Source organism: Amblyraja radiata, chromosome 11 (assembly GCF_010909765.2).
Source record: "Amblyraja radiata isolate CabotCenter1 chromosome 11, sAmbRad1.1.pri, whole genome shotgun sequence".
Taxonomy (NCBI): domain Eukaryota; kingdom Metazoa; phylum Chordata; class Chondrichthyes; order Rajiformes; family Rajidae; genus Amblyraja; species Amblyraja radiata.
Window position 1 is genome coordinate 59,185,869 of NC_045966.1, and position 902,271 is coordinate 60,088,139.

General features: G+C 44.8%; 4 protein-coding genes and 1 long non-coding RNA gene across 13 annotated transcripts in view; 1 reads left to right on the top strand and 4 right to left on the bottom strand.

The window, feature by feature from the left end:
* Positions 1-74,723, top strand: part of tcerg1 (transcription elongation regulator 1) — a 74,865-nt gene extending 142 nt beyond the window's left edge. Inside the window, exons 1-22 of one of the 5 annotated variants that reach the window (XM_033029985.1) lie at positions 1-39; positions 6,257-6,485; positions 10,379-10,531; positions 13,950-14,187; positions 19,109-19,453; positions 25,788-25,817; positions 26,384-26,446; positions 28,987-29,181; positions 31,411-31,523; positions 32,506-32,594; positions 36,225-36,385; positions 36,968-37,034; positions 37,607-37,742; positions 43,609-43,698; positions 45,224-45,342; positions 54,815-54,965; positions 58,221-58,385; positions 63,905-64,087; positions 66,997-67,176; positions 72,528-72,611; positions 72,699-72,799; positions 74,050-74,723. The exon at positions 1-39 is cut by the window's left edge and continues 142 nt beyond it. In XM_033029985.1, the coding sequence (XP_032885876.1) occupies positions 1-39; positions 6,257-6,485; positions 10,379-10,531; positions 13,950-14,187; positions 19,109-19,453; positions 25,788-25,817; positions 26,384-26,446; positions 28,987-29,181; positions 31,411-31,523; positions 32,506-32,594; positions 36,225-36,385; positions 36,968-37,034; positions 37,607-37,742; positions 43,609-43,698; positions 45,224-45,342; positions 54,815-54,965; positions 58,221-58,385; positions 63,905-64,087; positions 66,997-67,176; positions 72,528-72,611; positions 72,699-72,799; positions 74,050-74,251 (3,133 nt within the window). In that variant the 3' untranslated portion in view covers positions 74,252-74,723. The remainder of the gene's footprint in view (positions 40-6,256; positions 6,486-10,378; positions 10,532-13,949; positions 14,188-19,108; positions 19,454-25,787; positions 25,818-26,383; positions 26,447-28,986; positions 29,182-31,410; positions 31,524-32,505; positions 32,595-36,224; positions 36,386-36,967; positions 37,035-37,606; positions 37,743-43,608; positions 43,699-45,223; positions 45,343-54,814; positions 54,966-58,220; positions 58,386-63,904; positions 64,088-66,996; positions 67,177-72,527; positions 72,612-72,698; positions 72,800-74,049) is intronic. The other 4 variants (XM_033029986.1, XM_033029988.1, XM_033029987.1 and 1 more) reach the window with 4 other exon arrangements.
* LOC116978678 lies at positions 30,655-42,504 on the bottom strand. The gene is made up of 3 exons (XR_004413501.1): positions 42,391-42,504; positions 33,294-33,296; positions 30,655-30,665 (listed from the first exon to the last, which is right to left on the bottom strand). It is a non-coding gene; the product is annotated as an uncharacterized LOC116978678 (long non-coding RNA).
* Positions 74,724-77,594: 2,871 nt separating the features above from the next.
* gpr151 (G protein-coupled receptor 151) lies at positions 77,595-78,946 on the bottom strand. Its single transcript, XM_033029540.1, has one exon. The coding sequence runs from the start codon at positions 78,867-78,869 to the stop codon at positions 77,595-77,597; it is 1,275 nt and encodes a 424-aa protein (XP_032885431.1). The 5' UTR covers positions 78,870-78,946.
* Positions 78,947-210,232: 131,286 nt separating this feature from the next.
* On the bottom strand, positions 210,233-793,213 carry ppp2r2b (protein phosphatase 2 regulatory subunit Bbeta). Of its 4 annotated transcripts, none has more exons than XM_033029990.1 (10): positions 793,115-793,213; positions 792,595-792,672; positions 327,356-327,453; positions 315,336-315,501; positions 314,058-314,170; positions 263,266-263,443; positions 256,531-256,695; positions 235,737-235,906; positions 226,478-226,569; positions 210,233-214,464 (listed from the first exon to the last, which is right to left on the bottom strand). In XM_033029990.1, exons 1-10 carry the CDS (start codon positions 793,119-793,121, stop codon positions 214,185-214,187), a joined length of 1,347 nt encoding a protein of 448 aa, XP_032885881.1. In that variant the 5' UTR covers positions 793,122-793,213; the 3' UTR covers positions 210,233-214,184. The 4 variants fall into 4 exon arrangements, with proteins under 4 accessions (XP_032885881.1, XP_032885884.1, XP_032885882.1 ...); XM_033029993.1 differs by lacking the exon at positions 793,115-793,213 and adding an exon at positions 499,433-499,590; XM_033029991.1 differs by lacking the exons at positions 792,595-792,672; positions 793,115-793,213 and adding an exon at positions 732,220-732,816.
* Positions 793,214-889,765: 96,552 nt separating this feature from the next.
* Positions 889,766-897,001, bottom strand: LOC116978681 (cytokine-like protein 1). 2 transcript variants are annotated; one of them, XM_033029995.1, is made up of 6 exons: positions 896,845-897,001; positions 896,703-896,747; positions 893,423-893,488; positions 892,365-892,436; positions 890,373-890,450; positions 889,766-889,833 (listed from the first exon to the last, which is right to left on the bottom strand). In XM_033029995.1, the coding sequence occupies exons 1-5, from the start codon at positions 896,986-896,988 to the stop codon at positions 890,391-890,393; spliced, it is 387 nt and encodes a 128-aa protein (XP_032885886.1). In that variant the 5' UTR covers positions 896,989-897,001; the 3' UTR covers positions 889,766-889,833; positions 890,373-890,390. The 2 variants fall into 2 exon arrangements, with proteins under 2 accessions (XP_032885886.1, XP_032885885.1); XM_033029994.1 differs by having other exon boundaries at positions 889,772-890,450.
* Positions 897,002-902,271: the final 5,270 nt, after the last annotated feature.

Consider the following 902,271-nt stretch of genomic DNA (forward strand, 5'->3'; position numbering starts at 1 on the left):
GGCCCGGTACGTGGATATGAATAGGCTTGGGATCTTGAGGTATAAATAACGCCATCGGTTACAAACCTATCCCTCCCCCCTTCTTTCCCCTAGATAGCGATCCGGCCGGGCCGGGCCTTGGGCCGACACCTGCACACTAACCGCACATCAGGCGCACCCCAACCCCGGCAGGAGGCACGGCTCACCTCTTCCCTCTGATCTGAATACACGTTCAAATCCTCCTGAAAGGAAACAAACAAACCATGGGGGAACTCTACTAACTTTGCAACGAGGGCATGACGAGTAACTTCACACGAGTAGAGTCCGAGGCATGTTACTGCCACGGTTAATTAATCACATCGCACATATCCAACTCTTATTCAAAAAAAAGTTTCGGGTCACTTAATATACACAGATTCCATCTTGTGTCGTTCTTTGTTGCTTTACGCTGCTTTTCTTCTCATTTTCTTTCTAAAAACATGGATCCTGATACATAACCTTACTGAAACCTGCCCATCAACCTGGCTATTTGATTCGAATACTACATATCCGTTCTTATTCCTGTCTTTCTGTATATTTTGATCTCACAGGTGCGAGATTAATCACATAGCAATAGTTGTAGTTTTAATGTGGGTATGTGGCTATCAGGATAAAAACCCTTTAGAGACGTTACTGAAGAGATGGCCATTATTATAATTAGTTACATTTTATTTGATGTTACAGAATGGCGAATGTCCTTTGGTGGCAATTGGATAATGATAGAGTGGAGATCCTTGTTTTTTTTTGTTCAAGCTAAGTTGTTCTGGATGAGTAAAAGAAATACACATTGTAAGCAAGATGGTGTGAATTTTGTATATCTCTAGATGTTGTTTCAAGTTACCAAAAAGCAAGGTTAAACAATAACATTAGAGTTTTGGTAAAACATTGTGTTCACAAAATAATTAATTAGAACAATGAACAGATTTTCAGTGTCATTTTGGTTGGAAAAATATTTGAGCACTTTGGGCGAGGGATGATTTTAAAAATAAAAAATCCTGTTTGGCAATTCCGCGTTCGCCTGCTGCCTTCCATCATATTTAGTAAAACATCTTGGTAAGGTGTTGAAGTGCTGTAACTTCAAAGATGAAAAGGTGAAGAAACAGTTTGAGCTGCAAATGAGTAAATCTATATGTGATATAGCAGGAAAATCTTTCTTGGTAAAAGAAGTTTGGAAATATTTTGCATCATATGACTGGGTTATCTCCATTAGTTTGTGTATCCATTTAATGAGTGAGCAACATGCGATTGCCTCGGTTAATTAATCACATAGCACATCTTCAGCTCTCATTTAAGGAAGCGTTTAGGGCCAATTCTTTCACACAGATTCCATCTCTTGTCTTTCTTTGTTGCTTTAAGCTGCTTTTCTTATCATTTTCTTTCTAAAAGCATGGATTCTGATTTATATCCTTCTTGGAGCCTGCCTATCGACCAATGATGCTATACTGAATTCCAAAAAAACATATGAAAAATTACTTGGTTGTTTGTTTTAATTATAATTTTATGGTAAAGTCCAGTTAATTCCCCTGTTTTATTTCATAGGGTGTCATGCAGTCTCTTATATTATCTGTGATAATAACGTATCGGTTGAAGAACATCTGCCTTACAATGAGCAATGCATCGAGTTACGAAGCAACGTTTAGAGGGAAGAAGCATCCATTGAACAAGACTGAGCTTGACCAGTGCGGATGGATATTTCAAATGATTTGAGATACGAGGAAATAGTGAAGCAAACAGTGTCAATGAATAATGTACTCCAGCTAGGATATTTTTAAATAATTGACATTTCATTGTGGATATCTCGAAGTCTGCCTTCAATATGTCCAATGAAAATAGTCATAGAGATTAGCAATTATTTTCCTTTGTGTTCCAGTGAGATTCTTTTCAGATCTGTTCGTAAGGCTCTTAAGACTTGAGATGTGACTTGATCATAGCACTGGAGAAAGAAACGATAATGACACTAAATATGCCTCCAGACAACAGGGCTTGGGCTGCGCTGTTTCTAGAACAGCATTAAAATTATGAGGCCACGTGAATTGTCGTTTTTTTTAACTGAGGCGTTACTGACTATGTTTAGCACCGACTGTTCAGCCAGGACAAATAAGAACTGTTGCTGTTATCTTGGTTTGCATGTCAGCTAGTCTAGATACAGAGGGTCAAATTCCATCCCTTAAGGACTTGAGTGAACTCAATGTGATTTACCTATAATCTTGCAGTTCAAAGTTGGATTTCAGCTAATTGCATTTAGTTAATTGAATTTAAACTCAAAGTTGCTGCGGTGGGCTTTCAACACACATCACTGGATTAATATTCAAGCCTTCTGTGAGCATGTCCTATAGTAAACCTCTATGCCACCATCAACTCACCTTGATGTCAGTAGTAGACACAAAATGCTGGATGGGTCAGGCAGCATCTCTGGAGAGAAGGAATGGGTGATGTTTCAGGTCGAGACACTTGCTCAGACTTGATGTCAGTGGGACTGATTTATATTTGAAGTAGCGGCTGTGGTTTCTGATATGTTAATATACAGAATGGTATATTTTCGCACGGGGTAATCAAAGTTGTCATGAGTATTTTTATAGATCTTTTAATTTTATAATGTGTTCTGTCCCCTTCAGAACTTGATATGATCAATAGCTGAAGCATTTATGCAGCACTAAGTGAGTGCCGCATTGGTGGAGGTGTTGGCTTTCATGGAAGTCATCGATTCTGTTGGTGTTTCTGGGATCTTTTAGTTGGAAAATTGGCTGTCATGTTTCCTAGTGACACTGCTTGTAAAGGCACTATTTGGTTGTAAAATGTTCTTGGACATTTTATCTAATAAATGCAGGTTCTTTATCCAGCAACCAGATTAACACTCCTTTGCAGTACTGAGAAAGTCATATCATAATAGCAGTTTTCCAGAGGAAAGTTTTAAACAATGCATCTAAAATAAGTTTGAAAGATCTATTTTGAATAAGAGTGTTTATCCCGAAAATCCAGTTCGATAATTATAACCCCATCAACATTACTAAAATCGATAAACAAATCATTATCACATTGTTATTTGTGGAACCTTGCCATAATTTATTTTGGATCTATGTTGCCAGAATTGTGAGATTGGTTCCAGTAATTTTTACTTTACCCTTCAGTGGCAGTGCGTAATATAATTGTGCAGAGCACTCTGTCCTTCCAGCTCATATGAAGTGAGTATTAAAGCAAAACTGTTAAATTGGAAATTACAATGGAATACTTGTGACTGCATGGATTACAGTTGTCTTTGTCGTGGGACAGTTAGAAGAGAAGGCTGTAAAATATCCGACGCTGAAACCAATATTTCCGTTGACTCACATTATGTGTGGAAGTTGTTACACACTTTTTTGTTCAGTTAGTTAATTTTGATTTTTGAAATGATTGGTTGGGCCTTTGTGCTCTTTGCCCACAAAGAGATGCGCATCATGGGAAATAGAATTCCCGTAATAATCACCAGAAGGCATTAGATCCATGACTGTCAATCCCAGATAATTGACACAGGCTAGTGGTTTTGAAGTCTGGGAATTTCCAATGGGGAAAATGTTGCCATCTGAAGCACCTACACTAAACTAACCTAAACTAAAAACTAACCTGCCATCTCCATTAACATGCTGAGCAGTAAGAGCGGTGATGCTGCGGATGCAGGCCTGAAATATGTCTCATGGTTGTTGTTCAATTTAAGCCAATTAAACATCGCTTTTGTTTCTGTCCTTTGCTGACCACTGTGGCCACAGTGGGTTTCATCCGAGCCAGGCGCAGTCAGATGGAATTGTTGAGAAGTAATGGCTTGATTCTCTTTCGGATGGCAATAACTCTTCAGTGGCAAGTCATTTGATCTTGGCTATGGCAGCAACACCTTTGACCCAGGGTGATTTTTGTAGGGGGATCAGACTTTTTGCTGTTCTTGATCACCATCCAGTGACCTCTGGAGATATTGTCCAAGGTCAGAATCGTGATCGTGTGCTGAATAACAAAACACAGTGGCTTATAGAACCCTTTTGTCATCAAAATAATCATTCATCTGAAGTTCAAAGGTTACACCCTCATTACAAGTTTCAATTTGCTGGGTCTTTTCTCAAAAGACACCTGGTGTGTTCTTGGCTTGAAACACAGCAGAATCAATAGTTTGTGGTTAGGGTGCAGGATGAGCAAGCAAAGGCCTTGAGTTCAAATGGCAGGCCTCAAAGTTGAATTCGATGACATGGGACTTTTGAAAGGATGATTGGTACTTGACTGTCACTCAGCTGGTTCAGTACTATCTTTAAGACAAATTACACAATAGGTTTTACCTTGTCTGGCCTTCACACACTGTAATTTCAAACTAACCAAAAACAAAGGAAATAAAAACTGAATTTTTTTGTAATATTCAAGGTCAGAATGCATCTATGCAGAGAGAAACAGAATAGTTGAACCTTGATGTCATTGAATTGAATGACATTTGATCGGTGGTGCTGCTGTATACCCATCAAAGACATCCGGAAATAAATTAAAAGTAAAATCCACTTAAAGTAAATTGGTCTGATTCTGAGAAGATTTGGTACCTGAATTTAGGACATTTTTGGTCCGCCAACGACTTACTGGTACCCTTGATTGCAGAGCTTTGCAATAATATCCGTTTTGCCGGATCAACCAAGGTCATTGCCTTGCGGGGGGGGGGGGGGGGGGGGGGTGAGATTTAGGCCCACAAGGTCGGGCTCAGAAGTTTGCCATGGGAACACAGTGGCCGGGCCAGAGTCCTTGCTACATGGGGCAGATTCAACTCTTACATTAGCCGTGGAAGTCCCAATGAGGTCAGGATCGGCCGCCTCACCCGGCCTAAGCGCCACATTCTGGGAGTGGGGGGGAGGATTTCAAGTGCATTTTTGTATTCTGAGCGGATTAAAACAAGTGCCTGACCACCAGTTGCTGGAAAATCGGTGATGGACTTGTATTGTCTTTTATTGTTTCAGCAAGACCAAATCCACTTTGGTGAAAATTATTTTTAATAGTGCTATACTAACTTGAAAATGTTTCTCTGCATGTGTATTGAAACTTTGTGTCAATTAGTTGCAGATCCAAGCAGAGTTTTGATCTGATCATGATCTCTCCTGGTCAAATATTTTGCCAACAGTTAGTATAGAAGCTCCCAGTGATTGGCTGTAATACCAGAGAGTTGCTGCTGCCTTTATAAAATTTAGCAAGCCTGTATATTAAGTCCTTGAATGCCTAGAGCTGATAGTGCCTTCAAAAATATTCAAATGTCTGTTATATCTGAAATTTGGCTGGGGTGAGTGTATAGTTTTGCATAAATTTGCACAGACATGCTCAGATCCTGCTTCAATTAACTTGTTTCATGCATTGTGATGCAGTGGTAGCTTGTGCTTTGGAACTCTTTTTCTCGCTTGTTCTCCTGCATTATGTGGCCTGGAGCACAGATATGGCACAAAGTGCTGGAGTAACTCAGCGGGTCAGGCAGCATCTCTGGAGAGAAAGGATAGGTGACGTTTTGCGTCTGGACACTTCTTCAGACTGAAAGTAGGGGGTGAGGGGGAAGAGCTCGAGGCAAAAAAAGACCAGGACAAATCGGGGCTAGCAACAAATAACCAAGCCACAATTGCTGGCCCTTATTTGTTTCCATCTTTTGTCACCTCCCACCCACTACTTTCAGTCTGCAGAAGGGTCCCAACCCCAAAAGTCACCTATTCCTTTTCTGCAGAGATGCTGCCTGACCTGCTGTGTTGCTCTAACATTATGTGTATATCTTTGGTATAAACCCGCATCTGCAGTTCCTTGTTTCTATGTGATTTGGAGCAGTAATGCTTGCAAGACAGAGCCTAATTATGAATGTCATCTTGAGTGGATGTATGTGCTGAAAGGGTTTTATACACTCAAGAATTGATGATGTTCGCTACATAGTTCCAAGATTCCAGTTATGATCAATTCTACTCGGTTAGTTATGCGAGATGTTACTGCTGGCTTTCATGTAAAATATCAAAGATGTTATTATCCATGATCTGTCCACTGGATGATGTGATCATTGAATAAAAAATAGATCAGAGGACAATTATCACAACTGAGACATAGAAATGACTAAACCATTTAATACATCCAGCTAATGGAGGTTGGCCGATGAGTATGGAAGAGATGCGGAGAAAAGAACAAATAATAAGAAAATGTCAGTAATAAATAGTTAATTTAAAGACTAACACTGGTTGTCGTACATCTATTCATACTTTATTTCTTCTGATAGAATGGCACATCAGCAAGCGTTACGATTTCGTGGTCCTGCTCCTCCAACGAATGCAATGTTGCGGGGACCACCACCTCTTCACGTGCGTCCACCACCTCCGCCATTTGCCATGATGAGAGGACCACCACCACGTCCTCCGTTTGGACGGCCTCCATTTGATCCCAATATGCCACCGATTCCACCTCCGCCAGGAGGAATGCCACCACCCATGGCTCCACCACATTTACAGGTAGGTACGAAAGGTAGGAGTAATCAGAAGCCAGAAGCATTTTCTTTTCTTTGTGTTCGGTGGCTCACTTATCTTTTCATTTTGTCATATTTTACTTGGACATTTGATCTTTCAAGTCATGCTTAATCGTTCCCCCAAAACCTTTTTGTTATTTATGAGCCTTCACCACCCTCTTTTAGCATGCACCCCTAAACTCTATTAAAACTTTACTGGTCTCCACTTTTTCAGAAACAATCCATTTGGTTTCTTCTGGCCTTGCCCCCTCATTCCTCCATTCAGTGCAATTGAATCTTATTTTTATCTTTATCTTTTTTTGTTGTTGTCATGAAAGGTAGTTGACCTGAGATGTGTTTTTTCAAAATGCTGCTCATCTGCCAAGTATATCCTGATTTTTTTATTTTTTTATATTGTTTTAGTTTCAGTCTTTCAGCTTATGTATTTTTTAAGTTTTTTAAAAAAATATATCTTCATGATGCCACAAGCCATTGAGTGACTTAGAATTATTCAAACAAATATGCCACTAAAGGTTTCCAGAAAATTAAATGGAGTTAAATCATCCGCTTGCTCGGTTGTAGTTTAATGAGAATGATCAGAGAGCTGTTCCTGTGCTGAGTTACCCGAGAGCAAAACTGATGATTTGTACACTCATTTCTGCAAATAAGGAATATCATTTTCTTTTCAAGATGAAACATTAATCTCCAGGCAATGTGAGCACGAATGACAATTGTGCAAGTTACTTACTGTGCACAGAACTCAGAGATTGACTTTATTTAGCACAGACCATATATCTGGCTTTGTTCCATATTTCTTTATACCAGACAGGTAACATAAATCGACCAATGGAAAATATGACATGAATACTTGACATTTCAAAGATATGTGCTCAACCACCAACCAGCCCTTAAATTCTCTTGGAAATCTCGTGACGCCCCTGACGTCACGAGACGTCACGTTAGTTCTTCTCCTCCTTCCCTTCCTTATCCCCGCTCACACGTTCTTTTCCACTCCCCCTGCCCCTGTTTCCAGGTTCCTTTCCCCTCCTGAACTCATCTACTCATCAGCCATCCTTCCCTACCCCAGATCCCCCATTATCCTTCCCCCCCCCCCCCCCCCACCCCTTTCTGTTTCCTTCTCCCCACCATTTCTCCCTCTAGTTCTATATATCACTCCCCACCTTGGTTTCATATTAGATTCCACCATTTCCACTCGTGTCATCTCCACTTATCATCTTTGGCATCAGTTACTAATTCCACCCTTCTCATCTCCACCTGACTCGCCTTCTCATCAATCTCTCCTTACCCAAGTACACTTATCACCAACTCCTGACGCACCCCTTGTCCTCCCCACTTTCAATCAGTTTATTTCCCATCCATCTGTCTGAAGAAGGGTCTCGACCGAAATGTCGCCTTTTCCTTTTCTCCAGAGATGCTGTCTGACCCGCTGAGCTACTCCAGCTTTTTGTGTCCATCTTTGGTTTAAACCAGCATCTGCAGTTCCTTCCAACACATTGGTTTCTGTGAATATGTTTACTCACATTTTGACTCCTAACTTAACATATTTCATGCAACCATATGACCAAGATATTGTAAACAAAGTAGTTTTCACAGTAAAAGTAAAGGAAGCTAATTAATCACAATGTCACTATTTGATAGTTCAATTATAACTATTTATAATGATACAGTTGCATGTGATTCAATAACAAATCAAAGTTTTTGTAGAGCTTGGAGAAAGCAATGGCCCATTGTGACAGTTGCTGAAATATCTTTTGAATAAGATTTGCAACACTTAAATGTTGGACACCAAATGTCAACGACAGCTGAAATTATCTTGGGTAAACAATGTTTCCTCACACAATCTGAGTAAACCAAGCAAGCTGTTAGCTAAAACCTTGGTTATGGGGCTGTTATAACTTGAAGTGCAGCAAGTTCCTGAGTAAATCCAATAAGGCACAAAAGATATCGAAGTTAAATGTCCTCGTCTGCATTGGTGATTTGATAATGGATCTTTCCCAGCTTGCAACCGCTCAACTTGTGTACATCCCATGCATATGAGTAAGTGTTTGGTAAGCTGGTGGAATGGAATTATTGACTGTTATGGGGCTGCAGGCACCTTCCGCCATGTGAGAGCTCAGTTTGCAACTACATTTCTGCCATGTACTTTAGCGATATAGTGTGGAAGCGGGCCATCAGCCCACCGAGTCTGCGCTGACTAGTGATCACCCTGTACACTAGCATTATCCTGCACACTAGGGACAATTGACCATTTCCAGAGGCTAATTAACCTACAAACCTGTGGGAGGAAACTAGAGCATCTGGAGAAAACCACTGCGGTTACAGGGAGAACATACAAACACCGGACAGACAGCACACGTAGTTAGAATCAAACCCAGCTTTCTGGCACTATAAGGCAGCAACTGTGCCACCTGTGGGATTCATGAACAGTTCTCGGGAACACAACCCAGTCATAGCCTGCAGAAGGCCAGTAACTGGTATTTTGCTTCACAGGCGCATTTACACTACTTAATTATATTTTTCTACTTGGTTTATGGTATGGTATAGTAAATGCCAACCAAAAGAGTGAGTAAATGACATTCAACTAAATAAATGGCCCGGCCCAAATGGTTTGCAGTGATGTCTTCCAGAGTTCATGTGTATTGATACAGTGATTGTGTAAAGGGACATAGTTTGTCCAGTGTTTGCAAGGAGTTGACTTGTTTCCAACCCATTCATCTCGTATGCAAACTTTTTTGATTTCTTTAAGGTGTTTTTTGATTGATAGATGTAGTGATTTGGCGATATATTTTAATATTTCCTTTTTCCAGTAGAACTTCAATGGATTTTTAAAATATACCACAGTATATTATAAGATAGTTTGTTTTTCAGTTCTCTTCCCAAGTGGGTTAACAGTTCACTTCTGTGCCAAACTACGGTTGGGATCTTGTTTCACCTCTTTTACATAGATACATAGACAATAGGTGAAGGAGTAAGCTATTCAGTCCTTCTATTCAATGTGATCATGGCTGATCATCCCCAATCAGTACCCCTTTCCTGCCTTCTCCCCATACCCCTTGATTCCACTATTCCTAAGAGCTCTATCTAACTCTTTTAAATTCATCCAGTGAATCGGCCTCCTCTGTCTTCTGAGGCAGAGAATTCCACAAATTCGCAACTGTGTGAAAAAGTTTTTCCTCATCTCAGTTCCAAATGGCCCCTGGTTCTGGACTCCCCTGACATCGGGAACATGTTTCCTGCATCTAGCGTGTCCAATCCCTTAATAATTTTATATGTTTCTATGAGGTCCCCTCTCATCATTCTAAACTCCAGTGAATACAAGCCCAGTCGTACCATTCAGTCGTATCATCCTGGGAATTAACCTTGTGAACCTATGCTGCACTCTCTCAATAGCATGAATGTCCTTCCTCAAATTAGGTTTATTCCTGATGTTGGGAAGGAAATGTAAAGTCTGCGTATATTGCTACTCTCTTTATATTTGTTCGGCTTCTCTGTTTGGTACTAATATTCTCTGCAGCCCAAGCATCTACCCATTACATTCCATGTTCATAAGGGCACTTTATGTTGGCATGTCACCAGGGATATAAATTATTTCATAGACACTTTGGTTTGCTGAGACTGACGGCATCGTTAGTGATACACTTAAGGGCCTGTCCCACTTGGCGATTTTTTTCGGCAACTGGCAGCGTCATATCAGTGTCGCCAAAAGATTTTGAACTAACAAATAAATGTTGTGACAGTTGAAAAAAGTCGCGACGCAAATTTTTCAGTGCCCTGATATGTCAGACAATGATGCCGGCATTCACCGTGGGACAGGCCCTTAAGCAGATAATTGCAGAACTTACCCCGCCTCTGCTCTAATGTCATTTTTTCTAATTCCAGAGACCACCTTTCATACCTCCTCCCATGGCCAGCATGCCCCCACCACCAGGAATGATGTTTCCACCAGGGATGCCCCCAGTGTCCGCTCCTACAACTCCTGGGTTGCCAAACAATGAAGAAATCTGGGTGGAAAACAAAACTCTAGAAGGAAAGGTAAGCTCAGGGATAATTCTGGCCATTAGATATAATTACTTCCATAAAGGATGAATTTAATATGCATAGTAAAGAACTGCAGATGCTGGTTTAAATCAAAGTTCAACCAAAATGCTGGAGTAACTCAGTGGGATAGGCAACATCTCTGGAGAGAAGGAATGGGTGACGTTTCGGGTCGATATCGTGAGTGGGCGGGACAGAGATAGAATGTAGTCGGAGACAAGTAAGACTGGTAGGAGAACTTGGAATGGAGAGAGGGAAAGCAAGGGCTATTTGAAGTTAAAGAAGTCCATGTTCGTACCGCTGGGGTGTAAGCTACCCAAGCGAAATATGAGGTGCTGTTCCTCCAATTTGCGCTAGGCCTCACTCTGACAAAGGAGGAGGCCCAGCACAGAAAGTTCAGTTTGGGAATGGGAGGGGGAGTTAAAGTGCTGAGCAACTGGGAGATCGGGTAGGTTAAGGCAGACTCAGCGGAGGTGTTCAGCAAAACGATTACCTAACCAGCGGATACAGTAGATGAGGTTGGAGGAGATGCAAGTGAACGTCTGCCTCACCTGAAAAGACTGTTGGGGTCTTTGGATGGAGTCGAAGATGGAGGTAAAGGGACAGGTGTTGCATTTTCTGTGGTTGCAGGGGAAAGTACTTGGGGAGGGGGTGGTTTGGGTGGGAAGGGACAAGTTGACCATGGAGTTGCAAAGGGAATGTCCTCTGCGGAAAGCAGAAAGTTCAAGTTCAAGTTAGTTTATTGTCATGTGTCCCTGTATAGGACAATGAAATTCTTGCTTTGCTTAAGCACACAGAAAATAGTAGGCATTTACTACAAAACAGATAAATGTGTCCATATACCATGATATAAATATATACACACATGAATAAATAAACTGATAGTGCAAATAACAGAAAGTGGTTGGTAATAATCAGAGTTTTGTCCGAGCCAGGTTTAATAGCCTGATGGCTGAGGGGAAGTAACTATTCCTGAACCTGGTTGTTGCAGTCTTCAGGCTCCTGTACCTTCTACCTGAAGGTAGCAGGGAGATGAGTGTGTGGCCAGGATGGTGTGGGTCTTTCATGATACTGCCAGCTTTTTTGAGGCAGCGACTGCGATAGATCCCCTCGATGGAAGGAAGGTCAGAGCCGATGATGGACTGGGCAGTGTTTACTACTTTTTGTAGTCTTTTCCTTTCCAGGGCGCTCAAATTGCCGAACCAAGCCACGATGCAACCGGTCAGCATGCTCTCGACTGTGCACCTGTAGAAGTTAGAGAGTCTTCCTTGACAATCCGACTCTCCGTAATCTTCTCAGGAAGTAGAGGCGCTGATGTGCTTTTTTGATGATTGCATTAGTGTTCTCGGACCAGGAAAGATCTTCAGAGATGTGCACGCCCAGGAATTTGAAGCTCTTGACCCTTTCAACCATCGACCCGTTGATATAAATGGGGCTGTGGGTCCCCCTCCTACTCCTTCCAAAGTCCACAATCAGTTCCTTGGTTTTGCTGGTGTTGAGGGCCAGGTTATTGCGCTGGCACCATATGGACAGTTGCTCGATCTCTCTTCTGTACTCTGACTCATCCCCATCAGTGATACGCCCCACAATAGTGGTGTCGTCAGCGAACTTGATGATGGAGTTCGCACTGTGGTTCGCTACGCAGTCATGGGTATAGAGTGAGTACAGCAGGGGGCTGAGCACGCAGCCTTGAGGTGCTCCCGTGCTGATTGTTATTGAGGCTGACACATTTCCACCAATACGAACAGACTGTGGTCTGTGGACGAGGAAGTCGAGGATCCAGTTGCAGAGGGATGCGCAGAGACCCAGTTCTGCGAGTTTGGTAACCAGTTTGGAGGGGATGATTGTGTTAAATGCCGAGCTGTAATCAATGAATAACAGCCTGACATATGAGTTTTTGTTGTCCAAGTGCTCCAGTGCGGAGTGGAGGGCCAGCGAGATCGCATCCACCGTTGATCTGTTGTGGCGGTACGCGAACTGCAGTGGGTCCAGGTTTTTGTCGATGTAGGAGTTGATTTGCTCCATGATCAACCTCTCAAAGCACTTCATCACCACCGGCGTTAGTGCCACTGGTCGATAGTCATTGAGGCATGTCACCTTACTCTTCTTGGGCACCGGTATAATTGATGCCCTTTTAAAGCAGGTGGGGACCTCAGACCTCAGAAGTGAGAGGTTGAAAATGTCCGTTAAAACTCCCGCCAGTTGGTCCGCACAGGTTTTTAGAACACGGCCGGGTATACCATCTGGACCAGGTGCTTTTCGGGGGTTCACCCCTCTGAAGGATTTCCTGACATCGGCCTCTGTGACTGAGACTGAAATGCCATCGCAGCGAATGGGGGATCGGGAAGGCACATCAGTATTCTCCCTGTCAAAGCGTGCGTAAAACGCATTGAGCTCGTCAGGGAGTGATGTTACACCGGCATTCGAGCTGCCTCCTGGTTTTGCCTTGTAGGAGGTGATTGCATTCAGACCCTGCCACAGCTGCCGAACATCTGTCTCGTCCTCCAGTTTGGAGCAGGTCCCTTTTGGCCTTTTTGATGGCCTTACCAAGGTCGTATCTGGTCTTCATGTAGGCCACTGTATCATCGGAGGTGAATGCCCTGTGTCTGGACTTCAGGAGAGTGCGGATCTCAAAGTTCATCCAAGGTTTCTGATTGGGAAACACTCGGAAGGTTTTTGTAGGGATGCAGTCCTCCACACATTTCTTTATGAAGTCTGTAACGACTGTGGCATATTCGTTCAAGTCCGTTGCCGAGTCCTTGAACATTGCCCAGTCTACAGACTCCAAACAGTCCTGGAGTTGTTCTTCTGCCCCCCCCGACCAGCTCAGTGCTGTCCTCACTTCTGGGGGTGCGCTCTTTAATTGCTGCTTGTAGGCAGGAAGAAGCAGCACCGCGGTATGGTCGGATTTACCGAAGTGAGGGCGAGGGATAGAACGATAGGCATTCTTGATGGTGGTGTAGCAGTGGTCGAGGGTGTTAGGTCCTCTGGTGCAGCAGGAGACATGTTGGTGGAAGTTGGGGAGTGATTTCTTGAGGTTCGCCTTATTGAAGTCCCCAGCAATGGTGGTAAATGCCTCGGGGTAAGACGTCTGGTGTTTGTTGACCACGGCCTGCAGCTCCTCCAGTGCCAGATGGACGTCTGCCTGGGGTGGGATGTAGACCGCGGTCAGGATAACGGAGGTGAATTCTCTCGGGAGGTAGAAGGGACGGCACTTCACCGCCAGATGTTCGAGGTGTGGAGAGCAGGAGTTGGACAGGACTGCCACGTCGGAACACCAATCGAGCCTGCTTGATAATAATTAATCCCAAATTCATTTGTGGGAAAAATGTCCTTTTATGATTGCTGTATATATATTATACATTGGTTTATCCTGTTTGCATTTAGCATTGAAGAGGTTTTCTTTCTTGCTTAGGTATACTATTACAATGCTCGGACACGAGAATCTGCCTGGTCAAAGCCAGAGGGGGTAAAGATAATTCAACAATCAGAACTGACACCAGTCATGGCCTCACAAGTGATTACTACAACATCAACACCTATTGGTAGTACGGCAGCCCCATCTGTCTCAATGCCCACATCATCTGTTCAGTCTACGGTACCAGCCTCTTCCAGTGTTCTCACATCAGTTGCAACGGTGTCGGCAGCAGGTCAGGGTAAGTAATGCAGAAGTCATGAACGCTTGTTTTGGTTCACCAAATGAATTGCATATATTAAATTTATTGGTTCTTGGGATTTGACCGTCTGCATAAGGGGCATGGTCAACTTTTGCAGTTTCATTGGTGCTTATTCCAGGAAGAATAATCACTTTATATTCATTAGCAGTTTGGAATATTATTTGGGGGAAATTAATATTTGATTACAAAGGGAAATCTTAAATGTGAAAGGAAAAAATGAGGAATGCTTAATGTTTTCTGCATTGTGTTGATCTCATGAATCACAACTCTAATGTTATACAACACAAACTAGCTATTACGTACATAAGAACCCCCTTTTTCTATGCCCACTTACCTGCACGTAGTCTATTGCCGCCTTTCGTTTGGTGTGTAAATAGTTTTTTAAATGTGGTGTAAGTACCTGTCTTCACCACCCATTCAGACAGTATGACCTGCATTACAAGCACACTCTAGATAAAATATATTCCTTTCCCTGATCCTCTTTAAACCTCATGTCTTACCCTAAAGTTATGTCCTCTAGTTTTGGACACCCCAGCCACTGGGAAAAGTTTCTTAATATCTGTCCAATCTGCACTTTTCATAATTTTGTCTACTACCAGATACCCCCTCGGTCTCTTCAAGAAAGAAAAAATCGGTCTAACTAGTCTTTCCTCAGCTTTCCAACTGCAATGTCTTTCTGCTTGGTGAATACAGATGAAAAATGTAAATATGTAGTAATGAAAAATTCCTGACAGACTCCACAGACTTATCCATGATACCCATATCATTTTGGATTGTCTAATCAATATCTAGCAAAATCTCTCTCGACTATTGCAGTTCCTTTCAGACGTGTCCTAGATATTTCCCCATGTTTGTTCTGCCCCAATGACAGGTTCCATTGTGTGGAATTCCTTGAATTTCCCTTAATCTTAATCTGCCAATAATATTTTGTAGCTCCTTGTTACTCCCAATTTCTCTTGTAAGACATCCCCTACATTCACTATTTTGCTGAAGGGTTTCCTCCCATTTCTGTTCTCAGTACCTATTGTGTGAATCCTTTAATTTTCATCAAACCCTCCAATTTAGGAAAGTAAAGCTTTCTGTCCTGTGCTTCAGGAGGTCACGCTAACTGGAAGAACAGCATCATAATCCGCTTGGCTAGCTTACAACACAACAAAGCTTACCCCACCTAAATGTGCACCCGTTTCTCCCTTTTGCTTCCACCCCCCCCCGTCCCGTCCCGTCCCCTTCCACCTATATTCCTACTTCTGGATTACAATTCAAGCCTCTTCTATCCTTAGTAAATCTTCTGTCTTTTTATCTCTGGACTTTGTCCAACCATCTGCCAATCAAAATTCCCCTTGCCTGCATTCACCCCCCCCCCCCACTCACTGCAGTCGGCCTGAAGGAGAATCACGACCCAAAACATTGCCTCCTGAGATGCTGCCTGACCCGCTGAATTACTCTTGCACTTGGTGTCCTTTTTTAAGGAAAACGGAGTACCCGCTTAAGGTGTGCACCCCAGACAATCAGCACCTAATGTTAGAATTTGACCCTGCCACTGAGGCGACCACCACATTGGCACTGATCCTGGGGCAATTCGGGAAGGACAAGAAATCCTGATCTTGACAATGATACTGAATTTCATGAAAAGAAAAACTGCCACATATTATAGTTAACCATGTTGCTAGCATTTCACAGCTGTTGGATCATTGAGGGGTTGTGCGAGATGTTTTATAAATGCAAACAATTTTTTTCATCTAACTTATTCTCCGTAAAGCACGAAGAATAAATGAAATGAGTGGAACTTTCATTGTTGACTCCATTGATCTTAGCAGTTGATGTGTGCTGGTGTAGGACAACTATTGATTGATCAATGGTGTTGCACATTGAAAAGCCAAGATTCAGTGTCATTTTTAAAGCAAGATGGCTATGCTTTTGTAAGTTTTGTAAATCTGAAATAATGTGTTCACGTCCTCCCTCTAGTGTTAATATTGCAGAACTGTAGACAGCATTTTTCATGCTGAATGTGAACCTAGAAATTCATATTGACACTAGTTAACCAGAAGAGCAGATAGACATATTTCTTTACATTAAACCGATCTTCAAAGGAAGCATACATTTTAAATGTTGAAATAAGTTATGAGACAAAGGCTGTGAGGTTATTGCATGTGTAGGAATAGTACAGTTATAGGATATTTTTATATATCAGTAGTATACCAAAGGTTCCACCAAGAACAATTTCCAGGTGTAATGACCAATTGTACGTAAAACAACCATCGAATAATGCACCATTTGATAGTTGGAAGGAAAGAATGTCAGCATCATTATAAACTGGGTGCAGTTTAAACTGACATTTTTTCTGTATTGCTAGTAATGTGAATTGTCATGATATATGTGCAGTAGTGAAGGACTAGTTTATTTTGATCAGTCCTCCTATTGTGGATCTATTTCTTGGTTTTTAGATTGCATCATCCATCATTATTTCAGCAAGTAATACGTTTAAATTTTAATTATTGTTAATGTGGACATAAATAAAAAAATATCTTTCTTTCATCACACATTGCTAGCCAAATAACATTAGGACCAATTTTACAAACCCACCAACATCACTGGGAGGCATGGACTAATTTATCTCGATTAAATATGAAACCTTCCTATTAGACTTCATGCAAGTCACCTGGTTTCCAGAAACTGTAATTGATTGTGCTAATGTAAAAATATTTTAAAAAAATTATGAACATGATCCCCGCCGATTTACTTTGTATGATAATTGTGCCATACATTTTTTTTTAGAAGATGAATTTTTTTCCAGATTTTCAGAATTATATGTTTGAAATTTGTGTATCGTGTAATTATAAAGTGGAAATTAATGTGTGAGATGTATAGCTTAATTCTATAAACCACGTAAGAATATCAGAGTATAGGCCACACACTTCATCGAATCTGTAGCACAGCTATAGGAGCTGCTGCATCAGAGACCCGGGTTGATGACCTTGCCCTTGGATAATGTCTGTGTGGAGTTTGCACGTTCTCCTTGTGATTGTATTTGTTTCCTCCTGGTGCTCTGGTTTCCTCACCCACCCCAAAGACTCGTGGGTTTGTAGATTAATTGGCCTTTATAAAATTGACTCGAATGTGTTGGAAGTGGATGTTGAAGTGACTTAACATAGAACATATGTGAAGGGGTGATCAATGCTCGGCGTGGAGCGACGGGCCTATGTCCATGTTTAACTAAACAAAACCATTCATTGAAATTGTAGCTGGCCTGATCTGGCTCTGTATTGTTTTTTTTCACTTTTAAGATCAGATGGATCAGCATGCAAAATATTGGTGTAACCAGCCGGCTAAACATTGGCTAGATGACACATGTAGTATTATGTGTGGATTTGGTTGGCACACTGTAGGAAGGATGTTGTGCTAAAGAGAGAGTAGAGGACATTGACAGGATATTGCCTGGATTGGAAGACTTCAGTTGTGGAGAGCAATTGGGTGGGCTGGGCTTGTTTTCCCTGGAACGAACGAGTCTGAAGGGTGAAGGGCTATCAAAAATAAGAAAATGTAGGTTTAAGATGAGAGCAAACAATTTCAAAGAGAATTTGAGGTGAAGCTTTTGTGCCCAGAGAGGTGAATCAAATAAAGTTATTATATTTAAACAGGCACTTAAATAGGCAAATCATTGAAGGATTATCTAAATGCTGGCAAATGCGATTGCTGTACTTGGGCATAGGAATAGCATGGATATTGCGTGTTGTGCGACTCCATGACTCTGTGTCGGCACTGAGAAATCTTTAGTACCTGTCCCCAATTGCCTTTCAGGACGTGACAGTCAGCAGCTCTGTTCTTTGACCTCTTATGATACTGTTGGATGAAGAGTTTTAGCATTTAAAACCAGTGACAGTCAAGGAGCGGCAATGTATTCCCAAGAAATAATGGTGTGTGAATATAGAGAACCTGCAGGCACCATTGCTAAAGACCTGCTGGCCATGGCCTTGGTTGTAGGTGTTGCAGGTACAGAAAATGCAATCATTGTTATCTGGGCATGTAACCCGACTAGTATTTTTGCAGGTGGTATGCACTGCAGCCACAATATGCCAGTGGTGTGTTGAGCGATGGTTTAGGGTGGTAGCTGCTATTGTTATTGCCCAATATTATGGTAGCTGCTATTGTTATTACAACAATATTGTTGATGCAAAGGGGGCACAGTGGTGCAGCTGATAAATCTGCTGCTTCACAGCACCAGAGACCCGGATTCAATCCTGACTTTGGGTGCTGTCTGTGTGAAGTTTTCACATTAGCCCTTGACTGTGGGTTTCCTCCAGGTGCTCTGGTTTTCTCTTGCATCTCAAAGATGGGTTTGTAGGTTAATTGGTCTATGCAAAATTTCCCCTAGTGTAGATGATAAAGAGAGATAATGTGGACCGAGTGTGAGCAGGTGATCGATGGTCAGCATAGACTTGGTGGGCCAAAGGGCCTGTTCTCGTGCTTTCTCTCTAAACTAAACTTCTCTCAATTTTGTTGGCTTGCAGAAATCTTTTAACTCTCAGATCTGAACGTTAAATTCTTAATAGTTTAATAGCTTCAGAGCCACTCACTAGCTTTGAGCTTTCCATTGAATGATCAGGTATTAGTAATTTACTGAAAGAAGTAAACATTTCAGCTAAAACCAGCCACCTTGATTGATACTGCATTCAGATACATTCCAGAAACAGAGTATTCGTGCCGTGGTCACTGTAGCACAATCTTAGTGGTTTTATGAAATGAAATCTGAAAGCCCATATCTATGGAAATCGTATGTTCTAAGATGATTGCAGTTCTTAGAAAATACTTTGCTTGTATAATAGAAGTTTAGGCATTCATAATCCATTTAGTGTGACATGTTATTCAAATAGCTTCTTTTGTTTCATTTGCAATGGTACAGATCACATGCGATTAAGCACACCAACATATTCAGCATTAAAAGGGTTTGGAAAAAGTATGAGGAGTATGTCGAGTGACGGCGCCAGCTTTACTTTTCCACTGGTATCTGCAGCTCCTGATCAGCCTCCACCTGCTTCCTCAGTGGCTACCCCAACGTCGCAAGTCTCTGTAGCCGTGACTACCAGTGCGACACAGCAGTCTGTACCTCAATCCATGCAACAGGCTATGCTCCCGCCTGTACCGCATTCCGTGCCTCAACCAACTGCAGCAATCCAAGCCTTTCCTCCAGTGATGGTGCCGCCATTTCGTGTGCCATTACCCGGCATGCCAATTCCACTGCCAGGTAAGATACCATTTCTCTAACACTAATGTTATTCATGTCCATTTGATCATTTCCCTAGGTGGGTACTTTAAAAAAATATATATATTTGCTCCTTAAATACTTGTGTGCTCTATTTTGGTTGTAATCCTTGTGTCTGTCCTGGCTTTCTGCAGTAACAGGTCAGTAAAGCTAACCTGTTGGCATTTAAAATCATTAATCTCGCAGTTACGTTTACAATAGTGCATACATATAAACAAAGGAGCTTTTCTAAGACCTATCCAGAAAGAGGCTAGCGGCTTAGAAAACATACAAAACAATTTGTTGTCAATCTGATGGACAATTGCAATATGCTGCTGTGCTGAAAAGGGAGAGTCGTGCCTGGTTGTTAAGGTTTGGATTAAAGGCTAGTAAGTGGCTTCACCTTGAATAAGCCAACACCTTCCCATGATAGTCCTAACAGAATTCACGGAAAGAAAGATTGCAGCTGAAATTCTTTATTTTATACTACCCACCCAGGCTGCACATTGGAATTTCATGATGCAAAGTAGGCAATAAATCTATACATTTTTATTATATATTTTGTTGAATTCAAAAGAATAGATGGTTAATAAATCCTGTGTCAAATTTGCTCCCTGCAATATAGTTAAATTGAGCCATGAGAAAATGGCAGGCAGTGGTTTCAGGGACATCATGTTTGCATTCTCTAATTTTGAAATAGAAAATCGTATTGATGTTCATAGTCAATTGATTAGTTAGGCTTCATATTTTTCACTCTTTAAAGCTGCATTTATTTTTTTTTAAACAATCATGTTGGGTTTAGCAATTAAGTTTTCAACTTGGTTGGGAATTGACTGCAAACATTTTTTATGTTTAATGCAGCTTTAATATTTGGAATTTGAAATGTTGTGTTATTATGATGAATTGTGTGTGTTAAACTGCATGAAGAATATGAGTTGTATGTGAAAATTGTATGGAAAGATTTGTCCCAACCGGAGACACGTGAACTTGAGATGTTGGTCCAGATATTAGCTTGGCTATTGAAGAATTTAAGGATACAACGGGCTCTTTTCCTGCAATCTTTTACTGACATAGAAAGTGAAGTTTGGGAAAAGTAGAGAACGATTATTAGGGTTGGGGGGGGGGGTTACGTTTGAGGTGAAAATGGCAATGAAGCATTCTGGTGAGGACTAGTGCTAAGCTTTCTGGCCTTCATGGGGTCAACGCATTGTCAAATTTTGTACAGATGGTGCTGTTTGTCATCCTTGATCTCCATGTATCTTTGGTTATTTAGAGAATGGAAGTATATTTCCTTAGTTCTTATAGATAACATATAATGACATATAAGGTGATATCTAACTGCCTTATTCAGAAAGGGAAACAGAAATCACTTTGAGTTTACATCCGTCATTGAGAAAGTGCTTGCTTTTAATAAATATTTTTCAGAAAGTCATGGTACCCTGGATGGTTTTTTGGGATTTTATTGGAATTAACCTTGTGAACCTTCAATAGCAAGAATGTCCTTCCTCAAATTTGGAGACCAAAACTGCACACAATACTCCAGGTGTGGTCTCACTAGGGCCCTGTACAACTGCAGAAGGACCTCTTTGCTCCTATACTCAACTCCTTGTTATGAAGGCCAACATGCAATTCGCTTTCTTCACTGCCTGCTGTACCTGTATGCTTACTTTCATAGACTGATGAACAAGGACCCCCAGATCCTGTTGTACATTCCCTTTTCCAAATTTGACACAATTTAGATAGTAATCTTCCTTCCTGTTTTTGCTACCAAAGTGGATAACCTCACATTTATCCACATTAAACTGCATCTGCCCACTCACCCAACCTGTCCAAGTCACCCTGCATTCTCATAGCATCCTCCTCACAGTCACACTGCCACCCAGCTTTGTGTCATCTGCTAGTCCCCTTCAGTTTTTGGGGGCATGTCCCCTTCAGTTTTCTCTGCAGCATATAAAAGGCATGCTCAATTGGGTTCAGATTGGGTGATTGACTTGGCCACTCAAGAATTGACCATTTTTTAGCTTTGGATAAATCCTTTGTTGCTTTAGCAGTATGTTTGGGATTGTTGTCTTGCTGTAGAATGAACTGTCGGCCAATTCGTTTTGAGGCATTTGTTTGAACTTGAGCAGATAGGATGTGTCCATGCACTTCAGAATTCATTATACTACTACCATCAGCAGTTGTATCATCAATGATGATAAGTGAGCCAGTACCTTCAACAGCCATGCATGCCCAGGCCATAACACCCCCACCACCGTGTTTCACAGATGAGGTGGTGATAATAATAATAATAATGGATGGGATTTATATAGCGCCTTTCTAATACTCAAGGCGCTTTACATCGCATTATTCATTCACTCCTCAGTCACACTCGGTGGTGGTAAGCTACTTCTGTAGCCACAGCTGCCCTGGGGCAGACTGACGGAAGCGTGGCTGCCAATCTGTGCCTACGGCCCCTCCGACCACCACCAATCACTCACACACATTTACACACATTCACACACAGGCAAAGGTGGGTGAAGTGTCTTGCCCAAGGACACAACGACAGTATGCACTCCAAGCGGGATTCGAACCGGCTACCTTCCGGTTGCCAGCCGATCACTTAGCCCATTGTGCCATCTGTCGTCATCTGTGGTATGCTTTGGATCTTGGGCAGTTCCTTCATACTTTGCTCTTGCCTGATATAAGTTAATCTTTGTCTCATCTGTCCACAAGACCTTTTTTCCAGAACTGTGGTTGCTCTTCTAAGTACTTCTTGGCAAATTGTAACCTGGCTATCCTATTTTTGCGGCTAACCAATGGTTTGCATCTTGCAGTGTAGCCTCTGTATTTCTGTTCATTACATTTTCTGAAGACAGTGGTCATTGACAAATCCACACGTGACTCCTGAAGAGTGTTTCTGATCTGCCGGACAGGTGTTTGAGCATTTTTCTTTATTTTAGAGAGAATTCTTCTGTCATCAGCTGTGGAGGTCTTCCTTGGCCTGCCAGTCCCTTTGCGATTAGTAAGCTCACCAGTACTCCATTTCTTCTTAATGATGTTCCAAACAGTTGCTTTTGGTAAGCCTAAGGTTGGCTGGTCTTTAACAGTTTTATTCCTATTTCTCAGTCTCATATGGCTTCTTTGACTTTCATTGGCACAACTTTGGTCCTCATGTTGATAAACAGCAATTAAAGTTTCCAAATGTGATTGAAAGACCGGAGGAAAGATTAAGTGCTGTGAGCACTCTTGTACCTGCATTAAGGGGGCATTTAAACACACCTGAGCAATTACAAACACCTGTGAAGCCATGTGTCCCAAACATTATGGTGCCCTGAAATGGGGGGGACTATGTATAAACGCAGCTGTAATTTCTGCATGGTGAAACCAAAATGTATAAAAATGGCCTTTAATAAAATCTGACAATGTGCACATTAATCTGATGTGATTTCTTTTCTATTAAACATCTCAAATTGTGGAGTACAGAAGCAAATAAATAAATGATGGGTCTTTGTCCCAATCATTATGGAGGGCACTGTGAGTATATGTGAATGCTGGAATTTTCTTTGCCACTTAATAGTGTGCACTGATTGCATTGCTGTTATCAGAGAATCACTGTTTTTGGTGCACACGTGGGTAGTAGTGCAGAAATTCTGGAGAAATATGGAGTGTTTGAGTTGCTGTGCTGTAGATCCCTCCCCCAAAGGTTATCTAGGGTACTACAGAAGATTTGTTTTGAAATGTACACACAACAGCAATAAATGCTATGAATTTGGATCGCTGGCTTATTTGAAGAAATTACTAAATAAGTATAGCATATTGCAATAAGATCCCATATGGGAGGTTGGTCAACAAGGTGAGAACACACAGTATGGAGATCATACACTGACATGAATTGAGATGTGTAGGAATACTTTGAGGAGATTTCGCAGTGGAGCAGACGAAAGGTGTAGGAAATTAATTCCTTCTATCCAGAGATGTTGCTTATCCCACTGAGTTAGTCCAGCATTTTGTGTCTATCTTTGATATGGATGGAGAGATACAAGTGGGAATAAATCTTTCTCAGCTTGGCAGACTACGGCTAGCAGGGTATGACAGAGATTGGTTCTTGAACACCACCTGTTAACAAGCTATATCAACCCTTTGGCTGAAGGGACAAATGTCATATTTTCAGCTTTGCTGGTATAACTTTAATAATGTTGATTGTGAGTATGGAGGAGGATGCAAAGATGTTTCTGATGGGCATGAACAAACTAAGTGAATTGTGTGGAGATGTGAAGTCTTCCATTTAATGGTTGAAATGGAATGAAGTATTTTTTAAATGATGAGAGATTGGGTAATGTTGGTGTTCATCAAAGGGATCTGAATATGCTTTTAGAAATCTTGCTAAAAGTCAGGCAAATTAAGCAAGCGATGAAGAGGGCAAATGGTATGTTATTCCTTTTTGAAAGATGATTTGATTACAAATGTAAATGACCCAGCAGGTGGCAAATGAGTAATATATGTCTTAAATATGTTTGTTCGAAATGCTGCTGTGATGGAGAGATCCAGTGCCTGCTTTAGCCCTACCTTTGCTTTGATTCTAACAGAATTAGGAGAAAGCAAATGAGCTGAATAGATCTCATGCACTTCAGCATAGGAAGGTTTTAACATCTATTTCATTTCAGAGCAAAGGAGTTAAATGATCAATTTTTCCATCTAGTTTACTTAGTTTATGATGAGAGATTGGGTAATGTTGGTGTTCATCAAAGGGATCTGAATATGCTTTTAGAAATCTTGCTAAAAGTCAGGCAAATTAAGCAAGCGATGAAGAGGGCAAATGGTATGTTATTCCTTTTTGAAAGATGATTTGATTACAAATGTAAATGACCCAGCAGGTGGCAAATGAGTAATATATGTCTTAAATATGTTTGTTCGAAATGCTGCTGTGATGGAGAGATCCAGTGCCTGCTTTAGCCCTACCTTTGCTTTGATTCTAACAGAATTAGGAGAAAGCAAATGAGCTGAATAGATCTCATGCACTTCAGCATAGGAAGGTTTTAACATCTATTTCATTTCAGAGCAAAGGAGTTAAATGATCAATTTTTGCATCTAGTTTACTTAGTTTATATTTTGAACTGCGACTACTAATGCCCGTTGTGAGGACTCAGGTCCATAATTTGAAGGAGCCAGATATATTTCTTTTTACAGGCTTTTGAAAGAAATTGAGGAATAGTCGCAGAAAGCCCAGGATTAGCAGAATGTAGTCACTGGGATTGTACAAGAATATTTGTTTATAAATGGCATATGGTGGATAAAAAGCTATTTCCTCACAGCATAATTTGCTTTGTAATAGAGTAAACGGAAGCTTTAAATTGCAACTGTAATAAAAGAGCTTATGGCATGGTAAACCCAAATGAATGGTCACTTACTTCGAACCCAAAAGGATTTAGTGTAATACTCTGAATTTTTACAAAAGGGCACTAGAAATCTGAGAGATGTGGGGGTTCCTGAGCTGACTGACAAAAAACCACTTCCTCCAATTGTTAAAATCCAAGGAGTGCTTCCATTTAGAAATGGCAAGTTGTGCAGTATAATCACATTTAAACGTTTGTAGTTGACTCTCTGTTGGCTTTGCTAATTCAGCCATGTATTCAAGGAAGAGCCCATCCTGTGTCAGCTAATGCCATCCTTTAGGTTGATGGCACTATAATTGGTATTGGATTCCATAATTGAGGAGGGGAAAATGTTTTCTTCCTTAATCTGATTTATGCTTGAACTTGGATTTAATATGCGATTGTGCTAAATTTTAACACCAATTGGTTGAATGGAGCGAAACGCACGCTGTTTTAGAAACTGGGAAGACATATCCAAAACGACTGGCACCCAATTAAATTTAAGTCCAGCACAACTGAGTGTTTTAACAGAGGTAGACAAAGTGAAAAATTGAGTAAAAAATGGACAAAGTGAAAAATTATACAGCATGAGTAATTTAAAAATAAAAGATCTCAGCAGCATCTGATAGTAGGATTAATTTGACTGAGTTCTGCATTTCTGGAGAGAAAAACAAAACATCATTTAAATGAGCATACTTGGTTAAAGACCAATTTTGGAGTAATTAACATATCTGTTTGGCAAGATTTCAATCTGAGGGATTGGTTTCAGTGGGGATAAATTCATTCCAGCTTAGTTTAAAGCTGCATTATACTTTAATTTACATTTATTTTCATTGTTTCCTTTTGTGCATAAATGTGCATATTCTTCCTGAATTTGGTTTGCTATGTGCACTACTTGATGTTCAGTAATCTGTACTTTCTGTACATTATCTGAATGATTCAGTTATTAGATCCTGAGGATGTACCTATGTCAATTCTTGCAGGTTTACAAGTACAGTCTACTCCACTTACCTGTAAGTGCACACCTCAGTTAAGTGTCTCTTTTTTGTTTTGTTTTTAAACAAGCCAAAATTTCCCTTGTTTCATCAGGAGACTGTGGTATTAATGTTTGAATAGTCACAACAATTTTCATATAAATACATCTTCCCTTTGAGTTGCATTAAATTTATCCTATTTTTCACTGATCTGTTACTCTGTGTAGTTCAGGAAATGCAAATGTCTTGATGCTTTCCAAATGTAACTGTCTGACATGGTATTTTTTAAAAAATAAAGCATCATGATGTACGCAAGTTTTTTTCCTTTTAAATGTTTACCCAGGATAAGCATATACGTATCATGGGGAAACACAATACCATTAAATCCATTAGAATGCCAACTTACATTTACACTTCAAACAATGACATTAAAAGAATAATTTGATGTACACATGTTTTCTCTGCAATGTTGTACTGTATTTTTCCCAAGTAGTAACCTTAGTGAGGAATTGGAACATGTTTTTACTATAATGCAGCTTTAAAGTCAATACAGCACAGCTGACGCCTATCTTTTCTCCAACATGCTTGCTTATCCATTCCTACAGGTGTAGCAATGATGCAAATAGTCAGCTGCCCGTATGTAAAGACAGTCACTACCGGCAAGAATGGTAATACTTTAACTTAGTCCTTTCTGTCTTATTAGTGGCATGATATTTGAATGTTATGACTTTATTTTAACTGTCCAACTAAATACTCATCCCAAACCTCTGGCTTTATTTTAAGTGACATAGCATTATACAAATGTTCCATCAATAAAATAATTACTTTGGGGCTCTTTATTAGCATCAGCTTGGAAAATGCGATGCTCTGCGTAGTATTGCTTTGGGTTGTGCAATGTGGGGATGGGGTGATGCAAAATTAATAGTACACCAATATTTTTGCTTACATTGATTTGTTCATTTGTTAGTGCTTCAGTAAAGCCTCCCTTCATCCACTTTGTTGTACTACTCCCTCTGTTAACGAGTGCTTGTGTGTACAAATCCATTTCTTCATGCAAGGTAACTAGTTTGCATGCATGCTTTAAATTGTTGCCACAAAACCTGTCTTTGTAACTTTGTTCTTCAATTTCTTATAAATCTTTATTTTTCCTTAATTAGTTTTGTTAATATAGTTTAAACATTACAAAATAATTCTACTTGGAAAGAAAGGAGAACTCTGCCATTATAATAATTGTGGTTGCAAGGAATAAGGGACTTATTTCCAGCATTGTCCAATTATGAGTCTCCTTTTGATGCTAGAAGTTAAAAGTATCTCTTGTTCCACCATCACATTAAATAGTCCCTTGCATTTATTATGAGCAATCATTCTGTTGTACTAATCTTTTGTGGTTGGTAAAAATCCTCTCCTGCAAGTAAATTTCTCTTGACAAATGATTGAGTTCTCAGACCTGGTGTCTTTGGGGCTCATCTATTGGATGTTACCAAGCACACTTCTGTGGAGAAATAGTGCTGCACTCCACAAGTGTTTTCATAATGTAGTATTGAGGAATAGGAATGTTGTTTCACCTGCCCACAAGCCCATCATTTTGTGCTGGACATCTTTGTACTTACTGGCTTTGAAAGAACTTCAAAGCAGCAGATCTTGTTCCTTCATTATCCAGAATGTGGTTTGATAGGATATCGTTCATGGGCATAAAAGTCCAGAGTGTTTTCAGTGAGAGTTATAGATGGTGTGCAGCAAGACTGAGATGAGAGAATGTTTGATTTATCACTGAATAGAAAGGTGACACCTTGTGCCTAGGCTGTTGAGGTAATTTATGTTGATTGTCACCTTTCTTCAGTTCCATGGTTTCAAAAAACTTGGGGATTATTAAAAAAAAATGGGAGAGTGAGCACTCATTATCTTTCAGTAGGATTTGAAATTGGCATTTGATTTCCCTAAAGGGATGGACTTGAATTTATTTGCTAAGTTATGTCCTATCCAGCATCTCGATTATTTTGCAATCAATGTATCTGTGCAATGTTCTCTTAATTTCTGCACTTATGTGCTATTTGCATTCAGGGATCAAATGTACAGCTAACTTTCAAAATTTTCAATTTGAAAATCCACATGTGCCAAGGTCACCTGAGCAAAACTGAAAATTATAAATATTAGATAATGAAACACAATTATCTTTCCTTCTTTCAACAGTTAGCTTAAATGCTATAAATAAAATAAATACAAGTGAAATTATTACTTGAAGCATCATGCAACACCCTTTGAATTCAGAAATTCATCTGTTTTTCTCTAACAAATTAAACTAAACCCTAAACTAAACCACAAATTAAAATGAAGGCAGAGGTCTCATTTTAATAGACATTTCTGTGCATTCTGCTTAAACCATTAATTTAGAATTCTCTCCATACAAAATACATTTTGTTGAATTTGTCATGTTTATTGTTGGTGGTAGGTGGGTATTCCTTTGAACCAAATTGAATCTTTGTAAGTTGTGCTCCATGAATATTTAATTAAGTATAGGCCAGGCCACAAGCCCGTTTAAAATTTACAGGGAACTGCTGTGTTGAAATCATTTCTATTTGTATGATTGCTTGCTCCCAAGTTGTATACAAAAAAATAATGTATTATGTCACTGCATGTTTCATCTTGTAAAATGCAGAATGAGTTTAAAGGTGATGTCATTTTTGCATATTACTGCAACTTGGGATGTAAAAATGAATGGACTTTTAAAAAAAAAGTGAAGGTAGCAATGGAAATTGTATAAAGATTATCAAATATATAATTTCATTAGAACAGAAGTTTTAACTCACATTTCCTTTGGCCAAAATGGATTTTATATTGAACTAATCATTTTTATAGCAATATTGGCAGTAGGAGCAGCAACTTAGAAATGACTGAATCCACTCAAACCATTGAAGATAATGATTGTATTGATGTGTTCTTATTAAATAAAGGGTTCAAAATTCTATGACAGACAAAAATATTAGTAAGAGGTCAAACTGTGGAAACAGAAAATAAATGTTTAAAGCTCGAAACATTGTTTCTTTGACTGAGAGAATGCATTTTTTCAGATAGGATAGTCAAAACAGGTTCTGATGCAGTCTATGTTTTTGTTCATGTTAGTAAGAATGAATATTGTTATCTTGCATTTTGTTCAGTATAAGAATGTCGCCATACTGGTGTAACTTCACCATGCTCTTATCCTTTTCAGGTATGTTGCCAGGAATAGCTCCACCTATGGTGCCGATGTTGCCTCCACAGGTTACAATGGCTTCATCTGGCCATCTCGGAGGTATTCCAGGATCTGAATGGACAGAATATAAAACTGGTGATGGAAAAACATATTATTATAACAACAGAACCTTAGAATCTACATGGGAGAAACCGCATGAACTGAAAGATAAAGGTAACTATTCACTAATTTGCAAGAAGAAAGTTAATGGCCCAATTAAATGAAGGTTAATTCAGTTCCAACTGAAGTAGAGTTCTGTGATTACCGGTTTCCAATGGCATCTATACAGGATGGTTAATATGTCAAAGAAGTTAATGAGCTTTGACAAGCTACTTGCTCACTATGGATATTGTAGCTATGTCTGTATCTGATCTACATCCACACTAATTCCAACCAAGTAATAATAATGTACACAAGTGATGTGAATGAGCAAATTTGAAATGAAACAAATAAATACAGTTTGACTTTGACACTTAATCTAGCTGATTAAGGTTGAAAAGGGTCCTGCTTAATGGGACAGCAGTAATAAATCTTTGTAATTTTGTAGAAACTGCTTCAGTTCCTCATTCAGTTTCTAGTGCTGAACTTGAAATGAAACTTGTTGTAGGGCAAGCAAGAGTGCTGATGGAGTCAGGATAGATTGATTTGTACGGATACAAAATATACATCTGTAGAAATTGCAAAATGAACTTGTATAGGTACAGTATGTTCTGCATTCTTTTGTTTTATTAATTTTATTCTTCAGTGTAAATGACTGGATCTACTAACATTATAAACAAGCATTGGCTTGAAGTTCATTGCTGCACCCAAATTTATTATGACCAAATACCCAGGTGAAGCATCAATCTGCAGTAGATCATTGTCACTGTTGCTTCCATGACCATTGTTTCTTGCCTAGTATTATTGGATAATTTCTAATGCCACCACAATGCAGATATAAATTTGGTGTTAGTTCTGCATTTAGACTCTTTTATTTAGAGCACAGAAAGTTACATTAGATCAGGCCGTTCAGCCCGCGATGTCTGTACTGATCGCTTTTGCCGGCAAATGATCCACATCCCTGCAATCTCTGCATATTCATGTGTTTCTCTAAAATCCTTTTAAACTCCACTATCACATCTGCCCCTCCATCATCCCTAGCAGATGTTCCAGGCACCTACCACTGTAACAAAAAAATTGCCCTTTAAACTTTATTTCTCTGATATTAATTCATGCCCTCCAGTATTTCACCCCCCCCCCCCCCCCACGATAAGGATTCTGACTGTTTGCCTTTTCTTAACGTCACATTAGGCCTCTGACGTTCTAGAGAAAACAATCCAAGTTTATCCAAACTCTATAACTAAATAGCTTCTATAATTTCTAATGCCACCACAATTCAAATATATATTTGGTGTTAGTTCTGGCACAAAAGTGTCAGACACAAACAGAAACCGCCTTGGTTGTGTTTGAGTATTCCTGCTGGAATATTTGTTGTCCTTTAAGAGTTTGGTGAAATGTATGAAATATCAACTAACTTCATATGGATGCGATCTTCTGGACGTGTTCTGCACTTCCTGAAAGAAGCCTTGCTGATATCAGTGTTAATTTCACTAGGACTTTTTAATGTGTATTAGCATGTCTGTTGAAACATTATTTGAATTGGAAGTTAGTAATTAGTACTGTAATTGCTGCTGAAGAAATTACCGCTCACGGAGGTTCTTTCTGTAAATAGAGGTGTGCCTTTCACTTTGAGTCAGGAAAACAAATAGAACGTGAGCCAGTGGAAATGAAAAAGGAAGAGTTACCAGAATACTCCCTCCTTTCCTGAAGGCAACATTTTCCTGCTAAGATCCATGAGTTCCAGCCCGAGTCCATGACATGGGCTTATTCTGTAAGAACTGGAATATTCAAACACAACCAAGGCTATTTCTGTTTGTGTCTGGCACTTTTGTATGTACACTCTTGAATAACAGCTTAGTTAGTAGAATTTAAGTGATTTTTTCCCCTCACTATTAAGGGCAACTGAACTCTTGGATTATTGCTAAAACTTAACTGGCCCAGTAAAAATTTACTGTTTCAATGAAAGCCTTTAATTTGAGTGGTGCATCACAAAGTTTGGATTCTGATATTTTGACTTTTTTTGTTTTTTCCTAAAGTGGGCGCTGTCTTCAGTTGCTCAGCTTTGGCGTCATTATTGGATCATGCTAATCCACTGTCCATGCTAATCCAACAGTCTCCACTGTTGCGCTCTCCATCACACTGAGTGTAGTCTTCAGTGTTTTATCTAAAGTCGGGTGTACTTTCATTCTCAGCTTTGTACTTCAAGGGAAGAAAACAAAATTAGTTTCATGTTTTAATGGTTAACAGTGGCATGATCAAGGGACATCTGCAAAATGCTGAGTGCCTACATTATTTTCTGTATAGTGGAGAAAGAAGTGGAGAGACCAAAAGAGCTGAACAAAGAGCCAGCAGAACCTGAGCCAATGGAAATGGAGGTGGAAGAGGCTAAAGAAGAACCTCCGAAAGAGAAGAAAGAGGTTTGTGGAAAGTGTGCAGATAGCCTGCATGGCTCCATTCAAGAGAAAACAAGATATCTGTCTCTTAATTAAGTACAGAGCTTATTTCTTATTTAATTTTTCTTGTTCGCATTCTCTTTCTCCAACTGTTGGCACAGTTGCAGCATCATTTCTTGGGTTGGGATATGCTTGCTCATATCAGTTGAATTCTGGGCAGCTCTATTCTTGATTAAAATCAAGCAAACACTGGGTTCTTTTTTTATTAAATGTGCCATATGTATAAAATAGTATTACTCCTAGAATTGTGGACTTGTAATCCAGCGTTCCAATCTCATAGACAAATGATAATCTGGGAATTTGAAGTTTTATTTAGGCAAGATTGGAATTTGACTTTTAACATTAACCAAACTTCTCTCTTTTGAGAATGGATTGTAAATACTGAATTGCTGGAGATGCCCAAATCCAAGGAATTCCTTGAAGGACAAATTATTTCTGAATTTCTAGAAGGCATAAATTGCAAGTCATTGTCCTATTTCTGTTTTTTTCATGTTTTGAATGTTTTGTTGATCAGTTACATTATGTGATGTCACAAAATGTGTTTTCCCCCTATAGATTGTTTGTTACGAGGGAGATCTGTATTGTTTAGTGTATTTTACTATGGGCATGGTGCAAGAATGGCATTCATCAATGTCCATTTAACATGCAATTAAAATTTTAGCGCACAGCTTTGTCATTGCTGAATTATGTCCTGCTAGAGATTTGGAGGAATTGCATTCAGTGCTTCAACCACGTTGAGAAAATTTGAGGTTTGGAGTATGCTGGTGATATTTTCAGCTTGCAAGGTATCTGTTAGTAAGTATACTCATTTTATTGTTGCAACCTGCAAACAAAACTCCATGATACATACTTGACCTGCACAGTAAGATAAAGAGCTTAGACGAGTCCTGCAGTATTGATCAATAAATCTTTATAACTCAGCGGTCTGTTGTTCTAATTTCTTTAGGAGCCAAAGGAGGAGATATTGACTGAAGAAGAAAAGGCTGCACAAAAAGCTAAACCTGTGGCTACTACCCCTGTTCCCGGCACACCATGGTATGTGGTGCAGATATGTTTATTAAACCATTCATCTATCAACAAATTAGGTTAAAACTATCCACTATGGTAAATGAATTTCTGAATTGATTGATGTTCCAGAGACATGATTCAAAGTCAAATGCTGTCCTTGCCAGCGACAGAGATCACAATTAAAAAATAAATAAATAAATAAAAAATCCACCTGTTCGTTATTTCATGGACAGGGGCTGATTTGACCCTATTAATCAATTTTGAAATGTGTTTATTAATTTATTATTGCATAGTATTGAGACTTGGCAACTGAGTTGTTGATTGGTAATTTGCACATGAAAGTTAACTATTAAGAGCAGCTATTTTTTTACTGTAATTTTGATTGGTGGTTGCATCTGGCTGATGCTGGTTAATTTATGAAATGGAATGGTATGTAATCAAGTGTACTAAATGTGCCAAGAAAAATGATCTCAAAATCCTAAAGAAAAGGACAGGAGTGCTTTAGGAAAGTGTTATCCTGAAACACATCAATATTATGAAAGAGCAGTTATTGGTGATCGTGAGACACACAGAGTGGCTATATCCTTGGGACCTGACTGAGGCCATTGTGGGAAGCAAGAATATTCTATCTTACTTGGCAATGGATGAGGTACCAGGAGATTGGAGGGTGACCAATGTTCTGCCATTATTTAAAAAAAATGCTGCAATGACAGGCTACAAGGCTACAAACTTATGAGTCTAACATCAGTGGTGAGAATGTTACTGGGGGGTATTCTGAGGGTCAGGATCGACTTGCATTTGGAAGGACAGAGACTGATTAGGGATAGGTAGCATGATCTTGTGCATGGGAAATCCTGTATCTTAAATGTAATTGAGTCTTTTGGAGAGATGAGTAAGAGAATAGTTGAGAGCAGTGCATTGTCCATAGTCTCTATGATATTTAGCAAGGGATTTGACAAGATACTGCTTGGTAGAATGGTCCGTACAGTTAGATCAGTTAGGATCCAGGGTGAACGAGCCAATTTGGAAGTGCACATGAATGGACAGGGCCCTGGGAATTGTACAGAGTTATCCCAGGGTACAGGTACATAAGTACCTTCTCGTCCAATTTGTTATAATATGACAAACAGTAAAGAACCCACAGCTAATCCCTAAGGCACGCTAAATAATGAAAAAAACAGAATGGCGTGCTTACCTTCATCAGATGGGGCACAAGTACAAAAGTTGGGATGTCATGTTACATCTGTGTAGGATGTTGGTGAGACCACACATGGGATATTCTGTGCAAGAAGGAACTGCAGATGCTGGAAAATTGAAGGTAGACAAAAATGCATGAGAAACTCAGCGGGTGCGGCAGCATCTATGGAGCGAAGGAAATAGGCAACGCTTCGGGCCGAAACCCTTCTTCAGACTGTGCTGTTCTACTCAATGACATAGGAAAGATGTGATTAACCTAGAGAGTTGTGAGAACCTCTACTTCAAGGATGTTTGGAAACCAGTGGTAGGTTGGCAAGGCTTCTTTATTCACAGCTTACAGGTTCAGACAAGAGGAGAATAATCTATCAAGATGAATCGGTCTTTGCTAATGTACAATTTTACTTTATCCACATACTTCATTTGACTATCTCTGATTCCCTTTCTTCCCTATTAAATTGGGTCATGTTTAATCCTTATTGGTCCTGCTCCAAGGGGGCTGGTTGGCATTACCTCATTACCGAAGATTGACATGAAAAGCTGGAGTAACTCTCGACCCGAAACGTCAGCAGTTTCTAACACACCCACTTCAGCAATTCTCTGCAAACCTCCACAACAGGGTACAGATAAGATTTACGTGCATTTTGATGGGATTATAATGAGAAACTGGATAAGCCTGATTTGTTTTTCCTGGAGTGAAGGCTGAGGAGTGACCTTACAGAAGTTTACAAAATCATGAAGGGTATAGATAAAGTGGATCTAGACGTCCAGTGTGGGGATGTCTAAAACAAGAGGTCAAAGGTTTAAAGCAGGAGTTTGCAACCTTTTTCATCCCGTTTACCCCAGCAACTTTAATAGCACATAACAATGTTATTTCACTTATTTATGAACAACTAATGATGAACAGGTAACAGAACGGAACACAGTCAATCAATGAGAAAAACTATGTACAAATCCAGAATCAACAAATTTCTCTCCCGGGTAGGCGAAATTTACCCTTGGGGGGGGGGTAAATTTACCCCAAGTTGGGAACCCTTGGTTTAAAGTGACTGGGGAAAGATTTAAAGGGAACCCGACATGCTGAATGTTTCACATGTGCGATGGTGGGTGTGTGGAACAAGCTGCCAGACAAAATGGTAGATTTGTTACTATACAACCTTTCAAAGGTCATTGTTTTAGAAGAATGTGGGTTAAAATGAACTAACTCAGGAAGGCATCTCGGTCGGCAAGAACAAGTTAGGATGAAGAGCCTATTACCATGCTGTGTAACTAACTGAAGAAGGGTCTTGATCCGAAACGTCACCCATTCCTTCTCTCCAGAGATGCTGCCTGTCCCGCTGAGTTACTCCAGCATTTTGTGTCTACCTTCTACCTCAATGGCATTTGGTTTCCTTGCAATGAATGTCATTTATACTTCTCCATCAAATTAGAGTGAGGTTTCTTAAATTTGAAAATATCACACAAGAAATAACAAGATGTGATGGTCAGTAAAGTGACGTTTCGTTCTGGTGAAGTCAAATGTGTACTTGCTTGTTTGAAAGGCATTAGTTGTTTATTATTCAAATACTAATTTCATGGTTTGGTTTTCAAAATTTAAAACAGATGAAACAGTCGAATACTTGATTCTTTGCTCCATGAATTGGCCTTGCTGTCTCCTCCCCTTCCTACCTCTCCCTCAGCCCTCGGGCTCCTCCTCCTCCATTTTCCTTTCTTCTCCCCGCCCCACCCCCCCCATCAGTCTGAAGAAGGGTTTCGACCCGAAACTTTGTCTATTTCCTTCGCTCCATAGATGCTGCTGCACCCGCTGAGTTTCTCCAGCATTTTTGTCTGCCTATCTCAGTATCTAGCTATGTTAAATTTAGTGCTCAAAGAATGTGAAAACATATAGCCCTGCCTCTAGGAGTGATGCTAGAGATTTTATTTACAGCAATGACCTGCTGCTGGCTTAAATTATTCAATTCCTATTAAAGATTTTAGTTTCAACCTGCCCAAAATGCACTTTAAGGAGCAACTTTGAACTTGGCCTTGCTGATGTGATGTCCTTTTCTCACCTTCAGGTTTTGGTTTCTCCCTACTGTCTTGTAATTTGTCTTGCTTCAGTTTATTCATGTCACACCCAATCCTCAACCTTAGATTCACCAATTGACCAAGAACATTCTTTGTTGCTTCACTATATTGCTGTAGGTTTTCCTATGTCTTAGATTCCAACTTTGTTTTCAAGAACTTCGAAACTTTGGAACTATTTACCCAAGTCATTTGTCCGCCTTATAATTGTCATGATTATAAACCACAATATTTGTGTCTGCTCGTGGTTCCTTGAAGTACCTCACTTTCTTACCTCTTGATTTCTTAGCATTTTGGCCTCCATCTTTGTCTTATTTTGTCAGTTTTAAAAAAAAAGAGTTGATCCACCCAAAGACAGACAAAAGTAATACTCAATGAAACATTTGATTTTAATTTTAGGTGTGTTGTGTGGACTGGCGATGAGCGCGTATTTTATTACAACCCAACAACCCGCCTGTCAATGTGGGATAGGCCAGATGAACTGGTTGGAAGAGCAGACGTTGACAAAATTATCCAGGAACCTCCTCACAAAAAGTCATTTGACAGTGAGAAGAAACTTGGTGAGAGATCCTAGTTATTGTTGCAAGCGTAGCTGCAGCATTATTTCTGATGATATAACAGTTGTTATTTCCAATCTTTGATGCTTGGACAAACATTGAACGAGTGTTCCCCAAAGTTGCAGTGTGCTTGAAAATGTGTTGGAGTGAATGTGCTCGCTCAAGTATGTGGTTTTTGCAGGTGTGAATTTGGTGAACTTGCATGTGTGAATTTTGCTGAATGGTCGCTGGGTATCATTCTGGAAAGAAAACAGCCTAGCATGATTGGTCCAAGTGTTGATTTGAATTGATTATTTTTAAAGTTTAAATATTTAAATAAAGCAGCATTTTTCACAACAGTTGGTAAGTTGATTTTTTTCTAGCACTCCCATTCATTGGTGGTTGTTTTTTTTGCTTTTAACATGTACATTTATGCATCTGTCTGAAGACATGTAAATTTAATGCCGTTGAATTTACTTCAAGTTTAAAATGAATCAATTTACCCAAGAAAATATTTGAAATTAAATGTTGAACAAATAAAATTGAGTTGTAAAAATGGAAAAAAAAGAATTTTGTTCGATCTGAAACATTACCTTGTTTATATAGTGAGAGAGGAATTGGAACCTCTGGAGGATGAATATGATGATGAACCAATTAAAGCAAAGAAGCGAAAGTAAGTGAAGCTTGAAAAACATGTTGTACTCGTTGTGAAGTTCTATAAGGTGAAGTTGTGAAGTCAGCTGTTACTCAATTTATTTTTAGAATACAGTTTATTTTGGTTATTGTTTCAATTTAACTGCATATCATTTTAAACATCTGTTCATATGAATATTAATTGGAGCAGGGTTAGACCATTTGGCTCATCAAGCCCTTGATTCCTCATATCCTGGCATCTATCTTTGTTTTGAGTAAAAATTAATAATTAAACCTTCACAGCCCTTTGAAATAGAATGCCAAAGATTCACCACTGCCAAGTAATCGGATCTCAGGTCACTTCAGTCCCAAGTGGCTTATCTGCCTTTTGAGACTGTAACCCCCACCCCTTAATCTGGATTCTTCAGCCAGGGAAATTTTGCAAAACCAGCCCGTTACTTCTTCATATCACTAATTCAAGCTTGAGTGCAGATATATTAACATCAATCTCTTCTCCAGCATATCAAAATGAGCACTATTTTATCACGTACAAAAAATATTCTGTTTTAGTGAGTGGTAAAGTGTGTATATTTTATATATTTTTAAATACAGGAAGGATGATCTCAAAGATCCAGAGTCTGAGAAGGAGGCAGCTATGGAAGCTGAGATCAAGGCAGCCCGGGAGAGGGCAATAGTTCCACTGGAGTCTCGCATGAAACAGTTCAGGGATATGCTGCTTGAGAGAGGGGTAAGCACCAATGTGGATTCTCCACTTGTATGCAAGGCCTGACAACTAAATAATTTTTAACTTTAGATTAACGTGCCTTTGTGTTGCCGTGATTGCTAATTAGATTTGTCTTTTAATTAGTGGTGAAATTAGTTTTTCTTCCGTGTTTGATGGCGATTGTTTATCAGATGCCAAGTGACATTTGGGCTGATTGTTTCATGAGCCTATTTTTGCGATACAATAATGTCTTGCGTATTTTGGGATAATTTTGACCAGAGTTTGGACAAAAACACTTAATTCCCATGTTGTAAAGTTAGACATTTCCCTCCCAATGACCCATTCTGCCAGATGTGAAATCCCACATAGTCCAAAATAAGTCTTGGTGAAAATTTTTGTTTTGATGCATTCATTTATGGAATGTGGATATTGGAAGGAATGGTGATGTTTTGTACCTGAGTGTCGAGCTCAGCTCGGCTTTCTCTGAGGCTTTTTCTACGATTCAACCTTTGATTTGCAGTTATATTTAGTTCAGATCATGTAAAGATGCGGGATTTCCTTCCCTCGATGTTTTATTTTGGCAAATGAAGTAGTTTTGTGAAGACAAAGGCACATGAGATTCTGTTTCTGGAATCTTAAGCAAAAAACAAATTGCTGGAGGAACTCAGTGGGCTCGGCAGCATGTGTGGAAGGAAATGGGCAACGTTTCAGGAGGGGAATCTTCTTCAGGCTGCTGTTTTTTTTTTTTTTGCATAATACTAGTACCAGCTGTTTATTCCAAATGTATTTATTAAATGTATTTAAACACTGGTTGTTTGAATCTTTTCTGCTCTTTATTTTTAGTTAAGAATCTGTATACCATTTTATACAAATTGTTCATGATATGTGATTATTTGGACCGTCAAACCATTTAATATCTATCCACGTTAATTGCTTTCTATGATTTTATGATTGAGTTTACTCCTGCACAAAAAAAATGCCTTTGGTGCTGATGAGCTGACAGCTCTGATTGCAAATTAACTGTTTGATTTGGTTTTCTTACAAGGCATACCTTAGGAATCACCCAGAATTTTTATCCAAGGTCGCTTTCCAGTTCCAAACAGGTCAGGATGTAATCCTGCAGTATATGCACTGCCATGCAAATTAGAGCTAGAACATTGCAAGCATCCAAATGGTGGAAACAGAGTCTGAAGGTATTGTGTGGCTATTGAAACAATTCCGACAGTCATTTAGTTCTTGTGGTGGAATGACATAAGGTGGATGGGTATCAAAGCCTAGCTAAACCTAAATCCTGCAGGCAAGGTGCTCGACAATTACACTGTAAAAATTGTGTAATGCCTTTTCAAAGCCACTGCTTGTGTATCTCAATGTGGTCCAGTTTAGTTGAACATGCAGCTGCTATTGGAAGCAGTCTTCTCACATTTGCTGACCATTATTTGAATATCATTGATGCTGGTGCTTTTTTTGGCACATTGGCTTGAGAATTTTTTAAATGATCCATTCGTAGTTGCACCATATCACTTGATACTAGATTTGATTTTCTTGATCTGATAAATATAAAAGATTAAACTGCAGTAAGCAGATTCTGGAAATCTGGAATAAAATTAGAAAATACCCAGCAGATCAGGCAGCAACCTGTAGACATAAAAAATGTTATTACTTTAGCTCATTGACCTTTCATCAGTACAGGTCCACGCTAGGTTACAACGCCTGGTTTATGTAAAGCCAGTACATATGATAATTTGGGGGACTGGTGGCATGTATTTGCGAGATGCTGTGGGGCTGCCGGCATCTTATGCTGTATGGCAGCTCCATTTGAGGTAATATCCAATTAGTTGAGTTGCATAGCCTGATTTAAGTGTACATTGCTCTTAATTGACGCCTTGTTTTTATTTAATTACATTGCCAGAAGCCACGTTTCCGTCTTGTGAACTGTTGGGTTATGACTGGTTCTCCGTGATGGAACCCTGTTGTAATCTGAGCAAAGAAACTGTAGTAGGCAAACGTGGTTTAACTTCCAGAGAAAGATGAGGATTAAAGAGAATATTGAAGTTGGAGTGGTGACCAAGGGAAACTAAATGTTCGTGCTAGTTAGAGGCATTTTAATCTCCCTGAGGAAAACAAAAGTTGGAGATATATGAAAAAAGGAGGAGGAGAAAAATAAAACCGTGCTGGAACTGAGATATGGATTGGAGAAGTGAAACTTAGTTGATGGCAGAAATCTGAAGTAACAGCAGAGAATGTTGGAAGCTTCTCTCAAGAGGCAAAGTTAACCTTTCAAGTCCATGAGTTGTCATCAGAAGTATTCAGTTCTCTCAGTAGCTGGAATGGCTGGTTGTCTATATTTCTTGAATTCACCCGAGGTCTGTAATGTGTTAAGTTGGAAGATGAAATGCAGCGGAAGTTCAAAACAGAATACTGGGAATTATCAGCAGCTCAGGTTGCATCTGTGGGAAGAGAAAAAGAATGGTGCCAAGTGAAGAGTTAAAAGGGCTGGTATTGCTTGTCTTGGAAAGTGTCATCAGAAAGGGGAATGGTTTGAAGGCAAACACTTTTATAAACTTCATAAGAAATGTTTGGTGCCAAAAACGGTGGTCAGAGTGGGATAGAGAATTCAAAGCGACATTGGAAAGTTCAGGATACCCTTGCTGATGGAATATGGATGTTCCACCCGATTTGCATTTGGTGAGAGGAGATCAGATCATAAGCACCTACTGCACTTGTCTAAATTGCAGGAGCTGCAAATTAATTTCTATTTCAAAAGAATGCTTGAGTTGGCGGATGGTGAGAAGTGAAGAGTTTAAAGGGCTGGTATTACAAATCCTACAGTTACATTGGAAAGGATCAAGAGAGGGGGAATGGATGCAGTAAAGATGGGTAAGTGAACCAGTGTTATGGAGATAGCAGTTCCTTTAGAATACTGCAAAGGTTCAGACTCCATGGCGGGGGGGGGGGGGGGGGGGGGTTGGTGATAATGTCTGTCGTGGAATCACATTAAATGCAGCAGAAAATTATGGACCATGGACAATTGAATGTGGGGGCTGGCAGGGTTGTAAAGTGGAAAACATTCCCTTGGTTTGGGAGTACAGTTGAGAACCTTTGTTAACCATGATTGGTTGCTAACATAATCTGTGAACTGGGTAGAAAAGGTGAGAAAGGGAGGAATTGCCCCATGTGAAAGTGAGAGCACAGTGGAAGTTGGCATCAAAGCTGATGAAACTTGCACGTTCAAAGTGAGATCAGGAGGTAGTGTAGATATGCCCATTGAAGTAATTGGGGGGGGAAACAGGTGAGAAAGAGGGCCAGAGTAAAACAAAACAATGACTGTTTCATGTTCCATAAAGGGTTAAATCTTTTGGCTCGCATGAAATCTCCCTCCACAGAGACATTTTAATGCTCTCCCTTTTTTTCTCGCCTTAGACCTTGAGATTTCACTTATATTAAAGACTCTTTTTCGTTGTGTCTATTTATAGTCTTGGTGAATAGAGGATTTGGCACTATGTGGACCTTGTTTTGCTAATGAGCATTGGATTGAAGAACAGTGTGTCTCCCATCCATTCTCACAGATCAAGGGAGTCCATAGGTTTGAAGGAGTTAGTGGTAGATAATCAGCTTCAAATCAAAATAAGGATGAAATGCCACTGGTCTTTGCACTTGTAGAAGTGAGACTAAACAGGTCTGTAATGTCATGGTGCGTAAGAAGGGACTGCAGATGCTGGTTTAAACCGAAGATAGACACAAAAAGCTGGAGTAACTCAGCGGGACAGGCAGCATCTCTGGAGAGAAGGAATGGGTTTCGTTTCAGGTCGAGACCCTTCTTCAGATGTCATGGTGATGTTTACATGTCCATACTCAGCATGTGATTTTCCTAATGAGATGAGCTCATTTCCTGCTCTGTAGAGGGTGAATGCCATTTGAATAAATATGTTGATCCTGGGAGGTAGGTAATTTAAATTAATTACACTCCCTGCTGCTTTCTTTCCTCCTCCCCCACCCACATGAATACGATCATCAATGAGAATACCTTTTTGAAAAGTTGATTAATATGAGCGACTGGAGACTTCTTTGTTTATAGCTCTGCAACTTAATCCTCCTCTGGCCTAGCATGATTGCTTAACTGTAGGAACATTGCATAACAATGGGGCAGCTAAGTGCTCTTCATGTAACCATTATTTAGCCTTTGGTTGAAGCCAATTTAACATTTCAAGTATTATCTTCATCTGAGATTGCAACAACCATGTGACTGAATCGAGGATCAGTACAATGGTATTCCATGTGATCAGACATAAATCTGAATACTGGAAGGTTGACCGACCAAGGTATACAGGCTGAGTCATAATCATGCTTAATAATTTCTGCTTTACCTTCTGTAAATCCGATTACCTTGCTAGTATTTTAACAAAATCTGTTTGGCATCTGGAAAGATAATGCATGCTATTATTAAAACAATAATTATAAACAGTGAAACAAAGCAATATTTGACAGCAACGTTAACTGTGGTTAAGTCTCAAAGTTGCATCCTAGCCTGACCATGGCTTGCCCCCCTCCTATGGGATTGAAAATTCAACCTACTTAATTAAAATTTCATTCAATAATCTACTTCGTAAGAGGCAAATAATCTGACTCTTGCATTTGGCTTAATGACATTTTGTGCCTTTTAGTGTGTGTGGACAAGCTTCCTTATCTGAGGGTAACTAACAGGACTGTAGTCTGTATTTCAAGTCTCTCAGCATTTTAAAGCTTAGCCTCGTCTTCTCTCCCAGTTATCCTGCTCAGCTGTCATGCATACATGCATACTCTTACCATAATTTTTAATCAAGAAGATTTTTAATTTTTAATGTTACAACATAATTCTAAAAATCCCTTTTTCAGAAGTTACACATGCGACATTGCTACTTTTGCACCATGCCACATTTTTACGTTAATATATTAATTCCTCCTGTCCAATATCATTTTTTCTAACATCTTCCATTTAATGTGTTCCACAGTAAAACTTGAACTTCAGATACTTCTGCATCTGAAAAAAACCCTTAATTTTATTAAGCCATGGAATCTAAATTAATAGTGGTTGCAATCAAAAGAAAAAAAGTTCAAGGCTTTGGTTTGGTAGGAACTCCTGCTGCAGTCATCTTAAATGTCACCCGGTGGTGGATCTTTTAATGAGAAACTAGATGTCTGATATTTTAATTGTTTAGTGGTATTGAAGGCTAATTAGTGGAAGAATTGGCAGCGTCCTGCTGTTTTTTTGTCATTTTGAATAGAGATGTCTTATGCAGTAATTTCCCGTGGATGGAAGGGATGGATCTTTATATAGATTTGCTTGTTTGATCACCAGAAGGAAAAGGAAACAAAGCCAATATTCACCCCTTGTTCGTTTTTCCTGACTTTTGTGGAATATTATTGCACAGGCACATGCAATACTCTGGTGTTTCATTTATCTAAGCCTTGAAGGTGAGCGTTAGTAGGTTATTTGACCATAGAGATGATCGTTGACAATCTTGACACTGGACGTGGGTTGACTTGACCATAATTTTCAGCAGTGGTACAGAGAAAGAGCATAAGCCATCGCTGTTTCCTTTTTGAAAATTCACCCTGACAATACCATGAGTAATAAAAGACTCCCAGTTGCTGTACTGAGTAAAATCAATTAATGTAAAACAAAATTAAAGTTGGAGAATGGTGTTTGGTACGTGCTTTGTTACTTGCACCACTTGGACTTTCAGTGAAGCATGATAATGTCATGGTTAGTAAAGGATTTGTATGGCAGTAGAAATGTCAAATTTGTATTAGCATTGAGGTCTTGTTCACAAATGGCGACTTTGCCAATCTCCAGCACTTCAGTGGATTTGGATGGATTTAGCTTAGTTGTTATTTGGTTTCTCTCTTTTAGGTCTCAGCATTTTCTACGTGGGAGAAGGAACTTCACAAGATTGTATTTGATCCGAGATATCTCCTCCTCAATCCAAAGGAGAGAAAACAGGTAAACAAAATTACGTTGTTGGGTTAGAGGAAATTATCTGCACATTGCTCCTATTAAAATGCTGAAGCAGAAAAATATCAGTGAATTGTAGGAATTCTTTGTAAATTCATTCTCCCCCTGCATTCTGCCCCATTTCCTTAAAAGACATGGCTTGATTTTACTGTGATTCATTTTGACAAGTATTGGTAATTCTCTAAAACCTTGATGGACACATTTGATGTGCAGCAGGTGTGGTAAACGGCATCTAAATGTCAGACACCATTTCCTAGGACTTCCATCCCTATCCCCCTGATAATCTCTGACAGTTCAAAAGGTTTGTCATTTAAAAAGGCTTTAAATAAAAACTCAAAAATAAATGTAATAAAAGCATTTGCAAATAATATTAAAAAAACGTTAAAGTAAAGCACTTGCCTGTTCCCATCATGTCAGTAACCCAATTCAAAAGACTGAATCGGTCGCTCATACCAAGTTCTGTGGCATTCGTTGGACCTCCAAACGCCCAACAAATACCTCACTTGCAGAGTTGGATCCTGCTCTACCAAGAATTTTTGATTGTCTTCGAACGAGACCTGAGATTGAAAGAAACTGCAGGAAGGATTACGATGGAACGTGGTCGTACTTTTAATGAAATTTCCCATTAGTTCACTTTATAACTTTATATATAATGATTAAAGAAATTTAAGAGGTGAATTGATAGCTGTTCAATGTCATGAAGTGCTTTGTGCAGAAGAGAAGTTAAAGATATTGCAGGAGAGTCAAGAATCAGAAAAAACAGATTTACAATATTTGGCAAAAAAATGCATAAAAGGAAAGGTAGAAACAAAGATCTGATGATGATACCTTATTATCGCATGTACTTAGAGCAGTGAAATTCTTTCTTTTGCATACAATTCTCAAAGTATGCAAAGAGTCGCCACGTATAATGCGTCGACAAAGTTACGAAAGTGCTCAATGTAGTCCCGATGGTTCCTCTTCATTCTCCCCCCCCTCCTCCTCCCCACGCGGGTGAAATGAAGGAATCTCTCTTTTAGGACCTTGCTTTCAAATTCTCAACAGATGAACATCTATGGTCTTTGCTGAAAGATTTATTTGATAAGAACATGACTGCTCCTACCTACATCAGTTCTTGCTGATGGTCTGCTTACATCAAATTATTATCATCAGTTACATCGATAACCCTTTCAGCTCTCAAATTATTATCCTGCTGTAATTATATCATTAGATTGCAAGCTGTATTTGCAGCGACTAAAATTAAAAATGCTCAATTTCAAATTGCAGATATTACTTGAGTTTAACAATTATCTGTCGAGGGGTGGTCTCGTTTTATAGTCCAGGTTTAGTTGTATTTTATTCTTAAAATCTGCTCATCATTGGCCAACAAATTTGATGAAATGTGAAAGTACTGAATCTCTAAGTACCAATAGTACGAGTAAGGGAATAGAGGTGTCTCTCCTGATTGGCACCAGTATTTAATGGGTATTTCTTCAAGTTCTGTTTTAAAATGCATTCTTCTGTGATGCAACAGGTTTTTGATCAGTATGTGAAAACTAGAGCTGAAGAAGAGCGAAAAGAAAAGAAAAACAAGCTGCACCTATCAAAGGAGGATTTCAAGAAATTATTGGAAGAGGCAAAGTTAACTCCCAGGTAAGTGTCTGGTTCATTCCCATGATGTGTGTGTTGCTGGCAGTGCAGCCAATAAAGGTTCATTTGTAATTGCTTTTGACTGATCTGTGAATTGGTCACATTGGTGTAAGTCTCAAATTTTATATAGATACAATACAATACAATACAATTCAATTTATTGTCATTTGGACCCCTTGAGGTCCAAACGAAATGCCGTTTCTGAAGCCATACATTACAAACAAATAGACCCAAGACACAACATAATTTACATAAACATCCATCACATTGCTGTGATGGAAGGCCAAAAAAAACTTCTCTCTCCACTGCACTCTCCCCCCCGATGTCAGAGTCAAAGTCAAAGTCAAAGCCCCCGGCGGGCGATGGCGATTGTCCCGTGGCCATTAAAGCCACGCCGGGTGATGCAAGGTCGCACACCGGGTCTTGGTGTTAGAGCCCCCGGCGTGCGCTCGCAGAGACCCGCCGCCATTCCAAGCCGCGCGGGGCGGTGCTGTAAGGCCCCGCTCCAGGAGCTCTTCAACCCCGCAACTCGGGCGGGAGAAGTCGCCGTTGCGGAAGCCCCGAAAAGCGGTCTCCCTCCAGGGACACGCGGGCTCCCGGTGCCGCCCGCCAAACCCGCAGTTGCAGCCACCGAAACTCCGGGGGTCGGGTCGCAGCAGCGTCCACCACAGCTCCACCCGCTCTGGACTCGGCCAGCTCCGCGACGGTGAGGTGAGTAGTCGGCACCACAGCCCCCGGTCTTCCTGTTGGAGGCCGCTCCTCGTTGCAGCCCCAACGACAACGGAGACCCGACAAAGAAAAGGTCGGGTCTCCCGTGCAGGGAGAGATTTAAAAGTTACCCCCAACCCCCCCACACCACCCCCACCCCCCCCACACACATACCCCAACAAAAATAACAAAAACTACATAAAAACATAGACATAAAATAATAAAAACGCAGACGGACTGCAGAGGCCGCTGCTGACGAGAGTCGCGCCGCCTACCGATAGATCAGGTAAGGACAGCAGGTTTTCTTTTCTAAAAGAATTATAAAATTCTCAGCATTTCAACAGGTACATTGTTAAATTAACAACTTGATAATTAAAATTCTTTGGTTAAGGAGAACTTTAACTTTTAATCCAGCCATTTAAAATTTGCAATTACTTTTCAGCTACTGGCTCTAATTTTTTACTTGTCCCCTAATTACCTACCCATTTCATTTCAGCTACTGGCTCTAATTTTTTACTTGTCCCGTAATTACCTACCCATTTCATCATCCTTAGCTGCTTTTCATAATCTACAAATGCAACTGTCTGCTTTCAAACAAGGTTCTTGGCACTTTCAGTTTTCTTCATGAGGTAGACTTGCATGGGCCAATTAATTCACTGGCTACAGACATGGCATTTCACCTCTCCAAAAACTGTTTGGTAATGTTCACAATGGTTTAATGTTTTGATTCATAATTTTAAAATGTTGCTGGTAAATGTTATTATATTTGAGGCTTGGCCAGAGGTGCATCAAAATACAGGTCCCAAATTTAGGAGCACATTCCTGCTGCCAGTCATAGTCATACCGCATGGAAACTGGTCTTTTGCCCAACTCGTCATGCCAACCAAGGTGCCCCATCAAAGCTGGTTCCACCTGCTTGCATTTGCCCTCAAGCACCAACCACCATCAACCACCCATTTCACCACCAACCACCCATTTTTACACTAATCCTACTTTAATCCCATTTTATACTCAATTTCATCAACTCTCCCTAGAATCTACCACTCGCCTACACACGAGATGCAATTTATAATGGTCCTTTAACTGACTAAACCACACATCTTTAGAATGTCAGAGGAAACCGGAGCACCTGGAGGAAATTCACACAGTCAGAGGGAGGACTTGCAAACTCCATACAGACAGCATCTGAGATAAGGATTGCCCCCGGGTCATTAAAGCTGTGAGGCAGAGACTCATTCAGAGACAGCTGCATTCCTGTGCCGTCCTATTCGATTGATCAGTTGCACACATACATTCCATATGGAGTCCAATAGTACAGTGCAAATTTCTGAGATCGTTCTCGTGGAGAAATTTGCTCACAGATTTTATGGCGGGTGAGACATTGTGCTTTTACGAAGGAGCTGGTTGTGGAAGCGCGGTTAATTACTTGCCCCAATAAGCGTCAATAGTTACGAAGTGGAAATAGTTGAGAGCTTTAAGTTCCTTCGCGCAAATATTACCAACGATCTGTCAAGGATCGACCACTGAAGGGATAACCTTGGCACATCAGCACCTATATTTCTTCAGGAGACTCCAATGACTCTTTCAAACTTCTACATATGCGCCATCGAAAACATACTGTTGAGTTGTATCACAGTTTGATTTGGGAACAGTTCTTCCCAAGACCAGAATATTGGGATGTCCATCACACAGACCAGACACCCCACCATTGACTCCATCTACACTTCATGCAACCTATGGAAAGCAGCCATGAGACCCTTCCCCACCCCAGTCATTCCTTTACCCCGCTCCAGTTGGGTGGAAGATACAAAAGCTTGAAAGTGTGTCCCACCAAATTTGGGAGCAGCTTCTTTCCCTCTGTTATCAGGCTTCTGAACAATCCTTCCATAAGATTGGATACAGTCCAATTCTCCTTACCTTATTACAGACTTTGTCTCTGGAGCTGTTGCACTACAATATTCTGCACTGACTCTTTCCCTTTGTTTTACCTATTGTACGAGTTTGGCTTGATTGTATAATATCTGATATGATTGGATACCATGCAAAACCATTGTACCGTATGAGTACAAGTTTGACAGATTAAAGGGGTTGTCCCACTTGGGCGCCTAATCCGCAAGTTCTGGCGAGTTTTCCCTCTACTCATACTCGCAGAATGGTCGACACGAGGTCCAAGGAGGTTTTTGTAACTCTCATTCATGCTCGAGAGTAGTCCCCATGTACTCGAGGCCTCAGCTAGGTCGCGGCATATTTTTCAACGTTGAAAAATGCCCGCGAGTAAAAAAAGGTCGCCATGGAAAAAAATCAATGCTTTTTTTACTCGTCGGTTTAGTCTTAGTAGGTCGGCATGTTAGTCGTGGGTAATCGAGGGTAGTCAAAAGTAGTCGTAGATAGTCTTCATCATAGTCGAAGGGAGGTCGAAGGAGGTCGTCTTCACTCTCCACTATTCGGTGTCCAATTTTCCCGAAGTTAGTCGTAGCTAGTCGAAGCTAGTCTTCAACATAGTCGAAGGAGGTCTTCAACATGACATCAAACTCTCCTAATCTCGTCTAAACTTGACAATTAGGTTGCCCAAGTTGGACTACCCCATAAGGCATGATTTAGTCATCTGCCAGTGGAGGTTGACCTCTGACCTGATTTTGATCATAATTTGGATTGGTCAATAGTTTGGATCCACTTCTATGACCTGATTACAATGTGTGTGACATAGCACTGTGTAAGGTCTAAGTGAGTATGTTTGGTCCTCTAGATCCGACGAGATCTGGGTAGTAAATGCATGCTGCTGCAAACTCCTAATTCTCAATTGGCAGCCCTATTTTGGAGCGGGTCAATAGCTCGCTGATGGTTTTATCCTCTAGGCTGGATACTGCTGCCCTCCTCCTTAAGGAGCCAGCCGGATTTACATCCAGTCTGGTTTTATGATGGTCAATAAAGTCCATGTGCGGACTGCAGACACTTCTGTGGATGGGGCAAAGATTGGCCGGTGCTAGGTAGATTTGCACTGCTGATGCATAGTCTCGTCATTCTTCATATCGTCCAAAATGTTCTTTTTCCACTTTGACGTCATGGGCAATGATTGCTTGCAGTAATGGGAAATGTTGCATTTCTGATTGGTTGATTCATGGCCTGGTTCAGTAACCCGAATGCTCAAGAATGAAGCTCACTGCAGAAAGTGGTGGACATTACCTGGTCCGTCATGGACATTGACCTCCCCACCATCATATGGATCTACAGGAAGCGACACCTCAAAGGGAGTTGATATCATCAAAGACCCACAGCACCCTGGCCACACTCTCATCTCACTCCTACCATTGGGAAGAAGGTACAGGAGCTTGGGAACCGCTATCTCCAGGTTCACGAACAGCTATTTGATCTTTCAGAGCTTGACCTTTAACCACACTGCGACCTTACCTCAGCAGCAAACTACTATGGACATCAGATAGGTTGCACATAGTTCTTCAGCTTGTACTATTATGGTCTGGCTGTCGAGTGTTACTGATAATTTATTACATTTATTTGTTGTGTTGCGTTATTGTGTCTGTGAAGCTGCAGAAACTAAAAATGTCATTACATTTCTGGAGCATATGACAATTAAACACACTTTACTCTTCATGGAGCTTTTGAGTACATCCTTCAATCTTATCTACTGTCTGGTAATCTCATCCTATGACAGCTCAAAATAGCTGCCTATTCACAGGGGAGACGCTTTTTCTAAGGTCAGGGGGCTTTGTATCAGCCCCCGTGTGGAGTTTTGCCTGCTACTGAATAATTTGGTTTTCATAAAATGCCAACAATCTGTCACTGAAGTCAGCAGTGCAGCTCTGGGTGCAAATTGTACAAATGCTTATTATCAGAATACTACTCGACACCCTACATAATATTTTCAGAGGAGAAAGTGTACATTGAGCAAAAAATTCTTCTAAACTTGCCATTTCCCCCTTGCCTTGTGTTCGGTTGTTGATTCACTGAAATGTGCTTTCATTTGCAAGTATCTGACTTTGTGTTGGATCACCAAACCATTTGGTAAATAACAACAATTTTTCCTGGAGACTATTGGGCGTACATCATATTGCAGGAGCATGTTGTGAAATTCAAAGAAGATTTTGAATTATTAACTCTTTGTGAATAACCTGTCAAACATTAGGATGGAAAGTAATTAGAATTTTGTAACTTGCTTGATTTAAAAAAAGATCAAGGCATCAGAACGATGTTGGCTTGTGACCTATATTTAAGTTGTATGATATGTGTACATGGTAAGATGCTGTGGGTTTTTATATAAGATGTGATTTACCAAACATATGACTACCGGTGGTGCATTGTGAAACGGTTAGCCTTGGGCATGGAGACTTAGTCACACAGCATGGAAACAGTCCCTTCGGCCCAAAATGTCCATACCAAACAAGTTGCCTTCCTCAGCTAGTCCCATTTGCCTGCATTCAGCCAATAAACCTTTCCTATCCATGAATCTGTCTGAATGTCTTTTAAATGTTGTAATTGTACTCGCCTCTATCATTTCTTCTAGCAGCTTGTTCCATATACCTACCATCCTTCGTGGAAAAACGAGCTCCTTAACCTCTCCTCTAAATTCTTCCCCTCTTGTCCTAATCCTGTGCTTTCTAATTTTAGACTGCCTGACCCTGGAGGAAAATGACTGAACAGCTGTTTCAACCAAAGGAAACCCCTTCCCACCTAATTCAGAAAAAAATTGAGTAAATGAAGGCCTGCAGCATTTTTAATTAAATGCTGTGCAGGTGTCCTGCACTTAACCTTTCACGTACATGTTAGTGACCACCAATCCAATTGTTGTTGGGAGGGATACTGGTGGCACAATAGGTTCAATTACTGTATTTCCCGGCAATGAAGACGCGCACCCCCAATTTAAGTTGCTACATTTTGAGAAGAGTCAAGAGTTTTATTGTCATGTGTCCCAGATAGGACAAGGAAATTCATGCTTGCTGCAGCTCAACAGAATATGTAAACATAATACAGAACAGGAGATAAAAGTTCAGTGTGTCTATATACCATAGACTATATATGTACACAAAAAATAAACAGATAACGTGCAATAGACTTTTATTGTTCAGAGCTTATTTGATGTTGTATTTAGTAGCCTGATGGCTATTGGGAAGAAGCTGTTCTTGAACCTGGATGTTCCAGATTTCAAGCTCCTGCACCTTCTTCCCGATGGCAACGGAGAGATGAGTGAGTGGCCAGGATGGTGTGGGTCTTTGATGATGCTGGTTGCCTTTTTGAGGCAGCGACTGCAATAGATCCCTTCGATGGTGGGGAGGTCAGAGCCGATGATGGACTGGGCAGTGGTCACAACTTTCTGCATTCTTTTCCGCTCTTTGACATTCAAGTTGCCGAACCAAGCCACGATGCAGCCAGTCAGAATGCTCTCTACTGTGGACCCGTAGAGGTCCGAGAGAGTCCTCCTTGACATACCCTCTCCGTAACCTTCAAAGGGCGGTGCGCCAGGATCAAGGGTTTGTAGTCCAGGGGTCGGCAACATCGCCTGCGTGTCCCGGGACTGGCTGCAGTTCCCAGATCCCTCACGTCCCCAGGACTGGCTTCAGTTCCCAAGTCGCCTGCCCCGGGACTGGCTGTAGCGCCCGGGTCGCCTGCGATCCCGGGACTGGCTGTAGCGCCCAGGTAACCTGCCCCGGGACTAGCAGAGAGAGAGAGAGAGAGCCCGGGACGGAACAGCCAGCCTTCCACACAGTAGCTGCCCGCCAACCACCACCTCCACCGGTTGCGCCTGTGCCGAAGGTGGCGGCCGGTTCTGCTGTCCGGTCCCGGCGGCCGCTCGCAGCCACCCGAGCTACTTCCATCCCCGGCCACAATGCGGTGGCTCCATGCCCGTAGTGTGAGTGAGTGAGTTGATGGCATGATCTCCGACCCCCTCCTTCTCAACGCTCGTGCCCTCCCCGCAACTTTACCTCCGACCAGACTCCCCACACGCTGTGAAAGGAACTTCCCTCTCCTTCCCCCCCCCCCCCCCCCCAGTGACGCTGTCCTTTTACAGCTGCTCCCCATCAGCTGCCAGCAATGAGGGATAGACTTGGCTATCCCTCAGTACAGCAACATCGTTCTTGAGGGATAGCCAAGTCTACCTTTCTAGGCTAACAACCTATCCTTCAGCCTCCAAGACGCAGGTACATTTGCGTGCCTTATTTCTGGGTAAAAAATGGCGTCTTCATTGCTGGGAAACACGGTAGTTTTTAAAACTACTTCAAAGGCCGAATATCAGAACTTTGCGATAACGAATAGAAACATAGAAAAATAGATGCAGGTGTAGGCCAATCGGCACTTCGAGCCAGCACCGCCATTCAATATTACCATGGCTAATCATTTAAAATCAGTACCCAAGGGATATGGGATATTTTCCCCATATCCCTTGATTCCTTTACCCCTGAGAGCTAAATCTATACCTCTCTTGAAAACATCCAGTGAATTGGCCTCCACTGCCTTCTGTGGCAGAGAATTTCACAGATTCACAACTCTCTGGGTGAAGAATATTTTCCTCATCTCACCCCTTATTCTTAAACTGTGACCCCTGGTTTTGGACTCCGCCAACATCGGAAACACTTTTCCTGCATCTAGCCTGTCCAATCCTTTAGGAATTATATATGTTTCTATAAGATCCCCTCTCATCTTTCTAAATTCCAGTGAATACAAGCTCAGTCGACCAATTCTTTCCTCATATGTCAGTCCCACCATCCCGGGAATGAACCTGGTGAACCTACGCTGCACTCCTTCAATAGCAATAATGTCCTTCCTCAAATTTGAAGTTTGGTCAAAGGGGTGAAAACAGCTCCTACCCATGAAATTATTAACAGACTGAACGCATAAACACAATTAGTGTGCTGAGTTATGTAGACCGCGATTTTAGTTCCATTTCCTAGTTTATCACAATGTGAACATTCCCACCAGGGAAGCAATTTTGTTTCAGCATTTAGTCTTCGTACTCTGGCCAAAGTTCTTGCCCCTTGATGTTTGATTGTAAAATGTCTAGTTGCCTTTTACATGTAAATCAAACTCTGAATATTGTGCAGGTGTAATAAATAAACTTTATTGTGGGATTATCACAATTTCCTTCACCCACCTCTGATAGTTTTATCAAATAGACACATACAGGAGCTCTATAAAATATGAACTGAAATTTTGAATATGCTTAAACAGTTTAAAAGGAAAATGACATGCCTGAACACTGACCCAGAATGTTTGACTTGCAAAAGTGTGTGTTATGGAAATGGATATTCAACGCAATTTAAGTATACTGAGCAAGAATTTCAAATATGTTGAGGAAGGAACTACAAAACGTCTTCAGCGCGTGTGTGTGAACGGAAAGAGCTCAGATTGGCGTCCAGTGTTGAGTGGTACACCTCAGGGCACAGTACTTGGCCCACATCTGTTTTTGCTTTACATAAATGACATCCATGAAAACGTCACAAGCACGACCAGGCTATTCGCTGATGATTGTTTGCTGTACCGTCCAATTAAGTCAGCTGATGAAGAAGATGCTCTCCAAAAGGATCTCGATACTATGGTTGAGTTGTCACAACAATAGGGCATGCAGTTCAACCCTTCCAAATGTGAAACCATGCGTGTCACCAGAAAGAGGAATCTTGGCGAAACATCTGACAATATACTTGGTGCCACCCTTGAAGAATCCAAACAAACCAAGTATCTTGGCATCAAATTGCAGAATGATCTGCGTTGGAATGGTCAGACTCATCATGCAACGGTGAAAGCAACAGCTGTCCTTAACTTTCTGAGACGCAACTTTCATCATTGTTCAACTTCTGTCAAGGAGAAGCTATACTTCACCCTCGTTAGACCTCATTTGGACTACGCAGTTGCAGCATGGGACCCATACACAAATAAAAACATTTCTTCCATCGAATGTGTCCAAAGACAGGTAGCTCGATTTGTTACTATTACCTATGAGAGAGAAGCGAGTGTTATCAAACTTCTGAATTCACTGGGGTGGAACCCTCTCCAAGACAGATGTGAAGCTCACCGTTTGACCTGTTTTTACAAAATGTTAAATGGCCATCTCGACATAGATTACAAAACCTACACCAAACCCAAATCAATTAGGAGCAGACGAGGGCATTCGATCCAATTTGAGATACCAGCTACCAAGACAGGTGTACAGCAATTCATTCTTCCACCGCACAATTAAAGCATGGAATAGTCTTCACCCTACCATAGTTACCCAACCAGATGCAACTAAATTTAAGGTAGCTCTTTCTTCCCAAGAACCCTTTCTGGCTTAAGTCCTCCCTCCACCAACTCCAGTTTAAATTCCATTTGGAATATTTTGGAGGACCGGGAAACCTAGAAAACCTATCAAGATGATGGTTTAATCCAGAGATAGACACAAAAAGCTGGAGTAACTCAGCGGTCAGACAGTATCTCTGGAGAAAAGAAATAGGTCATGTTTCAGGTCAAGACCCTTTAGCAGTCTGAATGCTTCCCTGGTGGGAATGCTCACATTGTGATAAACTAGGAAATGGAACGCAGATTCAGCGGTCTGAAGAAAGGTCTCGACCCGAAACGTCACCTACTCCTTTTCTCCAGAGATGCTGTCTGTAACTCCAGACATGCTGAGTTACTCCAGCTTTATGTGTCTATCAAAAGTTTCAAATAGTTTAAATAAGGTTGCAATTATTTTCTCATTGGTAAATATAACCTTTCACTTGATACTGTAATATGCTTATGCTAAGCCCATGGTGTCTGAATGCTTGCAAATTTTTGTTCCTAGATCCACATTCAGTGACTTTGCTTCCAAATTTGGCAAAGATTTCCGATTCAAGGCCATTGAAAAGATGAAGGATCGGGAAAGCATGCTTATCGAGTTTATTGCCAGCATGAGGAAGCGCGAGAAAGAAGACTCAAAGAGTCGTACAGAGAAGGTAAGGTGGTTGTAGTTCCAGTGGCGTGAGTGGTGAGAGTGTGATTGTCAGGGATGCCAGACCCTTCCCAGCAGAAACCAAGCAAACTGAAACCTTCACTTTTAATGAATGCTTGCATATTTCAGAGTGTTTGAGAAAAAAATATCTGGTGTGTAAATGAGCATGCATCAAAAATAAAGGTCATGTATTAAAAAATAATGAGATTTGAATGTCATGTGGCTGTGGTGTCGAGAGCCCTGGGGATGTGGCTTCCACTGCGAGGCAGCTTGGCAGGGAGGTGGCATCAATAACATCACGATAGCAACACATTGTACCTTCCCGGAAGTCCCTGTGTGTTGTGCGAATGAGATTTTTTTTTCAGCCTCTGAAGCCTAATCATTTATGACATTTGCAAATAGGTGCATGTTAAGTAACTGCTGTTCATGTAAATTTTCTCCATAAATTACATAAACTAAAAAAAGAACGTTAACATTTCATTACATTTGATTTAAAGCCTTGAAGTTGCTTATAATGGTTATGCTGTTCAAAGGGTAATTTGTTAACTGGCTTTGAACATAGTAAATAAACTTGGCTAATTTAAATTTGATTACTGAATTGTAATTTTTACATGTAAATATTTTTATTTGAAAATTGCATGTTTATTTTCAAAATTTGTCTTAAAAATTGTAACTTGTTGATTTTTTGCATTTTGATGTTTTCTAAAGCCCTTTGTAACCATTTTATGTATTCTGTTTTATAACGAGAATAGTCTTTACAGTTTTGACTGTGCGGCCTATCACTCAGTTCAGTCTGACAGCAGTCAATCACTGACAAAATATTATGGGAATCCCTAGTGAGGAAAGAATTGGTGTTTCTCTGTGTGGTGACTTTAGCCTCCCGCTGCTCTGGTACTTTACATTTTTTAAGTTATTTTCCTTGTGAAGTGAAAATTGTGCCCAAAAATGTATTAAGACAAAACAATCAAAAAAAGATCTGGATAGAACCAGATGGTATTCATTCTTTTACTTTTTTGTTTTATTGTTAACTCGTGTAAAGTAAATATATTTCAACTTGTGTTTTTATTTAAAGTAGTCCTAATAAAATGTAACAAGTTACAAAATTGATGGTATAGGAAGATGTGAAGCTTTCTGAGTCCTCTTTATGTCTTTTTGTATAGCAATAGAATAAGTGCCTGTCACTTGGATTACAAAAACAAGGCTTTGTTTCAAAAATATGCGACAGACCACTTTTCTCCAATTTTTTAAACATTCAAAAATAATTGAATAGTTGATCTGTTTTGGGTAAACTCAGTTCTGGTCCTCTGCTGCCCTCTTAGCAAAGAATTCCAAAGATTCTGTACCCTCCAGATTTCTTCCCCTCTTGGTCCTGAATGGCTGACTGGTTAACGTGTGACTCTGACAAAAGGCTGTAAACATTCCAACCATGGGCAAATTTGATCCTGTATCCATCCTTTCATCATTGGAAATCAGTATATTCCAATGATCTAACTATCTAATTCAGAGAATCTAGGCCCAAAGGAACATAAAGAAATAACTATGGATGTTTTCATTCACAAGTTATAGGTGTAGAATTAGGCTATTTGGCCCATAAAGTGTACTCCGCCATTCAATCATGGCTGTATCTGTCTCCTAATCCAATTTTCCTGCCTTCTCCCCATAACCCTTGACAGCCATTCTAATCAATAACTTGTCTATCTCTGCCTTAAATATATCCACTGACTTGACCTCCACAGCCCTCTGTGGTAATGAGTTCCACAGATTAACTACCCTCTGACTAAAGAAGTTCCTCCTCACCTCCTTTCTAAAAGAGGGCACTTTAATTCTAACCTAATCATTCCTGGAATCATTCTTGTAAGCCTCCTCTGGATCTTCTCCAGAGCCAGCACATCCTTCCTCAGATATGGGGCCGAGTTGAGTACATGGCCATTTGGATAAGACAAACAGTGACAAACGTAATGCATTCAAAATATCAGTTTGCCCCTTCATGGTAGAAGGCAGAAAATTAAAGTGGTAGTAGTATTATCTAAAGTATGCAGGAAGTGTCTTGTTGAACCTCACATATACTTTTATGTTTTGTTTTGTTTTTAGTGGAAGAAATACTGACTGAAAATGGGAAATTAATTTTAATTTGTAATTTTATTAGCTTTATATAGACTCAGCAAGCTTCACAAAACTATGCAAATTACACACTTAAATTAAGACACAAATATTGTCTTTGCTTGTTAGCTTTATATAACCAAAGCCATGCAATCTGTATTAAAGTCTGTGTATTGATTTAATTTTGCATTGAAAGCCTTTAAAATTATCTGCAGTGTTCAAACTATTTAAAGCATTGGTTGATTTCCGATAATGATTTTACATAGCTTTTGAGGGTAAAATCCATCTGTTGCGGATTTGTATAAAAGAGCAGTCTAGATATTTGCTTCTATTTTGTGATTACCATCAGCCATATTGTACATAAAGTTGACATTGCATAACTTTAAAATTGATTACATTTTTATGGAGGTAGATTGTATGTAAATGAGGTCCAGAGGGAAACTGGTTTTAAATTAAGTACAGAATTCATGATTTAATTTGCAATAGGTTAAATTTAATTTAAAAATTGGTCTGGGTCTTTTTGCTCCACTTCTTAAAGCCTGGTGCTCACTGGTGTGGTGGCTTCTTAATGCCCTAGTCCGCCTGGTATTATCCTTGTGTGAGCTGTTGTCATTAGCTACCACTTGAAGCACCACCTTGAGATGCAGAATAGTTGGCTCAGCATGGATCACAGCAACTCTACATTCTAGTGTTGTGTGCACCAGCATTGCTCAAACTGAAGTGAGCTGCACATGGTGTCAGTGACTCCATTTAATGTGAGATGTTTATCTATAAAACAAAGATATCCAAGATATAAAAAAAGTCTGAAGTTAATGCGCTAGTATAAATGCAATTCCATAGAAAATTATAAAACCTAAATTTAAATTGCTAAGACCATTATCTGAATCAACCTTAGTAATTTTGTCAAATTCCATGCAGTCTTCCTCCCCAAATAAAGAAAAATAAATAGATGCCATTCCGTAAAATATATCTTAGTATTTATGCTCAGGGGCTTCTTTTGTTAGTTTCAGTATAGAATGTACATTCACTTCAGTGTGAGGTAAGTCAATTATGTAGTTAGTGGTAACTAAAATGTCAAGATCACAAAACTGCTTCCTGACTACATATATTCTTCATTTCTGCCCATCCACTTTATAACCTACCAATCAAAACTGAGCAGATAAAAGGCAACTTTTTCGACATGTTGTCTGAGCATCACCTGGACAGCCAATTACGCTGGAGTAAAGTAAAGGAGAAATTTGAGAGTGACTCGCGGTACAAAGCTGTGGATAGTTCTGGACTACGGGAGGATTTCTTTAAACAATACATGGAGAAACTGGCCAAGGTAAGCCTGTGTGTATTGAAGTTGCTTCTGAGAGACTTGGTGAGCAGTTCATTTAGATAGAGCAACTATTTTGGGACTAGCAGTCTAAGCTGCAGTCGGATGAAGGTGCTGAAGTTGGCTACTATTAATGACAGCAAGGTATCCTGGCTTTGCAGCGATTCTTGTCCAAAGTATAGGCGTGTGACTATGAACATGATTGGGCTTTGCCGTTAAAACCATAAAACTCTGAAGAATGATCACCTGGTGGAGGTCGGAATATCACCAGACAATAGGTGAAGAGTAGGCCATTCGGCCATTCGAGCCAGCACAGCTGATCATCCCCAATCAGTACCCCGTTCCTGCCTTCTGCCCATATCCCCTGACTCCACTATCTGTAAGAGCCCTATCTAGCTCTCTCTTGAAGGTATCTAGAGACATAAAAATGCAATTAAAAGTGGCAAGATGTCTAAAAATTGTTTCTAAAAGCAAAGTATAGAGTCAAGGTGGCCAGTTTCAGGCCCTTTGCCTCAACTTGCCCATGCCATCCATCATGCCCTATCTGTACTCGTTGACCCTGCCTGCATTTGCCCATATCCCTCTAACCCTATCCTACCCATGTACCTGTCCAAATGTTTCTTAAACGTTGTGATAGTGTCTGCTTCAACTACCTCCTCCCGCAGTTAATTCCATGTACCTACCACCCTTTGTCTGTTTAAAAAAAAAAGTTGGCCCTCAGGTTCCTATTAAATCTTTCCACCGTCACCTGAAAGCTTTGTCCTCCGCTTCTTGATTCCCCTTCTCTGGGTAAAAGACTCTGTGCATTTACCCTATCTATTTCTCTCTGACATAACAGCTCATCCTCATCTCATTATACACCTCTGACATCACATCTCATCCTCCTGCACTCCAAGGAATAAAGTCCCAGCCTGCTCAACCTCTCTGTAGCTCAGTCCCACGAGTCCTGGCAACATCCTCGTAAATCTTTCCTGCTTAAAAATATTTTTCCTAAAACAGGGTGACCAAAACTGAACACAATATTCTAAAAATGGCCCCACCAATGTCTTGTACAACTGTAGCATGACCTCCTTACTTCTATACTCAATACTCTGATGAAGACCAATGTGTTGAAAGCCTTCTTGACCATCTGATCTACCGGTGACACTGCTTTCAAGGAACTATGTACCTCTGCTCCACAACACTACGCAGAGTCCTATCATTCACTGTGTACATCCTGCTCTACTTTGACTTCCCCAAATGCACAACCTTGCACTTGTCTGTATTAAACTCCATTAACCATTCCTCAGCCCATCTGCCTAACCGATCAAGATCCTGCTGCAATTTTTGACAACCATCTTCGCTATCTACAATATCACACTTTCGTGTCATCTGCAAACTTACCAATCATGCCTTGTACGTTCTCATCCAATTCATTGATATTGATGACAAACAACAGTAGACCCAGCACCAAACTCTGTGGCATGCCACCAGTCACAGGCCCCTTGTCCAATAAACAACCTTCTACCTGAAGAAGGGTTTCGGCCCGAAACGTCGCCTATTTCCTTCGCTCCATAGATGCTGCTGCACCCGCTGAGTTTCCCCAGCAATTTTGTGTACCTTCTACCATCACCCTGTTTTCTTCCATGAAGTAAATTTTCTATCCATTCAGCTATCTCTCCTTGGATTCCAAGTGATCTAACCTTCGAGAGCAGCTTGCCATGCGGAACCTTATCAAATGCCTTGATGAAATCCATATTTACAACTTCTACAGAGGAGAAATATTCATTGAGGACCTTGCCCATCTGCTGTGGCTCCACACAGAGTTGACCGCTTTGATTCTTGAAGGGCCCCTTTCTCAGTCTAGTTACCCTTTCTCCCTTAAAGTACATATAAAATCTCTGGGGATTATCCTTAATATTATCTGTGAGAACTATCAAGGCCCCCTTTTTGCTTTTCCTTTTTTAGTATGCTCCTCAGTTTCCAAAACTCATCCAGGGATACACTTGATCTGTACCTGCGCCATGTTTCCTTATTCTTGACTAGAGCCAGTTTCTCTCATCCCAAGCTTCCTTACACCCACCTGCTTTGCCCTTCACTCTAACAGGATCATGCAGGTCCTGGACTCTTATCATTCCACTTTCTGGATTTTCCTTTTCCTTCAGACAACCTGCTCGAATCAATTTGTGCGAGTTCCTGTCTAATACTTTCAAATACTTTTAAATTGTCCCAATTTAGAATTTTAACTCATTGGCCTGCTCTGTCCCTATCCCGAAACCAAAACCTAATAAAACTGCCCGCTGGTCCCAAAAGGCTCATCCACATACACTTCATCCACTTGCACCTACTCCATTTCCCAAGACCAGATCAAGCGTAGCCCTCTCCTGTGTTGGGAAATCTGCATAGTGCTTGAGGCAACTTTTCTGAACACATTTGACAACTTCTGCCCATCTAAACCTTTTGCACTGTGACATTCTCAGTCAATATTGGGAAAGTTAAAATCCCCTACTATGACAACCTTAATAATCTTTTCGCTGCCTGGAACCTCCTGGTATAATTTGCGTTGATTATTTGGGGACAGGCAGAACACTCTGTAGGGGATTTAAACTTTCCCAATATCGACTGAGAATGTCATAGTGCAAAAGGTTTAGACGGGCAGAAGTTGTCAAATGTGTGGAGCTGAGAAATGAGAAAGAGAAGATCAGCTCCACCCTTAGAGCCTCGCTGGACATCAATAATGCCATCTCTGCTCCCTGCTGTGAAATCCCCCTTAAACAACAAACAACGCCCCCCCACCTCTGTTTTTTACCCCCACCTCTATCTTCTGCAGCATCTGTATCCTGGACCGTTCGGTTGACAGACTTGTCCCTCTCTTAACCAGGTCACACATATCTATCCACGCCTTGAGCCCTATTCCTTGCCCATTAGGCCTCTCGTATTAACATAAGTGGAATTTAAACCCACAGTCCTTCCTCACTCCCTGCTTTTCTTCTTCCCATTCTCTCCACTAAACTTTCTTTCATCACCACCCATACAGCCTTTCACCTGCTTTTATCCTGCATAGGACCCCCCCCTCCCCATGCTAACCTAGTTTAAACCCACCCATGTAGCACAAGGGAACCTGTCTACCAGGATGTTGGTTCCGCTTCAGTTAAGGTGAACCCATCCCTCTTTTACAGGTCACCTTGGCCCCAGAAGAGATCCCAATGATTCCCAAAATTGCCCCCCTGCACCATCTCCTCAGCCACACATTCATCGCCCCTATCTTCCTGTTCCTACCCTCACTTGGCACTGGAAGCAATCCAGAGATTACTATCCTGGAGGTCCTGCTTTTTATCCTTTTACCTAACTCCCTAGTTCATTACAGTACCTCATACCTTTTCCTACCTATCTCATTTGTGACAACGTGCACAACGACTTCCGGCTGCTCCTCCCCCCCACCGAGCATGTTATGCAGGCGCTCCAAGACATCCTGAACCCTGGTACCAGGGAGGCAACACACCATCCTGGAGTCTTCATTGCTGCCACAGCATCTCCAGTCTGCGCCCCTAACTGAAGAGTCGCCTACCACAATAGCTCTGCTTGACGTTACCCTGTGCTGAGCCTCATAGCCATGCTCAGTGCAACAGCCTGATACTGCTGCTCAACTTTGATATGTCATCCCCCTCGACAGCACCCAAAAGGGTGTGCCTGTTTTGATGGGCGAAGGCCACAGGGGTCACTTGCATTCCATCTCCATTTCCCTTCCTTATGGTCACGGACGTTGGGTGTGACTATCTCGCTGTACGTCTTATCCAAGAAACTCTCATTCTCCCAGACGTTCCCGAGGTCATTCAGCTGCAGCTCCAGTTCCCTAACACTGTCTTTAAGGAGCTACACCTGGACACAATTAATACAGATGTAGTCGTCAGGGACATCAGCAGTTTCCCTGACTTCCCACATCCTGCAGGAGGAGCATTATATCAACTTACCTGCAATTACCAATGAAACTGAACCAAGACAGAGAGGGAAATTAAAAAAAACAAAAAACCGAGACTCTCACACAATACAAACCTGTACCTTATCCTCCTATCTGACTCTGAAAGCCTACTTGCCACAGCCATCTCACCAAAGATCTTGAGCTGAAGACTGGCACTTATCCTCAACACAGCTCTTCTCCTCCACACAACCTCTGACCCAACACGGCTGCTCCACTACACCTCGCCTTGTTTTTATTAGCCAATTTGGATGTTCCTACCAATCAACGGGATTGCTGCTCAAAGCTGCAGCTCCTGCTTCGAGCTGAAATCAACTTGCCCAAACCGGTTCACTAATTTGCTTTTTAAAGTGGTCCTGTACCTGCACTGACCTGAAATTCACTTGCTGCAACTAACCAAGTAGACAAAACATTTAAAAATTATCATTGCATTTATTCTTTGCTTGTTTAGTGTAGAGATACAGCGCGGAAACAAGCCCTGCGACCCACCGGGTCCGCACCGACCAGCGATCCCCGCTCATTAACACCATCCTACACACACTTGGAACAATTTTACATTTGTACCAAGCCAATGAACCTACAAACCTGTTCGTCTTTGGAGTATTGGAGGATACCGAAGTTCTCGGAGAAAACCCACGCAGGTCATGGGGAGAACGTACAAACTCCGTACAGACAGCACCCGTAGTCAAGATCGAACCCAAGTTTCTGGCGCTGTAAGGCAGCAACTCTACCGCTGCGTCACTGTGCCTCCCTGTATTATAAATATATATAACATCACCCATTCCTTCTCTCCAGAGATGCTCCCTGTCCCGCTGAGTTACTCCAGCATTTTGTGCCCATCTTTGGTGTAAACCAGCATCTGCAGTTCCTTCCTACACACGAGCTTTCAGAGTTACAGGTGTACTATACAAGCGCCTTCTCTTAGCTGCCAATGCCATACTTGTGTCACATGGCATGAGCTTCACAGCATGCCTCTACGTTTGCACATCCTGTACCTGTCAAAACAGCAGGGAGTCAAAAGAAAAGGTGATAAAGAAGGAGTGTGTTTTTGGACTACTAATATAGAGAAAGAGAATTTAAAGGCCAACAAAGAAATTTGAGAGTCTAATTTCCTTTTTTAAGTTTGATAAGTTGAAATGTGGGGAAGTGACTGAAGCAATTGTATTGCCATAAAACTAGCTCATTAATAGCGCTATCCTCCATGGCCTTTTGACTCTGATGGCAATACAACAACAACATAAATGTCATTGTGCTGGAGAGAGCTAACAGGCCTGTCACTGCTGGTGATAGCTGAGCAAATGAGCAATGCTGCAAATATCAGTCAGAAAGATTTGAGCATGTAATCCCCTTTGGTTAACATATTTTAACCTGTGCTGATTTGCCTCCAATTTTAACTGCTGTGACAGCATTGTCATGTCGTAGCTACTCTTTTCCAGTTTAAATGTGTCCTGTGCAATAAATCTTGCCATTCAATAACATTTCTTTATTAAATGTGACTGTCAGTGCCTTTTACAAAACTGGAAATACTATAAAACCCCTCTGGAACTCTACCGTTTTGTCTGTTTCACAGCACATAGATTCCGATAAGGAAAAGGAGCTGGAGCGTCAGGCAAGAATAGAAACAAGTTTGCGAGAGCGGGAGAGAGAAGTTCTTAAAGCTCGCTCGGAACAGACCAAGGAAATTGACAGAGAACGCGAACAACATAAGCGAGAGGAAGCCATTCAGAATTTCAAAGCTCTGTTGTCTGATATGGTAAAACCCTGTGTGTTCAGAACATAGAGCACAAACTTAGCTGTGCTCATTTTTTATGCTCAACATTTTCTAAGTACTCCTAAATTAATTTATTGGATGATGATTATTACATGATATAGAGTATTTAGTACTTTTCCTTGGCCGTTAAATTGAATCGATGTTAAGCAGTCTCACATGGTGCTAATGTAGTATCTTAAATTTCTATCGGTGAATAATCTATAGTTAAAATGTAATGAACTCTGTGTTGAGGCTTGTATTGTTTTGAATTTAATTATCTTCTCTCTCACCTTGTGGTAGATTGAATTTTCTTTTTAAAATGTTCATATTTGGTAATAATGCACTAAATGCTACAAAATCTATTTGAAAGTTTGTGGGAGCCAGATACCAGACAAGCTTCAATTCCATCACTCTGGAAACCATTTGTCCATTAGCTGATTTATATAGTGTGTAGGAAGGAACTGCAGATGTTGGTTTAAATTAAAGATAGACACAAAATGCTGGAGTAAAGCCCTTGTCCCGCTTTGGCGACCTCCACCGCGACCTCTGGCGAGTTTGTCCGCAACCCATAGTCGCAGCAAGGTCTCCACGAGGTCGTAGGAGGTCTTCGTCACTCTCCTTCATGGTCGAGAGTGGTCTCCGCGTAGTCGAAGCTTCAGCTAGGTTGTGGCGTATTTTTCAAGATGCTAAAAATAGGTCGCCGTGGGGAAAAATCGATATTTTTGTAGTCGTAGATCTAGTCGAGGTCAGTCTTGGTAGGTCATGATGCTAGTCATAGGGGGTCGAAGGTAGTCAAAGGGAATAGCTCCGGGGTGCGAAAAAGATCAGTAGGAAAAAAAGGTTCTTTAAACAGCAGAACGTCACCTCTGTCACTCCAAGGCATGTTCATTCATAGCTGAAGAGTTTTTTTGCAGGAGACTTGTATTTTAGAGATGGCACCAAAAAGGCAGCAGCGCAGGGATAGGGCACAACCCTCAAAAAAACCTGCCATACAGGTGTTGCCCACTCAAGAGGAGGAGTGGCAGGAGGTGATGCCACATGAGGTGATAGTGCAGGAGGAGGTAGCCCTGCACGAGAGACCCCTGGAGACCAGGGTTGTAGTATATGTCCCCACCACCACCCCATCCTTCACTGCCTCATTTGAAGGCAGCAAAGCAGCCCTTTCTCCTGTGTCTGACACAGCATCAGAGGCAGATGCCCCATTGGTGGTGAGGGAGGGCTGGAGGAAGGTTATGCCCTACACCTTCACCAGGCAGCAGGAGGGGGACCTTGAGGAATGGTTCCAGCAGAATGCCATCCGGTACGAAAAGGAAAATGAGGGGGACGGACAAGAATGGCATGCTTGCCTCCCACTGCCCCACATGTGTGCTTCAAGTTCCATCTTTTGTCAAAGCCCAGCGCCACTCTCTTCCAGTCATCTGGTGTACTGGGACAGTCCATCACATCATCTCCATTCACCCATTGAGACCTCTTGTGCTTCCTCTTCACCCTTGTTCTTCCCCTTCTGCCTTTCTTAAAAGGCTGCTGAATCAAAAGGGCTACTGCAAAAAGCAGTAGTTGTATTTTTACCAACATCCTCCAAACTAGTTCCTTCCTTGCTTGCATGGTTCAGAATGATTTAAAAAAAAAAAAAACCAGTGAGGCATTTTTTAGTGAGAAAAAAATGCAGACATGACATCATTTTATCAGGTGATCATTTGAGCTGTAGACACTCATCACTGGTCGTTGTTGGTTTTCGGTCTGGTCCTCTGAGGTGGAAGGGGGTCGTGCTCATTCACGGACCAATTTGCCAGAGACCATCCTCGAGTAAAACGTTCATGGTCGAAGCCAGTCTTCATCATAGTCGAAGGAGGTCGAAGGAGGCCTTTAGTCGAGGGAGGTCTTCAACATAGTCGTAGGAGGTCGTAGGTCACCGCAACCTTGATTTTTTTTTTTTAATTTGTCTCTTAAGGTCCCCGTGGGTGGAGTTCTCCCAAGTGGGACAGGCCCTTCAACTCTGCATCTCTGGAGAAAAAGAATAGGTGGTGTTTCGGGTCGAGTCCTTTATTCATACTGAAGAAGGCTCGACCCGAAACATCACCCATTCCATCTCTCCAGAGATTCTGACCCAAGCAGTCGTTTCAGGTGCGACAGACATTCACTTGCACCTCCTCCAACCTCATCTATTGCATCCACTGCTCTAGATGCCAGCTGATCTACATCGGTGAGACCAAGCGTAGGTTTGGCGATCGTTTCGCCGAACACCTCCGCTCGGTCCGCAATAACCTACCTGATCTCCCGGTGGCTCCGCACTTCAACTCCCCCTCCCATTCCGAATCCGACCTCTGTCCAGGGCCTCCTCCATGGTCAAAGTGAGCACCACCGTAAATTGGAGGAGCAGCACCTCATATTCCGCTTGGGCAGTCTGCACCCCAGTGGCATGAACATTGACTTCTCCAATTTTCGTTAGCCCTTATTGTCTCCCCCGCTTCTCAGCCCTCCCTCAGCCCTCTGGCTCCTCCTCTTCCTTTCCTCTTCCCGCCCCCTTCCCCCCCACCCTACATCAGTCTGAAGAATGGTTTTGTCCCGAAACGTTGCCTATTTCCTTCGCTCCATAGATGGTGCCGCACCCGCTGAGTTTCTCCAGCACTTTTGTCTACCTTCGATTTTCCAGCATCTGCAGTTCCTTCTTAAACCCCTATTTGCTTTCCTTTCTGCTGAATCTTTGATCTTTATTTGATGAAGAATACTTCTAAAAATAGATTCCATTAGCATTCCATGTATTTACTGTCACCACTTTGTGTAATCTTGAATTTGTTTTCCTCATGCCCCAAGTTTTATCTCAATTGAAAAAAAAAAAAGACAACTCAGTTATTTATCTTGCAACAACTTTCCTGTTTTTTAAAATATTCTTATCTCTTCATGTTCTGCAGGTCCGTTCTTCAGATGTTACATGGTCGGATACCAGAAGGTCCCTAAGGAAGGACCACCGCTGGGAATCTGCTTCATTACTGGAAAGAGAAGAAAAGGAGAAAATATTCAGTGAACATATAGAGGCTCTTACAAAAAAGAAGAGAGAGCATTTTAGGCAGCTTCTGGATGAGACTTCAGCGGTGAGTACAACTGATGCGCCGTTACTTATCGACAAGAAGTTGAGGAGAACCTGGCAGGAGTACAAAATTGAGAGGCATATGTAGGATAGGTCGCAAGAAATTCTCCCCGTGGTAGATTATATCTAAAACCAGAGGGCACAGGTATAAAGTGAGGAATAAGAGTTTAGAGTGAATTTTAGGACTTTTTGACATAGAGGTTGGTTGATATCCCCATTCACTGGTCGGGACAGATACTCCCAACATTTAAATAGCATCTGGCCAAGTACTTGAATCACCAAGGTATAGTAGGATACAGAGCTGGTGCCAGTACATGGGATTATAGATGGATAAGTGATAGCGACTGTAGATATGGTGGACCAAAGGGCCTGTTTCTTTGCTGTCTATTTCCATGAGCTTAGCGAGAACAAGCGCCACAATGTATGGAGTAGCTCAGCCAGTCAGACAGCATCTCTGGAGAACATGAATAGGTGATATTTTGGATTACGCCCCTTCTTCAGGCTAGATTGGTCTGAAGAAGGGTGCCAACCCTAAAAGTTACCTATCCATGTTCTCCAGAGATGCTGCCTGACTCGTAGAGTTACTCTCGCATTTTGTGTCTGTTTGGTAAAACAGCATCTGCAGTTCCTCGTTTCTAAAAGAAGAAACACGCCCAGACTTTGTAGTACAAGAAAGTTGTTTGTGGGGAATAAACGAGGGCATACTTTCATAAACTTTTTTTTAATATATTTTTTTATTAAAGGTAATCAATTACAATGCTTCAAACAACTTTATATCAAATTAATTCAATTTGCCTTAAGTAAAACACTAGTAATACTTATCTACTATTTTTTTAGAAATAATGATAGAGAAAGAATAGAACAGTTATAAATCATTAAGAGAGTGATTAAATAATAATTTGATTATATATAAGAAAGAAAAGAGAAACGAAAAAAAAAAAAAAAAAAAATTTAGAAACCACAATATGTATTATTAATAACACTACTACAAGTGATATTATCGATAAAGATATATGTTAATTCCAATATAAAAATGAATTATTCTCACCAAATCCCGCAGGGTGCACGCCGAGCTGTGTTGCCAAGAACAGCTACTTCTCTAAATACTATATATATGGAGACCATATCTGTTCAAAAGAATTATACTTGTCCAATAGGACAAATCTAATTCTTTCCAGATGTAACGTCTCCATCATCTCTGTTGCCCACATTTTGGTTGTGGGGGATAATGTTCCCTTCCAAAATTTCAATATGATTTTTTTCCCAATTATCAAACAGTAATCAAAGAAATTTCTTTGATTTACTGTAAGTGATAGATGTAAATCCGGAATTCCAAATATTATTAGCTTTGGGTTAGGGTCCAATTTAACTTTGATGACTTCAGAAATAACTTTAAAAATTTCTGTCCAGTAATAATTCAATTTAGGACATGTAACGAAACTATGTATTAAATTTGCCTCTGCTTTCTTGCACTTATCACAAATAGCGGAAAGATTCGGAAAAATACTATTTAATTTAGTTTTCGAATAATGTAACCTATATAATACTTTAAATTGTATCAGTATATGTCTGGCGTTTAATGAACACCGGTGTATTCGTTGTAGACTTTCTTCCCAGTTTTCTTTTGTTATAGCCAATCCCATTTCATTTTCCCATGCTTGACGAATACTTTCATAAACTTATAAGCTTTTTGCATTTTAAGAGATACTTTTACACATCTAATATAAATTTATTTGGAGCTTTATCATCAAACCTAGTTACTATACACACAACCTTTCTTCACAGTTGCAATGACTGTTGTGATATGAAGAAATGCTAATTGTCACGATACATATTTTGGGACAATTTCACAAACCATGTTATTGAGGAGAAAAGGAGCAGACTGCAAAGTAAACTTGCCTGCCTACTCTTATCTCCTACTTTAAGCATCATTTTAGCTTGTTTTTTTCATGTTAGCATTCCAGGCAAGGCTCACATTTATTGAAAACTCCTAATTGCAATTGAAAAGGCAGTTGCGAGTTATTGTCTTGAACCATTCCAGGTATTGGCCAAGGTGACGATGCTTTCAAAGAAACCTTAACTGGCTGCTGCTGTCCATTCCTTTCCTGGTGGTCGTCATAGACGACGATAGCATGTGACATGTCCCCTACCAGAGGAGCTACCCTCCCTGAGCACTCCCACACACCCCTGCTGTACATATCACCTGCATTTTGAGGTCACATTGTGTCCACATAGGTTTAAGATGGCAGAGAGGATGTGGGCAATAGGACAGTTGGGAATGCTTACAGAGCTGGTGTGAACGGAGTTAGCCAAATGACTTAAATTTGGGCGAGGTGCCAGAAGACTGGAGTGTGGCAAATGTTGTGCCTCCATTCATGAAAGGCTGCAAGGAAAAGCCTTGGATCTACAAGCCAGTGGGCAGAGAGTTACAAGAGAGCATTCTAATGGCTGACACAATACTGGGTGGTATTCTAGAAAGCGGAGATGGTTGTCAAAAATTGCAGCAGGAGATTGATCAGTTATGCATATGCGATGAGGAATGATTAATGGAGTTTAATACAAAGAAGTGTGAGGTATTGCATTTTGGTACGTAACCAGGGCAGGACCTACACAGTGAATGGCAGAGCTCTGGGGAGTGTTGTAGAGCAGAGGGATCTACATGCAGGGGTATATGACATTCAGGAAGGATATACCGAAAGGAAGAGGAGGTGGGGTGGCATTGCTGGTTAAAGTGAAGATTAATGCAATAACAAGGAGGGACATTTGCTTAGATGCTGTAGAATTGGTATGGGTAGAACTGTAAAATAGCCAAGGGCCGAAAATGTTCCTTGAAAGTGGCATCACAGGTAGATAGGGTCGTCAAGAAGGCTTTTGGCGCATCGACTTTCTTCAGTCAGAGTCAGTAGAGGTTCGGAGGTCATGTCACAGTTGTGCAAGATATTAGATATTTGTGTTCAGTTTTGATCACCCTGTTATTAGAAAGATGTTGTTAAGCTGGAAAGGGTGCAGAAAAAATTACAAAGATGTTGCCAAGACTCGAGGGCCTGAGCTATTTGGAATAGTTGGGCAGGCTAGGACTATTCCACGGAGTGCAGGATGATGAGTGGTGATCTTTCAGAGATGTACAAGGTTATGAGAGGAATACATACGGTAAATGCACAGTCTTTCACCCAGAGTAGGGGAATAGAGAACCAGAGGCTATAGGGGCCACAGTCTTAGAATAGCCATTTAGGACTGAGATGAGAAAAAACTTTTTCACCCAGAGAGTTGTGAATTTGTGGAATTCCCTGCCACAGAGGACAGTGGAGGCCAAATCACTGGATGGATTTAAGAGAGAGTTGGATAGAGCTCTAGGGGCTGGTGGGATCAAGGGATATGGGGAGAAGGCAGGTACGGGTTATTGATTGGGGACGATCAGCCATGATCACAATGAATGGCGGTGCTGGCTCGAAGGGCTGAATGGCCTCCTCCTGCACCTATTTTCTATGTTTCTATGTTTAATGTGAGGGGGGAAAGATTTAATAGAAACCTGAGGGTCAACCTTTTTACGCAAAGGTATATGGAACGAGCTGCTGTGCAAGGTAGTTGAGGCAGGTACTGTCACAACGTTTAAGAAACATTTAGACGGGTATGTGGATAGGACAGAATTAGAGGGATATGGGCCAAACACAGGCAGGTGGGACGTGTAGATGGGGCATGTTGATTGGCATGGGCAAATTGGGCCGAAGGGGCTGATTACACTTACAATTATGATTCTATGACTAGGTCGTGAAAGGAGCTAATGTTGACCAATCATCATGAATGTCCCCACCTCCGACAGCTGAAGATTACTAATGAACAGCCAAAGACAGACCTATAACACATCGCTCTAGAACTGTTGCAGTGATGTCCTGGGCTTGAGATTAAACCATGCTTATATACATTTTATTTTTCGCCACATTTTATGCCATAGCTATTCATTTCATTCCATCTGAACTAGCTCTCTGAAGGAACTATTCATTTAACCACATTACTCTAGTCTTCAATAAACAGCAATTGTGGCAACATGGGCCCCAGATATAACCCCACGTGTCTTGAGGATATCTTTCCATTTCTGAGGTCTTGGTTTATTGGAACTGAGACTCGTGACTTCAACAACTGTGATCATAGTAATAGCCCTGGTGTCATGCCAAAGCTACCTGCTGCTAATTCTGACAGAATAAATTGCAGAACGGATACAGGCTTGTTATTAACCTCAATGCAGGGACAAAATGTCAACAATGTGCAACAAACATGGAAAAACTATTTTGGTTTCATGACTTTTAAGGGTAGCCTTTACTCTAGTACATCGTTTAGTGTATTCCCAGCAAGGAGAGCACTAGAGAAAGTAACATAAAAAGGAGTAATTATAGAGATTACTGTCAGTGCTACTGCGCTGGGAACCAGGTAGAGGGCTCGAATCTCTACTGATAGTAATTGAAACAGTTTAAATGATCTCATTGCCTCATGGCTCGATGTGGATTTAGCCACATGTGCAGGAGCTGTCTGTGAAGGCTGATCTTCGACAGGTTTGGGGCAAGTGGTGTGGCAGGGTGAGTGGTGTGGCAGCTCAGTGCTGAGATGTGGGGTTCTATGGTGAGTCTGGGCCCACCGCTGGGCTCTCTGTGTTGGCTTGCAACACTACCCTAGTCTCTCTCATCACTTCCTGTTGGAAGTGATGGAGAGTGTTGAACTCCATGCCAACCCCATGCAACAGCCTGCACTCAATGTGTTGGACAGGGAGCGGCCCTGATTACTCTATCTCAGCACTGAGCAGCTTCACTGCCTGCTCCAGCCCTCTGCATGTTGTTTCTGTGGTTCATTCGCATTGGTTCATGTGGTGATAAGATCACTATATCATCACTGTGTGAGCACCAGCAGCGGGGTACGATTCAAAACACCTTCCTGGTAGAGCAGCATGCAACCCAATTGGAGAATTTTATAAGTAGAGGGCACAAACTTCAATATTCAAAATGCAGAACCAAGAGGATTACAGCAAAGAAGAAGTCTGTGGGTTAGCACAAAGTGTGTTACGGATGGATTTAGCAGATGTGGGACTTAAGGAAGCTTAATTTGAAGGAAAACATTGCACTTCCAAGTGTTCTGCCAAAAGTTTCTCAATCCAAACGACATAATGCTGATATGGTGCAAATCTGAAATACAAATCACATATGCTGAGACAGATAGACACAAAGTGCTAGTGTAACTCGGCGGGTCAGGTAGCATCTCGAGTAAAAAGGATGGTGTTTGTGATGGCAAAGTTAAGATTTCAGGATCAATTACCATTCTGTGAACGTTCTTGTAAATTTATTAACACTTGATAATTGTGCATTGTAGATTACTCTCACCTCTACATGGAAAGAAGTAAAAAAGGTCATCAAAGAGGATCCACGCTGCATCAAGTTCTCCTCTAGTGATCGGGTAATTAATATGTCGATCAACCTTTCAAAATGTTCACTCTTTCATCCAAATACACACGTGTTATTACTTGCTTATGCTCTCTTTCAGAAAAAGCAGAGGGAATTTGAAGAATATATTCGGGATAAATACATCACAGCCAAAGCAGACTTTAGAACACTGTTGAAAGAGACCAAATTTGTTACTTACAGGTGAGTAACAACGTCTGACCCCTGGTCAAAAAGGAAACTTACACATTGGAGGGTTTGTGGGAGGAAAATCCAGAACGTTGTTGAATTATTGAACTAATGATGAATGAAGAGGATGGGAGATAAATTTGAGATGGAGGATTGCAGAGCTGAAAAAAAATAGTGTGAGGGGATGCTGGAGAGAGACTGGAATTGGTATAAACATTTTAAGTTAATTAAACCAATGTACAGCAAGTCAAAGGATGAATACGGTCTGGTACAGTTAAGAAGCATCCAGGCAAGTACTTGTCAAAGCCCAGACCTAATGAGGTTGAATGGGGCTGGTGTAGGTATGTGCAATGGGTGGCATTTGCATTATGTGCTGTTTGACTCTTGACTCTGATTGGGGCAGCAGGCTTATGAGTTTCTATTCATGTAAGATTGAGGGGCTGACTGTGGGCATGTTAAAATAGGTTTGTTTGATAGCAATAGCATGGTGAGCATTTCTGCATAGCAGGGGTGAGACAAAGTGAGATAGGGTTACTGTTAAAGGTGAAAGTGGCTAGTCAATGCAATGTGGACGGCATGGAATTTGAAGCTCTATTCCAAGTTAAATTAAATGCTGATGTTGCAAAGTTTATCAGCGTTGGCCAAGGGATAGAGATGAATTGTTTACCTTAACAGCATCAGGGAAGTTGACTTAGTTTTGAGTTGAATTAAAGTGATTCACAGCCTTTCCGGGACCAGATAAGAAGAAGAACAGTCTATTTGCATTGGGTTGAGAGAGGTTATTGTGAAGCAGGTTGTGGATACAGTGTATGTGAAACCTGATTTCTTATGGTGCCTGATAGGATGGCATTGATGAGACTATCAGTAATAATGATGTTGGGAAATGAAATTGGCAAAGGGATACATGATTGGACCTTCTCTCACTGCACTGGATAGATCAGAGTGTGTCTGAGAATATTTGCATTGAGATTGAGGCTTCTGGGCAAGGGTGGTCTGATCAGCCATCAAGCAAAACAGGAAGTAGTGTTCAGGATACACAGGTTGTAAATAAACAACAACAAAGGGGCATCTAGCTTGAGGAGGTCTTCATTGTATGTTAAAAATAACCACAGCACAGTGGGATGAGTTAGTGTCAATTTGGTAACCACTGTCTTTTCATTGTTTAAAAAAATGTGGAATTGGTTGACATAAACTACTGAATAGCTGTCTCCTTGCACTGTCTGGCAGGAATAAAAATTGTTAAGGGCTTTATTTTTCTCCCCAAGATCGAAGAAATTATTGCACGAGTCAGATCAGCATTTGAAAGATATCGAACGGATCCTTCAAAACGATAAGAGGTACTTAGTATTAGAGTGTGTGCCGGAGGAGAGACGCAAGCTCATTATGGCTTACATTGATGACCTTGATCGACGAGGACCTCCACCACCACCCACTGCATCAGAACCAACCAGACGGTCAGCCAAGTAACACCAAAAACAATTCTCCTGAGCATGAGTAGGCTCCCCATCAACTGAGACTTGTGCATGAGCCATCTGCCAGACTTATCAACGTGTGTGCAGTATTAATGTGTCTGCTTTGTCCAGTTTTGTATATAGTATGGACACATTTGTACCAGCTTGTCATCATGTTGAAGTGGAAGCTTTGACTCATCATTCGGTTGTGTAAAATAAAGAACTTTTTTAAAAGAAAATGCAGCTGATGTAGTACTTGCAGCATGGTCATTAGTCCAACCAAATGGCTGTGCAAACCAACTCTGCAAAAACTAGCATTTAGTTACTAGTAATTTTCAAAGTCAGTCACTGATCTCAAAGGGGGTTTAGTTTGTGACATTTAAGCTTTTACTTGTGTTTAAATGTAAGTTTCCAAAGTGACTTAACTAAGGTGTTGGAAATGTTGCCTAGTTGAAATGTTTACTGCAATAAACCATCTTTTTTTCTACGTTTTGGAATGCATTTTGCTTTGTGTTAATTTAAGTTATTTTTTAAAAAAAGGTTAGAGGTATTGAAAATCATAAATTGGAATGATTTTAGTTTTGTAGTTAATTAACAAAGGCAACGTGTTGCACAGCTAGTAGTACCACTGCTGTGGCTCCAGTACCTCGGATTCAATCCTGATCTCCACTGTCCACATTCTTCCTATGGCCACACGGGATTTCTCTGGTTGTCCAGTTTCTTTCCACATTCCAGAGGTCTGCAGATTGATGGCTGCTGCAGATTGCTCTCGGTGTAGGTGGACAGTGAAATTAATGGGAATGTGGAGAGAAGAAGTTAAAGGGAAAAGTGTGAAAATGGGATTGCTGTTGAACCAGCATAGTGGGCGGCTATTTGGTCTATGGTGAATATGGTAAGAAAGTGTATTCAGTTTATCAAGCTTCCATCTCGGGTTGATCATGTAATCAGAATTACAGGGCATGCTCAACCTAAAGAATTAAGTAACCATTGACTCTGAACCTGAGTGCCCATTTGTCATTGTATGCTGACAATTGCAGCACCTGAAGTCCCCAGGACCCAAGTCTTGCTCATATAACCAGCAATGTTATAGGCAGTGTGGGATAAAACTGTTAATGGGACTTCCGAAGCTACAGCATAGATTCTTCAGCCAAGGAATTTTAGTTTGCTCACTGGCTAATGAAAAATCCTAACTTGGGAATTGGATAAGAACTACTTGTGGAAAATGTGGTTGAAGAGCCTGATTCTGTGTGTGTATGGCTGCTCTTATAGTATCTTGGCCCTGTGGACAATGACATATTGAAATAAATCAACACTGTAGATGCCATGGGGGTCCTTGTATGCCTCCCAAAGCTGACCTCAGTATATTTTATATTTAGCTGCATCTGTGTTTTATCTGGAGACCAGCTTAATTTCCAGCTGCTTGATTTTTCTTTGGGAGCGGATGACATGGATGGGTGTTCAGTGTGATCCTTGATTGTGCGGAGTGAAAGCCGTGGATGCTTGCGCTGTGAACATTACCCAAACCCTCTGAGACAAATCAGGAGAAATACTTTTAAAGGAATAAAGTTGCTGATAACGGCTACAAAGTGATAAGACTGAACCGTTTGCACTCACGTTGTGCTCAGCTAATTAGAACTGGGTTATTAATTCTTAGAAACATTATGATCTTTTTGCAAGATTTAATGTGATTTTTTTTTTAAATAGTCAATATTGCCACCTGCCCGTTCCACAAGTGAAATTATCAACAATTTGTATTGTTTTTGCTATACCCACATGATTAGTATCAGACATACTCTGCAATTTTTTTTATGTCTTAATTGGCAGCAGTTGGTTTCTTGATTGAAACGAAGAATCATTTCATGAAATTTATAGACACGTTTGCTGTTTTTTTTATTATTAATCTGTTTGGGGGAGGGGTGGGTCCCCAACACTCCCTCTTAACATTTCTCACAATCAGCGGCTCCTACAGATTTACACCGTGTTTACATCCTACTGGTGCATTTCCATGTTGTAAAATACTGCCACGAACGCGACTGCTTTGCAAGTGATCTTTTCAGCTTTGAATGGCCTCTCCAAATGGATTGGGATGCTGGTCAAACGTGAAATGTGAGCTCATTTCACCGAGTCTAATACATATTAGCTGAATTGTCGTGGATCACTGTTTAGAAATGTGAATTATTCGGAAGGGCCAGAATCAGGTCCGCAGTTCACATCTCCTATTCAATCGCGTTTCTGTAAGCATTTTTGTGATCGACCGCCTGTGCACAATTATGGGGCCTTGGGGCAATAGATCTTAAAACGTTTGCCTAAGACGTTTGAGCAGTGTGAAAGTATGGATTTTTCAGCAGGCAATTTACTCGTACACAAAACTGTATGGAACTATTTATTCTGTGCCCAAGTAGCAACAAGTAATGTCTGACACTACATCACTTTATACATAGAGCGAGGCAAAACAGCTACAATTTAAACATTGAATGCTTCATATTCAACAATATTGCGTTTTAACAAACCGTCATCCGTTACAATATTCGTGGGGGGGGGGGATTACGCGGTCAAACGGAATTTAAGTTGAACTATGTAATTGGCGTTGAGTCAACAGACGCACAAGGTCTATGAAGATGCAGACGTTGCAGCAAAGTTCCAAGATCAATACGTTCCAGGCACTGCTAACATACAAACTGATGTTATATTTATCATTGACAGCTCCAATAGAAAAAAAGGCAGGTCTCTAAAAACAGAATACATCGAGTAGTACCCACCACGTTAGCCTTTTGCTCACATGAACCGTAGCTAGACATTTAACAGTCACACGCAGTATCTCGTGTAGCGGGTAACTTCGTAACATTAAAGCGTCCAAATCCAGTTGAAAAGCAGCCGCAAGAAGACAGGCGTTTATAATCAATTTGAAGACTAAGATGGGTAAAATAATTATGCAAGTGTACAGCATAGACAATACAGGTGGTCACGAGCAACACAAGACCCTTACGTAAATCCTATTTTCTTATGTCAGCTATACAGGGATGGGTACTCGCTCTGGAGGCCGTTTTGCCATTCAATATTACACGGCTGATCCGCTTTAAATGCTTCACTCGGAGTTGTGGTTATATGCTGTAGTTGGATTAATCCCTGCATCAGAGAACAGCTTCACCCGCGGACCAAGTGTTTGTGTTTTTTTTCTTGAAATAAATTATAAATCACAGCAGCAATCTGACCGCCAAACCCATTCCCCCCCAATTCATTTCAATACTAGTTGTTTTAGATTGTCATTGGAGGGTATTTCTGCAAGAAGACTTGGACTCCTGGTAGGAAAGGCATGACTTTAATTCTACCGCAGTTGCCCAAACTGCTGCTGCAAACCTTCACATCTTGTTGCCGGTGTCGGGGCACGGTGCATCTGATCCACTCTGATGTTCCCAGGGAATCGGGTCTTCTTCGACACTAGCGACCGCCTTGTGTCTCTCCTCCCAAAATTGTTCCATATCGGACAGGACGATGTTGTCCGTTTTATTTGTGGGGCTCTCCGCGTTTTCTTGGGCGATATCGCTGTCTGGGACTTGGACCGCTTTCTCTTGCTGATACTGGTTGGTCGGGAGACTCTCTGATCTGGGCGGCTCGGGCTGTGCACCCGAGAGACTGGGAGATGTACGCGGCTTACTGGAGATCAGCCTTTTCCAAACGCCCATGAACCCTTCTTTAAACTCTTCAGACCTCACCACGAAGATGAGCGGATTAACCGAAGAGATGCTGAACACTAGGACTTGAGAGAACAGGACGAAAGCTGCAGGTGGCGAAGGGTCGTCCTTGTGGATGTGGCGAATCCACAGCCACACCACCCATTCTGGAGCGCACATGGTGGCGAAGGCCAGGCTGACTCCGAAAAGCATGTCGTTCAGTCGCTTCCCTCTAATCTGATTCCGCAGGTTCTGGTTTTTAGCTCCTCTGCGCTTGCATCTCCAGAAAGCCTTCCAGTGATAAGCGAAAGTACAGATCACAGGAAGGCAGTAAACCAACGCGGGGTACAACTTTGCAAATACCGCCAGAAATTTGGATGCGCGTTGCGGCCAGTCAAGAACACACATCGGCTTCTTCGATTCACTGCTGACACTCGCGGTGATCCAGTGAGGCGCGGAGAGGATGAACGCCAGCGCCCAGATACACACAATGAGCACGGCGACTTTCTGATGCCTGATTTGGACTTGCTTGGACGGGTGTGAAACGTACATGAAACAAGCTTTGGCCAGCGTGGCTAAGGTGAAACTTTTGGCGGCCATGCAGCTCTGCAAGAACCAATCCACCGTGTTGCATGTAAACCAGCCGAGAGTCCAGACCGGCCTGGAGTAAGCCACGGCCCTGAAGGGGACACAAAACGCCATAATCAGGAGGTCAGCCGCGCTCAAGTTGAGTATCAACGAATTTATCATCGAAGTTCGACCCTTCCTTGTTTTGTTGATCAAAACTGCAATAACCAGGACATTTCCAGCAAAACCGACCACACAGATGAAGGCTAAAACCAACGGGGTCGCAATGTTCAGCTGTTTGGGCTCGGTATTTTGATATCCTCCGTCCAATAGGGCGACATCATTGCTACCATTGGGAGTGTTGAGATTGATCATTTGAACTGGAAATTTCTCCATTGGGATTACACTGGACCGCACGGCTGTTTTTTCCCCTCTCTTTTGACGTATGACTTCTCTCCGGAGTTCCTCGGTAATGCCGCGTGAAAACAGAGCTCAGCAAACCAGACTGGCAAACGGTTGCATGAAAGATATTGGGGAAAGCTGCGTAGGAGCTGCTTTCAGCACCTTGGCCAGCGCCGATTTGCAAGTCTAATAAATACACAGCAGCCGAGGGGGAGGGGAGGGGGAGGGGGAGGGGGGGGGGGGGGGGGCGATAACAGCGTATTTACTGACCCACCTACTTCATAAATCATGCATATCGTTTCACATAAGGGCATGAAAACATTGCTAACGCTCAAATCATTTTTTACGGAATGCTGCAAATTAATAGTTAAATTTTACGTTTGTTTTATTTTCTGCATGTCAGCCGCAGATCTTTCTGATCGGGATTAATTTCCAAGTCTCTAAATGGACCCGATATCAAGCGATTTCCTTCGTATTCACAGTCTATACTCCAGTAGTGTTTAGGATATTGAAAAGCGTTTGTCATGTGTGCCGGGTTTGGAGTTACTTTATTAACATATAGCTTTGTGGCAAATTGCAACATTTAAGTCGCTTTGCTGCCTTCAACTTTTGCAAATTGGACATGTAGGTAGGCGAATACAACGGCATGATGCAGATGGCATGTCTGTTTAGAAGATATAAATAATGCCCCTGTCCCACTTAGGAAACCTGAACGGAAACCTCTGGAGACTTTGCGCCCCATCCGAGGTTTTTGTCAGTCTCCCTACCTGCTTCCACTACCTGCAACCTCCGGGAACCGCACGGAAACCTTGGGTGGGGCGCAAAGTCTCCAGAGGTTTCCGTTCAGGTTTCCTAAGTGGGACTGGGGTAGTGTACATCAAGTATATTAACATACCATGGCTTTGCAACAACAGGAACGTGTTTTAAATTGTGTACTTAAAGGGTCAAATGCTCCAAGCACTTCGATAACAATATCGACGATGGGCCAAAGCTTGATCGAAGGAATATGGTTTGGGGGGCTCCATAAAGAGGGTGAGAAGAGCGATTTAGAAAGATAATTATTCATCAGCATGATGGCCGATGGTGGAGATATCAACATTCAGAACGTGACGACGGTACAAGAGACTGTACCGTAAAACATGCCATATATAAATGAGGGATATAGTACAAATAAACGTCACTTCTCCCTTTATGTCCTAGTTCATTGGAAGATCCATCAATATCAATTTCTCCCTCAATATCTAGTAATACTTTCGTTTTCAAGTTTTGTATCCAATCTTTTCGGGAAATTATTATTGAATTTGCTTCTATATTCAGTTCATACGATGCAGATAAATGTATTTTAGTATTGTCTTTTCGTCGTCGTCCTTTCCCCCACTAGAAATAGTTTACTAATTTTTAACTTCATCAGAATAAACTCGATTTTAAACCCTGACTCACGGGAAAGGGAAGTGGATGATTCTATTAAACGTCTGCTTGCCCTCGCCGGGGGGTGATCTAAGACCCACGTAGAATGAGGGCAAGTAGGTTTTTCATAGTACCAGAGGATCGCAGTAAAATTCCCTGTGCCAACTTGTGCCAAGAGAAGCCCCCAATTTATGACCAAGCTGACCATGTTTATTGGAGTTATTCATTTTTAAATTTAGTTTAGTTTAGATACACAGCGCAGAAACAGGGCCCACCGAGTCCGAGCCAAACAGCGTCCCCGCACACTGACACTTTACACACACTAGGGCCAACTTACATTCATACCAAGCCAATACACCTGTGTAGTGTGGGAGGAAACCGAAGATCTCGGGGAAAACCCATGCTGGTCACGGGGAGAACGTATAAACCCCCGTACAGACAGCACCCGTAGTCAGGGTTCGAACCCGCGTCTCTGGCGCTGCAAGACAGCAACTCACCTCTTGTGTTTCTGCGTTGTGTGTATATTGACTTCCATTTTATTAATATTGAACTCCGGGCCGGCCTTAGGAGTTGCGGGGCCCAACTGGGAACAATTTTGGTGAGCCCCAGGTTCCCAGCCAAGGTCTATAGATTCATAGAAATATAAATACAGTTTATTATATACTTTATATCTCTATGGTAGAATGAAAAGTTATCAAAATGTGCGCTTAAAAAGTGCCTGCGACTTAATGGATCAAACAGAACTAAACTACATTTTTACATAAAATTGCATACATGTAAGCCTACAAGTAACAAACAAAATGTGTAGATCACCTCTGAAAAGTACATCGTTGAAATGAAAAAAAAGGTAATTTAATTAAATAGATCCTGAAAAACCATTAACCATTGGTGAAAAACCAGTCCAGGCATTAAATTTTGGGCTTCAGCTCCATCATACCCTTTGGGCTTCTACCCCATCCTAACTTAGTTATGTGTGTGTGTTAGTTGTCTGTGCGTGATGTGTGTGTGGGAGGGAAGGAGAGAAGGGAGGGAGGAAGGGAGGGAGAGAGGGAGAGAGGGAGAGAAGGGAGGGAGGGAAGAAGGGAGGGAGAGGGCCGGGGCGGGAGCGGATGCCGGGGTCCGGGCGGACGGGTGTGAGCTGAGGCCGATGTTTGTAAACGTTGCTCCAACCCCCGGCCCGGCCCTCTGTGTATTGTTCACCGCGTCTCCCCGGGGAGAGAGAGGGGTGGAGCCGGGGCTGCGTCCGTGAAGCACGGCGACTGGAGGGGCGGGAGCGCTGCCGTGAGCGAACGACCCACCTCCACCTCCCCCTCTCCCACTTCTCCATTCCCCCTCACACCCCCCTCCCCGTCTACCCCATTCTTCTCCCTCTACTCTCTCTCCCCCCTCCACCCGGGGTAGACCTACCCGAGCCGAGAGTAGATTGCTCTGGCGCGGGGCCCCCTTACTCGCGCGGCCCAATTGGGAGCAATCGGTCCAATCGACTTAAGGCCGGTCCCGATTGAACCTACTGCCACCGCCAGCATTGGAGATGGTGGGATTGGCATGTGATTATTTACTCGTTTAAAAAAAAAGATTTATTTGTCAGCTCCCCACCCTCAAACAAACTTTTGTGTCAAGTATGTTTTTACTATTGTCACTGACACTAAGATCGATGGAAATATTTTCTCACTATCTACTTTGTCAAAACCTTCATTATCTTTACAAATTAAAACACCAAACACTCAGCAAGTGAAGCAACACTTGTGGAGAGAGAAATTAAGTTAAGGTCTAAGATCAATATTTGGTGTGACGAAACAAAACAAACCTCTAAACAGAACTCTCCAGTTTCTTCGGTCTGTACATCAAAATAAATATTTGTTCATGTTGTCAGTAAAATGAATCTCAGAACCTGAATATTTAGAAGAAAAGCAATCATTTCCACCTCCAGTTCAAAATGACTCCATGCAGTTCTGAGCCACCTGTAACATTTGTAATACCTGAATCAGGGTCGCCTCTTCCAATAGAAGAATGACAGTGGAGCCTTTCCTGCGTTTGGCTTCTTGCAACTTGGATTCTAAGAGATTGCTGTAATTTAAGAGCATGTTAGTTCGGAGCAAAGGCATTGAATGGTCAATATTTAATACATAGAAAGGTCATACAGTTTATTATGTTAGTCCAAATCTGAATTACTTAGGCAATCCCCACTTACCAGCCCGCAGTCCACTTCATTGTAGCCATAGCTCTTCAAGTGGGCAGCACGGTGGCGCAGCGGTAGAGTTGCCAGAGACCCGGGTTCGATCCTGACTAAGGGTGCTGTTTGTATGAAGTTTGTAAATTCTCCCTGTGACCTGCGTGGGTTTTCTCCGGTTTCTTCCCACACTCCAAAGAACTGTAGGTTAATTGGCTTCGTATAAATATAAAATGGTCCCTATTGTGTGTAGGGTAGTGTATAGGGAGGTTTCACGGCAGCCGGGTCACGACCCATGACCCGTACTGTTGCTAGGCTACTCCAAATGGATTACACGCGATGAACTGCAGGTAGGCACTTACCATTGTTTCCAGCGCAGCGGGCCCGTTAAAATCCGCTGAAATTGTCAATTGTTGCGCTGTAAATAATTATGGAAATCGGGATAAGCGTGTGAGACATTTAGCATACTTCAGAATTCCAAAAGCGAGGAGAAATGACGGTAGATAGAAACGAGAGCTGAAGGGACAACAACAGACAGAGTGCTTGGCGAACATTGGCCGTTTGCTCACTGCATTTCATCAACTAAGGCATTATTTGTGTTTTTACTTGATTCCTTTGGCATCTAAAAAGTTTCAGAAGTGATAAATCTTGCTGTAATTTTTTTAAATCGCCCATGGTTCTCGTGGGTTTTTACATACAAAATGAAAACGCATCTGAAGAAAAATTTACAGCCAGATTTATCACTTCTGAGAATTTTTAGATACCAAAGGAATCAAGAAAAACACAAATAATGCCTTGATGAAATGCAGTGAGCAAACGCGATAATTCCCAATATTTTCAATGTTTACCAAGCACTTTAGCTGCTGTAGTCCCTTTAGTTCTCGCTTCTCTATACCTACATTTCGCTTCACGTTTGGAATTCTAAAGTTGGGTACATGTCTCTCACACTTACCCCGACTCCCACGATTTTTTTCAGCGCAAAAATTCAACATTTTGGCGGTTTTTAACAGGTAGGAAAGTACGCGTTTCTAGCATTAATAACATATACCGGAAGTGACAGATGTCTTCCAGTTGGATTTAGCGGCTCCGTGCGTCGAGCCCTATGACCCAGTGACCTTTCGTGAAACCTCCCTATATATCCGGACTCGGTGGGCCGAAAGGTCTGATTCGCGCAGTATCTCTAAAATAAACTTTTTATGGCGATATGTCGGTATGATTCTATGACTCCAAGTGTCCACCCTCATACCTGTTAATTGACTACCCAATCTATTTCCCTATATCAATGCTATTAACCCCCAATTAGCATCAATACAACTAAAATTACACCAGGGAATACCATACAAATGTGTAATCCAGGGACCATTCTATATTCAAATGAAGGGTCCCGACCGACCCAAACGTTACGTATCCATGTTCTTCCAAGATGCTGCTTGACCTGCTGAGCTACCCCAGCACGTTGTGAATTTTTTTCATTCCTAAGCTATACTGTGAAGAATTGCTCACAACACTTCAATGGTGCTCTAATCGGAGTTTTGCATTCCGATAGCATCTGTCCCCTAATATAAAGACCGGCATACCATTCCTGTCCTTGAGATTTTGAAGCTAAGCGAAGACATCTCCGTTTGTTCTGTCCCTGGTTCTAACGTTTAATTTCACCATTTAATTCAAAATTTGATGTCTGCAATGAACTTTAATTGCCGTCGTTTCGTCTATTTACCTTTCATATCCCATTGTAACTTTATGCTTGCATCTTACTTTTCCAAATGTTGAATCCCGAATGTTGGACATCACGGTTCAGGCCAATTGTTGAATAAACAGTGGCATTACAAGCAAGGATGCCGAACCGTCATGAGTTTCAACATTGCACAGGGCGGCACGGTGGCGCAGCGGTAGAGTTGCCGCCTCACAGCGGCAGAGACCCGGGTTAAATCCTGACCACGGGCGCTGTCTGTACGGAGTTTGTACGTTTAGTTTAGAGATACAGCGCAAGACGTACAGGGTTGTAGGTTAATTGGCTTGGTATAAATGTAAATTATTCCTAGTGTGTGTGTGTGTGTGTGTGTGTGTGTGTGGCGGATAGTGGAAGTGTCAGGGGATCGCTGGTCGGTGCGGACTTGGTGGGTCGAAGGGCCTATTTCCGCGCTGTATCTCTAAACTAAACTAAATTGCAGCCTCTGTCCCTTCCTTCATTGGCAGAAAATTCAATTCAATTCAATTCAATTCAACTTTAATGTCATTGCACAAATACTGAGTATGGGTACAACGAAATGCAGTTTTGCGTCAGTCCGTAGTAGTAGTGCATATAGAAATTTTTAAAAAAGAAGATACAGAATAATCAAAAATACAGAATAATTAAACAATGGGGACGGAGGGACTGCAGAAATCTATCGGCGGGACTCCGAGTTCAGCAATGTGATGGTATAATTGTAGAAGCTGTTCCTCATCCTGCTGGTACGAGACCTGAGGCTCCTGTACCGCCTCCCTGATGGGAGGAGGGCAAACAGTCCATGGTTGGGGTGGGAGGGGTCTTTAATGATCTTCCCAGCCCGTCTCAGACACCGTTTTCGGTGGAGGGCATCCATGGCAGGGAGCGGGGCACCGATGATGTGCTACGCGGTTTTCACCACCCGTTGTAGTGCCTTCCTGTCCGCAACAGTGCAGCTGCTGTACCATACCGTGAAGCAGGTGGTCAGGATGCTCTCGATGGTACATCGGTAGAAGTTGGTCAGTATCTGGGGGGACAGATACTGACCAAATAAAATAACCCTATATCTGTTAAAGTTGAACAATTACTAAACAACGCAGATAAAGTAACTATTCCATAATAGATGAAAGAAACGACATTTTTCCCGAAAATATCTGGCGAATTCTACTGCACCGAATTGGCAGTTTGAATCAATGATTTGTTAAAGGGAGTTATCCCTTTGTGCACGGGTTCGCAAAATGCGTTGAATTAGCACGGTGGTTGGGAATGCGTCTGGAAGTGTAGAAGTGTGCCGGTTTCTGAAACAAAGTCTAACAGAATTGCTTTCTGGACTTTGGGGCCAGAGACATTCGGGGAAAAAGCAGACATTTTAAAAATAAAAGTTTTCTAAGTAAACTGCGTACCAGAGAATTGGGTAAGATTTTGGGTGAACATTGGTTGAGTCTATATTCTGAGTTGATAAGTAGCTGCTACTCTGTGCGGGTCTCTCCCTAGTGTATACACATTAGTGTGAGATTGTTGAGATCTGATTGCTTCTTTCGTGAGTACTCTGTGAATTGAGGACTGTGTAATCGCGGAAGCCTATGTGTCTCCTACATAGTTTGTGTTATTACATATTCAGCTACTGGTTGACAAGATTGCTTCTAATTGAACTTATTCTATGCTGACACTCTTTCAAACATCTAATTACTTGTTCCATTAAGGCGTAATTACAGAGAGACATCAGGGACAACGTTTTGTTTAAAATAGTTAGTTTTGCTTTATCAGGGAGCATAGATTCCTAATTGGGCTTTCAAAACTTAGACATGAACTTGCTCAAAAACCTAAAAGCCAAGAGGTGTGATAAGCTGTATTAAGCCTTTTGACCACTGCCTCCTCGCCAAACTCACCTTCTTGCTTTAAACTCCAATTAACACAAAATTCTGAACGTACCACGTCCTCACGTCCTCACTCCTACCATAGTCAAGGGGCGCAAATTCAGTTTAGTAAACGGGAGTGAGGACAATGGTACTAATGTCATCATTTAAAAACAAAAATTCTTCCTAATTTTGAAACTTGGTTTCAGGCTGGAGTTTTGTGTCCAGTTTTTGACACCAAACAAAATGCAGCTCCAGAGACCCGGGTTCGATCCCGACTACGGGTGCTGTCTGTACGGAGTTTGTACGTTCTCCCCGTGATATGCGTGGGTTTTTCCGAGATCTTCGGTTTCCTCCCACACTCCAAAGACGTACAGGTTTGTAGGTTAATTGGCTTGATAAAAATGTTAAATTGTCCAAGTTGGCGATATGCAGGGTACTACCCTGCCGACTACAAAATTCAGAAGGTTCAGAAGGATGCTTGACAGCATGAAATTCGTGCCAGTTGGTGAGATTCAAAAAATCGGGTACAAAGCTTAGTAAACTATTTTGTTGTCAGCACCATTCCTTCCCTCACCAAATCTTACTAGATATTGTTTGGAAGAATTTGGATTTATTTCAGGGGTAGAAACAACAGCCAACAATGGCCTATTTCCTTTATCATCATTACCTTTTTGCATATCTTTCATCCATTTGTTCTACAGTATATCTCTCTACATCACCATCTATATCCCTCATTTTCCTTTTCTCTAACTCTCAGTCCGAAGAAGGTTCTCTACCCAAAATGTCGTCTATTCCTTTTCTCCGAAGATGCTGTCTGACCCGTTGAGTTACTCCAGCTTTTTGTGTCTGTCAAAGAACTTTACCTACTGGAGGTCTCTGACTTCAGACATTAACTCTGTTTCTCGGTCTACAGATGCTGCACGATCTGTTAAGTACTCCAGCACTTTCTGTTTTTATATTTTCATGTATTAGCTTGATTAGGTGCTGGTTCTCAAACCATCTCATCAATTAGCTTGATTAGGTGCTGGTTCTCAAACCATCTCATCAACTGTTTAATTGATCTCTTCAAATTACTGGCAGACAAAAATGCTAGAGAAACTCAGCGGGTGAGGCAGCATCTATGGAGCGAAGGGATAGGTGACGTTTCGGGTCGAGACCCTTCTTCAAATTACTGAGTGGGTAAATAGCACTCATTGTCCCTATTGTAAAAACTGATTGCCACCATCAGCCAAACTCAGATTAATGTTTAAATGCAAATTTAGAAGTTGGGAGGATGGGAGGGGGTGTCCCCCTCCCATTGGTACAGAGCTTTTGCATTTTTCAGCTTGAAATTGTGCAATCTGGTGCATACTGTAGCGAGTCTTTTAACTTACACTTGAATGCAATATTTATGCTTTAAGTTGGATTAGCTAAGAATGTTAGGCTAAATTACATTCCTAATTATATTCCATAGTAGAGCCAAGCTCTGATCAACAGGTGCAGCACATGAATGATCTGAGCATATTCATGTATGGAAATCAGATTATAATCAAGCACTTGGCCCATGTTGACCAACCTGATCCATGTTCACTGCACACCCTGGTACTACTCCTGACCCTGACTCCAGTTGCATACCTTCTCTCATTCCTGACCCTGAGTCCAGCCTTGCATCTGCCCCCCTATTCTACCCTGATCATAACTGCTTACCTGCTTAGGTTCCTCATGCTGAACACTCCCATTGTCCCAGCTTTGACTGCACACCCAGTACTATTCCAGACCTTGACTCTGGATGCACACTTGGCCTTGCTCCTAACCCCTCTCCACGGACAATATATCTGGCCACACATAAAGCCCCGTATCTGATCCCCTGGACTTAACCTATTACGTTCAAGACCACAGGTTCTTATCTAATGCGGTAATCTTTTATGGGGCACTTCACGGACCAAATTTTGTATAACAAAATTTGCTACATCCATTGACTTCCTTGTTATCTAACATGCTAGTTACTTTGTTAAAGAAATCATCAATTGGTTGAACACAATTTCTCATCCATAAAATTATACTCACTCAACTGTATGTATTCTGTTACAATTTCCTTCATTTTCCTAACAAACTGTCAACTAATTTCCCCGATTGAGTATGAATATCGATTTCGTTAACATCCCCTCTCTCTCCCTCCCTCCGCCACCCGAGTGGTACTAGCTTCAAAGTTGCCTTGGTGGGTCTCATTGTGTGAGAAGGAACTGCAGATGCTGGTTTAAACCGAAGAGAGACACAAAACGCTGGAGCAACTCAGCAGGACAGGCAGCATCTCTTGAGAGAAGGAATGGGTGACGTTTCGGGTCGAGACCCTTCTAAAGGTTTCGGGTCGAGACCCTTAGAAGGGTCACGACCAGAAACGCCACCCATTCCTTCTCTCCAGAGACAGTTGCCTGATTAATGCTGGTCATCAGGGCGAATTCGCACAGAGACTCTAACGGCAGCGGCGCAATGTTTCCGACGGCCCGGGACTCTTGCACTGAGGCTGCTCCATGGCCGGAGCTGCAGTGAGCGACTCGCCAGCCCGGCAAACACTCATCAGCCCCAGCTCCCCGTCCGCATCTGCCCCCGCCGCTGCTTCTGCTTCCATCCCTACCTCAGCCCCGGCTCTCCAACACCCGCGGCCCATGCATTTTGAAATTCTCGTTGATCACAGAATTTCTCACGACAGAGCGTGAGAAATTTGTGATCAGCATGAGAGCGTGAGAATTTGTCGAAATGCATGATTCTCGCGCTCAATGCGTGAGAGTTGGCAGCCCTGCCTACAGTCTACTGCTCGATGGTTATCACTTTATGTCCCAAAAAATCTAAACGCTCCTCTATTTTGGCCTCCAATCACATGCTCACAATCACATGAATTAATTAGCAACCCTTTCCTCCATCATACCTATCATAGATAAGCAAACTTATTATCTATACTCCTGTTAAAAAGCTGTAAAAATTGTAAACAGCTTGGTTTGGAAACAACTCTGCCCAAGACTACAGGAAATCGTAGAAAGTTGTCGTCGTAGCTCAGTCCATCACACATACGTTCCCTCCCCCCCCCCCACCCCCCACTCCCCCACTCTCCCCATTGACACATGCTCTGACAAAATAAAATGTTTTTCAACTGAAACATTAAATAGTAACAAATGTAAGTTTTGTGTAGAAATTCTAAAACGATAGGAGAGTCAGAATATCAGACTCTAAAAACTTGCTCTGACATTTTTCAAAAGCAACATCTCATATGAACATTAAATGAAATGAACTCACCGACATTTCCGGTGTTGTCAAAACTGGTGAGAACATCTTCAACATTCAATGGACTAACACTGTGCATTAAAGTAACATAATGGAAATTCTATGACCACAATGGTTGAAGAGAAACCTATGGAGGAAGTTGCAAATTGAATGATTGGAGATCACACAAAATAAGATTGAATTTCATGTTGTCTCGGGAAGCAGCCAATATAATTAATGAACATTTACATCATGGTCATTCCTTCTTCTCCCTCTCCCATCAAACAGAAGATACAAAAGGTTGAAAGCACAAACCATCAGATTCAGGAGCAGCTCCTTCCACTATGTCCTCAGATGACTGAATGGATTTCCTATAAGCTAGGGGTATAGTGAGGTGGCAACTCTACCGTTGGCCCGAAGGGCTGAATGGCCTACTCCTGCACATATTGTCTATGTATCTATGTATTAGGGGGTATTAGTTACATGGACACCACTAAATGCAGCAATCTAGGCCGACACAGACTGCAAGAAGCAGACTATGGGCAATAAACGTTAGTGACGTTGGTGCTATATAATTATCAGGCAATGACCAACACTAGCAAGAGAGAGGCGAAGCGCAACCACAATAAACTCAACTACATCTTTAGCAGAAATACAATGGCTACAAAAGCAGTCAGAACCTGTGTGTTTCATGGTGAGGGACTTGCCATCTGATTCCCCAAAGACTGCCTCAATCCGGAATATAAGCCGGGAATGTTCATGTTCATAGGTTCTAGGAGCAGAATCAGGCCATTCGGCCCATCAAGTCTACTCCACCATTCAATCATGGCTGATCTATCTTTCCCTCTCACCACCTATCTGCCTTCACCACAATACCCCTGACACACATACTAATCAAGAATCTGTCAATCTCCACCTTAGAAATATCAATTGACTTTGCCTCCACTGCCTCTGTGGCAATAAATCCACAGATTCACCACCCTCTGACAAAATGAATTTCTTCTCATCTCCTTTCTAAAGGTACATCCTTTTATTCTGAGGCTATGGCCGCTCATCCTAGACTCTTGCACTTGTGGAAACATCCTCCCCACATTCAGGTGGCGCCACGAACAGCAGCCTCGCCAGCAGCGTGTTTGTCCTTTTTTTGTTTTTAGTATGTCTATATGTATGTTTTAGTGTGGGGGGGAATAGGGGGAAACCGTTTGCAGTCACTTACCTCGACGGAGATGCGACTTTTCTCTTTGTCGTATCTTCGCCCCCCCTCGCGGCCTAACAACCTGGATTGGTGTCTTTTTCCAAGACCGGCCCAGAGCTTCAGCAGCAGACTTACCATCGCGGAGCGGGGCGATCCCTTGCCGGGGATCGCCAGAAGTGATCGCTTGCCGGGGACCTATAACATCGTGAAGTAAGAAAGTGGCCGTTTTGGGAACTCTAAGCCGCGGAATGTGTTGCGTCCGTCCCGACGTCGGAGTTTTGATCATCCCAACGAGAGGGCCTGTACATTGGGGCGTCTGTATCAGTGACTGCGGAGGGTTCATGGCCCCAACCATGGGTGAACAAAAGGAGGAGGACTGGCTGAACCTTTATTGCCTTCCACCACAGTGAAGAATGTTGATTCCACTGTGGTGGATGTTTATGTTAAATTCTATTGTGTATTGTGGTCTTTTTGATTGTATGACTGCATGGTAACTCAAATTTCACTGAACCTTAATTGATGCATGTGAGAATAAGTATGAACAAACTTGAACTCTATCTAGGCAAGGGTTCCCAACCTTTTTCATCCCGTTTCCCCCTGGCAACTTTAATAGCACATAACAACTTTAGTTCACTCATTTACGAACAACTAATATTGAACAGAAACCGATATACCACAACCAAACACAGTCAGTCAATGAGAGAAAAAATATGTACAAATCCAGAATCAACAAATTTACCCCCTGGGTAGGCGAAATTTACCCCAGGTTGGGAACCCTTGATCTAGGCCTTTCACTATTCAATAAGTTTCAATGAGGTCCCCACGCCGATCCTTCTAAACTCCAGCGAGTACAGGCCTCGTGCCTTCAAACACTCATCATTTGTTAACCCAATGATTCAAGGGATCATTCTCGTAAACCTCCTTTGCCACCTCACGACATCCTTCCTCAGATTTGGGGCCCAAAACCGCTCACACCTTATAGATCCTCAGCATTATATCTCTGTTTTAGTATTCTAGCCCCCTCTAAATAAATGCTAGCATTGCATTTGCCTTTCTTACCACCAATTCAACTTGCAAATTAACTTTTTGGGAAACCTGCACCAGCACTCCCAAGTCCCTTTGCACCTCCGTGTGATCGGAGACTTTGTACTCACCTGGGTGGATTAAGCTCAATAACACTCAGGAGACTCAATAACGTCCATGATAAAGCAGCCTATTTTTTTTCACCCTATCCACTAACCTCCTTCTGTATGTTGAAAGCTCCGTTTATTTCCCCATCCAGCAGAAATACTCTCTCTTCATCTGTTCTGCCCTCAACATTGGGAAAACGTCAACCAAATCATTTCTTAATCTTCAAATTTACTCGGATACAACTCTAGTTTGTGTAATCACTCTTCAAAACATCTGGAGCCTAGGTGTCAATACCAATCAATGACTCAACGTTGTCATCCTAACCATACATTGACTGTAATTGCACTTGAGTAAGTGAAAAAAAGGTCATCAGTGTGGTCTTGGCAGTGCAGTGTCAGCCAGGTAGGACACATCTCCATCACTTATTGCCGAAGCAGGATCCTAGTTCGCTGGCAGAGTAATCCCAGCAAACTAGGATGAGCCTCTGAGCCAAAGGGATGAGACCACTGAGAAACCCCCGACACACTGTTCCTGATTGTTGGCAACACTTTCAAAGGAATATGCCATTGAATCAGCAAATGACAGGCAGGAGAGAACAGCAAGTGAATGCAATATTTCAATGATACTTCCACGAAGAAGCTGCAATTCGTGGCTTGGCCAACACATATGGTAGACCAGTCCTCAGTAACTGCCTGCCCAACTCTTGCAGGTATAAAGTAGACTACTGTTGAGCTCTGTTGATTTTCTCTGAGAGCTTTTGCAGAAGGGAAACTGGTTTGAATATAAATGTAATGTTGTGAGTACTGATCAAAATTCCAAGGAGAGTTGAGAGAGTGCTTCCCATTTTATTATGTTTAAGAAAGAACTGCAGATGCTATTTTTGACTACCTTTCCTTTTTATTATGCTCTGATTTTAGATATTGTAATCCAATCAATTCTGCTGTGTTGTTATTTCATTATTTCATGTAATAAACCTAATTCCCAGGTTGTGGTCTGAGACACAGGGGGTCTGATAGTGATTCTTCTTTCATTATCTAAGGGCGTGAACAGACTTGTCATTTCTCAGTAAATAAATGACAGTGAGTTGGAAGGGATGGTGCACAGAAGGCAAGGTGCAGGTTCACAATAAGGAACTGGTGCTGATGGAGTAACCATCTTTCAAGATGATAAAGTAGGCACATGGCATTCAAAACAGAGCTCGTCGCCCAGTCACTTGAACATTCTGTGGGTCCTCAGGCAGTCATTCTCAATCCCCCAAGGGTCATTCAGCAAAGTGCTGGGTTGGCCCAGTCCATACATTCATGGGTCACCACTGCATTCCTACACCATAATATTTTCCCATTGTCAGTAAATGAGTTGGTCAGCTTAGACTCTTCTGTAACATTTCAGTTCCTTTTTTCTCTCAGTAGAGGCTTGCTGAGCGCAATTACAATTTCCCCACCCTTGTATTCCCACATTGACTCCTCACTCTCTTCAATTATCCCTCCATATCTTCACTACCCTGCACCTTCATATCTCACCCAATTAGTTCCCAGTATCTTCTTCAGTACTTATGAAGATGTTGCCAGGACTTGAGGGCTATAGGGAGAGATTGGGCAGGCTAGGACTTTACTCCTTGAAGAGCATGAGGATAGTAGTAGTAGTAGTAGTATATATTTTATTTCGAACATGTGAAACAAAAATAAGTTAAAAACAAAGCAAAATAACAATAAAATGAAATTAACAATAAACCTGTACACAACTCATTGAAATAACCTCTTATAAGCATCACAAATTACATCTTACATGTTCGAAAAGGAGTAGGAGGAAATATACAAAGTATACACTTATTTATTCCTATTCCTTCTCCGCTACTCATCAATTAATTCACAAACTTTATCCCATCTACATATATATATATACAAACACATACATACATACATACATACATATATATATATATATACAAACACATACATACATATATATATCCATGCATAAGCCACATACATACATACATACATATATCCATACATACACATATACACACATATGCAGGCACGCAAACATACATATATACAGTTTATAAACAATTATCCAAATTCTACGGACAACGCGAATATCACACTGTGTCAATAAACGAAAACTTAACCACCATCACAGCCCTTCCTCATTCTATACCTCTGGAAAATATTTTGTTTGCCCTTCTTCTTAAACTGAGTAATGTTTGTGCTTTGCTTGAGTTCCACATCCAAATCATTCCACAATTCCACCCCACAGATTGAAATACACAGTATGGACACAAAGTTTCTTAAAATTAAACTTTCCTCTCAAATTATAACCACCCTCCCTGTAAAAGAACATTTTTTTGTATATCACCTGGTAGTAAATCATTTCTTGCTTTATACATTATTTGTGCTGTATTAAATTCTACCAGATCCATAAACTTCAAGGCATTTGACTTTAAAAACAGAGAGTTGGTGTTCACGAAATCCTACATTATTGACTTTCCTTATGGCCCTTTTTTGCAGTGTGCATGATGGATGTAGGGTGCTTTTGTAAGTGTTATCCCGTACCTCCACACAGTAATTTCGATATGGCAGTACAAGTGAACAATAAACGATGTGATTCAGAATGTGCCTTGTCCTTGCCAGCTTTGCTCACACATGTTTTATATGAGGTTTTCAGCAGATTTTGTGGATTAATATCACACCTAGAAATGTATTTTCATATACTCTTTCTATATCAACACCATGTATCCTCACTTGTACCTGAGTGTTTATTTTACAATTTCCAAACAACAGAATCTTTGTTTTGTTTCATTTTAATGATAATTTGTTTGTCAAACCACCTTTTTAATTTTCTCATTTCTGACGTGATCTCCTCCAAAAGCTGCTGTAAATTCTTCCCAGAACAAAAGATATTAGTATCGTCCACAAATAAAACAAATTTCAATGTTTTTGATACTCTACACGTATATCATTTATATACAAAATGAACAATTTTCGTCCTAATACTGGCCCCTGAGGTACTCCACAAGTGATATCTGAGCACAAACTGTTGCCTGGTTACTTAAATAGCTTCTCAACCAATTCAACACCACCCCCTGATACCGTACCTTTCCAATTTATCAAGTAATATATTGTGATCAATGGTATCAAAAGCTTTCTTTAGATCTGTAAATACTCCCACTACATACTTTTTTTTTGTCACTTCAATTAGTAATTTCTTCTTTTAATTCGATACATATTGTTCTGTTTGATCTGAATCCATACTGACTGTCAATCAGCAATTAGTGCTTCTCAATGAATTTGTCCAGTCTTTCAGTAAAGATTTTATCCAGTATCTTGAAGAATTGGGACAGTATGGAAACAGGCCTATAATTTGTGGTGATGTCGATCCCCAGTTTTATATAAAGAGTGTATAACTTTTGCAATTTTCATTTTGCTTGGGCATTTACCAGTTAACGGCCTGTCCCACTTGGGCGACCTAATCGGCGAGTTCTGGCGAGTTTGCCCTCGACTCATACTCGCAGCATGGTCGACATAATGTCGTAGGAGGTCTTCGTAACTCTCCTTCATGCTCGAGAGTGGTCTCCGCGTACTTGAGGCCACAGCTCGGTCGCGGCGTTTCTTTCAATATGTTAAAAAATGCCCGCGAGTAAAAAAAGGTCGCCATGGAAAAAAATCTATACTTTTTTTACTCGTAGGTTTAGTCGTGGTAGGTCGTAGTAGGTTGGCATGTTAGTCGTAGGTAATCGAGGGTAGTCGAAGGTAGTCAGGGGTAGTCATAGATAGTCTTCATCATAGTCGAAGGAAGGTCGAAGGGAGGTCGAAGGGAGGTCGAAGGAGGTCGTCTTCACTGTCCACTATTTGGTGTCCAATTTTCCCGAAGTTAGTCGTAGCTTGTCGAAGCTACTCTTCAACATAGCCGAAGGAGGTCTTCAACATGTCATTTTTTCAAACTCTTCTAAACTTGCCAATTAGGTCGCCCAAGTGGGACAGCCCCTTAAGAAACAACGTTACAGATGTGCGTTGATGATGGTGAGGGATGAGCAGTACAGGATGAGGGATGATCTGATGAAAGTTATAAAATCATGAGGGGAATAGATAGGGTGAATGCAGAGACTTAAACCCAGAGTAGAACCAGAGGACATTGGTTCAAATTGAGATAGGAAAGATTTAATAGGAGCCTGAGGCGCAACCTATTTACGCAGAGGGTGATGGGTATATGGAGCGAGCTACCAGAAAAGTTAGTTGAGGTAGGTACTATAACAACATTTAAAATACATTTGGATAGGTACATGGATAGGAAAGGTTTATTGAGATACTAGACCAAGTGCAGACCCGTTGGGTCTGTTTCCCCAACGGCGTTTTGCAGGGGGGGGGGGGGAGGGGGGGCTGCGGCATCAAACTCATATTAACCAACCCCCAAACACACAGGTGGGTGGAGGGAGGGGGGATGTGAAGAGGGGAGGGAGGGGAGAGGAGGTGGAGGAAATGGGACAGATTTGGGAGGGAAAGGAGAGCGGGGTAGGGGGTGAGAGAGGGGGATGGGGAGATAGATGTGGTGGAGGGGGAGGATGGGGAGGTAGGGAAGGAGGGAGGGAGGGGGAGAGGGGTGGGGGAGAGAGGGGAAAGAGTGGAGAGGGAGGTGGAGAGGGGTAGGGGGAGTGATGGAAGAGGGACAGAGGGGTAGGAGGAAGGGGGTGGCGTAGAGAGGGAAGGGGGGTGGGGGAGAGAGGGATGGGTGGGAGAGGGGTTTCGGAGAGGGAAACATAGAACCATTGAAATTAAGTGCAGGAGTAGGCCATTCGGCCCTTCGAGCCTGCACCACCATTCAATATGATCGTGGCTGATCATCCAACTCAGTATCCTGTACCTGCCTTCTCTCCATACCCCCTGATCCCTTTAGCCACAAGGACCACATCTAACTCCCTCTTAAATACAGCCAATGAACAGGCCTCAACTACCTTCTGTGCCAGTGAATTCCAGAGATTCACCACTCTCTGTGTTAAAAATGTTTTTCTCATCTCGGTCCTAAAAGATTTACCCCTTATCCTTAAACTGTGACCCCTTGTTCTGGACTTCCCCAACATCTGGAACAATCTTCCTGCATCTAGCCTGTCCAACCCCTTAAGAATTTTGTAAGTTTCTATAAGATACCCCCTCAATCTTTTAAATTCTAGCATGTACAAGCCGAGTCTATCCAGTCTTTCGTCATATGAAAGTCCTGACATCCCAGGAATCAGTCTGGTGAACCTTCTCTGTACTCCCTCTATGGCAACGATGTATTTGAACATTGGGCATTGTGACATCACACGATGGAACGTTCACCAGGGGCTGGGGCTGGTGCTGCTTCTATGGGTGAGAAGCCAGTTTAGTTGTGAAATATTGGGGGGGGGGGGGGTGGGTTAGGATTTGATTAAAAACGTGCACTTAAACACGACGACCAATGGCAAACCCGTTGGGTCTGATCCCCCAACGCAGCCGTTCCCTAGCCGTAGCCCCCACTGGGGGGGGGGGGGTGGGGGGCGGGCGCCTCACACACACTAACCACCCCCACACACAGAGTTGGAAAAGTGCATAAAGACCGTTCCCTACCTGTAGCCCCCAGGGGAGATTTGGTCGTCGAAGTCGGGTCCCTGCCGTCTTAAAATATCGTATCTTGAAGTCGTCGAAGTCGGGTCCGTCTCGGCAACGCGTGGGGGGGGGTGGTGGGGGGGTTAGCGGTGCGGCATCACACACACGAAGCTTCGACACACACAGAGCCTTAAAAGTGTAAATGCCCGACCTCTTTTCCGTTTTTCTCTAATTTAATTAAGATGTGCAGGTGGTGTTCTTATCGAGGTTCAGGGGTGAATGACGTAAATATTTTCACACAATATGGGAACATCTCATGTTGTCTTGAAGGCTCCTCGGCCCACATCTGACTCTCTGTACTGTCACTATGGCAACGATGTCTATGAGCACTGGGCATTGTGACATCACACGATGGAACGTTCACCATTGGCTTGGGCTCCTGCATAGGCATATGTAAATGAATCCATTCCGATTGGACATATGTGAAGATTGGGCATTGTGACATCACACGATGGAACGCTCAGCAGGGGCTGGTGCTGGTGAAGGTTCTGTGGGTGTGAAGCCAGTTTAGTTTTGAAATATTGGGGGGGGGGGGGGGGTTAGGATTTGATTAAAAACGTACACTTAAACACGTCGAAATGTAATGAGGAACGGATACTTAGAAAGAAAAGAGAAATCTCTACCAAAATGGAAAAGATGTCGGCGATTCAGCGTTCCCCCTTATCCTTAAACTTTGACCCCTTGTTCTGGTCTTCCCCAACATCCGGAACAATCTTCCTGCATCTAGCCTGTCCAACCCCTTAAGAATTTTAAACGTCTCTATAAGATACCCCCTCAATCTTCTAAAATCTAGCGATTACAAGGCGAGTCTATCCAGTCTTTCTTCATATGAAAGTTCTGACATAACAGGAATCAGCCTGGTGAACCTTCTCTGTACTCCCTCTCTATGGCAACGATGTCTTTGAGCATTGGGCATTGTGACATCACACGATGGAACGTTCACCATTGGCTTGGGCTCCTGCATAGGCATATGTAAATGGATCCATTCCGATTGGACATATGTGAAGATTGGGCATTGTGACATCACACGATGGAACGTTCAGCAGGGGCTGGGGCTGGTGAAGGTTCTGTGGGTGTGAAGCCAGTTTAGTTTTGAAATATTGGGGGGGGGGGGGGGGAGGATTTGATTAAAAACGTGTACTTAAACACGACGTAATGTAATGAGGAGCGGATACTTAGAAAGAAAAGTGAAATCTCTACCGAAATGGAAAAGATGTCGGCGATTCTGCGTCCAGTTTCGGAGTTGCAGGGAATCAATGGAAGAAATGTGACAGCCGGACGGAGTTCCGTTTCGGAATTTTGGGCGAGAGTTTTATATATTAATAGATGGGCAAACTTGGGCAGGTGGGATTTGTGTGGATGTGGCATGGACAGGTCGGGCCAAAGGCTATATTACCCTATGACACAATCTCAGTGTAATTTATATTTTTCTCTTGTTCCTGAGATCTTTAATATCCCTTCAATCCAAACCCACAACCTCATTATCCATGTAAGTCTTCATAAATCTTTATTTGTTGACACAGTTTAAATTTCAGTTTCCTCTCCTTCCTAGATCCTTTAACTTCCCAGCAGTTTAATCACAGTCCCATCTCAACCTTCAATATCTCAGCGAACATAATCCAGTTTTCTTTCACACTGCTTGAACCTTACGATTCTATCCAGATTCACACCGGTCGGTGTCCCCAAGCTTTCTATGACAACGCACAGTTTGAATCTCAGTCCCCTCTACAGTACTTCCTCCATTTCTTAACACCCCACTATGTCTATGAAAGTAAGCATGCAGGTACAGCAGGCAGTGAAGAAAGCGAATGGCATATTGGCCTTTATAACAATAGGAATCGAATATAGGAGCAAAGAGGTCCTTCTGCAGTTCTACAGAGCCCTAGTGAGACCACACCTGGAGTATTGGGTGCAGTTTTGGTCCCCTAATTTGAGGAAGGACATTCTTGCTATTGAAGGAGTGCAGCGTAGGTTTACAAGGTTAATTCCCGGGATGGTGGGACAGTCATGTGCTGAGAGAATGGAGCAGCTGGGCTTGTACACTCTGGAGTTTAGAAGGATGAGAGGGTATCTCATTGAAATATATAAGATTGTTAAGGGTTTGGATACGCTAGAGGCAGGAAACATGTTCCCGATGTTGGGGAAGTCCACAACCAAGGGGCCACAGTTTAAGAATAAGGAGTAAGCCATTTAGAACGGAGACGAGGAAACACTTTTTCTCACAAAGAGTGGTGAGTCTGGGGAATTCTCTGCCTCAGAGGGCGGTGAAGGCAGGTTCTCTGGATGCTTTCAAGAGAGAGCTAGATAGAGCTCTTAAAAATAGCGGAGTCAGGGGATATGGGGAGAAGACAGGAATGGGGTACTGATTGGGGATGATCAGCCATGATCACATTGAATGGCGGTGCTGGCTTGAAGGGCCGAATGGCCAACTCCTGCACCTATTGTCTATTGTCTATTGTCACCCATGATAATCCCATCACTTCCTCAAACTTAAAATTGCAGACTCCTTTTCTTCCAGTGCCCTTTAATATTCCAGCTGTTCAGCCTTACCTCCCCCTCACTCCCTCCAGTGTGAAACTGTAAGAGATGGTCCCTTGTTGCTGGTCAGGAGTCACGTCTTACTTTAGCAGAACTGTAGTTTAAATTCTTGCACCTGACCGGAAAGGGGCCAAGGCAACAAGAAGAACAAAGCAATCAGGTTTCTGGGTCGCAGTTGCTGCCTCAAAAAGGCTGGCAGTATCATCAAAGACCCACACCATCCTGGCCACACACTCATCTCCCTGCTACCTTCAGGTAGAAGGTACAGGAGCCTGAAGACTGCAACAACCAGGTTCAGGAATAGCTACTTCCCCTCAGCCATCAGGCTATTAAACCTGGCTCGGACAAAACTCTGATTATTAGCACCACTTTCTGTTATTTGCACTTTACCAGTTTATTTATTCATGTGTGTATATATTTATATCATGGTATATGGACACATTTATCTGTTTTGTAGTAAATGCCTACTATTTTCTGTGTGCTTAAGCAAAGCAAGAATTTCATTGTCCTATACAGGGACACATGACAACAAACTCACATGAACTTGAACTTGATCCTGTCAAATGATTTAATTTTGCGAAGATAGACACAAAATGCTGGAGTAACTCAGCGGGACAGGCAGCATCTCTGGAGAGAAGGAATGGGTGACGTTTTGGGTGGAGACCCTTCTTCAGACTGAGGGTCAGGGGAGAGGGAGACACAGAGACATGGAAGGGTAAGGTGTGAAAACGACAGATCAAAGGGGACGATGATAAGGGAATGTAGAATGGTTCATTGTCAGCTGAGGGGAAGCTGAATAGAATAGAATAGAATAGTAAGATTAAACGAGAACTTACCAGTTTGAAGTTTGATCTGTATTTTATGAGGAGTTACGATGAGGGATTATGTGAAGAACCCGTCCAGCACGCATGCACGACATACTTCAAAGCAGCGGTGTGGAATCACAGAAAGACACAATAATTGAAATAAACATAGTAAAGAAAAGGAGAACTTAAATACCAGATGATCTCTATTATTGAGGGTGGGAGCGGAGGGCACGTAATCCCTCATCGTAACTCCTCATAAAATACAGATCAAACTTCAAACTGGTAAGTTCTCGTTTAATCTTACCATTTTACTTCGGAGTCACGTGAGTGACTACGTGAAGATTTTAAAGCTCTGTGATTTCAAACCGTGTAACAGTTCATACTTCACTCACTGCCGAAGTCGTTCGAGGGAGGAAGTATGTTATCATAATCAACCATGAATCTGTTTGTAAAAACAATAATGGTGTTTATTAAACAATAACAAAAAACAAATTGCTCCCCCGGGCTTAAATTATATATTTGCAGATTCTAATATTTTTTCTGCAAATGATGCAGGTTCTGCCAACGGCTTATTATAAAAAGTTTGAAACGCTCTTTCCCCAGACCACCCCGCTGTAGCCAGGATGTGGTCCATTGGCACGTCCATTCTCCTAGCCGCCGACGTGGATGCTGCCCTGGTGGAGTGAGATTTATACACATTAGTATTTACACCAGCGGCTTTCAGCACCTGCTTAAGCCATCTTGAAATGGTTTGGCTCATCACCCGACCATGAGGTTTCTTGTGGCTGACCCATAAGGCTTTTTCTCTCCCTCGAGGGATTCTAGTTGTGTCAATATAGTTCAGTAAGTGGGTCATGGCACATAACCGTGGTTCTGGGGGGTAAGCCCGGAATTCCATGACTGGGTTTGATGTTCCTGGCCTGCTCTGTTTGACCAGCCCCTGGACAGTAAATGAGACATGGTCTGGTGTTACAACCATGTTGTCCAATCGTAATAGGTGAAGTGACTGGACTCTTTGTGCTGACACAAGTGCCATCAGCATGACCGTCTTCAGAGTTAATTGTTCCAGGGTGAGGGACCTAGCTAGTGACCAGCCCCTAAGATATGTCAGGACCACACTGACATCCCATATTTGGCTGTACCTAGGTCTGGGGGGATTGGAGTTAAATATCCCTCACATGAGCTTGATCACCAGTGGGTGGGATCCCATGGCCTGTTGTACTGGTGCCTGAATTAAATAGGCTGACAGAGCACTTCTGGCTGTATTAATGGCACTGTAGCTGAGTCCTTCATTGTGGTGAAGACCTGCCAGGAACTCCAGTACATTGGTTACAGTTGTAATTGAGTATGTGGTTCCTGTGTCCGAACAGTATTTTTCCCACTTCTTGATACTTGACAAGTATTGTCTCCTTGTGGATACGCGGGGGGATGCTGTCATAGTGTTGATGGTGTTTTCTGACAATCCCAGGCCCAGCAGAGGCCTTTTCAAAATCTCCAACCCAGTAGTTTAATTTTATCGTGGCATGGGTGGCTTATGCCTGATACAGGTGCACAACCTTTTATCCGAAAGCCTTGGGACCAGACACTTTTCGTAATTCAGAATTTTTCGGCCTTCGGAATGGAAGATTTTTAGCGTAGATTTTAACGGCTGGCTCAGTGGTAGAGCGCTCGGCTCATATCCGCAAGGTCGCGAGTTTGCGCCTCGATCCCGGCAGTTACTCGGTCGCGAGTTTGAGTCTTCAATGTAGTTTTTTCTTGCAGAATAAATGTTTGTATGAAATGCAGTGTAGGAGAGGTGTACTGACTGTGTGGGCAGAACTTTGGAAGTGATTGCCCACCAGTCTCAAAAGCCGCTGTGTCTCCCTGTCCCTGGGATAGCAGGGGGCGATCAAACAGCACAATACCCCCCTCCCCCTCCAACTCCAGAGGAATCCGCTCCCCGATGGGCAGCTACGGCGACAAGTGGCAGTTCGCCAACAGCCCGAGCTGCGCCCCCTCATCCGCCATCCCAAGAACAAGACGTACCTTGCACACCATCAGCTTCTGCCCCTATGGGGAGCGTGTTCCTCTGGAGTTGGAGCGGGGCTGGATGGAGTTGCTGATCTGGGATCTCCGTGCTTGCAGTGGGCCTGGGGGTCGGTGTCCCGATGAGGGGGCGCAGCTCGGGCTGTGGGCGAACTGCCACTTGTCACCATAGCGGCCCATCGGGGAGCGGCTTCTGGTGGTCCTGACGCCTCCGGCCAGTTTGCAGTTTTCCTCTGGAGTTGGAACTGGGCTGGGCTGCTGCTGGTTGTGGGTCTCTGGGATCTCCATGCTTGCAGTGGGCCTGGGGGTCGGTGTCCCGTTGGTCCTGACGTCTCCGGTGACTGGCACTGACCTGCTGGCATCGCCGACGTGAAGACAGTGCAAAGCCCCCGCGCCGGTGCAATGGGCGGGGAGCTGGAGAGGGGAGGGAAGGGGTCACACACATGGCCGGGAAGCAGAGGGGTGTAGGTGGGGTGAAACTGAAGGGAGCGACAATCTGCTGCTGCCTGCCCGCTGAGTTAAAAAGTTCCCACGCAAGACTCACGATACACTGTGTATCGTGAGTCTACCGTGGGAATTTTTTAACTCAGCGGGCAGGCAGCAGCAGATTGTCAATTATTAACCCTCCCGCGCAATATATCCTCACCTTCTCTTTTATGAATGGGGATTTAATTCCCCTTTCTTCGAGGACCGACCGGATGTTCCGCTGTCACCTCTGCGGGCCGCCCTCGGTGAACGTCTTCAAGGACCTTTCTTCAAGGACCGAAAAAATGTCCGCTATTCGGAGCTTTTCGTTATTTGGAACTTCGGATAAAAGGTTGTGCACCTGTACTGGGTGAGTTAGCAATTCTGGGCTACTGGGGAAAGTCATTGGGGTCCCGGCGACCATGTTGAGGAGCACTGGGAACCATGGCTGTGTAGGCCATTCGGGTACTATCAAAATACCTGAAGCAGAGTCCATTTGTATTTTGCGTAGTACCCGACTGATGAGGCAGAAGGGAGAAAATGCATAAAAGAAGAATTTTCCCCAGTCCAGCGCGAACGCATCTACCACTGCTGCCTTAGGGTCTGGTTCCCAAGCGACATACATAGGAACCTGGTGATTTAGTCTGGATGCAAATAGATCAATATCTGGCGTGCCATATTGCTCGGTAATTTTAGCAAATACTTTGGGATTTAACATCCATTTGTTGTTATCATTGAATTTGCGTGACCTGGTGTCTGCCACTGTATTTAGCTTACCTGGTAGGTAAGTTGCTGATAGCCAAATATGTCTGTCGACACACCATTGCCAGATTGTGTTGACCAATTTGTCACATGATATCGATTTTATGCCGCCCATATGGTTAATATAGGCCACCACCGTGGTATTATCTATTTGTAAACAAACATGTAAGTGATGCATATTTGTTGAATATGCTTTTAATCCATAAAATGCACCCAACATTTCCAGATAATTTATGCCCAGTGTAAGTAGTAACGATGACTCTAGGTTAATCCATCTACCACCTGTGCTGGATATGGAATTAGTTGCTCCCCAGCCTTGAGCACTGGCATCTGTTTGAATAATTAACGTAGGGTTAATGATGATGATAGGGCTGGATCTATGCCAAATGTTCCCTATCCACCACTGTAACTCTGATATTGCTTCAGTGGGTAATTTCATGACTCGGTCAAAGTGACCTGCATGTCGTTTTAACGCCTGCACTTTTGCTCTTTGTAAGTTTTGATAGTGCAGAGGTCCAAATTGTGTAGCTGGAAATGCTGCTACCATCTTTCCAATTACTCTCGCCACTTGTCGAATGGTTGGTCGATCGTTGACCATTAAATTGTTACATGTTTGTGCCAATTCTGCTACTTTGTCTTTTGGCAACGTTACAGACATGTGGACTGAGTTAATTGGGAATCCCAGATAGTCCATGGTTGTGGATGGCGTCAACTTAGATTTATCTGGATGTAAGACAAATCCCAAGGTTTCAAACAATTGTTTCAGATTCAGATTCAGATTCAGATTCAACTTTAATTGTCATTGTCCGTGTACAGTACAGAGACAACGAAATGCATTTAGCATCTCCCTGGAAGAGCGACATAGCATATGATTTGAATAAATATTTACATTAGCATATATACAGACATAGTGTTTTTCCTGTGGGAGGAGTGTCCGGGGGGGGGGGGGGGTGATTGGCAGTCACCGAGGTACGTTGTTGAGTAGAGTGACAGCCGCCGGGAAGAAGCTGTTCCTGGACCTGCTGGTCCGGCAACGGAGAGACCTGTAGCGCCTCCCGGATGGTAGGAGGGTAAACAGTCCATGGTTGGGGTGAGAGCAGTTCTTGGCGATGCTGAGCGCCCTCCGCAGACAACGCTTGCTTTGGACAGACTCAATGGAGGGGAGCGAGGAACCAGTGATGCGTTGGGCAATTTTCACCACCCTCTGCAATGCCTTCCGGTCGGAGACAGAGCAGTTGCCATACCATACTGTGATACAGTTGGTAAGGATGCTCTCGATGGTGCAGCGGTAGAAGTTCACCAGGATCTGAGGAGACAGATGGACCTTCTTCAGTCTCCTCAGGAAGAAGAGACGCTGGTGAGCCTTCTTGATCAGAGTTGAGGTATTGTGGGTCCAAGAGAGGTCATCGGAGATGTTAACACCCAGGAACCTGAAGCTAGAAACACGTTCCACCTCCGTCCCGTTAATGTGGATGGGGGTGTGCATGCCGCCCCTGGACTTCCTGAAGTCTACAATGAGCTCCTTGGTCTTCTTGGAGTTAAGGGCCAGGTTGTTGTCAGCGCACCATGCTGCTAAGTGCTGGACCTCCTCCCTATAGGCCGACTCATCGTTGTTGCTGATGAGGCCAATCACCGTTGTATCATCTGCATACTTGATGATGGTGTTAGTACCATGTACAGGTGTGCAGTCATAGGTGAAGAGGGAGTAGAGGAGGGGGCTCAGCACACAGCCCTGTGGAACGCCGGTGTTCAGGGTGAGGGTTCAAGAGGTGTGCTTGTCTAACCTAACAGACTGTGGTCTGTTGGTTAGAAAGTCCAGTATCCAGTTGCAGAGGGAGGGATCGATGCCCAGGTTACCGAGTTTGGTGATCAGTTTAGATGGTATAATGGTGTTGAATGCTGAGCTGTAATCGATGAACAGCATTCTTACGTAAGTGGCTCTGTTGTCGAGGTGGGAGAGGGCGGAGTGAAGTGCCGTTGAGATGGCATCCTCTGTACTCCTGTTCTTGCGGTAGACAAACTGATAGGGATCCAGTGTAGGGGGTAGGCAGCTTTTGAGATGTGCCAGGACCAGCCTCTCGAAGCACTTGGTGATGATGGGGGTAAGTGCAACTGGGCGGAAGTCGTTGAGGCTTGCCGTAGTGGAGCGTTTTGGCACTGGCACGATGGAGGTGGTTTTAAGGCACGTGGGGGCAACTGCTTGGGCAAGTGACAGGTTGAAGATGTCAGTCCAGACGTCTGTCAGCTGCGCAGCACAGGCCCTGAGCACGCGCCCGGGGATGCCGTCAGGACCAGCAGCCTTACGTGCATTAGTCCTACTCAGTGCCACGTATACGTCGTAGTGGCTGAGTGTGAGGGGTTGGTGATCGGCAGGGAGCACAGCCCTGTAGCTGACACAGCTGATATAGCCAATTCCATGGTTTTGCCTACTATTAAGATATCATCAAGATATGCCATGACAATATGTTTCTGTTTTCTTAATATTGCCAAGGCTGGTTTTAGTATCTTGGTGAATAATCTTGGGGCTGATGTTAAACCATTAGGCAATGCTTTAAACTGTCGTTGTTGCCCCATCCGTAAATTTCAGGTATCTGCGATGATCCTTTTGAATGGGTACTGAATAGTAAGCATCTTTAAGGTCGATGCTTGCCATGAAGTATCCTTTGGAAATCAGTTGTTTGGCAGTTACAAACGTTTCAATTTTGAAATGTATATACTTAACAAACATATTTCATGAAGTTAAGTCAATGATGATGCGACGTCCACCATCTTTTTTAGTTTTAGTGAATATATTTGAGACAAATTCCAAGGGTTCATGTTTGTTTTTTTCAATGATACCCTTTTTAATTAGCCTCACCAGTTCAGCTTGTCCCTCTCGTTTTTCTTTAACTGAGAGGAAAAAGACCCTTTGGGGCGTATGCTGAACTGGTGGCATGTTTTCTTGAGTAAATTCTATTTTGTATCCACGAATGCTGTTGAGTATATATTTGTCATTCGTGATAGACCTCCATGCTTGCACAAACAGGTGTAATCTCCCCCCTGTTAGTATAGAACCCCCACTTTTTATATGCTGGTAGGAACCAGACCCACCTACCTCCATGGTTACGGGTGTTTCTTCTGTTTCTTTGTCGGACGATGTGTTGTCTGATGTGTTGCTGGTTGGGGGTGGCGCATTTTTCATGGGGCCCGCTCTGGGCCCTGGCCTAAAAAAGGCTTCCGGTGGTAATGTGCGGACCCCAAGCTTTCACCAGTCCCATAGGGTTGACGTCGACTGGTGGACTCGGTGGGGTACTGCCGCTTGGGTTTTGTGCCTTTGCTCGTCCCGGGGCCTGCCCTCATGAGGCCAAATGTTTTGGACTCCTCCTCCATGTCCTTTACTTTTTTGGAGAGGTCCTTGCCGAAGAGCAGGATTTGTGGCTCTGTGGCCGGCGTTTTGCACAAACCCGCGAATTTCGAGTTGAGGGCAGGTCTTATTATCTCCTTACGGAGGTTGTTGATTTCGAATTGGGTATTGCACAGCAGTGCCAGTGTATCCTGCTGATTCGTGGTCATTTCCACCCCATCCACGGAACGAGCATAGGAAGTGATGGCTGACGTCAGGAGCCTGAGGATCCGCTGTAGTTTTAGTTCTTGGTTGCGGATGTTTGGCCCAATGTGCCCCCAGATTTGGCTATTGACGGCCGGCACGTTGAACGAGGCGCAATTCTCTGGGGCCGAATACAGCTCTAGGGCCTCATTAACTACCTGCTCTTGTAGGGGCTTGAAGGACAGGTAATTAATGCTGGCCGCCAGTTTTGGCTCTAATGGCCGTCCTGCTCATGGAGCTGCCACGTAGCGGTTGACCACACCCAGCAGCTCTTCCTGGTCCTGTACCCCAAGCGTACTCCCGACATCTTCGGCCAGTGACCCCTCTTCTTGACCAGCCCAGCCCTGGTCGCCAACGCTGCCCTCGGTTGAGGGGGAAGCGATGGCCAGTGCGTTGTGAGGCTCTGTGGCGGGAGTGTCTGAACTCCCTTGTCGAGACTGCTCCTCCTCCCAAAGCAAGTCTTGCTGGAGCATTTGCTCCATGAGCCGCTCCATGCGACTCAGGCGGCTGTCTCTGCCCCGCTCGGGCGGTGAGACGTCCCCGTCGGAGGAGTCGGATACCACCGGCCGGTTGGTCTTCCATGCTGATTTACATCCAGCCCGCTGCTCAGGCTGCGCTAGCGGGACTGGGCTCGGCTCGGTGTCGGGGATGGCGGACCGCAGCGTTTGCGGTCCTACCGCCTCTTGCCCCCCACTGATGGAACGCTCCTCTGTTGGAGCACGGGGAGCGGACTTCTTGGCTTGCCTTGATTTACTGATATTCCTGGTGAGACAAAACAAAGCAACTTCTTTTTGGAAAAGACGACCTCTGAATAAACTTACCTGACGGTCCGTCTTTTTTAAGCTGTAGCGGGAGCGCCTGTACTCCCGTTCGTCACTGTTGCACTGCGTGGACGCTCATGCGTGCTGGACGGGTTCTTCACGTAGTCACTCACGTGACTCCGAAGTAAAATAGAATAGAATGCCTTATATTGTCATTCAAACATCTTGGTTTGAACAAAATTGCATTTTCTACAGTCTTAACATTACAAAAAACCCAAGACAATTTACACAAACATCCATCACAGTGAATCTCCAACACCTCCTCACTGTGATGGAAGGCAAACAAGGCATACAATCAGTAAAATGTAATCAGGAGGAGTGTGAAACTGGTGGGAGAACTAGGATGAGGGAGGGATGGAGAGAGAGTGAAAGCCAGGGTTAATCAACATTCATACCGTTGCATTGTAAAGTGGAGATAAAGTTAGGGGATGCGGCCAGTGTACGCCTGGAATAGGGATTGTTTGACATACTATTGTGGACTGATGGTGCTTGGAAAAGTCTGTTTGCAATGCCTTGTCTCAGCCACAAGGTGCCAGTATAATGCTGGCTTGAAAATATTTCCTTTTGGAATATGGCAAATTCTTTCAAACCTCCGAGTAAAAGTTCCCTCAGTAGATCTAAAGGGTATATCATAACTTTAATTAAAAAATAACCTTGTACTCTGAATTTGGGTGTCTTGAAGTGTGAAAGCGATTTTTTTATTAGTGATATAATTGATATAGTGATGATATAATTTTCACGTTCACAAGTTATAGGAGCAGAATTAGGCCATTCGGCCCATCGAGTCCACTCCACCATTCAATCATGGCTGATCTTTGCCTCCTAATCCCATTTTCCTGCCTTCTCCCTTGATACCCGTTCTAATTAATAATTTGCCTTAAATATGTCCACTGACTTGGCCTCCACAGCCCTCTGTGTCAATGAGTTCCACAGATTAACTACCCTGGGACTAAAAGAGTTCCTCCTCACCTCCTTTTCAAAGAGCGCCCTTTAATTCTGAGGCTATGACCTCTGGTCCTAGACTCCCGCCAGTGGAAACATCCTTTCCACATCCACTCTATCTAAGCCTTTCATTATTCTGTCAGCGAGTAGAGGCCCAATGCTGTCAGACGCTCATCATATGCTAACCCACTCATTCCTAGAATCATTCTTGTAAACCTCCTCTGGACCTTCTCCAGAGCCAGCGCATCCTTCCTCAGAGATGGAGCCCAAACTTGCTCACAGTACTCCAAATGCGGACTGACCAGCGCTTTACGTCTCTGTTTTTGTATTCCAGTCCTCTTGATATAAATGCTAGCATTGAATTTTCCTTCCTAATTGTACATTGCACTCCACTGTACAAAGTTCAAAAAACCTTCTAGACGTTCAAGAAATGTGAGGCACCCCTTCATTCGCTGGTTCTCGGTAGCTTTTTTCCATTGTTCACTCTCAGCTGCAACAGTGATTTACTGCAACTGTTCTGTTTGTTTGCTGCGGGAATCCAGAACATCGAAGGAAACATTCTTAAAACTGGACCCAGATCACTTGGGAAGGACATTATGACCTCTGCAAAAGACAGCAGCAATCTAGAACTCCATAAAGTTCAGGATTCAAGCACCAATCAAACTTAATGGTCAGACTTTATCACATTTTGATAGGTAAAGATATGAATAAATGTGGAACAAAGGTTGCAAGGTTTCCTAAACACAGGGGCGAATCCACCCTTCCCCTAACCACCAATTTTCACAGCAAGCCCCAGCAACTGCAGAAAATGTAACCCATGTACCTACAACTCCCTTATTCATTTCCAACAAGTGGCCTAAGCAGCCATCTCGGGTGAGACAGAAGTTGACAGGCACCTATTCAAACCTTATCTCCTGTGATGTGGCCTTTCACATGGGCAAGAGCAAGTGTGGACGAGGCAACCATTCTGTCCACCTAGACCTGCTGGTTCCCTCAGTTGCGAACCATTTTAACTCCTCATCCCATTCACATTGTGACCTTTCTGTCCTTGGCCTCCTCCACTGCCAGAGAGACGACATACTAAAACTGAAAGGACAGCATCTCATTTTCCACTTGGGTAACTTACAACCCAATGTATACATTGATTTTTTTTTCCAATTTTAAGTAAATCTCTCCCGAAGCCCTCTCTGTTTCATGTCACCCACCCACCCTGGTGCGCACCTATTTCTCCCGCTCCAGTTATCCTGCTCCTTTGTAAACTCTTCTCCCATTCCTGAGCCCCTCATTTCCCTTTCATTCACCTCTCTTTCCCTTCCCCTGCATCTGCCCCCAAGATGAGGTGTTCCATACCAGGACTTCTGAATGTCCTCATTCTTTAGGGAATGGGGTGATTGACTTCATCAGCAAGTGCGTAGATGACCGTGTGCCGACAAAGTCAATTTGAGTGTTCCCCAACCGGAAACCATGGATGAACCGCGAGGTACATTCACAGGTGAAGGCCAGGTCTGCTGCATACTGTTTACAAATACACAGGACAAGATGTTAAAAGTCCAAAGTGCCAAGTATCAACTTACTCCCAATGGTGATGGGAGCCTTCTGCACTCACCTATGCTCCTCCAATGTTGAGAAAGGCTATGCAGACACATCATTGGGGTTATCAAGTGGGCACCTACTTTAATCGACGTTTCACTGATTGAACCCACGACGTCTCCAGTAGGCTCCGCGGTGCATTCTGGCATCCCAGAACCACCCCCCTCTGCATCTGTCTAGTCGGTTATTTGGGAGGCCAAATGGGGTCTCTCCTCTTCAGCCAGAGCCACTGGCTACTCCGCTCTACCACCCCGTGATGTTTCTTTGATGGCCTGGCGTAGGGTCTTGTCCGCTGATCCCCAGGTCCTTCATCAGTTTTAAGGTAGATGTTGCCACGAATCCTCGACATCCAACTTCTACCGGGCAGATCTTAGCTCTCCAGCCCTGCTGTTCTGCCTCCGCTGCAAGCTCTGTATATCGCAGTTTCTTTCTTTCGAAGGCTTCCTGCACAGCATCCTCCCAAGGGACTGTGAGCTCCATAAAATACACCATGCGCTGAGAGTTCGACCAGAGCACAAGATCAGGCCTCAAGTTGGCGATGGCTATCTCTGATGGAATTGTAAGCCGTTGGTCCACATCCACCAGCATCTGCCAATCCCGGGCTGCCTCCAGCTGTCCAAACCTGATCCTTGGTGGAATTTTCCATTGCCTTTGTTCCCCCTGCTGAACAAAGGCAATTGGCTGAACTGGGTTGTTCGACCCCGAACAGGACAAGAATGCCCGATATGATCTCCGCAAAGCTATCAAGGATGCCGAGACACAATACTGGGACAAAGTTGAGTCCCACTATAATCCCTCGGACACAAGGAGAATGTGGCATGGTCTGAATAAGATACCTGGCTGCAAAGCATGATCAGGCAACATCATTGGTGATAGTGCTACCCTACCCGATGAACTCAATTCCTTTTCTGCTTGCTTTGAGCAGAAGGTGACACCTGGCCCTTCAGACCCCAGTGTGCCTCTCCCCAGGGTGACTGTAGCAGAGGTTAGATCGGCCTTCCTGAGGGTAAACTCATGAAAAGCAACTGGATCAGACGGAGATCCTGGCCAAGTCCTTAGTAGCTTGTCGGACCAGCTAGCGGGAGTATTCACGGACATCATTTATCTCGCCATACTCTGTTCTGAAATACCCACCTGCTTCAAGAAGAACACCGTCATCCCAGTGCCGAAGAAAAGCAAGACTTCATGCCTAAACAACTACCATCCAGTGAACTTGGCATCCACCATCATGAAACGTTTTGAAAGGCTATTTATGGAATGCATTAAATCCAGTCTACCCAGCGGCCTTGACCCACTGCAGTTCACCTACCGCCACAACCCATCCACGGACGATCCCATCGCTCTAGCCCTGCACTCATCCTGGAAAACCTGGAGAAGAGAGACACCTATATCAGACTCTTATTCATACACTATAGCTCTGCCTTTAACACCATTATCCCATCCAAGCTCATCACCAAACCCATGGGACTTGGAGTCAGTACTCGTCTCTGCAACTGGATCCTCGACTTCCTGACCACCAGACCCCAATCAGTGAGGATATGGGACAAATCATCCTCCACGCTAATCCTCAACGCTCCGCAAGAATGCGTTCTCAGCCCCCCTTCTTTACCTTCTTGTGTACCCACGACTGCGCAGCCCGGTACAAATCTAATTCAATTTTCAAATTGTCAGACATCACCATCATTGTGGACTGGGTATCAAATAATGATGAGTCGGAAGGAGATTGAGAACCTCGTGTCCTGGTGTCAAGACAACAACCTTTCTCTCAACGTCAGCAAGACAAAGGAGCTGGTGATCGACTTTGGAAGCGGAGTTGTACACATACCCCAGTTTGCATTGACGGTGCCGAAGTAAAGATGGTTGACTCGTAGTCAATTTCACCAACAACTTCTCCTGGACCACCCATATTGAAGCTACGACCAAGAAAGCACACCAACGCCTTTACTTCCTTAGAAGGCTTAGGAAGTTTGGCATGTCCCCTACAACTCTCACCACCTTCTACAGATGCGCCATAGAAAGCATTTTAACAGAATGCATCACAGCCTGGTTTGGGAACAGCTTCATCCAGGATGGAAAAAAAATTGCAGCAATTGTGGACGCAGCCCAGACCATCACACAAACCAACCTCCCTTCTATCGATTCCATTTATACCTCACGCTGCCTCAGCAAGGCCAGCAGCATAATCAAGGATGGGTCGCACCCTGGCCACTCCCTCTTCTCCCCTCTTCCTTCAGGCAAAAGGTATAGAAGTGTGAAAACGCACACCCCCAGATTCAGGGACAGTTTCTTCCCAGCTGTTATCAGGCAACTGAATCATCCTTCCACAACCAGGGAACAGTCCTGAACTACTATCAATCTCATTGATGACCCTTGGACTATCCTTGGCTGGACTTTGCTGGCTTCACCTTGCACTAAATGTTATTCCCTTCTCATGTATCTATACACTGTAAATTAATTGATTGTAATCATGTATTGTCTTTCTGCTGACTGGTTAGCACGCAACTAAAGCTTTTCACTGTAGCTCGGTACACGTGACAATAAACTAAACTGAAACTGAACTGTTTCTCTCTTTCAGTCTCCCTTGCTTTATCTTTCCTTTCTCCCTGCTCACACATTCTGTCACTCAGTTCGTATCTTCTCTGCTCACTCCTGCTGTCCTCTCTTCATTCTTTTCTTTTGATATTTACTCTCCCTCTGTCCTCTCCTTGTTTTTTCTTTTCCCCTCTCTGTTCACTCTAGTTCTCCCCCTACTGCACTCTCCCTTTCTCTTCTTCACTTGCTCCCCTTCTGCCTTGTCCCCAGTTCACACTATTTCCTCCCCTCTGTGCTTGCTCTTTTTCTGCCCTCCACCTTGCTTGCTCTTGCTCTCCTTAGCTCATTTTTTTCCTCCTCCCCTCTTGATCCACCCTCTTTTCCCTCTCCTCTCTACTCATCCTCCTCTCTGCTTGCTCGCTTTCTCCTCTGCTCTCTGCTAGCTATCTCTCACTCCATTTGCCTTCCTTTGCTGTTACAACCCAAAGCGGTTCTCTCTGTGCCAAGACTAGTGGCACTTGGCTAGCAACAGCACCATGCCCACCAGCATTGTGGACCACAGTGCCTGACTTCATGTTCACGCCTCAGATGAAGCATTTGCCCATCTCCCATGCTGTGGGTTGCCAGAACTGAGCCCGACAGCTTGTACCGTGTGTATCCAACAACACATTGTGTCCAGCTCCTGGTTCTCAGTCTTCGTGATTGGTTCCACGCTGCCGGCGTTTGCAAGAGCCACTGCTTCGTGTGAAGTGGTTAGTGCTGCACACCAGCAAGTCTCCAAAACCAACTGAACAATTGCAAAAGCCGATCTGATAATTGAAAAGCAGAACCGGAGCAGGCTGAGGGGGTTTTCAGGGACTCCAGCGGTTCCCTATCACCTCCTGCCAGCTTCCTTTTCACTGCCTGGGACCCCCCTCCCTCTCTGTGGATGGACTGAATCTGTTGACAGCTTTCACTGACAACACTTTTATAAGCGGCCAAGTTTTGGAGCCTGCGGTAGTGGAGATGGGGTGAGGGGAAAGAAGATTATTCAAGTGTAGACTGAGTCGAAACACCCGCTGCGCCTGCAGCCCCTTCCATCTGCTCCCCTCCTTATCTCATCTCATGGGAGGTCTTCTTTGCACGATGACTTGGCTGGGACTGGCATTTTTCCTTCTGGGATGTGGGAGCACAAACGGGAAGGGCAGCTGATCGATAGCGACACCTATTACTTCCAGAATTAGTATTCAGTTCTGGGCATCATGTTATAGGAAATACGTTATCAAGCTGGAAAGGGCGCAGAGAAGATTTACGAGGATGTAGCCAGGACAAGAGGGTGTGAGCTAAAGGGGGAGGTTGAGTAGGCTGGGACTCTACTCATTAGAGCGCTGAAGGAAGAGGGGTGATCTTATAGAGGTGTATAAAATCATGAGATGAATGGATCGATAGATGCACGGAGTCTCTTGCTCAAAGAATGTGAATTGACGACCAAAGGACATAGGTTTAAGAGTGTTTTATTGTCATGTGTCCCAGATAGATCAATGAAATTCTTACTTACTGCAATGCAGCACAACAGAATATGTAAACATAGTATACTGTAAACAATATGATAAATGAGAGAAAAAAAAGTTCAGTGTGTGTATATATACACTTACTCACACACACACATATACAGTATACATAGCTACACACAAACACATATACTCACAAAACAAACAATAGTTGTAAGGTGGTACACAAAAAGGCTGGAGAAACTCAGTGGGTGCAGCAGCATCTATGGAGCAAAGGAAAAAGGCAACGTTTCGGGCCGAAACCCTTCTTCAGACTGAATAGTTGTAAGGTGAACAGGAAAAGATTTAAAGGGAATCTGAGGGTTAACTTTTTCACACAGAGGGTGGTGGGAGTATGGAACAAGCTGCCAGAGGAGGCAGTTGAGGCTGGGACTTTCCCAATGTTTAAGAAATGGACAGGTACATGGATAGGACAGGTTTGGAGCGATATGAGCCAAATGCAGGCAGGTGGGACTAGTGTAGCTGGGATATGTTGGCCTGTATGGGCAGGTTGGGCTGAGGGGCCTGTTTCCACGCTGTATCACTCTATGATTAGATTAGATTAGATATAATTTATTGCCACACAGCCAGGCTGGTGGAAATTTGGGTTGTCTACAGCGATACAATAATAAAGAACAAACAACCACAATAAAACTGTAACACAAACATCCACCACAGCATTCATCACTGTGGTGGAAGGCACAAAATTTGGCCAGTCCTCCTCCATTTCCCCCCCATGGTCAGGACCAGAGTCCAGAGTCAGTCCAGGATCGGCTCTTCCTCACCGGAGACCGCGGCTTTAAGTTGTTGTAGGCCGCAGGCCGGCGGTCAAGATTTAAAGCCCCCGCCGCAGCCAGAAGCACCGTAGACTGCAGGGCCGGCGGTCGAAGCTCCCCTCCAGGGGTGATGGTAAGTCCATGCCGGACCCGCGGTAGAAGTCGGCCATGGGCCGGCAGTGATGGCTTCTTCTTCCCCCGGGTCCCCAACGTGAGATCCCGGGCTGTAGACGCCGCACCAGCTGGAGCTCTGCAGACCGCGGCTTCAGGCTGCGACTTCAGGCTGCCGGCTGCCCCGGGTCAGCGAAACGGAGCGCACCCCTCTAGCGAGCCCCAGCGAGGGCTCACCCGCTCCACGCCGAGAGTCCACGCTGCGCCCGCCGCTGAAGCCCCGGGCACGTCTCCGGGAAAGGCCGCGCCGATCCTTGATGGTAGGCCACGGGGGAGGCGACCTGGAAAAACTCGCCTCTCCGTGGAGGAGGCGACCGAAGCGGTTTCCCCCTTACCCCCCCACACCACCCCCCACACAAAACACACAAAGAAACATTAAATACAGACTTTAAAACATACTAAAAAAATAAAAAAAGGTTGAAAAACTGACGAGCTGCATGACATGGCTGCTGCCAGAGTGGAAGTGGAGTCTATGTACTTGGGTCGGCAGCCAATTCTGGCATTATGAAAGAAGATTTTGATTTCTCTTACAGATCACACATAAGTGTAAGTCCCGGTTAAATGTGCGAGAAAATGTGGGCAAATCTCAGCATCTTCAAAATCCCACGCATGGAGATGTCATCCCGTTGCTGATCACTTTAAAGCACAAGTGTAGGAAGTAGATTTACACTGAAGATAGACACAATATGTTGGAGTAGCTCAGCGGGACAGGCAGCATGTCTGGATAGAAGGAATGGGTGATGTTTTGGATCAAGACCCTTCACCCTTCAGATGCTGCCCGGTCTGCTGAGTTATTCCAGCAACACAAAATGCTGGAGGACTTTAACGCATCACAGGCAGCATCTGTGGGGGGAATGGACTAGTGACGTTTTGGACCGGGACCCTTTCTCAGACTGATCTTACTGCCATTTAGCCACAAATCACATTTTTCGATTCCATTTTCCGAGAATGTAACTGCGCAAAACTAGTCACCATTTTGTCCAAGTTATAGGCAAAGTCATAGTGAATGTACATTGTGGAATTATTGCAACTTTTGATTATGATTAGACCTCCATCTGCAATGTAAGTCCAGAGATGCTGCCTGTCCTGCTGAGTTACTCCAGCTTTTTGTGTCTATCTATGATAATGATTGCTCAGATGGAGTTTTCCCAACCAGTTTGCCAGAAGATAACTGCAGTGTTCAACAAAACTTTACTTGCTTGTGCTTAGATGCACCAATTGCACAAAAGGAGGGCCATCGCCCTCTGAGCAATGGGTAATGTGTCTTCTTGATATTATTGCTCTTCTTCTCTTCTTGCGTATGGCGTGCACAGCCTAAAGTTGTCGGACAACTTGTTCTATTTGATCTTACTTGACTGTGCACGGCAGGTTGATTGCATTAGTCGAACCACGTGAAGGTTGCAATCATCCATCCCAAATTTATGGCATCATTCCATTATCCCTCTGCTTGTGTTATCTATCAACTCACTCATTGGCAATTGTCTACCTTTGACACACCAGTCTGCAGGAATTACTGGGATGGTTCGGTGGACAGTTTGGAATGGTGATCTCACTGACTGCACTCCACAGTCTCATCAGACTCAGCATCTGCTGCCCATCTCATCCAGATCTTGTCCATGCTGGGCCAGTAGGCAAAGTCACAAAATACTTCCTACGTGTTCACAATGTCCAGAGGCTCTGTGTGAAGTTCAGATTAAACTTCTTTGGGTGAACCACTCTGAGATCCTTTTTGATGCAGCCCCAATCTGTGGGCAGCTCATAACATCTGTAGTGGGAAGACTTCATATTCTTGTACAAATCAATCCAGCAAACAGGGGAGACTTGAAGTGTGCAGGAAGGAACTGCAGATGCTGGTTTTAACCGCAGATAGACACAAACAGCTGGAGTAACTGAGTGAGTGAGACAGCATCTTTGGAGGAAAGGAATAGGTGACGTTTCTGGTCAAGACCCTTCTTCGATCTGAAGAAGGGTCTTGAGCCGAAACATCACCTAAGGTAGACTTGAAGATCTGACTTAATACTGGATCCTTCCCTCTGTGTTAATTTCACTCTCTATACTGCTGTTACAGAAAATCATCCTCTACTCATCCCTGTGCGATTGGATCCTCAACTTCGTCATCGGCAGATGCCAAACAGAATGGACATATCTGTAACTGCCAGTGTGGGCAAGTTGGGCCGAAGGGCCTGTTTCCACGCTGTATAATCCTATCTATCTACTGCTGAATTAATTAACACTTCTCTGTCCATAACCTCATCCTGTTTGTGTTATGTGCAAACTTACTAACTTATGATGGGCAGCTCTTTTAAATGAGAACGTCGGCAGCATTGCTATGGATTGAATACTTTATTGTTCAAGAAGGAACCGCAGATGCTGAAAAATTGATGGAGAAACTCAGCGGGTGCGGCAGCATCTATGGAGCGAAGGAAATAGGTAAAGTTTCGGGCCGAAACCCTTCTTCAGACTGATGCACGGTGGGAGGGGAGGGAAGAAGAAAGGAAGAGGAGGAGCCAGAGGGCTGAGGGAGAGCTGAGAAGGGGAGGAGACAGCAAGGACTAACGGAAATTGGAGAAGTCAATGTTCAAGCCGCTGGGGTGCAGACTGCCCAAGCGGAATATGAGGTGCTGCTCCTCCAATTTCCGGTGGTGCTCACTCTGGCCATGGAGGAGGCCCAGGACAGAAAGGTCGGATTCGGAATGGGAGGGGGAGTTGAAGTGCTGAGCCATAGGGAGATCAGGTTGGTTAATGAGGACCAAGCAATACTTTATTGTCATGTGACAAGTCACAGTGAAGTTCTTTGCTTGAACACCAAGGTATGCAAATAGTCACCACATACGGCGCTGACAAAGTACCCCCGCCTGCTCCTCCTTTGTCCCCCCCCCCCCACCCCCACCATCCCTCCCCTCCCCCTCCCCCTCCCGGTGTTCCCCCCACGCTAGGTCCTCCATTGTCCATTATTCTTCCCCTCCCACCCCTCACTGTGGTTACCCCGCGCCCTCATCGACCGCCACCGAGGCGCCACGAGGCCCCACCACCGCCACCGAGGCTCCACCGGAGGGTATAGAGCTGTGTAGTGATGGGTGTATTGCCATTTAGACTATGTAGGAAGGAACTGGATAGAGTGGATGTGGAGAGGATGTTTCTACTAGTGGCAGGCTCGAACAAAACTTTGGCAGGATTTGCGCAGTTTGTGGAACCAGGGATGGCATATAGACTAAGGCCTACAAATGCCCTTGTATTAGTAGAGATAGTGGTAAATGGCAATATACATTCAAGAGCACCTGTTCTGTAGTTTTTTGCACAATCGGCAGGCATGGCCACTTTCATTTCACTTCACATCTTGTATGTGTATGTGACAAATAAACTTGATTTAACTTTACAGCATCATGCCACTCACATTTTGCAGCTCCATTTTGCTGTCATTGCTCATGGAAGTCCTAGTGTAATGATGAAGGTGACGGACACTCGTGGCAGGCCTGCATATGTTGCCATTTAGCCATAAATCATGTTTTTCCAGTTCCATTTTCAAGGTGTGGTAGTGTGTACCGAGGAACGCACTAAAGCTCACTGCAGCCACTCCAAAAGCTCCGATAGACACAAAAGGCCGGATGGAGTAACCCAGCGGGTCAGACAGCACCTCTGGAGAACTGGGATGGAGAGCAATCCAGGGTACCGTCGCTACTCCACACAGAGGGGCCGGGCTCTGTGTCTTGCAAATGTCACACCTATCCATCGTTGGAGGAAACATAATCGCTGCTGATGCGTTAGAAGGGAATGTATTAAATTGATGGTGCAATGAATGTGGGGAAATACATTTACTATATACAATAATATAGTCACCAGAGACCTGGGTTTGACCTGTGGGCTCTGTCTGTGGGGAGTTTGTGCGTTCTCCATGTGGCCGCATGGGTTTTTATTCCCAGGTGCTCCGGGTTACTCCTGCATTCCGGAGACGTGCAGGTTTGTAGGTCGATTGGCTAGTGAAAATTGTATATTGTCCCCAGTGTAGTGTGTGCTAATGTAACGGCGATCGCTGGTTGGCGCAGACTCCGTGGGCCGAAAGGCCCGTTTCTGCGCTGTATCTCGAAACTAATATGAATAATGTACATATTGGAAATTAATAAAGAGATTCTGAAATATGGCCTGAGGGTGGCCTGATGCATTTGCATCTGTAGGGGGAGTATTGCTCCTTCCACAGCCTTCCTTTGCTCCTCACTGTAAATTAATTCATCGTCTTATTGCTGTTCTTGCTGCCTCTTCCACAATATTACAGAAAACACTTTCACAGCGGCTGGGTGGATGATTTGCTTTGGGTGAAGTGGGGATGTGGGCATGTTGCAGGGTTGTTGGCCTCACCACCAATTCCAGTGTTGTTCAGTTTAGTTTAGTTTATTGTCACGTGTACCGAGGTACAGTGAAAAGCTTTTGTTGCGTGCTATCCAGTCAGCAGAAAGACATGGTTATAATTGAGCCATTCACAGTGTATAGATACATTATAACGGAATAATGTTTAGTGCAAGGTAAAGCCAGTAAAGTCTGATCAAAGATAGTCCCAGGTGTTGGTGGGGGGAGGGGAGGGCAGGGGAAATGGGGGTGGGGGGAGGAGGAAGCAATGTGGGACACACACACACACACGCACACGCACACGCCAAACAGAATGAATTGGCTATATCTATAACTGACAGTGTGGGCAAGTTGGGCCGAAGGGCCTGTTTCCACGCTGTATCATTATTTCTATCTACTGCTGAATTAATTAACACTTCTCTGTCCATAACTTCATCTTGTTTTTTTTTGTTTTAGTTTTTTATCAAAAAATTTATTCAATTATTAAAAAATAATATTTACACTACAATAAAACAAGCCAGAACCCAGCACCATAATACAATACAAACATATATCCACTATATATCAACTACTATACAACTATGATACAATCCTTATTGAGGATACATTCTACACCCTGCGGAGCCCAGCGGTCCCGGAACTCCCTCAGGGTGCCCGTGGACAGGGCGTATTCCCTTTCTAACCCCACCCGGGCATGGACATATCCCCGGAAAAGGGGCAGGCAGCCAGCTCGGGTAAAGCCCTCCACTGCCTGGCGCCTTGACTCGCGGATGGCCAGCTTGGCCAGGCCCAGGAGCAACCCAACCAGGACATCTTCAGCCCTACCCTCTCCCCTATGCACAGGGTGTCCAAAGATGAGGATGGTGGGTGAAAAATGCAGCCAGAAGGCAAGGAGCAGCCCCTTTAGGTAGGTATGTTACAATACTTACCTTCAGCGGCGCTGCAATTCTGCCACTGGCCGTGTGCGCGATTTTGGCGCCTTTGTGGGGGGGGGGGGGGTTAATACGCATTATTTTCCTACTTTGTCCTGGAATATATTTGGTTGAAGTGCAAGCTTTTGCTGAAGAATCGTTCCGACGGGCGTTCTGTGTATTTTTTTTTAAATCGCCCAACAAGTTCAGCGCTGGAGTGATTTTAAAATCAGCTTCTAAAGCCGTCAACGCCGACAACGGGGACGGATTTCAGGTACGGGACAGGTAAACGAAAGCCGTTTATTTTATGTATAAAAGTGGTCCTTAAGATGCCTTTAATTCACATTTTAAGTTGCGAACCGGCAGTATTTTTCCTGCCGATATGGGGTTTAAATTCACTGCAGCCGCAACGTTCCAGAAAAACCCACTCGCAAGATGATTTAAATGGCCATTAATTTACAGGTATTAAACATTAAATTCCTTCCATTTGGCCTATAAATCCATGACAATGAGATTTAAAAATTATGTTATATTGTGAATTCTTGTGTGAATGTTATTTGGACTCTTAGGCTATTTAAAAATGTTAATCTATTCTTAAGAAATTGATAGATGTTTAGATTTAGTAATTGAATTTTGTAATTAGCTACAATTAGATAACTAACTAATTATATGCTTTCATTTCAAGTCATCCAAGTAAGATTGTTTCATATTTGTTTCAGAATGCTTCAATCTATAATAACTGAAAATTTCTTTCAGTTCTCTTAATTTTTAAGAAAGTTATGAGCTTTTGACTGTACCCGATCACAGCTTTTGTGTTAAGTCAATGGAAAAGCAATAGGGAACAAGATGCTAATTTCTGTGATTGTCTGTGATGATTGATTGACTAATGATTGTCTGTGATGGCCTGAAATATTCTGAGGAATGTTCACACCAAGGCAGTTTAGTGCAGGCAGAAAACCCTTGCTGGATTGAGTCATGTTGCCCAGATTATTTTAAATAGTGTCAATTTTTTTAATTGATACCTACATGTACATGGAGTCTTCATGTACCCCATGTACCTACATACCTACATGTATATGGGGTGGTTAATGTTGTAGATTCCGGTTCTAAACTTACCCTCTCGGTTTGGTTCAGTCAAACACTGAATACGGGCACTGGAATTCCAACTCTCTTTTATTGTATACAATACCGTGGGACTGATCCTCGTTACTACTTATTCGAGCCCACACAGCCTCTCACAAATAGAACAGACCCAAGACGATCGGCACACCCCAATGTGCTCCCCACCCCTTTATACCTTTCCAAACTAAAGGCGCGAAAGTACATGGGGGAGGCAACCCCAACAAGCCAATTACCGATACAGGCTGTAAAGTACATGGAATGACAGTTCCCTTACCCAATCATACAATAGCACATAGCATAGTTTCAACACAATGCACTTAGGGCTAAACACTTCCATTGAGTAAAGAAACATTATCACTAGATAAAGAAACATCTTTGGGGAGACCACTCTCATGGACCAATCACATTTAGTGGCGGGAAAGCTCTGCAACATAATTGAGACCTTAAGGGGCTGTCCCACTTGGGCGACCTAATCTGCGAGTTTAGAAGAGTGTCTTCGACCTTCAAACTCGCAGCATGGTTGACACGAGGTCCTAGGAGGTCCTATGAGGTCGCTGGAACTCTCCTTCATGCTCGAGGGAAGTTCCCGAATACTCGTGGCCTCAGCTGGGTCGCGGAGAAATTTTCAGCATGTTGAAACATTTTCTACGAGTAAAAATTGATTGGAATGGTTCTTTTTAACTCATAGTACAGTGGAGTGGGGTCGCTATCTAGATACAGGCAGGCGAGGGCAGCCGTAGGCAATCTCCTTCATTGACTGGGCATTTTGATTGATTCATTGGAGTTTTCAGGACCAAGGAAAACCGACCAGTAAAATGCCCGCTAAACTTTATTATACTTCTTATAAGTGTCTCCACTCCTTCTCACCCCCCATCTCCCCCCCCCCCCTTCTCCCCCCCCTTCTCTCCCCTTCTCTCCCCCCCCTTCTCTCCCCATCTCTCCCCCTCTCTCCCCTTCTCGCCCCTTCTCTCCTGCCTCTCCGCGCTCTCTAAAGGACTTACCGTACACTGTGCAGCCATTTTACCTTCCTCTTCATCGCGGGTGTGAATTTCAGACAGTGCTCCCCCGCTTTCCCTGGCCCCCGACTTTGCGATGTGTGTGTGTGTGTGTGTGTGTGTGTGTGTGTGTGTGTGTGTGTGTGTGTGTGTGTGTGTGCGTGTGCGTGTGTGTGTGTGTGTGTGTGGTCGGTTGATCCAGCTCGCGGTTTCAACGAGGATTTCCAGGCAAGTGCCCTCGAGCTTGAAGATTGAAGTCCCTTAACATTTCTCCAACCAATCCCAAGCATGCTTTTGCAGCAGTGCACAGCTCCATCTGCAGAATCCAATACATATTAACAACTTGCAGGCCATCTGGACAGAAACCTCTGTGCAACCCCTTCCCAGGCTTCAGACTTTCTGCAGCCATCCATGTCACATGGCTCTACAGCTTTCTGCAAATGATGTCAAGCAGGTTTCACAGATCTTAACACAGACATTATTCCATTTTCCCAAGTAGACAAATTTCTGATATTAACAATGTAACCCCGCTTTTCAAGAAAGGAGGGAGAGAGGAAACCAGGGATTATAGACCAGTTAGCATGACATCAGAAGTGGGGAAGATGCTTGAGTCGATTGTTAAAGATGTTATAGCAGTGCATTTGGAAAGCAGTGACAGGATCGGTCAAAGTCAGCATGGATTTATGAAGGGGAAATCATGCTTGGCTGATGTTCTGGAAATTTTTGAGGATGTAACAAGTAGAATGGATAAAGGAGAGCCAGTGAATGTGGTGTATCTGGACTTTCAAAAAGCCTTTGACAAGGTTCCATACAAGAGATTAGTGTGCAAAATTAAAGCACATGGTATTTGGGGTAGGGTATTGACATGGATGGAGAACTGGTTGGCAGACAGGAAGCAAAAAGTAGGAATTAATGGGTCCTTTTCAGAGTGGCAGACCCCAGTTATTTACAATATATATTAACAATTTAGATGAAGGAATTAAATGTAACATCTCCAAGTTTGCGGATGACACAAAGCTGGGTGGCAGGGGGAGCTGCGAGGAGGATGCTATGAGGCTGCAAGGTGACTTGGCTAGGTTTGGTGAGTGGGCAGAAGCATGGCAGATGCAGTATAATGTGGGTAAATGTGAGGTTATCCACTTTGGTGGGAAGAACAAGAAGAATAAGGTATCCGAATGGTGTCAGATTAGGAAGAGGGGAGGTGCAACAAGTCTCGGGTATATCCTTGTTCATCAGTCACTGAAAGTAAGCGTGCAGGTACAGCAGGCAGTGAAGAAAGCAAATGGCATGTTGGCCTTCATAGCGAGAGGATTTGAGTATAGGGGCAAGGAGGTCCTACTGCAGTCGTGCACGCCCATGGTGTGACCACACCTGGAGTATTCTGTGCAGTTTTGGTCTAAATTAAGGAAGGACATTCTTGCTATTCCCGGGATGGCGGGACTGACATTATTCACTGGAAAAAAATCTCCCCTGCTGTTGGAGACAATCTGATGTTGGTTTATACTGAAGATAGACACAAAAAGCTGGAGTAACTCAACCGGTCAGAAAGCATCTCTGGAGAAAATAAATAGGTGACATTTAGGGTCAAGACCCTTCTTCAGACTGAGAGTCAAGAGAAATGAAAATGAGATATGGATGGTGATATATAGAGACATAGAACAAATAGATGAAAGATATGCAAAAGAGAAACGATGATATAGGAGACAGGCCATTGTTAGCTTTGGGCTAGGGGAAAATGTGTTACAGACAATGAGACTCAACAAGATGACTTTGAATCTAGTACAACGACTTGGGTGGGGGAGGGACGGAGAGAGAGGGTTGCAAGAGTTACTTGAACTTGAAGTTAGAGAAATCAAGAATCCTACCGCTGGGTTGGAAGTTGTCCAAGCGAAATACGAGGTGCCGTTTCTCCAATTTGTGTTAGTCCTCACTTTAACAATGGAGGAGGCCCAAGACAGAAAGGTCAGTTTAGGAAAAGGAAGGGGAATTAAAGTGTTTGGCAACCGGGAGATCAGGTAGGCTGAGGCAGACTGAGCGGAGGTGCTCAGCTAAGTAAAATGAAACAATGTTTATCTCCATTGATATGGGGAGTTTGCAAGTATGTTTCAACATTAAATGATTTAGATTGATTTGTCTGAGTTTAATTTATTGTCAAATGTACCGAGGTACAGTGAAAAGTTTTTGTTGCGTGATATCCAGTCAGCAGAAAGACAATACATGATTACAATCGAGCCATTTACTGTGTACCGATAAATGGAATAACGTGAATAGCGTTCAGTGCAAGATAAAGTCAGTAAAATCCAATCAAAGATAGTCCAAGTGTCTCCAATTTGGTAAACCTCACATGAACTTGTTGCACTAAGTTCCCAAAATTACTCCTGCACACCTTCCTCAACAACTGTGCAATCCTTAATGGTCTTGCCCGGCCTTTGGGTTCTGCTCCCTAATTTGTACGTCTCCAACACTGTTGGGTTGAAGTGATTCTATAACATAGAACAGCAGAACAGTATAGCAGAAAAACAGGCCCACTGGTCAACAATATCTCTGCCCAACATTATGCCAAAACAAACTCTTATCTGTCTGCATATAATCTATATCGCTCCATTCCCTGCATATAAATATGAATATCCAAAGGTCTCTACATCACCTACAACCTCTCCATCACTTCAGTGAATGAAGCATAATACATCCTATGTGGCTCCAGGAGATTTGGTACTTAGTCTTTTGCTGTTGGTACAGTTTTGTTTTCCTGCTCTCTTGCATGGCTTCACTTTGAGCAGGCAAATTCGCAGCCTTGCCTTCATTTTCACTCATTGTCTTTCCCTTGAGGAATGACTCCATTCATTCTATGTAGAAATTGAAGGGTTCCAAGACTTTATCATAATCCACGGCTCCAGATGCAGCCACATCTCCAGATGTAGCCAAGCTTGCACTGTCCCTCCTCAATAGGTCTTCTTCTTTTTATGTCCATCTTGTTACAAATGTTGACCTCGCTGCCATCGTCCATCCTGAAAAGGACGCGAGCTTCCAGTGGAAGCCCTCACTTGTCACAATAGATGATGATGGTAGCTCAGGATAATTCCAGTTTCCAACCCCGCGATGTGGATCCTTCTGTTATGGGGCCTCTTCAATAGGTAAAAGCATGATATTCGACAATTAACTGCACCACTCTTTCTCCAGGTCTGGTCAAGGTCCATTAATTCAAGTTTGTGTGATAAAGCAACAGCTTCAAATTTTATCGGTACACAGTTCAAATTTTAAGAACTACCCGACCACTTAATACGTCTTGTCCCATCACCAGTATAGTTAGTGTGTAGTCTCCAAGGGATATAGTGAAGCAAAAGGGAGAGCATACAGAGCAATACAGAGCATTGACTTCCGGTAGGCGGCGCGACTCTAGTCTGCAGCGGCCTCTGCAGTCCGTCTGCGTTTTTATTATTTTATGTCTATGTTTTAATGTAGTTTTTGTTATTTTTGTTGGGGTATGTGTGTGGGGGGGGTGGGGTGGTGTGGGGGGGGAGGGGGTAACTTTTAAATCTCTCCCTGCACGGGAGACCCGACCTTTTCTTTGTCGGGTCTCCGTTGTCGTTGGGGCTGCAACGAGGAGCGGCCTCCAACAGGAAGACCGGGGACTTTGGTGCCGACTACTCACCTCACCGTCGCGGAGCTGGCCGAGTCCAGAGCGGGTGGAGCTGTGGTGGACGCTGCTGCGGCCCGACCCCCGGAGATTCGGTGGCTGCAACTGCGGGTTTGGCGGACAGTGACACCGGGAGCCCGCGGGTCCCTGGAGGGAGACCGCTTTTCAGGGCTTCCGCAACGGCGACTTCTCCCGTCCGAGTTGCGGGGTTGAAGAGCTCCTGGAGCGGGGCCTTACAGCACCGCCCCGCACGGCTTGGAATGACTGCGGGCTGCGAGCGCACGCCGGGGGCTCTAACACCAAGACCCGGTGCGCGACCTTGCATCACCCGGCGAGGCTTTAATGGCCACGGGACAATTCGCCATCGCCCGCCGGGGGCTTTGACTTTGACTCTGACATCGGGGGGGGGGGGGGGGGGGGGGGGGAGTGCAGTGGAGAGAGAAGTTTTTTTGGCCTTCCATCACAGCAATGTGATGGATGTTTATGTAAATTATGTTGTGTCTTGGGTCTATTTGTTTGTAATGTATGGCTGCAGAAACGGCATTTCGTTTGGACCTCAAGGGGTCCAAATGACAATAAATTGAATTGTATTGTATATTGTAATACGTGGGAAACAGAGGTAGAAGGTGTAAAAATATATAGAAGGCCTGGTTTGTTGAAGGTTGTGCTCAGATTGTGTGCATGCATATGCAGTGATAACACACAGTCAGATGCTCTACACCTTGTTTCTCTTGCTTCACATTTGCTGCCATCCTATAGTATTTGCCTCAATCATTTCACATGGCAGTGTGTGCTATATTCTTATCCCTTCTGCATTAAATAGTTGGCAAAGAAGTAGGAGCAAAGACAAATGCAAAGAGTGGTGAACACTGCCCAGTCCCTCACAGGTACTGACCTTCCCACCATCGAAGGGATTTGCAGGAGTTGCTGCCTCAAAAAGGAAGCCAGCTTCATCAGAAACCCACACCACCCTGGCCACGCTCTCAGTTCACTTCTGCCATCAGGAAGAAGATATAGGAGCCTGAAAATTGTAACGTCCAGGTTCAGGAACAGCTTCTTCCCTTCAACACTACAACTTCCAAATAAGCGCTGAACTACATAGACTTGGAGGCATTGCACTATTATTGTTTATTTGTTATATATACACTGAACATTTTCCATGTTTATTATATTGTTTACAGAGCACTGTTTACACGTTCTGTTGTGCGGCTGCAAATAAGAATGAGATTGAAGAAGGGTCTCGACCCAAAACGTCGCCCATTCCTTCTCTCCTGTCCCGCTGAGTTACTGCAGCTTTTTGTGTCTATCTAGGAATGTCATAGTTCTGTTTGGGACTTTCCCCTGATTTCCTAATCATATTTGATTGTGACTGCCTGTGAAGATGATGGGAATGACCTTACAGAAAAGAAGTTAATACAACTGGGCAGTGCTTCACCGCCAGCTGAAATCTCCTGGAGCAACACCAGGTGGGCAGGAGGGGCAGGACGTCACTGATGTTTAGGATTGAGCGATTTCTTTGAGGAATGGACGCGGGGCATGGACTGTCTTTCTTCAGTCAGAAGGTCTCGCACGGTGCCTCGGTTGTGCTTATGTACGGGGATAGTCTTGCGAAACTGCATGCAAAAAATGTATTTCACAGTACCTGGTACAAGTGACAATAAAGAAATCATTAAGTTGTTGCAGCTCCAGGCTTCCAGTTGCATAGACTTGGATTCAATCATGATCTAGGGGCTATGTGAGTGGAGTTCTCACATTCGGCCTGTGACCATGCAGGTTTCTCTGGGGTACCCTGCTTTCCTCCTATATCCCAAAGACGTCTGTGTTGGCTGGTTAAATGGCTCCTGTAAATTGCTTCAAGTGTGTCAGTGTGTGGTAGAATCTTGGGGGAGTTGATAGAAATATGGAGAAACTCACAATTGGTATTAATGAAGAATGAGTGTAAATGGTGCTCGATGGTCTATGCCAAATGATCTATTTTCCCTGCTGTGTGACTCTATGAAGTTTGGTTTTGATGTTTCTTCCAAATTTCCTAACCTTTGCGCTGCCTCTTTGGTGTCTCGTTCGAGTGCTGCTTCATGTTCAGATGGGAAATGGAGGGTTTGCTCAAGATGCAGTCAGGGAAATGGTAGGTCTACTCAAGGAGGGAATTTGTGCTTGTAGTCTGGGAATGTAGGTGAGGTACCAAACCAGTAGTTTGTATCTCTTTCCACTGAGGAGAAGGACATGGTGGACAGTGAGATCAGTGTGAAGAATACTAAAATTCAAGGGCAGTTTGGGATTAAGAAGGAGGTCTTGTTGTGGCTCTTGAAGAGCATTAAGGTGGTTAAATCTCCAGGACTGGATGGAATTTATCCCAGGCTATTGAGAAAGGCAAGAGAGCAGATTGCAGGAGCCTTGATAAAGATCCTTGTGTCTTTTCTAGCCACAGGCGATGTTATGGAGGACTGGAAAGTAGCTAATAGAGAAATATTGGTTATGTGAAGGTAGATAAATTATGGCATCATGTTTGGCCCAGATATTCTGGGCCGAAGGGCCTGTTCTTGTGCTGTACTGTTCTATGTTTTATTTTTTATGTTCAGTCAGTCCAGGTCACAGAGGGAGCAGCGAGGGAACCCTATACAGATGTCACCCGAGGTTGGGATTGAACCTGGGTTCCAGATTCAGGGACAGTTTCTTCCCAGCTATTATCTGGCAACTGAATCATCCTACCACACCCAGAGAGCAGTTTGGAACTACTATCTACCCCCTTGGCTATCCTTGATCAGATATTGCTGGCTTTACCTTGCACTAAATGTTATCCCCTCATCATGTATCTATGCACTGTAAATGTCTCGATTGTAATAATGTATTGTCTATCTGCTGACTGGGTAGCAAGCCACAAAAGCTTTTCACTGTACCTCGGTACACTGACAATAAACTACACTGTAACTGTTTTGAAAACCTTCATGATGGTAGCGAAGTGAAGGGTGAGAGTAAAAAGGCATCTTGTGGGTTTGTGATTCTGGAATGTGTGGGTTGGATCAAAAGACAATGCAGAGAAATGTCAGAGAAGTCACAGGATGGAATTCCGTTAGCTTGCTTCAAATATTCCTGGTGGGAACGATTTACTAATTTGCTCAGGAATCCAGATCCAGATTATAGTTGATGGTTGAATACATTCCAAATGCTGTAATTAATCAGTGGCAATGTGACTAAAATGACAACAGTTATTCCTTGGCACTACTTTCTCCCTCCTTCTTGTAGGGGTTTTGTTTTTCCCTTTACTCCACAAAAGGATTCCCCTAGGTTCTAGACCTCGGAATTATGGTGGGATATGATAAAAGGTTGAATTGACCAGAGTGTGCCGATGAGAGAAAACAGAAACCAAGATGGACTCAAAGCAAGTCTAAAATTTACAGGCTTTATTAAACAATGAGAAATCGAATCTCACCAACACTACACAATGCGTGGCTAAACTTATGCTTTAAACTAAAACTATGGACGAAAACTATCGGGCACGTCGTAAAACTTACTTTAACACAAGTTACTTGCAAGCATACTCCCCCTTGACCTTTCTCCCCTCAACCTCCTATTTCGGGAAATTCACCAGGTCACCAGGATACTCACAGCGAAGTCGATGCAGGCCCACGAGCTGTCCAGCAGAGCAGGAAGAGCAGGAAGAGAGAGAGAGTTCTGGCTTGACTTCGGCTTTTATACCTGAGCTTCCTTTGAAACCCCCAGGTGGTCCTCTGGATAGAAGGGGTTCTTTTGATGTTTCCCAGTTTCGATCTGGCATGAACAATAGGCTTCCGATGATAAGGGGTTTGCTGATGTCATGATCCCTCAGCCTGATCGTTATCATCCCCGATGGTGATTGTGCTTGTGCTGGCCTGTTTACCACCGTCTGCTGAGGCTTGGTTCCTCCCTTTGTGTATCCAAGAGAATCTCGTTATCTCCGTCTCAGCCTTTCCTGTTCACACCGTTGTGTGATGTCCAAGTCCACAGGCCAGACGGGTTTGATTCTTGATGTGTATTGGGGGGGTTTTTCCGTTGCAGCCAGCAAATTTGTCTTTTTAAGATATCCATGTGCTTATTCAATTTCTTCCATAATTTTGGAGGATTTGCCCAAATAACTTACATGCCCCTACGACACGTCCAGGCTCGCACGGACCGTGTCGATTGACAAAGTTAGTGGGCAATCCTCCAGCCTCAAGAGCTGTAAACACTCCTGGTGAGAAGGTGAAATTATGTACCCCGAAAGCCCCCTTAATCGCTAAACTAGGCCCTCGAAGCACATTAACTTACACTATACACCTTTTACTTTACATCAATCCCACAAACCATACAGTACCCTCACGACCATTCCCTGAAAATGCAGGGATTACAACTTATGTACAAAAACTATTGCACTAGAGTACAGACATTTTACAGTGATGGGGTGTCGTTATGGTGACGTCGGGCGGCTCGATTTACCAGCTGTTGTAATTTGGCCATCCTCCTCCGCCTTTTAAATTTGCAATTAATGCATAGCAAATACACCACAATTATCATCTGGCAGATGATCAGAACATGGGACACGATGCGGACCCATGCTGGTACTATGATCCAGGACTCCAGGTCCCACCAACTTGGAGACTTGATCTCTTCGATCTCCCTGGCGATATCCAGAGTCTTTTGTTCCAGGGAGAAGAAGTGTTTGTGCGACAACTCGACCGCCACCAGCAACTCTTTTAATTTTTCATTCACTGGGGGAATATCATACCCAAAATGGGCAACATAGTCAAATAAGTCAGTTACATTTTCTCGTACCGAGAGGTGAACCGAAGAAGGTTCCGGGATGGGTAATATTCGCTGCTGTGCCACATGGACTTCTGCCCTGGGTTTAAAGCAGAAGCTGCTGTGCGGTATCGGGCACCACAGCTGTGATCCGTGCTGATACCGCTGGGCACTTGTGGTGACACAGTACGTCCCACTGCCTATATACGCCACCTGTGGAGGGACATGGTCTGCCGCCATCGCCTCCATGGTGCAGTTTATAGGCTGTGCCCCAACAGTCCTGAACCCACACTGAGGCCTAGCCTCAGCGCCCATGTGCTGGGGACACAGGATTACCTGTGCTCCCCGGCTCCGACAACCCAAAAGGTCAATGCCTGTCACAGCTTGCTCCCTCACTATGACATAGGGCGGGACCTTCCCGTAGCGAATATGCACCCCCCCACGAACAACTCCCACGTTCTCCACTCGGTACAGAGGAGCTGGTCGTGCCGAGGTTCCCATTACCGGGATTCGTACGACCACTCCCATTATGGTGTGATTGGATTTTCCGCAATCCACCGGTACCGGGTAGGCCTCGGAGGCCACACGAAGCTGACAAGGACTCAAAGTGCTGTTATAAGGGTGTAGCGCTGCTAGGTGCTGGTTGCTTATCCAGGAGGGGACCCGACCTTGCCTCAGGTCTTCCAGGTTGCTCCTCCCCTCCCCCAACAACCACGCACCATACAGCCCACACACCTCATTCTGTGCAGCCTGATCGGACGCATTCCGGTCCTCTTTAATCAAAGCGTTTATCGTTTTTGCATGTGTCTCCAATTGTGCTATGATTTCTTTTAGATGTAGAGTCATTGCCACCTCTTCGTGCAGTCCCGATCCTACCACCGCATTTTCCTCCCCCAGAACCTTTCTTAACTGGCCCTTCAACTGATTGATCTGCAAGGCCAGTTCTACGTTGTCCATGCTATTAATAATAGATGTCCCCGTGTTAAATGCTGTAAACCCGTCATTAACCACCCCTCGTCTTTGCCTACCGGACCCCAAAGTGAAATCCCCTCCCCCGCGGTACATCTCTTCCATGTCTATGTCCCCAAAATCCAGGTTGTGGAATTTCTGGAACATGTCTTTTAATTCCGTCTCGCGGGGGCACCATGCGGGTAACCGCACTTCAGTCAAATCCGATGGACTCCTCCGTGACCCCGCGACGCGCCGCGCACATCCGGAGGCACATCGTTGCCATCATCCATACGGCGGGGCTACTTATCTGGAAAACAAAGCAAAACGCCTCCTTGCCTCCACAAAGCTATCCGCCTAAAATGGCATTTGGGGTTTTGATTTGTCTGTTGTGGTCTACTTTTCCACAGCACATCCCTTTGATCCCGTACTGTCTGTCCCTGTACTCCCCTGTACAATTTACAAAACCTTATATCTAATTACGCTAACTACATCTACTTACACACAAACCAATGCTATATACAACGCCACCCGTCTCCGGGTGGCCAACTCATAACTGGTCCCCGTCACGCTGGGGCCACCCCTCTGGTGGGCCCTCCCGTGCAGGCCAGAACTCCTCCTGTCGAGGGGCCTGACTGCCCCTCACCTCCCTTTGCACTACGGGGTTTTGAGTTACCCCTACGTTCCCTGTGGAGACTGGGCTCCCTCCAGCCGCACTCCGTAGTGCCCTGTTTCGGCCACTCTCCTTTCCGGCCCTCCTGTGGCCGGCCCCAGCCCTAGGTTTAATTAGGGATGGGGACCACCTTACTGGGGGTTTAGGGACCCTGTCACTCCTACGTCTGACCGGGGGTTCCCACACCAGAGGTGATACCTCCATCTCCTCTGCTTCTGCTAGTTCTGCCTCTCTTAGGCAGTCTACGGTACCTGCCTGCGGAGGGCTGGAGTCAGCCTCCTTCTCCGCTGCTTCCAGTCCTCGCCCTGGAACACAGCCGGCTACTTCAGACTGACTACCTGTGGACTCGCCTGGCTTCCCTATGGTTTCCACATCAACCCGGGTCTGTTCCTGATCCTTACCCCCATACGGTCCCTCTATCATCTCCTGCCTGCAAATGGCTGCTGAGGCAGCCTTTAAAATGGGGTCTTGTGCCTGGACCATGGTCAGGTCCGGAGCCAAAACCACTCCCGCACTCTCCTTTTCTCGAGGCTGCTCCCTGGCTGCAGCTACCTGTCCTTCCTCATAGGGGTCCCATGCTTTCCCACTCCTGGCTCCTTCCCTGGCCAAGCCATCCGCCCTCTGATTTCCCTCGCCTCGTGGACTATAGGGTGCCCTACTAGATAGAGGGGGTGTACGGGGGTTGTCCGTGTGGACAATGCTACTGGAAGCACCAATGTCCCGCAGATAACTCCCGACCACATCCTGGACCTCCATCTTGACCCAGGGTCTCCCACATGGGCCACACTCTAACGGGCATAGGGATGTGGGCTGTTTCGCCGGCAGTCATAAAGGTGCCGGTGGTGCGGATACGGGCGCACCCTGGCCTGTTGCCATGGCTACCTGTCCGGACCCTCCCGCCTTTGACTGCAAATAGGTAATTAGATCTTTTATTTTTATTGTTACCGGGGTCCTATCCCCCACTGCTCTACTTAAGTTTCTGCACTCCCTCTTGTAGTGCCCGGGCTTCCCACACCCGTAGCACACCAGCCTCATCTCGGAAGAGGTCTGGCTGCCTTCCTGTTTCCACTGCCTCCTTTTGGGGGGTGCCGGTACTATTTCGTGCACCTTGCCCTTAAAGGGCTTCTCCTCACTTCTCACCCCATTGCGATACGCAAGGGTGAGCTTCCTGATCACCTCCGCCTCGTTAAGGTTTGGGTCAGCTGGGTCGAACCAGTGCTCGGCCTTTGCCCTAACTCGCGGGAGGCAATTCGCCACCAGAGTCTTCAGCCAGTGAGCTGTTCTCCCATCTAAATTCTGCCTATCTAAAGGCATCCCACACGCTCCCTCATACACTGCCCACAGCCTGTCTGCGAACATGTCCGGGGACTCAGCTACCTGCTGCTTCGTCTCCCCCACCCTGGTGAAAGGACTACCCTGATTCAACCCCATGGCCTCCAGAACCGCTGTCTGTGCCGCTACCCATGTTTCAGGTCTTCCCCCTTCCCTGGAGGTCACTGCCTTGCATAGGTATGAATCTAGGGTCATCAGTAGCAGCTTTACCCGTTCTACCTCATCGCAATCGTTTATGTCGGCTGCCTGCTGCACCTCCATAAAATGCAATGACGGGTCTCCTGCCCTGGTTAACTTGGGAACCTGAGCCACCATCCCCCTCAGCACATGTGCCCCATGGGGAATGATGATATCACTCTCTATGGGCCCCCTATCTGCCTGCCCTACCGGGGGACCATATTTCCTTTGCCGTACCGGGCACATCTGCCCTACTCGGGGCTGTTGCCCCTTTACCCCTGGCTCTCCCACCATGATCGGTAACCCCACCACCTCGTGGTGTGCTACACATGGCGCGGAAGCCGCTAACTGAGGGTGCTCTCCCGCCCCTCCTTGGGCCTGTCCCTCCCCGGACAACCCGAACCCCACCTGCCGACCCGGACCTATCCCCGGCGCCTCAGGAGGCGGTCTATTCCCCTTTGCCACTGGGGAATCATCTGCTGAGGGAAGCCCTCTGCCCCCGGGGGACCCCCCTGGTCCTACCAGGTGAACCCGTCCCCTAGTCTTGGACAGAGTCTCCTCCAGCTGCGCTATCCTCGCCTGGCAAGGCCCGTGATCACTATTGCCTAGCTCGCTACGGGCCACCCTGTATGCTGCTTGTATATCCTGGAACTTTCCCTCCAGCTCCCTGCACTTCTGTGTACTCTGAGCCAGGAGTTCCTGGGCGTTCCTTTCCCTCTCCTTTGCCTCTACCACCTGGCATTGGAGGAATTCCTGGGCATTTCTGTGGGACTCCCTCGCCTGCAAGATACACTGCCTGGCTTTACTGCATTCCTCAGATAGCCCTTCCCCTTCTCTAGCGCTTTCTTCAGCGCTGGCCCTAGCTTCTCTCTGTTGCTCTTCCAGTCTATCTATCTGTCTCTGCATATTGGCTACCTGCTGTGATAGGCACGCTAGCCAAACTGCCTTTTCCTGCCCTTTATTATACAGTTTGCTTTCCGTCCATTGAGCTGCAGCTTCTGCGGGCTGCTCAGCTCTCAACAGTGCTATCACCCATTGTTTGGTGAGATTGATCTTTTTAAACAGATAAGAGGAGATTCTCTCCTCCATCTTGCTACGTTCTCTCACCCCCTCTGACAAATCACATATCCCAAACCACCGAGGTCCTGCCATGGTCGCCATTCTGTAGGGGTTTTGTTTTTCCCTTTACTCCACAAAAGGATTCCCCTAGGTTCTAGACCTCGGAATTATGGTGGGATATGATAAAAGGTTGAATTGACCAGAGTGTGCCGATGAGAGAAAACAGAAACCAAGATGGACTCAAAGCAAGTCTAAAATTTACAGGCTTTATTAAACAATGAGAAATCGAATCTCACCAACACTACACAATGCGTGGCTAAACTTATGCTTTAAACTAAAACTATGGACGAAAACTATCGGGCACGTCGTAAAACTTACTTTAACACAAGTTACTTGCAAGCATACTCCCCCTTGACCTTTCTCCCCTCAACCTCCTATTTCGGGAAATTCACCAGGTCACCAGGATACTCACAGCGAAGTCGATGCAGGCCCACGAGCTGTCCAGCAGAGCAGGAAGAGCAGGAAGAGAGAGAGAGTTCTGGCTTGACTTCGGCTTTTATACCTGAGCTTCCTTTGAAACCCCCAGGTGGTCCTCTGGATAGAAGGGGTTCTTTTGATGTTTCCCAGTTTCGATCTGGCATGAACAATAGGCTTCCGATGATAAGGGGTTTGCTGATGTCATGATCCCTCAGCCTGATCGTTATCATCCCCGATGGTGATTGTGCTTGTGCTGGCCTGTTTACCACCGTCTGCTGAGGCTTGGTTCCTCCCTTTGTGTATCCAAGAGAATCTCGTTATCTCCGTCTCAGCCTTTCCTGTTCACACCGTTGTGTGATGTCCAAGTCCACAGGCCAGACGGGTTTGATTCTTGATGTGTATTGGGGGGGTTTTTCCGTTGCAGCCAGCAAATTTGTCTTTTTAAGATATCCATGTGCTTATTCAATTTCTTCCATAATTTTGGAGGATTTGCCCAAATAACTTACATTCTCCAATCCTATTCTCTGTTTTTAAATCATCACCAAATATTTCCTGTCCCACAATATTATATGAGAAATGACTTTGGCATGCTTCAGAATTCCTGAGCAAGATTCTGGGATTAATCATCATGTTACATCAAGTGTTTGACGGCACTGGGCCTATATTCGCTGGAGTTTAGAAGAATGAGGGGGGGGGGGGGGGGGGGGGGGGGGTCTCATTGAAGCATACATAATAGTGAAAGGCTTGCATAGAGTGGATGTGGAGAGAAGACACAAAATGCTGGAGTAACTCAGTGGGGCAGGCAGCATCTCTGGAGAGAAGGAATGGGTGGATGTGGAGAGAATGTTCCCACTAGTGGGAGAGTCTTGGACTAGAGGTCATAGCCTCAGAATTAAAGGACGTTCTTTTAGGAAGATTAGCAGGAATTTCTTAAATCAGAGGGTGGTGAATCTGTGGAATTATTTGCCACAGAAGGCTGTGGAGGCAAAGTCAGTGGATATATTTAAGGCCGAGATAGATAGATTCTTGATTAGTACGGGTGTCAGAGGTTATGGGGAGAAAGCAGGAGAATGGGGTTAGGAGGGAGAGATGGATCAGCCATGATTGAATGGTGGAGTAGACTTGATGGGCCGAATGGCATAATTCTACTCCTATCACCTATGATCCTACATCTTTTACCTGACAAATTATTTAATTACTGACTGCAAGCTCCCATGTGGATACTGGGTGCAAGACAAAAGTCATTGGACGCCCAAGTGCTTCACGCAATGTGACGCTGCTGCACGTGTATTAAATTGAAAATCACTTTGATACAAATGGAAAAATGTGATATATTTCATGAAAGGACGTCATGTTGCAATTATATAAGAGGCCGCATTTGGAGTATTGTGTTCAGTTCTGGGTAGCATGTTATAGGAAAAATGTTATCAAGCTGGAAAGGGTACAGAGAAGATTTACAAGGATGTTGCCAGGACTAGAGGGTCTGAGCTATAGGGTGATTTTGAGTAGGCTGTGATCTTATAGAGGTGTATAAGATCATGAGAGGAATAGATCGGGTGGATGCACAGACTCTTGCCCAGAGTAGGTGAATTGAGGACCAGAGGACATAGGTTTAAGGTGAAGGAGAAAAGATTTAATAGAAATCTGAGGGGTAACTTTTCACACAAAGTGTGGTGGGCGTTTGGAACGAGTTGCCAGAGGAGGTAGTTGAGGCAGAGACTATCGCATAGAAATAATTAGACAGGTACATGGATAGGACTGGTTTAGGGGGATATGGGCCAACACAGGCAGGTGGGAATAGTATAGTTTGTCGGTGTGGCCAAGTTAGGCCAAAGGGCTTGCTTCTACACTGTATTATTCGCTGACTCTATGCCTTTGTGAAATACTCCCGAAGAATCGCAGCATTACTGGAACAAGTGCAAAAGTACCTTGAATTGCAACTGCACCTACAGTACCTTTATAGACTGCTGTTCCTCTTGATAGTAAAACAAGTGGTGAAGCAGTGGGAGAGAAGCAATCTTCCTCTGGGCTCTCTCGCTGCACAGTACAGTGTGAGCCACAGATGTTGCCCGACAGGCTGAATTGATGTTCAGCTGTTTAAATCAGCACAATTTGTAAATTCTCGTGGCTTTTATGAGGTGTTTCAGCTATTACCCACCACACCCCGAGGGGAATGTGGCAGCTGGGTATAAGAGCAGTTCAACCATTAGTGCAATCACTCTGTTTCCTGTCAAATTTGATTCAAAAGAGTTTATTTTACATTTAGTAATAAACAGACAGTACTCTAGGGGTCCCTATGAGGGACTGCCCCCTTCTCTTTCTCTCTTTTTAATTCTCTACACCTTATACCAGCGAAATTACTCTGGAATAATCTGACCTTGATGGACATTTTACATTGTGTTATGTCAGGTTGGACCTGACAAATATTGCTCCCAGTAGCAATAGCAACTACTTTTTTTATGCCATCATTTTAATAGCACAGGTCAGTTTTATTGCTGTTTGGAGATCTATTATTCTTTGAAGATTCCTAATAGCATTTTCCTTTCAGCTCCAACATAAACCAACACCTGAAAATCCTTACAAAGCTGCTGCAGTGTTGATCTCTCTCTCTCTCTGTCTTTCTCATTTTTTATATACACTTTCCAAAACTCCTAGGTTCTGCATCCGTTTTATCTCAATTTGATATTCCTTTTCATGATTATTCCTTCCGTTCTTTTGGGATAATCGAGGATTTTTAATTCGCTCTTGATGTCACCCACTCACTGATACAACATTTCTTGCCCATCTGGAATTATCTTTGGGAATGTGGTGTTACAAACTGCAGTCCTGTGGAAGGTGCTCCCACAGTACTGCTGGGGAGCAACTTTCAGGGTATAGATGCAATGGTGATGAAGGATATGCAATATGTTTGCAAACCAAGATGTGGTGAATCTAAAAGGGAACCTTCAGTGGGTGATGTTCCCATGAGTCTGCTTGGTGGCTGAGATGGAGGTGCTGTCAAAGTACTGGGATGTGTTACTGCAGTGCATTTTGTATATGGTGCATACTGCTCCACTGTGCACCAGAGGTGGAGGTAGTGAATGTTTAGGGTGGGGTACTAATACAGTGACGTTCTTTATCCTGGTTGGTGTTGGGCTACAGGTGTTGAGGCAGAATGCATCCAAGCAAGTGGAGATTATTCCATCATGCTCCTAACTTAAACTGTGCGGATTGTGGAAGGACGGTGGTGCAGCGGTAGAGTTGCAGCCATACAGCGGCAGAGACCCGGGTTCGATCCTGACTGCAGGAGTTTGTAGGTTCTCCCTGTGACCACAAGGGTTTTCTCTGGGTGCACCGGGTTCCTCCCACATTCCAAAGACGTGCAGGTTTGGAGGTTAATTGGCTACTGTAATTGGCTACTAAATCCTAGTATGTAGGATAGAACTAGTGTATGTATGTTTGTTGGTTGGAGCAGACTCGGTGGGCCGAAGGGGCTGTTTCCACGTTATACCTCTAAACTAAACTAAACTAAACTTAGTCAGGAGGTGCACAAAAATGCTGGAGAAACTCAGCAGGTGCAGCAGCATCTATGGAGCGAAGGAAATAGGTGACGTTTCGGGCCGAAACCCTTCTTCAGAGTCAGGAGGTGAGTCACTTGCCCCAGGATACCTAGATCTGACCAGCTCTGGTAACCATGGTAGCACCATTGAATATCAAGGATAGATGGTTAAACCCTCGATTGCTATGGGTGGTCACTACTTAGCATTTTTGTAGCACTAGTGTTATTTGCCATTTACAAACACATGCTAGAATGTTGTCTAGTTTTTGTTTCACGCGGGCGGAGACTGCTTCATTTACTGAGAAGATGTAAATGGAATGCGACATTGCACAATTATCAATCACCATCCTGGCTTTTGACCTGATGATGGAAGCAGGATCAATTATGAAGTTAGTGAAGATAAAGACACAATAAAATGTACCTGCTGGAATTGAGCAAAATACAAATTGCTGGATGAACTCAGTGGGTCAGGCAGCATTTCGGGAGGGAATAGACAGATGATATTTTGGGTTGCGACCCTTCTTCAGACTGATTGGAGTAGGGGTGAGGAAGCTGGAATAGAGAGATAGGAGCTGGATAACTGGGGCTGTAGTAGTCTGGCTACTGGCCTTGGTCTCCTAAACGCATTGCAATGCTCATCCAGCATGGGCCAAGCAAGCTAGGTAGGTAGCTCACTCACTTGCTCACTCACCCACACTCACTCACCCACCCACACTCACTCACCCACCCACCCACACTCACTCACCCACTCACACCCACCCACACACACTCACCCACACTCACTCACCCACTCACACTCACCCACCCACACTCACTCACCCACACTCACCCACCCACACTCACTCACCCACTCCCCTGTAGATTGGCAACTCTGAACAATCCCATTCCGTGTGCTCAAGCAGTTGGAGGCAAGCTGCAGCAATTTTCTTTCCTGGAGTTTGATTAATGATTCTGAGGAGATGGGATGGAATCTCCCTGATTTCTCTAAAGCCACTGTGGGGTTTCTTTACGTTGCATTTTACGTTGCTCCCCTTCTCCACACCCAACCCCCACCCGAGTACTGAATGTCACGGTGGCACAGCGGCAGAGTTGCTGCCTTACGGCGCCAGAGACCCAGGCTCGATCTTGACTGTACGGAGTTTGTGCGTTCTCCCCATGACCGCGTGGGTTTCTCCAAGATCTTCGGTATCTTCCCACACTCCAAAGACATACAGGTTTGTAGGTTAATTGGCTTGGGTTTGTATACTTGGTATAAGTGTAAATTATTCCTAGTGTGTGTCGGATAGTGTTAGTGTGCGGGAATCGCTGGTCGGTGCGGACTCAGTGGGCTGAAGGGCCTGTTTCCGTGCTGTATCTCTAAACTAAATTAAAAACGGACGGGGAGAAGTTGTAGTTCATCAACTTGAAATATAACTTTGTTTCTTTTCCCACAGATTCAGCCTGGCCTGCTGTCGATTCTCAGCACTGTCTGTTTTCACTACTTAGGAGGAAAGCATAATTTCAGTTTAGTTTCGAGATACAGCGTGGAAACAGGCTCTTCGGTCCACCGAGTCCGCGCCGGCCAGCGATCCCCACAGATTAACACTACCCTACACACACTGGGGACTATTTTTACATTTATACCGAAGCCAATTAACCTACAAACCTGTACGTCTTTGCAGTGTGGGAGGAAACCGGAGATCTCGGAGAAAAGCCACGCAGGTCATGGGGAGAACGTACAAACTCTGTACAGACAAGCATCCGTAGTCAGGATCGAACCCGGGTGACTGGTGCGGTAAGGCAGCAACTCTACCGCTGCGCCACCGTGCCGCCCTGAGTGACTGAAACTTCTCAGTCCAACGAAAAAGGGTCAGGCTTCATGCCAGGCCTGATGTTCTTTCCTTGCTGGTCACCTCAAGTTTGCCAAAGATCTGGTATCTAATCCACTGACCACAGCAACCTAGAGGAGCCAGATTTCTGGGAGAATGTGAACACTCTTCATTGGAGAAATGACAAAAGATCTTCATGTCCATTAGAAGAGGAGAATTGGGTCCTGGGTTTATCATTTTACTCAAAAATATGGTACTTAGAATCATAGAGTCACAGAATGATACAGTGTGGAAACAGGCCCTTCGACCCAACTTGCCCACACCAGCCAGCATGTCCCAGCTACACTAGTCCCACCTGCCCACGTTTGATCCATACCCCTCCAAATCTGTCCTACCCATATACCTGTTGACTGTTTCTTAAATGTTGGAATAGTCCCAGCCTCAACTATCTCCTCTGGAAGCTTGTTCCATACACCCACCACCCATTGTGTGAAAAAGTTACCCCTCAGATTCTTATTATAACTTTTCCCCTTCACCTTAAACCTATGTCCTCTAGTCCTCTACTCTGGCCAAGGGACTCTGTGCATCTACCCGATCTATTCCTCTCATGATTTCCTCTACACTTCTGACTTCAATACTTCTGACTGTGTGGTGCTCCCGTAGTACCTTACAACTGCATCTGACACCCTACACTGCTCATCGAACCACACCTGACAAGGTGAGCCTTACATAATACAGCGTTACATACAGTACTTTGCCAAAGTGCGTGGGACTTTGCTGAACAACACTTAAGATTTTATACAACGTTAACTGCATTGATATTTGCTCTACTTGTCATTAGATAATTAACAACAGGTCTGCCCAGTTAAGGTTTTGTAATTGAGTGTAGGCTACAGCACTAATCCCCAGCAGATGGGATCCGATGTCAGGGAGTTGTCCTGAATATCGTCTGCCCAATTTAACCAGGCTGCCGTTAGTGATGACAATCCATCTAGTTCTTTGTTGGATTTGTCCTGAAATAGCTCTGATATTCTCTGAGATTTCTATACACCCACAGCACAATTATGCAAATGGAGAACTAATCTTCTAACTCAACGTATATATGCTCAGCCTGAATGATATTGGCAAGGAGCCAGCTGGCTAATGGCTCACTCTGAAGCCTTGCTTTCGATGCTCTCTAAAACACCTCTCAGTGGATTGTTGTGAATAGCAGTTCAACATAATTCCAAGTCATACAATCTCAATGCCTGATGAATTGACATGACATATTATTATAACCGAGAAGAAGGCCATTCATCTCATTAAGTTCAAGCCTGCTCCCAGCAGAATAATTCCATTAACTCATAGTCCATTCTTTCCCACATGCCCACCTAATTCCCCAATTGATTATTTTGCCAATTAGCTACACTAAGGGGCAATATAATTGCTAATTAACCGAGCAGAACATCTTGGGTAGTTGATGAAAACTGGACCACCCATGTGAGCAGCGAGGGAGCTCTATACAGATGTCAGCCGAGGTTGGGATTGAACCTGGGTTCCAGATTCAGGGACAGTTTCTTCCCATCGGGCAACTGAATAATGTCACCACAACCAGAGAGCAGTGCTGCGCTACTATCGACCTAATTTGTGACCCTCGGACTATCCTTGATCGGACTTTGCTGGCTTTACCTTGCACTAAACGATATTCCGTTATCATGGATCTATACACTGTAAATGGCTCGATTGTAATCATGTATCATCTTTCTGCTGACTGGATAGCACGCAACAAAAGCTTTTCACTGTACCTTGGTACACGTGACAATAAACTAAACTAAATTGAAAAAGACATGTCATCAAGAACCCTGTCTTAATGCGTGCAGCTCCAACAACATTGAGGAGGTTTGGCATAATTCAGGACAAAGCAACTCAGTTGATTCACAACCATCAACCGTCTTAAATGCCCATAAAACGGCACAGCACAGGAACAGGCCCTTCGGCCCACAATGTCTGTATCAATGTCTATCTCTTCCATCACCAAGATACGGTGGCTGCAGTTTGCACCATCTACAAAATGCATCGTGCATTACTCATCCTTGCTATTTCAACAGCACCTCTCAAAACCACAACCCCATCGCCAAGAGCTATGGGCACATGGGAACACCACCACCTGCAGGCTTCCCCCCCCCCCAAGTCGCACACCACCCTGACTTGGAAATACAGCAGGATTGTCACGGTCCAAATCCTGGAACTCCTTCATAAACAGCATTGTGTGGGGGAATCTTCACCAGAAACAGTGCAATGTTTCAGGAAGACAGCACACTGCCATGTTCCTAAGACAACCAAGGATGTGCAATAAATGCCAATCTTGCCAATGATGCTCAGATGCCAATGAATGAGTAAATATATAAAACACAAAATAGATGGGTAAGAGCATTTTTAAAAATGTAATACGCAAGAAAATGGAGATGAATAGAAAGATTTAATGATTCAATTAAAAAAGTCCTAAAACTGATGGATGGACAAAAAATATATAATTTTAAAGGCTCATGATTATTCATGTTTATTTTGCAGACTAAAATATATAATGGTGATTATTACTTAGTTTACTTTAGAGATATAGCGCGGAAGCAGGCCCTTCGGCTCACCGAGTTCGCGCTGACCATCGATCCCAGCACACTAGCCCTATCCGCCCGCTGGAGACAATTTACAATTTTTTTTACTGAAGCCAATTAACCTACATACCTGTACGTCTTTGGAGTGAGGGAAGAAACTGGAGATCCCGAAGAAAACCTACAAGGTGACAGGGAGAAGATACAAACTCTGTACAGACAGCACCTATACTCAGGATCGAACCTGGGCCTCCGGTGATGAAAGGCAGCGACCCTATTACTCTGCCACCATGCCATGTTGGGAGAGAGTTTGAATTTCTCAATTGTAACAAAAAGCTCTTTGATTACGAATGGGTTGACGTTTAGAAATATGGAGACTTTGTTACAATTGTACAAGACCACACATGGAATACTATGCAATTTGATTCTCTTATGAAAGAAATAGCATAGTAATATTGAAAACAGTCTAATAGACATTCAGCAGACCAACACATAGAATGAAAGGATTACTCTATCAAGGGAGGATGAACAGATTGGTCTGTCTCTCCTGGAGTTTACAGGACAATGGTGAAAGCAATAAAATCCTCAGAGGACCTGACAGAGTAGATGTCAAGATGTTTGATCACCATTTGGAGAGTCTTGAACGAGGGACGTACTTTCAAGATAAGGGTTATTCATTTAAAACGGGTACCTTGAAAATCTTTCTCACAAAGGCCAGTGAATCTTTGAATTTTTCATGCAGAGAGTTGTGGAGGATAGACACTTGAAGTATTTTAAAGGAAGATCGATCAATGTTTGAACAATTGGAGAAGTGAGGGACATGGCACAAGGGAGGAATAGAGGCAGGGGCAGATTAGCCGGACTGTATTGACCAGCAGGCTGGCTTAAGGGGACGAGTGTCCTGTCCCTGCACCTATTTACTTGTGTTCTTATAATCTAATCATAGTTTCAGGGTTTTTTAAATATATCAACAGAATACTGAATTGGTCACAGAGCTGATAAATTCAATGAGGCACATTGTTCTAAGAATGTAGACTTTAATAACTGTGATTAATGTGCATAGAACTCTGACCAACCCAAATATGTCTGTTGGACATATAATATAATACTGGTAGGTCCTCCCTAGGTGTGATTGTTGCATTTCTAAGAAACCTCATGTTATAGAAAAATGCGCTCTTAAAATAAATATGCCAATGGGGAAAAGGAGGTTTGGGCGAGAGGTTTGCAGATTCACTATAACAATGTAATTTCTCCCACAGGATTTTTAAATATTGAAAGTTTATTTTTGTTACTGCAAGCTAAAAATACTGAAGAGTGCATGTCACATTGTTAAATAGACCATCATTGCACAAATGCCCATTGAAGCGATTGTTGTCAATTTCAATGGCCACGTGTGGTGAAACTGTGACGAGGGGGTGGTCAGGTGGAAACACTTTGATTTCCCCAGATTTTTTTTACAAGAGCTTACTTTTCAGCTTGTCAATTTCTAAAGTTACTTTTAAGTGTTCCTTTAGTACCAGTTGAGGATGTGTTAGAAGCGGTTCAGCCTGTGCAATACAAAATGTCTTCCATAATTCATCAATCCTGTTATATCTAATTTTGTGTTATGACATACGCGTTGTAGCAGAACCAGAAACAAAGAACTGCAGATGCAGTTTGATGCACACAAGAACACAAAGTACTGGAGTATCTCAGCAGGTCCGGCAGCCTCTCTGGAGAACATGGATAGTTGGCTTTTTGGCTTGACACCCTTATTCAGACTCAGCATTTCAGGTCATGACCCTTTTTCAGACCTGAAGTCTGAAGAATGGTCTCGATCTGAAACGTTAGCTATCCATGTCCTCCCGAGATGCTGCCTGAGTTACTCCAACTCTCTGTGTTATTTTACTGTATGTAGCATAACTACCTGTATGCTGAATTGTGATATGACTAGAACAAACCCCCATGAAGATCATCTCACGTTGGTAAAAACATAGCAGCAATGGATGTCCTTCAACACCCAGGTATTACTGTCATTATCAGTTTAGTTGTGGACTACTATAAAAGTCATACATCGATTCATATCCTAAAGGTTTTTCTTCATGATCTGATTTAACCAAATGTCAAATATATAAAAAAAATCTGAACTAAACTAAAATGAAAAATGGAAAAAAAAATCCTTCCTTAGCCATCCAGCCATTATAATATTATTGTTAGATGCCTTTTGTAGTACTGATCTGCAATCCCAACTGATCCGCAATTCCGTATCCCTCACCATCTTCCAGTCCCGCCTCCAGACCCATCTCTTCACCTCTGCCTATCCTTAGCCCCATGTCCCCGTCCCTTTTCATCTGTGCATTAATTGCCTCATACTGTGTTTTGTATTGAATTCTGTATTTACTTTGTGTACTAGTCATGTCTCTACTATTTATTTCATTCCCCTTACATGTTTTTCCTCTACATGCTCAATTTTTGTAAGGTGTCCATGAGACTCTTGAAAGGCGCCCATAAATAAAATTTATTATTATTATTACTGTGTTCAGCTGTGGGTGCTACACCTTAGCATTGTAGGGCTAATTCACCGAGAATGATATCAGGAATAACTTAACAATGACAAGTTATCTTCAAGAATATTCTTTTAAATGTGGAGTAGAAAAGTAATTTAACTGAGGTATTTTTAGGATTAGTTTAGAGATTCAACATAGAAACAAGTCCACAGAATCCACACCGACCATCAATCACCCATTCACACTTGTTCTATTTTCCCACTTTTATATCCACATCCTACACACTAGGGGCAGTTTACCATGGCCAGTTCACCCACAAACCCACATGCCTTTGGGATGTGGGAGAAAACTAGAGGACCAGAAGGAAACATTGTGGTCAAAGGGAGAACTTGCAAACTCCACACGGACAGCAGCCCCGGTCAGGATCGAACACGTGTCTCTGGCGCTGTGCCCCACAGCAGCTCTACCAGCGGTGCCGCTATGCCCGTCCTTACTATTAAACGTGGTGGTAAAACACAAAGAGCACAACCATTTCCAGTCTGCAAACTTAAAATTATCCGCTCGGTGAAAAGGATATTTTCCTGGTGGTGACAAAAAACACATCTTCATTCAAAGGGTAATGAGAATCTTGAACTTTCAACCCCAGATGCTGGTTAAGCATTGTGTCACTTGACAATGTTAACACAGAGATTGAACAATTGTTGTCAGTTAAGAATATGAACATTTGTGGAAGCAAGGTGTGTGCATGAAATTAGGTTGAAGATTAGCCCCGGTGTCATTGAACGGCAGGCTATGCCTGTGGTGCTGAATGGTCTTCTGTGGTTCCGAGTCCATATTTAGATCCAATGATGCGACATATTGATGTAATTAGTAAAATGAATAAAACACAGACAGAACTTTATGGCGGACACATAAAAAGGTGATTATATTTAATGGACAAGTCGCAGAAACCTTTTATATTGAGTCCATTAGCAGATGTTAGGTTGATGCCCCCTACAGAGGAAACACCAGAAACAGAGAAATTATTGCTGATTCTTGTCGGCACAGAATGTATCAATTGCACAAATCCAAGTGTATGCAAAAATTGTTGGATAACAGTAATTTATTATTCATGTTTTCAGAATATTGAGCAATAATCTGGTGACAAAATAACATTTCTTTATCTTTGCTGTTTTGTGATCTGGAATGAATTTAAGAGCTTGGAGAATTAAGCAGCCCAGCCGAAGCAAACGTCGCTAATCCGAGCCATCTGGAGCCCATACGTCTGAGTGAACAAAACGCACCACATTCTGGAAATGTGTTGATTTATTCAGCTATGGAGAACCTGCTACCTTCAAGCCATCGTTCAGTGAAACACCAATAGAAATCTCTGATTGCTCACATCTGATCAATATTCCATAAGGTGTGGAGAGATTCCAACTTGCAGTAGGAAAGAACTGCAGATGCTGGTTTAAATCACAGGTTCACACAAAAGAAGGGTCTCGACCTAAAACGTCACACATTCCTTCTCTCCAGAGATGATGCCTGTCCCCCTGAGTTACTCCAGCATTTTGTGTCTACCTTCGATATCAACTTGCAGTGTTAAATAAGGAAACACCAAATTTACATTCTCACCAGCAGAGGTCACTGGATAGCGATGATTCATTTTCTTGAATCTTTTTCTTCAAGAGCTTATAAGCATCAATTTAACTGTGGCATAGAGGTCTGAGTCCAACTTGCCCTTAATTGGAGACCCTCACAAAACCACCAGCTCTCTGATCAGATTCCTTAATGCTCGTGATCAAAGATAGGAGTCGGATTTGGCCTGCAGTTAGAGGCCAAAGCACCGCACCCCCTCCCTGTTGCTGGAAACCCCACTGAGCACTGAGGAGAGAGGGTCATATACCTCACATCCACCCCTCAGCTCTGCTGCATCCTGGCTGGAGTAAGGATCTTCACCCACCTGGGTGAATGGGGCCATCCGCAGCAGATGAGAAGGTCAGGAAAGGTAAGTGATTTGCTCACATTAGCACAGGCAGGTACACTGAAAGGTACGTGGACAGGAAAGGTTTGGAGGGATATGGGCCAAATGCGAGCAAATGAGACTAACGCAGATGGAGCATATTGGATGAGGTGGAAGCCCAGTTTCCATGTTGTATGACTCAATGTTGACTATATTATTTTTATTTTCCATTATTTTAAGATGGTTTTAATTATTCTAACTTTTTAAAAGAAGATTATGTGCTTTTTTTTAATAAGAAAGTAGAATCCACTTGAGTAGTTTTTAATTGGTTCTGACATCAGAAACTGTTAGAACATTTCCAAAGACTTTCGCCCATGATGATCCAACGATTGACTGGGTGTTTAGTTTTGTTTAGTTTAGAGATACAGTGCAGAAACAGGCCCTTCAGCCCACCAAGTCTGCTGATACCAGAGGACATTAGAATGGGGGGGGGGGGGGGGGGGGGGGGGGGGGGGGGGGGCAGATTGTGGTAGAACAAGGCAGAGAAAAGAGAGGGGAAGTGAGAGTGCTGCTTAAAATTGGAGAATCCAATGTTCATGTTATTGATCTTTAAAGCCCTGTCCCACTGTACGAGTTCATTCAAGAGTTCTCCCAAGTTTGCCCTGATTCGAACTCGGAGATTCACGATAATGGCCGCTTGTAAGTACTCGGGGCTCTCGTGGACATTTTTCAACATGTTGAAAAATCTTCACGAGTCTTCCCGAGCTTATCGCTTTCCTGAGTACCTGCCGTTAGCGTTACGAGCCGCGAAGAGACGTCCCGTGCTCCGATGTACCCGCTACGTTCATTCTACGTGCTTACCACGAGTTTGATTTTTTTTTAAACTCGGGAGAGCACTTGAATGAACTCGTACAGTGGGACAGGGCTTTTATCATGAGAGGATCTGAGTACAGGATTTAATGTAAGTGTCCTATTGCAGTCCTATAGAACTTTGGTGAGGCTGCTCCTGAAATATTGTCTATAGTTTTGTTACCGGAGGTCTGATCCAGGTATGGGACCCACTCTGTTTCCTGGGACACCTCACATGCACTGAGATTCAGCTTGGCCAGATCTCATTATCTGGAGAAGTTAGTGCAGGAGGATGGGACTATGGGTTGGCGAGATCAGGCAGTGACCAGATCCAGATATTACAGCTCTTTGTTTTCTCTGCATGTGATTTGAATATGCTGGGCTTGGCAGATCTTGGACAATCAGGGGTTGGAAGTGAGCCAATAAATTATCATAGAGTCAAACAGCATGGAAACAGTCCCATCAGCCCAACTCTTTCACGCTGACCAAGATGCCCATCTGCCCAACCCCATTTGACCATGTTTGGCCCACATCCTTCTAAATATTTCCTCTCATGCACCCATCCAAATGTTTTTAAAATGTTGTTATTGTATCTGCCTTAACCATTTTCTCTGGCAATTAGTTCCATATATGCCCACCCTGTGTGAAAATAGCTTTAAAAATTTCTCTTTTTTTTACAAATCCAGCATAACTTGCGAATAGGTGATAGATTGCAAGAGATCAGGATATAATAATAATAATAATAATAATAATAATAATAATAATAATAATAATAATAATAATAATAATAATAATAATAATAATAATAATAATAATAATAATAATAATAATAATATCTTTTATTGTCATTGCACATCAGTGCAACGAGATTTAGTATGCAGCTTCCAACCGATGTAAAAGAAGAGTAAAATAAATAAATAAGCTGTGTGACATGACCATCCGAGGGAGACAGTCCAGGGGGGATGGGGGGCACTCAGCAGGGCCGGTTCAGAGCCGCTATAGCTCTGGAAATAAAGCTGTTTCTGAGTCTGGAGGTTCGGGCGTAGAAGGCCTTGTAACGTCTGCCGGAGGGAAGTAGTTCGAACAGACCGTTACAGGGGTGTGATGAGTCTTTATGGATGCTGATGGCCTTCCTGAGGCACCGTGTGTGGTAGATGCCCTCCAAGGCTGGTAGCTGTGTCCCAATGATCCTCTGCGCTCTGTGGATGACGCGCTGAAGAGCTCTCCTCTCCGCCTCCGTGCAGCTGAGATACCACACAGAGATGCCATACGTTAATATGCTCTCTGTGGTGCAGCGGTAGAACGTTGTCAGCAGCTGTTGGGGCAGACCAGTCTTTTTTAATGTCCTCAGGAAGAACAGTCGTTGCTGTGCCTTCTTGACCAGCGCAGCGGTGTTGGTGGACCATGTGAGGTCTTCTGAAATGTGTTGTTGTTCATAGAGATGTTGGTGTCCTTATGCACCTTATACTGGCAGTCAATATGCAAATATAGAAAGCAATTAGGGAGGCAAAGGATGTAGACTCAAGGAAGTGCAGGTGCTTGAATCTTGAACAAAACATTAAGTGCTGGAGTAATTCAGCAGGTCAGGCAGAGTCTGTGGAAGGAATGGATAGGCAACATTTCGGGTTGGGACCCTTCTTCAGACTGATTGTAGTAGGGGGGAGAATGCTGGACAAAGGCTGGCAACAGCTAGGTTGAGATACTGTAGATGAGGGGGTAGAGTAAGTGACAAAGGCTCAGGATGAAATGGAGACAAAACTGTGAGATGAGGTGTGAGGAGGGGTGACGTAAAGAAATAGGGGGGGGGGGGGATATATGTTGAATGGAATGGGGGTGTGTGAAGAGGGGCCGATTGTAGTAGAACCAGGGTGGTGGAGGCAGAATAAAGAGAGGGAAAGCTATAATGCTGCTTAAAAATTGAGAATTTAATGTTCACATTAGACAATAGGTGCAGGAGCAGGCCATTCGGCCCTTCGGCCATTCAATGTGATCATAGCTGATCATCCCCAATCAGTACCCCGTTCCTGCCTTCTCCCCATATCCCCTGACTCCGCTATTTTTATTTAATTTAAAAAAAATTTTTTTTATTAGAAGTAGTGTACAATAATATAAGACATGAATAACATATTACATTTCGTGTACAACTTCTTATTTTTAAATTAACAGTAAAAAAAAGAGTAAGAAAAGCAAGAAATAGAGAGAAAGAGAATATTATATAAAATAGTGATATTATTAGTTCGAGAAGAAATAGAAAAGAAAGATCCCATGGGGCTGTATAGTCCGAAGGAGAAAACAAAGAAGTGAGGTGAAATAAGAAAAAAAAGAGAATAAAGAAGAAAAAAAAAAAAAAAAGAGGAATTGAAAGGGATCTACCTACTTCGTATCTTTACCCACCCCTCACCTGTTTCTGAAACAGTTAATTTCTAAGTTTGCGTTGCACCATTGACTCCGCTATTTTCAAGAGCTCTATCTAGCTCTCTCTTGAAACCATCCAGAGAACCTGCCTCCACCTGCCTCTGAGGCAGAGAATTCCACAGACTCACCACTCTCTGTGAGGAAAAGTGTTTCCTCATCTTCGTTCTAAATGGCTTACTCCTTATTCTTAAACTGTGGCTCCTGGTTCTGGACTCCCCCAACATCGGGAACATGTTTCCTGTCTCTAGCGTGTCCAAGCCCTTGACGATCTTGTATTGTTGGCCTTATATTGTTGGCCTTTATCATGCAAGGATCTGAGTATAAGATTTAAGGTAAGGGTCCTATTATAGAAACATAGAAAATAGGTGCAGGAGTAAGCCATTTCTCCAGCGTTTTGTGTCGAACTTCTTTTTGACTAATTTTCGCCTCACTTCATCTACCGGCTGCTCCGCTTCACAGTCTATCACAATCAAACACACTATACTTTCAACACAACATCAGCGAGTCAAGCATCATCTGTGGGTGGAAAGCAATGATACAGATTCAAATTGGGAACAATTCCTCTCCCCACTTATACTGCTCGACCCGCTGTGCTCCTCTAACTGTTTAGAAATATAGAAACATAGAAAATAGGTGCAGGAGTAGGTATTTCGGCTGTTGGAGCTCAATAGGAACATGGCTGATCATCCAAAAATCAGTACCCCGTTCCTGCTTTCTCCCCATATCCTTTGATTCCATTAGCCCTAAGCTGTATCTAACTCTCTCTTGAAAACATCCAGTGAATTGGCCTCCACTGCCTTATGTGGCAGAGAATTCCACAGATTCACAATTCTCTGGGTCAAAACGTGGCTTCTTTGTTTTACAGTCAAAAAATCAGATCCTTGGTCTTGCTGACATTGAGAGCAAAGTTGTTGTCGTTCAATCTCCGCCTATACTCTGACTCATCATTATCCGTAATTTGTCCAACAACGGTGGTGTCGTTGGCAAATTTAAAGATAGCATTGGAACTGGATCTGTCCACATAGTCATGGGTATAGTGATTAGTGCAGGGGCTTGAGCACACAGACCTGAGGTGCCCCTGTGCTAAGGTTGTGTGGAGGAGGAAGTGTTACCAATGCGTACTGATTGTGGTCTGTTGATGAGACCTGGACAGAGTGGATGTGGAGAGGATGTTTCCACCAGTAGCAGAGTCTGGGACCAGAGGTCATAGTCTCCGAATAAAACAACGTACCTTTAGAAAGGAGATGAGAAGGAATTTCTTTAATCAGAGCGTGGTGAATCTGTGAAATCCATTGCCACAGACGACAGTAGAGGTCAAGTTAATAGATAATTTTAAGGCTAAGATTACAGGATTCTTGATTAATAAGGTTGTCAGAGGTTATGGGGAGTAGGCAGGAGAATGGGGTTGAGAGGGAAAGATAGATCAGTCATGATTGAATGGTGGAATGGACTTGATCGGCTGAATGGACTAATTCTGCTCCTAGAACTTATGAAAACAGTTTGGAAGAGCAAGAATGTGTGTGAAATAATAATAATAAATATTTTATTGATCCACTCAGGGAAATTCAGATGTCCAGAAGCCAACAACCAACTCACCCACACATTCAGAACGAAAGCAGACAAAAAATACATAAAATACAATATGGACAATACCTGAAAGCAATAAATACTTAAAATGGCCCAATGATTAACTATTAAAAATGCAAAAGCATCCCCATACAGCCTGGCGGTCAGTATTATAGTATCAGTTGGTAAACTCATGTAAAGTTCTCTGACAATTCATATGTGTGTACGAGGAAGAGAATGGGTTAGGGGCCAGTGGAGACCAAAGGGGTGGTGTGGGTACAGATCCAAAAAATGTCAGATGGTTCAGAATGAATATTTTGTCTCTTTGCTGAAGAGCAGCACAGCTGTCACAGCTCCAGAGGTCCAGGTTCAAACCTGTGTGTGTCTGTGTGGAGTTTGCATGTTCTTCCTGTAACTACATGGATTTCATTCAGGTGCTCTGGTTTCTTCCCACGTCCCAAAGAGCGCGAGTTGGGATTTTAATCAGCTACTGTAAATTGACTCTAGTGTGTCGGTGAGTGTAGTGCTGGAATCTGGGGGAGTTTTGAAATGCCATACTGTAGGATTAAAATAATCGTTTGGTAGTTAGTGAGGACTCAGTGCGCTGAAAGATAATGTCTATGTGGTATGATTCTGTGTCACAGTATAATTCTATCATGCAGTTTGATTCTAAGATGCAACATGACTCCAACCTCCAAGAGGGGAATGATGGAAATTAACATTAAGGAGAAAAAATGAAAAGAATTGCATATTATATATTAAGTATCTGGCATCATTAAGAACATATAAATCAATATGGCCCACTTAAAACACATCCAAGACAGCATTTCACTGTATACTGTACATTTAGGCGGGAGGGTGGCACAGAGGTAGTATTACTGCCTTAAGGGCCTGTCCCACTTGCCGTTTTTTTCGGCGACTGGCGGCACCATTGACTGACGTATCAGGTCACCGAAACATTTGCGGCGAGATGACGTATTGGTGAGCGGTGATTTTTCAAGCGTCGCAACATATTTTTGTCGCAGCTAGATTTTGAAATGTTCAAAATCTTTTGGCGACACTGATATGACGCCAGCAGTCGCCGAAAAAATCGCCGAGTTGGACAGGCCCCATTACAGCGCTGGAGACATGGGTTCAATCCTGACTAAGGATGCTGTCTGTATGGAGTTTACACGCTCTACCTGTGACAATGTGGGTTTCCCCCGGGTGCTCCGGCTTCCCCCCACACTGCAAAGGCACTAGCGACAATTTACAAATATTTAAAACCAAGGCTAAATTAGCCTACAAATTAGCCTACAATCCATATATATCCCCAATGGCAGCAGAATAGGCCAGTAATGTGATTACGTTTGTGCCGTTATTGAGGAAGACAGAATGCATTAGCAGTGAGGGCTTAGGCCAGGACAGTAGTTATTATTATTATTTATTTATGGTGTGGATGCAGGTCCTGTCAGGGGAAAAGGAGTAGGGTTTCGGGTTGGAACCCTCCCTCAGATTGAAAGAGTCCTAACCTGAATGGATTAGAGAATATTAGCTATAAGGAGAGCTGGATAAACTTAGATTGCTTTCTCTGGAATGTTTTGTTTTTGCAGTCTTTTTCTTTTTTGCTCTCTTGTATAATTTATGATTTTGTGTATTGTCTGTGTATGTGGCTGTGATACTCATGCAAGATTTTCCTTGCACTTCTACCTCACCTTCCTTCTGCATATGATAATAAACTCTACCTGACAAGTAATTTTGTATAGGAAGGAACTGCAGATGCTGGTTTAAACCAAAGATAGATACAAAGAGCTGGAATAACGCAGCGGGACAAGTAGCATCTCTGGAGAGAAGGAATATGTGATGTTTTGGGTTGAGAACTCGGAAGAAGGGTCTCGAACCGAAACGTCACCCATTCCTTCTCTCCAGAGATGCTGTCTGTCCCGCTGAGTTTCTCCAGCGTTTTGTGTCTATCTTCTTTTTGATTAATTCTTGTCTCACTTCATCTACTGACTGCTCCGCTTCACAGTCTCACACAATCAAACACACAACACTTTCAACACAACATCAGCGAGTCAAGCATCATCTGTGGGTGGAAAGCAATGATACAGATTCAAATTGGGAACAATTCCTCTCCCCACTCATACTGCTCGACCCGCTGTGCTCCTCCAACTGTTTAGAAATATAGAAACATAGAAAATAGGTACAGGAGTAGGCATTTCGGATGTTGGAGCTCAATAGGATCATGGCTGATCATCCAAAATAAGTACTCTGTTCCTGCTTTCTCCCCATATCCTTGGATTCCATTAGCCCTAAGAGCTATATCTAACTCTCTCTTGAAAACTCCTCCACTGACTTCTGTGGCAGAGAATTCCACAGATTCACAACTCTCTGGGTGAAAAGTTTTTCCTCATCTCAGTCCTAAATAGCCTACCTCCTTATTCTTAAACTGTAACCCCTGATTCTGGATTCCCCCAACATTGGGAACATTTTTTCCTGCATCTAGCCTGTCCAATCCCTTAAGAATTTTATATGTATCAGTCAGGTACCTACAATATCACCATCTGCAGGTTCCCCTCCAAGCAATGCATCATCCTCATTTGGAAATATATCACCCATCCTTCATCATTACTGGCTCTAAGCCTTGGAACTTCCTCCCCATGGGCAGTGTGGGAGCACCTTCACCCGTACAAGTGCAGCAAGTCACAAAGGCAGTTCTTAAATGCCTTGATATGACACTCAGTCAGATTGCTTTGATGCATTGATGTCAATGCTATCCCTCTCACCGCATTTAGCTCTTTGATCCATGTTAACATGCCAGCTCATGCACTGAGTTCAGCGCAGAGATCTGATCACCATCCCACAGCAAGGATATCCTTGGACCAAAGATGGTGCCGAGGGAATTTAGAAAGATTCAGGGCTGCAGGATTATCTTTCTGAGGATTAGACTGAGGTTGTTGTCTCTGGACAATAGGTACTGAGATTTAATCTAACTGATTTGAAGTATAAAATGCCAAGATAGGATCAACAGGAAGAACCCATTTCCCTTATCAGATAACTTAATTAGCATTAGGTTTGCGGGGAATGTAAACGTCCTGAATAGAGTGGATGTGGAGAGGATATTTACACTAATGGAGGAGTCCAGTACCAGAGGTCATAGTCTCAGAATTAAAGGACATTACTTTAGGAAGGAGATGATTAGGAATTTTTTTAGTCAGTGGGTGGTGTAGCTGTGGAACTCTTTGCTACAGAAAGCTGTGGAGGACGCCAATGGATATTCTTAAGGCAGATATAGATAGATTCTCGATAAGTATATACATAGATACATAGATACATAGACAATGATCCTTGGTTCTGGACTCCCCCAACATTGGGTACATTTTCCCTGCATATAGCGTGTCCCTTAATAATTTTATATGTTTCTAAAAGATGTTCTCTCATCCTTTTAAATTCCAGTGAATGCAAGCCTAGACGCTGCATTCTTTCATCATATGACAGTCCCGCCATCCCGGGAATTAACCTCGTGAACCTACGCTGCACTCCCTCAATAGCAAGAATGTCCTTCCTCAAATTAGGAGACCTCCAGGTGTGGTTTCACCACGGGCTGTTCAACTGCAGAAGGATCTTTTTGCTCCTATACTCAACTACTCTCTTTATGAAGGCCAACATGCAATGGCAGCTTTCTTCACTGCCTGCTGTACCTGCATGCTTACTTACAGTGACTGATGTACTAGGACACCCTGGTCTCGTTGTACTTTCCCTTTTCCTAACCTGACACCATTCAGCTAATAATCTGCCTTCCAGTTCTTGCCTCCAAAGTGGAGAACCTCACATTTATCCACATTATACTGCATCTGCCATGCATCTGCCCACTCATCCAACCTGTCCAAGTCACTCTGCATCCTCATAGCATCCTCTTCAAAGTTCACACAGCCACCCAGCTTTGTGTCATCTGCAAATTTGCTAATGTTACTTTTCCTTCATCTAACTCATTAATGTATATTGTAAATAGCTGCTATCCCAGCACCAAGCCTTTCTGAAAGTCCAGGTACACTACATCCACTGGCTCTCCCTTGTCCATTTTAATTTTTACATCCTCAAAAAATCCCAGAAGATTAGTCAAGCATGATTTCCCCTTCGTAAATCCATGCTGACTTGGACCGATCCTGTTACCGCTATCTAAATGCGCCACTATCACATCTTTGATAATCGACTCCGGCATCTTCCCCACCACCGATGTAAGGCTAACTGGTCTATAAATCCCTGTTTTCTCTCTCCCTCCTTTCTTGAAAAGTGGGATAACATTAGCTATCCAATCCACAGGAACTGATCCAGAACCTATAGAACATTGGAAAATTCTCACCAATGCATCCACAATTTCTGGAGCCACCTCCTTGTGCACCCCAGTATGCAGACCATCAGGCCCTAGGGATTTATCAGCCTTCAGTCCCATCAGTCTACCCAACACCATTTCCTGACGAATGTGAATTTGTTTCAGTTCCTCCGTCACCCTAGGCCCTCTGTCCCCTAGTACATCTGGGAGATTGTTTGTGTCTTCCTTAGTGAAGACAGAACCAAAGTACCTGTTCAACTCATCTGCCATTTCCTTGTTTCCCATAATAAATTCACCTGTTTCTGTCTTCAAGGGTCCCACACTTGTCTTAACTAATTTTGTTCTCTTTACATACCTAAAGAAGCTTTTACTATGGCCACTAGGGGCGCCGCATGAAGGCTGCCTTTGCCCACAGTCTGTCCGTTTCTTCCATCTTTTTTTTTATTGTTTAGTTTGTTTAAAAGTATCTTGAGGAGGTTTCTTTAGCTTTTCTATGTGGGGGAGGGGGGTAGGGTAAGGGGGAAACCGTCTCCCAGTCGCCTCCTGGCGAGGATGCGACTATTCTCCGAGTCGCGTCCTCGCCCCCCTCCTCGCAGCCTACTCCCTGGATTGGCGTGGCCTTTCCTGCCGGGGACCGGACCAGAGCTCCAGCAGCGGCGGTGGCGCAGCACTGGGTTCACCGCAGGGCGGGCAATGCCTCACCTGGGATCGCCGTTTGAAGCTCCGGAGAGTGCTGGACTGTGCTGCAACAACATCGCGGTACTGTGGTTTGAAGAGCTTCCAGCATTGGGCGGCGCTGACTTCAACATCGCGGTGCCCTGGGGCCCTTTGCCGAGGGCCGCCAGTGTGGGTCTCCGCTCGGCGCAGCCTGTGGATTTCGGGAGCCGCGGACTCCGGTAGGAAGTGGCCGATTCGGAGGTCCAAGCTGCTGAGGTTGTTCTCCCGTTCCGACGTCGGAGTTCCATCATCCCAGCGAGAGGGCCTGAGCATCGGGCCGCCCTTAGCGGCGACTGCGGAGGGCTGCGGAAGGCTCGGGAGGCCCCGACCACAGGTGTACATCAAAGAACATCAAAGAGGAGGATGACTGAACTTTGGGCATTCCCTCACAGTGGGAAACTTTGATTCCACTGTGCAGGAGATGTATATGTTAAAATACTATTGTGTTTTGTTCTTTTTTTATTCGTATGGCCGTATGGTGACCCCAAATGTCACTGTACCAATTGGTGCATGTGACAATAAATGTCTCTTGAATCTATCCTCCTTTATATTCTTGGCTAGCTTACCTTCGCACTTCATCTTTTCTCCCCTTTTTGCACAAAAGTCCGCGAGCATTGCCACTCTCATTTCACTGCACATCTCGTATGTGTATGTGACGAATAAACTTGACTTGACTTGACTATTGCCTTTTTAGGTACCTTCTGTTGATCTTTAAAAGTTTCCCAATCCTCTGGCTTCCCGCTCATCTTTGCTATGATCTTCTCTTTTATTTTTATACAGTCCCTGACTTCCCTTGTCAGCCACGGTCGCCTCTTACTCCCCTTAGATTTTTTCTTCCTCTTTGGAATGAAATGACTCTGCATCTTCTGGGTTATTCCCAGAAATACCTGCTGTTGCTGTTCCACCATCATTCCTGCTGGGGTCCCTTTCCAGTCAAATTTGGCCAGCTCCTCCCTCATGCCACCATCGTCCCCTTTGTTCAACTGAGATACTTGCTGTTCACAGACGCAAGTTCACAGACCGGCAAGTTCGGCAAGTTCACAGACCGATTTTACCTTCTCCCTCTCAAATTGCAGATTAAAACTTATCATGTTATGGTCACTACCTCCTATGGGTGTCAGGGGTTATGGGGAGAAGGCAGTAGAATGGGGTCAAGAGGGAAAGATAGATCAGCCATGATTGAATGGCGGAGTAGACTTGATGGGCCGAATGGCCTAATTCTGCTCCTATCACTTTTATACTTATGAACTTTGTGAGGGTGGATTTTATTAAAACATAAAACATTCAGATGAACGTAATGCTTTTTTTAAAAAAAATTTATTCCTTAATATGCATTGCACAGAAACAAGATTAACCAATAAATCTTCTTCTGGAGAAGTGGCATGATGGGCCGAACTATGTAACTTTATGCTGTACATTGCGATCGTTCTAGTTGTCTGTACTGAGCATGTCCAGCTGTTTCTGGGATGCATTTTTCTTCAGTTTATGGGTTCTCGGATTTTTGTAGTTTCCATGTGTTACAAACACGCCTGTAAATAATCCTTCCACATTTTAGCCACCTCTAACGAGATCCCACCAATAGCCACATCCTCCCACCTCCACCCCTTTCCGCTTTCCGCAGAGACCGTTCCCTCCGCAACTCCCTGGTTAACTCGTCCCTTCCCACCCAAACCACCCCCTCCCCAGGTACTTTCCCCTGGAACAGCAGGAGATGCAACACCTGTCCCCATACCTCCCCCCCTCGACTCTGTCCAAAGACCCAAGCAGTCTTTTCAGGTGAGGCAGAGGTTCACTTGCACCTCTGCCAATCTCATCTACTGTATCCGCTGTTCGAGGTGTGGACTCATATATATCGGCGAGACCAAGCGCAGGCTCGACGATCATTTTGCTGAACACCTCCGCTCAGTCCGCCTAAACCTACCTGATCTCCCGGTTGCTAAACACATTAACTCCCCCTCCCATTCCCATACTGACCTCTCTGTACTGGGCCTCCTCCATTGTCAGAGTGAGGCCCAGCACAAATTGGAGGAACAACACCTCATATTTTGCTTGGGTAGCTTACACCCCAGCGGTATGAATATTGACTTCTCTAACTTCAAGTAACCCCTGCTTTCCCTCTCTCCCCATCCCTCCCCAGTTCATTGGCTATATTTAAGAGGGAGTTAGATGTGGCCCTTGTGGCTAAAGGGATCAGGGGGTATGGAGAGAGGCAGGTACGGGATACTGAGTTGGATGATCAGCCATGATCGTATTGAATGGCGGTGCAGGCTCAAAGGGCCGAATGGCCTACTCCTGCACCTATTTTCTATGATTCTATGTTTCTATTCCAGTTCTCTGACCAGTCTTACTGTCCGTGTTTACATTTTATCTCTGTTTGCATTGCGACCTTCTCCTAGCTAACAATGATCCGTTCTACATGTTCCTTGATCTCCATCCCCCTTTTCTAATTTTCACACCTTACGCTTCCTTATCTCTGTATCTCCCTCTTCCCGACTCAGTCTGAAGAAGGGTCTCGAAGTGAAACTCACCCATTCCTTCTATCCAGAGATGCTACCTGTCCCGCTGAGTTACTCCAGCATTTTGTCTCTATCATCGTTTTAAATCAGCATCTGCCGTTCCTTCCTGCACATTTCTGTTCATCCTTGTCAGGCTGTCTTTGTCTGAGCATGCCTTGCCTCCACTGCAGTGGAAAGTGAAGATGCATGTGTGAGAATTATTTTAATGCGGTGCTGATTTGTGCGATGATGATTTCACAGCTGGCTATCTCACGGGGCTCGACGAGCAAGGCTTTAATTCAGTACAAAGTGGGATTGAATCTAAGTATGCCTGGCTCCCTTTACCTCCCTCCATCCCTCCCTTAGTGCCCTCTTCTCCTACCCTCTCTCCCTCAGAGCTTCTCTCCCCATCCTGATGGCTCCCTTCCCCCTTGTACCGAGAGCAGTACTACAGGAATTTATTATTTCCTTCTCATTACATCTTTGCATGTTTTCCCATTTACTGCACATGTTTACCACCCCTCTGTTAGTTAAGTATAGGGTGATACAAATTATGTTGAAGCACTTTACTGTATTCTTAATGAAACCCTGTTGTAAATTATACCCTGCTCATGTTTTCATGGTGGCTGCCTGGCACAACAAGAACACATTATTATTAATTGTTACTCCACCTCTGCCTGTGTACTTCTTTTATCCAAGACAAATATACAGGGAGCTGCTCAATAATTTGCCTGTTATTTCAATTCTCTGAACATGTGAAGCCACAAAACAGCCTGACAACTGTGTCTCTCCTCCAGCAGTGGACACTGAACAAATGACAGGTTATTTATTGCAACCTGCTCTGTTTAGTGTAGTTTAGAAATACAGCGCAGAAACAGGCCCTTCGGTCCCCCGAGTCCGCACCGACCAGCGATCCCCACACATTAACACTATCCTACACACATTAGGGACAATTTTATATTTATACTAAGTCAATTAACCTGCAAACCTGTACGTCTTTGGAATGTGGGAGGAAACCGAAGATCTCGGAGAAAACCAATGTGGTCATGGGGAGAATGTACAAACTCCGTACAGACAGCACCCTTAGTCAGGATCGAACCCGTGTCTCTGGCGTTGCAATCGCTGTAAGGCAGCAACTCTACCGCTGCGCCACCGTGCTGCTCCTGGCTCTGTCAAGTGTCATTTTTGTGATAATATTTCCATGATTCTCCCACTAACCTGCACATTTCCTTGTGTTAAGGAAGATTCATCCCCATGGGAAATAAATAGATAGAAGCCCGGCAGTGCTTCTGTACTCCTAAATTGATAAGACATCTATTCATAATTTTCTTAAAGTAGGAAATTTCCAATTGACCTAACTTTTCCCTTTTCAAATTCTAAAGTAACTGAGAGCCAAATTCAATACAACAAACCAAAGCCAAATCACAGCACATAGTCCATGCAGCTGCTGAGATAGTTACAATCTGCAAACGAACTAATTATTTGAGTAGTCAGCGGCCCCTTCCACCTTCAGTCCAAGGTTTCAGCACGGCACGGAAACAGGCCATCTCAATCAGTTGGATGATCAGCCATGATCATATTGAATGGCGGTGCAGGCTCGAAGGGCCGAATGGCCTACTCCTGCACCTATTTTCTATGTTTCTATCCACTTATCTTTTCATGGATAACTGGCACAACGCCACTTCAGCACCAATCCACTATGGACTTTGTACAGGTTGCACTGCATACTGTGATCTGCATGATTATGACAAGCATTACTAGTGCTTAATTGTCATATATCACAGCAACAGAACAATGAAATACCTACTTGCTGCAGAGGTAAAGGCCTATTCGCCATCATCGACGGTCACTCGAAACGAGTATGACCGTTCTCTTTTTGGGAAGACGCCTGTGCGTGACTTTGTTTAACGTGGGGAGACTGGTGCACAGACAGCCACCACACGGTTCATGACAGATCTGGGTCAGGATCCAGTGTCATGGTGTCCAAGACGACCGGGGACCCTTTTCTGCTGCAGCCTTCATCCGCCTTTCCAGCCGTTGCGACGCTCCACTAAAGTCAGCCATCGTCCTCCACCTGTTCCACCGTTGAAGCAATGGCCAAGAAAGCACACAAACACCTCTACTTCCTTAGAAGGCTAATGCCCCTGTCCCACTTAGGAAACCTGAACGGAAACCTCTGGAGACTTTGCGCCCCACCCAAGGTTTCCGTGCAGTTCCCGGAGGTTTTTGTCAGTCTTCCTACCTGCTTCCACTACCTGCAACCTCCGGCAACCATCTGAAACCTCCGGGAACCGCACGGAAACCTTGGGTGGGGCGCAAAGTCACCAGAGGTTTCAGTCCAGGTTTCCTAAGTGGGACGGGCATTAAGAGGTTTGGCACATCCCCAGCAACTCTCACCAACATTTACAGATGTGTCGTAGAAAGCATTGTATTAAGATATATGACAGCATGGTTTTGGAACAGCGCCATCCAACACCGCAGGAAATTGCAGAGATTTGTGGACGCAGCCCAGACCATCACACAAACCAACCTCCATTCCATTGACTCCATGTATACCTCATGCTGCCTTGGCAAGGCCAGCAGCATTATCAAGGACAAGTCGCACCCTGGCCACTCCCTCTTCTCCCCTCTCCCATCAGGCAAAAAGGTATAGAAGTGTGAAAATGCACACCTCCAGGTTCAGGGACAGTTTTTTTCCCAGCTGTTTTCAGGCAACTGAACCACCCTACCACAACCAGAGAGCATTCCTGAACTACTATCTACCTAATTGGAGACCCTCGTGCTATCTTCGATCGGACTTTATTGGCTTTATCTTGCACTAAACGTTATCCACGTTATTCCTTTAGTAAATGGCTCGATAGTAATCATGTATTGTCTTTCTGCTGACTGGTTAGCACACAGCAAAAGCTTTTCACTGTACTTCGGGATACGTGACAATAAACTAAACTCAACTCAATTAATCAATGTTGCCATTTCCTACTGATTGTGGTCTGCCAGTGAGCAAGATAAGGACCCGATTACATGGGGATGAACAAAGACATGGTGCTCTGAGTTGGAAAATATGTTTTGAGAAGATAACAGGGCATGAGCAGATATGTGTCATAACCAACCTCTCAGGGCACTTCATCATCGTGGATGTTAGTGGCCCTGGACAGTTGTCATTGAAACAGGTCACCTTGCTCTTCTTGGGCATCGGTATTATGGATTCCACTTTAAAGCTGGTGGGACCTCGGACCTTAATAATGAGGTTGAAGATGTCTGCAAAGACTCCAACCAGCTGGTCTGCACAAGTTTTAAGAATGCAACCAGGTACATCATTGGGCCCAGATACTTTCCAAGGGTTGGCTCTCATGTTGGTTGTTCTGACATTGGCCTCAGTGTCATCAGGGGCTGTGGGGACTCGAGAGGTTCTCTCTTCTAAAATAAGAGTAGAAAGCATTGTGCTCATCTGCGAGCAATGGGTCATTGTCACTTGAGCTATAACTTTGTTTTGCCTTTAGAGAGTTATGACATGCAAGCCTTGCCACAGCTGCCTGAACATCCACCGATTCCCCAGTTTGGGCGGCACAGTGTTGTAGTGGTAGAGTTGCTGCCTTAAGGCGCCGTAGACAATAGACAATAGACAATAGGTGCAGAAGTAGGCCATTCAGCCCTTCCAGCCAGCAGCGCCATTCAATGTGATCATGGCTGATCATCCCCAGACCCGGGTTTGATCCTGACTACCTGTGCTGTCTGTATGGAGTTTGCACGTTCTCCCCGTGACTTGTGTGGGTTTTCGCCCACATTCCAAAGATGTACAGGTTTGTAGGTTAATTTGCTTGGTATAATTGTAAATTGTCCCGAGTGTGTAGGATAGTGTCAGTGTGCAGGGATTGCTAGTCAGCATAGACTCGGTGGGCCGAAGGGCCTGCTTCCATGCTGTCTAAATAGATCAGAAGTGTCACTTTCCTATCTCGATGGTCTTGTCAAGGTTGTATCTGAACTTCTTATAGGACCTTGCATCGCAAGACTTGAATAGCTCAGATCATGTTCTCAGAAGATTTTTGGCCTCCTGATTCATCCAATGCTTTTGGTTAGGGAAGACACAGAAGGTCTTGGTGAGAACACACACACCTCCACACATTTCCTTATGAAATCGGTAACATCGGTATTCATTCAGGTCCAAAAATGTCGGCAACTAGTTGAACTCACTAAAGTGAAAGAAATAGACAAAAATGATGCTGATGTAGTGTACAATATTGGAAGACATGAAGCATTATTGCTACAGGGACTCTTCAGCTCAGCCTCCTGTTCTTTGCTGTACAGTTCACATTCATGTACACCAGAATGGTAAATATAGCTCCAGGGATTCCCATTCTTCCAATCTACCTCTTTCTGGCTCTTGCACTCTTTTACCTGTGCTTCCTCTGCAGCTGTAACATACGCACTCTGTTTATTTTCTCTTTTGCGCTATCTGAGGTACTCATGTATGGTATCACTTGATTGGATTGTAATACAAAGTTGCACTGCCTCTCGGTACATGTGACAAGAATAAACCAAGATCCATTTCAACCCCTTGTCATTCCACATTCTGTGAGAACTGCTTCTTAAATCCAGGTGTGAGTGCACTTTGAGACAGCCCTGCCGGGTATCTTGGCTGAGTTGCCATTTTCCATGGATATGTCAAATGGTGACAACGTTGAAACCTTCGGGTCTATACATTTTGAGCAACTTTTTCCCAACTTAGTCTCAAAACCTAAGTGCATCGGTAAATGACTCAATCACATTTTTTGACACGTTGACATGAACAATTTTCTATTAGCATTTAACCTATCTTTCAATTCACATGATTCCAAAACCTCAGATTTTCCCCCCACTTACACACACTCACACTCACACTCACACATGCACACACTCGGAATTAATCACAGATATAAAATTAAATTCCATTATCTAGATTATATTGTCTAGCTAAGTCATTTTAAATTACAAATGTGAGGACTTGATGAGTCATTTCAGAAATCATGTAAATTGTGCTTTTTCATCCTCCCCATTGTATTTTAAGTAATGTATTTAAAAGTGTAATAAGTTACACTGCTTTGGTAGTTAGGGATTCTTCGGTTCTTCTTCAATCTATCTCTTCACTTTCTACTTCTTTTCTTTCTTGTTTTTTTCTTTCGTTTCTTTTTCATTTTCATAATTTAGGTTATAAGGTTAATAATGAAGCTGTACAATAATTGTATAATTTTAGATGCCGAATGTTTTATCTCTGTACAATTGCTCTAATAAAATAAAATATTTTTTTAAATTTTTTTTAAAGTGCAATAAGTTGCACAGCAGTATATAAGTTTATTATGGTGATATGTGAGAGGAATATATCAGTGGGTATAAAGTTAATATCCAAGTTATTGAATGCAAGTGATGTTGTGGAGATTGGTCAAAGTGGTGTAGTGAAGCATCTTGGGTTTATTTTTGAGTTTGGTTGGTAAGTAATGGTGATAATAGCTGTACGTTCCTGTTCCCTCTCACAGTAATGCTCTGAAAATGCAACAATGGCCAAATGATGCACATTGATCCTCATGTTGTGGGAGATCTGTGCAGAATGTCCGCCATCTCGCTGATCCATTACATAGAAGTGAACACAGTCTCAGAGTGCAACTCTTCTCTGACACATGATAGGTGCAACATGTTGGAGTAACTCAGCAAGCCAGGCAGCATCTCTGGATAGAAGGAATGGGTGACGTTTCGGGTCAAGACCCTTTTTCAGATTCTTCTCTCTTCTTTGACACAGATCTACCATCCTCTGAATGGTGTAAAAGGCTTGAGGGACAATAGTGCTTTCCTTTTAATTGACTTTGGTTCAATTGGAAGCAATTTATTTTTGCTGATTAAACATTTCTACCGTTTTTTAAAGGGGCCTTTTATCTCCAAAGGAATCAATGCCTCCAGGGAATTTGTCAGCCACGCAGGCTATTACTGTTGTACTTGCGCCCCACATTACAATCTCGCTCTCAATCTCACAGCTCAGCTGCCTTTCCTCGAGCAATTACTGCAACACATTTTACAAGTTTATTATTTTTCAAGTCTCCTTTTCACAGCTAGTTTTGAAGGCATCCAAATGTTATTGCTGCAGATAATGAATGATACTGAAACCCACTAATCTATCATATGCACGACCCATTCTAAATTGCACTGTATATTTTTGTCACAAGAGGTTTATTGCTACAGATCATCAGCTCTCTGTAATTTACTGAATTTGACAAAGCATGTTACCAAGGATCAGGGATGGAATTATCTCATTCTCCTTGGGACCTGTTTTCAGGATGTAACAAATCTTTTTAGGTAAACCAATCATGTTGTATGATGCACAGATTTAAATTTTGTTGTTAATTTTTCTCCCCTCCGCTCCTTCAAGTGGCTCCTCTCTGTCAGGTGATGGCGAAGGTGTTAAGTAGAGTTAAGCTCAAAGAAATTGCCATCTGATTGTTCAGAAAGCTTGATGGATATCAGCGGATTCACTCATTATTCAGGAATATGATCCAAGTGGGTGCAGAGCTGAGGATGGGTCTGCGGCAACAGTGATCGGGAAAATGGGAAGATTTGTGGCAGGACCTGGTATCTGGAATGCTTGTATATTTCCTGTTTCCTTCAAACTCACTGAGTTCACTTCAAATGTAAAATAGTAATGAAATAAAAATGTGTTGGGCATCCAATAGACCCGAAACATCACTGGTCTGGTGCTACCAAAATCTCAAGGGTGCCGTTATCAAAGTTGTACTGTATCTCTTTCATGTCTTGCTTAATTACTGAATTGGATGTTCTTTGTCTTTACATTTACACTCCGCTCTCTCCCTCTTCCCCCCTTTCATAGCAAAAGGATTCGAGTATAGGAGCAGGGAGGTTCTACTGCAGTTGTACAGGGTCTTGTTGAGACCACACCTGGAGTATTGCGTACAGTTTTGGTCTCCTAATCTGAGGAAAGACATTCTTGCCATAGAGGGAGTACAGAGAAGGTTCACCAGACTGATTCCTGGGATGTCAAGACTTTCAAATGAAGAAAGACTGGACAGACTCGGCTTGTACTCACTAGAATTTAGAAGAATTCTTAAGGGGTTGGACAGGCTAGATGCAGGAAGATTGTTCCCGATGTTGGGGAAGTCCAGAACAAGGGGCCACAGTTTAAGGATAAGGGGGAAATCTTTTAGGACCGAGATGAGAAAAACATTTTTCACACAGAGAGTGGTGAATCTGTGGAACTCTCTGCCACAGAGGGTAGTCGAGGCCAGTTCATTGGCTATATTTAAGAGGGAGTTAGATGTGGCCCTTGTGGCTAAAGGGATCAGGGGGTATGGAGAGAAGGCAGGTTCAGGATACTGAGTTGGATGATCAGCCATGATCATATTGAATGGCGGTGCCGGCTCGAAGGGCCAAATGGCCGTCTCCTGCACCTATTTTCTGGGTTTCTATGTTTTTATGTTTCCTAACGGGCAGAAGATACATACGTTTGAAAGCACACACCTCATATTCAGGAACAACTTTTTCTCCACTATCATAATCTATCGTAATCCTCGTCTCCCAAGCTGCCTCTTTGTGACTTTTGCACTCTTTTGCTCTGCATGAGTTACTCTGTAACTGATATCTGTAACGTTATAACACTACATTCTGCCCTCTGGCATTTTCTCATTGTATTACCTATTGTACTTGTGTGTATATGGATATATATACACACGGAACCTTTTTTTACAATATGATACGATAGAACTTTATTCATCCCAGGAGAGAAATTAATCTGCCAACAGTCATAAAAACGCAAATTACATGAAACATGAAATTAAAGTGACGAGTGGAAGATTGTGGATGTGCAAAGATTGGGTGGGGGGGGGGGGGGGGGAGTCATTCTACCTCACGACAGAAGGGGGAGGAGTTGTACAGTTTGATAGCCACAGGGAAGAAGGATTTCCTGTGGCATTCTGTCCTGCATCTTGGTGGAACTAGTCTGTTGCTGAAGGTGCTCCTCAGGTTGACCAGTGTGTCATGGAGGGGATGAGCTGTATTGTCCGGGATGCTCCACAGTTTGAGGAGCTTCCTCCCTTCCTAGACCACCTCCCGTGAATCCAACTCCGCCCCCAGGATGGAGCCAGCCTTCCTGATGAGTTTGTTGACCCTATTTGCACCCGCACCCTTCGCCCTGCTGCCCCAGACCACGACAGCGAAGCAGATGGTACTGGCTACCACCGATTAGTAGAACATCTACAACATCTTACTGCAGACGTTGAAGGAGCGGAGCCTTCTCATAAAATACAGCCGGCTCTGTCCCTTCTTGTACAGGGCCTCAGCGTTCCTGGATCAGTCCAGTTTACTGTCCAGGTACACTCCAAGGTATTTGAACTCCCTGGTAAACTGCACATCCACGCCATTGATGGAGACAGGGGGCAGGGGTGTTCCTGTCCTCCTAACGTCTACCACTAACTCCTTAGTCTAGTCAGTGTTGAACTGCAGGTGATTCAGCCCACACCACTCAACAAAGTCACTGACTACATTTCTGTGTTCAGCTTCCCTCCCTTCACTGATGCAGCCCACAGTTCTTGTTTATTATATTGCTTACAGTGTACTATGTTTACATATTCTGTTGTGCTGCTGCAAGTAAGAATTTCATTGTTCTATCTGGGACATATGACAATAAAACACTCTTGACGTGTGTACGGCTTGATTGCACTCATGTATATATTGATTAAACTGGATAGCTGGCAAACAATGTTTTTCACTGTAAGTTGGAGCACATGACAATAATAAACCAACACGGATACCAATTACCTGTGAGCCTGGACCATGAATATCAGCGGGACAGGCAGCAGACCCTTGAGTCTCGACCCGAAACATCACCCGTTCCTTCTCTCCAGAGATGCTGCCTGTCCCGATGAATTACTCCAACTTTTTGTGTCTATCTTTGGTTTAAACCAGCATCTGCAGTTCCTTCATACACATGAATATCAGTGAGCTATTTGCAGTCTGGGGTTCCTTTCCTCTTGTTTAAGAAGGAACTGCAGATGCTGGAAAATCGAAGGTAGACAAAAGTGCTGGAGAAACTCAGCGGGTGCAGCAGCATCTATGGAGAGAAGGAAATAGGCAACTTTTCGGGCTGAAACCCTCCCTCAGTCTGAAAAAGGGTTTCGTCCCGAAATGTTGCCCATTTCCTTCGCTCCATAGATGCTGCTGCACTCACTGAGTTTCTCCAGCACTTTTGTCTACGTTCCTTTCCTCTTCATTCATCCAACTTCCTGTCAGGAATTGGCGACGAGAAATCCCAAAATACCTGATTTCCATTTCTCCCGCCCCTTCCTGTTGCATCCTATTTAATTCTCTGAAGATCGCAAAGAAAGCCTGGGATGCTCTGCTCTAATCAGTTAAAAACTGCAGTTATCGTTATCTGTTAACTGATCACAGCAATTGAAGGGTTTATGATAGTAAACCGGATGCATTTAGCCTTCACCATTAAGGTGGTCAAAATTGACACCATCAACAACATTGACTTTAGGAGAGCTCCCCCTCCCCTCACCCCACTCACCATCAACAACACCACAGTCACATCTGTGGAGTCTTTTAAGTTCCTGGGAACCATCATCTCCAAGGACCAAGGACCATCATCTCCAAGGACCTTAAATGACCTCTATCATTCCTCCACTATCGACTCCACAGTCAAAAAGGCACAACAGGGGATTACTTCCTGCGGCAGCTGAGGAAGCACAATCTGCCACAGGCAATGATGGTCCAATTCAATACGGCCATCTGGTTTAATGCTGGTTTAAACCGAAGATAGACACAAAAAGCTGGAGTAATTCATCGGGACAGGCAGCATCTCTGGAGAGAAGGAATGTTTGACATAGAAGGTCCTCACCTTCTCCACCATGGTCTGGTTTGGCTCAGCCACCAAGCACAACATCCAGAGGCTGCAGCAAATCATCCGATCAGCTGAGAAGGTTATTGGCTGCATTGATGAACTGTACACTGCAAGGGCCAGGAAACGAGCGGGTAAGATCATCTCTGACCCCTCTCACCCTGGCCACAAACTCTTTGAATCATTTCCCTCTTGAAGACGACTCCGGACTGTCAAAGCTGCCATAGCCAGACATAAAAACAGATTTTTTCCATGAGTAGTAGCTCTACTCTAACCAAAAATCTGTAGCCTCCTTTTGCTCTGGTATTTTATCTAATTCACATGTTTAATCAATAATGTTTTATTATTAGTGTTTAATGTTTTATGTGTCATTCCTAACTGTCACGGTATGTCATGTTGTCACTTGCGGGTGGAGCACCAAGGCAAATTCCTTATATGTGAATACATAATCATTCATTCATTCATTCATTCATTCATTCATTCATTCATTCATTCATTCATTCATTCATTCATTCATTCATTCATTCATCAGTAATATAGTAGAATTTGTACTGAAGAAAGCATCCTGTTCCCTTGCTAATTTCTATACGTTACTCAAAGTAAGCATTACCCTTACACTGAGATCCCTTTTGGTGATTTTGTACGGGATGTTGGAATAACATACAGAATGGTGGGTCTGCATTTGAAATTTCCAGAGATAAAATGTAAGATTGCTGAAAATGCAATTTCCATTGTGCCTCTGGTCTTTTTCTGAGGTCACTGGGCTGGATACACATCTCTGCAATTTCCTGTTCTAGTTTTCAACTTCTCACACTCAGCTGTTTTCTGTCATTCTGTCCCAGAAAAGTGGACAACTGTGGCTCCCCAGAAGTGATACCATGTATTTCCTAAATGAAATGGTAGCAAAATGAGGACATTAAACCTCTGTCACTATGCACCCCCATAGAACAGCCTCAGTGAACATTGGCAATGGTCTGGGATCAGTAGCTACCAGACCTACCAATGTGGGGAATGGTCCTGGCATAGAATGATCAGATGCAAAGACAAACTGTTTCAGTCAGTTAGGGATATTGTCTAATAATAATAATAATGATGGATGGGATTTATATAGCGCCTTTCTAATACTCAAGGCGCTGTACATCGCATTATTCATTCACTCCTCAGTCACACTCGGTGGTGGTAAGCTACTTCTGTAGCCACAGCTGCCCTGGGGCAGACTGACGGAAGCGTGGCTGCCAATCTGCGCCTACGGCCCCTCCGACCACCACCAATCACTCACACACATGCTTCCACTACCTACAACCTCCAGCAACCACCTGCAACCTCCGGGAACCACACGGAAACCTTGGGTGGGGCGCAAAGTCTCCAGAGGTTTCCGTTCAGGTTTCCTAAGTGGGACAGGGGCATAAGCAGTTAGGGATATCCCCTTGTTAGGCAAGACATCACTATTCATTGTAATATAATGAATAATTTACAGAATGTAGAAGTTAGATGACACAGTAGGAATGAACACATCTTTGGCTGGTTTAAGATCATTAGGTCCTTGTGCTTTACTTATGGATAGGCCCACATGTTGTTGTGCTACTTCAGTGCAGAAATCCTAGAAAGACCATGACCAACAATTAAAAACGAAACAATTTTCTTCTGCTAGCTTTGAATTGAATTGAATTATCACAAGCATTTCATTTTACTAACACGTACAACTTGTTCATCTCTGAGACTAAATCCTGGAAACGATTGACTCTATAATCAGAAAGAGAACATCACATAATTTGTTAAGATATTACAACATAAGGTTTCTTAGCCTCTCTAACTAACCCCAGCAGTAGCATCTCTATTGTTTTCTCCATTATTGTTTATTTTGTTCCCCCGTTCCTTGCAGAAGGGAAGTGACTTGCCCTCTGAAGGAAGAATCACTCTCTCCCTCTCATCTCATCTCCAGCCCTTTTCTGTTACGTATAAACTTCAACATCTTCCTTCTTTCTTTATCAATACAGATCAGGGGTGAGTTCAGGCTCAGGGGCCGAAGAAGCACCTGAAAACATGGATAACTTGAAGTTATCGTGCTCATGCAGGCAATTGCTCAATAATATTAAATACGCCGTTCAATATCTTTCAACGACCAGTGAATTTAACTTTTTGCACATTTTTCTGGTACATCAATGGGCTTCTTCATCTTGCTTCAAGACCTAAAAATGTAATTCTTGACCTCCCTTCCCTGTAGATTGAACTCATCTCTTCCCTCTCCAGCTCACTAAATCCAACTCATGGGCTCCCAGTTTTGCTTTCTTCCTGCAGTCTCCTACTGAGCTCAGTCTATTGCCCTTGATCCTGGTGATGGCCAGCGCCATGGGCCCTTGTTTTTCCTAATAGAAAAAGAGACATGCATTGAATATTCATCACACAACCTTAATGTTGCGAGACAGCACAAGTTCATTTTAATGCTTTGCATTTTTATGGACTGGCATAACTGCAAATTGTCAATGCACTGCATCAGTAATCTTTCACACATTAACTTCTGCTCATAAATTTTTTCATTTTATGTAAGCACTTTCAACCTGGAATGAAATAGCCTTGAGGAAAACTGGGAGATAATGGACTTTATAATCCATAATGTGCCACGGAGAGTTTGATAGCCTGGATTTACTTTTTATTCATCTTTGGGATTCAGGCATTGATACGAAATTAACATTTATTGCCCACTCCTAATTGCTTTTCATGAGGCGCTGATGAGGCATCTTCTTGAACTACTGCGATCCGTTAGTAAGTGTTCTTCCGCTGAGCTGCTGGGAAGAGAGTTCCAGTATTAAGTCTCAGTGGCAATGAGGCTTCACAACATATTACCAAGACAGCATAGGGTGTCTTTTGTAAACGGTCGTGTCCCTGCATCTATAGCCCTTGTGCTTCTTAATGGTGGAGGTCTTGATGGTTTAGAAGGTGCTGTTAGATTAGGCAGGCCATGTAAGGGCAGTGTATTTTGCTGATGGTGCATACTGCACCCACTGTGTGATATAAAGAGCGGCTGATGAGATGCCAGTCGAGTTGGCTGCCTTGACCTAGATAAGGCCAAGCTTCTTGAGAGTTGTTGATTTTGCATTCATTCAGTATTCATCCAGTAACGTGGTGAGTATTCCATTAACCCCCATTTATTTATGTTCTGTAGACAATGGAAATGCCTCGAGATGTCTGAAGATTAATCTTACTCTGGGATGTCCTACTTTCTGAGAATGCTATTTATATGGCTGTTGAGTTTTTGGTCAACAGTAATCCCCAAGGTATGAAGGGTTGGGAACTCGGTGATGGTAATCCTAGCAATGATTTGGGAGGAGTGGCAGGCATTAACAAACATGGTCAATCAATGTTCAGTCTAACTGGAACTGAAGGAAAGATTTTTCTTCTGCCCAGAAATTAAGTGAAGCAGGATAATGTAAGCAGGTAAAAGGAGTTCAAAAGATAGGAGTCAAAAGTTTGTGGAAAAATATGCAAGCTTCTATCAGCATATGACAATTTATTTGAGATTCTGTGCAGCGAAACCCTTTCTTCAAAACGTTTGATTCAATTGAAAGTGGAGGGAATGCATGCAGGGTGTGCTGAGTGTAATGGATTGGAAACTCTGGGTGACTATGACACTGTGGACCAGTTTCCAGTGGATGAAATGAGCTAACGATATCTGTCAGCATCATGAATACTAACTGCAGTTAGTGTGAGGAGCTGAAGCAATCATCATTTATTCTTCATTGGAATTTTCCATATTAAAGCTCACATTGTGAAGGCGAATTGGAAATGTGTTTAAATCTGTTTTGAATTATCAAAATATTTGTTGGCTCACCACCTGCTGATGCAGATTATAATTCAGACCAAACGGACTTGTGTAATGTCAGGGTGAGTATCCAACCCCATGCTGTGATATGACGAGAGGGATGCACTTCAAGCATGCACGAAAGACCAGGTTGAATTTGCTACATAAAAGAGTCTATCAAGAGACTATCACATCTTCCTTCAATCCACATCAACCATCATCTCATCATTATCATCATCATCATCAACAACTCCCCCTGGAGAAACAATGAGATTGCAAAAGGTTTAGTTTAGTTTAATTTAGTTTAGGGAAACAAGCCCTTCGGCCTACCAGCGATCCCCACATATTATCACTACTCTACACACACTAGGGACAATTCTTACATTTAGCAGGCCAATTTACCTGCATACCTGTACGTCTTTGGAGTGTGGGAGGAAACCGAAGATCTTGGCGAAAACCCACACGGTCACAGGGAGAACGTACAAACTCCGTACAGACAGCACCCGTAGTCAGGATTGAACCTGGGTCTCTGGCACTGTAAGCATACTATGTTTTAAAGTATGTTTTTAATGTTTCTTTGTGTGTTTTGTGCGGGGGTTGGTGTGGGGAGATAAGGGGGAAACCGTTTTGGTCGCTTCTTCCACGGAGAGGTGACTTTTTCCAGATCCCCCCCCCCCCCCCCGTAGCCTAACAGCGAGGATCGGGCGGCCTTTCCCGGAGATGTGCCCGGGGCTTCAGCGGCGGGCGCAGCGTGGACTCTCAGCGTAGAGCGGGTGAGCCCACGCTGGGGCTAGCCGGAGGGGAGCGCTCCGTTTCGCTGGCCCGCGGCAGCCGGCAGCCAGAAGCCGCGGTCTGCAGAGCTCCAGCTGGCGCGGCGTCTGCGGCCCGGGATCCCTCGTGGGGGACCCAGGGGGGAAGAAGAAGCTCCATCCGCCGGCCCACGGTCTACGAAATGTCACTCCTACAGTCTTATACATTACAAAAAAAAACAAGACCCACACTTAATACAATTTACACAAACATCCATCACAGTGAATCTCCAACACCTCCTCACTGTGATGGAAGGCAAAAGTCTTATCTCTTCCCTTTGTTCTTCTCCCGCGGTCCAGCAGTCCTAATGCAGCGTTGAGGCTACTGGGGCTCACGATGTTAAAGCCCCCGGCGGGCGATGGTAAGTCCCGCGACCGTTTAAGCCGCGCCGGCCGATGTTAGGCCCCGCTCCGAGTCCTTTAAACCCCGCGATTCCAGCGGGAGAAGTTGCCGTTGCGGGAGCTCCGAAAAGCGGTCTCCCACCAGGGACCTGCGAGCTCCCGATGTTCCTGTCCACCAGGCCTGCAGCCGGAGCCTCCGAAGCTCCGAAGTCGGGTCGCAGCTGCGCGCCACCACAGCTCTCCCCGCTCCGAAGACGGCCAGCTCCATGATGTCGAGTCCGCAGGCTCCGTGACTGGAGCCCTCAGGTTAGTTCCGGTTGGAGTCCGCCGGCTCCATGATGTTAGGGCCAACGACACCGGAGACCCGACAGAGAAAAGTCGGGTCCCCGTACAGGACCCGACTCAGAAATATTTTCTGGTGTGGCCATCCCAAGGATTGGTAGCTTGAGTCAGCCACATTTGTCCATCCCAGGCTGACCACCATAATTTGAGACATGCACAGCTGCCAACCGTACTCAATTTATGGGTGATCAAAAACTGTATTGTACCTCGACGGAGATGCGATCTTTCTCCGTGTCGCATCTCCGTCCCCTCCTGCGGCCTACAACATGGAGTGGTGCGGCCTTTCCTGGAGACCGGCCCGGAGCTTCAGGCTGCGAGCGCGGTGCGGACTTACCATCGCAGAGCCTGCGATCCTTTGCTGAGGAACGCCAGTGAAAGGGCTCCGATCGCGGGGCCTGTGGACTTTAACACCGTGAAGCCGTGGTCTCCGGTAAGAAGAGGCCGACTCGTGAGCTCCATGCTCGTGAGTGTTCCGATCCGTCCCGACGCCGGAGTTTCGATCATCCCGAAGCGAGGGTTTGGACATCGGACCGTTGGCAGTGGCGAACTCCGGAGGGTTCAAAGGCTCCGACCACGGGTGAATAAAGGAGGAAGATGAGTGAACTTTATTGCCTTCCATCACAGTGAGGAATGTGGATTCCACTGTGGTGGATGTTTATGTTAGATGTTATTTTATGTGGCTGTGTGTATTGTTATTTTTCACTTAGTATGGCTGTATGGTTACTCAAATTTCATTGTACCTCAATTGGTTAAGTGACAATAAACACAAACTTGAACTTGAGCAATATTCTGTTATTGAGAAATAATAATAACAGGTTGTGTAATTAAAAGCAAGGTTAATAATAAAATAGACGGCAATACTATCTTAGACAGAATAAGAACATTATAACAGAACAGGTTCAGGGTCCAATTGCAACCATCCTCCATAAAAGCTTAGAGAATTATCCTGTGAAGCGTTTATCTTTTATTTAAAATAACATTCTGAAGCCACGTTACTCACTCTGGTTGCTGATACAGTTTTAAACTTTAAATGAATTTTAAAGCAGAACCAGTTATGTGTGTAATTTATTTATGGTATTTTTACTGACTGCCTCTGGATCCTTTTATAGACAGAAAGTAGCCGGTCATATGATACACTTAAGGGCTCACTACCAAAAACAACAGCTCATGACCAACATGACATAGAGGAATCCCAGATTCTAGGACCTTTGACTTAGCAACCTTCATTAATGTTAGAAGTACACAGATTGGGAAAATGGTTCACATCTTTGTGGATAGTGTGAGAGAGGTCCATGGTGACACTAAACCACAACAATACAACATGCTGGGCTTCAACATGCAGGTAAAGGATTTCATTTCAACATGCATGGTATTACATGTGGAGAACAGAAATGAAGCCAGTGGTGCATGTGAAAGAGTTGTGTGCACATGGAGACACAGGGGACCGTAGGTGATGGAATCCCAAACAAACAAAACAAAGTCAGCATGCAGGTACAGCAGGCAGTGAGGAAAGCAAATGGCATGTTGGCCTTCATAGCAAGAGGATTTGAGTATAGGAGCAATGAGATCCTACTACAGTTGTACAGGGTCCGCACCTGGAGTATTGTGTGCAGTTTTGGTCTCCTACTTTGAGGAAGGCCATTCTTGCTATTGAGGGAGTGCAGCGTAGGTTCAACGGGTTAATTCCCGGGATGACGGGGCTGACATATGATGAAAGAATGGATTGACTGGGCTTATATTCACTGGAATTTAGAAGGAGGAGAGGGGATCTTATGGAAACATACAGAATTCTTAAGGGATTGGACAGGCTAGACGCATGAAAAATGTTCCCAATGTTGGGGGATTCCAGAACCAGGGGGTCATAGTTTAAGAATAAGGGGTAGGCCATTTAGGACTGAGATGAGGAAAAACGTTTTCATCAAGTGTTGTGAATCTGTGGAATTCTCTGCCACAGGAGGCAGTGGAAGCCAATTCACTGGCTGTTTTCAACAGAGAGTTAGATGTAGCTCTTGGGGCTAATGGAATCAAGGGATATGGGGAGAAAGCAGGAACAGGGTACTGATTTTGGATGATCAGCCATGATCCTATTGAATGGCGGTGCTGGCTCCAATGGCCGAAATGCCTACTCCTGCACCTATTTTCTATGTTTCTATATTTCTAAACGGTTGGAGGAGCACAGCACGTTGAGCAATATGAGTTGGGAGAGGAATTATTCCCAATTTGAATCTGTATCATTGCTTTCCACCCACAGATGATGCTTGACTCTCTGATGTTGTGTTGAAAGTGTTGTGCCTACTATGTTCTGTTGTGCTGAAGCAAAACAAGAATTTCATTGTCCTATCAGGGACACATAACAATAAACTCTCTTGAATCTTGAATCTTGAAAATGTTGTGTGTTTGATTGTGTGAGACTGTGAAGCGGAACAGCCAGTAGATGAAGTGAGACAAAAATTAGTCAAAAAGAAGATCGACCCTTCTTCAGAGTTCTCGACCCGAAACATCACCCATTCCTTCTCTCCAGAGATGCTACTTGAGTTACTCCAGCTCTTTGTATCTATCAGGTTTAAACCAGTATCTGCAGTTCCTTCCTAAACAAAATTACTCGTCAGGTTGAGTTTATTATCATATGCAGAAGTAAGGTGAGTTAGAAGTGCAATGAAAATCTTCCTAGCATGATTATCACAGCCACATACACAGACAATACACAAAATCATAAATTATACAAGAGAGCACAAATGAAAAAGACTCCAAAACAAAACACTCCAGAGAAAACAATCTAAGTTTATCCAGCTCTCCTTATAGCTAATATCCTCTAATCCATTCAGGTTAGGACTCTTTCAGTCTGAGGTGAGGTTCCGACTTTTCTCCAGAGATGCTGCCTGACCCACTGAGTTACTCCAGCATTTTGTGTATATCTTCAGTATACTGGTTAACCTCTTCTTCACCCATTCCAAAGCCTTCACATTCTTCCTGTGATGAGGTGACCAAAACTCCACACAATACTCTAAATGTGGCCAAACAAGAGTCCTATAAAGCTGCGACATGACTTTGTGATTCTTATACCCAATGTTCCGACCAATGAAGGCAAGCCTACCATACACCTTATTTATCAGTCCATCAACTTATGCTGCCACTTTCAGATTGCCATAGACGTGGACCCCAAGACCCCTCTGTACATCAATGCTGTTAAGGGCCTTGCCATTAACTGTAAATGTTCTCTTTGCATTCAACCTCAGAAAATGCACCACCTCATACTTGCTCAGCCTTCTGTGGCAATGCATTCCGCAGATTCACCACCCTCTGACTGAAGAAATTCCTCCTCATCTTTCTAAAAGAACGTCCTTTAATTCTGAGGCTATGCCCTCTGGTCCTAGACTCTCCCACTAGTGGAAACATCCTCTCCACATTCACTCTATCAAGGCCTTTCACTATTCGTCCTGAATAGAACTCAGTCCTGAGTTCTTGTACATTTGTTCAATTTGAACTACCATATTAAAGTCCACAGTGACCTCTTCGAACTAGTTAAATAGTCTTGGAATAGCTTTCTGTGTAAACACCAGTGTACTTCCCTATACAAACATCAAGCTCAATAGGACTAACATTAGATATTTTCCAGTCATCTGCTTCTCATCTTGTTACTTTAGGAGCTGAAAAGCAAATTTGTCACAACTCCCGAAACCCTTGCCTGCTTTCAGAGGCAAGTATTTTTAGATATATTCCATTGGATGTCCCTGTCTTTATGAATATTCATCCTCACTAACCATCCATTTATTAGCAAAAATCCCTCTGTAATCTCCCAAATTCAATCACTAATCTCTGCATTCCCAAATATAACGTGCTCACCGGTAAATAACATCATACTCATTGAAATAAAGTCAAGCATATGCAGCTCTGTCCAATCAATTGTGCACCTTTCCAAGGTCCCATGTCAGGAGCCCCTGATCCATACTCACTGATAGCGTGAGCAAACCCATGGAGTTATGTTGGAGCCCCTCTTCATCATAACCACAGAGCCTTGGAACAAGCACATGTTATTTTAGAGGAATCTTCAATGACAATGGGGTGGCACGGTGGTTACTGCCTTCCCATGCCAATGGCACCAGCGACCCGGCTTTGATCCTAGTTACGGGTGCTGTCTGTATGGAGTTTGTATGTTCTCCCTGTGACTGCGGGTTTTCTCCAAGAAGTTAGGTTTCTTCCCACACTCCAAAGACAAACAGATTTGTGGGTTAATTGGCATGGTATAGAAGTACAAATTGTCCCCAGTGTAGTGTTAGTGTGCAGGGATCACTGGTCGGTGTGGACTCGGTGGGCTGAAAGACCTGTGTATGCTCTGTATTCTCTAAACTAAACTAAACTAAACTAAACTAAACTACCATTCAAGTTAATTTTTATGGTAATCAATGAATGTGGGGATATTTCTCGATATTGGAGGAGCATCCCATTACTTCTGTTCGACAATGAACAGAAGGTTGGTAGAATGATGTCATCTGTCCCGATAGCCTTGGGTGCACCTTTAGCCATGGTCACTGTTGCAGATGTCAGATGGGCCTTCCTGAGAGCGAACCCGCAGAAGTCAACTAGCCCACATGGAGTCCCCAGCCACTTCCTCAGGATCCAAGTGGACAATCTTGTAGGAGTATACACAGCCATTTTTAACCTCCCTCTACTCCAATCTGAAAATCCCACTACTTTAAAAAGACCGGTGTCATCTTGGGTGCCAAGAGTGGTGAGACTTAATGACTTTCATCCAGTGGTTGTAATATCCACCATCACAATGTGCTGTTAGTTCAGTTCAGTTTAGTTTACTGTCACGTGTACCGAGGTACAATGAAAAGCTTTTTTGTTGCATGCTAACCAATCAGCGGAAAGATAATACATGATTACAATCACAGTGTGCAGTTATATGATAAGGGAATAATGGTTAGTGCAAGATAAAGAAGTATTGCTGTTGAGGTAGGGATTGGAAAGTGTGGAGCGATTGTAATGTATGATTGCAGATCCGCTTCTGTGACTGGGTCACAAATAGTCGCCAGGGTTGGGCACCATCTTGGAAGCTGTTCATGGCATGCATTAGCTGCAACCTCCTAGAAAGCCGTGTGATGTGCTGCAGTTTCTCTACCATCACTAAATGAGAGGTCCATAGACGTCATCTTCCTGGCCCTATATTTATTGCTGGATGCATTCGCAGCCCCATTATATACTCCATCTGCACTCATGACCATATGGCTACATTGTGTTCTAATTTCATTTACAAGTTTGCAGATAACACTATTGTATTGTGCTGGGTCTCAAACAATGGTGAGGCAGAGTACAGAATGGAAATAGAGAGTTTTAGTAATATGATGTCAAGACAACAAGCTTTTCCTTACTGTCAGCAAGGTGAAATAGAGCTAATTAAACGTCAGGCAGCAAGGTGGAGAACACACTCCAGAGATGCTGCCTGTCCCACTGAGTTAATCCAGCTTTTTGTATCTGTCTTCTTTAACTGCTGGATGTTCAGAGATAAGAGTGGGGAGAACTCCATTGGTCTTTATGGAAAGCAATCATGGGTTCTTCTAAGAGGGCAGATGGAACTGCAGCTTGATGACTCCCCAGTTCCTGAAAAACCACAAGTTCAAAAGGTGAAGCACTTCTGTAGCCCTGGCGCATCAGCCCAAATGATCCACTCAAGTCTCTAGAGTGTGGCTTGAATCTATCATTCACCATCCCTGAATGACTGAGTCATGACTGATCAATCAACTCGGCATCAAATTTAGAAAATGTTGCTACGCAGAATCAGTTTATTGATTCTCTGTAGGATCTTAGGAAGCAGGATGGCAAAAAATGTATCACTATTATAATGCTGCTCTTCCATTCCCTTTGCTTGTTATTGGAAATATTTGATGAGATTGTAGTCAGTCTTCACCAATGATAAATTGATCATCAGAATCCACTTGCCATTCAAGGTTTAATGCAGTTTAAAAATTATAAGGTCATAAGGTCATAAGTGATAGGAGCAGAATTTTCCATTCAGCCCATCAAGTCTGCTCCACCATTCAATCATGACTGATCCATCTCCCCTCTCCTAACCCCATTCTCCTGCCTTCCCCCCCCCCATTACTCCTGACACCCATACTAATCAAGAATCTATCTATCTCTGCCATAAAAATATCCATTGACTTGGCCTCCGCAGCCTTCTGTGGCAACGAATTCCACAGATTCACCGTCATCTGACTAAAGAAATTCCTCCTCATCTCCTTCCTAAAGGAACGTCCTTTAATTTTGAGGCTATGACCTCTGGTCCTAGATTCTCTCACATCATTTTAGCAACAATAAGGAAATTCTTGCTTGACGTAACATTTTCCACTACAACCACCAGTGACCATGAACAATGTACATTGAGTTGCTTCATTTATTTAAACTCCTTGCTGGTCTACTGGCCATACACACGTCCTGTCTCAGTGAAGATCATGACTGTACTCACTGCAAGATTTCATTTTCACTCTGTTTGGGCCTCAGACAGCGAGGAACAGGAGAGTTTTTTCATTTTTATTCCTTCAATTGCTAATTCCTTGCAGACCACATTAGAATTACTTGTACAAAAGGTGTCTATTTGTAAATTTGATGCAAATTCTCATTATTTTGCTTCTTTCTATTTCTTAATCACATGACTTTGATGAGAATAGCCAGGAACCTCCATTGCAGAATGTTATGAGTTTTTTCGCCATTATGGAATTGAAAATCAATTTTTCTAGCAGTGCTTTGCAAGGATTGTCCACATATAGTTTTGAATGGGGAGTTCCATTATAATAATAATAATAATGGATGGGATTTATATAGCGCCGTTCTAATACTCAAGGCGCTTTACATCGCATTATTCATTCACTCCTCAGTCACACTCGGTGGTGGTAAGCTACTTCTGTAGCCACAGCTGCCCTGGGGCAGACTGACGGAAGCGTGGCTGCCATTCTGCGCCTACGGCCCCTCTGACCACCACCAATCACTCACACACATTCACACACAGGCAAAGGTGGGTGAAGTGTCTTGCCCAAGGACACAACGACAGTATGCACTCCAAGCGGGATTCGAACCGGCCACCTTCCGGTCGCCAGCCGAACACTTAGCCCATTGTGCCATCTGCCGTCCCAATCACTGTGCCCATCACTGTAATCTCTATCATGCAGAGGTGCGTGGGATGGTATCATTCCCCACACTCAGCCCTTTTCATTCTGCATACAAAAGTAACGGAGAAATAAAACAATTTAGGTCAACTGTGCTAAAATTCACAATAGCCATACCTTAAAGAGTCAGCACATTTCCAACTAGCAAGAAAGATATTCCACTTCAGAACCTTCAAAATCTCAACAGGAAAAGTTCAAGTGGCAGGAATGGATACAGTGGATGTGGAGAGGATGTTTTCACTAGTAGGAGATTCTAGGACCAGAGGTCATCGCCTCAGAAATAAAGGACATTCCTTTGGGAAGGAGCTGAGGAGGAATTTCTTTAGTCAGAGGATGGTGAATCTGTGGAAGGCAGTGGAAGCCAAGTGAATGGATATTTTTAAGGCAGAGATGGATTGATTCCTGATTAGTATGGGTGTCAAGGGTTATTGGGAGAAGACAGGAGAATGGGGTTAGGAAGAAGAGATAGACCGGCTATGATTGAATGGCGGAGTAGACTTGATGGGCCGAATGGCCTGATTCTGCTCTTATAACATGACCTTATGAATAATAGATTAACCAGACAACAATTAAACAAAACATAGTGGTTTGAATGGAGAAAATAAATATATATTTTTAAGTTGAATGATAAAGAAATTATTCTGTCATATCTTGAATGGACCATTTACAGAAGTGCCAAAATCCATGAGAACTAAACCATTAAATAGCAGCAAATGCAGAACTGCTGCAATAGTGAGGTAGAACAAATCAGACTGAAATGCCCTGAAAGCCGGCTAGGGCGTCCAATTAGTCAGCTGGCTGTCAATAAAGAGCAAATTAAATTCTTAGAAGTGGAAGAGAATTAATCCAAACAATGCCACTAATTGGTATTCAGTCAAAAGCAATCCAAGACAGAATACATCCACTTTTGTCTTCTGAATATCAGGGTCCTGGTCATTGTCTCGTCATCTCCACCATGCAGTGGAAGTGAGACACCTGGCACTACCCACAGTTACGCTATTCTCTGAAAGTGGTGACACAGTTAGGCAGGGTGAAACCCTCCCTCAGTCTGAAAAAGGGTTTTGGCCCAAAATGTTGCCCATTTCCTTCGCTCCATAGATGCTGCTGCACTCACTGAGTTTCTCCAGCACTTTTGTCTACGTTCCTTTCCTCTTCATTCATCCAACTTCCTGTCAGGAATTGGCGACGAGAAATCCCAAAATACCTGATTTCCATTTCTCCCGCCCCTTCCTGTTGCATCCTATTTAATTCTATGAAGATTGCAAAGAAAGCCTGGGATGCTCTGCTCTAATCAGTTAAATACTGCAGTTTTCGTTATCTGTTAAGATGAATAAAAAGTAAATCCAGGCTATCAAACTCTCCGTGGCACATTATGGATTATAAAGTCCATTATCTCCCTGTCATTCTGTCCCAGAAAAGTGGACAACTGTGGCTCCCCAGAAGTGATACCATGTATTTCCTAAATGAAATGGTAGCAAAATGAGGACATTAGACCTCTGTCACTATGCACCCCCATAGAACAGCCTCATATTAATGTGGGTAAAATCTCAGGGCCTGATGTGGTGTATCCATAAAAATTGATAAAAGCCAGGGAAGAAATTGCTGGGGCCCTGACAGAAATATTATCAGCAACTTTAGCCAAGGGTAAGGTGCCAAGAGACTGGAGGGCAACCAAATAATGTGCCTTTATTTATGAAAGGCTGCAAGGACAACCCAGGGACTGACAACTAACATCAATGGTGGGGGTGTTACTGGAGGGAATTTGGGAAACCAAGGACTAATAGTCAACATGGCATGGCAAATCATGTCTCACAAATTTGACTGCTTTTTGAACTGGTCACAAAGAGGGTGGGGCAGTAGACATTGTCAACATGGACGTTAGAAAGGTCTTTGACATTTTCCCAAATGATAGGTTAGTCAGAAAGGTTAAGAGCACCATGGGATCTAGGCGAGCTAGACAATTGCATAAAACATTGGCACGGTGGAAAGGGGCAGAGGGTGTAGAGGAGGAGGGTACTCATTCAGATTGGAGGCCTGTGATCAGTGATGTGTCTTAGGGATTGGTGCTGGGTCCACAGTTACTTGTAGGTGGACACAAAATGCTGGGGTAACTCAACGGGACAGGCAGCATCTCTGGAGAGAATGGGTGACGTTTCGGGTCGAGACCCTTCTTCAGACTGATGACTGTTACTTGTCATCTGTATTAATAATCTGTATCTGTTCATAAGTTCTAGGAGAAGAATAAGGCCATTCGGCCCATCATGTCTGCCCCACCATTCAGTTATGGCCCTCTCAACCCCATTCTCCTGCCTTCGCCCCATAACCCATGTCACCTGTACTAATCTGTCAATCTCCACCTTAGAAATACCATTGACTTGGCCTCCACAGCCGCCTGTGGCATGGTTGCTAACATGGTTATTACATTTGCCTATAACAACACCATTTGTGGTGTAGTGGAAATTGAAGAGGGTTATCTCAGAGCACAACAGTATCCAGATGAACTGGGGAAGTGAGCTGAGGAATGGCAGATATAATGTAGCTTAAACAAGTGTGAGGTATTGTACTTTGGGAAGTTAAACCAGGGTAGAGACACGAGGTACATTGTATTCAGAAAGTGGTGACACAGATTGACAGGGTGGAGAAGAAGGCTTTTGGCCCACTTGCCTTCATTGGTTAGGTCTATACATGACATGGTTCATCTTCAGGGATTGTCTGGCCGGTACATGTGGATGGTACATTTTCCAGATTGCAGTCTGCAAACACCCTCCACTCCTGCTCTCTCTCCCACCTCACCAAGAAGGGTTTCGGCCCGAAACGTCGCCTATTTCCTTCGCTCCATAGATGCTGCTGCACCCGCTGAGTTTCCCCAGCAATTTTGTGTACCTTCACCAATAGGACTTCCATGCACAGTATCACAGTATGGGGAAAGCCATTCAAACCACCATATTAGTACCAGCTGTTTGAATTACACCTACTGACCTATTCGTCTATGACCCAGATAGATTTTTCCATTTCAAGTACTTATCCAATCCCTTTTTGAAAATTATTATTGATTCTGCCTCCACAGGGAAGTTCAAATGCAACAAATTGTGCAGGTTACCCTGTTTATGTAACAAACAACGCCTTGCTCTCTCCTCTCTGCTCCTTAAAGTTTATTCTTTCAGTAACCAACTTTCCATATTTGCTCCATTAATGGTTTTTATTATTTGGAAGCTCCAGTGCTTTCTAGCAGCTGTTAATGGTGGAGGAGTGGAAACGCTTACCGATTGGGGATGTGGGCATTGCTATCATAGCCAAGTAAGACCCATTCCTTGTGTTGGTAAATATCCATCCTATATCTCCATCTTCACCCTGGCCCCATAGCAGAAGCGTCCACGTCACGGGGCTGGGAACTGGAAGTGTCCTGAGCTAATTCTGCTACCACCATCATCTATTGCAACAAGTGATGGCTCCCACTGATTGTCGCCGGAAGCTTGCGTCGTTTTCAGGACGGACGATGACAGCGATGTCAACATTTGAAACATGGAGGATGGACATGAAAGAAGTAGGTCTTCACCCTTCTTGTCCCCCACCTGGTTACATGTACATGTCGTCCTTCACTTCTGCATGGCCCACCCCACCTCACCTGTCCTCCCATCTCTCCTCTTAGTCCTGATGCAAAACACTGATAATTCCTTTCTCCTCACAGATGTTGCGTGACTTACAGATGTTGCGAAGCAACTCAACATCCTGCTCCACTCCTATTTTATTATGAGGAGCTGTCAGCTCCTGTATTCTATGTTATTGTACTACCATAGCACCTGTGGTGTCTAGTCCTCCATTGTATAAAATCATGAGAGGAATAGATCGGGTAGATGCACAGATTCTGTTACCCAGAGTGGGTGAATCGAGGACCAGAGGACATAGGTTTAAGGTGAAGGGGAAAAGATTTAATAAAATCTCAGGAGTAACGTTTTCACACAAAGGGTGCTGGGTGTATGGAACAAGCTGCTAGAGGAGGCAGTTGAGGCAGGGACTATCCCAAAGTTTAAGTAACAATTAGACAGGTACATGGATAGGACAGGTTTGGAGGGATATGGGCCAAACGCGGGGAGGTGGGACTAGTGTAGCTGGGACATGTTGGCCCGGTGTGGGCAAGTTGGGCCGAAGGGCCTGTTTCCACACTGTATCACTCTACGACTCTGTGACCTTAGTTCTGCAATGGTGCAGGAACATGGGATTATTGTCTATTCTGGCATCTTAACTGCAGAAAGAGAAGTTAGCCAAACCAGGACAAAGTGGGAACCTTGCAGATATTTCTAGCTCAGGATTATTCTACGTCAACAAAGGATAATATATCTATTTTTACACTCCCAGGAATGCTTAATAACTGGGTGTCACAGAAACAATACAATAGGTGGAAATGATAGGTACTGTGGTGCCTCTCAGCTCCACCGACCCAGTTTCAAACCTACGTATGACGTTGCACATTCTCCCAGTGACTGAATGGGTTTCCTCCAGTTTCAAATGCCAAATTCGGACAAGTTGGCAGGTTCATTGATTTTGTTTAGTTTGGGCAGACAGTGTGGATGGAATTGGATTGAACTGTGCTGAATGGTCAGCAAACTCCTATTTATTGACGATAGATTTACCCTCAACACTATCATTCCAACCAAACTCATCTGTGCCTAGGACTTAGTGACACCATCTGTAACTGGATCCAGTCGACCACGTTCAGTAAGGATAGGCGACAAACTAATTCTCCAACAATCCCAAGGTTGCATTTTCAGCCTCTAACTATACTCCCTCTACACTCATGACTGTGCAGCCAAATCTTGCTCTAACTCTATTTACTAGTTTGCAGATGGCACCGTTGTGGTGTGGCGCCACCTGGTGGTTAGGCCACTTACTGAGCGAACCATCGGCATTAGGACTGGCAGGGTCACGTGACTGTGTTTGACGGGAAGGAGTTGTCACGTGGTTCAGGGGTGTTCCCTGCTATATATTCAGAACTGTGGGACAACCCTCCCCAGTCGTGTGTGTGCTGTTCTCTGTATTTTACCAATAAAGATGACTTTGATTCACAACGCGTGGCTCGCTATATTGCTCGCTATAGTGGGCTAGATCTCAAGCAATGATGAAACGGAATACAGGAAGGAAATAGAGAGCATAGTAGCATGGTATCAGGACAAAAACATCAGTGACAGCAAAACAAAGGGATGGAGTACATGCCTCACTCTGTATCAATGGTGCTGAAGTGGAGATGGTCGAGAGCTTCAAGTTCTAGATGTAAATATCACCAACAAATTGCCTTGGTCCAACCACATTGATGTTAAGATCAAGTAAGAACACCGACACCTTTACTTCCTCGGAAGGCTAACAAAATTCTGCATGTCACCAATGAGTGGTAGCAGTGTGGAATGAGCTTCCAGTGGAAGTGGTGGCGGCAGGTTCGTTGGTATCATTTAAAAATAAATTGGATAGGCATATGGATGAGAAGGGAATGGAGGGTTATGGTATGAGTGCAGGCAGGTGGGACTAAGGGAAAAAAGTTGTTCGGCACGGACTTGTAGGGCCGAGATGGCCTGTTTCCGTGCTGTAATTGTTATACGTGTTTCGGCATGTCACCAATATAAATGTCCATAGATGCTCCTTAGAAGGCTTTCTATCAGGAAGCATCACAGCTTCATGTGGCAACTGGTCTACTCCAGACTGTAACAAATTGCAGAGAGTTGTGATTACAGCCAGTCCATCATACAAACCAGCTTCCTCCTCTTCTACTCTCTCTTACACTTCACACTACCTAGGAAGAGCAGCACACATTATCAAAGACCAACCCCAGTCATTCTTTCTCCTCTCCTGCTGGGCAGAAGATACTGAGGTTTGAAAGCATATCCCACTGGATTTAGGAATGGCATAATCTCTGTTGTTATCAGCTCCTAACAGAGCCACATGTGCTAGGGATGAAGCCCAAATCTTCCAAACTACTTCATTGGGCCCTTATGCTTTTTTAAAATCTGCGCATTATCTGTAGCCTTAACACTATATTCTGAAATCTGTTTATTTTCTCCTTTGCACTACCTGATATACTCATTAATGGCTGGATAGCTTGCAAAGCAAAGTTCTTCATCATTTTTCAGTATAAGTGATAACAACAAACCAACGTCAAAGACCAATTCCTCACAGCAGACACATCAGAAATTGCAGCAGGGATACACTTGTTGAAAGGGTCCCTTTCCAGGGCCAGATCTGTAAGTTCACAGCTGAGCTGATATGTGTTGGCAGCTGCAAGATATTGCTTGGCATTCCTTTCTCCAGAGTATGCCAGCTGTCACATAAGGCAGATTTTGAAAAAAGCACCTGGGACATGACACAATGAAACTGATTGAAGGTGGTAATTCTTTGATTGCATTGCAAACTATTGTTAATGCAATATGCAATGCTATTTTAAGACTCTGATTTAGGAGAAAAACAATTTCTTGGCTCTAGCACCTTGCATGTGAATCTGAGGTGATGTTGATGATGCAAGAAGGATTCGCAAGAAAAGTGGTCGCGTTTATCAGGAAAACGTCTAGCTGACGTAGCTATGTCAGGGGGAAATTGTCGTCCGAGAGGCAAAAACCTCCGGAAACCGCACGGAAACCTTGGGTGGGGCTCAAAGTCTCCAGAGATTTCCGTTCAGGTTTCCTAAGTGGGACAGGGGCATTAGTCTTTTACGATATGATACGATAAAACTTTATTCATCCCAGGAGTGAAATTGGCCTGGCGAGGAGATGCGAAAATGACACAACTTTGTCAAGATCAAGATTATTATGCATTGCTGTCCCACAAGTGGTAGAAACAGAATCCACAGCAGCTTCCAGGGAAATGGGTGAATATTACAGGAAGGGCTAGGCTGATGGTTCTGTGGAGAGCCATTATATCAAACCAGATGTGTTGATGAAAACAATTACTGCATGGTCCTTCCATTCTGTCTCAGTCAGAGAAATGGGATAAGATCACAGTGTTCTGGAAGAAGCGAGAGACTGCCAGAAATATCTTTGTAGAACATCTAAGCCAGCAGAAGTATTTTCATGACCAGGCCAGAGACCAAATTGGCACAGGTCTCAGTTCAGAATGGTCCGAACATCTGTGAATATTTTCTTCAATGTAATCAACTGACCTGCAGTTTCCACCCATCCGGTGGGGAATTATATTTGTTGAGCAGATCGTGATGTCTCCATGTAAATAAACTACGATCCACTGTCAAAGATTATTAATCAGAAGTTTCCTGAAATGAAATGTGACCAAAATTGGAAGACTTGAAAAATTGGAAGATATCCCAATTGAAAATATGACACAGCTCTATAGGACTTTGGGTATGCTGCATTTGGAGTATTGTGTGCAGTTCTGGTCGCCCCATTAAAGGTAAATTGGGGAGGGTGCAGAGAAGGTTTAGAACATAGAATATAGAAAATAGGTGCAGGAGGAGGCCATTCGGCCCTTCGAGCCAGCGCCGCCATTCATTGAGATCATGGCTGATCGTCCCCAATCAATAACCCATGCCTGCCTTCTCCCCATATCCCTTGATTCCACTAGCCCCTGGAGCTCTATCTAACTCTCTCTTAAATCCATCCAGTGACTTGGCCTCCACTGCCCTCTGTGGCAGGGAATTCCACAATGCTGCCTGGATTAGAGGGGTTCAGCTACAGGTAGTGCTTGGATAGACTTGGATAGCTTTCCCTGGGCTCTGGAATGTTGGAGTTTGAGGGGAGACTTGATAGAAGTATATAAAATCATGAGAGGCATAGACAGGGTAGACAGTCAGAACCTTTATCCCAGGATGGAAATGTCCAACACTAGAGGGCATAATCATAAGGTGAGAGGGGGAATGTTTAATGGAGACACGTGGATAAGTTTTTTACACAGAGTGGTGGGGGCCTGGAACACACTCCTGGGGATGGGGGTGGGGGTAGATACAATACTGGCTACTGGCATTTAAGAGGCTTTTGGATAGGTACATGAAAGTGCAGGGAATAGAGGGATATGGATCATGTACAGGCAGTTGAGATCAGTTTAACCTGGCATTGTATACGGCACAAACATTGTGGGCCGAAGGGCCCGTTTGTGTACTGTACTGTTCTATGTTCTATGTATGCATATCCTTCCATAATTATAAAGTTACAGAGAGGGTCAGTAAGGGAACTGGCCCTTTGGATCACCGTGACCGTCAACCACCCATTCCATTCCCTGGTTCTTGATCACTCAAGCATTCTGTCAATGGCTGGGAACCAATCTATGTCTTGGTGCTTAGAATGAGGTTTAGGCAGCTTGCAATCAATGCCTTCAAGTGTGAACCTGGGCTAGTGTGAAAGAACTATACATTACAACCAAGAAAATGTCAAAAGAGTTGGTGCGGGAGATGTTTGTTTTAGTAAGAAAGAATCTGCTAGAAAATGTTAATCCAATGGTGTCTTCATCTTCTTGTGTATGGCATGCACAGCCTAAAGTTGTAGGACAACTTGTTCTATTTGATCTTATTTGATTGTGCACGCCAGGTTGATTGCATTCGTTGAAACAGGGCAGACCATGTAAAGGTTGCAATCTCCCACCCCATCCAGTGGTGTAGAGACTTGTTATTTTTGGTCTACTGATGGTGCCACCACTTTGAAGGAAGGGTTCCTTGTCATTGGAGAGTCTCCATTTACCACTACATTGACACTTTATAGTGGTACTGCATTGGCAGTATGTGAATAATGATTGCTGGCTTTTATGGTGCAAACAAATCCTCCCCCCTCCAAATAAAAAGGGAACGTTGTTCTGATATTGACTGGATCCGTGAAAGTAATTCACTGAATCTATAACTCCCAATATTCCCCCATCCAAATGCTCTCAACGCTTTCTACCTTTAAAGCAAAGAATCTGCTTGTTGTTTGGATTGTAATGCCCCTGTCCCACTTAGGAAACCTGAACGGAAACCTCTGGAGACTTTGCGCCCCACCCAAGGTTTCCGTGCGGTTCCCGGAGGTTGCAGGTGGTTGCCAGAGGTTGCAGGTAGTGGAAGCAGGTAGGGAGACTGACAAAAACCTCTGGGAATCGCACGGAAACCTTGGGTGGGGCGCAAAGTCTCTAGAGGTTTCCGTTCAGGTTTCCTAAGTGGGACAGGGGCATTAGTTGTGCATTGTTAGTTGTAGTTGAGATACCCCCCAGTGAAGGAGCTTGATCGCCCCGACGAGGAGGCCCACCACAGGCTACAGGAGTAAGATCGTCCCGTCAACGGAAGGTACAGGTCCCCAACTGCTGGAGGACAAAGAAGGGAACAGATTGAACATTTCTTCGCCTTCCATCACAGTGAGGAATGTGGAGGAGTCACTGTGGTGGATGTTTATGTTAAAATGTATTTTGTGTGTTCTGTTGCTCTTTATTGGTATGACTGTATGGCAAATCAAATTCCTCTTATGTTGCAAAACATACTTGGCTAATAAAATATGATTATGATTAGAATGATTGCACTTTACTTCCCTGATACGATGTTCCCCAGATTCTAAAACAATACGACAGAACCTAATTTATCCCAAAGGGGGAAATTGATCTGCCAACAGTCATAAAAACACAAAATGCATGAAACATGAAATTAAAGGGATGAGTGGCAAGGATGGGGGATGTGCAAAGATTGGGGAGGGTGGGGGGGGGGCAGACTCAGTCTCAGCCTACCCCACGACAGGGGAGAAGTCGTACAGTTAGATAGCCACAGGGTAGAAGGATCTCCTGTGGCATTCTGTCCTGCATCTTGAAGTATAGAACAGAGTCTGTAGAGGATTCTCGACCCGAAACGTCACCTGTTCCTTTGCTCCAGAGATGCTCGCTGACCCGCTGAGTTACTCCAGCTTTTTGGGTCTATCATCGGTTTAAACCAGCATCTGCAGTTTCTTCCTACTCATAGAATATAAATGCTTGATTAAACCTGAAAGTTGATCACCATATCTCCTTTCTCACAGGCAGTGTAATCCATGTGCCAAGACACATTGCAATCATTACTGTAAGGAATTTGTAGTTAGAAGTAAGGTTTTAAGGTGCTCCTGGCTGATCAGATGCACCTGATGGTTCTTAATCAGATTATGTTTCTGAAAACAACCCATGACCCAAAGAGCTCATTTTCTCTGCCTGATGAAACTTACTGAAAGACTTTTCAATTTATTGACTTCCCCCGTTAGTATTTTCAGGGGCACTTTGAAATTCATACTCCAGGTTTTCTGCTTTCAGGATTGGCATGGCAGTGAAGTGATGAAAACATTAGAAGTGAGCAAAAACCAGAACGCATGTGGTGTGCGTACAGGAAGAAAATATTAACAATTCCCTCTCCACATCAATCAATCAAGCAGTTTCTGAACACGAACAATCGAAGCATCTGAGAAAATGGATCCAGAGACACGAGCACACAGCTTTATTTTGTAATGTGCAGCTTATGGAAAAGAACTGATGCACTGATTACCAAAATCACAACTATTAAATCCCAAAACAGATCTGAACACTCAAAGCTGGAAAGCCAATCACCAGCTGTGCCTCAGCGTGTGAGGATGGACCTTTCACCGAGCAGTGACCTTGTGGGCGCTGTGAAATGAAATATTCATTACAGACCATATTAAGGATATGTTAATTCCCTGATGCATGAAATGTGCAGCTGCAGAGTTGAGCTAAAATTCTGGAATTCCTATAAAATTGAATGATTTAAGCCAATCCTTTTGACCCACTTTACGGTGTGTCTATCAAACGCACACAAGGATCAGTTTCGTGAAAAAAAAATTGACTTCACTGCTCTTAAACATTATGTTGGGAATGATTTTGATTTCACATAAATCAACTTCGGATTTATCAGAGCTTCTCTGCAAGATTGTTTAGTTTAGTTTAGTTTAGAGATACAGCGTGGAAACAGGCCCTCCAGCCCACTGAGTCCGCATTGACCAGCCTGTACCATTGACCAGGACCGCATATTAACGCGATCCTACACACACTAGGGACAATTTTACATTTATACCAAGCCAATGAACCTACAAACCTGTACATCTTTGGAGTGTGGGAGGAAACCGAAGATCTCGGAAAAAACCCACGTGGTCACGGGGGAAACATAAATACTCTGTACGCACAGCACCTGTAGTTAGGATCGAACCCGAGTCTCTGGCGCTGCAAGCACTCTGAGGCAACATTGTAGAAGGCACAATGAAGTAAAACTGACAAACCTATGAAATTCACTCATTACCAAATTACCACGAAAAATCATAGAACCTAGAAAAAGAACTGTACAGCACAGGACTAGGCCCTTCAGTCACGATATCGACTATTGAAAACACCTTTACTTTAAAAAATCTTACAAAAAAACATTGTTATTGTGCTTCTGAAACTCTTTAGCCCTTAATCATTTCCCCCCAGTGATAGAACTGTCTTTATAATGAGGTTTCTTAGGAGCAGCACGGTGGCGTTGCGGTAGAGCTACTACCTCACAGCATCAGGGACTCTGGTTCGATCCTGACTACGGGTGCTGAGAGGCAGGTCCTGGCCTGCTGCACAAAGCTATGCTAAATAATGTTATAAAGTACTAGCTTTTCCAAATGCAGGCAAATCCTGTCCCTTCTCCAATTATTCCTATTGCCCTTGTTAAACAAAGGATTCATATTTTCTTTGCTCCTGTCTTCTGGCACCTTATCGATGGACAAAGAAGATCTCTGTCCATGTCCCAGTAATCTCCTATCTTCCTTCTGTCATGATCCTGGGATAAATGCCACCAGGCACAATAATATTTTTCAAGACCCCCAAACCTCCTGCTTCTTAGTATCAAAGTATGCTTGGTATCTAACTATGCTTCTTAGATGTCCCTCCCTGATCTCACTATCATTCATATTCAACAGTCTGAAGAAAGGTCTCGACCTGAAACGTCACCCATTCCTTCTCTTCAGAGACGCTGCCTGTCCCGCTGAGTTCCTCCAGCTTTTTGTGTCGATCATTCATATTTGTCTCCTTGGGAATACCGATGCAAAGTACATTGAGGACTTTACCCACATCTTTGGGCCCAATGCAAAAAATCCCTCGCTGGTCCGTGAGTGAACCTATGCTCTTCTGAGCTACCCTCTTGTTATTATACATATAAAATTCTTGGTGTTCTTATCAATCTTACTAGGGGCAGCTCTTTTACCCCTATGTAGATCAGTGTCACTCATGTTATGAGTCATGCTTTTGTAGTTATGCCCACTTGCTTTTACAGTAATCCTCCCTGCCTGTTTCCCTTAGAATTAGAGAAATGTGCTAATATGAAGTTATCTATGCTATGTCGTTAATAAAGTCTTTGGACCTTTATCATGGTGTAAGGCTTCAGTTATTATCACAGCCGCAACACAACATGGTGTCAGAGTGAACGGAATCACTCCTTGATTAATTATATTGCTTTTTATTTTATTTTATTGTTTTTCAACTGTTTTGCAATGGCTTCTGCTCTCAGAAGACCAGAGATCTTGGTGTTTGATGAAGATCTGGCAGAACGATGGCGTGTATTTGAAGAGGATTTTTCAATCTACATTGAAGCGGCACACCCTAATGCTGATCCTGGTGTTCGAGCGTCAATCCTTATTAATTTGGCAGACACAGAAGCTGCTCGTCATGCCAGAAGATTTCACTATGAACCGGCTAGACTTGACGTGGCTGGTGTCCAGTTTGCTACAGAATCCATCCGTGACCCTGAATGCCTCCTGCGTAAATTCCGACAATTTTGTGAGTTACGGACTGATTTGAGTATTGAGCGGCATCTTGCTTAAGCGGTAGTGTATTGAGCGGCATATCTTGTTTAAGTCACGTCTAGTTCATTGAGATGACAGGCTTGGATTGTTTTCTCTGGAACGTTGGAGACTGAGGGGGAGACCTGATAAAACTACATACAATTATGGAAGGCATTGATAGGGTGGACAATCAGCAGTTTTTTCCCCAAGGTGGAGATGTCAAAGACCAGAGGGCATAGCTTTAAGATGAGAGAGGCAAAGTTTAAACAGCAGTGATGTTTAAAAGAGATGTGTGGGGCACATTTTTGACTCAGACCGGTGGGTGCCTGGAACACACCAGCCAAGTGTGGTGGTGGAGGCAGATTTGATAGTGGCATTTATGAGGCATTTGGATATGCACATGGATATGCAGAGAATAGAGGGATATGGATCATTTGCAAGCAGAGGAAATTAGTTAAACCTGGTATCATGTTCAGCATGGACATTGTGGGCCAAATGGCCTGTTCCTCTGTATTATTCTATGTTCTATGTCCAATGCAACCAGCCAATATTTTATTACAATAAAGCAGACATGCTCTCTGCAGCTACAGTTCACATTTGAAAGCAATAACTTTGGATAAATAAAAGAACACAAAGTGCTGGAGCAGCTCAGCAGGTCAGGCAGCATCCTTGTCGAACGTGGATAGGTGACATTTCGGGTCAAGATCCTTCTTCAGACTGACTGTAGGGGGGTGGGGGTGGGAGAAGAAAGCTGGAAAAGAGTAGAGACAGGACAAAGCGTTGCTGGTAATAGGTGGACAAGGCAAGGGGGGCGGGTGTCGATAGGAGGATGGTTGGAACCAAGGCTAGAGATAAGAAAGGAAGTGAGGTGTGAGCAGGTTTGAAGAGTTGCAGATTGTAGAGGGGTGGGTATTTGGGGGAAGTGGGGTGGTTGGGGTCAGGGCCGGATTTAGATGAAGATGTTCCACTTGTGAGGCCCCCTCAGCGTTGGTTTTCAGCGCTGGCGGCGAGGCAGCGACCGGAGAGCCATGGCGGCCAAATCTCCCACAATTCAAAGCGAGGGAGAAAGTGCTCAGCGCCAACCAGTTGCTGTTGCAGGGCGGCCGATGATGTGCTGGCCGTGGTTGTGCGCATGTGCAGGGGGGAGGACGTGCAGGCCGCAGCAATGCGCATGTGCAAGACGGCCTGCCGTGCCGGCGGATGAGGAGCGTGCGGAGCCCGGCGGCCCGGACACGGATAGCTGGGGAAGATGGAGAGAGAGAGATAGAGAGGGGGGCCCGCCCAGAGTTGAACGGTAGGTGTCCTGCCTTGGCCCGAGGCCCCCTAGATTTCGAGGCCCTAGGCTTCAGCCTATGAAGCCTAGTGGTAAATCTGGCTCTGCGAGGCCCACCTAGACCTCGGGGCCCTAAGCTTAAGCTTGTCTAGCTTATAGGTAAATCCGGCCCTGGGTGGGGTACTTATGAGTACTTAGAGTACTTAAGATTGGATATTTCAATGTTAATATCATTAGATTTTAAGCTATTCAAGCAGAATATGAGTTGCTGTTACCGCAATTTGCATGTGGCCTCACCTTGGCAATGGAGGAGGCCCAGTTCAGAAAGGTAAGTGTGGGAGTGGGAATAGTAAGGGGAGTTTAAATGGTTGGCAACCACGAGATCCAATAGGCCTTGGCGGACTGAGCGTGTGTTCAGTGAAAAGGTCGCCAAGTCTATGCCTGGTCTCGCCAATGTACAGGATATCACACCGGGAACATCGGATGCAGTAGATGAGGTTAGAGGAGGTAACTGTGAACCGCTGTCTCACCTGGAAAGATTGTTGGGAGGAGGTATAAGGACAGGTGTTACATCTCCTGTGGTGTAAGGTGTAAGGTGGTGTGGTGTAAGGTGACATGCCTCAATGATTATCGACCAGTGGCACTAACGCCGGTGGTGATGAAGTGCTTTGAGAGGTTGATCATGGAGCAAATCAACTCCTACATCGACAAAAACCTGGACCCACTGCAGTTCGCGTACCGCCACAACAGATCAACGGTGGATGCGATCTCGCTGGCCCTCCACTCCGCACTGGACCACTTGGACAACAAAAACTCATATGTCAGGCTGTTATTCATTGATTACAGCTCGGCATTTAACACAATCATCCCCTCCAAACTGGTTACCAAACTCGCAGAACTGGGTCTATGCGCATCCCTCTGCAACTGGATCCTTGACTTCCTCGTCCACAGACCACAGTCTGTTCGTATTGGTGGAAATGTGTCAGCCTCAATAACAATCAGCACGGGAGCACCTCAAGGCTGCGTGCTCAGCCCCCTGCTGTACTCACTCTATACCCATGACTGCGTAGCGAACCACAGTGCGAACTCCATCATCAAGTTCGCTGACGACACCACTATTGTGGGGCGTATCACTGATGGGGATGAGTCAGAGTACAGAAGAGAGATCGAGCAACTGTCCATATGGTGCCAGCGCAATAACCTGGCCCTCAACACCAGCAAAACCAAGGAACTGATTGTGGACTTTGGAAGGAGTAGGAGGGGGACCCATAGCCCCATTTATATCAACGGGTCGATGGTTGAAAGGGTCAAGAGCTCCAAATTCCTGGGCGTGCACATCTCTGAAGATCTTTCCTGGTCCGAGAACACTAATGCAATCATCAAAAAAGCACATCAGCGCCTCTACTTTCTAAGAAGATTACGGAGAGTCGGATTGTCAAGGAAGACTCTCTCTAACTTCTACAGGTGCACAGTCGAGAGCATGCTGACCGGTTGCATCGTGGCTTGGTTCGGCAATTTGAGCGCCCTGGAGAGGAAAAGACTACAAAAAGTAGTAAACACTGCCCAGTCCATCATCGGCTCTGACCTTCCTTCCATTGAGGGGATTTATCGCAGTCGCTGCCTCAAAAAGGCTGGCAGTATCATCAAAGACCCACACCATCCTGGCCACACACTCATCTCCCTGCTACCTTCAGGTAGAAGGTACAGGAGCCTGAAGACTGCAACAACCAGGTTCAGGAATAGTTACTTCCCCTCAGCCATCAGGCTATTAAACCTGGCTCGGACAAAACTCTGATTATTACCAACCACTTTCTGTTATTTGCACTATCAGTTTATTTATTCATGTGTGTATATATTTATATCATGGTATATGGACACATTTATCTGTTTTGTAGTAAATGCCTACTATTTTCTGTGTGCTTAAGCAAAGCAAGAATTTCATTGTCCTATACAGGGACACATGACAATAAACTCACTTGAACTTGAACTTGAACTTGCAAGGGTATGAACCTGGGAAGGGGGTGGTTTGGTTGGGAAAGGGATGAGTGAACCAAGGAGTTGTGGAGGGAATGGTCTCGGCGGAGGGCATAAAGGGGTGGAGATGGGAAGATGTGATGGGTGGTGGGATCACGTTGGAGGTGAGGGAAATGTCGGAGTAGGAAGCGTTGGATGTGGAAGCTGATGGTGCGATAGTTGAGGACCGGGGGAACTCTGTCCTTGTTCCATCTGTGGGGAGGCGGAGCAAGAGCAGAACTACGGGACACGGAAGAGACATGGGTGAAGGTTCCATCTATGACAGAAGGGTGGAAACTGTGTTTACTAAACAATGAGGACATCTCCGATGTACCTGAATGGAAAGTCTCATCTTGAGAGCAGATGCGGCAGAAACAGAAGAATTGAAGGTCGGGAATAATGTCTTTGCAAGAGGAAAGGTGGGTGGAAGTGTAGTCCAGATATACAATTTATGATATATAACAGTGGATAGTCTGTTACCTGTGATACATCACCAGGATCAAGAAACGAGAGATGGTGTCAGAGATAGTGCAGGTGAATTGGAAGGCATGGTGGAAGTTAGTGAAATTCATGTGTTCTGGCCGGTTTGAAGAAGTGGCTACACCCAAAATTTCACCTCAGCGATGCTGCCTGACCTGCTGAGTTACTTCAGCACTTTGAGTCCTTTTGTGTATTAACCAGCATCTGCAGTTCTTTGTTTCCACATTCTAACTTCTGATAAATGTTCCCCCTGCTTCTGATGTACACAATATATCTTAGTATAATGTAAAATGGAAGTGTCAGCTACTGTCAGTCGCTCCCTCCGCAACTCCCTCGTCACGTGACCCCACCACTCGCCACATCTTCCCATCTCCCCCCATGTCTGCCTTCCGCAAAGACCGCTCCCTCCGCAACTCCCTCGTCAATTCTTCCCTTCCCTCCCGCACCACACCCTCCCCGGGCACTTTCCGTTGCAACCGCAAGAAATGCAACACCTGTCCCTTCACCTCCCCCCTCGACTCCATTCAAGGTCCCAAGCAGTCGTTCCAGGTGCGACAAAGGTTCACCTGTATCTCCTCCAACCTCATCTACTGCATCCGCTGCTCTAGATGTCAGCTGATTTACATCGGTGAGACCAAGCGTAGGTTGGGCGATCGTTTCGCCGAACACCTCCGCTCAGTCCGCAATAACCTACCTGACCTCCCGGTGGCTCAGCACTTCAACTCCCCCTCCCATTCCCAATCCGACCTCTCTGTCCTGGGTCTCCTCCATTGCCAGAGTGAGCAACAGCGGAAATTGGAGGAACAGCACCTCATATTCCGTCTGGGGACCTTGCGTCCTTATGGCATTAACATTGAATTCTCCCAATTTGGCTAGCCCTTGCTGTCTCCTCCCCTTCCTTAACCCTCTAGCTGTCTCCTCCCACCCTCCCATCCGCCCGCCCTCGGGCTCCTCCTCCTCCTCCCCTTTTCCTTCTTTCTTCCCCCCCCCACCCCCCATCAGTCTGAAGAAGGGTTTCGGCCCGAAACGTCGCCTATTTCCTTCGCTCCATAGATGCTGCTGCACCCGCTGAGTTTCACCAGCAATTTTGTGTACCTTCGATATTCCAGCATCTGCAGTTCCCTTTTGAACACTGTTCAGGGGTAGCTCTCTTGCCTCTGAGTTATGGGTTGAAGTCCAATCCATTGACAGGAATATAATTTAGACAGACACTCCAATGCAGTCACTCCAAGTAGCATCAAGGGAGTGCCTTGATAGAGGTGCTGTCCCAGTGGATGTAAAAGCAAACAGTAACCATACAGTGTTCAAGAAGGAACTGCAGATGCTGGAAAATCAAAGGTACACAAAAATGCTGGAGAAACTCAGCGGGTGCAGCAGCATCTATGGAGCGAAGGAAATAGGTAACGTTTCGGGCGAAACCCTTCTCTCAGTCTGAAGAAGGGTTTCGGCCCGAAACGTTACCTATTTCCTTCGCTCCATAGATGCTGCTGCACCCGCTGGGTTTCTCCAGCATTTTTGAGTAACCATACAGTTATTGCTTAATCAAAAAAAAAAAAAAAGCATTATTTGTTCTTTGCTGTTTGTGGAATCTGCTGTGCACAACGCAACTGGAGTGTCTCCTTCATTACAGCAGTGATAATGTATCAGGAGTTTTATCTTTGCCTGGTAAGTTTTTGACACAAACTGAGGATGTGAATGGTGCAATATACAGTATGCGCAGCTTTTTGTATATCAGAAGCATTCAAACGACACCCTGGGATCTCTATACTGTTCTCCCTTGGCAGTTAATTTGGATTCATATTGGTTGCAGTGAAGATCCCTGAAATGTCAAAATGTTTGCATCAGTAAAGCTAGTGATTTCGAACAAGCTGGGTGGAAGATGAGTTGAGCTATTTTTGGAATCAGAATGATTTAATATGCAGCCAACTCAAGTCGGAATTATTGTCACTTGTACAAATGTGGTGAGGAGCAGTACAATGGAAATATTGCTTGCAGCAACATCACAGGCTTATCGACTCACCCACTCAGGAAAACACAAATTATACATTATTTTTTGTTTTATACATTAAGAGGAAAATAGGTTGCAAAAATCAAGATATTAGTGTAAAGCACAATGACACAAATTCACATGGGAGTAGAATTAGGCCATTTGGCCCATCGAATCTACTCCACCATTCAATCATGGCTGATATCTGCTCTTAATCCCATTTTCCTGCCTTGTCCCCATTAATCGGAAAACAAGTCCACTGTGGTGTTCCATTGCCAAGGTAGATTAGGGTTGTGCAGAATTGTTCAATACCCTGATGGTAGTAGGAAAGTACCTGGTGATGCTGGACTTCAAGCCCAATAATAGCAGTGATAATAGGACTTGGCCGAGATGGTGAATATCCTTGATATCAGATGCCGCCTTCTTGAGGCAGCACCTGGTGTAGATGTTTTTGATGGTGGGGAGGGCAATTATACTTTGACAAGCCAGCAATAGGATATTCAAAAGAATTTTGCATTAAAATGATATACACACGGCAGCCTTCAAATGCAATTAACATGACTCACAGCTGGTAAAAGAGAAGTAGATGTCATTATGCAAATGATGTGATACAAGGAGAAGGTTTGAAAATGACACTGCTTCCCAGCAATTCAGATTATAATGCTTTAAGGGAGCTGGATTTCTTCTGACATGCATGAAGGTCAACAAACCAGACACTACACATTATTCAGCCAATGAACAATTGAATGCCAGAGTATAGGGTATAAAGAGTGACATTAGATGTAAAAAGAAAGATTAATGCTAAATTATTTCACATTCACAAGTTACATTAGAATTGGGCCATTCGGCCCTTCAACTCTACTCTGCCATTCAATCATGCCTGATCTGCCTCCAAATCCCATTTTCCTGCCTTCTCCCCATAAGCCTTGCCATCCGTTCTAATCACTGACTTGGCCTCCACGGCCCTCTGTGGCAATCAGTTCCACAGATTAACTACCCTCTGACTAAAGAAGTTCCTCCTCACCTCCTTTTTAAAAGAGCGCCTTTAATTCTGTGGCGATGACCTCTGGTCCGAGACACTCCTTTCCACATCCACTCCATCTATGCCTTTCATTATTCTGTAATTTTCAATGAGGTCCCCCCTCAACCTTCTAAACCCCAGCGAGTAGAGGCCCAGTGCTGTCAAACACTCATCATATGCAAGCCCACTCATTTCTGGATTCCTATTTAGTTTCTAAATATGTGGTGAAGTTACCAGTGAGGGAAATGGGAGCAGGCAGTTCTGAAGCATTCATAATGCATTCCTGAGCAGTCAAAGGGGAAAGCTGAGATGAGCATCTACTGGCCTGATCTGTGAATGAAGAGTTAAAACTCGTCATCACAAAAAAAAATTAGGTATCGATCTTCACTGAAAGCAAATAACAAGGGGAATGATTGACTTTAAAGGAAAAAATGCAGAGAGCGCAAGATAAAATAGACTGTAAATGCTGGAATCTGGAACAACAGAACACTGGAAAAACTTAGGTGCTCAAGCAGCCTCTTTGGAGGCTGTAGTGAGCAATGTGATGTGGAGGAAACAAAATAGAGTGTGCAGATGTATCGGTCTTGAACCTTTCTGGTGCTATGTTCAACCTAGAGCATAGCAAGACCTGAGAAGAAATCATCCAGTCTGGGACTGAAATGGGCTTCAGTAGGTTTACATATCCTCATGTACACTGCAGGGTCCCTATAGTTCAATATAATTCTTCCAGGTAATCACAGAGGCTGAGGTGACTTGCCATTGATGGGGCCAGTGTGATATCTGCAGACTTTTCTGCAAATGGCGCAGAAGATACCTGATGGGCTGGATGGTGGGTAGGTTGAGGTGATGGTGCATTCCTCCTGCTACTAACACAACACTTTGGTGTGCTGCTGACACATAACCTGGAGGTTCTCAGTGTCATTCTGAAAACCTCTCAATTTTGAACAATCTTAGGCCAGAGAATCTTAGGCTAGGAGTCTTTGGCTAGGTTATCCACTTTGGTAGCAAAAACAGGAAGGCAGATTACTATCTAAATGGCGTCAAGTTGGGAAAAGGGGAAGTACAACGGGATCTGGGGTTCTTTGTACATCAGTCTATGAAAGTAAGCATGCAGGTACAGCAGGCAGTGAAGAAAGCGAATGGCATGTTGGCCTTTATAACAAGAGGAATCGAATATAGGTCCTTCTGCAGTTGTACAGAGCCCTAGCGAGACCACACCTGGAGTATTGTGTGCAGTTTTGGTCCCCTAATTTGAGGAAGGACATTCTTGCTATTGAGGGAGTGCAGGGTAAGTTTCCAAGGTTAATTCGCGGGATAGCGGGACTGTCGTATGCTGAGAGAATGGAGCGGCTAGGCTTGTACACTCTGGAGTTTAGAAGGATGAGAGGATATCTCATTGAAACATATAAGATTGTTAAGGGCTTGGACACGCTAGAGGCAGGAAATATGTTCCCGATGTTGGGGGAGTCCAGAACCAGAGGCCACAGTTTAAGAATAAGGAGTGAGCCATTTAGAACGGAGACGAGGAAACACTTTTTCTCACAGAGAGTGGTGAGTCTGTGGAATTCTCTGCCTCAGAGGGCAGTGGAGGCAGGTTTTCTGGATGCTTTCAAGAGAGAGCTAGATAGGGCTCTTAAAAATAGTGGATTCAGGCGATATGGGGAGAAGGCAGGAATGGGGTACTGATTGGGGATGATCAGCCATGATCACATTGAATGGCGGTGCTGGCTTGAAGGGTCGAATGGCCTACTCCTGCACCTATTGTCTATTGTCTATTGAGTCAGTGGAAATGATACAGTTTTAAACGAGGGCTTTGAAAACATCCTTCATTCTTTTCCTCTGTTTGTCCAAAACTTTCTTTCTTACAATACAGTGTCTGTTTCTGGAGCCCCTTGTTGGGTGTGCTATCAATGTGGCTGACCCGTTGGAGCCAACAGAATATAATTATGTCTTCAGTTCAGGGAATGTTGACCTGCCATTACTGTTGAATAATGTTGAACTGACATTAGTTCTCACAACTGACAAGAAGGGTCTCGACCCGAAACGTCACCCATCCTCCTTGGTCATCACAGGTGGACAAAGGATAAATCTCCAGAATATTCTCAAAACCCTGCTGACTTCCTCAGTAGAAATACACTACTTTTGGAATCAGAGACCTCAAACAATGTTCTGAGGGAAGAGGATTAGTATTGAAACAAGTTTCGCATTTACTGGTAATTGGATACACTTTACTGCCAGCTTTTGCCCTTAGTTGTTGGCTCAATAGTAACTGAACCTTCTAATCATCTGAACATTCTGTCAGGATCTTAAATAGGAATTCTACTTACTAAAGGTGTGGTAGTATTTTCCATAGGTGGTGGTTGAGTTTGACATCTCAATCTTGGAGAGAAACCAGGTCAGTTTATTCCTTGGGTGGTGAAGTAGAATTTTTTGACACACCTAGGGAAGTTTCACACTATCCTCGGTGAGCATTATTTGACGCTGTTGAACAACAGGAGCCTACAGGAATTGTATTGCATTGGTCTTGCTCCTGGAAGAAATATATATTAACTTATTTGATAAAGAGCTTTCGAAGAAAATTTGCACCGGCTCCGGTTTTCTGCCACATTTTTCCAAAAAGGGAAAAGCTTGAATTTTCAGCGTTTCTTACCTTTCCAACTCTTATAGGTAATTGGAAGAATGAGTGCGTCTTTAGTGAATGGTTGTCCAAGTAGGTCAACTCCCAGGCCAATTCTTCCCTTCCCTCCCGCACCACCCCCTCCCCGGGCACTTTCCCTTGCAACCGCAAGAAATGCTACATTTGTCGCTTTACCTCCCCCCTCGACTCCATTCAAGGATCCAAGCAGTCATTCCAGGTTCGACAGAGGTTCACCTGCATCTCCTCCAACCTCATCTATTGCATCCGCTGCTCTCGGTGTCAGCTGATCTACATCGGTGAGATGTAGTCTTGGCAATCATTTCGCCGAACACCTCCGCTCGGTCCGCTTTACCAACCTGATCTCCCGGTGGCTCAGCACTTTAACTCCCCCTCCCATTCCGAGTCCGACCTCTCTGTCTTGGGCCTCCTCCATGGCCAGAGTGAGCACCACCAGAAATTGGAGGAGCAGCACTTCATATTCCGCTTTGGCAGTCTGCACCCTAGCGGCATAAACATTGAATTCTCCAATTTCCGGTATCCCTTGCTGTCTCCTCCCCTTCTCAGCTCTCCCTCAGCCCTCTGGCACCTCCTCTTCCTTTTTCCTTTCTTCTCCCCGCCCCCCCCCCCCCCCCCACCCTACATCAGTCTGAAAAAGGGTTTCGGCCCAAAACGTTGCCTATTTCCTTCACTCCATAGATGCTGCTGCACCCGCTGAGTTTCCCCAGCACTTTTGTCCACCTGGGTCAATAGATTCTCAAGCTATCACATTATGATTATACAAAGAGGTGGCATGGTAGCACAGCGGAAGAGTTGCTACCTTACAACGCCAAAGACCCGGGTTCGATCCCGACTAGAGTGCTTGTCTGTATGGAATTTGTACATTTTCCCTGTGATTGCGTGGGTTTTTCTCCAGTGCTCCGGTTTTCTGCCACATTCCAAAGGTTCATAAATTAATTGGCTTCTATAATTTGTCCCTCGTGTGTAGGATAGAACTAGCATATGAATGATTGCTGGTCAGTGCAGACATAGTGGGCCAAAGGGTCTGGTTCCACGCTGTATCTCTAAACTAAACTAAAAAAAAATAAACAAACTAAACAAAACTAAGCAAAGCAAAATAAAACTAAAGTCTATTAAAGGTGAAAATATCTTATGTTGATGCATAATGATTCTTGACAACAGCAATATACCTTCAGTTACAGATATACACCCTTTCAAGCAATGTTAGGTAATACCACACCAAATGCCCCTGTGGTAACAAGGCTCTCTGCTGTACTAGTGGCAGAGACAAAGAGAGCAGGAATAAAACCTTCTTGCTCGTGTTTCTCATGGACCTGACACATAGCCAATCAACTAAGAAATTCACCATGAAAGCAGATCATTTGGTCAATAATTTGCTCATTGAGTCTGACGGTGCTGCCAACAACATCCAGCTGCATGTTGCGAGAGCTGTTGATTGATTTGTTGCTTGGGCTTTGTTGCTCCTGCAGAAACAAAACGTCTCAGGCTCCAGTGTCTGCAGCTTTGCTGAATCCCATCAATGGCCTTGTGGTTCTTATTGTTCCTCCAAGAACTAGGAAACCTATGAAAGTCTTTCCCTAGACTTGAGAAATTGCATGTACTTATGCGTCAAAAAACAAACTGCTGGAGGAACTTGGTGGATCAGACAGCATCTACGGAGACATTGTCTCTGGTCGAGACCTTGCATCAACTCAAGTCAAATTGAGTTTATTGTCATTTGCACAAATAAGGTGAGGTACAGGTACAGTGGAAATCTTGCTAACAGCAACATCACAGGCACATAGACTCACATGCACAAAAACAAATTATACATCAATTACCTGAAAAATATCAAAAAACTGCAAAACTCAAGACATTCATGGAAAAATGTAAATAGAAAATGTCCTTTGTGGTGCAAGAGGTGGATTGTTGAGGTAAGATTAGGGTTGTGCTGGTTGATTGTAGGAAAGTAACTGTTTTGAACATAGTGATGTGAGGACTTCAAGCTTCTGTACCAGCTGCCCAATGGTAGTAGTGAGAGGACGACATGGCCCGAATGGTGAGGGTCACTCTTGATGGATGCTGCCTTCTTGAGGTTGCGCCTCCTGTAGATGTTTTCCTTGGATGGGCAGGCTGAGCCTGGGATGGGTGGACCTGAGTCCACTGCTCTCTGCTGCTTCAGAATGCAACTAGTCAGAATATTTTCTACAGTCCATCTGTGAAGGTTCATCCACCTCCACTATTTGGAGATACACCCTTTAAACTTCTAAGAAAATAGAGATGTTGGCCTGTCATCTTGATGTCTGAATAAAGGTGTCAGCCTGAAATGTTACCTATTCCTTCTCTCCAGAGATGCTGCCTGTCCCGCTGAGTTACTCCAACATTTTGTGTTTATCTTCGGTTTAAACCAGCATCTGCAGTTAGTTTCCTACACATCTTGATGATTACATCTCTGTGCTTGCCCCGTGGTCATTGAAACAGTTCACCGTGCTCTTCTTGGATGCTCTTTGAAGCAGGTGGGATCCTCAGACCACATAAGTGGGAGATTGAAGATGTCTTTGAATATTCCAGTCAGTTGGTCCACACAGGTCTTTTAGTATTCGGCCAGGTAAGCTGTCAGGATGCGACATTTTTCGTGGATCAGGACTAAGAGTGTAAAGGGAAGAGAACCAGTGAGATGGAGGGACAAGGCAAGGGTTGACAGGTTGACATTTGGTAGAATGACGTGAGAAGGGAATTATGTGTGGATGCGACCAGATGGGCGAATAGTGGTTGGAGGTAGAGATAGAGAATGGAAAACGTGAAGTGAAGACATCAAAGAGTTACCGATACTAGAATCTGATAAGTATGGAAGATGACAAGTGGAACCGGATAAGGGAGAGATAACGGGCAGATGGAAACAGTGCGGGGGAGAGGAACAGAACTAGGGACTTAGGTCATGCCTTTTACAACCTCAGAATATCTCCAAATCACTTTACATCCAATAAAATAAGCTAAAGGGCCGGTCCCACTATACGAGTTTACCCAAGAGCTCTTCCAAGTTTAAAAAAAAAATCAAACTCGTGGTAAGTACATAGAATGTACGTAGCGGGTACGTCGAAGCTCGGGACGTCTCTTAGCGGCTCGTAACGCTAACGGCAGGCACTCGGGAAACGCGGTAAGCTCGTGAAGTTTTTTGAACAGTGTGGAGAGTGTCCACGAGAGCCCCGAGTACCCACGAGCGGCTATTACCGTAATTCTCCGAGTTCGAATCAGGGGAAACTCGGGAGAACTCTTGAATTATCTCGTACAGCGGGACAGGCCCTTAAGTAACTTTTACAAGATGGGAAACAGCTGGCATGATGTTATTGCGAATAATTTCTCAGGACACTGCCTTAAATAACAACGGGGGAAACTATTATTAAACATTGACTTAAGACATCTTTTTAGTTTAGTTTTTAAATTAGTTTAGAGATGCAGCGCGGAAACAAGCCCTTTGGCCCATCGAGTCTACGCTGACCAGTGATCCCCGCCCATTAACACTAATCCGACACACAATAGGGACAATTTACAATTTTGCCAAGGCAATTAGCTTACAAACCTGTACGTCTTTGGAGTGTGGGAGGAAACTGTGCTCCTGGAGAAATCCCACGCAGGTAATGGTGAGAACCACCCCTGGACATAATGAAACTGGTGTTGGGAAAATAAGTTTCATAAGTTCATAAATCATACGAGCAGAAGTAGGCCATGCGGCCCATTGAGTCTACTCTGCCATTCAATCATGGCTGATCTACCTTTCCCTCTCAACCCCATTCTTCTGCCTTCTCCCCATAATCCTTGACACCCATACTAATCAAGAATCTGTCAATCTCCACTTAAAAATACCCAATGACACCAAAACCTGAATGGATTATCTTTGGAACAATGGAAGGTAGCCCTGAACTAAATGTGTTTCAAAATAAACTATTTAATTATGGGCTAATAACGGGAAAAAAGCTTATACTTAAATTCTGGAAGAACGCACCTATACCAACATTAAATATGTGGATTTCAAATATGTTTGAAACATTACACCTGGAAGATATGAGACTCCTCCTTGCAGGCAAATCAGACCACTTCCAAAAGACGTGGTCTGCATTTATCGACTTACTACAAAAATAAGGTGCATCAGTACTTCAAAAAAGAAATGGTGTCAGGATCTGGTAAGGGGGGAGGAAAAATATGAAGTTGGTATATCCCTTTTGCGCGGTTTTTATAATAGAGCTTTGTTTTTTTTTCCTTTTTCCTCCTTTCCTTTCTAGGGTCTATTTCTTAATTCTTTTCTCTAACCAATGGGTCTCTGTTTTTTTTTCTCATTGATCACTCTTTTACACAAACACAACTTTCTTTCTCTCACTTTCTCTACTTTCTTTATCTATATCTTTCCTTAAAGCTGAAAAAATGAAGGGGTACAATAAATGTAATAAGATATATCTGGCTTGTACTATTGTAATTTACTGTATTTCTAATAAATAAAAATATAAAAAAACCCCAAAAAAACCCCAAAAAACCCCAATGACTTGGCCTCCACAGCCGCCTGTGATGATGAATTTCACTTGACCAAGAGTAAAATAGCATCTAATTGGGGAGTGAATTGGTCCACTGACTTTAGTGGATGTGCTAAGTTGCCACTGATGGGACTGGAAGTGCCTGAGTGGGGGGATGGGGCAGTTGGAAGCAGACAATCATGTGATGACATCTCCAAGAATGTAACCATACTTGGTTGGCAACCCAGTGCATGCAACCACACTGTTCCTTACGCTGATAAAGAGAAGCTGAAAGGGGACGGGCAAGACTGCTTCTTCCTCCATGGCCCAGGCCCAGCAGTAAAGTCCCGTCACTTGAACAAGACACTGAAACGCTTGCGCTTCATGAAGCAGCCTTAGCTGCAGTTTATTCTTTAAGAAAAAAGCAGACAGTAACAAGGACAAAGGTACATCAGCTGAATTGTTTGACCCATACAATAAAGAGCCAGTGCCACCTGCCCGTCCCTTCCCAATATATAAAGCACTTTTATCAGGCGGTCAAGCCCCTAACACAAAACAGCCACAGCATGTCCTAAAGCTCGGGGTGATACCTTAGTCACATCCATGACAACCCTCCCCACTTTTACCCTACTTCTTCTCCCCTCCCCCCCCCCACCAACTTCCCCATCAAAAAAGGGCATGGCAATTAGCATGCAATAAAAAACATTGTAATACAGAACAGAATCATTTACTGCAAATTCACTCGTCTTTTGTTTTTTTTTTAAAAAGGAAATACTGAAATTGTCCAGCTCCCCCACCAACCCCTCGTTCTTTTAAATGTACACATATAGAAACAAGTACATGGCATCAAACACCAGCTCTGGCGTCTCTTCCATTGATTAGTTAAAAGACGGACAGCTAGCTGCCTTGTGTCTTGGTTCTGCAATCTGTTGTGCTGTCTCTGGATATACGTGGGCACAGTATCCTTTGACAGTGGTCCCTGAAATCGAGGTCTGCTTTTTGGGGGGATTTGTGAATGTGACTCCAGAAGCTAATTTGAGCTTGTTCCAATCTTGTACTCAGTCCAATAAGTTCAGAAGGAACTTTTGGCAATAATTAGAGGACAAATTTCTTTGAGTCTTCATACCACATTTTCAGGATCTAAATGGTGTTGGTTTAAAGACACTACTTAAAAGACACAAGGGCACTAACTTTGGTGTCCTAACAAAGCCAGTGGTCAGCTTTAATATTCAATTTCTCATCTGTTTCTCTAAACAGTTTTCACCAGCATCGACTAGTGGACCAAAACTAATATCTTTTTAAAAATTAGGTGAATGGTAGAATGCCATTTCCAATTGGTCTGAAGCTAAACAGAATAAAAGGTGAAGTTCAGAGATTTCTTCTTAAGACCAGTTGGTAGAAAATGGAATATCTCCTCAAATTATGATTGAGAATGGGTAGCAAAGGAAGTGAATATATGATAATGAAACCACATAGATAATGGTCTCATATAGTAGGCGGAGTGAAAAGGACTCAAGAGGGATTAAGACAAGAGATGACTTGCAGAATGAACTCTTTATGCCATGCAAACCTGTGGTTTGAGTAATCCTGCCTCATATGAACACCACCATGGTCAAATCTGGCACCAAAGCCTCACTCAAAGGATCTTTGACATTCTAATTGCTATTATGGATGTGTTGTCTGGTCCTGGCATTGCCTGCTAATGATTCACTTGGTCATGCAACTCCTGTTGCTACCATTTGTAATCCCAAACCCCAAGACCTTGTGGATGCTTAATATTGAGATTTCGGCCCGATGGCCAGGTTAGTGATCAGGTAAGAGTCTGATCTTTGGAGAAGGGGATGGAAGGCAAGGGGTCAATTGGTGAGGGGCCATACAATGGGTTAGATGAGCTGTGGTCAAACTCAACCACAGATGATTGGGACTGGCGCCTTAGTCTTGGTTAGCATTTGGACAAGAGGAATTCCAGAAAGGGGAATCCCTTGGGATATTGGTTGTACAAAGCCTGGACTAATTGGGCAATGGAAGGAAGGTGGCAAAGGATAAATGATTGCGGATGGTATTTACCTTGGTGGACTCCCAACCTATACGTGTGCCGCAAAAACCGCATTGCCCATTGAAGGTTATCAGTATCCTGGGATAACATGATCCAATTTCCATTGCAATTCTCCAAAAATAATTCAGTGTGGGGAAGGCTGTAATTTGATGTGCATCTAACCCTGAAATGGTCACAGTTGGGCAAGCATGGCTATGCGGAATAGTGGCCAATCATGCTACTGGATTGCGGAAAATTGGCGGGAAAACTATTGCTATCATTTTCCATCCTGTGGGTAGTGCATTTTCTACTAGGATACCCTGAAATAAATAGCTTAATGAGATCTGTTTTCCGACACAGATCACCGAGTGAACAACACGTTCTATTTCTTCCTACTTCCATTACCTTTCTGATGGAAATCAGTATCTTCAAGTTCAATCCGATCTGTGCTAATCAGTGAGAACTGATCCTCATGCTTCAGTCGGCTTTGGTGCCCTTCCAGATGGCATTGTGGTGGGCGGGGAGGGGGAGGGTGAGAATGTCAAAATCAATATTTGATCCAGATTCCCACCCTGGCTAGTTATTGAATGACTGGATGTGGAAGGCTGACTGAGGTGAAGTGCAACATACCCATCATCACCCAAAGTGAAATGGGATAAAAAGTGAGGGTGAGGAGCTGACATCACTCAGTAGGTGGATGGTCCAGTCTTTGCAAAACATTATTAACCATGATTAACTTCAAATCCACTCGCGCCCTACCCCAGTTCCTTCATGAATTCTTTGTGATGGAACCTAAGCAAATGCTGGCAAGCTCTGCAGAGTCTGATCCTGCCCTCAGGCCCCACCCATGTGTCCCATGGCTTCAAGGCTAGTTTTGGCTTGTGTCCCTTTCTTTAGCTTCTATGAAGGGTTACCATTCACTGAACATTAATTAGCCTTTTAGGATTTATTTTAACCCCATCCCCTAATCCAGGGGCAGGAGATGGGGAAAGGGCAGCAACTGACTTGTGGTGGATGTAGATTAGATCAAGACAAACCAAGAGAAGACCCTTTCTTATTTGTCGGGCTGAATATCCCACTCTCTTTATCTATCGAGCTACATGGTAAAAGCAATAAACCTTCTTAAACTTCAAACACCACGGCAAAAGCATGAGGCAAGTAACATTTTGATGTTTGGTCATAAACCCTCCACATCCAGTCACATCTTGCAGCAATATATCAAGGGCAGGATAGAGCTTTATTCTGCTGTAGAGTCAGTCTAAATAAATATTGCTGGTTTTAAGTACAAGAAACAGAACTCCACATTCTATGTCTAGCTCTACAAGTATCAAAGCAAGGAAATTGTGCAAACTGCCAGGACATTATCATCACATGGCTTCACAAATAAATCAATTACCAGAACTTAACGTCCTGCCGTTGAGAAGTTGAGGTTGGGGTGGAAAGACAATTTTGAGATTTGACATGATCAGGATACAATTTAAAAGTAACATTTGTTCAGTCATTATTATTATGCAATTACTCCCATCATAAGAGCTGTAAAACTTGAAAAACTCTACCTACAAAAGCCTTGAGAGCCTCAGGGCTTTAAAAATCTACAATTAAATTTTCAAATTGGCATTAGTATAGTTAAATGCTTTCTAGTTTGCTTGTTCAACAACGCAAGTCATTCTTTTGTATACTGAGCTACAAAACTTCTCGGGTCCATTCACAAGTACGAGAGACTTCTCTTAAAGGAATTGTGTTTGAAAATTCCCTGATTTCTTTAACTCTATTCATTATAGTACGCTGGCCATCACACAAAATCACTCCCAATCCTAGTATGCGTAGAAACCGGAGGGTGCATTTTATGGGGAAAAAATAAAAATAAAAACTATAAACATATATTTTAAATGTGATGCTGTCTAGAAGCAGCCGTCAATAGGTGCAAATAAGTTATTTGGATATCGTATCCAAGGCATTGACAGCTGACAAGAAAACATACAGAACATAAAACCTTATCCCCATTTCCGTGAGGAAAATAAAAGAAAATATACAAATCAGTGTTGAATATTTACACCCTTAAAAGCCAGAAGAAGTTGATGGAAATTCAATGTCTAACAAACAGAAACCATTTGTTCTAGAACAGATGCATCTTAGGAGTTCTGTATCCACACACCAAAAGGCACCCCACAGTTGCATTAAGACAGATAACCTGACAGAGACTTGGGGTTAAATTCCAAAGGGCAGGTTTTCCTTTAAAAAATAATAATTTGATGTCTAATTGTATGCAGTGCTAAGGTGACCAGTCAGACCAATGTTCTAGTTCACTTTGTCCTGGAATATATAGAGGTTGTTTGTGGCGGCCACTGCTATTATGTTCTCTGAAGGGTGCCATGCTGTGTGCAGAATCTTCTTACTGAAGTCCAAACTGTCGACACTAATTTCGTCTTTCTTCCTCTTGCCACCCATGCACACTTTACGGGGTTTGAGGATAGCTCGAGGCTTGCTGTTTTCCCGCGAAGCTTCCAGCGTGACGTCCCGCTTCGTGTTGCGATCAAACATCCTGAAGAAGTTGTTGTACGAGCCAGTCATGATCACACTGTGGAGCAAACGGACACAGGAAAAACAAAGAGAGGTGTCAGACCATGTAACATTTCCACAACAGCATCTCTTTGAGGCTCAGATCCTTTATTGCCAATCATCAGCTAATCCTTTATTGACAGAACAGGCTCTGGCAGTCCTCAAAAAAACGAATAAAATCATGATACTCTTTTGAAATATTTTGGTATTGAAACCCTTTATTGGTTAATGTTTAGTACATTTAGTTTAGTGATACACCACGGAAACAGGCCCTTCGGCCCACCGAGTCCGCGCCGACCTGTGATCCCCGCACACTAACACTATCCTACACACACGAGGGACAATTTACAATTTTACCAAAGCCAATTAACGTACAAACCTGTACATCTTTGAAATATGGGAGGAAACAGGTGCATCCAGTGAAATCCCATGCAGGTCACGGGGAGAACGAACAAACTATGTACAGACAGTACCCGTAGTCAGGATCGAACCCGGGTCTCTGTCGCTGTGAGGCTGCAACTCTACCACTGTGCCACCATGCCACCCCTTGCTATAATTTTAGCAAATCTTTGCTACGACTTTTTTCCATAAGAAAGTATACAAGACTTTAAACTAGAACGGTTGGGGGGAGTGACTCAAATAGGGAAAGCTAGCAGTCAGCGTGTGAGGCAGGAGGCAGAGAAGGGTAGCACTCGGACCCAAAATGTAGGGGAGAAAGAAGAATAATAAACAGAGAAAGAAAAGATAATAAACAGAGAATAAGAGTGAGTGGGTTTCTTAAATGTGTATATTTTAATGCTAGGAGCATTGTAAGAAAGGTGGATGAACTTAGAGCCTGGATTGACACCTGGAAGTATGATGTTGTGGCGATCAGTGAAACATGGTTGCAGGAGGGCTGTGATTGGAAACTAAATATTCCAGGATTTCGTTGAGGTGGAGGTGTTGCATTGCTTGTCAGGGAAGATATTACAGCAGTGCTTTGGCAGGAAAGATTAGAGGGCTCGTCTAGGGAGGCTATTTGGGTGGAACTGAGAAATGGGAAAGGGGTAGCAACACTTATAGGGGTGTATTATAGACCGCCAAATGGGGAGCGAGAATTGGAAGAGCAAATATGTAAGGAGATCGCAGATATTAGTAGTAAGCACAAGGTAGTGATTGTGGGAGATTTCAATTTTCCACACATAGACTGGGAAACACATTCTGTAAATGGGCTGGATGGTTTGGAGTTTGTAAAATGTGTGCAGTGTGGCGGCTCCCAAGGGTGGTGCCATCATACTGTCGAACCCCTCGGCACGGGAGTGGTTCAGTCCGGAGGCGGTCCTTAGCCAGAGGGTTTAAAGGCAGGGGTTTGGGTGCCATCTTTCTCTTGTTTGGTCTTCCCTACAACCGGGAGGAACATAATTAAAGGTGCCTCTCAAAACACTGGACTTCGTGCTTCCTTTTGAGACCCACGCACTACAGCAGGATAGTTTTTTGCAGCAATACATAGAGGTACCTACTAGAGAAGGGGCGGTGCTGGACCTCCTGTAAGGAAATGAGACAGGTCAGGTGGCAGAGGTATGTGTTGGGGAACAGTTCGGGTCCAGTGACCACAATACCATTAGTTTCAATATAATTATGGAGAGGGTCAGAACTGGACCTAAGGTTGAGATTTTTGATTGGAGAAAGGCTAACTTTGAGGAGATGCGAAAGGATTTAAAAGGAGTGAATTGGGACATTTTGTTTCATGGGAAGGATGTAGAAGAGAAATGGAGGACATTTAAAGGGGAAATTTTAAGAGTACAAAATCTTTATGTCCCTGTTCGGTTGAAAGGAAATAGTAAAAATTGGAAAGAGCCATGGTTTTCAAGGGAAATTGGACACTGGTTTCGGAAAAAGAGAGAGATCTACAATAATTATAGGCAGCATGGAGTAAATGAGGTGCTTGAGGAGTATAATGAATGTAAAAAGAATCTTAAGAAAGAAATTAGAAAAGCTAAAAGAAGATATGAGGTTGCTTTGGCAAGTAAGGTGAAAGTAAATCCAAACGGTTTCTACAGCTATATTAATAGCAAAAGGATAACGAGGGATAACATTGGTCCTTTAGAGAGTCAGAGTGGACAGCTATCTGCAGAGCCAAAAGAGATGGGGGAGATATTGAACAATTTCTTTTCTTCGGTATTCACCAAGGAGAAGGATATTGAATTATGTGAGGTAAGGGAAACAAGTAGAGTAGCAATGGAAACTATGAGATTCAAAGAAGAGGAAGTACTGACACTTTTGAAAAATATAAAAGTGGATAAGTCTCCAGGTCCAGACAGGATATTCCCTAGGGCATTGAGGGAAGTTAATGTAGAAATAGCAGGGGCTATGACAGAAATATTTCAAATGTCATTAGAAATGGGAATAGTGCCGGAGGATTGGCGTACTGCGCATGTTGTTCCATTGTTTAAAAAGGCTTCTAAGAGTAAACCTAGCAATTATAGACCTGTTAGTTTGACATCAGCGGTGGGAAAATTAATGGAAAGGATGCTTAGAGATAATATATATAAGCATCTGGATAAACAGGGTCTGATTAGGAACAGTCAACATGGATTTGTGCCTGGAAGGTCATGTTTGACTAATTTTCTTGAATTTTTTTAAGAGGTTACTCGGGAAAATGATGAGGGTAAAGCAGTGGATGTTGTATATATGGACTTCAGTAAGGCCTTTGGCAAGGTTCCTCATGGAAGGTTGGTTAAGAAGGTTCAATTGTTGGGTATTAATGGTGGAGTAGCTAGATGGATTCAACAGTGGCTGAATGGGAGATGCCAGAGAGTAATGGTGGATGGCTGTTTGTCAGGTTGGAGGCCAGTGACTAGTGGGGTGCCACAGGGATCTGTGTTGGGTCCACTGTTGTTTGTCATGTACATCAATGATCTGGATGATGGTGTGGTAAATTGGATTAGTAAGTATGCAGATGATACTAAGATAGGTAGTGTTGTGGATTATGAAGTATATTTTCAAAGTCTACAGAGAGATTTAGGCCATTTGGAAGAGTGGGCTGAATGATGGCAGATGGAGTTTAATGCTGATAAGTGTGAGGTGCTACATCTTGGCAGGACAAATCAAAATAGGACATACATGGTAAATGGTAGTGAATTGAGGAATGCAGTTGCACAGAGGGATCTAGGAATAACTGTGCACAGTTCCCTGAAGGTGGAATCTCATGTAGACAGGGTGGTAAAGAAAGCTTTTGGTGTGCTGGCCTTTATAAATCAGAGCATTGAGTATAGAAGTTGGGATGTAATGTTAAAATTGTACAAGGCATTGGTGAGGCCATGTACAATTTTGGTCGCCTAATTATAGGAAGGATGTCAACAAATAGAGAGCGTACAGAGGAGATTTACTAGAATGTTGCCTAGGTTTCAGCAACTAAGTTACAGAGAAAGGTTGAACAAGTTAGGTCTTTATTCTTTGGAGCGCAGAAGGTTAAGGGGGTACTTGATAGAGGACTTTAAGATGATGAGAGGGATGGACAGAGTTGACGTGGATAAGCTTTTCCCACTGAGAGTAGGGAAGATTCAAACAACAGGACATGACTTGAGAATTAAGGGACAGAAGTTTAGGGGTAACATGAGGGGGAACCTCTTTACTCAGAGAGTGGTAGCTGTGTGGATTGAGCTTCCAGTGGAGGTGGTGGAGGCAGGTTCGATTTTATCATTTAAAAATAAATTGGATAGATTTTTTCATTTAAAAATAAATTGGATAGTTATATGGATGGGAAAGGAATGGAGGGTTATGGTCTGAGTGCAGGTAGATGGGACTAGGGGAGAATAAGTGTTCGGCACGGACTAGAAGGGCAGAGATGGCCTGTTTCCGTGCTGTAATTGTTATATGGTTATATGGTTATATAAGTCCATGTTAAATATTTGTGTTAATGTATTATCGTTAGCAACTGTGGTCTGCCAACTATCTTGAATAAAGTCAGAAATCACTTCCTTGCTCTCATATTATTGTGCTTGAAAAGAAAACACTTAAATGAGTTTTCTGCCTGTTCCCTCTCCTTCTCCTTGGCAACATATTCCAACAAACTCCAGTTATAGTTACTCTTGTTTAGTTTAGTTTAGTTTAGCGATACAGCGCGGAAACAGGCCCTTCGGCCCACCGAGTCCGCGCAGACCAGCGATCCCCACACGTTAACACTTTCCTACACATACACTAGGGACAATTTACACTTGGGGTCATGGGGAGAACGTACAAACTCTGTATAGACATCACCCGTAGTCAGGATCGAACCCGGGTCTGTGGCGTGGCTAGCGCTGTCAGGCAGCAACTCTACCGCTGAGCCATCATGCCGCCCATACTGATGGGCATGCCTGAAAAACTTTGCAGCATTCCTGTTCATTCATATTTGTACACGTTTTGGGCTGAATCCAAGAGGAATAAGATTAGATATTGGTGAAATATTTAAGAAAAAGAATAGCATGATGTCTGTGATAACTGATTCAGGAGACTGATGGACAGCATTGACACGACACTGAATGAGGAGATCAAATACCAGTTTATTGTATAAACTTTGTAGTGCATTTTGGTGACAAAAAATGTTTGTGCAACACCAAGGGGTTAGGCAAGCAGATCAAGGCTTGTGGAAACACAAACTTTTAATGAGTAGCAATAAACTGCATCTTAAACATAGCAAAATGTCCCATGATTTTCCATCAGGGATCATGGCTTACTCGTTAGGTATTCATGCACATAGAAGAGCTGCCTCCACTGGAATTCCCCAAAGCACACTGTTTCTCAACCTCTTTATCCTCCTTCAAGACACTTCTCAAGCTGTTGGTCACCTCACCTACTCTCTCTCCGTGTCTCAGATCCATAGGTACAGGTAGTCTGGCTTGATGCCAGCATTAAAGCCAGTAGATAATCACACATTCCTGCAGGGACCCCGATTTGAGCGCAGGCATTAGGTTAAATTGGCAGTGACAACTTCCACGTTACTGTATACCCCTGATCTGTGCCAGTGGACCTCTCAGAGTGTCAAACATAGCAGCCCCATCCTTTGGAGCTACCCCAGATGTGAGTTTATCTGCACAGAGAGAACATGGAGTGGACCAAGCCAGTGGTCTTTGTAGTGGGAGCATGCGTCCCAGTGGAAAGAACTGTGCAGGAGGATCAATCAGTACAGGGGCAGGCAGACAGTAGGATGGCGTTGGAGCATGGTAACTCTGTGTGCTAGTCCCAGAAGAGGATCTACTATCATCCACTACATTCGATCCACTCTTTTAAAGCTCTATCCTAATTATAAATCTATCAGGATATATAACAGTACAAACAATACTTTCTTTAATCATCTTTCGCATCTGGCTGTCGTATGACATTCAGGATCAAATGACCTCCTGGACAGAAAGCTGGACCCAAGTGGACCTCACCAATGATACCAACCATGGCTAACAAGACCTGTGGCCCATGTGCCTTCTGAAATTGACCTCTGATAGAGCTGTTGAACCCACAACCGGACCACCAGGCCTGACCAAGAAAAGGCCCTCACCTCCCAGACCTCTCACTGCGGTTATTGGTGAGACCTGACTACCAACACTAGAACCGCAGCCTACAGCTAAAGGAGAGACTATACTATCGGGGTGCATTACAGCTTGGTTTGGGAACAGTTCTGCCCAATATTGCAAGGAGTTAGAATTGTGATTGGAGCCTAGTCCATCACACAGACCTGCCTTGCCACCATCGACATCATCCACACATCACACTGCCTCGGGAATGCAGCTAACTGTTTACACCATGGTCATTTCCTCTTCTCCCCTCTTCTTTCGGGAAGGTGAAACAAAAGCTAGAAATGCATACCACCAGATTCAGAAACAGCTAACTTCCCCACTGCAATCAGATCAGTACGGTCCTCCCATAAGCTAGGGCAGGGGTGGGAACCCGTGGCCTTAAGGCCGCTAACGGCCTTCTAGGCCATTAAGTGCGGCCTTTTGAATGAATCCAAATTTTGTAGAACAAATCCTTTTATTTTTATTTAAGAAGGAACTGCAGATGCTGGAAAATCGAAGGTATTTTAAATACGTTCATTTTAAGATTAAAAAAAAAAAAAAAAAAGACGAATAAAAATATATTAATAAAAATAAAAGGTAGACAAAAATTCTGGAGAAACTCAACGGGTGAGGCAGCATCTACAGAGCGAGGGACGTAGGCGACGTTTCTGGTCTGAAGAAGGGTCTCAACCTGAAACGTCGCCTATTTCCTTCGCTCCATAGATGCTGCCTCACCTGCTGAGTTTCTCCAACATTTTTATCTACCTTTTAGTTTTATTAATATGTTTTTGTTCATCTTTTATTATTTTAATTTTAATCTTAAAATGAACGTATTTAAAATACCAAAGAGTAAAAGAAGATTCAATGAAATAATCCTCCCCAACTGACGGCCACAATTAGTAAGTCATGAGGGCTAATTTTACATTTTGAAGTATATCTAATTGAAGTTTCTTGGATGCGGCCTTATTAGATTACAGCTAACTTAATGCGGCATTCCAACATGAAAAGGCTCCCCACCCCTGAGCTAAGGGTGTAGTCCTGAACTTCCAACCTATTTCATTGCAAGAGGCACAGTGTAAAACACAGCACTTAAGATTCCTGAACCAAAGCCTGACATTTATCCTCCACACAGCACTTTACCTCACTCCCAACATGGCCTCTCCCGACACGGACCCTCCCAGCAGGCTCCACCTTGCCTTCATTTTATTAGCTGCTAAATTAGCCAATTCAGATGCTCCAACCAATCCATTGATTACCTTTAAATTGTGCTGCCTCTCAAGTTATCTGGCCCCAGCAATCCTCCGCTTACCTTTTAAAATTCTCCTGCACTTTTCCGATACTGAAATTGAATGCTGGGGTTTGGCCTCCAGCTTTAAGCATCCCCAGCCATCTCCCTTGAATGTAGCTCTGATCTCTACCACTGGCTGACTGAACAAGAGAGGCCAATCCCCAGCAATATGCTAACAACTGGGTCCAATTAGCTGATATTGGTTGGTCACTTGCAACGTGACAGCTTACTCCCGGTAAAGCCCAGGCGTTCTAGCCAGAGGGGAGACAAAGTGGGGTTCCTCCCTGCTAGCTGCCTTAACCTGTTGTAGGTTTGAGGAAGACTGAGCCACTGGGACAAACCCAAGACCATTAGTAATAATAATAATAATGGATGGGATTTATATAGCGCCTTTCTAATACTCAAGGCGCTTTACATCGCATTATTCATTCACTCCTCAGTCACACTCGGTGGTGGTAAGCTACTTCTGTAGCCACAGCTGCCCTGGGGCAGACTGACGGAAGCGTGGCTGCCAATCTGTGCCTACGGCCCCTCCGACCACCACCAATCACTCACACACATTCACACACATTCACACACAGGCAAAGGTGGGTGAAGTGTCTTGCCCAAGGACACAACGACAGTATGCACTCCAAGCGGGATTCGAACCGGCTACCTTCCGGTCGCCAGCCGAACACTTAGCCCATTGTGCCATCTGTCGTCCAAAACATTAGTGTCACTGTGTGGTCAAGACTGGGTTGCTGGGAAGAAACCCAATGCCTTCATTGAGGCTAAGACTGAATGGCCGGGGCAAGCCTAAGATGCCAAAGCCTCTTCCTGCCCACAGTCAATGATGGACTGCGCACGCACACAAAGACTGGCACCTGGATATTCCACAGACTGCCAGTTTCGCCTCTTCAAGCCAAAAGCTGAGCTACCAGGAAGAAATCCGAGACTGCCAGCGCCTCCTCTCAAGGGAAGAGTGAGCTGCAGGAAGAAGCCTGAGATCGCTACACCTCCTCCTTCAAAGACCAGGACTAAGTTGCTGGGACAAGCTTGAGATCGGCAGTGTCATCATACATGCGCTCTGACAGTTTGAGGGACAACACCCCTATGCATTCCTGGACTTTCTTACCACTGTAATAAAATATATTACATGTGTTCACCGTACTGCGAGTGCTGCTGTGGACACTGCTGAACCTGGCGTCATTCCCCAATGTCACAGACAGCACATTAAGGGGAAATGTGTAACCAGACAAAGAATTGGGCCCCTCGGGGATCAAAGTGGTCATCTCTGTGTGGATCCACAGGAGATGGGCAAGGTCCTTAATGAGTTTTTTCTCCTCTGTTTTTACCGTGGAGAAAGACATGAGGACTGGGGAACTTGGGGCAGTCAACAGAAAGGGCGGACGGTATTACGGTCAGAGGGGCTGAATGTCCTAACACATGATTGTAGACAAATCTTCCTAGCCTGATCATGTATATCCAAGGACACAGTGGGAAGCTAGAGAAGAAATTGGAAGTGCCCTGGCTGAGATTTATGAGTCATCATTAAATATTGGTGAGATGCTGGAGGACTGGAGAGTGGCAAATGTTATGCCTCTATTTAAAAAGGGCTGCAAGGAAAAGGGTGAGAACTATAGGCCAGTGAGTCTAACATCTGTGGTCAGAAAGTTACTAGAGAGTATTTCGTGGGATGATATATATGCATTTCGACAGACAAGGCTGATTAGGGATAGTCAGCACAGTTTTGTATGTGGGAGAGTGTCTCACGAATCTGAATGTGTTTGTTGAAGATGTAACCAAAAATGTTGAGGGCAGAGCTGTAGACTTACGTATGCATGGATTTCAGTAAAGCATTTAACAAGGTAGACTACTCAGGAAAGTTAGATCGCCTGGGGTCCAGGGAGAGCTAGCTGATTGGATAGAAATTGGCTTCATGGAAGGAAGCAGAGGGTGACGGTGGAAGGTTGTTTTTCGAACTGGAGGCCTGTGACTCATGGTGTACCTCAGGGTTCGGTGCTGGGTCCATTGCTGTTTGTCATCTACATCAATGATTTGGATGAGAACGTACATGGCATAATTAGTAAGTTTGCAGATGACACTAAAGTGGGTGGTATTGTAGATAGCGAAGATGGTTGTCAAAAATTGCAGCAGGATTTTGATCGGTTGGGCAGTTGGGCTGAGGAATGGTTCATGAGGATTAGTACATATAAGTGTGAGGTGTTGCATTATGAGTGTCCAATCAGGGCAGAACCTACACTGTGTTTAAGAAGGAACTGCAGATGCTGGAAAATCGAAGGTAGACAAAGGTGCTGGAGAAATTGACCAATTCTTCCCTTCCCTCCCGCACCACCCCCTCCTCGGGCACTTTCCTTTGTAACGGCAAGAGATGCTACACTTGTCCCTTTACCTCCCCCCTTGACTCCATTCAAGGACCCAAACAGTCGTTCCAGGCACGACAGAGGTTCACCTGCATCTCCTCCAACCTCATCTATTGCATCCGCTGCTCTAGATGTCAGCTGAGACCAAGCGTAGGCTTGGCGATCGTTCCGCCGAACCACTCCGCTCGGTCCGCATTAACCAACCTGATCTCCCGGTGGCTCAGCACTTTAACTCTCCCGCCCATTCCGAATCTGACCTTTCTGTCCTGGGCCTCCTCCATGGCCAGAGTGAGCACCACCGGAAATTGGAGGAGCAGCACCTCATATTCCGCTTGGGCAGTTTGCACCCTAGCGGCATAAACATTGACTTCTCCAATTTCCGGTAGCCCTTGCTGTCTCCTGTAAGAAGGCTTTCGGCACACATTCCTGTAAACTTGCTAATAGACTTCTCTACTGGACTGTTTGTAAGGAAAATAATTCACTGTGTTACCGATTAACATACGTGACAATAAAAACACTATTGACTATTGCATGACTAGTTACAGCATCAGAAGACATTCAGCCATTGAGTTTATCATGTGTCCTACTCAGTCAATCTCATTGCCAATCTCAGTCCCCAAGACCTGCAGATTATTTTCCTCCCATTGCTTAACCCAATTCTCTTTTGGAAGCTCTGATCAACTCTTTTTATTTCTCAGGCAAAACATGCAATCCTCCAATGGGACCATGTTCTTTCTAGCTCACCTGTCTAAACCAGTAATCATCCCATTTAAAACCACTAGAACAACTCCCTGCTTCTCTGGTCTAACTCCCTGGCCAATTCCTCCCTTCCCTCCCGCACCACCCCCTCCCCGGGCACTTTCCCTTGCAACCGCAAGAGATGCTACACTTGTCGCTTTACCTCCCCCCTCGACTCCATTCAAGGACCCAAACAGTCGTTCCAGGTGCGACAGAGGTTCACCTGCATCTCCTCCAACCTCATCTATTGCATCCGCTGCTCTAGATGTCAGCTGATCTACATCGGTGAGACCAAGCGTAGGCTTGGCGATCGTTTCGCCGAATACCGCCGCTCGGTCCGCATTAACCAACCTGATCTCCCGGTGGCTCAGCACTTCAACTCCCCCTCCCATTCCGAATCCGACCTTTCTGTCCTGGTCCTCCTCCATTGCCGGAGTGAGCAGCACCTCATATTCCGCTTGGGCAGTTTGCACCCTAGTGGAATAAACATTGACTTCTCCAATCTCCGGTAGCCCTTGCTGTCTCCTCCCCTCCTCCCCTTCTCAGCTCTCCCGCAGCCCTCGGCCTCCTCCTCTTCCTTTCTCCTTTCTCCTCCACACCCCCCCCCCCCCCCCCCCCCACCCTACATCAGTCTGAAGAAGGATTTCGGCCAGAAACATTGCCTATTTCCTTCGCTCCATAGATGCTGCTGCACCCGCTGAGTTTCTCCAGCACTTTTGTCTACCTTCGATTTTCCAGCATCTGCAGTTCCTTCTTAAACTCTCTGGTCTAACCTGTTGAATAGAGTTGTACAATACGAACACAGCCCATTTGGTCCAGCACTTTCATCTTGATAATGTTTCTGTGAAATGCCTTGGTTTATTTGCTATTTTAATGAAGATATATAAAATCAAAAGGCTGTTGTCAATTATTAATGATCAGTGTTTCCACAAGTCTTGATCTGCTTACTTAACCCCTTTGACAATACAAACATTTCTGTTCCCTAAAATGTACTACATAATTCATAACAACAATCTCTAACCATCCTCAGTTTTTCTACTGTCTATATTTTTCCTTTTATGGTCCATTATCACAAATGGTCTTGTTCCTCTTATTCTTATTTAAATCTGCAAATTTCAATATTATGCCTCAGGGCTTGGTACAAAATATCTACATAAATGAATGAGCAAGAATGCTCAAAGGTCTTGAGGCACATCTCTAATCTTATTCCATATTTACCTTTGTTTTCTTTTTGTCCCATCCGTTTCTAAGTTGCAATAGACCCCTTAATACATATAACCATATAACAATTACAGCACGGAAACAGACCATCTCGGCCCTTCTAGTCCGTGCCGAACACGTATTCTCCCCTAGTCCCATCCACCTGCACTCAGACCATAACCCTCCATTCCTTTCCCGTCCATATAACTATCCAATTTATTTTTAAATGATAAAATCGAACCTGCCTCCACCACCTTCACTGGAAGCTCATTTCACACAGCTACCACTCTCTGAGTAAAGAAGTTCCCCCTCATGTTACCCCTAAACTTCTGTCCCTTAATTCTCGTCATGTCCTCTTGTTTGAATCTTCCCTACTCTCAGTGGGAAAAGCTTATCCACGTCAACTCTGTCTATCCCTCTCATCATTTTAAAGACCTCTATCAAGTTCCCCCTTAACGTTCTGCGCTCCAAAGAATAAAGACCTAACTTGTTCAACCTTTCTCTGTAACTTAGTTGCTGAAACCCAGGCAACATTTTAGTAAATCTCCTAGCCACATTGTGGCTTATATTTTTGTAACAGGTCTCTCCAGTACCATTATTACAAATGCTTTCTGAAAATTAATTTCCACATTCGTATGCCCTGAGATGTCTTCAACAACAGACTTTCCTATTTTGAAGTAGGATTTTTGCCATGATATGGAGTCCCATGTTATGTGATTGTTGTGTATATGTGACCCCAGAGAGTGTTTCCTATTTCCAATTTCTTTCACACTGTATAGATGCAGCAGAAATAATTGCACTTTGCTCCAAAAAGGGATCAGTCCAAAGACGGATACAGCCCAGGGAGAAGAAGAGTAAAGAATACAACTACTTCACTGGCCTGTCCTTTATAGATAATGCCTAATGGCAAAGTCAGATCAACGCATCACTTACCTGTCAGAGCCATTCCATACACACTCAAACTTGTCAAAGATGCAGTCATTTTCATAGAGGGAACACAGCTTACTCCTCAGGTATTCATGCACCTAATAAAATATCAAAAGGAAAGAAAGATTAAGAATGTGTGGGAAGGAACTGTAGATGCTGGTTTACACCAAAGATAGACACAAAATACTGGAGTAAGCGTTTTGCTCGGGGAGCTTACAACCCAACGGTATGAATATTGATTTATCTAACTTCAAGTAACCCTTGCTTTCCTTCTCTCTCTGTCCCTCCCCCACCCTAGTTCTCTGACTAGTTTCACTGTCCTCCTGATTAATTTTACTGTTTGTATGCCTCGCCGTCACCTTCCCCTCAGCAAACAATGAACCATTCTACATCTCCTTGACCATTGTCTGCTTTGATCTGTTGTTTTCACACCTTATCCTTCCATATCTCTAGTCTTCCCGTCCCATGACACCTTGTCTGAAGAAGGGTCTCGACCCGACGCGTCACCCATTCCTTTTCTCCAGAAATGCCGCCTGCCCCGCAGAGTTAAACCCCTGTCCCACGGTACGAGTTCATTCCAAGAGCTCTCCCGAATTTGCCCTGATTCGAACTCGAAGATTTACGGTAATGGCCGCTAGTCGGTACTCGGGGCTCTCGTGGACATATTTCATCATGTTGAAAAATAGTCACGAGTCTTCCCGTGCTTACCTGCCGTTAGCGAGTCTTCCCGAGTACCTGCCGTTAGCGCTAAGAGACGTCCCCGAGCTCCGACGTACCCGCTTCGTTCATTCTCCGTGCTAACCACGAGTTGGATTTTTTTTTAAACTTGGGAGAGCTCTTGGAATGAACTCGTACCGTGGGACAGGGCTATTATCTTTTGAAATCTATGACTGGCAATAATGACTTTTGAATGATTAAGTGGTGCGGTACCTGTTGTGCGATCTGCTCTGTTCCCATTCTCTGCTTCTCCTGTCTTTTTGCAGAGCATGACACTGTTTACACTTGATAGTCTGATGGTTGACATCAACTGGGAAGTTGCCTGGATTCACCGGGAACTCTCCCCTCTCAAACTAAACTCCACACATTTACTGTGCTTCCCCACATCCAGCCGAGAATACTGAAACTTTAGCTTGCATGGTCATTCTAATCGTGCAGTACTAAAGCTAATTATTGTACCCGATTTATAGGATGATTAAGATTGTCTAGCTCAGCAGAAAGCCATAATTGAGACTGGAACTATTTGCCAACACAAATCACGGACACTTCTGTAGACAAACTCTGTTAATTTTACAAATCTTACACTGTACATATCTTCTATTTCCAATGACGGGTTGTTTTAAAGAATACTCGTGTGCTTCCAATGTGCAGTTCAAAGAAATCTCAGAATTAGGGCACGATAATTTCATTTAAAATCCAATTAGAAGTGAATAAGTTCAAGGAACAGAATAAGGATATTCAGCACATCAAGTCTACTCTGCCATTCAATCATGGCTGATCTATCTTTCCCTCTCAACTCCCTTCTCCTGCCTTTGCCCCATTTGACAATCCTATTTGACTGATCTCAAGGTAGACAAAAGTGCTGGAGAAACTCAGCGGGTGCAGCAGCATCTATGGAGCGAAGGAAATAGGCGACGTTTCGGGCCGAAACCCTTCTTCAGACTGGTGTAGGGTGGGGTGTGGGGGGGGAGAAGAAAGGAAGAAGAGGAGCCCAAGGGCTGAGGGAGATCTGAGAAGGGGAGGAGACAGCAAGGACTACCGGAAATTGGAGAATCCAATGTTTATGGTGCAGACTGCCCATATGAGGTGCTGCTCCTCCAATTTCCGGTGGTGCTCACTCTGGCCATGGAGGAGGCCCAGGACAGAAAGGTCGGATTCGGAATGGGAGGGGGAGTTGAAGTGCTGAGCCACCGGGAGATCAGGTTGGTTAATGCGGACCGAGCGGAGGTGTTCGGCGAAACGATCGCCAAGCCTACGATCTCAATTCTAGTTATCCATCATTTTGCTATATTCTTTAATTCAGCCTCTCTGGAAGTAAATCAAGTCCTTCACTTTCCTTAGTAAAACATGCCAAGAACCGGACACTGTCTTTGGATTAATACATCCCCTCTGACTTGCTTTTTAATCCAATCTCCCAATCCTGGCACTTGAATTCATAAATTCCAGGAGCTGTTACCCACATTAATTCCTTTCACACTATACTTTTCCTCTTTGGAAGCCTTTGGGAATGGGTGATGGCCTCTTCCAGCCTGGTGTTGTGGGCTTTGAGACGGATGATGTTCAATGTTTGACCCAGAAACACTCACAGGGTGGAGTGCTGTTGTCTTGTGCAGGTGCGTAGTTGGTGGGTGTGGCTCCATCGATCAGTTAGGCATGGTTTCTGTGAGCCCACAAAGAAAAGGCTTGGGCTTTTCAATATCATCCTAGATCCCCTTCCTTCACTGAGCGACCATAGGCCAGAAACGTAGTGAGGATGTTACATCTTTTCAAGGAGGAGGGTTTGAGAATATACTTGAATTTCTTCCCCCTCTCCTGAGAGATCTTAGAATGAGTGTCTCTTACAGAGGTCTAGAGTCAGGCATGTGAACAATGGTACACACAAAATGTGTGTTTAATTATAGACGATAAAACAAAATGCTGGAGTAACTCTGCGGGACAGGCAGCATTTCTGGATAGATGGAATGGGTGACGTTTCGGTTCGAGACCCTTCTTCATGCTGAGTCTGAAGAAGGATCTCGACCCGAAACGTCATCCATTCCTTCTATCCAGAGATGCTGCCTGTCCCGCTGAATTTCTCCAGTACTTTGAGTCTACGGTGTAAACCAGCACCTGCCGTTCCTTCCTACACATGTGAACACTGTGGCTTGTTTACTAGCAGCAAGCTCAGGCTCACGGTCATGTTCAAATACTCATAAATAAGTCAAATAATGAAGTTCACCAAAAATGGCCAAAACAAAATTGGAAACAAGCAGCTTTGCTTTTCATCTGTTTTTTTTTTTTAAACTCATGGCTAAACCCAAATTGTTGAAAGTAATATAATAACGGGTTCTCAAAAAATTAAATGAAAATATCTGAACACTATAGGTCTGTCTACTAATGAAGCTCAAAAGAACATTAAGATGGGGGTGAATGATGAAAAGCTCTTCAAATTAAAGGGCAAATTGAACATAAGAGGCCATTAATCCCATTATGTCTATGAAACAGAATTATCCAATTACTGTCTCTGCTCTGCTCTCCTGATCAAGTTCAGCGATTGTTTATTTTTCAAGTCGACATCCAACTCCCTCTTTAATAGTTACCAAATCTCATTTGTTTTCACTTCTCTCTCAGACCAAAACATTTCCTCATAAATGTTGATCTTCTCTTCCCTTCCCTTCATTTACATTAATCCGCTCAATTTTCAAATGGGTTTTCCCTGTGCTCAGGAACAACACTGCAGACCCAGTATCCAATCTGATCACCCACCCAATCTCTTAATGGATTTCAAAGAAGGACATCATCAAAACTGTGTTAGAAATGTAAGACTTTGCAGCGAGATTGATTTTCTTGTTGCCACAACCCATTTCACCACTTGCTAATAACTACTTTGTAATGGTTTATCATCACATGTACCTAGGTACAGTGAGATGTTTTGTTTTTGCATACAATCTGGTAAAATCATACCACAGGCTTCACCTCGGCAGAACACAAAGAGTCGCCAATTTTACAGCGTTGAAGTTTGTAAAGTTCTTGGTACACTCTTATTTTCTCACAGCAGTGAACCAAACCTGTTGCCGCAAATGGCCGCAGGCAGTCCTCCCGGTCTCTCCTTGTTCTTGGTGGCTCGGCCCCCAGGGACCCTCTTCATTCTCGCTGGCCCCCTGCCGCATCCCTCTCTGCTTTTCTTTCTCCCTCTTCATTCTCGCTGGTGCAGCTCACCAGGACCCTCTTTGTTCTCGCTGGCATTGTCCACCGGGTTCCTCTTCATTCTCGGCAGCCCCCCACCATGTCCCTCTTCACTTTCAGCAGCCAGCCTGCTGGGTCCCTCCCGGCCCCGTCGATCGTTCAGATCCGCAGCACGTCCTAGAAGCCTTCTGCCGCCGTACAGAGTAGCCCGTGAGCCTTCAATAAAAGCTTTGCACTAACCTTGTGCTTTTCCAATCTACTGGAGAAACTGCTTGAAGCAGAAATGCTCTCTGGGGCAACTCAGCTTGAGGTTAGAAGATTGAGAGGGATCTTGATGGATCCTAAGGGATCAATAGGGGAGAGGGGATTTTTGCCCTTGTAGGAGAATCTAAAGCTCTGATCCACTATTTAAACATATGGGGCTACCCATTTGGGAGAGGTGAGGTGAAATTCTTTGGAGTCTTTGGAACTCTATTTCTCAAAGGGCAGAGGAATCAGAATCTCTGAATATTTTTAAAGCAGTGGCTCAATAGATAATTGGTAATGATAGAGGTGATTGGATACAGAGGATAGATAAAGGTTCAAAGGGTTGAAAGGTCTATTTATTGTCATGTGTAACAGTTAAGGTACAGTGAAACTCGAATTACCATATAGCCATATGGAAAAAAAGCAACAAGACATATAACTACATAAAATTTAACATAAACATCCACCACAGTGAATTCCCCACATTCCTCACTGTGATAGTATGCAATAAAGTCTATTGTTCTTCCTCGTTATTTGCAGGATATAGGAATGCAGGTTGGCTACAGATGTTGCCTTGAAGCACCAACCAGCTAAGTGACTCCTGAAGATAGACACAAAATGCTGGAGTAACTCAGCGGGACAGGCAGCATCTCTGGAGAGAAGGAATGGGTGATGTTTAGGGTCAAGACCCTTCTTCAGACTATACCTTCACCCATACCTTCTCTCCAGAGATGCTGCCTGGTCCACTGAGTAACTCCAGCTTTTTGTGTCCAGCTAAGTGACTACTTTATGATACTAGGTTGTATGTTGGGGAAGTCCAGGACAAGGGGTCTCAGTTTAAGGATAAAGGGGAAATCCTTTAGGACCGAGATGAGAAAAACATTTTTTCACGCAGAGAGTGGTGAGTCTCTGGAACTCTCTGCCACAGAAGATAGTTGAGGCCAGTTCATTGGCTATATTTAAGAGGGAGTTAGATGTGGTCCTTGTGGCAAAAGGGATTAGGAGATATGGAGAGAAGGCAGGTACAGGATACTGAGTTGGATGATCAGCCATGATCATATTGAATGGCGGTACAGTCTCGAAGGGCCAAATGGCCTACTCCTGCACCTATTTTCTATGTTTCAATGTTTCTATGTGACACAGATGTCCCTGGACCTGTGAAATGGAGTGTGCATGCACAGCCCTTTCTCAATAATTCCTCCTCTGGATTCTTCCAGAATTGTGGCTTTACATTTGTTAATGACTGATCGACATGTGCACAGATTTGTTAATGTTATTGGCTTGGTAATCACAATTTTCTCTGCTCTCTTTGCATTTGGCAATGAGCGCTGATGCTGATGAGATCATCGAATGCATTACTTTAATCAAGTATGATGATGCCACTGAAGTTGCTTGGGGTCAACGTTTAGTGTCCAATGTGGGAGAGGTAGCTAACGGCAAGTTATTTGGTCAGATACAGGAAAAAATTAAAACATTGAAATTCCCAAATACACAGATGATGAAATAAGATCCTCCAGAGTGCGAAATAAGTGGGATTTTCACTTATTCATGCAATTGGAGCTAGGTTTCATGAATTCCCAAAAAATTCTAAAGGGCCTGTCCCACTTGGCTGTCTTTCGCGCGCCATTTACGCGACCTGCTAGCGTGTGGGTAACGCACCCACTCCTACTCCCAGAGCGGGGCCAAGACGATTGGAGATAGACACAAAATGCTGGAGTAACTCAGCGGGACTGGCAGCATCTCTGGAGAGAAGCAATGGGTGACGTTTCGGACAGAAGAAGAGTCTCGACACGAAACGTCACCCATTCCTTCTCTCCAGAGATGCTGCCTGTTCCATTGAGTTACTCCAGCATTTTGTGTCCATCTTCAAATGACGTCACGTGCTCCAGACGGCTGTGCGGGCGCATGATGACGCACACGACTCTCGCGGGACCGTCACTACCAGCCTGTCCCGTAAGTGACGGCCCAAGTGGGACAGGCCCTTTACTCAGTGGGTGAGGCAGCATCTCTGGAGAACATGAATTCCAACTTTACATATCCCAAAGCCTGAACAAAGTTTAGTGCTAGGGGTTATCCTTTCATCTCCTGTATTTTTGGGGGTGGCACGGTGGCGTGGCGTAGCCTTACAGCGCAAGATATTCTGACTACGGGTGCTTGTCTGTACGCAGTTTGTACATTCCCCCCGTGACCACGTGGGTTTTCTCTGAGATCTTCAGTTTCCTCCCACACTCCAAAGACGTGCAGGTTTGTAGGTTAATTGGCTTGGTATGAATGTAAAATTGTCTCCTAGTGTGTGTAGGATAGTGTTAATGTGCGGGGATCGCTGGTCGGTGCGGACTCGATGGGCTGAAGGGCCTGTTTCCACGCTGGATCTCTAAACTAAACTAAACTCAATGATTCTTTGAACTCAACAGTGTCACTTTAATCTTTTAGCAGTTCTCTCACAGATTGAACTGTGAAATAAAAATACTTTAGCAAACGCTTTTGAAGAAATGTGACCCTTGTTCAAACCACTTTATTTCAGACAAATATTATTAACTATAATGCATCTGGAAAACCAAGTGGATGTGAAAAGTGGAGAAAATTAGTTAGTTATGTTGGTGTGAACATGCCATGTGTCTTTTTGAAGCAAATGAAGTCAATGGCAGTTGAAGCACGCACATACTGTAGCTGTTGTTAAGTTACAGTATGTACTGTTCAACATTCTAAATAAGAACATGGAACAGTACAACACAAGTCAGTCCCCTCAGTCCTTAATGTCCATGCTGAACAGGATGCCAAGTTAAACAAATCTCCTCTGCCTGCATATGATCCATATCCCTCCATTCCCTGCATATCCATGTGCTAATCTAAAAACCTCTTAAATACCACTATTGTATTTGCCTCCACCACTACCCGTGGAAGCACGTTCCATGCACTCACCATTCTGTGTAGAAAACTTGTCTCGCAGACTTCTTTTAATTAGTTTTAGAGATAGCTCGTGGAAACAGGCCCTTTGGCCCACCAGGTTCAATTAGCCTACAAGCCTGCACGTCTTTGGAATGTGGGAGGAAACCAGAGCACCCAGACACACGGAGCCCGTAGTCAGGATCGAACTCAGGGCTCTGATGCTGTAAGATAGCAATTCTACTGCTGTGCCACTGTTTGTTCCTCTCACCTTAAAGCTATGTCCTCTTGTCCTTTACATATCAATGCTGTGAAAAATATCCAGGCTGTCTACCCTATTTAAGCCTCTCATAGTTTTATATTCTTCTTTCAGGTCTCTTCAACCTCCTATGTTCCAGTGAAAACATGTTTGGCCAACCTCTTGCAGCTAATAACCCCTAATGTAGACAGCATACTGATAAATCCCTCCTGCACCCTCTCCAAAGCCTCCACATCCTTTCCTGCAACAAGGTGACCAAAATCTGCATATAATGCACCAAATGCAGCCTAACCAAAGTCCTATAAAGCTAAATCATGGCTTCCGTAAGGGCCTGTCCCACGAGCATGCGACCTGCATGCGGCAAGCGCGACCAAACCGGAAGCGGGGGCCGTGCGGGGGTTGCGCGGAGGTCGAGTGAGTGACGTGAGGTTCGAGCGAAGTCCGTGGGAAGTTCGCGCGTGACGTACGGCGTCAAGACGCTGCGTACGGCGTCAAGACGCCGCGTACGGCACCGAGACGCTGCGCATGCCCGTCGAGGCAGTGCGTACGGCGTCGAGGCTGCTGCGGGCCGTCAGGCCGTTACCGCACGAAATTTTTTAACACGGTCAGTTTTTTGGAGCCCCGCATCGATGTTGGGACCAGCTCCGCACAACTCCATACGGCTCCAGCGATCGAAGTGGGACGGCCCCGCGAGGCCGTATGGCTCATGCGACCACATTAGGTCGCGCTTGCCGCATGGAGTCGCATGCTCGTGGGACAGGCCCTTTACTCTTATACTCAATCACCCAATTGTTGATGGCAAGCATACCATATGCTTTACCTCTCTCAACTTGTGTTGCCATTTTCGGGGAGCAACGGACTTGGAGCCCTGTCCCGTTTAGTTGCGGAAGAGGGACACATTTTCAGTGAATCAACTTCAAAGAGCCAGATGCTTTACAATCTCAGTATTGTTTCCCAGGCTTGAAGCCCAGAGGATATCAATATGATGAAATTGCGATGTAACCAAACTAATCAAAAAGCTAAATAAAATTCAGACACCAGAAATGTAAAATATAAAGAGCAATTAATGCCATAGTGATCAATTATAGTTGAGAGACTGCCCCTGTGAACTTCACAACTAACATGGAAGTCACTTCAGCTATACTAGGCTCCACCTTGGCTGTGTATGACCAGTTGAGTTTGTGAAGCAATGCAAAATAATCTGGAAATCACTCAATAAGGGAAAAATGTGTTTGATGATTTCATTTCTAAACCCACATTGTTTTCTTAATAGTAAGTAAAGCCCAATCCTGTTCTTGCACACCACACGTGTAAAGTAGCAGGATGCTCAAACTCCAATGTGCCCTCCTAGCCAGAAGAAATCGAACAATACTGCTAATACTAGCATCTGTTCCAAACTTAATTGACTTTTTTGTAACTTTCCCACTCACTCCTTCTCCCGCCTCCTGCCTCCCCCTCCCCCTCCCATCTCAGATCCTAATTTGTCAATTAAGCCTCACTGATGTGAATTATTGTCAGAGTGGATTCAGCTGACTAGCTCTGACTCCTCCCTTCCTTTTCCAGATCTCTCCATTGCTGTCTCGGGAGATGAGCCAGCAGCAAACATCCATTCAAAGCCCACAGCTGCCTGACTTTACTTCATCCCACCCAGCCAACTGAGCAGACTCCAGTCCATTCTCCCAGTTCCTCTGTTTCCATTGTACTTGCTACAATCATGAGATTATTCCACACTACTACCTTTACATTATCTTATTTCATTCTGAACTGTGGTTTCCCTCTAGCATACTGGACAGTGTACTTGACTGCATCTCAGCTATTTCTTGAATCACTGCTCTCATCCTGCACAGACCACAACCACAGTACATGGTTTTTGCTTTCCTCCTTCTCAACCTCTGCATTCAAAGGACCATCCTTCACAATTTGGGGCTCCAGCAAGATTCTACCACCAGACATAGATTTCCCGCTCTTTTCTAAATTTCATTCAGAAAGTACCTGATATGTTTCCAACGGTCTGTTCTCCATGTTCAAGTCCCAGACTTTGACGGTGAGGTAATCCCTTGTCATCATATATCTTCCACTATGGCTGAACTTCACGTCCGATATCGAGGAGATGATCTCGGAGAAGAACGACCGATTGCTGGGGTCTTCTGGCTCTTCAAAAACTGGAGGGCATCACAGCCAGAGGAATAAAAAGCAAAATATACATTAGGAGCCTTTCATCAAAAGGAACATGAGAACATTGAAAACCAGAGCAAATGGCCTCTCCGAAATATAAATTGCTGCATCACCTGCATCACCTGAGCCCAAATCCAAAGCAAACTAACGTTGGACTTTATCAACATTGTGTGGGGCTACAGAAGAAAATCCTAAAATTCAAGATGAAATTGTGAATCTTAAGGAAGCAATGACAATTTGCATAAAAAGCTGGGCATTAAAGGCTGGGCATTAAATATTTACACAATATTCACTGGTATTCTTCTAAAACTGAATTAAATAAAAACACATTTTCTCACCTTTGTATTAAGAAAGAGCCTTCTCGTTTGCTTCCTAAATGGTGTTTCTCTTTCTAAAGTCATAGTCATAAAACTGCACAACACAAAAACAGGCCTTACGTCACTACTCGTCTCTGCCAAGCAAGTTGCCTAACCAAGCTACCCCCACTTGCCTGACCTGGCCCAAAGCCCTCCAAGCTTTTCCTATCCTTATGCAAAAAAAAAATAGACGGAAGAACTGAATGGGTCAGACAGCATCTGTGGAGGGAAATGGACAGAAGTAGACAGAAGGAGGCTGTTTCTTGATTAAGAAAATTGCATTGATCTTTTTCCAAGCTATTACTCTGCTATCCATGACATATGTGTCAAGCTGCAATGGACCACCACTCATGCAACAATGTAAAATGCAGAAGTTGAAAACTAACAGAAAGAATGTCAACATGTGGGAAAAAGATAAGTGCATTGTTCAAAAAAAAATTGTCCAAACAAATAAGACTCACTAAACCACTGGTGCCTGTCTCACCACGGCCCCTCTTGCCTTTATACTGGGTATCTTCTCTCTCCACTCTTAGTCCACATACAGGATCACAAAGCAAAAATGTTGACACTTCCTTTGGCTTCACAGATGCTGTTTGACACACCGAGTTTGTTGCAGCACCTGCAGTCTCTCGTGTTTGACGAACATATTACCCTGCTTGACTTAATTCCTGGTTTAATCTCTAGTCTGTGCTACTTAAGATGATCTGAGTTTATTAATAGAGGGAGATAAAACAGGGGGTTTCCATTCTCGATTTCCTGCATTCACGAACATGTTGTATGATAACCATATAACAATTACAGCACGGAAACAGGTCATCTCGGCCCTACAAGTCCGTGCCGAACAACTTTTTTCCCTTAGTCCCACCTGCCTGCACTCATACCATAACCCTCCATTCCCTTCTCATCCATATGCCTATCCAATTTATTTTTAAATGATACCAACGAACCTGCCGCCACCACTTCCACTGGAAGCTCATTCCACACCGCTACCACTCTCTGAGTAAAGAAGTTCCCCCTCATGTTACCCCTAAACTTCTGTCCCTTAATTCTGAAGTCATGATGACAGAACAATTCTTCACTGTGATAACACCTCCTTGCTTCCTATTGTTTTAGTAGACCTCAGTCTGTCCAACCTGTTCAGGCCCTTTTTAATATTTTCAAATTTTACACACAACCAACTCTCCTTTTTAGAAATACTGTTATCTCTGCTTGGTCCACACTGTTAGGCAATATGATTCCAGACAATCACAACACACGGTAAAAACAATTCTCATCATACTTCTTCTTACAATTTTAACTCTGAGCCCACTGGGTAGCCAGAGGAATTGGCTTTAGCTTATTTACGCCATTAAATTGCTTTCTCTAAATTCTTCCTTGCTCAGAGGAGGGCAATCCAGCTTCTCCAAATGTGTAGGAAGGAACTGCAGCACTTCATATTTCACTTGGGCAGTTTACACCCCAGCGGATTGAATATTGACTTCTATAACTTCAAGTAACCATTGTCTTCCCTCTCTCTCCATGACTCTCACTTCCCAGTTCTCCGACCAGTCTGACTATCCCGCTGATAAAATGTATCTCGGTGTGCTTCGTTGTCACCTTCTCTTAACAATGATCTATTCTATATTTTCCTTGATCTCCATCTTCTTTGTCTCGTTTTAACACCTTACCATTCCTTATCTCTGTGTCTCCCCCTCCCCCCCTAACTCTCAGACTGAAGAAGTGTCTCGACCCGAAACGTCACCTATTCCTTCTAATCAGAGATGCTGCCTGTCGCTCTGAGTTAATCCAGTATTTTGCGTCTATCTTCGGCTTCTCCAAACTCTGGTCAGAAATGACTGCGGCATTGAAAGTCCCTGTCCCTGGTATCATTCTGGTAAATCTCCTGACAACCTACGTCAGGGCATTGTTGTCCAGATGCAAAGAGATTCGATCATTGCACGCTGTAGACACTTCTGCGCGATTGCTTTGGAAGCAGCACTCTCTGGCACTTTCACAGCATTATGATTTTTGACGCAACAACCTGTGTTGGAAAATTTAAATTGGTCATTGAGCAGGTGTCCTATTCAGACACATGTTAATGAGAATCCTCAATTTACACCATGGTTCCCTGGCAGATGGTGCTACAGACAATGCTACCCAGATAATATAGCAGTGTAAGGTAGTTAGCCTGAACAGTGTACACTCGCTAGATATATACCCTGCCTGCTGCTTTAGAGCACTTTGCAATCTTAGGAGGTTTTTTTAAAAATCAATCATTACACATGCTAAAAAATCCCAGTTCCCAAAATCCCAGTCTAATTTCTCCAGAGATGCTGTCTGACCCGCTGAGTTAAAATCTAGCCTTTTGTGTCTATCTTCAGTTTCAACCAGCATGTGTCTATCTTCAGTTTCAACCAGCATCTTCCTTCCTATATCTTTAAGTCTCTCCTGTGGTCACTTGAAAATCCATCAGCTCTGTGGAGCCCTGAACTCAGTTCAGATTAGTTTATTGTCACATGTACCAAGGGAAAAGATTATGATGCGTGCTATCCAGTCAGCAGAAAGACAATACATGGTTACAATCGAGCCATTTACCGTGTGGCCTTTAATATGTTCAGACTGTAGGCTGCATTGTTTGCAGTTCATGAGGCATTTCCCTTGCTGGCTAATTTGCTTTTCGACCATAGCCCATGGCTTTGGAGAGATTAACTTGCCTCTGAGCTACCTTTCAGATGAGGTGATAAACCAAGACCCCATGTGGTTGTTTTTAGAGGCAAGGAAGATTCCCATCTATCCCCTCATAACGAGCCTGTGGGAGTTTTCTCTTGCTGCCCACACCAACATTCATCTCTGTCAAAGCAGAATAAAACCCAGGTGATTTGCTCATCAATTCAAATAGACTTTCCCTTATGCCTCAATTTGCTTTTGACAGAACTTGACTGATTGTGATCATGCTTAATGACTTGAAAGTTATTATATGTAATGCAAATGTTTATGTTTACTCTCACTAATTGGGCATAAAGGACAATAGACAATAGACAATAGGTGCAGAAGTAGGCCATTCAGCCCTTCGAGCCAGCACCGCCATTCACTATGATCATGGCTGATCATCCACAATCAGTATCCCGTTCCTGCCTTCCTCCCATATCCCCTGACTCCGCTACATTTAAGAGCTCTATCTAACTCTCTTGAAAGCATCCAGAGAATTGACCTCCACTGCCCTCTGAGGCAGAGAATTCCGCAGATTCACAACTCTCAGTGCAAAAAGGTTTTTCCTCATCTCCGTTGTAAATGGCTTACCCCTTATTCTTAAACAGTAGCACCTGGTTCTGGACTCCCCCAACGCCAGGAACATGTTTCCTGCCTCTAGCGTGACCAAAACCTTGATAATCATATATGTTTCAATAAGATACCCTCTCATCCTTCTAAATTCCAGAGTATACAAGCCCAGCCACTCCATTCTATCGACATATGAGAGTCCCGCCATCCCAGGAATTAACCTTGTGAACCTACGCTGCACTCTCTCAATAGCAGGAATGTCCTTCCTCAAATATGGAGGCCAAAATTGCACACAATACTCCAGATGTGGTATCATTAGGGACCTGTACAACTGCAGAAGGACCTCTTTGCTCGGATACTCAACTCCTCTTGTTATGAAGGCCAACATGCCATTCACTTTCTTCACTGCCTGCTGTACCTGCATGCTTACTTTCAGTGACTGATGCACAAGAACCCCCAGATCTAGTTGACACACACGCCCTTTCCATTTTCAGGCCGTGGGCATTGCTGGCCAGCCTTTATTGGCCATCCCCTACTTGTTCATCACATAACTGCTGCATTTTAATTGACTGTGCAAACATAAAGCAATACTACATAATAAAGTAGCTACCTGCTTCTGTCAACCCTTCTGTCCGATGCAAACTTTGTCAACATAACACACTCTCAACATTACTGATCTGTAGTTAATCTGCTGCGTGGAATTGGGACTTTTCTATGCTTCCCTCATTGTACTTGAATGTCTAATGGAAAGGCTGGTATACGGGGGGGGGGTGGGGGGGGATGCTCAGCCAATGGGAAGCTGGTATGCTGAAGAGCATAGTTTCTAGGCCACATATAAAACTCCAATGCCTGTGGACTTATTATGTTCACATCATGTTGAGCGGCACAGAGGCAGTGTGGTGTACTTCGGCGTGACTGGGGGACAAAGAGCGCACAGGACCTCGGTCTATCTGTGTGTGTGGTAGGGTAGAGAGACTAAGCAGAATACATCGCTCTTATTGTGTGTGGGGGGGAGAAAGAGAGAGGTGGGGGGGGGGGCGGGGGAGAAAGAGAGAAATGGGGGGAGACATATATACACACACAAAGCAGCGTTTTTTCTGTGTATGTGGGAGACACAGATGGACTGAGCACAGTACCTCGGTCTTACTGTGTGTGAGAGAGGGGGAGAAAGAGACGTACACTCACAGAGGCAGTCTCTCAGCCTGTGTGAGAGGGAGGGAGGGAGAGAGAGAGAGAGAGAGACACACACACACACACAAGGTGGATGTAAAATCTCACCTGCCTGTTTCCGCCGCCAGTGAATGAAGACACCCCCATCTGTCTCCCCCTCTTCTCCCTCCACTCTCCCCCCCCCCCTCCCCACAAGAAAGGACAGATGCTGGTTGACAATAAGTGTACACACAGTGCTGTATTTACACAAAGACGCAGCAGAATTTTGGAAATGTCATCCCGTCACCCATTCCTTCTCTCCAGAGATGCTGCCTGCCGGCTGAGTTAAAGAGTTCCCACGGTAGACTCACAAGACACTAAGGTAAACGCACGGGCCACTACGTTCTTAAAACGAGTTTAAATGTATCAATTTTTAACTTCAGCAGTACATTTTACTCGTGGAAAACTTTAAACTTGTTTGAATTTTTCCAAGAGTTAACACGTTTCACGGGTACCTGCCGTTAGCGCCACGAGTCGCTAAGTTGCGTCCACGAGTTCCGACGTTACAGCTACGTCAATCGTACGTTATTACCACGAGTTTTAACTCTGGGTACCTCGTGGGTCAACTCGCACCGTGAGACAGGGGTTTGTGGTGGGAACTCAAAGACTAACATTTCCCAAGCAGCGTTCTTCAACCAACTCTGAAAACACACCACAGACCCTTAATAACTGGATGTTGTAGGTTCATATTGGATGAAGGTTTTATGGGGTTTAGGACTGCTTTAAAATGTCGCACGTGTGGCTGTTCTTAAATTTTATATATATAATATATATATATATATATATGGGGCATTAATTGGGTTATCAAACCATGACAATCCTTACCAGTGACACTTCTCCAATGAGTGGTCTTAGTGCAATGGCCAAGATTAGCTGGTGCAGATTTAGCAGAGTTTTCACCAGTTTAACTGAAAGGTCAATGTGCAGATGCTGGAGAATCAAAACTAAAACAAAACATGCCAGTGACACTCAGTGAGGACAGAGTCAATGTTTCAGCATCAAGCCACTTCATGACCCCAGGGAAATGGGACTTTCCTGGTTTTCAAAAACAATCTCCCATCTGAAACCTTGCCTCTTGTTTCTCTCTGTAAATCCTGCCTGAACTACATTGTTCCTAGCGTTTTCTTAGTGATCTTAATGTCCTAGCAAACAGTTAACAATGCCCTGTTTCTTTTATCATTGTTACTTTTTTGCACGTCTTTAATTTGTTCTATATCTATCGTCTATATCTCTCATTTCCCTTTCTCCTGACTTTCAGTCTGAACCTAAAACATCAGCCATTCCTTCTCTCCAGAGGTTCAAACCGAAGATAGACACGAAATACTGGGGTAACTCAGCGGGCTAGGCAGCATCTCTGGAGAGAAGGAATCGAGACCCTGCTTCAGCAATGTTGTGCTCAAAAGGGAAGTGGAAGAGTGTCTGGAAAGAGAACATTTGTAGGGATTTGCAGAGAAGGTGTGTGTGTGGGATTAGCTGGATTGTTTTGCGTTGAGCTGGTTTGGATTCAGTAGGGACTCCTTCCACCTTGCAGCATGCACTTGTATGTAGGATGTGTTACTATGTCAGAGGGACCAGTAGGGGGTGGAGTAGGGCAGGGGAATGATGCCGAACACCTCCGCTCAGTCCGCAATAACCTACCTGACCTCCCGGTGGCTCAGCACTTCAACTCCCCCTCCCATTCCCAATCCGACCTCTCTGTCCTGGGTCTCCTCCATTGCCAGAGTGAGCAACAGCGGAAATTGGAGGAACAGCACCTCATATTCCGTCTGGGGTCCCTGCGTCCCCTTGGCATCAACATTGAATTCTCCCAATTTGGCTAGCCCGTGCTGTCCCCCCCCCCCCCCCTCCCCTTCCTTCACCCTCTAGCTGTCTCCTCCCATCCGCCCGCCCTCGGGCTCCTCCTCCTCCTCCCTTTGTCCTTCTTTCTTTCCCCACCCCCTATCAGTCTGAAGAAGGGTTTCGGCCCGAAACGTCGCCTATTTCCTTCGCTCCATAGATGCTGCTGCACCCGCTGAGTTCCTCCAGCAATTTTGTGTACCAGGGGAATGATTGGCCAGTTTTAAACACCAAGCATTGGAAGTACTGCAATGCAGGGGCGGAAAACCCAGGGGGGCCAGAGGGGACACGCCCCCCCCCCCCATGTTTCGAGAGGTGGGGGACATCCCCCCCCAAGTTTTTGTCATCCAGATTTTAAAATCTCTGCTTTCCACAAGACAGTGGAGGTGGGACTGCTGATCGAGGGCGCCGATTGGACGAGAGAGACGTCGGTCAGCAGGCAATGGGGGCGGGACATAATGATTCAGCGCGATGATTGGAGGAGTGACGAGTGGGGGGGGGGGGGGTGGGTTGAGGATAGAGTGCGGTGATTGGAGGAGGGAGACGTGGCACAGACTTGCGCCTCATCCGCAACCAGGATCGATCCCGGCCGAGTCTCCGGCGCTGTCCCGTCCCCACCCGAGTGCCCCCCCCCCACGGGTGGCCAGAGAGGTCGGGAGTCAGATGCGAGCTGTACCCCCAAGCCCACAGCCAGCGCAGAGAAGCAGCGCTAAACCCAGCTCAACTCTGCCTGTCCCGCCTGGTTAACCTGCCTGGGCATGCGGGAAATATGGCCAGCGTGGAGAAGCAGCGCTGGTGTCCCATCAGTCCAGTCAGGGCTGTAGGTTAACCCGGCGAGACAGACAGAGTTGAGCTGCATTTAGCGCTGGATTGAGCATCCGAAGCCTCGCGCATGTGTGTGTGAGTCTACGCATGCGCACGCGGCCGCCAACAAATGGTGTCCCCCCTGTCCCCTCCATATTTTGATAGCGAGTTCCGTGCCTGCCAATGGCTTATAACCGGCAGGGAAAATAGGTCTTTGACCTTATTCTGAAACAGTACCCACTTGCTGGAAAATGTCCACAGGTAGGTTTTGAGCGGGTTCGGATTCCCTCATATTTGAACCTTTCAGCTCCTCAAGGCTGTTCTGCTGTAATTCATACCCATTGCTTATGCACTGAAAGCAGTCCATCAGGTCACAGTGCCCAAGAGCAGCTGAAGTCTGTGGGATGGAGTGGCTGCATGAATCAGCAACTTCAGCAGAGGAGGCAAGGGAACAGGAGGAAAACAGAGACTTGTTTTGAGCAGTGGCAGAAGTGCTGAGGCAGCAGCCATGTTACCTACACACACAAATCTGCCTGAGTCAGCTCATTATTCATCGTACACAAATGGGCCTCTCTGCAGTGATAACAATCAACCTACTTGTTACCTTATCATGTGGCAGGATTTTTATTTACTTCTTATTTTGTCGTAGATGATTAATTTTCTTTTTGTTGATGGAGAATTTCCTGAATAATCCAGCCATTATTCACCACAGTTTCAATATATTACACAATACATTCCCACTTCAAAACAGTGTGATAAATGGAGCTCTATTTATTTACAGGCTAACTTTTTAAAAATGCACAGTCTTGTGTTTTTATTCTGAAACACATTGCCTATTTCTGCAGTGTTATATTACCAGAACATTTAAATCAATTCAGTTGGTGAGATCTGCAAGAACGGATTGAATAAATGCTCTGGAGGACCTAAAGTGGGAGAATACTTCCACACATGAAAACTGAGTTAGGAGTCTATCACCTCTGACCAGAATAGGACCAGTGTTAGTGATAAATCCTTACAGCTTCCATTAAACAACACCGTTGCAATTAATCAATAATTAGCAGAGATTAAGAGGGAAAACACAAATGCAAATGACAGGAAATCAGAAATCTAACAAGAAAATTCTGCCTTTTGTCTCTACTGATTTTGCCTTGGGCCAGGATTTATACGCTGATCTCTCCCTCCTGTCCGAAGCTACCACAATCCTCTTTACTGATCCCTGTGGGCCAATTGCTCACTCCAAATTGTTTTATTGAACGTTGCCACTGACAATGTCAGCTTAGTTTCTCAACTCCCTTTACGCATTCTAATCTGTCCTCTGAATGTTGGTTCCAGCTCCAGCCTCAACAAAATAATTCCACGGAGATGCTTTTTGGCCGGTGGTGTTAGTCATGACTCAGTTAGTTATACTCAGAAGGGCAGCTAACGATGACTAATAAATTCTCGGACTGCTAGAAACAGTCACACCCTGCAAATAAATACAATTCCATGGACCTAACCACGGAATCTAGGCTGTAACATCAATGTGTAACAAGTAACGTAATCAATACAAGCAAGCTCATCTCATGCACATCTCATTACACTTCACACTGCATCGGCAAGGCCAGCAGCATAATCAAGGACGAGTCACACCCTGGCCACTCCCTCTTCTCCCCTCTCCCATTGGGCAAAAGGTACAAAAGTGTGAAAACCCACACCTCCAGATTCAGGGACAGTTTCTTCCCAGCTGTTATCAGGCAACTGAACCATCCTACCACAACCAGAGAGCAGTCCTGAACTATCTACCTCATTGGTGACGCTCGGACTGTCTTTGACTGAGCTTTGCTGGCTTAATCTTGCACTAAACGTTATTCCCTTATCATGTATCTGTCAAATGTGAACGGCCCGATTGTAATCATGTGTTGTCTTTCCGCTGACTGGTTAGCCTGCAACAAAAGCTTCCTACTGTACCTCGGTACACGTGACAATAAACTAGACTGAACTGAACTGAACTGAAGCTGTAATAAGCAATGTGATCAATACAAGCTAGCAAATGGAACTAACAGAGAGGGCATCTTAGTCAGCATGGACGAGTTGGACAAAGGGTCTGTTTTCCTGCAGACAGACTAGGACTCTAAGTAGCAAGGGAGGTGTTACACTGTCTGAGACATTGATGCCCAGATGTAAAGACACTCATCCACTTTAAAGCACCTCAGATGCCCTTGGGACATAAAACCTGCTCAATAAATGCAAGAACCTATTTGTAAAACTGCATCCATCAATAACAAAATGTAAAAGGTTAGATTGGGGACAGTGAACCCATTAATTCCTAGTACAAGCTAGATAAGCATAGTTAGTTCAGTTTAGTTTACTAACACGAATACCGAGGTACAGTGAAAATCTTTTGTTACGTGCTAACCAGTCAGGAGAAAGACAATACGTGACTGCAATCGAGCTATTTACAGTGTATAGATACATCATTAGGGAATAAAGCAGAAGAGGGGTAAGGCAGCAAACATGTTATGAATGTAAAGAAGCCTTTTGTGTTTTGTATATATTTTTTATGTATAAAGATTATTTTTGATTTTTTTAAAAGGAGGAAGGCCTACTTGGTCAGATCTGATCTGCGTAGTTGGGAATCTCACTCCGAATGCCATGCTGTGTTGTGGATGAAATGATCAAGCACCTCTTTGTCAACTGTGCCCTTGCTGAGGAGGTCTGGAGGTAGATGCATGTGATCTTGTTGAGGTTTGTCTTGAGTCGATGCATAACAGGGGACTCACTGATGTCCGAGCCCCTTCCAGGGATGCACACTAATATAGACATCCATAGCTGCTGGAAGATCAACTCAGTGAAAGATGCATTTTTGTCCAAATTAGAGTTCTGCATAATGGGATGCCCACAAGGAAAAGCTGCCATCTGGCACAGCTCAGGAGGTAGGGGTTTGTGCTAAAGGACACACTGAAGCTTGGTGTAGCCATTGCAATGACTGCGGTCTAAGGTATAACCGCCACTGGACTCTGAAGGATAGGGTGGTGTGTAACAGCCGTACAGACACTTGAAGGGCAAGCAAAAAACAAACTGACGGAGGAACTCAGTGGGTCAGCCAGCATTTGTGGAGGAATATGGAGAGATGGTGTTTCAGGAATGAAGACAGGTCCCAACCCGAAATGTCATCTCTCCATGTCCCTCCACGGTTCCTGCCTGGCCCACTATGTTCCTCCAGCAATTGTTTCTTTATCAAGATTGCAGCATCTGCAGTGCCCCGTGTCAACATTTTAAGCACCTTTTGTTTAGAGGCCACATGAATGGCGCGGGTGCCTTTTCAACAAAATGTATTGGATTGATGGCAGAATTAATACAGTGACTTGATGAGATCACAAATATAAATTAAGATATATATACTTATATATTGATAAGTATATATTTTTTATCAATGAAGCTTTATGAAATAAAGGAAGTGGAAGTGTGAGAAATGTGCAAAAGAAATCTTGCCAGCATTAGATGAAATGTTAGAAATATTGTGGAACGATAAATATCTGTATATTTCCCTGTTAGAAATTCTGTGTAATAATGAGTATTCATAAAAAGAGTTACACTACAAATTGGTGGTACATTATAAGATTTAATATTTTGTCCATGTTTTTGTACTTGATGTTGAGGTATGTATGGTGATAGGCACAACATGCTGGACAGGCAGCATCTCTGGAGAGAAGGAGAGAAGGAATGGGCGATGTTTCGGGTCGAGACCCTTCTTCAGACTAGTGAGGGATAACTAGTTAAGGAAACGAGAGATATAGACAATGATGTAGTGAGATAAAAGGTCAGTGTGGGAATGGGAAGGAGAATGAAAGTGTTTAGCAACCGGCAGATCAGGTTGGTTCAGGAGGACCGAAGGAAGGTGGTCTTGCTGGTCTATACAGGTGGCCTGCTTAATGCTATCCTGCAGAGAGCTGGCCTACTACAATACTCTTGGTCTTCCAGTCCAAACACTCAAGCTAGATATGCAGGAAGAAACTGCAGATGCTGTTTTAAACCATAGATAGACCCAAAGAGCTGGAGAAACTCAGCAGGTCAGACATCTATGGAGGAAAGGAATAGGTGACCTTTTGGGTTGAGACCCTTCTTCAGACAAAGGAGGGTCTCGAGCTGAAACATCACCTATTCCTTTTCTCCAGAGATGCTGTCTGATCCAAACTATATACCCTGCTGTACATTATAAAAGACCACCCTTCCTTTTGTGCACCTTCGTGCTGCAATCCTGGTATATGTTCCCATACTCTGTGTGTTCGCTCCCACCACATGCATGGCTTGCACTGGGGAGGCTGTCTTCCAGGGTTGGGATGTGTAGAGATATTGCTGAGCACTGAGGTGTGGAGTTCAGGACCGCTCCCTAATGAATGTGGGCCATGACTGGGGACTGGCAGTGACTGGTCCGTCTGTTGAGAACATGTCTCCCTTTACACTGCCACCCCTGTGTAATTACAGATCACTGTGTGCTCAGTTTCAACAGAGGTAGTTTATCAGCTAATACAATTTCTTTTTTTCATATACTTAAATGTTTTAATGCATTTATTATGGCATGTTAACGCTCTTAGAAATTATAGATCATAAACATGTTTATTGGGGGATAAATTGTGTACAAAGCAAAGAGCCTTAAACCCCTGTCCCACGGTACGAGTTCATTCCAAGAGTTCTCCCGAGTTTGCCCTGATTCGAACTCGGAGATTTACGGTAATGGCCACCCGTCGGTACTCGGGGCTCTCGTGGACATTTTTCAACATGTTGAAAAATCTTCACGAGTCTTCCCCCTGCTTACCTGGCATTAGTGAGTCTTCCCGAGTATCTGCCGTTAGCGTTACGAGCCGCTAAGAGACGTCCCCGAGCTCCGACGTACCCGCTACGTTCATTCTCCGTGCTTACCACGAGTTTGATTTATTTAAAACTCGGGAGAGCTCTTGAATGAACTCGCACCATGGGACAGGGCTATTAGTGATACAATAATGGATCCTATAAAATAGTATTGAGCACATCATACCAGTCAAGAAAGCGATTAACTGAATTTCACTGCTCTGCTGTCTCCCCAGACCGCTGCATATTTTCCTTTAGGCATTTATTACATTTCCTCTGCAAAATTTAAATGTTTCCACTGTTTCTTTCAGCCTCTGCATTCAACAAAGCAAAAGCTCATTGCAATAACCACAACTGTCACCATGCAATTTATCTTCAAATGAAAAAAAAAATTTTCATCTAATATAATACAAACATCTGGCTGGAGAATATATTCCAAGCCTTGCACCTGACGCTCATGGTACACTTTAAATATTACACTTCTTCCTGAAATGTATTATCAATATAATGTTGCACCATTCATATACTGGTATCTCTATCAAACAAGCGTGAAGAGGCACTAGAAATTATGATCGCTCACCATCACTGATGAAAGAGGAAAAGTACTAATGGGCAATTATTGATAATTAGGTCTAACCCTACTGTGATACGGGGGAGGACAGGATGTTGCAAATAAACCAGGCTGAATGACTGAGTACTTAAGGTGCATTGAGAGCTGGGGAAAGGTCTGTGGTGCTTCACTGCATGGAGCAGAGCAAAAATAAACTGCTGGAGGAACTCAACTGGCCAGGCAGCTTCTGTGGTGGGACATGGTCAGACAGGTTGTAAAGTAAAGGGTCCCGACCTTAAACGTTGTCTGCCCATTGCCTTCACAGATGCATTTTGCTTTATGCTCAAGATTCCAGCATCTGCAGTCACATGCTTGATCAATGGTGGCTTATCATTAATGTTTTATTATTATTAATGTTTAGTGTTTTCTGAGTCATTTGTAACTGTCACTGTATGTCATGTTGTTACTTGTGGGCGGAGCACCAAGGCAAATTCCTTGTATGTGAATACTTGGCCAATAAACTTACTTACTTACTTACTTGTGTTTCCATAGTGTGGGGCAGTAAGGTGCGACAAAGTTAACCTGCTCACTGTGAAGATTTTTTTCACTATTGGCCATGAGCCGAGTATACTCGGGGGTGGCACTGAACAGGTTGAAGCATTATATAATGACCATAATTAATCAATTTGTTCAGCTCAGGTCTAAACTTCAAATGAAAGAGACAGAGGGATGGATAGGCAAAGTCAAAATCTCAAGCATGTGTGGATTGCGGGAGGAAGACAGTTTTGTGGTGTTCCATCATCATCGGTGGTCACTCGAAACGAATATCGCTGTCTTCTTTAGGGAGGACGCCTGTGCGTGACTTTGTTTAACGTGGGGAGACTGGTGCACAGACAGCCACCCCACGGTTCATGACAGATCTGGGTCAGGATCCAGTGGCATGAAGTCCAAGACGACCGGAGACCCTTTTCTGCTGCAGCCTTCATCCGCCTTCCCAGCCGTTGCGACGCTCCACTAAAGTCAGCCATCGTCCTCCGCCTGTTCCACCGTTGAGGTCTTGGTTGGATTGCTCTTTGTCAGAGGCCTCCCCCTCGACCTTAACGCATAGCTCCAGACTGCATTGCTCTCAGGATCTCAGGACCACACAAGCTTCTCCACCACTAACAACCTAGGTAGGATTGGGAAGGAGGTTCTGCTGAGATATTATGAGGAGCTTGAGCTAAAAATGGATATGACTGGCGGCACAGTGGTAGAGTTTTGCAGTGTGGGTTTCTCAAAGATCATTGGTTTCCTCCCACACTCAATGTCATAAGAATAGGAGCAGAATAAGGCCATTCAGCCCATCAAGTCTACTCCGCCGTTCAAACATGGCTGACCTATCTCTCCCTCCGAACCCCAGTCTCCTGCCTTCTCCCCAAACCTGACACTCCAAAGATGTACAGGTTTTAGGTTAATTGACTTGGTGTACATGTAAATTGACTCTTGTGTATGTAGGGTAGTATTAAGGTGCGGGGATCGATGGTCAGTGTGGACTCGGTGGGCCAATGAGCCTGTTTCTGCGCTGTATCTCTAAACTAAACTCTAAACTAGACTGCATTGAAGGCATTCCAAAGGAGATTCACCAGGCTAACTCGTGCTTGTCATTGCCACTTTTCATTTCACTGCACATCTCGTATGTGTATGTAATGAATAAACTTGACTTGACTTGACTTGACTTGCTTGTCCCATCAACAGAGGATAGACGGTTTGGATCTGTATTCCAGCGAATTTAGAAGAATGAGGAGTGACTTCTATTCACACAAACAATGTCCTAGGGGGTTGTCAGGGTAGATGTTGAGATGTTTCAACTGGTGGGCGTGTCACAAAGGGACATAGCTATACGAAATGGGGCCAGTCATTTAAAATTGAAGTACAAAATATGTTTTCTCTCAGAGGATCTTATAGAAACATAACATTCTTAGTGGATTGGACAGGGTAGATGCAGGAAAAATGTTTCTGATGTTGGGGGAGTCCAAAACCAGGGGTCACAGTTTAAAAATAAGGGGTAGGCCATTTAGGATTGAGATCAGGAAAAACGTTTTCACCCAGAGAGTTATTCTTCCAGAAGGCCAATTCACTGGAGTTTTCAAAGGAAAGTTAGATTTAGCTCTTGGGGCTAAGGGAATCAAGGAATATGGGGGGAAAGCCAGAACAGGATAATGATTTTGGATGATCATATTGAATGGTGGTGCTGGCTCGATGGGCCAAATGGCCTACTCCTGCACCTGTATTCTATGTTTCTATGGTGTGACTTGGATGGGGGAGGGATAGAGAGAGAGGGAATGCCGGGGTTACTTGAAGTGAGAGAAATCAATATTCATACCACTGCCTGAGCAAAATATGAGATGCTGTTCCACCAATTTGTGGTTAGCATCACTCTGACAATGAAGGAGACCCAGGACAGAAAGGTCTGTGTGGGAATGGGAAGGCAAATTAAAGTGTTTAGCAACCAGGAGATCAGGTTGGTTCAGGAGGACTGAATGAAGGTGTTCTGCTGGTTTATACTGGTGGCCTGCTTAATGCTATCCTCAGAGGATGGTAAATCTGTGGAATGCTATACCCTATAACGTGGGAGGCCACATGATTAGATGTAGTTCAGGTGGAGATGCATAAATATTTGAAGAATTGAAGAATTGAGAGTTATGAGGAACTGACATAGACGAGGAGTTAAGGCCACCATAGATCTGCTGTGATGATATTGAATGGCAAGGCAGGCCTGAAAGGCTAGGTAGCCTATTCCTATTTCTATTTACTTCTGTTCTATAGAATCATACTGGTTACCAGTGCCCTCAGCACAGTGCAGAGCAGAGTCAAGTTGGGTGAAAATTTAATAATAGAGTAAATATCATGGTCTACATGTTTCCCCAGGAAAGTTGTATTAAACAGACCCTAGCTCACCCAATGTTTGTGGAGCTGAAGGCAAGCAGTTATTCATTGCGTTTGACAGTCAGACCTTGGTGAAGAGAGTGTGTGAGGTTTGTTGGGGTCAGAGAGTCAAGCGGGGTGAAGAGTGTGTGAGTTTGAACAGGGACATTGATGACTGGGGTGGGGCATATCGGGATGGAGGCTTGGTTGTTACAGTATGTCACACAATTAGCTTGTGGTGTGGTTAAGTTCAGGATGTGGTGGTGGTAGGAGAGCTGAGAGAGATCTGGGAAGACCTGGAAGCAAATCTCCTGAATTTATACAGTTAAGAATCTGATATAATTGGCAGTCAGCTTTCCAATAAAATTCCATCATACAACATACCTTAATATTGCATCACAGTACAGAACGTCTGTGGCATCGAGATAGTAGGATAAAGTAAACAGGATGGAGAGAATGGACAGATGTATGTAAGGTGCTCTGGGTATCTTCACAAATGAAAGGACAGCGGACATCTGGATGGAAAATGCACCTCGCAAGATCATCCTGAATATATACAATGAACATAACACTCAAAGCTACAACTAATAGCATTAACTAGCATCAACAAATAAATAATTCCTGCACAGGTTGTGGTCATTTTTTATAAAAACAGCAAGTTCTAAAAATGCATATAAAGTCAGTCAGCATCAGAGGAGAGAGAAATAGAGTTAAGTACTCTGGTCCCGAGCGCTTCTTGAGAACTCTTGTTTCTCTATCCCAAGTGGGACAGGCCCTTAGGTGCTGCTCTATTTCCAGCACTTTCTGCTTTTATGTTCTACTTCCAACATCAGCATTTTTCTTTTTGTTGCTTTTGTTTGTTTTTCTTGGGACTGCCAGGTGCAGTAAAGATGCAGGCTATCCCACAGTAACACCATATTCTGTTTCATGCACACGCATACAGCCCAGGCACACACACACCTAATTAAGAGTTGCTCCCACATACAGTCATGCATGTTAGGTGGAGGGGAATTAGCATCAGATATCTGCTTGGTTAAACTACCACAGACTTAGCAATGAACCTAGGATCTCTTGATATTAACACTGCAATAACTCAACTGAGATTCTTGGTGGACACCACTGCGTACACCTTTTCAACAGGGGAAGCGGCTTCGAGTGGAAGGCGATACCAAGAATTGCGCATTCCCACATACATCAGACATCACCCTGACCTCCTTTGGGAAGCTTACAGCCCAGTGCGATGAATATTGATTTCTCTCACTTCAGGTAGCCCCGGCATTCCCTCTCTCCTACCATCCCCCACCCAAGTCGCACCAGCTTCTCGTTTTCACCCAGCAAACAGCTAACAATGGCCTGTTTCCTTTATCATCGTAACTTTTTTGCATATCTTTTATTCATTGTTCTTTATCTCTCTACATCATTGTCTATATCTTTCATTTCCCTTATCCCTAACCGAAGGGTCTTGACCCGAAACGTCACCCATTCCTTCTTACCAGAGATGCTGCCTGTCACGTTGAGTTACTCCGGCTTTTTGTGTCTATCTTCTGTAACTATCTGTAACTGTGCGCACGTCATCATGCGCCCGCACAGCCGTCTGGAGCGTGTGATGTCATTTGAAGATGGACACAAAATGCAGGAGTAACTCAGCGGGACCGGCAGCATCTCTGGAGAGAAGGAATGGATGATGTTTCGGGTCGAGACTCTTCAGTCTGAAGAAGGGTCTCGACCCGAAACGACACCATTTGCTTCTCTCCAGAGATGCTGCCGGTCCTGCTGAGTTACTCCAGCATATTGTGTCTATCTCCAATCGTCTTGGCTCCGCTCTGGGAGTAGGAGTGGGGGCAGATCCGGATCCGCAACGGCCGTGAGCTCCAGGCCGAGTTCGGCCATCGTTTACCTGCTTCTGCTGCTGTTGGAGGTGAGACGTTGCGCCGCGCCAGGGTCTTGAGCCTGTCCCACTTGGCCGTCAGTTTACGCGACAGGCCGGTGGCGCACGAAGATTTCATTCAGGACGAAGTCCACACTCCTCCACACCACTCCATGCGCCCGTCCCCGCGCTACCCACACGCTGCCCACGCGCTACCCACACGCTAGCAAGTCGTGTAAATGGCGCGCGAATGATGGCCAAGTGGGACAGGCCCTTTACTCACACCACTCTGCAATCAGTATTAATTTTGTCTCTCACTAAGACTTCCAAGTTGTTATTGCCATTCAGCTGATAAGTGAACAGCTTTCAAGTTTAATCTCCTTTGTGAAAAAGCTCACTGTGTTAAATGTTCGAGGGGAGTGAAAGGTACAATTTTGCACCTACTTTACATTTTTGGGTTGCTTTTCTTCCTTTCTGTCCCATGTCCCAGTTGTCTCTGTGTCGGAAGGAACTGCAAATGCTGGTTTAAACCGAAGCGGGGCAGGCAGCATCCCTGGAGAGAAGGAAGGGGTGCCGTTTCAGGTCGAGACCCTTCTTCAGATTAGTCCGAAGAAGGTTCTTTACCCGAAACATCACCCATTCCCTATCTCCAGAGATGCTGCCTGTCCCGCTGAGATACTCCCAGTTGTTTTGTGGCTCTATGTTTCCCCAGCAACTTGCAGGTTTGGCCAGTAAGATTGCAAAGGGATTCAGGGACAGTTTCTTCCCAGCTGTTATCAGGCAACTGAATCATCCTACCACAACCAGAGAGCAGTCCTGAACTACTATCTACCTCCTTGGTAACCCTCGGACTATCCTTGATTGGACTTTGCTGGCTTTACCTTGCACTAAACATTATTCCCATATCATGTATCTATACACTGTAAATAGCTTGATTGTAATCATGTATTGTCTTTCTGCTGACAGGATAGCACGCGGCAAAAGCTTTTCACTGTACCTCAGTACACGTGACAATAAACTAAACTGTAACTGAATTAGAGTAAAGTTTAACCCAGATTCCATAATGTCTGCAGGAAGGATCTACTCAAATACAACCCATTGCAAGTGAGAAAGAAAGACCATTTTCTTATGATGAGGCAACTGACACCCATCTGCCTTCAGTGAATCCAATAACATTAGGTTAAAACGACTGCTCTCATTTCCATCTTGTCCTATTGTCATCTGCTTTTTACATCCTAACTTTTCTCATTCAATCACTCCTTCCTTCCACTCTGTTACCTCCCCTTTGTTTCTTCCTTCACACCATCCCTTCTTCCTCGGGCTAATAAACAGTAAATCTCGACAATTGTACGTTTATCCCTCTATTTTGGTACATGTGCTGCCTAACGTGCAGTTTGCTGTTTTCTGCTGTCTACAATATTTCACTTCTGATGGTATGTTGGATCCAGTAGTCCTTCAGGAATTGGGTCTATCCACATTCTCAGCAAGCCAATTCCATCAGTGTCATTCCTTCTCTCCTTAGTTTCCTGGCCCATTGCAACTTATTGCTTCTCTCCAAGGACCTTAAGTGGGGGGCTACCATCGACTCCACAGTCAAAAAGGCACAACAGGATGTACTTCCTGCGGCAACTGAGGAAGCACAATCTGCCACAGACAACGATGGTCCAATTCTACACGACCATCGTAGAGTCTGTTCTCACCTTCTCCATCATGGTCTGGTTTGGCTCAGCCACCAAGCACGACACGTTAAGGCTGCAGAGAATTGTCAGATCAGCTGAGAAGGTTATTGGCTGCAACCTTCCCTCCATTGATGAACTGTACACTGCAAGGGCCAGGAAGCGAGCGGGCAAGATCATCTCTGACCCCTCTCATACTGGCCACAAACTCTTTGAATCACTTCCCTCTGGAAGACGACTCTGGATTGTCAAAGCTGCCACAGCCAGACATAAACACAGTTTTTATCCACGAGTAGTTGCTCTACTCAACAGCCAAAAATCTGTAGCCTCCCTTTGATCTGGTATTTTGTTGGTTCACATGCTTGATCAATGGTGTTTTATCATTAATGTTTTATTATTATTAATGTTTAGTGTTTTCTGAGTCATTCGTATCTGTCACTGTATGTCATGTTGTTACTTGTGGGCGGAACACCAAGGCAAATTCCTGGTATGTGAATACTTGGTCAATAAACTTACTTACTTACTTACTTACTTCTCACATGGCCATCAACTCTCCTTGGATTCTTTTGGCATGAAACTACACCAGCGGCAACTTACAAGTGTCAAACAACCAGCATATCTTTCAGAACATGGGACACTTACAAGTGTCAAACAACCAGCATATCTTTCAGAACATGGGACGACACCGGAGCATTCAGAAACCCAGTGGCCACAGGGAGCATATGCAGACTTCACTCAGCAAGTGCTGAAGACCAGGATCAGACCTGGGGCTGTGAAGCTGTGGGATAGCAGCGTTCTCTGCTGTGTCACCTTAACCTGGGGAGGTTGGTCAGGTGTGGTTGTGTTTGAGAGCAGGAGCACTGCTGGGTTGAATTTTTGTTTAGTCTAGTTTAGTTTAGAGATACAATGAGGAAACAGGCCCCGCGGCCCACCAAGTCTTCACCAACCAGTGATCCCCGCATCATCCTCCATATCCTACACACACACAAGGAAATATTTACAGTTATATCAACCCAATTAACCTACAAACCTGTACATCTCTGGGATGAAACCGGAGATCCTGGAGAAAACCCACCAGATCACCGGCAGAACGTACAAACTCCATACAGACAGCACCCATAGTCAGGATCGAACTCGGATCTTTGGCGCTGTAAGGCAGCAACTCTACCACTGCACCACTGTGCCAGCTCCAATATTGAATCAATTATTACAACACATCAATCTGTGGTTACCCATTGGCATGCAAGCCAAGGCAGACCTTATCCAGCAAGGCAGTCCACAATTGTCACAAACAATGCAGTGAAAGACGAGGTTGGACACTTACGCTTTGAATGCTTGTCGCACAGTGCTGATGCCCGCATGTCACACAGTCGGATTGTTCCTTTACTGCTGCTGTACACAAACATATTACACTGGTGCGGGTGGAATTCTGCTGCTGTGATCACCTCGGTCAACTCCTCCATGTTGGCAGGCTTTATATCTACAATATCTGAAAGGCCATGGATTAAGGAAGTAACCAGACTTGCATACAGTGCCCAATATCAAGCCATCACATACATTGTACCATCACGTTAAGCAGTCACAACCCCCCCCCCCCCCCCCCCCCCCATCCAAGCCCATCTCAAAGATTTCATCCACACTAAACACTGCCTTGGGAAAACAGCCAATAGAATCCTTGACAATACTCAACATATTCTTGATTAGTACGGGTGTCAGAGATTATGGGGAGAAGGCAGGCGAATGGGATTAGGAATGAGAGGTGGGACCAGTGTAGCTGGGACATGTTGGCCGGTGTGGGCAAGTTGGGTCGAAGGGCCTGTTAACACACTGTATCACTATAATGAAGGAGAACTCACACCCCGTTCATTCTCTCCTCTCCTCTCCCCTCCTGAGCAGAAGCCACAAATGTTTGAAAGCACATACCATCAGATTCAGGAATAGATTCTTCCCAATTATTAACATACTATTGAAAAAATGGGCCTCTCAGAAGCTAAGGATATAGTCCTGATCTCAACCTACCCTGATGCCCCAGCAAGTTTTTAAAAAATGTGATCTTTCTCTTTAGCTGCAACTCTACATTCTACACTCTGCTTATTTATCTCTCTGCAATATCTGTAGTACTTGTGTATGGTTTCACTATTCTCATGTAGGTGTGGATAGCATGCAAGATAAAATGTTTTGCTACATCTCAGTACACAATAATAAACAAAGCCCATTACCAATACCTCCTATATCTGGGATGCACTTGTACGGTGATGTGACTGGGATGACTCTTTTAACTGGCCACTCGTTCCGACAACACGGTGGTCACTGTGGCGCAGCAGTAGAGTTGCTGCCTTACAGCGAATGCGGCACCAGAGATGCGGGTTCGATCCCAACTACAGGTGCTGTCTGTACGGAGTTTGTACGTTCTCCTCACACATTCCAAAGACGTACAGGTATGTAGCTTAATTGGCTTGGTAAATGTAAAAATTGTCCCTAGAGAGTGTAGTATAGTGTTAATGTGCGGGGATCGCTGGTCGGCGCGGACCCGGTGGGCCGTAGGGCCTGTTTCCGCGCTGTATCTCTAAACTAAACTAAACTAAACTAAACAAACTATAACCAGTTAATGGTAGTAACCATTGATACTAATTCCTTGACAATAGGCCACTTTCCATCTGACGCTGGTCTCTGGAATGTGTTTCTATATTGGATAGAAACTTCCTTTCTTATCAGAGCTATTTTCTCACTTTTCCAAGGAGCATAATTTCATATTATTCATAGAGTCATGCAATGTGGAAACACCTTTCGGCCCAACTTGCCCACACCGGCCAACATGTCACATCTACACTAGTCCCACCTTGACCCATTTCCCTCTATACCTTTCCTATCCATATCCCTGTCTAAATGTTTCTTAAACGTTGCGATAGTACCCGCCTCAACTACCTCTTCCGGCAGCTCGCTCCATACACCCATCACCCTTTGTGTGAAAAAGTTACACCTCAGGTTCCTATTAAATATTTCCCCTCTCACCGTATTCCTTCTCATGTTGCATTTCTATTTAAGGCTCTGCAGTCAATTTGTAAATTATCTTGGATGTTCCCTCATTTAAGCTTCTGCCAGCAATAAGTGTACGAACAGTCACCCAGCATGTCCAATGGGGAAGTGTACTGACTATCTGGTTGAACAAAGAGACTGCTGGAGGAACTCAATGGGTCAGGCAGTATCTGTGGAGGGAAAAGGACTGACAATGTTTCTTCAGACTGACGAAACTTGAAACACTAAAGATAGACACAAAATGCTGGAGTAACTCAGCGGGTCAGGCAGCATCTTCGCAGAGAAGGAATGGGTGATGTTTCGGATTGAGACCCTTCTTCAGACTCGACCCGAAACGTCACCCATTCCTTCTCTCCAAAGATGCTGCCTATCCCGCTGAGTTACTCCAGCACTTTGTGTATATATTCGATGTAAACCAGCATCTGCAGTTCCTTCCTACACAAAACTTGAAACATCATCTGCCATTTCCTTCAGCAGTCTGTTCTATGCTCAAGATTCTGGCATCTGCCATCTTTTATGTATCCATCTGGTTGCATGAACCAGACTCCCCATCCTCATATGGGCTAACTAAAACAATGTTATTCAATTGTATAATGCAATTTGATTCTCAATGCTTCCATTTTAACACAATGAATATGCATCAGTAAACACTCTATTTGCTGTAAAGAGCCTGTCCCACCAGCATACGATTGCATGCGTCTAGCGCGACCAAACGTGGTCGCTTGAGCCGTATGGCCGCGTGGGGCCGGTCCCACTTCGAACCGCGGAGGCGTATGGAGTTGTGCGGGGCTGGTCCCGACATCATACTCACCAATCAGCTGGGCAGGAGGCGGGCCGACTGAATTTGGACGTCGCACGGCGTCGGGCGGTGACGTCATCACGCAACGGCATGCCGGGCGGTGACGTCATCGCGCAACGCCACGCATACGTTGCGTACGCCCTCAATGCGCCTGCAGGCCTACAGGCCGTTGGCGTGCGGAATTTGCGGACAGTGCAGAAGTTTCGGAGCCCCGCGCGATGTCGGGACCAGTCCCGCACAACTGCATACGCCTCCGCAGTTCGAAGTGGGACCGGCCCCGCGCGGTCGTACGCCTCAAGCGACCACGTTTGGTCGCGCTAGACGCATGCAATCGCATGCTGGTGGGACAGGCCCTTAACATACCAGATACAGAAAGTGCAATAGAAACCAGAGTCTGTCTTGTTTTTACAACCACTGGTTAAAGTAGTCACTGAACTATTGATCTTTAGCTCCCTGGAGCTAGAAATCAATGGGCCACAAGCATGTTCAACAATTATAAAACAGATGAACTGTTGGAATTTATTGTACATTTTGAACCCCCCCATGTAATAATTAGAAATAAAGATGTCAATTTGTTGGAATTCTGGACTTTATGCAGGTCAGGCTTTATGCAGTCTCCATAAATAAGGAGTTTCAGGAAAACCCAGAGAAGAGACCATGGGGGGGGGGGGAGGTGGGGGGGTGTACAAAGCAAACAATGTGAACAGCATTGATTAATTGTTAGTCAAATATAAAGTTGGGGAGGCCGGGTCAGTCAAGCAGATTGTTCATTCACTCTACCACTGAGTCATACAGCACAGAAACAGCTCTTCATCCCAGTGGGTCCATGTGACCAGGCACCCAGTTATACTAATCCCACAGTAATCCTATTTGACTCTCCCCATATTCCCCTCAACTCTCTCAACATTCTACCTCACACCTACAAACCAGGGGCAGTTTACAGTTTTTGCAAAATTAACTGAGGAACTAGTACATCTTTCAGACGTTGGAGGAAACCAGCGTATCTGGAGGAAGCCCATGCCCGAGTCACAAAGTGTTACAGCGTAGAAACAGTTTGGCCAACATGTCCCGTCTACACTAGTCCAACTTGCCTGGAATTGGCCCATATCTCTCTAAACCTCTCCTACCTATGTGCCTGTCAAAATATTTCTTAAACGTTGCGATAGTACCTACCTCAACGACCTCCTCTGGCAGCTCGTTCCATACATCTCTCACCCTTTGTGTGAAAAAGTTACCCCTCAGATTCCTATTAAATTGTTCCCCTCTCACCTTAAACCTATGTCCTCTGGTTTCTCGATACCCCTACTCTGGGCAAGAGACTCTGTGCATCTACCTGATCTATTACTCTCATGATTTTGTATACCTCTATAAGATCACCCCTCATCCTCCTGTGCTGCATGGAATAGAATCCTATCCTTCTCAACCGCTTCTAAAACTGTAGATCAGGCCCCCGAGTTGTAGCAACACCCCTGCAAATATTATCTGCATCATATACAGCTTGACAACATCTTTCCTATAACATGGTGCCCAAAACTGAACACACTTACTCTAAATGCGGCCTCACCAAAATCTTGCATAACTGCAACATGACCTCCCAGCCTCCATTTCTGATGCTCTGACTGATGAAGGCCGATGTCCAAATGGCCTTTTTGACCACCCTATCTACCTGTGATGCCACTTTCAACACTTTACTTCCAATAAAGAGGTACATGTATTGCAGACAGAGTGTGCAAACTGCACACACAGAGTATCGGAGGTCAGGATCGAACGCAGGTTGCTGGTGCTGTGTGGCCCTACTAGCTTCATCACTGACTTTGGGAAGGTGGGACACAGTGAAGATGGTTGCAGGTATACGTTTACGTGATGGGACCTCCAGGAAAAAGCCCGACTGCACTGGAGAAACTTAAAAGGAGAGATAATGGGAAATGACTGTGTTTCTGTTAAAAAAAAAATCCTACCAAATGAGAAAAAAATAGCACTGAATAAAACTGATGACAACTTTCCCCACTCAAATTTTTCTCTCCAGTAAAGAGGTACAGCCCAGAGATGCAAGTGGAACCTTTTTCTTGTTCTCATTCTAGGTTCTGCAAGTTCTTGTACATCCACATATCACGTAGCAGTTACAATAGTTCCTCTCAATGGGACTGGTCATGAGGAGAAAACTGTCAGATGGATTGTCAAGGGGTTTGCATCAATAATCACCCCCATTGACCAGGGGCTTAAATGAGACCTTCGAGACAGTGTGAAGCCCAATTAGTTATTCTAGACAATTCATTTTTTCCTCTATTTCTCATTTTTTTACAACATAAGAGAAGGCTCTTCAATCTGTTGACAGTACTCTCTGGGAACTCTGAGCTATCCTGTTAATTCCATTTCCCATTTATTTACCTGTTTAAGAAGGAACTGCAGATGCTGGAAAAGCGAAGGTATACAAAAATGCTGGAGAAACTCAGCGGGTGCAGCAGCATCTATGGAGCGAAGGAAATAGGCAATGTTTCAGGGTTTCGGCCGGAAACGTTGCCCATTTCCTTCGCTCCATAGATGCTGCTGCACCCGCTGAGTTTCTCCAGCATTTTTGTCTACCTCCCATTTATTTACCTGCCTGTTTACATGCCTCACATTGCTTGTTTGCTCCTACATCTATTGACCTGGCAGCCAATTAACATAGAAACATAGAAAATAGGTGCAGGAGTAGGCCATTCGGCCCTTCGAGCCTGCACCGCCATTCAATATGATCATGGCTGATCATCCAACTCAGTATCCTGTACCTGCCTTCTCTCCATACCCCCTGATCCCACAAGGGCCACATCTGACTCCCTCTTAAATATAGCCAATGAACTGGCCTCAACTACCTTCTGTGGCAGAGCTGCCAACCAGTACATCAGCCATGATCATAATGAATGGCGGTGCTGGCTCGAAGGGCCGAATGGCCTCCTCCTGTATCTATTTTCTATGTTTGGTATGTGGCAGGGAAGCGGGTCACAGGACGAATGTACACACATCACACAAAGAGGTCAGGATTGACCCCAGGTCCCTCGATCTGTGAAGCAGCAACACTACTTGCTGCATCGCCGTGTCACTGTGGCAATGTGGGAGATGAGTGAAGCTGGTCTCGATCCTGCATCTGAACAGACTGCCAGTGCTCACTGTCTGGGACACAACGGCAGATTGGATTAAACCGAAGATAGACACAAAATGCTGGAGTAACGCAGAGGGACAGGCAGCATCCCTGGAGAGAAGGAAGGAGGGTCTCGAACAGAAACGTCACCCATTCCTTCTCTCCAGAGATGTTGCCTGTCCTGCTGAGTTACTCCAGCACTATGAACCAGTGCTCACTCTTCACACTCACCCACCAGGAGAGGCTGAAATGCTGTCGATCACAGGGCTGTTCTTCAGTGATAGGAATGAAGGGAAGAAGGGGAGAAACAGAAAGGAAGATGGAGGAGAAAAGGGGGATGCACAAAGTCATTATTTTCTGTGAAGTTTTCAGTTAAAAAATGGGACCCTTATTTGCTGTGCTTTGAAGGCCACACCTGGAGTATTGTAGTGAGACCACACCTGCAGTATTGTGTGCAGTTTTGGTCCTCTAATTTGAGGAAGGACATTCTTGCTATTGAGGGAGTGCAGCGTAGGTTTCAAGGTTAATTCCTGGGATGGTGGGACTGTCATATGCTGAGAGAATGGAGCGGCTGGGCTTGTACACTCTGGAGTTTAGAAGGATGAGAGGGTATCTCATTGAACCATATAAGATTGTTAAGGGTTTGGACACGCTAGAGGCAGGAAACATGTTCCCGATGTTGGGGGAGTCCAGAACCGGGGGCCACAGTTTAAGAATAAGGAGTAAGCCATTTAGAACGGAGACGAGGAAACACTTTTTCTCACAGAGCGTGGTGAGTCTGTGGAATTCGCTGCCTCAGAGGGCGGTGGAGGCAGGTTCTCTGGATACTTTCAAGAGAGAGCTAGATAAGGCTCTTAAAAATAGGGAGTCAGGGGATATGGGGAGAAGGCAGGAACGGGGTACTGATTGGGGATGATCAGCCATGATCACATTGAATGGCGGTGCTGACTCGAAGGGCCGAATGGCCTATTCCTGCACCTATTGTCTATTGTCTATTGAAGGCCAAACCAACCAGATGGTGTCCCCACCATTATTCTATTGACCTCAATCACACTAGAACAGAAAATAATGTTCATTAAACACAATGCTTTCTAATTGAAGGATACTGAAACTCCGGTTGGTAATCTCAAGGTGCCAAAGGTTTATCCTCAAGTCATCAGCTGACATGTAGGTTTCATAGTCGCTGTTAACGGAAATGGAGTTGATGTGATACGTGTGAGCATTGGCAAACACTCTCCTCGGACTGGCCTCCACCATTAGGTCCATGGGTCTCAGCACCGGCACCTGGGGATGAGAACACACATCACTTCAGCATCAAACTGTAAGAGCTCAGCAGATAATACCACCAAAGACCCACACCGCCCTGACCACAATCCCATCTCACTTCTACCACCCGGAACCTGAGCACCATGACGTCCAGATTGAGGCTTCTTCCCATCGCCCATCAGGCTCAGCACCACACTGCACAACCCCAACCACAATTCTACCTCAGCAGCGATCCTCTATAGATTTCTGTCGGAAGGAACTGCAGATGCTGGTTTAAACCAAAGATGAACACAAAATGCTGGAGTAACTCAGCGGGACAGGCAGCATCTCTGGAGACAAGGAATGGGTGACGTTTTGTCTCGAGACCTTCAAACTTCTATCTTTATATATACAGTAAATTTATTTTAGGTTGCACTATGTTTCAAAGGTCTTTTATTGTCACATGTACCAATTAAGGTAGCAATTAAGGTACAGAGATATGCGAATTGCCCTACAGCCATACTGTGGTTTGTAGTATTGTGGTCTGGTAACCTAACACTATTGATAGGTACGTTACAAAACTTACCTTCAGCGGCGCTGCAGTTCTGTCACTGCCCGTGTGCGCGACTTTGGCGCCTTTGAGAGGGGGGTGTGTTTAAAATGCGATTTTTCTGCAGCCTATTCAAATCGATCTCTGTTAGGCTGTTTAGTTGCTAAAGAAAAATCGCTTCGACTGCCGTTTTATTAAGTTTATTAAAATTAGCACTGGATAATTTAATTGTTGGAGTAAAATTAAAATCATCTTCAAATGCCGTCAACGCCGACAACGGGACGGATCTCACGTAGGGGACAAGGCAAGGTATGCCATTTATTTTTTTATATAAACTTGCTTCTTAGGATGCCTTTAATCAAAATTTCACGTTGCGAAAATGTCATTATGTAAATATACGAACCGGCAGTGTTTTTCCTACCGATGTGGGGTTTAAATTCAATGCAATCGCAACGTTCCAAACCAGCGCGTTCCACAAAATCCCACTCGCAAGATGATTTAAATGCCCATTAATTTACAGGAATTAAACACTAAATTCCTTCCATTTGGCCTATAAATTCATGACAATGAGATTTAAAAATAATGTTATATTGTGAATTCTTGTGTGAATGTTATTTGGACACTTAGCCTTTTTAAAAATGTTAACCTTTTCTGCAGAAATGGATAGATGTTTAGATCTAGTAATTGAATTTTGTAATTAGTTACAATTGGGTAACTAACTAATTGTATGCTTTAATTTCAGGTCATCCAAGTAAGATTGTTTCATATTTGTTTCAGAATGCTTCAATCTATAATAACTGAAAATTTCATTCAGTTATCATAATTTTTAAGAAAGTTATGGGCTTTTGACTGTCCTCGATCACAGCTTTTGTGTTAAGTCAATGGAAAATCAATAGGGAACAAGATGCTAATTTCCGAGTATGAAAATGGCCATAACCTTTTTAATATGATATGAAAGTGAATTAGGTGTCAAATTAAACTTCTTTTTATGCTTTATCTGATGGGATAAATTGCAGACTTGATTTTTAAAATCTCAAAATTTTGTAACATTGCTACTATTGATTATTTATTGCATCATTGTATATTTAAGGTGAGAGGGGAAAGATTTTATAGGAACCTGAGAGACAACTTTTTCGAGTGTGGTATATGGAATGAGCTGCCAGAAAAAGTACTTGAGGCAGGTACAATAACAACATGTAAGAGATATCTGGGCAAGTACTTGGCTAGGAAAGCTTTAGAAGAATATGGACAAGCTTAGATGGGGCATCTTGATCGGCCAGTGATGCAAAGGGGCAATTTCTGTACTATTTGACTATTTATTGTGTAAATATGACTGTAAAGCTGCAGCGCGTAAGAATCTCATTGTTCCATCCCCATTACATAGGGCAATAAACATTCTTGATTCTTGAGCATAAGTCAACCAACTCGCCATGTTGTGGGCCCATCACCCTCGAGTCTCAAGATCCTGACCCGCACCTCACAAGAATGAAGAACACAGGAATAGGCTGAATTCCATACTCTCAAATGGCAGGAAGTGAAGTCACATTCTGGATGAATGGTGCAGGCTTCTGGTTACTAATGCAGTCACATGAATCAAGAGAATGGTCAGTGGCACACAATATCCAGTCATTAAAGAACCAGCCCAGGTTTCACCTCACCTCACCACAGAATGGCAATTAGATCAGTTTTACAAGGGTGGGACCTGTCCATCCCACCCTGATGCAAAGGTACAAACTAAGCACCACTGTCTCAAAGTATTTTTCTTCAATAAAAGAACATTCCTGCTCAATAAGTACAATTCTCTGGTTCACTGTGGGATTGTCCAGAGTTCAAGAGAGTTTTATTGTCATGTGTCCCTAACAGGACAATGAAATTCTTGCTTTGCTTCAGCACACCAGAACATAGTACCTGTAGTCACGAATACAGAACAGATCAGTGTGTCCATATACCATCATTTATTTATTTATTTATGTGTGTATATATTTATTGACCAGGGTGGTCAATGCACAATTCTAAAGATAAAGGACATTGGCTGGCAGGGCTTGCTGTGGTTTTAGTTTAGTTTAGTTTAGAGTAAACAGCGTGGAAACAGGCCCTTCGGCTACCGAGAACACGCCGACTAATGATCACTCATTCACACTAGTTCTATCCTACGTACTAGGGCACAAGAACAGTGCTGAACTACTATCAACCTTTTTGATGAGCCTCGGACTATCCCCTTCATCGCACTTTGCTGGCTTTTACCTTGCACTAAACGTTATTCCCTAATCATGTATCTATACACTGTACATGCATTGATTGTAATCATGTATTGTCTTTCTGCTGACTGGATAGCACGCAACTAAAGCTTTTCACTGTACCTCGGTACACGTGACAATAAACTAAACTGAACTGAACTAGGGACAATTTCCAGAAGCCAATTAACCTACAAACCTGCACATCTTAGGAATGTGGGCAGAAACCAGAGCACCCGGAGATAATCCCACAGCAGTCTCAGGGAGAACGTACAAACTCCGTACAGAATAATCAGGATCGAACCCGGGTCCCTGGTGCTGTAAGGCAGTAAATCTACCACTGCGCCACTGTGCAGCCCCCAGTTTGGTTGGTAATGCCCCTGTCCCACTTAGGAAACCTGAACGGAAACCTCTGGAGGCTTTGCCCCCACCCAAGGTTTCCGTGCGGTTCCTGGAGGTTGCAGGTGGTTGCCGGAGGTTGCAGGTAGTGGAAGCAGGTAGGGAGACTGATAAAAATCTTCGGGAACTGCACGGAAACCTTGGTTGGGGCGCAAAGTCTACAGAGGTTTCCGTTCAGGTTTCCTAAGTGGGACAGGGGCATTAGAGTTTGTCAACCAAGTTTGTGGGTGGTCCTTGCTGTGGAAAAATGATGCTGTGGATTGCAGGGGTTCTGGATCTTGTGTTATCTTGTGAGGAAGTGTAGTGAATGATCTGCCAGATCGCTGTTCCTGAAATCTGACAAAATGATTTTCAAGCATTGTAGTTGCGTTTTGTAAACTCAAAAGGCAACACTAATCATTCAGAAAAAGTTTTAAAATGCTGTCACATCTCACCCTCATAGCACGGAAATATCCCCTTCCCCTATACCTGTATAAGGTGCACATTTCCATCTTGTCCACCTCCAATCCACAAACCAATGGATGGTCAACTTCCCTGATGGCAGACTACAATCCGTACAAATTGGCAACATAAATTCCTGCTCGATGAGCAAAGGGAGCTCTTTAAGGCCCTGTGCTCAGTCCCAATAACCTTGACTTTGTAGCAAGACCAAGGAGTGAATTGTTGACATCAGGAAGGGAATGCTGAGGATCCACGAATTCCACCTTCATCGACTGGACAGTGGTGGAGAGAGTTAACATCATTAAATTCCTGGGCATGCATCTCTCTGAGGACCCGTCCTGGGCCAGTGCATTGATGCAATCATAAAGCTACACAATTGAACTTCTACAGATGTACGGTCTGCTTGGTTCGGTAACTCAAATGCCCAGGAAGGAAGGAAGCTGAAGGAAATGGTTGACATTGTCCAGTACATCAAGAAGGCTGACCACCCCACCATCAAAAGAAACACACATCTTTTGGTAAGGGGTGGGGATGAGAAGGTGCAGCTGGTTGTGAAAGTGCCAGATAATGATGTGTTGGATGTGGGGGTTGATAGGGTGAAAGGTAAGGACCAGAGGAACCAGAGGATGTGGAGAGAGGGGGTGAGGGCAGAACTACGATAAACAGAGGAGATGCGGTGTGGGATTTGTCTACAACAGCAGGGGGTAAACCACATTTAATAAAGAAAGAGGACATCGTGGATGTCCTACAAAGTATTCCTCCTGTTGGGAGCAGATGCGGCAGAGACGGAGATACTGGGAGTAGTGGATATCGCCTTTGCCAAAGAAAGGATGGATGGAGCAATAACAGTGGGAGTCGGTGGGTTTATAGTAGATGTCAGTCCATAGTCTGTCCCCTGTGATATAGACAGAGAGATCAAGAAAGGGGAGAGAGGTGTCAGAGATAGTCCAAGTAAATTTGAAGTCAGAGTGGAGGTTAATGGTAAAGTTAAGAATATAACAAGTTTGCACGGGTGCAACAGGAAGCCCCAATGCAGTCATTGATGTAGCGGAGAAAGCGTTGCTGTATAGTCCCAGTGTATGTTTGGGATAAGGACTGTTTGACAAAACCAACACAAGAGCAGGCAGAGCTGGAACCTGCACGAGTCCCTGCGACTACACTGTTAATTTGAAGAAAGTGAGATGTCGAAAGAGAAGTTGTTGAGGGTGAGGACAAGTTCCACCAGGTGGAGGAGAGTGTCAGTAGAGGTGAACTGATTGGGTCTGTTCAAAGGTGTAGTGGAGGGCCTTGAGACTTTCCAGGTGGGGAATGGACGTGTAAAAGGACTGGATGCTTACTGGGTTTACGAGGTTTACCAGGATGTTGCATGGATTACAGGGTATTAACTATAAGGAGATATAGATAAAGATACTAAGTGCTGGAGTAAATCAATGGGTCAGGCAGAATCTCTGGAGACCATGGATAGTTGCGTTTCAGGACAGAGCCCTTCTTCGGACTCTCCCTTCTTTTTTCAGGGACCCGACCCAAAATGTTGCTTATCCTCAATCTCCAAAGGTGCTGCCTGACCTGCTGAGTTGCTCCAGCACTTTGTGTCTTTTTTTGTAAACCAGCATCTGCAGTTCCTCACGTCTCTGGTTATACGGAGAGGTTGGACAAACTTGGATTACTTTCTCTGGACTGTCAGAGACTGGGGATGATCTGATAGAATTTTATAAAGTTATGAGTTGCATAATTAGGGTAGACAATTAGAATCATTTTAGCCAGCGGAAATATCCAATACTAGATGGCATAGCAGAACGGTGAGAAGTGGAAAGTTTACAGGAGATATGCGGAAAAGTATTTTTTTTAGGTAAAGATAGGTGGTGCCTGAAACCCACTGCAAGATGGGTGGTGGATAGTGGTGTTTAACAGGCTTTAAGATAGATGCGTGAGTATGCAGGAAATGGAGGGATAAGGATCACCCATAGGCAGGAGGTATTAGTTCAATTTGACATCTTGTTCGGCACAGACATCGCAGGCCAAAGGCTCATTCCAGTGCTATGTTGTTTTATGTTACATGAGTGAGAAACACCAAAATGGTACAAAGATTGTAATGTAATCTGTTTCAGTTTATATGTGTGGATAACAAAAATATGCATGTGTGTGTGTGTGTGTGCGTGCGCGTACATACATTCACATAAATCAAACACTCATTCTCACTGTTACCATTTGTACATTTAATAGCAACGGACGGGTTTGGAAGGGGAACTATTATATTTCACAGATAGACACAAAATGGTGGAGTAACTCAGCGAGACAGGCAGCATCTCTGGAGAGAAGGAATGGGTGACGTTTTGGGTCGAGACCCTTCTTCAGACTGAGAATCAGGGGAGAGGGAGACACTGAGATAAGGAAGTGTAAGGTGTGAAAATGAGACATCAAAAGGGATGATGATCAAAAATATGTAGAATAGATCACTGTTAGCTCGGAGAAGCTGACAACAAAGCATACAGAAGAAATGTGATCAGGGGGACAGTCATACTGGTCGGAGTTACTCCAGCATTTTGTATCTACAGAATCTTCAGTTTAAACCAGCATCTGCAGTTCCTTCCTACACATATTGCATTCCACAGATCAATAGGAAGGATTTAATGAAACTGGAATAGGCCACAAGTCAATCAGCGGGAGTAGGTGTGTGTGGATTAGCTTGCATGATTGAATATGGTGCACACCTATCTCAGAGCGTGTGTATAAGCACAGATGCCGGGTAGCTGTTTAGATGCAGGACTGAAGAATGCAGAACCTGCCAGCCCCCAGTCTGTGAAAGGCACCCTGCCTAATTTGCCCTGACAAATATCAATATACATCGTTTGGTGTGGTTGGATATGCTGAGTGCCTGGGGAACCAGGTTGAGATGTTTGTTCAGAGATGAGGCAAAGCCAGCAACTATCTCTGCATGAGAAGGGCGTTAAAACCCCAGCAGCAGTCTGCTGGCACAACAGAGAACTGAATGAAATCCAGTGACCCATCCCTAATTAGTCTTGCACCTTCAAAGCTCTCCGGGTACAATGAATCAAGCACAGATGAACAGCTCTCGAACACTGCACAGTACCTCCAGCAAGATAAATTACCTTCTGCATGAAATCCACGCTTTGTCGCTTTACCTGGTGTCCACGCCTGAGGAGAGGCTACAGGCATGATCCCGGGGAGGTGCGAGGAAAAGATTGATATTGTTCTCCTGTTCTCTGGCTGTCAACCTTCCTTCATTCCATTCACAACCATTCTGGTCCCGAACAGTACCCGGGCAGTCCTGGTATGCCTTGTCGTCACCTTCCCCTCAGCCTATTCTATATTTCCTTGATCATCGCCTGCTTTGATCTGTCATTTTCACACTTTACCCTTCCCTATCTCCCTCTCCCCTGTGTCTGAAGAAGGTTCTTGGCTCGAAATGTCACATTCCTTCTCTCCAGATGCTGTCTGACCCGCTGAGCTACCCCAGCATTTTGTGTCTATTGTCTGGGATCCATATACTCACTGTGGCTGCAATGCTACTGCCAATATAGGGGAACATTTTCATAAGGGTTTTGGCCCAAAACTTTGCCTATTTCCTTCGCTCCAAAGATGCTGCCGCACCCGCTGAGTTTCTCCAGCACTTTTGGCTCCCGAACATTTTCATAATCTCTTGTTTGTATAATAGAGATATTGCATGCTACTTTGCACACAATCAAACGACTATTAATGCTTATTTAATTATAACAATGAACAAGGAAACCATTCAGCCCATCAAATCTGTGCTAGTTTTAAACAGACACTATCATCCAAAGAAGCCTTAATGACTAGCACCCAGTGACTCTGACAACCTCCTCCATGAAGTGTAGAAACAAGGAAATGCAGATGCTGGTTGACACAAAAGGACACAATGAGCTGGAGTAACTCAGTGGGTCAGGCAGCATCCCTGGAGAACATGGATAGATGATGTTTTGGGTCGGCACTCTTCTTCAGAGAAGTGCTTGAAAAGTCTGGTGAAGTCTCCCAGACAGTCTTGATCCACTGCAATTCACCTGCTCCTGGAACAGGTCCACAGCACCTGATCCTTCATTCATCCTTGAAACATCAGGATTAACCAGGGCACTGACATCAGATCCTATTTATTGACACGCTTGACCAACACCATAATTCCAACCAAACACATGTCCAAACTCCTGGATTTGGGATTGAGCACCCTCCTCTGCAACTGAATCCATGCTTTTCAGACGTAGACTGCAATCAGTAAGGATAGGCGCCGAAAAACATCCTCCCCAATAATTCCCAACACTGGTGCCCCACAAGGATGTCTTCTCAGCTCCTAACTATACACCCTACACAATCACGATTCTGTGCCCAAATTCTGCTCAAACTCCATGTAAATGCTGACAGGTGATGCCACTGTTGTGCGCCAAACCTCTCACCACAATGCCATGCAGTACAGGAAGGAGATTGCGATATGTCTGAACGACAACTTCTCCCTTAATGTCAGACAATGAAGGAACTAGTCATTGATCCAGGACGTGGGTGGTGTATACGTCAAAGTGTGCATCAATGGTGCTGACGTGGAGGTGATCAAGTGCTTTGCATTCCTAGGTGATCGATGACAGGGCTACGAAAGCACTACATGTGGCACTACAGAAGGCCTTGGTGGCCCTCTTTGTCTTGTAGTTCTGCTCTCGCTCCCCCTCCGTGCAGATTGAACAAGGATATAGTTCCCCTGGTTCTTACCTTTCATCTCATCAGCCTCAGCTTCCAACGCATCATTCTCCAACATTTCTGCCACTGCAAAGTGACCCAGCCCCCTTCCGTCCCCACCCCTTCCATTTTCTGTGGAGACCACTCCCTCCACAATTCCTAGCTTCAATCATCCTTAATCAACCCAAACCACCCCATCCCCGGGTACTTTCTTCTGCAACTGCAGGAGATGCAACACACATCCCTATATCTTCTCCCTCGACTCCATCCAAGGACGTCAGCAGCCCTTCTAGGTGAGACAGAGGTTCACTTTGGGTCTCGACCCAAAACGTCACCCATTCCTTCTCTCCAGAGATGCTGAATTACTGCAGCATTTTGTGTCTATCTTCGATTTAAGCCAGTTCCTTCCTTCACATTCATCTCCTCTAGCCTCATGTGCTGTATTCAGTTCCCCGATGTGGCTTCCATTACATCGGCGATACCAAGCATCGGTGTGGCTTCCATTACATCAGTGATCGTTTGACCACTTACTTGAACTTAGCTTCCTTTTCCACCACTAGCCCATCCCCTTCCACCTAAAGCCCTCCGTATGACATTACATTTCACTCCTTATTCATTCCTCTTCTCTCCTTATCTGATACCCTTTTGTCTCCTTGTTGTCTCCCTTTGTCCCTTTTGGTTACCCTTTTGTTCCTTATAATCTCTACCCTTTGTCCACCTATCTGCCAATCAAATCCTCCCTCACCTGTATCCACCTGTCACTTTAGACAAAAAGCTGGAGTAACCAGCATCTGCAGTTCCTTTCTCTACCTATCACTTGGTGGGGTTATTCCGGCCCCCCCCCCCCCCCCCCCTCCCCCACCTGCCCCTTACTACAGATGAGTTCAAAGAAGAACATCAACCCACAAAGTGGCCTACCTATGTCCTTCAGAGATGTTGCCTGAGCTTCCTAGGATGTGGGGAGGAAAGTAGGGTACCCAAGGGAAATCCATAGAGAGAGAACACTAGCCTCCGAACATGACTGGCAGGGACATCTGCAGTATTAAGGGCCTGTCCTACTTGCATGCGATTGCATGTGTTTGGCGCGACCAAACGGAAGCGGAGTTCACGCGAAGTACGCGCTAAGTTCGCACGTGACGTCATTTGCGTCATACTTACCAATCTGCTGGGCAGGAGGCGGGCCGACTGAATTGGGGCATCGCACGGCGTCGGGCGGTGACGTCATCACGCAACGCCACGCCGGGTGGTGACATCATCGCGCAATGCCACGCGCTAGGCGTACGCCGTCAAGACGCTGCGTATGCAGTCAAGACGCTGCGTACGCAGTCAAGACGCTGCGTACGACCGCATTGCGCCTGCGTGCCGACAGGCCGTTGACGCGCAAAGATTTCGGACACTGTCAGATTTTCGGAGCCCCGCGCGATGTCGGGACCAGCCCCGCGCTTCTAAGTGGGACTGGCCCCGCATGGCATCAAGCGACCACGAGGGTGTGTAATTTGCGAGCCAAGGTCGCGTAAGTGGGATAGGCCCTTTACTAACTTATTCATTGAACTACTACACACAAATAACAGCAGATAGTGAGAGTATTTGCCGATAAAGTAAGTCATCACATGAAAGCAAAAGCCTTTTGTTGAGATATGGTCGTCAGTTGAATTACCGGTTTACAAGTTCTGCCAGTGTACAGATTACTGGCCATACTTTCTGCAATCCGCAATCTAAAAATAAATTGGGGCGAAACAGTGGGTAAGTGGTAGAGTTGCTGCTTTACAGTGCCGGACACACGGTTCGATCCTGACTATGGGTGCTGTCTGTGCGGAGTTTGTGCGTTCTCCCCATGACCTGCGTGGGTTTTCTCCGAGATCTTCGGTTTCCTCCCACACTCCAAAGTCGTACAGGTTTGTAGGTTCATTGGTTTGGTTTAAATGTAAATTGTCCCTAGTGTGTGTGGGATAGTGCTAGTGTGCGGGGATCGCATGTTGGTGCGGACTCGGAGGGCCGAGGGGCCTATTTCCACGCTGTATCTCTGAACTAAACTAAGAATTTGTATTTGAGGAATATCAAGAAAGTGAAAGAGATAACATGATGTCAGGGATTCATTAATAAGGTACATTAATTTTGGAGCCCATTAAGTTGACACTCTGGGCAATACAAGAGAACCGCTGGGAGAACTGCAGCCTTGTGGCATCAGAGACTTGGCTTCAGTCCTGAGCTTGGGTCCTGCCTGTGTGGAGTTGTGCCTGTACCCACATGGGTTTCCCACAAACACTTCGGTGTCAAGTTCAAGTTCAAGTTCAAGTGAGTTTATTGTCATGTGTCCCTGTATAGGACAATGAAATTCTTGCTTTGCTTAAGCACACCGACATTGCACAGATGTGCGGGCTGGTTCATTAATTGGCGACCACAAACTGACCCTAGTGTGGAGATGGGGGTGAGTTGATGAGAAAATGTCGAGAATAAAATAGGATTAATGTAGGATTAGTATAAATGGGTCATTGATGTTTGGCGAGGTCTCGGTGGGCTAAAGGGACTATTTCCCCTCTGTATCTCTCTCTCTCTGATCAACATGTATTCTAAGGGTTGGATTTATGTTGACTAACTTTCAACTGACTGGTTTGCAAATGTTACAATATAATGTTAGTGTGACACAACACTGAACAATGTGATTTGTTTCCCTGCAGCGTTACACTACTTTACACATGACTTTACACTAGTAGTGTTTCTGCTTTTGGACCCAAGTCAAAAAAATGCAGTTGAATAAATACATGCTGACAGCCCTCTTTCCCTCCACCCTCGGCATCCTCAGGGTCTCCACTTAAAAAGACCACCGATTTCCCTCCACAGATGCTGCCTGACCCCGCTGAATTTGGTTACTCCAGCACTTTATGTCTTTTTTGGTAAACTGCGTCTGCAGTTCCCTGTATCCCCCAGCAGTTTGTTTTTCTGGTCCATATTACAGCATTTGCAGACTAATGCATCGTTCAGAAAATTCCTGTAGGAATTTACATATAAATGCATTCCCGATTGACGTTTTGTTGCATAAAATTTCATGTCATGAATCCTGTTCTTTTTCAATATATTCTTCTGAGTGAGAGAAGCATGCGAAGCATTGCAGCAAAAAAATAGCTTGCCATAGCAAAGATATGTATCCCAAAGATCCACTGGCATTATAACACATATTTTAAAATCATGGAATTATATTTGTTCCATCAGGCTCTGTGTGAAAGTAAGTAGAAAAAGTCAGATGGACACCCCCCCCCACCCCACCCCCCCCCCCCCATCATAACGGCTATTGGTTAATGCTGTATCTTTACCATAAATAGAAACATAGAAAATAGGTGCAGGAGTAGGCCATTCGGCCCTTCGAGCCTGCACCGCCATTCAATATGATCATGGCTGATCATCCAACTCAGTATCCCGTACCTGCCTTCTCTCCATACCCCCCCGATCCCCTTAGCCCCAAGGGCCACGTCTAACTCCCTCTTAAATATAGCCAATGAACTGGCCTCAACTACCTTCTGTGGCAGAGAATTCCAGAGATTCACCACTCTCTGTGTGATGGAACTTTATTTATCCCAGGAGGGAAATTGATCTGCCAACAGTCATAAAACACAAAATACATGAAACATGAAATTAAAGTGACGAGTGGAAAGGATTGGGGGTGTGCAAAGATTGGGGTGGGGGGGGGGGGGGGGGGGGGGGGGAGGACCGTCCATCTACCCCACGACAGAAGGGGGAGGAGTTGTACAGTTTGATAGCCACAGGGAAGAAGGATCTCATGTGGCGTTCGGTCCTGCATCTTGGTGGAACCAGTCTGTTGCTGAAGGTGCTCCTCAGGTTGACCAGTGTGTCATGGAGGGGGTGGGTTGTTTGTCCCCAGGCAGATTGCCGATGAGGGTGATTGTGGACGCACTGTGTGATGGTCCTTTAAAGCCACAGATAAACCTCCAGACCCCAGAAGCATGGTGGCGTATCGGTAGTCGCTGCCTCACAGCGCCAGAGACCGCGGGTACGACCCTGACTACGGGTACTGTCTTTACAGAGTTTGTAAGTTCTCTCTGCGACCTGCGTGGGTTTTCCCCGGGTGCTCCAGATTCCTCCCACATTCCTGAGACGAACAGGTTTGTAGGTTAATTGGCTTTGGTGACAATTGTAAATCGTCCCTAATGTATAGGTTAGGGCTGGTGTTCGGGGATCGCTGGTCGGCGCGGACTCGGTGGTCCGAAAGGCCTGTTTCCGCGCCGTATCTGGAAACTCAAAGAAACCTGCATATCCGGTAAATGAGAAAGATTGGACGCGAATTTGTGAAAACATTCAGCTAGATTAACACTACCAGAGACAGCTAGCTGGTTCCCAATGACAAACAGATGACAGTTTCTGACAGTTTAATGCCACCAATTTTTATTCCAGCTCACATTAGGGATGCAAAGCAGTCACTTAGGCACTTCAGAACCATACAGGGGGAAACAACAATGGACTATTTGGAGTGGAAAATGTTTGAACTGACAGAAAGGATGAAAGGTTGATTTGTGAATCACAAAACTGTGTCAAGCAGCATGCCAGAAGGTTAATCCAATTTCATTTATTGTGTTTTGGTTATTATTGTGGTCCAGATATTTCAATTTCCTGCCACTCCCAATGGAGGAATTATGCTGCCGATTTTAGTTTAAAAAGGTGGGGTTTGTAGATGGACTTTTATCCTTTTAAACTAACCGTTAAAATAAATGAAGACATAGCCGACAGCTTAGAATGATTTGTTTCCAAGGTTGCAGCACAGACATTACTTCACTGGAAGAGTGGGAGGCAGTGGGAGGGGGGGGGGGGGGGGGGAGGAGAGGGGGAGGGTAGACATATTAGTGTACCTAGTTATTAGGGTCACAAGGTCTTTTCCTCTTCAAAGGGGGATAGCCCTTGTTAGTTGAGTTTAAGTAGGGGGATTGCATGGTGTAATCCACTGCTGAATAAAGCTCCATAAATTGTTGTCAAGGCAACCCTATCATCTCATCTGATGAGCAGCGGTAGAATATATGCAATGCTAATGTTCTGTCTGCCTGAACTGTTGCTAGTGTGGAGGTTTCTGCTTTGCTGCATTGTCTTTGCGCATGAGACCAGTCACTGAATACAGCGCCAGAGTCCCGGATTCGATCCCGACTACGAGTGCCGTCTGTACGGAGTTTGCACGTTCTCCCCGTGACCGTGTGGGTTTTCTCTGGGTGCTCCCGTTTCCTCCCACACTCCAAAAATGTACAGGTTTGTAGGTTAATTGACTTTGGTAAAATTATCCCTGGTATGTAGGATAGTGGCAGTGTACGGGGATGGCTGGTCATCGCGGACTTGGTGGGCCAAAAGACCTGTTTCTGAGCTATATTTCTAAACTAAACTAAATAAAACTAAACTAAATAGTGACTGTGTTTAATGTTGAGCATTGTTCTTTGTTGGGAGAAGATCGTGCTTTATTCCCAATGGCACCATCTGCGATCGAACCCTGAATTCACCCTTTGGTAAATGGATCTCGTTGTTTTCTGTGCAACACCTCAGGGTGTCTTTGTTTCCCTATTTATGGACTTGGGTAAATGTAAGCTGTTCTTCACTCTCAGTCTAGTACCCTGGAGCTAAAAGATGCAGCAGAATTGTCACAGAAGGGAAGAGGCAATGGTTTATCCTCCATTTTATTGGCAGATAATGGTACAAATCAAAGTGCAAGAAATCCTTTCGATCAAATTGCACGGAGCTGTGGAAGGAAGGGAAGAAAATAGAGGATTAGCTTAAACAAGCGGGAGGTTGTGACCAGTGCTGTGCCCACTGCTCACAATCCATCGTAATGATTTAGATGAGGGGGTCAAATGTCATATGTGTTTACTGATGATGCAAGGTTGGGTTGGCAGTGAGAGTGGAGAGGAGGATACAGAGGGAGTTCACCTCCGCTCCACAAGACCTTTAGTGAATTGGAGGTCCATGAAAAATGTTGCAGAGCAGGAACCCAATTTCCTGAAAGTGGTGTCACAGGTAGATAGGGTGGTACAGAATGTTTTTGGTATATTGGCCTTCATTAGTCAGGTTATAGAGGATAGAGTCGGGACAATTATGCTACAATTGGGAAAAGGGGAAGTACAGCGAGATCTGGGCTCCTTTTTCATCAGTCAGTGAAAGTAAGCATGCAGGTACAGCAGGCAGTGAAGAAAGCCAATGGCATGTTGGCCTTCATAACAAGACAAGTTGGGTATAGGAGCAAAGAGGTCCTTCTGCAGTTGTACAGGGCCCTAGTGAGACCACACCTGGAGTATTGTGTGCAGTTTTGGTCACCAAATTTGAGGAAGGACATTCTTGCTATTGAGGGAGTGCCGCATAGGTTCACAAGGTTAATCCCAGGATGGCTGGACTGTCATATGTTGATAGAATGGAGCGGCTGGGCTTGTATACTCTGGAATTTAGAAGGATGAGAGGTGATCTTATTGAAACATATACGATTATTAAGGGTTTGGACACACTAGAGGTAAGAAACATGTTCCCGATGTTGGGAGAGTCCAGAACCAGGGGCCACAGTTTAAGAATAAAGGGTAGGCCATTTAGAACGGAGATGAGGAAAAAGTTTTTCACACAGAGAGTTGTGAATCTGTGGAATTCTCTGCCTCAGAGGGCGGTGGAGGCCAATTCTCTGTATGCTTTCAATAGAGAGTTAGATAGAGCTCTTCAAGATAGCAGACTCAAGGGATATGGGGAGAAGGCAGGAATGGGGTATTGATTGTGGATGATCAGCCATGATCACAATGAATGGCGGTGCTGGCTCGTAGGGCTGAATAGCCTACTCCTGCACCTATTGTCTATTGTCTAATTGTGCAAGATGTTGGTGAGACATTGGGAGTGCTGTGTTCAGCTTTAGTCACCCTCCATATAGGAAGGATGTCATTAAGCTGGAAGGAATGCAGAGAAAATTCAGGAGGATGGTGCCAGGACTCGAGTGCCTGAGCTACAGGGGGAGGTGGAGCTGGCTAGGCCTTTTATTCTTGGAGTGCAGGCGCCTGATGGTGTGATTTTATAGAGGTGTATAAAATCTTGAGAGGAATAGAGTGGGTGAATGCAGCCGGCCCCGTGTCCAGGTAGGGGACACAAGAACCAGAAGACACACAGGTACATATAAGGTGAGTAGGGAAAGATTTAACATTTTAACATTTTCACTCAGAGGGTGGTGAGTATAATTCATGTTCATAAGTGATAGGAGCAGAATTAGGCCATTCGGCCCATCAAGTCTACTCCGCCGTTCAACCATAGCTGATTTATCTCTCCCTTCTAACCCCATTCTCCTGCCTTCTCCCCATAACCCCTGGCACCTGTACTAATCAAGAATCTATCTATCTCTGCCTTAAAAATATCTCTTAACTTGGCCTTCACTGCCTTCTGTGGCAATGAGTTCTATAGGTTCACAACCCTCTGTTTAAAGCAATTCCTCCTCATCTTCTTCTTAAAGAAACATTATTTTATTTTGAGGCTATGACCTCTGGTCATAGACTCTCGAACTAGTGGATTCATCCTCACCATGTCCACCTTTCACTATTCGGTAAGTTTCAATAAGGACCCACTCATCCTTCTAAGCTCCAGCGAGTACGGGCCCAGTGCCATCATATGCTCATCATATGTTAACCCAATCATTCCTAGGATCATTCCCGTAAACCTCCTCTGGACCTTCTCCAGCGCCAGCACATCCTTCCTCAGATATGGGGCTCAAAATTGCTCACAATACTCCAAACACTCCAGATGAATGATATATGATACAAGCCGCCAGATGAGGTAGTGGGGGCAGGTACTATGGCGACATTTTGATGACACTTGGACAGATACATATATAGAAAGGTTTAGAGGGATATGCCCAACCAAATGGCAAATGGGATGAGCTTAGATGGGGCATGTTGGTCAGCAGGGACAAGTTGAACTGAAGGACCTTTTTCTATGTGTATGAGACAGATGGCACAATGGGCTAAGTGTTCGGCTGGCGACCGGTAGGTAGCCGGTTCGAATCCCGCTTGGAGTGCATACTGTCGTTGTGTCCTTGGGCAAGACACTTCACCCACCTTTGCCTGTGTGTGAATGTGTGTGAACGTGTGTGAGTGATTGGTGGTGGTCGGAGGGGCCGTAGGCGCAGATTGGCAGCCACGCTTCCGTCAGTCTGCCCCAGGGCAGCTGTGGCTACAGAAGTAGCTTACCACCACCGAGTGTGACTGAGGAGTGAATGAATAATGCGATGTAAAGCGCCTTGAGTATTAGAAAGGCGCTATATAAATCCCATCCATTATTATTATTATTATTATTATGACACCCCATTGAAAATGGCGGTTCCTAATACCCCAGCCTGTCTGTGCAATTGCTGCTCTCTAAGACCCCCACATCATTGTTCTACCCACTGTACCAGATGATCAGCTGCCAACCGCTAACTCACATTCCATTAAACCTACCTCTGGTCCAGCCATCCTTCCCTCCCCGCCCTTTTGATTTCCTAATCTGTGCTCTTGCCATCCCTCTAATCCTTGCCTCCCACTTTCTGACACTGGTCTCCAATGACACCACCTTCTGCCCACCCATTCCTTCCCTGAAGTCATGGGACGATCAGCCATGATCACAACGAATGGCGGTGCTGGCTCGAAGGGCCGAATGGCCTCCTCCTGCACCTATTGTCTATGTTTTTCTATGACATCTCCACCAACTCCTGGGAATCTCTGGCCCATGACCACTCAAAGTGGAAAAGGAGCACTTGGGATGGCGTGGAGAAGCTCATGACCATGAGTCGGCAAAGAAAGCATCAGTTGACAAATCCCCCACCCGCTCCGCTAGACCTCCTGCACCAGCCGCAGAAGATTCTGCGCCTCCCACATTGCGTAGAAGCAAATCATCCTTGATCTGTCGAACACCCTGCAAATCATTCTGAATAGTTAACATCATGGTTAAACCCCTGTCCCACAGTACGAGTTAATTCCAAGAGCTATCCCGAGTTTGCCCTGATTCGAACTTGGAGATTTACGGTAACGGCCGCTCGTTGGTACTCGGGGCTCTCGTGGACATTTCTCATCATGTTGAAAAATCTTCACGAGTCTTCCCGTGCTTACCTGCCATTAGCGAGTATTTCCCGAGTACCTGCCGTTAGCGCTAAGAGACGTCCCCGAGCTCCGACGTACCCGCTACGTTCATTCTCCGTGCTTACCACGAGTTTGATTTTTTTTAAACTGGGGAGAGCTCTTGGAATGAACTCGCACCGTGGGACAGGGCTATTAGTAGCAACTTCCTATCAGACAGCATCCTAACTTCCTATCATTCCTCAAGTGTGGAACCAAAAACTGCAGACATTATTAAACAGTACTTTCACAGAGATTTAACATTACCGCTCAATTTCCATATTCCCCACCTTATGCTGTAATAATATCCAGTAACCAGTTTTTAAAATTGTCTAATTCACTTAAAGTGCAGCTTGTTTGAAGATTGGTATAATTGTGTGTCTACTGATGGCAATATATGAGTACTTGATTCTTATTACACTACCATACATCAGCGACTTAAAACTGCGGAGAATGTTATAACAAGTGTATTCGCTATTAAAATTACAGGATTTACAGCTGAGAAGACTTTCATTACTGCTATAAATGCTGAGATAGGCCTACGTTCATTATGACCACACATTTATCTTTGAATAATGACTAAAGGAAAGAAGCCTTGCTTCTCTTCCTCCACTCACCATCCGTCATGATGTCCAACCAATTTGTAAATGATTCTGGGATTTCTTTTGCCTGCAATAAGGAATGAATGCTGTAGATTTCTGTCTCAGCACTAGCTGAGGCAGATTACTCTGCACTACATTTCAGAAAAAGCATGGAGACCCCACGGGAGGTTAAGGAGATTAACCTGAAAGATCGCTAGCGGTGAGCGACTTCAGTGACAAGGCAAGGTACAAGGAGCAGGGAGGACATACAAACTCCACAGACAGGATTGAATCCGGGTGACTGCAGCAGAAAGCAGCAGGTCTACCTGCTCGTACATGATGCCTCCAACTTACGGGGCTGCTCAATATTTATTATATTTAATAAAGACGAAGACAGACACAAAAAGCTGGAGTGACTCAGCGGGTCAGACAGCATCTCTGTAAATTGGAGAAACAGCACCTCATTTTTCACTTGGGCAGCTAAGAGAGAGTTAGATATAGCTCTTAGGGTTAACGGAATCAAGGGATATGGGGAAAAAGCAGGAACGGGGTAGTGAGTTTGGTTGATCAGCCATGATCAAATTGAATGGCGGTGCTGGTTCAAGTGGCTGAATGGCCTCCTCCTTCATCTATTTTCTATGTTTCTAACCCAGCGGTATGTCTCTGGTTTCAACCAGCATCTGCAGTTCCTCCTATTACATTTCATAACTTTTTTTTATTCTTCTTTTTTTTATTTTAAAATCTTTTTATTCATTTTTTTTCAAAAACAAAAACATAACAACACAAAAAAAACAAAAATAACAACATCATTATTGTTTTTTACATTTAATAACCTTGACAAGAAAAATCATATATTGTTTGTCAATTATTTCTACTTTTATTGATTTGTAATTTGAAGATTGATGATAGCATGGCTGGCATAAATGAAAATGTAAAAAGAAAATGCATAAAGCAGATTATTAATGGTGAAACCTTTTTTTTTTGTCTGAGTGTGAAATTGACAATTACTTTCAAGATCATATCCTTGCAAGTCCACTAATGAACCAGAATATGCTGTCTGAATATCTTGGTGGCAACAGTGTTTATAACAAATTTAAAAGAGAACTGATAAAGAACCATCTGCTGAGCTAGAGGTAAAGTATGTGTTTTAAGCCCCTGTAGAGTGGTAGGAGATGGAAGTAAGGTACCAGAATACATTTGGTTTCTTATTCATGACAATCCATTTGGCCCATTGGATCCATGCTGGCCACCAGCGGACCAAGGCCATCATCCGTCTCCAGATTTCTCTATCACACATGGTCGGCCATCTTGATACTTTGATATATTTTTTACCATTACCCAACACCAAGTGGTCATAAAGAGTAGTTAATCATCTTACCAACACATTTTGGGATGTGGGCGGAAACACACAGGAACACTGTGCAAACTTCACATAGACAGCACACAAGGTCAGGCTTCAACCTTGTTGCTGCAGCTATTGTTGGTTTTGTGTTCTTGTAATAATAAAGCCCTCACACCTTGGCAGGTTATACACTGCTTATTTAGAATAAACAACTACAAGCTCTTCCTTGAGAGTTAACTTCATACTGAAGAGTGCAGTAGCTCGCGACGCTAATAAGCTAGTGGGCTTAACTGCAAAAGCACGACTCATAACATGAGCCACTGTTCTACAGCTATGAAACGGGTGGCAGCAGCCACTGTACCACAGGTGGCAGGGTGTGGGATCCAAATGTAGCCGTGTTTCAAACCATCATATTTCAAACATGCTGTGGGAAACTCAGGGAAATGCTGAAGCGGCCTTTTCACGGGGCGACTTGACGCAAGAGTTAACCGGAGTTTAACATCGTGGGAATCTCGTGCGATAACAGTACGGCATTCGTGGACCACCGTGGACCACCGTAGCGCTAACGGCAGGTCATCGTGTAACTTGGTCACTCGGGAGAAAATTCAAGAAAGTTTGAATTTCTCCAAGATTGACTTGTACACTTGTGGTTGAGTATTGCAACATTATATGAACGTAGTGGCCAGTACGATATCCGTAATAACTCTTGCGGGTACCGTGGGAACTCCTGCGAACGGTGAACCCGGAAGCTGGACAGAGGGGACAGAAGGTGAGTAAAAATTATCTTCTGTGGGATTGAATTTTAAAAATAAATAAAAATAAAGATTTGCATCCGCATATGGACATCAACTTATTCATGAGTTATGTTAATGAGATTCAAGAAAATAACTATAATCTTTAAAAGGGACTTTAAAAGGGACTTTACTGAAAGGTTACGCATTTTTATGGTCCGTGAGAAATTTTTCACATGTACTTCTTTGAGAGATACAGGTCGGAGTCCTCGGGTCCAGGGGTCCGGAACGCTACCAATCAATGTTGTGCAGAGACCCGTGTAAGGAGTGAACTGCACATGCTGGTTTAAACCGAAGACAGACACAAAAAGCTGGAGTAACTCAGCGAGTCAAGCAGCATCTCTGGAGAAAAAAAGCTGATGTTTCGGGACGAGACACATCTTCAGACTCAATTCCGATTAGGCTGTCTGAAGAAGGGCTCCGATTCGAATCGTCACCTATTCTTTTTCTCCAGAGATGCTGCCTAACCCGCTGACTTACTCCAGCTTTTTATGTTTTTCTTCCCAGATCTGACTTACCTGCTGAGTTACACCAACATTTTGTGTCCTTCTGTGCGTATTAACCAGCATTAACCAGCGTCTGCAGTTCCTTTAGACATTACCTAACTTCAGATTTTAGAGATATAGCGCATGGGAACTCCTGCGAACGGTAAACCCGGAAGCTGGACAGAGGGGACAGAAGGTGAGTAAAAATATCGACAAAGGAACATGTGTCCTTCGAGGACGTCCCACCTAATTGTCATTGTTGGATAATCTTTTTAACAGGAACACTTGCAGAGATGGCTCCCAGAAAATCTCAAAGAAAGGGGGTAAAGCGTGTCAGAGATGTTTTTGCCATGTTGCGCTATTCAGTTTCTATATTGTTTCAGTTTCTATATCTATATTGTTGCTCTATTCAGTTTCCCAGGGGGTCGGGACGGGACTGGAGTTGGGAGGGAAAGGTGGGGGAGTCGAGGGAGAGGAGGGGGAGACAGATGGGGGTGTCTTCATTTACTGGCGGCGGGTGTCTGTCACTGAAACAGGCAGGTGAGATTTCACATCCACCTTGTGTGTGCCTCTCTCTCTCTCTCCCTCCCTCTTACACAGGCTGAGAGACTCTGCCTCTGTGAGTGTACGTCTCTTTCTCCCCCTCTCCCACACACAGTAAGACTGAGGTACTGTGCTCAGTCCATCTGTGTCTCCCACATACACAGTAAAACATGTCTCCAAATGAGCCAATTCAACCAAGGGAGGATATATATAGTGTGTGAAAAAAAAAGTTACATCATTTGTGTCACGTGTAGTTCACGATGTTCATTCAAGATTTAACGCGAAAGCTCGGGAAACGGACAAGTCACTCGCACAAATAACAGAAATGCCGAGTACCGTGGGAACTCTTTATCTACCCCCGTTATATCGTGCGAGACTCGTGCTGGACCACGACCACTTCACTCTGGTGACATCTTGCGTCAACTCGCCCCGTGAAAAGGCCCCATCACGATCTCAGAAGTGTTGTGGGTGGCATGGTGGCGCAGTGGTAGAGTTGTTGCCTAACAGTGCTCGCAGCTCCTAAGACCCTGGTTCAATCCTGGCTATGGGTCTTGCCTGTATGGAGTTTGTACCTTCTCCTCGTGACCACGTGGGTTTTCTCGAAGATCTTCGGTTTCCTCCCACACGCCAAAGACGTGCAGGTTTGTAGGTTAATTGGCTTGGTATAGATGTAAATTGTCCCTAGTGTGTGTGAATGTGCATAGATCACTGGCCGGTGCAGACTCGGTGGGCCGAAGGGTCTGTTTCCACGCTGTATCTCTAAACTAAACTAAACTAATTGCGGCATTGTGTTCTGAGTTGCACGAGAGTTGTTACCTGGATTTGGTGAGTAGTATTCTCATCACTGAGTTAGATGTTTGTGTGTTCAGGTATCTGACCAGAGACATGAACAAAACCTAGATGAGCATTTGTGCGTAGTGCTAAATATATTGGTCTTTTGAATGCCATGTTCAATTGAACCAACATGGTGTCTTCCAAGGTAGATGTAAAAGACTCCATAGCAGTTGAGTTCTCCCAGTGATCTGGCCAATATTTTTTCCTCAAATAGTATCAGTAAAATCAGATTTTTTTTGTTAGCCTAGAATGGCTGCATTCACATAACAAGCCACAGAATTCAGATGTTGAATTTTAAGCATCTCAAATGGCTTCATTAAGACATTACATAACAGCTGACATCAAAATCGTAGGTGTTGCAGACTGTGAGGAATGTCGACAGAAGACACAGTGGGATATACATCAGCTGCAGAAATGGGTAGAACAATGGCAGATGTTGCCACATGTTTAATCAATAATGTTTAATGTTTTATGTGTCATTCCTAACTGTCACTGTAATGTCATGTTGTCACTTGCGGGCGGAGCACCAAGGCAAATTCCTTGTATGTGAATACTTGGCCAATAAACCTATTCATTCATTCAGATGGAGTTTAAATTGAGAAAGTGTGAGGGTGTTGCACTTTAGGAGGTTGAATGCAAGGAGAGAGCATACAGTTGATGGCAAGATCCTGAACAGCATTGATGTGCTGAAGGATCTAGGAGACCAAGTTCACAGCTCACTAAAGGTGTCAGCACAAGTAGATAGGATGAAAAAGAAGGCAGATGGCATACTTGCCTTCATTGCTAGGGGCATTACTATAAGAGTCAGGAAGTCTTGATGCAACTCTATAGGACTTTGGTTATGCTGCATTTGGAGTATTGCGTGCAGTTTTGGTCGCCTCATTACAGGAAAGATGTGGAAGCTTTGGAGTGGGTGCAGAGGAGGTTTACCAAAATGCTGCCAGGATTAGAGGGTTTCAGCTCCAGGGAGAGGTTGGAGAGAATTGGATTGTTTTCTCTGGGATGTCGAAGTTTGAAGGCAGACTTAATTGAAGTATATAAATTTATAAGAGGCATAGATAGGATAAACAGTCTGAACTTTCCCAGGTTGGAAATGGCCAACACTCGAGGGGGAAAATATAATGGAGATGTGCAGGGCAAATTCATTTACACAGAGGGTGGTGGGGGCCTGATCACATTGCCAGGGGTGGTGGTGGAGGGAGATTCGACAGTGGCATTTAAGTTAGGCACATGGATCTACATGGGAATGGAGAGTTATGGATCACATGCACGCAGATGAGATCAGTTCAGCTGGACATCATGTTTGGCACAAACATAGTGGGATGAAGGGCCTGTTCCTGTGCCATACTGTTCTGTTACTGTTCTATAAATCTGTTAGGATACGCCAAAATATAGCAAGTAGAAACATAGACAATAGGTGCAAGAGTAGGCTATTCGGCCCTCTGAACCAGCACCACCATTCAATACGATCATGGCTGATCATCCAGAATCAGTACCCCGTTCCTGCTTTCTCCCCATATCCCTTGATTCCATTAGCCCTAAGAGCTAAATCTAACTCTCTCTTGAAAACAGAACTGCGTGCGATGTGCACAATTATTTGGTCATTATTCTCCAAGGAGATGTCACATCATGTTTCAGTCAGTTTTAGTTATTGATGGGCTACAACTCTCATCCAGATCAATGGGTTGCTTCATCCACATTCATGGAAGCAGCACAATTCACTGCGGGAAGAACATATAAATGACACCCAGATTTAAAAATAGCTTGCTTAGCCTACCAGCAGACTGCAGAGGCTGTGCTTTTAATATTCATGTGTACGCTTTGTTTTGAATATTCATGCAATCCCCGCCTCAACAATCTCCCTGCATTTATTATCACTTCTATTAAAAAAGTGGCGTACTAAAAATTCCTCGTTTCTTGAATATCAGACAGACTCTCCTCAGACTTTGAAAGACAAAGTGGGCTCACATTTTATTCCTTTCCTTCAATGCTTCAGCAGCCAGCAATTTGCATTTATATGGGAGCTTCAGCAGAGAGCACTTTAACTGTGATCCAAAATACTAGAATGAAGGACAGGTGAGCGGTGGGTTGGTGAAAGAAGACACATTTGGAGAATGTCTTGAAGGGTATAGAGAGAGAGGGAGAGAGTGAAGGAGAGATAGAACAACATGCACATATGCACGCACATACTAATTGACATTAACTGACACTAAGAAATTAATATTGAATTGCTAAACTTGCTATTCTGTTGTACTGCTTACAGCTGCAAGAACGTGTAGCAATCAATAAAGGGCTATAGGTCTATTGCGAGTTTATGTACAGGGACATATCTATCCATGCACTGTATACTTGTATTTATATTTATGCATTTTAAATATGTATGTCATGTTTTATACTTTGGCAATATAACGATGCATTTTATCATGCCAATAAAGTTTTTTAAATTGAAATTGAAATTGAATAGAAAGCACGAGAGGGAGTGTGAGAGTGAGAGATAGAAAGTGAGAGAGAGATAGAAAGCAAGAGAGAGAGAGATAAAATGTGAGAGAGAAAGCAAGGGAGAGAGATAGAAAATGAGAGAAAAAGAAAACGAGAGATTGTGCGAGAGAGAGATAGAAAGCGCGCGCGCGAGAGAGAGAGAGAAAGAGATAAGGAACTCCAGATGCTGGTTTATTAAAAAAAACAGTGTTAGAGTAACTCAGTGAGTTAGGTAGCACCTCTGGAGAACATGCGCAGGTGACGTTTTGGGTCGGGGCCCATCTTCAGGTTGGTTGAAGTAGAGAGGGACATTTTGGGAGGGCGTTTCAGTACTCATTATCTTGGCAGCCAAAACCACTACTGTCAATGGGGAAGCAGTGAAACCTCAGCTTTCAAGAGGACAGTAGGGGCGCTGCAAGCCGGCGCCCTGTCAGCAGCGTGTCCGTTTTTTTCTACTTTTTTTGTTTTTCTAGTATGTTTTAAAGTATGTCTTTAATGTTTCTTTGTGTGTTTTGTGTGGGGGGTGGTGTGGGGGGTTAAGGGGGAAACCGATTCGGTCGCCTCCTCCACGGAGAGGCGACTTTTTCCAGGTCGCCTCCCCCGTGGCCTAACAGCGAGGATCGGCGCGGCCTTTCCCGGAGACGCGCCCGGGGCTTCAGCGGCGGGCGCAGCGTGGACTCTCGGCGTGGAGCGGGTGAGCCCTCGCTGGAGGGGAGCGCTCCGTTTCGCTGGCCCATGGCAGCCGGCAGCCTGAAGCCGCGGTCTGCAGAGTTCCAGCGTCTGCAGTCCGAGATCCCTCGTTGGGGACCCGGGGGGGAAGAAGAAGCTCCGAATGCTGGCCCGCGGCCAACTTCTACCGCGACCCCGGCATGGACTTACCATCACCCCTGGAGGGGAGTTTCGACCGCTGGCCCTGCGGTCTGCGGTGCTTCTGGCTGCGGCGGGGACTTTAAATCTTCGACCGCCGGCCTGCGGCCTACACCAGCCTGAAGCCGCGGTCTCCGGTGGGGAAGAGCCGACTATGGACTGGCTCTGGACTCTGGTCCCGACCACGGGGGGAATGGAGGAGGACTGGCCAATTTTTGTGCCTTCCACCACAGATGAATGCTGTGGTGGATGTTTGTGTTAAATTTTTATTGTGTATTATGTGTTCTTTCTCATTGTATCGCTGCTGACAAATTCATTTCACTTACACTTTATGTGCAATGTGACGAATAAACCCGTATTGTATTGTATTGACAGAGACGCCAAAGCATTGAGACCTTGGAAGGTTGGGGGTTGAACTGCTTTTCTCACGCTCCTTAGTTTTTTTAGTGTTTAATTTTTCTCTCCCTGTTCTTCCCCCTCCTCCTCTGAAGCTGCTTTATGGTTCTGCATGGCTAGATGTCACCTGTAGAGACATTCTTCATATGGATGACTGGGCAGTGAGCCTCAGCTACCAAATCAACCGTGGCAGTGTGTCATTTCTTGATGTACCATTTAAGGAGAGCTGGAATTATAAATGGGATAAAATGACACTGCATAACATCACCATCCAATTGCTTAATGGGCCATCTGTTTCTCCAGGATGGTTCACCTATTTAAAAAGGCAGGTTAAATCAGAAATCAAATGTTATACAAAAGCATTGTGCCTGGTTGTGAGCATTGTCATTTTATATCAACAGATGTTTAATCCCACATTAGTCAGAAAGGCTGGCAATGCAAAAAACTGTTTGCAATAAGTGAAAGTGTTTCCAAGAATGCTTCCTGTTTACCACAATTTTTCTCACTGTCTGTGGTGTCGAACAAGATGTATCCCATCACTTTGAAACTGTTTTAATTTAATGTGACATTTGCAACAAAAGGAAGTTTCCAATCTAAAATATATAATTGTCTTTCAACTACTTAGAGTAGTTTTCTGTTACATATTTTCTTTTAAACACCGAAGAGGAGTATAGGGCCTGTCCCACTTGGGCGCCATTTGCACGTCACGCAGGTGGCGCGCGAGGATTTTGAGCATCCCAAAATCCTGGGGCGCCGCGCGCTGCCACACGTTACTGCATACGCCACCACGCATCACCACGCGCCATGCGCGTCACGCAATCGTCACCACACACCAACCAATTTTTAGGATGTCGCCTAAATGACGCGCAAATGACGCCCAAGTGTGACAGGCCCTTATCGCTAATCTTAAAAGTAAGGTTGAATTGTGGAGCCAGTGTTAGGGGTCTCTTCAATGGCTAATGTTTCATGAATAGTTTATAGAAATATATAACATTCTTTAAATCTTATAGAAACGTATAAAATTCTTAAGGGATTGGACAGGCAAGATGCAGGGTAAATGCTCCCGATGTTCGGGGAGTCCATAACCAGAGGTCACAGTTTAAGAATAAGGGGTAGGCCATTTAGCACTGAGATGAGGAAAAACCTCTTCATCCAGAGAGTTGTGAATCTGTGGAATTTTCTGCCACAATATTCAGTGGAGGCCATTTCACTGGAGGTTTCCAAGAGAGAATTAGATTTAGCTCTTAGGGCTAAAGGAATCAAGGGATATGGGGGAACGGGGTACTAATTTTAGATGATCAGCCATTTGAAGGGCGGTGCTGGCTCAAAGGGCAGAATGGCCTACTGCTGCCTATTTTTCTATGCTTCTATGTCGACATGCAGTGGTTTAAATTGTATGGACCAGAATTATCACAATCAAACATGCTCACTTTATGGACTCCTATATAAAGATGGCCACTTGGGATTAAAAACCAGAAAATGCCCAGTGGTGTGAACTCCGAGCCCAAGCTGATTCAGAGGTAAGAAAAATGGCAACACCGGTCAAAGAATTATTTGCAGCAATCCAGCACATCACTTAAACGATAATCCACACCCCAACACGCCAGTGAACCAGTGCAACACATTTCTGACAGTAACAGTCACTAATACCTTGTCAGCAGCTAAATAAAAATGGTTTACCCTTTTGGAACTTCTTCAGAAACATTTTTATTTAAAACTTCAAGTTTGTCCTTTCAAAAACCAGGGTTTATAAAGCACCCACAATACCCTTTACCTGAAATATTATTTGGCAATCAGCTTTGGAACTATTGCCATTTGAAATACATTATTTGCATCTACACCATGCATGGATTGTCACAGTAGAGATGACAGCATTCCAAACCTTCTCTTGTGTTTTCATATGTTCAGTTTAGAGATACAGCACGGAAACAGGCCCTTTGGCCCACCGACTCTGCACCGACCAGCGATCCCCGCACATTAACACTATCCTCCACTTGGGACAATTTTTAGATTATACCAAACCAATTAACCTGCGAACCTGTACGTCTTTGGAGTGTGGGAGGTAACCAAAGTTCTCGGAGAAAACCCACGCAGGTCATGGGTAGAACGTACAAACTCTGCACAGACAAGGACCCATAGCCAGGATCGAACCTGGCTCTCTAGAGCTGTATGCACTCTACTGCTGTGCCACCATTCATAAGAGATAGGAGCAGAATTAGGGCATTCAGCCCATCACAATGGCTGATTTATCTCTCTCAACTCAATTCTCCTGCCTTCTCCCCATAACAGTTGACACCAGTACTAATCAAGAATCTATCTATCACTGCCTTAAAAATATCCATTGATGACCTCCACAGCCTTCTGTGGCATTGTTTTGCCATTCAGGTGATGGCTGAACTGCAATTCATAACATCCTAAATCATTTTCAGTGAACAATCTTTAAAGTCACAATTATGCAGTCAAATGAAGTCGTTGATCTATAACAGTAGGAGTTGATACACAAGGATTCACCAGTTCACCTGGTGGTGTCTGGGTTATGAGATTATGTTGGCAACAAAACAAACAGAACTTGCCATTCTTCAAATTACATCAAGGGATTTAACACTGCTCAGCTAGATAAATGCAAGATGCCATGTCCCACCTTGAGCAATGCACACATTTGGCACAGCCAGGTAGCTCAGTGATAGCATTCTTTCCTTTGTCAGACCATAAGAAATGCATCCATTATCAAGGGTGTTTTGCCTGTCCCTGTCCATAATACGCCATAATTCCTTTATTATGTGAAACTTCATCAAGTGCAGCCTTGAAGTAATTCATTAACTGAATGACTCAACTCTCTGAGAGAGAAGATTCCAAAGGTTTAGAACCACCTCAGTGAAGACATTTCTCGTTATTTCCTTTAACAGCTACTCCTAACCCTGAAAGTATATTCCCTTTTTCTAGATTCTCCACCGTTGCTGGTTCAATTCCCAAACTCAAAATACAAATTTAGACTACACGGATGGGTTTAAACTAGATAGACACAAAATGCTGGAGCAACTCAGCAGAAACAGACAGCATCTCTGGATTGAAGGAATTGGTGACGTTTCGAGTCGAGACCCCTCTTCATTTTGTGTCTATCTTCAGTGTAAACCAGCAACTGCAATTCCTTTGGGCACATTGGGTTTAAACTAGATTGGCGCGGGGGGGTGGGGGTGGATCCTATGCAGGACCGAGGGAGGTGAAAGGCTGGAAGTCGGTATGGAAGGTGATGAAAGAAAGTTTGGTGGACAGAATAGGCAGCAGAGTGGCAGGGAGTGAGGAAGGACTGGTGGTTTGAATTACACTTTTTTAATGCAAGAGGCCTGACGGGTAAGGCAGACAAACTCAGTTATGGATAGGCACGTGCGACTGGGACACTGTAGCCATTACAGAAACTTGGTAAACAGAGAGACGGGACTGGAAGCTAATGTTTCAGGGTATAGATGCTACTGCAGAGATAGAGGTGGGGGTAAAAGAGGAGGGGGTGTTGCTTTATTGATTAAGGAGAATGTCACAGCAGTGGTCCGAGATGACATTACTGGTGGTTCGTCCAGGGGCGATATGGTGGAGCTGAGAAATAGGAAAATGATGATTATCTTGTTGGGAGTGTTCTGCATGCCCCCAACTAATCATCAGGAATTTGAAGAGCAAATATGGCAGGAAATTGCAGGCAGCTGCCGATTTAATAAGGTTGTTGTTGTAGTGGATTTTAATCGTTGTAGCGGCACCTGGTGGCAACCCAAGGGCACAACGAACCCTCGGCTCTGGAGGGCGGCATCTTGGTGTGGGAGGTGCTAGTCACTGGGTCGGTATCTGAGTTGGTATTTAAGGCCAGGCAACGCCCGTGACCTTAGAGGAGTAGGGAGCTGTTTTGGAGACAATAAACACGTCTAGTGCACGCAACGCGTGTACGGTTAGTTTTTGACTGGACTCCTGCGAGTCCCCACTACACCGTCCCAATATTGACTGGGAGTGTCATAGTTCAAAAAGGTTTAGACGGGGCAGAATTTGTCAAAATGTGTCCAGGAAAGATTCCTCAGGCAATATGTAGATGGGACTACATGGGAGAGGGCAACACTTTATCTCATAGAAACATAAAAACATAGAAAATAGGTGCAGGAGTAGGCCATTCGGCCCTTCGAGCCTGCACCGCCATTCAATATGATCATGGCTGATCATCCACCTCAGTATCCTGTACCTGCCTTCTCTCCATACCCCCTGATCCCTTTAGCCACAAGGGCCACATCTAACAGCCTCTTAAATATAGCCAATGAACTGGCCTCAACTACCTTCTGTGGCAGAGAGTTCCAGAGATTCACCACTCTCTGTGTGAAAAATGTTTTTCTCATCTCGGTCCTAAAGGATTTCTCCTTTATCCTTAAACTGTGACCCCTTGTCCTGGACCTCCCCAACATCGGGAACAATCTTCCTGCATCTAGCCTGTCTAACCCCTTAAGAATTTTGTAAGTTTCTATAAGATCCCCCCTCAATCTTCTAAATTCTAGCGACTACAAGCCGAGTCTATCCAGTCTTTCTTCATATGAAAGTCCTGACATTCTAGGAATCAGTCTGGTGAACCTTCTCTGTACTCCCTCTATGGCAAGAATGTCTTTCCTCAGATTTGGAGACTTAGGAATTGGGCGGGGCAAGTGAATGAAGTGTTCGTAGATGAGCCTTTTGGAACCAGCGACCACTGTTCTGTTATGTATAAGATAGTTATGGTCGGAGCGGGCTCATGAATTAAAATTCTAAATTGGGGCAAGGCCAACTTTGACAAGAACTCACTCAAGTTGATTGGAGTAGATTATTTGCAGGTAAAGATACGTCTGGAAAGTGGGAAGTTTTCAAAAAGGTGCTGACAAGAGTTCAGGCCATGCACGTTCCTGTTAGAGTGAGGGGCAGGGCAGGTGGGCATAAGGAAGCTTGGATGGCGAAAGAAACTGAGGCTCTGGTCAAGAATAAGAAGGAGGCATGGGGCAGGTATAGGCAGCTGGGATCAAGTGTATCCCTGGCAGAGTATGGGGAACTGAGGAGCATGTAAAGGAAATCAGGAGAGCAAAAAAGGATGCAGAAGATAGTTCTCACAGATAATATCAAGGATAATCCAAAGAGATTGTTAAACTGCAAAGGGTGCAGAGAAGATTTATGAGGATGTTGCCAGGACTTAGAGATATAGGGGGAAGTTAAGCAGGCGAGGACTGTATTCCTTGGAGCATAGGGGGATGAGTGGTAATCTTATAGAGGTAAATAAGATCATGAGGTGAATAGACAGGGTAGATGCACAGTCTTTTACCCAGAGTAGGGGAATCAAGAACCAGAGGACAGAGGTTTAATGTGAGAGGGGGGAAACATTTAGTTAGAATCTGAGATGCAACTTTTTCACACAGAGGGTGGAAGGTAAATGGAATGAGAAGCTGGAGGAGTTAGTTGAGGCAGAAACTCGAACAACATTTAAAAGAGATTTGGACAGGTACTTGAACAGGAAAGGGTTAAAGGGAAATGGGCCAAATGCGGCAGGTGGGCAGAGTGCAGATGGGGCACGATGGTCAGCATGGGCAAGGTGGGCTGAAGGGGCTGTTTTACTGATCATTATTCCTTGATCAGTGACCACTTTGGTTGGGTGCAAAAGTCTCTGGAATATCCTAAGGAAATAGATGCTCCATGAATCTAAGCCTTTCTCTACTGCAACAGAGAGCCTAGTTCAAGTGCTCAGTAGAAGAATCAAACTCCATCTTAATTAGAATCATACAATACAATATGATAGAACTTTATTTATCCCAGGAGGGAACTTAGTCTACCAACAGTCATAAAACACAACAAGATACATGAAATTAAAGTGATGAGTGGAAAGGATTAGGGATGTGCAAAGATTGTGGAGGGGGAGTCAGTCTACCCCACGACTGAAGGGGGAGAAGTTGTACAGTTTGATAGCCACAGAGGAAAGGGGTCTCCTTTGGCGTTCTGTACTGCATCTTGGTGGAACCAGTCTGTTGCTGAAGATACTCCTCAGGTTGACCACTGTGTCATGGAGGGGGTGAGCTATATTTTCCATGATGCCCGCAGTTTGGAGAGACACTTCATTGTCTAACTTTCACCAAGAACACCCATCAGCACAAGCCCTTCACCAAGATCTGGAAACACATTTACTTCTGTGATACAATACCCTCAATATTAGCAGAAGATAGACGCAAACAAGCTGGAGTAACTCAGCGGGTCAGACAGCATCTCTGGAGAGACGGAATAAGTGACATTTCAGGTCGAAACCCTTCTTCAGACTGAGAGTCAGGGAAAAGGGAAACGAGAGATATAGACGGTGAAATAGAGATATAGAGAATAAATGAATGAAAGATATGCACAAAGTAACGATGACAAAGGAAACATTGTTAGCTGTGTGCTATGTGAAAACAAGTTACAGACAATGAGACTCAACAAGATTACTTTGCAACTAGTAATGCGTTGGGTGGGGGAGGGACAGAGAAAGAGGGGTTGCAGCCTTAATATTAGCAATTACCGGGTAGCACGGTACGATAGCAGCCTCGCCAACAGTCTATCTCGTCCTTTTTTTCTTTTGTTGCTTTTAATCTGTTGTTTAACGTATATTTTAGTGTATCTTTCGTTTTGTATTATGTAGGGGCTGGGGAAACTTTTTTAATCTCTTTCCTCGACGGAGATGCAACTTTTTCCGTATCGTATCTCCGTCTGCGCTGCGGCCTAACATCGTGGAGCTGGCGGCCTCTTGCTGGGGATCTACTTCGGGAACTCCAACCACGGGAGCGTGCGGACTTGTAACATTGTGGAGCTGGCAGTCCCTTGTTAAGGATCGACTTCGGGAGCTCCAACCGCAGGAGCTTCGACCGCCTCGACTGCGAATTGTTCGACTACCCCGACCGCAGGAGAATATTGGGCCTGTCCCACTTAGGTGATTTTTCAGCGGATTTTTCAGAGTGGAACACACACACACACACACACACACACACACAAACACATCGCAAAGGCGGGGGCCAGGGAAAGCGGGGGGAGCGCTGTCTGAAATTCACACGGTACAAAGCCAAGGTGATACAGACACACACCGCGATGAATAGGAAGGTTAAGATGGCTAGCACAGTATATGGTAAGTCCTTTAAAAGAGGGGGGGAGGGGAGAAGGGTGGGGGGGGGGGGGGGGGGGGGAGAAGGAGTGCAGACACTTTTAAGAAGCCAGACAAGCCAGAGATACACAGCTGTGAAGTTTGGCGGGCATTTAACATTACCGGTCGGTTGTCCTTCGTTCTGAAAACTCGTTCTTACGTTTTTTTTCCCCAATGAGCCAATGAAAATGACCGGTCAGCAAAGGCGATTAACTAAAACTACCTACGACTAGCTTGACTACCTATAACTACATGGCGACCCCACTACAACTGCACCTACGACTACAGGATTATCGATTTTCTCCATGGCGAACAATTTTTGGTCGCAGAAAATTTTTCAACATGTTGAAAAATTTGCGCCGACCATACTGAGACCACGACTAGTTCCCAGAATGCGGGAACTCCTTGTGACCATGAAGGAGACTCACCAGAGACCACCAGCAAACATGTGGCAAGCGCAGAGTCTCCTGCACTCGCCTAAAAAGTCTCTTCTAAGTGGGACAGGCCCTTAAGGAGGAAAGAAGATAAGACTTTATCGCCTTCCATCACAGTGGGGAATGTGGGGGAGCCGCTGTGGTGGATGTTTATGTTAACTTTTACGCAGTTGTGTATCTTGATGCTTTTTTAGTATGACTATGGCAAGTCAAATTCCTTGTATGGTTTTACATACTTGGCTAATAAATCAATTACAATTACAAATCCTCTTCCCTTAAATCATACATTTTTGTGGAAATGGTAACAATAAAAATACAGTAACTATTTGCTCAAAATCTGTAAACCGTTGAGTTCATTCTGACCAATTCCTGTCAGGCTGCTAATTTACTTCAGATTTTACTCTGATGCACAAGCACTGTAAGCAAATTCTTTCAGTAAACATCGTATATGTATAGAACACTGCTGGCTAAAGTGAGGGTGTCTGATTATGGGTTCAACTATGCCTGTTTGTACACCAGTTTAATAGGATTTAACTGAGTGGAACTAGGTTTTGCAAAGACTGTTATCCTGTACACATAGTAGTTCAGGCAAAGACATCCAATGGCATTAAGGTGCACAGTTACGTGATTGCCCACCCCCATCATCTTTGGCCACCCGTCGGGATCGAGGATGACTTGACCCATTCGAGGTATAATGAGTGGAAGGTGAGCAAACGTTCTTCTACTCTGGGGTAGCTCTTGTGCACCAGCTACCACACAGTTTTGACAGAGCCAGGTGTCAATCCAACGGCAGGGGGCTCCAAGCAATTGCACAGCAGGTTCTGATGCCCATTCACAAACACATCAAGTCTCCACACACGCACACTCTGACCACACACAGGGACATATGATCTTTTTCATGGCCTCCCCTCTTGCATAACCCCCATGCTCACACACATTGCTCAGACCCTCCCGACCTCAATCCCCACCTCTCATCCTCCTTGATCTTTACTTACTTCCTTCCTACTTAACCTTCGACACCCCAGTTGCTCGCTCTCTCCAACTGCTTCCATTCACTGATCAACCCCATCCTCCCAGCTCTCCAAACCTGTTGTTGTGAGCAGACCCAGCCAAAGCATACTCCTGACCACCACAGACAGTCTTCTCCCCGCCCCCCCTCCTTTTTATGCCTGGCAGTGGCCTCCCTACCCCCCCCCCCCCCCCCACCCCCCCACTTTACCTCGTCAAATTTTTGTTGCCATCATCCGCCCTCCAATTTACCTCTAGGGACAGACTTTGCAAACCTCTCCTTACCCCTTGGAGTCCCTGTGCTCGCACTCACCATCATCCCATCTAGTTCCATCCACTGCCTTACTCTCATACCTGTCGGCCCTTCCCCTGGGCTCCTCTACCTTGGGGGTGGGGGGGGGGGGGGGGCACCCTTTCCCTCCTCCCATCTATCACCACCATCAGTCCCCTGCTTCCACTTTAACCATAGCCACTTTGCCAGTGTGACCCTAGTTCTGAAGTTGTTGCTGCTGCTAAACACTTGGACCACAGAGCAGAAGTCCCAGATATCCATACGACCGAGGAGGGGCCGAGTGGTCCATCAGACATTTGCAAGCTCAGAGCAATCCCATTCCTCACTTATTTTCTCTTAACTTGATTCATTTCCATTCTACCACCCACAAACACATAAGGCCATAAGGTCATAAGTGATAAGAGCAGAATTAGGCATTTCGGCCCATCAAGTCTACTCCGCCATTCAATCTAGGCTGATCTATCTCTCCCTCCCAACCCCATTCTCCTGCCTTCCCCCCATAATCCCTGACCCCCGTATTAATCAAGAATCTATCCATCTATGCTTTAAAAATATCCATTGGCTTGGCCTCCACAGCCTTCTGTGGCAACGAATTCCATAGTTTGACCACCATCTGACTAAAGAAATTCCTCCTCATCTCCTTCCTAAAGGAACGTCCTTTCATTCTGAGGTTAAGACCTCTGGTCCTAGACTCACCCACTCATGGAAATATCGTCTCCATATCCAAGCCTTGCACTAATCCTTGTGCTAATGAGATCCCCGTTCATGCTTCTAAACTCCAGCGAGTAGAGGCCCAGCGCCATCAAACACTCATCATATGTTATTTCGCTCATTCCTGGGAGCATTCTCATTCTCTCCACCACCTGCATGGGCTGGCAGTTTAACGAGACCCAGGAATGTTGCCTTGTTTGCCAACAAACGACTGCCCCTGCAGCCCATTGAGCCTCTAAACTACTAACCACCCCTCCACCATCAACCATCCACCCCTTCTTCCTCAACGACCCACAGCCCCCACTGTCAACAACCACAACCATGAACTTGGAGCGCAGAAGGTTAAGGGGGGACTTGATAGAGGTCTTTAAAATTATGAGAGGGATAGACAGAGTTGACGTGGATAAGCTTTTTCCATTGAGAGTAGGGAAGATTCAAACAAGAGGACATGATTTGAGAATGAAGGGACAGTAGTTTAGGGGTAACATTAGGGGGAACTTCTTTACTCAGAGAGTGATAGCTGTGTGGAATGAGCTTCCAGTGGAAGTGGTGGAGGCAGGTTCGATTTTATCATTTAAAAATAAATTGGATAGGTATATGGATGGGAAAGGAATGGAGGGTTATGGTCTGAGTGCAGGTAGATGGGACTAGGGGAAAATAAGTGTTCGGCACGGACTAGAAGGGCCGGGATGGCCTGTTTCCGTGCTGCAATTGTTATATGGTTATATGGTCATATCTGACACCCTTTCGACTCCTTGTTATCTGAAGAAGGCTCCCGACACGAAACGTCGCACATTCCTTCTCTCCAGAGATGCTGCCTGTCCCGCTGACTTACTCCAGCTTTTTGTATCTATTAAATGTCCTGTTCATGTGAAACCCAGTTCCTCGGCCTTCTCGAACTGCTCCCACGGCATTCCAAAAAGGTGGGCTGGCTCTCCAACCTCACCTGCATAGTTTTTACCAGAAGCCCCATCTCTTTGTTTTTAAGATCACCATCCTTGAGGTAGGGTGGTCATCAGCCTGGATAGTGTGGACATTCCCATAATGGTGTTACCTAGGGCACTGCAAGATTCTGAGCAATCAGGAAGGAACAGTGAGAAATACTGGTTGGACAGGATGTAACCTAGTCCTTCTGTCGCATTTTTGAAAGAGTAAGCCTCAGCAAGTTGGTGCAGATGCACACATGGCATTCCAAGTATACTGGCATGTGAAGGGTCTGGACTTTAAAGTACCTGGGTGGAGTTCGGAGATAAGAAGAGGAGGAAATCTATCCCTCATCCTCACCCCACCACAGTATGGCTGTATGGTAATTTGAATTTAACTGTACCTTAATTGGTACATGTGACAATAAACTGACCTTGAAACCTTGAAAAGGTTGCATCCTAGGTACACAAAATTGCTGGGGAAACTCAGCGGGTGCAGCAGCATCTATGGAGCGAAGGAAATGTACCATTTTGCATCCTTCCTTGTTCCCCCACCAGTTAATACTGGCATTTTCCTTCCTTATTTCCCAGCCACACCAAGTCTGGAACTGGCTTTTTCAACTGGTATGTAGAAAGGAACTGCAGATGCTGGTTTAAACTGACTTTATTATTGCAGTTTTCCAACTGCTGCCCCAACTGGATTGAATGGTGGAGCAGATCGGAAGGGGTGCACAGCCTACTCAGCTCATACTTCCTATTGCCTTGACTGCTTGGACTGAATGTCCAGTATCTGTGCTGTAAATTCTAGTTATTGAAAAAAAACACTTTAAACAGTGAGCATCTGCCGTGAGAGCATCAGTCTAATGATTGGCGTACATCTCCTCCCAATTTGCAGCTAGTCCACCAAATGCTTTGTTTTTAATCTTATGAATGAATGAAGCATCATATGTGTTAAATATATAATATTTTAACAGTGTTCTTGAATTCCTGATCCAGGAGAAACATCCTTGCAGAACATAACCTTTCAAGTGCTCTCAGAATCTTATTATCAACTCTGAGATCAATTTTATTTTATTTTTGAGTTCTCTTCACAGTTGCTTGCAGTGATGCCCAGGAGGTTAACGTTTAATTACTGATGAAGAGTCTTTGATCTAAAACATTAACCTCCGTCTAAGAGGGCTATTAGAGGCTGGAATCCAGTCTGAAGAAGGGTCCCAACCTGAATCGTTACCTATCCATGTCCTCCAGAGATGTTGCCTGACCCGCATAGGTACCCTAGCATTTGTGGGGGGTTTTCGTAAACCAGCCACCCCTGACTAGTCTGAACAAGGATCTGGACCCAAAATATCACCCTTTCCTTCCCTCCAGAGATGCCGCCTGTTCCACTGAGTTACTCCAGCATTTTGTGTCTCTGCAATTCCTTGTGTCGACTGGAATCCATTGCTGCATTTTGCCTGTACTGCCACTGTGACAGATAAGGTCAGACATAACTGCTGCTTCTGCCCTTCAGCAAATCCCAGAATAAGTTGTTTGCCAGAGAAATTCATTAAAAGCACGTCACGTGGTCACGGAACAGGTCACCAATCAACAGGTTATCTTGGGGGGCGATCATTCAAACTCAAATAATCTATCAGTATGCCTTCCTGCTTCTCCTCCCCCACCCCATCTGTACCATTCACTTGTGGATATAAATATTAATATGATATACACTGAACATGTGGAGTTTTTATTCTCCCCATCTCACCACTGATCAATAATTACATTAGCTCCCGCAGAGATAAATTGAACTTCTGTCTGCTACCAGGTTGTCAAGAATATTTCACTTGGTAATTTCAGTCTTCCTGCATCAAGGCTCGGTTCGAATCCAGCATTATACCATTGGGACAGGCGGGACTCAGTTGTTACCTTAGAAACTCAAATTTAGACCTTGTTTATAATATAATAAATTTAGACCTTGTTCTTAATGAAATGCTTACATTTTGTTTTATTGAAACATCACCAATCTTTTCATATGTCAAGGGCAGGTTTCCAGGTTATATGAAAAGGATAGACAATACTGGAATGAACGGCTCGGATCTTCTTGAAAAATATCACTGGGTTAATGACCCATGCCATTATTAATATGTAAACCTACTAGCACGCAGACAACAGCTCATGAATTGTGATTCTTTGACTTGTTTTATTCAGTGGCCAGTACTTGGCCTCAACCTCGGCTGAGTCACTGAACAAAGCAATTTTGCACATTTTCTGCCATTGTACATTAACTGCGCATTAACCTTTTAATGGCTGTCTAGTTTAGTTTAGAGATACAGCACAGAAACAGGCCCTTCGGCCCACCGAGTCCACGCTGACCAGCGATCCCCGCACATTAACGCTACCCTACACACATGAGGGACAATTTTACTTCGGGGTCACGTGAGTGACTACGTGAAGAAGGCCGTCAGCGCACTTGGCGCGTCATTTACGTTGCCTCGCTTTGCGCAAACGAGCCGACTGGCGGCAGCATTCGCGCTGTCTGGCGGTAAGTTTTAACCTACAAGGTAAGTTTTTACACTTACCTCTGAAATTGGTTTTTGTTTTGCAGGAAACTCATTTTCAGAGTTTGCCTGCTGAATTGGGGGCCCCAGTCACGGATAGGGAATCCCGGTCATGACCTCGGGGATACCCGGAAATGGACCGCGGGACCCGCTACAGAGACCGCGGCAGTGCGAGTAGTGGGTGGCGGTCGAAGATCGCCTCTCGAATCGCTGGCAGTGGAGCCAGCAGCGTTGGACTGATGCCGACAGCACCAGGACAGCCGTTGGAGGTTAGTCACATATATTGTATCTCCCGCTCTGCGGAGGGGAGAGCAGGGAAGAGGCCCAAACATTTAAACATACGGGCCAGGAGTACCCAGGCAAACCCATTTGGAGGGTTAGCCATTTAAATTATATCTCCTCTCTGCGGAGGGGAGTGCAGGGAAGAGGCCCATTCATTAAAATAAAATGGGCCAGGAGTACCTAGGCAAACCCAATTGGAGGGTTAGCCACAATTTGATCTCTCGCTCTGAGGAAGGGAGCGCAAGGAGAAAACCCGCAAACAAGTCGGGTCAGGAGGATTCCGGATGGAGAGGATTACCTCCTACATGGGTAACGTGTTTAAATGTTCAAACCCACATGGAGCACCTGATGGAGAGGTGCTCCACAATGATATACTCCAAAGGAGGGAGTTATCAGCCCGGGTATTATGGAGAAACCGCAGGCAGCAGCACCTGTTTCAGGGCTGCACAAATGTCTCCTGCTCTGAGGAGAGGAGCATCCAGGGTGAGTTTCAGTCTGACCCAAAGCAAGAACCTGATATAGGTCCGCTGGAAAGGCCATGTCAGCGCAGGTATCCTCAGGGGCCTGCGGCAGCACCTGTTTTCAGGGCTGCCTACAAGTCTCACTCTTTGTCGGTGGGGGTGCTGCAATGGTGGCAGCCCTGTCAGCAGCGCGTTAGTTATTTTCAACTTTTTTTAGTATGTTTTAAAGTATGTTTTTAATGTTTCTTTGTGTGTTTTGTGTGCGGGGGGTGAGGGGGAAACCGTTTTGGTCGCCTCCTCCAAGGAGAGGTGACTTTTTCCAGGTCGCCTCCCCCGTGGCCTAACAGCGAGGATCGGCGCGGCCTTTCCCGGAGACGCGCCCGGGGCTCGGGGCTCCGGCAGCGGGTGCAGCGTGGACTGTCAGCGCAGAGCGGGCGAGCCCTCGCTGGGGCTCGCTGGAGGGGAGCGCTCCGTTTCGTTGGCCCGTAGCATCCGGCAGCCTGAAGCCACGGTCTGCACAGCTCCAGCTGACGCGGCGTCTGCAGCCCGGGATCCCTCGGGGGGGACCCGGGGTAAGAAGAAGCTTCCACCGCCGGCCCGCGGCCGTCTTCTACCGCGGGCGCGGTATGGACTTAACATCACCCCTGGAGGGGAGCTTCGACCGCCGGCCCTGCAGTCTGCGGTGCTTCTGGCTGCGGCGTGGAGGGAACTTTAAATCTTTGGCCGCCGGCCTGCGGCCTACACCAACTTAAAGCATGCGGTCTCCGGTGTGGAAGAGCCGACTCTGGACTTACCTGGACTCGTCCTTACTATCTGGACGCCCACAGCGGCGGCTGCGGAGGGTTGAGGTCCCGACCACGGGGGAAAATGGAGGAGGACTGGCCAAATTGTGTGCCTTCCACTGTGATGAATGCTGTGGTGGATGTTTATGTTAAATTTTTATTGTGTTTTTGTGTGTGCTCTTTATCATTGTACCGCTGCTGACATATCCATTTCACTTGCACTTTATGTGCAATGTGACAAATAAACCGTATTGTATTGTATTGTGGAGGGGAGTGCGAGTGATCAGTAGGGAACTGATCTCGAATTTAAAGTATGAACATACTGAAGCACATGCATATGGCCTCAAGAGTACTTGCAAACAAAGGGTTTGCTACCGGAAGAGTTGGTCTCCAGCCGTTGGCAGAATACCCGGAAGAGGCCAGAGTTCTCACGCTACAAGTGCCGGCAAGGGAACAGCGCTATCAGGGTGACTTTGGAGAAACCAGCCGCCGAATCCTCTCTTCAGGTAAGACCAGAAGAAGGAAGCAAAAGCTGTGGGACTAATCAGGGTACCAACGACAAGCAAAGCTTCATCAGTAGGCGACAATACACCTCACACCTCCATAGGGGGTAAGCGGTTCACTGAAGCCGGTGGTAGCTTGAAAGCTGGGCACGGAAATATGATCAGAGTCGTCTTTCAAGGCAGACTCAGAGTTATGGCCAGAATTGTCCTACAAGGCAGGCTCAGTATGATGAGGTTTCAGACCAAGACCCAAGCAGAGGTCAGGAGAAACATGGAATCCACACTCCCTACCAGTCCTACTCCCCAATCAAGGAGAGAAAAGGAACCCGCATCAGCGGCCTTTGGGCTTACCACAAGACCACCGGTAGCCATGGAGGTAGGTGGGTCTGGGTTTACTGAAACAAGGGATTGTGGACCAGTTACATGTTGGTAATTTTACTCGTGTTTTTTTTGTTCAAAATGACAATGGAAAACAACATGAGTTTCAGATCTGGTTTTAAAAAACAGATAATAACATGTGATTACTTTTACTGCACAACATACATAGGTTCCAAGCAGACTTGGAATTGGGACCTGAGTTGTCTTCGAGGCAGGCCCAGTATGATGGGAAGGACTGCCTTTCAGGACAGGTGACAGATGGAGGATGTCACTTCATCCAGGTTTAACTCATATGTGCAGTACAGACTTTCATTATAGTAAATTTTGTTACGGTCTAACAACTGTTTTATAAGAGCTATATGGCAAGCATCAATCTCAAAGATGCATGCTATGCAGTTCCCATTCACTGGAATAGCCAGAGATATTTGAAATTTACCTGGATAGGGCTATAATAACAGTTAAAGCGTTGCAAAATAGGCTAACTACAATTCCCAGGTTTATTTACCAAATTTCCAAACGGAGCTTGGGCTGCTCAGAGCTCAATAACATTAGTTATCATTTATCTGGAATGATGTTAAATGCTGGGTTTTGCTAAATTAACTGTTATAGGCCCAAACTATATTTGAAGTATCAGGGTCCCACCCATCCAATTAAATTTAAATTGATACCAATCAGAACTACTGATTATTGGGATTAGCATTTAACTATCAACTAACAAGGGATTCTGCCCTGGAGCAAGAGATGCAATTAACAGAAACCTGCAACAACCTCGTTGGTTATTAAGCAGCTTTCTATTTCAACAAGATGTAGTTGACAATATAGCAGCTGTGTATCAGCGGTACAAATTGGGCTTTGCATTTCCTGAAGTTAAAACAAGCAAAGAATTAACCTCTCTAGTACCATATAGGTCATTACAAATAAACCTATGCTATTCTCAGCTGAAGCTACCGAAATCACGATGGTGGCAGTATTCAGCATTGCTCCAGTATTTTTGGTCAGGTATACTTAGTATTACAATTGATACTAGTGCTCAAAGATGAGAAGTATGGTATGCCATCTCCAGTTCCGGAGGCGGATGCGGGTTGCATAAGTACCAAATTTCAGTAATTGGTATCAACTACCTATAACTCGGTGCATTCTACACGTTAAAGGTTATTGTAAGAATGTGCACAATCTGCATGCTCAACTCCAAGTTAATACACTATGGGGGTGGCATATGTTAGTCACATGGGTGCTATGACGTTTAAATGTCCTGTGATATTTACCTAATCTTATTTTGAAACTACTATCCCATGTGAAATCTATGAAACACAGGATGGATGTTGGACTACAAGTATTTAATGTCATTTTGGCTCGATGGAACATCGAATATCGATATATTTGTGGGGTTTGCAATTTATCCAGCAAGACACCGCTTCAGGACTCAATTTGCCTGACTGACATATGCAGCCATGGTTCCCGCTAATATAGGGAATTATACAGAACCTATATGGTTATTCAAAGCATAAAACTTGCTGGTACAGCCTGAGACTCGGGAGACCAGCGTCTGCATGATACATCAAGTCATTGACTTAAAGACTCCGAGATGATTTCCTGCGCTGTGGGTTGTCAGACAATCCATGGAGTACTCACTGCAGAATGCAGGATAGCACCAAAAAAGAGGTAGGACATCTCCACTTCAGCAGATGGGGAACGGTTTTAGCTGAATACACATGTTACATGCTATACAGCACGAATAACTGATGTCCTAGAATTCATTTCATATGAGTTTTTGACAATACTCAGTTACAGTGCCATTAAACGGTGCTAACGTGCTTATCATCATATTTGCTGCAACAAGTGGAACCCACTCTGTCGGGCCTCACCCTCTGATATCCAGAATTATATAGGATATCTTAAACACAAGTTCTCCCAGGCCCAGGAACATGGGAGTATGGGACATGACGTAATGTTAACATTACTTCAGCAGGGGGCTCCAGCTACATCCTTATCTCAAGCCGGCTCTCAAAGGTTAATAATCCTCATGGCACTGGCCTCAGTGCAACGGGCCCAGTCATGACATACATTACGACTGGACAGGGTGGTTACATATGTTAAGAACATAATATATTATATTTGATTTAATAAACCAGAGCTAACCAGGCGTGAGGTACATACAGTTTCAAAGCATACCCGATGGACCATCGGGAATGTGTGGTCACACATTCACAACAACACGTCTAGATCACTTAGAGCCTCAAGGCCCCAAACGAAACAATGTTTTGTGGAAAAAAAATATATATATAAATTTCATAACAAGTTTAGGTGGTAAAACGGGAGTTTGGTGAATGCAGGAGTCAATACTAATATTTTAACATGCACTCCTCCGGGGCTGATACCACATCAGCTCATAGGATTATGTACGTTACTTTGGACCACATCCTAGCAGCAGCAGGATGGTCAAACGAACAAATTTTACCAATTTTTAATACAACTCGTTGCCAAATCAGGGGTATTTGCCAACTCCATTTTTGGACTCTGTTAATAGTTTCCTCTGGATGAAAGGGAACGCTATTATTTTCATTGGATGATCAAGCATCAGCATAACAAACCAATTCATGTCTGAATGCATGAATCTTTTTTCACTCATCCATGGTCACTTCATGCAGTGTGTTACGCATGGATTCGGTTCCGGCGTGAAATGATAGAGCTTTGAAATCTTCACCTAGTCACTCACGTGACTCCGAAGTAAAATAGTAAGATTAAACGAGAACTTATCAGTTTGAAGTTTGATCTTGATTTTATGAGGAGTTATGATGAGCGATTACGTGCCCTCCGCTCCCACCCTCATATTATCACGGTCATATGGTAATTCCAGTTCTCAAAATCTTACTATGTTCATGGTCAACTACTTGTTTCTGTGATTCCACACCGCTGCTTTGAAGTATCACGCACCAAGTGGGATGACGGCCTTCTTCACGTAATCGCTCATCGTACTCCTCATAAAATCAAGATCAAACTTCAAACTGGTAAGTTCTCGTTTAATCTTACTATTTTACACTTATACCAAGCCAATTGACCTACAAACCTGTACCCATCTTTGGAGCGTGGAAGGAAACTGAAAATCTCAGAGAAATCCCACGCGGTCATGGGGAGAACGTACAAACTCCGTACAGACAGCACCCGCAGTCGGGATCGAACCCGGGTCTCCGGTGCCGCAAGCGCTGTAAAGCAGCAACTCTACTGCTGCCCCACCGTGGCCGCCCTGTCGATCAGATTCGCCTCATCCATAATGTAAAGTTTAAATATCCTGTCTCATTCCTTCAATCGTTAAACGGATATCGAGGAATTAGAAAAATCAGACCTTAAATGAATAGATGGTTTTTAATCTCCCTTGGTCAATTTTCTTCCTCAATTTAACATGTCTTTCTCTCTCTTCCTGTATATATTTTGACATTGAATTCTCTACTTCAAATTTACTTATTGTGATAATTTTTCAAAGTTTTAATCTCGGTGGTTAAAGAGTAACACTGATGGTCCTAATGCCCCTGTCCCACTTAGGAAACCTGAACGGAAACCTCTGGAGACTTTGTGCCCCACCCAAGGTTTCCGTGCGGTTCCCGGAGGTTTTTGTCAGTCTCCCTACCTGCTTCCACTACCTGCAACCACCTGCAACCTCCGGGAACTGCACGGAAACCTTGGGTGGGGCGCAAAGTCTCCAGAGGTTTCCGTTCAGGTTTCCTAAGTGGGACAGGGGCATTACATTCACTGAGTGCCCAAGTGCTACATTGTTCCCAAGCACCACTGTGCAGTTTACACTCCAGCAAATTCATGAGTAAAAGTTTTAAAAACCATTCAAATAAAATGGTTGCCACGAGCTATGCCACAGTTAATTCAGAAATCGGTGGTGCAAAGGGACTTGGGAGTGCTGGTGCAGAATTCACAAGAATTTCTCAACATGTCCCAGCTACACTAGTCCCACCTGCCTGCATTTGCTACATATCCCTATCCAACTGTTTCTTAAACATTGGGATAGTTCCTGCCTCAACTACCTCCTCTGGCAGCTTGTTCCATACACCCACCACCCCTTTGTGTGTGTGAAGATGTTACACCTCAGATTCCTATTAAATCTTTTCCCCTTCAACTTAAACCTATGTCCTCTGGTCCTCGATTCACCTACTCTGGGCAAGAGACCCTGTGCACCTACCCGATCTAATCCTCTCATGATTTTATACACTAATAGCGTTATAGTAACATGAGCTTCTCATGGGATGCTCTTGCAGTATGTGTGAGTTTATATTAAATGCTTGCATCTTTTTAAGAGCTACATCCTTCACAGTGTGTAAAGCAGGGTTGCAAACATGGGCCAACTGAAAGTTGTAAGTTATACGGCACGTGTGCTTCTAACAATACTCCTGGCATGGTTCCACTGCTTCAGCACAGCATTAGTATCACATCCAGAATAATAATTCTCATCTCGCAAAAAGGCAGCCGAGTTCTGACAGACGTTTGTGCTGAAGGCTATATTCCATCCACTGCTTTTATCAGCCAATGCTTTATAACTGCACACCAAATGAGCCATGTGTAATGTGACCTTTCTCACACCCAACCATGATACCGAGTGAGTTAGCAAACAAGAGGCAGAATTGGACTGAAAGCGAGTGTCACAACTCAACGAATGAAGGGCCGGAGACTCGGGTTCGATCCTGACTGCGGGTGCCCTCTGTATGGAGTTTGTACATTCTCCCTGAGACCGCGTGGGTTTTCTCCGAGATCTTCAGCTTCCTCCCACAGTCCAAAGACGTACAGGTTTGTAGGTTAATTGGCTTAGTAAATGAAAAATTGCCCTGGTGGGTGTAGGATAGTGTTAATGTGCGGGGATCGTTGGTCGGCGTGGACCCGCGGTATCTCTAAGCCAAACTAAACTAAACAGACAAGGGCCTCACTTTGCACCCTGAAGGAGTCAGCATGATTTCTAAGGTTATGCTGCAATAACCAAACTGCCATCTCACTTGCTTGCTAAACAAACTGTGTCATAAAGGCAGGATGTGAGCTAATAGTCTGGAACAGCTGAACAGTCCCAGAAGCAACATGTCCATTCAGATGCATCCTAGAGACTATAAGCCTTGAGCACTTTCTGCCAGTGTTACATCACAAATGTTTTATACTCAGTAAGCCTAGTATTAAACACTTCACAATGCTTACGTTTAGAACGCCTGTCAAATAGTAGCACATAACATCATATGATGAAAATGCAGTAGTGTGGGAAGATGGGAGATGCCAGAGATGAAACAGAAACTGAGTTCTTCATATTAACATTGGGGTCAAGGAAAGAGCGTTCACGTCGTGGCTCTGTTTCCACCAATCTTTCCACCGCCACGCACAAGAAGCACAAGAAGCGCAAGACAGACACCATTGTATGCAGATGCCGAGAAGTGTGTTCAGCTCTGGCTGAACAACTTCTAATCTTGTGTGTGGACTCAATAAGAAGAAGGTATTAACATTTAGAGGATGCCTATATAAAATACTCAGGTTGGAGAAGCTAGAAGTGCATGCAATGATGAAAAAATACAATATCACAAGGCAGCCATTTAAGATGTATCAGTACATTAGCGTTTAGTTAAACAAATGTGTAAATTCATGCCAACAACTTTGCGACTCTTTAACTAAACAATTCACGATAGATGAGCTCTTAAGATTGCTCTTAAGGTGGTACAATGCTACAAAAGCCACCATCTTGACTGAGGTGTCTTGTGGACAAGGATCTAAAACACCAACTTTGCCAATGTTCCTGTCATCCTGCTTTCTTGCATTCAAAGTCAACCAGAAGACTGCCTTAGATAAAATATTACACAGTTACACAATATCTTTTCCCACTGAGTTTAAAGCATCCTAAGTCTATCTTGCATAAAGAGATACAAAGAGATGGAGTAAATTAGCGGGACGGGCAGCATCTTTGGAGAACATGGATAGGTGACCTTCCAGTTCAGCGGTAAACCAGCATCTGCAATTCCTCATAGCTAGACCGTGTGACACATTTGCTTCAGTTTTGCGAAACAACTTTCTAAATTACTGGCTCAATTTTGATGGATTTCTGTGGCAATTCCCCATCTTTCTGACAGAGATGTACCAATAAAGTACTGATAAAGTGCAAATGAGAGACCATAGCTGGGACCCTGCTGATGTGTCAGCTTTTGTTATACTTCAACAAGGAAGCTATTGGGAAACCTGGCATAGTTCAGATCTATAATTATTAGCTGTTCTGGAAAGTTAAGCCATTATTTTGTATTGAAGGTATATACAAACGCAAATATTCATGTGCACACTTCAAGAATATACAATCAGCAATGAAGCGAATCACTGGCTTTAGTACTAGCAGCAGTAAATATAGGAAAGTCATCTGGATCAATGACCCTTCACCTGAAACGGTAACTCTATTTCTCTCCTCACAGATGCTGACTGTTCTGCTGTGTGTTTACTGCATTTTCTATTTTCCTTTCATTTATCCAAACTCCGTAGTTTTTTATTGCTTTTCACTTGGTTTTGTACAGTTGGTTGGAGGAAAACTATTTCTCGAGGAATTTGTTGCTTTTTTTTAAGCCCTCCAGTTTTTCGGACTGGAGGCATGTCAGTAGTGGTGGGCCTCAAAAATACTGGAGAAACTCAGCGGGTGCAGCAGCATCTATGGAGCGAAGGAAATAGGTAACGTTTCGGGCCGAAACCCTTCTTCAGACTGATAGGGGGTGGCGAGGAGAAGGAAGGAAAAAGGAGGAGGAGGAGCCCGAGGGCTGGGGGATGGGATGAGACAGCCCGAGGGCTGAGGAAGGGGAGGAGACAGCAAGGGCTAACAAAATTGTGAGAAATCAATGTTCATGCCTACAGGATGCAGACTCCCCAAGCGGAATATAAGGTGCTGTTCCTCCAATTTCCGGTGTTGCTCGCTCTGGCCATGGAGGAGACCCAGGACAGAGAGGTCGGATTGGGAATGGGAGGGGGAGTTGAAGTGCTGAGCCACCGGGAGGTCAGGTAGGTTCTTGCAGACCGAGCAGAGGTGTTCGGCGAAACGATCGCCCAACCTCCGCTTAGTCTCACCGATGTAGATCAGCTGACATCTAGAGCAGCGGATGCAGTAGATGAGGTTGGAGGAGATACAGGTGAACCTCTGTCGCACCTGGAAGGACTGCTTGGGTCCTTGAATGGAGTCGAGGGGGGAGGTAAAGAGACAAGTGTTGCATTTCTTGCGGTTCCAACGGAAAATGCCCGGGGAGGTGGTGGTACGGGAGGGAAGGGAAGAATTGACAAGGGAGTTGCGGAGGGAGCGGTCTTTGCGGAAGGCAGACATTTTCTATTTTCTATTGAGTAGTGGTGGGCCTCAGTGATTGTTGCTAGGCCCCTTCGCTGCTTGTGGTTTTGATCAACGATTTGGAGGAGAATGCAGGCACGATGAATAACTTTGCAGATAAAAGTCGGTGGTATCGTAGATAATGAAGATGGTTATCAATATTACAGCAAGATCGTGATTAGTTGGGTCAGTGGGCTGTGGAATGGGTAGTGGACTTTAATGCAGATAAGTATGAGGTTTTGCATTTTGTGAAGTCAAATCAAGGCAGGCCCTTCACAGTGAATGACAGTGCCCTGGGGAGTTTTGTAGAGCAGAGAGATCCTACATAGTTCCTTGGAAGTGGCATCTTAGGTAGGGTGGTCAAAAAAGATTTCAGTACATTGGCCTTCATCAGTCAGGGTAGTGAGTATGGAAGGTGGGATATTATGTTACAGTTGTAAAATACATTGGTGAGGCTGCATTTGAAGTGTTGTGTTCAGTTTTGGTCACCCTACTATAGGAAGGATGTTGTTAAGTTATAAAGAATGCAGGGAAGATTCATGGGGATGTTGTCCGGACTGGAGGGCCTGAGCTATAGGGAGAAGTTGGACTGGCTGGGGCTTTATTCCTTGGAGTGCAGGAGGATGAGGGATGAACGTATAGACATGTATAAGATCATGAGGGGAATAAATAGGGTAAAACACAGTCTTTTACTCAGAGTAAGGGAATGAAGAACCAGAGGATATAGGTTTAAGGTGAGAAGGGAATGATTTAATAGGAACCTTAGCAGCAACTTTTTCACGCGGAGGATTGTGGGTATATGGAACGAGCTGCCAGAGGAGGTAGTTGAAGCAAATATTATAACATTTAAAAGACATTTGGACAGGTATATAGGAAAGGTTTAGAGGTATGTAGGTCAAACGCAGTCAGGTGGGACTAGTGTAGATGGGGTATCTTGGTTGGCATAGGCAGATTGGGCCATGTTGTATGACTCTGTGTCACTTACTTGCTACAGTGCAGGAGAAGACTGTTCCACCCATTAGTTTTGTCCTGGCCCTAGCTGAGTAATGCCATCAGTCACACCCCTCCCCCCCTCTTTATTTCTCTGCAGCCCTACAAGTTAATGACTCTCTCATATACCCACTAACTTCCTCGATTCTCTTGCCATCCACCTATACTTAGGGTAAGTTACACTGGCCCGCAAATCTTTGGCAAGTGGGTGTCGCAGGGAGAGCATGCAAACTTCAAAGACAACACCTGAGATCAAGATCAAACCTGGTCCTGGACGTGCTCTGGCCCCAGGGAAACAAAATGCTTTCCCCCCTAAATCTACCAGTGGGGGTGCAAGTGCTTCACATCTCATTCAACAGCACAACACAGAGAGTGGGAATAAACCCCTGGAAGAAAGATTACACCAAGAACTCCCACTCACAGAACAAAGGAGAGTCAGCACAATTATAATTTTTCTTATCAGTAAAACACTCCTACCAGTGTCTGAATATGGCATGACTGAAAGATTCTGTAGCCTTTCACAATATAGGAACGCTGGGTCCAAATCGAGCTCATCCAATAACAAGTTATTACTTATCTCTGGAGCGTCAGCTATTTTCTTTCAATCTTGGCTTATTTATGGCCTTGAATGAAGCACATGTTATTACTGCAGGCTGCCATCTTAATGTCTGTATGGAAAAGACAACCTGTCCTCCATATTGTGTTCCATATAATTTACAAAGTCATTCAGACTTGGCACCAAGCCATTCTTTTGTTCTACTAGTCCATGCTTTTGTGGAAGAACGACTCCATTTTAGATTTGACTATTAGATTTGACTATTAGCTCTTTCACACGAGTTAGGGTTGGGTCAGTGCAATTTATTATAATCAATTAATTATTCATATAATTAAATATATATATATATATATATATAATATAAGACATAATAAATAGAAATATATAATATATAAAGATAATAAATAATTAAATAATATCATGATTCATTAATGATTAAAAATTAAGTGAATAGGAAACATACTCAATGTTCATGTAAGGTGTCCTTGAGATGTCTGAAAGGCGCCCATTAAATAAAATTTATTATTATTATTATTATGTATCAACTGTGATCTGTGATACGACACATGGTTGATTGAATGAACTTACTCGCAGGGTAGTGATTGTGGAGGGGTCTTTGATTCTACCATCTTCATCCTTCAGGTTGTATCCTTCCGGCCTCTTGTCCCGCTCACTGATCTTCCACAGTTTAACCGTCTTATCTATTCACAAACAGAGAGAACTTGGTCAGTCCTGTGGAGCTTATAATATTTGAAAAGAAACCCAGTTGTTTGTTTTTTTTGCTTTCCCAATTCTGATGAACGGCCGGAAATGTCAACTCTGTTTCTCCCTCCGTGGACGCTGCCTGACCTGCTGAGTGTTTCCAACATTTCTGTTTTTAGTTCACATTTCGAACACCTGTGGTTTTTTCCCTTCATAGGGCATACTTTGCATTGGCCCCTGTGAAATTCTGGCCTACTAATTCAGATCACCCTGCAATCTGTCACAAATGTCACTGAATATCCTCGCATGAAGTCCAATTGTTTCTCTCCTTTTTAAAAATATGTCTGCAGAACTCCCCGGAATGAATCCCGGTACATTTCTAGCGCGTTATTCTCATGGACATTCGGGGGGATGCAATGTGAACTGGGTGATTGAACAGCAGTGTAGCGGGAATGAGGAGATGCGGAGGAGTCCTAAGAATGACATGGTCCATTTCAGCGGCAGAAAGTGTTAGGTTGGGGAGGATGGGCGGATGGATGGACAGAGGATGGGAGATGATAGATGGAGACAACACAGGGCTACACATGATGGAATTTGATAGGAAAGGAAGGTGAAACATGCAAATCAAATAAGGCAGGAAGGAATGGGAAATAAACTGGGTGATCACGGGCTGGGGAAGGATGTGTTGGAAGGAACTGCAGATGCTGTTCCCAGGCTTCAGACTGCAAATGTCAGTCTGAAGAAGGGCCTCGACCCGAAACGCCACCCATTCCGTCTCCCCAGAGATGCTGCATGTCGCGGCTGAGTTACCCCAGCATGTTGTATCTGTCTGGGGAAGGATGTGTCTGAGAAAACCTGGAGAGATAGGAAGGAGAGAGAAAGGGACAACCAAGGAACAGGTTGCCTGAAATTGGAAATTCAACGAGCAAAAGTTGTTAAAGTGTTAGATCAAATAATCTGATTCAAAAGCAATACTGTCCTGACAGATTTATGCCCTGTCGCAAATGTACCGAGGCAGGTGGAAACTATGTCCAAAAGTCCTCTGTACCCGACTATTATTCAGAAGGCCTCAACCAAATACATTAATCACAATGCAATTTTTCCAGGAAATAATGAATATAAAGCACAATCCGTCACCAACACCAAGGTCTTCCTTTTACCTACCATTGGTTGAGAGAAGAAAGTAGGCTGCATTCTGCTGAGGCAGCCACCTGATTTTATTTATCTTCTCCTCGATCTCAAGACTCTTCAGATAGTCAAACTCTGGTTCATGGCTCTGGAAAGTGCTGTAAACATTATACTCCCCTCTGCGATGGGACTGATTTTTGCTCTGAAAACAAACAACAAAAGATGATGATGATACTTTATTGTCACTTGTACTGGAGCTATGCACAGAGAAAATCTTAGTTTTTTCACACACATTACACAAAAGAGTCCCCACAATATCACAGAAACACACAGGTGTTCAGCATTATTATTTTGATCAAGTGACACTCAGATTTAGGAGTTCAATTTCAGAAACATTTTGGAGATAAATAGCACAAAAACAGCCCCTTCGGCCCATTGCATCCATACTGGTAATTATCCACCCATCTGAAAAGGGTTGTGCACCAAAAGGTCACCTGTCCATTCCTTCCACAGATACTGCTCACCCGTTGAGTTCCACCAGTACTTTGTGTTTTGTTCAGGATTGCAGCATACAGTAAGCAGTGTCTTGTGGATCCACTCATCGATACTCTTCTCGGTTTTCTTCTTGTCTCCCCCTTAACTACCCTCCTCTCCCAGTTTTCTGCATCCAAGGTACATTAGGGGCAATTTTCAGTTTCAGTTCAGTTTATTGTCACACTTACCGAGGTACAGTTAAAAGCTTTTTGTTGCGTGCTAACCAGTCAGCGGAAAGATAATACGTGATTACAATCGATCCATTTACACTGTTTAGATACATGATAAAGGAATAAATGTTGGTGTAGGAATAGAGATTTAAGAGTGTGGAGCGATTGTAATGTGAGTTTGTAGATCTGCTTCTGTGAATACTACGCAAATAGTCGCCTGTGTTGGGCGCCGTCTTGGATGCTTGAAGTCCAAAAAAATGTCCACGCATCAATTCACCTGCCAACAAATCGTGTTCAAAGACAATATTTCCCCTGAATATTAAGAAAATAATTTGTCTTGGGGATGTTACAGGGAGATAGAGTATAGGAAGAAGATCAGCAATGATGTTCATAAATAGCAGAGCAGGTTGAAGAGCTGCAAAGGCACCTCCTGCTCTTAATTATTATATTCCAAATGACCATGAGGTTCAAGCAGCCCATTTACTAGTTTTATGAGCGATAGTGGTAGACTGTTCTATACTATTACTAAAAAATCTCATCTTGAACTCTGCGTTGTTTTTAAATTTGCGCAAAAACTGTAACCGCTGGAGAATAAAGTCCCGGAGACGGGCTGAGTCCGTGAGCACGTCCAGAAGCCGCCCGTCCAGAAGCCCCCGAGAATAAAGTTGAAGCAGCGGAGTGTGAGCTATGTTCGCGGGCGGGGGCGGGCTGTGTTCGCAGGCGGGGGCGAGAGCGCGACAGCACTAGGGACGGGAGCAGGTGAGTGAGTCCGGAGCCGGGTCCTGGAGCCAGGAATGCGGTCGGAGCCGGGGGCTGGGAACCGGTGAGCCCACACCCCCTCCCCCACACCCACACCGCCCTCCTCCTGCACACTCCCTCCACCACTCCCTCCATCCCCCACACACCTCTGCCCCACCTCCACCACACTCCCCCTACCACCCACCCCCTCCCACATACACCCCTCCTCTACCCCCACAACTCCCCTACCCCCACAAAGCCCTTGCCCACACACCCCCTGCCCCACATCTCCCTCCCCCACACCCCCCCCCCACACTGCCCTCCCCCACCACCTACACCCCTCCCCCCTCCCACATACACCTCCTCCCCTCCCCACACAAACCCCCTCCCCACACACCCCCTACTCCACACACACCCCCTCCCCAGCACACACCCCTCCCCCACAGGCCCACACCCCTTCCCCCACATCCTCTCCCCCACACAGAGCTAAGACGGCTCATATGTGGGAAGGAACTGCAGATGCTGGTTTAACCTGAAGATAGACACAAACAACTGGAGTAACTCAGTGGGTCAGGCAGCATCTCTGGAGAAAAGGAATACAGTAGGTGACATTTTGGGTCAAGACCCTTCTTCAGACTGAGAGTCAGGGGAGAGGGAAATGAGAGATATAGACAGTGATCTATAGAACAATGAATGATATACAAAAGTAATGATGATCAAGGAAATGTGGAGCCCACAATGGTCCATTGTTGGCTGAGGGCTAGATGATAATGAGTTATACGGACCATGAGACCGTCTAGGATGACAGTGAAGCTAGTACAGCGACTAGGGTGGGGGAGGGGCAGAGAGCGAGGGGAAGCAAGGGTTACTTGAAGTTAAATAAATCAATATTCATACCGCTGGGTTGTAAGCTGCTCAAGTGAAATATGAGGTGCTGTTCCTCCAATTTGCACTTGGCCTCAATCTGTCAATGGCAGAGGCCCAGGAAGAAAGGTTAGTGTGGGAATGAGAGAGAGGAGTTAAAGTGTTTGGCAACTGGGAGATCGCTTATGCCAAGGCAGACTGAACCAAGGTGTTCAGCGAAATGATGGCCCAGTCTGCACTTGGTCTCGCTGATTTTTAGGAGTCCACAATTGGAACAATGGATACAGTAGATGAGGTTGTAGGAGGTGCACGTGAACCTCTGCCTCACCTGAGTGGATTGTTGGGGTCCCTGGACAGAGTCGAGGGAGGAGGTATAGGGGCAGGTGTTGCATCTCCCGCGGTTGAAGGGGAAAGTATCTGGGGAGGGGGTGGTTTGGGTGGGAAGAGATGAGATAACCAGGGAATTGCGGAGGGAATGGTCTCTACGAAAAGGGGAAAGGGGCGGAGAAGGCAAGATGTGGCTAGTGGTGGGATCCCGTTGGAGGTGGCGACAATGCCTGTTATAGCTGCTCTCAGCTACGCAGTGAAAGGCAGTACATGAAGAGCAATGCTATCATTCTTCAATCTGTTATATGTGACGGCTGATGGGGTGAAAGGTGAAAGACTACTCATGTTCACTAGTTAAAGGAATGATTTATGGCCCTGTCCCACGGTACGAGTTCATTCCAAGTGCTCTCCCGAGTTTAAAAAAAACAAACTCGTGGTAAGCACGGAGAACAAACGTAGCGGGTACGTCGGAGCTCGGGGACGTCTCTTAGCGGCTCGTAGCGCTAACGGCAGGTACTCGGGAAGACTCGCTAACGGCAGGTATGCTCGGGAAGACTCGTGAACGTTTTTCAACATGTTGAAAAATGTCCACGAGAGCCCCGAGTACCGACAAGTGGCCATTACCGTAAATCTCCGAGTTCGAATCAGGGCAAACTCAGGAGAGCTCTTGGAATGAACTCGTACCGTGGGACAGACCAATTAGAATTAGAATTGGAAATCAAGCACAATTCCTCAGAATTGGTGGATGACACAAAATGTGTCATAAAAGACATTGGGACAGGTACATGGATAAGAAACATTTGGAGGGCTATGGGCCAAGCATGGGCAATTGGGAATAGTGTAGATGTGGCATCTTGGTTAGTATGAGTAAGTTGGGCCGAAGGGCTTGTTTCCGTGCTGTATGACTATGACTCTATGTGGGGCTTGCAGAGGATAATCCAATAAAACATTGGAAGACATTACTTTCTATGCAAATTGGGAGTTTGGTTGAAATAAAGGTAAATGCAACATGGTGCCCAAAGCCACATAAAAATTATAAAATAACTATGGGAACAAGAGAGAAAAATAATAATCTGGATGGACAATTTAAAACTTGTTTTAAATACTGATGAGAGTCTAATAAATCATTAAAAAAGGTAAAAGGATGCATGTTCAATTTCAGAATGTTGGAGAGACGTCATGTACAAAACTTTGCTTAAATCACACAGTATACCATGTCTACCTTCAGTATACCAATCAGTTCAGTTCTCCATAACATGGAGAAAACAGGCACTGAGAGAAGTGCAACTACGGTTCAATTCATTTGTTTACACGTGGTTTCTATGAATAAATCAGAGTTTGGCTGTGGAGGGATGAAATCAAAGGAAGGATTGTGGGATTGTCTCCCCAATGCTAGGGACCTTAAAATTTCATGCCTAAAATTGACTATTTTATTCTGGGCTCGAAGGGCCGAATGGCCTACTCCTGCACCTATTGTCTATGGGTCTATTCTGAACATGAAAATTCATGGATCAAAGGCAGATAAATGGTGTGAGGCAAGTCTCAGTTGATTACTGAAGGATCTGAATGACCGTATTCCACCTTCACCATGTTTCTGCCCATTGGTCAAACACACACTAGTCTCCAACAAAAGGCTGTACATACAGCAGCCTGGCTGCCAGAATGCAAAGAACTTTCACCTGTTCTGATGAAGGATCAGCGACCAGAAACATTTTCTCTCCTCACAGAAGCTGCCTGACCTGCCGTGCATAGCTAACTTTCTGCTTTTATTTCACCTGTCACTCTGTGGACTGATATTTTTCTGTCTATGTCTTAAAAATTGGACGGCACACCTCAGCTTCCTCCTCAGCTGTAAAATGGCAAATCCTCTCAGACCTGTCCACTTGGTGCTACACTGCAAAGTATAATGTACTGTCAGGATCCTTATTCAAGGCAGTGCTCTGCAACTTGCACTGGGCTGAGCAGCAACCTTGGACTGCTGGCATTCCCTGTCCACTCGGTGAATAGGAGTTTACCTTTGAGTCTGAAGTGTTGCAAGCTTGTCCCTCTGAGGAGGCTTGTGCAGAATGAGAGTATACATCTTGATGTATTCAAGAGAGAGTTAGATATAGCTCTTAGGGCTAATGGAATCAAGGGATATGGGGAGAAAGCAGGAACGGGGTATTGATTTCGGAAGATCGGCCAAGGTCATATTGAATGGCGGTGCTGCCTTGAAGAGCCGAATGGCCTACTCCTGAACCTACTTCCTATGTTTCTAATATGTGACGCTCCTCTGCAGTCCCTGAGAGAGTGAGTTGTGACATTTATCAGGATCTCTATTTGGTTTTCCATTGTGGATGGAAGAGTTTCCTTGACTTTGAGAAGTCCCTGGTCAATACAATGATACCACAAACAAGATAACAACTGCTGCTAGTTGAACTGTTGAACACAAACTGGCTGCCACTTTAGAGGGCTCTGCATTACAACAGTGAACACTCATTGCCAGTTATAGCTGCTCTCAGACAGCTGTATGTAGTGAAAGGCAGTACATGAAGAGCAACGCCATCATTCTTCAAGCTGGGGTTTTGGTGCTCACAAACGTTACATGAACCAGTGAAGGGTAGCGGGATTACAAATTAAATTGGTAAGAAATGGTGTGGTTAACAGCAAGATCAGACCCCCCGTTTAGTAGCCTGTGAAATCCTCTGGATAACTCCACAGCTGTACGCTTGTGGGACCAAGTTATTAACATCTCTCCTGCGGAGAGGGGTGCTGAGCCGTTCAGTTTCAATAGTCTGGGCAGTGACAGTGATGTTTTCTAGTACAGAGAATGGAACTCCAGGACAGGGATTCAAGTGTGTGTGGAGCGGATTGATAGTGACATGAAAGCCAAGGGCTATTTTCTGATTTGACTGCTGGCAGCTGGAAGCCAATAAACATGTCGAAGGCCAAGGAATGACACAGTCAGACTCGGCAAGTCAAAATAATTAAAAAATGAGGCCTTTACTCATATAGCTCTCATTCTTATTGTATTCTTTATGGCAAAATCTCCTTTTATATCTTTGTAAAGCTTCACATTTCAAGCATTGTGTGCAGTTCTGGTTGCCCCAGTATGGGTAATATGTGGAGGCTTTGGAAAGGGTGCAGAAGAGGTTTACCAGAATGCTGCCTTGATTAGAGGGGATTAGTTTTAAGGAGTGGTTGGACAATCCTCAAGTCAAGTCCAGTTTATTATGATATGCATGGTAAAGTACAGATAGAACATCACAGACACAGACTCAACCTTGTTTAAGAATCACCACATGGAGTGACTGGAGTTACATGCTGGCCAGACTCAGTCAGGTTGACAAATACCCTTTCCTGAAGGACATCAGTCGACCAGAGGCATTACGAAGGTAGTTTCCCATGTTCATCATTATTAAGATAGTTAGTGTTTCTTTCCCTAATTTCAGTTAACTTCCACAGTTGACGCGGTTGGATTTGAACTCAAGTCTTAAAATTACTAAGGTGATAATTTAATCACAGTGCGAGCAGGCAGTGTCATTGCTTGAAGCCCCTGTTAGTTTTTTCTCACTGCAATATTGCATACGCCCCATTCCAGTAGGAAGTTTATCCATGAGATAAATGGGGAATCGTTCAACCACTACCTACAACCAAATCCCTACAACATCAGACAATGGCAGTAGGTAGGCAACTCTTGCCATAGTGCAAGTTTGAAAGCAAAAGCAACTGAAGAAAACAAGACCTTGTACATAGCATACAGTGCATTCAGAAGGTATTCAGACCCCTTCACTTTTTCCACATTTTGTTACGTTACAGCCTTATTTTAAAATGGATTGAATTCATTTTTTTAATAATCAATCTACACACAATACCCCAGAATGAAGAAGCGAAAACAGGCATTTAGAAATTTTTGGGAAGTAAAAAGAAATAACTGAAATATCACATTTACATAAGTATTTAGACCCTTTGCTATGACACAAAATTGAGCTTAGGTTCATCCTGTTTCCATTGATTATCCTTGAGATGTTTCTACATCTTGATTGGAGTCCACAAGTGGTAAATTAAATTGATTGAATATGATTGGGGATGATCAGCCATGATCACATTGAATGGCGGTGCTGGCTCGAAGGGCCGAATGGCCTACTCCTGCACCTATTGTCTATTGTCTGTTTGGAAAGGTACACACCTGTCTATATAAGGTCCCACAGTTGACAGTGCATGTCAGAGCAAAAACCAAGCCATGAAGACGAAGAAATTATCCGTAGACCTCTGAGATAGGATTGTGTTGAGACACATATCTGGGGAAGTGTATAAAACAATTTCTGCAGTATTGCAGGTCCCGAAGAGCACAGTGGCCTCCGTCATTCTGAAATGGAACAACTTTGGAACCACCAGGACTCTTCATAGAGCTGGCCGCCCGGCCAATCTGAGCAATCGCGGGAGAAGGGCCTTGGTCAGGGAGGTGACCAAGAACCCAATGGTCACTCTGACAGAGCTCCAGAGTTCCTCTGTGGAGATAGGAGAACCTTCCAGAAGGACAACTATATCTGCAGTACTCCACCAATCAGGCCTTTATGGTAGAGTGGCCAGACTGAAGCCACTCCTCAGTAAAAGGCACATGTCAGCCTGCTTGTAGTTTGCCAAAAGGCATGAGAAACAAGATAATCTGGTCTGATGAAACCAAGATTGAACTCTTTGGCCTGAATGCCAAGCATCACTTTTGGAGGAGACCAGGCACTGCTCATCACCTGGCCAATACCATACCTATGATGAAGCATTGTGGTGGCAGCATCGTGCTGTGGGGATGTTTTTCAGTGGCAAGGAACTGGGAGACTAGTCAGGATCGAGGGAAAGATGAACGGAGCAAAGTACAAAGAGATCCTTGATGAAAACCTGCTCCATAGCGTTCAGGACATCAAGTGGTTCACCTTCCAACAGGACAACGACTCTAAGCACACAGCCAAGACAATGCAGGAGTGGCTTCGTGACAATGTCCTTGAGTGGCCCAGCCAGAGTCCGGACTTGAACCTGATTGAACATCTCTGGAGGAACCTGAAAATAGCTGTGCATCGACACTCCCTATCTAACCTGACAAAGCTTGAGAGGATCTGCAGAGAAGAATGGGAGAAATCACTCAAATACAGGTGTGCCAAGCTTGTAGCGTCATACCCAAGAAGACTTTAGGCTGTAATCACTGCCAAAGGTGCCTCAACAAAGTACTGAGTAAAGGGTCTGAATACTTATGGAAATGTGATATTTCAGCTATTATTAATTACTTTGCAAAAATTTCTTAACACCTGTTTTTGCTTTTTATTATGTGTAGATTGATAATAAAAAAAAAAAAAATCTATTTTAGAATAAGGCTGTAACATAACAAAATGTGGAAAAAGTGAAGGAGTCTGAAGACTTTCTGAATGCACTGTATGTTAACAAAAGAATGCACAACACTCTCATCCAGCAGTAAAGTTTGCCCCGTGAATACTTCAAATAAATTCAAAATAACAAATATAGGATAGACAAAAAAAAACTGGAGTTACTCAGCGGGTGAGACAGCATCTATGGAGAGAGTCTGAAGAAGGGTCTAGACCAGAAACATCGCCAATTCCTTCTCTCGATAGATGCTGCCTCACCCGCTGAGTTACTCCAGCATTTTGTATCTACTTTTGAATTTACCAGCATCTGCAGTTCTTTCTTAAACAAATATCTAGAGGATGTGGGAGTGTTGGTTTATAGAATGCAGCAGGTTAACGTGCAGTTACAGACAACAACCAGCAATGTAAACAGTATGGCAGCCAGCCAAATAGTATGGGGTTTGAGATGCAAATGACCAGAAGACTTCTCCCAGTTGTATAGGGTTTTGTTGACATGTCATTTGGAGAACCGAGTGCAGCTTGAATCTGCATCAGTGGAAAGATTTAGAGATGCATAACCCAGATGCAACAAATTCATGCCTGGAACAATGAGGAAAGTTTAAGAGGAAAGTTTTGAGTGAACCTGTGTGGATGATACAAGGGCTTCTATGACTACATCGTCTGGTCCTCGATTCCCCTACTCTGGGCAAGAGACTCTGCGCGCACACACGATCTAGTCCTCTCATAAGATGTGGATGGTATTATAATTGGTGGTTTAGTGGACTTTGAAGAAGGTTATCTACATTTACGGTGGGATCTTGAGCATTGGGCCTATAGGCTGAGGAATGACAAATAAAGTTTAATTATGACATTTAAAAGATATTTGGACAGGTGCATGGATAGGAAAGGTTTGGAGGAATATTAGCCAGCAGGGTGGTGGGACTACCTCGATTAGGTAGCATGGTTGGTATGCACATGTTGGGCTCAAGGCCCTCTTCCATGCTATATACCTCTATGACTCAAAGAAAACTAAAATGGAAAATCAAGAGATGGAGATAAAATGGCTGGATAACTGGCAGCTCTGATGGTAATGAGAGTACGTTTCATTATGTCTCAGCACCAAAGCCAATGAATAAAACGTTTAGTATGGCTGAGTTTGGAAACCAATCTCTCCATTCATTTCTCTGACCGTCTTACGACCAGCACCAGTTTGAAAGTTGATGACAACAGGATTGTGGAAAGGCCATCTCCAAGTTCCCCCTTAAATCACTTGGGCATAGAATACTATTTCTCAGCTGTTCCAGATCTTGGGACAACCGTGTCCAAAAGCAGAGCAATGTCATCTCCACGTGCAGTGCTTAAAGGAAAGACACCCACCAACATTTTTACAACTGCTGGCCGTAGCAATAACTAATCTGAAGATGGAACATGAAATGGGATACATCAGTAATTTGTAATGAATTCCCCTTGAACCTTCCCCACAGGGAATCTTGGCCAGGATTTCACTTTTTGATTCAAAATGAAACAAACGATGGAATTGAAAGATCATTTCAATCCAAATTGGTACTGCCTATTCCAACTTGGAGCACATTTTGTACTGTTGGTAGGCATTGTCACAGATGCTGGTACCTATTATCCCGGATGTTAAATGTGGATGCAAGCTCCACCCACAGGTATTTCATTGTACTGTAGCCAAAGTACAATATGTGAGTCATTGTTGAATGCAACACACTGAACAGGCACTTGGTCCAAGTAGTTAACACATCATCTTTTAGCTTTGTTCCATCTCTTTCCAACTATCCTATCAACATTTTGTGGTGCCTCAATGAAGTAGCTCCTAGAGCTGACTCCTCACAGCTCTGGTGACTCAGGTTTGACCCTGACCTCTGGTGCTGTCTGTGTGGAGTTTCAAAGTTTTTCTCGTAGGCTCTCTCTGGGAGATTTTATGTCCTCAGGTATTCGAAGAGTGCATATAATTGCCCACTGTAAATTGCCTATCTTGTGTAGATGAGTGGTAAAATCTGGGGAGATTTGATGGGAATTTGGTGAGAATAAAAATTTGCTAAGTGTAGAATTGGTGGCAACAGGCGCTTGATGACCAGCATGGATGGACATTATTCACATTCCTCTCTCTCTGCTGTACACATTGTGCGTTTACTATATTCTGTTAAATGCTTCTTTGTTCCTTGTCTCAAGCACTCGTGTGACATTATCCACTGTTCCAGGTGTGAAGTCCTATATATCGGCGAGACCTAGCGCGGGCTCGGTGATCGTTTCGCTGAACACCTCCGCTTAGTCCGCCTAGACCTACGTGATCTCCCGGTTGCTAAACACTTTAACTCCCTTTCCCATTCCCACACTGACTTTTCTGTCCTGGGCCTCCTCCACTGTCAGAGTGAGGCCCAGCGCAAACTGGAGGAACAGCACTTCATATTTCGCTTGGCCAGCTTACAACCCAGCGGCATGAACATTGATTTCTCTAACTTCATGTAATCCCTGCTTTTCATTTATGTCCGTCTCTCCCAAACCTAGTTCTCCAAACAATTTCACTGTACTCCTGAATTCATTGCCACAGAAGACAAGGATTTGAGTATAGGAGCAGGGAGGTTCTACTGCAGTTGTACAGGGTCTTGGTGAGACCACACCTGGAGTATTGCGTACAGTTTTGGTCTCCAAATCTGAGGAAGGACATTATTGCCATAGAGGGAGTGCAGAGAAGGTTCACCAGACTGATTCCTGGGATGTCAGGACTGTCTTATGAAGAAAGACTGGATATACTTGGTTTATACTCTCTAGAATTTAGGAGATTGAGAGGGGATCTTATAGAAACTTACAAAATTCTTAAGGGGTTGGACAGGCTAGATGCAGGAAGATTGCTCCCGATGTTGGGGAAGTCCAGGACAAGGGGTCACAGCTTAAGGATAAGGGGGAAATCCTTTAAAACCGAGATGAGAAGAACTTTTTTCACACAGAGAGTGGTGAATCTCTGGAACTCCCTGCCACAGAGGGTAGTCGAGGCCAGTTCATTGGCTATATTTAAGAGGGAGTTAGATGTGGCCCTTGTGGCTAAGGGGATCAGAGGGTATGGAGAGAAGGCAGGTACGGGATACTGAGTTGGATGATCAGCCATGATCATATTGAATGGCGGTGCAGGCTCGAAGGGCCGAATGGCCTACTCCTGCACTTAATTTCTATGTTTCTAAGACTGTGGAGGCCAAGTCAATGGATATAGTTTAGGCAGAGATAGATAGATTATTGATTACTCCGGGTGTCACGGGTTATGGAAATAAGGCAGGAGAATGGGGTGAAGAGGGAAAGATATACCAGCCATGATTGAATGGTGGAGTAGACTTGATGGGCCAAATTACCAATTTCTGCTCCTATCACATGAACTTATGAAAAGACTTGACTAAATTGTAAAAGGACCCACAAATAGCAGTGCATAAATGATGGGGTGTTTGTTAGAACTTCATTCTCGCCTCAACATTGGTAAGAACACAAGGGGGAACCTGGGAATGGACGCAAAAATCTGGAGTAAATCCCGAGATGCTGCCTGTCCCGCTGAGTTACTCCAGCTTTTTGTGTCTATCTTCAGTTTAAACCAGCATCTGCAGTTTCTTCTTGCACAAGGGTGAACCTACCCTTTTTCAAAAGTAATAAAATAGGATAGTTTGTGACTTTAAGAAGGAGGAGTCTATTTTAATATTTTACCTCAAGTTTCAGTACTGGTGTGTTGGTGAAGATTTTGTATCCAACTCTCAGGAACAAACTCAAGCCCACTATCCTCTAACCAGATTGCCATGGTTCCCAGGTTCTGCTCATTTTGCATGAATAGTTAAATAAACCATGTACATGCACGTTGAAAGGAAAGGCATGCACAGTTTGACAATCTGACAGTATTAAGAAGGATATTAAAATGCAGCCTTATAAAAGCCTGAGGGGAAAAATGTCAGCTCGTCAGATACAGGAATACATTTCCCAAGTCACTCGTAGGAGAGCTTTAAAGTTCAATATCAATGCGACTTGGAAATCAGCAGGATTCTGCCTAATAGGAACAAAACAGACATGCTGGCTTTTCAGTGCAACTCACCTCCTGCTCCCTCTGAAATATTACAACTCGACCCCCCTTGTCCCCTGTCGCTAACAGTTCTCCTGTGCTGTTGAATTCTACCGTAGAAATAATATCGGCTGAAAGACAAAAGCAGAGACAAAATGCAAGTTAAGGGATTTCTTTGCATGTCACAAACAGTCTCGCCTCTCCTCCCCCGCCGCGCTCAATACAGCAGGCAGTTCACAAGCCCAGCTTATTGCTTCAGAGCTCCACGCAAAGCCCACACGTCGCTGGTCCTTCACCTGCTGGGTTCAAGGCAGCTGCTTACCACTATCCCACACAAGGGCACAGAAAGAAAGGCCAGATACAACACCAGGGGCAAAAGAGACTCTCACACCTCAGACCCAAGAAACTGCAGATGTTGCACTTTTGAGCAAAACACAAACTGCTGGAGGAACTCAGTGGGTTGGGCAGCATCTGTGGAGGGAATGGACAGATGATGCTTCAGGTCAGGACCCTTCTTATTCTGTGTTTTGCTCCCCGATGATAGGCTCTTTTGTGCTAACCTAATATCCATGACCTTGTGGTTTTTAACTCTGTGGAATTTCATTGAAGCACCTCATTGATGTTGTCCTGTGTCTTTGCAAGATCTCAATGTTCCTGGGTCAAACCTTGCTGCTGAAGGCATTGCTGGTTTTCAATGTCGATTTCCTCCATGACTTGTGGAATTTTTTCCACCTCATCAGTACTCGTGTAGGAGTATGGAAACTGCACTGGCGCCAGTATGAGTACATTGCTGCCTTATCAGAGGGGCTATGTCTCAAGATGTCTCGAGGGAAGAGGTGAAAGGGTAGGTGTTGTATGGGAGGTGAGGGGGGAGGGGGGGGGGGTTGGGTGCTGGAGGGGATGGAAGAGGAACCCAAGGCTTGTAGAGGGATGGCCTTTACAGAATTGTTAATGCGGGAGGGGACATTTTGTCTAGTGCTGGCATCACGATAAAGATGGCAGAGATTACAAACGTTGACTCACATATGGAAGTGGATGGGATGGAAGATGACGATGAGGAGATCCTACCCCTGTTCCAAGTGGATGGTGAGGAAGTGAGGCCACAAATGTGAGATACAAAACACAGTCAGGTATAGTAGGGAAGAAATAGTATTGAGTTTATTATTATTATTATTGTCACCTGTACTGAGATATAGAGAAAGACTTTGTTTGCATGCAATCTAGACAAGTCATACTATGTGTGCAATCAAACTATACACACAACTACAATGGGAAATGCAATGTGAATAAATACCAGACCGCAGTGTATTACAATTGTTACAGTTACAGAGAAAGCGCAGATTTTTTTTAAGTGCAAGATTTGCAATGAGGTTGGGAAATCAGGACAAAACCCTAGCTTATGAGAGGATTGTTCAGTAGTCTGCAGCAGGGAAGAAGCTGTTCCAGAATTTAGTAGTACATGTTTTCAAGTTATTATACTTCTGCCCTATGGTAGAGGGAAGAAGAGGGAATGATGAATATAGTTCCCGATTATGTAGACTGCTTCCCCGAGGCAGCGTGGTTTAGATGGAGTCAATGTGAGGAGGTTGGTTTGTGTGATGGACTTGGCTATGTCCACACCTCTCTGCAATTTCTTGAGGTCTTGGTCAGAGTTTGGGAAGGCTTGGTGAGGTAAAAATAAAGATATCTCCAAGGCTCCAGCATGTCTTCGTCTGAACATACAAAGCTGAAGAAACTGTTAGAATGGAACAGAGTTGCTACAGGGAAGCATTTCCACGATCGATCATGTTCAAGACTTTTCCAGGACCAGTACCAATCCCTCCCCCCTTTCACATGGCACCTTCCCATGCTCTTTGACCTTTTCCTCTCCCACTTTCCATGGAGCCGAACACTACTTCCAAGTGAAGCTGCAATGTATTTGTATTTCCAATTGAAGGTATTGTGGTCAATGTCCATAATCTGATACCCTCCCTCCATGTTGGAGAATACACAGATTCCATTCTAATAATAATAATAATGGATGGGATTTATTTAGCGCCTATCTAATACTCAAGGCGCTTTACATCACATTATTCATTCACTCCTCAGTCACACTCGGTGGTGGTAAGCTACTTCTGTAGCCACAGCTGCCCTAGGGCAGACTGACGGAAGCGTGGCTGCCAATCTGCGCCTACGGCCCCTCCGACCACCACCAATCACTCACACACATTCACACACATTCACACACAGGCAAAGGTGGGTGAAGTGTCTTGCCCAAGGACACAACGACAGTATGCACTCCAAGCGGGATTCGAACCGGCTACCTTCCGGTCGCCAGCCGAACACTTAGCCCATTGTGCCATCTGTCGTCCCATTTCTGTCCATAAGATGCCACTGTCACCTTAATTCTCCAGGTCTCACCTCACAAGACTAGAGGAGGTAAAACAGCTTTTTTCCCCACGAGCAGTAGCTCCACTCAATAACCAAAAGTCTGTCCTTTTGCTCTGGTATTTTATTTCATTCACATGTTTAAACTATAAAGTTTTATTCTTAATTGTATGTTGTGTTGTTACTTGCGAGTGGAGCACCAAGGCAAATTCCTTGTATGTGTACATCCTTGGCCAATAAACTTATTCATTCATTCATTCATTCATTCATTCAGATAAAACAATGCGCAACAGTTATCTGAAATTGCCAGAGCATTTAGAATAACGATGCTTATCTGAAATTCTTGAACTGAACAATAAGAACTAAAGTGTACAATGGTAGGTTGGTCTGTACAATAACTGGCATCTCATCGATTTCATTCCAAATCTCTTTGCTAAATTCCATCTTTTCCTTTGCTTTGCCACCTTCCCTATCTTTGCAATAATGTACGCTATCAATTGTTCTGTGTCTCCACATTGTGGTGAGTGTTCAATAAGAGTTTTGCAATATTTATGAAAAAGCATTGACATTAGTCATCAATGAGTTAGTTGTGATTTTCATGTTAATTGCTTTGTTCTGCACCCCCATCAGTGGAAGTAATTTCCCTATCTACAACAACTCACAGAATCACTGTAAACATTCTTTAATCTTTAGTCTGGAGACTGCTCTGAAACTCCCATTATGAGCAGCTCTTTACAATTCACAAGATGCATACATCAGCAGTACATTCAAGGTTGATTAGCCTTCTGCACATGGCCTGTCATGGCTTGCCCATCCGTTCAGCAGTTATAGGAAGAGGTGCATTAGGAACATGCTCCAATTCCCTCAGAAGCCTGCTGGAAGAGGTGTCGCAACAAAATAAGCCATGAACAATTCCCCAGTGTTACGAGAAGGGGAATCCGATCTGGTGGGATTTGAGGGTTTGTGAAACAGGCAGTTAGTTATTTTAAAGGTAGACACAAAATACTGGAGTAACTCAGCGGGTGAGGCAGCATCTCTGGAGGGAAGGAATAGGCAACGTTTTGGGTCGAGACCCTTCTTCAGACTGATGTCATGCTAGGGGGCGGGACAAAGATAGAATGTAGTCAGAGAGAGTAAGACTGGTGGGAGAACTGTGAAGGGGAGGGGATGGAGAGAGAAAGCAAGGGCTATCTGAAGTTAGAGAAGTCAACGTTCATACCGCTGGGGTGTAAGCTACCCAAGCGAAATATGAGGTGTTGTTCCTCCAATTTGTGCTGGGCCTCACTCTGACAATGGAGGAGGCCCAGAACAGAAAGGTTAGATTGAGAATGGGAGGGGGAGTTGAAGTGCTGGGCCACTGGGAGATCAGGTAGGTTAAGACGGACTGAGCGGAGGTGTTCAGCGAAACGATCGCCGAGCCTGCCCTTGGTCTCGCCGATGTAGAAAAGTTGACACCTGGAACAGCGGATACAATAGATGAGGTTGGAGGAGGTGCAAAGCAACTCTACATCCTCATCGCTGTAAATCTGGACAAATCAGACAGAACCCAAATATAAACTCACGCTTTCTTTCTTCTGTCATCTGTAAATATCTGGCCCTATACTCCATTGAAATCAAGACTCCTCTTTATTTTTAATGAATTTATATTCAGAATTATTGTTTTATTTCTTCCTAAAGCTTTTAAAATCCAAATTTAAATTATCCCACTAACTTCCAGGAGCTGAGTCTTGCACTCAGATGTCACAATTTTAAAACGACCTACCATAACTGCTATGCTGCCTGTCCCGCTGAGTTACTCCTGCATTTTGTCTCGATTTTCACGGGCCTGTCCCACTCACATGACTTTTGAGCAAACTGTCTGCGACCTTCAAGGTCGGATCCACCGTCACCACTGAACGCACTGAACACACACACACACACACACACACACACACACACACACACACACACACACACACACACACACACACACACACACACACACACACACACACACACACGCACACACACACACACACACACACAGCAAAGGCGGGGGCCAGGGAAAGCGGGGGAGCGCTGTGCAAAGCCAAGGTGATACCTGCGTTGAACAGGAAGGTTAAAGACGGCTGGCACAGTGTACGGTAAGTCCTTTAAAAGAACGTGGGGGGGGAGGGGGTGGGAAGAAGGAGTGGAGACACCTTTAATAAGCCAGAGATACACAGCTGTGAAGTTTAGCGGGCATTTAACATTACAGGTCGGTTTTCCTTGGTTCTGAAAACTTGTGCTATTTTTCCCCAATGAGCCAATTAAAATGCCCGGTCAGCAAAGGAGATTACCTGCGGCTACCTTGACTACCTTTAACAATATGGCGACCCCACTACCACTGCACTATGAGTTCAAAAGTGTCGATTTTCTCCATGCCGACCAATTTTTGCTGGCTGGAAAATTTTCAGCTTGTTGAAAAATATTCCGTGACCACTCCGAGGCCTCGAGTAGTAACCACTATGTGGGAACTCCTCTCGGCCATGAAGGAGACTTCCCAGTGACCACCTTCGACCATGTGTTGACCATGCTGCGAGCTTGTGGCGAGCGCAAACTCCCCTAAGCTCGCAAATAAGGTCGCCATAGTGGGATAGGCCCTTCAGTGTAAACCAGCATCTGCAGTTCCCTCCTGGACACCACTACTTACCATGTTTCCCATTTCCCTCCTGGCTGTCTTACCTATACTAACTGGACTAAAGGGCTACAGCACATCTACTAAAGTACCTTCTGTACCCAAGAGCACAAAGCAACTAAATTATTACTGCAATTCAGTCATCAGGAAAACACCACAACATGCAGGATCAATCCAGTTACTACAGAGTGGTGTTTGGGAGTTTGTTTCTTTTGAATATTAATCGGATGTGTGTACTTTATTGTTCATCTCAGCTCTTGCCATATGGGCCGTTCACAGATCATTAAATCAATGTGCTATCAAATGTTGCTCGTTGCTAAAATTCAGTGAACAGTGCAGAGGAGACCAAACCTCAGTTTCAACATCACAATCCAATCTGTCCACAAAAAACTGGAGATAGAAATAACCAGTAATCAGCCCTAGTGAAGACACAGTGTAATCTCTGCAGTGTGGCCATCTTTCACTGTGCACTATGCCATAGAAACATAGAAAATAGATGCAGGAGTAGGCCATTCAGCCCTTCGAGCCAGCACTGCCATTCAATATGATCATGGCTGATCATCCAAAATCAGCTACCCCTTTCCTGCTTTCTCCCCATATCCCTTGATTCCGTTAGCCCCAAGAGCTAATTCTAACTCTCTCTTGAAAACATCCAGTGAATTGGCCTCCACTGCTTTCTGTGGCAGAGATTCACAACTCTCTGGACGAAAAGGTTTTTTCCTCATCTCAGTCCTAAATGGCCTACCCCTTATTATTAAACTGTGACCCCTGGTTCTGGACTCCCCCAACATTTTTTCCTGCATCTAGCCTGTCCTTTGCTAAATGAGGAAGACCAAGATCAGATTTGCAGTCAAATTTATGGAAGGGAGAGGTGGCCACAAGCAAGTGCTGTTACATTCAGTTGGTAAAGATGATGAAAATCAAGCAACTATTGAGAGGAAGGTACACAAAAATGCTGGAGAAACTCAGCAGGTGCAGCAGCAGCATCTATGGAGCGAAGGAAATAGGCAACGTTTCGGGCCGAAACCCTTCATCCTTCGCTTCATAGATGCTGCTGCACCCGCTGAATTTCTCCAGCATTTTTGTGTACCTTCGATTTTCCAACATCTGCAGTTCCTTCTTAAAAGCTATTGAGAGGAGATGGCTCCAAGAACATGCTCATCCTTGATTTAAGGTAAGTCTTATTGACGTTGAATTGTTTTTAAGAACCTTCAGTCAAAAACGCCAAGAGGACATGATGTCTACCCTTGGACCAGGCGGGCTCACTACACAAGATATTAATCAGTTAAGTGCACATTGCACAGTGAAACAATGGATGTTGGTTGATTCCATTATGTGATACTGAAGATAAACACATTAGAATCACAATACCTTTACCTTCAGTGCAGACGCTTGGTCAGTTATCTTTTATTTCTAAAAACCCCTGCATAAATTAAATGTAATCATTAATGGAGGCCATGGAGTTATACTACATGCGAACAGGACATCTCATCTACAATAATTCCATTTTATTCGCAGCAGATTTCTATCAACTCCCCCTGAATTCCAACACTCCTCCACAATTAGGGGGAAAAGCTACAATGGCCATTAAACCAACCCACAAACCTTTGGCATATGGGAGGAAGCCAGAGCTCCAGGTTGAAACTCATGCGATCATAGGGCAATCCACACACACATAGCTCTGGACGACAATATCGAAGCTGGGTCTCTGGAGATGTGAGGGAATAGCTCAACCAGCTGTGCCACTGTGCCACCCATCTACCCGTCTTAAACACAATGCAACAGTGGAACTTATCAAGATTTAGGCAAAATAACCTGGTAACCGGTGCTTGAAGCTGGGTCTGATTTCACCAAAACCTGTCAACTGCAGGAAGTTTTGAATCAGAGACAATCGTGGCTGAACATGAGAGAAAGGCAACAGGAGATGAACTTGATGTTAACATAGGATGCAATTGCAGGTTTACTACTAAAAATCTCTCACAGTTAATGCCACTGCTGCATCAAAAAATAAATTATCTGGTGCATGGTTGTAGCTATCTCAATCATTATAGTCAATGGTGGTCTGGTGATTAGCTTAACCACTGCTTTTCTTTCCTCTGCAACATCACAGGTGAGGCAATTTCCATTAAATCTCCAAAGTACAGCTCACATCGTTCATTAAGTAGGCAGGCCTTGGCAGAAAAGATAAACATAGAAAATAGGAAACAGCAGCACCACCAGGCCTTTTGGCCCTTCAAGTCTGATCTGCCTTTCATTATGGTAGCTGTGTGGAATGAGCTTCCAGTGAAGGTGGTGGAGGCAGGTTCGTTTTTATCATTTAAAAATAAATTGGATAGTTATATGGATGGGAAAGGAATGGAGGGTTATGGTCTGAGCGCAGGTATATGGGACTGGGGGAGATTATGTGTTCGGCACGGACTAGAGGGGTCGAGATGGCCTGTTTCCGTGCTGTAATTGTTATATGGTTATTATTATAGTTGATCACATACCTCAAAATTATATATCCGTTCACTCCCAATGGCCCTTGATGCTTCTGTACGGAAATTTATCTCCTCAAATATTTAGCAATTTAATCTCCACAACCATGTTACATAGGTTCACAGAATAAAAACGTTGTCCCTCATCCAAGTCCAAAATTGCATGCACAGACACATCGCCTCACATACTATCTGTCTAGCTTTGGCAGAATGTAGCGATTTTCAATTAGATTCTCTCTCGTTCCTCATCCAAATCCAGTTACCTAATTCCTCCTCTTACACCAACCCTTCATCCTATAAATCAGTTTAGTATACTTTTATTAGTTATAATGGCAAGTATATCCTTTCTACGGTACAGAGACCAAGAGACCTACATAAGTTCAGCAAGACAAGATACTATTTGTCACGTTAACTACTTGCTGGATCTGCGGGTCCTTAGTGACAGGAGAACAAGAACATCCAAGTCACATTGAATACCAACACATTCCTAGTCTCATTGTCAGTAAAACCTAGGAGCTCATTGGGACTCGACCCAAAACGTCACCCATTCCTTCTATCCAGAGATGCTGCCGGTCCCGCATTTTGTGTCTATCCAAGGAGCTGATTCTTGACTTCTTGAAGGCCAGTTTCCCAAAAGAGTGACACAAAAAGCTGGAGTAACTCAGCGGGACAGGCAGCAACCTTGGAGAGAAGGAATGGGTAACGTTTCGGGGCGAGACGCTCTTGAGACAAACCTGTCATCATTGGAGAGAGTCACCAACTTCAAGTTTCTGAGTGTGAATATCTCTGAAGAAACTGGCTTGAGGCTTCTTTGGTTACTCCTCATAATTAACAATATATGTAGTTTAATGTCATCAGCAAACTTCAAAACATTACATTGTATTCTCCAACTCATTAAGATATTATAAATAGTTGAGGCTCATGCGCTGATTCTGATGGTAACCCACTATTTTAGTATCTCCTGCCCCGAAAAAGACCCACTTATTCCAGTCTGTCATGGTGGCGCAGCGGTAGAATTGCCGCCATAAAGCGCCAAACACCAGGGTTCGATGCTGACTACAGGTGCTGTCTGTACGTTTGTACATTCTCCCTGTGACCATGTGGGTTTTCTCCGGGTGCTCCGATTTCCTCCCACACACCAGTAGGTCGATTTGGTTTGGTAAAATTGTTCCGGGCGAGCAGCGTGCCGGGAATGCTCCCGGTGAGCAAGGCCAAGCCCTCCGGTGGGCCCGGCTCACCCACCATGGACACCGAATGGGTCCCGCGCCGCGAGAACCAGATGGGGCCCGCGATCCACCAGAGAGCAAGGGGGGCCATCGGAGAGGGAGGTAGGCCATCGAAGAACCATTGAAGAGAGAGGAAGGTCGTCTGAGAGTGCGGAGGGCCGTCAGAGGGCGAAGAGGGCCGTTGGAGAGCTGCTGAGAACAAAGGGGAGACCCGGGGAGGTGAGGGGGGGAGAGGGGATTGCTGTTGCCATGTGCAGTAGATAGGAATGCTTGGTGGACTTTTGAAACTTTGTTGGCGCCAAAACGTGGCGACACTTGTGTACTGCCGGGGTGAGGACTGTTACATAGGTTTACCAGGCTGCATGCAAAACAAAGCAGTTCACTGTTCTTAGGTACATGTGACAATAAAGTATCTGTAAATTGTGTGAAGGATACTGTCAGTGTATGGCTGGTTAGCATGGACTCGGTGGGCCGAAGGGCCTGTTTCCACGCTGTATCTCAAGTCTAAAAGTCTAACCAGTTTTAACTCCAAGTCAATACAATATCCCAATATTATGTGCATTAATCTTGCATGTTAAATTTTTGTGAGACAAAGACTATCATAATATGCCTTCCGACTTACTAGATGAAGCAATGAAGACAAAGGCGGAATCAGCTAATCTAATATCGTACTTATATAATATCATTTTAAACATAGAAATACCCACAACAGATGGAATTAGAAGAGACTGGGAACAAGAATTAGCTATAAAAATTTCAAAAGAGAGCTGGGATAATCATTTACTACAGGTGCATAAATGTTCGATCAACGTACGACATACGCTCATCCAATTCAAAACATTACATAGACTATATTATTCAAAAACTAAATTAAATAAAATCTTTCCTAATGTTTCACCAATCTGTGATAAATGTCTGTGTCAAGAAGCTACCATAGCGAATTCTTTTGTTTTTTGTACAAAAATCCAAAAATTCTGGTATGAAATATTTGATATTTTTTCAAAATTAATTAAAATAAAACTGGTACCAAAACCAGAATGGATCATTTTTGGAATATCGGAAGGTATCCCTGAATTAAACGTGTATCAGAAGAATTTATTCAATTACGGGCTAATAATGGGAAAAAAGCTCATACATAAATTCTGGAAAAATGCGCCCATACCAACAATAAAAATGTGGACATCAAATATGTTTGAAACATTACATCTGGAAGAGATGAGATTCCTCTTAGCAGGTAAAGCAGACCAATTCCAAAAGACGTGGTCTACGTTTCTGGACCTATTACAAGCATGAGGTGCAATAATAATTTAATAAATAAATAAATGGTATCAGGACCTGGCAATGGGAGGTAAACCAACAAAAACAGACTTGGTTGGTAGTCCCCTTTCTGCGGAGTTTAATGTTATAATAGAGCGATTGTTCCTACTTTCTTTTTCTTTCTTTTCTAGGGTCTACTTTCTTACTTTACTTCCTTCTCTAACTTCTTTTCTAAGGGGCTTTCTTTTCCCAACACTCTCTTGCACTTTACTTTCCTTACTGCTATCTTTTTCTTAAAGCTCAAAAAAATGAAGCGGTACAAAAAATGTATTAAGATATATGTGTTGTGTATTATTGTAATTTACCGTACTTCTAATAAAAATAATTTAAAAAAATTTAAAAAAAGGCTTTCTAACAATCCAAGTACATCACATTCATTGCTTACATGCTCCTAAACATGCCAGTGGGTTAGTTAAACATGATTTCCCTTCCCTAATCCATGCTGAATTTGTCTAATAACAATGACATTGGAAGTGTCATTAGATATTAGTGGACATTTTAGCTCCCCCTGCTTGACTTTCAGTCTAAAGGATTCTGACCTGAGATGTCACCCATCCTTTTTCTCCAGAGATGCTGCCTGACCTGCACTTTGTGTCTATCTTTGACAGTGTAGTATTATCTCATCTTTATTATAGTCTCTAGTCTTTTCTAGCGCTGATGTTAGGCTAAGCAGTCTATAGTTTCCTGTTCTTCACCTCCTCTTTCATTTAAAACAGTCCTGTTACATTTTCTACCCTCCAATTGTAGGAACATTATCACAATCTTACCAAATTTGAAAAATCATAACTAACACATTCACATTAAATGCCGCAAGATAGTATCTCCTTTATTGGACAGCGGTTTCATTATTTGCCTTTTCCCTGTCAGCCAGTGTTAGACGAACTATGCTGTGCAGCTATCTCTGACTATCCCCATATTGGAAAAATCAATTCTGCTTCGCTATTGTTCCAAAATTGACAGTTATTCTCTCAAGGTAATTAAATAACCACAAAGAAAAGTGACAAGTTGCACTTGTGTGGTTCATTTTTAATGGATGTGCCTTTAACTTGCCCACACCGGCCAACATGTCCCAGCTGCACTAGTCCCATCTGCCAGCATCTGCCCATATCCCTCAAAACCTGTCCTATCTATGTATCTGTCTAACTGTTTCTTAAACATTGGGATAGTCCCTGCCTCAACTACCTCCTCTGGCAGCTCGTTCTATACACCCACCACAACCTTTGTGTGATAAAGTTACTCCTCAGATTCCTATTAGTGTTGATTTTTGAGAGCCAGTAGAATCCAGGTTTGGCCCTTACACAAAGGGATGGTTTCAGATTCCACGTGCTTTGATATTAATCAGTCCCATCTCTGTCCCACCCCCAGCATTCCCCGACACCACGGTATAAATCTAAAACCACACCCACACCCAACTGTGCACTTCAGCCATCCACTCAGCACCCAACACAAAGTAAGGCAACCCGAAAACACACCCTCTCTGGTTTCAATGCAAACACCACTCACACCCAGACCATTTTGTGCAGATTTCACTAGCCCGACACTCAACCTTGCTTACACTAAACCCGATAGTTCACCTTCACTAGTTATCGGAGTGGAATGAGGCCATTAGGCCCATCGAGTCTACGCCATTCAACCATGGCTGATCTCTGCCTCCTAATCCCATTTTCCCCATAACCATTCATTCTCATCAAGAATTTGTTTATCTCTGCCTTAAAAATATCACTGACTTTGCCTCCACAACCCTCTGTGGCAACGAGTTCCACAGATTAACTACCCTCTGTCTAAATAAGTTCTTCCTCATCTACTTTCTAAAAGAATGCCCTTTAATTCTGCGGCTATGATCTCTGGTCCTAGACTCTCCCACCAGTGGAAAAAATCCCTTCCGCATCCACTCTGTCTATGCCTTTCATTATTCTGTAAGTTTCACTGAGGTCCCCCCTCAACCTTCTAAATCCCAGCGAGTAGAGGCCCAGTGCTGTCAGATGTTCATCATATGCAAACCCACTCATTCCTGGAATTATTCTTGTAAACCTCCCCTGGACCTTCTCCAGAGCCAGCACATCCTTCCTCAGATATGTGGCCCAAATATGCTCACAGTCGCCAAATACCGAACTCCAAGGTTCCATCAGAACATACACCGACCCAACCCCAACATACAGTGGGGTTCCTTGAGCTCAGATAGGGTAACAAACATCTGGAGAAATAAGCGACCAATTACTACCAGATCCCCACCAGTCTTGCAAGTCTTCTCAAAAAGAAAGCTTGCTGAGCAATTCCAACACTTTCTGACTTTACTGCAATATTTCCTGATTTAAAGTGTACACCCATTTATTCCCAGAAGTCATAATTGAATCTGCTCTCATCTTTTCAAACCTAGCCTTTCCAGATCATAACAACTCAGTTTAAATACCAATTTACCCCCTGATCTTCCCTCACCAATTACCTTCAATCTGCTTCCCGTGGTTAGATTTGCCGTGGTTAAATTGGTGAAAATTAAAACATGCTTAAAAAATATCCGACCATATTTTTCTATGCATTTTATTTAAAGCATAAAATGGAGCATCTTGAAGTACAATTGTCAATTACACTTTTAAAATATACTTAGCAGTCGCAACATAATGATAGTTTCAAGGAGCATTAACCTTCTTATTGACGCAGGGATGTAACCATGCTAATTGAGACAATATGACGGGGATCTGGAATAAGCCAGTTTAATCCCTAGTTTTGTGTAGAGTCAGCGGATTTGAGCTAGGTAGATCTAAGTGCCCACGTTTAGGTTCAGTGCTGTTGGGATAAACTGGGAACCCATCTGCCTTAGTTCGGGCTGTGACGTGAACTATTACTGCGATGCTTGGATGCATGAGCACAAGGTGTGCGGATGACTTTATAACACAAATATTCGATTGGCAAAGTATCAGGGCAGGTGGTGTTGCTGCCGCACACAGCTCCAGTCGCCTGGGTTCACTCCTGACCTCCGATACTATCTGTATGTTTTTTGTTTCAATTTAGTTTAGAGATACTGCACGGAAACATGCCCTTCGGCCCACCGAGTCAGTACCGACCAGCCATCCCCGCACAGTAACACTCTCCTACACACACTAGGGATAATTTACACTTTTACCAAGCCAATTAACCTACAAACGTGTACGTCTTTGGAGTGTGGGGGGGAAACCGACGATCTCGGGCAGAACGTACAAACTCCGTACAGACAGCACCCGTAGTCAGGATCGAACCCGGGTCTCCGGCGCTGCAAGGCTGTAAATTAAATTAAATTAAATTTCTTTATTTATATAGCACATTTTTAGTCAACTTGCATTGACCCCAAAGTGCTTCACATAATTACATCCACACACACAGGCAAAGGTGGGTGAAGTGTCTTGCCCAAGGACACACACAGGCAAAGGTGGGTGAAGTGTCTTGCCCAAGGACACAACGACAGTATGCACTCCAAGCGGGATTCGAACCAGCTACCTTCCGGTTGCCAGCCGAACACTTAGCCCATTGTGCCATCTGTCGTGAAGGGATAATTTACACTTTTACCAAGCCAATTAACCTACAAACCTGTACGTCTTTGGAGTGTGGGGGGGAAACCGACGATCTCGGGCAGAACGTACAAACTCTGTACAGACAGCACCCGTAGTCAGGATCCAACCCGGGTCTCCGGCGCTGCAACGCTGTAAGGCAGCAATTCTACCGCTGCGCCACCGTGGCTGCCCATGTTCTCCCTGTAGATTTCCTTTGCATGCTCAGGTTTATATGCCGCGTCTCAAAGACATGCAAGTTACTAGATTTAACGGTTGCTGTAATTTGCCCCCAGTGTCGGTGGGTGGGAGGAATTGATGGCTACGAGATAGAATCGTTTACAGGAAAATTTCGGGGTTATGGAATTGCTCAGAGCCAGCATAGACTTGATGGGCTGAATAGCCTCCTTTATCACACGGAAATGCAAGAAATTGAAATGAGGGGAGAATAAAGCGGGCTGGAGCAGCATTAGTGTAAAATGGGTGTTTGATGGTTGGCAAGGAATTGGTGGGCCGAAGGTCCTGTCTCCCTTCTGTATCGTGCTATATATAGTCCTGTTGCTAAATATGGTGCCCAAGTCACAGGAGAGGAATAATCACTGAGTCAAGGGAACAGAGGGCTCCTGCTATCTGCATCCACTGCAGGAGAAAAGTCACCTGGGAGAATGAGCAAGCAATATTTCCCAGGCAACCCAGCCATGGAACACAAACAGTTGGCTGCAGACTATTAGCTTTAAAACAAATAAAATGATGCAAGGACAAGCCACTGCTTTGGGCCCAAGTGGGCTCCTATTTCAACGTGCAGTCAGATGGTCACTGGAACAAAGAAATACAAGGTGTAGGATGGAACTGCAGATGCTGGTTTTCACCGAAGATGTACACAAAATGCTGGAGTAACTTATAGGGACAGGCAGCATCTCTGGAGAGAAAGTATGGATGGGCCTTCTTTCTACTCAGAGAAGCTGCCTGTCCCGCTGAGTTAATCCGGCATTTTGTGTCTATCTTCAAAGAATTACAAGGACCACCCACTGAGTTACGTCTCAGGTTGTAAACGAGGCATTCCTCGTTTGCCACAATAAAGGGTTTCAGGTATTACTCTCAATAGGAAGCACGCCCTCATCTCTTTGCCGCCTCTCTCTCCTGCCTACGTGTACTTTCGAGGAGACCGCCTAAGGCTGACTGAACTTGACAAACACCTCTCCTCTCAGTGGAAAAGCAACATGTTCAATTTGCTTCATAAATGTTGCAATTGCCAATACTTAGTGTCATGAGAACAATTACAGCTGCAGCGTATATGGATTGCAACATGTATGCAGCACATTTTCTTAATCTTTCAACAACTCATTAGGTTTGGAATTAATGATGAACAAGGGGAGAACAGGCTGGGAACAGACAGCCAAGTCATTAAGGAGATATAGTCTCACTTGGCGCAGGGAGCAGCCCTCCAACCTATTGGCGAGAGGTTCACAAGGGCTAGGGGAGTGATGGTGGAGGAGATTTAATCCCTTGCCATGGCTGTTATTTATAATTTTGAAGGGAATTAACAGCTGGACTACCAAGCGTTGGAAACAGGGGTGGTCGCACTTTGTACGTGAAAGCAACGAAAGTTCCTGACAGATTGATCACAGAGATTTGAAATGAGACAACATCTGTCGCTGCAAGTTGGGTGTCAGCGTCAGCAGATCGGGGCTGCAGCGGGGACTTCACGTTTAGAGAGACATGAAATAATCTGCCTCGATCAAGTGACATTTCTGCGTGACAGTCGTTTAATTGTCACAATTTGAAACCTGGCAAAATGGATTTGTGAAGCAAATCAATCAACATGCTCATTTTCCGGACCACGGATTCAGAGCTTATTGCACGCTGAGGCACAGTCACGACTAACTATTCATGGTTAATCAATGCTGGCCTTGACAGCAACGTGAATGAGAATGGAAATTAAAATTATCAATATGAAAATTGATAGGTGGTTCAAACCGTACTGACCGCAAGAGGGGAGGAAGCAAATTTGAAAGAAAGCTTCCAAAGGGATTTGGATAAAAATCTAAGTGGCAACATTTGCAGGTCTGTAGGGAAAAGAAGGGAAAATGGGACCAAATTAATGATTCTTTCAAGAGGTGGAAGGAGCAGTGTTATTCAGTGTGTATGATTCACAACACCTTCAGTGCTGGGTTATTCACTCATTCCATGTTTGGTGAGGTTATACAACTAACAACTGGCCAAGCAAAGGAAATATACAAGTGAAAGGCAGAGATCAAAAATGGTACTGGCTGCTGTTCTATACACTATTTCGAAAGAATATAAACACACACATATATAAACACATATATAAGAATCAGACTCTCAAATGAATAAATATATGAAAGAAAATACAGCTTGCAATGATATTGAGCATTTTATAACATTTAGGAATCGAAGCACATTACAACCAACAAAGTATACTCTTGTATAAATCAGCATTATCATGGAACAGATGCAGCAGACAATTTGGAGGTTCCTGACCAAAATCTAACTGAATGAAACTGGATGGGTGACACACTAGTGAACAGGTACATTAGAAAATACGGGGGAATGGGCCATTTGGACCTCATACTTGTTCTACCTTCTAATGGTTGATCTTTCACCTCAGGAAGGATCTCAAACCTGAAAGGTTGACTGTGCATTCCCCCCACAGTTGCTGCCTGGCCTGCTGAGTCCCTCCAGTAGATTATTCTTCGTTCCCTTAATCCCTACTGATCACTGACTTGAAGATATTCAGCTCATTCTATCTTTAGAGAATTTGAAAGGTCATTGACTTCTGGGTGACAAAATTGTTTCTCAACTCTGCCCCACTGCTCAACCTCTTATTTTGTGTGATCTTTGTTTCTGGAGTTGACTTGATCCCTCTACATAAGGACCCAGTGGCAAGGGTGGTGCCCTTGTGCAATATTTACCAGTTGATGCTGACTGGGAAGGGAAATCACCCCACTGTGGTATTCAACCTGTTTACTAAATGGCGATGTGATTGTCATCTGTGGTGATCAAATAGAAAATCATTCTTGCCAAACAAAGTAACACCCATCCCGACTCCATGTCAGCCCCAACACCACAAGCCTATTCAGTCTCCAGGAAACTCCAGGGAAAACAGTCCCAGCCTATTCAGTCTTAGCTCATAACTCAAGCCCGCCAATTCTGGCAACATTTTTGTAAGACCTTCATGCACCTTCTCTAGTTATTCACATCCTTCCTATATAGTAAGGCAACCATTACTGCACAAAATACTCCAAATGAGGTCTCATCGACATTTTGTACAGCTGTTTCAGCTTTTGGACTTATAGCTCTGCCCAATGAAGACAAGCATGCCATACACCTTCTTCGCCACTGTTTACCTGCATCATCACTTCCAGGGAACTATGTACTAAAGATAGACACAAAATGCTGGAGTATTTTATACCCTTTGTATAAATTGCCTGTTCCTTTAGGCGAAAGCTACCACCCCAAAACTTCACTACATTTTTGTGCAATTTGGTGGTCTGCAAATAGGATGCACACAAACCATCGTTCAATGGGCGACCTCTGGAAGTATCACTCATTTTAAGCAGAAGATAGACACAAAAAGCTGGAGTAACTCAGTGGGCCAGGCAGCATCTCTGGATAGAGGGAATGGGTGATACTTCGGGTCTTGACCCTTCTTCAGACTGAGAGTCCGAGGGGAGGGAGCCACATTAGGGTAAGGTGTGAGAACAAGAGATCAAAGGGGGCGAGGATCAAGGAAAATGTAGAATAGATCATTGTTAGCTGGGGGAAGCGACAATGAGGCATATAAAGATAAAATTTAATCAGGAGGACAGTCTGACTGGTCGGGAAACTAGGATGGGGGAGAGATGGAGAGAGAGGGAAAGCAATGGTTACTTGAAGTTAGAGAAATCAATATTCATACTGCTGGATTATAAGCTGCCCAAGTGAAGCGTGAGGTGCTGTTCCTCCAAATTGCGCTAGGCCTCACTCTGACAGCCCAGGGCAGAAAGGTCAGTGGGGGAATGTGAGGGGGAGTTAAAGCACTTGTACTAATATCCTTTGGTCTGGCTGTTCTGCAACACTCCCCCAGGGTGTATATCATACCCTGGTTTAACTTCCTAAAATGCATTTCCCCACTTGTCTGAGCTGAATTCCTTTGCCCACGTTGCCACTTGTTGTATATCTTGTAACATTATACAACCCTTGTCCAACACACCACCAATTTTGCTGTTATTCGCAGACTTACTAATCATGCCATCTACATTCTCGTTCAAACTTTTAACACCCATGACAAACAACAAGGAACTCAGCACCAATCCCTATGGCGCACCGCTGGTCCCCAGCCTGAAACACAATCCTCCACTACCCACCCTCCAGCTCCTACCACCAAGCCAATTTTAGTCCCAGCCCCAACTACCTCCTCTGGCAGCTTGTTCCATACACCCACCACCACCCCTCAGATTCCTATTAAATCTTTTCCCCTTCACTTTAAACCCATGTCCTCTGATCCTCGATTCACCTACTCTGGGCAAGAGACTCTGTGCATCTACCAGATCTGTTCCTCTCATGATTTTATTTCAAAAACTAGTCTCGCATGGGAGACTTTGTCAAAGGCCTTGCTGTACCCTCTTGTCCAGTCCGTCTAAATCAGGCTCCAAATTCACATATCACTGGACAGTGACGATCAAACTCAAACCCAAAAAAATCCTATCGACACTCAGATCGGGCAGCATCAGCAGAGAGGGGAAACAGAATTATTTAATTGCTGTTATAATCTGGAGCTTTTTTAAAAAAATCACCCAGTAAAGGCAAAGATAGACAGCAGGAATCAATAATGTTGCAGATTTCTGTGTTTGTGGAGAGCTTGGGGTTGGGATACAAAGCAGTTATGCGTCCATAAATTGGTTTCCACTGCTATCTAATTTCTCGGAGGCAAGCTGCAATAGTGTGCGGATGTAATTACGAGAGCTGGCTTGCATGAGTGATGATATCCTGCATCCCCCATTCTAATGGGAAGCAAATGCATCTTATCAGGACTTGGCACATTTGAACGTTTAAAAAAAAATGGGATCTGACCTCTGGTGTCTATCAAAAGCGGATTAGAGACCAATCGCATTTACATTCAAATGTTCAGCCTGTTGCTCAGTGCCTCAGTGTGTGCTGGAATTCAGGCTGCTATGGCAGTCCGATACTGAGCCACTGCATATTTAACAAACAGCATCCTAATGCAGCCTCAGTTACCAGAGGTATATTTGAGAAATTGGATAGCAGTGGAAACTAAATTATGGACACATTGCACGCATTACAAACTCTCTACATAACAAACAGAACGCTTCAAAATGATAGATTTTTCTTTTGTCTATACTTTTCCAAAATAATTTAATCATTTTAATCATTAATCAATTTAAAACAGCTTTTTTCCCATGAGCAATAGCTCTACTCAATAACCAAAAGTCTGTAGCCTCCTTTTGCTCTGGTATTTTATTTTATTCTTCACATGTTTAAATTATAATGTTTTATTTTTAATTGTCTACTGTACATTGTATCCTTGCGAGCAAAGCACCAAGGCAAATTCCTTGTATGTATACATACTTGGCTAATAACATTTATTCAATTCAATTCAATAAGTGATAGGAGCAGAATTAGGTCATTCGGCCCATCAAGTCTACTCCGCCATTGTCTACTCATCATGGCTGATCTATCTTTTCCTCTCAACCCCATTCGCCTGCCTTCTCCCCATAACCCCTGACACCCGTACTAATCAACAATCTATTTATCTCTGCCTTAAAAATATCCATAGACTTTGCCTCCACAGCTTCTGTGGCAATGAATTCCACAGATTCACCACCCTCTGACAAAATAAATTCTCCCTCTTCTCCTTCCTAAAGGAAAGTCCTTTTCTTCCCTGTGTTTTTACATTATGGGTCTTTTTATCATTATAAGTTATTTTCTCACGAGGAGTGTAGAGATAAAATTGACAGGTCTTCAAGCATCAACTGACATACTGTATTTTCCCAGATTATTCCCCAGATTAAGGTTATTTCCAGTGATTTTGCACCATGGATTGAGGAGAACTCTACCTTATTCTTCTATGCAAGGAAGTGGAGGAACAGGAGTGGATGGTAGTTAGTTGCAGTCTGAATGAATGACCGGTGAAATCTCCATGCTTTAGAAAACCACTGTTCCAAAGTCAGGACTCAAGGCCCAGGCAGAAAGACTCACCGGGATGGGAAACATTTCTTAGGGACACCTTCTGGCTTGGAGGTCAGGTGGGAAAATGCTACACATAATAACTTTATACGTCTCTCAACTTAATTATCACCCTAGCTCAGCATCCTACCAATCGGCCAGCCAATCTTCTTGTTCTTGCTTATGGTGTGCACAGCCTAAAGTTGTAGATGAAGGGTGGACATCCAGGCCAGGACAGCATCAGTTACTGGGTGGATGGCTTTGATGCCCCGAGGGAAAAACCTCAGTGAGCAGTCATTCACGATGTATGGGATGGTGTGGTCTGGATGTCCGCAGTCGCAAGCAGGGCTGTCTGTCACCCCCCACTGATGCAGGTGATGGGATGTTCTTGCATGGAGGGTGCAGATTATATAGCATGGAAACAGGCCAGCCAATGAAAATGGTTTTCATTCATAATCAAAATTCTCCATGATATTGAGGATCATTCAAATTCACCGTAAAACCTCTCTGCTCTAAAGTGTCTCTCCAAATAGTTTCTTAGGTATTTGGAGTGAATTTGGAAGTGGTGTGGGGTGTTGGAGGAGGCATTGATAATGGAACTGGATTCTTGCTCGGGAACATCAACTCCTGGAAAGTTCAACCTCAACGGGTGAGATTGCTCTTCCTCATCCTGTGCAATTCATCACCTTTCACATGACCTGAAACTGCGGACTATTACTAAAGGAATAATCAACTGTCGCCTCCCAGATGGAAGTACTTCAACGAGTTTGTGGCCAGGGTGAGATGGGTCAGAGATGATCTTACCTGCTCACTTCCTGGCCCTTGCAGTGTACAGTTCGTCGATGGGGGGAAGGTTGCAGCCAACAACCTTCTCGGCTGATCGAACAATGCGCAGCAGCCTCCGCAAGTCATGAGCCGAGTCAGCAACATTAATGCACTCTTGTTCAGAAGATTGGGGAGATGAACTTATTGAAATAAATAAGGGGGGGGATTATAGAATAGAGGTTGGTATGTATTCACAAGGGAGAGAATCTGGAAAGAAGGAACATTGTCCAAACCCTTAATAATCTTATATGTTTCAATAAGATACCCTATCATCCTTCTAAATTCCAGAGTATACAAGCCCAGCCGCTCCATTCTGTCAGCATATGACAGTACTGCCATGCCGGGAATTAACCTGGTGAACCTACGCTGCACTCCCTCAATAGTAAGAATGTCCTTCCTCAAATTAGGGTACCAAAACTGCATGCACACAATACTCCAGGTGTGGTCTCACTAGGGCCCTATACAACTGCAGAAGGACCGCTTTGCTACTATACTCAACTCCTCTTGTTATGAAGGCCAACATGCCATTCACTTTCTTCATTGCCTGCTCTACCTGCATGGCTAGTTTCATAGACTGATGAACAAGGACCCCCCCCCCCCCCCGATCCTGTTGTACTTCCCCTTTTCCCAACTTGATGCCATTTAGATAATAATCTGCCTTCCTGTTTTTGCTACCAAAGTGGATAACCTCACATTTATCCACATTAAACTTCATCTGCCAAGCACCTGCCCACTCCCCCAACCTGTCCAAGTCACCCTGCATTCTCATAGCATCCTCCTCACAGTTCACACTGCCACCCAGCTTTGTGTCATCTGAAAATTTGCTAATGTTACTTTGAATCCCTTCATCCAAATCATTAATGTATATTGTAAATAGCTGCGGTCCCAGCACCAAGCCTTGCGGTACCCAACTAGTCACTGCCTGCCATTCTGAAAGGGACCCGTTAATCCCTACTCTTTGTTTCCTGTCTGCCAACCAATTTCTATCCATGTCAGCACTCTACCCCCAATACCGTGCCCTAATTTTGCATACTAATCTCCTATGTGGGACCTTATCAAATGCTTTCTGAAAGTCTAGGTACACTACATCCACTGGCTCTCCCTTGTCCATTTTCCTAGTTACATCCTCAAAAAACTCCAGAAGATTAGTCAAGCATGATTTCCCCTTCGTAAATCCATGCTGACTTGGACCGATCCTGTTACTGCTATCCAAATGTGCGGCTATCTCATCTTTTATAATTGACTCCAGCATCTTCCCCACCACTGATGTCAGGCTAACTGGTCTATAATTCCCTGTTTTCTCTCTCCCGCCTTTCTTAAAAAGTGGGATAACATTAGTTACCCTCCAATCCACAGGAACTGATCCTGAGTCTATAGAACATTGGAAAATGATCACCAATGCATCCACGATTTCTAGAGTCACTTCCTTAAGTACCCTGGGATGCAGACCATCAGGCCCTGGGGATTTATCAGCCTTCAGTCCCATCAGTCTATCCAACACCATTTCCTGCCTAATGTGGATTTTCTTCAGTTCCTCTGTCACCCCATATCCTCTGGCCACTAGTACATCAGGAAGATTGTTTGTGTCCTCCTTAGTGAAGACGGATCTAAAGTACCTGTTCAACTCATCTGCCATTTCCTTGCTCCCCTTGTTACTCCAGTTTTTTGTGTCTATCTTCGGTTTAAACCAGCATCTGCAGTTCCATCTTCCTCAAGTGACAGCAGTACAGGATTACAAGGAGAGTTGCATTGTCCTGCCCACAAGGTGTGATTTTACAGGATCAGCATTTTCTACATATATGGGAAGAGGAGAGACTGACTGTGTATGCAGGGTGTGGTAGTTAGGATCCGTTCATCTGCAAGAGATCATGGTGCAGCTTTGATGTTGTTCCGTTTGGAGAGGGAATGTATCATCTATAATTGCATGGAAATCTCTTTTCACGGGAAGACAAATGAGGCCTACGCGATCTCCCAGTTGCTAAACATTGTAACTCCCCCTCCCATTCCCACATTGACATTTCTGTCCTGGGCCTCCTCCACTGTCAGAGTGAGGACTAATGCAAAATGGAGGAACAACACCTCATATTTCACTTGGGCAACTTACAACCCAGCGGTATGAATATTGATTTCTCGAACTTCAAGTAACTCTTGCTCGAATTTACATTTACTCAAACTTCAAGCAACTCTTGCTTTCCCTCTCTGTCCATCCCTCCCCCACCCTAGTACTCCGACTAGTTTCAGTCATTCTGATTAATTTTATTGATTGTATGCCTCTTGTCACCATCCCCTCAGCCAACAATGAACCATTCCACATTTCCTTATCATCGTCTGCTTTGATTTGTCATTTTCACACCTTACCCTTCCATATCTCTAGACGCGCTCTCCACTGACTCTCAGTCTGAAGAAATTTCTCGACCCGAAAGTCACCCATTCCTACTCTCCACAGATGCTGCCTGTCCCACTGAGTTACTCCAGCATTTTGTGTCTATCTTCAAAACAAATGAGTCTGAGGAAAGGTCTCAAAACTGAACCATCGCCATTTCTTTTCTCCAGAAATGCTGCCTGACCCGCTGAGTTACTCCAGCTCGCTGTGTCCAGTTTTGGATATTGGTTAAGTTAAATTTCCTTTCACTCTTGTACATACAATTGAACACAAACCTAGCACTGGTGTGGTCAGACTGACTAATGTGCTCTCCTTAGTTATGGAAAGATGTGAAATGATGATGTACAGTTCTGTGACGGTTTACTATCTAACATTTGAAATACAGGGTTTGTCTAATGAGGGCTTTAAAAAGGTGAGGTTTGTATTCAATGGTGTTTGGAAGAGTGAAGGGAAATGTAACCTAAACAATGTCCAAAACTTGTTGTTAGACACAAAATGCTGGAGTCACACAGCGGGACAGGCAGCATATCTGAAGAAAAAGAATAGGTGACGTTTCGGGTCAAGACACTTCTTCAGACTTGTTGGTTTTCTCGTGTAAGGAGGTTTCCGCCTTCAAATGCTGCTGACTGGTATATTCCAAGTTGTGAAATTGCGCGCTGAGGGACCTACTGAAGTTTGGTCCACCACCGCATAGACTCTAGGGAAGGACCACAATCCAGGGTCCTGACTCCAATGTTTATCGAGAGGCTCGATCCTGCGTACAGCCCCTCAAATGCCTAAGTGATGTATTGTTTGTGAAGGAAACGAGTGACATCAACACATAGTCTCAGACTGGATTGACTTGATGTCATGATTAGGACAAGATTAGATTTACTAGAATGTTGCCTGGGTTTCAGCATCTAAGTTACAGAGAAAGGTTGAACAAGTTAGGTCTTTATTCTTTAGAGAGCAGAAGGTTAAGGGGGGACTTGATAGAGGTCTTTAAAATTATGAGAGGGATAGACAGAGTTGACGTGGATAAGCTTTTTCCATTGAGAGTAGGGAAGATTCATACAAGAGGACATGATTGGAGAATTAAGGGTCAAAAGTTTTGGGGTAACATGAGGGGGAACTTCTTTACTCAGAGAGTGGTAGCTGTGTGGAATGAGCTTCCAGTGGAAGTGGTGGAGGCAGGTTCGATTTTATCATTTAAAAATAAATTGGATAGGTATATGGACAGGAAAGGAATGGAGGGTTATGGTCTGAGTGCAGGTAGATGGGACTAGGTGAGAGTAAGTGTTCGGCACAGACTAGAAGGGCCGAGTGGCCTGTTTCCGTGCTGTAATTGTTATATGGTTATATGGTTAAGTCCCAATTATATTTACTGTACAGATTACGAATAAAGTGTATACTTGAAATATAATAATGTGATTGAAATAATCAAGGTGCTGAGGTGATGTTTCTCCTTAAATAAAAATGAAAATGAGGTGGGGGGGCACTGTGACTCAGCGGTAGAGCTACTACCTTACAGCGCCAGAGACCCGGATTCGATCCTGACTACGGGTGCTTGTCTTTACGGAGTTTGTACGTTCTCCCCGTGACTTGCATGGATTTTCCTATAGATCTTCGGTTTCCTCCCACACTCCAAAGACGTACAGGTTTGTAGATGAATTGGCTTGGTATAAATGTAAATTGTCCCTAGTGTGTGTAGCGTAGTGTTAGTGTGCGGGCGTCACTGGTCGGCGTGGACCTCATGGGCCGAAGGGCCTGTGTCTGCCCTGTATGTCTAAACTTAATTAAACTAAAATTAGGGGTCTAATAAATAAATGTTCCCTATTTATGCCAGATATTAGGCGATTTATTTTTACTCAAGGTCACAAGTCTTTTGGAACTATCTTCCTCAAAGGGCCGTGGAAGCTGGTTTTGAATATTTATATTGTAGGGGAGGATAGATTTGTGATACACAAGGGAATGAAAGGCTACTGTGGGTACACAGGAAGGCAGAGCTGCGGTTACAATCAGATCAGCCTTGACCTTATTGAATGGCAGAACAGGATCAAGAGGCTTATCCTGCTCCTAATTCTTAAATATTTTTACATACAGTAACTACAGCGATGGCTAGTGCAGGAAATGGCAATGACGGACATTAAGCATGACACTGGAACGGTACATCAACAAGACTGGGGTATGACAGCAGCACCGTTTTTTAAATGCATGGTGCATTGCAGTGACAGTTCAGAACAACGCACAGCTCTAACTCTGTAGACAGACACAAAAAGCTGGAGTAACTCAGCAGGTCAGACAGCATCTCTGGAGAAAAGGAATAGATGATGTTTCGGGTGGAGACCCGTCTTCAGACTGCGAGTCAGGGTAAAGGGAAGCATTTCCCTCTCCCCTAACTCTTAGTCTGAAGAAACCTCTCCCCACGAAGCATCACCTATTACTTCTCTCCAGAGATGCTGCCCGACATGTTGACTTACTCCAGCTCTTTGTGTCTATCTTCAGTTTAAACCTGCAGGTACAGCAGGCAGTGAAGAAAGCAAATGGCGTGTTGGCCTTCATAAAAAGAGGAATTGAATATAGGAGCAAAGAGGTCCTTCTGCTGTTCTACAGAGCCCTAGTGAGACCACACCTGGAGTATTGTGTGCAGTTTTGGTCCCCTAATTTGAGGAAGGACATTCTTGCTATTGAGGGAGTGCAGCGTAGGTTTACAAGGTTAATTCCCCGGATGGCGGGACTGTCATATGCTGAGAGAATGGAGCAGCTGGGCTTGTACACTCTTGAGTTTGGAAGGATGAGAGGGTATCTCATTGAAACATATCAGATTGTTAAGGGCTTGGACACACTAGAGGCAGGAAACATGTTCCCGATGTTGGGGGAGTCCAGAACCAGGGGCCACAGTTTAAGAATAAGGAGTAAGCCATTTAGAACGGAGACGAGGAAACACTTCTTCTCACAGACTGATGAGTCTGTGGAATTTTCTGCCTCAGAGGGCGGTGGAGGCAGGTTCTCTGGATGCTTTCAAGAGAGAGCTAGATAGGGCTCTTAAAAATAGCGGAGTCAGGGGATATGGGGAGAAGGCAGGAACGGGTACAGATTGGGGATGATCAGCCATGATCACATTAAATGGCGGTGCTGGCTCGAAGGGCCAAATGACCTACTCCTGCACCTATTGTCTATTGTTTTTTGAAGAGGTTACTCGGGAAATTGATGAGGGTAAAGCAGTGGATGTTGTCTATATGGACTTCAGTAAGGCCTTTGACAAGGTTCCTCATGGAAGGTTGGTTAAGAAGGTTCAATTGTTGGGTATTAATGGTGGAGTGGCAAGATGGATTCAACAGTGGCTGAATGGGAGATGCCAGAGAGTAATGGTGGATAGCTGTTTGTCAGGTTGGAGGCCGGTGACTAGTGGGGTGCCACAGGGATCTGTGTTGGGCCCACTGTTGTTTGTCATGTACATCAATGATCTGGATGATGGTGTGGTAAATTGGATTAGTAAGTATGCAGATGATACTAAGATAGGTGGTGTTGTGGATAATGATGTAGATTTTCAAAGTCTACAGAGAGATTTAGGCCATTTGGAAGAGTGGGCTGAAAGATGGCAGATGGAGTTTAATGCTGATAAGTGTGAGGTGCTACATCTTGGCTGGACAAATCAAAATAGGACGTACATGGTAAATGGTAGTGAGTTGAGGAATACAGTTGAACAGAGGGATCTAGGAATAACTGTGCATAGTTCCCTGAAGGTGGAATCTCATGTAGATAGGGTGGTAAAGAAAGCTTTTGGTGTGCTGGCCTTTATAAATCAGAGCATTGAGTATAGAAGTTGGGATGTAATGTTAAAATTGTACAAGGCATTGGTGAGGCCAATTCTGGAGTATGGTGTACAATTATGGTCGCCTAATTATAGGAAGGATGTCAACAAAATAGAGAGCGTACAGAGGAGATTTACTAGAATGTTGCCTGGATTTCAGCAACTAAGTTACAGAGAAAGGTTGAACAAGTTAGGTCTTTATTCTTTGGAGCGCAGAAGGTTAAGGGGGGACTTGATAGAGCTCTTTAAAATGATGAGAGGGATAGACAGAGTTGACGTGGATAAGCTTTTCCCATTGAGAGTAGGGAAGATTCAAACAAGAGGACATGACTTGAGAATTAAGGGACAGAAGTTTAGGGGTAACATGAGGGGGAACTTATTTACTCAGAGAGTGGTAGCTGTGTGGAATGAGCTTCCAGTGGAAGTGGTGGAGGCAGGTTCGATTTTATCATTTAAAAATAAATTGGATAGGTACATGGACGGGAAAGGAATGGAGGGTTATGGTCTGAGTGCAGGTAGATGGGACTAGGGGAGAATAAGTGTTCGGCACGGACTAGAAGGGCCGAGTTGGCCTGTTTCCGTGCTGTAATTGTTATAAGGTTATATGGTCTATTGTCATAAACCAGCATCTGCAGTTCCTTCCTACACATCTCTTAACTTTGTATTCATTTCTAAAGGAATTCCAGAAGAAATATGAAAATACATTCAGACTGCATGTCCTCACCTCCAGCATCAGTGACAGTCTCATGTACCACACGACTGTCTGAAAGGACAGAACGAGAGGTACACTTTAGAGGTGAGAACACTTGCTTTAAGTCTCAAAACAGCTGGCTGCTTGATAGGAATCAAGCAGCACCTGAAGTTGATGCCAAGGAGAATTAGGGCCCATGGACTGATGTACCAGTACCTCAACAACAATCTTTCAACACGATATTTAAGGTGCGTTCAGAGCCGGTAGGAATCTCTGGCAAAACAATGGAACACTGGACAGAAGAGGTAACCACAAACTGGGTGGAGCACACAAAATGGGTGGGAAGGAACTGCAGATGCTGGTGTTCACTAACGGTTGACACAAAATGCTGGAGTAACTTAGCGGGTCAGGCAGCATCCCTGCAGAACACAAATAGGTGACGTTTAAGATTGAGACCCTTTTTCAGAGATTGGGACATAGAGCTATTAGTGAATTTACAAATGGAGTACAGAGATGATCTCCAGGCTTTCATTAATAGGAAAGATTGGAGGGAACTGGACTGCACAGAAGAGGAAGTGCATAAGATTGTTCCGAACATACAGTTAATTGTTCTGTTTTCAATGTAATCTTTTATTTGGGATCTGGGCATGATAGGCGATGCCAGTGTTAATTGCCCATACCCATTTCCTTGACAAGATGACGATGAAGATTCATCTCCAACTGCTGCCATAAGATTGCCCCACAATGTTATTGGGGGGGGGGGAACAGAGTTTTGGGATTCTGAGCCAGGAGTCAGGATGGTGAATGAATCTGGTGGTATTCCATGCATCTTCATGGTGGTATGGGTCATATATTTTTCAGGGACTATTAGAGAAAAGAAATATAGCAACTGCCACTCATTTTACAGGTAACACACAGAACAGGTGTGGTGACAAGGGAGGGAATGAATGGTTAATATTAAATAAATTCCCTTATTTATTCCCCAAATAAAGGCATAATGTTTCCTCCATTCTAAAGGTACGTCCTTTTATTCTGAGGCTATAGCTTCTGATCCTAGACCCACCCACAAGTGAAAACAGCCTCTCCACATCTACTCTATCCAGGTCAATGTTTCAATGGAGTGTGGAAGGAACCCACTTTTCAGTGAGTTTCAATGAGGTCCTCCCTCATCCTTTTAAACTCCAGTGAGTACAGGCCCGGTGTTTAGTTTAGAGATACAGCACGGAAACTGGCCGTTCGGCCCACCGAGTCCGCACAGACCAACGATCCCCACACTGTCTTAACACTATCCTACACACTAGGGATAATTTACCATATAACACCATATAACTATATAACAATTACAGCACGGAAACAGGCCATCTCGGCCCTTCTAGTCCGTGCCGAACACTTATTCTCCCCTAGTCCCATCTACCTGCACTCAGACCATAACTCTATATTCCTACCCCGTCCATATACCTATCCAATTTATTTTTAAATGATAAAATCGAACCTGCCTCCACAACTTCCACTGGAAGCTCATTCCACACAGCTACCACTCTCCGAGTAAAGAAGTTCCCCCTCATGTTACCCCTAAACTTCTGTCCCTTAATTCTCAAATCATGTTCTCTTGTTTGAACCTTCCCTACTCTCAATTACATTTCTCAATGTAACTCAATTTACATTTCCACCAAGCCAATTAGGCTACAAACCTGTACATCTTTAGAATGTGGAGGGAAACCGAAGATCTCTCAGAAAACCCAAGCTGTCACGGAGAGAAAGCACAAACTCCGTACAGCCAGCACCCGTAGTCAGGATCCAACCCGGGTCTCTGGTGCTGTACGCACTGTACGGCAGCAATTCTCCTGCTGCACCAGCACCATATTGCTTTCTGGTATTTCCTCTTTCCATGGTATGGAGCAGATTTGTTTTTCTTTACTCCCTTGCCAAATGAAATCAAGGCTTCCTACTGTGGCTGAACGTACGGTCTGGAAGGTGGATTGAGAAATATAGTGGGGGAAGGAAAGAGGGACAAGGTACACTTTAGAAGATAGTGATACGTTAATGTGAGGGTGGAAGCGGGGGAACATGTGGAGAATATGATCCCAAATAATCACTGCAATAGCAGGTCAAGTGTAGGCAGTGTGCTTCAGTCTACCGAGCAACACTGAACACTAATCAGTGGCCAGCTCAGAAATGTGACGGGCATTTAAAAAGAGTTCAATCAATATGATGGCTTGAAGGTCTGTGTGGCCACTCAATTCAGGGGAGGGAAACAGAGAGGAAGAGGGGGCAGGATCATTTGATTGTCATTTCAAACCGTGCCATAGAGAGGGTTCATCAATACATCAGCTAATGTCATTCCGATGATGTGGATTACCTACCCCTTTCGGGACATCTGCATTCAACCCACAATACCAGTTGTTTGTTGAGTTAGAAGAGGGCAATGTCAGCACTGACCTTGTACCCATACCACCCCCAGCACACAGATCATACTCATTGCTGGAGATTCAGTGCAGTTTTGCAAATGCACTGAAAGTGCCGTGGCTGTAAAGTTCACACTTAAACTGACCTGTTCCAAATCTAAACATTAGTGCAGTGGATCATGTTTAGTATGGCAACTCTCCATCTGCTATTTCAAACACGGACAATTGAAATTTCCAACTCCCCAGACATTGACCTATATTACTGTTAAACCATAGAGGACACATTTTGCCAGATTTAATATCCTTGCTACCCAGCTCTTTGTTGACATTTTCTTTGCAGTTTCAGTGCATAGAATTGTTAGAATATACTTGGCCTCTCAGGCTTGTTCACGTACTTAAAAACAATTTTTAAAAACTTGGAGTAAAGACTAACTCAAGCTCGCATACAAACGGTTTGCACACATTAACTGAAGTAACAAATGCACACGTAAATGCAACCTTAGAGACGCACATAAAAGCACACGTCAATTCATGCACACTCACAAAAAACATCAAATAAGACAAATTATTGTAAGAAGGAACCGCAGATGCTGCGTGTAGGAAGGAACTGCAGATGCTGGTTTGAAGAAGGGTCTCGACTCGAAACGTCTGATTCCTTCTCTCCAGAGATGCTGCCTGAGTTAAGCCCCTGTCCCATGATGTGAGTTTACCCAAGAGCTCTGGAGAGTTTAAAAAAAAAATCAAACTCGTGGTACTTCATCACGAGTATTTTTTTACTCTTGGAAGTTTTTCACACTGCTGAAAAAACTTCATGAGTTTCCGCGTTTCCCGAGTACCTGCCGTTAGCATTACGAGCCGCTACGAGACATCCACGAGCTCCGACGTACCTGCTACGTACATTCTACGTACTTACCACGAGTTTGATTTTTTTTTAAATTCGGGAGAGCTCTTGGGTAAACTCGCATCGTGGGACAGGGCCTTTACTCCAGCATTTTGTGTCTGTCTTCAAATCATTGTAAGCTTCTTCTCAGGTTAACTGATGTCTTCACATAGCACGGCCTACCCACCATTAATCAACTCTCTGTGCTAGTGGCCCTTGCTGATGAAGCAGTTTCAGTCACAGGAATTGAGACTTTATGCTCTAGATCTTGACTCCAAGAATTAGAGCATGAAATGGCAGATGCTTGAAGCCTGCAATAAAAACTGAAAATGCTCAGCCTGGCCTGCTGACTATTTTCAGCAAGATACTGCAGACAGAAAATGCTGGAGTAACTCAGCGGGACAGGCAGCATCTCTGGAGAGAAGGAATGGGTGACATTTTGGGGCGAGACCCTTCTTCTGACGATCTATTTTGACTTCAATTTTGCCTACTAAATATGAGTGCGGTCAGTATTTTGATCACACTGGGGTGGGGTGCTCTGCATAACTAGCTGCTGGTTTACAAGGCGTCCAAATTAATGGTCTGTGCCCTTCAACAGATCATTCTGCTGAGACACAACGCGATAACTGAAGCATGCACAATGTTCTGAGGCAAACCATGAAGTAGCAGGCACACACTATTGTGAAATTGCGAATTACCCAGTCATGCCTTTTATCTCTCTCTGGAACACCACTAAGAATATAATGTACACAAAACATAGTGCACAGCCTACATTGCGCCCACAACAAGCGCTATTTCCATTAAATCCAAGTCCTGATTCAGGGTCTTGACCCGAAACACCAGCTCATCAACATCAGCATATCTCTTAGCCTACATAGATGCTGCACGGCCCACTGATCCACCAGCAGTTTGTCTTTTGCTCAGATTACAGCACCTGCTGTCTCTTAGACTCGTACAGTATGGAAATAGGCCCATCAGCCCATGACGAACTAGATGCTGCATCTATGCTAATCCCACCTTTCAGCGTTTGGCCCATATCCATCTAAACCATTCCTATCCTTGCACCTGTCCAAAAGTTGTTATAGTACCTTCCTCAACTACCCTCTTTTGGATGATCAGCCATGTTCACATTGAATGGCGGTGCTGGCTCGAAGGGCCAAATGGCCTACTCCTGCACCTATTGTCTATTGTCTTTTTCAATTGCTCTGTCTTCATCTCAGGGGACAGACTAGTGAATGACGTCTACTGCAAACCTACAGATTCTCACAGTGATCTGGACGACACTTCCTTGCATTAAGATATCCTCATTCTTTGGTGAATGTGGATTTTACTTCGGAGTCACGTGAGTGACTACGTGAAGAACCCCGCCAGGACGCATGCGTGCCATATCGCTACACGCATTGCAACGAGTCACAGCGGGGGAACGACGTTCCCTTAGCGGAAAGATTTGAAAGCCGGGAACAGCAGGTAAGGAGACTCTGCGTTCCAGAATTTGAAAGTCGGGAACAGCAGGTAAGAAGACTCTGCGTTCCTTCCACTTACCTTTCAGGTGGAGACATGGACCAGATCCACGAAGGCTGCGGAAAAGCTGGCGGGGGAGAACCGCGGAGTTGCGGGCAGCCGGCAGCAGCAGCCAAAGGCACGCCAATCTCCCGTAATGGGAACAGCTGTGCCCGACTTCGCTCCTGACTTCGCTCCCGCACCGGTCAAGCCGGGCGGGAGAGCGAAGCAACAACTAACAGGGTCGTTGACTCCGAGGAGTCCGACTCTGAATAGCCGCGAGCGGCCAGTGCCCGTGCACATTGGAGCCGGTTGGAGCGGCTGCAGGAGGAACAGCTTCAAGCAGCCGCGACGGCCAGTGCCCGTGAGCATTAGAGCCGGTTGGAGCGGCTGCAGGAGGAAATACCCCAAAGTGGCAGGCTCCGGGAGATGGAGGCTAGCCACAGTGGTCAGTTAGTAAGCCCCACCGCAGTACCTCTTGTAGGGCTGCACAGTGTTTCTCCCTCATCAGAGGGGAACACCGAGGGTAAATCCTGGGCTGGCTGCAGGAGTTGGAGCAGGAGCGGCTTCAGGAGCAGCCGTGACGGCCAGTGCCCGTGAGCATTGCAGCCGGGTGGAGTGGCTGCAGGAACTGGAGCAGGAGCGGCCTCAGGAGTAGCGGCTTCAGGAGCAGCCGCGATGGCCAGTGACCATGTGCATTGGAGCCGGTTGGGTGCCCGAGAGCATCGGAGCCAGCTGGAGCGGCTGTTGGAGCAGGTAAGTGGCAGGTTCCGGGAGATGGAGACTAGTCACAGGGGGCAGCTAGTAAGTCCTACAGCAGTACCTCTTGTAGGGCTGCACAGTGTTTCTCCCTCATCAGAGGGGAGTATAGGGGGTCAATTCTGGGCTGAACCTGAAGAGGGGTGCAGAACATACCCCTAGTGCACATGGGGTGCAGAAAACCTATTGGAAGACACTTACCATCAGGGAACTGCAAAACACTGAATGTTCCCAGTATCAACCAGCGTATTTGAAAACATGGCAGGGCAGGGACTTGAAACGAAAGAAAGTTCTAAGTCCTAACAGCGGGAATTACGGGTTTCGCCCGCACAATAAACAAAAAAGACATGACACTAGATCACCAGGATGCACTGGCCTTATTTTGCAACTACCAATACGAGTAAACAGCATTAGGAAGAAGTACCATCCAACCGGCTTTAGACCCTAATTTGCAGGCCTATGCAAACCTGGAACCTCCATACCACCAATATTAAACTTTGGAGGCAACTTATCTAAACAGGTAAATAACTTGACATAGAGGGAAACCCTGGGGCACATTAAGCAACGTCTAAAAACTACTTCCTGGGGAATGCGCTAACCCTCAACACAGACCCAAATACAGATCCAGACACCGGCACCTCAACGTCCACGGAGGATGCCGAAAAAGTAACAAACCTACTAATAGTAACCATGGAGGAAGGTGGGTCTGGCTCCTTACGAGGTTGGTGCGAGATTACAGTTCTATCTGGATGCATAGAATAAATTACTACCGACACTTATATTTTCAGAAGTATAGCGTTATACCATAGAATTATTCAAAACATAATCCTTCAGTTCAGCATGTACCGAACTGAATGTTCATGCTTACAGGCAAAGAAATAATCAAAAGCGCATACTGAACTACAGTGCCCAAATAAAAAAGTAATGGAGGACATCCAACACGAATCACAGGAATTCGTGTCCATAAATCTTTATCATAAAATAGATGGTGGTTGCCACATCATCTTAGATTTGACTAATTTGAATACTTTCGTACTTTATATTAATTACTAGATGGGAACCTTTGTTACTGCAAAGGTATTGATCCTAGGTTACTACATGGCAAGCATCGTATTAAATAATGCTTACTATACAGTACCCATTAGAGGTGACCACAGATGTATTTAACACAATGGATCATCTGCGGTTTCACCCTTAACTCAGCTCACATGTCAGTGACTTTGCCGTAAGAAAAGGTTACAGCCTTAATGGGGGCTTGCAGTAAACTAAACCATCCATCAGACTGGTAGTAGAATAATTGGCATTATTGTGGCTGTGTTCCAGCCACATAAATCGGACCTTTACATTATCAAATTACTGAGCGCAAACATGCGTGCACTCAAAAATTATGAGGGTCATTCTGACAGACCTAAGAAGCTACCAACAGAGGCCACAATGGTACTAAAAATGATACTAAAAATGGTAGAAACATAACATTAGGCATTGTTCCTATCCAAACATTAACAGCTACCCGTCTATGGAACTACATACTGATGGGCACTTGGATGGGATGCTACCAATTCCATCTCCAGCTGTGGGGGAGATGGAATGCACAGGAGGCATCATTACAAACGCTGGGCATAAATACCTGGGAAAGTTGAGTGCATTCCATGGCTTTAAGTCATATTGTTCTGGGTTATATCACCAGTATGTTAGACTACTAATTGACTACATCACCGTGGTAGCATATGTCAACCATATGGGTGGAAACATATCGACATCATGTGACTATCTGGCCAACACAATTTGGCAATAGTGTATCCAGAAAGATATTTGGATATCAGCTACCAACTTACCAGGTAAGCTGAATTTAGTGGCAGACAACAGGTCACGCTAAGTCTATGAAAACACTGTATGGATGTTGGATAAAAAATGTATTGCTGGAATTACAGCACGGTATGGAACACCAGATAACGACCTATTCACATCCATGCTCTCACCAGTTATCGAATTATGTTCTTGGGAACCAGAACCTGGGGCAGTGGCTATAGATGCATCTTCGCTGCATTGGGGGGTAATTTATGCATTCCCTCCTTCTGCCTCATCAGTCGGGTATTTAGGAATAAACAGTAGACTCCGCGTCTGGTATTTTGATAGTACCCGATTGGCCTACTCAACCATGGGTCCCGGTGATATCGACATGGTTTTAGAACCATGCATCACCATCCATCATAGACCTAATTTACTGGTTCTTCCCGCAACAAGGGGAGTTACCCATGTCATAATTATATAAACCTATTAATTTATAGAGTTGAAAGCACCTCTACTACACCTGGGACTGACGGACCGAACAGTGGAATTGTTTCAGCGGGCCACAGACAGTCCACCAAAAAAATCAGTACTTGGTGTCATCAAGAAATGGGAAGCACTGTCACAACAATAAACATCACCCACAGATCTATGAACATCCCGTCTGTTCTGGAATTCCTGGCAAGCCTCCATTACGATGAGAGGCTCAGTCATAGTGCCATCAACTGCGCTAGAAGTGCTCTGTCAACATACCTGTCGCAAGGAACAGAGCGGCATTCTGTTGGGACACACCCTGGTAACCAAACTCATGAGGGGCATTTTAATATTAATCCCCCAAGAACCAGGTACTCCCAAATATGGGATGAGAGCGTTGTACTGACCATGTTAAGAAACTGGTCTCCAGCTACAGCTCTGTCCCTACAGAAACTGACTATGAAAACAGTCATGCTGATGGCCTTGGTCACGGCACAAAGGGTCCAGTCATTACAGAAACATAGGTTGGACAACATGATTATTTCATCTGGAAATTTTACTTTTCACATCAATGAAATAGTCAAACAGAACAGACAGGGGTCAGCAGGCCTAAAAAAAAAAAGAAAAAACAGAATTCAGGGCCTACCCGACAGATGGTCGTCTCTGTATTGTAACACACTTACTATTATATATGGAGTATACTAAGATCATCAGAGGGAAAGAAATGTCACTTTAATCAGCTACAAACAGCCACTCAAAACAGTGACAGTCCAGACCATCTCTAGATGGCTAAAACAGGTCCTAATAAAGGCTGGAGTAGACACTAGCATTTTTAAATCTCACTCCACCAGGGCTGCAGCTACATCGGCAGCTATGAAGTTGGACGTTCCTATGGACCAAATCCTCAAGACAGCAGGATGGTCAACGGAGGAAACTTTCCAACGACTTTATAACAAACCAGTCATTGAACCTGGAACATTTGCAGAAACAAATTTAAGTTCTGTAATATAATTTACCCCATAAATAGGGGCAATAATTGGTGTTAATATTTTTATCGTCGGGTTTCAATATCGTATTGATGTCTAATGATGTTAACTCTATTCTCCCCAAAATCAAGGCAGATGTGATGCATGGACTCGTTTCCACGGCATGAAATCAGAGCTTTAAAATCTTCACGTAAGCACTCACGTGACTCCGAAGTAAAATAGTAAGATTAAACGAGTACTTACCAGGTTGAAGTTTGATCGTTATTTTATGAGGAGTAACGTTGAGGGAATACGTGCCCTCCGCTCCCACCCTTGATCATATACTCAACTGGTATCTCTTCTCTAATCCAACTATGTTTAGTCATTACAGTTATCTGTGATTTCACACCGCTGCTTTGACGAATGACACGCATGCGTCCTGGCGGGGTTCTTCACGTATTCCCTCAACGTTACTCCTCATAAAATAACGATCAAACTTCAAACTGGTAAGTTCTCGTTTAATCTTACTATTTCCCCTTGCTGTCATCGAAGGATCCCACACCCATAACTCCTCTACTTTTCTTCTCACGCCCCCTCCGCCCAGACGGGCCAAGGGTAGTGTTCTCCGCACCTTTCACCCCGCCACCCTCCGCCTCCGACACATCATCCTCCGACATTCCTGTCACCTCCAACGTGATCCCATCTCCCCATCGCCACCCCTCTCCCCCTTCCGCAGAGACCGATCCCTCCACAACTCCCTGGTTCACCCATCCCTTTCTGTGGACCACATAAGAATGTCCCAATAGGGGTTATTTTGCAAAGTGCAAAGAAAGGACACCCTGCATCACCTCTTTCAGTGAAACAGAGCTCTCTTAATTAGAAAACTTTGGTAATAGGATGATTAAACGGAATTGGAGTGTGGGGGGTGAAGGGGGAGGCGGGGGGACAATGTACTGGTGTGGATTGGAGATTGTTCATGTAAGACTTCAGAACAGGAGTTGCCCAACTTGTCCTTTAAGTCTGTCTGGGAATCACAAAGTACAGAAAAGGCCCCTACAGCTCTTCATAGCAGTATTGACCAACAATGAGACTTTTTCATTATTTCTTAACTCAAGATCATGGCTGATTGTCAAGATTTTCCTGCACTATCCCTATCCATTGATTCAATGAGGTGCCACATGAAAGATGATTGCAGAAAATAAAAGCTCATGGTGCAGGGCATAACATTTAGTGCAGACAGAAAATTGGCTGGCCGACAGGAAAGGAGGGTGTGGATCAGCCGCGGGTCAATGATTCACATGAGGCGAGAGACAGAGAGAGATGTGGGGGGGGGGGGAGAAGAGAGGAGGAAGAAAGGAGGAGGGAGAAGAGAGGAGGAGGGAGGGGGAGTAGGAGTGAGAGGGGGTGAGGGAGGGAGAGGAGGTAAGGAACGGGGAGGGGGTGAGGGAGGGAGGGGGAGTAGGAGGGGGAGAAGGAGAGGGAGAAGGAGGGAGAGAGTGAGGGAAGGAGACCACTGATGTTGCTGATGAGAGAATCAACTCAGTCCCATGGATTGTGGAAAGCAAATATACTATTGTCACCCAAACACACACAAAAGGCTGAAGGGGTCAGCAGGTCAGGCAGTATCTCTGGAGAACGTGATATTTCGGGTTGGGACCTTCTTCGGACCCCAACCAATTTGCCACCAACAGGTTTCGCTCCGGCAGTTCAGTTTGCAACGTGCATTTTTGGCCCTTTATTTATATTTACTACTTTTTAACAAGAAGCATGAATAACAATGAAAATAAGTTGCTAATTGAGGACACTGGAACTGATAGCTTGAATGGTACAGTACATCCACTTTCTTTAGGATAACAAATACATGGACTCCTTTTATTGCTAATTGCGACGGAATTGGTTATTACTCCTTACTTGCTCCTTCCACATAACTGGGATATAAAAATGTTAATTAATCTCATCTGCACGAATTAATGCCCTGGGGATATGAGACATCGTGTGGGTCACTAATCATAAGACCTATGCCCAAGGGATTTTGAGCGATTATAGAGATTTGTTAAGTCACTAATTTGCACACAATAATGTGTGCATAAATTAACAACTTAATACCGAATGAAAACCTATGATATCTGTTTTCATTTGGACAGATATTTTGACAAGTTATCTGGGAATATCAGTCTGCACCTTCTCCTCACATGTACACTGCTGTGTCTGCGTTGTGTGTGGTCTAAGTTCAGGGTCATAGACCCAGCTGCTATGGAGGAGTATCAGTACCTTACAGAATGAGTGATTCACAACGGCAGCTCTCTGCACTGTTCAAGGCCAAAAGGACCCGGGCCAGATACGTATCAGGGCCGAAAAATTAAAATCAAAGTCATGAAATATGCACGGGGCTCACTAAAAAAAAACGAAAAAAATTCAAGGGCTTGGATTGAACTAAAGATCATGGCAGCGAGCGAGAGGACGAGTAACGGAGGAGAAAATGAGAGAGTGAAGGCAGTAAGGAATGACAGGAGGAGAGCGAGGAAAGAGAGAGAGAGCGCAGAAAGGAGGAGACAGCAGAACAGTGAGAAAAGGTGGAGAGCGTAGCAATGAAGGATAGAGGAGAGAGCAACAAAGTGAGGAACGATGGTGAGAGCAAGGAAAGGTCGCGAGGGAATACGGAAAGGAGGAGGAGAGAGCGAGCAAAGGAGGATTCAGTCCAGTCTATTGCAATACTCAGCTGGGTGAAATGACATTCTTTGTCACGTGAAGCTCAGAGTATACGCGGCAATGATCAATACAATAAATACAGTGACAAGTGTGAAACAGCAGTGACAAGAATGCAATGCAACCTGGACCTGTGCAAATGAAATGAGTAGTTCATTTGTACAAAAGGACAAAAATTGAATAACCAAATGAGGTTGAGAGGCCAGAGAGGCTGCAGAGGCAGAGAGAGAGAGGCAGAGAGAGAGGCAGATAGAGAGGCAGATAGAGAGAGAGAGAGAGAGGCAGAGAGAGAGAGAGAGGCAGCGAGAGAGAGAGGCAGAGAGAGAGAGAGAGAGTGAGAGAGGCAGAGAGAGAGAGAGAGAGGCAGCGAGAGAGAGAGGCAGAGAGAGGCAGAGAGAGAGTGAGAGAGGCAGAGAGAGAGAGAGAGAGGCAGAGAGAGAGCGAGGGAAAGGCAGAGAGAGAGCAGAGAGAGAGAGAGGCAGAGAGAACAGAGAGAGCAGAGAGAGCGAGAGAGAGAGGCAGAGAGAGAGAGAGAGGCAGGGAGAGAGAGAGGCAGAGAAAGAGAGAGACAGAGAGAGGCAGAGAGAGAGAGGCAGAGAGAGAGACAGCAGAGAGACAGAGAGCGAGAGAGAGGCAGAGAGAGAGAGAGAGGCAGTGAGAGAGTGAGAGAGAGAGAGAGAGGCAGGGAGAGAGGCACAGAGAGAGACAGCAGAGAGACAGACAGAGAGAGAGAGAGAGAGAGAGAGAGAGAGAGAGAGAGAGAGAGAGAGAGAGAGAGAGAGAGAGAGAGACAGAGAGGCAGAGAGAGAGTGAGGCAGAGAGAGAGGCAGTGAGGCACAGAGAGAGGCACAGAGAGAGAGAGACAGACAGAGAGAGAGAGAGAGGCAGAGAGAGAGAGAGAGAGAGAGGCAGAGAGAGAGAGACAGAGAGAGGCAGAGAGAGAGAGGCAGAGAGAGAGAGGCAGAGAGAGAGAGAGGCAGAAAGAGAACGAGGGAGAGGCAGAGAGAGAGACAGAGAGAGAGAGGCAGAGAGCAGAGAGAGCGAGAGAGAGAGGCAGAGAGAGAGGCAGAGAGGGGCAGAGAGAAACATAGAAACATAGAAACATAGAAATTAGGTGCAGGAGTAGGCCATTCGGCCCTTCGAGCCTGCACCGCCATTCAATATGATCATGGCTGATCATCCAACTCAGTATCCCGTACCTGCCTACTCTCCATACCCTCTGATCCCCTTAGCCACAAGGGCCACATCTAACTCCCTCTTAAATATAGCCAATGAACTGGCCTCGACTACCCTCTGTGGCAGGGAGTTCCAGAGATTCACCACTCTCTGTGTGAAAAAAGTTCTTCTCATCTCGGTTTTAAAGGATTTCCCCCTTATCCTTAAGCTGTGACCCCTTGTCCTGGACTTCCCCAACATCGGGAGCAATCTTCCTGCATCTAGCCTGTCCAACCCCTTAAGAATTTTGTAAGTTTCTATAAGATCCCCTCTTAATCTCCTAAATTCTAGAGAGTATAAACCAAGTCTATCCAGTCTTTCTTCATAAGACAGTCCTGACATCCCAGGAATCAGTCTGGTGAACCTTCTCTGCACTCCCTCTATGGCAATAATGTCCTTCCTCAGATTTGGAGACCAAAACTGTACGCAATACTCCAGGTGTGGTCTCACCAAGACCCTGTACAACTGCAGTAGAACCTCCCTGCTCCTATATTCAAATCCTTTTGCTATGAAAGCTAACATACCATTCGCTTTCTTCACTGCCTGCTGCACCTGCATGCCCACTTTCAATGACTGGTGTACCATGACACCCAGGTCTCGCTGCATCTCCCCTTTTCCTAGTCGGCCACCATTTAGATAATAGTCTGCTTTCCTGTTTTTGCCACCAAAATGGATAACCTCACATTTATCCACATTATACTGCATCTGCCAAACATTTGCCCACTCACCCAGCCTATCCAAGTCACCTTGCAGTATCCTAGCATCCTCCTCACAGCTAACACTGCCCCCCAGCTTAGTGTCATCCGCAAACTTGGAGATATTGCCTTCAATTCCCTCATCCAGATCATTAATATATATTGTAAATAGCTGGGGTCCCAGCACTGAGCCTTGCGGTACCCCACTAGTCACTGCCTGCCATTGTGAAAAGGACCCGTTTACTCCTACTCTTTGCTTCCTGTTTGCCAGCCAGTTCTCTATCCACATCAATACTGAACCCCCAATGCCGTGTGCTTTAAGTTTGTAAACTAATCTCTTATGTGGGACCTTGTCGAAAGCCTTCTGGAAGTCCAGATACACCACATCCACTGGTTCTCCCCTATCCACGCTACTAGTTACATCCTCGAAAAATTCTATAAGATTCGTCAGACATGATTTACCTTTTGTAAATCCATGCTGACTTTGTCCAATGATTTCACCACTTTCCAAATGTGCTGCTATCCCATCTTTAATAACTGACTCTAGCAGTTTCCCCACTACCGATGTTAGACTAACTGGTCTGTAATTCCCCGTTTTCTCTCTCCCTCCCTTCTTAAAAAGTGGGGTTACGTTTGCTACCCGCCAATCCTCAGGAACTACTCCAGAATCTAAAGAGTTTTGAAAGATTATTACTAATGCATCCACTATTTCTGGAGCTACTTCCTTAAGTACTCTGGGATGCAGCCTATCTGGCCCTGGGGATTTATCGGCCTTTAATCCATTTAATTTACCCAACACCACTTCCCGGCTAACCTGGATTTCACTCAATTCCTCCAACTCCTTTGACCCGCGGTCCCCTGCTATTTCCGGCAGATTATTTATGTCTTCCTTAGTGAAGACGGAACCAAAGTAGTTATTCAATTGGTCCGCCATATCCTTGTTCCCCATGATCAACTCACCCGTTTCTGACTGCAAGGGACCTACATTTGTTTTAACTAATCTCTTTCTTTTCACATATCTATAAAAACTTTTGCAGTCAGTTTTTATGTTCCCTGCCAGTTTTCTTTCATAATCTATTTTTCCTTTCCTAATTAAGCCCTTTGTCCTCCTCTGCTGGTCTCTGAATTTCTCCCAGTCCTCCAGTATGCTGCTTTTTCTGGCTAATTTGTACGCATCATCCTTCGCTTTGATACTATCCCTGATTTCCCTTGTTATCCACGGATGCACTACCTTCCCTGATTTATTCTTTTGCCAAACTGGGATGAACAATTTTTGTAGTTCATCCATGCAGTCTTTAAATGTCTTCCATTGCAGAGAGAGAGAGAGTGGCAGAGAGAGAGAGCAAAGAGAGAGAGAGAGGCTGAGAGAGGCAGACAGAGAGAGGCAGAGAGAGAGAGAGGCAGAGAGAGAGGCAGAGAGAGAGAGAGACAAAGGGAGAGAGAGGCAGAGGTAGAGGCAGAGAAAGAGAGCAAACGAGAGAGAGAGAGAAAGACAGGTGAGGAAGACAAGTGAGAGAGAGAGAGAGAGAGCAAGCGAGTCAAAGAGAGACAGAGGCAGAGAGAAAGGGAAGCAGAGAGCGACAGAGAGGAGAGACAGGGAGGGACAGTGAGACAGACCGAGAAAGATACAATGAGACAGATTGACAGAGAGAGAGGGAGAAAGACAGAGACAGCAAAAGGCTGTGAGACAGAGAGTGACAGAGCGTGAGCCAAATAGAGAGAGAGAGAGAGAGAGAGACGGACAGACAGACAGAGACAGAGAGGCAGAGTCATAGTGTCATACAGCATGCAAACCGGTCCTTCGGCCTAACTTGCCCATGCCAATCAAAGATGTCCCATCTGCACTAGTCCCAGTGATAATATTGGCCAAATAAATATGTCACAAAATGGAGGATCTCTGCATTTGCAAAGCCCGCTTGTCATCTTTTTGTGAAAAGCTGCAAAGCCATGAGGCTCATGGCTCCAATGTGGCTGGACCCTGGGAAGAAGACAAGTACAGGGCGATGTCCAGATGTCCCCTCTGTTGTTAATATGTATGAGGGTTTTGCAGAAAGAGCTGAGCAGGGTTGCAAATGCATGAGCAGGATTGGTTATAGAATGGGGGTGTTGTAAAGTATAGTTAATCATGTTGCAGTCTTTGTGCTTTGTGCTGCTATCTTGTGATTGGTCAAAGTATGAAGCCTTGTTCAAATTGTTTATATTACCTGGGGAAATGTTTCTTTACTTTGGGGAACTGTCTTCCAACTAGAACCTTCTGCGGAAACAATGTAATGGGGTACTTTGTGATTGGGTTAGGGAACTGTCAATAAATGTATTATATGATCTTTATTTGTGATTGGCTTGTAAGGGTTACCCCCCCCCCCCCCCCCCCATGTATTTCGCGCCACTGGTCCGATACAGTATAAAAGAGGGGACACCACATGGATCGAGGTCGATCTTCTGGAGCTGCACTTGGGACTGTGTTGACCATGTGGAGTGCTACTGGAGTGTCATCAACTCGGTGAAAGACGCCCTTTGGTCTGCCCGAGCGTTGTTCACCACCCGGCAGAGCGAGATGTCCGTCAGGGAATGTTGCCGACTGGCCCGCTGCAGACTGCAGGAGTACGTGCTGAGGGACACACTGAAGCTCGGTGCAGCCAACACCAAGGCTCTGTGGGGGAGGACCACAGTCCAGGGTCCTTCCGCTGCTGGACATGGGGGGCAGGGTGTGGTGGAGATGCCCCTCAAAATAAGGGAAGGTACCCCACACTAGGTGGCCACATGAGTGGCAAGGGTGGGGGACAGATTCGTAAAATTTGAGCAATGTATATAGACTGTATTGGACAATTTGTATAGCCTCCGAAAACGTCGGATGAATTTTTTGCACGGTTCATGTATTGTATATATTTATTACCTGAATAAAGTCTATTTTGAAATTTAAAAAATGTGGAGGTGTCTATTCACACAAGGCTGAAGGGCTTGGACGAGGAGAGATAAGGATCGGACATGCGGTGTTGGTTAGGTATCAAATAGGAAGTTTGTTTGTGAGTGAGAATAAAGAGTAGTTGATCCAGTGCTTGACTCAGTTTTACTGAACCAGATTAACGGGGTAAGCTTTAGGAGCATAATTACACCAGCTATTCGTGAACCTACCAAAATGTCCTTTAACCGTTCTTATAATGCCTGCCTGAACTTCCTCTCCTGGTAGCTCGTTCCATAAGAGAGCAGTGAGGCAGAGAGAGGCGCAGCAGAGAGAGACACTGAAAAACAAATTCATTGAGGGTTGGACACCTGCTGCATAAAATGCACGGGTGGTCAAGTGCTAACCCAGGCAATGACTGACATTTATTAAGACTTCTTCTTCTGCAGTTGTATAGGGCTCTGGTGAGACCACATCTGGAGTATTGTGTACAGTTTTGGTCTCCTAATTTGAGGAAGGACATCCTTGTGATTGAGGCAGTGCAGCGTAGGTTCACGAAATTGATCCCTGGGATGGCGGGACTGTCACATGAGGAAAGATTGAAAAGACTAGGCTGGAGTTTAGAAGGATGAGGGGATATCTTATAGAAATTTATAAAATTATAAAAGGACTGGCAAGCTAGATGCAGGAAAAATGTTCCCAATGTTGGGCGAGTCCAGAACCAGGGACCACAGTCTTAGAATAAAGGGGAGGTCATTTAAGACTGATGTGAGAAAAAACTTTTTCACCCAGAGAGTTGTGAATTTATGGAATTCCCTGTCGCAGAGGGCAGTGGAGGCCAAGTCACTGGATGGATTTAAAAGAGAGTTAGATAGAGCTCTAGGGGCTAGTGGAGTCAAGAGGTATGGAGAGAAGGCAGGCACGGGTTATTGATAGGGGACGATCAGCCATGATCACAATGAATGGCGGTGCTGACTCGAAGGGCCGAATGGCCTCCTCCTGCACCTATTTTCTATGTTTCTAAGACTTTGTTGAGAAATGTGCCAGTTTGAAAGGGTGGCCACAGGGAGATGAAACTCTAGATATTCTGCATTTTTTTTGGTGGAAGAGAGGTATAAGATTCCTGTTGAGAGGGACGGATTAGAACTATGGATATACATGGGCGGACCTTCACGGCAGCAATGCCACTTATTGATCAACAATGGCAGATTGTGACCTTGTAATATCAGTGCCATCGGACGATGTGATTAAAATAACTCTTGTCTGCAAATGAAACTTGGTGATTAAAACATAAAATAAACCCCAGGATAAATGTGATTTGAGTAAAAAGCTCAATTGTGATTTCTTCTGAAATTGCTCGTGCTATAAATGGCAGAATTAAGAATAATCCCATGATAATCGGATCACTGAGCCCAGACGTCACTAGTTAATGTTGGAATGTAGGAGGATATTTTATCTCAGCTGTTTCAACCTGATCATACTCCGTGCATTCCATCTGGCTACCTCGATTCCATAATCTCTTTACAAAATCTAACACACTTCAGTTCAGAGAGTACAGTTGACATTGAGCCGATGATAGACACAAAATGCTGGAGTAACTCAGCGGAACAGGCAGGATCGCTGGTGAGAAGAAATGGGCGATGTTTCGTGTCGAGACCCTTCTTCAGACTGAGGGTCAGGGGAGAGGGAAACTAGAGATATGGAAGGGTGAGGTGTGAAAACGACAGATCAATGTAGACGATGACCAAGGAAATGTAGAATGGTTCATTGTTGGCTGAGGGGAAGGTGACAATGAGGCATACAAACAGCCTTATCAGGTTCCCTAGGAAGGTATAAATCTAAGACTGAAGCACCTTCAAGGCCCATTCAAAGCCTGAAATCATGACTTCAACTCAACTGAAAGGACAAAACACGGTGACTGGTGAAGGAATGAAAGACAAGGTTGTTTAAAACATTGGTGTGTTGAGCAACCTTGGGAAAGAATACACATGGTGAAAAAAACACCTAGGTGCAACTTGATTTCAACATCAAAAGGAGGAAACAAGGGACATTGTTACTGACATTGTTTTTGAGTAATATGGCTCTGATTCCCACTCTTGTTTCAGTATGAGCGTGCAGGAACCTGGACCCCCCACTGCACTGGAGACCACAGTAAGGAGGGGTGTGCTTCAACCTTACTCTGGCAACAGTTTGGTTCCTGGCCACAGTTTACAGCTTGTATTTGCCAACATGTGATCAGGTGTTTCCACCTGACCAAGGTACTCCTCATGCACACGTTTGGGTGTGGGGTCTGTGAGCTAGATGCAAAGAGGCTTGCAAATCAAACAGTTCGAGCAGTGCTCCCTCAGTCAAGGGGCCACACAAAGGATTGTAGCTTCAAACTATGTCTGCAAGCCCCACTTTTACATTTGTGTAGGCAGGAACTGCAGATGCTGGTTTACACCGCAGATGGACACAAAATGCTGGAGTAACTCAATGAGTCACTGACATTGTTTCAGTCTGAAGAAGGGTCTCGACCCAAAACAACACCCATTCCTTATATCCAGAGATGCTGCCTGTGCCGTTCAGTTACTCCAGCAGTTTGTTCCTATCCACTTTTACATTTACCTTATTGAGTCCTGTGCAATATTTCAAAAGGTCCAACACTTTAGAATTGTAAATGTATAAACATAAAACTATGTAGCCCAGATGTGCATATCTGCAGCATTTACCCATAGACACGTGACATTTAGTTAAACAATGTAATAAACAGCCTTTAATATTTTTAGCTTGCAGTAACAAAAACAAATTTTTAGCTGTTTTTCGCTGAAGAAGGCTCTTGATCCGAAACGTCACCCTTCCTTCTCACCAGAGATTACGCCTATCCCGCTGAGTGACTCCAGCATTTTGTATCTATCTTCTTTGTACACACAGCAGGTTAGGCAACGTCTTTGCAAGGAGAAACGGTGTTAAGGTTTCAGGTCGAAGTCCTTTCACCCTGAGCTCCGGTCGAGGGATTCTCACATAGAGTGGGACAGGGTTTCCTTACCCCAACAGCCCAGGCCTCCCATTTTGCTCTCGATCTCCCAATGTGGGAATCAGCAGCAGGGCCAGTGGTTATTGCCCTTCCCCGATGAGCTGGACAAGATGGTGTCAGGCGGCCATCTTGGGCCACTGCGCTCTGTGTGGTGAGAGAGGTCCCACGAGATTCTCAGTGACGGGAATCCAGGATTCTGACCCCTGCGCCCAGGCAGTGAGAATGGGGGAGAAACCCTTACTCGGTTATAGTGGACATTTAGCAATAACGGACACCATTCCTACCCCCTCCCCCGCTTATGGTCCATTATAAAGCGGCACTCACCAGATTGTGAACAGATTCTGGATGTACAGAAAGAAGAATTGTGAAAGGTAGAATAGCATTTCCCGCAGAGTATTTTCTATATAACCCGGACTGAGGGGGTTGCTGGAGGCTGAGGTTCTCACCACATACAAGTGAGCAGAATTAGGCCATTTTGTCCCAATAAGTCATGGTATTTCTGATGAAAGGTCTCGACCTGAAACGCCACCCATTCCTTCTCACCAGATATGTTGCCTGATCCGCTGAGATATGGCCCTGTCCCACGGTACGAGTTCATTCCAAGAGCTCTCCCGAGTTTGCCCTGATTCGAACTCGGAGATTTATGGTAATGGCCGCTCGTCAGTACTCGGGGCTCTCATGGACATTTTTCATCATGTTGAAAAATCTTCACGAGTCTTCCCGAGCTTACCTGCCGTTAGCGAGTCTTCCAGAGTACCTGCTGTTAGCGTAACGCGCCGCTAAGAGCCGTCCCCGAGCTCCGACGTACCCGCTACGTTCATTCTCCGTGCTTACCACGAGTTTGATTTTTTTTAAACTCGGGAGAGCTCTTGGAATGAACTCGTACCGTGGGACAGGGCCATTATTCCAGCATTTTGGGTCTCTTTGGTGTAAACCAGCATTTGCAGTTCCTTCCCACACATGGCTGATCTATCTCTCCTTTCTAACCCCATTCTACCTGCCTTCTCCCCATAACCCCTGATCCCGTACTAATCAAGAATCGATCTATCTCTGCCTTAAAATTATCTATCACTCTCTGACTGTATGACTCACAAGATGACTCTATGATGGGACACTTCTGGAAAAGGGTGTGACTGTAATGAGCATGTTGAAAACCCATCAGGTGTGAGGTAGTAGTAAAATGCAGCAAAGGCTTGTTTAAACATTCAATCAAGAGGCTTCGGTGGGAGGGCTGAACGGAGGTTTCCTCTGCGATTGTTCTGGCTTTTTTTCCCCTTTTGGTTTAGTGCAGTAGAGAGGGCAAGTAGAATGTTGCATTGTTCCTACTGACCAGAAATATTCATTGATCGTAAAGAATCTTGAGACGTCGAGGATGTGAAAGGCTGATCTTTGAGAAATTGGAAGAACAGTTTGGAATACAAGATTGTTCAGACAATTGAGCAAAAATAATGATGGCAGCAGAATTCTCATTTTGATAGTGAACTGGGTAAAAACCCAACGAGGAACTATTTTAAACTTATTTTTTACCTCACTTCTGCCGCTCGGCCCATTGGGTCATAGAGTCCATACAGCATAAAATCTGGCCCTTCGGCCCAACTTGCCCATGCTGACCAAGTTGCCCCATCTACACTAGTCCCACCTGCCCAGGTTTGGCCCGCATCCCGCTAAACCTTTCCTATCCATGTACCTGTGCAAATATCTTTTTGCATATTCCAGCCATGTTCTTCCAGCAATTTATTTGGAGCCACTGAAATTGAGTAAGTGGAGCCTATCTGGATCACACAACATGGAACCAAGGGAACGACTTAATACAGGCAATGGCTGCTGGAAGCAGAAAATATGCAGTCCCATAATTGCGAATACATTAAAACAAGGAGGAAAACAAGATGACGAGGGACTCAAATGGTGTTTGGAGGAGATGCAGCAAATTAAAATCTTGCACAGAACAGGGGATGCAGCCTGGACGGAGGTGCCTACTCCAGCTTCTGTGATCAAACTGGAGGGACCGGGTGGAGACAAGCCTTCCGCGGAGTCCATGGGGTTGACCAGCAGATTCACTTTTAATCACTGAACATCTCACTGTTTAATTCTGCTGTTTTCTGATTTTGTATTCCATTGTATTACTAATAATTGCATTCCTTCCACATTCCCACCTGTTTAATTATAATAAATACTGTTAGCGACATCTACAGGGAGCCAACCTTATATATTTTTCCCTTTGTCATTACACTCTATTACTTGACAATGGCCACTTTGCTGGCCTGCAGAACAGCAGTCCAACACCATGGTCCTAGTGAATTATTCATCTACGATCTGTGGCAACTGCTGGAGTCTCTCTTGTTGTCGAGGCAAACAAAATTAAGTCGGCAGGAATAATGGGAAAATAGCCCAAGCCCACTCCCATAACACTACATTAGCAAAGCTGACAGACAATTAAGAAAATGAAGATAACGAGAATCCGAAAATTTATTTTATTAGGCTTCATTAATTTTATTTGCTTACTTCGTTGTGCAGCAGCAGCAGATAGCTCGGGTAATGTGGCCCAGCCACAGCAGAAGGCAATTGTAATGAAGCTGCCTAGTTCCAGTTTATAGCTCCACTACCATGCACAGTATAATGTTGTAGATAATGGCTCAATGATGGATTTATAGCCTGAGATAACAGACCATTTCAAGCCAGTGGGATTGCAAGAATAACCATAATTGCCACCAGGCCAGCTTTTGTTCAGCCTCTACTCATGCTGGCATTCAGAATGAATTACTTTGAGCAGCTCTGCATTCACTGAGGTTGCAAGGCACTTCCAATTGGAATACAGACATTTACCCTGACTCCAGCATCATTCCCATCCATGACTAGGAAAACCCTCACGGATCCACTTGGCACCTCATAATGCCATCGTTTTTACATTTCATATTGCAGGCTGCGACCATTTTGAAATTAAATTTACCCCACGCTGTGGGGCTTTGAGTTTCTATCTGAAACCCTTTGGCATATGGATGTCGGAGCAGCAGTAAGATACACCCTCTTGGATGCCTAAAACCATTCAGCAAGACCTTGTGTATATGTAACTTGCTTGCCCCTGTGCAACTGGGGCGGCACGGTGGCGCAGCGGTAGAATTGCTGCCTCACAGGACCAGAGACCTGGGTTCGATTCTAACTACGGGTGCTGTCTGTATGGAGTTTGTACGTTCTCCCCGTGACCGCGTGGGTTTTCTCCGGGTGTTTTGGCTTTCTGCCACACTACAAAGATGTACAGGTTTGTAGGTTAGTTGGCTTGGGTAAAATTGTAAAGTGTCCCTAGTGTGTAGGATAGTGCTGGTGTACGGGGTGATCACAGGTCGGCATGACTTGGTGGGCTGAAAGGCCTGTTTCCGCGCTGTGTCTCTCAAGTCTAAAAGCCTAAAGGTTCCCTGCTTGTTTTTTCAGGACAAAATTAGCAACCAAGCAATTTTCCAGATAAAGCTATTGTTTCTGCAGGCAGCCGAGTGTCGACAAAGGTTCTGATACGAAATACTGGGTTCCTCAATTTGCTTCACTTTAAATCATAGCCAAGGTACATGCCCCATCTACCTCTTTGATGAGCCTCGGACTATCCTTGATCGGACATTGCTGGCTCTACCTTGCACTAAAAGTCATTCCCTTATCATGTATCTGTACACTGTGAATGCACTGATTGTAATCATGTATTGTCTTTCTGCTGAATGGTTAGCACACAATAAAAGCTTTTCACTGTACAGGTGACAATAAACTAAACTGATAAACTGGTCATGGCTAACACTAATATCCGGAGATCCAGAAACAGAGTTTGTGTCGGAAATACCACTCTGTCAGTACCTTGCCCCTGAAATACTTCACTGCAGCCACACAAGTAACTGCATATTCCTGAGTCAGCAGGAGAAATCCATGGTAATTTCCCAAAAGGGTGTTATTGATTCCATTACCAATTAGGATACAAGATAATTCAACCTCAATGTCACAAGGTTTTGAGATGTAAAGGACATCTTCAGTCTGAAGAGAGTCATGACCTGAAACGTCACCTATTCCTTTTCTCCAGAGATGCTGTCTGACCCACTGAGTTACTCTAGCTGTTTGTGTCTCTCTTCTGGTTAAACCGGCATCTGCAGTTCCTTTCTACACAAGACCTCATTACTTAAACCTGACCCTACTCTTCCCCCAAAACTTTGTCTTCTCAGGAGGATCCCAGCACGAGAGCTCTCCTGAAACTCCTGGTCAGTATTGATAGAGCCAGAGTTGTACAGCACAGGGCAGCACTTTGGCCCACCACGTCCCATCCAAGATTTTTGGCCATCAACACTACTCCTATTTGCCTGCATTAGGACCATATTCGTCTATGCCTTTCCTTTCTAAGTACTGTATCTGGTTAAATGTCTCCTAAACATAGTGGTTGCATTTGATCAGACCACCTCCTCTGGAAGCATATTCAAGAAGTCAATCATGCTGTGTAAGGGAATCTTAGCCCCAAAACCACCTTTAGATCTTCAAATACCACATCTTAAACTTATATCCTCTTGTTTTTGTTACCCGGGCCATAGGACAACGTTTGTAAGCATCTACCCCATCTACACCCCTTGTAATATTATATTTATTTATTTATTATTATCAATGTTTAGTATTTTCTGAATCATTCGTAACTGTCACTGTATGTCATGTTGTTACTTGTGGGCGGAGCACCAAGGCAAATTCCTTGTATGTGAATTCTGGGCCAATAAACTTACTTACTTACTTACTTTTATCAGGTCAACCCTCAGCCTCCACAGCTCCAGGGTCAAAAGCACAGCCTATTCATTCACATCACATAACTGCAGTCCTTTAAACCAGGTAACATCTAGTGAATCTCTTCTGCACTCTCTCCATCCTTCCTATATGTACTCTAAGCGCAGCCTAATCACTGTTTGAAAAGTTGCAATGTTATGTCCCGACTCTTATATACGCTCAATGCTTATATACGTTTAAAACAAACTGCCGGAGGAACTCGGGTTCAGGCAGCACCTGTGGAAGGAAATGGACTGATGAAGTTTCAGGTCAGGATTCTTCTTCAGCCTGTTCCTCAACACCATTTTTGCTCAAGATTTCAGCATCTACAATCTCTTGCGTCTGCTATATTCCATGCTCTGATCTATGAAGGCAAGAATACCTTATTCCTTTCTCACCACCCTATCCATGTCACTTTCAAAAAACTACGGACTTCGACCCATTGCTAAACTAAATCAGCCACTCATGTGCAAAGATGCTGCCACTGCTACAAAAGTCATTGTACCTCAAAATTCAGTTGATGTTAAAGCCTTTCTCAAAGTCACTTTCCCAATGCAAATCTTCCATTGTTTTACATTAAATTATAATTTTTCCTCCAAGTACTTATCCATCTCCTTTGTAAAAAGATTTAGTTTAGTTTAGTGATACAGCACAGAAGTAGGCCCTACAGCCCACCGAGTCCATGCCGACCAGCGATCCCCGTACATTAACACTATCCTACACACATTAATGACAATTTACATTTATACCAAGCTAATTAACAGAAACCTGTATGTCTTTGGAGTGTGGGAGGAAACCAACGTTCTCGGAGGAAACCCATGCAGGTCATGGGGAGAACGTACAAACTCCGTAGACAAGCGCCCGTAGTCAGGATTGAACCCGGGTCCCTTGCGCTGTAAGGCAGTAGCTCTACCGCTACGCCACCGTGCCATCCTAGATTATGGATTTTATTTCTGGGCAGTGCAGCTTGCTACCTTTCAAGTCAAACGACTCTTGATACTGAGACCATTGAATTCAATACCGTCCTGAGATTCAATGTCAACATGGAAGCTGAACAGCAAAATGCGGGCACAAGGATACCATGAAAAGTTTATAACTCAACAATTAAATGGTCAGTTTTGCCTCAGGCCTGACTGCAGGACTTCAAATGCTCTTTCCAATCTTTCAAATAGCTTTTGTGTACATAAGTGACACATGACCACAAGCGCCAGGTTTCTGTATGGCGCTGAAATGGGTGAGGTCAGTTTAATTGCCTGTTGGTCACAACCTTGGGTCCAAATCAGTGAAGGGATCATTTGGACCTTCAGCTGGTTGGTAATGTCCATTCTCGTTGAGGACAAGAATGGAACACTTGGTTAAGTTGCCATCCAGGGATGTGCAAAGAGAATGTACACATACAAAGTAATGTACACTATTAAAACTACCCCACAGCTGGGAAAAGGAAAGCAACAAGGCTATTTCTAATAAACAGTATGCAATTTTCAGTATCGTTCAAAATGGCATATGTCGCATTATCTTTGATATTACTATTGTATCAAATTCAGATTATATTTCATTAAAAATTAATAGCATTTTAGCAGCTAGGAACAGTTCATTAAAATCTAATTACAGCAATTCTTTTTCTTTATCAAAATGGCTTTACAGCTGCATAGCTGAAGGATATCCGAGCAACTTGAAGTGATTTATATATTTTTAATAGCAAAATGTAATATTGTTACATTCATGCTAGAAGGGCATTTATTTTTAATAATACTTTAACTGGGGTATTCATCTCCATTTTAATCATGAGAATGTGTCATTCTGTTGCAAATAAGTCTTATAATCTTACCTGAGGCACAGTGCAGAGTCTCCAGTGATCTATCGACATTATCAAGCTCTGGTTATGACCACTGGGAGACTGCAGGTGGAAGGGGATTTATTATTTTAATCGGCAGTGAACCAGTTACCCAACTCGTCACCAAGGACCCCGAGCAGTGTTACCATAGCATTCAAACACCAGCTTGATAAGTCAAAGACATTGAACATAGTTGATTTTCACATTGTAGTGGAGGGATAATAATCATAAGATCATATGTGATAGTAGAATTAGGCCATTCGGCCCTTCAAGTCTACTCCGCCATTCAATCATGGCTGATCTATCTCTCCCTCCTAACCCCATTCTCCTACCTTCGCCCCATAACCTCTGACACCCGTCCAATCAAGAATCTATCTATCTCTGCCTAAAATATATCCACTGACTTTGCCTCCACAGCCTTCAGTGGCAAAGAATTCCACAGATTCACCACTCTTTGACTAAAGGAATTCCTCCTCATCTCCTTCCTACAAGAACGTCCTTTAATTCTGAGGCTATGGCTTCTAGTCCTAAACTCTCCCACGAGTGGAAACATCCTACCCACATCCATTTGATCCAAGCCTTTCACTATTCTGTACGTCTCAATGAGATCCCCCCATAATCAGAGATATGAAGTAAAGAGTCAGCAAAGGAAATGCACAAGTGCGTCTCCAATTGATCAACATGACCGGTAGCACTGTTACTGTGACCATTCAAGGAAATTATTGCCCTTCCTCCTCTGCCTTCCCTGGTGTAGCAGGTATCTTGTTTGCAATGCAGTTCTGAGCACTCTAAGGAGGCTGAATTGTCTAAAGAGAATTAAGTCTGGGTTACTGCAGGTAACTATTGAGGTGCCTGTGTGCCCTGCTGTGCAGCAGATCCCATGTTGCAGTGTGTGGAATGGAGAATGGGTGCTAATAATCCCCAGGCCCCAGTTTGGAAATCACACTGCTCAAGAGACACCTGGGAAGTCTGGTCTGCCCTTGTGCACAACTTAACCAGGGGAGGTACGGATGAAAATACAATCGCAAGTCCACCTTCCAACATTACACACTTTTTGAATTAATACTAATATTTGGCATGCACCCTTATGCCGACGACAAGAAAACTGCGACAAATTTTTGCCCCATTTTTACAGTGATTTTCAGTGTCAACTGAAAGCAGAAATTCCCAGCCGTGTTTGCAACCTCTATTTCCTGCTGTTTGTAACCACCTTCACTTCTGGCCTATTGTTGGACTTAGCCCCACCAGCTTGCCACCCTCTGAACTCCACACCTCCACATAGATAGTAAACATGACGAGCAACTGGCCTCATCACAGCTGTGCCCCATCCCTTTCTGCACTGGTGAATGCATTCGCACAATAAACCGAATAAAATCTCCGTAAGATTTTAACAACCCCAGGCAAGAGAAAGCGAGGCCAATTATAGCTACACCAGCTCCCTGCTGGGATTAAGACTGGCACCTTCTTGTCCCCCGAGGCTCACTGATACTGCTGTCAATGTGGTTCCAATTTGGGTTTTTTTTTTTTTAAATGCAGTGACATATCCCAGTGTATTTTGCAGGAATGCAACCAGTTAATAAAGCAGCAAGCCAAAAAACAGAGGTACAGTGGTCGGCACCAACAATTTGTCAGAGGGATGGGTTTTAACAGGGTTGTTGGAGTAGATTTAGAGAGGGAATTTGAAGCAAGGGATTGGGACAATTGAAGTGGACACTGGAGGTCCCGATAACAATCTAAAGAAGGGTCCCGACCCGATATGTAGTCTACTCATCTCCCTAACACAGATGCTGCCTGACCTGCTGATTTCCTCGACAGTATGTATTTTTGCTCCAGATTCAACCAGGTGCACTCTCTAGTGTCTCCATTTGGCTATACATGTTGTGCCTGAGTATAGATGTTGGGAGGTCATGTTACAGTTGTAAAAGACGATGGTGAGGCCACATTTAGAGCATTGTGTTCAGTTCTGGACACAATGTTGTAGGAAAGATGTTGGCAAGCTGGAAAGAGTACAGAGAAGATTGACGAGGATGTTGCCAGGACTAGAGGGTGTGAGCTATACGGAGGGGTTAAGAAGGCTGGGACTACTCCTTGGAGCACAGGAGGATGTGGGGTGGTCTTATAGAGGTGTACAAAATCATGAAGGGAATAGATCAGGTAGATGCACAGAGTCTCTTGCCCAGAGTAGGTGAATCGGGGACCAGAGGTAGGTTTAAGGAGATAAGATTTAACAGGAATCTGAGGGGTAACATTTTCACACAAAGGGTGGTGGGGATGTGGAACCAGCTGCCAGAGAAGGAAGTTGAGGCAGGGACTAGCACATGGTACATGGATAGGACAGGTTTGGAGGGATATGGACCAAACGTGGGCAGGTGGGACTAGTATAGCTGGGACATGTTGGCCGGTGTGGGCAAGTTGGGCCAAAGGGCTTGTTTCCACACTATATCACTCTATGAAAGCCATTGGTGCTCAGAGCTGCTCATAGCACTTCAATCATCTTTGTTTTTTCAGCTACAGCATCAAGAGAAAATAATTCTGGCGACCTCTCCAGAGCAGTACGGAGGGATGTGCTGCAAACCATGAACAAAACTGCAATACTTTGGCTGAGTTTCAAAGCCACACTAACTCTGCTCAACCAATGCTGCCTCACCCGCTGAGCATTTTCAGCATTTACAGCGTTTGCATCATATTTCCAGCATCTGAAGCTCTTTAGATTTTCTCTTAAACAGGGTTTTCCCATCTTCTGAGGTTGATCTCAAAGACACACCGTCCAAATGCAAAGAAATGTCTCCAAAACACTCCACTGACAACAGGAAAGGAGTTAATGATCAGCTCATGATCTGTTCAGGAGAACGTGCTGTATTTCCTAAATAATACCAGAGGCTGCCCTTCAGAAGTACTTCATGTTCATAAGGGTCATGTGACAGGATCAGAATAAGGCCATTTGGCCCTTGGGTCAAATGGCCTTATTCTGCTCCTATCACTTATGTCCCTGTCCCACTTAGGAAACCTGAACGGAAACCTCTGGAGACTTTGCGCCCCACCCAAGGTTTCCGTGCGGTTCCCGGAGGTTTTTGTCAGTCTCCCTACCTGCTTCCACTACCTGCAACCTCCGGCAACCATCTGCAACTTCCGGGAACCGCACGGAAACCTTGGGTGGGGTGCAAAGTCTCCAGAGGTTTCCGTTCAGGTTTCCTAAGTGGGACAGGGACATTAGTCTACTCTGCCATTCAATCATGCTGATCTATTTCTCTCTCCTAACCCCATTCTCCTGACTCCTTCCCCATAACCCTTGACACCCGTACTAATCAAGAATCTACAGCTGCCTTAAAAATATTCACGGATATAACCACAAGTTGTAAAGCAGCTTGGAATTTCCTAAAATGATGCAAAGGATGAAATAAATGCAAGTCCCTTCCTAATCCGTACGTTTCTACACCATGCAGATGGGTTGAAACCTCAGAGCCCATGCCGACTAATAATCAACTGCATCAGTAATAACAGTGCGACAATGGAAGCACTTACAGGCAGTGCAGCCATTTCACATAATTAAGATCCTCAGCGTTCATTTTACAATTCAATTAATACCGTAGTACCTAATTCAATTTAGCTGAACACTTGTATTATCATCAGGGTAACGGGGATAAGACAGAAGGAGCCACATCTGCAATGTGAAAGGCTGATCAGTGCTATTGCCTCAGAGTTCCGTACCTGCCTCATCACTGCACATTCATCTCCATTATGCTTTTGCTGCGAGCTTTTATTACGACCCAACAAATGTAAAAAGCACGAAGCAGAAAATGGGAACCTCGTGCATTTGGGAAAGGAGGAGCACAGGTGCCATCCATTTTCTCGTGATTAATGCATTCGCTGGGAGCTGAACACAATAAACAATTAGAGCCTTCTGCCGAGGGTGCTGACAGAGGCAGAACAGGCAGTGTGATACTCACTGTGTAATTAACAGCTGGAGTACAGATAAAAGTTCAAGGAGCACTTAGTGAGCTACTGATGTCTGGCTGGATTGTGGATGGGCGGAGGAAGGGCAGAGGGCAGAGGGCAGAGGGCAGAGGTGGGAAGGGCGCTTGTTAACACACAATATCTTCATAAATGAAGATAGACACAAAATGCTGGAGTAACTCAGCGGGACATGCAGCATCTCTGGAGAGAAGGAACGGGTGACGTTTCGGGTCGAGACCCTTCTTCAGACTTCATAAATGTCCAAAGCAAACATTTCTGGCCCTTCTTGGCAACGGTGGTGCTTGGCACATTGATGTAAAGAGGTGTAGTGCATATCTCTCTCCATCACCGTCTATATCTCGTTTCCCTTTCCCGACACTCAGTCTGAAGAAGGGCCTCGACCCGAAATGTCACCTATTCCTTTTCTCCATAGATGATGCTGTCTGACCCGCTGTGTTACTCCAGTTTTTAGTGTCTATCCTAAGCACATTGATAATCAGACACATGCATTTTAAAGAGTTCTGTGAATTAGCCTCCATCAAATTTGCTGCTCTAACAATCATTTCCCTCCTTCAGTTCATTACAAGTAATCAGGGTTTCTATCGCTGTGCCCTGCTGAGATCGCCCCCTTTAGATCTCATCACCAATTAAGCCACTTCAGTCCAATTCTGCAGAACATCTGCTCCTTATCCTGTCACATCTCCACTCTTCATGTCAACTCAACTGTGACCTCAAAGCACATTTCCCACAAAGTGTGAGAGAGAAAACAAAAGCACTGCTGAGCAGAGTGCAGATGGACGTGATTACTTTTGCAGCCTCAAGGTAATAAGTTGTGTACGGGACCACTGCCAAGAGATTTACCATTTCTCTGTCGTTTCCCTCACCACAGTCAATAATTGAACCAAAGGGGCTGTCCCACTGTACGAGCTAATTCAAGAGCTCTCCCGAGTTTAAAAAAAAAATCAAACTCGTGGTAAGCACGTAGAATGTACATAGCGGGTACGTCGGAGCTCGGGGACGTCTCTTAGCGGCTCGTAACGCTAACGGCAGGTACTCGGGAAACGCGATAAGCTCGTAAAGACTCGTGAAGATTTTTCAACATGTTCAACATGTTGAAAAATGTCCACGAGAGCCCCGAGTACCGTAATTCTCTGAGTTCGAATCAGGGGAAACTCGAGAGAATTCTTGAATTAGCTCATACAGTGGGACAGCCCCTTGAGTCTAACAGACATGCTTCCCAGAAATCGTTGAAGTTACTATCATAGACCTGTGCTCTATGTTCCTGGCAATGAAGCAGAGACTCATGTTCAAGAGAGTTTATTGTCATGTGTCCCAGATAAGACAATGAAATTCTAGCTTTGCTTCAGCACAACAGAATATAGTAGGCACTCATCCCATTATTTCAATTTTCTAGCTCATCCCTTCCAGCTCAAAACTATGCAATGCTCATCTCCTTTACCCTCCTTTTTATCCTCATCCTGCAAGCATCCATGTTTTATCTTTTCTGCCAAGCCTGGCATTGTCTAACTAAGTCTCCCTTATGAAACCTGTCTGACTGGTAGAATCACGAATTGCATAGGCCTATAACTAATGTTTTTTTGATTTTGTCTAATTAAAGCTATAGTATATTGATTACTGGAGTAATATGCAGGGACCTGGTTAGATTACAAATATTGAGTCTAAACTGAGTACTAATCCGGCTTCTAATGAAGCGCAGGAAGGAACTACAGTTGCTGGTTTTCACCAAAGATAGATGCAAAATGCTGGAGTAACTCAGCAGGACCTGCAGCATCTCTGGGGCGAAGGAATTGGTGACGTTTCGAGTCGGGACCCTACTTCAGTGACCAGTATCAGTACATTCCCCAAGGATCCTGGGTTTTCTATCTTTGCACTACGCATTGCGCGGCACCAAAGTCATTAATTTAACGTTCCACTCATTTCAGTATTGTTCTTGATGGATTATGAGGAGATATGCAGGCTGTATAATGTAGACTTATTGGCATTTCCCCATGCAAGTGCCAGCAGTTTACAGTTTAGTTTATTGTCACATGTACCGGGGTACAGTGAAAAGCCTTTGTTGCGTGCTATCCAGTCAGCGGAAAGACAATACATGTTTACAATCAAGCCATTTACAGTGTGTAGACATTTAGTGAAAGGTAAAGCCAGCAAAGTCCGATCGAGGATAGTCCGAGGGTCACCAGTGAGGTAGATAGTAGCAAGCTTGGGACTCCAGCACAAGCACGTGGGATTGTTGGCTGTACTCATCTGGATTTTTCACAACTGCAACTGAACATGGACCCTTCATCAAGCCTTACATAGAAAGCAAGGGTCCATGTATACAGTATGTCCATGCAATCTGTGCCAGTGCCTTCATCCATTTTGAAGCCCCGACTGGAGAACATCCCGGAGAAGCCCTGCTATAAGGGACCGTGGAGAAAAAGCTCGGGGGAGAAATAACCCGCAATGGAAGCCTTTCTACAAGGACCACAGAGGGAACCCCAGCTGCAACAAACTACGACCAGGAGACCAGGCTCGGGAGGAGCGTTACCCCGCAGCAGAAGGTTTTAAAAAGGACATGCAGGTAAATTCCTTACTCGAATGTCGTTTTGTGCTATGTTGTGAGAATATGTTACAGGAATGGACCGCTTCCAGACTGACTGCGGAGGACCGCGGAATTGCGGGCAGTCAGGGCAGTCAGCAGCGGTAGACTGCACCTGAATCGCTATTGATCAGCAGTCTCCGACTTGGCACCTGTACAGTCGGAATCGACAACAGACTGGTGGGAAGGCCAAGCAGAAGTCAGACAGGCCGAAAACTCGGACGAGTCGGGCTGTGAAGACTCACTGCCGGCGGGAGCAACTGTGATCGCATATCCCGCATGGAGCGGTTGATGGAGCAGAAGCTCCAATGTGACATGCTCCGGTATATGGAGTCTAGTCACCAGGGGGTCCTGGGATGCCCATGGCAGCACCTTATTGAGGGCTGCATAATGCATCTCCCTCGACAGAGGGGAGCATTAGGAGTCACTTCTGGGCTGACTCTGAAGACAGGGGTTTGGCTGAAGAAACCACAAGTGTGCAGGGGGTGCAGGAACAACACTACCAGTAACAGGAGCTCGACGAGTGGCCGTCGGGTTCAGGAAGGTCACTTCATCACGCAAGACCTCACATCTTCGATGGCAGCACCCCTACGCACCCACCAGCAAACCACAATGAACTGAAGCTGGTGAAAGCTTGAAGGCCGTACAACCAGGACAAAGGTCTTTTTAGGCCACAGCCCAGAACGGCCTTCCTGGAAGATGCGCCAACCCCATACTCGAGCTCCTCTACCTCCCAGGAGCAGGTGCAAAATCATGCACACATGTTTGAGGCAGCTCCTGGGTCGGGTTGCATAAGTCCTCCCATTCGGATAAAGGTATGGAACCACATCGATGATGTCTCCTGTCACGGATACAAGTTGGTAATATTAAACTGGTTTGAATATTTACACTGGTTTGGGATAACATAAGATTAGTTTATACTGCACACAGGTATGGTTGGAGTTGCCTTTCAAGACAGGCTCACAAGAATGGGATGTGGACTAATCATTGTCAACAGCCTCAACCCGCATGTGCAGTATAGACTTTTCTGAATAACTTCCATGTGATCATTTTCACTCACAGGGTTGAAGATATTTGAAATTTAACTGGATGAGGCAACGATACACTCAGTAGCGTTGCAAAATGGGCTAACTCCAGTTTCCAGATTATTTATCAAATCAGTGCTTCAACTGCACAGAGCTAACAAATAAGTAGCATGGCCAATCTGGATGATATTGAACATACTGTATTTTACTAAATTAGCCTTATCAGCAACATAGCTATATTTGAGGAATTGGTTCTCACCCGTCCAGTTAAATTTAAATTAAGTTGATACCAACTGAAACTATTGATTATTGGGATACAATCATCCATTTATTTGTATGGGATCAGCTCTAAGACAAAAAATTAGACCTCTGCTATTTTTAGCGGAAACTATCAAAGTCACAATGATGGACAGCTTTGCTCCACTAAAACCTCTTATCCGTAAATCTTCAGTCATTTCCAAACTGATGCTATTGCCCAAAGATGGGTAATTTACTAATATCATCTCTAGTTACGGAGGCAGATGGGATTAGCATGAGTTATCAAGTGTTCAGTCATGGTATCAACTGCCAATGGACACCAGGTGCATTCTGTGCATTAAAGGGTGTGTGGATATGCATATACGGCATGCACAAGTCCAAGGTGATACACTTGGTGGTGGTATATGTTAATCACAAAGGTACAATCAAATCAAAGTATCCGGTGATAGTTTTACCAAACCGCATTTAGCACTGGTGTATTATTATGCAAAATCAATGACAACACAGAATGAATGTGTGATCACAAAGTATTTAATGACATTGTGGATCGATGGAACACTAACTATTGAGATGCTTGCATCCAGGCTCAATCAACAGTGAACGAGGCATATAGTGGCGAAGGGTGCATTCTCGCTACACTAGGGAGGAATGTTCTTTTATGTCTTCCTCCATTTGGCCTCAATAGACGGGTCTTGCAAAATTCAGCAAGATTCCCGCTTCCGGGTTTTCATAGTGCCTGCCTGGGTTATATACCTATGGCTCCCGCTGAGGCAAAGAATGAGCATAAAACCTTACATAGTTATATCCGGATAAAAAAGATGCTGGTTCAATTGTGATGTTGAAACCATCCTCTGCATGATATAATCAATTCATAGACTTACAGACTCTGAGAGATCGTTCCTGCGGCTCGGGTTGTCAAACCATAAGCATTAGGAGTGCTCACTACAGATTGCAGGGATAGCACCAAATAGCAGCAATCTGCATAGGAGATGGGAAGCATTGTTTATGCTTCCTTACGTTTAACTCGGCACGGATGACTGACACATTAAAATTCAGTTTTATGGGATTATAACATTAAGTTAATATTCCATTACTGTGCCTGAAGTACCTCCTCATCATTTGGCTGCTGAGAACATAAACCACTCTGTCCGGTCTCACCCTCTGACATCTAGAATATGAAGGTATAGTCAACTTAAAACCTCCCAGGCCTAGGGACGCAGAGATATGGGTTGTTAACATTGTACTACGTCACTTCACCGATGGGCACCAGCAACATCCCTGTCCATGGTCATACTCACGTACTAGTGATTATGCCATGGCACTGAATACAGTGCTATGGGTCCAGTCATTGCAACACTGGATAGGATGATCATATCTGCGGGCTATAATAACATGGTTTGTTTATGATTAATCAAGCAGATTAGACAGGGACACAAGACCAAACTAGATGTTGCTTATCCCATGGACCTTGGGTTGCGTGTGATCACGCATCTACACCAGTATGTCAAGGTTCCTAAGAGCTTTATAGACTGACAGCAATATTATTAGTTACATAAAATCTTGTTAGAAGGAATCACTACGAACCTTCTCCAGAGGGTTATATGGGTCTGGCATATACAGGAGTGTACATTGACATTGAGTCTCATTCCACCAGGACCGCTATACCTCAGCAGCAGGGATGGACCACATCCTAGCGGTTGCAGGATGGTCAAACTATTGATCTGTCCAAATATTCAGAATAAACCTATTGCCAGATCAGGGGTATTTGCCAACTCTATGTTAGGTATGGTTCATACTTCCTCCAGGTTGAGGGAGGTTACTATTGCCACTATTATTCATTAATAGCATCAACATGTCTATATCTGAATGCATTCTTAATGTTCACTCATCATTGGCCTACTGATGCAGTGTATGACGCCTGAACTCGTTTCCACGGCATGAAATCACCGAGCTTTAAAATCTTCACGTAGTCACTCACGTGACTCCGAAGTAAAATAGTAAGATTAAACGAGAACTTACCAGTTTGAAGTTTGATCTTTATTTTATGAGGAGTAACGTTGAGGGATTACGTGCCCTCCACGCCCACCCTCGATCATAAAGTTCAACTGGTATCCTATTTCTCTAATCTTACTATGTTCAGTTCATTTACTGTTGTCTGTGATTTCACACCGCTGCTTTGAAGATTGACACGCATGCGTCCTGGCGGGTTCTTCACGTAATCCCTCAACGTTACTCCTCATAAAATAATCCCTCAACGTTACTCCTATAAAATAAAGAACTTCAAACTGGTAAGTTCTCGTTTAATCTTACTATTTGTCAAGGTTACTTGAAGCCACAGTGAATATTATCTACATGTACTACTCCCCCTTCCTGCATGATTAACAGATATACAGCAATCCAAGCGTCATCTGAATGAACTGTGTGCAGACAAGGAGATCCACTTTCTCAGGAAGAGCACTTCCGTGTGCAATGGCCCCGATGCTGTACATAGGTATGTTGCAAAGCCTACCTGAAGCGTCGCTGAAAATCTGTCCCAGCTCGTGTGCGCGATTTTGGCGCCGTTTAGAGGGGGCGGGTTTAAAACGCGATTTTCTCTAGGCTGTTCCAATCGAGGTTTTTCAGCCTAGTTAATTATTAACGAAAAATCGCTGGAAGATTCCCTCGCTTGAGCTATTATTAGTTTTAAGGGCTTTCCTTACTTGTTATAGTAGTTTAAAAATTAAGCTCTAAACCCCCGACCGCCGACAACGGGCCGGATCTCATACAGGGGAAAACGGAATGTAGGCTGTTTATTTTTACGTTAAAAAGGGCTTCTAAAGATCCCTTTATACAAAGTTTAATATTGCGAGCAGCTCATTTTGGGCCCATTATATCCCGCAGTATTTTTCTCGGCATTTGGGGCACAAATCTAGCGCAATGTGAACGTTCTAAACCAGCGCGTTCCACAGGGACCCACTGGAAAGCTGATTTAAATGGGCATTTATTTACAGCAATTGAACACTAAATTCCTTCCATTTGGTCTATAAATTAATGTAAATGAGATTTAAAAATCATGTTTTATTGTGAATTATTTGTGAATATTATTTGGACACTTAGGCTATTTAAAAATGTTAATCATTTATTAAGAAATAGATAGATGTTTAGATCTAGTAATTGAAGTTTGGAATTAGCTACAATTGGGTAACTAACTAATTATATGCTTTCATTTCAGGTCATCCAAGTAAGATTATTTTATATTTGTTTCAGAATGCTTCAATCTATGATAACTGAAAATTTCATTCAGTTCCCTTAATTTTTAAGAAAGTTATGGGCTTTTGACTGTCCACGATCACAGCTTTTTTGTTATGTCCATAGAAAATCAATAGGGAACAAGATGCTAATTTCCGAGTATGAAAATGGCCATAACTTTTTAAATACTTGAGATATGAAAGTGAATTAGGTGTCAAATTAAACTTATTTTTATGCTTTATCTGATGGGATAAATTGCAGACTTGATTTTTAAAATCTCAAAATTTTGTAACATTGTACAGGACCTCGCTTTTGAAGTTTAGGAGAACGTCTTTGGGAATATGTAAAAGAAAGGTTTAAATCTTTACAAAAGAAAGATTACCAACTCAAAACAGTAAAGGGCCTGTCCCACTGTACGAGGTAATTCAAGAGTTCTCCCGAGTTTCCCCTGATTCGAACTCGGAGAATTACGGTAATAGCCGCTCCTAGGTACTCGGGGCTCTCGTGAACATTTTTCAACGTTGAAAAAACTTCACGAGCTTACGGCGTTTTCCGAGTACCTGCCGTTAGCGTAACGAGATGCTAAGAGACGCCCCGAGCTCCGACGTACCCGCTACGTTCATTCTACGTACTTACCACAAGTTAGATTTTTTTTTAAACTCGGGAGAGCTCTTGAGTAAACTCGTATAGTGGGACAGGCCCTTTTAACTTTGTATCTCTCTCCATAGATTCACCTGATCTGCTATGCATTTTCCATTTTTTCCTTCCAGATCTCTTGCATCAGCAGAGCCTTGTACTTTTGGAATGAATATTGATTTCCCTAACTTCAAATAACCCTTGCATCCACCCCGCTCCCCCTCTCTCCATCCCTCCCCCACCCATATTGTACCAGCTTCAAAGTCGCCTTGTTGAGCCTCATGGTCCATACTCATTTTCACTTCGGCCACAGCTAACAATGGCCTGTTTCCTTTATCATAGTTACTTTTTTGCATATCGTTCATTCAGTTGTTTTATATCTCTCTACATCACCGTCTATATCTCTCGTTTCCCTTTCCCCCGACTCAGTCTGAGAAAAAGTTCCCGACTCGAAACGTCACCTATTCCTTTTCTCCAGAGATGCTGTCTGACCCGCTGTCTTACTCCAGTTTTTTATGTCCACCTTCTTGTACTTTTGGGAATTATTTCTTTGCTCCTGGCTGGTAACTCTTGGGCCACTGACTCTTGATGTTGATTACTCCAATGGGTTATGGGCAAGATGCATTCTGAATTTCAAAACTTAGAAACATCAAACTACTTAATTATGTGTCCACTTTGTTTCATTTAGTATGCCTGGACCACATCATTATTAATTTAATTTTTAAGTCCAGGATATGATTAATTTTAGGAATGCATTGTTTAAATGATATTTAAAAGCAAATAAAATATTAACAACCCCAGGGTGTAAAACAAATAATGCACGCAGGTATTGTAACACTGGACACTAGCAAATATCCGCTGGTCCCAGGTAAACTCAGACACAATTACTCATCCAGCCACAGTTGGTCATGTATCGATCACATCAATAAAAGCACGCAGCACAGTTCTTATAAATCCTCCAAATCCAACTCCAAATCCAACAGCTGGGAGCCTTTTCTAAATTAGTGCAAGAAGCAATATGACAGCCAGCTGTGACAGAACAAGAATTTGTATAACTTGAAGTGTGCTTTGCCAGAATGTGAAACCCTTTGTTCCAGCTCATTCAGAGGAAGGCTGGATTGATTACTGGATGTCTATTAAGCCAGAAAGGATACAGAACCGTGAAGAGAACCAGCTCTGTGACCATCATCGGAGGCAGCTGTCTACAATGGTTCAAGCTATCAAACAGTGCACACGTAAATGAGAGAGCAAACCTGTATGACAGATAGCTGGTATAACAATGTGCAATAGCAAAAGATCTTTCAGAAATCATTGGCTTCAGCTGGAGTATGGTGTTGTGCTTGGGCCACCATAACTGAAAAACAATGGTAATTTAGAAACATGGGGAGGCCATTGAGGAGGTCTGGGGGAAATTATCTTGAAGGGCTTGGCTATTTGGAGAGGCAAGATGTTGGGATAAATGGGTACACTGGGTGTTGAAGGATAACTGTGGTGGGGTAAAGGGCTTCTTGTAGAGTCAGCTGAATTTGCATTTTTGGCATGGGACCAGGAATCAGAGTTGCAGGAAGTGCCAGTCAGCGGGGTACAGCGGTGTGCCATTTCAAGGGCTCATTCTGAAAGTGCTGCCATAATTAGCGATGCATCTCGACTCCAAATTGTTTTGCAGCGTAGTGTGAATGTGCGGGGTTCACTGGTCGGTGCGGACTCAGTGGGTCGAAGGGCCTGTTTCCACGTTGTACTGCTAAACTACTTTAGTCATCATGCAGTTCTTTCCTACACATTTACTCACCATGTTGAAGGAGCAAAAACCATCAATATACAGAGAAACCCCCCTCCCCCACTCCTTTTTCTTTCATGTCCAGAAGTACGGGCAGACGGAATCTTGTTTTAACATTTCATCTGAACAGGGACATCTGTAACACTGCAGCCCCTGTCAGTATTACATTGCCTGAGGCTAGATTTTGTACTCCAGTCTCTGGAACGGAACCAGCCTTAGAACTCCCTCACAGTGGCTGCAACAACTGGCATTTGGGGTGGGAGAAGGGGTATGTTACAGGGACGTGTTGGTAGGTCAGGTGATGATCTGCAAATGGAATGGTGGAGCAAGGAGTTCTGCAATATGCAAGAGTCCTCAGCTATGAGGGGACTGCAGTTTAGTCGTTACCATCACAGTGTTAAAACAGAGATGGCAAGTAATTGACCCATGGGGCTGACCCATGGCAGGGTCCCATTTTCAGGCTTGGACCTTTCTGGGATGCTCACATGAACAGGCACAAAAACAGACTTTGTTAGGCAATTGCACCTTGTTTACATCGCCAATGCGAGTGCACCCAGGAACATACAAAATAGGAGCAAGCCATTCAGCCCCTCGAGGCTGCTTTGTCATTCAATATGATCATAGATGATCTGTCCCAGTTCTGTACCAGTTCCTTATGGTCTGAGTCAGCATGGATATCAGTCCGGGTCAGCATGGATTTACAAAGGGGAAATCATGCTTAACTAATCTTCTGGAATTTTTTGAGGATGTAACTAGGAAAATGGACAAAGGAGAGCCAGTGGATGTAGTGTACCTGGACTTTCAGAAAGCATTTGATAAGGTATTGGGGGTAGAGTGCTGACATGGATAGAAAATTGGTTGGCAGAGATGAAACAAAGTAACATTAGCAAATTTGCAGATGACACAAAGCTGGGTGGCAGTGTGAACTGTGAGGAGGATGCTATGAGGCTGCAGGGTGATTTGGACAGGTTGGGTGTGTGGGCAGATGCATGGCAGATGCAGTTTAATATGGATACATGTGAGGTTATCCACTTTGGTGGCAAAAACAGGAAGGCAGATTATTATCTGAATGATGTCAAGTTGGAAAAAGGGGAAGTACAACAAGATCTGGGGGTCCTTGTTCATCAGTCACTGAAAGTAAGCATGCAGGTACAGCAGGCAGTGAAGAAAGCGAATAGCATGTTGGCCTTCATAACAAGAGGAGTTGAGTATAGGAACAAAGAGGTCCTTCTGCAGTTGTACAGGGCCCTAGTGAGACCACACCTGGAGTATTGTGTGTAATTTTGGTCTTCAAATTTGAGGAAGGACATTCTTGCTATTCACATCTTCCCATCACCTCCCCTGTCTGCTTTCCGCAGAAACCGCTCCCTTCATAACTCCCTGGTCAATTCATCCCTGCTCACACAAACCACCCCTTCTGCTGGCACCTTCCTTTGCAACCGCAGGAAATGCTACACTTGTCGCTTTACTTCCCCCCTTGACTCAATTCAAGGACCCAAGCTGACTTTCCAGGTGCGGCAGAGGTTCACCTGCACCTCCTCCAACCTCATCTATTGCATCCGCTGCTCTAGGTGTCAGCTGCTCTACATCGGTGAGACCAAGCGTAGGCTTGGCGATCGCTTCGCCGAACACCTCCGCCCGGTTCGCAATAACCAACCTGATCTCCCGGTGGCCCAGCACTTCAACTCCCCCTCCCATTCCGAATCCGACCTTTCTGTCCTGGGCCTCCTCCATGGCCAGAGTGAGCCCCACCGTAAATTGGAGGAGCAGCACCTCATATTCCGCTTGGGTAGTTTACACCCCAGTGGTATGAACATTGACTTCTCCAATGTCAGGTAGTCCCTGGTTTCTCCTTCTTTCCCCTCCCCTTCCCAGCTCTCCCCCAGCCCACTGTCTCTGCCTCTTCCTTTCTTCGTCTCGCCCCCCCCCCCCCCACCCTCACATCAGTCTGAAGAAGGGTCTCGAACCGAAATCGCCTATGTCCTTCGCTCCATAGATGCTGCCTCACACACTGAGTTTCTCCAGCACTTTTGTCTACCTTCGATTTTCCAGCATCCGCAGTTCCTTCTTAAACTTCTTGCTATTGAGGGAGTGGAGCGTAGGTTCACAAGGTTAATTCCTGGGATGGCAGGACTGAATATGTTGAAAGAATAGAGCGGCTGGGCTTGTATTCTCTGGAATTTAGGATGAGAGGATATCTTATTGAAACAAATAAGATTATTAAGGGTTTGGACATGCTAGAGGCAGGAAACATGTTCCCGATGTTGGGGAGCCCAGAACCAGGGGCCACAGTTTAAGAATAGGGGGTAAGCCATTTAGAACGGAGATGAGGAACAACTTTTTCACACAGAGAGTTGTGAATCTGTGGAATTCTCTGCCACAGAAGGCAGTGGAGGCCAATTCACTGGATGTTTTCAAGAGAGAGTTACATTATGCTCTTGGGGCTAGTGAAATCAAGGGATATGGGGAAAAAACAGGAAAGAGGTACTGATTTTAGATGAACAGCCATGATCATATTGAATTGCAGTGCTGGCTCGAAGGGCCGAATGGCCTATTCCTGCACCTATTTTCTATGTTTCTATGCTTGAGTATATGGCAATAAAACTCGACCACTTGATTTTGAAGCATTCATGCATGGTGGAGGTATAATGTAGTCATAGAGTGATACAGTGTGAAAACAGGCCCTTCGGTGCAACTTGCCCACACCCGCCCACATGTCCCAGCTATGCTACCTGCTTTTGGTCCATAGCCCTCCAAACCTGTCCTATCCATGTAACAGTCTAACTGTTTCTTAAATGTTGAGATAGTCCCTGCCTCAACTATCTCCTCTGGCAGCTTGTTCCAGACACCCACCATCCTTTGTGTGGAAAAAGTTATCCCTTAAAAAGTTACCTCTTAAAAATACTTCAAACTAAAACATTGAAATCATACTTCTACAATGCACAAAAACATGATTTTAATAGATTACATTTCAAAAAGTCTCTACCATGGGAGGGGGGGGGGGGGGGGGCATGGGAGGGACATTTTAATCAAATCAAATACATTTGGGAGTGTTCAGCATTAGGAACCTAAGCAGGTTAGCAGCTATGATCAGGGTAGAATAGGGGGCCAGGTGTAAGGCTGGACTCAGGGCCAGGAATGAGAGAAGGTATGCAACTGGAGTCAGGCTCAGGAGTAGTATCAGGTGTGCAGTGAGACCCAGGTTGGTCAACATGGGCCAAGTGCTTGATTATAATCTGATTTCCATACATGAATATACTAAGATCATTTGTGTGCTGCACCTGTTGATTAGAGCCTGGCTCTGTTGTGGAATGTAATTAGGAAAGTAATTTAGCCTAAACTTATTCATAGCTCAACCAATTTAAAGCATAAATATTGCATTCAAGTGTAAGTTAAAAGACTCGCTGCAGTATGCACTAGATTGCACAATTTCAAACTGAAAAATGCAAAAGCTCCATACCATGGTAGGGGGGCACCCCCCTCCCACACCATCTCACCCCCCTCCTTGGTCGCTATGCTCCCTCGGGCTTCGTCTCTCGCAATTTCTCACTCCCAACTCTCACCCAATGTTGGCAGCCCTGTAAATCTAACTCTCTCTTGAAAACATTCAGTGAATTAACCTCCATTGCCTTCTGTGGCAGAGAATTCCACAGATTCACAGCTCTCTGGGTGAAAATATTTTTCCTCATCTTAGTCCTAAATGGCCTACCCCTTATTCTTAAACTGTGACCCCTGGTTCTGTACTCCCTCAACATCGGGAACATTTTTCCTGCATCTAGCCTGTCTAATTCTTTAAGAATTTTATATGTTTCTGCAAGATATCCTCACATCCTTCTAAATTCCAGCGAATACAAGCCCAGTCGATCTATTCTTTCATCAGAGTTCACCAATTCATGTTATGTTGTATGCTGTATGGGTGTCAGGGGTTATGGGAAGAAGGCAGGTGAATTGGGTTGAGAGGGAAAGATAGATCAGCCATGACTGAATGGTGGAGTAGACATGATGGGCCGAACTGCCTAATTCTGCTCCTATCACTGCACATGAATCACGAGCACATTGCTAATCTAGAATTATATAGTGAGAACTGTACTCCTTACGTTTTTTCTATTCCTAAATTGTATCTTACATGAAATCAATAATATACATATATATATACCCACACACATATACACACATATATATTTACACACACACAGACATATATATATATACACACACACACAAAAAAAACAAACATCAATATGCACCACTGTAACAAACAAACTGATCCATGAAAATTGCACATTATTTCAGAGTAAACAGACTAACTATACTGCATATGTTACATGCACAACAATGCTTAAAGCAGTGACTATTATGTATTCTGCTCACAAAGACTGTGTGGCCATCAAGCATCTCTTTACACTGATCGTACCCTCATCGCATTTAACTCCCCATATTCCCAGCAACACGCACCAGATCCTACCACTCCCCACACGAGCGATGGTTTACAGTGACCAATTAACATATCTTCGGGATATCGTATACTGCAGTAACAACCTTTAGTGAGAACAGGAAACCATGGTTTGAAAGTGTATGTGGCACAAAGTGAATGTGATACGGTACCCGGACGGGACGTCGAAGGACGAGAAGCCGAAGCGAAGAAGTTGAAGCCAAGATACCGAACGGACACGATGCCGAAAAGCCAAATAACCTAAAAGACACGACGCCGAAAAGCCAAATAACCGAACGGACGCGACGCCGAAAACCCAAATAACGAACATCACGTCTCCGGTGGACGGGATTTGTCCGAGACCTTGTCTTTGCAAAACGCCATATGATTCCGGGGACAGACAGACAGACAGACAGACAGACAGACAGACAGACAGACAGATAGATAGATGCGAGAGAGAGCGAGAGAGAGTGAGAGAGAAAGAGAGAGAGAAGAACGATAGAGATAGAGAGAGAGAGAGATAGAGAGAGAAAGAACGATAGAGATAGAGAGATTCCAGCCTCTTAACCCCAAGCACTGTGGTAGATCAATGTTTACAAAAATAATCCGCTCTCTGATCTTTGGCAGTCCGAAAGCAGGGAAGGAAAATTAAAAATATCCCCCACCCTCCCGTCTCCCCCGGCCAGTGATATGATGGACGCGGAGTCTGGACCAATCGCTGACAAGGTCTAGGACAAATCCCGTCCCCGGAGACGTCATGTCCATCATTTGGCTTTTCGGCGTCGTTCCGTTCATTGTCTTGGATTCCACTTCTTCGCTTCGGCTTCTTGTCCTTCGATGCCCCGTCCGCACACGTGTGATACGGTAGTGTGTAGTCCACCATCTTTCAAACATCAGACAGCATTACCACAAAATTCTAGCCAGTATCCTGGGCTCTTGAATGGCGTTTCAAAATTGACTCACACATTTAGTGAATGGCTGAGGCCTGCTTTGACTTCAAATTTTCTATCCAATCTGGCTGGCTGTCTAAGGTATCAATCTTACTGCAGATTGGTGAAAAATAAATAAAAACTGCAGATGCCGGAAATATGAGATAAAAATAGAGAGTGCTAACAACACTCAGCAAATCATGCGGCATTGGTGGAAAGAAAACAGATTTAACATTTCACATCTGGGACTCTTTGTCAGCCAGAACTGTGAAGGGTCCCAGATGTGAAATCCGAAATCTGGGATCCTTCATCTGCTCTGACGACTGGTCCTAGATCTGAAAAGCCACTGTTCTCTTGGCATGATTTGCAGGATTTTCTTTTTATGGCCCAGCTTGGTGTCTTCTTTAACCTTCCATCACTTTCCACTCATCCTACAGCACCCTCATTACTTTTGCCCATTATTACTCCAGAACCCCCTCAATCCATCTACTGACAGCTGAGTGTTTGTCGGCAATAGGCCTGTACTCGCTGGAGTTTAGAAGGATGAGGGGGGGATCTAATTGAAACTTACCAAACAGTGAAAGGCCTGGATAGAGTGGATACAGAGAGGATGTTTCCACTAGTGGGAGAATCAAGGTCATTGCCTCAGAATTAAAGGTTGTTCCTTTAGGAAGGGGATGAGGAGGAATTTATTTAATCAGAGGGTGGTGAATCTGTGGAATTCTTTGCCATAGAAGGCTGTGAAGGCCAAGTCAATGGATATTATAGATAGATAGCTCCTTGATTAGTATGGGTGTCAGGGGTTATGGAGAGAAGGCAGGAGAATGGGGTTAGGAGGAAGAGATAGATCAGCCATGGTGTAGACATGATGGGCCAAATGGCCTAATTCTGCTCCTATCACTTATGACCTACCCAATCACCTGCCAGAGCGAAATCCGAAATCTGGGATCCTTCATCTGCTCTGACGACTGGTCCTAGATCTGAAAAGCCACTGTTCTCTTGGCATGATTTGCAGGATTTTCTTTTTATGGCCCAGCTTGGTGTCTTCTTTAACCTTCCATCACTTTCCACTCATCCTACAGCACCCTCATTACTTTTGCCCATTATTACTCCAGAACCCCCTCAATCCATCTACTGACAGCTGAGTGTTTGTCGGCAATAGGCCTGTACTCGCTGGAGTTTAGAAGGATGAGGGGGGGATCTAATTGAAACTTACCAAACAGTGAAAGGCCTGGATAGAGTGGATACAGAGAGGATGTTTCCACTAGTGGGAGAATCAAGGTCATTGCCTCAGAATTAAAGGTTGTTCCTTTAGGAAGGGGATGAGGAGGAATTTATTTAATCAGAGGGTGGTGAATCTGTGGAATTCTTTGCCATAGAAGGCTGTGAAGGCCAAGTCAATGGATATTATAGATAGATAGCTCCTTGATTAGTATGGGTGTCAGGGGTTATGGAGAGAAGGCAGGAGAATGGGGTTAGGAGGAAGAGATAGATCAGCCATGGTGTAGACATGATGGGCCAAATGGCCTAATTCTGCTCCTATCACTTATGACCTACCCAATCACCTGCCAGAGCTCCGCACTTGCATCCCTTCATGTTGGTATTGGGATATTATTGTTACTGAGAAACAGTGAAACACTGTGTGCTCTCCAGTCAAATCGGACTATACACGACTACACTCAGGTCATACACAACTACAACAGGCAGTGCAAACAGAAAAATGCCAGTGAGCAGCTTACAAGTGTTGATGCGTTAGAGTGTAACAGCTACTGAGAAAATGCAGATCAAATAAAAGTGCAAGGACTGTATGAGGTTGGGGGATGTGGACCCTGCCCTCAGTGTATGAGAGGAACATTTTGTACCATCTGCAAAGTGGTCCTCCCTCTCACTCAACTCCCCTGCAGATTCTGTGATGGCAGGAAACATCAAGAGCCTGTGGACATAATTTGGACTTCCCTTCTTCAGACTATGTTACACAGGGCTAAACTATACCAAGGAATGAGATGCGATGCTTATGATGGACACTATCCATTCATCATCAGAATCCAAACCCGATTGTGCCCTGTGCACAATTACATGGGCAGTATTAACTGTAATCCCGCAGGAGTTAGACTTTAATACAAAACTCTACTATTGTGGCACAATGAGGTGTTACAAGGATAGCTAGCTTGGCAAGTGTCACATTAATATTGTACCAAGAGTTCTCCTGAGATTGAGGAAATGGTGGTGATTACTGGATTGCAATACATCTAATCAACTGTTATTGACCCATTAAGTGCCTGAAGTTGACATTAGCTGCTGAGATTGGAAATGTTTATCACTTTGGGACCATTGTCCTTTACTTTGGTGCGAACAGAGTTACCAGAGGTCACATTTGACTCACACAATCACAATCTCTTGATACATCCCACTAACATTTAATCATCTTATACTCAAACACACATACTCTGCTGGAATATTCATATGATAATGGCTGCATTCATTAATATAATTTGCAATATCTGCAGCCCTTGATTATATTTCTAGGTATTCACTGAGACTATTTCAATCATGCCACACGCCCACAATTTTGTGTATGGAGCGACATTCAATTGGTGACTCATTCTTGCAATAAACTCTCCTGACACACAAGGAGAATTGTTGTGTTTTTCTTAGCAATTTACTTTTTCCCATCGCAACCCAACCATCCAGAACCACCATGTTGTTTAAATTAACTACATAAAGATTGCTGCAGTAAATAAGGGGTCCTGGTTGTTATTACTTAGGTTACCGCAGGCAGTGAAGAAAGCGAATGGCATGTTGGCCTTTATAACAAGAGGAATCGAATATAGGAGCAAAGAGATCCTTCTGCAGTTGTACAGAGCCCTAGTGAGATCACACCTGGAGTATTGTGTGCAGTTTTGGTCCCCTAATTTGAGGAAGGACATTCTTGCTATTGAGGGAGTGCAGCGTAGGTTTACAAGGTTAATTCCCGGGATGGCGGGACTGTCATATGCTGAGAGAATGGAGCAGCTGGGCTTGTACACTATGGAGTTTAGAAGGATGAGAGGGTTCTCATTGAAACATATAAGATTGTTAAGGGTTTGGAGACGCTAGAGGCAGGAAACATGTTCCTGATGTTGGGGGAGTCCAGAACCAGGGGGGCCACAGTTTAAGAATAAGGAGTAAGCCATTTAGAACGGAGACGAGGAAACACTTTTTCTCACAGAGTGGTGAGTCTGTGGAATTCTCTGCCTCAGAGGGCGGTGGAGGCGGGTTCTCTGGATGCTTTCAAGAGAGAGCTACATAGGGCTCTTAAAAATAGCGGAGTCAGGGGATATGGGAAGAAGGCCGGAACGGGGTACTGATTGGGGATGATCAGCCATGATCACATTGAATGGTGGTGCTGGCTCGAGGGGCCGAATGGTCTACTCCTGCACCTATTGTCTATTGTTATTAACACTAAATTTAAGAAGTATTGCTGTTGATTTATTAATGCAATGTATACCAAGATAAAGTGAAGAATATTGTATTGCGTGTTATCCAGCCAATTCATACTTGACGTGAGTATAATCAGGCCATTATACAATTACAAGTTAGTGCAAAGAGAAAAATGCCCGAGTGCAGATTACAGTGTTACAACATTATAGCGTCATAGTTCCAGAAAAACCAAAGATAGAAAAAGTCCAATGGCTGCAATGAGGTAGGTTGGAAGAATGGGACTGCATGCATTATTCATGAGAGGACAGTTCAGTAGTCTGATAAGAATGGGGACGAAGCTGTTCCTGAATCTGGTAGTTCACTCTTTAATTTCTTCTGCCATCGGTAGAGGGGAGAAGAGGGATTGACTGATTGACTAATTACATGGACATGACAGGTTTGAAGGGATATGGGACTAGGTGGGACTAGTGTAGCAGGGGTATGTTGGCCGGTGTGGGCAAGTTGGGCCGAAAGGCCTGTTTACATGCTGTATCACTATCACACTATGACTGATTGATTGATGTGTCCTTGGTAATGATGACTGCTTTGCCAATGCAGCATCAAATGTAGATGGAGTTGATGGTGACGGTTAGGGGGGGGGGGGGGGGGGGGGGGGGGCTGAGTCGGGCTGGGCTGAGTCTTGGGCTGAGTCTTGGGCTGAGTTGAGTCTTGGGCTGAGTCTTGGGCTGAGCTGAGTCTTGGGCTGAGTTGAGTCTTGGGCTGAGTCTTGGGCTGAGCTGAGTCTTGGTCTGAGCCTTGGGCTGTGCTGTTGCCAAATGAAGCTGTGATGCCTCTTGATAAAATGTTTGGTACGATGCATCTGTAGAAACTTTTAAGAGTCTTAGCATCATGACAAATGTCCTTGTTCTTCTGTGGAAGTAAAGTTATTGGGGTGCTTTCTTCACCATACCTTCACTGTGGTTGATCCAGAACAAATTGTCGGTGATATTTACGTCTAGAAACTTGAAGCTCTCGACCATCTCCAACATGGCATCTTTGATTCTGTTTGGGCATATACTCCACCACTCTTCCTGAAGTCAATAACTACTGTAGTTCCTTCATCTTGCTGACATTGAGATGGGATGTTGGCTTGAGACCATATAATCAAGCTCTCTATCTCCTTCCTCTACTCCATGCTGTCATTGTTTAAGATCTGGCCCATCTCTGTGGTGTCATCTGCAATATGGTTAAAGATGTCCACAAATACTCCTGCTAGCTGGCCCGCGGAGATCCTGAAAATGTGCCCGGAGTTCTTAATGGAATACACAGACTGTACTATATATTGGAGACACAAAGAACAGCAGATGGTGGAAAATTGCTCCAAGATGGCACCCAGCCCAGGTGAAATTTTTTGTGCTGACCATGGGGGAGGAGTGGATGTGGAGGAGAAAGAACATTGGAGGTGGAAGTACAGTGGAGGACCCGACGTGGGGCAACCACCATGGGGGGGGGGGGGGGGGGGGGGGGGACTAAGGAGGACCTGGCATGGAATACTGTGTAACCTTGTCAACGCCCTTCATGTGGGAACTCTTTACATACCTTGGATATGTAAAACAAAGAATACCACTGTGACTTGTGACAATAAAGTATCATTCATTCATTAATGATTAGGGCACAATCAAGGTGGTCTTTGGGGGTAGCAGGCCTGAAGGAAAGCTGCAGTGTGAAGTGTGTGGGGGGGGGAGTCGAGGACGATTGAAAGTTAGCACGACATTTTAATTGAAGACTTTCCCACTTGCGGCCCAGGTTTTAAACCACAAGGTGATGGAGCTGCTCCTCCGGCTCCCTTCTTGTTTACAGTGAAACAGGTTCCACCCAATGCAGGCGGCCCAGGCTTATGTAAAGGCTCCGCCCACGACAACTGTCCACAAGCCAATGCCTCTGTAAATCAGAAACTTCCTTTTTTTACAATAACTTGTATCATAATCATTCCACATACATTTGCGGCAGTTCTTTCATTTCCTTGAATAACGATCCTAACACTACCCATAATTAAAGTAAGGAACTATATGCTGTACCCAGTCATTAATGAATAACATGAAACATGTTATTATTACCACTAGGGTGGCACGGTGGCATAGCGGTCGATTTACTGCCTTACAATGCTTGCAGCGCCAGAGACCCTAGTTTGACCACGACTATGGGTGTGTCTGTACGGAGTTTGTACATTCTCCCCGTGACGGCGTAGGTTTTCTCCGAGATCTTCGGTTTCCTCCCACACCCCAAAGGCGTACAGGTTTGTAGGTTAATTGACTTGATATAAGTTTAAATTGTCCCTAGTGTGAGTAGGATCGTGGTAATGTGCAGAGATCGCAGGTCGGAGCGGACACGGTGGGCCGAAGGGCCTGTTTCCGCGCTGTATCTGTAAACTAAACTGGCATCAAATCCACTTCATAGATGTCTTGGAGAAGATGCGTAGTGTCAGATTTCTGCAAGTCAGGTAGTTCGTAAACCAGAATTAGTTTTCTTCGAATATTTATTTTGGCCAGGATCTAATAGTTGTAAGCTGCTTTCTCGAACCATTGCAGTCCTTCCGAGGAGGGTTGGAGGGAAAATTCTAGAATTTAAAGCGGGGATGATGAGGCGCAGCAACCCATTTCCATGTCAGGATGGCGTTCAACGTGAATGGGAACCTGCAGCCGGTGGTATTCTTATGGTCCTGCCGCTCTTGTGCCTCTTGGTGGTTGAGAGAAACCAACACAGTTGTAGTGTGTTTTGTAGACTTTGTGGCCACGGGAATGATTGTTTTGGCTGTTGTGCTAATCAAGCGGTTGCTTTGTTCAGGATTATGTCAGACTAATTGGCCTGTCCCACTTAGGTGTTTTTTCAGGCGACTGCCGGTGACTGTCAAGTTGCCGGCAGTCACCTGAACAAACGGTAACTTGAACGGTGACTGTCAGAGTGGAACACACACATCGCGTCCTTCACCAGCCCGTTATGCAGGCGGTGGACAGGGCAAGCGGGGGAAGCACTGTCTGAGTGAAATTCACACGGTGCAAAGCCAATGTGATACAGACACACACCGCGATGAACAGGAAGGTTGGCGCTGTAATTAAGAAGCTAAAAAGCACCGTGTATGGTAAGTCCTTTAAAAGAGGGGGGGAGAGGGGGGGAAAGGGGGAGAGGGAGTGGAGACAGCTTTTAAGAAGCCAGAGATACACGGCTGTGAAGCTCGGCGGACATTTAACATTACCGGTCGGTTATCCTTCGTTCTGAAAACTACTGCTTACGCTTTTATTTCCCAATGAGCCAATGAAATTCACTGGTCAGCACTGGCTACAACCTATGAGAACCTAAGAGAATCCTGGCAACCCACGAGCACCTCCTGGCGACCCACCTACGGCACGAGAATTCTCGCTACTCTCCATGGCGGCTTCCTTCTAGTCGCCGCTAGTTTTTCAACATATTGAAAAATTCACGGTGACCATAATGAGGCCGCGACTAGTTCCCAGAATGCGGGAACTCCTCACGACCATAAAGGCGTCTCCCCGGCAACAACCTGCGAACATGTGGTGACCATGTGGTGACTGCATAGTCTCCTGCAGTCGCCTAAAAATTCGCCTAAGTGGGAGAGTCCCATTAGAGTCTTGATAAAGCACTCACTCCACCCAAAAGTATTCCACTGCACTTGAACCCCACTCCAAAGATAGTGGAAAGTAGACACAAGACACTGCAGATGCTAGAGTCTTGAGGAAGAACAGAAAGTGCTGGAGGAACTCAGCACGTCAGGCAGCCTCTGAGGAGGGAATGGACAGGTGACGTTTCAGGTCAGCATCCTTTGTCAGACTGATTGGAAATGAGGAGAAAGCTGCAAAACTGAGATGGGGCAGTGCAAAGCCTGGCAAATAATAGGCAGATACAGGGATACATACCCCTGGGCAGGCGGGAGAGGGGAGGGGGAGAGTTAAGTGGCAGGGAGTGGAAAGGATTTGAAGTATAAGGATCTCTGACTTGCTCTTAGAGCCACAGTATTCATGCCAATGGTCCAGTTTTGTTTCTGGTTAATGGCGGGATGTTGGAAATGGGAAGCTCAAAGAAACGACACTGAAAGCAAAGGGCAGGTGGTCAACTTCTCTCTTGTTCAGCATGTTCATTGGCTTATTAGATGTGAATGTTACTTGCCCATGTCTGAATAATGTCCAGGTGTTGCTCTAAGCAGGCACGGACTGATTTATTCGCGAGTTGAAGTGTTGCGAATTGAATTGAACATTGCTTACTGAAGATGAGCCACTCCCACCTCCTCCTCTTGAAGAAGATTGGGTCTCTGACACTGGCTGAGGAACTCTTGCAGTGATATGTTGATGCTGAGATGATTAGCTCACAATAACCACAACCTTTTTCATGGGGAACAACAGACAAGTAGAGTCTCTCTCTCTTAACGCACTTGACTTCAGACACACCAAGGGTTCTGATGTCACCATCGGTCAAATGCTGCCTCGTCAATGGAAGTCGCTCTCACCTTCCCTGAACCAGTCAGTGGGGTTGTTGTGCCAAAGCTGGTGTGCAAAGATTTTTTATCAAAGCATGTAGAATAGCTGATGACAATTCTTGTGCCGTTGAATGTGTAATAATATGCACAGAGGATGAAGAAGTAAATCAGGTTGGGTCCTGGAACCAAAACAAACCACATGATTTCATCCGGCACCAGGACGTTTGGCCAAACTCCTTCGTTAGCACGTAAAGAAAACTTATGATACGTAAAGATGTTTCCAGGCTGGTTGCTTTACAACTGGAGTTAGATCTATCCTCTTGCGCCACGGCCAAAGATATGAAGATGAATTTGCACCCCCTCTCCCATCTCGAGTTGTCTACGTTTTTGCAATTTCAGAAGTGTAAACAGAAATTAGTTCCTCACCATTGCACAACTGAGAATGATTATAATATTGATTATCCATTATTTAGTTTTAGAGATACAGCCCGTAAACTGGCCCTTCGGCCCACCGAGCCCGCGCCGACCAACGATTTCCGCACATTAACACTACCCTACACACAGCAGGAACGTAGGTTCATGAGATTGATCCCTGGGATAGTGGGGCTGTCATATGAGGAAAGATTGAAAAGACTGGGCTTGTATTCACTGGAGTTTAGAAGGATGAGGGGGCATCTTATAGAAACATATAAAATTATAAAAGGACTGGACAAGCTAGAAGCAGGAAAAATGTTCCCAATGTTGGGCGAGTCTTAGAATAAAGGGGAAGCCATTTAAGACTGAGGCGAGAAAAAAAAATTTTCACCCAGAGAGTTGTGAATTTGTGGAATTCCCTGCCACAGAGGGCAGTGGAGGCCAAATCACTGGATGGATTTAAGAGAGAGTTAGATAGAGCTCGAGGGGCCAGCGAAGTCAAGGGATATGGGGAGAAGGCAGGCACGGGTTATTGATTGGGGACGATCAGCTGTGATCACAATGAATGGCGGTGCTGGCTCGAAGGGCTGAATGGCCTCCTCCTATTTTCTATGTTTCTATGTTTCTAATTCACAATTTTACCAATCCAATTAACCTACACACCTGTACGTCCTTGGAGTGTGGGAGGAAACCAGAGATCCCGAAGAAACCCCACGCAGTTCACGGGAAGAACGTACAAACTCTGTACAGACAGCACCTTTAGTCAGGATCGAACTCGGGCCCCTGGCGATGTAAGGCAGTAGCTATCGCTGCCCCACATCAAGTAATCTTAAAGATTATGACATGAATGCACCTTCTTCTATTTTTGAACATTGAAGGCTTTGAGGAAATACATTTTAAAGCACCAAATAATTAAAAAGCCCTCTTCCTCTTCCTAAATTTTATTTAACGTTTCAAGCCACTCCCTGGTATCAAGGCAATATTTGAGCCTGATGTTGAAATTAAATTGCTGTGAAATTGAGCCACACAAATAAGAAAGTAAAAACAGCTGGTGGCCTTGCAGGGTCACTCGAGGGGAGAACCAAACAGTGGTCTGCTGAATGCAAGCTGGTTGAAATGAAACCAGTACAATCCCATAGAGAATTCCGAGTTTAAGTACCTCAGGCTATGTTGTATCTAGTTGAAATATCTGAAGTTTGGAAATTTTGTTTAACTTAAAGCTCCTGAGACTGCTTCACATTGAATGGTGATTGATATGCGCTTACCAATATGTCACCCAGGTTGTATCAGATACTTAGGTTTCCACAGGCATTATTCAATGTGTCTCTGGGTATCAGCCTGTTACATGTGCATGTAATCTACTGATCAGTGGGACCTGTGGACAAGTGGAAAGTGGAATAAAAGTGTTCCACACAACAACCACATGACAGCATTTCCATGAATTCCACATAAAACATGTTAAAAAGTTAAACCTGCAAAACAATCCACAAGTATCAGATTGCAGAGTGATCTCAGCCCATTTCAACATAAGTGATGGATTTTCCCCTTTGACCTCCATTCTTGCTGGAAGGTTAAATGTGTCCGATAATTTGCCCACCCACGGGCCAGACCACCACTGATTTCTCCGCGGAGCACATCTGAAGGAAATGATTACACAGTGCCAGCCTAGATTGATTACTAAAGGGCCTGTCGCACGAGCATGCGACTCCATGCGGCAAGCGCGACCTAATGTGGTCGCTTGAGCCGTACGGCCTCGAGGGGCCGTCCCACTTCGATCGCCGGAACCTTATGGAGTTGTGCGGAGCTGGTCCCGACATCGCGCGGGGCTCCGAAAAACTGACCGTGTTCAAAAATTCCGCGCGGCAACGGCCTGCCGGCCCGCAGCAGCCTCGACGCTGTACGCACCGCCTCGACGGGCATACGCAGTGTCTCGACGCCGTACGCAGTGTCTTGATGCCGTACGTCACGCGCGAACTTCCCGCGGACTTCGCTCGAACTTCACGTCACTCACTTGACCTCCGCGCGGCCCCCGCTTCCGGTTTGGACGCGCTTGCCGCATGCAGGTTGCATGCTCGTGGGACAGGCCCTTAACACAGCAGTGAGACAGTGTATTTGGTTTTGACTGCTCACCTCAGGCATTGGGCCAGCAGTGCAGGACACCACTGGAGAAGATGAGGTAACAGAGGGGATTATTTCTTTAGAGTTGTCGGAACACAGAATGCTTTGCCACAGGAAGAAACCAAGACCAACCAAAATCACAGAGCCTTTGACAGGAGGAATTGACAAAGATTTCAAATAAAGGAATATACGGAGTTTGCTTATTAAGAGGAAGTCATTCCAACTCTCAGCAGGCCAATCCCATTAGTCCAATTCCCCCGTCATCCCAGCATCTTAGTCTCTCCTACACACGTCCATCAACTCCTCTTTGACTCTTTTACAACTCACCTACCCTAAAATCCTGGTAAGAATTCTCTGCAACTTGAGAATAAGATGGTGACACAAGAGATTGCAGATGCTGGAATCTTGAGCAAGTGCTGCAGACAAAGCGCTGGAAGAACTCAGCAGGTCTGGCATCATCTGTGGAAATAAGTGTACAGATGCTGTATTTTGTTGCGGCTTCTTACTGTGAGGGAGTAAGGCCTCAGTACTGCCCACCTGATGGTAGCAGCGTGATGAGGGGATGGGCCAGATGGTGGAGATCCTTAATGATAAATGCTCTGAATGATGGTGAGGGCTGTGTCCATGATGGACTTGGCTGAGTCCACCGCTTCCTTTGTGATAGGATTGCCATGCCAGGCCAAGAGCCAACCAGCCAAGATACTTTGTACAGTGTGGTATTGCACTTGTACAATCTTGTACAAGGTTAGAGTATTTAGTGACAAACTGAATCTCTTTAAACTTCCCAGAAACTAGAGGTGCTGATACACTTTCTTCACAATGACATCTATGTACTCCTAATGTAATGTTACACCTTGGCAGGACAATCAAAATAGGACGTACATGATAAATGGTAGGGAATTGAAGAATACAGTTGAACTGAGGGATCTGGGAATAACCGTGCATAGTTCCTTGAAGGTGGAATCTCATATAGATAGGGTGGTAAAGAAAGCTTTTGGTATGCTAGCCTTTATAAATCAGAGCATTGAGTATAGAAGCTGGGATGTAATGTTAAAATTGTACAAGGCATTGGTGAGACCAAATCTGGAGTATGGTGTACAATTTTGGTCGCCCAATTATAGGAAGGATGTCAACAAAATAGAGAGAGTACAGAGGAGATTTACTAGAATGTTGCCTGGGTTTCAACAACTAAGTTACAGAGATAGGTTGAATAAGTTAGGTCTTTATTCTCTGGAGCGCAGAAGGTTAAGGGGGGACTTGATAGAGGTCTTTAAAATGATGAGAGGGATAGACAGAGTTGCTGTGGACCAGCTTTTCCCTTTGAGAATAGGGAAGCTTCAAACAAGAGGACATGACTTCAGAATTAAGGGACAGAAGTTTAGGGGTAACATGAGGGGGAACTTCTTTACTCAGAGAGTGGTAGCGGTGTGGAATGAGCTTCCAGTGGAAGTGGTGGCGGCAGGTTCGTTGGTATCATTTAAAAATAAATTGGATAGGCATATGGATGAGAAGGGAATAGAGGGTTATGGTATGAGTGCAGGCAGGTGCGACTAAGGGAAAAAAGTTGTTCGGCACGGACTTGTAGGGCCGAGATGGCCTGTTTCCGTGCTGTAATTGTTATATGGTTATATGGTATCAACACTGGAAATGGCAACGTTTATGGGCCACAATTCTTCCTGTAGAAAGCTCACAACCATTTTTTGAGGGAGATCGGGGTTGGCAATAACCGCTGGTCTTCCTATTGCCACTGGAGAAATACACAAGCTTCGGACATGTGACCTCATGCACAGGCCAACATAGTCAATTCTCCTCTTTCCCCTTTGGTGGTGGCCTTGCCGACCTTTTAGTCAGGTTTATCATTGATAAAATGAAAACCTGTTTAAAAGATGGCAATGAGATCACATTCCCATTTCCTTACAAGCCCCCAAAAGGAGGAAGATTAAAAAGTCAGCAAGATTTCTCACCTTAAAATAATCTCTGAACTATATTTGATCCTAATGTAATAGTAGGGCCTTTTCAATCTGCACGATATTCGTTTCACATTTTGTCGTAAGTTATCACCTTCCTTTCTCTGATCGCTGTAGACTTTGAATAAGAGGTATTATGACCGGCCTCGTGCTCATTGATTTAATTGTTGCTTTTCCATTCTATTTAGCAGTTGTTTGCACGGGCGTTCACACATGATGTGATCCGTTTCATGTTACTGACAGCTCTACAAGAGACTGCGATCACCTTAACAAAGGGACTGTGCGTTTTGATCCTTATGCATGAAGTGAACCTGAACTATCGAAGGAATCTGGGGCAGTGGAGCAGTGGATCAAATTCAAAAACAAATGCCACCCATTTGCAAAATTCAAGCCCAAAACAATGCTTCAACAAGTCATCCGGATTTTCAGTGCCAGTATTAAATGACTGTAAGACTCTTGAGTTCCACTGCCAAAATTTGAGCACACCTTTTTTTTTAATAGTGTGGAGGATATTTGCTACTTACCTGAGAAGCCAGACAGAAATTCAACTGAATATCTCACAAAAGACACTGCCGTCAGTGGTACAGCGCTTGGCCTTAGCTGTATTAGGGCCAGCATAGATCAGAAAGAGACACAGGCTCTTCAATGCTTCGAACCAACACTACTGACCAGCCACCTATATTTACACCAATCTTTACCCCAAATCATTTTATTCCTCCGAAATCCCTTCCAACTATCTCCTGGATTCTACTTTTCACCGCCACTCCAAAGGCAGTTTACAGAGGCCAATTAACCTGCCCATTGTGAGACAGGAGGAGACTGAAGAGACCCATTTGGTCACAGGGAAAATGTGCAAATGGAGTCTCCACATTGTTGGGCCTGAGGTCAGGAATAAACCAGAGTTGCTGGAGCTATGAGGGGGGCAGCTCCACCAGCTGCGTCACTGGGCCACCCATGGGCTCCAGACCCTGGGATACTCTTGCCTAGGACATCCCCTGGTGGAAAAAGCCTGGTGCCCACATGGACAGAATACATTGGTGCATCCACACATGCTTATAAAACTGGTAAGATCTCTCATGCTTGCATATGATATTGGAAGTGCAATAGACAATAGACAATAGGTGCAGGATTAGGCCATTCGGCCCTTCGAGCCAGCACCACCATTCAATGTGATCATGGCTGATCATCCCCAATCAGTACCCCGTTCCTGCCTTCTCCCCATATCCCGACTCCGCTATTTTTAAGAGCCCTATCTAGCTCTCTCTTGAAAGCATCCAGAGAACCTGCCTCCACTGCCCTCTGAGGCAGAGAATTCCACAGACTCACCACTCTGTGTGAGAAAAAGTGTTTCCTCGTCTCCGTTCTAAATGGCTTACTCCTTATGTGGCCCCTGGTTCTGGACTTCCCCAACATCGGGAACATGTTTCCTGCCTCTAGCATGTCCAAGCCCTTAACAATCTTATATGTTTCAAGAAGGTACAGTACCTTCCATTGCTTCATGCCTCCAAAGACAAGACAACAACCTTGTACATATCCCGTCACAGCAATAGGGAACCAATAGCCGGTCTATCAGCTGCATGGAACTCCAAAGCTGCTCCTGTGCTCTGTTGTTGCATGGATGACAGATCAAGTTGACAGGCCTCTTTAGTAATTCACATTCGTCAGTTTTCCGCTACATAAAACACTAGCACCAACTCTGTTATGCCAATCCATCTCAGTTAACCCTTTGAAGGCTCACCCTGGCAACACGGTTTCCGGATGGAGATGTTAAGAGATATTATATTTCCGCGGCTGCAAATTTCAGATCAGTGGAAGGGAACAATACAGAGCTCCTCTGATGATGCATTACAGGGGTAGCACAGTCAGTGTCACACTTCACCTACGAATAACTCAATCACCGCCACAGTTCTTAAAAACACCTCGTGCATCTCAAGTCAAATGCCTTGAGGCACAAAAGATACACAACAGATCTGGCTTCATAATAATGATAAGTGTTTGCAAAGGACTGACAGCCACACAGGGATGAACACTGCAATAAAATTAAAGTTAATAAATCAGAAATGGAGTTTAATACAGGCAACCCCCAGTGTCATGAATTACTAATAGGTGGTTCTCAAAACATTCTGGGGGCAATGAGAGAAGGATAAGAAAGCCCGTCACCAAATAAAAGATTCACATGTTCACAAATTCATTTGGCCCCGTTCACTGAGTCTTACAGCACAGATACAGGCCTTCAGCTCATCATAAGCTGTGCCAACTGCTGATGTAATCAAGATAGATACTTAAAGCTGGTGATATGCAGCGGGTCAGACAGCATCGCTGGAGAAAAAGAATAGGTGACATTTTGGGTCAAGACCCTCCTTCAGACCCAAAACATCATCTATTCCTTTTCTCCAGAGATGCTGTCTGCCCCGCTGAGTTACTCCAGCTTTTTGTGTCTATCTTCAGTTTAAACTACCATCTGCAGTTCCTTCCTGCACACGGAGATGTAATAAATCTGGCTGTATCACGTTATGTATTTAAGGTGCATAATGAAGTCAGATCTGAAGGTAAAATCCTATCATAATTTTCAGTTGCTTGGAATGGATTCTGTGCCTTCAGGGAGGAACTTGAACATCCCAGTACAAAGGTCTTTCATGCAACAATATGAAACGTGGTGCTCTCACTAGTTTAATTGTTCAGAACATCAAGTTGTACCAGCCACCAATATTCTACATTGATTTAGGTTTCGGATGTGTTTGAAATTCTTATTTCATGAGTAGAGAGGGCAGTATTTCGTTATATTTTCCAAAAAAATCAGCTTGTTTTCTCTTTACTAAGTCCTGATCCCTGCCGGAGGACATAGTCTCATATCTTCTAACCAACAACCCTCCTGATGTCCTGGGACAAAACTCATCAACTTAAATATAAAATACTTCGTTTTATTCCATGCGCCCTCCATTTCCTTAAGTCAATGTCTAGCTCCTTCACCTTGTTGAGGTGAGAAAGGTGGTTGTCTTGACACCTTGTTACACCTCTGTATCTCCTTCCTGTACTCTGTATCGGCATTGTTTGATATCTGGGCCACCACCCTAGTGTCAAAGACAAATGTCTAAATGTAGTAGGAGCAGAATTCAGCCCCATGGTCATAAGTGTGGAGGAAAGGGCTGAGACCTTTCTGTCCTTGGCCTCCTCCAAATTGAGGGCCGCACCTATAATGGAGGAACAGCACCTTATATTCAGCTTGGGTGGTTTACAACCTAACAGTGTGAACACTGAATGCACCAATTTCAAGTAATCCCTCACCCCATGCGCCCTCCCAGATCGCTGAAGCCATTTATCTCAATGAGGTAACTGCATGAGAACAGCTACAGACTTTTGAACCCTTCAAGACACTTAAAGTGGAATAAACTAAATGCACAAATGTATTACAGAGCAAAATGACAGATCATTCAACCTGTAGTGTAAGAGCTGGAGCAAGTCATCAATTAAAGTTGCAGGCTGCAGTTGAGAAAACAAAATGGTAGAATCTTTAATGCTCCCATTCAGAATTGAGAGACTTGACAGCAAGTTAGTGATTAAACAATATTCTAAGCTGCAGAATTTCGAAGAGCAACATATAAACCATTATGATAATTCTACCATTACCTTTGACCTGCACATTGCAGTGGGCTCCTGTCCCAGTTCTCTTGGGACTGAAAAAAAAATGCTTTTGGCTGCAGTCTGGGGAAATAATGATTTCATGCAATCAGGTCAAACACTGAGTACAGAGATGGATGACATGTCGTTCAGAAATCACCCAACTCTCTGGGATTATCAAGGACCTTGACCTGTGACGGCGACAACCCTGGTCTCTGCTGTTGACGAAATATATCAAAGCCACTTTTAGTTACAGTGAACAACCAACTCACAACTGGACGAGTTGGGCTTGCATGTCCTCACCTGACAAAAGGCAGATGTGCAGTATGGTTGGATATGTGGAAGGAAACAAAGCATATTGTCGTAGTGTAAATGCAGGCCATCATTTTTAATGTGACTGTTACAGATTTTGGGGGGATTTTTGTAACTGGATTTTCAAGTTTCCTTCTGTCCACAAGAGGAAGATTTAATGAAATTAATTTATTGAAGGACTTGCCAGTTTTACCAAGCTGTCCAAAGATGATCAAAGATGCTGCAAGCATTTCACTTTATTTGTCAGAGTTTTCACCTATGACTGCCTATTAATCTCTCACCCACACCCTACGTCCGCAAGTCATTTTACACAGAAAAACAGAGCTGTCCATAGTGCTGAAAACACTGAACAATGAAGCCACAGGAAACTGTGTAAATGCTAGAATCTTCAACAAAAAACAAACTGCTGCAAGAATTTAGCATCTGTGGAGGGAATGCCTGATGACGTTGCGGGTCAGCACGATTCTTCATTAGGAGATAGAGGAGAGTGTGAGAAGTGATAGTGGCTATAGATGAGGGATATTGTTTGGCAGATGGGTGGATAGTGACAAAGGCTGGAGGTGTAAAGGTGTGAAGAGATGAGGAGTGAAACATAAAACTGGAGAAAGATACAAGGGCACAATGGAACAGGTGGGAGTGGAAATTGGTGGGATATAACGGAAATATGGGACCCCAAATAGGGAAACATAGGAAGGGAAAGGAGCAGTGTGATGGGAGCAGTGGGAAATGGTGGAAGATATGAGTGCGCACCGCGGTTGGGGTGAGGGGTGAAATTGGAGCATTCAGTGTTCACACTGTTGGATTGTAAACCACCCAAGCAGAATATGTGCTGCTCCTCCATTATACGTGCGGCCCTCAATTTGGAGAAGGCCAAGGACAGAAAGATCTCAGCCCTTTGCTCCACACTTATAACCATGTGGCCGAATTCTGCTCTAATTACATTTAGAAATTTGCCTTTGACACTAGGGTGGTGGCCCAGATATCAAACAATGCCGATACAGAGTACAGGAAGGAGATACATAGCACTGTAACAAGGTGTCAAGACAACCACCTTTCTCACCTCAACAAGGTGAAGGCGCTAGACGTTGACTTAAGGCAATGGAGCAGTATACACTTCCCAGTCAGCATCAGTGATCGGAAGTGGAGATGGTCAAGAGCTACAAGTTCCAGAGCGTAAAGATTGCCAACAATTTGGTCCTGGTCCAACCACATTGACATTATAGCCAGGAAAGCACACCATTACATCCTCAGAAGGCAACGAAGAATTTTGGCATGTCACCAACTACTCTTACCAATTTCAATAGATGCACCTTCGAACGCATCCTATTGCGATGCACCACAACTTGTTCTGACAACTGCTCTACCCAAGAATGCAAAAAATTGCAGAGAGTGGTGGATGCAGTCAGCCCATGATGAAAACTAGCTTCCCACCCACAGACTCCATCCAACTTCACATTGCCTCAGGAAATCTGCCAACATAATCAAGGACCAGTCACAACCTTTCCTCATCATGTCCTCTTCTCTTCTCTCCCATCAGTCAGAAAATATAAAAGCTTGAAAGCACGTTCCGCCAAAATTCTGGACCAACTTCTTCCCCTCTGTTCTTAGAGACTAACCGGACTTCTCATAAGAGTGTAGTCCCAATCTTGCAACCTACCCCAAAATGACCCTTGCTATTTTCTAATCTGCACTTTCTCATTAGCTGTAACTATATTCTGCAAGCTGGTTATTTTTCTCTTTGCAGTACCTGTTATAGTTGTGCATGATATGATTTGACTGGATTGCATGTAAACAGTCTTTAACTATATATTAGTACACATGTTGATAATAAAGCAATACCAGAAACAATAATCATATCACTTATAATTGACTCAAGTGGCAAATATGAAATAGGAAATTATTTATGTCAAAATCTGACAAGACTAACTATCCCCAGAATGCACAATGAATCATGCTGGGAGTGGTCACCAATGGCCGTCTCTCAGAGTTACGAAACATTTGACAATTTTTCAAGGCTGATCACATTTTCAACTGTTAAAACATTATACAACTGAAGCAGCAAAAACAAAGATCACATGGGATCCAAGGAGAGATAGTTGAATGGAGAGAAAATTGGCTTCAGAGGGTGATGGTGGAAGGTTGCTTCTCGGACTGGAGACCCATGACTAGTGGTGTGCCTCAGGGTTTGATGCTGGGCCCGTTACTGTTTGTCATCTACATCAATGATTTGGATGAGAACACACAGGTCAAGATTAGCAAGTTTGCTGATGATACAAAAGTGGGTGATTTTGCAGAAAGTGAAGATGGTTGTGAAAAATTGCAGCAGGATCTGGATCGATTGGCCAGGTGGGCTGAGGAATGGTTGATCAAATTTAATACAGAGATATGTGAGTTGATGCATTTTGGGAAGTCAAACATGTGCAGGACCTACACAGTGAATGGTAGGGCTCTGGGGAGTGTTGTAGAGCAGAGGGATCTAGGAGTACAGGTGCATGGTCCCTTGAAGGTGCAGTTGCAGGGAGATAAGGTGGTCAAAAATACTTTTGGCACATGGGCCTTTATCAGTCAGAGTATTGAGTATAGAAGTTGGGAGGTCATGTGCAGTTGTATAAGACGTTGGTGAGGCCGCATTTAGCGTATTGTGTTCAGTTCTGGGCACCAAGTTATAGGAAAGATGTTGTCAAGCTAGAAAGGGTACAGAGATGATTTACGAGGATGTTGCCAGGACTAGAGGGTCTGGGCTATAGGGAGAGGTTGAGTAGGCTGAGACTCCATTCCTTGGAGAGCAGGAGGATGAGGGGTGATCTTATTGAGGTGTATAAAATCATGAGAGAAATAGATCGGGTAGAAGCACAGAGTCTCTTGCCCAGGGTAGGTGAATCGAGGACCAGAGGACATTCAATAGGTTTAAGTTTTAAGGTGAAGAGGAAAAGATTTAATTGGAATCTGAGGGGTAACTTTTTCACACAAAGGTGTGGTGGGTGTATGGAACAAGCTGCCAGAGGAGGTAGTTGAGGCAGGGACTATCCCAACGTTTAAGAAACAATTGGACAAGTACATAGATAAGACAGGTTTGGAGAGATAGGGACCAAATGCAGGCAGGTGGGACTAGTGTAGCTGCGACATGTTGGCCGGTGTGGGCAAGTTGGGCTGAAGGACCCGTTTCCACGCTGTATCACTATATGACTCTAAAGTTTACTTACACAGAACAGGGAAGATGGGAAGATGGTAGATCAGAAAAATTAAATCCCCCCCCCCCCCCAAACTCAGATACAGATAGAATGTATGAGGAATAGCAACAAAGGCAGGTTAATATATCAAAGTGATATGTTGAGTGTTCAAATCACAGATCGAGTTAGCAGCTTTGGGATTAAAGAACAAGATATTTTCCTGGTGTTATTTATTTACAATACTTTGAGCAGGATTTCAATTAAAAATAACACATAGTGTGGAAAATGAAATTACTCACTTGGTTATTGCCTTTATCAATGTGAAATCACACCAGTCTTAATTTTCATTTCACACATGACAGCTAAAACTCGCTTCCATAGGGAGTTTCCCCATCACATTTGGTGTGATTCCATCCTTTGTTCACTATGATATGAAACTGCAACCATTCTCATTATTCTGCAGGGAATTTCACTGTATAAGACCAAGATCTGTTCATTCATCACCCCTATGCTCCCTGAACCACTCTGGCTCCAGGTTCATCCAGATCCCCACCGCATCCCTGTTACTTCTTACAGCCCTATCACTTTCGACGAGATCTGCATTGTCCTAATTCTCGCTCTTGGACATTTTGGTCTGATTTCCCTGTTCCAACAATATTCCTTGGTATCAGGTCTGGAATTACCTCTCTCCCCAAGTACTTTTTCCACTTCCCTTTCTTTAAAGCAACCTAACCATCTCTGCCTCCCTTGTCCACTAAAGATGTCCTTAAAACTCACATTTTTTACTATATATACCAATAGATACATCAGTGAAACATCCGTGGCCATCTTCACTGCAGGCATTAATCTCGAGTTGTGAAAGCTGGTGTTGAATAGTTGGCAAAAATATAATTGGGTTCAACAATTCATTCAGCAGTGTGTAACTGGTGGGACGGAGAGGTGAAATACTGTGTTTCCAGGTTGAGTCAGGCCCCTCCTGAAATATAAAGGATGAGTCGCACCCTGGACACCCTCTTCTCTTCTCTCCCATCAAGTAAAAGGTATAGAAGTGTGAAAATGCACACCTCCAGATTCACAGACAGTGTTTTCTCCAACAACTGAACCATCCCACCAACAACTAGAGAGCAGTCCTGAATTAATATCTACCTCATTGGAGACCCTTGGACTATTTTTGATCAGACTTTACTGGTTTTATCTTGCACTAAACGTTATTCCCTATGTCATATATCTGTGCACTGTGAATAGCTCAATTGTAATCATGCATTGTCTTGCCGCTGACTGGCTAATGTGCAATAATTGCTTTTCATTGTATTTGAATGAATATTGACCTCTCTAACTTCAAGTAACCCTTGCTTTCCCTCTCTCTCTATCCCTCTCCCTTCCCAGTTCTCCGACCAGTCTTACTGTCTCCGATTACATTTTATCTCTGTTTGCTTTGTTGTTACCTTCTACAGCTAACAGTAATCTCTTCTACATTTTCTTTGATCTTCATTCCTTTGTCCTGTTTTCACACCATACATTTCCTTGTCCATGTGTCTCCCTCTCCCCTGAAGAAGGGTCTCAATTTGAAACGTCACCCATTCCGTCTCTCCAGGGATGCTGCCTGAGTTACTCCAGTATTTTGCGGCTATCCTTGGTTTAAACCACCATCTGCAGTTCCTTCATACACATAACATTAATCACATGCTACAAGTACTTGGCATGCGATGCATACAGGGTTCCTGAGCCTGTGAGTGGTGGCGTGATGGAAATAGCGCCTCGTTCTCACTTATCTCCTGCGGGACTACAGTTGCATGGAAATCATTCAACTAGGCATCCTGATCATGCGGTAGCATTGGTAAGTTATCAGAAATTCCCAGTCATCATGTACAAGCCAGGCATGTGCATGAGGGGCAGCAGCCATGGTTTGACACCATTAACTTTTAAAATAAAATCATAATTGTCAATCACATTCTATCTGTTCTTCAGCACGCCTCATCATCAATGTGTAGCAACTCCACAGGAGGGTAATGACGGAATTATAGATTGCAACAGTCAACAACACAGATGGGACATTCAGCATTTTTACATCATGCCACAATTCTAAAACTGCAATAATGCTGCTTTGTACTTGATTAACCTAAAATATTCCTATTATTCGTTTTTTAGTTTAGAGATACAGCGCGGAAACAGACCCTTCAGCCCACCGGGTCCGCCCTGATCAGCAATCCCCGCACATTTGCACTACCCTACACACACTAGGGACAATTTTACATTTATACCAAGCCATTTAACATACAAACCTGTACGTCTTTGGAGTGTGGGATGAAACCGACGATGGCGGAGAAAACCCACGCGGTCACGGGAAGGACGTACAAACTCCGTACAGACGGCACTTGTAGTCCGGATCGAACCCGGGTCTCTGGCACTGTAAGGCAGCAACTCTACCGCTGCACCATCATTCTTAGTTACGTTGCTAGTCGAATGCCCAATTAATATCCTGTTATTAGTATGGTTCATTATTGTCATGTATACTGAGATACTGTGAAAATAAAATCTGTTTTGCTTGTTATCCAGGAGCCTCACACCATACAACAACAGATAATGCAAGAAGAGGAAGAAAACAGAACACAGAGCAGAGAAAGTAAAGATTCAAAAAAAGGCAAGGGCTGTAACCAGGTAGACTGGAAATTTTATCTCTAACATATGAGGCTGGATCAATACTCTAAAGCAATCGGGAAGATTTTCATGAAGATTTTCATGGCATATTCTTTCAAGCTTTAGTATCTTCTGTTCGATGTAAGAGGGGAGAACAGAGATTGACCAGGATGTGAGTGGTCCTCCACCATGAAGGTTGCTTTCCCAAGGCAGCGTGAAGTGATGGAGTCTATTGGGGATGGGGGAAAGGGGGAGGTTGGTTTGCATGATAGGCTGAACAGTTTACCTTGTATATTCTCCCTAGCCTTGGTAATCAACTTCACATACACAGGTATCTGTAATTCGAACAATACACAAGGCATCTCCTGGTCAAGATCCTCCAACCACTCACTGCCCATCTTGCTAGTGTTGCCCTGAAGTGCAGCAAACCTCCACAGAGTGGTTCCAGAGATGGTGACCTTGCTGCGCAAGGAGAGATTAAGCAGGTGAGTCCTGTACTCTCTGGAGTTTATAGGGACAAGAGGCAATATCACTAAATTCTCACTGGGCTCATATTCCAGATGTTGGGGGAGTCCAGAACCAGGGGCCACAGTTTAAGAATAAGGAGTAAGCCATTTAGAACGGAGACGAGGAAACACTTTTTTCTCACAGAGAGTGGTGAGTCTGTGGAATTCTCTGCCTCAGAGGGCGGTGGAGGCAGTTTCTCTGGATGCTTTCAAGAGAGAGCTAGATAGGGCTCTTAAAAATAGTGGAGTCAGGGGGGATATGGGGAGAAGGCAGGAACGGCGTACTGATTGGGGATGATCAGCCATGATCACATTGAATGGCGGTGCTGGCTCGAAGGGCCGAATGGCCTACTTCTGCACCGATTGTCTATTGGCTCAACGGGTTGAATGCATGTCCTAGCCATTGTGTCTAGAACTGGGGACAAGTCTCAGAATAAGAAGTGGGCCATTTTGGAGTGAAATAAAGAGAACTGTCATATGCGGCAGCTTGAAGCTCTGGAAGGTAGGTTGTGGAGGATTGTGGAGCATTCATTCAAAGGAGTGAGTGGAGGAAATCAAGGGGAATGGAGATAGTGTAGGAAAATGGAGCAGTGGTAGCAGTTCATCCACGATGTTGATAAATGGTGGAGTAGACTCCCAGTGATGTACAGCCTGCTTGTGGTCATGATCTTTGTATTCGTAATTCAGAGCTGGCAGAAGCTTGCTCAGGTTTAGCTACCTCTACCACTCCTATCTCAGCACGTGGTGAAATGTACAAATGCCCAGCCTTACTGTGCAAATCGTTTGTCTGTTGACCCATCACCAGAAATCAGCAGAATGGCTTGATTGTAATCATGTATAGTCTTTTTGCTGTTAGACACAAAAAGTTGGAGGAACTCAGCGGGTCAATCAGCATCTCTGGAGAGAAGGAATAGGTGACCTTTCGGGTCGGGATCCTCTTCAGACTGAAGAACTTCAGACTTCTTCTTGTCTGAAGAAGGGTCTCAATCCGAAATGTCACCCATTCCTTTTCTCCAGAGATGTTGCCTGACCCCGCTGAATTACTACAGCCTTTTAAACCAGCATTTGCAGTTCCTTCCTACACATTTAAAGCCCTGTCCCACGGTACGAGTTCATTCCAAGAGCTCTCCCGAGTTTTATCAAACTCGTGGTAAGCACGGAGAATGAACGGAGCGGGTACGTCGGAACTCGGGGACGTCTCTTAGCGGCTCATAACGCTATCGGCAGGTACTCGGGAAGACTCGCTAACAGCAGGTAAGCACGTGAAGACTCGTGAAGATTTTTCAACAATGTTGAAAAATGTCAACGAGAGCCCCGAGTACCGACGTGTGGCCATTACCGTAAATCTCCGAGTTCGAATCAGGGCAAACTCGAGAGAGCTCTTAGAATGAACTCGTACCGTGGGACAGGGCTATTAGTCTTTCCGCTGACTGGATAGCACACAGTAAAAAAGTTTTTCTCTGCACCTCAGTACACGTGACAATAAACGAAACCAAGCTAAACATTGTTTACACCGAGTTTATAATGAGAATTGTTTTATTGTTTGCAGATAACTGCTTCCACCAACTACAGTGCGATACCTTAATGATGAGATTTCTCACCCAGTTTGGGTGTCAACTTAACATCAAACCAACACTTGGGCCTGAGCGTAAATGAACACCACGTTTAACCACAAATGGAACATGGCTCGGTTCCTACATTGCCCAATAAACTTGGGACTGGCTCCATTTGAATCCATTCACATTTTCTGCGCTGTTGGGAAATTCAACACAATGTGCCGAAAATCTTCAATCCTCCACGTCCCAAAATGTTTGCTGACTGACTGACCACCTACGGAGCCAGACTGTGTCATCGCAGAGCTGACATACAGAGTGGTAAATGGTTCTTTAAACACTGACAGCTTGAACAATTTAAAGCCTGTGTCTTTACTCAATTTAAGTACAATTTACTTAATGAACTTATAAATCATATAATCCTCGCTGGGCCCTGTCTCCCTTCACTAATCTGCTTAATGTTCTTGCAGTGTTTGCTTAGGAGACGGCTAGATGTTATGTTGAAATCTTCCTCCATGATGCCTGAATGCGCTGGTGCTATTGCGTTGAAGGGAAAAGTATTGCCTGCAGAGATGAACCGAACAGGACAAGCAGCTGAAGCCAAGTGGCCGTTCCCAGGTCAGTTCTGAGAAAGAAAGTCAAACATTTAAAGCTCGCAGTTATGGAACAAGAAAGGATTAGAGGGCAGAAATACAAGAGTCCCCTCCCCCTAAACAGGTGGTGGTCAGGAACTCACAATCTGAAAAGGGTGGCGAAAGCAGAACCTCTCATCGTATGAAAGTAGTACTTGGCTACCTTAATGAAGAGCTGCGGCCTGCATGCCCACAGACCCCGTGTTAGAAGGTGGAATTGGGGTCCGTTTGATCAGCTCAGGCACCATGGATTATATGGGTTCATTCCGTGTGAGAGATATTCCACGATTTGATACAACTTTGCCAACTCACTAAAGAACTGAACTAAACACGAAAAGAGATTTCCTTAAATTTGTAACCTACACCGTCTGCCTAAAGGGGATTCGATACAAACCTTCAAAAGAAAACTGGATAAATATTTGGGAAGGAATTAGCAGCTCTGTGGGGAATACACAGCCCATAGACTAGTTCTTGCTCATAGTTCAGTTTAGTTTAGAGATACAGCATGGACAGGCCCTTCAGCCCACCGAGTCCGCACCGACCCACACATTAATACTACCAAGTCAAGTCAACTCAAGTTTATTCGTCACATACACATACGAGATGTGCAGTGAAATGAAAAGTGAAAATGCTCGCGGACTTTGTGCAAAAAGACAAACAAACAAACAAACTATAAACAGAATCACATATTCTTTTACATATTAAATATTGTGGGCGGAAGGAAAAAGGTTCAGTAAAGTTAGTCCCTGGTGAGAGTTTACAGTCCGAATGGCCTCTGGGAAGAAACTCCTTTGTCAACCTCTCCGTTCTCACCGCATGGCAACGGAGGCGTTTGCCTGACCGTAGCAGCTGGAACAGTCCGTTGCAGGGGTGGAAGGGGTCTCCCATGATTTTATTGGCTCTGGAGTTGCACCTCCTGACGTATAGTTCCTGCAGGGGGGGCGAGTGAAGTTCCCATAGTGCGTTCGGCCGAACGCACTACTCTCTGCAGAGCCTTCTTGTCCTTGGCAGAGCAATTCCCAAACCAGATGGTAATATTTCCTGACAAGATGCTTTCCACAGCCGCTGAGTAGAAGCACTGGAGGATCCTCGGAGACACTCTGAATTTCCTCAATTGCCTGAGGTGGTAAAGGCGCTGCCTTGCCTTACTCACGAGTGCTGCGGCATGTGATGTCCATGTCATATCCTCAGAGATGTGGACTCCCAGATATTTAAAACAGCTCACCCTATCCACAGTATCCCCATTTATCCATCTATCTATCCAGTGACAATTTACACTTATACCAAGCCAATTAACCTACAAACATGTATGTCTTTGGAGTGTGGGAGGAAAACGAAGATCTCAGAGAAAACCCATGCAAGGAGAACGTACAAAGGAGAACGTACAAACTCCGTACAGACAGCACCCGTAGTCGGGATCGAACCCGGGTCTCTGGCACTGCAAGCGCTGTCAGGCAGCAACTCTACCGCTGCGCCTCCTTGCCGCCTCTTATACTTCATATTGAGTCAAATACTTGAAAGTTATCATACATCATTGCTATTGGGCAACGTGGTAGTGCAGCAGTTACCACTGCTGCCTCACAGTCCCAGGGACCTGGCTTCAATCTTGATCGCTGACATTGACAGTGCGGAGTTTGCACATTCTCTCCGTGACCGTGTGAATTTCCCCCGAGTGCTCTGGTTTCCTACCACATCCTAAAAAAATGGGCTAGTAGATTAATTGGGTCTCGTACATTATTCCCAGTGTTCATCAATATTAACAAAATCAAAGGAGAGTTGATGGGTACATGAGATGGAATAAGTTGGTCGGGCCGTGGGGAAATAAGGGAAGGGCTCTGCTGGGAGTTGGCATGGGCACAATGAGTTGAGTGGTTTCTTTTTGTGTCGTAATCAGATAATTGCTCGAGTCTTTTATGCTATTCACCTCCAATGAAGGGGGAAAATCATTTTTAAAAGGCAAGGCAATGTGGACACAATGCAAACATCTGAAATAAACATTAGCGAGAAACGGGACTCAAACCACTTGGCAATACTGAGCAAAGAAAACAGTCAGTCTCCAGAGATGTGGTGGGGAATGAGGAAGGGACAAGCGCCGTACAATTAATGCAATGTTTGCCGAAGGCATTGTGTCAAGCAGGATACAAGCCTGCCAGTACCTAGGTACCCCTGCAGCTGCTCTGTGTCAGCTCCAGGTGATTACCTCTTACCATCTGGGTCTTGCACTGGACCTGTAGCTCGCAGCTAGCTGAGTGTTAGTGTGGCACCAGCAGTTATTAATAGCAGCAATGCTCCAGTCACTGATGGCTGCAGATGGAGGGACAGAATCTCCCGGAGACACTATCTAACAGTGTGTCAGTCTCATGGAGCTCCGAATGCTCAACAGAGCCAATATGCAGCTCTTCCACTAAGCTGAGGCCTAATCAACTATAAACTAATAATAATTTAGCACAATTACAGACTACAGATGCACAGAATTGATATTCAAAGCACCAAATGGCAAATATTTGATTCCTCATTGAATTGTTAAATTAAAACTAACGTTTTGAGGGTGTAATTTATTTTATTGCAGGCTGAAGTGAAACATGAATTATTCTACGTTTCTCGTACTTTACAGGGCGGCCATCAGCAGCAGGACTCTGAGCTCTCCCGGCCGTGAATGGCTGCCTATTATAATGAAGCCCCCGGGCTGGGTTAGTTGATCGCTGGCTGGAGACATGAGTACAGGGACTAATTGCTTCTGTGCCTTAGGGTGGGAGAGACCGGGGTCAGACACAACACAAAAGATCACCACCAGCAGTTGGCCATCACCTCTGATGCACAATAAATCAGGGCTAGTGGAGGAAGCAGTTAAAACAGGCCAAGGGAGTGACAGAGTGAGGGGGGGGTGGGGGTGGGTGGGGGGGGCAGGGGAGGAGGAGGAGCAACAGTGACAGAGGGAGGGGAGAGTGGCAAGTCAGAGATGACAGAAAGTGGAGAGGATGTTTCCACGAGTGGGAGAGTCCAGGACCAAAGGTCATAGCCTCAGAATTAAAGGACAGTCCTTTCGGAAGGAGATGAGGAGGAATTTCTTTAGTCAGAGGGTGTCGAATCTGTGGCATTCTTTGCCACAGAAGGCTATGGAGGGCAATGGACATATTTAAGGCAGAGATAGATAGATTCTTGATTAGTACGGGTGTCAGGGGTTATGGGGGGAAGGCAGGAGAACGGGATTGAGAGGGAGAGATAGATCAGCCATGATTGAATGTAGTAGACCTGATGGGCTGAATGGCCTAATTCTGCTCCTATCACTTATGACGTTATGACTTCATGACATAAGAGGCAGAAGATGGGGGGAGGGGGAGAAGCAGGAGTTGCGGCAGAATCAGGGTGGGGTGGAGGGGGTGTGGGAAGTTGATCACAGAGTCGGGGGGGGGGGGGGGTGGGGGGGTGAGGGAAGTAATGGACAGTGAAGCAATGGGTGCAGAATGTAGAATTGCCTTCCGACATTCAAAGCACACAGGTTGACAACGTAGGCGTTAGCATCCTGCTACTTAGCATATATACGCCATCATTCTGTGGGGTGACCTTAAAAAGAGGAATTGATTTTGCTGGTGCTCACTTTTCTCCCCATTTAATCTTCAACATGGTATGTCGGTGTCACTCACTTGACCTCACTTATGGTGAATAGAGTGCACTGGGGCCACCCGAACACGGCCTCAGCTTCAGGATGTTGAGACATCGCATCTCCAGACAGCACAGGGCCAGTGAAGGTGCAAACGATCCTTGAAAGGACAAGTCCAAGATGGAGCAGTTGTGGCCGTAAGGTGGCAGAGCTGGCTGGGGGCTGTGGAGACGGGGAGACCGAGGGGCGATCATAATGGTCTTAAATGATGGAGAGGTTTCATTAAGTAGACGAGGTTGATGAAGTTTTCATTCACATGCCCAGAAGAGGGAATGGAATAGAAAACTTTATTGTCACATGTGACAAGGCACGGTAAAATTCTTTGTGTTCATATCCAAGGTGTACAAATAGCGGCCACCTACGGCGCTGACAAAGTTACAAAGCACGCCGGCTCCCCCTTTGTTCCCCTCCACTCCCCCACAATGGTCCCCCCACAGCGGGTCCCCATTGTCCATTGTCCCCCCCCTTATGGCAGGGTATTTTTCGATGCTAGCCATTATTACTCCCCCATGAAACCCCAGCCTTCTATCCCCCCACCCCGCCCCCTCTGTGCCTCACCTGGAGTTGCACCTATTTCTCACCTCTGTCTCTCCTTCCATTTACATTCCTTCCTCTAGCGTCACAATGCACAAATAATCCTTTGGTCTCGAACCTTCGTCTTTACATCTCTAGACTTTGTCCATCCATCTGCCTATCAAAAAACCCTTCTCAACTGTATCAACCTACCAGACTTTGTCCTGCCCCAACAGCTTTCTTTCAACCCACAATCCGAAGAAGGGTCCCGACCAGAAACATCACCTATCCATGTTCTCCAGAGATGCTGCCTGACCCACAGAGTTACTCCAGCATCCGTGTGTTTTTTTTTGTAAAATAACATCTGCACTTCCTTGGTTCTATAAACATTTGCGCCTTCAGATAACTCACTTTGTCTTTCTATTTGCATCAGAACTGACCATTTTTGCCTGTGGTGAAGGAGGCTTCATCAGTCGGGTCACTGAGTGTATTAGCCAGGTGGTCATGATGCAGCTTTAGAGAACAATGGTTAGGCCTCATTTATAACATTACTAGTGGTTCTGGTCGCTCCTTTACAAGATGCTTTGGTGAGCTTTATCAGGATGTTGCCTGGAATAGAGGGCAATAGCTCTAAGGAGAGGTTGGACAAAGATTGGATCACTTTCCCTCGAGATGTCGGTGGCTGAGGGGAAACCAGATAGAAGTCTATAAAATTATGGGAGGTATAGATAGGATCGACTTTTCCCTGAATGAAAATGTGAAAGGCTAAAGGGCGCAGCTTTAAGTTCTGAGGGGGAAGTTTGAAGGAGATGTCGGGGTAATTTTGTTTTACACACAGGGAGTATTAGCTGCCTGGACTGGTGGCGGAAGCAGATAGGATAGTGGCATCTAAGAGGCTTTCAAATAGTCACATTAATATGCAGGGGATGGGGAGTTATGGATCTCATGCAGGCAGAGGAGATTAGTTTAACTTGGCATGATGTTTAATACAGATATTGTGGTCCAAAGCACCTGTTCCTGTGCTGCACTGTGCTGTTTCATTCTGTCCTCTTTTTCTTTGTCTGCTGGATGTCCCTCTAGGCCTTACAATACAACAGACAATATCACATTAGTAGTAGGCTGCACACACCAATAAACTTCATCTGCTTTCAAATACCCTTTAATTATCATATTCATAAGTTCATAAGTGATAGGAGCAGAATGAGGCCATTCAGCCCATCAAGTCTACTCCGCCATTCAATCATTGCTGATCTATCTTTCCCTCTTAACCCCATTCCCCTGCCTCCTCCCCATAGCCCCCGACACCCGTACTAATCATGGTCACCTTAGCTCACCTATTTTAGGTCATTAGATCATCTATTTTACCCGTTCAAAGATATGTCCTTTGTTCCCCCCATCCCTTTCTCACATCCTCTCTCCTACCACAACTAACTTGTTTCCCAATTGTGCTGAAGGGTCACACAGCTAAAATGTTAACTCTCAGAGTTCATTTCTCTTTCCATGGAAGCTGCCTGACCTGCCGAGTATTTGCAGCATTTTCTCTTTTTGTTTCAACAATCATCCTGACCACTTGCTGGTTATTCATCACACTTACAAGTTCACAAGTTATAGTAGAATTAGGCCATTCGGCCCATCGAGTCAACTCCACCATTCAATCATGGCTGATCTCTGCCTCCTAATCCCATTTTCCTGCCTTCTCCCCCTAACCCAAGACACCCGTTCTAATCAAGAATTTGTCTATCTCTACCTTAAAAACATCCGCTGACTTGGTCTCCACAGGCCCCTGTGGCAATGAGTTCCACAGATTAAAGCGCCTGTCCCACTTGGCCGTCATTTGCGCGTCAGGCAGATGGCGCTCGAAGATTTTGTACATCACAAAATCCTGCGACGCCGCGCGTCACTGCCTATGTCATCGCGCACCATGCGCGCATAACGTGCACCATGCACGCATCACGTGCGTATCACGACGCGCGCATCGTGACGCGTAAATGATGTCGCGTAAATTACGCGCAAATGATGGCCGAGTGGGACAGGCCCTTTACTACCCTCTGACTAAAGATGTTCCTCCAATTTACGTTTAGCCTCACTCTGACAATAGTGGAGACAGAGGACAGAAAGGTCTGTGTAGGAATGGGAAGGAGAATTAAAGTGTCCAGCAACCGGGAGATCAGGTTGGTTCACGCGGGCTGAGCGAAGGTGTTCCATGAAACGATCGCCCAGTCTGTTTGGTCTCGCCGATGTATATGAGTCCACATCTTGAACACTAGATACAGTAGATGAGGTTGGAGGAGGTGCAAGTAAACCTCTGCCTAACCTGAAAAGACTGTCAGGGCCCCCGGACAGAGTCGAGGGAGGAGGTATAGGGACAGGTGTTGCATCTTCTACGGTTGCAGGGGAAGGTACCTGGGGAGGGGATGGTTTGGGTGGGAAGGGATGAGTTAACCAGGGAGTTGCGGAGGGAACGATCTCTGCGGAAGGCGGAAAGAGGTGGAGATGGGAAAATGTGGCTAGTGGTGGGATCCCATTGGAGGTGGTGGAAATTTTGGAGAATTATGCGACAGCTGATGGGGTGGAGGGTAAGGACTAGGGGGACTCTGTCTCTGTTGTGACTAGGGGGAGGGGGAGCAAGGGCAGAGCTGCGGGGTAACAAGGAGACACGAGGGAGGGCCTCATCTATGATGGGAGAGGGGTACCCCCGTCCCCGAAAAGAATGAGGACATCTTGGATGTTCTAGTATGAAACACCTCATCTTTGGCACAGATGCGGCGTAGACGGAGGAATTGGGAGTAGGGGAAATAGTCTTTGCAGGAAGCAGGGTGGGAAGAAGTGTAGTCGAGATAGTTGTGGGATATCAGTGGGTTTGTAATAGATGTTGGTCAATAGTCTATTTCCTGTAATGGAGACTGTGAGATCAAGAAAGGGGAGGGAGGTGTCGGAGATGGTCCAAATAAATTTGAGTGCAGGATGAAAATTGGTGGTGAAGTTGATGAAGTCCGTGAGTTCTGTATGGGTGCAGGAGGTAGCACCGATGCAGTCATCAATGTAACAGAGATAGTGTTCGGGGATGAGGCCAGTGTACACCTGGAACAGAGATTGTTCAACGTACCCGACAAAGAGGCAGGCATAGCTGGGGCCCATGCGAGTGCCCATAGGTATTCCTTGGACTTGGAGGAAGTGGGAGGAGTCAAAAGAGAAGTTGTTGAGGGTGAGGAGTAGAGTGTTAGTAGAGGGAAATTCGTTGGTTCTGCGGTCGAGGAAGAGTCGGAGGGCTTTAAGTCCTTCCTGGTGGGGACTGAACGTCCATAGTAAAGATGAGGGAGTGGGGGCTCGGAAAGCGGAAGTCATTAAAGAGACGAAGGGCATAGGTCGGGAGAGATTGGACCAGGGGGGGATAGGATGGAGTCGAGGTACGTGGAAATCATTTCCATGGGACAGGAGCAGGCAGAAACAATGGGTCTGACAGGGCAGTTGTGTTTGTGGATTTTGGGGAGAAGGTAAAACCGGGCTGTGCGTGGCTGGGAAACGATAAGGTTGGGGGCTGTGGAAGGCAGACAGCAGAAGTGATGAAATCAGTAATTGGTGTTTGAGATTAAGGCCTGGTGCTCGTCTGTGGGATCATGGTCCAAGGATAAGTAGGAGGAGGTGTCTGAGAGTTATCGCCTGGCCTCAGCCCGCCCGTAGAGGTCAGCGCGCCAGACTACCACGGCACCTCCCTTGTCGGCGGGTTTGATTATAACACCAGGGTTGCTGCAGAATGAGCGGAGGGCTGTAGGTTCAGAAGGGGGAGAGGTTGGAGTAGGTAAGGGGAGTGGAAAAGTTGAGACGGTTGATGTAATTATGAGCATCACACCCTGTGACCCGTGCACCGATTGTGGAGAGATTTATGCGAGATACACAGTCCCCCTTATTACAAATGTTGAAGTAAGAACATGATGTTTGTTGTTATTGAATCCTGCAATTGTCAGTGATTGAAACACCCCCAATTCGTGCAAGGCTGAAGCATTTATATCATCCAGAGATACTCCATGGGATAAATCAGGGTGGCACGGTGGCATGGCAGTAGAATTACTGCCTATATCGCCGGAGACCCGGGTTTGATCCTGATTGCGGGTGTGTCTGTATGGAGTTTGTACATTCTCCCTGTGACCGCATGGGTTTTTTTCCCAGATCTCCGGTTTCCTCCCACACTCCAAAGACGTACAGGTTTGTAGGTTAATTGCCTTGGTATTATATAAATGTGAAATTGTCCCCAGTGTGTGTAGGAAAGTGTTAATGTGTGGGTATCACTGGTCGGTGCGGACGCGGTGGGCCGAAAGCCCTGTTTCCGCGCTGTATCTCTAAACTAAACTAAATAAATCCATCCCATGGTAACAACTCCAAGAAAAACAAATGCAAGCACACGCTCAGATCTGTGCCATTACGGTAGGCAGATACAGTTCTCGTAGCAATGAGAGGGGCAAGCAAGGAACTCCTTGTGACCCACTGTCATCTGACAACCACTATGATAGTATCCCATGGTTCGCAAGGCACCAGATAGAGTGCATCGCCCTCCAAAGCCCTCAGAGCACCATCTATCAATAGTGAATCTCAAATGGTTAATCTTGATTGAGAAAAAAAATCACTCCAATACACGCACAGGGCAATGCCCTCCACTCCCGAAGATGCTCTAATCCATCATCCATCCCAAACTGGCTTTGCATCCTAATTATTTTGCAGCAATGCCACACAAGATTAAAAGGGCTCGAATGTTTATTTTAATTAACATGGCGCAAGATGCAATTTTATTGTTTTCTAGTGATGTTACATTATCGTTTTGAAAATACTACAGATTTAAGACGAGTGACAATAAAGAACTGCAGCGAATGTTTACATTGTTCAAGACAGTGAATCTGCATAATTAATGACATGGCAAAGGGCTAAACAGTCACTATTCCCACACCCTCATCTGCTTTCTAGGATTCAAGTAAATAATCCAAGTTAACTTTTTAGTAATTCTACTGACACCTAAATGGAGTACTTAAGCAATGCTGAAGATTGACACAAAATGCTGGAGTAACTCAGAGGGACAGGCAGCATCTCCGGGGAGAAGGAATGGGCGACGTTTTGGGTCGAGACCCTTCTTCAGACCCACAACGTCACCCATTCCTTCGCTCCAGAGACTCTGCCTGTCCCGCTGAGTTACTCCAGCTTTTTGTGTCTATCTTCGGTTTAAACCAACATCTGCAGTTCCTTCCTACACTAAAGCAATGAGCATTGAATCATGATTTATTTTCAAAGTAACCATCCTTTGTTCCTGTGTATGAAACACTCACCTTATTGGGTGCAATGCAGGTCCTCCCCTGGTTACGAAAGGATTCCCTTCCTGAGAACTGTTTGCAACCCTAACAGCAAGTCGGAAATGTAGCAATATGTTTAAGTAAAAACAGGGGCCAACTAAGTGCAATGTGCTGATAAACCAGAGCGAACAACATCACTGACATTACTGGCAAGATGCACTGACATTACTGTGAATCACATTCCCACACGGCAGAAGATGCCTTCAGTCCTGCAGCAGCCATCAAATCCATCCTGCTGGTCTGCCAAATGCTTGTTTGTATGTCAGGACTGTCCATAAATCAGGTATTCATCCGCTGGTGTGGACCTAAAATTTCCATATTTGCAGAACAACACTGGTTTAAGTCCCTACGTGAAGGGCTTTTGTCACATCCTTAGGAATCCCAGGATGCTTTAAAAATCAAAACCATTTTCATGTTCATAAGTGATAGGAGCAGAATTAGGCCATTCGGTCCATCAAGTCTACGCATTCAATCATGGCTGATCTATCTTTCCCTCTCAATCCCATTCTCCTGTCTTCTCCACCTAACCCCTGACACTCGTACTAATCAAGAATCTATCTATCTCTGCTTTAAAAATATCCATTGACTTGACCTCCACAGCATTCTGTGGCAAAGAATTCCACAGATTCACCACTCTCTGACTAAAGAAATTCCTCCTCATCTTCCAAAAGGAACATCCTTATTTCTAAGGCGACCTCTGGTCCTAGACTCTCCCACTAATGGAAACTAGCTTTGGTAAGAAGGAAATCACAATTAAAGTAAAGCAGATCTCTGCATTTAAAACAAACCTAACGTGGAAAACTAAGGTCAGCAGATCTATATCGGTGAGACTAAGCGGAGGTTGGGCGATCGTTTCGCCGAACACCTCAGCTCGGTCCGCAATCACCAACCTGACCTCCCGGTGGCTCAGCACTTCAACTCCCCCTCCCACTCCGTATCCGACCTCTCTGCCCTGGGTCTCCTCCATGGCCAGAGCGAGCAACACCGGAAATTGGAGGAACAACACCTTATATTCCGCTTGGGGAGTCTGCATCCTGGGGGCATGAACATTGAATTCTCCCAATTTTGTTAGTCCTTGCTGTCTCCTCCCCTTCCTCAGCCCTCGGACTGTCTCCTCTCATCCCTCAGCCTTCGGGCTCCTCCTCCTCCTTTTTCCTTTCTTCTCCACCCCCCCCCCCCCCACCCCCCATCAGTCTGAAGAAGGGTTTCGGCCCGAAACTTTGCCTATTTCCTTCGCTCCATAGATGCTGCTGCACCCGCTGTGTTTCTCCAGCATTTTTGTGTACCGTGGAAAACTAATATTTGCAGTAACAACAAAATGTACACATAAATGGGATTATAGTACCTTTACCATAAATCTCATAAAACACTTGAAAATACAGTCTCTAGCTCTGCAAATCTCCGCACAAGAGCCTCCAACATTTAACATCCCCACCCACCGATGATCAAATGGGATCAAGACAGCTCCAGACTGCAAATCTTAATAAAGGCAAATGTATTTTTGGTAAATGGTTTCTTCTTAAACTCTGAGAGTTAAGATTCAAGATTCAAGAGAGTTTATTGTCATGTGTCCCAGATAGGACAATGAAATTCTTACTTTGCTTCAGCACAGAATATAGTAGACATGACTACAGAACAGATCAGTGTGTCCATACACCATTATATAAATATATACACACACAAATAAATAAACTGATAAAGTGCAATTAAACAGATAATGGTCTATTAATGTTCAGAGTTTTGTTTCATTTGAGTTTAATAGCCTGATGGCTGTGGGGAAGCAGCTATTCCTGAACCTGGACGTTGCAGTCTTCAGGCTCCTGTACCTTCTACCTGAAGGTAGCGGGGAGATAAGTGTGTGGCCAGGATGGGTTGGTGTACTGAAAGAACAGGGGTGTACATCAGAATTTACTGCAAATCGTCAAAATAATCAGAAGGATATTTTGTGTCTATCTTAGATTGGTAGGATGTCAGGGGTTGTGGGGAGAGGGCAGGACAGTGGGTTTGTGAGGGAGAGATGGATCGGCCATGATTATATGGCAGAGTGGACTTGATGGGCCAAATGGCTTAATTCTGCTCCTATCACCTCTGACCTTATGACAGCTTTCAGCTCTCGGTTTGCAGCGCCACGGTTTAATGCAAACACGGCCAGTACTTTGTAATCGTTCTGGCATGGAGGTCGCAAAAGATGGGTGCTGGAGCCAAAGACAATGAGATTGGTGGTAGTGGGGGGGGGGGCAGTGGAGGAACAGAGGCCACAGGATTGGGAGTGGGCCTGGAGGTTGGATTACAGGGACTGGAAAGCAGGAGATGTCATGAGGGGACCAGGAGACATGCTGCCTCCATGCTTGCCTGGAGAGTACAGAAAAAAGATGATTCAACCCTCCTTCTCTATGGAAAAGCTCCCAATGCTGATACTAATTAGGATCCTCCACATCATTCAGGCACACAGGAACACTCCTGTCGGCCTCTCACTGGTTATACCATGTCCTCTGGTCTCCTCACGAGATCTCCTGCTTCCCATTCCTCTGTAATCCAACCTCCAGGCCCACTACCATTCCCGTGTCCTCTGTTCCTCTACATGTTCACCATCATCTCCCCACCCTCCCAACCAAGCCAGCTTTAAACCTCGTGATCCACAGAGAGCAGGACAAAGTGAGGAGTTGAGTGGGAAGTGTGTAGGAAGGAACTACAGATGCTGGTTAAAACAGAAAATAAGACACAGAAAGTTGGGGTAACTCAGAGGGTCAGACAGCATCTCTGAAGAGAAGGAATAGGTGACGTTTCAGTTCGAGGCCCTTCTTCAGACTGCAGTTGAACGTCAACGATTCTTTTTCTCCAGAGATGCTGTCTGACCCGCTGAGTTACTCCAGCTTTTTGTGTTCTATTGTCAGCTGGAGGGAAGTGTCTACTGGGACTGGGGATAACAGGACAAATCCTGTGTCACTGGCTTTCACGCCTCAGTGACGTTTAATTTTGAGGTACAGCGCAGAAAGTTTGAGTGTGGGAGGAAACCAGCACACCTGGGGAAAACCCACGTGATCGCAGGGAGAACGTACAAACTCTGTACAGACAGCCCCTGCAGTCAGGATCGAACCTGGGTCTCTGGTGCGGAAAGACAACAACTCTACAACTGTGCCACCAAACTCTGAAAACAGAAAATTACAGGGCTAAGTGGACCTGATGGGGAGCACGAGACTGGAAGCTGGAACAGTTAGTCTTCAATTCAATAACCATGAAGTTAATGTCCTTCAAGGAAGAAAAATTGCTGAACTTACTATAGTCCGGCCTTTACTCGACTCCAGACTCACCAAGCTCTTAACTGCTCCCTCAAATGAGGGATACATGCGTCGTTAGCAGTATACACATCCTGCCAATGTATAGATTCTAAAAATTGCATTGATGAGAAAATGCAGTGACTTGAAAACTTAAAGTGCAAGTTAATGATTGATGTGGACAATGATACAGCTGCTGACCGCTCGATTGTGGGCCAAGATCGTTCATCAAGACGTCCAGCCATTGACAGGGAGAATGCTGCATCCAAGGACACATTCTGATCAAATGCTGAAAACCCAAAGGTCAGGCCTGATGAGCAGCTTCTGGAAATAGTTAAAAAGGCAAAGCTGCCAGTGCGTGAACTGCCCAACTCTGATGTTCAGGGGGCTTCATGAGGAAAACCTAAGGTTCCAGAAGAGAAAATGTACCTTTGTTCAGGAAAGAGAGGGATACTTGGAACTCAGCAAAAAGGAAGTGGTAGGGGAGGAGGCAGTCCGTGGTCGACATCGGCAGGTGAATGGGGAGATGATATGTTGGCTCGGGACCCTTGCTCAGACTATTGAAGGGGGTGAGCGGGGTGGAAAAACTGCAAAATAAATATAGGGGTGAGGCTAAGCCAGGATACAGGTGAGGGGGGGGGGGGGGGGTGACTGGCAGATGGGTGGGGATGGTGTAAAAACCTGTAGAGGAAAAAGAGGTCAAAAGAGTGTCAAGTAAGGAACAAAATGAATGAAATGTAAAGCCGGAGGGAGGGAGGGATGTGGGTGAAAGGAGATGGAGGAGGGACAGGAAAGGGTAAGGATGAAAGGGAAGTGAGGGACTTGGAACGGGGGAGATGGCAGAAGAGGAAGATGAATGTACGGAGGAGGAGAAAAGGAGAGAGAAAATGAGGTGAAGGGAGTAATGTGTGTGTGCAGGGGGTTCGGAGGTGGGGGATATTATTTCAAATATTATTTGACTTCAATGTTCATACCATTGGGTCGCAGTCTACCCAAGTGGAATGAGGCGCTGCTCATATTGTCTACCTTGGGGATTGCAATGTTCCACCAGTCCCTGTTAGACAGGCCATTCACATTTGTGACCAACCTCACACCCTGACTGTCCACTCCAGCAGAGGCAGTCCATAGTCAGTGCTCCAATGGCCCACATGACCATCCCAGTCAGAAACACTTTTTCTCACAGAAAGTTGTGAGTCTGTGGAATTCTCTGCCTCAGAGGGCGGTGGAGGCTGGTTCTCTGGATACTTTCAAGAGAGAGCTAGATAGGGCTCTTAAAGATAGCGGTCAGGGGATACGGGGAGAAGGCAGGGACGGGGTACTGATTGGGGATGATCAGCCATTATAGCATTGAATGGCGGTGCTGGCTCGAAGGGCCGAATGGCCTACTCCTGCACTTACTGTCTATTGTCTAAAACGTTGCCCCTCCAGTTCCGATTAAATCTTTCCTCTCTTTTTCCAACTGCTTTGAACATTCTCCCCACCTTCTTCTCAACTCCCGCCTAGATTTTGCCATTCCCCCATAAAGTTGCCCCTCATCAGTCAGGGCCAAAGAGTAAAGGGCCTGTCCCACTTGGCGATTTTATTTGCGACATATCAGTGTCGCCAAAAGATCTAAAACATTTCAAAATCCAGCGTCGACCAGAAAAAATGTTGCGACACATGAAAAAACACCGCGCGTCATATGTCATCACGCTGCAAATTTTTCGGTGAAACGACACGCCTGTCAATGATGCAGGCAGTCGCCAAAAAAATCACAAAGTGGGACAGGCCCTTTAACTTATTGACATGCACATTTTGGGAATTTGGGACGAGACCAGAGCTCCTGGTGGAAACTCACATGGTCACAGCTAGAACATTGAATCTCCACTCAGTGAGCCCCCGTGAATAGAATGGAACATGAGTCTCTGGGGCTGGGAGGCAGCAGGATCTCTCTAAAAGTCTATTTTCCTACCCTCTCCCTCCCTCTACAACCTGTGCCCTTTGCCACAGAGTTGAGATCAGCTGCAGTCCGACACCAAGTCCTTCTGAACTTTCATTCCGTAAGCTAGGGCACTGTCCGATTCACCTCTACCCCATTGAGGACATTTACTGTCGTTGTGTCCTTGGGCAAGAAACTTCACCCACCTTTGCCTGTGTGTGAATGTGTGTGAGTGATTGGTGGTGGTCGGAGGGGCCGTAGGCGCAGATTGGCAGCCACGCTTCCGTCAGTCTGCCCCAGGGCAGCTGTGGCTACAGAAGTAGCTTACCACCACCGAGTGTGACTGAGGAGTGAATGAATAATGCGATGTAAAGCGCCTTGAGTATTAGAAAGGCGCTATATAAATCCCATCCATTATTATTATTATTGGACTTTGTGTACGGAACTGATGCGCTACAATGTTGAGAATTATCTGGTGCACTCTGTATCTTCCCCTTTGCTTGGTCTGTTATAGTTGAGTTTGACATGATTATATTGATGTTTGGTATATCTGATCTATTCGGATTGCATGCAACACAAAGCTTTTTCACTGTACTCAGTACATGTGACAAGAATAAACACATGCTTGAAAGTTCTCCTGCTGAACTGCCAATTTTTTCAACTTAATTTGTTTACGTTTGTCTGCAGAGAGAGAAAAAAGGTTTGCAGGCCAGGTTATTTATTTATATCCAGACCAGAGGCAATCAGGCCCTGTGAAGTCATTTGTTATTGTCTATGGGGACATAAATGCACTTTGACCCCATGCTCAAAAGGTTGAGATTGTCCAGAAACATCGTAAATTTAACCCTTCTAGCCCACTCATTGATTTCCATCAAATCAGATTGGGCTAAAGCTCCTAAGGTGAAAGGTCGATGCTAATTTAATTTGGGACTCGGTCCTGCCCTGCACACTGAAATCACTGGCCTTTAAATGTCCCTGGTGCTCATCTCCACAGATTGCACTATAAACCCCTCATGGCAGTGACTGCAATTCCCTTGTGCTTTCTGTCTTTTCATAGGCTTAGCACGGATATCCTGCAATATAAATTCTATATGTTTAACCATTAGTGCGCAAAGGAAATTACACTCACGATAATTAAGCTGCCACTGCCACAGATTATTGGTACTATTTAATAATTAATTCTCAGCAAGGGGCATACTCGGAGAACTTGCACTCTCAGCAGATGCCAAATTATTAGACACTTATTTAAAAAATCGCACAAGCTGCGCTCCAAAGTGCTGCAATACAAGACCAGCCTCATGAACAAAGTCCTCTCCATCCTTCCTCACCATAGAACCAGCTGCCCTTTCCTGAATATACAGGCAGCAACTGCAGATGCTGGTTTAAACCGAAGATAGACACAAAAAGCTGGAGTAACTCAGCGGGTCAACAGCATCTTTGGAGAAAAGGAATCGGTGACGTTTCGTGCCGAGACCCTGCTTCAGCCTGAAGAAGAGTCATATAAACGTCACCTATTCCTTCTCTCCAGAGATGTTGCATGGCCCGCTGAGTTATTCCAGCCTTTTGTGTCTATCTGCCCTTCTGGAACTTCAGGTTTTCTTCACCCCTCAGCCACACATCTCCAACCTGATAGTAAATACAAGTCAACAGATCACAGAACATAGAAACATAGAAAATAGGTGCAGGAGTGGGCCATTCGGCCCTTCGAGCCTGCACCGCCATTCAATATGATCATGGCTGATCATCCAACTCAGTATCCCGTACCTGCCTTCTCTCCATACCCCCCGATCCCTTTAACCACAAGGGCCACATCTAACTCCCTCTTAAATATAGCCAATGAACTGGCCTCAACTACCTTCTGTGGCAGATAGTTCCAGAGATTCACCACTCTCTGCGTGAAAAATGTTTTTCTCATCTCGGTTCTAAAGGATTTACCCTCTATCCTTAAGCTGTGACCCCTTGTCCTGGACTTCCCCAACATCAGGAACAATCTTCCTGCATCTAGCCTGTCCAATCCCTTAAGAATTTTGTAAGTTTCTATAAGATCCACCCTCAATCTTCTAAATTCTAGCGAGTACAAGCCGAGTCTATTCAGTCTTTCTTCATATGAAAGTCCTGACATCCCAGGAACCAGTCTGGTGAAACATAGAAACATAGAAAATAGGTGCAGGAGTAGGCCATTCGGCCCTTCGAGCCTGCACCGCCATTCAATATGATCATGGCTGATCATCCAACTCAGTATCCTGTTCCTGCCTTCTCTCCATACCCTCTGATCCCTTTAGCCACAAGGGCCACATCCAACTCCCTCTTAAATATAGCCAATGAACTGGCCTCAACTACCTTCTGCGGGAGAGAATTCCAGAGATTCACCACTCTGTGTGAAAAAAGTTTTCCTCATTCTCTGCACTCCCTCTATGGCAATAATGTCCTTCCTCAGATTTGGAGACCAAAACTGTACGCAATACTCCAGGTGTGGTCTCACCAAGACCCTGTACAACTGCAGTAGAACATCCCTGCTCCTATACTCAAATCCTTTTGCTATGAACAGACCGTTCAACCCAGCTGATCCATGGTGGTAATTATACACTCACATCACACCACCAGCTCACTCTTCCCCTCACTCCCTCCCTCCATTTCCCTTCAATCCCTTCATGATATTATTTCACAACTGATATGGTGGATTGTTCTACCCTGCGTGAAGAAGATTTTTTTCCTGAACTGCTCACCATTTATGAAGACAGACACAAAATGCTGGAGTGGCTCAGTGGGACAGGCAGCATTTCTGGACAGCAGGAAGGGGTGATGTTTCAGGTCTCGACCCGTCTGCAGACTGATGGTCAGGGGAGAAGGAGACTGGTTATATGGATGGTAAGGTGTGAAAATGACCTGATCATCTGCTTTGATCTATCGTTTTCAACCTTACCCTTCCATATCTCTAATCTTCCTCTCCCCTGACTCTCAATCTGAAAAAGGGTCTCGACCTGAAATGTCACCTATTCCTTCTCTCCAGAGATGCTGCCTGTCCCGCTGAGTTGCTCCAGCATTTTGTGTCTATCTTCAGTGATCTGCAGTTGATTCCTACACTGTTTATGAATGATTATTTAAATATATCTTTTGGACATGTCCCAAGTGGAGACACCTTGCTCTTTAGCATATCCCTCTGTTAGCATGGTTCTGTATTCACTCTTCATGTATCACTAATGCTGTATAATTCATGCATGATATGAATTGTTTTTTGCAAGTGTGAACAGATTGCAGTCTCTCTCCGCCTCCCCTCAAGACATTGGCTCATGCTGTGCTAAGACTCTTTGGCCAATTACACGTTGTCAATTGCTCCTGCAGCTGAGATCAGCTCATGCAGCAGACGCAGGATCCTTCTGGTCTGCACAGCTTTGTGCTACACCCGTTACAACAGAAAGCATTGACAAGGCACAAGTGTGGTTGCAATCATGTCATTTCATCATTTCAACTGCATGAAATTTTGCAGAAAACCCCCGATAGAACCATTGAAAAAACCTCCAACACAGGAGGCCATTCAGCCCACTTGATGTGCAATGATCAGAAGAAAGAGCTCCTCAAATCTAAACCCAACTTCAGCTCATGGCTGCTCAAGCACACATCCTCGCAATGGATACATTTGATGAGTTTTTGCTTCAGTTCAGTTAATTCAGTTTAGTTTATTGTCACGTGTACCGAGGTACAGTGAAAAGCTTTTGTTGTGTGCTAACCAGTGTGCAGAAAGCCAATACATGGTTACAATTGATCCATTTACAGTGTATAGATACGATGAGGGAATAACGTTCCACCTCTACATCAGGGAACTGGGGTGGAGAGTGTTGCACAGAGCCGTGGTGTATAATAAACGTTTGAGTCGGTTCACGGACTCGTCAGCCGCCTGTAACTGCTGCGGTGAGGAAGAGACCTTGTTCCACGCGTATATGGAGTGTGAGAGGTTGCTGACCCTGTACCAATATCTGAAGGGGCTATTCCTCAAGTTCTGTTTGCATTTTAGTTCCACGATCCAGGTGTTTGGACACAAGGCAGGGAGTGGGGAGAGCCGATCGGGGGGGGGGGGGGGTGGGATCTCCCTGTCGGTTTGCTCCTGGGCCTGGCCAAGATGGCCATTCGTGGGTCCAGGCAGCGGGCGGTCGATGGTCGTGCTAGAGTCGGCTGCCTGCCCCTCTTCCGGGCCTACGTCCGTGCTCGCGTGTCCCTGGAGAGGGAACACCCGTGTCCACGGGGACTCTGGAGGCCTTCTGTGAACGCTGATCACCGTGGGGGTCGAACATTGTAGATAAAGATTGCTCCATTGTATTATAATGACTGCTTGATGTATTGTGACCATTGGATGTTCATGTACGTTTGGTACTCTGCAATATGTAATTGTTGAATAAAGCCCTTGGAATGAAAAAAAGGTTTAGTGCAAGGTAAAGCCAGCAAAGTCTGATCAAGGCCTCCTTTCAGTTCCAGAGGTTCACCAGCCTCTGAATGTGAAAACCTCCCCTCATCTCTCATCTAGTATTTCCATCAATTATTTTAAATCTATGTTTCCTGAATTTTGACTCCTCCACTAAAACGTAGGAGGTTTTACTTATTTATTCCATCTAGGTCCATCATTACAAACTACTCGTGGCATCAGCTCCCTAAATCGCCTCTGCACCCTCTGCAGTGGAAATGCATCTTTCCTGTATTATGCTGAGCAGAGCTGCATGGCTGCCCCAAGTTACGGCAGTGTTCCGTGCCTGAGAACTTTCAATGACCGGACTGCTCGCACGTCGGGAATGGGGCCACAAACTGTGCTTCCACACGGCAGTAGCTGCCTGCAGCCTCAGCTTCCGGCAAACCAATCCAGTGGCTCTCCCAACTGTTCATTTGTATATACATGAGATTTTAGTTTTAGTTTTAGAGATACAGCGCAGAAACAGGCCCTTCGGCCCACCAAGTCCGCGCCAACCAGCAATCCCCGCACATTAACACTACCCTACACACACTAGGGACAATTTACGTTTATACCAAGCCAATTAACTTACAAACCTGTACTTCTTTGGAATGCGGGAGGAAACTGACGATCTCGGAGAAACCCCATGCAGGTCACGGGGAGAAGGTACAAACTACGTACAGACGGCACCCATAGTCTCTCTCAGTTGACTCTCAGTCTGAAGAAGGGGCTCGACCCAAACATCATCCATTCCTTCTCTCCAAGGATACTGCCTGCCCCGCTGAGTTACTCCAACATTTAGTGTCTATCTTTGGTGTAAACCAGCATCTGCAGTTCCTTCCCGCACACTTCTCTACCCTTATGTTGCCTGTGACAACCAAGAAAGGAAAGCATTCAGTACAGCCTTTGTAACCACCTTTTTGGTCTATCCTGCCACCTTTAAGGATATGCAGAATCACAATCCTCCATTCATCCATACCACTCAATATCCTTCCCATTTATTGTATACTGTATTCCCTTATCACATTGCACATCCTAAATGCATTACTTCACACTTCAGTGTTAAATCCCATCGATTACTATTCCATCCAACTAACCAGATCATGAAGATTCTTCTGCAATCTAAAACTTCTCTCCTCACCGTCAACTACACGGCAAATTTCTTTATCGCCCCGTCAATGATAAATCTGAATCTGTCCAATTCCAGTGGTGATGCACTTTGAGACATAAATACCTTCATCGACCACGAGGGGGAGAGGAGGTCAGTGAGATATGGGGGGGGCCAGATGGTGGAGGGCTTTGTAGGTGAGGACCAGGATTTTGTAGGTGATCCGGTGGGAGATGGGAAGCCAGTGAAGTTGTTTGAGGACTGGAGTGATGTGATGCCAGGATTTGGTGTGGGTGATGAGTCGGGCGGCTGGAGTTCTGGACCAGTTGGAGTCAGTTGATGTAGGTGGAGCTGATGCCAAGGAGAAGTGAGTTGCAGTAGTCCAGTCGGGAGGAGATGAAGGCATGGATGAGTCTTTCAGCAGCGGGAGGTGTGAGAGAGGGTCTGATTTTGGCGATGTTGCGGAGGTGAAAGAAGGAGGTTTTAATGACATGGCAGATGTGAGGCTCAAGGGAGAGAGTGGAATCAAAGATCACGCCAAGGTTGCGGGCCTGGGGAGATGGGGAGACAGTGGTGCCGTCGATGGTGAGAGTGGGGTTATTGATTTTGCTGAGTGTGGATTTGGAGCCTATGAGGAGGAATTTTGTTTTATCGCTGTTGAGTTTGAGGAAGTTATGTTGCATCCAGGTTTTTATAGCTGACAAACAGGAGTTGATATGGGAGAGGGGGGGGGGGGGGGGTTGTGGGGGGATTTGGCGCCGAGGTAGATCTGGGTGTCATCGGCGTAACAGTGGAAGTCCAGGTTGAAGTGGCGGAGTATCTGACCAAGGGGGAGGATGTAGATGATGAAGAGGAGGGGGCCGATTACGGAGCCTTGGGGAACGCCTTGAGTGACTGTGGCTGTAGCAGAGGAGTGGTTATGGAGAGAGATGAAGTGGGATCTGTTGGAAAGGTAGGAACAGAGCCAGCTGAGTGCAGAACCTTCAATGCCAAGGTCCCCAAGTCTGGTAAGCAGAATAATGTGCAGGATAAAGCTAATAAAGTCTGATTAAAGATAGCCCGAGGGTCTCCAATGAGGTAGATGCGATTATTTTCCAGATCGTGTCTCAGGTCGCTCTGCGGCCTACCGTCGATGGACCTTGAGCCCCACCACGGGGCGTGAACATAACACCAGAGTCGATCCTTTGCCTGGGACTTAACCATTGAGCTCTCGGTCTCGGGAGAGGCTAGTCGGGAGCTCCAACGAACACAGAAGCTCGACCTGACCCGACGTGGGGTTCGATCGCCGGCACGGGGAAACTGACATCCCCCCGATGCAGGACCTGATCGTCCCGACGTGGAGGGCCCAAACGCCGTCAGCTACGGGAGTCAAGATCATCCCATCAATGGAAGGCTCGAGGCCCCCGACCACGGGAGAGCAAACAAGGAAAGAGATTGAACTTTTTTTTCATCTTCCATCCCAGTGAGGAATGTGGAGGAGTCACTGTGGTGGATGTTTACGTTAAAATGTGTATTGTGTGTTCTGTTGCTTTTTATTTGTGTGACTGACTTGGCAAATGAAATTCCTCGTATTTTGCAAAACATACTTGGCTAATAATTGTGATTGTGATTGTAATAGTAGTTCAAGACTGCTCTCTAGTTGTTGGTAGAATGGTTCAGTTGCCTAATAACAGCTGGGAAGAAACTGTCCCTGAATCTGGAGGTGTGCGTTTTCATACTTCTACACATTTTGCCCGATGGGAGAGGGGAGAATAATGAGTGGCCAGGCTGCGACTCGTCGTTGATTTTGCTGCTGGCCTTCCCGAGGCAGCGTGAAGTGTAAATGGAGCCAGTGGAAGGGAGGCTGACCCCTTGATTCCTGTTACAGAGCCAATTTTTGGATCCATTTTGTCACTCCCTCATGGATTCCATTGGATTTTACATTTTTGATCAGCCGACCAAAAGTGAAGCTCGAATCCATGTAGACTCGATCAAACTCACTGCCCTCATTCACCCTCCTGTCTCTTCCTGAAAGAATTTCGTTTGGTTAGACAGACACAATAAGAAATCTGTTTTGACACCCCTGATGAATTTGTGTCTTTCTATCAGAAGGCAATGCATTGTCCCTTGAAATGAACTCCGATAATTTGACCATTGCATTTCAGCTAATTATAAGCCAATTAGTTTGTGTTCCCTTTCTTGCCTTTTTTGAACACCAGTATCTATTACCACTCCTCCACTCCTCCACCAACTCCATTCTTTCAGCCAGAGGGGATTAAAATATTTTACCCAGCGCCTCTTTATTCACCCCCTCATTGCTCCTTTTAACAGCTTTGGATATATTTCAACCAGACCTGGCAATTTTATCCATTTTCAAAGATGATAAACCACTTTGGCATACTGGAGGTGAAGCGCTGGTTCACCTCCAGTATACCTTTTCCGCACTCTCTCTTTCCTAATATCGCTCTTACTTTCATTCCTTCATTTTTAGCTGTATTAAGTTCTCAGCATCTGACACTAGTTTCCCTCATCTTGCCTCAATGCAACTTGTAGTCCAGGTTTAGACCACCCCACTCTTCTTTGTAACAGAAAATAGAGATGAACATAGAACAAATACCTGCCACCTTCCAGAGAGCAAACTACTTATAATAACCCAAAACGCTCTGCAGCTACTATTTCTAATCGGATAACAGATATCTTAAAAGATTAGACATGTCGGCCATATTAAAAAAATTAAGTCTAAGTCTCAGCACACAAGGAGTTTAAAATTGCCCTTCAGTTCCATCGCTGGGATTAGCCCTGGGAGAAAAGAAATGAACTCATGGAGCAAAATGATTCTGCCATTTTGCCATAACATCATCATTCAATAAGGTTAAAGGTGCAGAGAGACGATGGAAAGATGTTTAATTGACAGCTGAGAATTGGCTCATGGAAATTCTGCACTTCCCAACTGGCCGATGAGTGGATGGTTCTCCGCTAAAATGAAGTCCTGGGTGACTTAATTTGGGTGACCTGGGTGGTGGGTGTATGGAGCAAGCTGCCAGAGGAGGTAGTTGAGGCTGAGACTATCCCAACATTTAAAGAAACAGTTAGACAGGTACATGAATGGGACACGTTTGAAGGGATATGGGACAAATGGAAGCAGGTGGGTCTAGTGTAGCTGGGACATGTTGGCCAGTGTGGGAAAGTTGGGCCAAAGGGCCTGTTTCCACACTGTATCACTCTGTGACCTGTGGTTGCAATGTGGGGTGGAGCATACACTGAACCCCGCGGGCACATATTCAGCCAGAGGTAGCATACTTTCCACATGACATTCAAATCTGGGTACTGAGATCACCCATGCAACAACACCATCTATCAGAAAAATTAATTACGGAAGTACACACAGGATTGTTAATGATTTATTTGGCCTTTTGGATCCTGTATTGGATAACACTTAATCAGGCTGCATTGGGAATTGGGCAACATCAGCACTTTCTCGAGACCTGTGCAAGCTTGTTTCTATTACAAGAAGGGACATTGCAATGAGATGACACTGGCCCAAGATCTGCATGGATGTCTACACAGAGGTCATCATTGCCATTTGATGGCCAGGTTTGCTGTGTTGGAACCAGCGCTTCACCTCCAGTATGCCAATGTGCTTACTGACTAAATGCATCTTCGCTAAAAGATGAATGGCATTAATCTAGCCGAAATGCTTTTAACACTGCATAGTTTTAATAAACTATTCAGTGCCAATTTGGAATGTGCTGTAACTGTTGCTATAGTAACCATTTTGAATGTATTCCCCAGACCAAGATAGGGATACAAGCCAGCACTGTGATTCAAAGGCTGGCTGTGATTAAGATTATCAAAGAACAGGTTTTCAGGTAATGTCATGAAGATATTTTAGAAGATGGCATTGATTTTATTTTATCCCCCCCCCCCCTCCCTCCCACCCCCTGGCAAAAAAAATGCCTTGCTTCCTTTTCGCCAGCTTGGAGATATTTTAGCAAAAAAACAGCAGGGAATCAGGCCCCACAGGCCATTGAGTCCAGACCATTAAACACCGATTTACTACAATCCCACACTAATTTCACTTTATTGTCCTCCCGTTCTCATCTATTCCCCCCAGATTCTATCACAAATCTACACACCGGGGCTAATTTACAGCCGCTGATTAGCCTACTTTGGGATGTGGGTGGAAACTGGCACACCAGTCACAGGGAGACAGTGCAAACTCCACACAGTGAGCACCTGAGGTCAGGATTGAACCTAGCAACTCCAGCTGTGATGCAGCAGCTCTACCTGTTATGCCACTCTGCTGCACAATGTCTTGCTCTCTATACCTTGAATATCCACAAGGCAAATTGCTGGAGTCATTCAGCAGGTGAAGCAGCTTATTCCAACACTGAAGGAAGGAACTGCAGATGCTGGTTTAAACCAAATAATGACACAAAAAGTTTAACTTTCGCCTGACTCTCAGTCTGAAGAAGGGTCTCAAACCAAAACATCACTTATTCCTTTTAACATAGAAACATAGAAAATAGGTGCGGAGGAGGCCATTCGGCCCTTCGAGCCAGCACCGCCATTCATTGTGATCATGGTTGATCGTCCCCAATCAATAACCCGTGCCTGCCTTCTCCCCATATCCCTTGATTCCACTAGCCTGAGATTCCACTTTCTCCAGAGATGCTGCTTGACCCGCTGAGTTACTCCACCTTTTTGTGTCTTACTCGTACACTTTGTGCTTTGCCCAAGATTCCATCACCTGCAGTTCCCATGTCTCTGGCAATTGTCCAAGTTATTTTATATGGGCTGCAGATAGTACCAGGTGCCTGCGATGGCTCATGAAAATTAATCAGCGACGATTTTAACTACACACGGTTTGTCCCATGAGACAACCTCACTGCACACCAATTTGCTGAGGTTGAGAATCAAAGCCAGTAGCAGATGGAAACTAATATGGCAACCAGACACTCAATGAAAGCAGCTACCTGTTTTACATTGATTACACTGTGTTATTCATGAGCCTCCGATGGAATTTTGTACTGTTTATTGAGGGACCCACTCTGATCGGGAAGGGAAAGGGAGATACAAGGAAGAAATCTGTCTGTTTTCTTGTTTCCTTTTTCTAGCACTCCGTGTGTGAAGCACTTCTCTAGAAGACACACTATAGAGAATAGGTATTGCAATGGTAAAGTTTAGGGAACAAAGGAAAGAATCCGAAACCTTAAGCCCCTGTCCCACTTAGGAAACCTGAACGGAAACCTCTGGAGACTTTGCGCCCCTCCCAAGGTTTCCGTGCGGTTCCCGGAGGTTGCCGGAGGTTGCAGGTAGTAGAAGCAGGTAGGGAGACTGACAAAAACCTCCGGGAACCTCCAGGAACCGCACAGAAACCTTGGGTGGGGCACAAAGTTTCCAGAGGTTTCCGTTCAGGTTTCCTAAGTGAGACAGGGGCATACCTCTTCTTCTTGCCACAGAAGCTACCTGACCTCTGAATACCAAAAGCATACGTACGTTATCTATATAATCCTGTGTTCAAACTGCAATGCACCAGGCCTTTTTGAATACTGTGCTACCACATTTAAACTTAGGAAAGACATTTGATGTGATTACCACAATAGGCCAGTCTCACTGTGTGCAGACCCCAAGTTGTCATGAATTTATTAGCCAAATTAGCCAAATGAGTCATTCGTAACTGTCACTGTATATCATGTTGTTACTTGTGCGCGGAGCACCAAGGCAAATTCCTTGTATGTGAATACTTGGCCAATAAACTTACTTACTTACTTAATATGTTTTGCAACATACTAATGGGCCTTTCCCACTTATGCGATCTTTTCAACATGTTGAAAATCCAGCGGCGACCAGAAAAAGGTATGACGTTTGGGTGACTACTCACGACCATACAGACATCGCCAAGTAACATGTTGAACATTTTCGGCGACCTGCTGCGGCTATGCCGGGTACCGGCAGTCGCCGAAAAAAATCGCGTAAGTGGGACAGGCCCTTAAGAATTTGATTTTGCCATACAGTCATACCAAAAATAAGCAGCAAGCCACACACTACCTAAAAATTAACACAAACATCCACCACAGTGGCTCCACCACATTCCCCACTGTGATGGAAGGCAATAGAGTCTTATCTTCTTTCCTCCCAGCGGGATTTTGTTTCCATTCATTCTTGACCGACAGTGCAGTGCAACAGATTCACTGAGGCATAGACCCAGCATGCCTTAACAGTTGTATGCTTACAATGGACAGAACTTACATTGTGGTTGGTAATTTAAGTGACGAGTTATTTTAAGAAACATTTTAGTCAACGTTAATGAATCGTGAATTAGTTGCTGCATTTAATTTTTTTAAATTATATACAATCAAAGGTGGAATAGATTAGCATGAGTATTTTCTACAAGAGCTTGATATGGAAGAGGCATATTAACCTGGTGTGGGGACAATGGGAGGGTTGATCTCTGAGAGTAATACAGATGTTGCAAGACAAGATCAGAGACTAGGGAAGAGCAGAGAAGACAGAACCCCTCCATGGAGCAGGATTGAAGAAACCTGTTCGAAGATCCGAATGTTCAGAAAAATTCAAAATGTCATTTGGGGGAATCACATCACCAACGCCCAGCTCTATGGGGAGATTCCACCTCTGAACGAGAAGATCAGGTGGAGAAGGATGAGGCTCGCTGGCCACTGCCACGGCCACCCAGAAATGCCAGCAAACAAGGTTGTGCTGTGGGAACCCACATGGACATTCCCATTCTGCACTGTAAATTGTCCAAATGCTAAAAATCAAATCCAATGGAGCTCCTGCCCCAGTGAGTGCCAATGCTCCAACGAAAAGGGGGAATTCTTTCATTAAAGCAACCAAATGTTTATTGTAGCCCAAATATCCATTGGACATAAAACAGTACAGCACAGGAATGGACCCTTCACCTCACAATATCTTTGCCAAACATGGTGCCAAGTTAAACAAATCTCCTCTGTCTGCATGTGACTCATATTTGTCTATTCCCTACATATTCACATGCCTTTCTAAAAGTCACCTAAATGTCACTATCGTATGTGTTACCACCATTGGAATGTTCCTGTAATCCCGAAACCCATTATACTGTGTAAAAAAACAGCCAGCATATCTCCTTTACAATTTATCTACCCTGGAGAAAAGGTTTGATCAATACTCTATCTAAACTTCTGCCAGGTCTCCCCTCTGTGTTCGATGTTCCAGAGAAAACAAGCCAAGTTTGAATTTCGGTCCATTCAACTCAATGATAATAGGTAGGGTCATGTACATTGGAGACTGGCATTGGGAATTTGCTGGCAGAAGTTACTTTGCTGTCCATAATTTCATATACAACCCCATGGAACATATTAAAATCCTCGTTTGTAAAACACCTCTGAAGAGTATTCCCAGTGAATAGAAAGCTTTGTTCTCGCTGTACAAATCTATAAAAACCCAAGCATCTTCAGGAAAATCATGCAACTATGAAGACAGGAGAGGCTACAGATGCTGGAACCTGAAACACAAAACAATCTGCTGTGGGGACTCAACTCACTGAGTTCCTCCTGTAGATTGTGTAGGAAGGAACTCAGATGCTGGTTTACACCGAAGATAGACAGAAAATGCTGGAGTAAATCAGTGGGTCAGGCAGCGAGGAGAAGGAATGGGTGATGTTTCGGCTCGAGAGCTTTCTTCAGAAACATTACCCATTCCTTTTCTCACGAGATGCTACCTATACCACTGAATTACTCCAGCATTTAGTGTCTATCCTCCTGTAGATTGTTTGTTGCTCCTTGCAATATGAATACAACCCTTCAACAACATTAAAACATTCACCAAAGAAAAATAAAGTCCACAAGGTCCATCTAAAGACCTGATTGTAGAGCACTTAGATTTTCTTCTCCACTCCAAAGAAATTTACAATAATCTTTTGTCATCTTAAATGGAGTGGCTGTACAAGTTTAGTTTAGTTTATTTTATTTATTGTCAGGTGTACCGAGGTACAGTTAAAAGCTTTTGTTGCGTGCTAACCAGTCGGTGGAAAGACAATACATGATTACAATCAATAGACAATTGACAATAGACAATAGGTGCAGGAGTAGCCCATTCGGCCCTTCGAGCCAGCACAAACATTCAATGTGATCATCCCCAATCAGTACCCCATTCCTGCCTTCTCCCCATATCCCCTGAGAAGGCGTCACTGGGCCACCCATGGGCTCCAGACCCTGGGATAGTCTTGTCCTAGGACATCTCCTGTTGGAAAAAGCCTTGTGTTCACATGGACAGAATACATTGGTGCATCCACACATGCTTATAAAACTGGTAAGATCTCTCATGCTTGCATATGATATTGGAAGTACAATATAGACAATAGACAATAGGTGAAGGATTAGGCTAATCGGCCCTTCGATCCAGCACCGCCATTCAATGTGATCATGGCTGATCATCCCCAATCAGTACCCCGTTCCTGCCTTCTCCCCATATCCCCTGACTCTGCTATTTTTGAGAGCCCTATCTAGCTCTCTCTCGAAAGCATCCAGAGAACCTGCCTCCACCGCCCTCTGAGGCAGAGAATTCCACAGACTCACCACTCTCTGTGAGAAAAAGTGTTTCCTCGTCTCCGTTCTAAATGGCTTACTCCTTATTCTTAAACTGTGGCCCCTGGTTCTGGACTCCCCCAACATAGGGAACATGTTTCCTGCTTCTAGCGTGTCCAAGCCCTTAACAATCTTATATGTTTCAATGAGATCCATTGACAGTGTACAGATACGTGATAAAGGGAATAATGTGAATAATGTTTTAGTGCAAGAAAAAGCCAGTAAAGTCTGTCTGAAGAAGGGTCTCGACCCAAAACGTCACCCATTCCTTCTATCCTGTCCCGCTGAGTTACTCCAGCATTTTGTCACTAAAGTCCGATCAAAGCTGGTCCGATGGACTCCAATGCTCTCTAGGTGTGGTAGGATCCTTCCAATTGAGGAAGTGCTTCTTAAAGTTTCAGAAGCAGAACTAAACCAACATATTGATTAGTGATATGACCTTGGATACAGATATTTTACAAGCACATGCTACCTTCCCAAAGCTTTCTTTGTCAAAACACAATTTCCTTCTAAGTGACCTCAGGATTTAGGATAAACAACCCTGTTGACCTCAGAGACAATAACCACACTGACCAACTGCACTTATCATGATTCAAATGGTATAACATTCCTATTGCATTAAACAGTCATCCAGCTTAATGTGATTAACCCTCTTCCTCATGCAAAGGATCATTGGGTTCATAGTCCACAAGAGTAAGACATTCAGGCCACTGTTCCTGTGTTGCCTTTGAAAGGCCCACCAATCAATCCCATTCCACAACATTTAGTTTAGAGATACAGCGTGGAAACAGGCCCTTCGGCCCACCTAGTCCGGACCGACCAGCGATCTCCACATATTCACACTATCCTACACACACTAGGGACAATTTTACATTCATACCACGCTAATTTACCTACAAACCTGTACTTCTTTGGAATGTAGAAGAAACAGAAGATCTCGGAGAAAACCCACGCAGGTCATGGGGAGAACGTACAAACTCTGTACAGACAAGCTCCCATAGTCAGGATCGAACTCGGGTCTCTGGCGCTGTAATTCAGCTGCGTTACCGCTGCACCACCGTGCTGCCCAATTTTAATATTTCCCAACCAAGTCTTCTCTTTTAACAGGAGATACAATGAATGCATATGTTTTCTACAAAACAATTGAAGTAAACATTGACATTTTTTTTTAAATGGAAATGCTGGAAATCTAAAAGTAAAACAGCAAACGTTAGAAATAGCAGGCCTAGCCATACATGTGGAAAGAGAAACAGTTAACATTTTAAGTTGAAGGCCCTTCGACATAGGTTTGAAATATATTTTAGGGATGTGTCAAGAAAGTTCAATTGCATTCTTTTTTTGCTTTAATAAATTTGGCCAAAGTGATGAAAGTGAATACATTTATTCTCATACTGGTCTTAAACCATCTAGGTGGGCCCTCCAGTCTGTTGAGCCTTGTCAGAATTTTACAGATTTCATTGAGATCTTCTTTCATTTTTCTAAACTTCAGATTGACCAAGCTTGCATTCACGAATTTCACATCATACTGCAGTCCTACTATTGGAGGAACAAGTCTATTGTATAGTTACAACACCGTCAAATATTTGTTTTACTGAACAAGGAGATCAAAACGGCAGACAATACAATATGGTCTCATCAAGGCCCTGAACAATTGTAGCAAGACATCCTTGTTCCTGTACTCAAATCAACTTGCCATGAAGGCCTACACACTGTTTGCCTGCATGCTTGCCTTCAGTGATAGATTTTGTCTCGTTAAATGTAGTTAAATGTATTTTTTAATAGTGTTTTTGACTGTGTATATGTGGGGGGCGGGGGGGGGGGGGAGGGGGAAACTTTGTAAAAATCCCTTCCCTGTACGGGAGACCCGACCTTTTTCCTGTCGGATCTCCGTTGTCGTTGGGGCCTAGCACCGGGGAGCGGCCTCCAGCCTGAACGACCTGGAGGCTCCAGTCACGGAGCCTGCGGAGCTGCGGACTTACCATCGTGGGGCTGGCCGGCATCGGAGCGTGGGGAGCGGTGGTGACTCGCTGCTGCGGCCTGGCCACGTAGCTCGGAGGCTCCAGCTGCAGCCGCAGGTCCGGTGGACTGTCGGGACATCGGGAGCTCGCGGGTGGAGAGACCGCTTTCTGGAGCTCCCGCAACGCGACTTCCCCGCCTGTGTCGCGGGGTTGGAATGACCTGGAGCGGGGCCGTACATCGCCCGGCGCGGCTTCATGGCCGTGGGACATTCCAGCGCCCACCGGGGGCTCCAACTTCGTGACATTTAGACCGGGAGCGGGACCGTACATCGCCCCGCGCAGCCTAAAAATGGCCGTGGGACTTATCATCGCCCGCCTGGGGCTTCGACATCGGGAGAAAAAATGGTGCAGGGGAGAGAAAAGACTTTGCCTTCCATCACAGTGGGTTCACTGTGATGGATGTTTTTGTAAATTGAATTGTGTGTATGTCTGTAGGAAATTGTCTTTGCTTGTATGGCTGTGGAAACGGAGTTTCGTTTGAGCCTCATTGAGGTTCAAATGACATGTAATAAATATTGATTGATTGATATTGATGCTTGCCTTCAGTGATAGATGTACAAGATCACCAAATCTCTTTCTACATCAGAATTCCCAATCTAACAGAACTTGAAAAATGTTACTTTTCTTTTTATGCCAAAGAAATTGTATCCATGTTGTACTGCTTTTGCCATGCTCAAGGCAGAGATAGATAGATTATTGATTAGTACGGGTATTAGGGATTATGGGGAGAAGGCAGGAGAATGGGGTTAGAAGGGATAGATAGATCAGCCATGACTGAAATGTGGAGTAGACTTGATGGGCCAAATGGCCTAATTCTGCTCCTATCACTTATGAACATGGTTTAGCTCTCTGGATCAATCAGCCTTGAACTTACACCCTCCTCAAAATCTATTACCCCATCTAGTTGAGTGTTGATGGCAAACTTATAGATATAACATTCTAGTCCTTTATCAAGATATTTGATATGGTATGAGCAGCTGAGGCCCAAGCTAATAGTCAACGGGCAATGCTTGCTACCCTGGAAAAGACCCATTTATATATAATGCTGATGGCTTGGACAGACACAATGGGGAGATGTATATCCATGTTTGCTAGCGCAACAGAGCAGTGTGTGTCTTTGCTGTATCCAAAGTCTGTGCCTAGATCGCTACAAGACTCTGTCTATTATTATGTTTATCCGAGCACTTTAGTATAACTAATGCCCCTGTCCCACATAGGCCATTTTTTAGGCGACTACAGGCGACAAGGCTGTCGCCACACAGTCGCCGGGGTGTCACCTGTATGGTCGTGAGTAGTCTCCTCCATCGCCCAAAGAATCGTAGCGTTTTTCTGGTCGCCGCTGGATTTTTAAATGGTCAAAACTTTTCGGCGACAGTCGGCTTGTCGTAGGTTGTCGCCGGTGCTGACTTCGGTGGATTCCATTGGCGACTACCTCCGTCAACCTACGTCAACCGGCGACAGGTACCGGTGACAGAATTGTCTTCAGTTGTCGCCGACAGGATCATACCTTGTCGTAGCTTGTCGCGGGTGGACGTAGGTTGTCATAGGTAGTTGGGCGTCTTAATGGGTCGCCGGTTATCGGTAGCTTGCTGCAGCTTGACGTCGACTAGGTGGTAGGTTGTTGTAGACACTGTCATGTACATTGTTGTAGGGGGGGTCCAATAGGCAGTTTTTCGGTGACCTGCTACGACTATGACAGTCACCAGCAGTCGCCGAAATAAATCGCCTAAGTGGGACAGCCCCATAAGTCACTTGCTTTCCTTTTTTTAACTGGGCAGTTAAGAGTGACTCACATTGCTGTGGGTCTGGAGTTTCACTCAGGGTGAGGGCAAGACGTTTGCTTTCCTAAGGAGTATTAGTGAAGCAGAAAAGATTTTATGACAATCGAGTAGCTCCAATATGTATACAAATTGCATAATTTCAGATTATTTAATTAACAGCCTCTGTTGTGGAGCTGACAAGGTGGGATTTGCACTCTCATATCTGGATTGTTAGCCCAAACCTCTGGGTTTATTATGTAGGAGGGAACTACAGATGCTGGTCTACATCAAAAATAGACACAAAATGCTGAAGTAACTCAGCAGACCTTGAGACTGATGAAGGTCTCGACCTGAAACATCATCTATTCCTTCTCTCCAGGGATGCTGCCTGTCCTGCTGAGTTAAGGGCCTGTCCCACTTTCACAACATAATTCACGACCTCTGCCGAGTTTGCCCTTGACTCATACTCGCAGCATGGTCGTCACGAGGTCGTAGGTAGGTCGTAGCAGGCGGTGATGCTAGTCGCAGGTACTCGTGGCATTAAGTAGGTCGGGGCGTTTTTTCTAGTATGATGAAAAATGTCCACGAGTAAAAAAGGTCGTGAATTAGGTCATGAAAGTGGGACAGACCCTTTACTCCAACATTTTCTGTCCATCTCTGGGTTTATTAGTGCAGTTATTTAATCATAATGCAGGTTATTGCTAAAATCTGCCACCAACAATCAAAGTAGAAAGAGTTGCCAGAGAGAGACCAGGAAGCTCTTGCACCAGTTTTAATTAAAAAAAGTTATGATGATGGCATTTCCAGCACAACGCTGATGCTTCTGTATTGCACTGAATTTATATTAGTTATTCGGATAGACAAGCTGCAGTAGAAGGGAATTGAATGATATGAATGAATGCATCCCTCGTTCTTCTCTTGAAACTTGCTTAGATCTGGTTCTACATGCACTACAACAAGGGATTTTTGAAACAATTATTGCAGAAGATTTGGCTGCACAGAATGTTGCAACTTACTCCAACCCTGTCTTTAGCTGATGTTTGTATATCCAATCTGATTCATTAGAAAATGAGAGGTACCAGAGTACATCCTTATGCTTTAACAGCATAAATAGATGCAATTATAATGGAGTTGAATGCCTATATTACAAGGAGGCAAAGCAAAAACATCTGTGATTTAGGTACACATTTAGAAGGGTGCTGGGGAAAAACATGTCATGCAGCCACTCCAAGACATCCTGGACCCTGGCACCAGGGAGGGAACACACCATCCTGAAGTCTCGACTGCTGCTGTTGAATCTCCTGTCTATCCCCCTCACTAATGAGTCTTTTGACACTTCATCTCTACCTGACATTACCCTTCCCCACTGTCAGAGCTAGACCGCGTGACACAACTCTGATTACTGCTGCTCACCCAGACAAGGCATTGTCCACCAACAGTATCCAAAAGGGTATCGCTGTTATGAAGGGGGATACCTGCACTTTCTGTCTTCTCCCTTTCCTTGTAATCACACACCAACTCTCTTCCTGGAACTCAGGAGGGACCACCTTGCTATAACTCCTATCTATCAAGCTCCCAACCTGAGCCCAACCAGAATCAGCTGTTTCAACAGTGACTTTCCTCAAGTTATAAGGTCAAGAGCATGGATATTTGCTGATGACTGCAGATTGTGCTGTTTCATTTGCAGCTCCTCCAATCAATAATGAATCGATTGCTGTATACATTAACATTTGGATCACAAGGTTGACATAGCAGGTGCCAAGAAAAGACCAGTGAGACAGGGTCTAATAACCTCCCCTTGTAATAGACCAGCATTGGCATTGCTAAGCACCACATGGTCAACGCTCTGGATGGGGTCACTACCACTGTTAGAAATGTAACTAGTTTTGCCATATAAATAACATATTCACGAAGGAACTGCAGATGCTGGAAAATCGAAGGTAGACAAAAGTGCTGGAGAAACTCAGCGGGTGCGGCAGCATCTATGGAGCGAAGGAAATAGGCAACGTTTCGAGCCGAAACCCTTCTTCAGACTGATGGTCAGTCTCCAGCACTCTTGTCTACCATATAAATAACATAGTTGTAAGAACAGGTTAGACATTGAGTATCCGGCAGTGAGCAACTCAATCCACAATTCCAAAAGCTTTTTCAACATGTCCGAGTCAAACCGACCCAAGGAAGTTCTATTAGTGGCCAGCATGAAGCCAAAATATTGTGCTAATGCCAGCACTTTTCAAAGACAAATGCAGTGCAAACAGACCTTATCCAAGCCGATCTGATAATTGCTTCATCCAAACAGTGAGTGTAAAGAAATGGAGGTTTTATTAATTTGCCTGTGCACCATAGGTCCGCACCTAACTGCTGTATTGGTGGGCTGCTTTCTTGAACTGTAGTCCAACCTGATGCTACTCCAATGGGCAGTTGTAAATCATACATGTTCGTATTGAATTGAAGAAGAGAAAGGGGCCTTAAGCAAAGACGAGAGATTTCCTTCCTTGAACCGTGTTACTAAACCAAATGTTGTGGATGCATGACTGTTTTAAAACCAAATTCAAATTCTCAAATAATTCCAGGCATTCCATTTGTTAATCCAGTGACATAGTAATGGCTCCTTCTCTATTAAAAGACAATGCTGAGGTGTGATCTAATGAAACTTAAAACAGTAGAGTTTGATAATCTCGCTGCAGAGAAGATTATTTCATCTTCAGGAGAACTCGTGATAATGAATCCCAATTGAGAAAATCCCAATCAAGGCAGTGATGAAAAGTTTACTTTTTCATTGAGTTATTCAGGTAAATAACAAAACACACGTAAGGGGGAGAAAGAGAATGACAATATGACACAAAATGCTGGAGTAACTTATGCTGGAGTAACTATTGAACCATGTGTAGGAAGGAACTGCATATGCTGGTTTAAACCAAAGATAAACACAAAATGCTGGAGTAACTCAGCGGGCCAGGCATCATCTCTGGAGAGAAGGTATGGATGACATTTCGGGTCTGAAGGGCCTCGACCCAAAACGTCACCCATTTCATCTCTCCAGAGATGCTGCCTGGCCCGCTGAGTTACTCCAGCATTTTGTGTTTATCTTTGGTTTAAACCAGCGTATGCAGTTCCTTCCTACACATGGTTCAATAGAGTGGTAAGAGGCTCAGGCAGAACACAAGTACCATCATTGACCAATTGGGCTGTGTGACCTGTTTATGCCTGGTGTATTGAAAAATCATAGACTCATACCACATGGAAACAGGCCCTTCGGCCCAACTTGTCCATGCAGACCAAGATGCCCCACCTAAACTGGTCCCAATCCTCCAACAATGATACTTTGAAGGAAAATATTTGCTCACCTATCGACAATAGACATTGCTTGATATTTTGTAGTCATAAAGTTTGCAGCATTAACAATAATATCGAAGGTCGATAATAACAAAATGACACAGCTCTCCATCTTTAACTCAAATGAATACAAATGTTGTGTTGAAGACGGGTAAACATCAATTTTGAACGTAAACATGCTGACCTATTTGATGGATCAAAGTTCCTCAAGTTCACAAGTGCCTCAATTCTCCAGAGATGCTGCTGTGCCAAACATATGACAAAAGTCAACAGACAGACAGAGAGACAGTTGTCACAGAGACCCTGTGGGGACAATGCTACTCATTAAACTTGGTTCAATATCCTGACATTTTAGCACCAACAAAACACAATTACTAGAGGTTAATTCTGAAATACCAGTCAGTGGTAGGCACTGTTTAGATGGGTTTGTCTTGCAGAAATAAAACAAGTCGTGCATGACATGGTTACAAAATAAATGGAAACTTCAAAACATTGCTGAGGCAGGAGGGTTTGGCTTCACCCTGCGCAAGTCATGTTAATGTTATTGCCATTAGTACAATGGTCTAAATTACCAATTTTAATCTTTTATTGAATTGATATTGTGACACAGATCAGATTAAAAGAAATTCCCACCCATTGAATTAAGGTCTGAAGAGATGGGGGAAAAAATATTGTTTTTGTAAAGGTTCTTTGTTAACAGGCACCAACAACACTCTGGTCTTGACTTATTTGTGCTTATCCTCCTGCAACATATCGCTCTCTCAGCATCCTTGAGGCACACAAGAAGGCCATTTAGTCAATCGAAAGCCAATTCAGTTCTTTCACAGGGCCATTTACTTGAATTCAATCTCCTAACCTTTTAACTTTTATTTATCAAATATTGATCTCCCGTCCATTGGAAAGCATCTTTAGAGCTTGATTTTCCACTCATCTGGTGTGCCAGCAGCTCCAGTAATACAGAGATTTTTTTTTTGTCAGCAAAATGAAGGAGCTAGTCATTGACTTCTGAAAGCAGGGTGAAGTACACGCCCCTGTGTGCATCAATGGTGCTGAAGTGGCTATGGTCGAGAACTTCAAGTTCCTTGGCATAAATATCATTATCAATTTATCCTGGTCCAACCAAGAACGCACATCAACACCTCTACTTCTTCAGTAGACTGAGGAAATGCGGCAAGTCTCAAAACACTCTTACCAATTTATATTGATGCGCCATAGAAAGCATTCCTGCCGGACTGCTCAAGACTGCAGGGAATTGCAGAGTTATGGACATAGCCTAATCCATCACTAAACTCGCCTCCCTCCCCATTGACTATCTACATTTCAAGATGTCTCGGAAAAGATAATCAAGGGCCACTCACAACCCGGACAACTCCCTTCTCCCCTTTCATTTTTCCTCCAAAAATAAATTTTATTCAGAAAAAACTGCAAACACTCTTCATTCATTTTCAGTATCTATACATTCAATAGTATAATTCAGAGTAGTATTCATACCTATCTTTAAAATAAAACTCTTGCCATTCTCTTGTGAGAGAGGTGTCCACACTGGACTCTGCCCCTCAATGTTCAGCAGCGGAAGGATCCGAGACTGGCATCCTTCCCTACGGAGCCTTGGCTTTGGCTGCACCGAGCTTTAGTGAGTCCCTTGTCGCATACTCTTGCAGTCTGGAATAGACCAGTCAACAACAGTCTGTGATGGATATCCCACTGTGCGTGTTGGCCAATAGGTTTTGAGCAAAACAAAGAGCATCTTTTACCAAGTTGATGATTTACAGCAACACTTGATGTCCATTTCCAAATGTGTCCCTTGGAATAGCCCGTAAATCAGAGAGTCCTCTGTTATTGCACAGTTTGGGATGATCCGTGACAAGGTCCCTTGCATCATTCTCCCCGCCCTCTTCGCAAATCCACACTCTGTGAAGATGTGGGCAACCATCTCCTCTCCATAGCAGCCATCCTGAGTTTTTAAGCTAAGGATGTATACCTGGTCCCCTGATCTATATTGTTGAGGCCCATGTGTCCTTTCTTTTATCTGCTCATTCTTTATAGCTGTAATTCTGCATGGTTTGATTGTAATGAATCGCTGATTCACCTGGATTACATGCAAACAGTTTTTCAATGTATCTAGGTCCAGTTGATAATAGATCAATAACCCCCTTGCATTAATGATCCTAGTTGTACATCGTTTTGTTACCGACTCATGAATGAATGGGTTTTGTGTTCAGAAAAATCACTTCAAACATGTTTGTTGGCAAAATATGAACTTTGGCCTTACTAAAGCATTACAGCTTTCAGAATGTTACATTTCTAAAGTTTAGAAGATGTTAGAGGACATTCTTTAAGAATTTGGACCACCAACTAAAATCAATAAATAAATTCCATTTATTTTCCTTTATTGGGCTTGGGGTTTTTGCCTCTTCGAGGAGTGTATCATCCAACAACCCACCTGCCCGCTTGGTCACATCAAGTGCCTCCTACACCAATTGTGACTCACATCTCAACTGTCACCTCCGGATGCTCTAAGTCAGAGCAGAAACACATCATCCTCAATCTGGAGGGACTGTCTAACAATGTTCTGCAAAGATCCCAAATAAACACACTGTATCCATACTCAAAGGTGTAGGTGGACAGTGTTGCTGCATTCATTAGCTCTGCATTTCAACATTTCTCATTGTTGCTTGGTTTTGCTAGGGCTTTTAAAACCGTCTCCTGAGCCTCCAGTCTCTGGCCTGTGCTCACAATTTCATTATTTGCTACTCACACGGAAATGCACTTTTAAGTTAGAAGAACGTGGACGTGTGTCAGTCAGCACTGGCGCAATGTCCTTCCTCTCAAGAGACATGATTGCCTTACTCTCTTAGCTGCATGGTCTAATGCAAAGAAAGGCTGGCACCAAACCAGTTCACTTTAGAATGGATACGGGCACAGGACACTAAACTGCACAATGTGGCAATGCTTGGAATCGGATGGTTAGTATTTAGATTTGAAATGCTCAAGTTCATAAGTGATAGGAGCAGAATTAGGCCCATCGTCTACTCCGCCATTCAATCATGGCTGATCAAACACTCCCTCTCAATCCTATCCTCCTGCCTTCTCCCCATAACCCCTGACACTCATACTAATCAAGAATCTATCTATCACTGTCTTATAAATATCCATTGACTTGGACATCACAGCCTTCTGTTGCAATGAATTCCACAGATTCACCACCCTCTGACTAAAGAAATTTCTCCTCATCTCTTTCACTATTCGATAAGTTTCAATGAGGTTCCCCGTCATCCACCAGCGAGCGCAGGCCCAGCACCATTCCATTATTTATTGGATATATTGTATGCACAATGACAGAGACTCAGGAACTTTAATTTGCACCTTAACTGCAGGATGCCCAGTTTGGGAATGGTCAAACCTGAATCTTAATGGGAAAACTGAAAACATCTCGCTTCCTGGGGTAGATATGAGTCATGGACAGTATAATTTGTAATCTCTTAAATATAAGTTTTAAGAAACTGTCAAGTCTATCATAAGACACAAATTGGTGGAAAAGTGTATTTTTCCCATTCATTCACAGGAATACACATGGAATTACGATAATTCCATGGAATTCCAACACATTTAGCCAAGAACTGTTTGAGTTTGTGGTGTACAACAAGCTACATTAAAGAGAGAACTGTTCAGCTACCGAGCAGAAAATACTCTTTATTTTCTTCTTCCCAAATCCTCTTCCTCCTTAGCATCTGTCACATCCGTGCACACCCCCTCCAGAGAAAACCCCTCACCCCCTCCTGCTGCAAACATCTTGCTGGGCTAATCGCCAAGTAACCCTGGACTCAATTAATACACACAAAAAATAAACTCTGTAGCACTGTGGCAAAGCTGAAGACATTTGTTGTGAAACCCTGCTGGAGGCTGCCGGGAAGCATTACTTCCTCATGTAGCAAGTGTCACAGCATGATCTCCATCAGATCTCGAAGCAGCATCTTGAAAGGGGCCATCCCTCAGGGAGGCTTGTACCAGTTTGATGTCAAAACCAATTTCGAAAAGAATCAGAACAATAGCCTCAATTTAATCTATCTCCTAGCATTTTTCCCAGTGTTTCTCATGACAGATCAAGCTGTATACTGTTTAGAAAGACAGGGCGTTGCACCCTGAAATGGCTTCTATTATTCTTTTAAAGCTATTAAACTGATCACTGAGTGAGCTCAGCTCAATTTATTTCAGATTAAAATGCTTGGTTAAATAAAGGGAGACAATTTCCAATGACAGCTGGATTGGCAGTTGGAGAACACAGATTTCAAGTGTTTGGTGAGTGAAGCAACAAGATGATGAAGGTGCTGATTACTCAGCAAGTTGCTCTGATCTTGAATTCACTCCCTTATAGAGGACTGGAAACAGGCTCGATAACCTTTTAAAATGGATGTGAATAAGTATTTGAAAGGGAAAAGATGTGTTGGGCTCTGGGGAAAGAACTGTGGACTGGGACTAAATGGACAGCTCTTTCAAAGCGCTGACACAGGTACAATGGGTCTTCTTTGCTCTTCCAATCTAGTATGAGCAGTGTCAGTCCAGGATTACAAATGTTTTCATGCCTGCCTTCATTAAGAATTGTTCAACTGAGCAAATTAGTACATTGCAAGTTTTAAATGAACTCCATAAAAGGGAGGGTTTGTGGAAATGTAATGTTTCAGTTTGGATTTTACTCTATATTTTCAAGAGCAGGGAGAGAGGTAACATGTGATGCCATTTGGGTATAATTTAAAAAAATTACCAAAAACAAAAATCCCAATATAATAATGTTGGAACTGTTTCAAAGTGCATTTCAAAATCCATGGTTTCTTCTAAAAATAAGAGAAAACAAACAGAAATAATTAAGGAAGCACAGTAGTTTGATGGATGATGCTCATATTTACTGCCAGCTCTAAAGGCAAATAATTAACCAGCACAGAGAGATGGCAGAAAATTTACATATTGAATTAGTGGCTTTACAATAAACATTTTTTCTCTACTAACAAGTATAGATAAACAAGCCAACATCATATTGCATTGAAATATTGCCACAACAGCTGCCTGCACTCCATTTCCAAACATCATATCTCCACTGTCACTTACTTAATCCTTCCATCCCTGCTTCCAATTGGATCCTCAAACAGTATTTTCCACACCACCAAATGTTATAGATCCAATAAAAAAAATGTCCAAAGCGTAAATGAAAACTAAGCATACATTTTTAAAGGCCCCCTGATCTGATATCTGGCTATCACACGAGCATTGATTCCAGGAGATTCCAAGTCAACCCCCAAGAATTGATGACTTAATGCATGAGCTATGAAAAGGCAGAACTGTTGCATTTTAGTTCATGACCACCAGAACCCATTTTAGAAAAATTGTAATGTTGCAGAAATTATTATAAGGAAAAATGTAGTTTCATCCTAGAAGTCCAAACGAATAGCCGACAACATTTAACGTCCTTATATTTTACAGCGAATATGCGACTTGAGAAATACAGTGGTTTTACTTTCACATCCTCTATTGACGTAGGAGAGAAGCGACGCATCTAGCCCACGCTGGCTCTCGCAGCAAACGTTACAGTGGCCAATTAACCAACCAACCAACCCGCAACCAAAGACGCGAGGAAGAGTAAATGGCTGCTGGAAAATATTCGTCAGCGTACTAGCACATAACAAGCAAAGGGAAACAAAGGGGAATTGTGTGCACAAAAGTATAGCTGGGCTCCAAGGAAATAAGGAAATCGGATACAGGGAAATAAGGAAAGGAGTGTGGGACTGAACAGACTACTGGCCTACAGCGTGAGCCAAATGACTTCCCAAACATCTAATCAGCGCCCAACACAGGCGACTATTTGCGTGCTAGCCACAGAAGCAGATCTACACACTCATATTACAATCGCTCCACACTCTGAAATCTCTATTCCTACAGCAACATTTCTTACTTTAATTATTCCCTTATCATGTATCTATACACTGTAAATGGCTCGATTGTAATCATGTATTGTCTTTCTGCTGACTGGTAGGCACGCAACAAAGGCTTTTCACTGTACCTCGGTACACGTGACAAATGTCAATGAAGTAAACGAAAAACTAAATGTCTAATGGGGTTCTTAAGCTATCCAAGTTTCCTACTAGTAAGAGTGGCCCACCCCCATCCGATCTTAATATTCAGCCAGAAAGGCAGAGACATCTTCACCTCCTTTGTACATACTAGCGGGGCACCATCTTTACCCTACATCAGAAATGACAATATACAACATTCAGCTGCAGGACCACTCGGCTATCAGTCTCCCCAAATAACTGGTCATTCATGGAGATCACTCCTCCCTCCATATTATTCCCAAGACATTTTTAACCATCCAAAAGGAAAACAGATTCTGGCTACTCAGAAGTCTGAAGCAGGGTCTCGACCCGAATCGTCACCCCCTCCTTCTCTCCAGAGATGCTGCCTGACCCGCTGAGTTACTCCAGCATTTTGTGTCCACCTCTGGCTACTCAGAGATCCCCCACCCTCTCAAAGCAGTGACGGAGTCGGAGACCCACACAGTAGAGCTCACACCCTGCCGATCCTCTGGAATTATCTCGGTAACATGTCTTTTTTTTCATATTCTCGCGCAATGGGTATCGTGCAGAGACTGCCAGCCAACATTAGCTAACGTTCCCGACCTCATTTTGACAACAATTAACTTTTCAGAATGTTGCTGTTTTAATGATGTGTTCACAAAATGGGAGGTCAAGCTTACAGACTTAGAACAATGTTAATTTCTAACACCGTATTATGCAGCTTAACAGCAGTGGCGCGCTTGGCACCATTCCTCACGCACATAGGAGTCGTTATATAGATGTACCCCTGGCATCTTCAGCGAGTGTACCTTCTATCTTAAAAGGTCAGGGAATCACCGGCCAAGCTGACCATACTATCCATCTGATTCCATATTACTGATTGTATGCCGCGTTGTCACTTTCCGCTCAGCTAACAATGAACAATTCAACATTTCCTGATCACCAATCTGCTTTGATCTGTCATTTTCACACCTTCCCCTTCCATATCTCCAGACTCCCTCTCCCCTGACTCTGTCTAAAGAAGGGTCTCGACCCGAGACGGCACCCATTGCCTCCCTCCAGAGATGCTGCCTGTCCCGTTGAGTTACTCCAGCATTTTGTGTCTATCTTCACCATAATCTGACACGAACTGATACGGTTTGCTAACACTGCTATTGTGCCGACCGTCCAGATTTTTATTTTGGTATCTGCGAACAGTCGTGCAAGGGGAATAACATCCCAGAGCGACGTTTCAACCCTTTGCAGTACATTCTAGCGCTTGAACTATGTAACGAGGGCTCAAGGCATTAGCACTAGAAGGCAATCGCACCCTCGACCACCCTGCTCACACACACACACACACACACACACACACACACACAGAGGGGTCACTGATGCAATCTGCAAACATTCATTTTCATTCCAGTCTATCGGGAGCCCTGGTTAAACTCAGCTGCAAATGTATTGACCAAATGGAAGACACGCCAAGCCCGCAGGAAAAAAACCCCACTCCACTAGGTGTACGTGTAAGGGTTACAGTTTAAAAGATACAAGGCAAATAAAGTTTGAATATTAAATACAGTCAAGACCATCAGCTTGTAACCGCCCTCCGCCCTGGCATCGACCCATCTCTCGCGTTACACTTCAATGCCAGCATCAGGTATTTCTAGCTAATAAAATGTAACGCCATATTTTACAATGCTAACATCTGCAAAGGTGTATCGCCTTTTTTTTTTGGTTCTAAGCTGCGTAATGGTGGCGAAGAGGCCACAGATACTAGGAGCCACGGAATTGGGCGAAAGGCAGACTGGACAGAATGAGGAAACCGGCCGCAAGCGAGCGAGCGATTTACCGATGGCATCGAGCGGTGCCCGCCTCACCTGTACAGTGGTTAGTCGGATCCATCGCCTTACATCGCAGCCGCTGTCTGTCTGCGCCCACTGTCACCGTGCAGCTAATGCAAGAACGTGGTTCTGTTCTCTCTCACAGGGTGTCAAAAACGAGGACATGTCAAGAATCCTCGCAGTAAAAGCCGAGGCGTGAGTACAAATCTTCAGCCTTTGCGGCCCATTCCCGTCCTGCCCTCCACTCCACGCCAAAAAATAAAATCACAATTTCCACTCAACATCCAGCGTTGGTTTTACACATGAACGAGTGGTCTCAATGAACGACTCCCGGGCCCTAATTCAACAGCATTGCCACATTAACAGAGCAAGCAACACTTGTCGATATCTTGCACTGAATTCCTACAGGCAGTGGGTGGGCAAGGCGGGCGGACACGGTGAAACACATGGCTGTCAGTTCCTAAACCAATTTCCCATTCCATTCCGCCACACAACTCAGCCTGGGCTACCGCTACTCAAATTGTCCGAAATACCAAATGACATGGCCGCAGGCAGCAAGACATAACTAGCATTTGCATGCAGACAAATTAAGGAGGCCGGTTTAAATACCTTCAGTTGCATAGTTATGGTCGCGCAGAAAACTGCTGTTAATTTTGCGGGTGTCAATATCCTCCTCCATTTACAGCCGGGTAATTTGGGGAACTGGATATGAAGCAGACAAGTTTCCAGCATCCCATTGCTCTATGGTAACGGACTGGGGCGGCTGGTACAGCGCGACATGCTTCAAAGATGCCCAGCCGGTTCAAGCCTTCAGGAAAAAGGGATAGTTCCTTCCTCAGTCTCAGCGGAGCTGCTAGCACGACATGCTTCTCGTGTGACCCGCTGTCTGTCCTTTTGTTTAATTGCTCTTCTTAAAATAAAAGCTGCAAGAGCAGTTATCTTCTTTAAAATAAAATAAAATGAGATTAAAAAATTGAAAATGGTTCTTGTGCTGTTATAAAGTTGAATTCTGCCTTGGTCTCAGCCGGCCGCTCAACACGGACAGGTGAAGCAGCCACACATCTTACAGAGGATTTGAGGATTATAATTCTGTGGTTACTTGAGGCAGAGAAAATGCGTCAACGCCGCGTGCGCTGCTCCTTCTCTCCAGAGTGCTGCATGAATCTGCTGCTGCCGCCGGAGCCGTATGCTGCATCGTGTAACCCCTCCTCTACAGCTTGCCACTGTCCAACCACATCAGCACCCCTCTCCCTCTCCTCTCCCCCTCTCCTCTCGCCCTCTCCCCTCCCTCTCCTCTCCCCCTCTCCTCTCCCCCTCTCCCCTCCTCTCCTCTCGCCCTCTCCTCTTCCTCTCCTCTTCCTCTCCTCTCCCCCTCCTCTCGCCCTCTCCTCTCCCCCTCTCCCCTCCTCTCCTCTCGCCCTCTCCTCTTCCTCTCCCCCTCTCCTCTCCCCCTCCTCTCGCCCTCTCCTCTTTCTCTCCTCCTCCTCTCTCCCTCTCGCCCTCTCCCCTCTCCCTCTCGCCCTCTCCTCTCCCCCTCCCTCTACCTCTCCCCGCTTCCGCTCCCTCTCCTCTCCCCGCTCCCTCTCCCCTCGCCTCTTCTCCCGTTTCTCACGCACAGGTTCCATGCTGCGGATCGGGGCGAGGAGGAGAACCAATTCACAAGCAACACGACTGAAGGATTGCTAATTCCCCGCCATCGCTGCAGAACCCGCTGCCCTTTAAACCCTGGCGGTGAACGGCATTTTAATTTTTTTAATAAAGCAGATCACTTTGGCAGGAGGATCGAGGAGCACAGGCGATGTTAATAAACCATGCGGCGAATGGAAGCGAGCAGATAGCAGTCTGCGATGCAGCGGTGATTACAGTGCGAGGGAGCGCCGCATGGCTTCGACACCACCCTCAACGGGTTAAATTATTCCGCCGGATTGCATCGGCTATGTTTGTATTGCCTCAAGGACAGAAGATTAGGGGGTGATCTAACTGAGGTGTGTAAAACGATTAAAGGATTATAGAGTAGATGGAAACTATTTCCTCTTGGGGAAGACCAAGGGGTGTAATGTGAAGCGTGTAGGAAGGAACTGCAGGTGCTGGTTTACACCGAAGATAGACACAAACAGCTGGAGTAACTCAGCGGGGCAGGCAGCATCTCTGGAGAGAAGGAATCGGTGACGTTTGGGCGGAGACCCTTCTTCAGACTGAGAGTCAGGGGAGAGGGAGACTCAGAGATATGGAAGGGTAAGGTGTGAAAACGAGGCATCAAAAGAGATGGGGATCAAGAAAAATGTAGAATAGATAGATCATTGTTAGCTGGGAGAAGTTGACAACGAAACAAACAGAGATAAAATGTAATTGGGGACAGTCAGACTAGCTGAAGAATGAAGATGGGGGGGGGGGGGTGAAGAGAGGGCAAACAAAGGTTACTTGAAGTTACAGAAGTCAATATTCATATCGCTGGGGTGCAAACTACCCAAGCAAAATATGAGGTAGACAAAAATGCTGGAGAAACTCAGCGGGTGAGGCAGCATCTATAGAGCGAAGGAATACAAGGTTAATTCCCGGGGTGGCGGGACTGTCATATGCTGAGAGAATGGAGCAGCTGGGCTTGTACACTCTGGAGTTTAGAAGGATGAGAGGGTATCTCATTGAAACATATAAGATTGTTAAGGGCTTGGACTCGCTAGAGGCAGGAAACATGTTCCCGATGTTGGGGGAGTCCAGAACCAGGGGCCACAGTTTAAGAATAAGGAGTAAGCCATTTAGAACGGAGACGAGGAAACACTTTTTCACACAGAGAGTGGTGAGTCTGTGGAATTCTCTGCCTCAGATGGTGGTGGAGGCCGGTTCTCTGGATGCTTTCAAGAGAGAGCTAGATAGGGCTCTTAAAAATAGCGGAGTCAGGGGCTATGGGGAGAAGGCAAGAACGGGATACTGATTGGGGATGATCAGCCATGATCACATTGAATGGCGGTGCTGGCTCGAAGGGCCGAATGGCCTACTTCTGCACCTATTGTCTATTGAATAGGTGACGTTTCGGGTCGAGACCCTTCTTCAGACTGGTCGTGAGTTGCTGTTCTTCTACTTTGCGCTGGGCCTCACTCTGACAGTGCAGGAGGATTGGTGCTGTGCCCTTGCCTGGTGGTGCCAGGGAGTGTTAGCCTCACACGAGGTGATGAAAGTTTTCACCCTCGCCCCCAATATGCTATGGAGGTTCAGGGTCAATTGAAAAGAAAAAGTGTTGCATTACATTACGCGTAATAAACCTGACGGGATCAAGATCGGAGTTAAGGTGAAAACCGATCATGAACCCAGCGACCGAAAAGCCACCTCTTCCCTCGAGTCTGCTGAGGAGCTTGGCTTGCCAAGTGTACCGGGAGGATGTTAAATTTCTGAATAAATCAAAAGTCAGAAGAAGGGTCTTGACCTGAAATGTCACCTATTCCTTTTTTTCCCAGAGTGCTGTCTGACCCGCTGAGTTACTTCAGCTTTTTGTGTCTATCTTCACTTTAGAGTCCACTTTGAGAACAAGGTAGAATAGTTACGCAGCTGTGCATGGGTTTAATAAACTGAGCAGACATAACAACTATGAGAATAGACTCACCATTTAAAGCAAAACAGAAGGGGCAGACTAATGCAAAAGCCACATGGGAAAAGGACCAAGTTCACCAAAACAATTAGGGAGATAAACAAGTGACTGGATGTATGGAATGGGAACAAGTTGACTCCATAAATAACTGGCAACCTTCCAGAATAAAAAGGGCATGATTAATAGAGGCCAGTGAAACTTAAAACCCACCAGGTCAAGGTGACTTTTGAGTAATTAATATCAAGGAAGTAATTAAAATGCACTGCATAGATTTACAGTAGAAGGTACACCATAGCGAGACTCCTGACGGGCACCCGAAAAAGGGACCACATCACCCCGATCCTGGCCTCTCTCCACTGGCTCCCTGTGCGGTTCCGTATACATTTCAAGACCCTCCTCTATGTCTACAAAGCCCTCAATGGGCTTGCCCCCTCCTACATTAAAAGTCTTCTCACCCACCACTCCACCTCCAGGTCCCTCAGATTGACCGACTTGGGGCTGCTGAATATCCCGCGGTCTAGGCATAAGCTTAGGGGCGACCGCGCCTTTGCAGTTGCAGCTCCTAGACTGTGGAACAGCATCCCCCTTCCCATCAGAACTGCCCCCTCCATCGACTCCTTTAAGTCAAGACTAAAAACTTATCTATACTCCCAAGCCTTTCCTGACGTCCACTGAGCGAGGGCTATATGCATATATGTATGTAGTTTGTTTGTTTATACTATTCTTATAACAAATGTAAAGCACTTTGGACAACGAGAGTTGTTTTTTAAATGTGCTATATAAATAAATGTGACTTGATTTGACTTGATAGAAACAGTCCAAGGGGCTCAAATACTGAATGCCAGTGTTTATGCTCCACTCAACCTACCTCCATTCCTTATCCATTTAACTGCATTGGTGTAACCTTCTATACCTTCCCCCAGTATGTTTAAACACCTTCTCTTTTGAAGCATTCATGCATTTTATCTGCTCCTTGTGTAGGCAAGTCCATAGTTATCCATCCTTTTGATAAAATCTTTCCCATGAGTTCCTCATTGGTTTTAGGACTAATTTAATTTTAGTTAAAGCTATTCGGTATAGGGATCCCTGGTAATGAAACTATATGTCTACCAAATCTGAGAGGATAGAATATAGAACAGTACAGCACAGGCCTTTTGGTCCACAATGTCTGTGCTAAACAAGATAAAGTAATCTCATCTGAGTACACGTGATCCATATCCCACCTTTCCCTGCATGCACCTATCGAAAAGCCTTTGGATACCACTATCATATCTGCCTCCGCCACCACTCCTGGCAGCACAGTCCAGGCACCCACTCTGTAAAATAAACTTGCTCTGCACATCATCTTTGCCCCTCTCCCCTTAAAACTACAGTATGCCCTCTTGTCTTTGATATTTTCATCTAAAGATTACTTTGTGGCAGATGCCGCATTTCTAGAAAAACTGGAATGAGGGAATGGAGTGAAAAGGAAACAGGGTAACAGAATCCCACTAGAAGCAAGCAGAGCAGATCAGAGAAGACAGTCAAAAGCCATAGGTAGATACAAATACAAATTTGGGGCAGCACAGTGGTAGATTTCCTGCCTTACAATGCCAGAAACCCGGGATCGATCCTGACCATGGGTGCTATCTGTACGGACTTTGCACATTCTCCTTGCGAGCGTGTGGGTTTTCTCCGGGCACTCCGGTTTCCTCCCACACTTCAAAGACATACAGGTCTGTAGGTTAATCGGTAAAATTATAAATTGTTGCTAGTGTGTGGTAGGGTAGTACTAGTGTACGGGGTGATCACTCGGTGGGACAAAGGGTCTGTTTCTGCGCTGGATCTCTAATGTCTAAATAACCAAAGATATATCTGCTAGTCTAGGAATAGGCATATACCAGTAAATAAAGTAAGTAAGTAAGTAAGTTTATTGGCCAAGTATTCACATACAAGGAATTTGCCTTGGTGCTCCGCCTACAAGTAACATGACATACAGTGACAGTTACGAATGAATCAGAAAACACTAAACATTATTAATAATAAAACATTAACGATAAAACACCCTTGATCAAGCAGGTGAACCAACAAAATACCAGATCGAAATACCAAATACCAGGAGAGGAAGATCTACTGTATATATGCTGTATGTGGACATTAGAGATGATAGAAATAAGATACTGCACTGCCATCAATTTGGGAAGTAGAGATTGGATTAATGGTGCCCATTCTGGAAAATGTTGATTTGGTTGATGCATAGAGAAACTACAAAGAATAGTGTGGATTTTCCAAGATAGGAAACCCGGAAGATTTCAGATTTGTTGGTGAATATTATGCATTGCTTCCTCTTCATCGCTAGCAAGTCAAGAGAATCAGAAGAGCCAATGTACATGATTATTTTGTATTCACAACAAGCTGAACAGATACACTCAAAATAGATCTCATAGGCCCCTGGAGGACACTGACAACCACAACAAGAATAACTTGCTTTGATGCATCACCTTTAATCCTGTGAATTGCCCCAAGTCACTTTACAGGGATATTAAGAGGTAACATTTGCTATGAGCCAAATAAAAAGATATTAGAACTTTGTCAAAGGTGGAAGCGTTGAGCGGACTGTTTGTAGGTGGAATGACAGAAGAAGGTTCAGACTACATTCAGCGATGTGAAAGGGATCGGACTTGGAGGAGTTCAAGGATTCAGGAGGTTGTAGTCTGGATGAAGATCTATGGACAATATGCTAACAAGCTACTTGGATAGGTACAAGGAGAGGAAAGGTTTAGAAGGATACAAATCTAAGTGGGACCTGTTGGGTCCCTGTCACATGGGAGGACTGGTCCTCCAAAGCAACCCGTTCCATCAACGCAATATTCCACCACTCACCCATAGCCCTCAACTGTGCAGGCGCGGCTCATTTCCCCTCATCCCCAGCACTCTCTCACCCTCCTCTACACCCTCCCTCTTCTTTCTTCTCCCCTAATCCCTCCCTCACCTCTCCCTCCCTCTCCTTTCCCCTACCCTCAGTCACTCCCTCCCTCCCTCCATAACTCCTCTCCCCTCCCATCCCCCACCTCCCCCACTCCTCACCTTCCCTATCCCCCCCACTATCCCTCCTCAGCTCCCCCACTGCCCTCCTCTCCATCTATTCCTCGCTCACTACCTCCCCCACTCCACCCTCCTCTCCCTCTATTCCCCCTCCTCCCCACTCTCCTCACCTCCCCAATCCCTCCTTCACCTCTCCTATCCCCTACCCTCAGTCCTTCTCTCCCTCCATAACTCCTCTCGCCCTACTCCTCTCCTCTCCTATCCCTCTATCCCCCCTCTTCTCCCACTCTCCCTCCTCATCTCCCCCACTTTCCCCCTCCCTCTCCCTCCTTCCTCTCCCTCAATCCCCCCACTCTCCCTCCTCACCTCCACCACTTTCCCCCCCTCTCCCTCCCTTACCCCCTCCTCTCCCTCAATACCCCACCCTCCATCCTCAGCCATTGGCGCGCTCAGAGGCAGGCTCAGCGCCCAGGCCTCGGGGCCGCGCCAGCAGAGTCCACGCCGGCAGAGGCCGTGCCGACCTCGGGCCGCTGCTGACCGACCGACAGCGGTCGTGGCCAATCAATGCGGTGATGGTGCAGGAAAGGGCGTCGCTGTCCCGGTGGTGACTGACAAGAGAGGAGACCAATCTGCGCATGAGTGGCTTTTAAGATTTTAAACCTTAATAACGTTTACAATATATCACCGATCGGAACAAAACTTGTTGCACTTGCAGCACAGGAGAATGGTGAGTAAGGTGGCAAAATATCGTAGCGCTATCGTGTACCATGTTTGCGCATAGGTAAAAATAACAACATGAGAGTTTTTGTTATATAATATAGATAGATGGACCAAATATGGGCAAATGGGACTAGTTTAGATGGGGCATCTTGGTTGGGCCTGTTTCCATACAGTATGACTCCATGACTCTAAATTCTATAGTGACCTCGCAGATACATCTGCATAGAATTACAGAAGACGGTGCAGCCAAACTCGCAGATACATCCCTTTTTCTGTGCTGTGTATGTTGACAGGAATAAGCCTATGGCTATCTTTCCACACCAGCTAAACATGACCGTTGGATCTGTTTAGTTCACTGTAAGAAAGAATATACCTCCTCTTTCCTGCAAGGCTCTGTCAAAGGAGTCTTACTCGATTAGCTCTCTGCATAAAGAGCAGCCAAAACTATTAATTTAATTTGCTGCACAAAGGAAACATAAAGGAACAGACAAAGGGACATGAATTACATTCGTCATTGTGTTCCTTCTTGTTTCCCAGGCTTGTTCTGGTTCTATGTTTGTTTTCATTGTGTTGTCAGTGTTGGGGGTAGGGACGCGAGTGTCAAGAGTTGGGAGGTTGGTGCTGGGCTCTGGAAGGTTGGTGCTGTGGTTTGCAATGATACTGAGGTTGGAACATCTGTGCTAGATGTTGACACTGGGCATTGAATGTAGGCTTAAGGGCCTGTTGCACGATCATGCGACTCCATGCGGCAAGCGCGACCTAACGTGGTCACTTGAGCCGTACGGACTCGCGGGGCCGGTCCCACTTCGATCGCCGGAGCCGTATGGAGTTGTGCGGAGCTGGTCCAGACATCGCGCGGGGCTCCGAAAAACTGACCGTGTTCAAAAATTCCGCGCGGCAACGGCCTGCTGGCCCGCAGCCACCTCGGCGCCGTACATCACGCGCAAACTTCCCGCGTACTTCGCTCGAACTTCATGTCACTCACTCGACCTCCACGCGGCCCCCGCTTCTGGTTTGGTCACGCTTGCCGCATGCAGTCGCATGCTCGTGGGGCAGCCCCTTTAGGTCGCACTTGCCGCATGCAGGTCGCATGCTCGTGGGACAGGCCCTTTAAAAGTTGCTGATATCAGGGGAATGAATGGGATCACCACCCAATACTGTGAAACTCTGCACTATCTGTAAAATAATGAACAATAATATATATTCATCAATCTAGAGCCACTTTATAATCTAATATTTAAAAAACCTTGGTGAGACTGCATCTGGAGTACTGCTTACAGTTTTGGTTTCTTTATCTTAACAAGGATATACTAGGATTGTAGTAGGCAGTCTAGGATTGTATTCCTTGGAGCATTGGAGGATGAAAGGTGATCTTATGGATGTGTATAAGATCATGAAGGGAATAGTCAGGAGAGATGCGCTGTCTTTTACTCAAAGTAAGATCATTAAGAACCAGGGGATGTAGGTTTAAGGTAATTGGGGAAGGATTAAATAGAAAACTGAGTGGCATTTTTTTCCACACAGAGGGGAAATAAGCTGCCAGAGGAGATAGTTGAGGCAGAAAAAATAACAATATCTAAAAAACATTTGAGACACATCGATAATTCTAGATCACGATCTTCAAGATCTACGATATCACTTATTTTAGCTTCATCAGCAAACTTATGAAACATGCATTGTATCTTCTCATCCAAGTCACATTGACATGGATGACAAATAGGGGGCCTATCGCCGCCTCCTGTGGCACATCACAGCCACAGGCCTCCCGTCCGAAAAACAACCTTCCACCAATACCATCTACTTCCTACCACTAAGCCAATTCGGTATCGTTGCCTAGCTCTCCCTACATCCCATGCGAATATAATCTTTCAGAACAGCTTACCTTGTGGAACCTGATCGAAGGCCTTGCTGAATCCTTTATGGACTATGTCTGCACCTCTGCCCTCATTAACCTTCTTGGATACTTCAAATAAACTATAAAGCTCCAGTCAGAAATTCATATCCTGAATTTCTATGCCGACTATCCCAAATCAAAATGGCGGCACGGTGGCGCAGCGGTAGAGTCGCTGCCTTACAGCGATTGCAGCACCAGAGACCGGGGTTCGATCCCGAATACGGGTGCTGTCTGTACGGAGTTTGTACGTTCTCCCCGTGACCTACGTGAAATTTCTCCGAGATCTTCGGTTTTCTCCCACACTCCCAAGACGAACAAATATTAATTGGCTTGGTAAATGTAAAAATTGTCCCTAGTGTGCGTAGGATAGTGTTAATATGCGGGGATCGCAGGTCGGCACGGACCCGGTGGGCCGAAGGGCCTGTTTCCGCGCTGTATCTCTAAACTAAAGTAAAAGTCTTTACAAAAGGGTGGTGAATCTCTGGAATTCTTTGCTACAGAAGGCTACGGAGGCTAAGTCAATGGATATTTTTAAAGCAGAGATAGACAGATTCTTGATTAGCACGGGTGTCAGGGATTATGGGGAGAAGGCAGCAGAATGGGGTTAGGAGGGATAGATTGTCAGCCATGATTGAATGGTGGAGTGAACTTGATGGGGCGAATGGCCTAATGCCCCTGTCCCACTTAGGAAACCTGAACGGAAACCTCTGGAGACTGCGCCCCACCCAAGGTTTCCGTGCGGTTCCCGGAGGTTGCAGGTGGTTGCCGGAGGTTGCAGGTAGGTAGACTGACAAAAACCTCCAGGAACCGCACGGAAACCTTGGGTGGGGCGCAAAGTCTCCAGAGGTTTCCGTTCAGGTTTCCTAAGTGGGACAGGGGCATAACTCTCCTCCTATTACTTCTGACCTTAAGTACATGTACATTGTATAGCTGTGAATACTTTCCAGTAACCTGTATACCATAGTGGCTAGGTTTACTGGACTATAGTTCCCAGTTTTTTCTTTGCAGCCCTTCTTAAATAGAGACACAAAATCAGTCACCCTCCAGTCTTCTGGCACCTTCCTCGTGTCCAATGATGATTCATATACCTCATCCGGGGCTTCTGCAGGGCTCTGAGTGCAGAATCTTGAGCAAAATGCTAAGTGCTGGAGGAACTCAGCGGTTCAGGCAGTATCTATGGAGAGAAATGGGCAGACAACGTCTCGGGTCAGGGTCTGAGAAAGGGTCTGAACCCTAAACGTCACCCATTCCTTCTCTCCAGATATGCTGCCTGTCCCGCTGAGTTACTCCAGCATTTTGTGTCTTTCTTTGGAGTAAACCAGCATCTGCAGTTCCTTCTTCAGACTGATGAGTAGGGGGTGCGAAATTCTCACAGTGTCCTTGAATATAGCTGACCAAGTCCTGAAGATTGATCTACCTTCTTGGAGGTGGGAGATTGCAACCTTCACGTGGTCCACCCTGTTTCGACAAATGCAATCAGCCAGGCGTGCACAAACAGAAGATCAAACAGAACAAGTTGTCTTACAACTTTAGGCTCTGCACACCATACACAAGAAGAAGAAGAAGGTCTACTTCTTACATCTTAGAACATCCAGCAGCTCCTTGACTATAATAGGGATTGTCCTCAAGGTATTCCTATTAACTTCTCCATAGTAAAAGCAGAGGAGAAATATTCTTTGAAGACTTTGCCCATTTCCCTTCGATAGGTGTGTTGTTGGCATTGAATTCTACAATTTTAAGTGATGCTTCCCTACCCCCCTTTCCTTCACCCCCATCACTTCCTTTCCCATTCTCCTTACGTTCATCTTCCGTCTCCAAGTTATCAATTTCATTTTTACCCCCGCTTTCACTTCCCCCCTTTCCGTTCTACCAATATCCCTCTCCCTGTTTCTAATGTCTTCTTTTGACCTCCAGCCTTTGCCACTACCTAACTCCTTACCACCCTCCTCACCACATATCACCTGCCAGGCTTTGTCTCATCGCCACATCTCTAGTCTGGTCATTACCACTGGTCCCCAGTACATGATGCAGGCCCAGCCACCTGCTTACCCAAACTATCTCTAACTCACATCCAGGTTCAATTGACTGTCCAACCATCCCCTTGGGGATATCAGCCCCATCACATATCCTACCCACCTAATCCCACACTCCATTATCTGACCAGACGCACTCTCTAATGCAAATCTAATGCAGTTATGTCTCTGATCTTCCCATTCCGAATTGCTGGATCCAACTAGTTGCCTTAGACCTCGGCTCAATCATTTGTCCAGGCACCCATATCTCCTGATGACATTGGACTTCAGCGTCTTCCTTTGATACAATGTCATCTTCAAATAGCTCAAACATCAGTGTCAATTCTCCTTGTCTTTCTTCCCTGGTATTCTCTACATGCCCTGGTCCCCACAAATCCTACTTCATTTTCCCTGCTGGTTTTGGAGCAATGGGTGCAGCAGAAACAACCTTTGTTCTTCAATGTAACACTTAGTCCATACATGATGTGTTGCACCCTGGTGTAATTGAATCTTCCTGTCTGGAAGTTTCACACACAGTTGCAGAGCACTTTTAAAATATGTTTTCCGTAGCGCAGGTTCACTCCCTGGAGCACATGACTTATTCATCTCATGTAATTAAAAAGAGAAATATTCACTGGAAATATTCAGACATCTGTAGAGAGAAAGTAAAGCTGGATTGATGTTGCATGGGCGGAAATCCCGGGGGGGGGGAGGGGGGGGGGCCTGTCTACCCCCCATGTTTTGAGAGGTGGGGCACCCATGTTTTGTGAAACATGTCGCAGCAAAACCGAAGCCTCCGAAGTCGAGTTGATGGTAAGTCCGCAGGCTCTACGACCGGAGCCCTCAAGATCGATTCCAGTTGGAGGCCGCCAGCTCCTAGAATCTAGCAGCCCGGGACTAGCTGCTGTTCCCAGGTCGGCTCGCCTGCCCCGGGACTGGCTGCAGTTCCCAGATCGCAAAAACGAATTGAAAAAAAATACGCCTGCGGGCCGTAGGTTGCCGACCCCTGTCCTAGATGTGATCCCACCCCCCCATGTTTTAAAAGCAATTCCCGCCCCTGATTTAGAATGACTTCCCATCCAACCAACTGGAATGGTTGGTTATCTGAAATTGTCCAATTCAAAATTGATATCTGAGGGTTGAGGGCTGTTCAGATGGAGGAAGAGGTGTCATTCTGTGAGCATATGGCTTTATGCGCCTGTTAAGATTCAAGAGTGTTTACGTCCAAAAATGGGACTGTGAAATTCCAACTTGTAGTACCAGCATTTGTAAACACGGTACTCAGTAATAATAATAATAATACATTTTATTTATTGGGCGCCTTTCAGACATCTCAAGGACACCTTACATAGATTAACAGGAATATAAACATATAATCAGAAAATAATTAATAAAATAAAATAAAAAATCACAGAAACACAAATAAAAAACAGAATTCAGTCCAAAAACAAAAAATTAGTAGATAATATAGAAACAAACAATAATGTTCAATAAAATAAACAACCCCAATATAGTGCAAAAAAAAAACAAAGCAAAGCCCAAAGTTCACAAGTTATAGGAGTAGAATTAGGCCATTCGGCCAATCGAGTTCACTCTGCCATTCAGTCATGGCCGATTTCTGCCTCCTAATCCCATTTTCTCCCCATAACAATAGACAATAGGTGCAGGAGTAGGCCATTCGGCCCTTCGAGCCAGCACAGCTTGACTGACTGTTTGCCAGTCAAGCGGTGCCTAACCCTTGACACCCGTTCTAATCAAGAATTTGCCTTAGAAACATCCTAGTGCAACCCAGTCGGTTCATAGCAATGTTAACTTAAGATTTCCTCTCTCAATGGATTCTGCCTAACCTGTTGGATATTTTTAATGTTCTCCTACATTTCAGATTTCTAGTGATTGCTGCATTCTGCACCTCACAAACGAACACCAACATGTGTGTTTGTTTATTTGTCCACTGCCCTCAGACATCTCCCTGTTATCCAGCCACATCAATCAATCAATCAATCAAAGACTTTATTGTCATTCAAAAATACACCAACAAATGTAAGTCTGAACTAAATTTTGTTGCATCTGGCTCACCGTGCAACATAAAACAACAAAAGGATAAAATGGATAAAAAGATAAAATAGATAAAATAGATAATAGTGGCGGCACATTATATATGGAATTCAAGAGTCTGATGGCTCGGGGGAAGAAGCTGTTGCAAAACCTGGCCGTTCTGCTCCTTATACTGCGATACCTTTTGCCCGAGGGCAGCAGAGTGAACAGTCCATGATGGAGATGTGTGGGGACTTTTATAATGCTGTCGACCTTGGACAAGTAACGTTTGCACGCAATGTCCCGGATTGAAGGAAGAGAAGTCCCGATGATTTTTTCAGCCGTCTTCACCACTCTCTGCACGGACATCCAGTCGGAGGCTTTGCAGTCCCCAAACCAGACAGAGATGCATCTGGTCAAAATGCTTACAAATCAACAGTGATTTGTAAGCATTCATCACCCTCTCTGCGAAGGCACCAACAGCATTGTGTTACAAGGATGATCCTGGTCTTCACCTTATTCCAGACTCTCTTTGGTCTTTCCATTCCTCCTACTCTCTGAAAGTGCAACACAGTTATTTTCTCACATCTCCAAATCTTTTGCAAAGTCATCACCTAAAACATTAATTGGGTTTCTCTCTCCACTGAAGCTGTCTGACCTCATACGTTCATAAATGACAGGAGCAGAATTAGGCCATTCGGCCCATCAAGTCTAGTCCGAATTCAATCATGGCTGAACTATCTCTCCGTCCTAACCCTATTCTCCTGCCTTCTCCCCATAACCACTGACACCCGTACTAATCAAGAATCTATCTATCTCTGCCTTAAAAATATCTATTGACTTGGCCTCCACAGCCTTTTGTGACAATTAATTCCACAGAATCACCAGCCTCCGACTAAAGGAATTCCTCCTCAGCAATACCTGCTGTGAATTGCTAGAATTTTCTGTTTTTCATTTCATATTTTTAGTATTGAAATGCTTTTATTTTTTGATCACTCACACTACAGTGATAAGGAAGTTATTCTTCAAACAACTGAACATTATACTGCTCCTTATAGAATAACTAGATACTGGCTTCATACTGCGATCCGTTCAGCAGCAATAATTAATAATAATTGCAACTTATTTGAACAATTCCCATGAAAAGATCGTCATGAGCGTGAATAAGATGCATTGAAAGTAGGTCAGGAGGATGGTTATGGAAAAGCAGGCATTTCCCTGTAAGTAGGTCATTGTGTGATGGGAATGTTGCGATGTTCTGTTGCAGCTCGCAAGAGCCATTTGTCAGGATGCGTTCCCCTGCGAGCACGGCCAGCAGCCACTGACGCTCCAGCCAAAGCACGGCAATCTGCTCAGCACGAGTGCCTGGCGTTTGTGGGAAGGCACTGCCAGAAATCCTGCTCGATGCTGAGCAGCAATTATCTGACCTCCGCACTTACTTAAGCCGAGGTCTGCGCTGGCTCAAATGGGGGCAGGGTGGCTTGCGGGTCAGTGTTGTAGGCAGAGAATTCTGTGACTCAGCACCGTGGATGCATTCAAACCCCCCTTCAGCCGCCACCTCCCCACGATGACTGCAATTTCATGACTGTCTGGTGTCATTTCACCTTTGAGTGGAGATTCTGATTAGACCACGAGAAGAGCTTCCCTTTGCCATTCATTGATGTGGGTCACCTCATACACTAATGTGCATTTCACCATGCTTTTTCCAAAGGTCCATTTTTGATTCCACAGGTGGAGAAGACAATTCTGTTTTAAAGATATTCTCCCCCACACCACTGAATTTGTTTGATTAACTACAGTATGTTTAAAGTTTAATGTAAAACTGCATCCACTTCTTGAAGAGATTCCCATTACCCTTATTAAGGGACCCGTCAATCCTACTCTTTGTTTCCTGCATACCAACAATTTTCTATCCATGTCAGTAACCTACCCCCAATACCATGTGCTCTAATTTTGCCCACTAATCTCCTGTGGGTCCTTATCAAAGGCTTTCTGAAAATCCAGGTACACTACATCCACTGGCTCTCTCTTGTCCATTTTACTTGTTACATCCTCAAAAAATTCCAGAAGATTTGTCAAGCATGATTTCCCCTTCATAGATCCATGCTGATCCTGTTACTGCTATCTAAAGAATGTGCCTTAAAAGGGCCTGTCCCACGATGTGAGTTTACCCAAGAGCTCTCCCGAGTTAAAAAATAATCAAACTCGTGGTAAGTACATAGAATGTACGTAGCGGGTACGTCGGAGCTCGTGGATGTCTCGTAGCGGCTCGTAATGCTAACGGCAGGTGCTCAGGAAACGTGGAAACTCGTGAAGTTTTTTCAACAGTGTGAAACATTTCCAAGAGTAAAAAAATACTCGTGGTGAAGTACCACGAGTTTGATTTTTTTTTAAACTCGGGGGAGCTCTTGGGTGAACCCGCATCATGGGGCAGGGGCTTTTCTGTGTGAGCAGTATTTCCTACCTCGCTACATTTCATCCTGCTATTTCTCTACTGAACAAAAGGATTATGCTGAGCGCATGGAAACAGGCCCTTCAGCCCACCAGGTTCATCGACTACCCACTTTGCAGTACTGTACAGTAATCCCATTTCACCTCTATTTTCTAACATTCACTTCATCTGCTGCTATTCCATTACAGGGGTTTGGACCAGGGACACAGGCTGTCCCCTATTGCCATTGAAGGCTGGGCTAGACATGAAGTTAAATCTCCCTATTCTTCCATGCCCCGCGAAGCCCGGTCAGGTCTCGCCACTAATGCAGATCCTAGCACCGAGTTGTGCTCCCTACTCAAAGAGATATCCTTTATTATATATGCACTCCCTCCTACCACAGCAACCCAAACCTCATCACCATTACCTGACCTTCACGTTAACCTGTTAGAACAACGAGATACCTATAAATGCTCCTTGGGATGCAGATTAGATATAGGAAAGATGTTCCTGATGGTGGGGGAGTATGGCCATTTAAGATTGAGATGAGGAGTGATGACTTCTCCCAAAGAGTGTTGAACTTGTGGAAATTTCTACCACTGAAAGCAATTAAATATTAAATACTGTAAACCCTCATTTTAACAGACCTTTAGATAGTGGGTTTTGGTCATAGCAGATGGCCCTGCCCATGCAACCCTTGCTCACAGCGTCTAGTCATCCCCGGCGTGCAGCGGTTGACAAGGCTGTCGTTGGGGCTCACGTTGTCGCCCCTGGAGAGTGCGCTTTCTTCAGGCCGCTGCCAATGACAGGATGCGCTTGGTCACCGTGGGGCTCCCTCCTCTCTTACCAGCTGCCACCTCTCTGCTGTCCACCCGTTGCTTTGTCCACTCGGCCTCTAAACCAACCCCCCCCCCCCCCATCACCGCCCCCTTCTCCTGAGTCACCAATATGCTCCACCTTGGAAGAGGGGAGCGGACCAAGCGATGGCCGACAGGTTGAAGCGGCAGGTGGTGAGAGGGAAGGGAACCCCACAGTGATTGAGTGTAGCCTACCAGTGGCGGCGGCCTGCCGAAAACGCTGACAAGCTAGGGGTTACAACGTGAGCCGCAACAACAGCTGCTTCATTCTGACTTTGCAATAGCCGGTGAGGAAGGGCTCGCTGGTGCAGACCAGCGGCATCGATGCCTAGTTAAAACCTGTCATTAAAACCTCCTTCTTTCATCTCCGCAACATCGTCAAACTCAGACCCTCTCTCACACCGCCCGCTGCTGAAAGACTCATCCATGCCTTCATCTCCTCCCGACTGGACTATTGCAACTCACTTCTCCTTGGCATCAGCTCCACCTACATCAACCGACTCCAACTGGTCCAGAACGCAGCCGCCCGACTCATCACCCACACCAAATCCTGGCATCACATCACTCCAGTCCTCAAACAACTTCACTGGCTTCCCATCTCCCACCGGATCACCTACAAAATCCTGATCCTCACCTACAAAGCCCTCCACCATCTGGCCCACCCATATCTCGCTGACCTCCTCTCCCCCTACCAACCCTCACGGTCCCTCAGATCCACATCAGCCGGTCTCCTCTCCATCCACAAGTCCAACCTCCGCAGTTTTGGGGACAGAGCCTTCTCCAGGGCAGCTCCCAGGCTCTGGAACTCCCTCCCCCAACTGATCCGCAATTCCGTGTCCCTCACCATCTTCCAGTCCCGCTTCAAGACCCATCTCTTCACCTCTGCCTATCCTTAGCCCCACGTACCCCTCCCTTTTCATCTGTGCATTAATTGCCTCATATTGTGTTTTGAATTGTATTCGGTCTTTACTTTGTGTACTAGTCATGTCTCTACTATTTATTTCATTCCCCTCACATGTTTTTCCTCTACCTGCTAAATTTTTGTAAGGTGTCCTTGACTCTTGAAAGGCGCCCATAAATAAAATGTATTATTATTATTATTAGTTCTAAGGTGAAACAACACAAAATGCCGAGTAAATCAACAGACTAATCAGTCTGAAGAAGGATCCCGACATCACCTTTCCATGTTCTCCAGAGATGCTGACTGACCTGCTGAGTTACTCCAGGATTTTGTGTCCTTTTGTGTATTAACTGGAAATAACGCTTGTTTCCCCGGGTCTCTCTACATTCTGGTCGCAGACCGGCAAACGAAGCCGACCGCAGACCGCGGACCGCGGACCGCAGACCGCAAAACGAAGCCGACCGCAGACCGCGGACCGCAAAACGAAGCAGACGCTCCGGTATCCTCTCGAGGTTCAAGAGGCGCCCATTCCGACCTCCTCTCCCAGCCCTCCTGCTGGCAAATGTTAGATCTCTCCGGTACAAGATGGACGAACTCCAGCTTCTGATTCAGACCAACAGGAACTACAGCAACTGCTCTGCCATCTGCCTGACTGAATCCTGGTTGGATCAGTCAGTGCCCGACCAAGCAGTAACGCTGCCGGGATATACACTTCACCGAGCCGACAGGTCAGCTGAACTATCTTTCAAGTCAAAAGGTGGTGGAATATGCATTATGATAAACCAACGCTGGTGCACAAACTCCACCTCACTCAGCCAGGTATGTTCCCCACTCTTGGAGCACCTTACTATCACATGCAGACCCACCTACCTCCCCAGAGAATTTGCATCGGTCATTGTAATCGGTGTTTATATTCCACCTGAGGCTAATGCTAACGCCGCCATGAGCGAACTAGCCTGTCATATATCCAACACAGAAAATTCATACCCAGATGCAGCAATAATTGTGTTAGGCGACTTCAACCATACCAACCTGTCCACTGAGCTTCCAAACTACCACCAGCACGTGACCTGCCCCAGCAGAGGGAGCAACACGCTCGACCACTGCTATACTCCGTTTAAGGAGGCTTACCGTGCCTTTGTAGGAGCTCCATTGGGCAAGTCAGACCACGCGATGCTGCTGCTTATCCCAAAGTATAGGCAAAAAATAAAATCCTCAAAAACTTCGCCCAAATCTGTTAGGTCGTGGTCTACAGACGCCATCGAAAAGCTGCAAGGCTGCTTCGCATGCACTGATTGGGAAGTTTTCCGCGCAGCTGGAGACCTCCACGACTACATGGACACAGTAACGTCATATGTCCAATTCTGCGAGCAACTCTGTATCCCTTCAAAAACTGTTAAACAATATAACAATAAGCCCTGGTTCACAAAAGAAATTCAACAATTAAGAACTGATAAAAATGCTGCATATAAATCTGGAAACAAGCAGGACTACATGGCTGCAAAATATAAACTAAGGTCCACAATAAGGAAAGCCAAACACAATTATGCCACCAAATTAGAACAAGAAATATCAACAAACAACACTAGAACTGTCTGGAAAAAACTCCAGGAAATGACCAACTACAAAAAGACATCCACCCCCATCCCAGATAATGATCATCAACTCCCAGATAGATTGAACACTTTCTATGGCAGGTTTGAATAGTCTCCAGTCCCTCCACCATTGTCCCCCTCTCCTCTTCCTCCACCTCCATTCCACATCCAGGAGGCCGAGGTGAGGACTACCTTCAGGAGACAGAAGAAAAATAAATCTGCAGGCCCAGACAACATCAGCCGAGCAGTGCTTCATCACTGTGCAGCAGAACTGGCCCCTGTATTCACCGGCATCTTCAACTCATCCCTCTGCCAATGTACAGTGCCCCAGTGCTTCAAACAATCTACCATCATCCCTGTGCCCAAGTCCAACACATCATCCTGCCTCAATGACTATAGACCGATTGCCCTTACATCTGTGGCCATGAAGTCATTCGAGCGCATTATTCTTGCTCACCTCAAAACCAGCACTTCTTCCAATTTGGACCCACACCAATTCGCATACAGAGCCAATAGGTCAGTGGAAGACACAGTCAATCTGGCCATTCATCACTCTCTGCAACACCTGGAAACCGCCAACACGTACGCCCGCATCCTTTTCATGGACTTCAGTTCGGCATTTAACTCCATCAATCCGGTTAAACTCTTCCATAAATTAACGGACATGAACATCGACCCCTGCATCTGTCACTGGATCTACAGCTTCCTTTGGAACAGACAACAGAGGGTGAAGATACATAACACAATATCTCTCCCCCTGCACCACAGCACAGGAGCCCCTCAGGGCTGCGTCTTGTCCCCCTGGTTATTCTCACTCTACACAAACCAATTCACATCCCAGCATAGTTCAGTTAAAATTTATAAATACGCAGATGACACAACCATCATAGGTCTCATCTCGAACAATAATGAAACAGAATACCGCACTCAAACACACAAAGCAGTCACTTGGTGCACAGATAATAACCTCTCACTCAACACATCAAAAACACACAAACTCATCATTGATTTCAGACGTAAGGCACAACCCAAGACCCCCCTACTCATCTCAGGCGAACCCATATCCACCACTGACTCATACAAATTTCTAGGCACTCACATAAGCAATAACCTCAAATGGAAAATCAATTCAAATCACATCTACAAAAAAGCCAACCAGAGACTCTTCTTCCTCCGCCAGCTCAAGATGTTTAGAGTAAGGAAACACCTCCTAATCAAATTCTACACAGCCATCATCCAAAGCATGCTCACTTCATCAATTACAGTCTGGTTCAGCAGTTTAGACACTCACTCCCGTAATAAATTACAACGCATAGTTAACAAAGCATCCAAAATCATCAGCACTCCCCTTCCATCAATAGAATCACTCCATCACAAACGGTCTGTGTCAAGGGTGAAGAAAATCATCTCTGATCCCTCCCACCCAGCACACCACATCTTCCACCTGCTGCCATCAGGAAGGCGCTACAGCTCACTGTCCGCCAAGACATCTCGATTTAAAAACAGTTTTTACCCACACGCAATCCGAATTCTGAACACACTATGATAACAGCACATATCCTCCCCATGCATGTACTGTATATTGTATGATGTTGTGTTTTATGTTATGTTTGACAGGAATCAGCCTACCTTGTAACATCCTGTACTGAACCTGAATTCCACCAGCTTGACTATGTGGTCATTAAATAATCTAATCTAATCTAATCTAATCTAACTGGCATCTGTGGTTCTTTATTTCAACCACATACAATGATAATACCTCACTCGGTTATAGTGGACAATCTGCAATAACGGGCACCAGTCTCCCGTGGTCATTTACAACAAGAGTTTACTGTATATTCAAGAAGGAGTTAGGTGGATAACTAATGACTAAAAAAGTAATGGGATACAAGGGGAAGTTGGAATTGGGCACTAAATTTGAATGATCAGTCATGATCACATTAAATGCCTTCTGTGGTAGAGAATTCCACAGGCACATTTCTGCATAATGCTAAATGCCTTTGGCTCAAGGGGCCAAATAATTTACTCCTATTCCTAATCATGATGGTGCTATGCTTCCATTCAGTCTGAGTTCATCCACAATAGTGACCACTTCTACATCCACTCCTCTGGCAATCCAAGATAATAAACAACAAGGACACATTTCTCACATATCCAGCATCTACAAATTAGCTGAACGTATACAGAATCAGATGGAGGCTATTCAAATGGTCATGCCCATGACGGCTCTTTGAAAGAGCTTTCTAATCAGATTCCCTCTTTTTGTTTTCCCCCCAGAGATTTGTAATCCAAACCCCTTTCGAGTTACTGGTGAATCTGCTTCTAACACCTTTTAGGCAACAAATTATAGAAAGTGTAGAAAGGAACTGCAGATGCTGGCATATACTGAACCATGTGAACATCTAGAGGCTAACCATAAGACACACACCCAGGTCTGATCACCCTGTGATGGACCTGCCTCGACTGAGGGCGTCTTGTGATAAAATGCCGAAACACCTAGTGACGTTGAGGTACACAATTTTAGATGTGTCTGATTGGTAGCAAAATCACCTAGTGGTCATCCCCAAGAATACCAAATGTCAATTGTAGTGAAAAACCTTAGGGATTGTAACATCCAGTCCTACTAATCAATCTATACAAAGTGCTGGACTAATGCAGCGGGTCTGGCAACATCCCAGGAGAAAAAGGATGGGTGATGTTTTGGGTCGTGACCCTTCTTAATACTCCAGGACTCCTGACGGAGAGAGGAAAACTTCTTCCAAGTAGTCATACCTTGAGGAGATTTCAAAGTAGGCATACCTTGAGGAGATTAGAGTCTGAAGAAGGTTCCTGACCCAAAATGTCACCCATCCTTATTCTCCAGAGATGCTGCCTAACCTGCTGAGTTACACCAGCACATTGTGATTAAATTCTCCTCAACCCCACACTTATTATTTCTCTAGATTTGTACATTAAGAGAGACAGGTTGAAAGATATTTTAAGGAAGCAACAAAAAGTCAATTTAAAGGGCTCTACTGTTAGATATCTAGTATGTTAATCATGGTCTGAAGAGGCCACACTTTGTTTAATTTTCAAATCTGTAGTCAAACATGCCTTTCAGTTTAATGGAAACTACATTCATAGATACATAGACAATAGGTGCAGGAATAGACCATTCGGCCCTTCGAGCCAGCACCGTCATTCAATGTGATCATGGCTGATCATCCACAATCAGTACCCCGTTCCTGCCTTCTCCCCATACCCCTTGATTCTGCTAGCCCTAAGGGTTCTATCTAACTCTCTTTTGAATGCATCCAGTGAATTGGCCACACCCTATCTCCAAGCTACTGTTTGGGGGCCTGTAGATAACTCCCATTGTGATCTTTTTACTCTGAAGGGCCTGTCCCACCAGCATGCGATTGCATGCGTCTAGCGCGACCAAATGTGGTCGCTTGAGGCGTACGGCCTCAGGGGGCCGGTCCCACTTCGATTGGCGGAGGCGTATGGAATTGTGCGGGGCTGGTCCCGACATTGGGCGGGGCTCCAAAAATCTTGCACCGTCCGAAAATCCCGCGCGCCAACGGCCTGTCGGCCCGCAGGCGCATTGAGGGCGTACGCAGCTTCTTTTAAAGGCGTACGCCCAGCGAGTGGCGTTGCGCGATGATGTCACCGCCCGGCGTGCCGTTGCGTGATGACTACACCACCCGACGCCGTGCGACGTCCAAATTCAGTCGGCCCACCTGCTGCCCAGCTGATTGGTGAGTATGATGTCTGGACCAGCCCCGCACAACTCCAGACGCCTCCGCGGTTCGAAGTGGGACCGGCCCTGCGAGGCCGTGCGCCTCAAGCGACCCCGTTTGGTCGCGCTAGACGCATGCAATCGCATGCTGGTGGGACAGGCACTTTACAATTTCTCACTTCTATCACAACGACTTCTGACACCCCTCGCAAGGGATTGAATTCCATTCCTTACCAACAGCGCCAACCCACCCGCCTGTCTTTTTGATAAGACGTAAATCCCTGAATATTCAGTTCCCAGCTCTGATCCTTTTGCAGCCATGTCTCTGTAATTCCCACAACATCATACTCACTAATTTCTAACTGAGCCTAAAGCTCGGCCACTTTATTTCTTATAATTTACGCATTCATATATAACAATTTTAATTTGGAATTCACCTCCCCTCTCACACCGGTTCCTCTTTCACCTGACCTTACTCTCTTGTCCCTTCTTGACCTTTCCGTCCCATTAATTCGGGTGTCTATCGTAACTTTTCCTGTACTCTCTTCCCCTTTAACTCCATCCTTACACTCCCAATTCGTTAAGCCATCCTACCCGCTATTCCAAACACCTATCAGTTTTTCATTTCCTCTCATATTAAAGTTGGTATCTTCTCCAATCCAATCTCTTCAAAAGTTAAAACTGAAATTTATTTAGCATTTTACTGTATACCAACGTTAGCAATCACTTTTGTAGGATTTATAGCTGGTTTAAACCGAAGATAGCCACAAAACTGGAGTAACTCAGTGGGTCAGACAGCATCTGTGGAGAAAAAGAATAGGTCATGTTTCGGTTCTCAGTCTGAAGAGGGGTCTCGACCTGTAACATCCCCTATTCCTTTTCTCCAGAGATGCTGGAGTTACCGCTGAGTTACCCAGCCGCTTGTGTCTATTTACTATAATAAGATTGCTCGGTTAGAGCTGTTCCGTAGTGAATTTAGATGGCATGATACATGTAAAATTAGAATAAAAGCAAATGAAATTGGAACAAGAAATATATCAGGCAGTCACACATAATGCAAAAAAACATTCCAGCTCATGGGCCACAATCACATTTTATAGATTAACTGAACTGCACAGTCTGCTTTAATGCAACGTGTATTTGGCTTTGACATAAAATTGAAGCTAAGTGCATGTCTGGAATTAGGAGACAACCATCCATCATATTATCATCACACTGGCTGGGGAAGATCTTGGTATTATTCAGTAAAGTGGGTGATAGTGAGTTGTTATCATGCTTTTACAACCCACCTGATTTTTAGTTCCATCAATTGTAATAGAAAGCAAATCAGGAGGGATGTACAGCTGGTTGTTGGCTGTCATCCAATACACACTGTCTAATAACGGCACGATCGGCTGCTACAATTCCCAAGAACTATTGGACCACTGAGGTGCCATCCACTGCCCCCTGTCTGTGCAAAGAGCTCCCGTCATGCATGGCTCTGGGGTATCTCGGATAGGCTGCCTCTAAACTGCTGCTTAATGCCATCTGAATGGAATCTGAGTTTGTTATAGCCTAGACCAGGCACACACAACTTTTGGATGAAAAGGTGCTTCCTCAGGTCCCCTCCAATTCTCTTCGATCTACCTTTAAATCTATATCCTCTTATCTACCTCTGATATGGTGATTAGTCAGTCTCTTACAGTATATCTTATCTATAGCCTTGATAATTTTATGTACTTCAGTCTTATTCTCTTTTCACCTCCTCTATCTTCTCCAATCTCCCCTCATAACCAAAACACCATCCCAGGCAACATATTGGTGAATCGCCTGAGCATCCTCTCCAGCAACATCGCATTGTTTCTATTGTGTAGGGACCAGAACTACACAGTCCTTCAGCAGAGGTCTGGCCAATGTTTCAGATTCAGATCCAGTTTTAGTTTATTGTTACGTGTACCGAGGTTCAGCAAAAAGCTTTAGTTGTGTGCTAACCAGACAGCGGAAAGTTAATACATGATTACAATCGAGCCATTCACAGTGTACAGCCACATGATAAGGGAATAATGTTTAGTGCAAGGTAAAGCAAGCAAAGTCTGATCAAGGATAGTCTGAGGGTCACCAATGATGTAGATAATAGTTCAGGGCCACTCTCTAGTTGTGGTGGGATGGTTCAGTTGCCTGATAACAGCTGGGAAGAAACTGTCCCTGAATCTGGAGGTGTGTTTTCACAATTCTTTTACAAAATTAGAGCATAACGTCTCTATTCTTGTATTCAGTGGTACACCTAATGAAGGCCAACATTCCAGATGCCTTCTCAACCATCTTATCTACCTGGGCTGCCATCTTCAAGGATCTCTGGACTTGAACATCATGATTGCTCTGTTCCTCAATACCTGCCAGGACCCTAACATTAATGGTTTATGTCATGGCCTCATTCGTGCTCCAGAATGGAGTGCCTCACTTGCTGCTCCACCTGTCACGTTCTTGTTAGTCTTAAGAAGAGGCTCCGTGCCCTTAATTATAGGCCTTGGACTCATTTGATTTCTTTTGTAGATACAAAACACTCCAAAATTTCCCATAACATATCCATTTTCAACCCTTGCAGATTTTTCATGGTCTGTTGATGCAAAGGATTTCTATGATTTGATAGCAATATTCTTGCTTTTCCATAATTCCAAAATTTGAAATTATCCATCTAGATTCAGTTGCTGAGTATATCCAGAAGGGAGATGGATAGATTTGTAGACGGCACAGAAATGAAGGGAAATGGAGTCAGTGCAGGACATGGTGGTAAACATGAGTCTGTCACCAAACTATTCAAGTGGTCAATTGGCCTACATCTGCTTCTATTCCTTTATGTTCTTATGTTCTTCTCAGTTTAATCATGATTGTAGTTGCCAGCATATTTCAATGGTTTGCCTGTTTTTCACATGCATTCTGTCTCTTCACCAGTCTTTTACTCCTGTGGTAGATCTCACACACAGACTTTTCTTCCTGCACCACTATCAGTGCCAGGGGCTGAGATCTTTGCTCTGAAATTACTTAAGGGCCTGTCCCACTTACGCGACCTTGGCTCGCAAATTACGCTTGAGGCTTACGGGCACCGTATAGCCGCGCGGGGCCGGTCCCACTTAGAAGCACGGAATTGTGCGGGACTGGTGCCGACATCGCGAGGGGCTCCGAAATTCTGTCAGTGGCCGAAATCTTCACGCGCCAACGGCCTGTCGGCATGCAGGCGCATTGCGGTTGTACGCAGTGCCTTGACGTCGTACGCAGCGTCTTTACCGCGTACGCCTAACGCGCGGCATTGGGCGATGACGTCACCGCCCGGCGGGGCGTTGCGTGATGGCGTTGCGTGATGACGTCACCGCCCGACGCCATGCGACGCCCAAATTCAGTCGGCCCGCCTCCTGCCCAGCTGATTGGTAAGCATGACGCAAATGACGTCACGCGTGAACTTAGCGCGTACTTAGCGCGAACTTCGCGTGAACTCCGCTTCCATTTGGTCGCGCCAAACACACGCAATCGCATGCAAGTGGGACAGGCCCTTTACTCAGTCATCCACTTCACTTCCTCTCTCTCCACCTCTAACACGTCCTTCAAACCCATCTGTGAACCACACCTTTGGTCACTTCTCAACACTTCTCTCCCCACCTCCCACCTATTTAAGCCCTGGCAATCTGTTAAAACCTGGTAATCTGTTAAAAATAATGGACAGATTATGAACATAGAACAATACAAAACAGCAACAGGCCTCTCGGCCCATAATATCATAGAAACATAGAAACATAGAAATTAGGTGCAGGAGTAGGCCATTCGGCCCTTCGAGCCTGCACCGCCATTCAATATGATCATGGCTGATCATCCAACTCAGTATCCCGTACCTGCCTTCTCTCCATACCCTCTGATCCCCTTAGCCACAAGGGCCACATCTATCTCCCTCTTAAATATAGCCAATGAACTGGCCTCGACTACCCTCTGTGGCAGGGAGTTCCAGAGATTCACCACTCTCTGTGTGAAAAAAGTTCTTCTCATCTTGGTTTTAAAGGATTTCCCCCTTATCCTTAAGCTGTGACCCCTTGTCCTGGACTTCCCCAACATCGGGAGCAATCTTCCTGCATCTAGCCTGTCCAACCCCTTAAGAATTTTGTAAGTTTCTATAAGATCCCCTCTCAATCTCCTAAATTCTAGAGAGTATAAACCAAGTCTATCCAGTCTTTCTTCATAAGACAGTCCTGACATCCCAGGAATCAGTCTGGTGAACCTTCTCTGCACTCCCTCTATGGCAATAATGTCCTTCCTCAGATTTGGAGACCAAAACTGTACGCAATACTCCAGGTGTGGTCTCACCAAGACCCTGTACAACTGCAGTAGAACCTCCCTGCTCCTATACTCAAATCCTTTTGCTATGAAAGCTAACATACCATTCGCTTTCTTCACTGCCTGCTGTACCTGCATGCCCACTTTCAATGACTGGTGTACCATGACACCCAGGTCTCGCTGCATCTCCCCTTTTCCTAGTCGGCCACCATTTAGATAATAGTCTGCTTTCCTGTTTTTGCCACCAAAATGGATAACCTCACATTTATCCACATTATACTGCATCTGCCAAACATTTGCCCACTCACCCAGCCTATCCAAGTCACCTTGCAGTCTCCTAGCATCCTCCTCACAACTAACACTGCCCCCCAGCTTAGTGTCATCCGCAAACTTGGAGATATTGCCTTCAATTCCCTCATCCAGATCATTAATATTCATCCAGATCATTAATATCCATGCTAAATGTGATGCCAAATTAATTTGATATCCTCTGCCTGCATATGATCCATTCCCTGCATATCCATGTGCGTATTTATAAGCCTCTTAAATATCACTGTCTTCTCTGCTTCCATCACCATCCCCAGCAACACTGTTTAGGAACCCACCTAGGGTGGCCAACTTTCTCACTCCCAAATAAGGGACAAAAGGTCAAAATACGGGACAAATTCCCGACGGCAATTCGTTGACCGACTCGGCCGTGGCTGGGTGAATGATGAGTTGGCCCGGGTGCGGGATTGCACACAAAGCCCAGGCAGCGGGCCTGCTGAGGAGTTTTGGCCCGCGTGACATAGTCCGACACCCCATCCAATTCATGAACCGATGATCGGCCATGAGAAGGAGGGGTGGTGGTGTCGGCGGTAAGCGAAGGTCAGCTGGCCGGGCTGCCGACCGACGGGGCCACGGGCGAGGCTCTGCTGCTGCACTCCATGGGCTGCACTACGTCAGGACGGGTGAGGCGGGGCCGGACGCGGCGCTCCGACCCGACAGTCATCTCGACCCGAGTAGTAGCAGTCAAATACGGGACAAGGGCGGTCCGTACGGGACAAACCAATTTAGCCCAAAATACGGGATGTCCCGGCTAATACGGGACAGTTGGCAACCCTAAACTCACCTTTCCCTGTGTAAAAAAAAAAAAACTTGCCCTGCACATCTCTTTTACATTTTTCCTCATTCCTCTTAAAGCTATGTCCTCTAATATTTGACATTTCCACTTTGGGAAGAAAGTTCTGACTGTCCACCCTACCTATGCTTCTCAAACATTATAAACTTCTTATCATAGTTCTTAGCCGCGCGCTAGAGAAAACATCCACATTTGTCCGACCTCTCCTTGCAGCCTCCACCCTCGAATCCGGGCAGCATCCTGGTAAACCTCTCTGCATCCTCCACATCCTACCGATGATGGATAGTAGTAGTACTTGCAAGAATTAATCCAGCAAGGAGTTAATAATCAATGATTTTTATGACTTCCAAGCATTGTTTACAGATAAATACTTAGTGATATTATCAAAGTGTGACAGATAAATTTTATATCACAATCTAGAATCTCGGGCGGCATGGTAGAGTTGCTGCCTTACAGCGCTTGCAGCACCTGAGACCCAGGTTCGAGTTATGTCTGTACGGAGTCTCCGAGATCTTTGGTTTCCTCCCAAACTCCAAAGACATACAGGTTTGTCGGTTAATTGTCTTGGTAGATATGTAAATTTTCCCTGGCGTGTGTAGGATAGTGTTAACGTGCGGGGATGACTGGTCCGTGGACTCGGTGGGCCGAAGGGCCTGTTTCTGCGCTGTATCTCTAAACTAAACTAAACATAACTAAAATATTTGTAAATGTCCAACCCTGTGATTACTATTGTTACAAATTGTAAGCTCGGTTTTGGCATCTGTTAAAATGCTTTTCCACTCAACAAATAAACACTATGTCCTTCACATAAATAGAACTAAATATTTGTAATCCTTTTTGTATTTGCAGTCTCAAAATAGTATTAATATTTCAACTTCACTGTGAATCCTCCTTCAACATGGGAAAATTAAGACCAGCCAAGGGAAAAAGCTGACGAGTTAGCAAAATATGCGGTATAAAGCTTCTTCTGCAAAATGCTCAAATAGGATTTGGTTCTCAAATAATTATAACAGGATGAAAACCTGCTTTTAAAATAAACGATAAGCCCATAATTTTAATACCTTTCAGTTTTATCTACAACCTGAACTCCTCGAGCTTTTTAGACGGCCTGCAATGTCATATCATGATAGATACGGATGACAGAAGCTATTTGGTTCATTCATCCAAAACAGATATCCAACCCCCATCACCACATCCAGTCTCTCAATCGATACTATGATCTGCTTTCACTACCTAAGCCCAGAGGTCTAAACTTATTGATCATTTGCTTTGTGAAAAAAATGTCTTGACATCAGTCCTAAATTCACCCTTCACCAATTTCAAAGCATTCCTGTAATTCCCTCCTGCAGCCTTTAAATCTTTGCCTAAGGTTGCAGTCGTTCACCTGTTCTCTTACCCCCTTTGTTTCAGTTTGTGTTAGATTCAATCCATCTGAGAAACTAAGCTGCCTTAAAGACACTTTGCAAATGCAAGGTTATGTTATTGTTATGTGCTTTTCAAAGGCCACATTTCAAAATGTTGCATGACTGATAATTGGGATCCATAGCTCATCAAATGTATGAAGAATCCCAATTTTGAATCCCATTTTCCAGTCAAAATCCCAATCCCAAATCCCATTTTTCAACAAAGTATCTCTCAGTTTAGTTCTTGGGATCGTAATCACTGATTATTTCCACTTGGAGACTAGATTCTTTCCCAAGAAAGAAAATCAGAATAGTAGAGATAAAGTGTGCTTCTTCCAGTGCTACTTAACAGGGTTATTACGTAAAAGCCAGATAAGCTGCTTCCCTGGAGCATTGTTGGTTAGAATAATACTGAATCATAGCCTGGTCAGACACGACCCATAGACGAGCAAATCTGCTGAAGGTCATGTAATAGAGAGGGAAAGCTGCCAACGGACCACACCTTTAGTTCAGCGACACTAATATGAGGCAGCGGGGTAAACTGGAAGACACTCGGAGATCAAACCCAGTTCCTGCTTCCTTGATCATTGTTACTTCTTTGTACTAATGGGGGACTGTGCATAGGTATGGCGCTACTTTACTGAGAAAAGAAAGTATGCAAGAAAATAAATTTCACTGACTTTTTTGTGTAGCTTTCATTTCTTTGTTCTATATCCCTCTATATTGCCAGCTGTATTTCTCATTTCCCTGTCCCCTGACTCTCAGTCTGAAGAAGAGTCTCGCCCCGAAATGTCACCCATTCCTTCTTTCCAGAGATGCGGCCTGTCCCACCGAGTTACTCCAGCATTTAGTGTCTATTTCCAGTTCCACGTCTCCTCCAATTAGCAAAATAACATTGGCACAGGAAAATGCAAACTTAATGAATAATGAGGTTTGATTTCAAGATTAGTCCAAGTCCTGCTCATGATACAGGAAACAAGAACTGCCCAAAATGTGGAGTTGCGGCATAAGTAACCCATTTATCTTTAATCCTTAACTGAGTAAAACTAGGAAATGCAAAATAAATTTGCTGCTAATCTTCACAACTTCCACTTCAATAACATAGAAACATAGAAAATAGATGCAGGAGTAGGCCATTCGGCCCTTCGAGCCTGCACCGCCATTCAATATGATCATGGCTGATCATCCAACTCGGTATCCTGTACTTGCCTTCTCTCCATACCCCCTGATCCCTTTAGCCACAAGGGCCACATCTAACTCCCTCTTAAATATAGCCAATGAACTGGCCTCAACTACCTTCTGTGGCAGAGAGTTCCAGAGATTCACCACTCTCTGTGTGAAAAATGTTTTTCTCATCTCGGTCCTAAAGGATTTCCCCTTTATCCTTAAACTGTGACCCCTTGTCCTGGACTTCCCCAACATCGGGAACAATCTTCCTGCATCTAGCCTGTCCAATCCCTTAAGAATTTTGTAACGTATAACAATACAAGACCAATGATTTATGCATGTACTACTTATACAGATATTGTCACAACGTAACAACCTGAAATATTCATACTTAACTACTCACATACTAAACCTCTATGAAAATTAGGGGATTATTGTCAGATGTGCCCCATAATATTCACTTATTGAAATACTAAGGCTACTCCATTGGCTTGGTGGATATGTGCATCACATGGCTTGGCATTAAACCTTACCAGGTAAGCCCCAGATTGATTCCATGGTCCATGTTGGGTGAAGCAAACAATCATGAACATAGCAGGAGTCTAAAAATTGCCTTAATGTCCTTGGGGGCCAGGGTTAAGAGGTAAACACAGTCAGGGTTCATCTCCTGGTCACCATGTAGCGATAACTGCTGGAAAATGAATATATATCACGGTCAGTTCATGCTGAAAATTATTGACAGGTAGGCAGCAGCTTTGAAAATGGCAAGAGGGTAAAATATTTCAGGCTGATGACTATGTCCTGCATTAGATCTGGGACCAGTTTGGGATAAAATATGTTTTAAGCTATACAGTAAGGGGGGAGACAACCAAAGGGGAGGTTGGTGAAAGGACTCAAAGTGGAAGAGTAGTGATGTGAGATGAAAACATGGCAATGAAAAACACTATGAAACAAAGAGCCAAAAGATCGATCATGTAAAGGAATTTTTATGAAGTATATTTATCTGAAATTAATAGGTGTGAACGCTGAAGAACAAAATACTGGGTATCTAAAATTGAGTCCAATTAACAATAATCGGCCAAAATGGAACATGGGAGATTTTTTCACGAATGGACATTAGACTCCACTGGAAAAGTGTAGCTGTGCACGGGTGAGGAATTAAAATGACAGCCGATCAGAAACTTAGGATCGTATGTTCTTACTTCTGGGGACAGACACAAAAAGCTGGAGTAACTCCAGATGATGGTCAGGAAGCATCTCTGGTGAAAAGGATAGATGACGTTTGGGTCGAGACCCTTCTTCTTCTGGAGGGTCTCGAGCCGAAACATCCCCGATTCCATTTTCCAGAGATACTGCCGGACCCGCTGAGTTACTCCAGCTTTTTTCTGTCTATCTTCAGTTTAAACCAGCATCAGCAGTTCCTTCCTTCACATTTCTAGATGTCGGTCTGAATCGCACGCTTCCATAACCTGCATTTCCAGAATATTTTATCTTTATCCACTTGTTCACTTCACACTTCATTGGTAATTTCAGATACATATCCTGCATTCCCTAGAGTGATCCCTTGTTTTGTTGTATCATGTTACCACTCTCCTTCACCCAGTGCAACCCCCCCTTTATTATTCAGTCTTTCCTGCTGTCCATCTGAAACCAGACTTATCCTTTTGTTCTCTCCATCCCCTGCTCAGCTTTCACTGCATCTTAGAACATGTTCAACCTGTAACTTTCCCCAGATCTAAAGACGAGTCGTAAACCTGAAATGTTAAATTTGTTTCCATCTCCATTGACGCAGCCTGATCTGTTAAGTATTTTGAGCATTTCCTGACTTTATTTTAGATTTTCAGCAAATGGAGTTCAGAATCATAGAGCCGTTTGGCTTATACAATACAATATTTATTACATGTAATTTGAACCTCAGTGAGGCTCAAACGAAACTATGTTTCCACAGCCATACAAACAAAGACAATTCCTACAAGAAATACAAACAATTCAATTTACACAAACATTCATCACAGTGAATCTCCTCCTCACTGTGATGGAAGGCAAAGCCTGTTCTCTCCCCTGCACCATTTCTCTCCCGATGTCAGAGCCCCAGGCGGGCGATGGTAAGTCCCACGGCCATTTAAGGCCGCGCGGGGCGATGTACGGCCCTGCTCCAGGCCCAAAAGTCACAAGTTGGAGCCCCCGGCGGGCGCTGGAATGTCCCGCGGCCATTAAAGCGATGTACGGCCCCGCTCCGGGTCGTTCCAACCCCGTGACACGGGCGGGAGAAGTTGTGTTGCGGGAGCTCCGAAAAGCGGTTTCCACCCGGACCCGCGAGCGCCCAATGTCCCAGTCCACCGGACCTGCGGCTGCAGCTGGAGCTTCTGAGCTCCGGAGTCGGGCCGCAGTGGCGAGCCACCACCGCTCCACATGCTCCGAGATTGACCAGCGATGGTATGTCCGCAGGCTTCGTGACTGGAGCCGCCAGGTCGTTCCGGCTGGAGGCTGCTCCACGGTGCTAGGCCTCAACGACAACGGAGACCCGACAGGAAAAAGGTCGGGTAGGGAAGAGATTTTTTTAAGTTCCCCCCCCCGCCCCCCACATATACACAGTCAAAAACAGTATTAAAAAACACGAACAACTACATTTTAACTAGACAAAAAAAAAAAAAAATACATACAGGCTGTAGGGGTCGCTGCAACAGTGAGTCGCGCAAATTATCAAATCTGTGCTGATAATCAGTCACTACAATTTGCCATGCTGGCCTTCATCAGTCGGTCATTACCAATAAGAGTTGGGACATTATGTTGCAGTTTTTCAATACATTGATGAGACACAGGACACTGCAGATGCTGGAATATCGAGCAAAACTCAGCAGGTCAGGCAGCATCTGTGGATGGAATGGCCAAACAACCTCTCGGGCCGGCACCTGTATTAGGTCGGGCCCCTCCTGACAAATGATGATTGGGGTCAGTACCCAAGGTGAATCTGAAGAAGGGTCCTGACATAAAATGCCGCTGTCCATTCCCTCGAGCAACATTGGTGAGGATTCACCTGGAATTATGTGTACAGATTTGATTTTACTTCGGAGTCACGTGAGTGACTACGTGAAGAACCCCGCCAGGACGCATGCGTGTCATATCGCTACACGCATTGCAACGAGTCACAGCAGGGGGAACGCGCAAAATTTGAAAGCCGGGAACAGCAGGTAAGAAGACTCTGCGTTCCTTCCACTTACCTTTTAGGTGGAGACATGGACCGGATCCACGAAGGCTGCGGGAAAGCTGGCGGGGGAGAACCGCGGAGTTGCGGGCAGCCGGCAGCAGCAGCCAAAGGCACGCTAATCTCCCGTAATGGGAACAGCTGTGCCCGACTTCGCACCCGCGCCGGCCCCGGCCGGTCGGGAGAGGTAAGCAACTCACAGAGTCATTGACTCCGAGGAGTCCGACTCTGAATAGCCGCGAGCGACCAGTGCCCGTGGGCATGGGGGTTGGTTTGAGCGGCTTTAGGAGCAGCCGCGAGTGGCCGGTGCCCGTGCGCACGGGAGCCGGTTTGAGCGGCTGGGAGCGGGGAACAAAGCAGCCGCGAGCGACCAATGCCCGTGTGCATGGGGGTCGGTTGGAGCGGCTGCAGGATGGGTCAACAGCAGCCGGGAGTGCTATGCCCGAGAGCATAAGAGCCAGTTGGAACGGCTGCTGGAGGAAATACCCCAAAATGGCAGGAGATGGAGGCTAGCCACAGTGGGCAGTTAGTAAGCCCCACAGCAGTACCTCTTGTAGGGCTGCACATTGTTTCTCCCTCATCAGAGGGGAACACCAAGGGTCAATCCTGGGCTGACTGCAGGAGCTGGAGCAGGAGAGGCTTCAGGAGCAGCCGCGACGGCCAGTGCCCGTGAGCATTGGAGCCGGGTGGAGTGGCTGCAGGAACTGGAGCAGGAGCGGCCTCAGGAGTAGCGGCTTCAGGAGCAGCCGCGACGGCCAGTGACCATGTGCATTGGAGCCGGTTGGGTGCCCGAGAGCATCGGAGCCAGCTGGAGCGGCTGTTGGAGCAGGTAAGTGGCAGACTCCGGGAGATGGAGACTAGTCACAGGGGGCAGCTAGTAAGTCCTACAGCAGTACCTCTTGTAGGGCTGCACAGTGTTCTCCCTCATCAGAGGGGAGTATAGGGGGTCCATTCTGGGCTGAACCTGAAGAGGGGTGCAGAACATACCCCTAGTGCACATGGGGTGCAGAAAACCTATTGGAAGACACTTACCATCAGGGAACTGCAAAACACTGAATGTTCCCCATATCAACCAGTGTATTTGAAAACATGGCAGGGCAGGGACTTGAAACGAAAAAAAATTCCAAAAGTCCTAACAGCGGGTATTACGGGTTTCGCCCGCACAATAAACAAAAAAGACATGACACTAGATCACCAGGATGCACTGGCCTTATTTTGCTAACTACCAATACGAGTAAACAGCATTAGGAAGAAGTACCATCCAACCGGCTTAGACCCTAATTTGCAGGCCTATGCAAACCTGGAACCTCCATACCACCAATATTAAAATTTGGAGGCAACTTATCTAAACAGGTAAAGACCTTGACATAGAGGGAAACCCTGGGGCTCATTAAAGCAACGTCTAAAAACTACTTCCTGGGGAATGCGCTAACCCTCAACACAGACCCAACTACAGATCCAGACACCGGCACCTCAACGTCCACGGAGGATGTCGAAAAAGTAACAAATCTACTAATAGTAACCATGGAGGAAGAAGTATAGGGTTATACCATAGAATTATTCAAAACATAATCCTCCAGTTCAGCATGTACCGAACTGAATGTTCATGCTTACAGGCAAAGCAATAATCAAAAGCACATACTGAACTACAGTGCCCAAATAAAAAAGGAGTAATGGAGGACATCCAACACGAATCACAGGAATTCGTGTCCAAAAATCTTTATCATAAAACAGATGGTGGTTGCCACGTCATCATAGATTTGACTAATTTGAATACTTTCGTACTTTATATTCATTACTAGATGGGAACCTTTGTTACTGCAAAGGTATTGATCCTAGGTTACTACATGGCAAGCATCGTATTAAAAAATGCTTACTATACAGTACCCATTAGAGGTAACCACTAATGTATTTAATACAATGGTTCATCTGCGGTTTCACTCTTAACTTAGCTCACATGTCAGTGACTTTGCCGTAAGAAAAGGTTACAGCCTTAATGGAGGCTTGCAGTAAACTAAACCATCCATCAGACTGGTAGTAGAATAATTGGCATTATAGTGGCTGTGTTCCAGCCACATAAAGCGGACCTTTACATTATCAAATTACTGAGCGCAAACATGCGTGCACTCAAAAATTATGAGGGTCATTCTGACAGACCTAAGAAGCTACCAACAGAGGCCACAATGGTACTAAAAATGGTACTAAAAATGGTAGAAACATAACATTAGGCATTGTTCCTATCCAAACATTAACAGCTACCCGTCTATGGAACTACATACTGATGGGCACTTGGATGGGATGCTACCAATTCCATCTCCAGCTGTGGGGGAGATGGAATGCACAGGAAGCATCATTACATACGCTGGGCATAAATACCTGGGAAAGTTGAGTGCATTCCATGGCTTTAAGTCATATTGTTCTGGGTTATATCACCAGTATGTTAGACTACTAATTGACTACACCACCATGGTAGCATATGTCAACCATATGGGTGGAAACATATCGACATCATGTGACTATCTGGCCAACACAATTTGGCAATAGTGTATCCAGAAAGATATTAGGATATCAGCTACCAACTTACTAGGTAAACTGAATTTAGTGGCAGACAACAGGTCACGCTAAGTCTATGAAAACACTGTATGGATGTTGGATAAAATATGTATTGCTGGAATTACAGCACGGTATGGAACACCAGATAACGACCTATTCACATCCATGCTCTCACCAGTTATCGAATTATGTTCTTGGGAACCAGAACCTGGGGCAGTGGCTACAGATGCATTTTCGCTGCATTGGGGGGTAATTTATGCATTCCCTCCTTCTGCCTCATCAGTCGGGTATTTAGGAATAAACAGTAGACTCCGCGTCTGGTATTTTGATAGTACCCGATTGGCCTACTCAACCATCGGTCCCGGTGATATCGACATGGTTTTAGAACCATGCATCACCATCCATCATAGACCTAATTTACTGGTTCTACCCGCAACAAGGGGAGTTACCCATGTCATAATTATATAAACCTATTAATTTATAGAGTTGAAAGCACCTCTACTACACCTGGGACTGACGGACCGAACAGTGGAATTGTTTCAGCGGGCCACAGACAGTCCACCAAAAAATCAGTACTTGGTGTCATCAAGAAATGGGAAGCACTGTCACAACAATAAACATCACCCACAGATCTATGAACATCCCGTCTGTTCTGCAATTCCTGGCAAGCCTCCATTACGATGAGAGGCTCAGTCATAGTGCCATCAACTGCGCCAGAAGTGCTCTGTCAACATACCTGGCGCAAGGAACAGAGCGGCATTCTGTTGGGACACACCCTGGTAACCAAACTCATGAGGGGTATTTTATATTAATCCCCCAAGAACCAGGTACTCCCAAATATGGAATGTGAGCATTGTACTGACCATGTTAAGAAACTGGTCTCCAGCTACAGCTCTGTCCCTACAGAAACTGACTATGAAAACAGTCATGCTGATGGCCTTGATCACGGCACAAAGGGTCCAGTCACTACAAAAACAAAGGTTGGACAACATGATTATTTCATCTGGAAATTTAACTTTTCACATCAATGAAATAGTCAAACAGAACAGACAGGGGTCAGCAGGCCTAAAAACAGAATTCAGGGCCTACCCGACAGATGGTCGTCTCTGTATTGTAACACTTACTATAATATATGGAGTATACTAAGATCATCAGAGGGAAAGAAATGTCACTTTAATCAGCCACAAACAGCCACTCAAAACAGTGACAGTCCAGACCATCTCTAGATGGCTAAAACAGGTCCTAATAAAGGCTGGAGTAGACACTAGCATTTTTAAATCTCACTCCACCAGGGCTGCAGCTACATCGGCAGCTATGAAGTTGGACGTTCCTATGGACCAAATCCTCAAGACAGCAGGATGGTCAACGATGGAAACTTTCCAACGACTTTATAACAATCCAGTCATTGAACCTGGAACATTTGCAGAAACAAATTTAAGTTCTGTAATATAATTTACCCCATAAATAGGGGCAATAATTGGTATTAATATTTTTACCGTTGGGTTTCAATATCGTATTGATGTCTAATGATGTTAACTCTATTCTCCCCAAAATCAAGGCAGATGTGATGCATGGACTCGTTCCACGGCATGAAATCACAGAGCTTTAAAATCTTCACGTAGTCACTCACGTGACTCCGAAGTAAAATAGTAAGATTAAACGAGAACTTACCAGTTTGAAGTTTGATCTTTATTTTATGAGGAGTAACGTTGAGGGAATACGTGCCCTCCGCTCCCACCCTTGATCATATCCTAAACTGGTATCTCTTCTCTAATCTTACTATGTTTAGTCATTACAGTTATCTGTGATTTCACACCGCTGCTTTGAAGAATGACACGCATGCGTCCTGGCGGGGTTCTTCACGTATTCCCTCAACGTTACTCCTCATAAAATAACGATCAAACTTCAAACTGGTAAGTTCTCGTTTAATCTTACTATTTTACCTGCTATAGAAAATAACTCATTAAGCTGGAAAGAGTGCAAAGAAGATTTACGCGAATGTTTCTAGGACTAGAGGGCCTGAGTTAGGGTGAGATTGGACAGGCTACGATTTTATTCCTTGGATGTGCAGCAGACTGAGGATGGCCTTGCAGAGACCATGCAAAATCATGAGGATATTGATAAGATGAATGCACAGTCTTTTTCCCCCAAAGGAAGGGGATTCAAGAACAAGTGGGGATAGGTTAGGGTGATAAGGTAAAGATTTAAATGCGGTAGCGTGTACCTGGGACAAGCTGCCTGAGAAAGTAGCTGCTGCAGGCATAATGACAACATTTGTTATTGCCATTTGGTAGATGGATAGGAAAGGTTTCGAGGGATATACATGCCAAAGGTGGATAAGTGGGCTTCTTGATCAGCATGAACGAGTTGGGCTGAAGGGACTGTTCTGTGCCGTACGATTCAATGACTCTCCAATTTCAGCTATCATTCTCCTCCCACATGTCTCTCAGCTCCTCACAGAATCCCACCACTCACCATAAGCTATGGATCCCAATTATCAGTCATGCAACATTTTGAATGTGGCCTTTGAAAAGCACACAAAACAACATGACTTTGTATTTGCAAAGTGCCTTTAAGGCAGCTTAGTTTCTCAGATGGATTGAATCTAACACAAACTGAAACAAAGGGGATAAGAGAACAGGTGAACGACTGCAATCTTAGGCAAAGACTTAACCTTGCAAAACTTGAGATCACTGGAGTATGGCTTTGACTGAGTTGCAGCTATAAGAGAGGATATCCTAATGTGCGAGATAACTGGGGTATTTCAGGGACCTTTGGAGCGAACAGAAGGCAGCAACATAAATTAAGAAATGGCTACTTCATTCTTGATGAACAGTAAAAAAGTGCAGCCATGTGGCTTTACGCTAGTCATCTAGAGTAAAAAAAGGCCAGATGCTTTAATTTTTCTTAAACACTGTTGGCCTGGTGACTAGTTCCAGCATTTCCTGTTTCACTTGAGCAAATACAAGATGTGCTTTCACCTCATGATAGACCATAGATTCAGAATAATAGCAATAGATCCAGAGTGAAGCTGAATACTTTTGTTTCAATGCCACGATCTGATTCTTTAAACACCCAACTTACCATTAAGTTGTCTTCTGCTGCAGTTGAACCTCATTCAATGGTCAATGGTTCTTTATTATCACATGTACAGATGTACAGTGAAATTATTTTTGTGCGTACAGTTCAGTAAAGTATTGCCATACCTAAGCACAGTCCCCGATTAGTACAAAGTGCATTGAAACAGGCAGCTGAGACCGCATGCAAGACACTGCAGGCTTTGGCGCCATTTTCAAAGTCCAGTCCTGCCCGTGCGCTTGGTCGTCTGGAGTGGATCCCCATCCAGGCGAGTCCCAGGCTGCTGCAGGGCCTCCAACCGCCACCTCCATCCATATCGTTCAGCGACTGTCTTCCCTATCCTCGCCCGGCCACCTTTAGGCCTTGTGCCCGGGTGTGCCTCCCACAGCCGACCGTGAGGGCGTGGAAGATAAGACTCTCTTACTGGCCCTTGCTCTTGGATCTGCCATTGCCAGCTCCCTCCATCCTCACCTCCGGTTCTCTGGTCCTTGGCGGACGAGGAGGAGCTGGCTCGGCGCTTCGTCTACAGGCCACGGTCTTCCTGTACTTCTGCCCAGTGGTCTGAGTCATGGTTGAACTCAATGGCCTATTGATCTCAAGACTTACAAACATCAAAGTTTGGTAGGTTAATTGGCCAAGGCAAATTTCCTCCATAACGTAGACAACTTTCAGAACAAAAGTGAGCATATACTTGGAGAAGAATATCTTACCTTAATATATCATGAGGGGAGGGAACTCATTTTACAGCAATTTCACACAGGTCGGACAGTCTCAACAGAAGCATACATTGTCATGCTGCTGTTTGTAGAACTAATCTGTGGGCAAATTGGCTGCTGCTTTTCCTACACTATATTAATTCATTACTTTACAGGCTATGGGGTTTGCAGTCACAAAATGCATAAATAAAATTCACCATTTGTTTTATTCTATTATTTCATGGAATGTAGACACCAATGGCAAGGCTAATAATTAATGTCTGACACTAAGTGCGGAGTGAAATTAGTATTTTATGAGCGGTCGTTGGCCCTAATCTAAATAGAGTGACCTGGGAAATGATTTATTGAATCAGCCCAGCCCACAATATTCCAGGTGTAGTCTCACCAACATCTTGTACAGCTGAAACACTACGTCCCAGCTCTTCATCTGGCCTTTGCTTCCAAGAAAGTACACCTCTCTTGGACTCACAATACCTCTCTCTTGGACCCACAATACCCCTCTCTTGGATCCACAGTACCTCAACTCTGGTCAAGAAGGCTCACCAACGTCTCTTCTTCCTGAGGAGACTAAAGAAGGTCCATCTGTCTCCTCAGATTCTGGTGAACATCTACCGCTGCACCACCGAGAGCATCCTTACCAACTGTATCACAGTATGGTATGGCAACTGCTCTGTCTCCGACCGGAAAGCACTGCAGAGGGTGGTGAAAACTGCCCAACGCATCACCGGTTCCTCACTCCCCTCCATTGAGTCTGTCCAAAGAAAGCAATGTCTGCGAAGGGCGCGCAGCATCGTCAAGGACTGCTCTCACCCCAGCCACAGACTGTTTACCCTCCTCCCATCCGGGAGGCGCTACAGGTCTCCCCGTTGCCGGACCAGCAGGTCCAGGAACAGCTTCTTCCCTGCGGCTGTTACATTACTTAACTCTGCACCTTAATGATTGCCAGTCACCCCCCCCGCCCCCCCCGACACTCCTTCCCCCAGAAAAATTGCACCACTACTACTACTGTGTGTACGTATATATATTTATTGCTCATTATTCTATATTCGCTCTTCCGTGGAGATGCTAACTGCATTTTGTTGTCTCTGTTCTGTACACTGCACAATGACAATAAAGATTGAATCTGAATCTGAACTCCTCTACTTCCTCAGAAAGCTTACAAAGTTGTCCCCAACAACTCTGACCAACTTCTACAGATGCGCCATAGAAAGCATTTCATTGGGATGCATCACAGCTCAGCTTATACTGCATGCCCCATGTAATGAAGGCGAGTGTTCCTTATCACTCTTTCATTACTATGTCTACATATGCTGTCAATTTAAGGGAACGGTGTACCTGTACACAGAGATCACTCCATTCTGCAACATTCCCCAAGGCCCTGTCATTCACTGTGTATGCATTACTTTACGTTTGTCGGAGTTAAATTCCATCTGCCATTCCTTTTTTTTTACTTTCCCAATTTATTAAGATCTTATTGTAGCTCTTCACTGTTGAATGTTTTGTGTCATTCAAACGTAATAATTAGGCCAGTTACATTTTCATCAAAATCATTAATACAGTTGTCCCAGCACTGATCCATGTGGCACACCACTGGTCACAGGGCCTCCAGTCTGAAAAACAAACTCGCAGTCTGACGAATGGTCTAGACCTGAAACGTCACCCATTCCTTCTATCCAGAGATGCTGCCTGTCTCGCTGCGTTACTCCAGCATTTTGTGTCTATTCTCCATTGCCACCCTCTGACTCCTCCTACCAAGCTAATTTTGCATCCAACTGGCCAGCAAATTGATTAAACATGTGAATTAAATTTTTGGTTATTGAGCTAAAGACTTGCTAAAATCCAGGTAGACAATGTTTATTTCCCTAACCTCAACAATCCTCTTTGTCACCTCTTTAAGAAACTCAGTTAAATTTGTGAGACATAATTTCCTAGCCACAAAGTGATATTGCCTGTCCCTAATCTGTTCTTGCCACTCTAAATGTAGACGGATCCTGTCTCACAGAATCCCCTCTAGTAACTTTCCCACCACTGACACTGGGCTTGTTCACCTGTAATTCCCCGATTTGTCCTTGCAACCATCCTTACATGAAAGCACACCATCACCCACCTTCCAGTCTTCTGGTATCTCACCCACAGATACAGACAGTTCTGCCAGGGCTCCAGTAATTTCTTCCCTCGTTTTTCACAATATCCTAGGGCAGTGCTTCTTAAACTATTTCAGTGTCATTCACCCTTGAGTCTGTATCAAAAAATTTCATTTACCCTCGACTAAATTTTCTTGTTTTTTTGGTAATTTTCGTCTTATTCTCCCTTGTGTATAATTTTATATACAATTTATTTTGTCACACGAGCAAAAAACATCAATTAACTAATTTCTTAAGTGTTTATTTTATTCAACTTTTTGAACATCCTAAAAATATCTAAAGAAAACTAGGAGTGAAAACAAAAAGTTTAATTACCACTGGAGTTGGAATGAATTATCATTCGATTAGAATGATAAATACCCATTCCGACGTCTAAACACTGGGCTTCAGCCACATCCTACCCTTTCGGGCTTTGATTACTGCAGTTTTTTTCTTGGGAAAACTAGCTCAAAAAACCATGGAGTATGTGATTTAATATATTAGTATCCAACTTTCTATAACTCTCCCCGACGAAAGCTCACAATACCACCAAATATCAACTTTGGTAGCTAAATTACTACACAAAGTAAAGTTACAGTTTAACAGTTGCCAACGGCGATCCTCCAGTGTTGCCATTTATGATCCCACTAGCTCGTCTGGTCTTCCCTAAAAGATTACATTACAGTAAATTTGGGAAATATCCTGCTACTTTGAAATTAGAAAACCATAGGTGGAGAGAAAAAAACATATCACATTTCCAACTCCACTGCCATAAAACCAATAAGAGCTTACTCTCCACTTTAATGTCAATGCTTTTTTTAAGTATAGAAAAAAATATAAAATATCTGAATAAATTAAGTAATTCACCCTTCATTCACCTCTCTAGTTTAATTCACCCCAAAATAATTTCATTCACCCTTGGGTGAACCATTCACCAGTTTAAGAAGCACTGGTACATTATGGTCAAGCCCTAGGCACTGATACAACTATGTGCACCTCTACAGTGCCAACATCTTCTCTTTTGATTTATAAATATGTTTCAGGTGGTCTCTGTTCTTTTCATCGAATGCCCTTGCATAAAAAAGCTTCCTCATAGAACATACAGATGACAAGTATGCATTTCAGATCTTGCTCATTCTTTGGAGGAGGGTGGGGACTTCAGGAAAGATGTGTAAAGTGTCCTTGGTGCCACAGGGAACCATTCAAGTGGGCGGAAAGGGAGAAACATGGTAGTCATAGGGGATAGCATCATTAACAGAATGGCAACCGCAGGAGATGCAAGAACTGTCCATACTTACATCTGCTGAGGCATTATGAGCAGCTCGGGGCAAAAAGAGTCACCAGGGTGAAAATATCCCAGATTATTAGTTGGGCCTCGTGCAAATTGCAGGATTACAGTGATAGATGCATAACATGACAATTGTGTGGGAACAATGGGCTCTGATCGATAGGGCACTCGCACCAGTACAAGGTGAACGTCATCTGAAATTGGTGGGAACAGCGATCTGGTGAATCATATAAATAGGTTTAAAGACAGAGGTTTAAACTAATTAGAGAGGGAAAGGATTTAATTGATGGGAAGTTTAATCAAAAAGAAATGAGAGAGCAGTGCCCCAAGGTGGCAGCGGAGTGAAGATAAATTGAAGCTTCACAGAAAGGCACTGAAAATGTAAGCATTAATTGGCATTAGTGTGACTAACAATCATAACAATTCAAATCTTAAGGATCTTTATCTGAATGTATCCAGCATCTTAACGAGAGATGAGTTAATGGCACAAATTCAAACATATGAGTTTGATTTAGTAGCTTTTACTGATACATAGATGCAGGGTGGCCGAGACTTGTAGCTCTATTCTAGGTAATTTGATGATTCCAAAAAAACAAACAATAGAAAATGAACACAAATGAGGAAGGTGTCAGTGTGATGGTGAGTTTAGTTTAGTTTAGAGAGTTTAACTTAGTGAGAGGTGATATACGTAGGTGTAGTGGATCATGGTTTAGTTTTTTGTTTAGTTTAGAGATACAGCACGGAAACAGGCCCTTCGGCCCACCAAGTCTACACCGACCAGCGATCCCCGCACATTAACACTATCCTACACTAGCGACAATTTTTACATTTACACCAAGCCAATTAACCTACAAACCTGTACGTCTTTGGAGTATGGGAGGAAACAGAAGTTCTCGGAGCAAACCCACGCAGGTCACGGGGAGAACATAGAAAATAGGTGCAGGATTAGGCCATTCGGCCCTTCGAACGAGCACCGCCATTCAATATGATCATGGCTGAACATCCAAAGTCAGCCCCATTCCGGCTTTTTCCCCATAACCCTTGATTCCCTTAGAGCATGCAAACTCCATACAGACAGCACCCATAAATCAGGATCGAACCCGGGTCTCTGGTGCTGTAAGCGCTGGAAGGCAGCAACTCTACTGCTGCGCCACCGTGCTGCCCAGATGGTATGGAAGGGCTTTGCATGGAAGTAAGGAATAGCAGGAATGGAGGGCTCTAAACGCTCCCAGTGTTGCCTCCCAGTAGAACAAAGCATAAATGGGAAAATACCACAGGCATTTAAGAGGGACTCTGCAGTTATCAGTGGAAATTACACAGTGCATCAGGGATTATTTTTCTTTGATCAGTATGTTACAGAGCAGAGCAATGATGTTTCAGGCTATTCATGTACAATTACCTCAGATTAATGAGTTCATACAGCTAAGGATCCTCTATGTAATAGTAATCCCAACAAGGTAGAATTCCGGATGCAGTTTCAGAGAAAATACCTTGTTTTTATAAACAGTCATCAAGGATACAGTCGTGGAGTCATAGAGCTGTACAGCATGGAAACAGGACCTTTGGTCCAATTTATCTATGCCGACCAAGATACTCATCCGAGTTAGTCCCACTGTCTGTGCTTGGTCCATATTCCTGTCTGAAGAATGGTCACGACCCGAAACGTCACCTATTCCCTTTCTCCAGAGACGCTGTGTTACTCCAGCTTTTTGTGTCTACAGTATCTTCCATATTCCACCAAACCTGTCTTATTCATGCACCTGCACAAATGACCATTATATGTCACAAAACAAACTGCTGGAGAAACTCAGCCAGTCAGGCAGTCTCTGTGGTGGGAGATAGATAGACAAAAGTTTGGAATGGGACCCTTAGTCAGGATGGAGGAGAGGGGAGATAGCCGATTGCAAGAGATATGTAACGGGTATAGCTTGGACCCAATAGCAGCACAGAATCAGGCAGGTATAGTTGGTAACAAACTTTATTACGATACTGTAACACAGAGTAGTAACACAGGAATGGGTACACCGTACTCACACAGAGGCTCAGGATTGAGCCAGGGTTCCGAAGAGGGGCAGGCAGGAGACGTAGTCGGGGTAGCGGAAGGTCCGGTCACCAGGAGATCCAACACACGATGCAAACAAACCAGCGAGGGACAGACGAAAGGAGAGTCAAAGCCAGGCAGGAAGTCGGGAAATCGCTGGAGAGTTTTGCATGAATGCTGAGAACAATCTGGCACTGTGTGAACGGTGAGGAGAGTCTATATACCGGGTTAATTGGTGATCAGAGGCAACTGAGTGCAACAGGTGAGGAGAGTTGGGCTGATGAGAGGGGAGTGGCAGGCAGGCAGGTGAGGAGAAGGAGGGACCGGTGGAAAAGTACTGGGAGGTGAAGTGGATGAGAATGAGGAGAGGGCAGACTGTGACAGAACCCCCCCCTCAAGGGACGGCTCCTGACGTCCCAAAACAAAACAAAAAAACAATAAAGAAAATAAACCCAATCCCACGCAGAGTTGGGTGGGAGGAGGGGGACCGGAGGAGGGCTAATATTCGTCCGAGACATCCATGTCCGCATCCTCCTCCATAGCATCAGAGGGAAGCTCCGTCTCGTCGTCACTGGGTGCCTCAGACGGAAGAGGGGACAGAGTCTCAGGGGCGGCGACCCCTCTAGGAGTGGCGGACTTGGACGGCTGGTCGGGATGATGCCAGTGAAACTCCCTGATGAGGGAGGCATCCAGGATGTGTCGAGCAGGAACCCAGGACCTCTCCTCTGGACCGTAACCCTCCCAATCGACCAGGTATTGGAGACCCCTCCCGCGATGGCGGGAACGCATGAGGCGGTGCACCGTAAAGGCGGGGCCTCCGTCAATGAGACGAGGAGGTGGAGGAGGAGGGACTGCAGGGACCAGGGAGCTCTCCCGGACTGGCTTTACTCTGGACACGAGGAACGTAGGATGGACCTGCATGGAACGAGGCAACTTGAGCCTCACAGCCGCTGGGTTGATGACCTTCTGGATCTCAAAGGGGCCGATGAACTTGGGGGCCAACTTCTTGGACTCCACCCTCAAGGGAAGGTCCCGGGTCGACAGCTACACCTTCTGGCCTGCGAGGTAGGTGGGGGCCTGGGTGCGGTGACGGTTGGCAGCCGTAGCGTAACGGTCCACGGAGCGGAGAAGAGCCGCCCTGGCTTGGGTCCACGTCCTGCAGCAGCGACGAATGAAGGCCTGGACGGACGGGCAGGAAACCTCCTTCTCCAGCACCGGGAACAGTGGAGGCTGGAACCCGTAGGCACACTGGAAAGGGGAGAGCCCAGTGGCCGAGCTTGTCAGGGTGTTGTGGGCGTACTCCACCCACAACAACTGCTGGGACCAGGAGGAGGGATGCTTGGACACCATACACCGCAGCGCCGTCTCCATCTCCTGATTCTTCCTTTCAGTTTGGCCGTTGGACTGGGGATGAAATCCGGACGTCAGACTCACAGTGGCCCCCACAAGCGTGCAGAACTCCCTCCAGAACACAGAGGCAAACTGGGGTCCCCGGTCAGAGACCACATCGACGGAGAGACCATGGAGCCTGAAGACGTGGAGTAACATGAGCTCGGCAGTCTCCTTGGCTAACGGAAGCGTGGGCAGGGGCACAAAGTGAGCCATCTTGCTAAATCTATCGACCACGGTCAGGATGGTGGTGTGACCACTGGATGGGGGCAGGCCAGTAACGAAGTCCAGGGAGATGTGGGACCATGGTCGATGGGGTACAGGCAGTGGAAGCAGATGACCCGCAGGAGCTTGGTGTGAGACCTTGTGCTGGTTGCAAACGGGACAGGCGTTGACAAACTCCCGAGTGTCCCCATCCAGCGATGCCCACCAGAACCTCCGTAGCACCATCTCCTTGGTCCACTGAATGCCGGGATGTCAGGTGAGTCGAGAGCTGTGGGCCCACTGAAGGACGTCGGATCGCAGGGCAGAAACCACAAACAGGCGATCAGTAGGGCATGCGCTGGGTCCCGGCTGGTTCTCCAAGGCCGCCTTGACCCTCTCCTCCACTTCCCAGGTGAGGGAGGCAACCCTGTGCGAGGACGGGAGGATGGTGTTGGGGCCAGAGGCAGGCTCCTTCTTCGCCAAGAACTGTCGAGAGAGGGCATCGGGCTTCACGTTGCGGGACCCAGGTCGGTAGGAGAGGGAGAAGTTGAAGCGGGTGAGGAAGAGAGACCAGCGGGCCTGACGAGAGTTGAGCCTCTTGGCTGATTGGAGGTATTCAAGGTTCTTGTGGTCAGTCCAAACCAAGAAAGGCTGCTCGGTTCCCTCCAGCCAGTGACGCCATTCCTCCAACGCCAACTTAACCGCCAACAGTTCTCGGTTGCCAATGTCATAATTCCTCTCAGCAGAGGTCAGGTGTCGGGAGAAGAAGGCGCGTGGATGGAGCTTCTGGTCCCCGGCAGCCCGCTGGGACAGAACAGCTCCCAACCCAAACGTCGGAGGCGTCCACCTCCACCAAGAACTGTCTCTCTGAGTCCGGAACTTGGAGGATGGGGGCCGATGTAAACCGTGTCTTGAGTGTCTGAAAAGCTTCGTCGGCCGCGGCAGACCACCGGAACGGAACCTTGGAGGAGGTGAGTGCCGTGAGGGGTGCGGCCACAGTACTGTAGCCACGGATGAACCGTCGGTAAAAATTGGCGAACCCCAGGAACCTTTGGAGCTGCTTGCGGGAGACAGGAACAGGCCAGGTGGTGACAGCAGAGACCTTGGCGGGGTCCATCTTGATGTTCCCTTGGCCAACGATGTATCCTAGGAAGGAGACTGACGGGGAGTGAAACTCGCACTTCTCAGCTTTAACGAAGAGCGAGTTCTCCAGGAGCCGATGTAGAACTGCCTGGACGTGGTGTACGTGTTCCTCCTTGGTCCGTGAAAAGATGAGGATGTCATCAATATAGACGAACACGTACTTTTTCAACATGTCTCTGAGAACGTCATTGACCAAAGCCTGGAAGACGGCCGGGGCGTTGGTGAGGCCAAAGGGCATCACCAGGTATTCATAATGTCCTGTGGGAGTGTTGAAGGCGGTCTTCCACTCATCTCCCTCTTTGATGCGGACCAAGTGGTAGGCGTTGCGTAGATCCAACTTCGAAAAGATGGTGGCCCCCTCCAGGAGCTCGAAAGCAGAGGAGATGAGTGGGAGAGGGTAGCGACTCTTCACCGTGATGCCGTTGAGCCCCCAGTAATCTATGCACGGACGCAGAGATTTGTCCTTCTTCTCCACGAAGAAGAACCCAGCCCCAGCAGGAGACGAGGAGGGACGGATGAGACCAGCAGCCAAGGAGTCGTTTATGTATTTCTCCATGGCACCTCTCTCAGGGGCGGACAGGGAGAAAAGGCGACCCCTAGGAGGAGCGGAACCAGGCAGGAGGTCTATGGCGCAGTCATAGGGCCGATGAGGAGGAAGGGAGGTGGCCCTAGACTTGCTAAAAACCTCTCCAAAGTCATGGTACTTGGCTGGGACCCCCGTCAGATCTGGAGCAGAACTGGAGCAGGTGGCCGGTTGAGGAGCTGAGGCTTGCTTCAGGCACACTTGGTAGCAGGAAGGGCTCCAACCCAAGATGACCCCCGTCCTCCAGTCGATGTTGGGGTTGTGTCGCCGAAGCCAGGGGTAACCCAGGATGAGGGGAAGACGGGGAGACTGCAGGATGTGGAACTGGATGGTCTCATGGTGATTACCAGACAGGAGCATACGCACTGGGACCGTCTGGTGAGAAACAGTCCCCAGGAGATGGCCGTCGAGGGCGTTGGCGGGAACAGGTTCAGGCAGGGGAACACAACTGATGCCTAGCTGGCGGGCTAGTTCCTTGTCCATAAGATTAATGTCACAACCAGAGTCTATGAAGGTGGCGAGGGTGTGAGAACCATCAGACAACAGCAGACGGGCATGACAAAGAGGGCGTCGGGCAGAGGGAAGTTCAGAGGCTCGACTCACCAGTAATTCCTCCGCTACTGGTGAGTCTGGCCTTTTACTGGACACTTGGAGATGTAATGACCCGCCAGGCCACAGTAGAGACAGAGGTTCCCCCGACGCCGATGTTCCCGTTCCTCGGGGGTGAGACTGGTGCGACCCACCTGCATGGGTTCGGGTTGCCTCGACGGTTGCCCCGACGAGGGTAGTCCAGTCTCCGGAGGAAAACGAGCTTGGGTGGATAGCTGGCGGTCCACCTGTCCCTGTCGCCTCTCCCGATGTCTCGCCAGGATGCGTCGGTCGAGACGGGTCGTTAGCTCGATAAGCCCATCCAGAGAAGAAGGAAGGTCGTGGGACACCAACTCATCCTTGATATAGTCATTCAAGCCCAGCAAGAAAGCGTCACACTAGGCCGGGGCGTTCCAATCACTCTGACGGGCCCTGGTGCGAAAGTCGATGGCGAAGTCAGCGACGCTCTGGTTCCCCTGGCTTAACCCCAGCAGACCTCCCGCAGCGTCCGGACCCATCGAAACCTCACCGAACACCTTGCGAAGCTCCGCGGCGAAGGCCTGGAAAGAGGAGCAAGCCGGCGTGCGTCGCTCCCATTCAGCCGTTCCCCACAGCCGAGCTCTGCCAGTCAGGTGATTAATGGTAAACGCCACTCTCGCCGCTTCCTGGGCGAAGGTGTAGGGCTGTAGGGCGAAGAGAATGGAACAGTTCGTGATGAATGGGTTGCAGCCCTCCGGGTCTCCAGCGTAGCGCTCCGGCGTTCCCACCCGGGGCTCAGGTGATGGTCCTGGCAGACCGGGAGCTGGTGCTGTCGGAGCCGGAGGCGAAGCATGGGGTGTAGCCTGGGCGAGGGTGGTCGTCAGCTGTTGGACCTGGGTGGCTAGTGCAACCAATGCTTGCTCCTGGTTTGACACAGCCTGTCGAACCTCGGAGTTGGAGGCAGTGAGCATAGCTTCGTGCTGCAGGTGCGTGTGCTCAATCCTCTCGAAGCAGTTTGACGGAGACGTTGTGTGCGCTGAGTCCATTGTGGGCCAGATTGTACTGTAATGGGTATAGCTTGGACCCAATAGCAGCAGAATCAGGCAGGTATAGTTGGTAACGAACTTTATTACGATACTGTAACACAGAGTAGTAACACAGGAATGGGTACACCGTACTCACACAGAGGCTCAGGATTGAGCCAGGGTTCCGAAGAGGGGCAGGCAGGAGACGTAGTTGGGGTAGCGGAAGGTCCGGTAACCAGGAGATCCAACACACGATGCAAACAAACCAACGAGGGACAGACGAAAGGAGAGTCGAAGCCAGGCAGGAAGTCGGGAAATCGCTGGAGAGTCTTGCATGAATGCTGAGAACAATCTGGCACTGTGTGAACGGTGAGGAGAGTCTATATACCGGGTTAATTGGTGATCAGAGGCAACTGAGTGCAACAGGTGAGGAGAGTTGGGCTGATGAGAGGGGAGTGGCAGGCAGGCAGGTGAGGAGAAGGAGGGACCGGTGGAAAAGTACTGGGAGGTGAAGTGGATGAGAATGAGGAGAGGGCAGACTGTGACAAGATAAGGCAAAGGGATGGGTAAGAACTGACAAGTGATAGATGCATCCAGGTAAGGCATGAGCTGATTTACAATTGAGTCTGATTGGCGAGAGAGGGGTGAAGAGAATAATCAAGGTGGTGAAGGCAAAAGGGTACGTATACTAAGGAAGAAAGCTATGGAGTGAAATGCAGAACCAGAAGGAGGGACAGCGGGTAGAAGTGAACAGGGTGAGGGAAAGAAAAATTAGGGGGCTTGGGATAGGGAGAGTGGAAAATTAGTAGATGGAGGAAGGGGTGAGAGGACTGGAATGAAAGGTGTGCATGGGCAGTGGGAGGGGGAAGCTGGGTGAATGAGAAAGTGAGGGGGACATTCCTTATCTTCCACCCCGCTCCATCCTTCCCCCTCTCCCCCCCCCCCCACACCCCTTTCTTTCCACTCCGCTTGCCCATGTCCAAATGCTCATTTCCTCTCCTCTGTCCATTCATCTCCTACCCTTCCATATCCAGGGTCCGTAATTTTTCTTCCCCACTCCGTGTTTCTTTCCACCTGCCATCCCACCCTCTGGTCCTACATTTCACCTCCAGCCTTGGTTACTATCTCCACTCTTCTCTCCCCCAATTGACTCGTACTTCAATCAACCCCTCATCACCTGGCTCCACCTATCACTCCGGCCCAACCCCTTACCTCCTTTTACCAGCTATCTAGCCATCAATCTAAAAAAAGCGTCCTGACCCGAAATATCGTCTGTCCATTTACCTCCACAGAACCTGCCCGACCTGCTGAGGTCTTCCAATATGTGTAGGAAGGAAGTGGCGTGGCCTTCATGGCGTGATTGACAGGAGAGAAATTCTCAAGATTTTTTTAAACACTAATAACACTTTTATTTTTCATTGATGGGAAGAATCCTCTGCACCTGATGAGCGGAGGGGGACTGAGTAAGATGGCCAAAAAATCACAGCCGTAAGTGGTAGCGTTTTATCTAAAATCAATATACAATGCAAACAGGAAGTTGTCAAGTTCCAACCATTTGCTGTGCTTCAGTTCAAACCAACCACCGCCAACCACTTGCTGTGCTTCAGTTCAACCCAACCACCACTAGCCATTTTCTGTGCTTTGCTTTAGTTCAAACCAACCACATTTTCATTTTCAAACCACATTAAGGGCACTCAATGTCAGTAAAACCACACTCACAGTTTAGTAAACATGTGTTCAGTGTTATTCACAGCTCAGACTGAGAGACGTGACCCTCTCGCTTCCCCCATCTTGCAGAGACTGACTGAGGCACCCAACATTTCCGGGTTTTATAGTCCCTCCGGAAGGGGCGTGGCCTTCAGGAAAGAGAATCTCAACATTTTTTAAACACTAATAACTCTTTTATTTTTAATCTATGGGAAAAATCCTCTTGTCCTGCGCAGCGGAGGGGGACTCTGAGTAAGATTACCAAAAATCACAGCCGTAAGCGACAGCGTTTTTTCTAAAATCAATATACAGAAAAACAGGAAGTGGTCAAGATCAGACTTTTAGTAATATAGATATACGTACACATATACACACACATAAAAAACTAACAAACAATAATAGTGCAAAAAGACAAAACCAATGGCCTCAAGTCTATAGTTCAGAACTTATTTGGAGATTGTAGTGTTTAATAGTCTGATGACTATAGGGAAAAGCTGTTCCTTAACCAGGATTTTACAGTTTTCAGGTTCCAGTATCTTCTTCTCAATGGCAGTGGTGAAATGAGTGTGTGGCCAGGATGGTGTGAGTTTCTGATTATGCTGGCTGCCTTCTTGAGGCACTAACTCCTGTAAATCCATTCGATGGTGGGGAGGTCAGAACCCATGATGGACTGTGTTTGAGTTTCAGATTTCCAGCATCTTCAGTGTTTTGGATTTGCGTTTACAGTTTCAAACATCAACCAGTTATCTCTGCAGTTTTTCATATACATCAGTCATACATTATTAAAAATTTCCATTATCAATCACTTCTGCTTCTAGTATTTTTATTTTTTATAGAAAGCGAGAAAAAGAGAGGGTAGAAAGTTACAAATAAAAAAAAAAAAAAAAAAAAACAAACAAAAAACAACACAACAGAAAAACAAGGGAGGTGGAATGGGTTACCTGTAATACATCAATGGAGATAGGTTCGTAGGTTATAAAGTATAGAGTATAGTTTTTCATCTGTTCCTGAGTTCAAGTTTCAGCTGGGTCCTCGTGCTGTGCCAATCTATCCCTTCAGATAGTTAATGAATGGAGCCCAAATTTTATGGAAAAGATCTTGTTTGTCCATTAAGACAAGTCTAATTCTTTCTAAGTATAGGGTCTCCGACATTTCCGTAATCCACATTTTGATTGTGGGGGTTGTAGGGCCTTTCCAAAATTTTAATATTAATTTTTTTCCGGTTATTATACTGTAATTGAGGAAGTTTCTTTGGTTTGTTGTGAGTGTTAAGCTTTGTTCTGATATTCCAAGTATTATTAATTTTGTGTCTGGGTCCAGTTTTGTATTAATAACTTCTGAAGTTATTTCAAAAATATCTGTCCAGAAATGTTTAAGTTTTATACAGTTTGCAAACGTATGTGTTAAATTAGCCTCTAAATGTAGACATTTATCACAAATAGGAGAGATTTGTGGGAAGATTCTATTTAGTTTTATTTTAGAGAAGTGTAGTCTATGTAAGACCTTGAATTGTATTAAAGTATGTCTGGCATTTAATGAACATTGATGTATTTGTTGTAAACTTTCGTCCCACAGTTTTAACCGTAGATCTGTTTCTTGTTGGATATTTTGAAGGACATGAGTTTGGAACCGTTTACCGGTACAATAATTGTTTCTGCTAGTCGAGCTGAATTAGCAGCATTCTCCCTCATAGTCAACAAGGCCTGGTTCATGTCCCATGTCAGAACCCGAGGGCATCACCCAAGTTGACTGACCAGTGAAGTGCTGAGGGTGTGCTGCTGAGTTAGAGGTGATAACTTTCAAAAGAGGAGTAAAACTGTGGTCCCATCTGCAGAGTCATGTGAATGTGAAGCACCTAGTGAACTGATGGACCAGTATTACAATGACACAAACATTTGCCACAATGCTGTCCAAAAATCGAATAAGTCCACAGCCACCTTTCTCAGGCAACAGCATCAATAACAAATGCAGTAAATTCAACTATTGGCACTGTTACTATTGCAACTAAATGCAACTATAAATGCAATAATTCAAGATTAATTATCCCTCAATTTTTCAAAGAATACAAAAATTGATCTTTTTGTTTTATTTCTGCTATCTGTTAAGTGACTGTACCACTTTACCAGGAAGGATGTATGAAATGCATACCTCTATCACGTCTTCCTGTGATTTGTTTGTTTGTACTTATAACCAGAAGCTTACATTCACGGTCTATTTATCTTAATCATTCACCTCCTCTTCACCATCCTTGCAACAATGAACATTATTTAAGAGGATTATAAAAGTGGGTACAGATGGTAGCAATGTGTGAGACATGATGTTCCTTCGGTCATCAGCGCTAAACTGCTACCAGGCAATGTAGGAGGAGGATGAATGTGGAATGAGCCAAAGGTAACAAGTATTTTCCAATATTAATTATTTAAGTTAAAGGAAGAAAATACTTCATTTCCATAGATAGACACAAAAAGCTGAAGTAACTCAGCAGTTCAGAAAGCATCGCTGGAGAAAAGGAATAGGTGGCGTTTCGGGTAAACACCCTTCATTTCCATGTAGTGTTCAGCTTAACCTTACAACATTGCACCTTGCTTCATGGCCAATGCATACAGATGGTTCTGCTATAACGTTACAGCTGTGTTTAGAGTCAGAGTCATAGAGTGATACAGTGTGGAAACAGGCCCCTCGGCCCAACTCGCCCACACCGGCCAACAATGACCCACTTGCCTGCGCTTGGTCCATATCCCTCCAAACCTGTCTTATCCATGTAACCTAACTGTTTCTTAAACGATGGGATAGTCCCAGCCTCAACTACCTCCTCTGGCAGCTTGTTCCATACACCCACCACCCTTTGTGTGAAAAAGTTACCCCTCGGATTCCAATTAAATCTTTTCCCCTTCACCTTGAACCTATGTCCACTGGTCCTCGATTCCCCTACTGGGCAAAAGACTGCATCTACCCGATCTATTCCTCTCATAATCTCTCTTTTCCTCTCTATAAGATCTCCTCTCATCCTTCTGCGCTCCATGGAATAGAGACCCAGCTTACTCAACCTCTCCCTATAGCTCACACCCTCTATTCCTGGCAACATCCTCGTAAATCTTTTCTGAACCCTTTCAAGCTGGACAATATCTTTCCTATAACATGGTGCCCAGAACTGAACACAATATTCTAAATGTGGTCTCTCCAACGTCTTATATAACTGCAATATGACCTCCCAACTTCTATACTCTGACTTATGAAGGCAAAAGTGCCAAAAGCCTTTTAGACCACCTTATCTACCTGCAACTCGACCTTCAAGGAACCATGCAGCTGTACTCGTAGATCCCTCTGGTCTACATTACCCAGAGGCCTACCATTTACTGTGTACGTCCTGCCCTTGTTCGACGTCCCAAAATGCAACACCTCACACATCTCTGTATTAAATTCCATCAACAATTCATCCGCCAATCGATCCAAATCCTGCTGCAATCGTTCACAACCATCTTCACTATCTGCAAAACCACTCACTTTTGTATCATCAGAAAACTTGCTAATCTTGCCCTGTATGTTCTCATCCAAATCATTGATGTTGATGACAGACAGTAACGGGCCCACCGCTGACCCTGAGGCAACCACTAGTCACAGGATACCTTGGGCTATAGAATATCATGTTATTAAAACAATTGTAACAATAGGAGAAATAAGATTAGAGGCTAGAGTATTTCAGAGTCATAAATTAATTTTGTTAAAATACTATAAATACGTCACATTATTTAATACGGTATCATTGTACGATTGAAGTGATTGCTTGTCATTTTCAGTTGCCCCGAACAGTTAAAGTAGCAGCTGTGTTCTTAAGTGAAATTAGGGTCTGATTAACACATTTTTCCCCTAAACTGTTTAAATCTGAGACAACTTTATTTTGCCTTTAAATTTCCAAAATTACTTTCAAGTGGTTCCCCAGTTCCCAATTGAAATTGCGTTATAACCATTCAGCCACATAATGCAAGTAGTATTCCATAATTCACCACTTACGTTGTATCCAATTTGTATTATGAAAACATGCATTATAGCAGAGCTACCTGTATTTTACTTCGGAGTCACGTGAGTGACTACATGAAGAACCCCGCCAGGACACATGCATTGCATATCGCTACACGCATTGCAACGAGTCACAGCAGGGGGAACGACGTTCCCATAGCGGCAGAATTTGAAAGCCGGGAACAGCAGGTTCTCTGCGTTCCTTCCACTTATCTTACAGGTGGAGACATGGACCAGATCCACGAAGGCTGCGGAAAAGCTGGCGGGGGAGAACCGCGGAGTTGCGGGCAGCCGGCAGCAGCAGCCAACGGCACGACAATCTCCCGAAATGGGAACAGCTGTGCCCGACTTCGATCCCGCACCGGCGAAGCCGGGCGGGAAAGCGAAGCAAAAAACGGACCGAATGCCAGACTCCAATGAGTCTGACTTTGAGCAGCCGTGAGCGGCCAGTGCCCGTGAGCACCGGGGCCGGTTGGAGCGGCTGCAGGATGACGAGCAGCCGCGAGCGGCTAGTGCCCGTGAGCATTGGAGCCGGTTGGAGCGGCTGCTGGAGGGAATACTCCAAAGTGACAGGCTCCGGGAGATGGAGGCTAGCCACAGTGGGCAGTTAGTAAGCCCCACAGCAGTACCTCTTGTGGGGCTGCACAGTGTTTCTCCCTCATCAGAGGGGAGCACGGAGGGTCAATCCTGGGCTGACTGCAGGAGCTGGAGCAGGAGCGGCTTCAGGAGCAGCCGCGACGGCCAGTGCCCGTGAGCATTGGAGCCGGTTGGAGCGGCTGCAGGAACTGGAGCAGGAGCGGTTTCAGGAGTAGCGGCTTCAGGAGCAGCCACGACGGCCAGTGACCATGAGCATTGGAGCCGGTTGGAGCGGCTGCAGGAACTGAAGCAGCAGCGAGTGGCCAGTGCCGGAGAGCATCGGAGCCAGCTGGAGCGGCTGTTGGAGCAGGTAAGTGGCAGGCTCCGGGAGATGGAGACTAGTCACAGGGGGCAGCTAGTAAGTCCTACAGCAGTACCTCTTGTAGGGCTGCACAGTGTTTCTCCCTCATCAGAGGGGAGTATAGGGGGTCAATTCTGGGCTGAACCTGAAGAGGGGTGCAGAACATACCCCTAGTGCACATGGGGTGCAATAAAACCTATTGGAAGACACTTACCATCAGGGAACTGCAAAACACTGAATGTTCCCAGTGTCAACCAGTGTATTTGAAAACATGGCAGAGCCAGGGACTTGACACAACAGAAAGTTCTGAAAGTCCTAACAGCGGGAATTACGGGTTTCGCCCGCACAATAAACAAAAAAGACATGACACAAGATCGCCAGGATGCACTGGCTTTATTTTGCAACTACCAATACGAGTAAACAGCATTAGAAGAAGTGCCATCCAACCGGCTTTAGACCCTAATTTGCAGGCCTATGCAAACCTGGAACCTCCAAACCACCAATATTACTATTTGGAGGCAACTTATCAAAACAGGTAAAAGAACTTGACAAAGAGGGTAAAACCCTGGGGCTCATTAAAGCAACGTCTAAAAACTACTTCCTGGGGAATGCGCTAACCCTCAACACCGACCCAACTACAGATCCAGACACCGGCACCTCAACGTCCACGGAGGATGCCGAAAAAGTAACAAACCTACCAATAGTAACCATGGAGGTAGGTGGGTCTGGTTCCTTACGAGGTTGGTGGGAGATTACAATTCTATCTGGATGCATGGAATAAATTAACTACCGACATTTATATTTTCAGAAGTATAGGGTTATACCATAGAATTTATACAAAACATAATCCTCCAGTTCAGCATGTACCGAACCGAATGTTCGTGCTTACAGGCAAAGAAAAAATCAATAGCGCATGCTGAACTACAGTGCCCATATAAAAAAGGAGTAATGGAGGATATCCAACACGAATCACAGGAATTCGTGTCCAAAATCTTTATCATAAACTAGATGGTGGTTGCCACATCATCATAGATTTGACTAATTTGAATACTTTCGTACTATATATTCATTTCTAGATGGGAACCTTTGTTACTGCTAAGCTATTGATTCCTAGGTTACTACATGGCAAGCATCGTATTAAAAGATGCTTACTATACAGTACCCATTAGAGGTGACCACAGATGTTATTTAACACAATGGATCATCTGCGGTACACCTTTAACACAGTTCACATGTCAGTGACTGTAAAGAGATACAATAACGCACTGTTGTCTTTACTGCTTTTATTAATAACTCACAAACAATACTGCACTAGCTGTACGTGGTCCGTCACACGAGCTAGAGAGAGATCAAGGGGTGGGGAGGTTACATTTATACTTGTGATATAGGGAGTGGTTAGTAGTGGTGAGGTCACTATGTTAAAGGAACATCTACATCCTTTCCCTTGGAAACAAGCAATACAGTAGTGACATAGCGACCACGTCTCATGCGCTACGAGCAGGTAGGCAAACAGTTAAACAAGCAGAGGAGCATACAGCTAAGCAAATTCACCATAACGGACAGGCGGCTTAACCAGTCGGCCGGACCGGGTCCGCAGCTCGCCATCTCCTCCCTCTGCAGGAAGAGCAGCAGCCGGAGCGGTGGAAGGAGCCGGGGAACCCGGAGCAGAAAGAGTCGGCGGAGGCAGAGGCAGGGACCTAGAGGTGGGATCGGGTGGACGGGCAGGCGAGCTAGGGGAAGCAGGCGGCGAGTGAGGCTGAGAGAGCTGGGAAGGCGGCGAGGGAGGCTGAGAGAGCTGGGAAGGCAGGGACCGAGGCATTCGCGGGGCGGCGGGCAGAGTTTCGTTCAGGGGAGGGGAGAAAGGGACGGCAGGAGGCAGAGGAGGCTCGTTGACGGGCCGAAGATGTTGGCGGGTCCGCCTGTAAATGGTGCCGTCGTGGTTGACCAGGTAGGAGCGCGGCGATCCAGCATCGCCGACAACGGTGGCAAGCTTAGAGGGACCTGAGGGGGACTGCATCCGGACAACTTGGCCGGGGAACAGACGGGGAAGGGGGCGGCATGACTGGTCATGGGAGCGCTTCTGCACTGCGTGCTTGTGGGCAATGCGCTCCTGGACAGCAGCAGGCTGGAGGGGAGAGGGCACGAGGGACCGCTGGGTCACAGGGAGTGGAGGTCTCGTGGTGCGAGACATCAGCCGTTTGGCTGGCGAGCCTAGGGCAGCGTCGCGGGAGATGTTACGGATATTAAGAAGGGCTAAGTAAAAATCGGATTCGGACAGTCTACAATGTTCCAGCAAGTCCTTGGCACTGCGGACAGCGCGCTCCGCCAGGCCGTTACTCTGCGGGTACTCTGGACTGCTGGTGAAATGACGAAAGTTCCAGCTGGCAGCGAAACCCCGGAACTCGGCACTGGTGAACTGGCTGCCGTTGTCAGATTGCAGGGTCGCCGGGGAGCCGAAGGTTGCGAAGTGGCGGCGCAGCTTGCCAATGACGGCCGAAGAGGAGAGGGAGTGCAGCTGATCGACTTCGAACCAGCTGGAATAAGAGTCAACAAGGACCAGAAAGTGCTTGCAACACCACTCGAAAATGTCAGTGGCGAGAGCCATCCATGGAAGTTCAGGGGCAGGCTGTTGCAGAAGTGGCTGGCGTTGCGGACGGGGAGCGAGGCTATTGCAGGTCGCGCAGGCGGAGACCCTGTCTCGGATGTATTCGGCCATGCCGGGCCAGTAGAATTGACTCTGGGCGTGTGACAGAGTGGCTTCGGCCCCAGGATGACCGCGGTGGGCGGATTCGAAATAGTGAGCGTGCAGCGCAGCGGGCACGACCACCTTGTGTCCCTTCACCACCACGCCGTCGTGCAGGACAAGCTCATCGCGGACCAGGAAGTATGGATCGGCACCGGCAGGTAGAGATGAACGACGGTCTGGCCAGCCCTGCCTGATGACGTCGGCAAGCTGCTGCAGGGCAGGATCCAGGGCAGTGTGCTTGACCAGGGATTGCATCTGCTGAGAAGGCACAATGTTAAGGTTAAGCACCATCAGGTCGGACGACTCGTATGGGTGTTGGGAAGTGGATAGCAGGGGTGCACGGGACAGCGTATCGGCCACAAACATGTCCTTGCCTTTTCGGTACACAATTTGAAAGGTGAAGCGTTGAAGCTGCAGCATCATACACTGCAGGCGGGATGAGGCGGCGTGTATCGGCTTGTTCAGGATGGTGACCAACGGCTGGTGGTCAGTCTCGATAACGAAGTTGTTGCCAAGGATGTAATCCTTGAACTTCGAGCAGGCAAACACCACGGCAAGGAGCTCCTTCTCGATCTGAGCATAACGCTGCTCAGCAGAGGTCATGGTGCGGGAAGCGTAGGAGACGGGTAGCTGCAGCTTGTCGTAGAGCTGCAGGCAGGCGGCACCGAGGCCGAACTTCGAGGCATCGCAAGTTAGGACGATGGGGCGCTTCAGGTCGAAAAATTTTAGAGTAGGTGCTTGGACCAACTGGGACTTCAGGGCTTCGAAAGCCGACTGATGGTGCGGGAACCAAACCCAGGCGACGTCCTTCTTGGTCAGTTCCCTCAAAGGCGCGCTCATTTCGCTGAGGTCGGGGATGAACTTCCCCAGGTAATTGACCATGCCTAGGAAGCGCTGCAGGCTTGGCACGTCGGTGGGCGAAGACATACTGGAGACGGCAGCCGTTTGCTGCGGGTCGGGCTTCAGACCCGAGGCGGTGAAAACGTGCCCCACGTACGTGACCTCAGGGACGCGGAAACGGCACTTCTTGGGGTTGAGCTTGAGGTTTATATCACGAGCCCGGTTGAGGACCAGGCGAAGGTGGAGGTCATGCTCGGCTACGTCCTTCCCGTAGACCAGGATGTCGTCCACGATTATGGCACACGGCAGACCGGCAAACAGCTGCTCCATGGTCCGCTGGAACACCTCGCTGGCAGAGTTGATCCCGAATGGCATGCGGAGGAAACGGAAACGTCCAAAAGGCGTGCTGAAGGTGGTCAGGTAGGAGGATCGCTCGTCCAGCGGTATCTGCCAGAACGAGCTCTTGGCGTCGAGGACAGAAAAGACAGTGGCTGGACCGACCTGTGCAGCGACGTCCTCTACAGTCCGCATAGGGTAGTGCGGTCGTTTGATCGCCAGGTTCAGGTCCTTGGGGTTGATACAGATGCGAATTTCACTTTTGTCCTTTTTCGCGGCAACGACCATGGTGGAGACCCACCGGGTGGGATCGCTCACCTCTTTGAGGATGCCCCAGGCGACCATGTCGCGCAGCGTTGATTCCACCTTGTCCTTCATGGCGAAGGAGACGCGGTGTGGCGGGCGGATCACAGGTTCGACATCGGGGTCGACGACAATCTTGTAGCAGCTGGGCAGCTTGCCCAGCTTGTCGTCGAAACGGTCGGGGTATTCCCGCAGGGGGTCCATGAGGGTCCGCACCAGGTGGATGTCACGGTGGAAGGAGACCAGGCCGAGGTCTTGACACGCCTGGGCACCCAGCAAGGTAACGTTGTCAGAGTCTAGCAGGTAGAAAGTGAGGGGCCGAGAGGCCTGCAGGATCTTGCAGTGCAGGGGTGCCTTTCCCACGGGAACGAGAACCCCTCCCCCATAGGCATGTAGGCGGGAGTTGTCAACAGTAACTCTCTCATCGGTCCTAATCTTCTTGAAAAGGCTTGTTGACATTACATTTGTAACTGCCCCCGTGTCTAGTTTTGCAGTGAAGGTCGAACCATTAACAGTAACTCTGACCGAAGGGTCTGCTATCAGGGCATGTGCATCTAAGAGCGAAAAGATGCCTGCCTCCCCCTGGGAGGGACTGGTATCAGACAAAGGGAGTTCGTCAGGCTGGTGCTGGGAATCAAACTCGCTATCAGCCTGTGCAATGTTGTTTAACATTCTCCGTGGAGCGGGTACTGGCTTGCCCTTGGAGCGGCAAGCTGCAGAGAAATGGTTTAATTTCTGGCAAAAGTTACATGACTTTCCCAAAGCTGGGCACACATTAAACTGGTGGGAGGAGAAGTTGCAGTTGGGTCAACGCCGTGGGCTGCCGACGCCGGGTGCAGGGGAGACCTGTTGCCGTGGCGGGCCAGTGTACCGCCGGCGGGCAGCAGCACTGGCAAAGTTAATGTCATGACCGGCAGGCGACGAAGCCGAGGCAACCGCCTCAGCCACGCGGGCGGCGTGTAGAGCCTCGTCTAAGGACAGGTCGGGCTTCCGCAGAAGTTCAGCCCTAAGCTTATAGTCTAAAAGGCCATATACAAGAATATCCCTGGTCACTTGGTCTGGTGTGAGAGCGTCCAGGCGACAACGTCTGGCCATGTGTCGCAACACGGCTATTTAGTTGTCAACGGACTCGTCAATGATCTGACGCCGATTGAACAGTTTGAACCGCTCTAGAATACAGTTAGTGGGGATGTCGCACATTGCGGTGAACTTAGCCATAAGACATACCGGGTCTCGCGCATCTTCACCTGCAGCATAGACAAACGACTCGGATCGTTCCAGGGCAGCGGGGCCGGCTATGTTGAGGAGGAGAGACGCCCGCATCTCGGCGGTGGCTGCGGGATGGCCAATCGTCACGTAGTGCTGAAAGTCGCGTCTAAAGATATCCCAGCGGTGGGCAATGTCCGAGTCGAAGACAAGAGGATCTGGTTTGCGGCACGAGGTAGCCATGGCACGAGAGATAGAGAAGGGTAGGTTACTGGGTCAAATAAAAAAAACAGGATAACAGGAGAACAGGAGGCGCAGAGTCACGATTGTGACACCATGTAAAGAGATACAATAACGCACTGTTGTCTTTACTGCTTTTATTAATAACTCACAAACAATACTGCACTAGCTGTACGTGGTCCGTCACACGAGCTAGAGAGAGATCAAGGGGTGGGGAGGTTACATTTATACTTGTGATATAGGGAGTGGTTAGTAGTGGTGAGGTCACTATGTTAAAGGAACATCTACAGTGACTTTGCCGAAAGAAAAGGTTACAGCCTTAATGGAGGCTTGCAGCAAAACAAAACCATCCATCAGACTGGTAGCAAGAATAATTGGCATTATAGTGGCTGCATTTCCAGCCACACAAATCGGACCTTTACATTATCAAAAATTACAGAGGGCATACATTCGTGCACTCAAAAATTATGGGAGTCATTCTGACAGACCAATGAAGCTATCAACAGAGGCCACAATGGAACTAAAATGGTGGAAACATAACATTAGGCATTGTTCCGATCCAAACATTATCAGCTACCCGTCTATGGAACTACATACTGATGCCAGTGCACTTGGATGGGATGCTACCAATTCCATCTCCAGCTGTGGGGGAGATGGAATGCACAGGAGGCATCATTATTACAAACACTGGGCATAAACTACCTGGGAATGTTGAGTGCATTCCATGGCTTTAAATCATATTGTTCTGGGTTATTTCACCAGCATGTTAGACTACAAATTGAGAACACCACCGTGGTAGCATATATCAACCATATGGGTGGAAACATATCGACATCATGTGACAATCTGGCCAACACAATTTGGCAATAGTGTATCCAGAGAGATATTTGGATATCAGCTACCTACTTACCAGGTAAACTGAATTTAGTGGCAGACAACAGGTCACGCTAAGTCTATGAAAACACTGAATGGATGTTGGATAAAAAATGTATTGCTGAAATTACAGCACGGTATGGAACACCAGATATCGACCTATTCACATCCATGCTCTCACCAGTTATCGAATTATGTTCATGGGAACCAGAACCTGGGGCAGTGGTACAGATGCATTTTCGCTGCATTGGGGGATTATTTATTTATGCATTCCCTCCTTCTGCCTCATCAGTCGGGTATTTAGGAATAAACAGTAGACTCCGCGTCTGGTATTTTGATAGTACCCGATTGGCCTACTCAACCATGGGTCCCGGTGATACACGACATGGTTTTAGAACCATGCATCACCATCCATCATAGACCTAATTTACTGGTTCTTCCCGCAACAAGGGGTAGTTACCCATGTCATAATTATATAAACCTATTAATTTATAGAGTTACAAGCACCTCTACTACACCTGGGACTGACGGACCGAACAGGGGATATTATTTCAGCGGCCCACAGACAGTCCACCAAAAAAAAAAAAAAACAGTACTTGGTGTCATCAAGAAATGCGAAGTACTGTCACAACAATAAACATCACCCACAGATCTATGAACATCCCGTCTGTTCTGCAATTCCTGGCAAGCCTCCATTACGATGAGAGGCTCAGTCATAGTGCCATCAACTGCGCCAGAAGTGCTCTGTCAACATACCTGTGGCAAGGAACAGAGCGGCATTCTGTTGGGACACACCCTGGTAACCAAACTCATGAGGGGCATTTTAATGCTAATCCCCCAAGAACCAGGTACTCCCAAATATGGGATGTGAGCATTGTACTGACCATGTTAAGAAACTGGTCTCCAGCTACAGCTCTGTCCCTACAGAAACTGACTATGAAAACAGTCTTGGTCTTGGTCACGGCACAAAGGGTCCAGTCACTACAGAAACTAAGGCTGGACAACATGATTATTTCATCTGGACATTTAACTTTTCACATCAATGAAATAGCCAAACAGAACAGAAAGGGGTCAGCAGGCAGAAAAACAGAATTCAGGGCCTACCCGACAGATGATCGTCTCTGTATTGTAACACACTTACTATTATATATGGAGTATACTAAGATCATCAGAGGGAAAGAAATGTCACTTTAATCAGCTACAAACAGCCACTCAAAACAGTGACAGTCCAGACCATCTATAGATGGCTAAAAAAGGTCCTAATAAAGGCTGGAGTAGACACTAGCATTTTTAAATCTCACTCCACCAGGGCTGCAGCTACATCGGCAGCTATGAAGTTGGACGTTCCTATGGACCAAATCCTCAAGACAGCAGGATGGTCAACGGAGGTAACTTTCCAACGACTTTATAACAAACCAGTCATTGAACCTGGAACATTTGCAGAAACAAATTTAAGTTCTGTAATATAATTTACCCCATAAATAGGGGCAATAATTGGTGTTAATATATTTATCGTTGGGTTTTCAATATTGTATTGATGTCTAATCATGTTAACACTATTCTCCCCATAATCAAGGCAGATGTGATGCATGGACTCGTTTCCACGGCATGAAATCACAGAGCTTTAAAATCTTCACGTAGTCACTCACGTGACTCCGAAGTAAAATAGTAAGATTAAACGAGAACTTACCAGTTTGAAGTTTGATCGTTATTTTATGAGGAGTAACGTTGAGGGAATACGTGCCCTCCGCTCCCACCCTTGATCATATACTCAACTGGTATCTTCTTCTCTAATCTTACTATGTTTAGTCATTACAGTTATCTGTGATTTCACACCGCTGCTTTGAAGAATGACACGCATGCGTCCTGGCGGGGTTCTTCACGTAATCCCTCAACGTTACTCCTCATAAAATAACGATCAAACTTCAAACTGGTAAGTTCTCGTTTAATCTTACTATTTTCTTTCTAAATTGTTCCAATGCAGTAAAAGCAGGATTCATTTGTGCACATCAAGGACCCACAGAAACAAATAACAAAAATAACAAGGGCGGGACACTGACTGAAGAAGGGTCTCGACCCAAAACATCACCTATTCCTGCTCTGCAGAGATGCTGCCTGTCCTGCTGAGTTACTCTGGCATTTTGCTTCTATCTTAGGTTTATAACAATGCTATTTACTCTTTTCTTTTTCTAGGGTAGTTTCTTGGGATCAACCATTGTTTTGAGGCAGCTGATGGGAACAATGTGGGATCTGCAGATTCTACCACAAATGGAATTCAGAAAATACATTGCTAAACAGTGCAGATCCAGATCTTAGAAATAGCAGTCAAATTTAGACAAACTGTATTATTTAAGGTCTGGGTTAAGTGATGCATTGCTGAGAGGTGGGTCCTGAGATATAGGAAGCGGCTCACAAATAGCTCACTGTTAGGTTTGCTCACTGATAATTGCTCTGTAAAAGCAATTTCACCCAGGGATTCTAACGGGGATGTTAGAATTTTTCCAGGAAGATTTTGTGAACATCGCAGAAGACCTATTACTTATTACTATTACTAATACTCGTCTTGGTAATATTTTGCCATGGCAGTGTTCTGAGTACAGTCCTTTACTTTACCCACATCCCAAACACATGCAGGTTGGCAGGTTTAGTTTAGTTTAGTTTAGAGATATAGAATGGAAACAGGCCCTTCGTCCCACCGAGTACGCGCCGACCAGCGATCCACGCACATTAACACTATCCTACACACACTAGGGACAATTTTAATAATAATAATGGCTGGGATTTATATAGCGCCTTTCTAGAATACTCAAAGCGCTTTACATCGCATTATTCATTCACTCCTCAGTCACACTCGGTGGTGGTGAGCTACTTCTGTAGCCACAGCTGCCCTGGGGCAGACTGACGGAAGCGTGGCTGCTAATCTGCGCCTACGGCCCCTCCGACCACCACCAATCACTCACACACATTCACACACAGGCAAAGGTGGGTGAAGTGTCTTGCCCAAGGACACAACGACAGTATGCACTCCAAGCGGGATTCGAAGTTGCATGCATCGTGGCTTGGTTCGGCAACTTGAGCGCCCAGGAGTGGAAAAGACTACAAAAAGTAGTAAATACTGCCCAGTCCATCATCGGCTCTGACCTCCCTACCATCGAAGGGATCTATCGCAGTCGCCGCCTCAAATAGGATGCCAGCATCATCAAGGGCCCACACCATCCTGGCCACTCACTCATCTCCCCGCTGCCTTCAGGTAGAAGGTACAGGAGCCTGAAATCTGCAACATCCAGGCTCAGGAATAGGCGCTTCCCCACAGCCATTAGGCTATTAAACTCTGATCAATAATAGTCCATTGCACTTTATCTGTTTATTTATGTGTGTATATATTTATTCATTGGTATATGGTCACACTGATCAGCTCTGTTCTGTATTTATTTATGCATACTATATTCTGTTGTGCTGAAGCAAAGCAAGAATTTCATTGTCCTATCTGGGACACATGACAATAAACTCTATTGAATCTTGAATCTACATTCAAACTGTACGTGTTTGGAGTGTGGGAGGAAACCAAAGATCTCGGAGAAAACCCTTGCAGGTCACGGGGTACAAACGCTATACAGACAAACTCCATAGTCAGGATTGAACATGGGTCTCCAGCACTGAAGGCAGTAGCTCTACCACGACGCCACTGTGGTTGATTAAACGTTGTAATTTGCAGCTCATGTGTCAGTTGGCGGCAGAATCTGTGGGTGGTTGATAGGAATGTGGGGTCATTCGTGTAGGATTAATGTACTTGATGGTTGGCATGGTCTTGGTGGGCGAGGAGCCTATTCTCATGCTGTATGACTTCTTGACGTTGCTTGTTTGTGTGATTTGTGCCTCAATGTTGGCGTATTGCCAGGGACAGGACAGTGACTGGCCCGCTTCTCCTGCCGGTGGTTTTGGAGGGTTTTGAAGGAGACAGCCTTACTCTGAGATGCCTGCTGTGGGTAGTCCATGTCTCGGCAGCATACTGGAGGGCAGGAATGAATATTGCTTGGTAGACCGTGAGCTTTGTGCTGTGTTTGAAGTTTGACGATGTGTATTTTTTTACTTCTGACAGCCAGAGCCCATGCTGACATTTGAAGACAGTGATGAATCCTATAAATCAATGACTGCCTTCAGTTAGAAATGATTCCCATGATATGGGATACAATCAACATTTTCCATTGATAGATGAGTACACAGCTGTTGCTACAGAATGAACTAGGATTCTCTTGAAACACCAGCTCTGTAACTTGATTTTGACATTGTGCTTGCCTGCCAAACAATATTACATGCTAAGGCAAATCACATATGGCTTCTCAGTGATAAATATTTTCATAAATATCATCCTGCAATGATGTTGTAATTAGAACCAACATTATGAAAATCTCAGTGGATGTTATAATCATGTGCTTTGCATAATATTCTTACAAATAGATTGGCAAAATCAAATAATATTTCTTTGTAGCTGGCACTTCAACTGTGAGACAACCATTATGAAACAACCGTAGTTTATTAATCACTTGAAGGGCATCCACAAAGGACTGTGTTAAAAGAATGCAGTCCACTCACAGCTTATTACTGAAATGATGAAAGTAGCCACCTCAGATACCTTTAATCAATTCACAACATGACTGAGAAGTAAGGGTGGTGGTTTTTTTAATGTATTTGGAATTGTTGCATTTTAAAGCTGCCAATTAGTCTCATTATGTTACAATGGCTCTCTTTGGGTAATAGGACATTGTTTTTGGCTAACCATTTAACGCTCAATTTTTAGTTTAGTTTAGTTTAGAGAAACAGCGTGGAAACAGGTCCTTCGGAACACCGAGTCCGCACCGACCAGTGATCCCCGCACATTAACACTACCCTACACACCCTAGGGGCAATTTACATTTATACCAAGCCAATTAACCTACAAACCTGTGCGTCTTTGGAGTGTGGGAGGAAAAGCAAAGATCTCAGAGAAAACCCACGTGGTCACAGGAGTACAAACTCCGTACAGAGAGCACCCGTAGTCGGGATCGAACCCAGATCTCTGGCGCTACAAGTGTTGTAAGGCAGCAACTCTACCATTGTGCCACTGTGCCACTGTATTTAACTTTTACAATACAATACAATACAATCAGTTTTATTCGTCACATTGCACATAAAGTGCAAGTGAAATGAATTTGTCAGCAGCGGTACAATAATAAAGAACACGCAAACACAATAAAAATTTAACACAAACATCCACCACAGCATTCATCACTGTGGTGGAAGGCACAAAAATTGGCCTACTTGTTGGTGTTTTTTCTTCCATGACATTTACTGCAAGCGAGAATATTTGGGCCTAGAATTTCTTTTGAACTGGGGATGGATGGGTTGGTAAGTATTTGGGGCTGGGGTCTGAGTTGCAAAATTCAACCAGATTTGAGGTGTAACATTCGGTTCACAATAGAATGAGATCTGTCACATGGAGCGAGACAGAGACCTCTGGTGGTGGTGGTGTTAAAGGAAGGGTCAAAGAACCTTCAGTTGGTGCAGTTTGGGATTTTTGGCAGTCATTGGGATATGGGGGGGGAAGATAATGATTGGTAACTTAATGGGGTGGGTGGGGGGGGGAGGGTTGATGGGTGGTTTGTGATCAGTGTTGTGTTGTGGCAGTGAGGGGGGAGTTTTCTTGAGGAGGTTGGGACTGCGGGTTCCTAAGGGAGGCCTGCACGGTGAATTGAGTATGGCCAATGTTAAATAGGTACAGACAGAGAACTGAACTGGACTCCGCTGCCTAGAACCTAGTCTCGCAGGTCAGTTTGAAGTCTCTGAAGCAGTGTCTACATATTGGTTGTGAAAGCAAGCTTCTGTACAAGTGGCCCAATTGCACAAAGACCTTTCTTGGGAGCAAGGTACAAATGTGATGGACTCCATAGTGCATGGTTGAATTAACATGGAGGGCCTGGAGGCAGCTTTATAAATGGTGCAGTAAGTACCCATTAGTGATCGATTTTCTGATAAATATTTAACTTGCTTTTGTTCCATTGTTCTGTGGTTGAACATGTCCCCTGCAAGGTCAGCATTTTATATCTATTCCTAAACTGAATTGCAAAGTCAACCACATTGTGGATTGGGAGTTATGTCTATGCTGGAGTTACTATGGAGGGCAGATTTCAGTCATAGATCATACAGGGTACACAAAAATGCTGGAGAAACTCAGCGGGTGCAGCAGCATCTATGGAGCGAAGGAAATAGGCAACGTTTCGGGCCGAAACGTTGCCTATTTCCTTCGCTCCATAGATGCTGCTGCACCCGCTGAGTTTCTCCAGCATTTTTGTGTACCTTCGATTTTCCAGCATCTGCAGTTCCTTCTTAAACATAGAATCATACAGCATGGGAACAGGTCCCTTGGCCCACAGGGTCTCCACCGAGTTACATTCATCCCACTTTATTCTTCCCATATTTCCGTCAACTCCCTCCAGATTCTCCTTTACACCATGTACACCACTCACCTTTACACTATGGGAAACTTACAGAGTGCAATTAACTTAACAATCCACATGTCTTTAGACTGTGGAGGAAACCAGAGCACCTAAAGGAAACACATGTGGTCACAGTGAGAAAATGCTACTCAGACACTGCTGGAGGTCAGGAATAATGATTGGTCACCAGTGGTGACCTGGGACACCAGTGGTGTGAGGCAACTGCATAATTCACAACTCAAATTTAGGAAGAACCGGACAATCCAGAGTTTTACTGTCATGATTACGAATACTAGCTTTGCAAAGTGGACATAATTACTTGAAGTTAAATCTCACAGCTGGCATTATGTGTTTAGAACTCCTGTCTGTGCATCGATAGTCCAAACCTCCAGATATGATCCAGCAATGTTGTTGCTTTGCTATAGTAAGGAGCATATAAATATTGCATTATGCAACAAAAAATCTAGGCCAAGTATTCCCCTCAGATTACATGTATTGAAACTTGAGAAATGTTTGAAATATATAGTTTGCTTCCAAAATATTCCCAGCGTTAAAAATTATATCCAGCACTGAAGATTCAAGTGATGGTTTGTCAATGGGGGAGAGAGTGCGATGGGGTTGGTTCGGGGAGGTTTGCCCGTGGTCTTGCTTTTAGTGTCCACGCTGAGTGTAAGCGGCACTATAATCCATCAATACCCAATTACATTAATGTGATCCACATACAAGGACAGGCATCAGCGTTTAATCCCACCAAGGATACAATAATTAGCCAGTGCAAATGCATCATGTAATTAACCTAAAGTAAACCAAGTTACCATAAAATAGGTCCTGAAGCACCTTACAAGATTATGTCTGCGTCACACCAGCGGCTAAGCAGATAAATGAATACACCAAGGCACACGAGCTTTTCAACCTCATTCACTAAAGCATGATTTTGTGCATAGGACATGCTGGAACTACAGTTATGAATGTTTTGTAATCAATATAGTTTCAGGAGAACAAACCTTCGTCTGTGAAAAGATGCTCTATTTTAAGCTGAATCAGCAACTATAATTTAAGGTCAGGGAGTTCTGGTAGAAATAGGCAACGTAAAATTAATGATTAAAGATGTTGTAATCTAAAAGAGGAAGGACAGAGTGCAATGGAAATACAAGAGAAAGGAGTGAAACAAAATGGTGTTAAAGTGATTGATGATAAGTGGGAAAGAGATGTGTGTGGGTGTGCGTATAGTTGAGTCTGTTTCTGTGTGTGTATGTGTGTGCCTAGAGTCTGTACATCAGTGTGTGTGTGTGCCTAGAGTCTGTACATCAGTATGTGTGTGTGTCTGGGGTCAAGCCTGTATATCAGTGTATGTGTGTGTGTCCATAGTTGAGCCTGTATATAAGTGTGAGAGGGACAGAGAGACAGACATACATTTAATACTAAATTATTGTTATTAGGCAGACATTATCCCCAGAACAATGTCCCTTACATAATGAACTGACTGGAAACTATCGTATGACATTTATATAGTAAATCTTCAAAGCACTTATTCTGGTGCAGGATTACTGGGTATCAAATTGTTTAAAACTTATGGTAAACGTTACAGCAATTTGACTAGAAAATACATTTTATTTGAACAAAAAGATTTTGTGAAATATAGAACAGGAGACGTATTGAAAATATATCAATCTAAAAATTATGTCAAATGTAAATGAACCACAAAAACACACACACACTGGACACAGAATCTCATCAGCTAATCTGATAAACATTAGCATGAAAACAATGGTCAGAGTACAACCTGTTGATTTATTTAAATTCAAAAAGTGAGTTACAGCCCATCAGCAAGAAAGGACCAAGAAACAACGAGCTGCTTCCCATTGAAGGTGTAACCTTGTTTCTACAAATGTCATTCAATGAAGTGGCCTGCTGGGTTCTCGGGTATGGCCATGGGCAGGACATGGGTCTGCTCTGGAGGAGCAGAGAATGGCAGGGTGGGATTTAGCAGACGGTAAATCATCAAAAACCTTGTTCATTTATACACACCTCTACACCTCTCTCCGGTCCCTCTACACCTCTCTCCTTGCTCCTGCAGGTGACTGAACTGTCATAGATTGAAACCTATATAAATTTATAACGATCCAATTGTAGAAAAGTACAAGCCAAGCTTGTTAGATCACAGCCTTCTCGTGATCTGAACCACATTTCCCACCTCTTTCCACTTTATATAAGGGAGGCTGACCCAGTCTTGAAGGAAACAAAGCTGATCATAGGTTTATCACTCGAGTTACTCTCACTACACCGACCTCATGAATCCGTATCCAATCCACTAAAGACATGTTATGTTAATACAATGTGTAGGAAGGAACTGCAGATGCTGGTTTACACTGATGATAGACACAAAATGCTGGAGTGAAGGGCCTGTCCCACTTGAGCGTCATTTACGCGACATAATTTACGTGTCACGACGCACAAGGCGCGCAAATGACACCCAAGTGGGACAGGCCCTTAACTCAGTGGGACAGGCAGCATCTCCAGCAATTACTCCAGCAATTTGTGTCTATCATGTTAACACTACTTAGTAATTGCATTGGTGAATCTGACAGGTGAATCAAGGTGAAGTTAGCACACATTTCCTGTAGAACGACTCTCCTCAAAATCCTTCCTCCATTAAGTGAAATGTATTTGCACTCTCATTTATTACTTTTGACTAAGGGGAGTCAGTTTTGTCAATTACGAAAGTAACTCTTTCCTCATCTCATTTGCAGTGTATTCTCATCAAGTGTACTTCATTGGCTGTGAATCATTTTATGACACTCAACCATCATGTAAAGTATCATAGAAGTGCATGTCTTACTTTTTATTTTAGCCAAAGTCTCGACCTGCAACGTCACCCATTGCTTCTATCCAGAGGTGCTGCCTGTCTCACTGAGTTACCCCAGTGTCTGTTTTTTGTCTGTTTTTATCTCAGATATCTAGCATTCATTACCATGAATTTTGGAAAATGATTCTGCTTCTTCTACAAACACCTCCGTAAGATCGGTCTTTTATTTCATTCCTTTCTCCATTTACACCCACTTTCATCTCACACTAACGCCTTTGTCATAAATCTTTTGTGTCTAACCTATCATAGATCTTCACATGTTTCTCCCCCGATGTTAAACCTATTATTCTCTTACTTTCCCAATTTCCATAAAGAATTCTTCAACATGAAACATTAAATCTGTTTAACTCTCACAGATGCTGCCATACCAACCCTGTACCTCCAGTGCTTACTGTGTTTAATGTAGGTTTTAGGCTTAGATTTATAATGGTCACATGTACCGAGGCACAGTGAATAGCTTTGTTTTGCATGCCATCCAAACAGACTACACATTAATATATCCAAGTCAAACTCAAGTATAATAGATAGAGCAAAGGGTGCAGAATGGTACAGAGTGTAGAATATATTTCTCAGCATTGTAGCGCATCAGTTCTAGAGATAAAATCCAATGTCCACAATTGGTGGTGAATAGTAAGATTAAACGAGAACTTACCAGTTTGAAGTTTGATCTTTATTTTACGAGGAGTAACGTTGAGGGATTACGTGAAGAACCCGCCAGGACGCATGCGTGTCATTCTTCAAAACAGCGGTGTGAAATCACAGATAACAGTAATGAACTGATCATAGTAAGATTAGAGAAATATGATACCAGTTGAACTTTATGATCGAGGGTGGGAGCGGAGGGCACGTAATCCCTCAACGTTACTCCTCATAAAATAAAGATCAAACTTCAAACTGGTAAGTTCTCATTTAATCTTACTATTTTACTTCGGAGTCACGTGAGTGACTACGTGAAGAATTTAAAGCTCTGTGATTTCAAACCGTGGAACGAGTCCATGCCTCACGTCTGCCTTAATTGACTAAGGGAGGAATTGTGTTAACGTATTCAAACATGAATCAGACATTGAAAAACCATGATGAATTTATTAACAAACAAAATTATAGCCCCTATCTTATGGGGTAAATCATGATACAGAACTTAAAATGGATTCTGCAAATGTCACAGGTTTAACCACTGGTTTATTGTAATATAGTTGAAACGTTTTCTCTTTTGACCATCCTGCTGTCCCCAGGATTTGGTCCATAGGTACGTCCAATTCCATTGCTGCCGATGTAGCTGCAGCCCTGGTGGAATGAGATTTGAATATGTTAGTATCCACCCCAGCAGCTGTTAAAACCTGTTTCAGCCATCTGGAAATTGTTTGTACAGATACCCTATTATGGGACTGTTTGTGGCTGATCAGTAATGCCATCTCATTGCCTCTGAGCTGTTTAGTGTTCTCTATGTATAATAATAAATGCCTCATAATGCATAGACGATCATCTATTGGGTAAGCTCTGAATTCTATTTTGAGGCCTGACGATCCCGGTCTGTTCTGTTTAACTAATTTGTGGATGTAAAAGGTTATTTTACTCGTTGAAGTGGTCATACTATCCAGCCTTAATTTATGTAATGACTGAACTCTTTGTGCTGAGACCAATGCCATCAGCATGACTATTTTATGTGTTAGTCTTTGCAGGGACAGAGCTGTTGCTGGTGACCAATTCCTCAGTAGCGTAAGGACTACACTCACATCCCATATTTGGGAATACCTTGTCCTTGGGGGATTAATATTAAAAATTCCCCTCATAAGTTTAGTTACCAGGGGGTGAGTCCCGACAGAATGACGCTCTGATCCTTGCCACAGATACGCTGAAAGGGCACTTCTGGCGCAGTTTATGGCACTATAACTGAGCCCCTCATCATAGTGGAGGCTAGCCAGGAATTCCAGAACAGAAGTAATGTTCGTCGTACAGTAAGTGATGTTGTTCCTAGAACAATATATCTCCCACTTCCTGATGTAGACCAGATATTGTTTCTTGGTGGACGGCCTGTGAGCCGCTGTGATTATGTTCATTGTTCGGTCCGTCAGCCCCAGGCCCAGAAGTGGTTTCTTTAGATTCTACAAATCAACAAATTTGTCCTATTATGGCATGGATGGCTTTCCCCCGTTACGGGATGAACCAACAAATCTGGTCGTTTCGGAACGGAGATGCATGGTTCTAAAACCATATAGAGAATCACGGGGAACCATGGTTGAGTAGGTCAATCGGGCACTACCAAAATACCAGACGCCGAGTCTTGTTGTATTTTGCGTAATACCCTACTGATGAGGCAGAAAGGGGGGAATGCATAGAAAAACAATTTCCCCCAATGCAGCAAGAAGGCATCCATCGCTGATGCCCCAGGGTCTGGTTCCCAAGAAACATAGTTTGGCAACTGGTGATTAAGCCGAGATGCAAATATATCGATATCTGGTGTTCCATATCGTGCTACAATATCAGCAAACACTTTGCGGTCCAACATCCATTCGATGTTGTCATTGAATTTTCGTGGCATTGTGTCTGCCACTGAATTGAGGTTACCTGGTAGGTAACTAGCTGATATCCAAATATTTTTCTGAATACACCATTGCCAAATTGTGTTAGCCAGATTATCACATGATACCGATTTGATTCCACCCATATAGTTAATATATGCCACCACGGTGGTGTTATCAATTTGTAGTCTAACATGCAGGTGATGCATTTCTGAACAGTATGATTTTAGACCATAGAACGCACCTAACATTTCCAAGTAGTTTATGCCATGTGTCTGAAGTAATGATGCCTCTTGTGCATCCCATCTACCTCTACAACTAGAGATGGAATTAGTAGCACCCCAACCATGAGCACTGGCATCAGTTTGTAGCACCACTGAAGGTTTGCTGACAATGATAGGGCTGGAACAATGCCAAATGTTTTCCCTCCACCATTGTAATCCCGTAATTGCTTTGATTGGTAGCTTCGTTGGCCTATCGAAATGACCAGTATTGATTTTTAGTGCTTGTACCTTAGCCCTTTGTAAATTTTGGTAATGCAAAGGTCCAAACTATGTGACTGGAAAAGCAGCCACACTTTTGCCAATTACCCTTGCTACCAGTCGAATAGATGGTTCACTGATGTCAATGAGGTTGTTGCAGGCCTCAGTTAAGTCTGTTGCCTTGCCCTTAGGTAAAGTCACCGACATGTGAACTGAGTCAATGGTGAACCCCAAGTAATCCATAGTGGTGGAAGACGTTAGCTTAGATTTAACTGGATGGATGATAAACCCCAGTTTTTCAAACAATTGTTTGGTGGCTGATACAGCTATTTTGGCTAATTCCAAAGTTTCCCCCACAATTAATATGTCATCTAGGTAAGCCATGACCATATGTTTTTGTTTCCGAAGAAACGCTAGGGCTGGTTTCAAAATTTTGGTAAATAGTCTGGGGGTGGATGTTAATCCATTAGGAAGTGCTCTATACTGTCAGCGCTGCCCCATAAATGTGCAGATAGCTATTAATGACTATGATATAGTTGGGATCACGGAGACATGGCTCCAGGGTGACCAAGGCTGGGAGCTGAACATCCAGGGATATTCAATATTCAGGAGGGATAGAGAGAAAGGAAAAGGAGGTGGGGTAGCGTTGCTGATTAGAGAGGAGATTAACGCAATGGAAAGGAAGGACATTAGTTTGGAGGATGTGGAATCGGTATGGGTAGAGCTGCGAAACACTAAGGGGCAGAAAACGCTGGTGGGTGTTGTGTACAAGCCACCTAACAGTAGTAGTGAAGTTGGAGATGGTATCAAACAGGAAATTAGAAATGCGTGCGACAAAGGCAAAACCGTTATAATGGGTGACTTCAATCTACATATAGATTGGGTGAATCAAATTGGCAGGGGTGCTGAGGAAGAGGATTTTTTGGAATGTATGCGGGATAGTTATCTAAATCAACATGTAGAGGAACCAACGAGAGAGCAGGCTATTTTAGACTGGGTATTGAGTAATGAGGAAGGGTTAGTTAGCAGTCTTGTTGTACGTGCCCCCTTGGGCAAGAGTGACCATAATATGGTTGAGTTCTTCATTAGGATGGAGAGTGACATTGTTAATTCAGAAACAATGGTTCTGAACTTAAAGAAAGGTAACTTTGAGGGTATGAGACGTGAATTGGCCAAGATTGACTGGCAATTAATTCTAAAAGGGTTGACGGTGGATATGCAATGGAAGACATTTAAACACTGCATGGATGAACTACAAAAATTGTTCATTCCAGTTTGGCAAAAGAATAAATCAGGGAAGGTAGTGCATCCGTGGATAACAAGGGAAATCAGGGATAGTATCAAAGCGAAGGATGATGCGTACAAATTAGCCAGAAAAAGCAGCATACCGGAGGACTGGGAGAAATTCAGAGACCAGCAGAGGAGGACAAAGGGCTTAATTAGGAAAGGAAAAATAGATTATGAAAGAAAACTGGCAGGGAACATAAAAACTGACTGCAAACGTTTTTATAGATATGTGAAAAGAAAGAGATTAGTTAAAACAAATGTAGGTCCCTTGCAGTCAGAAACAGGTGAGTTGATCATGGGGAACAAGGATATGGCGGACCAATTGAATAACTACTTTGGTTCCGTCTTCACTAAGGAAGACATAAATAATCTGCCGGAAATAGCAGGGGACCGCGGGTCAAAGGAGTTGGAGGAATTGAGTGAAATCCAGGTTAGCCGGGAAGTGGTGTTGGGTAAATTAAATGGATTAAAGGCCGATAAATCCCCAGGGCCAGATAGGCTGCATCCCAGAGTACTTAAGGAAGTAGCTCCAGAAATAGTGGATGCATTAGTAATAATCTTTCAAAACTCTTTAGATTCTGGAGTAGTTCCTGAGGATTGGCGGGTAGCAAACGTAACCCCACTTTTTAAGAAGGGAGGGAGAGAGAAAACGGGGAATTACAGACCAGTTAGTCTAACATCGGTAGTGGGGAAACTGCTAGAGTCAGTTATTAAAGATGGGATAGCAGCACATTTGGAAAGTGGTGAAATCATTGGACAAAGTCAGCATGGATTTACAAAAGGTAAATCATGTCTGACGAATCTTATAGAATTCTTCGAGGATGTAACTAGTAGCGTGGATAGGGGAGAACCAGTGGATGTGGTGTATCTGGACTTCCAGAAGGCTTTCGACAAGGTCCCACATAAGAGATTAGTTTACAAACTTAAAGCACACGGCATTGGGGGTTCAGTATTGATGTGGATAGAGAACTGGCTGGCAAACAGGAAGCAAAGAGTAGGAGTAAACGGGTCCTTTTCACAATGGCAGGCAGTGACTAGTGGGGTACCGCAAGGCTCAGTGCTGGGACCCCAGCTATTTACAATATATATTAATGATCTGGATGAGGGAATTGAAGGCAATATCTCCAAGTTTGCGGATGACACTAAGCTGGGGGGCAGTGTTAGCTGTGAGGAGGATGCTAGGAGACTGCAAGGTGACTTGGATAGGCTGGGTGAGTGGGCAAATGTTTGGCAGATGCAGTATAATGTGGATAAATGTGAGGTTATCCATTTTGGTGGCAAAAACAGGAAAGCAGACTATTATCTAAATGGTGGCCGACTAGGAAAAGGGGAGATGCAGCGAGACCTGGGTGTCATGGTACACCAGTCATTGAAAGTGGGCATGCAGGTGCAGCAGGCAGTGAAGAAAGCGAATGGTATGTTAGCTTTCATAGCAAAAGGATTTGAGTATAGGAGCAGGGAGGTTCTACTGCAGTTGTACAGGGTCTTGGTGAGACCACACCTGGAGTATTGCGTACAGTTTTGGTCTCCAAATCTGAGGAAGGACATTATTGCCATAGAGGGAGTGCAGAGAAGGTTCACCAGACTGATTCCTGGGATGTCAGGACTGTCTTATGAAGAAAGACTGGATAGACTTGGTTTATACTCTCTAGAATTTAGGAGATTGAGAGGGAATCTTATAGAAACTTACAAAATTCTTAAGGGGTTGGACAGGCTAGATGCAGGAAGATTGCTCCCGATGTTGGGGAAGTCCAGGACAAGGGGTCACAGCTTAAGGATAAGGGGGAAATCCTTTAAAACCGAGATGAGAAGAACTTTTTTCACACAGAGAGTGGTGAATCTCTGGAACTCCCTGCCACAGAGGGTAGTCGAGGCCAGTTCATTGGCTATATTTAAGAGGGAGTTAGATGTGGCCCTTGTGGCTAAGGGGATCAGAGGGTATGGAGAGAAGGCAGGTACGGGATACTGAGTTGGATGATCAGCCATGATCATATTGAATGGCGGTGCAGGCTCGAAGGGCCGAATGGCCTACTCCTGCACCTAATTTCTATGTTTCTATCCAGTTAAATTTTAAATAACTTCTGTGATCCTTCCGTATAGGCACCGAATAGTAAACATCTTTTAAATCGATGCAAGCCATAAAGTAGCCTTTGGAAATCAATTGTTTGGCAGTAACAAAGGTTTCCATTTTGAAATGAATATACTGCACAAATGTATTCAGTTTGGTCAAATCTATAATGATGCGGCAACCACCATCTTTTTTGTTTTTTGTAAAGATATTTGACACGAATTCCAGAGAGTCGTGTTAGGTTTTTTCAATGACCCCCTTAGCATATAGCCTCTCCAGTTCAGCATGCGCTTCCAGTTTTTCTTGTCGTTAAAGCACGAACGCTCGGTTCGGTACATGCTGAACCGGAGGATAGTTTTTGTGCACAAATTCAATTGTATATCCCTGAATACTATGTAGGATATAAGTGTCAGTAGTTATTGCACTCCATGCCTCCCAAAAAAGTGTAATCTACCACCAATTTGTGTATTATTTACACTTCCTGTTTTTTGGAAGGGACCAGACCCACCTACATGGTTACCAGTGGAAAGTTTATTTCTTCCTGTTCTGTCGCCGTAGAGGTTGAGGCGCCGGAGTGTGGGGTTTGCGCATCTCCCAAGAAGGCCGGTCTGGGCCATGGCCTAAAAAAGACCTCTGTCCTGTTTGCCCGGCCTTTGAGCTTCCACCAGCTTCTGTGTGTCTTGCTCTGCTGGTGGGTGCATAGGGGTGCAGGCGTCGTGTGTAGGAGGTCCTACCCGTTGCCGCCTTTATGACCCCCAAGGTTTTAGCCTCCTCATTGAGCTCTTTTACCTGTTTTGACAGGTTGCCCCCAAATAGTAATATTGGTGGTTTAGTACCTTCAAGTCTGCACAGCTCTGCAAACTTAGGGTTTAAGGCTGGGCGGATGGCGTTCTTCCTGAGACTATTAATCTCGTACTGCGTATTGCAGAATAATGCCAGAGCGTCTTGCTGTTGTTCTGACATCTCTTTTCCATCCACTGTCCGGGCAAATGCTGTGTTCCCTGCATTCAATAGTTTTAGGATTTTTTGAAGCTTGACATCCTGGCTTCTGACTCCCGCTCCAATGTGTTTCCAGATGCAACTGTTCACCACGGGAACATTGAGGGATACACAATTCACCGGTGCCAAATATTTGGCAGTAGTGTCCATTACAGCCTGTTCCTGTAGTTGTTTAAATGAGAGATAGTCAATACTGGATGCTAATTTTAGTTCTAATTGCTGTCCAGTCTGTTCTGGTTGTACAAATTTGGACACCATTTCCAGGAGGTTTTCTTGTTCTTGCACTCCCTGCACACTGGTTGTCTCTTCAGCAAACCCCCCTTCAGAGCCAGCCCAGAATTGGCTCCCAGTACTCCCCTCTGTCGAGGGAGATGCACTGTGCAGCCCTGGATAAGGTGCTGCCATGGGTGTATTATAAGACCCATGGTGACTAGCCTCCATCTCCCGGAGTCTGTCACGGTGGAGCATCTGCTCCATAAGCCGCACCATTCGGCCCCAGCAATCACGGTCGCTGGCCGCCCGCGTCGTTTCCTCGCAGTCCGACTCGTCTGAGTCAACGGCTCTGTCAGTCTTCCGTTTGGCCTTCCCGCCCGGCCCTGGTGTTGATCTGGCCGGCACAGGTGCCAAGTCGGGCACAGCTGATCGCACTAAAGGTGATCCTGGTGCAGTCGGCCGCTGCTGGCTGCCCGCAACTCCGCGGTCCTCCCCAGCCAGCTTAGACGCAGCCCTTGTGGACTTCTTCGTTTTGTCCATAGTTTCCCCCTGTAATACAGCACGGGAAACAAAACGACCGCAGAGTAATTCACTTACCTGTCGGTCTTGGTTTTAAACTTACCGCTGCGGGGGAACGCTCCACCCCGCCTGTCGTTTCGCAATGCGTGAAGTGATATGACACGCATGCGTCCTAGCGGGTTCTTCACGTAGTCACTCACGTGACTCCGAAGTAAAATTGGACGTTTATGCAACTACCAAATTCTGGCACAAATTAGGGATCAGTCCCCGCTCCACTGTCTGAATTAACAAGACTACACCATGCCATTTATTGACTCGCAGAATGGTTAAGCACAGGAGGAGAACATTTGGCCCATTTTGTCAGTGCCATACCAATTCACTAGTTTCACCACCTGACCCTGTAGCCCACAACATTTTTCTCCATCTTGTGTATTCTCTCTTGAAAGCCACTATTGAACTGGCCTCCATCACATCTTTTAGTTTAGTTAGGAGTACAGTGTGGAAACAGGCCCTTTGGCCCACCGGGTCCGCGCCGACCATCGATCCCCGCACATTAACACTATCCTACACCCACTAGGGACAATTTTTTTTTTACATTTACCAACCCAATTAACGTACAAACCTGTACGTCTTTGGAGTGTGGGAGGAAACCGAAGATCTCGGAGAAAACTCACGCAGATCAAGGGAGAACGTACAAACTCCATACCGACAGAATCTGTAGTCGGGATCGAACCCGGGTCTCCCTCGCTGCATTCGCTGTGGCAGCAACTCTACTGCTGCGCCACTGTGACCGCCCTTAGTGTGCAGGCAGTGCGTTCAAGATTCCACTACGTGTGGCGTAAAATGTTTTTCCTTGTGTCATTGATACCTGTTGACCCCTCCACTATGGAAATGGCCTCCCATTATCTACTCTGTACAGATACTGTACCACATCATTTTACATACTTCTATCAAATCTCTTTTCAATCTTTTTTTCTTTCAAGAAAAGTTTCAGCCTTTCCAGTTTATCATTGTAATTGTGATTCCTCATCCCACGAATAGTTCTCATAAATGAGGCTGCTGATGATGCACGGATAAAGAACATACATTGGAAATGTTGGTCTCAAAATAAGAATATGAAAAATCCAAACCTGATATTTTCACGATTTGTCTGCAGGATGGAACCAATCTAGTGTTTGTCCAGTGGGTAGAATCAGATTAATTCATCATTCAAAAGTGAACATCAGAACTAAGGGAGCACAAATTTAAGGTTGGAAAGATGCTCACCGTAACTTCTACATTTCCATTGTGACCAATGGTTACATGTCTAAAATATTATGTCTTCAAAAGCAGCAGGATTTAGAAAAAAAAGAGGGATGGGTTGAATCCAGATTAATTCTGCTTTTGTAAATGGCCAACAGGACACACAACGAGCTATTGGCCACTACTGCTTTGTTCTATTCCTGACCCTTTCAGAAACAATGATATATTTGCACTACATCAGACTTACTATTTGCAGGTTGACTGGCTTTATTACGACAGTGGTGTGTAAAGAGAGAATCAGATAACTGATATGGCTACAGGCCCAATGAGTCCATGCCAGTTCTCTGTAGACTAATCCCATGTCCCATTCTATCTGTTTCTGCCCCAGAGTCCTGTCAATGATTGTCTTTCAAGAATTCCCTTTAGAAACCATTGATCGTTTCCATTCCCACCTTCCGTACAAGCAGTGAGATCAGCACAACTCCCCAAGTTGCCAGAGGCAGTGGTAGAGGCAAGTACAATTACATCATTTCAAAGGCATTTGGACAGGTACATGGATAGGAAAGATTTGGAGGTTCGTGGACTAGGCACAGGTACGTGGGACTAACTCCATCAGGTAATTTGATCAACATGGATGAGTTGGGTCAAAGGGCTTGTTTCCATGCTACTTAGTTCGATGACTCTAAAGAAGCATTTTGTCACATGTCCTGTATATATATTCAACCCAAAACATGAATGGGGCCCCTGGTCTTTGACCAATCTGCTAAGTATGCTAACAAAATTAGTTATAATCAGTGCACTTCTTTAAAATATATAATATAGTTTTATTAACTTTTACATTAACCAATTAATGACCATTCTAAGAACAGGAAAGAATGTGTAAAAGTAAGGCATCAACGTTGCAGATTTATAATTTGAGAAGGTGTGCTAAATAATGCTGATGTTGCAGTTTTAAATTTCCACTGCGACCGTCTAAATATACAGAGGTAGAGGACACAATGATAAATCTCACGCCAACTCTTCAAGGGCACTGCAATAACGACTAACAAAATATCAAGTATCAGCATAAAGCATTCAATTAATTGTCTCAAATTTACCATATTATTCTAGAGCATTATTAAATTAATGTTTTTATTTATTGAACTTTAAATCTTCACTAAAGCACGTGTTGACAGAAGGATTGTCAACAAAGATAACAGGATATAATCATATTATGTAGATTAAATAATCATATGTTACACCTGGAACAGACTGCCAGAAGAAGTGGTGGAGTCAGATAGATAGAACATTGAACAGGACAGCACAGAAAGAGGCCCTTCGGCCCACAATGTCTGTGCAAAAAATAATATGCCAAGTTAAACTAATCTCCTCTGCCTTAAGGGCCTGTCCCACTTAGGCGATTTTTTAGGTGAATGCCAACGACAGTCACAGTCGTAGCGGGACGCCGAAAAACCGGCTTCTTGGACCCACCCTACGACAATGTCTTCGACAAGCAACCGCCTAGTCGATGTCAAGCTATCACAAGCTACGTCAACCGGCACAATTCCTTGCAACTTGGGACGTCCACCTACAACAACCTACGACCACACAGGCGACAACCTACGACAACCGAAGTCAAATTACGTCCACCCGAGACAAGCTACGACAAGCTACGACCCTGTCGGTGACAACTGTAGACAACTGAAGACAATTCAGTCGCCGGTACCTGTCGCCAATTGACGTAGGTTGACATAGGTTGTCGCCAATGGAATTCACCCGGCGACAACCAACGTCACCTGGCGACAACCTACGACAGCACTTACGACAAGAGAAGACAGGCAACGTCAAGCCCACTGTCGCTGAAAAGTTTTGAACATTTCAAAATCCAGCGGTGACATGAAAAAAGTCCCGACACTTGAGGACACAACTCACGACAATACAGGCGTCACCCCGGGTCACCCCGCGTCACCCCGAGACTATGTGGCTACAGCCTATTTTCCGGCTGTCGCCGAAAAAAGCGCCCATGTGGGACAGACCCTTAAGATAGAATCACTACGTTTAGAAGGTCTTTAAACAGACACTTAAGAAGGCAAGACAAGTACAGATATGGTGGGCAATGGGATTACTGAAGATGGGGTAGAAGGTCGGCATTACATGGTGGGGCCGAAGGGCCTTTTCTGTGCTCTACAACTCTGTGTCTCCTTAATCATGATGCAATCATAATCATAATACAATGTTTTCATTACTAACATGTTTTTATACTATCTTACATAGTATACTACAGAATAGTATACTATTAGTATACTACAGAATAGTAGACATAGTATAAAATGTATCTTACACAGTATATCTTACATATATAAAAACATAGTATATAAATGTTTTTATACTATCTTCTGCTCATGCATTTGGTAGGATAGATTTGATTGCAAGTTTTCAGGCGAATCCTGTGGATTTCTCATTCCCCACAATACTTAGGAGTCAGACATATGGTTTCTTGTTCAAGAAGGAACTGCAGATGCTGGAAAATCGAAGGTACACAAAAATGCTAGAGAAACTCAGCGGGTGCAGCAGCATCTATGGAGCGAAGGAAATAGGTGACGTTTCGGGCCGAAACCCTTCTTCAGACTGATAGGGGGTGGGGGGGAGAAGGAAGGAAAAAGGGAGGAGGAGGAGCCCGAGGGCGGGGGATGGGAGGAGACAGCTCGAGGGTTAAGGAAGGGGAGGAGACAGCAAGGGCTAGCAAAATTGGGAGAATTCAATGTTCATGCCCACTGGACGCAAGCAACCCAGGCGGAATATGAGGTGCTGTTCCTCCAATGTCCGGTGTTGCTCACTCTGGCAATGGAGGAGACCCAGGACAGAGAGGTCGGATTGGGAATGGGAGGGGGAGTTGAAGTGCTGAGCCACCGGGAGTTCAGGTAGGTTCTTGCGGACTGAGCGGAGGTGTTCGGCACTTCAACTCCCCCTCCCATTCCCAATCCGACCTCTCTGTCCTGGGTTACTTGCGTCCGGTGGGCATGAACATTGAATTCTCCCAATTTTGCTAGCCCTTGCTGTCGCCCAACCTCCGCCTAGTCTCACCGATGGTTTCTTGTTAATTTTCTGAGCTACTTACATCTATCTCAAGATAGCAATTTGTTTTGGAACAGTAATCATACAAAGAGGAATCACATTGATTGGGTCAATGATGAATAGCTAACTCACCTCCTAGTCAAAATCCTAGTCTTAATAATCTAGGCTAGCACAATGAGAGACCACTGCATTGTCAATCTTTCATTTCAGTCAAGTGGAGTTGAATGGTACAGGTACAATGAAAATCTTGCCTGCAGCAGCATAAAAGGCACATAGACTCAGACAATACCCAGATCATAAATTATACATACATTCTGCAAGAAAGACAAAATGAAAAGACTGAAAAATCAAGACATTACTGCAAACACAATAAAACCCATGCTCGAAAAGGCATTGTGCAAAACACAATTAGAAAACAAGTCACGGGTAAATCCACAGACCGTAAACTGAGACCTTCACCTTCCTTCTAAGTGGATGTAAAATACCCCATGGCAGCTGAACGAAGAGCAGATTCTCCGTGATCAATATTTACCCTTCAACTAACATTTAACCCAGGAAACATGGTCAGTGTCACAATAGTAACCTACTGTATGCTGGAAACAGTTCATCTCCAATAATGCCAAAGGGGTTAGCTTTAACAAACAATGGCAAGTATGAAAAAAATGGAAACAAGTTATGCCATACAGCCCTATGAGCCACTCCACTAATTAATATGATAGTGACAGATCCTATCAGTTCCATATTCCCATGTTCTCTCTGAGTACTCCTCTTTAAGTCATTCGAATCTATCTCCTTCTTAAATATATTCAGTTATTTGGCCTCCACTACTTAATTCCATAGGTTCACCACCCTCTGAATGAAGAAATGTATCCTTATCCTAATCCCAAATGTTTTACCCTCCTATCCTGAGATTGTGTCACCAATATAAGACAACCCATTCCGAGGCAACCACCCACACCGTATCCAGCCTGTTAAATCCTGTCAGAATCTTATACATTTTAACTAGTCCTCTCATTCTTCTGGACTCTTTTAAATGGAGACCTACTCGACAGTTTCTCATTGTACTGTAGTCGGCACAGTGACACACCAGGTAGAGCTGCTGCCACACATCCGGGTTCAATCCTGACCTTGGGTGCTGCCTGTGTGGAGTTTGCACATTCTCCCTGTAACCACGTGGGTTTCCTCCAGGTCCTCTGGTTTCCTTCCATACTGTATCTGTGTACTTCTGTAAAGAATGAAACTTCTCAACACAATCTAAGGCAGTTGATTCCTCAACCTGAGACAATGCATGGTTAGTTCCATTTCCAATTGGAAATAGCCTCCTCAATGTCTAACCAGTCATTTACTTTCATTATTATTTTGTTTAACAATGGAATAATTTCACATTCTCCTAAATCCCAGCAATAAAAGATGGGGGCTTTTTAGTCAGAGGACAGCCCCTTATCATAGGAGTCTATGTTGCATTGATTCCACCCCAAGAGTAGCCTTGGCTTGGTAAGATGGCAAAACCACACACGGCAGTCCAAAGCCACTTACAATCTCAGCCAGACTTCTTTATTATTGCAACGCATCCTCATTGCGTTGCACTCCCAAACCTCCAACCTCATCATTCCCCAGCCCCGCACGTCCCGATTTTACCTTCTCCCCAAAATCCACAAACCTGATTGTCCTGGCAGACCCATTGTTTCTGCTTGTTCATGTCCTACCAAACTTATTTCCACATACCTCGACTCCATCCTATCCCCCCTGGTTAAATCCCTCCCTACCTAGTTCCAAGACACCTCACACGCTCTTCGTCTCCTCCATAACTTCCATTTTCCAGGCCCCCATCCCTTCATCTTCACCATGGATGCCCAGTCACTCTACACCACCATCCCCCACCAGGAGAGTCTTAAAGCTCTCCGTTTCTTCCTCGACCGCAGAACAAACCAATCCACATCTACTGATACTCTCCTCCGCCTAGTGGAGCTGGTCCTTACCCTCAACAACTTTTCGTTTGACTCCTCCCATTTCCTCCAAATCCAAGGCGTACCTAGGGGCAAGCGCATGGGCCCCAGCTATGCCTGCCTCTTTGTATGGTACGTCGAACAACCCATATTCGAGGCGCACCGTGGGCCTATCCCCAAACTCTACCTCCGCTACATTGACGACTGCATTGGTGCTACCTCCTGCACCCATGCAGAACTCACTCACTTCATCCGTTTCACCACTAACTTCCATCCGGCACTCAAATTCCCCTGGAGCATTTCCTACATCTCCCTACCGTTTCTGGACCTCACTATCTCCATCGCAGTTAAAAGACTACTGACTGACATCTACTATAAACCCACTGACTCCCATAGCTATCTGGACTACACTTCTTCCCACCATGCTTCCTGTAAGTACTCTATCCCCTACTCCCAATTCCTCCGTCTACGCCGCATCTGCACCCAGGATGAGGTGTTCTAAACCAGGATATCGGAAATGTCCTCATTCTTTAGGGAACGGGGTTTCCCCTCTTCTACTATAGATGATGCTCTCACCAGGGTCTCTTCTATACCCCGTAACTCTGCTCTCAGTCACATACAACAGATAATCCTACGACATTTTCGCCACCTCCAACTGGATCCCACCACTGGCCACATCTTCCCATCTCCTCCCCTTTCGGCTTTCCACAGACACCGCTCCCCCCGTAACTCCCTGGTCAATTTGTCCCTTCCCACCCAAACCACCCCCTCCCCTGGTACTTTCCCTTGCAACCGCAAGAAATGCGACACTTGTCGCTTTACCTCCCCCCTTGACTCCATCTAAGGACCTAAACAGTCATTCCAGGTGCGGCAGAGGTTCACCTGCACCTCCTCCAACCTTATCTATTGCATCTGCTGCTCTAGGTGTTAGCTGCTCTACATCGGTAAGACCAAGCATAGGCTTGGCGATCGCTTCGCCCAACACCTCCGCTCAGTTCGCAATAGCCAACCTGATCTCCCGGTGGCTCAGCACTTCAACTCCCCCTCTCATTCCAAATCCGACCATTCTGTCCTGGGCCTCCTCCATGGCCAGAGTGAGTCCCACCGTAAATTGGAGGAGCTGCACCTTATATTTCACTTGGGTAGTCTACACCCCAGCGGTATGAACATTGACTTCTCCAATTTCAGGTAGTTCTTGCTTTCTCCATCTTTCCCCTCCCCTTCCAAGCTCTCCCACAGCCCACTGCCTCCTCCTCTTCCTTTCTTCTTCCCGCCCCCCCCCCCCCACCCCCACATCAGTCTGAAGAAGGGTCTCGACCCAAAACGTCACCTATTCCTTCGCTCCATAGATGCTGCCTCACCCGCTGAGTTTATCCAGCATTTTTGTGTACCTTCAATTTTCCAGCATCTGCAGTTCCTTCTTGAACACTTTCTCTCTATATTGTCTGGCTCACATTCTACTATCAGCAACTCATAGCACTGACAAAGAAGCATAATGTGTTTCCAAATGCCATGTTAATTTACAGTCTTGCCCTATCAGATACATTCCCTTTGTTCTACACATCCCTCACCTGCCTTTTCTGCAACTGGAAAAAAAAAAATGTCTCCCAGTTCTGACAAAGGGTCTCAGAATTGTTCATTATGTTTCTTTTCACAAATGCTAACTGGCCTGTTGAACGTTTCCAGTATTTTCAAAGGACATAGAGAAGTACAGCACAGGAATGGGCCCTTCAGCTTGTAATGTCCATACTAACATGATGCCAAGTTAAACTAATCTCCACTGCCTGCAGGAGGTCCATATATCGCCATTCCCTGCATATCCGTGTGCCTATGCAAAAGCCTCTTAAATGCCACGATCGTGTATGCCTCCATCACCACCCTTGGCAGTGCATCACAGACATCCACCCCTCTCTGCCTAAAAGACTTGCTCCCCTCTCACCTTAAAGCTCAGCCTTCTTGTCTTTAACATATCAAGATGGTTCTGACTGTCTATCGTATCCCTCTCATCATTGTATTTACTTTTATTAAGCCTCCTTCAACCTCCAACACTCCAGAGGAAAACATCCAAGTGTGTCGAACTCCACTTATAGCTAATACCCTCGAATCCAGGCAACATTCTGGCCAACCTTTTCTTCACCTCCACATCCATCTTGTAAGAGGCAACCAGAACTGCACACAATATTCCAAATACAGCCTAAACAAAGTCTTATAAAGACACAACATGACTTTCAGACTCTTGTATTCAATGCCCCCACTGATTTTTTTAAATTTAGTTTGGATTAATCAACTTTTATTTATGAGTTTCTCACTATTCAAAATACGTGACTTTCCTATTCTTTCTGCATAGCCTGGCAAAGCCACGCAATGTACTCCATGTGCCACGTCCCTGCCTAACTGCCTAGTCTTTAAATGCGAGGTTCACAGGAAAACCCATTTTCCACTGCAACATTGGTTTTGGTTTATAATTGTCAGGCACATCTCTAGAGAAAACCTTTGTTTGCATGCGTTCCAAGCAAATCAAACCATACATGAGCACACCAGCTAGTGCAAAGAGAAAGAAACTGATTACAGAATATTGTGTTACAGCTACAGAGAAAGAACAGATACAAAAGGTGCAAGGGATGCATTGAAGTAGATAGGGAGGTGCAATGCAAATTGGATGCACAGTACCTCATATTTCGCTTGGGCAGCTTACAATCCAGTGGTATGATAATTGACTTCTCTAACTTCAAGTAACCCTTGCTTTCCCTCTTTTTCCATCCCTCCCCTATCCTAGTTCTCCAACTAGTTTCACTGTCCTGATTAAATGTTACTGATTGTATGCCTCATTATCATCTTTCCCTCAGCTAACAATGATCTATTCTACGTTTTCCACGATCATCATCCCCTCTAATCTCCCATTTTCTCACCTTATCCTTCCATATCTATGTCTCCCTCTCCCCTGACTCTCAGTCTGAAGCGTAACCCATTCCTTCTCTCCAGAGATGCTGCCTGTGCCTCTGAGTTACACCAGCATTTTGTGTCTATATTTGAGGTAGTAGATAAGGAGATTTGGAATTCAACCTTCGAACTGTCAGTGTCAGCAGGACAATCCTATAATCTATTATTGCAAGTACTCACAGCTGCTGGAACATAACCATGCACGTATCTCCATTCCATGGTTAAAAAGCAGCCATGGCACACATCACAATACAAGCAACACTACTCCAGCTGGAGATGCTGTTTAGAAAATGAATGGATGCTAAAATAATAGGAAATGGGAGATGGGGAGTGGTGGAGGGAGAATGGTCACCAGGGATCAGTGGAATCTAGGCAGGCTCTTGAAGTACTTTAGTTTAGTTTTTTAGTTTAGAGATACAGTGTGGAAACAGGCCCTTCAGCCCAGCGAGTCCGTACCGACCCATGATCCCCACACATTGACACTAACCTACACACACACACTAGGGATAATTTACAATTTTACACTTATACCAGCCAATTAACCTACAAACCTGTAAAACATGTACAACCTACAATCCTGTGCGTCTTTGGAGTGTGTGAGGAAACAGAAGATCTCGGAAAAAACCCATGTAGTCATGGGGAGAATGTACAAACTCCGTACAGACAGTACCCATAGTCAAGATCGAACCCAGGTGTTGGGCGCTGCAAGGCAGCAACTCTACTGCTGCCCAACCCTGCCGCCCTGTGGTCACCGGTGGGACACATCGACCCTCAAGGTCTCTGGCCAGGCGCCCCTGGTTGGAGGCGACCTGGAATAATTGTACTGTATAGTGAGTGCGCGACGTAAGTGAATACTGCATGTGGAGAAATCTTCCAAGCATGAAAATCCCTGCGCCCACTCTCCCTATTGCCATGGACTGAAGGATAAGTTGATGAATTCTTCTCCATTTCAGTAAGGAGTCAAAAAAATTATCAGCAGGCAAACATTGGCAAATATTTTAAAAGTGCTCCCCCCCCCCCCCCCCCCCCCCCCCCCCCCCCCCCCCCCCCCCGTTTCAATCCTGGCTATGGGTGCTGCCCCTATGGAGTTTGTAAGTTAACTGGTTTCTGTTAATTGGAAATTGTCTCTAGTGGGTAGGATAGTGCAAGTGTATGAGATTATTGCTGGGCGGTAAGGACTCGGTGTGCCGATGTATCACTAAGGTCTACAATGCATTTTTTTCCCCATTGAGCCTGTTCCCAACTTGGCTCCATGACACGTGGCTGTGCTTTATAAGCCATTTGATCAGTGGTGAACTTGTAAACCAATGATTTTGCAATTGTTAAACATACAAGATTCTGGAATTAATAACCATATTGACTCAACAGTCCAGGATTATCCTCAGCATGTTCAAACAATCTCAATACTAGAGTATAACCTACTCACAATTTTAATGACAATTAGCAGCTTTATTTGCTTAATCCTGATTGACCCTCCAATGTGGCGTTGAAAAATTATCTTCCTGTATAAGCCCCCTGGAATTCTGTTCACTCTCTCAAATGCTAGCAAATTTTTAACCTGTACAGTGTTTAGGACAACAGATAGCAAATACTGAGGAATTTGAAACATTACATTATTTTTTATGCCCTTAACTGGATACATTGAGAATAATCTCATAGACACAAAAAGCTGGAGTAACTCAGTGGGTCAGACAGCATCACTAGAGAAAAGGAATGGGTGACGTTTCGGGTCGAGACCCTTTTTTCAGGAACAAAAAAACAAAACAAATAATCTCATTCCAAATTTGATAAAATACATTTCTTTAAATTAGAATCAGTATCCAGTGATAAAACTGAAGACGTTTTAGAATATATTTTTTACGATTAAACATTGCGCTGAAAATGACATGTTAGCACAGGAGCATGAAACTTTCCCAGGAGCTAATGTGACAAGGCTTATTGGACAGAAGGCATTGTGAAATGCAGAGCGTGGACACTTTTAGCACTCTTGATTAAATCACAATAACCCCATCACCTCACCATTCGCGCTCATTCCACCTCACCTCTCCACGCTCAGTCCAACACAAACCAGCCCCAATCCTGCTGAGTGATATTCTCAGCTTGTTAGTTTTGAGATATGAGTCAACATCAAGAAAAATATTAAAAACTGTATTGGACCAAATTTTAAATAAGGCAGAGAAGAACCTTTGACCCATCAGTGTGTGTTTCATACAGATCTTAGTCCCAGGGGTAGAACAGTTCGAACCCACCCCCCCCCCCCCCAGTCATTAATCAATTGCTTTAATCATTTCAATAATCAATTGGCACCCTACATTCGACTCTAAATTGTGCAGTGTCCAGTGTGTAGCAGACATATCCGTCATTTAACTTATTTGAACCAGCAACTGAGAACTAATTTGAAATCTCATCGGAACTGTTAACACTGAAAATCTTACACACTGCAGCTTGTGCTGGAATTAATACATTGAAATGCACCATAACTCATTTACACAGAAAATCTGCCGAGGAGGACAAAAATCAATAGAACTCGATAGTCACTCAAAATTAAATGGGGAAATAAGGAGAACTGCCTATGCAAGGAGTAACAGAATGAACGAGTGTGGATGCTTTTAAGGGCTGATAACATGAGGAAGAAAGAAGGATGTTGTGAAATGTCAACTGCATTATAAACTCACTTCAGGCAGTGCAAAAAAAAATCCTGTTATCCTCATTGCTCTTTTTTCAGTCTTTTGAAGTATTTTATGAGAAAAACAGAGAAAAGGAAATAACTATTGAGCTGAGCTGGAAGGATTATTTGTAAAGTGATTAAGGTGATGCAGAACCTACAACATGCATCAGAACGCTGAGTTGGCAGCTTTATCAGACTTGTGCAGGAAAGGACCTGGAAAGAATTTACTGCCTATAAACCACTTCACCGACTTGCGCTTGGGCCTTGTCTCATTCCTCCTCATCTCTACCTCACAGGATAATCTCACTTATCTGCTCACCAGGCTTCTGTTTCCACAAGAAATCCCCCACACATTTCTCAAAAACCTCAACAAGTTCATATCAACATCTTTGCAATGAGCTCACACTTTAGTTGCCAAAAAACATAAATGTTCCCACCCAAGCATTTTCCACCTCATGTCGATAATGAGGGGCATTGGCGTTTTCATGGAAGTCAATAGCCAGCATGGGTGAACGACCCTGGTGAACATGCAGAAACAAACCACTTGCTGCAATTTCTGTAATTGGAAAGGAACTGCAGATGCTGGTTTACATCGACGATAGGCACAAAATGCTGGAGTAGCTCAGCAGGACAGGTAGCATCTCTGGGGAGAAGGAATGGGTGACTTTTTGGGTCGAGACCCTTCTTCAGACTGAGAGTCAGGAGAGAGGGAATCTGGAGACATGGAAAGGTAGAAACAGAATCTAAGGTGTGAAAACTATGGACCAAAGCAGATGGTGATCAAGGAAATGTAGAGTGATTCATTGTTGTCTGAGGGGAAGCTGACAACAAAGCATCCAAACAGTAAAATTAATCAGGACAGTGAACCATAGTTCTCCGACTAGTTTCACTGTCCTCTTGATTAATTTTACTGTTTCTATGCCTCGTTGTCACCTTCCCCTCAGCCAACAATGAACCATTTGACATTTCCTCGATCACCAACTGCTTTGATCTGTAGGTTTCACACCTTACCCTTCCACATTTCCAGTTTCCCACTCCCCTGACTGTTGGTCTGAAGAAGGGTCGCAATACGAAATGTCACCCATTCCTTCTCTCCAGAAATGCTGCCTGGCCCGCTGAATTACTCCAGCATTTTGTGTCTACCTTCGGTGCAATTCTGTAATGCCTTTCAATACTTTAGGTCTATTAGTGCCTCACAACCAATCTAGTGCATTGCTGAATTGTAATCAACATTGCAACATTGAAATTCTGGCCATCTATCTGCACATAGCATGTTTCCATGCCTGGTGTAGCATAACAGATAACACATTACCTTTGTTAATATCATTGACCAAGGGGTAAATACTGTTCAACACATCCAGAAACATCATTCTATCTCTTCTGAACAGTGCCATGGACCAGTGAGATTCCACTAAATGTCGCACCTACACTTCAGCACACCCGAAAGTGCACGACCGACTTGCATCACACAAAATGGCAGCCAGATTATGTGGCCTAGTCTTTGAAACGAAGATTGGAACAAAACTCTTTCAAGTCAGAACTGAGAGCCACTAAGACCGGTTATCTGTCTCCTAAAGTTCAGACCTAATACCAGGGAAGGTACAATTCCAATACGAAATTTTAATTTTCATTTAATGGCACACTCGATACATACTCTTTAACATTTACCTCACTGCTGAACCTTAGGCTCAACCTAAGTAATATCTTGATACGACCACATGAAATTTTGCTTGATATTAATTAAATATTTCACTCTTTTAAAAATGTTTTTTTAATGGTGGATGTTGTTGGTAGCTATGAGCCACTCTTCGTGGAGTCACAGGGCTCTGTGGCATCTTTTGCCACTAATTCAGTACTTACCCTAAATGCCTCCTACACTTTGCGATGCTCTGGCTTCTTGATAACATCCTTCGGCTACATTTCATATGACACAGCAGGCGAGAAATGATCCATAGCTGGGTAAACTGCTATGGGGAATCTTGGGAGACAAGGAACACTCGGGGTCCCTGAAGTCACAAGGAAAGGAAGGTGGGCCCAGGAGTGCAGTTGAAAATAGAATTCCCAATTATTGTCCTTGGAGAGAGGACAAATAAGAATTAAAACTGCCACCGAAGTTCATCCTCATATATACAATCTTCCTCTGGCTTATTCTCCATTAGTATATACTCTGTAGCTCAATATTAAACATTTTCATCCTAATATTCTTAATAAAAAAGTCATTTTAACTAATATCATCCAAACCTATCGATAAATTGATACATTTAAGCAGTCTGCGGTCTTTAAATAGATATACTTTCACCTATTGTTCAAACCTGTTTCGTGGTTTAAGAGCATCATTCTTCATCTCTTTGCATGTACATCGCCTTCTTTCGTAACCTTAAAAAAAACCTCTCATGCTGTGCTCAGTCCGATCATTTGTCAACTTTTAACTAAGCTCAAACGCTGAATTTTTGAAGTGTTGCATCTTAATGCCGAATAACTCTGCTATAATGAAGGTTAAGGAGAAATGACAATTCAATGGAACCCTCGTTACAAACACAGCGTGATGTCACAGAACGAGCACACCCTCATTAGGCCAAATATCTTGTTTCTGAGATCTCCATTCCATCAATCTGTGTCATCTAACCAGGAACACCGGGCCAATTAAAGAGGTAAAACCTACCTACAATATTACATCCGACAACATTTACAGATTTATTTAACGGTAAAGTAAGAGGGATTGTTTTAAATACATTTTGCTGCAGTTTGAATTATACGAATATTGTGCTATTGAATACTGTGCTGTCCCGCTGAGTTACTCCAGCATTTTGTGTCTATCTGTGCCACTGAAGTCAGGTTGATGCCAAAGCACAGGAAATTAGCCATTCATTTCCTTCATTTATCTATGGGACTAGATTATTGAACTATTTAAAAATCATTCTGTCATATTTCAAGTTCCAATAAAGAATCTGCCAGCATACGATAAAAAAAATGAATGGGTGAACAAAGGAATCAAAAGAATTCTGAAACATTGATAAGGGTTTAATATTTTACTACATTTATGTGTGCCGCATATACCCGAAGAAGATCTGAAGAACGGTCTCGACCTGAAACGTCATCTATTCCTTTTCTCCAGAGATGCTGTCTGACCTGCTGAGTTACTCCAGCCTTTTGTGTCTACATTTTCTACCCTGAATATACAAGATAATTCTAAGCCACAGGGTCTGGGAACCGCTTTGGACTGAAGCAAAACAAAATACCCGGTCCTAAAAATGCCAAAAGTCCCATTATTCATGATCAAAGTGTGAAAGATACAGCACATTTATCAGTGTGAAACAATTGGAGACCACATAAATGATAGAAAATCCTCTTTGATTATACATTTGTTGCACATTTTAAAATAATGTTCATGATTAAATATGTGAGCAATGTATGAATTTATTAGCAAAACAGGTAGGTATTTCCTGCAACATCATTGTAAAAATTGCAATATCCTTTACTGGAGGTTGGTTACCAGAATTTTATACCGAAATTGAAGTACTTTCTAACATGTTTAAACACAAATTCAGAATAACCTCTACATTTTGATTCCTCCGTACAGAACTAAATCTAATACATTGTTTACAACTATTATATTGCTTCACTAAATAAGTGTATTTATAAATGTTGATACTTCTATTCATCCATGCATATTTTTTATCTGTGATACATTCTTCAGCAATATCTCACACATATATTTGAAATATATTTTGTCAATTATTCATGATAATTAATATCATATAAATCCCTGTAGCATTCTTAATGGACAATCTCCACCCCAGCACTCTTATGCCCCTGTCCCACTTAGGAAACCTGAACGGAAACCTCTGGAGACTTTGCGCCCCATCCAAGGTTTCCGTGCAGTTCCCGGAGGTTGCAGGTGGTTGCCGGAGGTTGCAGGTAGTGGAAGCAGGTAGGGAGACTGACAAAAACCTCCGGGAACCGCACGGAAACCTTGGGTGGGGCGCAAAGTCTCCAGAGGTTTCCGTTCAGGTTTCCTAAGTGGGACAAGGGCATTACTGGCTGCTCACCCCCCACCACAACCTTCTTGGACTCCGCTTGGAATGTCCTAGGACAGTTCACCAACATCGACTCCAACCACCCTCGATTTCCTATGTGTTCCACCCAGTTACAGGGAGTAGGTCCAAACTCTGCTAAGACAGCACCTGAGGTCAGGATTGAACCCTTGCCACTGCCACTGTTAGGCAGCAGCTCCACAAGTAGCGCTACTGCATCAGCCAGCGCTGTCATCCTGCTGGGTAAGACTTCCCTCATTTACCTGGCACAGCCCAGAATTATTGCTCTCACCAAGATCTCTACCTTGGGAATCCCCCAAATCTTCTCCGCACTGGCTTGGAAGGTGGTGCCCAACGCAGGTGACCATTTGTGTGCTACCCAAAGAAGCAGATCTACAGTCACATATTACAATCGCAGGGCTCGAAATTAACGGTTGCCCGGGTGCCATTGACCACTCAAAGTGCAGCCGGGCAACCTAAATGCCGACTCATTTTGCCCGGCTTGGCAATCAAACACTGGTTTATACCGATAGATAGACACAAAAAACTGGAGTAACTCCGCGGGTCAGGCAGCATCTCTGGAGAATAGGAACGTGACGTTTCGTGTCGGCGGCGGCGGCTGTATTCGTCTAGTATCTTTGATTGTGGGGCAAAGATACTAGGTGCGTGGTGGCGAAGGGGCGAAGCGAATGACGGGCTCCGAGCAGCAGCAGCAGCGGCCGCGACAGCGGCTGCATCGCCTCCTCCTCCCGCACCCCGCCCGGCGGAAGGAACCTTCCTCTCTCTCCCTCCTCTCGGCGTGCGGGAGGGGTTGTGAAATCGCCCTGATAACCAAAGATCCTATAGCTCTGCTATAGGATCTTTGCTGATAACGGCCACTGCCTGCAAATCCGCCAACAGCACTTTCACAACCCCTCCCGCACGCCGAGGCCGGGAGGAGGGAGGAGAGGGAGGGGGTGACGGAGGCATCCTTCCGCCATCTGAAGCAGCTGCACGACAGATCGAATAGCTATAGGATCTTTGAGCTGCATCGCTCGGCCCCGCACCTTCCTGTCGGCTGGCGGAGGAGGGGAGGCGGTGGCGTGGAGGTGGCGGTACTTTGGCGTTGGACAGGGACAGCCAAGGCAGCGGGGCGATGTTGTCCCAGGAACGCTGACCTTACTTCCTCCCCACCTCCTCTGCACCTTCCACCCCACCCTCTCCCTCTCTCTCTCTCTCTCTTGTACGCCCCCCTCCACCCCTCTTATCCTGGGACCCCTCCTCTCCATCCCGCACTGATCCCCATTCCCTCCTCCTCTATTCAGTCCTCACTGACATCCCGTGCTCCCCTCCCCATCTACCCCCCCCCCCCCCCCAATCTATTCATCACCCTACCCACCTCGCATTGATTCTCCTGCCACCCCCCCACCCCCCCATCCATCCTACACTGGTCCCCCAATTCATCCTGTACTGACCCCCCCATCCCATCCATCCTGCACTTCTCCCCCCATTCATACTGCACTGATCCTCCTATTCATCCCGTACTGACCCACCCTCCATTTACCCTGCACCAATCCCCCCCATCCATCCTGTAGTGATCTCCCCATTCATCCTGTACTGATCCCCTCATGCATCCAGTACTGATCCCCTCATTCATCCCGTACTGATTCACCATTCATCCTATACGGATCCCCTCATTCATCCTGTAGTGATCCCCCATTCATCCTGCACAGACCCTCTGATCCACACTGTCCTGACCCCCCCCAATCCATCCTGTACTGATCCCCCCCATTCAAGAAGAATGGGGGGAACAGTTTGAAGAAGGGTCTCGACCCGAAACGTTGCATATTTCCTTAGCTCCATAGATGCTGCCTCACCCGCTGAATTTCTCCAGCATTTTTGTCTACCCCCATTCATCCTGTACTGATCCTCCCATTCATCCTGTACTGACCCCCCCCCCATCCTTCCCGTACTGATCCCCCCATTCAACACCACTGACATCTCCCCTCACAATTTTACATACTCCAACCAACGCGTACTAATTCACCTGCCTCAATCCATCCATTCCGCACCGATTGCCTTCTCAAACCCCCCATCGCCATCTATCTACCCCGCACTGATTCACATACCCCCTGACCCTATTGTGCTTCATGGTCTTCAGAGCGAACATTGACTATGTTTGATAACGGAATGCAATCAAATGTGTTTTAATTCCAAATGTTATTATTTGTTTTGACACCTTTAAACATATTACCAAAAGAACATTTGCTGCAGTTATGTCCTTTGGCCATCTCTTGTCAGTTAGTGTAATGTTTAACCTGTCAGATGGGTATAGTCGGTTTTAATAGCTATTATCATAAAATGCCTTTAGAAATTTCCTTGCATCCTGTATATTTTGTTATGGATAAATTATGGGGGAAGCGAGAGTGTTTCTGTGCCAATAGCAATAACGACCCATGCTATGGCCATGTCATGGTAATTTTCGGTCTTTCACAGAAACCATGCTTGCATCAATTGCAATGTGTAAAAAGATTTGAGATATTGTATTGGAATTTTGCTGCATGTCATTGCGGTATATATAATGTCTTGATTGGTGACTATGTTTAGTTTGTGACTTTATTTGAAGCAGAAATAATATGTGAATGTAGACAAAAGTGCTGGAGAAACTCAGCGGATGCGGCAGCATCTGTGGAGCGAAGGAAATGGGCAACGTTTCGGGCCGAAACCCTTCTTCAGACTGATGGGTTTCGGCCTGAAACGTTGCCTTCGCTCCATAGATGCTGCTGCACCCCCTGAGTTTCTCCAGCACTTTTGTCTACCTTCGATTTTCCAGCATCTGCAGTTCCTTCTTGAACATAATATGTGAATGCTTCATTGAGCATAATTCCAACTGGTAACTACGCACTTCGTCCAAGCACATTATCACACGCTTCATGCAAACCATCTTAAATGAGCACCTAAACTGTCATTTGGCAACCTAAAACTGGCAACAGGGAAAAAAAGTTAAGCGAGGGCCCTGAATCGCCCCACACTCTTAAACCTCTACTCCAACAACTACATTTCTTACTTTAACTATGATAAGCTATTCCCATATCATGTATCTATACACTGTAAATGGCTCGATTGTCCGGGCAATGCTGACGACAGAAACTGTACCACAGTGACTGTCCGAAGTAGCCAATTCTGCAACCACCGACCGTCAACCGTCACTGACCGACCGGAAACACGTGATATGGAAGATGGCCGGACACGAGGAAGAAGAGTATAATATGTGGTATTCACATCGAGAAGTATTGGCCGTTCAGCATGGAATTGTCGACACCTGCCAACACGTTCTGTTTCAGTTTCTTGGGGAAAAGATTTCAATTTTTTTCAACGTTTTACAATATGCTTTTCAGTTACAGAGACTATTCGGAATGATTGAAACATTGTTGAATTATTTAGTTCATTGAAAAATCCCTGGTGATGAATTGTCCACAGTTGCCATCTTACACACTACATACAAGCTGACCATTTGCAGACCCACCAGTGTTGAACCGCTGCCAAAAGTCAGCACATGGGAAGGGCAAAACTCACAGTAAATGAGCGAATGAATATTTATTGTCACGTGACAAGTCACAATGACATTCTTTGTTTTGCATACCAGGTCAGGTCGGGGGGAGATCCCCCCGTCACGGGTACCATGTAATCCCGTGCTAGCTGCTCCACGGTTGGATAGTCGGCGACTAAACCGTCTCCCCCACCTGGTTTGCCAGGTGAGGAGGGGGCTGTGGACCCCCAGCAGGACCAAAAACAAGACCAGTCATAGGGCGGATGAGCCCCTAGCGAGCCAACGGCCATCCACACTTCAGTAGAAGTTGCGATCACTGTCGTACATGGCATTTCAAGGCACGATGATAAAGCACACACACACCAAAATCCTATACTTCCAGCAGCGGAAGTCTGCAGGAACTGGAGGACAGAGATGTGTTGTGCATCCGTCACCGTTCCCATCAGAAACCAGCACTACTGCGTCGCTAATGTTTTCAACGATGATGGTGATGCATACCAAGGTATGCAAAGAGTCACCATGTAGAGGGCGCCAACAGAGTTACCACGCATCCCGCGCGGGGTCAACCCTTGTTCCTCCCTCCCACATCACGGTGGTACAGTAGACAATATTGATAGGTGGCTTAGCTATACACCACACTTTGCCAGCTGTCAGACCCACCAAAACTGTGAATGTTTCTAAATGTCCCCCAGCAATAAAAAAACCACAATTGGATTAATGTAATAACGAAACATTCTTTAACATTATTAAAAATTCAATAGTCGCGGTGGCACAGCGGTAGAGTTGCCGCCTTACAGCAAAATACAGCGCCAGAGACCCGGGTTCGATCCCGACTACGGGTGCTGTCTGTATGGAGTTTGTACGTTCTCCCTGTGATCTGCGTGGGTTTTCTCCGAGAACTTCGGTTTGAATGAATGAATGAATGAAAACTTTATTGTCATTCAGATATACACCTGGACACAGTGCACCTTGAACGAAATTTTGTTGCATTTGACTCTCCAAATCAGGTAAATAGTAAAAGTAAAAGTGCTAGGTGCGTCCATAAAAATGCCTCATGTGCATGGTTCTGTTGATTGTTCAGTAATCTTATGGCCTGGGGGATGAAGCTGTTGCAGAACCTGGTTGTCCCGCTCATCATGCTGCAGTACCTCCTCCCAGAGTTAAACAGTCCAAATTGTGGGTGTGTGGGGGCTCTGGTAATGCCCTTAGCTCTGGTAATGCCCTTAGCTCTAATCAGACAGCGCTTGTACCCCATGTCCATGATGGAAGGAAGAGAAGTCCCAATGATTTTTTCCGCTGTCCTCACCACTCTCTGAAGGCACTTGCAGTCCGCAGCTGTACAGCTGCCGCACCACGTAGAGATGCAGCTGGTCATGACCGACTCAATTGTGCTTCTGTAGAAAGTGGCGAGGATGGGAGGGTGGAGGTGTAAACTTCTCAACCTGCGGAGGAAGTACAACCGCTGCTGTGCCCGTTTTGCCAGAGATGTAATGTTTGTGGACCAGTTTAAGGTCTCCGTTATATGCACCCCCAGGAACTTGATCCTTTTCACCTGCTCCACTGCTGAGTTGTTGATGCAGAGTGGAGTGTGACTGGGCTGAATTTTCCTTCTGAAATCGACGACAATCTCCTTGGTTTTGTTCACATTTAGGAGAAGGTTGTTCCTGCTGCACCAGCTCACCAGCTGTTCCACCTCCTCTCTATATGCCTGGTCGTCGTTATTGCGGATAAGGCCCACTACTGTTGTGTCATCCGCGTTTCCTCCCACACTCCAAAGACGTACAGGTTTGTAGGTTAATTAGCTTGTTTAATTGGCTTGATAAAATGTTTAATGTGTCTGTAGGGGGCGCTCCTCTGTGTGCAGCCATGTCAGCAGCGCGTCAGTTTTTCCATTTTTTTAAAATTTTTTAGTATGTTTTAAAGTGTGTATTTTGTGTTTCTCGTTGTGTTTTGTGTGGGGGGTGGTGTGGGGGGGTAAGGGGGAAACCGCTTTGGTCGCCTCCTCCATGGAGAGGCGACTTTTTCCAGGTCGCCTCACCCGTGGCCTAACAACAAGGATCGACGCGGCCTTTCCCGGAGACACGCCCGGGGCTTCAGCGGCGGGCGCAGCGTGGACTCTCGTTGTGGAGCGGGTGAGCCCTCGCTGGGGCTCGCTGGAGGGGAGCGCTCCGTTTCGCTGGCCCGGGGCAGCCGGCAGCCTGAAGTCGCAGCCTGAAGCCGCGGTCTGCAGAGCTCCAGCTGGTGCGGCGTCTACAGCCCGGGATCTCACGTTGGGGACCCGGGGGAAGAAGAAGCCATCACTGCCGGGCCGCGGCCAACTTCTACCGCGGGGCCGGCATGGACTTACCATCACCCCTGGAGGGGAGCTTCGACCGCCGACCCTGCAGTCTACGGTGCTTCTGGCTGCGGCGGGGACTTTAAATCTCGACCGCCGGCCTGCGGTCTACAACAATCTAAAGCCGCGGTCTCCGGTGAGGAAGAGCCGATCCTGGACTGACTTTGACTCTGGTCCTGTACACGGGGGGGAAATGGAGGAGGACTGGCCAAATTTTTGTGCCTTCCACCACAGTGATAAATGCTGTGGTGGATGTTTGTGTTACAGTTTTATTGTGTGTTCTTTATTATTGTACTGCTGCTGACAACCCAAATTTCCACCAACCCTGGTTGTGTGGCAATAAATTATATCTATCTATCTATCTATATCTAAATTGTCCAAGTTGGCGATATGCAGAGTACTGCCCTGCCGACTACAAAATTCAGAAGGTTCAGAAGGTTCAATACAATAAAACAAATTGAACACCTAATGCCAATTATTTTTCCTATAACTATCAGGTTCCTGAATCAATCTGCACAACCCTAATTTTACCTCGGCTCAGCTACCGACTATCTCAACTTGCTATTCTAATGGGCCTGTCCCACTTACGCGACTTTTTCAGCGACCGCCGGCACCCGTCATAGGTCGTTGCAAGCCGCCGAAAATGTTCAACATGTTGAAAATCCAGCGGCGAGCAGAACAAGGAACGACTCTATGGACGACTACTCACGACCATACAGGCTTTACCCCGGGGTGTCACCTTTATGGTCATGAGTGGCCTCCTCAGTCGCCCAAAGATTCGTAGGGTCTTTCTGGTCGACGCTGGATTTTCAACATGTTGAAAATTTTCGGAGGCCTGCAACGACCTATGACGGGTGCAGTCACCGAAAAAGTTGCGTAAGTGGGACAGGCCAATCGCTATGTTTTGCACTAATTTGTTTTCATTTTAACTGTCTTCCACAATTTGTGTAATTTATACGTTTGTTCGATGTCTGATGTCTATGTGCCTGTGATGCTGCTCCAAGCACGATTTTCATTCATTCCTGTATCTCACTGTGCTTGTGCATCTGACAATATACTTGACTTGCCTTGAAACATTCAAACAAATGGAATTAGTTCAACAAATGCAAATTACTCACCCCAGTCCCCATAAAGGCTGCCAGTGGATGGGACAGTCTGCTAGTGTATGGATGCGCCATTTTGGTGCAGGAGCACAAGAAGCAGTAAGTGAATGGACTCGCTTCACCTGTGCTGTTCAGAAGGAAGATTCTCTAACCTCGAAGGATTTGCAGCCATTTTGTACTCCACTAAAGGGCTCCAGCAAAATGCCATCAGAGAATTAGTATATCAAGCACTCGGCATTTTCTCAGGAATGCCCATCTCTGTGCATCCCACTGCCAGTTTGGCATGGCACAGAAATGCTAGCATTCTCCAGAAACTTCTACTTTGATTTTACAGAGCAAACACTACTTTGATTTTACAGGGCAAACATTTTGATTTGATCCAGTTCTTTTGACAATACTCTGTTTCAGGTATTAACATTATCAAAATGACTGGGATGTTGTTAGTTAATTTGTTTTACCTAATCTTACTGCCTATTAGTCTGCCTCCAGCCACAGTCAAAAATCAAATAGAGACACAAAATGCTAGAGTAACTCAGCGGGACAGGCAGCATCTCTGGAGATAAGGAATGGGTGACGTTTCAGGTCAAGACCCTTCTTCAGTCAGAAATCAAATGCATCCATTGGACAGAAACAGACAAGAAAAGCGACCACTTTGAGTTTAACAGATGAAAGCAAGTCCATGGGTGAACAATCACTCTTAGATTACAACATACAGCAACAATACAATGTCCCTGAAATGTCATCTATTGTTTTCATGCTAAGTGTGGCAATACAATATTTCCCAGAACCTTTTGGGGCAGTAAAGTATTATTCATGTTCACAAGCCAAGTCCAATATCCATCTATTGATCTTTATATACAGTGGGTTAAAAGTAAAGCTGCAGAAATAAATTATTTGCAAATCATTGGCTCCGAAGTTTATTCAAAAAGATACTCATTTATAATAAAGAACAGAGAAACCAGAAACTGCTTATCACTAACCTTCAGCCATTAGCATGTGGCTAATATTCTCTGGTGCGTTGGTAACCACCACCCTACATATAGACATGTTTTATTCATCGACTTACTTTTAAAATATTTAACTCTGCCCTTTTGTTTTCTGTGTCATCACCATTTATGAGCTGTGGTTCGTTAATAAGCACTTAGGGGGGAAGGTTGTTTAACATACCAAAGTTATTTTTAAATTAAGCAATAATAAGTGTCTGATTTCAAACCATTATTTGCAACAAATTATATCTTGTGCATACTTAATGCAATTAATAAAATCATGCCATCAGCTAATCTAAATAGCTAATAGCTAGAACTGCAAGAGATAGTAGGAAGAATTTCAGAAAAAGTATCTTTTAATTCCCGGACACCAAATTTATGTTTTTGGGTTTGAACTTTATTTCCAGTAATATTTTGTATCTTTGCAGAAATCATGTATTACGTGTATGTAACCATTCCAAATGACTCTCTTGTTCCCCAAATGCAACACATGTGATAATTGCATTAGTACAAAACAAAGGCATTATTTCAAGTAACAGAAATGCTTACTACAAGCCTACAAGCAGTGTAGGGAGGAACTACAGATGTTGGTTTAAACCGAAGCTCGACACAAAAAGCTGGAGTAACTCAGCGGGACCCTATTCCTTTACTCCAGAGATGCTGCCTGACCCGCTGATTTACTCCAGCGTTTTGTTCTCTCGCCTCCTCACTCCAACGCGAGTCCTGCAACATTCTCTCTCGCTGCACCCCCTCTGTGATTCATTCATTTGTTCTACATCTCAAGTTCAAGTTCAAGTGAGTTTATTGTCATGTGTCCCTGTATAGGACAATGAAATTCTTGCTTTGCTTAAGCACACAGAAAATAGTAGGCATTTACTACAAAACAGATAAATGTGTCCATATACCATGATATAAATATATACACACATGAATAAATAAACTGGTAGTGCAAATAACAGAAAGTGGTTGCTAATAATCAGAGTTTTGTCTGAGCCAGGTTTAATAACCTGATGGCTGAGGGGAAGTAGCTATTCCTGAACCTGGTTGTTGCAGTCTTCAGGCTCCTGTACCTTCTACCTGAAGGTAGCAGGGAGATCAGTGTGTGGCCAGGATGGTGTCGGTCTTTGATGATACTGCCAGCCTTTTTGAGGCAGCGACTGCGATAAATCCCCTCGATGGAAGGAAGGTCAGAGCCGATGATGGACTGGGCAGTGTTTACTACTTTTTGTAATCTTTTCCTCTCCAGGGCGCTCAAATTTCCGAACCAAGCCACGATGCAACCGGTCAGTATGGTGTCGACTGTGCACCTGTAGAAGTTAGAGAGAGTCTTCCTTGACAATCCGACTCTCCGTAATCTTCTCAGGAAGTAGAGGAGCTGATGAGCTTTTTTGATAATTGCGTTCTCTCTATATCACTGTCAATATCACTCATTCCCCTGACTTTCAGTCTGAAGCAGGGTCTCGTCCTGAAACGTCACCCATTCCTTTTCTCCAGAGATGCTGCCTAACCCGCTGAGTTACTCCAGCATTTTGTGTCTATCTACCGTGACAACCTCACCTGGTAGACAACAGTGGGGGGGTGGGTGGGTCGGTATTTAAAGAGTGGGTGGGTGACGGAGTGAGGTCCGGATGGGTTAGGATGAGGAGTGGGTGAGACAGTATGTGGGTAGTGGTGGGTTGGGGTGTGAGGAGTGAGTGAGTGGGGGGGGGGGCGGAGTGAGTGGGGGGCAGTGGAGAGGAGTGGGTGGGATGAGTGAAGATCGTGTGGCTCAGTGTGTGAGATGGATCATAGGGTGAGGTGTGGGCGGGACATAGAGTGGGGAATGGGGGGGGGGGGGGATTGTGTCGTTCCTTGTGTGAGAAGTGGGCGGGGCAAGTGGAGAGTGGGTGGGTCGGGATGTGAGGTGCGGATGGATCATGGGGTGAAGTGTGTGAGAGTCACGGGAGGAATGGGTGGGTCACGGGATGGGGTGCAAGGGTCAGGGGTGAAGAGTGGAGGGGTCAGTTTTGATGAGAGGTGGATCAGGATGTAAGGAGTGAGGGGGTGATAAGAAGACAGGTTGACCATGAGGGGTTAAGTCCTGGTTTGAGTCATGAATACTTGTTAAATTGTGAAGGGTTTAGACCAATGTTTTGATGGTTTTTTTTTAGCACAAACTGATTTTTTCATTTTGGAACAATCAAACGTAAGTGGCAACCTCACTTAATTTAAGCACTTAGCTCACTATGCTTCATCTAAATACATCCATCAGTAAATGAACACAATTAGAACACTCCTGGTGATTGGCACTGCAAGTCTGGGATTCCCCACTACGAACACCTACATTATAACATTCTTCAGCACACGGCAACATCTCAGCAATTATAGATAATCAATGTAAATTTCTGAAAAGACTTGCATTAAACTGGCAGTTCATCTTAACTAAATGTCTGAAACCACTTCATGTAATGAATTAGATTTGAAATCCAGTTACTCGTAAGGGTAAATGGAGCTGCCACTTTATGCCATTCAGTCTAAAAGCAAAGTCTAAAAGCTGATAGGGGACCATTAAACTTGGGGGGAGTGGGGAGGGGGGGGGGGTCGAAAGGTCTGGGGTCGTTGCAGAGTTGCAAGGGCACATTCTTTCTTTAATGCTGTCTACACTTACATCCAGTTCATTGAAGCCATGGGAACTCAGTGGACCATTGCTTAGACTGTTCTATCAGAGGATGACTGTTTATACTGCCAACCCAACTCCTGGAGGTGGGAAGTCCAGCCTCAAAAGCCACATTTTGACATGCTTGAGCCTTGAATGCTTTTGCACCTTCCCCCTGCCCAACCCACACATAGCTGGTGGATAAAACAACTTCCCAAAGACCCACCGTGGTATTTGGCCTGAAACACATGTCGGCCAGGAAAACAGATGTGAGAATTTGCTTTTTTGAACCCAGGATTGTGCACTAATAACATCCAATCAAAGTAAATAGCACAAAGGTGCAGATGGTAGAGCTGCAGTATCATAGCTCCAGCAACCTGGGCTTAATCACATCCTCCAGTTTGCATGTTCTCCCTATGATGCGTACTCTAATATTTCTGTTCCAGGTGTGGACTCCTGTATATCGGCGAGACCCAGCGCAGGCTCGACGATCGTTTCGCTGAACTCCTCCGCTCAGCCCGCCTAAACCTACCTGATCTCCCAGTTGCTAAACACTTTGACTCCCCCTCCCATTCCCACACTGACCTTTCTGTCCTGGGCCTCCTCCATTGTCAGTGTGAGGCCCAGCGTAAATTGGAGGAACAGCACCTCATATTTGACCTGGGCAGCTTACACCCTACTTATATGAACATTCTCTAACTTCAAGTAATCTTTGCTTTCCCTCTCTCTCCATCCCCTCCCCTTCCCAGTTCTCCGACCAGTTTTACTGTCTCCGACTACATTTTATCTGTTTGCTTTGTTGTTGCCTTCTCCCAACTAACAATGATCTATTCTACATTTTCCTTGATCTCCATTCCCATGGTCCTGTTTTCACACCTTACACTTCCTTATCTATACACTTCCTTATCTATGTACCGCCCACTCCCCTGGCATCAGTCTGAAGAAGGGTCTCGACGCGAAACGTCACCCATTCCTTCTCCAGAGATGCTGAGTTACTCCAGCTTTTTGTGTCTATCTTAGTTCCTTGAAGTGATGGGAAGATGAGACAGTCCTAGAAAATGGGTGAAGAGTCCAACGTGATCAGTTGTAATAGAAGGAACTCATTTGATGAACCATTGTCTGATGGCTGGTCTGTTCAATGGCTTATCCAGTGGACAAGAACACTACCAGAAAGTTGTAAGAGATTTGACTGCTTTAGTTTAGTTTAGTTTAGTTTAGTTTAGAGGTACAGCATGGAAACAGGCCCTTCGCCCACCAAGTCCGCAGCGACCAGCGACCCCCACACATGATTACTACCCTTCACACACTAGGGACAAATTACCTTCATACCAAGCCAATTAACCTACGTCTTTGGAGTGTGGGAGGAAACCAACGACCTCGGAAAAAAGCGCAAGCAGTCACGGGGAGAATGTACAAACTCCGTACATGCAGCACCCGTAGTCAGGATCGAACCCGGGTCTCTGGCGCTGAAAGAGCTGTAAGGCAGCAACCACGGTGCCGCCTTTGGGGTTGGGGTTCGCCTGCTCCATTTGTCATTAGTGGTTAAAATCCAAATTGCAAACTTCATAGTGTTTTCGTTGGGATCACCACTATGTATTACAATCTAGCATTAAATGCCAGGTTAAAATTTCATGAGCTTCAAGGAGATTTTATCTCAGTGGAATGGTGTAAGGTTCGTGTCACATTTGAAGGGTGTAGTGACAGGAAAAGATTCTAAAGGGGTCCACACCCTGAAGCCAAATAATACAATAGCACTCAGCAAAATTCAGGGCCAAACTGTGCTCCAAAACTATTTGAAATGCAGTCTGTTTCAGGGCTTTCAACTAGTCCCCAGCAGGCATGAAAAATAAATGAGTAATTAACAAAGTTTCTTAAATAGGGGGAATGCTGCAAGTTATCTGGTTGAAGGGAGTAGGGTGTAAGTCATAGTCATAGAGTCATAGAGTGATACAGCGTGGAAACAGGCCCTTCGCCCCAACTTACCCACACCGGCCAAAATGTCCCAGCTACACTAGTCCCACCTGCCCACTTTTGGCCCATATCCCTCCAAACATGTCCACTCCATGTACCTGTCTAACTTTTCTTAAACGTTGGGATAGTTCCAGCCTCATCCACCTCCTCTGGCAGCTTGTTCCATACCCACCACCCTTTGTGTGAAAATGTTACCCTTCAGATTCCCATGAAATCATTTCCCCTTCACCTTAAACCCATGACCTCTTGTCCTTGATTCACCTGCTCTGGACAAGAGACTCTGTGCATTTACCCGATCTATTCCTCTCATGGTTTTATGCACCATTTTGTAAACCAGCATATATGCAAGTGCTGGGCATGATCTTACCACAAATTATTTTATTATTTCAGACACCATTTCAATGCAAAATAATGACACTGAAGAAAAGTGGTTTATATCAATCACAAACCTTTTCATGAATGATTTTACATTTGCAACACCCATCCCTGGAGAAGTTAATTACATGAAAGATAAGTATGCCTAACAAAGAAGGAGTTGGGAGCAAGGTACCGTATTATGCCATTTTCTGCTGGAATGTATATATTATCTCTAACACATGCCACAGCTAGCATTGGACACACATGCAAAATGAACTCTGATTCCTCACCGCGGTTTCAACTGATCATCCTTATCTTTCAGTAACACATTGCAACTCAGTATAGATTTGTAACTAAGAACAGTGAGATAACCGACAAAGATAAACAGTTCATCAAAACTGCTGGCTATAAAAGTGACGCTGAAGGTAATCCAAGAGGATTTTGAAGATTGTTTAATGAATAGAAGATATTTGAAAATGTGGTGAAGCGAATGAAAAAAAATGAGTCTCTTGAGCGGCTTTGCAAATAACATGTGGAGAATGACTTACTCAATGCTACATGCCCCCATCACTCTGTGATCGAGAAGAGGGTTGCTAATGCTGAGCACAGAAACAAAGAACACTTCATTGCACCAAACCACCTCTACATTTTTCAAAGCAATACCCATGATTAATTGCTTCCAGAGTGTAGCCACGGGAATTAAGGGAAAACAATGGGAGAGGTTCTTGTATGAAGTCGTCATGGGTCACGCAGGGCACAGGTTAAAGAAGGTTAAAATAGACACATCGTACTGCAGGATAAATTATAATGTCACTCAAATAGGCATAGCACTTTACATCGTTTACTGAATTACTCTGAATTCCAGAGGCGTGTATCTGTCTGTGCGTGCATGTGTATGTTTGTGTGTTTAGTTTAGATTAGTTTAGTTTAGAGATACAGCGTGGAAACAGGCCATTCGGCCCACCGGGTCCGTGCCGACCAGTGATCCCCGCACATTAACACTATCCTACACCCACTAGGGACAATTTTTTTTTACATTTACCAAGCCAATTAACTTACAAACCTGTACGTCTTTGGAGTGTGGGGGGAAACCGAAGATCAAAGAGAAAACCAATGCAGGTCACGGGGAGAACGTACAAACTCCGTACAGACAGCACCCGTAGTCGGGATCGAACCCGGGTCTCCGGCGCTGCATTTGCTGTAAGGCAGCAACTCTACCATTGCGCCACCGTGACCGCTCTAAGTGTGCATGTATATATGCTGTGTATATGTATATATATATATATATGCCGAGAATGTATAAATGCTGTATATGTATATATGCACACGCATGTGTAGGGCAAGTTGCCGACCACCTCCACGTTTCCATCAAGGGCAATGGATTTAACTAGGAGGGTGGTCTGGTATAAAATCTAACACAGGTCCATATGCCTGGACTCAAAAGCCTTCTAAGTTCATTTGGGTGTAGCTCGCTACTGTTAATCTTTTTTCAATTCTTAATAATTCTTCTGTTATTCTGTTTGATTCTGAAAGTCTCCCTCTCTCCCATTTTGTAATAATTCAGTCTATATGCAAAAGAACAACAGCATTCAGTTTACTCTGGATGAGTGCGAGATGTATTTCGGTTGTCTATATAAGCATGAGGAAAATATACAGCAGACGGCAGGAAATTTAGGGGCCTCAACGCACAGAGGGATCTTGGCTTACAAGTCCATACTGTAACTCATTAAAAGTAGCAATGCAAGCAGATAGGTTGATAAAGAAAGCATAAGGCATGCTTGCCTTCATTGGGCAAGGCACTGAATATAAACATTGAGAAGTCATGTTGCAGCTGTCTCTACAGTAACTGTGGTTTGGCCACATTTGGAGCATTGTGTGCAGTTCTGGTTATCACACGAAAGGATAATAGTGGAGGATTGAAGAAGGTGTTGGAGAGATTTGCCTGAATTGGAGAGTATTAGTGATGGGCCTGTCCCACTGTACGAGCTAATTCAAGAGTTCTCCCGAGTTTCCCCTGATTCGAACTCGGAGAATTACGGTAATAGCCGCTCGTAGGTACTCGGGGCTCTCGTGGACATTTTTTAACATGTTGAAAAATCTTCACGAGTTTACCGCGTTTCCCGAGTAACTGCTGTTAGCGTTACGAGCCGCTAAGAGACGTCCCGAGCTCCGACGTACCCGCTACGTACATTCTACGTGCTTACCACAAGTTTGATTTTTTTTTGTGAGAGCTCTTGAATTACCTCGTACAGTGGGAAAGGCCCTTTAGAAGGAGAGGTTGGACAAACTTGGATTATTTTTGCTGGGGCATCAGAGGCTAAGGGGCAACCTGATAGTATATAAAATGACAAGAGGCATAGATAGGGTAGGGAGTCAGCGTCTTTTTTCCAGGGCAGAATGACCAATACTAGAGGGCATAGATTTGTGAGAAGGGGAAAGTTTATAGTAGATATGCGATACAGAGAGCGATTGGTGCCTGGAGCAGACCACCAGGGGAAGTGAGAGATATGGTAGCAGCATTAAAGAGATGTAGAATGCCATATGAATAGGCAGGAAATAGAGGGATTTGGACTATTTGGCGGTAGATGGGATTAATTAGATTCGGCATGGATCTCCTGGGCTGAAGGGCCTGTTTCTGTGCTGCATTGTTCTATGTTCTGTTTTCTATTAAGTTATTACTATTGGCCCATGCATGAAAATAATCATTGATATCTAAATAACATTGAATAATATTCCCGATTGTTCTTTGCCAAACACACATAAAGGCAGTTTAAACACACAAACTGCCTTTAATGATGCACCATGTTGTTGAATAGTGTGAAGAAAGGGTTAACTAGTCACAATGTTGTGTCATATGAGGAAAGATTGGAAAGACTGGGCATGTATTCACTGGATTTTAGAAGGATGAGAGGGATTCTTATTGAAACACATAAAATTCTAAAAGGATTGGACAAGCTAGATGCAGATTTTTTTTTCCAAATGTTGGGGAGAGTCCAGAACCAGGGGCCACAGTTTAAGAATAAAGGGGAGGCCTTTTTAAACTGAGATGAGAAAAAACATTTTCACTCAGAGAGTTGTGAGTTTGTGGAATTCTCTGCCACAGAAGGCAGCAGAGGCCAATTCACTGGATGAATTTAAAAGAGTTAGATAGGGCTAGCGGAATGAAGGGAAATGGGGAGAAGGTAGGCAAGGGTTACTGATTGTGGATGATCAGCCATGATCACAATGAATGGTGGTGCCTGCTCTAAGGGCCAAATGGCCTCCTCCTGCACCTATTTTCTATGTTTCTAATGGACAAAAACTGTGGATATTCTTTACAATCTGGCATTAGGTTCCAAAGAGATGCATTTTTCAATAACTAAGAAAAACAATATGGTGGAATACTGTGCAGGTCCTGCAGCATCTGTGGAGAAAGAAGCAAGAGTTAATTTTCCAGATCGATGGTGGGAAATGACGAGACAACAGGTGGTTTATCAGCTGAAGATAGTGAAGGGTGGAGAGAATTTACAGAACGCCTGGAATGAGGTGGCTGCCAACTATATCCTGCAGACACAAAGACCCAAAACATTACCTATCCATGTCTTCCAGAGACGCTGCCTTTACTTTGTGGCTTTTTATCTTGTAAACCAGCATCTGCAGGTACTTGTTTCTAAGCTTTCTGTGATGTCTGATTAAGAGGGGAATTGGCGCGAGGAAAAAAAATATGGAGCGTTCTATTGTCTATTGTTCTATGATCATGAGCGGAAAACACAGCATCTGCTGGAAATCTGTATCAATAGAAAATGCTGGTAATTCCCAGCAGGTCAGGCAGCATCTGTGCAGAGAGAAACACAGAGTTAATGCTACAGATTGCTATCCTTGCCAATACTGATATAAACTGGAAAGGATGGTTGTCCTGAGGGCTGTAGCGAGCTGAGGTGGACAATGAGTTGCTGTTCCTCAAGCTTATTGTGTTTCATCTTTCAGTGCCAATGCAAATGAACAGACCATGCTTCCTGTATAATTCAGTAAATACTTAACTCTGTAAGATGAAAGAGCAGATGTTGCAATGGTAGCGACTTGACAGCGGCGTTTGTCGGCACTGGGCCTGTACTTGCTGGAGTTTAGTAGGATGAGGGGGGACCTAATTGAAACTTACAGAATAGTGAAAGGCTTGCATATAATGGATGTGGAGAAGATGCTTTCACTAGTGGAAGAATCTAGGACTAGAGGTCAAAGCCTCAGAATTAAAGGACATTCCTTTAGGAAGGAGATGAGGAGAAATTTTGTTAGTCAGAGGGTGGTAAATTGTTCTTTTTTTCTTAATAGCTTGATTGGAGTAGTTTTATTTGAATTGTCTGTTTAGTTTATTTTATTGAATTTTGCATTTGTTAATGGTGAAGAATGGGGGTAGGACTTGACAAGCATAGGCTTCTTCCTATCCCTTTTCGAACTAGTCTAATGTGTATTATGTTGAAATTGGCTTTTGATTTTTTAATTTATGTATGTACATATATGTTATGTATATGTGTATGTGTGTATATGTGTATATGTATGTATGTATATATGTACATGTATATGTATGTATGTGTGTATGTATTTATGTATATATATATATATATATATATATAATTTTCCTTTTATTTATTCATTTTCATCTTTTCTTTTCTTCTTTTTTTTTTAATCGTTCGAAATAAAGATATCATTCATTCATTCATAAATCTGTGGAATACTTTGCCATAAAAGGTAGTGAAGGCCAAGTCAGTGGATATTTTTAAGGCAGAGATAGATTCTTGCTTAGTACGGGTGTCAAGGGTTATTGGGAGAAGGCAGGAGAATGGGGTTAGGAGGAAAAGATAGATCAGTCATGATTGAATGGCGGAGTAGACATGATGGGTTGAATGGCCTAATTCTGCTCCTATCACTTAAGAACCTTATGACTTTGCACGTGCATGCTTGGCCTCCTGGTTTTCTAATGGTACTTCCTATTGCTCAGTTCAGGTCGAAGGGCCCAGTCGCAGCAGGGACTTTGGCCACTCCAGTTCTGGCTACTCGTATATCCCAAAATTCTTTCACAGCACTGCTTCTCTCCTCCTCTTTTCAGACATTCCTGCGGCATGCACCTTTGCTAAACTTTATGGTCACGCATCCGAAAGGCTTGATGCCAAGTTTTATTTGACAGCCTTCGTGTGTTTTATGATGTTACAATTTTAAGGTAACCAAGGAATAGAATGGTTTGTGCTGGAATGTAATGCTGAGGTGAAAGATCAGTCACAGAGTCATACAGCATGGAAACAGGCCCTTCAGCCCAACTCATCCATACTGACCAAGATGCCCCATCTAAGCTAGTCCCATTTGCCCACATTTGGGCCAAAGCCCTCTAAATCCTTCTGTCAATGTACCTATCTAAATCCCCCCACCCCCGCAACCGTGCGATGGGGGAACAGGCCCAGCAGGTCTGCACTTGGTCTAGTATATTTTAAATGTTGTTATTAAATGTTGGCTCAACTACTTCCACTGGCAGCTAATTTGATATAAACACCAGCCTCTGTTGCCTCTCAGGTTTCTATTAAATCTTTCCCCTCTAGTTCTGGATTCCCCCACCCTGGGTAAAAGACTGTGCATTCACCATATCTATTCCCCTTGTGATTTTATACAGATCTATAATTTTTAATCAGTCCTGAGCTTCCTGCGCGCCAAGGAATGAAGTCTCAATTTGCCCAATCACTCCCCAAAGTTCTGGTCCTCGAGACCCGGCAACATCCTAATAAATCTTTCCTGCATTCTTTCTAGTTTCATGACATCCTTCCTCTAGCAGGGTGACCCAAACTAAATACAACATTTCAAGTGCGGCCTTGCCAATCGATGTCTTACACAACAGTAACATAACATCTCAACTTCTATACTCAATTTCCCGACTGATAAAAGCAAGCGTGCCAACAGCCTTCTGCACCATCCCATATACTTGCAACACCATTTTCAGGTGACTCTGAACTTGTACTTCCAGGACTTTCTGCTCCAGGGCCTGACAGTAAAGGTCCTGTCCAAAATGCCATACCTTGCACTTATGCGAATTAAACTCCATGAACCACTCTTGGCCCACTTCCTCAGCTGACCTGCTGTATTTCTTGATTACCATCTTCATTGTCCACAATGCTACATATTTTTGTGTCATAGTTTTAGTGATGCAGCAGGGATGAGGGGCAGAATAGCATCCTGCTGCTTCTATTTCTTATGATCTTAAAGGTATTACATAAGTACTAGTCATTATAAGAGATTGATAGCTCTCATTGCCAGCGAAAGGCATCACGCATCCTAAAGGGCTCATCTCATCCCGCCCATCACTTGTTTGCCCTTCTGCCCTCAGGAAAGCGTTACAGGTCCATCAAATCACACACCACAAGATTAACAAACAGTTTCTACCCCAAGGCCATCACCACACTGAACTCTGCATTGAACACACCCCCCCCCCCCCCCCATGGCCAATATTTTGTACTGCCATAACACTATGCAGTGAAATATTGCACATTCTGGCTTGACAACGTTTTTCTTGCCGTTTTTGCTGTTTCCACTGTCATTATTATTCATCTGATACGTTGGAGCTTCCGCTCGGGCAGTGCACCTGAAATTTCGTTGTATGTATTTACAATGACAATAAAGTGTATTATTATTATTATTATTATTATTATCAGTGAACGTTGAAGTCCCTGAATGCTTCTGCAAGGTTCATCTGCTCTGATCCCACCACACCAATTCTATGGATATGCTGTTGAACTGATGAACATATTCCGTAGAACTGATGATAAATGGATGGGATGCTGAGTTGATCCTGAAGTTTGAAACAGCGGCAGGAGATTCCATCAGAGTCCAGGGGAGAGAGGCTCTGTGTAGAGTCACAGAGTTAAGGTGTCAAATAACCCTATGTCCAAACTCATCCAAGATGCTCCATCTAAGCTGGTCCCATTTGCCCACATTTGGACCTTCTCCATCTGAATATTTTCTATCAGAAATGCCGTTCTCCTTCAATCATGCAGAGATTACAAGACAGTACAAGTTTACAAAGAGGTTCACTTATGTAACCACATAATTAATCACTGATGTGACAGTGATTAATTATGATTTCTTAAACAATTTGCTTGAACATTTCTCTGTCTTCCCAAGTATCCTACCACCCTGTTAAACACTGGACACATTTCAGTGTCACAAATACATCAGTCTTTTGGGTCAGTCCATCTGTAGTGAGGGGATACACTTCACGTCCAAAGACAATAGTTGAAAGACAATAATAAAAACGCTCTGCTCTCCAAATCCTCTCCAGCTCAATTGTTGCGTTTATCAGCGACAGACACCATTCACTAGGCATGTGTCCCATGGCCTCTGTACGCAGGCATGTTATAAATTTCAAGAACCTAGAACAATGCTACTCTCATGAATCATTTGAAAAGATTACCTGCTCATTAAAAATGCAGCGGAGAAAGAATAAGCAAGGCAGAGTGTAGGAAGGAACTGCAGATGCTGGTTTAAACCGCAGATAGACACAGAATGCTGGAGTAACTCAGCGGGACAGGCAGCATCTCTGGAGAGAAGGAATGGGCGACATTTCAGGTTGAGACCCTTTTTCGGAGTAACGAGCAATTGGGCAGTGAGTGGGCACACCCAAGAACTACGTAAATAGCGAAGATAGAAATAAACAAAACCAGTTGTAAATCATACTAAATTTCAATTTGCTAACCAGGTAAGCAAGCCATCCAGAGCTGTGGGTTAGAAAATCTTCGGCCTTGAAAATGCATGCTAAATCGGCACAATACATTGGATCAGTGCCAATTCAGTTCAGACCATTGCAGAAGGTTTATCTAACATGCATGAGGTACATTTAGAAACCTTGTGTTAGTCGCTTTGAGGGGATTTATTTTGGATTGATGTTACTCGGCATCTTGTGGAGATTGTGGAGGGCAGTGGGGCAGTGACTATCATCATCACTCGACCACCTTCACCTCATCCTCCACCAGTACCACAGTGATGTACCTGGTGAAGCTGCTGTCTCACAGCACCAGACACCCGGGTTCAGGCTGGCTTCTCTCAGCAACTTCTGGAAACTGCATGGGTTTCCTCCAGGTGCTCTGTCTGGTTTTCTCCCCCATCTCAAAGACAGGCAGGTTGTAGGTTAATTGGCCACTACATTTTAGTACAAATAGGTGGCGTATTCCTGGTGGGTTGAAGGGTCCTCATTCTATGCTATATTGTTCTATGCCTCTAAAAATAGCATAGGAACTTAAAAACCATTTGTATGCCCTCTGGCACTCACTTGGTTCTTGGTTCTTGATTTCTTGGGCCTCCAAAATATTCCAAATGGAATTTAAACTGGAGGTGGTACCCCATCTCCCCTCTCCCCCACACCTCTCTCCCCCTCCCCTCTCTCCTCCCCTCCCCCACCCCTCTCTCCTCCCCCTCTCCATCAGCATGCACCTTCACCTAAACAGCTCTTCACCAGAACAGAGAGCTTGAAATGGAAACTGGCAGTCAACTGTCAGTGAAACTTCTCCTGTTTGAGTCTGTGCTGTTACTGACGTATTTACCCCTGCAATATCATGTACGAGTAGGACAGTGATTCCCTTTGCTCTGTGCATTTGGGCCTGAGAAGGTGCCAATTTGCTTCTTGCAATATATTTTCCAACTTAAAAATTACTGGACAGTCCATTAGCACAGATGCATGACATGACAAGATGTCTGCCCTTCCTAGTTCCAGCTGCAGTCTCTCATAAAAAACTGACCTGGTTTATTGCCTCATTCAGATGTGAAGAATGACTGGTCTGGGAAAATACAGCAATGCCCATAGGCAGCAGATGCTGGCTTTTAAACTCACAATGATTCAGATAATATTTCTCAAAAGCTTCAAGGGACTTGATCTTTCGCCCTCTTCACACATTCACAAACTCTCTCGTTCATCTAAGCCAATAGAACAATGAGCAATTCTACTATCATCCGCCAGTGTTTGTAATCTGTAAACCAGTGACAGCTGGAGATACACAGTTTAGAGGTCAGGCATTTTATTAATGTACCTGCATTTTCTGTTGCATGTCAATTATCCATGCTCGATTTGACAACATTGTGCCAATGCTTTTCCTCACTTCTCATGTTAGAATATAGAATGACTGAAATATAACACAATTGAGAGATGGGAAGGCCATTCAGCCTATTGTAATCACACTGATGCTAATAAAAAGCACGACCTAACCCTGTCAGCACTGGCTCTATAGTCATGAAGGTGACTGCTCTGTAATTCCACGCACAAGTATTGTTCAAAAGCAATTGGGTGTGACCTGCAGGGTTACAGATCTCCAGCTGAAAGGTGTGTTAGGTTGGGTTGTGCTTTATTTGGAGCTCGGCCTCAGAGAGAGAGAGAGACAGAGAGAGAGACAGAGACAGAGACAGAGACAGAGACAGAGACAGAGACAGAGACAGAGACAGAGAGAGAGAGAGAGAGAGAGAGAGAGAGAGAGAGAGAGAGAGAGAGAGAGAGAGAGAGAGAGAGAGAGAGAACAAAAGGATAGAGAGAGCTCTCTCTCGACGAGATCTCTCTCTCTCGCATCTCTCTCTCGTCTCTCTCGCTCTCTCTCTCTCTCTCTCGCGATCTAGCTCTCTCTCTCTCTCTCTCTTCACTCTCTCTCTCTCTCTCTCTCTCTCTCCGAGCTCTCTCCTCTCTCGCTCTCTCCCCTTTTCTCGCTCTTTCTCTCTCTCTTTCTCTCTCAGTCTCTTCCCTCCAGTTCTCCTCGTTGCTCTCCAGAGGGAGAGAGAGGGAGGACCAGAAGGCTAGACAGAGGGAAGACAGAGGGAGAGAGGGGAAGGGAAAGGGAGAGAGAGAGAGATAGAGAGAGAGACTCGAGAGAGAGAGAGAGCTCGAGGATCTTCTCTCTCTCATCTCTCTTCTGAGACTTTCTCTCTGACCCAGAGCTTAGAGAGCCTTAACTTCTCTTCCTCTTTGCTCCGCTTCACTTCTCAAATTATGCTTACCTCTCTCATGCCCTTAACTGTCAAACCCTCGTACTTCCTTCTAGAAATACCACGCTAGGATAAATGTTGTGGACAATCCCAAGGTCATAAGAGGAGCTTTATAAACTAAATTTTCTTTCCTTTTCTGCCCCCCTTTCTCTCCTCCTGAGCCGGCTCACACAAGAGCCATGGTTAAGTGAGGTTCCATTGGTTTGCCCTGGGGCTATTTTACATATGTACATCTATGAACCCCCTTTTCCCGCTTTATTTGCTATTCCCCCTGTACTCTAGCCATTGCGCTAATAATGGACCACGAATGATGATCGAGAGAGAGAAATGAGAGAGACCGTCTCATCCGTGCTACAGTGTGGAGAGACGTGGACATGTCCACATTTTGGGGGTTACAACAGAACCCTATTTAGCACCTGCACAAAGATTAATGAGCTCAGCAGAGATTTGGGATTGAATCCTAATCCTGTGGCTATCTTTATCTGCTGGGCAATGGGACGGTCGCCAAAAACATATCTTATTTATTCATCACTGCTTTTTTTCTTACATTGCTGCCAAAAAGCATGACTTTAGGGAATAATACAATTCATGACACAGACCACTGCTTCCAACACAAAATCTAATGCCACTTACATCAACTTTCATGAAGCAAAATAGTTCAAAAAAATAATTTAACCATCTCATGCTGCTTTTGAATTAAATCTAGCTCCTGCTTATAGTATTCTGAAAACATTTGAAAGTTTATTGAATATACAGTATGCAAGTTGTCACATTTTGGAAGTCAAACCAGGGCAGGACTTTAGTTTAGTTTAGTTTAGAGACACAGTGCGGAAACAGGCCCTTCGGCCCACCGGGTCCGCGCCGACCAGCGATCCCCGTACATTAACACCATCCTACACCCACTAGGGACAATTTTTACATTTACCAAGCAAATTAACCTACAAACTTGTACGTCTTTGGCGTGTGGGAGGAAACCGAAGATCTCGGAGAAAACCCACGCAGGTCAGGGGGAGAACGTACAAACTCCGTACAGACAGCAGCCGTAGTCAGGATCGAACCCGCTGCAATCGCTGTAAGGCAGCAACTCTACCGCTGCGCCCTAGGAGTGTTGCAGAGCAGAGGGATCTATGAGTATGGGTGCATAGTTCCCTGAAAGTGGCGTCACAGAGTAGGTAGGATTTTGGAACATCGGCATTCATTAGTCAGGGTATTGAATACAGAATGTGTAGGAAGGAACTGCAGATGCTGGTTTTCAGCGAAGATAGACACACAATGCTGGAGTAACTCAGCGGGACAGGCAGTGGGTCCCACTCCCTCTATCCAGAGATGTTGCCTAGCTGTCTATTGAGTATAGAAGTTAGGACGTTAAGTTACAGCTGTACGAGACGTTGGTGAGGTCACATTTGGAGTACAGTGTTCAGCTTTGGCCACCCTGCTACAGGAATATGTCATTAAGCTGGAAAGAGTGTTACAGAAGATTTAAAAGGATGTTGCCAGGACCCAAGGGCCTAAGCTACAGGGAAAGGTTGGGTGTAGGCTACCACTTTCTTCCTTAGAGCGCAGTAGGCTGTGAGGTGAACTTATAGAGGTGTATAAAATCATGAGACAGGGTAAATTTCCCAGGGTGGGGAAATTAAGTACCAAAGGCTATAGCTGTAAGGTGAGCGGGGCAAGATTTAATAGGAACCTAGAGGGAAACGTTTACACTCAGAGGGTGGTGGATACATAGAATTAGCTGCCAGAGGAGGTAATTGAAGAAGGTACTATGACAGAATTTAAAAGACACTTGGGCAGATACATGGATAATAAAGGTTTAGAGGGATATGGGCCACACACGGACAAATAGGGCTAGCTTAGATGGGCCATCTGTGTTGGTGTCGATAAGCTAGGCCGAAGGGCCCTTTGACGTGTTGTATGACCATGCTGCTATTTCCATTTAGGGATTTGAATAGAATGGGTGGCAGCCAATTCTTTTCCAGGACAAAGGGAACAAACTAAGTTAAATTGACAGGTCAGGAGGATTTCTGGTCCTGACCCAAGTGGAACACATGCACATTGAAACATTGTGCAAAACACAGAGTGCCAAATTAACTCAGCACTGAGTTACTCAAGATTTTGTTTTGCTCAAGATTCCAGCGTCTGCAGTTCCATACTTCCCGTTTGGTACGTTGGGTCAGTTGCTTCGATACATCAGTCTCAGTTGCAACATCCCCATTGTAGGTCGATCAATACTGATCATTTAAGATTTGATCATTTATTTTGGCAGAACGATGGATTCTTACATTTGTTGAAGAGTACTGAAAACTCAGCTGCAGAAATTCTATATGTGCCGTAAGGGGCTGTCCCACTTGGGCGACCTAATTGGCGAGTTTAGAAGAGTTTTAAAAAATGACATGTTGAAGACCTCCTTTGACTACTTCGACTGTGTTGAAGACCAGCTTCGACTAGCTATGACTAATTTCGGGAAAATTGGACACCGAATAGTGGAGAGTGAAGACAACCTCCTTCGATCTCCTTCAACCTCCCTTCGACTATGATGAAGATTATCTACGACTACCTTTGACTACCCTTGATTAGCTACGACTAACATGCCGACCTACTACGACCTACTACGATCGACTTCGACTAAACCTACAAATAAAAAAAGTATTGATTTTTTCCATGGCGACCTTTTTTTACTCGCGGGCATTTTTTAACATATTGAAAAAAACGCCGCGACCTAGCTGAGGCCTCGAGTACGCGGAGACCACTCTCGAGCATGAAGGAGAGTTACAAAGACCTCCTACGACCTTGTGTCGACCATGCTGCGAGTATGAGTCGAGGGCAAACTCGGCAGAACTCGCGGATTAGGTCGCCCAAGTGGGAGAGGTCCTTTAGGGCTGGACTCCTGAGGAAAAGGCTTCACCTCTGCATGTTAAGTGCATTCACATCCAACGTTATAAAATCCACGCCTGGATGCCACTTCCATATTGTCCACAGAGGCCACTTCACAAATGCATCAATGGTCTGTACCAGGGCAAGTTGTACGGGCCCTGCCTGAGAAGGTCAATCCTCTTGGAGTAAGATGTTAGAATACCTTGTCCCATGCTCAAGTAAGCATGCAGGTTCAACAGGCAGTGAAGAAAACTAATGGCATGTTGGCCTTTATTGCGAGAGGATTTGAGTTTAGGAGCAATGAGGTCCTACTGCAGTTGTACAGAGCCCTGGTGAGACCGCACCTGGAGTATAGTATGCAATTTTGGCCTCCTAATTTGAGGAAGGACATTATTGCTATTGAGGGAGTGCAGTGTAGGTTCACCAAGTTAATTCCCAGGATGGGACTGACATATGATGAAAGAACTGGTCGACTCGGCTTGTATTCGCTGGAATTTAGAAGGATGAGAGGATATCTTATAGAGATATAAAATTATTAAAGGATTGGACAGGCTAGATGTTCCCGATGTTGGGGGAGTCCAGAACCAGGGGGTCACAGTTTAATAATAAGGGGTAGGCCATTTAGGACTAAGATGAGGAAAAAAGTATTCACCCAGAGAGTTGTGAATCTGTGGAATTCTCTGCCACAGAAGACAGTGGTGGCCAATTCACTGGAGAGAAAGTGTTTTCAAGAGAGTGTTAGATTTAGCACTTAGGGCTAAGGGAATCAAATGATATGGGGAAAAAACAGGCATGGTGTACTGATTTTAGATGATTAGCCATGGTCATATTGAATGGCGGTGCTGGCTTGAAGGGCCGACTTCTGTACCTATTTTTCTATGTTTCTATCAGGCTCATCTGAAATACAATGAATGGGTGTCTCCAGGTAATCAAGAACCTGCAGGCTAAGGGCAGAAAATGGGCGGAGGCATTGCAGAAATGAAATCATGTGAATCAAAATCTGTCACTAGCATAATTTAACATAAATTGCATTGGTTCACTCTTGGCCTATTCCTGAAGTCTTGACTGGTTTAGGAACCAGCATTTATCCAATTCTGTTCTTAACATCATCTGCTGTTAAGAAGTGGATGAGTATACTTGACTTAGCATTGAAGGACATGTACCAGGGACAGGCAGCCTAAGAAAATTGTTCCAGAGTAGCAACCTCAAGGCCAACCTACTCAATCACATGGCCAATTGCATGCACGTATCTCTAGCACATAGAAAGAGCAAATCAAAGCAAACCCAGCCAATTAACACCATACAATGTGTACGGAACCCCCTAACCACATCATAAGACAGTGAGACGTGTAGGAAGGAACTGCAGAGGCTGGTGTACACCAAAGATAGACACAGATTGCTAGAGTAACTCAGCAGGATAGGAAGTATCTCTGGAGAGAAGGAATGGATGACGTTTCAGGTCGAGACCCTTCTTCAGAGAGATACTTCATGCATACATGCAAAAATACTGTTGAGATATGTGGGATAATGCACAAGTACCTCCTGGACTTGTTTCGCCAAAGTCAATTTAGCCTTTATTTTAATCAAAAGCAGAAAATGCCAGGATAGAAGTTCGGTCTATGCAGACCTCAGTGCCCAGCCATTAAAAATACTATATGTTTCAGAAAGAACTGCAGATGCTGGAAAAATCAAAGGTTGACAAAAATGCTGGAGAAACTCAGCGGGTGAGGCAGCATCTATGGAGCGAAGGAATAGGTGACGTTTCTGGTCGAGACGCTTCTTCAGACTCTAAGGGATATTTATTCCCAAGTCTACACCCCTCCCTTGAGAACCAACCCACACCTGGTGGGCAGAGGTGCTCCCACAGTTTTACATCCGTAATCTACTTGGCTGTAGAAAAAGCTGCAACTCTGTATGATATTGGGTGGTGAGAGGCTGCCAGCCGACTGCCGGTCATTGTTTAAATTTGCTGATGGTAAATGCTACCTTAATAAGGTACCAGTGTGTACCTACGAACCCAAATGTTGGCAATTGCCCAATGCCTTAATGAAGGGAAGTAGATAGAATCAATAAAGAGAGATAACAAGAGGGGAAAATCAGTTCCAAATGAAAAGTAAATTTAAATGAGGCCTACCGCTGGGCTCTGGAGGGACTTTAAGTCAACAAGTGTCATCAGACTGATTAATCCCTTCTTGCCTTCCAGCATTCATGATTAGTCGAGGGCCTTTCATCCAATCTTCCTGCATTATTGAGCTTTAAATGCAGAAACCAGCAACTCCATGCTGCTGGAAGCTTAAGAGAACAAAAAAACTCTTACACTCCAGCTGTGTGATCTGAATTTAAAGCAATTGATGATATAAGTTGAACGGGCAGAATCAGATGTCACCCAGCTGAGAACAAGATGTGACAGTTTCTTTGATTCACTGACCTGCAAGTGCCCAGTCTCAAATTCTACGCATCCCTCTTCACTTTCTCTTTTGATTGGGATATTCTTCTGAAGTATACGGAGATGGTGTCAGACAAGTAACACCCAGTACAGTGACTCAAAATAGACACAAAATGCTGGAGTAACTCAGCGGGACAGGCAGCATCTCCAGAGAGAAGGAATGGGTGTCATTTCGGGTCCAGACCCTTCTTCAGACTGTCAGGGGAGAGGGAGACTAGAGATATGGAGGAGTAATCCTGAAATGGCTCCTGTCCCGCTGAGTTACTCCGGCAGCACTTGTGAGTAAGGCAAGGCAGCGCCTTTACCACCTCAGGCAATTGAGGAAATTCAGAGTGTCTCCGAGGATCCTCCAGTGCTTCAACTCAGCGGCTGTGGAAAGCATCTTGTCCGGAAATATTACAATCTGGTTTGGGAATTGCTCTGCCCAGGACAAGAAGGCTCTGCAGAGAGTAGTGCGTTCGGCCGAACGCACTATAGGAACTTCACTCGCCCCCCTGCAGGAACTATACATCAGGAGGTGCAACTCCAGAGCCAATAAAATCATGGGAGACCCCTTCCACCCCTGCAACGGATTGTTCCAGCTGCTACGTTCAGGCAAACGCCTCCGTTGCCATGCTGTGAGAACGGAGAGGTTGAGAAGGAGTTTCTTTCCAGAGGCCTTTTCTTTCCCTTTTTCCTTCCGCCCACAATATTCAATATGTAAAAAGAATATGTGATTCTGTTCCATTCTGTTTGTAGTTTGTCTGGTTGTTTGTTTGTTTATTTTTTTGCACAAAGTCCGCGAGCATTGCCACTTTTCATTTCACTGCACATCTCGACAAGGTCCCATAAGCTCCCACATAAGAGATTAGTATACAAACTTAAAGCACACGGTATTGGGGGTTCAGTATTGATGTGGATAGAGAACTGGCTGGCAGACAGGAAGCAAAGAGTAGGAGTAAACGGGTCCTTTTCACAATGGCAAGCAGTGACTAGTAGGGTACCGCAAGGCTCAGTGCTGGGCCCACCTGGATGTCATGGTACACCAGTCATTGAAAGTAGGCATGCAGGTGCAGCAGGCAGTGAAGAAAGTGAATGGTATGTTAGCATTCATAGCAAAAGGATTTGAGTATAGGAGCAGGGAGGTTCTACTGCAGTTGTACAGGGTCTTGGTGAGACCACACCTGGAGTATTGCGTACAGTTTTGGTCTCCTAATCTGAGGAAATACATTCTTGCCATAGAGGGAGTACAGAGAAGGTTCACCAGACTGATTCCTGGGATGTCAGGACTTTCATATGAAGAAAGACTGGATAGACTCGGCTTGTACTCGCTAGAATTTAGAAGATTGAGGGGGGATCTTATAGAAACTAACAACATTCTTAAGGGGTTGGACAGGCTAGATGCAGGAAGATTGTTCCCGATGTTGGGGAAGTCCAGAACAAGGGGTCACATTTAAGGATAAGGGGGAAATCTTTTAGGGCCGAGGTGAGAAAAACATTTTTCTCACAGAGAGTGGTGAATCTCTGGAATTCTTTGCCACAGAAGATAGTTGAGGCCAGTTCATTGGCTATATTTAAGAGGGAGTTAGATGTGGCCCTTGTGGCTAAAGGGATCAGGGGGTATGAAGAGAAGGCAGGTACAGGATACTGAGTTGGATGATCAGTCATGATCATATTGAATGGCGGTGCAGGCTCGAAGGGCCGAATGGCCTACTCCTGCACCTATTTTCTATGTTTCTATGTTTCTATGTGTGTGACGAATAAACTTGACTTGATTTGCTCCAGCATTTTTTTTCTATATCTTCGATGGAAACTAGCATCTGCAGTTCCTTCTGACACGTTGACTCAAACGTTTGTGTGTAATCAGACTCTAAAAAAACTGCTGCTCTTGGGATTGGGAGTGTCATATGAGCAGATTTTGCAAATTATTGGATGTTATTCCCACAGTCCTAATGCACTTTTAGTTCTCTTCTTCTACGTTAGACTGTAGCATAATACATTTTCCAGTCAGTTTAAAAGGAGTGGAAAACTGAGCCCTGGTAAGTTTAAAAGGAATGGGGACAGTACTCAGTGACTTCCAGCTCGTACATTTCTGTTTGCTAAAGCCGACTCGTGCCATAAAGCTACCCCCGTTCCTGACACTCGGCATTCCCAAACCATGCTCTTCCGCTGCACACATGGCCCACACTGCCGCCAAAACACAGGCAAACTTCTGAGTCCACAGACCACAAGTCCACAGACAGCAAGATACCTGGTGTATTCATGAGCGCGTCAGATGCCAAACCATCAAGATTTCTGAATGATTGGATATGGAATTATCAGAGGCTTACTGTGGAGTAATTTCTAGGCACAAAAGGCATCAATGGGTATAAGGATGGAACAGAAATATGGTGCTGAAATAGAGGGCCAAACACAATCATACCGAACAGCTCAAGAGCCAAATGGTTTACATGTGCTCCAATTTTTTGCGTTTCAAGGTTCAGAGATTTTTCTATTCATGACTGAGTTCAATTCCAAACATTTGGTTTTTAAACCAAATTAGAAAGTTTTGCTTGATTTTTTTGTCATTGTTTTTCAATCCCTTCAGGACAGCCTTCTAAAATCACTTCAACTACAGTGTTTAGTTTAGTTTAGAGTAGGGAAACGGGCCCTTCAGCCAACCGAGTCCGCACCGACCAGCGATCCCCGCACACTAACACGAACGTACACACACCAGGGACAATTTCACATTGTTATACCAAGCCAATTAACCTACAAACCTGAAATAGACACAAAATTCTGGAGTAACTCAGCGGGACAGGCAGCATCTCTGAATGGGTAACGTTTCGGGTCGAGACTCTTCTTCAGACTTCAGCAACAACCTACAAACCTTATACGTCTTTGGAGTGTGGGAGGAGACTGAAGATCTCAGAGACAACACATGCAGGCCACGGGGAGAACATACAAACTCTGTACGGACAGCACCGGTAATCAGGATACAACCCGGGTCTCTGGTGCCGTAAGTCTACCACTGCGCCACCGTGCCGCCCTGTTGTGTTACACAAGTAATTGATTCTCAACTGTTATCCCTCAGGTGGGAAATTCTCACCTGCTCCTTCCTCAGTCTCAACTTCCAAACAATTAATTTATCTGACCAAAGTTTGGAATCCTTTGCAAAAGGAAGCACCACCAAATAAAAAGCCAAAATCATTTCCAACAATGATATTAGTGGCTAATATGGGCTTAAAAAATGCAGATAACGGAAAATGGAAGTAAAAACAAAAATTGCTGGAAAATCTAAACAGGTCAGGCACAATCTGTGGAAGGGAGACAGGGTGAATGTTAGAACTGGGAAAGAGACAATTAGATGGTGATATTTTTGAGTGGGGGGGGGGAAGAAATGGATAGGACCATAAAAACCAAAGATGGCGGGGACTGGTCGCTAAAATGGGTTCTATAATCATCCATGAATCCGCCCATGAGCGTACTACACGTTTGCGTGAGAGTAACCCACCTTGCTCTGCTCTAAGATCTTTGATAAAAACAACTATGATCAGGTGAGATCAGGGTGAGACCAGAGTTGCCAAGGTGATCCTGATACTGAAGGAGCTACTTAATGCATAGATTAATGAGAGGTTAGAAAGATTCAGAAAAAAACTCACAAATTACCACATAAGAGTGTGAAATGCAGGTCAGAGCTGTTGCTGAAAGGAGAATGTTAAGGGCCTGTCCCACTTACGTGACTTTACAGGCGACTGCCGGCACCCGTCATAGATTGCCGAAATTTTCAACATGTTGAAAATTCAGCGGCGACCAGAAAGACGCTACGACTCTTTGGAGACCTCTCACAACCTTAGGAGACCTCTCACGACCATACAGGCGACCCCTGGCAACATGTTGCGGGTGACCTCTCATGACCATAGGAGACCTCTCACAACCATACACACTATGGTCGTCAGAGGTCTCCAAAGAGTCGTAGCGTCTTTCTGGTCGCCGCTGAATTTTCAACATGTTGAAAATTTCGGCGACCTTTGACGTGTGCCGGCAGTCGCTTGTAAAGGTCGCGAAAGTGGGACTTTAGTGTTGCCCTCTACAAAAGTGGGTGGAGCTGAAGAAGAGGTTGTACAATGTGGGAATAAGTACAAGCAGATGAATGAATGTGCTGTTGGGTGGCTAACATAAAGATGTAGAGTCAATTCCAACAGTTGCCAAGGACCACATTTCAAGCTACATAAAGCACGTCCGAGCAACCTGTGAGTTGTCTTTTCTCCAATTGGGAAAATATAATCCACAAACCTTTTTTATATCAATGGGTCGATGGTGGAAAGGGTCAAGAGCTTCAAATTCCTGGGCGTGCACATCTCTGAAGATCTCTCCTGGTCCGAGAACACTGATGCAATCATAAAGAAAGCACATCAGTGCCTCTACTTCCTGAGAAGATTACGGGGAGTCGGTATGTCAAGGAGGACTCTCTCTAACTTCTACAGGTGCACAGCAGAGAGCATGCTGACTGGTTGCATAGTGGCTTGGTTCAGCAACTTGAGTGCCCAGGAGCGGAAAAGACTACAAAAAGTAGTAAACACTGCCCAGTCCATCATCGGCTCTGACCTCCCTTCCATCGAGGGGATCTATCGTAGTTGCTGCCTCAAAAAGGCTGGCAGCATCAAGTCAAGTCAAGTCAAGTCAAGTTTATTCGTCACATACACATACGAGATGTGCAGTGAAATGAAAAGTGGCCCACACCACCAAGGACTCACACCATCCTGGCCACACACTCATCTCCCCGCTACCTTCAGGTAGAAGATACAGGAGCCTGAAGACGGCAACGTCCAGGTTCAGGAATAGCTACTTCCCGACAGCCATCAGGCTATTAAGCGCAATTCATACAAAACCCTGAACATTCATAGGCCATTATCTGTTTATTTGCACTTTATCTGTTTATTTATTCATGTGTGTATATATTTATATAATGGTATATGGACACACTGATCTGTTCTGCAGTCATGCCTACTATATTCTGTTGTGCTGAAGCAAAGCAAGAATTTCATTGTCCTATCTGGGACACATGACAATAGACTCTCTTGAATCTTGAATCTTGAAACCTCCACGTATCACCAACTCATGATCCAAAACCGATAGTGGAATGCCAATGGAAGTCTCTCAAAAGCGAGGGTAAAACTTGGTGGATGAAGCTGAGCAGTCTGCATTTGTTTTCTTCAAGCTAGTGAAGACTGGTGTGGAGATGGAGGGACCTAAAGAGGAGGTTTCTCCTTGTAGGAGACAATAAAATATGGAGCTGACAATGTAGGAGTGGCAGCATTTGATCCAAAGGGAAGTTCAGGATGACCTCCTTGAATGAGACTGTGAATTGGCACCACCTAATGTTGAAGTAATTTTAACTAATGCATGGTAGACACAAAATGCTGGAGAAACTCAGCGGGTGAGGCAGCATCTATAGAGAGAAGGAATTGCACTAATGCATGCTAGTGGAAACTCGATAAAAACAGCTAGGAGAGAATGGAAGACAGAAAAAATGACAGAGCTGGTGGAGGGAGGCGGTTCCTGTAAAGAATCAGCACCATCGTGTTGGGATGATGGAAATTTTCAGCTGTGCTGAAAATATGAAAATTCCTCGAACTCTTACCGTAAACTTTGAAATTAACTTTGTGATAACTGTGGTAGGAAACATCTTACATCCCTCAATGGGAAACATGCAGATGCTGACTAACCTACCATGTATTTCTGGAGCTCACATTCAATGCTAATGAATCTCTGCTAATCAATACGAAGGTCATTGGTCTCTTGCTGTGGTAGCACAATTTATGCTTTGCAATTTAGTGAAGCCTCTCGTCCTCGTCTCACTCTCTCTCTCCAAATCTGCAAATCTCTCTGGTCATGGTTACTGATCCAATGTTCTTTTCAAAGCCTTTCTCTCCTGCTCGTGCCAACATTTATTAGTGTTATAATCTATTCCAGTATCAACATTATTTCAAATCCATCAAAAATATCTTATTTGCTGGAAGTATAATTACCAGCAGTGCTGCTGCAGAAGCAAATGGAAAAATCAATTCAAACCTATTGGCCTCTATGTAGAATTGACAGCAGAGTTAATTGGAACATGAAATGACCCTGAGTTACTTTTGTATCAATTAATGCCAGTGTGTCCTGTAACGTTTCCAAATTGTACAGCCAGGATATCGTTGCTGTTGCTAATTTCTCTGCCTACTCACCAACGTTCTAATTGGGCTCTAACCCACAAGAAGGGCAGGATTCACTCGGCTCGGTGCCTCAGTTTTCTGTACACATGAGAAAGTCACACTGGCAGCTAGCAGCTATTCCCCGTCCCCAAAATGCCCCTGAGAAGGTGATTGTTAAGCATCTGCTCCAATCGCTGCAATCTTGGTGGTGAAGGTAAGGACCTGTACCACTTGGGCATCATTTGCGCATAATATACGCGTCACGACGCACGTGTTGTGTCGTGCACGTGATGCGCGCATGGTGCGTGGTGACATAAGCAGTGACGTGCGGCGCCCCAGGATTTTGGTATATACAAAATCTTCGCTCGCCATCTGCGTGACGCACAAATGACGCCCAAGTGGGACAGGCCCTGTACTCTGAAAGAGTGTTTTGGAACCAGCCATATCGGGGTGGGTCAGGAAAAAACACACACACTGGACTCAGAATCGCATCAGTTAATCTGATAATAGTATTGCATCAAGATTTCAGCAACTGTGTCTCTCAATGCTTCCGAAGTTCAGTCACTTGTGCAAAGTAGGGAACTCAGCTCCCACAAGCACCAGTACAACGTTAACAGCCATCTGTCTCAATGATGTTTGCTGAGGAGTAACTATTGTGCAAGACTGTGTTTAACCTCTTTACACTTCTTCAAAGTAAAATGCCACTGGATTCGTCACAACCATCCAAGAAGCACAACAAGGTTCTGTTGTCATTGTTGTGCTCAAAGCATTCTTGAGAAAGTGCAATGTCCTTACTGACATGCCTGGCCCATGACCACTCAAAGCAGAGGAGCCTGCAGGATGGTACTGACAAGGGTGATTCCGTGTGCAGGGAGTAGGGACAAGCACAGCGTAAATAGTGAGAGGAACGCACCTTCCTTCAAACTACCTCCATCTGTCCCATCAGGAACCTCTTGCCCTACTTGGGGTGGATCTTGTGATGTCCACTTTGGCTTCATCAGTCATTTACGAACCACCATAGGGAAAGACCGCCTTACAGGAACTCTGTCAATGGACGCCTTATAGAGCCCAACAGCACAGTACCGACCTGCTGCAGTTTCTCAGCAGCTACTGTGGAGGATCAGAGCAGTGAGCTGTTGAACATCACCATTTACCCCAATGGAGAGAAATGGCTGTGAGGAAGAGAATGGACTTTCAGGTATGTATTAACTCATTGAATTATTCTAGATGTATTTAAACCCTATAAAGGCTTTAATTTGTTCATTTTTTAATTAATTTTATCATCCTACCACAACCAGAGAGCAGTGCTGAACTACCATCTACCTCTTTGGTGACCCTCGGACTATCTTTGCTGGCTTTACATTGCACCAAACATTATTCCCTTATCATGTATCTATACACTGTAAATGCTTTGATTGTAATCATGTATTATCTTTCTGTTGACTGGACAGCACGCAACACAAGCTTTTCACTGTACCTCGGTACACGTGACAATAAGCTAAACTGAACTAAACAATTTTAAAATGCTTAATACTTTGATTTCTTTTGTAGACATTTTTGAATCATTTTCAATGTCCAGAGAAAATGTGAAGCACTGACGATTTTGTCAGCCAGCAAAGCTGTGCTGCACCAAAATCTACTGATCGAGATTCCTGGATGAAGCCTTGTCACCTATTGTTGGAATCAGAAACAGGCTTCAGACACATGAAGGGGAGGGGTTCAGTGCTCCATTATGTCTTGCCAGTCACAGTCAGGAATGTCTAGCAGGCTATGGTTTAATGCCACCCATTCATTTAACATGAAGGAAAGAACTACACTGAAGATAGACACAAAATGTTGGAGTAACTCAATGGAACAGGCAGCATATCTGGAGGAAAGGAATGGGTAACGTTTCGGGCTGAAGAAGGATTTCAACCCGAAACTTCACCCATCCCTTCACTCCAGAGATACTGTCTGTCCCGCTGAGTTACTCCAGCATTTCGTCATTCATTTTCCCATTAATTTAATGCTCTATTTGAAAAATGGCATCTCTGACAATGCGGCACTTCCTTAGTACTGGCAGAGGGAGTGGCTGCCCAGGTTTCAGTGATACCAAATGAATCATGTCTGACTCGATTATGGTCCAGTCAAGCTCCATCATAGAAGATTGACTAGTCGGGGAAGTATTCAAGGAAGTCTGTGCAAACAAAGCTTATTATGGGGAATGGAAGACAGATAGGACATGGAAAGAAAAGTCTGAAGTCTGAAGAAGGGTCACGACCCAAAACATCATCTATTCCTTTCCTCCAGAGATGCTGTCTGACACGCTGAGTTTCTCGAGCTTTTTGTGCCTATCTTCAAAGAAAAGCAGGAGTAAGACAAGGAATAACTGTCTCAATAAAGCCAGTATCATCACATGTTTGTATGAATAAACATAAAGAATTAAACATAACATATAAATATCAAATAATGACAGCAAATTTCCCCAGAATGGACAGGGATGATTTTTTTTCTAATTCCGCTCTAATCTTCCAGGTAAATCCATGAATATGACAGGATACTTCTATATTTGTACAGTGAAAATGCAGAGACAAACCTCCCTAAATACAGAAGCAGCGGGTAGCTGACAGCCTGCAGGCAGATCATACAAGCAAGCTGATGATTGTCAATACAAGGCTACGTGGTCAGGTTTAAATACACAGTAAAGGAAGTGTCTTTTAAATCTAGAACATCTAGAGCAAGGCTCTGAAATGATGTAGGTCTAAAGCATTGAACTTCTAAAGAATGCTTTACAGCTACATACTGACGAGCCTTGCTCAGGTCGGATTCCTTGGATTTAGTTCATAGGAGCAGGGAGGTTCTACTGCAGTTGTACAGGGTCTTGGTGAGACCACACCTGGAGTATTGCGTACAGTTTTGGTCTCCTAATCTGAGGAAAGACATTCTTGCCATAGAGGGAGTACAGAGAAGGTTCACCAGACTGATTCCTGGGATGTCAGGACTTTCATATGAAGAAAGACTGGATAGACTTGGTTTGTACTCGCTAGAATTTAGAAGATTGAGGGGGGATCTTATAGAAACGTACAAAATTCTTAAGGAGTTGGACAGGCTAGATGCAGGAAGATTGTTCCCGATGTTGGGGAAGTCCAGAACAAGGGGTCACAGTTTAAGGATAAAGGGGAAATCTTTTAGGACCGAGATGAGGAAAACTTTTTTCACACAGAGAGTGGTGAATCTGTGGAATTCTCTCCCGCAGAAGGTAGTTGAGGCCAGTTCATTGGCTATATTTAAGAGGGAGTTAGATGTGGCCCTTGTGGCTAAAGGGATCAGGGGGTATGGAGAGAAGGCAGGTACAGGATACTGAGTTGGATGATCAGCCATGGTCATATTGAATGGCGGTGCAGGCTCGAAGGGCCGAATGGCCTACTCCTGCACCTATTTTCTATGTTTTTATAAGTTTACGTGATAGGAGAAGAATTAGGCCATTCGGCCCATCGAGTTTACTCCGCCATTCAATCATGGCTGGTTTATTTCTCCCCCCTAACCCCACTCTCCTGCCTTCTCCCCATAACCCCCTGATACCTGCACTAATCAAGAATCTATCTATTCCTTAAAATGTCCATTGGTTTGGGTTCCGCAGCCTTCTGTGGCCACAGATTCACCACCCTCTGACTAAAGGTTTGGTTTTGTTATTGTCACACGTATCCAGGTACAGTGAAAAGCTTTGTTTTACATGCTATGCCATCAAATCAGATAATGTAGATGGAGCCAATCTTGTAAAGTATCCTTTATTGTCATTCAGACATTTCAGTCTGAACGAAATTGTGAACCTTGCAGTCATAACATAGAATAAAATAACAAAACACACACTTAACACAGTTTAACATCCAGCACAGTGAGTCTACCAGGCACCTCCTCACTGTGATGGAAGGCAAAAGTCTTAAAGTCCTTGTCTCTTCCCTCCTCGTCTCCCTCTGCGTTGAGGTGATCCAGGCTTCCGATGTTGGGACCCCGCCGGGTGATGGTAGGTCCAACGGCCGCATCCGAGCTCCGCGAACGGGCCGGTTCAAACTCCGCGGCCCGGGGCGGTCGAAGCTGCCACCCTCCAGTCCAGCGGACGAAGCTGTGGAGACTGGTCTGTGTGATGAACTGGGCTACATCCACAACTCTACAATTTCTTGCGATCTTGGGCAGAGCTGTTCCTAAATCAAGCTGTGATGCAAACCCAGCCATATGCTTTCTGTGGTGCATCTGTAGAATTTTGTAAGATTCATTGGAGATATGCTGGATTTCCTCAGGGGAAGTAAAGGCGTGGGCATGCCATCTTGTCAATTCAATGTGGCTGGTAATATTTATGCCAAGGATCTTGAAGCTCTCAATCCTTTCCACTTTGGCATCATTGATGCTGATTGGGTTGTGTGCTCCACCATGCTTTCTGAACTAGCTCCACAATTTAGTTGACACGGAGGGAGAGGTGGACAACGTTATCCTGACACCATGTTACTAAGTTCTCTATCTCCTTTCTGTACACTGTCTCATCATTGTTCGTGATGCGGCTACAGTAGTGTCATCTGCAAACTTGTAGCTGGAGTGAGAGCTAAATTTGGCCACACAGTTGTGAGAATATCCGGAGTATAGTAGGAGACTGAGAACTCATCCTTGCAGGGCACCATAGCTGCCTACGTCACATCAGTTTACTTAGAAATTGAATCCATTTGCTCTTATTTCTCATGCACAAATTTTACATAAAATCCCACTCTCCACTTGCCTATTTCCCCAAAAGTGAACAAATGCCTTTTGGAAAATAGGATTGGGTCCTTTTTCCTGCAATTCATTTGGAGCTTCAGGTGTTTTCCCAGTGTCTGGCAGCTATCTAATGATATCATAGGTTATACGCAGCATGTTATTTCACTCAGCAGCATCAATTTGCGATTTTGGGCGCAACCTACAGCCACCTCTTTCAACACTCACAGGATGAACTTCATGCAGGTATTGGCACGGACACAGAATTTATGGGTCTGCACCATGGCATTGATATCTTGCACAAAGCCACTGCCCAGCCTCAGTGTCGGATGCTCAAACGACACCACTGGATGACCCTGTGCTGCTCGCTGCTTTCCAATACACCCGAGTCATGGGCAGTGAACATCCTCATAATGCGGTACCATTCACAGCATCTGAGTCGAGCGGAGCAGGCACATACATCTGTAAATTTGAAACATAGAAACATAGAAATTAGGTGCAGGAGTAGGCCATTCAGCCCTTCGAGCCTGCACCGCCATTCAATATGATCATGGCTGATCATCCAACTCAGTATCCCGTACCTGCCTTCTCTCCATAACCGCTGATCCCCTTAGACACAAGGGCCACATCTAACTCCCTCTTAAATATAGCCAATGAACTGGCCTCAACTACCCTCTGTGGCAGAGAGTTCCAGAGATTCACCACTCTCTGTGTGAAAAAAGTTTTTCTCATCTCGGTTTTAAAGGATTTCCCCCTTATCCTTAAGCTGTGACCCCTTGTCCTGGACTTCCCCAACATCGGGAACAATCTTCCTGCATCTAGCCTGTCCAACCCCTTAAGAATTTTGTAAGTTTCTATAAGATCCCCTCTCAATATCCTAAATTCTAGAGAGTATAAACCAAGTCTATCCAGTCTTTCTTCATAAGACAGTCCTGACATCCCAGGAATCAGTCTGGTGAACCTTCTCTGCAATAAGGCAATAATGTCCTTCCTCAGATTTGGAGACCAAAACTGTACGCAATACTCCAGGTGTGGTCTCACCAAGACCCTGTACAACTGCAGTAGAACCTCCCTGCTCCTGTACTCAAATCCTTTTGCTATGAAAGCTAACAGACCATTCGCTTTCTTCACTGCCTGCTGCACCTGCATGCCTACTTTCAATGACTGGTGTACCATGACACCCAGGTCTTGCTGCATCTCCCCTTTTCCTAATCGGCCACCATTTAGATATAAGTCCTAATGCTTTCCTGTTTTTGCACCAAAATGGATAACCTCACATTTATCCACATTATACTGCATCTGCCAAACATTTGCCCACTCACACAGCCTATCCAAGTCACCTTGCAGTCTCCTAGCATCCTCCTCACAGTTAACACTGCCCCCCAGCTTAGTGTCATCCACAAACTTGGAGATATTGCCTTCAATTCCCTCATCCAGACCATTAATATATATTGTAAATAGCTGGGGTCCCAGCACTGCCTTGCGGTACCCCACTAGTCACTGCCCGCCATAGTGAAAAGGACCCGTTTACTCCTATTCTTTGCTTCCTGTTTGCCAGCCAGTTCTCTATCCACATCAATGCTGAACCCGCAATGCCGTGTGCTTTAAGTTTGTATACTAATCTCTTATGTGGGACCTTGTTGAAAGCCTTCTGGAAGTCCAGATATAACACATCCACTGGTTCTCTCCTATCCACGCTACTAGTTATATCCTCGAAAAATTCTATAAGATTCGTCAGACATGATTTACCTTTCGTAAATCCATGCTGACTTTGTCCAATGATTTCACCACTTTCCAAATGTGCTGCTATCCCATCTTTAATAACTGACTCTAGCAGTTTCCCCACTACCGATGTTAGACTAATGGTCTGTAATTCCCCGTTTTCTCTCTCCCTCCCTTCTTAAAAAGTGGGGTTACGTTTGCTACCCGCCAATCCTCAGGAACTACTCCAGAATCTAAAGAGTTTTGAAAGATTATTTCTAATGCATCCACTATTTCTGGAGCTACTTCCTTAAGTACTCTGGGATGCAGCCTATCGGGCCCTGTGGATTTATCGGCCTTTAATCCATTTAATTTACCCAACACCACTTCCCGGCTAACCTGGATTTCACTCAATTCCTCCAACTCCTTTGACCCGCGGTCCCCTGCTATTTCCGGCAGATTATTTATGTCTTCTTTAGTGAAGACGGAACCAAAGTAGTTATTCAATTGGTCCGCCATATCCTTGTTCCCCATGATCAACTCACCTGTTTCTGACTGCAAGGGACCTACATTTGTTTTAACTAATCTCTTTCTTTTCACATATCTATAAAAACGTTTGCAGTCAGTTTTTATGTTCCCTGCCAGTTTTCTTTCATAATCTATTTTTCCTTTCCTAATTAAGCCCTTTGTCCTCCTCTGCTGGTCTCTGAATTTCTCCCAGTCCTCTGGTATGCTGCTTTTTCTGGCTAATTTGTACGCATCATCCTTCGCTTTGATACTATCCCTGATTTCCCTTGTTATCCACGGATGCACTACCTTCCCTGATTTATTCTTTTGCCAAACTGGGATGAACAATTTTTGTAGTTCATCCATGCAGTCTTTAAATGTCTTCCATTGCATATCCACCGTCAACCCTTTTAGAATTAATTGCCAGTCAATCTTGGCCAATTCACATCTCATACCATCAAAGTTACCTTTCTTTAAGTTCAGAACCATTGTTTCTGAATTAACAATGTCACTCTCCATCCTAATGAAGAACTCAACCATATTATGGTCACTCTTGCCCATAGGGGGCACGTACAACAAGACTGCTAACTAACCCTTCCTCATTACTCAATACCCAGTCTAAAATAGCCTGCTCTCTTGTTGGTTCCTCTACATGTTGATTTAGATAACTATCCCGCATACATTCCAAGAAATCCTCTTCCTCAGCACCCCTGCCAATTTGATTCACCCAATCTATATGTAGATTGAAGTCACCCTTTATAACTGTTTTGCCTTTGTCGCACGCATTTCTAATTTCCTGTTTGATACCATCTCCAACTTCACTACTACTGTTAGGTGGCCTGTACACAACACCCACCAGTGTTTTCTGCCTCTTAGTGTTTCGCAGCTCTACCCATACCGATTCCACATCCTCCAAACTAATGTCCTTCCTTTCCATTGCGTTAATCTCCTCTCTAACCAGCAACGCTACCCCACCTTTTCCTTTCTGTCTATCCCTCCTGAATATTGAATATCCCTGGATGTTCAGCTCCCAGCCTTGGTCACCCTGGAGCCATGTCTCCGTGATCCCAACTATATCATAATCATTAATGGCTATCTGCACGTTCAACTCATCCACCTTATTACGAATACTCCTTGCATTGAGACACAAAGCCTTCAGGCTTGTTTTTACGACGCGCTTACCCCTTATACAATTATGTTGAAAAGTGGCCCTTTTTGATTTTTGCCCTGGTTTTGTCTGTCTGCCACTTTTACTTTTCACCTTGCTACCTATTGCTTCCGCCCGCATTTTACACCCCCCTGCCTCTCTGCTCTTGTACCAAGTCAGTGTCTAGCTGCAAAACACAGAGACAATCCCTGACAATTGCTTCCTGGAGTGCATACATATTGTATGAGTACACTCCTGGGGATATCGTCTCTCCCTCCATGGTGGTCATTTGTACAGCAGCTCCATGGCACGCATGTACCGGCTCACTTTCTCTTTCTTTCTCTCTCTTTCTTTCTCTCTCTCTCTTTCTCGCTCTCTCTTTTTTCCTCTTTCTCTCTTCCTCTCATTCTCTCTCTCTCTCTCTTTCTCTCTCTCTTCTCTTTCTCTCTTCTGGGAATTAACCTTGTGAACCTACGCTGCACTCCCTCAATAGCAAGAATGTCCTTCCTCAAATTAGGGGACCAAAACTGCACCCAAAAATTGAAGTTTTGAGCAACAATTTTAATCTTTCTGATTATTTTCCCCTGGTTGCTTGTAGCAGCGAGACTAATCTTTCATCCCTAGATACTCAAGAGAACTCCTGGAGAGTTAACAAACCTACCGCTCATTTACACCACAAGTGTTATTTGGCATGTCTTCAAATGGATAGCTTTAATCAATCCAAAAGATGCTTCACTGAAAATACACATTATATGGAGAATAAAGAAATGTTTGGATAGTTGCTGCCCATATTCTATTAACCACCAGAAAATGTGGATCAGAACCTCGGACTCGTTTTAGATCATGTTCCTGCATTACAGTGAGTGCCTTGTGGGCTTCAAGTTACGTCAGAACATCAACTCAGCCTTGTAGCTGCTCCAGTTTCCCAACATCAACCTTTGTGACTGTAACTTTGTATGTTGTGAGATTTTTAAAAATTACTTACAATGGAGACAAAGTCAAAAACAAGTCAGTAGAAGCGATAAATAGTGAATGGAACCAATGGCTTCCAAAGTGAAGAAGCAATCAGCCAAACAAAAGGAACCAGCCCATAATATTTTGGAAGACAGGAGCGTATATATTCTATGCAGTATGTGGTACACCTAGACTGTTCCAAAGACTCGGCAATGACAAGGAAATTTGCGGCACCATCAGTCAAGTAAGTGAACAATCTCTAGGGGTATTATGTTCCATTACGACAGTGAATACAGTGAGTTTATAACAAGAGGAATCAAATTTTATAACAAGAGGAATCGAATTTTATAACAAGAGGAATCGAATATAGGAGCAAAGAGATCCTTCTGCAGTTGTACAGGGCCCTAGTGAGACCACACCTAGAGTATTGTGTACAGTTTTGGTCCCCTAATTTGAGGAAGGACATTCTTGCTATTGAGGGAGTGCAGCGTAGGTTTAAAAGGTTAATTCCCGGGATGGCGGGACTGTCATATGCTGAGAGAATGGAGCAGCTGGGCTTGTGCACTCTGGAGTTTAGACGTATGAGAGGGGATCTCACTGAAACATATAAGATTGTTAAGGGTTTGGACACGCTAGAGGCAGGAAACATGTTCCCGATGTTGGGGGAGTCCAGAACCAGGGGCCACAGTTTAAGAATAAGGAGTAAACCATTTAGAACGGAGACGAAGAAACACTTTTACTCAGAGAGTGGTGAGTCTGTGGAATTCTCTGCCTCAGAGGGCGGTGGAGGTTCTCTGGATGCTTTCAAGAGAGAGCTAGATAGGGCTCTTAAAAATAGCGGAGTCAGGGGATATGGGGGGAAGGCAGGAACGGGGTACTGATTGGGGATGATCAGCCATGATCACATTGAATGGCGGTGCTGGCTCGAAGGGCCGAATGGCCTACTCCTGCACCTATTGTCTATTGTCTATTGAATTTTGGAGCCTTCCCTCACAGTGGGAAACTTTGATCCCGCTGTGTGGGGATGTCCGTGTTAAAGTCTATTGTGTTCTGTGCTCTTTATTATTCGTATGGCTGTATGGCGACCACACATTTCACTGTACCAATTGGTACATGTGACAGATAAATGTATCTTGATCTTGATCTTGATATACTTCAAACACACCCCATTAGCTGTAAAGCATTCTGGAATGTTTCAGGGCCATATAAAGCATCATTACTAACTGCAGAGATCCGTGCCCCTAAATGAACATTCTCTCCTTATTTTGGGAGTATAAAATAACATGTGGTGCAGAATAAGTGAGATTCCCCTCACTGGAGTAGTCTCCACACTGCACACAACTAAAATACCTCAAAAGCAGCAGAATACCCTGGCACACTGGAAACATAGGATTGCCTGTCTAGCGTGCAGAGCTGGTTATTCAATAACGAGTACAAAGGAAGAAAAGGAATTAAGAGAAAAGTATTCGGATATGATAAAAAAGATTCTAAATCCTACTGTGATCCTCTCTTCCTCTCACTCCATCCCACTTATTTGTCTTCTCCATTTATTACCTTCAGACTTATTTACCATCTCCACCCTTCCCTCTCCACAACCTGACTCACCTGCCTCTCGCCACCTGTCCTTACTTGGATCCACCTATCACCTGCCATCTTTTGTCCCACCCTTTCACCTCACCTCTTTATAGCCAGCTATCACCTCTCTTCTCCATCATTTTAAGAAGGTCCCGATCCGAAACGTCATCTGGTCAATCCCCTCCACAGATACAACTTGACCTGCTGAGGTCCTCCAACAGTATGTTTTTTTGCTCAAGATTCCAGCATCTGCAGAATCTTGTGTCTCTTACTTCCCTTCTTTTTGCTTCCCAATACTCTATATGTTGCATAAGCTTTCATTTGTTACATTAACACCCACCTTGTGCCACTTTCAGGCTTTCATGGACTATTTCATGGACACTTTCATGGACTATTTTAATGGTGGAATCAAAGAGTGAAATAAAGTGAAGTTGCAGGAACAGTAAAGTCGCAGTACTGGAGAAGTACATGTATTTTACACCAGCACAAGAGCCATGTTTCTAGTGGGATTACCCCTTAACCTTTCTTCCAAATACTGCCTGTGCACTCTGAGCATTCTCAGGTTTGCCACTTAAGCAGAAATCAATCTGGTGCTCCCCTAGACTTTGCCCTTTACAGCAAGTGATTTATCATCCAAAAGCTGCAAATGTTATTGCCTTCAAGGCTTTTTACATTGGTGTGGTCCTGTTACCCAGTTTCAATAGGTTACCTGATGAGATTCATTCAGCACAAGATTCACTTGCCTGGATGATCCGGTACACCAACATTTTGATTGCTAAATAACCATGCCACTATCTTTGGCTCACACTCTGACTTCAGTAAATATTAACCCAATTGCACATTTATATCTACTGCACATTATATCTATTGCACATTATATATTAATATTAACCCAATTGCACATTGAGTCTGAAGTTTCTCCAGCACTTTTGCCTACCTGCACATTTATATCTATTTACTGAATCAAATACAACATAGAATAAAATTAAGAAGGAACTGCAGATGTTGGAAAATCGAAGGTAGACAAAAATGCTGGAGAAACTCAGTGGGTGAGGCAGCATCTATGGAACGAAGGAAATAGGCAAAGTTTTGGCCCGAAACGTTGCCTATTTCCTTCGCTCCATAGATGCTGGCTCACCCGCTGAGTTTCTCCAGCATTTTTGTCTACCAACAACATAGAATAATTTTGTTTCTTCAAGGGTGTGCAAACAATCAAATACATCTATTTCATACAGCAATTCTTCTGATACCAAAACATTAAAGGTTGAAACCGTACCAGAACTTTAGAGGTTGCAATCCTATTTCTGATGGTTATTCACATTAAAATTCTGATTTCTGATGGTTATTCACATTAAAAAGTACGTTGAGTTGCAAATGTCTCTTTCAGATATAATATTGGGGGCTTCCAGGTTCCATTCTCCACAGTGGGCATTAATTACTTTTCACGCATGGACTCAGTTTATCGATCCAACCCTGCCCAAAGCCAGAGAATGTCCTGAAACAGTTTGCAGATGAACAATCTGCCCCAGGTTTCATGGGGGACACACAGTTATTCTAGAGAAACAATGTAATCTCTGGGAGTTTTGCGAAAAAACTCAAAACTCCGGGAGACTCAAAACTTCCAGAGATGGACATCGTTTCTCTAGACATTTGGGCATTTACCACTTGACGGTAATTAGGCCAGTTTTAGCAGGGCACCTTGATATCAGACTCAGTGAAAGGCTACCTTGATGTTGAGGGCAGTCTCTCACCTCAATTCTGGATACGGATCATATGCAGGCAGAGCAGTTTATTGTAACTTGGCATCATGTTCCGCAAAGATATTGAGGGCCAAAGGGCATGTTCCTGTCCAATGTAAAACGGCCATTGGTGAGTAATTGAAAAACAAAGTGCGAGAGGCAGTCGCATCTGTGGAGGGAATGAACAGATGACGTTTCGGGTCAGGACCTGCTGAGTTCCTCCAGCACTTTGTTATTTGCTTCCAGCATCTGCAGTTTCTTATGTCTCCATTGGTGATTAGGTCATTAGTACATTACCTTATTAGTATATTACCTTATAGAAACTTACAAAATTCTTAGGGGGTTGGACAGGCTAGATGCAGGAAGATTGTTCCCGATGTTGGGGAAGTCCAGAACAAGGAGTCACAGTTTAACGATAAGGGGGAAATCTTTTAGGACCGAGATGAGGAAAACGTTTTGCACACAGAGAGTGGTGAATCTCTGGAATTCTCTGCCACAGAAGGTAGTTGAGGCCAGTTCATTGGCTATATTTAAGAGGGAGTTAGATGTGGCCCTTGTGGCTAAATGGATCAGGGGGTATGGAGAGAAAGCAGGTACAGGATACTGAGTTGGATGATCAGCCATGATCATATTGAATGGCGGTGCAGGCTCGAAGGGCCGAATGGCCTACTCCTGCATCTATTTTCTATGTTTCTATGTTTAATAGCATTGTTGATCCCATTACTGTTGGTTGAGAGCAGACTGATTGGGGGCTGTTTAGTTGGATTGGATATCCTTTTGCGAGCAGGTTATACTTGTACAATTTGTCACTTTTGCAGGTGGTTACTGGTGTTGCAGCTGAACAGGAACAGCTGGCTATACGATCGGTTGGTTGTGGAGTGCAGAGTACAACAACCGGAATGCTGTCTGGTCACTGGCCCTCACTGGTGCCCTCAGCCGATTCTTGATATCTTCAACCAAATTGTCTGGAGACGAGCTCCAGTGCTGGGTATCTTAGGAGGAAGGAAGCTGAGGTGGACCAGGCATTCAGCACTTCCGACCTGAATGTGGTTGTGAATGCTTCAAGATGCCATTGTTGGGGATGGGATGTTCTTGGCTGTTTCCTCTTCCTGGTAGTTGTTTGTAAACCACAGATCTAATCCTTTGGTTGAAGATGGACACGAAAAACTGGAGTATCTCAGCGGGTCAAACAGCATCTCAGGAGATAAGGAATCTGGACCCGAAACGTCATCAATTCCTTTTCTCCAAATATGCTGTCTGAGTTACTCCAGCTTTTTGTGTCTATCTTCAGTTTAAACCAGTGTCTGCAGTTCCTTCCGTCACATTCTAATCGTTTGGTTAGCTTTTCATTTTCATGATACTTTAGCTGGTTAGTTTTTGGTTTCAACTTCACAAGGTTAGCACCTCTCCTTTAGACATGGCCTTTGGCAAACCTCAATGAACCAGGCTTGCTCCTGCTGTTTTATACTAATTGCAGACTAATGGGCCTGTCCCACTATACGAGTTTATCCAAGAGCTCTCCCGAGTTTAAAAAATCAAACTCGTGGTAAGCTAGTAGAATGTACGCAGCGGGTACGTCGGAGCTTGGGACGTCTCTTAGCGGCTCGTAAAACTAACGGCAGGAACTCGGGAAACGCGGAAAGCTCGTGAAGACTCATGAAGATATTTCAACATGTTGAAAAATGTCCACGAGAGCCCCGAGTGCCCACGAGCGGCTATTACCGTAATTCTCCGAGTTCGAATCAGGGGAAACTCGGGAGAACTCTTGAATTAGCTCGTACAGTGGGACAGCCCCATTAGTGATATGCTGAGATTATGGTGGTGTACATTTTTGCTGCTGTTGCTGGCTTGTCATGCCTCAGGATGCGCAGTACTGAGTTGCTAGATTCGTTCTGAGGTTACCTTATTGAACGAGTCTGTAGTGCCATGCAACAGGATGAATGGTGACCTCAATGTGATGATGTGACTTTGTCTTCAAAAGAACAATCGGCCATTTCAACCAATGTTGTCATGGACAATCGCATCTATCACAGATAAATTGGTGAGGACAAGGTCAAGGACACTTTATCCTTTGCTTTGGTTTGTTCACTACCTATTGATGACCTAGTCTACAAGCCTTATCCTTCAGGACGTAGTCAGTGCTGGTGTTGCCATACCAATCTTGATGATGAATACTGAAGATCTCTACCTACCCAGAATACATTCTCTATTCTTAGTATTTTTGATGGGTCTCTCCCATGTGTTGTTCCACGTGAAGGAACACTGAATCATCAACTGAGGGCGGACAGGAGGTACATTTAGGGGGACATTTCCAGTTTTTAGTTTAGTTTAGTTTAGGTGCCTAAGGTCATAAGTGATCAGAGCAGAAATAGGCCATTCGGCCCATCAAGTCTACTCTGCCATTCAATCATGGCTGATCTATCTCTCCCTCCTAAAGGAACTGCAGAACTCCTGCCTTCTCCCCATAACCCCTGACACCCCAGGTACAGTGAAAAGCTTTTGTTGCGTGCTATCCATGCCCCTAATTGATGCGATGGGGTGTGAAACCTTTACTACCTGTACTGTGTACCATTGTAACAGCCCTCTCCATCACCCCACTATTAGCAGCACAGCGAGTAGTCCGAGATTGTAATAGAGGAAACCATATTTTAGTTTGCCATCATAACTCTTGATTTATATTTTCATTCAAATTCTTCCTCTGCCACTTTGTGCAACTGTCCATTCTACGGTTGTCAGCCTAGCCAGGGAGAGTTCAGCCATTGACTTTACTGCAGCAAAAGTCAGGTCAACTCAAGCCTCAGAACTAACACTTGATATATCCGACTAACTCAGTGCAGACTGAGAATCAAACACTCTGCTGCTTGACTGACTTCACGTGATTAGATGCTCATTTATTCATGATTACTTATCAGTTCTTCAAGGGCTCAGTGTTTCTTTATGATTTTGTCCTTTGATGTGGAAGCCATTCAAAAGCATTATCATATTCAACAGAAATGCAAAGCAGTTTTCTGATCCGAGGCAGGGCTAACGTGCTGCTTACCCCTTGGTGTCATTTTGTGTGCCTGTTCATCGCTGGTTATAGAACAGCTCTGGTGTAATCAGCTTTGACAAGAAACACTTTTGCATTGTGCCAGTCGCAGTACTTTGAGAAAAAAATAACTTTCATCAGGGCAACCCCTCATCACACATTTGAATATAAAAGCGCACTAGTGACAGCGTGGTTAATCACACGCTTGAAAAATCTTACTAAACCAGAAGGCCAGGATTATTCAGGATTATAAAGTGCAGCATATTAGCAGTAAAATCAATTGCTGTGCTCAGTAATTTTTAGCATTTTGCAAGTCTTGCTGCACTTGTGACGGTAGTTGTCCACAGTTACATAGCCTCACAAAATCCAACAAAAAATAAACTGCTGGAAAAACTCAGCCGGTTGTGCAGCATCTGTGGAGATAAAGGAATTGTTGACGTTTCAGGTTGAGTCACTACTTTGTCTTCACAGATGTTGCTTAACCTGCTGAATTCCAGCAGCTGGTTTAGTCTTTTGTTTCGGATTCCAGCATCAGCAGTCTATTGTGTCTCCATTCGACACATTGGATACTTTGGCTGCTCACCCTCGCCACCACGGGGGTTGCCACAGACAACTAGCTCCCCATGAGACGGGCTGGTACTCTCCCTGCATCCAGTCAGTAGTCAGGAGCAGGATCTGACTCAATCTTTGCATCCCTTCCTCTCAAGAAGTCTGATCCCTTCCTCTCACGTTGAAACATTAAATCTTGAATCAAGAATGGAGTTATAAATATTCCAGTTCCCAAAGACCCACCTTGTGGTTTTAATTGCTGATCAGCCTTTGAAGGGCAATACAATTGAGTTATTCCATGCAAGGCAAGAATATTTACTGCTTATTGAGGCTAATAATTTGAACAATTGACATGTTTTTGCTTCCATACTAATATTGAAACTCAATAATTAAAACTCAATATGTCATTTAAATTTTACTGTTACAGAAATACAAAATTCTTTCACCACTGGTTATTTTCCCCAATACGCTAAATGTAACTTTACAGTTGTCCTTGCATGTCAGGCTATTGTACAATGACCTTCTGGTGCACAGGCACACAGGTCAATGTTATTGTTCATGGAGGTGATTCTCACAAGAAGTCCTTTAGTATCACCTTTGATTGTTGGGAGTTACAACAAGTGGTGGAAAATGTAATCAGCTTCACTCCCTTCTCTGCAGCTTTAAGAAGGAAGTGAGTCACTCAATTTGCATTGGGATGCACTGCAAGTCACTCTGCTGTCCCCGGGATCTGTCGCACACACTGCTGGTTCGTAAAAGGCATGCGTTATCATGTATACCGTTTGTTTTGCTGGGGACTAGCACATGATGGTTCTCATTCTCACCAGCAGGTGCCACTGCTGTTTACATCTTCAGTCTGGGCTGCTCCTATTTGCTGCAGCTGAGCATCCAGTATAGAAATATCACTTACCTGGAAGAGAAGAGAGACAAAAGTAAAGACACATTTTGAAACGTTAACAGCCACACACAATCATCTAGAGCTGCATTTGGAGTTCAGACATATCTTTAAAAAGGAATTGACTTTGTGAACCCATTGTTTCCATGTTCTGACTGTCAGAGACTACTAGCACAGAAACAAGTCCTCCACACAACCATATCCATGCCCATCATTTTGCCCAACTGTACCAATTGCTTATTTCCAGCTTGCCTGAAAACTGTAACGTCCAGGTTCAGGAACATCTTCCCTACAACCATTAGGCTATTAAACTATAACCTCCAAATAAGCTCTGAACTACATAGACTATTATTGTTATTATTGCACTATTGTGTGTTTGTTTTTTTATGTGTGAATATATACATATGCGTGTGTGTGTGTATATATATACATTTATATGTATATGTATATATATAATATATATATAATATATGTGTGTGAGTGTGTGTGTATATATACACATATTGAACTTTTTTTTCCTCGTTTATTGTATTTGTTTACATATCCGGTTGTGCTGCAGCAAGTAAGAATGTCATTATTCTATCTGGGACATATGACAATAAAACACTCTTGACACTTGTCCTTCTGGTGTATCATGCACTGAATTTCATTGTCCTTCAATGCATTAGCCAGGAGGCGGGCTCTGATCAGCGGCAGTTACAGGAAACATTTAGCAGTTGTCTGACTGCAAGGTGCAATCAAGCCCTCCGCACACACCCACTTGTAAAAGGCAACGGGTGGAAAATGAACAAGGCTCGGACCAGGCAGTTTTCCCAATGGATTCATCCAGAAACAAATGTGTACAGACCAAGAATGGTGTGAAACCAATGGTGCATGCAATCCTGTCTATATTCTAAATTGTGTTACAAAGGACTGAGTGAACATTGGTTCATATCATATTTTACTTGCCTTCATTTGTTGGAAAATGGACAGGTTTGTATGCTCCACTAATTTCATACTGTATTTTATTTTCAGTGCAGTGGACTGGATCACACTGAGTTAGACAGTGGCGGAACCTATTCTGATACTGTGAAAATGAAATTGGATATCTATTTCTGGGTTGTGGTGAAAGAGTGGCTTTATTTTGGTGGGCAGAGTGAGTTAAATGTTTTCAATCATTGCCTGGCATCCAGTGCTGGTTGAGAATTTGTTTTATCCAGGTAAATATTTGGTCAGCTAAAGGCATCATCTTTGGTCCCCATCAAAATCTTAAATCCTCTCCCTGGCAACTCATAAGTTCATAAAGGGTCTGTCCCACTAGGGCGACCTAATCCGCGAGTTCTGGCGAGTTTGCCCTCGACTCATACTCGCAGCATGGCCGACACAAGGTCGTAGGAGGTCTTTGTTAACTCTCCTTCACGCTCGAGAGTGGTCTCCGCGTACCCGAGGCCTCAGCTAGGTCGCGGCGTATTTTTAAACATGTTGAAAAATGCCTGCAAGTAAAAAAAGGTTGCTATGGAAAATATCTATACTTTTTTTACGCGTAGGTTTAGTCGTAGTAGGTCGGCATGTTAGTCGTGGGTAATCGAGGGTAGTCGAAGGTAATCGAAGGTAGTCTTCATCATAGTCGAAGGGAGGTCGAAGGAGATCAAAGGAGGGCGTATAAACTCTCCACTATTTGGTGTCCAATTTTCCAGAAGTTAGTCATAGCTAGTCGTAGCTAGTCGAAGCTGGTCTTCAACAGTCGAAGGAGGTCGAAGGAGGTCTTCAACATGACATTTTTTCAAACTCTCCTAAACTCCTCTAAACTCGCCAATTAGGTCGCCCAAATGGGACAGCCCCTTAAGTCATTGGAGCAGAATTGTGCCATTTGGCCCATCAAGTCTACTCTGCTATTCAATCATGGCTGATCTACCTTTCCCTCTCAACCTCATTCTCCTGCCCTCTCTCCATAACCTTTGACACCTTTATAGGCTAGTATCTTCCCTCTGATACCATGGGCTCTCATCTTCCTTATTAAGACTTTCTGAAAACCCAGGTAAACAACATGCACTGACTCTCCTTTGTCTATCCTATTTACTCCCTCAATGAATTCCAACAAATTCATCAGGCAAGATTTCTCCTTCACAAAACCAAAGATCCTATAGCGGAGCAAGATAGGCTACTCCTGCGAAATGCAATGGGCTGACGTGTAGTACGTTACGGAGGGGACCCTGGGCATTTTTCCCCGCCCATTTTAGTAACCTGAGCCTACCTGACCCGACCCGACTCGCAGTGTAATCAATGTTGCGGGGGAACAGTTTGTGTGTGTGATATAGGGTTAGATTCATAATTCTGTCAGTTCATACTTCTGTTAATTCTTGTCAAGAATAAAATGGCTATAAATTCTCATTTTTTAACGTGTAAAATTCTTTTAAATCTAAAACACACAACCTGTTTTTGATTGATTTGTAGTAACGACTACGCGACCGACTACACCAGGTAATCAACATTGCGGGGAAGGTTTTGTGCGGAATAGGGTTAGATACATAATTCTGTAGTCTACTCTCGTTATCTGTAAACTCCCTCCCCGCCCCCACACTAGCCCATGTCTCCCCCCCCCCCCCCCCTCCTATGCTGTGGTCCCTTAACCCACCAGCCCCCAACCCCTCATCTCTCCCCATGCTCTCTGCACCCCGGCCCCTACTCCACCTCTCTCTCCCAAAGATCTTATAGCGGAGCTCCGTTATAAGATCTTTGCTCTCTCCCTCCCCCGGCCCTACCCAACCCTCCTGCGCCACCACTACCCCACTTGCACTACTCCCCTCCTCTCTCCCCGCTGCCCCGGGCCGCGCACCCCCTCTCCCCGCTGCCCCGGGCCTCCCCGCTGCCTCGGGCCGCGCACCCCCTCTCCCCGCCCAAGTCAAAGACTTGTGAAGATACGGGAGCGGAGGCGGAAGCAAAGATCCGATCTTTGGCCAGAAGCAAGATGGCGAAGCAAGATGGCGGAACAAGATGGCAGAGGCTGGTTTCTAAAATGGGTCCTATAATCACCCATGAATCTGCCCATGACCGTACTACGTGTTTTGCGTAGGAGTAGGCCATCTTGCTCTGCTATAAGATCTTTGTACAAAACCATGCTGACTTCGGCCTATTTTATCGTGTGCTTCTAAGTACACAGAAACCTCATCCTTTATAATGAACTCTAAAATCTTACCAACCACTGAAGTCAGGCTAACCGGCCTATAGTTCCTCTCTTTTGCCTCGCTCTCTTCATGAACAGCGGAGTAGCATTTGCAATTTCCCAGTTCCTTGGGACCACTCCTGACTATGGTGATTCTTGAAAGATCACTACTAATGCCTCCCCAATCTCTAAAGCCGCCTCTTTCAGGACCCTGGGGTGTAGTCCATTTGGTCCAGGTGACTTATCCACCTTCAGACCTTTCAGCTTCTCAACCACCTCTCCTTAAGGGCCTGTCCCACTGTATGAGCTAATTCAAGAGTTCTCCCGAGTTTCCCCTGATTCGACCTCAGAGAATTACGGTAATGGCCGCTCGCAGGTACTCGGGGCTCTCGTGGACATTTTTCAACATGTTGAAAATACTTCACGAGCTTACCGCGTTTCCCAGGTACCTGCCGTTAGCGTTACAAGCCGCTAAGAGACGTCCCGAGCTCCGACTTACCCGCTACGTACATTCTACGTACTTACCACGAGTTTGATTATTTTTTTAACTCGGGAGCTCTTAGTAAGAGAGTAAAACATTCCTTAAAGCCTCCATTATTGCCAAAGTTTTATCACTGGTTCAATCATCTAATCGCCAAGAGGTATGCATCTACTCTTATATGTAGCTGGGTGTAAATTTATTTTGATCACTCTTCTGTGATCAGGCGTTGTACATTTATTTACCATGATTCAATATTTAGATTTCAAATTTGCCTCATGTGAAGCAGGGTTAGACAGCAGAAAGCTGACACCAGGCCACTGCAGAGCAGCTTTGTGCACTTTTAGCCTTTGCATCTTTGGACAGAACAGAATCAAAATAAAATCAATGTACCAGGTCCAAAGGAAGTTACAGAGAGAGAGAGACAAGTATACTGTAAATACACTGCTGCAGCAATAAAGTAATCTGTATCATCAGGACTTACACAAAAAAAACAATTACTACTCTCCAAGTAGCATATCGTGAATATAACTGCATCTGGGATGTGGTTTTTATGTGTCGATCATCCAATGCAGAGATAATTGTACCATTGTACTACTGTATTTAACAACAAGCCTTCATGTTCGTCCACCAACCCTTTTTCTTCTTCCCACCGCTTTTCTTCCACTGGATAACATATCAAACTAACAACATACTTGCGTTAAAAATCTCAGTCTGAAAGACTGAGTCTCACGAAGGGTCTCGACCCGAGACATCACCTATTCCTTTTCTCCAGCGATGCTGTCTGACCCATTGAGTTACTCCAGCTTTTTGTGTCTATCGTGCCTTAAAAGATACTGAGATCACTTTGACAAAATGTGGCATCTTATGTCTCTGGTTAAATATCTATTGCTCAAAACTTATCATCAAAACTAATCATTAGGTCAGTAAAACATTCTCTGTGGAAATTGCTGTGATATTACATTCCTGGTCATGGTTATGAAAGGTATGGGACTCCAGACGAGCCACAATTCTACTGTATCTTGGCCAAGCACACTTTTGTTTTTATGTATGCACTCTATTGAAACTGGGCTCGAACTCGCCTAATGTTCATTCGCCCACTGCTGGAAAGCAAACATTGCTGGAAACACTGAGCAGGTCAGGCAGCATCTGTGGAGAGAGAAATCGAGTTAATGACTCAGTTCTGTTGGAGGTCTTTGACATGAAACATTAAATGTTTCTCTCCCCACAGATGCTCCTGACCTGTTGAGTATTTTCAGAATTTCCAGGATTTTCTGTTCTTATTTCGGATTTTCAACATCTATAGTGTATGAGAGACGTGTCAATTGAGTCATCTTTTGAAATCTCACACCATTCTATCACTCGGCAAACTCAATGCATTCATGTGTAAGTCCAGGTGGAAAATTTGTAAGTTCTCCCAGTAGATGAGAAGATTAAGAGGAGATTTAACAGAGGTATTCAAAACCATGAAGGATTTAAATAAAATAATTAAGGAATTATTATTTCTATGGTAAACAGGCCAGTAAGCAGAGGCTATGGATTTCAGATGTAACACAAGGGAGACGAGAAATGTTTTGAAATGGAGCGTAGGTTTTGGTTCAGAATGCATGGCCTGGATGGTAATGATAAATTCAATTCTAAGACTCAAAAGGAACTTGGAAAGGAAGAGGTTATAGCACTCTAAGAAAAAAACAGAGCTCCGTCAACAGATAGAGCAGACCAAGTGGATTATTTTGGTCGTGTGCAATTCAACAAGATTCATGGACATAGAGTCATAGGGTGACACAGCGTGGAAACAGGCCCTTCAGTCTAACTTGCCCACACTGGCCAACAGGTCCCAGCTACACTAGTCCCACCTGCCTACATTTGGCCCATATCCCTCCAAACCTATCATATCCATGTACCTGTCTAGCTGTTTCTTAAACGTTGGGATAGTCACTGCCTCAACTACCTCCTCTGGCAGCTCGTTCCATACACCAACCACCCTTTGTGTGAAAAGGTTACCCCTCAGATTCCTATTAAATCTTTTCCCCGTCACCTTAAACCTATGTCTTCTGGTTCTCGATTCACCTACTCTGGGCATGAGACTCGGTGCATCTACCGATCTATTCCTTTCATGATTTTATACACGATTTATACATGCTTTTATACTCTCATGATCACTTTCTAGGAAGATGGTGCTTCCACAGTACTGGTGCAACTCACTATCACCAAGGACAGAGCAGTTTCCTTGATCAGCATCTGCTCCACTGCACTCATTTTGTCATCAACAACTTCACATGCAGTCATCAACTGCAGGATGCACTGCATCATTGATTCGCTATGCTGACTCCATGGGTATCCTTCCACGACCGTTTATCACAGGGTCAAGGACAACAATGCCAAGGGCTTAGCATTATGTCCCAGTTCCTTACTGCAGTGGAAAAGAAAAAGGTTGCTTCTCATAGCAGGGCACCCATCTGCAAAACCATCTATAGATTTGCACATGTGTAGGAAGGAACTGCAGATGCACGTTTACACCAAAGATAGACACAAAATGCTGGTGTAACTCAGGGGGACAGGCAGCACCTCTGGATAGAAGGAATGAGTGACGTTCTTTCAGTTTGAAAAAGGGTCTCGACCCTAAACATCACCCATTTCTTCTCTCCGGAGATCCTGCTGAGTTACTCCAGCATTTTGTGTTTATTTTCGATTCACGCAATCAGTTGCAAATCGACCCAATTAATGCAGATTCCAAGAAATAATGCTTAGCACATAAAAAGCTGATTTGGAGCAAGTCACTCAGAGACCTTCAGAACACTGACGTAACATGTGCTTACCGTCAGCCTTTTCTATCTTTACAGGGTCAGAATATTGCACATGAAGCAAAAGGTTCACGAGGTTCAGCTGTTTTATTGCTGAAGAAGTAAACAGAAGGTGCAAGTGAAGGGGATTGGCAATTAAACAATTCTCTGAAGTACATTCGTGCTCAATACTTGCAGATAATTTTAGGATTTCACTGGAATAAAGCAAGTTGTTTAATATATTTTTGATAAAATTAAGGGGCACCTTGAGACAATCAAAATGTCTGAATTTGTTGATGGCAACGATAAATATCTTCACAATCACGTTCCACCAAATCTGACCCACACTCATGTATCCTTTTCCTGTGACTCGCAACCTCCTGCCATGCGTATAGAGTATAGAAGTTGGGATGTAATGTTAAAATTGTACAGGGCATTGGTGAGGCCAATTCTGGAGTATGGTGTACAATTTTGGTCGCCTAATTATAGGAAGGATGTCAACAAAATAGAGAGAGTACAGAGGAGATTTACTAGAATGTTGCCTGGGTTTCAGCAACTAAGTTACAGAGAAAGGTTGAACAAGTTAGGGCTTTATTCTTTGGAGCGCAGAAGGTTAAGGGGGGACTTGATAGAGGTTTTTAAAATGATGAGAGGGATAGACAGAGTTGACGTGGAAAAGCTTTTCCCACTGAGAGTAGGGAAGATTCAAACAAGGGGACATGACTTGAGAATTAAGGGACTGAAGTTTAGGGGTAACATGAGGGGGAACTTCTTTACTCAGAGAGTGATAGCTGTGTGGAATGAGCTTCCAGTGAAGGTGGTGGAGGCAGGTTCGTTTTTATCATTTAAAAATAAATTGGATAGTTATATGGATGGGAAAGGAATGGAGGGTTATGGTTTGAGCGCAGGTATATGGGACTAGGGGAGATTATGTGTTCGGCACGGACTAGAAGGGTCGAGATGGCCTGTTTCCGTGCTGTAATTGTTATATGGTTATATGGTTACGCCTTGAGCTCAAAAGTGGCTTTCATAAGCCTCCCATACTATCCACACTTATTTTCAATATGCCCCTTAAAGGTTTTGGTCAATTCACTAAATGTCTCTTTCATCAGTCCATGTCTGTAGAGCTACAAACTTTGTGAGTTGATGAAGATTATAAGACAGCCACAGAATGTTATGAGAACTTTTAATCACCATCTAACAAGCAGAGGCAGACCAGCAAATGAGGTTCATGTTGGAAGTTTCAGTAAATCCAATGGTGAGAAAGAATGTATCTACCATCCATACATCCCCCTCCTCTTTTCCCGCTTGTATCCCCAGCTACATTGAAATCTAGTTATAGAAGTTCATGTTCAAGTTCAAGTTCACATTTATTGTCACATGCACAAACTGATACAGTGTGGAAACAGGCCCATCGGCCCAACTTGCCCACACCGGCCAACATGTCCCAGCTACACTAGTTCCACCTGTCCATATCCTTTGGTCCATATCCCTCCAAACCTGTCCTATCCATGTACCTGTCTAACTGTTTCTTAAACGTTGGGATAGTTCCTGCTTCAACTACCTCCTCTGGCAACTTGTTCCACACACCCACCACCTTTTGAGTGAAAAAGTTGCCCCTCAGATTCCTATTAAAACTTTTCCCCTTCACCTTAAACCTAAGCCTCGATTTACCTATTTTGGGCAAAAAACATTGTGCATCTACCTGATTTATTCCTCTCATGATTTTATACACGTTCTACACTTATACACGTAGTTACTTAATTCTAGGACCTCATCACAATGACTTTTATCCCACTGACCTACAAACCTCACATCACTCGAGTCCGTTTCCCGATTACTCATCTTTCCTTTTGCCCTTGCTTGTCCTGGTGTGAAATCTACACTGGCCTTGCTCCTTCACCCACATCTCCTAACATGCACTAACAATTCTTCATGTGCCTCTGCATTCATCAGTGGCCAGTCAAGCGTGGCAGCCATCACAACTAAGCACAATGCCACTCTAAACCTTATGCTCTCCAATCAATGTGGCAGAGACTTTGGTTTGACCCTGACCCCAGGTGCTGACTGTGTGGAGTTTACACGTTCTCCCTGTGGCCATGCAGACTTTACCCCAATGTTCACTTTCATCCTGCTTCCAAAAATAATTGGTAGGCTAATTATCCAATGTAAATTGGTACTGGTATAGGTTTATTATTGTCATGTGTGCCAAGATACAGTAAAAAACTTTGTTTTGTGTACAATCCAGTCATACACAAATGCAACAGAGAAAAATAACCAAAGAGCAGAATATAGTGTTACAGTGTTAAAGCTCCTGAAAAGCTCAGGTAAAAAAAGTGCAAGGACCTCAATTAGGTAGCTTGGGTGATCAGGACTACACTCCTTAGCCCAGGAAAGCTCTGTTTAGTTGTTAGATAATGGGGGAAAAGCTGTGCCTGAATGTGGTGGTATGTGTTTTTGTATCTTCTCTTGTTCGGAGAAAGGAGCAGAGGAAATAGCTAGGGTGTAAATGGTTCATGATTATGTAGGCTGATTATCTGAGGCAGCATGAAGTGTAGATGGAATTGATGAAGGGGGGGGGGGGACTGGTTAGTGTGTGATGGACTAGGCTGCCTCCACAACGCCGCAATTTATTGGGGTCTTGGATGGAACAGATGCCAAGCCATGTTGTGGTGCATCCCAATTGCATACTTGCCACAGTTTATTTGTAAAACTATTGGTAGGAGTCGTTGGAGGCATGCCAAATTTCCTGAGCATCCCCCTCTCCCTACTGTGTGTGTCACTGGCAGAATCTAAGGGCTGTTACTGATAATGTGGGGTGAATTTTAAAAAGGGGATTAACATACGGATATAAATGGGTGATTGATGGCTGGTTAAGACTCATTGAACCGCTGGGCCTGTTTCTGTTCAGTATCATTCTATGATTCTATCTTGAATTTAGAGTTCCGTTTCAGTAAAAACTTCATCCCATATTCCTGCTTTCCAGTTTGGTTTCCCCGCTCTATAAAATGCTTTTCTGGGATCAACTTGTGCTGTTAGATAATCCCTCAGCTTTCTCTTTTATATGGAAAAGCATTAGGGTTGGTAATGTTTTAATGCACACCACATTAGAGCAGCACATGGGGCTAGGGTTGCCAACTGTCCCGTATTAGCCGGGACATCCTGTATATTGGGTTAAATTGGTTTGTCCCATACGGAACTACCCTTGTACCGTATTTGACTGCTACTACTCGGGTCGAGGGGACTGTCGGGTCGGAGCGCCGCGTCCGGCCCCGCCTCACCCGTCCCGACATAGTGCAGCCCATGGAGTGCAGCAGCAGAGCCTCGCTCATGGTCGGCATCCCGGCCAGCTGTCCGACTTACGGACCTTCGCTTACCGCCGACACCACCGCCCCTCCTTCTCATGGCCGATCATCGGTTCATGAGTTGGATGGGGTGCCGGACTTTGCGTGCGATGTCGTGCAGGGGTCAAAACTTTGTGTACAGTCCAGCACCCGGGCCAACCCATCATTCACCCAGCCACGGCCGAGTCAGTCAACAAATTTGCCGAAAGGAATTTGTCCCTTATTTTAACCTTTTGTCCCTTATTTGGGAGTGAGAAAGTTGGCAACCCTACACGGGGCAGCGGTTGAGTTGCTACCTCACAGCGCCAGGGACAGTTTGATCCTTACCACAGGTGTTGTCTGTACGGAGTTTGTACATTTTCCCTGGGACCATGTCAGTTTCTTCCGGGTGCTCTGGTTTCCTCGCACAGTCCAAAGACGTGCAGGTTTGTAGGTTAATTGGCTTCTGTACATTGTCCCTGGTGCGTAGGATGGAACTAGTGCTTAGGTGATCGCTGGTCGCAGCGGACTCAGTGGGCCGAAGGGCCTGTTTCCATGCTTATCTCTAGAGTTAACTAAACAAATGGATTTGAGCAGAGAGCCTCTGTAAAACTTTGTGTATCCTCTTGTTGGCAAGGAAGGCCACCCAGCACACACAAGGACATAAACAGCAAATTATGCACATCTGCATCTCACCACAGATTCTAGACTCACACAGGTGCATGCTGCTGACCACAAAGCAGTGCTTAGCTGCAGGGTCAATGCCTGCTCAACATTAATTAAAGGGGATAATGCTTGCCTATTTTACAATTGTGGAGCTGGAAACGTCGATATTTTTGCAGTTTTTCCTACATTTCTGTCTCTTACAATCAAGCCCCAAGTCCTGTAAAGAATCGACTGTTTCACAGTATCCAGCCTCCTCCCTCAAACTCGTCTCAGTCATATATTGTGCCACATCCACTGCAGACTGCCCCAGTCACATGTGAGAGAGCATCATTTGTCCTCCTGCACCACCGGGTGGCGCCGTACAATGGCTGCCTCGCCAACAGTCTGTCTCATCCCTTTCTCACTTTGTTGTATTTTAGTCTGTAGTTCAATGCTGTTTAGTGTATCTTTAGTTTTGTATTATGTGGGGGTGGAGGAGGTGGTGGGGGATCAAAACATTTTTGATCTCTTTCCTCGATGGATATGCAACATTTTCCTTATCGTATCTCCATCTGCACTGCTGCATAACATTGTGGAGTTGACGGCCTCTTGCTGGGGATCGACCTTGGGAGACTGTGGATTTAACATCTCTGAGCTGGCAGTCTCTTTACCAGGGATCGACCTCGGAAGCTCGAACCGCAGGAGCTTGCGGACTTTAACATCGTGGAGCTCGCGGTCCCTTTGTTAGGGACTGGCTTCGGGAGCTCCAAGCCGCAGGAGCTTCGATCACCCCGATCACGGGAGCTTTGATCGCCTCGATGTGGGAGCTACAATCGCCCCGACTGCGGATGGTTCGATTCCCCCGATCGTGGGAGAAAAAGGAGGAAAGGAGATAAGATTGTTGCCTTCCATCACAGTGAGGAATGTGGAGGGGCCGCTGTGGTGGATGTTTATGTTAAATTTTTATGTGGTTGCATGTTTTGTTGCTTTTTTGGTATGACTGTACGGCAAATCAAATTCCTCGTATAATTTACATACTTGTTTTGTTTTCATACTTGGCTAATAGAATCAATTACAATTACATCTATGCCTCTTCCATTGTCAGAGTGAGGCCAATCACAAATTGGAGGAACAGCACCTCATATTTCGCCTGGGCAGCTTACATCCTAGCGGTATAAATATTGATTTCTCTAACCTCAAGTAACCCTTGCAGCCTTTCTCTCTCCGTCCCTCCCCCACCCTAGTTGTCGTACTAGTTTCACTGTCGTCCAGGTGAGTTTCACTGTCTGTATCACCTAGCCCCAGCCAACAATGGATCATTGTGGACTCCACGTTTCCTCGATCATTGTTATTTTTCTGCATATCTTTAATGCATTGTTTTATATAAATCCATATCACCACATATCTCTCATTTCACTTTCCCCTGTCACTCAGTCTGAAGAAGGGTCGCGACTCGAAACGTCACCTATTCCTTTTATCCAGTGATACTGCCTGACCCACCGAGTTACTCCAGCTTTTTGTGCTAATCCTATTTTTACTTGATATTCTTGCATAGACAATCAAAGAAAAATTAAAGGGACGAAGATAATGGAGTGGAACTCTGACAATGTACAAAGTCATGTAACTGAGATACAATGTGTAGAAAGGAACTGCAGATGCTGGTTTAAACCGAAGATAGACACAAAAAGCTGGAGTAATTCAGCGGGACAGGCAGCATCTCTGGAGAGAAGGAATAGGTGATGTTTCGGTCGAGACCCAGGAACGCATGATGTAGTTTTATGGGAGATTGATTAGGCTGCATATGGAATAATGCATGCAGTTCAGATTGCCCCATCACTGGAAGGATGTCAAGGCTTTGGAAAGGGTGCAATGGAAGTTTACCAGATTGATGAATGGATTTAGTGGTATTCGCTATAGGGAGAGGTTGGATAGACTTGGATTGTTCTTTCTGGAATGCCGGAGGTTGCAGGGAGACCTGATTGAAGTATATAAAATGATGAGAGGCTTCGATGGAGTGGACAGTCGTGCTACGGGGAGTGGTAGTTAAGGCAAATACGATAGTGGTAGACATTTGGATAGGCAGATTGTCAAGCTGTTATGGAGAGAGAAGGATATAACAGAGCAGGCAAATAGCAGTTGGTTTAGGTATCATGTTTAGCATAGTCATCTGGGGCTAGGTGCCTGTTCCTATGCTGTACTTTTCTATATAGGAAAGATCCCAGATGCTGGTTCAAATTGTAGGAACAACACATCATATTTCCCTTGAGCAGCTTACACCCCAGCGATTTGAATATTGACTTTTCTAACTTCAAGTAACCCTTGCTCTCCATCCCTCCCCCCTTCCCAGTTCCCCGACCAGTCTGACTTTCCTCGATTACATTTTATCTCTGTTTGCTTTGTGGTTACCTTCTCCAGGCTAACAGTGATCTATTCTAAATCTTTCTTGATCTCCATCCGCTTTGTCTTGTTTTCACACCTTACAATTCCTTATCCCTGTATCTCCCTTTCCCCCCCTGACTCAGTGTGAAGAAGGGTCTCGACCCGAAACGTCACCCATTCCTTCCCTCCAGAGATGCTGCCTGTCCCGCTGAGTTACCCGAGCTTTTTGTGTCTAACTGAGATACAAGGTTGGATTGGCTCAATGAATAAAACCATCACCTCAGAGATGATGGTTAGGGGTTAAGCCTCACTCTTGTACTGCATCACTCAGGGATTCCATCTTTCACATGGGTCTACACTCTATCCGTCAACTTAAATGGACGACAAAAATCCCTTGGCACCATTTGGAGAACAGAGCTCACTGGCTTCCTCAGCACGTTTCATTAAATCAAATTCTCTCTCCCGATCAATGGCCATCCATCAGTACTGATGAAACATTATTGACTGAAACATCAACTGTTTCTCCCTGTAACTGTGTTGTTTGATCTGATGCATTTTCAGTGCAATAGCAGCTATCTGCTATGAACGTGTGATGGTATTCCTGACAGTGCAGTGATACCACAGTGTAGTGCATGTAAACCCACAAACCTCTGACTCAAGGGCAAGAGAGCTGCCGGTGAAAGACGATAATGCACTGAAAATGTACAGTGGCACAGGGAGAGAGCTGGAGTGACAGCATTGATCACACTCCAGTGCCAGAGATCCAGGTTCAATCCTGAACTCTGCTGTGTGTGTGGGGTTTTGCACGTTCTCCCTGTGGCCACGTGGATTTCCTCTGGGTGCTCTGGTTTCCTCCCCATCCCAAAGATATTCAGGTTAGTAGGTTATTCGGCCTCTGTAAATGTGTCCCTAGTGTGTAGGGAGTGGATGCGAAAGTGGGATTACATAGAACTAGTGTAAACGGCTGAACGATGGTCGGCGTCTTTCCATGCTGTATCTCTAAAACTAAAACGGAAGTACTAAAGTGGCTATAGAAATGTTAGTTGTTTATGTGACTGCTGCCTCTGACCAAACAAACACTTTCTCTGTTGCTAAAGAAAAGTTGTATGTTCACTGGGGCAGGGGCCAACTATGGTATAGCTGCGGTTGACCACTATGAGTAAACTGTAGCACAGGGAAATCAGAAGAGTTGGAATCTCGGAAACCAGAAAGGCTCGCGGGAGGCTTCGAACAGCTTGCGGTCCAACTAAAAATAAAATTTGGTGAAAACTTGGTGAAGCGCCAATACCAATCTATGTGCATGGGACACAGAGGAAACTGCATTCTGTAAAGAAGCAGCTGAATAGTTCCATGACCAAGGGGTCAGCTCCAAGCTCTGGATCCTGCCTCATCCAGCCATGTGATGTGGTTAATCATTAAGGAGCAAGGTACATGAATGTAATCACCATAGGTGATGGAATCTGAGCAGAAGACTAGGCTGAAATGTTTCCAACCATCTTCAGCCAGGAATGCCAAGTGAATGATTCAGCTTGGCCTTCCCATGAGGTCTTTACTATCATAGAAGCCAGATTTTGACTTGCTTCACATGACAACAAAAAATAGTGGTGTAACACGAAACAAGTACGGGCTCTCCCCAAGACATCACACTCAGAGTGTTATAGAGTTATTGAGCATGGAAACAGGCCATTCAATCCACCCAGTCCGTGCTGCCCATCAGCCAACCATCACTGTGGACATCTACTTCCTCCACCACTTGCACTATATGCCTGGTCACCTTGGTCTGTCATACAGTCACCATTGCCAGATCCTCTCCCTTCAGACACCTAAAGCAATGGGGTGAGTATCACTTGTAACGTGCTGTATACCTCCCTGGGGAGTAGCCAAGGTCTTAACTTAACAAGATAGTACTATCAAAGATAGACAATCAAAGAAAAATTAAAGGGACGAAGATTATGGAGTGGAAGTCTGACAATGTACAAAGTCATGTAACTGAGATATAATGTGTAGGAAGGAACTGCAGATGCTGGTTTAAACCGAAGACAGACACAAAAAGCTGGAGTAACTCAGTGGGACAGGCAGCATCTCTGGAGAGAAGGAATGGGAGTAATTGTGCAACAATACCAGCTGTTGCCCAGGTTTGAAAGTCTGATCATCTGTTCGACGACACTTCTTGTTCTTGTGATCATGAAAGCGAATGGTATGTTAGCATTCATAGAAAGTGAATGGTATGTTAGCATTCATAGCAAAAGGATTTGAGTATAGGAGCAGGGAGGTTCTACTGCAGTTGTACAGGGTCTTGGTGAGACCACACCTGGAGTATTGCGTACAGTTTTGGCCTCCTAATCTGAGGAAAGACATTCTTGCCGTAGAGGGAGTACAGAGAAGGTTCACCAGACTGATTCCTGGGATGTCAGGACTTTCATATGAAGAAAGACTGGATAGACTCAGCTTGTATTCGCTATAATTTAGAAGATTGAGGGGGGATCTTATAGAAACTTACAAAATTCTTAAGGGGTTGGACAGGCTAGATGCAGGAAGATTGTTCCAGATGTTGGGGAAGTCCAGAACAAGGGGTCACAGTTTAAGGATAAGGGGGAAATCTTTTAGGACCGAGATGAGAAAAACATTTTTCACACAGAGAGTGGTGAATCTCTGGAATTCTCTGCCACAGAAGGTAGTTGAGGCCTGTTCATTGGCTAAATTTAAGAGGGAGTTAGATGTGGCCCTTGTGGCTAAATGGATCAGGGGGTATGGAGAGAAAGCAGGTACAGGATACTGAGTTGGATGATCAGCCATGATCATATTGAATGGCGGTGCAGGCTCGAAGGGCCGAATGGCCTATTCCTGCACCTATTTTCTATGTTTCTATGTTTCTATGAGACAGGGCACATTCTGGGCAACTGTGACACCCTGCCATCACTTCCTCAGACTGGTGTCCACCCAAAATGTCACCTATCTCCAGAGACACTGCCTGACCCACTGAATTACTCCAGCACTTTGTGTCTTTTTCTGAAAGCAAATGCCCTCACCTGTAAACCTTTACCCCTGCTGCTTCACTGGTATATTTACTTAAGTTAATGGTCTGGTTTATTATTGCCATGTGAACCGACATGCAGTGAAAAAACGTTGTTTTGCATCCAGTCAAATCATACCATACTATCTCATTATTTTCATCTTAATTTAACCTCAAGGACCTTTAACCCTCTCATCCACACTGACTTGGCTGATCTCGAGTGAGGACAGTTTTAGGAGGTGTGATTGGATTCAGTGCTCCCAAGATAAGGAGAAAAGCAGATAAAAACATTCAGCCAGGGTTCCTGTTCCTGATTAGCACCTCAGGAGCCCTCTCGAGGGAAGTGAGGGAGATGATTGGGCTCCACAATTCCATAGTATCTCACAAATAAGCACTGTCCTTGCCTGGGTAACACCCCATCTATTCAGTCTGCCTAGGCATTCCAGTTGCGAAACACTTTAACTCCTCCTCCCGTTCCCACACTGACCTATCTGTCCTGGGCCTCCTCCACTGTCATAGTGAGGCCCAACGCAAATTGGAGGAACAGCACCTCATATTTCGCTTGGGCAGTGTACATCTCAGCAGTATAAATTTTGATTTCTGTAACTTCAAGTAATCCTTGCTTTCTCTCCCTCTCCATTCCTCCTCCACCCTAGTTCTTTGACTAGTTTCACAGTCCTCCTGATTAATTTTACTGATTGTATGCCTCGTTGTCACCTTCGGCACTGTTAACAATGAACCATTATACATTTCCTCCATCATTATCTGCTTTGATCTGTTGTTTTCGCACCTTCCCCTTCCAAATCACTTTGTCTCCCTCTCCCCTGACTCTCAGTCTGAAGAAGGGTCTCAATCCAAAATGGCACCCAATCATTTTCTCCTAAGATGCCGCCTTCCCGCTGAGTTACTCCAGCATTTTGTATCTAATTCCATTTATTTATATGGTTTGGGAAGAGTTATTCAGGGACACTGCTTATGTTCAAGATTCAAGATTCAAGAGATTCAAGAGAGTTTATTCTCTTTGCTTCAGCACTACAGAATATAGTAGGCATAAATAAATACAGGACAGATCAGTGTGACCATATACCGACGTTTCGGGCCGAGACCCTTCCTCAGACTGGTTAGGGATAAGGGAAACGAGAGATATGCGGAGAGATTAAGGACAAGGAATGAAAGATGTGCAAGAAAATAATGATGATAAAGGAAACAGGCCATTGTTAGCTGTTTGTAGGCTGCCCAGGCGAAATATGAGATGCTGTTCCTCCAGTTTGCATTTAGCCCCGCTCTGACAATGGAGGAGACCTAGGACAGAAAGGTCTGTGTAGGAATGGGAAGGAGAATTAAAGTGTCGAGCAACCGGGAGATCAGGTAGGTTCAGGCGGGCTGAGCAAAGGTGTTCCATGAAACGATCGCCCAGTCTGCGTTTGGTCTCGCCAATGTATAAGAGTCCACATCTTGTACAACAGATACAATAGATGAGGTTGGCAGAGATGCAAGTGAACCTCTGCCTAACTTGAAAGGACTGTCAGGGTTCCTGGACAGAGTGGAGGGAGGAGGTACGGGGACAGGTGTTGCATCTTCTGCGGTTGCAGGGGAAGGTACCTGGGGAGTGGGTGGGAAGGGTGGGAAGGGATGAGTTAACCAGGGAGTTGCGGAGGGAACGGTCTCTGCGGAAGGCGGAAAGAGGTGGAGATGGGAAAATGTGGCTAGTGGTGGTATCCCGTTGGAGGTGGTGGAAATTTTGGACGATTATGTGTTGCATGCGACGGCTGAAGGGGTGGAAGGTAAGGACTAGGGGGACTCTGTCTCTGTTGTGACTAGGGGGAGGGGCAGAAAGGGCGGAGCTGTGGGGTAACGAGGAGACACGAGTGGAGGCCTCATCAATGATGGGAGATGGAAACCCCCGTCCCCTAAAGAATGAGGTAATCTCGGATGTTCTAGAATGGAACACCTCATCTTGGGCGCAGAAGCGGCATGGACGGAGGAATTGGGAGTAGGGGAAATAGTCTTTGCAGGATGCAGGGTGGGAAGAAGTGTAGTCGAGATAGTTGTGGGAGTCAGTGGGTTTGTCAGAGACATCAATGTCTGTTTGTAACAGACCCATGCGGGTGTCCTTAGCTTTGCCTTGGACTTGGAGGAAGTGGGAGGAGTCAAAGGAGAAGTTGTTGATGATGAGGACCAGCTCCGCTAGGTGGAGTAGAATGTTAGTATGGGAAATTGGATGGTTCTGCGGTCGAGGAAGAAACGGAGGGCATTAATGGCCCTGTTCCACGGTACGAGTTCATTCCAAGAGCTCTCCCGAGTTTGCCCTGATTCGAACTCGGAGATTTACGGTATTGACCGCTCGGCAGTACTCGGGGCTCTCGTGGACATTTTTCAACATGTTGAAAAATCTTCACGAATCTTCCCGTGCTTACCTGCCGTTAGCGAGCCTTCCCGAGTACCTGTCGTTAGCGTTACAATCCGCTAAGAGACGTCCCCGAGCTCCGACGTACCCGCTACGTTCATTCTCCGTGCTTACCACGAGTTTGATTTTTTTTTAAACTCGGGAGAGCTCTTGGAATGAACTCGTACCATGGGACAAGGCCATCAGGCCTTCCTTTTGGGGGATGGAGGTGCAGAGTGACTGAACGTCCATTGTAAAGATGAGGGAGTGGGGGCTCGGAAAGCAGAAGTCATTAAAGAGAGGAAGGGCATGTGAGGTATCTTGGAAATAGGCCGGGAGAGATTGGTCCAAAGCAACAGGATGGAGTCGAGGTATGTGGAAATCATTTCCGTGGGACAGAAGCAGGCAGAAACAATGGGTCTGCCAGGGCAGTTGTGTTTATGGATCTCTGGGAGAAGGTAAAACCAAGCTGTATGGGGCTGGGAAACGATAAAGTTGGAGGTTGTGGAAGAAGACATGGACGTGTTAATTTGTATAAGGATTAGTTGGGAGAGTAGGAAGACTGTCTTCACCGAGAGAGTGATGGGCCTTTATCGCACTCACTGCTTGAAATGATGGAGGGGGTAGAGTCCCTCATCATCTTTAAAAGGACTGAAAAAGGGTCTCGACCTGAAACGTCGCCCATTCCTTCTCTCCAGAGATGCTGCCTCACCCGCTGAGTTACTCCAACATTTTGTGTCTAACTTCGATTTAAACCAGCATCTGCAGTTCTCTCTTACAGTTCAAAGGACGTTGTGTAAGCACTCTGAACTACAGCTACTTGTCTGCAGGCTGAGAGCTGGGAAGAGGAAGGTAGGTATATAGCTCCATTTTTGTTTGCCAAGAACACAATCTGCTAAGGATAGACACAAAATGCTGGAGTAACTCAGCGGGACAGGCAGCATCTCTGGAGAGGAATGGGTGACGTTTCAGGTCGAGACCCTTCTTCAGATCCTACACACAATCTGCTGAATGGTTTCCATCTGCACTGAATATTCCGAATAATCTACAAATCTTCCTGACCAGTGGAGTGCCATAAGCCTCGGTGCTGGGACCGCAGTTATTTACAATATATATTAACGATTTAGATGAGGGAATTAAACGTAACATCTCTAAGTTTGCGGATGACACAAAGCTGGGTGGCAGTGTGAGCTGCCAAGGATAATGCAGGGTGACGGATAGGCTGTGTGAGTGGGCAGAAACATGGCAGATGCAGTATAATGTGGATACATGTGAGGTTATCCACTTTGGAGGCAAGAACAGGAAGGCAGTTTATTATCTGAATGGTGTCTATTCTACATTTTCCTTAATCCGCATCCCTTTTGATGACTTGTTTTCACACCTTACACTTCCTTATCTCTGTCTCCTTCACCAAAACATCACCCATTCCTTCTATCCAGAGATGATGCCTGTCCCACTGAGTTACTCCAGCATGTTGTGTCTATCTTCGGTGTAAACCAGCATCTGCAGTTTCCTGCTACAGCATTTGATCTTTCCAGTCTGTGCAAGAGCTTTGAAAGAACCATCAAATTTACCCTCCTCTTTCACTCTCACTCTTGCCCAAAAGACTTTCTTTGAAATTTACCATTGAAACTATTTCCACTGCTCTTTTGGGTAATTCAATATAAAAGCTCACTTAAATACAAAGCTGTTTATTTGGAATAAGCAAGTTCGGTATTCTAATAAACGCAAGGAATCATGGGATTTGTCAAAGGTCATTTGGGGAAATAAAAGCAAATGCAGCGCTGTATAAGCTGTGTGTAAATTGGTAACTATTCTACCAAGGAATTAATCTAGAATTCTGTCAACTCAATAGCTCCCTTTCTTGTTCTGCTGTTCACACACGACTTACACAGTCCCAGTTCTAGTTCAGTTCATTCATCATGAGACTTTCAAAAAGTTAAAGAATTTATTATTTTCATTTAATCCTTAATGTGTTTGCTACTGGAATAAGAAAATATTACTTGTGTTTGAAACATTTTCTTATCTTTATTCATAATTTATGTGTAAAAATATATTTAATCTGGGGCAGGCAGCGACTGTATCAGTGTGATGTGGACTGATGCTTTAACTACAGGCGGTGTGAATGTACCGTTGAGGCAGGGGTCGGCAATCTACGGCCCACGGTCCTGATCCGACGCGTAACCCAAAATATTTTTGGGTTACGTATTTTTTTAGTGACTAGAATGTTGTTCTTGCCTTCAGTGGGACCGTGCCCAGAGTTGTCCCAGTGCTCGGGCAAGGCAGTTCTCCGGGACCGTTTTGACTGGGATGGTTGTACATTGTGAAGTTCACTGTGCCTGAGTTATTGATCAGAGTGAACACCCGCTCCTGTGGACACGGCTCACTGTAGAGTCTGTCACAGACGGATTCCATCGCCTGTTGGTCAATAATTGAATCGATCTCCTGAACCAGTGGCCGCGGATCTTTCTGAACTGAATTCACTGTGGAATGATCCAGTAACAGATCCACTCTGCTGCCAGATTCTAAGTTGTCCCTGCCGTCCCTCTGGAACCCTCCTCGTCCCCATCAGATGCCAAGTTCCCAGAGCCCTGGTTAAACGTGGCTGGTCACGGTTAAGTCTGTGAAACCGGCCCCATCAGGGACTGCGGGCAGGATTAATGAAAGAAAGGACCATTCCGCCTATTGTAGCGGGTGGCTGTTCGTGAGCAGTGTGCGAAAGAGACTGGAGGAGTGTGAGGCGAGATTTTATTTCCAGCAGCATGTAAATGATGGACCCACAAGGGTTGACACTGCAACGGCAGTAGCGAGAGCAAGAGCGAGAGTCTGTTTCTAGTTTGTTTATTTTCAGCCGAGTTAAAAAAAAACACAAAGTGATCTGAATGATCACCGCACTTACTGCCCATGTCCTCATACTGCAATTGATAAAGATACATTACTGTACCGTAAGGAGTGAACAAATCCAAATATATCACAGAAAAATGTAAAAGTTTGTTTGCCGAAATTCTTACCAGGCACACCAATAACTGCAATGAGCGTATAACTGGTATACCAGTGTCTCAAACTAACTGCCATGTTCAGTAGACATAATATTGCTTTAAGCATAATATTGCATAATATTAACTGAACATAGCAGTTAGTTTGAGACACTTGTATAGCAGTTATACGTTCCAAAGCATAAAGCAATAAAACTCCGAAGCATAATGCAATACAACCAACAAAATCATCGTAGTTTTGTACAAATGAACCTTAAATACACCGAGTTAATAGTTTTGAAAGCAGTATTTTCTTACCTTGAAGAAGCAAAACTGGAAAATACGGATGAAACGCAGGTCTGTATACACACAGCACTTCAGCTGGCGAGAATGTTTATAGCGAATGACCTATGACCTGGGCATGCGCAGTTGAAATACCAAACTCGCTTATTGATTTTGTGCAATGTAATTGGCTCCCATAAAAGCAACCTTATACTGCCACCGTCTGGCAGAAACACAGACCACAGGAATATTGAGGAGTTAACTCACATCAAGGAAAGCGGCTGAGTTTATTTCAAACAACCCATTAAAAGTCCAATGTGGGTTGTTATGGGGTCACTGGCAGATAGGCAACAGTTAAAGCGTTAAACATAATTAGACATAAAACCAGAGACTGCTCTGGAGGAAGCCCCCCCCCATGTTCTACTGTCGAACAGTTGCCAAGGCAACAGAGTTCTATTTGGCTGCTGCAGGTTGTTGTTAACCCATAACAGGCTCACTCACTAACGGGTCAAATTTGACAGCGTGACCTGCTGCTTCCAGCTTGCCATCCAGCATTAAAATAAACAATGTCTTTCACAATGGCTGACGGCACCGGGTAGTTCAAGAAATGGGCAGGGGAGACACAATGTATGGGAAGGAACAGCAGATGCTGGTTGAAACCGAAGACAGACACAAAAAGCTGGAGTAACTCAGAGGGTCAGACAGCATCTCCATGGAAAAGGAATAGGTGATGTTTCAGTTCGAGGCCCTTCTTCAGACTGGGGAGACACAACTGGGGGGGTCTGGTAATTGGTGAGAGAACAAACAGCAAGGTAATCAACGTTCATTGTCCTGACCTAAAACGTCACCTATCCATGCTTTCCAGAGATGCTGCCTGACCTGTTGAGTTACTCCAGCATTTGTGTCTTTCATTGTTATAAATGGTGGAAATCAACAAAGCAAGTGAAGTAAGGGTTTCAATGGTTAACTGTAGAAATCCAGAAATGGCAATCAGCTTTTCCTCACTCCTCCAGAGTGTGCTGTTTTGCAACTCTCTCCAGTGTAATATTCAGTGCAAGATTGAGAACTATTCTTGTTGAAAAATTACAAAATATTACTTTCATTGCATAATTATATTATTCATGCTATATTGTCATAAAACTCCCTAGTTCCTGAAAAGGACCAATTATATATATAATATATATATGTTTATACTTATAAATATATATATATATATATATATATGTGTGTGTGTGTGTGTGTGTGTGTGTGTGTGTGTGTGTGTGTGTGTGTGTGTGTGTGTGTGTGTGTGTGTGTGTGTGTGTGGGTGTCCACGTGGGCACATTTCATTCCTCATGATAATTTTCCCAAATTACATTTCTTTTTGACATAATTCTTCCTATAAATATTTGTTAAATATATTTGCCTTTTCAGCCTATGTATTCTATTATGATATTTTAAAGAACAAAGTGTTGTAAAAATATCTATGTGAATAAGACAGTTGGTGAAATGGCAAAATATTCAGTGTACATAAAAGGGAAAAACAGTGTCAACCAGGTCGAAGTTTGAAAAAGGATCTTGAGGGGCAAAATCCAAACACACATCTAATTATTGCTTTCACTCCCATGTTCTGCTGCCTACCAAATTCTCCAATGTATTAGACTGTTGAGATGAAATCGTTGCATTGGTTGCCAGAGGTGTTTTTGAGTTGAGGCCTAATGACAACCATACAGGAAAGGAATAATCCACAACAGATTAGTGTGCAGTTTCCTTCAAGATCAGGAGTGAACATCATCACTTTGCTCCAGATTTGCAAATTCCATGCCATTGTAAATAGTGCCAACAGTTCAATGACAGGAAACCTGTAAGAACATCATTGCTAAAGGCAAAATCCCCAATTCCCCAATTATTTAATCTCTCTTCTACCTCTTTTCCTGAAGTTTCTTTGCCTTTGAGTTTTATTTGAAACAATCATCTCCTACATTTTATACTTAAGTCACAAGTAGTGAATTACAGTACCTTGTTATCAGACCAGCATTCCTGAAGCACAAATTCAAATCTCACAATTGTTGTGAAATTATGATCAATAAATGTGGTAGTCTTGGGCCCGTCTTCCAATTGTTTGAAAAGTTAACCCTTAATGCTCACTAACATGGGGGAGCAAACCATGCAGTTGATCGAGTAGGAAAGCAGTTCTCTCACACTAAACATTAATGCACGCTCTTGGTGTCATCTCCATCATTCATGTCCCTACACCCCTTTATCGCCATTCTGGGATTGTCCCAATAGCAGCGTTGACCATTAAAGTTGGAGATACATTCCCAGATATGAGTGATCCTGAAAGTCTTCAATATTGACACCAAATATCATGAAATCCTATGGCTTCAGATCACATTTATGAACTTATATTCTTGATTAGTAAGGGTGTCAGGGGTTATGGGGAGAAGGGAGGAGAATGGAGTTGAGAGGGAAGGATCAGCCATGATTGAATGGCAGAATAGTCTTGATGGCCAAATGGCCTAATTCTGATCCTATAACTTATGAACTTATGAACACATAAGCTCCCAGGTGATTACCACTGCTGCCGCCTTGCAGGTTGAACATCACGGGGAAGGGTGCAAAAGGAAATAATGTTCACCGAAGAGTGTCGTGGCAGCACAATGATTAATGCCTTTCAGCTGACATTTGAATACCACAACTGAAGAAGTAATGTCTGAAGAAGGGTTTCGGCCCGAAACGTCGCCTATTTCCTTCGCTCCATAGATGCTGCTGCACCCGCTGAGTTTCCCCAGCAATTTTGTGTACCTTTGAATACCACAACTGCCAGACTGCTGTGAGGTTACCACTGATCAGAAGTAACTTATGTCACCTCCCCAGAACGACCATCACAGATTCATCTGAAGGCCACAGCACCTGGTAGGAGACAATCTCTACTCTTCACTGTTAAGATCACCTTAACTGTATTGTGTGACACCACTAACCAATGAAAGAGGTAGAGTGAAGGAAACTAGGATTTTCAAGGCAATATCCACAAGGAGCAGGATTGTACATCACCACAACTTGTAACCTTGTGGTCCAGCACGTTTCTCACATGTCTATAGTTAAGGGCCTGTCTCACTTTCACTAGGTAATTCACGAATTCTCCCGAGTTTTCCCCTTGATTCAAACTCGCAGAATGTACGTAACAAGTCCGTAGGAGGTTGTAGATATATCGTAGCGGCTCGTTATGCTACTCGTGGCATCAGGTAAGTTGGGACGTTTTTTCCAGCCCGATAAAAAATGTCCACGTGTAACAAAATGGTCGGGTTAAAATAAATTGCAACTTTTTACTCCTAAGGAGGGCATCGAAATAGTCGTGGGAATTCGTAGACATACTCGTAGGAATTTGTAGGAGTTCGTGAACATAGTCGTGGAAGGTCGTAGGAGTTCGTAGATTACCACGATCTTGATTATTTTTTTAGGTCCTTTAAACTCGGCAGAGGTTTTGAATTACGTCGTGAAAGTGGGACAGGCCCTTAGCAAGCAGGGACACTGATCTTAATTCAATAGCATATGTAGATGTTAGAAGTAGCATCTGATAGACCTTCAATAGAAGTTTGAACCTGATAAGCTAAATACGTAGAGTTAATTTAAGGATTAGCAATAAAATGAGCTGGCCACATTCACAGCTAAAAGTTTCCATAACCCTAGTATCGCAGCAAAGGTTTATAACCCTATAAATTCCAATGGAACAAGCCAGTGTTCGATTTAGCAAGAGAAGAGTCCATAAACTTGTGCAGCTCCAAGATGGTGAAGAACAGCCTACACCAAGTGATGACACCACAAGCAATTGCAAATATCATCAGCCAAAATATCGGGTTAATGAAGAAAATACCCTTTTTCTAAGCTCTTAAATGTTGATCGCCAGTTATTTCATTGTTGCTCCACATGATGTGGAGCAGTGGCCGAGTACAATGAAAGGAGACACAGGAAAGTGCAGATGCTGGAATCTTGAGCAAAACACAAAATGCTGGAGGAACCCAGCAGATTAGGCAGCATCTGTGGAAGGAATGGACAGATGATGTTTCAGGTCGGGTCCATTCTTCAGACCAAAGACGCAAATAAGATATGGGTCAGGTCTCCATTCACAACAGCAGAGGAGAAATCCACATTTTCTGAAGAAAGAGGATATCTTAGATGTCTAGAATCTAAACCCTGATCTTGGGTGCAAAGGCAGATGTAAAATTTGGAGAATAAGGGATGGCCTCCTTGCAATAGGTCGGATGGGAGGAGGAGTAGACAGGCTCTCTGCGAGAGTCAGTTGCTTTGTAGTAAAATCAGTACATAGTTTGTCCCCTTTGACACAAAAAGCTGGAGTAACTCAGCGGGACAGGCAGCATCTCTGGAGAGAAGGAATGGGTGATGTTTCAGGTCGATAACCTTCTTCCAGCTTGTGATGTTTTTGACATTTCTGCAGTGTGGACAAACGTTCTTTCCGTCTACCTATCTTTGCATCTCATAATTTTATACATGCCTATCAGGTCTCCTCGTAACCTGACACTCCAAAGAAAACAATCCACGTTTGTCCAACTTTTCCTTAATTGCTGGAGGCAGCTTCTGATAAACAGAACACTTCTTACAAAAAGGTCTTCATCGTGAAATAATCAAGGCAGCATTCTGGTGAACATCTTCTGCATCCTCCCCAAAGCCTCCACATACTTCCTGCAATGGGGCAACTACAGCTGCACACGGTATGACATAGAACTGTGTCCAGCATTGTAATTAACGTATTCAACAGGAAATAATGGTTAAAAAATTGCAAAGGCTGGAAATTTTCGGGATTTAGAATTACCTGCTTTTAAGACTCTACATTTTTAACAACTTTTAATTTGAATCATACAAATAGGTACTGGAAACTTGGCAATTCTTATGTGCTATCTCAGTGTAATCTACGATTCTTACACTCTTGTACCTAAGTGTGATTGTGCTTATATATAGTTAGTTTTCTCCTGAACTGTATGTATAAAAGGGAATTTCACTGTACCTAGGTACATCTGACAACAGGTTTTTGTTGAACCATTTTGAAATGAAATAGAAAATCTGGAAATACTCAGCAGGTAGCATCTGCATGTAGAGAAATAAAGGTGTTTTTTCAGTTCATACAAAAACGTCATCATCGTGAAATATTAACTCTGTTTCTCCTTTCGCAGATGAATTTATAAATTCATGTCATTTGAGCAGAATGAGGCCATTTGGCTCATCGAGTCTACTCTGTCGTTCAATCATGGCTGATCTATCATTCTGTCTCAACCCCATTCTCCTGCCTTCTACCAGTAACCTTTGACACCCTTACTAATCCAGAATCTATCCATTTCTGCTTTAAAAATGCCCAATGACTTGGCCTCCACAGCCTTTTGTGGCAATGAATTCCACAGATTCACCGGCCTCTGGTGAATGAAATTCATCCTCAACTCACACAATACACAATACACAATACAATTTATTTGTCACTTGAACCTCATAGAGGCTCAAATGAAATGTTGTTTCTGCAGTCATACACACATGAAAAAAAAGACCCAAGACACAACACAATTTACACAGACATCCATCACAGCGCATCTCCTCCTCGCTGTGATGGAAGGCAAAAAAACTTATCTCTCCCCTGCACTCCCCATTCCCCTCCCGATGTCAGAGTCAAAGCCCCCGGCAGGCGATGGCAATTGTCCCGCGGCCATTAAAGCCACGCCGGGTGATGCAAGGCCACGCTCCGGGTCTTGTTGTTGGAGCCTCCGGCGGGCTCTAGCAAAGTCCCGCAGCCGTTCAAGCCACGCCGGGCGGTGATGTAAGGCCCCGCTCCAGGTCATCCTCGACCCCGCGACTCGGGCGGGTGAAGTCGCCGTTGCAGAAGCCTCGAAAAGCGGTCTCCCACCAGGGACCCGTGGGCTCCCGATATTACTGTCTGCCAGACCTGCGGTAAGCCTCCGAATCTCCGAGGGTCGGGTCACAGCAGCGCGCCACCACCGTTCCACCCGCTCCGGACTCGGCCAGCTCCATGATGGTGAGTAGCTCTGCAGCTCTGTGACTGGAGCCCCAGGACGTTCCTGCTGGAGGCCGCTCCACGTTGCAGCCCCAACGACAACGGAGACCCGACAGGGAAAAGGTCGGGTTCTCCGTGCAGGGGAAAGATTTTAAAAGTTTCCCCCCCCCACCCCCCGCCCCACCCCCCACACACACACACACACACATACCCCATCAAAAAAATAATAAAAACTACATTAAAACGGGACAAAAAATAACAAAAAGACAAACGGACTGCAGAGGGCGCTGCGACGTGAGTCGCGCCGCCCACCGGTTTCCTTTCTAAAAGTACGTCCTTTTATTCTGATCACGAGTGGAAATTTGCTCTCCACATCAACTCTATACTTTTATTATTCGGTAAATTTCAATGAGATCCACTCCCCATCCAATCTATATTCCAGCAAGTGCAGACCCAGTGCCATCAACCTCTCATTATATGTTAACCCAATCATCCTCAGGATCATTCTCATAAACTTCCTCTGGACCCTCTCCAGCGCCAGCACATCCTTCCACAGACATGGGACCATAACGGTTCACAATACTCCAAATGTGGACTGACCAGTGCCTTATCAAGCCTCAGCGTTACATCCCTATTTTTATATTCTAGTCCTCTCAAAATGAACGCAAATATTGCATTTCCCTTCCTTACTCCTGATTCAACTTGCAAATTAACCTTTTGGGAATCCTGCACCAGCATTCCCAAGTCCCTTTGCATCTCCAATTTCTGAATCTTCTCTCCATTTAGAAAATAGTCTACGCCTTTATTCCTTCTACCAAGGTGCATGCTCGCACACTTTGCTATGCTGTATTCCATCTGCTATTTCTTTGCCCACTCCCTCAATCTGTCTAGGTTCTTCTGCAGACTCAGGATTCTTCTACACAATTTGCCCCTTTTATCATCCATAAACATGGACATAAAGCCATCAATTGTATCATCTAAATCATTAATATATTGTACAGCGTGATAAGCAGCGGACCCAACATCGACCCCTGCAGAACACTACTAGTCACTGGGAGCCAATCAGAGAAAGCCCCTCTTTGCCTTCTGCCATTCAGCTAACCTGCTATCCATGCTAGTATGTAGGAAAGAACTGCAGATGCTGCTTTAAATCAAAGGTAGACACAGTAACTCAGTGGGACAGGCAGCATCTCTGGAGAGAAGGAATGTGTGACGTTTCTGGTCGAGACCCTTCTTCAGACTGATGTCAGGGGAGTGGGTGCGACAGGGTAAGAATGTAGTTGGAGACAGGAAGATTGGTGGGAGAACTGGGAAGGGGAAGGGATGGAGAGAGAGAAAGCAAAGGCTATTTGAAGTTAGAGAAGACAATGTTCATTCCGCTGGGGTGTAAGCTACCCAAGCGAAATATGAATCAAGAGTCAAGAGAGTTTTATTGTCATGTGTCCCAGATAGGACAATTCATTTTTTTGTATGGCAAATGACTGTATGGCAAATAGGAGGTGCTGTTCCTCCAATTTGCACTGGGTGCTCACTCTGATAATGGAGGGGGCCCAGGACAAAATGATCAGATTGGGACTAGGAGGGGGAATTAAAGTGCTGAGCAACCGGGAGATCAGGTAGGTTCAAGCAGACTGAGCGAAGGTGTTCAGCGAAACGATCACCGAGCCTGCGCTTGGTCTCGCCGAAGTACAGAAGTTGACACCTGGAATTGCGGATACAGGAATGAGGTTGACGGAGAATCTCTGCCTCACCTGAAAAGACTGTCGGGGTCCTTGGATGGAATTGAGGGGTGAGGTAAAGGGACAGGTGTTGCATCGCCTGCGGTTACAGGGGAAAGTTACTTCGGGAGGGGGTGGTTTGTGTTGGAAGGGATGAGTTGACCAGGGAGTTGCGGAGGGAACGGGTAGAGACTAATGTCGGGAAGCTCCAAAGTCGCAAAAGGTTCGAACCGGGGTCCGATCGCCCGGCGCAGGGGAGCTGAGAACCCCCGATGCGGGAGCTTGATCGCCCCGATGCGGAGGGTCTGACCGCCGGCTGCGGGAGCCAAGATCGTGGCTCGAGACCTCCGACCACAGGAGGACAAAAAGGGGAAGGTATAGAACTATTTTTCGCCTTCCATCACAGTGAGGAATGTGGAGGTGTCACTGTGGTGGATGTTTATCTTTAAATGTATTTTGTGTGTTTTGTTGCTTTTTATTGGTATGACTGTATGGCAAATCAAATTCCTCTTATTTTGCAAAACATACTTGGCTATTAAAGTATGATTATGATTATGATGATGGGGTGGAAGGTGAGGGCAAGGGGGACTCTGTCCTTGTTGCGAATGGGGGGACGGGGAGCAATAATGGAGCTGCGGGATATCGAACAGTCCCAAGTGAGAGCCACATCTATAATGGAAGAGGGGAACCCCCGTTTCCTAAAGAATGAGGACATCTCTGATGATCTGGTATGGAAAACCTCATCCTGGGTGCAGTTGCGGCGTAGACAGAGGAATTGGGAGTAGGGTCTTTACAGGAATCCATGTTAGTATCTTCCCTCTGATACCATGGGCTCTCATCTTGTTTAGCAGCCTTACAAAGGCCGTCTGAAAATCTAGGTAAACAACATCCAGTGACTTTTAGTTTATCCCCATATTTACTTCCTCAAAGAATTCTAACAGATTTGACAAGTAAGATCTCCCCTTCACAAAACCACTCTGACTTCGGCTTCTAAGTACTCGGAAATCTCATCCTTTGTAATAGGCTCAAACTAACTGGTCTATTGTTTCACCTCTTTTGCCTCACACCCTTCTTGAACAATGGAGTTACATTTGCAATTTTCCAGTGATTTTTCCATTTCCATTTTCCAGAATTTGACAAAATATGCATGTTAAAGATTGTTTGGCCACTGTACAGTGTCCGTTTAGTAGTTGGTAGCGGAAGGTCAGGTCAGGGGGCGTTCCCCTCCCCACGGGAACCATGTAATCCCGTGCTACCTGCTCCATGGTTGGATAGTCGACGACTAAACCGTCTCCCCCACCTGGTTTGCCAGGTGAGGAGGGGGCTGTGGACCCCCAGCAGGACTTAAAACAAGACCTGTCAAAGGGCCGTTGAGCTTCTAGCTCAGTAGAAGTTGCGATCACTGTCGTACATAGCATTGTAGGAATGATGATAAAGCACACACACTTCCTATACTTCCAGCGGCGGAAGTCCGCGGGAACTGGAGGACAGAGATGTGTGGTGCGTCCGTCACCATTCCCGTTGGAAACCAGCACCACTGCGTCGCTAATTTTTCAATGATGATGAATGAAGCATAAGAATAGATTGCAAGGAGATAAGGTATGAAGACTGTATAGGAAGGAACTGCAGATGCTGGTTTAAACCGAAGATAGACACTAAAAGCGGGAGCAACTCAGCGGGTCAGGCAGCATCTCTGGAGAAAAGCAATTGGTGACGTTTCAGATCGAGACCCTTCTTCAGACTGATTGATGTGCTCCGAGAGCCAGCATAGACTCAAATAAAAAACAGAAGATGCTGCAAACACTCAGCAGGTCAGACAGCAGAGTTAACATTTCATGTTGAAGACCTTTTGTCAGAACAACACAATAATTCGGTCTCTTTTCACAGGTGCTTCCTGAACTGCTAAATGTTTCCATCACTATTTTGGTTTTCCTTTGGGATTTCAGCATTTGCAGTTTCCAATCTTAATTTGCCTATCTATGCCTCTCAAAATTGTATGCACTTCTATCAGGTCTCCTCTCAACCTCTGAGGAGCCAGACAATCCTTGAGCCAGACAGTTTCCTTCCGTAAACTTGCAACTGACCATTTTTCTCTACTTAGCTTCACTTTTAAACTAAACAGGGCTGCCAACATTTGGTTGAGAGTTGAGCGTGAGAAATTGCGAGGGAGTGCAGCGACCAAGCCCGAAGGAGCATAGCGACTGAGGGGGAGGAAGGTGTGGGAGTGGGGTGTCCCCCCCTCCTACAGTTGGGGGTTTTTGCATTTTTCATCTTGAAATTGTGTAATCTGGTGCACACGGTAGCGAGTCTTTTAATTCACACTTGAATGCAACATTTATGCTTTAAATTGGATTAGGTATGAATAAGGTTAGGCTAAATTACATTCCTAATTACATTCCACAGCAGAGCCAGGCTCTGATCAACAGGTGCAGCACATGTATATTTATATATACATTTATATCACATGTATATAAACCTTGTATATTCATGTATGGAAATCAGATTATAATTCATGCTGTTATGCTTATATAAACATATATAGAGAAAAAAATAGAAACAAGGCAAGAGGAGTCAGACTTTCATCACTTTTCTGCACAAATAAATTAATCAACCTTACCCTTTGACTATAGAAACAAGAGAAAAATAATGCCACACATTCAACCAAGTATATGGTTCAATTAAATTAAGATATTTACGTAAAACATAATATGGAAACAGGCCCTTTGGCCCACCAAGTCCACACTGACCAGCAATCTACCATACACCAGTTCTATCGTACGTGCCAGGGACAATTTACAGAAGCCAATTAAGCTACAAACCTGCACTTCTTTTGGATGTGGGAGAAACCGGAATATCCAGAGCAAAACCATGTGGTCATATAGAGAATGTACAAATTCTTTACAGACAGCACTCGTAGTCAGGATCAAATCTGGGTCTGTGGTGCTGCAAGGCAGCAACTCTACCGTTGCGCCACCGTGCCACCCCATTAAATTATTTTTTCTGTAATATATTTACTATGGTGCATGTCAATAAAGATGAACACATGATTCTAATTTCTGCCCTTAGTTGGATAACACACATCTCCAGTCATTGTGTTTTACATCTATCTGGCTGGTTTTCAACCTCTTCAGTCTGAAGGTCTCGACCCGAAACATCACCCATTCTTTCTCTCCAGAAATGCTCGCTAAGTTATTCCAGCTTTTTGTGTTTATCTTTAGTTTAAACCAGCATCTGCAGTTCCTTTCCACACTCTTTGTTTAGCGAAACAGGTCCTATTCTCATAATATTATTCACTAAATCTTTTCTTCACCTCGGTTGCTGCAAAGAATATAATCCCAGTCATCAAATCTGTCTTCAAAGTGAAAAAATAATTCCAGCCCTGCCAACATCTTCATAAATTGCCCCTGGATTCTCTCCAGAGCAATTGCACCCTTTCTACAATGTGTCCTGTCCACGTAACTATCCAAATGTCTTTTAAATGCTGTCATTTTTACCTGCCTACTTCCCCTGGCAGCTCGTTCCACATACCCACCATCCTCTTCGTGAAAATGGTGTCCCTCAGGTTCCTATTAAATCGTTCCTCTCTCACCTTTAAACCAGGGTGTCAAACTCATTTTAGGTCACAGGCCGGATTGGGCAAAATGCGACTTCATGTGGGCCGGATCAGTTGTGCATGCGCGAACACACCCTTTCCATTAATAAACCATTTGAAATCAAACATTAGCAGACACAAATAGCCCATACAAAACAAATTGTAAATGTAGGCTACACAACTGCACCTATTTTTTATTAGCCTGTTCCCAGCAATCAAAATCAGACAATGAACACAGTTAGCCTCTATTTTTTATTGAAGTGATTGAAGTTAGGGTGTGTGAAGATGTGTGAGGGTGTGTGTGAGAGTGTGTGTCAGTGTGTGTGAGAGTGTGTGTCAGTGTGTGTGAGTGTGTGTTTGTGTGTGTGAGTGTATGTGTGAGGGTGTGTGAGTGTGTTTGTGAGAGTGTGTGTGAGGGTGTGTGTCAGTGTGTAAGAGTGTGTGTCAGTGAGTGTGAGGGTGTGTGTCAGTGTGTGTGAGGGTGTGTGTCAGTGTGAGTGTGTGTGTGAGGGTGTGTCAGTGTGTGTGAGGGTGTGCGTCAGTGTGTAAGTGTGTGTCAGTGTGTGTGAGGGTGTGTGTGTGTGAGTGTAAGTGTTTGTGAGAGTGTGTGTGAGGGTGCGTGTGAGAGTGTGAGATTGTGTGTGAGAATGTATGTGTGAGGGTGTGTGCCTGTATGTGTGAGGGTGTGTGAGAGTGTGTGTGCCAGGGTGTGTGTAAGGGTATGTGTCAGTGTGTGTTAGGTTGTGTGTGAGAGTGTGTGTCAGTGAAGCGGCGACAACACCTGGAGTGAGCGGAAATCTGGAGACTTGGCGATGTCCGGGGAGCGTTTCCCTCTTCCCCCCACCCCCCGGGAATGCTGGCCGGCTCAGGTGCTCTGTGTCCAGCTGGGGTCAGGGGGGAGGTGAGCGTCAGTGACCAGGGGGTCGGGCATCGGAGCGGAGCCTTAGCCAGAGATTCATACCCGCGGCTCCGGAGGCGGCACCGACTCACCCACTCAACCAGTCCACTCCTGGCTCCGGGCCGGGGTTAAAACTCCATGGGGTGTGGACAGAGCGGCCGACAGACACAGAGCCGCCGGAGGTGAGGGTGGGGGGTATGAACGGTGCCTCAAAGGGGTCGGTGCTGGGATCACTGCCGTGTCTCACATATCACACCATCTGCACGGGAATGTGTAGTTTAGTTTTTCCCCCAAATCATCCCGTGGGCCAGATTGGGCCTCTTCGTGGGCCGGCAGTTTGACATCCCTGCTTTAAACCAATGCTCTCTAGTTCTTATATATTCACCTTATATATTCCCTTCATGGTTTTTACTTACCTCTAAAACAATTTTTGCTTTATTTTGAATTTCCAGCACCTGCAGATTTTGGTTCCATGAATGTTAAATATAATCATTAGTACTGCAGTTACATTGCCATTTTAAATAGGGTGCAATGGGCTTCAGACAATCAAATTGCTCATTCTTTACAGGAAACCCGCCGACAGAAAACTATTCTCATTGGTGAGTGTGGAGGAGATCTGGAAGCCTTGGGAGAATTGAATTGTTCGTGACTTTCTTTATTTTTTTTGATTTTTTTTTTGAGCGTGAGAAATTCTGTGATCAGCGTAAGAGCGTGAGAATTTCGTGAAATGTGTGAGTCTCACGCTCAATGCGTGAGAGTTGGCAGCCCTTCGAGTAATGTATGTGAGAATATACAGAACTGGAACTCTGAGGGGCCCCTGGATGGATACATCACATCAAGCACACACCCACATCAGTCCACTTTGCTAACTCCACTGGATCATTATCTTGAATGCAGTTAAAATTTCTTCCCTTTCCTCTGGCCGCTGGTTAAATTGATGTCACAATTGTATAAACACCGGCCTTCACAATATCGACTGTAAAAATGTTGTGCTTTTGACAATGACATTGAAGTATATATATTCATAATAAACACAAAGGCTTCTGGCATAATTTACAGATCTCTTTGCACTGTGTACAATGCTAGAAGGGTCGCTGGACGAACTGCAATTGGCAAATGTGCTGATTCATTGCTAACCAATGTAGCGTAATCAGTGCTGGAAGTACAAGGGTAATGGAGTTAATCTGGTGGAAAGAAATCCTTCTTCAAAAACGGGAATGCTTGCTCTAGAAACTCAGTGGTTGTGTCAGTGAACAGCTGAACTATAGCATAATGAAGGTACACAAAAATGCTGGAGAAACTCAGCGGGTGCAGCAGCATCTATGGAGCGAAGGAAATAGGCAACGTTTCGGGCCGAAACCCTTCTTCAATATAGCATAAAGAATCTTGGTTTATATCTAAAAATATCACTCGATCTTCATAACGTGCAACGTACGGAATCCATTTATTACGCACACACATTAATAGACAATAGACAATAGGTGCAGGAGCAGGCCATTTGGCCCTTCGAGCCAGCACCGCCATTCAATGTGATCATGGCTGATCATCCCCAATCAGTGCCCCGTTCCTGCCTTCTGCCCATATCTCCTGACTCGCTATTTTTAAGAGCCCTATCTAGCTCTCTCTTGAAAGCATCCAGAGAACCCGCCTCCACTGCCCTCTGAGGCAGAGAATTCCACAGACTCACCACTCTCTGTGAGTAAAAGTGTTTCCTCGCCTCCGTTCTAAATGGCTTACTCCTTATTCTTAAACTGTGGCCCCTGGTTCTGGACTCCCCCAACATCGGGAACATGTTTCCTGCCTCTAGCGTGTCCAAGCCCTTAACAATCTTATATGTTTCAATGAGATACCCTCTCATCCTTCTAAACTCCAGAGTGTACAAGCCCAGCTGCTCCATTCTCTCAGCATATGACAGTCCCGCCATCCCGGGAATAAACCTTGGAAACCTACGCTGCACTCCCTCAATAGCAAGAATGTCCTTCCTCAAATTAGGGGACCAAAACTGCACACTTGCCAGCAGCGATACACTTAAAAAGAACACACATTAATGATAAAGGCCCTTGTTTATACAGTTGTATACCAGTTATGTTGGAACGTATAATCAGTTATTCATATCCCATTATGTAGAATTACTTTGACTGCTTACATAGAATACACAGCATGGAACCTGACCATTTGGCCCAACCAGTCCAATAATGGTCCACTGGAGTCTCATCAAACTCCATCATCATAACCTCCCATCATCATAACTCTTCTGTTTCAGGCACTTGCCCAGCTGCACTTAAATGTTCACTGCAACTACTCCTTGTGGGAGTGAGGTCCACATTGCCATCACTGCGGGAATATATTCTCTCTGTATCTACTCTGTTAATCTCTTTCATCATGTTAAAGATGTCCAATAGGTCACTTCTCATTTTCATCAGAGTTTATTCATTTTTTCTGATATGAATACACTTACATTTCTGGTATCATCGCAAATATTCCCTGCACTCTCTAGTATTGCTCTATACTCCTTATTTGCAGCCAGAACTGGAGTCTCAACTGTCTCTTCCTTGGAATACTTTAAAAGGTCAAAGTCAAAGTCAATTTTATTCGTCATATGCACCCGAAGGTGCAGTGAAATGAATTTGCCAGCAGCGATACACTTAAAAAGAACACACAATACACAATAGAATTTAACACAAACATCCACCACAGCATTCTTCACTGTGGTGAAGCCAGCAAAGTTCAGCCAGTCCTCCTCCTTTGTTCAACCGTGGTCGGGGCCATAAACCCTCCGTAGTCGCCGCTACGGATGGCCCGATGTACAGGCCCCCTCATCGGGATGATCCAAACTCCGACGTCGGGACGGTCGAACACACTCCTCGGCTTGAAGTCCTGAATCGGCACTTTCCTACCGGAGACCGCGGCTTCAGGATGTTATAGGCCGCAGGCCGGCGGTCGGAGCTTTTCTCCAGCGATCCTCGACAAGGGATCCCAGGCTCCGGATGGTAAATGGAATGTTGGCATTCATAGCAAAAGGATTTGAGTACAGGAGCAGGGAGATTCTACTGCAGTTGTACAGGGTCTTGGTGAGGCCACACCTGGAGTATTGCATACAGTTTTGGTCTCCAAATCTGAGGAAAGACATTCTTGCCATAGACGGAGTACAGAGAAAGTTCACCAGACTGATTCCTGGGATGTCAGGACTTTCATATGAAGAAAGACTGGATAGACTCGGCTTGTACTCGCTAGAATTTAGAAGATTGAAGGGGGATCTTATAGAAAATTACAGAATTCTTAAGGGGTTGGACAGGCTAGATGCAGGAAGATTGTTCCCGATGTTGGGGAAGTCCAGGACAAGGGGTCACAGTTTAAGGATGAAGGGGTATTCCTTTAGGACCGAGATGAGAAAAACATTTTTCACACAGAGAATGGTGAATCTCTGGAACTCCCTGCCACAGAAGGTAGTTGAGGCCAGTTCATTGGCTATATTTAAGAGGGAGTTAGATGTGGCCCTTGTGGCTAAAGGGATCAGGGGGTATGGAGAGAGGGCAGGTACAGGATACTGAGTTGGATGATCAGCCATTATCATATTGAATGGTGGTGCAGGCTCGAAGGGCCGTATGGCCTACTCCTGCACCTATTTTCTATGTTTCTATTTTCTATGTAAGTCCACGCTCTGCCCGCGGCTAGAAGCTCCGCAGACCACAGCCCCATGATACCAAAGTCAGCAGGCCAGCAATTGGACCACTCCTCTCTGGCGACCCCGGGCAAGGATTTGCCTGCTCCACGATGGAAAGTCCATGCTGCGCCTGCTGCCGGTGCTCCGGGCCCGACTCCGGGAAAGGCCGCTCCAATCCATGGTGCTAGGCTGCGTGGAAGGCGACATGGAAAAAATCGCCTCTCCGTGGAGGAGGCGACCGAAAACGGTTCCCCCCTTACCCCTCCCTCCCGCACAAGACACACCGAGAGACACCCAAACCAACACCAGACACACCAAAAAAACCCAAAAAGTAGAAATAACGAACACGCTGCTGTCAGGGCAGCCATCTTGCAGCGCCCCCACCGACCTACAACTATGCAATGTATCTAGATGTATCACCTCTCCTTTTCTCTGGGGCAATCCTCATTGCTGCATCTAACAGTGAAGGCTCAGTGACAAGACTTCTTAAAAATTGGGTGAAAAAGGAAAGCCAAACATGTTGTAGGGATTGTACACCCTTGTCCACTTTACCAGCCTTTCTGGTCCAATCAAAGTTGAGGTGGTTGCAATCTCCCAAGATTTTTTTTCCCCCCATTTTTTATGCATTTCGCTCATTTTTCTACATATTTTTCCTCTCTTCCACTACGTGTCAGTCAGTGGAATGCACGTACCCAAGAGATTAAATCTTTATTATCTTTTATCACAATCAATATGAATTTTATTTTAACTTTCTGTACAGCTGTTGTTCTGCTGCATTGCGCTATCCTTAATAATTATCTCTCCTCCACTTCCCATGAAACCAAGAGGAGTGGGAACATCCACTTCATCATCAAGGCTGATCCTAGATCCACTTTCCTGCCCTTTCCCCATAACCCATGATTCCCTTACCAATTAGAAACTTGTCTCTTTTTTAAATATACACAATGCATGTATACCCAGCCTCAGTGTCCCCCATGGCCTGGTGTTCCAAAGAGTCACAACCCCTCTAAGAGAAATCCTTTCTCATCTCAGACTGAAATGGGTGTTCTCTTATTCTGAAATCATGACCCCTGGATTTGGACTCTGCCGTGAGAGGAAATATCCCTTCTGCATTCACCCCATTAGAATCTTCAATGAGGATGCCACTTATTCTTCTAAATTACAATGAGTTGGCCTATGTTTAATTTTCATCATAGGATATTTGCTGCAGGATAATCTGAGTGAAACTTCTCTGCACATCCTCCAATTAAATAATGTACCCTCAAACAGGGGGACCAAAACTATTACAATGTTCTGGATGTGGTCTCCCCATAGTGCCATGTGCCATCGCAGTAAAGCCTCCCTACTTTTAGACTCCAAACCCCCTCCAACCTTCCTTTCTATAAAAAATAAGTTCTGATGAAGAGTCTTTAACACGAAACATTGGCTGTTGTTCCTTCAACAGACGCTCCCTGACCTGCTGATTGTTTCCAGCATTTTATGTTTTTACTTCCAATATTCCACCGGCCACACGCACGCATGCGCGCACACACACACACACACACACACGCGCGCGCGCGCGCGCACGCACACACACACACACACACACACACACACACACACACACACACACACACACACACACACACACACACACACACACACACACACACACACACACACACACACACACACACACGGCTTCGGAGGCTCAATCCAGTGCTAAATGCAGCTCAACTCTGCCTGGCTCGCCGGGTTAACCTACAGCCCTGCCTGGACTGACGGGACACCAGCCTGGAGTCGTGGAGCTAGTGCTGCTTCTCCGCGCTGGCTGTACACCTGGGCCATATTTCCCGTAAGTCCAGGCAGGGCTGTAGGTTAACCTAGCGGGTCAGGCAAAGTTGAGCTGGGTTTAGCGCTGCTTCTCTGTGCTGGCTGTGGGCCTGGGAGCACCGCTCCCGTCTGACTCTCGATGTCTCTGGCCACCCCCGGGTGTGTGGAGGGGGGGGGGGGGGCACTCGGGTGAGGACGGGAATGGTCCACTGGTGGTTCGGCAGCGATTGCAGTGCCGGAGAACCGGGATCGATCCTGACTGCGGATGAGGCGCAGGTCTGTGTCCAGGGCTGCCGAGAGTGTTTTGGCACATCTCCCTCCTCCAATCACTGCGCTCTATCCTCAGTCCCACCCCCCCCCTACTTCCGCCTCTGACCAACACTTCCCTCCTCCAATGATCATACCGAATCATCATGTCCCGCCCCCATTGCCTGCTGACCGACGTCTCTCTCACCCTCGATCAGCAGTCCCACCCCCACTGTCTTGCGGAAAGCGGAGATTTCACTGGGTTTTAAAATCCGGATTACAAAAAATGGGGGGGATCGTCCCCCACCTCTCAAAACAGGGGGGGGGGGGCATGTCCCCCCTGGCCCCCCCAGGGATTTCAGCCCCTGGCTACGAGGACACCAATGGTGAAGGTGCCACCTTCTGCATTAGGGTGTGGTTGCCAGCCTTCAGGCCAGTTTCAGTTGGAAACCAGCTAACCACAAATGCATGAGAGTCTTTGAGTTAATTTATACCTCATGCTGTCTCGGCAAGGGCAGCAGCATAGTCATGGACGAGTCGCACCCTGGCCACTTCCTCGTCACCCCTCTCCCATCGGGCAAAAGGTACAGAAGTGTGAAAACACACACCTGCAGATTCAGGGACAGTTTCTTCACATTTGTTATCAGGTAACTGCACAACTAGAGAGCAGTCCTGAACTACTATCTACCTCATTGGTGACTCTCAGACTATCTTTGATCGGACTTTACTGGCTTTATCTTGCACTAAACGTTATTCCCTGATCATGTATCCGTACACTGTGAATGTCTCGATTGTAATCATGTATTACCTTTCTGCTGACTGGTTAGCACGCAATAAAAGCTTTTCACTGTACCTCTGTACACATGACAATAAACTAAAATAAATTGAACTAATAGGAGAGACATGATTTACATGATTATAGAAGGAAGGAAGGCCCTGTTACTGATATCAGGGAAATCTTCAATCTTCTGGCTGCTCATTTTGAGTGGTTTGTTGGCGTTGGTAGAGTTGGACATCTCAAAATAGTGTTGGACATCTAGAAATAGCATCTAGAAAACAGAACCTGGCTACAATGGAGAACAGCAGTCCATGGATTGCCGAGATGCAAAATGGTACAGCCCTGAATACACCCAGCACTGTGCTGTGAATCACAGTGACACTAATGACAAGGTAGAGATAAGCAAGTTAGATGGTATCCACACCTCACATGTCGACATACAAAAGGCAGCAGTGAATTCACAGTTACCATTAAAATAGATGGTCAGGACATTGCAATGAGTGTGTATATTGCAGTGGACTGCTCAGTAATAGCGTTCACGTGGAGCATAAACACCAGCAGCACCTGCGTTATTGAATGCCCAGGTTTTATACTGCATCACCAACTTAATGCCTGATTCCCTCATTATGGCGCAGAGTTGAAATTGGAACAGAGCAGCATGCCAGACTACTGAAATCAGCAAAATATTTAATAATCCTGTGAATGAAACACATTCCCAGCCCAAAGCACCAGGATATTTAGCACCTATAATAATCATCTATCTCTTCCCCATCATCTATACAATTTAAAATTAAACCGTTTTCTCTCTTGCCCAATTCTGACCTCAAAAGTTAACCATGTTTCTCTTTCCAGAATGTCCGGTTTTTATTTCAGGCTTCCAACAGCTGTAGATTTTTAAACGTTTTTCATTCCTCGCCTGGTCAGGCAATCTTGCATTTAAAATCCTCTATATTTGTGTTTGCAATCAGAAAAGGGGTATTCATAACAGTCATATAAGGCACAGTGGCGCAGCCAGAGGACCTGCTACCTCACAATGCCAAAGACTCGGGTTCAATCCTGACCTTGAATGCTGTCTGTGTGGAGTTTGTTTGTTCTCCCTATGTCTAGTTGGGTATTGTCTGGATGTTGCAATTTCTTCTCACATCCTACAGGCATGCAGATTGTTAATAAACAGGTCAATGTAAATTGTCTCGACTGCAGGTGGAATGGGAATAGTAAGGAGAATAGGTTACAGTGAAAATAATTGGGGTTATGGAATTGCTCTGTGACATTGTAAAGAATATAGTCAAATCCAAATTGTCCCACTCACGTGTTTACTCCCCATACGTCGCAAAGTTTTTTTAGCATTAAATGTAATTTTCCCATGAAACTTACAATTAACTTAGACACCATCTTTTTATGGTAGTGTATTCAGTTTCAGAATTTAAAAAAAAGCTGTTTGCTCATCCTTTGGTACTTTTAAGAATTATCTTTTAATTGTGGGAATGGAAGATGGTGGAATTCTGCAGGTCTGCAGGAATGCGGTTGGGAAGGGGGGTGGATTCCAAAGACAAGAGTAAACAGGACCGTGCAGGGATTTGAAAACAGGAACTTTAAAATCAAGGTATGGTTGGATTGGAAGCCAATGTACAGTGCCCTCCATAATGTTTGGGACAAAGACCCATCATTTATTTATTTGCTTCCGTACTCCACAATTTGAGATTTGTAATTTAAAAAATCACGTTTTTAAAGGGTATTTTTATACATTTTGGTTTCACCATGTAGAAATTACAGCTGTATTTATACATAGCCCCCCCCCCCCCCCCTCATTTCTGGGCACCATAATGTTTGGGACACATGGCTTCACAAGTGTTTGTAATTGCTCAGATATGTTTAAATGCCACCTTAATGCAGGTATAAGAGAGCTCTCAGCACCTAGTCTTTCCTCCAGTCTTTCCATCACCTTTGGAAACTTTTATTGCTGTTTATCAACATGAGGACCAAAGTTGTGCCAATGAAAGTCAATGAAGTCATTATTAGACTGAGAAACAAGAATAAAACTGCTAGAGACATCAGCCAAACCTTAGGCTTACCAAAATCAACTGTTTGGAACATCCTTGAGAAGAAAGAGAGCACTGGTGAGCTTACTAATCGCAAAGGGACTGGCAGGCCAAGGAAGACCTCCACAGCTGATGACAGAATAATTCTCTCTATAATAAAGAAAAATCCCCAAACACCTGTCCGACAGATCAGAAACACTCTTCAGGAGTCAGGTGTGGATTTGTCAATGACCACTGTCCGCAGAAGACTTCATGAACAGAAATACAGAGGCTATACTGCAAGATACAAACCACTGGTTAGCTGCAGAAATAGGATGGCCAGGTTACAGTTTGCCAAGAAGTACTTAAAAGAGCAACCACAGTTCTGGAAAAGGTCTTGTGGACAGATGAGACGATGATTAAGGCTAGAGCAAAGTATGGAGGAGAGAAGGAACTGCCCAAGATCCAAAGCATGCCACCTCATCTGTGAAACACAGTGGTGGGGGTGTTATGGCCTGAGCGTGTATGGCTGCTGAAGGTACTGGCTCACTTATCTTCATTGATGATATAACTGCTGATGGTAGTAGCATAATGAATTCTGAAGTGTATATGCACATCCTATCTGCTCAAGTTCAAACAAATGCTTCAATGCTCATTCTACAGCAAGACAATGATCCCAAACACACTGCTAAAGCAAGAAATTAGTTTTTCAAAGCTAAGAAATGGTCAATTCTTGAGTGGCCAAGTCAATCACCTGATCTGAACCCAATTGAGCATGCCTTTTATATGCTGAAGAGAAAGCTGAAGATGACTAGCCCCCAAAACAAACATAAGCTGAAGATGGCTGCAATACAGGCCTGGCAGAGCATCAGCAGAGAAGACACCCAGCAACTGGTGATGTCCATAAATCGCAGACTTCAAGCAGTCTTTGCATGCAAAGGATATGCAACAAAATACTAAACATGACTACTTTCATTTACATGACATTGCTGTGCCCCAAACATTATGGTGCCCTGAAATGGGGGATAAACACTGTTGTAATTTCTACATGGTGAAATCAAAATGTATTAAAATGGTCTTTATTAAAATCAGACAATGTGCTCTTTAACCACTTGTGATTTTTTTAAAATTACAAATCTCAAATTGTGGAGTGGAGGCAAATAAATAAATGATGGGTCTTTGTCCCAAACATTATGGAGGGCACTGTAGATCAGCAAATAATGGCGTGCATGGGATGTGCATGGGATGGGAATTGAGATTTTATAGCAGAGGTTTCAATAAGGCCAAACGGGCAGCACGAAGGCTCAGCGAGTGATGCAGTATTCTAGCTTCAATCCCGACCTTAGGTGCTGCACATAAAGAGTTTCTCCCTGTGATCGCAAGACTTCTCCCCAGAGTGTTCTAGTTTCTTCCTATATCCAAAGATGTGCGAGTTGGTACGTTATTGGCCACTGTAAATTTCTTGTGGGCAGGAAACAAGTGTCTGCATCACCCGTACCTGCACAAAAAGACGGCTTGGTAATGAGGAACAGAATTTGACGGGAAGCAAGGAGAATAAAATGGAGTTCAAGCAGATGATGCTTGATGGTCAGCATGAATGACAGTCGATTATGTTTGACTATAGAAGGTGGAATCTTGCAATTCTCATTCTTTCACACGATTAGTCAGGAGCAATGGAGGGTTGATCAGAAACAAATACATTTTCAGTCGAGGGCACAGTTTATGCTTTAAACATCACATGTGGAAAAGGCGAGAGGAGGAGGCTTCAGTCTTAAACGGTGATGGGTGAAACTTGACAGACAGAGAAATGTGTCGGAAGGAATTGCAAATACTGGTTTACACCAAAGATAGATGCAAAATGCTGGAGTAACTCAGCGGAACAGGCAGCATTACTACTTAGAAGGAATAGGTGACGTTTCGGGTCGAGACCTTTCTTCAGACTGAGAATCAGGGGAGAGGGAAACTCTACATATGGAAGGGTAAGGTGTGAAAACGACTGATTAATGCAGACAATGATCAAGGTGATGTAGAATGGTATTGTTGGCTGAGGGGAAGGTGACAATGAGGCATACAAACAGTAAAATTAATCAGGAGGACAGTGAAACTAGTCAGAGAACTAGGGTGGGGTAGGGACAGAGAAAGAGGGAAAGCAAGAGTTACTTGAAGTTGGAGAAATCAATATTCATACCGTTGGGTTGTAAGGTGCCCAAGTGAAATATGAGGTGCTGTTCCTCCAATTTGCATTTGGCTTCACCACAGTGAAGAATGCTGCGGTGGATGTTTGTGTTAAATCTTATTGTGTATTGTGTGTTCTTTTTAAGTGTATCGCTGCTGGCAAATTCATTTCACTGCAACTTCGGGTGCATGTGACGAATAAAATTGACTTTGACTCTGACAGTGGAGGAGACCCAGGACAGAAAGGTCAGTGTGGGAATGGGAAGTGTTTGGCAACCGGGAGAGCGTGTAGGCCCAGGCGGACTGAGTGAAGATCAGCGAAACGATCGCTGAGTCGGCGCTTGGTCTCGCCGATATATAGTCCACATCTAGAACAGTAATTTATTCAGTCTTTTGTGCAAATGGAGGTCAAATCAAGCAGAACCTGTCAAACTGCCCTGTAATTGTAAAGTATCATCAAAATAGTCAAGGTGTAGCTTCCACTTTGTGCTTACTTGATACTATTTTAAACAATTCATCATTTTGTTATTCCCACGTTAGCTATTTTAAGTATGATTAGCACAGCAGAAAATAGTTTTTTTTTTCACAGGTCAAGCTGACAAATGCACAACCTCAACTGATCAAGGAAACGGTCCAAATAAACCATTTTGGTTCCAATTTTATTTCATGCTTTCTTTCTCCAATGTGTTTGTGGGGTGGTAGAGGTGGGAATGGGGTGGACAGACGGTTTATAATGAGGAAAAGGGTGAGCCAGAACAAGTAGGAAGAAAAGTAGAAAGGGAGGAGGCAAAAGGAAGAGAGACACAAAAAACTGGAGTAACTTAACGAGTCAGGCTGCATCTCTGGAGAAATTTGGTTCCAGAACCCTTCTTCAAACTAGAGATGTAGAAAATCGAGAGATACGAAAAGGTACAAAGAACAAATGGATGAAAGGTATGAAAAGACCAAATCACTGGCAGCCAGATGATCAAGGAAAGGTGGAGCCAAACTTGTCCACTGTTGGTTGTGGCGAAGATGATAACTAGAGGATACAAACAGTGAAACTAAGCAGGATGACAGTGAAACTAGTACGACGACTAGGGATGGGGAGGGACAGAGAGAGAGGGAATGCAAAGGTTATTAGAAGTTAGAAAAAATCAATGTTCTCACCGTTGGGTTGTAAGCTGCTCAAGCAAAATATGAGGTGCTGTTCCTCCAATTTGTGTTTAGCCTCACTCTGACTGTGGAGGAGCCCAGGACACAAAGGTCAGTATGGGTAGGAGAGTTAAAGTGTTTGGCAACTGGGAGATCGCGTAGGCCAAGGTGGACTGAGCAAAGGTGTTCAGCGAAACAATCATCCAGTCTGCGCTTGGTCTCGCTGATATATAGGAGTCCAGAACTAGAACAGCAGTTCTGACTAGATGAGGTTGGAGGATGTGCAAGTGAATCTCTACCTCAATTGAAAGGACTGTCGGGGTCCCTGGACGGAGTCAACGGTGGAGATATAAGAACAGGAAGAGAGTACAGTTACAAAGTTGTTAAGTGTTGCAAATCAAAATGGAAGCTCAGGTTAATAGTGATTAATAATTTTCAAACAAATTGGAAGCTTAACCAGTACAATTACAACAAAAATTCATGCTCATTTAATTAATTTCTCTCCTCTGTTTAGTTTAGAGATTCAGTGCCGAAACAAGCCCTTCGGCCCATTGAGTCTGCACCGACCAGCGATCCCCGCACATTAACACTATCCTACACACACTACGGACAAGTTACATTTATACAAACACAATTAACCTACAAACCTATACGTCTTTGAAGTGTGGGAGGAAACCGAAGATCTGGGAGAAAACCCACTAGATCACGGGTAGAACGTACAAACTCTGTACAGACAGCTCCCGTAGTCGGGATCGAATCCTGGTCTCTGGCGCTGTAAGGAAGTAGCGCTACTGCTACGCCACCATGCCGCCTTTACAAACGTCAAGCATAATTACTGAAACGAGTTCTGCAAGATCAACGGGGAAGCCACCAAAGGAAGGCAATTCCTATATCATTGCTGGAGTAAGGTTTCACAATGAACAACGTCTCATGTTTTAACTGCAGCGAGTAGAGGCATTCCCATGTACTTCCCTGGACTAACTCAGAGACAAATACTTGTAGAGCCATGGGGTTACAGCTTCATGCAACACAGAAACAGGCCCATCTGCTCCATGACAACCATCAAGCTCATATTGCATCCCACTCACATTCTCCCGATATTCCCATCAATTCCACCATTTCATAAATCCCCTCCCACCGCAGATTCTACCACTCACGAGCAAGCTCCACACAGATAGCAGCCGAGGTCAGGATGGAACCTGGGTCGCTGGGGCAGAGGCACTGAGACAGTGCCCTGTGTTGCTCCTCACATTTGCTCTTTCTGAAGATTTGAGAGAAAGAACATTGGAAACTGTAACTAGAAAAAATATATAATTGATACAATTTTTATTGAAATCAAATGTTTATTGAATAGTATGTTCTTGCGAAGCCAGGAAGAGGTGAACCCTGAACAGAGAGGCAACCACTGAAGCGAGATGTTGCTTGAGATTTCAGTACACCACAGAGACTATTCTGTGGCTATATATGAAATGATTGGGTTGGGAAGTTTAACATCACAACCCATGGGATCTCCAAACACTGCTTAACAGCAAATGTTGGCTCTGAAAGATGATTGAGGTCAGCTAGGACAGCAGAGATGATGGTGTGGAACAAATAACTCCTTGTTCTTTCACCTCTCTGCAAGTCCGGGGTAATGGCATCACTTGCCCATGACAACCAACCTTCTCTACAGGGGCTGGAGACATGGGCGTCATTTGATAGACAAGCATATACTGCTCATTCCAACTTCCATTACTGGCTGCTGAAGGTATTTCAACACTGTTGGTACAGACAGATTTTGAATACATTATCTCAGTGATTATATATTTTCAAGCCAATACTGGATGCAAACACTTCACATTAATATCGGAATGCACTGCAGCTTGTTTTGGGAACAGCGCCATCCAAGACACTAGAAATTGCAGCGAATTGTGGTCGCAGCCGAGACCATCACACAAACCGACCTCCATTGACTCCATTGATACCTCACGCTGCCTCGGCAAGGCCAGCAGCATAATCAAGGATGAGTCGCATCCTGGCCACTCCCTCTTCTCCCCTCTCCCATCAGGTAAAAGGTATGGAACTGTGAAAACGCACACCTCCAGATTCAGGGAAAGTTTCTTCCCAGCTGTTATCAGGCAACTGAACCCTTCTACCACAACTAGAGAGCAGTGCTGAACTACTATCAACCTCATTGGGGTCCCTCTGGCTTTCTTTGATCGGACTTTACTGGCTTTACCGTGCACTAAAGGTTATTCGCTTATCATGTATCTGTACACTGTGAATTGCTCGATTGTAATCATGTATTGCCTTTCTGCTGACTAGTTATCACACAACAAAAGCTATACACTGTACCTCGATACACTTGGCACTAAACTAAAGCTGAATACTCTTCAGTAGCCTGGGCATTAAACAGTATCCCAATGGATATACAACAGATGGGCACTGCAGCGGGACATCAGAGAACATATCTTTAGTTGGCTTGTGTATAAAGTGACTGGCTAATGTACAGGGTCGGAATCGCTCGATATTTCTTGCGGAGAATGGGAGAGGAGAATGAGGCCTGAGACCCAGTTGGGCTGAACCTATGGACGGGGAAGTGGGGACAGGGGGGAATGTGTTTGGGAGACTTTGGTGCAGTGCAGGTGATGTTGGAGAAGGATGAGGAAAATGGGTGAGGATTGGTAGTTGAATGGATGGATTGGTGAATTAAGGTGAAGGTTTTGTAGATCTGCTCTACTTACATGTTAACCAATACTAACACACACCACTATTATCTATAATCCAGTCTGGGTTTTCATCATGCCGGCACCATTCTTATTAACAATTCCTGGCACAAGCTGCCAGTGGTGATCCGGACACGGTGATGCCAACAAGCTGTGTAACTTTATTGAATGTCAATAAACCTGTTGGATCGTTTTACTCTGAGTATGTGTTATTTGCTCTACAGGTTTGGAAGACAAATGTGTTCAAATAGCGGGATTGAGGGTCGGATTGAGCGTTGAGGGTCACCCTTGAGAGCGAGGGTGCGGTGAGGGTGAGTGATTGTGAAAGGTCTGGATAGAGTGGATGTGGAGAGGATGTTTCCACAAGTGGGAGAGTCTAGGACCAGAGATCATAGCCTCAGAATTAAAGGACGTTCCTTTATAAAGGAGATGAGGAGGAATTTCTTCAGTCAGAGGGTGGTGAATCTGTTCAATTATTTGCCACAGAAGGTTGTGGAGGCCAAGTCAATGGATATTTTTAAGGCAGAGATGGATAGATTCTTGATTAGTACGGGTGTCAGTGATTATGGGGAGAAAGCAGGAGAATGGGGTTAGGAGGGAGACATAGATCAGACATGATTGAATTGCGGAGTGGACTTAGTGGGCCGAATGGCCTAATTCTGCTCCTATCACTTATGAACTTATGAGGGATTTGATTCAGTGCAGTGTGGGTTAGGCGATGTGCAGGTCTGAATGATAAAAGTTAGATCGCTGGGAAGACCACATTGTCTTTCCTGTTGTGTCTAACAACAGGTGGTTCCATGATCAGCCAAAAAATGAGAGAAAACATGCCACAAGTTGACATTATCTCATCTCACATGAGAGAACGTTTGTTATTAAGTTGCACGTGTGAGAAACAGCTTCATACAATTAAAGTTCTGGGCGTATTTGACCATACAAAGTGACTAAAATTGCTTATTTTGTAATTAATTGATATCCCCAAATAACCTTCCAGCATCAAAGCTACACTAATTGTCCAGATCAAAGCCTTGTTTGTGCATTGTAACAAATGTGCACCAATGAAACTATACAACTCCTCCCACTTCAGTCGTGGGGTAGACTGACCCTCCCCCTCCCCCCCATTTTTGCACTTCCCTCATCCTGAACTTTTCCACTCGACCATTTAATTTCATGTTTGTGCAATGTTACGTATGTGCTGTGCAATAACTGGCCGCTTAAATGTCATTATTATTATAATGCACGTGACACTTCCAATGCCTTGTGACTGTATCTTTTGACTGGTGGCAGACCAATTTCCTTCCGGTATAAAGCTGTATCGTATCGTATGTGCAACTCCTGAGCAAATGAAACAGCCATGTCAGCCTGCGGCAAAAATATACCATTTGTATGTCAGGCAATGGCAATCTCCTACAAGGGAGAGTCCATAGCTACCGACTCTTACATTACCATTGCCGGTCCTCATCAAAAAGATCCAAGGGCCCACTATTGACTAGAATGTTAACTGGACCAGTCGTATAAATATTGTGCCTGCAACAACAGATCGGTGACTGGGTATCCTGCAGCCAGTGACACCCTTCCTGATAATCCAAAGCCTTTTCACCATGTACAAGACACCTGTGAGCAGTGTGATATTCCACTTACCTTGGTGAGTATAGCTTAAACAATACTCGAGCAGCGCAATACCTCCCAAAATCACTTTTACTTGCTACATCTGAAAAAACTTTTGAAATCCTCTTTTATATTTTTGGCTAGCTTGTCTTCCAATTTTATCTGTTCTCTCCTTACTGCTTTTTAGTTGGTTTTTAAAAGCTTTCCATTCCTCTAACTTCCCGCTACTCTTTGCCATATTATATGCCTGCTTTTATGCTGCCTGACTTCCTTTGTCAGCCTTTGATCAATTCTGTTTCATTACACAATGCCAAATCCAGAATTGCCTCTTCCCTAGTGAGCTCAACCACATGCTGCTCTAAAAAGTTATCTCGTAAGCATTCTACATATTCCTTCTCTTGCGATCCAGTACCAACCTGATTTTCCCAATCCACGTGCATATTGATATCCTGCATGATTACTGTAACATTGCGTTCCTTCATCTCCGGATGTAACTTGTACCCTACATCCTGGCTGCTATTCGGAGAGTATATTACTCTCATTTTTTACCCTTACAGTTTCTTAACTCTACATGCCCATAGGGTCAAGCTAAGAAGAAAAGCCCCACAAGATCACGTCACGTGGCAGGGGGAATGGAAACTAGACCGGATGGTCATATCTAACCTACTTATGCCACACATCCATTCTGGGGATCACGCATCGGGTGGCCAATGCCATCTTCTTCGCTGTCGTGTGCTGGGGCACCAGGGCGAAGGCCGCGGACGCCAACAGGATTAACAAGCTCATCAGGAAGGCTGGCTCCGTCCTGAGGGCAGAGTTGGATTTATTGGAGGCGGTCTTGGAGTGGGGTATGCTCCTCAAACTGCTCAAAATACTACACCTGGAGTATTGGCGGAAGTGGCGGCGCTGTGAAACGGCTGCGGCTCGCCTGCAGTCTGTCTGTTTTTACTTTTTTTGTGTTGTTTTTTTTGTCTAGTTCAGTTAAACTTTTGGTTATTGGGTGGTGTTATGTGTGTGGGGGGGGCTGAAACAGGGTTTTCTGTCTCTCCCTTCGGGGGAATGCGACTTTTTTGTCGTATCCCCCTTCTCTTCCCCCGCCTGAGCTGAGGCCTAATGGCGGAGCTGGCGGCCTCCAACCTGCGACCGACCTCGAGGCTCCGGAGGTAGAGCCAGCCAGGACTTACCAACGCGAGGCTGGTCGTCTTCGAGCTGCGGTAACGTTCGGGCAGCGGCACGACTCGGCGCTCCGGTGAGGGCGGACGGCGCGGGGCTGAGACACTCCTGTGTGGGCAGCCCGGCTACCGGCTGGAAGGCGCTCCCGTGTGGGCGGCCCGGCTCTCGGCTGGAATGCGCTCCCGTGTGGGCGGCGCGGTGCGGGGCTGAGAAGCTCTCGTGTGGGCGGCCCGGTGCGGGGCGGAGACGGTGCTCCGGTGGCTGAGCCGGCGTTATGGCGGCGGCGACCTGAATCCGGGGCTCGGTCGCGGGCCAGTGGACGACATCGTCGGGAGCTCGCAGGTCACAGGCTGGTGCCTGTTTCCGGAGCTCCCGTGGCAAAAGCTGCGTCCGCTGAACTGGAGGGCGGCAGCTTCGACCACCCCCGGGCCGCGGAGCTTAAACCGCGGGACTGACTTACCATCGCCCGGTGGGGTATCGCCTCAGCGCAGAGGGAGAAGAGGAGGGAAGAGACAGTAACTCTAAGACTTTTGCCTCCATCACAGTGAGGAGGTGCTTGGTGGACTCAGTGTGGTGGATGTTAATTTGTGTTTATTGTGTGTTGTTATTATAACATGTATGGCTGCATGCAACGACATTTCGTTCAGACCGAAAGGTCTGAATGACAAATAAAGGATTCAATTCAATACAATTCAACATTCTGGACAACTCAACACACCCCCTCCATGACACACTGGTCAACCTGAGGAGTACCTTCAGCAACAAACAAGTTCCACCAAGATGCAGTACAGAACGCCACAGGAGAACCTTCTTCCCTGTGGCTACCAAACTGTACAACTCCTCCCCTTTCTGTCATGGGGTAGACTGACCCCCCCCCCCCCCCCCAATCTTTGCACATCCCCAATCCTTTCCACTCGTCACTTTAATTTCATGTTTCATGTATCACGTGTTTTATGACTGTTGGCAGATCAATTTCCCTCCTGGGATAAATAAAGTTAAATCGTATCATATCGTAGGATATGAGGGCATTTGAGAGCACAGACAAGATTTGCAAAATTGCTTCTAAGGATGAAGAGCTGGAGGTAAGAGGAAAATCTGGGAACGATGGACCTGTTCTCACTGGAACAGTGTAAACCAGGAGTGGGAGATTGCAACCTTCATGTGGTCCACCCTGTTTCGACGAATGCAATCAACCTGGCATGCACAAACAGAAGATCAAACAGAACAAGTTGTCTTACAACTTTAGGCTGTGCACGCCATACGCAAGAAGAAGAAGAAGTGCAAACCAAGGCGGTTTGAGTATGGTGGTAAATCACAAAGACTCTGCATCAGAGCAAAAAAAGAGCATCAGTTCATAGCATTGAACGGGCAAATAACTAGCGGATGCATATTTAACGTGAAAGAACTAAATGAGACAAAAAGCAAACCATGTTAGGAGGATATGTTTTGAAATACTGTATGCCTATTAGCAAGGAGTCACAGATAACTTCAGCAGAGATTTAGATAAATAAATGAAGGTCAAAATGCAAGGAACGATGGACCTGTTCTCACTGGAACAGTGTAAACCAGGAGTGGGAGATTGCAACCTTCATGTGGTCCACCCTGTTTCGACGAATGCAATCAACCTGGCATGCACAAACAGAAGATCAAACAGAACAAGTTGTCTTACAACTTTAGGCTGTGCACGCCATACGCAAGAAGAAGAAGAAGTGCAAACCAAGGCGGTTTGAGTATGGTGGTAAATCACAAAGACTCTGCATCAGAGCAAAAAAAGAGCATCAGTTCATAGCATTGAACGGGCAAATAACTAGCGGATGCATATTTAACGTGAAAGAACTAAAGTGAGTCTAACTGGATTACCCAGATTTGAGTGGGGTGATAGGTTGGGGTCCTATTTTACGAGAACATTAAAATTATTACTCAGTATCCATGTTCATTAAATGCACTGCTGCCCAATCTACTGAATGAACTCAGATTGCTAAATTGAGAATTCTATTCCTTTGCATGCATCCAATTCCTCCACTGCTCACACAACAACATTTATATCAATGCCTTGAGCACTACCATCCTATGCTTCACTACTTCACAGTCAATTGGTGAGCGTTATTTGACAAATTTAGTGTGGAAGAAAATCAAAAGAAAAGTGTTATACATTGGCAAAGAGAAAAGAACTGCAGCTGTCCAGAATGTCTTAAGATTATTTGTCTTCACTCCAGTGAACACAAACACAGTTTGCCAATCTACAGTTTCTACATTTTCTACAGTGGTATAGCAAGGTGCAGCCAACTCAGACTCAAACATTAACTGCAGAACCAATTAGAGAATTAAATGTTCAGTACCAGCTGATGGAATCCACTCCAAATCTACAACTTATTATTTCAGCTATTAAACGTTTGGATTTGTTCAATTATAGATATGTTTTCTATTAATGACCCGGAGAGGGCAGACTGTCAGGGGTTCAAAATTACAGTGGCATTCAGTGGGAGTCCATTTTGCAATGAGGACATTAGGACTCTGCAACAGGATACAGATAGATTGCGTGCACAGACAGGCAAAGACAGGGTAGATGTTGAGATGTATCCACCTCTGGGAGTGTGTTCAGCAAGGAGTGAGTTACATACTGGGGGGGGAGGAGGGGAGTGTGGGAGGTGGGGGAGTTGGAGGTTGGGGGAGCCATTTAAATTTGATGTACACAGGAAACTCTTCTTGCAAAAAGTAGAGAATGTCAGGAATTCTACACCCCAGAGAGTAGCAGAGATTATGTTATTGGAGATATTTAAAATTTTAAATGGAGGTGGATAAAGTTCTGAAAGATCCGAGGATTGTTGGTGTAGAATAGGAGTTACGGCCTGAGACAGATCAACTCTGATCATAGTGAATGGCTTGTCAGAGAAGAGGAGCTAGGTGGCATATTCCTGCTCCTATTTTCATGTGTTCTTGCATAAATGGCATTACAACTGTCAATCCATCACCTACGCCTATTAAATGAGGTTTATAGTGGAGGCTGAGGCCCCTTCAGCGTCAGTGTGGACTGGAGTCACTATATCAGTGCAAATGAGGTGTTGTAAACACTTGATTTGATGGACCACCTTATAACAGATTTTGGTTATAGTGGACGGACCTACTGACAGCCGCCTGTGCTGCTCCTGAATGACTGTGTCTCCCCCACCACACGTAGTCCTGGCCTCTGCACTGCCGCCCCTGTCGTTTGCAATGCCAACCATCTCTGCCCCCACTGCCGCTTACAGCGCCAGCTCACGCCGCCGCTGAACCACCACCACCACCACCCCAGTCTCGCCTGTCGTCACCACCACCCGGCTACTCCTAGGCCGTGCCTGTCGCCACCACCGCCATTCCTGGCCCAGTTCCAGACCAGGAGCCAGAAGGAGGATCCTGACCAGAGACAATCCATGTCACCTATCCAAGTTCTCCACAGATGCGGCCTGACCTGCTGAGTTACTCCAGCACTGTTTATCCTTTTGTGTATTATCCAGCAACTGCGGTCGTTTGCTTCTATTACTTATACAATGATAATATCTTACTCGGTTATAGCGGATAATCGGCAATAACGAACACCACCCCTCCCCCCATGGTCCGTTATAATGAGGGCTCACCTAATATATTTGTTAAACTCTTAGCTTTAACTTAAGGTCTAATAGAGGGCACATACATTGAAATAGAAAGTAAATTAAGCTTTTGGATGAGTACGGGCGTCAGTGGTTATGGGGAGAAGGCAGGAGAATGGGGTTAAGGGGGAGAGATAAATAGCTATGATTGAATGGTGGAGTGGACTTGATGGGTCGAAAGGCCTAATTCTGCTCCTATCTCTTATGATCTTATGATTAAGTTCCTTCAATTAGCAACCTTTCCTTTTGGGCTCTACACCTTCAAGTTGATAAGATAGAATTCAAAAACTTATTATAAAGCAGATTGCACAAACATTTAGCACAGATGTAGTCTGAGACATTTGCAACGATACAAGTAGTTCTGTTATATCGTAAATTGGATATCAGCCGTTTGATGAATTAGGGAACTCAAATTGTATTACTAGGTAGAATTTGGATGCTATGAGATTTTGATCAGGAACTAGAGAAGCCACTTAAGTATTATTTTGGAAATTGATAAGCAGAAGAAGAGCTGACCTTCAAAAAAAATATTAATCAAAACATCATGCTCGGAGAAGGAGAAAGAGGTGCAGCGCACAGGCCTTGAACCTGGTGAGACGCAGGAGGAGCCCGGCCAGGACTCACCCCACAGAGCCCAGTCCCTCCATGCACTAGAGTCTCCCAACCCTTGCAGAGTAGTTATTAAGATGGCTGATCCGTGGGCGGTTGCTGCTGGGACGCAAGTCGGGGCCTGATCAACCCCGGCTGGGTCGCCTGGGCGAGGGTGGCTGATGTTGTGAGACCCGAAACACTCGATAATCCCAGGTCACATCACTGAGGATGCGTCCCAGCACATCTAGAAGATGTATATTTTTCTCACAAGAAAACAGTCGGTCAGTTTTGCCACAGATGGCCATTACAATCGACAAGCAATCACTGGTTTTCACACAGGAGAGAGACTATCGACTGACATCTATTATAAACCAACTGGCTCCCACAGCTATCTAGACTACATTTCTTCCTAACCCGCCTGCTGCAAGGACTCCCAATTTCATCTACGCCGCATCTGCGCCTGAGCTGAGATGTTCTCTTAAAAATAGCGGAGTCAGGGGATATGGGGAGAAGGCAGGAACGGGGTACTGATTGGGGATGATCAGCCATGATCACATTGTGCTGGCTCTAAGGGCCGAATTACCTACTCCTGTACCTATTGTCTATTGTCTATTGTTCCATACCAGGACATCTGAGGTGTCCTCATTCTTAAGGGAATGGGGGTTCCCCTCTTCCATCATAGATGAGGCCCTCACTAAAGTCTCATCGATATCCCGCAACTCCACCCTTACACCATATCCCTGCAGTTGCAACAGTGACAGAGTCCCCCTAGTCATCATCTTTCACCCCATCATCCGTCGCATACAGCACATAATCCTCCAACATTTTTGCCACCGTCAACGGGATCCCACCACTGGTCACATTTTCTTATCTCCACCCATTTTGCTTTCCGCAAGGACCGTTCCCTCCACGACTCCCTGGTTAACTAGTACCTTTCCACCCAAACCACACCCTCCCCAGGTACTTTACCCCACAACCGCAGGAGATGCAACATCTGTCCCTATACCTCCTCCCTCGACTCCATCCAAAGACCCCAACAGTCTTTTCAGGTGAGGCACTTGCACCTCCTACAAGCTCATCTACTGTATCCGTTGTTCCAGATGTGGACACCAATATATCGTCGAGACCAAGCGCAGGCTCGGCGATTGTTTCGCTGAACATCTCCGCTAATTCCGCCTAAACCTATCTGATCTCCCGGTTGCTAAACATTTTAATTCCCCCTCCCATTCCCATACTGACTTTTCTGTCCTGGGCCTCGTCCACTGTCAGAGTAAGGGCCAGCGTAAATTGGAGGAACAGCACCTCATATTTCACTTGGGCAGTTTACACCCCAGCGGTATGATTATATTGACTTCCCTAACTTCAAGTAACCCTTGCTTTCCCTCTCTCTCCATCCATCCCCTTCCTAGTTCTCCGACCAGTCAGGCTGTCCCCGGTTTAATTTTTTTCTCTGTATGCTTCGTTGTCAACCTTCTCCTAGCTAACAATGATCTATTCTACATTTACCTTGAGCTTCATCCCCCTTGATGTCTCAATTTCACACACCGTTCTATGTCTCCGTGTCTCCCTCTCCCCCAACTCTCAGTCTGAAGAAGGGTCTCGACCCGAAACGTCACCCATTCCTTCTATTGAGAGATGCTGCCTGTCCTGCTGAGTTACTCCAGCATTTAGTGTCTATCTTCTTGTTTTGATCATTCTTCAATGATACTCTATTAAACAACAACATATACAACATTTAGAATTGTTAGGTTGCCATAACAAAATAAACTTATTGCTATTAAAGCCACCTTTATTTTTGAAAATCCCATGGGAAAATTAACTTTGTTTTTGCGAGTCTGAATCTCTCTAGCCTCTAATCCCATTTTGTTCCCCAAACAGCAGTGTCTGTAATGCAAGGATTCTTAGGAACACAACCATTGTGTTATAGAACATCAGTTTAACCACAGAGCTCAACCAACGCAAGATCAGGACAAAGCCACCTTGAACTGCCCACATAGTTAATGGACACATGTCTTCCACAATTGCCCTGCACCCCCAACAACCACAGTGAAATTAAAGGGGCTTCTCTTAATGCTGATACTCCAGGGGCTGCAGATCAATTTGATATTTCTTCTGGTGCATCAAGTCCACACTTGGAAATTAATCGCTTTGTTGTCACCTTCTCCGAGCTAACGATGATCTATTCCATATTTTTCTTGATCTGCACCCCCTTTGATGTCTCATTTTCACCTTACACTTCCTTATCTCTGTGTCTCCCTCTCCCCTGACTCTCAGCCTGAAGAAGGGTCGAGACCCGAAACGTCACCCGTTCCTTCTATCCAGAGATGTTGCCTGTCCCGCTGAGTGAAGGGGCTGTATGAGCTAATTCAAGAGCTCTCCGGAGTTTCAAAAAAAATAAAACTCATGATAAGCACGTAGAATGTACGTAGCAGGTACGTCGGAGCTCGGGACGTCTCTTAGCGGCTCGTAACGCTAACTGGAAACGAGGTAAGCTCTTGAAGACTCGTGAAGATATTTCAACTTGTTGAAAAATGTCCACGAGAGCCCCGAGTACCTACGAGCGGCTATTACCGTAATTCTCCAAGTTCGAATCAGGGGAAACTCGGGAGGACTCTTGAATTAGCTCAGACAGTGGGACAGCCCTTTACTACAGCATTTTGTATCTATCTTCGGTGTCAACCAGCATCTGCAGTTCCTTCCTGCACATTATGTCTGAATAAATACGAGTGCTGTCCAGACTGACTCCATGCACTGATCATTCTAACAGGGAAGCAGGGAGGAAGGTATCCAGGTCACCACAGCACAGGGAGTTCTGTGCACAATCATTGTTAAGGAGAAAGTAAATACAAACAACACTTGCATTTCAATGGTACATTTTACATAAATTATGTCAAAGCAATTATACCTAATGAGATTTTTATTAACTTGAGCAAATTGGCTTCTATTGTCACTGGATTTGTCTCAGCAACAGGTGAGGTGCCTTCAAATGTGACCACAATTGACTACTATCCTGTGATCAATCATCCCATCACAGAATATAGTACGAGCTTGTGAAGGAGCAAATCATGAGGTTGGCCAAGAATATGTCATTATAACATTCGACTTGGGTGTCTGCATGAAGGCATATCCTCTCGTGTGGAGTCATCCTACAAAGTACAAGAAACACATTGTGCTGATTGGCACATTTCATGTTGTTTGTGCATACTTCAAAATGCTTGGAAAGAAAATGGAAGGATCCGGATTTCAAGATGTTCTCATGGAATCGGGACTCATGGCTACTGGTTCTATGAAAGGTGTTATGACAAGAACTACGACAGAAGACGATGGTGGAGTGCTTGGAGAGGCTCCTTCTTGATGAATTCCTGTCTATGCCTGGAAAAGATGCAGTGCTGTCCGGTATACCAGAGGAATCAAAGGGCATCTTTCAAGAGCTAATCCAATCGCCAACAGAGCAGGAACTTGCTGAAATCATGGCCAATGCAGATCTCAACACATTGATGGAGTCATATGAGAGCTTCAAAGCTGATGTTCGAAAAGGATCTCTCAGGAAAACGGCACAATTTTGGCTGTCGTACATGGATTCTATGTGGATTGCTCTCTCATTGATTAGGTCTGTGAAAGAGAACAACTTTCCATTGTACTTGCACTGCCTGTTTCTTATGCCCGATCCCTTCTTCACCTTTGGTGGTCACAATAACTCCCGCTATCTGACCCACCTTGCTGTGTCTTGGCAAACATCGAAGAATCACATCCCAGTGCCCTGGCTTTCCTCGAAAGAGGTGCCATCAGTGTCGCTAGGTCGTTCATCCCAGGAAACCGATGTGCTGTTGACAAAACGATTGAGGAGACGATCATAAAGCATGGCAAATCTAGAGGTGGTGGTAGTGGTGTTGGGCTCTCTGGCATCTTGGAGAATCACAGTGCTTATCAGAGATGGGTTTGAACTTCAACAGAAAGGGCACACTTTCTCTCTGCAACTCTCAGACTCGCAGACATGACTTCTGGTACCAATCGCGGAAGAAAACACAGAGGTCAACAACTAACTGAGATAAGGAAAAGTGAGGCATGTGTAAAGAAAGTCATTGATGCTGTAAAGAGCTTCCTAAATCCTTTTGACGTAGATGACAAGACTGGGTTGTATGTACTCTCATCTGGTGCACGTGTTCCGGCTGAAGTTGAGAAAGATGTCATAAAGGTACTTACCCCAGGGAAAGAACAGAACGAGATGTTCATCAGAGAGCGACGAGAAAAAGACAGCATTTTCTGAACTCATCAAGAATCTGAAGCACTAAACCATGGCAGAAACAAAGAAAAGAGTGAAGCTGAAAACATCTGAACGAAAGGTTATAGAATACAAGCAAGAAGGAGATATTGCTTTTCAACTGATGGTCAAAGCACAAAGTTCTGGCAGTCAACTCAATCTACGGGAGATTATGAAGTGCTCTCTGATCCCTGTACCCTACTCCACTGGTACATCAGACAACTTCTTTGCAAAGACTGATAAATCCAAGGGCCTACACTACCTATTGAAAGATGTAGACAACTCACAACCTCCTGCCAGTAACAAGACATTGATAGTGGAATATGGCAATGCTGCATTCTACTATCTCAAAGAGATTCCTGCAAACTTCAAAGAGATTGGCATCAAAATCTTCAATGCGTTGTCATCTAATGATGTAGTCTTCATGTACAAACCAGATTCAGTGAAGACAAGTGAACGGACACGGCGTGGGTGTGCGCAGAAGAATCAAATACACAGGACAAGATGTTAAGAAGTCCCTTGTGCCAATAGGTGGGGAGCATTTCACGACATTCGTTGATTGTTGAGAGTGGTAGACGCTCAACATCGGTGGGGGCGGGGGGGGGGGATACGTATATCTTGGCCTGGGTAACCTTCAGGACAGTTGGGCACAGGACACATCATCAGTAGTGTACCCTTGCATCACTGGGTGTTTCGGCCTTTTAACACTATGCACCCTCAATCAAAGAATAATCAAAGGAAGAAAGACCAAACAACCAAGAGATTGGAAGCAGTTCTTGACCAAAGATGAGAACAAGAAACAGCTCATTCAACTTCTTTTTGATGTGTGGAGTGAGCATGACATGGCAAAGAGGCTACATGGAAGGAAGGTGATCTTCATTAAGGAAGGAGAGGCCACACTTCTTATTTCTCAGAATGGGAAAGAGACACTGCAGTCTGAGATTCAATCCCTGAAGTCAAACCAAGAAGAAACAAACTCGCGAGACATCCTATACTGCAACTATGGCAAAGAGCAAGGATATGACCACGTACGTCAAAAGCCCAGGCAGCGATATCATTTTCATATTGCTTCACTATGCAAACAGCATTCAAGACACCACAGTGTTCTTTGACACAGGGAGAGGTTAATAGATGTCACCCATTTTGCAAAGCAGTCCTCCTCAGAATACTGCTCAGCAGTACTTGGACTGCATGCGTTCTCAGGCTGTGACCCAACAAGTGCCTTCAAAGGAATCGGCAAAGTCAAGCCAATCAAACTGATGCAACAGCGTAACAAATTTGTGAAACCTCTGGCAGAGCTTGGTGATTTTCATAGAGTTGAAGATGACATGGTCCTAATTCAGTGGATTTTTTATGTTTCTTTACTAAGAAACAGACTCAATTGCAAGTACCAAATTCGCAGACCCCAGGAAAGAGGGCAAAGTGTGAAAAAACACAATTTTGACATATATTGAAATAAGGGTTAAAAAATATATAGTCCAAATGTTTTTTTTTCATGGGAACATCATTTTTCCGACAGAAGAGATACCAATGAACAAAATGACACCCAAGAAGTAGGGTTATAGAAATATAGAAACATAGAAATTAGGTGCAGGAGTAGGCCATTCAGCCCTTTGAGCCTGCACCACCATTCAATATGATCATGGCTGATCATCCAACTCAGTATCCCGTACCTGCCTTCTCTGGGCCACAAGGGCCACATCTAACTCCCTCTTAAATATAGCTAATGAATTGGCCTCAACTACCTTCTGTGGCAGAGACTTCCAGAGATTCACCACTCTCTGTGTGAAAAATGTTTTTCTCATCTCGGTCCTAAAAGATTTCCCCCTTATCCTTAAACTGTGACCTCTTGTTCTGTACTTCCCCAACATCGGGAACAATCTTCCTGCATCCAGCATGTCCAACCCCTTAAGAATTTTGTAAGTTTCTATAATATCCCCCCTCAATCTTCTAAATTCTAACGAGTACAAGCCGAGTCTATCCAGTCTTTCTTCATATGAAAGTCCTGACATCCCAGGAATCAGTCTGGTGAACCTTCTCTGTACTCCCTCTATGGCAAGAATGTCTTTCCTCAGATTAGGAGACCAAAACTGTACGCAATACTCCAGGTGTGGTCTCACCAAGACCCTGTACAACTGCAGTAGAATTTCCCTGCTTGTATTACTATTCCCCCAAATTCCTCCGAACATGCTAAATGGCCACCATTCTACACCTTTATTAAAGTTATGCATTTCCTCCCCTACCTCTGTAATCTTCTTTATTTCTGCAGTAATATGTGCGGCTAAATCTATAATGTTAGAAGATTCATCAGGGATGTAAGTGCAGCATTCACACCCTATAATAGCACAAGTCCTTCCTATTATCCTATAGGGATATATGACAAAGAGCATCCATTCAGCCATAATGGATGAAAGGGCCTTTTACTTGTAGGTAAAGATGTCCACCATTTAATTAAACAATTTCTCCAATCCAGGGGACATATTAATCAATTCCCGTGATAGACAGGCTTGCCCATACAGTGGGAAAGCAATCATCCATTATAGGAGGGTTGCAGGGTAGGCTCCTCTGGCCCACGGACTCTCACTGTGCTGTGTGCCCTTGTTGAATTTGCAACTTGCAATTTGCATTGTTTGCTGCAAGCATTTTGCAACAAATTAACTACTACTAGAACCCCACATGAAGAATATATATATTCTTGCTTATTTATGGAGACTGTATACTGGCGGCCGCATCATCAAGCTGTACACAGCCAACAAGCACTATTTAGGGACACATGCACATTTGTGTAACATCTTATTTAACATGTCCCTCCAAAGACAAAATATAAATGCCTGTGGTTATCCTGATTAGCACCCAAGATTTCTTGAAGGATTTTTTTTTAAATGACAGGCATGAATTCAGCTGGAAAACATTTGGGATACTGTAATCTATCCGACTGAGATGATACCTGAATGAATCAACCTTGGGCGGTTAGAGGCATTCACAAACACCTTCGATTTTGTCTAGAGTGACTGGCTGTGTGAGTGAATGTCATTTTCAAAAATTGCAAACGTCAATTATTTTTAATTCCAAGATAGCAACCAGGGAGCGTTCTCTGCAAGCTTGCCATTGGAATAGAATATTAGGCTGCAGTAGGGATTAGTAAGCTTGATTGACATCACAGCTGGAGGCCTTGTGAGGGCCAGGCTGATGATTGGCCCCATCTCTGTTTGACGGGGAGATAGCAGTCCGCGTCCTACAGATAAGAAGTATTCAGGATGCATGTTGTAGCTAAGCAAGACACAATCAGTATTTGAAGCTCCCTGCATGTATCCTCAGGGCACAGCAGTAAGTGTTGACCTAGATTTTAAACTGTAAACTACTTGCTAGGGTGTAAAATGACACAATGTCTCCGTTTAAAGAAAAAGCAGGCAGCATTGTCGTTATTTTATAATGCCGTGGAAGGAAGAGAAACAAATATTTCACATCACACAGCCTTTCATTCACTCTTTTGTCACATGTAAAGAAATGCACTTGAATCGCATGGTGTATATGAAGCGTACTTTCAAAGCAAAGGCATGACACATTCTAATAATTACTGCACAGAGTGTCTCAATTCCCATCTCTGATGTTATCTTGAACAGAAGAGAGCATGTCCCAAATCAGAGAGAAAGCAAGAAGTGCTTAGGGAAGCAGAAAAATAGGAGCAGGGACAAACCATTCAGCCCTTGAGCCTGCTCCACCAACCTTGGCTCATCCTCCACGTGAATGGCCTGCTCTCCCCAACCCCCTTGATGCATGTGTGTCATGTTTTATTCAATTGCTCAATGTCTCACTTAAATATAGTCACAACTAGACCTCCACAGATTCTGTTTAGTTTAGTTTAGAGATACAGTGAGGAAACAGGGCATTCGGCCCACCAAGTCCGCACCGACCAGTGATCCCCACATATTAACACTACCCTACACACACTGGGAACAATTTACACTTATACCAAGCCAATTAACCTGCAATTAACCTACGTCTTTGGAGTGTGGGAGGAAACCAAATTTCTCTTGAGGAAACCCACACGATCACAGGGACAAGGTACAAACTCCATACAGCAGGGCTGCCAACATTGGGTGAGAGTTGAGAGTGAGAAACTGCGAGGGAGCGTAGCGACTGAGGGGGGGAGGGTGTGGGAGGGGGTGTTCCATCTCCAATAGTAGGCTCCGGAGGCGGCACCAACGCCCACTCACCCAGTCCGCTCCTGGCTCCGGGCCGTGGTTAAAACTCCATGGGGTGTGGACAGAGCGGTCGATGGACATAGAGCCGCCGGAGGTGAGGGTGGGAGGTGTGTGCCGTGCCTCAAGGAGGAAGGGGGAGGGGGGTTGGTGCTGGTAGTTTGATAGCCCTGCTTTAAACCAATCCCCTCTAGTGCTTGAATCACATATCCTTGGAAAAAGACTATGCATTCACCTGATATTCCCCTCATGGTTTTTACTCACCCCTAAAACAATTTTTGCTTTATTTTGAACTTTCAGCACCCGCAGATATTTGAGCGTGAGAAATTTTGTGATCAGCGTGAGAGCGTGAGAATTTTGTGAAATGCGTGAGTCTCACGCTCAATGCGTGAGAGTTGGCAGTCCTGCTAATAATGCAAACATTTTATGCAAGTTCCAATTGTTTGGACAACAATCACTTATTACTGTTTTATAACAGTTAAGTTACTTTAAGACCATTTCAGAAATAATGGCACTCAACAATCAACTATCAAATTAAAGCAAACTAAAAATAAATAACATGTTCCCTTTCCTGACTCGACCTCATAAGTACTTTAACGCTGTTAACAGAGCAAAGGGATATTAATCGCAAGAATCAAAATGGGGAAAGTGGGGGCAATTTTGCTTAAATGGTCATTCTAAGCCCATTCAGATCTTCATAGAGTCAGAGTTATACAACATGTACGTGACTGGCCCAATTTGTCCATAATGACCAAGTTGGCATTCTGCGTGCCCAGGGACTGGCTACCGTTCCCAGATCAGTTCGCGTCCCAGGGACTGGCTGCAGTTCTCAGGTCGGCTCGCCTGACCCGACCCTCCAAAATAGAATTGAAAAAAAACTTGGTTTTTCGGGTTACGGGCCGGATTCAGCCCGTGTGCCGTAGGTTGCCGAACCCTGTCCTAGATGTTTGGCCTCATTGTGGTCCTCCCCATGTTTTACAACCGATTCACCTGGTTAGTTTTATGTCCGGCTGCTTCATGTTGTCGGCGGCTGCACATCAAACCAAGAAAGAAAAGAAGGGAAGAGATGCAACGTCACTCACAGCCACCAACTGACTCACTTCCCCAGACCGCACAGATCGTTGTGATATGGCGCAAAAAGACAAACTGTGCAGGGACTGAAGACAGCGTGAGAATTCTGTCATCAGCGTGAGAATTGGCTGAAATGCGTGACTCTCACGCTCAAAGCGGGAGAGTTGGCAGCCCTGTCTAAGGCCAGGATGTGACAACAGACGCACAGGGAGACACATACACAAAGGAAGACACACACACACACAGGGAGACAGACACACACACACACACACACACACAGGGAGACAGACACACACAGGGATACACACACAGGGAGGCACACACACACGGGGAGACACACACACACACGGGGAGACACACAGAGACACGCACACACACACAGGGAGACACACACAGGGAGGCACACACACACACACAAGGAGATACACACAGGGAAACAGACACACACACACACCTTTCCTTCCCCCCCTCCATCCTCCCCCTCCCTCCCTCTCTGCTCCCCTTCCTCCCTCCTCCCTCTTTCCTCCCCCCATCCCTCCCTCTTTCCTCCCCCTCCCTCTTTCCTCCCCTCCCTCTCTTTCCACACCCTCCCCCTTTTTCCTCACGCTTCCTCTTTCTCCCCTTTCTCCTTCCCTTCCTTCATCCCCTTTCTACATTCCCTCCCCCTGTCTCTCTTTGCCTCCATCCCTCCCTTTTTTTCTTTCTCTCTCTCTCTTTCTCCCCTCCCTCTCTTTCCCCGGCCGCCCAATGGGGAGTCTGGCGGGCATGGTGTAGCGTGGATTGGCGGCGCTGGCGCTGCCGTGTGAGTTGAAGGGCAGGAGGGAGGGAGGGAGCGAGGTTGACGCGGCAGCCGGAAGCGCAGCGCTCGCAGACGGCTCACAAAAGCGCTGACACCCGCTGCCCGGGACCGACGCGCTTCCCCAATCCATGCAGATCGCTGTCATGTGGCGCAAAGAGACAAACTGTGCAGGGACTGAAGTCAGCGTGAGAATTCTGTCTTCAGTGTGAGGGCGTGAGAATTGGCTGAAATGCGTGAGTGTCACGCTCAAAGCGTGAGAGTTGGCAGCCCTGATACAGACAGCATCCATAGTCGGGATAGAACCCGGATCTCTGGCGCTGCTAGCGCTGTATGGCAGCATCTCTACCACTGCACCGCAGTGCCGCCCAAATAAGGGGTCCTTTGGGTTTCCGTGTTAGAGATTTCTACACGTTCACCACTTTGAGTGGAGATACTTCTCATCTCAGTCCTAAATGTTTTACCCTGTATCATGAGACTGTGGCCCCTGGTTCTAAAACCCCTGACCATGAGAAACATCTTTCCTTTCCTGCAGCCAGTGCTTAATAAATAGATCACCTCTTTCTCCTAAGCCCAAGTGCACATGGGCCTGGTTGACCCAATCTTTCTTCTTACAACCATCCTCCCATCCAACAAAACAGTCTGGGCAACTATCACTGCATTCCCCCCATGATGAGTAAACACTTTCTTTGGTCCAAAACTGCGCACGGTGCTCCTTTAGCATTGGAACAAGCTGTAAAACTGAGTTACTGTGTAAATTATATTGTAATTGGGATGTTAGCAAGGTGTCAAGGTGACAGGGAGTGAACTACAAAATAAAACACAAGGAACAGAAAGCAAGGGGAACACAACCCTTCAAACCTGTCTACAGTTGGAGACCTGGGAAGTCCACACAAGCTCGACTGCATTGGTGGGCAATAGTTGCTCAGCCCGGGAGAGGTGCAGCAGAGGCTGCTTCTTGGAAGATGCCCCTCCTGCTGGATTAAATTGGACTGTTGGAAAATCCAAACAGGTGCAAGCGCTGAAAATCTGAAACTCTGATGGCGGTTCCGTGACTTGAATTGTTCAATGTTTTTCTCTTCATATAATAGACAATAAATAGACAATAGGTGCAGGAGTAGGCCATTCGGCCCTTCAAGCCAGCACCGGGATTCCCAATCAGTACCCCGTTCCTGCCTTCTCCCCATATCCCCTGACTCCGCTATTTTCAAGAGCCCTATCTACCTCTCTCTTGAAAGCATCCAGAGAACCTGCCTCCACCGCCCTGTGAGGCAGAGAATTCCACAGACTCACCATTCTCTGTGAGAAAAAGTGTTTCCTTGTCTCCGTTCTAAATGGCTTACTCCTTATTCTTGAACTGTGGCCCCTGGTTTTGGACTCCCCCAACATCGGGAACATGTTTCCTGCCTCTAGCGTGTCCAAACCCTTAACAATCTTATATGTTTCAATGAGATTACCTCTCATCCTTCTAAACTCCAGAGTGTACAAGCCCAGCTGCTCCATTCTCTCAGCATTCTCATAATATTTCTGGAACTTTATGGGCCTGTCCACCATGGCGATTTTTTAGGCAACTGCCGGCGACTGTCATAGTCGTCGCAGGTCGCCGAAAAACCCGGCGACAACCTACGTCATCCTGGCGACAACCTACGACAGCACTTTCGTCAGGAGAAGTCAAGCTACAGATCATTGCTGTCAAACCCACTGTCGTCGAAAATTTCAACATGTTGAAAATTTAGTGGCGACCAGAAAGATCACCGGCGAACATGTGGCGACAAGCTAGTCACCTGTAGTTGCCTAAAAATTTTCCTAAGTTCAACAGAAGCTTTGGTGCCTAAGCAGTCTAGTATAGTTGAGAGTTACAGCGCGGAAACAGGCCCTTCAGCCCACCAAGTCCGCGCCAACCAGCGATCCCCGTTCCACTAGCATACACTACACACGATGGACAATTTACTATTTTTTTCTACCTAAGAAAATTAAACAACAAACCTGTACGTCTTTGGAGTGTGGGAGGAAACCGGAGCACCCGGAGACAACCCACACAATCACAGGGAGAACATACTAACTCCGTTCAGACAGCACCCGTGGTCAAGATCGAAGCCGGGTCTCTGGTGCTGTAAGGCAGCAACTTTACCGCTGTGCACCGTGCCACCCTTTGTTCCACCTGATGTTGCCCATATGTTGACCTGATGATGCCCAAAAGTTGCAATACGTTTGCTATCTTCCCACTCAGCTGGAAGTGTCCCAGAGTGTTGGGAATTACTAATGGATCAACAACATCTGCAGCTACCTCGTTGGACTCTAATACAACCAACATGCCCTTCCCACATTTTCATGCTTCCTGGTAATTGACATAATTTTTGCTCATTTTGTTTTTTCACATCAAGTTCCTAAAACTTTCCTTCTCTGAATGAATACGAATCACAGCAACATTATAGAGTTCTTACTTTAATCTAACCAGCCTTAACTTCTTTAGTTAGTCATGTTGTAATATTTTGCCCAACGCGAGGGAAGTGCCGGCTGAATAATGTACGATAAAATCAATTCAGTGTTCATGCACGATGCGACAGTGGGGAATTCGTAATTCTCACTTGGAACAAATGAAGACTATTCTGGGAGTTCTTCATAAACAACCAATAAACGGTAAGTGATATGATGGTTAATTGAGATTAGACATGCCTGCCACAAGAGTCGGATGCTTTGAAGGAAGAATGTTCATTTTGACTAACTTTAAGAGAGGGAGAGGGAGCATTGCTGTGCTGTATAGTAGTACCAAAAATGTAGAGAGATGTAGGCAATAGATCCTATTTAGGCACCATGGTGTCAGCAAGATAAACCAGCATCTGCAGTTCCTTCCTACACAATGTGTTTCAAGAGTCTTGCAATGATCAGGAGCAGTGCCAGCTTCAGCAAACAATCTGATGGGGCTTCAGCATCTAAGCAAATCATTATTATACGACTAAGCTCAATGAACTGTTTATAAGGAAGAAATATTAAATGGATTCTGAATATTTTATCGGGCTTTCACAACATTATGACATTTTCTGTGGTTATTTTGGGTAATCTGTTCAAGGCGGTGAATTGAGTGGTGCTCAGAAAATAATTGAATGATTCAGCCAGTATGCACCCACTGTGGGCTGGAGGTGTGAATGGAGGACCTGGATGACTGACGTGGTCACAGGTAGTTCGATTGCCCCGACCGCGGGAGAAAAAAGAGGAAGAAGCATAAACTTTTTTGCCTTCCATCACAGTGAGGAATGTGGGGAATCCGCTGTGGTGGATCTTTATTGAATTGAATTGAATTGAATGCCTTTATTGTCATTCAGACCTTACGGTCTGAACGAAATTTTGTGCATGCAGTCATACATACATCATACAATAATAACAACAATAAACACAAATTAACACCACCACAGTGAGTTCTCCAAACACCTCACTGTGGTGGAGGCAAAAATCTTAGGGCTGCAGTCTCTTCCCTCCTCTTCTCCCTCTGCGCTGAGGCGATTCCCCATCGGGCGATGGTACAAACAGTCCCGCGGCTCACCGAACCCCGCAACGGGCCGGCTCAAACACCGCGGCCCGGGGTGGTCGAAGCTGCCGCCCTCCAGTCCAACGGACGCAGCCGCTGGCCCGCGGCTCAACCCCGGACTCAGGTCATAGCCGCCAGAACGCCGTCCCAGCCACCGGAGCACCGTTCCAGCCCCGAGCCGGATCGCCCTCACGTGAGTGCCGTTCCTCCCTCGGACTGGGCCACTCCGACGGGAGTGCCGTTCCTCCCTCGGGCTGGGCCACTCCGACGGAAGTGCCGTTCCTCCCTCGGGCTGGGCCACTCCGACGGAAGTGCCGTTCCTCCCTCGGGCTGGGCCACTCCGACGGGAGTGCCGTTCCTCCCTCGGGCTGGGCCACTCCGACGGGAGTGCCACAGCCCCTCACGGGAGAGTCTCGGCCCCTCGCCAGGCCGTCCTCACGGGAGCGCCGTTCCAGCCCCGAGCCGGGCCACCCTCACGGGAGCGAGCCCAGGGCGAGTCCTGACTGGCTCTGCCTCCGGAGTCCCCAGGTCGCCAGCTCCGCCATTAGGCCTCAGCGCAGACGGAGGCAGAGAGGGGGGATACGACGAAAAAGTCGCATTCCCCCCAAGGGAGAGACAGCAAGCCCCGTTTCAACCCCCCACCCCCCCCCCCCCCCACATAAACACAACCTAAAAACCAAAAACGCAACTAGACAAAACGAAACAAATCAACACAAAAAAAGTAAAGACAAACGGACTGCAGGCGAGCTGCAGCCGTTCCCAGCGCCGCCACTTCCGGTAATGTTAACTTTTATGTAGTTGTGTCTTGTTGCTTTTTTTTTTACGGCAGTATGTATATCACTGTACCTGAATTGACTTCAGACTGATATCAGGGGTGTGGACGGGACAGAGATAGAATGTGGTCGGAGACAGTAATGGACCTGTCCCACTTCGGCGATTTTTCAGGCGACTGTTGGCGACTGTCAAATTGCCGGCAGTCGCCTGAAAAACCGGCAACTGGAGCGGCAACTGTCAGAGTGGAACACACACACTCCCGCAAACACGCATCGCTTCTTTCACCAGCCCGTTAAGTAGGCGGGGGACAGGGCAAGCGGGGGGAGCACTGTCTTAGTGAAATTCACACGGTGCAAAGTCAATGTGATACAGACACACGCCGCGATGAACAGGAAGGTTGGCGCTGTAATTAAGACAGCTAAAGCACAGTGTACGGTAGGTCCTTTAAAAGAGGGGGGAGAGGCGGGGAAGAGGGGGAGTAGGGGGAGAAGGAGGGAGAAGGAGTAGAGACAACTTTTAGGAAGCCAGAGATACACGGCTGTGAAGCTTGGCGGACATTTAACATTACCGGTCGGTTATCCTTGGTTCTGAAAACTACTGTTTATGTTTTATCTTCCCAATGAGCCAATGAAATTTACCGGCCAGCACTGGCTACAACCTTCAAGAACCTTCGACCTCCTGGCGACCCACTAATTGCACGAGAATTCTCGCTATTCTCCATGCCGGCCTCATTTTAGTCGCCGCTAATTTTTCAACATGTTGAAAAATTTGCGCCAACCATAATGAGGCCACATCTAGTTACCAGAATGCAGGAACTCCTCAAGACCATGAAAGCGACTCCCCGGCAACCACCCGCGAACATGTGGCGACCATGTGGCGACTGTATAGTCTCCTGCAGTCTTCTAAAAAGTCGCCTGTGGGGCAGGCCTTAATACTGGTGGGAGAACTGGGAAGGGGGAGGGGATGGAGACAAAGAGGGAAAGCAAGGGCTATTTGAAGTTAGAGAAGTCAATGTTCAAATCGCTGGGGTGTAAAATACCCAAGCGAAATATGAGGTGCTGTTCCTCCAATTGCGCTGGGCCTCACTGAGACAGTGGAGGAGGCCCAGGACAGAGACAATGCAGGAGGACCAGGACAGATACTACGAAATGTCCTTCCTCAAATTTGGAGACTTCACACAATTCTCCAGGTGTGGTCTCACCAGGGTCCTGTACAACTGCAGTAGGACCTCCTTGCTCCTATACTCAAATCCTCTCGCTATGAATGACAACATGTCATTTGTGTTCTTTACTGCCTAGACAATTAGAACCTTTTTCACAGGGTGGAAATGCCCAACACTAGAGGGCGTAGCTATAAGGCGAGTGGAGGAAAGTTCAATGGAGATGTACAGGGCAATTTCATTTTACACAGAGAGTGGTGGGGCCTGGAATGCATTGCCAGGGGTGGTGGTGGAGGCAGATAAGATAACAATCTTGATTTTAATTTTGTCCCAATAGTGATTATGTGATAGGAACCTGCGACTGTGTGGCCAGACTAACCTGTAGCCACCAGCCATGAGAGTAATTGGCAAGGATGTTCTTCTGTGATGTGGAGATTTGTTGAGTGCCAGGTCATTGGCAAAGATTGTGGAAACCTTCTTGTTAACTACCTTCCAATGTTTCCCTGAGGGGACTTAATGCTGCACATGGATTTGCTCTTCATTCAGAGTGCTCCCAGCCAGGCTGATTCATGAGAATGACTGAATTTCTTGACTAGAGGCAGCCAGTGTGCATTTGTAAAGGATTGTGTAAAGGTTGTAAAAACAAGCATGAAATGTTTGAAGAGTTTTCTCAACCGGCCAGATGAAGGCTGAAGAGCGGTCTCGAAACTGAAACGTCACCTGTTCCTTTTCTCCAGAGATGCTGCCTGACCCGCTAAGTTACTCCAGCCTTTTGTGTCTATCCTTGATTTAAACCAGCATCTGCAGTTTCTTCCGACACAAAGGAAGGCTATTACTGCACACCTCAGAAGGATTCTCAAAAGTAAGAGCTTCTATTTCTCTCACACTTATCATCACCTCAGGATGACTGCCGATGAAATGTCCCTCAAGTATATAATATTAGAAACACAAACTCTGATTTGTATTCAGCATTCAAAAAGAGCAATGCAACACCCAAAAATATCTATGTATTTTTGGAACATGCTGTTTGATGGACAAATATTGCCCAAGGCATCAGGATAGCCCCCCTTTGAACACACACTTGGGTCTTTTACATGTACCTGAGGGAGGTGACATGATTTAACCTCATGATTGAATAGAAGACCCACTTTGTGATAGTCCCACAATGCTGATCTGTTTCATCTTGGATTCTGTGTTCAAGCCTTCACTGTGAGACTTGAGCCTACATTTTCGTGATTCAGAAGCAATTGCTTTGCAACATGTTTCTATCCAATGATAAATATCGGTTATGGTTACATATCTTAAAACACCTTGAAGTGGCAGATTCCATCTCTTTCCCTAATTTCCTCTTGCTATTCTGTATTGAGACCGGCTTGATGTAGCAATCATTTGAAACCAGATTTTGTGACCATACCAATCCAAATAATTTGAGGAGGTGTTAAGAATCATAGCAGGGAATGCAATTAACAGTTTAGCCAGAAATCAACACGAGGGAAGAGAGTGACAATCAATGCCCGCTTGTTGATGATGTTTGCTAAGCAAAGATGTGTGGAGGCAGAGAATGCAGAGCTTCATGTCAACAGGTGACCCTTATCTAGATGTGAAAACTCGTTGTGTAGGGAGGAACTTCAGATGCTGCTTTAAACCGACGATGGACACAAAAAGCTGAAGTAACTCAGCGGGTCAGGCAGCATCTCTGGAGAAAAGGAATAGGTGATGTTTCTGGGTCTCAACCCGAAACGTCACCTATTCCTTTTCTCCAGAGATGCTGCCTGACCCGCTGAGTTACTCCAGCTTTTTTATGAAAACTGGTTGCTGGGCTACCCACATACTCAACAGAGGAAACTGTACACACATAGTACATGGGTGGCGTTTCGGGTCGAGACCCTTCCTACCTCGACCCGAAACATCACCCATTCCTTCTCTCTAGAGTTGCTGCCTGTCCCACTGAGTTACTCCAGATTTTTGTGTCTTATCTTTGGTGTAAACCAGCATCTGCAGTTCCTTCTTACACACATAGTACTTGATGGCTAGAAATAACCAGAGAACAAATAATGAGCCATGCCTGCATTCCTGAGGGATACAAATTGCATCTCCAGCTGAGATAAGAGTTGGCCATGAAATCCTCGGAGTTATAATGATGGGATAATTTATGACTATATAACAGGAACAGGAGATGAGTACAAAGAAGTATAAAAATAGAGTCTTGCCCCTATGAGAGTTACATTTCTTGGGATGGTCAAAAGTCCAGAAAAGCCTTGGGAATCGGAACTGATGAACCTAGGGCGGAGGTATCAGGCTTTAATTCCAGCATGCCACTTTCCACCTCATTAAACATGATTTATAAGCAGTTGCAATGTTTACACTGTTCAGGAATCAAGTCAAGAGTGTTTAATTGTCATATGCACCAAGGACGGAACAAAATTCTTGTTTGTTGCAGCTTAACAGCCTCATTAGTGCCATAACATAACAAATTAATATACAATATTCAATAAGTGTCGCACAGTGGTACAGCTAATAGAGCTGGTGGTTCTGCTGCCTCACAGCACCAGAGACCCACGTTTGATCCTGACCTCAGGAGCTATCTGTGTAGACTTTGCACAGTCTTGTGTTGAGTGCAGGTGCCAAAGTGGGATAATACAGAACTAGTGTGAATGGGTGATCTATGGTTCATGTGGACTTGTGGGCTGAAGGGCCCATTTCCATGCTGCACCTTTCAAGCGATCAATCAATATAATAAATTATCACTAACACGAGGTAACCCGACCATAAGAATGCAAACTGATGTATGTTGTGTAATCAAATCAAAATAATGTAAGTTGTTGCTGAGGTAGGGATGTAGATGGGGTTTTGCAGTTTGGTACATGATTCTGATCGTTGACAGGAGGCAGTTGTTCTTGAATCTGAACGTCACAGTTCTCAGGCTCCTGTACCTTCTTTCCGATGATAATAGCGAGATGAGAGCATGGCCAGGATGGTGTGGGACTTTGATGACATTTACTGAGCGGCTCCCTGTAGATTCCTTTGATGGTGGAGAGGTCCATAATGGGCCTGGCAATGGGCACCATTTTCTGCAGCCCCTTTTGTAACTCGTTGTGATAGTCTTTGGCGAGGAAGTATTTTGCCAGTTTATACTGATTGAGACCTGCTGATGAGGAAGTCGTGGGTCCAGTTGCATAGGGACAAACAGAGACCCAGATCCCTGAGTTTGATAATATTTTAAAGGGATAATGTTGTGGAATGCTGAGCAGTAGTTGATGAACAACAGCCTGATGTATGTGTTCTTATTGTCCAAGTGGTCCAGTACAGAGTTGGCAGTCAATGAGATCGCATCTGCTGCTGATCTATTGTGGCTGTAGGTGAATTGTAATGAGTCTAGGTTCTTACAAGGCAGGAGTTAGAGTCATAGAGTGATACAATGTGGAAACAGGCCTTTCGGTCCAACTTGCCAACATGTCACAGCTACACTAGTCCCACCTGCCTTGCTTTTGGCCCATATCCCTCCAAACCTGTCCTATCCATGCACCTATCTAACTGTTTCTTAAATGTTGGGATAGTCCCTGCCTCAACTACCTCCTCTGGCAGCTCATTCCATTCACCCACCACCCTTTGCGTGAAAAAGCTACCACTCAGATTCCTATTAAATCTTTTCCCCTTCACCTTCAACGTAATTTGTAGGCAGTTGCAATGTTAACACTGTTCAGGAGTCAAGACAAGAGTGTTTAATTGTCATATGCACCAAGAACAGAACTTACTGCAGCTTACCGGCCCTAATAATGCAATAACATGTTGATAAGCATTCATAACTAACCTCTCAAAGCACTTCATCACAATGGTCCTGAGCAGCACCAGTCAGTAGTTGTTGAGGCATGTCATCTTGGTCTGCTTGGGCACCAGTATTATTGATGTCCTTTTAAAGCAGATGGGCACCTCGGACTGAAGTAGTGAAAAGTTTAAGATGTTTGCGAAATCTCCAACCAGTTGGTAGTACAGGTTTTTGGTACGCACACCATCAAGGTTGGATACCTTCTAAGGGCTCACTCTTGTCAAGGATCTTCTGAAGACGGACACAAATTGCTGGAGTAAATCAACGGGACAGGCAGCATCTCTGGAGAGAAGGAATGGGTGACGTTTTGGGTCGAGACCCTTCTTCAGTTTGAAGAAGGGTGTTGGCCTGAAACATCGCACATTCCTTCTCTCCAGAGATGCTGGCTGGCCCGCTGAGTTACTCCAGCAATTTGTGTCTCTCTTCGGTGTAAACCAGCACCTGCAGTTCCTTCTTACACAAAGGATCTTCTGACATCGGCCTCGGAGACTGAGATTACAATGTCAACAGGGGCTGTGTGGGTCTGAGAAGATATATCGATGTTTTGCCATTCGAAGCGAGCATAGAAGACATTGAGCTCATACGGGACAGATGCATCGCTGTCACTTAAGCAACACATGCTACATTTTTTTAGCCTTAATTGCACTGAAACAATTGTTACAGGACTAACCAGCTTTCAGGTACAGCTGTAACTATGATATAATTTGTTGTCTTTCATTCACACATTTTGTACAGACAACATAAATTCTGCACCTCAATTAATTGCATTTGACAATTTATACTGCTTTTTAACTGTGAAGGGTCACAATTTTGATAAAGTGATTTGTGGTTGCAATGGTGACTTCATAAAATGTGTTGTATATTCTCACATTTGTGAGGTCTGGTGGTATATCTGCATTGTTTAGTTTAGAGAATACAACACGGAAACAGGCCCTTCGACCCACCAAGTCCACGCCGCTGGGCGATCCCCACGCACTAATGCTATCCTGCACACTAGGAACAATTTACAATTATACCAAGCCACTTTGTCTCCAAACCTTTACGTCTTTGGAGTGTGGGAGGAAACCGGAGCTCCCGGAGAAAACCCACACAGGTCACGTACAAACTCTATACAGACAGCACCCACAGTCAGGAACAAACCCGGGTCTCTGGCGCTGCAAGCGCTGCAAGCGCTGCAAGGCAGCAACTCTACCGCTGCGTCACCTTGCCGCCCATTCGATTGTAACATCAAATGACCAAGAAGCCAACCGATTCTCCCTAAATGCAGGGGCCACTGCATATGTTACTTAAATGATGCAAGTACCATTGCAGTCTCAAAAAGTAATCAAGGGTTTCGAGGAGAGGAGGTTGGATGTCATCATGGAAAGGGTGGAGGGACAAACGATTTAAAAAAAAAATAAACAGCAGAGAAGAAATCAAAGAGTGAAATGTCTATTATTTAAAGAAGTTGATTTTTCAAGGGTCAAACCACAAATAAAACAGACCCTTGGCTTATTTCTCTTATCTCAATTTACCGTTAACACCGAGGCAGAAACAATTCCAACTCAGTGCCCAGCAAGTCAACTATGAGAGAAGGCATTGTACAATTCCACATAGTGCTTACATAACCTGTGCCTCATCAAAAGCATGGGCTACAGATGTTTAAAATTGCACAGTACCAAGTTAGTCATTTCCTTCCCTGCAGCAAACAAATCTTTTTTCACACTTATCTTCACAGTTGAATCATTTTGAAAAGCTGGCAGGGATTTTAATCCAAGTGTACTGATAACTGCTGCTGTTTTCAGGCATCAAATTGTTAGAAATACTGAACTCAGGTGAAGTGAAATACTACATGCCAGGGAAATAATGTGGTTAATTCACTAGATCCTTCCTTTCTCTTGTAGAGCAATACACATTGCTGATTGTATTAGATAATGTTTCCTTTTAAAATATTTCCAACATATTTAATGGAGGTTCACCAATGGTTCTGTTGGTGAAGCCTTGGCCATGTTATCCCAGTGGTGGAATGAAGGGGTATTCATATCCCAGTCAAGCAGGCAAATGTGTTCCACCTGAAGCATAGGGAAATACTATTCAAATTCCTGGATAACTGGAGTTCCAAAAATAAGAAACTCAACACCACAAAGAATCGTACAATGTTCCATGTTACCTGAAAACTTGTCAGGAAGGCTGGCTCCGTTCTGGGGACGGAGTTGGATTCACGGGAGATGATCTTGGAGGGGAGGATGCTTCTCAAACTGCGGAACATCTTGGACAATACAGCTCACCCCCTCTATGTCACACTGGTCAACCTGAGAAGTACTTTCAGCAAGTTCCACCAAGATGCAGCACAGAATGCCCCAGGGGATCCTTCTTCCCTGTGGCTATCAAACTTTACATAGAAACATAGAAAATAGGTGCAGGAGTAGGCCATTCGGCCCTTCGAGCCTGCACCGCCATTCAATATGATCATGGCTGATCATCCAACTCAGTATCCCATCCCTGCATTCTCTCCATACCCCCTGATCCCTTTAGCCACAAGGGGCACATCTAACTCCCTCTTAAATATAGCCATTGAACTGGCCTCAACTACCTTCTGTGGCAGAGAATTCCACAGATTCACCACTCTCTGTGTAAAAAATGATTTTCTCATCTCGGTCCTAAAAGACTTCCCTCTTATCCTTAAACTGTGACCCCTAGTTCTGGACTTCCCCAACATCGGGAATAATCTTCCTGCTTCTAGCCTGTCCAACCCCTTAAGAATTTTGTAAGTTTATATAAGATCCCCCCTCAATCTTCTAAATTCTAACGTGTACAAGCCGAGTCTATCCAGTCTTTCTTCATATGAAAGTCCTGCCATCCCAGGAATCAGTCTGGTGAACCTTATCTGTACTCCCTCTATGGCAAGAATGTCTTTCCTCAGATTAGGAGACCAAAACTGTACGCAATATTCCAGGTGTGGTCTCACCAAGACCCTGTACAACTGCAGTAGAACCTCCCTGCTCTTATACTCAAATCCTTTTGCTATGAATCTTATACTCAAATCCTTTTGCTATGAATCTTATACTCAAATCCTTTTGCTATGAAACTCTTACAACTCTTCCCCCTTCTGTCGTGGGGTAGACTGACTCCCCTCCCCCCTCACCAATCTTTGCACATGCCCAATCCTTTCCCCTCGTCACTTTAATTTCATGTTTCATGTATTTTGTGTTTTATAATTGTAGACAGATCAATTTCCCTCCTGGGATAAATAAAGTTGTAATACATGAGCACTCATTTTTGGGGGTCCTGAAGTTTCTTCACCCAGAGGGTGGTGAATCATTGGAGGGGTTATGGACTCTTGGTCACACAGTGATAGACATAATTAATAGACATTGAGGGATAAGCATGGGGTTAGTGCTGGAAAGTGGCACTGAGGTATAAAATCAGCCGTGATCTTGCTGAATGGTCTAGCAGGCCTGGGGGAGTCCAAAGGCCTACTCTTGCCCCCAATTCTTCTATTTGTTTTGAGAGAACAGCAACATTAAACCAGTCGGCTGCAGGGAGAGAGAGAAGGGAAAGCAGCCTAGCTCAGCAGAGACTGCAATTTCTTCTTGTGGCAATAGACAATAGACAATAGGTGCAGGAGTAGGCCATTCGGCCCTTCGAGCCAGCACCGCCATTCAATGTGATCATGGCTGATCATCCCCAATCAGTACCCCGTTCCTGCCTCCCCATATCCCCTGACTCCGCTATCTTTAAGAGCCCCATTTAGCTCCCTCTTGAAATATCCAGAGAACCGGCCTCCACCGCCCTCTGAGGCAGAGAATTCCACAGACTCACAACTCTCTGTGAGAAAAAGTGTTTCCTCGTCTCCGTACTAAATGGCTTACCTCTTATTCTTAAACTGTGGCCCCTGGTTCTGGACTCCCCCAACATCGGGAACATGTTACACAATACCAAATCCAAAATTGTCTTTTCCCTGGTCGACTCAACTACAAGCTGCTCTAAGAAACCATCTTGTCGAAGAAGGGTGTCGAAGAAGGGTGTTGACCCGAAACGTCACATATTCCTTATCTCCAGCGATGCTGTCTGGCCCGCTGAGCTACCCCAGCTTTTTGTCTATCTTCCATTTAAAGCAGCATCTACAGTTCCTTTCTACACACACAAATATATGCACACACACACACACGTGTGAGTGAAATATGTGTGTGTGTATATATATATATATACACACGTGTGTGTATATGAGTGTATGTGCATGTGTGTGTGTAAATCTTAACAAACCTTGCAATTTGTGTACTTTCTTATCTAGAACAGTGTATGGGTTATGAGCAGCCAAAGGGTTAACCTATCCAAGCAATCTTGCAGTAGAAAGTAGACCATCCGGTGTCTCACACTGAACTAATTATAGCTGATAATGGAACACGACAGTATACAAATTGCTGCAAAACAACATACACGGATAACTGATTCAGCCTGATGGCAATGAAGCAAATTACAGAGTGAAGGTGACTGATACCTAGAAAACAGCTTGTCATTGATCAGCTACAGACTGCACCTGGTGTCTCCATCCCTCTCATTCAGTTTGTTGCTGTCCAAACTATTGTAACCATCCTACAGTCTGACAGTGCCCCAACAATGCCCAATGCATGCGCAAGAAACCACTCTTGACCTTCTGTCTCAGGTTTCAGTACTTAATTCAACAGTTTCAGAAAACCAGCTCATTCTGGTTCCCTGGCCATACATGGCTGCATCTTTTAGTTTCAATTTGATATTTTATCCTCCTGTCTCTCAATGCCAGTTTTTAAACCGTGGTCTACAGGCTCTCTGTACTCCTCTCCCTCTCTTCAACATAAAACATGCATCTTCTCAAATTTTCAGTTCTCATGAAGAATCCTTAACCTTAAAGGGCCTGTCCAACTAGGCTGTCATTCGCACGCCATTTACGCGACCTGCTAGCGTGTGGGTAGCGTGTGAATAGCGTGGGACGGGCACATGGAGGGGTGTGGAGTGGCGTAGAGGAGTGTGGACTTCGGCCTGAACGAAATCTTCGTACGCCACCGGCCTGTCGCGAAACCGACGGCCAAAGTGGGTCAGGCCCAAGACCCTGGCGCGGAGAAACGTCTCGCCTCCAACATACTGGAGAGAAGCAGGCAAAAGATCGCCGAACTCGGCCTGGGGCTCACGGCCGTTGCGGATCCGGATCCGCCCCCACTCCTATTCCCAGAGCGGTGCCAAGACGATTGGAGATAGACACAAAATGCAGGAGTAACTCAGCGGGACCGGCAGCATTTCTGGAGAGAAGCAATGGGTGACGTTTCGGGTCTGAAGAAGGGTCTCAACTAGGAACGTCACCCATTCCTTCTCTCCAGAGATGCTGCCGGTCCCGCTGAGTTACTCCTGCATTTTGTGTCCATCTTCAAATGACGTCACCCGCTCCAGACGGCTGTGCGGACGCATGATGACGCGTGCGACCGTCGCGCGTAAGTCACTACCGGCCTGTCGCGTAAATGACGGCCCAAGTGGGACAGGCCCTTAAAGCTCCACTCTGTTTCTCTAACTGTAGATGCTGCTTGACCGCCAAATGCTTCCAGAATTCTCAATTTTTGTTTCAGATTTCCAGTATCTGTAGCTGTTTGTGTAAGAAGGAACTGCAGATGCTGGTTTATTACACCGAAGATAGACACAAAAAACTGGAGTAACTCAGTGGGATAGGCAGCGTTTCTGGAGAGAAGGAATGGGTGACGTTTCGGGTCGAGACCCTTCTTCAAACAAGAGATATAGACGGTGATGTGGAGAGATAAGGAACAATGAATGCATTGAGCGTGAGACTCACGCATTTGACGAAATTCTCACACTCTCACGCTGATGACGGAAGTTATCACGCACAAATATTTTTAAATATATATATTTTTTTTAAAAGTCACACTCCTCCACACTCACCAATGAGAATAGTTTTCTGTCGGCGGGTTCCCCATAAGGAACGAGCAATTTAATTGGCTTAAGCACACAATTTAAAATGGCAATGTAGACAAAAATGCTGGAGAAACTCAGCGGGTCAGGCAGCATCTACGTCTGAGTTTGACCCTTCTTCAGACTCAAGCATTTCTCCAGCATTTTTGTCCACCGCTCCATCGATGCTGTCTCACCCACATTCACATTCCCGTGCAGATGGTGTGATAGGTGAGACACGGCCAAAGATACTAGAGTATCTAGTATCTTTGGACACGGCGGTGGTCCCAGCACCCCCCCACCCGAGACGCTGCTCACACCTCCCCCCCTCACCTCCGGCGGCCGCTCTGTCCACACCGCATGGAGTTTTAGTCCCGGCCCGGCGCCGGGAGCGGACCGGGTGAGTGGGGACGTCGGTGCCGCCTCCGGAGCCGCGGGGATGAATCTCGGGCTAAGGCCCCGCTCCGATGCCCGACCCCCTGGTCACTGTCCCGCACCTGCCCCGGACCCCAGCTGGACACAGAGTACCTGGGCCGGCCCGCATTCCCGGGGAGGGGGGAGAGACGAAAATGCTCCCCGGACATCGCCAAGTCTCCGCACACTCCGGGTGTTGTCGCCGCTTCACTGACACACACTCTCACACACAACCTAATGCCAAATGCGGATAAATGGGACTAGTTTAGATGGGGCATCTTGATCTGCATGAACAAGTTGGGATGGAGGGCCTGTTTCCATGCTGTAAGACTATGACACACTGTAGAAAGGATGCGATTGCTCTGGAGAGGATCCAGGGACGATTTATGAACATATTGACAGGGCTGGAATTTTTTTTTCACTTTGAATAAAGATTTGATAACTGGGATTGTATTCTCTGCAGCAACGGAGGTGAAGAAAAGACTTAGTTGAGGTGAATAATATTATGAGAGGGCCTGTTTCGCTTAACAAAGAGTGTAGGAAGGAACTGCAGATGGTGGTTTAAACTGAAGATAGACACTAAAAGCTGGAATAACTCAGCAGGACAGGCAGCATCCCTGGAGAGAAAGAATGGGAGATGTTTCGGGTTGAGACCTTCAGACTGAAGAGGTTGAAAACCAGCCATAAAACACAATGACTGGAGATGTGTGTTATCCAACTAAGGGCAGAAATCAGAATCATGTGTTCATCTTTATTGACATGCACCATAATCAATATATTACAGAAAAATAATTTAATGGGGTGGCACGGTGGCGCAGAGGTAGAGTTGCTGCCTTGCAGCACCACAAACCCAGTTTTGATCCTGACTACGGGTGCTGTCTGTACAGTACTTGTACATTCTCCTTATGACCACATGGGTTTCTCTGGATATCACGATTTCTCCCACATCCAAAAGAAGTGCAGGTTTGTAGGTTAATTGGCTTCTGTAAATTGTCCCTGGCATGTAGGATACAACTGGTGTAGGGTAGATTGCTGGTCGGTGTGGACTTGGTGGGCCAAAGGGCCTGTTTTCATATATATGTTTTACATATATATCTTAATTTCATTGAACCATATACGGTTGAATATGTGGGATTATTTTCGTCTTGTTTCTATAGTCAAAGGGTAAGGTTGATAGATTTATTTGTGCAGAACAGTGATGGAGGTCTGACTCCTCTTGCCTTGTTTCTATGTTTTTGGTTCTCTATATATACGCATAACAGCATGACTTATAATCTGATTTCCATACATGAATATACTAAAGTAATTTATGTGCTGCACCCTGTAGATTAGAGCTTGGCTCTACGGTGGAATGTTATTTGGAATGTAATTTAGCCTAACCTTATTCATACCTAATCCAATTTGAAGCATAAATGTTGCATTCAAGTGTTAGTTAAACGACTCGCTACAGTATGCACCAGATTGCAGAATTTCAAGCTGAAAAATGCAAAAGCTCCCTCCCATACCCTCCCCCCTTCGGTCGCTAGGCTCCCTCGAAATTTCTCACTGTCAACTCACACCCAATGTTGGCAGCCCTGGAAAGATATGCATAAAAGTAACGATGATAAAGGAAACGCCATTGTAAGCTCTTTGTAGTGTGAAAATGCGACTTGGGTGGGGGAAGAGATAGAGGGGGAAGGATAGAGGGAGAGGGAATGCCGTGGCTACCTGAAGTGAGAGAAATCAATATTCATACCACTGGGCTGTAAGCTGTCCAAGCGAAATATAAGGTGCTGCATCTCCAATTTCCGTTTAGCCTCACTCTGACAATGGAAGAGGCCTAGAACAGAAAGGTCTGTGTAGGAATGGGAAGGAGAATTAACGTGTCCAGCAACCGGGAGATCAGGTAGGTTCAGGCAGGCTGAGCGAAATTTCAGAGGATTATGTGTTGCATGAAACGGCTGATGGGGTGGAAGGTAAGTACTACAGAGCTCTCGCTTAACATTTTTTCCCTGTTGCCAGCCGGGCAACCTCGGCAGCTTTTTAGGTTACCAAATGACAGTTTAGGTGGTCATTTAAGACGGCTTGCATGACGCGTGCGATAATGTGCTCGGACGAAGTGCGTAGTTACCAGTCGGAATTATGGTCAATGAAGCATTCACATATTATTTCTGCTTCAAATAAAGTCACAAACTGAACATATTCACCAATCAAGACATGATATATACCACAATGACATGTAGCAAAATTACAATACAGTATCTCATCTCTTTTTACACATTGCAATTAATGCAATTTCTATTATCTCTTTCCACTTCCAAACTAAAATATGGTTATTCAGCATATGATCAACCTCGGTGAGACCAAGCGCAGGCTTGGCGATCGCTTCGGACAACACCTCCGCTCAGTTCGCAATAACAAACCTGATCTCCCGGTGGCTCAGCACTTCAAATCCCCCTCCCATTCCGAATCCGACCTTTCTGTCCTGGGCCTCCTCCATGGCCAGAGTGAGGCCCACCGCAAATTGGAGGAAAAGCACCTCATATTTTGCTTGGGTAGTTTACACCCCAGCGGTATGAACATTGGCTTCTCCAATTTCAGGTAGTCCTTGCTTTCTCCCTCCTTCCCCTCCCATTCCCAGCTCTCCCACAGCCTACTGTCTCCGCTTCTTCCTTTCTTTTTCCCGTCTCCCCCACCCCCCCCTCCTGACATCAGTCTGAAGAAGGGTCTCGACCCGAAACGTCGCCTATTTCCTTCGCTCCACAGATGCTGCCTCACTTGCTGAGTTTCTCCAACATTTTCGTCTACCAAACCAAATCACACAAGTTCTGTTATCCCACTTTCCTCACCCACTCCCTACACATTAGGGGCAATTTTACAGAGACAAGTTAACCTACAAAGCCAATGCGTCTTTGGGATGTGGGAGGAAGCCCACATGCTTGCAGGGAGAATGTGCAAATTCAACACAGACAGTGCCCGAGAACAGGATCAAACACAGATCTCTGGCGTGTGAGGCAGCAAGTCTACCAGCTGTGCCACTATATTTTATTTTCCAACACACAAAAAAACATACGTTGATAACTTTGGTTACTAAAAAAAAAAGAAACTATCCATTTTCAGTCTTAAATCTCTGTGACGCTATGTCCCCCTTTACAGCTACTGTATGTTTTAATTCAGTTCAAGGCTATTGGGGCAGTACATTGGCCATAAATTTGCTGCCTAAAATTGCCAGAGACCTGGAATTGATCCTGAATATGGGAGCTGTCTGTATGGAGTTTTGTTTTCTCGTTTATAACATTGTTTACAGAGTACTATGTTTACATATTCTGTTGTGCTGCTGCAAGTAAGGATTTCATTGTTCTAACTGGGACGTGAGAGAATAAAACACTCTTGACTTACGTCGCTGATGTGTGGGATAGAACTAGAGTACGGGTGATCAGTGGTCGGCATGGACTCGGTGGGCCGAAGGGCCTGTTTCCACACTGTATCTTTAAATTAAACTAAAAACACTAAAACCAGAGGAAATGTAAAGAAAGGGTTTCTGCCCGAAACGTCATCCAATTTTTTCTATCCAGAGATGCTGGCTGCTCCATGGAGTTCCCCCGCACAATTAAAGCATGGAATAGTCTTCACCCTACTATAGGTACCCAACCAGACGCAACTAAATTTAAGGTAGCTTTTTTTCCCCCAAGATCCCTCTTTTGCTTAAGTCCAAGTCAAGAGTCAAGAGAGTTTTATTGTCACGTGTCCCAGATAGGGCAATTAAATTCTTGCTTGCTGCAGCACAACAGAATGTGTAAACATAATACAGAACATGAGATAAAGGTTCAGTGTTTGTATGTAGTATAGACCATATATATACACAATAAATAAACAGATAAAATGCAATAGGCTGTTATTTTACAGAGTTTGGAGTTTGGTGGTGGTGGGTCCACCAATTTAAATTCCATTTCGAATATTTTTGGAGGATCAGGAAACCAAGAAGTAAGAGTTACTCCAGGGAGTTACTGCAGCTCCAGGGAGTGATTCTGCATTGTTTTTCAGCGGTCACGGTGAGGCAGCGACTTGAGAGCAATGGTGGCCAGAGCTCCCACAATGCAAAGGGAGGGAGAAAGTGGCCGACACCGACCAGTTGCCGTGGCAGTGCGCATGTGCAGGGCCGCACATGCGCACAACCACAGCCAATGATGTGCTCGGCGGCCGGCCGTGCCGAACGGAGACCCGAGACCCGAGCCGAGAGCTAGAGCCGAGAGCCGAGAGCTAGCGCCGAGCGGAGACCCGAGAGCTAGCGCCGAGCCGAGACCCAGACACGGATGGCGGGCGGGTGTCCCGGTTGCTTCCCAAGCCGGGCAAAATGGCATTGCTTTTAGGTTGCCCGGCGGGACTGTAAGTTGCCATTGGCACCCGGGCAACCGCTAATTTCGAGCTCTGTACTAGGGGGACTCTGTCTCTGTTGCGACCAGGGGGAGGGGAAGCAGGGGCAGAGCTGCGGGGTAACGAGAAGACACCAGTGAGGGCCTCATCTATGATGGGAGAGGAGAACTCCCGTTTCCTAAAGAATAAGGACATATCGGATGTTCTAGTATGGAACACCTCATCTTCAGCACAGGTGCGGCATAGACGGAGGAATTGGGAGTAGGGGAAATAGTCTTTTCAGGGAGCAGGGTGGGAAGAAGTGTAGTCGAGATAGTTGTGGGAGTCAGTTCGTTTGTAATAGACGTCAGTCAATAGTCTATTTCCTGCGATGGAGACTGTGAGATCAAGAAAGGGGAGGGAGGTGTTGGAGATAGTCCAAGTAAATTTGAGTGCAGAATGAAAATTGGTGGTGAAGTTGATGAAGTCCATGAGTTCTGTATGGGTGCAGGAGGTAGCACCGATGCAGTCATCAATGTAACAGAGATAGAGTTTGGGGATAGGGCCAGTGTACACCTGGAACAGGGATTGTTCAACGTACCCTACAAAGAAGCAGGCATAATTGGGGCCCATGCAGGTGCCCATAGCTACGCCTTGGAAGAAGTGGGAGGAGTCAAAGGAGAAGTTGTTGTGGGCGAGGACCAGCTCCGCTAGCCGGAGTAGTGTTAGTCGAGGGAAATTGGATGGTTCTGCGGTCGAGGAAGAAACGCACGGCTTTAAGGGTTTCCTGGTGGGGGATGGAGGTGTAGAGTGACTGAATGTGAGATTAAGGCCTGGTGCTCGTCTGTGGGATCATGGTCCAAGGATGAGTAGGAGGAGCAGTCTGCGAGTTGTCGCCTGGCCTCAGCCAGTAAGAGGGCAGCACGCCAGACTACCACAGCAGCTCCTTTGTCGGCGGGTTTGATTTCTAATGTCAGGGTTGCTGCAGAGTGAGCGGAGGGCTGTACATTCAGAGGGGTGAGGTTGGAGTAGGTAAGGGGAGTGGAAAAGTTGAGATGTCGGCAGTTAGAAATAAAGAGGTCTAGAGAGGGTAGAGGGCCGTTCTGGGTAGTCCAAGAGGAGGGGGACCGGTGGAGACGAGAGAAGGGGTCATGTCATCACTGGGTGGTGAGTCCTTCCCGTAGAAAAAAGCACGGAAGCGGAAGTGACGGAAGAAAAGCTCGACGTCGTGATCTGTAGCTTTTTGCTCTGGTTTATAACCCTCGTCCCAATTCCAACAGGGAATCCAACATCAAAGGTTGTCTGCCTTTGCATTTAAAAACTGAAAAGGGCACTATGATCAGTAAGGCTGTTAACTTAACTACGTGTTAAAATGATTGTTGACAGATGAATTTCCCTCCTGGGATAAATAAAGTTCTATCGTATCATATAGTTCCCATGGGTAAGTCACTAAACAAATGTGCACATGCAACAAATGCAAAGGAAATAGAAATGAACCACATGAAAATAAGGATAACAATAGAGTCAAGCATGAAACATTCAAGCCAAATTCACAATAACAGCAACGTTCTAAAATATTACCAGGTCCATTTATCTCAGGATTGGCAGAGAGATTGACAACGTGATCAGAGAATTTGAAAAGAAATAAAAAATATATCATAAAGAGATTTCTAAATAGAAAGAGGGTAGATAAGTGATACATTTGTCAAACCCATTAGAGAATTGATGCTGGCCAGCTGAATTAAAATCATTCAGAAAGTAAAGAATCATAGTTATATACGTAGATTAGAAATAAGCCCTTCAGCCCACTGAATCCATACTTATCATCAAACCCGTTTACAACAATTCCATTCTATTCCCCCACATTCCCATTAAGTTTTGGGCGTCATGGTGGTGTAGAGGTAGAGCTACTGCCTTACAGCGCCAGAGACCCAGATTCGATCCTGACTACAGATGCTGTCTGTACGGAGTTTGTACGTTCACCCCGTGACCTGCGTGGGTTTTCTCCAAGGTCTTCGACTTCCTCCCACACTCCAAAGACATACAGGTTTGTAGGTTAATTATAAATGTAAAATTGTCCCTTGTGTATAGGTTAATGTGCGGGGATCACTGATCGGTGCGGACTCGGTGGGCTCAAGGGCCTGTTTCCACGCTGTATCTCTAAACTAAACCAAACTAAACTCCCCCCAGTATCTAACACTTAACCAAAATTTACAGTGTCCAATTATCTTCCCAAATAGCACATCTTCGGATTGTGGGAGGATACTGGAGCACTCAGTAGTCATAGGGAAAACATGCAAACTCCACACAGACAGCATTGGAGGTCAGGATTGAACCCGGTTAGCTGAAGCTGGGAGGCAACAGCTCTACTAGATATTCCACTATACTGCCACATATTCAATTAAATCAGAAATAAATGTATTACATAATGTGGCAATTAATTAGAAATGAGAATCCTGCCAAAGGCTGGCTCACACCGAATGTCAATGCAACTTTTAAAGTGGGTGATAGACAAGTCCAGAAGACCATGAATCATAATTCAACACCAGTAGTGGGAAAAGTAATACAATCTCTATTCAAGGACATGATGGAGAAACAATCTAGAAATTGAAAATGTAATGAGGAATACGCAGCTTGGATTTCAAAAGGGATGACACTGAACTCTTGGCAAAGACAGATAACAACAACCTCTACTTGTATAACACCTTTAAAGCAGCAAAAACATTTGCAAGGGTGTGGTTAAACAATGATAGCCAGTTACCCGGGGACAGAAAATCTAAAAGACCCTTTTTAATCAAGCTCCGTGAGCAAAGAAAGCATGATGAAGAGCTGATGAGGGTTTGAAAGGGAGTTCCAGGCTTGAGGGTCTGTCTGTTGAAGGCATGGGAGGCGATGATGGATCAATAATTAGACAATAGACAATAGGTGCAAGTGTTTATTGAGGCCAAGGGGCAGAATTGGAGGAGTGTGAAGGTTATTTGACTGGAGATTACAGAGATGAGGAAAGGGGTTGAAGCCAACGAGGGATTTGAAAACTAGGGCAAGAATATTCTACTCATACCATTGTATACTAGTGTATACAACAAGCACAGAGATGATGGATAATTGTGATGGGAGCTGGAAGACAGGTCATGAGTTTTGGATAACTTCCATTTTACAAAGAATAGAGTAAGAGACGCCTAGAGTTGTTGAAATGGTGAAGTCTAAGCATAATAAAAATATGCCTGAGAGTTTCAGCAGCGGATGAATTCAGGTGAGTGTAGTCAGGTAATGCTACAATGGTGGAAGCAGGCAAAACAGGGTGTGCACTCCGAAACTTAACAGTCACACTAAGGTTAGCGAGTAAGCTTGCTATGTTTTTGAGCAGATACCAGAGAGATGCATACATGAATCAGTGGCTAAGAGCCAAAAAACAATGTCCTTGGTCTTTCTGTTATTATTTTGGGAAACCTGCTCGGCCAGGAATTTGGGAAACAATATGGGAATTTTAAATACAAGAGGAGAGATCAGGGGAGATGGTGGTGAGGAGTCATCACCAAAGACGTTAATGCAGTGCTTTCAGATAATGTCGGTGAGTGGCAGCATGCTGACAAAAATCAGAGGGGGACAGAGAAAAAACATTACAGAATACCAGGAGTGATGGTCACAGCAGGAGAACTACTGATGAATCCCCATCTGGAATAGCATGGAAATGTCTGAGTAAAGATTCACTCAACATGACCCTGGTAGATAGATCAGTTTGGAGAAGAAAGGTGAGGCCAACCAAGTCAACTCTGAGGAAGACAATAGCCCGACAATTGAACAACCAGCTGAGATACCTCATGTCATGCATTGGGTCACACAGGTGTGGGATCAGCAGGTGGATCCATCAAACAAGAGTGGCTTGGAGAAAGGGCAGGAGGTAGGATAGCTCATGTGGGGACATAGTTACATAAGAGGTTTGCTCTCTTGAACTCAAGAGTCAAGAGTGTTTTATTGTCAAATATCCCAGATAAAACAATGAAATTCTTACTTGCAGCAGCACAACAGAATATGTAAACATAGTACAAAGTACAATATGTAAACTCAAGTGAGGTACCACCAAATGGAAGGTAATTGGTACGTATAAAGAGCTGCTACGTGCACTGGCAAGACTCTCTCATTGCTCGGTGTGACGTGGAGTCTAGCTCTGAGTGTCACAGAGTTTTGCACAGAACCTGGAGCTCATTTTATTAATCAAAGAGGTGGTGGTTACTTCCAAAGGTGCTTAAAGGTGTCAACGTTGGTAAACGATATAGTTAGCAAACCATATGGGATACTGAGATAGATGAGAATAATACAGCTTGGGGCAGGCAAGGTGGGTCAAATACCCTATTTCCATGCTGTGTGACTTTAGCAAGCCAAAGCAACTGTGCACATCACTTCACCGCAGGGAAAAGATTGTAAAGAGCCTGTCCCACTTATGTGTCCTTGGCACGCAAATTATGCGACCTCGTGGTCCCGGGAAGGTTGCGCGCGATTTCAAGCGTACGCACAGCCGTCTGGAGCGCATGACGTCATTTGAATATGGACACAAAGCCATCGGGACTGGCAGCATCTCTGGAGAGAAGCAATGGATGATGTTTCAGGTCGGGACTCTTCTTCAGTCTGAAAGAAGTGTCTTGACCCGAAACGTCATCCATTCCTTCTCTCCAGAGATGCTGCCGGTCCTGCTGAATTACTCCAGCATTTTGTGTCCATCTTCAATTTTCTTGGCCCCGCTCTGCGAACCAGGCCGAGCTCGGCGATCGTTTGCCTGCTTCTGCTGCTGTTGGAGGTGAGACGTTGCGTCGCGCCAGGGTCTTGGGCCTGTCCCACTTTGGCCGTCAGTTACATGACAGGCCATTGGCGCGCGAAGATTTCGTTCTCTACAAAAATTTCGGAGCCCCGTGCGATATCGCGCACAACTATATACCCCTCCGCACTTCTCAGTGGCACCGACCCGCGCGGCCACACGATGCCCGTGCACCTCAAGGCGACAACGAGGTCGCGTAATTTGCGTGCCAAGGACACGTAAGTGGGACAGGCCCTGTAGAATTCCTCTGCCCTGCTGGGCTGTGGTGGCTCAGATAGAAGACCGGAGCTGAGGTAAACGATGCGGGCGGCATGATCTGATTGAAAGGAGACGAGGTCTGAGCACTGAATAGGCTACTACTGCTTCTCTTTCTTGGGTTTTAATGTTTTTCTACCATGCAATTTATGCCCTTGCTATTGTCCACCAGTCAGATAGCCCAGATTTCTGTACTCAAGGCAAGACTCTGCAATCAAAAGCCACCCTAAAGCAGGCACAAAACTGCTCAGGAGTGTCCATCAAGGCTCCATGCAGCTTCTTCCACCACAAAGAAGCAGCCCTCCACCAGCCTGGCACACATCAGAAAGCAGCTCAGTGAAAGGCTCGTTAAACAGACATCAAGAGATCCATCTTGGAAAACAAACTGCAGCAAGCTCTAATTATATAGCAAATAACCGGCCTGATTGCTTTGAATCATGCTGAAGTATTTAAAATGTAGGATGAAGTTACATAGCAGGTAGAGATGACCAAGACCAGGAAATGAAGAATACTGCAAAATCTCGACAGCACCAAATGTCAAGCAGATTGCATGTGCTCTTACAAAAGTGGAGTATTCCCCTGAGGCTGAGTTAAATCACAGCTCGTACTGTCGCAAGCCTAGCTGAAATTACTAATGCAGAAAGGAACTGCAGATGTTGATTTGAGGATAGACACAAAATGCTGGAGTAACTCAGCGGGACAGGCAGCATCTCTGGACGAGAAGAGAGCCTGAAGAAAGGGTCTCGACCCGAAGCATCCTTCTATCCAGAGATGTTGCCTGTCCCACTGAATTACTCCAGCATTTTGAATGTATCTTGCTGAAATTACCTCAGTTTTGGATTTCAGACACCTGGCAATCAAGCAGTCGCATCACCAATGTTGAGATGGTATTCATCGTACAGAGTAGTGTCTGGTAGTGTTAACCATCCATTTTCAGAAATATCAAACATTAGCAATTACAGATTTGTGCTCCATTGAAATGACTAATCAAAAATATTCAAAGGTAGACAATAATGCTGGAGAAACTTAGCGGGTGAGGCAGCATCTGTGGAGAGAAGGAATAGGCGACGTTTCGGGTCGAGACCCTTCTTGAGACCCAAAATATTCAGACCCTTCTTCAGAATCAAAAATGTTCAGTATCCTCACCCTATGCACACATCCTGAGTTGCCTACAAATCTATTTTAAAATTAATCAAGTGGATTCCAAATCCAGCTTGCAATCAAGCAGATGGCAACAGCTGTAATTGCAGCATGATTTACACAAAATCCATATTTGACTGCTGTTGGAAGAATTTTTTTTAGTGGATGCCCTTATTCATGTTTAATGCATTATTTAAGGGAAAATGTGCTCCCTCCATTCACTTTGATCTGACAGTGTGTCAATTATTCCCTAGCGTGAAATCGAAAGCATCTGTATGTCTAATCTGAACTAATCACAGATTTCAGCTTTGCTATTGAAGCAAAATAGTTTGAAGAGCAATACAAAGCCAGATTTGGGGCAAATATACGAGATGAAAGGTTCAAAGTCAAACTGCTAAATATTCATTGTCGAGTAAGCTTGTCCTCTCAGAGTTTGTTGAGAAATTTATTTATGTATTGCTTTTTACCTCACTAAAACACCCTTTAATTCTTAAGATAGACACAAAATGTTGGAGTAACTCAGCGGGACCGGCAGCATCTCTGGATAGAAGGAATCGGTGATGTTTCGGATCGAGATCCTTCTTCAGACTGAGAGACTCGACCCAAAACGTCACCCATTCCTTCTCTCATGGGATGCTGCCTGTCCCGCTGATTTACTCCAGCATTTTGTGCCTATCTTTGGTGTAAACCAGCATCTGCAGTTCTCTCCTAAACCCGTTTAATTCTTTGCCAATTACATCGAATGCCCTAATCACATCAGTCCTGCTGATGAAGTGTGATCAAGCATCAGTTTAGGGTTTAGTTTAGAGTTACAGCATGGAAACTAGCCCTTTGCCCACTGAGTCCATGCTGACCACCTTCGTATCCACTCCCTACATGCTAGGAGTAATATTGCAGAGGCTAATTAACCTCTTTGGAATGAGGGAAGAAATTGGAGCACCCAGAGGAAACACATGCGGTCACATAAAAACGTGCAAACTCCACATGTTCAGAAGATCAGGATTCGAACCCAGGTCTCTGGCGCTGTGATGCAGAAGCTCTGTCAGCTGCACCACTGTGCCGCCCTTAAATGCTAGGTAAGAGACACCAGGATTTCAGCCTTTATAAATAAATCTTCTAGCCCTTCTTATCTCATTTAATCAAACTGCAAGGAATGATCTGGTATATAATTTAACTTGTCCGTTTATATAGTGGAATGGATAAACTGTAAATTAGACATTTTTTCTTTGAGACCTAAATAACTCTCATCCCATAAATCTATCCACCAAGTAAAAATCCCCCCGAGAAAAGGCATATAATTTTGTCGTTTATTTTATGCAACCATTTGCATTTATACACACCTTTGGTACAGTAAAGCATTCCTTAGGCACTTCACAGGAGCGTTACTAAACTAAATTTGACACCAAGCCACACAAGAAGTCATTAAAACAAGTGCTTTGTCAAATAGAGAACCGATGGGAACAAATTTAAAGCAGGTGACAGAGCTCAAGAGTCAGTGAACTTATGTAAGACGTTCCAAAGCTCAGTGCCTGGGCAACTGAAGTCACATCAACAATGAGCAGGGACATTTGGGGATACCAAATAGTCCAGAACAGTGATCTCATAGGATTGTTAAAATGAATGAATTGCAGAGGTAGAGATTGAAATGTCATGTAAGGATTTAAATAACATAATGAGATTTTGAGCAATGATTGAGCACAGTGGTGAATTCAAGAACTCACTGAATATCTGTGGATGTAAAAATGTCAAAGTGGGATTAAAAGTATTTTCTCTTCATTCCTTGAATGTAGAGAATAGTTGGTTGTACACGAGTGACCTCAGGCCCATGTCACAGTTTGCTCACAGTTCCTCTCACCCATCCTTCCCTTGGCACCTCATGCCTTGAATCAATTCGCTGAAAGCATCATCCACCTCCATGATCTCTGACTTTTCAACACTGAGCACTTATAGAGCGCCCCACATCATGGGCACTTCTGTTCACACTGCCACCTATGGTCCGACCCGCAGCTCCTGGCTCCCAGCCACACAGCTGGTCCCAAATTTGCTCCAGTTGCACTCCTCGCCTCATTCCAACATCAGTGTCCTCTCCCTGGCTAAGGCCACCGTTCTCCAGACAAGGGTGAAGAATCAAGGAAGGTAGACACAAAATGCTGGAGTAAATCAGCGCAACAGGCAGCCTCTCTGGATAGAAGGAATTGGTGACGTTTTGGGTTGAGACCCTTCTTCAGACTGATGAATGATCAGTCATCCATTCCTTCTCTCCAGAGATGCTGCCTGTCCCGCCGAGGTACGCCAGCATTTTGTGTCTACCTTCGATTTAAACCAACATCTGCAGTTCTTTCAGAATCAAGGACGTGGTCAAAGCCTTCTTGAAGAAAACCAACATTCCCATCAACTCGTGGGAACCTCTGTCCCGCAGTCACAGAGTCAGAGTGTAAAAACGAGCCCTTTGGCCCATCACGTCCATGCGGACCAAGATTCACTAATCTTCATGAATAGTAAAAATGGAGATAGGGCTTTCAAGAATGTGATGCCTAATTAACATTTGACAAGGATACTGCTTTTGTAGGAACATCCCGCCAGGTGTTGAAAGCAAATAGTAGCGATGGATTATAGATGGCTTTGAATTCATTACATTTGCATGTTCTGCTGCTGTAATTTAAAGAAGCCTCAGCACTTCTGGCTCAGTTTAATAGATCTTTATGTTTAAAATAGATTTCACCCCCCACCATCCCCTCCCTCCTTGCTTCATTTACAAGATATCTCTGGTTACTGTTCCTGCACATTTTCTCCTTATTCATTCTGCCACATTCAAATTTGGAGGGACACCAGGATATTTTATTGAATGGGCAGAGAAGGTACTCTTGGAACATGGAGCAGGGATTGTGTTTTACAAAATGGGATGAGGAAAAAGTAGACTGGAGGGGTCCTATTGCCTATTCCAGTGGATGCAGTTCTTGGATTATGTAAGGGTTCCGCTCCATAAGATAATTTCTGAGTAGGTCAGATACATGGCGGCACGTGGTGACGTCGCTGTGTGGGTGGCGCGGTGGCATCGTGGTAGAGTTGCTGCGATACAGCGTCAGACAGCCAGATTCCATCCTGACTACGGGTACTTGTCTGTACGGAGTTTATACGTTCTTCCCTGTGACCGCATCGGTTTTCTCCAAGATCTTTGGTTTCCCCCCCACACCCCAAAGACGTACAGGTTTGTAGGTTAAGTAGCTTGGTATAAGTGTAAATTGTCTCTAGTGCGTATAGGATAGAGTTAGTGTGCGGGGATCGCTGGTCGGTACGGTCTCGGTGGGCTGAAGGGCCCATTTCTGCACTGTATCTCCAAACTAAACATCTGTCTTTGATAGGTACTGTTGTATCGCTCAACATACAGTTGATATAATATTTTTCATTCCATTGAATAATCACCCAAACACTATCTGTAATTAAACTAATGGAATAAGTACTGTATCCATTCATTAATGGATATCGTACCACATTTTATTATTATTATTAATATTATTACTAAGTTTGAAAATGCAACAAAAATTTATGAGAAAATTTGTAAAAAGTTGGATTTCGTTGCATAAGGCCATCTGTAACCCAGCGAGCCCCTGTATATAGTTTTGCTGAACATATTTTACCCGATTGTTCAGTTGGAGATAACTTTCCAGAGTCAGTGATCCAGAGAGAATATATTTCTTGCTTGCTCGACAAAAACATCTTGGAATCTTCAATTTTAGTTTAGTTCAGTTTATTAGTTGTTTAGTTTATTGTTATGTGTACCAAGGTACTGTGAAAAGCTTTAACTGTGTGCTATTCAGTCAGCAGAAAGACATTAGATGATTACAATCGAGCCATTTACAGTGTATGGATACATAATAATGAAATAACATTTCATGCAAGGTGAAGCCAGCAAAGTCCAGTCAGGGATAGTCCGAGGGTCACCAATGAGGTAGATAGTAGTTCAGGACGTCTCTCTGGTTTTGCTAGGATGATTCAGTTGCCTGATGACAGCTGGGAAGAACCTGTCCCTGAATCATGAGGAGTGCGTTTTCACACTTCTATACCTTTTACCTGATGGGAGAGGGGAGGAGGTTGTACCCAGGGTGCGACTCATCCTTGATTATGCTGCTGGCCTCGCCGAGGCAGCTTAAGGTATGAATGGAGTCAATTGAAAGGAGGTTGGTTTGTTGTTATTGTCACGTGTACCGAGGTACCGTGAAAAGCTTTTGTTTGCTGGCTATCCAGTCAAAGAACAGATTATACGATTAAAATCAGGCCATCCACAGTACACAGATAATGGTACAACATATTGAGTACAAAATAAACTCTGCTAATCATTTAAAAAGTTCTAAAGTCTCCAATTAGATAGATGGGACATGAGGACTGATTAGATGGCCATTCAGATGCCTGATAACAGCTGGAAAAAAACTGTCCCTGAATCTGGAGGTGTGCGTTTTCACACTTCTGTGCCTCCTGCTTGACGGGAGAGGGAGTGACCGGGTGAGACTGGTCTCTGATTATGCTAGCGGCCTTGCCGAGGCATACTTCCTTGGCAACAAGGAAGTGACAACAGCACTGTCACGGAATGGGAAAATATAGATTAAATTCCTCAAATATACTTTATCTCACATTCAAGATCCTTTCAACAGGAACAAGACTATGGTTTTTTGCTTTTGGAGGGTGGGAAGGCAAGAAAATGAGGAATGAACTGGGCATGAAGCCTGGAGTCTTCCAAAGCAAGTTTAATTATGAGCTGTGACAAAATTAGGAGTTTAAGATTTTTGAAGGAAAGTTGTAGTCCAATAAGAAAGATGTGGAGAGGATGTTCCACTAGTGAGAGAGTCTAGGACTAGAGGCCATAGCCTCAGAATTAAAGGACGTTTCTTTAGGAACATGAGGAGGCATGTCATTAGACAGAGGGTGGTCAATATGTGAAGTTATTTGCCACAGAAGGCTGTGGAGGCCAAGTCAATGGCTATTTTTAAGGCAGAGATAGATAGATACTTGATTGGTACCTATGTCAGGGGTTATGGGGAGAAGGCAGAAGAATGGGGTTAAGCGGGAGAGATAGATGAGATGATTGAATGGCGGAGTAAACTTGATGGGCCGAATGGCCTAATCTGCTCCTATCACTTATGACCTTTATGAGAAAACAGTTCATACAGGTTATGGATAGAGAACAATGAGGCACCTCCCCTAGGCATTGTGGATTAGGTTACGTTAAGGTGCTCAAAGACTTGTGGTCATCTGGAGCCATTCTCCAAACTGTTATCGCAGTTCAGGGTCAACAGAAAACTTCGAAGTCTGATTGATTTGTGGTCAACTAGGACATTACAGGATACTGACAAAGGCTGGAGGATGGAGTTAACCTATCAACCTACCTTGATCAATTATCAAATGTATTAAAACCTAGCCTGGTGACGACTCCCAATCTACCAATGTGTTTACTCTTATTTGATCCCTAATGTTAGGGGCAAGTGGAAGCCAGCAACAAGTACTGGCAATGTCCCTGTTGTCCACCTCCCGTGATAAAGAAAGGAAATTCACAACCTGGTGCACACTGGAGCTCTCACAACATGCTCATCCAAAATTAAAGAAACTCAATTATGCAGGACTCGCAAGCTCAGCCAAATCAATAAAAATAATCTATATTTCACACCGGTTCAGAGAAACATATTTCAAAAACATTCTGCATTACAGAAGATTCTCTTTCAACCAGTGAAAGTAATTGAAATTCTTTCTTGGTCCTGTTTCTCACATTGCCAATTCAATCATTACTACTGCTTGTGTCTGCCTCCTTCTCACTGTTAAGCTGCAGCAGCCCATAGCAGCTTACTCTCACTTCAGCTCAGAGCTCTTCTGATGGAATCACCAGCAGCTCCTTGATAAAATTCCTGTTCCCGAGTCAGAATTTGTAAGTTTGAGTTCCAGAGATTCTACAAAATCTAGTTAGTATTGTGTACCCGCTATTCTGCAAATAAATCCTTAAACTGCCCCCTTGGGTAGATGTAAAGCAATCAAATTATAGCAGGCGAGTTCTTCCCTGTGCCATGGGAATATTCACCCCTCAACAGACATCACCGAATGCAGAAGGGATTAACACAAAAGCAAGATTCAGCAGTGCATCTGAAGAAGGGTTTCGGCCCGAAACGTTGCCTATTTCCTTCGCTCCATAGATGCTGCTGCACCCGCTGAGTTTCTCCAGCATTTTTGTGTACCTTCAGCAGTGCATCAATTGGCTGCCATTTTTTCTGCCAAAGCGACAAAACATCGAAATGAACTTTATTATTTTATAAGTGCTTGTTTTTTGCTCTTTTTCACCCCGCCCCCTTCTTTTTAATGTACCCACCCATGATATGGTATTTCTCAACACCAGTGTCCCGCAAGGCAGTGTACTCAATACTACAATGCGCCCTATACACACAACTGTGCGGCCAAATTCTGCTCTCACTCAGTTTACAAATTTACAGATAACAACACTGTAGTAGGCTGGATCTTGAAGATGGAACATAGGAAGATGAAAAGTTTAGTACTGTGATTTCAAGACAACAACCTCACCCTTAGTGTTAACAACACAAAAGGAGCTACTCATTGACTTTAGGAAGCATGGTGACGTTCACTCCCCGGTCTGCATCCATGCTGCTGAAGTGGCAATGGCCGAGAGCTACAAGTTTGGAAGCATAAATATCACCAACAATTTGTCCTGGTACCACCACATTGACGCTACGGCAAAGAAAGCTCACAAACACCTTTACTTCCTTTCAAATTCAAGGACTTTTTGCATATCTCCAACTACTCCCAATCTATCTTGTTGTGGACCTTGCATATGTTTTTTACTGAACTTTCTCTGCAGCTGCAACATTATAGTCAGCACTCTGTTTATTTTCTCTTTACACTATCTGGAATATTTGTGCATGATTTGATTGTACTCATTGATGGTCTGACTTGCCTGGGCAGCACGCAGAACAAAGTACATGTGACAATAAACCAATACCTTTTCTCTGCTCCCAATTTACTGGCCAATTTACTGATGAGAGTTATTAGCTAGCAGGACAACACTAAGTACAGATCCACGGCCGATTTTCTGGCAACTGGTGGTCTGGCATCTTCGGCAACTGTCCCGTGGTTGGCTGCTATTCCGATCCTCATTGGGACTTCCGAGGGCAGCTCGTAAACTGGCTGCCCATGCAAGAAATGCACGTTTTGCTGTTAAATTAGTTTACATTTAATATCTGTTTTATTGAAGTTTTTAGAGATACGGGAGGGGTATAATTAGTGGGTCGGTGGTATATTGTTGTATTATTACGTGACCTCTGTTGGTCTGGCAAAATGTAGAATATGGCAAGGCTCTAGAATCAATGGTGGTGGAAAATTGGTGGTGGGGCTGTAGTGGAAATCTTATGAAGCTGGAATATCTGCTGGACATGGACCTTTTTTTGTTTTTTGCACTGACACTCTAATAACAAACTCTGGCACTGGCCACTTGAATCAGCTGCCCTGGACAATTTATGACTGTTTTTACTTGTATTTTAATGTTGTTTTTTACCTGCAATTTTTTTTTACTATTCCTACTGTTTTTATCAGGGACTGGATTGTTTTTATTTATGTGTGAAATGTTTTAAGTTTTATGTGTGATGCTCCGGTATTCCCTGGGAAACGTCTTCTCATTTTGCACTGTACGACTGCTGCTTTGCAAGATGACAATAAAGGTTGATTGATTGTGTTCAAGAAGGAACTGCAGATGCTGGAAGATCGAAGGTACACAAAAATGCTGGAGAAACTCAGCGGGTGCAGCAGCATCTATGGAGCGAAGGAAATAGGCGACGTTTCGGGCCGAAACCCTTCTTCAGACTGATTGATTGATTCAGGTTGATTGATTGATTATAAAACTGCATGAATCTGTATGAGATATTCGACCCAATATGTGATAACTTAAGGTGCCTCTTCAAGGGCATTTCACAATTAAACCCACCATGTTCTCAGGGCCAGAACATCAATCTGGCTCTGATGCCATGAATAAACAAAGGTAAAAGGATTCAAAGGCCATGCAAACTTAATCTCCTCAGTCTAGCAGTTGGCTTGCACAGTAGTGCAGCTGGTAGAGCTGCCACCAATGACCCAGGTTCAATCCTCACCTCCATTGCTGTCTATGTGGAGTTTGCATATCCTGCGTGTCTAATGCGGGTTTCCTCTCACATCCCTAAGACATGCAGGCTGGAAAGTCAATTGACCACTGTAAACTGCTTCCACAGTGCAGGCAAGTGGAAGAATCTGAGGGAAGTTGAGGGGAACATTCGGAGAATAAAATGGGATGAGTGTAGATACAAGTGACTGCAGATGCAGTAATCTTGAGCAATCTGAAGAAGGGTTACAACCCGAAACCTCACGTGTCTTCTCTGCCTGACTCGCTGAGTTCCTTCAGCACTTTGTTTTTTGCACAGGTTGAGTTAGGTTCAGTGTAAATGGGTGTTTTTAATTCAGAGGATAGTTCATATCTGGAATGCTCTGGAATGAGGAAACTTTAGAAGCAGATACCATTACAACGTTTATTTTGGCATGTAGCCTTCTGAACCCTTCCTATCCATATGGATAGGAAGTGTTAGAAACATAGAAACATAGAAAATAGGTGCAGGAGTAGGCCATTCGGCCCTTCGAGCCTGCACCGCCATTCAATATGATCATGGCTGATCATCCAACTCAGTATCCTGTACCTGCCTTCTCTCCATACCCCCTGATCCCTTTAGCCACAAGGGCCACATCTAACTCCCTCTTAAATATAGCCAATGAACTGGCCTCAACTACCTTCTGTGGCAGAGAATTCCATAGATTCACCACTCTCTGTGAGAATTTTTTTTTTCTCATCTCGGTCCTAAAAGATTTCCCCCTTATCCTTAAACTGTTCTGGACTTCCCCAACATCGGGAACAATCTTCCTGCATCTAGCCTGTCCAACCCCTTAAGAATTTTGTAAGTTTCTATAAGATCCCCCCTCAATCTTCAAAATTCTAGCGAGTACAAGCCGAGTCCATCCAGTCTTTCTTCATATGAAAGTCCTGACATCCCAGGAATCAGTCTGGTGAACCTTCTCTGTACTCCCTCTATGACAAGAATGTCTTTCCTCAGATTAGGAGACCAAAACTGTACGCAATATTCCAGGTGTGGTCTCACCAAGACCCTGTACAACTGCAGTAGAACCTCCCTGCTCCTATACTCAAATCCTTTTGTTATGAATGCTAACATACCATTCGCTTTCTTCACTGCCTGCTGCACCTGCATGCCTACTTTCAATGACTGGTGTACCATGACACCCAGGTCTCGTTGCATCTCCCCTTTTCCTAATCGGTTCAGAAGGCTACAGGCCAAATTAAGCAAATGGGACCAACCCAATATGTCAACTTGGTCAGCATGAAATATGCCATAGGTGCTCTATCCATTACAGTACAGCTCTGTACTGTATTGTACAGTGTGACATTCAACAGCTGCAGAAAGCATGAAACTTGAAGCAAATAATCCCAACTCCATAATACAATTAATCAAAAATAAATCTTATCACTAGAGGCATAAAATGCACAATGCAGAACCACACCATTCAGCTCAGGTGCTTTGTGCTGGTTATAAGAATTAAACCTTAAACAAAAGTTCCTGTTAACAAAATTCTACTAAATAATTTAAAATGTCCTAAATTGATTTATAATGCAGCAATTAGTTTACATCGGTCTGCACAAAGTTGCCTCTTCAAAATGGTGTTGGTGCTTTTTTTTGTTAATCTCAAGATGGGTAATTGTTACAAATAGAAATAAGTTTTAGAATTAAATCACCATGAATGAGTGTAATATCAAATTTAAACATGAAGCATAAGTTATAGCCATGGTGCACATCTGGTCAGTGGGAAGCTTCTGTCCCAACATCTGGTAGAGCAGCGAGGTGCCCATGCATTCCTCTCCCATACCGTCACTCCCCTGCAGCATTAACCTGGTTCTCAAAACTACCTCCTGACCTTGCTATAGTAAATGACAAGACCACATTTGACAGCCGGCAAAACTCTGAAGATTGGAAAACTGCCAGGATTTGTGCTGCAGTTGGGGGAGTGCAGTTTAAGTGACAGTGACAAGGACTTCTCAGGAAGTTCAGAACCTCTGCCTTCAGACTGATAACTCACAAACATAAGGCATCGTTGTTCTGTCCTCTCCCACAAAAGGTTGTGGAACACTTAACTGCACACTTTGCTTGGACACTCCTTCAGACCACGTACAAAGTAGTTTTTAAGAGTGGATGTGAAGAACTGCTCCTTGCTCGCCGTTTTTAACTCAATTTTCATGCACCTGAGAGGACTATGCCAAGTTTCAGTTATCTCAACTGGAGCGGGATCATTGAGACCTGATCAATGGTGGCACACTAACTGTGCCAGCGGAGACAGGTGGTGTTTAAACATCCTGCAGGACTGGACATATAAAACTGCCGTCTTCTTAATTCAAAGATAGACACAAAATGCTGGAATAACTCAGCAGGATGGGTAGCATCTCTGCAGAGAAGGAATGGGTGACGTTTCAGGTCGAGACCCTTCTTCTTCTTCACGACTCGAAACGTCTCCCATTCCTTCTCTGCTGCCTGTCCCGCTGAGTTACTCCAGCATTTTATGTCTATCTTTGATGTAAATCAGCATCTGCAGTTCCTTCATACATTCAAGTTCTTCCCATAGTAGTGCATCAGTACCTGTAGACTGCAAAGTGCAGGTGACAACGTTGAATGTAAAATGAGGCTTGCACTTCACACTTCAGCTGGCGGGAGAGAAATCTGTAACCAAACATTTGACTATGATCAACAGTTGTATGGGGAGCACTGTTAATTTGTGCACCTGTTATATGTCTTTATCGTGTTCATTTCCAGTGACTTTAAAATTGTCTGAAGTGCACAGTGTTTGATGGAAACCAAATGCCCCTTAATCCAATCCATCAAAATTAATGACCAAATTATGGAAGCAATGTAGCTCTCGAAACACAAAGATGAAAACACACAAGTGCATAGTGATACGGGTTTGCCAGGTTTTTACAATCTCTGCTACATTGCTGGTCTTCACATGGAAAGGACACCAGCAACCTGTGATTCCCATTTGTCTGTGTTTATGTTGGGGGACCCAACTGATGAACCTGCAATTACATCCATTCTGTGAGACAGCACCAGCTTTTGGCAACAAAGATCAGATCAAGCAACCTACATCTTTTTGTGGTAACTTTTGTTATTTTGTGTGTGGAGCAGTGAAAAACATTTACTCCTTGATAGTTTCAAAAGACAGATAAACCTGCAGGATTGGCTTAATCAGCTGTCAAGTATTCTCAGTTAATCTGGTTCCGCTAAGTGATGGCAACTGCTGCCAAAGGATCACTGAAGGCAAGGACAGACACTGCGAGTCTGTGGACAGAAGCCCTGGAAAACCTGGACCAGCACAGAAATAAATTCAGAACATGCCTGGCTCAATAATCCGTACCTGAGCACCAGTCATCCAAGACTGGGTTTTAGCTTTGCATGGTGACAGGATCAGGATTTATGAGTCAAGCTCATCAAACACATCTCTTATTCCGGAGGGAGTGCAGTGCAAACTTATCAAAATGGATCAAGACCAAGAGCTGTTTAAACAATACTAAGAGGCTGCATTGACTATAGGTCAAAGATAGATGCAAAATGCTGGAGTAACTCAGCGGGACAGGCAGCATCTCTGGATAGAAGGAATGGCTGACGTTTCGGGTCGAGACCCTGTTCCCCACGTAATATGGGTTTTAGTTATGGTTGTGAGGGTCATTCAAAAGGCTGATGGTTGATAAGAAAAAACTGTTTTTGGACCAGGAGATAAAGGTTCTCAAGCTCCTGTACCTTCTTCCTGACAGTAGTAGCGAGATATGAGCATTGCTAGGATGGTGTGGAGATGCTTACAGAATCACTGCAGTCCTTGTGGTGCTGCTTCCACAGCGCTGTTGGGTAAGTAGCTCAGCAGTTTAATCAACAGTGGATAAAGGGATGGAGATATACTTCAAGGGCAAGATGTTGGCAGAGATCAGAGGATTGAGAGAAGTCTCGAGGGTTGTTGCAGCAAATCTATGTGGATGGAGGGCACGCAATACAGCTGTTGTGGGTTGATGGTGGATGAACGGAATATTGATAGTGGAGGATGAGGGGCCATTTGCGAGTGTTTTTTGATGAGGGTCATGCTGTAGATGGTGCGGTACTCAAATATCATCAAATCAAATCATCAAAGTGGTGGAAGAATTTTGACCGTTCTATCAGGCAGAACCTCTTCACCATTTGGGGTTTCTACCCCTACCCATTCTGCATTCAACCAGACTCACAATAATATTATTGACTCTTAATTGCCCATTGAAACACATAGAAATCCATTCTTCAAAGCCAACGAATGCTGGACAACATCCTTGAACATGCAAAATAATAATTTGGTTCCAGATCTCATTGTAACTTTGGGCAGATAGGGGGTACCTACATGTTATGTCAAAGGCAACATTTGACCAAAGAGCCCTGGTAAAATCAGGCATCAAAAGAAAAACTCTCAAATGGCTGAATTCACATGTAATATAAAGGAGGAGTGAAGTTGTTGATCATTTTAGGCATATGATAAGTGATCCTCTGGGAAGTGCCTGATGCACAACCATTTCTCCTCTATCATTGATGTTATCTCCATTATACGTTCAGAAGAAGGTGTTTTGCACAGTATTCTGTTCCATTTACATTTCTCCAGGCAATAAAGTAGCACATGAACACATGCTGTAAGACCTAGACGACATTGTAGCTTAAGCTAATAAGTGGCAAGTAACACTCATGCTGCACAAGTGGCCGTTGTGATAAGAACGAGTCTATCTATCTACCACTGACATTCAATGGTATCAACAATGTTGAATTTCACACCATCAAAATCCCAAGAGTTACCACTGAGCAGAATATAATTTAACTGACAGCAGCTGAGAGCAGGTCAGAGGCAGGGTGACACCTTGAAGTCTTTCCACCATCTACACGGCACAAATCATGTGTGCTTTCTATTTGAGATGGAATGCTTTCCACTTGCCTGAATGTGTGCAAGTCCAACACCATTCAAGCACAATTCAATACAGAACAAAGCAATCTGCTTAATTAGAACTCCATTCATTACCCTAAATATTCGCTCCCTCTACCCTGGACATACTCTGACTACAGTGTAAATACTGAAGCCTCTAGCATCTTGTCAGACTATGGGTAACAAGGTGATCTTCCCATGCAACATCTCCAACTCATTGCTCTTTCTGACTACATTGCATCAACATTGTTGGGTGAAACTCACAGCAACATTGCAGGAACACAAACCACACACAGGACAAGGCAGCAGCATACCAAAGGGCAATCGAAGATTAACAATAACCGCAACCTGGCAAGTGGTGCTCTCATCTCATGAATGAACAAAGAAACCTGGTTCACAACTACCGGCATGACCACACCCAACTACACTGGACTGCAAATTGATTTCCATCAACTGAGGAGAAAGGTTCTTTCTTAAAAGAGCCATGTCCAATTAAAAGAAGCCAATTTTGGCCAGAAACAAACCTGTAACTAACATGAAGCGAAATGTCTCATGCACCCAGCAATGTTCTGTCAAACTGAATTAATGGAAGAAACTATGGAAAACAACATGTTTTCCATTGAAGAGTGACAAGGGAAGTCTTATATCCTCTTAAGGAAATAGGTGAGCCTTCTGGCTAATGCCTCAGTTGAAAGATACATTTTCAATGGAAAATCACTTCCTCAGTGGTCCACTGCTTAGCTTATGTGCGTACATCTCTTGAGAGGACATTTAACCCACAACCTTCCCAACAGTGGTACCAAAGAGCCAAACCCAACGTACCCACCAAAACAGAATCCTCTCACTCAATGCTGGCAATAACTAAAGATCCCTCAATAATCGGCTACATTGGCTAAATTTAGGGTATAGTCATTTTTTTTGTTATCGCCGTCAAAATATATTCCCCCAAAACATATTCTGAATCAGATTCTCAAATTAATTTTCAGCATGAGTTGGTCATGACTGATTGACTGGCTGGAAACTATTACACCTGCTTTCAAAATCTGACAGTCGAATTAAAGAGGAACAGTTTATTTATAAAGGGAAAGACAGCAGATCATCATGTAACATGGTAAACAAGCTTCATTAATTTATAACATTTATGGCAACACATCCAAATCAAGGTGCAGAAACAAAGAACTACAGGTGCTAGACACAAGGTGACTAAGGATCCTTCTTCAGATCCCGACCCAAAAAGGTCACCCATCCTTTTTCTCCAGAGATGCTGCCTAACCCGCTAAACTCCTGCACTTTGTGTCTCTCAGGCACCCCATTAAGGGTTTGGATCAGCTGTGGTTGTCACAGTTCATCCAAACCCTTAATAGAATGCCAATGGATACTAGTGGTTGTATCACAGCTCCGTGAATTAGAAAGCGTACATTTTCCCCAGAACTACAGACTGAATTGTGCTGTGGCAATTCCAAAGGGCACACCTCAGCCATTGGCACTCCCAGGTAACTGGTCTTAGGCCGACCTACTGTTAGCCCTGGTCATGCTGACTGAAGGGCCAACAGTGGAGTCATGCCGGGGAAGCTGGACATGGTGCACCCTATACCTCAGAGATGGCATGGGATCAATCCCTGCTCATTGGAATGAGGAATTTGATCTGGAGATCAGGAGGAAAGTTATTGTTCTATTTTTCTTTACTCCAATGTTTTAAGTAATTTTGTATTTTAATGTGTCATTATATAATATCTAACATAATGTTAATACAGTCAACCCTTTGTATTAACAGATCCCATTGTAATGGATTTCGGTTATAGCGTTCGGACCTGCCGGCGCCACCTATGTTTGCAAGGTGCAGCAGCGACCCCTTGTTCAACCACTGCACGGTCCCATTCACGAGACTAGTTGGGGCTCACGTTGTAGCCCCTGTATTGCTTTCTTCAGGCTGCTGCCATCGGCAGGGCATGCTCGGGCACCTTGGGGCTCCCTCCCCTCTCACCAGCTGTGGCTTCTTCATGTTTACCTTTGCATTGTCCACTCACTGAAGAAAGTGCATCCCAACGGGGGCTACTACTACGTGAGCTTAACAATAACAGCGTCAACCAGTGAGGAGGGCTCGCTGGAGCAGACCAGCAGCATCGGCGCCTGGTTTTAAAGTTCAATGACACAAAGTGCTGGAGTAACTCCGAAGACTGAATCAGTCTGAAGTAGGGTCCAGGCATCTCCTATCCATGTTCTCCAGAGATGCTGCCTGACCTGCCGAGTTACTCCAGCGCTTTGTGTCCTTTAGTGTATTAACCATCATCTGCAGTTCTTTGTTTCAACTACATACAATGATAGTACCTCACTCGGTTATAGTGGACAATCACGGGAATAACGGGAACCCTTCCCCCCCTCCCCCTCCCCTTCCCCCCCCTCCCCCCTCCCCCCCTCCCCCCTCCCCCCTCCCCCCCTTCATGGTACGTTATAACAAGGGTTTAGTGTAGTTGCAAAATCTCTCCAATGATCATGCCATGAAAAAAGTCTCCCATCTTTGACAAGAGTAAAGCTATGATCTCAGCTTGGTCCCCTGTCCAAGGCCATCAGGTTGTTCTGGGGCAGGGCCTCAGCATTATGCTTGGAACTAGTTTCAAAGCCCCCTTGTTTGTTCAACAGCCACACGCCCCAAACAAGCATTCTGATGTAGCTCACTGAGCTTTGAGCATGTGTGCCATGGTACAACCAAATGGCTTCAGCAAGATCATCCAAGTGAAAGTTGAAGTGAGACATTGAGGATGACAGTAATTACTATGACGTTTGTAGAATACCCTGTCATGCTGAAAATGTTTTAAAGATATCAGATGACGTCTCGCAGCATCTATCACAGTAATGTAAAGGGTGTAGAAGAACCGAATAATGCAACATGTCAGATGATGAGTTGAGATGAGGGAGGTCTTACCACAAGCAAATCTTATAGCTGCACCATGATAAAAGCTCCCAATAAAAATAGAATTATTCCTTCATCCAAATGTTGTACCATAACACAAACTAACTATGGAAAATCAATCCCAATTCCAGTCTTAACAAAATTTGGATTTATATTTGCATTCTGGATGGGATTTGTGGTTATTTGGCCCAAACAAATTCTAAAGATAAGTATCCAAATTCAATTAGATTGATTGAACAGCGTAATAGGCCTGAAATCTGCCACCAATGCGGATTTTAAAACAACTAAAGTGTCCATATAATCAGGAAGATCCCAAAGTCACTGAATGAGGAATCTGGAGGCGTGAGAAGAGAGAGATCCCAGAACCCATGAGCACCATCACAATTGGTTATTCCATTATTGTGCTTCAATCAGATTGCACCACAAACTTGCACCAATCTGATGTTTTGCACTCGTTGTTGTATTTAATGGTGTATTTATTCATTACTCTGTGATACTCAGCTGAACAAGGAAATTCATCACACCCTGGTGTATACGACTATAAAGAAATCTGAACCTGAATTTAGAGCAGAATTAAGAACAGGATGCTATGGGAAAGAATCATTCCATAGCTTAGACAGCTTTAAAAGGAATAGAGTCTGGCACACCTGGATGGAGAAGAGGGGTGAGTTTGGGGAATGGACCTTAAGCAGCTCTCTGACTTTTGTGTAATCAGAAGCTTATCATCCCTTCCCCATTTCTCCATCCTTCTTACTTATGATCCCTTTAGATGTCAAATTAGCTTTACTTGAAGTTTATCATTTCCTGCCTTTAATTATTCAAACATTTTTCAGTGGTCAACAAAGAAACCAGCAGGGATGTGGAACAATGTGTAGGATGCAGATAAACACAAAATGCTGGAGTAACAGCGGGACAGGCAGCATCTCTGGATAGAAGGAATGGGTGACTTTTCAGGTCGAGCCCCTTCTTCAGACTGCAGATGCTGGTTTACACCGAAGATGCAAGGAACTGCAGTTACTGGTTTACACCAAAGCTGGACACAAAACGCTGGGGTAACTCAGCGGGACAGGCAGCATCTCTGGCGAAAAGGAATAGGTGGCGGAAGGAATGGAACAAGTTGTCTTTGAGTTGCAGCTACATTTGAGAAAAAATAATAAAGATATTGAACATTCAACTATTTTGGTGTACGGGTGTTTTGGGAGGAAAACAAGGGGGGGAAATCACAATTCCTTGCAGATGTCAGATGTATCGCTGCATTCAATTCAGCATTAGAGACTAGAGAGTACGCAGTTGAAGTTAGACAATTGGCCCACATCAAAGATATAATAATAATCAATTGGGCAGGAATTATAGGACTAATAAATTAAATGATATGACCAAATAATCATCTTATGATTAAATATTTACATTTATAAAACTTTGTTGTGGACGAGAAACTTAATTTACCGAGATTAAAAAGTAGCAAATTAAAGGTTATTTGGTTATCGGTTCTATTTTACGTATTGTTTTCCCCATTACAGCTTGTCCGTTCCTGTGTTAACACTGTTAGCTTCTACAGTCCCACAAACTTCCAGGCAATCTGCGCTCTTTTACATCTGACTTCCTCACAAGCACTATTTTCCACAAACTGAGATAGTAGATTGAGGAGCAAACATAGGAAGTATATCAGGAGGGCAAAAAAGGGGCATGAACTAGTTCTGGCAGAAAAGATTAAGAAGAACCCAAAGAGATGTTATACTAAGTATATAAAGGTGTAATGGGTAACTATAGAGTGAATAGGGCTCCTTAGAACCCAATGTGGTCATCTATGTTTGGAGCTGCAGCAGATGGGCAATGTCCTCAATGAATAGTTCTCCGTTTTTACTACCGAAAAAGATATAAAGACTAGGAAACTTGAGAACATTATGATAATATCTTGAGAACAGTACATTCAAGGAGGAGGTGGATGTTCTCAAACGTATAAAGGTAGATAAATTACCTTAATCATCATTGGACATTGATGAGGTATCGAAAGACTGGTGGCTGGCTAATCCAGTGCCCCTATTAAAGAAGGACCACAAAGAGAGAAACTTGGCAATTGTAGACCAGCAAGCCTAACATGTGTGGAAGGAAAATTACTTGAGAGAATTCTCAAGGATAAGATATAATATGCATTTGGAAAGATAGGGGAGATCATGTCTCACAAATATGTCTGGGTGTTTTGGAGAAATAACCAAGAAGGTTGATGAAGGCAGGGCCTAAGCGGTTGTTCATATTGACTTCAGCAAAGCTTTTGAAAAGTTTTCACATGAGAGGCTGTTCTGGAAGGTTAGATTGCATGGTATCCAAGGAGAGTTAGTTAATGAGATAGAGAATTGGTTTAATACTAGGAAGTGGAGGTATGATGGAAGGTTGTTTTTCCTATGGGATGCCGGTGATTAACGGTGTGCCTGAGGGATCGGTGCTGGCCCCATCTTTGCTCGTCATCTATATCAACAATTTGGATGAGAAGGTACAAGGCATGATTAGTAAGTTTGCAGATGACACCAAAATAAGAAGTATAGTGGATACATACGTACAGTCAGAACCATTTTCCTAGTGGGGGAATATATAATGGAGATGTACTGGACATTTTTTTACACAGAGGCCAGTGGGGGCCTGGAACACTTTGCCAGGAGTACTGGTGGAGGCAGATATCATAGTGGTGTTCAAGAAGCTTATGTATAGGCACATGGATTTGCAGGGAATGGATCACTTGCAGGCAGAGGTGATCAGTGCAGCTAGGCATCATGTTCGGCTCAAACATTGTGGGCTGAATGAGGCCATTCCTGTGTTGTCCTGTTCTATGTTCTATGTATAATGAAGACTGTTATCAAGAATTACAGCGGGACCTTGATCACCTGGGCGAGTGGGCTGAGCGATCCTAATAGAGTTCAATTCAGATAAGTATGATAGGCCCCAGTGCGTGTTGTGGAGCAGAGGAATCTAAGATTACAGATGCACAGTTCCCAGAAAGTGGTGTCACAGGTAGGTAGGTAAAGAAGACTTTTGGTACATCGGCCTTCAACAGTCTAAGTTGGGATGTTATGTTACAGCTTTACAAGTCGTTGGTGAGGTCGCATTTGGAGTATTGTGTTCAGTTTTCATCACTCGGTGGCACAGGGCGGCACGGTGGCGCAGCAGTAGAGTTGCTGCCTTACAGCGCTTGCAGCGCCGGAGACCCGGGATCGATCCCGACGGGTGCTGTCTGTACGAGGTATGTACGTTCGCCCTGTGACCGCGTGGGTTTTCTCCGAGATCTTCGGTTTCCTCCCACTCTCCAAAGACGTACAGGTGTGTAGGTTAATTGGCTTGGTAAATGTAAAAAATTGTCCCTAGTGTGTGTAGGATAGTGTTAATGTGCGGGGATCACTGGTCGGCGCGGACCCGGTGGGCAGAAGGGCCTGTTTCCGTGCTGTATCTCTAAACTGTGCAATAGGAAGAATGCCATTAAGCTGGAAAGAGAGTGATTTACGAGGATATAGCCAGGACTCGAGGGTCTGAGCTGTAGGGAGAGATTGGGCAACTTAGGACTTTATTCCATGGAACATAAGGGGTAATCTTATCGAGGTGTATAAAATCCTGAGGTGAATGCTTGGTCTTTTACTTTAGGGTAGAGGAATCAAGAACCAGATGACACAGGTTTAAGGTAAAATAATTAAATATGAACCCGTGGGACAACTTTTTAAATATAGTGGTTGGTGGATTTATGGAATGAGCTGCCAGAGGAGGTTGTTGACCCAGGTGCAGTAACAACATAGAAACAATATTTGGACAAGTACATGGATGTGAAAGATATAGTGGGATATGGGCCAAAATGCGGGCAAATGGGAATGGCTTAAATAGGGCATCTTGGGCCGAAGAGCCTGTTTCCATGCTGTTTGACAATGACTCATAATCATAATAATAATCATAATCATATTTTATTAGTCAAGTATATTTTGCAACATACGAGGAATTTCATTTGTCATAGTCATACCAATAAAAAGCAACAGAACACACAAAATACATTTTAACATGAACATCCACCACAGTGAATCCTCCGCATTCCTCACTGTGATGAATGGTGAAAAAAAGTTCAATCTCTCACTTCTTTGTCCTCCAGCGGTCGGGGGCCTCTAACCTTCCGTTGACGGGACGAATTTATTCCCGTAGCCGGCGGCGGGCCTCCCTCATCGGGGCGATCAAGCTCCTGCATCGGGGGGAGGGGGATCTCAGCTCCCCCGCGCCGGGCGATCTATCCCGGGTCGGGGCTAGTTGAACGCTGTGCGACTTTTGGAGCTTCCCAACGTCGGTCTCAACCCGAGACTGCGAGCTCCTTGATGTTAAAGTCCGCAGGCCGTGGTTGGAGCGTTGATCCCAGGCAAGGAATCGGCTCCGATGGTAAGTCCACGTCCCCGCGGTGGTGCTCAAAGTCAGTCCCGAGCAAGGTCTCCAGCTCCATGATGTTAGGATGCAGAGCGACCGGGGATACGATCCGGAAAACAATCACATCTTCGGCAAGGTAAGAGATAGTAAAAAAGTTTTCCCGACCCACTCCCCCACATAAAACAAACCAGAGAACATTAACACAAACTTTTAAAACACATTAAAAATAACAAAAAAAAGTCAAAAAGGGCAGACTGTACGCGAGGCTGCCATCAAAGCTCCACCCGGTGGAAATGTATCTATGAGAGACTGTATTTTGGGAAGCTAAACCAGGGCAAGTCATTCACAGTAAACAGTAGGGCCCTGGGAATGTTATAGAGCAGATGGATCTAAGAGTACAAGTACATAGTTCTTTCTAAGTGGCGTCATCGGTCGATGAAAAATGCAGGTTAGTGAAGAGCGCAGTTGGCACAATTGCTTTCTTCAGTCAAGGAATCTAGCGCATACACTAAGTTGCAATGTTATGTTGCAGTTGACGAATTGGGTTCAGCTTTGGCCACCCAGCTATGGGAAATATGCCATCATGCTGGATAGAGCGCAGAGAAGAATTCCAAGGATGGTGTCAGGACCTGAGGGCCTTAGACATAGGAAGAGGATGGGCAGATGTGGACCTTATTCCTTCAAGTGCAGGAGGCCAAAGGGGTGATCTTATAGAGGTTTATAAAAGCATGAGTGGACTTGGTTGGGTGAATGCATAGTCTTTTTATATACAGATTATATTAATGATATGGATGAAGAACCCAGTCCACTGGAGCCTAATTTGCAGGTGAAGCAAGGCCAGGTGAGTTAACATGTTTTGAGCAAGACATAAAGTAAAGAGATATAGATAGGGTTAAATAAGTGGGCAAGAATTTGATAGAGTGAGGTTATCAAATCTGGAAGGAAGGAAAAAGGCAATTATTTCAATGGTGGGAGTATAACATGTCATGTGACAAAGCACCTTGGGAGTCTTATTTCTTTCTCCATTCCCACAGCCACAGCTCACCGATAATACACCTTCACTATTTTGTGGTTCAGCCAAGACCCAACTTACAAAGCAATTTTGCCCCACTTTTAAAGTTGATGGAAGTAACAGGGATCCAGGTCTCAGAGGTTTATACTGGACAAGGCATGGAAGGATAGGAACCAAGGTAGGTAGGTTGGGTTGAGAGACTGATCAATATTAGTGATCACAAGAATGGGATGCAAGTCTACGTGACCTGCTACTGTTTCCATAGTACTTAATATTCTAGTGTGAGTTCAAACTTGGCCGGCAAAAAGAAAACAGCTTTACCAATCAGCCTGCAGTCCATTTTTGAATCTCACTGACATGTTCAAGGGTAGCCAGCTCACAGGGGAGGAGTCGTTGGCACTCAACAGCGCTAATCTTTAAGACATGGCTTTCATAGCAACCAAAAATGAGCACCGTAATTATTATGTATTGAACTCAGCAGACAATGAAGTGCTGTGCAATAGGCTTTGCCATTCAAAGCTGAAGGTTAGCAATTTTCATATGAACAGGAACAGGGGGATTGATGAACTGCCCAACATTATCAACCTCTAATACTTCAAGTTCATAAACTCTGATCCTGCAGTGATACTTGAGGCGCATAATTCGCAGATTTTTCACAGTTCGCAATAGATCAAATGTCAGTAAAATGAACACTGCACACAAAAAAGCTTTCATTCTTCTAATGCTCAATCACATTTTAGACAATACTGTACATATTCCCACTGATTTGTTGACACAAGAGGCTGGAGATGCTAGAATGTTGAGCAAAAAACAAAGTACAGGAGGTACTCTGTGGGTCAGGCAACATCTGTGGAGGGAAATGGATGGAGGATGTTTCGGATCAAGGTCCCTCTTCAGACTGATGAATGAAGGGTCTAGTCCCTCTACATGTGCTGCCTGGCCCACTCAGTTCTCCAGCACTTTGTTTTTTGTCCACTGATTCATTGCCTTGCTTCTCATGCCTGTGTATGTCCGTGTGTGTGCTTGGCCATTTGTGTCTGTATATGTGTGCATGCCTGTCTGTGCTCCGATCCATGTCTGTCCGCTCATGACTGCCTGTCTGTGCACACACATACATGCATGCAATGTCGTGGAAGTTTCAGAGTGCCACACTCTCAGTACTTTTGAAGTGCGCCAGACCAATGGTACTGACATGTAACATTCTACGGGGAAACAAGGAACTGCAGATGCTAGTTGATTGAAAAAGGACATGAAGTGCTGAAGTAACTCAGTGGGTCAGGAAGCATGCTGGAGAACATGGATAGGTGACGTTTCAGGTCTAAGGGGCCGACTTGTTCTCCAGAAATGTTGCCTGACCCATTATGTAGCTTTTCAAAAGTCATGACCCAAAGAGACAATGCACAAGTGAAACATTTCCCAATCCTGAAGGAATCAGTATTCTACAGATGAGCAATTGAGGCCTTAAAAGTCAGACCAAAAATCCTTATTCATTACATCCCTCTGTCATATAATTTTATAAGATGAAGAGATATAGAGACAGATACTCTAACAACATTTAAAGTATTTGTGGGAATATCTGGAATACCATAGCACAGAAGGCTACAAGCCGAGCATTGGAATATGGGATTAGTATAGATAGGTACTTGATGGCCTATGTGGATGTAATCAGCTGAAGAGCCTGTTTCTGTGCAGTGTTACCCTACTTCTTTAACCCATCTTGAAAGCTTAACATGCAATGAAGCTAATAGACATAGCCAGCACCACAATGACCAATGGGAAACTTTCCAATCTATTATTTCTGAAAACATCAAGATAATCAGAAATGTTCATGATGTATCATTGCCTTGCAAAGATCGATAAAATTGGTCTTCCAGTCTCACACTCTGTGCAATCTCTCCCTTCAATCTACAGCCAGATTCAGTGAGTGAACCTGAAGAGAAAGTTTAACAGCGTAGATTTGCCAGGACTCCATCGCAGGTACTTACCCAGACAGTCAAGGGCATAGATACAATGACCAGCTATTTTGAAAGCAGCTCAAATACAAATAAATAAACACATAAATAAATAAATAAATAAATAGATAAATAAATAAATAAATAGATAGATAAATAAATAAATGCATGTATAAATACAATGAGTGGCAGCCAAATATGCTCCCCTTAAGAATCCTTTCAAACATCAGAGGGAGCAAATGGCCACAGAAATGACTAAATAAGTATCCGACTGCTCGATAAATCATCCTTGCTTTCTGCAACATAAATATTTAATACCTGTTCAATCATTCTTTTTTATTATTCATTAGTTGAGCTTACCACTACGAATTGTACACAAGCAGCAGGATGCTTCCAATACACTACAACTGGCTAAACTAATTAAACTGCTTTAAGAGTCACTCCATGTCATTGCAATACTTTATTGAAACAATAGAAGGAAAAAATAATCTTTTCTGGTCGTGACACCTAATTAAAATGGCACATGATCTTGCAACTTTGCAGCGTAATGCCTAGCAGGATTAAAAATATTTAGGCCCCTTACTTGCAATGCATTACTGACAATTACAGATTGCATTTTAAAGAGTACTGAGAAAGTGGTTGCAGTAAGGCCCTCTCTACTGGTCATTATTTTTCTCACGACTTCACTTGCGCTCTCCCTGCAGAGACCCTCAACTCCACCTCCCATTGAGCACCAGCCTCCACCGCCTGCCCCTTCATACACTACCTTCTGTGTAGCAGCTGGATGAGAAGATTGTACTGGGCGGTCTGAAGATGTAAGGCAGGTACCGAGAAAAGCATTTCATCTTCCAAATGAAAATACAAGAGAACCTCTTCAGTCCACGTGGATGACAGCACTTATTCTCCCCCACGCAAGAGGTGGATGTAATCCTTCACAGCTCATGGCTTGGACCGTACAGGTTCACCATTCTTGCCTCTTCCGACACCAGGGTACAGAGCCTTGCATCTCGCTTTCAACGCTGTACAAATCCCAAAGCGCCAGGATACTTAAATCATTGGCCGTTGTCCATCAGATCTGAAAATGCTGACTAAGAGCACTATAGAACATTTTAGCAATGCTGCTAAAACTCACCCCTGTGTCAAAAGAACTGCACCTTAGTCGCTGCCAAGTCAATATTAAGCCTTACAGGATCCAAAAAAAATAAATGTAGCAGTGGCAGAATATTTTAATGAATATATCAGAAGGTTTTAACTTCGGGCGAACAAAGTAAAAAAAAACCTTTAAAAATAAAGAATCTTCTCCAGAACTCTAGTCGTTTGAATGCAGTATAATCGAGACATTTATAGCCATCTCCCTTCTCACATTTCAAGCCGCGCAGTCTGCAAGTCTTGCTGAAGCCTGCTCCCATTAATCTGAGCAGTCACGTTAGAGGCTGTACAGTAGCAGAACCTTGCAACCAATTACCAACACCTTACGTAGTAGTGTTTAAAAAAAAAGCAATCTTGCTCTGTTCGCAGTCGAGCCACTATTCACTTCCAGCCCCATTGAGAAGCAGAGCACAATATGCAAAGACTCAATGAATATCCTTATTTTAAAGATTCCCTCAGCAATAGCATTTTTAACATAGGAAAATATCCTGATGCTTTTCACCGGAGCATCAACAAAATAAAATCTGACACAGCGAGAAAGCATTAGGGCATGTGATCAAATGCTTGGCCAAAGCATCGGTTTTAAGGAGCGGCTTAAAATTAGAGAGAGAGAGACAGACAGAGGTTTATGGGGGAAATTCCAAAGCCTATGTAACTCAGTATCGCAAACACAGTAAAATCTTCAATATTGCCCCAAGCAGATGTCATAAATGTAACATATTGTCCTACTGAGAGGGCATTGCGTGAAGTGCAACAGCTTTATATCTGCCGCTGTTTCACGATATGCCAGATAAAAGTCTAAGAAAGCAAGGCTCTGTGGCTCAGTAACCCTTGGCTCAAGGCACTCTGAGCTGTCAAAACCCGAGCTGGCATTTCCAATCAATTAATCAATCAAAATGGTGACTGGCCAGAAGAATGAGATTGACTTACAGAGGGAGAAAAAGCACTCATGGCAACAATCAATTTTTTAACCACTAAAATCAAATTTGCAAAATGTTAACAGCAAAGCTTACAGCTATAGCTATATATGCCTCATGATTGGAATTAGCCTTATTTACAGCATGAGATTTTCAACCCAGCATCTGTGATGTCATTGAAATTGTTCCTGTCTGTGCAAAACCAACCAAGCATATCACAAGCAGTGCAGAAATCTCCATCATCTCATTTTTTGACTTCTATTAGTTTACCAGCAGGCACACATTGACAGCCCACTTGCAATGCTGTTAGTCATAGAGTCATACTGCGTGGAATCACTTGCCCACACCGGCCAACATGTCCCAGCTACACTAGTCCCACCTGCACGCTTTTGGTCCATATCCCTCCAAACCTGTCCTATCCTTGAACCTGTCTTAACTGTTTCTTAAATGTTGGGATAGTCCCACCTTCAACTATGTCCTCTGGCAGCATGTTCCATACACCTACCACCCTTTGTGTGAAAAGGTTACACCTCAGATTCTTATTGAATCTATTCCCCTTCACCTTAAACCTATGTCCTCTGGTCCTCAATACACCTACTCTGGGCAAGAGACACTGGGCATGTACCCGATCTATTCCTCCCATGATTTTGGCTGTTGTCTCACCACCCATTGCAAAAGCAGTCTAGCTGGTCCCATCTCTACTATCTCCTCACAATTCTGTAAATCTGTTCCTTTTAACTTCTGACCCACTTCCCTTTTGAATGCCATGAATGTATCTCCATCCACTACCTCCTCTGTGTCAAGGAAAACTTCAGCTTCTTCAGATCACTCATGTCACTATAATCCATCAACACTGTAACCATTTCAGTAAATCTCTTCTGCACCATCTCTAAAGCCTTTACACCTTTCCTGAAGTATAGGACACAATACTCCAACTGTGGCCAAACAAGTGTTTTATAGATGGATCCTCTTGACTTCCTAGCTCTCGTGCTATCCTTGCATCCATTTACTAAACCCAGGATCCCTAATAATGTACGAACCACTTCCACAGCCTCGGGTCATCTTCAACAAGTTAGGCATCCATACCCAGTACATGTAAGTTCCTGAACCCTCTTCAGCATTGTGCACTGTAAATTGTACAATCACCATTCTTCCTACTGAAGTATGCCATTTTACATTTTTTTTTTTTTAATTTCCTTTGCTACTCATCGACCTGTTCTATTATTCCCTTCCTCACAGCTAACAATGACTCTTGAGTTTTGCACCATTGGCAGATTTATCCCTGCACCCCCATGTCCATATCATTAACATATCTTAGGAGAAGCAGAGGTCCAAGTAGTAACTCTGGGGAAACTAGACTGTATACTTCTGTCCAGTCCAAAACACCAACTGTTTGTTTGACAGTGAGGAGTGGAGAATCGCACTTCTGATTGGGAGAACATCACTCCAGAATGTAGAAACATTGAAAATAGGTGCAGGACGAGGCCAAATGGCCCTTCGAGAGTATATTCTAGAGAGTATATTCTAGAGAGGATATTCTAGAAGGATCATCTGACGAGGCCATATGGAAAAAACACAGGAATATGAGAGAGATGATCATTTAGCTGGGGTTATGTATTAAGTCTTCCAGCAGGAAGTAGAGTAATAGACATGCAAGTAAGTCGCAGAGAGGCGAAAGAGCAATAGGTTTATATTAATGAAGTAATTTAACTAGCCTTTTAGAAATGTAAAGAGAGGCCAAGTAATTACATGCCAGTGAAGCTTACTTCAGTGGTAATGACATTACTGCAAAAAATAGTAAGGGACAGGATTTGTGTGTATTTGGAAAGGCGGAGATTGATCACGGATAGACAGCATGGTTTGGTGAGGGGAAAATCTTGTCTCATTATCTCACTAATTTGAATGAGCTTTTTGAGGAGGTAACTGAGGGGATCGATAAAGGCAGGGCAGGAGATGTTGTCTACATGGACTGTAGTAAGACATTTTACAAGGTACCACACAGTAGGCTAGTCCATAAGGATAAAATGTGTATGAAGGAACTGCAGATGCTGGTTCAAACCAAAGATAGACACAAAATGCTGGAGTAACTCAGCGGGACAGTGATGCTGCCTGTCCCACTGAGTTACTCCAACATTTTGTGTCCCTCTCCAGAAGGATAAAGCACAGGATCAAGGTAATATGGATTATTAGATTCAAAATTGGCTTGATGATGAGGCAGAGGGTGGTGTTTTTCTGATTAGAAGTCTGTGACCAATGGTGCATCATAGGAATTGGTGCTGGGACCATTGCAGCTTGTAATAAATATGAACCATTTTGATGTGAATGTAAGTTTGATTAGTAAGTTTGTGTTTGCAAAAGCTGGTGGTGTTATGTGGATAGTGAAAAGGTTGTTTAAGGCTGCAGTAGAATATAGATCAGATGGCAAGGTGGGTGGACTGTTGGCAAGTATGAGGTGATTTATTTTTGGAAATCATGTAGGGGATAGGACAGATACAGTAAATGGGAAGACAACCGTGAATATTAATAAACACAGGGACCTTGGAGTTCAAGTCAAGGTTTTTCAAAACACAAAGCACATCATCAGGAAAACAGATGACACGTCTACTTTCATAGGTCAGGGTATATAATATTAAGGTTGCAACCTCAAACAATTAGGCCGCACTTGGAGAATTGTGTGCAGTTCTGGTGGCCACACAAGAGGAAGGATGTGATTGTCTTCCGGAGAGTGCAGAGAACGCTCACCAGATGTTGTTTAAATTAGAGGACTTTAATTATGAGCAGAGACTGAATTGGTTGAGCTTCCTATCCCTAGAACAAGGCTGATGAGTGTATAGAGGTATACACAACTATAAGAAGCATAAACAGAGCAGAGAGTCAGAATCTTCTTCCAGAGCCATTGGAGGTGATTTGGAATCAGAGAAAATTACTTAATTTAAGAAGCATTTAGTCAAGGTGTAGAAGAATACAGTGCTAGTTCAAGCAAATGGGATTAGTGTAGATCGGCCAAAAGGTCCCCATGGATGTGGTGGGCCATAATGCCTGATTCTGTGCTATATGACATTATGACCATTAAAACACATATTTTATCCTGCTTTAACTATGTGCGAATAGCAGATCTTAGATTAAGGACATTGATGGGAAAAGCACAATCTGTCCAAACCCCCCCCCCCCTGTTGAGGGCTATCTTCTTCTGGTAGAAAGAAAGTGCAAGCACAAAATAAAAACAAAATGGAGTAAATATAAACACATTGGAAGGAAAAAGAAGAGGGGAATTAAGAAAACAAGAGAGTGAAGTGTTGAAGTAGTCATGTTGAAGCTGAAACGTCTATTTTTGTCCTGATTATCTAGTGCCTTTACCACCTCAGGCAGCTGAGGAAATTCGGAGTCTCTCTGAGGATCCTTCAATCCTTCTACTCTGGTGCTGTAGAAAGTATCCTGACCGGAAACATCTCTGTCTGGTTTGGCAACAGCTCTGCCCAGGACAAGAAGGCTCTGCAGAGAGCAGTGCTTTCGGCCGAACGCAACACAGGAACTACACAACTTCACTCCCTGCCCTGCAGGACCTATACACCAGGAGGTGCCGATCCAGAGCCAGCAAGATCATGAAGGACCCCTACCACCCCAGTAACGGACTGTTCCAGCTGCTAGTCAGGCAAGCGGCTCCGCTGCCACGCTATGAAAACAGAGAGGATGATACGGAGTTTCTTCGCACAAGCCATCAGGACTGTAAACTCTGATCTCACCAGGGCGTAAATACTATTGTGTCTTCTATTTTTAATGTAAATACTGGTTCTGTTCTGTTCTGTTGTTTTGCACAATCCCGCAAGCATTGCCACTTTCATTTCACTGTACATCTTGTATGTGTATGTGACAAATAAAGTTGACTTGACTTGAGTTACTTATGTAACTACAGTAAGAGGGCACCAAGACCTTCCAGGGAGGAGGAGAATAAACCGCTGAGCATAGAAGTGTTTAGCATCAGATAACATGTCAGCTTTGTTAAAAACGAATAAATGCTAAGATCAAAGCCAGGGCAAGAGAAAAAGGTGAAAGTAAATCCAACATCTATTTAAGTCTGGACTATTTTTTGGAACAAGTCACTCACAAAGAGATCAAACTACAATAATTGCATCAGAACACAAAATAGAATTCAAATGTGGAAGAAATAATATAGAAACACCTCAAGTTGCTTGTTTGCGTACACATTCATATATTGGATGACATTTAATGATTTATTTATTATTGAGGGAGCACAGTGGCCCAGCTGGTCATGCTGCTGCCTCCGTGTTAGACACCTAGGTTCAATATTCAGAGCTGTGTGTGTGACGTTTGCATGTTCTCCCCATAACAACGTGAGGTTCCCCCAGGTGCTCCAGTTTCAGCCCACATGCCAAAGATGCGCAGGTTGGTAGGTTATTTGGTCGGTATAAATTGCCCCAATTTTGAGGGGGCTGATTTAACGACCATGTAGGAAGATTAAAAAATGGACAGGTTAAATTCAGTGTTCCATCAGCTTTAGATGAACCCACAATACAATTGCTTATTATGAAAATAACAAAAATTATAGCTCCCATGAATTAATCCAATTCATCAAGGCAAGAGTCACTAATCCAGATGAAATAACCTGTGGCCAGATTTATATAAGAGTGCATTGACGCACAGAAGGTGATGAGATAGCAGAATCTTGTGCATGCATGAAGTGAAGGGCTCACAGCCAGATTGCCTGTAGTATTACTCGGGTGCTGATATCTGTATTTATTTTATCTGCAATGCCAAATTATTTGACTTCTGGAGCAGTGCAGCTGAACTCAGTGGTAGAGGGAAGGTATTCCCTCTAAAGATCCGATCTCTGGATTGCTCTTACTACTGAAATGCAACTCCCTCAGTACATGCAGCAGTATGTAGAGTGCAGATTATAATGTGATCTTGATGAACTGAGCCAATCCGACATGGAATAGCAGAGAGAGATAGGATAAGCAGGGCAGGACTTACACAGTAAATGTTAGGGCCCTGTGTAACGGGGACAAAGAGGTGCAGTGGTACATGGTTCCATGAAGGTGGCAACACAGGGTGGTGAAGGTGACAAAGGCTTCATCAGTGTGGGCATTGAAACAGAAAGTGGGACATCATGTAACAGTTGCACTAGACTGGTAATACCACATTTGGGGGTGGAGGGAAGGGAGGGTGGGGGAGGGGGTGGAGGGGAGGGTGGGAGAGGGGTGGAGGGGGTGAGAGGGTGAAGGGTAGGGGGGGAGGGATGGAGTGGTAGAGAAAGTAGGGGGATGTAGGGGAGGTGGTGGGGGAAGGGGGGGGGAGAGAGAGGGGGGGAGAGGGAGAGAGGGGGGAGAGGGAGGAGGGGAGAGAGAAAGGAGGGGAGAGAGAGAGAGGTGGGGGGGAGAGAGAGAGAGGAGGGGAGAGGGAGAGAGAGAGAGAGGGGGAAGAGAGAGAGAGGGGAGAGAGAGAGGATGGAGGGAGAGAGAGGAGGGGAGAGAGAGAGAGGGAGAGAGGAGAGGGGGAGAGAGAGAGGGGACACCAGGCACCGGGCCCGAGCGAGGCCTGGAACAATCTGAGGACTGTCAAAAGCAGTGGAAGGACGGCCGATCGTGGCTTCCGCCCACCCACCAGCGTGACAGACGATCGGGCGGGGGAGACGGAGAGGAGGTCGTCCCCTGTGACGGCCGCCGGCCACTTTTCCACCGTGGTTCCCCGCGCCCGCGCTATGATAACGATCGCCGCCGCCATGTTGTAGAACTTCAAGGAGCCCAGCGGAGCGCGCAGCACGACTTGAGCACAAGTTTAGCGGCTTCAATTTTTAAACACCAATAACTTTTATTTTTCATCTATGGGAAAAATCCTCGGCACCTGATGAGCAGAGGGGGACTGTGAGTAAGATGGCCAGAAACCACAGCCGAACGTGGTAGCATTTTTTCTAAAATTAATATAAAGCGCAAACAGGAAGTGGTCAAGATTAGACTTTTAATTATATAGAAGGCAAGGCAACTTTAATTAGGCAAGGCAACTTTAATTAGGCAAGACAACTTTAATTAGGCAACACAGCTTTAGTATTTCCAAACCAAAGGCAACACAGCTTTAGCATTTCCAAACCAAAGGCAACACAGCTTTAGCATTTCCAAATCAAAGGCAACACAGCTTTAGCATTTCCAAACTATATTTTCAAACCACATTAAGGGCACTGACAGGTCAGTAAAACCACTCACAGTTTAGTAGACATGTGTTCAGTGTCATTCACAGCTCAGACTGAGAGACATGACCCTCTCGCTCCCCCATCTCGCAGAGACTGACTGAGGCACACAACACTTCCGGGTTTTATAGTCCCTCCGGAAGGGGCGTGGCCTTCAGGAGAGAGAATCTCAACAATTTTTAAACACTAATAACTCTTTTATTTTTCATCGATGGGAAAAATCCTCTTGTCCTGCGCAGCAGAGGGGGACTGAGTAAGATGGCCAAAAATCACAGCCGTAAGTGGCAGCGTTTTTTCTAAAATCAATATACAGAACAACAGGAAGTGGTCAAGATCAGGCTTTTAGTAATATAGATAGAGGATATAGATATTTCTGATTCTTTTAAATTCTAAATCATGTGATCTATAAATTCTTAACTTCAAAATGTTAAGATATTGTGTTTAATTTCATAATGTAGATGATTACAAAAACTTAGGTAAGAAGTTTCAAAAACGGAGTCAAGAACGAGCATTGGTGAGGAAGATTGTAATCCCATCCACCTCATCCAGGAGCTTGAGTTTTTGTCCCATCATAGTCAGGTATCTTTTGAATGCCCATTGATCTTCTGAAAATGACAGGAAGACATATTTTGAATGCCCATTGGTCTTCTGAAAATGACAGGAAGACATCTTTTGAATGCCCATTGGTCTTCTGAAAATAACAGGAAGACATCTTTTGAAGGCCCATTGGTCTTCTGAAAATAACAGGAAGACCACAGCCAATATTTTATGCTGAGTGAGAAGAAATACATGTGTAAGAAGAAACTGCAGATCCTGGTTATCACTGAAGATAGACACAAACTGCTGGAGTAACTCAGCGGGTTAAGCAGTATCTCTGGAGAAAAGGAATAGGTGACGTTTCAGGTCGAGACCCTTCTTCAGACTGTTGAACCCAGTTTGGACAAAACCCAGATTACAGGTCAACAGTCAATCCACCGCTTTACGCAACAGTTCTCCTTCCATTCCCTGTGTTCCACATTGGCCACCATCCACCGGCACCAGCAGGCCTCGCTCTAGGGACAATTTACAATTTTTACCAAAGCCAATTAATCTACAAACCTGCACATCTTTGAAGCATGGGAGGAAACTGGAGCACCCGGAGAAAACCCACACGGTCACAGGTAGAACGTACAAACTCTGTACAGACAGCACCCATAGTCAGGATCGAACATGGGTCTCTGGCGCTGTAAGGCCGCAACGTTACCGCTGCACCACTGTGCCGCCCTCTCACATTATCTTTCACACAACCTTTGCTGGTTGGTAACTTTGTCCATCTTGCCCAACAATCGCTTTCACGTGAAACACTACCACAAGTTGCAAATCTTTCCATACTCATCGCTTTATTTTAAGAACTTATGATCTTCCTATCAATAGTCTGGCAAGATCATCATAACAAGAGGTTAAGGCTCATAATTAAACAGTTCACAACGTTAACTCACTGAGGTGCTAATTATATTGCTATTCCAATCAATTTCTCCAACCGAGACAGTCAATGATTAAACTGTTAAAGCTCACTCCCATATGCAGTTGAGAAATTTCAAATGTGAAATATTCAGTTTTAGTTATCGCTCTTTCCACTCTCACCACCCCACCCCCGCCCCCCAACCCCCCTCACACGCTTTGTTAATTCTTTCTTTCTTCCACGTTCCGTGTCCAATTTGGATCTCACATGATCTTTCCTTCTCTATTATCTCCCTATTTCCTCCTCACTCTTTGAATTGCAGTGGTTAAGGGCAACAGATCTGATGATCCAATGAAGATTGAAGCCCTGTTGACAGACCTGCAGTTTTTCTTGTTCCGCTTGAATTTCCTGCACCCAACAGTACAAAATGTGACTGACCTACACGGTTCATAATGAATATACCTAATGGCATATGTTGCATAAAATAGCACTCCTGGTTACATCTGGCCCATAGCACGGCACACTGACATGACCATGTTTATGTCACCGGACTATCAATCAACAGGCCTGCATTAATGCACCTGGAAATGCATGTCTTGTGCAGAATTTAAATTCTGACAAATAATTGTGAAATAAAAATCAGTGGCATTTCTGGTGACTGGATTGTTGTAAATACGCACACGTTCCTTCAGGTAAGAAAATATGCTATCTTTACTTGCGTGGCCTTTATGTGATTTTAGACCCACAACTACCCTCTGAAATGGCCAAGCAAGCTACTTAGATCACAGACAATGAGAGATGGACATGAAATACAGGTCTTCCAGTAAAGAAGGGGAATCAGTTATGATTTATGCAAGATAATAAATTCCCAAGTTCCACTTATGCCTCTTGTAATTTTATGTAATATTTTAATGGCACAATATTAATAACAAGACAATTATCGTCTTACTGATTTTTGTACACAAGTTACAGTATGGACAATATTGTCAAAATATTTACAGTGGGCCTAATTTTGCGACAATCATTTATCCGCACACAATTCAAACAACATTCCTGGAAGTTCATCGAGTTTCGAACAAATTGAATACTCCCGTTGTCGCAATAGCTATGAATAGCATGAATCTGTCTTTGCAAAAATTAAATCATAATCATCACAACTTTTTTTTTCAAAAGTATATATTTGCAAGTATAGTCAAAGAGACAGCTGAATCACAGTGCCAAAAACAGGCACAGTCATGGGTGTCACCTGATATAATTGCATCATGGCATATTTTATAAAGGTTTTGTTTTACATTTTTATTTCTACTTGGTTACCGCTGCCCATTTGGTGGATAGCTTTGGCACCAGCGTGGAACTGAACTGTGGACAGGAAACTGGATCTACAATCCATGTTACCATTGTTTGCAACATTTGTAGAAGTTTAATAATTGAACACAATTGTCCAGAATTTGGGATGCATGGAAGAGGAGAGAATCTGGATTGAGAGTTAGGAGAAATCAGCATTATTCCTCTTGTCTATCAACTACAGGTCTCATGCATGGGCATCTTAAAAGGCCTATCCCACTTTCCAGAGTTATTCACGAATTCTCCCGAGTTTTCCCCTTGATTCAAACTCGCAGAATGTTCGTAACGAGTCCGTAGGAGGCATAGGGGTCCATGGATATATCGTAGCGGCTCGTTCTGCCAGCTGTAGGTACTCTGGGCTATTTTTTTACTCGTGGACATTTTTTATCAGGCTGGAAAAAACGTCCCGACTTACCTGATGCCCCAGTACCTACGGCTGGCATAACGAGCCGCTACGATATATCTACGGACTCCTATGGACTCCTACGGACTCGTAACGAACATTCTGCGAGTTTGTATCAAGGGGAAAACTCAGGAGAATTTGTGAATAACTCGGGAGAATTCGTGAATAACTCGGAAAAGTGGGCCAGGCCCTTAAACTCTGTCCACTTTTAATTTATCAGTCTGCATTCAAAAGTAACCATATTTAAAATGTTTAATGCAAGAAGTAAAATATGGCAAACAACAAGCAGCACTTGTACAGTACTGCTGTTACAGTAACGTGAACCAAGCAATGTCATGGAAAGAAATTAAAATTGATGCCAATTCATTGGGGAACTGTTCTGACAGATGGTCAGAAAATTGATCAAGGATGTAAATTTTAAGGTGCACCACTGAGGCAAGTAGGGAGGCGGAGAGGGTGAGAGTAGCAGCTGCAGACCAGAACCATAGTTGATCTCGTCTCCCTCTAGTGGAGCGAATAATGTTAAATTTGGAAGGGTCCATCGAGGATTGTAGGGCTTGAGGACGGCAAGCAAAAGGAGCTGTCAACGAGGATGAGAACTTTAGAAAGTGAGTCACTGCAAGACCATGGGCCAATGTAGGTTAGAGGACAAAGAGATGATGGTCAAATAGGACCTGGTGCAACTTAAGATACTGTGGTCAGTCTAGACTTAAGAAAAGCAGAACTGTTGGAGTCAGCAGCAGATGAGCTGAGGCAGGGTTTAGTCGGTTGATGTTCCTTTCAGTATATTTTGATTAATCATTAGCAGCCACATCCTTTGTAACCAAGCACAAGAATTCCTTCCCAAAAGATTTCTGCCTCACCTCCTCCCTTTCCTCTCACACATTGCCCTCGTGTTTCTTGGAGCCAGGTTGTTTTGATTCTACTCCAGGAAGTATTTTGAGATATTTTACTATTTCAAAAGGTTGACAGATTCACGCCAGTAGAGGAGCCATCATCCCTCACAGCTTGGAGAGTGTTCCTATCCGCCCAGGTCTGGTAAAGTAATAATCTTCATTGCCAAACACAGGCACACTTTCACCAAAAGTTGCTTGGTAAAACTGGTAATATTTCGAATGATTGAGCAATGTGAGACCATGTGATATCAGTAATTAGTTTCCACTGTTGAACTGGGATTTAATTTTGCAGAATCGAGAAAGCATGTCAGTGATGGACTTATAAATGATTAACCTCAACATGGTACTGCATTTTGCCACACAAGATTGACAGTGCGACACAAAACTATTGCTTATTCAATAACAAATAGGTCACTAGCAGTTGTCCAGGCCACAATATGCATCCTTCACCTAGAACAAAACTATTGCTCAGGGATAGCATAGAGGCACAGCGGTAGAGTTGGTGCCTTACGGGACGACAGATGGCACAATGGGCTAAGTGTTCGGCTGGCAACCGGAAGGTAGCCGGTTCGAATCCCGCTTGGAGTGCATACTGTCGTTGTGTCCTTGGGCAAGACACTTCACCCACCTTTGCCTGTGTGTGAATGTGTGTGAGTGATTGGTGGTGGTCGGAGGGGCCGTAGGTGCAGAATGGCAGCCACGCTTCCGTCAGTCTGCCCCAGGGCAGCTGTGGCTACAAAAGTAGCTTACCACCACCGAGTGTGACTGAGGAGTGAATGAATAATGCGATGTAAAGCGCCTTGAGTATTAGAAAGGCGCTATATAAATCCCATCCATTATTATTATTATTATTATTACAGCGCCAGAGACATGGGTTTGATCCTGACTACAGGTACTGTCTGTACAGAGTTTGTACTTTCTCCCTATGCCCATGTGGGTTTTCTCCGAGAGCTTCGGTTTCTCCCCATACTCCAAAGACGTTCAGGTTTGTAGGTTATTTGGTTTCGGTAAGAATTGTAGATTGTTCCTAGAGTGTAGGATAGTGATGAACGGCCTGTTTCCGCGCTGTTTCTCTAATATTTAAAGTCTAAAAGTAAAGAAAAATCTAAATGTCTCCCTCCCCAACACACCTTCCCAACCAGCCATGGTCATGAGAAACTCTGGAATGGGTTTCATCCCTGTGGCCACGTGAAGGAACTTGCTGCCTGACCATATGAGCCACTATAGACATTGTGTCTTTTTTTGTAACCCAGCCTTCCATGCTAAGGACTTCAAAGCTCACCCTGTAATTAGGATGAGAGTGTATAAATAGAGACCAAAAAAGTCTATTTTAAAACACAATTTAAAATGCAAAACAAGATGGCCATTTTGCCTAATTCCCACCCATTCTGAACTCTCAGCAAATCTTCTATGTTGGAGACAGGAGACCAGAGTTCCAGCTGGAGACAAATGCTGTCTAAAAATATTATAGCTGATCAACGTCATAATAACCACTTCGTGTCACATAATTTAAACATATAGCCCTCCAGACTCTCAATTCATTACGAAATGGATTCCCAGGAGTGCGCCAGACCTTTAGCAGATGAGTTAAATGGATGTTTTGCTATCTCTCCATCTATCCATCCATCATCTTTCTGTGTCTGCCCACTCTCCTAACAACCATCACACATTACCAGGAGCAGGGACATCCTCAGATAGCTCTCTTTCTTTGCAAGGAGAGAGATTTTTGCATCCCTAAATTATCTGCTCGGGATGCTAATGGAGAGAAGACTTATGCACCTCCTGACCCTCCTAATAGTGAAAGTAGATGTGGAGAGGATGCTTCCACTAATGGGAGAGTCTAGGACCAGAGGGCATATCCTCAGATTAAAAAGGATGCACCTTTAGATGAGTAAGCATTTCTTTAGTCAGAGGTTGGTGAATCTGTGGAATTCACTGCCATTGATGGCTGTGGAGGCCAAGTCATCGGGTATTTTTAAGGCGGAGATTGACAGAATCTTGATTAGTACTGGTGTCAAGGGTTATGGAGAGAAGGCAGGAGAATGGGTTGAGAGGGAAAGATGGATCAGCCATGATTGAATGGCGGAATACACTCGATGGGCTGAATGGCCTACTTCTGCTCCTTTGACATGAACTTATCCTTATTCCAGCTCATTCCAAATGCTTCATAGTTCAAACAATTTTTAGGCAAGACCTGATTTTGAATCAAATCCCAAGTTTTGTTTGTGCTTATTATAACTCAATGGATTATAGGACTTTTTTCTGATTATGTGCTTCAGAGGGGCTAGGGGTACAAGTATATTGGTCCATGAAAGTGACAACATACGTGGACAGGGTGGTGAATAAGGCATCTGGCATGCTTGCCTTCCGGTCAGGATATTCAGCCCATTTGTAGGGGCATCATGGGTAAGGGCAGTCGTGGGTAAGGCCATATTTGGAGTACTGTGTACAATTCTGCTCATCCTACTAAAGAATGAATGCCATTAAACAGTAAAAGGTACACAAAAGATTTACGAGAATATTGCCAGTCTGAGATATAAGGAGAGGCTGGATAGGCTGGGTCTTTTTTCCCTGGAGCACAGAATGCTGAGGAGTGGCCCTATAGAAGTTTACAAAATCTTGAGCCACCACAGTTCTTTCCCCAGGTTCGAGGATCTGAGGGGCATCCTTTTCACACAGAGGATGGTGCATAGATGGAATGAGCTGCTGGAGGAAGTGGGTGATGCGGATACAATTACCACATTTAAATTACACTTGAACAAGCACACAGATTGAAAGGGTGTGGATGGGCATGGCCCAGACGCAGTAAGTAGGACTAGCTTGGTTGGCACAGACGTATTGACCAAAGTTCCTTTTCCATGCTGTAAAATGCCCCTGTCCCACTTAGGAAACCTGAACAGAAACCTCTGGATACTTTGCGCCCCACCCAAGGTTTCCGTGCAGTTCCGGAGGTTTTTGTCAGTCTCCCCACCTGCTTCCACTACCTGCAACCTCCGGCAACCACCTGCAACATCCGGGAACCGCACGGAAACCTTGGGTGGGGCGCAAAGTCTTCAGAGGTTTCCGTTCAGGTTTCGTAAGTGGGACAGGGGCATTAGGCTCTATGATGCCATGACATTGGTTATGTTCATCAGAATTATAGAAACATAGAAACATAGAAAATAGGTGCAAGAGTAGGCCATTCGGCCCTTCGAGCCTGCAACGCCATTCAATATGATCATGGCTGATCATCCAACTCAGTATCCCTTCTCTCCATACCCCCTGATCCCTTTAGCCACAAGGGCCACATCTAACTCCCTCTTAAATATAGCCAATGAACTGGCCTCAACTACCCTCTGTGGCAGAGAGTTCCAGAGATTCACCACATTCATAAATGGAAACTTAAGTACAGTGCTCTTACAATCTTCTGTTGTTAGATAGCTTGTGGGCAAGTCTGTGTTAATCAGTGGAATATCTGCATGTTCGGCACCTGACCAATGGATAAACATAACATGAACCATACAGGCATCTCCAAGTTATGACAGGGTTTCTGGACTGGTGATATGTTTGAAACCTGAACTGTTCATAAGTCATAAAGGAACAAAAGGTGTGTGGGAGACGATCACGGTTGTGTAGGAGAACAAACAGGTGAGGGAAGACTCACTGACGTCACTGATGGCCTCACTGACGCTGAGCGTGCTTGGCGCTCCCAGCTCCCGATTGTTGCAGCTCGGGATGCGGCGAGAGAAGTTACACAGAAATGCCCGCCCTAGCAGAAGACGTCTGCACACCCGCAGCAGCCATGCCTACCCACCCCACCGATCTCAATGGGCAGGGTAGCTAGACGTGGACATTCGTCACCTGGCAAGGACCTGTAAAGTGAGACTGAGAAATATTATAGGTCGTGGGTCATTGGCAGGGTAGTTGAATGGTGACGGCTGCCAGTCAAAGCACCTCACCCAGCACGATACAGAGGGTCTGCCTTCACCAGCTCTCCTGGCCCAGCTGCTTTCCAAACGAGAGCAAAGGCAGCCGCCACATGGTGGGTAGGATGTTCCAATCCCTTGCTTCAATCATGAATCTTATTGTACCAAGAATGGCCACATGCGCACTGATTTGAGAAAAGCAGCATGGATTATTTGAAAGCAAATGCATCTAACTAACTTGACGTACATTTTTGAAAGGAACAAGAAGGGTCTAGATGGGGAATTGCACCTAACATAGAATACATGGAGACACAAGTAAGTGCAGCCGCTGCAATATTGAGCAAAACACAATATGCCGGGGTAGCTCAGCCAGCTTGCCAGCATCTGCATGGGCGATGTTTCAGCTAGGGACTCTTTTTCATATATAAAATATATGAACTTCTACAAGGAATTTGAGAAGGTGCTAGCTATGTCATTGATTTGTCATTAAGACCTGGAAATAAAAGACTCTGCAGTAGTGTGGATTGAAAACTGATTAAATAACACAAAGCTGAGGGTAGAGTGGTGGGGTTGTTCACTTGGACGAGAGGGATGTTGGGACTAAGTTCAATTATTTTCTTGGTATATATTAATGACTTGGGCTTGAGTATTCAGGATATATAGTCAGAATTGACCCGACAGGTAAAATGGCTTTCTTCTGCTCTTTAAAGATATTATTAGTGTTTACATTGCTACTATCCTTGGTTCTGCTGCATTTATTGTACCGTCTTCAGTGATTCATGACTTTCTGGCACAGACAGATAGGTGCAAAAAACAAGCCATGGCTCACACCCACACAACTGATGCTACACACAATTTTATTTGTGACTTATTCATAAAACCCCTTTGACCTAATTCATCACAGACGGAAAACATTAAGTGGCCATATTGAAGGAGTTTACAGTGAAAACATATAAACACATAAATGCCTTATTTCTAAAATTAGCTGCCAATCTTGGGAGGAGGTAACATCCCTGCTAGAATTAATGCACAAGGTCACCGAAATGAGCTGGACTGCTTTCCATAGCAATCAACCCAAAGCTGTAGACTTCTGCAGTAATCAATTTGAAGTGACTACCCTGTAAAATCAATATTAAAAACAGTGTGTTTATATTTCTGCTGCAGACATTGCCTTCCTTTGCAGACAGCATTAACCAATCACACTTGGTAGGGGGAACACAGTGCCTTTCCTTCATTATCGACACTGCCTTCTGAGAGCCTCGGATAAAGTGTCCTAATCCCTAAATAAGCCTATGAAGTGCACATTTTAATTATGTGTGCGCCAAAAAGAAAATTTGGCTTGCGATTTATTTTTTGCACTTAATTTTAGCTGTGCTGTGGATCACAATGGAGATGTTGCTTGGTGTCACTGCATTAAATGGGTTTATCGAAGCAATTACAACATTGCTAGGAATGCAGCCAGAGCAGGGATTGAGGTCAGAACACTGATGAACTTTGCTTGGTATGTTTTTCATAATTAGAAATTTCAACTATCCACGAAATTCAGGAATTTCATTCATTTGTAATCTGGCAATAAGAGCCTTGTTTGCTTAAGAAATGAGTGAAAGAGCAGGGGCAAGGAACAGACGGGAGGGGAGGAGAGAGAGGGAGCAAGGGGAAGAGGGAGTAAGTAAGTGCAGCCACTACACAAGTAAGTGCAGCCGCTGCAATATTGAGGTGTGCGGGAGAGAGGTGCGGGAGAGAGGGGGCGGGAGAGAGGGGGTGCAGCAGAGTGGGGGGCGGGAGAGGGGGAAGGAGGTGAGAGTGAGCAAGGTGGAGAGATGGGGAGCAAAGGGGAGACAGGGAGAGAGGGGGAGACAAGGAAATAGATGGGGTGAGAAAGGGGGCAAGACGGAGAGAGAGGAAGAGATGGAGAGAAGGGAGCAAGACAGAGAGGGGGTGAGACAGAGAGGGGGAAAGACAGAGGGTGCGTGAGATGGAGAGGGGGGGCTGGAGAGAGGGGGAGCAGGAGAGAGGGGGTGCGGGAGAGAGGGGGGCGGGAGGGGGGGCGGGAGAGAGGGGGTGCAGCAGAGTGGGGGGCGGGAGAGAGGGCCAGAGAAATGGGGGGCGAGAGAGAGGAGGGGCGAGAGAGAGGAGGGGTGAGATTGAGGGGGGGTGAGAGAGAGGGGGACGAGAGAGAGGGGGAGCAGGAGAGAGGGAGTTGGGAGACGGAGAGAGGGAGCGTGAGACGGAGAGAGGAGGCGTGAGACGGAGAGAGGGGGCGTGAAACGGAGAGAGGGGGCGAGACAGAGGGTGCGTGGGACGGAGTGGGGCAGGAGAGAGGGGATGAGGGAGAAGGAGAGAAGGAGCGTGAGACGGAGAGAGGGAGAGTGAGACGGAGAGAGGGAGGCGTGAGACGGAGATAGGAGGCGAGATGGTGAGAAGGGGGAGGCGGGACAGAGGGGCGTGATGGAGAGAAGGAGTGAGAGATAAAGAGGGGGAAACTGAGAGAGGGGCACACGAAAGGCTGGAGCTGATGTTGAGGATTCTCAGGAGCGTGTGGGGTGGGTATTGTTGGAGTGAGTGGAGTTAGGGATAAGAGTTTGTAATACTGGGAGTCTGGGGATTGTGTTGTTTGCAGATCAGGTCTGGGATGGACAGGGGGTTAGAATGGAGACAGGAACAGAGGATGATTGAGCAATAAAAAAGGAGGGTGGTCGACCTGACCCATGAGGGCTTCAGCAGGGTGAGCTGTTTTTGTGGGAGAGCTACCTGTAAGATGATGGGCATCTCAGGCACCCATGCAGTGGAGCAGGTAAAGTCATGCTGCCTTATGCAATGCTGAATCAGGCTTCGCCATGCAGCTGCAGTGCAAGCAGCCTTCAGTGTGTGCAGGACTTACAGGCCGACAAGAACAAGAATTTGTATAAAAACATGCGAACTACAATTAAACACTGGTAAAGCTGCTGCCTCACAAAACCAGAGACCTGGTTCAATTGTGACCTTCGGTTCTGTGAGTTTGCATGTCAGGCCCGTACGAAGCTTTTCAAAAAGTGGGGTGGCATGACAGGATTACAAAAAACTTAATGTGAAATAATGTGCGCGAAGCATGAAGTCCCTCGATGCCAGGGTTTTTAGATGCTCTCTGATGCATTCTGAGCCTTATTTTGGAGCATTTTTGCACCAAATTTATGACCAATATATCAGAAATTAACAGGAACCTGAGAGGTAGCTTTTTCACACAAAGGGTGCTGGGTGTATGTAACGAGCTGCCATAGGAGGTAGTTAACGCTGGGACTATCCTACTGTTTAAGAGACATTTGGACACGTACATGGATAGGACAGATTTAGATCGATATGGGCCAGACGCGTGTGAGTGGGACTAGTTTAGATGGGACATGTCGGTCGGTGTGGGAAAGTTGGGCTGAAGGGCCTGTTTCCACACTGCATCATTCTATGACTAAAAAGTGAAGAAGAAAAATGCATGTAGATAAGTAGAGCAGATTTGAAAGAGGAGTGAAATGTAAAGGCAGAGAGAGGTTTATGGGTGGAAAGGAACATAGGAAAGGAGGGGGTAGAGTGGGCTTGTGCAGATGGGTGAAGGGAAAATAGTCACAAAGTGCTGGAGTAACTCAGTGGGTCAGGCAGCATCTGCGGAGAATATGAATAGGCGACGTTTCACAGAGTGCTGGAGTAACTCAGCGAGTCAGGTAGCATCTGTGGAGAACATGGATAGGTGACATGTCACAGAGTGCTGGAGTAACTCAGTGGGTCAGGCAGCATCTCTGGAGATTATATTTCAGGTCAAGACTTCAGTAATATTCATGATGTGACATGCATAGACATTCCTGAATGTTACCCAAACCATCGTCAGCTACTTTGTTACAGTGCTTGCCCTCTCCTATAACATCTCTGCTGCCTTGGGTGATGCAGGACAGGACACAAGCTTTGGGACACAGTGTGAAGCTGTTGCCGTCTCTCCCAGCCTGGTAAAAACCTGGATGGAGTGGATTTGGAGAGGATGTTTCCACTAGTGGGAGAGTCTAGGACCAGTGGCCACAGCCTCAGAATTAAAATACATTCCTTTAGGAAGGAGATGAGCAGGAATGTCCTAAATCAGAGGGTGGTGAACTGTGGAATTCATTGCCACAGACAGCTGTGGAGGTCAAGTTAATGGACATTTTTCAGGAGGAGATTGATAGATTCTTGATTGATACGGGTGTCAGAGGTAATGGGGAGAAGACAGGAGAATGGGTTTGAGAGGGAAAGATAGAGTCATAGAGTGATACAGTGTGGAAACAGGCCCTTCGGCCCAGCATGTCCAATCTGCACTAGTCCCACCTGCCCACGTTTGATCCATATCCCTCCGAACCTGTCCTATCCATGTACCTTTCTAACTGTTTCTTAAATGTTGCGATAGTCCCTGCCTCAACTACCTCCTCTGGCAGCTTGTTCCATACACCTACCACCCTTTGTGTGAAAAACATACCCCACAGGTTCCTATTAAATCTTTTGCCCTTCACCTTAAACTTATGTCCTCTGCTCCTCGATTCACTTACTCTGGGCAAAAGACTCAACCATATCTATTCAAATCATGATTTTATACACCTCTATTAGATCATCCCTCATCCTCCTATGCTCCATGAAATAGAGTCCCAGCCTACTCAACCTCTCCCTATAGCTCTGGCTCTCTAGTCCTGGCAACATCCTCATAAATCTTCACTGTAATTTTTCCAGTTTGATGACATATTTCCTATAACATGGTGCCCAGAACTGAACACAATACTCTGAATGCGGCCTCACCAACTTCCTATGCAACTGCAACATGACCTCCCAACTTCTATACTCAGCCTGGCCCACTGAGTTACCCCAGCACTCTGTGAAATGTCACAGAACAGGGCAAGATTAGCAAGTTTGCTGATGATACAGAGTGAGTGGTTTTGCAGATAGTGAAGATGGTTGTGAAAGATTGCAGCAGGATCTGGATCAATTAGCCAGGTGGGCAGAGGAATGGTTGATGGTTCCTTGAAGGTCGTGTCACAGATATATCAGGTGGACAAAAAGTATTTTGGCACTTTGGCCTTCATCAGTCAGAGTATTGAGTATGGAAGTTGGGAGGTCATGTTGCAGTTGTATAAGACTTTGGTGAGGCCGCATTTAGAATATTGTGTTCAGTTCTGGGCACCATGTTATAGGAAAGATGTCAAACTAAAAAGAGTACAGAGATCCCATCCTGGATCAGTCCAATCAGGGTTGTGTCATCCGCAAACTTGAGAAGCTTGACAGAGGTGTCTGTGGAGGTGCAGTCATTGGTGTGGCGAGAGTAGAGGAGAGGGGAGAGTACGCATCTTGCGGTGCTCCTATGCTGAGCGTTTGTGGGTCCGAGACATGCTTTCCCGCCTCACATGCTGCTTCCTGTCTGTCAGAAAGCTGGTGATCCACCGACAGAGGGGTTCAGGCACAGTCAACTCAGAATGTTTGGAGCGTTGTAGTTTTGGCACAATGGTGTTGAATGCAGAGCTAAAATCAATAAAACAAAATCCTCGCATAGGCTCCCTGGCGGTCTAGGTGCTGGAGGATGAAGTGCAGGCCCAGATTGACTGCATCATCCACAGATCTATTGGCCCAATATGCAAAATGCAGAGGGTCCAGCAGAGGGATTGTTTTTCAGCTTGGCCAGCACAAGCCTTTCAACGGTCTTCATGACTACAGAGGTCAGTGCGACAAGCCTGTAGTCATCAAGACCAGTAATCCTTACCTTTTTGGGTACAGGGACAATAGTACTTTGAAGCAGGCAGAGACTGGTTAAAAATGAGTAATTGGGTGTGAAGTGGTGATTGGAGTGGGATGGGTGTAGAAGGACCCAGTCTTTGCAGACAGAGGTCAGGCTGTGAGTAGGTGTGAAGTGTCGGGTGGGGTGGGAAAGGGTCCACTCTTTTCATACTGGAGTCTTGCCTTAAGTAAGTGTGAAGTGGTGAATGGGAAGGAGAGGGTGCAGGGTCCATTCTTTGCAGACTGGGGTCTGGCCATGTTTGTTGGGGAGGGGATTTCAGGGTTACGTTTCTGATTTTCAAACCTGCAGTAAAACCCATTCAGGTCGTTCGTCAGCTGACGATTGTCCAAAGATCGGGGGGCTTTCCTCTTATAGCTGGTGATTTCTTGCATGCCCTTCCAAACTGAAGAAGAGTCATTAGCTGAGAACTTGCTCAACTTCTCAGAGTACCTTTCCTTGGCAGCTCCAATTCCTCTTCTCAGCTCTTTATCGATTAGACTATCTTTTAACTCTTTAACGATTAGGCTATAGTTTAGATGCATATTTGCCCGCAACCCTCCCCCCGATCTCGAAATTGAAATGTTACATCTGTATATAATGATCCCATTAAAATGTGTATTTATGTCACAAACTATGGAATTCATATTTTTCAGTGTTGTTATCAAGGAAAAGAAAGCAGTTCCAATTGTTGATATTGTTTAATATTATTCATATGGAGGAGAAAATATAATAGCTCGAAAACCTACCTTAATTTTGCAATCTCACTAAAGATAATCCCCCTTTCCCTCTCCCCTCCCCCATCTCTCTCTCCCCTCCCTTCCCCTCTCTCTCTCCCCCTCCCCCCTCACATCCCCCCTCTTTCTTGCGGGGGGGGCGAAGATGAAGTTGGGTGGGACCCAGCGGGCGGGGGGGATGAAGGAGGCGTGAGCCCAGCGGGGGTTGCGGGGATCAGTGGGGGTGGCGTGGACCCAGCGAGGGTCAGCGGAGGTGGCGTGGGACCAGCGGGGGTGGCGTGGGCCCAGCAGGGGTCAGCGAGGGTGGCGTGGACCCAGCGAGGATCAGCGGAGGTGGCGTGGGTCCAGCGGGGGTGGCGTGGGCCCAGCAGGGGTGGCGTGGGCCCAGCGAGGATGGCGTGGACCCAATGGGGGTGGTGTGGGCACAGCGGGGGTCAGCGAGGGTGGAGTGGACCCAATGGGGGTGGCGTGGGCCCAGCGGGGGTCAGCGAGGGTGGCATGGACCCAGCGGAGGACAGCAGGGGTGGCGTGGGCCCAGCGGGGGTGGTGTGGGCCCAGCAGGGGTCAGCGAGGGTGGCGTGGACCCAGCGAGGGTCAGTGGAGATGGCGTGGGTCCAGCGGGGGTGGCGTAGGCCCAGCAGGGGTGGCGTGGGCCCAGCAACGATGGCGTGGGCCCAACGGGGGTCAGCGAGGGTGGCGTGGACCCAATGGGGGTGGCGTGGGCCCAGCGGGGGTGGAGTGGGCCCAGCAGGGGTCAGCGAGGGTGGCGTGGACCCAGCGAGGGTCAGCGGAGGTGGCGTGGGCCCAGCAGGGGTCAGCGAGGGTGGAGTGGACCCAATGGGGGTGGCGTGAACCCAGCGGGGGTCAGCGAGGGTGGCATGGACCCAGCGGAGGACAGCGGGGGGGGCGTGGGCCCAGCGGGGGTGGCGTGGGCCCAGCGGGGGTGGCGTGGGCCCAGCGGGGGTCAGTGTGGGTGGTGTGGGGGGAAGATGGCTTGGGGCCCCGGTGGCGGGGGGAGGCGAGGGGAGCGGGCTCCGCCGCAGCGGCGTCTAGTGTTGGGGTTACAGCCGTTGGGTTCAGATTCAGCCACTCTTGCCCGGTGACGGGAGAACAGAGAACTGGCCGTTTCCAAAGTGGAAACGTTGATTTCCCCCCCCACCCGATTTTTAAATTATCCATTTATTTATTTATTTATTTCCCTCCGATTTTTTCTTAGGGGAGAAAAAAGGGGGTGCGGTCGCACCCAACGCACCCCCCCTTCGGACGGACATGCATGTCCTCTCTATGACTGCGTGGATTTCCCCCAGATGCTACGGTTTCCTCCCACATCTCAAAAATAACGAGCAGGTAGCTTAATTGGCCACTGCAAATTGCCCCCAGTGTGCAGGTGAAGTATAGAATATGGAGGTTATGTGGTGGAATTAAAAAGGGATTAGTGAAAGTCATGTGATCTGCCTTAAAAATATCCACTGACGGCCTCCACAGCCTTCTGTGGCAAAGAATTCCAGATTCACCACCCTCTGACTAAAGAAATTTCTCCTCATCTCCATCTTAAAAGAACATCCTTTAATTCTGAGGCTATGACGTCTAGTCCACTAGTGGAAACATCCTCTCCACATCCACTCTCTCCAAAACGTTGATAAATGACAACTACCTCTGTTACACAGATATCGCAGTGCAAGCATGCTCGCTTCGATGCCCGTACATGTCACATGTACGAAGAACCCATGTTCATATGCTGTAGGAGCAAAATTAGGACATTTGACCCATCAAGTCTACTCTGCCATTCAATCATGGCTGATCCATCTTACCCTCTCATCCTCCATCGCCCTCGAACAGCTCTAACCGCCAACTGACGTCCGTCTCCATGCCCAACCAGCTCTGTGTCCCGAGGGACAGCTCCAGCAGCCGACCTTGAAGGTGCTGGAGGCAATATCAAGAACTTCTCCCACCAGCCCACTCCTTGTGTCCATTCTCACTAGAGGCTCCCTCCTCCTCTCCAACACTCTAGTCTTTGGGACCGAGCTCGGCGGCTCTTGGGCTTCCTCCGCAGGCAGCCCGCCCCCGCTGGGTCCTTCTTCGCAGCGGCAAACAAGGCCTGCCGCTACATGTGGCTGCGGGCAGCCCACCAGGTCCGTCTTTGTTCTCGGCGATCGCCGGGTCCTTCCCTGTTCTCGGTGGCCGTCATTCTTGGCGCCCGCCGGGATATAGGGAACTCAATCCAAGGTATTGTTATTGAAACCAAGCAGTCTCATGGGCGTGCTACCATGTTTGCTCCTGGCTCAACCTGGGCCAATTTACCCCACAATGCTCCAAAGTAATATTGCAGAAGGAATGCCATCATCCTTGTCTGGCCAACATGGAAACTAGCCAGCATGGTCAATTATTCTGCAAAATGCCTGGACCAGCTTCAGGAACAATGGGATGCATTAAAAATGAGTTGTTAATGTCTTTCAATCGGAAGTATTCAGTTGGGTGTTGCTGAAGAAAGGTTCTTATAAGAGAGGATTTCTATGTTCATGATATTGAAGTGTAACAAATAGGATTTCTTGGTAAACTCATAACAATATAAAAAATGGCCAATTCTACAGTGAGTTTATTTGATCTTAAGTACCGGCTGGGAATAGACATTAAACTGTGTAAGAGCCAGCAGGATCAATGAAGTGTGAACAAACTGAGGCGGAGAATTGGAGCAAGCACAGAGTGAAAGTAGAGTGAGAGCTTGAGTTAGCTGCAACATCTTTAATGTGAAATAATGAATCCCCTCTCAGACATTAATGTACTGTAATAGTACAGCTCACAAAACAAAAGGAGACTTACGACCATACAGGTATCATGTCGCGGGGTGACGCCTGTTTGGTCGTGAGTAATCACCCAAAGAGTCGTACCTTTTTCTGGTCGCCGCTGGATTTTCAACATGTTAAAAAATTTCGGCCACCTGCGGCGACGATGACGGGTGCCGGCAAGTCGCCGAAAAAATTGCGTAAAAGTGGAACAGGCCCTTTAGTATTTGTAACACATGAAAGTCATCACAGCTCAGATTCTGTGGTGCAGGTAAAATAGCCAAATCCATTGTACAAACAGCATCTACAGTGCAGCAAAACATTGACAATTGTTTCCCCTGTCACTGAAGTCGATCATATCAACCCAAAGGAGCAGGAGCAACTTGTAAGAATAACTAATGACCAAGGGCAGAACATCATACTCTTGAGTCCATCGTCCACTTACTGTAAATGCTTCATCGTAAACCTGAAACTTCACACCAACCAGCCTCAATGTTATCCCTCCAACAGTCACATCATACCCCCTTTCCCCTCCCCCTTTCTACTTTCAGCGGGAACAACCACTCTCTGGGACATCTTAATCCGCTCATCCTTCCCCACATCTCCATGACTACTTATGCCCGCAACCATAGGAGGTGCAACACCTGTCCTTTCAGCTCCCCCCTTACCACCATTCATGGGCCTTTCACTCTTCCTGATGAGGTAGAGGTTCGCCTGCATTTGGTGCTCATGATGCGGCTTCCTCTACATGTTAAAACCAAGCGAGACTAGGTGACGGGTTTGCGGTATACCTGAACTCTGTCTGTAACGGCCATCGTTATATTAACTTTCCTTCCAACTCCCACAGTAACCTATTCATTGTTGACATTCTCCATTACTGAGGGGTGGCCAAATACAAATTGGCAGAACATCTCATCGTCATTAGGGAGGCACGTGGCCTGATGGTAGAGTTGCTGCCTTACAGCGCTTATAGCGCCAGAGACCCAGGTTCGATCCCAACTACTGCCACTGTCTGTACGGAGTTTGTACGTTCTCCCTGTGACCTGAGTGGGTTTTCTCCAAGATCTTCGATTTCCTCCCAAAGGCGTACAGGTTTGTAGGTTAATTGGCGTGATGTAAATGTAAGTTGTCCCTAGTGCGGACTCAGTGGGCCAAAGGGCCTGTTTCTGCGCTGTATCTCTAAACTAAATCTGCATCGATTACCTACAACCAAATGATATGCACATTGACTTTTCTAATTTCAGGTAACCCACACCCTTGACATTCTCCTTCCAGATCTGTCCATCTAGATTTCTTCTCACTTTCCTCACCCATCCCATCCTATCACCATTTCATTCCACCTAGCCGTTGTCCCATCCCCCTCAGCATTGCTATATGTCGACAATCTTCCCTAAGTCCAATCTTTCCATGTCCTGACCCAAGATATTGACACATCTTATGCCTCCACAGATGATGTTTGACCTGCGGAATTCTTCTCGCGTTCTGTTTGTTGTTACAGCAACCTACTACCTTGGTTCCGCCACTCTAAATTGCAGCAGTTTGAATTTATATCACTTTGATGTAGCAAATGCCCCAAGTTCCATTGCAGGAATATTACTGAACTAAATCCTTCCACTGGAGGAGATATTAAGCTTTCATTTTCAAGGGGTTTAAAAGATCCATTCTCAGAACTTAACCTTTTATCACTCTGCACGACCTGCCGTGGATTATTGCAAAATCAACATATTCTGGCTGAGGTGTGATGACTATCTCACGTGCTGGGAGACGACAGTGTGTGTGTTGATCTGGATTCTGAAGGTCGTGAAGAGATTTTGCACAGCCGAGAGTCAGGAATTCAAACACCAGAACCTAGAAGGCTGAATGCTCAGACACCAACCGTTTTTCACCAACAGATTCTCTAGTGCTACTTAGTGAATGATACTGCTGGCCCGAACTTATCTGTTCACATTTTGGATGTCAAAAACATTTATTGCTCATCCTTTGAGGAGCGAGTGGTGAACAATCTTTCTAAATAATTACAATAGGTTTCAAATAAATTAGTTTAGTCTTAGCTTAGTTGAGAGATAAAGCACAGAAACAGGCCCTTCGACCCACCGAGTCTGCGCCGACCAGCGATCCCCGCACATTAACACTATCTGGGTAACACACTGGGTACAATTTTACATTTTCCACCAAGCCAATTAACCTACAAACCTGTACGTCTTTGGAGTGTTGGAGGAAACTGAAGATCTCGGAGAAAACCCACGCAGGTCATGGGGAGAACGTACAAACTCCGTACAGACAGCACCCATAGTCAGCATCGAGCCTGGGTCTCTGGCGTGGTAAGGCAGTAGCTCTATTGCTGTGCCACCCTGCCATCTTTCCTCCCTTGTTTGCCTGGGGATACACAGTGTATTTGAAGATAAATTTGGATACAATGGATGGAAAAACTAACTGAATTTGTAGTGGATTGTGGAGAATTATTTACTATTTTAAGTATCTGGAGAGTGGACAGTCTACTCAGAAAAACATTGGAAATGCCAGCCAGGGCACGATATCTTGGAAGTGTCTTACCTGGTTAATGGTCAGAGATAATCAATTTTATTACACAGATGGAAACAGGTTGTCCACCTTAATGGTTGGATGTGGCCATTAAACGCATCTTAAGACCAAATCATAAACTAATGTTGAATCTGAACTTGTATAATGCCAAATTCAAGAAATGTTCATCCTATCATAGTGGTCATCATCAATTTTGGATGGGGCAATTGAGAAGGAAAAATAATGACTGATCATCTGAAGCAAACATTAAGCATATTTACTCAGTCCTTTACACTTCAGAAATATTGGGAGATGTCAGGCAAAAGCTAAGAAGGAGTATCTGCAACTTAAGCAGTCAGCTGGTGCCAGCTTCAAGTCTTCGTGAACGAGATGAAAATAGAGTTCCTCAGTTACGTCACCAGCTGATGCAGTCTAAAACAAATCTATATTGGAAGTCATCAAATCCGAACAAGGGATTACAGCAAAACAACCACTCTAGCAGAAGGGTATGCCTGTGTTTCTGCTGCTGCTGGTTGTCTCTCCTTCACACCCACCATTTGTTTCTTTGAGCATTCCCTCAGCATCCACATTTGCCTTACACCATTATCCCTTCTGTCATTTAATCTTTCCTGCCTTCCATCCCTGATGCAGCTTTTAGCTTTAGATCCATCCAGCACCAACATATCATTCCCTAGTTCTCCACCTTCATAAAATGCTGCACTTCACCCCATTATTTTGCATCTATTACAATTCTTCATCATTATCAAGTACTTCATGTCTGACATACTTTTCATCAATAGTTAGAAGTGGTGATAGTTGCTGTTGATTATCTAATATGCCATCAATAAATGTGATGTATTGAGGTAGAATGCTCCCACACATTTCTTACAGATATTCTTTACTTAATAAGCATATTGGCAATGTGTCTGCCGGACATGCAGAATGATGCCAAATAACATACAGCAGTCATTGGTAGAAAATCATCAACATGATCAAGGTGTGTGGAAAGCACAGGCCACTCATACTGAAAGGGGTCTCTGGTTGCTTCTGCATTTGGTAAAGTGAGGCTGGTCAACTGCTGTGTTCTCCCTTGATTGAATGTGCCGCTGCTTTGCACTGATGTGACAAATAGTATTCACATCACGTATCCAGCCAAGTCTGAAAAGTGCCAGACCTTGCTTCACTCATTCACTCGTCATGTAGAGAGATGCACATTGAACTGAACAACGTGTAATCAACAGCAACCACCCCCTGTTCTAATCATTGATGCAAGGAATGTCAAAGCAAAACATCTCAATGTATGGTTCGAACATTTCAGGTTCGATGGGTAGCATAATATATGGGTCCAACAACCACAAAAGAATCATGGTGACGTACAACCTTGGCCTCAGCATGTCCACATGGAATATCAACCTATATTTGTACTAATCCTATATTTATCTCACTTTTTTCATTCCCTCCGCCTTCTCATCAGTTTCCCCCAGATCTATCACTCACATGCATAACAGGGGCAGTTTTCCAGTGTCAATTAACCTTCCCAATTACACATCTTTGGAATGTGGGAGGAAATCTAAGCAGACACAAAAAGAACTTGTAAACTCCACACAGACAGCATCCAAAGACATAATTGAACCTGGGTTTCTGGAGCTGAGATACAGTGACCCAACTATGTAATTTGTGTGTGAGAAAAGGGAGACTTTGAAAGAAGGATGGCCCAACTGTAGCTAACTAAAATCGTACCAAATTTACAGAAAAGGCAATCAATATCTCAACAGTAGGCCAGAAGGAAAATGGCAGAGCAGGAAAATTTGATTGAGCTTTTGAGAAAGTTACAAAGGTGATTGATAAAGTAGGACAGTCGTCTATATGGATTTTAGTCTTTGACAAGGTCTCTCATAGTACTCTGGTCCAAACGATCAAGTCTATTGTGGGTTGGTAAATTCAATCCAAAATTGGTTTGGTCATGGAAAACAGAGCGAAGAGGTAGAGTGGTATTTTTTTGACTAGAGGTCTGTGACTGATCAAGGATCAGTGCTAGGATCTGGTCCTTGTGATTATATGTAACGATCCGAATGAAAATATAAGCGATCTGATTAGGAAGTTTGCAGATGAATGAAAATGGCTGGAATAGTAGATAGAGAGAGTGGTTGTCGAAGGATACAGCAGGATATAGATCAGCTGGAAATTTGGACATTGAAATGGCAGATGGAGTTTCATCCGGATGATAAATGCAAGAGGAAAGTATAAGTGAATGATAGGTTTGTTAAGAACATTGATATACAAAGGAATCGTGGAGTACTTGTCCATAGCTATCTGAAAGAGGCAACAAAAGTAGATAGGGTGGTAGAGAAGGCATATGGCATGCTTGTCAATAACCTGGCCCTCAACACCAGCAAAACCAAGGAACTGATTGTGGCCTTTGGAAGGAGTAGGAGGGGGACCCACAGCCCCATTTATATCAATGGTTGAAAGGGTCAAGAGCTTCAAATTCCTAGGCGTGCACATCTCTGAAGATCTTTCCTGGTCCGAGAACACTAATGCAATTATCAAGAAAGCTCATCAGCGCCTCTACTTCCTGAGAAGATTACGGAGAGTCGGTTTGTCAAGGAGGACTCTCTCTAACTTCTACAGGTGCACAGTAGAGAGCATGCTGACTGGTTGCATCGTGGCTTGGTTCGGCAATTTGAGCGCCCTGGAGAGGAAAAGACTACAAAAAGTAGTAAACACTGCCCAGTCCATCATCGGCTCTGACCTTCCTTCCATCGAGGGGATTTATCGCAGTCGCTGCCTCAAAAAGGCTGGCAGTATCATCAAAGACCCACACCATCCTGGCCATACACTCATCTCCCTGCTACCTTCAGGTAGAAGGTACAGGAGCCTGAAGACTGCAACAACCAGGTTCAGGAATAACTACTTCCCCACAGCCATCAGGCTATTAAACCTGGCTCGGACAAAACTCTGATTATTAATAACCCATTTTCTGTTATTTGCACTTCATCAGTTTATTTATTCATGTGTGTATATATTTATATTATGGTATATGGACACACTTATCTGTTTTGTAGTAAATGCCTACTATGTTCTGTTGTGCTGAAGCAAAGCAAGAATTTCATTGTCCTATACAGGGACACATGACAATAAACTCATTTGAACTTGAACTTGAGAATTTGGGATGTATGGAAGAGGAGAGAATCTGGATTGAGAGTTAGGGGAAATCAGCATTATTCCTCTTGTCTATCAACCTCTAACTACAGGTCTCATGCATGGGCGTCTTAAAGGGCCTCCCGTGTTTTCCCCTTGATTCAAACTTGCAGAATGTTCGTAACGAGTCCGTAGGAGTCCATGGATATATTGTAGCGGCTCGTTATGCCAGCCGTAGGTACTCGGGGCTATTTTTTTACTCGTGGACATTTTTTATCAGGCTAGAAAAAACGTCCCGACTTACCTGATGCCCCGAGTACCTATGGCTGGCATAACGAGCCGTTACGATATATCTACGGACTCCTACGGACTCGTTACAAACATTCTGCGAGTTTGTATCAAGGGGAAAACTCGGGAGAATTCGTGAATAACTCGGGAGATCTCGTGAATAAATCGTGATTTATCGCAGTCACTGCCTCAAAAAGGCTGGCAGTATCATCAAAGACCCACACCATCCTGGCCACACACTCATCTCCCTGCTACCTTCAGGTAGAAGGTACAGGAGCCTGAAGACTGCAACAACCAGGTTCAGGAATAGGACAAAACTCTGATTATTAATAACCCATTATCTGTTATTTGCACTTTATCAGTTTATTTTTCATGTGTGTATATATTTATATTATGGTAGATGGACACACTTATCTGGTTTGTAGTAAATGCCTACTATGTTCTGTGTGCTGAAGCAAAGCAAGAATTTCATTGTCCTATACAGGGACACATGACAATAAACTCACTTGAACTTGAACTTGCCGTCATTGGTCGGTCCATTGAGTACAAACGTTGGAAAGTCATATGTTGCAGCTGCATTAACTTTGGTTAAACTACATCCATGTGGATTAGTATTGTGTGCCGTTCCGTTTACTATACCATAGGTGTATGTGAAGGCTGACACCTATAGTGTGTAAATGATGTGAAGGCTTTGGAAAGTGCAGAAAAGATTCACCAGGATGCTGCCAGAACTGGAGTGTATTAGCTATTAGGAGAGATTGGACCGACTTGGATTGTTTTTATTGAAGTGTCAGAGGCTGAGGGGAGATCTGATAGAAATGTATAAAATGATGCGACATAGAGAGGGTAGATAGTATTTTCCCCAAGTCGAAATATTAGAGGGCATAGGAATAAGGCGAAAGAGGTAACGTTTAAAGGAGATTTGTGATGCAATTTGGTTTTACATTTAGAAGGCATTTAGGTAGACGCTCACACAGACAGGAAAGAGAGGAATATGGACCATGTGCTGGCAAATAGGATTGGACTGACATCATTGTCAGCGCTGCTGGATATGGAAAGAAGACTTTATACCCTAAAAGGTCAACAAATATTTGGCATTTGTCTGAAGGAGGGTCTCAACCTGAAATGTCGCCTATCCACATTCTCCAGAGATGCTGCCTGACCCGACGAGTTACTTCACCATTTTGTGTCTATTATTGGGATTTTCATCCAACGGAGTTTCTCTATGACAATCACAGCCCCAAATTCACTTTTATTCCAGATTAATTTAACATCTAAATTTAAATTCCTCACATGCCTGAACAGGAGTGGTTGGAGGGGAGATTTAATAAGAATCTGAGGGGTAACTTTTTCACACAAAGGGTTGTGGATGTATGGAACGAGCTGCTGGAGGAGGTAGTTGAGGCAGGAACTATCACAACGTTTAAGAAACATCTAAACAGGTACATGGATAGGACAGGTTAAGAGGGATATGGGCCAAACACAGGCAGGTGGGACTCGTGTAGATGGGATATGTTGGCCAAAGGGCCTGGTTCCACACTGTGTTGTTGGATTATTGCTACCAAATTTATAGATTTATGGATTCATAGTTACACAACATAGAAACAGTCATTATGGCCCAATTTGTCAACCAAAATGCCTGTTTACATTAATCCCATCCACCTGTGTTCGGCCCTAAATCTTTTCTATCTATGTACCTGTCCAAATCTCTGGAAAATATAGGGTAAATGCACAGTCTTTTACCCTGAATAGGGGAATTATGAACGAGGTTTAAGGTTAGAGGCGAAAAATGTAATCGTAACCTGAGTGGCAACTTTATCACACAGAGGGTGATGTGTATATGGAACGTGCTGCCAGAGCAGGTAGTTGAGGCTGGTACTATAACATTTAAAAGGCATTGGACAGGTATATGGATACAAAATGTTTAGATGGATAAGGGCTAAATGTGAGCAGGTGGCATGGGGCACCTTGGACAACATGTACAAGTTGGCCCAAAGAACCTGTCTCCATGTTATATGATCCTATGATTCTAAATGTTATACATTCATCACTGTGAAAAATGTGTCTCTCAGGTCCCCTTTAAATCCTTCACCTTAAACCTGTGTCCACTAAGCTTGAGACTCCCCTATCCTGAAAAAAATACTGACCATTTTGATGTCTCTCATAATTTTATAAACATCTCATAGTTCTATCCTCAGAATTCTTCGCTCTAGGGAAAATAGCCCAAGACTATTCAATCTCTTCTACAACTCAAGCCTTCCAATCCCAACAACATCCTTTTGAATCTTTATGTGCAACCTCTCTAGCTCAATTGCATCTTATAGTGTGACAATCAAAACTGCACACAGTATTCAAAGTGCGGCCACACCAACAACATGTACAATTGTAACATGACATCCTACCTCATATATTTAAAGGCTCAGTGGATAAAGACAAGCATACCATCTGCTTCCTTCACCATTTTATCCAGCTTTCTTCACTTTCTGGACACTATGTACTTGTAACCCATGTCTCATTGTTCAATAAAAATCCCCAGGGCCCTGACATTCACTGTGTATCACCTGCTCTGATTTAACTTCCATTCCCATGCCCACTTTCCCATTTGATCAAGATTCTATTGTGATCTTAGATAACCTTCTTCACTGTTCACTAAGCCACCAATTTTGGTGTCAGATGCAAACTTACTAATTATGCCACCCACATTGTCCCTGCAATCATCAATATATACGAGAAACAACAGGGGACCGAGCATCGATCTCTATCGCACACCACTGATCACAGGCCTTCCATCTGAAAATCAGCCTACTCCTCCCACCTTCAGACTCCTATGGATACACATTTTGTATCCAATTTGCTACCTCACCCTGGATCCCATACTCTAACCTTCTGGACTAGCCTACCATGAAGGATCTTGTCAAAGGCCTTGCTAAAGTCCACATACACAACATCTATCCATTGACTGTCCTTGTCAATGTTCTCAGTCACCTCTTCAAAAATCCAATCAACTTTGTGACCTATGATCTCCCACAAACAAAGGCATGGTAACTATACCTGATTAACTCCTAGCCTTCCCAAATCCTGTCCCTCAGAATCCCTTCCGATAACTTTCTCACCACTGTCGGTTCTTCATCCTGCAGTTCCCTGGCTTGTTCATGTAGTCCTTAAATAAAGGTATAACAATTCCCACCACCCAGTCTTCTGGTACCTCACCCGTGGCTTACGAAGATACAAATACTTCTGCCAGAGACCAGCGATCTCCGTCCTTGCTTCTTACAGTCCCATGGGATTTATCCACCATTTTGTGCATCAAGACCTTCAACGCCCGCTTTTTTGCAATGTTTCAGGATATCACTGTTCTCTTCTGAGAACTCATTAGCTTCACTATCTTAGCGGGTCACACAGCATCACTGGAGAAAAGGAATAGATGACGTTTCGGGTCTGAAGAAGGGTCTCAACCTGAAATATCACCTATTCCTTTTCTCCAGAGATGCAGTCTGATCAATTGAGTTACTCCAGCTTTTTGTGTCTATCTTCGGTTTACACCATCATCTGCAGTTCCTTCCTACACAGCTTCCATGTCTTTCTCAACTGTAAATACAGACAAGAAATATACATTTAACAGATTAACCATCTCCCAAGATTCCACATACAGATTGTGATGCAGATCCCAAAGCAACCTACTCTCTCCCTAGTTACTTTTGATTGATTGAAAGATACAGCATGCAAATAGACCCTTTGGCCCACCAAGTCCATGCTGACCATCGGTCATCCATTTAACAAATGCATTTTTTATATGCTTAATATGTATTTAAAATGTTTTTAATATTAATATGTATTTAAAATCTTTTAGGTTTTAAATACATATTAATATGTATTTAATATGTATTTAATATATTTTAGGATTGTTCTTTGCCTTATTTGTTAGTGATATCTTATGTCTCCTTTTTCGCACTTACATTTCTTGTACTTTTCAAGGGACTTGCTTGATCTCAGCTGCCTATATGCAATCTTTATGATCCCAAATTCAAAATAATAAGCCAAACCTCAACCCAGAAAATGATGATACACAAATCAGACAAAGTCGTTCAGTTAATGCCACATATTTTTAAAACAACTTTTGTTTGCACTGGTGGCATCATCTCCTAAATATCGAACATCATTAGCCAGGTTCTGCAATGCTGTTCTTCAGAACTATACAGTTCATCCTCTACCTAACATTGCGACACGTGTTCCCAGATACACCAGGTGCTGAAAAGTTATTTGATTTATCCTGAGCCAAGTAGTTTTAAAACAGTGATTGATAGGTTCTTGATTAGTAAGAGCGTTAAAGGTTACAGGGAGAAGGAATGAGAATGGGGTTTAGAGGGAAATATAGATCAGCCATGATTGAATGGCAGGGTAGACTCGCTGGGTTGAAGGGCCTAATTTTACTCAAATCCTATGGTCTATGGTCCAATAAGCTTTGATATGGATACAAAAATAAAGTCAAATAAAGTTTAGGGTGTTGTGTATATTGAACGAGCTGCCAGAAGAGGAGGTTGAGGCAGATACTATAACCACATTTTAAAGACATTTGGACAGGTACATGGATAGGAAAAGTTTAGAATGATATGGGCCAAACATGGGCAAATGGGACTAGCTTATATGGGGCATATTGGTCGGCAAAGACGAGTTGGCTGAAGGGTTTTCCATGCTACATGACTCCAGGCTCGTCATCCTCGGTGAATATTATTTCCAATATTTACAGGGGGGATGTTACGGAGTGATTTAATATGTTGCTTGTTTACATGTAAATAGCTTATTAGTGCATATGGAGTTAGTTATTGTTATTAGCATGTGTGTATAAGCAGTTTCGATACTGCTTTGGCTTTGGGATGGTTTTTATTGAACGCTTATCCTGGTGTTATAGCACAAGTACTTTGTGTTTTAGTAGTAATTTAACTTTTGTATTAATTGAAAACACAAAACACTGTATCATCTATTTCTGATTATCACATTACGTTTCTTCAGAAACATAACTAATTAATTAAGTTGAATTCATAGCATTGCACAGGTTGGGACCAGCAACAAAATAGTAGTCTCATATAGCTGGCAATATGCCTTATTTTGTTTTCCGGACTAAAGTCTCAATATCTCTTGACGACCAGGGTTTCCTAATTTTGCCAGCCTATCAGCAACAGACTGGTCCATACCACTTTTTATCTCACTTTTAAAAGGCTCCAACTTGGCAAATGCCTCTTCATCTGATCCCAGCCTCTCCCAACCAACCTTCACAAGTTCCTGTATATTGCCACCATATCTCGCATTGCCACAATTTAGGGCTATAATCAACTAATTTCATCCCTGTAAACCATAGCCAGGACAGCACCTCATATTTCGTTTGGGCAGCTTGCACCCCAGCGGCATGAATATTGACTTCTCCAACTTCAAGTAACCCTTGCTTTCTCTCTCTCTCCATTCCTCCCCCTTCCCAGTTCTCCGACCAGTCTGACAGTCACCCTGGTGACATTTTATCTCTGTTTGCTTTGTTGTCACCTTCTCCTAGCTAACAATGATCTATTCTACATTTTCCTTAACCTTATAACCAGAGGACCTCACATGGTCCACCAACACCGCTGCGCTGGTCAAAAAGGCACAGCAACGACTGTTCTTCCTGAGAACATTAAAAAAGACTGGTCTGCCCCAACAGCTGCTGACAACCTTCTACCGCTGCACCACAGAGAGCATATTAATGTATGGCAACTCTGTGTGGTATCTCAGCTGCACGGAGGCGGAGAGGAGAGCTCTTCAGAGCGTCGTCCACAGAGCGCAGAAGATCATTGGGACACCGCTACCAGCCTTGGAGGGCATCTACCACACACGGTGCCTCAGGAAGGCCGTCAGCATCCATAAAGACTCCTCACACCCTTGTAATGGATTGTTCGAACTACTTCCCTCCGGCAAATGTTACAAGGCCTTCTACGCCCGAACCTCCAGACTCAGGAACAGCTTCATTCCCAGAGCTATAGCGGCTCTGAACCGGCCATGCTGAGTGCCCCCCACCCCCCATGGACTGTCTCCCTCGGATGGTCACGTCGCACAGACACATCTGCACTTTAGTCTGTTTGAACTGATTTACTGTTGTAATGTAATTTTAAAAACGATGTTTCTCGGGGTATCTAAATCTAAATTTTATTAGTTATTTAAGTATGACATCGGATGGAAGCTGCAAACCCAAATCTCGTTGCACTTATGTGCAATGACAATAAAAGATATTATTATTATTATTATTATTATTATTATTTGATGTCTCCTTCTCACACCTTCGCTTTCCTTACCTCTGTGTCTCCCTCTCCCCTGACTCTCAGTCTGATGAAGGGTCTCGACCCGAACTGTCACCCATTCCTTCTATTGAGAGATGCTGCCTGTCCCGCAGAGGTACTCCAGATTTTGTGTCTATCTTTGCCATAAATTGATGATGTTTCTCAGTTGCTTTGAAGACTACCTGAAATTTAGTTGTGATTTCTGGTGATGAGCCTGGTCTGATATTTCTAAAACTGTCAGTTTGTGCACGAAATACCATTGACTAGTTTGACACAATAGCTTCCGGGAAGCTCCTCGTCCTTGATGAATATTATTTCCAATATTTACAGGAAGATATTACCGAGGCAATTTAATATGTCGTTTTTGTATTAATTGAAAAAACAAAAATACTGCGTCATTTATTTCTGATTATCAAACGACATTTCAGAAATAAATAGATGCTTATTTTCCCCATACACATAACAATTAACTTAAGGTGAATGCATTCTAATTATTGCACTGCACAGGTTGAAACAGCAATAAAATACTAGTCTCAGCAACCTCTTAAATTAAACAAATAGCCCTATAGCAGCCCCTTGAGGACCTACGTTCTTGATCACCACCATTCCATCCTGGTGATGTATATCTATGAGGACAATCCAACACCATGAAACAGAGTGACATCCATTGCACTTAGGTCACTACCCACATGTAAAATTAACCAATTCAACAAGATGTGACAAGACAGCAAACTGAATCCAGCAAAAAAAACTAAGAGTCAGTAAACAGATTTGCGATAGATCTCAACTCTGAGCAATAGTGGAATCTGAGATGGCTGCATCTTTCCATCTGCTCCTTTCACTTTCAACTTGCATCTACAGGAGGAAGATATAAAACTTTTTAGGCGACTGCAGGAGACCATGCGGTCGCCACATGTTCGCGGGTCGTTGCCAGGGAGTTGCCTTCATGGTCGTGAGGAGTTCCCGCATTCTGCCCGCTAGTCACGGCCTCATTATGGTCGCAGTGAATTTTTCAACATGTTGAAAAATTCACTGCGACCATAATGAAGCCGCCATGGAGTGCAGCGAGAATTCTCGTCCCGTAGGTGGGTCGCCAGGAGGTCCTAGTGGGTTGCCAGGAGGTCGAAGGTATTCGTAGGTTTTCATAGGTTGTAGCCGGTGCTGACCGGTAAATTTCATTGGCTCATTGGGGGAAAAAAACGTAAGCAGTAGTTTTCAGAACCAAGGATAACCGACCGGTAATGTTAAATGTCCGCCGAGCTTCACAGCCGTGTATTTCTGGCTTCTTAAAAGTTGTCTCCACTCCTTCTCCCTCCTTCTCCCCACTCTCCCCCCCCCTTCCTCTTTTAAAGGACTTCCCGTACACTGTGCTTCAGCCGTCTTAATTACAACGCCAAACTTCCTGTTCATTGTGCTGTGTGTTTGTATCACATTGGCTTTGCACCGTGTGAATTTCACTCAGACAGTGCTCCCCCCGCTTGCCCTGTCCCCCGCCTGCATAACGGGCTGGTGAAGGAAGCGATGTGTGTGTGTGTTCCACTCTGACAGTCGCCAGCAGTCGCATAAAAAATTGCCTAAGTGGGACAGGCCCATTATTCTTTCGCTCAAGAGTCTTCGGCGAGGAGGCTACATTTATTTGGTTGTGTGTTTAATTTAAATTAAATATTTAAACGTATTGACGCGAAGGCAGGAATATTACTGCAGTGCATTTGCTGCAGGATGTGGGAAGTCAGGGGCATGGCTGGTGACTAGTGACCACTACACCTGTGGGAACACTTCTCCTGGAGTGTTCGAGAACTGGAGCAGCAGCTAGATGGCCTGCAGTCCATCCAGGAAGACAAAAGCTTCCTGGACTGGACCTACAGTCAGGTCGTCACTCCAAGAGTGCAGGAGATGCGATGGTTGGAGACGGAAAGGAAGGGGATGAAACTGGTGCAGGAGACCTCGATGGAAGTGCCTCTTGAAAACAGGTATACCCTCTTGGAAGCTGTTGGGGCAGACGACACTTCCAGTCCGAGCGGCGGACAGGTGTGTGACTCGAATCCTGGCGCTGAGGCAAGACCGGTGTCAGGTTGAGCCATAGTGGTGAGTAACTCCATTATCAGAGGTGCGGACAGGAGATTATCAGAGGTGGCGACAGGCAAGACTCCAGGAAGGCGTGTTGCCTCCCTGGTGCCAGGTTCTAAGATGTCTCAGGCCAACTTAAGAACATCCTCAAGAGGGAAGGTGAACAGCCTGTGCATGTGGGCACAAATGATGTGGGTAAGAAGAGGAAGAAGGTTCTGCAACGTGTGTATATAGAACTAGGTGGGAGGCTGAAAAGCAGGACTTCTAGGAGGGTTATTTCTGAGTTGCTTCCAGTACCTCATGCTAGTGAGAGTAGGAACAGGGAGATGGGGGATCTGAATGTGTGGCTGAGGTGTTGGTGCAGGGGGCAGGGATTTAGATTTCTAGATCACTGGGATCTCTTCCGGGGCAGGGGTGACCAGTACAAAAGGGACGGGTTGCACCTTAATTGGAGGGGGACCAACATTCTGGCAGGCAGTTTTGCTAGTGCTACATGGGTGGCTTTAAACTAAACAGTGGAGGTGGGGGGGGGAGGGGGGGGGGGGGAGGGGGGAGTCAACAAAGTGGAAATGTATGCATGCAGTTAACAGGAAAGAACGTGCAGGAAAGGTCTTGTTTAAACTAACAGCACAGGGGGATGAGAACCAACGCAAGGAGTCAGAGGGATATAAAAGGAGAACAGAAGCAAAAGGTAGAAGGGAGATTTTTTTTAAAAGCCTGAAAACTTTGTGCCTTAATGCGAGGAGCATTCGTAATAAGGTGGATGAATTGAATGTACAGTTAGTAGTTAAGGAATATGATATAGTTGGAATCACTGAGACATTGCTCCAGGGTGACCAAGGCTGGGAGCTAAACATGCAGGGATATTCAATATTCAGGAAGCATAGGCAGATAGAAAGAGGAGGTGGGTTAAAAGCATTGCTGGTTAAATAGGAGATAAATGCAACAGCAAGGAGAGACATTAGCTTGGATGCTGTAGAATCGGTATGGGTAGAACTGCAATATAGCCAAGGGCAGAAAATGCTTGTTGGAGTGGTATACAGACCACCAAACAGCAGTAGGGAGGTTGGGGATTGCATCAAGCAGGAAATTAGGGATGCGTGTAGCTAAGGTACAGCAGTTATCATGGCTGACTTTAATCTACATATAGATTGAGCCAACCAAATTGGTAGTAGCGCTGAGGAGGAGGATTTCCTGGAATGTATACAGGATGGTTTTTTAAACCAATATGTACAAGAGCCGACTAGTGACACGGTTAATTCAGAGACTAGGGTCCTGAACTTAAAAAAAGGAGACTTTGACGGTATGAGATGGGAATTGGCACGATTAGACTGGCAAATTACACTTAAAGGGTTGACGGTGGAGATGCAATGGCATAGATTTAAAGTCCGCATGAATGAACTCCAAAAATTGTTCATCACTGACTGGCAAAAAAATAAAACGGGGAAGACGGCTGAACTGTGGCTAATGGGGGAAATCAAGCATTGTGTTAAATCCAAGGAAGAGGCATATAAATTGACCAGAGGAAGCAGCAAACCGGAGAACTGGGAGAAATTTAGAACTGAACAGAGGATGACAAAGGGGTTCACTAAGAGGTGGACTTATAAGCATGAAAGAAAGCTTGCGGGGAATATAAAAACTCTCAAAAAGCTTCTTTAGATATGTAACAAGGAAAAGATTAGTGAAGCCAAATGTATGTCCCTTACAGAGACAGGTGAATTTATAAAAGTAAAAAAAGAAATTTCAGAACAGTTAAACGAGTACTTTGGTTCTGTCTTCACGAAGGAAGAGACAAACAATCTCTAGAAATACCAGGGGACTGAGGATCTAGTGGGAGGGGGGAACTGAAGGGAATCCACATTAGTCAAGAAATGGTGTTAGGCAAACTGTTAGGACTGAAGGCAGACAAATCCCCAGGGCCTGATGGTCGGAATCCCAGAGTACTCAAGGAGGTGGCCCCAGAAATCGTGGATGCATTGGTGATCATTTTCCAAAGTTCTCTCGACTCTGGATCAGTTCCTGTGGACCGGAGGGTAGCCAATGTAACCCCACTTTTAAAAAAAGGAGGGAGAGAGAAAACTGGGAATTATAGTCCAGTTAACCTGACATCGAGAGTGGGGAAGATGTTTGTCAATTGTCAAAGATGTTATAGCAGCACATTTGGAAAACAGTGACAGGATCGATCAAAGTCAGCATGGATTAATGAAGGGGAAATCATGCTTGACTAACCTTCTGGATTTTTTTGAGGATGTAACAAGTACAATGGATAAGGGAGAGCTAGTGGATGTGGTGTATCTGCACTTTCAAAATGCCTTCGTCAAGGTCCCACACAAGAGATTAGTGTGCAAAATTATTGCACATGGTATTGGGAGTAGGATATTGACATGGATCGAGAACTGGTTGGCAGACAGGAAGCAAAGAGTAGGAATAAACGGGTCATTTTCAGAATGGCAAGCAGTGACTAGTGGGGTGCTGTAAGGCTCAGTGTTGGGACCCCAGTTATCTCTATTACTAAATCTCTGATATTGACCGCTTTTGGCCGACTGTGCTGCGATTTCCGAGAGAACGCCACCACCTACGGCCGTCATTTTTGGCCACCTCGCTCAGAGCCCCCCTCCGCCATATGAGTGCGGAGGATTTTTTCCGTTGATGAAAAATGAGAGAGATATTAATGTTTTTACAAAATTCCCCATTCTCTCTGCTGCCCCCCCTGGCGGCAGGGGGAGGGACTATAAAACCAGGCAGTGTCGTGCCTCACTCAGTCACTGCCAGACCAGGAAGTGAGAGGGTCACGGCTCTCTGAGCTGCGAATAACACTGAACGCACGTTCACTCCACGGCGAGTCCCCTCGATGCGGCTGTAAAGTGGCTGCAGCCCTTTTTAACAAGTTTGTGTTCACAAAATGAATTTTGGTTGTCGGATGTCTGCAGCCCAATTGTTTGCCTCGCCTTTTTTAACGAGTTTGTGTTCACAAAATGAATTTTGGTTGTCGAGTGTCTGCAGCCCAATTGTTTGCCTCGCCTATTTTTTAACAAGTTTGTGTTCACAAAATGAATTTTGGTTGTCGGGTGTCTGCAGCCCAATTGTTTGCCTCGCCTTTTTTAACAAGTTTGTGTTCACAAAATGAATTTTGGTTGCGGGTGTCTGCAGCCCAATTGTTTGCCTCGCCTATTTTAACAAGTTTGTGTTCACAAAATGAATTTTGGTTGTCGGGTGTCTGCAGCCCAATTGTTTGCCTCGCCTTTTTTAACAAGTTTGTGTTCACAAAATGAATTTTGGTTGTCGGGTGGCTGCAGCCCAATTATTTGCCTTGGCTTGGCTTTTAAAATCTTTGCAACAGTTGGATGCCTGCCCAAGCATCCATACGGCCCACAGTGTCTATACTAGCCCTCTAGAAACCAGTACCTTCAGCCCGCAACACCCATACTAGCGCATCAGACAGCCCCCACCCCCACTGGCAAGCACTATTGGAATTGGTGGAGAGGTGGAATATTGCGTTGGTGACCAGCCCTCCTGTGTGATGCTGGGACCCAATGGGTCCCACTTAGACTATTTATAATATATACTAGGCTAAGTGGGACCCATTGGGTCCCATGTTCACACGGGAGGGCTGATCCCCCGATGCAATATTCCACCTCTCCACCAATTCCAATATTGGTGGCCAGTGGGGGGGCTTTCTGGAGTGCTGGTACGGGTTCTTGGGGTGGCAGCTCAGTCCCTCAAGCCTAATCTGCTGGCAGCTCACTCACGGCTGGTGGGCTGGCAGTTGACTCATGACTATTACTTGAAATTCCATTTCAAGCAGGGTGCAAGGCCACCAAATTCAAATCCATGTTCCTAACACTATGAGCAGGGTGCAAGGCCACCAAATTCAAGTGCAGTTTCTTACCACTATGAGCAGGGTGCAAGGCCACCAAATTCAAGTGCAGTTTCCTACCACTTCAAGCAGGGTGCAAGGCCACCAAATTCAAGTGCAGTTTCATACCACTTCAAGCAGGGTGCAAGGCCACCAAATTCAAGTGCAGTTTCATACCACTTTCAGCAGGGTGCAAGGCCACCAAATTCAGTGCAGTTTCATACCACTTCAAGCAGGATGCAATGCCGCCAAATTCAAGTGCAGTTTCATTCCACTTCAAGCAGGGTGCAAGGCCACCAAATTCAAGTGCAGTTTTATTCCTTTTCAAGCAGGGTGCAAGGCCACCAAATTCAAATGCAGCTTCATACCATTTCATGCAGGGTGAAACCACCATAAAACCACACAAAACACCAAACTCACACTTCAGTAGACATTCAGTGTGTTCAGTTGATTCACAGCTCAGACAGAGTCATGACCTCTCCCTCCCCCATCATGCAGAGACTGAGCCACACCCACATTTCCGGGTTTTATAACCCCTCCCCCTCACACCGGAAAAGGTGTGGCTTTCAGGGCGTGATTGACAGGAGAGAGATTCTCAACATTTTTTAAACACTAATAACACTTTTATTTTTCATTGATGGGAAGAATTCTCTGCACCTGCTCAGCGGAGGGGGGACTGAGTAAGATGGCCAAAAATCACAGTCGTAACTGGTAGCGTTTTATCTAAAATCAATATACAGTGCAAACTGGAAGTGCATTTGCAGTAGTGCCTTATAACTTCAAGCCAAAGCACCCAAGCCGCCATTTGCAGTAAGTAGTGCCTTTCAACTTCAAGCCAAAGAACCCAAGTCACCATTTTCAGTAAGTAGTGCCTTTCAACTTCATGCCACCATTTGCAGTAAGTAGTGCCTTTCAACTTCAAGCCAAAGCACCCAAGCCACGATTTGCAGTAAGAAGTGCCTTTCAACTTCAATCCAAATCACCCGCCACCATTTGCAGTAAGTAGTGCCTTTCAACTTCAAGCCCAAGCACCCAAGCCACCATTTGCAGTAAGTAGTGGCTTTCAACTTCAAGCCAAAGCACCCAAGCCACCATTTGCAGTAAGTAGTGCCTTTCAACTTCAAGCCAAAGCACCCAAGCCACCATTTGCAGTAAGTAGTGCCTTTCAACTTCAAGCCAAAGCACCCAAGCCACCATTTGCAATAAGTAGTGCCTTTCAACTTCAAGCCAAAGCACCCAAGCCACCATTTGCAGTAAGTAGTGACTTTCAACTTCAAGCCAAAGCACTCATGCCACAATTTGCAGTAAGTAGTGCCTTTCAACTTCAAGCCAAAGCACCCAAGCCATCATTTGCAGTAAGTAGTGCCTTTCAACTTCAAGCCAAAGCACCCAAACCACCATTTGCAGTAAGTAGTGCCTTTCAACTTCAAGCCAAAGAACCCAAGTCACCATTTGCAGTAATTAGTGCCTTTCAACTTCATGCCACCATTTGCAGTAAGTAGTGCCTTTCAACTTCAAGCCAAAGCACCCAAGCCACGATTTGCAGTAAGAAGTGCCTTTCAACTTCAATCCAAATCACCCGCCACCATTTGCAGTAAGTAGTGCCTTTCAACTTCAAGCAAAGCACCCAAGCCACCATTTGCAGTAAGTAGTGCCTTTCAACTTCAAGCCAAAGCACCCAAGCCACCATTTGCTGTAAGTAGTGCCTTTCAACTTCATGCCACCATTTGCAGTAAGTAGTGCCTTTCAACTTCAAGCCAAAGCACCCAAGCCACCATTTGCAGTAAGAAGCGCCTTTCAACTTCAAACCAAATCACCCAAGCCATCATTTGCAGTAAGTAGTGCCTTTCAACTTCTAGCCAAAACACCCAAGCCACCATTTACAGTAAGTAGTGCCTTTCAACTTCAAGCCAAAGGTCCCAAGCCACCATTTGCAGTAAGTAGTGCCTTTCAACTTCAAGCCAAAGCACCCAAGCCACCATTTGCAGTAAGTAGTGCCTTTCAACCAGGTCAAAGCACCCAAGCCACCATTTGCAGTAAGTAGTGTCTTTCAACTTCAAGCCAAAGCACCCAAACAACCATTTGCAGGCAGTGCCTTTTTACTTCAAACAAACCATATTTTCATTTTCAAACCACATTAAGGGTACTCACAGTTGTGTAGACATTTGTTTAGTGTTATTCAGATCTCAGAGAGACTTGACCCTTGGCTTCATCCATCTTGCAGAGAGTGAATGAGGCACACCACTTCCTGGTTTTATAGTCCCTCCCCCTTCCTCCAGCAGGGGCAGCAGAGAGAATGGTGAATTAAAAAAAAACATTAATATCTCTCTGATTTGGCATCGATGGGAAAAATCCTCTGCACCCGTAAGGCGGAGGGGGGGTCTGAGCGAGGTGGCCAAAAATGCCGGCCGTAGGTGGCGCCGTTCTGTCGGAAATCGCAGCACAGTGGGCCAAAAGCGGTCAAGATCAGAGATTTAGTAATATAGATTAACGATTTAGACAATGGAATTAAATGTGACATCTCCAAGTTTGCGGATGACACAAAGCTGGGTGACAGTGAGAGCTGCAATGAGGATGTTATGAGGCTGCAGGATGACTTGGATAGGTTGGGTGAGTGGGCAGATGCATGGCAGATGCAGTATAATGTGGATAAATGTGAGGTTATTCACTTTGTTGGCAAGAACAGGAAGGCAGATTATTATCTGAATGGTGTCAGATTAGGAAAAGGCGAGGTGCAACAAGACCTGGGTGTGTTTGTACATCAGTCACTAAAAGTAAGCATGCAGGTACAGCAGGCAGTGAAGAAAGCTAATGGCACGTTGGCCTTCATTGCTAGAGGATTTGAGTTTAGGAGCATGGAGGTTCAACTGCAGTTGAACAGGGCCCTGGCAAGACTGCACCTGGAGTATTGTGTTTTGGTCTCCTAATTTGAGGAAGGACATTATTGCTATTGAGGGAGTGCAGCGTAGGTTCACCAGGTTAATTCCAGGGATAGCAGGACTGACATATGATGGAAGAATGGGTCGACTGGGCTTGTATTCACTGGAATTTTGAAGGATGAGAATGGATCTTATAGAAACATATACAATTCTTAAAGGATTGGACAGGCTAGATGCAGGAAAAATGTTCCCGATGTTGGGGAAGTCCAGAACCAGGGGTCACAGTTTAAGAATAGGGGATAGGCCATTTAAGCTAGTCAAAAAGGCTTTTGGTACTTTGGCCTTCATCAGTCAGAGTATTGAGTATAGAAGTTGGGAGCGTGTTACAGTTGTATATGACGTTGGTGAGACCGCATTTAGAATATTGTGTTCAGTTCTGGGCACCATGTTATAGGAAAGATATTGTCACGCTTGAAAGGGTTCAGAAAAGATTTACAAGAATGTTGCCAGAACTAGAGGGTGTGAGCTATAGGGAGAGGTTGAGTAGGCTGGGTCTCTATTCCATGGAGCGCTTATAGAGGTATACAAAATCATGAGAGGAATAGATCATGTTTTTTGCCCAGAGTAAGGAAATCCAGGACCAGTGGACATAGGTTCAAGATGAAGGGGAAAAGATGTAATAGGAATCCGAGGGGTCACCTTTTCACACAAAGGGTGGTGGGTGTATGGAACAAGCTGCCAGAGGAGGTAGTTGAGACTGAGACTATCCCATTGTTTAAGAAACAGTTAGACAGGTACATGGATTGGACAGTTTTGGAGGTATATGGACCAAGCGTAGGGAAGTGGGACTTGTGTAGCTGGGACATCGTTGGCCGTTTTAGGCGAATTGGGCCGAAGGGCCTGTTTCCACACTGTATTACTCTATGACTATGAGGAGAAACTTCTTCACCCAGAGAGTTGTGAATCTGTGGAATTCTCAGCCACAGAATGCAGCTAAATCAAGACAGAGTTCGATTTAGCTCTTTGGGCTAAAGGAATCAAGGGATATAGGGAAAAATCAGGAACGGGGTACTGATTTTAGATGATCAGCCATGATCATATTGAATGGCGGTGCTGACTCAAAGGGCCGAATGGCCTACTCCTGCACCTATTTTTCTATGTTTCTATGCTCTTGAATTTCTGCAGGTGTATGGTAGGGTAGGAGACTGGTTGCATCATGGCCTGGTTCAGCAACTCGAACGTCCAGAAGTGAAGATTACAAAACATGGTGAACACAGCCCAATCCAATCATGGGTTCTGATCTCCCCATCACCAAAGGAATCTACAGGAGGTGCATCATTAAGGACCCACACCAGCCTGACCACACCCTCATTTTATTCCTGCTATTGGGATAAAGATATAGGAGCTTAAAAGATGTAACATCCAAGTTCAAGAACAGCTTCCTTCCTTCCAGACTAATGAATGCCATGAACTCCAACTAAACTCCGAACAACGAATTGTCGTGATTGCACTACGGATTTCAGGTTTTGGTTTTTGCACAATTGTTTTGATTCTTAATAAGTATGAGCCTGGACCATTGGAGTAAGTACTAAATTGGGGTAAAGCAGATTGCAACATTATTAGGAAGGAGCTAGTAAATTGGGACCAGCTGTTATTGATATGGATAGGCATGATGGTTGGTATGGGCATGGTGAGCCAAAGACCCGCCTTCTATTCTGTCCATTTTAGACAGAGCTTTGGAGCAATGGAACAGGCCCTTCGGCCTTACTCGTCCATGCGGACTAAGCTGCCTCCTGAGCTAGTCACCAAAGCCTGTATTTTGCCCATATCAATCTAAACCTTTCTTATTCATGAAATTGTCCAAATCTATACGTAACTAAAACTCTGATATTGTGCTCTTCCGGTTTACGCGTTTTTTCTATTTGTGTAAAAACGGAACCCGATAACGCTCCGATTTTTCGCCAGGTTACTCACCGTTCTCCTGTGCTGCGAGTGTGACAAGTTGCATTCCGATCGGTGGAATATTATAAAAGTTATCAAGGTTTAGAAATCTTAAAAACCCTCGTGTACGCAGATTCCTAGTGGAGGCCCAGTGGGGGATCTGGTCCCGTCTCTCTCTCCCTCATCACTCACCCCTCTCCCCTGCCCACCCTCTGCAGCAATGGCGGCTCCGTCTACCCATCCCCCCGGGTCCGTCTCCTCCGTTTCGCCGTTGCGGTGACTCACCCTCATGGTCTTCTCAGAGGAGATCTTCTCCACCAGCTCATCGAAACTCACCGTGCCCACCGTGACGAACACCGACTCCAGGATTGTGGACTTTGGAAAGGATAGGATAGGGACCCACAATCCCGTTTATATCAACAGGACGATGGTGGAAAGGGTCAAGAACTTCAAATTCCTGAGCGTGCACATTTCCGACGATCGTCCCTGGTCCCAGCACACTGATGCAATCATAAAGAAAGCACATCAGCGCCTCTACTTCCTGAGAAGACTATGGAGAGTCGGTATGTCAAAGAGGACTCTCTCGAACTGCTACAGGTGCACAGTAGAGAGCATGCTGACTGGTTGCATCATGGCTTGGTTCGGTATCTTGAGCGTCCAGGAGCAGAAAAGGATGCAGAAAGTTGTGACCACTGCCCAGTCCATCATTGGCTCTGACCTCCCCGCCATCGAAGGGATCTATCGCAGTCGCTGCCTCAAAAAGGCTGCCAACATCATCAAGGACCCACACCATCCTGGCCACGCACTCATCTCGCCGCTACCATCGGGCAGAAGTTACAGGAGCCTGAGATCTGTTACATCCAGGTTCAGGAACAGCTACTTCCCCACAGCCGTCAGGCTATTAAACTCGCCAACAAACAGACCCTGAACTGTGGGTAGACAAAAGTGCTGGAGAAACTCAGCGGGTGTGGCAGCATCTATGGTGCAAAGGAAATAGGCAAAGTCAGAAGAAGGGTTTCGGCCCAAAACGTTGCCTATAGTATAATTTGAAGTTCTTGACCCTTTCCACCATCGTCCTGTTGATATAAACGGGATTGTGGGTCCCTATCCTACCCTTCTTTGGTTTTGCTGGTGTTGAGAGCCAGGTTATTGTGCTGGCACTATTTGGTCAATCGGTCGATCTCACTTCTATTCTTTGACTCGTCCCCATCAGTGATTCGTCCCACAACAGTGGCGTCGTCGGCGAATTAGATGATGGAGTTCGCACTATGTCCGGCTACGCAGTCATGAGTTTAGAGTGAGTAAAGCAGAGGGCTGAGCACGCAGCCTTGAGGTGCTCTTGGAGGGGATGATTGTATTAAATGCCGAGCTGTAGTCAATGAATAACAGCCTGGCATATGAGTTTTTGTTGTCCGAGTGGTCCAGAACTGAGTGGAGAGCCAGTGAGATCGCATCCACCGTTGATCTGTTATGGTGGTAAGCGAACTGCAGTGGGTCAAGGTTCTTGTCGAGGTAGGAGTTGATATGCGCCATAATCAACCTCTGAAAGCACTTCATCACCACAGACGTTAGTGCCACTGGTCGATAGTCATTGAGGCACGTCACCTTGTTCTTCTTGGGCACCGGTATTATTGATGCCCTTTTAAAGCAGGTGAGAACCTAAGACCCTCAGAAGTGAGAGGTTGAAAATGTCCGTAAAAACCCCAGCCTGTTGGTCCGCACAGGTTTTTAAAACACGACCGGGTATGCCATCAGGTCCAGGCGTTTTCCGAGGGTTCACCCCCCTGAAGGAGCTTCTGACGTCGGACTCTGTGACTGTGACTGAAATACCGTCACGGCGAATGGGGGCTTGGGAAGGCACATTCTCCCTATCAAAGCGTGCGTAAAACGCATTTAGCTTGTCAGGGAGTGATGCTTCGCTGACATTTGAGCTGCCTCTTGATTTGTGGGAAGCTACTTACATTTGTCAATTGATCTACCAGCCTGAATATCTTTGGCTTGTTGGCAGAAATCAGGACATGAGGAGGAAACACACATGGTCACGGGGAGAACATGCAAACTCCACACAGGCAGCACCCAAGATCGGGATCAAATCTGGGTTGCTAGAACTCACTCCAGAGATCAATTAATAGTACCACAGTGCCACTTTCTTTTTTTCTTTTCTGCTTTCGGTCAGCTTAAATATAATGCAGACAAAACAATTGCAAACTATCTGAAAAAAATATAGCATTGTTGATGTTCATGAAACCGTGTTGAGTGATTTTGTTTGTTATGGCTGATTTTTTTTGTTTGTCACTGGTATTTCGAGGTTCTGGACGTTGGTTCAATTACAACTCCTCAATGTTGGAAAGTGCAAAATAACATCACAGGGGTGAACTTTCCACGAGTCATTGTGACTTAAAAGGCAATTGCTCCACCATTTCATGAACGTCAACACGTTAGTATAATGATTTAAATTGCAATAAATATGAGTGAAGTGACCAAATGCAGAAATAAATTCAGGAATGGTGCAAAAAATGAGGGATGAGAAAAGCTGAAAGGAAGCAAAATGTTAATGCATCAATATAAGTTCACCTGAAGCTAAAGGATGACCTCTATCATTAGTGACAGCACCATAGGATCACCTGGATAAATGGAGAACTCATGCCACATTATCCTGTGCAATTTATCATTCACTACATGCCAACTCTTAACTATACAATGCTTGCACCCTTGGACATAGAATCCTTCAGACAAGTTCAATGCTTAGCTTTCATCCTTCAGTAATACTACACATTCCACATGATATTAGTCCCCTCTGCCATCTCCCACAACCTTACTTCACACCAAATTAAATGGCATGTTCAACCTTGTGGGCCCTTCCACAATCTATCACAAATATACCTGTTAAAGGTGAGGTGAAGCCGACTGGACATCATGAGGGTCTCGCTGCAGAGTTGGGTGGAGAGAGCCATGTAGCGGCAATGCATGCAGTGAATGGCAGGGCTCTGGGTAGTGTTGTGGAGCAGAGGGATCTAGGCGTGCAGGTACATAGTTCCTTGATAGTGGCGTTACAGGAAGATAGAGTGGTCAAGATGGCTTTCAGCACATTGGTCTTCTTCAGTCAGAGTATAGATGTTGAGAGGCCATGTTACAGTTGTACAATACTGTACAAATGGCCACATTTATTCTGTTCAGTTTTGGTTACTCTAAGAAAAAAATTGTTAAGCTGGAAAGGGTGCAGAGAAAATTTATAAGGATGTTGCCAGGACTCGAAGGCCTGAGCTCTAGGGAGACGTTGACCAAGCTAGGACTCTATTCCGAGAGTATGAAAATCAAGAACCAGAGGGCATAATTTTAAGGTGAGGGGAGGGGTTGAGGATTTAACAGGAATCTGAGGGGCAACCTTTTTTACACAAAGGGTGGTATGTATATGGAACTGTTGCTGTCAGTGGAGGTAGTTGCAGTAGGTACTATCACAATGTTAAAAAAACATTTGGACAGCTACAGTGAAAGGATAGGTTTCGAAGGATATGGGCCAAATGCAGGCAGGTGGGACTGGTGTTGATGGGACATGTTGGGCCAAAGAGCCTGTTTCCTCTGCAGGACTCATTGGCTTTAAACATAGAAGAGGTGAGTAAAAATAACTCCTTTCCTCAGCAGATCTCTTTATTGTGCCCAATTATCATCATCCCTCTCATAGGTCTTGCTCAGTTCTCCACTAGCAGTGAGTCGGTGAACACAGAGGTGAGTGGCCTAAGTTAGTATGTGTCTCATTGATGCAGGCTTGCATATATTCATACATCTGACACATTAATTGCTCCATTTTTTTGATTACGCAAGGACATAATTATAAAGCAATCCAACCTTTATTCATTTTTCAGGATTAGGTGTCACTAGCTAGTCCAACAATTATTGTCCACCCCTAATTGCCCTTGCAAGGCCAAGTGGTCTCTTGCACCATTGCAATCTGCTTGGAAAAGGTGCTTCAAATAGTGTTTTTGGAGAGGGACTTCCATGATTAGATTCAGTGATGGGCCAGTGAAGCGCCAGCTACAGATTTCCAAAATCTGGACTTGGAGGGGAACTTTCAATGGTCCGTGTGCATCTGATATCCTGGCTTTGGTAATCACCCAAGTGTTGGATGTGCTGTTAGGGAATGGTTAAGGTAAGTAACAAGAGTGCATTTGTACACTGGTGAATGGTAAACCAATCAAGTAGGCCGCTCCATCCAATATGGTGTGTAGCATCTTCATGTTGTTGGAGCTGCATTCATCTAGGCAAGTAGAGAGCACCATTACTCTCCTGACCTGGGCTTTGTAGATAATGGAAACGTTTCAAGGTGTTGGGAGGGAGTCTATTGGTCACAAATACCCACCCTCTGACCTGCTCCTGTAGCTATAATATTTATGTAGCTCTCCAGCTACATAATTTCTGGTCGATCATGAGCTTCAGGCTGTTGGCAGTGGAGACTGGGCAATTGTAATACCATTGAAAGTCATGTGTTTAGATTCTGCCTTATGGCCATGTTGTGGCATTTTAATGGCACAAATACTGATTGCCACTTATCAGCATGAATCTGAATGTTGACTCAGTCTGGACAAGTCAGTGATGGCTGATCTTTTACTTGGTGACACTTTTCCTCCTCTAACCTCATAATCACCGAATGCAGCACAGAAACTGGCCCCTCTGGACAGCCAGAAGGGGGGCTACGTGAGGATGCTGTTCATAGACTACAGTTCAGCCTTCAACACGATAGTCCCCACCAGACTGGCCGGGAAGCTAATGGAATTGGGGCTCAACACCTCCCTGTGTGCCTGGGTCCTGGACTTTCTCAACGCCAGGCCCCAGGTAGTCAAGATGGGAGGGAATACATCGAAGTCCCTCACCCTGAGCACAGGATCGCCCCAGGGTTGCGTCCTCAGCCCCCTATTGTACTCCCTGTACACACATGACTGTGTGGCTAGGTTCAGCTCCAACTCATTAATTAAGTTTGCTGATGACACTGTGGTGGTGGGCCTGATCTCAGACAACGACGAGAAGGCCTACCGGGAGGAGGTGGCTGGTCTAGCACTCTGGTGCCAGGATAACAGCCTCCTCTTGAACATCAAGAAAACGAAGGAGCTGATCATGGACTTTAGGAGGGCGCATCATCTGAGGACGTACACTCCATTGAGGATAAATGGGGATCCTGTGGATAGGGTGAACTGTTTTAAATATCTGGGAGTCCACATCTCCGAGGATATGACATGGGCATCACACGCCTCAGCACTCGTGAGTAAGGCAAGGCAGCGCCTTTACCACCTCAGGCAATTGAGTAAATTCAGAGTGTCTCCGAGGATCCTCCAGTGCTTCTACGCAGCGGTGGTGGAAAGCATCTTGTCCGGGAACATTACCATCTGGTTTGGGAATTGCTCTGCCAAGGACAAGAAGGCTCTGCAGATAGTGCGTTCGGCCGAACGCACTATGGGAACTTCACTTGCCCCCCTGCAGGAACTATACATCAGGAGGTGCAACTCCAGAGCCAACAATATCATGAGAGACCCCTTCCACCCCTGCAACGGGCTGTTCCAGCTGCTAAGGTCAGGCAAACGCCTCCATTGCCATACGGTGAGAACGGAGAGGTTGAGAAGGAGTTTCTTCCCAGAGGCCATTCGGACTGTAAACGCCTATCTCACCAGGGACTAACTCTACTGAACGTTTTTCCTTCCATTATTTATTATGTAAAAGAATATGTGTGTTATGATTGTGTTTATAGTTTGTTTGGTTGTTTGTCTTTTGCACAAAAGTCCGCGAGCATTGCCACTTTCATTTCACTGCACATCTCGTATGTGTATGTGACAAATAAACTTGACTTGACTTTACCCATTTTGTCTCTGCCGACCAAGATACCCACCTGACATTTGCCTGCATTTGACTCATATCCATCTAAATCTTTCCTATCATGTACCTATCTAAATGTATTTTAAACATCATAATTGTACCACTGGCAACTCGTTCCATATACCCACCTATATGTGTGCAGAAAAACTTGCCCCTTAGGTTCCCTTAAGTCTTCATTCTCACCTTAAACCTGTTATCTATTTTTAGATGCCTCCACCTCGAACAAAAAACTGTGACCATCGCCTTATTATTACTGTACCCCTTATTATTTTATAAACCTCTATTAAAGGACACCCTTCAACCTCGTAAAAAATGGTTAATCTGAGCCTTGAACACTCTTGACTAGACTCCATAGATTTATTGGGGGGAAAATTGCCATGATCCACTATCCCTACATGAAGAAATTCCTTCTGATCCGAGTCCTGAATAGCTAATTTTGTGGTTTGCAATCTTGGCCCCTGCTTCCAATTAACCCAGCCAGAGTTACTGTATCCTTTGCCTTCTTAATTGTTTGCTGTTCATTTTCAATGGTTCATGCACGAGGAATGTGTACAACTGTTGGTCCCTCTGAAAGCCAACATGTTTCAATCTCTCGCCAGTTAAAGAGAAACCATCTCTCTCCCAAAGTGATTAATCTCATGTTTTTGTGATATTTGCGCTGCTACATCCTAGGTCTCTCTCTTAATTTTAAACTCTCTTTGCATCTGCCCTGCAGCCACGTGGCCATCTTCTTTTCTATTATCAGTGAAGAACATTGATGAAGTAACTGGAGGCAGATACAAAATGCTGGAGTAACTCAGCGGGACAGGCAGCATCTCTGGAGAGAAGGAATGGGTGATGTTTCGGGTCAAGACCCTTTCTTCAGACTGATGGCAGAGGAGTGGGCGGTACAGAGATAAAAATGTAGTCAGAGACAGTAAGACTGGTGGGAGAACTGGGAATGGGGGTGGGATGGAGAGAGGGAAAACAAGGGTTACTTGAAGTTAGAGAAGTCAATGTTCATACCGCTGGGGTGTAAGCTACCCAAACGAACTGTGAGGTGCTGTTCCTCCAATTTGCACTGGGCCTCACTCTGACAATGGAGCAAAGGTGTTCAGCGAAACGATCGCCGAGCCTGTGCTTAGTCTTGCCGATATACAGGCGTTTCCCCAGTTTCCTGCCTTCTCCCTAGAACCTCTAACACCTAACATGTCAGGCTAACATGTCAGGCAAGTGGTGGAATAGCTCTCCCAATTTGGACTCGTGCCCATAAATGTGAGTACAAATGTACAGGTGTCAGAGGTTATGGAAGAAGGCAGGAGAATGGTGTTAGGTGGGAGAGACAGATCAGCCATGATTGAATATCGGAGTAGACTTGATTGGGCAAATGGCCTAATTCGATTCCTATTCCTTATGTCAGGTTGAATGGAGTTGAAACAACTTTGTTGTGTCCAAGTTAGGTTCCTTGGTTGATGTCAGGTGCTTGTCCAGTTCTATTTTTTTCAATATTTCAGTGTACAATTTATCATGTAGGTGGGTGGATTGCTTGTCTATCTTAGAGGGTACTGAAGAGTCAGCCACATTCATGGGACTGGAGTCAGACGCAGGCTAAACTAGGAATAGACAGCCGATTTTACCCCTGAGAGTATTATTGAAACAAGTACATTTTTAGAATGGCCTAAATATCTTGCGATCATAACAACTCTCAATTAAAAAAAAGACAAATCTGAATTTAGCTTCCAAAGGGCTTGGTGAGATTTGGATTTAGCTCTCTGGATTATTAGTCTGGCAAGGTAACCACTGCTTAACAGGATTAAACCACTGCATCAGGGTTAGGTAGATCTTTAATCTGCCTTTTTGTCCATTGAGAACTCTGATCATCTTCAGACAAGACTGTATACATTTTTGGCAAGGGTATCCATCACCTCTGACAACATATAGGTACTTCATGAATACAGTAACATCCTACATCACTTTTGATATCCTAGTTAGATACAATTTTGATTTTTCACCTCTAATGGACGGGTTTTAAAGACTAGTTCCATGCCTATCCTTGGAGTTCTTGGGTTGGACAATCTATCATAATTATGTGGGGCTGCTGGATGACGCAGATGGCATTAATTATGTCCATCATTTTTCTTATATTCATAACTTTGCCGTGAGCATAGCTGCTGCAGAACACATTTTAGCCCACTCAATGTTTTAATAGCCTCTGCATGAGTCATTTTAGTGCACCATGCTGTGCACCTAGTAATATTAGCAAATGTATAATAAAGGTGGATTAATACTATGAGATTCAGTTTTCAATACTCTGTTCATTCTTCAGTTTATTTAAAATTCACCACACATCATCAGTACCAAAAAACATTGGTATTAAAGCAAATATGTTGCCATGGTATTTGGCAGTAATCTTATATACAAGCTCCAGGCATATTATTTTAAGTGCATGTTATATCGCAAGCATGCAAGACTGATAAAAAATGTTCACCCACAGTTCACCATTGCAACCCCCCCCCCCCCCCCCACCCCATCCCATATATCATGCACAGTGAAACCTGCTTTCAAATATCCTTTACAACTGTGCAAATAAATACATAACCAAGTGAATAGATTAAAATCAATTGATTGCCAATGCATTGGAAGACAGGAAACAACAATTCCAATAACATTCCTAAATGAAACATTCATATCATGCTCATGAAAAGTCACTGATCTGAAACAGAAAGACCGGGTGAATATCAGCTGGCTTTATTTTAGCAGTAGAATTTTAAAGTTACAGTGTGTGTGGGGGCTCATAGTTGATCTTGTGAATGTTTCATTGATGATAAATACTCACTGATAACTTAATCATTGTGACAATGGACAGAAAATGAAATAAATATCTTCAAATTAAATGTCCTTGTCAGGTTTCTTGCCAGCCCCTGGAAACCAGGCTTGAGACCAGTCTCCGAAGTCATTTCACGATGATGTTTGCTGTCCTCCAATCAAGAGATGATACAATCAAGTTAGCTAACATGTGAAGCCAGACCATCGTTTCAACAACTTTCATTAATCCGCTATCTGGAAGAATCCACAATTACAAGCCTGGTAAATTATTAACTCTGACACCTCATTAAGTAGGAAAGTACAAAACAAAAAATATTACACATGATTTTTTAAATCGTAGGGCAATATTCAAAATTCTGTGTCAAATAAGTCAAAATATGTTCATTCACATCAGTTTACATCTGGATGCAGTGAAATTTATTTTCACATAAAACTCACAAAGTAAACAGTATACATACAGTAATGATAATGACAATGAGTGCAAAACAGCAGAGGGGTGTAAGATGTATAGTGCAATCGGAATTTACGATGGCCCCATGATGGCACCAGAGAGCAGAAACATTTTACATGAATCTTCTAATAAAATATTTGAAACAGCCTTCTATGATCGCTTCTCCCTATATCTATAGAGAATGGTGTTAGGAGGGAGAGATAGATCAGCCATGATTAAATGGCGGAGTACACTTGATGGGCCAAATGGCCTAATTCTGCTCCTATCACTTATGACCTATCTGTTCCAGTGCTGAGCAAAGTTTTGTTTACAAATAAGATTTCTTCTATAGGTATTTGCTATTTCTAAACAAATGTTCTTGGCATTTAAAAAAATGTTTTTATTCTGTATCCTGAGAGTACTCCAGAAATTGGTGACTTTATTGACACAAGCATTGTTGCAATGACACAACCAACCAAAACCACAATTAGGTCTCCTTTCTTGCCAACCCCCTATTTGATTTGAATTATTCCCTAATTAAGAAAACTATGTTCTTCCCCGAGTTGAAAAGGCAAATGGGTGCCAGCATGATTTGTATTTCCACTGAAAAATGGAACGACTGCTAATAGAACAACACCAAAGGCTGCAACACAGTAACATCCATCAGTGAAGCGCTATCAATTTGGATTCTTTTAGAACAATTTAATTTCCATACTGTTTAATTCTAATCCTGAGGTTCAAGTTAAACATCCGAACAAGCATTCCAGTGCTGAAGAGGGAATGCCACGCTGTCAGAAGAACTGCCATTGAACCAAGGCCTGCTTTGCAGCCTGGCTGAGATAGATAGAACGGAGCCCACTAAACATTCCAAGGAGCAGCAGGTGATTGCTTCCAGTGTACTGGCCCTTATAGCAATTTTTTCTTTAAAAGGCCATTTAAAACAAATCATTCTTTCTGTGAGGTTGCAGAATCTAATCTGGCTGTCTTGTCCAGCTGCCCATGTCAATTGATCACGAAACACTCGCACGGGTTATGAACAGCAGTAGGTAAATGCAAACTATTTTTTTCCCTTCCATGTGGCTAGAATTTCAAGACATTTAAGAATGCAAGTCAATTTGACTCAACCTTTTGTTTCACAAATATTCATTTGATAACCAGAAAGATATAATAATTCTATCGAGGGATCACAGACCCAAATGTTGACTGAACCTCATTCCACAATGCTGCTTTAGCTGCTGAGTTATTCCAGCATTTTCTTTTTTTGTATTAGATTTAACAGCAACCTTCGAAAAAGTGAGACTTCATGTTTTGTTAATAATAGCAATCAAAACTAAATCTGCTGGTGTTAGTGTATCTATGCAACGTGTGAAAGAAAATATTTAAATATTATACTGATGCAATTGGTGTCATTACTTATTATGGACCACTTGCGTCAGATAAGATTTCTACCTCAGATCCCAAAATGTACTCTTGGAGGGATGCGGACTCTCCTACAGTAATCATTACACATTTTGAGTATGCATGTTTAATTTAGTTTAGTTTAGAGATACAGTGCGGAAACAGGCCCTTCAGCCCACCGAGTCCACACGGACCAGCGATCCCCGCACATTAACACAATTCTACAAACTAGGGACAATTTACACTTATACCAAGCCAATAAACCTACAAATCTGTATGACTTTGAAGTGTGGTAGGAAACCAAAGATCTCAGAAAAAACCCATGCGGTCACGGGGAGAACGTACAAACTCCGTACAGACTGCACCCTTAGTCAGGATCGAACCCGGGTCTCTGGTGCTGTGAGCGCTGTAAGGAAGCAACTCCACCTCTGCACCACCGTGCTGTGTAGAAGATGTACTCAACTTGCCCTCTAAAAATGATTGAATTAGAATTGCAGTTCTACCTCAACATTATTTTCTTCAGCCTTAATTCATGCCAGTGGAAGAATAACCTTCTCAGTGCCTTTCTCACCCAGCTGTCTGAACTTGAACCCATAAAACACACCTCATTCTATACTCTTCCGGCCCCATCCTAAAGTGTCATATTATTCTGATTCATCTCCTTGTCTTCGTGAACAAGTGAATACAAAATTATTGCATCCCTCTACAAGTCAGTCCACAGCCTCAACATCCACAACCTCTTTACAACTCTACATTACTTTGGAACCCTGCTTTTTTTTTAACCTTTGCACATCCTTCCTCAGTGCGAATGTCTAGTGGTCACGTCACCAGATTTGCAGACAGAGAGTTGCACCATTGATTCAGTGACCATAAAACTACAGAACTACCCACTGGATCCATTTCTACCTCACCAGAGACACCAGGGACCGCAAATGCTGGAGAGTCCAAACTGCTGGAGGAACTCAGCGGGTCAGGCAGCATAGGATAGCATATTTCCTTACAGGTCTGCTCAGAGATCCTAAAGCATATTTCCAGTGGCGGACTGTGTTTAAAAATATTGGTTGCCAGGAGACAAAGGGGGCCCACCCACATCTACAATGCTATCATTTAACAGGGGCCCACTTGCCATCACTTAATCGGGCCCACTTGCCATCGGGCAAGCTGACACCCTTGCCAGTCCGCCACAGCATATTTCCTTACAGGTCTGCTCAGAGATCCTAATCCGTTTTTTGCTCTTAACTGTTCTTAACTCCAAAACATTTACAATGGGGACCATAAAAAAGTATTGTCTACACCCATGAACATTTTTCCATTATTGATTGTTATATTCTGTCACTACATCTGTGCCCAATACTGAAATCTGGTTATATTAATGGCACAGGAAATGTACAAATGCAATTGGCATCACTTGTGAAACAGATAGATATTGCTGCTACCCAGGCCACAAAGTGAAGGCTTAAATTATAGCATCATTCATGCACTCAACTATCAGATAGCTGATCAGACCAATTATCCTGGAGTCAGAAGTCCCACCGGACTCTATTGGTTTAAAGTCCTCAACTGCAGACAAAAATCATTTTCTTGACTTTAATATAAATATCTCATGATTTGAAACCACGTCTGTTCTCTGAGCCAGCATTACCAGATGAAGTCAAGCAGCATTAACTGTGAGTGTGTGAACCAAGCACCTGATTTGTTCTTGCAGCTTATCACAGATTCAAAGGACGTTGTCAACGGAGTCTAGTGTTGACAAACTCACATGCTCACTTACTATTATTATTTTGAAAAATGTTGTTTAATGCAGTCAATCACGTTTGTGAACAACCATTTAGCTAGAGTAGGAGCAACAATCGCTCATCTGCGCTGCAATTGCAACATTTACATGCAAAAACAAACATGCCCTCCGTTATTTTGTGGCCCAATTTGAAAGAGGGCTTGATGGGGGGGGGCGGGTTTATATTTTGTATGTAACGCTGCTGAAAGGTTACAGCTCTTCATGGCACGGAACAGCCGAGCTCACACAAACGCTCTCTTGTTTTAACTCACACGAGCTGGAAGAAGGATGAAGTTATCGTCATTATATTGCATTTTACCTTCATTTTGCGAAGAAATTAAAATAAGCTTACCTTCTGACACATCCTCGTCAATAGTTCCCTTAACCTGAGATAAGCACCAGTGCATTTCGTTTGCACTGCCTCCAAATCCTACAAGATAGAGAGAAATAAAACATCCTCGTCAATAGTTCCCTTAACCTGAGAATAAGCACCAGTGCATTTCGTTTGCATTGCCTCCAAATCCTACAAGATAGAAATAAATAAGACGTCCTCGTCAACAGTTCCCTTCAAAGATCTTATAGCTATAGGATCTTTGGTTCCCTTAACCTGGGAGAAACAACACTGCATTTCGTTTGCATTGCCTCCAAATCCTACAACATAGAGAGAAATAAAACATCCTCGTCAATAGTTCCCTGAACCTGAGAGAAGCACCGGTGTATTTCCTTTGCATTGCCTACAAATCCAGCAACATGGAGAGAAATAAAACAGTTCACATTGAAACGGCGAGCTGCCTGCCGCCATTGCCGTTGCTGCGGCCACGGTGTTCCCGGGGGGGTGGGGGGGGAGGTGCCGGTCAGGGCTGGTACCTTACCCGGCATCGTCGGCGGAGAGACGGTGCAGCTGAAGCCGGGGCTCTGTGCTCGTGCCCGCGCTCGCGCTCGCTCCCTCAACCGCCTCCTCGCTCGTGCCCGCTCCCTCAACCGCCCCCACGCGCTCGTGCCCGCCCGCGCCCGCGCCCCCCCCGCGCTGCGCCCCCCCCCCCCCCCCCCCCCCCTACTTCCTTAGCAACGGAAGCCACTAACCCTCCCCCGGGGAATGGAAGCATGGAGTTAGGAAGAGACACAAAACGTGCAAGAAGGAACTGCAGATACAAACTGCTGGAGTAATTCAGCGGGACAGGCAGCATCTCTGGAGAGAAAGAAAAGGTGACATTTCAGGTTGAAACCCATCACCAGACTGAGTGTCATGGGAGAGGGAGTCTAGAGATCTGGAAGGGTAAGGTGTGAAAACGACAGATCAAAGCAGACGATGCTAAGGGAATATATGGGGAAAGGAACTGCAGATGCTAGTTTACACTGAAGACAGACACAAAAACGTTGGAACAATTCAGCGGGACAGGCAGCATCTTTGGAGAGAAGGAATAATGGGTGATGTTTCAGATCGAGACCCTTCTTCGGAAAAGTCACCCATTCCTTCTCTCCATAGATGCTGCCTGTCCCGCTGAGTTACTCCAGCATTTTGTGTCTATATAAGGAAACGCATAATGGTTCATTGTTGGCGGAGGTGAAGGTGACAATGAGGCATACAATCAGTAACATTTAACCAGGAGGACAGTGAAACTCGCCAGAGAACTAGGGTGGGGGGACGGAGAGATAGGGAAAGCAAGGATTACTTGAAGTTAGATAAATCAATATTCATACCGTTGGATTTTAAACTGTCTAACCAAAATATAAGGTGCTGTTCCTCTAATTTGCGTTGGGTCTCACTCTGACAGTGGAGGAGGCCCAGGACAGAAAGGTCAGTGTGGGAATGGGAGCAGGAGTTAAATGTTTGGCAACCGGGAGATCGTGTAAGCCTTGGCAGACTGAGTGAAGGCTTTCATTAAAACCATCTCCATGCCTGCGCTTGAAGTTGTGAAAGGTGCTAAAGATTATGAAGGTGTTAATGCTGTTGTTTTATTACCATTTGACACCAGAAATTGTTCTGGCATCCTCTCCCTAACGATTCACTGACTATGAAAGGTTCACCAGATGTAGTAGCAGTGAGGTAGGATGGGAGGCAATCAATGTCCCTTTACCATCACTGCTGGGTCAGTATCATATAACCTCATGATCATGTGTGAACACTGTCATCAGAATGAATGGTTTGCATATTCTAGATGTGTCAAAGAAAGTGTAAAAGACGCAAGCAGGAAGCAGGCAAAATTAAAATAATCAAATAAGTTCTATTGAAAGAACCCAGATTGAAAACGTTGACAGTTTCCATTTCCATAGATGCTGCTTGGCCTGTTGAGTGTTTCCAGTATATTCTGTTCAAGTTAGCTTTCCCAGTGTTTTTACCTTAATTTGCACAAAAACGGTAGAGGATAGCGCTACCATTTTGGCCCATCTTATTCACCATTGTCCTGTCATGTAAATGAAACGAGTTATATTTAAATTGATGGTATATTTTATGTTATTGATGTTTAAAAGTAAAAAATAAATAAAACAGAGCCCCCACTTTACCATGCAGGCATGACAGTAAAAAGCAACAAAACACGCAATTAACATAATTTAACACAAACTTTCATCACAGTGAATCTCTTGGCACTTCCTGACTGTGATGGAAGGCAAAAAGTATTTTTTCTTCCCTGCTTCTTCTCCCGTGGTCAGGCAGTCAAACTGCTGCGTCGAGGCGATTGAGGTTCTCGATGTTGAAACCCCCGCCGGGCGATGGTAGATCCTGCGACCGTTATGAGCCGTGCAGGACAATGAAAGGTTCCGCGAACGGGCTGATTTAAACCCCGCGATTCGGGGCGGACGAAGCTGCTGTTACAGGGGCTCCGGTAAATCGGTCACCAACCATGGACCTGCGAGCTCCTCATATTACAGTCCAGAGGGCCCGCGGCCAAAGCTTCCGATGCTCCAAAGTCAAGTCGCAGCCACAGCGCCACCACAACCTCTGAAGTCAGCCAGCTCCGCGATGGTAAGTCCACAGGCTCTGCGACTGGAGCCCTCAAGGTCGATTCCAGTAGGAACTGCCAGCTCCATGATGTTAGACCTCAGAACAAATGGAGATACAACAAGGAAAAGGTCACATCCCCATTGAAGAGATTAAAAAAAGTTTCCCCCACCCTCCACATGTCTTCCATCTATCTATACATAACTAAAACTCTGATCTTGTTATCTTCTGGTTTGCGCGTTTTTTCTATTTGCACAAAAATGGTATGCGATAGTGCTACGATTTTTCGCCAGCTTACTCTTCATCCTACTGTGCTGCAAGTGCAACAAGTTTCGTTCCGATTGGTGTCATATTGTAAAAGTTAACGAGATTTAAATATCCTAAAAACCGCGTGTGCGCAGATCTATCGCCTCCTGCCTGTTAACGCTGCGTGGATTAATCTCTTCCCCTGTCACTCCGTGGGATGATCCACCCCTTCCTGCGCCATCGCATCTTTACTCGAGCTAAGGGATTCTCTGGATGGCCAGCGGCGGTCTCCAACCGGACACAATTTTCGGAGGGACCGGAAGCGGCCCAGCCCGGCCCGGAGTTGGAGATGTCGCCAAACGGAAAGCGGAGGGTCTGATCCTGGCAGAGGAGAACGACCAGCGAACAGCTTCCACTGTGAGTCCCCACCTCACCGCCAGCTCCAGCCCCATCCCCTCTGTTCCCCCTCACTGGCATCTGCCTTCATCCCCTGTGATGCTCCCCTTGCCCCCATGGCTCTTTCCCCCTCCCCCCACACACACATCGCTCTCCCCCAACCCCCCGGCCCACACACATCCCTCCCACCCACATGTCCCCCCCCCCACACACCATCCCCCGGCCACAGATATACCCCTTTCCCGCCACACCACCCCCTGACACAGTCCCCTGCCCACACACCCCACAACCCCCCCTACACCCCCCAGCCCACACATCCCCCTCCCCCACAGCCCCACCACCTCCACACCCCACCCCCCACTCCCCACGCCCCCACAAACAACACCCCCGCCCCCACACCCATTGCCCCGCCCCATACCTATCCCCAGCCCCACACCCATCCCCCCCACACTCCTCCCCCCGCCCATACACCACTCCCCGCCCGCACACCGCCCCCTCCACCCACATCCCTCTTCCCCCTCCCACACCCCTCCCGCCCACATATACACCTCCCACCCCTCAACCCCTGCCACACACCCCCCTCCCCCACGCCGCCCTCCCCCCACACCACCCTCTCCCCCTCCTACACCTCCCCTCCCACACACACACCCCCCCTCGCCAACTCCCCTCCGACCCCACACACCCCTGCCACACACCCCACTTTCTTCCCCCCTTCCCACACATGAAGAGGAGGGGTAGGGAGTGCTGGGGGGTGAGAGGGAATGAGCCATACTGGCGCAGTTAGGGGCTATGGGTGAGTGGTGGAATATTGTGTTGAGGGAACGTGTTGCGTTGGGGGAACGGGTGAGTGGTGGAATATTGCGTTGGGGAATGGGTTGCGTTGGGGGACCAGGCCGCGCTAACTCAGGAATTGTGTTTAGGCTGCTTTTTTAATATCCTGACAAGAAGAGGAAAAAAAAGAACTGCAAGATGATCAAGGAACAACGCAATGGGACGTCGTGAAGCAGCAAAGAGCAGAAGGGAACAAGAGACGCAACAAGAGACAACTCAACGTCTCGGGGATCAATGAGAAAGAATGCAAAGCAGAAGGGCTGAAGAGGCGCAACAAAAAAGAAGTTAGCGTCTCGAGGATCAACAAGAAAGAAAACGAAAGAAGGGAACAAGTGTCGCAACAAGAAAGAACTGAATGTCTTGAGGATGATAGAGAAAGAACGCAAAAAAGAAGGGATGAAGAGACGCAACAAGAAACAACTGAACATCTCAAGAATCAACGCGAAAGAATGCAAAGAAGAAGGGATAAAGAGATGGGAGATGAAAGAACTAAATGACCATGGTTTGCCCTTAGTGTCGAGTGTACCGTTTCTCTGGAGAAACCGCCAACATTTGCTGCATGAAGGGTCAGGTGAACATTGCACCTCTGCGGGCACTGCCTGATGAACTCATGAGATTATATACATTTGACACACCACAAGTTCAGAAATAATATTAGTCTGTAGAAGGGTCACGAACCGAAACGTCACCTTTTCTTTCGCTCCATCAATGCTGCCTCACCCGCTGAGTTTCTCCAGCATTTTTATCTACCTTAGACAATACAACTATCTTTTTCAACTGACGACATTCGGTGCCAAGGAAGTGGTGCCACCTGGATGGAATCCTTCAGTGATCATTCAAGGCCAGATACATCATTACCTTGGTTCGTTGATGCCTGACCGACACCAGCAAAGACGATTCTTGCAGATCTATTTTATGGACCCCCAAGATAGCATTGAATTGCAAATGGATATACTGTGAAATGCTGCAGTATACCAAGTATACAAGGGAAATTGCTATACTTGAAAACATGATAAGACAAAACAACCCTTACATTGAAGCACTTAAAATGGCAAAGGAAAGAATTTGAGGTTTACCAGAGGCATCAATCGTCATTCATGCAGATTGTCGGCCAGCTTTGCAATACGAAAGGCGGTTTAACACACAAATTGCCAACAAAGTTGGCGTTGTAATACCAAAAGATAATGACCCTCAAGGAACATCATGGCACATTGTCTTGAAAGAAAGAGGAGAAGGCCTGAAAATCATTTCAGAGTCTCATAGGTCGTATGATAGTTTTCAATACATTCTTTTCTTTCCACATGCAGATGATGGATGGCATCACCAACTCCAAATGAGTAACCATAAGAAAATGACAGCAATGCGAGATTATGCCTATAGGATTATGAATCATGATAATGAATTAAACCACCTTTTGAGAGGAGGACAACTCTTTCAACAATATGTCGTTGATATGGCAGCTAAAATTGAAACGGGTAGGCTCAATTATATTCGCATGAATCAAGCATCATTGAGATCAACAACTTACAGAGGCCTCACGGATGCATTAAACGAAAATGATGATTTGGAAAACATCAGAAAGCGCATCATGCTCACAGTAACATTTGTCGGTGGACTGAGATACATGATGGAACGATGCCAGGACGCCATGATGTACATTCGGAAGTATGGCAATGCTTCATTCTTCATTACAATGACTTGCAATCTGAAGTGAAGCAAAATGCGACAGTGCCTCTTTCACAATCAGCAGCTGTGTGATAGACCAGACTTGATTGCAAGAGTATTTGATCTGAAAAGAAAGCTATTCATCGAGTACCTCACTGGACCACTTTGACAACTGTATAGCTTTTGTCTTGACTGTGGAATATCAGAAGAGAGGCCTGCCACATTTGCACAGTCTGCTGTGGCTTGACGAAGCGAGTAAGCCAAGACCAAAACATTTTGACAGATTCGTGCAAGCTGAAATACCAGACCTGCAAGTAGATCCTGAGCTGCATGAATTGGTACTCAAGCGCATGATGCATGGACCGTTCTGCAACCATACCTCTCCATGCTGGAAGGATGAAAGATGCAGTAAGAGATTCCCAAAGCCATTTTTCGAGAGCACAAGGTGTCGACATGATTCATATGCGCTGTGCAGGAGAAGATCTCCAGACATGGGAGGATTTCAGGGACATCAAGAGGGACGCCGGGATCGACCTATTACCTCTGATTGTGTGATGCCCTATAATGCTCAATTATTGAAGTTGTTCAAATCTTACTTCAACGTTGAGATATGCTCCTCTGTAAAGTCGATCAAATATGTGATCAAACAGTTTTTGGAGTTAACAGGGATGACGAAATTACACAGTACTTGACTGGCAGATACATTGGTCCATCAGAAGCAGTAGCATCAATCCTTGGATTTCTGGCTCATGAGAGACAACCCGCTGTCTTTCAACTCCAGGTACAACTATCGCTAGACCAACAAGTCGTTTTCAGAGTCAATGCTGCTTAGCAAGTGAGCAATGATAATATGGCGAGAACGACTTTAACTGAATTCATGGCATTGTGTTCTCGAGAGCCTTTTCCAAGAACACGCTATTACGCGGATGTTCCCCGATTTTACACATGGAACAATAAGAGATGGCAAAGAAGAAAGGTTGGCAAGGGAGTGGAAGATCATCCAGCTATTTTTGAAGTCGACCTTCTTGGACGAGTGTATACCGTGTCATAGAAACATAGAAAGTAGGTGCGAGAGTAGACCACCAGGTCCGTCGAGCCCGCACCGCCATTCGCTCATGGCTGAACACTAAACAGACACACTTACCCACAAACAGTAGACACAAGACACAGAACACAAGACACTACCCTCCCCTATATACCGCTATCACCCCTCTCCACCCCAAGAACCGCGTGATCTCCTGGGGGAGGCAAAAAACCGGATAAAAACCCAGGTCCAATTCGGGAAAAAAATCCGGGAAATTCCTCTCCGACCCCAATCCAGGCGATCGACACTTGTCCAGGAGATCACTCAGGTCTTACTATACTAACCGTACCTAGGTCCATATCCCTGCCCTCTCCCCGTAGCCCCTTATCCCCTTGGCAGCTAAAAAACCATCTATTTTAGACTTAAATATATTTAACGTTTCTGCTTCCACTGCTCCCTGGGGCAGTGAATTCCATAAATTAACCACCCTCTGGGTGAAGAAGTTCTTCCTCATCTCAGTTTTAAAAGAGCCCCCCCTTATTCTGCGACTATGTCCCCTAGTTCTAGTTTCCCCGATCATTGGGAACATCCTCGGTGCATCCACCCGATCAAGGCCCCTCACGATCTTATATGTTTCAATGAGATCGCCTCTCATTCTTCTAAACTCCAAAGAGTAGAGTTCCAGCCTACTTAACCTTTCCTCATATGTCAATCCCCTCATTGCAGGAATTAATCTTGTAAACCTTCGCTGCACTGCCTCCAGGGCTAGTACATCCTTTCTTAAGTATGGACCCCAGAACTGTACACAGTATTCCAAATGTGGTCTCACTAATACTGTGTACAGCTGCAGCAAGACCTCCGTGTTTTTATACTCAATCCCCCTAGCAATAAAGGCCAAAACTCCATTGGCCTTCCTGATTGCTTGCTGCACCTGCATACTAACTTTTAGTGATTCATGTACTAATACCCCTAGATCCCTTTGCGTTGCATTACAACGCAGCTCCTCCTCATTTAGAAAATAACTTGCCCTATCATTTTTTTTCCCAAAGTGAATGACTTCACATTTATTAGTATTAAATTTCATCTGCCAAGTTGTTGCCCACTCACCTAGCTTATCTATATCCTTTTGCAGACTCTTCCTATCCTCCTCATCCCCTACTTTTCCTCCCATTTTTGTATCGTCCGCAAATTTTGATATATTACACTTGGTTCCCTCCTCCAAATCATTTATATAAATTGTGAACAACTGGGGTCCCAGCACCGACCGTTGCGGAACCCCGCTAGTTACCGGTTGCCATCCCGAGTATGAACCATTTATCCCCACTCTCTGCTTCCTATTTGTTAGCCAATCCTCTACCCATGCTAATATATTACCCCCAATCCCATAATTTTTTATTTTTAGCAATAGTCTCTTATGTGGCACCTTGTCAAAAGCCTTTTGGAAGTCCAAGTATACCACATCCACCGGTTCCCCTTTATCCACCCGGGTTGTTACTTCCTCAAAGAATTCGAGCAGATTCGTTAAACAGGACTTCCCCTTCACAAAACCATGCTGGTTCTGTCCGATGAGGTCATGTTTATCCAAGTGCCCCGTTAGTGTTTCTTTAATAATTGTCTCTAACATTTTACCCACCACCGATGTTAGACTAACCGGTCTATAGTTACCCGCCTTCTGTTTACTTCCTTTTTTAAATATAGGTGTTACATTGGCCATTTTCCAATCCACTGGGACCGTTCCTGCCTCCAGGGAGTTTTGGTGAAGACTGATACAAAATACTCGTTTAATGCCTTTGCCATTTCCATGTTCCCCACCAACAACTCTCCCGTCTCACCCTCCAATGGACCAACGTTCACCTTAGCCACCCTTTTTCTTTTTATATAGCTATAAAAACTCTTTCTATTAGTTTTTATGTTGTTCGCTAAATTCCTTTCATAGTCTATTTTCCCCGTCTTAATTAATCTCTTAGTTATTTTTTGCTGACCTTTAAATGCTTCCCAATCCTCTGCCCTCCCACTATCTCTGGCTACCTTATATGCCCTTGCCTTCAGCCGAATACTATCCTTTATAGTTTTACTGAGCCATGGCTGACTGTTCTTACCCTTACCCCTTTTTTTCTTCATAGGAATAAATTTTTCTTGAAGGTTATACAGTAGATCCTTAAACGTACACCACTGCTCATGTACCGTCTTATTCTTGAGTCTGCTATCCCAGTCAACTTTGATCAGCTCAGTCCTCATACCTTCATAATCCCCCTTATTTAGACTAAGCACCCTAGCCTGAGTTTCAACCTGCTCCCTTTCTATTTGAATATGGAATTCGACCATATTGTGGTCACTTGTTCCCAACGAGTCCCTAACTATGACATTTTTAATTAATCCTGCTTCATTACACAGGACCAGATCCAAGATTGCCTCCCCCCTTGTCGGTTCTGCGACATACTGTTCTAGGAACCCGTCTCTAATACATTCTATAAAATCTTCCTCTAGTCTACCCTGCCCAGTTTGGTTTGCCCAATTAATATGAAAATTGAAGTCCCCCATGATTACAGCAGTTCCCTTTTTACATGCGTCAACTATTTGCAGTTGTGGTGACCTCTACTACTTCAGACTGCTTCTCCATCAAGTAAAAGGGCCAGTATCTTTCGATTCATTGATGACACATTGAAGACACATGATGGAGAAATTCATCCTTCTTTCAAAGACGTCTGCAGACAGAGAGGTTTGTTACACACTGACGATCATTGGCAACAAACAATGAAAGATGCTGACAAGACAAGACTGCCCATTGAGAGATTTGTTTGTTGTTTTGCTGACGAATACTGAGATCAACAATCCTTGACAATTATGGTATCGCTTCAAGAATTCAATGTCTGAAGATTTCCTTGAAAGAGAACGGAGAACAATGAGTGATCCTAATATCATGATTGATGAGAAGCATCATGATCAGGCTCTGTTGTATATTCAAGACATGCTTGAGAATTACAACAAAACAATGGAATGCTTTCATTTGCCACGACCAAGAAATGGAAGGATGCACCTTGATGATGACAATCCCGAATTGCTGCTGGAATTACAATGCAACTGAACAGCAATTTGTTGAGGACAATGAGCCTCTGCTGAATGCTCAGCAGAAAGCAATGTATGACCAGGTGTGCGACTGCTTGAAAAGGAATCTTCCTTCAATGCTTTTCATTGATTCACCAAGAGGAATAGGGAAAACATTTATCTCCAACGTTAGAGGTCAATGTGATGTTGCTTTTGCTGTAGCATCCTCTGGGATAGCAGCTACATTGATGCCTGGTGGAAGAACTGCACATTCTCGATTCAAGATACCCATCCAAGTGACCGAGGATACATTCTGTAACATTGACAAGAACTCCAACATGGCACGTTTGATGAGGCAAGTGAAACTCATTGTTTGGGATGAGTGCCCAATGATTAGCAGGGAGAGCTTCGAAGTGGTGGCCAGAATGGAAGACTGGTGACTAAAATTAGAGCACACAGTAGGGTGTTGACATGAATAGAAAATTGGTTGGCAGACAGGAAGCAAAGAGTAGGAGTGAACGGGCCCTTTTCAGAATGGCAGGAAGTGGCAAGTGGAGAGCCGCAAGGCTCGGTGTTGGGGCTGAAAATGTTTACCATATAAATTAATGATTTGAAGAGGGAATTAGGTGCAACGCTAGCAAGTTTGTGGATGACCCAAAGCTGGGTGGCAGTGTGAACTGTGAAGAGGATGTTAGGAGGTTGCAGGGTGACCTGGACAGGTTGAGTGAGTGGGCAGATGCGTGGCAGATGCAGTATAATATAGATAAATGTGAGGTTATCCACTTTGGTGGCAAAAACAAGGAGGCAGATTATTATCTCAATGGGGTTAGGTTAGGTAAGGGGGAGGTACAGCGAGACCTGGGCGTCCTTGTACACCGGTCACTGAAAGTTGGCGTGCAGGTACAGCAGGCAGTGAAGAAAGCTAATGGAATGTTGGCCTTCATAACAAGAGGATTTCAGTATACGAGTAGAGAGGTTCTTCTGCAGTTGTATAGGACTCTGGTAAGACCACATCTGGAGTATCGTGTACTGTTTTGGTCTCCTAATTTGAGGAAGGACATCCTTGTGATTGAGGCAGTGCAGCGTAGGTTCACGAGATTGATCCCTGGGATGGAGGGACTGTCATATGCGGAAAGATGGAAAAGATTAGGCTTGTACTCACTGGAGTTTAGAAGAATGAGGGGGGATCTTATAGAAACATATAAAATTATAAAAGGACTGGACAGGCTAGATGCAGGATAATGTTCCCAATGTTGGGCAAGTCAAGAACCAGGGGCCACTGTCTTAGAATAAAGGGGAAGTCATTTAGGATTGAGGTGAGAAAAAACTTTGTCACCCAGAGAGTTGTGAATTTGTGGAATTCCCTGCCCCAGGCGAATGATATGCGGATACAGGTGAGTTGGAGGGGGTCGCAGGGGTTGATAGTCAAACAGTTGGACAGAGGCCAAAAGACAAAAGGTGTGAGATCAGGATAGAAGAGGTACAAAATATCACTGGAGAACATTTTCTTCCACTAAATTTCCCCAATGGTTCCTAAGGTGGATCTTACGGATGACTTGATGTGATGATGCTCCAAATTGCCTGGTGCCTAGATCCTTGCAAATATTCATAGTTATAGAGTCATACAGCTGTACAGCACAGAAACCAGCATTTCAACCCACCATATCCATGACAATTTTTTTGCCCGTATACTTTCCATCCCATCTGCCCTCATTAGGACCATATCTTTCTTTGCCTTGCATTGAGTGGCTTGTTAAGCCAAAACAGGAAATGGTGGATGATTTCCTTCCCTGAAGAACTTAAGTAGGCCAGATGACTTTTTACAATAATTCTGTACTTTCACAGTCACAACTACAGAAATAATCTTTCTGTTCCAATGTGTTTAATTAACCCCGATTAAATTAAACCCTTCTTCAGACTCTACCAGGGTGACTGGAGCTATGAGGTTGCAGCACTGTCAATTGCACCACTATGTTGCCTCATACTCACTGAATGAAATGAACTATTCAGTATGGGACAAAAGAATATTGGAGGGAGTTGAGAATTCTGTGTGTCAAAACAACACATGCTGAAAATATACAGGTACTTGAAGTCAAACATATTTTTCTTCAGACTCCACCAGGGTGACTGACGGAACAGCAGCAGCACTGTCAATTGCACTACTATGTTGGCTTAGAGTTATTGAATGAAATGAGCTATTCAGTCTTATTGAAGTAGAACAAAAGAATAAAGAAGGAAATTGAGAAATTATATAAGTAAAAACAGCAAATTCTGAAAATAAACATGAAGTCTGTATTCTGTATAGAATTAATGAAAAAGAAAAACAAAACTTACATTATGTAGCACTATGCATGTGTCACTTTTGGATTGTTTGCCCGGTTCTCATACCTATAAGACCAACTTAGAGGGTATGAGAGAAAGTCTCGCTCAAGTTGATTGGAGCAGGTAATTTGTGGGGAAAGGCACATCAGCCAAGTGGGATGTTTTTAAAAGTGTGCAGACAAAAGCTCAGGATATGCACGTCCCTGTTAGAGTGAAGGGCAAAACAGGCAAATGTTAGGAACCTTGGCTGATGAGGGAAATTGAGGCATTGGTCAAGAATAAGGACGCATGGGACAGGTAAAGGCATCTGGGATCAATTATATCCCTGGAGGAGTTTTGGGAACTAAGAAGCAAAATAAAAAAGGAAATCAGAAGGGCTAAAAGGGGCCAGGTGATAGCTCTGGCAGATAGCATTAAGGACAATATCCAGAGATTTTATAAATATATAATGGGGAAAAGGGGGAGTGCGACCCCACAGGAATCAAAGGGGTCAACTCTGTGTGCAGCCACGGGAGATGGGCAAGATCCTCAATAAGTATTTCTCTATTTATCGAAGAGAAAGGCAGGAGGACGGAGGAACTTGGAGTAGTCAATGGAAGTGTTTGTAGAACAGTCAGTGTATTGTGTATGAAAGTAGTCAAATCTCCAGTGCCTGATCAGATATATCCGCGGACATTGCGGGAAACTAGAGAGGAAATTGTGGGAGCACTGGTTGAAATTTACAAGTCATCTTTAAATACAGGAGAGTCTTTTGTATTTGCCGGAAGACTGGAGGTTGGCAAATGTTGTGCCTCTATTCAAGAAGGGCTGCTAGGAAAATGCTGGGAACTATAGCCAGTGAGCTTAACATTTGTAGTCGGACAGTTACTAGATAGTATTCTGAGAGATAGGATATATAGACATCTGATTAGGGATAGTCAACATGGCTTTGTGCTTGGGCGGTTGTGTCTCACAAATCTGAGTGTTTTGAAGATTTTGAAGATGTGACCAAAAAGGTTGATGAGGGCAGAGCTGTAGATGTTATATAAATTGACCAGCAAAGCATTTGGCAAGGTTCTATGTGGTAGACTGCTCTGGAAAGTTAAATTGCATAGGATCCAAGGAGAGATAGCTCAATGGATAGAAACAAAATACTGGAGTAACTCAGCAGGGCAGGCAGCATCTATGGAGAGAAGGAATGGGTGACGTTTCGGGCCAAGACCCTTCTTCAAATTTATGTCAGGAGGTGGGAGGTACAATGATAAGGAAGTGTATAGATAAGGAAGTGTAAGGTGTGAAAACAGGACAAAGGGAATTGAGATCAAGGAAAATGTATAATAGATCATTGTTAGGAGATTGTAACAACAAAGCAAACAGAGATAAAATGTAGTCAGAGACAGTAAGACTGGTCGGAGAACTGGGAAGGGGGAGGGGAGGGAAATAGAGGGAAAGCAAAGGTTACTTGAAGTTAGAGCAGTCAATGTTCATACCGCTGGGGTGTAAGCTACCCAAGTGAAATATGAGGTGCTATTTCTCCAATTTATGCTGGGCCTCACTCTGACAATAGAGGAGGTCCAGGACAGAAGGGTCAGTGGGGGAATGGGAGAGGGAGTTAAAGTGCTTAGCAACCGGGAGATCAGATAGGTTTAGGCGGACTGAGTGGAGTTGTTCAGCGAAACGATCGCCGAGCCTGCGCTTGGTCTCGCCAATATACAGGTGTCCACACCTGGAACAGCGGATCCAGTAGATGAGGTTGGAGGAGGTGCAAGTGACAATAGACAATAGGTGCAGGAGTTGGCCATTCGGCCCCTCCAACCAGCCCCGTCATTCAATGTGATCATGGCTGATCATCCACAATCAGTACCCCGTTCCTGCCTTCTCCCCATATCCCCTGGCTCCGCTATCTTTGAGAGCTCTGTCTATCTCTCTCTTGAAAGCATCCAGAGAACCAGCCTCCACCGCCTTCTGAGGCGGAGAATTCCACAGACTCACAACTCTCTGTGTGCAAAAGTTTTTCCCCATCTCCGTTCTAAATGGCTTACCCCTTATTCTTAAACTGTGGCCCCTGGTTCTGGACTCCCCCAACATCAGGAACATGTTTCCTGCATGTCCAATCCCTTAATAATCTTATATGTTTCAATAAGATGCCCTCTCATCTTTCTAAAATCCAGAGTATACAAGCCCAGCCGCTCCATTCTATCAACATATGACAGTCCAACAATCCCGGGAATTAACCTGGTGAACCTATGCTACACTCTCTCAAATGCAAGAATGTCCTTCCACAAATTGGACACAATACTCCAGGTGTGGTCTCACTAAGGCCCTATACAACTACAGAAGGACCTCTTTGCTCCTATGCTCAACGCCTCTTGTTTTGAAGGCCAACATGCCATTTGCTTTCTTCACTGCCTGCTGTACCTACATGCTTACTTTCAGTGACTGATGAACAAGGATCCCCAGATCCCGTTGTACTTCCCCTTTACCCAACTTGACTCCATTTAGATAATAATCTGCCTTCCTGTTTTTGCCACCAAAGGGAATAACCTCACATTTATCCACATTAAACTGCATCTGCCATGCATCTGCCCACTCACCCAACCTGTCCAAGTCACCCTGCATCCTCATAGCAACCTCTTCACAATTCACACTGCCACCCAGTCATCTGCAAATTTGCCAATGTTACTTTTAATCCCTTCATCTAAATCATTAATATATATTTTAAGTGAACCACTGCCTCACCTGAAAAGACTGTTCACATGAGATTCTAGGTAAAGCCTCACTTTAATGTCTTGTCTGCAAGCTAACATTTTTTGCGATGTCAGCTTAGATTATCTAGTCAAATCTTTAGTGTAGGACTTGAACCCCAATGAACTTAAGAGAAAATATTATCTTGGGAATCAATCATATCTGAATTTACAGGTATGGCAGGTTTAATGGATGTACAATATATAACACTTTTTCTTTGATTAGTACATTAATATACTGCATATTTCCTGAAATTTATGCTTTTGCTTCAGTTTTGTTAAATTATTTAGAATTTATTTCCTTCGTTTGATTTCAAACGAACAAATGACGTTGAATAATGAATGTCAAATTATAAAGTTATTGTTTGTGCGTTGCTGATAGAATTTCAATTGGACTAACTCTTTCATCTATTTAAATATTCTTAGTCAGTTTATCCACTGGCATGTCTAAAGCATATAAACAAAGTGAATGAGATTTGTGTTCTATTAAGTTAGCAACGTTTATGTTTGATTTTTATGGTACAAGTGAATCCAATGCTACAGATAATGCCAATGATTTGTTGAAAATATATTCTTGGGCTGATTTATTTGTGAGTTTGATTGGAATATTATGATTGGCCGAGAGGAAAGGAATTGATTGGGAACATGATTATATTAGCATCTTCTTGTGCGTTAAATAGTGTCATTCAATCCAGCCGCACAAGCCATCAAAATCAATCAGATCCCATTCTTCTCAAGGTCTGGAGATATGTATTTTCCAGTGGGTGTCATTGTTTAGTGATCGGAGACAAAATCTTGGTTGATTTATTTTCCTTCCTTCTAAGACTGGGAAATTATAGGATTTTATCCAACATCCCAACTAATATTAACTAGCCTGAGTCTGAAGAAGGGTCTCAACCCAAAACGTCACACATTCCTTCTTCAGAGATGCTGCCTGTCCCACTAAGTTACTCCAGCATTTTGTGTCTATCTTAGCTAATTGAACATGGATCTGAGGTGTTTGTGGTTTGGACATCATATTCAGGGATATCAATAGGCAATAAACAATAGGTGCAAGAGTAGGCCATTCTTCCCTTCGAGCTATTCAATGTGATCATGGCTGATCGTCTCCAATCAGTATCCCGTTCCTGCCTTCTCCTCATATCCCCTGACTCCGCTATACTTAAGAGCCCTATCGAGGTCTTTCTTGAAAGTACCCAGAGACCGGCCTCCATCGCCCCCTGAGGCAAAGAATTCCACACTCACAACTCTCTGTGTGAAAAATAGTTTCCTCATCTCCGTTCTAAATGGCTTACCCCTTATTCTTAAACTGTGGCCCCTGGTTCTGGCCTCCCCCAACATCGGGAATATGTTTCCTGCCTCTAGCGTGTCCAAATCCTTAAAAATATTATATGTTTCAATAAGATATCCTCTCATCCTTCTAAACTCCAGAGTGTACAAACCCAGCCACTCCATTCTCTCAGCATATGACAGTCCCGCCATCCCAGGAATTAACCTTGCAAGAATGTCCATCCTCCAATTAGGGGACCAAAACTGCACACAATACTCCAGGTGTGGTCTCACTAGGGCCCTATACAACTGCAACAAGACCTCTTTGCTCCTATACTCAACTCCTCTTGTTATGAAGGCCAACATGCCATTCGCTTTCTTCACTGCCTGCTGTACCTGCATGCTTACTTTCATTGACTGATGAACAAGGAATCCCAGATTCCATTGTACTTCCCCTTTTCCCAATTTGACACCATTTAGATAATAATCTGCCTTCCTGTTTTTGCTACCAAAGTTGATAACCTCACATTTATCCTCATTAAACTGCATCTGCTATGCATCTGCCCATTCTCCCAACCTGTCCAAGTCACCCTGCATTCTCATAGCATCCTCCTCACAGTTCACACTGCCACCCAGCTTTGTGTCATTTGCAAATTTGCTAATGTTACTTTGAATCTCTTCATCTAAATCATTAATGTATATTGTAAATAGCTGCGGTCCCAGCACCGTGCCTTTGCGGTACCACACTAGTCACTGCCTGCCATTCTGAAAGGGACCCATTAATCCCTCTTCTTTGTTTTCTGTCTGCCAACCAATTTTCTATCCATGTCAGCACTCTACCCCCAATACCATGTGCCCTAATTTTGCCCACTAATCTCTTATGTGGGACCTTATCAAATGCTTTCTGAAAGTCCAGGTACACTACATCCACTGTCTCTCTCTTGTCCATTTTCCTAGTTACATCCTCAAAAAATTGCTGAAGATTAGTCAAGCATGATTTCCCCTTTGTAAATCCATGCTGACTGTTACTGCTATCCAAATGTGCTGCTATTTCATCTTTTATGGTTGACTCCAGCATCTTCCCCACCACCAATGTCAGGCTAACTAGTCTATAATTCCCTGCTTTCTCTCTCCCGCCTTTCTTAAAAAGTGGGATAACATTAGCTACCCTCCAATCCACAGGAACTGATCCTGAATCTATAGAACATTGGAAAATGATCACCAATGTGTCCACGATTTCTAGAACCATTTCCTTAAGTACCCTGGGATGCAGACCATCAGACCCTGGGGATTTAACAGGCTTCAGTCCCATCGGTCTACCCAACACCATTTCCTGCCTATTGTGGATTTCCTTCAGTTCCTCCGTCACCCCAGATCCTCTGGCCACTAGTGCATCAGGAAGATTGTTTTGTGTCCTGCTTAGTGAAGACTGATCCAAAGTACCTGTCCAACTCGTCTGCCATTTCCTTGTGCCCCATACTAAATTCACCTTTTTCAGTCTTCAAGGGTCCAACTTTGGTCTTAACTAATTTTTTCCTCTTCACATACCTAAAGAAGCTTTTACTATCCTCCTTTATATTCTTGGCTAGCTTACCTTCATACCTCATCTTTTCTCCTTGTATTGCCTTTTTAGTTATCTTCTGTTGCTCTTTAAACATTACCCAATCCGCTTGCATCCCGCTCATCTTTGCTAGGTTGTACTTCTCTTTTATTTTTATACTGTCCCTGACGTCCCTTGTCAGCTACGGTCGCCACTTACTCCCCTTGGAATCTTTCTTCCTCTTTGGAATGAACTGATCCTGCACCTTCTGTATTATTCCCAGAAATTCCTGCCTTCATTTTCTACTAAATACTGAAGAGATCTGTGTAATTAATTTTTAAATGGTGAAAAGCTGGTTTATTAGCAGCTAGTGACAAATAACAGATAGAAGCAAATGAGAAACTTTTTAAGAAGTCCCTAAGATTTAAATAGATACATTAACAGGCAATTTAAATTGCTTGATTGCTTGATAAGGTATCTCTTAGATTATATTCCACACGCTCAAAGACATTCTTTTTTATCGAGCTTCAAATTTTGGGAGCATTACATATAGTGCAAAAATAGTTAAGGAGGTGTCAATCTGATCCAAATTAGTTCTTATGATCATCCAGAATCACTTATCAGCATTATGATTTCTTTCAAAACTATGGAATATACCACTCACAGATCTGATGATTTGCACCGATTGTATAAATGATGCATGAAGTGGAAGTAGAGAGGACATATGTGAAATACAGAATAATATAATTTCCCTTCAAATGCCTGTTCTATCAATTTGCAACTTATTCTACTAAATTGCCAGAAGTTTTCTTATTTATCCATTGTTATCTAAACTGAATGGAACAATAATTAATAATGTTTATTCACTTGAAAATCACCATTATTTAGATTTGACCAACATATCGGAGTTGCTATGTCGGGGTTAAAGCTTTAATATCCTTCCTTCTCCTTGTCGCTGGATCATTAGCTCAGGATCATTCAATTCAGATAATTAGTTTATTCCAGTCCAGTGATTTTACTGCTCCGTGTTCTTAAAGGGTGAAATCCAGGCTGTTGGGCTCTATTCATTGAGTAAATCTTGGACTCTTACTTTTAAATGTCACTGGAAGATGCATCGTATAGTGTTTTCAATCCTGCAAGATAATCTTGCCTTGATGTGATGCATTGGAACAGTACAGCACAGGAACAGGCCTCTCGTCGGATAACGTTTGTGCCAAACATGATGCCAAGTTAAACTGATCTCATCTGCCTGTACATGATCCCCATTCCTATATTCTATGCACTTCAATGTGCCTATCTAAAAGCCTCTTTAACGCCACTTTTGTATTTGCCACCACCACCACCACCCTTACCAATGTGTTCCAAGCCCCTACCACTCTCTATGTAAAAAACTTGCCCACACATCATATCTATATAATTAAAAGTCTCATCTTGACCACTTTCTGTCTGCGCTGTATATTGATTTTAGAAAAAATGCTACCATATATCGCTATGATTTTTGGCCATCTTACTCACAGTCCTCCTCCGCTGAGCAAGCCCCGAGGATTTTTCCCATGGATGAAAAATGAAAAAGTTATGAATGATTAAAAAACCTTGAGGTCCTCTCACCTGTCAATCACCGTGATGAAGGTAACGCCCCTTCCGGGATGTGGAGGGGGCATGACTATAAAACCCCGGATGCCTGAACGTGACTCAGCCACTCTGCAAGATCGTGAGGGAGAGGCAATGACTCTCATTCCAGGCTGTGAATCAACTGAACTGTGAGTGCAATATACTTGCAATAAATGATTTGTTAACCCTGAATGAAAATTAAATGTTTGGCCTGCCCTGTACTTGAAAATGCAATGGCAATGGAGATGAAATGAAAATGCAATGAGCTGTTTGGCTTGGCCTACCCTGTGCTTGAAAGTGCAATGGCAATGGAAATGAAGTGAAAATGCAATGAGCTGTGTGGCTCACCTGCCCTGTGCTTGAAACCGCAATGGCAATGGAAATGAAGTGAAAATGCAATGAGCTGTTTGGCTTGGCCTGCCGTGTGCTTGAAACTGCAATGGCAATGGAAATTAAGTGAAAATGCAATGAGCTGTTTGGCCTGCCCTGTGCATGTAATGAAATGGAAATTAAATTAAATGAGTTGTTTGGCCTGTCTGAAACCACTATTTTCGGCCCACGAGGCCCCTATTAGCTGAGAAACCAGCCCCTTTTGCCCAAAATGCCCGTATTAGCCCAGAAGAAGCACTTTGGCCCAAAAGGCCCGTGCCCGGCCAGGAAAAGTACAGAAAAAGTGTCTTTCACTGAGATTTCATTCTGATTTTTTTTTTTAAAGAGCTCGTTCGGCCCATGAGGCCTGTACTAGCCCAGCAGGAGTCCCTTCGGCCCATCAGTAAGTATTCCCCCTGCAAGTATTAAACTTCATCGCAGTATTTTTCTCCTTCCCTTCATTGGCTCCCTGTGAGATCCAGGCCAGGATAGACTTTCCTCCTTCATTGCTGTGATCTGCAGAAAAAAATGAAAAATGTCTAAAATTGATTCTCCACCCTCTCCCCCTTCTCTCTCACAGAGTTTCTCACCTGTTTGAGCAGAATTTCTGGCAGTTTCTGAGCTTCCAGCCCACCAGGCTTGAGTGACTGAGGTGCCAGCCCACCAGGCCTGAGTGACTGACCTGCCAGCCCACCAGGCCTGAGTGATTGAGCTGCGAGCCCACCAGGCCTGAGTGACTGAGCTGCCAGCCCACCAAGCCTGAGTGACTGAGCTGCCAGCCCAAGAATCCATTCATCCCACAATGTCCATACTAGCCCTCAGGAAACCAGTCCCTTCGGCCCACAAAACCCATACAAGCGCTCCAGAAAGCTCCTCCCCCCAACTGGCCACCAATATTGGAATTGGTGGAGAGGTGGAATATTGCTTTGGGGGACCAGCCCTCCCATGTGAACATGGGACCCAATTGGTCCCACTTAGTCTAGTAACATATAAAACTCTGATCGTTATTACGTTATTACGTTTCCTTGCTTGTGATTCTCCTCGAAAACCCAACACAGTAACAGTGACATTTTTACATATTCCGGAAGAGATTTACCTCATGATTTCAAAAATCCCCTCATCTGAAAATTTGGTTAATTATTTCTTTAGTTATTTCTTCAAATTCTTCATAAATTTGAAACTAAAGCTGACTTAAGTTGAAGCTAACCGGCTGATTACGTCACAATGCCTTTACTCCTCGTGGCCAGCTGCACAGATTTTTCAAGGCACAGCCTGCTGGCCACTCTTTTCCACGAGCCTCCCCATCCTCCCAAACCTAGCACTCCGACGGCCAACCCGAGAGATGCCGACGAGCACCCGAGTGCAGCCGGCCGTAGCCCCCCGGAGGTCACCGGCGCTCACAAGCACTGATGAACTTCCCGGCTTGCTTTTGAAGAACTGTCTCCTCGCGGCCTGCACAGCGAGCGAATACATGCCCCTCCCTCCCACTGCTAACTGCTCCTAACCTGCTTCCCCCCCGCTTCGGGTTTCCCGAGAGATGCAGAAAGTCGGGGCCTGTACTCTCTATCTTTTCCCGGGCTCTCTCCTCTTTTCACAGCCCGCTCACTCGACCGGCTCCCCTCCTCCCAACCCCCCTCCTCTCTCCCCCCTCTCTCCCCTCTGCTCTCTCCCCTTCTACTCTCTCTCCCCCCTCCCTCCCTCCCCTCTCCCACACCCCTCCCCTCTACCTCTCTCCCCTCTATTCCCCTCCACCCCCCTCCCTCCTCCACCCCTCCACCTCTCCCCTCTCCTCTTCTCCCCCTTCCTCCTCTCCCCCTCCCCTCTCCTCCCTCCCCTCTCCTCTCTCTCCCCCTTCACCTCTCCCCCTCCTCTTCTCTCCCCCTCCCCTCTCCTCCCTCCCCCTCTCTCACCCCCTCCTCTCTCCCCTCCTCTCTCTCCCCCCTCAATCCCTCCCTCCCCCCTCTCCTTTCTATCTCTCCCTCCCCCTCTCACCCTCTTCCCCACTACCCTCCTCCACCCCCCTCTCCCCCCCTCCACCCCCCCTCTCCCCTCTTCCAACCCCCTCTCACCTCCCCTCCACCCCACTCCCTCTCCCCCCACTACCCCCTCCTCTCTTCCCCTCTCCTCTCTCCCCACCTCCTCTCTCCCCCTCCTCTCTCCCCTCTAATCTCCCTCCCTCCCCCCTCCCCACCCCCCTGCACCCCTCTCCCCCCTGTGTGTGTGGGGGGTGGTTAGTGTGTGTATGTGATGCCGCAGGCCCCCCCCCCCCCCTGCAACCGTGCTTTGAGGGGACATGGCCCAAATGGTCCCCCGTGGTCTAGTCTCCATTAAATTTTCCCCCTCTCACCTTATAGCTATGCCCTCTAGTGTTGGCCATTTCCACCCTGGGAAAAAGGTTCCGACTGTCTATCCTATCTATGCCTCTCATAATTGTATATACTTCTATCAAGTCTCCCCTCAACCTCCGATGTTCCAGAGGAACGGCACAGTAGTGTAGTGGTAGAGCTGCAGTCTGACAACACGAGAGACCCGGGTTCCACCCTAACTTCGGATGCTGTCTGTACGGAGTTTACACATTCTCCATGTGACTGCATGGGTATTCTCGGGGTGATCCAGTTTCTTCCTACACTCCAATGTCGAACAAGTTTGCAGGTTATTTTGCTTCGGTAAAATTGTGAATTGTACCTAATGTATATGATAGGGTTAGTGTACAAGGGTGATCGCCTGGACTCAGTGGGCCTAAGTGCCTGTTTGCACGCTGTATTTCTAAAGTCTAAAAAGTAAAGAAAACAATCCAAGTCTATCCAACCTCTCCCTGTAGCTGAAACCCTCTAATCCAGGCAGCATTCTGGTAAAGCTCTTCTGCACCCTCTCTAAAATCCCCACGTCTTTCCTTTAATGGATTGACGAGTCTATATATATTGTTTCCCTCTCCCCTGACTCTCAGTCTGAAGAAGGGTCTCAAGCCGAAACATCACGTATTCCTTTACTCCAGAGGCTGCCTGATGCACTGTTACTCCAGCTTTTTGTATCTATCTTTGGTGTAAACCCACATCTGCAGTTCCTTCCTACACATTTTATACCACCAATTTGTGCTGCCACCTTAGTGAGCTATGGACTTGCACTCTGAAATCCCTCTTCCAATCAATGCTGTTAAGCGACTTACTATTAACTGTATACTTTCCCCTTACATTCAATCTCCCAAAGTACAATACCTCACACTTGCTTGGGTCAAACTCCATCTGCCATTTCACTGCTCATTTCTGCAGCTGATCCATATCCAGCTGTATTCTGACAGCCGTCCCCAATGTCTGCAACTCCTCCAATGTTGGTGTCATCAGTTAACTTACTCACCGACCTATCTACATTTACGTCCAAGACATTTATATGATGCGATGCCCACTGGCCTGTAGTTCTCTGGTTTCCCTCTACTTCCCTTAAACAAAATAACCACATTAGCCACTCTTCAGTCCTCTGGGACCTCGCCTGTGGCTAGAGCAGAAACAAGGATCCTTGTCAAGGACCCCGCAATCTTCTCCCTTGCCTCTCTCCATAGCCTGGGATAGATAACATTAGGCCCAGGGGACTTAATACCCTTAATACTCTTCAAGAGCCTCAGCAGCACCTCCTTCTCGATTGCAAACTGTCCCAGCATATTTGTATTTGTGTTCACCACACTGATTTCCTGTCCTCAAAGTCCATCTCCTCGATGAATACAGATGCAAAGTACGTATTTAGTACCTTACCTACATCCTCTGACTCCAAGCATAGTCCTATCTTTTCTCTGGTCATCCTCGTGTTTTTAACATACGTTTAAAAAGCCTTAGGATTTTCCTTAATCCGACTCGCCAATGACATTTCATGGCCCCTTTTGGCCCCACTATTCACCCACCTGAGTTCTTTCCAACTCGCTTTATATTCAATAGACAATAAACAATAGGTGCAGGAGTAGGTCATTCAGCCCTTCGAGCCAACACCGCCATTCAATGTGATCATGGTTGATCTATATTACTAAAAGTCTGATTTGACCGCTTTTGGCCCACTGTGCTGCGATTTCCGAGAGAACGCCGCCACCTACGGCCGTCATTTTTGGCCACCTCACTCAGAGCCCCCCTACGCCTTCTGGGACCATAGGATTTTTCCCATCGATGAAAAATCAGAGAGATATTAATGTTTTTTTTAAATTCCCCATTCTCTCTGCTGCCCCTGCTGGCGGCAGGGGGGAGGGGGGAGGGACTATAAAACCCGGAAGTGTAGTCCCTCACTCAGTCTCTGCCAGACCCAGACCTCACGGCTCTCTGAGCTGCGAATAACACTGAACGCACGTTAACTCCACGGTGAGTCCCCTCGATGCAGCTGTAAAGTGTCTGCTGCCCAATTGTTTGCCTCGCCTTTTTTTAAAGTTTGTGTTCACAAAATGAATTTTGGTTGTCAAGTGGCTGCTGCCCAATTGTTTGCCTCGCCTTTTTAAAAGGTTAGTGTTCACAAAATGAATTTTGGTTGTCAGGTGGCTGCTGCCCAATTGTTTGCCTTGCCTTTTTTAAAAGTTTGTGTTCACAAAATGAATTTTGGTTGTCAGGTGGCTACTGACCAATTGTTTGCCTCGCCTTTTTAAACAGTTTGTGTTCACAAAATGAATTTTGGTTGTCAGGTGGCTGCTGCCCAATCGTTTGCCTCGCCTTTTTAAAAGTTTGTGTTCACAAAATGAATTTTGGTTGTCAGGTGGCTGATGCCCAATTGTTTGCCTCACCTTTTCAAAAAGTTTGTGTTCACAAAATGAATTTTGATTGTCAGGTGGCTGCTGCCCAATTGTTTGCCTCCCCTTTTAAAAAGTTTGTGCTCACAAAATGAATTTGTACGAGCGACTGTGTTCACAAAATGAATTTGTACAAAATGAACGAGTGACTGTACTGCCAGGCCTCAGTGACTGAGCTGCCAGCCCAAGAATCCATTTGGCCCACAATGTCTATACTAGCCCTCAGGAAACCAGTATCTTCAGCACACAACACCCATACTAGTGCAACAGAAACTCCCCCCCCCCCCCCTTCCCCCACTGGTGAGCAATATTGGAATTGGGGGAGAGCTGGAATATTGCGTTGGGTGACCAGCCCTACCGTGTGATGCTGGGACCCAACGGGTTCCACTTAGTCTAGTTCCTTATAAAACCCATCTGATGTCACCTTCTTGACATGAAACATGTTTTTTTCCCTTACTGATCATGTTTACAACCTCCTTGGTCAACTGCAGATTCCTTGTCATCCTGTTATACTTCCTCCTTTCTGGAAATGCTGATCCTGCACTTTGATCAGCTGGCCTTTAAGGGACTCCCTAGGTAATCTGTGAATTTACCCAATAACAATTGCAGCCAATCTCCTCCCTAGCTCCTGCTTAATGATATTGTAGTCTACCTTGCCCCTATTAAGTATCTTCCCCCAACATCCAGACCTATTCCTATTCAAAACAATCTTAAAATGTATCCTTTCAATGCTGTGCCTATTCAAGTGCCTGTGATACCCTTTCTAATTCACCCAACTATTCTGTTACATGCTTAGTTGATTTGGTGCCAAAATCATGCAACAAACCAAACTCCAAGCAGTGCCATGAGACATAAATGCAGGTTGGTACTTTAATAATCCTTAGCTCTTCAACAGATGCAACAGGTACAACAGGAAGGCATGGATTTAGGGGAAGGAGATTTAGAGGGAACCTGAGAGAGATCTTTAATTTAGCAGTTTAATTTATTGTCACATGTACCGAGGTACAGTCAAAAGCTTTTTTATTGTGTGCCAACATTCAGCGAAAAGAGAATACATGATTACAATCAAACTGTCCACAGTGTACAGATACAGCATAAAGGGAATAATGTTTAGTGGAAGATAAAGTCCAGTAAAGTCTGATTACCGATAGTCTGATGGTCTCCAATGAGGTCGATAGTAAGTCAGGACCGCTCTCTAGTTGGTGATAGCATGGTTCAGTTGTCTGATAACAGCTGGGAAAAAACTGTACCTGAATCTGGAGGTTTGCGATTTCACACTGTACCTCTTGCCTGATGGGGATGGGGAGAAGAGGGTGTGCCCATGGTGAAACATGTCCTTAATTATGCTGGTGGTCTTGCCGAGACAGCATGAAGTATAGATGGAGTCAATGGAAGTGAGGTTGGTTTTGTATGATGGTCTAGGCTGCGTCCACAATTCTCTGCAATTTTTTGCTGTCTTGGCTGCAGCTATTCCCAAAACATGCAGTGATGCATCCCGATAAAATGCTTTCTACTGCGCATCTGTAGAAGTTGGTGACAGTTGTTGAGGACCTGCCAAACTTCCTCGGCCTTCTAAGGAAGAAGAGGCGTTGGTGTGCTCTCTTGGCCATTTCTTCGATATGACTGGTCCAACACAAGTTGTTGGTGATATTTACTCCTAGGAACTTGAAGCTTTCAACTATTTCTGCTTCGGCACTGTCAATGTATGTGCACTGCTTCGCTTCCTGAAGTCGATCACAGTCCCCTTTGTCTTGCTGACGTTGAGGGAACGGTTGTGTTTTGGCACCAGGTTATGATGTTTCTCAGTCTCCTTCCTGTGGCCCGTCTCGTAATTATTTGACATCTGGCTCACTACAGTGGTGTCATCTGCGAATTTGCAAATTAAGTTGAATTTGTATTTGGCTGCATGGTTGTGTGTGTGCCTAATGAGTAAAAAAAGAGGACTGATAACACAACCTTGTGGGGCTCCAGTGTTGAGAATAGTCATAGAGAAGGATTTGTCACCTGTCACCCAGAGAGTGGTAAATACTGGAATAGGCTGGAGAGGGTGGTGGAAGCATTGTCACTGACAGCATTTGAGAAATGTCTTGATAAGCGCTTGAATTGCCTACACACAGAAGACTGGGCGAAGTGCTGGAAGATGGGAGTACTTTCAGATGGGTGCCCACTAGTTAGCATGAGTACGCTGGGCCGAGTGGCTTGTTTCCATTAAATGCACTTAAGAACCATATGTTGTATCTAAAAAAATGCAACTTTTAAGGTGAGACAGGATAGATAGAGAGAGTTTTCCCTGGAGCAAAGGAGGTTAAGGAATGACCTTACAGAGGTTTTGAAAATCATAATGGTCACAGGATAGGGGAGTTTAAAACTGGTGGGTATAGGTTCAAGGTGACGGGAAAGAATGTGCTGCCTGAGGACATGGCAGAGCTGGGCACAATTACAACATTTAAAAGGCAATTGCATGGATATGCAAGATTTAGAGGGATATAAGCCAAATGCATACGAATGAGGACAGCTCAGGTAAGAGAGGATATTTTGATAATCACTTTTATGATATTTAAGTGAATTGATCTTTCAAGGAGAAACTTTTTTGTTGATGACTATAACAAACAAATATAAGAGAAAATCAGGGTCCGACCATTCAATAAGAGCAGTAATTGTTGCCTCCAACAATAACTTTAGTTTTAATATTATTAGATTTTCCAATCTAGGCATAGAAATGCATATAAATCCAATGCAGCTAGAAGGGGTCAGGATATCTACTGATCAAAATGATCTAATTGAATGATGGAAAACACGGAAGGGGCTGAATAGCCTACTCCTATTCGCATGTTCCAACTCTAAAACCTAATTTAGTGAAAATATGAGTTATGACAAAGGATTAATGAAAATCTTTTGGGAATGATTTGGAGAAAATATGAGTAACAGAAAAGGTTTATTTTAACTGTGGTTAAAAGAGATTCCTACAATTTAACAACATACAAAATGAGCTTTTCTTTTTCAGTTATTACATCTCCAACCTCAACATTTGATTAATAAACCAACAACTTGTATTTAATATTCACTGTTCAGATGCCCATACATTTACCCATTATCCGGAATACAATCTTTCATGGTTGAAAATTTTACACTGATGTTGACGTAACATGTAATAATAAATATCACCTGCTATAATATGTTAATCAGTTAAATATAAATATCTGACACTCAGTAGTGATTTTTCTTCCAATTTAAATGTGATGTGTTTTCTTTCACAATTGAGTTAAATTAGGCTGCATTCGACTTGAACAAAGTGGTTGGAGGATATCACAAAAAGATCATTGACACTGTTGTACAGAGCTATGTTTGTTTCACCATGAACTACGTAATTGTTAACTCATTCGCAAGCACAGCTGTCTAGTAATAATACGCTTCTTCTCATAATCTCTCTATGTAATATCTATATATAGAAAGTCATAGATTCTAATAATTATGCTGTAAAAATGGATTGAAAATTTTACTTTTCATACACTTGCTATGTATAATTGGGTGATTTGTTTTGGAACATAAAAGCTGAAAAGTTACTGTATTTTATATATTCTGTATTTTCTATTTTCTTTATTTCAAACTCTCTCAATTCAAATCATTTGACTTTAATTTTTTGAATTATTTTACCCCAAACTCTTACTTCCCTTTGTGATTTATAGTAATAATTCAAGAACCTAGATGAATTCAACATACTTTCATGAAAAAGCATCTTTCAATTATTAGCATTCAATTATTTTTATATGAAGTGTTGTGATGCAAAGAATATCTCAACAAGATGTGTCTTAAATGCACATACATAGTGCAAACTTAGCCATCCTCCTCTATTTCATTTTGAAATTGATTAATTCTATAATAAAGTACTCTAAATTCCATAATAGAGGCTTGAGAGGCGTATGAGGAGAAAGGTGCAGGCACCCCCTCCATGAGATTCTGGAGGGTCAAAAGAGCACACGGAACAACAATCGGCTCCTCTCCCTGCGCTGTAGAACAGAACGGTTCAGGAGCTCCTTCACCCCTGCAGCCATTAGATTTTATAATACTGACCGCTAGGCTGTATGGGGATGCTTTTGCAATTTTAATAGTTAATTATTGGGTCTTTTTAAGTATTTATTGCTTTCAGTTATTGTCCATATTGTATTTTATGTATTTTTTGTCAACTTTCGTTTTGAATGTGTGGGTTTGTTGGTTGTTGGCTTCTGGACATCTGAATTTCCCTGAGGGGATCAATAAAGTATTTATTATTATTATTATTATTATTATTATTATTATTATTATTATTATTATTATTATTATTATTATTATTATTATTATTATTATTATTATTATTATTAATTAATAGGTAAGCTGTGCAAAAGTTATTGTTAATTGAAAGGGAAAAATCAAGCTATGGATAAAACGTAATAGCTATGGCTGTTAGAGTAAATGGCCTGTCCCACTTGCATGCGATTGCATGCGTTTGGCGTGACCAAATGAAAGCGGAGATCACGCAAAGTTTGCGCTAAGTACGCGCTAAGTTCGCGCGTGATGTCATTTGCATCATACTTACCAATCAGCAGGGCAGGAGGTGGGCCAACTGAATTTGGGCCTCGCACGGCGTCGGGTGATGACGTCATCACGCAACGCCACGCCTGGGGTGACGTCATCGCGCAATGCCACGCACTAGGCGTACGCCATCAAGACGCAGCGTACGCCGTCAAGATGCTGTGTACGACCGCAATGCACCTGCGTGCCGACAGGCCGTTGGCGCGCGAAGATTTCGGACACTGTCAGATTTTCGGAGCCCCGCGCGATGTCGGGACCAGCCCCGCACAACTCCACGCTTCTAAGTGGGACCGGCCCCGCGCGGCCATACGGTGCCCGTACGCCTCAAGCGACCACGTTTGGTCGCGCCAAACGCATGCAATCGCATGCAAGTGGTACAGGCCCTAAAGGTAACCACTTACAACTTATAAATCGGCCCGAGGAAGCAGCAAACCGGAGGCCTGGGAGAAATTTAGATTTCAACAAAGGAGGACAAAGGAGTTAATTAAGAGGGGGAAAATAGAGCATGAAAGATTGCTTGTGTGAATATTAAAAATGACTGTAAAAGCTTCATAGAAACATCGAAAATAGGTGCAGGAGGAGGAGGAGGAGGTGCAGCACCGCCATTCATTGTGATCATGGCTGATCGTCCCCAATCAATTACCTGTGCCTGCCTTCTTCCCATATCCCTTGATTCCTCTAGCCCCCAGAGCTCTATCTAAGTCTCTCTTAAATCCATCCAGTGATTTGGCCTTCACTGCCTCTGTGGCAGGGAATTCCACAAGTTCACAACTCTCTGGGTGAAAACGTTTTTTCACACCATAGTCTTAAATGGCCTCCCCTTTATTCTAAGACTGTGGCCCATGGTTCTACTCGCCCAACATTGGGAACATTTTTCCTGCATCTAGCTTGTCCAGTCCTTTTATAATTTCATATGTTTCTATAAGATCACCCCTCATCCTTCTAAACTGCAGTGAAGACAAGCCTAGTCTTTTCAATCTTTCCTCATATGACATTCCCACCATCCCAGGGATCAATCTCGTGAACCTTCGCTGCACTGCCTCAATCACAAGGATGTCCTTCCTCAAATTAGGAAACCAATACTGTACGCAATACGCCAGATGTGGTCTTACCAGAGCCCTATACAACTGCAGAAGAACCTCTCTACTCCTATACTGAAATCCTCCTGTTATGAAGGCCAACATTCCGTTAGATTTCTTCACTGCCTGCTGTACCTGCACGCCAACTCTCAGTGACCGGTGTACAAGGACACCCAGGTCTCACTGTACCTCCCCCTTACCTAACCTAACCCCGTTGAGATAATAATCTGCCCCCTTGTTTTTGATACCAAAGTGGAAAACCTCACATGCATCTATATTATACTGCATCTGCCACGCATCTGCCCACTCACTCAACCTGTCCAAGTCACCTGCAACCTCCTAACATCCTCTTCACAGTTCACACTGCCACCCAGCTTTGTGTCATCCGCAAATTTGCTAGTGTTGCTCCTAATTCCCTCTTCCAAATCATTAATATATATGGTAAACAGTTGCGGCCCCAACACCGAGCCTTGCGGCACTCCACTCGCCACTGCCTGCCATTCTGAAAAGGACCCGTTCACTCCTACTCTTTGCTTCCTGTCTGCCAACCAATTTTCTATCCACGTCAACACCCTACCCCCAATACCATGTCCTCTAATTTTAGTCACCAGTCTCCCGTGCGGGACCTTATCAAAGGCATTCTGAAAGTCTAGATACACTACATCCACTGGCTCCCCTTCATCCATATTACTTGTCACATCCTCAAAAAATTCCAGAAGATTGATCAAGCATGATTTTCCTTTCATAAATCCATGCTGACTTGGACTAATCCTTTTACTGCTATCCAAATGCCCCACTTTAATAATTGACTCCAGCATCTTTCCCACCACCGAAGTCAGGCTAACTGGTCTGTAATTCCCCGTTTTCTCTCTCGCTCCTTTCTTGAATAGTGGGATAACATTAGCTATCCTCCAATCCACAGGAACTGATCCTGAATCTATTGAACATTGGAAAATAATCACCAATGCGTCCACTATTTCTAGAGCCACCTCCCTGAGGACCCTGGGATGCAGACCATCCGGCACAGGGGATTTATCATCCTTCAGTCCCATTACCCTACCCAATACTATTTCTCGCCTAATGAAAATTTATTTCAGTTCCTCAACCCCCTTAGATCCTCTGTCCCCCCGTACTTCTGGGAGATTGTTTGTGTCTTCCTTAGTGAAGACATATCCGAAGTACCTGTTCAACGCTTCTGCCATTTCATTGTTCCCCATAATAATTTCACCCATGTCTGCCTTCAAGGGACCCACATTTGACTTTGCTATTCTTTTTCCCTTAACATATCTAAAGAAGCTTTCACTGTCCTTCTTTACATTCCTGGCCAGCTTCCCCTCGACTTCATTTTTTCAGCCCGTATTGCCCGTTTTGTTTCCTTCTGGTGTCCTATGAAAGTTTCCCAATCCTCTGGTTTCTGACTACTCTTTGCTGTGTTATACATCTTTTATTTTAGTTTTATTCTATCCCTAACTTCTCTTGTCAGCCACGGTTGCCTCCTAATCCCCTTAGAATCTTTCTTCCTTTTTGGAATGAAATAATCCTGCGTCTTCCGGATTATGCCCAGAAATTCCTACCATTGCTGTTCCACCGTCATTCCTGCTATTATCCCTTTCCAGTCTACCTTGTCCAGCTCCTCTCTCATGCCTTCATAGTACCCTTTGTTCAACTGCATCACTGACACTTCCGATTTAACCTTCTTCTCAAATTGCAGATTAAAACTAATATTATGATCACTACCTCCATGCGGTTCCTTTACCTCGAGTTCTCTTATCAAATCTGGTTCATTGGGCAACACTAAATCTAGAATTGCCTTTTCTCTGGTCGGCTCCTTTACATGCAGAGCTCGAAATCAGCGGTTGCCTAGGCCGCTTGGCACTGCAGATACTGGTTTATACAATATAGATACAAAAAACTGGAGTAACTCAGTGGGTCCGGCAGCATCTCTGGAGAAAAGGAACGTGACGTTTCATGTCGGCGGTGACTGCCTTCGTGCGGAGCAAAGATACGGGGTGTGGGGTGACGGAGGGTCGGAGCGAATGACGGGCCCCGCACAGCAGCAGCCAAAGATCCTATAGGATCCTATAGGAACTTCGGCAGCGATAGCGGCTCCACCTCCTCCAGCATCCCGCCTGCCCTGATAGCGGTCGCTGCGTCATATCCGCTTTTAAAACAAACCCTCCCGCACGCCGAGGCTGGGAGGAGGGAGGGAGGGGGAGGCCCCTTTCCGCTGTCTGAAGCACCTGCACCGCTCGGTCCCACACCTTCCTGTTGGCTAGCGGAGGAGGGGAGGAGGTGGTGAGGAGATCCCAACTGTCTCCCCCTTTGGCGGCGGCACTTGCCGGTGGACAGGGATACCACCCCTGTCCGAAGAACGCTGACCTTCCTTCCTCCCCACTTCCCCCCCTCTCTCTCTCTCTCTTGTACACCTCCTTATCCTGGGACCCCTCCTCTTCACTGATCCCCATTCCCGCCTCCATTCAGTTCTCACTGACATCCCCTGTGCTCCCCTCCCCATCTACCCCCGTCCCCCATCTATTCATCCTGCACTGATCTCCCTATCCACCTCACATTGATTCTCCTGCCAACCCCCCACCCCCCCCCCCCCATCCATCCTACACACTGGTCCCCCAATTCATCCTGTATTCACCCCCTTTCCCATCCATCCTGCACTGCCTCCCCCCATTCATCCTGTACTGATCCCTTCATTCATCCTGTACTGATCCCCTTGTTCATCCTGTACTGATCCCCCCGATCCATCCTGTACTGATCCCCCGATCCATCCTGTACTGATTCCCTTATTCATCTTTTACTGATCCCCTCATTCATCCTGTACTGATACCCCTCACCCATCCTGTACTGATCCCCCCATTCATCTTTTACTGATGGCCCCATTCATCCTGTAGCAAACGCCCCATTCATCCTGCACAGACCCTCCGATCCACATTGCACTGACCCCCCCTATTCATCCTGTAGTGATCCCCTATCCATCCTGTAGTGAACCACCCATTCATCCTGCACAGACCCTCTGATCCACACTGTACTGACCCCCCCCCCCCCCCATTCATTCTGTACGGATGTCCCATTCATCCTGTACTGATACTTCCATTCATCCTGCACTGAACCGCCCATTCATCCTGCACAGACCCTCCAATCCACACTGTACTGATTTGAGTATAGGAGCAGGGAGGTTCTACTGCAGTTGTACAGGGTCTTGGTGAGACCACACCTGGAGTATTGCATACAGATTTGGTCTCCTAATCTGAGGAAAGACATTCTTGCCATAGAGGGAGTACAGAGAAGGTTCACCAGACTGATTCCTGGGATGTCAGGACTTTCATATGAAGAAAGACTGGATAGACTCGGCTTGTACTTGCTAGAATTTAGAAGATTGAGGGGGGATCTTATAGAAACCTACAAAATTCTTAAGGGGTTGGACAGGCTAGTTGCAGGAAGATTGTTCCCGATGTTGGGGAAGTCCAGAACAAGGGGTCACAGTTTAAGGATAAGGGGGAAATCTTTTAGGACCGAGATGAGAAAAACATTTTTCACACAGAGAGTGGTGAATCTCTGGAATTCTCTGCCACAGAAGGTAGTTGAGGCCAGTTCATTGGCTATATTTAAAACGGAGTTAGATGTGGACCTTGTGGGTAAAGGGATCAGGGGGTATGGAGAGAAGGCAGGTACAGGATACTGAGTTGGATGATCAGCCATGATCATATTGAATGGCGGTGTAGGCTCGAAGGGCTGAATGGCCTACTCCTGCACCTATTTTTCTATGTTTCCAACCCCCCATTCATCCTGTACTGAACCCTCAATTCATCCTGTAGTGATCCCCCATCCATCCTGTGGTGACCCCCCCATTCATCCTGCACAGACCCTCCGATCCACATTGTACTAACCCCCCCCCCCCCCATTCATCCTGTACTGATCCCCTCATTCATCCTGTACTGAACCCTCCATTCATCCTGCACAGATCCCCCATTCATCGCTCAGCCCCCCCACTTTCAAAAACGCTCCGCGGCCCCTGTTCTGAAAGACAGCATCTTATACAATAGGTCAGTGAAATAAAACAGCAAGAAGTAGATTTTGTATTTAATCTTTCATTAGATCTGGACATTATGCATAGGCTGGAATTTAATTGCCATTCACAAGTGCTCTTAAGTTGTTGGTGAGCAACATTTTGCGCCTTTGCTCTCCAAGTAGTGAAGGGACTACTTAACCCAAATAAAATGTAGAACAGCATTATATTTCCAGAATAGGATGCTGTGTGATATAAAATGGATTCTCGTGCTCTTTCTGCTGTTCCTCTTCTAGGGAGCAGAGATCATAGGTTCAGGAATCAAACCCGACCATGTTGCTTCAGTACAGCTTGTAGATGGTGCATCCAGGCAAGAGGAAGGTATTTACTAACATTCCTGACCTCCTCTTGGTAATTAGTAGAACTACTTAGGAGGTGAATCATTCTCCACAGAATATTCAGCTTCCGACCTGCTCTGTAGCTGCAGGGTTTATATGGCAGGCCCAGGTATGGTTCTGGTCAGTGGTAATCCCAGGATATTGAGCATCTGTGAACAGATTATTCGTGAGCAAGTGCCATTTGCTAATACCGACAATGACACCATACATCATTTCGCTGACAATTAAACGTAGACAAATGGAATAGTAAATAACTGGAATTGATTTCCCTTACTTTTTGAGGACAGGTTTCAGTGATAGTTCTGACCTCAGGAAGACGCCAAAATGGATAATCTGTATGACACATCTTACTAAAGATGGTGTCTTTATGTTTGCCTTGCCACTTGCATTCCTCTGCTGGATTCTATGTCACTGAGGATAAGATGTTCATTGTGACTTCTTCTTACATTCATTGCATAATTGGACACCATTCTTAACTAGATCTGGCAGTGCTACAGAGCTTTGACCTGATTAGTTTTTGAGTCATTGTTTCTTCCTCTGCTGCTTCTATTAGTTAACATGCTTGTGTCTTATTCAATCACCAATTTGTACTGTATTTTTGTTGATCCTGGTGGTGCTTCTGGCAGGAGCTTCTACAAACCTTATTGTGTCAGGGTTCGATTTATTACTGAGAAGTAATGCAGCAAAGAGATACAATGAGATGATAGCCTGTGATAATGGGAAATTTAGCTACTTCTGATGCTTCACATCACCTCATGGATGTCCAGTGCCACAGAACACAGCAAAGGTGTTCTCTGTGTGAGTTTCATTTCAATAAGACTGCAAAGTGGTCATTGCTTTGAATATGGTCTTGGACAGATGCATCTGTGACAGGCGGATGAGTTAAAATGTTTAAGTGGATTTTCTGCTCATGTTGATTAACATGCTTAAGGGTCATTCTCATAGCTGTGTCTTTCATTGATGTCATTCAGGGTTTTCAAACGTGGCCTAACCAATGTTTTGTTTAGCAGCAACCTGATGTCCCAACTCTTATACTGATTGCATTGGCCTATAAAGGCAAGTTTACCAAATGCCTTCTGCACTACTTATGTTGCCACTTTCTGGGATCTATGGACTTGCACCCTAAAGTCCCTCTGCACATCAACAATCCTAAGGTCCTTATATGCCCTACAAGAATTTAATTTACCAAAGTACAATACCTCACACTTGATAGATTAAATTCTACCTGTCACCTCTCTGGCTACCTTTCCAGTTGATCTATATCATGTTGTATACCTTAACTGTCTCCACAACTTTACTATTCTTTAAAGGTACACAAAAATGCTGGAGAAACTCAGCGGGTGCAGCAGCATCTATGGAGCGAAGGAAATAGGCGACGTTTCGGGCCGAAACCCTTCTTCAGACTGATGGGGGGTGGGGGGAAGAAGGAAGGAAAAAGGGAGGAGGAGGAGCCCGAGGGCGGGGGAATGGGAGGAGACAGCTTGAGGGTTAAGGAAGGGGAGGAGACAGCAAGGGCTAGCAAAACTGGGAGAATTCAACGTTCATGCCATCCGGACGCAAGCAACCCAGGCGGAATATGAGGTGCTGTTCCTCCAATTTCCGGTGTTGCTCACTCTGGCAATGGAGGAGACCCAGGACAGAATTACTATTCTTTATGTTGTTTGCAAATTTAATCAGACCACTTCATACCCAAATCATTTATATACATATTTATTTATCTGTCTATTTATTTATTTGTCTATCTATCTATTTATCGATCTACCTATCCATTTATTTATCTGCCCATTTATCTGTTTATTTATTTATTTGTCTGTATTTATTAATTAATTAATTTAGGCGACAAAATCCCGGCCCAGATCCCTACAGTGCACCACTTGTTACAGACTTCTAGTCAGAAAAAACACCTATTCACAACTACCTTCTGCCATTTATCCCCAAATCAATGTTAGATCCAGCTTGAAACATATCTTGAATCCCTTGTGCCTTAACCATCTGGACCAGCCCTCTATGCGGGACCTTGTCAAAAGCCTTACTTACATACAGCATCGAAACAGGCCTTTAAGCCCAACTCATCCATGCCAACCAAGATGCCTCCACTTATTTGCATTTTTTTTGGAAAGAGCAGGTAAAGGATGTCTGGCAAGTGGGAAACTTTTAAAAAGTGAGATGCGAATTCAGGGCCTACATGTTCCTGTTAAAATGAAGGGAAAGACTGGCAGGATTAAGGAACCCTGGCTGACGGGGAAATATTGAGGCTCTGATCAGGAAGAAGATGGAGAAATGGGTCGGGTATAGCCAGGTGAGATCAAGCAAGTTCCTTGAGGGGTATTAGGGATGTAGGAGTATACTTAGGAAGGAAACCAAGAGAACAAAAAGGAGACATTCGATACGCTTGGCAGATAAGATAAAGAGAATCCTGAGAACTTTTGTAAGAAGTGTAAGAGATAGATTCTTGATTAGTACGGGTGTCAGTGGTTATGGGGAGAAGGCAGGAGAATGGGGTTAAGAGGGAGAGATAGGTCAGCCATGATTGAATGGTGGAGTAGACTTGATGGGCTGAAATACCTAATTCTGCTCCTATCACTTATGAACTTATTAAGAGCAAATCGGTACCAAGGGAAATAATAGGTTACCTTAAGGATCAGTGTGCAATCAATGTGTGGAGCCATGGGAGGTGTGAGAGATCTTAAGCGAATACTATTTATCTGTATTCACAGTGGAGGAGTTATGAAAGCTAGGTAATTCAGGGAGGAGATTACCGATGTTCTGAAACAATTGATATTATTAAAGAGGTGTTATTGGAGGTCTTAAGGCACGTAAAGTTGTTGAATCATTGGGCAGGTCAAGTGCACCCAAAGTTCATAAGTTATAGGAGCAGAATTAGCCCATTCAGCCAATCAAGTCTACTCTGCCATTCAATCATGGCTGATCTATCTTTCCCTCTCAACCCCATTCTCCTAACGTGACCTCATGACCTTGATACCCATACTAGTCAAGAATCTGTCATTCTCCACCTTAAAAATATCCATTGACTTGGCCTCCACAACCTTTAGTGGCAATGAATTCCACAGATTCACCACCATTCTCTGACTAAAAAAAGCTAAAAGCATTCTTCATCACCCTGTCTACCTGCATCGTCACTTTCAGGGAGTTATGTACTTCTACTTTGGTTGACACAGGGATACAGCTGGTTGTGCTTCTGCCTCACAGTGCTAGAGACCCTGGTTCGATCCTGACCTCGGGTGCTGTCTGTGGGGAATTTATACATTCTCCATGAGATCACGTGGATTTCCTCACATTCATCAGTCAGGGAAATTAGTATAAAAGTTGGGACATGATTTTACAATTGTAGGAAATGTTTGATTGGCCACACTTGTAGAATTGTTTTTAATTTTGATCACCCTGTAATAGGAAAGATGACATTAAGCTGGAAAGAGTGCAGAGAAGATTTATGAGAATGTTGCCAGGATTTGAGGGCCTGAGCTAGAGGGAGGGATTAGGCAAGCTGCGACTAAAGGGTGCTAATGAAGGTGAACAATATCACAAGGGCAATTAACAGCAACCAGCTAATCTAACGACCAGCATATAATTGGAACATGGGAGGAAATTTAAGTACCTGAAGGAGATTTGCTCAGTCACAAAAGAGAGTGCAATACCATACAGACAGAGCTGGAGATCAGGATCAAACCCAGATTGCTGGACCTGTGGGCCATCCCTAAATGTTGTGCCAGTGTGCTACCCCATTTTATGATTTTGTTCTGATCTCATTTTTTTCAATGTTTAATATTTATTTTTTCATCTGCATTCCCTTATTTATTACTTTTAAGACTAATATTTTATTCATATTTCTGCTAGGAAAACTCTTCTCCTGTCTCTTTGCTGTTAAAACCAAAGTGAGTTTAGCATGTTTTATCTTTACATTGACGAGCACAAAATTTACATCTCATTCCAAGCCTATTAAACAAATTCACCAAACACTACTTTCCAATTTTGTTCTTGGTTTTCTATGGCCAACAAGTTTATTTTGCATGCCTTATAATTTAGTGATATATTTTGTAATATAAATCTGCAACAAGATAAACGCATGAGTGCTACATCAAAAATCAAACCTTATCTTAATTGAATCATTCACATTGTGAGGCATAAATTTAATTTTGAATAAGTGCTAAAGGAGTTGAGCTGATTGATATATTCATCAGCTTATATTGTGAGCTCCCTGATAAAGTAGTGCCATAGAATGCCATTTATTTTGTGTTTTACCCCTTTATTGATATGTGGTTTGAATACTGTGCATTGACTATCTTCAACAAGGTAGAGCCAAATCACCTTTCCCTGACATACAATGGCATTGCCATCAATGAATCAAGCAACATACACATTAGAGTGGTCTCCATTAACCAGAGACTAAACTGGACCATCCACATATATTGTGCAGCTATAAAAGATGATGCTGATAAAAGTAACTCACAACCTGCATCAATTTTCCACTATTGATGGAGCCAAAGCAAAAAGATGATGGGAAACTATATTTTTACCATGATAAGTGCAGCTCCAACAACCCTCTACCACCAAGAAGAAGATAGCTGGCAGGCATATGGGACATTTCAAAGTCACAAGCCATGTTGAATTGAAAATAAATGATTTCAAACTCACTTGACATCAGTGGTGGGCAAATTAATGGAAAGGATACTTAGAGATAATATATATAATCATCTGGATAAACAGGGTCTGATTAGAAACAGTCAACATGGATTTGTGCCTGGAAGGTCATGTTTGACTAATCTTGAATTTTTTGAAGAGGTTACTAGGGAAATTCATGAGGGTAAAGCGGTGGATGTTGTTTATATGGAATTCAGTCAGGCCTTTGACAAGGTTCCACATGGAAGGTTGGTTAAGAAGGTTCAGTTGTTGGGTATTAATAGTGGTGTAGCAAGATGGATTCAACAGTGGCTGGATGGGAGATACCAGAGAGTAATGGTGGATAACTGTTTGTCAGGTTGGAGGCCGGTGACTAGTGGGGTGCCTCAGGGATCTGTGTTGGGTCCACTGTTGTTTGTCATATATATCAATGGTCTGGATGATGGTGTGGTAAATTGGATTAGTAAGTATGCAGATGATACTAAATAGGTGGTGTTGTGGATAATGAAGCAGATTTTCAAAGTTTACAGAGAGATTTAGGCCATTTGGAAGAGTGGGCTGAAAGATGGCAGATGGAGTTTAATGCTGATAAGTGTGAGGTGCTACATCTTGGCAGGACAAATCAAAATAGGACGTACATGGTAAATGGTAGAGAATTGAGGAATGCAGTTGAACAGAGGGATCTAGGAATAACTGTGCTTAGTTCCCTGAAGGTGGAATCTCATGTAGATAGGGTGGTAAAGAAAGCTTTTGGTGTGCTGGCCTTTTATAAATCAGAGCATTGAATATAAAAATAAATTGGATAGGTATATGGACGGAAAAGGAATGCAGTGTTATGGTCTGAGTGCAGGTAGATGGGACTAGGTGAGAGTAAGTGTTCGGCACGGACTAGAAGGGCCGAGATGGCCTGTTTCCATGCTGTAATTGTTATATGGTTATATGTCATGTACTTGTCATGTACATATCCTGATGGAATAGTCTTAAAATAGTTATGTTTGTGTGACCTGTGTACTGTACCCCAGGAAGAATTCCAGGAAGTGAGGAGAGTAAATTTTATTTTATGAGTAAAAGCAGCTAAAATCATAGTTAGCAGAACAGGCACAGGAATCACAATGTGTAATTAATCTGCACCTGCTGTTTCCGATACAGGCAGTCTGCCAACTTTGCGCAACTTGCTTCTAGCAGTTGGTGCTAATTGAACTCTTCAGACCTGGCTTACTTTAACGAAAAACAAAGAATATGAGTGGCTCACAACAAATGAAACTACACAAGTTACGAAGTGCCTACGCCTCTTCAAGGAGAGGAGATTGTGACTCCATACGTCATTGTAATCTGGAAAGTATGTAGGCTGTAATAATGTATATAATGCTGTAGGGTTTTGTGTGCTGTGCGAGAGAATTTGGTAGACAAGGTGAAGTGTAGGATGAAAATAGATTGAATGATTCAATGATACTTTATTGTCACTTACCTAACTAAAATGAAATGCCTTGTTTTGCATATAACCCGGTAAAATCGTGTAACAGACCTCACCTAGGCAGTACACAAGTATCGCTACAATTTGGCACTAACAAAGTTACAAAAGTTCACCCAGCCATCCTATCTACTGCCTTCCGCCGCATGTAGCAGCAGCCCCACACCCCAAGTATCACCCCAAGTATCACTTCGGACTCACATGAGTGACTACGTGAAGAATTCCGCCAGGACGCATGCGTGTCATATCGCTACACGCATTGCAACGAGTCACAGCAGGGGGAACGACGTTCCCTTAGCGGCAGAATTTGAAAGCCGGGAACAGCAGGTAAGGAGACTCTGCGTTCCTTCCACTTACCTTACAGGTGGAGACATGGACCAGATCCACGAAGGCTGCGGGAAAGCTGGCGGGGGAGAACCGCGGAGTTGCGGGCAGCCGGCAGCAGCAGCCAACGGCACGCCAATCTCCCGAAATGGGAACAGCTGTGCCCGACTTCGCTCCCGCACCGGCAAAGCCGGGCGGGAAAGCGAAGCAAAAAACGGACCGAATGCCAGACTCCGATGAGTCTGACTTTGAGCAGCCGCGAGTGGCCAGTGCCCGTGAGCACCGGGGCCGGTTGGAGCGGCTGCAGGATGACGAGCAGCCGCGAGCGGCCAGTGCCCGTGAGCATTGGAGCCGGTTGGAGCGGCTGCAGGATCAGGAGCAGTGGCCTATGCCCGAGAGCATAAAAGCCAGTTGGAGCGGCTGTTGGAGGAAATACTCCAAAGTGGCAGGCTCCGGGAGAAGGAGGCTAGCCACAGTGGGCAATTAGTAACCCCCACAGCAGTACCCCTTGTGGGGCTGCACAGTGTCTCTCCCTCATCAGAGGAGAGCACGGAGGGTTAATTCTGGGCTGACCCTGAAGAGGGCAGTGAACAACATACCCCCAGTATGCCTGGGGTGACAGAAAACATGCTGGACATGGTGTCCCAGTTTATCCAACCAGACCAAACTGGCCAAGACCTGGGGCCGAAAATAGCGGCAAGCATTGACTATATGTCATTTAACCAACTGCAGGCACAGGCATTATCAGACACCATGGCACGACATTTACCTCCAGGGAACTGCAAGTCGCTAAATGTTCCCAGTGTAAACCAGTGCATCTGGAAACATGTGGGGACATCAATTAGAACCAGGGACTTGAAAATTCAGAAAGTCCTAAAAGTCCTAACGGCAGGAATTACAACTTTTGCCCGCACATTGAAGGAGCAAAACATGACCCAAGACCACCAAGATGCACTGGCTTTACTCTGCAACTCACAATATGAGTTGAACAACATCAGGAAAAGTGCTATCCAACCAGCTTTAGACCCCAAATTTGCCGGCCTCTGTAAACCTGGAACCTCCAAACCGCCAATACTACTATTTGGAGGGGATCTACCAAAACAAGTCAAAGAACTTGATGAAGAGGCAAAAACACTGGGGCTCATAAAAGTAACAACCAAAAGCTACTACGGCCAAAAATATCACCCCTACGGACCCCCCAGTCGGCCAATACAAACCGGAGCAAGCGCAAAAACCAGGAACACCCAACATCGGTCTTTTTTAGGCCATTGCCCAGACCGACCGTCCTGGAAAATGCGCAAGCCTTCAACACAAACCCAACAACAGACCCAGACAACGGCGCCTCAACGTCCAAGGAGGATGCCGAAGAAATAACACACCTACCACTGGTAACCATGGAGGTAGGTGGGTCTGGTTCCTTAAGAATTAAAGGGAGCATGAAAGTTGGTGGGAGATTACGATATTATTTGGATGCATGGAATAAGATAACTACCGACACTTACATTCTAAGCAGTATCCAGGGTTATACCATAGAATTTATACAAAAACATAACCCTCCAGTACAGCATGTACTGAACCGAATGTTCGTGCTCACAGGCATAGAGAAATCTAAAGCACATGCTGAACTACAGCGGCTATATAAAAAAGGAGTAATTGAACACACCCAACACGAATCACAGGAATTCGTGTCCAATATCTTTATAAAAAACAAGAAAGATGGTGGTTGCCGCATCATCATCGATTTGACTACTTTAAATACCTTTGTACAATATATTCATTTCAAGATGGAAACCTTTGTTACTGCTAAGCAATTGATTTCCGAAGGCTACTACATGGCAAGCATTGATTTAAATGATGCTTACTATACAGTTCCCATAAGAGGTGACCACAGATGTTATTTAAAATTCAACTGGATGGGTCAGCACTGGCAATACAGGGCACTACCTAATGGGCTGACATCAGCCCCCAGGTTATTCACAAAAATCTTGAAACCAGCCCTAGCGTTACTGCAAAAACAAAAACACATGGTACTGGCATATCTAGATGACATATTTATTGTTGGCAAAACTTTGGAATTGACTAAACAAGCAGTAACAGCCACAAAACAATTGTTTGAAGAACTGGGATTTATCATCCATCCAGTTAAGTCTAAATTAACGCCTTCAACAAAAATGGATTATCTGGGGTTCACCATTAACTCAGTTCTCATGTCAGTGACTTTGCCGAAAGAAAAGGTTACAGCCTTAAAAGAGGCTTGTAGCGAAATCATTGACATCACCAAACCATCCATTAGACTGGTAGCTAGAATAATTGGGAAAATAGTGGCTGCATTTCCAGCCACACAATTTGGACCTTTACACTATCGAAATTTACAGAGAGCAAAAATAAGAGCACTCAAAATTAATGGTGGCCATTTTGACAGACCAATGAAGCTACCAACAGAGGCCATAATGGAACTAAAATGGTGGGAACACAACATCAAGTATTGTTCCAATCCATTAATTATCAGCAACCCGTCTATGGTACTACAAACTGATGCCAGTGCACTTGGTTGGGGAGCTACCAATTCCATCTCCAGCTGTGGAGGGAGATGGAATGCACAGGAGGCTTCATTATTAACAACACTGGGCATAAACTACCTGGACATGTTAAGTGCATTCCATGGCCTTAAGTCATATTGTTCTGCGTTAAATCACCAGCATGTTAGACTACAAATTGACAACACCACCGTGGTAGCATATATCAACCATATGGGTGGAAATAAATCGACATCATGTGACAATCTGGCCAACACAATTTGGCAATGGTGTATCCAGAGAAATATTTGGATATCAGCTACCTACTCACCAGGTAAACTAAATTTAGTGGCAGACACCAGGTCACGCAAATTCAATGAAAACACTGAATGGATGTTGGATAAAAATGCATTTGCTGAAATTACAGCACGGTATGGAACACCAGATATCGATCTTTTCGCATCCAGGCTCAATCACCAGTTATCAAATTATGTTTCATGGGAACCAGACCTGGGGCAGCGGCAACAGATGCATTTTCGCTGCATTGGGGGAAATTGTTTATTTATGCATTCCCTCCTTTCTGCCTCATCAGTTGGGTATTAAGGAAAATACAGCAAGACTCTGCGTCTGGTATTTTGATAGTACCCGATTGGCCTACTCAACCATGGTTCCCGGTGATACTAGACATGGTATTAGAACCATGCATCACCATCCATCATAGACCTAATTTACTGGTCCATCCGGTAACAAAGGAAAGATCACCCACAGATCTATGAACATCCCGTCTGTTCTGGAATTCCTGGCAAGCCTCCATTACGATGAGAGGCTCAGTCATAGTGCCATCAACTGCGCCAGAAGTGCTCTGTCAACATACCTGTGGCAAGGAACAGAGCGGCATTCTGTTGGGACACACCCTGGTAACCAAACTCATGAGGGGTATTTTAATGTTAATCCCCCAAGAACCAGGTACTCCCAAATATGGGATGTGAGCATTGTACTGACCATGTTAAGAAACTGGTCTCCAGCTACAGCTCTGTCCCTACAGAAACTGACTATGAAACAGTCATGCTGATGGCCTTGGTCATGGCACAAAGCGTCCAGTCACTACAGAACCTAAGGCTGGACAACATGACTATTTCATCTGGAAATTTCACTTTTCACATCAATGAATTAGTCAAACAGAACAGACAGGGGTCAGCAGGCCTAAAAACAGAATTCAGGGCATACCTGACAGATGATCGTCTCTGTATTGTAACACATTAACTATTATATATGGAGTAGACTAAGATCATCAGAGGGAAAGAAATGTCACTTTTAATCAGCTACAAACAGCCACTCAAAACAGTGACAGTCCAGACCATCTCTAGATGGCTAAAACAGGTCCTAATAAGGCTGGAGTAGACACTAGCATTTTAAATCTCACTCCACCAGGGCTGCCGCTACATCGGCAGCTATGAAGTTGATGTTACTATGGACGGCAAATCTCAAGACAGCAGGATGGGTCAACGAGAAAACTTTCCAATGATTATATAACAACCTGGAACATTTTGCAGAAACAATTTTAAGTTCTGTAAATATAATTTTACCCATAAATAGGGGCTATAATTTGGTGTTATATATTTATCGTTGGTTTTTCAATAGCCGTATTGATGTCTAATGATGTTACACTATTCCTCCCCATAATCAGGCAAGATTGATGCATGGATCGTTTCCCACGGCAGGAAATTACAGAAGCTTTAAAAATCTTACGTAGTCACTCACGTTACTCCGAAGTAAAATAGTAGATTAAACGAGAACTTACATTGGAAGTTTGAATCGTTTTTATGAGGAGTAACGTTGAGGGATACGTGCACCCGCTCCCACTCTTGATCATATACTCAACTGGTATCTCTTCTCTAATCTTACGATGTTTAGTCATTACCGTGTATCTTGATTCCACACCGTCTGCCTTTGAAGTATACACGCATGCGTCCTGGCGGCGTCTCCGTTCCTCAAGCGTACTCCTCATAAAATAACGACAAACTTCAAATGTATTCTCGTTTAATCTTAACTTATTCTCTGGCACAGAAGATAGTTTGAGTAGTTCATTGGCTAAACTGGTAAATTCTCGTTTAATCTTACTATTCTCTGCCACAGAAGATAGTTGAGGTCAGTTCATTGGCTATATTTAAGAGGGAGTTAGATGTGGCCCTTGTGGCTAAAGGGATCAGGGGGTATGGAGAGAAGGCAGTACAGGATACTGAGTTGGATGATCAGCCGTGATCATATTGAATGGCGGTGCAGGCTCGAAGGGCCGAATGGCCTACTCCTGCACCTATTTTCTATGTTTCTATGTTTCTAATTAAGTAATAATTTCTGATCAATTCAGGAATATTAATGACATAAAATAAGCTGGTGAGCAACAACACCCGTTTTCTATTTTAGATCTTTACAGTAGGTATTAGAGGTCTCTGGTCAAGACTTTTCTGAAGATACTACTATCTTCTATCTCCAACTATATTAGCACCAATACAGTTGGCACAATTTTTGTTGAAAATATAGACTGACCACAACAGCAGACAAATATCCTTGCTTTTCTATGAATAGTGTTACGGAATCTTTAATATCCACCTCAGGGAAAAAAATAGAACCTTTGATTTTAATCCCATCATGAGACAGTGCTTCTGGCAATGCTGCATTCCTCAGTACAACATCAATCTAGAACTGTGTAGGAAGGAACTGCAGATGCTGGTTTAAACTGAAGATAGACACAAAAAGCCGGAATACCTCAGCGGGTCAGACAGCATCTCTGGAGAAAAATAATAGGTGACTTTACTGCTCTAGAACTCTTTGCTCAAGTCTCTGAAATGGTGCTTGAACCTTCTGAGTCAGAAGCTTGGCTTTAATCACTAAGCCAAACAAGCCACAGAAAGCTATAATAAATCTATTTGTTGTGCTCGAATTGCTTCAATATTAAGATGTCCCGTGGTTCTCTGGGTTCTCAATGCTGATGCTTGTCCAAACGCAATGGAAATTTATAGCCTTGAGAAAAGGCGCCTCTGGCAAAGAGATTTTCTGGAGGTATTATTGCAGATCTTCTTTCACCAACTGCCTCAGCTGGTCAATCAGCTTCTTTTCCCATTTCTAATTTTGTAAGAACAAATACAAGGAAATATTTTCAAAATTTGTCTATTTAAACAAAAAGTAGCAACCATTATTTTACTAATAGTTTCGTTTTCAGAATTATTTTGGAATTTCTTGTTCCTTCAATTCCAGGATACCCTGGATGTTTACACTGCTAAATGCATCTGGTGTGTCTTTGCCAGCAGCGATAACTAAAATATGTATTCATCAACGGTAACATGTGCCTCCACATGTATTAAATCAGTGCCAATTATGTTTTGTTGCTTAAATATATTAATACAAATGGGCCATTTTTGAAAAAAAACAAACCTGATTAGACCTTACAAGAAGCCAGTCATGAGTAACTAACAGAATTCACATGACATTCATATCTAGCTTAAAGGCAATTTATGCTTCAGAGCACTTTGATTCATGTGGATGGTGCAATAAAAATGATTTGGTCATATAAATTAAAATTAACTTTTGAACTCCAGTTTAATGTGCAGTGGCTATCTGAGGAATTAAATTTTAAACAAAGATTAATGACTTAAGATAATTTACAAAGCAAATTTATGCAAATACATCAATCGCAAGCCGCTGGTAGGGAAACTGGAATAAATGGATGATATTTAAAGAGCACGTACTGCATTATGGCAACTTTTTAATTAAACAAGACATAACTTAGATTGCATTAACCACTGACTGCCAAAAGAAAGGCTGCACTTGCTGGATGTTTTTATCCCAGAAAAGGCTGAAACTTGGTTTTATATGTCTCTGAAATTACAAAATGGTTTGATCGTAAATGATGTGTGTAAAAACTAAAGTCTTGATATGTAGAAAGGGATGGGAAGCAGAACCCCACTGAGTTCTCTAACTTCTACAGGTGCACAGTGGAGAACATGCTGACCGGTTGCATCGTGGCTTGGTTCGGCAACTTGAGTGCCCTGGAGAGGAAAAGACTACAAAAAGTAGTAAACACTGCCTAGTCCATCATCGGCTCTGACCTCCCTTCCATCGAGGGGATCTTAAAGGCTTGCAGTATCATCAAAGACCCACACCATCCTGGCCACACACTCATCTCCCTGCTACCTTCAGGTGGAAGGTACAGGAGCCTGAAGACTGTAATGACCAGGTTCAGGAATAGCTACTTTCCCACAGCCATCAAGCTATTAAACTTGGCTCGGACAAAACTCTGAACATTAATAGTAAGATTAAACAAGAACTTACCAGTTTGAAGTTTGATCTTTATTTTATGAGGAGTTATGATGAGGGATTACGTGAAGACCCCGTCCAGCACGCATGCGCGACATACTTCAAAGCAGCGGTGTGGAATCTCAGAAACAACACAATAATTGAAATAAACATAATAAAGATAAGGAGAACTAAGTTATCAGTTGATCTCTATAATTGAGGGTGGGAGCGGAGGGCACGTAATCCCTCATCGTAACTCCTCATAAAATAAAGATCAAACTTCAAACTGGTAAGTTCTCGTTTAATCTTACTATTTTACTTCGGAGTCACGTGAGTGACTACGTGAAGATTTTAAAGCTCTGTGATTTCAAACCATGTAACAGTTCATACTTCACTCGCTGCCGAAGTCATCCAAGGGAGGAAGTATGTTATCGTAATCAAATATGAATCTGTTTATAAAACAATAATGGTATTTATTTGAAAACAATAACAAAGAAAATAATGCTCCCCCTGGCTTAAATTATATAATTGCAGAGTCTAAAATTCTCTGCAAATAAAACAGGTTCTGCTAATGGCTTGTTGTAGAACGTTTGAAAAGTTATTTCCATGGACCACCCCGCTGTTGCCAGGAAGTGGTCTAATGGCACGTCCATTCTTTTAGCCGCCGACGTGGATGCTGCCCTGGTGGAGTGAGATGTGTAAATATCAGTATCCACTCCAGCAGCTCCCAGTACCTGTTTGAGCCATCTAGAGATGGTTTGACTCGACACCCGACCATGTGGTTTTTTGTGGCTGACCCATAGTGCTTTTTCTCTCCCTCGGGAATTTTTGGTTGTGTTGATGTATAGTAGAAGGTGAGTCATGACACATAAACGGGGGTCAGGTGGGTACGCCCGGAATTCCATAATAAGACCTGAAGTTCCTGGTCTGTTCTGTTTTACCAGCTCCTGAATGGTGAATGTTATTTGGTCTGGTGTTACGACCATATTGTCCAGTCTGAGTAAGTAAAGGGACTGGACCATTTGTGCTGAGACTAACGCCATCAGCATGGCCATTTTCAGGGTTAGCTGTTCCAGAGTGAGGGATCTGGCTGGTGACCATCCCCTTAGGTATGTCAGGACAACAATGACTTCCCAGATCTTGTGTACCTAGGTCTAGGGGGGTTTGTCCTGGTGCCTGTCTTCGGTAGGCTGACAGTGCACTTCTAGCACAATTGATAGCGCTATAGCTCAGACCTTCATCATGGTGAAGGCTGGCCAGGAACTCCAGTACATTTGTTATGGTGGTTGATCTGTAGGTTGTCCCTGTTCTCGAGTAGTATGTTTCCCATTTTCTTATACTCGAGAGGTATTGTTTCTTGGTGGAAAGTCGGTGAGATGCTGTCATCGTGTCCATGGTCCTGTTTGCTACCCACTGTGGGGGGATGATTTTTTTGTGTAATTGTAGTCCTGTAGGTCTGTGTCCAAGATGGCTGCCATGAAGAGAGAGTGGACGCTGGCGCGCTTTGGCTGCCGCTGCTCTCTCTTCACACTGTGTTTTTGATTTTCTGTTTTTGGATTGAATTCTGTTTTTAATTTGTGTCTCTATGATGTCTTTTTTACCTGTTCTATTCCGATTATATGTTTTTATTCCGATTACTATGTAAGGTGTCCTTGAGATGTCTGAAAGGCGCCCATTAAATAAAATTTATTATTATTATTAAAAGTGAAATTCGCATTTGCATCAACCCCAAGGACCTGAACTTGGCCATCAAACGCCCTCACTACCCCATGAGAACAGTGGAGGACGTCGCTGCACAGGTTGGTCCAGCCACTGTCTTTTCGGTCCTCGATGCCAAGAGCTCTTTCTGGCAGATACCGCTGGACGAGCGGTCCTCCTACCTGACTACCTTCAGCACGCCTTTCGGAAGGTTCCGATTCCTCCGCATGCCATTCGGGATCAACTCTGCCAGCGAGATGTTCCAGCGAACGATGGAGCAGCTGTTTGCCGGTCTGCCGTGTGCTATCATCGTTGACGACATTCTGGTCTACGGTAAGGACGTGGCGGAGCACGACCTCCACCTCCGTCAAGTCCTGGACCGGGCCCGTGAGATCAACCTCAAGCTCAACCCAAAGAAGTGCCGCTTCCGCGTCCCGGAGGTCACTTACGTGGGCCACGTTTTTACTACCTCGGGGCTGAAGCCTGACCCGCAAAAAACGGCTGCTGTCTCCGGGATGTCCTCACCCACCGACGTGCCCAGCCTGCAGCGTTTCCTGGGCATGGTCAATTACTTGGGGAAGTTCATCCCCGACCTCAGCGAGCTGAGTGCGCCCCTGAGGGAGCTAATCAAGAAGGACACTGCCTGGGCCTGGTTCCCGCATCACCAAAATGCTTTTGACGTCCTGAAGTCTAGACTGGTCAGTACCCCCACTCTTAAATTCTTCGATCCACAGCGTCCCATCGTTCTCACCTGCGACGCTTCCAAATTCGGTCTTGGTGCCGCCTGCCTGCAGCTCCACGATGGCCTGCAGCTGCCCGTTTCCTATGCGTCCCACACCATGACCCCTGCCGAGCAGCGCTACGCTCAGATTGAGAAGGAACTGCTTGCCGTGGTATTTGCTTGCTCCAAATTTAAGGACTACATTCTGGGCAACAACTTCACGATCGAGACCGACCACCAGCCGTTGGTCACCATCCTAAACAAGCCAATCCACGTTGCCTCTTCCCGGTTGCAGCGCATGATGCTGCAGCTCCAGCTCTTCACTTTTAAAATTGTGTATCGCCAGGGCAAGGACATGTTCGTGGCCGACACGCTGTCCCGCGCGCCACTATCGTCCACTGATCGCCACCCATATGAATCGTCTGACCTGATGGTGCTTAACGTTAACATTGTGCCCTCACAGCAGATGCAGTCCCTGGTCAAGCACACTGCCAAGGATCCTGCCCTGCAGCAGCTTGCCGACGTCATCCGGCAGGGCTGGCCAGACCGACGTTCATCCTTGCCAGCCGGTGCCGTGCCCTACTTCCTGGTCCGTGACGAGCTCGTGCTGCACGACGGCGTGGTGGTGAAAGGGCACAAGGTGGTTGTGCCCGCTGCGCTGCACGACCACTATTTTCAGTCCGCCCACCGCGGTCATCCTGGGGCCGAGGCCACTCTGTCCCACGCCCAGAGTCAGTTCTACTGGTCCGGCATGGCCCAAGACATCCGGGAGAGGGTCTCCGCCTGCTCTACCTGCAATAGCCTCGCTCCCCATCAGCAACGCCTGCCGCTTCTGCAACAGCCTACCCCTGAACTGCCCTGGATGGCTGCCGCCACTGACATTTTCGAGTGGCGTGGCAAGCACTTCCTGGTCCTCGTTGACTCTTATTCCAGCTGGTTCGAGGCCGACCAGCTGCACTCCCTCACCTCTTCGGCCGTCATCGGGAAGCTGCGCCGCCACTTCGCCACTTTCGGCTCCCCAGCGAGCCTCCAATCTGACAACGGCAGCCAATTCACCAGTGCCGAGTTTCGGGGTTTCGCTGTCAGCTGGAACTTCCGACTCTACACCAGCAGTCCAGAGTACCCGCTAAGCAACGGCCTAGCGGAGCGCGCTGTCCGCAGTGCTAAGGACTTGCTGGAGCATTGCAGACTGTCCGAATCCGACTTTTACTTGGCCCTCCTCAATCTTCGAAACATCTCCCGCGACCCTGCCTTGGGCTCGCCAGCACAGCGGCTGATGGCTCGCACCATGAGACCTCCCCTCCCTGTGACCCAGCGGTCCCTCGTGCCCTCTGTTCTCCAACCCGCTGCTGTCCAGGAGCGCATTGCCCTCAAGCACGAAGTACAAAAGCGCTCCCACGACAAGTCCTGCCGTCCCCTCCCGCATCTGTTCCCCGGTCAAGTCGTCCGGATGCAGTCCCCCTCCGGTCACTCCAAGCTTGCCACCGTCGTCGGTAATGCTGGTTCGCCGAGGTCCTACCTTGTTGACCACGACGGTACCATCTATCGCCGGTCCTGCCAACAACTGCGGCTTGTCAGCGAGCCCCCACCACCGCCTGCCGACCCTTTCTCCACTCCGTTGTCCGCCACACTGCCTGCCGCCCCACGCATGCCTCGGACCCTGCCATCTCAGCTCTTCCAGCCCCGCTCTCCACCTGCCAGCCCTCGTTCGCCTGCCCGTCCACCCGCTGCTGCGCCTGCATCCCCTCCTCGGCCTCCGCCTCCTCTTTCTCCTCCAGGGTCCCCGGTTCAGTCACCCGCTCCCGCTCCGGCCCCTGCTCTTCCTGCAGAGGGGGGAGATGGCGAGCTGCGTACCCGGTCCGGGCGGCTGGTTAAGCCGCCTGTCCTCTATGGTGAATTTGCTTAGTTGCTTGCTCAACTGTTTGTTTAACTGTTTGCTTACCTGCTCGTAACGTATGAGACGTGGTCGCCCCGTCACCTCTGTGTTGCTTTTTGTTTCCAAGGGGAAGGATGTAGATGACATGTGCATGTACCTTTAATATAGTGACCTCACCACTACTAACCACTTCCCATATCAGAAGTATAATTGCAACCTCCCCACCCATTGATCTCTCTCTAGCTCCTGTGACAGACCACGTACAGCTAGGGCAGCAACGTTTGTGTATTATCAATAAATAGTAGTAAAGACACAGTGTGTTCATGACACCTCTTTACAAGTCTACCCCCCTGTTAGCACAATCCCCCCACCTTTTATGTACTGGTAGGAACCAGACCCACCTACCTCCATTATTATTGGTGGTGTATTCATTTCTTCGGTTTCTGGTTCCTTGTCTGACGGGGTGGTGCTGTTGGGGGGTGGCGCATTTTCCATGGGGCCCGCTCTGGGCCCTGTCCTAAAAAAGACTTCCGGGGATGGTGTGCGGGCCCCGAGCTTTCAACAGTCCCATGAAGTTGACGCCTACTGGTGGATGCGATGGGGTACTGCCGTCTGGGTTGCGTGTTTCTGCTCGTTCCGGGTCCTGCCCTCATGAGGCCAAATGCTTTGGATTCTTTGTCCAAGTCTTTTACTTGCTTGGGCAAGTCCTTGCCAAATAGCAGGATATGTGGTTCTGAGGTCGGTGTTCTACACAGTCCTGCAAATTTAGGATTGAGGGCAGGTCTTATTGCTTCCTTACAGAGGTTATTAATCTCGTACTGTGTGTTGCACAGTAGAGCCAGGATATCTTGCTGATTCGTAGTCATGTCTACCCCGTCCACGGAACGAGCATATGAGGTGATAGCCGATGTCAGGAGCTTCAATATTCGCTGCAGTTTTAATTCTTGGGTTCTGATACCCTGCCCAATGTACCCCCAGATTTGACTATTGACGGCAGGTACATTGAGCGAGATGCAGTTTTCAGGAGGCGTGTAGAGGTCCAAAGCCTCATTGACTACCTGTTCTTGCAGTGGTTTAAAGGACAGGTAGTCAATGCTGGCCACCAGTTTAGGCTGTAACGGCCGTCCCACTCGCGGTGTTGCCACGTAGCGGTTCACCACTCCCAGCAGCTCTTCCTGTTCCTGTACCCCAAGCATACTCCCGGTATCTTCAGCCAGTGACCCCTGTTCTTGAACAGCCCAGTCCTGGTCGCCAACGCTCCCCTCTGCTGAGGGAGATGCGATGGCCAGTGCTTGGTAGTGCACTGGAGCGGGAGTGCTTGTGCTCCCTTGGCGAGCTTGCCCCATCTCCCGGAGCAAGTCTCGCTGGAGCATTTGCTCCATGAACCTTTCCATTCGGCTCAAACGGCCACCTTTGCCGCTTCCGCACCGGACTCGTCTGAGTATACCGGCCGGTCCGACTTCCGTTTTGCCTTACCTCCAGCCCGCTGCTGTTGTTCAGGCTGTGCTAGCGGCGCTGGGCTCGGCTCGGAAATGCTGTCGGTGACTGTGGACTGCAGCGTGTACGGTCCAGGTGCCGCCGGTCGCCCCCCACTGATGGAACCCTCCTGTTCCGTTGCAGTCGAACGGGGTACGGCCTTCCTTGCTTGTTTTCCCCTGTTCATGATCCTGTGGGAATAAACCAGAACAAGGGTTCGAAAACACACAACCTCAGAGTAAGTTTACTTACCTGGAGGTCCCGTTTTTAAACTTGTTGCGGGAGAGCCCGTACTCCCGTTCGTCGCTGTTGCACTGCGTGAGACGCTATGTCGCGCATGCATGCTGGACGGGGTCTACACGTAGTCACTCACGTGACTCCGAAGTAAAATAGCCCATTATCTGATATTTGCACTTAATCAGTTTATTTATTCATGTGTGTATATATTTATATAATGGTATATGGACGCACTGATCTGCTTTGTAGTCAATGCCTACTATGTTCTGTTGTGCTGAAGCAAAGCAAGAATTTTATTGTCCTATCAGGGACACATGACAATAAACTCACTTGAACTTGAAACAAAAACCTAAGATAATTTTGTTCATTTGTGATGATGAGTAAAGCAGTGATTAATTTAATAAATAGTGCTTTTAAGTGTTTTAAATCTATTGATTAAGTTATTCTCAGACCTGTAGAACAGCCATGTTCATATGCCAGTTCAAGACACTTCCTTGTTTCTATATCTTATCAAAAGATATCTATAAAAGATATACTGTAGAAACAGGAGTAGGACATTCCTTTTGCCTACTCTACCATTCATTAAGACCTTGGCTGATCTTTTACCTCTGTGTCCATGACCCCTTATCTCCCAATATGCAAAAATCGATCACATAACAGGTTTTCTGGATAGAGAATCCAAAGATTCACTTCCCCAAGGTGAAGAGATTTATTTTCATCTTGAGCCTGAACGACCAACACCTTACTTTGAGAAAGTTGTTCCTGATTCTAGCACACTAGCCAGTGGAAACATCATCATACCGTCTGCCCTATCAAATACTTGAACAAAATTGTATGCTGCAATGTATTCACCACTCATTCTCCTAAACTCAAAGGAGTACAGGACCAAGACATAAGAGATTGTGGATGCTAGAATCAACAACAATAAAACCCTGGAAGAACTCAGCAGGTCAAGCAGCCAATGTGGAGGCAAAAGGTCTGATGTGTAAGTCGGTGTTTTGGGGTTTGGGGTGCAGGATTTAAAGTAAAGAGGAATGTGCCAGTGTACGGCAGAAAAGGGATGGGGGGGGGGGGGGGGGGGGGGGGGAGGGGAGAGGATATGGCGGCTTGCTAGAATAGTGGTTGGCAGGTGATATAATCCTTCTTTCCTTTCCCGCACTTGTATTTGTCCTCGGTCTTCCTGATATTTGGGGAGAGACTAAGCCCAAATTGGTCGAACAACACATAAAATACTGGAGTAACTCATTGGGTCAAGCAACATCTAATAATAATAATAATAAATTTTATTTATGGGCGCCTTTCAAGAGTCTCAAGGACACCTTACAAAAATTTAGCAGGTAGAGGAAAAACATGTAAGGGGAATGAAATAAATAGTAGAGACAATAAATAGTAGAGACGATAAATAGTAGAGACAAACTATTCCAACATCTGGTGGAATGGATTCAGAATTAATTGTTGGGGGCGAGAATGCTGGATAAAAGGTGGAGGCAAGACAAAACCTGGCAAGTAATAGGTGGATACAGGTGAGCGGGGGAGGGTGGACAAAGGCTTGAGGACTAAAATGAGACAAAAGGATATCAGATAAAGAGAAAAGGAGGGACATTTAAAGCCAGAGGGATGGATATAGGTAGAAGGGGTTGTGGGGTGGTTGGAGGGGTGGGTTAGTATGAGAAATGAGTGTACACTGGAGTCGGTGTCCCAAGAACGAGTGAGAGGATGGCTATTATTTAAAATTATAGAATTCAATGTTCATACCGTTGGGTGTAAAGTATCCCAGCAGAATATTGAGCGGCACAGTTGTGCAGCAGTAGAATTCCTGCCTTACAGAACCAGAGATCCAAATTCAATCCAGACTATGGATGCTGTTGGTACAGAGTTTGTACGGTCTCCCTGTGACCGCATGGGCTTTCTCTGAGTGCTCCAGTTTCTTCCCACAATCCAAAGACATACAGGTCTATAGGTTAAATGGCTTCTGTAAATTGTGTGTAGAATAGAACTAGTGTATGGGTGATCACTGGTCGACATGGGCTCGTTAGGACAAAGGGTCTGTTTCCATACTGTATCTCTAAATACAATTAAAAAATAAATTATAAAAGTTTGCGGATGACATCACAATGTCAATCATGTACAATAACGACCTGCAGAACAGCACGGAAATAGAGAGCTTGGTAACATGGTGCCAGAACAACAACCTCTCCCTCAATGTCAGTAAGACAAAGGAGAGGCTTATCGACTTCAGGAAGCGTTGTGGAGTACATGTCCCAATCACCATTAATAGTGCCGAAGCACAGATGGTTGAGAGCTTCAACTTCCTTGGTATAAATATTGCTAACAATTTATTAAGAACCAACCACATTGAAGTGACAACCAAGAAGGCAGAGCAACGCCTCCACTTCCACAGGAGACAGTGGAAATATGGCATATCTCCAATAACTCTTACACTTCTACAGATGCATCGAAGAAACCATACTGTCGGGTTGCATCATAGCTCGGTTTGGGAACAGTTCTGTCCAAGACCTCATGAAATTAAAAAGAGTTGTGGATGTAGCCCAGATCATACCACAGACAGACTCCCCACCAGTGGCTCCATCTACACCACTGTCTCTGGAAAGCAGCAAACATTATCAAAGGCCTTTCCCACCCTGGCCATTTCTAGTTTCCCCGCTCACTTCAGACTCCTGAACTGTCCTTCCATAAACTAGGGTACAATCCCAATTCTCCAACCTACTTCATCGTGGAAATTGGACTTTTTCTCTGGAACCAATATGCTACGTTACAATGCTGAGAACTGTATTCTGCACTCTGTAATTTCCCTTTCGTACATTTTGTACTTGAATTTGGTTTGATTGTGTTCATGCTTAGCATTATCTTATTTGATTGGATAGCATGCAAACAAAAGCTTTTCATTGTACATCGGTACATGTGACAATAAGAAACCTAAACTGAGTTGCGGAGGGAGTGGTCTCTGCGGAAAGTGGAAAGAGGAAGGGTTGGGAAGATGTGAGTGGTGGTGTGATGACAATGTAGGTGGCGAAAATGTCTGAGAATTATGTGTTGGACGCAGATTTCTTCAAAAATATTTTTCACAAATAAGTTTTATAAGCAGAGACATTGTGTAGAAGGGTAGAGAAGTCACTATAATAAAATGATAAGATTGGCCATGATCATATTGAATGGTGGGGCAGGCTTAAAGGGCCAGGTGACTGAAAAACTCCTACTCCTTATATTCAAGATTCAAGAGTTTATTGTCATGTGATCCAGAGGGGACAATGAAATTCTTGCTTTGCTTCAGCACAACAGAATATAGTAGGCATAAATAAATACAGAACATATACAGTGTGATCATATACCATTGAATATATATATACACACATAAATAAGTAGATAAAGTGCAATGGGCTATTAATGTTCACAGTTTTGTTTGAGTTGTGTTTAATAGCCTGATGGCTGTGGGGAAGTAGATATTCCTGAACCTTGATGTTGCAGATTTCAGGCTCCTGTACCTTCTACCTGAAGGCAGCGGGGAGATAAGTGAGTGGCCAGGATGGTGTGGATCCTTGATGATGCTGGCAGCCTTTTTGAGGCAGCGACTGCGATAGATCCCCTCGATGGTAGGGAGGTCAGAGCCGATGATGGACTGGGCAGTGTTTACAACTTTTTGCAGTCTTTTCACCCCTGGGCGCTCAAGTTGCCGAACCAAGCCACGATGCAACCGGTCAGCATGCTCTCTACTGTGCACCTGTAGAAGTTCGAGAGTGTCCTCTTTGACATACCGACTCCGTAATCTTCTCAGGAAGTAGAGGTGCTGATGTGCTTTCTTTATAATTGCATCAGTGTTCTCGGACCAGGAGAGTTCTTCAGAGATATGCACGCCCAGGAAGTTGAAGCTCTTGACCCTCTCCACCATCGACCCATAGATATAAACGGGACTGTGGGTCCCCATCTTACCGCTTCCAAAGTCCACAATCAGTTCCTTGGTTTTGCTGGTGTTGAGAGCCAGGTTATTGTGCTGGCACCATTTGGTTAAACGGTCGATCTCACTTCTATACTCTGACTCATCTTCATCAGTGATACGTCCCACCACAGTGGTTGGTCTAAATATGAGCAGAAACTATCTGAAGAAATTATCTTTGGGAACAAGTTCTCACTCTGTTGAGTTATTGGCATCTTTCCAAATCAAGGTATCAGATGGCAGATCTTTGATGGCAATGGTTTGGGGCTGTGCTGAAGAATGAACAGTGGCCTTCATTTGAGCTGCTGTGAAAGCCAAAATGTTTTCCTTCAACTATTACTACACGCATGGCTCAGTAGTTGCTGGAACGTCACCATTTCCTGACTGGCTCCAAGCTCTGCACAAAGTCTTTTGGAAGACTAAAGGACCTGTCCCACTTACGCAATTTTTTTCGGCGATTTGCTGGCACCCGTCATAGTCGCAGCAGTATGCAGCATAGTCGCAACAATAACTCAACAGAATGAGAATTTTCTGTTTCCTCACAAAGATAAGCCAGTTACGAGATGACGCCTGTATGGTCGTGAGTAGTCGGCCAAAGAGGCGTACCTTTTTCTGATTTTCAACATTTTGAACATTTTCGGTGACCTGCTGCGACTGTGATGGGTGTCGGCAAGTCGCTGAAAAAAAATCGCATGTGGGATAGGCCCTTAAAGACATCATGTTTATGATTTTTCCCTTTGGCATCTTTGCAGATAGATTTCCCTAACAGCTTGCCTGGCTGAACCTTGCTAATGGCAGTTATATAACGACTTGAATGGATGACTCCATACTAAAATTCTCCATACTAATGTTCTATAAGTACACGATCTGAATTAAAGCACAGTGATGTGACATACAGTAACATGCATGTTACTGCATGCCACAACTCTGTGCGGTATCTCAGATTATTTGCTATAATTTTCCTCCTCACTGAGAGAAGGTGGTGCTGGCCAGTGGGATCTTCTGTAATTAAAATATTGTGGTAAAATCAAAGCAAGGTGAGGGTGTTGCTGATGAGAGGTGCACTTATTGGCATGTAAATAGACAAAGGGAGAACACATGATAGAATGATGGGTGAAAGAATCTAACAAGGGAAAACTCTCAGTGCTTAGTCACAGACAATGAATTTTGATTATTAATGAATGTAGTGGATTATTGGCAAGATGGCACTCAATTCCATGATCACCAACCCCTCTTCCCCCAGGTGAGGCGACCGTGAGCTTGAAACGGGTGCTCACTGTACCTGGAGGCTCAGAGCTGGGGTTGTTGAATTGGGAGAGTATGACATTGGTTAGCCAAAACTTCCAGAGCTGTAATGAAGAGACAGGCAATCTGTTTTCCTAATTAAAAGGTGAATAACGATCACTTCCAATTCCATTCAATCAGCAGAAGGGTCTTAACATCTGTGAAAGGTTCTGGTATTTCCAGTGCTACGGCACTTCCTTAACATTACACAGTATAGTTTTATTTCTGTCATGAGCTTTAATTCACATCCTTTTGACTGCTACTGGAGTTTAACTCAGGAGAGCCAATTTACATGTAGGTTTGGGATAAATTGCATCTTAAACACAGAAAGGAGCTTTGTCTATATCTCATTTGATGTACCCAGTACATATGTGTTCGTAACATTGATAGTAAGAGCAACAATTCTTTCATCCATCCAACCAGGAAGAATTATAAAATATAATAGAAAATGCTGAAGAGTCTCAACATGTCGGGCAGCATCTGCAGAGACAGAAACAGAGTTAACAATTCATTTTGATTACCGTTCAGCCTATTTTTCCCAGTTCTGAGGAAAGTTCATCGACATCTGTTTCTTCTACCTCCAAAGAGGCTGCTTGACCTGCTTATTACTTTCAGCATTGTCCACCTTTGTTTCTGCATTTGAGTATCTGCAGATTATTAAAACTCTGTGTGTGTGTGTGTGTGTGTGTTTGTGGGTGTATGTCAGATTCGGCCTTTGATTCATTGGTCCGCCAAAACCACACGCTGAAACTCCGTGATTTTTTCCATTTCGCTAGCGAATTCACTTTTACATTCACTCATGCACTCCTCAAAACACTTGGACATTTTTATGTACACATTTTTAAATAAAATCCTCCACCCACTCACTCATTTTGTCGCCGCCTGCTGGCCACCCACCATAACTCAGTACTCGGGGTCTGAAGCATTTTGTCACCTCCTGCTCGCCAGCGACCATAACGGCTGCTGACGCCCGGCTCTGCTCGAAAAACGGCGACATTTTTTTATGGCTGTATTTTGATGCCAAAATGCATTCCTCTGTCTTTAATTCTCTTCTTCTTCTCTCTTCTTCCCAAATGTAGTAAATTTTCATTGCACCGGTGTGAGGATTATGTCACCTGCAGAACAAGTAAACTTTATTTATTTCAGGCTGCTGTGGCAGGCATAATTGAGGTCATTTATTCTAATGACAAGTTACTGTTACAATTTTATTTAAAAAAATATAGCTTGATATAGTCATCAAAGTGAACATTTTGCCAAAAAAGGCCAGTCTCCATTTGGCTAGACCTCATTTAGCAATGAGGCAAATTCTATTTTGGTAACTATACACAAGTAGTAATATATGGTAAATTAATCTGTAAACACAAAAGATGGATCCAATGGCAATCCTGTGGAGAACACGCAATTACATATTAAAAGAGTGGTTTACGTGGTGCCTTCATTTCAGGTTGTGAGAACTGAATTGCTGCCAATTATAGTCACAAGCCAAGAGCATACATTTTTAGCTGGGGGTCATACTATTCACCACAGAGCCATGTATTGGAGGCACACAGATTTGGCTGCTGGTGAGGTCAGTCATGCCTCATACTGTGAGACTGGAAAGTATTAACTCGCCTAATGCCGAGTATTAGTCAAGCACTGGAAAATTGCCATTTAGCTGCAGGAAAAGAATCCACTTTATCTTATAAATCCAACATCAGGCCAGTCTAAAGAAGGATCTCGACCCAAAACGTCACCCATTCATTCTCTACAGAGATGCTGCCTGTCCTGCTGAGTTACTTCTGCATTTTGTGTCTACCACAGGAGACCGTTCAGCCCCTCAGGTCCAGCCTAGCTTACAGTAGAGTGATCCCATCAGTCCCATTCCCCCTACAATAGCCAATTAAACTATCAGCACATCTGTGAGATGTGGGATGAAACCAGGAAACCACAACATTGGGGGAAACCCACATTGTCACAAGGAGAGTGAATCGGCGACAGAGAGTAACCAAAGTCAGGAATGAATCCGGGTCCTTGGAACTGTGAGGCAGCAGTTATTGCTGTGTCACCATGCTGCAAGCACTATGGAAAAGAATCCGCAACAGGACATGTATCAGTCATTAAGCAAAGAAGTTGAGAGGTTGAAGTGAACTCTGTTGTCAGTCGTTGGAAGAGGTAAAGCCTACTATAAAGTAAAACTTTGGATAACTCAGCACACTTGGGACTTTAATGGTGCCAGACTGGCAGATTTGCTGGGATTTGAATATTATTTCTATTATTATCCAACAGACTTTCAATTCAGCTTTCCTTCTCGATGTTACACAGTAAAATCTCTGGGGAGATAATGTGAAAGCATGGGGAATAATACGGGTTGAATCTAGGATGAGTGGAGACACAAGGAACTGCAGATCCTGGTTAACAAAGAAAAAACAAAGTGCTGGAGTAACTCAGCGGGTCAGACAGCATCTCTGGAGGACATGGATAGGTGACATTTTGGGTCAGGGCCTTTCTTTAGATTGATTGGAGTAGTGGGGAGAAAGCTGGATAAGAAGTGGGGGCAGGAGAATGCCTGGCAAGTCTTGCCTGGTGGATACAGGTGATGACCGTTTGATTGGTGGATGGGTGCACAAAGTCTGGAAATGAAATGGAGACAAAAGTGTGTCAGCAAAGGAAGGGGATGGGGGAAAAAGAAAAGGGAGGCAAGAAAGTAGGAGAAATGGATGTGCACCAGGGTGGCCGCTGTAAAGAGAAGGGTAAAAATGTGTGTGGGGGCAGCGTTAACTAAAATAGGAGAATTCACTGTTTTTTACTATTGGGTTGTACGTTACTCAAGCAAAATATGAGGTGCAGTTCCCCCAGTTTGCATGTGGCCTTACTCTGGCAATGAAGGAGGCCCAGGACAGAAAGATGAATATTGGAATGGTTGCCTAGTCTACACTTGTTCTCGCCAATGTAAACGAGGCCACATCGGGCCCATCAAATGCAGTAGATGAGATTGGAAGAGGTGTATGTATTACAGTAGATGTGGCTGGAGGTTATAATCTGGGGAACCAGATGTTGAACTGTCTGAATTTCTCAACAATGGGATAGAGGATTGTCAGAGTTTAATTAAAAATAAAGGGGATGGTTTGGCTGCAGTCAACTTGGAATCTCTTGTGATCTTACTTTGTGGCACAAATGGGACTTTGCTGGTAATAGGGAAAGCAGGAAGAGGAGGTTTTGTTTGCAGTTTTTGGTCTCCAAATTTGAGGAAGGACATTCTTGCTATTGAGGGAGTGCAGCGTAATTCCCGGGATGGCGGGACTGTCATATGCTGAGAGAATGGAGCGGCTGGGCTTGTATACTCTGGAATGTAGAAGGATGAGAGGGCATCTTATTGAAAAATATAAGATTATTAAGGGCTTGGACACGCTAGAGTCAGGAAACATGTTCCCGATGTTGGGGGAGTCTAGAACCAGGGGCCACAGTTTAAGAATAAGGGGTAACCATTTAGAACGGAGATGAGGAAACATTTTTTCACACAGAGAGTTGTGAGTCTGTGGAATTCTCTTAAAGATAGTCTGTGGAGGGCTCTTAAAGATAGTGGAGTCAGGGGATATGGGGAGAAGGCAGGAATGGGGTACTGATTGTGGATAATCAACCATGATCACTGTGAATGGCATTGCTGGCTCGAAGGACCGAATGGCCTACTGCTGCACCTACTATTGCCTATTGTCTATTGTCTATTGAGAGAGGAAAGCAATCAGAAGAGACATCATGAAGAGGTGGAGAAGCCCTGGTTCAATCGTATCACACGTGTCTTCATGATGTTATGTTTGAAGAGCAAACCATCTAATTCTGGGTGAAGGCAGTTACGGAGATCTGTTATATGCTGCTGGCAGAGCTGAAAGTAACCGTGGCCCTAATTCTTTTATTCACTGACTCATTCTATACTGGTTCTGCTGCCATGAGATAAGGGAAGTTACACAGGTTTGATATTTCCAAGATGGCATCCAACCCAGGTGACTATTTGCGTGATGGCCATGGAAGCAGATCCACAAATATATATTACAAACGCTCCACACTCCTAATCCTACAACAACATTTCTTACATTATGCACTGTAAATGACTCGATTGTAATCATGTTTTGTCTGCCCACTGACTGGATGGAAGGCAACAAAAGCTTTTCACTGTACCTCGGTACACGTGACAATAAACTGAAAACTGAAAAATACTGAAGGAGAGACAAATTTATCCCATTTTCTCATATCACCTAACAAAATAGAAGAAGGCCATTTTGCCCATCAAGACTATGCTGGAAATCCCATCAATCCCATTCTTTCACTGATCTCCATATAAACTATTCTCTTTCACATACCCATCAACTCTCCCCCAATTCTCCTACCACTTATCGCCCCTGGGGGTATTTTCAATGGTGAACTAACTTACCAGGCTACATATCTTTGGAACATGGAACAAACTGCAGCACCCAAGAGGAACTCATGCAGTCCCAGAGAGAACTTGTAGACTCCGCAAAAAGAAACACTGGAAGACATGGTTGAACCTGGATCCCTGGAGCTGTGCAGCAGCAACACCCGAGCTGGAGCATTGTGAAGCACATCACACGGTGGACATTCAGAGAAGATACAACTTCTCCCCTGGGGTAAGGAGCGATTCAGTCACCCACTTGACCCTTGGGCTCCAGCACACCGCATAGAACTGCAAGAGGGCTCACTTCTTAAATGTGCAATATGTAAGTGATGACAACAAAACTGTAAACTCTAGACAACTGGGGAGCTTACAGCATTCTGCATTCTGTGGTTGTCAGCTGTGTCTAGTGTATTCTAGTCACCATGACAGAGCAGTTAACTGCAGGGACTATCTCTCTTTGCATATAAATCTAACTCAAGCAAAATGCTATCTTAGTAAGTGGGCCAGCATCCAGTGGTCAAGAATATCAAGGGTCCTATCATTATGGAGTTGAAGCACTATTTTTTGTTGCCCAACGTAAAAAAGAGGTGTCCCACACAACTCTTCATACAGGATGGAGAAGGTTTCTTGCTTGTTGGTTACTTGCTACATCCTTTACAGCTATGCTATCTTGTGTGCATACTTCACCCGCTGCAAGAGAAGGAACACGATCATGGAAGAAATGATAAAAGAAGGCCTTATTTGGTTTTGCTGTGAGGGATAGATGAATCATGCTGCAAGGACACTGAGCCAACTTGTTGAAGGTTAGGATAGGAATCTGTATGCATGTAGCAAGTTCTGAACAAATTGAAATGGCAAAGCGTTTAAGAAGGAACTGCAGATGCTGGAAAACCGAAGGTACACAAAAAAGCTGGACGAACTCAGCGGGTGCAGCAGCATCTATGGAGCGAAGAAAAAAGGCAAAGTTTCGGCCCGAAACGTTGCCTATTTCCTTCGCTCCATAGATGCTGCTGCACCCGCTGAGTTTTTCCAGCTTTTTTGTGAACCTTCCAAATTGAAATGGCAGCCTATCTTCCTCAATGCTCTTCGTCTCTTGGAAATGAATGGAATTCTTGAACCGTGTTGTAAGGGCCTACGGTGGGTGCCAGTGGAGGATGCGAGAACAAAGGGGGTCCTGGCGTGGGGGGCTGTCGACAACAAAGAGGGAGCATTGGAGACTACAATTAATACTTTGTAACTTTTTCGGGGCTCTATATGTGGTGATTCTTTGTGATAATAATAAAGTATCAATCAAATCAATCAATATTCCAGATCTAACCTGGGGCAACTTTACCAGGATATTAGCTTCACCACTGGACTCTGTAGTGAGAGCAGGAAAGACCTTGTAAATTTGGGGTATGTGAGCTTGCACAAGTGATCTTTGAAAATGATTCAGATTGACAATCCAGCGCTCACCAATTAAAGTTGTGCAATGCTGATCTGGAAGGACAAGAGCAATTAGCTGCATGAGAATAACACACCTTAAAAACTACTCCCACCCTGACCACTGCCACAATGTAGACTATTCAGACCTGGAAATATATCTGTGCCTCTCCCATGTTAGTCAATATATTGAAACCGCCGACCAGCTCTGAAAGCACTTCCCCACAAGTACTACAAGATTGTTCCCCACCACCTCCTCAAGATTAACCCGGCCATGATAATTTGAAGCTACCCTTCAGGACCTTCTCAAGCAGACAGAAAAATAAACAAATTAATATTTTTCTTTCCACTATTGTTCTTTTCATACCTTTCTTCTTTTACTGACCACCTCACGGTCTGTTAGATCACAATTGATGAACGCAAGATCAAAAGTAAATCATCATTTAGACATTTATACAAATCATAATTTACATACTTACTCAAAAACAGCCCATTAAATTGTCAATTAATCTCTCTTTTACACTTTTATATACCTTCTCATTATGGTATATAAAAGTTTATACTGTTATATATCTTCTCATCCACGTGCATTTACGTTTAGTTTTAATTTTAGATACGGCATGGAAACAAACCCTTCAGCCTACCAAGTCGGCGCCAACCAATGATCACCTGTACACTAGAAGTAACCTCCACACTAGGGACAATTTACAAAAGCCAATTAATTTACAAACCGGCAATGTGGGAGGAAACCAGAGCACCCAGAGAAAACCCATGGAGTCACAGCGAAATTGTACAAACTCTATACAGACAGTACCCATAGACAAGATTGAACCCGGGTCTCTGGCGCTGTGAGGCAGAAACTCTACTGCTGCGCCACTGTGCCTGACCTACTGCTATGCATTGCCTGTCCAGTGGCTGTTGTGAAAGGCTGCTCATTTGCAATGGCTCTGCTCACCAACATGAAGTGGCTGAGCAGCACCAATGCACTAAGATTGGCAGAATTCTAGGCTAACTATGTGAAATGCAATAGCAAGGGCACCAGTGGGGTGTTAGCGGGTGATAACAAATGATATAGCTAACAATTTTGATCTCCATATTAGATTAGATTAGATTAGATTCGTTTATTGTCATTCAGACCTTTCGGTCTGAACGAAATTTTGTTTCCCTGCAGTCATACATATAATTTAAAAAATGACAAAAACACACAATCAACACAAATTTAACATCCACCACAGTGAGTTCACCAAACACCTCCTCACTGTGGTGGAAGGCAAAATCTTAAAGTCTCTGTCTCTTCCCTCTTTGTTCTCCCTCTGCGCCGAGGCGACGGTTCAAACTCCGCGGGTGGTCGCTGCCTCCGCCACAGCTCCGAGGCTGAGTCGGGTCTCCGCTGCCGCGACCTGCCGCCCCAGCTTCGGGGCCGAGTCGGGTCTCCGCTACGCTGCTGCCTGCGCTGCCGCCGCCGCAGCTCCAGGGCCGAGTCGGGTCTCCGCTGCCGTTGCCCTCCGCCCACAGCTTCGGGGCCGAGTCAGGTCTCCGCCCGCCTCCGCCACAGCTTCGGGCCGAGTCGGGTCTCCGCTACCAGCTGCTGCTGCGCTGCCGCCGCCACAGCTCCAGGACCGGAGTCGGGTTTCCTCCCTGCCGCTGCTGCTTCCCCCGCCGCCGCCACAAGCTTCGGGGTGCCGTAGTCTGGTCTCCCCGCTGCTGCCGCTGTTACAGCTCCGATGCCGCCAGCTCCGCCATTAGGCCTCGGCGCAGACGGAGACGGGGACGGGGAATACGACCGAAGAAAAAGTCGCATCCCCCGAAGGAAGAGACCAAAGCATGTTTCTCCCACCCCACCCGCACACATACATACACAACTTAATAAAACAAAATTAACTAAAACATGGCAAGGAACAAAACGAAAGAAAAAAAACAGACGGACTGCAGGTGGCTGCAGCTGTTAAGCCAGCGCCGCCATCTTGAAACCAGGACTGTGGCCACTTCCACTCAGCAATCCTAATAATTATCTTCAGGATAGATTGCTGGGGGGCTGCGGTTCTCTCTAAGCCTCTTTGGCAATTAGTATCCAAAGGTATAATTGTAGCAGCATGTGCAAGATGATAAATGTTTCCACTGCAACTTAAAACAAGTTTGATATATAGATTAAATATCCTGCTTTTCCTATATGTTAAGATGTTGGAATTGCAGTCTGACCATCACATGGTACATAAGGAAGAAAGGATATTAATGACTCTATATCTTACCTCTTGAATTAAAACAGCAATAAGATTATCAACAATTCTTGATGTGACATAATGATGTTAACTGATATTTGGAAGACTAAATCCAATAAAAATGTATTCAAGAATTGTTTTCCCTTTTAATAAGCTAAAATTAGATTTACCTTTTTTAAATAATTTTACTTTGCAGCCTGGATCAGAATTTAAATTTACTTCACAACAGCTGACCTGGAGAGTGTTTTTCTCTTCTTGCTCCTCCCTGCCTCCCACAAGTAGACCACTCCACTCCTCCATTAGATATGCCACATAAATTGGGAATTAATTTTATTTACTATCACTCCTGCATTGTCTTCGAAGTAAAGGAACACGGCGTCTTTTCTCCGATATGCTTTCCGCTGCCGTATCACAACTGCAGGGTGCACCTTTTTTCTGAGCTCTGGTTTGCCCTTCTTCACGGTGGCCATGACCATGTCTCCAACGCCGGCGGCTGGCAGCCTGTTGATCCCTTTCACAGAGATGATGTACAGGTTCTTGGCACCCGTGTTATCAGCGCAGTTAATTACAGCTCCCACGGGAAGACCGAGGGAAATGCGGAATTTTGCTCCGGAGGAGCCGCCACGTCCTCGCTTAGACATGGTGGCGCAGGGGATATAGCTAATCTTAAACTATGGGACACGAAGTGCTGGAGTTACTCAGCAAGTCAAGCAGCATCTCTGGAGAACATGGATAGTTGACGTTTCGGGTTGAGAAGTGATGTTTCAGTTCAAGTCTGAAGAAGGCTCTCGACCCGAAACATCACCTATGCTTGCTCTCCAAAGATGCTGCCTGACCTGCTGAATGACTCCAGCATTTTGTGATCCATGGTATAAGTGTGTCCTATACTTGTCCTATTAACCAGCATCTGCAGTTCTTTGTTTCTAATCTTATCCTATGATTAGCATATCCAATGTGCTGACTAATGCTCAATTGAAATGTTTGAAAGGGAAGCCAAACCTTACAAGTTAAATCGATTCCTGAGAAATCAAGATTCTTAATGTGCATGAACCTAGATACATCTCTCAGTGTTTAATCTTCCCCTGGGTCCTTTTATGCAATGCATGCATCAATTTGGGGATATTCAAAATTCATGCATTCATTGCTTGTTTAGTATTCAGACGTGCTGCTTTTGGAAATGAACTAAAACTGGTAAGTTTGCAGGCACAGGTACAAACTAGAACACAAAAGTCTGGCATGGTGAATGCAAAGTAGTTTTAGCTAATTACTCAAAACAGCAAGTCAAATCCAGGGAATTGTAATTTAAGTGTTTGTAGTTTTTTCACACTGCTTTTCGAATTCCTTTGAGGAATGTGTCCATTTGGCTTTGCTTGTACTTCCTTCTATCAGTTGTTGGTAGGATGGTTCAGTTGCCTGATAACAGCTGGGAAGAAACTGCCCATGAATTTGGAGGTATATGTTTTCACACTTCTGTACCGCTTGCTTGATGGGAGAGGGGAGACGAGGGTGTGACTAGGGTGGGACTGGGGTGGGACGAAAAAGCCATAGTGCGCCATGGGTAATTTTTCATGCCATCTTAATGTGCTCACAATTAACGTCATGGCGTCCACATCTACATCTACAGCTCACTGACCGATGATACAGACGTCCTGTGAAATTCACACCCTTCCGATCAATTATTTTAGGATAAGCCTTTCCAGAGAACATGCTACTTTTTGCTTCACCCAATTTCAAAATATAGAATTTTGAATTTGGCATTTGATTGGTTCAAGGAGACAACAAAGCTCGTAATATTTATTTTTTTACACACTGTAACTTTCTACATTTCTACTTTTAGGTATGTATGTGGCAATTATGGCACATGGAATATTCTCCCACACTACTAGTTATATTCGTAACAACATATCTAAATACGTGAAATTTTCGATCTTTCCCAACCCCTTAAAAATGTCTGAAGAAGGGACCCGACCCTAAACGTCGCCTAGCAATTCCCTCCATAGATAGACACAAAATGCTGGAGTAACTCAGCAGGTCAGGCAGCATCTCTGGAGAGAAGGAATAGGTGACATTTAGGGACGAGACCCTTCTTCGGACCCTCCATAGATCCAGCCTGACCTGCTGAGTCCTCCAGCACTTTATGTTTTGCTCTTAAAATAAATTTCTGGTCCGCTGAAGAAACAACATGATAGACCACTCTGGAAGTGCAAGTTTTGCTGTGCACTTCATACAGTAGAGCACATCATAATACACCCTGAGTGAATTAATGGGGTTAGATTATTTTTTATTCTGTTGCCTAGAATTAATCGATACCCACCCTATGTACCTTATATCAGCTTTATTGTATGAAACGTTCATAAATGCGGCGGCGCAGATGTCATTTACAATTATCCACAGTGTTTATGGGTGTGTGTTTTCAATAGCTACTGTTTCCAACTCCGACCAGATGTCACATCAGTGATTGAAAACCAGGATTTAAATATGTGCATCATACATATTGTAAAAGAGAAACAATGCTTTGCCAGCTTTGTTCTCAGCAAAGATCATAGTTCTCAGAGCGCAGCGCCACAGCGAAGGAGAACAAAATAATTTTGTTCAAATGTTGCCATTTGACATCAATTAACTCAATCAGGGAAGATTACATGGGCACAATATTTCGTCGTTTTATGGGAAAACTAGACTAAGTGGGACCCATTGGGTCCCTTGTTCACACGTCGGGCTGGTCGACCAACAAAATATTCCACCTCTCCACCAATTCCAATATTGGTGGCCAGTGGGGGGAGTGGGAGGGCTTTCTGGAGTGTTGTGGGCCGGTTTCCAGAGGGCGAGTATGGACATTATGGGCCGAATGGATTCTTGGGCTGGCAGCTCAGTCACTCAGACCTGGCAGCTCAGCCACTCCGGTCTGGCAGCTCAGTCACTCAGGCCTGGCAGCTCAGTCACTCAGGTCTGGCAGCTCAGTCACTCAGGTCTGGGGGGCTGGCAGCTCAGTCACTCAGGCCTGGTGTGCTGGCAACTCAGTCACTCAGATCTGGGGGGCTGGCAGCTCAGTCACTCAGGCCTGGTGGGCTGGCAGCTGAGTCACTCAGGCCTGGCGGGCTGGCAGCTCAGTCACTCAGGCCTGGTGGGCTGACAGCTCAGTCATTCAAGCCTGATGGGCTGGCAGCTCAGAAACTGCCAGAAATTCTGCCCTAAACAGGTGAGAGACTGTGAGAGAGAAGGGGGAGAGGGTGGAGGATCAATTTTAGAAAATTTTCATCTTTTTCTACAGATCACAGCAATGAAGGAGGAAAGTCTATCCTGGTGTGGACCTCACAGGGAGCCAATATAGGGAGGGAGAAAAATACTGGGGTGAGGTTTAATACTTACAGGGGGAATACTTACTGATGGGCCAAAGGGACTCCTCCTGGGCTAGTACAGGCCTAATGGGCCAAAGGGACAAAACAATCCCAGTGAAAGGCACTTTTTCTGGACTTTTCCTGGCCTGGATTTGGCCTTTTGGGCCAAAATGCTCCTCCTGGGCTAATATGGACATTTTGGGTAAAAGGGACAGGTTTCTTGGCTAATAGGGGCATTGTGGGCCTAAATTAGTGGTTTCAGGTAGGCTAAAGGTGGGCTGGCAGTTGACTCACTCACTCACTCACAGCTGGTGGGCTGGCAGTTGACTCACGGCTGGTGGGCTGGCAGTTGACTCACAGCTGGTGGGCTCACATACACACACTCTCCATCACACACACACATACACACCCACCAGCACACACGCACACACACACCCTCCATCTCACACACACACACACAATCCATCACACACACACTCACAGCCACACACACAGACACCCTCCATCTCACACACACACACACACACACACACACACACACACACACACACACACTCCATCTCACACACTCACACAATTCATCACACACTCACAGCCATACACACACACAGCCACACCCTCCATCTCACAGCCACACACAGACACCCTCCATCTCACACACACACACACACACAGTTCATCACACGCTCACAGTCATACACAGACACCCTCCATCTCACACATACACACACACTCACAGCCACCCTCCATCTCACACACACACACACTGACTCACACACACACAACATATATATGACAGTAAAACGCTCTTGAATCTACTCACGCATCTGAGCGCGCCCTTTCCATTGAGCGGGACTTCCGGAATGAGTGGGACATGGAGTGAGCGGTACTTCCGGAGTGAGCGGGACTTCCAGAGTGAGCGGGACCTTTGGACCGAGCACAGTGCGGGCCAACAAATCAATCCATTCCAAGTCAAGCACAGTGCAGGGTCAACAATTCAATCCATTCCAAGTCAAGCACAGTGCAGGGCCCACAACTCAACCCATTCCATTTCAAGTCAAGCACAGTGCAGGGCCAACAACTCAATCCATTCCATTTCAAGTCAAGCACAGTGCAGGGCCAACAACTCAAACCAATTCATTTCAAGTCAAGCACAGTGCACGGCCAACAACTCAATCCAGGAGGGCAACGGCTCAGGCATGAGAGCAGCCGGTCCTTGGCCCACCCCACCGGGTGACGGGGGGGGGGAGCTCAAACGTGTGGAGTACCTGTGGTTGAGCAAGCCCCCGCTCAGTCGGAAGTACTCGTCGGACCCAGATGCCGTAGTCCTTCCCGGGAGCCGGTCCGACACAATTTAAGCCGCATTTCCTCAACACCCTTCATCTCCCTCCGAGACGCAGGGAGGCGTGTCCTGTACGGGTTCCTCCTCCACACCCTGCACTTCCTCGCCCTGGTTCACCGTCCGGACACCAAGTGGCGGTCGGTGTTGCCTTCCGGTCGTGAGGGGGGCCCCCGGTGGGGGTCCCTCTATGCAGGGATTCTTCCCCTCTACATTGGGGGCCTGAGGTGGAGGGTATTGCACTGAGGTGTTCCCTGCAACATGTTTCTCTCACGGTTCACAGACTCGCCAGCCGCCTGCCACTTTTGCGGGCTGGAAGAGTCTGTGTATCACGTGTACATGGAGTGCGTGTGGCTGCAGCCACTGTTTGAATACCTAAAGGGGCTGCTCCTTGCCTTCTGGCTGCATTTTTCACCCTCCATCCTCATCTTTGGACACCCTGTGCATAGGGGAGAGGGTAGGGCTGAAGATGTCCTGGTTGGGTTGCTCCTGGGCCTGGCCAAGCTGGCCATCCGTGAGTCAAGGCGCCAGGCGGTGGAGGGCTCTGCCCGAGCCGGCTGCCTGCCCCTTTTCCGGGGTTACGTCCGTGCCCGGGTGGGGTTAGAAAGGGAATACACCCTGAATACTGGCACCCTGAGGGAGTTCCGGGACCGCTGGGCTTCGCAGGGTGTTGAATGTATCCTCAATAAGGATTGTAACATAGTTGTTTAGTAGTTTATTATGGATATATGTTTATATTTTATTATGGTGGTGGGTTCTGGGTTGTTTTATTGTAGTGTAAATATCATTTTTTAATAAGTAAATACATTTTTTGATAAAAAAATCAAAAAAAAACAACTCAATCCATTCCATTTCAAGTCAAGCACATGCAGGGCCAACAACTCAATCCATTCCATTTCAAGTCACGCACAGTGCAGGGCCAACAATTCAGTTCACTCACGGGGCAGGCCCAGTTCAATTCACTCACGGGGCAGGCACAGTTCAATCAGCACGGCACAGACACAGTTCAGTTCAGTTCAGTTCATACTTCAGAATCACAGTTCTGGACTCAACTCTCACTCAGGGTCTTCCAGAGTGACTGACTCACGTCTGGCCTCCGGGGCTTTATTCTCCTGGACCGCCGGAAGGGGCGTGATCTTCATCATGGTGAGTGACAGGCAGGAAGACCAATCTGCTGATCTCACGATTTTTTAAACATTCATAACTTTTTTATTATTTCACTGATCGGCATAAACCTTGGGGCGGTTGGAGGAGAGGAGGACGGTGAGTAAGATGGCGAAAAATCATAGCGATATAGGGTAGCGTTTTTTCTAAAAATTATTTACAACGTAGACAAGAAGTGGTCAAGATGAGACTATTAGTAGTAGTATAGATATGAGGCTAATTTCTGCTTATGATTCAGGAAGAAACGTGCAGTCTACACCAATTATTACAACAATAGGTTGCTAATATTAATTAGAAGCTAGTGGGAAATGTAAATGGTAATGTATATGTAGTATATAGGAATTGAAATAGAATTCATAAGCTCTGTTCACAGTCCTATTTATTTTTCATAGCAAAGATAGACACAAAAAGCTGCAGTAACTCAGTGGATCAGACAGCGTCTCTGGAGAAAAGAATATGGTGACGTTCCAGGTCGTGATCTTCTCTCCAGAGATACAATCTGTCCCGCTGAGTTACTCCACATTTTGTGTGTCAATATTCAGTTTAAACCAGCATCTGCATTTCCTTCCTACACATAGATTCATAGCAATAGTTTGGCATATAGTTTGGGAGGCACAGTGGTGCAACGGTAGAGTTGCTGTCTTACAGCACCAGAGACCTGGGATCAATCCGGACTAGTTTGCTGTCTGTATGGAGTTTGTACATTCCCCCTATGACCGCATTATTTAATTCCATATGACGCTTCCACGCGGTCTATATTCCACAAAGATACAAAGAGTACTTGTGAATAGACACAAGATGCTGGAGTAACTCAGCAGGACAGGCAGCGACTGGAGAGAAGGAATGGGTGACGTTTCTGGTTGAGACCCTTCTTCAGACTGACCTGAACTCTCATCGGTGAGAGTACTTGTGATTGTCTGAAGAAGGGTCTCTATGTCTGAAACCCCGACCCCCTGCACCAGCTCCCGAGTCACCTATTGAACTGCACTCTCTTCCTCTTTCTTGCCTCTTGAAAATGGGGCACAGGTAGTGAGATCCCTTATCTCCGCGTCTCCCTCTCCCCTGACTCTCCGTCTGAAGAAGGGTTTCTACTCGAAACGTCACCCACTCCTTTTCTCCAGAGATGCTGCCTGTCCCGCTGAGTTACTCCAGCTTTTTGTGTCTATCTTCAATTTCAGAGAGAGAGAGAGAGAGAGAGAGAGAGAGAGAGAGAGAGAGAGAGAGAGAGAGAGAGAGATATATAGAGAGAGAGAGAGAGAGAGAGAGATATAGAGCGAGAATGAGGGAGAGAGAGAGATAGAGAGAGAGACAGAGAGAGAGAGACAGAGAGAGAGAGAGAGAGAGAGAGAGAGAGGAGACTCGTTACGCGAGATTGTCGCTATTCTTCCTATTCTAGAGTCGCTATACGGAGAGGGAGACGGGAGAGAGACAGAGAGATACAAATAGAGAGAGACAAATAGAGAGAGACAGAGAGATACAAATAGAGAGAGAGAGAGGCTGTGTCTTTCTCAGCTCCAGTGGCTGAGAAGTTTTAAGCAGCCTTTCAAGGATTCTGTTGATAGGAAAGGAACAGAGGCAGAGGGGCTTCATAGTTTAACTTATTGTTGGACTGTTGAAACTTTCCTTTGCTTTAAAAATTCCTCCACAAGTGTGAAAATCCCTGAGACATCTCTACATTGTCGAGGGAGCGGCTGTCATTGGCGGACTGCCAAGAGTGCCTGGAGAACGAGTGTGTGAATTTTTTCGGTACCTTTGTCGTGATTTGGCACTGTTTCTCTGCCCTAAAGTCATTTTGCACAGTGTGACTGCTTGGCTTAATGTGAAGAAGGTGCTTTTGCGTTCGGCAAGACAGGGTGAGCTGTTTTCGGATGTGGATGAACTTGGGAACTTTCCTGCTTCAGCTGGAGGACTTTGCTTTTTGAGGATTGCTTTGGACTGTGACTGTCCCTGGGAATTAATTTGCTGAGCTGCTGGGGTGCCGGGAGCTGGTCTGTGCCTCTGCCCGGATGGCGATGGCGGGGGCTCGGCCGAAGGAGAGGAGCTACGCAGCAGTGACATCAGCAGCGGAAGCGAGGCCATCTGAGTATGAGCCTCATGTTGACTTGGACTGGGACAGTTTTGGTATCTCGGTTCAAACTGGGCCCCAGATGTCCAGGGGAGTAATTACGAAGGCTATGAATGCCCTTCTTGGGAGGGGGGCTATTGTCTCTTCCGAGCTCGAGAGGGGAAAGGTTGAGATGATATTGAAGACCCGGGAGGATGTGGCCACAGTGTTGGAGAGGGGGATCTCAGTGGGGGGGGGTCCATATACAGGTGGACCCATGGGTGTCCAGGGTGAGACCGGTTCTCCTGCGGAGTTGCCCTACTTGTATTCCGGATGCGACACTCATTCCGTACCTGTCTCAGATTGGGGAGGTGCGGTCTAAGTGCTTTAGGCTCATGCACCCTGGGGGGGGACCCGGAGGAAAAAGGGATTCTCAGTTTCAAGAGGAGGGTGTTTGTGAAGGTGGGGGTGGGGGAAGGCGATGAGGGGAGTTTCGAGATGGAGTGTAGGGGTCTCCCTAGAACCGTGCGTTGGAGTTGGGGAAAGGCACGGTGTCATGCGTGCGGTGGTTATGGACATCTCGCTGCTAGAACTTCTAGCGCAGCGACCCAGGAATGCACTGCTGGCCCATCAGGGGTTGCTCGTCATGCCTCGGTGGGGCGGGGTGGAATTGCTGACCTGGCTGGGGCTGCCGGCTCTGCCTCGGTAATCCGGGGCGGCGGAGATAGCCCTTCTGGGTCTGCAAGTTCCGCCTTGGGGACGTGGGGCAGCGAGGGCCCCCGCCCCCTACATCCTGAACCTGTGGTGGTGGCTGAAGGTGAGGCACAGGGGGAGGGTGGAGAGAAATGGGAGCAGCAGAAGAAGAAGAAGAATAAGCAGAAAAAGAACACCCAAGCGAGTCAAAAGCAGGCGGGTGTGCAACTGCCGAGTGCGGAGATCACCCAAGGGGCACCTGTCAGCTCCAGTGAGGTCCAGAGTGCAACTGCCATGGCCCAGCAAGGAGCTGAGGTGGCTCTGACGGGGGTAGGGAAGGTAAAACGTGCGGGTGGTAAAGTGGCTGGGGGTAGTGTGGAGGAGGAAGACCCTTTCCTTATGGAGGTCACCATACCGCCGCATGCTAGTGGGACAAAAAGAGGATTGGGCCTGGCGAGGAAGAGCAAGAACGTGGGTCCAAAGTTAGGGGGGTGTATTTTTCCAGACCTTCCACCACCGATGTGGTTGGAGGTCAGGAACTGATGTCTTCTGGGTTGGAGGTTGAGCCTCCACTTCAGGGATCTCCCGAGGGTACTACAAGATCAGGTGATAGGGTAGACCCCTCTGGAGCTGTGTCCTCTGGGCGGGGGATGTCCTTTCGTCTCAGGGGCCCTCCGAGGGAGTTATCTCATCGCGTGTTGAGCTTAGCTCCCCTGGGGGTGTGTCCTCTGGGTCAGAGGATGTCCCCGCGTTTCAGAGTCCTACTGAGGGTGTTGGCATGCTAGAGGGTGGGGTAAGCTCCCCTGGTAGTGTGGACTCTGAGACGGGGGATGAGCAGAGTCAGCCCGAAGGGGGGGGATCGGGGGGAATGGTGTACCAATCTGTGCTCCATATTAGAGCCAATGGAGGTGCTGGGGTGTGTACTGTACTGCCGGCTGAGTTGGCAGGGGAGAGTAAAAAAGCAAGTGGAGAGCCTCTGGGTGTTGCCAGTGGAGGGGGTGCTTTAGGTGCTGTGGAGGTCGGAGCTATTTCAGGCAGCGATCCTCTTTCAGATTCTGGGGGTGCCAGTGTACCACAGACCCTGGGGGTGCCTCTTGTTTTTTCTTCCCCAGGCCCAGATGTAGAGGGTGAGGGCAGAGCGCAGGAGCCCAGCCAGTCAGTGGGCTGCGTGATGCGGATAGGGGTTTCGGGATCCTTCCCCGGCATTGATCCTGGGGGTGGTGTCATGCCGGAGGAGGGGGAGAGTGATGGGGCCAGTTTGTGTGGAGGGGTTTGCGAAATTCCAGAGAGGTCTGGTCTTTCGACTTCTGACAATGGCCTTGGTGATGCTGAGCTTGTTGTGTCAGGTGCGAGTAACTTGGCCGATAGCCCAGGATCCAAGGACGAGTCCCATGCAATTGTTATCTGTGAGGTGCGAGAGTTTCTAAAAACAAGCCGTACCAACAGAACAAAGACTGAGGCCGCTAAGAGACGGTGGGCTGATCTGCCGTCTTTAGTTAAAACTCTCGAGGCTATCCTTGCCACCAAGGATAGTGATCTTCCTGACTCTGAGAAGTGCCAGTTTGGGGACTTTTTGGAGTTCCTAAGAGAGAGGGCTACAGAGCCCACGAGGAGAAGTGTGAGGGTTTCAATTTAGTGTGCCTGCGCATTCAAAGTAGCCACATTAAACTTAAACGGGAGTAGAGCGAGTTTTCGCAGATTCCAGCTTTTATCAGTCCTTAGGGAGGGGAAATTTGCAGTGTGTTTTCTGCAGGAGACGCATACCGTTGTCAGTGATTAACCCACCTGGAGATTGGAGTGGGAAGGAGAGGTCTACATGAGTCATCTTAGCTCAAATTCGAGTGGGGTGGCCTTTCTGTTGGCTCAGAATTTCCTGCCAAATGTTATAAAAGTGCAAGAGGTTGTGCCAGGACGTTTGCTCCATCTGGCCGTGAGCCTGGATGGCATGCCGTTGCATTTCATTAAAGTGTATGCCCCCAGCTCCGGCACGATGCAGGCTGGCCTACTTCAGGAGGTGACTGCTCTGTTGAGCACTATTGATAGGGGAGAGTGTGTCTTCCTTGGGGGGGACTTTAATTGCACACTTGAAGTGCGAGATCGTTCTGGTACTCAGTGTGCCCCTGCTGTAGCGAAGAAGCTGAGAGGGTTGATTGAATCTTTTGAATTGGTTGATGCGTGGCGGGACCTCAACCCAGATTCCACTGCTTTTTGGCGGAGGTCTGAGGGCGGTGGTTCCCGCATTGATCGAATATATACCTCCTGAGCGTTTGTTTCCCGTGTCTCAGCAGCCTCAATGCAGCTGGTGCCGTGCTCGGACCACTGTCTGGTGCGTGTGGATTTTAATCCAGCGCGCGCTCGGGCCGGGTCTGCGTACTGGCACTTTAATAACCGGCTGCTGGAGGATCGGTGTTTCCGGGAGTCATTCAGTCGGTTTTGGGTGAGGTGGAGAGAGAGGCAGAGGTGCTTCTCTTCCCTTAGGCAGTGGTGGGATGTGGGGAAAGCTCACATCCGTCTTTTTTGTAAGGAATACACGTGGGGGTCGACCGGGCGGCGGGACTAAGCGGTCGAGAGGCTTGAGAGGGAGCTGATGGACGCAGAGTCTCGCCTGGGTCGGGTTGGAGATGACTCTTGCGAATGAGGTGTGTTTCAGGAGAAGAAGGAAGCCTTAAGGAACCTGCAACTTGAGCGGTCCCGAGGCGCTTATGTGAGGGCGCGGGTCCAGATGCTGCACTATCTGGATCGAGCTTCGCCTTTCTTTTTCTCTCTGGAGAAGGGGCGGGGAGCCCACAAGCAGCTCGTAGAGCTGCTCGCAGATGATGGCTCCTCTGTCACGGATCCAGAGAGGATTAGTGCCTTGGTCAGGTCCTTTTATGGATCCCTGTTCTCCGCAGGTGGATTCAGCGGGGAAGCTCAGCAGGACCTGTCGGAGGGTCTACCGATTGTAGATAGGGAGGTGGCCGATCTTCTTGATGGCCCTTTATCTTTGGAGGAGTTGACTCGTGCATTGCATCAGCTCAGGAGGGGTAAGTCCCCCGGGCTGGATGGGCTGACGGTAGAGTTTGTAAGAGCCTTCTGGGGTATCCTGGGGGATGATTACATGTTGGTTCTGGGGGAGAGCCTGGCGACCGGCGAGATGCCCCTCTCGTGGCATATCCACTGCTGCCCAAGAAGGGGGAACTCCGCTTGTTGAAAAACTGGCGCCCGGTCTGTCTCCTATGCACAGAGTATAAAGTTTTTGCACGGGCGATGGCAAATCGCCTGGGCTCCGTGCTGTCTCAATTGATTCACCATGACCAGTCCTATACAGTCCCTGGCCGGTCCATCCAGGATAACATCCACCTGGTTAGGGACCTGATTCATCTAGCACAGGGTACTGGTCAGTCAGCTGCTTTTTTGTCTCTTGATCAGGAGAAGGCTTTAGATAGGGTAGAGCATGAATACCTTTTCGGGACGTTGCAAGCGTTTGGATTTGGATTGCATTTTGTGGCCCGGGTCCGCCTCTTGTATGCTGCAGTGGAGTGCCTTGTGAAGGTTAATGGTGCGTTGTTGGCTCCCTTTCATTTTGGGAGGGGAGTCCGTCAGGGGTGCCCCGTGTCAGGTCAGTTGTACTCGGTCTGTGTGGAGCCGTTCCTGTGTCTTCTTTGGAGGAGGTTGACAGGCCTGGCCCTACCTGGTCCAGGGGTGGAGGTGGTTCTTTCGGCGTATGCCGATGATGTACTCCTTATGTTCACCGATCCTGGTGACCTGCGGAGGATGCGTGATTGCCAGAAGATTTTCTCGGCTGCATCTTCTGCCAGGATTAATTGGAGCAAGTGCTCTGGATTTTTAGTGGGTCAGTGGCAGGTGGACTCCCTGCCAGAGGAGATGGCAATGTTTGCGTGGAGCACCACGCACCTCCTCTATCTGGGAGTGTACTTGAGTCCCACTGAGGATGCTTGACCGGCAAACTGGCAGGAGTTGGAGACAATAGTGGTTGCCAGGCTGGGGTGCTGGTCAGGCCTGCTTGGAGTTCTCTCTTTTCAGGGGAGGGTGTTGGTCATAAACCAGCTGGTGGCCTCCATGTTATGGTACCGGCTAGCTACTCTTGTCCCGCCTTCCATTTTTGTAAATGCTTTACAGAAGAAACTGGTGGACTTCTTTTGGGGAAATAGGAAGCACTGGGTTTCCGCAGCGGTCCTGAGTCTCCCGTCCAGAGGGCGACCAGTCCTTGGTATGCGTGCGTACCCAGGTGGCGGCTCTCCGCCTCAGGACTCTGAGGAGGTATATGTATATAGAGAACCCCCCCAGATGGCACGCTTTGGCCACGTATTTTTTCCGACGGGGTCGTTGTCTAAGGGGGGTCTCGTGGCTCCCGGTGGCAGGCATCATTCGACCCGCCCTAAGGGGCTTGCCTGTTTTCTACCGGGATGTGTTAAGAGTAAGGAATCTGGTTGTTTTCAGCCAGCGTGTTGCTCCATGAGGGGAGGGGGATGTTGCGGCTGCGGGAGTGGCCGGTCCTTACCCAATCATGGCGGGTGTCGAGGAAAGGCGTGTGCCTAGAGTGGTTTTGAATGAGCTTTTACCCGCTCCGTCAGATCTGCTCATCGGGCCTCGGTTCCGGGATATATCTCGGGCACCGACTCCACACAACCTGAGCCGCCTTTCTGAGATGATTAGCGTGCCGTTTCGTGACGCGAAGAGACGCTCACTGTATAGAATGTTCCTGCACATTCTGCACCTCCTTGCCTTCGTCTCCCGTCCCGACACACCATGGCGGACGGCGTTACCACCTGAAGGCGGGGAAGGTCCCCAGTGGGGGTCCCTCTACAAGGGAGTTGTCCCCCTTTACTTTGGGGACCTGGGGTGGAGAGTGCTGCACAGAGCGGTGGCATGTAACAAACTTTTGAGTCGGCTCACGGGCTCGTCCGCTGCTTGTATTTTCTGTGGCGAGGAAGAGACCGTGTTCCACGCGTATATGGAGTGTGAGAGGCTACTGCCCCTGTACCAATATCTGAAGGGGTTGTTCCTAAAGTTCTGGTTGCATTTTAGTCCTACAATTCTTGTGTTTGGACACAGGGCAGGGTGTGGGGAGAGCCAAGTGGGGGGGTGGGACTTACCTGTCGGTTTACTCCTGGGCCTGGCCAAGATGGTTATACGTGGATCCAGGCAGCAGGCGGTTGATGGTCAGGCTAGAGTCAGCTGCCTGCCCCTCTTTCGGGCCTACGTCCGTGCACGTGTGTCCCTGGAGAGGGAACACGCGGTGTTCACGGGGACTTTGGAGGTTTTCCGTGGGCGCTGGTCACCGCGTGGGGTTGAGAGTATTGTGAATAATGATTGTAATGTTGTATTATAATGACACTTGATATAATGTAATTTCTTTTTTGTTTATGACTTGATCTGTTGTATCATTTGTTGTGTCGAATAAAGTCTTGGAATTGAAAAAAAAAAGAGAGAGAGACAGAGAGAGAGAGAGAGAGAGAGAGAGAAAGAATGAGAAATAGAGGGATTCCAGCCTCTCAACCCCAAGCACCGTGATAGATCAACTCTTACAAAACTAATCACCCAGATCTTGAAATTTAAAATACTAATAGATTTAATCTGCTATAATCTTTAGAGGTACAGTATGACTTTTTATATCCTTGCATTTTTTTAAGCAGCAAGATCTTAAGTCAATTTCACCGGGTATTTACTTTTACATTGGCGAGTGGTATGTTAATGAAACAGGAAATCGGATTCAGCATTCCAAGATGGCGGCTGATACGCTCTGTTATATACTACACCTCCGCTCTATGATCTTTGGCGTGAAGTGTACACGGAGTCTATGCAAGGGAGCTTGGTTTGTGTTGTGGTCGAGGCTGCGTCCACAATTTGTTGCGATATTTTGCTGTCTTGAATGGAGCTGTTCCCAAGAAATGTTGGGATGCATCCTAATAAAGTGATTCCTTTTTTTAAAAATTAAAACATTTTTTTTATTAGAAGCAATTGTACATGAATAAAGCAATTGGCATGAAAGTTATACAATTTTCATACAGCTTCATTTTTAACATTTTATAAATTGATACATAAATCAAAAAAAAGAGAAAAAAGGAAAGAACTAAGAAAAAGAAGAAAGATGCAAAAGAGAGATAAGAAAAGACCCCTGAACTACCAAAGAAGTGCGAGAAGAAAAAAGAGAAATTAGAAAAAAGAAGATGGAGATATGCCCCACTGTCCTTCCCCCCCACCTGTAAAAAGGACTTTCTTGACACACAAAGTCTTTTACTACATAACTTTATTATATGCACTACACACACTATGCCCTAGCTGTCCGTGGTCATCACTGGAGCTAGAGAGCGAGCTGGAGGTGGGGAAGCTACAATTATACAAGAGACAATGGGGAGTGGTTAGTAGTGGTGAGGTCACTATGTTAAAGGAGCATGCACTGATCTACATCCTTCCTCTTGGAAACAAAGCGACCACGGCTCATACGCTAGAATCAGACCATAAGCAGGGAACAGTTAGAATATATCATGATACAGACTACTCGCACACTCCGTACCGGACAGGCGGCTTGACCAACCGCCCAGAGCGGGTGCGCAACCCGCCTTCCCCTTCAACCGCTGGAGCTGCAGGTACGGGGGCAGGGACAGAGACGGGAGATCCCGGTGAAGAGCGCCCAGGGGAAGGAGGAGAATGGGGGGGCGAAACAGGTACACCTGCAGGTGAGGCAGGAGAAGGAGGCTGGCGTGTGCGGGGCACAGAGAGCTGAGAGGGCAGTGTCCGGGGCATGCGAGGAGTGACAGGGGCAGGAGGAGTTTCGGGCAGTGGGGAAGGGACAGGCGGCGAAAACGGGTCTGCGGGAGGCGGAGCAGGCTCGTTGACAAGCAGCAGGTGCTGGCGTGTCCGACGGTACACGGTGCCCTCGTAGTCAACCAGGTATGACCGGGGAGAGTCAGCATTGCCAACGACAGCGGCCAGCCGGTGATGACCGGAGGTGGACTTCATCCGGACAACCTGGCCTGGGAACAGACGGGGAAGGAGACGGGATGACTTGTCAAAGGAGCGCTTCTGGATGACCTGCTTCTCGATGATGCGCTCCTTGACAGCGGCAGGGCTGCGGACCGCGGGCTTTAGGGATTGCTGAGAGACCGGGAGAGGGGGTCGAGTGGTGCGGGACATGAGGCGCTGGGCAGGCGAACCGAGTGCGGGGTCCCGGGAAATGTTGCGGAGGTTGAGGAGGGCAAGGTAGAAGTCCGAATGAGCAAGCCGACAATGTTCCAGCAGCTCCTTGGCGCTGCGGACAGCGCGCTCCGCAAGGCCATTGCTTTGCGGGTACTCGGGGCTGCTGGTGATGTGGCGAATGTTCCATCGGGTGGCGAAGGCGCCGAACTCTGCGCTTGTAAACTGGCTGCCGTTGTCGGATTGGAGAGTCACCGGGGAACCAAAGGTCGAAAAGTGGCGGCGAAGCTTCCCGATGACGGCAGCAGACGTGAGGGACGGCAGCTGGTCCACCTCGAACCAGCTAGAGTAGGAGTCCACCAGGACCAGGAAGTGTTTGCCACGCCATTCGAATATGTCAGTGGCGACAGCCATCCACGGCAACTCGGGAGCCGGTTGCTGCATGAGAGGTTGGCGCTGTTGATGAGGCAGGAGACTGTTGCAGGCAGCACAGGCTGAGACCCTGTCCCGGATGTCCTGAACCATGCCAGGCCAGTAAAACTGGGCTTGGGCCTGGGACAAAGTGGCCTCCACCCCGGGGTGGCCGTTGTGGGCGGTTTGAAAGTAATGATCCCGCAGCGCGGCCGGCACCACGACCTTGTGACCCTTCACCACCACGCCGTTGTGCAGCACCAATTCGTCCCGAACCAGGAAGTAGGGCACGGCACCAGCCGGTAGGGAAGAGCGTCGGTCAGGCCAGCCACGGCGGATGACGCCCTCAAGCTGTTGCAGGGCAGGATCAGCGGCAGTGTGTTTGACCAGGGACTGCATCTGCCAAGAGGGAACAATGTTAACGTTCAGTACCATCAGGTCAGACGATTCGTATGGATGGCGGGCAACGGAAGGGAGCGGCGCACGGGACAATGTGTCGGCCACGAACATTTCCTTGCCCTTGCGGTACACAATTTCGTGAAACGCTGGAGCTGCAGCATCATTCGCTGCAAACGTGAAGAGGCCGCATGGATAGGCTTGTTCAAGATAGAGACCAGCGGCTGGTGGTCAGTTTCAATGGTGAAGGAGTTGCCCAGAATGTAGTCCTTGAATTTGGAGCATGCGAACACCACGGCAAGGAGCTCCTTTTCGATCTGAGCGTAGCGCTGCTCAGCAGGGGTCATGGTGCGAGAGGCATAGGAAACAGGCAGCTGCCGATCGTCATAGAGCTGCAGGCAGGCGGCTCCGAGGCCAAACCGAGATGCATCACAGGTGAGGACGATTGGCCTGTTTAGGTCAAAGAACTTGAGAGTCGGGGTGCGTGCGAGCTTGGACTTCAGGGCCACGAAGGCCGACTGGTGGTGCGGGAGCCAGACCCAGGCATTGTCCTTCTTGGTCAGCTCCCTCAGGGGGGCACTCAGTTCGCTGAGGTTGGGTATGAACTTCCCCAGGTAGTTGACCATGCCCAGAAAGCGCTGCAGGCCGGGCACGTCGGTGGGAGCGGGCATTTCGGTGACCGCTGCCGTCTTCTGGGGGTCTGGCTTTAGACCCCCCGCCGTGAAAACGTGGCCTACGTAAGTGACTTCCTGAACGCGGAACCGACACTTCTTCGGGTTGAGTTTGAGATTGATCTCACGAGCCCTGTCCAGGACTTGGCGGAGGTGCAGGTCGTGCTCAGCGACGTCCCTCCCGTACACCAGGATGTCATCCACAATGATAGCGCACGGCAACCCGGCAAACAGCTGTTCCATGGTGCGCTGGAAAACCTCGCTTGCTGAGTTGATCCCAAAAGGCATACGGAGAAAACGGAACCTGCCGAAAGGTGTGCTAAAGGTTGTCAGGAAGGAGGAACGTTCATCCAGAGGGATCTGCCAAAAGGAGCTCTTGGCATCTAGGACCGAGAAGACTGTGGCCGGACCGACCTGTGCAGCGACGTCCTCCACCGTCCGCATGGGGTAGTGCGGGCGTTTGATAGCAAGGTTCAGGTCTTTCGGGTTGATGCAGATCCTGATCTCGCTCGCGTCCTTCTTGGCAGCGACGACCATGGTGGAGACCCACTGGGTGGGAGCGCTCACCTCCTTGAGGATGCCCATGGCCACCATGTCACGCAGTGTGGACTCCACGCGGCCCTTCATGGCAAAAGACACACGGTGGGCCGGTCTAATCACCGGGTTGACGCCCGGGTCAACAACGATTTTGTAGGCACAGGGCAGTTTGCCCAGAACGTCATCAAAACGGTCGGGATACTCGTTCAGGGGGTCCATGGGAGCCTGCACCAGGTGGATGTCGCGGTGGAAAGAGACCAAACCAAAGTCCTGGCATGCACGGGCGCCCAGCAGGGTGACGTTTTCAGATTCCAGCAGGAGAAAAGTGAGGGGCCGAGAGGTCTCAAGAACTGTACAGATAACCGTGGCCTTCCCCACAGCGACCAGAATACCTCCCCCATAGGCATGAAGGCGGGAGTCATCGGGAGTCACCCTCTCCCCCGAGCTTATCTGCTTGAAGAGGCTAACAGACATAACATTGGCAAAAGCACCAGTATCGACCTTCGCAGGGAAGGAGTGTCCATTCACAGTAACATGTACAGAGGGATCTGTTATCAATGCAGGTGCACCCAAAAGCGAAAACACGGTTGAATCACCATGGGAGGAACTCGTATCAGAGTCAGGGAGTTCATCTGGCTGGTACTGGGAACCAGGCGCGCTATCATAGTCCACAAGGTTGTTTAGGCTCCTTCTAGGAGCAGGGACAGGTTTCCCACGCGATCGACATGCTGCAGAAAAGTGGTTCAGCTTCCCGCAGGAATTACAAGTTTTACCCTGCGCTGGGCAAACGTTGAACTGGTGGGAAGAGAAATTGCAATTTGGGCAGCGACGAGGGGTGACCTTAGCGGGCGCAGCGGCGGTGCCCTGGCGTGGCGGGCAATTGATCCGCCGGCGGCCAGCAGTACCGGTGAAATTGATGTCCTGGGACACCGGTTGAGATACGGAGCCAACAGCAGAGGCCATGCGAGCGGCATGCATGGCATCCCTTAGCGTTAGATCAGGCTTCATCAGGAGCTCGTCACGCAGCTTAGAGTTTAGGAGACCGTTGACCAGGACGTCCCTGATCATTTCGTCCGGTGTTATTGCTTCAAGGCGGCACCGCCGAGCCATATGTCGCAAAGAGGCAATGAAAGCGTCAATGTGCTCACCGGGAGTCTGACGCCTTTGGAAGAACTTAAAACGCTCAATAATGTTATTGGTGGGTATATCGCATAGGGCAGTGAATTTGGCTATGAGACATACCGGGTCGTTGCGGTCTTCCGGAGGGGCGAACTCGAACGAGGCATAATGTTCCATTGCCTCCGGACCAGCCAGGTTGAGGAGTAGGTGAGCCTGTACCGCAGGAGTGGCATCAGGATGAGCGATCGCGATATAGTGTTCGTAGTCGCGCTGGAAGACAGTCCAGCGGTGCACGATGTCCGTGTCAAAAACGAGCGTGTCGGGACGACGACACGAGTTGGACATAGTAAAAATGTTGAGGTGGGGACACAACTGGGATAAACAAATAATAAAATAAAGCCGATGAACAGGAGACGCAAGTCTACCGCGCTGACACCATGTAAAAAGGACTTTCTTGACACACAAAGTCTTTTACTACATAACTTTATTATATGCACTACACACACTATGCCCTAGCTGTCCGTGGTCATCACTGGAGCTAGAGAGCGAGCTGGAGGTGGGGAAGCTACAATTATACAAGAGACAATGGGGAGTGGTTAGTAGTGGTGAGGTCACTATGTTAAAGGAGCATGCACTGATCTACACCACCCATCCCAAGCACGGTTTTAAATTTGTGTTCAACCATTCTGTTGTTGAAGAAATTCAGTGAAAAGAGACCATGTTTTGGAGAATTGGTCTACTTTATCAGCCAAAACAAGCCTAATGTTTTCGAAATGTAGTGTCTCGGACATGTCAGTAATCCACATCTTCACTGTGGGAACTGTTGTCTTTTTCCAGAATTTTAGTATGAGTTTTTTTGCAGTTATTAGGCCGTAGTCAAGGAAGCGTCTTTGAAATATCGTTAACTTAGGACAGGCCTCTGACATTCCTAAACTTATTAGTTTTGTATTTGATTCCAGTTTAATTTTGAGTGTTTTAGAGAAGATATCGAATATTCCCATCCAGAAGTTTTGTATCTTTATACAGGATGCAAAGGAATGGGTTTAGGTAGCTTTTTGGAGGTGACATTTTTCACAGATACGGGAGACAGTTGGGAAGTTCTTATTCAATTTAGTCTTTGAATAGTATAGCCTATGCAGTATTTTGAATTGTATCAGGGAATGCCTGACATTGAGAGAGCAGTAATGTATGTATAGTAGGCTTTCCTCCCATATACCTTTTGAAATTGATAAACCCAACTCGTCTTCCCATGCTCGCCTATACATCTCAGAAGGTGGGGTATCCACATTTAAGAGAGTGTTATAAATGAGTCGGCATGTCTATTCAAACAATCGTCTAATATATCTGGACCCATAAAACGACAGTCTTGTGTGTATGTTTTCACATAATCATGGATTTGAAGATATCTAAAAAGATTGCTTGCTTTCAAATGATATTTCTCCTGTAGTTCTTGAAAAGAGAGGAAAGTCCCCTTCTTATAGAGGTCTGCAAAGTGGCACAAAGTGGCACAAGTTGGTGAGAGTTGTTGGGGTTATGCCGAACTTCCTAAGCCTTCTCTTGGAAGTAGAGGCGTTGGTGTGCTCACTTGGCCATTGCTTCGATATGGGTAGTCCAGGACAAGTTACTGGTGATATTGACACCTCGGAACTTGAAGCTTTCAACACATCTACATCGACAGCATCAATGTATATATTGATACAGCTGAGTAGTAGCTGAGGAACTGCAGTTGGTAGAAGCGGCTCTTGATTGAGGATGATCTCTCTATCGTTGTCTACTGAATCTTGCAACTATTTGCAGAATAGTTATTCCTTTTAATTTGAAAACATTACACTCATTTTTACTGATGCCAGTTTAAAATCTTTTCTTTGTTATTCAGACCCTTAACTATTGTTTATGGATTTTTCCTTAAACTTGAGAATTAAACTTGAGAATTGAGAATTGGAAGGCTGGCTTTTCCTAGCTAGCTTGTACATGGTGCCATCTTGTGGTCACATTAAACACCAAACATTCATCCACTCCAGGGATCAGGTGATGTATTATCTTGGAGATGTTTTTGAACATCAGTTCAGATCAGTTTAGTTTATTAGTACGTGTACCGTGAAAAGAACATGTCTCCCCATTGAGTCTCCCACCATAGTAAGAATCAGGACCAGAGTCCATCGTTCCTTCTCCGCCTTCAATGTTCTTCCTCTCTCAGTGGCTCACTTAAACTTCCATTTTTTTGTGCCTCTGTCGCTCGTACATCTTCACATACTTAGCCATGGTGAGAGAATGGGAATTAAAATAAGTAACAGACATTCATTTGCACTCCCTGTAACCTTCGATGTTCCCGAAGTGGCCTCCTGTACATCGTCGATACTTGCCAACCATTTTGCTGAACGCTTGTACTAGGTTTGCCAAGGCCTAATGGATCTCCTGTTGTTTGCCATTTTCACTCCCTTTCCAATTCCCATACTAACCTTTCTGTCCACTGCCTTCTCCATTGCCAGAGAGAGTCCACACACAAACTGGAGGATGTGCACCTCATATTCCTCTTTAGTAGCTTATAACCCAATGGTATAACCTCTCCATGTTCTCCAGGAATGCTGCCTAAACTGAGTTATTCCAACACATGCCTTTTTTTTTTGACCAAGCATCTACAGTTCCTTGTTTTCACAAAAGAAAATTAGGATTTTTATTGTATCTTGCGCCCCTGTGTCCCATCTGGACTCGTTCCAGTTTCTCCCCTCCCCCTCCACCTACATTCCTTCCTCTAAGTTCACAATGCACAACTCTTCAATCCTTTTGTCTGACCTCTTCTGTGTTTTCATCTGCAGTCTTTGTCCAATCATCATCCTACCAAATAACCCTTCACACCTGCATCAGAGTTTTTCCTGCCAGGCTTGGACATGCCCCTCCTCTCTTCCAACTTTCTTTCCCTCCCCTACAATAAGTCTGAAGAAGGATCCCAACCTGAAATGTTGTCTATCCATGTTCTCCTGAGATGCTGCCTGATCCACTGAGCTACTCCAGCACTCTTTTATAAAGCAGCATCTGCAGTTTCTTGGTTTTCTACAAGGATTTTTATTTATCTTTTACCTGTTATACTTCAGTTTGACTTCATTATATTTATATACACTATTATCTGAACTGTTTGGATAGCATGTAAAACACAACTTTTCACTGTACCTTCACTGGCCGGCATCCACGCTAGGCTGAGGAGCTCACCGGACCGACCAGCTTTGCCCAGCCTGTTTATAGCGAACGCCCAGTCCATTGTCAACAAGATCGACGAACTCAGACTGAGGCTTCACTCAAACAGGATAAGTAGCTGTGCTTTCTTCTTTACCGAAACCTGGCTGAATCTGAATATCCCTGACGCTGCTATTGAGCTAGCAGGCCGGACTGTTTATCGAGCAGACCGAACAGCTGACTCCGGTAAGGATAAAGGCGGTGGTGTGTGCATATATGTGTGTAACTCATGGTGCACCACCACTGACATTGTTGAGACTTTTTGCTCCCCGGACTTGGAGTTTATTACAGTGAAATGCAGACCGTTTTATCTGCCAAGGGAGTTTACAGTGGTGTTCCTCACTGCTGTTTACATACCACCGCAAGCTAACGCTAAGCTAGCACTGGCTAGTCTGCATGATGCTATCCACCAGCTGAAAAACAACCACCCAGACGGCGTGTTTTTAATAGCAGGAGACTTCAATCACGCTAAGCTGAAGACTGTAATGCCAACATTTCACCAGTTTATTGATTTTCCGACCAGAGGAAACAATATCTTGGACCAGGTCTACTGCAGCATTGCCAAGGGCTACAAAGCGTCCCCCTGCCCCCATCTTGGCCGATCCGATCACATCAGTCTGTACTTAACACCTGCATACAGACCCCTCATTGCAAGGACAAAGCCAACAGTTCGCACCATCATGGTCTGGCCAGAAGGAGCCATGGACAGGCTACAGAACTGCTTTGAGTACACTGATTGGGACATCTTTAAACAGGCTGCCACTCACAACAACCACACAGACCTCAACACCTACACCTCATCAGTAGTGGATTACATCACCTTCTGTATGAACAGTGTCACCACACAGAGGACAATACTGACACTCCCCAACCATAAGCCATGGATGAATGGCGCTGTAACTGGTCTGCTGAAGGCCCGGGATGCAGCTTTCCACTCAGGTGATGCAGAGGCCTACAGAACAGCAAGGTCCAGTCTGAGGAAGGGCATCAGGGAAGCAAAGCACCGCTACACGAAGCGTATCGAGGAGCATTTTAACAGCTCAGACTCTCGACGCGTGTGGCAGGGCATCAGAACCATCACCGGCTACAACAGCTCCACACACGCACAAAGCTCATCCCTCCCTGACGACCAGAACTGCTTTTTTGCCAGGTTTGATTGCGCCGACAGCAGTGACAACATACGGGCACAGCAGGGACCCTCACCACCGGTGCTGACTCTGAGCCCCCACGACGTGAGACGGACCCTGCAGCACATCAACCCCAACAAGGCCACCGGACCTGATGGAGTACCAGGGCGGGTTCTGAAGCACTGCGCAGGGGAGCTGACTGCGGTGCTCACGGACCTGTTTAACACCTCCCTGCTGCAGGCCTCCGTCCCCACATGCCTCAAGACAGCCACAATCATCCCTGTGCCAAAACAATCAGCCATCAGGTCCCTCAACGACTATCGGCCAGTGGCGCTGACACTGGTGGTGATGAAGTGCTTCGAACGCCTGGTACTGGGACACTTGAAGAACAGCATCCCCCCCTCCTTAGACCACCACCAATTTGCCTATAGGGCAAACAGGTCGACGGAGGACGCAGTGTCACTGGCCCTCCACTCCACCCTGACACACCTTGACCAGCGGGACAGTTATGTGCGGATGCTATTCATAGATTATAGCTCCGCCTTTAACATCATCCCCCCCCATAAACTAGTCACCAAGCTGGACCACCTGGGCCTCAACACACACCTGAGCAGCTGGGTCCTGGACTTTCTCACCGGCCGACCACAGACTGTGCGCATGGGGAGGCAGGTCTCCTCCAGCATCACCCTGAACATCGGTGCACCACAGGGCTGTGTGTTGAGCCCCTTCCTCTTCTCCCTCTACACTCTCGACTGCAAACCCACCCACGAGGCCAACACCATATTAAAGTTTGCAGATGACACCATCGTGGTAGGCAGGATCACGAGTAACAACGAGGCCGCCTACAGGACAGAGGTAGAGAACCTGGTGAGCTGGAGCCGTGAGAACAACCTGATCCTCAACGCAGCAAAAACAAAGGAGATGATCCTGGACTTCAGGAGGAGACCGAAGACCTTCGTCCATCAGCCCATCACCATTAACGGCGAGACAGTGGAGGCTGTGCAGAACATCAGGTACCTCGGGGTCAACATCAGCCACGACCTGACCTGGACCGTCAACATCACGGCGACGGTCAAGAAAGGACTTCAAAGGCTTCACTTCCTGAGGTGCTTGAAGAGGGCACGTCTCCCACAACAGCTGCTGGTGAGCTTCTACAGGTCAGCCATCGAGTCAGTTCTCACATACTGCATCACAGTATGGTACTCTGGCTGCACCGCAGAGAACAGGAAAGCTCTCCAACGCGTCATTAAGACTGCTGAGAGGATCACTGGCACCCAGCTCCCCAGACTGGAGGACATCTACCGGACCCGCTGCATCCGGAGGGTCAAGGGCATCATTAGAGACAGCACACACCCTGGACACTGCCTCTTCACCCCCCTGCCCTCAGGAAGACGATACAGGACACTGAGCGCCCGCACGACAAGACTAAAAAACAGCTTCTACCATAGAGCTGTGACACTACTGAACTCTATCCCCCTCCCACACTGATTCCCCCCCCTCTCACACACCCGCCCATACTCCTATATGTTTATAGTCTAATTTTTTAATAGTTCTTTTTTAAACGTATTTTTATACTGATATTCCTGTGCAGCTGGAGGGCTGCTCCAACAAAATGTCGTTGTCTTGTACAATGACAATAAAGATTATTATTATTATTATTATTATTATTTATACCTTGGTATACGTGACCATAATAAACCTAATCCTAAAACTAAATCTAAAGACCAACACATTGACACCGTAGCCATGTAGCTTTAAGGGCCTGTCCTACTTATGTGTCCTTGGTACGCAAATTACGCGACCTCGTGGTCGCGTTGAGGCGCACGGGCATCGTGTGGCCACGCTGGGCCGGTCCCACTGAGAAGCATAGAGGGGTATGTAGTTGTGTGCGACATCGCGCGGGGCTCCAAAATTTTTGTAGCGAATGAAATCTTCACGTGCCAACGGCCTGTCGCGTAACTGACGGCCAAAGTGGGATAGGTCCAAGACCCTGGCGCGATGCATCGTCTCACCTCCAACAGCAGCAGAAGCAGGCAAATGATTGTCGAACTCAACCTGGGGCTCATGGCCGTTGCGGTCCGGATCCGCCCCACTCCTACTCCCAGAGCGGGGCCAAGAAAATTGAAGATAGACACAAAATGCAGGAATAACTCAGAGGGGCCGGCAGCATCTCTGGAGAGAAGCAATGGGTGACGTTTTGGGTCAAGACCCTTCTTTCAGACTGAAGAAGAGTCTCGACCAGAAACATCACCCATTGCTTCTCTCCAGAGATGCTGCCGGTCCCGCTGAGTTACTCCAGCATTTTGTGTCCATCTTCATATGACGTCACGCGCTCCAGACAGCTGTGTGGGCGCATGAAATCGTGCACGACCTTCGCGGGACCGTCACGCCTCAACACGACCATGACGTTGCGTAATTAGCGTGCCAAGGACACGTAAGTGGGACAGGGGCTTTAGTGTCCTGCATTGGATCATGTAAGTCTGAGGATTGTATGTTCTCACCATTTTTGCTCCAGATAGCTCTGAGTTACTCCAGCACTCTGGTTTCCCCTCACATTCCAAAGATATGTTGGTAGGTTAATCAGCCACCATAGATTACCGAAGATAGATACAAAAAGCTGGAGTAATTCGACGGGTCAGACAGCATTTCTGGAGTAAAGGAATAGTTGACATTTCAGGTTGAGACCCTTTTTCAGACTGAGAGTCAGGGGAAAGGGAAACAAGAGGCATAGGCAGTGGTGTAGAGAGATATGGAACAAATGAAGGAATGATATGCAAAAAAAGTAATGATGATAAAGGAAATGGGCCATTGTTAGCCATGTGTTAGGTGAGAATGAGTTACAGACAATTGAGACTCAACAAGACTACTTTGAAGCTGGTACAATTTGGGAGGGGGAGGGATGGAGAGAGAGAGGGTACCCCTTTGCAGTGGTTAGAAGAGGAAAGACTAAAGGGCAGATCTGAGACAAGTTAGAAACATAGATATAGAAACATAGAAAATAGGTGCAGGAGTAGGCTATTCGGCCCTTCGAGCCTGCACCGCCATTCAATATGATCATGGCTGATCATCCAACTCAGTATCCTGTACCTGCCTTCTCTCCATACCCCCTGATCCCTTTAGCCACAAGAGCCACATCTAACTCCCTGGGGTACAAGGAAATAAGGAGAAAGGATTAGGACTGATGGTATTGCTCTGCTGGGAGCTGGCAAGAACTCAAGAGGTTTAGCTGTAGCACTGAAGCACAGCTAGTAGCACTGCAGCCTCACAGTGCTAGACAGCCAGTTTCAATCCTGACCTCTGGTGTTATCTTTGTGTAATTTCCTCATGGTTTTACCGATAACTTGCCTGGTATCATACAACTAGATCTCGACTTGAAACCAAACCGGTGATTCTTCTCTGTGCAACTGAATATTACATTAGGCAACACAGTTAAATCATAAGCCAGAACATTAACTTCAATTTGATTTTTTAAATTTATGTTTTACATAATTTACTGCCTTTGAACAAAAGACTCAGCTGGTTATTAAGTATTTACATTAAATAGTTCTCAGAAATACAATTGCGGCAGGTCTTATAAAGGGGCTGGGTCATCCAGGACCTAAACCACAGCCCACATTTACTATCTGTTGATTTGTCCATTTGCATCTTTTCAAGGTGCAAACGACTCCTTTGCACCCCATAGTCATATAGTGTGGCAGAGCAAGCACTAAATCATGAGTAGCATTTTAAAACGGTTTAATAGTTTTAAATAATTTTAAAAAATCTTCCACAATAAAGCACAGCACAGGTGCCCTTTAAGGAAGGGTTCTCCATCCCCCATTACACCCCATACCTAGCCAAAATGATCAAAGACTTGTCCCACCTCGATCATTCCTTCTTCTCCCTGCTCCAGTCCAACAGAAGGTACAGAAAGAAGTTCACAAGATATAGGAGCAGAATTAGGCCCTTTGGCCCATCAAGGCTGCTCCACCATTTGCTCGTGGCTGATCTATTGTTCCCTCTCAACCCCAACCTCCTGCCTTCTCCCTGTAACCTTTGACACCCTTACTAATCAAGGACCTGTCAATCTCCAATTTTTCTTTAAAAAAACTATGCTTTGGCCTCCTCCGTAATCTGTGACAATGAATTCCACAGATTCACCACCCTCTGGCTAAACAAATTCCTCCTCATCTCCATTATAAAGGTACATCCTTTTATTCTGAGGCTGTGCCCTCTGGTCTTAGACTCTACACCACTGGAAATATTCTCTCCACTATCCACTATTTTTAGGTATTTTCTTAATTGGTAGGTTTCAATGAGATCCTCCCTCATCCTTCTAAACTCCAGTGAATACAGGTCCGGGCCCACACTTCTCATACATTAACCCAATCATCCCTAGGATCATTCTTGTAAACCCCCTTTAGATCCTCTCCAACATCAGCACATCCTTCCTCAGATCTGGGATCCAAATCTGCTCACAATACTCCAAATGTGGTCTGACCAATGGCTTCTTCGTCCTCTCCCCATTTCAAAAGTAGATTGCCTTTATTCCTTCTACCAAAATGCATGACCATGCCCTTTGCTACGCTGTATTCATTTTTCACTTCTTTGCCCACTTCTCCAACTTGTCCATGTCCTTCTGCAGACTCCCTGCTTCCTCAACACTACGTGTCCCTCCACCTATCTTTGTATCATCCGCAAACCTGGCCACAAAGTCAGCAATTCTATTATCCTGTTAAAGAAAGAACTGCAGATGCTGGAAAAATCGACGATAGATAAAAACGCTGGAGAAACTCAGCAGGTGAGGCAGCATCTATGGAGCAAAGGAATAGGTGACGTTTCGGGTCGAGGCTCTTCTTCAGACTGATGTGGGGGTGGAGGGAGGGGGCGGGAAGAAGAACGGATGATAATTCTATCATCCTGATCATTAACGTCTAAGGTGAAAACATATGACAAAAACTTCTCACAGAACACAGCTGGTCACAGGCTGCATGCCGGAAAAGCTCCCCTTTATTCCAACCCTTTGCATTCTGCCAGTCAGCCAATTTTCTATTCATGTTTGCACTTTGCCTCTAATAACATGGTTTCTTGTCTTGTTTAGCAGCCTCACATGCGGCACCTTATCAAAGGCCTTCTGAAAATCCAAGTAAACAATTGACTCTCCTTTGACTCTCCTGCTTTCTGCTTCCTCAAAGAATTCCAACAGATTTGTCAGGCAAAATCTTCCCTTTCAAAACCAAAATAGGCTACCTTCGACCTATTTTACCATGTACTTCCAAGCACTCAAAAGTTCTTCCTTAATAATGGACTCTAAAATCTTACCAACAAATGAAGGCAGGCTAACCACCCTGTAATTTTCTTTACAACAGTGGAGTTACATTTGCAATTTCCCCCTGTCCATTCCTGTCCCTAGAGATTCTTGAAAGATCACTACTAATGCCTCCATAATCTCCACAGCCACCTCTTTCAGAACCTTGGGGTGTAGACCATCTGGTCCAGGTGACGTATCCACCATCAGACCATTTAGCTTCCCAAGTATCGTCTCCTTAGTAATAGAGACTGCACTAACTTCTGCCCGACTCTTTGGAGTCTGAACAAAGGTCTCGGCCTGAAACGTCACCTATCCATGTTCTCCAGAGATGTTGTCTGATCTGCTAAGTTAGTCCAGCACTTTTGTGTATTATTCAAGAATCTGCAGTTTCTTGTGAGTGAGCTCAACATTTGTCAAGAGGTAGATGGAGTGCTACAAGAAAAAGAGAAATGTGTGGAGTTTAAAATGTTTTGGCACAGCCAAGCCACGGCATCTCATTGTGTTCAATACATCCTGGTGTTCATAAAGCAGTGATTTGGATTTGATTCACATAATATGTGGTTAATTCAATTATATGTAAAAAATCATACATCATTTATATATGTTTTTATTGTTGCTATGATCAAGTTTCACGGAAATGTAAATAACCTCATTTAAGGAAATGTCACACTTAAAGGAAAGAACCAAATTGTTGCTTTGATTCTGTCCAATTCCTCACAATACTTAATCTTTAATACAAACAGCCAGAAAGCAAGAGTATTACAGGACATCAGCAAAAGCAATACATTTTGCTTTAGTCATGATGATTCTTATTCATGATATGGATATGGGGAAAAAGCCAGAACGAGGTACTGATGTTGGATGATCAGCCATGATCATATTGAATGGCAGTGCTGGCTCGAAGGGCCGAATGGCCTACTCCTGCACCTATTTTCGATGAGTCGGCCTACAGGGAGGAGGTCCAGCACTTAGCAGCATGGTGCGCTGACAACAACCTGGCCCTTAACTCCAAGAAGACCAAGGAGCTCATTGTAGACTTCAGGAAGTCCAGGGGCGGCACGCACACCCCCATCCACATTAACGGGACGGAGGTGGAACGTGTTTCTAGCTTCAGGTTCCTGGGAGTCAACATCTCCGATGACCTCTCTTGGACCCACAATACCTCAACTCTGATCAAGAAGGCTCACCAGCGTCTCTTCTTCCTGAGGAGACTGAAGAAGGTCCATCTGTCTCCTCAGATCCTGGTGAACTTCTACCGCTGCACCATCGAGAGCATCCTTACCAACTGCATCACAGTATGGTATGGCAACTGCTCTGTCTCCGACCGGAAGGCATTGCAGAGGGTGGTGAAAATTGCCCAACGCATCACCGGTTCCTCGCTCCCCTCCATTGAATCTGTCCAAAGCAAGCGTTGTCTGCGGAGGGCGCTCAGCATCACCAAGGACTGCGCTCACCCCAACCATGGACTGTTTACCCTCCTACCATCCGGGAGACACTACAGGTCTCTCCGTTGCCGAACCAGCAGGTCCAGGAACAGCTTCTTCCCGGCGGCTGTCACTCTACTCAACAACGTACCTCGGTGACTGCCAATCACCCCCCCCCCCCCCCCCCCGGACATTTATTATTATTTATTCAAATCATTTGCTATGTCGCTCTTCCAGGGAGATGCTAAATGCATTTTGTTGTCTCTGTACTGTACACTGACAATGACAATTTGATGCTTCTTCTCCTTGAGACGACGACTTTGATGGGTGTTCCATCTACTCTCTTGTTCATTTCCCTTGTTGAAATGATGGCAAGTTAAATACATCAGAGAGACCCTGATTCTTCCCCAGTTCTGACTAAGCTGGACTATAAACACTGATTGATTTCACCCTGCATACTTCCTTTAGCATGAGATACGGAGAATAATTGCTGCTTACCCTAACCTCTTGATTTGTACGGGTGTCAGAGGTTATGGGGAGAAGGCAGGAGAATGGGGTTAGGAGGGAGGGATAGATCAAGCATGTTTGAATGGCGGAGTAGACTTGATAGGCCATTGTAGCTGCAATCAAAGGCCAGAGATCGAACTAGAACTCGCAATGTATTATTCCAAAAGTGGATACAGCACGCAGCAATACCTGACTTGCTCTCGGCAAATTGTCAAAGAATATAGTGTTAAATTAGAATTATTTTATTCAACTAATATATTGGTCATTTGTCATCTACTGGCTCCAGAAGCAATATAATCTGAAATATGGTTGCATAACGTAAATTATTTCTGATATATAATTAATTTCAGCCAAAGCAATTATATGAATGTCTTCTTCGAAAAGCTTATTTTCATTATTTGGCTTGTTCAATTTGTAGAGCTTGTGCGACGTAATGCATTACAGCTGTCCGTCACGAAGACAAGTTCCTAAAAAATATTAAAAGAGTTATACATCATGCAATATCATTGTCTCAAAAATGCTACAACATGTTTGTTTGGCAAAGCCTTAAAAGATGCGGTTCCTTGCAACGTGAATCAAATTATGTAATGGCTCCAAGTGTCTATCAGGAGATAAGTTAGCTCTCCAGCGAGCCCAGCAATAGTCTTTACTAAAAAATAAATGAAGTCAATGAATTGGTTCTGCACTGGTGCAGTATCTAGATCTGGAATACAGTTGCCTATTTGAAGAGCTGGATTTACTCTTCAGTGCCGTGCTCAGCCCACAAGTTTCTATAGATATTGAATCTAATCTGATGTTGCTAACAAAATGCAATTTTCCCTAAAAAGGAGCTTGCAGGAATGAAAGTGTCAGTTTCTGAACGTAGCCGAGCAATAAATAAATTGCAATAATAATCCTTTTGTCTTCATCATCTTTTAGCTGTGTGAGTGATAGAAGCAAATTCCTGACTGCAGTCCGTTTCAACATGTAAAAAAACAGCCAGTAGACAAAATGTGTAGGAAGGAACTGCAGATGCTATTTTACACCTAAGATAGAACAGGCTGCCTGTCCCGCTGAGTTACTCCAGCATTTTGTGTCTAATTAAGAAACCAGCCAGCTGGGATTGAGTAACTGCACATGGGCCAATACTTCTCTGTAAGTTTATGATACCCAGCTAATGAGTAATATGCAGCTGTCAAAGATTGAAGTCCTCATGAGCAACTAGTGTTCAGATTATTAAAACAAATATGGTTAATAAACTGTAATATTTTCCGCAATTGGTTGATTAGATAGGGGGTTGTGCAGCTTAAAATATACAGCAAGATTTTCAGCAATAATAATAATAATAATAATAAATTTTATATTTAATGGGCGCCTTTCATACAAAATCTCAAGGACACCTTACATAGTAAAACATATAATCGGAGTAAAACAAGTAATTAAAGACATCACAATGACACAAATTAGAAACAGAATTCAATCCAAAAACAGAAAATCAAAAACACAGTGTGAAGAGAGAGCAGCGGCAACCAAATCGTGCCAGCGTCCACTCTCTCTTCACGGCAGCCATCTTGGACACAGACCTACAAGACTACAGTTAGACAAAAAAAAATAAAAAAAAATCATCCCCCCACAGTGGATAGCACTGTGGAGGAAGGCACAATGTCCAGTCCCCACCCCATGTTCACCCCAAAGTCAGGCCTATTGGGGCCACCGCAGTTGCCTCTACGGAGGCCCGATGTCCCTGGCCGTTCTCACCGGGTGGTCTTGCCCCGGCGTCGGGAGAGTCCTTTCGGCGGCTGGGCCACTTGGAACGGCCGCTTCTTGGTTGGAGCCCGCGGCTGCCGAAGCCGACAAGGCCGCGCCGGTTTGGCGCTCCTAGGCTCCAGATGAAAAAGTCGGCGCCCCGCTCTCCTCACTGCCGTCTTGCCGCCTCTACGCACGCCGTCTCTCCGCACGCCGCCTCTCCGCTCCGCAAACCCGCAGCCCGGAGATGTTGCTCACGGCGGTCCAGCTCGCCAGAGCTCCAGCGCGGCGACCCAGGCAAGGCATCGCCCGCTCCGCTCCGCTCCAACGCTCCAATGCTGTGCCGCCACGCAGGCCGAGGTGCTGGGTGGTTCCCGCCAAGAAACGGCGCTCCAAGCCCGCTGGTAGGCCACGACGACGGGTCGACGGGCAGCCCGGATAAAAGGCTGCCACACCGACCAGGTAGGGACCTATAAATAAAGTAACACCTACCCCCCCACATTAAAAGACCATATCCCCTACAAACAAAAAAACAGGACTCACTAAAAACTAAAAAAAAAACGAATTTAAGACGGACGGCTGCTGCTAGCTGCTAGGTCTGATGTTATCATTTTAACCGAACAGGTTAATGAGAATGTTAAATCTTTGTTACATACCGCCTTACAAGGCACAACCATGATGATGTACAAACGTTTGATTAACTGAACTGTTGGCTGCAGAGTATTTTGTATTGTATTGTATTGTATTGTATTCAAATTTATTGTCATTGTCTCAGTTAGAGACAACGAAATGAATTTCCCTTACAGGCAGTATCATAAAAATAAAAATAAATAAATAATAATAATAAATAATAAAACATATTAAAAATAAAATAGAATTTAAAAAAAAGCACAAACACTGAAAGTCCACGACACAACATAACACAGTGGCACCAAGGTGAGGAAGGCACCATAGTCCAGCCAGCCTCCCCTCCGTTCTTCCCAGATTTTCACTCGTGGTCGAGGCCTTCCTAGCACCCGCAGTCGCCGCCCCGGGCGGCCCGATGTTCAGGCCCTCACGCCGGGCTGGTGGAACGCTGACGCCGAACCCCGACGGTGAACATCCTCCTCCTCAGCGGCCCGGACCTCCTGATCAGCCGCCTCCCGCAGCCGGAGTCCGCAGCTCCCGAGTCCGCAGCTCCCGTGTCCGCAGCTCCCGAGTCCGCAGCTCCCGAGTCCGCAGCTCCCGAGTCCGCAGCTCCCGAAGTCCGCAGCTCCCGAGCCGGGCAGAGTCGCAGGACCCCGCGCTGTCCATCAGCGCCGCCCGCGTTGGGAGCTCCGCAAACCGCAGCTCCATGATGTCGGTGCAGCAGGTCCAGCACTCCGGGCTCCAGACGGCGATCCCCGGTAAGGCATCGCCAGCCTCGCGATGTATCAGCGCTGTCCCGCCGCTGCTGGAGCTCTGGTCGCAGGAAAGTCCACGCCAATCCAGTAGGTGGGCCGCTGGTGGTGGGGGGGGGGGTGGGGAGGACGCGACTCGAATAAAAGTTGCGTCTTCACCAGGAAGCGGCTGAAGGACGGTATCCCCCGCACCGTGCCCTCTTCCCCCACATCAAAACACAAAAAAAACACAAAAAAACACACTTTTACATAACTAAATAAACAAAAAAACAAAAAGATACCGGGCTGTAGGTGGAGGCAGCTGACGCCAGCGCCACCGGAAGTACAACTAGTAGGCAGCGCCTACTAGTTGATTCCGCTGCTTGCAGGTAACTGCGCATTTTGGACATCACGCAGGAGTTCTGTGAAATCATACATCTATAGTTAATATAGTTGCAACACTTACAAAATGAATATTTGTTAAACAGCATTCATTTCACAGAATTCAAGCTGCAACACACACTAGATGCAGCAATTAAACAATCCTTCACGATGCATCAAGAATTGAAAATATCATTTCCCGTCTTACGACAGTCTATCCATATGAGCAGGAATTTGGGAGACCGGCAGGATGGATTTGCTGGTTGCTGCAAGACTGCGGGCATCTACAGCAGCACGGAAACACTGTTCGCATTTCTGATTATGAATAATTCAGCTTACGAGCAGTTCACAGGAGCGGAACTCTGACATTACCTGAGGAGAACCTATGTCCATTACTTAATCTGTGATTATTCGATTCATTTCATAGAACAGAGAACACAGAACAGTACAGCACTCGAACAGGTCCTAAGGCTCACAATGTGTATGCCGAACATACTGCTAAGACTTGCCTTCATATAATTTACATTCCTCCATTATCTGCATATCCATATGCTTATCCAAAAGTCTCTTAAATGCCATTATCGCATCTGCCTCCAACATCACCCTAGCAGTGCGTTCCAGGCACTCACCGTCCAGTATGTAAAAAACTCACACACGCACATCTCCTTAAAATGTGCCCCTGTCACCTTAAAGCTATTCCCTCTGGTATTGGATATTTCCATCCTGAGGAAAAGGTTCTATCTATCTCACCTGTGCCTCTCATAATTGTTATATATACTTCTGTTAGGTCCTCATTCAACCTCTGGCATTCCAGAGTAAACAATCCAAGTCTGCCCAACCTCTCCCTGCAGCTAATACTCTCAGATCTGAGCATCATTCGGGTACACTTCCTCTCCGCCCTTTCCAAAGCCTCCACATCTTTCCTGTATTGGTGTGTCGAGAACTGTACACAATATCTCCAAATGTGGCCTGACCAAAGTCCTATAAAGCTGTATCATGACTTCCTGATTCTTATCCTCAGGACAATGCCCTGGCCAATGAAGGCAAGCATACCATATGCCTATCCTAGAATATACTTTTTTCTAAATCTATCTATCCATCTATTCATCCATCCATCCTTCCATCCATCCATCCATTCATCCATCCCTGATCTTGTGCTCTTTCGGTTTGCGCGGTTTTTCTATTTGCGCAAAAATGGTACACGATAGCGCTACGATTTTTCGTCAGCTCACTCACCATTCTCCTGTGCTGTGAGTGCAACAAGTTTTGTTCCGATCGATGGTATATTGTAAAAGTTAGCGAGGTTTAAAAATCGTAAAAACCGCTCATGCGCAGATCGATCTCCTCTCCTGCCAGTCAGCGACACGCAGATTTGTCTGTTCTTCTGTCACTCCCCGACACGGTCCGCCCCTTCCTGCACCATTGCATCTTTACTAGAGCTGAGGGATGCTGCGAGTGGCCGTCGGAGGTCTCCAACCGGACACAATTTTCGGAGGGACTGGAAGAGGCCAGGCCCAGCATGGAGTTGGAGATGTCGCCAAACAGAAAGCGGGAAGTCTGATCCCGGCAGCGGAGAGTGTCCAGTGCCCGTTGTGAGTCCCAATCGCAATGCCCCGCAGCTCCAGCCCCTTCCCCTCTGGTCCCCCTCGCTGGCTCCTGTCCCCTTATCCATGATACCCCCCTCTCCCCCATGGCTCTTGCCCCATCTTTACTCCAAGCTCCCCCCCCCGCCGCCCACATGCCGGTGTGACTGTAGCTGCTGGTGCTTCCAAGGCTGGCTTTAAGGGCGCCGACGGCTGATGCTCCTCTGGGGCACGTAAGAAGGGAGAGGAGCGGCAACCTCGAGATCCTGGGGGATGAGGAGGGAGTGTGGGGGAAGAGAGGGGATAGAGGGAGAGGAGGGGGAGTAGGGAAGGGAGAAGAGTTATGGAGGGAGGGAGAGAGTGACTGAGGGTAGGGAAAAGGAGAGGGAGGGATTAGGGGAGGGGAGGAGGCGAGGGAAAAGAAGAGGGAAGAGGCGAGGACGGGGACGAGAGGAGGGGGGAGTAGAGGAGGGGCGAGTGGGGAATAGAGGGAGAGGAGGGCAGTGGGGGAGGTGGGGAGGGATAGGGTAGGTAAGGAGTGGGGGATACAGGGGTAGGAGGGGTGTAGGGAGGAGAGAGGAGTTATGGAGGGAGGGAGGGAGGGACTGAGGGTAGGGAAAAGGAGAGAGAGAGAGGGATTTGGGGAGGGGAGGAGGAGAGGGGAAAGAAGAGGAAGGTTGAAGAGGAGGGGAGAGAGTGCTGTGGATGAGGGGAAATGAGCTGCACCTGTGCAGTTGGAGGCTATGGGTGAGTGGTGGAATATTGCGTTGGGGTCCAAGCCTCCTGTGTGGCAGGGACACAACGGGTCCCACTTAGTGTAGTATATACTAAATATAAGCATTAGTTTTGTCCCATAATGTGGCTCATTGCCCATTTTTGCAATGATCCCAGTGCCTCACATCGATGCCCCAGTAGAACATTTTTACCCATTTTCTGGTCCTTTTGATGATTATTTATTATTTCATGAATTGCTTAAAAAGAACATAACATGCACAACTTTAGGGTCATGTTTCTTCAAGACTTGGAAGGAACCAAAAATTAATTAACCTGCTATTGGAAAGTTAAATCAATAATTTGTGTGGAGTTTTTTTTCTGGAGAGAGAATCGTAGATGAGATTGTAAAACCAAAACTCTGTCGATTTGGGAATCTGAATGCTCTCTTGGCAAAATCATCTGTAATAATAATGATGATGGGAGGATGAGTAACAAGGTGAATAAATGTAATGAAGAAGCCAACTGCAATGGATTAAGTAGAAACAAGTAACTGCAGGTGCTGGTTTACCAAGGAAAGGCGCAAAGGTGGGGGAGTAAAACGATTTCAAAGTAATCACATCTTAAGGAGATCTTGGAGTGGAGCAGTCAAATGTAGAAACAAGAAAGAGAGAGGAGAACTTCTTCAAAGTAGGCACACCTTGTGTCTTTCTTGCAATGTATTAAGGTTCATTTGTATATGGGGCAAACAAACAAAACTGGAAATATTGATGTACAATGTGTTAATTAGGTATTAATTTTAAGTACTTATCACAAAATACTAAACCTATATCTTTCAAACATATTACCTTTTCATAATCTGGACAGTGCAATATAATTTAATTTTAAATTCATAATCCTTCTAAACACTATATTTACACTGATATATACTATCTATAACAGGAGAATAAATACAACTCACATGGATATCTATGTCCAGTTTTGGCAACTTAGTAGCACAACGTTTCTGGAAGTGGTTGAAGAAAAAGACAAAATGTTAATTTAACTTAAAAAAAAAGAAAGTCTCATTGTGCCATATCTCTATAGTGAAAACAAGTACTCACTGCGAAATGTGGTGTCTGCATGTTCTCCATGCTGTTGTTGATTTCTTTTCTCATGCTCACAATTCTTGAATAACAAGTTCGGGGAGCTGCACTGGCAACTAGTGCAGTAGAAAACAACAAGACCAAGTCAAAGAGTAGCTGCATGTTGGAAAATAACTCAAGTCATTTGTGACAAAAACAGTCCAGCACAGACATCAAATACTGCAGGACATGCCACCAGAATCAGCTGTTAGACAAATCATGGATGAATACTGGAATCAAAAATATTTATGCAACTTCAAACAAAAATTCTGAAATTCAAATAAAGTTCAGTATGTGGAAGAATTCGGATATTTTGGTTTAACAGTTTTAAATGCTGCCAATTATTTGTACTTTGATTACATAGAGAGTTTGCCAATCTTGAATAAAGCCTTTTAAATATATACACAAATCATACACACATATATTTTAAGTGCAGAAAGAACATATAAATTTCAGGTCAGAAAATGTCACTAACAAACTCTGCTTAACAAGAGAGAGCCCTGTTATTTTTTGGAACAAACGGAATGTCCTACAGTGCAATGTTTATGCAGAAATGTTCCAAATTTTACATCTCTGATCTTTTAACAGTGAAGTTCTATTCCCTGATCATAAACACAATCCCAAGTGAACTGAATACTTTCATTCATACACCATTTTTACCGTGGAAATGGTGTCTGTTAAAAGCCTTTGCTTTGAAATAGCTAAACATGCACTCGATTTAATATCTTACATAAAAGATCTAGAAATCATGGAAAGTTAGCTGCTTCTAACTTAGGCCTGGCACACCACATCATGGCTGGACCACTGTATTAGTACAGCTGATGCACATGCCTCATTGGGGTGTATGAGCATTCTGTACGGGGCAGCAATGACTGATCATATACCTGTTGCTATGACAATAAATGTTGAACACATACCTGTGGTATCCAGAGATAGAAATAGCTTTAATACAGAAAAACTGGACTGGTCAACGCTTACAAAGGAAGACATCCTAGCCTATTATGCCCATACAGATAAATCCTTAAGCAATATTCATCTACCTAAAGATATGTAGTAATGTTAATTATAAAGATATGCAGCATAGGAGAGATATCTGCTCCATGTATAATGATATAGTAAGTGCCTTATATGTAGGCAGTAAGCCCTACTGCAAGCATAAAAATAAGACACATAACATCAGACCTGGCTGGAATAAGTATGTAGCTGAGTATCATACTGAAGTCCGTGAAGCCACCAAATCATGGGCTATGGCAGGTAGACCCAGACAGGGGCCTGTGTTTGAGCACAAGAAGGTCACTAATGCAAGGTATAAGTATGCTGTTCGCTTCATCTGTAAAAATGAGCAAGCTATGAGGGCTGTTTCCATGGCTAAGAAGCTGCTAAGTAACAATGCTACAGATTTTTGGAAGGAAGTGAGAGCTCTTAGCAGTTGCAAAACATCTCTAATAATTACCAGTTTGGCTTTAAAGCTAAACATGTCACTGACTTATGCATATATGCCCTAAAGGAGATTGTAAACAAATATAGAGGCAAAAACTCTTCAATCCTTATGTGCTTTATTGATGCTTCCAAAGCCTTTGACCGTGTTAATCACAGAAAGCTGTTTGGTAAAATGAGTCAAAGAGGGGTGCCTGAATACATTGTTAGAATTCTGGCCTACTGGTATGCCCACTAGACTACGCAAATAAAATGGGGCAATAGGGTCTCAGCCCCATTTGGGGTTAGCAATGGTGTTAGACAAGGGGGAATTTTGTCCCTAGTCCTTTTTAATCTATATATTGATGATCTGTCTAAACAATTGAAAGCCTGTAACACTGGGTGCGTGATTGGTAATATTTTAGTGAACCATATTATGTATGCAGATGATCTTGTGGTCTTTAGTCCATCTAGCGCTGGTCTCCAGCAGCTCCTTACTATATGTTCTGTGTATGGTGTGGAACATGACATTAAATATAATGCTAGTAAGAGTGCTGTTATGATCTGTAGAACCAAAGAGGATAAATGCCTAAAATATCCTGATTTTAAATTGTCTGACAACAATCTTAGTGTCTGTAATAAGATAAAATATCTAGGACATATTATTACAGAACAAATGACAGATGATGAGGATATTTATAGGCAACGACGCATGCTGTATGTACAGGCAAATATCCTCTTGCGTAAATTTGGTGCGTGTGCAGATGTGGTGAAGATGTCGCTATTTAGAGCATACTGCACACCACTCTACACTGCGCACCTGTGGTCGAACTATTTAAAGACAAGTATGCAGAGTCTAAAGGTGGCATATAACGATGCCATGAGAACACTGCTAAGGCAACCTAGATGGTGTAGTGCCAGTAATATGTTTGTGGCTGCAGGAGTCAGTACTTTAGAAGCTATCCTAAGACACCACATGTATAAATTCATTTGCAGGATAAATGACTCTAAAAATGTATTTATTGTGGCCTTGACAAACATAAGGGTTAGCACTACACGCTATGAATCCCAGCTGTGGAGACACTGGTATCGTTGTCTCGTTGTAGGACATTGATCATCTTTTATTCTGGATTTTTAACTTAAGTATTGTGTTTTTTTTAAATATAAATTATGATGTTTTTATAAGTGACTAGACGAAGTGCAGACCCGTTGGGTCTGTTTCCCCAATGGCGTTTGTGTGGGGGGGGGGGGGGGGGGGGCTGAGGCATCACACTCACATTAACCACCCCCCAAACACACAGGTGGAGGGAGGGGGGGGGGGGGTGAGAATAGGGGAGGGGAGAGGAGGAGGAGGAAATGGGACAGATTTGGAAGGGAAAGGAGAGTGGGGTAGGGGGTGAGAGAGGGGGATGGGGAGAGAGATGTGGGGGAGGAGGGTGGGAGGGGGAGGGGGTGGGGGGAGAGAGGGGAAAGAGTGGGGAGAGAGAGTGGAGGGGGAAGGGGGGAAAGAAGTGGAAGAGTGGGGAGGGAGGGGTAGGGGGAGTGGTGGAAGAGGGACAGAGGGGAAGGGGGCGGGGGGAGAGGGAAGGGGGTGGGGTAGAGAGTGAAGGGGGGTGGGGGAGAGAGGGATGGGTGGGTGAGGGAGAGGGGTGAGGAGAGGGAAACATAGAAACATAAGATTCTATAAGATACCTCCTCAATCTTGTAAATTCTAGCGAGTACAAACCGAGTCTATCCAGTCTTTCTTCATATGAAAGTCCTGACATCCCAGGAATCAGTCTGGTGAACCTTCTCTGTACTCCCTCTATGGCAAGAATGGGCATTGGGCATTGTGACATCACACGATGGAACGTTCACCAAGGGCTGGGGCTGGGGCTGGTGCAAAGGCATATGTAAATGGATCCATTCCGATTGGACATCTGCGAGCATTGTGCATTGTGACATCACACGATGGAACAAATCAAAAGGCAGAAAGGCAGCCGGACGGACGGCGGAGGGCAGGCGGCAGCCACAGAGTTTTAAAGATAGACTAGACCAAGTGCAGACCAGCTGGGTCTGTTTCCCCAACGGCGTTTGCGGGGTGGGGGGGGACAGCGGCATCACACTCACACTAACCACCCCCCAAACACACAGGTGGGGGTAGGGGGGGAGAGGGAGATGGGGTGGGGAGAGGGGAGTATGAGAAGAGGGGAGGGAGGGGAGAGGAGGAGGAGGAAACGGGAGTGATTTGTGAGGGAAAGGAGAGCGGGGTATGGGGTGAGAGAGGGGGATGGGGAGAGAGGTGTGGGGGAGGGGGGGGATGGGAAGGGAGGGGAGGAGGGAGGGAGAGGGAGAGGGGTGGGGGGAGAGAGGGGAAATAGTGGGGAGGGATAGTGGAGGGGGAGGGGGGAGAGAAGTGGAAGAGTGGGGAGGGAGGGGGTGAGGGGTAGGGGGAGTGATGGAGGAGGGTCAGAGGGGTAGGGGGAAGGGGTGGGGGGAGAGAGGGGAGTGTGGTGTGGGGGAGGGAGAGGGAGAGGGGTGGAGTAAGGGGCAGTGGTGGAAGAGGGACAGAGGGGTAGGGGGAAGGGGGTGGGGAGAGAGGGAAGAGGTGGGAGAGAGAGGGAAAGGGGGTGGGGGAAGAAAGGGATGGGGTGGGAGGGGGAGGAGAGGGTTGAGGAGAGAGGGGTGGGGGAGGGGGAGGAGAGAGGGATGGGGAGGGGAAGAGAGGTGTGGGACATGGGCGGAGGGAAGGGAGGAGGGAGATGGGGTAGAGGGGTGGGGGAGAGGGAAGGTGAGTGGGAGAGAGGGATGGGAGGGGGAGGAGAGGGAGAGGGGTGAAGAAAGGGAGAGGGAGAGGAGAGAGGGATGGGGAGGGGAGAGAGTTGTGGGGGGGGAAGGGAGGGAGATGGGGTAGGGGGGGTGGGGGAAGAGTGTGGAGGGAGGGGGAAGAGTGTGGAGAGAGGGGAAAGAGTGGGGAGGTAGAGTCGGTGGGGGAGGGGGGAGAGAAGTGGAAGAGTGAGGAGGTAGGGGAAGAGGTGTGGGGGGAGTGGTGGAAGAGGGACAGAGGGGTAGGGGAAGGGGGCGGTGGAAGAGAGGGAAGGGGGTGGGGTAGAGAGTGAAGGTGGGTGGGGGAGAGAGGGATGGGTGGAGAGAGGGAGAGGGGTGATGAGAGGGAAACAGAAACATAGAAATTAGGTGCAGGAGTAGGCCATTCGGCCCTTCGAGCCTGCACCGCCATTCAATATGATCATGGCTGATCATCCAACTCAGTATCCTGTACCTGCCTTCTCTACATACCCTCTGATCCCTTTAACCGCAAGGGCCACATCTAACTCCCTCTTAAATATAGCCAATGAACTGGCCTCAACGACCTTCTGTGCCAGTGAATTCCAGAGATTCACCACTCTCTGTGTGAAAAATGTTTTTCTCATCTCGGTCCTAAAAGATTTACCTCTTATCCTTAAACTGTGACCCCTTGTTCTGGACTTCCCCAACATCTGGAACAATCTTCCTGCATCTAGCCTGTCCAACCCCTTAAGAATTTTGTAAGTTTCTATAAGATACCCCCCTCAATCTTCTAAATCTAGCGAGTACAAGCCGAGTCTATCCAGTCTTTATTCATATGAAAGTCCTGACATCCCAGGAATCAGTCTGGTGAACCTTCTCTGTACTCCCTCTATGGCAAGAATGTCTTTCAGCATTGGGCATTGTAACATCACACGATGGAACGTTCACCAGGGGCTGGGGCTCCTGCAAAGGCATATGTAAATGGGTCCATTCCAATTGGACATCTATGAGCATCGGGCATTGTGACATCACACAATGGAACGTTCACCAGGGGCTGGGCCTGGGGCTGCTTCTATGGGTGAGAAGCCAGTTTATTTTTGAAATATTGGGTGGGGGGGGGGGGGGGGGGAGAAGGATTTGATTAAAAATGTGTACTTAAACACGACGAAAGGTAATCAGGGCAGATACTTAGAAAGAAAAGTGAGATCTCTACCGAAATGGAAA

Coding starts and splice junctions, on each gene's coding strand:
- gpr151 (XM_033029540.1), bottom strand. CDS start 78,869: ATGGAGAAATTTCCAGTTCAAATGATCAATCTCAACACTCCCAATGGT.
- ppp2r2b (XM_033029990.1), bottom strand. Junction 315,502..327,355: donor TATTTCAGAGGGAGCAGGAG/GTGAGTTGCACT, acceptor GTTTGTTTTCAG/AGCAAAAATCAGTCCCATCG. Junction 263,444..314,057: donor CCACAATCACTACCCTGCGA/GTAAGTTCATTC, acceptor TCTCATCCCCAG/GTGCCGGTGCTGAGACCCAT.
- LOC116978681 (XM_033029995.1), bottom strand. CDS start 896,988: ATGCAGCTACTCTTTGACTTGGTCTTGTTGTTTTCTACTGCACTAGTT. Junction 893,489..896,702: donor AACTGGACATAGATATCCAT/GTGAGTTGTATT, acceptor ATGATTTCACAG/AACTCCTGCGTGATGTCCAA. Junction 892,437..893,422: donor AATCAACTAGTAGGCGCTGC/CTACTAGTTGTA, acceptor TACAATACAATA/CAAAATACTCTGCAGCCAAC.